General features: G+C 42.9%; 3 protein-coding genes across 5 annotated transcripts; 2 read left to right on the forward strand and 1 right to left on the reverse strand.

Annotated features, from left to right (window-relative positions):
- The first annotated feature begins 3887 nt into the window (after nt 1–3887).
- On the forward strand, nt 3888–896131 carry TMEM132D (transmembrane protein 132D). The gene is made up of 9 exons (XM_055405442.2): nt 3888–4198; nt 250224–251112; nt 434797–434943; nt 628421–628604; nt 767592–767732; nt 881975–882180; nt 884917–885190; nt 888562–888753; nt 892884–896131. Exons 1-9 carry the CDS (start codon nt 4120–4122, stop codon nt 894063–894065), a joined length of 3294 nt encoding a protein of 1097 aa, XP_055261417.2. The 5' UTR covers nt 3888–4119; the 3' UTR covers nt 894066–896131.
- Nucleotides 896132–977317: 81186 nt separating this feature from the next.
- Nucleotides 977318–1097758, reverse strand: GLT1D1 (glycosyltransferase 1 domain containing 1). 2 transcript variants are annotated; one of them, XM_055405244.2, is made up of 12 exons: nt 1097691–1097758; nt 1076176–1076324; nt 1068566–1068671; nt 1060988–1061039; nt 1044915–1044951; nt 1042746–1042802; nt 1028995–1029090; nt 1028166–1028215; nt 1013264–1013307; nt 1011028–1011148; nt 1001113–1001211; nt 977318–979242 (listed from the first exon to the last, which is right to left on the reverse strand). In XM_055405244.2, exons 1-12 carry the CDS (start codon nt 1097756–1097758, stop codon nt 979081–979083), a joined length of 1041 nt encoding a protein of 346 aa, XP_055261219.2. In that variant the 3' UTR covers nt 977318–979080. The 2 variants fall into 2 exon arrangements, with proteins under 2 accessions (XP_055261219.2, XP_088683965.1); XM_088827839.1 differs by lacking the exons at nt 1028166–1028215; nt 1028995–1029090; nt 1042746–1042802; nt 1044915–1044951.
- A 20605-nt stretch (nt 1097759–1118363) lies between these two features.
- Nucleotides 1118364–1148610, forward strand: SLC15A4 (solute carrier family 15 member 4). 2 transcript variants are annotated; one of them, XM_055404665.2, is made up of 8 exons: nt 1118364–1118958; nt 1127702–1127997; nt 1132080–1132248; nt 1132668–1132745; nt 1133407–1133575; nt 1141994–1142149; nt 1143251–1143409; nt 1147495–1148610. In XM_055404665.2, exons 1-8 carry the CDS (start codon nt 1118434–1118436, stop codon nt 1147641–1147643), a joined length of 1701 nt encoding a protein of 566 aa, XP_055260640.1. In that variant the 5' UTR covers nt 1118364–1118433; the 3' UTR covers nt 1147644–1148610. The 2 variants fall into 2 exon arrangements, with proteins under 2 accessions (XP_055260640.1, XP_088684224.1); XM_088828098.1 differs by lacking the exon at nt 1143251–1143409.
- The last annotated feature ends 4823 nt before the right edge of the window (nt 1148611–1153433 follow it).

Consider the following 1153433-nt stretch of genomic DNA (forward strand, 5'->3'; position numbering starts at 1 on the left):
ATGTGTCATCCCCGTGATTCTCAAACTTCAGGCATTTCTCACCATCCTCATGTGTTTTGTCAAGGGGGGATGATGACAAATGTCCTGTGTTACTAGTGATTCAATGCTCTTCTTGAAATAAGCCCAATGCTTCAAAAACTTAGGTGACTTAATTGAAAATGCAACTTATATCACTAAAGGGAAACTGAGACATCAAACACATTAATAGCCAAAGTAAAAATAAAACCAGCATTCAAAAATTCTAGCTAGACAAAATCACTCTGCACAGAAAAATATGCCTTCTGTTTTGAAACCAAGGGCATTTGTGATCCTGAAAAGTCGTCCTAAGAGTTGCTTAGGTCTCAGCCTTTCTCCTTGATGTGATCAGAAGGGTCGGAAGAGGAACTGATTCAGTTTTAGAAGAGGCCCCATCTTTGTGGTATCCAGAAGCCTCCTATAACCACCCGTGGGACAGTTCCCTTCCATCCTGGAATTCCACCTTCATTTCCTGGTCTTTCTGGAAACTGCTGCAGAAAAATGTTTTGCTTTTATGGAAAGATGACCCAACCCAAACTATCTGATGTCCCAGCTTAATGCACAAAGTGGGAACAGTTAGTACTGTTTAATTACTGACAGAATTAGGCTTACAGATTGATTTATGGCCTTGCAGAGGAAACAGATATTCTTGGAGAAAAGCAGATTTCTCACAATTAATTTGAGGTAGGCTCTTCGGATGGGAAGTGCTCCCAGAGGCCTGGGTTGCTACTGAAGAGCTGGCAGGCCTCAGCCTACTTCTATCCCAGGATTCAGTCAGTTCAGTTCAGTTGCTCAGTCGTGTCTGACTCTTTGCGACCCCATGAATCACAGCACTCCAGGCTTCCCTGTCCATCACCAACTCCCGGAGTTCACTCAAACTCATGTCCATCGAGTCGGTGATGCCATCCAGCCATCTCATTCTCTGTTGTCCCCTTCTCCTCCTGTCTGCAATCCCTCCCAGCATCAGAGTCTTTTCCAGTGAGTCAACTCGTCGCCTGAGGTGGCCAAAGTATTGGAGTTTCAGCTTTAGCATCAGTCCTTCCAATGAACACCCAGGATTGATCTCCTTTAGAATGGACTGGTTGGATCTCCTTGCAGTCCAACGGACTCTCAAGAGTCTTCTCCAGCACCACAGTTCAAAAGCATCAATTCTTCGGCGCTCAGCTTTCTTCACAGTCCAACTCTTACATCCATACATGACCACAGGAAAAACCATAGCCTTGACTAGACGGACCTTGGTTGGCAAAGTAATGTCTCTGCTTTTTAATATGCTATCTAGGTTGGTCATAACTTTCCTTCCAAGGAGTAAGCATCTTTTAATTTTATGGTTGCAATCAGCATCTGCAGTGATTTTAGAGCCCCAAAAAATAAAGTCTGACACTGTTTCCACTGTTTCCCCATCTATTTCCCATGAAGTGATGGGACCAGATGCCATGATCTTTGTTTTCTGAATGTTGAGCTTCAAGCCAACCTTTTCACTCTCCTCTTTCACTGTCATCAAGAGGCTTTTGAGTTCCTCTTCACTTTCTGCCATAAGGGTGGTGTCACCTGCATATCTGAGGTTATTGATATTTCTCCCGGCAATCTTGATTCCAGCTTGTGCTTCTTCCAGCCCAGCGTTCCTCATGATGTACTCTGCATATAAGTTAAATAAGCAGGGTGACAATATACAGCCTTGACATACTTCTTTTCCTATTTGGAACCAGTCTGTTGTTCCATGTCCAGTTCTAACAGTTGCTTCCTGACCTGCATACAGGTTTCTCAAGAGGCAGGTCAGGTGGTCTGGGATTCCCATCTCTTTCAGAATGTTCCACAGTTTATTGTGATCCACACAGTCAAAGGCTTTGGCATAGTCAATGAAGCAGAAATAGATGTTTTACTGGAACTCTCTTGCTTTCTCCATGCACTAGCAGATGTTGGCAATTTGATCTCTGGTGCCTCTGCCTTTTCTAAAACCTGCTTGAACATCTGGAAGTTCACGGTTCACATATTGCTGAAGCCTGGCTTGGAGAATTTTGAGCATGACTTTACTAGCGTGTGAGATGAGTTCAATTGTGCGGTAGTTTGAGCATTCTTTGGCATTGACTTGCTTTGGGATTGGAATGAAGACTGACCTTTTCCAGTCCTTGGCCACTGCTGAGTTTTCCAAATTTGCTGGCATATTTACTCAAATTTTGCAAGCACTGAAACACATAATCTCTTAGGTTCTTTGCTGTATTAACTCTTTAGAGTTTTATAGGAGAGAGAGTCAAAGTGAAAAGGCAGAAAGTTTAAAAAGTAAATGAAAAAAAAAAAAAACTAAAATAACAAAACCACCCAGAAAGACAGACAGACAAGCGCAAAAGTAAATATAGAATAGAGGAGAAGCCACATCTCACAGAGAATGAAACCCAGACAGACACTCTTTTGAAAATTTGCAAGCTAAGCACCCAATGATATATTTTTGCAATGAAGGACATATAAAATAAAACTTCTGTGGCTTCCTTGGCTGAATGATAATGACTCATTTTTACCTAATAAGGTAAAGTCACCTCATTTGATCTGGTTGCTGTCGGTTTACAATACTTTTTAAATATTCAGACCACTTTCTCTCACTCTCATTTCTGATTCGGGTAATTCAAAGGCTCCCATGGAGAAGTCCTTGGGCTAAAATCAGAGGCTGATGCTCTGGAGCCTTGGTTTCCGGTATTTCTTAATTAGGCATTCAGGAAGGATAAATGAAGAACTCGTCTTTTATCTTCTCAAGGCCAAGTTGGCCCTGAAAGAATCCATTCCCAGTTCCAAATGGGCCAGAGGGGCGTCAGGACGGCATTCTTTTAAGATCAGTGACTTGGTAGTCATTCCAGGATAGAGGCGGGGTGAGGCCAGCCTGACCCTCAGGACGGCTGGCAAGTCGAAGTCCTCCTCCCCAGATATCGTTGGGGAAGATCCAGCGCGGAGGTGCGGGGCTCTTTACAGTCATCTTCGCGTTTACTGGCAGGCGGAGAGCCTTAGAAACCCCCAGGACAGATGACCTGCCCTTAGCGTGAGGTCTGACTAGCAGGAGAAAGTAGATGGCCTTCTTGACACCTGTTGGGAGAGTGGGCAGCTCCCTGCCGCCTCCTCCGAGCTGGCCGAGCCGGCCGGGTACCAGCCAGCCTCGCAGCCGCTCCACTGCCGCTCCCGCGCGCAGGGAGGGGGTGGCCGCGAGGGTGGGTGATGGGGCAGACCCGGAGAGGTGGGATTGGCTGTGCAGATTGGGGCTTGCGGCTGTCACTCCGAAAGGGTGGGGCTTTTTAAAAAAAGACAAATTTTTCAGGCAGACCCCGAGTCCGCACCCGGCACCGCGGCGCTCGCGTCCGTGCCGGATGCAGTCTCCGCGGAGCGCGGGCGGCGCGCGGGCGGCGCGGTCCCCGGGCCCGCGGGTCCTCCTCCGCGCGCGGCTAGCGCGCCTCCCCCGGGCGGTGGGGGCAGCCCTGCGTCCTCGGAGCCAGCGGTGCGCGCCGCGCGTTTAGGGCCCCGCGAGCTGGAGCCCGGGCGGGAGCCGGGCCGGGGCTGGCGGCGCGGGCAGTGACTGCTCCCAGCCAAACTTTGGCGCCGGTGCGCGCCCCGGGGCGCGGCCGGGCGGGATGGGGGCCGTGTGCCCGGGCGCCCCGCGCCGCTCCGGGCGCCGGGCCACCCGGCCGGGGGTCCCCGCGCCGCCTCCGCCCGCGCCCCGGGCGCCGCACCCCGGCCGCCCCGCCGCCCGTTAGCCTACCCGCGTCCCCGCCCTCCCGGAGGTGCCCTTTGGGGGCCACCTGGGGGCCAGTCCTCGCTGGGTAAACGGAAAGGAACAAATTCGCGTAGATGAAAATAAAAATATCCTGGTGGGGGTGAAAGGGAGGTGGGGTTTGCCTGCGCGCGCGTTGGCCTCGGGAGAGCAACTCCGGAGCGGCGTGCGGTGTTGCCTCCCGGCCGGCCATGGACTGGCGGGAGGAGGGCGCAGGGCGCCGCGGCCGCTCGCGCCCCTAGCCCGGCGCTCCCTCGCCTTCCCGCCCGGTTCCGACCCTCGGGGAGCTTGGCGACCGTGTCTTCATCGCCCAGACGGCGCCGGGGAGCCGAGGATCTGCGCTCCGGGTCTCCGGGATGTGCGCGTCTGAGATGGGGACGCTGTGGCACCATTGGTCCCCCGTGCTCATCAGCCTGGCCGCCCTCTTCTCCAAAGGTGAGGAGACGCCGCCGCCGCCGCCGCCACCTGGGGCCCCAGGACGAACTTTGCCGGGAGTGAGTGTGTGGGAGGGTGTGAGTGGATGGGGGTGGCCGGGAGAGTGGGTGTGGGTGTGCGTTGGTGCGTGTGCAGGCGCGCGCGTGCGGCAGCCAAGGTCCTCAGCAGCCCCTTTGCAGCAGGTGCCTCCCGGGAAGACTTGGGCGGGAGGCCCTGAGTGAGAGTGCCAAGGGCGGAAAAATAGCCCTGTCCACCTGGCAGCCTCGGGGAGGGGGTCTTGTGGAGAGACTTGAAAGGAGACGTGGGCCCTGGGAGGGCTGAGGAAGATGTCCGAGGAAGGGGTTGAAATGACCTCCTGGAAAGGTTCTGGAATTTGGACTTGACTTTTTCTGCTGGCAGGCACCCGTGAGGATATAATTCCAGAGCGTGCCTCTGTATGGGAATGCGGTTGAGTGCATCCGTCGGCTGCGACGCTTAAGAGATGGGGCTAGCTCTGGAGAGGTGGCCCTGAGTTTCTCTAAGAGAGGTTTTGGGGGCAGGCTTCTCTTCCTTTGCCTTCTGTGGCTGTTTGTCCGGGGGCAGCATCCGTGAGGGTTGGGCGCAGACTTTAAACCGTGCTTATCACCTGCGTTCCCCCAGCAGAGCCCTTGATTTGCAGCTGCCAGAAAAGCCGGGATTCCCCATCTGCTTCCCTTCTGTCAGCATCCCTCTCTGTCATTGGTACAGCAAGTTGGAATGCTCAGGATACGAATTCCTTGAAGGGAAATTATTTGATTCACGCGTGAGGTTGTAGAAAAGATCAGCAGTTCTTCCTACTTACTGATCAGGACTCCTTATTTGTGTGTGGCTCCTTCTCCCAAGAGCCTCTTTCCTACAGAGAGAGAGAGAGATTAGAAGAAATGTGGAGCTTTTTAGCAGTCGCCCATGTGTGTCCCCAAATCCCTGTAAACAGTTTTTGTTCTCCGGAGAAGATTTCCGAGATGAGATCTCTCTCAGAAACTTCAAAGCCAATTATCATGCACAGAGCCTTTTAATTACAGGAATTTTCTGTTCTCAGAGCCCTTCCGGCATCGCTGAGGTTACATTGCTTTAGATCTGACAATGGCCGGCTTTTGTGCTGGTGTGATTTAGGAAGAGGGTGACCCATGCCCATTCTGCTTGGCTGTCTTTTCAAGTGTGGTCTAATGGGCTCATGTCTCCTAATTATGAGTTAGAACAATTCGGAGGGCCAGCGCCTCCGGGGTTTTGGATGTGCACAAGAAGACCCAAGAAAAGATTGATGAATTTGGTGAAGCCAACCCAGGCAGACGTGAGGTTAAAAAAACCTGAATCCACAGCAACAACAGCCCAGAAGACTTGCCTTTTGCTACAAGGCATGTTTTTTATTGGCTGTCGCTTGATTTGATAATAGGAATGGACTCCTGTGTTTTATGCTGCAGCAACAAGGTTTTACTAAGAAAGGCACAGAATAGCTTTGTAAATATGACCTAACTATTGTGTTTCCTTGGTTAGGTACATAGTTCTCTTACTGATTTCCTTATCAGACTGAGTAGGGTTGAAAAGAAATGTTTTTCCCCTGTTAGTCTCTTGAACTTTTTCAAGTGGAAACACTGAAAATGTACTTAAAATGGGAAACTCTGATGTGAAGGTCTTGGCTTGTGGAAAGATGCTATAAGCCCAGCCTGTGGCATATTTTGAGTTGAACACCCCTAAAACCATTCTGTCTTATAAAATTTCCTGGTGCAGATAATAATGGTATTTTAAATGCAGGGACCATGCAGTTCTTTTTCTATTATGTTCAAGTCACTTTGCGCTCTCAGATCCTCTGACTGCCTGAAAGTTCTGAACCAGCTTGAAATCCAAGATGGACTATATTTCAGAGGATTTTGACTGGAAGAAAACATATGCGTAGACACACACCCATCCAAAGTACCCAATTTATCTGGGTCCAGTGGAAAGATGGAGATTACTACCAAGTACTAAATATTGCTTCAGTGTATTATTGTTTTTACTGCATTGCTCTAGTTCTTTCTAAAGATGAAGCTTTAGAGGAACAGATGTGCACATTTCAACAACAGGCTAAAGTCTTTGAACTTCACATTTGTTTAAATTTTATGCACAGGAGGTGACTGGACATAGAGCAACCTCATAGATCTTTTGAAAATCAAATAAAAATAATATTTCATTGCTTGCACGTCTATCCCTTGGGAACTGGGAACTCTGCTATGACACAAAAAGTTTGATCAACACTGTTGTCAGGCGGTCCCAGCCTTTACTGGAGAATGGTCTTTTAGGTCAGATCATCGGATGGCTTGTGTCTTAAATTTAGGATATAATCTTACTTGAAAACCATGCAGATTACAGCTGTGCCAGCTTGCAAATGTGGTTTACTATGTTGCTATTGGCTTGGTAGAAGGGGGCGGGGCATGGAAAGGAAAGGGTCCCAAAGACAAGTTAGTGAGACTGTTAAAGCAAGTTCACCTGTTGGCCACATAGTGAGGCCAGACAAACTGAAACGTCAGAATTTGCAACAGAGAAAGGTTTATTGCAGGACCATGCAAGGAGACAGGTGACTCATGCCCTAAAAATCCTCAAGCTCCCTGAAGAGTTTTGGCAAAGCGTTTTTAAAAGCCAAGTAAGGGAGGTGGTGGTGGGGTCACAGGGTACCTGATCAAATGGTGCACAATTCTCTGGCTGGATGAGGGAACAGGACGGGGTCACAGGGGTTAACTTTATCTATCCTTAGGCTCCAGGGGGTGTGGGGCTATGTGCTATTGGTCCTTAAGTAGTTAACATCTTCCATTTGGTAGTGGGGTTTCTTGTCTGCAAAGCGACTCAGGAAATGTGCATCAAATACTATTATTTAGGTACTTCAGGGAGGAGCTAAAGCAGAGGATTTGGGGAAAAGCCTGTCCCAGGAAGGTCCCAGGGGTTCCTTCTCTTACAAGAGTGTGCGTGTGTTAGTCGCTCAGTCGTGTCTGACTCTTGGTGACCCCATAGACTGTAGCCCACCAGGCTCCTCTGTCTATGGAATTCTCCAGGCAAGAATACTGGAGTGGGTTGCCATTTCCTTCTCTAGAGGATCTTCCCGACCCAAGGATCGAACCCTGGTCTCCTGCATTGCAGGCAGATTCTTTACCATCTGAGCTACGAGACTTACCAGACTAGTGAGGGGCAAAGAGCTGGGCAGGCTTTCAGTACAAAATCAAGAAGGTTGCCACATGTAGGCTGCTTATCATGACCCTGACCTGCATCCCCCGGAGTTGTGTTTTCTTGGAAATGCCAATGAGAAGCAGACACTCAGAGGCCTAGGATCCCGGGAGAGGAGCTGCTGGGGTGATGGGGCACCGTCTTCAGGCTGCGCCGGTCATGTGCTCCACCTGCATCCGGAGGAATACAGCCAGCCTGCTGGCCAGTGGCACTGTGAGGTCACCTTCTGCAGAATGTTTCCACCTTGATAGCTTTCTTCTTAGGTCAGAACTGAAGTGTCCGGGTGGCCAAGCATCACTTCTTATTTAGGAATATCTTCCCACGTCCCATCCTTCTGGACTGGAAGGAGCTTCAGTTTACAGCAACACTTTGTCTGGGCTCTGGGGGAGGAAGGCATATTCCAGGAGGGAGCGTTTTGGCGGGTGTGTGTGTGTTTGAGAGAGAGACAGAGACAGAAACAGACCAGACTTCACTGCTTACATTTAAACAGTGTCAAAATTAAAGGGCTAGGAAATGGGGAGACCATGAAATTTCATTTTTCCTTAATTAAAAAGTTAAATGCTAAATATGATTTTATAAAAAATACTTAAATTCATAGAAAGTTAGAACTCTAAGTATTCAGATCTGCTTAATTTATTTCAATTCTGAAAGCCAAGGGAAAGTGAAAACCAAAACCAAAACTCCAAAAATACCCTATTGCAGAAGCTTACTTGTTGTTGTTCAGTTACTAAGTCATGTCTGACTCTTTGAGACCCAACAGGCATGCCTAAGCTTCCCAGTCCTTCATTATCTCCCAGAGCTTGCTCAGACTCATGTCCATTGAGTCAGTGATGCCGTCCAATCATCTCATCCTCTGTCGCCCCCTTCTCATCCTGCCTTCAGTCTTTCCCAGAATCAGGGTCTTTTCCAATGAGTTGGCTGTTTGCATCAGGTGGCCAAAGTATTGGAGCTTCAGCTTCAGCATCAGTCCTTCCAATGAATATTCAGGGTTAATTTCCTTTAGGATGGACTGGTTTGATATCCGTGCCGTCCAAGGGACTCTCACGAGTCTTCTCCAACACCACGGTTCAAAAGCATCAATTCTTTGGCGCACAACCTTCTTTATAGTCCAACTCTCACACCGGTATGTGATTACTGGAAAAACCATACCTTTGACTAGATGGACTTTTGACTTTTACATTTTTACACTTCTGCACTTTACCCTTGACTTTCACATTTTTAAAATTCATCTGTCCGTTTGTCCATTCACCAGTTTATTCAGCCAGTCATTATCCATCCATGTATTCGTCCATGTGTCCATCCATCCATCCGTTCTTTCATGTATGTAGCCACCTACTCATCCTTAAGTCTAAAAAATTTGATAGTTCAAAAAAATTTCAAAGAGCACAGAGCCATGCAGGAACTATTTGCCAGTGTTCTGAGGACACAGGATTAGGAAGGTGTAAAGTGATTGCTGGCCATTTCTCTAGCTTGTAAAGCGCACAAATCATCCACGATTTTAAGTTGTGAGCTCAGACCCCTCCTGTTCTGTTTCAGTTCCCTCTTTCTTTCCTCTTCTGCTTTTCTTGGTCCCCTCTGCTTCCTTATTTTATCACAGTAGGTGCTTTTGGAGCACCAATTGTATATTACATACTTATGCTGGCTGTAGGATTACAGCAGTGAGAAGAACCCAGACAGATAAGGTTACTATCCCCCCAGAACTGGTAGTTTATAGAGGAGACAGGGAAAAGTGCTTAACTGTATAAAATTGTAAGGCTTCTCTGGTGTTCTAGTGGTTAACACTCCACACTCCCAATCCTGGGGGCATGGGTTTGATCCTTGGTCTGGGACCTAAGATCCCGAATGCCCCCTGGCACAGTCAAAAATAAAAGTAATTATACAGTACGTAAAAACGTTATATAAAGGAATGCCAGCTTTCAGCTGTGATGTGCTTGAGGCACAGAGCAATCATCTCTGAGTACAGGTACATTGGTCTTGAACTTAGCGCTTCTGGGGAGTGGCTTAGTGTTAACAGAGAGCCGGTATATGAGAGGGAGGGTGCAGACACGTACGTGGACTCCAGAGGGCAGTGTGTCTGGGCAGAGAGAGCAGTAGAGCTTGTGGTCCTGCATGAAGGGACAGGATCAGGTCACACTGACCTGGGGACAGGCAGCAGTCAGAAGGGGTGTGGAGGTATCTGTGGCATCCAATCTTAGTCTTCTGCATTGGCAGGTGAATTCTTGACTTCTGAACCACCCGGGTGATGCTAGTGGTAAAGAATCCACCCGCCAATGCAGGAGACATAAGAGGCGTGGGTTCTGTCCCTGGGTTGGGAAGATCCCCTGGAGGAAGGCATGGCAGCACTCTCCAGTATTCTTGCCTGAAGAATCCCATGGACAGAGGAGCCTAGCGGGCTACAGTCCATGGGGTTTGGAAGAGTCAGATATGACTGAAGTGACTTAGCACGCACTCATGAGTCACCAGGGAGAGCCCAGATGTCTTTAATCAAGGGTCTGTAAATTTCTTGTAGCTTCCTTAACATCTTACCACAAACAAGGTGACTTAAAACAACAAAACTTCATTCTAGCATAGTTCTAGAGCCAGTAGTCGAAAATCAATGTCCCTGGGCCAAAATCAAGGTGTTGGCTAGAGGCTTTAGGGGAGAATCTTTTGGGTCCTGGTGACTGCCTGTAGTCCTTACTTTATGGCAGCATCACTGCAATTTTCAAGGTTGCAGTTTTCCCATCTCTGTTCAATCCTCAGACCTCTTCTGTGTCAAACCTCCTATGCTTCCCTCTTACATAAAGATACAAGTGATTGGATTTAGGGACCCTGGTGGGCTTCCGTCTATGGGGTCACACAGAGTCGGACACGACTGAAGTGACTCAGCAGCAGCAGCAGCAGCAGCAGGGAATAATCTGGATTGTCTCCCATTCTACTGTAATCACATCTGCAAAGACCCCCTCCCTTCCCCCTCAATAAGGGAACATTCACAGGTTCAAGGGATTTGCATATAGACATCTTTTGGAGGGCACTTTTTACAGGGGTAGCATTTTAAAACTATTTTGTCTCCTCTAAAGTTTTCAGTACCTATAGAAGCAACATCTGTATTTTTCTATCTGCTTTCTCTCCAGTACTTAGTATAGTACTTTGGACCATTCAGGGGCACAATAAGTTTTTAAGTATCCTTAGGACTGTAAATTATTGTTAAAAGAAACTTTGTGTGACAGTAAAATGGTTTGATGCTGGTTTTGTTTTTTTCTCCAGTAATTCAAAGTGCCCCAGGACATACTTTGGTCGATAATAATAACAGCGAATTTTAAAGTAATTATTGCATGCTAGACACTGAGCTGAATGATTGATGAAAATGGTTTTTGTGAATTTGCAGATAAACCCAGTGGGGTGGATTTTATTTGCCCCATTTTGTAGATGCAAAAATGGAGACTCGGAAAAGTAGTGTCCAAGATCTTACAACTAAAGCAGCGTGGTCTGAATTCTGATGCCGAAGCACCTCACTGTTAGCTTTTTTACATCCTGCTCATGTTTATGTACGTTACTAAAAATGAATCCCTTTGTCAGGCAAAAATTATGTCTGGTGCTGAACTTGATAAACTTTGTGTACAGAGTGGTTTCCCTGGAATTTCAGCTCCGAGCCTTGGATGTGGTTGACGCTCATTATTTGTTGCAGGAAATGAATAAGTGAATATCCTGTTTGTTTTTTTTTTAATTTTCTCAGTCTTCATTTTTCCAACAGCAGTTGGGAAAGATAGCAAAAAGGGATTAAAACATAGATTTTTAAATATAATTTTATTTATTTATTTGGCTGTGCTAGGTCATTGCTGCGGGCTACTCTCTAGTTGCGGTCCGTGGGCCTCTCACTGTGGCGGATTCTCTTGTAGCTGAGCGTGGGCTCTAGGCACAGGGGCTTCAGTAGCTGTGGCATGTGGCCTCTAGAGCACAGGCTCAATAATTGCAGCTTACGGGCTTAGTTGCTCCGTGGCTTGTAGGATCTTCCCAGATCGGTGGTTGAACCTGTGTCTCCTGCACTGGCAAACTCGGATTTCTCTTTGCTGAGCTACCGGGAAGGCCCTAAAACATAGATTTTAGTCCCAAGGCTGTCACAGGGGTGGAGGAGGTGACCTGATGATGAGTCATGGTGTGGTTGTCTCCAAGGCCAGGAGGCTGAAGCATCTTTGGTTGTGCTCCCTGAATCCCAGGATCCCATCATTCATTCATCACCCCAGCTAATACGAGTGGGTCCTGGTGGAGGGGAGACTGACGTGACCGCTGTTCTAACAAGACTAAAACTCTGGGTGACTCAGGTGACTCTTTAGTACTACTGTAAAAAAAGAGAAAGAAGCGTGCAGTGTGAAGGCAGACAAATATTTTTCCTGTTTCCAGACGGAGAATGTTAGGTTCTGTGAACATATGGATCGGTGAGTTTAACTTATGATGCCAGACCACAAGCTTGAATGAGTTATGGGGAGAATATTGTGCGGGTTCTGGCAGATGTGAGTGGTGATCACGGGAAACCAGCATGGATTTGTCATGACATGAGACCAGAGACTCAAGATATTTTGGTATCACTTTTATCATTCATTTAAAAATCTGCTTTAAAAAAATCTATAGGAAGAATTAAGAGGAACACCCAACAGCTTGAAGCCAGGGTTGTATTCATTTCAATGTCAGTTTTAAGGGTCCCTTTTATTTATTTTTAATTTTACTGTTTTTCAAGATTTGGCAACTTTTAAAATTTTGTTTATTTAAAAAACTTAAGTGTCAGGGAACTGATATGTTCTTAAAATCTTTATTATTTTTTATTGAAGTATAGTTGATTTACAGTGGTGTGCCAATCCCTGCTGTACAGCAAAGTGATTCAGTTATATCCGTATAGACATCCTTTTTTAATATTCTTTTCCATTATGGTTTATCACAGGATATTGAATATAGTTCACTGGGCTATACAATAGAACCTTATTGTTAACCCATCCCATATATAATATTTTGCATTTGCTATTCTCAAACTCCCAGTCTTTAACTCCCGCTCCTCCCCTTGGCAACCACAAGTCTGTTCTCTATGTCCGTAAGTCTGTTTCTGTTTCATAGATAGGTTCATTTGTGTCTTATCTTAGATTACACATGTAAGTAACATCATATGATGTTTGTCTCTTTCTGACTTACTTCTTTTATCTCTAGGTGCATCCATGTTGCTACAAATGGCATTATTTCATTCTTTTTTATGGCAGAGTAATATTCCCTTGTGTATATGTACCACATCTTTATCCATTCATCTGTTGATGGATATTTAGGTTGTTTCCATGTCTTGGCTATTATGAATAGTGCTGTTATGAACACAGGGGTGCATGTATCTTTTTGAATTATAATTTTATCTGGATATATGCCCAGGAGTAGGTCTGCTGGATCATATGGTAATTCTATTTTTAGTTTTCTGAGGAACCTGCACACTGTTTTCCATAGTGGCTGCACCAGCTTTCATTCACACCAACAGTGTAGGAGGGTTTCAAGGGTCCCTTTTATACAAATGTATCATCCAATATGTCTGTCCTGTTAACTCTCAGAAATTAAGAATCCATAGGGAAGGAAGGCCTTTGAACTTAAACAAATTTGTGAAATACATTCAAAAAGAGATTAAGCACATATTGTCATGACAGGACAGCAGTAACCAAGGTGAGAAATACATTTGAAAGAGTTGAAAGGGAATAAAACTTTTCTCCCTCTCTTTTTCTTAACCACAGCCTAGAAATGAGACTGAGATATACATTTGAAAAGACAGGAATTCACAAAGAATTTTTAGCCATTAGCGACATAAATTATTTTCCGTGTGAGAAACAAATTCTTATGTTTTAGGGAGAGTTTCTGTGCAGACTCACGGCAATTAGATTTGATTTTTGTTGTTGTTTTTGCTTCTGTGTTTGGTCAGGAAAGCAATGTCGGTAGATTGGGGGGATGCTTAAATTATAATACAACTTGCTGAAGTTCTCAGATTCTGGACACAGGGACTTCCCTGTTGGTCCAGTGGCTAAGACGCCACGCTCCTAATGCAGGGGGCCTGGGTTCAATCCCTGGGACCTAAGATCCCACATGCCGTGGAGTGACTAAGCCCGTGAGCTCCAACTAGAGCGTTCTTGTGTTGCAACGGTTCCAGGTGCCACAATTAAGCCTTGATACAGTCAAATAAATAAAATAAATATTAAAAAAAATCTGTCTCCTTTCCAAGTTGCTTTTCTAAGAAATCCTTCTTAGGCCTTAATAACAGGAAGAAAAAAAAGAAAAAAAATCTGTGTTTATCCTGAGAAATAGTTTACACTTCATCCTAAGAACACCATGAATTTTCTAAGTGAATTTCCAATTGTCTGTCTTTGCTTGAACTCCTAGGAGTCTTGGAGCCAACTTCGCTATTTATAAGTCTAGGAACTTAAGAGACACATCTTGTGACTCAGCTCCAGCCTTGGCTTTATTTTATTTTCCTTATTCTGTCTCTCTTGTCTGCCTCCTTGCCTACTTTTTCTTTCCCAGTGCATTTATTTTTTGTAAGCTACTTCAAAGTAATCCTGACACAAGGGAGAGGTAAAAATAAATAATCTCACTCCCTGAAGATGACTGCTGCAACAGTTTGATGTCTTTCGTTTTACTTGTTTCTCTATGAACTTTTGAAACAGTTGTGTTCCCTTGGTCTCTGGGACACATAATTGGTTTTTTTACTTTTTTGAGTTCATATGTTTATGTAAGCATATTTCTCATGTTTTAAAAATGTATCACAAATATATTTTTAATGTCTTTGCCATAGCTTTAAATTTTCAACTCTTGCTACACAATTATATAATTTATGATTTTTTTTTTCTGTTGTGAGGAAATCATTATCTTTGTGCATAATTTTTGCTTTGAGTTACTTTCTTAGAATCACAGTTAGTTAATGACGGGGCCAAAGAATATATTTAGAGATTTGCTGCCAAATTCTTTTCCAGGAGGGCTCACCTTTTTGATGCAAGTGTTGGTGTTACCTGGAAGCCACCATCATGTTGAACCTTGTTGCCCTTAGTGATGGCACTGGGTGGCTGCTGTACCCCCACAGTCTTTGTAGAGTGCCTTGGTGGCCCTGAAAAGTGTTCCAAATATAGATAGAACTTATGACTGCCAGGGGGAAAGATGAGAGAAGGGATAGTTAGGGAGTTTGGAATGGACATGTACACACTGCTTTATTTAAAGTGGATAACCAACAGGGACTTACTGTATAGCAGAGGGAACTCTGCTCAATGCTGCGTGGCAGCCTGGATGGGACAGGAGTTTGGGGGAGAATGGATACATGGATATGTATGGCTGAGCCCTTTCAATGTCCACCTGAAACTATCACAACATTATCAATACCCCAATGTAACATGAAAAGATTTTTGTTGTTGTTGTTTAAAGAAAGAGACTACATGGAGGGAGTCACATCAAGAATGTGACTTCTATGGGCCTGAAGATGTTTTCCTTGAAATGTGGTCAAGCCCCCTGAGACGCTTTGTGTCTAAGGGCTGTGGGGTTGCAGTGGATGAAGTCCAGTCTGTGGCCAATGGGGAAGACTCAGAGTTGCATACAGAGGGTTCTTCCTGGGATACTTTGCTCAGAGGACCTCAGTCAACAGGTGTTGTGGAGGTAAAGACTGTGGCTTCAAGGTGAGGGAAAATGAAAATACATTTAGAAATGGAGTGAGAAGGATTTGATTAGTTACCTGGGAAGATGAAGCCCCTCCAGGACAAGCTGTTTGTGAATCACCATTATAGAACAGAATCGAAACAGCAGGTGGACATTTAAACCCAGAATTCCTTGATTCTGTGATGTTGATAGAATTTGAAAGGCCCCCTGCTGCCTAAATACCGCAAAAAATATTCAAGTTCAGCCCCAAGATTGACCTAGTTCTCATATTTTGTCTCCAACTGGGACTGTCACTCGTACTGAGCACCAAGGGCTTTGATTTATTTATCCAACAATTATTTTTTGAGGCCAAATTATAAACACAGTGAGACAGGCTCCGAAGATAGAGCAATGAATATGAAATCAACTCTGCCCTTGAAGTGGGGGAGACTGAGATGTGAACCCCTACCTGTCTCTAGTAAGCAGCTGAATGCAGATAAGGAAAATTCATTGATGAGGTGGAGAAAGGAAGGAAAGCAGCCTGGGTTTCCCTTTAAAGACCTTGAGAGTTTTTTTTTTTTTGGCTGTGCCATATGGCATGTGGGATCTTAGTTCCCTGACCAGGGATCAAACCCAGGCCTCCTGAACACAGAGTCTTAACCACTGGACCACAGGGGAAGTTTCTAGAAACCTTTTCTATGGGCTTTGCTGGTTCTCAGGAACCCAGAGATTCCTGTCAACCTTGCTATCAGGACTCCAGTCTCTTCGGTTCAGAAAGACACACCAGAAGGGATCTGCAGTGGGTGTGAAATGTGCCAGTCTTCAGTATCTGCAGAAATTCCCATCTTGTTAAAATTGATTTTCATGACATTGCAAAAAGTCATGTTAAAGTATCTCAGTTGTGTTCCTTTTCTCTTCCCAAGAGGATTGTGGGAAGGAAATACAGACCTTAATGTGTGTTTCTCACGTTCATGGTCATGATGTTGGTGAACAGGTGCTCAGTGAATGGGCTGATTCGATTTTGATTTTTCTAAACAGCCTTCTAGGATTTGAAAGTATTCCTTGGGTTTCTTTGAACTGGAGGCTCTCAAGAGGAGATACTGTTTTATCCTCCCAAAGGCCTCTAGATTACTGTCTTCAGTCAGCCTTTAACAGATGCTGTGAAGGGAGAAATCAAAGTGGGACTTCAGCCGTGAGGATACTTTCTTTTGAAATAGGAAGCAAAGTGTAAGAGAATCCCCAAGAAGCCATGGGTTGGATGGGAGAATTCTGCTTGAGTGTGATTTATTTAAGGAAATACTTTCTAGTGATGAATAGCAAGACATATTTTGGTTGCAGGTACAAAACAAAAATCTAAAATTGCCTAAGGAATACGTTAGTGAGGGTGGGCTAGAATGATGGGTAGGCTATGATGTAATATATATGTTGCACATATATCAATATATTACACACATACATTATACATACACATATACATTCAGTTCAGTTCAGTTCAGTTGCTCAGTCGTGTTCGACTCTTTGCGACCCCATGAATCACAGCACACCAGGCCTCCCTGTCCATCACCAACTCCCAGAGTTCACTCAAACTCACCTCCATCGAGTCGGTGATGCCATCCAGGCATCTCATTCTTTGTCATCCCTTTCTCCTCCTGCCCTCAATCCCTCCCAGCATCAGAGTCTTTTCCAGTGAGTCAACTCTTCACATGAGGTGGCCAAAGTATTGGAGTTTCAGCTTTAGCATCAGTCCTTCCAATGAACACCCAGGACCGATCTCCTTTAGAATGGACTGGTTGGATCTCCTTGCAGTCCAAGGGACTCTCAAGAGTCTTCTCCAGCACCACAGTTCAAAAGCATCAATTCTTCAGCGATCAGCTTTCTTCACAGTCCAACTCTCACATCCATACATGACCACGGGAAAAACCATAGCCTTGACTAGACGGACCTTGGTTGGCAAAGTAATGTCTCTGCTTTTTAATATGCTATCTAGGTTGGTCATAATTTTCCTTCCAAGGAGTAAGCGTCTTTTAATTTCATGGCTGCAGTCAGCATCCGCAGTGATTTTGGAGCCCCCCAAAATAAAGTCTGACACTGTTTCCACTGTTTCCCCATCTATTTCCCATGAAGTGATGGGACCAGATGCCATGATCTTTGTTTTATGAAGGTTGAGCTTTATGCCAACTTTTTCACTCTCCTCTTTCACTTTCATCAAGAGGCTTTTTAGTTCCTCTTCACTTTCTGTCATAAGGGTGGTGTCACCTGCATATCTGAGGTTATTGATATTTCTCCCGGCAATCTTGATTCCAGCTTGTGCTTCCTCCAGCCCAGCGTTTCTCATGATGTACTCTGCATATAAGTTAAATAAGCAGGGTGACAATATACAACCTTGAAGTACTCTTTTTCCTATTTGAACACATATATATTACATGTACTCATATTCATACATGAATAAATGTCCATGTCTCTGTGGCATAATTTGACAAAAATTTATTTCTTGTTCGCTTAGAGTCCAGTCAATCCTCTTAGACTTTGTGGTTATGCCATTTTGGACACATGGCAGCAGGGGATGAGAGAGCTAGGAGATTTTGTGGGATGCATTTAAGGTCCAGATTTGGAAATGACTTCATTGCACCCGCATCCCATTTATCAGCATTAGAAACAGATCCTCCATCTAACCGCAGGGAGGACTGGGACATGTAGAGAATAATGTATATAGTTGTTCAACATTAACAGTCTCTGCCTAAGGAAAAGAGAATGAACTGATTCACACAACTGAAATCCCGGGCATCAGGCAAGGCTTGATCCAGGTGCTCACATGATGCCTGAAATCTCTTTGCTTTAACTATATTCATTCTAGTCTAAGACACACTGCCCTTCATTTAAGCAAGATGTTCCACCAGCTCAGAATTACACCTTTTTAACCCTAAGTTTAGTAATTAGAGAGTTTCTCTTAACAGTTCCATCAAAGTTCTGGTCCTGACTCGTAAAGGCCCGCATTACTCCATGAGCCTTCCTGCATCATTCACTGAGCCAGAAGGGCGGGATGGAGCAGCCTGATTGGCTTAAGTTTAGTCAATAAGCTCCTGCTTTAGAGCTTGGAGGAGGAACCCACCGAGACCACCTCCTATGAAAATGAGGGGTATGTTATGCAAAATAATCCTTTTGCCAAATTGGGGAAATGGATGCTGGATGGTTGATAAACAGCAGTATTTCATTGTTAGGATCATTTTCATTTTCCAACCTAATAGGAGAATATTCACATGTTCTCTCCTTTGTTGCTGTTCAGTCATCAAGTCATGTTTGACTCTTTGTAACTCCATGTACTGCAGCCTGCCAGCCTTCCTTGTCCTTCACCACCTCCCTGGAGTTTGCTCAAACTCATGTCCATTGAGTCGGTGATGCTATCCAGCCATCTCATCCTCTGCCACCCCCTTCTCCTGCCTTCAATATTTTCCAGCATCAGGGTCTTTTCTAATGAGTCAGCTCTTTGCATCAGGTGGCCAAAGTATTGGAGCTTCAGCTTCAATCCTTCCAGTGAACATTCATGGTTGAGATCCTTCAGGATTGACTGGTTTGATCTCCTTAGTGTTCAAGGGACTCGCAAGAGTTTTCTCCAGCACCACAGTTCAAAGGCATCCATTCTCACACAGGTGACAACTCCCAGTACAGAACTGTCCCCTCTCTGATAAGTTACTTTATCCTTTGAATGTTTGTTTAAATGTAATGTACGCTTTCCTTTCCAATGATTGTAATTTTTCAGCATCCTTAATGAGATGTAAAAAATATGCACAATGGAAATTACCATTGTGAATAAATATTTGCATTATGGGCTGTTAAAAGCAAGCATCAAAACACACAATTGCTTGTTTTACAAGCATTCAATATTTTGAAATGTGAGATCACTGAAATGACTGAGAATTCTATTGAAAAGGGAGAGAGAGCAGCTTAAATCATATTATTTACATTTTCAAGGGAGCGGCGCCAACACAAGGAGGGAAAACAGTGATTTTGATGTACAGAAATGTAAAAGTGGCTCACCACTGTGTTCTGCCTTAGCCCTTTAGGTTCTGCATATCTGGTTCCCATAAAGCTAGTGTTCTGCTTGATTTCCTTAATTAGGTAATACACTTTAGGGAGTTGGGTTTTTGCCTGTACTTCAGATAAATGTAACCTTAAAACAAAGGGGAAAAACAGTTTCCAGGGCATTCTGGTATTACAGATAACCTAATATTTACATTTTGGAACAGACCAAAGCTTGCAGTGCACATTTGGGCCAAATGTCACCTTTTTACTATCCTAAAGTTATTTTCCTGGAATTGTTTTGGATGTGGAAAAGAGATGTTTAATAGGGAAAGGACATTATTACTATTCTTTTATGATTGAAATTTAAAAGCAGGCCTCATGAATCTAAAGGAGGCGAAACAAATAAAGCAATAGGGTGCCATAAGCCTTTAACTGGTAGGGAAGGAAACATGCTTTTTTTTTTTTTTAAAAAAAAATGCTTATTAAAATGTAGTTGATTTGCAATGTTGTGTAAGTTTGAGGTGTACAGCAGCGTGCTTGAGTTATACATACATATGTATATATGTGTATTCCTATTCCTTTTTCACATTCTCTGCCATTAAAGCTATTGAGTATCTTTTTAAAAAGCCTTCAGATTTCCTCCTGTACTTGTATCTCAGAGGTGTGGCTTTTTTTCCCTAAACTTGTTTTTTTTGTGTTGGAGTATAGCCAATGAACAATGTTGTGATGGTTTCGGGTGGAGAGCAAAGGAACTCAGCCATGCATGTGCAGGTATCCTTTCTCCCCCAGACTCCCTCCCATCCAGACTGCTCCGTAACATTGAGCAGAGTTCCCTGTTGCTGTACAGTAGGTCCCTGCTGGTTATCCATTTTAAATATAGCAGTGTGTAAGTGTCCATCCCATGGGGTCATGGAGAGTCAGACACGACTGAGCGACTGAACTGAACTGAAGTGTCCATCCCAAACTCCCTGACTATCCCTTCTCCCCATCCTGGCAACCTTAAGTTCCTTCTCTAAATCTGTGAGTCTGTTTCTGTTTTGTAAATAAGTTCATTTGTATCTTTTTTTTTTTTAGACTCCACATATGGTCGATCTTATACAATATTTCTCCTTTATCTGACTTACTTCACTCATTGTGATAATCTCTAGGTAGAGGTGTGCCTTTTGATTGACAGATAAGTGTGGTGGTGTATGTGGCCTGCAAATACATGATATGTGGCTTTTGTGGTGAATGTCCTGTCAATATTTTGAGATAGGATATTTTCATAAAGTGTGGATTTTCTGGGTTTTTTTCAGTGATGAGCAGCCCTGATATTTCTGCATGTCAACAGTGGTTCCAAGCTGGGCATCTGCTATTCCTACCAGTTGCTCTGCACTGGGTGCATCTTACTACACATCTCTTTTTTTTGTTTTCCTAGTTACATTATCCCTGGACTTGAACTGCTAGAGAACTGGTACCCTGGGTTTGGGTGTCTGTCAAAAGTAGGGAAATGAACTCTGGATGGGAATCGCTCTGTTTCTTGAATCCACAGAGCTTCACTCATTTATATTATTTTGCTGGGCTCTGGGAATGTGTGAATTGACAGTCCCTGCTGGATCATATTTCGGAGAAGGCAATGGCAAGCCACTCCAGTACTCTTGCCTGGAAAATCCCATGGATGGAGGAGCCTGGTAGGCTGCAGTCCGTGGGTTCGCTAAGGGTTGGACACGACTGAGCAACTTCACTTTCACACATTGGAGAAAGAAATGGCAACCCACTCCAGTGTTCTTGCCTGGAGAATCCCAGGGACGGGGGAGCCTGGTGGGCTTCCGTCTATGGGGTCACACAGAGTCGGACACGACTGAAGTGACTTAGCAGCAGCAGCAGCAGCAGCAGCTGGATCATATTTACCTTAGTTTCCAGGAATTGTTTGATTTTTGTGTTCTGCTTTGTTTTTACATTATTTATTTGGAGCAGTGCCCTTGACATATATTCTAATATATGCATGGAGGGGTCATGCAAAGACCTTCCGAGGGGTATGTAAGTGGAGATATTTTCAAGGAGATGTATTTACAAATCCTCAACTTCTGTATGTATTCACTCTTAAACTTGACATTCGTAAATTAATTTGCAGTTGCACTGTTCATCTGTCTCCCTTCCTCTGTCTCTCTCCCCTACACTGTCACGCACACACACACTCACACACACACACTCACACACACACTCTCACACACACTCACACACACACTCACACACACACACTCACACACACACTCACACACACACACTCACACACACAGTCACACACACACTCACACACACACACTCACACACACACTCACACACACACACTCACACAGTCACACACACACACACACTCACACACACAGTCACACACACACTCACACACACACTCACACACACACACACTCACACACACACACACACACACTGACACACACAGTCACACACACACTCACACACACACACTCACACATGCACACACAGAACTTATTTGATTTTACAATAAAAAGTTAACCTCTCATCCATCTAATGTCTTACTATGATGCATTTCTCCCAGGTGTTAAAACCTCCTCAGTCCCCCCAGGAAAATTAGTAATTAGTTTGACCAGTAATTAGTTTAACCAGTTTAATACTCCCTTCACATAGCTCATTGAGAGGTACATTTACAAGAAGAGAATTATTCTTTATTTTTTTTTAATTATTTATCAAAATGTGTAATATACTTATGTTGTATCATAATCATGATTGTAACAAACTTGATGAAGTTTGTGAATACTGAGAATTTTACAGTCTTAAGAAGAAATGAAAAAACTTAAGTTCAGTATCCACACCTGTATTTTTATTGTAGGAATGTATCAAAGGTGATGGGTATACATTACTTTCAGGATTAAAAGTATATTACAGTTGGATATTTCCATGTCTTGGCTATTGTAAATAGCGCTGTAGTGAATATTGCGGTGCATATATCTTTTCAAATTATCGTTTTCTCTGGATATATGCCCAGGAGCAGTATTGCAGGATCCTATGGTAGCTCTGCTTTTGGTTTTTAAAGGTGGCTCCATACTGTTCTCCATAGTGGCTGTGCCAATTTACATTCCTACCAACACTGTAGGGAGATTCCTTTTTCTCCACACCTTCTCCAGCATTGTTCTTTGTAGACTTTTTGATGATGGCCATTCTGACTGGTGTGAGGTGGTACCTCATTGTAGTTCTGATTTGCATTTCTCTAATTATTAGCAATGTTGAGCATATTTTCATGTACCTTTTGGCCATCTGTATGTCTTCTTTGGAGAAATGTTATTTGGATCTTCTACCCACTTTTTTTTTTGTACAGTTCTTCTGTGTATTCCTGCCACCTCTTCTTAATATCTTCTGCTTCTGTTAGGTCCATACCATTTCTGTCCTTTATTGAGCCCATCTTTGCATGAAATGTTCCCTTGGAATCTCTAATTTTCTTGAAGAGGTCTCTTGTTTTTCCTATTCTGTTGTTTTTCTCTATTTCTTTGCATTGATCACTGAGGAAGTCTTTCTTATCTCTCCTTGCTATTCTTTGGAATTCTGCATTCAGATGCTTATATCTTTCCCTTTCTCCTTTGCTTTTTGCCTCTCTTATTTTCACAGCTATTTGTAAGGCCTCCTCAGACAGCCATTTCGCTCTTTTGCACTTCTTTTCCACGGGGATGGTCTTGGTCCCTGTCTCCTGTACAATGTCACGAACCTCCGTCCAGAGTTCATCAGGCACTCTATCAATCAGATCTAGTCCCTTAAATCTATTTCTCACTTCCACTGTATAATCATAAGGGATGTGATTGAGGTCATATCTGAATGGTCTAGTGGTTTTCCCTACTTTCTTCAATGTAAGTCTGAATTTGGCAATAAGGAGTTCATGATCTGAGCCACAGTCAGCTCCTGGTCTTGTTTTCGCTAACTGTATACAGCTTCTCCATCTTTGGTTGCAAAGAATATAATCAGTCTGATTTCGGTGTTGACCATCTGGTGATGTCCATGTGTAGAGTCTTCTTTTGTGTTGTTGGAAGAGGGTATTTGCTATGACCTGTGCATTCTCTTGACAAAACTCTATTAGCCTTTGCCCTGCTTCATTCCGTGCTCCAAGGCCAAATTTGCCAGTTACTCCAGGTGTTTCTTGACTTCTTACTTTTGCATTCCAGTCCCCTATAATGAAAAGGACATCTTTTTTGGGTGTTAGTTCTAAAAGGTCTTGTAGGTCTTCATAGAACCGATTAACTTCGGCTTCTTCAGCATTACTGGTTGGGGCATAGGCCTGGATTACTGTAATATTGAATGGTTTGCCTTGGAAACGAACAGAAATCATCCTGTCATTTTTAAGATTGCATCCAAGTATTGCATTTCGGACTCTTTTGTTGACCATGATGGCTACTCCATTTCTTCTAAGGGATTCCTGCCCACAGTAGTAGATATAATGGTCATCCGAGTTAAATTCACCCATTCCAGTCCATTTTAATTCACTGATTCCTAGAATGTCTATGTTCACTCTTGTCATCTCCTGTTTGACCACTTCCAATTTGCCTTGATTCATGGACCTAACATTCCAGGTTCCTATGCAATACTGCTCTTTACAGCACCGGACCTTGCTTCTATCACTGGTCACATCCACAACTGGGTATTGGTTTTGCTTTTGCTCTATCCCTTTATTCCTTCTATAGTTATTTCTCCACTGAGCTCCAGTAGCATACTGGGCACCTACCGACCTGGGGAATTCCTCATTCAGTACAAAAAAGATCTTCACGACCAAGATAGTCATGATAACGTGATCACTGACCTAGAGCCAGACATCTTGGAATGTGAAGTCAAGTGGGCCTTAGAAAGCATCACTACTAACAAAGCTAGTGGAGGTGATGGAATTCCAGTTGAGCTATTTCAAGTCTTGAAAGATGATGCTGTGAAAGTGCTGCACTCAATACGCCAGCAGATTTGGAAAACTCAGCGCTGGCCACAGGACTGGAAGAGGTCAGTCTTCATTCCAATCCCAAAGCAAGGCAATGCCAAAGAATGCTCAAACTACCGCACAATTGCACTCATCTCACACGCTAGTAAAGTCATGCTCAAAATTCTCCAAGCCAGGCTTCAGCAGTATGTAAACCGTGAACTCCCAGATGTTCAAGCAGGTTTTAGAAAAGGCAGAGGCACCAGAGATCAAATTGCCAACATCTGCTAGTGCATGGAGAAAGCAAGAGAGTTCCAGTAAAACATCTATTTCTGCTTCATTGACTATGCCAAAGCCTTTGACTGTGTGGATCACAATAAACTGTGGAACATTCTGAAAGAGATGGGAATCCCAGACCACCTGACCTGCCTCTTGAGAAACCTGTATGCAGGTCAGGATGCAACAGTTAGAACTGGACATGGAACAACAGACTGGTTCCAAATAGGAAAAGGTGTACGTCAAGGCTGTATATTGTCACCCTGCTTATTTAACTTATATGCAGAGTACATCATGAGGAACGCTGGGCTGGAAGAAGCACAAGCTGGAATCAAGATTGCTGGGAGAAATATCAATAACCTCAGATATACAGATGACACTACCCTTATGGCAGAAAGTGAAGAGGAACTCAAAAGCCTCTTGATGACAGTGAAAGAGGAGAGTGAAAAGGTTGGCTTGAAGCTCAACATTCATAAAACAAAGATCATGGCATCTGGTCCCATCACTTCATGGGAAATAGATGGAAAAACAGTGAAAACAGTGTCAGACTTTATTTTTTGGGCTCCAAAATCACTGCAGATGCTGATTGCAGCCATGAAATTAAAAGACGCTTGCTCCTTGGAAGGAAAGTTATGACCAACCTTGATAGTAGACAGAGACATTACTTTGCCAACCAAGGTCCGTCTAGTCAAGACAATGGTTTTTCCCGTGGTCATGTATGGATGTGAGAGTTGGACTGTGAAGAAAGCTGATCGCTGAAGAATCGATGCTTTTGAACTGTGGTGTTGGAGAAGACTCTTGAGAGTCCCTTATACTGCAAGGAGATCCAACCAGTCTATTCTAAAGGAGATCAATCCTGGATGTTCATTGGAGGGACTGATGCTAAAGCTGAAACTGCAATACTTTGGCCGCCTCATGCGACGAGTTGACTCACTTTTAAAGACTCTGATGCTGGGAAAGGTTGGGGGCGGGAGGAGAAGGGGATGACCGAGAATGAGATGGCTGGATGGCATCACCGACTCTGTGGACGTGGGTTTGAGTGTACTCCGGGAGTTGGTGATGGACAGGAAGGCCTGGCGTGCTGTGATTCATGGGGTCGCGGAGAGTCGGACACGACTGAGTGACTGAACTGAACTGAACTGAACCCACTCTTTTATTAGGTTGGTTGGAATTTTTAAAAATATTGAACTGTATAAGCTGTTTGTATATTTTGAACATTAATACCTTGTTGGTAGCGTCATTTAAAGAACTTGTATACAAAACAGAAATAAAGCCCAGGGACACAGAAACAAACTTATGGTTACCAAAGGGGCAATGAGAGGGTGGGGAATAAATTAGGAGTTTCGGATTAACAGATACACAGTGCTGTGTATAAAATAGATGATCGAGAGGGACCTACTGTATAGCACAGGGAACTATACTCAATATTTGGTAATAGCCTATAAGGGAAAAGATTCTGAAAAATATTGTATTTATTAATGTTATGTATAGATGAGTCACTTTCCTGTGTACCGGAAACTATCACAACATTGTAAATCCACTGTGATTGAATTAAAAAAGGTATATTACATTAGGATAAAATTCTGTAAAGGAACCAGAATGGAAATGTGAGTTTAGGGGGAAAAGGAGCAGTATAACATTTTGATTGTTAATGAAGGTTTTTAAAAGATTTTATAAATGGATGATGGTGGGTGTGGAGTCATTCTGTTATTTATATTCCAATAGATACATTTAAAAGAGTGATGTAACAGTTTCATTTTAAATGTCAAGATTTACAATACAATGCGAACTTTATCCTTAGCAACTATTAAAACTCTGATGAAAACTATTAGAAACCAGGTTTTAAATATACCAGTGTTTGCTTAGTCGCTCAGTTGTGTCTGACTCTCTGCGACCCTATGGACTATAGCACACCAGGCTCCTCTGTCTTTGGGGATTCTCCAGGCAAGAATGCTGGAGTGGGTTGCCATTCAGCTCTCTAAAATGTACCAGTGACTACATAGTTTTAGAAGTTTTCTCCCAGGATTGAGAGGAACAATCCTCTTGGAAGACCACTGCCTTTCGAATAGTAGTTCTCAGCCTGGGTTACACATTGCAGTTGCCTCTCAACCTTTCAACACTGTTGCCCAAGGAAATCAGAATATCTTTGGGTCACATTTAAGTGTTTGGGGTTTTGAGAAATCAAGGCTGAGAACCATGAAACAAAACCATCAAGAGAAAGTCATCTGTCCATGTAGAGAAGAGGTAAACAGATTCCGAATTCTGGCTGCACATTGAAATCTCCTGAGAAGATATGTGGAGTGGGTGTCAGGTTATATGAGGTCAGTTTGCATGGCATACAATTCACCTCTATGTACAGTTTTGTAAATTTTGACAAATGCATATAGTGTTGTAACCACTGCCACAGTTAAGATAGTGACGATACAGAACATTCCCATCACCCTCCCCCCCCCCCCCGAGTTTTCTCCATCCCGTTAGCTTGTCCTTCTCTCCACCTCCATCCCCTGGCAACCGCAGATCTGTTTCCTGTCCATAAAGCTTTGCTTTTTCCAGAATGTTATTATATACATGGTGCCATACCTTATGTAACTTTCCGAGTTAGACTTACTTCACTTAGTGCAGTGCATTTCGTATTCTTCCAGGTTGTTGGGTATGTTACCAAGTCCAAGCTCCTATTGCTCACCGCAGGCTGAGATGATAAACTGAGAGGGAGCAAGGGATAGCAACTTTATTCAGCAAGTCAGGAAATCCAAAAGAATGTGTTCCAAAGAGCCAGCTTACCCAGATAGAATTCAGACAACATTTTTTTTTTTTGAGTGGTGTACTTGACTTAGATTTTATTTAATTAAAAACATTTAATTAATTTATTTATTTGGCTATGCCGGGTCTTAGTTGTGGCATGCAGGATTCTAGTTTCCTGACCAGGAATCAAACCCGGGCCCCATGCTTTGGCAGTTTGGAGGCTTAGCCACTGGACCACCAGGGAAGCCCTCAGGCTTCTTTTAAAATAATTTGTTTAAAAAAATTTAAATTTAAAAGTTTAAATTTAGAGTTTTTTCATAAAATCTTGATAAACTATTTTGTTCAAGTACAGTTGCTGTACGATATTAGATGTCATAGGTGTATAGTATTATGATTCAAAATTTTTGAAGGTTATACTCTATTTATAATTATTACACAATGTTGGCTATATTCCCTGTGTAGTACAATATATCCTTTAGCTTATTTTATTCCCAGTAGTTTGTACCTTCCGTTCCTCCACCTCTATGTTGCCCCCGCCCTGTTCCCTGTCACCACTGATAACCACTAGTGAGTTCTCTTTGTCTATGAGTTTGCTTCTTTTTTGTTATATCTGCTGGCTTGTTGTATTTTTAAGATTCCACATATAAGTTCTGTCATATGGTATTTATTTTCCTCTGTCTGATTTATTTCACTTAGCACAATGCCCTCCAAGTCCATCTATGTTGTTGCAAATGGTGAACTTTCATTCTTTCTTTTTTTTTGTGGATGAGCATTGTATATTTTGGGGCTTCCCTGGTGACTCAGTGGTAAAGAATCAGCTTCCCAAGGCGGGAGATAGCGGGTTTGATCCCTGGGTCGGGAAGATCCCTTAGAGAAGGAACTGGCGACCCATTCCAATATTTTTGCCTGGGAAATCCCATGGACAGAGGAGCCTGGCGGGTCACATGAGAGTCAGACATGACTTAGTGACTAAACAACGACAACTGTATATATACCATATCATCTTTATTCATTCAGCTGTTGATGGACACTTAGGTTGCTTTCTTATCTTGGCAATTGTAAATAATGTTGCTTTGAACATTAGTGTATCTTTTCAAGTTAGTGTTGGTTTTTTACAGACAGGCTATGGTTTTTCCCGTGGTCATGTATGGATGTGAGAGTTGGACTGTGAAGAAAGCTGATCGCCGAAGAACTGATGCTTTTGAACTGTGGTGTTGGAGAAGACTCTTGAGAGTCCCTTGCACTGCAAGGAGATCCAACCAGTCCATTCTAAAGGAGATCAATCCTGGGTGTTCATTGGAGGGACTGATGCTAGGGCTGAAACTGCAATACTTTGGCTACCTCATGCGACGAGTTGACTCACTGGAAAAGACTCTGATGCTGGGAAAGATTGGGGGCAGGAGGAGAAAGGGACGACAGAGAGTGAGATGTCTGGATGGCATCACCGACTCGATGGACATGAGTTTGAGTGAACTCCGGGAGTTGGTGATGGACAGGGGGGCCTGGTGTGCTGTGATTCATGGGGTCGCAAAGAGTCGGACACGACTGAGTGCCTGAACTGAACTGAACTGAACTGAACCCAGGAGTAGAATTGCTGAATCTCTTTTTAGTACTCTCTAGGTTTTTTGAGAAACCTCCATGTTCTTTTCCACAGTAGCTGCATCAATTTAAATTCCCACAGATAGTGTACTAGGGTTCCCATTTCTCCACTTCCTTTCCATCATTTGTTTTCTAAAAGAGGAGAAGATGTGGCTGGTTGTTGCAAACTTCTTGGTGAGGCCAGACCCTGAAGAAATGTGATAATCCGTTGTTCTTGCAGCTAGCTGCCTGTGTTGGTCCAGTCACAATGTCCCTTTAAACCTTCAACACTGGCAGTTGTTATTTTCTGTTCTGCAACTTTTCTCTATATGCATATAAAAGGTTATACCTTTAAAGGTCAAGCCTGGCAGGCAAAGTCTTGAGAAAGGGTTATTATGTATATTTCAGGCACTGATTGACAAGACAGAGGGGGCAGAACCGGCATGACTAACCCAGAGAAACAGCACAAAAGCAAGGATAGATCCAATATGGAGGCAGGTTTGTTCCTCTCTGTTACACATATGTCAGGGGTTCATTTCTGCTAAGTAGTATGCCATGGTACAGGTGTAGCAGAGTTTGTTTATCTGTTCTCCAGGCCACAGATGTCAGAGTAGCTAATAGTTTTGGCTGTTATGAATAAAGCCACTCTTAAGGGGTTGTGGACAAGTTCTGGTGTCCATTTATGTTTTCATTTCTCTGTGGGTGAAATATCTGGGGATGAGATGACTGGGCAAATGTGGACCCTGCATGTTTGACATTCTAAGATAGTGCCAGGCTGTTTTGCAGAACGGTTGAACAGTTTGGCATTTACACCAGAGCTGTGTAAGGTTCCAGCTGTTCTTCATCCTTGCCAACATGTGATGTTTTCACCTTGCGATTTAATTTTAGCTACTGTAATACATGTGTAATGGTATCTCTTGGTAATTTTAATTTTAATTTCCTTGATCACTAATGATGTTGAGCAGTTTTTAGTGGCTTATTTGCCATCTGTATAACTTTTTTTGCTTTGTAAAGTATCTGATCTAATCATTTCTATTTTAAAATGGGCAATTAATTTGGGTTATTTTATTCAGTCTTGAAATTTGTCTGTATATCTTGAATATAAATCTCTTATATATGTGGTTTGAAAATATTTTTTCTTAGTCTGTAACATGTCATTTCTTTTAACAGATGTTTGGCAGAGTAGACTTTTAAATATTTTTTTATTAAAATTGTTTTTTTAGTGTTTTTAAGTTTTTGGCTGAGTCCCATGGCATTTGGGATCTTAGTTACCTGACCAGGACTAGAACCCATATCCCCTGTATTGGAAGTGTGGAGTCTTAAACAGTAGACCGCCAGCGAAGTCCCTGGACTTTTTATTTTGATGAAGACAAAATTTACTGTTTGTTTTTTCTTTTTAATGGAATTGCTTTTGTCATCATATCTTAGGTATCTTTGCCCAGAGAAAGGTCACGAAGCTTTCCTCTTGTTTAATTTTCTAATAAATTTGATAGTTTTAGGTTTTACACTGAGGGCTATGATTCTTTTGGGTTAATTTTTGTATATGGTACAATGTATGGGTCGTGTTTTCTCTTTTTATGTATTCATGTATCAATTGATCCAGCATATTTTATTGTTGAAGACTGTTATTGCTCTCTTAAATTGGCTTCATATATTTTTGGTAAGATCGTTTAACTGTGTATGGTAGGCATATTCTGGAGTCTGTCTTGTGCCTCTAAGTTATGTGTCTGTCCTTTCACCAGTACCAGTCTGTCTTGATTACCGTTCTTTATAATAAATATTGAAATAAGGTAATGGGGATCATCTAACTTTGTGCTTTTTAAAAAAATCATTTTGTCTATTCTAGTTTCTTTGCAATTTGCAATATAAATTTTGGAACTAGTTTCTTGATTTCTGAAAAAAGATCCTGGTGGGATTTTGATTGGGATTGCACCGAATGTGCAGAAAACACACCTTCATAATAATGAGAACATTCATTTTAATAGCAATGACCTCTCTAATGCATGAACATGGTATATCTAGCAATTTATTTATGCTTTCTTTGATTTTTTATCATCCCTCTTTTATAGTTTCCAGCATACAGATACCACACAAAAGTTTTAGATTGATGCCAAAGTGTTCCAGGGTTTGGGGTACTATTCATGAATAGAATAGTGTTCTTTTTAAAATTTAACCTTATGATTGCAAACATACAGAATAAAATTGATTTTCATATGTTGACCTTATATCCTAAAGCTACTTATTTCATTTAATAACTTTTTTTTGGTAGACTTCTGGGGACATTTTATGGACAGTCATGTCATTTGTGAATATAGTTTTTATTGCCCACTTTTCAATCTGTATACCTTCCCCTCCCTTGCCCTTCCCTTTGCACCAGCTAGAACCGCCAGAATGATGTTTGTTAAAAAACTCCACATCGTAAGAGTTGCTGGTTCAGTTTTATCTGGGGCAAAATGAGTCCTGCAGTGTGGGAGACAGCATTTCAAATAGCTTTGAGAAACTACTCTGAGGAGGTAAGGGGAGGAGCTAGCATATGGAAGAGATTTCCAGCAGAGGGCAGGTAGTCAGTAATGTCTAAATATTGTTGTTACTTAAAGAAAACCAGATATCTCAAGTTAAGAAATTTAGGGCTTCTCTATGTATGGTAAGATGCAAGGGTCTGGGTTCACTGAAATCTTTCCTTCGATGCGCACCTCAGCTATCTGGAGCCAGGGTCCTGTGTTTTCACATCCTGAGTTTCCTCAGGACTCACCAGCTCGCCATCCATGGTGGCTGCAATCGCTGATGACCGTGACATCCTCTGTTTACAGATATGGCAGGAAATATTTCATTTCTCGCGTTGAATAAAAGTGGTGAGAATTTTCGTCCTTATCTTTTCCCAGTCTTAGGAGAAAGACATTCAGTCTTACACCACTATCTATGATGTTGGAGGTTTCTTTTAGGCGCATATATATGTTATGAAATATGTAATTTCACAAAATATTGAGATGAACTTCTGCTCTCTTCCTAATTTGTTGAGATTTTTATCATAAATGGATGTTGAACTTTGTCCAATCCTTTTATTGCATCACTTGCCACAAGCTGATTTTATTTTTTAGTCTGCTGATACTGTGGATTACTTTGCTTTTTCAAATATCAAATCACCCTGTATTCCTTGTACCAATCCAACTTAGTCATGGTATAATTTCTAATGCATTGCTGTATTTCATTGGCTGATATTTTGTTTGGGGCTTTTGTGTCTGAGTTATTTTCTGTACTTTTCTCTTAAGTACTGTTTTGTCTAGTTTTTGTGTCAGGGTAATACCAGTTTTATAAAAGGGAGTGTGGAGCGTTCCCTCCTGTTCTGTTTTCTGGAGGAGATTGTATAAATTCAGCGCTACTATTTCTTTAAATGTTTGGTTTAAATTTTCTGAAGAAACTGCTTCTGTTTAGTGATTTTTTTTTAGAAGCTTTTAAATTGCAGATTCAATATAATAGTGTTAAAACTGTTCAGATTATCTTATTGAGTGAGTTTTGGTAGTTGTGTTTTTTACAGGTGGGTCTGGTTTATCTAAATTGTTGAATTTGTGGAAGGAATGCTCACAATGTTGCTTTACTAGCCTTTTTCATGCCTTGCGATTTGTAGTGATGCCATTTATTTCATTCCTGCAGTTAGTTGCATGTTCTTTTCTCTTTTTTCTTGGTCAGTCTGGCTAGAGGTTTAAGACTTTTATCTGTCTTTTCAAAGAAACAGATTTCAATTTTCATTTTTTTCTGCTGTTTTCTATAGTATGTTTATTGATTTCTGTGGTAATCTTTATTATTTCCTTTGGTGACTTCAGCTTTAATTTTCTCCTCCTTATGTAGTCTCTTCTCCTGGAAGCTTGAATCAGTTTCTCATACTTTTCTTTTTTCTAACATAAGCATCTAATTCTACCCATTTTCTTCTGGGCCCTGTTTTAGCTCTGTCTTCCCTCCTGGCTCAGATGGTAAAGAATCTGCCTGCAATGCAGGAGACCTGGGTTCAGTCCTTGGGTTGGGAAGATTCCCCTGGAGAAGGGAAAGGCTACCCATTCCAGTATTCTGGCCTGGAGAATTCCATGGACTGTATAGTCTGTGGGGTTGCAAAGAGTTGGACTTGACTGAGTGACTTTCACTTTCTTTCTCAAACTTTCATGTTATACTTTTGTTTTCATACAATTTATATTTTTTAAATTAATTTTTCGGTTACCTCCTGTTTGCCTCATGTATTGTTTAGGCTTTTGCTGTTTACTTTTAAAATATTTGAGAGTGTTCTGACCTTTCTGTTATTGACTTGTTCACTCACCCAGTTGTGTCCGACTCTTTCTGACCCCATGGACTGCAGCACGCCGAGCTACCCTGTTCTTTGCTCTTTCCTGGAGTTTTCTCAAACTCATGTCCATTGAGTTGGTGATGCTCTCCAGCCGTCTCATTCTCTGTTTCCTGTTTCTCCACCTGCCTTCAATCTTTCCCAGCATCACGGTCTTTTCCACTGAGTCGGCTCTTTGCATCAGGTGGCCAAGGTATTGGAGTTTCAGCTTCAGCATCAGTCCTTCCAATGAATATTCAGGACTGATTTCCTTTAGGATGGACGGGTTTGAGCTCCTTGTTGTCCAAGGGACTTTCAAGAATCTTCTCCAGCACTAAAGTTCAAAACCATCAGTTATTTGGGGGCTCACCCTTCTTTATGGTCCAACTCTCACAGCTTTATGTGATTACTGGGAAAACCATAGCTTTAACTATATAGACCTTTGTCGGCAAAGTGATGTCTCTGCTTTTTAATATACTGTCTAGGTTTGTCATAGCTTTTCTTCCAAAGAGTAAATGTCTTTTAATTTGATGGCTGAAGTCACTGTCTGCAGTGATTTTGGAGCCCAAGAAAATAAAGTCTATTCCTGTTTCCATTTTCCCCCATCTATTTGCCATGAAGTAATGGATCTGATGCTATGATCTTAGTTTTTTTTTTTTTAATTTAATTCTATTTTACTCAGAATATACTTTGAGGCATGTTAATTCACTTATATTTTTGAGTGTTTTTTTATGTTCCAGAATATGTTCTATGTGCTACCTCCTCTGTGTTCCTGAAAAGAATGTTATATTTATACTGTTGTCTAATATTTTATATCTTTACTGATTTTCTGCCTACCTGTTCCTTCTAGTAGTGAGTGTTGACCTCTCCAACTAAATTTATGCATTTTTATGTTTCTCTTATTAGTATTGTGAGTTTGTTTCATGTATTTTAGAGTTCTGTTGTTAGGTGCATACACATTTAGGATTGTTACATATTGTAATTGAATTGACTCCTTTATGAGCATATAATACTTTTTCTCCCTTGTATTAGTGCTTATTTGGAAGTCTGTTTTTTCTCATATTAATGTAGCTCCTTCAGTTTTTTTGGTTAGTGTTTGCATGTTGTATTTCTCCTGTTTTAAATTTTTTAACCTTTATATTTACAGTGTGTATCTTATAGATAGCATCTAACTGGGTGTAGCTTTATATCCACTCCAACAATCTGTTTTTTAATTGGTGTGTTTATACAATTTTCATGTTGTGTAATTTCTTATTTAACGGTTAAAATCTACCATCTTCCTAGTTCAATGATATACTCTCTGATCCTTGTGCCTTCCCTTGACTGTTTTTTAGTTAATGAAACATTATTTATAATTCTGTTTTACCTCTACTATTGGGCTATTACTTGTACCTTTAAAAAAATTCATTACAGTGATTGCTCTAGAGTTTTGAATACAGACTCTTAATTTATCACAAAACTAATTTCCAAATCCTGTTACACCACGTAGAGTGTAAGAAGCTGTAAACAGTATATTTACACTTTTTCTTTCTCACTTTTAGTTATATTAATGTCATTTTAAATTTTTATGCATGCTATAAACCCACAGTATATTGTTGTTATTATTTTTAACATATTTTCTTTAATAGAAAAAATGAAATGGGGAAAGAAATGAATATATATTTAGTTTCTATCATGGGTCATGATATCAAGCATTTTTATGCTTGTTGTTATTATTTTTGTTTCATACACTCAGTCATCTTTTAGAGCAACTGTAAATAAGAAAAAAATGGATTTTATGTCTACCTACATTTTAACAGTTTCTGGAATTCTTCATTTCTTTGTGTAGATCCAAGTTTCTGCCTGGTAACATATTCTTTCTTTCTGAAGAACATCCTGTAACAAATCTTTTTGTCAGAGATCTGATGGTAAGGTGTTTCTGGCTTTTACTTTTCTGAAAATATCTTTATTTTTCTTTCTGAAAATATTTACTTCACGATGTCACTTCACTGTCTCCTGGCTTATATAGCTTCTGACAAGAAGTCTACTGAAATCCTTATCTTTGTTCTTCTGTATGTAATGTGTCTTTTTTTTCTTGGGTTGCCCTTTCAGCTTTTGCTTTATGTTTCTCTTTCAGCAGTTTGGATATGACGTGTCAAGAGGTTTCCTGTCTGTCTCTATTTGTGTTTACTTCCTTATTTGGCTGTGCCAGGCCTCAGCTGCTGTATGTGGAATCTTGGATGTTCATTATAATGTGCAAAATCTTTAGTTGGCATGTGAACTCTTAGCTGTGGCATGTGGGATCTAGGCCAGGGCTCGAACCTGGGCCTCTTGTGTTGGGAATGTGCAGTCTTAGCCACTGGACCACCAGGGAAGTCCCAGGATGTGCTCTTTCAAATGTATTTATCCTGCTTGGGATTCTCTGAGCTTCTTGGTCTGTGGTTTAATAACTCATTATTTTGGAAAAATTGCACTTGCTGTGTTTTCAGTTATTCCTTCCTTTCCCTCTCTCTTCTCTTACAGTTCCAATTACACATGTGGGAGGCCTTTTCATGTTGTTCCTGAGCTCCTGGATGTTCTGTTTTCTCACTCTTCTTTCTTTTTACTTAGTGTCGCGGTTTCAGTAACTACTTTTGACCTGTTTTTCTATCACCGACTCTTCTCTTAGCCATTTTTAGTTTATGAGTAAACCCACTGAAGATATTCTTCATGTCTGACTGTGTGGGGTTTTCATTGTTATGTTATTTCTAATGTTTCCATCTGGACATTTTCTTATTCCTTCTGTTTGCCCAGATTGCCCATGTGGGCATGCAGTTGTCCACCTTTCCCACCAGAATCTTCTTGTATAGCACCCGGAGTGTCTTCTACGCAATCTTTGGTCCAAGTGAACCAATGTCTGTTGTCTTCTTGGAGGAACCTCTTTTTTCCCCTGGATTTCGGGCTAGTTGGTTTCTCTGCAACTTCAGCTCTTTGATGTGTCCCAGAAAGTCTATCAGTCGGTAGTTTATCCAGTGTTTTCTGTTGCTGCTGTTGTTATTGTTAGGATGGGCTCAGTCCTTTTTCCCGTTCGCTGCTTCTTAGGCAAAAACTTAAAAAAAAAAACACAAAAAAACAGATGCAGAGATTCTGATTTATTTGATTTGTGGTTGGGCCCAGACAAAGGTCTAGTTCTAAAAGTCTCCCAGTAATTTTGGTTCTGAGGCTCAAATGCTGTGGGGCTGTGATGTGGGCATGAGGTGCAAAATCTGATATTTGGCATTTATTTCATGACATTTCCCTAGTGCAATTATTTTATGTATCCCTTTTGGTTTAGCCAGGAGAACAGAAACATGTCAAAATATTGTCCACATGGGGAATTTAGCAGAAGACATCAGTTTAGTAGGAAAAAAGAATCAGTCTCAGCTCTGGACAGCAGTGATAGTTTCCTGTTGTTCTTTATTTCCGATGGTGAAGGGGGTTGTTTCTTCATACAAATGCACTGCATTCTTGGTGGGGAGGAGATTCGTGCCCATCATTATGGACAGAAAGTGTGTTTGCACACCCAGCCTCCGTTCCTACTTCCCACAGCACCATCTTGTTTCATTTTGGGGGAAGCTCAGGGAATTCAGAGATTTCTTATGGCAGGGACCCCTGCCATCTCCAGGCAGAAGGGACAGGGGGAGGAGATGTGTCCCCACAGTCCTGTTTCCAGGGCAAGTATTACCTTCTGGAACTGCCAGTAAAAATGATGCAGCTGACTCCTATGAAGCCACCCCAGTGTGAGGGGGCGAGAAGCCGTGGCCTCTCTCTTTCACCCTTCTGACTCCTGCCAGTGGCCTTCATTGGTCCAGCCCTGCTTACAGCCAGCTGACATGGGAGCCTGGGGATGCAAGCTGCAGGGGTCAGTCCACCTACAAGGCCGAACAGAACAGCAATAGTTAAGGAGATGCCCCGAGATGGCAGCTGTTCATCATCCAAAGACCTCCTAGATAACTGCCTAGTTAGGCAGAGAAAACTTTATTACCTACTGCGATAAAGTTTCAAAAAAGCACTTCTTGGGAATTTCTAGGTGGTCCAGTGGTTGGAACTTGGTGCTTTCACTGCTGGTCCCTGGGTTCAGTCCCTGGTTGGGGAGCTAAGATCCTGCAAGCCACATGGGGCAGCACCCGTACCCCAAAAGCATCTCTTCAGACTGTCAGTAGTATCCCAGAAAAGGGACGTCAGAGATGGCTGTTTAGAATTTTAGGCCCCAGGCCTCAGTAGTTTAAGGCGAGTCTTTCACTTTGGGGATCAGGTAGATAGCAAAGTGAGGGACTTGTGGGGAATCTGGATCCCCAGTTATCTTACAAAAGTGAGCTTTGAGGCCAAGTGAGCCATCTCTTGCTCTGAAAAGGGGCCTCTTAGCTCGGGTGAGCAATAGATGGTTTCCATAAATCAGTTTCCAGGAATCTCCTAGCCAAACAATGAGGTTACGTATTATTTCGTACTCTTATCTTCCTGGATGGGAATTTCCTGAAATGGATAGTAAAGCCATTTTGATATAGATGATCTGTTATTCGTCTTGTTGCTTAAGCTTTGGGGATCAGGAGGGTCTCAGTTCTTAGGACAAAATGGACAGAAACTGCCACTCCCCATTTGTAAGATAGATTCTAGGCTTCAGTCATTTCTCCGGGGTTGAAGCTAAATCAGTGCAGCCTCACGCGTGTATGTTCTAGTGAGTGGTTGATATGAAGACATTAGAATAACTTCTGGTATGCTTGGAGGAGAAACAGCTACTTCTGAGCCAAATCACGGATACCCAGGAGTCCGCTTTCTGAAATGGGTTGTCATCAGTGCTAACAGCTCTGCAGGGAGACTGCAGGATGAAGCTTTAGGTTATTGCTCTGTGTGTGTGTGTGTGTGTGTGTCTGTGTATGTGTGTGTAGTTAACAGGTAGAATTAGGCTGCTGTTCTTCAGTAGAGGTTCCTGCTGTTTAGCCACTGTTCATTTGCAGGCTGACCATGGGGGGCAGATGAATGACACTCCCTGACCTTATTTGTCCTGAGTGTTTCAGGATGCTTCTTAGCTAAGCCAATGGGACATGTGCCCCTCTTTGCTCTCAAGTGCCTTGTAGAGTCAGCTGTTGATCAGCTGGGTTCCTGGATCTGCCACGTGTGGAGGAAATGGCTGGGGCTGAGGAAAGGTCACAGCATTGCTCTGTAGTTCATCTCACTCGTGTGTGTTTGTCCAAATGTGTGTGCACCGTAGCAAACATTCTTCTTCACTTGCTCTCGGCTCTGGACAGTGGTGATAGTTTCCTGTTCTTGTACTAGGGCAGAAGGAGGCTGTTCCTTAATAAAGATACGCCGCTTTCTGGAGTGGGCAGGAGGTTCATATCTATCGATGTGGACAGAAAGTGTGCTTGCACACCAGTCTCCATTCCACTTTTTACAGCATCATCTCGTTTCCTTTTGGGGGAAATCACCCCATCCCCTGAAGCTGAAACTGAAGCTCCAATACTTTGGCCACCTGATGTGTAGAGCCGATTCATTAGAAAAGACCCTGATGCTGGGAAAGATTGAAGGCAGAGGAGAAGGGGGTGACAGAGGATGAGATGGTTGGATGGCATCACCGACTCAATGGACATGAATTTGAGCAAGCTCCAGGAGATAGTGAAGGACAGGGAAGCCTGGCGTGCTGCAGTCCATGGGGTCTCAAAGAGTCACTCTACTGGGCGACTGAACAGAACTCCATCCCCAGTATCAGTTCGTAGAGTAAGCCTCGTTCCAGAGGTGGGTACATGGACCTGGAGTGAGGCAGTCACCGCATTCCATCCGTCCGACCACAGTGACTGATCAGGGGCTTGGTACCTGATTCAATTTCAGTAAAGGAGAGACAGGTTCATTTCATAGCTTTTGGTGGAAACATCAGAAAAAGATAAAGTCACCTTTGAAACTGTGCATCTCAGATTGGAACTTAAACCCGTGTGCTTGGGACTCAAACCCAGCCAAAACCCATGGTCTTTTCATTTTTTTATTTTATTAGTTTGGCTATTTAAAAAAATATTTATTTATTTTTGGCTGTGCTGGGTCTTTATTGCTGCACGAGCTTTTCTCTAGTTGCAGCAAGTGGGGACTACTCTCTAGTTGCAGCACGCAAGCTTCTCTTTATAGTAGCTTCTTTTGTTGCAGAGCACAGGCTCAATAGCTGTGACTCACGGGCCTAGATGCTCCTAAGCATGTGGGATCTCTCTAGATCAAGAATCAAACCCGTGTCTCTTGCGTTGACAGGTGGATACTTGACCTCTGAGTCACCAGGAAGCCCCAGCCCACGGTCTTTTAACTGAGATCACACACCTGGTTTCAGGACTTAATGAAGCTAAGGTTATCAGTGTCTCATCAGAGAAAGAATTCAGTGAGAGACAAAGTGATAGGTAAGAAATGGATTTATTTAGAGAGAAACACACTCCACAGAGAGAGTGTGGGCCATCTGAGAAGACAGGAACAGCTTTGAACTATGGCATGGTTAGTTTTTATGGGCTGGGTAATTTCACAGACTATTGAGTGGGAGGGTTATTCCAACTGTTTTGGGGAGGAGGTGAGAATTTTCAGGAACTGGGCCATTGCCTACTCTTTTTGTTGTTGTTCGGTTGCTCTGTCATGTCCGACTCTTTGCGACCCCATGGACTGCAGCACGCCAGGCTTCCCTGTCCTTTACCATCTCCTGGAGCTTGCTCAAACTCACGTCTGTTGAGTTGGTGATACCATCCAACCATCTCGTCCTCTGTCATACCTTTCTCCTCCTGCCTTCTATCTTTCCCACCATCAGGGTCTTTTCCAAGGAGTCAACTTTTTGCATCAGGTGGCCAAAGTATTGGAGCTTCAGCTTCAGCATCGGTTCTTCCAATGAATATTCAGGGTTGGTTTCCTTTAGGATTGCCTGGTTGGATCACCTTGCAATCCAAGGGACTCTCAAGAGTCTTCTCCAACACCATAGTTCATAAGCATCAATTCTTTGGCACTCAGCCTTCTTTATGGTCCAACTCTCACATCCATACGTGACTACTGGAAAAACCATAGCTTCCACCATACGGACCTTTGTCTGCAAAGTGATGTCTCTGCTTTTTAATATGCTGTCTAGGTTTTTCATAGCTTTTCTTCCAAGGAGCAAGCATCTTTTAATTTCATGGCTGCAGTCACCATCTGTAGTGATTTTGGAACCCAAGAAAATAAAGTCTGTCACTGTTTCCATTGTTTCCCCATCTATTTGCCATGAAGTGATGGGTCCGGATGCCATGATCTTTGTTTTCTTAATGTTGAGTTTTAAGCCAGCTTTTTCACTCTCCTCTTTCACTTTCATTAAGAGGCTCCTTACTTCTTCTTTGCTTTCTGCCATAAGGATGGTGTCACCTTCATATTTGAGGTTATTGATATTTCTCCCGGCAGTCTTGATTTCAGCTTCTGCTTCATCCAGCAGATGAAGCATTTCGCATGATGTACTCTGCATAGAAGTTAAATAAGCAGGTTGACAATATACAACCTTGACGTACTCTTTTCCCAATTTTGAACCAGTCTGTTATTCCATGTCCGGTTCTAACTGTTGCTTCTTAACCTGCATACAGATTTCTCAGGAGGCAGGTAAGGTGTTCTGGTATTCCCATCTCTTGAAGAATTTTCCACAGTTTGTTGTGATCCACACAGTCAAAGGCTTTAGCTTAGTCAGTGAAGCAGAAGTAGATATTTTTCTGAAATTCTCTTGCTTTTTCGATGATCCATCGGATATTGGCAATTTGCTCTCTGGTTCCTCTCCCTTTTTTAAATTCAGCCTACTCTTTAGTCTGTGATTGGCCTTAGAACTGTCATGCCTGTGGGTGTGTCCTTTAGCTTACTGATGTGTTTCAGTGAGAGTACACTGAGACTCAAGGTCTAGTGGAAGTCAGCTCATCCGCCATCTTGGACATGTTTGGTTCTAATCAGTTCATGTTGCTTCCTTGGGCTTTGTCATTCTTTTAAATGTTGTGTCCTATTCCATTTCAAATTATGTGGGGATACACTGGCAGTAAGGATGATGCAAGCTGGAGCTGTCGGGGGCCACTTCACAGAGCCCGAGAATGAAGCCAACACAAAAACACAGAGGGAAGGTAAGCATGATGGTGTTACTTGAGGCTTGATCCAGCCATGCCTGAATCCCCCAGGTTGACTCCAGAACTGTTCAGTTACATAAGTTAATCAAATCTCTCTCTTTTTTCCTTTAAGCTAATTTAAGTTTGTATCATTTGTTGCTAAAAGAGTCCTGACAGATATATTCATGGAGGGAGTACAGCCATAGTCATGGAGACAGCTGGGAGAAATGCCAGTCATCACATCATCCCCAGCCATTTTTCCTACTGAATCTCAAAACAAACTTCTAAGTGAGAGTTCTTGCTGAGTTGGAAATAATGATTTGATGAGGATGCTAAGGGCTTAGTATAAATCACCAAACAGTTGTATTTGGAATAGAATGAACGCTTCTGAGCTCTTTTCTTGCCTTTTTAGTTCTGAAAACTCATGTACAGCATGAGGGACACCACTTACCAATGCTGAGAGCATAGCTGCAGAAGGACTTGCAAAGCTCTTGGTCAATAATGAATGAATGCCTATAGGAATGTCGATTAATTTGGAAATCTCCAGGCCAGAGTTGACAAAATGGCAGCTGATACATCAGACATTGCCCGTGGACATGTGTTGAATCAATAGATGTTGTTTTCTTAATTAAATTGTCAGCATTTTCAAATCAAGAGAATTCATGTGCCATTGGGTTTCTGGTGACTTTGAAAGCCGTAAGTCCAGGTGGAGCTGGTATTGTTATGGTCCCCTCTCAGTGGAGGTTGAAAGGCTGCTTCCTCCTTTTGATGATGCATTCACACCTCTGTTTGCCTCATACACCCCACGAAGCTAGTCTCACTCATTTTGTTATCTGTTTCACCCCTGAACTGCACGCCAGGCCTTTGAGTTGTCAGGATGGCAGTATCTCTCTTCTGAGCTGTGTCTGTTTGATGTCCATCTGTTTTCCCTTTAACACTGTCTTTATATATATATGTATGTTAAAAAATATATATGTTACATATATGTTAAAATCTTTATTGAATTTGTTGTAATACTGATTCTGCTTTATTTTCTGGTTTCCCCTGCATTGGAAGGCCAAGTCTTGACCACTGGATGACCAGCGAAGTCCCTTAACACTGTCTTAATTTGAACCTACAAGGCCTTTCTAAGTGTGAGTCAGGACAGCATCATTTCATGAGTTTTTGAGTCTGTTATTACATTTAAGAACAAGATGGAAGAGGACCAGAAATGAAAGACGTGCCCAAATTCTATTATGCAATTTGCATTTACATCTAATAATTAATGGTTCTCTTGATGCGGAAAACTCAGCTTCTGTATACTGGTGCCTGATTGAATCTCAGAGAGAGTTATGGGAAAAGTAGAAAGGAAAAGCTTTATTGCTTTGTCAGGCAAATGAGGACACAATGGGCTTCTGCCTTTCAAAACTGTATCCCATCCTGGGAAGATCTGTTGAGGAGTTTTCCAGCAATGGTTCAAGGGTGGGGTTGCTGTCAAGGATCAGGGTGTGTGTGGGCAGGGCCTGCACCCCTTTATTCTGACTTCAGGCGGTCTCCTGATAAACTTTTCTGGTTCCCAAGGCTATCAAATTATGACTTTCACTCTGGAATGAAGAATGCTAATATCTTCCATTTGTTGGGGGAGTTAGTTCTGTAAAAGAACTCAAAGGTGTTGCTACCTGTATCCCTTGATGTGGAACCGGGACCCTGCCCCAAGTCTGCACTATTGTTTCTTGACTGTTCCTCCCTTGTCTCATTAGAAGGACTGATGCTGAAGCTCCAATACTTCGGCCACCTGATGCAAAGAGCCAACTCATTGGAAAAGACCCTGGTGCCGGGGAAGATTGAAGACAGGAGGAGAAGGGGGTGACCGAGGATGAGATGGTTGGATGGCATCACTCACTCAGTGGACATCAGTCTGAGCAAACTGTGGGAGACAGTGAAGGACAGGGAATCCTGGTGTGCTGCGGTCCATGGGGTCGCAAAGAATCAGACATGACTGAGAGACTGAACAACAACCCTTGTCGCTGCATCCCCTCCCTTCCCTGATAAAAGGCTTCCATGCTTAGGAGCCGTACAGGGTCCTGCTCGGTGCGCTCACATGTACACATATAAACATAATGTTCCCTGGGGACTACCCCGGTGGTCCAGTGGCTAAGACTCCATGCTCTCAGTGCAGGGGGCCTAGGTTCAATCCCTGGTCAGGGAACTAGATCCCACATGCTAAGACTAAAGACCCCCACATGCCACAATGAAGATTTTAGATCTCATGAGTGGCAGCTAAGACCTGGTGCAACTAAATGAATAAATATTAAAAAAAAAAACACATACTGCACCTTTCAGGTCTCATTTGTAAGCAATATTAAATGTTTATTTTCCTAGTAAGTCCTTTGGGAATGGAAGTTCAGGCCAAATAGCTATCTTGGTGCTTTCTCTGCTATAAGTTTGTTCAGTCATTCAATATTTGATGAGCGCCTACCAGTACAGGGCACTCTGGTGAACAGGACAGAAGTGTCTGCCCCCATGGAGCTTATGTTCTAATGAGGAGGCTGACAATAGAAAAACTGATATGGCAAGTACTTTCAGAGATGCTCTATGCTAGGAAGCAAATAATGCAGAGTGAGTTAACAGTGAGGAGGGACAGTCTGTGGATGAGGTGGTCAGGTACGTCCCCATAGAGGTGATATTTGAGTAGAGACCTGCTATGTTTGTGTCTCCCCCAGATTCCTATCTTGAAACCTTACCACCCAATGTGTTGGTCTTAAGAAATGGAACCTTTGGGAGGTGATTAGGATTAGGTGAGGTTGTGAAGCTTGGGCCCTTGTAGATAGGATTAGAGCCTTTACCTGTGACAGAGTGCTGGTGTCCTGCTTTTGCACTCCACCATGGAGGATACAGTGAGAGAATGGTCCCCTGCAACTTGGAAGGAAGAGTGTCTTCTTTAAAATGGACCATGCTGGTGCCCTGATCTTGGGTTGCAGGAAAGAAGGGGGGTGGTGCCAGGGGATGATCACATCCCAGGTCATGGCTGAGTCCCTAGAATGGCCACCAAATGTAGGTTCTTGGCTTCATGCAGGAAAGAATTCAACAGTGAGCCATGGTAACGTGAAAGAAGATTTATTCAAGGAGGTAACACACTCCTCGGAGAAGGCAATGGCAAGCCACTCCAGTACTATTGCCTAGAAAATCCCATGGATGGAGGAGCCTGGTAGGCTGCAGTCCATGGGGTCGCTAAGGGTCAGACACGACTGAGCGACTTCACTTTCACTTTTCACTTTCACACATTGGAGAAGGAAATGGCACCCCACTCCAGTGTTCTTGCCTGGAGAATCCCAGGGACGGGGGAGCCTGGTGGGCTTCCGTCTATGGGGTCACACAGAGTCGGATACGACTGAAGTGACTTAGCAGCAGTAGCAGCAACACACTCCTAGATGGGAGTGTGGCCCATCTGGGAAGGCAAGAGAGGCCCCAGGGTATAGGGTTGTCAGTTTTTATGGGCTGGGTAATCTCATAGACTAATGAGGGGGAGGAATATTCCAGCTGTTATGGGGAAGGAGTGGGAATTTCCAGGAATTGGGCCACTGCCCTCTTTCCCTTTGTCCCCCTTAGAACTGTCATGGATTCTGTGGGTGCATCATTTATCTTGCTGATATGTTACAATGGAAGTCAGCTAGTCACCATCTTGGATCTATTTGGTTCTAATCAGTTTTTGTACTGTCCTTGGGCAAAAGTTAAAGTTCCTGCCCAGTCCGCTTTCTGTCTCAGTTGGACTTTGACCTCCAGAACTGTAAGGAATACATTTATGTTCTTTCTAAGCCATCCCATCTATGGCACTTTGTCATGGCAGCCTGAACTGGTTAAGTCAAGACCTGAGGCCCTTGTGAGGATATCTTGAAGTGAAAGAAAGTGAAACTCACTTCATCATGTCTGACTCTTTGAGACCCCATAGACTATACAGTCCATGGAATTCTCCAGGCCAGAATACTGGCGTGAGTAGCCTTTCCCTTCTCCAGGGGATCTTCCCAACCCAGGAATCAAACCCAGGTTTCTCACATTGCAGGTGGATTCTTTACCAGCTGAGTCACAAGGGAAGCCCAAGAATACTGGGTGGGTAGTCTATCCCTTCTCCAGCAGATTTTCCTGACCCAGGAATCGAACATGGGTCTCCTACATTGCAGGCGGATTCTTTACCAACTGAGTCAGAACTTCCTAGAGCCCTAGTGAAGACAGGCCCTAAAGTGTGAGTAAACTTGATTTTCTAAGCCGGGTTCAGCAAACTAGCATGTTTTTGAGACTTTGTGGGCCCTACAATCTCTGTCATAACTAGCCATCTCTGTTGTAATGTGAAAGCAGCCAGACATTATGTAAACAAAATGTCCCTGCCTCTGTTCCAATAAAACTTTTTTTATAATCCCTTGCATTGGAATTTCATATGCTTTTCACATACCAGGTAATATCACCCCCCCACCCCCATTTTTTTGAACCATTTAAAAACATGAAGATCATTTTTATTTTGCAACTGTATGGAAACAGCAGTCTGGATTTGATCCGAGAGCCCTGATTTTCTGACCCCTGTTGTAGGCAGATTGCTAGGGGTGGTATGTAGCCAATACAGAGAACAGTAGGAAGTGCAATCTGAGATGCAGGTAGAGAACAGTTCACAGAGGGTAAATCAATGGGAAGTCGATGGGAGTTTTTAAACTTTTTATTTTATATTGGAGTGTATCTGATTAACCATGTTGTAGTAGTTTCATTTGGACAGCAAAGGTACTCAGGTGTACATATACCTGTATCCATTATCCCTCAAGCTCCTTTTTGGGGAGTTTTCAAAAAGCAGAAATACATGATCCAATTTACATTTTTAAAAAAGTTTACCGTCTCCTTAACTCCTAAGTTTTTCCTGGAATACTTTTCTCTCTCAAATTATATGAAATTTATCTTCAAAAAGAACCTGTATTTTTTTTTTGCTACCCATAAAGATGAAAACAAGGGTACGTTTCTGCTTTTGTGAAATCAGATCTTTGTGAGTTTAAATGTTGGTGGATTTGATTCTCTGTAATTTATCTGTTCCTGAGTGTCTTTGTAAAGGAGCTGATTTGAAACAAGGTACTTCCGTAGTAGTTCAGATGGTAAGGAATCTGCCTGCAGTTGGAGACCTGGGTTCAATGCCTGGGTCAGGAAGATCCCCTGGAGAAGGGAATGGCAACCCACTCCAGTATTCTTGCCTGGAAAAACCCCATGGACAGAGAAGCCTTGGGGGGCCTACAGTCCATGGGGTCACAAATAGTGGGACACGACTAAACAACTAAGTCTCACTTTCAGAGCATCTTAAGGAGCTAGCTACATCTTTCTTTGTGCAAGGGGTTCACATTGGGTCAGAGTCTCACCATTGGAATAGTTCAGCAAAGAGCTGGGCTTTTAAAAATTCTTTTGTTGAAACTTCCTGCTGCTTTAACAAATCAGCTTAAATTCCTATTGTTTGTTTTTATAATTAAGTAGGCGACAGCAGTCTGGTTCTGTTTTAATTGTCTTCATTTCTGCCCTTATTGGAGTTGCAGTAAATCAGTGAAATGGTGTGATAATGACAATCACAACAGCTTTTTCCCCTCTTGGCATGCAGGGCTCCTTTCCATTTTGTTAATCACAATCAGAATAGTGCATCTGCTCAGAGGGCCCCTCTCCTATCAGATCTTAGAAGGAGAGACAAAGAGATTTGAAGACAAATAGTCTTTGTTACATGTCTGATGCAATGAATTAAAGGAAAAATAACTGTCTGAACTATTCAATCAAAATAGTGCCTTCTTTACAACAATTGTAGTACAAGAATTTTTAAGTTTCTCCAACTTTCTTTTTGTAATAGAGTGATCAGAGGCCAGACCTGGCTCTAACTGGCTTAGGGTCTTCCCACAACACAAGAGGAAGATATAAGTATTCCCAGTAGAGCTTGCCTACTCTGTTCTGAAAGAGGAAACCTTTGCTTCTGTGGAGTATGCTTTCTGATGTTTACTGAAAATCACTATGCAAGCATGGACAGTCAACATCCCATTCAGCATTTAACCCAGAAACTTGTGTTTAAAGTTACACCCTGTAGACATAGAGGTATCTGAAAATGGTGCATGAAGAACTGTAGCTGAAATTCAACCTCTAACCCTGGTACCCAATTAAATCTGGGAGACAGAGTTTCAGTAAAGTAGAAAAGAATAGCTTTAATCCTTTGCCAGGCAAAGGGGGTCAGCGTGGGCTGATGCCCTCAAAACTGTGTGTCCTTCCCTGGATGAGGTAGTGAGGGGTTTTATAGAAACGGTTCAAAGAGGAAGGCATGATCGGCTCATGGACACTCTTCTGACTGGTTGGTGGTGAGGTAATTGGGAGTCAGCCTCATCGACCTTCTGGTTCCAACATGTCTGAGGTCTATGTGCTGGTGAGAAGCTTACAGTTAACTACTTCCACCTGGTGGGGGTTTCAGTATCTGCAGAATAGCTCAAAGATATTGTTCTGTGTATCCCTTAAGGACTGGAAAAGGTCAGTTTCCATTCCAATCCCAAAGAAAAGCAATGCCAAAGAGTTTTCAAACTACTGCACAATTGCACTCATCTCACATGCTAGCAAAGTAATGCTCAAAATTCTCCAATCCAGGCTTCAACAGTATGTGAACCATGAGTTTCTAGATGTTCAAGCTGGGTTTAGAAAAGGCAGAGGAACCAGAGATCAAATTGCCAACATCCACTGGATCATCAAAAAAGCAAGAGAGTTCCAGGAAAACATCTGCTTCACTGACTATGCTAAAGCCTTTGACTGTGTGGATCACAACAAACTGTGGAAAATTCTTCAAGAGATGGGAATACCAGACCACCTTACCTGCCTCCTGAGAAATCTGTACGCAGGTCAAGAAGCAACAGTTAGAACCGGACATGGAACAACAGACTGGTTCAAAATTGGGAAAGGAGTATGTCAAGGTTGTATATTGTCACCCTGCTTATCTAACTTATATGCAGAGTACATCATGCGAAATGCCACGCTGGATGAAGCACAACCTGGAATCAAGATTGCTGGGAGATACATCAATAACCTCAGATATGCAGATGGCAGCAAACGAAGAACTAAAGAGCCTCTTGATGAAAGTGAAAGAGGAGAGTGAAAAAGTTAGCTTAAAACTCAACGTTCAGAAAACTAAGATCATGGCATCTGGTCCCATCACTTTGTGGAGAATAGACGGGGAAACAGTGACAGACTTTACGTTTCTGGACTCCAAAACCACTGCAGATGGTGACTGCAGCCATGAAATTAAAAGACGCTTGCTCCTTGGAAGAAAAGCTGTGATCAACCTAGACAGCATATTAAAAAGCAGAGACATTACTTTGCCAACAAAGGTCCATCTAGTCAAAGCTATGGTTTTTCCAGTAGTCATGTATGAGAGTTGGACTATAAAGAAAGCTGAGTGCCGAAGAATTGATGCTTTTGAACTGTGTTGTTGGAGAAGACTCTTGAGAGTTCCTTGTACTGCAAGGAGATCCAACCAGTCCATCCTAAAGGAAATCAGTTTTGAATATTCATTGGCAAGACTGATGCTAAAGCTGAAACTCCAATACTTTGGCCACCTGATGCGAAGAGCTGACTCATTTGAAAAGACTCTGATGCTGGGAAAGATTGAAGGTGGGAGAAGAGGATGAGATGGTTGGATGGCATCACTGACTCAATGGACATGAGTCTGAGTAAGCTCTAGGAGTTGGTGATGGACAGGGAAACTTGGCGTGGTGCAGTCCATGAGGTCGCAAAGAGTTGGACAAGACTGAGCGACTGAACTGGACTGAACTGATCACTTAAGGAGGAACCAGGACCCTTCCCCAAGGCTGCACTATTGTTTCTTGACTGCTTCTCCCTTGTCTCTGCATCCCCTTCCATTCTTGATTAGCAACTGTTTGAACTTGCCTGTTGGAACTTGGGGAAGGAAGGTCCTGGAGGCTGAATGAAGCTTATTTCCTGAAAACGAGAAAATAGTGGGGGTGGGCCAGGGGCAGCAGGGAGAGAAGGGGGACACAAAAAGACTTGTGCCCAGGAGCCTAACAGTGTCCTGCTTGGCTTTAGAACTGTTCGTTGTTCATTGGCATTTGCTGTGAAATTTTCACAGTTTTAACTTATAGATGGACACATAACACGAACAATGTGCCTCTAAACAACTTCTTTGTATTTGTTTTCTTCCTTGAGGGGAGCAGATTTGACCTTTAAAGCTTTCAGACTGGGAGGAAGATAAGTTCTTAAGTTATCCTGCAGACAGATATAAAGGCTTTTTGAACAGCTAATGCTGGAGAGATAATACCGCAGCTAGGGTCCCTGAGCGGAAGTTGTAGCACGGTGGATTGCGTTGTTCAATTTGGAGATCAAGAAGGCTGCTTGATCACAAAGTTCACGTTCCCCGGGCTGTAAATGTCTTCCATTTTTCCACTCCCTGTACAAACTGGATTAGGGATTTTGTGCCTTTCAATTCCCATTTTTTTATTGGAGAGAGTTTCTCCTATCAGGCAAAAAGAGAACAGGCATTAAAACAGGTTCTGCTGTCTGTTTCTTTAACAATATCAGCAGAGCAAGGTTTCATCTTGTGTGTATAGCCTGCTGTCCATGGTGAGTACTCCCTCAGAACGTGGTCTTGTCTTGGTGTTTGGTGGAAATTGCTGGGAGGAGCTTGGCAGCGTGTGTGTCTAGGCAGCTCTGAAGAATCTGAGCTTTTGGGAACCCATATCTTTGTCTGAGTCAAGACAGTGAAAAAGGGAGGCAGCTCTGTGGTGATTATAGACCCAACAGATGTGGCTATGACGCTGCATTTTTCACCCATCCATTTCCGCTCCAGTTCTTGGGACCTGACCTATGGAGGCTGGAAATGGGGTTGTTGTTGTTCAGTTGCTAAGTCGTGACCAACTCTTTGTGACCCTGTGGTTTGCAGCATGCCAGGCTCCTCTGTCTATGGGATTATCCAGTGAAGAATACTAGAGTAAGTTGCCAGTACTCCAGGGGATCTTCTGACCCAGAGCTCGAGCCTGTGTCTCCTGCATTGGCAGGAGATTTGGGTATTGATCATGTTTCTGACTGAATGTCCTACAATTCAGTCCAGTCCCAAATAACTCCCAGAGTCAGTGAACACTCTCAGGTTAAGGACTTAGTTCCAACCAGACCCTCCCTCATTTCAGACATCAGCTGCAAGGTGAGAGAGGCTCCCCAGGCTACCTGCACTTTTCTCCAACTGACTACAAATTTGGGGGTGCCCGTGATGTTTGCTTGGGTTTTGTAACTTGCTAGAACTGATGCCTAAAGCATGGCCTCTGTAAACCAGTGCCAAATTGAATCTCAGAGACAGAGTTTTGAGTGAAGTAGAAAAGAATAGCTTTATTGCTTTGCCAGGCAAAGGGAGGACACAGGGAGCTCCTGCCCTGGAAAACTGTGTGTCCCAACCTGGGAGGACTTGATGAGGCATTTTATAGGAATGGTTCTAGGGTGGGTTTGTTGACAACATTAGGCTGTGTGCAGGGTGTCAGGTGGTTAGTATCTTATTCTTGGCTGGCTTCTCTGGTCCCTTTAATCTTGCTTTAGGTAGTTTCGTGACAGCTCCTCCCTTGATCAGTAACCCTGCCCTTTGGAACTCAGGGAAGGTCATGGAGGCTGGGGTCTATCTACAAGAAGCAGGGGACAAAAAGGTCTTCTTGCCTGGTAGCCCCACAGGGTCCTGCTTGGTTTCAGAATGACTCACAGAACTCATCCAGAAAACTGTCCTTATCAATCCAATGATTGCCTTATTATAAAGGCCACCACTCAAGAACAGACAAATGTAAGAGAGGCACAGGATAAGGTCTAGGGGGTGGATGCAGAGCTGAGATGAACTTTCTTTGTGGAATCTGGGCAGATGATCTCAGCTATTGATGGGTTCCTCCATGGGCAGTTCCACTGAGTGTAGAGGTCTGGGATTTTTTTGTTTTTATATAATTTTTATCATATTTTTTGGCCACACTGTGCAGCATGTGGGATCTTTGTTCCCCAACCAGGGATTGAACCTGTGTCCCCTGCAGTGGAAGCACGGAGTCTGAACCACTGAACTGCCAGGGAAGTTCTAAGGTCCAGGGTTATTATATGGAATCCATTACATAGGTTTGGCTGATTCACTCATTGGTCTACTTATCTCCCAGAGGTTGGGGTGTGAGCTGAAAGTCCGTCCTGCTTGCTGTTTCTGGTTTGGGCCGCTCCTCCACTGATGTTTTCTAAGGGTCCACCCATGAATCACCTCATTAGCATAAGCTTGTGAATTGTTGTTGCTGTTGTTCAGTCACTCAGACACGTCTGACTCTTTGTGATTACGTGGACTGCAGCATGCAGTCCTTCATTATCTCAGCAGGCCAGGCTTCCCTGTCCTTCACTATCTCCCAGAGTTTACTCAAAGTCCTGTCCATTGAGTCAGTGATGCCATCCGACCATCTCATCCTCTGTTGCCTCCTTCTCCTCTTGCCCTCAGTCTTTCCCAGCATCAGGGTCTTTTCCAATGAGTCAGCTCTTCGCATCAGGTGGCCAAAGTATTGGAGTTTCAACTTCAGCATCAGTCCTTCCAATGAACACCTAGGACTGATCTCCTTTAGGATGGACTGGTTGGATCTCCTTGCAGTCCAAGGGACTCTCAAGAGTCTTCTCCAGCACCACAATTCGAAAGCATCAATTCTTTGGCACTCAGCCTTCTTTATGGTCCAACTCTCACATCCATACATGACTATTGGAAAGACCATAACCTTGACTGTACAGACCTTTGTTGGCAAATTGATGTCTGTGCTTGTGAATAACGAAGCCTGTTATCACTGAGGCAAATTCCAAGGGTTTTTGAAGCTCCTGACAAGGACTCAGACTGAGATCAGGTAGAGTCTTTATTATGTTAGATATGGATTTAAATATGGGTATGACACATATGGGTACAGATATAGACGTGTGTGTACGTTCGTCTTGTGCTGCAAACCCATTGGTGGAACAGTCCATCATTAAACCCTTTCTTCCATAAATCTCCACTGGGAAATGCAGAGCCCAAGAAGCATAACAGGGTAATTGCTCCTAATTCAGATGAAAAAGGATTTCTGTGCCTACTTTGAAAAAGAATTACACTTTCTCGTTTACTATATTTAATTTGGTGCATAAAATGAAGCTGAAAAAGACAGGCCACTCCATGCCTTGGTGCCGACTTTGAGCAGGTGTTTGCTTGCTGTGGTTTGTATAAAGGAGTTGATGGACACATATCTTTAGGCACCAGGAGGTGTTTTATTCTGAGGATTGACTGGGCATAGGACAAAGTATAATGGGGTGCATGGTGCTGGAGAGTCTTGTCCTGCCTTAAGACATTTACATCCAAAAATAAAAAACAATGCAAAACAGAAACACTGTGATGCTGAGACTAGTTCTAAGGGCTGGGTATAGTGAGGAAGTGATTGGTTTGCAACCCACAGAGAGGTGAAACAGGGTCCAGGTCTCTGGAAGTTTGGATCTTCAGTGTCAAGCTGCTGTCGTTCTGTCGCTAGGGGCTCCTACCTTGCGCCTTGGTTTGTCTCTGCCAGACAGGGATCTTTGAACTCACTCCTTCTGCTGGAGGATAGACAGAGTGCTGGGGGCAGCATGCGGGGGGGGGGCAAGGTTGGCATGGGAGGGGCAGTCTGTTACATCCTGAGCTTCCTGAGAAATGAGTTTCCAGCATATCAGCTTGTTGTAGCCTTAAAAAGCCAGTCCTGCAGTCTTGGCGTTCTGAAACATCTGGCCAGATTTTGCTGAAATCAGCTGTGCATACAGCTGGCACCTGCTCACAGGCGTGCAGGGCATAGTACTGAGGTGGGGTGGATCAGCCCAGATGCTTTGGCTACATGAAATCCTGCGTAGATGGAGTTTGCTGGGACCTCAGGAACTGATTGAAACAGCATTTTCTCATGCACACATCTTCCAGGAGTTCCTCCTGGAGGTTATCAGATGGCTTTTCATTGTGTATATAGTATATACCCACTGAAATCCAAAGAAGTGAACATAGGCTGAACAAATTCTGTTTGAGGTGTAATTTGCATACAATCAAACACACCCATTTCAAGTGTATAGTTAGTGGTTTTTTGACACATATATGCACCATGTCAGCATTGTTACAATCAAGATGTAGATGATTTCTGTCATCCCAAGAAGTACTTTCTACCCCCTTGATGTCAACCCTACCACATCCCTGGCCTCACACTGCCACTGTTTATTGCCGTAGGTTTGGTTTTGTCTGGAACATAGCGTTTTTAACCCCAGGCGTGTTGAATGGAGCCACAGAAGTGTGATAGGAAAGCTCAACTCATCCCCTAACAATGGCCTCTGGGTTGTTGGCAGACGCGATCTGAAACAGCGAGACAATCCCTGGCCCAAAACACAGTAAGGGAAGTGTCACTTACTGAACCTGGGATCTGGAGCCAGACTGCCCAGGTTCAAATCCAGGCTCCTCAGCCCACTAGCCATCTGACCACAGGCAAGGGTGCTCCTCCATTCCCTTTGACTGCAAAATGCAAATTAGAAAATACCTCCTTTGCGGGATTGGGAGAATTAAGCGAGATGATACCATAAAGAGCTTAGAGTGGGCTCAGAAAGTCATCGTCATCCAGTCGTGTCCAACTCTTTGAGACCCCATGGACTGAAGCCCGTCAGGCTCCTCTGGCCATGAAATCCTCCAGGCAAGAATACTGGAGTGGGTTGCCATGCCCTAGCTCCAGGGGATCTTCCTGACCCAGGGATCGAACCCCGGTCTCCTGCATTGAAGGCAGGTTCTTTATTGTCTGAGCCACCAGGGAAATCCACCAGGGATTATCCCCAATAATCCCATCAGGTGTAATGAGTCAGTGCAGCCTGTGTGTTAACCTGATAGCTCGTACTTCTGACAATTCATTCTTCACACGGCAGCCAGGGTGCTTAAAAGGAAATGCAAAAGAGATCATTACACATACAGTAAGCCCAAATTCCTACTGTTCGCTGCAGATGTGGTCATTCTCTCTTCTTGGACTCAACTCCTGGCATCCCATCTCCTTCTCTATGCTCTAGCTACCCTGGACACATTTTTCTGTTTGTGTAAGACCAGCTTCAGGTTTCGTGTCATTCCCATGGGGTTTGCACCTGCTGTTTCCTCTGCCTGGAAATCTTTCCCCGGGCTTCGCACCTTTGCACTCAGTGCCAGCCTGATTGCCATGCAGTGAGGGGGTCTTCCCTGCCCAGTTTGTGCACGTAGCTCCCCAGGGCCACACACTTTTCTGTTTCATGGCACGCATCTACACCTGGAATTATCTTGTGTATTTATTTGTGCGTCTGCTTTATTTTCTGGATTTCTGTCTCCTCCCACTGGGAAAGAGGTTCTGTGTCATAGGAGACCCTGTAAGGAGCAGAAGTTCATGACAGAGGGTTCTATAAGAAACTCACATGGAGTTTGGATACACCTCACCTCTTCTGGACTGCCTTTCCCTAATCCTTAGTCTAATCTGTTGTGGCTAATGTAGCAGGGTTGTTTTGGCTCCAAACATTTGGACCTACCCATTTACCTCAGAAGAACATAGCTGATCAAGTATACTATCTAGTCTACTATGCTAGGGGCAGCCCAGGGAAAACTGAGTGCATAGAGTCAGGGGTTTTTGAACACCTAATGAGAGGAATCCAACCCAAACTGACTTAAGGTAAAAGCACAGGCGGTGAGAAGATATATTGGCTTCAGTTCAGTTCAGTTCAGTCGCTCAGTCGTGTCCGACTCTCCGCGACCCCATGAATCATAGCACGCCAGGCCTCCCTGTCCATCACCAACTCCCGGAGTTCACTCAAACTCATGTCCACAGAGTCGGTGATGCCATCCAGCCATCTCATTCTCTGTCGTTCCCTTCTCCTCCCGCCCCCAACCTTTCCCAGCATCAGAGTCTTTTCCAGTGAGTCAACTCGTCGCATGAGGTGGCCAAAGTATCGCAGTTTCAGCTTTAGCATCAGTCCTTCCAGTGAACACCCAGGATTGATCTCCTTTAGAATGGACTGGTTGGATCTCCTTGCAGTCCAAGGGACTCTCAAGAGTCTTCTCCAACACCACAGTTCAACACCACAGTTCAAAAGCATCAGTTCTTCGGCGATCAGCTTTCTTCACAGTCCAACTCTCACATCCATACATGACCACGGGAAAAACCATAGCCTTGACTAGGCAGACCTTTGTTGGCAAAGTAATGTCTCTGCTTTTTAATATACTATCAAGGTTGGTCATAACTTTCCTTCCAAGGAGTAAACGTCTTTTAATTTCATGGCTGCAATCAGCATCCGCAGTGATTTTGGAGCCCCCCAAAATAAAGTCTGACACTGTTTCCACTGTTTTTCCATCTATTTCCCATGAAGTGATGGGACCAGATGCCATGATCTTTGTTTTATGAATGTTGAGCTTCAAGCCAACCTTTTCACTCTCCTCTTTCACTTTCATCAAGAGGCTTTTGAGTTCCTCTTCACTTTCTGCCATTAGGGTAGTGTCATCTGCATATCTGAGTTTATTGATATTTCTCTCAGCAATCTTGATTCCAGCTTGTGCTTCTTCCAGCCCAGCGTTCCTCATGATGTACTCTGCATATAAGTTAAATAAGCAAGGTGACAATATACAGCCTTGACGTACTCCTTTTCCTATTTGGAACCAGTCTGTTGTTCCATGTACAGTTCTGACTGTTGCTTCCTGACCTGCATACAGGTCTCTCAAGAGGCAGGTCAGGTGGTCTGGTATTCCCATCTCTTTCAGAATTTTCCAGTTTATTAAGCAACTAAAAATTCCAGACTGGCCGTCAGGTATAGCTTGATCCAGGAGCTCAAATGGCATCATCAGCACTCAGTCTCTCCCCATGTCTTGTTTCTGTTCTCTAGATTGACTTCCTCAGGCAGTCTGCTTACATGGTGTCCTCCAGTAGGTCCCGAATTATATCCCCCCAACCGTGGTCATGTATGGATGTGAGAGTTGGACTGTGAAGAAAGCTGATCGCCAAAGAATTGTTGCTTTTGAACTGTGGTGCTGGAGAAGACTCTTGAGAGTCCCTTGGACTGCAAGGAGATCCAACCAGTTCATTCTAAAGGAGATCAGTCCTTGGTGTTCATTGGAAGGACTGATGCTAAAGCTGAAACTGCAATACTTTGGCCACCTCATGCTTCGAGTTGACTCACTGGAAAAGAGTCTGATGCTGGGAGGGATTGGGGGTGGGAGGAGATGGGGACAACAGAGAATGAGATGGCTGGATGGCATCACCGACTCTGTGGACATGAGTTTGAGTGAACTCCGGGAGTTGGTGATGGACAGGGAGGCCTGGCGTGCTGTGATTCATGGGCTCGCAAAGAGTCGGACACGACTGAGCGACTGAACTGAACTGAAGCCTCATGTTCAGCAGGAAAAACACCTCTTTTCCTGTGCTTACAACAGAAAGTTCCTCCTCCTGTTGGCTTGCCTGTGGGCATGTGCTCAGCCCTTGTGTTGTTTATCAGTTGCTCAATAACATACAGTCTTGGATGATAACAATGACAGAAAGGAACAAACAACCTCCAGATGGTGACAGTAAGGTAAAGCAAGATAAGCATTTATCACTTCAAGTAGGACAGAAAATCAGGCAGGGCCCTCTGTCAGTGGCTTGTCTTTGCTTTACGATGTCTGGGTCCTCAGCTGGGAGACTTGAAGCCTGAAGTCTACAGTCGTTTGAAGACTTGGCTGAGCTGGAGAATCATTCATCTCTCCTGGCAAGTTGGTGTTGGTTCTTTCCCAACTGGGCCAATTGTCAGGGCTGTTAGTCTTCTTCCAAGGTGGCACTGGTTCCCCCAGAGAGGGCAGGCTGGGAGCAGCGATGTCCCTCGTGACCTCTGCTGGAGTCACCATGTGCTACTCTTTGGAAGGTAATAGCAGTTCCAGCCTCACTGGGGCTGCCAGTGGTACAGTCAGGCTGCGACTTTAAGAGGATGAGTGGTAGAAGAATTTACAGGCATATTTCCAAACCACCACAGCCCTAGACTAAACACAGTTGCTGGACTCTGGTTATTGATGCTGCAGCAGTGCATGGGAGTGCTGAAAGCAGCAAAGGACAAAAGGAAAAATTCTGTTATACTCCCTCCCGGAAGAAACCCCCCAAACCATGATGTCACCACGCTGTGTATTTTATATACTAAAATATGCTGGGGCTACAGGCTTTCTTCTTCTCTGGGGAAGGCCACTGATTTTCCACCAACCCCCCTATATATATATATACATTTTTACATTTGTTTATTTGTTTTTTAATTTAACTTATTCATTTATTTTTGACCGTGCTTGGTTCTCATTGCTGCGCAGGATTTTCTCTAGTTGCAGTGAGCGGGAGGCTACTCTCCAGTTGCGGTGCAGGGGCTTCTCGTTGCAGAACTCGAGCTCTGGGGTGTATACAGGCTTCAGTAGGTGCAGCTCACGGACTCCAGTAGTTACGGCTCTCGGGCTCTAGAGCACAGGCTCAGTAGTTGTGGCGCACTGGCTTTAACTGCTCCACAGCATGTGGGATCTTCCTGGATCAGAGGTCGAACCCACATCTTCTGCCTTGGCAGGCAGTCTCTTTAGCACTGAGCCACCAGTTTATTTACTTGTGTTCACTATTAGTCTAGTTGATTTACAGTGTTGTGTCAGTGTCAGGTGTACAGCGAAGAATTCAGTTTATATATATATGTGTGTGTGTGTGTATATATATACTTTTTCTTTTCCCTTATAAATTATTGTAAGATCCTAGACATAGTTCCCTGTGCTCTGGCTTTCTAATAACTGTTAGGACTGATGTGTTATCCTGAAGCAGGAGTTAGCCAGGCTCATGGATGTCTTGCTTGGGTGCGAATGGGTAAGGGCGGCTGTAGCAAACTTGATATACACAAAAAAACAAAGATAAAACTCCATCCTTGTGAAGTGGGAGCATTAGGCTCTGTAAACTAAGACTCTTCATTTTACAAAAGAGCTGTCCATCAGGTTACTTAAAATAGCAGACTCCCCATTTTAACGTGAAACGTCAGGCACTCTGCCCCTCAGCCTCTGCAAGGGTAACCCTGTAGGAAGGAAGGTGAGCACCTGGGAGTTTCTTGGGAAGGATGCAGTTTTGCCTCTGGGCATCTGCTGATTTCCGTGACTGTGGGCTGGTCCCTGGTAGCAGTAGTACAGGATCCATCCTTTTCTGTTTTGGAAGGATTCGCAGTGTTCCCCACCAGCATTCCCATAGAAGAAGCATCTCCTTTTTTTATTGGGGCATAGTTACTTTACAATACTTTGTTAGTTTCTGCTGTACAGCAAAGTGAGTTGGCTATATCTATACATATATCTGGGTTTCCCAGGTGGTGCTAGTGGTAAAAAACTCACCTGCCAATGCAGGAGACATAAGAGACAAGGGCTCAGTGCCTGGGTTGGGAAGATCCCCTGGAGGAGGGCATGACAACCCACTCCAGTATTCTTGCTTGGAGAATCCCATGGATAGATCCCTGGTGGGCTAAAGTCCATAGGGTCATAAGGAGTTGGACATGACTGGAACGAAAGCATGTATGCAGGCATACATATATGCCCTTCCTCTTGGATCTTCCTCCCACTATCCCCTTCCACCCCTCTAGTCATCACAGAGCACCGAGCTGAGCTCCCTGTGCTATACAGCAGCTTCCCCCTAGCTATCTAGAACCACCTCCTTTTAAATCCAGCTTCTAAGTTGGACACAAAGTCTGTAATTAAGACTCTTGCCCAATCTAAAAATTACAGCGACTTTCATGTGACACAGCTCGTATTTGTCTGACAACCACCCTGTTGCCTGCTCCAAGTCAGTTCCTTTTCTTTCTTTTTTTTTTAAATTTGTTTTAAATTGGAGGATAATTGCTTTAGCAGGTAGTATCGGTTTCTGCCATACAACAACGTGAGTCAGCCATAGGTATATATGTATATCCCCTCCATCTTGAACCTCCCTCCCACTCCCCATGCCACCCCTCTGGATTGTCACAGAGCACTGGGTTGAGCTCCTGTGTTATACGGCACCTTTCCATTAGCTATTTCTTTTACGTATGGTAATGTATATGTTTCAATGCTACTCTAAATTCGTCCCACCTTCTCCTTCCCCCACTGTAACTGCAAGTCTCTTCTCTCTATCTGTGTCTCTGTTCTTGCCCTGCACATAGATTCAGCCACAAAAAGGAATGAACGTGAGTCAGTTGAACTGAAGCGGATGAACGTAGAGCCTGTTTTACAGAGTGAAGTAAGTCAGAAAGAGAAAAACAAATCTTGTACATTAACGCATATATATCGAATCTAGAAAGACGGTACTGATGAACCAAGTTCCTTTTCCATGCCTCGGTTCTTGGAGTGGGTTGATGAGTGGCCTTGGATCCCCATTTCAGTCTGCCCTGGACTTCCTCCTTTGCTCGTCTGCATCCACCAGTATCCTCTCTTTTCGCAGGCGTGTTGTCAGGTGCTTCAGTCTTGTAGCTTGGCTACTGTGGCTTTTTTTTTTTTAAACTAAGGTCATCTTACTTGATCTTCAAACGGCAAGCATTTAGCCTAGGCGGTGTCAACTTTCAATGGTGTTTTTATTTTATTACCATGGAAGGGTTCTAGGCAGCGCATAGGTAAATGTCTTAGTTAAGTGCCTTTGAATCCCAGACTCATTCTTGGATTCTACTTGTGTCCCCTCTTGATAGAATTCAAATAAACAGTTCTCTGGCGTGAAAGGCCCTCTATTAGATTTATTTCTAAATTCTCTTAAGGATGTCAGCAGGTAGCACCCCGGGATGTGAGGAAAAGGCACAAGTGATCAACTTCGGTAGCTGTGGTGAATTAGTCTGAATCTATTGGAAATGAAAAGTTCAGACAGCACAGAAGGAATAGATTGAACTCGTGGCTTGGAGTAAGTGGAAAGGACAAGTGTATTTGTGCTTTATCGGTGGAGAGATGCACGTGCATTGAGCATATCATAAGTATGCAGCATCAGGACTTCCCTGGCAGCCCGTGCTTGCTTGTGTGCTAAGTTGCTTCAGTCGTGTCCGACTCTTTGTGACCCAGTGGACTGTAGCCTGCCAGGCTCCTCTCTCCATGGGATTCTCCAGGCAAGAATACTGGAGTGGGTTGCCATTTCCTTCTCCAGTGGTTGATATTCCCTACTTCCACTGCAGGAGGGTGCAGGTTCAATCCCTGGTCTGGGAACTAAGATCTTGCCTGTTCCTGGCTGATTATTGAACTTGAAATTCCTGCCTGATTTAGGGGCCTGAAATGTAGGGGTGAGAGTGTCTGCTTTTTGTGGCTTTCCAAGTCATTCTTTTATTTTATTTATTAAAAAATATATATATATATATACATTTTCTATTTTTATTTATTTGGCTACACCAGGTCTTAATTGAGATACACAGAATCTTTAGTTGCCGCATGTGAACTCTTAGTTGCAGAATGTGGGATCTCGTTCCCTGACCAGGGATCAAACCCTCACGCCCTACATTGGAAGTGTGGAATCTTAACCACTGGACCATCAGGGAAGTCCCTTATTTTATTTATTTATTTTTACTATCCTTGCTTCCCTGGAATAAATCCCACTTGATCATGGTCTGTGATTCTTTTATGTTGTTAATTTCATTTTGCTAATATTTTGCCGAGGATTTTTGTATCTTTGTTCATCAGGGATGAACATTTTCTCTTTTGTGGTGGCCTTGCTGGTTTTTTTATGAGTGGAAGACTGGCCTTGTCAACTGAGTGTGAAAGTGTTTCCTCCTCTTCAGTGTTCTGGGAAAGGTCTGGATCCAAGTCAGTCTTTCCAAAGCAACTTTGCGAGGAGAGCATCTCTAGCTTTATTCTATTGGAAGAGTCAAAGGTTGGTCAGAGTAGAACATTCTAAAAAGACTGATTTTTCAAAACATTGCTGTTCAGTCACTCAGTTGTGTCCAACTCTGCGACCCCGTGGACTGCAGCACACCAGGCTTCCCTGCCTTTCACTATCTCCCAGAGTTTGCTCAAACTCTCATCCAGTAAGCTGATGATGCCATCCAACTATTTCATCCTCTATCATTCCCTTCTCCTTCTGCCCTCAATCTTTGCCTGCATCAAGGTCTTTTCCAACGAGTTGGCTCTTAACATCAGATGGCCAAAGTATTGGACTGTCAGCTTTAGCATCTGTCCTTCCAATGAATATTCAGGGTTGATTTCCTTTAGGGTCGACTGGTTTGATGTCCTTGCTGTCCAAGGGACTCTCAAGAGTCTTCTCCAGCACCACAGTTCAAAAGTGTAACATTTTCAAAAGTTCAAAACATAATGGAGCAAAATAAGCCAAATTTTGAGTCGGTGATGTGGTAGAGCTAAAGAAAAGGGGATTGTGAGAAACTGTTACACACACACACAGACACACACACACACATTCAGTGGAAAAAGTAAAAGGATGCTGAGACAGAATTATAAGGTTTGATGCCCCCTGGGCATTAAAAAAAATCACTTCTGAGGTTTTCTTTTCCATGTGGCAGAAACGATTTGCATCTCTCCTGGACAAAAGTTGTTTTCAGCTTGTCAGTCTTCCTCAACTTAACATCTCTGTTTACAGAGTCTGGGCCCTGATCGATAGTAAACGGTGAGTCCAGTGGAGTCCTCTTTCTCAGAAGGATCCTGTGACGTTTTCATGTGGCTGTTGAATGTTCTCACGTGATCTTGAAAGGGCACGTGGTGAGCTTGTTGCCTTACTTCCAAACTGTGTAGTTTATCTTAACAGGTTGCATTCTTTAAAGGCAGATGGGGTGATGGAGAGACTGGAGGAAAGGAGGCAGAGTGAGGGTGGTGACTTGGGGTGTGGAGGCCCTGAGTCTTGGCCAAGGACTCGTTCCCAGGTGCAGGGTGGCTAGAACTTGCAAGTGCCCACAAGAAAATGTCAATCTGGGTCTTTATGGGAAAAGTCCCAATTTTAAAAATTTGGGCAACTAGTTCATTAACAAAAATGAATAACGTATGTGAGTGTCAGGGAGGGGGAGATTCTTCCCACCCCCACCTTACTTGAGAGCTAGTGGCTGAACTAATAATAAAATGGGCACAAGACAAATGAGCGGTGAGGGGGAAGAAACACATTTTAATTTATCTGCATGGAGGTCTCATAGAAATGGGACCTAAGAAGTGACCAAGGCAGGCAGCTTTTATACTTTTTAGGCAAACAATGCCTTTCTTGAAATTTTATTTTTTATTTTTTTATTGGAGTATAGTTGCTTTACAGTATTGCGTTACTTTCTCCTGTACTGCAAAGTGGATTAGCTCTGTGTTTACATATATCCCAAGAAACAATACATTTTGAGGTTGGCAGGAAAAAGAAACTTAGGTGTGGGTGCTGCTCAGTGAGCAGAGAATCTAAACAGATCTGGGGCTTGGGGTCATCAAGTGCAGAGGTAACACAGTTTTGTATGCAAGCTTTTTGACCTGAATCCCCAATCTCTGGTGACAGTGGTGTCTTTCTATATGTAAATAAGGGTAGGGTACCTATCTCATGGGACCTTTATGTTCTGCTTCAGGCAGACAGAGAGGAGGGTCAGAGTGTCCCTCTTGCATTGGCCATTTCTTTTTAAAATTTTATTAAAATGTAATTGATTTACAATGTTGTATTAATTTCTGCTGTACAGCAAATTGACTCAGTTATGCAATATATATTCTTGTTCATATTCTTCTCCATGATGGTTTATCACAGGATATTGAATATAGTTCCCTGTGCTATACAGTAGGACCTTGTTGTTTATCCATTTTATATATAAATAGTTGCATCTGATAACCCCAAACTCCCACTCCCTCCCTTCCCCATCCTCCTCGTTGGCAGCCACATGTTTCTTAAATGATTTAAATTCAAAATAGTCAGTATGCTGTTGAGACACGTTTGGGGGCAGCCTGCCCTGGGCCCCAACAGGGCCGTATGATGCCTTTGAAAAGTGATTGACTACCCCTGCTCTGGCTCAGTCGGGAGAGTGGTGGGAATCAGGGGCTGGGGAGTAGAATGGTCCATTCACAGCCAACCCTGGGTTTTGCTTACTATGTGAAGATGCTCTAATGGGTGGTACCTGGGTACCTTGTCATTCGCTGGTGAGGCTGTTACCAAATCTGGCCTCTGTACCGATGCTGAATTGAATCTTGGAGACAAGAGTTTGGGTGAAGTAGAGGAGAACAGCTTGTACCTTGCCAGGCACAGCGTGTCATGTCATAGAGGGCTAAGCCCTCAAGCCTGTGTGCCCTGCCCTGGAGGTGGTCTGTAGGTTCAGTCAGTTCAGTCACTCAGTTGTGTCCAACTCTTTGCGACCCCATAGACTGCAGCACGCCAGGCCTCCCTGTCCATGACCAACTCCTTAGCTTGTGCAAACTCATGTCCATCACGTCGGTGATGCCATCCAACCATCTCATCCTCTGTCATCCCTTCTCCTCCCGCCTTCAATCTTTCCCAGCATCAGGGTCTTTTCCAATGAGTCAGCTTTTCGCATCAGGTGGCCAAAGTATTGGAGCTTCAGCTTCAGCATTAGTCCTCCCAATGAATATTTAGGACTGATTTCCTTTAGGATGGACTGGTTGGATCTCCTTGCAGTCCAAGGGACTCTCCAGAGTCTTCTCCAACACCACAATTCAAAAACATCAATTCTTTGGCACTCAACTTTCCTTATAGTCCAACTCTCACATCCATACATGACCACTGGAAAAACCATAGCCTTGACTAGACGGCCCTTTGTTGGCCAAGTAATGTCTCTGCTTTTTTAATATGCTGTCTCGGTTGGTCATAACTTTCCTTCCAAGGAGTAAGTATCTTTTAATTTCATGGCTGCAGTCACCTTCTGCAGTGATTTTGAAGCCCAAGAAAATGAAGTCATCACTGTTTCCCCATCTAATTGCCATGAAGTGATAGGACCAGAATGTTGAGTTTCAAGCCAGTTTTTTCACTCTCCTCTTTCACTTTCATCAAGAGGTTCTTCAGTTCCTCTTTGCTTTTTGCCATAAGGGTGGTGTCATCTGCATTTCTGAGGTTATTGATATTTCTCCTGGCAATCTTGATTCCAGCTTATGGTTCATCCAGCCCGGCATTTTGCATGATATACTCTGCATATAAATTAAATAAGCAGGGTTACAATATACAGCCTTGACATACTCCTTTCCCGATTTGGAACCAGTCCGTTGTTCCATGTCTGGTTCTAACTGTTGCTTCTTGTCTGCATACAGATTTCTTAGGAGGCAGATAAGGTGGTCTGGTATTCTATCTCTTGAAAAATTTTCCACAGTTTGTTGTGATCTACACAATCAAAGGCTTTGGCATAGTCAATAAAACAGAAGTAGATATTTTCCTGGAACTCTCTTGCTTTTTCTATGATCCAGTGGATGTTGGCGATTTGATTTCTGGTTCCTCTGCCTTTTCTAAATCCAGCTTGAACATCTAGAATTTCACAGTTCATGTACTGTCGAAGCCTGGCTTGGAGAATTTTGAGCATTACTTTGTTAATGTGTGAGATGAGTGCAATTGTGTGGTAGTTTGAACATTCTTTGTCATTGCCCTTCTTTGGAATTGGAATGAAAACTGACCTTTTCTAGTCCTGTGGCCAACTACTGAGTTTTCCAAATTTGCTGGCATATTGACTGAAGCACTTTCACAGCATCATCTTTTAGGATTTGAAATAGCTCAACTGGAATTCCATCACCTCCACTAGCTTTGTTTTTAGTGATGCTTCCTAAGGCCCACTTGACTTTGTATTCCTGGATGTCTGGCCCTAGATGAGTGATCGTACCATCGTGATTATCTGGGTCATGATGATCTTTTTTTTCTTACAGTTCTCCTGTGTATTCTTGCCATGTCTTCTTAATATCTTCTGCTTCCGTTAGGTCCATAGCCTATCTGTCCTTTATTGTGCCCATCTCTGGTTGAAATGTTCTCTTGGTATCTCTAATTTTCTTGAAGAGATCTCTAGTCTTTCCCATTCTATTGTTTTCCTCTATTTCTTTGCATTGATCACTGAGGAAGGCTTTCTTATCTCTCCTTGCTATTCTTTGGAAGTCTGCATTCAGATGGGCATATCTTTCCTTTTCTCCTTTGTGTTTTGCTTCTCTTCTTTTCTCAGCTATTTGTAAGGCCTCATCAGACAACCATTTTGCCTTTCTTTTTCTTGGGGATGGTCCTGATCACTGCCTCCTGTACAGTGTCATGAACCTCTGTCCATAGTTCTTCGGGCAGTCTATCAGTTCTGATGCCTTGCATCTAGTTGACACTTCCCCTGTATAATTGTAAGTGATTTGATTTAGGTCGTACCTGAATGGTCTAGTGGTTTTCCCTACTTTCTTAGGGAAGAGTTTTATAGAAATGGTTCAAAGAGGAGAATGTGATCAACTTCTGAGCATTCTTCTGATTGGTTGGTTGGGAGGTAAATGGGAGCCAGCATCATCAACCTTCTGATTCCAACAAGTCTGGGGTCTACGTGCTGGTGGGGAGCAGACAGTTAACTTCTCTTACCTAGTGGGAGTTTCTGTATTTGCAAAACAACTCGAAGGGCTTGGCTCAGAATATTATCTATAGCCCTTGAGGAGGAACTAAAGGTCCTTGACTTTGTTTAATGGCTAAAGTATTATTCTTTTGTTTTGCTTGACTGTTTTCCTTTCTGCATTTTCTCATTAATCTGATTGAATTTATTCTTTGACTAAAGTTTTTCTACAGACAAAAGGCAGGTGGAGAACATGGGAGGGAGTTTATTCTGGGAAGACCTCATAGGGTCCTGCTCAGTTACAAGGTGAGGATGGCATCCGTGAATAGGAGCATGCCTGGCATCCAGTAGATGCTACCCTGTGTGCCGTGGGGGGAAAAGGATTTCAAGACTCTCTCCCGGTGGACAGCATGTGTTATGGTTTTGGTTTCCATGAGGTTGGTTTCTCTTGCACTTTGCTTTATCACATTGGAGTGCCTTTTCAGAAGGGCTCTAGAGTGTGGAGAGATGCTTATGGATCCAGGAAAAGCCTGCTGTTCTTGGTGCAGGTGGAATCCTCCTCCTGCCCATCACTGATCCCATTGCCTGGGGCTCCATCTCTATTCCTTCTGTAAAGTGGGGTGACTATAGTGCTTACTGCATCTGATGGCTGAGACGGTGTATGAGAGGTGGTGGATGGTGTATGAGAGATGATATGCATGAGGTGGAGTATGAGAGCCCCCAGGGCCACCTTGAAGCCTCATCAGCTTGCCCTGCACACTCAGACACAGAGCGTGATGCAAGGTGGTTCTGGGAGGGGAGGGGGAGGAGGACTTGATTGAGCGCTAGCTCATTTTACAGATGAGAAACTGAGGCCAGCACCCCCCCCCCCACCACCGCGGTGACTCTCTTAATTTCTATCATTATATTACTTTACTACTTGGTCACGATGGTTACCTAGTGTCATGCCTGTGCAATATGATGGAACGCTCTTACTTGGAAGTTGCTCTGGGTTTTTCTCTTATTCCTTGTGGAGGTGCACGTGTGCTCTCCTTACTTTTGGGTGTCAAACAAAACGTTTCCGTTACCCGGAACATACTCCCATCCCCAATAAGATGCAAATCTCAAGTAGACAACACATCTAGCAGGGACCTAAGACCAAGGGCAAAAGGGTTCATTCCTGTAACCCTGCAGAGAACAGTTTGCATGTGGACCTCTGCAAAATTCACACCTGGCAGTGTCAACCCAGTGCCTGTGTGCAAAACATCTGACAGGTGCTTTCAAGCCTAGGTTTTCTGTTAAGACTTGTATTATGAAAACAGATCTGTGAGACTTCCCTGGCAGTCTAGTATTGACTTCGCCTTCCAATGCAGGTGGTATGGGTTTGATTGCTGCTCCAGGAACTAAGATCCCACATGCATTGAGGCCAAAAAACCAAAACATAAAACAGAAGCAGTGTTGTAACAAATACTTTAAAAATGGTCCACACACAAAAAAATCTTAAAAAGAAGAAAATAGATCTGTTATAGAGTACATAAACAAGATCCTACTGTATAGCACAGGAAACTATATTCAATATCCTGTGATAGACCCTAATGGAAAATAATATGAAAAAGAATATGTATGTAAATATAACTGAGTCACTTTGCTGTATAGTAGAAATTAATATGACATTGTAAATCAGCTGTACCTTAATAAAATTTTTTAAAAAAGGAAACTGACTTTGGATTGTATGGAAGCTTTGGTTAATGAAGAACATGTGAAACTTCTGGACAGGTAGGCCAACTTGAGTGTTGGTCACCAGTGATGGCCCCCAGGAAGTGACAGCCAGCCTAGGGAGCAAGGGCAAGGTATCTGTGTATATACTTTCGTCTCGTCGTGTGATTCTGACACATCAGAAGGCGTGAGAATTCTGCACTAGAATATGGACTGTGTGTTACTGGAAGCTTAAGGGATTTTTCAAGATGATCTGGAGTGTGTGCAGTTTTTACCTTAGGCTCTCACTTCTTTTTCTGTTTTTACTGGCGTACAGTTGCTTTACTGTGTTGTGTTAGTTCCTGCTGTACAGCAGAGTGAATCAGCTGTGCATATACACGTGTCCCCTCTTTTTTGGGTTTCCTTCGCACTGAGGTCACCTCAGGGTGCTGAGTAGAGTCTGATGTGCGGTCACGTGGGTTCTTGCCGGTTGTCCAGTTTATACATGGTACCAATAGTGTGCGTGTGTCCATCTCAGTCTCCCAGTTCACCCCACAGCCGTCTGCCCCCGTGATGGCCACATGTTTGTTCTCTCCATCTGTCTCTGTTTCTGCTTTGCAAATAAGATCATTTTACCTACCATGTTCTAGATTCCACATAGGGCTTCCCCCGTGCCTCAGATGGTACAGAGTCTGCCTGCAATGTAGGAGACCTGGATTCGATCCCTGGGTGGGAGGATCCCTTAGAGGAGGGCATGGCAACCCACTCCAGTCTTCTTGCCTGGAGAATCCCATGGACGGAGGAGCCTGGTGGGCTACAGTTCATGGGGTCACAAAAAGTCAGACACGACTGAAGCGACTTAGCATGCACGCATGCAGATTCCACATATATGTTAATATACCATATTTGTTTTTCTCTGTTTTATTTCACTCTGTCATACAGAGTAAACGAGGTTCTCATCTCTTCTGTCTCCTCCACTTCACATGGTAAACGTTGGGGGCCTGAGACACACAGATGTCCTATTAAATAAATGAAATTTATTCTCTTTTATCCAGTGGAAATGTTTTTAGGACTATCAGAGTCTAGGATCTCTCCACGTCAGAAAATCAGGAAAGGTCCTTAAAAGACGAAAGTTACAAAGCAGAAGGTGGTCCAGCTATATTCTGGAATTTTCATCTGTGTCCTTCTCTATGGCTGCACGTGAGTTTTTTTCTGTGTCTTCCAGACCTCTTTACTTCTATTCCATGGGCTGTTTATTTGAGTTAAAACATCACACTTGAGCCTTCCATGGTGGCTCAGCGGTAAAGAATCCACCTGCTAATGCAGGAAACACGGGTTTGACCCCTGATCCAGGAAGATCCCGCACGCTGTGGAGCAACTGAGTCAGTGGGCCGCAACTCCTGAGCCTGTGCTGTATAGCCCCGGGAGCTCCAACTGCTGAGCCCACGTTCCACGACTCCTGAAGCCTAAATGCGCTAGGTTTGAATGCCCGTGTTCCGCAACAAGAGAAGCCTGAGCTCTGCTACAAGAGAAGCCATCGCAGTGAGAAGCCAGTGTACCACAACTAGAAAGTAGCCCCGACTCACCGCAAGCCTGTGCAGCAACGGAGACCCAGCATGGCTGAACATTAATAAATGTATATAGGTATATTTTAAATCACACTCATTCTGAAGACTCAGAAGGAAACACCTGCCCCGGGAAATTCAGCAGGTTTATTACTTGTTCCTGTAAATGTTTGCTATCCTGAGTGGGATGTGGGAGATCCAGAAAGAGGAAGAGGAGGGAGAGGGAAGAGGAAGAGGGAGGGAGGAAAAGAACGGGCGAGAGAGGTTGAGAAATTGGTTCTTCCAGAAAGAACTCTAACATCAGGGGTGGAGAAATAGCTGTTCATACAGATACAATGCAGAAACAGGCATCAGAATTAAAAAGGGGAAAGAGAGGAGAAGGAGGGAGTAATCCAACATGTGGAGAAGGAGACACACACACAGGATGATTTGCAGCCATGCTGGTCCTAACACTACCTGTGAGGTGCCCAGCATGTGATAACCAAGCGGCCGCCAGTGGCAGGACACTTCAAGTGATTTTCAGAAAGAGACAAGTCTGTCACATAAATAAATGCTAGAAAAAGACAGAAGTACCAGTGCATCTGGAGTGATTTTAAAAAATGCATGGAAGATGAGATGCATAGTTGGATCCTAAGGGAGCTGAGGGCAGAGTAGGGGAATGGATGCGGAGGGCTGGCAGTGGGCATCTGCCCTCCTAGACAGAGGCTGATGGTCCTTTTGAAGGGATTCAATCAAAGAACCCCCAGAGCCTCTTCTATTTCCAGGTTCCCAATCAATCCGACAGCAGGCTCTTCAAGAATGAGGCTTGGTATACAGTGAACCGGAGGAGTGGCCGGGCTTCTGACACCAGCCCCACTAAAGCTTGAAGAAGTCATTCCTTTCCGTGAGATCTCGCCTCTTCAGGCTTGTGGATGGGTGAGGGTTGATCTTGGGGGCCTTTGCATGTGGTACACCATAGCTCTGTCCTTCCAGCCGGCTGACTCTCCCCCTTATCCCTGGTGTGTGTTTTCTATGCTTCTCTTTGGAGGTTTAGGACAGCTAGCATCCTTGTCAGTGTCTAGTGGTGCTGGAGAAGAGTCTTGAGAGTCCCTTGGACTGCAAGGAGATCCAACCAGTCCATTCTAAAGGAGATCGGTCCTGGGTGTTCATTGGAAGGACTGATGCTAAAGCTGAAACTCCAATACTTTGGCCACCTCATGCGACGAGTTGACTCACTGGAAAAGACTCTGATGCTGGGAAGGACTGGGGCCGGGAGGAGAAGGGGACGACAGAGAATGAGATGGCTGGATGGCATCGCCGACTCAATGGACATGAGTTTGGGTGAACTCCGGGAGTTGGTGATGGACAGGGAGGCCTGGCGTGCTGAGATTCGTGGGGTCACAAAGAGTCGGACATGACTGAGTGACTGAACTGAACTGAACTGAGGAAGCCCTTGTTTCTCATTTAAAAACAACGTTGACTTCTTTTTAAAACAATGTTCACTTCCCTGGCAGTCCAGGCTCTATGTTTTCACTGCAGGGGGCACAGGTTTGATCTCTGATTGAGGAACTAAGATCTACATGCTGGTGAAGTACAGTCAAAAGTTAAAAAAAATAAAAAAGTGTTTATTTCCAAAGTTAAATGTACACCAGAGTGGATTATGCAGTTTTTTGTAACTTTTCTCTTGTAACTGCCAGTTCCAGCACGCATGATAGTGGTGAGATACAGGACAAAGAAATCTTGTGGAGTTGTTTTTCAATGGGCATTTGTTAAACTGTGATGGGATTTTGATCTCAGATCTTTCTACACAGTTTGGAAAAAATATCCGTTCATCTATTTTCCATCATAGTGAAAGGAGGCTTTGCGGCAGTGATGTGGACTTAAGGGTGGTATTTTAGATGTGATTATTTAATTACTTCACAATTTCTTTTAATGTGTAATGACCAGACTCAGCCTCTTGATTGTTTTGGGGAAGTTTGGAGAGTATTGAAAGGAAGAAAGGTTAGTCTCTCCAAGAATCTTTTCATCTTTCCATCATCCACTGTAATAGACACACTGAAAAGTTCATAAAACATCAATGACAGTTTTGTGAATTGTGATAAAGCACTGCTTTGTGTAACCACCTTACAGGACAACATAGGAAACCTTGTAATCCCAGTGTGCTGCTTCTTAAACACAGCTCTTCCTGTCCATCTCCAGGCGGATTCCACTACTCAAACATGCAGGAGAGTCACTTTTACCTGAGTGTGGACCCAAAGCAATCAGCTTTAGCTTCTCCTTTTATAGCCTTTGGAGAGAACTGGTTGTGTATTTCTACTGAGAAAAGTGCATACAGTCAGCAAATAAGGTCAAACTTACAAATTCTTATCAGTACTCCCACCCCAAAAGGTTTTAGAGATAACAGGTGTTCACACTTAGGTGTGAAAATCCTCCAACATTTTTTCCGCAAAACAAGATTTTCATGTCAGGCAGTGCATTGAACACAAGTTCATCTGGCAGCTTTCGACTTTCACACAGATCAGGGTGAGACATCTGTGGCTCTTTGGTCATTGGTCATTGCCAGTCTGACACCTGTTTTGGGGAGGCCCTTGAACTAAAAGCAGTTTTCACATTTGAAAATGGTTTAAAAATCAAAAGAATGATATTTCCTGCCAGGTGAAAATTAGATGAGATTCCCGTTTTAGTGTCCAGATAAAAAGTTTTATTGGAATCTGGCCACACTCATTCAGTTGTATTTTGGCTTCCCAGGTGGCCCCAGTGGTAAAAGAATCTGGCTGACAATGCAGGAGATGCAGGAGACATGGGTTCAATCCCTGGGTTGAGAAGATCCCCTGGAGGAGGAAATGGCAACCCACTTCAGTACTCTTGCTTGGAAAACCCCACGGGCTGAGGATCCTGGTGGGCTACAGTCCATGGGGTCACAAAGAGTCGGACACAGCTTAGCAACTGAACACACACACACGCAGAGTTGAGTAATTGTGGAACTGACATTATGGCTTGAAAAGCCCAGAACCTTGACGTATCTGGTCTTTTTCTGAAAGAGCTCCTGCCCATGATATAGACTGTGATGTGGATGTCTGCTGAAACTGTGCAGTGCCCGACATGCGCAGCTGTAGGGAAGCGGTATGTAGACATACATGTATTTTACAAAATCAAACAATGCTATCATCCTGTAATTTATTTTATAAAAGCAGACACTTTGCTTGTCTCTGGGCTTCCCTTGTGGCTCAGCTGGTAAAGAATCTGCCTGCAATGCGGGAGACCTGGGTTCGATCCCTGGGTTGGGAAGATCCCCTGGAGAAAGGAAAGGCTACCCACTCCAGTATTCTGGCCTGGAGAATTCCATGGACTTTATAGTCCATGGGGAAACAAAGAGTCGGACATGACTGAGTGACTTGCCCTGCACAGCACTGCTTGCTTGTCTCTAATTTTTCACAATGGCAAATAATGCTGTAGTCAACATCCTTGTTCTTTTAGACCAGCTTCTGCATGCTTCTAAAGTTAGAATGATCTCCAGCCGAGAGCAGTATAAATGCCGGCATGTGTACCATGTTATCCACAATGTGGCAACTTGTGATAAATGAACAGTTTTTCAATTTACTATTTATGATGGCAGCCTGAGAGAGAAAAATCTCTTCTGAGTGGCGAAAAAAGAAAAAAAATGTCTATAATGAGTTGGGAGGTTTTCAAATTGTAAATGTGAAAAGCGAGTCAACTCATTTCCAAATAATGGGGAAACTGTTCCGCATGGAGAAAATATCTTGTTGCACGTGCCTGGATTAGCTCTGAATGCAAATTGGGCCCTGATTCCCTCTGTAGAAGTCGGTTTTCCCTGCGGGTAGCAACATCTGCCTTTGTCTACATCTAAGCTGGATGTTTGGACAAAAGGATCCAGAATAGAGACTATATCTTCTGAATGGCGCTAATATTTGCATGAATATTGAGACGTTGTGTTCTCCAAGGTAAATAATCGACCTGAGTTTCACCCTTATTTCAGTGCTGAGATCAACATGCACCAGTAACTGCTCATGAAATGGGTTTTTATGGAATCTGCTGGAATCCATCAAAGTGGCTGCTGCGTTTCTTGATGGCCTTTTTCTTTTAAAGGGATTTCCCTAAAGGAAATCAACCCTGAATATTCATTGGAAGGACTGATGCTGAAACTGAAGCTCAGCTTTGGCCACCTGATGTGAAGAACCAACTCATTGGAAAAAACCCTGATGCTGGGAAAGATTGAGGGCAGGAGGAGAAGGGGACGACAGAGGATGAGATGATTGGATGGCATCACTGAGTCAATGGACATGATTTGGAGCAAACTCCTGGAGACAGTAGACAGGGAAGCCTGGCGTGCCACAGCCCATGGGGTCACAAAGAGTTGGACATGACTTAGGGACTGAACAACAATAGCAATTAAGAAAAGTATTTGCTTTGTTTTTTTGCCATGGAAAGGTCCTCAGTTTGTGTGTCCCTGCTTATATATTAATAACTCATCGTTCATAGTAACTAAAACATACCAAAAGCAGTACCAAATATGTAGCTCAGCCTGTTGACTTGCTAACCCTCCTAAAAGGTCCTAATCCATCTGCAGAAAATTCCCCTGATGGAATGACCCCTCAGGCTCCTTTTACTCAGGGAAGTATTTAAGAAAACCTCTGGTTTCTACAGAGAACATGTTTGTAAGATGTCCTGTTCACACCTGGACCTCTATAAACAAAGAGAAATCAAAACAGTGTTTAATAGCTCAACACTTCCCAAACGATAGTGGATGATATGGTTGGATTACTTCACCAACTCAATGGACATGAGTTCGAACAAACTCCGGGAGCTGGTGAAGGACAGGGAAACCAGGCGTGCTGTAGTCCATGGGGTTGCGGAGTCAGACACTGAACAACAACTCCCCAAACCCCACACAGTGTCCATCTCATATTTACATGAAACTTGTCTGTTGGTTTGGTCCCTCCTCTGTCTTCAAGTCATGCTCCACGTCATGACCCCGACAATGTCAACGTGAGCCCTGGAGAGAGATCCACCCCTGCTTTCAGACCTGGGCATCAACAGTCCTCAGTTCTCACGTTCAAGAACTCCAAAAATTAAGTCAGAGGTCTGAGTTTTCAAAGCTCAGATCTACTAATACATGGAAGCTTCCATTGTGGTGAAAGCTCAAAGCAAACAGAAAGCTGTGGTGTGTCTGTGAGCGTTTTGCTCTTGGCTATTACAAACATTCCCACGCATCCCTATTTGACAAGCTTGGAAGTGCTGTGTGGTGTGGTGTTGTGGAGAGCCTGTGGGTGCGTTCAGGTGGTCATTCAGTGAGAAGGGAACATTTCAGCTCTGGTTATTCTTTTTTACCATTTTTATCTTAAATTGTATTCATGTTTGGCTGAACTGGGTCTTTGTTGCTGCACGCAGGCTTTCTCTAGTTGTGGCAAACTGGGGCTACTCTCTAGTTATGGCACACGGGCTTCTCATTTGTTGTGGTTTCCTTGTTGTGGAACTTGGCTCTAAGGCACACAGGTTCAATAGTTGTGGCACGTGGGTTTAGTTGCTCTAAGGCGTATGGAATCTTCCCAGGCCAGGGATTGAACCTGTGTCCCTTGCATTGGCAGGCAGACTCCTAACCACTGGACCACGAGGGAACTCCTGTATATTTCTTTTAAAAAATACTTTATTAAAGTATAGTTAATTTACAATGTTGTATTAGTTTCAGGTATACACCAAAGTAATTCAGGTTGCTGTAATACTCTTTTTCATATTCTTTTCTGTTATGATTTATCGCAGAATATTGCATGTAGTTCTCTGCTATACAGTAGGTCCTTACTGTTTATCCATTCTATATATACTAGTTTGCATCTTCTAACCCTAAATGCCCAATCCACCTCTCCCTCACCCTCAGTGGCAACTCCGCGCCTCTTCTCTAGAGTCTGCTTCTGTTTCGTAGATGACTTCATTTGTGTCATATTTTAGATTCCACATACAAGTGATCACAGATGGTATTGGTCTTTCTCTGACTTAGTTTGAGAGTCTCTGGGTCCATCCATCATTGCACGTGGCATTGCTTCATTTGTTCTTAGGCTGGGTAATATTCCACATCTTCTTTATCCATTCCTCTGGTCGATGAACATTTAGGTTACTTTCCTGTCTTGGCGACTGTGAATAGTTCAGCTCTGCTTATCTATTAACTGTTCAGTGTGAACGTCCTCTGACTCAGTTCTCTTATATTCTTAATGGGTATTCGGATATGTTAGTCATGGGAATGTTGCAAGATTCAAATGAGTCATCATGTAGGAAATACTGAGCCTGGAACCTGGCAAGGAGTTGACCTCCATAAAAATCAGTTCCTTACTGCAATTTTTGTCTCCAGCCTTTCTGATCAGTAACGTTCACACAGTGACCAACGAGACCAAATAGGTTTTCCAAGTGGTAAAACTTATATTTGGGGGGGAGGAGTCAGTGATGTTGTAATTTAGTAATTATATTGTGTATGTATGCATCATGGGTACTATATCCACACAACTGTAGTAAAACCAAATCTAATTATATAAATAAAACAGTTGGCTTTTTGTAAAGTCAAAGCATACCCTATTTCAAGATTTTTGACCTTGATTTGGTTTTAGATTCATGACTTAAACAAGAGGAGGGATTTGCTTTTTCTTCTAACAAACAGAAATATGGTTTTATGCTTGTATGTGCTTGGTATTTAGTTATACATTGTAGAAGGACTCATTTGTATCCTTAAAAGCAGTATTTTAAAAAGCTATATGAAAAAAGCTATATGTTTATACAGAAAAATGACAAAAATGAAATAATTTGGACTTTAGAACATGAAAATGGATCAGATGTGGCCATACTACCAAAAGGATTTGAGATGTCCCTTTGTAACGATGAAAGTCGGAAAACCAGAGAAGCTTATAGTCTGATTTGTTGCATTACAAACTCCTACCCATGATTGCAGGGAAACTTTTTTTTTCCCCTCTGGAGCATCTGCCTTTTAATTACTGAGTCCATACTCCAGTCTGGGGCAAGAATGATTTGCAATCTGAAAATGATAGTTTTCCAATAAGAGGCAGGAAGAAAGATGGCTGGAGTATAACAAGAAAAGGGATACTGATAAGGACAATGGGATGAAATTGAGCAAAGCATAAAAGGAAGATGTGTGGGGACTTCCCTGGTGGTCCACTGGTTAAGACTCTGCACTTCCATTGCAGGGGACATGGGTTTGATCCCTGGTAGGGGGACTAAGATCCCGCATGCCATATGGTGCAGCGCCCCCCCCCCAAAAGGAAGATGTGTGAGAACATGGGGGTCTTATTTCTTCCCTGTGGGTTCTTGCTTCCGGGATGTGCTGATCTCCACGGGGTGCTGCTGCTGCTTAGTAGCTCAGTCACGTCTGATTCTTTTTGACCCTTTGGACTGTTGTCCACCAGGCTCCTCTGTCCCTGGGATTTTTCAGGCAAGCCTACCAGACTGGGTTGCCATTTTCCTCCTCCGGGGGGTCTTCCTGACCCAGGGACTGAATCAGCACTGCCTACTGTCTCCTACACTGGCAGGCAAATTCTTTACCTGCTGAACCACAAGGGAAGGGACCTTAAAACTAGTTGACTTCATCTCAAAATGCTCAGGGAGTCAGTTGAATATTTTGAGAGTTATGACTCAAATGGCCCCTCACAATTACTTTTAATCTTCATGATTTAAAATGAGAAATTGAAGAAATTGAAGTAACCGGTCAAACTAAACTGAAACCAAAGTGCTCAAATTTTCCTAAAATAAAGCTTTTCATTTGCAGGTGCCTCATCCATGCTTCATTGGAGAAGGCAATGGCAACCCACTCCAGTGTTCTTGCCTGGAGAATCCCAGGGACGGGGGAGCCTGGTGGGCTGCCATCTATGGGGTCGCACAGAGTCGGACACGACTGAAGTGACTTAGCAGCAGCAGCAGCATCCATGCTTCTGCCCAAGCCACTTGTCCTGGTTGAGGGTCATGTGGCCTGGTTTTACCTTCATAGGATATTTTTCTTCATTTTTCCTCATTGGAAAAAAATTTTTTAAAAAATATTTTTAAATCTCCTTGCTGCTAGGACCAACTTATCAAAACAAGCCATTTTTTTCAGTTTTTTGCATATTATTTATTTATTGTAAAATAATTAGCCTCCAATGAAAACAAGCCATTTTTATCTTAAGATTAAGCTGAAGTGTTTATGTACTAGGTGACAGTTCTTTTTATATCAAGGAGCAAAAATTGTCACTTCTGTGTCCTGACTCCTCCTTGGTTTCGTTTAAGGGCAGATCCTTAAGGGACCATTTTCACCTGAAGTCTTTACAAAACTGCTGTGATAATGTTCAAAGGACCCATGAGGAAATTACCTTTGAGAGTGTCAGATATCAAATATAAAGAAAATACCCGTAGCTCAGAGGTGAAATCCTCCTGGAATGAGTTATGATGCTTGTTGGTCCATCCAGAGGGCAGTCAACTTTCGCTTGTTTACAAGTTCACTGAATAGATTAATAATGTGCAGATGATGCAAAGTCATGGCTGAGCCACAAATTACACGTAATGCTAACTGATTTAGAGCCAGCACACTCGTTGCAGATAATATTCTGTTTTTCCTTCTTTAAAAACATGATAATTTGGGTGACTGAAGGTGAATGACTCACTTTGGAGAAAATGTCATGTTTGGATGATGATTTACTTATGAATAAAATCTAGTAAAATGATGGTGAACTTGGGGAATGAGGATTTTCAATGGAATTCTGCTCTTAGGCTTGAAGTGTGTCATCAGAGAACTGTCATCTGTAAAACTTAGTTACATGTTCAGTACATCAGGAGGTGAGTTCCTTTAACTTGTTCACCATCTTCGGCTACTTCTGTGTAAAACCCTAGTTACTAAGGGGACTGGTCTCCGGCAGTGATCATAACATAGGAAGTTCTGCTTGACGCCATCAGTATGAGCTGTGATATGCTACACTAACAAATAGCCCCCTGAATTTCTGGTGTTCAAAACAACAAATTGTATAGCACAGGGAACTATACTCAATATTCGGTCATAACTTATAAGGGACTGTTCTTTTGTAGAAAAGAATCTACAAATATCTATATCTGTATATATCTGAATTACTGTGCTGTACACCTGGAACTAATATGATATTGTTAGGTTGAGATAGTGTCAACCTCAATAAAAAATAAATGGATTAAAAGAATACACATATATTGAACTGTAAAAACAACAAAAGATTTATGTCTTTTCACTCTATGCATTCTTGGAGTTTCAGCTGTGGACTCTGGCATTGTTCTCACCCCGGGACCCAGGCTGATCACATAGTGGAGGGAAAGAGAGGGTGGCAAAGTGTGCCCTGGCTCTTCATGCTGAAGGGACGTATGTCAGTTTCTCACCTTTCATTGGCCATGACCAACCACATGGCCAGGGTAGGGAAGTGAATTTTTATCATATGCCAGGAAGGAAAGTGGGAACCAGACATTGTGGAGAGGCTTCACGATTGTCATTCCATGTCATTTATGGAAGTGGCTTTGTGGAGAGAAGTACAGATGTATGATGTTGGGATGAACACTATGAAGAAAGTTAAAGACGGTGAAAGGAGTGAAAAATGACAGAGGATATTGTTCAGCAGAGGAAAGTTGGAAAGTGCATCTCTGAAGAGCTAACTTGATGAGAGGCCTGAATGGAACGAGAAGACCAGCCACAAGGTGCTGTCTCTGTTACTCTGACACTGTGAAAGCTGTTGGCATTGAAGGCTTAATGAATGATTTTATGGTTGTCATGGACACGACTTCTATTTCCAGCTGTGTGATGGGATGTCTCGAATTAGACTGAGGTCTAATTACTGAGGTCAAGCAATGACATGGAATAACATTTTGCGCACCCACCCATGCACCCACCAACCCACCAACCACCCCTCCACACACACATACGTGTACACACACACTCTCTCTCTCTTGCTGGAGAGACTACCAGAAGGCTAAAACTTGAAGAAAGAAGATGTATAGTTATCTGTTACAGAGAAGCAAACCACCCCTAGAGTTAAACTATTAAAACAATACTTTGTCAATACTCTGTAATGGCTCCAATGGGAAAAGAATCTAAAAAAAGAGTGTATGTATGTATATGTGTAACTGGTTCACTTTGCTGTACACCTGAAATTAACACAGCATTGCAAATCAGTTTTACTCCAATAAAAATTTTTAAAAAATTTATCATTATCCTTCATGGCTCTAGGAGTTGATGGATTCAGCTGGGTCATTCTTGATTGGGGTTCCCATTACCATTACAGGCAGTTGGTGGCCAAGGCTGGAATTACTGAGTCTTCTCTAACCTTGTGTCTTGTCTGTTCATGTGGCAAACTTGGGTTTCCTCGAGCTTAGTGGTCTTAGGGCAGTCAGACTTCTTTAAGAAGGCACCTCTTTTCTTCCAGAACAATTACTTCCAAAAGACAGGCAGGGGAAGGTACCAGGCTCTTCAGGCCTGAGCCTGAAGCGTGTCAGAGCATCACTTCAGCCATAGTCTATAGGTAAAAGCAATCACAGAACCTGCCCAGCTTCAAGGGCAGGCCTTTCCATGGATGTGCAGATATCTATAACCCGCGGCAAAAACTACATGCACTTGTGCACTGAGCATTCCTGATATTCGGAACCACTTTTTGACTCAAGGCACGTCCTGATTTTGAGCCCCAGCTGAGAAGGAACAAAGTAGATCACAGCTGTTGGAAGTCTTTTGGACCTGGACGGATCAAAACTGAAGTTCAAGGTTATGAAGGCAGCAGGGACTGAGATTAAGAACCCAGGCAGGAGGGAAAAGCTTAGAAGTGAGCCCAACATTCTGCATCACTGCTTCTCCTGTTTCTCTTGAAGGATTTGCCAACTAACAGCAGCAGTTGAAAGGCTGAGGAATTGAAGAGAAAGTGGCGACTCGGGGGCTGATGAAGCTGAAGGCAAGGTCTCTCAGCAGTCTGATTACGCATTTGCTCGGGAGAGACAGAGAGGCAGTTCAGAGCCTGCCAAGGAACCTGGGCCCGCAAACATGCTTTTAGTTTGGATTCCCAGTGGACCAGAGGCCAAGAATAAGAGTAAACCAGAGACAGGTTAACCCTCACAAAAACTCAGCATCAGCCCTGAAATAGTTCAGCGGCAGGCGGGATTAAGATCGTCTGCCCTTACTCTAAGTACCTTCATGAAGCAAAACAAGTCCTCCCTGGGGAAGTTAACATACTCCACAGAGTCTTTACAGATTTTCATATACATTATCTGAAATTCAATCAAAAAATTCTTGGGACACCAGAGTCCAGGGCCACTCGCGGAGGGGGCAGAAAGAGACCCAGGGTGATCCATGTGGCGACCCAAGGACGAAAGAGCAGATAAAACCAAGGAGGGTCTTGGGATGCAGGAATGGAAAAAGCAGACCCTTGTCGTCCTTCCCTCCCCCACGTTGAAACTATTAACAGATTTCAGGTCCTCCTGAGCAGTGTAACCTGTCTCCCCTCCTATCCCATAGGGAGAAGGTATTTGCCTTACTTTTCCCCCAACCCGGGCTTCCCTTATAGCTCAGCTGGTAAAGAGTCTGCCTGGGTTTCTTTACCAGTGTGGGAGACCTGGGTTCGATCCCTGGGTTGGGAAGATCCCCTGGAGAAGGGAAAGGCTACCCACTCCAGTATTCTGGCCTAGAGAACTCCATGGACTGTATAGTGACTTTGACTTGACTTCACTTTACTCCCCCCCCCCACCCCCGCCCAGTATATGTGCCTCATCCAATCAGCAGATGACCCAGTGGTAAAAAGTCCACCTGCCAATGCAGGGGCTGTAAGAGATGTGGGTGGATCCCTGGGTCGGGAAGATTCCCTGTAGTAGGAAATGGCAGCTCGCTCCAGTATTCTTCCCTGGAAAATTCCATGGGCACAGGAGCCTGGTAGGCTACAGTGCATGGGTTCACAAAGAGTCAGACATGTCTGAGCAACTGAGCACTCAGAACTGAAATATGGGTCACAGAATATTGTGAAGAGCCAAGAGGAGAGGGAGAGAGGAATTTATAAAATTGGTGAAAAAGATGAAGCCATAGATATAGATTCAAGGAGTGCTATGACACCCCCTAGCATAGATGCAAAGGAAATCACATCTCAGTATATCGTCATCAAACTGCTAAAAAGAGAAAAATGACATTTAAATGGGAAAGAAACCATAGTAAGACTTACGGTTGACTTTCAATAGAAATAAAATTCAGAAGACAGTGGAACCATGTATTTAAAGTACAGAAGAAAATTAACTGTTAAAACCTAGGATTTGATATATAAAAAATATATGACTCAAAAATGAACACTAAATAATGATATTTTTCTGACAAACAGAAACAAAGAATTTGACACTGCAGACCTACAGTGAAAGGGATACTAAAACATATTTTTTCAAATAGAAGGAGCATGATTCACAGTGGGAAGCATACAAAGGCAGAGTGTGATGGAGTGATGGCAGATATGTGGGTAATCGAAATGACGATGGACCACACAATGTAATAATGAGAAACCTTTTTATATCATTTGAATTTGACTAGAAATTGTTGATGGCTTCCCAGGTGGCTCAGTGGTAAAGATCTACCTGCCAGTGCAGGAGAGGCTGGAAAGGAGGGTTTTCATCCCTGGGTCGGGAAGATCCCCTGGAGAAGGGAACGGCAACCCGTTCCAGTATTCCTGCCTGGAAAATCCCATAGACATAAGAACTTGGCAAGCTACAGTTCCTGGGGTTGCAAAGAGTCTGATACCACTGAGAGCACACATAAAATCTGTTTATGACACTGTGATTTTGCTCTTGAGAATAATTTTATTTTGGCATAAATGTAATATGCATTTGTAACTAACTTTGGAGGCATGCCTTGCCTGTGTGGGGCAGCTGATTGGTCTTTGCGGGGACATTTGAATACAAAGTATCCAGGATTTTGTAAGTAAGATAGAGGGTGATTTGTGGTGATGATCTGTGTGATCTTCTTGTCTTTTGCTTTCCCCCAAATGGTTATAAATGGTATTCTTTTACTGATTTCTGACTGAGACATACTAGTCTTAATATCTCTAGAACAGGAGGGAAAAACATTCAAGCTTACTTTTGTTTTAGAAGCTACTCTTGGACTCGGCTATTTTTTAGCAATTTATTCTGCATCTCAACATTCTTATAAGAGTTTTGACGATTAGCCATTGCTGAAATATTAGCCACAAAACAGATTTATTTTGGATGCATGTTTAAAATATATTGTTCTGTTGTTCATTAACTAAGTCATGTCCTATAGTTTTCGACCCCATGGACTGCAGCACACCAGGCTTCCCTGTCCTCCACTGTCTCCCAGAGTTGGCTCAAATTCATGTCCGTTGAGTCATTGATGCTATCTAACTGTCTCATCCTGTAGATGAACAAAATATATATATTCAATTTCATGTTTATTTCCCTCTGGGTAGTTTGTCACTCCAAATCTTTGTTGTGACGAGACAAAGAACCGAGGAGCATACACTCGCCTGACAGTTTAAATACTTTGTTCTAGCTATCGAAAAATAATGAATAAGGAAAGTGGCTGACCTAACCAGTTCTCTCTCTATGAACAGATAAACTTCTTGTTTGAGAACACAGAGAAAGGGAGTGTTTAGATTACTTCACCTGTTTTCCTCCATGCGAGTTTTTGTCAGGAAGTACCAAACTTTCTTACTTTCCTGATATCACTGGTGAAGGAGGTCAGTGCTAGCTGACGATAGAGCATAACAATGACCCAGTATCCTGACTGTCCCTCCTGTCTCACGAATTAGGTGACTCCATCCTTTTTAAAATGGAGAGCACTTTGTGTGGCTTACACAAACTTAAAGCTAAAATGCAGTGTGCGTTCTAACTGGACATGCAATTGTTGTTAGTCAGTGAAGGGCTGTGATTCAGTCCCTTAGCTAAGAGATGGATGCATTCTGGAACTATAAGAGGAAGGGGGCATGGCTCTTTTGGAATGAAGAACGTGATTTCACTACTGTGGGCTTCAGGCAGCTGCTTAGACTGTGCATATATGCTAAGTCCCTTCAGTCGTGTCCGACTCTGTGTGACCCTATGGACCATAGCCTGCCAGACTCTTCTGTCGCTATGTTTTTTCAGGCAAGAATAAATGGAGTGGGTTGCCAAACCCTCCTCCAGGGGATCTTCCAGACCCGGGGACTGAATTCACGTCTCTTACGTCTCCTGCATTGGTAGGCAGGTTCTTTACTCTAGGGGCTTCCTTGGTGCTCCTGTGGCTAAGACTCCGCGCGCCTAGTGCGGGGGCCCCGGGTTCAATCCCCGGTCAGGGAACTAAGAGTTCGTGTGTCACAGCTAAAGATCCCACATGCTCCAAGACCCGGCACAGCCAAATAAATAATTGTTTTTTAAAAGAAGAATTAATAGCAAAATCCCAGGCAAGAGGAGGAGCCTGGTGAGCTACAGTCCATGGGATCATACAGAGCTGGAGGTGACTGAGCACACACGCATGCACCTGCACCTTTAAATTATTCTGCCTTTCTCTCCCTGTCAATTTTACAAGCACATAAAATGAAATTGGTTTAAGTTGCTGTATTTCACTGAAAATAAGATGTCATCCTGTAAGATTTATCCTGTTTTCAGATATATGAAAATGTGCATCTTCATATTGACAAGATAGAAAAAGATACCCGTTCTATGGAATGGATAAGTTCTGATAGATTCTAGGATACTTATTAGTTAGATGGTCATGAAAGTATCTTTCAGTTTCTATTTTATTAGTTTATCAGAGGTCATTTTTTTTTGTGTACCAATGGTGTTTTCTTACTACAAACAGAACCTATTGGCAGTAAAACAATAAAGTTTTAAATATGCAGATTGTCACTTGGACCCATCCTGTAGGTGATCTTTGTTCCTGCTTAGAAAAGGGAATGCAGCCCTTCACATTATCCAGAAAGGACTCAGTTCCAACAGAAACACAGCACTGATTTGACCAAGTATTTCATAAGAATGAAAAATGGAGGGGTTTTGAAGTCCAGAAACTGCAGCAAACTCCTCAAATCTCAGTTTCACCTCTTCTCTTCCAAGCATCTTGCCCACAGACCCCAGAGCTGATTTTTTGTTTGTTTCTTTGGATAATTTCGATTCTGTCCCCTTTTGACTGCAGTACTTCGTCAATATCATTCATTTCAGCATCTGACGGTTTTCGTTGGGTCATTTATTGTGTTGTTCTCCATTCCTCATATTTGAACTCTGTCTTATGTTTCCAGGGAAATTATAATGACTTATGAGCTGGACTCATGGTTTTTAAATATTTCATGATGGTATAAATGTGATACCTGTTTGAAAAATGCGTTATTTGTAGACTCGAATATTTTCCATAGGTGTGTTCTTAAAAATCTTCATCTATTATTGAGTCATATTCCTGTTTTATTTAAAGCATGTTATTTTTCACTTTTGAAAACACTCTGAAATGATGGGAGCTCCCTGGAGGTCCAGTGGTTAGGACTCGGAACTTTCACTGCTGGGACTGAGTTCAGTCCCTGGTCAGGGAACTAAGATTCCACAAGCCACGTGGAATAACTAAGTAAGTAAATAAAAATAAATAAATCTAGCTGCTTTAAAAAAATTTTGAAGTGAAAGTTTTACAAGGACTGATTTAGGGACACTGTGTAGATCAGTCTTTGAAGATTCTTCTTTAGAAAGTGGGTCCTGCCATCATGTATTTTGAAGAAATACCATCACAGTGAAGCAGTTTGTTGAGACTGTAGTTTTCAGACACTGCACACCTTCATGAGCCTGGCCAAAGATTTCCAAAGTTGAATTATTTGTGTCTCATCTTTACAATTTTTGTCCTATCTGAAACCAAAAGTGCTATTGTTAGCTTGATGTTCTTTTTTTTTTTTTTTTTTTTGTAGAGAGATACTTTTTAAATAAAAATTAACTTCACAGTAAAATTTATATTATATAAATGGGAAACCTGAATTATTTATGAAAAACAGAAATAAAGTTAAACACGGTGAAAGGAAACAAGGTGAAGATTCTCTCATTAGATACTGATCTGTTCTAGCTCCATTCAAAGGGCAGAGAGAGACCAGAGACACAGCAGCAGGAAAGAGAATGTTCTGATGTAACACAGGAGGGAGGGAAAGCCATGGAAAAGAGGATGACTTCCTCCTGGTGGGGCTTTCTCCTATTTGATGCCCGTGTGCGACCTACCTGAAATCCCTAAGTGGACCTTCAGGGGTGCCTGTCGGACTCAGTAGAAAAACAGGATCTTGTTATATTAAGTTACATAAAGTTAAAACGCAAAGGTGCACGATTTGGCTCTGATGGACAGGGAGGCCTGGCGTGCTGTGATTCATGGGGTCGCGGAGAGTCGGACATGACTGAGCGACTGAACTGAACTGAACTGAACTGAAGCACTTAATGAATATTAGCATTATGATTATTGTTACTATTTTATTAATTGTAATCAATACACAGTATAGAATTATATTAATTATATATAGTTACATCCAATACTTTGGCCACCTCATGCGAAGAGTTGACTCATTGGAAAAGACCCTGATGCCGGGAGGGTTTAGGGGCAGGAGGAGAAGAGGACGACAGAGGATGCGATAGCTGGATGGCATCACCAACTCCATGGAAATGAGTTTGGATAAACTCTGGGAGTTGGTGATGGTCAGGGAGGCCTGGCATGCTGCGATTCATGGGGTCGCAAAGAGTCGGACACAACTGAGCGACTGAACTGAACATGTAAATATATAATCATTAATATTATTTCTTGTCTTATATCATACTTTAGTTTTTATTAAAGGGACTAGAGACCTATTTAGGGCTTTCCGGGTGGTTCAATGGTAAAGAATCCACCTGCCAATACAGGAGACATGGGTTCGATCCCTGGTCAGGAAGGTCTCCTGGAGGAGGAAATGGCTACTCACTCCAGTATTCTTGCCTGGGAAATCCCATGGATAGAGGAGCCTAGCAGGATTAGTCCATAAGGTCGCAGAGTTAGACACGACTGAAGCACCTTAGTGTGTATGCATATATAAATATATAATTATTAATAGTATTACTTCTCTTATATCTTACTTTAATTTTTATTAAAGGAACTAGAGATCTATTATCCAACAGAATAGTCTTGAGATTATTGCTTTTGTACTTTGGGGGATTCTCCTTTAAATACAATTAATATTTTAGTGTTGATGGATTCATCTCTCAGCCTCTCATTGTTCCCACGTTCTCTCTTTGCCACTCCCTGTGAATCCTAACTTTGTCTATTAAAAGGAGGGAACTTAGGGCAAAAGTTTAAGAAAGACTTTAAATGAAAATTCAAATAGCATTAACATTTCAGCGCACTTCATTATTACCATAGAGGAGGGCAAGAAGTACAAAAGGTAAAATTAACACACTCTAGGCTCAAGTTCATGACTTTGGAAAAAAGTTCCCTCTGAGGAGCAGGGGGCTTAGGGTTGATTAAACTGGGATTTCCAGCATCTCTCAGCTCTGATGAGAGAGACGAAAAGTCATTCAGTCTAATTAGACAGTCTTATGGGGGCTTCCAAACACCCACCTATGCTGATTTTTTTCTTCTTTTAATCTTAGAGGATTTTCAGAGTCTTTTTTCTTCAGTTGCTATTTGGTAATCTCCATGGGGCCTGGTGTGCTGTGATTCATGGGGTCGCGGAGAGTTGGACATGACTGAGCGACTGAACTGAACTGAACTGAACTGATGGAGGAAACACATGATTCTTCACACCTTGAAAAATGTTTGTGGCTACATTATTGACACTTTTAAAACATAATATCAAAATATAGTGAAAGTGTTAGATGCTCAGTCCTGTCGGACTCATTGTGACCCCATGGACTGGAGCCTGCCAAGCTCCTCTGTCCATGGGATTCTCCAGGCAAAAATACGAGAGTGGCTAGCCATTCCCTTCTCCAGGGGATCTTAACCCACACAGAGATTAACCTCAGTTTCTCATGTTGCAGGCAGATTTTTTACCGTCTGAGCCACAAGGGAAGCCCCTTGGTGGAGACATGAGTTTAAGTGGCAGTGATCACACACATGAAACACTCAGTCATGTCTTTCATTTCCTAGCAAGTGTCTTTGAATCAAATTCTTTTCCCCTCTGGGTGAACAACAGGTGTATTCCCCCTTTCTTTTGCTTTTTCATCTTTGCATTGCAAAATATAGTAGGTATAAAGTTTGTATATAATGTATATGTGTACACACATGCATGGAAACGTGTGTATACATGTATGTACAACGTATGTATTATGTGATCTTAAATAATGTGTTTTACATGTATATGTTTCTGTATATATACATATATGTGTATATATATTCTGTGTGTGTATATACATATATGTTCAGTTCAGTCATGTCCAATTCTTTGCGACCCCATGGACTGCAGCACGCCAGGCTTTCCTGTCCATCACCAATTCCTGGAGCTTGCTCAAACTCCTGTCCATCAAGTCGGTGATGCCATCCAACCATCTCATCCTTTGTCATCCACTTCTCCTCCTGCCCCCAATCCCTCCCAGCATCAGGGTCGTTTCCAGTGAGTCATTTCTTTGCATCAGGTGGCCAAAGTATTGGAGTTTCAGCTTCAGCATTAGTCCTTCCAATGAATATTCAGAGTTGCTTTCCTTTCGGATTGATTGGTTGGATCTCCTTGCAGTCCAAAGGACTCTCAAGAATCTTCTCCAGCACCACAGTTCAAAAGCATCAATTCTTCGGCGATCAGCTTTCTTTATAGTCCAACTCTCACATCCGTACATGACCACTGGAAAAACCATAGCTTTGACCAGATGGACTTTTGTTGGCAAAGTAATGTCTCTGCTTTTTAATATGCTGTCTAGGTGGGTCATAGCTTTTCCTCCAAGGAGCAAGCGCCTTTTAATTTCATGTCTACAGTCATATCTGCAGTGATTTTGGAGCCCAGAAAATAAAGTCTCTCACTGTTTCCATTGTTTCCCCATCGATTTGCCAGGCTTCCCTGGTTTCTCAGTCAGTAAAGCATCTTCTTGCAATGTGGGAGACCTGGGTTCGATCCCTGGTTTGAGAGGATCCCCTGGAGAACAAAATGGCAACCCGCTATTTTACGCTTGCCTGGAAAATCCCACGGACAGAGGAGCCTGGTAGGCTACATTCCGTGGGGTTGCAAAGAGTCGGACATGACTGAGTGACTTCACTTTAATTTAGATGGGGCCAGATACCATGATCTTAGTTTTCTGAATGTTGAGTTTTAAGCCAGCTTTTTCATTCTCCTCTTTCACTTTCATCAAGAGGCTCTTTAGCGTGGGGTTGCAAAGAGTCGGACATGACTGAGTGACTTCAGTTTAATTTAGATGGGGCCAGATACCATGATCTTAGTTTTCTGAATGCTGAGTTTTAAGCCAGCTTTTTCATTCTCCTCTTTCACTTTCATCAAGAGGCTCTTTAGTTCTTCTTTGCTTTCTGCCATTAGGGTGGTGTCATCTGCATATCTGAAGTTATTGATATTTCTCCTGGCAATCTTGATTCCAGCTTGTGCTTTGTCCAGCCTAGCATTTCACATGATGTATTCTGCATAGAAGTTAAATAAGCAGGGTGACAGTATACAGCCTTGACGTACTCCTTTCCTGATTTGGAACCAGTCCATTGTTCCACATCTAGTTCTAACTGTTGCTTCTTGATCTGCATACAGATTTCTCAGGAGGCAGGTCAGGTGGTCTGGTATTCCCATCTCTTGAAGAATTTTCCACATTTTGTTGTGATCCACACAGTCAAAGGCTTTGGTATAATCAATAAAGCAGAAGTAGATGTTTTTCTGAAACTCTCTTGCTTTTTCGATGATCCAACGGATGTTGGCAGTTTGATTTCTGGTTCCTCTGCCTTTTCTAAATTCAGTTTGAATATCTGAATGTTCATGGTTCACATATTGTTGACTTGGAGAATTTTGAGTATGACTTTACGAGTGTGTGAGATGAGTGCAATTGTGTGGTACTTTGAACATTCTTTGGCACTGCCTTTCTTTGGGATTGGAATGAAAACTGACCTTTTCCAATCCTGTGGTGACTGCTGAGTTTTCCAAATTTGCTGGCATATTGAGTGCAGCACTTTCACAGCTTCATCTTTTAGGATTTGACATAGCTCCACTGGAATTCCATCATCTCCACTAGCTTTGTTTGTAGTGATGCTTCCTAAGACCTCCCTGTCTTCACACTCCAGGATATCTGGCTCTCGGTGAGGATCACACCATCGTGATTATCTGGGTTATTAAGGTCTTTTCTGTATAGTTCTTCTGTGTATTCTTGCCACCTCTGCTTAATTTCTTCTGCTTCTGTTAGGTCCATACCGTTGTTTCCAAATTTGAACCCTGCATTGTGATAAAGCCTAAGTTATACTATTCTTAAAGACTTCCACAGTTTTGTGACCGAACAAGCTCAATGAATGATTATCTTTAAATTTAGTGATTACAGTAACAGTAATCCTTTCAAGTATTTAAACATGTACTGCATGTTAGCCTTTATAGTGGGTGTTGTCTTTTTTTTTTCAATAATTTTTTTTTCTATTGAAATATAGTTGTAGAAGATCCCCTGTAAAAGGAAATGGCAACCCATTCCAGTGTTCTTGCCTGGAAAATCCCATGGACAGCGGAGCCTTGCAGCCTACAGTCCATAGGGTTGCAAAAGAGTCAGATATGACTTAGCAATTAAATAACAGCAACAACATAGTTGATTTACAGTATCATGTACAGTAAAGTGATTCAGTTGTACGTATATATGTGCTCTTTTTCAGATTCTTTTCCGTTGTAAGTTCAGTTCAGTTCAGTTGCTCAGTCGTGTCTGACTCTGCGACCCCATGAATCGCAGCAGGTCAGGCCTCCCTGTCCATCACCAACTCCTGGAGTTCACCCAAACTCATGTCCATCGAGTTGGTGATGCCATCCAGCCATCTCATCCTCTGTCATCCCCTTCTCCTCCTGCCCCCAATCCCTCCCAGCATTAGGGTCTTTTCCAATGAGTCAACTCTTCTCATGAGGTGGCCAAAGTATTGGAGTTTCAGCCTCAGCATCAGTCCTTCCAATGAACACCCAGGACTGGTCTCCTTTAGGATGGACTGTTTGGATCTCCTTGCAGTCCAAGGGACTCTCAAGAGTCTTCTCCAACACTACAGTTCAAAAGCATCAATTCTTAGGTGCTCAGCTTTCTTCACAGTCCAACTCTTACATCCATATGTGACCACTGGAAAAACCAAAGCCTTGACTAGACGGACCTTTGTTGGCAAAGTAATATCTCTGCTTTTTAAAATGCTATCTAGGTTGGTCATAACTTTCCTTCCAAGGAGTAAGTGTCTTTTAATTTCATGGCTGCAATCAGCATCTGCAGTGATTTTGGAGCCCCCCAAAATAAAGTCTGACACTGTTTCCACTGTTGTAGTTTATGACAAGCTATTAAGAATCAATACATTGATATTCTTTTCCACTGTAGTTTATTTAGGTTACGACAAGATTTTGAGTATAACTATACTTCCTTTTCGGAGAAGGCAATGGCAAGCCACTCCAGTACTATTGCCTAGAAAATCCCATGGATGGAGGAGCCTGGTAGGCTGCAGTCCGTGGGGTCGCTAAGGGTCAGACACGACTGAGCGACTTCACTTTCACTTTTCACTTTCACACATTGGAGAAGGAAATGGCAACCCACTCCAGTGATCTTGCCTGGAGAATCCCAGGGACAGGGGAGCCTGGTGGGCTTCCGTCTATGGGGTCACACAGAGTCGGACACGACTGAAGTGACTTAGCAGCAGCAGCATACTTCCTTTTGGAGAAGGAAATGGCAAGCCACTCCAGTACTCTTGCCTGGAAAATTCCTTGGATGGAGGAGCCTGTTAGGCTATGGTCCATGGAGTGGCAGAGTTGGACACAACTGAGCGACTTCACTTCTTTCCTTCTATATTTCCTTTTGGAGAGGGAAATGGCAACCCACTCCAGTGTTCTTGCCTGGAGAATCCCGTGGGCAGAGGGGCCTGGTGGGCTGCAGTCTGTGGGGTTGCAAAGAGTCGGACACGACTAAGCAACTAACGCAGGCACACTTCCTGTGTATACAGTGGGTCTTTTGGGTGTTGCCTTATTTAACTGTCACAACAGTCGTTTGTGGGAGGCTGGTCTCTGTCATCTGTGCGGACAGATTAGGGAGAGAGACTTAAGAGCATCCATGGCTTGCCTACTCCCTGGGTGGTGAGGGGTCAGCTGGACCCACCCCTGCAGTTGCTGGGGGAGGAATTGTTTTATAAGCCCCCACTGGAGCCTCAGGAAGGCCTGGGGGCTATCTGTACAACACAGGGAGCTGGACATTTTATTTACACTTTGTGCATTGTGGAAAGTCTGCAGTATTCTTCTGTTTTTACTTTGTCTAAGGATTATTTACTTCCTGGGTTGAACATGGAATGTTTTTCTTTTTTATTTCCACTTGTTATGTACTGAAAACTCAAAGTATTCAAATAAAGGACTCCCTGGGTACCAGAAACTTGATACATGCGTGTCACTAATCATCACTGATCATCACTCCGGGCCTGTGAGATGGGTGCTGTTTGGACCCTGATGGATAAGAGAACTGAAGCCTGTGGGGGTCAGGGGGAGGGGTGTCACTGCCCAAGGCCACCTGCTGGCCAGGAATCTTCCCTTACCAATCTCACTGCTTTTCCAGGACACCAGCTACATTTGAAAGGAGGAGTGGTCTCCAAAGAGAGTGATGGACGGGGGCGGGGGCTGTGGAAGGAAAATAGTGGAGCTTCTATTTACATATAATTCATATATTATCCTAACCAATATTTTCATACTGTCCCATCACTTCATGGCAAATCAATGAGGAAACAATGGAAACAGTGACAGACTATATTTTTGGACTCCAAAATCACTGCAGATGGTGACTGCAGCCATGAGATTAAAAGACACTTTCTCCTTGGAAGAAAAGCTATGACAAACCTAGACAGTGTATTAAAAAGCAGAGACAGTACTTTACCAACAAAGGTCCATCTGTTCAGAACTATGGTTTTTCCAGTAGTCATGTGTGGATGAGAGAGTTGGACCATAAAGAAAGCTGAGTGCCAAAGAATGGATGCTTTTGAACTGTGGTGTTGGAGAAGACTCTTGAGAGTCCCTTGAACTGCAAGGAGATCCAACCAGTCAGTCCTGAAGGAAATCAACCCTGAAATTTCATTGGAAGGACTGATGCTGAAGCAGAAGCTTCAATACTTTGTCCACCTGTTACAAAGACCTGACTCATTGGAAAAGACTCTAATGCTGGGAAAGGTTGAAGGCGGGAGGAGAAGGGGCTGACAGAGGACAAGATGGTTGGGTGGCATCACCGACTCAATGGACTTGAGTTTGAACATGCAGTTGGAGCTGCTGAAGGACAGGGAAGCCTGGTGTGCTGTAGTCCATGGGGTCACAAAGAGTTTGACATGACGGAGCAAGCGAACAGCAACAAACGATGTTTAGAAAAAGGGATTTTTAATCTACTTTATTGAAGTGTAGCTGATTTGCAATGTAGTTTGCTGTACAGCAAAGTGATTCATTTATGCATATGTCTACGTTCTTTTGGAGAAGGAAATGGCAACCCACTCCAGTATTCTTGCCTGGAGAATCCCATGGAAGGAAGAGCCTAGTGGGCTACAATCCCCGGGGTCGCAAAGAGTCAGACACGACTGAGCGACTTTAAAAATTTAAAAAAATACGTTCTTTCTTTTTGTTTGGGTGCATGAGGTCTTAGTTGCACATGGGTTTCTCTAATTGCAGCATGCCAGCTCAGCAGCTGTGATGTGGGGCCTTGGTTGTCCTACTGCCTGTGGAATCTTCGTTTCCTGAACAGGGACCTAACCCACAACCCCTGCACTGACTGGTGGATTCTTAACCATTGGATCACCAGGGAAGTCCCTGCATTCTTTTTCATTTTCTTGTCCATTACGGTTTATCACAGGATAGAAAAATTTTGCGATTCCATTTTGTAAGAACATAATATCTTATTACAGTACTTTGTGTACCTAATTCACATATAAGGGAAAATATAAGTGTATAATATTTTATTATATATATGTATACCTATATGGTACCAAATATTTGGTATATACATATATATGGCTCCCTTGCTCACTTGCTTGCTCAGTCATGTCTGACTTTTTGCAGCCTCTTGGCCTATAGCTTGCCAGACTCCTCTGTCCATAGGATTTTGCAGGCAAGAATACTGGAGTGGGGTGACACTTCCTTTTTCAGGAGATCATCCCAATCTAGGGATCAAAACGGCTTCTCTTGGGTCTCCTGCATAGGCAGGTGGATTCTTTACCATTAGCGCTACATCGGAGGCCCACTTATATAAAAAGATATATAAATATTGCTTCTGTGTGAACTATGTGATATACTGCTGTACTAATATACTCTTGCACTCTATATGTGTTGTATAGAGTATATGTGCTTATGTAGAGAATATATTTGAATAGCATAATGTGTGACTAAGTTTATACACGCACACACACACACACATACATACACACACACATACATACAGTGGGTATTTAAAATACTGTTTACTGCCCAGGTTGCATTTTATTTTACAATGAAAAATTCAGAAGTTGGTGGGTTGAACCTTGTTGGCCTGGTGTGGTGAGTCTAGAATTCGGGGGAGTTCATCCTGATTTGCCCTCACATGTTTTATTGCTAAAATTAGATGCACCCTGGGCTTAAACACTCTTTTGAGCGCCCCTTATGTGTCTATAAAAAAATGCCCTGGAAGCATGCTTTCTCTCTGCCTTCAGACTTTCCAGGTGACCTTCTGTAGTTTGGTGCAGGCTTTCTCATCTTTCTGCATGTTGCCAAAATTCTTCACCCTCTGTGCACTGAGGACCAAAAGAAATACAGAGAGTTTCAGAGGAATGAGATAAATGGCTTTATCTTTGCCTGGCAAAGGGGAATACATAGAATTGTGCCACCCCTCTGGGTGAATAGGGAGAGGTTTTATACCCCAGTGAAGATCTTACGTTTTTTTCCCCCTGCAGAATTTCAAAATGACCATAGCTCGGCAACTCAGCAATCAGGTCTGGCGTCCCTGAAGTTGTCAGCCTCTGAGCTTCTTTCTGAGACGCAGAATGCTGCAAGAGGGTGTAGGGGGAAAAGAATGCTGGATGCAGTGTATCCTCTATATGGAGTCAGAGAGTAATTAGCTTTGTTAAAGACAAGTCCAGTTACAAGTGTTTGTTAGTAGTAACAGCTAAGAAGTGATCCAGATTGCTTAACTCTTGAAGGCCTGTTTGGCTGGTACATGCCAAAGGCTGTTCACCCATTTCTGTTTTTGCTGCAGCAGTGAGTTGTGCTGTGATAACTCTTTTCATATCCATATTCCATAACATTTGTCCAGTCTTTTAAAAAGGCATTTCCCCCTAAAGTAGAATTTCTGGGGGCCAAGAGTATCTTTAAAAGTCTTTCATTTTTGAAAATTCTATTCTACATTTGCCTCCAAAATGTTGTTGACATCTCCACCGCTTTTATTTGTGTATATATCTCAGTTCCCTGTCCCCTTATCTACATTGGTATCGTGATGAGAGGAAAAAGAATATCTCTTTATTCTTTTTTTTAAACCTTTATTTATTTGTTTTTTAGTAACACCCTGTGGCATGTGGTATCATAGTTCCCCAACCAGGGATCGAACCTGCACTCTCTGCATAGGGAGGGCAGAGTCTTATGCACTGGACTCCCAGTGCATGTGCGTGCATGCTCAGTCGTGTCTGACTCTTTGTGACCCCGTGAACTGCAGCCCACCTGGCTCATCTGTCCATGGAGTTTTCCAGACAAGAATGCTGGAGCGGGTTGCCGCTCCCTCCTCCAGGGGATCTTCCACACCCAGGGATGGAACAGGTGTCTCCGGTGTCTCCTGCCTTGGTAGGTGGATTCTTTACCACTGTGCCACCTGGGAAGCCCACCTGGACTACCAGGGAAGTCCCCAAATTCTTTTCATTCGTGTATCTTTGATTGCTAGTCGGTTAAATCACCTTCTTGTTGGTTTTCCCCCTTTATTTCTTTTGGGAATCAACTTTGCATCTTCACATGCTAGGTTGATTTTTGTTGGGGTGTCCATCTTTTTTTAAAAAATTAGAGGTTCTTTTGTGTTGAGGACAACCTCGCTCAAATATATCACATATATATGTGTGATATATATATACAGAGAGAGAAGTTAGCAATAATTTCAGAACTGCATCTATGTTAAACTGGTCTTTTGTTTTTTAAACTATCTTCCCTTATAATTCAGTAAGGAGGGACTGACTGAAAATTTGAGAGGCTGATAGGGAATCAGACCTAAGAAAGATGGCAAGGGGTGCATTAGTCGTTCCTGCAGGTGGAGTTCTGTGATGTGGCTTCCAGCTCTGCAGATGGAGAAGTTGCTGAATTCACTAAATTTGGGTCCAGATGGGATAGGCAGTCTTTCACTGCCAATTTTTAGGAAGAAGATTAGAAAGGGCTTTCCTATTGTAGAGGATACCTCAGGGCAGTCTTATTTACTTATTTTTATCTGGGCTGATGAGTGATTTAGGGAAGATGGTATTGACATCTTTGAGTTAATAGCCGCTCACCCATGGCTTTTAATCCTGATTTATGGCTATGGTTTAAGAGCAGGAATCCAGTGCAGCAATTTATGTAATGGAGCGAACCACTGCCCCGAAAAGCAGCCTGAACATTCAGAGGTTATTAGTTCATAAAAACGTCAGGTGAGTATCTTTGTTTGGTGCGACAGCTGTTTAATTCGAAATCTGGGAAGTTGCTTTATTTTTTGTCTGAAGAGAGGGGGGAACAATAGGTGTTTTGGATTACATTTTGTGTGTAATTCTGTATGACAGATATATTAAATTAGCCTTAACAAGGCTTTTGGAGTTCTGCCTCCACACTGTAAATTTTATTTGACTTTTTCATTTGCAGGTGGCATGAAACCATTTCATGTATATTTCATGGGCTTCGAAGAGCCAGAAAAGTCCGCGCAGTAATGTGAGGTCTCAGCCCATTCATTCTGAAGCAGACACCGTTCTAAAGCAGACCCGGGCATGTGATGGGGGAATAAATTGTCTGTGTTTATGTTTTGGGTTAAAAATATTAGCAGCAAGCCTCAGAACATTTTGTTTGGTGGAGAATTCAGTATTAGTAAGGTCTGAGCAAGTTTGGAGTAGGAATATGGTTCCATCTTCATTTTTCTGTCGAAATCATAGATGCTTCTGTTTAGAGAACTTGCCTCATGGAGGAAGACAAAATCAAGGTGCTGTTTTGGAACCTGATTCTACTACAGAAAACTTTAGAAGGCATTTTGTTTGTAAACCTAGTAATTAAACTTATTTACATGTGTGAATTTTGTACTCAAATCTTCACCACTCAACTCCCCACCTTGGAAATTAACACTCAGGGCTTGAACTTAGTTTGGGCATTTCCAGATTTATTTCCCATTAAAAAGTAATATTGAGAATAAAGTCTTTTGGGAGCGATGTCAGATGAGAAAATTATCAGAAAGTATTTGCCACAAACGTATACATTTCAACTGAAGCAAGCGGTGCCTTTAAAAAAATAATTTTCAGATTTGGTTGGCACATCTGTTGCTGTATAAATTACATAATTTCCCCTCGGAGACATTACTTTAGGTGGCAGTGGTCACAAACATGAAACACCGAAGTCATGTTTTTCATTTCCTAGCAAGTGTCTTTGAATCAAATTCTTTTCCCTCTGGGTAAAGAATAGATTTTTTTTCCCCTTTTCATTTGCTTTTTCTTCATTGCTTTGCAAAATTTGGAATCAATTAGGGGGATAGATTTGTTAATGGTTGCCTTAATTAGTTTGCTAATAGCTACAACCACAAAGTAATTTTTTCCAAGCTGCCTGAATCTTTAGGTTTGTAGAGATATAAGTATAATAATCATTGCTTCAGAGTGCTGTATTTTGCTAACAGTGTATGTAAACATCAATAGACAGCCAGGGAGTGGTTTTACTGAGGTAATTCATCTCTTTTTATAGTGTTGGGGAGGGGACCCTTTTTCTGATTTTAGTGATTCATGGGAAGTGTTTTTTGTGTGTAGAAGGAAAATAATGCCATTATTTTGGTAGGTAAGCTCTACTTTTGCTTGATAAAGAGCTAATGTATATGTCGTTACATTTACGAAATGCAGAATGTACTTGTGTAATTTACCAGCTCCCAGTCGGTAGTCCAGAAAAACACCTACTTTTACTTTATTGACTATGCCAAAGCCTTTGACTGTGTGGATCACAGCAAACTGTGAAAAATTCTTCAAGAGATGGGAATACCAGACCACCTGACCTGCCTCCTGGGAAATCTGTATGCAGGTCAAGAAACAACAGTTAGAACTGGACATGGAACAACAGACTGGTTCCAAATTGGGAAAGGAGTAAGTCAAGGCTGTATACTGTCACCCTGTTTATTTAACTTCTATGCAAAGTACATCATGCAAAATGCCTGGCTGAATGAAGCACAAGCTGGAATCAAGACTGCCAGGAGAAATATCAATAACCTCAGATATGCAGATGACACCACCCTTATGGCAGAAAGTGAAGAACTAAAGAGCCTTTGATGAAAGTGAAAGAGGAGAATGAAAAAGCTGGCTTAAAACTCAACATTCAGAAAACTAATATCATGGCATCCAGTCCCATCACTTCATGGCAAATAGATGGGGAGACAATGGAAACAGTGAGAGACTATTTTCTGGGCTCCAAAATCACTGCAGGTGGTGACTGCAGCCATGAAATTGAAAGATGCTTGCTCCTTGGAAGAAAAGCTATGACCAACCTAGACAGCATATTAAAAAGCAGAGACATAACTTTACCAGCAAAGGTTCGTCTAGTCAAAGCTATGGTTTTTCCAGTAGTCATGTATGGGTGTGAGAGTTGGACTATAAAGAAAGCTGAGCACCTAAGAATTAATGCTTTTGAACTGTGGTGTTGGAGAAGACCCTTGCGAGTCGCTTGCACTGCAAGGAGATCCAACCAATCCATCCTAAAGCAAATCAGTCCTGAATATTCATTGGAAGGACTGATGCTGAAGATGAAACTCCAATACTTTGGCCACCTGATGCAAAGAATCAACTCATTGGAAAAGACCCTGATGCTGGGGAAGATCGAAGGTGGGAGGAGAAGGGGATGACGGAGGATGAGATGATTGGATGGCATCACCAATGCAACGGACATGAGTTTGAGTAGGCTCCAGGAGTTGGTGATGAACAGGGAGGCCTGGTGTGCTGCAATCCATGGGGTAGCAAAAAGTTGGACATGACTGAGCGACTGAACTGAGTCGGTATTCACACACAGACAGACATACACAGGTGTGAAATAATAGTACCAGAGACTTTTAGGGGCTTGGCAGCATCCATACCCTTAGAGGCTTCACCTCTGTCTTCTCAGTTGTATGAAACCTGCTTGCTCCTCATTAAATACGATGAACAGATGAAAATATAATAGTTGTATCACAGATGATGTGTCCCTACAGTTACATCAGTTGGGACTCTTGAGACCTGCTGAGTACAGCTCAGGACTGAAGATGGTTTATTTCTAACCCTCATCACATGTTCCCTGCAGGTTGGTAGAGTCCCCTTGTGCAGGGTCCAGGCTCGTGGAAGCTCGGACAGCTGGCTGGTATACCCTCTGGCTCAGAGGCTCCCTGTGGCAGGGAAGAGTGTGCCTGGTCACACACTAGCTCCACAATGCTGAGTTGTAAGACTCAGTTGTAAGATCATGTCCATGGTCTGTGGAAACTCTTGGTCATGCTGGTCATGGGCTTGCATCTAACCACAGAGGTGCTGGAGAAATGGGGAAAGCACATGGTTATTTGTCCTTCAGCAAATGTCCTGCCATGTAATTTAACAACTATACATGTCAAGGTTTTTTCACTTTTCTAATCAATGTAGTTTTTTTCATAGAATAGTCTTTTGTGTGATTTGCTTTTAGGACTTTATAGCAAATGCATGCATCTTGTCTTGTGAAAGTCATTCAGTCATGTCCAACTCTTTGCGACCCTATGGACTGTAGACTGCCAGGCTCCTATGTCCATGGAATTCTTCAGGCAAGAATATTGGAGTGGGTAACCTATCCCTTCTCCAGCGGCTCTTCCTGACCCAGGAATTGAACCGGGGTCTGCTGCATTGCAGGTGGATTCGTTACCATGCATTCATGCTAAGTTGCTTCAGTCATGTCCAACTCTTTGTGAACCTATGGACCGTAGCCCACCAGGCTTCTCTGTCCATAGGATTCTCTGGGCAAGAATCTTGGAGTTGGTTGCCGTGCCCTCCTCCAGGGGAGCTTCCCAAGCCAGGGTCTCTTATGTCTCTTACATTGGGAGGCAGGTTCTTTACTATTAACGCCATCTAGGAAGCTTTATATCAAATACATATTAATAAATGAAAGAAGCCAATCTGAGAAGGCTAATGCTGTGTGGTTCCAGGTTTATGATATCCTGGAAAAGGGAAAGCTGAGACAGGGAGCAGATCAGTGGTGGCCGGGGATGGGGGTGAAACGATGAGTTTGGCAAAGCCCAGAGAGGTTTGGAGCCTTAATGGTGGATTGCACGTCATTGTCCATTTGTCCAGACTCATAGACGTGTAGTACCTAGAGTAAAGCCCGATGTGAACCTTGGGTGACAGTGATGTATGTGTCAGTGTAGGTTCTTCAGTTGTAACAAATGTCCCATCTGGTGGGGGATGTTGATTGCGGGGAAGGGGGACTGTGTGCCTGTGGAGGCAGAGGGCAGGGAAAACTTTGTACCCGCTCCTCTCTTTTGCTCTGAACCTAAAACTGCTCTAAAGAACAGTCTTTATAAAAACAAACCAAAACCCTCAAGTACAGAAAATTGAGTTAACCTAACAGTTTAAGGTCAGACTGTCATTAACCCCTAGCAAGACCCCTTCTTACTTTATTTTCTGCTTTTCCCTTACCTTCTAACCCTAGTCCATTTGTCTTCCCCATGGATTCTTGTCTTAACGCATTTGATACGGAGCTGCCAATATTATGTGTCTTTGTAAGATACGTAGTCATGGTGTGTAGGTATGTGTTAAGGCATTTGATGGGTATTATTTTACATCCTTGCTTCTGTTTCTTATTGTTTCACTTGGTATATTTTAAGATCTAGTCATGTTGTTTATCTAAACTTCTGTTTGGTTGTCCATAGCATTCATTTGCCATGTTTATCATCTTCTGGTAGAATATGGAAAACCTCTGTTTGTGTGTGCTAAGTTGCATCAAACGTGTGTGACTCTTTGCAATCCTCTGGACTGCAGCCCACCAGGTTCCTCTGTCCATGGGATTCTCCTGCAAGAATTCTGGAGTGGATTGCCATGCCCTCCTCCAGGGGATCTTCCTGACCCAGGGATCGAACCTGCAGCTCCTGTATTGGTAAGTGGGTTCTTTACCATGAATGCCACCTGGGAAGCTCAACCTCTAGGTCTTGAGAATAAAATGGCCCAGTGTGCAGCTTGTGGAAAACTAGAGTGTTGTGGCAGTCAGAGTGGGGGTTGGGAAAGAATTTCTAGACACAGAGTATTGAAGAAAAGAGTGAGTTTATTAAGAACAAAGAGCAGCGAGAATGTGGGTGCTGTGAGCACAGCAGGCTGAGCTCCTGACTGGTCAGGGAGAGACAACTGAAGGGAGAATAGAGTTTGCTAGAGCGGGAGATGCTCTTAGAACTGAGGGTGGGCTCAAGGGAGAGCTGAGGCTTCGTGTGGGTGGTCGCTGTCGTTCAGTCATTCAGTCATGTCTGACTCTTTGCGACTCCGTGGACTGCAGCACACCAGGCTTCCCTGTTCTTCACTATCTCCCAGAGTTTGCTCACACTCATGTCCATCGAGTCGATGATGTCATCCAACTGTCTCATTCTCTATCGCTCACTTCTCCTGCCCTAAGTCTTTCCCAGCATCAGGGTCTTTTCCAATGAGTCATCTCTTCGCATGGGTTACTAGCCAGTTTTTATAGCCTCACGACAAAATTCATACTGGAGGGATGGCATTAGGTGATTAGTTAGGGTGCTGTAGCGTGAGTACCGTACATTTTTGCCTAATATTGCGTCAGGAAGCTGGCCAGTAAGGATCGGAGATTTTGGCAATGGTTACAGTGGGGCTTAGTTAGTTACAGACATGACATTGGTTCTGGGCTTCCCTTCTGTGGCCTTCATGAAGGGCCTTGCACCTGTGACCTGGGTATGGAACTCCATATAGAGCATGTGATTTCCACTTATGATTGCTGTTCAGTTGCTAAGTCGTGTCCGACTCTGTGCGACCTCACGGACAGGCAGCACGCCAGGCTTCCCGGTCCTTCACTGTCTCCCAGAATTTGCTCAGACTCATGTCCATTATGTCAGTGATGCCATCAGACCATCTTATGACGGCCGGATTCAAATTATTTAGAATGTTGTGCGGATCCACAGTCCCTCTGTGGGCTGCGTCCCATCTGTAGATCTATTACCTTTGATGCTGGGAAAGTTCCAGACAAGCTCCAGACTCTGACTAGCTTCCTAAAGCCCCACTGGGCAGAGGGCAAGTGGGCTGACACCCTTGCCAGCGATTCTAAAACCAGCCTGAGCTGCAGGATCTTCTGGAGAGTTTGGTTCCAAAGTAAAGAATTCTGGGCATACACACCCCAAACCCCCACTATGCTGCATGCAGAAATTAAAAAAAAAAAAAACTCATTAGTTTTAGGGCTGTGGGCATTTGGACACAGCAGTGGAGATCCACAGACCTGATGTTTGTATTGGCTGGGAAGTCTGTGTTTCTTGAAGACACACTCCAAGTGATTTGATGTGTTGCTTCAGGGGAGAGGATAGAAATTCATGCTGTGTTTGGAAGGTTTCTGTGGGGCAGGGGAGTGAACATCCCATTGGTGTAATTTTATTAGTCATAAAAAGCACTGATTCACATTAAAATATAAAAACAGGCTTCCCTGGTGGCTTGGTGGTAAAGAATCTCCCTGCTAATGCAGAAGATGAGCGTTCCATTCCTGGATTGGGAAGATCCTCTGGAGAAGGAAATGGCAACCCACTCTAGTATTCTTGCCTGGGAAATCCCATGGACAGAGGAGCCTGTTGGGCTATAGCCCACGGGGTTGCAAACAAATCAGTCACAACTTAGCAACTAAACAACAACAATGAAAAATATGAAAATAGATAAGTGAATCAAACAGGAAACATTCTTTAATGGTGAGTTAATTCTTGGAAGGAAAGTTATGACCAACCTTGATAGTATATTAAAAAGCAGAGACATTACTCTGCCAACCAAGGTCCGTCTAGTCAAGGCAATGGTTTTTCCCGTGGTCATGTATGGATGTGAGAGTTGGACTGTGAAGAAAGCTGATCGCCGAAGAATCGATGCTTTTGAACTGTGGTGTTGGAGAAGACTCTTGAGAGTCCCTTATACTGCAAGGAGATCCAACCAGTCCATTCTAAAGGAGATCGATCCTGGATGTTCATTGGAGGGACTGATGCTAAAGCTGAAACTGCAATACTTTGGCCACCTCATGCGACGAGTTGACTCACTGGAAAAGACTCTGATGCTGGGAAAGGTTGGGGGCGGGAGGAGAAGGGGACGACGGAGAATGAGATGGCTGGATGGCATCACCGACTCTGTGGACATGAGTTTGAGTGAACTCCGGGAGTTGGTGATGGACAGGGAGGCCTGGCGTGCTGTGGTTCATGGGGTCGCGGAGAGTCGGACACGACTGAGCGACTGAACTGAACTGAACTGACTGAAGGGAAATAGGTTTGCATTTGGGTGTGTGTGTGTGATGGAGTATGGTCTATATTAAAAATAATTCCATTGCAAATTTCACAAATAAATCCGAGGATAGCTTAATTAGAGAAATGTCTCAGGGGTCAAAGTACATAGAAACCAAAGGGTGACCTAAACTCAGGCAGGAGGGTTTTTCAGAACAAGGCGTGGAAATCTGCAAGAGCTGTTTGTAATTTGCAAGTGACTTCCCTGTGAAGAATCCTGTGTATCAAGACCACTTCTCTGCTGGTGACTGACTTGACTTGGGGTAGATGCTGAACAATAGAAAGCTTCAGAGGATTTTTCTAGTTCTTTGTGAGAAAGATATGCAGTGGAAGGTCTGGACCACATAGGCAAAAGCTCCCTGAGAGGCGAAAGTAGGATCTTTCGCGTCATCAATTATGATGCACTTCCTGGGACTCAGAGATGTGATGACTCAATAAAGGAAGTTTCCTGGGGGATTATGGTCAGGTTTGGGGCAACAGTTGCAGGCAGAGCTGAATACATCCTGGCATCAGACTCAACTGCATCTGAACTTACCTGCGCAGCCCTCCTTCCTGCAGGTGACAACTACAGAGAAGCGGTAGGCAGAGAGACAATGCTGGTGTTTATCTACTAATGGGTAAGCCACACAGCACTTTCAAAGCATCATCTGGCTTAGTTCTCCTGCTGCTCTGTGCCAAAAATCAGACAGATGTCGTCTCCATGTCATGAGTAAAGAAGCTCCTGTTGGTTTAGGATAGAGGTCGGCAGGCTTTTTCTATTAAGGGCTCAATAGTGGGTGTTTTGTTGTTTTTTTTTTTTTGGCAAATCAAATGATCCCTGTTACATCTCCCTTCACCTTGATCCCTCCAAGGTCAAGGTAGCAGAGGGGCTGCTTGTGGGTGGAGCTGACTAATACTCTGAGACTGGGAGGGAGGAGAAAATTAGGGAGGTGGAGAGAGGGAAAGAAAGAAAATACTGAGACCATTTGAACACTTGAACCCATTGTCACTTAGAAATTTAAGTAACATATAAGCAGTGAAAATCCCTTCTCGTCTATGTCCAAATAAGTTACTTTTCTGTTACCAGTTACTGAAAATTCTGGCTAAAACACTGAGACTGTAATAATAATAACGAAGCCTAAGCCTGAGAAGCTAACTTCTGTATTTCGTGTGCCATTCTAGAGGACGTGTGCAGGCATCGTCCATCTACCCACACATCTCTGTCTCTCTCTGTCCTCTGTCTTTCTCTGTCTCCTCTTTCAATCCATCTGACAGCTGCATGGAATAGCATGAGATCATTACCAGGATAAGATTATTACCCTAAGTTTATAGTTGGAAATGGAGGTGTCCGCAGGCAATGTAGCCTGATCGCTGGACCACTCTGTTCCAGAAAGACACAAAACTTAGTGAGATTGCACGCTGAGTTCTATTTCACAAGTAAGAAATGAAATGTAACCTGAAAGGAGATGCACGTAGAGCCTGGCATTATAGCTGGAGTTTTGAATGGTGTTTGTTGTAACATTCTGAGCGCTGACACGGGTGATTGCTACCCTCCCTCTCTCCCTTCCTTCTTTCCTCCCTTCCAGCAAAGTGGAAGGATAAGGATTTTTGGATTACTCACCACCCACGTTTGCCACAAAAAATACCGTGGATTTAATTTGTGCGTCATATGGTACCACATCATAGATGATGACTGTGATATTGAGAGGGGAAGAAAGACCATTGTAAATGCTAATAGACATTTTGAGATTTGGCCACGTGGATAAATTAGAATTGTTAACATTATTTATCTGGATAATTATATAATTTCTAAATTCACAGAAATAATTTGGCTTAATGATTTCTAAATGCACACAGTATCACATTAGGAGGCTTTATTAATGCTGTTCTTGTAGGGAGAAACCAAGACTGAGAATCCTGAGTCTTTAATATGCCTATAGAACAGATTTTAGAAAATTCTCTTGCCTTATGAGAGGAATTTCTGAACCATTGCAAAGAGGCCAAGATCATTTCACAAAGTCTTTGCAGTAGTTTCCACTTTGGAGACCCCTCCCAACCCCCTGCTTTGTCATTATTTGGAGACTGCGGGTACCTTTGCGTATAATTTGCATACAGTGATTTTCACTGCAGTGAAAGAATACAGTTATTCATATGCCCGCTCAAAACTAGGGTGAGTATAAGCTTTCATTTACAGAGTCTGTCTTTAGGGCACACTTCATTTCACTTAGAATAAATTATCATACATTTATCATTAGTTAGCAAGTTATTAACATTAATATAAACAAATATGTGGCGCATTTCTTCGGGAAGATTGCGTTTTTAATCACTTGGTGAATGTAGCAGGCACCGTCTACATATTTTATTTTTTAATGGCTGTGCTTTCTCAGTTTCCATATTCACATTAAAAACATAATTCCAGGCACTTTGCATCAGTTAGCTCAGAATGCACTTAATTGAGGTGAGGGGGGTTAAAAAGGAACTTTTCTTTTCTAGTGAAAAACAACAACTTCCTCCGACACCTTTTTACACTTGAGAGTTGCTCTAATTTGTTGGTTAAGGATGTCTCCATCTACAGCAAGCAAAGTTTTAAAATTTAACTTCATGAAATGTCAGAATAGGAAACAAGAAATGCTAGGTTTCCTTGGAGGTTCCTTGCTCAGAAGATGGGTTCTAACAACTAATATGACTAATTAGGAAGGACAGAAATTACTATGGACTCTCTTGAATAAATCATAAAGGTTCAATTACACTAAATGGTATTTTGAAAATTTTATTTCTTGCTTATATGAGAACAAACTGAAAAAGGAGTAAGGAAGTATTGGTACAATGGTTTGTATTTTTTATCCAGTGTTCTAGAGTTCTCACTTCTCTGACCAGTTAAGGATGAAAGCATGAATTTTGGGTCAAGAAGGAATAGATTTCAATGTTTAACTGGGTACCAATTGGGCAAGTTACAGGATTTTGTCAAGCTTCAATATCTTCATCTGAAAATGGGGATGCTAGTAATAGTATTTATTTCGTAGGGTCACAGGAAAGATTTAAGGACATCAAGCATGCATAGTGCTTAGCATAAGAGCAAAAGAAAGGGACTTCCCTAATGGTCCAGTGGCTAAGACTCTGAGCTCCTAATGTAGGGGACATGGGTTTGATCCCTGGTCTGGGAACTAGATCCTACAAGCCACAGCTAAGAGTTTGCTTGCCACAACTAAAGATTCTGCATGCTGAAATTAAGACCCGGCCCAGCCAAATCAATAAATATTTTTTAAAAAAGAGGAAAAGGAGAGAAGTGCTCAGTTATTACCTTCTAGCATTAATATTTATTGCCATGTGATATTCAGTTGCTTTTTCTTCTTGTTCACTTGCTCAGTTGTGTCTGACCCTTTGCAGCTCCATGGACTGCAGCACACCAGGCTCATCTGTCCTCCTCTGTCTCCCGGAGTTTGCTTAAATTCAGTTCCATTGAATTGGTGATGCTATCTAACCATCTGATCCTCTCTTGCCCCATTCTCCTTTTGCCTTCATTTTTTTCCCTAGCAATAAGGTCTTTTCCAGTGAGTCGGTTCTTCGCATCAGGTCACCAAAGTATTGGAGCTTCAGCTTCAGCATCAGTCCTTCCAATGAATATTAAGGGTTGATTTCCTTTAGGATTGACTGGTTTGATCTTCTTGCTGTCCAAGCGACTCTAAAGAGTCTTCTCCAGCACCACAATTCAAAAGCTTCAATTTTTCAGCGCTCAGCCTTTTTTATAGTCCAATTCTCACAACCGTACATGACTACTGAAAAAACCATAGCTTTGTTTTATTTTATCTCTTTCCTCCTTTTCACGGTTGGCACCCCTTGTGACCAGTCCTGGAGGTGAGCGATGGGGAGGTGCTGGTCACAGTTCTGACTTGCTGTTGTGTAGAGTGCAGGAGTCTAGAGGGGACTGGACAGCATTGGCAGCTACTGTATTTTTGAAACTTATTTAAATTAAAATTTATTTGGCTGGATCTTAGTTGAGGCTGGCGAACTCTTAGTTGCAGCATGTGGGATCTAGTTCCCTGACCTGGGATTGAACATGGGCCTCCTGCACTGGGGGCTCAAAGTCTTAGCCATTGGACCGCTGGGCAAGTCCCAGTGGTCAAGTCATACTGTATTGAATATTGGAAGCTAACCTTGGAGGGACTGATGCTAAAGCTGAAACTGCAATACTTTGGCCACCTCATGCGACGAGTTGACTCACTGGAAAAGACTCTGATGCTGGGAAAGGTTGGGGGCGGGAGGAGAAGGGGACGACGGAGAATGAGATGGCTGGATGGCATCACCGACTCTGTGGACATGAGTTTGAGTGAACTCCGGGAGTTGGTGATGGACAGGGAGGCCTGGCGTGCTGTGATTCATGGGGTCGCGGAGAGTCGGACACGACTGAGCGACTGAACTGAACTGAACTGAACCAAGAGAGGTGATTTCAGTGCTCATAGCCACCCCAAGATGGAACCTGTGTGAAGAGAAGGAAGATTAATCAGCTTGATGATAATGATCGTTTCCCATATACACATAGAGCAAAACATCACATTGCACACCTTAAATATATACGATTTTTATTTAAAGAAGGACCCTAACACTTCCCTATTTCATGACAGTATTCTGGGGGCTCCCTGTCTCAGATCCCCACAGTGCCTTGTGACCAGACTGAGTATCCTTCGCCCTATGAGGTCAAGTCCCACCCCTATACTCTGGCTTTTGAAATTCCTGTGTGATGTGACCACGTGGGGTACCTGGGTGGCCTTTCCTGATGGTGAGTGGTGGCCACGTGGTATAGGAGTCCCAGCACTTCCTTCAATCCAAAGTGGCTACATTCTCCAGTGTCAAGTTCAAAGGAGAAGATCTCATTACTCTTGATAAAAGGCTCTGTGTTCTTTTATCAGGCTGAGTTCTGGGTGCCTTCCACCATCTAGAAACATGGGAGGAGGCGTGGGAAGGAATGATCCCAACCTAGGGATCAAACCCATGTCTCTTAACATCTCCTGCATTGACAGGCTGGTTCTTTACCACTAGTGCTGCCTGGGAAACCCAGGCTCTGTTACACTGTATCAACAAACAGCCCCAAGGGCTCACCCCAAAGAAAACTCCTTTCTTACTTATGCTAGGAGCTTATCCTTGGTCGGCAGGAGGATCCAGTTCTTTTCTCTTCCACTTAAAAAAAGTTGAAGTAGTGTTGATTTACAGTGTTCTGTATGCTTCAGGTATACAGCAAAGTGATTAAAGAAATATATATATATATGTTTCATCTTTATCCATTCATCTGTTGATGGACACTTAGGTTGCTTCTGTGTCTTGCCTATTGTAAATAGTGCTGCTATGAACATAGGGGTGCAAGTATCTTTTTGAATTATAGTTTTCTTCCAGATATATTGCCCGGGAATGTGATTGCTGGGTTATATGGCAACTCTATTTTCAGTTTTTGAGGCACCTGCATACTATTTTCCGTAGTGGCTGCACCAACTGACATTTCCACCAACAGTGTAGGAGGGTTCCCTTTTCTCTAAACTCTCTCCAGCATTTATTATTTTTAGACATTTTAATGATGACCATTATGCCTGGTGTGAAGTTGCACTTCATTGTAGTTTTCATTTGCATTTCTCTAATAATCAGCAAAGTTGAGCATCTTTTCCTGTGCTTATTGGCCGTGTGATTGTCACCTTTGGAGAAATGTCTATTTAGGTATTCTGCTCATTTTTTATTGAGTGGTTTGCTTTTTTTGTTATTGAGTTGCATGGGCTTTTGGTATACTTTGGAAATTAAATCCTTGTTGGTCTCCATTGGCCTATATTTTGATGATGCAGATTCCATTTTGCTTGATCATTTTCACTTGTTAAAATTCAAAACTCTCAGAAGGTCAGCCTTCTAGTTTCTTCAGTCATTCTCTATTTCGTTTGTATTTGTGGCTTTATTTCTGAGAAAACCAACCCCATGAGCTTCCCCGTGAAATGAAGTCCTCTGTGGTCAAATGCTTTTGAGAAATGCAAGCTTACAGCCCGTGTTGTTAGACTAAAGATTCTGAGAAATCCCACAGGGAGGACATCCTTTCCAGTGCCGAGCCCGGTGTTTCCCAAATGGTTTTGACCATGGACTGCTTTTACTGTGGCACATATAGATCAGAATCAGACCCAGAACATGCAATCTTGGGTGTGGTTAATTTCAGTCCCTTCTTGGAGCAGGGTTAGAAAGGGTTTAGGTAGGGACGAGGGCGGGAGAGACAGAGGAAGGGGGGAGGGGAGGAGAGGAAAGAGAGAAGACTAGAGGACAGACCAGAGAGACTGCGACCACCTGGCTGTGTGCAAGACAGTTCAGAGCTTGTCTTGGCTCTTGTCAGATTTGTTTAAAAATTGAGACTTACTTAATTGAATTTTGTCTTTTGCTCTAGTTTTTTTTTTTTTAATTGAAGGATAATTGCTTTACAGCATTTTGCTGTTTTCTGTCAAACCTCAACATGAATCAGCCATAGGTATACATATATCCCCTCCCCTTTGAAACTCCCGCCCCATCCCACCCCTCTAGGTTGGTACAGAGCCCCTGTTTGAGTTTCCTGAGCCATACAGCAAATTCCCGTTGGCTATCTATTTTACATACGGTAATGCAAGTGTCCATGTTACTCTTTCCATACACCTCACCCTCTCCTCCCCTCTCCCCGTGTCCATAAGTCTGTTCTCTATGTCTGTTTCTCCTTAGTTGCCCTGTAAATAAATTCTTTAGTACCATTTTTCTAGATTCCGTATATAAGTGCTAGAATACGGTATTTATCTTTCTCTTTCTGACTCACTTCACTATGGGTCATATCTTTAAACCTAGAATATAAGCTCCTTCATAGGGGAGCCATCAAATATATTTTATTTACAGTTGAAACTCTCAAAGTGTACAACACAAAGTATTGGGCATAAAACATAAGTATATTTTGAACTAAATGGATTTCTGGTCTACCTCCAATGAACTGTGAACATTCTACTTGGAAAATCTTGACTAAATCTGACTGTGAGATCCGTATAATGTACAGGCAAGTGTTTCAGAGTGGAAAACAGTGCCAGATTTGTGTGAAGAGCCCTGGGTTTGTGTCCCAGCTCTGCCACACTTGAGTAAACCCTATAGACTCCCCCCGTTGATTTCCTTACCTGCAAAGGAACATCCAGGATCCCCACTAAGCTGACAGTGTTGTTGGGAGGTGCCAATGAAGCAGCAGATGGAAAAGAACTTTGTAAATTCTTATCATGAGGTTGAAATGCATTTCCAGCAACCAGTTCTTGAATTCCTTGTAGAGGGAGAATGGTCTTCAGTTCAGTTCAGTCACTCAGTCGTGTCCGACTCTCTGCGACCCCATGAATCACAGCACGCCAGGCCTCCCTGTCCATCACCAACTCCCGGAGTTCACTCAAACTCATGTCCACAGAGTCAGTGATGCCATCCAGCCATCTCATTCTCGGTCGTCCCCTTCTCCTCCCGCCCCCAACCCTTCCCAGCATCAGAGTCTTTTCCAGTGAGTCAACTCGTCGCATGAGGTGGCCAAAGTATTGCAGTTTCAGCTTTAGCATCAGTCCTTCCAATGAACACCCAGGATCGATCTCCCTTAGAATGGACTGGTTGGATCTCTTTGCGGTACAAGGGACTCTCAAGAGTCTTCTCCAACACCACAGTTCAAAAGCATCAATTCTTCGGCGATCAGCTTTCTTCACAGTCCAACTCTCACATCCATACATGACCACGGGAAAAACCATAGCCTTGACTAGACGGACCTTTGTTGGCAAAGTAATGTCTCTGCTTTTTAATATATTATCAAGGTTGATCATAACTTTCCTTCCAAGGAGCAAGCGTCTTTTAATTTCATGGCTGCAATCAGCATCTGCAGTGATTTTGGAGCCCAAAAAAACAAAGTCTGACACTGTTTCCACTGTTTTTCCATCTATTTCCCATGAAGTGATGGGACCAGATGCCATGATCTTTGTTTTCTGAATGTTGAGCTTCAAGCCAACCTTTTCACTCTCCTCTTTTACTTTCATCAAGAGGCTTTTGAGTTCCTCTTCACTTTCTGCCATAAGGGTAGTGTCATCTGCATATCTGAGATTATTGATATTTCTCCCAGCAATCTTGATTCCTCATGATGTACTCTGCATATAAGTTAAATAAGCAAGGTGACAATATACAGCCTTGACGCACTCCTTTTCCTATTTGGAACCAGTCTGTTGTTCCATGTCTAGTTCTGACTGTTGCTTCCTGACCTGCATACAGGTTTCTCAAGAGGCAGGTCAGGTGGTCTGGTATTCCCATCTCTTTCAGAATTTTCCACAGTTTACTGTGATCCACACAGTCAAAGGCTTTGGCATAGTCAATGAAGCAGAAATAGATGTTTTTCTGGAACTCTCTTGCTTTCTCCATGATCTAGCAGATGTTGGCAATTTGATCTCTGGTGCCTCTGCCTTTTCTAAAACCTGCTTGAACATCTGGGAGTTCATGGTTCACATATTGCTGAAGCCTGGCTTGGAGAATTTTGAGCATGACTTTACTAGCGTGTGAGATGAGTGCAACTGTGCAGTAGTTTGAGCATTCTTTGGCATTGCCTTTCTTTGGGAATGGTCTTCAAAGGGGGGAAAATATCTTGGAAAGCATTTAGGTACTGAGAGAGCTGATTTCTGCTGTGGCCAAGATTTCAGAGGTTGGAGAATTAAGGAGTGAGGGGAGAGGGGAGAGGAAGTGACCCTTGGCTCTTCATGGAGGAGAGGCTGAGAAACCATAGGTAGTGTCAGAAAGATTCTGAGAGCAGGAGTGGCCGGGGTACCACTGGGAGCTTTTGTTTCCAGGTAAGTCTTGGGATTTCTTCTCAACTTCATCTTCAGCCCCCGAATACTGTGTATCACACTCGTGAATACGTTTGGGTGTGTAGTACTTTCTTTTTGACTATTTAAAAAAACATACCAAGAATGAGAAGAAAATACAGAATTAAACAATAGTGATGATCATAGTAGTAGTTGTGCCAGGCACTGTTCAAAGCAGCTTATACTTATTATCAATGACAAGCACTGTTTTTATTTCCATTTCACAGGTGAAGGAATTTTAGGCAGGTTAAAAAAAAATTGCTGTAGGTCACATTCCACAGGCTCCAGAGTCTACACACACACACACACACACACACACACACATACACGGACCTTAGGATGGATTCATACTTTCATATATGGTGGAATTAGGGCTTGAATCAGTTTTATCCAGATCTCAAGAGCTAGAGATTTCCCACTAGTGGCTAAGTTAATGTCTGCTGCTGCTGCTAAGTCGCTTCAGTCATGTCCGACTCTGTGTGACCCCATAGACAGCAGCCCACCAGGCCCTGCCGTCCCTGGGATTCTCCAGGCAAGAACACTGGAGTGGATTTCCATTTCCTTCTCCAATGCATGAAAGTGAAAAGTGAAAGTGAAATCCCTCAGTCGTGTCTCACCCTTAGCGACCCCATCGACTACAGCCTACCAGGCCCCTCCGTCCATGGGATTTTCCAGGCAAGAGTACTGGAGTGGGTTGCCATTGCCTTCTCTGAAGTTAATGTCTACGTGGTATTAAATGATTTTTTAGCATATTTTTAAATGAAAAAAGATGAATTTTTTAATGATAAAAGATGCAATTCACAAAGAAGATGGACATCATAAACCATTAGACTCCTTAACAGCAAAGAAACAAAGATACATAGAGCAAAAATCAGAAGAAATATAAGGGAAAAGAAAAAATATAAAATCATAGTGAGACATATTAACATGTCTCTGAGAATATTTTATCAAGTGCAGAAAAAATAAGAATGGGACATCTTTAATGATATTAATAATTTACATATAATAGATTTATATTTAATTTATATTAATCATACAAAAAATATTTTTAAAATTCTGTATCTCATACATTTTTATTAGATGTCCATAGGACATTTAGAAAAACTGGCAAAAAGATAAAACATTACTAAATTTCAAAAAATAGAAATTTTTTTGTGTGTGTGATTCACTTATACATACACACATATATTACTTTTGAAATTATTTTCCATTACAGGTTATTACAAGATACTGACTATAGTTCCCTATGCTATACAGTAAACTTTTGTTGCTTGTTGCATAGTTATTTTTTTTGAATTAGAAATATAGCATTCTATTCATACTAAGTCAAACAATTGGAATTGAAATGTCATAAATTTTTTAGTTAGGCAAAAATTTATAAGTTTTCTAAAATATATATATATTATACATATTATTTATATATCTGTATACAAAAATTTTTCTACTGTACTTGATAATTACAGTCACAAGTCATCATGGGAACGTGATTAACCTAACAATATAAAATAATTGCATACAATCTGGAGGGTCAAGCAGAGTAATGTGGTAAGTGAAAGTGCATGTTTCCTCCTGCAAGTCTGTCTTTTGGTTTGTGCATTTAATCCATTTACATTTAATATAATTATTGATATAGATGATCTTATTACCATTTTCTTAATTGTTTTGGGTTTATTTTCTATAGGTAGGGCTTTCCTTCTCTTGTTTTCTGCCTAAAAGGAGTTCCTGTAGCATTTGTTGTAAAGCTGGTTTGGTGGTGCTGAATTCTCTTAACTTTTGCTTGTCTGGAAAACTTTTCATTTCTCCATCAAATCTGAAGGAGAGTCTTGCTAGGTAGAGAATTCTTGGTTGTAGTTTCATCCCTTTCATCACTTTAAGTATGTCATGCCATCCACTTCTGGCTTGTAGAGTTTCTGTTGAGAAATCAGCTGATAGCCTAATGGGAATTTTCTTGTATGTTATTTGTTGTTTTTCCCTTGTTGCATTTAATATTTTATCTTTGTCTTTAATTTTTGTTGGTTTGATTACTATGTGTCTTTGTGTTTTCCTACTTGGGTTTATCCTTCCTGGGACTCTGCACTTCCTAGACTTGATTGATTTAATTTCCTTTCTCATGTTCAGGAAGTTTTCAGCTATTATCTTTTTCAAATATTTTCTCAGATCCTTTCTCTCTCTCTCTTCTTTGGAGACTGCTATAATGCAAATGTTAGTGCATTGAATGTTGTCCCAGAGGTCTCTTAGGCTGTCTTCATTTCTTTTCATTCTTTTTTTTTTTTTCTGTATTCTATTTTGAGGTAGTGATTTCCACCATTCTGTTCTCCAGGTCATTTATCCGTGCTTATGCCTCAATTATTCTGCTATAGATTCTTTCTAGTGTATTAGTCATCTCTGTTTGTTTGTTCTTTAGTCCTTCTAGGTCTTTGGTAAACATTTCTTGCATCTTCTCAGTCTTTGCCTCCATTCTTTTTCTGAGATTCGGAATCATCTTCACTATCATTATTCTGAATTCTTTTTCTGGAAGATTGCCTGTTTCCACCTCATTTAGTTGTTTATCTGGGGTTTTATCTTGTCCCTTCATCTGGGACATGACTTTCTGCTTTTTCATGCTGATTAACTTTCTGTAACGTGGTTTTTGTTTTAGATGTTATGGGATTGTGGTTCTTCTTGCTTCTTCTGTCTGCCCTCTGATGGAGGAGGCTAAGAGTTTTCTGTAAGCTTCCTGATGGGAGGGACAGGTGGTGGGAAAAACTGGGTCTTGCTCTGGTGAGCAGGACCTTGCTCAGTAAAGCTTTAACCCAATTATTTGCTGATGTGTGGGGTACCTTCCCTGGTAGTTTTTTGGCCTGAGGCCACCAGGGCCTGGGGTCTATGGACTCTATGGTAGGGTTAATGGCAAACTCCAAGAGCAGTTTATGCCAAAGGGGACCTTCCCAGACAGCTGCTGTCAGTTACCCCATTCCTGTGGTGAGCCCCTGCCAACCCATGACTCCACAGGAGACCCTCCAACACTAGAAGGTAGTTTTGGCTCCGTCTCCTGTGGGGTCACTGCTCCTTTCCTCTGGGTCGTGGTGCATGCAAGTCTTTGCTTGTGCCCTCCAAATCTGGAGTCTCTGTTTCCCCTAGTCCTGTGGAAGTCTTGTGATCAAATCCCACTGGCCTTCAAGACCAGACTCCCTGGACCAAAGGACTCCCAGTCCTCTGTTGGATCCCCAGACTGGGAAGCCTGACGTGGGGTTCAGAACCTTCACAACAGTGGGAGAACTTCCTTGGTATTATTGTTCTCCAGTCTGTGGGTCACCTGGTGGGTATGGGGTTTGATTTTATCATGATCGTGCCCCTCCTGCCATCTCACTGCAGCTTCTTCTTTGGCTTTGGACGAGGGGTGTCTTTTTTTGGTGGTCTGCAGTGGCCTCCTGTTGATGATGGTTCAACAGCTAGATTCCATTTTGGTGCTCTTGCAGGAGATGTGTGCATGTCCTTCTACTGCACCATCTTGAAACGGAAGACTCAGCACATTTTATTTACCCAATTATTTTTTTATTGAAATTTGAACCTGGAGGTCGGCTCTCCTTTCTAGCAGCTTGTTCTTGATAAGTCAACCTCTATGAATGAAGTGTGCTATTTGGCACTCTGGGAGGGGGTGATTTGAAGAAGAATAAGACAAATTTCCTTGTTTTTAAACAATTTATATTACAAGAAAGCACTCTTGTATTTGATGACATGAACCTGTGTTTTCATTCCATGTGAAGGCTTTCTTCAGCAAGGTAGGAACTATATGCAGTGGACAGAGGAAGGGTGGGGACAGGTTGTTAAATAAATTCCAGAGGCTCCTAAGGAATGAGAACCACACGTTCTACCCAGTGTCCCATGAACACAGGTGTAGAGAGTGTACATAAATGTGTACATTTATCAATATAGCATTCAAGTATTAAAGACCATATTTCCAAGATGGTGGGTTAAAGCCAATACACCATCTTGGAAAAATCCATAAACATACATGTCTTCTTATCTTCACTTTTTGTCTTGATTTCTTCTATTCATCCTGTTGGGTGAAATGTAGCCTCTGATAGCTTATGATGAATGGTGTTGGATTCTTGGTCTCCGAAGAAGATTTAGCTTTGGGACCAGGGACCAGTCTTGATCACTCAAGAGCTTTTGTGTAGCAGAGTTTCAGAGAAAGCTTCTGACATCAGACGGAGAGTGCCCCCTCGCTAGTGTTAGCAAGGGAACTATCAGTTCAGTTCAGTTCAGTCGCTCAGTCGTGTCCGACTCTCCGCGACCCCATGAATCACAGCATGCCAGGCCTCCCTGTCCATCACCAACTCCCGGAGTACACTCAAACTCATGTCCACAGAGTCGGTGATGCCATCCAGCCATCTCATTCTCCGTCGTCCCCTTCTCCTCCCGCCCCCAACCTTTCCTAGCATCAGAGTCTTTTCCAGTGAGTCGCATGAGGTGGCCAAAGTATTGCAGTTTCAGCTTTAGCATCAGTCCCTCCAATGAACATCCAGGATTGATCTCCTTTAGAATGGACTGGTTGGATCTCCTTGCAGTATAAGGGACTCTCAAGTTATTACAGTAAATCAAAAAACTAATAGAAATATCCTACCAGACCCACTCCCATAATACACATTCTAAGATATCAGGATTAGTCAGAAGGTTTCAGAAGGAGAAACTGCCCTCAAGCAGGATACATTGTTGTTATGTAATCCCTAGTACAGAGTTTAAACTGAGTCGTGTAATCATCAGTTTTGGGCTTAAAGAAAAAAAGGTTTTATGTGACTAAGACTGAATGTAGAGATTAAAAAAGATGTTTGTTCTTTCCTTCTCCTTGAGAATTCCAGACCCCTTTCTCCTCCTCAGAAACCCTAGACCCCTCTCTCTTCCTCGGGGACCCCAGACTTCTTATCAGTTTGCCTGGGAATTGACTCTCTCACCTCCTTCACTTCTTAAACTGAAAATGGAACCAGAACATTCAGAGGCTTCCCAGATAGAAGACGCTTGGTTGGTCAAAACCCAGCTTGATTTTCCCAAGCTCTTCAACACAGTGCCTGAATTTGTTAATTTCTGCCTCTGTGAATTTGTTACCTCTTTTGCTTCTGGTCTTCCCAGTGGAGACTGATTACCAAGAAGTTTATGGTCTTTGAGCTTCCCTGGTGGCTCAGCTGGTATAGAATCTACCTGCAATGTGGGAGACCTAGGTTCAATCCCTGGGTTGGGAAGATCCCTTGGAGAAGGGAATGGCAACCCATTCCAGTATTCTGGCCTGGAGAACTCTATGAACTGTATAGTCCATGGGGTTGCAGAGAGTTGGACACGACAGAGTGACTTTCACTTATGGTCACTGACTGCTAAAGCATTCAGTTTCTTGTCTCCTGCAAAAAGAAAACATTAGAAAAACCTAACAATGTCTGACATTTAGTAGGTCTTTAATAAATACACATTTGGTGAATGAATGCATGAATATATTAAGGTGCCATGAAGTTATTACTGCCAGGAATTTTCATTGTAGCCCTTGCATATTGATAAGAAATGAACATATGATCCCTCCAATTTCATACAATGTTGTACCAGTTTTTAACCATTCTTTTCCAGTTGTAAACACTTTTTCATGTAATCCATTTCTCTTCTTATTAATGTCAGCTAGTTATTAAATTGACTCCTGTCTAATTAGCCAAGTGCTATTCTTGGATCAAATTGGATGACTAATAAAAGCTACTCATTATTTGAATAGGAAATTATGGTACCTATTTATGTTCCTGTTTGTGATTATTTTTCAGATTTTTTGTCTCTGATTAAATGATCTCAGTATTTTAGAGGTCTTCATTCACATATGAGAGCATTGCATGCATGTGTTTTGGCAAATGCTGTAATCGAAGGCCTCGTATCAGCGAAGAGACAGAGGCTACAGAATAAATCATTTTAGGATGTTTTCACAAGGAGCCCATGATGTGTCTTAGAAGTAAACCTTTCTCCTAGACTTGGGAAGACTGATGATTACAAAATAGATCTCTCTCCCCTTTCATCTTAATTGTGGTATTAGTCATTTTTATCATCCTTTTATGGCTCAGAGATAGAATTTGCTTCTCTTTTATTTGGACTTTTCCTGTTTGTGTGTGTTTTATTTTGCTCCTGTTTTCCTGTAATTAATGTTTAGTTTTTCTCTAATGCAAGCAAGTTGGAAGATCGTGTATGCCTTTTGCAATCACTTAGTCCCACAGTGTCTAAGAGGGGAGCATTGGTTAGCTCCCTGAGATAGTAAGTGACTCAGTTTTGCTATCTGGAAAATGGAGCTAGTACCTCCCTGTGTTCTTGCTTCTTTGTGTGGTTTATAAATGACAGATATTCCAACGCATGGTGAGAAATTCAAATCCTGTTTGTAAAAGGGTGAAGTTTATATTTGTAGTCTCGTGTGTACAGATGTTTATATTCTGGCTGATACTTTTTTGCATTCTGGTGACTCAGTTGGTAAAGAAGCCGCCTGCAGTGCAGGAGACCACCTACATCACAGGAGACCAGGGTTCAGTCCCTGGGTCGGGAAGATCCTCTGGAGGAGGAAATGGCAATGCACTCCAGTATTCCTGCTTGGGAAATCCCATGGACAGAGGAGCCTGGTGGGTTACAGTCCATGGGGTCGCAAGAGTCAGACACGGCTTAGTGACTAAACCACAAAAACAAAAAATAGGGCAAGGGCTCTAGAAAATATATTTTGAAGTGTTGAGGTAGAGATAAGGCAGTTTTCTTGAAAAAGAGTCTGACCTCGGGTTCCTGCTTGGCAGCTTTTCTTGTACAAGGTAGGTAGGCAAGAGGTGATCATGGTCAGTGCAGTTTCCTGAACTGACTTTCCTTTACCATGCTATCCTTTGCCAGTGGCCTGGTGTAGAGGAGAGAGAAAGTCAGACCAAGCAAATTGTTCTGAGTCATCTGGTTTGTAGTGACCAACTGATGCTTCTCAGTGGTCAGTAGCTTTCCTGAACTGACACTGAATTCAAACCGTCTCTCAGTCATTCTCTTTGTTTCCAAAGAAAAGGGACTCTGATTTCTAATTGGAAAAGAAATACAGAGTCATGGTAAGGGATTCAGACAGTGCAGACAGGCCTAAAGCAGAAAAACAAATAGTATCTGAAATCCCACCACCTGAAGAAAACACTGCTCAGGCTTGGAGGGACTTTCCAACAGTCATATGGACAGACAGACACACACCCAATGCTTAGAAACACAGGCCTATGCTTAGAAACGAAAATTAAGTCCTTAACAGCTATTGTAAATGCACCTGTTGGAACAGAAATGCTTGAATTCATCTGATAGAGTATTGATAAAATGGTCTTCTAGTGATGCAACTAGAGCTCCGGAGGCTGGGAGCAGATCTAGAATATTCACCCGTCCGAATAGCTGCAGGCGTGGATTGGTCCTGCTTGCTGTGTCCATGTTCAAGCCACCTGGAGAGGTGGCAGGGACTTATTTATTTATCATGTTGCTTAATGATTCTCCCAAATGGTGCCTGGAAGGATCATATCATGTTAGCTGTTTTGCAACCTGCTGTTTTCACTCAGCAATATATTCTAGATTCTGCCATGTTCTTATAGAACCAGGAACTAAATCACTCTCTTAATGGCTGCATGCTCATCTTCTGTTTGTAAGTGCTAAGCTTTATATAACAAATGTCCTTAGGTGAATCATTCCAGCACCATTAACACTCTTGTTTACATCTTGAATAGTTTGACAATAAACAGCCATTATGTATCTTGAGTGTTCTAGGAAATATCTTCAGTTTCTTGAAACTCTTAGAGTAGTAGAGGAGTTTGAGGAAAAACAGGGGCGCCCGTGATTACAAATAGAAGGAAATGAAAAGGCAATCTGTTGGAGAATAACAGGTGATGGAGGAGCTTGAGGTAGGCTTTTCTGGAGCAGCCTCCTGTTAAGTTTAAGCTGAATTGTGGAAGACGCGAAGGTGTCAGTTAAATGACTATCAGGAGAAAGTCATTGTAGAATGAAAGCAGAGCTCTGATCTTGGGTAAAGGAAGAGGATCATGAGAGGGACTGCCTGCTGACTGGCATGATCAGTGCTTTGCTAATAAAGTGGGTGATAACTGGGAAAGGCTTTGACCTTAGAAAAGCCACTGGGAAGCTAACCTAGAGTTCAGTGCCCATAGGACCACCGGACCAAGGAGTTTAGATTATATTCACAGTACGCTAGGAAGCCCGTGAAGGGTTTTAAACAAGGAAATGAGATGGTCTCAGTTCACACTGACGACTGATAAGCATGAATTGGAGGGGAGGAAGGAACAAAACCAATGGTACCTCTTTGCCACGGTCCACAAAAGCGATGAGAATGAGTCTGACCAGGGCAGTGACTGAATCTGGAGAGAAGTGGACAGGTTCGGGAGATACTTAGCAAGTGAGTGGCCAGAGAGAGGGTTAAAAGGAATATCTGGAATTGGTCGTACCCCAGAAAGAAGGATGCTTCCCTGCTGGGAGAAGGGCTGATACTACCAAATGCTGTCGCAAGTCCAGATGAGATAGATTCTGTTCCGATGATTCAGAGACGAGATGACTGGTGATCTTGGCAGATGAGGTGGAGACAGAAGCCATACTGGAGGGACTTCCCAAGTGGTCCAGTGGCTGAGAGCCACTCTCCTAATGCAGGGGGCCCAGGATCGATCCCTGGTCAGAGAACTAGATCCCATATGGGACAACGAAAGATGCTGCATGCCACAGTGAAGATGGAAGATCCCACGTGCCACAACTAAGATCCGGCACAGTCAGATCCGTAAAGAAACTATTAAAAAAGAAACCAAACTGGAAAATCTGGAGGACTGAACTGAAGGAAACAGAGACAACTTCCAGAGACGATTCTTAGAGAGGTTTGATGAAGAGGGTTGAACAAGGTAGCTTCTGCACAGCAAAGGAAACTCTAAGCAAGGTGAGAAGACAGCCTTCAGAATGGGAGACAATAATAGCAAATGAAACAACTGATAAAGGATTAATCTCCAAATTATACAAGCAGCTCCTGCAGCTTAATTCCAGAAAACTAAGTGACCCAATCAAAAAATGGGCCAAAGAACTAAACAGACATTTCTCCAAAGAAGACATAAAGATGGCTAACAAACACATGAAAAAATGCTCAACATCCCTCATCATCAGATAAATGCAAATCAAAACCACAATGAGATACCATTTCACACCAGTCAGAATGGCTGCTATCCAAAAGTCTACATGCAATAAGTGCTGGAGAGGGTGTGGAGAGAAGGGAACCCTCTTACACTGTTGGTGGGAATGCAAACTAGTACAGCCACTATGGAGAACAGTGTGGAGATTCCTCAGAAAACTGGAAGTAGAACTGCCATATGATCCAGCGATCGCACTCCTGGGCATACACACCGAGGAAACCAGAATTGAAAGAGACACATGTACTCCAATGTTCATTGCAGCACTGTTTATAATAGCCAGGACATGGAAGCAACCTAGATGTCCATCTGCAGATGAATGGATAAGAAAGCTTTGGTACATATACACAATGGAGTATTTCTCAGCCATCAAAAAGAATGCATTTGAATCAGTTTTAATGAGGTGGATGAAATTGGAGCCAATTATACAGAGTGAAGTAAGCCAGAAAGAAGAACATCAATACCGTATATTAACGCATATATATGGAATTTAGAAAAATGGTAACCTGAACCCTGTATAAGAGACTGCAAAAGAGACATAGGCATTTAGAACAGTCTTTAGGACTCTGTGGGAGAGGGTGAAGGTGGAATGATTGGAGAGAATGGAATTGTAGCATGTATATTATCATAAGTGACCAGTCCAGGTTCGACGCATGGATTTTCCTCTGTTCATTTCTTTGCATTTGTGCTTTTTTAATAAAATTCTTTTTTAGAAAAAAAATAAAAAAAATAAATAAATAAAAACAATTCCTTCCTGTAAAAAAATAAATAAATAAAAAAAATAAAATAGAAAAGGGACTTTTTTTTTTTTGAAGATGCAGAATAGTAGGACCTGATTGTGTTGAGTTGGGCTGTTTGATACCAATGAGCAAAGCCACCCTGGTAACTTTAAGCAGAAGAATGATTTTTTAAAAGAAACTTTGCAATATGCAGAGACTCTGGGACGGTTGTTGAAACTCCACAGCCAGGAATTTCGCCCATTGATAGCACAGAGGTGCTGTCTGTGGAATCACCACTGAGGTGGAGAGAATGACTTCCTTTAGGGCAGAAGAGGGGTGCTGGTGGAGGGGGAGAGCTTCGGACAGGACTTGATGGTGAGAGTGTGGGCATTTGAGGTCTGGTGCACTTTCTTCTTATAAAGACTGGGTGGGAATGAATGGCAGACTGGATGAGATTTCTGCAGTGTGGTACCCCCAGTTTCTCTGCATCGGAAGTCCCGGTGAGAAAGCAGCTAGAAAACCAGCTAGGTTTTCTGCCCAGGAGTCTCACAAGGCTAGGTGTCTGCCAGGCTGGGCTTTCGACTACAGGCTTTGGGGGACCATCTGCTTCCAGACTCAGTCAGGCTGTTGGAAAAGTCCATTTCCTGGGAGGGGTAGAACTGAGGTCCCTGTTGCTTCCTGGGATCTCCCACCTTCCTGTCTCCATCCTCAAACTCAACCTTGGCACGGTGCTGCCTTCTCACTTTTCAGCTTGGCTTCCTTTCCTGCATCTACTTTTAAGGGTTCTCCGGATTACACGGAGTCTGCTGGAATGATCCAGAGTGACCGCCCTATTATAAAGACAGTCAGTGAGTTAGTAACCTTAACACAGCTGCAGAGTCCCTTTTGCCATGTAAGGCAACGTGTTCACAGATGGTATCTCAGTATCCTCGTGGTCCCTGGGAAGAATGGTCCTTAGCAAGAATCTTCTGGGGAGTCTGTAATTCTGCCCAGCCCAGGAGGTGAAGGTGGAGTGAAGGAACTGGGATTCCAGAGGTGGGAGGCTCACCTTTGTGACTGTTGAGGTCAGTGTGGATGTGACAGGCACTGAGGATCCCTGTGAAGCAAGGATGGGGGGAGGGACCCCCAGCGGGACGTGGGGTATCATCAACTGGTGGGAGCCTCAGAGGAAGGGGATGGGGCTGCAGGTCAAGCTGACCCCAGTCCCTGCCCTGAGGAATGCTGAATGTAGGAGCAAACAGATTACTTTAGAAAGGAACTGACATCTGTCATTTTTTGACCAGACAATTTATATTCCTCAGTAGAATGTAAACATTTTCTTATAGAGGTCTGACAAATTTTTTATTAATCTAGTCTTTGATGTTGTAGTTTTCTCTGCAAATTATGAATGAAATCTTTCTGTCACTGCATTTATAACCACTTATGTATTCTTATTAAAAAGTCCTTGATTTTGTGGGTTTTTAAGTTAGTTAATTTAAATTAAATTAGAAGACCAAAAGGAGAAGAGGTCGTCAGAGGATGAGATGGCTGGATGGCGTGAACTTGGGGGGCAAACTTCGGGAGATGGCGAGGGATAGAGGGGCCTGGTGTGCTACGGTCCATGGTGTCGTGAAGAGTCGGACACGACTGAACAACAAATTAATTTATTTTTGGCTGTGCTAGGACTTTGTGGCTGTATGCAGGCTTTCTCTAGTTGTGGTGAGTGGGGGCTCCTTTCTAACTCAGGTGCGTGGGCTTCTCACTGCAGCGGCTTCTTTTGTTTCCGACCACAGGCTCTACGGGGCTTCAGGAGTTGTGGTGCACAGGCTTAGCTGCCCTGTGGCATATGGGACATTTCTGGACCAGGGATTGAATCCATGCTCCCTGCATTGGCAGGCGGATTGTTAACCACTAGACCACCAGAGAAGTTCCCTGATTTTGTGTTTTAATTATGTTGACATTTTCTTCCTTGAATGCTTTTATCATCCCTTTCCTGTAGTTTTGTTTTCTTATTGGCCTATAGTTTCTTTATAATATTGTGTTACTTTTGGGTGTACAGTAAAGTGATTTGGTTATATTGTATATATGTATATATTTTCAGATTATTTGTATTGTAGTTTATTAAAAGACAGTAAAAGATAAGGAGCAATGTTTTCATGTAGCTTTGATTGGATTTTCCATGCATGCAGTGTCATCAGTGGTAAATATCAACACTTTGTTTTCTTTAAGATCACCCATTTCTTTTATCTTTCTTAGTTAGGATTTAATTTTTAGTTAGGGATGTTTTGACTTTTGTTAAATGGGTCTGTGTGTTTCTTCTTCGCTCTATTCATGTCCTCGAATGGTTCCATTTAGATATAATCCTGCCAAAATTAATTTGATTTTTTAAGTCCTATCTTTGATACATTTCTGTATTGTATTTTTCTAGAATGTTCTTTCTATGTGCCAGGGAACAGAGTGAATAATGATGGTGTTCCTTGAATGTGTAAAACAGTTTACATTTGAAATCATCAAAAGTCTGATTTCCATCCCCTGCTACCCTTTCTTTGCTAAATGTTGAGCACACACACATATGTACATATACATATATACACACACACACATATGTACATATATATATATATATACACACACACACACATAGACAGGTTCTGACACAAAGACGCTACCACACACACAACCAGAAGCAGCCTAGCAATCACTTTTTTTGTATTGACTGTCATAGAAGAAATGTTAACATTTTGTGGTTTGTTTTTTATTTAGATTTTTTAAATATGTAAAAACAGTATTTCAGATTTGTGGAGTAGCTTAGACTTTTAAAAATACATGAATCCTTTGCAGAGGATAATATGTTTGGTGCTTTTCAAATCCAATATGTCTCTTGCTTATTTATTTTTGCTTCCTTGCTTCACTAGATCTCTAGTGATCAGTGCTGGTGATAGAAGTCTTCTGCCCTTCTTCCTGATAAAAATGCTGGTCTTGTTTCACCGTTAAGATGAGTTTTGTGTTTTGTTGTAGGTCTTGGTAGCCTGCAGGTTGGAGAGTTGCCTCCTATTATTGGCGCGCCACTTCCTCTTCTCCTTCTAATTACAAATGCTTCTTTTTAGGAACAGTTCCTCAATAACTTTTATAACTTATTAGACACTTATTTTTACATTTTAATCTTACCTTTTTTCCCAAGTCCATTTTTGTATTTTTCCAGCTTCCTAGAAACATCCCTTTGCTCCAGCTTTTCAAATTTATTAACTTTGGATTAATTTACACAGTATGATAAGCCTCTAAATTTCCTGAGCATCTGTGTTTATTTACTCTCTCTCATTTTTAATTTTCATCATTTATTTTTTCTTCTCACGTTTTCTAGATTAAGTTAACTGGAGGCTTAGCATTATTTTTTATTACTGGTCTTTCTACAGGATTCTTTTTTTTTTTTAAGAAAATACACATCAGCTACCATTTTCCCCAGAGATTCAGATCTACTTTATAACTAAGTTACATTGAGGCTCAGTGGGTTTTCAAAAGCAAAGGGCTTGGTAATATTGGTGATATATTTATTACACAGTAAGTGTTAGAGAAAAACTCTACCCTACTTCTCTGCAGGAGATTGTCTTCCAGCCAACCCAATGGACCCTCCTTCAGTGACTCATGGAGTGAGCTCCCCAGGAGTGCCTGCTGTAGGCTCCCATACATCCTGTTCTCATCCAGATGATTTATTAGCCAGTCTACAAGTGCCTTTGATTACACGATGACCGAAGATTTGCTTGAAGAGTTCTAAGTAGTTGGCTTGTTGGTTTTATTTTCTTCCTATTTTATAATAGCAGAATATTATTACCCAACTCAAGTTCAGCGGCTCACTGCTCAAAAGCCAGTCCTTGAGAGGCAAGTATTGGCAGAAAGGAACATTGCTTTCATGTGAAAGCAGCTAAAACCAACTTCAAACGTATCTGCTTGGGCATGATAGTTTTAAAAAGGGGGAAAGTAGTGGGAAGAATCTCAGGAAATCAGGGAGGCAGGATGGTGGGTTCAACTTGCTGCTCCATTGGGTGCAGACTGGCTGGCTTTCTCTTTAGATGTTGTCTTGCCCACGTGATCTCTTGGAGGTTTGGTAAGGTGGCTGCTGTGGTTACACCTCTGGTCATTCTTTAACTACTTCATACTTCATTCTGATTTCTTTTAATCTAGGAAAGAATCAGCAGGTTAGGCACAGCATGGTTTTCATTCAGGAGATCACAAGTCAATTACCTAGTGATCTCATTCCAGTTATTAGGTTCTTTTAAGGTCAGAGGGGAACAGAAATGGGCCAACAGGAAAGGGCAAACGATCCACTTTCAGAATCACTAGATTGTGGTTTAAAAGTTTACTCTCTTATTTCTTCTTCAGGGATTTATTGACATTTCTTGTGAATATTTTTCCTAAATGGTTTGGTACGTTTGAAAAAATATACCACACAACATTGTAAAGCAGTTATCCTCCAATTAAAAATCAGTTTTTAAAAAAGAAAAAGTATAGTCCTTGTAATACTTAGCTTCATGTGTAGAGATAGCTTTAACTAAACTTTGTTACTTGTATTTTCCACATTCTCTGTAGCTCTTTTCTTCCTTACGTTTTTTTCATGCACATAATCTGTCAGAAGTAAATGTAGTATGTTAAGTATTTCTTGTTTCTACTGAGTTCTGCCCAATTTCTCCTTCTTTCTATGTTTATCCACTTTTGCTTTATATATTTCAGTATATAATTCAGTTTTCAATATTTCAGTGCTATGCAAGTAAACCCTTAAGCATTTATAATCACTGTGTTGACATTGTACATTTTACTGTTTGTATTCATAATTTGTCTTTGCCTCGTTTCGTTCTTTTGATCTTGAATTTAACTTTATCTCATATTCCTATTGTAACCCCTGCTTTCTTGATTGACTGACCTGTGCTCAATCTTTATTTGTTTACCCTTTGCAGTTTTCACAGAGGTATGTTCTGTTTTCTGACCCAATTTGACAGTATTTTTCTTTTGTTAATAATAGGTGAATTACGGCAATTTGAGATCTCTTGTTTTTATGCTGTGTCTCTATTCCAGATCTGACTCTGCTATTCCCTTGACTTGGATAAAGAATAGCGTTCACTAGGCAGAAAGGATAGGAGAGTGTAGTTGTCTGTAGATGTCTGTGATTAAGCTGTGTTGTACAATATTTGTGCGATTTAAATTTCTTTCATCATTAACAGTAATATTCCACATGCACCTCGTTCCTTTCAGCTGAGAATTGAAATCATTGTTTCCTCAATAGAGTCCTATATTTTGTAATGACATGGTATTAAGTCAGAAGCAAGACTGACAGTATGAGTTTTGTTAGCCAAAATAATTACATTTTCAAGGTTTTTCTCATGCTAATTCCCAAGACTTCCTGCTGTTCTAGAGTTCATTGTTCTGTCTAAGTCAGCACCCTTAAGTCAACCTCCACAGATGACGCTGAATATTAAGCCAGAGCGCTCTCTAAGATAGCACAGATTGCTGGAAAGAGTGATAATGAAATAATGTTGAGCAGCTGTAAGCAAATGACTATTTGGTTGTTTTTCAGCTACTCTTGGACCTCAGTCTCATGGACCTATTTTTATCCCCAGTGGTACAACCTAATCAGAATCAGTTCAGTGTGAATCGTTTTCAGGTAGAACACAAGGAGAAACCAAAGATGGATTCGAACAACCAACAGGATATCTGCTCTTAACTTTACAAAAATAAGCTATAAAAGCTAACAGCAGCAGGGCCAAATAGAAGCAGTTTCTACACGAGGACTGTGAGAGAAAAGGATTGCATGGTATGACCCAATGAGAAACAATATTCCATTTTTACTTTTCCATGAAGTAGTGTTGTGGGGACTGGGTGTGTCGGGGGGAGTTGGGGGTGGAGAAGTATGTCTGTCCATCTGTTAATTTCAGAGGAAGGATGAGAGTCTTGTGGCTGCTGTGTGAGTGCCACCTTGGAGCGGGGTGGGCATTTATGGCCACAAGCCTTCCTGGTCAGGCTGTAACAACGCAGAGCATAGCCCAGGGTGATGTGCTAGGAGTGGGTTGGGCCTTCATTTCTAGGAGCAGGCTGGCCCCATCTACAGGTTGCAGGTCTTGATGGTCATAGCAAATGGATTGTGTTTAGGTCTTTTTTTTTAAAATAATTAATTAATTTTTGGCTGTGCTGGGTCTTTGTTGCTGCATGGGCTTTGTCTAGTTATAGTGAGCAGGGCTACTGTCTAGTTGTGGTGTGCAGGCTTCTCATTGTGGTGGCTCCTCCTGTTGTGGCGTGTAGGCTCAGTAGTTGTGGCACCTGGGCTTAGTGGATGTGGAATCTTCCCAGACCAGGAATCGAACCCGTGTCCCCTGTGTTGGCAGGCAGATTCTTAACCACTTGGACCGCCAGCCCCGTCCTGCTTAGGTCTTTCAGTCTTGGTTGCCAAGAGAACTCAGAAAATCTGCATCTTCATCTAAAACTCTCCTTTTTCATTTGGCAATTAATTTAAACCCAAAGGTGGGGAAAATCCACTGTTTACCAAGTTCTACATGTTCAGACTTGTCTGTAGGCCTCACTGGCTACGTTGATTAAAGGCCAAAGCGTTTTCTGGCCATTGTCAAGTTGCTCAGGGGGCGGTGTGTACCTGTTACTCCTTCCTTGAAGCTCTAAACGTGGTTTCCTGATTGCAGGCTCCCGCATACCACTTCTCCTCTATGTGTACTGTGAATGAGACAGAATTGCTGGTTCCATATCTGGAGTCCTAGCCAGACAACTCCAGGAAGAGAGAGATCCAAGAACTTGGGGAACCTCAGAGTATGGCTCAGGGTCTGACATGCAATGATCTCAAAATAGACTTGTTGGAAGATGAACGTTTTTTCCTTTGTTACTTTAATTTTCCATTGTCTCCACCCTAGGCCTCATTGCTGAACTCCCCTCCTTTTAATTTAGGAGTTTAGACTAAAAGCTTGGGGCTTGCCCTCTGGCACAGCAGGTAAAGAATCTGCCTACAGTGCAGGAGACACAGGAGACGTGGGTTTGATCCCTGGGTCAGGAAGATCCCCTGGAGGAGGAAATGGCAACCCACTCCAGTATTCTTGCTTGGGAAATCCTATGGACAGAGGAGCCTGGTGGGCTACAGTCCATGTGGTCACAAAGAGTTGGACACGACTAAGTGACTAAGCATACAGGTACAGTCTATATATAGGCTTGGGTTCTAAATACACCCTCTTCCTTACACATTCCTCTCCACTGTCCCCTCCATCCTGCATTTAAAATCTTGGAAAGATTAATAATGTTGATGAAAGTAATCAATAAACAGTCTATAGTAGGTATAGAAAATAGGTTTATTTGAGACAAACTGAGGACTCTAGCCTGGAAAACAGATAGCTCAGATAGCTCTGTGGAATTGCTCCCTCCCCCAAATCAGAGTTTTCAGCAGTTTTATGTCTTCTCAGAACAAAGACCATCAAACAAGTCAGAGATATAGCCCTTCAAGTTTCAAAAAACAAACCGATTAGCGTGTATACAGTAAGTCAGCCTGGCCTTGACACCTGGGAAGGGAGTCTTATCATTGAAGGAGGAGGTGTCTCAGGAAGGGAGGTATTTAGTCTTTATTTATTTTTAAATTAATTAATGTACTATTTTTTCATTGGAGTATAGTTGCTTTACACTGCTGTGTCAGTTTCTGCTGTACAGGAAAGTGAATCAGCTATACTGTTCGATCGCTAAGTCGTGTCCAACTCTTTGCAACCCTATGGACTGCAGCATTCCAGGCTTCCTGTCCTTCACCATCTTCCTGGAATCTCCCTATTCAGAATCTCCTTATTCATTCCACCCTCTTAGTCTTTATTTTTAACATGATCATTCTTTACTTCTGGTCAATGTGCCCTTTTCTTTAATATTTAAAGCAGATAGACAATGCGTGTTTGACAGGCTAATTAGTGTTGAATTCAAGTGAACTCATGGATAAGCAAGAATGACTTCTCTGTCCCTCAACATGGGAACATTTCTTTTATCACTAGCAAGATGTCATCTCTCGGGAAGTCTGTATTTTAGCATTTCTGGGGAGATTGCTCTTAAGCCTTGTTGTATTCACTTCCTTGATGATGGACTTTCTTGTTGGGAACATGCGGGCATCAGTAGGGCAATTGGGAGTGGGGTATCATGTCATGGAGAAAGCTCTGTTGGACTTTGATGATCACCAAGGATGCTTTCCATTCTGTAGCTGGTATAACAAATCAACACGTAAGCCTAAGGCGGCATGTCCTGTGACCAGAGTGTTTTTGTACCGGCATCTCAGGGTGAAATGAGTTTTGACAGAAGTGGGATGAGGACGCATACAAAAAGCCTTCTTTGAGGGGCAAAGTTCAAAGGCCCCAGGCTGCAGAGCTGAGCACAGAGGACCTTCAGAGGACAAGTACCACCCCACCCTGGGTCAGCCTCACAGAGGCTGGGGGAGAAGGCTCACCCTTTTCTTGACAGACCTGTGGCTGTAATCCTGATAATCCACAACATCATGGTCTCTTGGTTTCCCTGTAGCAGGAGTGAAAAACACACACCCTCATAAGGACCAGGCAGATCATGAGAGTGAGTGATGCGGGCAAGTGTGAGACCCAGTTCCTCCCCATCACTGGGGAGGAGGTGGAGGAGGGCACTGTGTCCCACCAGGGTCTGGATCCACCTTCCCCAGGTGACAGCTGATCCTGAATGCAGGCCCAGCATTGCCAGAACTTCCCATATCCGAAGGATGCCTGCCATCTTCTGTTTGTTTATTCTTGGCTGTGCTGGCTCTTCGTTGCTCTGCACGGGCTTTTCTCTGGTTGTGGCGAGCAGGGGGCTATTCTTCGTTGTGGCGAGCAGGTTTCTCATTGTGGTGGCTTCTTTTGTTGCAGAGCATGGGCTCAAGGGTGTGCGGGCTTCAGTGGTTGTTCTGTGTGGCATGTGGGATCTTCCCCGACCAGGGATCAAACCTGTGTCCTCTTCACTGGCAGGCAGATTCCTAACCACTGGACCCACGAGGGAAGTTCCTGAAATCTCTATTTTTATGTGAAACCTTTCAATTCTTGTTTTTGTTTTTTTTCGTTTCTGGCTGTGCTATGTGGCATGTGAGATCTTAGTTCCCCGATCAGGGATCAAACCTGTGCCCCCTATAGTGGAAGCAGAGAGTCTTAACCACTGGATCACCAGGGAAGTCCTTGAAATCTTCCAAGTCTTAAAAACTCATTATTGAAAAAATGTTGTACAGCCCAGACAAGACCACTGGGTATGCTGGATTTGGTCTGTGGGTCATCGGTTTGCAACGTTTGTGCAAGCCAGAAGGCAAGAACCCCCGGAAATACAGTCCTTGGAAAGTCAGACTTCATCTCCTCTCCCTAGCCCCACCCCACTCACCTCTCTTCATTCCCTCTCAAAGATGCTCCCCCAGGTTAGAACGACCTTGGGTGGCAAGACCCCTTGAGTTCACACTGGAAGCCTGTCTCCCATTCCCTGCTTCTTCCAGGGCAAGCACAAATTAGATGGGGTTCTGATCTAGAACTGTGCTGCTCTACCTTTTTTTTTTTTTTTCTTTAATTGGGCTAATTCCATGCAGTTAATTTAATACTAATTCAATGAGCTTAGATATGTTACTACTAATTATTGTAGCTCTTTTCATTCCTTTGCAGAACTTAAAAACACTTAACCTATTTGGCTCTGCAGAATGTTTAGATTAATAAATATAACATGTCAATTTAATCATGTTTCAATGGTAATGCGGAAATTGAACATTAAAAAAAAAAAAAACCACTACCAGCAAATGGGGTATTCTTACCAAGATAGGCATGGGACCCAGAATTTAGAATATCTGTAGCCTTTTGGGCTGTCAAAGAAAGTGTTCCTGGACAGAGCTTTGGTGAAGCCCTCAGCTATCTTGGCTTCTTCCTGGGTACAGGATGCTATGGGAGGAGACTGTGAATTTTCATAATTCATTTATAATTTCTAACAAATGGCCTGGAAGCATTTGCGATCTTTAATGATAAATGCACAGCAGATACTTTTGGAGCCTTCTCCTACCTAGCCTCCCCCAACTCTGGAATCCTCCATTCCTATCAACCTGAGATTGTAGTCAGTGAAATAATGAAGCATCTGTGCAGGCGGACAAAGGTACCAGCAGCCATGGTGAAAGCTGAACCCAGAAGGTCTATGGGAACAGGGTACTCTTGAGAAGGGGGTAGCTGATAATGATATGACGTGTTGCTGGGAAATTAGCGTTTCTCACAAAAGTACTTAAAAAAAAAGTACTACAGGATTAGGGAATGATTCCAAAGGACAACAGATGCCCCCAAAACATGGAACTGAAAGCATTTAAAGTGGGTTAGACCAAAGGATACATTGCAGCACTGTTTACAATAGCCAAGACGTGGAAGCCACCTAAATGCCCATCAACAGAGGAAAGGATGAAGAAGACATGGTGCGTATCTACAATGGAATGTTACTCATGAAAAAGAATGAGATAATGCCATTTGTAGCTACATGGATGGAGCTAGAGATTGTCAAGTTGAGTGAAGCAAGTCAGACAGAGAAAGGAGAAATATCATATTGCATCCCTTAAATGCAGAATCTAAAAAAAAATGATAGACATGAACTTAGCAAAACAGAAACAGACTCATGGACACAAAAAATGCTAGGGGGTGAAGAATGAGTGTAGAGATACTTAGGGAGTTTGGATTGACATGTACGCACTGCTATATATAGCAAGGACCTACTGTATAGCACAGAGAATTCTGCTCAATGTCACGTGGCAGCCTGGATGGGAGAAGATTTTAGGGGAGAATGGATACATGTGTGGGCTTCCCTGGTGGCTCAGATAGTAAAGAGTCTGCCTGCAATGCAGGAGACATGGGTTCGACCCCTGGATCTGGAAGATCCCAGGGAGGAGGGAGTGCAATACTGCAACCTACTCCAGTGTTGTTGCCTGGAGAATTTCATGGACAGAGGAGCCTGGCAAGCTACAGTCCCTGCAGTCACAGAGTTGGACAAGACTGAGCGACTAACGCACGCATGGATACATGTATATGTATGGCTGAGTCTCTTTGCTGTCCACCTAAAACTGTCACAAAATTGTTGATTGGCTATACTGCAATACAAAATTTTAAAAAAGTTAAAAATAAAGTTCTTATTGAAAATGAAAAGATGTAAGTAGGGGATCTGAAAAGCAAAGAGGAAAGCAATAAAGTATCTTTGGAAAAGATCTTCCATCACCCAAATAGTACCTGGGCTGGATTGGAATTTTAATCAAAGTTGAGGAAAGAGAAACAGTAGCAGAATAGAATGATTTGGTTACGTAATAGATGAAGAGTGTGGTGTTAAGGATGCAGAGGGTGTTATGGTTTTGAAAGAAAATGTTGATGCACAGGACAAGTAAATGTTAGAAGACATCACATTAGCATTTGAGAAAGGCAGACTTTATGAAGTAAGAATGGGAAGTTGAGATAAGGTAACAGAATTGGAAGAAATTGGGGAAAGCAAGAATTAAAACAGCTAGATATGATAGGAAAAGTGTTTACAGAAATGAAAACTACAGAAACAGTAAATGCTATTGTAAGTAAACGTTTTTTTTAAACAAAAACATGAATTGTAATAAATGAGCTTGTAACCAAAAAACCAAAGTATTATTAAATCTTCCTACTCTGAAAAAAACAGATTGGGCCTAGGTGTTTTATATTATGTTTTCCTGTAAATTTAAAAGAAATGTTCATTTCCATTGTACATTAACAAATAAATGGGAAGGAAATATAAATAAGTCATAGGCAAAAATAAAACTCTTTCAGTGAATCTTATGAGGCCACATAGTCCTCAAATGAAAATCGAAAAATTAGTAAAAGAAATTTTAAAGAAAAATCTCACCCATAAAAATAGCTGTAAAAATCCTCAATAAAATACTGACATGTCAAGTGGAGTAATATAATACATCAATAAAGCCAAAAACTTTTTAAAAATCTGCAAGAATGTTATAATATTAAGAAATGTGTTAGTAAAGGTGACTAATTTCAATTGAGATAGAGTTGATTTACAATGCTGTGTTAGTTTCAGGCGTACAGCAAAGTGATTCATTCTTTTTCAGATTCTTTTCCATTATAGGATATTACAAGATATTGAAATCGTTCCCTGTGCTATACTGTAAATCCTTGTTGCTTATCTATTTTACATATAGCCGTGTATCTGTTAATCCCAAACTCTTAATATTTCCCTCCCTCCCCCCTAAATTTGTTTTCTATGTGTGTAAATCTTTTTCTGTTTTGTAAGTAAGTTCTTTTGTATCATTTTTTTGGACTCCAGATAAAAGTGATGTTTGTCTTTCTCTGTCTGACTTAGTTCACTTAGTATGAATATCTCTGGGTTCATCCATGTTGTTGCAAATGGTATTACTTCATTCTTTTTTTATGACTGAGTAGTATTTCATATATAATTTTCTTTTTCCATTCATCTGTCAATGGACACTTAGATTGCTTCCACTTCTTGGCTATTTGTAAACAGTGATGCTATGAGATTTATGTATCTTTTTGAATTAGAGTTTTTCTCTTTTCCAGATATATGCTCCAAAGTGGGATTACTGGATTAATGGTAACTCGATTTTTAGTTTTCTAAGGGTAAAGTTGACTTCTTGATTTACGTCAATAATTTTGATTAAATCCAATAGGTGTATCTGATTTAAAGAAATAGAAACAGTATTATAGGAATTGGGTGATCCTTCCTCAGAGTTGTACACTGTATGTATCTGAGTCGAGTAGGGGAAAAATGTAAGTAAAATGCAATGTAGAATGCCAGGTTGAGGACACAATGATCTATCAGTGCTGTTGTAAGCTTTGGTGCCATAAAATACTGTTTTGTGAGCATCACTTGTGAGATTGGTCAAAATGATTTTTGAGAGTACTGTGTGTGTTTATCAGTGTTTTTAAGTGATTTACTGTAGAGGATATAGTACCTGAACAACCTGGTCATCCCTCCCCAGCCATTGTCTGGTTTACTTTCTCAGCTGTGAGTTGTGGCTTCTGCCTGAAGTGTCTGCATTTCAGCAGGTGCACTGTGCATGCCTGGGGATGTTCTGGGCCTGTGAGCATCCTCTATCAGGGCAGAGGCTGAAAACAATCACGAATCATATTATGTTGGGACTTCCCTGGTGGTCCAGTGGCTAAGACTCCATGCTCCCGATGCAGGAGCCCTGGTTTCCAGCTCTGGTCGGGGAACTAGATCCCACATGCTGCAACTGAGAGTTCTTATGCCATAAATAAAGATGCTGCAAATGAAACCCAGTGCAGCCAAATAGATAAATATTTAAAACAATCATATCATAGGTAATGCAATGAGTCAAAAAAGGATCAGACTAACCACTGGAAGGGATGAAAAGGGTTGTAAGCTGTTATTAATGTCTTTAATATGAAGAGGTGTAAAGAATACAATTCAGTAATTCACTTTCCTTTGGTAAACCTCCCTCATGTTAAAAATAATAATAGTAACACATGTACAAGGTTATATTACTCAAATTAATATGTATATGCACTGGTGACAAATAGGAAACCAAAGACACTTTCCTTCAGCCTGTCTGTTCATATGGAATAACTTAGTACTATTCTTTAAGTTTCCTCCAGAAATGCATGTACATATATGTGTGTGTATACTTTCTTATTTACCCAAGAGGAAAATCATCATTAAGAGAAGATATAATGTGATATCATTTTAGGGGATTAGAGAAACTCAGACATCTGTCATTTTGCCCCAAAATAGCAACAATTAAATAGCAACAATCAAGCAACCACTTGAAAATAACAAAAATATAAACAATCTAGGAAGAACTTAATACAAACACACAACATTGAACTAGCTGGTTCACAAAACTAAAATCTACAAAGTGTAAATGAAGACAAAAAAGACCACTTATGTGAAATTATGGAAGGAGCGATATCATAGGGGCTTCCCCAATGGCTCAGTGGTAAAGAATCCACTGGCAGTGCAGGAGATGTGGGGTTGGGAATATCCCCTGGAGGAGGAAATTGCAATCCACTCCAGCATTCTTGCCTGAAAAATCCCATGGATAGAGGAGCCTGGTGAGCAACAGTCCAAAAGGTTGCAAAGAGTAGGTCATGACTGAGCAACTGAGCACAGTATTATACAGTGTAATTTTCTGAAATTAATCTGTGATCTTACTTTTCCAGTCAAGCTAGCAGTGTTTTATTTAAGGGTAACTTGGCAAAGTAATTTTGAATTTTATTTAGTAAAACATATGACTATATGTAATGAGGCAGATATTTAAAGGAAGAATAATTTTGAAGACACTGAACTGTAAGATATTAAAACACCTTATAAAAATAAATAAAATACTGCAGTAGAAGCTTAAGAAGGAGAAGTTTAATAGAATAAAACAGAAAGCTGGTCATAGTGTGTGTGTGTAATATAAAAGAACAACTTTAAAAACATTTATTGCTCCGATTACTTACAGACAAAAGTTACATATAAAACACTGTTTTCAAGATTTTAAAAGTGAATTTGTTGTTGTTAAGTTGCTCAGTCATGTCCGACTCCTTGTGACGCCATGAACTGCAGCACACCAGGCTTCCCTGTCCCTCACTATCTCCCAGAGTTTACTTAAACTCATGTCCATTGAGTCGTGATGCCATCCAACCATCTCATCCTCTGTCGTCCCCTTCTCCTCCCACCTTCAATCTTTCCCAGAATCAGGGTCTTTTCCAGTGAGTCAGCTCTTCGCATCAGGTGGCCAAAGTATTGGAGTTTCAGCTTCAGCATCAGTCCTTCCAATGAATATTCAGGGTTGATTTTCTTTAGGATGGACTGGCTTGATCTCCTTGCAGTCCAAGGGACTCTGAAGAGTCTTCTCCAGCACTACAGTTTGAAAGCATCAATTCTTCAGTACTTAGCCTTCTTTATGGTCCAACTCTCATATCCATATATGACTACTGGAAAAACCATAGCTTTTTTGACTATTCAGACCTTTGTTGGCAAAGTAACGTCTCTGCTATCTAATATGCTGTTTAGGTTTGTCATAGCTTTTCTTCCAAAGAGCAAACGTCTTTGCTAACTTGCTGACCTATAACAACATTTTCAAAATACCTGATAACATATATTGTACTTTTAACAAATAGACTAACATTGACACACAGTAACACTGACACAGAAGTAAGATTGGCTATTAATAGACAATTCACAAAATAATTTAAAATAAAATCATCTTTATTTAAATGGAAGGAATAAGAATGATGTGGGACTGCTTTTCCCTAATGCACTGACAGAGGTTTAGGGACCTACCATGAAGGAGAGCAAAAAGATGCTCCCACACTCTTGGTGAGAGTAGAGCTCGGAAAATCAAACAAAAGTTTCAGAGTTTAGCAGTTCTTAGGAGAGACATTAAAACATTCCTGCTGTTTCATACCACAACCCAGCTGGAGAATTTTTCTTATGGAAATAAAATTGGATGATTTGCAAATATATTTTTTGCATATTTATTCATTAGAGAATTCTTGAGGGCATGGGGAAGGGCTCAAGACATATTAGTAAGTAAAAATGATAGTTGTAATTCACACATTCATATACAGGGCTAGGAATTCATGTGTGTGGATATATATCATGTCATGTAATATATATTTTCTAGAGAAAACATTTGGTAGAATGCATACCTATTGCCTCCTGATGATGGATCATGAGTGATATTAATTTTCTTTGTACTTTTCTATAGTCTCTTGTATTAGTGAAAATGTAATAAATTACATTCAGAAAAAAACTGCTATACGTGAGCTTTCCTGACTCTTCCCTCTGATAATGTATGTTCATCCTTCAGGCTTCATCTTAAAGTCACTTTCTTGGAACAAATTGAGAGAGTAGCAGTGACATATTTACACTACCATGTGTGAAATAGATAGCCAGGGGGAAGCTGCTATATAGCACAGAGAGCTCAACTCGGTGCTCTGTGGTAACCTAGAGGGGTGGGATGGAGAATGGGTGGGAGGTCCAAGAGGAAGGGGATATTTGTATATATATCAGCTGATTCACACTGTGGTACAGCAGAAACTGACACAACACTGTAAAGCAATTATACTCCAAAAAGAAGTCACTCTTTTTAAAGAATATTTTTATTTATTTATTTTTTTGGCTGCACTGGGTCTTCCTTGCGGCATGTGGGATCTGATTTCCTGACCAGGGGTTGAACCCAGGCCCCCTGCCTTGGGAACACAAAGTCTTAGCCACCGAAACACCAGGGTTATCTTCTGAAGTCATTTTTTTAAAGAGCTTTCCCCAACCCCCGAAATCCCTAATCTGAGTGAGATTCCTTCAGTAAGTTTCTTACAGAACCATTTTTCTTTTTTAGCAGTTATGACAGATTTTATTTGTGTATTTATTGGTGCACTAGACCGTGAGGCCCATGTTCCTGGGGACTGTGTCTGGGCATTTCCCATACACTGTACTCAGCACCTGGCAGCTAACGGGTTCTCAGTAAACATTTACTGGATGAAGGATGAATGAATAAAAGAGTGAAGGATGAATGCTCATTAAAATGGCTAATACCTATGGAATCTATGGAATACTTCTCAGGTGTTAGTCATTTAACATGTCTTGTTTCATTCATTCCCACTAGAGCCCTGTATAAATGGCTCCCATTTTACAGGTGAGGAAACTGAGGCTCATTGAGATGAAAGACCCTATTGAAGATTACAAAGATGGGGAGAAGGGTAATTTAGAATGAACTCTGACACTGGGGCTTTTGACTTCTTTGCCCTCCAATATCCAACAGAATGGAAAGGAAACTTAATAGCAGTGCACATAAAGTGAGCTAGGCTGCCATGGGGGAATCATGTCTTATGCTGAGATGTGTAGTCTGTCTGGAAATCACTCATGTGGGACTTTTCTCCCAGAGTGATTCAAACATTTACGTTGGAGTCTGAATGGCACCTTCTGAGGTCAGTCAATTCTCTTATCCCTGTAACTTAGCACAATAACAAATAACAAACACTTTTCTAGCACCCTGGAAAAAAATGGGGTATCTCTCCTCTTCAAGGGGGAGTATCAGAAAAGGAGGTCCTATAGCTTCTTTTGGTCTTTGCCCTAATATGTAGCAAAATAGGTGCTTTATTGAAATGATCTGTGGATTTTCTTACTCTGCTGATGGCTGTTAGAATATTTGCTTTACAAATTGATTTTTTTTTCAGCCAAGATTCCAGGTATCAGTGGCTAAAAAACTCAAAGCTGGCCTGAAATGGAGAGATTCATTTGGTAATTAGATTTTGAGAAATCATGACCTTGTTTCTTGAAATGTGTGGGGAAGCATAGATTGGATACTGTGGAAGTTAATTCAGTCTTTCCTCCCAAGGAAGAGGGGATGTTTGTGATTGGACCAGAAAAATATCTAAATTAAAATATTTTCCTTTGTATTCTAAAGCGGTCAGAGTTCAAGGCAATGATAGTTTCTTAAGCCGTTTGAACCATTTTTCACCACCTCTCTTGCTTGACATTCAAAATGAATAGCTTTATTTCTCTCCATTCCTTTGCTTTAGAAGCAACATTTTATTTGAAAAAAAGATGAAACTGGTTATATTATTTTCTGTATTATTCAAATGCTCCACATAATTAATTGTTAAAGGTCAATTTCTCTTGTTGTCAATGTGCAGGTATACTTTCATAAGTTTTATTTCCATTTTGCTTTTGATCAATATATTTAAGACCTTTGTTGCTTGGAGCAGCTCAGAAAAATGTAAGCCTTTGTGAGTCTAATGAGACAGGACCACTGATTTTTATTGTCTGTCTCTCCTGTTGCCTTTACCAGACACTGCAAATTTGATTGTGTCTTGCAAGGCAGTTTACGCAAACTATTGAAAGAAACGTATGCAATAGACATTAAACTTACGACACGTCCAGTGGAGATGGAAATGGGAATGTGTCAGCAGAGTATGGATGACAGAAAGGAAATACTGGATTAAAGGTCTTTATCTCTTTGACTCTTGGAAGGGTGCCGGTTTACAGTTTTGTTTTTTTCCTATTGAAAACAAATTCAGAAACTCCTAAAGCAAGATAATCTGACTCTCTGGAGAGTTATTAAGATGCAGTTCAACTAGTATCTATGAAGCATTCTTTGTGTTTCAGACACTGGGCTTGCTAGGTGGGGAAGATCTAAGATGTTTATTTGTAGAGAAAATAGAATCATGATGATGGCATAGCCAGTGCTCACTTATGGAGCGTAGATACGTGCCATCCGAATGGACCACCCAGGACGAACGACGCATTCTGTTTCTGCATGGCTTTCTAAGGGTTATTGAGAGATTTCCATGGTTATAAGATCTTGACGGATAAATTAGAAGTTTGGGGTTAACATATACACACCACTATATATATAAAGTAGATAACCAACAAGGACCTACTGTATAGCACAGAGAACTCTGCTCAATATTAGCTATAACCTATAATGGAAAAGAATCTGAAAATTTTTTAAAAATTAAAAAGATTTTGAGACTCCTTATTTTGTGGTTTTGGAGAAGGAAATGGCACCCCACTCCAGTATTCTTGCCTGAAAAATCCCATGGACAGCAGAGCCTGGTGGGCACATACATGTTGTGGTTATAGTACAAAAACGTAGAAGACACCCAGTAGACATCCATAGATCCTCAGTCCATTGACCTCTCCCGTCTCCTTGACCCCACCCATCCCCAAACCATTATATTCTTGCCTGGCTAGTGCCCCAGCTTCCTACTGGGACTCCTTGCTGTAATCCTTGTCCTCCACACTCAACTCTAATCATTCCTTGAAAAGAGCTGTCAGTGTATAAACGTAAGAAGACTGCAGTCACGGTTTGCAATCATATTTAGAACTGCTTGCTGTGGCTCACTACAGGAGCTGATCTCTTTTTCTCTCCCAGACTTCTCAATCGTTTGTTCATTCCTCACAGTGGTCAAGGCTCACTAGTCTTCTCTCTGTTCCCTGTGAATACCAAGCTTTTGTCTGTCTGTTTTAGTCTTCCATCCAATTGGAAAACTCTTTCCCCGGCTCCTTCCATAGCTGGATCGCTTGTCCTTTAAATACCAACTCCTTGGAGACAATGTTGGCTCCCTTGCTGGTGACTGACAAATCCCCCGAAACTTAGCACAATGTCTAGTGTAAAGTACATGCTCCATAAATGTTGTTCTGTGGATGGATAGACCAATTCATACCCTAGGTCCTATTTGTCTCTCCTGCATTTAATCATAATTTGGTTAAATATTTTGTGCGCAAGAGTCTTCTTGAAGTCTTGAGTTAGGTGTATGAGCAGTCTTCTAAGTTGACTATGGTGATCTTGGTGTGTGTACCTATGTATCTGTCCATCTTGCTGAAAAATAGTGATTTTTTTCTTTCAAAAAATAGAATGGACCATAATCTCCCATCCTTGACTTTGAATCTCCAATCTTTGATTCATTCTTCCAGTTTTTATACAACTACATGCGTGTTATTATGCTATGCGCTTTTGAGGATGTTGGTACTCAAAAGACCAAATTGCCACTCTTACATAGCTTCTAATCTAGTGTTTGGAACTGATCCCAAGGATATTCATTAGAACACAGGAAACAGTAGTTTGAACCGAAAATTCTAGAAGGGGGTCTACTCTAAGCTACTCTTCAAGAAAATCCAATTCCCTGAATGACTTTGGGTGTAAAAGAGAGAAAAGGGATACCCGTTGTTTAAATTGGACTAGAATTGTTTTACAATGTTGTGTCACTTTCTACTGTAAAACAAAGTGAGTTAGCTATACATATTTGAGTGAACTCTGGGAGTTGGTGATGGACAGGGAGGCCTGGCGTGCTGTGATTCATGGGGTCGCAAAGAGTAGGACACAACTGAGCGACTGAACTGAACTGATACATATATTCCCTCCCTCTTGAACCTCCCTCCCACCCTCCCACTCCATCCCCTTTAGGTCATCACAGAGCTCTGAGCTGAGCTCCCTGTGCTGTACAGCAGCTTCCCACTAAAGCTATCTGTTTTACACATGGTATTGTGTCAATCCTAATATCTCAATTCATCCCAGCCCCCACTCCAGCCCCATGTCCACATGTCTTTTCTCTACCTCCGCATCTCTGGGAGTACCCGTATCTGACAACGTGCTGACCTTACTCGTGGTTTTGTCTCACCATCTGTCAATGAGCTGAGAGGAGGCACTTTGTGAATGCCTTGGTCTCCTTCATCGTCTTCCCTGATGGCTCAGAGGGTAAAGAATCCACCTGCAGTGCAGGAGACCTGGGTTCAAGCCCTGGGTCGGGAAGACCCCCTTGAGAAGCCAATGGCTCTACTCAAGCTTGTGTGAATTCCTTGCTTCCTGAGTGTCTGGGTGGGGGAAGGCAGTCACCTGGGTCCCTGGGGCGGAGAGAGGGGAGCGGGTGGGGGGCGGGGGAGGTCTGGATAGGTGCACACATCTTGAATCATTTTTCCTGTTCTCAGGCCCCTGCCTGACCCCACAGCTCCCTTGGTACCTGCTAGTTCTGCCTCTGGGTCTTTCTGGGATGATCCGGCCCATCCCCCTGCTCCTCCAGCTCCGCCCCCCTCTGTGGGCGACTTGGCTGCTTACTCAGGCTGCTGCTTGGGAAACGCAGTTGTCCTAGCGCTTGTCAGTGTTTTATCGTCCCCAGGCAGTCATCATCCATCTGATGCCGTCTCTCCTGAGTTCGCTTTCTCCTGGTGGCCTGCTTCCCTTTCCTTCTCGAACTCCGTTCGCTCATGTTCATAGGATTTTGGGTGTGCGGGAAGCAGAGATAAACCCACCACACACTTAACCAGGAGCATCTGGAATGCTTTTTTCTCTTTGGAGGAAAGCGACCCTTCCTGAAGTGCATAGAACTGATTTTTTAAAAAATATTTATTGATTTATTTGACTGGATCTTAGTTGTGGCATGTGAACTTTTAGTTTTGACATGTGAGATCTAGATCCCTGACCAGGGATGGTACCCAGGCCCCCTGCATTGGAAGCACAGAGTCTTAGCCACTGGACCACCAGGGAAGTCCCAGGACTGAGATTTTAGGGAAAAATCAGTTAAATGTTGTTTCTACTTTCAGATCAATTTGGACAAATAAACTTCCCTTTTCTCTGTAATAAGATTGAGCTACAGAATTTTGAGAACATCTAGTGCAGTGCTTCCATATACCGGGAGGAAAGAGGCCCAGCAAAGAGAAAAGGTATCCCTGAGGTCACAAAACCAGTCTTTGGTGGAGTTAGAATTTAGAGAGAATCCTAATACCATCTGTAAAAGGGGGGGAGGCCCTGTCAATGGAAGCTATTCTTTTTACTTACTTCATTCCTTCCTCCTCTCTCATCTGCCTCCGTGACCTCTCCCCTCTCTCTCCCTCCCCTCTTATTGATCTGGGTGGCCTTGGCCAGCAGTATCTTGAAGCAGAGTTTTTGTTCCCAGCCAGAGACTGAAGTCAGGCCATGGCAGTGAGAGCACTGATTCCTAACCTCTAGACCATGAGGGCCTGTGGCCAGTGACAAGGCCCTGGCCTGTTGGCTGTGTAGAAATGAATCTCCACAAAGAGATGGAAACAAGTGAGACAAGTAAAGTGTTTATTAGAAGGAAAAGGAGTATGTGTGGATAGACACACGAGCAGACTCAGAGAATTGGGCCTTTGTGGTACAGTAAGTCCCCTACATATGAACCTTCAAGTTGTGAAGTTTCAAAGATGCGAACATGTGTTCACATGTCCAGTCACCTAAGTTCGTTCACATATCTGGTGTCTGTTGCCCCGTGCTTGCCTCCTGTTCAAGTGGTTGTGCTTTTGTGCACTTTACTGTGCAGTACTGTATGCATGCGTGCTAAGTCATGACTTCAGTCGTGTCCAACTCTGTGCAAACCCTGTGGACGGTAGCCTGCCAGGCTCCTCTGTCCATGGGATTCTCCAGACAAGAATGCTGGAGTAGGTGGCCACGCCCTCCTCCACGGGATCTTCCCGACCCAGGGATCGAACCCACATCTCTGTGTATCCTATATTGGCAGGCAGGTTCTTTACCACTGGCTCCACCTGGGAAGCCCACGGTACTGTATAGACTACAGTGGGACAGCATCTTTATTTCAAGTCGAGGATGTCCAGGAGCAAGTGGAAAAGCAGCGGTATATAGCTGATTGTGTTAGTTAGGTGCCTAGACTGACTTGGTTGGACTTACCAATGCTCTCTCACAAGGGATCTCATTCATATGTAGTGGACTTACTGTAGTCTGAATCTCTTATATGGGGCATTTCTTCTGGGTTTCCTCTGGCCAATCATTTTGCTTTGTCTGACTCTGAGTCCATCTTTGGTATATCTCAGAGTCCTCCCCTGTGTGCATACACATCTCTTAGCCAAGATGGATTCTAGTGAATAGGCCTGTGGGTAGGTTGATACCACGTACAATGGGGTGGCACCCCTCCCTTTTTGGACCCACAGGGAGCCTCTCTGTGCATGTGTAGTTGGGTGTCCTTGACCTCCAGGATGAGAAATGTGTGGTCTTTTATCTGGGCAGTACTCAGCTGCTCTCTGCTTCTGCTCTTATCTTATCTTAGTCTTGAAGTAAGATTCCAGCTGCTCAACCTTGGACACATCTGCTTTCTGCCTCACTGTTACCTCCCTTTATCTTTCCCTTCTTCCTTCCATCAAGTCATCAGTAGCCAAAATGTTTATGTCTGTAAATTTAGGATCATTCTTTGATAAGATGAAAGCATTTTTGAGTAACACGGTTCACATTTTTATTTACTTGTTTTGGTAGAGATTGCAACAAGGAAGGGAAGCAGTGTTTCCTGGGTTGACCTCCCTTGACCTTGGGGGAGGCAGAGCTTTCCAAAACCACTTCCCCTGCCTGTTGTGTGGGCTTCCCTGGTGGCTCAGATGGTAAAGAATCTGCCTACAATGCAGGAGACTCAGGTTTGGTTCCTGGGTTGGGAAGATGCCCTGAAGAAGGGAATGGCTACCCACTCCAGTATTCTTGTCTGGAGAATTCCATGGACAGAGGAGCCTGGCGGGCTGCAGTCCATGGAATTGCAGAGTTGGACACTGTTATGCCCTGAGTCCGGTCCCCCCATACTGGTAGAATAAGACACTCGCAGCAATGCAAAAGCAAGAATGGGGTTTATTTCTAGCTCGAGCTAGGGCTCATGCCTCCTCCAGCACAGTGGAGTGGGACAAGAGCCCCGATCCCAGGTCACAGCGGTTTTCATAGTCTTAGATTACATAAACACCTATTTTTGTTCAAAAGATCAAGCTGGCAGAAGCTCATTGGCCAGTTCATGCGTGTGCAGAAGCTCATTGGCCAGTTTATGCTCGCGCGGGGTTTTTCTGGGGGATTTCCCTTTTTCCTCTGATTGGCTTGATTTTTGGCGGGACTTTTCTAGGGAGGAGTTTCTTAATTTTGGCTCCAGCAGGATCTTCTTAGGGAGGAGTTTCTGTGAACTTAGCCTCCACCCTGTCTCCAGGAAATCGAAACTTAGGCCTAAGCAAGGTCTCAGGCCTATCCCGGCTACTCAGATGTTAGGGCTCCTAACAGACACAACTGAAACTCCAATACTTTGGCCACCTCATGCGATGAGTTGACTCACTGGAAAAGACTCTGATGCTGGGAGGGATTGGGGGCAGGAGGAGAAGGAGACGACAGAGAATGAGATGGCTGGATGGCATCACTGACTCGATGGACATGAGTTTGAGTGAACTCCGGGAGTTGGTGATGGACAGGGAGGCCTGGCATGCTGCGATTCATGGGGTCGCAAAGAGTCGGACACGACTGAGTGACTGAACTGAACTGAACTGAGCAGCTAATGCTTTCATTTTTTTTTTTTTTTTCACTTGCTGTGTGTCCTGCCTGGTCCCTTCTTTTCTTGTGTGAGTAGGGACCCCATTGGCCTGGCCAGCATCTTATCAGTCTCAAATTTGCCCATGCAGATGTACTCAGCTCTCCCATCTTCACTATTTTCCTTACCCTCTTTTATGTGATAACAGGAAACCCTCCAGTTGAATGAAATCATTGCCCTGGAGTGAAGGAAGAAACATGACATGAGGACACAGTGCGCGTGAAAGTTTGGCTTTTCTCCTGTCAGGGAACTGATTGATTGCACGTCCTTTTCTGTAGGTTTCTTTCTGGTACATGGGGTCCTTTCCACTCCTTGACAGCTCTGATTGACAAGCATCAGCCGTGAAACTTACAACCCACATATTTCTGATAGAACAGATAAAATAGGTTCTAATACATGAAGGTAATAAGTAGAGTCAGTAAAATTTAAAAACTCGATGAGGCTAGCTGTCAGGAAATTCAATAAGAATTAACTTCATTTCTGATTACCAGGGAAGTCAGGGACATGTTGAAAAGTTTGCAGAGAGGGTCATGCTTTCCTTTACCCTTGAGACTTTATGCTTTGTTCAGACCAAGTGAAATGGAATCTTTTAATCTTGTGTACTTTCATAGGCTTGCCCTCTTGAGCAAGTTCTGTGAGAGAGAAAGATGGGTTGGGGTTTCAGGGGTTGCTGTTATGCAAAACACCTTCAGGTCAAAAATCTGTATTTTTAATGCCCCAGTTGTCTCTCAGGAACTGGTGAAAGAGCATAGCTTTGTGAATAGCTCATCCTCATCATATTGTATTTCATTGTTCATGAAGGAGTTGTGTAATTTATACCTTTCTCACCAACTTGGTTTGTGTGTTCATGCCTGTGTTTGGTAACATTTTTTCCTCTTTATAGTTTTACTCAACTCAGATAGCAATGGTTCACACTTTTAAAATACGAGTACCAGATTTTAAGTTTTTGTTTAAAATCTTAATGCAAAACACCAGTCTGTAATAGATAAATGGGCATGCTGTGGTGCACGTGATGGGAGCCATGTTTATCCACTCATCCTGATACTTTTTATCCACAAAAGCCTAATACTGGACCACTGAAGAAGTGTGGGCTTTAAACCCCAGGTTTAAATTCATGGCATCGTCCAGTGCATTGATTTATGCACGCATCTGTTTATTCCTGGTGGCTCAGATGGTAAAGAATCTGCCTGCAATGCAGGAGACCCAGTGTTCAATCGATACACTCCAGTATTCTTGCCTGGAAAATTCCATGGGTAGAGGAAACTGGTGGGCTATAGTTCATGGGGTCACAAAGAGTTGGACACAACTGAGCAACTTTCATTTTCACTGTTTGTTCCTGGTTCTTTCGTGAACCCATGCACCTGTGTACTCATTTATTTCAGCATTCATGCATGCATTGCTCACAAGATAATTGATTTACGTATCCACTTATTTTGGCCACTTGATGTGAAGTACTGACTCATTGGGAAAGACCCTAATGCTGGGAAAGATCGAAGGCAGGAGGAGAAGGGAACGGCAGAGGATGAGATGGTTGGATGGCATCACCGACTTGATGGACATGAGTTTGAGCAAGCTCCGGGAGTTGGTGATGGACAGGGATGCCTGGAATGCTGCAGTCCATAGGGTCATGAAGAGTTGGAAGTTGGACACTACTGACCAACTGAACTGACTGATGGGCTGATCCACTTATTCCTGCAATCATTCATTTACGCATCCATTCACTGCATAGTCTTTGGTACTCACTGCATGCCAGGTACTGTTCTAGGCCCTGGATACACACCAGTTGAACAAAAGAGAGAAAAATCCTTGCCCTCATGGACCATATAGTCTGGTGAAGGCAGACAGAAAAACAAGTAAAATATAAAGGATGTGGGAGAGGGGACCAGAAGTGGAGTGGGTTGGGAGATACACTTGTATCTGTTTTAATGCGAGTGGATTAGAGCCTGAAGGATGTAGGATGGCCAGGGAGCTTGGGGCTTCCTGCAGTGTCAGAAGTAGATGAGGATAAAAAACGCATTACTGAGTAGTTCTTTTTTAAAATTTATTTTATTGAAGTGTAGTTGACTTACATGTTAACTTTGGCTGTACAGCAAAGTGATTCTGCTATGCATATGTGTGTGTGTGTATGTGTATATATATATATTCTTTTTAATATTCTTTTCCATTATGGTTTATCACAGGATACTGAAGGTAGTTCTCAGTATTATACAGTAGGACATTGTGTTTTTTCCATACTATATGTAAGGTTGCCTCTGCTAGTCCCAAAGTCCCAATCAAACCTTCCCCTTCACCTGTGGCCACCACAAGTCTGTTCTCTATGTCAGAGTCTGTTTCCGTTCCATAGGCCACTTTATTTGACAGTCACACTTATTTTGAAGAGGCAACTTAAATGTTTACAATAGGAAAGAGCATAGTGCATCCCTCAGCCAATATCTATCCCATGTGAGATCCTGGATTCATCCAGGTGGGCTGCTGTAACATAGTACCATAGACTGGGGGACTGAAGCAAGAAAGATTCATTTCTCTCAGTACCGGAGGCTGGGAGTCTGAAGTCTGGGTGCCAGGCTGGTGGGTTCTGGTGAGGATACCCTTCCTGGCTGCAGACGGCCACCTTCTCAGCATGTCCGTGCAGGGTAGAGAGAGTGATTTGGTATCTCTTCCTCTTATATTAATATAAAGGGCTTCCCAGGTGGTGCAGTGGTAGAGAACCCGCCTGCCAATGCAGGAGACGCAGGAGACACAGGTTCGGTCCCTGGGTTGGAAAGACCCCCTGGTGTAGGAAATGGCAACCCACTCCAGTATTCTTGCCGGGAAATCCTCATGGACAGAGGAGCCTCGTGGGCTATAGCCTGTGGGGTCACAAAGAGTCAGACATGGCTGAGCAACTGAGCACACAGCACACACAATCCCGTGGGATTTTCCTGGTGGTCCAGTGGTTAGGACTTCGTCCTTCCAGTGCAGGTTCAATCCTTGGTCAGGGAACTAAGATCTCACATGCCTCAGGACATGTCCCCACCCTCCCCCCCCCGCCCCCACAAAGAACATTAATCCCTTCATGGGCCCCCACCCTTATGACCTCATCTATGCCTAGTTCTCTCCCAAAGGCCCCCTACCAAACACATCATGGGGATGGCATTAAGGCTTCAATGTATGCATCTGATGGGACACAATTCGGTCCATGGCAGCCATGAAGGACGAAGCCATCTTTTATAAAAGCCTTCCCACACTACATGAGAAGAGCTATAAATCTGAACAGAGTCTGGGTTCTTAAGGCCACTCTGTCTCATGTATGAAATGTTCCTGGCATATTTAGCACCTGAACAGATAGAATGTGATTGAAGTCAGGAAACACCACTTATTTAGCACCATCCCTATACCAGGCAGTCCTGTGTGTTACCTGAATTCTGATGGAGTCTATGGAGGTAGATACTATTATTTTCATTTTAATAATTTATTTATTCACTTATTTTTTTTTAGTTGCACTGGGTTTTTGTTGCTGCACTCGGGCTTTCTCTAGTTGTGGCAAGTGGAGTCTGCTGCCCTGAGGTGGGAGAGCGTCTCATTGCGGTCAATTCTGTTTTTGCTCTAGGGCGTGCAGGCTCAGTAGTTGTGACACATGGGCTTAAGTGCTTCGCAGTGTGTGGAATCCTCCCAGATCAGGGATCGAACCCGTGTCTCTTGCATTTGGCAGGCAGATTCTTTACCACTAGAACACCAGGGAAGTCCTATTAGCTCCATTTCACTCTTGAAAACACCTGGTCCCCTAAAGGTTGTATGGGCTCAGACATCACACTCAGCGAGGGGCAGGGCTGACCTGAGAGCCTACAGAACAAGGAAGATGATGTCAAGAAGTGGATCGGACTGGCTGTGGGTTGCAGCAGCCAGACTGGGGGCTCCAGGAAGCCCGGATGCCCTCAGCTCAGCTCATCACTGTAATCCTAGCACCTTGGACAGTGCCTGGCACCCAGTGATTCATCATAGATGAAAAGGGTCTCTGAGGCCACTGGTGCAAGGGAATTTCGTGTGAAAGCTTGTTGATTCTGAATGCTCTCAGTAAATGGGCAGCAACAAAGATAAATTTGCCAGTAAGTGAGCTGAAAGACATTCAAGTAGAAACAGTGATGCTCAGTTCAGTTCAGTTGCTCAGTTGTGTCCGACTCTTTGTGACCCCATGAACCGCAGCATGCCAGGCCTCCCTGTCCATCACCAACTCCCGGAGTCCACCCAAACTCATGTCCATTGAGTCGGTGATGCCATCCAACCATCTTTTCCTCTGTCGTCCCCTTCCCCTCCTGTCCTCAATCTTTCCCAACATCAGGGTCTTTTCAAATGAGTCAACTCTTCACATCAGGTGGCCAAAGTATTGGAGTTTCAGCTTTAGCATCAGTCCTTCCAATGAACACCCAGGACTGATCTCCTTTAGGATGGACTGGTTGGATCTCCTTGCAGTACAAGGGACTCTCAAGAGTCTTCTCCAGCACCACAGTTCAAAAGCATCAATTCTTCAGCACTCAGCTTTCTTTATAGTCCAACTCTCATATCCATACATGACCATGGGAAAAACCATAGCCTTGACTAGATGGACCTTTGTTGACAAAGTAATGTCTCTGTTTTTAACATGCCGTCTAGGTTGGTCATAACTTTCCTTCCAAGGAGTAAGCGTCTTTTAATTTCATGGCTGCAATCACCATCTGCAGTGATTTGGAGCCCAGAAAAATAAAGTCAGCCACTGTTTCCCCATCTATTTGCCGTGAAGTGATGGGACTGGATGCCATGATCTTAGTTTTCTGAATGTTGAGCTTCAAGCAAACTTTTTCACTCTCCTCTTTCCCTTTCATCAAGAGGCTCTTTAGTTCTTCTTCACTTTCTGCCATAACGGTGGAGTCATCTGCATATCTGAGGTTATTGATATTTCTCCTGGCAATCTTGATTCCAGCTTGTGCTACTTCCAGCCCAGCGTTCCTCATGATATACTCTGCATATAAGTTAAATAAGCAGGGTGACAATATACAACCTTGACGTACTCCTTTTCCTATTTGGAACCAGTCTGTTCCATGTCCAGTTCTAACTGTTGCTTCCTGACCTGCATACAGGTTTCTCAAGAGGCAGGTCAGATGGTCTGGTATTCCCATCTGTTTCAGAATTTTCCACAGTTTATTGTGATCCACACAATCAAAGGCTTTGGCATAGTCAATAAAGGAGGAGTAGATGTTTTTTTGAAACTCGCTTTTTTGATGATCCAGGAGATGTTGGCAATTTGATCTCTGGTTCCTTTGCCTTTTCTAAAACCAGCTTGAACATCTGGAAGTTCGCAGTTCCAGATTACATTTTTCTACATTATAGTACATTATTCAAGTAGAAACAGTGATGGGTCTCATGAAATTCACCCCATCAGTGTTTCAGCTCTCTGTCACATGGCTGGTGTCAGAGATGGCTTTTGAGGATTAGCTGGAAGGCTGTGGCTCATCCTTCAGAAAGTTACTTGTGTGCACACGTGGTGTGATGTTTAGCACAGGGCAACTTCCTGACTGTCAGTGGTTTATGGGGTGGAAATGTAAGCCCCCTGCTCTGGACCCTGAGGAATGTTTGCTGCAAGATAAGCCTCCGAATGATGGGAGGTAAAGGGATCGATCTTCAGCTCACCCAGAGATTGCTCACTAATAGGAGGGAATTAAATCAGACACTTTTCAAGTTCACTGACTTTGAGTTTAAATATGTGCTTTTGGACACAACAAAGATAAGAGAAAGAGAAAAATAAAATTGCGTGGTTGGCACACTGGCTGGGTGTGGGTTTATTACCTTAGTTCCATGGAAAATAAAGACTCACGCCATACCATACCATGAGAATAAATACTTTTGAAAAACATGAATGATAAATGAAATTGATTTTAAGAAGTTAAGAACTGAACAAGGAAGATGAAAAAAAAAAAAAACCACCAGTGAGGGCAATTACACCCTTAAGCGAATGGAAGCTGCTTCATTTTTCTCTATTTTGATATTAAGTTTCCACTTAACATTCCTGGAATGAGCTTCCTGCTACTCAGAGAGTAATTTTCAGATTTCAAGATGAGTTTTTCCTAGAAAACAGGCACTAAATGCCAGCCAGTGGCTTTACCTCGAGATGTGGTAAAGAAACAGTCATCTCTGATCTTGGAAGAGGAAAAAGGCAGAGAAAAGCAAACAGGAAGAATCTTACTCTGTTGGAATTATGGAAAAACATCATCCTGATCATTTATAATGAACCTTGCTGAGAGATTTCAGAGATAATCTGTGATGCTTTATCTCACAGACAGAATGATCTTTGCTCTTAGGCTTGGCACAGGATACAAGCAAGCACCATTCAATCAGTTGGTAAATAGTTTGATTATTTGTACTGTTTTCACACTGGCTTTAGTGCTATCCACTGACTTTACTTTTCATCAAATACTGAGCTTTTGCTGCTGCTGCTGCTAAGTCACTTCAGTCGTGTCCAACTCTGTGTGACCCCATAGACGGAAGCCCACCAGGCTCCCCCGTCCCTGGGATTCTCCAGGCAAGAACACTGGAGTGGGCTGCCATTTCCTTCTCCAATGTGTGAAAGTGAAAAGTGAAAGTGAAATCGCTCAGTCGTGTGCGACCCTTAGCGACCCCACGGACTGCAGCCTACCAGGCTTCTCCATCCATGGGATTTTCTAGGCAATAGTACTGGAGTGGCTTGCCATTGCCTTCTCCGACTGAGCTTTTGACTCCAACAAAAATACTCAAAATTAAAGTTATTCCAAACATGGAGTTCAAATGCAAACAACTCTCAGAACTTGAAGACAAAAGAGCTGTTTTCCCAGTTGAATTTGTCTGCAATAGTTGCCCTGGACACCCTACAGTGAAAGTACTTGAACCTGGAATAGAATTCTGGTTTGACCACATGGGAGCCCTGTGACTTTCCATGAGAAAAAGGTGATTCCAAGACTGTATCATGTCTGTGGGATTGTCCTGAGAATAGAACATGGATGATGGGGAGGAAAGCAATTTATTACCAACAACATCCTTTGCAGAATGAGATCATATTTATGATCCTATTTTCGACAATTTGGATCTTTGAACATAGGACATTTTTACTGTTGTTTTTTTTTTTTTTGACCCTGCTGATCCTCTAAGGTGAGGCCACAGGTCTTTCAGACTTACTTCACTATGTATAACAGACTCTAGGTCCATCCACGTCACTACAAATGACTCAGTTTTGTTGGTTTTTATGGTTGAGTAATATTCCATTGTATATATGTACCACATCTTTATACGTTCACGTGTTGATGGACATTTAGATTGTTTCCGTGTCCTGGCTCTTGTAAGTGGTGCTGAATGAACATTGGGGTACATGTGTGTTTTTGAATTATGGTCTTCAAATAGTATCTTAACATATGTATATGGAATCTAGAAAAACAGTGAAGAGGAACCTATTTGCAGGGCAGGAATAGAGATGCAGATGTAGAGAATAGACATGGACATGGTGGGGCCGGAGAAGGGGAAGGTGGGATGAATTGAGAGAGTAGCAGTGAACATACATATGCCATCATACATAGACTAGATGGCTAGTGAGAGGCTGCTCTATAGCACAGCTTAGTGCTCAGTGAGGTCCTGGATGGTGGGGTGGTGGAGGGTGGAAGGGAGGCTCAAGAAGGATGGGATATATTTATACATGTCACTGATTCAATAACACAAAATTGTAAAGCAACTATATTCCAAAAAAGGAGACAAAGCTCCCTAGTTTTTACTTAACTGTGAACCAAAGGTTGAATCAGATTTATCCCCAGGCTCTCAGAGTTGTCTGTTTGGAGGGCTCTGGAAATCAAACCCGTGATTCTGACAGGGTGGCTCTTTCCAGAAAGCTCTCGCATGAATCTTCAAACTACAACACTTTCAGAAACTGGAAGGACCATTTCAGAGAAGCATAAAGGTACTCAGTTTCCAAGTTTAGGGTGACATTTACTAGCAAAGACTTCACTTACTGACCACAACGACCAAGATAACAACCACAAACAAAAAAGTGCACAGCACTGGAAATAGAATTGGGGGTTCTCAGGAGCAGGGATTGAGCTGCACTGTGGAGCGCTTGACTCTGTTGGAATTTTCAGAGCACAAAATAGGTCAAGACTTCATTTCCCAGCCTAGGCGAAACTGTGACTCATTTCTGGCCACAAAGATGTGCGTGAGAGTAACACATGCCTCACCATGGACATTGATTTGTAAGAAATAAGCATGGGTTCCTTTCTCCCTTCTTTCCTACTGTCTGGGCGATAGGCTGGATGCTGCGGATAGAAGTGAGGCATGATTTTATAGCTTGGCAAGCATTATGCTGTTGCCAATAAAAGCACAGAGAGGTTGAATCACTTCCTCAAGGTCAAACAGCAAGAAAAGAAATGGAAGCAGAACTCAAATACATCTTGCAGGACATCTGGTCCTGTCTAAAAGACGCTTATTCCTTGGAAGAAAAGAAAAGTTATGACCAACCTAGATAGCATATTAAAAAGCAGAGATATTACTTTGCCCACAAAGGTCCATCTAGTCAAAGTTATGGTTTTTCCAGTAGTCATGTATGGATGTGAGGGTTGGACTGTATAGAAAGCTGAGCGCCAAAGAATTGATGCTTTTGAACTGTGGTGTTGGAGAAGACTCTTGAGAGTCCCTTGGACTGCAAGGAGATCCAACCAGTCCATCCTAAAGGAAATCAGTCCTGAATATTCATTGAAAAGACTGGTGCTGAAGCTGAAACTCCAATACTTTGGCCAGCTGATGCGAAGAATTGACTCATTTGAAAAGACCCTGATGCTGGAAAAGATTGAAGGCAGGAGGGGAAGGGGATGACAGAGGATGAGATGGTTGGATGCATCACTGACTCAATGAACAAGAGCTTGAGTAAACTCCAGGAGTTGGTGATGGACAGGGAGACCTGGCATGCTGCAGTCCATGGGGTCACAAAGAGTCAGACAAGACTGAGCAACTCAACTGAACTGACTGAAAATGTTCCTAAGACATTTGGTTCCCACTCTGGTGGCTCAGATAGTAAAGAATCTACCTGCAGTGTGGGAGACCTGGATTTGGTCCCTGAGTTGGGAAGATCCCGTGGAGGATGGCATGGCAACCCACTTCAGTATTCTTGCCTGGAGAATCCCCATGGACAGGGAAGCTTGGTGGGCTACAGTCCATGGGGTTGCAAAGAGTTGGACATGACTGAATGACTAAGCACACAAAAAACCCTTGGAATTTGTTCCTGTCCGAAATGTCCATGAGCATATTTGGCTTATGGCAAATAGTTTTGGACAGGACTAAATATCCAAGACATTTTGGAGTTGACCAAATACCTTATGTGCATTTCGACAGGACCAAATATCTGCTAATCCCAATACAAAGGGTCCAACTGCAGAGTGCGTGGTCTGAAGTGCTATGTTACACATGGTTCCCTGTATTTTATCTTGGGGATCACATGATACGTTAATCTCTTCTTGAATGGCCATCTGTCTTTTTTTTCTAGAGTTATTATTGCATTGCATGTGAGGTTGTATTCAGAAAGGCTGTGAATGTTTTGGACTTTTTGTGTTTTAAATTTAGAAAGAGCTCCCTTCTCTAGTATGAATGTGACTGGTGATAGCTTACCAGGATCTTTTCTCACTCTCTTCAATAATGTAGCTCCCATGTTTTAGCTAGACACTTGGATGTAGCTCAAGTTTACATTTCCTGACCTTTGTTACAGTTCATTGAACTCCAGGGATTAAACTTTTATCAGAGAGATATGAGAAGTAGTTTAAAGTACTTCCTGGACCTTTGCTTCCCACTGTCTCAATATAGATGTGATGGTGGGAACTGAAGCAGTCACTTTGGACCCAGAGTTAGAAGCCACATGGTGAGAGTTTGGAACTGCCTTACTAGCCCAGGACTCTATATGTGAGAAAAAATGTAAACTTGTGTCTTGTATATGCTGCTGTATTGAAGGGTCACTTTTGTATTGTACCCCAAATGGTACACTCAGAAGTATGCCTCAAGTCTGGCCATCTGTAGAATTTTTCCCAGACTGCTTTTCACAGTGTCTCTCATTTCATGCTTGGAACTGTTTCTGTCACACACAAGTTAATTTTGTGAGGCGTGCATGAATTAAGGCAGATGAATCACTTCAATATTTATAGATAAGAGGCTAAGAAAAACAAATGTGGTAATTTCTGTATTGTCAGTTTCTTCTAGGGTCCTTAAGAAACTTAAAACCAAACCCCGATCTTAGAATTTTATATATTTTATAGATATTTTAAATATTTATATAAATTTTATGTATTTTTAAAAATATATTTTGCAACAGCCTTTGACTAAATAAATAGCCCTTTGTATTCACATTGCAACTCTCAAATATGCCTTTGAGCCCACAAAACCCAAAATGCTTTCACTTGCTGGGAGTGAATGGCCATAGCAACCCAGAGAATCCCCTCATTCATATATTCACGAGCTAGTCTGAAATTCATTTATTGGGAACATTCCTGATAATGGCTGTTACAGGAATACCACTAAGTTCCGTGTTAATAAGCTCTCTCCCCAGAAACGTGGTTATTAACATCCCTTTGCTGTAGATCAAAGAGAGATTCCAGTCACTGTTTCAATTTTCTCTTCAATTTAATGATGATAAAAAGGTCCTGGATTAATAGCCCTGAGGTGCTTTTTAGTTATTTATCTATGTAGCAGGTACTGGGGTTTGTGGAAGCTTGAAATTCAGTTATTACAGCCTTTTGCCTGGAGCTTAGCTCCCTGTGTAATTTGCCCCCTTCCCATGGGTCATCAACTCAAATGCCCACAGAGCCAGGCAGGGAGAGTAAATTTCAGTGAAGCAGGCCAGGTGGAAACTTGGTCTCCATGGAGATGCATCCTGGCTTAGGAGGCAGCCAGTTCTCCATCCTGATTGGGGTGTAGACCCAGGGTTCCTGGACCGTCCTCTTTCTTAAGAGAAGACAGGCATGCAGATTTTGATGAAAAACCTGACTTTTAAAGGTGAATAACTAATTTTCCCAAAAGGTTTTTGAAACATTTTGCCCACCCCCCAATAAACTGTGAGCTAAATTAAAACCCTGGTTGCCTATTTATGACTGACTGGCCTGCAGATGCCTAATGGATAAAAAGGTCATAGCCCATCACAGTGCCCTGCACATAGTCAGGCTGAATAACTACTTAATGGGTCGAATCACATCATTCAAGTGAGACTGGGTATGTGATACCTAAACGTCAGAAAAGTAGTGAGTCCCCAGGCTTGGGCAGGCTGGGCAAGATGTATCTAAGCTGACTTGAGGCCAGGTGTATGAGGACCAGAATCAGCGGGAAGCGGTTCACTGTAGGGCATCTCTGAGGCTGCAGGATGCTCCTCACCTTGGAGGGGACACTCAGCTCTTCAGACATCCTGCTGTGTCACCTTGTGCAGCTCCAAATTCTGGGCCCCCGATTCCCTCCTGATGATGCCGAGTGTGCTGCCTTGGAGGATGGTTCTAAGAATTACATGTAAATGCATGTGGTCCCACAATATTCAGTGATTAATAATAATAGTTATTATTAATCACTTTGGATGGTGACTGCAGCCATGAAAATAAAAGATGCTTGCTGTTTGGAAGAAAAGCTATGACCAAACTAGACAGCATATTAAAAATCAGAAACATCACGATGCCAACAAAGGCCCATATAATCATAGCTATGGTTTTTCCAGTAGTCACGTATGAATGTTAGAGTTGGACCATAAGGAAGGCTGAGTGCTAAAGAATTGATGCTTTGAACTGTGGTGATGGAGAAGACTCTTGAGAGTCTCTTGGAGAGCAAGGAGATCCAACCAGTCCATCCTAAAGAAAATCAACCTTGAATATTCATTGGAAGGACTGATGCTGAAGCTGCAGTTAACAAAACTTTGGCCACCTGATGAGAAGCGCCGACTCATTGGAAAAGACCCTGACGCTGGGAAAGATTGACGGCAGGGGGAGAAGGGGGTGACAGAGGATGAGATGGTTGGGTGGCATCACCGACTCAATGGTCATAAGTTGAGCCAGCTCCAGGAGATGGTGAAGGACAGGGAAGCCTAGTGTGCTACAGTCCATGGTGTCACAAAGAGTCAGACACATCTGACTGAACAATAACAGCAACAATAATAATAGTAATAATAATAAACCATAAGTATGTGAGACTTGCCAGCACAGGGACTGCAATCGAAAATAGCTGGAACCCTTATTATGAGAGCCTTCTCATTATATAGTCCCAGTATATGTTCTCCTTCCTTAAAAGCAGGACCCTAATTTACAACAAGCACATGCTACCTGGTGTAAATGCCACATTCCCTTGTAACTAGGTATAGCCATTTGATTGTAAACAGAAGTGTCAAATGGAAATGTCCAATAGTGTCCTAAAAATGCAAGTGCCTGTCTTTAATCTTCTATCCTTTATCCTTTCTGCTGCCTGGATTTTGGATGTGATGGCTGGAGCTGTTGCAACTACTGCGTTTCATAAGAATTTTAAAGACATAGGTGGGAAAAGATAAAAGGAGCCATGCTCCTTTTTGATCGTGAAGGCACAGTTCCAGCCCTAGAATGCTTAGCACTAGATGGCATTTACATGACAGGTAAACTTGTTGAAACCACTATTCATTTTTTGTTCGTTTGGCCTCTATTATTGTCCTTTCATTCATACATGGAGTCCATTGTCATGTTTGGACCCAGAGTTGTCTGATGATGATGGACCAGTCCAGGGGTGGTTGAAAGTGTTAGAACTCCCATCCCAAAATTTAAAAAAAAATTTAAAAGCCCCCAAAATGTACAAAAACTTAAGCTCCTCAGTGTTAGGATTATAGATAACACCTTCCTCCACACAGCACTGCATCCCCAAATAAGTACAAATAAAACTATATCTGGGTCAGGATTCAAGCTACTATTTTTTATAGTCACCTGTTCCAAACATTTATTTAGTGTAAAAGGCTCAGATTGTCAAAAATCATCCCAGTGCAACAAGCGACTTGCAAACAATTTTCTAAAGCATCTTTGATGCGCGGGATTTACTATACCCAGTGGGGTGACTGAGTCATATTAATGCTAACTTGATGGTGCCGAGTATGCAGAGGAGTCTTCCAGGAATGATAAACAGCTGGGAATAACTACCGACAAATTCTCCAGATGCTTTTTAACCAGTATGCTGGCAACTGAGTTCATTTTAGATCAATGCATATTCTCAAGACTTTTATGGGATTGAGCTCAGAGTCTACAATCCTATAAAAGTCTTGAGAAGTTAGTTTCTCAGTGGTAAAGAAGCCGCCTGCCAATACAGCAGAAGCAGGAGATGCAGGTTCCATTGCTCGGTTGGGAAGATGCCCTGGAGTGGGAAGTGGCAACCCATTCCAGGATTTTTGCTAGAAAAATCCCATGGACAGAGGAGCCAGGCGGGCTGCGGGGGTCACAAAGAGTCAGAGACGACTGAGCAACTGAGAATTCACACATCAGAGTCTACCCCGGGTTGTTTGAGCATCATGCTTGGGAACGGTATAGTCTGGGCGGTTAAGCTTGCACCATAAATTAGGAAAAGTTTTTAAAATTGAAAGAGGAGAGTTTATGTAAAAATTTATTTTATTGAGGTAGTGTGGATTTGTGTTGTGTTAATTTCTAATATACAGCAGTGATTCAGTTATATGTACATAGTCTTTTTCACATTCTTTTCGACTATAGTTTATCACAGGATGTTGAATGTAGTTCCCTGTGCTATACAGCAGGACTTTTTTGTGTAATCTATACATAATAGTTTGCATCTGCTAACTCAGAACTCTCCATCCAATCCTCCCCCACCGCCCTACCCCTTGGCATCCACAAGTCTGTTCTCTGTTTCTGTGAGTCTGTTTCTGTTTCGTAGATGAGTTCATCTGTGCCATATTTTAGATTTTGCGTGTAAGTGATTTTGTATGGTGTCTGTCTGTCTCTTTCCGACTGACTTCATTTAGTATGATCACCTCTATCTAGGTCCATCCATGTTGCTGCAAATGGCTTTAGTCTTCTAAAGAGGGCAATTGATGAGACAAGTTTTCTTTTCTGCTGGGATGAGGAGAAGGAATTTCTGTTGATTGTCCTTTTGCATAGATTCCTTTTTGCCTTAGGTTGTTAAAAATGATACATGCTTTGAAGAGTGATTTTAACGTGCCATTTTTCATTTTCCCTTTGAATTTAATCACATTTACATTTCTTTGCGTTTGAGAGTTTTTGTTTGCTGTTTGGCATGCTCATGGTGATAGCTGATGATGCCCTTGTGTTTTCTGAGAGAGTGGTAAGAACTCAGTGTATTACAAGAAAAGAGGAAAGTTCTTGAGAGGTGCTTTATGAAATCTCCCCAATGGTCCCGTATTCACAGGATGTGAAATGGTCACTCTTTGGTGCCTCTGATGATGAAAAGTCAGAGATGGGTTGCGGCACGCTTGGTGATGGTTCTGGTCCAGTGGAGACCCTGTTGACTCAAGGTTGAAATTGAGAAGGTACAGGCTGAATCTAACGCAGAGTATTTTTTTAACTTTTTATTTTATACTGGGTATAGTCGATTAACAGTGTTGTGATAGTTTCAAGTGAACAACAAAGAAACTCAGCCATACATGTCTGTGTATCCATTCTCCCTCAAACTCCCCTCCCATCCAGGCTGTCACACAACATTGAGCAGAGTTCCATGTGCTATACAGTAGGACCTGGTTGGTTATCCATTTTAAATATAACAGTGTGTACATGTCTATCTAAAACTCCCTGTCTCTTTCCCTTTTCTTCCTTCCTGGTAACTGTAAGTCTCACAGATGTATTTTATTTTTCCTGCTCAGAGTTTTTTTTTTTTAAGTTTGGATTACTTGCCATTAAAAAAATCTAGCAGTGTCACATAGGGGGAAAAGGGTGTCTGGCTTCTGTATAATGATCAGCGGAGTCCTAACTTCCTGAAATGGGGCATGAACTCCAGTACCCTGCATCTCCTACCTGACTCAGTTTTCACCTGCACAATATTAGACTCACCCTGAACCCACAGGAGTTTGGGTTTCTTATTCCTGCTTAGCTAAATGCCACAGGGTAATAGCAGTAACAAACATCACAAATGACACTTTGCCCTGGGGCAGCCTAACAGTGTATAGACCCAACTTGGCTATTCTCCAGGGTTTTCTAAAATGTCTGAATTGAACACATATATATGGCAGATATTTAAAAACACCTTTGTTAATAAAAAAGACATCCCGATGTCTGACTTTGTTGTTAGAAATGCCACTGTTCAAAGGTATAGATTTATTTTCTTAATCAAGTGTGTAAAGGTCAATTAAGAGCAGCTAATGAAGCAATGGACCTGATGATTAAAGAGGATGTCTTTTTTTCCCCCTCCTTGGAAAGACGAAATTTTTTGAAGCCTATTTTCTAAAAATGTAGCTGAAGACCTGACAAGTTGTTCTTGTTACTTTTTTTCCTGGTTAAGAAGCAAGAACTTGCATAAATGATGAAGGAATGCAGTCTTTTCCTTCTTAAGTATCCAATTTAAATATGTTTATCACCAAGTCTGCTTGAAAAAATGAATTGAGCAATTTTTACAAAACAGCTAGCAAAATAGAAGCAGCAAGGTAAGGCTGACATTTTTCTGCCATGTCTCAGGAATGGCAGGTTAACGCCTTGCTTTCTTAACTAGCAGAGAGTGTGTGTGTGTGTGTGTGGGTGCACTCGCCCTGTTTGCCACCCCATGGACTCGCAGCCAGCAAGTATGCAGAGCTCATTTGGCTCACTCCACTGTCAACATGAGAAAGAACCAAAAGAGGAAGAACTTGAGAAAGAACTGAGAGAGACTTGGGAAATTGGGGGCAGAATGAGGACAGCGAGTGGGGGTGGTCACTGGTATTTGAAAATAATGAAAGAACAAAATTGTTGAAAAGAGTGGAGCTTTTCCATCTCAGCTTCTGAAACGACTTCCCAAACAGCAATCCTAAAATCTCCTCCATGCTAACCCTTTGAACTCAAGCATCAGCTCTGTTAAACTAGGTACCCTGGGGGTAGAGTTTTCACCCAACTGGGTGTTTCCTGGTTCCTGGGATTGAAATCAAGGGATTATGGAGTATTTGGCATCTTGAAGGAGATTCACAGCATCCCTGCACAAGAATATCATCTTTTCCTTTTTTCTTTCCTAAGGTCTTACTTTTACAGAGCAAAGAGTGTAAAGATATATATATGCCTTTTTTCAGCCTTCCTGGAGTGATTTTTTTTTTTTTTGCAAATCACAGCACAAATACAAAATTCATTACAGCTCGGTTTCAAGGCTCATTAGTTGTTGGATCTTGGTTTCTCACCAAGACAGGAGAGAATTTTTTTCCTTATTGTTGAAGTAGCGAAGCATAGAGTATTCAGTGTCAAAAAATATACATATGTGTGTGTATATATACACATAGACAAACATAGATATATACAGATATATGGACACACATATACACACATACGTTTGTATATATGTGTGTGTGTGTGTTTTTATATGTGTATATGTATTTGTGTGTGTGCATGTATTTTTTTTTACTGTACTTGCAAGTAGTGTGTGTGTTTGTGTATGTGATGGATTTAATGCCTTTGGTAGCTGCTATATGGCAACAGTGCAAAGGGAGGGATGTCCCTGGGGGTGAGCATGAGATCACATTTAACAGAGTGCCACTTGATATTGTCTATGTGGTTTTACCCTCACTCCCTTGATTTTCTCCTGCGCTTCTCCTTTTTGTATTTATCTGCCCCCATCTCTTCTCTAGACCCGGGTTGCTTTGTTAATTGGTCTCAGTGTCTGTCACAGAAATGCTAATGGCAGCAGAAATGTGACAGCCCCGAGAATCCCTTAGCGACTCTGAGCCTGGAACAGAGGCCGTTTGTACTTCTCTCCAGCAGCCTCAGAGCGGTCCCTCTGAGCAGCGGGGACGGGCTTCAGAAGCCCCATTCTTTGAGGAATTAGGATGTTCCCTTCAGCCAGATGCTTTGCAAGATCGATGCCTGTAGTGTGCAGCTGGGGAGCCGTCAGATACATTAAGCCCGAGTATTTGATTTTGTGAGGGTGCTGCTTATACAGAGCCCTGGTTGCAGAAGGGTGGGGGTGCGGGGTAGGAAAGAGTGCAGGAGAAAAGAAGGGATGCCTTGAATAAAATCAGGATATACATCAGAATTATGTTAATAACAACACCTCTCTAACCTCTCAACAGCTGCAGAATACAGGTCTTTTTTTCTTTGGATTATTGAACTTTGGTGGGAATTAAAGTTAAGCACTTATGGAGAGTATTCTTTCTGTTTTTCAAGCCAAAGAAATAGAAAAACTTGAGGAAAGAAAAGGAAGCTGCAGTCCAATTAATTCCAGGGTTCTGGCATTCATGGCTAGCCCTGACTCATGCTTTCCAAATGAATGCAAGCATTGTTCTCTGCCCCTTATTTATCCTAGTTATCAGTTGATGCTCTTGGTCAGTGAGGAACATGCTGTCATTACCCCCACTTTTGCAGATGGGGAAACTGAGGCACAGGGATCACTCAGCTTACCCAGGCCATCCACAGAGCATGGCAGGGACTGGTTGGAATCTGGTTGATTCTAGAGACTGAGCCAGTAACAGAGTCAGTGCAATACTTTGTCTCCTCCTGTTTCCATCTATTCCTTCCTAGTTTTTGCCCACATCCGTGTATGTTTTATTGTAGGTACAACCTTTGTGTGAGTTTGTTTTCTGCTTTTGTTCACGTCTCATTTTATTAGAAACTCTGCATTTCTGTTCTTATTATAATCTGTGTGACAACAGCAGTCGTATGTTTAGAGTGTCAGCCCAGGCTACACTTCAGGTGCTAATTTTTACCATCAGTTTTTGCTTTTCCATCCCTGTTTACTCTCCACCCCATGCAGCAATGATTTCAACCACAGCACAGCAAATACAGTGACACTCCATCTCGCCCTGGGATAATACTTGACTTAGGTAGCATCCATGAAAGTCTTTTCCTGGCAAATACAGACTTGGCACCAAGACCTGTGGGCAGACATTATTTGTGACCCAAGGTGGATTTTCTTAACAGCTTATTGACCAGAAACATATGAATACATATTTTGTTCCCCAAACATTATTGACCAGAGTGCTTCAATACTCTTTTACGTAACAAATCACTAGCCACAGGTATTAGTTTCTGCAAAAACCCCCTGGTCAGTAATTTGTTAAGAGTTACAGGATCGGCCCATGAAGTAAAGGGGCATGGGTCTGTAAATGGAGAAAAGAAGAAAGAAATCCGAGTTCCAAACAGCAGAGATGAAAGACAGGAAATGGAGCCCATGAACACGTGTAATGTAATGTGTTCCCAGGTGAGCATGGGAAATTGTCGCTTCCTTGGGCACACCTTCCTTTCACACCTCCCTGATTGGATCAGTGCCCTTCTTGCTGCTATCACAGTGCCCTGCAGTTCTCAACCACACATACTAGGACAGTTGCAATTTTTCATGGATTGTATGATTACTTGATCGATACTCTTCTCCTTTTTATTCACTATAGGATCACCAACCCCCACCTCATAATGACAGCCAACATTTACTGAGGGTGTACTATATTCCCAGTACCAGGCACAGTTTTTGCAAGTGTTTAAAACTCATGATAACCCACAGAGCTACATTATTATCCCCATTTAACTTCAGAGAAAATGGAGACATTAAGAAATTTGCCTAAATTCCGGTGGATTGTAAATGGTAGGGCTGGAATTTACATCCCATTCATCTGACTGGTGTCCAGGGTTCATACAGAAACATTGTATCCAGTGATGTGCTACTGTTTGTTTAAACTGTTTTGCATTCATGGACATTTTGATTGGTTAGGATGATCACAGTCTGAACATCTTTGAGGGTGTGCAAAGATACTCTTAGACTCTGATGCTGGGAAAGGTTGGGGGCGGGAGGAGAAGGGGACAACAGAGAGTGAGATGGCTGGATGGCATCACCGACTCGATGGACATGAGTTTGAGTGAACTCCGGGAGTTGGTGATGGACAGGGAGGCCTGGCGTGCTGTGAGTCATGGGGTCGCGGAGAGTCGGACATGACTGAGCGACTGAACTGAACTGAACTGAACTGAAAGATACTCTTTCTAAAAAAAGGTTTTTAATTAACTTACTGCTTTTGGGCTGCACTGGGTCTTCTTTGCTGTGCTCAGTCTTTCTCTAGTTGCAGTGAGCAGGGGCTACTCTTTGTTGTGGTGCAGAGGCTTCTCATTGCAGTGGCTTCTCTCGTCGAGGAGCTCAGACTCTAGGCGTGAGAGCTTCAGTAGTTACAGCCTGTAGGCTCAGTAGTTGTGGCTCAGGGGTCCTAGAGCATGAAATACTTGCATAAAAATCCAAAAAGCTTTATAATCAAGCAATCACACGTTCAATATGGGAAGCCTGCTGAGTGGTATGTACTGTCTGAGGGCTGCAGAGGTGAATGGACAGATCTGCTGCAGTGGAGGGAGGGAGACAGAAGACGGAGAATGCAGCAGAGGCTGGTAAGTGCTATAAAGACAACCTAAGGTGAGTAGTGAGCAGCAGCAGGAAAGGGCATCCAGTTTCGATGGACTCGGGAAAGCCTTGACCCAAGAGGTGGAATTTGAGCAGAGGGCTCTGAAGTTGTGGCGCAGAGGCTTAGTTGCTCCACTGCACGTGGAATCTTCCTGGACTAAGGATCCAACCTGTGTCCCCTGCCCTGGCAGGTGGATTCCTATCCACTGTGCCACCAGGGAAGTCTCCAACGATACTCTTAACCTGCACACTCCAACCACTTAAGCCTTCTTTCTGTTCTTGAGAGAAGACAAACTTAACCCTACCCCAGGGCCTTTGCACTAGCGGTTCCCTTGCCTGTAACATTCTGCTACTTCCATATCATCACCCAGCCAACTCTTTCTTGATAGCCAGCCCTCTGCTCAAGTTCCACCTCTTCAGTCAAGGCTTTCTCGAGTCCATCGAAAAACTGGATGCCCTTACCTGCTGCTGCTCATTTCTCATTTTATGTTGTCTTTATAGCACTTACCATCCTCTGCTGCTTTCTCTCTGTCCACTGCAGCAGATGTGTCCATTCACCTTTGCAGCCCTGGTACAGTACATGCCACTCAGTAGGCTTTCCATGTTGCACATGTGATTGCTTGACTATACCTTTTTGGATTTTTATACAAGTGTTTCATCTGAATGAATCCCCTAGGAATGGGATTATTCTGCCCAGAGGGCATTTGTGCCCAAGATCCCCAGGCACCCGGCGTGGCCAATGCACAAAAAAGCAGCCTGTGTTCCCTCCAGGCTCCCTCAAACAATCCCCTGCCTCTTCCTCCCTACTGCTGCTCCGGCCCGGAGATGAAAAGAGTTCTGTGTCCTCTTGCGTCTCTGTCTCAGTGGCACAGCCATGAATCTTGTGTACTCTGTCAGCGTCTGTGTCGCCTCCATTCCTCTAAGATGTTAAGGAAGATAAATGATGGAGAAGTCCCAGCTTCGACTGGCTTATGTGCGTGGCGCTTCTGTTCTTACAGGTCCAGGAACCTGGGCTCACCCAGACCTTGGAATTGTCAGCAGCACAGTTACATGGGCGTGTGCTTCTGCTGCCTTAAATTGTGTCCTTTCAGGCTCTGATAGGACTTCCTTTGCCTTTTAGAAATAGAGATTGAATGCATCTGTTATTTTGATGTGAAGCCCTTTCTGCGGGTCGTGGGCAGGATTTAAATATTTGAGATGTAGACTGAGTGTATCCATTTATTTTCTTTGAAACACTGCACTTATATCTTTTATCTTCTGACTTTTTATTTTCAAATTAAGTGGCCCAATGACTCCAAGTATGTGGAATCTGAAGCATTAAGTCATTTGGAATTCCAAGTCTAAATCATTCGAGGTATGTGGAATCCAAATAATTAAATCATCTGGAATTTCAAATTCAAATCATTCCAAGTGTCTGGAATCCAAATAATTTTAAAAAAAATCCTTCAAAGTTTGTGTTCTTACAAAAATTGTTCTTTCTTGCTCGAAATGTATAAAGAATAAAATTTTGATGTATATCCTATTATATTTCATTTGTATATTTATAAAATTACTCAAAAAAATCCTATTACAGTCATACTTTGGGACATTGTACCCCTGTTAAAAAGAATGAGGCAGTTTTATAGTTTCTCACACAGAAATAGTCTTAGGACTCATTAAGTGAAATAAAGACACATTTCATGTCCCTGTGGGACCCCATTTGCGAATCACGGAAGGTACACCTCAGTCCATTTATCTCCTCCTGTTGGTACTGGTGGAAATGCAGTCCCCCCACCCCCCAGGTTAGTATCAGCATCATCCATTGTGTATGTGACTTTGGCAGTCACTCGAGGAAGATGGGATACTAGTGCTGACCTCATAGAGTTGTGCAAATTTATGAGCTAGTATTTGTAAAGTACTGAATGTTTTGTTAAACTTTTTCATGTGAGTATGATTGATCAGTTCAGTTCAGTTCAGTTCAGTCGCTCAGTCGTGTCCGACTCTCTGCGACCCCATGAATCACAGCACGCCAGGCCTCCCTGTCCATCACCAACTCCCGGAGTACACTCAAACTCATGTCCACAGAGTCGGTGATGCCATCCAGCCATCTCATTCTCCGTCGTCCCCTTCTCCTCCTGCCCCCAACCTTTCCCAGCATCAGAATCTTTTCCAGTGAGTCAACTCGTCGCATGAGGTGGCCAAAGTATTGCAGTTTCAGCTTTAGCATCAGTCCCTCCAATGAACATCCAGGATTGATCTCCTTTAGAATGGACTGGTTGGATCTCCTTGCAGTATAAGGGACTCTCAAGAGTCTTCTCCAACACCACAGTTCAAAAGCATCGATTCTTCGGCGATCAGCCTTCTTCACAGTCCAACTCTCACAACCATACATGACCACGGGAAAAACCATTGCCTTGACTAGACGGACCTTGGTTGGCAAAGTAATGTCTCTGCTTTTTAATATACTATCAAGGTTGGTCATAACTTTCCTTCCAAGGAGCAAGCGTCTTTTAATTTCATGGCTGCAATCAGCATCTGCAGTGATTTTGGAGCCCAAAAAAACAAAGTCTGACACTGTTTCCACTGTTTTTCCATCTATTTCCCATGAAGTGATGGGACCAGATGCCATGATCTTTGTTTTCTGAATGTTGAGCTTCAAACCAACCTTTTCACTCTCCTCTTTCACTTTCATCAAGAGGCTTTTGAGTTCCTCTTCACTTTCTGCCATAAGGGTAGTGTCATCTGCATATATGAGGTTATTGATATTTCTCCCAGCAATCTTGATTCCAGCTTGTGCTTCTTCCAGCCCAGCGTTCCTCATGATGTACTCTGCATATAAGTTAAATAAGCAAGGTGACAATATACAACCTTGACGTACACCTTTTCCTATTTGGAACCAGTCTGTTGTTCCATGTCCAGTTCTAACTGTTGCTTCCTGACCTGCATACAGGTTTCTCAAGAGGCAGGTCAGGTGGTCTGGGATTCCCATCTCTTTCAGAATGTTCCACAGTTTATTGTGATCCACACAGTCAAAGGCTTTGGCATAGTCAATGAAGCAGAAATAGATGTTTTTCTGAAACTCTCTTGCTTTCTCCATGATCCAGCGGATGTTGGCAATTTGATCTCTGGTGCCTCTGCCTTTTCTAAAACCTGCTTGAACATCTGGGAGTTCACGGTTTACATATTGCTGAAGCCTGGCTTGGAGAATTTTGAGCATGACTTTGCTAGCGTGTGAGATGAGGGCAATTGTCCGGTAGTTTGAGCATTCTTTGGCATTGCCTTTCTTTGGGATTGGAATGAAGACTGACCTCTTCCAGTCCTGTGGCCACTGCTGAGTTTTCCAAATCTGCTGGCATATTGAGTGCAGCACTTTCACAGCATCATCTTTCAAGACTTGTAATAGCTCAACTGGAATTCCATCACCTCCACTAGCTTTGTTAGTAGTGATGCTTTCTAAGGCCCACTTGACTTCACATTCCAAGATGTCTGGCTCTAGGTCAGTGATCACGTTATCGTGACTATCTTGGTCGGGAAGATCTTTTTTGTACAGTTCTTCTGTGTATTCCTGCCACCTCTTCTTAATATCTTCTGCTTCTGTTAGGTCCATACCATTTCTGTCCTTTATCGAGCCCATCTTTGCATGAAATGTTCCCTTGGAATCTCTAATTTCCTGAAGAGGTCTCTTGTTTTTCCTATTCTGTTGTTTTCCTCTATTTCTTTGCATTGATCGCTGAGGAAGTCTTTCTTATCTCTCCTTGCTATTCTTTGAAACTCTGCATTCAGATGCTTATATCTTTCCTTTTCTCCTTTGCTTTTCGCTTCTCTTCTTTTCACAGCTATTTGTAAGGCCTCTTCAGACAGCCATTTCGCTCTTTTGCATTTCTTTTCCATGGGGATGGTCTTGTTCCCTGTCTCCTGTACAATGTCACGAACCTCCGTCCAGAGTTCATCAGGCACTCTATCTATCAGATCTAGTCCCTTAAATCTATTTCTCACTTCCACTGTATAATCATAAGGGATTTGATTGAGGTCATATCTGAATGGTCTAGTGGTTTTCCCTACTTTCTTCAGTTTAAGTCTGAACTTCGCAATAAGGAGTTCATGATCTGAGCCACAGTCAGCTCCTGGTCTTGTTTTTGCTAACTTTATACAGCTTCTCCATCTTTGGCTGCAAAGAATATAATCAATCTGATTTCGGTGTTGACCATCTGGTGATGTCCATGTGTAGAGTCTTCTCTTGTGTTGTTGGAAGAGGGTGTTTGCTATGACCAGTGAATTCTCTTGACAAAACTCTATTAGCCTTTGCCCTGCTTCATTCCGTGCTCCAAGGCCAAATTTGCCAGTTACTCCAGGTGTTTCTTGACTTCCTACTTTTGCATTCCAGTCCCCTAGAATGAAAAGGACATCTTTTTTGGGTGTTAGTTCTAAAAGGTCTTGTAGGTCTTCATAGAACCGATTAACTTCAGCTTCTTCAGCATTACTGGTTGGGGCATAGGCCTGGATTACTGTAATATTGAATGGTTTGCCTTGGAAACGAACAGAAATCATCCTGTCATTTTTAAGATTGCATCCAAGTACTGCATTTCGGACTCTTTTGTTGACCATGATGGCTACTCCATTTCTTCTAAGGGATTCCTGCCCACAGTAGTAGATATAATGGTCATCTGAGTTAAATTCACCCATTCCAGTCCATTTTAGTTCACTGATTCCTAGAATGTCGACGTTCACTCTTGCCATCTCCTGTTTGACCACTTCCAATTTGTCTTGATTCATGGACCTAACATTCCAGGTTCCTATGCAATATTGCTCTTTACAGCACCGGACCTTGCTTCTATCACCGGTCACATCCACAACTGGGTATTGGTTTTGCTTTTGCTCCATCCCTTTATTCCTTCTATAGTTATTTCTCCACTGAGCTCCAGTAGCATACTGGGCACCTACCGACCTGGGGAATTCCTCATTCAGTATCCTCTCATTTTGCCCTTTGTCACTGTTCATGGGGTTCTCAAGGCAAGTATACTGAAGTGGTTTGCCATTCCCTTCTCCAGTGGACCACATTCGGCTGTGGTCCATGTGATCAGATCGGCTAGTTTCCTGTGATTATGATTTCAGTTTGTCTGCCCTCTGGTGCCCCCTAGCAATACGGTTTACCCTAATCCCAGCTGTCAGCAATTCTACACTGTGTACAACATGCGACTAGTAGAAACATCTAGTGGTTAAGGGGTTTATAGAAGTGGGCTCAGTATCTGGAACTAGATTCCAGAGATCACAGTGTGAACTTTATACTTTTCTTTCTCTTGAGATTTTGGTGTTGAGGAACTTGTTGGCTTTGACAGAAACACTGAAGATTATTCTGGAGCTCATATACGGTCTTCTTGTGCAAGTCTACTGGGCTTCCCTGGTGGCACAGACAGTAAAGAATCCACCTGCAATGCAGGAGAACCAGAGTTTGATCCCTGGGTTGGGAATTTCCCCTGGAGAAGGGAATGGCTACCCACTCCAGTATTCTTGCCTGCAGAATCCCTGGACAGAGGAGCCTGGTGGGCTACAGTCCATGGGGTTGCAAAGAGTTGGACATGACTGAGCAACTAATGCACACACGTAAGCCCAACTGAGGTGAGATGAGTAGCTGTGTTGTTTCCAATAGTTACTAAGACATGCTGCTGTGATTCACCATGTTGATAGCAATAGCAAACACTGATATGACAATTACTAAATACCATCTATTTTACTTCCCTGCATCATTACAGAAACCCACTGAGGCAGGTGCCTCTATTACAGTTTATTTCACAGATGGAGAAACTGAAGCACAGAGTGGTTAAACCTATTCAGAACCACACAGCTGAGAAGTGTCAGGGCTGGGATCTGAAATTCTAGCCTATGCTGCCTCTCAGACATGCTTAATCGTTCAGTCATGTCTGACTCTTGTGACTCCATGGACTGTAGCACACCAGGCTTCTCTGTCCATGGAATTCTCCAGGCAAGAATACTGGACTAGGTTGCCATTAGCTCCTCTAGGGGATCTTCCCACCCAGGGATAGAACCCAGGTCTCTTGCATTGTAGGTGGGTTCTTTACCAGCTGAGCTACCAGGGAAGCCCTGCCTCTCAGGTATGGGTCTATACAAAATCAAGTAGTACTGTCACCTGCCTTGGGACCTAGAATGCCCAGAAGAGGGGTCCTACAGTAGGATGCTTACCTTGGATAAAGCTAATGATGTACACCCTTGGAAGAGAGTCACCCTCCTTTCTGCACATGGAGCCTGGAAGGAGGTTGAGCTGGGAGGGAAGAATGAACTGTGTTCTCAGAGGCCTTTGGTGCTGTGTATCAGATCTCAGTGAGATGTAATTATTTAATTAAGCACAAGACACCTACTGCAGCTGGTTCCCAGTGGCATGTTTTCGTGTCATATTATAATGTCACTGAGAGAATTTCTGTCTCCAACATGGTACACGGATGTGACTGCAATAAGGAAATCAGCCCATCCATCATCAGCAGAATTCCACTCTGTGAATCCTAACTCGCCTATGTGTTTGCATTCTCAGTTGCCCAGTCATGCTGACTCTTTGTGACTTCATGGCTGTAGCCTGCCAGGCTTCTCTGCCCATGGAATTTTCTGGGGAAGAATACTGGAGCAGGTTGCCATTTCCTACTCCAGGGGATCTTCCCGATTTGTATCCTTGATGGTTTGCATCCCTGGATGACTGTGTGAATTATTCTCTTTCTTAAAAAAAAAAAAATTATTTGGCTACGTGTGGTCTTCGTTGTGGCACTTGGGTTCTTTAATTGCAACATGTAAGATCTAGTTCCCTGACCAGGAATCAAACTCACACCCCCTGCACTGGGAATTTGGAGTCCTAGCCACTGGACCACCAGTGAAGTCCCCAACTGTATGATTTCTTTACTTTACATCCTCTAATATAGATCCTCCAACTCTTTCTGAATGAGTACTGGGCCTTCATTCAGATGCATGTGGGCAATACCCCTTTCTAATGGCCTTCTTGGGTTAGATCCCAGAGGAGTCCTTCCCAAGACACATCTTTGTAATCTTCTCTTTCCAAGTGTGAAGAGGTCTTTCTTCTCTCTGCAATCAAAGCAGTTCTTGAGGGGAAGTCTTGTGTCCTCAAGTAATAAAACAGCCTGAAATTGGGCTGTTAGGAACTCAGGGGAGGGGGCACCAGCTTCTGGCTGACACGCATCTCCTCTTCTAGCTCATCAGCATGGTTCTCATAAAATATCTTTTTTTCCAACCCCAAGTCAGTCATCTTTTCCTCTGTACCAGCCAAAACTGTAGAGCCTTACTTATGCCCACCATATTGCTGACTGCATTTTATGTGTGTTGGAGGAGATTTTCAAAGATAGTTGAAAACAAATGTGATTTCCTCCTTGCCTGGTGACTTCAGAACTAAATTGCCAGCATAGGATATGACCCCAGCATATCCTAAAAGTTTGCTGAAAATCGTTTGTAGCTCTCTTATTACCTGATGAATGCTTTTGGCTAAAAACCTAGAAAGCCCTATTTGTGGGTGACAACTGAACTTTTGTGTGTATTGCAAAAAGATGCCTGTGCCTCAGTGTTCATAGCAGCCTTATTCAGAAGAGCCAAGACGTGACTACAAGCTAAATGCCCATTGAGAGAAGAATGGATAAAGAAGATGTGGTACATATATACAATGGAATATTACTCAGACATTATAAAGAACGAAATAATGCCATTTGCAGCAACATGGATGGGCCTAGAGATTGTCATACTGAGTGAAGTCAGACAGAGAAATACTGTGTGATGTCTTTTATATGTAGAATCTAAGAATAAATGATACAAATGAACTTATTTACAAAACAGAAACAGACTCATAGACTTAGAGAATGAACTTTTGGTTTCTGGAGAAGAAGAATGAGGTAAAAGGGTAGTTAGGGATTTGAGTCAGCATGTACACGCTGCTATATTCAAAATGGATAACCAACAAGGACCTATTGTATAGCCCAGGGAACTCTGCTCAATGTTATGTGGCAGCCTGGATGGGAGGGGAGTTTAGGGCAGAGTGGCTACATGCATATGTACGTCAGAGTCCCTCTGCTGTCTACCTGAAACTATCACATCATTGTTAATTGGTTGTGTGTGCGTGCGTGTTAAGTTGCTTCGGTCCTGTCTGACCATGGGCCATAGCCTTCCATGCTCCTCTGTCCATGGGATTCTCTAGGCAAGAATCCTGGAGTGGGTTGCTATGCCCTCCTCCAGGGGATCTTCCTGACCCAGGGATCGAACCACGTCTTAACAGCTCCTGCATTGGCAGGCGGGTTCTTGACCACTAGCGCCACCTGGGAAGCCTGTTAACTGCTATACACAATATAAAATAAAAAGTTAAAAGATTAAAAATAAGAAAAACAAAACACAGAGATAAAGAAACACACAGAGGGCTTTCTAAAATGACTTTGCCATTTTATTGCGGAATGGGAGTGGGCACCACTGAGGATAAGTTATCTAACACCTGGAGTTGCAAAATAGCTTCCATAGAATCAAATGACCCCAGGGCTTCCCTCTAGAATCTAGACAATACACACTTCACCACGGAAGTACATGAATTTTCCTGTAGCCAGAACCAGATCACATGCCGGCTTTTAGGCCAATCTCAGGCCAAGAATCAGTTCTCCCTGGTTAAATTAGACCGGGGAGGGGCTGGTGTAGGGTTGGCTACTGAGAGGAACCTATATGTCTTTACTACCTGGACAGAGTGTTTCAAGGAAGTGATAGAGGTTGATTATTAGCAATGAATAGTCTGCCGTGTTGCCTTATGACACACAGACGTTCACATGTGAATATGTGTGTGTGTTTGTTAGTATTTTCTCCACAATGAATACATTATTGACTTCTCAGAATCTGATTGTTACTAGAATATTTGTAACCTGTTTATATCCATTGAAAAGATCCCTGGTGAGAAAAATCTATAATTTGTGAAGTTCTTTTTCAAATTATTTTTCTGTTGTGTGGAAGTAATTTTGCTTTTTCACCTTTATCGACCCCACTGTTTTATTAGAGTTTGAATTTGGAGTGGAAATCCAGGAGGAGAGAAGGGACTTTATAGTTTCCTATTTTCCTCCTGATTCTCCATGTGCATTGTGTTAGTATATGTTACAGGCTTCTGATTCTTAGGAGGGTAAAGAAAGAAAGTAAGAAAGAAAAAAAAATGAATATGATGAAATGATCACAGTTTGAATTGTAAACACAAAGGGTTTCATTTATTCAAAACTTTTCTCAACACTGTCGTGTCTTATTGGGAAGATTTTCATGAACAGTCAGTTTCTCAACATCTAGAAACCATAACAAAAACAAGGCATGCTTTAGTTATTTAAATTTTTTTAAATTGAAGTATAGTTGATTTATAATGTGTTAATTTCTACTGTAGAGCAAAGTGATTCAGTTATACACATATGTACTTTCTTTTTCATATTCTTTTATATGATGATTTGTCACAGGATATTGAATATAGTTCCCTGTTCTATCCGGTGGGACCTTATTTTATCCATTCTAACTGTAGTAGTTTGCATCTATTAACCCCAAACTCCCAATCCATCCCTATCTCACCCACCTCCTCCTTGGCATCCACAAGGATGCCACATCCACATCTGTTCTCTAAGGACATGCTTTAAAAGAAAGTTTTACAAACTCAGAACAGTGGGTTGCTATTAGGTGACCCATATGTGTAAAGCAGGCTAGTATAAAACAATGGGAGTAAGAGCCTATGGGGTTTCCCTGGTGGCTCTTTGGTAAAGAATCCACCTGCCAATCACTGCAGGAGATGTGGGTTCCGTCCCTGGGTCAGGAGGATCCCCTGGAGGAGGGTATGCCAACCTCCTCCATATTCTTGCCTGGGAAATCCCATGGACAGTAGAGCCTGGTGGGCTACAGTCTGTGGGGTCACAAAACAATGGGACACAACTTAGCGACTGAACAAGAGAGCATGTATAACTCCTTGCCATCTCATGACTGGCATTCTGATGCCAGACCCAGGGCGGCTGATGTTTTACTACTTTAGAAAAAAAGCCCAAAGTCTAGATGTCCATGTGGAAATTATTTTAAAAATTTGAGTTCTAATACAATTTTAAAAAGTTTTAACATTTTAAATATAGATCACTTTTAAGCCTGTTTGCAGCCTTTACTTTGGCAACTAAAATGTAATTGCTAAAAACTGTACCCTGTGAGTTAGCGGCCTGTTAATTTTATCTGCACAGAAAGGATCCTTTTGTACTTTTCAAGCAAGGTGTAGGAAAAACAACTGTAAGAATTCAATAGATGTATTTCCACCCACCCTAGTGTGTTTGCCTGATGGCACAAAACACATTGGATCGCTTTTTCAGTGGCTTGATGCACGGGGCTGTGAGAGTGAAAACGATTGCTTATCGATCCATCTCCCCAAACTGGGATAAACCAGTTGATTTGCACAATCACTGGCTAAAGACTCCAGAAACAGTCTGCCTGACTCTGGTGAACTGGGCCAGGCTCTTAAGTCAGGAGAAGGTATGCATGACAGGAGGCCCCTGGAGTTTGCAGCTTTGCTGAGGCATCTTCAGCCATTAGCACTGTCTGTCTCACCTACTTGCTTATGAAGGCAGAATGCTAATGCTGCCCTTAAAATGAGCACAACTGCCAGAGACTTCAGGAGGGTGAGAAGGAGACAGAGGCAAAATACCTGCACAGAATAGGGACTGTGAGCAGCGTTGGAATAATTCTTTGTATTCTGATGGAATAGTCACTGCAATATAGCTTGATTCTAGGATTTTAGAAAACCCAACCCTTTTGGAGAAGCATTGCTGATTTTTAAAAGAACTCGGTCTGCTCATCTTAAGCAGGCACAAGTTGTCAGCTCTTGTTATCATTGGGATTAGTGAAACCTTTTGGGTGTCATTTCGAGAGCTCCAGAGAGCTCTGGTACCTCAGTCCTTCATGTCTGAGCACAGAAAAGAATTCAGTGAGAAACAAAGTGATAGATAAAAAGCAATATATTAAACTAGGATGCTTCTGAGACTTACAAGTGGGTGGGTGAGAAAGGCCATGCGCCAAGAACTTACTAGGCTATGGTTTTATAATCAAAGGAAAAGTTGGGATGGGGACAAGATCATCTTTGTCTTTCTCGGAGTAGATGTCACGCTTCCATCATCAATTCTTCCTCCAGGTTGAGCATGAAGGTTTTCTTCTCTCTACATGGTCAAGCTGGGTCTTTGGTGTGTGCCGAGAGCGTGTCCTAGGGATCATTAACATACTGAGTTCACTGGGCAGGATGTAGGTCTCGTGCCACCATTGTTTTACTGTTTGGGGGCATGTGTTGTGCTTCTGCCACGTGGTTTTGTTGCTAAGCAAGCCTGCTTGGTTTTGCCTTTAAGCAAACCTCTCTTGCGGAGAAGGCAATGGCAAGCCACTCCAGTACTCTTGCCTAGAAAATCCCATGGACGGAGGAGCCTGGTCGGCTGCAGTCCATGGGGTCGCTACGAGTCAGACATGACTGAGCGACTTCACTTTCACACATTGGAGAAGGAAATGGCAACCCACTCCAGTGTTCTTGCCTGGAGAATCCCAGAGACGGGGGACCCTGGTGGGCTGCCGTCTATGGGGTTGCACAGAGTCGGACACGACTGAAGTGACTTAGCAGCAGCAGCAAACCTCTCTTGAGTAATCATTAACTTATGGGGGGGTCTCCCATATTTTTCTGCTTACAGTCCCCTGTTGGAATAACTATTTAATCACCCATTTTGTCTCTTTACTCTGTCCCTCTCATTAGGAGATTTAGATTTGAACTACTTTTTGCATTCACATATCCATCCCTACCTTCATTGAGCATGTTTTGTTTGCACATGACTGGAAAGACAAATCAAACTGACTTAAACAATGAGAAGAATTTATAGGCACATGTAATTGAAACACTTAGGGATTGTCAGATTCGGGTATAGATTGATCCAGTGGTATAACTGTACATTTGAAGCTCTGGCTTCACTTCTTTTAGATTGTCCCAGTTCTGTTCTTGGCTTGCTTCTTTCTCAGGATAGTGTGTCTCATGGCAGAAAAAAAATCACTGCATTGACCCCAGTCCTGAAGAGAAGTGAGCACATTAGTCCAGCCCTTGAGTACTGTATCTTGATGGTCACCCTGTTGGGATCCCTGCTGGCCATGGACTTACTTGTGTACTCATCACGGTCAGCAGGAAATGCAATAGTCTGATGACCTAGCCCAGGACGGCAAGTTCTTTTCTCGGGAAGGGATATTGACTCAGCCTCTAGAAACCTGTCATAGCTGCAAACCGAAGTTGTTGGAAGTTAAAACAGGACATGGAGAGACATGGGTGCTCAGGGTTGTCAGCCCACCTTCCCTAAAAAGCCCTAAGAAGCAGACCCCGAGACAAAGCTTGCATGCTGTCACTTTTCTGTGTGTTTGGGTGGGGCTGGGCAGTCCAACTGGGAGGATGAAAGTGGATCTATCTGCCAATTCTTTATTGACTCCCAAATATTAGTGGATGAAATGCACCTGCAATTCCAGATGTTATCAACTCTTCCAGGCGGATACTTGGGAAGGCAAATCCATGGTAGTGCTCCAGGTTACTTCACAGGTGGTGGGGGAAGCCATATTCTCCAGATTCATGTTGGGTGGTCCAGCCCTGGGGCTTTTCTTGGGATCTGGGCTCTGAGCACAGAGTTCAGGCTTGTAGATTCAATCTGAGGATCAGGGGAGAGGGTACATGTTTTTAACTGTTCATTTTATATTGGGATATAGCCAATTCGAAATGTTGTGCTAGTTTCGGGCGAACAGCAGAGAGACTTAGCCATACATATGTTGCTGTTGTTGTCCAGCCTCTAAGTCATGTCCAAGTGTTTTGACCTCATAGACTGTAGCCTGCCAGACTCCTCTGTCCATGGGATTTCCCAGGCAAGATTACCGGAGTGGGTTGCCATTTCCTTCTCCAGGGGATCTTCCTGACCCAGAGGTTGAACTCGCGTCTCCTGCTTTTGGCAGGTGAATTCTTTACCACTGAGCCACGTGGGAAGCCCTACATATATATATATGTATCCTTTCTCTCCCAAACTCCCCTCCCAGCCAGGATGCACATAGTATTGAGCAGAGCTCCTTGTGCTATACAGTAAGTCCTGTTTGCTATCCGTTTTAAATATAGTAGTATGTACGTGGCAATCCCAAACTCTAAATACCCCTTCTCCCCATCCTCCCCCCACCAACCATAAATTTGTTCTCTAAGTTTGGGAGTCTGTTTCTGTTTTGTAAAATAAGTTCATTTGTGTTATTTCTTTTTAGATTCCACATGTAAGGGATGTCATCTGATATTTAGGAAGAGGGTACATGTACCAGGCCTGTGTGGGGGGCAGCCAGCCCCATGCTGGACAGTGGGAGTGTCTGCTCCAGAATAAAGCTCTCTCCTCCTTCTAACATTACAGCAGACACATACCGGGAGCAAAACAATATTTAGATGTTACAGTTGGATCTGTCAGCCCATGTTTACTGAGTTATTCTTACCATTTATAAGGCACTTATCTCCTAATGGACTAAAAGAGTGAAGATACACAAGCCATAGGAAAATTAGTGTTTTCTAAATGCCTTCAATGTGCCTTGCACTATGCCAGATGCAATTAAATACACTTATACAAATGGGCTCAGGATGAGTGTGCTTATTTTGCTAAATCCCTGTATTTAAAGCTTGTATTCCTCCCCACTCCATAATCATAGCCACATCCATCATTTCTCTCAATGTGTCTTGATATCATGATGATCAAGATAAAGTCAATGACAAAAGCTTAATCCCCAGAGTGAATTTGGCTGCTTGATTATATGTTTTTACTATTTTAAATTTAATTTTGAAATTAAATATGGCTTATGAGTACTATTCATAGGACCAGTATTATAGGAAAATATAGACATAAAATTCACAATGTTATATTCAGATACAGCAACTATTGACATTTTGGTGAATATCTTTCCATTTTTCTATGCCTGTTTTTGAATTGTTATTTATCTGGAATCATGAACAGATTTATTTTCCATTTTATGTATGCACTTTGGCGTAGCTATTCATCAAGATAGGAGAGGTTTGGTTGCAGTAACTCATAAATTGTGACTGTTAGTAGTTTTCTACAACAAATGTATATTTCATCCTTATGCAAAGTCTCCTTTAAAGTTTCTGGTTGAAGCATCTCTCTTGAGAAACTCTTTCAAGTGTTGGCCAAGTATTTGGGTTGTTTGAGCCTTCTGGAACATATGGTTTCCAGGATCCATGTAAAAAGAGAAGAGAGAGTTGCATGTCCAGAAGGGAGTGATTTTTTTTCTAGTTGAAATTTTCATGGAAGAGCAGTTGACTTACATGTTATGTTAGCTTCTGCTGACAGCAAAGTGAGTCGCTTATACATTCATATACATACATATATATATTCTTGTTCATATTCTTCTCCATAATGGTTTATCACGGGATACTGAATATAGTTCCCTGTGCTATACAGTAGGACATTGTTGTTTACCCATCCTATGTGCAACATTTTACATCTGCTAACCCCAAACTCCCAATTCTCCCCTCTCCCAAACCCACTGCCCCCTTGGCAACCATAAGTCTGTTCTCTATGTATGTGAGTCTGTTTTTGTTTCCTAGACATACTGATTTGCATCATATTTTAGATTCCACATATAAGCAATCTCATATGATATTTGTCTTCCTCTTTCTAGCGTGCTGTGCTTAGTATGATAAGCTCTACACCCAGTCTTGCTGCTGCAAACGCATTTTATTCTTTTTTAATGGCTGAGTAGTATTCCACTGTATGTATGGACCACGTCTTTATCCATTCCTCTGTTGATGGACATTTAGGTTGCTATCTAGTCAAGGCAATGGTTTTTCCCGTGGTCATGTATGGATGTGAGAGTTGGACTGTGAAGAAGGCTGATCGCCGAAGAATCGATGCTTTTGAACTGTGGTGTTGGAGAAGACTCTTGAGAATCCCTTGTACCGCAAGGAGATCCAACCAGTCCATTCTAAGGGAGATCAGTCCTGGATGTTCATTGGAGGGACTGATGCTAAAGCTGAAACTGCAATACTTTGGCCACCTCATGCGACGAGTTGACTCACTGGAAAAGAGTCTGATGCTGGGAAAGGTTGGGGGCGGGAGGAGAAGGGAACGACGGAGAATGAGATGGCTGGATGGCATCACTGACTCTGTGGACATGAGTTTGAGTGAACTCCGGGAGTTGGTGATGGACAGGGAGGCCTGGCGTGCTGTGATTCATGGGGTCACGGAGAGTCGGACACGACTGAGCGACTGAACTGAACTGAACTGATGCCTTGGCTGTTGTAAATAGTGCTGCTATGAATGTTAGAGTGCATGCATTGTTTCAAATTAGAGTTGTGTTCAGATACATGCCTAGGGATGGGATTGTTGGGTCACATGGCAACTCTGTTTTTAGTTTAGTTTTTTATTTTCCAGGAACAAAAAGGCACCATTTTAAGGTCCAGGTTTAGAATTGGCTTAATTGCCTCTGTCCATTCCATGGACTAAATCTCAGACATGAGACCCCTCTCTGAATCTCAGGGTGGACTTCCTATGCATCCAGAGAGAGGAAATGTCATTGTCCAGAACCATATTTAATGGTCTCTGTCGAACCTGATTTTAGTGGTTTATCTGGTCTTCTCTCACTGGTTTATTTGCCTAAAAGTGACTTTGTGCCTGATGTTTCACTGTTGTCAGTGCTGTGTCAGTAACCATGGCGATACACATCAACTTTTGCTTATCTTTGATTTTTCCTTTTGGATAAATCCTTGCATGTAGGAGTGATAGAAATAATAACAGAAATTTAATTCCTGTGTGTGTCTGACTCTGTAATACTTAGATGCTCTCTCATTTAATGAGCAGGACGTTGTAATAATCTCAGTTTTGCAGATGAGTTGGTCCAGCCTTTGAGTTCTTGTCTCCTGAGGGCAAAGCTTCCTCTCTCTCTGCTGGTTCAAAGGGTCTTTGGACTTCAGAGCCAGTTTCTCTTCAGAAAGATTATATTAATTTACACTTTTTCACGGCATATAAAAACAACCAAAGGCCCAACTCCAACAAATGTTTTTCTTAAATTTTTTCCATAGAAATAGTCTCAGTGTGGGAACACGGCTCAGCAGCCAAGAAATGAAAGGAGTGCTGCAAGGTTGAGGTTTACAAGATTCACTGTCCTTCTAGAGATTCGGTTCATACTTCTATAAAATTAGTAGATCACCTTGGAAGATTTGAGGCTTGGAGTACTCAGAAATTCCAAAAATATGTCTTCTAAAAATCACACTTTAGAAAGTTCCAAGGCATGGAAGTTTCAATATTTTTAATTCTGGACCCTTCCAGAAAGTTCCAAGGCATTGAGATTCCAATATTTCTAGTTAGGGAGGCTTCCGGAAAACATTTAGGTTGGAAGGATTTTTAAATAAGTATAAATGCTGCCAAATGAATTAAATTTCATAACTGTTATTAGGGGAATTGGCACCACTTTGGATATATGTTATCATCATCATTCCCTCCCTCATTTATACAACAAATGTGTATATTATGGCTGTCTCTTGCCAGGCATTTAGATGTTCTGGAATTACAGAGGTGATTTAAAGAAGAGTAACTGCAAGGAGATCCAACCAGTCCATTCTAAAGGAGATCAATCCTGGGTGTTCATTGGAAGGACTGATGCTGAAGCTGAAACTCCAATGGCCACCTCATGTGACGAGTTGACTCACTGGAAAAGACTCTGATGCTGGGAAAGGTTGGGGGTGGGAGGAGAAGGGGACGACAGAGAATGAGATGGCTGGATGGCATCACCGACTCTGTGGACATGAGTTTGAGTGAACTCCGGGAGTTGGTGATGGACAGGGAGGCCTGGCATGCTGTGATTCATGGGGTCGCGGAGAGTCGGACACGACTGAGCGACTGAACTGAACTGAACTGAACTGAACCCCTCATGGGGTATTTATTCTAGTGTAGGAAGCAGAAACGAAGTCGCATTCCTAATTAATTTCTTTTTTAGTTATATACACATATATCTATTCTTTTTCAGATTATTTTTCCATTTAGGTTATTACACAGTACTGAGTCGAGTTCCCTGTGCTATATAGTAGGTCTTGTTGGTGACCTGTTTTATATATAGCGGAGAAGGCAATGGCAAGCCACTCCAGTACTCTTGCCTAGAAAATCCATGGATGGAGGAGCCTGGTAGGCTGCAGTCCGTGGGGTCGCTAAGGGTCGGACACGACTGAGCGACTTCACTTTCACTTTCACACATTGGAGAAGGAAATGGCAACCCACTCCGGTGTTCTTGCCTGGAGAATCCCAGGGACAGGGGAGCCTGGTGGGCTTCCGTCTCTGGGGTCACACAGAGTCGGACACTACTGAAGTGATTTGGCAGCAGCAGCAGCAGCAGTGCATATCTGTTAATCCCAAACTCCTAATTTTACCCTCTCCACTACCTTTCCCCTTGGGTAACCATAAGTTTGTTTTTAAAGCCTATCAGTCTGTTTCTATTTTGTAAATTAGTTCATTTTTTTTTTTAGATTCCACATACAAGCGATATCATATAGTATTTGTCTTTCTCTGGCTGATTTAGCTCCCTGAGAATAATAATCTCTAGGTTCATTCATGTTGCACCAAATGACATTATTATGTTCTTCTTTATGACTGAGTCATATTCTGTCACATTCCATTATGTACATTTACCACATCTCCTTTACCTACTCATCTGTCAGTGGACATTTAGGTTGCTTCCGTGGCTCTCTCTGTCTCTCTCTCTATATATATATATATTTGTATATTTGAATCACTTTGCTGTATAGCAGAAATTAACACAACATTGTCAATCAATTATACTTCAATAAAAATAATAAAGTGAAAAAAAGGAATAAAAATTTACACAAATTCAGCTATTTGAGCTCAGAAATAAAGAAATAGTTTAAATTAAGAAAAGCCCTTATGGGTAACACAGAGAGGGCAGGGGAGCAGGTGGTGAGAAGGACGGTTAGTAGGAGGCACAGGAAGTGCAGGGCAGGCACATCGTGGCTTTTTCCTAAGCTGTGGATACTGTTGCAAGCTTTTCAGCAAAGGTGAGGCATGATCATGCTTCCCTTAAAGAGAAACAAACAGGGACTTCCCTGGCAGTCCAGTGGTTAAGACTCTGTGCTTCCACCGCAGTGGGTGCAAATTCGATCCTTGGTTGCGGAACTCAATCCTACAAGCTGTAAGGTGTGGCCAAAATAAAAAAGGGAGAGAGAGAAACAATAGTTTGCTTTCATTGCATTGGAAGGCAATTTGGATTGGGGTGATGACAGTGGAGAGGAGTGGATGGATTTAAGGGAACTTGGCAAATGAATGACGTTGAGGTTGAAAGAAAAGAAAGTGACAAGGAGGTCTCCAAGATTCCCATTCTCTGCTTGGACAACAAACTTTGGCTAAGAAGCAGGTGGGGGCGGGAGCTGGCTGGCTTTGGACAAGTTGCATTTGGGATGCCAGTAAGACATTCAGAAGAAGCTGGTGAGTAGGCAGTTAGATACAAGGGTCTGAAGCTCACAGGCAGGATTTTGGCTGAGATTTTGAATTTTTGAGTCATTGGCATATAGATGGTATTCGAATCCACAGACATATAGTCAGAACAAACTAAACTGGCAACCTTTCAGCAATGACCCCTCTACCAAAGCATGAGATGAAAGGAGAAAAAGAAGACATCTCATAATGGATTATTCTTAATACCAAGATCATGTCTTCCCACAGGTGCTGTTAATTTTTGAGATAACAGCGGAATCTCCCTCCTGGAAAATGGGGGCTTCATTTAAAGCTCATTTTTAATGTGAAAACTTTAGAGAGCGTCTGATAAATGATAGGTTAAATAGCACATCTGGATAGTGGTCTACTTTTCCCTTGACTCTGACTTTGGCTTACATTCATTTTCATGATTATGGCAACCAAATTTTTGTGTGTGGTGTGAAAAGATGCCTGCACCCCAATATTCATAGCAGCCCTATTCACAATAGCCAAGGCATGGAAGCAATGTAAATGTCCATTGATGGAGGAACGGATAAAGAAGATGTGATACATGGATACAATGGAATACTGCTGCTGCTGCTAAGTCGCTTCAGTTGTGTCTGACTCTGTGCCACCCCATAGATGGCAGCTACCAGGCTCCGCTGTTCCTGGGATTCTGCAGGTAAGAACACTGCAGTGGGTTGCCAGTTCCTTCTCCAGTGCATGAAAGTGAAAAGTGAAAGTGAAGTTGCTCAGTTGTATCCGACTCTTAGCGACCCCATGGACTGCAGCTCCTCTGTCCATGGGATTCTCCAGGCAAGAGTACTGGAGTGGGGTCAATGGAATACTACTTAGCCGTTAAAAAGACCATAGTAATGCCATTTGCAGCAACACAGATGGACCTAGACATTATCATACTAAGTGAAATAAGTCAGAAAGAGAAGGGCAAATATCATATGATATCACTTTTATGTAGAATCTAAAAAAATGATACAAATGAACTAATTTATACAATAGAAACAGACTCACAGACTTCAAAACAAAGTTAAGCTTACCAAAGGGGAAAGATGGGGAGGAGGGATAAATTGGTAATTTGAGATGAACGATACACACTGCTATATATAAAATGGATTAATAACTAGGACCTACCATATAGCACAGGGAAACTGTCTCAATATTGTGTAATAACAGGCGTGGGAAAAGAACCTGAAAAAGAATGGATATATTTATATGTATAACTGAATCACGTAGGTGTACACCTGAAACTAACACAGCATTGTAAATCAACTATGAAGTAAACATTAATATGATATATGAAATAAATAGGGGCTTCCATGGTGGCTCAGAGGTTCAAGCGTCTGCCTGCAATGTGGGAGACCTGGGTTCGATCCCTGGGTTGGGAAGATCCCTTGGAGAAGGAAATGGCAACCCACTCCAGTGTTCTTGCAAATTAAATTGAAAGAATAAAATGAATCTGCCCCCTAAAAATAATTCTTGTGTGTGTGGAATCCACATGTCTGTTACAATAAAGACCTAGTGTCTTTTAAGTAGTAGCCATCAGTTGGGAAAGGGACGAGGGGAGGATGAGAGGATGAGGGAGAGATGGCTGGAGAGGGTGAGGGTCAGTGGTGTGTACTGAGGAAGGGAAGAGCCGTGTCCAGAAGGAGGCAGAGGGTGGCATGCTGACTATTGACGGTGGAACTCTGAACCTCGTGCTGGACAGCTGGGTGAGTCATAAACTCGATTTGAATTATTCTAGCACTGTGTAACATCATTCCTTAGAACACTTGTTCTTTTTCTGTTTTCTTTTTGAATTTTTATTTTTAATGGTGGTAAAATATGCATTGCATAACATTTACCATTTCAAGCCTTTTAAAAAAACATTGGGGTATAGTTGCTTTACAAGGCGGTATTGGTTTCTGCTGTACAGTGAAGTGAATCAACTATATGTCCACATATATCTCCTCCCTCTTGGACTTCCCTCTCACCTTCCCACTCTACCCCAACCCTCTAGGTCGCCACTGAGCACCGAGCTGAACTCCCTGTGCTATACAGCAGCTTCCCACTAGATATCTGTTTTATGCACACTAGTGTATATATGTCAGTCCTAATCTCCAAGTTCATCTCACCCACCTCTTTCCACAGTGTGTCCACAAGACTTTTTTTCTATTCCTGCCCTGCAAATAGGTTCATCTGTACTGTTTTTCTAGATTCCATATACATGTGTTAATATACGATATTTGGTTTTTTCTTTCTGACTCATTTCACTGTGCCTGACAGACACATCTGTCCATTGTGTGTGTGCTCAGTTGTATTCGACTCTTTGTGACCCTAAGGACTGTAAACCACCAGGCTCTTCTGTCCATGGGATTTTCCAGGCAAGAAGACTAGAGTGGGGCTAAGATCCTAGGTGGCCTAGAGGTAAAGAACCCACCCGCCAATGCAGGAGATGTGAAAGACTTGGGTTCAATCCCTGGGTTGGAAAGATCGCCTGGAGAAGGAAATGGCAACCTGCTCCAGTGTTCTTGCCTGGGAAATCTCATGGACAGAGGAACCTGGTGGGCTACAGTCCATGGGGTTGCAAAGAGTTGGACACAACTGAGCACACACACACAAGGTCCTCCCAGTTGTGCAGCATGGCCAAAAAAATAAAATATGCATGAACATGTGTCAGCTATAACATGAGCGTGATACCTTTCGTTCATTAATGAGGGGACTGGATAGGTGGCAAGGTTTTCTTTCAGGACCTTTGGAGGTCAATTTTGAAAAGCTGGATATTTATAGATAACTTGATAAAGGGATGTTATATCGAGCTACTGAGTTAGCTTCAAGGAGGGTTTATGCCCTACAGGGAAAATAAGCTGTAACCCCAAGTAATATATAGCTTCAGTGTATACAGACACCAAACCAGTAGTAAATAGCCAAGCCAAACATAGGTGCTTCCTTCTAGAAAATTAAACAGCCCTCAGGTGAGTCTGTTAACCAATAATAATGGAAGGACAGAAGTCATACTCTTGTCCTGTTTCCAGGTTTTGGACAATATTTCTTTTTAAAGAAAACAGAATTTATTTTTTTGACTGTGCTAGGTCTTATTTGCAGCATGTGGGATCTTGTTCCCTGACTAGGGATTTAACCCAGGTCCCCTGCTTTGGGAGTACAGAGTCTTAGCCACAGGACCACCAGGGAAGTCCCTGGACAGTTAACAGAAGTGTCATTGTTATCGGAAAATGCCCATATGTCTCTGTGTTGTCCTGCTGAAAAATGTGGCAGATTTCCTAAACCCATTTCTGCTCTGTTTACTCAAGATATCAGAAAATGCCTCCAGTCCCTGTGGAAGTGTTAAGTTGGAATGTTTCTCGATTTTAAGTGCTTGGTCTTCGTCTAGATGATAGGCTACTAAAGGCAGAATTGCTGTCTCTTTAGTCTTTATGTTCATCCTGCTCCCTTTAATAGAGGTGATTTTTCAGGCTACTTCACCAAATGTAGAAGCGCTGCGGTATATGTAATCCTTGAAGATTTTCTGGCCTCCTCTTTTTTTCCCCTTGGGTGGGATCTGAGTCCCAGGTCATGGGGCTTCAGCTAGATGCACATTATCTCAGCTGGATTTCAGCCCTTTGCACTTCTGCATCCATAGTCGCATCCTCTGAGAACATCATCTCTGTGTTTGCTGTCTGGCTGACTGGTCCAGATGTCATTGTACCATAGTGTCCCTTCATCTAGACTCGTTATTCCAGCAGAGCATGAACCCCTTGGGACTAGCTCTCCTGTTCTTCTTTGGGGTCAAACAGACTGTTAGTGGTGTTGCTTCAGTTTCCCAAACATCCTTACTTAACAGCTGTTTGTCTTAGTTCTTTGGTTTTCTTGCCATGGAAGAGTAGGGAAGTCTGGTAGGTTTGGATGGCCAAGATTTTCCATGGAAATTTAAGGCACAGATGGCTTCTGCCGAGAGATCTTCCAATATATTTGGAGCGGGGTGAGATTCTATCTCACCTCACTCCACCTGTCCTTTGAGGCAATTCTGAACAGCAGGCAGAGTCAAATACCATTCCATTGAATCCCTTCCCAACGTATATTTCCTTCTTCTTTGCTTCATATCCGTTTCCCTTCCTTGAATCAGAAAATTATCCTCTAAGTGTTTGAATGAAGGACCAATTCTTCAAAATCTATTGTACAGGGCTGGGTTGACCTTAGTTTCTCACACTCAAAAGCTAAGGTTTTGCTTTTATTCATTGCATTTATGCTACAAGTGAATAGGGAATTTGTGGCCTGGTAGTATCAGGATTTGATAGAGTGTGGGGTGGGGGGAGGGAGGCACCAAGGGAAAGAATAAAATAAAATGTTGTGACAAAGATGAGAAAAGAATTATAGGGAGGGATGTATCAAGTAGTAATCAAAAATATTTTTCCACTACACTTACCAGAGTGCCTCGCACCAGTGGAGAGTTATATATATAGTCATCAAGTGAACAAATGTGCCTTATGTAACAGAAAACACGCAGGAAATGGGCTTCTTTAATTTCCTTTTGTTGAAATTGATGAATTCTAAGTGTGTCATTTCCAGTACTTGCTGAACATCGTGTGATTGTGTATGAGTGTGTATGTCTTTTTTCAATTAACTTGTCAGTCTGCCCTTATTTTTCAGGGAAAGAAAGCATTTCAAATTATTCTAAATTGTTTAAATAAATGTGCTTACTGATTTGTGAAAATCCAGGATTTGGTCTGCTGTGTTTTTACCGGAATCTCTTTGTAATTTGGAGGACATTTGGAAGGCCTATATAAAAAAAATAATTCTTTCTTTAAATCAATTGGATGAAGTTTAGGGGAAAAGATTCTTTCTGATTTCTTTCAGATCTGAATAATGCAAGAGCTATTGGCTTTAAAGGACTTTATATATTGCATTGTGTTTTGTGAATTTTTCGATATTACAGTGCTTTTGGCACTTTTCAGACAAGAGCAATGATGATGAGAAAGGATGCCTGTGGGGTGTTCAGTCTGCGGTTGGGAGCGGGCCCTGATGTTAGTGTGAGGTGCAAATCAAAGGAAATTTGGAAGCATCGTATCCTTGAGTTCTGAGGATGGCTGCACTGATAGAAATGTTTCCAGTAAATCTGGATTTACAGAGAAGCCTCTGTTTAAATAACCATCTCTAGGTTTTTTAGAGAGAAGTTTCACTACTGCTTGCCTTGAGCAAACCTTCATCAAGAACAAGAAACCGTGGGATTTCCCTGGCAGTCCAGTGGTTGAGACTCTGTACTTCCACCCCAGGGGTCATGGGTTCAATCCCTGGTCAGGAAACTAGGATCCCACATGCTGTGCATTACAGCTTATACATATATGCATATATATGGATTTCTTAGGTTACTCAGTAGTAAAAGAATCTGCCTGCCAATGCAAGAGACACAGGGTCAGGAGGATCTCTTGGAGTAGGAAATGGTACCCCACCCCAGTATTCTTGCCTAGAAAATTTCATGGAGAGGAGCCTGGTGGGCTGGTGGCAAAGAGTCAGACACAACTGGACATGCACACACAACAACTATACGTGAAATAAAAGATTACTTTATAAAAAAAGAACAAGGAGCCACACCCTCGGGTCCTGAAAGTTAAGTGATAACAGACAGGTTGATGGAGATCTGTGGCTATTGCCTGTCCAGCATGCACACTCCGTTCATCCAACAACCTCCGACTAGTTGCTTTGGGTACCATACTGTCTCCTTCAGATACAGGCTTGGTGGAATTATTAAGACACCTCACCTCTCCTGGCCGGGGCAGCTAGTCTTGCCACCACTGGACCAGTAAGACATTATTTCCCAGTGGAGTGACAGAAAAACACCCAGAGGTGGTAGGGGTTTATTTTTTCGAAACTGGGGCATCTTGGACATGATTTCTTTGGTTCTCACGCCTGAATCTCCAAAGCTGCTCAGGGCTCTGTCCTTTCCAGGTTGAGTTTTGTTTCCGTGACTGCTGTTCTGAGACCAGATACAAGGAGACTGTGTTGGGGTGGCACTTGTTCCCACCCCAGCTGGATGTCCTGCAGTTCACCTCAGTTCTGACCCTATCTACCAGGGGACAGCATCAGACCTCAGAGGTTAAAGGCTCAGTCGCACAAAATGGCCCCACCCTAGGTCATCTGTGCTTGTGACCGACTGGCTATAGATTGTAGGTTCCAGTGACACTCTTCCTCCTTGGGCTCAATTAATTTTCTGGAGCCACTCATGGAATCCAGAGAGACATTTTGCTCATAGATTACTGGTTTATTATAAAAGGCTGTAACTCAGGAACAGATATATTGAAGAGCACAGAGCAAGAATGAGGGAAGGGCACCGAGCTCTTCAAGCACCATGATGCCCAAACTTCCAAGTGATCATCAACCCCAAAGTTCTCCCAATCTAGTCCTCTTGGATTTATTTTATTTAATTTTTTAAAAAATTTTGTATTGAAGTATAGCTGATTAACAATGTTGTGATAGTTTCAGGTGAACAGTGAAGGGACTCAGATGTACATATGTATATATCTTGGGTTTTTATGGAGGCTTCATTCCCCATGGACAGACGAGCCTGGTGGGCTACAGTCCATGGGGTCACAAAGAGTCGGACACAACCGAGTGACTAAGCACAGCGTACAGCACACATTACATAGACATGCCTGTGTGCTCAGTTGCTCCAGTCACATCTGATTCTTTATGATCCCGTGGACTGTAGCCCACCAGGCGCCTCTGTCCATGGGATTTTCCAGGCAAGAACACTGGAATGGATTACCATGCCCTCCTCCAGGGGAGCTTCCAAACCTTGGGGATCAAACCCATGTCTCCTGGATCTCCTGCACTGCAATCAGATTCTTTACCACTAAGGCACCAGGGAAGCTCCATTACATAGGCACAATTGATTAAATTATTGACCACTGATGACTGATTGAACTTCCAACCTCTCTCCCTTCCCTGCAGTCAGGGTTGGGTAGGGGATGCTAGGGAGACGGAAAGCCCCAATCCTCCAATCAGATAGTTGGCTCCACTGGCAACCAGCCTCCACCCTTAGATGTGGTCCCAAAGTCATCTCGTTAATATATCAACAAGATACCTTTCACCTCTTCTAACAGTAAATTCCAGGAGTTTTAGAAGCTTTATGCCAGAAATGGAGAGAAAGGCCAAATGTGTATTTATTCTTATAAATAACAATATAACATTGACCAACCCCAGGAGTCTTTCAAATCTCTCTGATTTGCAGGTTAGGTACTCTCCTGCTCCTGCTTACAGCCGGAGTGTCCCGAGTTTTGTTTTAAATTAGCCAGAACCTCTAGATGCAATATTAGAGAGGCTTGACGTTTCCAAATAGTGTCAAAGGGTAATTTGATAGAGCTTATCTGGCCACAGAGAGTTTAAAGTTTATTTTTCCCAATGTTCTGAGGCGCGAAAGTTTGATTTGCTGGATCTTCCTTCAGAAATTCCTGCTGTCAAGATATCCACAGTCTTTTCTTGGGATGTAAGAGGGCAGAATATGAGGAGCCACTGGACCTAAGTCTCGCTTCCTTGGTATTTGTTACATTTGTGTGTGTGTGTGTAGGACTGTAACATTGTAAACTTAAGCATTTAAAACATAGTAAACTTTTAACCCCCCTTTTAATATTTAAGAAATACTGAATGGCATCAGGTCCCATCACTTCATGGGAAATAGATGGGGAAACAGTGGAAACAGTCTCAGACTTTATTTTTCTGGGCTCCAAAATCACTGCGGATGCTGATTGCAGCCATGAAATTAAAAGACGCTTACTCCTTGGAAGGAAAGTTATGACCAACCTAGATAGCATATTAAAAAGCAGAGACATTACTTTGCCAACCAAAGTCCGTCTAGTCAAGGCTATGGTTTTTCCCGTGGCATGTATGGATGTGAGAGTTGGACTATGAAGAAAGCTGAGTACCGAAAAATTGATGGTTTTGAACTGTGGTGCTGGAGAAGACTCTTGAGAGTCCCTTGGACTGCAAGGAGATCCAACCAGTCCATTCTAAAGGAGATCAATCCTGGGTGTTCATTGGAAGGACTGATGCTAAAGCTGAAGCTGCAATACTTTGGCCACCTCATGCGTCGAGTTGACTCACTGGAAAAGAGCCTGATGCTGGGAGGGATTGGGGGCAGGAGGAGAGGGGACAACAGAGAATGAGATGGCTGGATGGTGTCACCGACTCGATGGACATGAGTTTGAGTGAACTCCGGGAGTTGGTGATGGACAGGGAGGCCTGGAGTGCTGTGATTCATGGGGTCGCAAAGAGTCGGACACGACTGAGCGACTGAACTGAACTGAAGTCATCTGTTTTTTTTCCCCCCCCATACCTGAGAAGGTGGACTCTAATCCACTTAAAAAAATCTTAGCAGGAATGTCATAAGGGGGTGGCACAGGGACAGAGCAGTTGTAAATTGATGTTTCTCTCCTCATCATTTTAAAGAATTAGGATTCTATCAAGCAAATAATAATTGAAGTTTGGTGATGCATCATGCACGATTAATGAATGAATTAGTCTCTGATGAGATTGGTTTTAATTAAGATCACAGGGCTGAGCGAGGAAAGCAAAGTGAGAGTGAAATTGTACTGAGACAAGTTTTCTGTCCAGCAAATCTGTTTGGAAGTGCCCTTAAGGTTTCTTAGGGAAACGCATCAACACGATACAAAATTGTTGCAGGAAGCGGGGGGACGCCGCCCTCCCAGGGCCCAAGAGTGGGCTGTTGTCTAACACTCGGAAATGAGTTGTCTGAGGAGACACTTGTGCTCACAGAGCAAGAGACTTTATTGGGAAGGCGCGCCTGGGCTGAGAGCAGCAGGGTGAGGGAGCCCAGGAGGACTGCTCTGCCACATGGCTCACAGGCTTGGGTTTTATGGAGATAGAGTTAGTTTCTAGGTTGTCTCTGGCCCATCACTGTGGCTCAGGATCCTTCCTCGTGGTGTACACATCACTCAGCCAAGGTGATTCCAGTAAGGAGGATTCTGGGAGGTTGGTAAGACATGTGGCATCTCCTTTTGACCTTTCCCGAATCCTTCTGGTTGGCGGTGGCTTGTTAGTTGCATATTCCTTACCAGGACCTCCTTTTGTAAAATAACTCATGAAAGTGGTTACTGTGGTGCGTGTGTAGGGAGAGTGGTTTCAGCCAGCGTTTCCCCTAACAAAATCATCACCCTGTTTCTACTGAAGTTGCAAATCCTGTTCAATAGATGCAGATGTAGTCTTGTTAGACTGTCTGCATATAATGCAGAAACAAACAAGCAGTTCTGTGTGTGTGAGTGATAACGGCCTTGGCAAATGACTTGCAACCAGCATTTAAAAGGCAGGGCCCTGAATCCATGCCTACAAGGAAGTTGATGAGTGCAGGGCGCCTGGGAAAGGCAGGAAGTGATGGGACCCGTGAAGGATGGGGGAATGTGCCCATGAGAGTAGCGGGTGTTCAATCCTGGCTGAGTGGGAACGGGGCCCCGACACGATTTCTAAACTTGAAACTCTTGGTTTTGGAAAGTTAACCAGGAAATATCCAGATGGCCAACGGGTACGTGAAAAGATGCTCAGCATCATTCATCCTAACAGAAATGCAAATCAGAACCATAGGGAGATGCTTTGGACTCAGTTGTATTTTGAAACATCATTTCAACAGGCAGAGAGAGCCGCTGTTGCTCCCTGCCTCTTTTGATTTACAAGCTTCTATTTTGTTGCTGAAGTAAGCTCAACATTCAAAAAATGAAGATCATGGCATCCGGTCCCATCACTTCATGGTAAATAGATTGGGAAACAATGGAAACAGTGATAGACTTTATTTTCTGGGTCTCCAAAATCACTGCAGATGGTGACTGCAGCCATGAAATTAAAAGATGCTTGCTCCATGGAAGAAAGCTATGACCAACCTAGACTGCATATTAAAAAGCAGAGACATTATTTTGCCAACAGAGGTTCGTCTAGTTAGAGCTGTGTTTTTTCCAGTAGTTATGTATGGATGTGAGAGTTGGACCATAAAGAAAAGCTGAGCGCCAAAGAATTGATGCTTTTGAACTGTGGTGTTGAAGAAGACTCTTGAGAGTCCCTTGGGCTGCAAGGAGATCCAACCAGTCCATCCTAAAGGAAATCAGTCCTGAATATTCATTGGAAGGGCTGATGCTGAAGCTCCAGTACTTTGGCCACCTGATGCAAAGAACTGACTCCTTGGAAAAGACCCTGATGCTGGGAAAGATTGACGGTGGGAGGAGAAGGGGGTGACTGAGGATGAAATGTTTGGATGACATCACTGGCTTGATGGACATGAGCTTGAGCAGGCTCCGGGAGTTGGTAGTGGATGGGGAAGACTGGCGTGCTGCAGTCCATGGGGTCGCAAAGAGTCAGACATCACTGAGCCACTGACTCAGTTCTCAGCCACTGAGAACTGACTGACTGAGACCAAGAGTGTTTGAGGGCCCTGACCGAGGGAAGGATAGGGCTCTGTCCACAAAGCTGAGGAGGCTGTAGGAGAAGCAGGTTCCAGAATGGGGTGACCAGGTGTTCCTGAAGCTCCCCAGACCATGTGTCTCTCCTACACTATACAGGGGCTCTTTAGAGTATAAAGCATTTTGCCCTCATTACCTCATCATCAGCCTTGGGAGGCCTTCAGTAAAGGATTACATAGATGATGAAACCTCTTTCCTCCCGGCAAAAATGGCTTGTGTGTATACATGAGAAACAGTGTTTCTTGATTGAGAGAGAAGAAAATAGAACATTCTTTGTTCAATATTGCAAAGCACTCCAGCCCACTGCCCGCCCCCATGCTTTAGGGTTCTTTTCAAGCCCTGAGTTCTCCTTAATGTGTTTTGAGCCCAAAGTTGTTGTCCCTGCTCAGTTGCGCAGTTATATCTGACTCTTTGTGACCCCACAGACTGCAGCACACCAGGCCTCCCTGTCCCTCACTATCTCCCGAAGTTTGCCCAAGTTCGTGTCCATTGAGGCAGGGATGCCATCCAACCATCTCATCTGCCCTCTTCTCCTTTTGCCTTCAATCTTTCCCAGGATCAGGGTCTTTTCCAATGAGTCAGCTGTGAGCCCAATGACATCTTCCTATATCCAGTTTCACTACATTGGTACAGGTTGATGCCATCTTTCTTCCTTGTTCTTGTCCACATGGATCCACCCCAATTCTGCTTCTGGCTCCTTGCAAGCCATTCCCCTCCCAGCAGCAGGAGTGATTTTCAGGGCACATGAAATCAAATCTCTCTCCCGTTTATTTATTTAGGTACATTGGGTCTTCATTGTGACTTACGGGCTTTGGATTGTGTGAGCTCAGTAGCTGGCACATGTGGCTTAGTTGCTATGCAGCATGTGGGATCTTATTTCCCTGACCAGGGACCAAACCCATATCCCCTGTATTGCAAGGTGGATTCTTGAGCTCTGGTCCACCAGGGAAGACTCTCTCTTGAGTGTCATCTCCAGAAGTCATCCTTTGATGACTTCATTGTGGTCAAGAGAAGATGCAGGTTCTTGACCTGCAAGGTTGTGCACGAGCTGGTATCAGCCTTCGTCCCTGTGCTCCAGTCATCTGGCTTCCCTGATTGGATTCTTGAAACCTCTTGTTTCACCAAAGCCCTTGTAAGTGTCCCTCCTATACCTGAAAGAGTTGATTCGTTGGCTTCTTTTCATTCATCTGTGGATGTTGTTCTCAGTCTTGGAAAGCTCGCTCCTTGGCCTCACTCGCCCCTCTGGGGCAAGTCCCTGACTGACGGGCATGCCCCCTATAAGCTCTGCCCACCCCTGGCCCTCCTGAGTGTCCACAGCATCCTTACTCAGTGGGGCTGGGTAGGTCTGTTTGGAGGTGGGGAAGAATGGTTTATGGGCTAAAAGAGAGAATCAGAGACCTTCACTCTACACACATGAGTAGTTTCCATCATCCTTACCTTTGAAAGTCACCCCTCAAGCTCATTAATTTGCTTCCTGTTTTGTTTTTTTTTAGCATATGTCATATTGAGCGTGTACCATGTTCGGTGTGTTCTGTGTCCTGAGGGACCTGCAGGCAGGAGCAGCGCAGCTGCTGTTCTTTATGATGATACTAATAGCTGGCATTTGCCAGCTGTCATTCACACGCCAGAACCGACTGTAAGCCCCGGACACAGACCTTAACTCACATGGTTTCATCTTGCCACTGTTAGGATCTCCAGTTTTAAATGAAGAAGAAGCAATTAGATTAGTGAGAGAGCTCTAGAGAGCTGGATCCATGCAGTCTGGGCTCCACCTCCTAGCTTAGAGCAGCAGAACCAGAAGATGCTGGGGAATGGGTGGAGTGAGAGGACCATCCAGGTGGGCTGGTTGTGAGAAGGTGACAACCACCACATGGCCTGGAAGACATCCCCAGATCCCTGGGCAGGACCATCTGGGGTCTTGGAAGAATGACCAGATCTGTGTTTGTGGATGTCTATAAATAGATAGACATCCACTTGTCTGTCTGTCTGTCTCTACATATGTCCATCCATCTGTCCATCTATCATCTATATATTTTTTTTTGGCCACACCTTGCAGCATGCAGGATCTCAGCTTCTCAACCAGGGGTTGAACGCATGCCCCATGTAGTGGAAGCACCGAGTCTTTACCAGTGTAGCTCCAGGGAAACGTATCTGTCAATCCAGCCATCTGTGCATCTAACTATCATCTATATCTCTGCATTTGCATCCATCCATCCATCATCTATGTGTGTATGTATATATGTATCTATCTGACTTCCCTGGTGGCTCAGTGGTAAAGAATCCACTTTCAGTGGCAGGAGACGTGGGTTCAATTCCTGGGTCAGGAAGATCCCCTGCAAAAGGAAATGGTAATCCACTCAAGTATTCTTGCTGGGAAATCCCATGGGCAGAGGAACCTGGTGGGCTACAGTCCATGGGTTTGCCAAAGAGTGTGACTCAGGGACTAAACGACAACTCAGGGACTAAACAGTAGCAATGTATCTGTCTGTCTGTCAGTCATCCATCTGTAAGCATCACTGTTGCAAGGAAGTTGTCTAAAGATAAGCAAATGCTATGATAGAGCTTTGCTTACTCAACACTTTCAGCCAGTTCTGTTTGGTTTTGAAGGTGGTGTTATGTAGATGAATCCAACTTCCCTGTCTAGATGCCATTGCATGTTTCCCCCTAGGTCTTTATGAGTATCCAGTTTGGGGATTTCCTCCTCACTGGGGTCTGCTCAGGGTGGGACCAGGGTGAGCCCAATACAGTGCCCTGGCACTGAGTCCAGCTCTTGAAGTCCAGGGATTGTGCTGGGCAGTCGAGGCCTCCTTGTGTTTTGAACCTGGACCCTCCACTTGTCTCACCCTAGCTCAGCTCTTAAAGCCGGGAGCGCTTTTAGACATTGGGATATATGCAAGGCTGCAAATACGTAATCTCTACATTTAGCACTGCAGTTTCCAATTACCCACAGACATATATATTTGTCACAGGCTTCATTTCAGCCTGTCTCTTTCTGCGGGCTATATAAAATCTCCCTCCCCACCCACTTTTATTCATTAAATAGGAATCATCTAGGCACATGAAATCCTGGAGTAGAATCTTGAAATGTAACAATAATAGTTTCAGCACAGAGCTGAGGAAAGTACATCCCCGAGCTATCCTAACTTTGTAGAATTTGCAGTATTAAACAGTGAAAATTGACATTCAATAGAATAGTAATAGTTAACATTTATTTTGTGCTTGATATATGCTGGGTATTGTTTGAAGGATATATCGTGTGCTTTATTTTGTGCTTAATATGTGCTGGGCATTGTTTGAAGAATGTACCATGTGCTAAGTTGCTTAGTCGTGCCTGACTCTTTGCGACCCTGTGGACCAAAGCCCACCAGGCTCCTCTATCCATGGGATTCTCCAGGAAAGATTACTGGAATGGTTTGCCATGCCTTTCTAAAGGGGATCTTCCTGACCCAGGGATTGAGCCCATGTCTCTTATATCTCTTGCATTGGCAGGTGGATTCTTTACCACTAACGCCACCAGTAATCTTTAAAATAACCTATTGGCTAGCAACTGCTATTACCCCCATTGCACAGATGAGGAAGATGATTTTCTTTAATTGAGGTCTAGTTGATGTACAATGTTGGGTTAGTTTGAGGTGTGCAGCAATGTGATTCAGTCTTATATATGTGTATGTTGTTGTAGTTCAGTCACTAAGTCATGTCCAACTCTTTGCGACCCAGTGGATTGCAGCATGCCAGGCTTCCCTGTCCTCCACTATCTTCCCGAGTTTGTTCAATATATATATTGAGTTTGTATGTATATATGTGTGTGTGTGTGTGTATATATATATATATTCTTTTTCAGATTCTGTTTTTCGCCATAGGTTATTGAAACATATTGAGTATAGTTCCCTGTGCTATACAGTAGAACCTTGTTGTTCATCTATTTTTATACCTCTCCATCCCAAACTCCTAATTTACTCACCCTATCGCCTTTCCCCTTTGTTTACCCATAAGTTTGTTTTCTATGTCTGTGGATCTGTCTCTCTTTTGCAAATAAGTTCATTTGTATCACTTTTTTGGATTCCAAATGTAAGTGATATCATATGATATTTGTCTTTCTTTTTCTGTCTTCATTTAGTATGATAATCTCTAGGCCCATCCATGTTGCAGCAAGTGACATTATTTCATTCTTTTTTATGGCTGAGTAATATTTCATTTTCAATCCTGGATGTTCATTGGAGGGACTGATGCTAAAGCTGAAACTGCAATACTTTGGCCACCTCATGCGACGAGTTGACTCACTGGAAAAGACTCTGATGCTGGGAAAGGTTGGGGGGGGGGAGGAGAAGGGGACGACGGAGAATGAGATGGCTGGATGGCATCACCAACTCTGTGGACATGAGTTTGAGTGTACTCCGGGAGTTGGTGATGGACAGGGAGGCCTGGCATGCTGTGATTCATGGGGTCACGGAGAGTCGGACACGACTGAGCGACTGAACTGAACTGAACTGAATATTCCATTTTGTATATTCTCAGTGTTTATATACTGGAGATGAAGTTATTTACTCACACAACACATAGTCTGACTTCATAGCCCTCAGGCGATTTATAACATGGTAAATACCTCGATTAATTACCTGATGTGGCGTCACAAATTTCCACAAATTTCTTAGCTTTAAACACATGTTTTTTCCCTCTTGCATTTCCAGAGGTCAGAAGTCTGAAATGGGTTTCAGTGAGCTAAAATCACGGTGTCAGCAAGGCTCTATTGCTTCTGCAGTCGCCAGGGGAGTGTTTGCTTCCTTCCTTTTTCAGCTTCTAGAAGCTGCCCTCTGGCTCCTGGGTCTTCTTGGTCTTCTGGTCTAACATGCACTGATCACTGTAGCTCCTTTTGCCTCCCTCTGATAAGGACCCTTGGGATCACGTACAGCCCACCTTAATAATTCAGGACCATCTCCCATCTCAAGAGTCTTGACTCCATCTTATCTGTAAAGCCCCTTTGCCCTGTAAGGTAGCATATTCACAGGCTCCGAGGATCTGAATGTGAATTTGTTGGCTGAGAGGAGGGAAGTCATTCTTTTGTCTACTATAGAACAAATGAGGAAATTTCCGACACAGCAGAGGGGCTACATGATGGGCAGGTTTTCTTATATGTTCATGATACTGACCAGAGTTCTTGGCCTTCCTTAATCAATAGAAATTAACTAGAGGCCAGACAAGAAATTCAGGCAAGGCATTATTGGGGTCTCTGCTGCACAGAGCTTGCTCCCTGAGGTGGGGAGGAGCTGGTTCCTTATGTGGAGTGAGGATAGGGGTGTGTCCAGGGGTCAGGCTGAAAGGGTGGCTTAAGTGTTTTTCCCCCACCTTTGGTGATGTTGTGTGCAGGGGACATGTGTAGTACCCAGCATTTGCTCCAGACTCTTCAGAAGCGGCAGTAGGTGTTTATTGGTCTTCTTGTATCCTTCCTCCAGAATTTGCCCCAGTTATTTTTAATCCCATATAGTTTCTTTGTATTTTGTTGCTGGAGGAGAGGTGTGTCCAGGCACATACATTGCAGCAAAGGGTCCCAGGTCCAAGCCTGTCTCAAGCAGAGGCATGGACAGCAGGTGCCTGAATCAAGATCCGCCAAGGTGGTTGTGATAAAAGACAAACGACAAGAAGTTGGATTTTTGCCCTGGGGTTGCATGGAGCTTCCTAGAAGCCCTCTCAGGATGCTTTCACAGTGTGACTCCCCTGGTGGATCCTCAGTCACTTTAAACAAAGGCGATGGATGTGTTCGTTTTCTCAATTTTGCCGGGTCAGAGTCCTCGGTCTAACTTCTCAGTGGGTTCCTCTTCTGGAAGCCAGAAGGCAATTGAAATTGATGAAATTCTTGCATTCCAGTGCTTCAAAGAATGGGGCTTTCATCAATTTTGGTCTCAGGGATGGAGGGTATCAGCAGAGTCACAGAGCTGGAAGAAGTGCAACAGGGCTGCACCAAGCGTGCCGGCCTGTGACAATTTGTTCTAAAGGGTTCTGAGGGACAGAAGATCACAGGCATCCCAGGGAAATCGACTCTTCGTGGAGCACCCTGCAGGTTTTGTTTGAGTAGAATACATTTTCTGTTAACTTTACAAGGAGCAAATCTTGTTTGTTTAAGGACCCAGAAGGAATGCATTTTCTGCGTGGCCTCCTTTTCTCAGAAGGCTGTTGATGAAACTTTCCAGTATTTGACTAAAAACTTTTTGTCAGAAGTCATTCTAATGTACTTGCCGCAGAGGACCTCTTTTTGTCAGGAGAGTCCCCCACAAAAGCCTTTAACATTCTTTTACCCCATGTGATGGTCCATGTCAGGTGCCAACTCGCCTGGGCTTAGGGACACCCAAAGAACTGGTGAAACAAGATTTCTGGATGTGTCTGCAAGGCTGTTTCTGAAGAGATTAGCGTTTGAATTGGTGAACTGAAGATCACCCTTACCCATGTGGGAGGGCATCATACCAGTTTGAGGGTCTTAACAGAACGAAAAGATGGAGGAAAGACAAACTGTCTCTGTCCCTCTTGGGTTGATCTGAGATGTCTACCTTCTCCTGCCCTCACACAGCAGTGCCCCTGACTCTCAGATGTTCTGACCTGGAATGAATTACATCACCTGCTTTCCCAGGCCTCCAGCTTGCAGAGGTCTCATAGGCCTTCTGACTGCATGAACCAGTGCCTGTAGTCAATCTCTCTCTCTCGTCTCTATCTGTCTATCTATCCATCTGTCCATCTATCAATCATTATTATGTTACTTATCTTTCTATCCATCTATCCATCCATCCATCAATCATATATTATCTGTTACTTATATTTCTATCCATCCATCCATCCATCAATCAGTCATATATTATCTGTTACTTATCTTTCTATCCATCTATCCATCCATCCATCAATCATTATTATGTTACTTATCTTTCTATCCATCCATCCATCCATCCATCAATCATATATTATCTGTTACTTATCTTTCTATCCATCCACCCATCAATGATCTATTATCTGTCTTTTCATCTATTTATCATTTATTTGTCTATCATCTTGGAACAGGAAATGGCAACCCACTCCAGTGTTCTTGCCTAGAGAATCCCATGGACAGAGGAGCCTGGGGGGCTACAGTCGTGGGGGCACAGACAGTCAGACACGACTGAGTGACTGATCACATCTGTCATCTATCCATCCATCCATCCATCCATCATCTGGTGGCATGGTGCTAGTCACTCAGTTGTGTCTGACTCCTTGCGACCACGTAGACTGTAGCCCGCTGGGCTCCTCTGACCTTGGAATTCTCCAGGCAAGAATACTGGAGTGGGTAGCCATTCCCTTCTCCAGGGAATCTTCCCAACCCAGAGATCAAACCTGGGTCTCCCGCATTGGCAGACAGATTCTTTTCCATCTGAGCCACCAGGGAAGCCCATCCATCATCTGTTATCTATCAATTACTGTCTATCTATCTCTCTACTATTGTCCTCTTTCTCTGGAGAGCTCTGATTAATACCCTCAAGTCATCATTGTGTATGCTTTGTGATCTGCTAAAGATACAGATTTGTTAGTTTAGGAAAAGTAATGATCCCACTCATGGTCTTGGAATCTGTTTTCTTTAAAAGTGTCTAAGGTCATCTGTAGTTATTTGCCACTTTTTCTCAAGGATGAAAACATCAAGACTCTCTGCCCACTGTGTCAATATCTCAGACATTTAAAGGTAAAACAGCATCTTGAAGATGGTTCTCATTTTGTAGATACGCTATGGAAGTCTCTGGGATCTTGCGTGGCTCATCCAAAGCAACGGACACGGAACTTAAAATTGTATTTCCTAATTTTTGATTCAGAGGAGTTTGCGAACAGACTCGATCTTGATGGCCCCAGTGGTCCTCCCGCATGGTTTTCATTTGGCAGAACTACAATTTGAGCCACAGCTGAAGTGCTTCCTCCTGGTTTTCCTGCCATCCTGAGAGATGATGGTCTTTTTCTCCAAACTTGCTGCCATTTTGCGTTGACTCATTGATCTTTGTCAATGTCTTATTGGTGACTTAAGAGTCCTTTGAGACTTGGTTATTCTTTTCTATATGAGGAGCAGCTGGTAAATAAATGTGTCTTTCATTATTGTTTTGTAACAGTGGCTTCTATTTATTGTGGGCTAACAAAGTGCTGGACACTATTTTCATGGATCAGCACATCAAATCCATCAACCATAGGATATGGTTGCTGCTAATCCCCATAGCTGACAGAGGAGAAAACCAGTTAGAAAGGGCGAGACAGGGCACTAAAGTCATAGAATGGGCAGAAGGTGGAAATGAGATGTGCAGACCCGAGGCCAGGGTCTGACTGCCCCGGAGAGTCCTTCCTTATAACCTCAGGCACCTTCTGTTCCGGACCCTATTTCAGGAGGGTGGCAGCAGCCCCCAGCTGGTCTGCTGCCAAGGCTCTGTCCCGAATCGGGGAACAAGCATTGTGCCCAGGAGTATCTGGGGTGGCCGTCTGCGTTCCTCATGTCATCTGCCTGCACTTGCATCTTCCGAAATGTTCATCATCCTCCCTAATGCTCACACATCCATCCACATAGGTTCCTGCTGAGGTTTCCCTGCACTTGCTTGAGGAGATCTAGTGCCTGTCTCAGCTGGGTCCTGGCTTAAGGCACAGGAGAGTCAAGGAGGTTTTCCAAGCACTAGGCTGCTGTTGCCTTTCTGAATCTTCAGTTGCCACTCTCTCTAGGGCCTACCCTCATTCAAAGCACGTGCCTGACCAGACAGAAGTCTTAATTCAAAAAGATACACGCACCCCTATGTTCATAGCAGCACGGTTCACAATAGCCAAGACATGGAGGCAACCTAAATATCCACAGACAGATGAATGAATGAATAAAGAAGGCGTAGTACATATAAACAATGAAATACTCCTCAGCCATAAAAAGGAATGAAATAATGCCATTTGCAGCAACCTGAAATGCAGCTAGCGATTATTATACTGAATGAAGTAAGTCAGAAGGAGGAAGACAAATGCCGTATGATATCATATATGACACAACTGAACCTATCAATGAAACGGAAACAGAATCATGGACGTAGAGAACAGATTTGTGGTTGCTGAGGCGGAGGCGTTCAGGGAGGGATGGATTAGGATTTTAGGATTAGCAGGTGCCAACAATTACATATAGACTGGCTAAATAGCAAAGCCCTACTGTGGAGTACATGAAACTATATTCAATATCCTGTGATAAACCATCATGGAAAAGAATATGAAAAAGAATATATATAAATATGTATAACTTGAATCACTTTACTGTACAGCAGAAATTAACTCAACGTTGTAAATCAACTATACGTCAATATAAAAAAAATTAAAAATCTCTCAGAACTTAAAAAAAAGCTCAGGCCTGGCTTACTCCAAGGGGCAGGGGCCAGATCCCTTCCAGGGAGGCCCTGTCAATGTCTATGCATTGTTTCTTTCCGTCTCTGTCTCTGGATACCTCACTGGTGCTCATCATCTGGGGTGTCCACGATGAATCCTTTCCTGTCTTTGAAAGGAGTTCATTTTAACAAGGGGCTTCCCAGGTCGCACCAGTGGTAAAGAATCTGCCTGCCAACGCAGGAGATGTAAGAGATGTGGGTTCAATCTCTGGGTCAGGAAGACCCCCTGGAGGAGGGCATGGCAACCCTCTCCAGTATTCTTGCCTGGAGATTCCCATGGACAGAGGAGTCTGGTGGGCTACAGTCCATAAGGTTGCAAAGAGTTGGACATGACTGAAGCGACTTAGTATGCATGCATTTTAACAATGAAAAACAAGGAAGAAATTCTTGGGCTCTGCCTTCATCTGCGGAGAAGGCAATGGCACCCCACTCCAGTACTCTTGCCTTGAAAATCCCGTGGATGGAGGAGCCTGGTAGGCTGCAGTCCATGGGGTCGCTGAGTCAGACACGACTGAGCGACTTCACTTTCACTTTTCAGTTTCATGCACTGGAGAAGGAACTGGCAACCCACTCCAGTGTTCTTGCCTGGAGAATCCCAGGGACGGGGGAGCCTGGTGGGCTGCCGACTATGGGGTCACACAGAGTCGTACATGACTGAAGTGACTTAGCAGCAACAGCACCCTTCATCTGAGAAAATAGCTGGAAATGGTGTATCTCCTGCCAGAAAACAGGGGCGAGGGTACCCAGGGTTTTCAGGCTTCCAGAGGGGAGATCAACTTCACGTTTCAAATATTAGCCTGCTATACCTGCCCTGTATATCTGTGTTTATGAGACATGAAGTCATATCCATTGGTATTTCAAGAATCTGTGCTCTTCCACCTGGGAGACACTTGACATCAAAGCCAGGATAGAGGGAGTTCCCTGGTGGTCCACTCGTTAGGACCTCACCTTCCAATGCAGGGGTGTGTGGGTTCTATCATTGTTCGTGGAGCTAGGATCCCACTTGCCTCGGTGCCAAAAAAAACAAAACAAAAAGCAGAAGCTGTCCTGTGACACATCCAATAAAGACTTTTAAAAATGTCCATATCAGAAAAACCTTAAACTAAGCCAGGGTAAAAATTCTTTGGGAGGTCACACTGGAGTCCACATGTTATAAACCATGATTTTTCCAAAGTTCTTCAACAAAAGCTGTACATTGGACTTCGTTTCAGAACTCCCAAATATGAAAATGACACCATCCATTTTTAATGTAATAATTACATTGAAGGGCTGAGGGTAACTGGATGGTGTGCAGAATGAATCCTTGAGATAACGGAAAGCAGCAGAAAGGTACAAATCCATTCCCATCCCATCAGCTGACTTTTCCAGCGTGAGCCCTCTATTCATCTTATAATAGAATCACCTTGCTATTTTTTAAAGGAATTGAGTGGTTTTAAAATGATTTTGTGATGGCTACGAAAAAGACTTTGTAGCACAAGCCAGACTCTAAAGTCTTTTTCTCTCATGCGTTCATGTATGGTCTGTCAGGTTGAGATCTTCAAAAGCTGTAGAATATTTATTTTTCAGTCGTCAATAATTAGGTGTCAATCAGGAGGATATGTCTGTGTACGAAGAACAAGCGTGCTGATGCCTGGAGTGATGAAAACTCCTGCAGCTGCTGGGGTAGATAGAAATGGACATATCAGAAATGAGAGAGATTGCCGGCATTGAAAATGACTCTGGGCAGATACCATGTCTTATTTATTTGAATTTCCCTGGTCCAGCAATGATGCCCTGGTGTATAATAACCACTGAAGTCGGGGATGTTTGCCATATGAATTATAGAAGTATTGATAAGATATATGAATATCGGCTGACCTGGTGGCTCAGTTGAAATGAATCCACTTGCCAATGCAGGAGACGTGGGTTTGATCCATGGCCCAGGAAGATCCCACATGCCGGGCAACAACCAATCCCATGCCCCACAACTATTGAGCCTGTGCTCTAGAGTCCGTGAACCCACGTGCCGCAGCTGCTGCTGCTGCTGCTGCTAAGTCACTTCAGTCGTGTCCGACTCTGTGTGACCCCATAGACGGAAGCCCACCAGGCTCCCCCGTCCCTGCGATTCTCCAGGCAAGAACACTGGAGTGGGTTGCCATTTCCTTCTCCAATGTATGAAAGTGAAAAGTGAAAGTGAAGTCGCCCAGTCGTGTCTTACCCATAGCGACCCCACGGACTGCAGCCTACCAGGCTCCTCCATCCATGGGATTTTCTAGGCAAGAGTACTGGAGTGGCTTGCCATTGCCTTCTCCGACGTGCCACAGCTACTGAAGCCTATGTGCCCTAGAGCTGGTACTCTGCAATAGGAGAAGCTACCGCAGCGAGCAGCCCACTCACCACAACTAGAGAGGAGCCATGCTCAAGGCAGTAAGAGAAAAGCCTGCACAGCATGGAAGGCCCAGCATAGCCCCCCAAAAATTAATAAAATTATTTTAGAAAAGATATATTAACATCTTAAAAGCTTCAACTATCCAAGTCACGGAGTTCTTCTGCATCAGCGCATGCGTCGAAATCCTAGAAGGAAATAGGTAACATACTCCAGATGGGTGCTTGCAGGGAATGTGTTAGTGGGGTTAATGACAGAAGTATGGTCAGAGTTAAGGGATGAAACCTGAGGGGCAGCACAAGTTGGGTGGAGTCACTGCTGCTTGGCTCGCGGTGTGGTCGGGGAGGGAAAATTTGATCCTGGGCCTAGGAGAGGGGTCTCTGCAGGAGCCAGGTCATTCCACTGAAGCTGGCTCTCAAAGGGGCGTGAAGACAGAGGAAATTCCCCACTTCCTTTGCTTCCTGCCAGTCCCTTCCACTGCCTACACTCAGCTGAAGCAGCTGTGATGACCAGTAGACATTGTCCAGTCCACACAGAGCAAGACTCATGTCGCACAAATATAAATGGGCAAGCAGAGCATCCAGCTCGTTCATTGAGATGGTTAACTAAATGTAGTTTCCTAATGCTGCATCTAAAGTAGAGGTCGCTGTGTGTGAATTCAATGGGCCATGATGATTGTGGCCCAGGAAATCCCATCTCTGTCCCCAGTTGAGTTATTCTTCCTCTCTTATATTAGAGAGAGCTCCAAGGGAACTGGATTTATCAGCATTTCTTCTCCTTTTTCTGGGGAGGCCCACGTGTGTCGGAGGGGCTAGTCGGAGGGGCTAGTCGGAGGGGCTAGTGCCTCCTCCATCTTGCTGTTCTTTGTGTCCCCCACCCACACACCCCTTACCTCAGATGAGAGCTCATCAGTTCTTTGGGAGTCAGAAATTCCATGCCACTGAGTACTCCCCATCACTTGTCCCCCTTAGTGTGAACTCAGATGAAGTTGAAGCAGTTCTTTTTCTGAAAGGCCAGGTAAACCTCCGAAGCAGAACAGGGCAGGTGCAGGGCTGGGACTTGTATGCTTCTGTGGATGACCCACCCACCCACTTGCACCTCCTGGGACTGGGCGGGGTGAGAGGGAGGTGTGAAACCCTGCCTTAGGAGTGGAACCTTGTGTCCCCTCCTGCAGAGAAATGGCGCAGCCTCTGGCCCCATCACCTGGGTGGGGGTGGAGGGTGGGTAGGACTGGGAGCAGCTAGTGCGCCTACCAGTTCTGACTCCCTTTTCCTCCTCCTAGATCATGTAGGGTGAACAGAGCCCACTGGGACAGGAGTTCACTGTCTTCTAATGGAATTTTCTTGCAGAGGGAAATTGTGTTCTACTCTTCAGATGGCCATATGCTTTTGGAAATTAAAATCCCTGGTTTGACTGTGCTCAGGAGAATTTGCTTTTGACCTGGGTCTGCTTTTGTGAGAAAAGACAGAGAGTCAAGGAGCTGGGTCTGACTGAGTCATTTAGGGCAGAGGCTCCATCTCCGAGAAGAGCTCTTTTTGCAGTACCGGGTGAATAGCTTACCCTGCCACATGGGTGTCCCCATGTCTTGCTATAATGTGTTGGGATTTTTTTTTTTCTTGTTTTTGCATCTCTGGAGTCTTTAGTAAAAGGCTTATACCAAATGTTTGGTGTATGTCGTGTTCACACTGACTCCCTCCTGCCCTCCCTCCCCTTCTCACCCATGTACCCTCGTTTCTGTTCTTTCTTCTTTTCTCCTGCAAAAGCATCTCTTCGGTCCCTGTGTCTGTTGGGACTGTGGCTGCAGACAGTGATTACATTAATTCCATCCATTACGCAGCAAGGACTAACGTGGCCATTTAGGTTTCGCAGCAAGATCTCTAATCTCATTGATTTTTCTTGGTATTTGGTCAGATATTATAGCTGAGGCGATTTAAATAAGATTTTGATAAATGAACGCAGGAGTCATTTAATCTGCTTGTTCAGTAATGGTCGATCAATACAGTGCATTATTGGGTATAGAGATGCTGCAGACTCTGTCACATGATGGATGGCCATGTAGATTATTGCGGGGGGGATGAGTGACCAATTTTTAAGAAAATACCAGTTTTGGTTGCAAATGATTCATGGTGGTTTTGTCACAATAGCTACAAACTGAAGAAGAACAGAGGGTGGGGCTAGCTTTACCCAACAGATCAGATAACAGACCACTGCCCTGGGTCTCCCTGAGACTGTGCTGACTGATTTTAACCTTGCTTTTGAGGCAATTTTCTTTATTGCTATTTATATTTTATTTGCAGTAAAAAGCAGTTACTTTCTTGCTCATAGCAGAAATTTCTAGGTCTTTTGCAATTGGAGGAGATGCTGCAAATTCAGATTTTATAGTGGCCAAGGTGAAATCTGAGTGAAACTACCAAGTGTAAAGTGGAAAAAATAATGTGAAACACATAGTGCATGGCAGTGGACACTCATGGAAATGGGTGCCCTCTAAAGGGAGCTGCTAGTTGTGTCAAACCAGTCAGCCCCAAAGTTCAGAGGTTCCTTATCTTCTGATAACTCAAGAGGTGTAAGAAGTTGAAATCTTCTTGTGAAATATCTCAAGTGTTCATTGTTGGCAACTAATTTAAAAAAATATTTAAAGGAGATTTGGTAATGTGTGGAGACATTTTTCGTTGTCACACCTGCAGGAGATGCTGCTGGCCCCTGGGTAGAGGCCAAAGATGCTGTTAAACATTCTGCATCACACAGAACAACCCCCACAACAAAGAACATTATCCAGCCTTCAATGTCCTTTGAGAAACCATATTGAGAAGCGGAATATTTCCTGCCTTATCAGTAAGCAAGGATGTCATCAGTTCAGTTCAGTTCAGTTCAGTCGCTCAGTCATGTCCGACTCTCTGCAACCCCATGAATCACAGCACGCCAGGCCTCCCTGTCCATCACCAACTCCCGGAGTTCACTCAAACTCATGTCCATAGAGTCGGTGATGCCATCCAGCCATCTCATTCTCCGTCGTCCCCTTCTCCTCCCGCCCCCAACCTTTCCTAGCATCAGAGTCTTTTCCAGTGAGTCAACTCGTCACATGAGGTGGCCAAAGTATTGGAGTTTCAGCTTTAGCATCAGTCCTTCCAATGAACACCCAGGATTGATCTCCTTTAGAATGGACTGGTTGACTCTCCTTGCAGTCCAAGGGACTCTCAAGAGTCTTCTCCAGCACCACAGTTCAAAGCATCAATTCTTCACTGATCAGCTTTAGTCACCAGCAATTGCAGCCCTCCAATATGAACTGGTGAACCCTGAGGGAACTCAGGAAAGAAAAGAATGCCTGCCATCTAGCAGCCATCAGACTGTAGCCACTCCTGATGGTGAGCCCTGAGGAAATTCAGGATGTAAATTACAGGATACTGGCCCCAGAAAGCTGAGGTGCATACAAAAGGAATGATTTCAGTGAGCACAGACTTTGCATCTTCACATATATAGAAAAGCCCTAAGTTCCTTAACTTGGGATATCTGGTTTTCTTTAATTAATGGTAATCTTTTGATGTTCCAACTATCTGCCCTTTGTTGCAAAAAACTCCTACATACCTTGGCTCCCCTTTCACCTCCTTGGGGCATTTCTCAGAGCTATCTGAAACACAGAATCCTGGGCTGTAGTCCTCATTTTGAATCAAATAAAACTTAATGCACAACTTTCACAATGTAAATTGCTTTTAAGACAACAATAACTTAGGTTGATTTTGAGCATGGGCCACCTAGTGTATTAATGCTTCTCTAAATATCTGTCTCAAAGATTTTCTTTCACTTTTAAGAAGTAAAAATTCATTTTTTTATATAAAGGAAGGCCATAGTTGGGGTTTCCCAGGTGGCTCAGTGGTAAAGAATCTGCCTGCCAAGCAGGAGACACAGGTTCGATTCTTTAGTCAGGAAGATCCCCTGGAGAAGGAAATGGCAACCCACTCCAGTATTCTTGCCTGGAGAATCCCATGGAAAGAGGAGCTTGGCGGGCTACACTCCATGTGTTTGCAAAGAGATGGATATGATTTAGTGACTAAACAACAACAAAAGGCCATTGTCATCTGTCTTAGAGCAGTTTTTATCTAAGGGATTATATGTTGTAAATAAGTTTTTTTCAATAGAAAAACTTACTGTTGCTCTTTGTTGAAACACTAATTCCTCAGGAAGCCTATCACTCCATTACCCACTGCCAACTTTCTTCCTCTCCAATCAATGACCTGATTCCTTTTCTTACTGGTCTTTTCACTACCCCTGAGATATAGTATATTTGTTTCAGAATTATCCAGTGTTTTATATTATGTGTAAAGTGCTTATGACAATACTTGGAGAGAGCGACATTTCAGATATGACATATATTTTTCTTCATGTGAATTGTATTGCTACCATGAGTAAAAGAATATTTATTCCTGCTTCTGTGAAACCAACATCAAGGGAAACTAGCTGTACCATAAAAAAGAAGGATTGCACTGTTATAAATGAACAGTCTATAAAGAGGGTGACTTCTGTTGGGCACATCCTTCTTTAAAGAAAGAGCAATAAATAAAGTTTGTCTTTAAGGTGGTCTGTTACCTAAATGGAAGAAAATAGTGGATGCCAAAGAACAATGTGATTGTAAAATAGGAATCCAGAGGCGGGTGAGTTAACATTCCAGGGAAAGAGAGAGAGAGAGATGGACCCAGCCTTTAATAAGTTTCAGAGGACACAGAGAAGATGAGATTACGGACTGGGGCAGGGATTCCACATAGTGGGAAGGATCACTTTCTGTTTGCTGAGTCATCGTATTCACTCTCCTGCCTTCTCTGTCTCCCTGCTGCCCCAGGAGGTTGATCCTTATGGATTGCTGGAGGGAGGAGAAAGGGTCAGGTTTGTTTCTCTGGGCCTCACAGTGGGCTTCCTCTCGAGGCAATGATCTGAAGTATTGCAACTCCCCTGGTGGATTTTACTGCATTAAAAGCTCCACAATGACCCTACTCTTGCATGCTGATCTTTGGGACTTAATAGTTGTCAAAAATACTATACTTATAATAAAATACTTTTTTAAGTATTCAGTTCAGTTCAGTTCAGTCGTGTCCGACTCTTTGCGACCCCATGAATCACAGCACGCCAGGCCTCCCTGTCCATCACCAACTCCTGGAGTTCACTCATACTCACCTCCATCAAGTCGGTGATGCCATCCAGCCATCTCATTCTCTGTCTTCCCCTTCTCCTCCTGCCCCCAATCCCTCCCAGCATCAGAGTCTTTTCCAGTGAGTCAACTCTTTGCATGAGGTGGCCAAAGTATTGCAGTTTCAGCTGTAGCATCAGTCCTTCCAGTGAACACCCAGGACCAATCTCCTTTAGAATATTATGGAAGTATTATTCTGAAAGCAATCCTTGGTCAGCCTACGGAAAACAACACAATTATATAAAGATACCTGCATAAGACTATACATCACAACGTTATTAAAAAAAAAATCTGGAAATAGTCCAAACGTCTACCAATAGAGGATTGGTGGATTAAATGTACTAGAACATTATCATACAAAATGTGATTGATATATACTGGTATAGAAAACTGTCTGATAAATAAAAAGTAGATTTAAAAAAAGTAATACTTGATCACTGTTGAAAATAGAAAATAAAAATGATGGGCAAAAATAAGAAAATCAGCAAAACAGAGGTTTCCCTGGTGGTCCAATGGCTTAGACTCCATGCTCCCAATGCAGAGGGCTGAGGTTTTTATCTTTGGTCAGGGAACTAGATCCCATATGCCAAAACTAAAGATCCTGCATAGTGCAACTAAGACTTGGTACAACCAGATAAATAAAATACAAATAAATATTGTAAAAAATAAAACTAACAAATCAGTCATAAACTTGATACCCAATGAGAACCCATATCAATATTTTTAAATAAATGGTTTTTTTTTGAAAGTATAATGTCTATGAAGAAAATGAAACAAATGAATCATTATATATAACATTTCCATGATCAAGGGATAGAAATGTGCTTGCCAGGAGCTGGGGAATGGGGAAGTAGGGAGAGGTTGGGGAAAAGGGTACAAACTTTCATCTATTAGATGAATAAGTTCCAGGGATCTAATGTGAAACAGTGATCTGAGCCTCTAATGCAATGGTCATATGGATTGTATTATCGTATTATGTAATTGTCATATTGTATTATGCAATTGAAATTCGCTAAGAGGGTAGACCTTCAGTGCTCATATATTATTATATTGCAATGTTATATGTGGATTATACATAACTTCATCAAGCTGAAAAAGGAAAAAAAGAGAACATTCTTGGTATCCTTGAACTTACTGTCACCCCACTCTTCCATTTACTGTCTTTATTTTCTCAAAGGTAGCCATTACCTGAACATACTTTGCTTTTTCCTGTTCTTGAGTTTTATGCAAGTAGCATCCTATACTCTGTAGCTGTTTGTGTATGGCTTCTTACAGCTGCATGATGTTCATGAGTTTTCTGTTGGTTGTTATGTCTGTTCCAATGTTTTGCCTAACTTATTGGGTTTTCTGTTTTGTTACTCTTCTGTTCGTTTAGACCTGTTTATATGTATTAAGTGAGCTTTCCTGGTGGCTCAGTGGTAAAGAACTCTCTTGCCAATGCAGGAGATGTGGGTTTGATCCCTGGGTCAGGAAGAACTCCTGCAAAGGAAAAGGCAACCCCCTCCAGTGTTATTGCTGGGAAAAGCCCATGGACAGAGTGTACTCTGTCCATGGTGTACTGCAAAAGTTGGACATGACTTAGCAACTAAAGAACAGCAACACCACCATGATATGCATAAATATACCGGGCTCTGCATTTTTGTTTCCAAAACTGTAATATCAGTGTATATTTTTACATGTATGTATGAGGAAAATATCTCCAGACCATTAAATGTGGTTTTTTAAAATTTTTTATTTTATTTTAAATTTTAATTGGAGGCAATGAAGCTGGCACCTATTATACAGAGTGAAGTAAGCCGGAAAGAAAAACACCAATACAGTATACTAATGCATATATATGGGATTTAGAAAGATGATCACGATAACCCTGTATATGAGACAGCAAAAGAGACACAGATGTATAGAACAGTCTTTTGGACTCTGTGGGAGAGGGCGAGGGTGGGATGATTTGGGAGAATGGCCATTAAATGTTTTTATTCTCATGTGTCCTTTGAGCAGCTGCCTAATTTATATAGCAGTTGTGCTTTACCCCACAATTGCTAGACAGATAAAGGCTCTCTAAGTGTCAGACAGTGGGCAAAATATGGTTATAAATATGAGCAGAATAAAGTCCTTGCCTTTCACAGATAATTAAAAAAGCAAGAATGCAAAATATAAAAACTGAGATAGGGAATGTTAACACAATTTCATTTAACAGTTCCTGCTGCTGCTGCTGCTGCTAAGTCGCTTCAGTCGTGTCTGACTCTGTGCGACCCTATAGACGGCAGCCCACCAGGCTCCCCCGTCCCAGGGATTCTCCAGGCAAGAACACTGGAGTGGGTTGCCATTTCCTTCTCCAATGTGTGAAAGTGAAGTCACTCAATCGTGTCCGACTCTTAGCGACCCCATGGACTGCAGCCTACAGGCTCCTCCATTATTGCTATGTAATTAGGTGGTGGCAAAACAATTACTGTGAACCTTTAGTATTTTTTCCTAAATTATAATATTTGGAGTGTGTCACTTTCAGATCCTTGTAACTTTTAATTTTTTTGTTGTCACCCTGTTACAGGGTGACTCATTTATTCTAGCATCTAATATCTTAGCAACTATGAAAATAGCATTGATTCTTGATACTTCTTATTTGTCAGGATTAGAGTATATGCACTTTCTTTGTTATTTGATTATCTCCTGGTCTCTGAAGTATCTTACCACTGAGAAACTAGATGTTGGTTTAGATTCAGAAATTTAAGTTATGACGTCTTCCGTATGAGTCTACCCTTCTGTGAGTAAAGAAACCAAATTATTCATCATTTTAGAGCTTCATCCTCTTTTTTTTTTCAAGCCCTAAGAACACAGCGGGTGGATGAAGTGGAGACTTTTCTGGGAATTAAGTTCTAAATTAAACAAAATAATCTCCAATTTATCAGTGTATGAACCAAAATCTTATATACCAAAGAATGTAAGATCTCATTTGTGGTAAACTTGATTTTGATTGGGTTTATAGGGTTATGGATTTGATAAAGTATTCTGTTGTTCATAACAATTAACAATCTAGCAGTTCCACAATAATAGAAGGGCTGTTGCATGGAACTTAGCAGCTAATTGCACAGTGAATGGAACAAATAATAATTGCTGTAGAAGTTCAGGGAAAAATAGGATCAAATGGGGTGATCAGAAAGAAAGCTTCACTGAAGAGGTGGAATTTGACCTGATACGTTATGTTCCAAATGGAATTTTGATGATAGAGGTAAAAACTCATTTCAGGTCGCTGAAACACCTTCAAACAATAGGTGAAGGGTTTTTTTGGACATTATTTGTGGCTTTTGTAAATATGCTCTCTTTTTCTGTGACATCTTGCATTTTCATGAGGTGCAAACGCAAGGGCAGCATGAATAGACACCATGATGCCTAATTATGGGTAATTAAGTATGTGACTTTTCATTCGTCAGGGGAGCTGGCACTGGGTCTCCTATTGCTAGCCACTGTTGTCCTTCTTCACTCATGAATGACCGAGGTTCTTAGTGCCAAACTGTTTGAGTCATCGTCCCTGACACTGGAAGGCCAACTGCTTTGCTTTTTATCTCCTGACTCTCCCATCATACTTTGTGAGGGAGGAAGAGAACTGGGAGGATGGGATGGGAGGTAAAATAGGCAAGACTGACTTGGCCCAGTGCACAGTGTGTCCTGCACACCGCATCGAATCCATCAACAGGGTGTCTATCTTGAACCGTGTCCACATCATGGACACTTATCACCAGCACCGCTGCCATCCTGGCCCGAACCACCACCCTTTCTAGTCTGGATTGCTGCTGCATTCCCCATCCAGTCCTCCTTCTTCATCTGTCCTACCCCACCCCCATCTAATCTCCCTATATTATCCAGGTCATTTTAAACATCCAGGGTTAGTACTAGCAATGTAATGTCCAGCATTTTGACTATAGTTATTCCAGTTTTATGCCACGTAGGAAAACTCAATAGAGTAGGTCCTAAGATTTACCATGATTTTTTTTTCTTTTTACTGGATGTTAACTAAACGGATGTTAACTAAACTTGCTGTGGTAATCATTTCACAATATATGTAAATCAAACCACCATGCTGTGTATCTTAAACTTACACAGTGATGCATGTCAATTTTCAGTAAAACTGAAAAAAATACATAGAAAGTAAACAGCTGGGGTTTGTGAAAGATCCTGCAGCCTAAAGATTAAAAAAATCAAATACCTGTTGGGATAAGTATGTGACATAAATGAGGCATAAGGGCTGGGTGGGGAAAGTGGCCAACTAGTGAATTCTTGCCCCAGGGCACAGCTCTGTGGTTTGTGGCTGGATGGCAATGGATTCCCCGACATTCTCACATGTTGCAGTGTTTTAAAGAAAAATGTGAAACAGATTTTTATGTTAAATCATCTGTTTTATCAGTATTGGGCATTAAGAGCTAATTGTGAATTTCAGTAACGCCAGGCAGAATCAATTAAAATTCTTTGGCGCCAGATTCAACCCAGGTAACAAAATCTGCTGTGGGCATTGGGGAGAGTTTTAAAACAAGAAGTAAGACCTGGGAGGATGACCTTCTGCCATCATCTGCCTGGGCTTCCCTCTGCACCACGAGTTTGGGGAAATGACAATTTCTTCTTAGATTATTGTAAAACAAGTGCCACCTGTATCCCTCTTCATGACTGCAGATGCCCTTTGCCCAGATGAAAGCTATCCTGGAATTTAATAAGTGGAATTTTTTTCAAAACAATGGAGCTTCTTGTTGAAGCATAGCTGATTGACAATGCTGTGTTAGTTTTAGGTATAAAGCAAAGTGAGTCCGTTATGCGATGTTCTTTTTCAGATTCTTTTCCATTAGGGATTATTACAAGATACTGAGTAGAGTTAGTCCTATGCTGTACCATAGGTTCTTGTTTATTTTCTATATAGCAGTGTGTATCTGTTAATCCCAACTCTTGATTCATTCCCTGCCCCCCTTCTTTGGTAACCAGAAGTTTGTTTTCTATGTCTGTGAGTCTATTTCTGCTTTGTAAATAAGTTCATTAGTATCATTTTTTAGATTTCACGTATAAGTGATGTCATATTATATCTCTTTGTCTGACTTATTTCTCTTGGTATGATCGTCTCTATGTCCATCCATGTTGCTGCAAATGGCATTATTTCATTCCTTTTTATGGCTGAGTGATATTACATTGGAACATATATGTAACATCTTCTTTATCCATTCCTCTGTTGATAGACATTTAGGTTCCTTCCATGTCTTGGCTGTTATAAGTAATGTTGTTATGAACATTGGGGTGTATGTATCTTTCCAAATTAAGGTTTTTGTCTTTTCTGGTTGTATGCCCAGGAGTGGGATTGCTGGATCATATGCAACTGTATTTTTACTTTTTTGAGGAACATCATGTGTTCTTTCCATAGAAGCTCTAGCAATTTACATTCCAACGAACAGGATGGGAGGGTGCCCTTTTCTCTGTACCCTCTCCAGCCTTTATTATTTGTCGACTTTTTAATGATGTCCGTCCTGACTGGTATGAGGTGGTACCTCATTGTAGTTTTGATTTGCATTTCTCTAATAATTAGCGATGTTGAGCATCTTTTCTTGTGCCTATTGGTCATCTGTTATGTCTTCTTTAAAGAAATGTCTGTTTAGATCCTCTTCTACTTCTAGTGAGTAGAATTTTGAAAAAGGGACTTGAAACTGACTCTTTTCCTTTCCAAGTGGCCAGAACCTGAACTCAGGGAAACATAGTTTACTCCAAAAAGTAAAAGCCCCATTGCTTCTCAGGCTTCTGACCTGCTTCATTGGCCACGTCTCGCAGACTGCTGCTTCTGCTAGGTTTTTCCAGGTCCTAACTGCTGGGGGACCCTGGTGGGCTTCTGTCTATGGGGTCACACAGAGTCGGACACGACTGAAGTGACGCAGCAGCAGCAGCAGCAGCAACTGCTCCTTATTCTGTGCTGTCCCCCTCCTGGGGTTCTCACAAGACAAAGCAGCTGGAGCAGAATTTCCAGGCAAAATTAAGTGATCTGCATCTTAATTATAATTACTCTTAGTGTGTGTTTACTCAGTCGTGTCTGACTCTTTGCGACCCCATGGGCTGTAGCCCGCCAGGCCTCTCTGTCCATGGGATTTTCCAGGCAAGAATACTGGAGTGGGTTGACATTTCCTTCTCCAGGGGATCTTCCCCACCCAGGGATTGAACCCGTGTCTCTTGTGTCTCCTGCTTTGGTAGGCAGATTCTTTACCACTGGTGCCACCAACAATAAGACTGTGAGCTGTGCTCACTCAGAAACAAAACTTCTTGGCAAGTGAATTGAGAAACAAGAAAAAAAATTATTGTTATATGTGAATGCTTTGATAACACTTTAAAGAAATCAGGACATATTTTGATTCTGTTCTGGTTTTAGTGACGCTTCTGTATGAATGAATTTCCTCTGCCACAGTGTCATATTGCATTGTTTACTTTCTGTGTCTATATTCTTCTTTTACGATGCAATGAAGTGGGAGAGTCTTGGGAGACCCCTCTTCCCTCCAACAATACCCTCAATGGGCTGCCATCCTTCTGGTTTCTTACTCTATCTTTCAAAAAAAAATTTAAATGCTATACAAAAGAGATGCAGAAATAGAGGCAGCGTAATGGCCTTGGAAGAGAAATGCTGACAAGCTGGATACAGCCCTGTGATCCACGAAGAATATAATTTCCTGATTGAAAAGGATGGGTGAGGGAGGGTAAGGAGCTTGCATAAACCAGGCAGCGTTAGCTGTCTGCAGTGCTAGTAGGCGTCTCCTTGCTCTTTTCCCCCCATCAGTTCAAAAAATATTCAGGCTTTTAAGGTTGTGGTTTCAAAATTTCTTTCAGTGATTCCTATTAATTCTCCCACACTTAACATTCCACATTGGAGCTGTTGATTTCATTTGATTATAAGTCACTTTAGGGAAAAAATAGCTTGTGCTGAGTAACGCAATCTTAGTGATATGAACCACTACGTGGTTTTGGGGCAGCTGGTGGAGAGTTCCACGGTTCCAGCCAGCCCTCTTACTCTCTCTCGGACCAGGAGGTACAAATCCCCGATATTTGGTTCTGCTTTGTTTTGTTTTCAGTCTTGGTCTTTGAGTCACTCAAATGAAGACAGTCACATTGTTGTCATATGAGATTGAAAAAGGAACCTTGGAGACCATTTGGTTGGGGGCTGCTCATGTCAGCTGCACCTTAGGATCACTTGGAAATTTTTAAAAATAATTTTATTCATTTATTTAGTTTTGGCTATGCTGAGTCTTCATTGCTCTGTGGGTTTGCTCTCGTTGCAGCAAGTGGGGGCTACGGCGGTGCAGGGACTTCTCATTGTGGCGGCCTCTCTTGTTGCACTTCCATGGCTCTAGAGCTCAGGCTCAACAGTTGTGGCACATGGGCTTAGTTGCTCTGTGACATGTGGGATCTTCCCAGACCACGATCTTTCCAAACCTGTGTCTCCTGCATTGGCCAGTGGATTCTTTACCACTGAGTCACCATGGAAACCCCACCAGGAAAAATATATTTTAAAAAATTATATGTTTAGGTCACAAGTATGCAAAGAAATCAGCATGGATGTGTGGTTGGGTATTAATATTTCTTTAGAATGGCCCAGCCTGCTGCCAGGATTGAGAATCTTGCTATGCCTTAGTCCTCTCATTTGGAGTCAGGGATGCTGATACCTGAGTGTCAGAGCTGGAGGTGGAGCTGCATTCAGCTAAGGAAGGGTTTCAGTTCAGTTCAGTTCAGTCGCTCAGTCGTGTCCGACTCTCTGCGACCCCATGAATCACAGCACGCCAGGCCTCCCTGTCCATCACCAACTCCCAGAGTTAGCTTTGCCAACAAAGGTCCGTCTAGTCAAGGCTATGGTTTTTCCAGTAGTCATATATGGATGTGAGAACTGGACTATAAAGAAAGCTTAGTGCCAAAGAATTGATGCTTTTGAACTGTGGTGTTGGAGAAGACTCTTGAGAATCCCTTGGACTGCAAGGAGATCCAACCAGTTCATCCTGAAGATCAGTCCTGAGTGTACATTGGAAGGACTGATGTTGAAGCTGAAACTCCAATATTTTGGCCACCTGTTGTGAAGAACTGACTTATTTGAAAAGACCCTGATGCTGGGAAAGATTGAAGGCGGGAGGAGAAGGGGATGACAGAGGATGAGATGGTTAGATGGCATCACCGACTCAATGGACATAAGTTTGAGTAAACTCTGGGAGTTGGTGATGGACAGGGAGGCCTGGCATGCTGCAGTACGTGGGGTCACAAAGAGTTGGACACGACTGAGCAACTCAACTGTACTGAAGGAAGGGTTCCTAGATCTCCTCTCTGATTTTGCTGAAGTTGCCATGTTCAAGGACATCTTACCACCTCTGCCGTCTACACTAAACCACTGGGGTTTGTAATCCTGTTGCCTCTTAACCTGGCTGCCTGTGCAGTGAGAGAACCTTTTGGTCATCCGTTTAATCCCTTCAGTATGACTCCAGGTGCTTCATGGGCTTTAATCAATCACAGAATAAAGTATAGTGTTCATGATGGCCCCAAAGACTGCCTGGTCTGGCCCAGGCCTGTGTCTGACCTCATCTTCCCTTCTCGGTGCCTTCTGCATCTCTATCCAGACACCCTAACTTTTCAGTGCCTTTGATGAGCTTGGTGGGGTAGCTCATGCCTCAGGGCCTTTGCGCTTGCCGTTTCTCCAGCCTGGAAAGCATCTCCAGCAGCATTTGCTTGGCCATTTTCTGTCTTCACTTTGGTCTCTGTTTAAATGTTCCCTACCCAGGGAGGCTGTGTCAGGAGTGTGGGAGTGGGTAGGTGGGCACATCTAGTTTCAGAAATGGAGGACCATGCATTTCTTAAAATTGCCCCTGAGATAGTCACGATGCTAACTTCTCACAGTCTGATAGTCTGGTGGTGAAGGAGATATGGAGGAGCCTTTCGTAGAAAACATACATGGAGTTTATCACTAATGGGACAGATGCTTAAAGGGAGTGGGGGATCTCAGGTGTGTGTGGCACCCGCTGGGGAAGAGGGACAAGGATTTGCCTTTTCAGTTTTCACCAAATGCTGCAGCTGGGAACCATCCGTGTTCTCTGCCTTGTCTGGATTCTCAAGCCAGTCTTGTGTTTTCAGCTGCAGTTTGCCCTTCAGGGGCCCTATTGTTTCTCACTGGATAAGAGGAATTAGGAACTAATGGCTTATTGATAAGGGAGACAAAGAAATCAATCAGATTTGTCAACATGGGCTTCCCTGGTGACTCAGCTGGTAAAGAGTCTGCCTGCAATGTGGGAGACCTGGTTTCATTCCCTGGGTTGGGAAGATCCCCTGGAGAAGGGAATGGCTACCGCGTATTCTGGCCTGTATAGTCCGTGGGTTCGCAAAGAGTTGGACAAGACTGGGTGACTTTCACTTTCACTTTTTACTTTGTCAACATAGGAAAAATAGCCTGGAATTGAAATAGATGATTAGTCACTTGGGTTCTTAGGGATTTTATCACCTGAACACACAGAAGGGAAACTGGACACAAACTTGAGAAACTCCAGGTGGACTGAAATTCAGCATACACCACATAACAGAATGAAGACGTACAGAGGCAATGAAATTGTATTGTAGACAAATGAAGAAAATTAGATTTACAGGGCCTGTTACTGAATTTAATATTGGTCTGCTTGCCACATGACAGGCCAATAATTGGGAAGTGTTGAGGTGGACTTCCCAGGTGGTGCTAGTGGTAAAATAATCCACCTACAATGCAGAAGACGCAGGTTCAATCCCTGGGTCGGGAAGATCCCCTGGAATAGGAAGTGGCAACCCACTCCAATAATTCTTATGGACAGAAGAGCTTGGCGGGCTACAGTCCATGGGGTTGCAAAGAGTTGGAGATGACTGAATGACTAAGCACAAGGTGTTGAGGTAATTAATAGTGACTTTATTCGGAAAGTCGGGCATCCTGGAAGATGGCAGGCTAGCACTGTGGTATCCTTGAGTACTATCTTTTTGGAGTCTGGATGCCAGTTTTTTGTTTAGAGAACAGAGAAGGGGAGGAGATGAAGTAAAGTAATAACGCCGTAAGTCTTTCAAAGTATCTCCTGCTTGGCCAGCATCGGGGAAGGGACATGTTATTTCTTTTTCGCAGCCATTCCCAGGTGGGCAGGGTCAGGATGTCTCCCTGTGAAATGAACAAAGGCTCTTAACACCCAGGCAGAGGGGCAGGCTCCCTGAGGCAGGCCAGTCCGTATACTTATACCTGTAAATGGCATCGTGTTAGGACAGTAACATAAACAATAGAGACCAAAGGTTAAAGTAAGAGAAGCAGATCCAACAGAAAGTCAGATTCTTTTCTTCCTTGTCACATACCTTCTGCATAAGAAGCATGGCCCACACTGTTCTCCATAGTGGCTGTACTAGTTTGCATTCCCACCAACAGTGTAAGAGGGTTCCCTTTTGTCCACACCCTCTCCAGCACTTACTGCATGTAGACTTTTGGATAGCAGCCATTCTGACTGGTGTGAAATGGTATCTCATTGTGGTTTTGATTTGCATTTCTCTGATTATGAGGGATGTTGAGCATTTTTTCATGTGTTTGTTAGCCATCTGTATGTCTTCTTTGGAGAAATCTAGTACAGCCACTATGGAGAACAGTGTGGAGATTCGTTAAAAAGCTGGAAATAGAACTGCCATATGATCCAGCAATCCCACTCCTGGGCATACACACCAAGGAAACCAGAATTGAAAGAGACACGTGTACTCCAATGTTCATTGCAGCACTGTTTATAATAGCCAGGACATGGAAGCAACCTAGATGTCCATCTGCAAACGAATGGATAAGAAAGCTTTGGTACATATACGCAATGGAGTATTACTCAGCCATTAAAAAGAATACATTTGAATCAGTTCTAATGAGGTGGATGAAACTGGATCCTATCATACAGAGTGAAGTAAGCCAGAAAGAAAAACACCAATACAGTATAGTAACGCATATATACGGAATTTAGAAAGATGGTAACCTTAACCCTGTATACGAGACAGCAAAAGAGACACAGGTATACAGAACAGTCTTTGGGACTCTGTGGGAAAGGGTGAGGGTGGGATGATTTGGGAGAATGGCATTGAAACATGTATATTATCATATGTGAAACGAATCACCAGTCCAGGTTCGATGTATGATACAGGATGATCGGGGCTGGTACATGGGGATGACCCAAAGGGAGGATAAGGGGAGGAGGGAGGTGGGAGCGGGGTTCAAGAAGGTGAACACATGTATACCCGGGGCGGATTCATGTCAATGTATGGCAAAACCAACCAATATAATATTGTAAAGTAAAAAAAATAAAATAAAATAAAAAAATAAAAAGTTAAAATTAAAAAAAAGAAGCATGGCCCACTGGTGGGCAATAGGCAGGAAAGCCCAGTGGGAAAACCCTCTGGTGGGAGTTTCTCCCTAATGCACCCCGTAATGGGATGCATTCTGAGGGTACACGATGGGTCCTAAGTTCTGGTGTCTCACTGTTATCCCACAGTCGTTTGTCACTGAAGGGTCCCAGCTGGCACATCTGGGACCCTGTTCTTGGTGATAAACTGGGGAAGGGCTTTGATTCATCTATGTGTGTCAGCAGAGCTCCCCGTGGCCATAGAGCGTCTGCAGTTTAGATTCCAATAGCAAGCTTCAAGGACATACTAGAATGACCATCTCTTCTCTGGGCAAGCCTATAATTAGGGTCTTGTTTTTAGAAACAATGGTGGTGGTGGTGGTTTAGTTGCTAAGTTGTGTCCGACTCTTGAAACGCCATAGACTGTAGCCTGCCAGACTCCTCTGTCCATGGGATTCTCCAGGCAAGAATACTGGAGTGGTTGCCATTTCCTTCTCCAAGGTATCTTCCTGACCCAGGGATCAAACCTGGGTCTCCTGCATTGCAGGCAGATTCTTTACCAGTTGAGCTACGAGGGAAGAAACACGACATGGCTTATTCCTGGGCATGGAGAGGCATTGTTGTTGTTCAGAGGCTCAGTTGTGGCCAACTCTTTGCGACCCCATGTACCGCAGCACACCAGGCTTCCCTGCCCTTCACCATCTCCCAGAGTTTGCTCAGACTCATGTCCATTGCATTGATGATGCCATCCAACCATCTCATCCTCTCTCGCCCCCTTCTCCTCCTGCCCTCAATCTTTCCCAACGTCAGGGTATTTTCTAATGAAGAGGGACGACTGTTAGCAGATGCAAGTGGTATGCCTGATGTGCAGTGAGGCCACACCACAAGTTTGGAGTTTGGGGCAGAGAAAGGTTTGTTGCAGGGCCACACAAAGAGACAGGTGACTCATGCCCCCAAACCTCAGACTCCACAGTGTTTCAGCAAAGCATTTTTAAAGGCAAGTTGAGGGGCGGGGGTTGGTTGTTACAGGCGTCTTGGTGTTGGAATCCTTTGTTCTTACAACTGTCCATGTAGGTCACCTCATGATGTTCCAGTAAATCTCCAGCAAGACAAATGCATTCTCTGTTCTGTAACTTTTAAACTCTCTCTGAATGGGAAAGTGTTATACCTTTAAAGGTCAAAGCCTTGAGAGGGGTTCTCCAGTGTATTTCAAGCTATAGGCATCATTTCGAACTTGTAACAAAAGCAATAAGATACAAAGGTTAAAGTTAAAAAAAAATTAAAACAGATTCAATATGGAGTGAGATTTGTTCTTCCCTATTACTAGACTTGAACGGGGCATCCTTCCTGTCCCCCTTTCATTTCTCATCATATTTCATGCAAGGCACTATGTGGATATAACCCTCTTGTGATTGGATGCTTTGATGAATAGGACCGTTCTGGGTATGGATGTGTTTCCTTTCACACATCTGATTTACCATTGCAGAGTCATGTCAACACTTTCATTTAGAACACTGTTGAGATTAGCCTGACGTCATTCACGTGTGCAACATTTTTACAAATACCTTGTCTTTAACTAATGGTGTGGAGCTTCCATAGTGGTCCAGTGGTTGGGAATCTGCCTTTACTTGACTTCCCTGGTGGTTCCAGTTGTTATGAATCTGCCTGCCTATGCAGCAGACAAGATCAATCCCTGATCCGGGAGGATCCCCCTTGCCTCGGGTCAACTAAACCGTGTGCCACAACTACTGAGCCCATGCCATGGAGCCTGTGCTCTGCAACAAGAGAGGCCCATGCACCGCGAATGGAAAGCAGCCTGTGGATGCTGCAACTAAAGAAAGCCTGCATGCAGCAATGAAGACCCAGCACAGCCAAAAATAAAAATAAATAAAATTATTTTTTAAAAAACATAATGATGTGTCACACGTCTCGTGTGGATCCACTCCACGCTGAAGATGACTCCAAAATCTAGTCCTATTAGAATACTTACTGTATTCTTGATTATGAATCCTTAATGGCACATGACTCTCTTTGTTTTGGTGGGATCATAGGTCCAGACTACTGGTTATAAAATTTGATTGGCAAATTCCAGCCACTGAAAAGCTTGGAAGAAGGCAGTCCACAAATAAGCAAGTAAGTCCCAGAAGCTCTATTTAAAAAGATTCACATGTAGAACCATGTATTTCCTCTGTCAGGGTGAAATCAACTTGTCACTGAGAGGCATAACATTTAATCAAAAGTTTAAAATAATGGAGAGTACTGCTTTAGGCAAATACTCCACAGAAGAACCCAGGGCTCTCAAATAAGCACTTTCTGATAGAATAAATAACTTAACAGAATCATTTTCAAAGCATCACAGCTACCCGATGTTTGCACAACTTAGTACTTTAAAGAGTGCTTTTTCCCTAATGGGAAACACTGTATGTTTCTTGAGGCTTCCAGAAACGTGTACTGTCTGAAGAAATGTCTGATGGTAAAAATAAATCATTAAGGTTTTCCCTGCATCTGTCATTCATGTGGATTTAGACCTTTCTAGAGAGAACTACTGAAAAAATTTTGTAATATTGTTGTGAACCATGGTATCCCTCTAGTTTTGTTTTTAGACTCGAGCATTTTTTTTCCATTCTAGGAAATACATTTTCTAGTATAGAACTGAGCTGGTTCTAACAAATTTTCACCTCTTTACTTTTTTCCCTTGTTGGCTTTTTAAAATTTTTGAAAGGAATTAATTAACAAGGGAGTATTGCATTGTAAGGACTTTCCTGGGAGCTCATCTGGTAAAGAATCCACCTGTAATACAGGAGATCCTGGTTTGATTCCTGGGTTGGGAAGACTCCCTGGAGGAGGGCATGGCAAAGCACTCCAATATTCTTGCCTGGAGAATCCCATGGACAGAAGAGCCTGGCGGGCTGCAACCCATGGGGTCACAAAGCGTCAGACACTGACTCTGCAACTAAGCACAGCACAGCGCAGAGCACTGTAAACATGACACCGTAAGTGTCTGAATTCCAAAAGAGGAGAAATGAGCATCTTAGAAACTAGTGAGTGTGTTGTCTCTGATTGTTTCTAAAGAATTCTAAAAATTTTGGACAAAATTGATGATATCTAAGAAAGGATTTTTCAATCTTTAATGTATAAATCACCTGGGGATCTTACTAACGTCCAAATTTTGATTTAGTAAGCATGGAGTGGGACCTATACCACTGCATTTTTCATAAGTTCCTAGGTCCCTCAGGTACTTCTGGCCCATTTTACATAGCTAGGTTTTCTTTTCTTTTTAATTTTCTTTTGTATTGGCATATAGTTGACCACTTTTTTTTTTTTTTTTAAGGCTATATCTTGAGTATGTTGGTAGCTTTTGGTGGCTTTTTCAATAGAATGGCCAGATTATCATTTCTGAAAGCAGTAAGATTAATATATTCACGTATGTGTATTGAACACTTCTACAAAATAGCTCATGGAATTTTCTCAACAATTGTATGAGGTGCATGCTGTTATTATCCCCATTTTATAGATTAAAGAAACTGAATTTAAGAGAATTTAAATGATTTCCTAATATTACCCAGCCAGAGAGACAGAAAACTATTGAAGGGTTATACTTCAGCATAACCTTGTCAGAAACCCAGGCCACCTGACCCAGAGACTGTTTGTTTTTTTTTTTAAACTTATTTATTTAGCTGTGTTGGGCCTTAGCTGAGGTGTGCAGAATATTCCTTGGGGCTCACAGGCTGTCTTGTTTAGGGGAGCAGATACAGTAGTTGCAGCACGTGGGCTTAGTTGCCCTGTGGCATGTGGGATCTTAGTTCTCTAACAAAGGATTGAACCCGTGTCCCCTGCATTGCAATGCAGATTCTTTACTACTGAAATATAAGGGAAGTTTCTTAGAATCTGTTTCTTTTTTATTTAAAAAAATTTTTTAAAATTTTAATTGGAGGCTAATTACTTTACAATATTGTATTGGTTTTGCCATACATTGACATGAATCCGCTTTCTTAACTTTCCCTTCACTGCCTAATTTTCATGTTCAATTTTTTTCTTAAAATGGTGGTAGAAAATGAGTTAATTATTGGCTGTTTATTCCTTGTTTCATTAATATTAAAGGGACATAAATTGAGAGGAAAATAAATTAAGTATTTGTGTGTGTTGGGGTGTGGCAGTTTCTCTAACTCATATTTATGCTCAGAGGTGCATAGAAAGGAAATTACTTCTTCTTTCTAATGCCCTAATTGGTACTTTGTCAGTAAATCAGTTCCCATTTTGCTGTGAAGCCAGGCATTTTAGAGGTAAAGAGCACATATTCTGGAATCTGACAGGCTCCTTCAAATCCAGCCTCAGGTACTTTCGACCTCAGTGAGCCAAGCATCTTCAATTGTCTTGGCCTTAATTTTCCTAACTGCTAAATGGGGACAATGCACTCCTTACACGAACACTGAAAGAAAGTAACCGTGAAAGTTGCTCAGCCGTGTCCGACTCTTTTCAACCCCATGTACTTTATGTAACCTGCCAGGCTCCTCTGTCCCTATAATTCTCTAGACCAGAATACTGGAGTAGGTAACCTTTCCCTTCTCGAGGGTATCTTCCCAACCCAGGGATCGAACCCAGGTCTCCCTCATTGCAGGTGGATTCTTTACCAGTTGAGCCCCAGGGAAACCCTGAACAATATCACATGAACACTGAACAATATCATGAATAAATAAAAAGTGTTTGACACGTGGCAAAAACACAACAGATGTTACTTTCTCTCCCTCACTTTTCCTGCAAAGAAACCAGAATGCAAAATTGTAAATACCAGAACGAATAAAATAAGGACAATAGGACTGTTCAGGTTTTATTTACTTTGTGTGTACATGCTCAGTTGTGTCCGACGCTGTGATCACATGGACTGTAGCCCCCAGCCTGCTCTGTCCATGGAATTTTCCAGGCAGACATATTGGAGTGAGTTGCTATTTCCTGTTCCAGGGGATCTTCCTGACCCAGGGATCAAACTCACATCTCTTGCATCTCCTGCATTGGCAGGCAGGTTCTTTACCACTGTGCCACCTGGGAAGCCACTTTTTGTACTTTAACTAAAAATAAAATGTTCACAGCAAACCTGAGGTAGCAGACACTACTGTTTTTATTAGCTCCATGACATCCTCTGGGGAACCTCCTGTATCCCCTGCCATAACCCCTCAGTCCAGGACACATGTGGGATTGAATCTGCCACAGTGTCAGGGTGGAAATGTGACTCAAGCCTGGCCAATTAGCATACTCCATTTCTTTGGCCTATGTTATTGGCTGAATTGTGAGCATGTGACTTGCGCTGGGCCAGTGATCATCAGGTGTTGGATTTTAAAGTGTTTAAGGAAAAGAAACTACTACTTTCAGTGGATTTTTCCTTGGGAGACGATAAGCCAGGATCTGCTATGGGCCACTGGCCTGAGTGAGCCACCATGAAAATAGATCCATTCATTTTGTAGGAAACAGTTACAAGAGGTGGTGCTGCCAGTGTGCCTGGACCTTGACTTTTCATTCTTCTGGACTTTTTAGATTTTGGGTTAAAGAAATTACTTATTTGCCTACATTGATAGATTTGGATTTTTTAACAGCTTTTACAAAAATGCAGATAAGCAAGCAAGCAACACTTACCAAACACCTGAGAATGTGGGTCCTGTCCCCATTTATGTGAAGATTTTTGATCTGAGACATAAAGCACGCATGGGCAAAATCAGATGAGAGCTCCAGAGGACTCTGTCAAGAAGTGCAAAATGACAGGTTTCATGGCACAGAGAAACTGAGTGCACCTTCTTCTCTAGAATGCAGATTAAGTTCCTTCACCTGCAGGGAGAGAAAAAGCCTTCCATGATGAAATGGCGCATGATCCCTTTTATGGGCTGCCATGTATGGTGGTTTAGGTTGTGCACTGTGCAAATGCTTTCATGCTAGAAAGTCCTGGAGCTAAAGGCCAGTCTGTATTGCACTCAGTGAACTGTGCTGGCTCTCATGGGCCTGTATTGGCCTGGGAAGAGGGACACTTACTTCTGCTGCTGCTGCTAAGTCACTTCAGTCATGTCCGACTCTGTGTGACCCCATAGACGGAAGCCCACCAGGCTCCCCCATCCCTGGGATTCTCCAGGCAAGAACACTGGAGTGGGTTGCCATTTCCTTCTCCAACACTTACTTTTAATTAACACAAATGTCTTGTATGTTAGTTAGTTTCGGGCCTGGCAGAACTCCACCTTAGTGTTAACCTGCTCCATTACTACACCCTGAATGTCCCTAAAAACTAGATGCTATGATCGTGCGAATTGGTCCCCCTGTTAATTCATCATTGACAGCTGTGTTAGTTTTCTATTACTTTTAGTGACTTGAAAGTGAACGTGAAAGTCGCTCAGTCGTGTCCGACTCTTTGCAACCCCATGGGCTATACAGTCCATGGAATTCTCCAGGCCAGAATACTGGAGTGGGTAGCCTTTCCCTTCTCCAGGGGATCTTCCCAACCCGGGGATTGAACCCAGGTCTCCCGCATTGCAGGCAGATTCTTTACCAGCTGAGCCACATTTGTCATCTTTCAGTTCTGTAGGTTTGATGTTCGACACGGGTCTCTCTGAGCTAAAAACAAGGTGTCATTGCAGCAACATTCCTTTCTGGAAGTTTTAAGGAGAATGCTTCCTTGATGCTTCCAGCTTCAGGAAGTTGCCTGCACTTCTTGGCTCCTGGTTCACACCTCCTTCAACATCCAAGAGAGTATGTTGAGTCTTTCATATCCCATCACTCCAGCTTCTGCTGCTTCCTCCCTCTTCCACTTTTTACAATTTAAAGTATAGTTGATGTGCAGTATTATATGTTACAGGTGTATAATACAGCCATTCACAATTTTTAAAGTTTACATTCCACTTACGGTTATAAAATATTGGCCCATATTGTACAGTATATCCTTGTAGCTTATTTTATATCTAATACTTTGTATCTCTTATTCTTCCACACCTTTGTTATCCCTCCTGCTTCCCCCTCCCCACAGATAACCTCTAGTTTGTTCTCTGTAAGTCTGCTTCTTTTTGTTATTTTCACTTGTTGGTTATATTTTTTTTAGATTCCACATATTAGTGCTTACAAACAGTATTTGTCTTATTTCCCTTAGCATAATAGCCTCCAAGTCTATCCATGTTGTTGCAAACGGCAGAATTTTATTCTTTTTATGGCTGAGTAGTATTTTGATGGGCTTCCTGGTAGCTCAGCTGGTAGAGAATCCACCTGCAATGCAGGACACCCTGGTTCAATTCCTGGGTTGGGAAGATCCCCTGGAGAACGGATAAGCTACCCACTCCAGTATTCTTGGGCTTCCCTGGTGGCTCAGATGGTAAAGAATCTGCCTGCAATGCGGGAGACGTGGGTTTGATCCCTGGGTTGGGATGATCCACTGGAGGAGGTCATGACAACCCACTCCAGTATTCTTGCCTGGAGAATCCCCATGGACAGAGGACCCTGGCGGGCTACAGTTCATGGGATTGCCAAGAGTTGGGCATGACTGAGGGCCTGAGCACTGCACAGCACAGTATTCCATTGTATGTACATACCATATCTTTTTTATCCATCCATCTGTGATACCTAGGTTGCCTCCGTATCTTGGCAGTCACCTAAACATGTAAGACAAATATTAACATATGCGAGAGAAATCGACAGGAGTACAATAATAGATATTAATAGATATTCAGTTCAGTTCAATTCAGTTCAGTCGCTCAGTCGTGTCCGACTCTCTGCGACCCCATGAATCACAGCACGCCAGGCCTCCCTGTCCATCACCAACTCCCGGAGTTCACTCAAACTCATGTCCACAGAGTCGGTGATGCTATCCAGCCATCTCATTCTCAAGAGGGAATTTTAACAACCCTTTTACATCAATGAATCAGTCATCTTCCACTTTGAAGGCCCCCGTGTGATGGCACTGAGCCCACCCAGATGTTCCGGAATGACCTCTCATCTCCTGGTCCTTATCGTCATTGCATCTGCAGAGTCCCGTTTGCTGTGTCAGGTACAAGTTCACGAGCACTGGAGTCAGGAGAGGCTCTTTGGAGGAATATCCTCCACCTACTACATTTTTTAGGAAATTTGGTCAATTATTCCCGGACTTGTTTTAAGATTTTTAATTTCTGGGCTAAATTCAATGGACCTTGTTTCCAAACAGGCACATGCTCTCGTGTGGCTAACTAGTTAGTTAATTGTTTAGGGAGAGTCACTGTTACCCCTCCCCAGCAGCCCCTTTTGCTCACTTGACATCGAGAACCCTTTTTCTATGCAGCTGGGCAATCAGAACTCATCTAACTTTCCAGATAACTGAGTCAGAACATTGCCCTGGAGGATCTCATTCATCATGCTGTGTCCTTTTGATTCAGGGGATGGCCCTTTCCCCAGCTGCATTGTTTTCAGTCCATACAGATTTCACAGTTTTACAGTTGCATTCAAATTACACTTGAGATTGCCAACTTGAAGCTGCTTAGACTAGGGAAGTAATTCCCGAATCTTTCCAGGGCTGGCTTCTTTCTGGATTACCTTGCCATCTGCCCTTTGAGAATTAGGAACCCTCACCTCTGGTAACTTGGATATTGCAATGTAATAAGTGAATGATCGTCTTCTGCTTGGAAATATATCTGTTCTTCAGTTGAGGTTTTCCTATTTTTTCTGGGATGGTCATGACGACTTCCTACACATGCTATGCTCTGTGATTCTGTTTCTTTGTTTGATGCTGTGCTGGGTCTTTGTGGAACATCCCAGTGGTACCAGTGTGAGCCGTTGCGGGAGAGTGCAGAGGTGGCTGGCAGGAGTGGGCTGAGTGAAACTGAACATTTCATATCCTCACAAGCAGGGGACCTGGAAGACACCCCTGGCCTCTCTTCTTCCCTGTTAAAAGATAATTTTCAGAAAGAGATAAAGTCATGACTGTCTTACGGATATAAAATGAAGACGTTAAAATTTTTATGTAGCTCATTAACGAAATGGGGACACCCAGCAGATGTGATAGCTGATCCCAAGGAGAAGGCAGAGAAGCACAGGAGGAATGTCAAAATTCACACCTGTACACACAAACCTGACTTTTCCAGTAGTGGGAGAGGGTTGGTCCCTCTGCCAGAGAGTGCTGATGTGCATTCCTATAGACACAATGTATTTTGAATTACTGCTTGTTATCTACGGCCTTATAAAACAGTTCCCATAGTGTCAGACCTGGAAATCTAGAATGGCATGAAAAGTTTCCACAAAAGCACAGCGTTCTGTCTCTGCCCCCATTTCTACTAGATAAACTCTCCCCTGAGCAGCCTGTATGCTGTTGGCACTCTTGACTTTTCTCTGATTGCAGGTCTGCGTTTGCTCTCCCGTGAACCTCAGGCAGGAGTGAATGGCAGTGGTTGCTATTTTCTGTTGGTATTCATTTGTCTTGCCCTGCTGTCCCCTCCCCCTTGCCCTCCTCCCTCCTCCCCTCCCTCCTCCCTGCCCCTCCTCCTTCTCCATCTCCTCTTATCTCCTTCTCTTTCCTCTGGCCTTCTTGTTCCCTTGCTATCTCTTACCCTCTTTTCAGAGAATTTGGTATGCTGATTAAAAATCTCAAATAAACTTGGCCCTTAGAAAACAAGAGAGGGAGGAAAAAGTTGTTTATGGGGTTTTTAATCCCTGAACTAATTAAATATTAATATAAACAAGTTTTTTAAAATTACGAGATGTGACACTCTACCAATTTTAATATAAGCTACTTAATGAAACACACTCCCTGCATACTGAGTGTGTGCATCCAGGCTGCTGGGGATGCTTACACATTGTCAGGTCAGAGATTAGAGATGAAGTCAGTGCTCTGTATTCAGGCCTCGTCTTCCTCACTAGAGTGGATCTCAGTGGGCTTTCAGGGGGGTTCAACCATGATGACCATCTCAGGGGAAAGTCTGGGGTTAATGAGTTGCTGACCCTGAGACCAAGAGATTGGCTTTGAGCTATTTGTTCATTATCCTCTCATTTATCCCTTTGTTTATCCTTTCATTCACGCATTTACTTAATGTCCTTCTGTGCCCTGGTATTGTTCTGGGTCCTGAATCGATAGCTATGAACAAGTCGTGTCAGATGTCTGCCTCCAAGGTCCCAGCAAAGAAGGCGGGGTCTTCAGGTTTAATCAAGAAAACAAATAGAAAAGGCAATTTAAGATGGGAAGAAATTAAGCAGGGCAGGAGGCAATGACCAGATAGGCCACTTCAAGGTCCTTCTTGTGCTGAGAGCTGTACAAGGAGAAAGAGTTAGCCATGCAGAAGGGATAGCATTTCAGGAAGAAGGGACCACTGCAAAGGCCCTGAGGCAGGAGTTAGTGCATTTGAAAAAGGGCATGAAGGGCAGTGTGTATGGATGGATGTGGGCGGGGGAGTGGGGGAAGGTTACAGTGGAAGACAGAGGTCACAGCTATGTCATGCAAGACTTTGTACATGCCCTTACATGATATCTCAAGGTATCTGCTTTGTTCAGCCTTATTCTCCTTCTGAATAGTTCTCAGATGAGTTCCCAGGTCAAGGATGCAGTAAGTATGTGGTTCTCAAAGTGTGGCCCCTGGACCAGGTGAATCAGCCTCACTTGTTAAAATGCAAATTCTTGGTTCCACCCCAGACCTACTCCTTCTGATTCAAGGAGCTCTGTGGTGAAGCCCCACCATAGCAAGCCCTCCAAGTAATTCCCAATGCTGACTAGAGGCTGAGAACCCTTGTATGCAATGACAGCAAGAGGGTTTTGTTTCTCTGCTTGATTCTTTGCAGTCTTAAAAATTATAGTCAGAACTCACACACCACCCCCCGCTTTCAGCCATATTTGCCAGATAGAGTCATCATAGTTTTTATTGTCCAGTCATTCAGTTGTGTCTGACTCTTTGCAGCCCCATGGACTGCAGCATGGCAGGCTTCCCTGTCTTCCACTGTCTCTCAGAGTTTGCTCAAACTCATGTCCATTGAGCCAGTGATGTCATCCAACCATCTTGTCCTCTGTCATCCTCTTCTCCTCCTGCCTTCAATCTATCCCAGCATCAGGGTCTTTTCCAATGAGTTGGCTCTTTGCATCAGGGGCCAAAGTGGAGCTTCAGCATCAGTCCTTCCAATGAATATTCAGGGTTGATTTCTTTTACCATTGACTGGTTTGGTCTCCTTGCTGACCAAGGGACTCTCAAGAGTCTTCTCCAGCACCACAGTTCAAAAGCATCAATTCTTTGTCTCTCAGTCTTCTTTGTGGTCAAACTCTCACATCCATACGTAACTACTGGAAAAACCACAGCTTTGACTAGACGGACCTTTGTTGGCAAAGTGTTGACTCTGCTTTTCAATATGCTGTCTAGGTTTGTCATACCTTTTCTTCCAAGAAGGAAGTGTCTTTTAATTTCATGGCTTACAGTAGCTATGAATTTGTATGTAAAAATTCAAGTGAAACCTGACTGGTGAGGATGGGACCAAACCTTCTCATCAGATTGTCTAGGATGCCTGGCTAGTTACAGTTTTCAAAATTACTTTGGAGTTATCTTTCCCCCTTTTTCCTAAAAGAGCTTTTACACACATTATTTAAAGTAGTCTTGCAATTTCTTAATTAGAAAAAAAAATTCTCTGAGGTAAGAGCAACCTCCATTTGAACAAACACAAAAAATTCTGCAGAGAACTTCCCTGGTAGTCCAGTGGTTAAGAATTCACCTGTCAATGAAGGCGACACAGGTTCGACTCCTGGTCTGGGAAGATTCTACATGCCATGGGGCAACTAAACCCATAAGTCACAACTACTGAGCCCATGCTCTAGAGTCTGTGCTCTGCAACAAAAGAAGCAACCACAGTGAGAAGCCTATATACCACAACGAGAGAGTAGCCCCCACGTGCCACAACTATAGAAAAGTCTGCATGCAGCAACCAAAGCACAGCCAAAAATAAATTTATTGAATTTTTTAAAAAGCAGGGTGCTTTAAAGGGGACCCCAACCCACTCCAGTGTTCTTACTTGGAGAATCCCAGGGACGGGGGAGCCTGGTGGGCTGCCGTCTATGGGGTCACACAGTCGGACACGACTGAAGTGACTTAGCAGCAGCAGCAGCAATTATGACTATTTTAAAAAATTCTTCTACAGATGGATTTTTACATGTTTGCAGTCATCCAGGCATGTTTACCATTATATAGGAGAACCATTTTACAGAAATTGGCTAGAATGGTTGTTCTCAACCTGTAGCATTTAACAGAATCCCTTGGGAGATTGTGAAAGCAAAGATTACCGAGTCCCATAGAGTGTCTGGATCAGTGGAGCTGCAGCAGGACCTGAGAATTTGCATCTCCAACAAATTCTTAGGTGATGCTCATGCTGCCAGTACCATCAGGACTACACATGGAGTTCCCATTGCTGGAAAACAGAGTTCAAAAACCTATGACTCTGTCTTAAAGATGGGATTAGATTCAGCTGCGAATAACAAGCTGCAATGTAACAGTGGCTGAAACAAACTAGAAATTTATTCTTATTTGCATAAATGTCCCAGCTAATATGGTGGCTCTCGGGTCATCTGGAAACTGTACCTTTGCTGTCTTGTCTTTCTAACATCCTATTCCTCCTCATTATTGCATGCATCACTATTTGTTTATCCATTAACCTACTGAAGGACATCTCGGTTACATCCAAGTTTGGTAGTTATGAATAAAGCGGCTGTTAATATTCCCATATAGACTTTTGTGTGGACATACATTTTCCACTCCTTTCAGTAAATATCAAGGAGCATGATTGCTGGATGGTATAGAAAAAGCATGTTTAGTTTTACCAGAATTGACAAACTTGTCTTTGAAAGTGACTGTACCATTTTGCATTCCCACCAACACTGAATGAGTGTTCCTCTTGCCCCGCATCCTTGCCAGCATTTGGTGTGTCAGTGTTTTGGATCCTGGCTATTTGAAGAGGTGTGTAGTGGTTATATAGATGTTTTGTTGGATACTTAGTTTGCTCCTTTTTTTAAACTTTAAACCTGATGTGCACTGAATATTCTTTCAATATACACATTTCTGAACATTTCTTTATTTTTTCATGTCTAGGAATAGATTCCAAGGTGTGCACTGAACGGGGCAGAGAGAAAGGGAACTCCAGACTTCTCTTAAATACTGTCAAGTTCTCTTCTGGAAATATGACACATGTTATGTTTCCACTCAAGCTTTGTATGAGAGCATGCTGCTGCTGCTAAATAGCTTCATTCGTGTCCGACTCTGTGCGACCCCATGGACGGCAGCCCACCAGGCTCCTCCATCTGTGGGATTTTCCAGGCAAGATTACTGGAGTGGGGTGCATGAGAGCATAGCGATGACTAAATGCCAGGAAGCATTGTTCATTGTGATTTTAAAAACTCATCATCAAGTTTGTAAGGAAAGATATATTGTATTGAGCATGACGTGAATTTTATCTCTATTTTTCAGAATCTGGTAATAACAGATCCTGGTCTCCTTCATCACATCTAAGTGGGTCTTCTACACTAACTTTGTTTGGAAGGTCATTGCAATTGTGTCTGTTCCTGTGGATGGTCAGTGAGTTTGTTGTGGCCTAATATATATACATATATATGTCACTGGTGTGCATATATATGTACCTGGCATACATATGTAGTTTCCTAAATTGTAAAACTGGAGTGGTGGTTCTGTAATGGGACTGATTTTTCTTCCCAATTAGGGTTGCCAGAGAAAGCAAATAAGAATACAGGGTGTTCAGCTAAATCTGGTTTTCAAATAAACATTGAATGGCCCACGAAATATTTGGGAGTGACTTACACTAAGAAGAGTACTCATTTTTATTCTGAAATTCAAATTTAAATGGGTGTCTTGTATTTATCAGGCAACTTTACCCTGAGGTCCTTTTGGGACTGTCTGGAGACATTTGTGGTTGTCATAACTGGACAGGGGCGTTCTGGCATCTAGTGAGTTGAGGTCAAGAATGCTGATAAATATTCAACAATGTACCATCCACAGAAAGACTTAGCCTCAGTAGTGCTGGGGTGGAAAGACCTTGGTTAAGACTGTCTGAATTTCTGTTTAAGTTCCTGGCTTTTGCAGTTAGCTAGTGAAATGTAAAGGCTGACAGGGACTAAATATGATTAATATATGTGGGAATGTGTAACTCTCCTTACAGACGTCCTGTCTTAGGTTACAGACTTACTTGACTGGCCATGCTTCCATCTGTGTACCCTGGTTTATTTTTCTTCATGGCACTTACTGCTGCGTGAAATTACATTACGTGGGTTTATTTCTTTACTTGTGTTTTAATCTGCCCTCACTAGGATGTGAGCCTCGTGAGGATAGGGATATAACTCTTTCTATTTAAGTCCATCTCTCCAGCACCTTGGACAGCGCCCGACACATCTATTCGTGCTGTGAATGACAATATGAATAAAGGCAGAGACGTATCTTGCTTTTAAAAGAACTCTACAGATGCCAAACATATTTCTCATAACAAATTATTCTTTAAGCTAGAGTGCTTCTCACACTTAAATCTACACTTAAATCGCCTGCATTTGCCACCGGCTATGTTCTTTAGTTGTTACGCTCCTTGGAGAAGCTGCAGCCAGATACCAGCTTCCTGAATCATTCAAAGTATGAAAGAAAATGTGCTTGAGAAATGAAGACAAATTCCCTTCTGAAATATCAGAAGCAACAAACTCAATGTTTTAGAAACAAATTAAGAGCCATGTGTATAAAGTAAATGTGCTCATCCCAGGGAGAAAAGAGAAGATGAATCTAGAAGGGACTGGATCTAGAAGGGACAAGTTTGAAGGGACTGGAATAAAAAAAGATGAGGAAGCAAGATCTTTTATTGTAATAGCAAAATATGCATAAATGTCTCTGGGCATGATTCCCAGAGATTGAAATTTTCCTTCAATGAAGTATGTTTTCCCATATGAAGTTAGAAAAATTAATTGTCCATTTTGGTTAATTTTTAGTGAGGATAATTTAATCTAGAAAAGTATGTTGGTTCCAGATTTATAAAATTCTCTTCTGTGTTATTCTAAAGATCTGGGGCATCATGAAAGTTTTTAGAGAGTAATTAACTGATATCAGAGTTAGTGTTTTGTGTCAAAATTTCAACAATTATAAATTTGAAAAAAAAACTATTTTGTCAATGCAGTTCCATGTTTTATATTTAAATATATTTGATGTCATTAAGAAAATAGAGTAAATGTGTTTGTTCATCTGCATATCTGGACCTTTCTCCTATACTTCACGTATGGTGTCCTTGGAGTGGGGGGAGGAATACCATGCTTTTTCAAGGTCTTCAAAAAAATGTCCTTTTATTGATGCAAATCCCAAAGGACAACCTGTGTCTTTTTCCTGGAGCTAACATTTTCTCAATTAAAGATGACATGACAAGCCCCCCAAATGTGTCCAGCTCTGTGCCGGGTCCTGGGGGCATGACAGTTGTCATCTTCCAATTTGTTCTACAGCAGCATGTCCTGTAAGCCCTGGACCTGAAAGTCAAGCAGCCACTGTAGACCAATCACCAAGAAGTACCTCCTTTCATGTCAACCTCAGCTTTAACAATTATGACTCTTGGACTTGATGTGTGAATTATATTTTTCCAGTATTCATTAAGATATGCATGTGGCTTCCCCAGTGGCTCAGTGGTAAAGAATTCACCTGCCTATGCAGAAGACACAGGTTCTATCCCTGATCTGGCAAGATCCCACATGCTGCGGAGCAACTAAGCTTGAGTACCACAACTATTAAGCTTCTGCTGTAGAGCCTGGGAACCTCAACTGCTGAGCCCACATGCAGCAACTGCTGAAGCCTGTGCATCTAGAGCCTGTGGTCCACACCAAGAGAAGCCACCGCAATGAGAAGCCTATGGACTGTAACTAGAGAGTAGCCCCCACTCACCACAACCGGAGAAAAACCTCGCCCGATGATGAAAGTCCCATACAGCCAAAAATAAATAAATAAACTTATTTTTTTTAAGAGAGATGCATGGCCAGTTACAAATTTTAAAAATGTTTTTCTGTGTACCACTGTGAATTAACTAGTCATGATGTCATTGATACTCAAGCCATATTCTGGGAAAAGCCTGATTGACTCTGGAAAGATGAACCCAGCGGGTCTGGGCCCTTGAATGAATCCTCATGGGCTGCATTTCTTTGTGGTAAAAGAGTCAAGACTGTTGTATTAGAATTCTGTCTCTGTCACTTACCACCTGTGTGACTTGAGGCAAGTCCCTTAACCTCTCTGAGCCTCAATTTCCTCACTGTGATGTGAGGATGGTAAAAAGCACCTAATGCATGGGGTTGGTGGGAGTGTTACGTTCATTGGTCATTCCAGAGCGTGTAGAACAGTGTCCAGAATGAAGTAAGTGTAATCATTAAATAAAATAACTTAACTCTGATACAAAGCAGTTTGCTACCTACCCAAGGAGAAGCACAGAATCAAAGCATTGCATCGATGTGGAGATACCATTTGACTGAGGTTCTTAGGGAGGGTTTCTTAGATTGGAAGCCCTAATATGCAATGTTCTAGAATAGATGAGCATTTATCTGCTAGGGATTTGCTTTGGGAGAAAGGGCATGGCAACCTGGAGGGTGGGAGCAGCAGAGGAGGGAACCTAGGATTGCATTTGATGAAGGACCAGCAGTTCGGTCTGGTTGGGGCATAGGTTTGATGTGGCAGACAGCAAGATCTTGAGGCTGGGAAGGGAGAATCGAAACCCAGAGATTTTGAATGAGCTACTAAATTTCACATGGAAGTCATTGAAGAGTTAAGGACATCTTTTTAATGATAATAGGAAACGTGACAGGGCCACAGGAGACTGTGAGGAATTCAAACCCAGGCAGCAGACCAACAGGGTACATGTTGGTCTGTAGTGCAAGGGAGGGAGACACCTGTTGGTCGGGTTTGCCAATGTCCATGGTGTAAACACTCTCAGCGTGGGCGATTGGCTCCTGAAGTTCCTAGCCGTGGAGCTGGAAGGAGATGCACAGAATCAGCTCTGGTGAGTGTGCACTTGCCAGGCCCAGCACACCATTGACTAGACCCACCTCCTCCAGTCCCCCAGGCTTTGACTAGCTGTGTGACCCTGGTCAGGTGGTCAATCCCTTTGACTCTCAGTCTCCTTATCTACAAAAGGAGGAAAATAATGTAAAACAACATAAATAACATTTGCAGTTATAAAAAGAGAAAGGCAGTGAGGTCAGAAGTGTAAAACTTTTCTCCAGGCTAGTGTTGGCCCAGCAATTGTCCCAGAGGACAATCATCTCCCTGCCTTTAAAGCTCCCTGCCTCCATGCCTGAACTCACAGCCCCTTCCTTCATCCTCAAAGCCAGCAGGAAGCATCTCCTTCTTCTCTGACCTCCTGACATTCTCTTATTAACACCCTTGTGATGACATTGGTCCCACTGGACGAACCAAAATCATCTGCCCATCTCACAATGTTTAACTGAATCACAACTGCAAAGTCCCTTTGCTATGAAGGCCCCATATTCTCAGATTCCCAGGGTTAGGTCATGGATATCTTTGGAGGGAGGTATTTTTTAGCCCATGACAGTAACCAGAGACAACTGTGTGTACACGCGCGCAAGTGTTTGAGGAGCTGTCTACAATCATTGGCATAAATACAAACATATCTACAAGCATATGTATAATAGTGTCCATATATTGTACATTAATATGTATAGACAAGGGCTTCCCTGGTGGCTCAGATGGTAAAGAATCTGCCTGTAATGCAGGAGATCTGGTTTTGATTCCCGGGTGGGGAAGATCCCCTGGAGAAGGGAATGGCAACTCCAGTATTCTTGCCTGGAGAATTCCATTTACAGAAAAGCTTGGAGGGCTACAGTCCATGACTTGACTGAGCGACTTTCAGTTTCATGTATAGACAAAGGAGTGGAGAGATAAAATAGAGGAGGCTTTAGAGTCAAGGATCAGTTTTGCTTGTTTGTTTTTGAAGTTTGAGTATACCATGCTTTTAAACTAAGGCAAGCTATCCAGTTGAGAGGCAGAAATAAATGATGTGAAAGCTTGAGAGGGAAAAGTGGACTGTGAAGACTGTTTTTTGAAGGAGAAGGAGATGCTTATCATCACAGACAAAAACAGGTAACAAATTCTAAGTTGCTGGCAGATTCTCTGGAGGGAAGAGGAGAGAGTTCCTTTCTGGTTGATTCTGAAGTGTATAAGTCATCAGCTGAACATGTGTTGGGGTTCAGTAGGATGATATGATTTTGACTGTTGATTATTCATCTCTGTGTAGGGCAGCCCTGGTACTCAGGAGTAGGAAGGAGAGAAGTGAGTGAGCTGAGCCAATCAGGAAGTTTGATTTGGGTTTTTGTGTTAAATACTCTCTAATCCAAGTTCTCAGAGGGCACACCTCTCATCTCAATCTGGGGCCTTTAGGAACTTAGTGAAACTCATAGGGTATCTAGTATGTCCCAGCTCTCAGTAAAGCCATATGCTTTCCATCTCATCTCTGACATATTTATCTGTGACCCAGTATAAGGGCACAGGAAACAGGAAGTGCCAAGGTTTCCCAAAAACCACAGTGATTGTGGGGTCTGCTATGTAATTAGGGCTTGTCATTCTAAGCACGCTGAGACCCTTCTGGTCCAAGAAGAGACCTTCTTTCACTCTTGGGGAAAGCTATCCAATTCAGGTTAAGTTGGATATTGTTTGTGATTTTGGGGTTTTGGAATGCATTCTTATTCTTCTTATATTGGAGAAGGAAAATTTTCTATCCTTCATGTAATATTTTGTTGTTATTTTCACTGACTTTTAAGAGAAAGGACTGGAGTAGAGCTAATATGCCTTCAGTTTGATTTATTAAACTGAAATTCCAAGTATTTTCCCATAGTAATAAGGTTATGAATCTCTTCAAATTTGTATATTTTCTCCTTGATCATTAGTCAAGTTGAATGCATATTTTTTCCTTGGCAATAAAGAACTTCTTTAGCATTTTCCAATCACTAGACAGAAAAAAAAGGCATATAAAAATAAATCTGGTGAAGGAGAAGAAATGGAAAAACAACCCACACAGTATTGTGGGACATTTAAACATAAAATAAGATAGCAGGAATAAATCCAAACAAACCAATCAAGTAAAGGCTTACAATCAAAATCTATTTAGACATCAACACTAAAGAAAAATACACAGATCACTGAAAATAAAAGCAGGCAAAACGTTGCATTAAGAAAATGTTTACAAGAATCAGAGAAATCTGAAATGGATGACTGTATTAATTTCAGGAAAAAAAAATATGTTCAAAGCCAAAAACATTAAGAAGTACCAAAGGAAAATTTTTATTATTGGCAATAGGAGATGTAATACACAAGAATTTATCATGGTCATGATTCCTTAGGTAGTGTCTAACATATTGAGGACGGGTATGGTCTTGTGTTTTTGAAATATAAGAACCTAACCATTTCAGAATCCCTGGGAAATAATTTAACATACCTTTCTCAGTCAGTCAGTCAGTTCAGTCGCTCAGTCGTGTCAGACTCTCCGCGACCCCATGCATCACAGCACTCCAGGCCTTCCTGTCCATCACCAGCTCCCGGAGTTCACTCAAACTCATGTCCATCGAGTTGGTGATGCCATTCAGCCATCTCATTCTCTGTCGTCCCCGTCTCCTCCCACCCCCAATCCCTCCCAGCATCAGAGTCTTTTCTAGTGAGTCAACTTGTCGCATGAGGTGGCCAAAGTATTGGAGCTTCCGTTTTAGCATCAGTCCTTCCAATGAACACCCAGGATTGATCTCCTCTAGAATGGACTGGTTGGATCTCCTTGCAGTCCAAGGGACTCTCAAGGGTCTTCTCCAGAACCACAGTTCAAAAGCATCAATTCTTCGGTGATCAGCTTTCTTCACAGTCCATACCTTTCTCAGACATTGATAAATCAAGCAGACAAAACTAAGAGATTCTGTAGTAAAACTGAGAGTACAGTTGCCAAGAGACCACAATATGGGACCAGTTCATCCCATCTGATATCTTTTAGAACTTATCCGTATCTCTGGCCCATTGATATTGTCTATTTGCTTTCCAGATTTATACCAGCTTTTCCTATTTTTTCTTTTAGGCGGTTTCATAAGGATTTTCTGTGGAAGCATATGCAAATGAATGATCTTAATCTGCCATCTGTAACAACCCATTTTATGTTTATTTTTTTAATTTAGCATTTCTTTGGCTTAATTTTCAATTTTGTTATTTTTTCCTTATAATTTTTTTGTTTTGTTTGGGATTTCTCTTTTCTTGAGTAGAATGCTTAGTTTGCCAACTTCCTTCTGTTTTGTTTAATACTGATAGTATTGAAGATGGTATGACTTTCCTTTTGCCTACGTCTTTGTCTGCTTCACAGGCTACCTAGTGGCTCAGATGGTAAAGAATCTGCATGCAAAGCAGAAGACTTGGGTTCAGTTCCTGGATCAGGGAGATCTCCTGGAGAAGGGAATAGCTACCCACTCCGGTATTCTGGCCTGGAGAATTCCATGTACAGAGAAGCCTAGAGGGCTACAGTCCATGGGATCGCAAAGAGTCAGACATGACCAAGCAACTAACATTTTGGCTGCTTCACATATGTTTTGATGTGTACTATCATTGTTATTAGGATTTGTAAATATAGTGCAGTTAAAAGCTTTCTTTTAATTTTGTATTCAAGAACAGTTTAGTAGTTTTTTTCCCCCAAGTTAGTAGCACTGCTTCTATTTTTCTGTTGTTATTGATTTATATTTTAATACATATGCTCATTGACTACAATTTAAATTCTTTTTGTGAAATTTTTGGTTTTTCTTGTGACTTTATATATGATGTTTGGGAAGGGTTGTGAATAGTATATATAAAAGTATCCTCTGTAAAGATTACAACTTCATAATTCATATTATTTATATCTTCATAGCCTTACTTTTTCATCCTTCTTAAGTCAGAGGATGGAAAAGAAGGTATATAAAGTTTTCAAAAAATTAGTAGCTGTCAGTTTCCAATTGTAACTTTAAGAGATTTGCTATATTAATTTTGGAGATATATTTCTGCTTAGAATACTTATTACTACATATACACTATGAATTGTGTCTTTCCACAAAAATTAAGACCTTTAGCCCAGGTAGTTATTTTTTCTCTGGAATTTCCTTTATCCTCTGATGTTAAAGTTGTGCTACTTTTTTCACCCCCTATGAAATATCTGTGCTCAGGTTGTTTTTTTTTTTAACTGTCTCAGTCACTTTATTTAGGAGTTCTCTTGCAGACAATTTAAACTTACTTTCTTATGATTTTTGAGTCATCCTCTCAGTCTTTCTTTTCACAGGAGAGTTTAACTCATTTATATTTAGTGTCATAATTAGCAATTTGTTCTTATTCCTTTCATCATACTTTATACTTTTTATCAGCTTTCTTTCTTGATGATCAATGTTCTTTATTTTCAATATATCACTTGAGCTGTTTCTCTTTTCTCTCTTTCTCTCTCTCCCTTCCCAGTTTGTAAGCCAAACAGCTTGATTTTAAACTTATAAAAAAGTAAAGTTAAATATATATTTATTTTGTTACTGTTGACAAAAATAAAGCCATTTCTATTGCAAAATTAGTATACTTTTACTTTTTTTTTCTTTTCTTGCTTCCTTTGGGATTTTTACCAAGTTTATGATTTTTAAAAGCTACAATATTTGGGTTATGAATCTTTTTTGACCAAGAACTATTTTGAACTTCTTGGTTTTGCCTACATTTTAAACTTTATTTGAATTTATTCTGTGCTTAAATGTTTTTGTGTTTATGCTATGATTTTCTTGTTACTGAATATTATACTTTGACCTACTTCCTGGTTGCCTGAATAATTTGGTTCAGTGATGTTTGTAAGGCAAGGTAGATAGGATGTAACCTTGCATCTTTCTGTTGTCTTTGCATATTATCAGGACAATCTCTAGTTTAGAGAATTAATTGTTCAGTTAGAACATTCCAAAAGACCGTTCTATACATCTGTGTCTCTTTTGCTGTCTTGTATACAGGGTTATCGTTATCATCTTTCTAAATTCTAATACTGTATTGGTGTTTATCTTTCTGGCTTACTTCACTCTGTATAATAGGCTCCAGTTTCATCCACCTCATTAGAACTGGTTCAAATGTATTCTTTTTAATTGCTGAGTAATACTCCATTGTGTATATGTACCACAACTTTCTTATCCATTCGTCTGCAGACGGACATCTAGGTTGCTTCCATGTCCTGGCTATTATAAACAGTGCTGCAGTGAACATTGGAGTACATGTGTCTCTTTCAATTCTGGTTTCCTCAGTGTGTCTGCCCAGGAGTGGAATTTCTGGGTCGTATGGCAGTTCTATTTCCAGTTTTTCAGTATACTAACGCATATATATGGAATTTAGAAACATGGTAACGATAACCTTGTATACGAGACAGCAAAAGAGACACAGGTGTATAGAACAGTCTTTTGGACTCTGTGGGAGAGGGCGAGGGTGGGATGATTTGAGAGAATGTCATTGAAACATGTATATTATCATATGGGAAATGAATCGCCAGTCCAGGTTCAATGCATGATACAAGATGCTCGGGGCTGGTGCACCAGGATGACCCAGAGGGATAATATGGGGATGGAGGTGGGAGGGGGGGTTCAAGATGGGGAACACATGTACACCTGGGGCAGATTCATGTTAATGTATGGCAAAACCAATACAATATTGTAAAGTTTAAAAAAAAAAAGAGAGCATTCCCCATAAGATTTGGGGAAATGCTTGTTATTTTATAATAGTTAATTTTGTACAGTGGACATGACTGAGGCCAATTTCATTAGTTTTTTCCTTTTTAAATTTTTATTTTTAAATAAGCACTTATAGCATTATTCATTATCTGTGACATTAAGAAATGTCTTTAGGAAATATCTAAAAGTTGGTGTTTACAGTTTTTGTTGGAATTCAGTGGAATATTTATTTTTACCACAGGACTGTTTTCCTTTCTCTATTGTCTTTCAATGATTCTTCTTTTGCATTTTTATGCTATTTTTCTTAGAAGCTCTGTTATCTGTATATATATCTAATGTGTCTCATATTTGTTTGCAGTCTGCCAATGATCATTTTCATTTCTTGTCCTTGCGGTTTAGCTTTAGGGAAAGCTTCACAAATTCTCCTTTTTTTAGGAGAAATTCAATTTTCTGCTTTTTCATATCTATTTTATTGCTTCTGAAACCATTTTAAATCCCTTACTTTTAATACTGCCATATCTTCTTCCATCTTGGTCTTATTTCATTATAAAGTAACAAAGGGCCTGCATTTCCTTGATTAGTGAGAGTGTAAAAGTTATTCTGTGTGAAATATACTTTAGTCCTCTGCGGTAACTACTCTTGAAACTACCTCTTCATCACCATTTCAAACGCCCTTCTTTGGTTTTGCAGTTTTTATTTTTGAAAAGAAAAACCATTTTATTCTCCTTCTGTTTTCCATCTGTATTTGCTTCTCTCTCTTGGTCCTTGAATGAGGGTCATCTCATTGTGCCTTGGCATTTCCCTGGCACAGTGGAGTGGGTTCCTCTTCTCTTCATCTGGTTTCCACCTGCTCTTGTTAGAGCTGTACAGGAAGTGTCCACCTGGAAGGGCCACTGGCCCTACATTCCTGTGTCCAAGATGCTGCAGTTGGAGCAGTGTGGGGATATGTTGGGTTTGCTGATATTCCCAGACCGTCACTATAACAGCGCTTCTCTCAGTTTGGTACAGCTTGTGCACTGGGGGCCAGTTTCCTGTAAATCGTTTTGGTGTGGCTTGGACTCAGTCCACAGTAAGGCTGTGTCACACCTCCTGCTCCAGGTCAGCAAGAAGCCCTGACTCTGGGGTTTTCTGCACTGTGTGGTCACACTCACTCTTGAGTTGTTCGATTCAGCTGATTACAAATGTTGTTGGCAGTCAGCATCAGGAAGCATTACCAAGTGCAGAGCATCCCTGGGATGCATGCCCTTTGCTTTTAGAAATATCAGATTATTTCTACCAAGCTATTTATTACCTTCTTTTATGACATCATGCTTAGGGCTACTAGAGTTAGCCAATAACGATACAGGGTCCCTGGTTACATTTGAATTTCAGATACATGACAAATGTTATTTTTCTTCTCAATTATAAGCATGCCCCCATGCAACCTTTCTGTTAATTAGAAAAGGAAACATAGTTGATTTTCCTGTATTTCATCTGGCAACCCTCACCACGCTGTATTTTCTTCATGAGGTGTTGGCATCCCATGCGATTTCTCAGGAATTGTCCCAGGCCAGGGCTTGCAGTTTGCACTGAATGTTCAGCACAAATGCCGATTTTTACTTATTACCATATTCTCTTAGCTACTGCTTTTGAGTCCACTCAGGGGAAATTTTAAAGGTCTGTGCTCGAACTGACATCTTCCTCAGGTTTCTTAAAGGTATTATTTAGGGGAAATTATTTTTTTTCAAGATGTTAAAATTAATAGAAAATCTCTGTGAGGCTGCTTGAGTTGCTTAAAGATGGGAACATGTCACTTCCTTTCAAATAAGCATGTAAATCACAGCACCAAAATCAAATGTAATTATTTTCCCTTAATAGATTATTAATTGAGATTTACCACATGCAACTTCTTTGTTATTTGACACCTTGCTCTTTTTATACATGGAAGTGGTGTTCTTCGTTTATAATAGCTATCCCCATGGGGATTCCAGGATACTCGGTTTTACTACTTAATCCATTCTGTGCATTGTGGAACACTGGTTTTGTTTTTTGTTTTTGAGTTTTGTTTTTAAAAAAGGAATGACTGGAAAAGGAAATAACAACTAGCTTTGGGTCAACTTGGAGCATTTTTAAGGAATAAACATTGAGGTCAGATAACCAGGTGAAAAGACAAATAGGCCTTTTGTGGAATGCAGCTTAGAGATTACTTCCCTTTGAATGATGCCCCTGGTAACCCCTGATTGCTTTCACAAGTAGAGTCAGGGGACCCACAGCCATTGTCCTTGGGATATGTAATTAGCTACACAATAAAGTTAGGTATTCTCAAGTAGTAGGGATCAGATGTTCAACAGGAAAGTTCAGGGAGCCTCGGTGTCAGATATCATTCCTTATTTATAACCTGACCATTTATTTGGTTTCAGCAGTGTCTACAATGAATGACAAGCTGGTGTGATGACAACCAGAGTAACTGCTCCGGGTGGCGCCAAGATGTATTTTTAAGAATCAGGGGATCTCTGAGTCTGTTTTCATTTTGTAAATAAGTTAATCTGTATCGTTTTTCTTAAGTTATTTATTTATTTTTGGCCTTGCTGCATGGGGCCTTTCTCTTGATGTGGCTCATGGGCGTAGCTGGTCCACATCATGTGGGATCTTCCCAGACCAGAGAATGAACCCATGCCCCCTGCACTGGCAGGTAGATTCTTAATCAATGTTTTTTTTTTTTTTTTTAATTTATTTACAAAACAGAAACAGACTTACAGATATCGAAAATAAACCTATGGTTACCAAAAGGGAAACGTGGTGGGGATGGGCATAAATCAGGAGCTTGGGATAAACATAGACACACTACTGTATATATAGCAGATAACCAACAATGACCTACAGTATTGCACAGGGAACGCTACTCAGTATCCTGGGATAACTTATATGAGAAAAGAATCTGAAATAAAATGAATATATAAATATGTATGACTTTGCTGTGCACCTGAAACCAACACAACATTATGAATCAACTATAATCCAATAAAATTTATGAAAGAGAATCAGGGACCTTATTCCATAGAGAGGTGCCTCCCTTTGTTAGTCCCCTATCATCAAGATTACTTGGAGCTCCTCATGGGGTAAAAGACTGGAGGATTCCAATTATAGAGGGATGCAACAGAGGAGACAGCGTACAAAGTCCCGATGTAAAAATGTAATCAGCTTTTTGTAATACTGGAAGCACCACTCATTCGCTGACTCATTCATTTCTCAAGTATTTACTGAGAACCTAATACTGGCCAGGTGCTCTTCTAAGGACTGTGAATAAAACAGAGAAAAGGCGGACGTGTCATCTCTGCTCACTTGAATATAACCCACGGGGGCATGGAGGGAATTACAGCGGAGAACAAAGTCCTGTGATAGGAAAGTGTAACATCTACAGGAGGACATCAGTGGGGCATATAATGCAGAATCGTGCAGTCAAGAGAAGCGACTTTTACGACGCAGCCTGCGATGTCCCAGCAGAGTCAGAGAAGGGAGGTGGTACCCAGAGACGGGATGAAGGAGGAAGCTTCAACCCTGAACATGAGCACAAAATTCACTCCCTGTGCTTCACTTGCATGAAAATTCACAAGTGACAGTGCATGCTTATTGAAAATATAAATCCTGAGAGATTTCCAGAATGTTAAGAAAAATGTATTTCTCCTAAGGAATGAGGTCTCTTGTGAAGTCCATGATATTTTGATGTTTGAAAAAGGAATTCCTAGGTATTAGGTTGAGTCATATGAAACCAGTGCTTGGGTGAATCAGAACTCCTCAAGATATTGGAGGTTTCAGATGGTTCAGGGCCATGAAAGCCTTCATTGCTGAAGTGAAGCTCAGCCTGGCCTGAGCTGGATGATGCCATGGAATGGACGGAGCCCTTCCCTCAAGGGTTGTCCATCAACTCAGGAGGAGTTTATGCCAAGCCGACTCCTTGTCCAGGGTAGGATGGACTTCAGCTGAGTGCCCTGCGCTGCTAGAACTGTATGGGGGCTTCTGCCCTCTCGTCAGGCCCCTCCTACAGGGCCGCCCCAGAGAGGAAGAGAGGCTGGGGGACTTGCCTGTTCTCTCACGAGGTCACAGTGAAGACTCCTTTCTCGGAGTTCGTTGCTTTCTCCTGTTCACAGACAACTGCCGGGAGGGGTCTGGACTCTGTAGGCGTCATGTATCAGAAAATGTGCTCACGTGGGCCTCTGAAACGGGCCTCTGAAACAGGTCGGCCTGATGAATGTCAGAGCCTGAGTTGCTTTTATTGCAAAATAACCAGAGAGAGTGGCAGGGCTAATGAGACGGGGTCTGGATGATTTGTGGAGCTTTGCCGAGAAAGTCAGTGTTTCCAGAGCCAGTAATTTCCATTTCTAAAGCCCCTTAAATTGGTTCTTGAATTATGTAATCTCTGTTTCTGTGTTTTTCTTATAGAATATAAGGCACATTGTAAAAATAACATTTTTGGATTCTTTTTCTCACTGAGGGCGGGATATGTTCAGGAAGGGGATGGGGGAAGAAGACTTTCTGTGCATTGGTGTCAACACAGCTTTCACGAAGGATGTGGAGGCCACAAAAGTGATGGACTTCCCTTGGTTCTTGGGTTTTTAGGGTCACGTGGACTCGACATGATGGGGCTGGCTCATCCCATCTATTTCAGAAGGTTTCCTTCCAGCAGTATCTTTCCAAGGTCTTTTCTGTCCATCTCTCAGCTTAGCCCCGAGGAAAGTACATGATGTTCAAGTGATTTATGATTGTCCATCTTTAAAGTCCTTTATCATGTTCCCATGGTAAATGTGTCAAGTGTTGAGTATGTATCTGGTGGAACAGGAAATAGTACTGGGTAAAATATGGACACAGCATCAAGCCCCATGCTGAGAAAGTCATTCTTGTTTCCAATCTCAGTCCATCTGGTGGAGCTAATGGGAGCACTCTTCTCTATTGGATGCCAGCAGTTTCTTAAGACCTTTCTCATGAGGACCTTTCCCTCTAGCTGAAAGAAAGCAAGTCTTAGGCATAAGCCATCACCTCCTAAAAGGCATGAGGACTGCTAGTGGAAAATTAAAGGCATTACTTTGAATTTTCTTTCCTTTTTATTGAAGGATAATTGTTTTACATTGTTGTGGTGATCTCTGCCATACATCTGTCATACATCTATATATGTATATACACACACACACACCCTCCCTTTTGAGCCTCCCTTTCCCATACATACATAATTATATATGTGTATATATGTATGCATATATATTTATACCCTTCCCTGTTGAGCCTCCTCTCCTCATGCTACCCCTCTAGGTCATCACAGAGCACCAGGCTGGGTTCCCTGTGTTCTATAGCAACTTCCTTCTAGTTTTCTACTTTAACATGATAGGGAAGATCCCCCCAGGGAGTGCATGGCAACCACTCCAGTATTCTTGCCTGAAGAATCCCATGGACAGAGGAGCCTGGCAGGCTAAAGTCCATGGGGTTAGAAGGAGTCAGACAGGACTGAAAAGGTTTAGCATAGTGTATAAATGTCAGTGCTACTTTGTCAGTTTGTACTTTGTTTCTCCTTTCTCTCTCCTTACCCTCCCGTGTCTACAAGTCCATTCTCTACATCTGCATCTCCATTTCTTCCCTGTAAATAGGTTCATCGATACTGTTTTTCTAGATTCCATACATATGCATCAATATATGGTATTTGTTTCTCTCTTTCTGACTTCACTTTGTGTAACAGGCTCTAGGTTCATCCACCTCACTACAACTGACTCAAAATTGTTCTTTTTTTTTTTTTACAGCTGAGTAATATTGTATTCTATTTGCTCGCTCAGCTTCTGTGCATGGCCAGTGAGGCTGGTGGCTGGTTCTCTACTTACTCCAGTGGCATTAGTTTTTCTTTAAAGAAATACATTTAATATAAAATGAATTGATTTAAGACATTTTGGATAAAGAATTGCTTAATTAATGCTAAGGCAGGGTAATCCACTATAAAGGGGGTGCAAAGAGGTCTGAAATATTGGTACCACTTCAAGTTTCAAGTTTCTAACCCCTGAACCCCAATTCCTTCCAACAGTGGCTGAAAGCCGAGGCATACTAGAGAGTATCCAGAGGTTCTCTTTGCTGCCCACCTACCTCCCAGTGACCTACCACATCCACCACGCAGACGTGTCCTTCTTCCTCAAGGAAGCCAACCAGGACATCATGAGAAACTCCAGTCTACAGTCACGGGTGGAGTCCTTTCTGATTTACAAATCCAAGAGGCTGCCAGTCCTGAATGCCAGCTATGGGCCTTTCGCCATTGAGCAGGTGGTACCCCAGGACTTGATGCTCCCCTCCAGCCCCTTTGGATTCACCAGCACGTTTTCTCTGAACTGGAAGTTGAAGGCGCACATCCTGCGGGACAAGATCTACCTGAGCCGGCCCCGCGTGCAGGTGCTGTTCCACGTGGTAGGCCGGGACTGGGATGACCCTGGCCCAGTGCAGAGCCTGCCCTGCCTGCGGGTGTTCGCCTTCCGGGAGACCCGGGAGGTGCGGGGCAGCTGCAGGCTTCGGGGGGCCCTGGGGCTGTGCGTGGCACAGCTGGAGCTCCCGGCCAGCTGGTTCGGCCCCCCGACGGTGGTGGCCGGGAGGAAGAAGGTGCCGGAGCCCCCCGAGGGCAGCCCAGTGGAGCTCTACTACGCCGTGCAGCCCGGCGACGAGCGTGGAGACTGCGCCAAGGAGGATGCCCGGAGAGCCGGCGGGATGCGGACGGGCCGTAATGACATCGATGAGTCGGGGCCTCCCTTGCACAGGATTGGGAGTGTTTTTCTTTACCAGACCCCCAGCCGGCCGCCGCTGAGAGAGCTGCGCTTGGATAACCACGTGGCCGTGCAGTACGTGCCGAAGACAGTCAGGCAGGGAGACGTGCTGACTTTTCCGGTCTCCATCTCCAAAAACTCCACCGAGGACCACTTCACGTTAAGGTGAGTTCATTATCTTCTGGTAGCATCTCCGAGGTCAAGGGCGCTTCTGAGACCCTTCCCCTCTATGTGATGCATAGATCTGTGTTAGCGCTGGCCAGGGTAGAAATGTCCCTCCAATTTTTGCAGACTCCAATGTTCACTGTCAAGTAGAAAGACCAGTTAGAGCTCTCTGAATTGGCAATTGATTTAGTGAAGATGTTTTTAATAGGTTTTCTGGGCTGTCCCAGAAAAGTCAGGAGCAGGCTGATATTCTGCCTTGGACCTGGCTTAGGTGGTTCTCAGCAGGTCTTCAGTTCAGTTGCTCAGTCGTGTCCGACTCTTTGCGACCCCATGAATCACAGCACGCCAGGCCTCCCTGTCCATCACCAACTCCCAGAGTTCACTCAAACTCATGTCCATCGAGCTGTGATGCCATCCAGCCATCTCATTCTCTGTCGTCCCCTTCTCCTCCCGACCCCCAATCCTTCCCAGCATCAGAGTCTAAACAGTGAGTCAACTCGTCGCATGAGGTGGCCAAAGTATTGCAGTTTCAGCTTTAGCATCAGTCCTTCCAATGAACACCCAGGATTAATCTCCTTTAGAATGGACTGGTTGGATCTCCTTGCAGTCCAAGGGACTCTCAAGAGTTTTCTCCAGCCACACAGTTCAAAAGCATCAATTCTTCGGCGATCAGCCTTCTTCACAGTCCAACTCTCACATCCATACATGTCAGCAGCTCTTAGGAGAGTTAAATGGTTCAGAGTTGACATGAGTCTGCAAATGGGTTGGCAAAAATTGTCATGGAGGAAAGAGGATACAGTTTGGCTAACTCACAATCTCTTCCGAACTTGTGAGTTCTAAGTACACTCTGTGGTACCAACCTCAAAGTTACCCTTTTGTTTCTCCTTGGAAATAGAACTTAGTGTTCAAAATATAAAACAGCAGAAAGTGTGAAGAATAACCACTAGAGTTTGTGGAGTGTCTTATATAAAAGTTATACCAAGAGGAGGCATTTCAAATGAGTCCTGTGGGGTTTAAGAAAAAAGAAGGGGTGAGTTTTCTTTTTGGAATATACAGTAACATGTGAGAGAAGCTACTTGCCTTGGCTTGATTGGATTTTCATAACAGGTTTTGTTGGTGTTGTTGCATTTGTTTTAAACACTCATGGGTCTGATTATAACAGCTATTTGCTTTAAGTGTTATTAGATCACTAAATGTGTCCTCACATTGCTACACAATCCAGAAACTTGACCTGAAGTGTCATCTAATCAAGTTTGGTATGACCCCCGAGTGTTACTGGACATGGGATCACATGTATATGTGGGTTTTTAAAGCTTATCCAACAATGATAAGCCCTCTTGTCCCTCTCTCCTGGGGCTCAATAGCTGTTTTCCTTGCTTTCTTTTCTGTTTTACTTTGTCTGTGTTTCATTGATTTCTGCTCTGATCTTTCTAATTCCTTTTGTTTTACTAACTTTGAGTTTTGTTTGTTCTTTCTCTAGTTGCTTAGCTGTAAGATTAGGTTGTTTATTTGAGATTTTTCTTGTTTCTTGAGTCAAGATTGTCTTGCTATAAATTTCACTCTCAGGACTGCTTTTGCTGCATCCCATAGGTTTTGGATCATTGTGTTTTTGTTGTCATTTGTTTCTAGGTACTTTTTGATTTCCTCTTTTGTTTCTCCAGTGATCCATTGATTATTTAATAACAAATTGTTTAGCCTCCATATGTTTGTGTTTTTTTTTTTTACAGTTTTTTTCCTATAATTGATTTTTAATCTCATAGCATTGTGGTCGGAAAAGATGCTTGATGTGATTTCAATTTTATTAAATTTACCACGCCTTGATTTGTGACCCAAGGTGTGATCTATCCTTGAGAATGTTCCACGTGCTCTTGAGAAAGAAGTGTATTCTGCTGCTTTCAGTTGGAATGTCCTATGAATATCAATTAAGTCTATCTGTTCTAATGTGCCATTTAAAGCTTGTGTTTTCTTATGAGTTTTCTGTCTGGATGATCCCACTTATATTGTGTAAGTGAGATATTGAAGTCCCCTACTGTTCTTTCCTTTAAAAAAAATTCTGTGTTTGTTAAGGGGGTGGGTGAGTATCATTCTCTTGCTTATAATGTGCACATTTCAGTTTTGTTGATTTTGACCTAGTGCTGGGAATTTCCTTTTAATCTCAACCAAAGACACAGAAACCAATGGACAGCATTAACTTCACGATTGAAACTGGCTGATTGTTGGCAGGAAAAACCTTCAGCTGGGGTTGGGGGTGCATCTGGGGATTAAACACAGGGATTTAGAATGAACAACGCATCTGTGGGACTGAGACCTCGTGATAACTCCCTTCTGTCCTTTGGAAATCAGACCTAGATTCCGGTGGTCACGGTCCCTCCCTCTGCCTGATATGTAGCTTTGTGCTTGGTTTTCCCAGGCTCGACACATTTACATAATATTCTTTGTAGAGATGACTGCCTATATAGAGAAATATTTTGCCAATGGAAACTGAAGGACTTGAATAAGAAGAAGTCAAACAATTTCATACTCTCCCATTTTTTTTCCATTTGCCAACTACTGCTTGTTGAATACCTGGACCCAGGGTTACAAACTAGAATCTCCTAAAGCTTTAACTCTCCAGTAGATGATATTCACATCAGTCTTTATTGGGAAGCATCTATCAGTGTAGAATTAATTTTCACAAAAAACTGCATCTGACCACAATCCATTGCCCACTAGCGTGTTCACATGAGTCCTGAGGGCAGCCCTGCTGTTGGCAAGCTGTGCCGTGGCCAAGAGAGGTTTGCTCCTGGGTTTTGTATTCTGAGAGATCCAAGTCTTTGCAGATTCAGAAATAAGCATCTTGATACTTAGAAGTCAAAAGATTGGAAAATTTTGGATGTAAAGCCAAAGTGTGTTTGTTCTGAGTCTGTCAATTAGAAAGGTGCTTTTCATTTAAGACAATAATAAAATAAATCAGTAAATACTTTACAAATGTGTGTTTAAGTTGGTAAAGTAGCACGCTTCCCATCTCTTTAAAAGTTGCATTAATAATATGCCTGCTGAATACTTAACACGTACTAATTACCAATGAGTCTTATCTGTTTATGAAAACAGCTGGCGGGAAACCTGGATCTGGCAATGTCATTAGCCTTTAGTTGGAATTCTCATAATTAGAAAATAACGAAGCTGTGTATCTTTTTTAATGAAGTCAATTTGACACTCATTTAGCACAGCTTCCAAATATTTAGAATTAGCCTGGGCCTGCTCTGTTGTTATTGTTTAGATGCTAAGTCGTGTCTGACTCTTTTGTGACCTCATGGACTGTAGCCTGCCAGGGTCGATGGGATTTTCCAGGCAAGAATAATGAAGTAGGGTGCCATTTCCTTCTCCAGGGGTTCTTCTCCACCCAGGGATCAGAGATCAAACCTGCCTCTCCTACATTGACAGGCAGGTTCTTTACCACCTGGGAAGTCCGTATGTGTGTGTGTATATACATGTATTAATATATCCATAAAATACTATGGATATCTGTAATATCCAGCATGAACTGATGGCTTTGCTTTGTGCTATGCTTAATTACTCAGTCGTGTCCAATTCTTTGCGACCCCATGGGCTATAGCCTGTCAGACTTCTTCTGTCTATGGGATTTCCCAGACAAGAATACTGTAGTGGGTTGCCATTTCCTTCTTCAGGGAATCTTCCCAACCTAGGGATCAAACCCACATCTCCTGCCTTGGCAGGTGGGTTCTTTACCACTGAGCCACCAAGAGGCCCCAGCTCTATCTGGCCATCTGTTGTATATAAAACCCTGAAGGATACAACCATGTATCCTTGGGTGCTTTCCTCTGCACTAGTGACTTGTTTCTAGACTCAGGGGTGACAGTGCTAATGAAGTCCACAGGTGGGCTCATGTTTTGTAGGTCAGGTGCCAGTAGGACATAGCTCGCCACTTAAGGATAGCCAGGGTGGAGAGGGGACCAGATTAACTGCCAGCAACAGAAGGGAACCCTCCTGGATCGAGGACTCCTTCCTGCTGCAGGCAGTGGTTGACCACCTGAAAACTGCCGCTTCCCTGTCACTTCCATGCTTGTCATTTCTAGGTGACACACACAGGCTTGTCTTCCATCTTGAGAACCAAGTTTTGTGGTGTAAATTGTCTCTAAGGGCAATTTACAAAAATAGCTGGGTGTGTGCACGTGTGTGCATTAGCCATAAAGAGGAAAGCCAGGATGGGACTGTTTGTCATCTTAGACGTTCTCTTCTCTCCTGGAGCTCAAGTCTTCCAAAGCAGACCTCCACAAAGGAAGAGAAGCAAAGCACTTCCATTCTTTAAACATCTAAGGATCCCTTTTAATTTCAGAAAATGTTCTCCTTCCAGTGGACAACAGAAGCATCACCCAGCACGTGGACCTTTTTTGCACGTTCTCACCACTCCATCCCTTTTCCTTCTCCCACAGAGAGTCAATTTCAGAAGCATCCGAGGCCTCGCGTCACCTGATTATATGTCTGGAGAATCAAAGAACTCTTTCTTGCTCTTCTTCCCCACCTATTTTTCAGTTGCTTCTTCCCACAAGAAGTCAGTTTCAAAGGCTTCTGGTTGTCTGATCTGAATGTAAGCCTGGAGCCAAATATTTGCATAGTATTAGCTTGGCTTTCTGACAATCTAGGAAAGGGAGGTGGAAAGGTCCAAAACAGAGATACAGCACTCAGAACTGTCTGGGTGCCTTTCTCAAAATTAGAGATATGTTTAAATTGGTTAAATGAATGAATGGCTGTCTTGGTGGTGGTGGTTTAGTCACGAAATCATGTCCAACTCTTTTGCGACCCCGTGGACTATAGCCTGCCAGGCTCTTTGGTCCATGAGATTCTCTAGGAATACTGGAATAGGTTGCCATTTCATTCTCCAGGGGATCTTGCTAGGGATTGAACCCACATCTCCTGCATTGAAGATGGATTCTTTACCAACCGAGCCACCTGGGAAGTTTAGATGTCTTGTTAATTATTAACAAATGCATATACTTTGCTGAAGTCTTTGCAGTTTTATATGCTAAATACTCAAGAATTTGTTAAGAATTTTGTGCTCAGAAGGTGGTCGGATCTCAGAGCAGATTTCTGAGTAAGGCATTATTAAGAAATAGATATTCACTATTCTTGCAAAAATGAGAGATATAAAAGAGGGGAAAAACCAAAATAAGAATAATTGACAAGAGGACACAGTGGGCCTGAGTTGATAAGGCTCAAATGTATTTTTTGGTGGTTTGAGAAGCTTGCTTTGCAGAAGATTTTGAGCTTGTTAGAAATAACATGTGGTGTTTTTTGGTGGTTTGACCCTGAACTTGATTCAATTGAATGATATAGCCTTTGAACCTGCCTTGAAGCAGAAAAATTCTCTCCTTATTTTATGTTAGGTGGTATACCCAATACTATTCTTAGTTGCATGCCATAAATCCTAGCCTACATAATTTAAGAATGTAAATAAACGAAAGGGTTAGTTGAATGTATGTTGTTGGTCTTAAGAATTAATAAGGGATGGGGCCACTGGCCTTGACAATGCACAGTGTGGGAGGAGGAGGATGCCCTTGGTTTAGAGGCAACAGCCTGCTTGCTCAGCACCCCTTCCGCACCTGGCGTAATGAATTCCTCCAATAGTTCCCTCTGTTCTTATTATAATCAAAGGTGCAAAGACTCTTGGGTGTTGAAAGAGGGATCTAATTTTATTTTATTTTTCTCCATGTAGCTATCCAGTTTTCCCAGCACCCTTTGTTGAAGAGACTGTCTTTCCAACATTATATTCTTGTCTTCTTGGTTGTAGATTAATTAACCATAGGTGCATGGGTTTATTTCTGTTGTATCCTATTCCATCGATCTGTATTTCTGTTTTGTGCCAGTACCATACTGTTTTGATGACTGTAGCTTTGCCTCATTAATTGGCTATACTCCAATATAAAATAAAAAGTTTTTAAAAAGTCAGGAGCTATATAATACTATGCAAAACATATGTAATATGTTTTGTTGCCATTGGGGCTGTAGAAATTTCGCAACCATCTCAAGGCTCAGGGTTCTCATGTGCTAAATGTTAAATATGTCCTACTTTATGGCAGGATGTTTACAAAAGTTAATCCCATTGATGAAGTTGAACGTTAAAATAAACTGCATTGACAACAAAGAAATGTATTGAATAGAGCCCAAAATTCCAGGGATTAGTGCAGAATAAGGAAAAATGGGAGCCAGAGAGGGAGACGAAAGGCTTCCGTGACTGGGCATAAAACCCCATGGGGGCTGTGGCCACGAGAGTGCAGAATCCTAACCACTAGACCACCAGGGGGCACTTGGCTGATGAAGATCCTTCTAGTCAAAGCTATGGTTTTTCCAGTTGTCATATACAAATGTGAGAGTTGGACCATAAAGGAGGCCGAGCGCTGTAGAACTGATGCTTTCGAATTGTGTTGCTGGAGAAGACTCTTAGAGAGTCCCTTGGACTGCAAAGAGATCAAACCAGGTCAATCCTAAAGGAAATCAACCCTGAATATTCTTTGGAAAGACTGTTGCTGATGCTGAAACTCTAATACTTTGGCCACCTGTTGCAAAAAGCAAACTGTTTGGAAAAGACCCTGATGCTGGGAAAGATTGAAGGCAGGAGGAGAAGGGGATGACTGAGGATGATATGGTTGGATGGCATCATTGACTCAATGGACATGAGTTTGAGCAAACTCTGGGAGATAGTGAAGGACAGGGAAGCCAGCATGTTGCAGTCCGTGGGGTCACAAAGAGTCAAACACAACTGAGCAACTTAAGAACAACAACAAGGCAAAGTGGACATAAATGAAGTATTGTCAAGCAAGAAAACTCATGATGTGGAAAAATTATTGCTTTAAGACCTGAATGAAGTTTAACTGATTTAGATCATAAAGAAAGCAAGAAGAGATGAGATCTCCAGAATATTTTAAGAATGAAAACAGCTTTCATTTTATTTGTTGTTTGCTTTGGAAAAATATATCTGGAAAATATAGGCAGTGCCTGCAGGAAAACAGTGAATTAGATTCTGTGAGATTAAGATAGTCATGCAAGTTACTTAATCTTGGGTCACATAAATATAGAATAAAATAGGTGGTACAAAATAAAACAAGCTAAAATGCTTGCTCAGATTTTTAAAAAAGACTCTTGGGAAGCTCCCAGTGGCTCACAGACCTAGTTGCTGTCTGAGTCCAGGGTAGCAGAGTTACCTGGTGTGCTTCCAGAATGAGAGGTGGGCTTCTGGAGTCACCTGTCACTAAGAGCACATCCCAGGGGAGGTGGTATTTCCCTCCTGAGAAAAGCGGGGTGCTTTTAAGGAAGAGGATGATGCTGGGTATCTCCAAACCCCACAAAGGTCCATGACATCCCTGCCTGGCACTGTGTCTCCCTTTGTCATCTGATGAGGATTCAGGGAGTTGCTTCTGGAGCAGACTGGAGTGTGAGCAGATAGAGAAAGGAGGGTGTTCTGTCATTTTTCAATAAACCTTCTGTTTGAGAATAGATTTAGATTTACAGAAAAAGTTGTGAAGTCAGGACAGGACAGTGCCAGGTGCCTTGTGGTTAGTTTCCCCCTGTAATTAACATCTGACATTAGCTTCATTCATCTATCACGATCAGTGCGCCAAAATTATTATTAACTGAAGTCCACACTCATTCATACTCCCTTAGTGTTTGCCTGATGCCCCCTTTTCTGTTCCAGGCTCCTGCTCAGGATATCACATTTAATCATCTTGTCTTTTTAATTTCTGTTGTCTTTGACTGTTTCTCAGATTTGCTTTCTCTTAACCTTGCCAGCTACGAGACGTCCTGTTCAGACTTTCTGAAGAATGTTTTTCAATCGGGATTTATCTGATGTTTTCCTTGTGATTAGACCAAAGAGTGGGCTTGGGGATAAAAAAAAACCCACAGAGATAATGTTTTGTATTTGTCTGCAAACTGTTCTCTTTCACCTTTTCATTGAATAAACATTGATTGAGGATGTCAGGAAGTACACAAACGAGTAAAAAGGAAAAATGACTCCTATTTGAGGGACAGGAGCATGAGAGAGTGAGCCCTGCCCTGAGAGAGTGGAGAATATGTAGTGGTTCACTTTAATTTGATTTTTGTTTTGTATTGAGGTGTAGTTGGTTTGCAGATTTATTGTGTTGGTTTCGGATGTACAGTGGGGTGGTTCAGTTGTGCATATGTATGGATCTGGTTTTTTTTTGGGGGGATTTTCCCATATTATCATTGTGGAATATTGAGTGGAGTTCCCTTTACTGTACAGTAGATCCTTGCTGTTTGTGTAGTACTTCTGTTTTCCAAGAAAGGAAATTCAGGCAAAGGGAACAGTACAGATAAAAACATAAAGACATCAGGTGTATCTCTGTGCTCTTTTATCCCCAATCACTTTGAAATAAAAACCAATTGGGATTTTTAAAAACAAGAAATAAACACATAAAAATAAAGTGCCATTTTCATTTCATCATATCAAGGACATTTACTCCCAATCTGACTTAGTCATTGTTGATGTGAACTCTGGTCACTGGCTGGGGTGGTATTTCTTGGGTTTTTCCACTGTAAAGTTGATTTTTCAACATGTCCTATACAGTATTTTCCAAAAGGAAGTAATTATCCACAGCTCACAGCTACAGAATTATACTGTGCCTTCTTGTCAGTGGTATATCTATGTAAATCATTTGGAATTCTGTGGGGAAATTTGTTTATTTTCCCTCATGCATGTATTTATTCAATCATTGATTTCAATAAGGACATCTGGATATTTGTTAATACTTTGCAGTTTGGGTTATAATCCTGTAGAATAGACATTTCTCAGTCTTTGGCTGTTGGCATTTGGATCTTATGATGTTTTGTTGTGAGGTTCGGTCTGCTCTGTACATTGTAGTTTGATTAACTGCTTCTCTGACTTGACTCACTCTATATAGAACCCTGAATTGTGATATACCAAAATGGTCCAGATATTTCCTAATATCTCCTGGGTGGGGATGGAATCACCCTTACAACTGAAAAATTATGACTGTGGTTGTTGGGAAACAGCTCTACTCTTGGGACTTGCCTGGTGGTTTAGTGGATAAGAGTCCACCTGCCAATGCAGGGGACACGGGTTCAATCCCTGCTCCAGGAAAATCCCACATAACTTGAAGTAACTAAGCCTGTGCATCACAACTGCTGAACCTGAGCACTAGAGTCTGTGCTCCCCAACAACAGAAGCCACCACAGTGAGCAGTCTGGGCACCGCAGCCGGACAGTAACCCCTGCTCTCCACACCAGAGAATGCGCGCTTGCAGCAACAAAGACTTTTAGCACAGCAAAAATATAAATTAATACATAAAATTAAAAAGCTCAGCTCTCACAGAGAGGGAGGTACCAAGTTTAGAATAAATAAATACTGTGTGGAGTCAAATTTTTCTTGAAAATCCCTTATGTTGTACCCAACATACGGTTTTTACTACCACCTGAGCATGTATTCCATGAGAATCTTGAATCATGAGATGAGCAGACTTTTCCATCCACTCGCTCTCGTTTCGTTATTTCTCATACAATGTCTGGCCTAAAAGGCCACTCATTAACTGTTGGAGGGTGGAGTCATAGTTACAGTCTCGTTGAGTTCACTCCATGTACCTTCTGTTTAGGAAGGGGCCAGAGAGAAGGGTCTCCATTTAGACTTGACATGAAGTGGCTGGTGTGTATTTCAAGGCCATGTGTACAAAATAATGGGCTTTCCAGGTGGCTCAAGTGGTGAAGAGTCTTGTCTGCCAAGCAGGAGGCCTTGGTTCGATCCCTGGGTCGGGAAGATCCCCTGGAGAAGGAAAGGGCAACCCACTCCAGTATGCTTGCCTGGGAAATCCCATGGACAGAAAAGCCTGGTGAGCTAGTCCCTGGTGTCGCAGAGTTGGGAAGAACTTAGCAACGAAAGAACAATAACAGCAATATAAAATAACAGAGTCAGGTGTAGTCCTATTAAGATACTTGCACTGTGAGAGGAACCCCAATCTGAGATGATCTGAAGCCATTGTTTCCAACAATGACAGCTTCTAGGATCCTCTGGCTCCCATACCAGTCTGGGGTGAAGCCTTGGTGTTAGTAATTTTTTTTTTTAAAGTAACAACAATACCCATGATGGCTCAGTGGTAAAGAACCCACTTGCCAATACAGGAGACACAGGAGATGTGGGTTCAATCCCTGGGTCGGGAAGATCCCATGGAGGAGAAGATGGCAATCCACTCCAGTATTCTTGCTTGGAGAATCCTGTAGACAGAGGAACCTGGTGGGATACAGTCCATGGGGTGGCAAAGAATTGGATATGACTGAGTGACTGAGCACACGTATCCATGAACCTAAATGAATGCACATTTCTTTCTTTAAGTAATTTATCCATCTGTTATAATTGATGTACCTGTGGTGCTGGAGAAGACTCTTTTTTTTTTTTTTTTTAAATTATTTTATTTTATTTATTTTTTTTTTTCCTTTTATTTTTTTTCTAAAAAAGAATTTTATTAAAAAAGCACAAATGCAAAGAAATGAACAGAGGAAAATTTATGTGTCGAACCTGGACTGGTCACTTATGATAATATACATGCTACAATTCCATTCTCTCCAATCATTCCACCTTCACCCTCTCCCACAGAGTCCCAAAGACTGTTCTAAATGCCTATGTCTCTTTTGCAGTCTCTTATACAGGGTTCAGGTTACCATTTTTCTAAATTCCATATATATGCGTTAATATACGATATTGATGTTCTTCTTTCTGGCTTACTTCACTCTGTATAATAGGCTCCAATTTCATCCACCTCATTAAAACTGATTCAAATGCATTCTTTTTGATGGCTGAGAAATACTCCATTGTGTATATGTACCAAAGCTTTCTTATCCATTCATCTGCAGATGGACATCTAGGTTGCTTCCATGTCCTGGCTATTATAAACAGTGCTGCAATGAACATTGGAGTACATGTGACTCTTTCAATTCTGGTTTCCTCGGTGTGTATGCCCAGGAGTGCGATCGCTGGATCATATGGCAGTTCTATTTCCAGTTTTCTGAGGAATCTCCACACTGTTCTCCATAGTGGCTGTACTAGTTTGCATTCCCACCAACAGTGTAAGAGGGTTCCCTTCTCTCCACACCCTCTCCAGCACTTATTGCATGTAGATTTTTGGATAGCAGCCATTCTGACTGGTGTGAAATGGTATCTCATTGTGGTTTTGATTTGCATTTCTCTGATGATGAGGGATGTTGAGCAATTTTTCATGTGTTTATTAGCCATCTTTATGTCTTCTTTGGAGAAATGTCTGTTTAGTTCTTTGGCCCATTTTTTGATTGGGTCACTTAGTTTTCTGGAATTAAGCTGCAGGAGCTGCTTGTATAATTTGGAGATTAATCCTTTATCAGTTGCTTCATTTGCTATTATTTTCTCCCATTCTGAAGGCTGTCTTCTCATCTTGCTTAGAGTTTCCTTTGCTGTGCAGAAGCTTTTGATTTTAATTAGGTCCCATTTGTTTATTTTTGCTTTTATTTCCAATATTCTGGGAGGTGGGTCTTGGAGGATCCTGCTGTGATTTATGTCGGAGAGTGTTTTGCCTACGTTCTCGTCTAGGAGTTTTATAGTTTCTGGTCTTACATTTAGATCTTTAATCCATTTTGAGTTTATTTTGGTGTATGGTGTTAGGAAGTGTTCTAGTTTCATTCTTTTACAAGTGGCTGACCAGTTTTCCCAGCACCACTTGTTAAAGAGACTGTCTTTTCTCCATTTTATATTCTTGCCTCCTTTGTCGAAGATAAGGTGTCCATAGGAGCGTGGGTTTATCTCTGGGCTTTCTATTTTGTTCCATTGATCTATATTTCTGTCTTTATGCCAGTACCATACTGTCTTGATGACTGTGGCTTTGTAATAGAGCCTGAAGTCCGGCAGGTTAATTCCCCCAGTTCCATTCTTCTTCCTCAAGATTGCTTTGGCTATTCGAGGTTTTTTGTATTTCCATACAAATTGTGAGATTATTTGTTCTAGTTCTGTGAAAAATATTGTTGGTAGCTTGATAGGGATTGCATTGAATGTATAAATTACTTTGGGTAGTATACTCATTTTTACAATATTTATTCTTCCAATCCACGAACACGGTATATTTCTCCATCTATTCGTGTCCTCTTTGATTACTTTCACTAGTGTTTTATAGTTTTCTATGTACAAGTCTTTTGTTTCCTTAGGTAGATATATTCCTAAGTATTTAATTGTTTTCATTGCAACAGTGAATGGAATAGTTTCCTTAATTTCTCTTTCTATTTTCTCATTATTAGTGTATAGGAATGCAAGGGATTTCTGTGTGTTGATTTTATATCCTGCAACTTTGCTGTAATCATTGATTAGCTCTAGCAGTTTTCTGGTAGAGTCTTTAGGGTTTTCTGTGTAGAGGATCATGTCATCAGCGAACAGTGAAAGCTTTACTTCTTCTTTTCCAATTTGTATTCCTTTTATGTCTTTTTCTGCTCTGATTGCTGTGGCCAAAACTTCCAGAACTATGTTGAATAGTAGTGGTGAGAGTGGGCACCCTTGTCTTGTTCCTGACTTTAGGGGAAATGCTTTCAGTTTTTCACCATTGAGGATAATGTTTGCTGTGGGTTTGTCATATATAGCCTTTATTATGTTGAGGTGTGTCCCTTCAATTCCCACTTTCTGGAGAGTTTTTATCAAAAATGGATGTTGAATTTTGTCGAAGGCTTTCTCTGCATCTATTGAGATAATCATATGATTTTTATTTTTCAGTTTGTTAATGTGGTGTATTACGTTGATTGATTTGCGTATATTGAAGAATCCTTGCATTCCTGGGATAAAGCCCACTTGGTCATGATGTATGATCTTCTTAATGTGTTGTTGGATTCTGATTGCTAGAATTTTGTTAAGGATTTTTGCATCTATGTTCATCAGTGATATTGGCCTATAGTTTTCTTTTTTTGTGGGGTCTTTACCAGGTTTTGGGATTAGGGTGATGGTGGCCTCATAGAATGAGTTTGGAAGTTTCCCTTCCTCAGCAATTTTCTGGAAGAGTTTTAGTAGAATAGGTGTTAGCTCTTCTCTAAATTTTTGGTAGAATTCAGCTGTGAAGCCGTCTGGACCTGGGCTTTTGTTTGCTGGGAGATTTTTGATTACAGTTTCAATTTCCGTGCTTGTGATGGGTTTGTTCAGATTTTCTATTTCTTCCTGGTTCAGTTTTGGAAAGTTGTACTTTTCTAGGAATTTGTCCATTTCTTCCAGGTTATTCATTTTATTGCCATATAATTGCTGATAGTATTCTCTAATAATCCTTTGTATTTCTGTGTTGTCAGTTGTGATCTCTCCATTTTCATTTCTAATTTTATTGATTTGGTTCTTCTCCCTTTGTTTCTTGATGAGTCTGGCTAGTGGTTTGTCAATTTTATTCACCTTCTCAAAGAACCAGCTTTTGGCTTTGTTGATTTTTGCTATGGTCTCTTTTGTTTCTTTTGCATTTATCTCTGCCCTAATTTTTATGATTTCTTTCCTTCTACTGACCCTGGGGTTCTTCATTTCTTCCTTTTCTAGTTGCTTTAGATGTAGAGTTAGGTTATTTAGTTGACTTTTTTCTTGTTTCTTGAGGTATGCCTGTATTGTTATGAACTTCCCCCTTAGCACTGCTTTTACAGTGTCCCAGAGGTTTTGGGTTGTTGTGTTTTCATTTTCATTCATTTCTATGCATATTTTGATGTCTCTTTTGATTTCTTCTATGATTAGTTCATTATTCAGCAGCGTGTTGTTCAGTCTCCATATGTTGGCACTTTTAACAGTTATTCTCCTGTAATTGAGATCTAATCTTACTGCATTGTGGTCAGAAAAGATGCTTGGAATGATTTCAATTTTTTTGAATTTACCAAGGCTAGATTTATGTCCCAGGATGTGATCTATCCTGGAAAAGGTTCCGTGTGCGCTTGAGAAAAAGGTGAAATTCATTGTTTTGGGGTGAAATGTCCTATAGATATCTATTAGGTCTAACTCTTCTATTATATCATTTAAAGATTGTGTTTCCTTGTTAATTTTCTGTTTAGTTGATCTATCCATAGATGTAAGTGGGGTGTTAAAATCTCCCACTATTATTGTGTTATTGTTAATTTCCCCTTTCATACTTGTTAGTAATTGTCTTACATATTGCAGTGCTCCTATGTTAGGTGCATAAATATTTATAATTGTTATATCTTCTTCTTGGATTGATCCTTTGATCATTATGTAGTTTCCTTCTTTGTCTCTTTTCACAGCCTTTGTTTTAAAGTCTATTTTATCTGATATGAGTATTGCTACTCCTGCTTTCTTTTGGTCTCTATTTGCATGGACTATCTTTTTCCAGCCCTTCACTTTCAGTCTGTATGCGTCCCTCGTTTTGAGGTGGGTCTCTTGTAGACAACATATATGGGGGTTTTGTTTTTGTATCCATTCAGCCAGCCTTTGTCTTTTGGTTGGGGCATTCAACCCATTTACATTTAAGGTAATTATTGAAAAGTAGGATCCCGTAGCCATTTTCTTTACTGCTTTGGGTTCAAGTTTATACACTCTTTCTGTGATTCCTGTCTATAGAAGATCCTTTAGCATTTGTTGGAGAGCTGGTTTGGTGATGCTGAATTCCCTCAGCTTTTGCTTGTCTGTAAAGCTTTTGATTTCTCCTTCATATTTGAATGAGATCCTTGCTGGGTATAGTAATCTGGGCTGTAGGTTATTTTCTTTCATCACTTTAAGTATATCTTGCCACTCCCTTCTGGCCTGAAGAGTTTCTGTTGAAAGATCAGCTGTTATCCTTATGGGAATCCCCTTGTGTGTTATTTGCTGCTTTTCCCTTGCTGCTTTTAATATTTGTTCTTTGTGTTTGATCTTTGTTAATTTGATTAATATGTGTCTTGGAGTATTTCGCCTTGGGTTTATCCTGTTGGGGACTCTCTGGATTTCTTGGACTTGGGTGATTATTTCTTTCCCTATATTAGGGAAGTTTTCAACTATTATCTCCTCAAGTATTCTCTCATGGTCTTTCTTTTTGTCGTCTTCTTCTGGGACTCCTATGATTCGAATGTTGGAGCGTTTAACATTGTCCCAGAGGTCTCTAATATTGTCCTCATTTCTTTTAATTCGTTTTTCTTTTTTCCTCTCTGTTTCATTTATTTCTACAATTCTATCTTCTAGTTCGCTTATCCTGTCTTCTGCCTCTGTTATTCTACTGTTTGTTCCCTCCAGCGTGTTTCTGATCTCATCTATTGCATTATTCATTGTATATTGACTCTTTTTTATTTCCTCTAAGTCCTTATTAAATCTTTCTTCCATCTTCTCAATCCTTTTCTCCAGGTTATTTATCTGTAACTCCATCTTACTTTCAAGATTTTGAATCATTTTCACCATCAAAATTCGAAATTCTTTATCAGGCAGATTCCCTATATCTTCTTCTTTTGTTTGTGTTGGTGGGCAATTATCTTGTTCCTTTACTTGCTGGGTATTTCTCTGCCTCTTCATCTTGCTTATATTGCTTTGCTTGGGGTGTCCTTTCCCTCTTCTTGCAGTTTGTGGAGTTCTCTTTATTATGTAGTTTCTTCGCTGTGTGTGGGGTTGGACAGGTGACTTGTCCGGGTTCCCTGGTTAGGGAAGCATGTGTCAGTGTTCTGGTGGGTGGAGCTGGATTTCTTCTCTTTCCTTTAGAAGACAATGGGCTACTCTTCTGGGAGCCTGATGTCCCCTGCCAGTATTCAGAAGTTGTTTTGTGGACCTTACTCCACGCTCAAATGATCTTCTGATGAATCTTGGACGAGGGGTATCTCCTCAAGGCCGCCCCTCCTGCCTTGAATGTGGATCAGCTCCTCCCGGCCCTCCGGTGCCCAAGCAGCCACCGCCTCCTGGACCTGGCACAGCTCCTCTCGGCCACCGCCCCAACCCTGGGCGCGGGGCAGCTCCTCTCAGCCACGATTCTGCACGTGGTCGGTTGCGCCGGGAGCCGGGCGTCTCTCGCGTCTGCGCCGCCGGGAGCCGGGCGTCTCTCGCGTCTGCGCCGCCGGGAGCCGGGCGTCTCTCGCGTCTGCGCTGCCGGGAGCCGGGCGTCTCTCGCGTCTGCGCCGCCGGGAGCCGGGCGTCTCTCGCCTGGAGAAGACTCTTAAGAGTCCCTTGGACTGCGAGGAGATCCAACCAGTCCATTCTAAAGGAGATCAATCCTGGGTGTTCATTGGAAGGACTGATGGTAAAGTTGAAACTGCAATACTTTGGCCACCTCATGCGAAGAGTTGACTCACTGGAAAAGAGTCTGATGCTGGGAGGGATTGGGGGTGGGAGGGATTGGGGGTGGAAGGAGAAGGGGACGACAGAGAATGAGATGGCTGGATGGCATCACTGACTCAATGGACATGAGTTTGAGTAAACTCTGGGAGTTGGTGATGGACAGGGAGACCTGGCGTGCTGTGATTCATGGGGTCGCAAAGAGTCGTACACGACTGAGCAACTGAACTGAACTGAACTGAACTGAAGGTTACGGAAATACAAAACTATACTGTGAATAGATTTTTAAAAATTGCTCTTCTATCTTTTTCATTATCTCTTTTATTAATATTAGTATTTTATTGAAATATAGTTGATTTATAATATTATGTATTATGCTAGTATTTTTTCCTGTTTATTTATTTATTTATTTATGGTTGTGCTGAGTCTTCATTCCTATGAGCGGGCTTTCTCTGGTTGTGAGTACTCAGGGCTGCTCTCTCATTACGGTGCATGGACTTCTCATTGAGGTTGCTTCTCGTTGCAGAGCAGAGGCTCTAGTGGGCTTCAGTGACTGCAGCACATGGGCTCAGTACCTGTGGTTCAAAGGCCCTAGAGCATGCAGGCTTCAGTCATTGTGGCAAGCGGGTTTAGTTGCCCCTCAGCATGTGAGATCTTCCTGGACCAGGGTTCGAACCCATGTCCCCTGCATTGGCAGGTGGATTCTTAACTACTTGACTACCAAGGAAGTCCCTGGTACTGGCATTTTCAGAAACCTCTCCAAGAGATACGAACTTGCAGTTGGAGTTGGGAGCCATTGGGTTCATGTCACCCTTCTTGCTATTCTGGTCAATGCTTGTTGAGTCAAATGGTGAAGTTAGAAATTTAAGTTAATTAAACTGCTCACTCTTCTCTCTCCCCCTATATAATTGAATCGCATTGCTTAACGAATTTTTGTGCAAATTCCACTGTGTAACAATACACATAGCCTCTCTGCATACAGCTTCACACATTTCAAGATGTCAATCCATAGTGATCTCCAACTCAGGAATCCCTCCATCCACTGATAGCTCCCTTTCCTTTCCAGTTATACTGTGTTTTAACCAAGTGTTCATGCTAAGTCACTATAGTCGTTTCCGACTCTTTGTGACTCTATGGATCATCGCCTGCCAGGCTCCTCTGTCCATGGGATTCTCCAGGCAAGAATACTGGAATGGGTTGCTGTACTCTCCTCCAGGGGATCTTCCTGACCCAGAAATCCAATCTGTGTCTCTCATGTCTGTTGCATTGGCAGGTGAGTTCTTTACCACTAGCACTACCTTTTGACCCAAGTTGATGGCTATACATCGATTTTTGTGTTAAACAAACTGATGGCTCTGATCCTTTTGGGAAGAGAGGGAAGAAGGAAGATGCCAACTGTGGTACGAGCTGTGCTCTGATATTGATACTGGGACTGTTGCTGAGATTTCCTTGAATCTCTTTGCCATGTTCTAGCAGGAGGCTCACCTCACGAGCAAGAGAAATTGACCTTGGCCAACTTGACAGAGTTGGAAGTTCTGAAGATAATGGAAGGGTTTCTTTCTTTTTTTAATGGCTGGATAATACTTCTTTGTGTATGTACATCACATTTTCTTTATCAATTTATCCATTACTGGACACTCAGGTTGTTTCCATGTCTTGACTCTTGTGAATAATGCTGCAGTGAACAGCGGGCAGCAGATACCTCTTTGAGACAATGATTTCGTTTTTTCCTGCAACAACAGGGATAAACCTTGAAGGCATTATGTTCAGTGACATAAGTCCAAGAAGTTCAGATTCTGAATAATATCACTTACAGGTAGAATCTCATAAAAGCTTCTAGAACCAGAGAATAGATGGATGGTTGCCAGAGGCTTGAGGAAGGGGCAAAAGGGGTGCTGGTCTGAAGGTACCAACTACTGGTTCTGAGATAAACAAATTGTGGGGATTTAATGTATGGCATGGTGACTGCAGTTAATCATATTGTATTGCGTACTTGAAAGTTGCTAAGAGAGTAAATATTAAAAGTTCTCATCACAAAAAAAGAGATAACTAGATGAGATGATGGAGTTAAAAACTAACCTTATTGCTGTAAAATCATCATTTTACACTATGTATGTGTATCATATATATTACACATTACACTTTAAATTATCACACTGTACACCCTACACAGTGTTCTATGTCAGTTGCATCTCAAGAAAGCCAGAAAACAAAAAGAAATCAATGAAAGGACTAGAGAAAAGACGCTGAATGAAGTAGGATCCATGCCATTCTGGGGGGTTGGAGTTGAAACACGAAGCAGCTGTTTTGTAACAGGAAGAGCTCCTGCAGAAATCAATGCTCTTCGTACATTTCTTCCACTCTTTTATCTCTACCCTAGACTTCACCAACCTAGGGAGGAGGTCATTCTCTCAAGCTTGAGTCCTGTGTCCACCCCTTGGCCATGCCAGAGCAGTGAGAGAAAATATCTGACCCCCCTCAGTAACTTCTGGGAGGGAAGTAGGTCCTGCATTTACCATCCTTCCTTGATCAGTCCCAATGAGAGACCACTGATCCCCTGACTCAAAACTCAGGGGGCTTCCAGAAAGAGGGGAGACAGGCTGTAGCCAAAATAGGACACATGATTGCTGCACACTCCTTAAGGGAAAGGTTATCGTCCCCATGGATGAGCTGAGGAAATGAAATTAATTTGCACACACAAAAAGAGCAGGGTGAGTATACCTCCACACTCCTCTTCACGTTTTGTGCAGTGTTGCCTGAGATCCCCTAGAATCCACTGTGTGTGTGTGTTGTTTATGCTTCTGACAGGTCCAGAAAATGCAGGGGCTACAGGAAACTGCTGTGTGTCTTCGAGGCCCCTGGGGCTCTAAGAAATGATCATGTGGTGTTCAGGACACTGCCTTCAAGGATTGGTGAGAAGCATGTTTGAAAGGAGTAGTTTTTTAATTGAGCTATAGATAATTTACAGTGTTGTGTTAGTTTCAAGTACACAACAAGGTGATTCAGTTATTCATACACACACATGTTCTCTTTTGGGTTAGGGTTAGGGTTTTGAATTCTTTTTCATTATAGATGGGGCTGTTCATTACCCATTACATCACATGACACTTTCATCTTTGTTCAGGAAAAAACAAAATCCCTTATGAAATGCATCTGCAGACAAATTCTGCTTATTCTGAATGTCATTTTGCTCACCATGGTGGCCAGGATACACAAAACACTGGCAGAATAAATTTGCAACATTTCATATAATACCTTCGATTTCTTTTTTTATTTATTAAATTATAGTTGATTTACAATCTTGTGTTAGTATCAGGTGTACAGTTTCAGATTCTTTTCCATTATAGGTTATTACCTGCTATTAAATGTAGTCTCCTGTGCTATACAGTAGGACCTCATTGTTACCTGTTTTATAAATAGTCGTGTGTTTCTGTTAATCCCCAACTCCTGATTTACCTCGACCCCTCTTGAAAGGAGCAATTTTCTCCTCCCTGCCTCAAAACATAAAACCTCAAGGGAGCCAAAAGGGAGCTGTCAACGTGAAATTCCTATATTCATTGGACTTGGAAAACAGCCAGAAGGAGAAAAAAAAAAAACACAGGGAAGTGTTTTGCTCACAATCTTTTTATTTTTCTGAGAGTTGGAGTAGGGCAGGTAATGAGGGCCCCAGGAAGGAGGGTCATGACATTCTTTCTCAAGTCCCTGTCTATTGAGGCAGCGTCTAAGAAATGTGGAAGAGGAAAAGGTATGAATGGACATAGCTGTTCCTCTCTGCATGTAGTTCTAGAAGTTTCTCTGAGAAGTGATTGTGTGGGGTTTGGTTTTCAAAGAATATAAGGATATGAGCTGGGTGGCTGCCATTATATCCTTTGACTGTGGGGTGGGTGCAGTGATTTTTATGAAAATAACTTTTCAGTATGTTTAGGCAATGGTACCCCACTCCAGTATTCTTGCCTGGAAAATCCCATGGGCGGAGGAGCCTGGTAGGCTGCAGTCCATGGGGTCGCGAAGAGTCAGACACAACTTAGCGACTTCACTTTCACGCATTGGAGGAGGAAATGGCAACCCACTCCAGTGTTCTTGCCTGGAGAATCCCAGGGACGGGGCGCCTGGTGGGCTGCCATCTATGGGGTTGCACAGAGTCTGACATGACTGAAGTGACTTAGCAGCAGCCTTTGTGTATTAAAATATATATATGGTTATATTAGAGATGTACACACAGAAATGTTGTCTTACAACCAAAGCTCCCTGTGATCTTCTTTGACTGTGCCAGCTTCTGGTCACTGATGTTTGTACTCTGTAACCTTGAACTGACCTTCGTCTCCAAGTGAGGTCCTCATCACATCCCCTGCATCCTAGACCCACCTGACAGTCTCCTTTTCAACCAGACTGCAAGCAGCTAGAGGGAAAGGACTGGGTGAAGGGTTATACGACCTTAATGGGGAGGAGTCAGGGATGGGTTTTAGTCCTTGATGTCATCTGTGCATTTGGTATCCATGGAGATTCCATTTCCCAGGTGGTCTTTGGTCAGGAGGCCACAGAGGCTGTTGACCGAATATCTTCATATCCTTTGCCAGTCATCTTCAGATGTGGTTTTTCTGTGTACCTCTTCTGGGTCACTCATGGAAACACAAGAATAACATGCCGGGGCTAAGAGGTTTGAGGCGGATTGCTGAATACACTAATTTTAATGATAATGATAGAGATAATAAGAATGATAGTATAATAGCAAGCATTTATTAAGTATCTATTTGTGCATTTGTGCCTGGTACCCTTCTCATTGCTTAAAGTATTTTTCACATATTTAACCCTCAGAACAACCCCACAAAGTAGGTACCATTATCACCTCGATTTTCCAGAAGTGGAAACATAAAGACAAGAGGTGAACAGCCTGGCAGATGCCCTTGTGCTCATTCACATGTACTTTGAGGTCCTGAGAACTCACCCTCGCTGACTGACACTGCAGAGCACACGTTTTGGAAAATCCATCTTCATCAGTGCCGGGCAGGGAGGCAGACATAGATACTCCGAAATCTCATTTTTATAAAAGCACTTAAGGAAATGAATTACCTGAAACATTTCCCTTATCGAGCAGATGTTTCTTGAGTGTGGCGCTTGGTGCCGGGGATGTTAACAGAGAATAAAACATGGATACAGCCCTGTGACAAGTGGCCAATGCTGTGAATGTGAACCTGGGGTGTATTTTCCAGGGATGAGATGCCAACTGCAGACAGTGCTTTGGAGTGTAGACAGATTAAGGTGTGTCCACCGTCATGAACATCTGTTAGGCTTACCAGTCATTGCAGAGTAAAGAGCTCTGAAGGCTGCTAGATGGATTTTCATGGGTCTTTCCAGGGACTTCAGACACTGATAATTATCACGTGGGATGACAGTTTCAGATCTGGGGGCAGAATTGACCTCTTGAAGACCACATGGGTTTAAGAGGAAGAAGACAGGTCATGGGGCCAAGACCATGGGCACCTCTCTTGGCATCCTCACTGCCGATGGACCCTTGGGAAAGTCATTGAAGGTCACTGAGCCTCAGCCTCTGGGCTCTTACCTTTTCAGGTGTTGTTGGTGTAAATAAAAGATGACAGGTAAGTCTTGAGCAGTTTGTAAGGCTCCAGATCAGGCATTTAGGAAATAAACAATCAATCAAGGGATGTATTAGGTATCCTCTGAAATGCAAACAGATGACTTCAGGTCACTTCACCCCGAGCAGTGTCAATTCATTCTGAAAGAGGGCCACGTTAACACAAGAAACAGGTCACCTCTGACTTCAACTATGAAGAAGAAACAAAAGAAGGTGCATGTTTGAAGCTGCTGAGGAGGCATTTTCTTGGGTAACTTCGGAATGCAACTGACTTAGCATCTTCCAGCATGAGATGGGAGAGTGGACCCAGATGTCAGAATCCTGTCTCCCAAATCTGAAGGAATGGAAGTAAATTGATTCTTTTAAAAAAAATCCAGCAAAAATAATACTAGCATCAATGTACAAACAAAGGACTCGGGCAGGCATCAGCTCAAGAGTGAGACGGAAATCAGCTGAGTGATGGAAGTGCAAAAATCAGCTCAGTGCATCTGATCTGATCACAGATCACAAGTATAGTTTCTTTTCCTTCAATGGCTCTTCAAGGGGTGATAGCACCTGACTGTGGCTTACATACTTGTATGCTCTTCCCCATCTGCTTCAATTTGACCTTAGTATATCCCTTTCCTGGTAGAAGACAGCAGAAGTGAGGACCTGGAACATCTGAGATGAGACATAAGCTGTGACCTTCCACCTCAGTCTCCAGGAACACTTGTTCTGGGAGCCCAGAGCCACCTGTAAAAAGTCCAGCTTATCTTCTGGGAGATCCCATGGGAGGCTCTGCAGCTCTGTGGAGAGAGGGGAGACCTGGTGAGCCCCGTCTTCTAGCTATTCCTGTCTGGATCCCAGACACGTGTGTGAAGCTGTCTTAGGTGCTATAGACCAGCCAGATGACAGCTCAGAACCACCAGGGAACCTCACCAGCTCCAGGTGGAGCGGAGACATCTCACAGCTGAGCCCTGCTTAGACTCCTGGTACATAAAATCATGATATATACGAAAACTGTGGTGTTCTAAGCCACTAAGTTTTGGGGTAGGTTGTTAGCTGGAGTTTTCAGTAACTGTTGGGTTGGCCAGAAATTTCGAGTTTTTCCCTAACCTGGAAAACCCAAACAAACTTTTTGGCCAACCTAATAGTAATCAAGAAAAAAAATTTTGCCAATGAACTCTACTTGCAAAAGCGCAGAGGTGATGCCCTGGAGCTGCTTGCTCTGAAGTTTACTCCTCACCCTTCTCCTGCTCTGCTGTGATTAAGTCCACCTCTGTGACCTGCATGTTTCAGATGCCCTACACTACCCAGATCTGGCTTTTGACTGGGTTCGACCAGTGTGAGTCCATGGCAGGAATCTTATGGCCTGGAAGATGGGAGAAGTCAGGATAGTTTTTTCCCCTGCCCCTTGGTCCCTGCTCAGGCCAGAAAACTCCCCCATCTATCTCCTCCAGCTCCCACCAGGCAGCCTGTGCCACGACTCCAAACCCTTCAGTGAGACCTCACTGATGGCCCCTTAGAATCTCCCTCCTTGCTTTGACCTTCTGACCCAAGGAGAAGAGACTTCCTGCGGTTAATAGCATCACGGCTGCATCACCATCATTTACTTGTTTTGTCAGTAATTTCAGCCCTTCTGTCACAAGTGCTTCTGGTCAGTTATCTGCTATGGTTTCTGTCCCCTGACTTGACCCTGTGGGTGGAGCAGCAGTCAGAAAAGATACTTTTTATGAAAGCCGACTGTCTTTTCTGATCAACTCTACATTGTACCAAAAGCAGAGACAGTCATGAGGGTTTGTCATTTGTGTCGACCCCAGCTGGGAGCAAAGGCGGAAGGGTCATAAGCAATGCAGAAATGAATTTACTCCAACAGAAAACATCATAAACAAGATAACAGCTTTGGAAAGACCCAGAGGCAGAAGAAAGAGAACACGGAGACGTGAGATGATATTTTTCTTTCCAGTCTGTGAACTCCTTATGCAAAAGTGAAAAATCAATGTTTCTGTTTTTTTCCTTGTTCTCGTTTTGGGTGGTGGAAGGACTCATGATGATAAAAGACACTTTAGGGATGTTTGTCTTTATGGAAAGCAAGGATCCTGGACCCAGAGATGAACTAGAAGGATAATCTGAAGCCCAAAGAAATATTGGGGCTGGCCAAAAAGGTCATTTGAGTTTTTCCATTATATCGTATGAGGGAAAAAAAAAAAAAAACACAGGAAACAAGCCTGAACAAACTTTTTGGCCAACCCAAATACAATACTAACCTTCCCTCTTTCATTTCCCCATCTCAACACAAATGCACACACGAAGCATTGAGTGGGCTCAGGCACAGAGTATTTGGAAACCTACAGAAAGAGGAGAGGAGACAGACCCTGACCCCACCCATCAAGGCCCTGACCCAACTCTCCTCCTGTCTACCCTCTCTACTAAACCCCTGGCCATTGAAAACTCAGGTATTGGTATATATTTTGCAAGATAAAGCTTGTTAAGTAAAATCCATCCACATTCCACATGAATAGAAGGCCTGGGTGTGGCTCAGAGTTGTCCAAGTTGAGCATGAATCAGACTGCAAAAGACATGGCCATCCATCTATGTAAATATATTGCAGAAGGGAAAGGAAGAAAGAAAGGAATATAGAAGGAAATACAGCAATATAAGAGAGGAGGAATTTATTTGGGAAGGAACATAAATCAAAGGTAATTTTTTTATGTGAGTGTTTAAATAGATAGAAAAAAATTTCTAAAGGACATGAACTAAAAAAATGAAGAGTTATAATAGAAAATAAAGATAATAAGGTAGACCAGAGAGCTAACACATGAATTGAGGACCCAAAAGAGAAAGATAGAAATTAAACAAAAAATAGGATAGACATAGTTTAAAGGGTAATTATTGGCCTATATAGATAAGATGGAGACAATCTTGGTGAGTGCTAGGGAAGTATGAAAAAGTAAAGAATTAGGAGGAGGAACTTCCCTGATGGCCTAGCAGTTAGGATGCCGTGCTTCCAATGTAGGGGGAGTGGGTTTGACCCCTGGTTGGGGAGCAAAGATCCCCCATGCTGCACCACCAAAAACAAAACAAAATCTATGCCTGTGGCGATAGTTACACAAGTCTGTAAGTATGTAAAAAAATCATCGGATTGTGCAAGTCAGGAAAGTAAATTGTATTTAGATTATAACTCAAAAAATAAAAAGGAATAAAAGGATTAGGAAGAAAATAATAGACATGAAGAAAAAAGTTAATTCAATATAAGGATGATTCCTGTCTTAGAGCTGAGAATCCCACAGAATGAACCCCCGCAAAAAAAATTCACAAATACATTTTTTTCAAAATTAAGAAATAGTTAAATCTACAGATCCAAAGGACATTCTCGTGTTACAGAAAAAGAAAATAATGCAAAAGTAAATACCAAGACATATCCTAATTATGATATTTCAATCTTAGTGAAATAATTAGCTAATTATTCAGGTAGAACAAATATTCAATCAAAATCCCAAAGAAATGGATATGCCATATTCAGAGTTTGAAAAGCATGCTGTTCCCCCCACATTAATCGTTAGAGTTAATGCTATTCCAATAAAATGTCAGCTGGAATACCTTTCAAGGAACTTGGTATGTTAATTTTTAAATTTATATGAAGGCCAAAATGTCAAGAATAGGTGGGAAACTAAAGCAAAGAAAAACATAAATGGGTTCTTTAAGTGTCATAAATATTCAAATGGTGTGACAGTGGAACACAGTAGGTGAATAGAATAATGAACAGGAGAAGGAGATTTTGTGAGGATTTCTCCGGTGGTCCAGTGGCTAAGACTCCATGTCCAGGGCGGGGGGCCCAGGTTCAGTCACTGGTCAGGAAAACAGATCACACATGCTAAGAGTTCATATGCTGCAACTAAGGATCCTGTGTGCTGCAGCTAAGACTTGGCACAGCCAAATAAATAAAGGAGAGTTTGTGTAATGGAACTAAAATTACAGATCAGTGAGAAGAGATACATTTTTCAAAAATGGCACTAGCACATTGATTATCCAAACGAGAAAAACGGAATCAGATGTCTAAGACATCAATTCCAGATCAGTTAGGATTCTTTTTTCAAAGGGAAAAAAGAAATCAATATTGAAGAATATACTGAAGGGTATCTTTACAAGTTCTGAGACAAAAGAATTTCTTTAAATAAGACACCAAAACCCTGGCCACAAAGGAAAAAATGATACAATTGGCTATGTTTTAAAATAAGTACTGTTTTTACAGTAAAAAATTGACCATAATTTGAGGGAAGGTATTTGTAACATGTAAAGACTGATGGAGAATTAGGATGACTATATAAAGAATACCTATAGTTCAGTAAACAAAATAACTGAAAAGAAAAATGGGCAAGAAAATACGAGCAGGCATTTCACAGAAGAAAAAACCAAGTAGTCAGTGAATAGCAAAGATACCCCATCTCATTAGAAATCAGAGAAGAACAAATGAATATTATTATACATTTCCTTTTTATATGCACCAGATTTCCAAAAGTCTGATAATATGAACTGTAGAGGATGTAGAACAAAGGAAATTTTCTTTTATTGCTGGTGGGAAAAATTGATGCAAGCTTTTTAGAAAATAATACGAATCACCCAGCTATATCAAAGATATGTATACACTATGACCCCAAATTTCCACTTCTAAGGTATAGAACCTAGAGAAACTCTTATATTTGTTCACCAGAAGACATCCATAAATATTCATAGCAGTGCTGTTCTAATAGGAAAAAACTGGAAATGTCCCAAATGACCATTGAGAGGATGGATAAATAAATGTTGACATATTCCTACAGTGGAATCCTATACATTCATGAAAATGATTCAGTTACATCCATATTGGTAACCTCTGATCTGGAATATTAAATTTAATGGAAAGTTTCAGAAAAATGCGTTTATGTAAAGATTAAAAACTAGGCATAAATTAGCAAAGTGTTTATGGATGATGGATATATACATTCATTTAGGTAAAATTATTAAAAATTACAAGGAGTGCACATGAAACTTAGAGTAATCGGTCTCAGAATGAAGGATGAAGATGTTAATAAGGAGAAGCATGCTAGAGGCTTCAAAGATGCTGGGTATATTGTAGTTCTTAACCTAGGCTCTAGCACAGTAGTGTTTACTGTTGTCTTTTAAAATGTTCCTGTATGGAATATTCTATTTTCTTTAAACTACACATATGTAATTTCAGTGAAAGCTTTATATATACTTATGTACATTGGTGTATATATGTGAGTGATGCATGCCATATTTCAAAATGCTTTGTAAAGAAAATGAGTCACTTGTCATTTACTAGGGGGAGAATTTCAGGCTGCTTTTAGACTTTTCCACAGAAACATTCCGTGGCATCAGTGCAGAAGATAATAGAGCAATATCTGCAAGTGACTAAAGTGCTCATTAAAGGGACATCGGTTAAATTTGCATTATACTGTTCACAAAAGACTATCTAGTTTTTTTGATATGAAAGTTTTCCAAAACATTAGGTGAGAAACATGAAGGGCAGAAGATGGCATAGGATAGACAGATGGAAAGGCAGAGAGGTCATAGATTGATGATGATGATGGTGATAGCTAGAGAGAGGATGAATGGATGGATGGATGGAAAGGCAGATAGATAAAGCCTGGATGGATGGATGGATGGATGGATGGATGGAAAGGCAGATAGATAGATGATAGGTGGACAGATAAATAGTGATGGATGGATAAGTAGATAGGGAGGTAAGTAGGTAGCTAGATACACAGATATTAAGGTGCATATATCAGTGGTTACATGGATGGGTGAATGGGTGGCTGAATGATGGCTGGTTTGCTGGCTGAGTACACAGATGCTTGCAGGTGTCCTTTATTGCATCATATATAGATAATAGACATTGAGAGGTCTTTTATAACTATTGCAACTCAAGTCGGGTCCTTTTCTTCCCTTCATCATCTTTCTTTAATTTGTTCTTCAGTAGACCTTACCACTGCCTGGTATTCAGCTGTTTAGGTCTCTGTGCTTTGACCATTTTGCTCTTCTTCCTGTGAGCTCCACACGAGCAGGCCTCTTTCCTTTCTTGTGCATCCTCAAAACCCAAGTGCAGCTTCTGACACATAGTCGATCGCAGTTTATCTCTGGGGATCGAGTGCTTTGATTCATGTAAAGCCAGAAACCATGGCAAATTTAAAGGCCCTGAAAGATTCTCTGCATGTTGACATAGCCCAGCTTTGCTGATGTGGAAATCTGGATGAATTTTTACCTGTGTGTGTGTTCTAAGTCGCTTCAGCTGTGTCTGACTCTTTGTGACCCTATGGACTGTAGCTGGCCAGGCTCCTCTGTCCATGGGATTTGCCAGGCAAGAATACTGGAGTGGGTTGCCATGACCTCCTCTAGGGGATCTTCCCGATGCAGGGACTGAACTGGTGTCTTTTCAGTTCAGTTCAGTTCAGTCGCTCAGTCATGTTTGACTTTTTGTGACCCCATGAACTGCTTCCCTGTCCATCACCAACTCCCTGGTGTCCCTGGTGTCATTGGCAGGTGAGTTCTTTACCACTAGTGCCACCTACCTATGGTCCTACATCTCAGATTCTGTACTTAAGTTTTTCCCAGGTCTTATCCTGAGGCAGGTTTCTGAACCCCAGCACATACTTCTTGTTGTATCTAAGGAGTTGGGGGGCAGGAGAGGGTGTTCTAAGAATTGTAGCATTTGGGGCAGCATCCCTGGCCTGTTGCCACTAGTAACCCTCCTCCTTCTTTAGTTGTGGTTGACAGATATCTCCAGAAGTCCAGATCACCCTCAGCTGAGACCGTTATCCTGAGGAAACATTTTCTTATCGTGGAATGAAATATTAGTTGAATTCCAGACTCCCTTTCTAACCTACACAGTAATTTTCAGTGAAGTCTATTGCCTTCTTCTCACTGATGCCTTGATTTGTCATGACTTAACTTCTTCTACCATAATCTTCCGGTGTTTTCTAGGCATTTCCTCATTCCTCATGGTGAACAATCTCATTTGGCTCTGAAGACGCATACATTAGCACTCTCTAGATACTGTTGAAAGAAAACAGAAGGTAACAATTTGTTGAGGGACCAAAACTTACATGCTAAAAGCAACCAGAGGGACTTCCCTGCTGGTCCAGTGGCTAAGACTCAGCAATCCCGATGCAGAGGGCCTGGGTTCAATCCCTGGTCAGGGAACTAGATCGTACATGCCCCAACTTGGATCCCACATGCTGCAACTAAAGATCTTGCGTGCCAACAAAGATGGAAGATACTGCGAGCCACTGCTAAGACCCGGTGCAGCCAAATAAACAAATATTTAGAAAAATAAAGCGACCAGAATGGTAGAGAGTAATTTTGATTCTGTAACATAAAATTCAGCATCATCTTTTATGTGGAAAAATTCCCCAGAATTGATGCGGTTTAGAGTTAAAACGTATAATAAATGTAGAGTTAAGAATTCAGTATTGAAGTATCTTTTAAACCAAAAATTGATCAAACAAGGGAATCACTGTGCTACTGTAGACATGATTTGTTGGGAAAAGATGTCTGAAAACACAGTTTACTTTGGTGAAACTAAGTACACATTCTCAGAGGAAAATAAAGTATCTGACATTCTCTACCTCAGTAAAAATCAAAGTGCTTGAAAAGCTCTGGATTTCCCATTTTCTTTGCCAGAAGGGACACCTATGGCAGGGCTGCCTGGATTTCCAACCTGCTGCTCAGAAAATGTGCCCTTTTCAAAGCTTATTTCAGTTCCTTGTTGCCTCCAGAATTAGCACCTGATGCCCTTTTCCATTGGTTTGAGGAAGATTTATTTTAATTCTGCTTTTAAAACTCTTGACTATATTAACAGCAGAGAAAACTCAGGAGGGCTTATAGTTCAGACCAGTATAAATGGAGCGGATCTGGGAGGTACAGATTTAACGCTTCCCCTGTTCATCTGCAGACAGGAGGCAGGAGTTTTCTCTGTGCGGGGCTGATGGGGCGACAGTCCTCATGCCTAAAATCAGGTCTTTTCTCCTTGCAGATCTGTGTCATCTGGGAAAAGGGGGCAAATTCCATTTTTATAATAGGTTCCCTCATTTTGGTAAGTTTCATCCTAGAGAAGGAGCTGGCCTATTTCTGCTTTATGGAGCGTTTGAATCAGAAACTTAAGGGATTCTCAGGATGGTGAAGAACAAAGGTTTGATATTGGTTTTTTGCTGGAGAAATAGGACATTGCCTCTTGGCTTTGTTAGATGCTGGAAACAGTAAAATCCTGAACACGCAGACTCAGGAACTGTTTTATTTACTGCCTGCCTCTTGCAAGGGTACCAGCATAATTCCAATATCTGGCGGCCTGAACTGAATGAGTCCAGGCTTTTTCTCAGTCCAGGGTCCTTTGTTTCTTTAGTCTTTTTTTTTTTTTAATAGATACTAGTTTATTTATTTGTTTGTTTTTACTTATTAATTTTTTGGCTGTGTGGCTTGTGGGATCTTAGCTCCCCAACCAGGGACTGAACCCATGGCTCCTGCCATGGAAGCATGGAGTCCTGACCACTGGACCACCAGGGAAGTCCCATCTTTGCTGCTGCTGCTGCTGCTAAGTCACTTCGCAGCAAATGGTTACATATGACCAGAGAAAACATGTTTTATTTTTTTCAAAATTTGAAACCTTCTTTTATTATAGAAATTTCCAAACACATGTGAAAGTAGTAAGAATGAATTAATGAGCCTCCAGTTACCAGTTTCCCAGATCCATTGGTTGCCAGTTTTCACCACTTTTGTGTCATTTTCCCCTCTCACCAACATTTCTTAAAAATCGACTTTAAAGGCAATATGCCGAGTGGAAGAAGTCAGCTACAAACGGCCAAGTGTTGTGTGCGCTTGTTTTTCTGTGATATTCTGGAAAAGGCACAGTATGGGGATGGAAAATTGGTCAATGGTTGCTAGAGATTGGGAGGAAAGGTGTTTTCATTGCAAAGGGAAACAGGAGGTTTGGGGGCTGATGAAACAACTATACCTTGATTGTGTGGGTGGTTGCCTCAATCAATACGGTCTGAAAACTCATAGCAATGGACTGCAAAATATTTATATACATGTACAGACATACAGAAACACATGTATGTACATTGCCTGATCACATAGGTCTATCCAATTGTCAGAACTCAATAAGCATGTCAGATGGATGGATTTAATTGTATGAAACACTGTCTATCTTTAACCCCATATATTTTTAAAAATCTAATAGCTTGCTGTTGTCAGTCTTACCCATATGGTCACTCTCTATTTTTTTTAAATAATTGATTTTGCTTTTTAAGATTTCTTTTTATTATTTGGCTGTGCCAAGTCTTAGTTGGGGCATTCCAAATCTAGATCCATGACCAAGGATTGAACCTGGGCCTCTTGTACTGGGAGCTCGGAGTCTTAGCCACCGGACCACCAGAGAAGTCCGACTGATGGCTTCTTTTTGTCTCTTCTCAAGTATACAGTCTCTGGTTAGCTTTGCTTCCCTAAATCTTAGTCTTCCCTTTTGTGTTAGTTAGAATAGGTATCTCCAGATGCTGTAACAAGCCAACCACTACATCTCAGACGCCTCTCACAATACATGTGTGCTTCTTGCTCACACAGAGTCCAGTATTCACTAGGAGGCATCCACGGAGGATGTGGGGACCCATGCTTCTCTGAGCCTCTGCTTTCGTATAGGACATTAATTCCTTCACTTCCAGCCGGTGGGCAGAAATGAAGTGTGGAGGGTCATGTAGGGAGTTCTGACACTCCTGGAAATGAACATCACTTTTGCTGTGATGCTGTTGGTCAGATTCCACTGGTCAGGTGGTTACACATCACTCATAGGCCATGAAAACACAAGACCTGGCCGTGCACTCCGATAATGATGGTTTGGTCCGTGGTCGTCTCTCTTACATCCCTTATAATTATATTATTGGTGCCCAAAGGTAGATAACATGGCACTTTACCCTTAATCACGGTCTACCTCTTTTGCATTTTTCTCTCATTATCATGTCATTACTATGAGGTGGGAATATTTTTTAACATCCAGCATCACCGTATAAGGTGGAAATTCTGTCACTACAGCAACCTGGAGTTGGGAAGTACATCGTGACATTAAGCACTTGTTAACCTTTCTTTTGACATTTAACTCTTCATCTTCGGTGGTCTGATTCCACACTGTTTGTTGTCTACTCTTAGTCTTGTGATTTAGAGGAATATTAACCATGCACCACTGCTGTTTTGCTACTTTGCTTTTATTTTATTTCTGCCATAATAAAATAGTATTTATTCTAATTATACTTGGGTGGTTAACCAAAAGTAAATCAACCAGTATAATACATGACATGAGTATAATGAAAGGAAAAAATAAAACGATTTATCATTTCAACTTACACATAAAAGGAAGTTGACAGAGTCCAATTTCTCCCCTGATAAAAGTTCTCAAGATGCTAGGAACAGCAAGGAAAGTGCTCAATATGATACAGGGTAGTTTTGGGCTACCCCACGCCCGAGGCCCGAGGCCAGGGGCGGCGGCCGAGAGGAGCTACCCCACGTCCAAGATCAGGAGGGGCGGCAGTGAGGAGATACCCCTCGTCCAGATGAGGTACAGTGTCTCCTAAAGTTATAAATGAACATTGTTCAACATCTAAGGGGGCCTTGCTCCTTCCGCGACACTGAAGGCAGTACCTCCACTCAGGATTGTGTCTGTGATTCCTTGGGAATCTCCTCTGCCTTGTGATCTTACCCGGCCACTCCTGGCATCGTGCCTGGTTCCCCAGCCCTGCTCGAAATTGTTTAAATGCTTCAGCCTCATAATCTTATCTATCCTATATAGTCTTCCCTCATTCCTTAAGCCAGCTCTGTTTTCTCACTTTCTTGCATTCCCATTGGTACTAAGCCAATATTGTACACTCTTTAACTTAAACTGTTGATCTTCTGATTTCTGACAGTGATGATAAAGCCTTCCCTGGCCAGACTCCTAGCCATATTTGTTGCTGTTTTCTTTCAGTTGCTAAGTCTTGTCTGACTCTTTGTGACCCTAGGAACTGCAGCATGCCAGGCTTCCCTGCCCTTTTCTATCTGCCAGAGCTTGCTCAAACTCATGACCATTGACTCAGTGATGCCATCCAACTATCTCGTCCTCCGTCACCCTCTTCTCCTGCCCTCAGTCTTTCCCAGCATCAGGGTTTTTTCCAATGAGTCAGGTAGCATCAGGTAGCCAAATTATTGGAGCTTCAACTTCAGTACCGGTCCATCCAATGAATATTCAGGGTTGATTTCCTTTAGGATTGAATGGTTTGATCTCCCTGTAGTCCAAGGGACTCTCAAGAGTCTTCTCTAGCACCACAATTTGAAAGCAGCCATATTTACTTCTTCTCTAAAAATGCATTCACCTTAATTTATCGGGGTACATTTTTTATGGAAACTTTTTAAAAATTGAAGTGTAGTTGATGTACAATGTTATGTTGGTTTCTGGTGGACAGCAAGGTGATTAAGTTTCATATATATTATGCATAATATATTAATATGTATATATAATATTGTTTTCCATTATGATTTATTATGGTATATTGAATGTAGTAGTACCTCATTTTTTATTTTATATTGGAAACCAATTGGAAGCAACCATTTTACCAGGGCTTGGAGCACATTTATTCCACAAATCGATATCCAGCAGTGATTTTCTTAAAAATGTATTTATGTTTTACTTGGAGTATAATTGCTTTACAATGTTATTTTAGTTTCTGATGTACAGCAAAGTGATTCACTTAGATATATATACATATCTCTCTCTCTCTCTCTCTCTATATATATATATATATATATATATATTCTTTTCCATGACGGTTTATTGCAGGATACTGAACATAGTGGAAACTCATTTTTTATTTGACAGGGACTAGAACTCTTCTTGTCCACAAAGTGTGATCCACTAGTGATCTTTTAAGTTACTGTCTTCCCTCCAAAGTTATACAAATTCCTGAGTATGAAAAGTGTTCCACATGTGGCTTCTTTCCTCTGGCTGTCAACGTTTGCTCTTTTATTGTCTTTGCTGTTTACCTTGTCTTTGCTTCCTCTCTCTTTTGCCAAACAAGTGTTTAGTACCTCGTCACTCCAGTGAGAAGGAAACATCAGACAGAGTTCCAAGATTTTAAAACAAAAGCTTCCAAATTCCACTCTTTTTCTTTTGCTTTGCCAAATGGGGAAGAAATATTGCACAGATTCCTGCCAAATGTAAACATGTGTGTCTTCCCAATATTCCCCCAGCTCTTGGATCCCTCTGGCTCAAACCTTAGTTCAGATTTCTGGTGGCATGGTGGGGAGGACTTCTGAGCCATGGTTTCAATAGTGTGCTTAAGAGAGAAATGAGTTCTGTTTCTTTGTAAAGTTGTTTCAAGAGAATTAAAGTAGAATGCACTTCATATTAGAAGAGAGAGTGATTGAAGGTTCCTCAAGACTTCCCAGGTTCAACTGGGGTAGTTATCAAATGCAGAAGAAAGGCTTCAAACATGAATTTTGCAGATTTTTTTCAAAACGTGCTAAAACAGATGACTGCCTTGAGGTTCTGAACTATTAGGTAATAAATCAAAATGTATTTGACTATCTACTGTCTGCCTATCTCTGTGCAAAAAAGTACTTCTGTTATAGATATATGTACAGAAATGGTGGTCCTATATGTGGTCCTACATATATGATTTGTAGAAAAATGGTAATATAAACATCTCTACCCATAGAGAGCTCACATCTTAGTTGAAAGAAAGAAAGTAAAGTCGCTCAGTCATGTCTGACTCTTTGCGACCCCACGAACTATATCCCGCCAAGCTCGTCAGTCCATGAAATTTTCCAGGCAAGGATACTAGAGTGAGTTGCCATTTCCTTTTCCAGGGGTTCTTCCCAACCCAGGGATCAAATGCAGGTCTCCTGCACTGTAGGCAGACGCTTTATCGTCTGAGCCACCAGGGACGTTACATATCTTAGTTAGAAAGTCTAAAAACCCTTATGAAACTATCTGTAAATGTCTCAGAAATTATAAAGTGTTCAATTATTCTGTGTCTGAAAGAGGTTGATATTTTAAATAGCATATTAAAAGAGACTTTGGAATTTACGTATACATAATGCTGCATTTAAAATAGACAACCATCAAGGACCTACTGCATAGCACAAGGAACTCTGCTCAATACTGTAAAAACCTAAGTGGGAAAAGAAGTTGAAAAAGAACAGATACATGTGTATCTATAACTGAATCACTTTGCGGTACCTGAAATTAACACAATGTTGTTAATCAACTCTAATATAAAATAAAAATCAAAACAAAGCAAACAAAGAAACATAACACAAGTGCCTTTCTGAGTTCCTCTGCTTTCTGCTTCTAATTTTCTATGAGTACTGTGTTTTGCTGCCTTTTGTCCTATTTGAACTTGCATGTGCCCTGGTTTCTGACTTTCTCTTGTATTGATTAGGTCGAAACTGAGTCCTGCATTACTCTCAGGGCTGCATCTTCCATGGGTGACACAAGCATGTCCCAAGGCTGATATATCTAAACATCCCTCTGGTTCTTAGTTTTATACCTGGGTTATATTTGGGTCATAGGATCCAACTCCATAGAGCTGCCATAGGATCCAGCAATCCCACTCCTGTACCTATATCCAGAGAAAACGAACTGTTAACCACGTGTAAAGAAGCAACTGTGGTGCCATAGTTAGGAGTCCAGGCTGCCTGGGTCCTCTGAACGTGTGATTGCTCAACCCCAAAATAGAGGTAGCATCCGTCCCTCATAGTGATGCATGCATCTGGATCACTTAGAATGGTGCCGTGTACATAGCAAGTACTCCTTACATGTTCGTTGTTCTTGTTAATGCTATTGACATTGTTTTTGTTGTGTTCGTGGACTGAATGATTTTATGTCCATAGTTTTATGCCAGAGTGTTTCAGGACTAACCAAAATTGAGGATTCCCAGCTTCTCTGTACAAGCCTCATTTTTTGAGATTTTTTTTTTTAATTGTGAAACTCCAAGAGACAGAAAGCAGTTCATAGAGTTTTAGTTCCTTTTTGTTTTTTTAAAATCCAACCATTAAAGTATGCCTTTTAAAATTAACTATTTGACTGTGTCAGATCTTCATTGTGGATACAGGATCTTGTTGCAGCACATAGATTTCTACAGTTGTGGCACAGGCTTCTCTGTTCTTGCGACATGTTGGCTCAGCAGTGGTAGTGTGTGGACTTCGTTGCCCTGCACGGCATGTGAGATCTTAGTTCCCGACCAAGGATCTAACTCACTTACCCTGTATTCCACCAGGGAAGTCCCTTAGTTGTTTGATTAGGACATTATCTTCAGTTCAGTTCAGTCGCTCAGTCGTGTCCGACTCTTTGCGATCCGACGGACTGCAGCACACCAGGCCTCCCTGTCCATCACCAACTCCCGGAGTTTACTAGAATTCATGTCCATTGAGGCAGTGGTGGTGACATCCAACCATCTCATCCTCTGTTGTCCCCTTCTCCTTCCACCTTCAATCTTTCCTAGCATCAGGGTCTTTTCAAATGAGTCAACTCTTCGTATCAGGTAGCTAAAGTATTGGAGTTTCAACTTCAACATCAGTCCTTCCAATGAATATTCAGGAGATTTCCTTTAGGATGGACTGATTGCCTTTCAGTTCAGTTAGTTCAGTCGCTCAGTCGTGTCCGACTCTTTGCGACCCCATGAATCACAGCACGCCAGGCCTCCCTGTCCATCACCAACTCCTGGAGTTCACTCAAATTCATGTCCATCGAGTTGGTGATGCCATCCAGCCATCTCATTCTCTGTCGTCCCCTTCTCCTCCTGCCCCCAATCCCTCCCAGAATCAGAATCTTTTCCAGTGAGTCAGGTCTTCACATGAGGTGGCCAAAGTATTGGAGCTTCAGCTTTAGCATCAGTCCTTCCAGTGAACACCCAGGACTGATCTCCTTTAGGATGGACTGATTGGATCTCCTTTCAGTCCAAGGGACTCTCAAGAGTCTTTTCCAACACCACAGTTAAAAAACATCAATTCTTCAATGCTCAGCTTTCTTGATAGTCCAACTCTCACATCCATCCATGACTACTGGAAAGGCCATAGCCTTAACTAGATGGACCTTTGTTGACAAAGTAATGTCTCCACTTTGTAATGTCCTGTCTAGGTTGGTAATGGAGAAGCAATGGCAACCCATTCCAGTACTCTTCCCTGGAGAATCCCATGGATGGAGGAGCCGGGTAGGCTGCAGTCCATGGGGTGGCTAAGAGTCAGACAAGACTGAGCAACTTCACTTTCACTTTTCACTTTCATTCATTGGAGAAGGAAATGGCAACCCACTCCAGTGTTCTTGCCTGGAGAATCCCAGGGATGGGGCAGCCTGGTGGGCTGCCATCTATGGGGTCACACAGAGTTGGACACGACTGAAGTGACTTAGCAGCAGCAGCAGGTTGGTCATAACTTTTCTTCCAAGGAGTGAGCATCTTTTAATTACATGGCTGCAGTCACCCTCTGCAGTGATTTTGGAGTAAAAAAAAAAAAAAAATGAAGTCTGCCACTGTTTCCACTGTTTCCCCATCTATTTGCCATGAAGTGATGGGACCAGATGTCATGATCTTAGTTTTCTGAATGTTGAGCTTTAAGCCAACTTTTTCACTCTCCTCTTTCACTTTCATCAAGAGGCTCTTTAGTTTCTCTTCACTTTCTGCCATAAGGGTGGTGTCATCTGCATATCTGAGGTTATTGATATTTCTCCCAGCAATCCTGATTCCAGCTTGTGCTTCATCCAGTTCAGCATTTCTCATGATGTACTCTGCATATAAGTTAAATAAGCAGGGTGACAATATGCAGCCTTGACGTACTCCTTTTCCTATTTGGAACCAGTCGGTTGTTCCATGTCCAGTTCTAACTGTTGCTTCCTGACCTGCATACAGACATTCTCTTACTGCCTCACAAATCTGGCTCCGAGCTAGAGCTAGTTGCTACTCGCGCAACATTTAGAGGCAGAATCCTTTTATTGTCCTAAGGTTCCTGGACTGTTGGCCTGAGCCATGGATATGGAGAGAGGTCCATACCCTTCCAGGAGGGCTGTGGTCCCAGATCTTGTATTGATTTTTTCTAGATTCCTCTAATGAGTCCTCAATGGCATCTAATCCTAGTTTTCTTACCTCCATTTAAAGTCTCAGGACAAATTTCTCACTGTAATTCTTTTGTTCATTAATAGAAAATTTAAAAAGCAAGCAATAGTTAATTTCCAATCAGAAAAGTCTCCATGAAAGAGATGTGTAAACATTACATTTGTCTTCCTTTCTCTTGAATATGTAGACTAATTTAAAAAAACTTTTTGGACCTGTTCCATGTGCTGTACAATGTACGCTTGTAGCTTATTTATCTTTTACCTAGTAGTTTGTACCTCTTAATCCCCTGCCTCTGTCTTGCTCCTCCCCACTGCCCTCCCCCAACTGGTAACCACTAGTTTGTTTTCTATATCTGTGAGTCTGTTTCTCTTTTGTTATATTCACTGATTTGTTGTATTTTTTTCAGATTCCATACAGAAGCGATATCATAGAGTATTTGTCTTTTTATGGCTCCTACTCAGCCATAAAAACAGAATGAAATTTTGCCATTTGCAGCAACATGGATGGACTTGGAGGGCATTATGCTGAGTGAAAAAAGTCAGACAGAGAAAGACAAATACTATAGGCTAACTTTTGAAAAAGGCCCCCAAATAGTGATTTTCTCTCATTTGAGAATAATTGTCAAAAGTTCTGTGTGATCTGTGACTATGAGAACAGAAAGTAAAGGGCACAACATAATCGCGTGGAGGAGAGTTTCCCCCAAGGGAATCTCCTAAACCAAATATAAATATTTAGGGGAGTGGACTATATCCATTGCCAGAGATTTTGTTCCTTTACTTGGATAGTCACAGATGGACTGTGTGTTGATTTGCTATCAATTATTTAGAATTAATTCATGGTCAGTCTGCCTTGCAGAGCTGCTAGTTGCCTAGCCAACATTCATTTACCCCTTATTCCTTGCTAATAAAATTGTGATTTAATTCAGGGGAGCAGAGTGTCCTGCTAAAGTCTTTACTTCCTGATTAGTCCAAGATGGCAGAGGACACACTGTCTGCCTTTCACCCTTCTTCCTTCCTGGCACAGCGTCATAAGGATGAGTGTAGAGAATAAAACTTGAGACTATGAGTCTGAGTGTCATGACCTAGACATGTAGCAGGAAGCTAGAAGGATCCTGGGTCCTTGATAACCACTTCAGTTCACGGCTTGAGCCTTGCCTCTCATCTGCATTTCTTTTACATGGGAAAATGATCTCCCCCCTCTTTTTTTTTTTTTGAAACCACTGTGATTAAATCTGTGACCTGTATATAGCCCAGTGAAGCCCTAACTGCTCATGATTCATATTTTTTAGTCATTTTATTTATTTATTTTTGGCTGTGCTGGGTCTTCGTTAGGCTCATGGGCTCAGTTGTTGCGGTACATGGGCTTAGTTGCCCAGTGGCACGTGGGATCTTAGTTCCCAGATCAGGGATGGGTGGAACCCATGTCCCCTGCATTGACAGGCATATTCTTAATCACTGGTCCACCACGGAAGTCCCTAATGACTCGTATTTTTACCTGTCTTAGAAGGTCAGTTGATTCGAGTCTTGGGCAGAAAGAGCCAAGATGGTGTGTTCTGTTTGCATAAATCATTAGCTTTACTGAATCACAAGACAGATATGCTTGAACACAACTACTCCTTGTGACTAATTCAGGGAGCAGAGACAGATCAGGTAAGAGACCATCCACAAATGGATGAGCCAGGCAATTTCACAGAGTGGAAACAGCTCACATACAAGTTGAAGATGCATTGGTACTATCTTCATTCTAAAGAGACCTCCGAGTTTAAGGCAAAATTTTGACTTATTCTTATCTTCTTTGTGAGATATATGGCCCGGGTAGCACAAAGAGAAAGCTCAAACTTACATCCAGCTCATGGATGGTGTTTGATCTCGAGGCTCTTAGCCTGCATTCTATCAGAATAGGTAATCCACTGGCTCTCACCTGAGAATATTCCCTCACCTGCATGATTACATTTCTGATGTGCATCACATGCTAGAGTTTGTTTCCTCCTGTTGCTCAAATAGTAATTGTGTTTACTTTTCCAGTTTATTGTCTATGAAGATATCATAGACTTTTTATATAACTTGAATATTCCACAGGACATACCTAGCCTGATACTGATTTGTGGACTCAGTCCCATTGTGTTATCTGGGACTTCCCAGGTATTCCAGTGGTTAACAATCCTCCTGCCAATGAAGGGGATATGGATTTGATCCCTAGTCCAGGAAGATCCCACATGCCATCATGCCCACATGCCCGTGCACCACAACTCCTGAGCCTGCGCTTTAGAGCCCGTGCTCCTCAACAAGAGAAACCCCTGGATTGAGAAGACTGTGCACCACAACTAGATTAGCCCCCACTTGCTGCAACTTGAGAAGCCCCGTGCGCACGCAGCAAGGAAGACCCAAGGCAGCCAAAAATAAAATAAATAAGTTCACTAATTAAATGTGTTATCTGAGCAGTCCAGTGGGGACATACTCATGAAGCAGAGAAGAGACAATGCCAGCTCTATCTTTGAGGCAGTGATGTTGTATTTCTCTTTCTCCTTAACCTGGATGACAAGAAGGGTGTGATTCATAGGGGAACGTATATTTTGGCCAAAGCATAGTGACATGTTTTGTTCACTTGTCAACTAACCACACATGTGTATGCCCCTAGATATGCAAGTGATCATGTGCGTCCATTCTTTGCTCATTTAGCAGCACTGCAGCGTTCAGAGGTTAAAAAAAAAAAAAAAAAGTGAGACCAGAAAGACCCAGCTGGAGAGAATGTTTTAAAGCCAAATGCAACCCTGCTCTCACCTGCAATCTGAGATGAATTATCAGATTCATCGAATCACCCTTCAGTCGTGGGGATGTTGGTGGACTACAGTTTGGCCTTTGTGGAGGTACAGACTCGAGAACCACTTTCCTGGCTAATGGGGCTGCAGGGACTAGTAGCTTAGCTCATCATCGGAACACTGTATTTCCAGAGCACCGAATAACCTTTCCACCCTCTCCTCCATTTTTGAAATGTTTTTCAGTCTGTGAAAGTTAGCTTTTCGGTGCGATTGTTTTAATTTGTCAACTCCAGAAGCCCCTGAAGAGCAGAAGTAAAGCTTCATTTCCTTGAAAATGTAAGTGGCCTTGGGATAGCCACTCAGTCGGCCCGTGTCTCTGGCTTTCAAAGATCAGCTGCACGTTAAGAGACATTGTATATATTTGGCCATTGGTGTGAGATTTTCTTTAACCCAGACAAGCAAACCACTTCTCCCACAACCTTTTCTGTCTTTCTTTCAAGATTTTTTGATGTGAGCCATTTTTTAAAGTCTTTCTTGAATTTGCTGCAGCGTTGCTTCTGTTTTATGTTTTGTTTTTTTGGCTCTAAGGCATATGAGATCTTAGCTCCGTAACCAGGGATTGGACCCACACCCCCTACACTGGAAGAAGTCTTAACCACTAGACTGCCAGGGAAGTCCCTTCTTTTCTTTTTTAGGTACTGCTTTCTTAACTTGCTGCACTATGGCTTGTATTTTAGCAGTGGTGTTTGAGTGGTCCAGTAAGGTTCGGGAAATAAATAGAGCTGTGGAAAATATCAACATTGGAGGGGATGTCAACTGGAAAAAGAAAAGCACAGCCTAGAAGTTTAGAATTAAATTAGGTGGACTTTCTCAGGATTCATTCCCAGGAGACAGCCTCTCAGAGAGCTCTGAGGGGTTGTTCCAAAGTGGTAATGGAAGAGCCAGGATATATCAGGGTTTTTGCACTAAAATCCAGGTAGTCAGAATATCAAAAGAGTACTGTTAATTAAAGAAAACCAGACAATGCGAGTTAAAGAATTTAGCACTTTTCTATGGATAGGAAGATGCAAGAGTCAGGGCTCCTTGAAATCATTCCTTCGATTTCATTATGCACCAGAAAAGTCTAGGGCCGAAATCCTGTTTTTCTCCATCCTGAATCCCCACAGGGTGTTCATTTGAGGGCGGGGCAGCTGCAATGGCTGGCGGCTTGTTTACTGATGGGGGCAGGTGTCATTCTTAGTCCAAAGAGAGATGTTGGTGGTAGTGGGTTCTGGTCCCCCAGGCCCCTTCTTCCTCAGTCACAATGGTGGCGATAGTGATGTTCTAGCCAAATTGTGTCAAGAGGATGTCGATTTGAGACATTAAGGTAGAATCTGTTTTGGAGGCTCACTTGACAAATCCATTGGTGTATCTCCTGCCAGTACATGGCGCATCCTCAGCACCACATGCAAGCGGTATCAAGGTCTACATTTTGGTACAAAGTGTGTGAGTAGGTCTTGTACCTCCCCAGGCTTGAACTGCTCCTTGCTCTGTACTGGACAGCCCTTGTTTTTTAAAGCATATTTTCTGTGATTTCTCTCCTTTTATTTTAAAATGAATTAATTTTTATTTATTTTTTTTATTGCGCTGGCTATTCGTTACTTCATGTGTGTTTTCTCTAGTTGCAGTGAGCAGGGGCTGCCCTTCCTTGAGATGCTCAGGCTTCTCATTGTGGTGGCTTCTCTTGTTGCAGAGCACAGGCTCTGCAGCACGTGGGCTTTGGTAGTTGCGGCACATAGGCTTAGTTGCTCCATGGCGTGTAGGATAGGATCTTCCCGGACCAGGGATCACACCCATTGCCTTGGCAGGTGGATTCTTATCCACTCTGCCACCGGGGAAGTTCTGGCCAGCTCTCTTTGTAATCAAAGCACAAGGCTGCACTTTATCGTGAGTCTTTCATTCTTACCCCCTTGATTGGATCAAAGTCTGGAATCAACACAGAAGTCAACATCAATCAAGGTCATGTCAAAATTGTGGTCAGTACAGCACTGGTCACAACCATCCACCTAACGTGGTTCTCCATATTGGATGGCCACAAGCCAATTCAACCAGACCACTGTCTGGATTATTATGAATAGGAGATGCAAGCAAAAGAAGCAGGAGAGGCCTGTTTAGAGGTGAGAAGAAAGCAACATGAATTTAACGTTCCCTGGAGCTGTATCTACAACTTAGACACAAGACCTCTCTAGGAGGTCTCAGAGCATCAGGGGACAGAATGAATCGCCTTTCTCATCTATTTGTCATTTCTTCATATATCCATATAATGTTACTCTATCACCTCCAGGACTTGGGGGCATATCTCTTTTTACGGTATGTGTTTTATCCCATCCACTAGTTTCCATCCACCTCCATGACCTGTTACTCTCAGCCTTCCTGTAAAGCATAACTCCTCTTTTTCTGGGAATGGAGATGGCGACTCTGAATCATGTCCCAGCAATAATTCTCCTGACAACTCAGATAACATTCTTTCTGGGTTATCTGCTTAATGCTCCTGGTAATCCCATCCACTTTGTTCTTCATTCACAGGCATTTCCAAATAAAATTCCTTGGATTTCACTTAAAAGGACAGGAACCCTTTTGTTGATTAGCTGGAAATTAGACCTACTTTGAAGATTTAAAGAATACCATTCAATAAATCCAACTGAACCTTTCTTTGAAATAGCTATTATTTTTTAAAGAGCTCTACTACATTTCATAAGAATAGTCATAATTAAAATCTACTCCACCCTGTCATATATTATAATATTGCTAAAGCTATTTATAATAATCTGCAAAATAGGCATTCTCTGTTCTTAAGGTTAATTGCACAAAACAGAGAAGAACAACAGGGTTTTTGTTTTTGTTTTTTTACTCACCTGTAATTTTACCCATTATTTGGAGAAAATCAAGTTGTTCTCATTTCACAAAATAACTTTTCAAGCTGACTAATCCTTTATAGTTTGTTAGAGCAAGGGGCATGTGTAAACACATTAGTTTTTGGAAATTTCTAAGTAGCTGGAATATAAGAAAATGATCTTTTTTCTGCCCCCATGGCAAACATTTTAGGAAGTTTCCTTTTGGGAGGGAATTTTCCCTGGTGGCTCAGATGGTAAAGAACCCACCTGCAATGCAGGAGACCCAGTTTCGACCCCTGCGTTGGGAAGATCCCCTGGAGAAGGGAATGGCAACCCACTCCAGTATTCTCGCCTGGTAAATCCCATGGACAGAGGATCCTGGTGGGCTACAGTCCATGGGGTTGCAAAGAGTTGGACACAACCTAGTGACTAACACTTTTCAAGTATAGCAATCAATCTGATAATGTTTGGATTCTTGACCAAAAAAAAAAAAAATATGTATTCTGAATCTCTATTACCGTGTAAGGAATCACCCCTGACTTAGTGACTTAAACCAGCACTAAATTTGTTGACGTTTGTTGACAGTCTTTGTGTCAGAAGCTCAGGAAGGGCTCAGCTCAGCTCCAAATGTCATCAGTGGGACAGCTGGTGGAGTGGCACCCACTGCCAAGGTGGCTCGTAAACCTATGTACCTGAACCATGGTGCCTTTGACCTCTTTACCTATGAACTTGCATTCTCCATCTCCAATCGTCACACAGCTTGGTGGGCTTAGAATAGTCACACAGCTTACCTAGAGGCTGGCTTCCAGAGTTGTGTGTTTCAAGGAGCTAAGCCAAAGTTTCAGTCTTTTAAAAAAATTAATTACTTTGGCTGCACCTGGGTGTTGTGTTAGTCTCTCTGTCATATGCGACTCTTTGTGACCCCATGGAATGTAGCTCGCCAGGCTCCTCTGTCCATGTGATTTCCCAGGCAAGAATGCTGGAGTGGGTAGCCATTTCATTCTCTAGGGGATCTTCCTGACCCAAGGATTGAACCCGTGTCTCCCGCATTGCAGGAAGATTCTTTACCATCTGAGCCACGAGGTCTTCACTGTGGCATACAGGGTGTTCGATCATTGTTGCAGCATGTGGGATCTTTAGTTGTGGCATTCGAACCCTTAGTTGCATTATGTGGGATCTAGTTCCCTGACCAGGGATCATATCCAGGCCCCCCGCCTTGGGATCTCAGAGTCTTAGTCATGGATTACTAGGGAGGTCCCTCAGTCTTTTTTAGGACCTAGCTTCAGAAGCCATCCGGTCTGTCAAGCAATTCACAGAAGCCAGTCCAGGTTTTAGATCAAGGGAAATAGACATCACCTTCCAATGGAAGGTGTAGCAAAGAATTTGGAGCCATTTTTAGTTCAGCCACGTGATGTTTGCTACTATTTTCCCTGATAGTCTGAAATGCTGATTTTTGGAGCTGACATTTCTAGGATGAGAACCTTGAAACCATAGAATGAATTTAAGGGAAGAGAGAAAACCATGAATAGTTGAGTAATGGCAAAGATTAAATTCCCCCGTTAGATGAAGGAGGTTTGTTGAAGGTTTGTGGGAGAGATGAAAGAAGACCTTCTAAGACCCTTATGAGTTAATATCTAAGTTATTTGCAACTGTTTATCTAAATTGCTCAGACTAGTGGTTATTGTCATCACCAGGTGTTATCAGGTTCTGGTGAGTCCCTTTGTCTAGAAAGCTTGTTCCTTCCCTATCATCTTTGCATAGTTTGTGCTTTTCCCAGGAACAAGTCTCATTCCAAATATCACCTCCTGAAATATGCTTTCCGTGGCAGTTCTCTCGAGCACGTATCATTATCTGAAATTGCATTATTTATGTGTCACTTGAGTTTGTTGGTCCTTTGTCCCAAGTTGCTTAAAGGCAGGTTGAATTGGTTGGTTCACACCTACAACCCAGCTCTGGGACCAGTACAGCTGGTGATGCCCTCTTGATGTTCAGAATTAATAGTCAAACACAGAGAACTTCCTTGGTGGTCCAGTAGTTAGGATGCTGCACTTCTAGTGTAGGGGGTGTGGGTTCAAACTCTGGCCAGAGAATCCCACAGCGCAACCAAAAATAAATAAATAGTTGAACACGCAAAGGAAAATGCCAGGTACCAAACCTCGTTTTCGACAGCCCATATGATTTGGCTGCAAGCTCAGGAAATTGTCTCTTAGCACTGACTCATGTTCACCCTCAGCGTCTCAGTTTCAAGTTTTCCTTTCTTTAACCACAGCTGTTTTTCTGCAGACCCCCACCACCCATGACCAGATGCTAAGTGCTTTGAAAATTAGAGAAAGGCAAATGGCCCATTGCATTCATTGCCATTAACTTACCCATGCAGTTTTACAGACCTCAAGGCCTTGCTGTTCCAAGGGGAGGCTGCCTTCTGAAATGATGACCTTCAGAATTTATTTTAATTGAAAAAAATATGTTTGAGGGGTGGTTAAAGGGCTGCTTAGAGACTTTACTTCCCTACTGATGACGGCGAGGTGGGGTCAGCTCTGTCCCGTTGTTACCTAAGCAATCAGAGCCAGATCTTGGGTGAGGGGGAGCTGGTCTCTCTTAGCACTGGAACAGCCTGGGTTCACGGGAGCCTGTCTGAAGGCTAAAGAAGTTGAATGAGAAGTTTGTTGACTTGAAATTGTATCTCTGTGTCTACTTTTTCACCTGTATCCAGACGGTTCAGCACACAAAGTCATCATACTTGCTTCTATGTGTTCGCATTCTTTTCATAATATTGCATTATCCAAAGGGAGACAAAATGCAGCCCTATCCCAGAAATGGCTGTTCTAAGATGATGCTGTTTTCCGGTTCAGCTGTCAGCAGCTCGTTTGCCGCTCTAGCCAGATTACTGAACAAATGAAGGGCTTTGTGACCACACTGGGGTGATGAATACTGCTGCTCACGGTTTGTGAAGTTAGCTCTTGGTGTCCTTATGTGAAGTTTGAAAACTCAGAGTCATCCAACACTGAAGGAAGAGTAGGAGCGGAATACAGGGAATTAGAGGAGACAGAAATGGAAGGAAAGTGTCTGAGATCAGAGGGGCTTTGGTTTGTTTGTTTCTTTGGTTTTTAGAGTCGCTCCCTCCATTTCAGTGGTACCCTTTTTATTTCTTGAAAATACATACATTCCCCTCTCTGTCAGATGTCAAATACCCTGAGTCTTAGCTGCTGCTGCTGCTAAGTCACTTCAGTCGTGTCCGACTCTGTGTGACCCCAAGACGGAAGCCCACCAGGCTCCCCTGTCTCTGGGATTCTCCAGGCAAGAACACTGGAGTGGGTTGCCATTTCCTTCTCCAATGTGTGAAAGTGAAAGTGAAGTCGCTCAGTCGTGTCCCACCCTTAGTGACCCCACGGACTGCAGCCTACCAGGCTCCTCCATCCATGGGATTTTCTAGGCAATAGTACTGGAGTGGCTTGCCATTGCCTTCTCCACCTGAGTCTTAGAGCAGCCCTTAAAAAAAAAGAGGAGTAATTCTAAATTAGATAAAAGTCAAGGGTTTATCCAATTGTCTCCTCTGCAAGGAGCAGGCTGGAAACCATATATGGAAACCATATATGCCATATACGGCACCACTATTGTGATAGCTTTGTAAAAAAATGTGAATATAGATATACATCATGCATTTTCAGTGCAGTCGGATTAACCTCCAAGGTCATATAGTTGTTTCTTTGGTGGGAGGGTGGGGACAAAAAGAATCTTACCCTTATTATGTAGAAAATACAGATATATTCATAGTACTTAACAGATGTACAGGACGTCTGTGGGCTTAAAGTTTTGTGGGAAAAAGTGATTAGGAAATGTAAGTGAGACAGAGCTTCTTAGACCTGGAGCATCTTGCTTTTTTTTTTTTTTATTTTAAAAAATAATTTTTATTAGAGTATAGTTGCTTTACCCTGTTGGGTTAGTTTTTGCACGGCAGAAGGAATCAGCCACACACATACATGCTGTTCTACCCCCTCCCTTTTGGTCTTCCTTGCTTTTCAAGTCGCCACAGAGCACTGAGCAGAGTTTCCTGTCTGTCCAGTATATTCTCATTAGTTCTCTATTTTATACATAGCATCAGACCTGGAGCACCTTGTCGAGGCAGAAAGAAAAGAAGCACTGACAGACACACACTCACAGATGGGAACACGCCAGAGACACAGGAGGCCCCTGGAAAAAGGTCCCAAAGGCCACAGCTGGGCATGTATCTTTGATGTGATAGAAGAGAAATGCCGGTTTACATGTATGGCCTTTCTCGAAAGACACTTCACCCCAGTCTAATCAGGAGGGAAAAATATCAAGTTTCATTTAAGAAATGTTCTACAGAATACTTGGTGAGTACTTCTGAAAACTGTCAAGGTCATCAGAAAGAGGGAAAATCTGAATAACAGTCACAGCCAAGAAAAACCCAAGAAGATTTGATGAGTGAATGTCACGTGATAACCCCAGATGGAATCTTGGAATGGGGGCAGGGGGAGGTGGGAAACATTAGTTTAAAAACTAAGGAAAATTGAATACCTTCTTGAATTTAGTTACTCATGTACCGATATTGGTTCATTATTTGTAACAAATGTACTGTAGGCATAGAAGATGCTATAAAATAGGAAAAACCCGATTTGGGGTAGATGAGAGAACATTCTGTACTTTCTTAGCCATTTTTCTAAAATGGTTCTAAAATTTTGCAAAGCTTATTTTAAAAAGGTCTCCCTAGGGAGCAATAATGAAAAAATAAGAGCCGAGAAACCCTGATCTGGAGACAAATATGGAGAAACGCAGCTGGTTGCAGTTGGAGGCACTGTTTATCCTGGTGGGTGGCTCAGTTCCAGTCCCGAAGTGACTGCTGGCTTTTTCTGATATGGATTAGTCTTATCCAAGATTACCTACTCTCAGCTTTCTCCCTTGATCAGTTAGTTTTAAAGTAAAAGTAGCAAAACAGAACAAACTGCAAGATAACTTGAGGCTTCTTCCAAGGAGAAATATCTTTCACGATGCACTTGTTTGCCTGTTTTGCACCAGGAGCTTGAAATGGAGCCGGACCGTCTATTCTTTCCCCCCTGCCCCCGAGTCATGTCCTCCATCTGCCTTTTGCCTGTGGAAAAACTTTTACCAAAGAATAAGTTTAATCAGAAAAGTGAGAAAATGCAGAAACAAAGGAAAATAGCCCAATGAGACTAAATAATACTAATTTAGCCAGTAAGCAAAGTCAAGGACCTTTAGTTCCTTCTCAAGGGCAATAGATAATTTTCTGAGTGATATCCTGGGAGCTGTCTTGTAGATACTGAAAGCCCCAGCAGGTGAGAGAACTTAACTGCATGATGACCAGACTGTAGCCATGACATAAATAAGCTGCCACAAATCTAAGAATTGGTCTCAAGAAATGGAAACAAACTGAACCTGAAAGTGAAGATTAACTGTACCTAAAAACAATCAAGATGCTGGTCAGCCCACTGCGTGACCAATTTTAAGATGACTGTCAGAGTTACTGCCATTTCTGCATGGAGCCCCCACCCTCCATCTTGCCCACTGATTGTCTGGTGGGGGTGGAGGGAGGGAGTTGGCCTTTGGACAGGAGTCCCACCCCACCCCCATCACCAGCGTCCAGAATAAAGCAAACTTTCCTTTCCACCAACCTGACTCTTTGATGGCTTTTGAGGGGTAAGCAGCTGGATCCCACTTTTAGCTGCAAGCTGGCGACCAGGCTAAGTTCTCCAGTGGCTTCATTGCGTTTAGACTGAAACCATACCAGACAGGCCTAGCATGTTCTGGGCCATTCTTCCCTCTCCAACTCCATTCTGGCCATTTCTCCTTTTGTGTCTCCAAGCTTCACCGTGTCCAGGGGAGCTTCCTTGACCTTCTGACTTATAATGTGTCAACTTACTTTATTCCTTAACATCAGGTTGACGTCTTTCAAAGATTTAAGGCAATTTAAAATATATATTCTGATTTATTTTCTTAATTGACTGCCTTGGACTGTTGACTGATAGTGGGATGGTGGACAGAGACAGGGGAACAGACCCGCTGGGCTCATCACTCTGCACCCAGCTCCTCGTTCATGCCTGGCAAACAGTGACGCTTGTATTAGTTTCATGTAGCTGCTGTAACAAATGACTGCAAACGTGATGGCTTGAAACAACCAATATAATATTTTAAGTTCTGTACGTCAGAAGTGGATGGATCTCATTGGCCTAACTTCAAGGTGTGGGCAGGGATGTATTGTGTTTTTTTGAGAGGTTTTAGGGAATAATTTGGTTTTTTGCTCCTAAAAGGCCGTCAATGCTCCTTGACCTGTAACCCCTTTTTTCATCTTGAAACAAAGCATCATAGCATTTTTATATCTCTCTCTGACTCTGACCTCTTCTGCCTTCCTCTTCTACATAAAAAGGGCCCTTATGACTATAGCAGGCTGCCCAGATAATCCAGGGTCATCTCAACATGAAATCAACTGATTGACAACTAATTTCATTTGCAACTGCAATCCCTCTTTATTTATATATTGGCTGCGCTGATCTCCTTTGCTGTGCATGGGCTTTCTCTAGTTGGGAGTGGGGGCTACTCACTAGTTGCAGTGTGCAGCTTCTCATTGTGGTGACTTCTCTTGTTGTGGACCACAGGCCCTTAAGCACGCGGGCTTTGGTAGTTATAGTACATGGGCTTAGTTGCCCCCAAGCATGTGGAATCTCCATGGACCAGGGATCAGATCCATGTCTCCTACATTGGCAGGTGGATTCTTAACCACTGGACCAACAGAGAAATCCAACCTTCATCCCCCTTGCCTAGTAGTATAACATTGTCTCAGAATCCTAGTAACAGGACATGAATATCTTTGTGGGCTATTTTACTGCTTACCAGCAGTGCTCAGAATGACAACAGTCTATTGTTGAATGAATCAGTAAGTGAACGAATGAATGAGTGTTCTACAACCAAAGTTCTTGAGTAAAGGTGGCCCCATAGTCTCCTACTGAACTTTATTAGAAAATAAATGATCCTCTTCTCCATTGAGAGAACCAGGAAAGGACTCCCATGAGCTACCTTGATTCAAAGAATGTGTTACCCTGGTGATTTATAAACTGGGTTTCTTTTTTTTTTTAATTTTTATTGGAGGCTAATCATTTTACAATATTATATTGGTTGGTTTTGCCATACATTGACATGAATCCGCCCCGGGTGTATATGAGTTCCCCCTCCTGAACCCCCCTCCCACCTCCCTCCTCCCCTTATCCTCCCTCTGGGTCATCCCTGCATACAAGCCCCGAGCATCCTGTAACATGCATCGACCCTGAACTAGTGATTCGTTTCACATATGATAATATACATGTTTCAATGCCATTCTCCCAAACCATCCCACCCCCACCCTCTCCCACAGAGTTCCAAAGACTGTTCTATTTATCTGTGTCTCTTTTGCTGTCTCGTATACAGGATTATCATTTGCATCTTTCTAAATTCCATATATATGCGTTAGTATCTTGTATTGGTGTTTTTCTTTCTGGCTTACTTCACTCTGTATAATAGGCTCTAGTTTCATCCACCTCATTAGAACTGATTCAAATGCATTCTTTTTAATGGCTGAGTAATACTCCATTGTGTATATGTACCAAAGCTTTCTTATCCATTCGTCTGCAGATGGACATCTAGGTTGCTTCCATGTCCTGGCTATTATAAACAATTATGCGATGAACATTGGAGTACATGTGTCTCTTTCAATTCTGGTTTCCTCGGTGTGTATGCCCAGGAGTGCGATTGCTGGATCATATGGCAGTTCTATTTCCAGTTATCCAAAAGTCTACATGCAATAAATGCTGGAGAGGGTGTGGAGAGAAGGGAACCCTCTTACACTGTTGGTGGGAATGCAAACTAGTACAGCCACTATGGAGAACAGTGTGGATATTCCTCGAAAAACTGGAAATAAACTGGATTTCAAAGCACTTGGTAGAGATTATCAGAGTCCCCTTTCAAGCTGACTGATCTAAAGGTACACATCCTTGCTTTGATTCTTTAAATGATTTGTGAGGCCATAGATTCCACTTTTACGTGTGACTAAAACTTACTCTGAGGAATCTACTAATTGAGTTATCAAAATTACAGAAATTTGGAATTCAAAGACTAAAATCAATATTTTACTGCAGTTTGCTGAAGACCTTGTTATTCTCTTATGAAGGCTGCAGACCCACAACCTCTGTAATATTGCAGAGTCCCCACTGTGGTCGTGAGTGGCCAGAGGAGAGCTGGGAGAGGATGTCCTGGCTTGTTTGCAGTTCTCAGTCATTGCTGCTCTTGCTTCTCAATTATGAATGACTGTTCAGTTTACCCTCAACATTATCTACTTAATTTGTTACGGGTTGTTTGTTTAGCTTCAGAGTCATTGTGATGCTGGAGAAACTGTTTCTTTAACAACTTGGAACTTTCCATTAGCTACACTTAAAGACATGCTGTGGTTTAAATATAACTGTTTGCTTAAAGTATGTATATAAATTTAAGTGCAATAATAAAGAAGTCCAATTTTGGGAAATGTATATTATGTTATCTTAAGTTATGTTATCTATATTATAATAATATAATATATACTATGTACTTAAGATAACGGCAACCCACTCCAGTGTTCCTGCCTGGAGAATCCCAGGGACGGGGGAGCCTGGTGGGCTGCCGTCTATGGGGTCGCACAGAGTCGGACATGGCTGAAGTGACTTAGCAGCAGCAGCAGCAGCATATGTTATATAGGTAATATTATTACATTAAATACATAAAGTATGTGTGTTTCCCAAAATTGTGGTTATTTGTACTGGTTAAATCCACCTCCTTCCCCATTGGCGAATAGAAAATGGTGGGGAAACAGCCTAAGAAATGGATCTTTTGTTTTGTCTAAATGAACCAAGATTGAAAATAAATTGGGAACCATGGGTATGCACTGCCCTCCTCCCTTAAAGCATTAATGAGGCTCAGTCATAAAGGAAGAGAATAAATTCAGTTAACTCAGGGAATTATCTTTGAATCAAAGTGATTAAGTCCTTGCTTTCAGCATCACAGTGACTCTCCTAGCTGGGAGAGAGGGTTAAGTATTCAAAGTGACCACAAGCATATCAGCACACCCAGAGAGGAATACAGTGACTGGAGATTGCCATGCTGGATGGGGTGGATTAGACAGAGAGAGACAAATATCCTGTGATGTTCCTTATATGTGGAATCTAAAAAAAAAAAAAAAATCCAGATGAACTTGTTTGTGGAGCAGGGCCAGACTCATAAAACTTGAAGAACAAATTTATGGTTACAGGGTTGGGGGTGGGGGAGGGATAGAATGGGAGGCTGGGATTGACATGCCCACACTACAATATTTCAAATAGATAATGAAGAAGAACCTACAGAGAACTTTGCTCAATAGTCTGTATGTAACATGGCAAGCCACTCCAGTACTCTTGCCTGGAAAATCCCATGGATGGAGGAGCCTGGTAGGCTACAGTCCGTGGGGTCGCTAAGGGTCGGACACGACAGAGCGACTTCACTTTCACTTTTCACTTTCCACTTTTACACATTGGAGAAGGAAATGGCAACCCACTCCAGTGTTCTTGCCTGGAGAATCCCAGGGATGGGGAGCCTGGTGGGCTTCCGTCTATGGGGTCACACAGAGTCGGATACGACTGAAATGACTTAGCAGCAGCAACAACCCAAATGGGAAAGAAATTTGGAAAAGAATGTACAAAGTCACTTCAGTCATGTCTGACTCTGTGCAACCCCATGAACTGTAGCCCGCCGGCTCCTCTGTCCCTGGGATTCTCCAGGCAAGAAGGCGGGTAGATACATGTGTAACTGAATCATTTGCTGTACACTTGAAACTAACACACCATTGTCAGTAAGCTATACTCCAGTATAAAATAAAAATTAAAAGACAACAAGCAAAACAAACATAAGAACAGCCAAGGAATGCCATCAAGGCTGGTTTCTCATAGCAGCTTTTTCTTTCCATCGTGTTTATTTCTGAAGATACCTTCTGTTGGCGGTCCCTGATACTGGTTTTCTGTTATCTTTAGCAATGTAAAGCTTCCTTTTAAAAAAATCTTAAAACTCCCACAAAACCCGAAATGATCAGAAGTATACCAGCATATCTAGAAAGGAATAGGGTGACCAGGCAAAAACTCTTTCATTGCCTGGAGTTATGAAATAGATAAGGAACACCATGAGCAGAGGCTGATACATATGTAGGGATGCTGGATTGAAGACAGTGAAGAAAAGAAAGTGATTTTTGGATGCCCTGGTTACTTCTGATTTCCCTGTTTACCTATGAGTCAACCAATATTCAAGCTCAAACATAATAATAACTTATTTATTAAGTGTTCAAGGTGTAAAAGTCATTAGCAGCTGCTCTAATATGAAGAATAAAATGAAAAAAGTATGTGAACAGGAGGGACTTCCCTCGTGGCTCAGTTGGTAAAGAATCTGCCTGCAACGCAGGAGACCCGGGTTCAATCCCTGGGTCGGAAAGATCCCCTGGAGAAGAAATGGCAACCCACTCGCGTATTCCTGCCTGGAGAATTCCATGGACAGAGGAGCCTGGCGGGCTATATTCCATGGGGTTGCAAGAGTTGGACACGACTTAGCAGCTAAACCATAACATGTGAACATGTGATTCCTAAGAGAGGAAACCTGCATCGTCCCATCAGTGGCCATAGAAAAGATGCTCAATTTCACAAAGAAATAAAGTGAAATAAAGTCATGGAAATGGAAAATTAAAACCACATCAGGGTACAGTTTCACACCTGTCAGACTGACAAAATGAAAAAGTGTGACAAGACCAACTGTTGGAAATAAAATGAAACAATGAGAATTCCAAGGATCTGCCAGTGAGAGGGTCAAATGTTAGAACTGTTTTGAAAAGTGATTTGGCCATGTAGAGTTAATTTGAAGATGCACGATCTAAATGACTCAGTAGTTCTTTTTTGTTCTTTAGTGATCTGTTCCAGAGGAAGCTCTTGGTCATCTAAACTAGGATAAATACAAGACTGTTTGAAACAGGATCGCTTTTAATAGAAAAACATGAGAAACAAATGTACGTTTGTCAAAAAGTAATGCACAAAAAAAGTAACATACATTTCAAATGCTTATTCAACGTGTATTCCACAGCAGAGAAAATAAATGCACTACAGTGGAGTTAACATTGTTACTGAGTCCAAGCTCAGTCTGCTCACCACAAAACAGACCAATAATCTGGAGGTGTTGAGGCAAGGGACAGTGACTTATTTCGGAAAGCTGGGTGCCTGGGAAGATAGTGGAATAGAGTCCTAGAGTACCATCTTATGCAGGTCTGGATGCTACTTTCTTTTATTAATCAGATAGGGGAGGAGGTGAGAAGTAAAGTAAAAGGGCCGTAAGTCTTGTAAAATATCTCCTGGTTTGGCCAGCTTCGGGGAGGGGATTTGTTAATTTCTTTTTGTTCTGCAGCCATTTACAGGTGGATATGGTTGCAGTGTCTCCCTGTGAGCTGAATAAAGGCACTTTAACATTCAGGCAGGGGGCAGTTTTCCAGGAGACAGTCCATTATGTATGCTTATAGCTATAGACAGCATCCTTTTAGTGATCATAGCAACAAAAGCAGTGGAAAGTAAAGGTTAAAATAAAAGAAACGATCCAACATAGAGTCAGATTTTGTTCTTCCCTGTTATTAATACAATATCACACACAATAGTGAAGGGAAAAGGTAAAATTCTAGGTAGGCATGGACAATATGGTGTACTTTCTATTAACTTGTAAAATAGTTATATATAAACCTACATGAAGATTTACGTGTGTATTGAAAGCATGATTATATACATATGAATGGCAACCCCAAGTACAGGGTAAGAGATGGCACCTGATTGTGCGGGAGGGGGAAGTGGGGGGTGAGGTAGAACAAGCAGTAGAACAGTAGGAGGAGAAGTCCCCTGGGGACACCGGTTGCATTTGTAACATTTTATTTCTTCAGCTGAGTGCTAGGTACCTATGTCTTACTGTGTATCTGAAACCACATTTTCTAGAGGGAAGCCTTCTCTGAAGATTAGAGAAAAAGAGTTCTATTCATCATAATTCTTTCACAGAGACTGTAGAGTGATGGGTGATAGCACGTTCACTATGAAATGATAAAAAAGGTTTCTGTCTCATCCTATGCCCTGTCTTACGTTTTAAAGTGCTTTTTTATGCTTAGGTTGTGTTTCGCTAATTGATGACTTTGCAGGGAAGCAAGGGCAGAGGGACATAGCGTATTTCATAGCCTAAATAGCTGACAATGCAACTCCAAGCTTACCCACTACCCACACCCTCAACATCTGGGGATGGATCACAAGAAAAAGCAGTTGGAAGCCAGGTTAGTGATGATTCCCCATTTATCTGACTTGTCAGAACTCAGTTTCTGGAAGAAAGATCTTGTTGAATAAGAAATAAAAGCTATGGGTCCTAACTCTTTCACTCAGGGTATGACTTTAGGAAAGTTTCTTCTTCTCTCTGAGTATTTAGTTTCTTCATTTGAAAACATGGGAAACATGGGAAAATAATATCTATTGTGAGGAAGGGGGAAATTTCCACCTCTAGTCCTCCTGAGTGCTTGTGGTCGGACTGATAATAAAATTGATGCAGGACACATGAATGGGAGAAAAATAAACCTATTTGAATCATGCACATGGAGGTCTTGAAGCCAAGCATGGCCTCTGTACCCCGACACCAAATTAAACCTTGGAGACAGAGTTTTGGGTGAAGTAGAAAAGAATAGCTTTATTGCTTTGTCAGGCAAAGTGGGGCATAGGGGGCTAATGCCCTCAAAACTGTGTCCCCCCACCAGAAGAGGGTAGTGAGGAGTTTTACCGTCATGGTTCAAAGAAGGTGTGTTCCACTCATGGACAGTCTTCTATTTGGTTGTTGATAAGCTAAGTGGGAGTCAGCATCATAAACCTTCTGGTCCATCTGGTCTGAGGGCTACATGCTTGTGGGCAGCAGACAGTTAACTTCTCCCACCTGGTGAGGGTTTCAGTATCTGAAAAACAGCTCAAAGACGTTGTTGTGTGCATCCTTTGAGAGGGGACCTGGACTGTGCCCTGAGACTGCACTATTGTTTCTTGAGTTCTCCTCCCTTGTCTCTGCATCACCTCCCTCCCCGATTAGCATCTGTTTGAACCCGTCCTTGGGAACTCAGGGAAGATTATGGAGGCTGAATGAACCCTATTTCTTGTAATCAAGAAATGGGGAACACAGAAAGGTTTTTGTGCCCAGGAGCTTGCTCGGTTGCAGTCTTACAGAGATGGGACTTCAGAATTGGCCAAAGCAGGCAGCTTTCATGTTTTAGGCAAAGAAACCATTAGTTAGTAAAGAGTTGACAGGACAAACAAACTTAGGTTTTGGTGCTCAATTAATGAAGAATCCAAACAGAGTTGGTGCTGGAATTGTCAATTAAAGCAGGAACAAGGTTTCTTTATGAAGGCTTCTTGACTTGAATTCTCCATCTCTGGTGATAAGGTGTCCTTCTGCATACAGACACAAATCTCCTTCTCATTTGGGGAGATTTACTTCTTGCTTCAGGGAGATGACAATGGAGGGTCAGACTGTCTCTCTTGCCCTGGCCATTTCTTAAGTAATTTTAACTCAAAATAATGTGAAATTGAGGCACATCTTGGGGCAGCCTGCCCCAAATTACCCCACACTACCTTCCAGAATTCTTGTGGGGATTAAATGAAAGATGGACTCATTTTCATTTCATTTAAGAGACACACAGAGTTATGCTCGCCCACAGTAGGTGTTTATATCTTCCTTCCTGTCGTCCTCAGTGAGTCCATATGAAATGTGTTTCCCATTAGATTTGGGAGACTTGTCCATTTTGCTTTGCATTCTGTTGTTCATTCATCCTGGGGCTTTCACTTACCAGTTATACATACGAATTTATAAAGGTAAAACCCTCTTCTAATAGATCTTGTTGGAGTGAAAATGTGTATCATATGAAAATTTTAGAAGGGAATTTCCCATTTATGTGATGCATTATTCATTGAAATCAAATTATCTGTTAATAAAACGTAGTTGTTTAGACAGGGCATTGAGGATTTGTTGCAAATAAAATTGACTTGTATCACAATTGAACATAAATAGATGCATCCTTAAGGGAGAAACCAATTCATCATTAATTCTCATTTTAAAAGCATAGGCCATGTGCTTGGTACACTATGTGCAAAGTATATGACAAGAGAATCATAAAGCAGACTCAGTCTGAAACAGTAAAAATAACTAAAGATTCAAATAATTAAAGATCTTATGCAAATCATCAAGGAAAAACTAAACAACGCGATAGAAAATCTAGCAAACGACACGAGTAAGCAATTCTCAGAGGAATAAGTGTCACCAGCCCCAAGATGCTCTGTGTCTTCAAGAATCAGGGAAACACAAAATACACAATGTCATTTCACATTTATCATATTGGTGGAAAGAGAATTCTGACAAGAAGTGGGATAATGGGCATGCTGGTTCACTGAGGTTCACTGGGGACGGGTATGTAAATTGGCGTGTCTCCTCAAGGGAGCAATTTGGCAATGAAGCCAAGCAGAAGGTCTTCCTCTGTGACCAGCAGTTCTGCTAGATAGACCCTTGTGAAATTCTTGGCGTCTGAATCCAGAGGCAGCTACAAAGATGTCCACTCATTGCAATAAAGATTGTGTGTGTGCATGCTTAGTCACATCTGATTCTTTGTGACCCCATGGATTGTAGCCTGCCAGGCTCCTTTGTCCTTGGGATTTTCCCTGCAAGAATACTGGAGTGGGTTGCCATTTCCTCTAAGGGATCTTCCCAACCCAGGGATCTGTGTCTCCTGCATCTCCTGCATTGGCAGGTGAATTCTTTACTTTTGAGCCACCTGGGAAGCCCTAGAGAAAGATTAGAAACCCTCTAAACTTCCACCCAGGAAAGAATTAGATACAAACCTTGCGACTTATGCATACAGTCATGCAATATATGTGAGTTAAAATAAAATAGAGCCTATGCATCAAAATGGACAAATTCCTCTCAAAATACAAACAAACAGGAAATAAAGTAAGTTGTAGAAAAGTTATGATATGACCCTGTAGCATTTTAAAAGACATGCAAAGCAATACTCTGGCTTGTGTGTGTATATATATTAAAAACATATGCTTATATTTTATATCATATGTTGTTGTTCAGTCGCTCAGTCATGTCCGACTCTTTATGACCCCGTGGACTTAAGCATGCCAGGCTTCCCTGTCCTTACGTGTCATATGTGTGTGTGTATCTGTGTGCTTATATGCATGTAAGTGTATGTATGCATGTATATGCATATTTATATAAATGTATTTATAAGCGTACATATTTTTGTATAAAATCACATCTAGGAATGATAAACACAATTTGTGGTGGTAAATGCAAGTTTATGACAGTAGTTGCCTTGAGAGAAGGAGAGTCCAGTGGGATCTGGGAAGAGCGTTTCTCTCAAACTGGGTGGTGGCAGCATGGATGTTGACTCTGAGACAGTGACATCTCTTGTATTCCTGAAATATTCCCTGATACGAAAGCCCTTGTCCTTCCCTTATGTGGATATGAAGAGATGCTGCCAAAAAGTCCTACGAAGTACTGACCTAAATGAACAAGAGAAGCTCAGATATGTGGTGGATAGGTCATAAGTGGGAGTCCAGGCACCAACAATTATGAGTAAGGCCTCCTCAGATAGAATACTTACCTTCTTGGATGCTCAGCATCCGATTTTGCAAGATCGGCAAGGTCATTCCTTCTCAATGGTAGTTGTGAACAATGATGGAGAAATGAACTTTGTCAACTCTGCAGCATGTTGCCCATGAGAAATACAGTGTGAGCCGTAAGTGTGTGCCACGTGCAGAATTTAAAATTTCCTCCTGTGCAGCAGAGAGAACTCAGTGCTCTGTAATAGCTTATGAGAGAAGAATCTGAAAAAGAACTGATACATGTATATGTATAACTGAATCACTTTGCTGGGCACCTGAAACTAACAGAACATTGTAAATCAGATATACTCCAACAAAATAAATAAATAGAAAAAATTCTAGTAGCCACGCTAAAAACAAAAACAGAACGAATGAATGAATTTTAGTGAGATAGAAAGAAACACAAATCATGTTCATTTCAACATATAATCAATATACAAATATTCATGATACATTCTTCTTTTTTGTACTTGACTTTGAAATCCAATGTGGCTTTTACACTGACAGCAGAGCTCAATTCAGAAGAGCCCTGCTTCTCTTTGACTAGCGTCTACCTTATTGGACATTGCAGCCCTGGAGGACTATGCTAACATTGATTGGATATAATTGCAAACAGTTCTAATTACAAACCAGATCTAAGGGCTTTAAACTTGGAATGAAGAAAAAAATCAGTGTGTTACAAATACATTGATTTATAGATTTGTTCATTTAGTTTCAAAAGACTCATTGAGTGTGATAGGTGGTACTTGGTGGTTTACCCATATTATTCTTTTTAAACTATCTTTAAATTATATTATAGTTAACTTACAGTGTTGTGTTAATTTCAGGTGTTCAGTAAAGTGATTCAGATATGTGTTTATATGTATATATTAATTTTCTCTTTCAGCTTCTCTTCTATTATAGACTATTATAAGATATTGAATATAGTTCCCTATACTATACAGGAGGTCCTTGTTGGTTATCTGTTTCATAAAGAGTAGTGTGTATATGTTAATCCCAGACTCCTAATTTGTTCTTCTCCTTCTTTCCCCTTTGGTAGCCATATGTTTGTTTTCTGTGTCTATGAGTCTATTTGTTTTGTAAATAAGTTCATTTATATCATTTTTAAAGATTCCACATGTAAGTGATACCATACGGTATTTGGCTTTCTCTTCTGACTTGCTGCACTTAGTATGATAATCTCTAGGTCCGTCCAGGTTGCTGGATAACCTATTTCATTCTTTTACCGCGTCTTCTTTATCCGTTCATGTGACGTGCTGCTTCCATGTCTTGGCTATCGTGAATGGTGGTGCAGTGACCATTGGGGTGCATGTCTCTTTTTGAATTAGATTTTTCTCTGGACCTTAATTATTTTTAACTGTCAAAACAGTTATTATAATTCTTCCTTTCATAATAGGAACCAGACCTTAGCTCCTGAGAGTGATCACTTCTCCTTGTTCAGACTTTCACCCTCTCTTGATTCCCAAGGCAATGCTCTTTCTGTGCCTTTCTTGTCCTTGTGGACCTGATAGTCTATTAAAGCCAGAAGATGCACAGACAGACAAGGCCGTAAAGAGGTTGTATCAGAAATGGGTTCGAGGAGCAAAGGGAAGGAGCTTAATATACACAGGCAAGGAGCTTAATATATACAGCAATGTTCTGCAAATTGCATCCATCCATCAGTGCAGGTGTGAACAAACATTCGGTAAAAAGCCAAATAGTCAATATTTTTGGCTTTGTGGGTCATACAGTTTCTATTGTGACTGCTCAAGTCTGCCATTGTGTAGCAGAAGCAGCCATAGAGAATACATAAATGACTCTACTGGGCTGTCTTCCAATAAAACTCTTTACAAGAGCAGGCAGTGTGGACACAATTGGATGCAGGGGTTGCAGTTTGCCAACCCCTTCATCAGGGTGTGTGAAAAGATCTGAGGTGGTTCAGTGATTCAGCACACATAATATTTGAGCCCGAGTTGAGCGAGTCATTCCTTTTCAAACTATTTGTGAGTCCTTTTGGTGATGTCAAGGAGAATTGCTCAATTGTGATCAGAAGGCGTTTAACATGTCTCTAACTCTTGAAAATTTCTGACTGCAGCAAGGATAGACATCAAAGATAAGCTGCCACCAAGCTAAGAGTTCTTCTAGAGTGCTAATGGGGTTCCATATACAGTAATAGTATGAGGTTTTTCTTCAAAATAAATGGATTTTTTTCTAAAGTGAGTTGATTTAAAGGGTAATATTTACTCTGTTACAATATTGGTAGTATATACATTCTGGAAAAAAAAAAATCACAGTGCCTGCCTGAATATCTGAGGTGTGAAAGACACAATTCTTATCCAAATTCCACATTTTCTGGTTGTTGGAGAAAATGAGGCTCAGCAAAGTAGCTGATCATAAACCATGGAACCGGTTGGGTACAAACCCTTCTTAGAGAGAACCTTGGTTGTGAGCTGGGGGCCGGAAGCTTGGCCTGAATTTGGATGGTTAAAGAACACAGGATGAGTTGGACGCAGGGGTCAGAGTGGAAACAGTGAGACAATGGAGTGAGAGGGCTGACCTGGGTGGTCCAGGCGTCTAAAGCGCCGATTCTGGCTACAGTCAGTGGTTTACTGAACTTTGTCCCAGGGCTGCTATTTCTCACTGGACATGAACCAGCCCATGTCTAGAGCCAACATCTATAACAACACTTGCTGTGTGTGAGGGCTTTTTGCCCTCTCTTGTGTGGGATCTGATGAGTTTGTTATTACAGTCATAGAAAGTGAAACTTGGGAGTTAAAAAAGGTGAATTAATGTGTTTGCTGTTGTAACTGTTCAAAGAGTGTGATGAAATTTCACCTGTCTCCATCTCTCTCAGAGCAGAAACCGCTTCAATTCAGAGCTACCCAATTAATCTTTACCCACATAGCCTATATAGCCCTCTCACCAGCATCTCCTCTGTGTTACAACACTGCCATCCCCACACCTCTGAACCACTGGATTTTCTGCTTGGTTTAAGATGGGATGGAGCTGTAATCATGTTCGCTGAGACATGTTCAGTTTGTACTTGGAGAATTTTCATGATATAACACAGCTCAGTAAGCTACAAAATGAGCTGCAATGAGACATTTGCACAGTTAAAATCTGAAAATAGAATAATGGGCTCTTAAAAGGAACTGTTTCAGGACTTGCCATTGTACAAGGAAAAGCATATTCTGAGCTGCTCGGACTTATCTGAAAGATAAGGGCAGTGGAATGAATCTCAGCCTGTCTTACTGCACACCCCCGCCCCTGATTCTGCTCCAAATGTTATGACAATAGCTCCTTAGGTGGGTGTGGTAGGGCCCTGTGTCACTGGAGTCCAGACAGAGCAGGTGCAGGAGAGGGAAGGGTCTCGGGGTCTGTGGCTACAGTCAGCCTCCTCCAGTGGAAACTCACTTGATTCAGGACACAATGGGGTGCAGAGTTTCCTGATGCGTCTTGACAGCTTTATTGGAAATCACGTGAAATGCAGCAGGTCACCAGATTTTTTTTTTTTCTTTTTAATTGAAATATAGCTGATTTATAATGTTTTTGTTATTTTCTGCAGTATAGCGAAATGACTCAATTATACATATGCACACATAATTTTTCATGTGCTTTTCCGTTATGGTTTGTTGGGGCGTCCCTGGTGGCTCAGCTGGTAAAGAATCTGCCTGCAATGCAGGAGACCTGGGTTCAATCCCTAGGTTGGGAAGATCTCTTGGAGAAGGGAACTGCTATCGACTCCAGTTTTCTGGCCTGGAGAATTCCATGGACTATATAGTCCATGGGGTTGCAAAGAGTCAGACGTGACTGAGTGACTTTCACTTTCACTATGGTTTATCACATGGTATTGAATAGAGTTCCCTCTACTATACAGTAGTACCTTGTTGTTTATCCATTCTATGTATAAAAGTTTACGTCTGCTAATCCCAACCTCCCTCTCTATCCCTGCATGCCCATCCCCCTTGGCAAACACAAGTCTGTCTTCTATGTCCCTGATTCTGTTTCTATTTCATACATAGGTAAACCTCGGTCTCTTGCATTGCAGGTGGATTCTTTACCATCTGAGCCACCAGGGAAGCCCATTTTAAATTCCACATATCAGTGGTATCATATGATATTTGCCTGACTTACTTCACTTAGTATGATAATCTCTAATTGCATCCTCATTGCTGAAATGGCATAATTTCCTTCATTTTTATGACCAAGTAGTATTCCATTGTATATATGTACCACTTCTTTATGCATTCAGCTGTTGACGGACATTTAGCTTGCTTTCATATGAGTCTTGGTTGTTTTGAATAATGCTGCTATGAACATTGAGGTGCATGTGAAAGTGAAGTCGCTCAGTCATGTCCAACTCTTTGCGACCCCGTGGACTGTAGCCCACCAGGCTCCTCCGTCCATGGGATTCTCCAGGCAAGAATACTGAAGTGGATTGCCATTTGCTTCTCCAGGGGATCTTCCCAACCCAGGGATAGAACCCAGGTCTCCTGCATTGCAGGCAGACGCTTTAACCTCTGAGCCACCAGGGAAGCAGGGCATGTATCTTTTTGAATTATAGTTTTGTCTGGCTATATACCCAATAGTGGGATTGATGGATCACATGGCAGTTCTATTTTGTGTGTGTGTGTGTGTGTGTGTGATTTCCATTTTTAAAGATGTTGCTTGCTGGTAGCCTTGTAGAATATGGTATTAAGGGCAATTCAGTTCAGTTCAGTAGCTCAGTCGTGTCTGACTCTTTGAGATGCCATGGACTGCAGTACACCAAGTCTCCCTGTCCTTTACCAACTCCCAGAGTTTACCCAAACTCATGTCCATTGAGTCGGTGATGCCATCCAACCATCTCATCCTCTGTCATCCCCTTTTCCTCTTGCCCTCAATCTTTCCCAGCATCAGGGTCTTTTCAAATGAGTCAGCACTTCACATCAAGTGGCCAAAGTATTGGAGTTTCAGCTTCAACATCATTCCTTCCAATGAACACCCAGGACTGATTTCCTTTAGGATGAACTGGTTGGATCTCTTTGCAGTCCAAGGGACTCTCAAGAGTTTTCTCCAACACCACAGTTCAAAAGCATCAATTCTTCAGTGCTCAGCTTTCTTTAAAGTCCAACTCTAACATCCATACCTGGCAGCTGGCATGGACCTCAGGTAGGATGTTATGGCAGCAGCCTAAGCCACCAGAGCTGTGAGCTGAGCAGAGGGCTCTCAAGAATAAAAATGGGCAAGACCTCAAACAAGGACGTTTTATGCAGGTATATATGAAACAACAGAAATACAGTAAGTCCCCTGCATACAAATGAGTTCTGTTCTGAGAACATATTCATAAGTCCAATTTGTTTGTAAGTTCAACAAAGTTAGCCTAGCTACCCAACTAACACAATCAGCCAAATGGCACTATACTGTAATAGATTTATAATACTTTTCACACAAATAATACATAAAAACAAACAAAAATAGATAAAACACTTTTCATCATACAGTACAGGACCTTGAAAAGGACAGTAGTACCATCTACACTGCTGCTTTTACATTTGCTCCTGGACATCCTGGGCTTGAAATAAAGATACTGTCCTGTGGTACCTTATACAGTGCTGTACAGTAAAGTACACAAAAGCGCAACCACATGTAGAGGATGCGTGCATATGACGATGTATGCCAGACATCGGACTAACTCATGGGATTGGACATGTGATCGCTCATTTGCATCTCTGACAGTTCACAACTTGAAGGTTCATGTGATTGGGACTTACTGTAAGTATTTCCTTATGCATAGTATCTCTCAGGAGAAGGAAATGGCAACCCACTCCAATATTCTTGCCTGGAGAATCCCATGGACAGAGGTCCCTGGCAGGCTATAGTCCACAGGGTCACAAAGAGTCGGACACGACTGAGTGACTGAGCAGTATCTCTCAAAATTATTACTTTTCATACTATTAGAAGTATGAAGTATTTTCATACTTTCAGTGTTAGAAACTGCCAGCTCATTTGAAATCCATTTGTGATGCACTTCTTGCTACCTGAGGGCTAGAATGATGATTAGAAATGCATCCTGTTTTTGGACACATCACCCCTGTGTTTTGCTTTTGCTGTTGGGAACTTCTGACTTACCCAGGGCTCCAGGAATCTCCACTTAATCTAATGTGCCTGCACCCTTGCCTTTCTAAGTGAGGAAGCAATGTGGACACCTTCAGCGTTAATTACATTTTAGAGACATAATTGCAGAGAGCGCTTATCACATTAGTCTTACCCAGGAATGATGTTCACAAGCATCACGCCTGTGTAGTTGATAAATTCCCCATCCAAAACCGAGAAGACATTCTATAAAGAGGGACCCACATTATCCACAATTGTTAAGAGACTTGATAGTTCCACCTTGCATGTGCCTTCAGTGATTCAGAAATAATATTTTTGGTCAAACTTTTGGTAGCAAAGAAATATAATTTTAAAATTATAAAGACCATACATCACCTCTGCTCTCAGACTCATCCAAGTGGTTGGACTGAACAATGTTCCCCTTCTTACCTTAGATGTGCCTCAGTATTTGTGGATAAAGATTGGAGGGTCATTTATCAGCCACTAGGCAGCTAATCAGGGCTTCCCATGCAATGTGGGGTTTGCTCTTATGCCTTGTTATCATGAAAGAAATCATCCTCAAAATTAGATGATTCATTTTCCTCTAGAACAATATGTGTCTTCATGGAATTTAAAAACCAGGATACAGGAGGGCTGAGAATTTCAGATAACTTGCAATCTGATTGAATTTCACTTATTGGAGCTGTTTCATGCAGGGCTCTCTACTGCTCCAGAAATAAGATAGTTGTATAAAATCAAACTAATAAAACAAATAATGACACAAGCTTCCAGCTATTCTGTCATCTTCTTTATGCTGTATTGTGTTGCTTTGAAATTTCTATGGGTGGATAGAGAATGTCTTCAAGCTCCTGGCAGGCAGGCTAACCTCTGTGTCATTTTGGGTACAGAGAAGTTCTTTGAGAAGAGGCATTATGTTAATCCTCTGCTCTTTTTTCAAAGTCTACCAAACAAAAACAAATACAAAAACAAAACAAAACCCACCACAGGACTGTTTTGGAGTCTTTTTAATAGAAGCATCACAGATTTATAGCTATTATTGAATTTTTTCACCTTGAATTTTGCAAATGAAAAGGAGTGGCCATCAATACAGTAAAGGAGTTGGCTTGAGTGTGAGAATTAAGAAATTTAACCTGTGAAATATTTCCATGAAAGCAAATCTCCTTAATCTGTGTAGGGGAAAAAATGTGCTGTAGAATTTGAATCTCAACCTGGATTGAGAGTTACACTTAGTGGGATCTGGGGTAGGACATGACCCCTTCCCTGTAAAACAGAGAAGCAGTAATACTTAGATCACAATTTTGTTGTAGGAAGTAATGAATTAAAACAGGTATCTAAGGAGAAACATTGCACTGGATGAAGTTAAAACAAGCAAGAGGATTTTATTCAAAACTAGTCAAGGCTATGGTTTTGCCAGTGGTCATGTATGGATGTGAGAGTTGGACTGTGAGGAAAGCTGATCGCCGAAGAATTGATGCTTTTGAACTGTGGTGCTGGAGAAGACTCTTGAGAGTCCCATGGACTGCAAGGAGATCCAACCAGTCCATTTTAAAGAAGATCAATCCTGGGTGTTCATTGGAAGGACTGATGCTAAAGCTGAAACTCCAATACTTTGGCCACCTCATGCAACGAGTTGACTCACTGGAAAAGACTCTGATGCTGGGAAAGGTTGGGGGCGGGAGGAGAAGGGCACAACAGAGAATGAGATGGCTGGATGGCATCACCGACTCGATGGACATGAGTTTGAGTGAACTCCGGGAGTTGGTGATGGAGAGGGAGGCCTGGCGTGCTGTGATTCATGGGGTCGCGGAGAGTCGGACACAACTGAGAGACTGAACTGACTGATGTGTGATAATCACTCATCCAGAGCCAGACATCCTGGAATGGGAAGTCAAGTGGGCCTTAGGAAGCATCACTATGAACAAAGCTAGTGGAGGTGATGGAATTCCAGTTGAGCTGTTTCAAATCCTAAGAGATGATGCTGTGAAAGTGCTGTACTCAATATGCCAGCAAATTTGGAAGACTCAGCAGTGGCCACAAGACTGGAAAAGGTCAATTTTCATTCTAATCCCAAAGAAAGGCAATGCCAAAGAATGCTCAAACTACTGCACAATTGCACTCATCTCACATGCTAGCAAAGTAATGCTCAAAATTCTCCAAGCCAGGCTTCAACAGTACATGAACTGTGAACTTCCAGATGTTCAAGCTGGATTTAGAAAAGGCAGAGGAACCAGAGATAAAATTGTCAACATCTATTGGATCCTCAAAAAAAGCAGGAGAATACCAGAAAAACATCTCCTGCTTTATTGATTATGCCAAATCCTTTGTGTATATGACAACAAGCTGTGAAAAATTCTTCAGGGATGGGAATACCAGACCACCTGACCTGCCTCCTCAGAAATCTGTATGTAGGTCAAGAAGAAACAGTTAGAACCTGACATACAACAATAGACTGGCTCCAAATTAGGAAACGAGTATGTCAAGGTTGCATACTGTCACCCTGCTTATTTAGCTTATATGCAGAGTACATCATGTGAAATGCCAGACTGGATGAAGCACAAGCTGGAATCAAGATTTCTGGGAGAATTATGAATAACCTCAGATACACAGATGACACCACCCTTATGGAAGAAAATGAAGAACTAAAGAGCCTCTTTTGAAAGTGAAAGAGGAGAGTGAAAAAGCTGGTTTAAAACTCAACATTCAAAAAACAAAGATCATGTCATCCAGTCCCATCACTTCATGGCAAATAGATGGGGAAAGAATGGAAAACAGTGACAGACTACAAAATCACTGTAGCCATGGCGATTGCAGCCATGACATTAAAAGATGCTTGCTCCTTGGAAGAAAAGCTATGACCAAAGCTAGACAGCATGTTAAAAAGCAGAGACTTTACTGTGCTGACAGAGTTCCATCTAGTCAAAGCTGTGGTTCTTCCAGTAGTCATGTATGGATGTGAGAGTTGGATTATAAAGAAAGCTGAGCACTGAAGAATTGATGCTTTTGAACTGTGGTGTTGGAGAAGAGTCTTGAGAGTCCCTTGCACTGCAAGGAGATCCAACCAGTCCATCCTAAAGGAAATAAGTCTTGAATATTCATTGGAAGGACTGATGTTGAAGCTGAAACTCCCAATACTTTGGCCATCTGATGTGGAGAACTGACTCATTTGAAAAGGCCCTGATGGTGGAAAAGATTGAAGGCAGGAGGAGAAGGGGACGGCATAGGATGAGATGGTTGGATGGCATCACTATCTCGATGGACAGGAGTTTGAGCAAGCTCCAGGAACTGGTGATGGACAGGGAAGCCTGTCATGCTGCAGTCCATGGGGTCACAAAGAGTTGGATATGACTGAGCAACTGAACTGATACTAATACTGTGTGTGCTAATCAACTTAATCTAAAGGAAAGTTAACTTTCTTACCTCTTCCCCACAGGAGGGAGGTTGACAACTCAGAGCAAAGTTCTCACCCACTTTAGGCTCCTCCCTTCTTAGAAAAACTGGAGGCAGGAGGCACTGTCTTCCCTGAAGTTTTCAAAGGGCTGGCCCTCAGGTCCTTGAGAAAGACATAACTGGGTTGCAAAACTGGCAAAAGACTTTGTTTTTTATTTTATTTTATTTTTTTAATTTACTTGGCTGCTCCAGGTCTAAGGTGTGGCCAGGAATCTTTGACCTTCACTGCAGCATGCAGGATCTTTTCGATGCAGAGTGTGGGATCTAGTTCGATCAAACCCAGGCCCCCTGCATTGAGAGCCTGGAGTCTTAGTCACTGGACCATCAGGGAAGTCCCTGGTAAGAGGCTTTCAAAAAGATTTTAAAGCATCTCAAAGGGGTGGAGAAAGAACTTACTGGTGACAAGTTTGCTGAAGTGCGTGCTCTAAAAAAAGGAGACGGGGTTCATTGGATAGGCTGTCTGGATTCAGTAAGGGCTGGGGGCAGGGGGAGGCCTGGCTAAGGTGTTGCTAAGCTGAGGCAAGTATGAAGCCCTCTGGGTCATGGACACAACGCTCAGAACCACAGCTTCCACAATGCAAACCTCATCCTAGAATTTTTAGGTCTGTTTGGAAAGTAAATTGAAGAGCAATGATCAATTTAATCCACGGTTTTTATTGAAAAAAAAAAACCACCTAGAAAACCTCCTAATAATTATCTTCCCAAGGTATTAAAATAATTCCTTTTATGACTATCCGACAGAATAGCAGGTCTGCAAACTCATTTTACTGTGTAAGTTTTAGAGAAAAATTATAGATTTGAATACAATGTAACTAAATGAAAAAATTTCTGAGTCATTTGCATAGGGAAGGAATAAACTTTACAAAAAAGTCTATTTTAGTTAAATGAAAGCTTTTTGAGAAAAAAAAAAAACTACTGTAGGATGGCATGGGGATTTTTATCCAAAGCAGTTAGAGTGGTTATGCATACCTGAGTCATCTTTGCTTTGGAAATCTGACCTGTGTGTGTGTGATTCCATTTAGTGCTGCAAAATTCATATGGCAGCACTGGATGTGTATCGGGGTTGCAGGATTTGGTCCCCAGCCATTTTATGTATGTGGCATCTTTGAAGTCCTTTCTCATGATGGGTACTTTATAAATGCAAAGCTGTGTTATAACTGATCCACAATTGTCATAAATCCTGATATGGTCTTCAATTGTTCAAAAAAAATGGAGAAAAATGAAAAGGAGGTTCAGCTGTGATTTTTTAAAAAACAAAACAAAAATGGAATTCAACCAAGTATATTTTAAAGATCTACTTGTCTTTATTTAACTATTCATGAATGGGAGACCCTCCTATCTAACATGGAAAGGGCATCTCCAGAGGGTTAAAGAAAGGGGAAGGTTTCTAAAGGCAAAACAAGGAGATAATAAGCAAAAAAGAGTGTGTCAGGCTTAGGTAACCCAAAGGGAAGGAAGGGGTCTATGTGGCAGATACTCCATTTACCTTTGGGGGATGGAAAGAGCCCTTGTGACAGGTGACTTCATTGTGGCTGAGTGACAGGTTAAGACTCCATTTTTGGAAGCTGAGGCTTCAGTTAGATAAGTTATATATTAAGCCCCAGTTTGGTGGCCTCACATATGTGACTCCATCTTGGGCTTGTGGTTTTCTTTCTTTTTTAAAAAATTGTTTATTTATTTATGGCGGTGCTGGGTCTTCGTTGCTGCACGTGGGCTTTCTCTAGTTGTGGCCAGTGGAGGCTACTCCTTGTTGCAATGCACGGGTGTGTTCTTGCGGTGGAGCGTGGGCTCTGGAGCGCAGGGGCTTCAATATTTGCAGCCCATGGGCTCAGTTGTGGTGCATGGGCTTAGTTGCCCCGAGGCATGTGGGAACTTCGCAGACCAGGGATCGTAGCCTTATTCTCTATATTGGCAGGTGGATTCCTATCCACTGTACCACCAGAGAAGTCCAGGCTTCTGGTGGCCTTTTTAACAGCTTTGACTTTTGAATTCAAGCCATCTCCCCCCTGCCATTTCCTCTTCCTCTCTGTCTCTCTCTCACACACACTCACTAGAATCTGTACGAAGATACTTACTTGCTCACCCAAGGGAAAATGCCAGGGAACAACCAGATTGGGAATTTGGACAACGCTTTGCGTTGACAGACCGCTACTCCAAATATTTATTTGTCATCTCTGCCTAACGTAATCAGTTAAATCTTGCTTTGATTCTGCCTGATGAGAGCCCTTTGCCATCAAATGAAAACTAAGCTCTTGTCTTCTGAGTGATGGTTTTTACTTAGCTGTTGCTTGGAGTGAAGATACTTAGAGGAGGGAAGGTATTTACTGAGGTGGTGCTGGTGGGGAATGGAGGTCGTGAGGACGAACAGGTGCCTGGCTGGGTCTCTTTACCTTTTCCTTGAGGTTTCTTTGTCCCTCTTTGCTTCCATCTCTATGTGGGGTGGTCTGTTTTCCCTTTGCTTTTGTTTGTTTCAGTAATTTGAGGTCTTACTATTGTAGAGATACCTGCAAAGATGAAATGACTCAAGTTCTAAGCCACCAACATTTTTTTAAAGGAAATAATGTAGATGCCACATCTAAATACTCAGTTGCTGGGACCTTGCGGGAAGGTGAGGGTCACCATTATATATGAGGTTTAGAAATGTTCTCTGAACAAGCGTACGGTTCCCAGGGGAGAAGGGAGGGGAGGGATACTTAGGAATGGACGTGCACACACTGCTATATTTAAAATGGATACACAACAAGGAACTACTGTACGGCACAGGGAGATTGAACATTGTGTAACAACCTAAATGAAAAAAAGAATTTGAAAAAGAATCAGTTTAGTTCAGATCAGTCCCTCAGTCGTGTCCGACTCTGTGCGAGCCCATGAATCGCAGCACGCCAGGCCTCCCTGTCCATCACCAACTCCCGGAGTTCACTCAAACTCATGTCCATTGAGTCGGAGATGCCATCCAGCCATCTCATTCTCTGTCATCCCCTTTTCCTACCGCCCCCAATCCCTCCCAGCATCAGGGTCTTTTCCAATGAGTCAACTCTTTGTATGAGGTGGCCAAAGTATCGGAGTTTCAGCTTCAGCATCAGCCCTTCCAATGAACACCCAGGACTGATCTCCTTTAAAATGGACTGGTTGGATCTCCTTGCTGTCCAAGGGACTCTCAAGAGTCTTCTCCAGCACCACAGTTCAAAAGCATCAATTCTTCAGCGCTCAGCTTTCTTCACAGTCCAACTTTCACATCCATACATGACCACTGGAAAGGCCATAGCCTTGACTAGACAGACCATTGGTGACAAAGTAATGTCTCTGCTTTTTAATATGCTATCAAGGTTGGTCATAATTTTCCTTCCAAGGAGTAAGCGTCTTTTAATTTCATGGCTGCAATCAGCATCTGCAGTGTTTTTGGAACCCCCCAAAATAAAGTCTGACACTGTTTCCACTGTTTCCCCATCTATTTCTCATGAAGTGATAGGACCAGATTCCATGATTTTAGTTTTCTGAATGTTGAGCTTCAAGCCAACTTTTTCACTCTCCTCTTTCACTTTCATCAAGAGGCTTTTGAGTTCCTCTTCACTTTCAGCCATAAGGGTGGTGTCATCTGCAGATCTGAGGTTATTGATATTTCTCCTGGCATTCTTGATTCCAGCTTGTGCTTCTTCTAGCCCAGTGTTCCTCATGATGTACTCTGCATATAAGTTAATTAAGTAGGGTGACAATATACAGCCTTGCTGCTGCTGCTAAGTCACTTCAGTCGTGTCCAACTCTGTGCGACCCCAGAGATGGCAGCCCATCAGGCTCCCCCGTCCCTGGGATTCTCCAGGCAAGAACACTGGAGTGGGTTGCCATTTCCTTCTCCAATGCAGGAAAGTGAAAAGTGAAAGTGAAGTCGCTCAGTCCTGTCCTACTCCTAGCGACCCCATGGACCACATCCTACCAGGCTCCTCCATCCATGGGATTTTCCAGGCAAGAGTACTGGAGTGGGGTGCCATTGATGTACTCTTTCTATTTGGAACCTGTCTGTTGTTTCGTGTCCAGATCTAACTGTTGCTTCCTGACCTGCATATAGGTTTCTCAAGAGGCATGTCAGGTGGTCTGGTATTCCCATCTCTTTCAGAATTTTCCACAGTTTATCGTGATCCACACAGTCAAAGGCTTTGGCATAGTCAATAAAGCAGAAATAGATGTTTTTCTGGAACTCTCTTGCTTTTTCGATGATTCAGCGGATGTTGGCAATTTGACCTCTGGTGCCTCTGCCTTTTCTAAAACCAGGTTGAACATCTGGAAATTCATGGTTCGTGTATTGCTGAAGCCTGGCTTGGAGAATTTTGAGCATGATTTTACTAGTATGTGAGTTGAGTGCAATTGTGCGGTACTTTGAGCATTCTTTGGCATTGCCTTTCTTTGGGATTGAAATGAAAACTGACCATTTCCTGTCCTGTGGCCACTGCTGAGTTTTCCAAATCTGCTGGCATATTGAGTGCAGCACTTTCACAGCATCATCTTTCAGGATTTGAAATAGCTCAACTGGAATTCCATCACCTCCACTAGCTTTGTTCGTAGTGATGCTTTCTAAGGCCCACTTGACTTCACATTCCAGGATGTCTGGCTTTAGGTGAGTGATCACACCATCATGGTTATCTGGGTCGTGAAGATCTTTTTTGTACAGTTCTTCTGTGTATTCTTGCCACCTCTTCTTAATATCTTCTGCTTCTGTTAGGTCCATACCATTTCTGTCCTTTATCAAGCCCATCTATGCATGAAACGTTCCCTTGGTGTCTCTAATTTTCTTGAAGAAATCTCTAGTCTTTCCCATTCTGTTGTTTTCTTCTATTTCTTTGCATTGATTGCTGAGGAAGGCTTTCTTATCTCTCCTTGCTATTCTTTGAAACTCTGCATTCAGATGCTAGTATCTTTCCTTTTCTCCTTTGCTTTTCACTTCCCTTCTTTTCACAGCTATCTGTAAGTTCTCCTCAGACAGCCATTTTGCTTTTTTCGCAAAAAAAGTAGATACATGTATATGTATGTTGCTGTACTCCTGAAATTAACACAATATTGTTAATCAACTATGCTCCAATATAAAATAAAGTTTTTTAAAAAATGCAGAATAATAAAACTATTCTCTTTCATAATTCAGTCTACCTTCAGTTCAGTTCAATTCAGTCGCTCAGTCGTGACCGACTCTTTGCGACCCCATGAATCACAGCACGCCAGGCCTCCCTGTCTATCACCGACTCCCGGAGTTCACTCAACCTCCTGTCCATAGAGTCGGTGATGCCATCCAGCCATCTCATTTTCTGTCGTCCCCTTCTCCTCCTGCCCCCAATCCCTCCCAGCATCAGAGTCTTTTCCAGTGAGTCAACTCGTCGCATGAGGTGGCCAAAGTATTGGAGCTTCAGCTTCAGCATCAGTCCTTCCAATGAACACCCAGGACTGATCTCCTTTAGAATGGACTGGTTGGATCTCCTTGCAGTCCAAGGGACTCTCAAGAGTCTTCTCCAGCACCACAGTTCAAAAGCATCAATTCTTCGGCGCTCAGCTTTCTTCACAGTCCAACTCTCACATCCATACATGACCACTGAAAAAACCATAGCCTTGACTAGATGGACCTTGGTCGGCAAAGTAATGTCTCTGCTTTTTAATATGCTATCTTGGTTGGTCATAACTTTCCTTCCAAGGAGTAAGGGTCTTTTAATTTCATGGCTGCAATCAGCATCCGCAGTGATTTTGGAGCCCCAAAAAGTAAAGTCTGACACTGTTTCCACTGTTTCCCCATCTATTTCCCATGAAGTGATGGGACCAGATGCCATGATCTTTGTTTTCTGAATGCTGAGCCTCAAGCCAACTTTTTCACTCTCCTCTTTCACTTTCATCAAGAGGCTTTTTAGTTCCTCTTCACTTTCAGCCATATGGGTGGTGTCATCTGCATATCTGAGGTTATTGATATTTCTCCCGGCAATCTTGATTCCTGCCTATGCTTCTTCTAGCCCAGCGTTCCTCATGATGTACTCTGCATATAAGTTAAATAAGCAGGGTGACAATATACAGCCTTGACGTACTCCTTTTCCTATTTGGAACCAGTCTGTTGTTCCATGTCCAATTGTAACTGTTGCTTCCTCACCTGCATACAGGTTTCTCAAGAGGCAAGTCAGGTGGTCTGGTATTCAAGAGAGCTACCTTATGGGGAAGCCTTTTAATACAGCTGTAGACTTGGTTTGGAAACTTAAACTTTTCAATAAAGGAATTGCAGAAGCCCAGGAAATACAGATTCTTTCCTAAACATGGTTTGTGCTCCCCAAAGCAGTATAACATTCTCAAATAAATATATTGCAAAGCAGAGGGTACTGGCTTAAATTTGTTTCTTTTCATAATCTCTTAGGTGTTAATGGAACTGTAATGTACATTTTTTAAAAGGCAAAACCTCTTGTTTTCACTTTAACATGCAAGCCCAGAAGATGCTAAGAGAATACGAATGATGCAGCTTTTTTTTTTTAATAAAGCAAATACTTTAAACAAATTTTCAAAAATAACATATTCTGATACTGATATGTCCGGATTTTGTTTTTTTTGCATGACATTTTCATTTAAACACAGAATGATCAATCCCATGAACAATTTAGTAAAGTCCAAGAAAGAGATGTAAAAAGCATCAGGTTTGCATCCAAGATTCTGATAGAATTAAGGTTCTACAGGAGAATAAATAAACCTAAAACTTGAAAAAAAAGTGTCCATGGTGGACAGTTCAGTTCAAGGTACTGAATTCAACAGAAAGCAGAAAGGATGCACCTCCAGGAGGGCCCCCGTCACCCCTCCCACAGGACTGGACAACCTCAGGGAAGGGAGAGGTGGGCAGTTGGAAGGGAGATGGGCAGAATAGATAATATTCTGAGAATCATAATAGTTTCAGCACAAGTTCATTGCCTCTTCTGTAACAGAGACAGATTTTAGGGAAGAAAGGATTAAAAAAAATTTTTTTTTAAATATTGTTCTATTAACTTAGATGGGAACCTAAGACTTAGAAGTTTATTGGCTTACCTGCTCTTGACTGAGTATTTTTAAGTTTCAGGGATAAACACCTCCAAAGTGACCATGGTTATGTTTCTCTAGCTTCCTAGCTTTCAGGAAGAATGCGTTAGTGGTTCTTCAGCAATAAGAAAATGCACCAATTTGAAAGAAGGCTGTCAGGCCTGGGGTAAACAGGAGATGGATGGTGGATGCGATGGGTCCTGACAGTGTGTGAGCAGGCTTCCTTGCTGTCACTCTGCCCTCATCCATCACACTTCTTCCAGGAGCGCGAGATGCCATTCGGATGTACTTAAATTCCCAAAAAGCTGATAAAATGAATCCAGTTTAAAAAGGCTTAGGTTGTGCGTTAATCCTGGTCCCCTGGACTTCAAACTGAATTAACCCCATGAAGAAATAGAGGCCACAGAGTCTGTGTTCCCTGAACCCTTAGCAGACGACATTTTTTTTGTGGAATTCAGATGTTAGTGCTTCTGTTTGTTCTCAGGTGACAAATATAAAACATGTTGTGAGTTTTCTTGCTGCCCAGATATTACCCAGAAGTTTCTCCCACAGATCAGATTTCCTCACCAGTGTCTAGCATCTCTCTAATTTAGACCAATGTCAGATCACTGGCTTTATTTTGTTTCTTGAGTTTAAACAGATAAGAAACTCTTGATAAAAACTGGACGCTCTCTCAATTCGCCCCAGTGGCACTGACATATATACACTACCATGTGTCAAACAGCTAGTGGGAAGCTGCTGTATATACCACAGGGAACTCAGCTGGGTGCTCCGTGATGACCCAGAGGGGTGGGATGGGGAGTGGGGGCGAGCTTCAAGAGGGAGCTGATATGTGTTTCCATAGAGTTCATTCACATTGTTGTACATCTGGAACTAACACAACGTTGTAAAGCAGTTATCCTTCAGTTAAAAATAAGTTAAAAAATAAATGAACAAATGAATTAATGAATGAACGAATGAATGAAGCACTGACTATCTGAATTTTGTGTTGAGAAGGATTCTGAGTTATTACTTCACTTAGGGGAAATAATGTCATTACCCATTTATTGGGACTGTCATAGGCATGTGTCATTTTCATTAGGGCTTTGTGTTGTAAACCCAAGTAACTAACATTATGCTATTCTATTGCAAAGATTGATTTTGTGTTATGTGTTGATGTGATAACCATTAAAGGAATAATAAAAACATTAAAGTTGGAAAAAAAAAAAAGAATTGGAAAGTGCGTGACTTTTGAAACCTTGAATTTGCCTGGTTTCAGAATACCTGTAGATGGTTGATTCCCTGATGCATTTAGTGTTGTGAGACATTGGTGAAAGAAACACAGGGGACAAATCAGCCAAAGCCCGTGGGGAGGAAGCTTACCTCTTGGTCCAAGGTTCTGTTTCATTTGTAACGTGTGTGGGTGAGGGGCAGTAGGGGAACAAAATATGTCATCCCCAAATGTCTCTTTAACAATCACATTATTTCAAGATGACAACAATCAAAGCCCCGGTAGGCTCAGGAAGAAATTTTGACCTTGGCCCTAAAAAAAAAACTTGGAGGGTTTGTTCCCAGAAAGCTATCACCAGAGATATTAGCAAAGAAAATGGGCTGAATGTGGTTGGGGGGAAGAAGCCTAGAGATCAGAGTCCTCTCTGTGTCCCAAGGTCTCTGCCAGGCCCAGCAAACTTTGTTTCCCAAACATTTACTTTTCTGTCTTCATATGAATTGCCTTCTGTTATAAGCTGAGCTCCATACTTGCCCCAATATGGGTACTGACTGAAAAAAAAAAAAAGGCACAGCTGTTGAGAGTTATGTTTTATTCAGTGAATAAAACTGAGGACTTAAGCACGGGACACAGCATCTTAACTCTGAGGGACTGCGCTGAAGAAGCAAGAGGGGAGTTTGTTTAACAAAGACCAGGTAATTGGAACTTCTAGAGATTATGGTTAATTAAAGAAAACCTGGCCTCTCAAGGGATTTAGCACTTTTCTATGTATGGGGAGATATGAGTCTAGGCTCACTGAAATAATTCCTTTGATAAGCATCTCAGCGGTATGGGGCCAGTATCCTGTGTTTTCTCCCCTTGGGTCCCTTATCATCTGGGGTGGCTGCAGTGGCTGAGAGCTGGATGGTGGGCATCCTGTTTCTAACCTGAGTTCCCTCAGGGCTCACCATCAGGCCTGGAGGCTGATCCAGGAGAAGTACAACACAGCCAGGATGAAAACAGTATAAAATGAAAGAGAGATTAGCTCCTAATTATCATAGATTCTGCCTGAAATGCAGGAGACCTGGGTTTGATCCCTGGGTTGGGAAGATCCCCTGGAGGAGGGTGTGGCTACCCAATCCAGTATTCTTGCATGGAGAATTCCATGGACAGAGGAGCCTGGTGGGCTGCAGTCCATGGAGTTGCAAAGAGTCAGACAGGACTGCATGTCTAACATGCACACATAACAGCTCTAAGATTGAGCTTCAAAGATTGGGTTCAACTCAGTACAAAGGAGAGAGAGAAACAGAGGATCATAAGTGAATTATGAATTGAGGGTTAACATCATCAGAGCTGCGAATAGTATTTCTACTTTTTCCTCCCTCCCTTTCTTCTGTTTTTCTTTCTTTTTCATCCTTCTCATCTCTCGTCTTTTTTCCTAAAAAGCATTAAGAAAATCAAATAAAAGCTCCAACCCTGAGGTTGGACTGAGCAAGCTTTGCATTTGTTCTGTATTCTTTTTCTCAGTCAGTCCTTGGCTATAATGGGCCAGATTTTTATCTCATCGTACTTGTATACAGTACAATTCAGGTCTAGCTTTTCCCATTTATCTGTAACTGTTTCCCAGTGTGCTAAACTTTCTTATTATAACTTTCAATGCCCTTAATAATCTTTTGTAAGTAAGCAGCAAAATGCTTGAAAATTTGATGCTGAATGCTCAGTTTCTATGCACTAGGACTCAAATCTCAGAGACAGAGTTTTGGGTGAAGTAGAAATGAATGGCTTTATTGCTTTGCCAGGCAAAGCGGGACATGGTGGGCTCATGCCCTGGAAAATGGTGTGTCCCAATCTGGGAGGATTTGGTGAGGAGCTTTACAGCAATGGATCAAGGGTAGGGTTGATGATAAGGATTGGGGTGTGTGCAGAACTGTGTTCCTTTAATCTGGCCTCAGGTGGTCTCCTGTTGAACTTCTGTGGTTCCGTAATCTGGCCTCAAGTGGTCTCCTGAACTTCTCTGAAGAATGCTTCAGCAAGTAGTTAGCATCTTTCATTTATTGGAGGGTTTAGTTCTGAGGAAGAGCTCAAAGATGTTGTTTTATGTATATGCCTTGACCTGCAAACAAGAAACAGGAGACGGAGAAAGGACTCTTCCTAGACACAGTGGATTGACGATGCTTGTCTGGTTCTCTGGTTGTAAATAATGCTGTAGCAAACGTCTTCATGTCGTTTTCTTTGGCATGTTTTTTTTTTTTTTATTACTAGAAATTGTTCCTATTCTTTTTTTTTTTTTTCTTGTGTGTGAATTAGTCTTAATTTCTAAGGTTCTTGTGTGGTATGTTTGGAATAGGAGCCGCCCAGGCTTCGAGGAACTATATTTGATCATTTAATGCTTTCTAACAAAAGACTAATGAACAAAAGGGGGAAATTGTGAAATCTAATTCATATTCTTGGCAAGACAAGAAAACTTGAAAAGTAAAAAATTATCTGCTCTTTGGCCTCCTCTCCCCCTATGTAGTGCACTGTTTATTTGCATTAGACATCCACCAAACCTACCCCATTGGCAGGAATACCTGCCTATAGAGAGCAACATTCTCTTAGCATCAACATCACAGTTCCTTAACTGATAACATTCCTTCTTGATCTTGTAAGGGACCACGATTGTGCTTAGATATGGATTGTGTAAACTGTTAATGATACGTCATTTAATGTACAGCCCTCTGTCTCAAAAAATTTGCATACCTGTGCCTTGACTTCTACTGGGCAGAACAGTTCTGGGAGCTTTCCAAGATTCTCTTGCCAGCTTATAATCCTCAGATTTGGCTCAGGTAAAATTTTCCATTTTTTTCTTAGATCAGCTGTTTAATTTCTCAGAAACAGTGGGAAGACACAAGAGTCTGGGCTTATTGAAATTATTCCTTTGACATCCCCCTTAATTAAGTAGGGACAGTATCCTGTTTTTCTTCGCCTTGAATTCGTCTCAGGGTGTGCCATGTTGAGGGTGGGGGGAGTTGCTGTTGGCCCTGATGGCTTTATGGCTGCAGCATCCTTTGTTTACTGAAATGGCAGCTATGATTGTCCATAAGTCACATTCACTGCTATTAACAAAGGATTCTTCCTCAGAATGACATTGCTCACCAAATTTGCATCCTTCCAAATTGGCTTTCCTGGTGGCACAATAGTAAAGGATCTACCTGCTAATGCAGAGATATGGGTTCGATCCATGAGTCGGGAAGATCCCCTGGAGAAGGCAGTGGCAACCCACTCCTGTATTCTTGCCTGGAAAGTCCCTTGGACAAAGGAGCTTGACGGGCTATATGGGGTCGCAAAGAGTTGGACACGACTTAGCAACTGAGCATGACCATCAGTCAAAAAGATGTGAACAGTTTCGCTGCTCTTTGGTGAAGTTTCATTTGTCTGAGAGGTGAGACTTTGTGGAACTCTGACATCTCATTTTGATCTTTTCAAATGATCTTTTCCCAGCTAAGAGTTTGTCAAATATGTTACCAAGGATTATCAATCTTGTGATTTCCTTCCCACTCCCTTTACTTCACTCCTGAAGAAAACTTCTTTGCTTTCTAAATGTGTGTTTCTCTCAGTTTGGATGTTCAGAATTTCTCTCAATCATTCTCTCTAGGACACGAATTTGTTCATAGGTAGCATGTTTCTAAATCCATGTCTGGCTGTGTCTATTGGTTTGGAGGTTTGTGAGATGAATACCTTGAAATCCTTCCTGCTTCTTTTGATGGTCTGATGAAGCCTTTACTCTTAAGGCTGGACTTTGCTGCTTTCTGCTCTTTCTCATGAGATGGCCCTAGGTGAGACGTCTGGATGGTGCAGGACTTTTGTGCAGACCTTTTAACCTTTCACCTCTCTCCAGGAGCAAGCATACAGGAACCCTGAAGGAAGAGCTGCTTCTGACATCACAGCCATTGGTTGAGTTTTGGCTTTTCCAATGCCACCTCTGGTGGCTTTGGGCAAGTTGGTGAACATCTCTGAGCCCCAGTGTTCTCATCTGTAAAATGGGTGTCATGATCATAAGTATAGTGCTATACCTCATATAGTCATTGGAAAAGAATAAGCTTGGGGTAGACTCAGCAGTGGCTTGATATGTCATGGAAAGGAAAGGAAAAGTCATCAGTCGTGTCCGACTCTTTGTGACCCCCTGGACTATACAGTCCATGGAATTCTCCAGGCCAGAATACTGGAGTGGGTAGCCTTTCCCTTCTCCAGGGGATTTTCCCAACCCAGGGATGGAACCCAGATCTCCTGCATTGCAGGCGGATTCTTTACCAGCTGATCCACATGTCATGAGCTTTTAGTAAATATCAGGTAAATATCATTTCTTATCAGGAACTACTCTGATAACTAGAACAGTAGATTAGGTGGCAGTTATTGGATCAGGCTAACTGCCTTATCTCTATTTGCTTTCCTTCAGTGTTCCAAACTCTTGGTTCTGAGAAATGTTCCAGGAGACCTCATTTCTCTTTGATATGGGAAGCATTCAGATTGTTTTTGTTTATTCCAAGGTAATTTCTGTACAAGGAATGAACAGCCTCGTCAGTTCTTATTTTCCTGGTTTCCCCATCTGATTCTTGGATGTCTTTTGAACCTTTGCAATGTAGTTTCCTCTTTTCTTTTTCCTCCATGGCTACTGCCCTGAACTCCAAACATAAACCATTGAGTTGCACAGTTTCCATCTGTCTGTTTTTCTCCAACACACACATGCCACATATAAATTATGTTCCAAACTAGAGCACTTTTCAATTGAAAACAGACAGTACCAGTTATTATATCAAGACAACAGGGGTAAACCCAAGCTCCCAGGCCAACTGGGACATCTGGAAAATCACATGTCGACCTCACACGCAAACAGGTTTTGTTTATTTGGTGTGTATCCAAATATGCCACTTTCAAAAAACTATTTAACCAGCTACCCAGCAGACATGCTTCCTGCTATGTGCAAAAATCTTTTTCATTGCTGTCTATCTAGGCCCAAAGATAAATGAGAAACAATTTTGTTTTTCAAGAATACATTTCACTTTTTAAAACTTGAACTACGGTTGACTTGCAATATTAGTTTCAGGTGGAGAGCATAGTGATTCAGTGTTTTTGTAGATGATACTCCATTAAAAGTTATTACAAGACAATGGTTTAATTCCCTGTGCTGTACAATATATCCTTGTTGCTTATCTATTTTAGACCTAGTAGTTTGTACCTCTCTTAACCCCATGCCTCAGTGTGCCTCTTCCCTTTGAATACATTGCACTTTTACCAAATAAGTGGTTAACTTCATACACTCAACTATATGTGCCCATATTTTTCTACAAAGTGTATCCTAAACACAAGCCACACTACACCTCTGGTTGCTCTCCTGAAACCCAGCAGTCTGCCCCCTTCTCTCTGGTCACACTGAGGGACAATACATGGTCACATGTTTGTGTTCAAAGCCATAAATACTGACCTTGTTGGGGAGATTTTCAAGAATGACTTTGATTGTATAGTTTTTTTTCTTTCTTATGAATTCATTGGAGGACCTAATTCCGAAGTAAAATACAACAGCACAAATAAAGTCATAGGAAACATAAGACATGAGCTTCAGTAACTCTAGGGAAGAAGGTGGCAGACAGATATCACGGAAGAGGCAGAGACAAATTAAGGGAACTAAGGATAATGTCTTCCAGGTAGGAGGAGGGTAGGAGAAGACACATGAACTGAGTTTTGATAGATTCATTCATCAGAAACTTGCCCAGCATAACTTTGTATCATGTGCTGCTCTGGGTGAGAGGGCTACAATGGGGAACATATGCGGACACCATTCTGATTCTAAATCCTTCTAAATCACCATTATAATTCTGGTACCCGACACCAAAGAGGCTTACCTGATACTCTGAGAAGGTTTGAGGGAGTGTAAAGAGAACCTCCCTGGGGCAAAGATGATCTAGGCAAGATCTGCAAAATAAGAAGTCTATCTAGGGGAGAGAGGGGGAAAGAATGTGCCAGATGATGGACTCGGAGTGTGCAGAGCCACTGTGGTGGAGCAGAGGATTGTAGGTGGGCTTCGGGTTGACTAGAGCAGAAGGAGGGATGGAGGGAAAGACAGAGAACGTGTGTCTGTGTGAGAGAGAGAGGAAGAGAAATTGATAAGAATAGAAATGTAGGAAGAGCAAGACCCCTGGTCTTCTGTCCTTGGTAAGGAATTCTGACTTTTTCTTAAGGTGATAGGAAGTAAGTGAAGAAACTTCACTAGAAGATGAAAGAGGGGAGGTGAGATTTGATCACCCCCAATGTGCTCATTTTGCATGCTCATTAAGTGACACAAATCCCTTTCTGCAATTGCGCTGTTTGTTTACTTATCTACTTGCCCACTGTATGTTTCCCAATTAGACAGTAAGTTCCACAAATCTGGGACCAGGTCCTTCTTGTATACTGCTGAATCTCCAGTGCCAAGCACCGTTCCAGGCACAGAGCAGGTGTTCAGTATATATTTCTTGAATGTAGGGAAAGTGTATGAGTGACTGGCCAAGGCTCTCAGCCTAATAACCACTTTGTCTGTGATACAGCCAACTCCACCTACTGGTAAGATATCCAGTGGCATCCAGGGGTCACTACTCAACAGACACTCTATCCATCCACCCTTCCTGCCTCCTGCAATATCACTTTGCCCTTTTTCTGGACCTGTCCTTCAAACATTCAGCAAAATGTGAAGCATCATATAAATAGCAGCAGCCGATTCTTTCTTGATCAGAGTTTTTCTGAAACTTCTGGAAGTTGATATTCTAAACTCATTTGGAGGAACACAGGCAGTCCATTACACAGGTTATCAGGAAATAGGTTTGGAGAACACTGCATCCTACATCTCTGTCCCAGAGCATCTCAAAGCCCTGGACCAGTAGAGCCTCTGAGAAGGCATACAGGAGAAACCTGTGTAGCTTTACTTAACTCTGTGTTTCTCGAAATTAATTGACCACGGAGCTTTTTTGTTTTCAGCCTAATACTGATTAAAATTCCATTAGAAGCTAGTGTTCCAAGGAAAGACAATTGGGAAACAACTGTAAGTTGATAAGTTTATAATGGCCATGGACCACTGATAGCTACAGTGAATTATATCCTTTTCAACATGAAGAGTAGTGATCCAAGTTAAATCATTTAAAGTTAGACAGTTATTTATGTAATATGCAATAACAGTAATCTTCTTTAAACATCCCAAATTGAGACTTCACATACCCCCTCTGAGTAGGTGTTGTTTAATCGCAACCTCACAAGTGGAGGGGGTAAGAAGTTCCTGTGGGTGTACAGTAACTAATTGTGTTGTAAGTAATAAATCCTGTCTTTAAATAATGCAACTACTGTGCAGGGCTTTCTTTGAAACAGCTCCTGTTTGACTAGGGTTTCTAAAGTGTGGCGGAGCCCATCCACACTCTAACTGTTTGAGACACGGTAATTGTTTTGCAGGTCTGTGGGCTGAAGCAGTTGCGAAAACTGTAAGATTAACAGCAGTATGAAACAGAGGAGGTGCTCATTACTGGGGAGACCAGAGTCATGCAAACATTCTGATCCTGGAGATAGAGTTGGCTTCCCTGAGTTTGTTTTTACCCTTCAATAGCTCCTCTGCGTACTTACACGACAAAAGCAAACCTTTGGCGTGTGGGTTCCTAGGGTGGAGTGGAACAGTAATTTCTAAAGAGTAAAAACCAGTTCAAAGAATAATGTCACTTGATTGGGGAAAATTATGTTTCTGTATCTTTTTCTTGAAACTTTAAATAACACTGGGTACCAGTGCCAGAACTGGATGATCTTGAAAAACATGGCTCAGTAAAATCTAGAAAATATAAAGACCTCCTCACAAGTCATGGTAATTGATGGATAACCAAAAGATAAATGGGCAATCCTTAAAAGGATGTTGGAGTAGTTCGTGATGAAACTGTGCATCCCAGATTGGGACTTGAACCCACCTTCTTCCAACTGAGATCCCCCACCTGGTTTCAGCGTTTAATGAAGCTTGGTTCTTGATGCCTTTTCAGAGAGAAATCAGTGACAGTAATAGGTAAGAAGTAGATTTATGTAGAGAACTATACTCCACATGCAGAGTGTGGGCCATTTGAAGGCAAGAGTTGCCTGGAAATCTGATGTGATTAGCTGTTATGGGTCGGATAATTTCATAGGCTAATGAGTGGGAGGATTATTCCAACTATTTGGGGAAAAGGGACAGAGATTGCCAGGAATTGGGTCACCACCCACTATTTGGTCTTTGATGGTTGACCTTGGAATTGTCATGGCGCCCATGAGTGTGTCATTTAGCTTGTTGATGTGTTGTGTGTGTGTTAGTCACTCAGTGTTGTTTGACTCTTTGCGACCCCATGGACTGTCCTCTGTCCATGGGATTCTCCAAGCATGAATACTGGAGTGGGTTGCCATTTCCTTCTCCAGGGGATCTTCCTGACCCAGGGATCTAGCCAGCATCTCTTATGTCTTCTGCATTGGCAGGCGGGTTACTACTTTACTACTGGTGCCACTTGTTGGTGCATTACAGTGAGCTTATTTTGTTGTTCAATCCCTTAGTTGTGTCCAACTCTTTGCAACCCATGGACTTCAACACTCCAAGCTTCCCTGTCCTTCACCGTCTCTCAGAGCTTCCTCAAACTCATGTCCATCGAGTCCATGATGCCACCCAAACATCTCATCCTCTATCACCTCCTCCTCCAGCCTTCAATCTTTCCCAGCATCAGGGTCTTTTCTAATAAGTTGGCTCTTCGCATTAGGTGGCCAAAGTATTGGAGTTTCAGCTTCAGCATCAGTCCTTGCAAGAATATTCAGGACTGATCTCCTTTAGGATTGACTGGTTGGATCTCCTTGCAGTCCAAGGGAGTCTCAAGAGTCTTCTCCAACACCACAGTTCAAAAGCATCAATTCATTGGCACTCAGCATTCTTTATAGTCCAACTCTCACATCCATACATGACTACTGGAAAAACCATAGCTTTGACTTTACAGACCTTTGTTTTGGTTGCTGTTAAATAAGAGAGAAAACCCAAATCCATCTGGTTTAAGCAAGAAAGCATGCTTCTGGCTTTGGGGACAGCTGGACCCAGTTAGTCAGGTGCCATCGTTAGATAGCTCTCTCTCTCCCCCATCTACTTCTTACCTTCCTCTCACCTTCCTCTCAGCTCTGACTTTTCTGTGTGTTATTTTCATTCTCCTCTATTACTGATGAACTTCCTTTGCATCATATATCCTGGGAAAATGTCTATGCCAGCCTTAACTTTTATTCCCCAACTAGCCAAAGCCAGGCTTACCCCCACTAGCTACAACAGAGTCCAAAGAAAGGCTCTTACCATCCTGGGTTATGTCATTTGTCCATAGCCTAGCCAAGCACCAAGACAGTGAGAATGGGTTATTCTGATTGGCCATCCCATGTCACGTGATCACTCCCATAACTAGCAGACAGGGTTCCATGATTGACAGCCTTGCCGGTGCCCCATGGATAAGGCAGGGTGGTGTTGAGATAAAGCAGACACATCTCCCCTACAAAAGTAGACAATGACTCGTGATGTTTACAAGAACATTTAGTAGAGGAGAGCAGAGAAGAGGGAAAGCCCTATTAACTGATATAGTTACGGATCCTCTCCTACCTCAGGGCACTGGGTGATTAAGTTTATTTTTTTTTTCTTTTCATATTTTGAGAAGATGAATCTGGCATAGGATATCAGTGGTCAGTACACCTTTTTAGTGCCTGACCTTTGAACCTTTTCCTAGGTATACTTTCCCCCAAGTTTATTCACAGTCAGTTGCCCATATGATATGTTGAGATTTTGAAGGGCTCCTCTGCATTTACATACAGAGCATCTCCTGTGAGCTGGCATGTCGGTAGACTTTCAGCATCATAGCTATTTTTAATGTATTTGCAGGTTTCTGGTCCTGGCCTCCTTGTTGGGAATGAAGATCTGAGAGCACAGCCTGCCTCCCTTGGTGGCATTATAGCTTCAGGGTCTAGCAGACTCCTGTTCTTAACATTTCCACCTTCATTGGACTCAGTGAGCATAGCTAAAACAAGATCCCTCGCTATGGCTCAGAGCATCTCCTTCTGAGGACAGATGACTTTTCAGGGTTTTAAGTCACAGAAAGTACAACCTTCTTCACTTTTCCAAAAAGTTAAGTGGGTGTTGGGTAGAGGATGGAACGTAGCATAGATAAATACAATGATTAGATAAATAAAATAACAGCACTCAGCAGGAGTGGCTGTGGGCAGTTATGCACAGGCACCCTGAACCCGGACCACCTGTGTGCACAGCTTGCCTCTGCCAAGCAGCTGTGTGTCCTCAGGCAAGTTTACTTGCCTCTCTGGCCTTCAGACTCTTTGTTGGTAAATCGGATAATGAACCTATCTCCCACAGTTGGAAGATGTAATATGCGAATCTTTCAAAGACTTGGGACCATGCCCGGCACCTGCTAGCAGGCCCTCAGCATCATCTTACTTTATTAGGATGCTAAAGCCAGAGACCAGGGGCCTCCTTCATGTGCATCATTTGTTGGAAACAGACATGGTGCCAAGCATGCAGCTATGGCATGTGGGGATCCAATTCTGGAAAGATAAGGCAAGGTCCCTACCTTGTGAAATGTGTGTTCTAGTCAAGAGAGAAAATAAACTTGTGAAGGCATTTGTAGGGGAACACAACTTGGTAGCCCCAAATGCCTCTTTGGCACGTGGATATTTCAGGCTGAAAATAATCAAGACCGAAAAGGCACAGGAAGAAACTTCCACCCCATCCCCGCTTAACTGCCTAAAAGAATTTAGATAGAAGGACTGTTTCTGGGATAGAGTGATCACCAGAGATTTTTGTGGAGAATAAGGTCTTGGCATGATGAGGGAGAGATGGAGTCCACTCTGCGCCCCATAGTCTCTGAACCAGAGAACAGTTGTTCACCAAACATTTGCTTTCCATCTCCACGTGCATTGTCTTCCTTCTGAGATCCTAAACCACCATCCGCAGCATCCTCTTTTGCCTTTAGCTGAAGATGGTATTTAAGGTGAGGACTTCAGCCATCTCAGCAGCTTACTCAGTTTTCCTGGGTCTCTCCGAGGTATACACAGTATACACCTAATGATACTTTTGAGTTCTGCAAGAATTCAGGCCCCCACTCAGATGGAGGATGGTAGCTTCAGGCTGAGCACAAAACTGCTGGAATAGAGCTTTGTTACCTCAACACCAACCAATCAGAAGAAAGTCATTTCCTGTGGCCCTCACCCTGAACTTTGCCTGTGAAAATCTCCCTGAAAATCCCTGGGGAGTTCAGGGGTTTTAAGCAGGAGCTACTCATTTTCCTTGTGATGCCCTGCAGTGAACCTTTCTGTGCTCCAGACTCTGATGTTTGGGCTTGTTTGGCCTCGCTGTGCATTGGGCACATGATCTTGTGTTTGGTAACAAACAGAAGAGGCTGTTACTGATCTCAAGTGGCCTAAGCCTTCAGTTCCTTGAAACAGGTCTTTGGTTCCCTGCCGGGTCATGGCAGTGAGAACGCCAAATCCTAGGAATGAGACCAGTGGTCAGTGACCAGGCCTTGGCCCTTCAACTTTGCAGAAAAGAATTCACACAAAGACGTAAAGTAGTGAAACAAGTCAAGTGTTTTTTAGGAGGAAAAGAGTCCAGTACATGTGGACAGACACACAGGTGGGTTCAGAGAGTCCTTGAGTCACATACTTGTAGAAGTTTGCATCACTTTTGTGGAGCATTTCTTCTGGTTTTCCTTGGCCAATCATTTTGATTTGCCTTGTTCTGGGTCCGTATTTGGTAGACCTCAGAATCCTGCTGTGTGTGCGCCTGCATCTCTCAGCCAAGCTGGATTCTACCCCAGAGGCATATGGGTATTTAGCGTCACTTAGCATCATTCCTCTTTGACCTCTAAGAAGCCTTTCTGCACAAGCATAGTTGGGGAGGTCTCCTGACTTCATGTATGAGATATGTGGTCTCTTATCTTCTATCTGGGCAGGGCCCTCCTCCCCTCAATTGTCCTGCTGTTTTCGTCTAGGAACACCAATCTAGAGAAGACAAACCCCAACTGTTTGCGCTGGGGCCCTATAAATCTCCTGCCTCATTGCAATGAGGCCGAGGGTGGCTCTTCCCAGGGGTGTTCAGTGGAGGGGGAAACAGGTGGCTGGATGTTGGGTCAACCTCAAAGGGTAAGTTGCCAGAATTTGCCAGTGAGTTGATTGTGAAAGAGGGAGCGTAGTCTAAGATGACCCCAAAGATTTGGCAGACGGTTCTTGTAGGTGGAACAGGCTAGGGGACAAAAGTATAAATGAATATGTATAGAACAGAGACACACTGCTGACTTGGATTGGGTAACTTGGGGCTATTTTAGGGTTCTGTAATCAAATACAACTAATTCTGGATGTCTTTCTAGAGGGGAGTTTGGTTTTTATGTCCTAAATGTCCCTCTCCTGTTAGGGGAATGCACTCAATTGTAAAATGAAATGTCCTTAACAAAACAATCTTGACAGTCTTTAAATTAAGAAGAAAATGATGACTGTAACTCAGTTTGAACCAAAGCAAGTCGTTTAATGATTTTCATTAACACTACTGATGGAGACCTTTATACCAAATGTCAGATGATCCTCATATTTAAAACACTGAAAACAGGAATTGGCAATGGGAACATTAAGAGAATTTAGTTCAGCAAATGGGATTACAGTGACACCTTTCCTTGCAAAAGTTAATTGAGTTTAAATTAAGGCAATTTGGCTGAAGTTAAAAAAATCAAATGGTGGTAGAGAGGTTGCGATAACCCAGGACAGATGAATGCCTATGAATGGAAACACTTTGGAATATTAGCTAAACGTGGGGAAATGGGCTAAGTGTTTGCATATTTAATTAAGTAATAAGTCCTTTATTGGCAGAAACATTCCTGCACATACACTGTGTCTCGGTGGAGTCCCCCACTAGAGGTGATGTGGGTGTCATAGAGAAACGACGCTTGTCCCTTACAGGGTGCTGTGTTCATAATGAATTTCTTCGGGGCCATAGATATATCTGTTCTTGTGTGTGTGTCTGTGTTTGTATGTGTGTATTTCAAAACCTTAAATCCATATTGCCTTAAAAAAATGATACAAATGAAGTAGTACATAAACAAACCAGAAATAGACTCACAGACATAGAAAACAAACTTATGGCTACCAAAGGGGAAGGTGGGGGGAGTGTAAATTAGGATTATGGGATTAACAGATACACACTACCATATATAAAATAGATGAACAAGCTACTGTATAGCAGAGGTAATTATACTCAATAGCTTGTGGTAACCTGTAGTAAAGAAGCTGAAAAAGAATACATATATATATATATAAAACCTATGTTTCAATAAAAATAAAAAATAATGATAATAGGAAATTTACTGAATACAGAAAAACCTATGTTGTCTTAAATTATTATTGAAACTGCACAAATTTTAAGGATTTGAATATTACTGTTTAGACATTTCTCTCTCTGTTATTGAGTTTAACTTGAGTACAGTAGTTACCGGAGAAGGCAATGGCAAGCCACTCCAGTACTCTTGCCTAGAAAATCCCATGGATGGAGGAGCCTGGTGGGCTGCAATCCGTGGGGTCGCTAGGGGTCGGACACGACTGAGCGACTTTACTTTCAATTTTCACTTTCACACATTGGAGAAGGAAATGGCAACCCACTCCAGTGTTCTTGCCTGGAGAATCCCAGGGACGGGGGAGCCTGGTGGGCTTCCGTCTATGGGGTCACACAGAGTCGGACACGACTGAAGTGACTTAGCAGCAGCAGCAACAGTAGTTACAACAGAAGCTGTATGAAACAGGAGGGAAGCAGATAGGGCTCGACCTTTAAAAGGATGACATGGCCGTTGTCGTTCACGCACACAGCTGCATCCTGACTCTGCAACCCCATGGGCTGCGCACGCCAGGCCTCCCTGTCCTTCACCGTCTCCCAGAGCTTGCTCGAACTCATGTCCATCACGTCGGTGATGCTGTCCAACCGTCTCATCCTCTGTCGTCCCCTTCTCCTCCTGCCTTCCATCTTTCCCAGCATCAGGGTCTTTTCCAATGAGTTAGCTCTTTGCATCAGGTGGACAAAGTATTGGAGCTTCAGCCTCAGCATCAGTCCTTCCAGTGAATATGCAGGGTTGATTTCCTTCAGGATTGACTGGTTTAATCTCCTTGGTTTCCAAGGGATTCTCAAAATCTTCTCTAACACTACAATTCAAAAGCATCAGTTCTTCGGTGCTCAGCCTTCTTTCAGTTCAGTTCAGTTCAGTTCAGTTCATTCGCTCAGTCGTGTCCGACTCTCCTCGACCCCATGAATCACAGCACGCCGGCCTCCCTGTCCATCACCAACTCCCGGAGTTCACTCAAACTCATGTCCACAGAGTCGGTGATGCCATCCAGCCATCTCATTCTCGGTCGTCCCCTTCTCCTCCCGCCCCCAACCTTTCCCAGCATCAGAGTCTTTTCCAGTGAGTCAACTCGTCGCATGAGGTGGCCAAAGTATTGCAGTTTCAGCTTCAGCATCAGTCCTTCCAATGAACACACAGAATCGATCTCCCTTAGAATGGACTGGTTGGATCTCCTTGCAGTACAAGGGACTCTCAAGAGTCTTCTCCAACACCACAGTTCAAAAGCATCAATTCTTTGGCGATCAGCTTTCTTCACAGTCCAACTCTCACATCCATACATGACCACGGGAAAAACCATTGCCTTGACTAGACGGACCTTTGTTGGCAAAGTAATGTCTCTGCTTTTTAATATATTATCAAGGTTGGTCATAACTTTCCTTCCAAGGAGTAAGCGTCTTTTAATTTCATGGCTGCTATCACCATCTGCAGTGATTTTGGAGCCCAAAAAATAAAGTCAGCCACTGTTTCCACTGTTTCCCCATCTATTTGCTGTGAAGTGATGGGACCAGATGCCATGATCTTAGTTTTCTGAATGTTGAGCTTTAAGCCAACTTTTTCACTCTCCTCTTTCACTTTCATCAAGAGGCTTTTGAGTTCCTCTTCACTTTCTGCCATAAGGGTAGTGTCATCTGCATATCTGAGATTATTGATATTTCTCCCAGCAATCTTGATTCCAGCTTGTGATTCTTCCAGCCCAGCGTTCCTCATGATGTACTCTGCATATAAGTTAAATAAGCAAGGTGACACTATACAGCCTTGATGCACTCCTTTTCCTATTTGGAACCAGTCTGTTGTTCCATGTACAGTTCTGACTGTTGCTTCCTGACCTGCATACAGGTTTCTCAAGAGGCAGGTCAGGTGGTCTGGTATTCCCATCTCTTTCAGAATTTTCCAGAGTTTATTGTGATCCACACAGTCAAAGGCTTTGGCATAGTCAATGAAGCAGAAATAGATGCTCTTCTGGAACTCTCTTGCTTTCTCCATAATCCAGCGGATAATGGTTATTTGATCACTGGTGCCTCTGCCGTTTCTAAAACCTGCTTGAACATCTTGGAGTTCACGGTTCACTTATTGCTGAAGCCTGGCTTGGAGAATTTTGAGCATGATTTTACTAGCGTGTGAGATGAGTGCAATTGTGCGGTAGTTTGAGCATTCTTTGGCATTGCCTTTCTTTGGGATTGGAATGAAGACTGACATTTTCCAGTCCTGTGGCCACTGCTGAGTTTTCCAAATCTGCTGGCATATTGAGTGCAGCACTTTCACAGCATCATCTTTCAAGATTTGAAATGGCTCAACTGGAATTCCATCACCACCACTAGCTTTGTTCATAGTGATGCTTTCTAAGGCCCACTTGACTTCACATTCCAAGATGTCTGGCTCTAGGTCAGTGATCACATTATCGTGACTATCTTGGTCGTGAAGATCTTTTTTGTACAGTTCTTCTGTGTATTCTTGCCACCTCTTCTTAATATCAGCCTTCTTTGCATCCAAGTATTTCCTATTTGTGTCCTTTTGCGTTGTTTTCTCTAATTTAGAAATAAACATCTGCAGGCCTTGTTTTGGACAATTTTCCTGCTTTCTCTGTGGTCTTCATAACAACAGTACAAAGTAGATTTCCTTTCTGCTTTGTTACAAGCTGGGAAGTTAATACACAGGGAAGTAAAGTGACTTGCCCAAGGCCATACAGCTAGGAGGTGTCAGGATGGATCAGACTTGAGGTGTTGAATGAAGCCGGCCTGCTTCCCAAGCCACATCCTCATCCCATAGATGGAGAATGAGGTGTAAGAGGAGGAAGGGGAAATCTGAGACCTGATGCCAATGGTTGGTTGGAAGGTAGATGAACCCTCTCTTGCCTGAGTCTGGGGACTAGAATCTCTTCTCATAGATTCTTTTAGTCTTTCTATCATTCATTTTCTGCATTAGCCTTGAAACTGTATGTTTCTAGAATGTCAGAACAGCTGGCACCCTGGTCTTGCTTGCTGCATGAGTGCTTATCTGAGGTCCAAGTCTCACAAGCGTGGAATTCAGGACTCAGTCACTCCTTAGACTTTAGGCGAGGTGATATCATGGGTTCTTTGCAAGTGACTCTCAGCGTCAGCAGATATCCTGGAGGTCCTTTGGCCTGAGTCGTAGTTTCAACCCCAAATTCTAACCTTGTTCCCTGTGATTAAGCAAGATCTGCCTGGCTCCAGTAGTCCCTTAACAGGACTGTGATCTTAGGACTGGGGGTGGGGATTCCTGTCCATCAGGACTTTTGTCCTCTGAGTCCCAGCGGTCCTGATTGATCAGATCTGTTCTGTTAGTGTCTCAGGTTTGGTTAGAAACACAGAACTTTTCTGGGTTTGGGGACCAAAACGTAAATCACAAATTAATTAGGAAGTACCTACCATTTAAAATCAGGATATGTCACACAAAAATCCCCATTTCTGATGCCATTTGCAGTCCCAGAAGATGTGGCCTGATTTGATTTGCCTGCCCATGACTTGCTGACACTTGAGAGCTGCCACCCGCCATGTTTCAGTTTTCCCCACCCAGTCTGTCTCTTATTCCTTCTATCCACCTGGCCCCTGTGGGCCCTTGCGTTTGTAACTCCTCAAGTGCAGCTCTCTTTTAGAATCATATGGTACCATAGTTCACAGTGGCCAACATATTTGAGATGCATGTGATTAGAATTTTAGCTCCAGGGGTAGAAGTATTCCAACCAAAAGATCTTTCTACTTGTCCGTGCCTCAGTTTCTTTACAAATGAACTCTAGATAGTCATAGTATCTGACTCAGGGGTGCTTCAAGAGGGAGTAGGACAGAATGACTGGATATCCCCTGCTGACTGCCAACTGTTGCCTTATCTTCTTCCTCTGCGTCCAAACTCTGGTTGACCCAGGTCACTCGTGACAAAGTTTTCACCTACCTTCCCAGCCTCTTTACAGCTGGGATGACTGTCTGGCTTTGACAGCAAAAGCTATTGAAACTATCATAGAAATAGATTGCTTCTGGACTTTCTGTCTTGTGAGAAAAAGCAATGCCTCTTTGGTTAAGCCACTCTGCTTGTATTCCTATTATTTGTACCTGAGCCCACCGCTAACTGATGAATGTCCAAGAGCATTGTCTCTGGAGCCACCTTGCCTGGGTATCAACACAGGCTCTTCTGCATTCTAGTTGTTGCTAAGATGACTGTGTGTATCTGCTATCCATCTGCCTGGCTATTTCCCTGGCCTCCTTTGTGGTATGAGGTGGGTTAGTGGGACTGAGTTCTGGCATGTAGGGATGTAAAAAGACAGTACATCACCTTGGATCTCAGGCATATAGGTCCAGGAAGCGCCAGCATCTGTGTGCCTCCCCCATCCCTCTCTTCCCACAGTGGGATGGACTTAGAAGCCGTGAGTTGATGGGATAGCATCACAGGATGGAGGGAGCCTTGAGTCACTGGATGGAGGACAGTCAACACGCACTGGCCCTGGTATGAGCGAGAATGAAAGTTTTGTTGTGTTAGGCTGAAAGTAAACCTTGGGTGCCCCAGGTTTCAGGAAAAAGGAACAGCTATGAAAACTGTGCAGCTGTTCAGCTCCTCCACCTTCATTTCAGATGTAATTGGGAGATACCTGAGAGGAAAACCCGCCAAGATGCAAATCCAGAAGCAAATGTCAGCTGCAGACAAGAGAATAGAGTAGCACGATCAGGGCAGAAAGGTTGATGGCAGCTGATGTTAATTACCTTAGATAGACACCAGCATTATGGTCATGCTTGAGCAGGTCATTCTGCCTCTCCTTGCCTCAGTTTCCTCTTAAATGAAATCTAGGCTTTAATACAGAGGATTCGATGTATAAGATGTAAATCTAGACAGAGGTTGAGATGGTTGCATAGCATCATGGACTCAATAGACATGAGTTTGAGCAAACTCTGGGAGATGGTGAAGGACAGGGAAGCCTGGTGTGCTATAATCCATAGGGTCCCAAATAATTGGATACAACTTAGCGACTGAACAACAAAAATAGTATCTAACTCAGGGGGCGCTGCAAGAGTTATGTAACGCATATATGAACAGCTTTGGACAGCATCTCATACATGGTAAATAGAGAGAGAGAGAGGAGAGGGGAAGAGAGACACACAGAGAGGAATCTTCTGATACTTTGTGAGCAATCCTGCTTTGAATTCTACTGCAGAATTTTTGACTCCTGCGTTGTCAGCTGGGGTGCAACTGAGATCCCGACACTGGGGATTAATGAGCACTGCTGTTCTTCCTGGACCTAGGTGAACACGAGCTTCCCCTTGGGTGGCAATTTGGACCAGTGCCTCACAGGTCTGTTATCAGAACATTAGTGCAGTGTCAGACTAATGCACTTTTATCGGTACTTAACCTAATCATCCTGTAAATCCCTCCGATTATGTGCTGTTTACTTGCTAACACGTCCTATGAACATGTTTGTAATTGACTTATGGATGAACAGAGCCACCTTCTAATAGTTTTCTTTCTATTAACATCATCCATCGCTTGTTTGCTTGTAACCTGAAGTATACAGCCCCCAAATTCATACATTTGAAATTTTAAGTGATGCTGAACATGCACTGTGGAATGAAGTGGTCAGAACTCTTTGCTCCATTCTGCTTGGCTGGACAATAGCTTTTCAGAACATCTTTTACAGAATCCTCAAGCCTCCAGGAAACTGACTGCCTGACTGCTTGAAAAAGAATATCAGGTGTTTTGAGTTGTTTCAGTGTTTTATTGAACTGGGTGACAAAGAAGAAAAAGAAGTGAAAGTTCTGTATTGGAACAAGGAATAGGTCCGTTAATGTGTATGGCAGCGCTGTTGCTGAAGCTATTTACAGGTGTTGGGTTATAAGTTTTAAGATGCAAAAAGGACAACACAGGTGTCCATTCAAGATGACAGCTTACTGCATTCCATCCCTTTCTCTTTGGGTTCTAAAGGAGAGTAATGTGCCTTTGTCTTCATGAGCTCTAGCAGAAGCTCCTGTCTCAGGCAGGAATTGAAAGATCAGTTCCCACTGGAGAACATTTCCTTGGCCTCATGACTGTGTCTTATTTGAGTTTGTCTTTTTGCTACTAGGTCCATTGTCTGACCCAGGGCAGACATAGAATAAGTGGGTGAATTAATGCTGATCAGTTCATAGGATACACAGACCATAGAAAACTCTCTATTGGTTAAGTGGACATAGGAATTGTTTATGTCTGTTTTAAACTTTGTTGAAGTATAGCTGATTTGCGGTGTAGTGTTCACTGATGCCGTGTAGCAAAGTGACTCAGATATGTATATATACATATTTTTTGTATTCTTTTCCATTATGATTTATCACAAGACATTGAATATATTAATAGTTCCCTGTGCTGTACAGTAGGACCTTGTTGTTTATGTTGTTTATCCATCCTATATATACTACTTTGCCCCAGTTCCCCACTCCCAATCCATCCCTCCTTCACCTCCCTCCCCACTCCCAGGCAGCCACACCTCTGTTCTCTACGTCTGTGAGTCTGTTTTTGTTTCATGAGTGTGCATACTTAGTTGCTTCAGTCATGTCTGACTCTTTGCAACCCTATGGACCATAGCCTGCCAGGCACCTCTGTCCATGGGATTCTCCAGGCAAGAATACAGGAGTGGGCAGCCATTTCCTTCTCTAGGGGATCATCCCAACCCAGCGATTGAACCTGCATCTCCTGTGCCTCCTGCATTTGCAGAGGTATTCTTTACCCACTGAGTTAACTTGGGAATTCCCTTCTGTTTCATAGATAAATTCATTTGTGTCATATTTGGGATTCCACCTATAAGTAATATCATATGGTATTTGAGTGAACATAGAAATTAAATACTACCCATTACATTTTGAGTGCTTTCTGATCATGTGCACTTTCCCATTTACAGTAAGTTTTTCCATTGTGATAAAATATACACAACATAAAGCTCACCATTTTAACAATTTTTAAATACACAGTTCAGTGGCATTAAGTACTTTGACATTTTTGGACAGTCAACACTATCCATTAAACTTCATTGAAATATAGTTGATTTACAATGTTAATTATCCATTTCCAGAATATTTTCATCATCCAAAAATTAAACTATATGTCCATTAAACAATAATTCTTCGTTTTTCCTTTTCCCTTGGCAACCACCAGAACCACGTTCTGTTTTCTGGCCCTATGAATGTGACTGCTCCGGGAGCCTCACATAAGTGGAACTACTATATGATTGTCTTCGGTGTTTCATTTCTTTCATTAGTATGCTCTTTTTATGGTTCATCCATGTTGTACTGTGTGTCAGAATTTCCTTCCTTTTTAAGGCTGAATAATATTGTATGGATGTGAGAGTTGGACTGTGAAGAAAGCTGAGCACTGAAGAATTGATGCTTTTGAACTGTGGTGCTGGAGAAGACTCTTGAGAGTCCCTTGGACTGCAAGGAGATCCAACCAGTCCATTCTAAAGGAGATCAATCCTGGGTGTTCATTGGAAGGACTGATGCTAAAGCTGAAACTCCAATACTTTGGCTACCTCATGCACGAGTAGACTCGCTGGAAAAGACTCTGATGCTGGGAAGGATTGGGGGCGGGAGGAGAAGGGAACGACAGAGAATGAGATGGCTGGATGGCATCACCGACTCAATGGACATGAGTTTGAGTGAACTCTGGGAATTGGTGATGGACAGGGAGGCCTGGCATGCTGTGATTCATGGGTCGCAAAGAGTCGGACATGACTGAGAAGCTGAACTGAACTGAATATGCCATTGTCTGTAAACCCTATATCCTGTTTATCCATTCATCCATTGATCCATTGATGGGCACTTGATCAATAAGATTTAAATCCTGTATTATTATCCTTATTATTCAAATTCAGAGGTGAAATAACTTGCTTAAGGTCAGAAACCTGTTGATTTCTATACTCAGACTTAACAGCTCTGTATTCTAAGTTTCTATAAAACTTCTTGTGATAAACTCTTTTTATGATGCTAACATTTCAAGGCTGGTCAACACAGATTTATGTAAAAGCAATGACTCAGGACATGAACTAATGATTTTCAACGTGGTCCCTTTAATTTCTCTTGAATTAAGAGGATGGGTGCCCTCTGCCACATCCATCAGGCATTTTCTTTTTTTTTCAGAGCAGCCCTGATTTCTTCAGTGGAATTACTTTCACCAACTGGATACAGTCTAGGGAGATAGATCAAGGGCTGTCCGTCTCCCTATGTGGAACAGGCATACGACTCAAACCAAGTCAGCCAGGCATCCCTTCCCTGAGCTAGGAATATGAAACAGAGGCACGAAGAAATGATGGTTAGGATGCCCTCTGAGTGACAAGATTCTAAGCAGATCATTCCTGCTTCTAATCTCTTCCTATTACTCCTTCTTTTGACCTCCTGCACATCCTCAAGTGTGAAAGTGAAAGTCGCTCATTCGTATCTGACTCTTTGCTACTCCATGGACTCTACAGTCCATGGGATTATTCTCCAGGCCAGAATACTGGAGTGGGTAGCCTTTCACTTCTCCAGGGGATTTTCCCAACCCAGGCATTGAACCCAGGTGTCCCGTAATGCAGGCAGATTATTTACCAGCTGAGCCACCAGGGAAGCCCAGGAATACTGAAATGGGTAGCCTATCCCTTCTCCAGGGGATCTTCCCAGCCCAGGAATTGAACGGGGATCTCCTGCATTGCAGGCAGATTCTTTACCAACTGAGCTACCAGGGAAGAACATCCTCAAAGCTCTCATCAGTTCTGTAGACCCTTATTTTCCATGCAATTGGTTATTTTTTGTTGCAGTTAACCAGCATTGGTTTCTCTTGCTTGCAACTAAGGATTTTGACTGATTCAGAAGTAGAATGCTTATATATTCCTATTAAAGAAGTGTTTATTGAATTTGGGGCCCACTGTGTACTAATTATTCTTCTACAGTCATGAGTTTAAAAGAGAAAAATGTGGACCACGTCACTTGAGAATTGGTTAGAAACATAAAATTTCTGACCCCACTCAAACCTACAGAGTCTGAATCTCCATTTTAACCACAACATTGAGAACTGTTGAGTGAGTACATAATCTTTACTCTTAAAAATAAATCACTGTGTTTGAAGAGATGCATATAATTGCAGTAATAGGCGTAGGAACAAAATGACCAGGGAGAAAAACTTGTTAACTTTGCCGTTGCCTCTGACAAATGCTTTGAATCATACTTTCATGTTCCCCAAAAAAGGACCATTGTTCTTTCTAGTTGTCTTTAAAACAATGGCAAATGGGCAAGAGGCTCATACACCAGACTGTAGAACATGGCTTGTTGGGGGAGGGAGGGGAATCACAGAAATAGGAGAAGCGGCAGGTGTGTGGGTCTTTGTTAGTTTTTTGTTAGAAGCACTGTGTTACTGGTAAGGCATTCCAGTATTCTTGCCTGGAAAATCCCATGGACGAAGGAGCCTGGCAGGCTACATTCAGCGGGGTCTCAAAGAGTCAGACAGGACTGAGTGACTAACACTTTGACTTTTGCTTTCACTTAGCAGCATATGGAGACTTAGCATGGTTACAGGGTCAAAAGGGAGGGCTCCCAACTCTTCAGCTTCAAAGATTAAACACTGGCTATGCCCCCAGCATGGTCTGGGGCCAGAGCATAAGTGACACAAGTGATGGCAGAATCTCGTGCCCAGCCTACCAGCCCGGCATTTGGTTTGGGGGGAGGACCAGACTCTTCCTGGTGTGATCACAGTGATACTGACCCAGGTTCTTGGCATTTCCCAATTACTAGAACTTGACTAGAGGCCAGAGATGATTCCAGATTGTGGATGAAGCACAAGCTGGAATCAAAATTGCTGGGAGAAATATCAATAACCTCAGATACACAGATGACACCATCCTTATGGCAGAAAGCAAAGAACTAAAGAGCTTCTTGATGAAAGTGAAAGAGGAGAGTGAAAAAGTTGGCTTAAAACTCAACATTCAGAAAACTAAGATCATGGCATCCAGTCCCATCACTTCATGGCAAATAGATGGGGAAACATTGGAAACAGTGAGAGACTTTATTTTGGGGGGGCTCTAAAATCACTGCAGATGGTGACTGCAGCCATGAAATTAAAAGATGCTTGCTCCTTGGAAGAAAAGCTATGACCAACCAAGAGCATATTAAAAAGCAGACATATTACTTTGCCGACAAAGGTCCATCTAGTCAAACTATGGTTTTTCCAGTAGTCATGTATGGATGTGAGAGTTGGACTATAAAGAAAGCTGAATGCTGAAGAATTGATGCTTTTGAACTGTGGTGGTGGATAAGACTCTTGAGAGTCCCTTGGACTTTAAGAAGATCCACCCAGTCAATCCTAAAGGAAATCAGTCCTGAATATTCATTGGAAGGACTAATGCTGAAGCTGAAACTCCAATACTTTGGCCACCTGATGCGAAGAACTGACTCACTGGAAAAGACCCCAATGCTGGGAAAGATTGAACGCAGGAGGAGAAGAGGATGACAGAAGATGAGATGGTTGGATGGGATCACCAACTCGATGGACATGAGTTTGAGCAAGTTCTGGGAGTTGGTGATGGACAGGGAAGGCTGTCATGCTGCAGTCCGTGTGGTCGCAAAGAGTTGGACACAACTGAGCGACTGAACTGAACTGAGCTGAACTGAGAGGCCAGAGAAGAAATTTAGTCAAGGCTTTACTGCACTTCATGGGAAATAGATGGAAAAACAGTGGAAACAGTGTCAGACTTTGTTTTTTTGGGCTCCAAAATCACTGCAGATGCTGATTGCAGCCATGAAATTAAAAGACGCTTGCTCCTTGGAAGGAAAGTTATGACCAACCTTGATAGTATATTAAAAAGCAGAGACATTACTTTGCCGACCAAGGTCCGTCTAGTCAAGGCAATGGTTTTTCCCGTGGTCATGTATGGATGTGAGAGTTGGACTGTGAAGAAAGCTGATCGCCGAAGAATCGATGCTTTTGAACTGTGGTGTTGGAGAAGACTCTTGAGAGTCCCTTATACTGCAAGGAGATCCAACCAGTCCATTCTAAAGGAGATCAATCCTGGATGTTCATTGGAGGGACTGATGCTAAAGCTGAAACTCCAATACTTTGGCCACCTCATGAGACGAGTTGACTCACTGGAAAAGACTCTGATGCTGGGAAAGGTTGGGGGCGGGAGGAGAAGGGGACGACGGAGAATGAGATGGCTGGATGGCATCACCGACTCTGTGGACATGAGTTTGAGTGTGCTCCGGGAGTTGGTGATGGACAGGGGGGCCTGGCGTGCTGTGATTCATGGGGTCGCGGAGAGTCGGACACGACTGAGCGACTGAACTGAACTGAACTGAACTTACTGCAACCCCTGCTGCACAGCGGGGACTAAGAACAAACAATAGGTATCTTTTGTCCAGAATTTGCCCCAGCTGCATATGTATGCAGTTATGTTTAGTTTCAAATAGTTTATTTGTATTTTGTTGTTGGATAAAAATATGTGTCCAAGTGCAAGCATTGCAGCAAAGCATCCCAGGTCCCAGCCTGTCTGAAGAGGACAGAGTCTAGGCTTGTCAATGACTGTGATCAATTACTGAACCACTGTCCGTTTTCCTCTAACCTTGCAAGAGGCCACCATCTTTCTTGGGAAAACCTCTCACACCCAGAGGAGGAAGGAGGCATGGATCTTTGACAAGACTCTTAGAGGTCAGACGAGTTCAATTCTGCTGCTCCTTTTCATGATGCCCTTGTGCCTTACCTCCATGTCCTAACTGAAGACACCTGATTTTCTTTTGAGTGATATATTGATGAAACTCTAATACTACCCGTGAGTGTTTCTCAAGGGTAGTTTCCCAACTGAGAGCCTCAGCAACACCTGGGAACTTAAACTAGAAATGAACATTTGGCGACCCCAACCCAAACCAACTCAACTGGAAAATTTGGGGGTGGGATCCAGCCATTTGTGTTTTAACAAGCCACCAGGTGGTTGGGGTATACTTGAATTTTGAGAGCCACTTCTCTGATAGGTTTCTTTGTGGACAAAATAGGAGGGAAGTTGGTTGGAAATTGTGGGATGGGAAGGAATGAGGATGGTGCAGAGAGAGGGAGAAAGATAGGAGCTGATTGGTCAATAAATTGATATTTTATATTTATCCGTTAACAGAAGTCATCTGGTTTTCTACAGGGCACACAGTTTTTGTTCTCTATCTCCAGATTCTCTATTTTTCCCCAAGAAAAAAAGTGAATTAAAAGGAGACTCTCTGTACAGGTTTCAGAAAGAAAATCAGGGACTTCCCTGGTGGTCCAGTGCTTAAGACTTCACCTTCCAATGCTGAAGGTGTGGGTTTGATCCCTGGTTAGGGAGCTACGATCTCACATGCGTTGGAGCCAAAAAATCAAAACATAAAACAGAAGCAATATTGTAACAAATTCAATAAAGATTTTTTAAATGGTCCACATTAAAAAAAATCTTTAAAAAAAAAAATCAATTGCATTTCCATCCAGTGAACTGGTCTCTTATTAACAGCATCCGTCATTTGCCAAAAGTGAGCTGTGCTTATCTAAGAGCTCTCCTGCCTCGTGGTTTTCTTTTCTGGTGACATTTGAACCTTCATCCATCATTGACGTAGTTAGGCTCCATCTTTGCAGATGAAAAACAACTCTGGATCTGGATAGAATGAAGATGGGTTTCAAAAGAGAGCTTTTAGTCTCTGCAGCTGGGCATCTCAGCCCACTCCCTGCAGAAACGTTGGCATTTTGTTAGCTTTTACAGACTCCTCTACTCTGTTAAGTGGCAAGTCAGTGCATCTCGAGTGAATAAACATCAGCGTTCTTGTTTCTGCCACTGCAGGGTCAAGAGTGCTGAATTAAAACTCCTTAAACCACACTTCACTGTTCCTTCACAGTGATTTTCATTTAAAAGCCAGGGATTCGTGGGTGATTATTCTGTTCTTGCAGTGTGTTATCTGGTTTCCCCATAGCAATCAATATCTCATAGAATCTAGTAGAAACATCTCTTTGTCTGTCAGCCTTCCCGACCCCATCCGGTACATCCACTGGGGTCTGGGAATCATTATCTGATACAGTACATTTGGACGATAGTGATTCTGGCCTGGTAAAGCATGTTATAAGCTGATTGGTAGAATTAAAAGATGAATTCATACCTTGAACAACTCAACAAGAAACCTCTATATCTTTTGAGAGTTGTGGGAGAAAGCTTGTGTGACACCTGAGTGCCCACAAATACAGAAAGGGGCTTTTAAAATACTTTTAAATATGCTTTTAAAAATGCACATTTATTATATAATTGTCTTTTCATACTGATCATGCGGGTCAATCCTAAAGGAAATCAACCGTCAATATTCATTGGAAGGACTGATGCTGAGGCTGAAGTTCCAATACTTTGTCCACCTGATGTGAAGAGTTGGCTCATTGGAAAAGACCCTGATACTGAGAAAGACTGATGGCAGGAGGAGAAGGGGACGACAGAGGATGAGATGGTTGGATGGCATCACCGAATCAATGGACATAAATTTGAGTGAAGTGGGTAGTGAAGGACAGGGAAGCCTGGCATGCCGCAGACTATGGGGTTGCAAAGGGCTGGACACAGGTTAGTGACTGGACAGCAACAGTGGAATTGTCATTCATTTATTCATCAGCCATTCTGTTTATTAAGCAAATACTTAAAGGTGCACTAAAAGATTAACCTCTCCAGAAAACAGGTCCTTGGTGCCCAGCTCCTGGGGTTTAACCTTTACGCCTTTGGAATGTGCTGCCTGATAAATACCTTTGTTTACCTGAGGACCTTGGGTCATGCCAGATAGTCAATGGCAGCAATATGATTTATGGTGAAGGCCTTGATTCATCCAGAACGTACCAACTCCATCTTTGGAGTAGCTAGAGACTAACGTCAACCATGCAGGTGATCAGCCACGCCTATAGGACCAAACTCCAGTAAAATCTCTGGACACCAAGCTTCCCTGCGCTTCCCTGGTTGACAATACTCTGTGCATATTATCACACATCACTGGTGGGAGAAATATGCATTGTCTGCATGGCTTTGCTGGAAGAGGACCACAGAAAATTCTACACCTGGTCTCTCCTGGACCCTGCCATTATGCATTTTCCCACATTGCCGATTTTAATCTGTGTTCTCTCATTATAATAAACCATATGGAGAAGGAAATGGCAACCCACTCCAGTGTTCTTGCCTGGAGAATCCCAGGGATGGGGGAGCTTGGTGGGCTTCCGTCTATGGGGTCACACGGAGTTGGACACGACTGAAGTGACTTAGCAGCAGCAGCAGTGAGTATTGTAGCTTTACTGAGTTTGCTGAGTTCTGGTTAATTCTTATTCAGGATAAACGTAAGGACCTCCTGTATTTCAGTGCCTGCTCAAAAAGTCAGGGACTGTGTTAGAGCTGGAGACACAGAGATGAGAAAAAAGTCTCTTTCTTCATTTCCAAGAGAGAAAAGGAAACCAACAATGGCAGAAGAGCATAATAAAGGCTCTTTGTATACAAGGGAACAGGTACACTAGAATGCCCTTTCTATTCCAAATGCATTGTTTGGGATAAGGCTGCATTCTGAGTTATACTGTACACTAAGTATTTTGTAGAGGGTGCTTACATCAAGTTATATACTCAGATGTATAAGAAATGCAATTGTAGTCCTCCAAATTTAAGGTAATTTCTTTTTCTTCTCCCTACTTTTTACCCAAACAGCAGAAAACTTATCTCAATCAGTCATAGGTGATTCAGTATGGTTTGAGTTCTCTTTGCCTTTTCTGGGTGGTTGCTTCTAAGATTCAGGCCATTTGGTAGTACCCGCCTTTGGGTGAGAGTGATGGACAGTGAGGTTGGTGTGGTCTCGGGTCCTCGGGTGTTCATCCACTCCCACCAAAGCTATGACCTTACTGGGTTTCTTGGCAGGCTTCTTTCTAGCTGGGGTGGTAGCTGAGCCAGTCCACACTGTCTCTTGGATATAGGGGAATTTTAGCAGTTTTCCCACATGACTGGGGGATCCTGGCAAACTCTGGGCCTGTCTGAGAGTCTCTGCACCTAGGTGTGATGGCTTGTCTCGTCCCTCCACATCTTCCTTGTCAGTTTCCTCCATCTTCCCAGGTTTTATTCAAGAAAGTCTGTAGAGGCATCTGTAGTTTGTCTTCATCCATGCCCACTGTGACTCACTTCCAACTTTCCTTTTGTACTGTGAAGGGTGAAAAATAGGCTAAAATCATATTTCCTAAAGGCCTTTTTAGTTCAGGTTCCGTCTATGACCTGTTTCCCCAAGGAGACACCACTCACAAGACCAAGGGGGAGAGATGGGTGGGTACTGTACAAGCTCAGGCTACCCTGTGCAGGGAAACCAGCAAGCTGGGTGGCTGAGGGTCTGGTGTTCCTAACCAGCTTTGTTGGTTTGTGTGTCATCCAGTCCCTAACATGGACAGCTGCACAGAAGTAGGAGCATCTGCTGGGATATTGCTGGGACAACAGCGTTGGGGCAGAGTTGAGCGTTTTTCCTGGCTGCCTTGTTTCTGGCTTCCAAGCAACTAAGCCTGTTTATCTGGCCTTCACAGATTCAATATGGCAGCTATTGACTGCAACCAAGAACACCAACCCATAAAAACAAGGATATATGAAAAACTGCATTGCCTAGTTATTAATTTACAATGGATAATGTGATCTTCAAGGTTTCCAAATGAGTGGTTGCCAATCACCACATTTTCTCCGTAAATACACCTTCTCTACATGGAGCCCTAATTGCCCATAATCATCAAAAGGCTATGTAGGAGGCATGAAGATATTGCAAGAGAAACTAGAGAATTTTCTAGCCCTTAGATCCAGTGTCACTCAAGGACTGTTCAGGAGACTATGAGACAAGGTCTTTTTTTCCTGGAGGGGAAAGAGAGGCTAGAACCCTCATGACTGTTGAGGAGTTAAAGTGAGGGCATCTGTATTCCTTTCCAGTTGCCTGTTACTTTGTATTTGGTATGTGCCCATTTAGGGATGACTCGGTAGGAGAGGAAATCTGCAACGCCATGATAAAAAGTCAAGTGCATATCATTTTAATAATCACACCCGTCATGTTTAAGTCTTCAGTGGCACAGAGATGTATGTTTGTGTGTGACACAGCAGAACAGAAACCACAAAGTACGTGAGAAGAAAATCTGGAAGGGGACCAATGATGAGAACCTTTAAGAGTGAGCCCCATCAAGGTCGTCTTGGATTTATACCTCTAGTATATTTTAAGGGCAAATGATTCATTTGTATAAATATTTACAGTATGAAGAGGAAAATTCTGAAATTTATATGTGGATCGGTCACTCTAGTAAGGGGGTGGAACTTTGCTCTGAAATGGTTCTCTCACATCTCAGTGTGTTCATCCCCTACAAGGGCAAAACTGTTTTAATTAAAACTATTTTCTTAGGAAGGTATGCATTTGTATTGTTTAATATTGTCTGCTAACAGCGTCTTCATTTTGTGCCTTGACTGGGTACCCGGGACTTGAAATTCATTTGCAACTAGTCAAGCTTAGATAACGATAATGATAATGAAATCTCATGCTTCAGCATCTAAGTATGATAGTGCTTCAGGCATGAGGGAGGGAGTTTTTTCCAGTCTGTGTCATTTTCCAATTGGTTAGTTGCATTATAGTGATTTGAATGCATCCGTTCTTTCCTTATTCAACTGAAAACAATTACCAGAGGCTAGACAGTTGGGTCAGGTCTGGAAATGATGACATCTGTGATGTTCTGAATCAAAAATGGCATTTGTCCCTGTGACTAAAATCAATACGAGGCCCGAAGAAATGCAGTCAGTGGGCCACAAAGTTGATGTCATGAGAGCTGGAGGTGACCTGTATAAACCTCTGGTATTACCTCAACTTTTCTTTTCCTTCTCATGTTCTTATTATTTCCTATTCTTCACTTATTTTTTCTTACTTTTTTCTCGTACTTTTCATTTTATCATTGTCTCCTGCCTACATTTAAATAAGCCAGTAGCATCCAGGCATAACTGTTGTCTGCTTTTAAAAACAAAAGTCGAACTGACTGTTGATACCTTCATTAATCTGTTCTAGCATCTAGTATACATTTTTTGGTGCACTGTTTTTGGAAATATGGATAGATGTTTGCACATTCTTAATTTATACAGTGTGGTTGTAATAAAGAGATAAGCTGCTCAGGTTTTGCCTTTAACCTCTCCCCCTGATGGTTTTTAATGTTGTCAGTTGGCCCTTAAAGATGTTCTGACAGAGCACAGGCTTTGCCAGGTGCTGTCCTAGGTACTGAATTTACAAATTTGAATAGACTCCAACTGGGGAGGCAGAAATAAATAATTATAATCCATTCAGTACCAGCAATCATGACAACACTCATGAGATATAGATGGAACATTTAAAATGCACAAATTACAAAATAGAGGAGAAATTCCACTGATTCACGAAGGAGAGCTTTTTGGTGGTTCTGAATTGTGGTTTCAAATGCAACATATTGGGACCTCCCTGTTGGTGCAGTAGTTAGGAATCCTTGCAACGCAGGGGATGTGGGTTCAACCCCTGTTTAAGGGAACTAAAATCCTACATGCTGAGGAGTAACTAAGCCACAAACTACAGCTATTGAGCCCACGTGCTCTGGAGCCCGGATGCCCAACTAGAGAGTCTGTGAACTGCAACGAAAAACCCTGCAGAACACAGTGAAGATCCTGTGCGCCACAACTTAGAGCTGACACAGTCAAACAAATAAATAATTAAAAAGTAAGACTAAAATGTGACCGCTTTGGGGCAATTATACATTCCGATTGATGAAACAAATTATGATTGCAGTAGTCATGTATTTTTTTTTTAATTCTTTCTTTGACTGGAAGGGAACTTTTTGTATGAATATTGTATAGTCACTGGTATTTAAAAGCTTCTGTAACTCCAAGTTACATGTTTATTATTACTTTCACCTTGGATTATACACAAAGAATGACAGTCATATGCACCAAAATATATCAGTTGTGAATGTGTTAACTGCAAGGGACAGAAACCCTCCTGAAACCAGATTAAGCAGAATGAGGGATTTATTGGTTCATAAAACTGGGAATTCCAAGGGTGGCCCTGCTTTCACGCATGGCTAGCTCTAGGATTAGGAGCCAAGGGCAATAAATCTTTCTCTGCTTCTCAGTCCTGCTCTCTTTTCTCCATTGCTTCCCCTTCTTGATAAAATATGACTTCCAGAAACCCCAAGCCTGCATTCTGTCCCTGGACAGTTGCAGGGGAAAGTCAGTAGTCCCCATCATCCCTCAGAAGCCTAGGGATTTCCTGTGGCTGGTTTAATCACATCAGGTATCCAAATACATGATACAAAATGAGTATTCGAGTCAAATACGATGCAATGCTATGAAAAGATATGATGGTCCTGCCTTCATCAAATGCCCAGCCTAGCTTGGGATAGAATCATCCCCCCAAACCACATGGACTTTGGATGAAGAAGAAGTGGAAACTGTTGCTAGTGGAATCAGATTTTTTTTAATGTATGTATTTATTTTTTATATTTTTAGCTGTGCTAGGTCTTCGTTGCTGCACTTGGGCTTTCTCTTGTTGCAGCAAGTGGGGGCTGCTCTTCATTGCAGAGCATGGACTCCTCAGTGTGGTGGCTTCTTTGGTTGCTGAGCTCAGGCTTTAGGCACGCAGGCTTCAGTAGTTGTGTCCACGGGCTTAGTTGCCCTGCACCATGTGGAATCTTCCCGGACCAGGGTCGAACCCATGTTCTCTGCATTGGCAGGCAGATTCTTAACCAATGGACCATCAGTGAAGTTGCCAGCGTCAGATAAAGAGAGAACAAAGTCTTGGAAAACAGGGAAACTGGTATCCAGTACCTATGACCACCATTATCTAGAAATCAAAGCAATGTTTCTGTAAGCTGGGACTTTTCCATCTGTTTTGTTGTTTTATATTTTTATTGTTCCTCTGTTGGTGGTATTCCTTTGGCTTACATTTATCTTGATTCTACCATTTCTTGCTTAGTTTCTGCCCTTAGTGCCAATACACACCTAGAACTATAGCGACAATAGAAAATACAAACACATCCAAAGTCTATCTTAATTTTGCAATAGCTGTAAGAACCTTTGGCTTAGAGAGAGAGAGTGATGATTCTATTTGGGGTGAAGAAAAATCATAGAAAATCCAGATCTGGATGCCTTGCTCAGATGACAGTCCAGTTTGATGTGTTTAGGTGGTCTGAGGGTTGACCTAAGTAAGTCTATTTTTATAGCCCTTTTTCAGCCACTTCTGAGAGTCTTTCCAGGCTACACTGTGCTCAGCAGCCCAGAAAGGGATGAAGAGCATTTTGTAGGATGCATTTTTTTCATGGAAGATTGAAATGTGTGAAAACACTCCTGTGTTTCCTAAGAATCTATCCTAGAAATATGGCTTACCATGTGCCAGGATTCTACCCCTCAAAGATATATGTAATTTATATTTGTGATCAAGTTTGACGTGGATCATTTTTTAAGTCTTTTTTTGAATTTATTACAATATTGTTTCTGTTTTATGTTTCATTTTATTTGGCCTCAAGGCATATTGAATCTTAGCTCCCCGACTAGGTATCAAGCTTGCACTCCTTCAGTGAAAGTTGAAATCTAACCACTGGATGCCAGGGAAATCCCTGTGACAGAATTTTATTGTGTATATATATATATATATATATATATTCATTTTTTCTTTTTTGCAAGGAATGTCATGACTGGGTTTCCACCTTTGAAGTTCTTATATTCCCTACTACTCTCATTGAATTCTGATATGTCTCTGACCTTATTCAAATGGCACTTTAAAACATGTTTGAAGGGACTTATACCCCCCCAGTAAAGCACATCTAATGTAGGACCAGCTTGAACTCTGGGAAATTCTGAGGTTGTCTGAACTTTACCCATAGGCTAAGCCAGGTGGGAAATGGTTGATCTGTGAATAATGGCAGGCCCACCTTTGAGGCTTTTTGTGATTTGCAGACAGTGGTTCAGCCAATATAGCTACAAGTTCAAATGCTATGTTGTGGTTGAAACGTAGGTAAGACTCTTTAACATGATGTTTGGATTTCTTGGCTATTCATTTTTGTTTTAAGAATTTTCCCATGTTCCTCTAAGGGGAATGACTTTTGTCCCTGGACTGCCTCAGGGAACCTGTGTAAAGGATGAATTGAGAGGTAGGACTGCTTTCTCAGGGGACACTCCTACTTGGACTGCATGGATGTGTTATTTGCTTCTGGGGAATTCTGATGGAACATTTCTCTTTATAACATCATTTTAGTTGTCACCCTGGGAAGTTCTTCAGCTCTGTTTTATGTAAATACTGGTTGTTCATTATAGAAGATTGGGTTATATTTTATTTCCAAGTGTACCTGTTTCAGGACCTGAAAAATATCTTATGAGATTCTGGTCACCAATTTATGCTTGGAGAGGATTATATCACTATTCTTTTTAATGTCCTCCCAGCTGATATCAGCACAACTGTGGTCCATTAGCTTGATAATATTACCCACTATTAAATACAGATATAACTATATATATGGTATGTATGTATGATACACATCATATATTATAAAAGTGATTATATATTATATATGGTGTATATAATACATAATATGTAAACTATATATGTAATATAGTATATCGATAATATATGTATATATAAGTATGATTATATTTGTAATGTAGAATAATTAAATGTATAAATGTATTATACTTATATATATGTGCACTCAACATGTATACACACATATATGATATACTTGTTCAGAGACATCAAGAAGTATATTGTCTCATGGCAACTAATGAAATAGCCCCCTTTCATCTATGTGCTTCTCTGTTTGCCATCCTGTATCTGATGCTTGCAGAGTATCCAGTTATGTAGCAACAAGATAAAGAGATTCTGTCAGTTACTAGTTTTATAACTTTCCAACGTCTTTCCAATGTAGTTGTGATAAAATCTCTACCTTCTCCCATAGGACCACACTCAACCTAGCCCTTTTCTATTTGTTTGGAACCACATTCTGCAAGTTTTCAAGCATTTAATGAGTGGCTCAGTCACACTGGACCCCTTTCTGTTTGTCAAAGCCTGACTTGTACTTTTCTTGGAATATTTGAAGTTGTTCCATCTTTGGAATCATCTGTTTCCAAAGTGTATGAGTGCAGCTGTGTGCAAGTATATTGCAGCTTTGACGGCACAGTGCTGCAGAGTGGACAGCCCCCAAAGATGGGCAGCATGAAAGAGTCTGCCCTTCTATTGGTCCTATGTTATGGGATAGCTGAGGGTCAGCTGGAGATTGGCTGATCCAGGCTAGGCTCAGTTTAGTGGCTGGGCTGGTGTTAACAGTTCTCACTCACACATCTGCAACCATCTGGCTCTTCTGGGGCTGGCTGCTTTCCACATGCCTCTCTTCCAGTTCCCAGGATCAGCAGGCCACCCCAGGGATGTTCTCATGGCAAGAGCCAAAATGCAGGAAGGCAGGTAGAAATGCACAAGACTTCTTGAGAACTGGCTTAGAGGCATGTTTACCTCATTCTGTTGACCAAATTGTGTCCCATGAACTGAATTCAAAGTCAGTGGTGGAGAAATGTCCCTGCCCCTCTTATGGGAGGAGCTGTGAAGTTGCATCGCAAAGGTTAAAAACTGGGTGAAGAATTGGGTCCAATAACTCACATTACCATCCTGACTGACAGCTTCTCATTAGTTCATTGGAGATGCCCCACAGAAGTGATCTCTATCTTCAAGCAGGGGTTTCCCTATTACAGGACTGCATTTTACTTCCTAAAGTTATCTTGTTTCCATATTACTTCCTCCCACCTCTCTCAACTTTAAGATCCCGCTTAAGTACAAAGCGGGCACTTTATATAGTGTTGTTGCATCAATGACAGGTTTAAATGTCAGCTTCTATTCACATTTTTGTGTGCATAGTATCTGATTTCTCTGAAATTAACTATAAGATCAGATTTCCAATCCAGGATCTGCCTTGAACACAATCTGTGTCTGGAAGCAAGTTAATTCTCTCCAGCCTTCTTTTCTTCAGTCTGTAAAAGGAAACTATTAACTCATATGGCTTGTTACTTTGCTTTCAATTCTCCCCATCTCTGATGATAGACCCTGAGTCTGTTGAATAAGGTAAATTTACATTGCTTTTATTCTTGGAGCCATAGGAAATGATCTGTCCACAATCAGAGCAGCAGCCCCAGACATGGAAAGCTTTTCAGCAAGTGTCAGTTATGTTCATACTAAATACACATAGTGTATTTGAGATGGAGGGCAGGATATACTAGCATGCCAAGGAATCTGCTCCAGGAAAGGTATGAGAATAGAAAATGTGAAACACTGGTGTGAAAAGGTAGAGTGTACACCACCAAGGATTAACTTCTACAGGATTTAGGAAAGCTCTGGAGACATTAGTGCAAGGCTGAATAGGATTGCTGCAGCTGTTTTTGACCACACATCTCTAATCTCAGTGGGAAGTTATTATAGCCACTTTAGAAAATTATTTATTTATTTATTTTTGGCTTCTTCATTCATATTTGGGTCTTCATGCTGAAGTGGGCTTTCAATAGTTGTGGCTAAACGAGGGCACCTCTTCCTTGCGGTGTGTGGGCTTCTCACTGAAGTACTTTTTCTTACTGCAGAGTACAGGCTGTAGGTGTGCAGGCTTCAGTAGTTATGATCCATGGGCTTAGTTGCTCCAGGGCATGTGGGATCTTCCCAGACCAGGGATTGAACTCGGGTCTCCTACATTGCAGGCAGACTTTTTATTGTCTGAACCACCAAGGAAGCTCAAATATTCTCCATCAGTTCAGTTCAGTTCAGTTCAGTCGCTCAGTCGTGTCCAACTCTTTGCGACACCAAGAATCACAGCACACCAGGCCTCCCTGTCCATCACCAACTCCCGGAGCTCACTCAAACTCATGTCCATCGAGTCGGTGATGCCATCCAGCCATCTCATTCTCTGTCGTGCCCTTCTCCTCCTGCCCCCAATCCCTCCCAGCATCAGAGTCTTTTCCAGTGAGTCAACTCTTCACATGAGGTGGCCAAAGTATTGGAGTTTCAGCTTTAGCATCAGTCCTTCCATAGTTTGGCTTAATACAGAATATATGATATATCCCTTTTTACATGTCTTCCAGTGAAAACTGAAGGCAACTTGCTGTGTATCACTGAGAACCTCTCTTGATCATCATTCCTCCTGACAGTTGGGTAAACAAACTGTCACGTCCTCTGGACATGACCATTAATGTTCATTTAGCTGGCAATCTTATCTGATAAATGTCAATAAAATCTCTTGACGAACCTTAAATATAAAAATCACATAGAAGCAAATTATGGTCTCAAACAAGGTCATGTGGCTTATGGAGTTACTAAGCTGAGTCAGCCTAGAAAAGCTTTTAAAACCACTTCTGAATATGGAGGGGGAAGCCCTAGGAAATGCTTTGTGTTTCTGGCATTAAGCCATTCCTGTTTCTTTGGTGTATCCACAGGTCAAAGTGACATGTACTCATCGCTTAAACACGAACCATGAAAGCCCAGAAGCAAGCCCCTTGTTTTTATACCATGCCTTGGAAATCTGTCAAGATGGAATGTCTAAGGATTTCTCTTAGTCTGACATCAAATGATACATAATAGGAGGTGGTTTAAGATCAGGGTGATAAAATGTGGGGGAAAGGAAAAGCATTGGTGAACAGTAGTTGAAATCATGCAAGCTTAAAAAACCTTGCAAGCTTTTTTCTTTTAATAACATGTATACCTCCTTTACACAGGAGGTTGATTTGAAGGAAGACTGAGTCACTCCTTGAGATGACCAAAGCCATCACCTTAAATATGTCATCTTCTGCTAAAAACAGAAGAAAGACCTTGGGGAATTTGGGAAGCCAGTTATAGCAGGTTATCATGCAAAGCCCAGGAAACTAGCATATGATGTTTGCAGGTTTAAGTCAGGGCTTCTCCATTCATAAAATTCTAGGACCTTCAAGGAATTTATTATTTTAGAAAAATCTAGATCAAGCGAAGGAGTTCCTGGTTACATTTCATCACAGCTTCACTTGCTTTTATTATACCTCCCGAGAACTGAAGGTGCAAATTGTAGTCTTTCAATTGGCACCATGCTAATTTATTTTGGCCTAAAATAGTGAATGGGCTACCCTGGTGGCTCAGTTGGTAAAGAATCTGCCTGCAGTACAGGAGACCTGGGTTGAATATCTGGATTGGGAAGATTACTGGGAGGAGGGCATGGAGACCCACTCCAGTATTCTTGCCTGGAGAATCTCCATGGACAGAGGAGCTAGGTGGGTTACAGTCCATGGAGTCACAAAGAGTCAGATATGACTGAGCAACCAAGCACAACACAAACTAGTGAATACTGAGCAAGTAAAGGGAAAACCTCTTCCACTCAGAAATTGGTCTTCAATTTTTCGTGAGAATTGCTGGTCTTCCTCCCAAAGTCAAAACCGTAAATTTGTTATTGTTTGACTTCAGTATATTTTCTCTTAACTCAGCCTATAAACCTTCTCTGCTTCCTGCTACCATTCACTTTCTAGTACATTTGAAATCTGTCCAAGCCGTTCCTGGGTTTCAAATGTCTGAGACTTGATTTATTTCATTGATATATTAAAACACTCTTGAATCCAGCCAACGTATGTGTCCGGTTTTACTTGCTTTTCTCCCATACTGGTAATGGAATTTTTATGGTTATAAAATATCTGGGTCATGTGGCATTTTCATCTTCTGTTGTCTTGAGTTGGTGTAGTTTTACCAACGTGCCATTAAGGAAGGGTTCCTTTACCATCATTGTGCTGCCTGGGGCCTTGCCCACTTTGCATTGTAAGTCAGGACAAGAGACCCTCCAAGTATTTAATTTCCCTGACTAATATATACCCTTTACTTCTTCATAACTGATGTCACAGCAGTTGGGGAATGTATTCTGGTTTCATCCCCTTTTTCTTGTCTCCTTCCTTCGCCTCCTCATCATCAGGCCCACTATTGAGTTGGCAACACATATATATGGGTTTCCCTGGTGGCTCAGCTGAGAAAGAATCCACCTGCAATGTCGGAGACCTGGGTTTGATGCCTGGGTTGGAAAGATGCCCTGGAGAAGGAAAAGCCTACCCACTCCAGTATTCTGGCCTGGAGAATCCCCATGGACAGAGGAGCCTGGGGGACTACAGTCCATAGGGTCACAAAGAGTTGGACACAACTAAGCAACTAAGCACAGAACAGCATATATATATACACACACACAGATACATATAGCATATATAGAGAGACAGATCAAAAAATTATAAAGTACAAAGGTGTATACTAGTAAAATAATCCTCTTTCTAACATCTCCCAATATAATCCAGTATCTGAGCTGTGTCCTTTTCCCTGGGTTTTACCTGCCTAGTGTCATTGTTGTTCAGTTTCTAAGTCACGTCCAAATCTTTGCAACCCCATGAACTCAGCATGCCAGGCTTTCCTGTCCTTCATTATCTCCTGGAGTTTGCTCAGATTCATGTCCACTGAGTCAGTGATGCCATCCAACCATCTTTTCCTCTGTCATCCCCTTCTCTCTTGCCCTCAATCTTTCCCAGCATCACGGTCTTTCCCACTGAGTGAGCTCTTTGCATCAGATGGCCAAAGTATTGGAGCTTCAACTTAAGCACCAATGAATATTCAGGGTTGATTTCTCTTAGAATTGACTGGTTTGATCTCCTTGCTGTCCAAGGGACTCTCAAGAGTCTTCTCCAGCACCACAGTTTGAAAGAATCAATTCTTGGTTGCTCAGCCTTTATGGTCCAGCTGTCATATCTGTACATGACCACTGGAAAAACTATAGCTTTGACTATATGGACGTTTGTCAGCAAAGTGATGTCTCTGCTTATTAATATGCTGTCAGGTTTGTCATAGCCTTTCTTCCAAGGAGCAAGCATCTTTAATTTCATGGCTGCAGTCAGTGTCCTTTAATAATGTATAAACGAATCATTTTGCTGCACAGCATAAATTAACACAGTATTGTAATTCAGCTGTACTTCAATTTTTTTAATTTTAAACTTTTTAAAAAGAAGTTGGCTAAAAGGAACAATATTGCCAGATTCTATAGGACTATTGGATTATCCTATGAAATGGGAGACTTCAAAGCAAAGCTAATTTCATAGTGCTTAGGATAGGTAAGTTATCTTTAAACAGCCTGTAATTTGTGGATGCCTTATAGTTTTTCTTATAACCTCTTGTTCCATATAGAAAACTGATCAATAGAACTGGGGGACAGAGAACCATCTAGAACAGGAAAGTAAGATGTTTCACCTTTTTTTTTTTTTAAGCCAGTTTCAAGTAACTTTCTCTTGTCACTCCCTGAAATCAGATGGATGTTATACTCGTGATGGCTTACAATTAGATTCAGTGGTGTTTTTATTTTTTTAATCATACATATTGGAGAAGACTCTTGAGAGTCCCTTGGACAACAAGGAGATCCAACCAGTCCATCCTAAAGGAAATCGGTCCTGGATACTCATTGGAAGGACTGATGCTGAAGCTGAAACTCCAATACTTTGGCCACCTGATGCAAAGAACTGACTCATTGGAAAAGACCCTGATGCTGGGAAAGATTGAGGGCAGGAGGAGAAGGGGACAACAGAGGATGAGATGGATGGATGGCGTCACCAACTCAATGAACATGAGTTTGGGTAAACTCCAGGAGTTGGTAATGGACAGGGAAGTCTGTAGTGCTGCAGTCCATGGGGTCACAATGAGTTGGACATGACTGAGCAACTGAACTGAACTGAACTGAATCATACATGAACCATGGCATGTCTTGCAAATCAGTAGTGTCTTGAAGTGAAGTGAATTGAAAGTTGCTCAGACTGTCCGACCCTTTGCGACGCCATGGACTGTAGTCCATGGGATCCTCCAGATCAGAATACTGGAGTGGGCAGCCATTCTCTCCTCCAGGGGATCTTCCCATCCCAGGGGTTGAACTCAGGTCTTAGATTCAATGAAATACTCTACTTTTTATAATGGGAAATAGAACAAATAATGTGATTTAGAACAAAGCAAACCATTTTTAGTTCTTTTCAAATGTTAGATCAATATTTAACTTGATCAATTTTTTTTTTAATCTTTTGCCATATTGCCATACCACATGACATATGGGATCTTAGTTCCTAGACCAAGGATTGAACCTGTTCCCATGTTAGGGAAACTAAATGAATAGTCTTGTCTAGGCTTCAGAGCCAAAGCAGAGCAAACCTCTGACCTTGCTTCTAACCTGCTTGGACACTGGGAGTGAAGGTCTGCTGTGAGTGCAAGGCTTGCAGCACCACAGATAAGATGGGGGAGGAATTTGAGATTGTTGAGACCCTGAAGGGGGCCTGGCCATCCAAGCCCAGGCTTCACTACATTCTAAGTTTTACACAACAAAACAAACAGCATTAACATGAAACCAGAGCTGCAATTTGTCACAGATTGATGAAGATCTCAGTTTGTGACCCTCCTAGGATTATAAGTGGGAATGAACTGCAATCTTTGAAGTCTCACCCATGGAGGGGGTGCACTGCCTGGGAAAGGGTGCACCTTTTCCCAGTTGGGACTCCAGATGTGCTGTGACCAGGGACTTACCATGCCTAAGTTGGTCAGAACCCGATTTGGTGATGTATTCTTTGCTTTATTTTTCTTTTATTTAATAAGAGTATGTGGAAAGTAAGCTAGATAATTCTCTAATAAGTATTTGTATTCAGTTCAGTTCAGTCGCTCAGTCATGTCCAACTGTGTGACACGATGGACTGCAGCATGCCAGGCCTCCCTGTCCATCACCAACTCCCAGAGCTTCCTCAAACTCACGTCCATTGAGTCGGTGATGCCATCCAGCTATCTCATCCTCTGACACATCTTCTCCCGCCTTCAATCTTTCCCAGCATCAGGATCTTTTCCACTGAGTCAGTTCTTCGCATCAGGTGGCCAAAGTATTGGAGTTTCGGCTTCAGCATCAGTCCTTCCAATGAATATTCAGAACTGATTTCCTTTAGGATTGACAGGATGGATCTCCTTGCAGTCCAAGGGACTCTCAAGAGTCTTCTTCAGCACCACAGTTCAAAAGCATCTGTTCTTTGGTGCTCAGCTTTCTTTATAGTCCAACTCTCACATCCATATATAACGATATCTTTGACTAGACGGACCTTTCTTGGCAGAATAATGTCTCTGCTTTTTAATATGCTGTCTAGATTGGTCATAAACTTTTCTTCCAAGGAGCAAGCATCTTTTGATTTCATGGCTGTAGTCACCATCTGCAGTGATTTTGGAGCTCCCCCACAAAATAATGTCTCTCACTGTTTCCATTGTTTCCCCATCTATTTGCCATGAAGTAATGGGACCGGATGCCATGATCTTACTTTTCTGAATGTTGAGTTTTAAGCCAACTTTTTCACTCTCCAATTTCACTTTCATCAAGAGGCTCTTGAGTTCTTTTTTGCCTTCTACCATAAGGGTGGTGTCATCTGCTTATCTGAGGTTATTCATATTTCTCCCAACAGTCTTGATTCCAACTTGTGCTTCATCCAGCCTGGCATTTCACATGATGTACTCTGCATGTAGTTAAATAAACAGGGTGACAATATACAGCCTTGAGCTACTCCTTTCCTGATTTGGAACCAGTCTGTTGTTCTGTGTCCAGTTCTAACCGTTTCTTCTCGACCTGCATACAGATTTCTCAGACTGCAGGTAAGGTGCCTTCTGAGATGGTATTCCCATCTCTTGAAGATTTTTCAACAGTTCATTTTGATCCACACAGTCAAAGGCTTTGGCCTACTCAATAAAGCAAAAGTAGATGTTTTCTGAAACTCTCTTGGTTTTTCGATGATCCAACCAATGTTGGCAATTTGATCTCTGGTTCCTGTGTCTTTTCTGAATCCGTCTTGAACATCTGGAAGTTCATGGTTCACATACTGTTGAAGCCTGGCTTGGAGAATTTTGAGAATTACTTTGCTAGCGTGTGAGGTGCGTGCAATTGTGCGATAGCATGAGCATTCTCTGATATTGCCTTTCTTTGGGATTAGAATGAAAACTGACCTTTTCCAGTCCTGTGGCCACTGCTGAGTTTTCCAAATTTGCTGGCATATTGAGTGCAGCACTTTCACAGCATCATCCTTCAGGATTTGAAATAGCTAACTGGAATTTCATCACCTCCACTAGCTTTGTTTGTAGTGGTCCACTTGACTTCACATTCCAAGATGTCTGGCTCTAGGTGGGTGATCACACCATTGTGGATAGCTCAGTCATGAAGTTCTTTTTTGTATACTTTTTCTGTGTATTCTTGCCATTACTTCTTAACATCTTCTTCTGTTAGGTCCTGACTGTTTCTGTTCTTTATTGTGCCCATCTTTGCATTAAATCTTCCCTTGATATCTCTTAATTTTCTTGAAGAGATCTCTAGTCTTTCCCATGCTATTGTTTTCCTCTATTTTTTTTCATTGATCAGTGAGGAAGGCTTTCTTATCTCTCTTCACTATTCTATGGAACTCTGCATTCAAATGGGTATATCTTTTCTTTTCTCCTTTTCCTTTAGCTTCTTTCCTTTTCTCAGCTATTTGTAAGGCCTCCTCAGACAACCATTTTGCCTTTTTACATTCCCATTTCTTGGAGATGGTCTCGATCATTGCCTCCTGTACAATGTCATGAAGCTCCATCCATAGTTCTTCAGGCACTTTGTCAGATCTAATCCCTTGATTCTGTTAGTCACTTCCAATGTATAATTGTAAGGGATTTGATTTAGGTCATGCCTGAATGGTCTAGTGGTTTTCCCTACTTTCTTCAATTTAAGTCTGAATTTGGCAATAAGGAGTTCATGATCTGAGCCACAGTCAGCTCCTGATCTTGTTTTTGTTGACTATATAGAGCTTCTCCATCTTTGGCTGCCAAGAATATAATCAATCTGATTTCAATATTGACCATCTGGAGATGTCCATGTATAGAGTCTTCTCTTGTGTTGTTGGAAGAGGGTGTTTGCTATGACTAGTGCATTTTCTTGGCAAAACTCTGTTAGTCTCTGCCCTGTTTCGTTTTGTATTCCAAGGCCAAATTTGCTTGTTACTCCAGATATCTCTTGACTTCCTACTTTTCCATTCCAGTCCCCTATAATGAAAATGACATCTTTTTGGGGTGTTCATTCTAGAAGGTCTTTTAGGTCTTCTTAGAACTGTTCAACTTCTTCAGCATTAGTGGTTGGGACATAGACTTGGATTACTGTGATATTGAATAGTTTGCCTTGTAAACGAACAGGGATCATTCTGCCATTTTTGAGACTGCACCCAAGAACTGCATTTCAGAACTGTACTCTGCATATAAGTTAAATAAGCAGGGAGACAATATACAGCCTTGATGTACTCCTTTTCCTATTTGGAACCAGTCTGTTGTTCCATGTCCAGTTCTAACTGTTGCTTCCCGACCTGCATACAGGTTTCTCAAGAGGCAGGTCAGGTGGTCTGGTATTCCCATATCTTTTGTATTATTTATTTTTATATATTGAGTGGCTTATTTTGTCAATAAATCCTTTGAACTGAGATGAAAGTGAAAACTTTAGGCCAAACAGTGCCCTGCATTGAAAACATGAAGTCATAACCACCAGAATGCCAGGGAAGTCCTGGGTGCTGAATTTCACTGTTATGCTGGATCCATCTCAAATTTCTTATGGAAAGACATGATTTTTTCATTCATCTTTTCAGTTAACTCTTAAGCAATCAAAATAATTCATTCAAAATATGCTTCAGATTATTTACTCTCGAACTCAAACCTTCTGTATTTCATGGTTTCCTATTCATGTCAGAGTGAATTCTTCATAAAATTATTTGGCTAACAATCACCACCCTGTTGAGAAAAAAAGTTTCTTTGAGGGCTGGACTTTAAAAATCTCACCTAGCACTCTATTTTCAGTGACTGTATAATTCATACTTGATAAATATCTTTATTGCCCCATCATTGTCTGAAAACACAAAACTAAAACCAAAAAACAAATGTTGATTCAGCATGTGTGTGTCTGACTATTCAGGACCCCATGAATCTATAGCCCACCAGTCTCCTCTGTCCATGAGATTTTCCAGGCAAGATTACTGGAATGGTTTGCCTTTTCCTTCTCCAAGGGTTCTTCTCAACTCAGGGATCACAGCTGTATCTCCTGCAGTGGCAGGTGGGTTCTTTATCTCTGTGCCACCTGAATGCTATTTTCAATATAACAGAAAGTGTTACAATACTGTAAGGTACCTCAAGTGTTCATTTCTCTTTAAGCCTCTTCCAGAGCCTGATATTCCAGTTAATACTGGAACATAATGATGTTCTTGTTGATCCTGAAACATGACCACATTTTAATACCTGGAAGGTGCATGGTGTAGGTCTTTCCCCCCATGACCATCCTCAGATAGAATATACCTCTAGTAGACAAATGATGTTGTCATTTGCAGGTGAATCAAGAAGTTCTAGAAAACCAAGGGGGAGAATCTCCTTTGCCAGGACCTTCACAATATCTCTTTTCCTCAACTTCATTTCAGGGTTTTTCCTGCTATTCAGAGTTTATTTACTCCTTCCTTCCTTCCCATTGATCTTAAGGTATTCTACCTTCATCCTTCTTGTGGATGTTTGAGATTATTAGTTTTCCTTAACATTCTTTTTTTTCTCCCCATGTTCCTCCTCATCATAATGCAGTCACAACTTCTTTTGGTCACCTGATCATAATGACGGTACATTTAAACATCCCTTTCACTGGGTGATGCTATATGCCATATGATGAAGACCATGTGTGTGGTTTTCAACTTGTGCTGTAGAAAGGAGGCAGGCTTTCAAGACTCCCTCCCTCCTTCCTGCTGATTGGAAGGAGGATGTGGGAGGAAGGTATCTTGGACAGGACAATAAGGAGAGTGAAGCCATTAGGAGCCCAAACCCATCATCTCTGAACCACCGTTTCAGTGTTGGACTTGCTTCAGTTCAGTTCAGTCACTCAGTCGTGTCCGATTCTTTGCGACCCCATGAACCGCAGCACGCCAGGCCTCCCTGTCCATCACCAGCTCCCGGAGTTCACTCAAACTCACCTCCATCAAGTCGGTGATGCCATCCAGCCATCTCATTCTCTGTCATCCCCTTCTCCTCCTGCCCTCAATCCCTCCCAGCATCAGGGTCTTTTCCAGTGAGTCAGCTCGTCGCATGAGGTGGCCAAAGTATTGGAGTTTCAGCTTTAGCATCAGTCCTTCCAATGAACACCCAGGACTGATCTCCTTTTGAAAGGACTGGCTAGATCTCCTTGCAGTCCAAGGGACTCTCAAGAGTCTTCTCCAACACCACAGTTCAAAAGCATCAATTCTTCAGCGATCAGCTTTCTTCACAGTCCAACTCTCACATCCATACATGACCACTGGAAAAACCATAGCCTAGACTAGATGGACCTTTGTTAACAAAATAATGTCTCTGCTTTCAATATGCTGTCTAGGTTGGTCATAAGTTTCCTTCCAAGGGGTAAGCGTCTTTTAATTTCATGACTGCAATCACCATCTGCAGTGATTTTGGAGCCCAAAAAATAAAGTCAGCCACTGTTTCCACTGTTTCCCCATCTATTTGCCGTGAAGTGATGGGACCAGATGCCATGATCTTAGTTTTCTGAATGTTGAGCTTTAAGCCAACTTTTTCACTCTCCTCTTTCACTTTCATTAAGAGACTCTTTAGTTCCTCTTCACTTTCTGCCATAAGGGTGGTGTCATCTGCATATCTGAGGTTATTGATATTTCTCCCGGTAATCTTGATTCCAGCTTGTGCTTCCTCCAGCCCAGTGTTTCTCATGATGTACTCTGCGTATAAGTTAAATAAGCATGGTGACAGTATGCAGCATTGACGTGCCCCTTTTCCTATTTGGAACCAGTCTGTTGTTCCATGTCCAGTTCTAACTGTTGCTTTCTGACCTGCATACAGACTTCTCAGGAGGCAGGTCAGGTTGTCTGGTATTCCCATCTCTTTCAGAATTTTCCACAGTTTATTGTGATCCAAAGGCTTTGGCATAGTAAATAAAGCAGAAATAGGTGCTTTTCTGGAACTCTCTTGCTTTTTCGATGATCCAGCAGATGTTGGCAATTTGATCTCTGGTTCCTCTGCCTTTTCTAAAACCAGATGAACATCTGGACGCTCACGGTTCACGTATTGCTGAATCCTGGCTTGGAGAATTTTAAGCATCACTTTACTACCGTGTGAGATGAGTGTAATTTTGCAGTAGTTAGAGCCAGACATTCTGGAATATGAAGTCAAGTGGGCCTGAGGAAGCATCCCTATGAACAAAGCTAGTGTAGGTGATGGAATTCCAGTTGAGCTATTTCAAATCCTGAAAGATGATACCATTTCACACCAGTCAGAATGGCTGCTATCCAAAAGTCTACATGCAATAAATGCTGGAGAGGATGTGGAGAGAAAGGAACCCTCTTACACTGTTGGTGGGAATGCAAACTAGTATAGCCACTATGGAGAACAGTGTGGAGATTCCTCAAAAAACTGGAAATAGAACTGCCATATGATCCAGCAATCGCACTCCTGGGCATACACACCGAGGAAACCAGAATTGAAAGAGACACATGTACTCCAATGTTCATTGCAGCACTGTTTATAATAGCCAAGACGTGGAAGCAACCTAGATGTCCATCTGCAGACGAATGGATAAGAAAGCTCTGGTACATATACACAATGGAGTATTATTCAGCCATTAAAAAGAATACATTTGAATCAGTTCTAATGAGGTGGATGAAACTGGAGCCTATTATACAGAGTGAAGTAAGCCAGAAAGAAAAACACCAATACAGTATACTAACGCATATATATGGAATTTAGAAAGATGCAAATGATAACCCTGTATACGAGACAGCAAAGGAGACACAGATGTATAGAACAGTCTTTGGGACTCTATGGGAAAGGGTGAGGGTGGGATGATTTGGGAGAATGGCATTGAAACACATATGTTGTCATATGTGAAACGAATCACTAGTTCAGGGTCAATGCATGTTATAGGATGCTCGGGGCTGGCATGTGGGGATGACCCAGAGGGAGGATAAAGGGAGGAGGGAGGTGGGAGGGGGGTTCAGGAGGGGGAACTCCTGTACACCTGGGGCGAATTCATGTCAATGTATGGCAAAACCAACCAATATAATATTGTAAAATAATTTGCCTCCAATAAAAAATAAATTAATTACCAAAAAAAAAAGATGATGCTGTGAAAGTGCTGCACTCAATATGCCAGCAAATTTGTAAAACTCGGCAGTGGCCACAGGACTGGAAAAGGTCAGTTTTCATTCCAATCCCAAAGAAAGGCAATGCCAAAGAATGGACTTGCTTACATGGTGGAATAAATAAGCTGCTATTAGCCAAGATATGGAAGCAACCTAAATATCTACTAACAGATGAGAGGATAAAGAAGATGTGTTACATACATACAATGGAATAGCACTCAGCCATGAAAAGGACGAAATAATGTCATTTGCAGCAACATGGATGCAGCTAGAGTTTATCATATTAAGTGAAGTAAATCAGACAATGACACTATTATATGGTGTCACTTAAATACAGAATCTATAAAAATGATACAAGTAAACTTCTTTACAAAACAGAAGTAGACTCACAGATATAGGAAACAAGCTATGGTTATCTAAGGGGAATAAATTAGAAGTTTGGGATTAACACATACACACTGCTATATATAAAATAGATAAACAACAAGATACTATTGTATGACACAGGGAACTCTACTTAGTGTTTTAGAATAACCCATATGGGGAAAAGATTCTTTATGTGTGTGTGTGTGTGTATGAGTTTCCCTTGTGGCTCAGCTGGTAAAGAATCTGCCTGCAATGCAGGAGAACTGGGTTCAATCCCTGGGTTGGGAAGATCCCCTGGAGAAGGCAAAGGCTTCCAGTATTCTGGCCTAGAGAATTCCAGGACTGTATACTCCATGCTGTCACAAAGAATTGGACATGACTGAGCAACTTTCACTCACTCACATATTTGTGTATATGTATAAATATATAACTGAATTTCTTTGCTGTACACTTAAAATCAGCGCAACATTGTAAATCAACTATGTGTGTGTGCTATGTCCCTTCAGTGGTGTCCAACCCTTGTGACCCTGTAGACTATAGCCCACCAGGCTACTCTGTCCATGGGGATTTTCCAGGCAAGAATACTGGAAGATCCCTCCTCCAGGGGATCTTCCCAACCCAGGGATCGAACCTGAGTCTGCCTTGGCAGGTGGGTTCTTTACTACTAGTGCCACTTTACTTCAACAAAAAATATTAAAAATAAAAAATAAACTACTATTTTATTTTATTGACACTACCATTACTTTCGATCTCTGCTCCAGCTGCTGAAACTTTACCCTAAATGATATAATTCTCATCTTTCCTCACACAGCCAGCCAAGAGGAATGGAAGTAAAATTTTCTCCTCTTCTTTGGTCACAGGGCCAGACTTTTGCAAGAATTGTGAGAAAGAGAGGCAAAAAATGAAATGGTATTTGAAAGAGTTTGTACCTTAAAGTGAACTAGTGGTATGAAAAATGGGTGATTGGTGGGTACAGGGGCCTCACATACTTTCAAACAGACTTAGGGGTGGCTGTGTGCTAAAAGAGGTCTGTTTCAGTGGTGGCTGTGTCAGGTAAGGGACTGTCCTGATCTGGCATTTCTTGGTGACTCAGGAGCTGTGACAAACAGCTTTGGGTGAAGGTCTGGTCATCTCAGTCTCATAAATCAGATGGAAACTGGAAAAATGCATTTCATTTGAGATTCCTTTTTCTCAGAACGTTCGTACATGCTCAGTCGTGTCTGACTCTTTTGTGACCCCGTGGACTGTGGCCTCCAGGCTTCCCTGTCCATGGGATTTCCCATGCAAGAACTGGAGTGGGTTGCATTTTCTTCTCCAGGGGATCTTTTTCCCCCCAGTATTGCTGCTGCTGCTGCTGCTGCTAAGTCACTTCAGTCGTGTCCGACTCTGTGTGACCCCATAGACGGAAGCCCACCAGGCTCCCCCGTCCCTGGGATTCTCTAGGCAAGAACACTGGAGTGGGTTGCCATTTCCTTCTCCAATGTGTGAAAGTGAAAAGTGAAAGTGAAGTCGCTCAGTTGTGTCTGACCCTTAGCGACCCCACGGACTGCAGCCTACCAGGCTCCTCCATCCATGGGATTTTCTAGGCAAGAGTACTGGAGTGGCTTGCCATTGCCTTCTCCACCCCAGTATTGAGACACATGCAAATAGAGGGGGTTTGTAGAAGAAAAATAAAAAGCAAAAAGAACAACACATGAACCAGGATACTGAAGAAACTGATTCATGAAGGAAGATGAAACCAACTAAATATTTATCTCTCATGGTAACTGTACAGACTTACTTCCCTGGTGACTCAGACAGTAAAGCGTCTGTCTACAATGCGGGAGACCCGGGTTCGATCCCTGGGTCGGGAAGATCCCCTGGAGAAGGAAATGGCAACCCACTCCAGTACCCTTGCCTGAAAATCCCATGGATGGAGGAACCTAGTAGGCTACAGTTCATGGGGTCACAAAGAGTTGGACACGACTGAGCGACTTCACTATACAGACTTGAAGTGAGAAAGACAGGAAGGAATCAGTTAATGTCATTGACCCAGGAGGAAAGGAAGAAAAACAGTGAAATTCAGAAAAGAGAAATGTACTCCAAGTGTCCAGGGAACAGTCCAGGCAATGAACTCCGTCTGATCACACCAGTCTTGCTGCGGAAGATTCAGTGCCTAATGGACTTAATCCTATTGGTGAGAATGGGATAAATGCTTTTATGTTGAGATATGGTTGTTCTCTGCTCACTGCGGGACTGTGCCAGTAAATTTACTAAACCAGCCGTGAAGATCAGTCTGCTGCACCAGCCCAGAAGAACCACGTGGCAACCAGGTGGCTCTCCTCAAGAATATGGATTACCTGTTTGAATCTTCTTTCCCTGCCGTGCTGGTTGATCGTGGAAATCTGTGTAGGTATCTAGACTTGGAGTAGGAAATAGCAAAAAGGACAGCTGGACAAAGATATTTTATTTATATATCTGGAACATTAGTTCTTGAATCTGTAGCTAGACACCAGTTCCTCCCCCACACTTCCCAAGAAGAAAAATTATGAAGAAAGCTCTCATTCAGAAAAATACATATGCCCCAGTGGTCACAGAAGCATTATTTACAATAATCTAGATATGGAAGCCACCGAAGTGTTCATGGGGAGATGAATAGATAAAGAATGATGTGGTACATATATACAGTGGGATATTCAGTTCAGTTCAGTTGCTCAGTCGTGTCTGACTCTTTGCAACCCCATGAATCGCAGCACACCAGGCCTCCCTGTCCATCACCAACTCCTGGAGTTCACTCAAACTCACCTCCATCGAATCGGTGATGCCATCCAGCCATCTCATTCTCTGTCGTCCCCTTTTCCTCCTGCCCCCAATCCCCCCCAGCATCAGAGTCTTTTTCAGTAAGTCAACTCGTCGCATGAGGTGGCCAAAGTATTGGAGTTTCGGCCTCAGCATCAGTCCTTCCAATGAACACCCAGGACTGGTCTCCTTTAGGATGGACTGGTTGGATCTCTTTGCAGTCCAAGGGACTCTCAAGAGTCTTCTCCAACACCACAGTTCAAAAGCATCAATTCTTCGCTGCTCAGCTTTCTTCACAGTCCAACTCTCACATCCATAAAAAGAATGAAAAAAAGTGCCATTTGCAGCAACAGAGTTGGACCTTGAGATGATCATATTAAGTGAAGTCAGAGAAAGATAGATATCACTTAAACATGGAATCTAAAAAAGAAATGATACAAAAAATTTACCAAGGAAACATAAACAGACTAACAGATATAGTAAACAAGTTTATGGTTCAGTTCAGTTCAGTTCAGTTCAGTCGCTCAGTCGTGTCCGACTCTCCGCGACCCCATGAATCACAGCACGCCAGGCCTCCCTGTCCATCACCAACTCCCGGAGTACACTCAAACTCATGTCCACAGAGTCGGTGATGCCATCCAGCCATCTCATTCTCCGTCGTCCCCTTCTCCTCCCACCCCCAACCCTTCCCAGCATCAGAGACTTTTCCAGTGAGTCAACTCGTTGCATGAGGTGGCCAAAGTATTGGAGTTTCAGCTTTAGCATCAGTCCCTCCAATGAACATCCAGGATTGATCTCCTTTAGAATGGACTGGTTGGATCTCCTTGCAGTATAAGGGACTCTCAAGAGTCTTCTCCAACACCACAGTTCAAAAGCATCGATTCTTCGGCGATCAGCTTTCTTCACAGTCCAACTCTCACATCCATACATGACCACGGGAAAGTTTATGGTTACCAAAGGGAAAAGGGAATGAAGAGATAAATTAGGAGTTTGGCATTAACATAATCCACTACTATGTATAAAATAGATAAACAGCAAGGTCCTCTTGTATAGTGCAGGGAACCATGTTCAATATCTTGTACTCTATAATGGAAAAGAATCTTAAACAGGATATATATATATATTTGTTCAGTTGTATATAATATATATTAATTATTATAAATATTATCTAATAGAATACATATAATAATGTATACTATATTATTATATAGGTAATAATTATTATATATATATTATATAAATAAATGAGTCATTTTGCTATACACCAGAAACCGACACAATGTAAATCAACTATACTTCAATAAAAATGAATTAGTTCATCAGAAAATAAAGAATTTCTGGCAAGGATCTCTCCCTTATCTAAAAAATTTGAAAGATTGACTACTTTGAACCATTTGAACTGCTTCAGGGCAGTTTCCTATTTTAAAAATTGATATTACATTATAGAGCCACACTTGGAGAAGGTCATTCTGGTAATGTTTACATGAATACTAATGATAAGTGATTTTTTAAATTAATTTATTTTTTATTGAAGGATAATTGCTTTACAGAATTTTGCTGTTTTCTGTCAAACCGCAACATGAATCAGCCATGGGTATACATGTATCCCCTCCCTTTTGAACCTCCCTCCCATCTCCGTCCCCATCCCACCCCTCTAGGTTGATACAGAGCCCCTGTTTGAGTTCCCTGAGCCATACAGCAAATTCCTGTTGGCTATCTATTTTACATATAGTGATACAAGTGTCCATGTTACTCTCTCCATACACCTCACCCTCTCCTCCCCCCTGCCCTTGTCCATAAGTCTATTCTCTATGTCTGTTTCTCCACTGCTGCCCTGTGAATAAATTCTTCAGTACCACTTTTCTAGATTCCATATATATGTGCTAGAATACGGTATTTATCTTTCTCTTTCTGACTCACTTCATTCTGTATAATAGGTTCTTGGTTCATCCATCTCATTAGAACTGACTCAAATGTGTTCCTTTTTATGGCTGAGTAATATTTTTTTTTAATACTCTTCATGGGGTTCTCAAGGCAAGTATACCGAAGTGGTTTGCCATTCCCTTCTCCAGCCAACCAAGGTCCGTCTAGTCAAGGCTATGGTTTTTCCAGTGGTCATGTATGGATGTGAGAGTTGGACTGTGAAGAAAGCTGATCGCCGAAGAATTGATGCTTTTGAACTGTGGTGCTGGAGAAGACTCTTGAGAGTCCCTTGGACTGTGAGGAGATCCAACCAGTCCATTCTAAGGGAGATCAATCCTGGGTGTTCATTGGAAGGACTGATGCTAAAGCTGAAACTCCAATACTTTGGCCACCTCATGCGACGAGTTGACTCATTGGAAAAGACTCTGATGCTGGGAAGGATTGGGGGCGGGAGGAGACGGGGACGACAGAGAATGAGATGGCTGGATGGCATCACCGATTTGATGGAGGTGAGTTTGAGTGAACTCCGGGAGTTGGTGATGGACAGGGAGGCCTGGCGTGCTGTGATTCATGGGGTCGCAAAGAGTCGGACACGACTGAGTGACTGAACTGAACTGAACTGATGGTGGGTCTTCGTTGCTATACACAGGCTTTCTCTAATTGTGGTGTACGGACTTCTCATCATGGTGGCTTCTCCTGTTGCAGAGCATGGACCCTAGGAGTGGGCTTCAGTAGTTGTGATGCATGGGCTTAGTTGCTCCCTGGCACGTGAGATCTTCCTGGACTAGAGATTGAACCCATGTCCCTTCCACTGGCAGGCAGATTCTTGATCACTGGACCACCAGGGAAGCCCTTGACACATTTTTGTTGTGGGAAACCAACAAAATTAATTTTTGCATTTGGTTCTTGGTATCTATCTCTCATTTTTTTCATTTTCAAAGTGACTAACTAATTATGTGAACACTATCTGTTGAGTCATCTATTCTTTCCTTATTCCTTGTAAATGCTGTTGTGACCTTTATTATACATTGTATACCTGTATTAGTCGAGATAGGCCAGGCTATGGTATCGTAGCCTCGTAAGCTTTAGGAAATCATTAGCAGAGCATTATAAACATGTGTTTGCCACACCCAGCTCACTCTGAGGTTGGTCATGGGATCCTCCTCTATCTTAAAGTTATGCCATCTGGAAGAGATGAAGAGATGGCCCTCAAGGTGGACGCTATAGGTCAGAAATGGGCTGCAGAATCAAAGACATGAGTTTAAGTGCTAAATCTAGATGTGTCTTATGTGACTTCTACCACCCTTCGTAGGCAAAACTCACTTGCATGTTTCCAATCTAATTTCGGAGAATGTTAAGAAATTTATTCATCCTGTATGCATATGGAGAAAAGAAACTTTGGTGAGCAAATAGCAGTATCTCAACCCTAGACCAACACATGCATGGTTCTGATCTTAGATGCTCCATTTTGTTCCAAAGAACTATTTATCTATTCTTATTTTAGCACAGTTCTCTTTTAATGACTATTATTACATTTTTCCAGTACATTTTGACATAGAGTAGGAAAAAATCTTTTTCTCTAATGTCTTTTTTCCCCTAAATATTCTTGGCTTTTCTTATGCAAATAAATTTATTTAATAAAATGATGAAGATATTCTCAACACAAACATACACACAATCTCATTGGCATTTTGATTGGAAATGTATTACATTCATATTTCGAGGAGAAACATCAGTATCTATATGTTATTCATGCTTTCCTTCAGTTGCTGATATTTTGAAAACAAAACAAAAATATCTGCAATTTTAACCCAAAGTCACTTTGAAAGAATTTTTGGGACAGTTATCCTGTGATAACATTATTTAATGGAGTAGAAAGAAATCAAATGTGGAAATCCATGTGAACAAATCACACAGTTCACCAGGCCCTTGTGCATTTGAAGAATCATTGGGAACAGATTATGACTTGTCAATCAATCCTGCAAGGGCCTCTCCTTCATGTAAATCGTGCCCAGGGACCCTTGGTTCAATGTCTGTCCAACACATGGCAGAGGTTGCTGCCTGCCATGGGTTTGGTCCATTTTCAAATGTTTTAAAAAATTTCTCATCTTGTTTTTAGATTCCTAAATTGCAATCCAGGACAAACTGATAGATCTGAGAGCATGAGGATATGCTTTCTTTCTCTCAAAACCTCATCCCCACTATGTGCAAGACGTGGCAATGTATCTAGTTCGCCCTTGACTCTTTTGAAAGGAAACTGCAGTTGTTCAATTATTCCACTGATATTCATAGTAACTAAGCCTTTTCATGCATCTTACTGAAATCATTTTTAAATTTCTCTGCCACTCCAGTGATCACACATGCTTCTTTAATATAGGTGAAGTCTTCTTCAATGACTAATTAAGCTTCAGTCTAATTAATAATGATAACAACAAAGCCACTGTTTATTAACTGTGTGTTATGTGTCAACACCATTCTCATTGTTTTATTTGCATCAATGTATTTCATCCTCAGATTCACGTGTGAAGTAGGCACTATTATTTTTGTCATTTTTCAGGGGTGGAAACTGGGACAGAGAAGGTAATTTTGAAGGTCTCTCAAACTGCAAGCCCAGAGCCAATATTCAATTTCCAGTCTTCAGGCTCTGTTCCCACACTCCTTCCACTCATGGAATGACATTCCCTTTCAGTTCTCTTTGGGTAACTTAAGCACACAGAAATTCAGAGTTATTCTTTCTTCTTACTATTAACTATCTCATTATAAATGTTTAGTGAATGGAGAAAGCCTTGATCTTTTCCACAATCTCCTGGAACATTCCCATCTTTGAGAAATATAGTCATTTGAATCAATGCAGGGAACCCAACTTACAGCTTGGAGCCAAACCTTGTGGTGCCCAGTTTAGGCTGTTTCTCTTAGGCTACTTGGACCATGGAGGGTAGCCAAGGGACGTACTTCTCTGTAATGGTCAAAGTGAAATAGACAAAGTCCAGTCATAACACCCTACTTCAGGCTTGTGTTGTTACATGTGCTCACATTCTATTGGCCAAAGCAAGTCACATAGCAGAGCCCAAAGGCAAGGAATGAGGAGTGACCGCCATCCTCATGAGGCTAAAGGAATTTATGTGCATGTGTGCGTGCTCAGTCATGTCTGACTCTTTGCGACCCTATTGCCTGCTGCCCACCAGGCTTCTCTATCCATGGGATTTTCCTGGCAAAAATACTGGAGTGGGTTTCCTTTTCATCTTCCAGAGAATTTTCCCAACCCAGGGATCAAACCTGTGTCTCCTGAATCTCGTGCATTTCTGGCAGATTCTTCACCACAGAGCCTCTGGGGGAGCTCCTAAAGGAATTCATGTAGCCATATTCAAAGATCAGTAAGGAAGCAAAATATGCTTCTTCTCTGGAAAGAGTGGGATATTATTTATAAATGATAATTTCACCTACCATATATTCATTTCAGGAACAATGCCAGTACTATCCTTGGAATTTAAAAAACACAGACAAATTTCCCTAAGCCAAAAATTTTGGAGTATTGCTAAGACAAAATAAATATGAACACAAACACAAAGTCCAAGCTAGTTCCTGAATCACCAAAAACAAAATCCAACAAGATGCCAGTTTTCACAGTTCAGTATAATGGTTCACACAGAGGGGAAAAAAAAATGTAAAACTACATAACATGAAATAAAAGTATTTTTGTTGTTTTTAATAAGGAGCGTCTCTGCCAACTCTTTGTAGAAGTCGTTTTTCAGAAATTTTATTTGATAGGAGCTTATAAGAGCATACTTTTCAAAGTTTCTTTACGTTCCTTTAGGATACATTATTCCAGAAGCTTTCTTAAAACAGTAACAATAATTTCAAACTTAATAATATTAAATTGTTCATGATTCTCTTAAAGAGAGGGGATAAACATCAGTGACAGCCTTCCATTATTCTGTTGTTAAGATAACACTTCTAAATACATAACTCTGATGGGGAGCAAGCTTTTTCTAAAGGAGCAGAAAATGTCTTTCTCAGAGAGTAAGGGAAAACACTAATAGAATTTTTTAAAACAACATAAAACTGTTTCTTCAGAAAAACTTTTCCTGTGAGTTTGCAAGGTGATAGGTTTGAGAAAGTACGTGAATGATGTGTTTTGCTTTTCCTCTTCACAGAAAGTAAATGGATATGAAATAATGTCTAGGTGACACTATCAGAGGAACCAGGTGAAAATTCTCATCTGAATGTACTAATTGGAATCCACTAGAAGTTTCCTGGAGAAGGCAATGGCACCCCCACTCCAGTACTCTTGCCTGGAAAATCCCATGGATGGAGGAGCCTGGTAGGCTGCAGTCCAGGGGGTCGTGAAGAGTCGGACATGACTGAGTGACTTCACTTTCACCTTTCACTTTCATGCATTGGAGAAGGAAACGGCAACCCACTCCAGTGTTCTTGCCTGGAGAATTCCAGGGACAGGGGAGCCTGGTGGGCTGCCATCCACGGGGTCTCACAGAGTCGGACATGACTGAAGCGACTTAGCAGCAGCAGCAGCAGTTTACTAAATTCATACCAAGGTTAATGATCTTACTGTGATTCCACAGGGAGAAAACCTCAGAAAATATCATATGGCAAGTCTGGGGCATTTCATTACCTTCTCTCAAACGTTGGTTTAAAACATTGAATCCATTGTGTACAGGTCAATGGCAGAAATTCAAAGATTGTAGATGTTTCTTTTGTTAGTGTGGATGGTTAGTTTTCTCATATCAAAATAAAAATATTATTTTGGAAAACATTCCATTGAAAATGACCCTTACTTGCATGCACATAAAGGAAGCAAAGTTTTTTTAAAAACCTGAATTTTTTAAAATGTCTGAAGATTTTGGTGAATAAGACAGATTACTTTCTCATAAATACTTCTCTTATCAAGGAAGATACTCATCTTGGTAAGTTAGCAGTTCTTGAGATGGAAAATTCTAACTGAGAAAGAAAGTTATCTAAAAGTGGGAAGGTGGGGGATTCCCTGGTGGTCCAGTGGTTAAGAATCTATCTGCCAGTGCAGGGGACATGGGTTTGATCCCTGGTCCCGGAAGATGCCACACACCGTGGAGCAACTGGTGTTGTGTGCTACAGCTATTGAGCCTGTGCTCTAGAGCCCCAGACCTACGCCTGCCGAACCCACACTTCAGAGCCTGTGCTGCACAACAAAAGAAGCCACTGCAATGAGAAGCCTGCATGCTGCAGTGAGGAGTAGCCCCCGCTCACCGCAACTAGGGAACAAAGTCCGAGCAGCAATGAAGACCCAGCCAATAAATAAATAAATGTATATTTTTTAAAAGCAGGAAAGTGAGTTTGGACTTTGCACATAAGTCAATAAGAGACTTCTAGCAAGATGACTATAATGTTTTCTATGAGCATTTGGGTTTGTCTCAAAAGAGACTGGGGTCGCTAAGAGTCGGACACGACTGAGCGACTTCACTTTCATTTTTCATTTCATGCATTGGAGAAGGAAATGGCAACCCCCTCCAGTGTTCTTGCCTGGAGAATCCCAGGGATGGGGGAGCCTGGTGGGCTGCCATCTATGCGGTTGCACAGAGTCGGACACGACTGAAGCGCCTTAGCAGCAGCAGCAGCAGCAAAAGAGACTATTTTTGAACTTGTATGAAATTTTCTAAATGAAACAATGTAAAGAAAGGATAGAAATAGTTGAACCTAGACCCGGGTGGTGATAAATTTTATCACTTGTGCTGAACTTGACCAATTGCTTAATGTCTGTCTAGCAACATTTTGAAATTGAGTCCATTATAGAATTCCTGCTCAACTAGAAAAAGTACCAATATCAGCTATAAATTCCGGTCTACATTAACATCTCCTGTAAAGGGCCAGATACTAAAATTTGAGGCTTTGCGAGCCATATGGTCTTCCTGGCAGCTGTTCAGCCCCTGAATTCTAGTGGGAAAGCAACTGGAGTCAACATAGGAATCATGAATTCAACGTGGCCATCTTTCCCATAAAATTTTATTTGTAGACGTTTAAATTTGAATGATATGTAAGTCTCATATGTCATGAAATATTGCTCTTCTTTTGATTGTTTTCAACAATTAAAAATGTATTTTTTTTTTTTTAGTTTATGAGCTGTTAAAAAATGTGTGGTTGACAAGGACATGCTGTGTAGCACAGGGAACTGTACCAAATATTTTGTAATAACCTATAATGGAAGGAGAATCTGCAAAAAAGCATATGTGTGTGTGTGTGTAACAGAATCACTGTGCTGTACACCTGAAACGAACACTCTGTGGTAAAGCAACTATACTTTGATAAAATAAAAAACTGAGATTGATATTGACATGTACACACTGCTGTATTTAAAGTGGATAACCAATAAGGACCTAATGTATAGCACAGGGAACTCTGCTCAATGTTATGTGGCAGCCTGGATGGGAGAAGAGTTTTGGGGAAAATAGATACATGTATATGTATGGCAGAGTTACTTCACTGTCCACCTGAAACTATCACAACATTGCCAATCGGCTACACTATACAAAATAAAAAGTTTAAAAACACCAAATGGTCAGTGGATTTGACCCATCCACTTATAACTGGCAGCCCCTGATATAAAGGTTATAAATTGGAAGGGGAACCACATGGGCTTGAGTCAAGCAGTAACATCGTTTAACTGAACGTACAGAGTAACTATCACGTGTAAATATGGGATGAAAGAGCTAATTTCTTCATTATATTAAGAACTCTAAGAAATCAACAAGAAAACTGCTAACAATTCAATATAAAAAGAGTCAGATGTCTGGAACAGAAAATTTACCATGAGGTTCCACAAGTGGCTTCAAGCATTAAATTGGTACCCTGCCTTACTCAGAAAAGGAGTGTAAAGTTTCATCCAACAGATTCGTAAGGAATCAAAATTCTTTTTTAAAATTTTTATTTAGTAATTGTGGCTGTACTGGGTCTTCTTTTATGTGAGGGCTTTCTCTAGTTGCTGCAGGCAGGATCAACTCTTCATTGCGGTGCTTGGGCTTCGCACTGCATTGACTTATCTTGTCGCAGAGCATGGGTTCTAGGGTGCTCGGGCTTCAGTAGTTGCAGCCAGTGGGCTCAATAGTTGCAACCCCTGTAGCTACTGAGCTACAGGCTCAGTAGCTGTGGTTTGCAGGCTTAGTTGCTCTGTGGCATGTGGGATCTTCCCAGGCCAGGCTTTGATCTTGTGTCTCCTGCATTGGCAGGTGGATTCTTTACTACTGAACCATCAGGGATACCCAGGATTAAGATTCTTAAAGAAAAATATTGGCAAGGATGTGAAAAGAAAGCTCTCTCCACATTTTTCTTGGGAGTTGAAACTGGTACAATCAGGTTGAAAGGCAATTTGACCTCCCTCGGTCTTTGTCAAAGAAGCATCATTGTTTACCCAGAAATTCCATTTTTAGGGACATAACCTATAGCCTTGGCCTCTGAAGATTCTATAAAGGACACTTATGTAGCATCATTTACACTTTCAAAGGCTGGGAGTAGGTGAATGCTTATCAAAAAACATCTGCTTCCATAATGATGGTCTACTTTAAAATAGGGTAGTGTGTGCTAAAAGGGGAAAGCATTAGTGTATAAATCGACCAGTCTGAATCAATCTCCCAGGTATATTATTAAGTGAAAAAATAATAGCAGAGGGAGTGAGAGAAAGCTATCATTTATGTTAATAATAACCTAGAAATAGGAGTTGCATCTGAAGCCTGGCTAAAAAGAAAGGGGTTTTATTTTTCCCCTTTGTGGCTTTATGACAATCTGAATTTCTTGCTATGTGCTCCTTCAGTCAAAACTTGAAAAATCAGGGATAAATTGTTATCAGCAAATTATTTGTCTCTCTTCCAGTTGCAACAGAGTGTGATTTAAAACTTCTAACCTTTAAACCATGTCTAACTGAAGCTATAATGAGAAAATTGTTTTTCACGTTGAACAAAAGCAATTGAGTTTCAAAAATGAAATGTTTATTTATAAAATAGAAAATGTGTAAGAGTGGTCTGTTGAACTAATAATGAGAAAAAGATAAAACAAAGACAGCTGCCTTTTTTTTTTCCTTTGGGCTCTTGAATCAGGAGACATTATTAAATGAAAAGACCTAGAATGTTGTTATAAGTGTAATAAAGCTGACATAGTTTTTCCCCAATTTTGCACTTGACTGATTCTTTCTAGTCTTCCAGTCTGACCTTGATTCCCTTTCAGAGGCAGCTGTCTCACTACTCTCTAAAACAGACATACCCAGACTGGTCATCTCCTACTATATTATCACATTTTATTTTTATCACCAGAGTTACCCTACTTCCTTGTTTATGGCTATGTTACCTCCAGAATGTAACTTCTATGAAAGCAAGTACTTCCCCTGTGTCTACCATTCTTAGAATGAGAATTACTCACAGCAGTAAAAATAACATATTTCAAATTTAGTTTTTAAAACAAGGATGAGACACCTGTCAGAAGGGCTATCATACAAAGGTCTACAAATGACAAATTTGTGGGTGAGGCTGTGGAGAAAAGGGCACCCTTTTGGATTGTTGGCAAGAATGTAAATCAGTGCAGCCACTGTGGAAAACAGTATAGAGATTCCTTAAAAAGCAGAGTTGCCATATAATCTAGCAATTCCACTCCTGGGTATATATCTGGAAAAAAATAAGAATACTAATTCGAAAGGATACATGTACCCCAGTGTTCATAGCATCACTGTTTCCAATAACCGAGACACAGAAGCAACCTGCTGCTGCTGCTGCTAAGTCGCTTCAGTCGTGTCCAACTCTGTGCAACCCCATAGATGGCAGCCCACCAGGCTCCGTCATCCATGGGATTCTCCAGGCAAGAACACTGGAGTGGGTTGCCATTTCCTTCTCCACAGAAGCAACCTAAGTGCCCATTAATAGATGATGAATGGATAAAGAAGATGTAGTGCTTATATATACAATGGAATATTACTCAGCCTTAAAAATAACAAAATTCTGCCACTTGCAGCAACATGGTTGGACCTAGAGGTTATCACACTGAGTGAAGTAAGTCAGGCAAAGACAAATATGTGATATCACTTTTATGTGGAACCTTAAAAAATGATGCAAGTGAACTTCCTTGCAAAACAGAAACAGACTCACAGACGTAGATTACCAATTTATGACTACCAAAAGGGAAAGTGGGAGAACAGATAAATTAGGAGTATTAGATTAGCAGATAAGCGCTACTATATATAAAATAGGTGTACAACAAGGCCTACTTAGAGCAGAGGGAATTACATTCAGTATATTGTAATAATCTGTAATGGAAAAGAATCTGAAAAAGCATACGTGTGTGTGTATACATATATATAGATAGATAGATAATGTGTGTGTATATATGTATGTATAACTGAATCACTTTGCTGTACACTTGAGTCTTTGTAAATCAACTCTACGTCAATTAAGAACAATTAAAAAATACTGTCTAAAGGGGAGGAAATGTCAACTGTACATGAGATTGGCCATGGAAATTGTGAAGTGTGAACCACAATTTTTTGTTCTGCCATGAGATCAAAACTCAACATTTTTCAGTGAGATGGGAAATAAAATCAGAGAGGACCTGTAGCCCTTTGGCATAACTCATTCAATATGAACACTTGGTTTGTTTCAGCTCTGTTCTCCTGACACTCTTCCCATCAGCATATGTGCCTTTATCCATGTAAAAATTAAAAAAAAAAACAACCCATCAGGGATGGTGTTCTGGGAAAATAATGTTAAAACAGAGTTTATTTTTAACCACAAACTTTGTCAGTGTGCATTGGAGAATGACCCAAACCCCAAAATCTGAAACCGTCAGTTGCTATCACCGTCAATCAGCCATGGTCTACCTGGTACCAGTTTTAGGGGTACACATTTTCACACCAAGATCCTGCCTGTCATTTGAAATTTCTAAAAGTCAATAATGGACTCTGCCAATCTAATTTACATGAACAAAAAAAGGTCAAGACAAACTGTAAGTCTTGCTAGAATCTTAGAGTTCGTATCTGGAAATTTTTAAGGCAATGCTTAGAAGAATGTAAACTTCTGTTAGAAAATGAAAATTATGTTAGCCACCCCATACCGCCCCCCAACATTTTATGTGAGGGATGTTCTCTTATAACACAAGACATTTCTATATGAGGCACCTCTGGGGCACTCCTTCAAGTTCTGTCAAGTTCAACTCTTTTTTATTTTGGCTGTGCTGAGTTTTCATTATGGCACACAGGCTTTTCTGGTGGTGGCATGTGGGCTTAGTTGCCTCGCAACATGTGGGATCTTAGTTTCCCCACCAGGGATCAAACTTACGTCTCCTGCATTGGAAGGCAGATTCTTAACCAAGGCCACCAAGGAAGTCTCTCAAATTCAGCTCTTATTCCAGTCGTGGAAGCGGAGACTAGTTCTACATGGGCTTCAATTCGATTGGTCCAGGCACTGTCTGACAGGCTCCCAGTTCACGCATGTTGTATGTGTTTCTACCCCAGGGTTTCTCTCACCTTGAAGGAACCACTTGACATTCACGTGTGTGCTTCCCAGAAACTTGGGAAAAGCATGTGCCTCTTGGGGCAACTCTTGAATAACTAGGGGACTGAAGCAAGCACATCACCTTTTCTTTCTTTCTCCAGTGTTGGCTCTGCATTGTCTCCATGAAGGCTTTCAGAGAGTTCCCTGGTCAGGAAACTGCTGCATCTTTGACTGCCGATTCAATAACACATCTCTTGTTTACTCTTCCTCACACCTTTATCCCTGACTCCACGCCCTGAGATCACACTGCCATATGTGTGATCAGACTTTATCTTTGACTTTCTTTCTGGAGCAATTCAACCTAAGATGCCTCTAACAGGAAAAACTCTGTAAATGTTCAGAACATGTGAAGGAAGGTAAATTTAGTTGAAATCATTCCAATTTCCTCTTCTGGTAATATTGTCAATAAATCTGATGTTTCTGTCTTTAAAAGGGGCGAAAAGTGGAATAGGATTTGCATTGATGATCTAAAAATGGATTTTTTCCCAGGAAAACTGTATTTAAAATCAAAGAGGCATGTATTTAGTTTTTCAACAGATATTCCACACCTACGTGCTCTTCTAGATAATGGGACTATGGTGGTGATAAGACAAAATTTCTCTTTTCAGGGAGCTCATTGTACGGGTCTATTTCAATTAGAAATTCAGAAAAATTGATAAAAATCATAGTGAAATACCCTCAGGTGACATTCAGGAAAAATTATTGTTGTTTGAGCTGCTATATTTTGTGATGGTTTTTTAGGCAGTGTTATTGTGAAGACAGCTAATTCTCTCTTGAGAAAAAATGGTCAAGTTTGTACACAAAGGTCCATAGGTTGAAACTGACTCACAAATGAGAAAACTGGCCTGAAAACTTTGTATATTTATAAGTATGTGTAATTGAATTAATTCCGACATATGTACAGATTTCAGATAAAACTGGATTTTTTTATTTCATCAAAAAATTAGATCTGAAAACACTCTGTCCATATTTATGCTGAGCAAAAATTGGTTGGACCTTTCTAGCCAATACTGACTTTAGCAATCCAGTTGGGTACACATTTCTATCATTTCCCATTTCCTTTTTTTTAAGGGTTTTATTTTATTTTACATTTTTGTACTACAAATTACTTTTATATTATTGTTTGTTTGCATGACAGCTATTTTCAGTGATTAAATGTGTTTTTAAAAAACATTTTCATTGAAGTATAGCTGATTTACAATGTTGTGTTAGCTTCAGGGCTATATAGCAGAGTGATTCTTTTAAAAATTCTTTTCCATTATAGCTTGCTACAAAATATTGAATGTATTTCCCTGTGATATACAGTAGTCCTGTTGGTTGTCTATTTTGTGGATAGATGGGCTTCCCTGGTGATTCAGTGGATAAAGAATCTGTCTGCAATGCATGAGATGTGAGTTCAGTCCCTGGGTCAGGACGATCCCTTGGAGGAGGATATGGCAACCCACTCCAGCATTCTTGCTTCTTGCCTAGAGAATCCCATGGACAGAGGAGGCCTGTGGGTAACAGTCTGTGGGTCACAAAGAGTCAGACACAACTGAAGCAACTTAGCATGGCCATGCTGTGGACCATTCCTCGTAGTAATGAATCTGGTCCACTGGCTGAAGCATCATCCTCTGATAAGAACTGGCCACTCCATATAGGTGTGGAGTCCCCACGGCTGCCACCCTGGGTAGTCAGTCATCCCAAGGCCTCCACACAAAGCTGCTTTGCTCTTTTGTGGCCATCAGATTAATTTAAAGGAGAAAAGTTAGAGTTGGCAGTTGTAAGCTATTATATATAGAATGGATAAACAACAGGTCTTACTGTATAATGCAGGGAACTGTATTCAGTAACCTATGATAAACTATAGAAGAATAAAAAAGACTATATATATGTATAACTGATTCATTTTTCTTTACAGCAGAAATTAACATACATTGTAAATCAACTCTACTTCAATTAAAAAAGAGAGAGAGAAAAGACTTCCAAGAGCATTAAACTAGCTTTCCCTAGAATCCAAGTAGCAGTATTCAAGGAGTGATTAGTTTGAAGTGTGAGTCTGGCAGTGGGTGTACCTCCAGTTCATAGAGACCCTGCTGCCCTCCATCCACACCTGTCTCCCTCTGTTCCTTGCACCTTCTCACTCGTGTCTATAGTCTGCAACACTCACCTATTTGTTCAGGGAAAACACCTGAACAACCTTATACCTGCCAGCTCCACCTCATTTAACATGTAACATCAAGTCAGTTCAATACTATTTCAAATAGTGCACATATAGCAAGACTTTATGTGTTTATTTTTAAAATTTTTATTTTATGGAAATATAGTTGATTTACAATGTCACGTTAATTTCTGGTGTGCAGCATAGTGACTCTTTTCTATATTCTTTTCTATATATTCAGCATATATTCTTTTCCATTATGATTTGTCACAAGATGCTGAATGTAGTTCCCTGTGCTATCCAGTTCGTCCTTCTTGTTATCCATCCCGTATATAATAGTTGGCATCTGTTAATCCCTCCATTCCCCAGACACATTTAAATTTTGAATTAATATTTGAATGAACAATGAACAGTAATATGCAAATAACTTCTAGCATTCATAGGGACTTTTAGCCACTCCACAGTAAGAAACTTCTGGGGACTTCCCTGGTGATTCAGTGGTTAAGACTTCATGCTTCCAGCGCAGGGGACATGGGTTCAATCCCTGATCAGGGAGCTAGGATCCCATAGGCCACACAGCATGGCCAAAAAAAATGCTTCATGCTCACCAAGAAGGCGTCACCACTGCAACCTAAATAAAGCTTGGCAACTTTAAAAAAAAATTAATTTTTTATTCAGCAGTGTCCATCTGAGGATACGGAAGAGGTCCTCTCTTCTGGTTACATTTAAATGGAATGGAATTATCTCTTAGTCTAATTACGGCAACCATGATTGATTTCCTCCCATAGCTTCTCTGTTCCTACTCCCTTGGTGACTGAAGCGTGTTTAGTTGCTAAGTCGTGTCCAATTCTTTGCGACCCCATGGACTATTCTCCAGGCCAGAATACTGGAGTGGGTAGCCTTTCCCTTCTCCAAGGGGTCTTCCCAACCCAGGGATCGAACCCAGGTCTCCCTCATTGCAGGCGGAACCACGGAACTGCAGCTGAGCCACGGAACTCTTCACCATTCTGAAGCCCAAGAATGCTGGAGTGGGTAGCCTATCCCTTCTCCAGGGGATCTCCCGAAGCCAGGAGTCGAACCAGGGTCTCCTGAATTTCAGAGTATAATTCTAGATAAAACTAAATTAAGATAGATATCTTTCCACCCCCTGAGATGCTTGAAGTACCACTGTCATCTTGGAACCGTGAGGAGAGGAACCCTGTGGGCTTAGATGGCAGCAAAACAGAATCTTTACTGGGCTGCAAAATTAACCAGCCCTGATGCTGCTGTGCCTCTAGATTTAATGGTTTGTGAGATGATAAGTTCCTTATTTATTTAAGCACCTTGTAGGTGGTCTTTTGTTACTTCAAGCCAGAGCTTCCTAACTGTTGTCCTAATGTTTCTTTTGTCTCCGATCCCACCATTGTCTCTAGTAAGTCATTTCTGGATGGCTTTATTTAGCCAACCGAAAAATATTAAAGATTTATTCCATCATTCTGCTCCTCTTCCAGGGGTCCCTTCCTTTAATTTTCTCTATTTTCATTTTAATAATTTTTATATTTTTAATATTTAAGCTTTTTATTTTATATTTTAGTTTTGTTGGTTAACAATGCTGTGTTAGTTTCAGGTGTATAGTACTGTGATTCAGTTATACACATAGATGTATCTATTCTTTTTCAAAGTCTTTTCCCATTTAAGTTATTACAGAGTATGGAACAGAGTTCCCCATGCTGTACAGTCGGTCCTTGTGGTTATCTGTCTTAAATACAATAGTGTGTACATGTCAACCCCAAAGTCCCACTGTCCCCCGCTCCCAGCCCTGGTCATCAAGAGTTCACTAAGCCTGTGAGTCTGTTTCTGTTTTGTAAAGAAGTTTGTTTTATTTTTTAAGATTCCACATATAAGTAATGTCATATGATGTTTGTCTTTCTCTGTCTGACTTTCTTCATTAGTACAGTAATCTCCAGTTCCATCCATGTTGCTGCAAAAGCCATTATTTCACTCTTTTTAACTGAGAGCTGTTTTCTTTAGAGTTGAAGAAACATCTGGCTTTATTTGCCATCTAATGAAAAACACACACAACTGCCTTACGGGGATGACAAGCTGTCGAAAGCTATGTCCACTTTAATTAAAAATGCTCAGTGTACGGTTTCATCTACCTCCCACCAAAATGCATCCATGAAAGTAAAAAGCTCCCTCTTCCCTATATGATAGCAGCAACTGCGTGGTAATTGACCTTGAGTGTTGGTCCCAGGTCTCCGTTTCCAGCAGGCAGTCATCTCCCGGTGCCGCTTGCTGAGATGAAGCTCTTGCTTCATTTGACTTCCTTTGCAAAGCCTGCAGGTTCAGCTTTGATGCGTGTTCCGGAAATTGGCAGGTTGTATAACCTTGAGCAATACTTTCATTCTGTGCTTACACCTTTTACAAATGTAGTTTTGGGAAGTCAAATAAATCTGTATTTAAAATTTTACATACTGCCATGTTTTCATTCTACAGTGTCATATGGAGGACAAGCTCTTTTATACATATTTATCTCTCTGCCACCCTGCCCTTCCTGTAGTATTGAGCACTCAGGAGAGTATTAGTGGCCGTTGAAATCACTGATCAAATCCAGAAGATAGTGACATTTGTTTAACTGCTACGGCCAGTGGCAAGCGTTGTACTGTAATGCCAATCTGCAAACCACTATCTATTTCTTGTGCCTAAGTACTGAAAATGCCCCCAGATGTCTAAGTTTACCTTTAACCTCTGATTTTATTGGACTTTATTCTTTGTTCAATATAAAGTTTAATAAACTTCTGAAAAGTTGGGATGAAAATTTTAAAAAGAAGATTAAAGAATGTTTTGATAGAGAAAAGTTTGCAATCATACAACTGGTGAAAATTTCAGTACCGTTTTTACAATGTGGTAGTCACATACTTTTGATCACTTTTTTTATTCATTTAACCTGTTTTTTTTTAAATTGATATAGTCAATTTATAATGTTGTGTTAGTTTCATGTGTACAGCAATGTGATTCAGTTATGAATATAATAAATCTATATTATATACACTAATATAATACAGTCTCATATATGTTATATATATGTATTATATGCAATATATGTATTTTCTTTCTCTCATTCTTTTCCATTATAAACTAATACAAGATACTGAGTATAGTTGCCTGTGTTACACAATAGGTCATTTTTTTGCACTTTTATTATTTACATTTGATTTTTATTTATTTATTTACTTTTGGCCATACCATGTGGCTTGTATGAGCTCAGTTCTTCATCTAGCCCCTGAACTTGAGCCATGGTTGTGAGAGCCGAGAATCCTCACCACGAGGTCACCAGGGAACTCCTCCATTTTTGCACTTTTAATGCTGCTGTCACGATAGGTACATTGATCAAAGTCAGATGACCTCTGTTATGCTGTAATCAGAGGACCATCCATGTGAAATCTTATGGATTTGTTTCTTGAACAAATTTGCTCTCCTGCCTCGACTCTTCTTACTCCTCTAGTGTTTCTAAACCTAACTGGTAGACCTTTAGTATCTCCCAACTACCTGGATCATGTGAATGACTCCACATCACTCTCGGGTCACATGGTGGTGGAGACTTGCAAAGTCTCCAGCCTTGCTGAGGCACGGACTGCGACCGCAGGAGCCAGTGTTCTGTAGTTTGGTGCCTTCAGTGTGACTCTGATGTGTGCCAGGGTTTGGGGACCACTGCTTTAGCAGCGGACAGTGTACCCCTGTTTATACTATATTGAATTTCGTGACCTGTGGAACTAGTTACTGTAAAAGTCCACAGGTTTGCCAAGGGGGTGGGTGGGGAAGGGCAGGACTGGGAGTTTGGGGTGAGCAGATGCAAACTAGTCTATATAGGATGGGGGCTTCCCCAATGGCTCAGCAGGTAAAGAATCTGCCTACAATACAGGAGATGAGGGTTCGATCCCTGGGTCAGGAACATCCTCTAGAGGAGGGCATGGCAACCCACTCCAGTATTCTTGCCTGAAGAATCTCATGGACAGAGGAGCCTGACAGGCTACAGTCTACAGGGTCACAGAGTTGGACACGACTGAAGCGACTGAACACAGCACATATATAGAATGGATAAACAACAATGTCCTACTGTATAGCACACGAAACTGTATTCAGTATCCTGTGATAAACATCATGGAAAAGAATATGAAATAGAATATATGTATATATGTACAACTGAACCATTTTGCTGTACATTAGAAATTAACAGAACATTGTCAATCAGCTATATACCTTTACCTTCTTTGTTTTCTTTTCTGTTGAATCAACTTGAACAATAAAAGAATTAATCAGATTCTCTTCAAACATGATGGATTAAAAATGAAATAAAAATATCATGTTATACTAATATAATATTAGTAATAATAATGTATTAATATGACACATATGAAATACAATAAAATAATGAAACAAACATAAGAAATTTCTATTGCTTAATGCATTGCTTAATACATTTGAAAGTTCTTTTTTTAGAAACAAATCTTAATAAATGACCTGCCTTGCTGTCCCACAGATATGCAGTGGGACTTCATAGGGAAGAGAACAATTTGATTGGAGATTTTAAAATACAACAGTTACATTTAAATATAATGTCGAGGTGATCAAAGTTAACGTCTAAGGCACAATAGTAGGGAAAATTATGTCATAAAATAATGATTCATGAGTACTCTGGGGTGATGTTCGTTTCCCAAGAAATAAGACTCTCCTCAGCTTCTAGCAAAAGGGAGTTTGATGTGTCAGTGTCCTGAATTATTGACTGTCAGGTAATAGGTTATCATTTGAGTCAATTGTATAAATTAGGTTTCTGGTGGCAAGTGACAGAAAACACTCAAACTGACTTAACAGCAGAGGGAATATATGACTTGTGAAATGAAAACTTCCAAGTGCAAGGTGGCTTTGTTAAGTGAAAGTGTTAGTCACTCGGTCGGATCCGACTCTTTGTGACCCCTGTGGACTGCACCCCACCAGCCTCCTCTGTCCATGGGATTCTCCAGGCAAGAATATTGGAATGGGTAGCCATTTCCTTCTCCAGGGGATTTTCCTGACCCAGGGATCGAACCCAGGTCTCTGGCATTGCAGGTAGACGGTTTACTATCTGAGCCACCAGAGAAGCCCACAAGGTGGCTTTGCTGCTGCTGCTAAGTTGCATCAGTCGCGTCCAACTCTGTGCGACCCCATAGATGGCAGCCACCAGGCTCCGCTGTCCCTGGGATACTCCAGGCAAGAACACTGTTGCCATTTCTTTCTCTAATGCATGAAAGTGAAAAGTGAAAGTGAAGTCGCTCAGTCGTATCCGACTCTTAGTGACTCCATGGACTGCAGCCTACCAGGCTCCTCCGTCCATGGGGTTTTTCAGGCAAGAGTACTGGAGTGGGGTGCCATTGCCTTCTCCAGTAAGGTGGCTCTAGGGAGGTCCATGAATGTACAGTATCCTCAAGCACTTTGCTTTTGGATTTGGCTGTGTGGAGCACCCAAGCTCCTGTCTGCCCTTCCCTTGAAGGGCCCATAGCAGACATCCACCTCCTGGAAGCCCTTATGAGTGATAAAGTTAGTTTTTTGCTCTTCCAAAGGTCTTAGAACATCTTTTAACTTTTGTTCTATTCGGGTCACATGTTCATCCCTAAAACGACCTACAATGATCAGACATTTGGATGCATTAACTGGCTTAAAGTTTTCAAACTTTATGGTCTCTTTCTACACTCTTTAAAATTATTGAGGACTCTAAAAAATGTTTGTTTACTTAGGTTGTACCTATCAATACTTACCCCACTAGAAATTAGAAGAACTGAGAAATGCAAAAAATGTGTATTTATTAATTCATTAAAAAGACAGTTGTAAACCCAATGCACGTGAACATAACAGTATATTTTTATGAAATGCAACTCTGCTTTCCATGCTCAAATAAAATTCATGAGAAAGGCAGCAGTCTTACATTTTTGTCAATTTTTTAAAACATCTGACTTAACAAATAAGAGCTGGGTTCTTATATCTGCTTCTGAATTTAGGCTGTGGTGATAACATTGTTTTTATTGACATACAGATAGAGTTTGGCCTCACACGTGGATGTAGTTGGAAAAGTGAGGAATTTTTAATAATCTTTCAGATCATTGTGTGTATATGTGTGTGTGTTTTTTTTAATACTACACCAAAACTTGTCATATAGTTTCTTACAGATTAGTTGCAATGTGGATACTAAAACTTTTGAATGGTTCGAAAACCATTCTTGAATTATAACATTATGCATTGGTTATTTAGAAAATACTGATTCACTGGTTATGTACAACTCTCAAATGCTGACTGATTTATTGCACAGCATTAAACATTCACATCTTCTTTTAAACATCAGAAGAAGCCTATACCTACTGTGACACTTTCAAAATCACAGTGGTGGATACCAGTTTTCCAAAATTCACTTTTTGCTAGAAAACTATCATTGGCACACTGGTAACAAGTACTGTTAGATGTTTTTCTTGAAGTGGCAAGCTCAATTTGTCATATTTATTTGTGAAATACCCAAACTGAATACCCATAGCTTGTTAATTTTTTTAAATGATATTCCATTAAAAAAAAAAAGTAGCCAGCTTAACTCACAGCTCAGAGAATAGCATGCATGTTTCCTCAAGAAGACCCTAAGAACTCAGTATGTAGTAGAAGTTTGTATGTATCTATAGAACTTTCCTGGTGAACCAGTGATTAAGACTCTGTGTTTCCAATGCAGTGGGCACAGGTTTGATCCCTGGTCAGGGAACTAAGATCCTACTTGTGCCTGGTGGGGCCAAAAATTTAAAAAAAAAAAAAAAAAGAGAGAGAGGTTTGTTTATATTTGACACACAGAATATTTTAAAAAGACATGTATTCAAAGACACATTTAATAGAAACAGTCATTTTTACTGTTCCATCAAGGACATCCTCTGGTAAAGTTGGCATTTTACTTTGAGTGTGTTACTATGAATAATAGCATTATTAGGAGTACAGGTCGATTTCATTGCCTTGGTTTATGCTGAGGCGACAGCAGTTTTATCCACCATTGCTTTTGCACCATTATTACAAATGACAACTTAGAAAAAAAGTGGGTCGCATCTCGGTTTCATTATGGATATAGTTCTGACTTTTCGGAGTGCCTGAAAACATCTGAAGGATTCCCCGGGGGTTCCCAGGATATACTTTGAGAATCACAGAGGGAAGCCATCAAGAACCCTGGTTACAACTGAGAGATGGGTCATTTCCACTAAGTCACAGGGAAATATTGTCTGGAGAGATAAAAATGTACTGTTTCAACGAAAGTGTTAGTTGCTTAGTGATGTCCGATTCTTTGCGATTTCATGGACTGTAGCCTACCAGGCTCCTCTGTGTATGAAGTTCTTCAGGCAAGAATACTGGCGTGCGTTGCCATTCCCTTCTCCAGGGGATCTTCCTGACCCAGGGATCAAACCCAAGTGTCCTGCACTGCAAGCAGATTCTTTACCATCTGAGTCAGAGTAAAAGAAAGCAAAGTGACAAAAATAGCAGATGCACGACTTCCCTAGTGGCCCAGGGGCTGATTCTGTGCTCCTAATGCAGGGGACATGAGTTCAATTGTTGGTCAGGAAACCAAGATCCCACATGCGGCAACTGAGTTTGTACATCTCAACCAAAGATTCGTCATCCTGAGTGCTGCAACTGAGAGTCACCATAGCCAAATAAATAAATATTAAATAAAATAGCAGATGCTTCAGACAGCTGTCCAAGGAGGTCATGGGACCCTGTGTCTACAAAGTTCTTGAGGATCAAGAAGACGACCTTGGCCCAGATGATTCAAGCCCTGTCCTGCCAGAAGGCACCAGCCTCTTGGTTCAAGTTCCTTTTAGTCTGTTAACTTTGTTAGATCCTATAACTACACTGCAGCTGTGTCACATGACCCATCAGAAGAATGCCTGCTTCTATTTCAATAAATTCAACAAGTCAAGGAGAAGAGAATTCTAAGGCCAGCACTGCCACTGATCAGTGGTTTTGAGTTTGGGTTGTTGTTCAACTTCTTGTTACTGTCTTCTTGTCTAAAAAATAAGGCAGGTTGAGTAGATCATCACTGAATTGTTGCATAGACCAGATTCTCTGGGAGAAATAAGTGAAAATCCTGTGAAATGCCTTAGGCTATTGTACTATGTTCCATTTGATCTGTTAATCAGTCTACCTGAAATACTACTACTGTGTAAAAGTACCCATCATCTGTCTTCAGAAATAGACACCACTTACCTCATACCAGATCAGTCAAGGGTTTGATTCTTCCTTCAGTCATTTCCTTTTACACTCCACACCATCCCAAGTCAGGGCAGCTAAAAGAATTCATGGCTGTCCTGACTGGTTTAGTAATATACCAATTGTTAAAAAAAATACTTTGATTACTACTGCCCAGATACAAGACATCATCTCAGATGGGCATTCAGATAAGGATAACTCTCTGTTAACCTTCTCTCTTTCCTCCTTGACAGTCCTATATCTTTTCCCAGTCAGGCTGTTCTTTCCCCAGAGTCTCCAGGAATTCCTTCTGAAAGGACAACCTTATTTGATCTGTGGTGTTCAGTCCAGGAGGAGGCTTTAGGTCCTTCAGATTTTACGGAATGAGATACTTACCAGAAAACCAGCATCTCTTTTGTAACATTTCTCATAATTTAACTGTTCTGTTCTGATGACCAGTTCTGGGTCGCTGTAGCAGAATTGGGTTGTTATCCCTCTACCCCTCAAGAAGGGTTAAGCGGGAAGGGGTAAAAGAAAGAAGGATGGGGGAAAATATCCATATGTATCTTCAACTATGCACAGGTATACCTTTACACAGAACCAAAGCACTCAGGATCAAAAATATATAAAAGAGCAAACCAAAGCGTGTGCATTCTGAAAAAGTGGACCTTTATGTTACCATCTTAAGGAAGGTGGACTTTAAAGTCACCATGGTCCTTGAACAAGGTCTTGGAATTTTTATGAAGATGAACAGAGAAATACTGTCTGTTTAAATGTTATTTTGGGACATTATAGCTTGTGGTTATTCTCTATTGTGTAATTTTAGCATCTTAGTTTTATATCTTCAGTAAATGAAAGCACCCCCTGAAATAATTAATCCATATGATAAGTCACCCTGTTAATTGAGCACCTCCAATGCCTAAGGTTCTGTTAGAGTCTAGGGCAATCTTGATGAGAAGTACACAGATAAAGAAGTTTGCTACCTCCTATGATAAATTGCACATTGATTGCATGTCAATTACATGCAAGGCAGTAGATGCCTAATAGAAGTATTTGTGGAGAACAGGGAAGTTTATAGGACTTGGTCAAAGAAGAATAAATCAGGAATGACTTATAGAGGACTTGCTATAAAGGAGGTCACAAAGGAAGCATGAGATTTAATCCAGGTGAGGAAAAGGGTTGAAGTACTTTCTAGACAAGGTCCCCAACCTTTTTGGCACCAGAGACTGGTTTTTTGGAAGACAGTTTTTCCACAAATGTTGTGTAATGGGGGATGGTTTGGGGATGATTCTCAAAAAGAGCTTCCAACCTAGATACCTTGCATTTGTAGTTCACAGTAGTGTTCCCAATCCTAACGCTGCCACTGACTGAATGGCAGGCAGGGCTCAGGTGGTAATGCAAGCAATGGGGAGCAGCTGTAATACAGGCGAAGCTTCTCTGGCTTGCCTGGAGCCCACCTCCTGCTGTGTGCCCTGGTTTATAACAAGCCACAGACTGGTAACTAGTCTGTGGCCCAGGAATTAGGGACCCCGGTTCTATAACAGGGAAGAGCATGGGCACTTAAACACCCAGATGGGAGCAGGGAGTAACTTGGGGAATGGCAGAGGATGCAGTGGTTGAGATCTTATATGCACATAGGCTTTGCTGATTCTTGAGACTAATTTGAGATAACCCAGTTGGGTTATCTCAAAAGAGGAAGTTCAGGACCAGGAAGATTGTCACATGCATTGTCCAAGAAAACAGGGCTGGTGAGTGCCTGATCTTGAGCTGGAATCTGGGCCTTCCTTCTACGAGGATGGGGATGTATCTACTATTCCATGAGATTCCAAGAGGTCTGGGGGGCTCAGGGCCTGCTCACAGCCTTTCTGGTCTAATCTATTCTTTGTTGTCTGGTTACCTGTCTATGAAAGATTTCTTAACTCATTTGATGAAAAGTAGGGTTTCTGGCTAGTAGGAAGGGCTCTTTGAGCTGAGTTAATTGGTCTGAAGTAGCATTAGCTTGGAGAAGGCAATGGCAAGCCACTCCAGTACTATTGCCTAGAAAATCCGATGGTGGGAGGAGCCTCGTAGGCTGCAGTCCGTGGGGGCGCTAAGGGTCGGACACAACTGAGTGACTTCACTTTCACTTTTCACTTTCACACACTGGAGAAGGAAATGGCAACCCACTCCTGTGTTCTTGCCTGGAGAATCCCAGGGATGGGGGAGCCTGGTGGGCTTCCGTCTATGGGGTCACACAGAGTTGGACACGACTGAAGTGACTTAGCAGCAGCAGCAGCAGCATTAGCTTTCTGACTGAGAGTAGATTATGCTCTCAACCTATTACATTCTACCATGGAAAAATTGCTAAATTCAATGTCACCTTTCAAACACATGATTTGGGAATCCAAGAATTACCTGGACTTGGTCTGTCCAATTGAAATCAATCTATAAAAGATTATCCACACTCAGGGGGAGGAAATCCTTGGTAGTTGAAGCCAAAGTGTTAGTCACTCAGTCATGTCTGACTCTTTTTGATCCCATGAACTGTAGCCCGCCAGACTCCTCTGTCCATGGAATTCTCCACGCAAGAATACTGGAGTGGGTACCCATTCCTTTCTCCAGGGGATCTTCCCAACCAGGGATTGAACCCAGGTCTCCTGCACTGCAGGCAGATTCTTTACTGTCTGAGCCACCAGGGAAGCCCAGTTGAAGCCAAAGTCCTCCATAAACTTTATGAATTTATTAATAAATACATAGATTATTCTACCAAAGCTTCAATATTTCACTGTAAAACATTTTTCAAGAAATATGTGTGTATATGTATAAAGCCATCAAAATAAAGTGGTTTTTCTATTTCTAGAGAGAAATTCACTTATACTCTGAATTATTATATATTATTGTGATCATTATATATAGAAAACTTTTACCTACCATTAATCCAAGTGGATGGTGTCAAAGAATTCCAGCTCTATCTCATAGTACAAATCATTCATAAACTAGTTTTCTGCCCTTTTCATAACTGAATTTAGCACTGAAACCTCCTGAGATTTATATTTTTAATATCTTGATTTGAATGAGGGTTGTCCTGGTATCTGGACAGAATGCTTTTCTTTCTGAACTGTTAATTGTGCAAAGAACCCAGAGATAAACAAATTGATTTAATTTTAATCTGCTTTCATGGTGATGCATAATGATAACTGGTTTCTGTCTCCTAGGGTTGAAAACCACAGCCCTTAATAAGAGTTTGCGGGTATATTATGCAGCTCTAAATAGCTTATGTTGTGCTAGACTGCTCTCCATAAATTATTCTAACTCCAGCAGTATCTCGGGGACTCCTAGTTCTTGTCTGCTGCGGATTTTCAATCAGTGAGACTATTAGTGTGACATGAAGCAACTCTGAGCCTACTTCTATGAAGAACAGCACTGACTGCATGCCTAGTGTTCCATAAATGAGATTAGTTCTGGAGAAACTAGCCATGCTCTCTGTCCCTGGTGAATAGCAGCACGGGGAGAGAGGAGACACACAGGCTTTCACACGTGGTCATCGGGAATGAACTTCACATAGTAGGTGCTCAGACATTGGTTAGATGAATGATTCGGAGTGTTTATTTTGAATTAAGCATAGGTCTTGCCTAGTTGGGTCTTCCCTGATAGCTCAGATGGTAAAGAATCCGTCTGCAGTGCGGGAGACCTGGGTTTGATCACTGGGTTGGGATGATTCCCTGCAGGAGGGAAAGGCTACCCAGTCCAGTATTCTGGCCTGGAGAATTCCAAGGACTGTATAGTCCATGAGGTCACAAAGAGTCAGACACGACTGAGTAACTTTCACTTTTCATTGCCTAGTTAGAATCAGAATTGACTCTGAAAGTGGGACAGAATTTTTAGGTTCTTAACTTGCCCCTTTTCAATCCCTCAGAGAAGCATTATCTGAATCCTTCAACATCAGTTAGATCCCCTATTTACTTTCTCATGACACCTGAGACTTCTTCAGTCCATTCACCATGATCTGTCATCATGTAATCATTTGTGTATCATCTGTCTTCCTTTATTGGCCGTTGCTACCAACCACTAATGGGACTTCCCAGGTGGCTCAGTGGTAAAGAATCCACCTGCCAATGAGGAGACACGGGTTCCATCCCTGGGTCAGGGAAATCCCCTGGAGAAGGCCATGGCAACCCACTCCTGTATTCTTTCCTGGGGAATCCCATAGACAGAGGAGCCTGGTGGGCTGCAGTCCATGGTATCACAAAGAGTCAGACACGACTTGTCAACTAATACAACCACAACAGTCATAGACAAACATCTACTCTAGGAAGAGAGCTGGGTTATGTTTCCCCATGACTGTGAAGGCAGGCATGCTATATGACTTGCTCAGACTAAAGATGAATAAGTGCCAGTGACATGTCGCTCCACCATGGATGCAAGGGCAAACTGACATGAAAAAGTTTCCATCTTTTCTTCTCTAGTGGGTGTCTGGCAACATTCCGGATGGTACAGGCTCTCTTGGCTCTCCCTGAGGGGGATGATGTGCCCTGTGACCCACTAACGTGTCACTGACCCTGGGTGAGCAGGTGCACCGGATGAGAAGTAACCTTGTGTCGTTTGTTTTGTCGGCATTAATTGTTACTGCAGCATTGCATGCCCTAACCTGACTGTTCATTCCCGTTAACTTAATAAGCTCCATGAGAGCAGGAACTGGAACTATTCTGTGCTCCACTGTACCCCTAGCAATTAACAAGGCCAGGTGCACAGATGAGGCCTAGTAAATGTTTTTAATTTACAGATGAAACCCTTGGGATCTCATCAATGGAGAACTGGGCTCATTCTTAGACGTTTACATATGGCTGCACTTCATGAGTTTGCCTCTTTAAGCTTCAGTTAGCTTCGAGTGCTCTGACACCCTTCATATTGAACCAAAAGGAACCTTCCTTCAATATTTCTACCTTTCTCTGGCCTCTCCAGGTGTTCACTTCACACTTCTCATTTTACTTGAAGCCATGTGCATGTCTTTTCTTATTTTACCAGTAGATTTTTCGATATAAAAACTTTCCTTATATCTTTTAGATTAGATTCACATGACAGGAAGAAAGGTTATACTTGTTCTTTCTACATCAAAAAATATTGTAGAGAAATTGAAGTCTTTTTAGGTGGGCTTCGTATCAAAGGATCTGTCTAGTTGACATTTTTTGGGGTGTCTTCCAACATTGAACCCAAAGTAGAAAGACTATTAATAAACACTTCTGATTTAGGGAGGAAGACGTATTCTAGGTTAAATCATAACCTCTGCATGTTAGGTGAAAAGGAATGAAAATTAAAATAGATTTCCTATCTATTCTCTCAGGTAGTACCTCATGTAACCTCACAACATGTATAAAATATTACAAGTGCAGAAAACTCAGAGTCTTTATAGTTCCTGGAAAAAATAGCTGGTATGTTCAGTTAGGTGTTGGTGGGTTGTCTGTGATTATTCATCTACTAGACCTCTATTCCTCTTTTGGAATTTTGAAGACACTTTTATTTTTTGGGGGGGGGGGTTGACTGAAATTTTATTTTATTTTTTTAACTTTTTTTTATTGGAGGCTAATTATTTTACAATATTATATTGGTTGGTTTTGCCATACTTTGACATGAATCCGCCCCGGGTGTACATCCTGATGTTATGCCAAACCATTCAAAGAGTATATAGACATAAGTCGTTCTCTTAAAGAGAACATTTAAGATGTTCTCTTAAAAATGGAATCTGTTTTCTGAGTTCGCTGCTTCCATACATTGTCTTTCCTGAAGTTGATCTACCACGAAAGTACCCGTCAGCTTCTTATTTGTTCTATGCACCCATCTAGGATCTCACTTGGATGGATTGCACTGAGTAAAAGCTTAGGAGCTGTAGACAGTTTGGTGATATTAGTGCCTTTGAGAAAGCAGATTACTCTAATGACTAGATAACAAATCCCTTTGTAAGCCACAGAATTTCTAATCCTTTGCTTTCAGCAAAACAGGAGAAGGGGCTCCTGATCAAACTGTCAGACCTTTAAACATCCCCTTTGAGGATGAATTACGATATGGTGTTTCCCTTCTAAAGAGTTGAGAACCACGAGTGACATCTCTGTCATAAAGTGCCCTGGGCCACACCTATGATGTCAAGTTGCAGGATTGGAATGGAAGCTGACCATCTCATCCTTGCAGTTCATGAAACACATCCTATGTTGTGAAACACATCCACTGACATGTGCTAACTCAGGAAGAAGGTTCCTGAACTAGAACATCTTTATCAGTTCGCTGTAATTGCTACCCCTTCTGTATTTTTCATCTCAGAACAGAAACCTGCACCTATGCTTTCCAGATGCCCTTTCCCCATGTCTTGCTGTGTTAGAGTCTGCCAAGCAGAGGCATGAGGCTTTGGAAAGTAGGAGAGAATAGGCGTTATTCTCCTGTGTGGCTTCTGAAGATTCCAGATATTCCCAGAAGCTGGGGAGCTAGTGCTGGGAATCATCCATTTTCCTGCAGTAGATGGTAGAGATAGTTGGAAGGGGCTTTCCAGCCCTTATTTCCAGCTTGCTAATAGTTTCTGCTTCCTTGTATTAAATACTCTCCACCTGGACTTGCTTCAGTTCTTCTACCCTGATGGGACTCACAGGAACCTTGCATTTCTCTGCTCCCATGGAATATGCTGCAGTCATGTGACTTGCTTTGGCCAAACTGATGTATGTCGCTTCCATGTAGAAGAAAGTATGAAACATGGGGTGATGTTTCCTGTTCTGTCTTCCTTTGGTTGAGACATTCTCAAGCGCCATGCGCTGATGGCACCATCATAATGTGGATTCATTCCATCAGTCTGAATTCTTCCCTGTCTGCATGCATGCGTGCTAAGTCACTTCAGTTGTGTTCAACTCCTTGTGACTCTATGGACTAGAGCCCACCAGGTCCCTCTGCCCATGGAATTTTCCAGGCAAGAATATGGGAGTGGGTTGTCAGGCCCCCTCCATGGGGATCTTCCTGAGCCAGGGATCGAACCCCCGTCTCTTATGTCTGCTGCATTGGCAAACGGGTTCTTTACCATTAGTACATAGAATGTCAGATCCGAGGAAAAAATAAATCTGTTACTCTAAGCCAGTAAGCGTCAGGGTTGTTTGCTGTATCAGCATAAGAAGGACTCTCCTGACTATAGAACCCCTTCCTGTTATTAATCAATTCATTCCCGATAATCCTTCACTGTCTTGGGTTGAATAATTATTCTTTCAAATATATATATATATACATATATATATTCTTAAATGTCTACTGAACATAATTGTAATGCATCTCAGTCTAGAATTTTAAAAACCACATTTAGAGACATGGACACAGGAAAAAATAAATTTGAATTTATATACATATATTTGTTGCAAAGAACTGTGACAGAGTAATCAATAAAAAACTTTCAGGCACAAAAACAGAACACATTAGAGTAAACTTCTGTGAAAGAAATAAAATGGATATGCAAACTAAAAGGGAAGAAAGAAATATAAAATTCAAGCCTGGTAAAGAAGAGGTGGTCTGTGTACTTTTTTAAAACAAATAATGGTAGGTATCAAATCACTATGATATTTAGATTCCAGTGACTACTTTGATATAGCAGTTTAATTTTAAAATGCCAGTGGTTACAATATACTGAAAATTTCAACCTTTGCCTCTGAGAAGGAAAGTTTTAAATGCCAACTTTCAAATGTGCCTGCGGAGACCTTGCTTTTTAAAACTATTCTGGAGCATTACTATCCCACGATATTTTCTGTAACATGGGTATGTTCTCTGCCTGTCCTAGCTTACAGAGTAGTGCCTATCTTCATGTGTTATGTTCTCAAATTATGGTTATGCCCCTGAGGAACTGAATTTATTTTATCTTTACTTTTTTTTGGCCACTCCATGCAATTTGCAGGAATTTTAGTTTCCCTGATCAGAGATTGAACCTGGGCTCTGTTGGCAGAGAAAGCTCAGAGTGCTAACCAATGTACCTCTGGGGAAGTCTCTACACCTTTAAATTTAAATAGATTCACATGACAAAGAGCTAACTTTTTGAATAGTGCATTTTCAGGGTCTGTGCAAGCCAGGCGAATAGGTTATGGGCTATCAGATGTAAAAAAGAGCCATACATGTATGTACATGTTTAATTGATTCACTTTGCTGTACAGAAGAAACTAACAACACTGTAAATCAACTATACTTCAATAAACATTAAAAAAAAAAACTTCAAAAACTAGCAAAAAAAGGCATTTAAGAAAGAAATTATTTACTTTCACTGCTGTAAAAGAAGGGTAAGCACTTGAGGTATGTTCAGCAATTTTTAACCTCTACAGAGACAACCCTGTCCTTCTCACTTCAGCACCTGTGGAAGATAAAGCTCCATTCCGTTGCCAGAGGAAGTCCAGTGAGAGGCATTCCCATTGTAATGAGGGATGTGTTGGGATTTGGCTCAACTTGGACTGATGGGGTGGAGTTTCAGAGACTTCTTTCAACCCAGTGCGGATTCGGGTGCCAAGTGGTTTGGTGTTGGCAGAAGTGGTGGTCTTGACAGAGATACCACTTCCTCCTCTCACTTTGATACATGGGCAAGTGATGGGGTTGGTGGGGGTGTGGACTGCTGCAGGTGTTTAAAGTCAAGGATGAACAGCTCAGAAAACAAGTGAATATTTTTCCCATTGCCCTGCACATTCCTCAAGGCTGTAATAAGGCCAGTTACATATGCAAGCAGTGAAGGCAGAAAGGAAATGTAAAATTCCCCGCAACATCCTCTAAACTTTGCCTTCGTTCATAATTCATGCATATTCATGAGAGAAAACCAGGGTCTTTATTGAGGAAGTACAAAGCACAATATGTAAATCACTTGTAACCCAATTGCCCAAGATGTCACTACTCAGTTTTGACATAGATGCCCAGCCTTCTAATACGTATCTATCATTCGTCTATAGTATCTACAGGGAGGAACATATCAAGTAAAACTGTAATGTCAGAAAAGTCTGTTCACTTAAATCTATATCATAAGCTTAGTTTCTTTATTCTTCTTTTGTTTTCACTGTATTCAGATTCTAGGGGAGATATGACATAGATTAGCAGAATCACATTAAGAACCTTAAAAGTCCTCAGCACTGTCAGATTATGAGAACCACTTTCTTCTGCTAATTATTTGCCAATAGAAATAAAATATGAAAGGCAGAATACATTTTCAAAGGCCCAAAAAAATCTGATGATGATCTAATATCCTTTTTAGATCAGTGACTTTAAAATAAATGTCTCTTGTTTCGCTAGCTTTTTTGTGTATATATTTCACACATATTCTGCACAGTAAACACTGAACTCTTCTCAAGTTATCAACTGCTAAGGGGTCAGTTCAGTTCAGTTCAGTTCAGTCGCTCAGTCGTGTCCGACTCTCCGCGATCCCATGAATCACAGCACGCCAGGCCTCCCTGTCCATCACCAACTCCTGGAGTTCACTCAAACTCATGTCCACAGAGTCGGTGATGCCATCCAGCCATCTCATTCTCTGTCGTCCCCTTCTCCTCCTGCCCCCCAACCTTTCCTAGCACAGAGTCTTTTCCAGTGAGTCAACTCGTCACATGAGGTGGCCAAAGTATTGCAGTTTCAGCTTTAGCATCAGTCCTTCCAATGAACACCCAGGATTGATCTCCTTTAGAATGGACTGGTTGGATCTCCTTGCAGTACAAGGGACTCTCAAGAGTCTTCTTCAACACCACAGTTCAAAAGCATCAATTCTTCGGCAATCAGCTTTCTTCACAGTCCAACTCTCACATCCATACATGACCACGGGAAAAACCATAGCCTTGACTAGACTGACCTTGGTTGGCAAAGTAATGTCTCTGCTTTTTAATATATTATCAAGGTTGGTCATAACTTTCCTTCCAAGGAGTAAGCGTCTTTTAATTTCCTGGCTGCAATCAGCATCTGCAGTGATTTTGGAGCCCCCCAAAATAAAGTCTGATACTGTTTCCACTGTTTTTCCATCTATTTCCCATGAAGTGATGGAACCAGATGCCATGATCTTTGTTTTCTGAATGTTGAGCTTCAAGCCAACCTTTTCATTCTCCTCTTTCACTTTCATCAAGAGGCTTTTGAATTCCTCTTCACTTTCAGCCATATGGGTGGTGTCATCTGCATATCTGAGGTTATTGATATTTCTCCCAGCAGTCTTGATTCCAGCTTGTGCTTCTTCCAGCCCAGCATTCCTCATGATGTACTCTGCATATAAGTTAAATAAGCAAGGTGACAATATACAGCCAAGGGGTCAACCCAAGCTTAATTCTGTGGCTTCAGACCCAGGTCATGACACCTGGCAGCTTGTTCTTTGAAAGATACTGCTAAACAGATCCACCTTTTCATTAAGGCATGCTCAAATTCAAATATGCTCTATTATAGGTTAAAAATTTTCTTATGCATCTAATCTGGCTGATACCCTGCCAGCTCTCTATCAATGCCGTGGGGCAGAAAAACTCCAGTAAACAATGAGTTTAAATTCTATATAATCAGCTTCTCTTTCCAAGTTGGACAAGAAGACATTGTGATGGGTTTAGTGACGTGGTGCAGTTCCTGTTGGCATGTTTTCATTGATAGCCTAAGAACTGGCAGGATATTTGGTGTCTTGGAAGGACAGGAAGAGACAGCAAAGTAGCTGGGGAGAATACACTGTTTGGAAAACTGGATGCTTTAAGTCACAGTAGGGCTAGAGGAAAGGTTATTCAAGTGACTAGAACTTCATCGGGGATAGAGAGAAAGTGCCAGAAATCAGACCATCAATATCTCAGAATCACAGGCTTGGTGACTTGAGGGTCTGATCTAGCTTGAGTCCATATCGTTGGAAAATTTTAGGAAGTTGAACTCAGGTGCTACCATCTTATGCCCCATGAGCCTTACAGTCTGCCTCCTACAGGGAAGCTGGTTGGATTCCCCCTGGATGCAGGTCTCCAGATTTGTCTTCCTCATAAAAGGAGAGTTTCTTGCTGGGGAATATCAAATTCAGTGCATAGTCACCTTTTATAGGTCTCTATGTAAGGGATGATGGTGAAGAGAAGGTGGTAATAGATGGGGCAGGGATCAGGAGTTTTGATTCAGAAAAGAGAACACAATTTAGGGAGCATGCATGAAGCTAGAAGGGAAACAGTTAATGACTGGAGGTGATAAATAGATTATTGATAGTTAGATGATAGATAATTGATACATGATTGATAGGTAAGTAGATAAATAAAAGATAAATAGGTCGATAGACAATTGATAGATATGTAGATCGATGATTGGTAGGTAGACAGGTGCATAGAAAGAAAATGGTTCAGTTCAGTCGCTCAGTCGTGTCTGACTCTTTGCGACCCCATGGACTGCAGCACACCAGGCCTCCCTGTCCATCACCATCTCCCGGAGTTTACTCAAACTCATGTCCATTGAGTCAGTGATGCCATCCAAACATCTCATCCTCTGTAGAAAGACAGACATATGGTTAAATAGGTAGATAGGATTTAATATGGGAGATAATACCATTTCCATGTTACTTTCCTGTGGCAAATTGAATCTTTCAATTGCCAATCTTCATACACTTAAGTGGCTTTGTTGGAAGTTTTCCATGTAACACACAGGTTTACCTTCCTCATTTCTTTGTGATGTTTCTTTCTGAACACAATTTGTCCATTTACTCTCAGGCCCCAACAGACATACTCTTTTCCAGTCTAATGGGAAGGAATTTAGAGCAGGAGAGAAACCTCAGTAATACCTGTAACAGGGACTTCTCAATCAGAGGAGGACTTACTGCTGTTTCTGGCTGTGTGTGTTGCTTCTTCTTTCCAGTAATGTATTCATCACATTAACCAAAACATCAGAGAATGTCGAGTTCTCTTTGTTGTTTAATATCATAGGACTATAATTAATCGATTAAACTCTATAATCACTGATGCAAAGGCAACGTTGGACTCTGTTAATTCCAAGGACAAAGGCAGGGGTCCCGAACCTGGTTGCCTTCAAGGGGCAGGCAGGTAATAAAATCGAGTGAATTAGGCTTCTCTGGTGGCTCTAGAGAAGGAAATGGCAATGCACTCAAGTATTCTTGCCTGGGAAATCCCATGGAGACGGGAGCCTGGCAGGCTATAGACCACGGAGTGGCAAAGGAGTCAGACACGACTTAATGACTACACGACAACAAAATTGAGTGAATTAGTTCAGGTTGGGCCTAAGAAAATTGTTGGTGGATGAATATGCACTGGGGGATGGTGGACACCAGGGAAAACTGGACAACTTGTGTACCGTTTCAGGTGGTAGCCTCAGCTGATTGGTGTTTAAGACAGCAGATCAAGTACTATTATATACTATGTTTCAAGACGAGTCAGTGATGTGGATTCTTAAAGGAGATGCCTTAATTTGAAAATAACTGGTTCAAATTATCAAAATGGAATAGAACAATGTCAGACAAGAGGTGTGTAGGCTCAATTCAGTCCATGGGCCGCCATTTATGACTTCTGAGGGAGAAACCCACCTTCCCAGGTAGAGCCCATCCTCCAGTGTGTACTAAGGACAGGCAGGCAATGGTTTTCCGGTTTTGCATCGAAACACTGTTGTTGCATTTTCTCTTGCTTCCTGGGCTTCCCAGGTGGCTCAGTGGTAAAGAATCCGCCTGCCAATGCAGGAGACACAAGAGACATGGGTTCTGTTCCGGGGTTGGGAAGATCCTCTGGAGGAGGAAATGGCAACCCACTCCAGTGTTCTTGCCTGGAAAATCCCATGGACAGAGGTGCTACAGTCCATGGTGTTGCAAGAGAGACAGACACAACTGAGCAACAAGCGTGAGTTTTTCTTGCTCCAAACAACAACCATTTTCTTATGTTCGTGGATTCTGTGTGTCAGGCATTGAGAGGCAGTGTATCTAGAGTAAATATCTCTGCTTCATTGTTATGGAACCCAGGTCCAGCCACCCGCTGCTTGAAAGCCAGTTCTCCAGAGACCAGTGTTGGTAGGGAGGGAAAGTTTGCTTTATTGTGTAGACTGGCAACAGGAGGAGAAGGTGGATTCCCGTCTGAGATCCAGCCCCCAGGTGCTGCTCAGGGAACAGGAGCTTTTAAAGGGGAGTTTAAGGGTTGTATAGGCAGAAGGAGGGAACAGAGTAACATAGTCATCTCAACATCAGTAATGCAGTGATCTGACCAATGTCACCTTGGTTGTTTTATTTATTTATTTATTTTATTTTTGGCTGTGCTGTGTCTTCGTCTCTGTGTGGGCGTTTCTCTAGTTGCGGCAAGCGGAGGCTACTCTCTAGTTGTGGTGCTCGGGCTTCTCATTGCAGTGGCTTCTCTTGTTTTGGAACACAGGCTCTAGAGTGTGCAGGCTTTGGTAGTCATGGCTGCTGGGCTCTAGAGCACAGGCTCAGTATTTGTGGTGCCTGGGCTTAGTTGCGTCTCGGCATATGGGATCTTCCCACATCAGTGATCAAACCCATGTCTCCTGCATGGGCAAGCAGATTCTTTACCAGTGAGCCACCAGAAGGTGGTTAAAACACCTTTGGTTGTTTTAAGTACAGTTAATTTTTAGTTCCATGGTTTATTCCCAGTTTTTTGAGACCGGTTCTTAGAACTGTGTGAAGCAGAGCAGCTGACACCATGGCTTCAAATAGGGCATCATGAAGTCATCTTCTTCCACCTGGCAGGGCCTTCAGTATCTGTAAAACACCTCCTGGGAGAAGGCTCAGAATATTACCTATGACCCTTGAGGAGAAAATAAAGGTCCTTGGCCTTGCTTAGTGACTAAACTAGTATATTTTATCTTATGTAAAGGCTTTGAGTATAAAGTACAACTAAGTTCTAGGGCAAGGTGGTGCTTACACCATGAAAGTTGTGGCTTCAACCAGGAAAGCCTGAAAGATGACAAGACAGTGGGAATCCTGTTAAGTCTCACTGCAGATGTGTCTGATGATGGGTACTGGATCATTCCTGGACCTCAGCTGGGTGTGTCCTCCAAAGCCCTAGCACATGGCATCCTCAGCAGTGGGGCTGCATCACAACATGGCAGCTTCAGACTGCTCAGGAGAGGCTCAGCATCGTGGGAAAACCATGGAAGCCGATGGATCTTCTCTGACCTAGTTCACAAGTCTTGTACCCTCCCTTTCACCCTGCATGCAAGCCTCCCTCCTTCACAGAAGGAGAGACAAGCTCACACTGTAGGAAGAAATAGATGCTCTCACGGTCGTTTTTGGACAAGACAACCTTCCCTATCTGCTAAAAACCAGTGGACTTAGGTGATGAAAGTGAAGCTGAACGGAGATTTAAATCAAGCCATTAAAATGTACAGGCTGTCTCTTCCTGTTTATCAGCACCTCTGTCTTCACCTCCCCTGGTTGGCTTTGTAGTTTACAACCGGCTTAGCACTTAGCTTTCAGCCAGTGTCGTGACTGCAGGCTGGTAATGGCTGTGAAATTGTTACCTAAGTGTTGTAGAAAGTGAAACAGCTGGCTGCTGACAAATACCAGCCCTGCAGCATGTGGGCTGGAAGGGGCCGCCGCGCAGTGTCAGCAGAGATGCTGGTTCACTTGTGAGTTGAGGATCCCTCTTTGCTGCCACTCAAGAGGCTCATGAATCGCAACAGGAAAGAACAATCTCCAAGGCGCAATCAGGGAAGACGAATACCAAGGCTTCCCTTTGTTGAATAAATCCCAATTTTCAGTAGTGAAAGCAGAGGAATTAAATCCTTACCCCTGGCTCCCAAGTCTTCAACATCAAGTTTCTCTATCAGGATTTTTTTTTTTTTTAATTTTTGACCACACCCTACATCATGTGGGAACTTAGTTCCCAGACTAAGGGGTCAAACTCACAACCCCTGGAGTGGAAGGCAGAGTCTTAACCAGTGGACTACCGGCCAAGTCCCTGTCAGGATTTTTTAAATATAAAAATATGAAAAAACACATCAGAATGAAATAATAATTAGTTTCGAAAATGGAATGTATCCCTTATATCTGGAATCTAAAATATGACACAAATGAAGTTAACTCTGAAACAGAAACAGACTCACAGATACAGAGAACAGACTTGTGGTTGCCAAGGGAGAAAAGAGATGGAAGAGGGGTCAGTTGGGGTTTGGGGGTTAGCAGTTGCAAACTAGTGTTTAGAGAATGGATAAACAACAAAGTGCCACTCTAGAGTATGGGGAACTGTATTTGGTATCCTGTGATAAACCATAATGGAAAAGACGATTCAAAGAAAAGAGAATGTATATAGAAGTATAACTGAGTCACTGTACTGTATATTAGAAATTAACAAAACATTGTAAATCAACCATATGTCAATAAAATAAATTTTTTTAAGACTAGAATTATCCTTTTTTCACCCAGTGAGTGCCACTGAATCTGGAAAATTCTCTCTGTTTCACCCAAAGAATAGATCTTTCCAATGACTGACTGATCAGTTTATTTCTTATCTAATCAGAACTGAAGAAACATTCACAGATTCTTACTCAAGCTTTCTGTTTACATGTTCCTAGGAAAAGGAGTCAGAGTAGAATTTCTTTAAGAAAGAGTAAAGTCCGGGTTATGCTGCTATAACAAACAGCCCCTAGACTGCAGTGTTTTGAAGCCAGCTGGTTTTCTTTCTCTGTCACACTACATATCTGCAGGTGCCCCTGCTTTGGTGTGTCCCGGGTTGGGATCTGGGATGATGGGAAAGTCACTGCCTGGAACATTCACTGTCTCTGGGGGGAAGAGGAAGACATCACATCGAGCATGCTCTAATTCTTCCAGCCTCACCAAATGTGATGCGTGTCTCTCCAGCCCACATTTTACTGGCCAGAGCCACAAACCCAGATTTCACTTCACGGAGGGGTAGAGAAATAAATCATACCACGCACCTGGGAGAAAAAACCGAGGAAAGTCATACAACTGCCTCTCTCTGCAAGTGAGAGCGCATGTCCTCTGAGTTTCCCCTTTCCTTTATGTGTCTAACAGTTCATCAGGTGTTCTAAGGAAACAGCCAGTCTTTCTAATCTCTTCTTAAAAAAATATTTTTTAAACCTTAAAAAAATTTAAAAATCCATCTGTCTGTTTTTGGCTGCACTGGGTCTTTGCTGCTGCGCTTGGGCTTTCCCTAGTTGCAGTGGTTATGGGCGACTCTAGTTGTGGTGCGCGTGGCTTCTCACTGCTCTGGCTTCTCTTGTTGGGGAGCGTGACTCAGTGGTTGTGGTGCTCTGGCTTAGTTGCTCTGAGGCATGTGGATCCTCCCAGACCAGGGATTGAACCCATGTCCTCTGCATTGGCGGGCTGATTCTTAACCACTGGGCCATCAGGGAAGTCCCTCTAATCTCTTTTAAATCTTGGTTTTCTCATTTGTGCCATGAGAAAGTTGAAAAACTTTTTGAAATACTTCCATGGGGGGGAAATAGCTTTCTTCTTCATTCAAGGAAATCCCTTGTCTAAGTGTGGCAGAAGGTAGGATCAACTTTTCCCACCCCCGCGTTGAAGGTGGGTATAGTCACGTGACTTGCTTTGGCCAATACAATGTGAGGAGAAGCGACAGGTGTGGAATTGAGGGGGCAATTTGAGGAATTGAAGCCACTCCGTGGTGTCGTGAGGGAGAGTGGTACAGCTGGAAGTTAAAGAGAGAAATAGAAAAGGGCAGTGTTCAGATTCTAATTTCCAAAGTGGGATTCTCTTGTCCTTAGATGATTCATTGGGAAGCCAGGTTTACAGAGTGAGAGAAAAATCTCTTGAAAACCTTCTTTATCCCCCACTTTGCAGCCCACTAAATGGGAGCCTAGCAGATAATATGAATAGATTCTGCTATACTGCAGGGGCCAGAATGGGGAGAAGAGGATGTACGAAGACCAAATCCCACCTCTGCGGATGTAAACGTGGTCCTGAGGGACTGTGGAAAGAAGAAAGGGCCAAAAATAGTGGAAACAGGGTGAGCTGCATGTCTGTGTTGCCACCGGTGGGGCAGAAAATCTGACCTGGGTGACAGGACTTTGCCAGAAAAGTCATTAGGAACTCCAAGGGCGGAAGGACCTCTGCTAGCAAGTAGCATTTAGGTTCTGGAAGGAAGTTGCCTCAGTGGTTGATTACACAATGACTCAGTCATCAGGGTTTGGTAAGCCCGGGTCTAAATTTATGTCAGCCCGATTGTAATAGTGTGGGATAGCATATCCATCCACTCCAGTACTCTTGCCTGGAAAATCCCATGGATGGCGGAGCCTGGTAGGCTGCAGTCCATGGGGTCGCGAAGAGTTGGACACGACTGAGCGGCTTCACTTTCACTTTTCACTTTCATGCATTGGAGAAGGAAATGGCAACCCACTCCAGTGTTCTTGCCTGGAGAATCCCAGGGATAGCAGAGCCTGGTGGGCTTCCTTCTATGGGGTTGCACAGAGTCGGACACGACTGAAGCGACTTAGCAGCAGCAGCAGCATATCCATGGGCCAAGTCCCCATGTGGCCTTGGAGGGACAGGGAGGTAGCTGAGGGCATTGACTGTCAACTTAGCCAGGAGATATCCTACAGGGAGAAAAAAAGGAGCAGTAGGCCATAGTGGTTAAGAGGAGAGCTCCTGGAACCATCATTAGCTGTGTGGCTTTAAGCAACTTGCTTAATTTCCCTGTTACTCAATCTTCATCTATAAAATGAGGCTACATCTTGTGTCCATAAGCGCCCTTGCAAAATTATACCACTTTCAGATAGGAATATTTTTTCTTCTTTACTTTTTAAATTATGGAATTATGATAAGACGTTTACAGAAGACTTGGAAAAAGGATTCTCTTTTTTTTCTTTAAATCAAAGTATATTAGATTTACAATGTTGTGTTAGTTTCTGCTGTACAGCAAAGTGAATCACTTATACATGTATGTATATTATTTTTTGTATTCTTTTCCATTATGTTTTACCACAGGATGTTGAATAGAGCTCCCTGTGCTCGCAGTAGGATCTTGTTGTTTATCCATTTTATATATGATAGTTTGCATCTGTTGACCCTAAACTCAGACCCATCCCTCACTCCCTTCTCCCTCCTTCTTGGCAACTGCACATCTACTCTCTTTGTTGGACAAGATTCTTTTATGTGGTGTATTGATTTTTCTCTCCAGAAACACAATGTGAGATGTGATGATGAAGTGTTATTGTAGTCTATCCACTATACTCTGAGATGTCAGTGATGGGGTGGTTGTGTGTGTGTGGTGAGCTTGCAAGGAGTACCTGAACAATCTCTACTTTCTGCTCAGTTTTGCTGTTGATGTAAAACTGGTCTAAAAAATAAAGTTTATTAATTTGTTAAAATGTGCTATTTCAACATAAAAGTTTTAAGCATAGACCCATGCACTAACTTATTCACTGGATGCTTTCTAGTTGGAGAATATCATGTAGAACAAATTTTAATAGTCCATTATATTTGGGTGAAATTGCATTAACTCCCACTGGAGTTTGCAGAGAACCAACTGAATTGACCTTGCTGAGTTGAATTGTGTCCCCCTCAATTCCTACCTCACAGTACCTGTGGATGCGACTTTATTTGGAAATAGAGTCTTTTTAAATATAATAAATCCAGTAGAATACTGTGCACTTAAAAATATGTTAATGGAGTAGATCTCAGGTTAAGTGTTCTTACTGCTTTTTTAAAAAAGTAAAGATAAAAATGAAAAGAAAAAAAGGCTCTGGTTAGGTTAGGTGTCTCTGATTGCTCAGTGGGTAAAGAATCCTCCTGCCAATGCAGGAAGCCTGGGTTTGATCCTTGGATGGGGAAGATCCCCTGGAGGAGGAAACTGGCAACCCACTCCAGTATTCTTGCCTGAAAAAAATCCCATGGACAGAGGATCCCGGAGGGCTACGGTCTAAAGGGTCCCAAAAAAGGGTCACAAAGGGTCCTATGTGACAACGCATGTGCTAGTGAGGATGTGTTGAGGTGGAGGGATAGTCTTTTCTTGCTGCTCTGGGAAAATTCCTGAGCCCATCAGTCTTATTGGACCACACCACTGTGATCCATTGGACACATGGACCCAAGCCTGTTCCCAAAGAATTGGAATACTTTCAAGACAAACCACAAATCCCTGGAAGGTTATCACTGTCCTCGAAATCCTGGTGTGTGAAGCGGCCAGTGTTGTGTTCGAATCCAGCTGTCACCCTAATGCTAACACACATACCTGTTATCTTTGCAAGAGATAACTTCTGCTGTGGCCATCTCCTGTCTTAATTGATTGATGTTTATGCACTTCAGTTTCAGAGAGGGATATTATAAAGGCACATTTTTCTTTTTTCTTGGAAACTGAAAGGCCATCTTTGAAGATGTGCTGACAGAAATGATACTTGTTGAAATAGGCATCAAAATACTCCTGAAGAAATGGGGAGAATAAGAAGGAAATAGCTCTATCAGATATTAAAACATCATAAGCTGTTGTGTGTAAAACATTTGGGTACTGGCTCATGTGAAGACAGATCAGACAGATTGATGAAAGTAAGTGGAGAGGCCAAAAATAAACATAAAAAGGTGAATTTAGTGCATATTGAAGATGGCATTTTAAATCAAGTACTGAGAGAATCATTTAATAAACCACGTGCTGGTAAAACCCATACAGAGAAAAGATAAAGGAAGATTCCTCTTTCATTAACTTCTTGCACTAAAATGAGCTCCTGATGGGTCAACGGACTAACTTCCTTACTAATACATATTCTTGTTGTTCAGTCACTAAGTCATGTCTAACTCTGCGACTCCATGGACTGCAGCACACCAGGCTTCCCTGTCCTTCACTATCTTCTGGAGTTTGCTCAAACTCATGTCCATTGAATCAGTGATGCCATCCAACCATCTCATCTTCTGTTGCCCCCTTCCCTGCCTGCCCTCAATCTTTCCCGGCATCAGAGTCTTTTCTAGTGAGTTGGCTCTTTGCATCAGGTGGCCCAGGTATTGGAGCTTCAGCTTTAACATCAGTTCTTATGAATATTCAGAGTTGATTTCCTTTAGGATTGACTGATTTGATCTCCTTGCTGTGCAAGGGACTCTCAAGAGTCTTCTGAGACCAAAAAAACAATAGAGAAGCAGACAAAGGATTTGAACAGATATTTAGCAAAAAAAAAAAAAAAAGTTATAGGTATATGAACAATATTCAGTGAAACTCAAACTTAATGAAGTATTGTTTGTATTAGATCTGTAGTGATCAAAAGGCACATTAAGACATTCTCAGTGAACGTGCAAATTGGCAGAATCTCTTTGAGTGGTAATTTAGCATGTTCTATCAAAATTGAACATGGACATCTTTTTTGACTTGGCAATTTCTTTTTTAAGAACTGTTACTGTAGACCTGCTTGTGTGTGTCTACAAAGCTGCGAGTGTATGGAAATTCTCTGAAGCACTGGTTACAGTAGCAAAGATTGGACACCTCCTGTAAGACCATCAGATGGCGAACAGGCAGTTAAATTTTATTCAAATAAATCTACACATTGAAGTAGTACATCAAAGGAAGTGGGAACATAAACATTGATATAGATGTATGAAAAGATACAGTATCGCAAAGAGTCGGACATGACTGGGTGATTGAACTGAACTGATAGACAAGATGCATAAAAGTGTACACAGTGTGTTGCCATTGGTATTTTTCAAAGATCTATACTTCTTTATTTTTTTTAATAAAGTCTTTATTGAGTTTGTTTCAGTATTGCCTCTGTTTCATCTTTTTGTTTTTTTGGCCACAAGGCATGTGGGATCCTAGCTCCCCCACCAGGGATTGAACTTGCGCCCCCTGCATTGGAAAGTGAAGTCTTGAGCACTGGACCACAAGGAAGTCTCCAAAGATCTACTTTTCTAAATGTGTTAATCTCCTAGAAAATGGTCACTAAACTGGGGAGAAGTCCGGGGAGAGAAGCCTGCAGTGAAACTTTTTGTGTTTCTGCCTTTGTTACGTTGAAATATTAATTAATATGCTTGTATGATTTTTTGGAGGCCTGGCGTGCTGTGATTCATGGGGTCGCGGAGAGTCGGACACGACTGAGCGACTGAACTGAACTGAACTGATGATTTTTTTCAATGAAAAAAAAAGTTAATTAACAATGAACCCCTCCAAAAAGGGCCCCTGAAAATATGAGTTTGTTAACCATAGCAAACCGGTTATGATTTAGAATGTTTTCCTTAATTAAAGGAATATATTTAAACAATCCCTCTAAAACCCTGGTAACCCTGAAAGCTGGAGGAAACAGCCATCCAGTTCTATTTTGTGCTGGAATTAGTGAAATTAGAGGGTCGGGGCTCATAACAGATAAGAAAATTAGGTCTTATTCCAAACCCCGGGAGCCAGACCCCTCCCAGCCCCCAGTGCATGCCAGTGCTCTGGGAGCAGAGGAGGGAATAGTCACCGAGGAAGACCACCCAGGCTTGCTGTTCAGATACTCATCGTGCTCGCTCTGCTGCGATTTTGCCCTTGGGAATTTGGAACTCCTTTGACTCTGCATCTTCCACCTCCCACAGGACAGCATGGATTCAGATTTATTTCATTTTGTTTTGTTTTTTTAGGAAAACCAGGCCGTTGGGTAGTGACTGTTGTACGGATGAGACGGAAAGAGAGTGAAACTTGATTCAAAATAGCTGCCGGCTTTCACAGTGTTGCCTGGAAAAGAGATGAGACACAGGCAGTGTTTGTTGAATGAATCAGTGACCGCAGAAGCAAACAAAGAGACCAGTTTGATTACTCACCTAGTAAACTTTTATGTAACAAGGGAAATAATTATAGTAATACTAATAATAGTAATAGACTATTTTAAGTGGACATTATGGACTTGGCATGCTGTATCTGTTTAAAAAAACTTTCAACTTTATATTATAGTTTATCAGCTACACTGTAATAGTTTCAGGTGCATAGCATAGCCACGATGTAACCATTCTCCCCCAAACTCCCCTCCCATCCAGACTGCCACCTCACTATGAGCAGGGTTTCCCGGGGATATACAGTAGGTCCTTGTTGGTTATTTAATTTTTTATCCATTTTAAGTATAGTGGTACACACTGTATCTTGTAGAGTTCATTATGTTCAACAAAGAATAGGACTTTTTTTCTTGCATGAATGCCGATGTATTTGTGACTCTGTGATGAGAGATTCAATAGGATGTAAAGAATGAGGTAGCCTACTTCTGTTCATGGATGTATGGTCAGTTCAGAGAGTGTAGTCACTTATTGCTTTGGTAACAATGAGGCAAATAATTTCTCCTGCTTTTCCAGAAACGTGATGTGCTCATGTGGCATCTTCTGCATGCCTTTGCCACTGCTCTGAACTCAGCCATCATTTACTGGGAAGCTGTGTTGAGGGACCTTGTCTGTACTAAGGCTTTGATTTTTCAAAGGAATCCATAAATGCTATGCATGCGCGTGTGTGTGCAGTCGTGTCTGACTCTTTGTGACACTATGGACTGTAGCCCTCCAGGCTCCTCTGTCTATGGAATTTTCCAATTAAGAATACTATAGTGGTTTGGCATTTACTCCTCCAGGGGATCTTCCTGGTCCAGAGCTCAAACTTGCATCTCTTATATCTCCTGCATTGGCAGGCAGATTCTTAACCACTGGACCACCAAGGAAGCCCCAATCTATGTATTCTAGTAACATGTACAGAGTTCTGTCAAGTTCTGTCAACATATATATAACATATTTGCATTATATACTGTTTGTTAATTGCTTAGCTGTGTCCAACTCTTTGCAACCCCACGGACTGTGGTCCGCCAGGCTTCTCTGTCCATGGGATTCTCCAGGCAAGAATACTGGAGTGGATTGCCATTTCCTTTTCCAGAGGAACTTCCCCACCCAAGGATCAAACCCTGGTCTCCTGCATCACAGGGAGGTTCTTTACTAAAGTTTGAACTACATGGAAGTCCTGTGTGTTAGATACTTGTCTCACATAATAAGCTATAAAATATTAAAATTGCATCCTTGATGGTTGGATGGTGGTCTGACATTTTTCAGTAGAAACAAAAAGTGTACTTCCTGCTCACATGCCAGGCAAAGATCAAATCACATCTAGAAGACATTCATATGTGTATTTTGGAGGGAGGAGGAAGGTTTCCTCTCCCCTTCTAGGTCCTTTTGGCTGGTCCAAGAATTAAATTGAGATGAAACAGATGAGCAGGAGAAAGTCAAACAAAAGTGTAATCACATGTATACATTGGAGAAACCAGGAAAACTAACTCAAAAAAAAAGACCAAGATCTTCACCTTAAACACCAGCTTCAGCTAATGGCTGAATAGGATGTTGGGGATAGGGGTTTGGTACTTTGGTGGGGAGGAAAGCAACTGACATGGAGATGGAAAAGCAAGTGTTTGGTGAACAAATGTTTGCTGGGCCAGGCAGAGACCATGGGACAGAGAGACATCTCTGATCTCTCAGAGTTCTGCCCACCACACCTGGCCTCTGTTCTTCTCAGGTCCTCTCTCCCTGGTGATAGCTCTGTTTCTGCAACAGGACCACAGTTCAAATTCTTCAGGCAGTTAGGGAAGGGTCACAGTGTCTTCCTGAGTTTTTGGGTCTCTGATTGTCTTCATCTGAAAATAATCTGCATGCCAGAGACATTTTGGGCTGGCAGATTTCCCCCCAGATATATACATTTCCCTTCTACTTCCCCACATGTTTTGGTTCCTGGCTTTACCATTTTGTATTGTATGCGTAACCAAGTCTTTTTAAGATAGTCACTCACATCCTGGGATCTCCATCTTTGTGTAAGACAGCCATCCTCATCCTGGGATCTCCATCTCTGTGTCTTGCTTTCTTTTTTCTTCATAGAATTGATCAGCGTAAAGAAATGTGTGTGGGTTTGTGTGTGTGTGTTCTGTCTCTCCCTCCAAGAATGTTAGTTCCCTGTCAATAGGAAGTATGCATGTGTTGTGCCTAACAGATTTCCTGGACCTTGAATGATGCCTGGAGAACAGGTGGGACTCAGTGTTTGTTGAATGACTGAAGAAGCAGACAAAGAGACAGGTTGGGTTTACTCATCTAGTGTTACTCATTACGTTCATGACCTGCTTTGGGCATTTATATCTGAGCATTTTGGTGGAAGGGAGGTACTGGGGGGGGGATCATCACTTCCTCTAAAGCTTCTTTTTTAATAAATATTTCATATTATTTTTTATTTTACTATTTGACTGTGGCATCTTTAGTTGCAGCATGCAAACTCTTAGTTTTGGCATGCGGGGTCAAGTTCCCAGACCAGGGATTGAACCCAGGCCCCCTGCATTGGGAATGCAAAGTCTTAGCCACTGGACCACCAGGGAAGTCTCCCTCCACAGCTTCTAACAGTTGGCACCCATACTCGCCCTGTTGGCACGCTTCCCATGTGATGTGCAGTCCTTCCTGCCCTGTTTGTACTCGCCACATCGTTTTGGACACGTGCCCATAGGAAAGATGGGTCTCTGGAACCTTCTTGTGAATGAACTGAGAGTCAGAGGAAGATCAGGTACTTGGAGACACTAAGGACTATGTACAGGACGCCTTCAGCTCTACAGTGGCTTTTAAAGAGTTAGTGAGCATCTCTCTGTGCTGGCAAAGGATTCCCACAGGTTGAGTTTACTGGGATGAAAAGTGGTGACTCATGGAAGTTCCAGGAGAAACAGCAAGTCCTCAGCCTCTGCACCAGCAGCCAGCTGCCCAGAGACTGGCATCACATGTCGCTCACCCTTTGGGTCAAGACGCAGAGTTCTGTTGCTTTGGCTTTTCTCCTCACTGGGCTCTCCCGAGTTGGTTGGCGGCCAGCCTGCTTCCTGCTTTCAGCTATTAATTTGTCCTCGGAGTCGGTTGAGAAGAGCGGCCAAGGTGATCTGTGAATAAAGCAGCACCTTTTATATGATCAGGATTGTTGCATACAGTTGGACAGGTTGTACACTGTTCAACTCTACGAGGCCCCATTCACATCATAATCTCTATGCATGGTACTTCCTGGAGTTGGTCAGGGCACAAGTTATATGGCCGTATGACAATCCTGGGCATGATCTTATTTATAGAAAATTATAGAATTATAACCTGGGTGTGTCAACTCCTAAAAAATAAAAGCACAGCCTCAAAGTCAAGAATTACATTTTATTCGGTGGACTTTAAGACAGCCTCTCAGATTGCTCTGAGGGACTGCTCCAAAGTGGTCAGGGAGGAACTGGATATATAGGCCTTTTTATTGAAAAAAAAGTAGTTGAACTTTGAAAGATTACCGCTAATCACAAAAACAGACATTTCAAATGAATAATTCTGGTGTTTTTCTTTGTATGGGAAGATCCAAGAGTCTGGGCTCGTTGAAATCATTCCTTTGATGTTCAGTGCAGCAGCTGCCTAGGGCCAGTATCCTGTTTTTCTCCATCCTGAATCGCGTCAGGGTGGCTGCAGTAGCTGAGGGCTTGATGTCTAGAGCATCCTTTGTTTACTGAAATGGCAGGTGACATTCTTTATCCACAGGTGTGAACAAAGCAGGATGATGACTAACATTTTGATGCTCTAAGTTCAGTGTGATGGAAGTTCAGGCAGGTTTTACGTTTTTCCTTATACCCGTGTGTATTACTCAGTGTTTTTCTACAGTGAGCATCTCCCAACCCTTTAATCAGGACAAAAATGATAAAACTATTAATCGCGTCCAGTGTGCGTGTGGAGATGGCAGGATGTAGGTGTGCCTTTCTGCGCTTAGAGACCTCAGTGATACTTCTGAGGCAACACGATGATGAATACCTCGTTGCTTCATTGATTCATCACTCATTCATGATGGATTGATCTTACTGCATCCCACCTAACAGAGGTCACAAACAATGGGCAGCATCCAACCCTTGAATGACTTTGCTTAGCAAGGATGGTGTTTTTACATTTTTGGAATTTCACATACAACTGAGAATTTCTGCCCTCCCTTTAATGTTTTAAAGACTTGGCAACACCAGGCCTGGGCTCACAGTTTGAGTTGTCCAACCCTCCTTTAGTTTGTACTTTATGAGGAATGACATCATCTCCACTTCCAGGGCCTTTGAAAATTCGGTTGATCAGCCAATGACTGAAAAGTGTCCGCCTCCCTCCCATCTGGCTGGCAGGGGGTCCTCGAGGCCATGTCCCCCTCATCCTCCACTGTTGGCTCCTCCCACTGTGGGTTTTGGGGAATGCCCCTGCCTGTGTGAACCAGATCCACTCCGTGTTTGATCTTCTGCTCTTTGATACCCCTCAGAGTGTGGTCTTTTGACAGCTGGGATGATGGTACACACACCTTGGGTCAGCCTGGGATTTTCAATGCCTAAAGATAGCAATACATAAAAACCGACTTACCTTGAAGTGACTGGCCTTCATTCTGAATTTAACTTTGCCAAAATGGTAGTGTGGAAACAGATTCTTCATCCTTATAGGAACACACGGAATCAGCAGTAGAATTTTATCTCCTTATTAATGTACATTTATTTACCTGCTTCCATCTAACAGGACTTCTGCTCATTATATTTATTCATGTCACACTTGGGAATTAAAGGTTCCAGAAGATTTGAGCAATTCCCTGTAAGTGGGGTGTGGGCACCCCAAGAGATATGCAAAGTGATTAAGAAAATTGCAATGATGCAAAAATAGGACCTCTCACCATGTTGTTTTATAATCTCATCATTTTTATTTATATTTTTCTGTGCATTTTCTAGTATGCATGTTATTATGTCAGTAGTTCAAGTATAAATTTGATAAATAAATATATCTATATTAAAGTGAAATGCTAAAAAATAATTTACTGATATGAGTTCCTGGTTTTAAAAGAAATGATTTAGAACTTGCTAATTTACGCTATGGCTTTAACTAGTGTTTGCTGTTTGTGGCATTATTGGCCTTGAACTGCATATATTAGGTTAGTCCCAAAGTCGTGGCAGAGAAATTTAGCAAAGTTCATTCCAGTGATGGGAGGAGGGGTCCAGCGTCACAGGAAGGGAAAATGGAACAAGATTAACAAAGGACTGTTAATTACATCATAAATGAGCACATTAAAATAATTTTTGACTGGGGCAGGGCCAAGATGTAGGGATGGGGCTGAAAGTTGTTCTATGTTTTAATATTTTCCACTATGGTTTATTACAGGATCTTGAGTAGAGTTCTCTGTGCTATATAGTAGGACCTTTTCAAGATAGTTTATACAGTAATTTGCATCTGCTAATACCAAACTTCTAATTTATCCCTTCTCCCTCACCTTTCCTCTTTGGTAACCATAATTTTGTTTTCTATGACCGAGAGTCTGTTTTTGTTTCATAAATGAGTTCGTTTGTGTCATATTTAAGATTCCACGTCTATGTGATATCATATGGTATTTGTCTGAAAATGGTTCTTAAATGAAATGTTACAGGCTATAAAACATGTGGTCTTGGTGGGACATAATATGGTCATAAATTGATCCTCATAAATTAGAAATTAAAATAATGAGTGATTGTAGACTATTAATATTACCATAAAGTTACTAAGTATGAGAAAACACAGTATATTTAATTCTTTTCCATAATTAATGAGGGAAGATAAGTAAGGAGACAGGGAGGAATTCAAAACAGCTTTATTTTGAACCAAAGGGGTTTTTTGGGCTATGAACCAATGAGAAGTGACAGGTTTCCCATCAGTTAATTGGAAAGGATGCCACTAACCAAATCCACAACACTTGGAAGCGTGTAGCATCCTTCTGTTACCCAGGATATGAGGGATGGGATGTGGGAGAGCAGAAATAACAGGTGCACACCACAGCTCTGATCCCAGGCTGCTGGCTGTTTCAACTGTTTCTGGAAACTGTATTTGAAGCACACACAAGCACACATGTGCACACACGTGTGTATATGGGTATGTGTCTATATTTGTATATAAATATATGCATGTATGCACGCATAATATTTGTTTATGTGTGTCTATATATATCTGTGTGTGTATATATATGGACTTCCTTGGTGACTTAGATGGCAAAGAATCTGCCTGCAATGCAGGAGATACATGTGTATATACATATGTGTGTATGTGTATTATGTTTCTATGTGTTTGTGTATCTATGTGTGTATATATATGTGTTTGTATTTGTGCTTGTGTATGTCATGGTGTGTGTATATGAGTGTGTTTATGTTAATATGTTGTATATACCTGTGTGTATGTGTGTGCATATATTTTCATGTATATATGTATATGTGTATATACATGTGTATTTGTGCACATGTGTACATATGTTGCTTGTGTATGTATGTGTGTGTGTTTCTGTATATGCACCTGTGTATGTCTGTCTGTGTGCACATGTCCATGTGTGTCTATATGATGTGTATATCTATGCGTTTATATTTGTGTGTATATGTGTGTGTGTGTGTATTTATGTTTGTATGTGTATTTATATCTATCTAATGAGTGAAAAGGTTGGCTTGAAGCTCAACATTCAGAAAACAAAGATCATGGCATCTGGTCCCATCACTTCATGGGAAATAGATGGAAAAACAGTGGAAACAGTGTCAGACTTTGTTTTTTTGGGCTCCAAAATCACTGCAGATGCTGATTGCAGCCATGAAATTAAAAGACGCTTGCTCCTTGGAAGGAAAGTTATGACCAACCTTGATAGTATATTAAAAAGCAGAGACATTACTTTGCCAACCAAGGTCCGTCTAGTCAAGGCAATGGTTTTTCCCGTGGTCATGTATGGATGTGAGAGTTGGACTGTGAAGAAGGCTGATCGCCGAAGAATCGATGCTTTTGAACTGTGGTGCTGGAGAAGACTCTTGAGAGTCCCTTATACTGCAAGGAGATCCAACCAGTCCATTCTGGAGGAGATCAATCCTGGATGTTCATTGGAGGGACTGATGCTAAAGCTGAAACTGCAATACTTTGGCCACCTCATGCGACGAGCTGACTCACTGGAAAAGACTCTGATGCTGGGAAAGGTTGGGGGCGGGAGGAGAAGGGGACGACAGAGAATGAGATGGCTGGATGGCATCACTGACTCTGTGGACATGAGTTTGAGTGTACTCCGGGAGTTGGTGATGGACAGGGAGGCCTGGCGTGCTGTGATTCATGGGGTCGCGGAGAGTCGGACACGACTGAGCGACTGAACTGAACTGAACTGAACTGAATGGCAACCCACTCTGGTGTTCTTGCCTGGAGAATCCCAGGGACGGGGGAGCCTGGTGGGCTTCCATCTATGGGGTCACACAGAGTCAGACACGACTGGGGTGACTTAGCAGCAGCAGCAGCATGGATATATTTGTGTGTGTATACCTATATAAATAAAATAACTCTGTTATGTTTTTGAAATAAAATATACCCTTAAGCCAAGCAGTGTTTATTTATTCCAGTCCACAGCCCATGTGCATTCTGTGGGGGGAAATTATGGCTTTTCCCCAGCCACAATAGTAGACATACTATTAAGTGTAAATATATAGTAAATGTCTTTGGAAATCAAGTGCTGTGTTTATCTCTATGTAGTGAAGCTGTCAGTGTAACCTGTATTTATTGAACCACAAGTAGATTATAAAACTTCCACTAATGAATGTAAGTAACCCAGTTGTCATCAAGAAAAGGAGGAAGTAGCATTTGGTTCAGACCCAGCAGAGCCAAATTTCATGTGTTCTGAGGATTATCTTAATAGTTCCAAAACGCTGCTTCTTACAGCACTGAGATGAATGTTTCAAAATGATGCACCCAACACAAACCATATTCAGTGTGTACCACAGATGTGTCTCCGAGAAGCAACCACTCTCGTTTCTTGCACACATTCATTCTTGATGTCTGTACTCTATTCACTGGTGTTTCTTGAGCAGGGACCTCTTGCCCAGTTCAGAACATCTGAAATATGCTATAGAAATGTGTCTTCTCTTATTAAAACATTCTATGTCCACAAAGCACAATTTCTTAGTGCCCAGTTCTCCATTTCATAATCCCCCTTTAGAAATGATGCTATAGATTATAGCTTCGGGTAGCCGCACTGGAATTATTAGCAACAGATATTGGGTACTTCGTGGGTTAAATAAGCAACCATATTCCTTCCCAAGAACTTAAAAATGATTCATCGGAGAAACTGTATCTGAATTCCAAATAACCTACTTATGAATAAAATTTAAGAAAAATAAGAGCCCATTCTATAATCAGAAAAAGCTTAGGTACTAATAACTCCTGTATCACGAAAAGATTGCCAAATCCAAGTTGATGACCTATTTATTTAAAGTAAATTTGACTCAATAAAATTCCAGTGCACAGTAATTTGAACATCCCTTAGCATTCATCTTCATAGAATAGCAGCTGTCCGTAGTGAATTGAACTTCTTTTCATCGCCCATCTTGGTTGCTTACAATTTAAATAAGTTCCTGAAAGGCAGGAATCCTAGCTCGTGTCACCAGAAGGTCAGATGGCTTCCTAGTCTGTGCATACAATCCCCAGTTTATAAATGACTGCATTCAAAATGTTGGTTTCTACTTGAATTATTTATGACACAAAACATTGTATTGTTTCTCCTCTAGAAGCAATGCTCTGTGTGGGGCTCACCTAAAAATGCTAGCTTCAGCCCTGGGGTTCAAATGTAAGAAGTGATTTCTCTTGCCTTTGTTAGATGAGGCAAAGTAGTATGTGTTTCGGGGTCCCCAGGACCACCCCTGAGTTTGATGACTTGCTGGGAAAACTCAAAGGACTCAGCATCCAGTCATAATTGGATTAAGATTTATTACAGCAGAAGGACACAAAGCGAGTTCAGCAAAAGGAAATAGACACGGGGTGGCGCCTCAGGGTACTAGGCACAAACTTGGGAAAGTCCCCTTTCAGGGAGTTGTACAGGATGTCCTTCATCCCTCCAGCAATGAGTTATGACAACACGGATAAGCAGTTGTCTCTCTGGAAAGCTCATCCAAGCCTGGGAGCCAAGAATTTTTTACTGGGGGCAGGTCTCCTAGACACCACCTGCCTGGCAGGCATGGTAACTTCAGACCACCAGAAAGAAAGCAGGAGTCCGTCATCAACTATATTGCTTGTACAAAAAATTTAGACTTAGTGGGCCCCTTTTATTAAAGAGTTGCGGAAACCCCTTTCAAAATCCAGATACCAGAGGGCAACCTTGCCAGCATGCCTTTCTAGGGTGGCAGTCTCAGACCTGCTGTGTTCACTTTGCTTTGCACAACCTGCCTTCAAGTTGTTTCTATGGGAAATTGCATTCTTAGTGCTTGCAGGCAAGTCCTTTTCTCACCAAGCCCCAGTCCTAAAAGTGGCATCTTTTCTTTCTGCTTTGCTCCTAATATTAAGGGTGACGTGGCTTGTCTTATCTGGTGATAAGAGTGAGGATTTTAGAGATGGAGACTCAGAACCCACCTCCTTGCCTCTTTGTTGTTACAGGTACCACAGCTATAAATCTGGGGAGCATACCTCTGGGGCTCCCCTCTTGGCAGCCTCTTCTACCTGGTCACCCATCAATCAGCCTGCCCCATTTGTCCCCTGGCCTTCTTGCTGCAGATCCATTTATGTTTTCCTCAAGGGACTAAGAAAAGAAAACACAACAGGAAGCATGACTCTTCCCAGCAGTTTGTGCCTCCAACTGTTTGCGATTTATTGCATTGTCCTTTGACTGTATCCTTTCCATTTCCTATATATGTATTCATTTGAAATCTCTTAGAGAAAAATAAGGGTGTACGAGGAAACCAGTTCCGCCCTGCATCCTCTGCCTCTCTCATCCTGCTTCTCTGATATCTGGGGGAAAAATTTGCAGCGTGTCATCTGTCCCTTTCCGTGAATGAATGAAAGAAGGAATGTTTGAATGGAAAGTGAAAGTGTTAGTCGCTCTGTCCTGTCTGACTCTTTGCGACCCCGTGGAGTGTAGCCCACCAGGCTCCTCTGTCCATGGAATTCTCCGGGCAAGAGTACTGGAGTGGGTACCATTCCCTTCTCCAGGGGATCTTCCCGATGTAGGGATCAAACCCAGGTTTTCTGCATTGCAGGCAGATTCTTTACTGCCTGAGCCACCACGGAAGGAGAGAAATAATAAACAGTCTGGTATGGAGGCCTCACCTGCTTTGGCAAATTTGTCAGTAAGTCTGAGAAGATGTTAAATCTCAGGACGGTTATTGGCCAGTGTTGGCTAACAAAGAAATCGACCGGCTCAAATAAGTGGCTTCAGCACGAGGAAGTTTTATGTGATGCTAAGCAAAGCGCGTGCTGTGATTCATGGGGTCGCGGAGAGTCAGACACGACTGAGCGACTGAACTGAACTGAAGCAAAGCCCTGAGACTCGTTGGACCCATACTGTGATTCAGGAACCGTTTCAAATCCTGGATCACCTGCAGCCAGATCCCCTGGTTTCTCAGCTTCTCAGTGAAAATTAAAATGGTCCTGACCTCACAGGGCATACGTGGGAGTGAATAAAACTGTCATGAACTCAGAAGAGCGCCCAGTTTGTAGAATCAATAAGTGACAGAGATGATGATGGAATGATGGTCCAGGTGATGACAATGCTGATGCTGAGGATGTTGTGGGAGGAACGCAAGAGCAGAAGTCAGGCAGGGACTTCCCCGGCAGTCTAGTGGTTAAGGCTTTGCCTTCCAATGCAGGGGTTGCGGGTTCAATCCCTGGTTGGGAAGCTAAGATCCCACATGCCTTGCAGCCAAAAAACCAAAACATAAAACAGAAGCAATATTGCAGCAAATTCAATAAAGACTTTAAAAAATAGTCCACATAAAAAACAATCTTAAAAAAAAGTGAGGGGAATTAAGGCATGCCTCTGTACCCTGTCAGCATCTGTTTTCCTGTGAACTAGCATGCTTCTCAAAATTGTCTGAGCAGCAGGGCCTATCATCCACCCTTGAACTTGGAACGATGCTTGGGAAATTAGATAATACAGAGGAAGGGTCCATCAGTACCTGGCATGGAAAAGACATTCCAAAACTGTGCATTGTTATTATTAATTCACTTTTGCAGTTTGAATGAATTTCTTTTCTCTGTTTAATTTTAACAGTCTCCGGGTATTCAGGTAATTTCTTTTTTTAATTAAAGCCATCCACTATCAGAATATTATTTCTTTATGTGACCGATCCTTACCTGTGTCACTATTCTGTTCTCTTCTGTTAAAGGAAGGAATGACCAGGAGAAAAAACGAGGATGGATGGATTGGAATGGAATTGCCAATGTGTGATTAAATTCTATTTAACGTGGGGTTACCCCTGCCAGGCAACAATGTGCCATTATGTGCTGGGTGTCCCCGGAAGCAGAGGTAACCCAGGGATGCTCCACCGGCGTCTCAGTTGTGCACTACTGTCTCCAACAGGGTAAAGGTGATGAAAGGCATGAACATCATTGGGGTGAGAGCCAGCAGCCCTTCCGTGTGGGAAGTCAAGGAGAGCACAGATCATGCTGGGAAGTACACACCCGCTGTCATTGTTTGTCAGAAGAAATCGGCTGGCTCAGAAAAAAGGTGAGTCCCCACAGCCTGCCGTATATTCAGATTATCAGTGACGGTGGCCTCCTTTTTCCCCAAATCGTTAACAGCCACTTTCCCTGCGGTTTGCATTTGCTGTGCGTCTGTATTATTAGCACTTCTAGGTAAGATGGATGAAATCCTTCATTTGGAAAAAGGTGAGCTATTATTCACGGTGGACCTGCTTACAGTCCCAGTGCAGCTCTGGGTCACCTGCAGGGACTACTCCATGCAGATGGAGTTTATCTCCAAATGATGTTACACGGCAACGCGACCTCTTTCTAATCTGTACGATTAGGGAAAACGGAAAGTCTGGGCAGCTCTGATAAAACTGCTCATTTTGCAAGTGTTCCAAACAAGAGTTTCTCGAGAAAGCAAACAAACAAACAAGTAAAATTAGTAGATATCCTGGCCTGAAAAGGTGCCTTCCACATTTGCCGTGTCAATTTAAATATAATGCAAGGATTGCATTTTGTGTGGGCATTTTCTGATGGGCCTGTGAACAATCTGCTGTGAAATTATAGGGAATTGTGACTGTCTCTGATACTCACCAAATTAGAAACAGTCAGTTCACAGCTGGGCAGAGAGACTTGGAAACTCAGTGGTTCTTGATTTATATCTGTTTCCTGAAACCTCATTTGTGATTCCGAAGGCAGTGGCAACCCACTTCAGTACTCTCGCCTGGAAAATCCCATGGACGCAGGAGCCTGGTAGGCTGCAGTCCATGGGGTCGCTAAGAGTTGGACATGACTGAGCGACTTCACTTTCACTTTTCCTTTCATGCATTGGAGAAGGAAATGGCAATCCACTCCAGTATTCTTGCCTGGAGAATCGCAGGGTCGGGGGAGTCTGGTGGGCTGCCGTCTATGGGATAGCACAGAGTCGGACGTGACTGAAGCAACGCAGCAGCATTTGTGATTCCAAAATATTTCTGGTCTGGTCACCTGTTTTTGCCACTTTGGGGTTGGTTGGGTTTTTTCTGCTCATTGTATTACTGGCAATTGAAATAATAATAAATGGACCAACCGTACCTATATAGCATTATTTCTGGAGTCAGTTTTTTAAACTTCCTAGCTCCATGTTTAGAGGAAGTTTATTTTCCATTGTTTATTCTAATATCTCAGCTGATGTCTAGTTTGCCTTTGGGGATATATTTCCAAGGAGCATTTGATGCAAATTTGGGAGGTGACATGATGTGGATTTCCCTCCATGCTCCTGTTTCACATGGGTGCTCTGAGATTTGGGTTATCAACTGTCAAGCTCTGTCAAGACTTTCCTCTTGTGACCAGTGTTTCAAGAATTTTTTTCTTGAAGATTTGCTTGTAGAGCAAATGAGAGCAGAGAAGAAGAGGTCTGTATCTGAGTTCTGCCGTAAGTCTTTACATAGTAATGGTCTGCCATGTGGAGTACCTTCAAGAACTTATAAACGACGTCACGGCCTAAAGTGTCTGTACCAGTGGTATGGTTTGGGAAGTAAGGTGCCAGCTCCCTTAAGGGTTTCCTTTGTGTTGTAATGTTAGCCAAAATTAGGAGGCTAGATAGGTAGGTAGATGAATAATGATAGATAAACAATTAATAGATGATAGATAAATAATAGATACTGTGATGGATGGATGGGCAGATAGATAAATGAGGCATACACAGATAGATATATAGACAGACATATTTTTTTTTTCTTTACCAGAAAGTTGCGGGAGTCTGGGGGAGACTTGGGAGAAATCCCAACCGAGGTGCTTTTTTCCCTTCTTGTTTCTTCTTGCCATCTACTGTATGGATTAGTGGGAGTAGCAGTGATTGTAGTGTTATGTATGAAATGCAAAGGGATTTGAATCATGTGAAGCATTTTATTGACTTTCTGGCTAAGCATTCATTCAGTCCGTCTTGGGCATGGAGAAATTAAAGAAACTTTCCAAGAGTAGCTCATCCCCATTAAGACGTAGGGTGTAAGCTGCCTTTTTATGCATCAACTAAGACAGGCATTCCCAAGGGGCTTTAACATGTCTTCAGATGAAACAGAAAATCAACAGCTCTAGGACATATCAAAATGTACAAATGTATGGTGCTTGCCATTTTCCCCTTTCATCTGTATCAGTATCTTCTTTTAGAAACAAATTCGCTGAATGGAATGTCAAGCTACTCCTTCACAGTTCTGATATCATCATGCCACTCACTATGGAGACTATTCCTTATCCATTTGTAGACTCTGAGATCAGTTTTCTATTTCCTACTATGGGTCTAGATGATGAAAGAAAGCGTGTGGACTCATGTAGACATACAGAAACACACATCAGTCCCTCTACATAATATGTTCTATTTGTGTGCGTATGTAAACTATTACATGTGTGTGCACATGCAGTAGATCACATGTCTTTGTAATATGTCATATACATAGTGTATATAGATATATAGGACATATAAGGGATATGGGTGTTTCAGTATCTACATGTATACATGGCATACTTACATGTATTTGTGTATGTCTGCATGAGTACATATGCCGTCTTTCATCATCTGGACCCATAGTAGCAAACAGAAAAGTATATGTTATGAGGTAGAGGTTTATTCAGTGTTTTTCACTCTAGTTGCTACACTTCAGCCAGGAAGACTTTGCTCAATGAGGAAGCTGTAGACTGCATGCTCTTTTAGATGGAAAACCACACCGGTCTGGTTGGTAGCTGTTTCCAGACCCTACAGCAACATCTGTTACATGTGAGAGTCTCCGTGAATATTCCTTTAGTGACATCCTAGAATTAGACTATATCTCCATTACTTTATGTATTACGATGCAAATCTGTAAGTACACACATACTGAATAGTCTCTGACATACCTGTTCATATCAAGTAAGGTTCATAACAGCATCTGTATGGACGACCTATTTGGGGAAAACCCAGAAAAGGACACTTTTTCAGCAGAGGGACTGGCAACAGTGATTTCTTTTGGAATGAACTGGGAAGTTGGGGAAGAGAGCTGAATGTAAATTACTTTTTACTGTGAGCCATTTGGACTATGATTTTTTTTAATATGTGCATGTATTACCATTTAATATTATGTATACAGTTAAAATAGTCTTTTCTGAATATGATATATTCATCTCTATGTTCAACTTTTATCCTCCCTTTAAATTCTTTTTATTTTACTTCTGTCTTTATGGAGTTAAATGCAGAAGAATCATGCTCCACTCTTGGAAATAGTGAGCACACCAGAAGATCTGTTTCCTTTTCCTTAAAGGATAATTGGAAAACATATGTTGGATTGGATGTTTTCATGTTAATAGGTTTTGCTTCAGAAGCAGTTTTGCTTTATACATTCTCCCTACTCTCTTTGAATGTTTTTCATTCTTTTTTTTTTTTCTTTTGAAAAATAGAAAAGAAATTTTAAACTTTGTTTATTTACTTATTTTGGCTATGCTGAGTCTTAGTTGCAACATGAGGGATCTCTGTTGTGTCATGTGGGATCTTGCGTTGTAGGACAGGGATCCTATAGTTGCAGCTCATGGGCTTTGCTGCCCCATGGCATGTAGGATCTTAGTTCCCTGACCAGGAATCGAACCCATGTCCCCTACATTTCAAGGTGGATTCTTAACCGCTGGACCACCAGGAAAATCCATCAGTTAGTTATTCTTAGAGTCAGAGTCAGATCATAAAGATGCAAAAGAGTCAGTCTTAATCAATTTGAGAATCATGGGTTGTGAATTGCTAATAATTTACCATGGACTGTGAAGGTGCATTAATGAAGTTAAGTTCCTGTGGCAGGTGTAATTTTATGGATTAAGGAGACACTTGTCTAGTGATGAACTCAACAGGAGTAAGTGAAGATCTCTTATCTAAGTTGAAATACATCCTTCATTTTTTTAAAGAACTGTGGTTGTTCAAAGCCTTATCATCACAGTATTAACATATGAATGTTACCCACAGCTATCAGATCTGTTTTGACTAAGCATTGCCAGGAAATATTATGAGACAGAAGGAGAATAACTAATTATGTTCCATCCATCAAATTCCATTTGGCATTTTCTAAATCTTGCTCACTCTAGCACTTTGTAAACTTAGATAAATGTGTAACAAAAGTCATGTATCTTTTTATTTCTTTGCTCTTCTTTGCATAGATGAGTGTTTCCCAAAGTTAGCCATAGTTTCTATTTAAATGATTTTAGGTGGTATAAAGAAACAGGATCAAATAAACTTAAATGACAGGAATGTGTGTGTTTTCCAGTTATCCAGCAAGACTTCTAATTGAAGAGAAATTCTCTTTTAGGGGCTAATATGTCTTAAAAGTCTCTATCCTTTGTTAATAGATTGTAGACAAGCAAGAGTACATAGTTAGGATTAATCCTTTCTCATGATTATCCATTTACTTCATAAGATACTGCTTTTCCATTTATTATAGGTGATTTTGTTACAACTTCATGCTCATACTGCTTGCCACATGACAGGACAATAAATTGATGAATGAGTTGTCGAGCCTTGAGAATGAGCTATGCTGTATATTTCAGGCTACAGGCAAATTCTTAACTTGTAGCAAAAGCAATAGAACACAGAGTTAAAGTAAAAATAAAGAGATCCAATATGAAGTCAGATTTGTTCTTCCCTGTTACAATATGTTTCATTTTAAAACAAATATAGCTTAAGTAATAGCATGAGGTACCATAAATAGAAAGTAATATTTAAAGGATACACAGATATGATTACGATCATGAATGTATGTTCAAAAATATATGCTGGCATGATAAATCCATCTCATAATACTTTTATTAAGATTAAGTTTGATAATTTAATGAAAGACTTACAAAAAATAAAATGACTTAGGTAAAGTAAAAGTTTACTTCTCTGTCTCATAGGAGAAACCATGATACAGGCAGGCCATAGATGGCCTGGCAACTCCTCAGTACCATCAGGGTCCCAGGCACCTATCTTTCTTTAACACCATGTTTATGCATGATTCTTATCCTCATAGATTAAGATGGCTGCTGGAGTGCCAGTCATGATATCTGCTTTGCAGGCTAGAAAAACCAAAAAAAAAAAACAAAACTGACAGAAAAGAGCCTTCTCCACTGGATCATTTCCATTTGAGCAACTTTTCTAGAAACGGGCTTCCCTGGTGGCTCAGAGGTTAAAGCATCTGCCTCCAATGCGGGAGAGCCAGGTTCGATCCCTGGGTTGGGAAGATCCCTGGAGAGGGAAATGGCAACCCACTCCACTACTCTTGCCTGGAGAATCCCACGGATGGAGGAGCCTGGTAGACTACAGTACACAGGGTCGCAAAGAGTCAGACATGACTGAGTGACTTCACTTTCACTCTCATGCCAACCTCCAATACTCTCCTGCTTCTCATTGGTCAGGACTTAATCATATGGCCTAACCAGACTTCAAAAGGAGGTAAGAAACATCATGTATTGCAGGCAGCAGTATCCTTAAGTCAGAATCAGTTTTCTGCTCCAAAGAGAAAAGTGGACTGGATGGGTTAAGGGACCAGAAACCTTGATCTCAGCAATTTATAAAGAGTAAATCTTGTGGGATTTCCAATAGGATGATGGAAAGGACATGGTACCTAACCATTCCTTTCATTCTGCCAGGTTCCCATGGAAATTTTCAGCTATTATATTTAAAATAGATAAATAATAAGGTCCTACTGTATAGCACAGGGAACAATGTTAAATACTATGTAATAAACTATAATGGAAAATAATATGAAAAGGATAAATATATGTACAGACATATATGTCTATATATGTATATGAATCACTTTGCTGTACACCAGAAACTAACATACCATTATAAATCAGCTATATTCCAATTAAATAAGTACATATGTATAGGAAAAAATTATCATGCATATGTTAGAAATGTACAGACATATTTGTGAAAAGTACAAGACTGAATTGAAGGAAGATACCAAGAATGCCAATCTCAATTGTGCATTAGGGTATATATGTATACCTATGGCTGATTCATGTTGAGGTTTCAAATAAAACAGCAAAATTCTGTGAAGCTATTATCCTTCAATAAAAAATAAATTAATTTATAAAAAGAAAAGGACCAGGAATGTGAGTAGGAGAGATCCAGGCACACACACACACAAACACATACACAAATCAGGACTATCTCCTAATATTGACAGCAGGTTCTGGTACAGGGGGGCATGGACATGTCAAAGCCAGTAAGATTTCCTCTTTGGACTGGTAACAATAAAAGGCAGTTACTGGATGAGGAGCACACTTTTGGAGCAGGTACTCAAGCAGGTGGAAAACCCATGTGTGTGTGTGCTCAGTCCGTCAGTCGTGTGTGACTCTTTGTGATCCCATGGACTGTGGCCCGCCAGGCTCCTCAGTCCATGGAATTTTAAAAGCAGGAATACTGGAATGGGTTTTCATTTTCTACTCCAGGGGGTGTTCCCGACTCTATCTCAAGTCTCTTGTGTCTTTTGCATTGGCAGGAGGATTCATTACCACTGCACCACTTGAGAAGCTGCAGAAAACCCATAGGCATTTAAAAATATCACCTCAAGAAAATTTGGGGAAAATTTTTAAAAATCAGAGACAGAAACAGAATTTTGTGCATGAAATACGGATAATTTTAAATACTGACCAGTGGTCTCAGATTCTAAATAAACATGATGTCATCAAAGACAGGTGAAGCCAGCAAGGAGAAAAAGTCTGTGAGGTAAGAAAGATGGAATGAGAAACTCAATGACTTTTGGACTTGCTACTGTAGAAAATGCAATCAGGGATTTTCCTGGTGGTCCAGCAGTTGAGACTTTGCCTTCTAATGCAGGGGGTACAGGTTCGATCCCTGGTCATGGAGCTAAGAGTCCACGTCTCACGCCAAAAAAACTGAAATATAAAACAGAAGCAGTATTGTAAAAGATTCAATAAAGACTTTAAAAATGGTGTACATTTTAAAAAATTCTTAAAAGAAAAAATTAAGTCAGTGAGCTTTAGAGAAAACTTTGGGAGAAAGAATTTTCAGAAGAGAGAGTAAAAGAACTGAAAATAAGAAAGAAATCCCTAAAAACCAATCAAACAAGACTAAATAGAAGGAACGACCACAGGTACAGCTGAAGATAACCTGTTACCATAAGGTCCGGCACTACTAGTTCTACTCCCAAGAGAACTGAAAACAAATGTCCACACAAAAACTATGTACAAACATGTTCACAGCAGCATTTGTTATCACAGCTAATAGATGAGCAGATAAACACATGATCTATCCATGCAAAGGAATGCAAGGAACTCTGACTCAGTGCTCTGTGGTGACTGAAATGGGAAGGAAATTAAAAAAAAGGTGGGGGGGGATATATGTATACCTCTCACTTTGCTATACAGCAGAAACTGATACAATATTGTAAGCCAACAATACTCTAATTCAATTTTTTTTAAAGGAAGAAGGTAGATTAGTGGTTGCCTGGGAAGGGGAGAATGGATAGATTTTGGTCATGAATATGGGGCTTCTTTTGAAAGTAATAAAAATACTCTAAAATTAGATAGTGCTGAGGTTTGTTCAGTGCTTCCCAGCTGGTGCTAGTGGTAAAGAACCCGCCCGCCAATATGAAAACCGTAAGAGATGCAGGTTCGATCCCTGAATCAGGAAGATTCCCCTGGAGAAGGGCATGGCAACTCACTTAAGTATTGTTGCCTGGAGAGTCCCCATGAACAGAGGAGCCCAATGGGCTATAGTCCATGGGGTCTGAAGGAGTTGGACAGGACTGAAGCAGCTTAGCACATATGCACACATGCTGGCTGTTCAACTAAAAACCTCTGGATGGTAAATGTTAAAACGGTGACTTTTATAGTATATGAATTATATCTTGATAAATCTTCTATAAAGTCAGTTGATTACAAAAGAGCTAATGAGTTAAGACCAATTTTATCAATAAATATAGGAGAGGGAAAATTTAGCAGATATTCAATCAGGATGTTGCCAGATGGCAACATTACTCGTGATTCATAATGTCCCCTTCATTGACTCAGTATGTATTTCTGAAAATTCCCGTGGTGAATGTAAAATTTTTTTAATTAGGAAAATATCACATATGGAAAACAAACAACAAAAAATAAAGTTGTAATGCACTGTGGCTAGGAAGATTGTTTAATAATAGAGTCTGTACATCTGTCTTGTCACTGTACAGTGGAATATTGACAGTTTAGCAATGCCTTATTCATCTGCTGACTTGTCCAAATTTGAAGCCGGAAAGAGCTAGCCCTTTTTTTTTTTTTTGCTCCAGGCAAAAATCTCATAATAGAGATGTTATAGATCGGTTAAAAATGTTCAGTTTTGCTTTCGAAAGTGAAGTTTTAATGATTGCAGTTTATTGCTACTTGACAATGTCAGGATGACAGATCAAGTGACAGAAATAAAAAGATCTTTTTTTATTATTAATGTAATGATTTGATTAGAGTCATTCTCTAGCAATTTCTCTTCGGCAAGGCAATTCAGGTCTTCTGACATCCAGAACTTGAGTTTAACAACAAGACCTGAGACAATGGTATAAAGTTATCAAAATTTTAGGTCTTTCTTGTGGAAAGTGTGATTTTTTTTTTTTTTGACGCCTTAAATGCTTTCAGTATGCTTATTGTTGGCTGTTAATGATTATAATAGTCATACGTATTACCATCTGAATGATAATTCTTTCACAAAGAGTAGAAACGATACAGATGTAAGATTCATGAAATCTAATATTCATTGTTCATTTTTATCCTGGCCATCTTTCAGTTCACCAAAGAGGGAATAAAAGGTTAAATATTTGTTTTGTAACATCAACCCTGTCGATGTCAGCCTTCACTGGACAATTGTGAGAATCTCATGTAATCCTAAACATGAACAGACACACTTTGAAATAATCAAGAATACATACCTGGATTTCCCTGGTGGTCCAGCGGTTAAGAATCAACTTTGCAAGGCAGGAGACATGGGTTCAATCCTTAGTCTAGGAAGATCCCACAGGCCATGGGGCAACTAAGCCCACACACCACAACTACGGATGCCTGCACACCCTAGAACCTGTGCTCTGCAACAAGAGAAGCCACCGCAATGAGAAGCCCTCTTACCGCAACTAGAGAATAGCCCCCATTCACCACAACTAGAGAAAGCCTGTGTGCAGCAATGAAGACCCAGGGCAGCAAAATAAATAAATAAATATATATATATATTTTAAAAAGAACACATACCCAAGCTTTCCTTGATCATGAAAGATTTTGCTTTATTTCCATGGCCTAACTGAAAATTCCTCAATATAGCAGATGAATTACGTGAGTTGTACATGGAGCTTGAGTTGTTTATGAAGCTTCACACTTGAGTATGAAGAAAGTTTTCCCACTGTCTTTATTATTTTTTATATTTCATATTGGACTATAGTTTACTTACAGTGTTGTGTTAATTTCAGGTGTGGAACATAGTGATTTAGTTGTTATTTGTGGTTGCTGTTTAGTTGCTCAGTCGTGTCTGACTCTGTGACCCCATGAACTGCAGCAGCAAGTCTTTCTTGTCATTCACCATCTACCGGAGTTTACCCAAACTCATGCCCATTGAGTCGGTGAGGCCATCCAACCATCTCATCCTCTGTCGGCCTCTTCTCCTCCTGCCCTCAGTCTTTCCCAGCATCAGAGTCTTTTCTAATGAGCCGGCTCTTCTTCTCTTCTGGCCAAAGTATTGGAGCTTCAGTTTCGGCATCAGTCCTTCCAGTGAATATTCCAGGTTAATTTCCTTTAGGATTGACTGGCTTGATCTCCTTGCAGTCCAAGGGACTCTCAAGAGTCTTCTCCAGCACCACAGTTTGAAAGCATCAGCTCTTCAGTGCTCAGCCTTCTTTATGGTCTAACTCTCTTATCTATACATAACTACTGGAAAAATCGGAGCTTTGACTATATGGACCTTTGTCCTAATTATATTGGCAAAACAAAGATACAAATAATGAAATATTTTTCTGAGAAAATCCTTGTACACCATTGGAGGAATTATAAAATAATTGGTCCTCCTTGGAGAAATACTTGTCAGTATCCAGCTATTGACTTAAAAAAATTTTTTTACTGAAATATAGTTGATATACAATGTGTTACTTTCACTATGGTGCTACAGAAGACTCTTGAGAGTCCCTTGGATAGCAATGAGATCAAGCCAGTCAATCCTAAAGCAAATCAACCCTGAATATTCACTGGAAGGGCTGATCCTGAAGCTGAAGCTCCAATACTCTGGCCACCTGATGTGAAGAGCTGACTCACTGGAAAAGACCTTGATGCTGGGAAAGACTGAGGGCAGGAGGAGAAGCGAGCAACAGAGAATGAGATGGTTGGATGGCGTCACTAACTCAATAGACATGAGTTTGAGCAAGCTCAGGAAGATAGGGAAGCCTGGTGTGCTGCAGTCCATGGGGTTGCAAAGAGTCAGACAGTACTGAGCAATTGAACAACAACGACTTTCACGTGTATAGCAAAGTTATACACATATATTCTTTTTTCACATTCTCTAAGTGAGTACAAGATATTGAATATAGTCTCCTGTGCTATACAGTAGGTTCTTAGTCACAGACATAGACAACAGATTTATGGTTACTAAAGGGGAAAGATGGGGGGAGTGATAAATTAGGAGGTTGAGATAAAAATAAGCACTCTACCATACATAAAATAGATAATCAACAGGGACCTACTGGCTCTTGATGCATGTTTAAAACATGCATCCATGTGACCCTGAAAGGACAGGTCTAGATACGTCTCCAGATAAACACTTACCCATGGATATGGAGAGATGCGTATGGGAGTGTTCATTATTGCATTTTTTAAAAATAACTAACTCTTAAAAGCAGCCTGAATATCCATCAAAAGATAAATTGTTTTTAAAATTGTACATTTATCTAATTGAAATCTGTGCAGCAATAAGACAACAATTATGAAGAATTACCTACGTGTAAGTATTAATGAATGTTTATTAACATTCGTTTTGATAGGCCAGGGTTCTTGGCTTCCTTAATCAATAGAAATGGATAAGAGGCCAAACAAAAAATTCAAGCAAGGCTTCAGCGAGGCCCCTGCTGTAGCAGGAGGGAGCGAGAGCAAGTAACAGGCTCCCATGTTCACTCCTGGAGGGCGTGAGAGCTGTTTCCTTATAGGAGGTGAGGATAGGGGTGTATCCAGGGGTCCAGCTGGAGAGGTCCAGCTGGACAGATGAATAGATAAAGAAGGTGAGATACATATACACGATGAAACATTACTCGACTATATAAAAGAATGCATTTGAATCCATTCTAATGAGGTGTATGAACCTAGAGCCTATTATACAGAGTGAAGTTAAGTCAGAAAGACAGATATTGTATATTGACACATATATATGGAGATTAGAAATATGGTACTGATGATCCTATTTGTGGGGCAGCAGAGGTCACATATGCAAAACACAGACTTACAGTCACAGTCGGGAGGGAGAGGGTGGGATTGCTTGGGAGAGTAGTATTGAAACATATAACATTACCATATGCAACATAGACAGCCAGTGGGAATCTGCTTTATGAAGAGCCTAACCCAGGGCTCTGTGACAACCTAGAGGGGTGGGATGGGGAGGGTGTGGGAAGGGGCTTTACGAGGGTGGGGACATATGTATATCTATGGCTAGAATTGATGCTTTTGAACTGTGCTGTTGGAGAACACTCTTGAGAGTCCCTTGGACAGCAAGGAGATCAAACCAATCAATCCTAAAAGAAATCAGTCTTGAATATTCATTGGAAGGACTGTGAAGCTGAAGCTCCAATACTTTGGCCACCTGATGTGAAGAACTGACTCATTGGAAAAGAACCTGATACTGGGAAAGATTGAAGGCAGAGGATGAGATGGTTGGATGGCATCACAGACTCGATGAACATGAGTCTGAGCAAGTTCCGGGAGTTGGTGGACCAGGAAGCCTGGCATGCTGCAATCCATGGAGTGGCAAAGAGTCAAACACAACTGAACTGAACTGGACTGGTGGCTGATTCATGCTGATGTATAATAGAAACCATCACAATATTGTAAAGTAATTTTCTTCCACCTAAAAATAAAATAAATAACATGTAAAGTATGATTCCACTCAAGTCATTCTGTCTGTATTTATCTGGATTAATACAGATATAAATCAGATGAGCCATGGCTGCTTCTTAAAAGACCAACCATTGAAAGAGCAGGCATCATGTAGGGGAGAGCTTTAAGATTTTCCTAAAATAGCATCCTAGTTGTGTCCCTGGAAAGGTAAGGTTATTTGTGTCACTTCCCCTAGAAACATATAGACTGAGAAAGGAGGCAGCAATCCTTCAAGCCAATGGCATTACAGTGAAGGAAAATTATGAGCCCAATTCCCTATGAATTTATACCTTGGGCTGACTCATTTACCACTTCCTGACACATACACCATCTTATTAGGTGGTCACAGGGGGGATTGGGAGATTTGCCTTAATGTACCCTTGGTGTAGCTTTACTTTTATTACATCCATATATTTGATATTTAACATCTCCCATTTCCAAGTAGAGTACCAAACTTAGAATTAAATTATTAAACACCCACTTTCGGCAGGGAACAATGTGAGTTACCGCTGTACATCTTTACTGGAAAATCTGCCTTGTTTTGGGTAGGATATCCAGGGCGCTGTAATAAAAAATGCCAACTGTTTTCTCTGATAGAGCTACACGAATGCAGCATAAGTAATAACCTAATAGCAGCAATAATTATATGATGCTACTGGCTGGTGTTCATCATAATATTTCATAAGCACACTCCAGGGTTGTAGATCATGGCTAATGTTGGGTTGCCCTGGGTTTGTGATTTCACAAAGTCCTACCAAGCCACTATATATTGCCTCTTCCTTCACTGAAATGATGAAAAATGTCTGCAGTAGCAGAAGTATCTGGTGTGACATGTAACGTCCCATCAAGAAAATCATGGGCTAATATTTGTCTTCAATATTAAATTTAAATAGTAAATTAAATACAGTTTTAAATAGTAAATTTCTGAACTTGAAACTTCTATGGATATGTGTGTGTACACATGTGTATGTGTGTGTCTGCAGCCACAAATTCATGGTCCTTAGTGTCCCTCCTTCCAAACGTGGAGAACATTATCAGTAGAAGTCTTAAAGGAAAAAAAAATGTCTGTATTCACATTGATATGTATATATCTGTATATCTTTATCTCTGCATCTGTATTTTCATATGTATCCATACTGATAACTTACCTATACATGTCTAGGTTTATAATTACACACGTATGCATAATAAATATGCATCATGCAAAAAATAAAATTATTTTTATTTTGAAAGGGTCATGAGCTTTTGCAGTCAAATTTGTTTTGCTAAGTATCCATTGCAAAAATGTTGCACAGATTTCTGCATAACTTTGATGTTTTCTAGGGGCCAAGTTCTTTGGGAAAGTCATTTTTTTTTTTTGATCATTTACCTGTACGAGCCTCCACAGTCTCTGATCTGTGCATTCATCCTCGATGACAAGCCTTTGCTGTCAGCACCCTACCAAGCCTCTCAAAATCCCCAGGTTTTCCCTGTGTGCTTAGCTGGAAAAAGCAAATGCTATATTTGGATTATCTGTTTTCTTGAGGCCTGGGGAGCAGTTTAGAAAGATAATAGTATTTCATGGAACATTAAAAAAGAAACAAAAGAAAAATTATGGGATCCATCCAAAGAAGCTTTATTTACAGTCCAACTGTGAAAAGTATCATCTTGTTTCTTATGTTCTAAAAATTTCACTCTGATTATTGTTTTTTTAACCAGGATGTCTTATTTTATTTTTAAGAGCACATGTTTTGGATTTGCTATCATTTCTAAACTTGTCTTTTTCTGACAGCTCTCATCTTCCATGCTGGGTGCCAGTTCAAAAAGTTTCTTTGGTAACTTATTAGTCTTTTAACCGTGGTGATTGATTTGGTCAGCAGTTAGTCAGGTGGGCCTTGTCTTCTTTGGAATGGTACTTGAGCTGAGACATAGTTGGAAAAATTAGTGATGGGGCACAGGACTTTATATTTCTACCTAGAGCTCTTAAAAAAATAAAAAACAGGTTTTGTTATAAATTATGTAACATAAAATGCACCCATTTTAAGTGTGCAGTTAAATGAATTTTAGAAAAAATTTTTTTTATCCAGTCATCTTGTTTAAGAAGACTTCCATCTGTGGAAAAAGTCCCTTTTTACCAATTTGCCATGAAAACCACACTTCTCCCCCAATTTCAGGCAGCCACTTATCTCTTTTCTGAATCCATAATTTTGCTTTTTCTGTAATAGCTCAAGTCAGAAACAATCTTAAATATGTAGCAACTGGTGAGTGGATTAAAAGCTGTGCTACACTTTAGCAATGGAATACTACACAGCAATGAAAAGAAAGTGGCCGCTGATGCATGAAAAAATATGGTTAAGGAATCCCCTGATGGTCCAGTGTTTAGGACTCTGTGCTCTTACTGCCAAGGGCTCAGGGTTCAATCCCAGGTCAGGCAACTAAGATCCCACAAGCCATGAAGTGTGGGGAAAAAATAAAAAAGATAGAAAAAGCAAACCAAAAATCTGGGTAAAACTCAGAAGTATTACACTGATTGGAAGGAGCCAGTCACATGAGATGACCTATTGTATGAGTCCATTGACAATAAGTTCTCCATATCTGCAGGTTCCACATCCACAAATTCAACCAGCTGTAGATCAAAAATATTCTTTTTAAATTCAAGAAAGTTCCAAAAAAGCAAAATTTGAATTTGCTCGCACCAGCAACTATGTACATAGCATTTATATTGTATCTACAACTCTTTACGAAACATTTGCTCCATCTTAAGTATCGTGAGTAACTAGAAATGATTTAAAGTATATAAGAGGATGTATCGATTATATGCAAATGCAACAGCATGTATGTAAAGGGATATGAGCGTCTCAGAGTTTGGTAGCCTCAGGGGTGGTGGTGGGAACTAATCCCTACATATACTGAGGAATGACTATACGTATGTGTATATACAGGCTTCCCTGGTAGCTCAGACAGTAAAGAATCCTCCTGCATTGCAGGAGATCCAGGTTCGATCCCTGGTTCAGGAAGATCCCCTGGAGAAGCGAATGGCTACCCACTTCAGCATTCTTGCCTGGGAAATCCCATGGACAGAGGAGCCTGGTGGGCTACAGTCCATGGGGTCGCAAAGAATCAGACACAACTGAGCAACTAACACTTTCACTTCACTTTTTCATATATATTTGTGTGTGTGCGTGTGAGTTTGTGTGTGTGTGCATGTGTGTGGTCAGTTGTGTTCAACTCTGTGACTCCATGGACTGTTGCCCACCAGACTTCTTTGTCCATGGGCTTTCCCAGGCAAGAATACTGGAGTGGGTTGCCCTTTCCTTCTCCAGGACATCTTCCCGACCTAGGGATCGAACCTGTGTCTCTTGTGTTCCTGCATTGGCAGGTGGATTCTTTACCACTGAGCAGCAGGAAAGTCCACAGGAACATCCCCTGGAGAAGTAAATACCAATCCACTCTATTTTTCTTGCCTGGGAAACCCCATGGATAGAGGAGCCATGGGACTGGGAGGCTACAGTTGATGGGGTTACAAAGAGTCAGACGTAACTGAACAGCTGAGCACACACACAATCATCAGGAGAAGAAATGACCCACTGACCAGCCGCTCTAATTACAGGCAATATGAAAAGCTTTCATCTCCCTATTTTGAAGAGGTTTGTTTCACTCTAGATCATTCATCTTTGTCCTAAAGGTAGATCCAAGTCTTTATATCATAGAAATGAGATGCTAAGGATGACTTTAACTCACACTGCAAAGGCAGTGACCCCTTTCCTATATAATCTGAAGTCTGAAATACTTCAGAAGAAAAAAATGTCTGTTTTTTTCAGTTGTAGACAGAATACCTATAGAGGATGTAATTGTATTAGGATCAATTTCACAATGTGCAAAAATCACATGGGAACTGCCTAAACATACCAAGGTTTTCGTTCAGTTCAGTTGACATCAGTTTTTGTCATGGATGTTGTGTTTGTCTATGGCCACTCAGCGTTTTGCTTGTGGAACTCTTGAAGTCTGAGATACTTGCTAAATGTGGTTTTGATTACACACTCCTGGAGCCAAATGGAACGTGGATGAGAGAAGCACTTTGCGTGGTGTGCAGATGCTTGTTATAACAAATCCTCTCAGAGAAAACCTGTGTGAAGTCCTAGGAAAGAAATGAGACAGCACGGGCTCCTGAAGGGGCTCTGTGGAGAGAATAAATGTCAATATTAAATACCATAAGAAGCTGGAGGAATGAAGATGTGTGTCAACATGCACAGCTTCATGGTTGTGTGCGTAGACTTTTCTTTTACATCTTTCAAAATATTTTTTATTGTATGTGTTTCCTCAATGAAACCCTGGAAAGGAACTTCCCTGCTGGTCCAATGGCTAAGATTCTGCACGCAGGGGGCCTGGGTTCGATCCCTGGTCAGGGAACTAGATCCTACATGCCACAACTGAAGATGTCACCTGCCACAACCAAGATCAGAAGCAGCCAGATAAATAAATAAGTATTTTAAAATAGCTCTGAAAAGAAAGACTCACAGCATGTCGGATAAGTACTATGCTTTTAAGTAAGTGTGAAGGGCAGAATGTGTTTTGAAATCTCTTCTACAAATGCAGTGTGATATGAAGATCACCGTGACTTCAGGTGCTGGAAGTTTCCATCATTCCTACTTTGCTTGTTGCCTACATTCATTTTTGAAGGATATGCTAAATTTCAGTTCAAGACTGAATTAGTTAATTAATTTAAAGGTACATTTTTCTACTCCAGCAACGCTGAATTTCATCTTCTTGACCCTTCCTTAAAAGGAGTTTAGGGACATCCCTGGTGGTCCAGTGGTTGAGAATCTGCCTTGCAGTGCAGGGGACTTGGGCCTGATTCCTGGTTGGGGAACAAAGATCCCACATGCCTCAGAGAAACTAAACCTGTATGTGACAACTACTGTATCTGAGAACCGCAACTAGAAAGTTCGTGTGCCGCAACGAAATATTGTGCATGACACAACAAACATGACGAGGGCCGCCAACTAAGACCTGATGCAGGTAAATTAAGACCAAAATAAATAAATGGTTATTTTCTTTTTAAAAAAGGAGTTTAGGTTTCTTAAAATGGGGTAAGACATAAATTCAAGGACGAAATATTTGTAACAAGTCAAAACCTAAACTTCTCTATGCTGCATTAAATATAGAAAAGTATATTTTAGTACAGCTTCACTTGGATGTATTTGCACACAACAAAAAAGTCTTCACAAAAGTTCTTATACAGAAAAATAATATATCTGCATGTGCCAGAATTTGTTAAAGTGGTTACTCACCCTTTGGTCCTATATTCTAGGAACTTTTTCTAAATAATTAATCACAAATATTGTGCACAAGCATGATCGTCACACTTTAATTAATAGCATTAATAAAAATTTTGGAATTCACTAAATATTAAGGATGGGGTGATTAAAGTAAAACTTGAGGATATTCACATAGCAGAATATGACAGGATCAATAGAATGCTATTTTAAAGATTTATTGGTACAAGAAAATGCTTTTGCTTGACTGGTATGTGTACAAATATAAGGAGATTTCCAGGTGGCTCAGTGGTAAAGAATGTGCCTGCCAATGCATGAACCACAGGAGACATGAGTTTGATCCCTAGGTCAGGAAGATCCCCTGGAGGAGGAAATGGCACCCCTCTCCAGTATCCTTACCTGGGGAAGTCCACGGACAGAGGAGCCTGGCAGGCTCTAGTCCATGGGGTCACAAAAGAGTGACAGGACTGAGCATGCACACACACACACACTCACATACATACAACACTGTCTAAAAGCTATAAAAGTGAAATTTGTAACACAAAATCTTAATAACAGTGAGATTATAGGTCATGTTTATTTTGTCCTCAATCCAGTCTATACACTATTTTTTGAGAACCTAGTAGGTGTGTGGTACTGTATTATACATGAGTTCAATGGTAACAAGACAGAGCATCTGTTCTTATGGATATTAAAGTCTGTCTTTAATTTGTTGACATTTGCCAGTCTTTACAATGAACATAGATTAGTTTCAATAATTACATAAAATACCCAGAAGTGGTTTTATATTTTATTTTTTTTGGCTGCACTGGGTCTTGGTTGCTGTGTGTGGGCTGCTCTAGTTGTGGGGAGCAGGGTCTAGTCTCTAGTTGGGATATGTGGGCTTCTCCTTATGGTGGCTTTTCTTGCTGCAGAGCTTGGGCTCTTGTGAGCTTAGTTGCTCTGGGGCACGTGGGATCTTCCCAGACCAGAGATGAAACCAGTGTCCCCTCTATGGGACAGGTAACCTTAACCACTGAACTGCCAAGGAAGGCCCTCTACAGAAATTTTAGATTTTTGTTATTCCAAACTTGCTGTAGAGAAATACACACATTTTCTTCAGGATATCAGGGTTGGCTTGAAGGGAGCTGTCAAGGTATTTGTGAAATTGTTTCTTCTCCTTGGAAAAAGAACTGTCTTTGAAAATGATTGCCTTTTGATTATCTTGGCAATTACATACATTGTGCATTTTTGTGTCTGTCTACATTTAAGAACACAAAGCTAAATTCACTTTGGATTGGATTAATGAAAATATTTGCAATACTCATGCAATACAATGTACCTCACTTATCTTTTAGTAAGATATATTGGAATTGATCTATTATATAATATTCTTATGACATATATCAAAATAATATAAGATAAAAGAAATCAACAAATTGTGATTCAACAGATAGCATCAGTAGTTCAATTTTCTTTTTAAAACAGAAAATATTAAAAAAAAGCATAATTTCCCCCTATTCCTTATTCGCCCATGCTTGCCACAGAGAAAATCTCCAAACTAATTTCAGAGTGACCTTGTGATGGGGTTATAGCCTAAGAAATTGTAGCAGGAGCCTTAGGCAGGATTTATGAGAAGATGTGAATTGAATTTTGCATGGGGAAGGGAAATTTCATTTAGTATTTGTTGTCAAGTGCTGTCTTAACATAGGGCAATGAGATGGCTTGACATCCTTGAAGTGGACCCCCAGCTTCACCCCACCCTGGGTGGGCAGTTGTGGTCCCTCAGACCGTAATAGCTTTGCTGTCTGTCTTTATCCCTCTCCCTCTTCTCTTCCATTTTTAGATACTCCCGATGAGCCCTTTTCATTACAGTCTACTGTCTATTTTTGGGCCTCTCCAGTCATCTGACTGCTAATGTTTTCCACTTATTAAGAGATGAGTGATGATCCAATGTCTTCCAGTGTTTTACCTGTACTACTGTACAGCTAGTTCATTTGATTCAGCTTCTTAACCCTACAGGTAGAAATATCATCCTCATTTTATGCATCATGAAGTGGAGACCCAGCTAAATTTTGGTCATCTAAATGACTCCCTGGAGTAGGCTGAATAATGCCTTCCTCCTTCCCTCGCTGCAGAATGTGTCTATCTCCTAAATTCTGGAGTCTGTGAATTTGTCACCTTACAGGTTAAAAAGACTTTGCAGGTGTGTTTACATTCGGCATCTTGAGATGGGCAGATTATAGCCAGTTATCCTGGTAGTTATTCAGTTATCCTAGTATCCAAAATCACTGCGGATACTGACCGTAGCCATGAAATTAAAAGATGTCTGCTCCTTGGAAGGAAAGCTATGACAAACCTACACAGTGTATTTAAAAGCAGAGATATCACTTTGTCGATAAAGTCCGCATCGTCAAAGCCATGGTTTTTCCCGTAGTCATGTACAGATGTGAGAGCTGGATCACAGAGAAAACTGAGTGCCAAAGAATTGATGTTTTCAAATTATGGTGCTGGAGAAGACTCTGGAGAGTCCCTTGGACTGCAAGGAGATCAAATCAGTCAGTCATAAAAGATATCAACCCTGAGTATTCAATGGAAGGTCTGATACTGAAGCTGAAGGCTCAGCACTTTTGGCCACCTGATGGGAAGAGCTGACTCACTGGAAAAGACCCTGATGCTGGGAAAGATTGGGGGCAAAAGGAGAAAGGGACAGCAGAAGATGAGATGGTCGGATCACATCATTGACTCAGTGGACATGAATCTGAGCAAATTCTGTCCTCTGGGAGGTAGTAGAGAGCAGAGGAGCCTGACATGCTGCAGTTCATGGGGTCACAAAGAGTCGGACATAACTTAGCGACTGAACAACAACTCTTGTATTAACAACAGCAGCATCCTGGTAGACTTACTGTGATTACAATTGTCCTTATATGAGGGAGGTAGAGGGAAGCTTGCCTACAGAAGTAGAGGTGACAATGGAATTAGATGCTTGATGAATTCAGAGAGAAACAGGGAGACAAGGAATGCAAGCAGCCTCTAAAAGTTGAAAAAGGCAGGCAGTGGATTCTCCAGTGACGTCTCCAAACCTCAGGACTAGTCCAGCTGACCCTTGATTTCAGACTTCTGACCTCTAGAACTGTGAGAGTAGATGTGTATGGTTTAGGCTACTCAGTTTGTGGTAGTTTGTTACAGCAGCATCAGGAATCTAGAACACTTCCTTCTTTCACTCATGCAGTAATGGTATAATGAGGTCTCAAACCCCAGGGAGACAGTCCCTAGGCTGGAGCTTTTAGCCATAGTGCTGCACTTAAAAATCATTTGACTCAAGTTAAGTCCCCTAAAGTTATGAACGCTTAGTGGTTAAGTGAACAGAGTCCCTGTCCTGGCACTTGTCAGCTGTGTGGCATTGGCCAAGATATATGGCTTCCTAATCTCACTATCCACATGAGAAATGGACATGATAGTCACACGTGCATTTAGGGATCCTAAGGGTGGAGGAATTGATGTCTGGAAAGCACTTTATAAGAGTCTTATCTCATTGTCAATGTCAACGATCACATTTAGTAACAGAAGGCACATGAAGACTTTGAAAGGCCAATTAAGTTTTCAAGTGTGAATCTTCAATAACATTTATTGGACTCTTCATTCATTCACAGTCACTTTATTATTTTTTATTAAATTCTTTATCTTGCACTGGAATGTAGCTGATTAACAACGTGTCATAGTTTTAGGTGGATAGCAAAAGGACAGCCATCCATATACATGTATCCATTCTATTCCAAACTTCCCTCCCATCCAGGCTGCCACATAAAATTGATCAGAGTTCCCTGTGCTATACAGAAAGTCCTTGTGGGTTATCCATTTTAAATACAGCAGTGTGTATTTATTTTATTTGTAACTAGTATGTGAAGGGAGGTGTGCATCCAAAAAGTCTTTCCTGGAATGAGTTTTAAAAGACAGTGAAAGGCTGAAAGCCAAGTTACTGATAGTCATGAGACAGAGTTTTGACTTTTAGGGAGAGTTGTGTACACAGACACCTGATTTCACACTGGGAAAATTGATAAGCAAGAAGATTAAGAGATAAGTGAAATAAAATAGTACTGTGTCTATCAGAGAAGGCAATGGCAAGCCGCTCCAGTGTTCTTGCCTGGAGAATCCCAGGGACGCGGGAGCCTGGTGGGCTGCCGTCTATGGGGTCACACAGAGTCGGACACGACTGAAGTGACTTAGCAGCAGCAGCATTGTGTCTATGGTTATTATGGGATATATATAAACTGATTTCCCTGGGGCTTCCCTGCTGGCTTAGATGGTAAAGAATCTGTCTGCAATGCAGGAGACCTGGGTTTCATCCCTGGGTTGAAGAGATCCCCTGGGAAAGGAAATGGGTACCCACTCCAGTATTCTGGCCTGGAGAATTTCATGGACAGATGCTACAGTCCACGTGGTCACAAAGAGTCCAACATGACTGAGCAACCAACACTTTGACTTTCTTTTCGCTGATTTCCAAACATGCTGAATTGGGGTTGTGGGGAGATGCAAGGGTTACTGTTCTCTGGAAACTGCCTCTCATGGTGCAGAGCAGCAGTTGGTACTGGAAGGCTTTGATTAAATGAGTCTCTCTGAATGACTAAAGAGCAATTCTATTATAGGCAGTCCTTGTTTTCCATCACTGGGCATTCTGGAGCATCGCTAATCATATAGCATATTGTCTCACACTGGACCATATTTTCCCGTAGGAACAGCACTGCAATTGGAGGGTCGCATTCCTGATGGAGGGCTCCAATCATGGCTATGAAAAGAATGCATCATAAAAACAGAATTCTAACCCTCTTAAATACTGGCACTCATTTCACGTGGTGAAACACAATCAATTTTTGCCTATTCAGCAAATATATATTAAGCGTCTAATTTACAATAGACACTTTGCTAGGCACTGGAGATGCAAATATAATAAGATACAGCCGTAAATCAGGTCATTTCATTGAGGTGAGCAAAATGAGTGATGTGAGCACTGAATTATCGATTTTTTTTTAAAGAAGCCCCAGTGTTCTCTACAAAACATAAAAACCTAGCCCATCAGTGTCAAAAATCAGACCATAGTTTGACTACGGTGGTGTATCAGAAGGAACACTACATTTAGCGTGAGAAAACGTCTTTCTGATTTCTATATCAGCTAGGAGTCTCTCTTTCTATTGAAAGTGTCAGAAAACCCAAGTCTGGCTAGTTTACTCAAGATACAAAACGAATAAACTAGGAGATTTGGTGGAGATGATGGTGGTGGAATTGTCAGCTCATGAAACAGGTCTTAATGTGGAGCTTCAGGTATGGATGGTGTAATGGTTTTAAAATATGTCTAGAAACAGACTTCTGGTTCCCGGGGTGGGGTGGCAAGGGAGGGAAGCATTGAGAGTTTGGGATTATCAGATATAAACTATTATATATAGGATGGATAAACAATAAGGTCCTACTTTATAGCACAGGGAACTATTTTCAATATCCTATGATAAACCATAATGGAAAAGAATATGAAAAAGGATGTATATGTATGTATAACTGAATCACTTTGACATACAGAAGAAAGTAACACAACATTGTAAATCAACTATAATTCAATAAAATAAAAATTTTAAGCATCTAGAAATTCTTTGACATTCTTCCCTTCAAAAGGCACAGTCTAATAATCCTCCCTCTAAGTGTGGGTCAGACTCAGTTCTTTTTCTCTAATGAATAGAGCATGGCAGATTAATGATGTGTGACTGTTGAAGCTAGATCATAAGACATCACCACTTCTACTTTGATCTTTGTTGAAGCATTCACTCTGGCACAAGCTAGCCAGCTGCTGTGACATGTAGACACTCAAGTAGCCAATGGAGAAGTCATGTGGGGATGAACACAGCACCCAGGTCACAGTTCAGTTCAGTTCAGTTCAGTTCAGTCGCTCAGTCGTGTCCGACTCTCCGCGACCCCATGAATCACAGCACGCCAGGCCTCCCTGTCCATCACCAACTCCCGGAGTTCACTCAAACTCATGTCCACAGAATCGGTGATGCCATCCAGCCATCTCATTCTCCGTCGTCCCCTTCTCCTCCCGCCCCCAACCTTTCCCAGCATCAGAGTCTTTTCCAGTGAGTCAACTCGTCTCATGAGGTGGCCAAAGTACTGGAGTTTCAGCTTTAGCATCAGTCCCTCCAATGAACATCCAGGATTGATCTCCTTTAGAATGGACTGGTTGGATCTCCTTGCAGTATAAGGGACTCTCAAGAGTCTTCTCCAACACCATAGTTCAAAAGCATCGATTCTTCGGCGATCAGCTTTCTTCACAGTCCAACTCTCACATCCATACATGACCACGGGAAAAACCATTGCCTTGACTAGACGGACCTTGGTCGGCAAAGTAATGTCTCTGCTTTTTAATATACTATCAAGGTTGGTCATAACTTTCCTTCCAAGGAGCAAGCGTCTTTTAATTTCATGGCTGCAATCAGCATCTGCAGTGATTTTGGAGCCCAAAAAAACAAAGTCTGACACTGTTTCCACTGTTTTTCCATCTATTTCCCATGAAGTGATGGGACCAGATGCCATGATCTTTGTTTTCTGAATGTTGAGCTTCAAGCCAACCTTTTCACTCTCCTCTTTCACTTTCATCAAGAGGCTTTTGAGTTCCTCTTCACTTTCTGCCATAAGGGTAGTGTCATCTGCATATCTGAGGTTATTGATATTTCTCCCAGCAATCTTGATTCCAGCTTGTGCTTCTTCCAGCCCAGCGTTCCTCATGATGTACTCTGCATAGAAGTTAAATAAGCAAGGTGACAATATACAACCTTGACGTACACCTTTTCCTATTTGGAACCAGTCTGTTGTTCCATGACTGGTTCTAACTGTTGCTTCCTGACCTGCATACCCAGGTCACAGCCAACCCAATTTGCCAGTCTTATGCATCATGCTCCTTGGAAGTCCGTCTTCCACCCCAGTCAAGCCTTCAGATAACTGCAGCCCTAGCTACATCTTAACTGTAGCCTTCTGAGAGACTCTGAGCCAAAACAGCCCAACTGAGCCACTCCAAAATCTCTGACCTCAGGGAACATGAGAATGATAAACATTTACTCTAGTTTTGCTACACAATCTGGATTTGTAGTTTAGAAGATGGCATCAGTCCTGAATTTCTGTCTAATCCCTGACTCTTCTCTGGGCTGGCTACATTCTCAGAAAGGTTACCTCTCTTCATGGCAGGTTGCTTACAACCGCTCCAACATCAAATCATCTCATTTTACAGTAGGACAGACATGATAAAGTGTCTCTCCAGTTAATTCCTCCAGAAATCCTGAGACTTACTCTGATTGGACCAGCCTTGGTCATGTGCCTCTCTCTGGACCAATCAGTGTAGCTGGGACCTACGTTCCATGATGGAGAGAGGGAATAGTTAGTCAGTGAAACACAGAAAGAGGTGGGGTGTGAGGCAATTATCCAGTCAGAACATGGCCTTATTATGAAAAGAGAGAGGAATTTAGTCAGCAATTATTTCAAGGACTGCTCTGTGCAGTCACAATTCTAAGCCGTGAAGATACATCAGGGCTTAGAAAAAAGAACAAAAATTTCCATTTTGTATTGCTTACATTTCAGCAAATGAATTCTGAGGTGGTTAAAAATACTGCAAATCTAACTAATGGTGCAATATTATCACATTAACAGCTGTGTGACCCAGAATAAGTCATATTCTTATTTTTTCCTCAGAAAAATTAAGATACAACCTTCTTTTCTCTATTGGCAAGTTCCCCCCCACCCTAAGGATGAGATGAGGTGATGTATGTGGAAATAATATATCAAGTACAGAATATTGTTTTTAATATTGAAACCAAGTTCACAGACTGGGAGAAAACACTTGCAAATCATACTGCTGACAAGATACCAGTATCCAGAAGAGAAGACAAATGACCAATTTGAAAAATGTACAAAACATTTGAACAGAGGTTCCCCAAAATATATATATACATATGGTAAATGGACACATGAAAAAACCATTCACTACTAGTTATCAAAGAAACCTAGATTTAAACTACAATGAGGTACCACATACATCCACTAGAATGGACTTTTAAAAGATGGATAGCTTATACTTACATTTATTTACAGCAGCTTTATTCACAATAACCCAATGTCCGTCATCAGGCTAATTGGTGAATACATTTCTATATATCTATAAATGGAATAAGACTCATTTCTTTTAGAAATGGGGTCCTGATGCACACAACATGGATGAATCTCAAAAACATTTTGCTGAGTAAAAGAAGCCAGAAACAAATAAGTGAATAGTGTACTGTTTTATTTATATGAAACTCGATAAATGGAAAAGCTAAATGATAGTGACAGAAAGCATGTTAGGCTTTACCTAGGGCAGTAGAAAGGCTGGGAATTGACTCCATGGATTCATAAGGGACTTATTGCATTGATGGATCTGTTCTATAACTTGATTGTGGTTACATGACTATGTACATTTGTCAGAATTCATCTAACTCTGCCTCAAGTGGTGGCTTTTTATTATATGCAAATTGTACTTCAATAAATCTCATTGAAAAGTAAGTTAACATTTCACTGTGGCCTCCTCTGACCTTTCAGGGGTTTAAACGGCCTTCTGGTGATGAGTAGAAGTGAAGTCCTTTCAAATGGCCTTGGAGAATTTGAGCTTTAGACATTTCTGTACAGCAGGCAGGGAGGTTCTGAATCATTGTTTTGATTGTGCAAAGTGGTAGCTTCAATAAACAATGTGTATAAGCAAGGGCTGCAGTAAGGTGAACCAACCGTCAGATCAGGACTCCATACACGTTTTTTATTTCCCTCACACTGTCCTTTTAGAATTTGGGAAATTTTACTTCAAAATGTAGACTTTTGCATCTCCTGCAAATCGGTATCATCTCGGTCTGCTGGGCTGTGACTGCAATCAGTGCAAGTGGAGGGGTTACCCTCTGTAGGAGAAATCACAGACCAGTTTGCATCAGTACGCAGCCCTGAGACCCAGGCCCCTTCGCTCATTTTTATTTATTTATTTGGCTGCGCTGAGTCTTAGTTGCAGCATGTGGGATACACTTCCCAGACCAGGGATTGAACCCAGGCCCCTTGCATTGAGAGCTTGGAGTCTTAGCCACTGGACCACCAGGGAAGTCACCTCCTTTCCCCGTTTCATTTTTTTTTAAATCAAATATTCCCTCCATGTCAACTCTTGAAAAAAGCATTCCAAAGCATTACCTTTCATGTGTTATACACCATTTTAAAAACTGAAAAGAATATTGTGTAACAGAAACAAGACTCTGTAGCATGCTCTTGAGAACCCTTCAGATGCTAGAATCTCACTGTCCTTTCAGCATGTTTGGTCCACAGATGTACCAGCGCCACTTCCATCCTCAAGCTCATCAGAGCTGACCCCATCCTCTCAAAGGAGAGGACAAGCAGTCATTCACAAAGCTGGTGGGCAGGATTGTGTGCCCACGAGTACACAGAAGCGGGACAGTGGGAAGACCACGATGCTGATTGGTGGTGGACCAAACAGAATTGAAGAGCCAGGGAAGAACAGGTCCTCAGTGATGAAGTGTGAGAAGTGGGATTAACAGGATTTTAGATGAAGTTCCAGTGGGGGATGTGGAAGCTTTGGAACTCCAGAGAGATAAGAGAACTATCCATGAGAGCTCAGATTATGAAGGAGGAAGGGAAGGGAACCAAGAATAAGAAGGAGGAGGGGCAGAAGGGGAGGACAGGTATCTGGACCGTTATGTTTCAAAAGAGAAGAAAAAGAAGGAACTCTCAGCTGCAACTTCAGACAGAAGAAACATTCCAGAAACTTGGGTCCATCTTTTGGCTTGTTTCCCATCCTTCTTTACCCTCATCTCAACCCTCCTCTATGGTATCCTTCTGTAGGTTTAAAAAAAAAGTTGACTGTACAGCTGATGGTGGTTATCACCCAGGGGGTAGTTTATGATGCTGTGAAATTCCATTTATAAAACAACATCAATTTCTAGATTAAAAATATAACATTCTCTTTGCATTTGCATATGCTGTTTCCTTTGCCTGCAGTGTCCTTCCCTCCCATCTCTGCCTATCCAGATATGTGAAGTGAAAGTGTTAGTCGCTCAGTCGTGTCTGACTCTTTGCAACTCCTTGGACTGTAGCCCACCAGGCTTCCCTGTCCATCACTAACTCCCGGAGCTTGCTCAAACTCATGTCCATTGAGTTGGTGATGCCATCCAACCATCTGATCCTGTCATCCCCTTCTCCTGCCTTTAATCTTTCCTAGCAGTTAGAGTCTTTTCCAGTGAGTCAGTTCTTCGGATCAGGTGGCCAAAGTATTGGAGTTTCAGTTTCAGTATCAGTCTTTCCAATGAATATTCAGCATTGATTTCCTTTAGGATTGACTTGTTTGATCTCCTTGTGGTCCAAGGGACTCTCAAGAGTCTTCTCCTACACCACAGTTCAAAAGCATCAGTTCTTCAGCATTCAGCTTTCTTTATGGTCCAACTCTCACATCCATACATGACTACTGGAAAAACCATAGCTTTGGCTATATGGACCTTTGTCAGCAAACTAACATCTTTGCTTTTTACTATGCTGTCTAGGTTTGTCATAGCTTTTCTTCTTATATTTTTGTGTGTGTATATATATGTGTGTGTGTGTGTGTGTGTGTATTATTTTTTCAGATTCTTTTCCATCATCGGTTATTACAAAACATTGAATATAGATGTTATGCATTAGGCCCTTGTTTTATACCTATTTTAGGAATGCCTGATGTGCTGCAATCTATGGGGTCACAAAGAGTCAGACACAACTTAGTAACTGAGCAACAATGACAGTGTGTATATGCTGCTGTTTGGGACTTTTGTCTCTGTTTCCAGACTTGGGGAATCTTTAGACTTCCTCTGTAGACTCTGCAGGTCACACGTAAATATTAAGGCAACTGGAAAACCACTCTTGGTGATTTACAGATTTGGATTTTTTTTTAATTTTATTTTATTATAGTTGATTTATAATGTATTGGTTTGTGTTAGTTTCAGATGTACAGCAAAGTGTTTCAGTTATACATGTACATATATTCATTCTTTTTCAGATTCTTTTCTCACATAGGTTATCACAGAATATTGAATAAAGTCCCCTGTGCCAAACAGTAGGTCCTTGTTGGTTATCTATATTATGTAGTGTGTGTTTGTTTATCCCTGGAGAAGGCAATGGCAAGCCACTCCAGTACTCTTGCCTGGAAAATCCCATGGATGGAGGAGCCTGGTAGGCTGCAGTCCATGGGGTCGCGACGAGTCGGACACGACTGAGTGACTTCACTTTCACTTTTCACTTTCACACATTGGAGAAGGAAGTGGCAACCCACTCCAGTGTTCTTGCCTGGAGAATCCCAGGGACGGGGGAGCCTGGTGGGCTTCCGTCTATGGGGTCACACAGAGTCGGACACGACTGAAGTGACTTAGCAGCAGCAGCAGCAGTTTGTTTATCCCAAGCTCTCTATTTATCCCCCCTTCCCCCACCACACACACCTCAGGTTTCCCCTTTGGTAACTAGAAGTTTGCTTTTGATATCTGTGAGTCTGTTTCTGTTGATTTACAGATTTGTTGACTGTGACCGATGCTCCATACTTATTATGAGTTTATAAACCACATATCCTAGGGTACTGGACCTCTGTTGCTTTTGGCTGACCGTCATCTATTCTTCTTTTCATTCGTTCATGAAATACTCGTTGTGCACCTATTAAGTGATATTTGGTATTATAGGTACTAGGGATACAGTAGTAAAGAAGACTGACAAGTTTCCTGCCCTCATGGAGCTTATATTCTAGGGGCCAAAGACAGACTAATGCATAACTAGATAAAATTGGAACCAGTCCTCCCCAGTTCTCAGTTCACTTGCTTGGAGTAGAACCAACCCCACCCTCTGACTCTAGAGGAGACAGGGACATGATCCAAATCTGCATAATTCCCCTGGTCTAGGTAGATGAGTGAGATACGTATTTGAATATCATTTTCCATGACTTTAAAAATAGTATTTATTTGTTTAACTGTGCTGGGTCCCAGTTGCAACACGCAGGATCTTTTAGCTGCAGCACGTGGAATCTAGTTCCCTGACCAGGGAACGAACCTCCACCCCAACCCTCCGCACTGGGAGGGAGAAGTCCCAGCCACTGGACCCCCAGTGAAGTTTCCATTTCCACAACTTTTATAGGAAGTAAGCTTTTCGGTTTTCTTCTGCTCCTTCTACCTGGAATGGTAGGATGCAGATTCAGAACTGCTGGTAATTAATTTGCCATAATGTGGCATGACTCTTCCTGAGAATAGTATCCACAGAGAAAGACATAAAATTAGATGTGTCGTCTAGGTAGCCATGTTTTACACCTAAATCAAGCTTTACCTGAAGTCAGTACTTTCCCTGGATTTGTCACATACACTCACCAATAATGTCTGTTGGCTAAAACCAGTTGAAGCTGGGTTTCTGCTCTTTGAAGACCTGTCTTATACACCAGGTTACCACTCTGCTTATATATCACAAATTAGTATAAAAACGTCAAATTTTATTTTAGAATACACATCATGGAATTGCAACAATGGCACAAAAAGAAAAGCTTCTGGTTCCAGCCAGTGTGCAGAAGCATTTATTCAAAGTGACTAAAGATATAGAGCTTGAGATTACTAGGTTTCTAAATTTGACTACTTCTTATGTAAAAAAATTTAAATCTTTGGGAGGGTGCCCTCTGAGTGTCTCTTCATTTGATCTGTGGCTTCAAGTAGGGAATGTATTAACATCTGTTTTTCTGTGATTTTGCATCTTTGGCCAAATTGCAAAGCCATTATCTAATACTTGGTATTTAATCTCTCCTGTGGTCGCCAACATCACTTAAGAAAATCACAGAAATTGTGAGTAAGGAGTGTTTGGTCCAAGACATTTATTTCACAAATGGAAAAATTGTTCTGAGCCTGGATCATTAGAATCCAGGTCTCAGGATGTTCAAGGCAGTTATCATCACCAATTCCCATCTGGGAGTTAGCCTTAGTTGAATTTAGGATCTGCTGCAAACTTTTGATAGTTCTTTCCATGTATTGCTTTGAAGATATTTTGGAAGTCTGGAGATTTTAGAAAGTTTTTAAATGAGAAATAAGCACGTCTCTTGGATATAATCAGATTTTTTTTTTCAGAAGAGAAATTGCAGGGTGGTTCCCCAAGCTACTTTTCTTAGCAGCCTCAGAAATCATGAGACGTGAGATTGTATTTTAGGATTGTCTAAGTAAACCTCCGTCTCCCCTCCCCTGCCTCATTTTTCTAATCTAAGGAGATAGATCTTGAGTCTTTCAATCTCAGTGAAATGATTTTCACTTTGGTTTTCATTTTAAGTATGAATTTCCCCTTAATCCTGAAAGCTTTATTTCATTTTGCTCCTCTATCTATAGCTTGAAATTTAATTCTACTTTGATGCTGTAATTTCAAGCTTCTGTTCTCTATGTAGGGCACTGTGCTTTGGGGTAGACAAAAGGTGCTCAGACTGTACCCTCATCTACTGGGGAATCTGGAGGGAGAAAACAGAAAAGAAACAAATGCTATCATAATTGAAATTACAATGTTTTGAAGCGAAACTCATTTTACCAGCCCCGTTTTCTTATGAACCATTGGAATCACCATAAAATGCTTATCATCACTCCCATGTGATGTGTTATCAGATGCCCATAAAGGACCAGGTCATCGGTGTTGGAAATGAGATGCATAATAGCATAAACACAATTAGGTACTTGGGTCGTGGTGGCCATTCAGGAGCAGAGTGTCCATTTTCCTGCCAGAGCCGAATCCAACTCAGGAACAAGCAGTGTTACCGAACTCAGGTTCAGCTGCTCATCACTCAAAAGCTGGTAATTCTAGAGGCAAGTGTCAGGAGAAAGGAACATTGCTTTAGTCAGAAAAGCTGGTAATCAGGCGAGAAGCTGACCTCATGTCCAGAGGCCATCTCCAAAGACTGTGCACAATCTCAGTGAATCATTAAAGAAGCTAGGTTCTTTTTTACTTATTGGCTGCACCCAACCTGGGATTGAACCTATACTCTTGTTGCTGACTGGGTTTCCTAGTCTTCTCCAACCAATAGAAATTGATTAGAGGCCCGACAGCCACCAGGTGGTGCTGTGGTCAAGCACCCGCCTGCCAATATGGGAGACATAAGAGACGTAGGTTCAATCCCTGGGTCGGGAAGATCCCCTGGAGGAGTGCATGTCAACTCACTCCAGTATTGTTGCCTGGAGAATCCCATGGACAGAGGAGCCTGGTGGGCACATTCCATGGGGTTGCAGAGACTCAGACATGACTGAAGTGACCACAGGTGCATGTATAGAGCCCAGACAAGATATTCAGGCAAGACTTTACTAGGCTCCAGCTGCAACAGAAGCAGTGAGAACAAGTAACCGGTTCTCTTACTCGCTTCCTGGCCAGGGTGAGGGGAGTGGAGGGTGGGGAAGGACAGGCAAGCTGCTGCCTTACATGGGGTGAGGGTAGGACTGTGTCCAAGGGTCTGGCCAGAGGGGTGGCACAGATGATTTGCTCACACCTACGATGGCACTGTGTGCAAGAGGCATGCTCCAAACCCTACTACTGCTACTAAGATCCTGGTTTTTGCTCTGGCTGTTCAGAAGTTGCAGTTGAGTTTTTTGGTCTTTTTGTAGGAGATCAATCCTGGGTGTTCATTGGAAGGACTGATGCTAAAGCTGAAGCTCCAATGCTTTGGCCACCTCATGCGACGAGTTGACTCACTGGAAAAGACTCTGATGCTGGGAAAGGTTGGGGGCAGGAGGAGAAGGGGACGACGGAGAATGAGATGGCTGGATGGCATCACCGACTCTGTGGGCATGAGTTTGAGTGAACTTCAGGAGTTGGTGATGGACAGGGAGGCCTGGCGGGCTGTGATTCATGGGGTCGCGGAGAGTCGGACACGACTGAGTGACTGAACTGAACTGAGCTGTATCTTTTGTCCAGAATTTGTCCCAACTGCACATGCGTGTGGTTATTTTTAGTCTCATACAATGTCTTTGTAATTTCTGCTCAAGGCAAGGTGTGCTGAAGTGCATGCACTGCAGCAAAGGGTCCCAGACATGTCTCAGCTTGTCCCACGCGTGCCAGTGAAAGCACAGAGTACTAACCACAGGACCGCCAGGGAATTCCCAGGAGAGTGGGTTCTGCATCCTTCTCCATTGCATGCAGACTGGCTGACGCTCTCTTCAGATGTTATCATGCCCATGTGATCTGCCTGCAGGATTGCTAAGCGGGCCTCTGGGTGTAGAGAGCTAGTCATTCTTTAACTACTTCATTCTTCATTGTGACTTCTTTGAATCCCGGAAAAGAATCAACAGGTTAGTCACGGCATGGTGTGCCTTCAGGAGAGCGCAGTCAGGAGTTTGGTTAAATTGTCCACTGAGCTAATTTGTATAATTAGGTTCTTTAAGGTCAGAGCAGGGTGGGGAAGGACAAAAGAGCTGCTTTCATTAGACATGTTCCTGTGATCCGTGATAGAATTTCTCTTTGTCCATCAGGAGCAGGGAGAGAAGGGAAGTGGGGCACTCAGGTGGTGTTTGTACATGCAGTAGCATACTTTGTTCATCAAGGGTTGAACCGAACACTTAAATGTTTCACTGTGCCTGGGAATATTCATTGGAAGGACTGATGCTGAAGCTGAAACTCCAATACTTTGGCCACCTGATGCAAAGAACTGACTCATTTGAAAAGACCTTGATGCTGGGAAAGATTGAAGGCGGGAGGAGAAGGGAATGACAGAGGATGAGTTGGTTGGATGGCATCACCGACTCAGTGGACTTGAATTTGAGCAAGCTCCAGGAGTTGGTGATGGACAGGGAAGCCTGGCATGCTGCAGTCCATGGGGTCGCAAAGAGTTGGACACGACTGAGAGATTGAACTGAACTGAACCGCCTGGGAAGACCTCACCTCGTCTCCTCTGGGCACACCTCATGTGACATCTTCTAACAGCAGCCAAGGGTAGAAATGCAGACTCGACTGCTGGTGATCCAGGGGGCTGGAGTGGTCTATCCTCCAAATGGGAGAGCTCCTGTAAGCCCTGATAGTCACATGCATCTCATGGTGTGGGAAACATCAAGGAATACTGCCATGAACTGCCACGTATGATCTCGCTGTTGGTGAGGTCATACTCAGATTTCTTCTCAAACTTACCCAGTTATTCCCCTACAGTGGAGGTCCCCCCCAAAAAATGGTCCCTGGACCATTTCTAGTAGCACATTATCCCTCACTCCTATTCATTTTGCTTGATTTTCTTCATGATGTCACAAGCGTGGAGAAGAGGCCTCATATCGGAACATTAAGAATGATTGTTATACTGGGACTGATTCCACTGGTATACTCAGCTTATGTGCTCTTGGGGGTTCAAAAAGGTCAAAACTCTACATCTTCTTCATGATACTGCTGTCCTGGCTCTTGATCTCAGACCAAGGTCAACTGGATGAACACTCTTCTTCTCCTCTAGAAGCAGAGAATACTTGAAGCATGCTTAACCTTGTATTCATACCTTTTCAAGTAACATACTAATTTCTGATCCTATTCTGTTCATTTCTCCAGTGCAGTATATTTCTGTTCTGATAAGTGTCACCCAGGACCTCTTTCCAGGGTTTTTAATTTATGATATAAAACCATCTTCCCAAGGTCAACCTTATATATTCTAGGATGTAATTTTATCATGTTGTATACTTGTGAAAGTGTTAGTCACTCAGTCTTCTCTGACTCTTTGTGACCCTATGGACTTTGCCTGCCAGGTTCCTCCAGGCAAGAATGCAAGAGTAGGTTGCCATTTCCTTCTCCAGGGGATCTTCCCGACCCAGGGATTGAACCCAGGTCTTCCACATTGCAGGCAGATTCCTTACCATCTGAGCCACCAGGGAATCCCATGTTGTATATTTATGTGATATGATACTGCTGCTGCTGCTGCTGCTTAGTCACTTCAGTCGTGTCCAGATATGATACTAAATTAGCTAAAATATAAAATAAATCACATGGCACACACACACACACACATATACATATACACTTCAGTATCACACACACACTCTATATATACTTAAGTATGACCTGTCTCTCCCACTGAAAAGCAAACTTTATGAGAGCAGTAACTTTGTCACCTTCCTATTTTTCTCCCTATGGTTTCTCCAGCTCCTGGAATAAAACAGTATATGTGATAAGGAATCTATAAGTATTTTAAATGAGTGGATAGAGGCAAGCTGGCATTTTCCTGAATTTGACAGACATATTTTTTGAAGGCAGAGAAACAGAAGATGATGCTAGAGAAATAAAGAGTGGACGTGATACTTGGGGAGCAGCCTAGGTGAGGAGAGAAAGAATGAGCTCTTAGCATATGGACTCCTAACTTCAGTTCTTGTCTGAATCTTCATATATCCCCAGTCTTTGAGTCCATCGGGTGGTCCTATATTCTCATGTGAGACTTGTGGGGGGTTCTTTGGCTTCACTACGAGGCCCTCGGGATCTTAGTTTCCAGACCAGGGTTGGGAACCCGAGCCCCCTGCAATGGAAGCCCAGAGTCTTAACCTCTGGACCACCAAGGAAGTCCCGAGATGTCCTTCTTCTTAAACAATATTGAGTCAAACTCTTTTTCTTGCTGCTGAAGAAGCTTATTTCACAAAGGCAAATCGGAGATGCTGAATAGAGACACTGCTGTAGACTGAGTAGACTTACTTTCATTTGCCTAAATGTGTATTTGTATTGTTGTGTACTCAAAACTCTGCGTTCTGACCCAAGCCAGCGAGAGTATTTCTGAGAAGCATTTGGGAAATTGCAATTAGCACTGTTTCTAGTCGTTGAGATCTTGGTACGTCACGTCTCGTCTTGAAGCTTACAGCATACCTCCGCATTCATTCATTCTGACAGTCCCTTCTTCTCACCAAGAAGCCACGGGAACACTTTATTATTGGGCATCCTGTGTCCTGTTTCCTCTCTCAGTTCATGTAGGAAGGTGAGCCACGGGGGGATTGGTGTTAGTGTGACTTCTTTTTATCTATTTAATTTCTGCTGCTCAAAGGGGAACCCCAAAAACCAAGCCTCGAAATTGCATGGCTAAGTAAGAAATGTCTCAAATAATAAGACTTTTTAAAAACTTTCTGAAAACCAATGGATAGTTGGTTTCTGACTTGTAGCTCTAGCCGGTTGACACCCCCAGATTATTTTGGAATTCTTCAGTTCAGTTCAGTCGCTCAGTCGTGTCTGACTCTTTATGACCCCATGAATCACAGCACGCCAGGCCTCCCTGTCCATCACCAACTCCCGGAGTTCACTCAAACTTATGTCCATCAAGTCGGTGATGCCATCCAGCCATCTCATTCTCTGACGTCCCCTTCTCCTCCCACCCCCAATCCCTCCCAGCATCAGAGTCCTTTCCAGTGAGTCAACTCGTCACATGAGGTGGCCAAAGTATTGGAGTTTCAGCTTTAGCATCAGTCTTTTCAATGAACACCCAGGATTGATCTCCTTTAGAATGGACTGGTTGGGTCTCCTTGCAGTCCAAGGGACTCTCAAGAGTCTTCTCCAACACCACAGTTCAAAAGCATCAATTCTTTGGTGCTCACCTTTCTTCACAGTCCAACTCTCACATCCATACATGACCACTGGAAAAACCACAGCCTTGACTAGACGGACCTTTGTTGGCAAAGTAATGTCTCTGCTTTTTAATATGCCACCTAGATTGGTCATAACTTTCCTTCTTAGATGTGTTCAAATACATTATTAAGCAAACTGAATTATTTCATATGAGCCAGGGTTCCAGCAGGAAACTCCAGATGGTTGGAATAGAAGAGACTTCAGTGAAGAATGAGGTGTGAGCAGGAGTGAGGGAAATTGCAGTGTTAGTTCCCTCAAAGACTCCCAAGGGTGGTCACAAGCCATGACTCTTGCTTGACGAGGGGAGGAGGGCAACAGAGTTCCTGGACCCAGTAAGAGACAGACTCAGAGATAAGGGGCCACCTGTCACAAGCTAGAGTTTTGAAGGAACACAGCTGCTGTATTCAGTCTGGAATATAGCAGAGAAGTGGGAAAGAAGACCGACGCCTATCCTCCTGTCTTCTGTTCTCATGCCAGGAAATCCCACTGGCAAACTCAGTTGGAAGCTGAAGGCTACTGGGGACCTTGATCTGAGCCCCTGGGTGATGTGGTCCATCTGAGTCAGCCCCTGGGTTCACAGGAAGCAGAGAATGAATCTTGGCCAGAAGAAGAGATAAATAGAAAATAATCAGTGCACCGGGACTTTCAATAGACTTCTACATTTCAGGTTCAGTCAATGTGTAGTGTTTACTTTCAAGAAAACCATGGAAACCTTTAGGATTTTCCTCTTCCTCTCCTTATACTGGGGGTTCATGACTCCCTCTCCCCCGACTATAAGTTGCAATTGGAAAATATAATATTAGTAGTAGTACAGAGATCCATATTTTCTTTTCTTCCCACATGACTGTTTCTGGCTGGTGAGCTGCCTTTTACCATCTTTGGAACATTTGCAAAATGTGTCCTTACCCTGATCATTTTTCATGCCAACATCTTTTCCTGCGTTGATGAGAGTAATTTCCTCCTTTGTGATCTGCTTAAGGCCCTACTCTTTCAACATCAGGGGGTCCAGACTGAGTCAGCTGAGCAATGTTCTTTCTTCCACAAGCTAGCCTTGTCATTAGTGATTTTTTTTTTTTTACCATTGCTGCCAAAACTAGTTCAGAATTACTCTCCTGAATTTTCCGATTCTCTCCTAAAGGGCTTAGTAATTTTCTCTGAGTGCATCAGTTCAGTTCAGTTCAGTTCAGTCGCTCAGTCGTGTCCGACTCTTTGCGACCCCATGAATCACAGCATGCCAGGCCTCCCTGTCCATCTGCATATATATCTTAAATTTTATTGCTGCCACCCCCCCCATGTGTGCTTCTAAATATAGCCATTATCCTTCTCAATAACTTCCAATTTTTTGTAGGTATTCATTCAATAAATTCATTCAAGAAAATATTAATTGTATGGATGTACTGTACTAAATGTGAGGGGTATGATGATGAATGAAACAATTTAATCTCTCCACTCACAGAGCTTCCAAATAAATCTCTTGCCAAAAAAAAGCATGAATATTGTTCTCTTTGTGTTCATCATAAATTTCTAGACCCCTTCCTACTGTGTTTTCTATTTATCATATCTTCTTTTGTAATACATTTGTAAAAGTCAAAATGAAACTCCTCATTATTTTGTAATCACTTCAAAAACCATTTGCTGAGATTGGCATTTTTACCCCAGAGTGAAATGAGATTCAAAAAGAACTAAGCTGTGATTCCCACCCTGAGGATGTTAAAACAGTGTCCCTCTCTTTAGAAGGTGATCAGAAGCAACTTTATAAAAGAAAGACAGTCTAATTGTGTCACGTGTCACTCTCTTTATAAAACCCTTCAAAGCTCTCTATCAGATTTTGGTTTGAAAGGAAAGGCTTAACCAGAAGGTTCACAATTCTCTCCCTAGGTTAAGGAGGGAGTGGTGGGGACACCACCAGAAAGAAGGAAGGTGATCGCGTCTCACCTTCTGTTCACACTAATTGTTACCAAGGCTATCATCCCAGGACCATACCCCTGCCCCTCCCTCAAATGGAAACCAGTTTTAGGAGAAAGCTGCACAGAGAAAAGCAAAACTTGTTAGAACGTCCAAGGTCCAAGATGGCGGAAGACTTGACTTCAGTAAACCTTGAACCTCACCTGCTCAGTGTAATGTCTTAGCTAAATGACACACCCCTGGAGTCCCGACAGTTGACTTTACCATAGCAACCACCAGAAAAGCCCAGGCAAGGACTGAAAAGGAGAGTTGTATCAGTTTTGGGTCCAAACCACAACCTCTGTTTTTGGATAAGTAATGAATATTTCTTCCATTCTTTAGAATTCCCTTCTTTTTACCTCGACCATCCTATATATGTGATTTCCCTCTCAAATCAGGTTGAGAATTTGATCTGTGAATTAAATTTTCATTTCTTCATGTTTTGACTACTGGAGAGCTACTGTTCCAGTTTCCGCATTGGTTTCATTATTGATTGGGCAAATCCTAGTGGAAAAAGAATCTCTCTGACCAGCACAGGGGGTATCAAATGGGGTTAGGACCCTGGGGGTGGGTCCAAGTCAACCATTTCAGTAACTTAATAATAGGCTCCCTAGTGTTTGCAGTCAAGAGTATCCTTATCTTCACAATGTTTTAAGCCTAATATTGCTAAAGGTAAGTGTAGACTGGATAAAAGAAAAAAAACACAACCTAAAAATTGAGAACTATGTTTTAGTCCATTACACTACTGAGGGCAATAACACAGAATTGCAGCCTCTCAGATCAATCTGAGGGGCTGCTCCAAAGAGGAAGCCAGGATATATAGAAGGTTTTACTGGGGTGGGGGGGGGAATAAAAGTAAGCAAACACACAAACAAAACATGTAGTGAAATTTCAAAAGATGACAGCTAGTCACAAAACCAGACATCTCAGGTTAATGATTTTAGTGTTTTTCTATGTATGGGAAGATGCAATAATCTGGGCTCACTGAAATCTTTTCTTTGATATGCACCTCATCTGTCTGGGGCCAGTATCCTGCTTGTCTCCATCTGAATCTCCCCAGAGTGCATGCATCTTCAAGGGTGGCTGCAGTGTCTTGATGGTCAAAACAAAGTTTCCACACAAACAAAGCTGGAATCAATGGAGTTATGAGTCATGCCTCATAGGACAATCACAGAAGCTGGTGACCATCTGCTTATATTAATAAAACGGAGATGCTTGGTGACTGCCAACTTTCTTTGAAGTGACATTCACTGTGTACATGCAACACTTGGAGATTTCAGATGTTTACGTGGAGCTGCTTTGTGCAAAGTGGGGAGAAAGGGATTTTTCTGGTGATCCAGCTGTTAAGGATCCACCTTCCAATGCAGGGGGAGCAAATTCAATCCTAGGTCAGGGAACTAATGATCCCACGTGCCAGGGTCAGCTAAGTCAGTGAGCCACAACTAGATAGCCCACGTGCTGCAAATAACCGAACCCGTGTACTCTAGAGCCCATGCTCTGAAACAAGAGAAGCCCATGGAACGCAACTGGAGAAAGCCTGCTTGCTGCAGTGAAGACCCGGCATGGCCAAGAAAATAAGAATTAGTAAATGAAAGTAAAAATAAATGAAAACAAAGTGGGGAGAAAGATCTGGATGCCTGATCCTCCTGTTCCAAAGCTGTTTCTGTTCTGCCTGTGTCTATCAGTCATTTGTATCCTTTGAAATTATTGGTAAAGCTTGATGATGGCTTTCATCTTCTTTGGTGTGTGAATCTGTTTTGATCATCAAAACACATATTATCTTACTGCTAAGTTCCTTACCCCTTTATTGAGAAAATTAGGTTTTTCAGAATACAACCAAGGACTTCCCTGGCAGTCCAGAGGTTAAGACTCCGTGGTTCCACTGCAGGAGGCATGGGTTCAATCCCTGGTTGGGGAACTGAGATCTTGCATGCCACAAGATGGAGTCAAATAAAAAGAATAATTTTTAAAAATGCCCAAGTCCACTTCTGCCCACTCTCATTCCACCCTGCTGGCCTCAAACGTGGGACTGTGTGTGCTCATTGCCTTGCTTAGAAATGCTTGCCCACTTATTCAGCTGGCAATGCCTAAGCATGTACCACTGTTCTAGACACTGGGCACCCACTGTTGAACACGGCTGACTGCAAGTGTTTGGGGATCAGCACAAGGTCAGGATGCTTAGAGATGAGAGAAGGAGAAGACGGCCAGACACAAGGCCCAGATACAGACATCTGGTTTGATTCGGTGATGAGGATCTTTAAGAGATTGAAGGACGATGTCTTGCTTTGTCCTTTTTTTTTTAAAGGAAGGAGATCATCATTCTACAATAAAATATTATCAAAGACCGGCAGAGGCACAGGGACAGAATTTGAGGCAATGCCAGTGATTGAAGCAGAAAAATCCGTTACATATAAGCCGATTTATACTTCTTTGTACATTTCTTAATATGCAAATGTAAACAAGTCATTTACATAGTCTGTCCACCCAGCAGGCATATGCTTTCAGTGTTAAGAAAATTAGATTCATGAGTCATGTCAAAAAGAAAAGGTGTGCCTGCAGGTAGGCGGCTCCTGTCTTTCAATGCAGCTTGTCTCTGGGAGGCAGCGCATGGTAGTGAATTTATACACACTTTGGAGCCAGAGATTTTCCAGCCCTGACACTTAGCTGTATGACTTAGCCATATTCCTTAACTCCTCTGACCCTCAATTCCTCATAAACTGACTAAGGGTGCTAAAGAAAACATGAATAACTCACCCCTCATGGGTTCATATCGGCTTCCCAGGTGGCATTTATGGTAAAGAATCACCTGCAAAGCAGGAGACATGAGAGACAGGGCATTTGATCCCTTTGTTGGGAAGATCCCCTGGAGGAGGAAATGGCAACCCACTCCAGTATTCTTGCCTGGAAAAGCCCATGGGCAGAGGAGCCTTGCAGGCTGCAGTCCATAGCGTTGCAAAGAGTCAGACACAACTGAGCGTCCGAGCACATGAGTCCGTATACAGGCTCTAGAGAAGCACTTCTGTCCTCTTACTTACTAGGTAGGTGACATCCACCTCATTTCCCACCTAAATCCAAGTTTCTATTAAATGCCTGAACCATGAAGTTTTTCTCTTAATTTTCCTCTCCATCCCCAACAGGGTGAGGCAGGAATATTGGATGAGCTTGCCTCTGTTGATTTTAGCTTTCCAAGAGGGGGTCTGCCCCAAACTCTAGGCTGGACAGTGGGAGTAGGAAAGAAAGGAAAATATTTTATTGAAATGTAGTCGATTTACAGTATTTTGTTAGTTTCAGGTGTTGAGCATAGTGATTCAGTATTTTTGCAGATTATAGGGCTCAGACAGTAAAGAATCTGCCTGCAATGCAGAAGACCCAGGCTCGAAAGTCCCCTTTGGAAGGAAAGTGCAGCCCACTCCAATACTCCTGCTTGAAGAATTCCATGAACAGAGGAGCCTGGCAGGCCATAGCCCATGGAGTCACAAAGAGTTAGACATGACCGAGTGACTAACACTTTGACTTTCATAGCTCATTATAAGACACTGGGTATAGTTCCCTGTGCTATACAGTAAACCTTTGTTGTTTATTTTATACGGAGTAGTTTGTATCTGTTAACCCCAAACCCCTAATTTATCCATCTCCTCCTTCCTTCTCCCCTTGGGAAACCACAAGTTTGTTTTCTATGTCTGTCTGTTTCTGTTTTGCATATACATCCATCTGGATTATTTTTTAGATTCAACATAATGAGTGGTATCATATGATACTTGTCTTTCTCTTTCTGACTTACTTTACTTAGTGTGATAATCTCTAGGTCTGTCCATGTTGCCGCGAATGGCAGAATTCATTCTTTCTCACTGGTACCACATCTTCTTAATCTAGTCATCTGCTGATGGACACTGAGTTTGTCTTCATGTCTCGGCTATCGTAAATAATGCTGTTTGGAACTCTGGCGTGCTTGTATCTTCTTGAATTGTTTTTTTCTGGGTATGTGGCCAGGAGTGGGATTGCTGGATCATATGGAAACTCTATTATTAGCTTTTTTCCGTACTGTTTTCCATAGTGGTTGTACAATTTACATTCCCACTGGCAGTACATATGGATTCCCTTTTCCCCATGTGGGAGGGAAAGGTTTTAGAACTCCACGCCGCCACTGCTGACCATATTCCCAAGCTGCTTCCTACAACCTAACCCTGATTCCAAGGTGGCATGAGTTGAGCTTAACCTCTCAATTTCTTGCAGACTCAGGTGGAAAACTGGGATGTTATCTACCGATCCCTTAACACATCCACAGAGTTCATGCTCAGAAGGCCTGGTCGGTTTCCCTGGTTTATCCGTGTTTCATTTTCCTCATAGGATGACTCATGTCCTGAGTCTCATGATAATTAAATAAGATTAATTTATTAAATTTAAATAATTATTAAATTTAATAATAAATTACATTTAAAATAAAATTTAATTAAATAAGTGTCATGTGTTTAAAAGTGTACCTAGTCTATGATAACCAATCTGTTATTATTAGCTGGTGCTATTTGTGTTAAAAATGAACACACCCTCACAACCATTTTATTCTTATGCACATTTCAATATAAGAATATTCTGAGAGATTACAGAGTAGCTGGCTATAGTACTGCATCTGAGCCAGAGAACTGGGGAATGAGGTCTGGGAGAGTGAAGAGATTTTATTTTAATTTTACACCAATTTGTACTGTTTGGATTTTTGAACCACATATGCCAATTACTATTCCAACAATGAAAATTACACAGAGTGCTGCTCAGTATGAAGCAAGTACCTAATAAATGTTAACTGACATCACCCTCAATGTTGTTTTGGAGATTCGAGTGTGTCTATGCCTTACCAAATTTGATGCCTGTCATAGAATAGATAGTTAATCATGGTAGCTATAAGAAAATATTTTCCTATTCACTGTTGGATTAATCTGGACTCTTTGATTGCAAGTGATGGAATCCAAACTCAAAATTAAACAAAAACAAAATGGGAGAGAGAGAGTGTGTATTTATTGGCTCAAGGACCTACAGGTGCACAGCTTCAGCTAGATATGAGAACACAAATGGTGTCATGAGGGCATGTTTTTCCACCACTGGACTCACATCTTATTCTCAGGGGACTCCATGCGGTGGCTTGGGCCCACCATTTAGATTATAATTTCAGGAAGAATGAGGATTACTAATTCACAAGAGTCACAGCAAAAGTTTCGGGTCTATCTCTCTGATCTGCCTTGAGCCATGTGTCCTCTGAGCCTTCAGGAGTATTAAACCTTTAATTAAGTATTAAGCCTTAAAAAGACAGGGCCTACTGTCCAGGCTTGGTTCATGGTAGCCTTATGTACTTGAGGGTAGGGCAACCTCTCAGGAACCTAAAGAATTGGTAATAGATAACCCTCCCACAAAATGTAAGATGTCATTGCCCCCCAAAACCAAAAATGTTCTATCATCACATGAAAGACAGAGTCAATTCTGTCTTGCATGCATACTGCATTTCCTTTGGACATCCAAGGAAAGAGACCTTCTGATGAGTAAAGTGACAGAAAGAAAATTGTTAAGTCGCGCTTAGGTAATGAGTGGAGTATGCAATGGAGAAAAATGGGGGTTGCATGTAGTTATATTTTGTGCACAAATTGTGATTCTGTGACAGTGTACTTAATGATATGATATATAATCAGATATTCTTTGCTATCCATCTAAGTGCACTTATGTTCTATCACGTTATAGACACATTTCTTTCTTGATTTCTCTGCTTTGTACTGAAAAGCTCTCTCATGTTTTCTTAAAATAAAAATTAATTGCTTTTCAGCTAACTCTGTGAGCAAGAAGATGTGTCTCCCAGGAAGTATTTCATAATCAGTTTCCAAGTACTTCATTTGTAACCAAAAGTATCCTTAATTGTCTTGAAACTGACGTTTGCTAATTTTTTCTTACTGATTTTAACTCAAAAAATAAAAGACAGAAAAAGAAAAGACATTCATAACTAGATTCAGGAAGTTTTTCTACCTATAATATTTCAGACATTGCAAACTATTGATGGATAGAATTTTCACACATTGACCCCTGGGGAAGTCATTCTGACTTCTACATGATTTCACCTCAGCTTTTGTTGTTGTTGTTTAGTTACTAAGTTGCATCCATTCTTTTGTGACCTCATGGACTGTAGCCTGCCAGTCCATGGGATTTCCCAGTCAAGTATACTGGAGTGGGTTGCCATTTCCTTCTCCAGGGGATCTTCCTGACCCAGGGATCAAACCCATATCTCCTGCATTGCAGGCAGATTCTTTACTACTGAACCAACAGAAAAGCCCCATGTGGACTTTAGGGTAAACAAAATAACCTGTTTATAGCCTATTAAACATGCATTGTGCTTAGACTTTAACCATTAGATAAAAGAATGCATTCTTGCATCAAAAGTGGAGCTGGGTGGCTGTTGTGGACATAGTTGTAGACGTGTTCCTATAATACTGAGAACTTAAATTTTCTGAACTCTATTAGACTCAAGGACACCACCAGCCATTCTCAAAACAGTATCTGTGGAGCAGCTGCCAACTACATCTCAAGGCCTCCTCTTGTAACTAAGCAACCATTTCAGACCCCAACCAACCCTTGGTTAACAAGCACCTTACTTCTTGCCAGCTCCAATCCTAATTCTTGACAAACAGCTTATGTATTTTGCAGTTTTTACTTTTTCTAAATGGCAACCCACTCCAGTGTTCTTGCCTGGAGAATCCCAGGGACAGCGGAGCCTGGTCAGCTGCCGTCCATGGGGTCGCACAGAGTCGGACACGACTGAAGCGACGCAGCAGCAGCAAGCCTCCTTCATGTTGTAGTTCAACAAAATAGAATTCAAGTGCTTCTTGAATCTGTGTCTCCCAGGCTATAGTCCTCAGTTTGGGGTGAATAAAATCCTTTTCCTACTACAAGTAGGTTTCCATTAATACTCTTTATTAAGGAACAATTTTTTTTTTTTTTTTTTTGAGGAACTGCTTGGCTTGTGGGATCTTAGTTCCCTGCCCAGGAATTGAACCTGGGCCCTCAGCAATGAGAGTGTGGAGTCCTAACCACTGGACCACCGGAAAATTTTCCCTTAAAAAAATAATTCTTAACAAACACACCCAAATTGATAATGGCTTATACACGTGACATGCATTTCTATTGCATGTAAAATACAAACAGATATTGCTAACAGGTAGCTCTCATTAAGCAAAGATTGACAAATCCAGTTTCATCCCATTGCCTTTGGTACATAGGTTCCAAGGTTACCAAAGTTATCAGGGTGAAGTGAAGGGAGAAAGAAAGCAGTGAGGATCATGGGAGAGGCTGCTGGGATAGACCTGAGTGGCATACATCACTTACGTTCACATTCTGTTGACCTCAGTCACATGACCATCTATGCAGCAAGATAGCTTGGGAAATGTAGTCTATCTCTGTGCCACAAATAAGAAGAAATGGTTTTGGTGAACAGCCAATGAGTGTTGGTGACACCAATAATGTAAATTTGGTGTTTTGTTATTCTTTACTGTGGGTTAATAGTCTAACCGGTCTTCTTGCCCTATCCTTACCCTCATTTTTATCTTGCACTCAGAGTGGAAGTATTAATGAAGCAGGAAGCTTTCTCCCATGGGCTGACAGTCATCGTGCACATTTGTTATCCAAGGGGCTTTCAACATGAGTTATCTAATTTGATATCCATAACGATCATGAGTTAACGAGGTTATATCATCAGAGGGCAAACTTCGTCTTTGGGAAACTCAGTTGTCTAGTCACACTTCCCTTAAATTTAGAGTTGGGACGTTACATTTTAGCCCAATTCCAGTGCCTATAGGGTAACACAGGTAGGTGCCATTCAATGACTAAGATATCCATGGTGACCAGATGGTCACACATTGAAATGCCCAAGGAGTGAGGGCAGGCAGGAGATATGAATGAGCAAACAAATTGTGAGTGGGGGTATGGGGAGGGAGGATATTGTGGAAACCGGGGTACAGACTAATGAGGCCCTGAAACTCAGACCCTGCTGCTTATTGCTATATGGGGTTATGGGTCTACAGTGGCCAGAGTTCTTTCTGAGAAAGAAGACATTCATATATTCAGGTGAAGTTTTCAAATATTGAAAATACCATCTAGAACAAACAGAATATGTCTGTGGGTCATCAGTCTGCAAATTTTAGCTGAAAGTTGAAGGAACTGATGTTTTGATGGGTCTTACAAAGCCAAGTGGGTATCCGGAGACCTGAAGCAAACAGATTGGCAAATTATGTCAAGCACCCTGAAATGGGTGTAGAAACTTATTTATTTGTGAGTATTGTATATAGCAGATTGATACTGGAGAAGCTCAAATACCCAGTCATTCCGAATTGACCAAATGGATTATAGTAGCTGTATTAAACAGAATATCGTGTGGTCATTAGATAGGATGAAATAGCTCTATGATGGAAAGCTTTCCTTGGTACGTGTTTAAGCCCAAAGCATTTTAAGAAAGAACCTGCTTACTATAATTTCAAGAGGCACATGGATTTAGCCTCTGTCCCCATGGGCCTCTGGTTGCTTAGATACGCTTTCTCTCTCTCAGCAGATAGGCAATGGGAAGGAGGGCTTAGTCTCTGTCCTGAAAGAATGGGTCAGCTAGTCACGTGGACAACTGTTGTATTATATACAAAAGACTTTAAAAGAATCTGTATAAAAATGTTAATGTGATTCTCTTTGGATGGTGGGATTTTATAATGATGATTTTAAGAATCCACTTGCATATCTGTAATTATGAACTTGTCTACTGTTTAGAAATACTATTTGCATATTTTAGAAAATAATAAAAGTTTTTAAAGAGATAATTATATTCTACCCTAATGATTCCCATTTCCCTCAAATGATCTCATAGGAATATAGCACATAAAAATGGTGTTCTTTAAAAGGTCAAGGCCAAATAACATTTACAACTGCCGTTGTCAAAACGGCAAGGAGTGTGTGTCACTTAACATATACATGTGACACATATACATTAACAAGTATCCCTGATCATTTTATTTTAAATAAATAAGATAATATCTCAGGTGGCCCAGGCAATGCTAGTGGTAAAGAACCCACCTGCCAATGCAGGAGATTTAAGAGACATGGGTTCGATCCCTGGATTGGGATGATTCCCTGGAGGAGGGCATGGTAACCTACTCTAGTATTCTTGCCTGGAAAATCCCATGGTCAGAGGAGCCTGGAGGACTACAGTCCCCAGGGTCACAAAAAGTTGGGTACTGCTGAGGCAACCTAGCATGCACACAGACAGAATCTTACATAATTGTGATTTTTGTTTTTCAATGCTCAAATACTGTTTGAGAACCAATAAACATTGATTAAAGATGATATGTATTCCCAAGAGCTAGTGGATTCTTTGGCTTTGTGTTGTTTAGTCTCTCAGTCATGTCTGACTCTTTGCGACCCTTTGGGCTGTAGTTTGCCAGGTTCCTCTGTCCATGGGATTTCCCAGGCAAGAATACTGGAGGAGGTTTCCATTTCCTTCTCCAGGGCATTTTCCTGACCCAGAGATTGAACTCGAGTCTCCTGCATTGTCTGGTGGCTTCTTCACCACTGAGTCACCTGGGAAGCCCCTGGATTCTCTAACTAGGGACACTAGTGTCTGATGTTTCCATGGTTCTAGCAGAGCAGTGAGTCCACAGTAAAGACCTTAGTTTTTGTTCAACTGAAGTTATATTGAAAAAGAGGGACATTCAAGGAGAAAATTTTGTCTTGTATTTTTTACTTGAGTCTAGATAATTGTGATTGTCGTAAAATAAGAAAATAAGAAATCTTAATTCTTATCATTGAGAGAGAAAAGGGAAGAAGAAATAAGAAATTGATAAAGAGGTGGAGAAGAGGTGGGAACTCAATTCCGTTGTCCTGAGGTTAGGGCAGTGTGGATGTAATAATGCTGAGAAGTAAAGCGGTGCATAGCGTATCTGATCTCTCACTGCCATCATCTCCCTGGACCTTGGCAGCAGCCCAGCAAATAGTTCAGATGGATACAACTTCCCCATCATCTCCATCTTGTGCATCAGTTGCCATCTGCACAGGGATACACAGCAAGTAAGGGACAGATGAGATTATATACACTTTTAATTATTGTCTTATGTCTTAGTTTGGGGCCTTGGACAAATGGCTTTCGTGCTCAGAGCCTTTTCAAATGGGGATCATCACAACCTCGTTCGTCTGGCTGAAGTGAGGAGTCAAGGTGAGGGAGATGAAGTGGTCACGCCAGGCCCACCCCTTTACAGTTGCAGACTTGGGGCAAGCACATAAATGGAGCTTGTGCACCATCTTGGTTTGGATTCTCCCAGAAGTAGCAGCTGGAACAAGCATTGAAATGCAGATATATTTTGTGGACAAAAAGGAGAGGGGAAGTGAGACAAGGGAGGGCATAGAGCCGATAAAAGGTGTCATCAAGCATGTCAGTCATGTGGATGATGGCGGACTTCCCCTGATGGGGTAACTGAGGGCGGACACCCCTGGGTGGAGAACCTGGGGTACTTCTGTCCCAACGCCCATCAGTCTTTTGGTGGAAGTTGCTCCTGGGAGACCCATTCCTCTCATGTTCTGCCTACTGTTCTGGCAGCAGAGCAGACTCCAGCAGGAACCTGGAGCCCCAAGGCACAGAGATGCAGTCTTGACAACTGGAAATCAGGCTGAGCGCACCTGAGTGGGGAAGCCTGGGAACACGAGGCAGGGCGGGGATGGGGCACCCTCAGCATCTGCTGCACACAACATATGTCTTCATACTCAAGAGTTATAAATCAAGTAAACAAACTGATAAATAAAAGATGCTCTGTCCTCCCACCGTGACTAATCTACCTTTGTAACTTCCTGGGCTTAGGATCCAGAATTCTTGGAAGCAAGTCCTCAGATTCTGCCCTGGAATCTGTGTCCCATGGCACAATCAGCCTGGGCCCACTTCCAAGCCTCACCACCTGGCCAACCACGAGGGGCAGACACAGGCCTCTGGAGAATCTTCTGTGCCTTCTGCAAAGAGCTGCCCCTCGCCACCCCTGGGGTCTGGCTGTAAACACGTGGGCAGTGGATCCATGTGGGTTCGCTGAGGATGCATCCAGGGGAGAGGATGTGAAGATGCAGAAGTGGGTTTGGTCCACTGTGACAACAGCTTTCAGGGTCCCCAGATGACGAACACTGAGAGTGCCTGACTGCTGGTGCCTCCGTCCTTACTGTACCCATGAAAGGTGACCTCACAGTGGCCAAATGACCCCCAGAAGTCATTGTCATAATCCCTAGTGTGACGGTATTAGGAGGTGGGGCTTTTAGAGGGAGAATAGATCATGAGGGTGGAGCTCACATAAATGGGATTCGTGCCCTTATAAGAGAGAGCTTCCCAGGTGGCACAAGTGGTAAAGAACCGAACCTGCCTGCCAATACAGGAGATAAGAGACACAGGTTCAGTCCCTGGGTTGGGAAGATCCCCTGGAGGAGGGCATGGCAACCCACTCCAGTACTCTTGCCTGGAGAATCCCATGGACGGAGGAGCCTGGTGGGCTGCAGTCCATGGGGTCGCTAAGAGTCAGACACGACTGAGCGACTTCACTTTCACTTTTCACTTTCATGCGTTGGAGAAGGAAATGGCAACCCACTCCAGTGTTCTTGCCTGGAGGATCCGATGGACAGAGGAGCCTGGTGGGCTATAGTCCATGGGTTGGCAAAGAGTTGGACCCAGCAGAAGCGACTTAGCATGCATGCATACACAAGAGAAGGCCAGGAATCTCTCCTTCAGCCATGTGAGGACACAATAAGAAGGCTGCAATCTAGCAGAGGTCTCTCACCAGATCCTGACCTTACTGGCACTGACATCTTGGAGTTCCAGCTTCCAGAACTGTGAAAAATTAATGTCTGATTTTTATAAGTCACCCAGTCTGGGGTTCTTCGTTATGGTGGGCTGATACTGGGCTGATGAAGACCCAAGAGTCACAAGAGAACACATTAGACCTTTTGAGAAAAGCAACAAGATGAAGTCTGTCTCACCACTCACAGAATAAATATACTACTTGTCAAAACCCCGGGGAGCTGATGACTTTTCCTCAAATATGCCAGAATGTTGGCAACCTTTCTAGTGCCTGGGATGATATTTTATAGCAAACAGAATTGCTGAGCAAAAATGATTAACCAGGGGAGCAGGCATTTAATTACCCTATTATGTGCCTAGCACTGTGAACACAAACTGTCTGTCCCCTGGAGAAGTGTACAGTCCAGGGGAAGAGTTTAGACGCATTTGAGGCAGAAAATCAACTGCTCAAAGATGCTTTTAAGAGTAAAGAAGTGAGTGAAGATCAATTCAGGGCAAGTTCATGATTCTATGTGCATCTTTTTAATTGGAGTAGAATTGCTTTACAGGGTTGTGTTGGCTTCTGCTGTACAACAGTGTGAACCAGCTGTATACATATACATATGTATATGTATACATATACCCACTCCCTCTTGAGCATCTCTCCCATCTCCCCAACCCACTTCTCTAGGTCATCACAGAGTACTGAGCTGAGCTCCCTGTGCTGTACAGCAGGTCCCTGCTAGCTATCTATTTTACAAAAGGTGCTGTATATATGTCAATGCTATTCTAAGTTCACAATTTTAAAAGGAGCTTGTCCACATATGTTTTGTTAAGTTCAAACTAAATTAGAGAAAAATCATTGTGAAACACATATTTCTTTTTTAAACCAGAGGTTACCTCATGGAAGGAATTTTGTGAATGAAATGCTACAACCTGATTAAACATTACAACACAGCTATGAAATGCCAGGAGAAGGCAATGGCAAGCCACTCCAGTACTCTTGCCTAGAAAATCCCATGGATGGAGGAGCCTGGTAGGCTGCAGTCCATGGGGTCGCTATGGGTCGGACACGACTGAGCGGCTTCACTTTCAGTTTTCACTTTCACACATTGGAGAAGGAAATGGCAACCCACTCCAGTGTTCTTGCCTGGAGAATCCCAGGGACGGGGGAGCCTGGTGGGCCTCCGTCTATGGGGTCACACAGAGTCGGACACGACTGAAGTGACTTGGCAGCAGCAGCAGCATGAAATGCCAACCTAATTATAGCACCAAGTCCTGAACACTATTTTGTGTTACTGTGAAGTGAGGCTTTGATATTTTGATATGGAAACACACATGCCAGCCTCTGAAAACCTCTTGTAATTCACACAGGACTTGTGTTCACATTAAATGATATTCCTGGTTAGCAGAATTTTTTAATTAAATGATCATTTCTTTTACCAATTTTCAAACAACTCGACTCCCGTAAAGTACAGTTCATGTTAAAACTTTGTGAAATAGTATTCAACTTGTCATGGATTCAAAAGAAAAGATAAAAATATGTTAATTATTCACTGAGAATAATTATTACTCATGATCTTTGTAATACCAGTAGTTCTCAGTGTTGAGTGCAGGTTAAAATCACCTGAGGTTTCTTTCCCAAATGCCCATGCCGAGGCTTCGTCCACATTAAATCAAAATCTCTGGGTGTGATCCAGGCACTTGTATATTTTCAAAGTCTTCTAGAAGTTTTCAATAGGAAGGCAAAGTGGAGAACCATGGTATTAGACAAAGGAAGGAAAAAGTCAAGCATATTGGCATGAATTTGTCTAGATTCTATTGCAGAAGTTTCCTACAAAAAAAGAAACAATGACAGGTTATCAGATAACAACATTTTGGGATCATTTGTTCCATGTGTATGATATTTAGAAGACAAAATATTTTCTTAAGCTTCCAGGTCATTTGAATTCCAGAGCAAAAGGATTTAAATTGATCATTTAGTGCACTTCCTGCAACACACAGACACACACACAGTAAATATGTTCTCAGAGATAAAACCAGATGTTTGCCCTTTCCAGTGGAACTTGCTAGGAAAAATGCCAAATAATCATATTAAATGAATCTTGAAAACCCAGGTGGAAAAAGGCTACTGAAACTTTTCACAGAATTAATCTGAATTTAAGGCTGGCTAAAAAAAAATAACACTCATTTAAAATTTGTGAAAGAACCTTCTTGCAGGCACCCTTAGTTTTACCCTCCTTGTTTGTTTTTCTTTTTTTTTAATGTTGATTGTTTTCAGAGGCTGATCTTTTTAAAATGCTGTTTGTGCTCCCATTTTTTCATTAGATTTTCTTTAATTACCAGAATCGTGAGTGTAATGACTGCATTACTTTAAAAACAGATTTAAAAAGGCAATAATCTCCACCTCACCATGTCCCTCCTCCCACCCTCCTGAAATAGCTCGTATCAACAACCCAGTACAGTCTTCCACATATTTCCTGCTCATAGACAGATTTACTTTGCATTTATTTAAGGGTTTGAATGTACTTTTACAACACCAGGATTGTCTACAGTGCTGCCGTTTTATGGTATGTATTCAGATGGGCAGGTGTGTGGTCCTCACACTTGAGTCTACAGAATGGGTGTAGCATGGTCCCTTCATCCCTCCCCTGTTGGGAGGCATTCTGGCTGCATCTGTTTTTCGCCAGTCCACTCACTGCAGTAATGATACCACCATGGTGGAGATGGTTCAGCTCTGGGGCATGACATCTGAGGTCTCAGCTAGGATTGCCTGGATGGCTAGGGTGTAACTGACCCAGCTCTTCTAAGGCTGTAGGTCTGGGACCTCCTTCTGGCTGATCAGCTGGACCACTTTGTTCTCTCTTAGAGGTCTCTCAATATGGCTGGAGTATAACAACATGGCAGTTTTAGGTTTCCAAGAGGGAAGGATCCAAGCCTTGTCATTGCCTCATACATTCTCACGTTCCATTGGCCAAAGCAAGTGTCATGGTCAAGTCCAATGTCTGCATGTGTGTTGTGTGGAGGATGGGTACAGAATGGTATGGCTATCTGGAGAAATGGCCCCCTGGAGCTACCCAAGAGCAGTCTTATTTTTTTTACTCTGTTTCACACATGTGTGATCTTAGTTCCCAACCAGGGATCAAAGACATACTCCTTGCAATGGAAACGCAGATTCCTAACCACTGGACTGCCAACAAAGTCCCAAGAGCAACTTTACTTGGTCAAAGGGTATATACAGTTTTAATCTTAAGTAAACCCTGCAAATCACCTTACAAAAAGGTGAGGCCATTAACATTATCACAAGGAACCTATGACAGCTCATTTCCAAAATTGATGCACATAGTAAATGCTAATTTTTTAATTTAACAATATTATAGGTGAAAACTGGTATCTGCTTAGTTTCCATTTCCTTTACCAAAACTAATATTGAGAATCTTCATGTATTTGTTGTTCAGCCAAATCCCTCAACTCTTCTATAAACTGTTCTACATTTTTCTTCTTTTATATATAGGTGGTTGTTCTATAGTTTGGGGAAAATCTTTTTGTGTATTAAGCTCTTCCTTAAGTTCTAGTTCAATAGGAACTGTTCTGTTAGATCTCTAGACTTCAGCTATACCCTAGATCATTTATTTGATGTTATTTTACTTTTTATTGTTTTATTCCTGTACCCCCAGTACTTGGGACATCTTGGAAGTTCAATAAACATTTAAGAGATTCTTCCTTGGTGGGTCAGTGGTAAAGAATCTGCCTACCAATGCAGGAGACCCTGGCTCGATTCCTGGGTCAGGAAAATCCCCTGGAGAAGGAAATGACAACCGACTCCAGTATTCTTGCCTGGGAAATCCCATGGACAGAGGAGCCTGGTGGGCTACAGTCTCTGGAGTTACAAAGAGTCGGATACAACTGAAGCAACTAAACAACAACATGAAGGCCAGAAGTGATCTTTGGGATTCCAACCTCCCAGAAACCCCGGATTCTGATCTCCAGGCTAGACACTTAACCAGTAAAGGAGATCATTCTCTTTATTCCCAATTTAGACATAGAGTCCTTAAATTTGCAGCAAAATAGAGGTTTGGTTTCGTTTTTCTTTGCCCAGGCTTATCCGTATGGTGGAATCTCTTCCTGCTTCCCTTGATAATAAGGACTGGTTTTCAGCAGACTTTTTAACGAAATGAAATCAAATTCATCTCATATACTTTTTTTTGGTGCTCAGGATTCAAAGGCTACTGACAGAACATCCTTCAACACTGAGTTCTTGAGATGTTCCCAACCAACTGGATGTAAATTGGAGATGCAGTCATTGGAAACCCCTCAGAGGGCAGAGAACAGAGAGAATTAAATGATGAATTCTGCTCCAGCAGTGCCCAGCAAATATGTCCTCATTCACATGTGTTGGTTTCTCTTTGTATGTATTTCTAACATTTTAAGTCGTTGTGATGTTGGAGGGCAGAATCATGTGAGCACAGTTGCTCAGTTGTATCCAACTCTTTGCTCCACTTTGGACTATAGCTCACCAGGCTCCTCTGTCCATGGGATTTCCCAGGCAAGAATACTGGACTGGGCTGCCATTTTCCTTCTTCAGGGGATCTTCCCAACCCAGGGATTGAACCTATGTCTCCTGTGTCTCCTGCGCTGCAGGCAGACTCTTTACCTGCTGAGCTATCAAGGAAGAAAACCAAACCCTAACAAACTGAAAAATGAAAAAGGGGCAGGTAGTCACGTTTTATTGTACCTTCAGTCTTGTTCAAAGGAAACTTCTTTATGAAGTTCAGATTCTAAAATGTGAAGTCAGCATCCTGCGTCCCTCACAGCTAAATGTGTAGTCAGTTTTGAAGCCAAGAGGGAAATTCTCTCAGCACAGCCAAGGAGCTCTGGGAAGTGAGATGGAAAGACACTACGAGTACCTCTGTCTAGTTTCAGATGAAATACTTGCCTGCATGTTCTGAACCACCCCACAGATAAAAGGCCACTACAAACCCCAGCCTTGTCAGTTTGGTCCAGTATATATATATATATATATATATATATATGTATATATATATATATATATATTTTTTTTTTTTTAACCTGATGCTCTCCAAACTTAGACCTTGAGGCAGAGGCCAGGTTTAAGAGGAAGAGATACTTTTGGAACAGAAGATGACGATCTAGTGAAGAACAGACAAGACTTTAAAAAATTATATATATATTTTTTTATCTCTCCCTTGGCATCTCTATTTGGGCCGGGGGCAGTTATGAGAGTTAGCACAGAATATCTCAGCATGTCAAACTTGTAAAGCACAAGGGGAATCTTAAGACCGCTGGAGTCTTTTCATGTGGCTACCAGTGAAGTGGAGCGGGACCCTCCAGTCCTTGCCCTGCCTGTTCTCAGTCTGCCTTTTGTCTGTGCAAAAACTTTAGCCAAAGAATAAGTTGACAGAGAAGTGAGAAAATGCAGAAACAAAGGAACCAAATAGTAGTTTAGTCAGTAACCATAGTTCAGGGACCTTCAGTTCCTTCTTAAGGACTAAAGATAATATTCTGAGCCATATCTTGGGAGCTGTCTTGTAGATACTGAAACCCCCCCAGGTGGAAGAAGTTAGCTACATGATGACCAGACTGTAGGCATGATATAGCTGTCACAGTGCTAAGAACTGGCCTCAAGAAAGTGGAAACAGACTGACCCTGGAACTGAAGATTAACGTACTCAAAACAATCAAGATGATGCTGGTCAGATCACTGATGACCAGTTTCAAGATGGCTGTCAGAGCTGACTGTGCTATTTCTGCACGGAGCCCCCTCCCTCCATCTGTCATGTAAAAGCTCTTGCCCCCTGATCATCAGTGGGGGGAGTCGACCTTTAGACAGATGTCTGCCCTCCCCACTGACCTTCAGTCGCTGGCATCCAGAATAAAGCAAACTTTCCTTTCCACCAACTTGGCCTCTTTATTGACTGTTGAATGGCAAGCAACTGGATCCTGTTTTTGGTAACACCAAAAGAAATCAAATATTACGTTTTACTCCAGTGGTTCTCAGCTTGGGTAGATTGGCAGATGTTAGGGACATTTTTTTGTAGGAGACAGATTCGCTACTGGTATCCAGTGGTTAGATGCCACCCCAGTATGCTGCTAAACACCCTACAGTGCACAGAAGGGCTTCCCAAAACAGAGAATTATTTGGCCCAAGATGTCCAGGTTGAGAAACTATGTCTTTTGGTATTTCAGCATGGCAAACTCAGAGATGTACTCTTAATTAATTTAGAGAATGTGAGCTTTAGCATAAAACTGAGAAACAGGTGACATCCATTGGCCCTGGAGGATGATGGGAAGATCAAGGCCGGAGTAAACTGGGCCAGGTTCTCCACACCCGAACAACACTGTTACCTAAGCAAAGTGTGGAACACTCACAGTCAGAGAGACAGCACTTCAGGAGTTAATTTAGTGTTTGTGCAGTGGATCCACTAGTTAATTAGGTAATTAATTAGAATTTATTTTTATATTTCTATAATAATATAACTATAAATTATCATAAGTTTCTTTTTATTTCTGTAATACACATATCATTATATTTTATTGATTAATTAGTTAATTATTATGTTTTGTTTCATTTTTAGAGGAAGCTAAAATATCTTTTGAAAAATGAATGGTCAGGGCACGAAAACCTTTAATTATCATGCAACCTTTCATCCTGAACTTCAACACTGGCTCATTTGGGATGACAGTCATTCTTCACATTGGATCTAATGTTATATTCCAACAATATTAGTAATTTTTTTAACAAATTCATTTTATAATTAATTAATTTGTGTGTGCCGAGTCTTAGTTGCCACACGTGGGATCTTTAGTTATGATAAGTGGGATCTAGCTCCCTGACCAGCATGGAACCCAGGCCCCTCACATTGGGAGCACTGAGTCTTAACCATTCACTGCACCACCAGGAAGTCCCTTTTCTACCATAACACTTTCATGTAAATTTTCTCATTTTTCTTTTTAACCTCACAGACACCTTAAAGAACCCCCTCCATCAGTTCTGCCCTGGATATGAAAAATATTCTAAGACCGTTTATGGAATAACTCACCTACTCGATGGACATGAGTTTAAGTGAACTCCAGGAGTTGGTGATGGACAGGGAGGCCTGGCGTGCTGTGATTCATGGGGTCGCAAAAAGTCGGACACGACTGAGCGACTGAACTGAACTGAACTGAACTGAATCTCATTTTCCTGCTGATCTGAAATGTCCAAATTTGGTGTGTACTGATCACTGCGTGTGAATCCAGTCCATCTATTTCTAGACTCACTATTCTGTTTCATTCCCAGTCCCTGCTCCACTGAGCAAATATCACCCTCTTTTAATCATGTGAACTTTATACTTCTGTCTTTGATAGTGGGTATACCACATGTCCTCCCTAATGGTTCACCATTTGCAAAATCCTGGTGGTTATTCTTACAGATCCCTCCTCCTTCGTGTGGATTTTAAAATTGTCTGGAAAATCCCCTAATAAATACCACTGGTATGTGGATTGGAATGGTAATGAATTTATAGATTAATTGGTTGTAGGACATGAGTTTTTCCTTTCAGGAATATAACATTTCATTTATCATGCTGTTTTCATTCTCCTTTATTAATACACAAATATATGTAAATATGGCTGTGGGTCACCTGGTCATGTACAGTTTAGGAAGTCATGCTGATATCTTCATCATTCTAGTCACAAGGAGCATCGCTTCTCAGCATGGTGAGTCCCCAACCAAAAGCCGCAGCCCCACAGATTTTCCTAACAGTCCCCCCCACCACTGCATGCAAACATGGATACACATGCACACATCACATAATGTGTGGGAGGCATTATTTTTGGTCAACATACTTGCTGGGAGATGCCATTCATGTTTAGTGGACAAAGACCAGGGATGTTTAATCTCCTATAGTGATGGGATGGGGCTGTTCATCCAACAGAGAATTGAGTCGGTTTTCGAATACCGTACAGGACAGTGGTAATGACAGATGCGTGCATGCATGCATGCTCAGTCACTTCAGTGGTGTCTGACTCTTTGCAGCCCCGTGGACTGAAGCCCGCCAGGTTCCTCTATCCATGAAGTTCTCCAGGCAAGAATACTGGAGTGTGTTGCCATGCCCTCCTCCAGGGGATCTTCCCGACCCAGGAATTGGACCCACATCTCCTGCAGCTCCTGCATTGCAGGCGAATTCTTTACTGATGAGCCATCAGGGAAGTCTGATGATAGATAGGGAAGCCTATATATAAATAGTGGGTCTTACTGCTTGACACCATTGGTGTATAAATACAATATTTTGCATCATTTCAATATACACCAAACTTGGGGGATGCAATCACTGGACAAATCAAGATAAGATTGCATTCTGTTGAGTTCAGAGCAGCTTCAAAAGTTATTAAGCTTTCTAGAGAAGTCTATCACTTTGTATGGTAACACATTTATGATGTCTCTTCCAATGGCTAAAGCCTTTGACGATTTCATCGTGCCTTTCAGAGTAGGCATGTTGGCGCATCTTCACATTGAAATGCATATTGTTTCATTCAAAATCACTTTGCTTTCATGGGTTCATTACCTTATGGATAAGTCATTATATTTCTTTTGAATTATGCATGTAGATAATCCTGTTATGTATGAATTTCATTTTAGAGAGGAAAAAGGGCAAAACACAACACTTGTTATAAAGAAGGGGCATTGAAAATACTGTCCTGGACAAATTCCAAGCAAAATCCACTTTTTTTTGAGACGATGTGACCCCTTTATTTTCCCTCTCTGTGTTCTGTGTGTGTTCTTTCCTATACGCCCTGAATTGAGGAAGCAGTTTGTGGAGGCAAGCTTATTCTAGTAGGCCCTGCCTCATGAAGGGTCATGTACAGGGTAAGTTAACACAAGGACGGGCAATGGGAGATGCCTGCTTAACTCCAGCACCCCACCTTCTCATCATACAGGAACGCAGCCACAGTGACCTTTTTGGAGGTTCCTGGAACACCAAGCAATTTCCCCACCAGGGTCTTCATCTTCGCTGGCCCCTTGCTACTTACTTATCAAGCAGCGTCCAGCTTATTCTTCACGTCTCAGTTAATGTCACCTTTCTTCTTTGAAATATTTGTTTTATTTTGGGCTGCTCTGGGTCTGCGTTGCTGCTCACAGGCTCTCTCTACTTGTGGTGAATAGCGGCTACTCTCCAGTTGCGGTGTGTGGGCTTCTCATTAAAGTGGCTTTTCTGGTTGTGGAACCTGGGCTCTAGAGCGCAAACTGAGTAGTTGTGATGCATGGGCTTAGTTGCCTCACAGTGTGTGGGATCTTAGTTCCCAAACCAGGGATCGAACCTTTGTCTCTGCATTGGAGGGCAGATTCTTAACCACTGGACCACCAAGGAAGTCCTTCTTCTCTCTTTTTCTGTCCTCTCTCAGATATTTAAAAGCTAGACTATGGTGCTAACCTCATGAAGCCAATGTCACACATTCCAGAAAATATCTCAGTCTGATAGTCTGATACCTGAGCTGGGCAAGATGGCCCAGCAGACTGAGCCAGTAGAAATATCCTGTGATTTAGTCTTCTCCCTGTTGTGGCCAGTAGGTTAGATATGGTCAACGTGAGCTGTGCACATTGATGGAATTTTCACCTGCTGGTGTGACACAATGTTTGTGTCTGTCACCAAATCCCTTCTACTTTGAACAGTGGGTCAGTAGAGACACCAGTTTAGTCTCCACAAAAGGAAGATGAGCCAGATGTCAGCCCTACACACTTTGGTGCCACGGACATCACCTGGCACCAGTGATGCTACTTATTATCCATGAACTTATTATGCAAAATATCTTACCTCTGGGCTTTAGTTTGTATGGCCTGCCAAAGAATTGATGCTTTTGAACTGTGGTGTTGGAGAAGACTCTTGAGAGTCCCTTGGACTGCAAGGAGATCCAACCAGTCCATCATAAAGGAGGTCAGTCCTGGGTGTTCATTGGAAGGACTGATGCTGCAGCTGAAACTCCAATATTTTGGCCATCTGATGCGAAGAGCTGACTCATTTGAAAAGAGCTTGATGCTGGGAAAGATTGAGGGCAGGAGGAGAAGGGGACGACAGAGGATGAGATGATTGGATGGCATCACTGACTCAATGGACATGGGTTTGGGTGGACTCCGGGAGTTAGTGACGGAGAGGGAGGCCTGGCGTGCTGCGGTTTATGGGGTCTCAAAGAGTCAGACACGACTGAACTGAACTGAGCAAGAGAATAATCACACCTGCCTCACCGGAACAATGGATTGATGTGAGAATCAAACATAATAAATTACCTAAAGCACCACTAGGCCTGGACCAGAGCAAGCACTCAGCAAATTAATAGGTAACATGTTAGAAAAGAATGTATCTATGCATACATGTCACTATAGTATTTCTACAATTTTGAGAACTACTATATCCCAGAATCCTCTACTATACTGCAGGTGTCTTTGAAGGATTAGCATTGAGAAACAAGTCTGTCATCCATTGACCTGAATTAACACAGGCATCAGAACTATTAGAAGGGAAGTATGCATGCTCAGTCACTCAATCGTGTCTGACTCTTTGCAGCCCATCCGGCTCCTTTGTCCATGGGATTTTCCAGGCAAGAATACTGGAACAGAAGTTTGCCATTTCCTTCTCCAGGGTATCTTCTTGACCCAGGGATTGAACCTGCATCTGTTGCGTCTCCTGAATTGGCAGGTGGATTCTTTACAACTGAACTACCAATACATGTGTGTGTGTGTGACTTACTCAGTCATGTCCAACTCTTTGTGACCCTGTGGATTGTAGCCCATCAGGCTCCTCTGTCCATGGATTTCGCCAGGCAGTAATACTAGAGTGGGTTGCCATTCCCTTCTCCAGAGGATCTTCCCAACCCAGAGACAGGACCCAGTCTCCTATATTACAGGCAGATTCTTTATCATCTGAGCCACCAGGAAAGCCCATCTACGTATATAGATATATATCTATATCTATCATATATATATCTGTGTATAGATAGTTAGATATAGATATATATTTGGCCACACCACAGGGCTTGTGGGATCTCGGTTCCCCAATCAAGGATTATATTCAGCCCATGGCAGTGAAATCCTGGAGTCCTAACCACTAGTCCACCAGGAAACTTCCAAGAAGAGAGATCTTTGAAAAGGGAAAAAAAAAAGGATTTAGTGATTCACTTTGCTAGTCTCTGCATTTTGAAAAGCCTTGTTGTTTAAGTCTCCAGAGTTTCACCCAAAAAGGCACAGCTTGGGGATAGAGTTGGCTTGTGTGGTGTTTGTACAGGAATGCAATAACAACATATATTTAAGGAGCTAATTCACTCATTCATCTGTTTTTGTTGGAGTACCTATGATGTGCCAGGTGTTATACTAGGCATGTGTAAACAATGGTGAAAAAGAAAGATTTAATATCTACTTCCTTGTAGCTCACAGACAGTAGCTTATATCCTGGTTAAGTGTCTATTTGATCGCAAGGAGAAACTTACAAATGCTTGTCTATGTCATGGAGGATTTATGGTGAAAATCCAGATGGTTACAAATTAGTGGAAGATACATGCTCTGCTTTCACAGTTCCTGAAAATTCTGGAGTACCTGCTTTCTTATCTCTGTCTCTCTGGGTCCTCATGACTTATCATCTGTATTTTATTCTACTTTTTCCTTCTTATACCGCAGACTAGTTCTCTGATCATTTACTGATGTACCTTTATATGTACGGCTGAAAGTGTTGGTTGCTCAGTTGTGTCTTGACTCTTTGTGACCCCATGGACTGTAGCCCACCAGGCTCCTCTGTCCATAGGATTTTCCAGGCAAGAATACTGGAGAGGGTTATCATGCCCTTCTCCAGGGGATCTTCCTGACTTAGGCTTTGAACTCGGGTGTGTTGCATTGCAGGCAGATTCTTTACCATCTGAGCCACCAGGATCATTTACTGGTGTATGTTTACATATACTGCTGATTACCTCCAAACTCTCACCACAAATTACAATCTTCCTCTACTTTTCTAGGGACAAAAGGTGCTAACTAAGACAACGTATAGGGCAGTTTTTAGCTCAGTGAAGGAGCAACTTGTTTCATAAATGTCCGTTTTGGATGAAAGAAGCTGTTTCTAAAATTGTATACATCTTTGCCTGTGGTCTATGTGGCCTGGAACCCGCATGTACATTTTCCACAATATTTTTAACCTTCTTAAGGAATACAGGATTTAGAAAGAAACAGCCCTGAGTCCATTATTGGCTTCCTAGCTATGTGTCCTTAGACACATCACTGTTGTAGCAAAAGTTTCCTCACCCAAAAAATAAAGACAGAAACCCAAATATCCCACACATAGACTTATCAGGAGGATACATTAAATCAGGAATCATAATCCAAATCCTCATAATATGCCTGACACAAAGTAGGGAACCCTTAATAAATGCTAGCTTATGTCTTTCAGAGGATTGAAAAGTATGATCTTCTGTATGAAATATACTTCCAGATGTGTTGGTAGGCACTTCAATCACCTAAAGTAATTTACACTCACATACCCATAAAAATACTTGAAAACGGCTTGGTAACTTCCCAAAGAAACCTGCGGCAAAACCTTGCAAAGTTATCCAGAGGAATAGTTTTTGAAGTTCGGAACCCAAATGCATTCATCTTTTATGACCATTCCACAAAAACAAATTGCTTTTATAGTCAAAATGACAAATTTAGCCCCTTAATCAATACCCCCATTTTATGAGCCATCGGTGGAGAGAACTAAAGATGCTACCTTGCTTGATTGCCTGGGAATAAAGATTGATCAGCCCAGTATCTTCCCATCTATAGATTCCAGGTTGATTCACATACTCTTTTCAGCCTGGGCAGCCACATTCCATCCCTCTTCAGAATTACATAGTCAATATCTTTTCTGCTCAGCATGTTTTTAAGAAGACTTGAAGGGGACTATGACCCCAGTGAGAAGCATTAGTCGCTTAGTCATGTCTGACTCCTTGAGACTCTATGAACTATAGTCCACCAGGCTCCTCTGTCCATGGAATTCTCCAGGCCAGAATACTAGAGTGGGTTGCCATTCCCTTCTCCAGGGGATCTTCCTGATCCAGGGATCAAACCCAGGTCTCCTGCATTGCAGACAGATTCTTTACCATTTGAGCCACTAGGGAAGCCCCAGATGTTCATAAAGGTTAATTTTGCATCCAGCAGGGGCTGGGGTGGGGGTGGGGGTTCAGTTTTAAGTTTCCCAACATCAGCTTGTCAAACATTTTCTGTGATTTCACTTTAGAGGTGTTTCTGGGGTTTTGACAGAGGCAACAACTCAAAGTGATGTGAAGACATAGGTTGAAGTCTGTCCTTTAAGCTTTGTAGGGGGTAATTCTTATTTCCCTTTGCACAGGTTTACCCCAGTAGAAAGGCCACAATGTTTAGATCTTTGTAATCTGAAGTCCCTGAAGTAAACTTTGGAAACATAGAGGTATTTCTGTCTGACTTGGTAAGAAAGCAAGAGCTATATTACAGAGACTTCCCTGGTGGTCTAGTGGTCAAGAATCTGCTTTCCAGTGCAAGGGAGGTGATTTCAATCCCTGGTCAGGGAACTAAGATCCCACATGCTGTGGATCAAGTAAGCCTGCCTGAGCCAAAACTAAATAAATATTTAAAAAAGAAATGCAATTATTAATAAGCTCATAGATCCTATAATCTCTCCATTAAAAAAAAAAAGCTATATTACGGCAGCAATGATGATGAATATTATTCTCAGTCTCTGTGCCCAGTGGGGTGGTCAGTGTCCTGTATCTTGAACTGAATACATGATCAGTGATTCTGAGAGTGATGATGGATGGAATGAACATTCTGTTCTCTCATTAGACTGTTTTAATTTTTAATTTCTCAGTTACCCTACAGGAGTGGTTCTTAAATTTTAACACTTACCAGAATCACCCTGGAGGGCTTGTTAAAACACAGATTGCTAGGCCCACTCTCGGAATTTCAGATTTAATCAGTCTGGAGAATTTGTGTTTCTAACAAGCTCCCAGGTGGTGGGACACACTTCGAGAACTCCTATCACGTTTCAACCCCATAACTGTTTTAAACATCTGTATACTCAAAAACAGAAATGTCTTTCATGCATAGAAGCTAGAAAAGACAGACATTTTAAAATTAAAATGTAGTTAATTTATAATGTTGTGTTAGTTTCAGGTTTATAGCAGTGTGACTCAGATATATACATATATGTACATACATATATATAAAGTCAGTTTCAGAATCTTTCTCCTTATCAGTTCAGTTGAGTCGCTCAGTTGTGTCCAACTCTGTGACCCGATGAACTGCAGCACGCCAGGCCTCCCTGTTCATCACCAACTCCCAGAGTTTACCCAAACTCATGTCCATTGAGTCATGATGCCATCTAACCATCTCATCCTCTGTCGTCCCCTTCTCCTCCTGCCTTCAGTCTTTCCCAACATTAGGGTCTTTTCAAATGAGTCAGCTCTTTGTATCAGGTGGCCAAAATATCAGAGTTTCAGCTTCAACATTAGTCCTTCCAATGAACACCCAGGACTGATCTCCTTTAGGATGGACTGGTTGGATCTCCTTGCAGTCCAAGGGACTCTCAAGAGTCTTCTCCAACACCACAGTTCAAAAGCATCAGTTCTTTGGCGCTCAGCTTTCTTTATAGTCCAGCTCTCACATCCATACATGACCATTGGAAAAACCATAGCCTTGATTAGATGTACTTTTGTTCACAAAGTAATGTCTCTGCTTTTTAATATGCTGTCTAGGTTGGTTATAACTTTCCTTCCAAGGAGTAAGTGTCTTTTAACTTTATGGATGCAGTCAGCATCTGCAGTGATTTTGGAGCCCAAAAAAATAAAGTCTGACACTGTTTCCACTGTTTCTCCATCTATTTCCCATGAAGTGATGGGACCAGATGCCATGATCTTAGTTGTCTGAATGTTGAGCTTCAAGCCAGCCTTTTCACTCTCCTCTTTCACTTTCATCAAGAGGCTTTTTAGTTCCTCCTCACTTTCTGCCATAAGGGTGGTGTCATCTGCATATCTGAGGTTATTGATATTTCTCCCAGCAATCTTGATTCCAGCTTGTGCTTTTTCCAGCCCACCGTTTCTCATGATGTACCCTGCATATAAGTTAAATAAGCAGGGTGACAATATACAGCCTTGACGTACACCTTTTCCTATTTGGAACCAGCCTGTTGTTCCATGTCCAGTTCTTACTGTTGCTTCCTGACCTGCATACAGGTTTCTCAAGAGGCAGGTCAGGTGGTCTGGTATTCCCATCACTTTCAGAATTTTCCACAGTTTAATGTGATCGACACAGTCAAAGGCTTTGGCATAGTCAATGAAGCAGAAATAGATGTTTTTCTGGAACTCTCTTGCTTTTTCGGTGATCCAGCGGATGTTGGCAATTTGATCTCTGGTGCCTCTACCTTTTCTAAAACCAACTTGAACATCTGGAAGTTAATATCCAGTACAGTTCCCTGGGCTGTGCAGCAGGTTCTTGTTGTTTATATTTTATATATAGCAGTGTGTATCTGTTAATCCCAGCCTTCTGCTTTCTCCCTTCCCTCCCTTGTTTCCCCTTTGGTAACCTGTGATTGGTTTTCTATGTCTGTTAGCCTATGTCTGTTTTTGTATGTAAGTTTATCTGTATATCTTTTTTAGATTGGCATGTGAGTGATATCGTGTGATGTTTGTCTTTCCCTGTCTGACTTCACTTGGTGTGATCGTCTCTGGGTCCATCTGTGTTGCTGAAAATGGTGTTATTTCATTCTTTCTTTAGGGCTGAGTAATATTCCGTTGTATATTCTGTACCACATCTTCTTTATCCTTTCAAGACAGACATTTGTACTGTTTTGATTCAAGGCAATGAATAAATGTCTGTTGTACTAATGGAAGACAGAAAGTAGCAGTCTTGCTCTCTCTCAAGGACTGCGTAATTGACAGTCTCTTATGGGTGAAATATGCAGTAAATATCTGAAAAGCATTCATTCTGTGAAAATACAGGTCCCTGTGTTACCCACAGGAGTACATTTACAATATCAATTTACGAATAGTTGAATTGAAATACAAATCACAAGAGCTCAGAGACAAGTTGGGCATTGGAGTGGTTTGGTTTTGTTTTTATTTAAAAATCAGGAAAAAAATTTCAAAAGCTATTAACTTGTTTCTAGTTAATACTTGTCTAGTTCTGGTCATTTTGCTTATGCTTTCTCTTTCTGCCGTGCAATTTTCTCAATTAAAATCCCTCATCACCCAATTGCGCTTAAAACAAGGTGGTTCACAAAACACTTCTAAAAAACATATCTGATAATTCAAAGTGAATGAATGCACTGTATTAAAGAGCTATCAGGCCATTCTATGGAAGAGAATGGGAGAAAATAAAAGGACCACCTGAAAGTCATCCTGTTAAAGCTATCTATAATGTATTGTCAGATGAAAAATAAAGGAAACTACTTACAATATAGTCTGACATTGACAAAGGGACAGGTGATAGACAGGTAGGGAGACAGATTACACAGGTACACAATGTAAAGTGAAACAAGAAAACACCAAAATTATTTTCTATTAAAAAACTTATATATGAGTGGAATATTTGTAGCTGATGCTTGATCATCTTTGTGTGTGTGTGTGTGTGTGTGTATACTCAGTCATGTCAGACTCTTTGCAACTCTATGGACTGTAGCCCATCAGGCTCCTCTGGTAATGAGATTTTTTCCAGGCAAGAATACCGATCATCTTTTTACTTATTTTCACTTTCCTAATTTTCTACAATTATCATGTATTACTTTGAAATCTTTTAAAAAGATACAATCTCCATTTGCAGCAACATGGAGGGATCTAGAGATTGTCATACTGAGTGAAGTAAGTTGAACAGAGAAAGGGAAGTATAATATGCTTCCCCTATATGCAGAATCTAAAAGGAAATGATACAAATGAACTTATTTACAAAACTGAAACAGACTCGTAGACTTCGAAAAGGAATTAATGGTTACCAGGGGGAAAGGAGTTGGGGAAAGGATAGTGAGGGAGTTTCGGATGGACATGAACACACTGCTGTATTCTAACTGGATAACCAACAAGGACCTACTGTATAGCACAGGGAACTCTGCTCGATGTTACGTGGCAGCCTGGATGGGAGGGGAATTTGGGGGGAGAATGTTTTAGTCCTTCTGTCTTGTCCAACTCTTTCCAGCCTCATTGATTGTAGCCCACCAGGCCCCTCTGCCTATGGGTCTCTCCAGGGAAGAATACTGGAGTGGATTGTCATTCCCTTCTCCAGGAGATCTTCCCAACCCAGGAACTGAATCCGGGTCTCCTGCATTGCAGGCAGATTCTTTACAGTCTGGGCCACCAGAGGGAGGATGGATACATGTGTGTGTATGGCTGAGTCACTCGACTGTGCACCTGAAACTATCACAGTATTGTTAATTGGCTATATTCCAGTACAAAATCAAATTTTTTTTTAAAAAAATGATACAGTCTCTTGTATCTTTAGAGCATGCAATCAAGCTCTTTCTTTTTGATCTTATGTTCCCTTGTCTGTGGGCTATTTTTCTTCATTAAGTCAGGGAGGAGATGTTTGGTTTTCTTGCTGTTTTAATGTGTTAGGTGACGTGCAGGTTTGGATCACCATGAAAGATTCGAGAATTTAAGGAATCTGTCTTACCACTGGGGCCTCTTTCAAAGAATGACCCATTAAGGTATCATCAAGAAAACAAAACATCTGTTTCCAGCTGGAAGAAGCCAGATTTTTAAAGGCGTGACATTAAAATTGATTTATCCAATATAAAGATAAAACAAAATAAAATGCAGCACGCACCCTCGGCTTGCAGTAATTAGAAATATACGGCTGTCAGGGTAAAAAGTAGTTTGTAAAGTATCGCATGGAAAATATTGTTTCATGAAATGTGAAGACAAAAAAGGAGAGGCTGCTGAGGGGGGTTTCAAAAAAGTGTAATCACCGAGATAGAATTGGGGAAATATTTCTGGATCTAGTTGGCATTTTTTCATGAATGGATTTATTTATGGCCGCCCTGGGTCTTGGTTGCTGTGCATGGGCCTTCTCCATTTGCAGCGCGCAGGGGCTGCTCTCGAGTTGCAGAGTGCGGGCTTCTAATTACAGTGCTTTCTCTTGTTGCTCAGCATGGGCTCCAGGCACCTGGGCTTTGGTAGTTGCGGCACACGGGCTTCATTGTCCCTTGGCAGAGAGGGTCTTCCCAGATCAGGGCTCAAACCTGTGTCCCCTGCATTGGCAGGAGATTCTTTACCACTGAGCCACCAGGGAAGCCCAAGTTGCATTCTTGATGAATGCTTCATGAACTGCATTTTGGAAAGCCAAAGAGGTAAAAAATGAAAACCAAAAGCTATCGATGGAGGGTTTCTGAAGAGGCTGGGTGGATGCCTGGAGCCTCTGTGAGGCTGGGGCTGGTGACAAGTTCTCTTTGCTTCACTGCCCTGCTGTGAATGTAAGAATGATGGGTGGGCCACATTTGAATCAGTACCTTCCACATCACCTTGCTATAATGGATGCTGATGTTCATGTGTCCAGGAAGGGAACCAGGAATGTGGGCTTCCCACCTTCTGTCTCCAGTCATCACAGTCCAGAGGAATCAGCCACGAGTTGCCTCACTCAGGGTCAGAGCTCCACAAAGAGCGATGGAAATCCCCTTCCTGGCTCATCTCCCTCTTCTCTCTGCAAGAGAAAGAAAAAGGAATTCCTGGGGGCAGAAGCCAGGGCAAAAAAAAAAAAACAAAAGTAGTTGTGTGTAATGCCTAATATGCTAGTCCTTGAAAATATCCTTGCTTTCTCTCCTAAATGCCATCCCCAGATGCCAAGTGGCTGAAGTGAGGAGTTTTCTATGTGGAAAAACTACTTCAGAAGCAGCCCTTTCTTTCCCAGTCACTCCCAGATCCCACTGTCCCATGTGCTTTTCTTAAAATGCCAGGCCCTCCTTATCTGTTACCTGGATGACTGAACCTCTGTCTTCATCTCCCCCAGGCATAGCGCATGCAGCTGCCTGATCCAGCTTTCTAAAGCAGCAGTTGGTTCCATCCTCCTTGCAAGTGAAAAGCTACAGTGGTCTTCCACTGGCTTCTCAATAAAATTCAGTTCCTGCAGCCCAGCACACAAGGCCTTTGGGGCACTGGTTCTAAACTGTATTTCCAAATGCCTAGCCCATTATAATTGTTCAAAATTGGGAAAGGAGTACATCAAGGCTATATAATGTCACCTGCTTATTTAACTTATATGCATGTGAAATCCTGGGCTGGATGAAGCACAGACTGGAGTCAAGATTGCCAGGAGAATTATCAGTAACTTCAGATATACAGAAGACACCATCCTTATGGCAGAAAGTGAAGAGAAACTAAAGAGCCTTTTGATGAAGGTGAAAGAAGAGAGTGAAAAAGCTGGCTTAAAACTCAGCATTCAAAAAACTAAGATCATGGCATCTGACCCGTCACTTCAGGACAAATAGATGGGGAAACAATGGAAACAGTGACAGATTTTATTTTCTTGGGCTCCAAAATCACTGTGGACGGTGACTGCAACTGTGAAATTAAAAGACACTTGCTCTTTGGAAGAAAACTTATGCAAACCTAGACAGCGTATAAAAAAGCAGAGCCATTACTTTGCCTACAAAGATCCATCTAGTCAAAGCTATGGTATTTCCAGAAGTCAGGTATGGATGTGAGAGTTGGGCCTTAAAGAAGTCTGAGCACTGAAGAAGTGATGCTTTTGAACTGTGGTGTTGGAGAAGACTCTTGAGCATCCCTTGGACTGCAAGGATATTAAACCAGTCAATCCTAAAGGAAGTCAACCCTGAGTATTCATTGGAAAGACTGATGCTGAAGCTCCAATACTTTGGCCACCTGATGCAAAGAAGTGACTCACTGGAAAAGACCCTGATGTTGGGAGAGATTGAAGGTGGGAGGAGAAGGGGCTGACAGAGGATGAGATGGTTGGATGGCATCACCAAGTCAATGGACATGAGTTTAAGCAAACTCTGGGAGATGGTGAAGGGCAGGAAAGCATGGTGTGCTGCAGTCCATGGGGTCGGAAAGAGTCAGACACAACTGAGCAACTGAACAACAAAGTTGTTCAAGCACAGAGCTGGACCCATCACCCTTTGGTGCCTTCTGATAGGAGGCCCATCTACTTGCCTAAATTCTTCCTTGTTTGAAGGCCAGGTACACATGCCTTGACCTCTCCATGCCTGCCCTGTTGTCATTTCCAAATTCCTAGGAGATATCTCAGTTTTTTTATAATGTTCGTAAGGTGGAGGTTTGTTCCTCTGGCTGCCCAGCATCCTTGCCTCATCTTCCCATTGTTTGCATCCTGAGTGTGTAAGGGGAATCTGCTCCCTTTGAGAGATGTGGGCAGGTAACTGAGGCCCCATCAATCAGAACAGCCCCTCCCCTGGGTCGCAGTGATTGGCTGGGGGTGATCATATGATTCAAGTATAGCTAATGAGATTCCATCCCTGGACTTTGGCTGGAGTTACTAGGCAAATCCCTCTCTTTCTAGGGAGAGAACAGAGGTGGTATCACATAAGCCTGAAGCTGCTCTCCATCATCTCTGAGAGCCTACTTGGGAATAAAATTGAGATGGAGAAAAGCAAGGCTCAAAGCACATCCTGGCGACAGAATTTAAACTGTGGATTCAGCTGGGTCTGTATTAAGACCCACCATTTGAATTTCCCAGGACTATAACCCAATAAGTTTTTTCTTTTTGATCTAAGCCAGAGTTGTGTTATTGACTTTTCCATTTAGGTACTTATAAAAGCAGTAGCATTTATTTTTTTGGCTGGATTATAATCATGGATGCATATTTAAAATTTTGTTTTCGATTGTTCAGTTAACATGCTTTTTATGAAGTATGTAGTATCTGTCAGATTCCTTATTAGGCACTGAGTTCAGTTCCTGCCTCTTAAGGGCTATTGATTCAACTAAATGGGGGAGATGTAAATAATTACAGCAGTGCAAAGTAGCTTAGTTGACACTTCGGAGAATCTACCTTGTTTCTGCAACTCCAGATATAACTGCGTAGACTTCTTTGAGGTATTGACATTTAAGCTGGATGTTGAAGAATAAATAAGTTTCCTACCAGGTCACCAGGGACTAAGCATTCCAAGCTAAGGAAATAATAGGTGAGAGCAAATAAGAGGGTGTATTGTGATTCTTGGGGGGAAATAACACGTAAATTCATCATGGCAGGGAGACCGTCCAATGTTCTTGGCTGATACCCAGTTTTATTTTTTTGGCTGCACCACACAGCATGTGAGATCTTAGCTCTCTGATCAGGGATCTAAACCATGCCCCTTGCATTGAAAGTGTGGAGTCTTTTAAAAAGATTTTTATTTTACTTTTAATTGGAGGATCATTCAGTTCAGTTCAGTTCAGTCACTCAGTCGTATCCGACTCTCCGCGACCCCATGAATCACAGCACGCCAGGCCTCCCTATCCATCACCAACTCCCTGAGTTCACTCAAACTCATGTCCACAGAGTCAGTGATACCATCCAGCCATCTCATTCTTGGTCGTCCCCTTCTCCTCCCACCCCCAACATTTCCCAGCATCAGAGTCTTTTCCAGTGAGTCAACTTGTCGCATGAGGTGGGCAAAGTATTGCAGTTTCAGTTTTAGCATTAGTCCTTCTAATGAACACCCAGGATCGATCTCCCTTAGAATGGACTGATTGGATCTCCTTGCGGTACAAGGGACTCTCAAGAGTCTTCTCCAGCACCACAGTTCAAAAGCATCAATTCTTCGGCGATCAGCTTTCTTCACAGTCCAACTCTCACGTCCATACACAACCACGGGAAAGACCATAGCCTTGACTAGACGGACCTTTGTTGGCAAAGTAATGTCTCTGCTTTTTAATATATTATCAAGGTTGGTCATAACTTTCCTTCCAAGGAGTAAGCGTCTTTTAATTTCATGGCTGCAATCAGCATCTGCAGTGATTTTGGAGCCCAAAAAATAAAGTCTGACACTGTTTCCACTGTTTCCCCATCTATTTCCCATGAAGTGATGGGACCAGATGCCATGATCTTTGTTTTCTGAATGTTGAGCTTCAAGCCAACCTTTTCACTCTCCTCTTTCACTTTCATCAAGAGGCTTTTGAGTTCCTCTTCACTTTCTGCCATAAGGGTGGTGTCATCTGCATATCTGAGATTATTGATATTTCTCCCAGCAATCTTGATTCCAGCTTGTGCTTCTTCCAGCCCAGCGTTCCTCATGATGTACTCTGCATATAAGTTAAATAAGCAAGGTGACAATATACAACCTTGACGCACTCCTTTTCCTATATGGAACCAGTCTGTTGTTCCATGTCCAGTTCTGACTGTTGCTTCCTGACCTGCATACAGGTTTCTCAAGAGGCAGGTCAGGTGGTCTGGTATTCCCATCTCTTTAAGAATTTTCCACAGTTTATTGTGATCGACACAGTCAAAGGCTTTGGCATAGTCAATGAAACAGAAATAGATGTTTTTCTGGAACTCTCTTGCTTTCTCCATGATCCAGCGGATGCTGGCAATTTGATCTCTGGTGCCTCTGCCTTTTCCAAAACCTGCTTGAACATCTGGAAGTTCACGGTTCACATATTGCTGAAGCCTGGCTTGGAGAATTTTGAGCATGACTTTACTAGCGTATGAGATGAGTGCAATTGTGCGGTAGTTTGAGCGGAGGATCATTACTTGACAATATTGTGATGGTTTCTGCCGTACATCAATATGAATCAGTCATAGGTGTGTTTACATCCCGTTCCTGTTGGACCTCTCTCCCCATCCCACCCCTCTAAGTGTTCGCAGAGCCGCGGCTTTGGGTTCCCTGCATTATACAGCAGATTCCCACTGGCTCTCTATTTTATGTTTCCACACTCCTCGCTCCATTCGCCCAGCCTGCTTCTCCCCCATTGTGTCCAAAAGTCTGTCCTTTATGTCCACATCTCCTTTAGTGTCAGCTTCTCAGTCGTGTCCGACTCTGCAACCCCGAGGACTGTAGCCCACCAGGCTCCTCTGTCCATGGGATTCTCCAGGCAAGAATACTGGAGTGGGTTGCCATGCCCTTATCCAGGGGATCTTCCCAACCCAGGGATCAAACCCAGGTCTCCTGCATTGCAGGGAGATTCCTTCCCATCTGAGCCACCAGGGAAGCCCCCTGCATCTCCTTTGCTACCCTGCACATAGGGTCATCAGTACCATCTTTCTGAACTCCATATGAATGCGTGAATATATGGTATTTATGAAAGCGTTGAATCTTCACCACTGGACGGCCAGGGAATTCCCCCAGCTGATTTCTGAAGTACCTAAGGAACAGCGCTTTCCCAAAGGAACGTATGTGAGTGAGTGAGTGATGTGTGAACATCGTTGTCAAGTGCTGTTACAGGTTGTAGAAAATTCATAACAGCGACTGTGAGAAGGAATGATTCATCGAGGCTCAGATAAATAAATTGCTAGGTGAAAATTAAAAGTCTGCTCAACCCACCAGTGTTATACTAGTCTTTCCTGTCAAACCAGCTATGAATGAGAGACCAGACATGACAGCCTTTGTCATTAAATTGGATTGGGCATGTAGCAAATGATAACAAAAATATTCTTAACAGCAATGATTTGTTATTTGTGAAGGTTTTCCTTGGTGCTAGGAATTGTGTTAAGCAATTTACTTGCATTGTGTCAATCATTGTTGATAGTAATCCACAGATACAGAAATTATGAATATTCTCATTTTTATTTTCACATTTTATTCTTATTTATTTATTTAGCTCTACGTAGTCTTAGTTGTGACATGAGGGATCTTTAGTGGTGACATGTGGGATCTAGTTCCCTGATCAGGGATCCAACCATGCCCTCTGCATTGGGACGTGGATGTCTTAGACACCAGGTGGGTGAGTGCTTAGTCACACAGTCATGTGACTCTTTGCAACTCCGTGGACTGTAGCCCACAAGGCTCCTCTGTCCATGGGATTTCCCTGGCAAGAATACTGTAGTGGGTTGCCATTTCCTTCTCCGGGGCATCTTCCCAACCCAGGGATCAAACCCACATCTCCTATGTCTCCTGAATTGCAGGTAGATTCTTTACCACTGAGGCACCAGGGAAGCCCCTGAGCCACTGAACCACCAGGAAACTGTCCCCATTTTTAAAATGAAAGGAATGAGGCTAAGAGATTAAGTTCATCCAGATAGACAGAAATTGCCTGTACAAACAAGGCTCCAGTTTATCCTCCAGTTAAATGAATATGTGTGCTCAAAGGCTGGTAGGAGGGAAAACCAGGAAGGACTGTCTCTATTCTGAGCTCTTATTCAAAACAATCTGATCAACTGTATCTGAGGAGTAAGTGATGTTGGCTGGATCCAATATCCTTTTGTGTGCCCTTTAGATCAGACTTCTTAAAATAAGAATTTCACATGTCTATCAGCTTGAGATTTTGTGGTTTGCTGTGGGCTCTGCCCTGGAAAAGAGCATGGCAACCCACTCCAGTATTCTTGCTGGAGAATCCCATGGACAGAGGAGTCTGGCAGGCTACAGTCCATGGGGTCACAAAGAGTTGGACATGACTAAAGCAACTGAGTATGCATGAACGTGTGCTCTGAGATTCCTGGATGAGTTCCCTGGATCAAAGTCGATGGAGCCTCTCTGTTTGCCAAGATCTGCTTCTCATAAAAGTGGTGAAAGGCGTAAGATGAGCAGGGTATGGACTACACATCTCATTCCATAGAAGGCTTAAAATCCAAGGGGTTAATTCTCTATTGCCTTGACCTCCCGTTAGCAAAGTCCCGCTTATAATCAATTTGAGGTTGTTAATTGGACAAAAGAATTCTTTATTACCATATCCCAAGGGTAGCCAAAATTTAATTGCTGCAGCCTTGTTTGTGCAGGCAATTTCTGTCTAACAAAGAGGGATATTTAGTGCTGTTGTAAAATTAATTGGGTGTGTTATGCTTCGACCCCCACAATAGTCAGAGGGCTGAGAGCCTGGTAATGTGAATAGTGTTTATTAACCGCATAGATTTCATAATAATTTCCTTTTCAAAGTCAGCCATAAAACCCTGTCCTAAGCACCATTTTAGTTCTGTCATACAAATGTGAAAATTACAACTCAGATTTGTAACTCAAAATTGTAACACTTTTTCTTATTCTGGTCTGTGATGCCATTTCAATTCCTCAAACTCCTTGTCCATTTTAAGAAGAAAATCAAGTCCCCATCCTTTCTTTCTGGTTTTCTCCATGTCCCCCGCTTTCTCTCTTTTTTTTCTGTCTCCGCCTCCTCCCATTGTTCTCTCTGTCTCTGTTTCTCTCTGTCTGAGGAATGCCCTTCCTAAGCATATCCTTAGTTAGTGTCTCCCGTCCATCCGTCTCTTTAAACTTTGGGAAAAAGTGCTCCTACAGTGAGCTCAATACAGAGATTCATTTCTCTTCAGTTTGTGAACTGCTCTTCTCTCCTACTCCTTCAGAAGAAAGGCCCTGGGTTTTAATGTCATTCAGATCTGGTTCAGATCCCAGCTCTGAAACTCAGAGTGAGTCACCTAACTCTTTCTTCCTACTCAAATTACTTTTTTTGTTTGTTTTTCTTACTTTTTAATGGAAGGATAATTACAATACTGTGTTGGTTTCTGCCGTACATCAACATAGATCAGACATAAGTATACCTATGTCCGCTCCCTCTTGAAACTCCCTCTTACCTCCTTTCCCATCCCACCCCTCTAGGTTGGTACAGAGCCCCAGTTTGAACTCCCTGAGTCATAAAGCAAATTCTCATTGGCTCTCTAATTTACATATGTTAGTGCATATGTTTCCATGCTGCTCTCTGCATTTGTCCCACTCTCTTCTTCCTACTCCCCTCCCCCCCCACCACCACCACGTCCATAAGTCTGTTTTCTATGTCTGGGTCTCCATTGCTGCCCTGCAGATAGGTTCATCAGTACCGTCTTTCTAGATTCCATATATATGTGTTAATATACAATATTTGTTTTTCTTCTTCTGGCTTACTTCACTATGGATAATGGGTTCTTTGTTCATCCACTCATTAGCACTGACTCTAATGCATTCCTTTTAACGGCTGAGTAATATCTGTTGTATATATGTACCACAGCTTCTTCATCTATTCTCAAAGTATTATTTGGCTGCACTGGGTCTTCACTGCAGCATGCAGGTTCTTCATTGTGGTGTGTGGGCTTTTTTCTAGTTGGGACACATAGGGGCTTCTCTAGTTGTGGAGCACAGGCTCTTGAGCACACAGGCTCAGTAGTTGCAGGCATGTGGGATCTTGATTTCACAACCAGAGATCGAACCCCCTTCTTCTGCATCGAAAGTCAGATTCTTAACCACTGGACCACCAGGAAAGTCCCTCAAACATTCTGTCTGTAACCCAAGCTAGCAATGCCTCCCTTCTAGAATTTTGGAGACTTAAATGAGATAAAGTTTCCTGGAATGTCTAGCCTCTGGTGCCGCCTTACTCAATCTTCTTGTACTGAGCCTTCCGTCTTTGAGAGGAACATGTCCATATGTACACGTCTACCTAAATGAATCTATCAATCATCCATCAGTTGGTTGTCTTCTCTTCCTTCTTGTTCCCTGCAAAAGAGCTTAGCCCCTCTAGCCTTTCCAGTTTCAAGTGAAGACCCTCAAAAAGACAGAAGGAAGGTGGAATTTTTAGACTGATCCTTTCATGAAACACAAGGATAGAGATTTTATCTCACCTAATGGGATTCTCTTTGAGTTCCTCCTCCCCCCCACCGCCTTGACATTGTTTTTATGTGTACCATTTTTAAAGTCTTTATTGAATTTGTTAAATATTGTTTCTGTTTTATGTTTTTTGGCCACAAGGCAACAAACAGGGATCAGAGCCCCCTGACCAGGGATTGAACCCATACCCCCTTCATTGACAGGCAAAGTCCTAACCGCCGGACTGCCAGAGAAATCCCTGGGTTTGTTTTTGTTGTTTGTTTTGTGTTTACTTTTTTCATCTGAGTCCATCTGTGTCTGTCTACAAACCAACTTTTATGTGTCAGGCCACTGGGCTAACAGAATCTTGTGGTCTTGTTTCTCAATCCACGTGCCTACTTCTGCCCTTTAAGAGCTTCCGTTTGAATCTCTCCCTGCATCCACTGAAAAACTCAGGTCAGTGGTCACACTTGACTTTGCTCCTGGAGTCCCCATTCTGGTTCTTGGTCTTTCTCTTGGCTTAGGCTTCATATTTCTGAATGGAACCTTCCAGCAAAATAAAAAACCTTCCTGAATTGCCAGCCTCTGTGCTTTCTTGTCTCTATTTCCTCCATCCAACTGATTTCTTCTAAGCCTTTACTGTTCATAGTTATATTGACTGGATTTCCCATCACCTTCAACCTTGATCAGCAGAGTCACTGTAAAACTTCCAGCTCTGCCATTAAACTCACACTGGTGAGCTTGGTAACCAGAAAGCCTGTAATCTCTTCAAGGACCACCTCCATTCACATCTGGCCAGCCCGAGTTAACTTTTCTCATTTAATGTATGTTAGGTATCCAGTAACATGCTTCACACACTTGCTTCAATTTCACTTTCATTTTTTGGGGGGGCCTCTAGAAGTCTGGGTTTGCCTTATAGCCATGGGTATCTGAAAATGGGGGTGTCCTCAGCACCCGGTGAGAAGTTCTTTATAATCACCTTAGGCATTTCTGTATGGCTCTCCTAATCAGCTCATTGAATTCTATAGCGACTCATCACACACATATGCAAACACATAAGTCTTCACTGATTCATCCCTCGTTTCTTTATACAGCCGTCAGCAATCCCAACTGTAACCTTTTTAACAACAGCTAACATTTATTCAGTGCTAATTACACGCCAAATGCTGTTTTCACTGCTTTCTACCCATTCAAGAATCTAATCTCACTTCAGTTCTATGACATAGGTGCTAATTATTATGCCCTTTTCAGACAAGGAGATGGAGTCCCACAGAAGGTTAGTGAAACATCCAAACTTGAAAAGTTGGTCTGTGCCAGTGGATAACACATCTGCTCTTTGAACACAGACAGCCTGAGTTAGTGTTCCCAGGCAGGAATTTCTTCCCAGCCTGTCTTGAGAAACATCTTGAGATGTTTCAAATCTTGAATCCTGAGAAAAAATGAGTGGGGACATTGAGAAAAAGTATGGCAATTGTTACACAAGTATTCAAGCTTAACAAACCACGCAGAGATGTCTTGCTTCAGGAAAGTCCACTAAAGTCAAGGTGAAAACAAGATCGGGAACAGTGGGAGTGGCACTGAGGCGTAAGGTGAACGTTTGGGAACACTGACACTGCAGTCTGTAGGGGTAAATCCCTTGTGATCTAATGGGTCTTTCTTGTAACTGTGTCCCCTTTGATATTTGCTGGTGGCCCTGACTTCTGTTAATAGTCAGTCACTATTGCTAATAAAAGAGATAACAATATGGTTGTACACACAGCACACTTTATATGAACCCTTGAAATAGCATATCAAGAAATAACACATCTTCAAAGCAAATTAAGTCCTTAAACTGGCCATTTCTTGATTGCCATTCACCCTAATATGAAATATTACTGTAAAATTATTCATCGACTACCCCCAAAATGTTCACTGTTGTTTTCTAGAGTGGCAGTATTCACCATGGAGTATAGTTATCTGTAAATTCAACTAAATGTAAGACTTATTAGACACACTTTATTTATCCATAATAATGAGTAGAGGGTGTGAAGTGTTGGTAGTATTTTAGGAATAACTTATGATTTTTAAAATCCTCTGAGAATTCCTGGGACAGTCAGTTTCTCTTTTGCAAGTTCCAAATATTCATACTGTATAAGAATTCAGAGCACCAACCTGAGTGAAGTCTTGCTTTTAGCCCGTGTTCTAGAATATGTCTATCCATACAATTCACATTTTATAAAATACCCAGATTACCATTACAAATGGAAATCATTTTGCCTATAGTCTGTGTTGCCCACCACCATGGAATCTTGTCTGCCTTGTTCACCATGTAACTTCAGCACCAAGAACAGCTCCTGCCAAGTTTTAGGGGCTCAGTAGACATTTGATGGATCTGTGACTGAATTAACATGGCCAGTCATTTACACTGTGCAAAAACAAAGCCTTGCAAATGAGGAAAGGGTGTTCTGATCCTACTCACTGAAGAAAATGGATGCTTTCTTGATTTTGACTGTGGAAAGAGTCCTTTTATGGACATCAGCAGGACTACCAGCCTGCATCTCGTCCTCATTTCTGGGTGATTCTCTGAGCTTCCCCAGGATATCCATCTAGCAGAGTGTCACCAGGTGCCAAGGTGACAGGAACATCATTGGAGATATTCAGAGAACACACAGGGAGGTGTTTCTGGTGTCATTACAACCTGCTGAGCAAAGAGCCCCAGTGGGCTCATTCAGGAAACTTGTGATGTTCCAAACCTCAGACGGGAAACACTAGCCCTGGGCTTTTTCTTGATAATTGAGAAAAATGTCTTTCCCTTTTCTGTCAAGCGGGAGAGAGTGGAGACCACGGTTTCTGAGCTGCCTTCTAGCTCCCAGGTTCATGAGTCAGTGAGTCTTACCTACTGACCCTGAGCTGCATGTCACTTCTCTCAACTTCCCTGGGTGAAACTGTCAGAGTAGAAAGCTGACTTATGTGTGTGTGTGTTCAGTTCCAGTCTTACTGTAGGTTGTATCTGATGAATTTCAGAACTATGGTGAGCCTCTCTGGGGAAATAATCTAGCAGTGACCTGGTGTTCTTTCTTTCTTTAAAAGTTATTTATTTATTTATTTTTGGCTGTGCTGGGTCTTCATTGCTGCACACAGGTTTTCTTTAGTTTCAGCAAACCAGGGTCACTCTCTAATTGTGGTCCACAGGCTTCTCATTGCAGTCACTTCTCTTATTGCCGAACTCAGCCTCTAGGGTCCTCAGGCTCAGTAGTTGTGGCTCAGGGGCTTAATTGCCCCAAGGCATGTCAGCAAGGAAACCAAACCAGTAGATCCTAAAGGTAATCCACCCTGAATATTCATTGGAAGGACTGATGCTGAAGCTGAAGTTCCAGTACTTTGGCCACTTTGATGCAAAGAACTGATTCGTTGGAAAAGACTCTGTTGCTGGGAAAGATTGAGGATAGGAGGAGCACGGGGGGAACAGAGGATGAGGTGGTTGGATGGCATCAGTGACTCAAGGGACGTGAGTCTGAGCAAACTCCTGGAGATAGTAAAGGACAAGGAAGCCTGATGTGCTGCAGTCCATGGGGTCGCAAAGAGTCGGACAAGGCTTAGCTACCAAAAAACAACACTGTGGAATCTTTCCTGGACCAGGGATGGAATCTGTGTCCCCTGCATTGGCAGGTGGACTCTTAACCACTGGACCACCAAGGAAGTCCAGGCTGTTCCTTCTGAACTCCACTGTTTAGCTTGTTGCCTCTTTCCTGGAACATCTTAACTCCTGGTTGGAAGACTGTGAGTTCAAGTCCCCTTAGGGACCGAGTTTCATCAGCAGGTCTTTCAAATCTTTTTCTTTCTCTGTGTGATGCCCAAAGCTGTCTGTGTAATTATCTTTCTCCAAGGCATCTGATTAAACCACATCAGAAGGTCTTTTAGTAGAAAAGGAAGAAAATTGTAGTGAATTTAGCTTGTGTCTTATGGTGTCATTATCAGTGGACTCAAATCCCATCTTGAGAAAAAAAAACACAAACCTCTTCCTACTCAGATGTAAGGCAAATATGAGCTTGTGAAATAGCAATGTTATAATGTTGTTGTTATTTTTTTTTCCCTTTAATATCCTCTGCAGTGGAGAGGACTTATACCAAAGGATGAATCAGCCTGGCTGAGTTTTTGCCCCATTTATTGTTACAGCTGAAGTCACAGCAGGAAACAGAAGAGATATAGTGAGAGTGGAGAGAAAGGGTTACAGAGAGATTATTCATAGAGGTGTGGGCAGGGAGAAAGACCCAATCAGTGACTAAAGCAGCAGGAAGCTCTTGCCTCCCTGGGTCTGATGGCCAAGAGAGAAAACAATATCCAGAGTGAAGGTGGAACTGGACTCCTGGAGAAGGACCCCAGGATAAGAGCTGTTAGCCCAGAGAGATTCAACTACTGTCAGAAATGGGCCAACTGATCAGGGGAGAGTTGGGGAATAAACATCCCTTCCCCTCTGTTCCTCTGTCCTTTGTCCAAAACCAACCAGAAGCCAGAAAGTAAAGGATCTTAGAGCTGCAGCCCTTAGGGGCTCCAGAACAGAGCAGAAGGAATGGGGGTGGAGCTGGGTGGCAGATGGGTAGGTGGGGGAGGGATATAAATAGAGAAAACCCAGCTCTATTAATCATTTATTGATGAAGGGATCAGATGAAGAGGCCTCCGTCACCTTCAGCTAAAAAGAAAATGGGTGGTGGCCCCACCACTTTGTTTTTCAGGGACAAACAAGCTCTCGGTGTTGTACACAGGGACTGTTTGTTTTATATCTGCAGAGATAGGACCATCTGCAAGGCCAGCTCCATTTGTTCCAGGAAGAACCTGAAGATATTGGGGAGTCAGTGACTGGAAAGAAGGGAAGATGTTGGGGTTGGCTTCTAAGCCAGGGGACCCTGAGACAGGCTCCCCAGGAGTGGGGAGAACTCAGTGTATTTCCTCTTCCTCCCCGCCCCTCTTGCCTTGCCTCTACCCCACCCCACCCCCAGTGTCACCACGATCATTATAATGACAATGGTAATAAAATCAGTGACAATAGCCACTAACATTTCCTGGACGCTTTCCATGAATCTGGCTCTATGCTAACAACTTTTAATGTCCTTTCATTTAATCCTCTTGATGGTCCTAAAAAAATAAAAGAGCCACTAAAATCATCTCCAGTTGAGAAATGAGGGAACGGTGTACGCAAGCGTAATAAGATATCCACACAGAGTGATTAGGTGGCAAACTCAGGATCTGAGGTTGGTGCTATTTGATTCTCGAGGTTTTTCTCTTTTTTTTTTTAATTTGTATTTTACGTTGAAGTTGATTAACAATGTTTTGTTAGTTTCTGGCGTACAGCAAAGAGATTCAGTTATTCAAATACATGTATCTGTTGTTTTTCAAGTTCTCCTCCCATTTAGGTTGTTCCATAATGTTGGAACAGATTTCCCTGGGATATATACACTAAGTGCTTCAGTCGTGTTCAACTCTTTGCCACCCTCTGGACTGTAGCCCACAAGGCTCCTCTGTCCATGCGATTCTCCAAGCAAGAATACTAGAGTGGTTTGTCATGACCTCCTCCAGGGGATCTTTCTGACCCAGGGATCAAACCCACATGTCTTATGTCTCCTGCATGGGCAGGCGGGTTCTTTACCACTAGTGCCACCTGGGAAGCCTATATATATATATATATATATATATATCCTTATATATCCTGTTTTTCTCTTAACTTCTGCAATATCCTTTCGTCTGCATATCTAATCAATAATGTGGTTCCGTCTGTTCTGTCTACCAAGCATCTTTTGAACTCTTCACCTCCCACCATCATGTCTTTCCTGGGTGATTGCACTGGGCCCTTGAGTCATTTCCCTGCTTGTCCTGTTTCTCCTTGTGAGAAGCCCCTCCTACACACAAAGAGTAGAGTTGTCCTTCTGGGAAAAAACACAGCCATTGTCCCCTGAACTGAAAACCTCTGGCTCCCCAGAGGACAAGCTCCATTTCGCTCCAAGGCAAGGTCATCATCACAAGACAATCCAGACTGTTCTCACCAGAAGCTTCTCCCTAGGCACTGCTTTCTGCCCTTTAAGCTGCAGCCATGTATCAGATCCCTACTGGAACACTTGATGATTTTGCACGTGCTGTGATTTCTGCTTATAAGTTCCCTTCTTCCTTCCCCCCACATGGAGAATTCTTAGTAACAATTTAACACCCAGGGAAATGATGCTCTCCTTACAAGGCTTCTCCAGCTCCCTCCTTCTAAGTTATTTGTCCCCGTCTTGTGCCCTTTCTCCTCATTATGTTTGTCATCACAATGTATTGCAATCACATTGCTGAAGTCAGCTTCCACCTCAAATCTGTGATCTTTAAAATAGTAACACAATCATTCATATTACCTCCGGTAGTACTAAAAAAGAAAAGCCTGGTGAGACAAGTGTATGATTATTCTCAATTCAAGTTGGGGAAGTGGAGACTTAAAAAGGTCAAGTACTCTGCCCAAGGATGCACAGCATTTAAGTGCTGAAGTTGGGTTAGAGCCAGGATGTCGACCCCAGCCCCTAGCTTTGCTCATTCTTACTGTTCTGTAGCATCACTCATGTCACTACAGTGTGTGTGTCATATCCCATGGCTTTGTATGCTTATCTCTGACTACCCTTCTTCTTGTTGTTGTTTAGTCACTAAGTCCTGTCTCTTTGTGACCCCATGGACCTGAGCACACCAAGCTCCTCTGTCCATGGGATTTCCCAGGGAAGAATATTGGAGTGGGTTGCCATTTCCTTCTTCAAGAGATCTTCCCTATCCAGGGATCAAACACACACCTCTTGCATTGTCAGGTGGATTCTTTACCACTGAGGCCCCCACAGGAAGCCCTAAACTTTTATAGTTCTGCTGCTGCTGCTGCTAAGTCACTTCAGTCGTGTCCGACTCTGTGTGACCCCATAGACGGAAGCCCACCAGGCTCCCCCGTCCCTGGGATTCTCCAGGCAAGAACACTGGAGTGGGTTGCCATTTCCTTCTCCAATGTGTGAAAGTGAAAAGTGAAAGTGAAGTCGCTCAGTCGTGTCCGACCCTTAGCGACCCCACGGACTGCAGCCTACCAGGCTCCTCCATCCATGGGATTTTCTAGGCAAGAGTACTGGAGTGGCTTGCCATTGACCGTGATAAAACCCAAATGCATGTTTATTGGATAAATGCTCCTGGAATCAGCAGCCAGAGCCCAGACACTTGGCTGTTAATTGATGAACCCTGTGAGGTTTCGGGCTCCCATACCTACACCTGTCTACTTTAGACATGTTGCCTGTGGTTCTGAGGAAGCATGCTGGATTATGAGTCCCCTTTGCCTTTTGGACTCTTTTCAAACTCTCTAAAGGTCAGCTGTTAATTAGCAGAATTTCTTGCACTTAACTTTGGTTGTCATGCATGAGAGATGGGAGGTCACGCCCAGTGTTTGCAGCCATGGAGTTCTTGGAGAAAAACAAACAGGCAGACAGACTGCCTGCTATCTGAACTGTAATGGTAATCACAGAAAATGCTTCAGAACGCAGTGTCTGTAAGCTGGAGAGAAGGGGCAGAGAGAGACAGGAAGTACACCTTCTTGCAGGAGAATCAACTGCTTCTTAGATGGTACCATCCTTGACTAATGCAAGGACTGAAGAGGTGATTTCCGGGGAGAAAACTCCTATTTTGAAGGGCAAATATGATGCTCCTACACCAACTGAAGGATTATTTGGTTTAGCACATTGGTGAAGACATTTTTCACTTGCTAGTGAAGTGTCATTGTGCCTAGAGAGCCTTAAATTAACCATCACAGAACTCTTTCATCCCCCAGCTAGAAGCAAAAAAGGAGACCTTTTAAAGTCAGTGGCAGTGCCTGTATGATGCCCTCATAGGGAAAATCTTTCACAGGAATGTGTCTTGGTGCCTCCCAGATCTTACTGCCCCTGTTGACTTTGCTCCTCGAGTCAGTCACTTTGCACCACACCCACTGCTCCATCACCGCTCAGGGGAGGACCTTACACTGAAAGCCCTACATCCGAAGTCTCATTCTTTTCTAAAATTCCATTGTGTATTTTCTTTTTTAAAAAAATTATTTCTTTACTTTTGGCTGTGCTGTGTCTTTGTTGCCATGAGGCCTTTTCTCTAGTTGCAGCGAGCAGGGGTTACTACTCTCTAGTTGCAGCATGCGGGCTTCTCTTGTTGCAGAGCACAGGCTCTAGGCAGTGGGCTTCAGTAGTTACAGCACGTGGGCTGAGTAGTTGTGGCTCCTGGGCTCTAGAGCACAGTAGTTGTGGTACACAGCCTTAGTTGCCCCACGGCATGTGGGATCTCCTCGATCAGGGATCAAACCCCTGTCTCCTGCAGTGGCAAGCAGATTCTTTACCACTGAGCTACCAGGGAAGCCCCCATAGTGTATTTTCAATATTAAGAGTAATTTAATGTCTCCAATGTAATCGTTTAAGAAGAATTGAATGTTCTTCTTCAGTACTAATAATGATGCTCACAGTGTCATTCAGTGAGATGCATAATAGTTGTGCAGTCCGTCTAGCGCTGGCAGGAAACAAGCTCATAGACACAGAATGTGACCTGGAGGAGTTATGTCCTTGCCTGAGGGATAATCGAACTCTACAGAGATTTATTCAACAAGGTATATCCTGAGTGGTGAGAGAGAGGAAGCATTATGGTTGCTACTTAGTAGCCGTTTCAGAAATAGAACTCCAACTACCTCTCCTGTTAGGTGGTTAAGGAGTAATTGACAGGACACTGGCTCGGGGGTGGGAGTGGGGAAGGGGATGTGAGAACAAAGGAAAACCAAACAGGGCATCACACACATGCACAGACACTTTGACACATGCACGAATGAACACATACTCAGATACAGCCACAGACACACACGGATACACACAGATACACACACATATACACAGACAGCCACAGGCACACATGGATACACACCCATATACACACAGAGACACACATGGGCACACTCACAGATACAAACAGTCACGGAGATATACACAGAGACACACACGTGAATAAACACACAAAGATACACAAAGAGACATGGAGGACACACACATGCACAGACACACAAATGTACACCAACACTCAGATCACACAGACACACAGGCACGAAGGCAGACGCACACGCAGAGACACACACAGACGACAAGCATACACACAACGAGACACACACACACAGACAGTAGTGGCAGTGATTAGCTCCAGTGTGAGTGCAGGACCCAAGCCAAGTCCACAGGACATGGTGAGATTTAATTCTAGGACTGTTGGGTAGACCTTAAAGGTGAGACAGTTCTAATCCCCTGGGTTTAATGGCACTGAGCATGGAAGCCTGTAGCTCCCAGGGCCTGTCCAGGGAATGGAGTCACAGAGGAGATAGATAACACTGGAAGAATCACCACGTTGTATACTTGAAACATATGACAATTACACCTCAATAAAGCTAGAAAACAAACAGAAACAGGTAGAGGAAGTAGCTATGCTATGCCTGCACCTGGTTTGAACCCCTGGGTCCAGCCACTGCTAGACTGTTTCATTGCATGCGAATACATTCTTTTTAAAATGATTATTGTTAGCTTTAGTTAGTTTAAGGTTTCTAGTATTTGCAACCAACTGAGATGATTATTGGAAAAAGTCTTGTTCAGTCAGAGGAAGCAGCTTTAACCCCTTCTTTGAATACAGCTTGGGTTTAGAAAGGATTGAATATTGTGGTACGAAATTCCAGGCCAAGGACTGCCACACACAGAAGCCGGGAGGCAGAAACGAACAGATATGGACACTCACTTTTTAGTCTGCAAAGATTTTTAGATCATCTACAGTATGCCTGGATTTGTGCTAAGAGCTAGAATGCAAAGGTAATCCTAAAATATGGTAAAAGAATCTGTACACTGCATCCTGGTTAAACTGTTGCAGAGGGTGGGGGATGGGGGATGAGTGACTCTGAGAAAACAAGGGATAAATAACAGGTTTCTACCCCTCCCTCCCGCCTTCTTTCCTTCCTCCCTTCCTCCCTCCCATCCATCCTTCATTCTAAAAAAGTACTCAGAAACCATGGCTTAACAAAGGTTTAAAAGTAAAAATGATCAACTCATGAGTTCCCAGGATGTTTCTGTTAGGATAGCGTCACCACCAATGTGAATGCCCTTTAATTTCTGCAGACACTGTCTGGGAAACAAAAGCAGAGACTTGGGTTGTGATGAAGATAATAACCGTGACAAAAGTTAAGTCAACATCCAGGGAAAGCAGGAAGAAAGAATGCAGTCAGCATCTCATCTTGCATGTGATTGATGAAAACAGTATCCTTCCTTTTGGAGATGACTTCCAAGTTTTATTGATAGACAAGAAAGCAAGTGTGAAGACTTTTGATTCTCCATCAACTCATGTCCATTTATAGCTATACTTGCAATAAATGGAGAGAATTTCCTTCCAGGGACCACAGACTATTTTTTTCCCCAAGAAGGCACTATACCACACTGCCCTGTTTTCAAGCAAAATCCCACAATTCTCCTTGCTGCTCTGAAAAGCGGGCCACGTGGAATGGGGCAGGTGGAGGTATCATCCATCATGATTCCTGAGTTGTGTCTTTGAGGAAATGAGGAAAGAGAGGAACGTTCGCCAGGGCTGGAAGAGAGCATTTCATCTCTTTATACTGACCTCAGGGAACCCAGATGCAAGATGAACTATTTGTTCCAACCTTTTATGTCACTGTAGCAGATGGCTATTTGTCTGCTTAATGTCAATTCTGCCCTTCCTCTGCACTCACCGTGGGACAGAACAGTGTTCTAGGTGAAACCACCTTCCTAGACATCTTTGCCACTAAGAAGTCATGTGACACAATTCTTGTAATAAGTACAGGTGGAATTTTCCAGGTGGAGCTCCTAGGAGAATATACTTCCGCTCTTGCCTAGGTTCCTCTTATCATTAAGCTGCTGCCCAGTCCTGGCTTTCCTTACATATATAATTTTATTTATTTGTTTATGGCTGTGATGGGTCTTCATTGTTGCACAGGCTTTTCTCTAGTTGCAGCAAACGGGGGCTACTCTCTAGTTGCTGTGTGTGAGCTTCTCGTCACAGTGGCCTCTCTTGTTGTGGAACACAGGCTTTAGGTATGTGGACTTCAGTAGTTGTGGATCCTGGGCTTTAAAGCACAGCTTCAACAGTTGTGGCACACGGGCTTAACTGCCCGACAGCATGTGGGATCTTCCCAGACCAGGGATTGAACATGTGTCTCCTGCATTGGCAGGTGGATTCTTTACCACTGAACCACCAGGAAAGCCCCTGGCTGTGCTTTATCTGGATTACTTGTTACAGAAGAAGAACCTTGATTTGGGCAGGTCACATTAAACTGACAAACCTCTATAGTCAGGTTTGTGATTTTTGACATCTTTAATGAATTTACTTTATCTCTGTTTTGTTCTTAAAGTTCTTTCCTTGGCTTTGCGTACTTTGCAAAATGTTTCTCCTCGGTTATCAATATGCTGGATTCCTTCTTTCTGAACATTTAGTTTACATGATTTATTGCCCTGTAATTACCACTCAAACTTCTGTGTGAATTCCGTAGAAGCTATAACTAATGTGCAGTCTGCAGGCACAAGATATGCAGCAAAATGTTTACACAAGGAAACAAGATGCATAAAGCGGGGGTAGGGGTGGGGTGGGTGGTGGGCAGCTAAGCAGCAATACAGAGCTGAGTTTTAACGATGCTTCTACCATGCTTCTACCTGTTTGTCAGAGGTCTGTGTTGCCAGCTGGCAAATTCCATCTTATTTGGGGGGAGGTAAATTTATGAAGACCTTCTCGCCAGCATCTGTGTATTTTGTTTTCCTTGACAACATTGAGGAGCTTCAGTCACTTCGTGGGAAACCCATGAAGTGAACATTGACAGAAGACAGACTATCTGTGGACCATGATTTGAATTTCACTGCATTGGGAAGCAAAAATCAGACACACTTGCCAGAAAGCCCAGGAAACCTTGATAAGAAGTTATGGAAACTTCCCAGGGCAGAAATGCCTGTCTGGATGCCAAGTGATTTCTTTAATGAGCCCTAATACCTGCTATTTGCAAAGAAGCAGAGTAATTTGCAAGTTTCACGGCTGATGCTACTATCAGGACATTATAGTTAATAATTTTGCAAAGCATAGATAGCACTGTTTGCTTTTTTTCTTTTCTAATAGGAGTACGTTTCACTGCTACTTAAAAATCATACCTGGAATCTTAACTTACATAAGGATCAGACTGAAATCAAAGCATCATTGAAAATCACTTAGAATCAAAATCACTTTTGAAAATCCTTATCACAAGACAAGTATACTCACTTTCAACTAATCAAACATATCTGTTTATCCCCCAGCACTGAGAAGATTACAGTTTCCGGCTTGGGAGGTTTGTTGTTTTTCCGAGGTACCAAAAGAAGTCACTGGTTGGCTGACACCAAGGATCATGCTGTAGGATAATGTACATTTTCACACCCTGGACTCATACTTGATGTGCTGAGGTTTGTCATACTGTGAGATTCTAGAAGACAGCATATTCATGCCACCCATCAAATCACTGTCCAAGGTGCTGATCAGTTGGATGGACGACCAGCCTGGTTGTCAATGTCATTTGAAGCTGCATTTGTATAAGTAACCACACATATGCTGAGATTCTACAGGACTTGTGTTAGCGTCTAGCATGACCAGGGAAGGCTGGAAGATTCACCTATCAACCCCAAAGGAGGCCTCCCACCAAGTGAAGGACAAAAATCCTGATTATGCCAAGCACAAGAAGTAGACACCCACAGACCTGAGGCCATTGCATCCTCTCCAAGCTTGGAGATGCCAAGGAAGGCTTAACACACAAGGCACCAGTTGGCAGGAAGAAGTGATGGGTCCCTCCTAATGGCTCCCACCAACTGATGGGCTGCAGGTACCCCACTCATTCTGCAGACAAAGACCCACTTCCTCCCCAAGGTGGGCAGATACACTGATGGGGTTGATGTTAGGTGCCACATTACCACATTCTTGGTCAATATTATGAAGTTCACTGTGTGCCTGGAACAGCAGAAATGTTTCTTCCAACCTGGAAGAAGAATATGGACCGAATGAAACTTCCCATCTGGCCTCCACCTAAGGACTGTTCCACACTTAGGGTGCTGACTGGGAGGGCAAGGTAATATAATGATTGCTCCTCCAACAAAATCTGGAGGTGTAAAGATGTGTTACACCTCAGAGACTTCTCCTAAGCCTTTGAAGCCCCAGTGGGTGTGGTGGAAACTTACACTGCAATCTTACCATCCCCTGCAAGTTTATTTGCATTGTAAGTTTATTTGCCATTGGACCAGTGAGCTCCTTGATTGAATGCTGGGCAGGGTTAAACATTGTCATCAAGTAACTTATTCTCAAAGCATTTTTTTATGAAGCTGATTTTTTAAATCGTTACCATTTAATAGATAAATGCCCAAGACTGATGAAGTTACTGACCTGGGATTTGAACCTTGGACCTCCCAACGCCAATAGCTCTGCTGTTTCCTACACCCTTTCCAACCCCCCAACCAAACTCCATACCCACTGTGAACAATGAAATCTCACTTATCAGAAGATAAAAAACAGGCAAGTCATATGGGGGTGAGAGAGAACTTCACAATTTCCATCACTATTTGATTGGTGACTAATGGCTAAATGGAATACTGGGGTCCCTTATCTTTCTTTTAGCAGTTTTGGAACACAGAATATTGATACATTCAGTCTTTTGAAAATATTTGAGTGTTGATATGTTACTGGCATTACATCAAATAGGAACTTAGTCTGTTTGGGTTGATGTAGCAAAACACCACAGATTGGGTGGCTTGCAAAGGACAGAAATTTAGTTTTCACCATTCTAGATCCTGAAAGTCTGAGCTCAGGGGACAGTGAGGGTGAATTCTGGTGGCAGCGCTTCTCAGGGTTGCAGAGGGCCAACTTCTTGCTGTGTCCTCACATGATAGGAGGAGAGAGGGAGCTCTTGGGCCTCTTTAATAGGGGCACTAACCCCATTCATGGGGGCTCCATCCTCATGACCTGATCACCTCCCAGAGGCCCCGTCTCCTGACACCATCACACTGGGCATTGGGTTTCAGCATATGATTTTTTTAGTGGAGGAAGAGGTGACAAATATTCAATCTATAGCAGTTAGTATAGTGTAAGAATGAATAAGAAACTACTATAGTAAGTCCCCTCCATATAAATGAGTTCTTTCCTGAGAGCACACTCATAAGTCCAATTTGTTCTTAAGTCAAACAAAGTTAGCCTGTTATTGTTCAGTCCCTCAGTCATGTCCAACTCTTTGTGACCCCATGGACTTCAGCACACCAGGTTTCCCTGTCCTTCGCTATCTCTCACAGTTTGCTCAAACTCATGTCCATTGAATTGGTGATACCATGCAACCATCTCATTCTCTGTCACCTCCTTCACCTCATGCCCTCAATCTTTCTCATTGAGTTGGCACTTCGCCTCAGGTGGCCAAAGTTTTGGAGCTTCAGCTTCAGCATCAGTCCTTTCAATGAATATTCAGAGTTGATTTCCTTTAGGATTGACTGGTTTGACCTCCTTGCTGTCAAAGGGACTCTCAAGAGTCTTGTCCAGCACCACAGTTTGAAAGCATCAATTCTTTGATGCTCAGCTTTCTTTGTGGTCCAACTCTCAATCTATATATGACTACTGGAAAAACCATAGCTTTGACTAGATAGAGTCTGCTTTTTAATATGCTATCTAGGTTTGTCATAGCTTTTCTTCCAAGGAGCAAGCATCTTTTAATTTCACAGTTAGCTCAGGTACCGAAATAATACAGTCGGCTCTATAGTACTATAATAAGTTTATAATACTTTTCACACAAATAATACATAAAAGACAAACAAATACAAAAGTAAAGAAAGCATGTTTAATCTTACAGTACAGTACCTTGAATAGGACAGTAATATAGTACAACAGCTGTCATACAGGGGCTGGCATGTATGTTTGCATCGTTGAAAGTTCTCAACTTGAAGGTTCATATATAGGGGATTTACTGTACATTACTTGCAAGTACTTTTGCCTTTTAGTATGAGACAGAGCAAATATGACAGAGCACAGACAGCTGTTTACATCCAGGTGCAGGATTTGCAAGCTTTCATTATGTCATTCCCTCTATTTTTCCTGTGAACTTCAAGTGTTTCAGAATGAAAAAAAAAAAAGTTTTAAAAACTATATACTTCACCACATATTGGTACATCCTTTGAAAATGTTGTTTAACCAAAGTAAGTCTGTTTCCTCATCTGTGAAACACAGAGAATGGATAGTCTGTTGTGTAATTGCCAAGAATAAAGTCATTAATATGTAAAGTTCCCGGTGCCCAGACATTCAGCACACATAAATTCACTGAACAGCTAGAGTGCTCTGAGCATCATGCTGAAAGTGCTCCTCTCTTTTTCTGCCTGTCCTGAAGATCGCAGTGCACAAGGTGTAATTTTTGGCTTCCAGGAGCTCACAGTTCACTGGTGGTCAGGCTTAAAGATTATTGCAACTCAGACGAGTGGTACCCAGACGGGTGAAGTGATTAGGTTGCTTCACACAGCTGGTTAGTGGCAGAGACCAGGAACTGTGGGCTCCTGATTCTGATGTTGCTTCCACGTCACCAGATGAATGACCATGTCTTTGCATTATTGTATATCTAGGAAAGCTGAAGGTGCTGCAGTGCAGGAACGTGGGAATAGCACCAGATAACAGTAATTCACGGGGTAAGAATGTGAGTCTCTTTTCCAACCATACCGATCCCCCCATGTAGAAAGGCTCTATTTGATACTAGAATTTTTTTTTTTTTTTTACTGAAGATAGTTGATTTACAGTGTTTTACTAGCTTCAGGTGTACAGCTCAGTGATTTGTGTATATATATACATATAGATATGTGTGTATATATATATAAAGTACATATATGTATATTTTTAAGATCCTTTTCCTTTATAGGTTATTATAGCATATTGAATATAGTTCCCTGTGCTATATATTTGGTCCTAGTTGTTTATCTATTTTATATTTAGTAATGTAGTAGTGTGTTATGGAGTGGGTTGCCATTTCCTTCTCCAGAGGATCTTCCCGACCAAGGGATCGAACCCAGGTCTCCTGCATTGTAGGCAGATGTTTTACCGTCTGAGCCACCAGGGAAGCCTTAATCCCAAACTTCTAACTTATTCCCCCCATCTCCTTTGGAAACCTATACATTTGTTTTCCATGTCTGTGAGGATTTTTTATCCCCCCCTATTTGGTAAATGTGTTTATTTCCATCATTTTTTAGATTCCACATGCAAGCAATATCACATGCTATTTGTCTTTCTTTGTCTGGCTTATTTCACTTGGTATGATAATGTCTGAGTCTATCCCTGTTGCTGCAATGATATTATTTCATTCTTTTTATGGCTGAGTAATATTCCTTTGTATATATACCACATCTTCTTTGTCCATTCATACTCGGTGTCTTTAAATCCCTGTATTTGCTTCTCTCATTTTTCACAGTGAAGTACAAGTCAGAGGCAGAGCCTTTGGCAGGCAGTAGTATACAGTTAGAATTAATCATGTTGTTTATTTTCTCCTTGGTTATGTTTATGACTGCCTTCTATTTATGGCAAATAGCACCATTTTAACTTAACAGCCGTGCAATAAAACTTCCTTTCCAAATGAATGTATTTAAGTCAAGAAAGCAAGTCAATTTAATAAAAATATTAAGTTTGCCTAAGAGTGTCACTTGCATGCATATGGAGCAAACATCGAATTCCAGAATGACTGAAGCAGAAAAGCCCTGAGCCAGATTATTTACTGAGCTAAAAATAACTCTTTCAAGAAAAGATAAAATTGGAGAAAGTGCTGCGTTTTGAATAGTAGTTGGAAAAGCGAATTGTGCATGTGTTCTGTGGCTTCTGTGCCAAAAAGTCACTTTCCTTGTATCAGGAAAGATGAGAAGAGAAACAGAGAAATTGTCGGTTTATGTCTGAGAAGGACAAACTCAGCACCTGGGATTCCAGGCTTTTATCATCGCAGATTAGCCTATTTTAGATTTCAAATAATGCTTAAATAATGCCATGTGTGGTCCACTTGGGGGCTTTGCTGTGTGGTCAGAATCTGAGGCATTTCATTCCTGGGAAAGACAGCTAATGCCAGCCTGGTCTTATGGCCAGGCAAATTGATTAAAGCTTGGCAGGCACAATTGGTGTTTCTAATGAAGACCCGGGTAGCTCAGCTGGTAAAGAATCCACCTGCAATGCGGGAGACCGTGGTTTGATTCCTGGGTCGGGAAGTTCCCCCTGGAGAAGGGATAGGCTACACACTCCAGTATTCTTGGGTTTCCCTGGTGGCTCAGATGGTGAAGAATCCGCCTAGCAATGCGGGAGACCTGGGTTCGATCCCTGGGTTGGGAAGATCCCTTGGAGGAAGGCATGGCAACCCACTCCAGTATTCACGCCTGGAGACTCTTCATGGACAGAGGAGCCTGGTAGGCTACAGTCCATGGGGTCGCAAAGAGTCGGAAATGATTGAGCGACTAAGCACAACCACAGACAAGCACAGTGAAGAACTTACTCCCTACAGCATCTTTTCTTCTTAAAGTGACAGAAAGAGAAAAACCAAAGCCTGAAAGATACCATTGACACGAGCTTTCAACTGCCTTCTTTTAATCAGTTTCACACACCTCACTCGGCCAAATGTGGAGCAGTGGATGTATTTACTGCTCACCCTGGCTCAGAAGGCAAGGGAGGACTGGTTTCTTTAAGGGGAGAGATCTGAGAAATGTTCATGTCAGCAGGAGACATTAAGCATGAATTCATAAATACATCCATAGGTATATTCATGTGCTGATTCAATGTCTTATTCTACTGTGAGGGCAGGAATCTTGTCTCCCTCATGCACTGCTGGACCTCCCGCATCTGGGACACTGTATTCTTAGCACATAGCTTTGAATGAATAGATAAGTCATTTCTGCATGGGAGCCAGCAAGGCAGCTAAGGTGCACAGCCCTGAAAGTCAAGCTGTGTCTAGTGTAAGCAGCGATCCTGCAACCCTGGGTCGTAGGGATGGAAGCACTGACCAAGTTACACCATATTCTCTCCAAGGTCTCCCTTTCTCTCTTCCCTGAAGGACTCGCTGCCCTAGTGGTAGGTGTCTTCGTGCAACACCCACATTTTCTGCTCCAGCCCTGAGGTTCTTCCCACACCAGCTGCTAGGGTGGGTCAGCCAATACCCGTCAGCTTATACCCTCTTCTGAATTTGCCCTGAGGAGCATTCAAGGTATCTGGCTCCTTTACTGGAGCAGCATGTGTCCACTGATTGGAGGACACAACTGTATAAAGGTTCAGGCCCTGGTTTCAGTTTGAAGCAACGCTTTAAGGACCATCCCAGCTCCATACCTCCCTGGGGATAGGCTCCCTGTGACTGCATCACAGTTTGATTTTTTCCTTCTGTCCCATTCTGCTTCCTTCCCTCCCCTAGAGATGCTTGCCCCAGTAACACTCCTCAGTACAATTTCTGCATGTGAATCTAGCTCAGGGTCAACTTCTTGGGAAGCCTGACCTTCAATGCATAACAATGAAAATGTCCCATGTGGGCTACGCAGTGAGTTCTGCTGTGATTGATTTATTTGGATGAAGGCCAGGATTTTAAGCTGCAGGAGACAGACACTCAACCCACAATAGCTTAAGTCTATATAGTAATTGACTGACTCATACACTGATAAAATCACAGTGGATCTAGCTTCAGGTATGGTTGGATCCAGGGATTCATATGATGACACCATCATTTAATCAGTTTTCATCTTTATCTCTTTTCTCTGGGTTGGTTTCAGTCTCAGGCAGATACCTCAGGCAGTGAGGAGATGGCCTCCAGAAACTGGAAGCTTAGATCCTAGCACTTTGAATTCTGAAAGAAAGAAAATCTTTCCCTTGTCAGCTCAGGGGGAAAAAAAAAAAAAATATATATATATATATATATATATATTCTGGATTTAGATCATTGTGGTCATTTGGATCAAATGGTCATTCTGAAAGTAATCTCTATGGACAAAGAATATGAAATATATTTATTGACCAGGCCTGATTTAGTTGCTCATTTCTGGATCTGAGGAGGAAAGCATACACAGCTCCTGGACCGCATACACCAGTAGCAGAGGACAGAAGCTCTCTAGAGGAGAGAGAAGTTTTGAGCAAGAGAATGGAAATTAAATAGGTTAACTGTAATTGGGAAGAGGAAAGGGGGAAGAAATAGAGGAAACAGAGAAGGTGAAGAGAGAGGAGGAAAGGGAGAGGCCAAATCAGGGTGAGAAGAAGGAGGCGGAAGGGAGGGAGACCACGGGAGATGTGTTCAAGGACACCTGGGCGTCGCATCTGTGGGATGAGTCATTGCTCTCCAAGCCTCGCTTTTATCTTTATCATCAAATCAGAGATCATGCAAAGCAGCTTTTGGTGATATCAGATGGGATGTAACATTGCAAATCCTAGAGTTCTGCAGGGCCCATGGATTTATAGAGACCTTGAGGTGTGGGAGTAACAGGCAAATTTGGCCTTGGAGCACGGAATGAAGCAGGTCAAAGGCTAAAAGAGTTTTGCCAAGAGAACGCACTGGTCATAGCAAACACTCTCTTCCAACAACACAAGAGAAGACTCTATACATGGACATCACCAGATGGTCAACACCGAAATCAGATTGATTATATTCTTTGAAGCCAAAGATGGAGAAGTTCTATACAATCAGCAAAAACAAGACCAGGAGCTGACTGTGGCTCAGATCATGAACTCCTTATTGCCAAATTCAGACTGAAATTGAAGAAAGTAGGGAAAACCACTAGACCATTCAGATATGACCTAAATCAAATCCCTTATGATTATACAGTGGAACTAAGAAATAGATTTAAGGGACTAGATCTGATAGAGTGCCTGATGAACTCTGGACAGAGGTTCGTGACATTGTACAGGAGACAGGGACCAAGACCATCCCCATGGAAAAGAAATGCAAAAAAGCAAAATGGCTGTCTGAGGAGGCCTTACAAATAGCTGTGAAAAGAAGAGAAGCGAAAAGCAAAGGAGAAAAGGAAAGATATAAGCATCTGAATGCAGAGTTCCAAAGAATAGCAAGGAGAGATAAGAAAGCCTTCCTCAGCGATCAATGCAAAGAAATAGAGGAAAACAACAGAATAGGAAAAACAAGAGATCTTTTCAAGAAAATTAAAGATATCAAGGGAATATTTCATGCAAAGATGAGCTCGATAAAGGACAGAAATGATATGGATCTAACAGAAGCAGAAGATATTAAGAAGAGGTGGCAAGAATACACAGAAGAACTGTACAAAAAAAATCTTCACGATGAAGATAATCACGATGGCGTGATCACTCACCTGGAGCCAGACATCTTGGAATGTGAAGTCAAGTGGGCCTTAGAAAGCATCACTACGAACAAAGCTAGTGGAGGTGATGGAATTCCAGTTGAGCTATTTCAAATCATGAAAGATGATGCTGTGAAAGTGCTGCACTCAATATGCCAGCAAAATTGGAAAACTCAGCAGTGGCCACAGGACTGGAAAGGTCAGTCTTCATTGCAATCCCAAAGAAAGGGAATGCCAAAGAATGCTCAAACTACCGCACAATTGCACTCATCTCACACGCTAGTAAAGTCATGCTCAAAATTCTCCAAGCCAGGCTTCAGCAATATGTGAACTGTGAACTTCCAGATGTTCAAGCAGGTTTTAGAAAAGGCAGAGGCACCAGAGATCAAATAGCCAACATCCGCTGGATCATGGAGAAAGCAAGAGAGTTCCAGAAAACCATCTATTTCTGCTTCATTGACTATGCCAGAGCCTTTGACTGTGTGGATCACAATAAACTGTGGAAAATTCTTAAAGAGATGGGAATACCAGACCACCTGACCTGCCTCTTGAGAAACCTGTATGCAGGTCAGGATGCAACAGTTAGAACTGGTCATGGAACAACAGACTGGTTCCATATAGGATAAGGAGTATGTCAAGGTTGTATATTGTCACCCTGCTTATTTAACTTATATGCAGAGTACATCATGAGGAACGCTGGGCTGGAAGAAGCACAAGCTGGAATCAAGATTGCCGGGAGAAATATCAATAACCTCAGATATGCAGATGATACCACCCTTATGGCAGAAAGTGAAGAGGAACTCAAAAGCCTCTTGATGAAAGTGAAAGAGGAGAGTGAAAAGGTTGGCTTGACTCAACATTCAGAAAACGAAGATCATGGCATCTGGTCCCATCACTTCATGGGAAATAGATGGAAAAACAGTGGAAACAGTGTCAGACTTTATTTTGGGGGGGCTCCAAAATCACTGCAGATGCTGATTGCAGCCAGGAAATTAAAAGACGCTTACTCCTTGGAAGGAAAGTTATGACCAACCTAGATAGCATATTAAAAAGCAGAGACATTACTTTGCCAACCAAGGTCCGTCTAGTCAAGGCTATGGTTTTTCCCGTGGTCATGTATGGATGTGAGAGTTGGTCTGTGAAGAAAGCTGATCGCCGAAGAATTGATGCTTTTGGACTGTGGTGCTGGAGAAGACTCTTGAGAGTCCCTTGGACTGCAAGGAGATCCAACCAGTCCATTCTGAAGGAGATCAATCCTGGGTGTTCATTGGAAGGACTGATGCTAAAGCTGAAACTGCAATACTTTGGCCACCTCATGCGACGAGTTGTCTCACTGGAAAAGAGTCTGATGCTAGGAGGGATTGGGGGTGGGAGGAGACGGGGACGACAGAGAATGAGATGGCTGGATAGCATCACCGACTCGATGGACATGAGTTTGAATGAACTCCGGGAGTTGGTGATGGACAGGGAGGCCTGGCGTGCTGTGATTCATGGGGTCTCAAAGAGTCAGACACGATTGAGTGACTGAACTGAACTGAACTGAGGTGTGGGAGACAGTGGAGGAGGTATATAACCTTGGCAATCCCATTTTAAGGTCACCCTTATCTTAGCCAGTGTTCCCCAGGAAGCAGACTCTGAGATAGAGATTTGTGTGTGCAGGAGGTGTTTAGGGTTGTGTCCTTGGGAAAAGCTTATGGAGGAAGCAGGACTGGGCGTATTCAGTGTGGTTTCATCAAAGGTATCAGTCCATCCCTAGGGGAGCTCTGAGGTTGGGGTGAAGCCAGGGTACCAGATCTTTGTATCCACCTCGACCAGTCTTTCAATAGCAGCTTCTGTTTGGAAGGGAGCATGACCTGGCGTGGGGTGGGAGTCAGTGGGTCAGTCTATTCGTCTGGGGGCAGTTCCTAGAAGTTGTCCACTTCCATAGTGCCAATCAGCTGGGGATCCTTGCCGTCATCTGGAAGCAGAGCAGACAAAGCACCCCATGACATCCATGGTGTGTGTTCCGTCATTTCCATTGCGTCCAATTCTTTGCCACCCTGTTGACTGTAGCCCACCAGGCTCCTCTGTCCATGGGATTTTCCAGTCAAGAATACTTGAGTGGGTTGCCATTTCCTCCTCCGGGGGATCTTCCTGACCTGGGGATCAAACCCATGTCTCCTTTGTCTCTTTCGTTGTTGGCAAATTCTTTACCACTGAGCCATTAGGGAAGCCCATCATATACTTTATTTACTCAATAAAGGTAAGGCATTGGAAGGACTTTGGGTCATGAATGAAATGTATATGGCTTTTCCCTTTTCCTTGTTTTGACTGTGTTCATAGAAGGAAATTCCCACATCTAATCCAGATGCAATTGTACTGCATTGGGTGTACATTCTGGCATCATCAACCACAGATGTGTGTTCAGGGTTTTGCTGTCCTTTTAAACCACAGTCAATTCCAGCACCCTGGTCCAAACCTGTCTGTACCACTCAGGAGGCACCAGGACAAAATGGAAGGGGGATTGGGTGGAATATTTCAAGACTCCACTACTCCCTCACAGCTTGTCGAGTCCTGGCTTATATCCTTCAGAACGTGGGGACTGTTCAGTGAATTGCCCAGAATTACACAGCTTGGTTAAGGGAAGAGTTTTGAGACATCTACATCCAGGACCATTTCTACTTTACCATGGAGGCATGGAGCTCTCTGTTCAGAGAGAGCTAAGAACATACTTAGTCACTATCATGTCTGAGTCTTTGCTACCCCATGGACTGCAACCAGCCAGGCTCCTCGGTCCATGGGGATTCTCCAGGCAGGAATACTGGGGTGGGTTGCCATACCCTCCTCTGGAGGATCTTCCCAACCCAGGGATCGAACCCAGGACCCCTGCATTGAATGCAGATGCTTTACCTTCTGAGCCACTAGGGATGCACATGTAGAACCAGGTATTTCTGGCAAGTTGTTCACAGACCCTTTCTTCACACTTTCCTTGCTCTACTTTCAATCACAAAGGTTGATTGTTCCAAATCCCGTATTTCAAGCTCCCTGGTCTACTGGATGCTGATAAGGGTTAGTCAGTGGAAGACAAGGTTAGGAGATTTGAGAGCAGGAAGAATGGAGAACCCAGGATTTCTGTCTCTTCCATCTCTCTGTCTCTGCTGTGTGCAACATCTCACTCATTGGCCTTCCCTTCCCTAAGGGTCCATCTCATACCAAACATCCTCCACCATGACTCCAGCTCCGAAGAGGTGGCTTCAGTTTCTGACTCCAGTAAGACTACCTCCTTCTGGTCACCTCCATCCCTAGAGATGTTAGTTGCTTTCCTGAGTTGCCTCACTACTTCTTTTTATGGTTTTTGGTCCTTCCAATACCTTCTGAAGTTTTTGCTAAAATGTATTATGTGTACAGTTAAGTGCATACAATTTTGTACATCTTCATGAACATTCAACATCTTCTAAACTAATCCCCTGGATTAAATTCACTCTGTTAACTCCAGACAAAGACTGTTTTCCTGACTGGATTCTAAACCCGTAAGATCACTAATCAAAGCTATATGAATGAAAATCTCAAAATAATTGGTAAATAGAATAGAGATGGATACAAATCCCAATCTAAAAACTCCTATGGGCAAGACTTAATATTATTTTTCTGTAGTTGATCTTAGTATCTACTTCAAGCTTCCATTCTTTTGGATGAAGGCGCTCCACTCTCAATCATGTCAGGTTCTTTTACATACTCACCCTGCTGATCCAGGCTTTCAATTGCTTTGCACAGTTGTATCTAAGTCTTGAGTGATCTGCAGTTGCCAAGGGAAACTGTATTTAGTCATCACTTAGCCAGCTAGCATCTGAGGTGTCTGAGGTCTACCTGCGCTTCAGGTGTCTAGGCTTTTTCTACATCATGAATCTTTCATTCTACAAGTCATGGAGAATGACTGCAACACACAGAGATGCCTCGAAGACTCTGCTGCTTCTATGGGACATGTGAGATGTTTATCATCATGTCCTTACATCACTGAATCTGGAAAAATACCTCTCTGTTGTTTGAATCCTTTGCCTCATCACACCGCACAATCATTTCCTCTCTGGGTTCTTGCTTCTGTGTAAGAGGTAGAGTCATGGTCTCTGTGGCTCTTCCCTCCCTAAATCTCTTCATTGTCTACAGCCTTCTCTCTCTGAGACTTAGGGAGACAGACCTGGCCATTTTTTTTCAGATGCCCACAGTTTCTACTCATTCCTTGCTTTCCTTTCAAATATCTATCTTGTAAATTCATTCAAAAAAAATAAACAATTTTTGTTTTGAGAACTGGATGCTTCACTCTTACAATATCATGGATACTTCAAAAATCCATTTCTACTTTTGTACACCTGTGTCCTTGTTTCCTAGGAGAACTATGTTTTATGCAAGTCAGCTTAGGTAGTGGATGACCCTGAAGTCTCAGGGCCTCATGCCAACCAAAGCTTGCTTTTTGCTCTCTCTGCCAGTCCTTGCTTGGTGACAGGTAGCTATGGGGCATCTCTTTTCCATTCTATCTATGTTCCATTGCTGTCAAGGACAGCTTTGTTTTCGGATAAAGACATCTTGGAAACACATCATAATTCTTTAAGCATCTGTCTCAAAGTGCCATATGTCACTTCTGTTAACTCTTCATGGGTTAAAGCAAGTCACATGTCCAAGCTTGATATCAATAGGCAGAAAAACAGAAGCCTACCAAAGGGAGGGCCAGCATATATTTGGAAACAATTGAATAATCTGCCACACTTTTGAAAATTTCACTGCCTGGGAAACAGTCTGTGACTGCCTTTATGCAGAACATTAAGAACAGAACCAACTAGATTATGGGTGAAGAGAAAGTTGGATAATAGACAAAAGTAGGGAGTAGGGCAGACCTAAGCTAATGTTTAAAAAATAGTCTCATAGAGAACAGATTTGTGGTTGCCAAGAAGGAGGGCAGGGGGTGGAAGAGGGCTGAATTGGGAGGTTGGGGTTAGCAGATGCAAACTGTTTTATAGAGGATGGATGAACAACAAGGTCCTACTGTAGAGCATAGAGAACTCCATTCAATATCCTGTGATAATATACATGTTTCAATGCCATTCTCCCAAATCATGTGAAACAAATCACCAGTTCAGGTTCGACGCATGATACAGGATGCTCGGGGCTGGTGCACGGGGATGACCCAGAGGGAGGATAAGGGGAGGAGGGAGGTGGGAGGGGGGTTCAGGAAGGGGAACTCATGTACACCCGGGGAGGATTCATGTCAGTGTATGGCAAAACCAACCAATATAAAAAAAAAAAAATCCTGTGATAAACCACAATGAAAAAGAATGTGTGTATATATATATATATATATGTATCATGGTGTCAATTTGTTGTACAGCAGAAACTAACACAATGTTGTAAATCAACTATACTTCAATTTAAAAGATTTTTTAAAAACATGATCTTGCCATATGTGCAAGCAGAATATTGACCATCAGGTTTTTGGACTGACTTTTTTCTTACCGGGATTTGTCTGTTACCAGGTGGGGATATTTGACCCAAACAGAACCTCTTTTACTGTGTTTCAGAGCCCCTAAAGAAAGGAATCTGATCCCCAAAGTAAACCTGATTAACTTTGTACATTTCCAGTTTGGGGTATTTAATATTAATGTGTTAATGTCTTTGTTAAGAGTAATTCCCAAAGTCCCAATTCCTGCTGTAGTGTGCTTTCCCCCTAATTTCCTGCAGCAATGTTTATAGGAGGAAAATCCCAAAAGGGAGTTATGAATCCTGTAGCTATTGGTCTATTTTTAATCTTGTACCAGGCATAAAACCTGGGGATTTGGAATGAGAAAACAGTGGCCAGAAGCTATTGCATAAGCAATTCCATTGAGAATTGCAAGTAGAAAAAAAACTTTCAAAGCAGATTCCATATGGCATACTATACATGGAACTGACAAGTAAACTGATTCTGAAAACACATACTGCTCTGTCATATTATGTCTGAGTTACCCTTTAATTACAGTTTATTCCTGTTCAGCACTTTATTGGTGATAGGAGAATATAATTTTTAAAATCAGCAAATTCTAACATATACAGTAAATGTGCAAAAGTCTTAAGTGTCAGTCGTGATGAAATGTCACATGTGAAATCAGGTCCCCACCGCCCAGATCTAAATACAGAACTTTTGCATCATCCCAACAGATGCTCTCACTCTCGCACGCCAGGACCCGCCTCCACTGGAGGAGAAGAGTTATTCGGACTTCTCTCATCAAAAGCTTGTCTTCCCTGTTACTGAGCTTCACAGAAATGAAGTCATACAGTGTACACTGTTTCATGTCTGTCTTCTTTTGCTCAAAATTGTATCAGTGAGATTTGTCTATGATATTGTAAGGAGGTGTGTTTTCTTTTTTTCATTTTAAATTAATTTTTATTGGAGTATAATTGCTTTACAATGTTGTACTGGTTTCTACAGTACGACGACGTGAGTCAGCTATACATATACATGCAGCCCCTCTGTTTTGGATTTCCTTCCCTTTTAAGTCACCACAGACCAATGAATAGAGTTCCCTGTGCTATACAGTAGGTTCTCATTAGTTATCTGCTTTATAATAGTAGTGTATATATGACAGTCCCAATCTGCCAATTCATCCCACCCCACTTCCCCCTTGGTATCCATACATTTGTTGTGTGGAGTAGGTATGTTTAGCATGAATGCTGGCAAACACTTTCTCAGGGTGGTTATGCCAAGTTCCACTCATCTCCCCAGCAGTGTCGGAGTGCTCCAGTTATTCCATATCCTCACCAACACTTGACATCATCAAAAGGTCTTTTTTTCAGTTGATTGTTTTCATCTTTTCTAAGCTCAACATTCAGAAAACTAAGATCATGCCATCTGGTCCCATCACTTCATGGGAAATAGATGGGGAAACAGTGTCAGACTTTATTTTTTGGGGCTCCAAAATCACTGCAGATGCTGATTGCAGCCATGAAATTAAAAGACGCTTACTCTTTGGAAAGAAAGTTATGACCAACCTAGATAGCATATTAAAAAGCAGAGATATTACTTTGCCAACAAAGGTCCATCTAGTCAAGGCTTTGGTTTTTCCCGTGGTCATGTATGGATGTGAGAGTTGGACTGTGAAGGAAGCTGAGCGCTGAAGAATTGATGCTTTTGAACTGTGGTGTTGGAGAAGACTCTTGAAAGTCCCTTGGACTGCAGGGAGATCCAACCAGTCCATCCTAAAGGAAATCAGTCTTGGGTATTCATTGGAAGGACTTATGTTGAAGCTGAAACTCCAGTACTTTGGCCACCTCATGTGAAGAGTTGACTCACTGGAAAAGACTGATGCTGGGAGGGATTGGGGGCAGGAGGAGAAGGGGACGACAGAGGATGAGATGGCTGGATGGCATCACCGACTCTGTGGACATGAGTTTGAGTGAACTCCGGGAGTTGGTGATGGACAGGGAGGCCTGGCGTGCTGTGATTCATGGGGCCGCAAAGAGTCGGACACGACTGAGGGACTCAACTGAACTGAACTGAAACACAAATATGACCATGTTTTCATTCTTTTAAAACACTAACAAAAAGATTGGGGGAAATTTTCTGAGCAGAGTAGAGTTTAAATGTCCACCAGAGAGACTGATGGGTTCTGGAATTAAAAAGTGATTTGAGTTGCAGTAAAGAGACGTGGGCTTCCAAGGTGAGGCAGTGGTAAAGAACCCGGCCGCCAATGCAAGAGACGTAAGAGATGAGGATTCGATCCCTGGGTCCAGAAGACCCCCTGGAGGAGGGCATGGCAACCCACTCCAGTATTCTTGCCTGGAGAATCCCATGGACAGAGATGTCTAGTGGGCTACAGTCCAAAGGGTCTCAAAGAGTCGGCCATGACTAAAGCGACTTAGCACACACACAAACAGAGATACTGATACTTCTTACACAATTCATTTTATGATCCTAAATTTGGACCCAGTAACAAAGGAACAAGAAAACTGTCACTAGGCAACATTTTTGGGGAAAACCCAACTGGAATACCATCCCTGATATTTGTTCCAGGGTTGCACACACCTGAACGACAATCTAAGGTCTCATGTAGAGTAGACATGCGTTGCTGTAGAATGAAAACATTGTTCTCAGGTCAGACGAGGAGACGCAGCAACCAGGAGAGGGTGGAAGAGACAGATCTGCTCCCTTCTAGAATTTCTCTCACTAATGAAGGAGAGTGTTCAATAGATAAACTCCAGCGTACAGGAGAGATAGTCTCCTATAGTAAACAGAATCCTGGAGTCTGAAGCCAAGCAACCTGATACTAAATCTTGACTTGGCCCACGTGGTGCTGGGTGAATCTTCTTGGCCAGGCTTGTTCTGTCCTGTTTCCTCTTATGTAAATGAAGATGATACTGAAACGGAGCAAGACCCTATGGTCCCTGACCTCCATGTCCTCTGCCTGCCTTTTGTCTGTGGAAAAACTTTAGCCAAAGAGTAAGTTTAATCACAGAAGTGAGAAAACGTAGAAACAGGAAAACAGTCAAGACCAAAGAATAATAATAATAATGTACTCATTAAGCGTAGTCAAGTACCTTTAGTTCCTCCTCAAGGGCTGTAGATAATATTCTGAGCCATCCTGTGAACTGTCTTATAGATACTGAAACCCCCACCAGGGAGACAAGTTAATTACATGATGACCAGCTTGTCGCCATGACATAAGCTGCCACAGTTCTGAGAATTGGCCTCAAAGAAATGGAAAGAATCTGACCCTGGAACTGAAGATGAACTGTACCTAAAGCAACCAAGAGTGACACGGGTCAGACCACTGATGACCAGTGTGAAGATGACCGTCAGAGCTGACGGTGCTGTTTCTGCATGTAGCCCCCTCCCTCTGTCTATAAAATCTTTTGCCCACTGATTGTCAGCTGGAGGGAGTTAGCCTTTGTACAGATGCTTTTGGTAATGATATGAACCACACTTCCTTGTGGGATTGTCGGAAAGAGTAAGTTATATGTAATATTTGTAGAGCAAAGCCAGTCAATAGATATTAGGTCCTAACAGGAGGGTTGAGTAATGGGGCAAGGGCAGGATTACAGGTCTGCACAGGTGCCTTCTTTGAGCATTGAGTAAGGGGTCCCCAGAGGTTCCTGGGGAGGTAAACCCTAAGAAGAATCGAGAGTTGATCAGGGAAAATGGAGTGGAGAACATTTGAGGTAGACAGGTGGTATGGGAAAAGCAAGGAGGTAAGAAACCAACCGTTAGGACTGATTTGAACATCCCCTTCAGTTGCTGAAGTAGCCAGGAGAGTAATATAAAGGTGTGAAAGCAGGCCAAGTGGGGATGGCTGTGAGGTGTGTTGGCTCCCCGAGCAGCAACCTCCTGTGGCAAGTACTAGGCTTTTACCCAGGTGAGCTCAGAATTTTCTGCTTGGCAGAAACATGCCTGTGTTTTAAATCAAAACTACAGTGAGATACCACCTCATACCAGTCAGCATGGCCGTCATTAAAAGAATCTACAAATAACAAATGCTAGGGAGGGTGTAGAGAAAAGGAAACCCTCTTACACTGTTGGTGGGAATGTAAATTGATGCAGCCACTATGGAGAACAGTATAGAGGTTTCTCAAAAAAACTAGAGAGTCGCAATAGGATCCAGCAGTCCCACTGCTGGACATATATTCAGAGAAAACTGTAATTCAAACAGATACATGCACCCTTACGTTCAAGGAAGCACTGTTTACTATAGCCAAGACATGGAAACAATCTACATGTCCATCGACAGATGAATGGATAAACAAGATGCGATATGTGTATATATATATATATCTCAATAGATAGATAGATATAAAATGATTGTGGGTTTATGATTAGCAGATGCAATAGTAAATAGAGAATGGATAAACAACACAGTCTTACTGTGTAGCATGGGCAGCTATATTCAATATCCTGTGATAAGCCATTATGGAAAAGAACATGAAAAAACATGAATGTATATATATTTAACTGAGTCACTTTGCTGTACACTAGAAATGAACACAACATTGTGAATCAACTCTCCTTCCATAAAATACATTTTTAAAAAGTAGAAAGGAATTCTGACCTATGCGTGTCATTAAAAGAAGCTTGCATCCTCGTTGTTGTTCAGTGGCTAAGTCACATCGGACACTTTGTGACCCCATGGACTGCAGCACACCAGGCTTTAGTATCAACTCCCAGAGTTTGCTCAAACTCATGTTAAGTCAGTGATGCCCTTCATCTTTTCCTCTGTCACCCCCTGCTCCTCCTGCCCTCAATCTTCCCCAGCATCAGGGTCTTTTCCAACAAGTCAGCTCTTCGCATCAGGTGGCCAAAGTATTGGAGCTTCACCTTCAGCATCAGTCCTTCCAATGAATATTCAGGGTTAATTTTCTTTAGGATTGATTGGTTTGATCTCCTTGCTGTCCAAGGACTCTAAAGAGTGTTCTCCAGCATGATTCGAAACCTAGTAAGAGGAAGTAAAATCCAAACATACCTAACTATTTAACCTGAGAGTATGGATAAACGCTTGGAGATGGATAAAGTAAGATGATGGAGTATGTTTCAGTGGAATTTTGTGTTGGATGGCGGGAGATTCTCTCTGATGTCATCACATCTGCGCAGAGACCAGACTGTTCTGTAGGTATGCGGGAGGTGAAAAGACAGACTAGCAGGTGCAAAGGCTCTGGGGCAGGCGTGCAATTGCTGCGCTTTAGGAAAGTGTAGATGCCAACGGGCTGGAGCAGAGGAGCAGCAGGGAATGAGAGGTGAGTCAACCAAGGAGCCTAGGGCCAGACCATGTGGGGACTTGGGCAGGGGATGAGCACTCAAGTTTTGTCCACAGTGAGGTGGGAAACCAGCAGAGACGAGAGGCCTGTTCTGAGTCCTTCCTGGCTGCTACATCAACAATAAAATTACAGGGGTCACGGTGGAGCAGGCTGTCCACTTAGGCTACTGTACAGGGCTGGTCAAAAAGTTCATTTGGCTTTTTCTATAAGATATTATGGAAAACCTGAACCAACTTTTTGACCAACCCTATAATTCTTTGGGAGGAGGTGATGATGACTTCCAGCAGAGCGAGAGTGATAAAGGTGGGAACATGTGGTTGGAACCCAGATCTGGTATGTAAAGTAAAACCCACTGATCAGATCCAGTACCCGAAAGGAATCCCATGTGCATCACTTTGGAGAAGACGAGACACACTCCAGGCAGCTGGGTTCTCAGGCTCTCAGCCCAGACGTGACAGATGGGTCTTTGCCCTTCATCTCCCGTGAGAGATAAACTGAAAGGAAATTGACTTTCTGGGACATCTGAAGCCCAGAAGAATAATCCTCTGGGAAATCCAGATAAGCAGCACATTGAAGCGGAAACATGCGAGCTGCTAGCGGAAACTAGACTCAGCTGCTGGGATCATGGAGTAAGTCACTGAATCGCTCTGAAACTTGGTGTCCTTTTTGCAAATATGGGACAAGGACAATGACCCGCACAAGGGGAAGTTGTGAGTACCTGATGAGATGGAGGTGGGAGGCATCCATCGTACTTGCTGTGATAAGGAAGTGCAGGACCAGTTTCCATTCTTGGAAGCTTCCCAGGATAAAGCCAGAAGAACATGAACCTGGGGTCTTCCCTGAGTAAAGAATCCACCTGTCAATGCAGGAGATGCAAGAGATGTGACTTTGATCCCTGGGTCAGGAAGATCCCCTAGAGGAGGGCGTTGGCAACCCACTCCAGTATTCTTGCCTGAGAAACTCCACAGCCTGGTGGGTGATGATCCATGAGGTCACAAAGAGCTGGACATGACTGAGTCCTGGGATTGTGCCCAGTGAATCTAAGCTAACCATCACTGATCCTTCATCTCAAGCCAGGTTCCCACCACCAAGCATGCACCCTAAGGCCTAGCCAGAGTATGCACTGGGTATTCAGTCTAATTTGGCTGAGACATATGCCTGTCTCCTCAATTCTCCTTAGCAATATCCGTCCTTACCTCCCCAAGTTTAAGGAGCAAGAACATTTTCCTTCCTCTGTGTCTCCTTCTCTTGTTGCCAGCTGGAAGTTAGTACCCATGGGAAAAGGTCAGGGGCGTCAGGGCTAATCAGCGTTTACTGTGAGCTTGCACTTTGTCATGGGCTTTATAGGGATTTAATTCTCACAATACACCCCATGAGATAGTTTATCACTATTTACAGATCAGAAAAATAAGGCAGAGTGTCGTCTAAGGGCTGTTCCACAGGCAAAATGCAGAGCTGGGTTTAAACCCAGATGAGGTAGGAATGGTTCGGTGGCCCAGTCAACATCCTTTCAGACTTTAAAGATGGAAAACCTAAAAACTATACTTTCCAGACTCCCAGGAAGCCAAGATCCTGCAGATTAAGGATCTGTCCATCAGATGCTCTCAAACACAATCAAACCTCAGAACTACCTTATAAGGTGATAAGCAGCAGTCTCGAAGCAACCTTTACCCTGTGTGGCTCTAGCAAGGGCCAGTATCATTGCTCTGGATCCAGCAGTTCTGGCCAAACTTTCCCAATAAGAGCTAAAGTGTGTTCCAGGAGCCACTGGCAGGACCCTGTTTCCTGAATTTCTGAATTCCTAATCAGCATTCCTTGGTGGTCCTTCTCTGTGGGTTTCTAATCCCACTCTGGAGCTGGTTTCTCCAGCTCTTGATTAATTAATCACATTAATCTGACAGTGATTTTGTAAGGTCATTCCATCTCGTAACCCCCCCTTTCTGTGGATCACCATGAGGGGCCTTTCTGTGAATGGCAGCTGAACCCCTACTGACAGACCCAGCTCATCTAATTCAGCCTCAATAGAGTTTAGGGCGCAATTCCCAAACACTTGGCCAGACCAACCTAAGAGATTTCCGATGAGTGATGATGAGCTGTTGAATGCAATTAAGTGGCAAAATTCATATTTCTTCAGCTGCTCTCAAGGAGGCTTATTTCCCAAGGAGAACCTCTAGCCATGGCTGATGGCATTTTCTCCATCCCCTCCCCCTCAGCAGTGAGAGGAATTCATTATTCTCAAGTGCCTTCTTAAGGATTAAGGATCAGGTGATGAAAGGTAGTAGCTTTTTTCTTGAGAAAATGTCCAAGACATGCATTTACATTAAAAAGCATAATGCCTCCTGAAGCCAAATGTTGTTTTCTGTTTTCTTTTGGGTTGTCTTTGGCTGTTTGATGTCAGCCTTCATGAATATGGAAAATTGAGAACTGGCCATGGCTAATCCATTTCTCTACCAAGGAAAACTAGATTTTGTCCTAGCGCCAAAAAAATAAATAAAAATCAAAGTTTCTATTTGAACCCTCTCTATCTTATATAAGCAATGGAATCCCTCATCCCAGTAATAACACATGTGAAGAATTCTTGAACACGGATCACATTAATCACAAAGTTGCAAAATGGAAAAATGCAAATTCGAAGACTTCACCTCTTTGGTCTTCATCATTCAAATTTCACACTTGGGCCCTGAAGGGTTTGTTTTTTTTTTTTCCTTTTGTTTTTGTTTTAAAGGAAAAGTGTTTTGATGTTCTATAACACGATGTTGTTGTGTTGTGACATATTTGTAAAATACACCTGGACGCTGAACTATCCAATTTTAAAATTAATTTTTAAATTCACTTAAAAGAAACCAATCTTTTGTCCCCAGTTCTGTGACATCTGACCTGCCATATTCTTGGCTTTCTCTTCTTTGTGTTTCAGTGTTTGTTTTTTGTCCCTCTAGTCACTCTTCCCTTCATGGATTTTGTGGTTTTGTTTATCAGGTAATTAAAAACATTTACTATTGTATATAAATCTTTATAGAAGCTTCAATGACCCATCTAGAAATTTCCATTAATTGTAGAGAGGATTGAAAACACAGCAATAAGAGCAGAGACAGGATGTGAAAAGATTATTGAGATCAGCTCAGTGGGACTTAATACCTGGAAAATCTGTTAATATAGCAATTAAAGTGAAAATCCCCCTTGAAGTAAACTCGAAGTCTTAATACCGCTTGCATTGCGGTATCCTCAGATCCACTATTTTATTTTCCTCCTGTAGGAAATTAACAAGGTTCACTTTCTCCCAGAAATGCTATTTTTTTCAAGTGCTTTTTAATTTTGCAGTATTCTTAAAAAAAAAAAACGAAACTGGGGTGCATAGGGAGTCAAAATGACCAGGATCAAATGAAAAGCAGAGGAGGCTTCCTTAATGGTAGGCTTTATACTCCTCTGTTTATTTATCTACCGCCTGTGCTGTGTCTTCGTCGCTGCACAGGCTTTTTCTCTAGTTGGGGGCAAGCAAGAACTACGACTCTCCAGTTGCAGTGCTCCAGCTTCTAACTGCCGTGGCTTCCCTTGTTGCGGAGCACGGGCTCTAGACTCGCAGGTTCTAGGAGTTGTGGCTCTCGAGCTCAGTATTGTCGTTCATGGGCTTAGCTGCTCCTCAGCACGTGGGATCTTCCCAGATCAGGGATTGAACCCATGTCTCCTGCATTGGCAGGCAGATTCTTTACCACTGAGCCAACCAGGGAAGCTCTAGGCTTTATATTCTGACCAAGAGAAGAAATGATGGAGTGTTATCTCTCTGCCAAACCTGGCAAGTTTACCCCCTAGGTCATCCACCTCCCTGTCTCCTACCATCCACACATCATTGTTCTTACCCTAAATGAGATTCAGATCGCAGAGATGATAAACCTTTCAGCAAAAGCACTGATGATGCAGAGATCGCTTGATATGTGCGCTTCACACGTGAGGTCTTATTTATTCCTTACAAACATCCTTTGAGGTTTTTGTCATCCCCCGTGTGGCACATGAGCAATAAAACTTCAGCAAGAGGAAAGTGACTTTGCCAAGGTCATGTATCTCTTCAGAGGTTATAGGTCTCTAAAGGAGACCACACATGCTGCTTGTGAAAGAGCGTCAGATGAATGAAACGTGCATTGCAGCCAGACTGCACCCGTGGCCCCTCCCACTTCTGCTACTTCTAGACTGTGTGGCTTGAGGCAAATTACTCAAGCTCTCTGTGCCTCAGTGTCCCCATTTGAATAATGGTGATGATTCTCACATATTACTTCCCTCACATGATTGTTGGATTTAAATGTAGGTAATATATCGAGACTTCCCTAATGGTCCAGTGGTTAGGACTCTGAGCTTCCACTGCAGGGGTCACAGATTCACTCCCTGGTGGGGAAACTGAGATCCCACATGCTGCAGAGTGTGGTTAAAAAAAAAAAAAACAACTATACTCGGATCCATGTCAATGTATGGCAAAACCAACCAATATAATATTGTAAAATAATTAGCCTCCATTAAAAACAATAATAATAAAATAAAATAAAAATAATAAAAAAATAAAATAAAAATTAAATAAATTTAATTAATATATGTAAAGAGCTTAGAAGAGCACTTGGTTCACAGCAGATGCTGATTGTAGCCAGGAAATTAAAAGACGCTTACTCCTTGGAAGGAACGTTATGACCAACCTAGATAGCATATTAGAGAGCAGAGACATTACTTTGCCAACAAAGGTCCGTTTAGTCAAGGCTATGGTTTTTCCCATGGTCATGTGTGGATGTGAGAGTTGGGCTGTGAAGAAAGCTGATCGCTGAAGAATTGATGCTTTTGAACTGTGGTGCTGGAGAAGACTCTTGAGAGTCCCTTGGACTGCAAGGGGATCCAACCAGTCCATTCTAAAGGAGATCAATCCTGGGTGTTCATTGGAAGGACTGATGCTAAAGCTGAAACTCCAATACTTTGGCCACCTCATGCGACAAGTTGACTCACTGGAAAAGAGTGTGATGCTGGGAGGGATTGGGGGTGGGAGGAGACGGGAACGACGGAGAATGAGATGGCTGGATGGCATCACCGACTTGATGGACATGAGTTTGAGTGAACTCCAGGAGTTGGTGATGGACAGGGAGGCCTGGTGTGCTGTGATTCATGGGGTCGCAAAGAGTTGGACGCGACTGAACTGAACTGAAGCACTATGTGTTCGCTGCTGCTGTTATCATTATTATTATTTAGAAATTTCACGCTCAGCAAGTGGTTCTTCCAATATTTTAACAATTTGAGACAGGATTGGAGAGGGAGTGTGTTCAGCTTCTCTTAAGATGAGAGACATTTTAACATTAATGTGGCAGCTGCTACTCACTGCCTTCCTCATCCTCCTGCCTTCTTTCGTATTACAGAATCCTGAGTCTCTGCAGAGGAAGAACAACTATCTCAGCCATAAGACTATACATTTCTGAGCCTCCTCTGGTCTCAGATGGGGTCTTATGAAAGGGATTCCAAACAATTTCTAGAAAGGTTTTCCTTTTTTCTCTCGAGGAGCTTTCTTTCTCCTTGTTGTTTTCTCCTTCATAATCTCCCTTGCTGAATTGCTGACTGAAGGAAGGATGCGGTGCAGCCATCTTGTGACCATTAGGCAGTTATAGATGAAGGCCATGCACTAAGTCAGGAAGACACAAGATGTTATGCAAACCTGAAGTGCCTACTTCTGGACTCGTGGCTGTTTGAGAATAAGGAATCACTGGTCTGGTTTCACTTTCAAGCTCCTGAGCACAATTTCTAGCCAATACTAACAGTGACCTTCAGTGGACCTTGATAGAGAGGTGGGTGTCCTCAGCTGCCAGTTTTCTGGGCCCCTGAAAACGTGCGCACCAAACACCTCGATAGAGAGGTGGGTATCCTCAGCTGCCAGTTTTCTGGGCCCCTGAAAACGTGCGCGCCAAACACAGCCATGTCCCATTCTTCTTCAAATGTACACCAGTTGTCATACTCTCCCCACAAAGGTCCCCTGCTGGAATGTGAGATCGCCATACGTTACGGCAAGGCTTCCAATGTCATCTTAGTCCTGCATTGCCTCTGCAGGCCTGGGGAATGTGCTAATTTTTCCAAATACTAGTCTGTGAGTGTGTAGATGGAGACAATTGAAGCTGCTTCACTGGATTGTTCTAAACCACGCACGATAAAGCTGGAAATGATCACCGTTGGTTCCTGTTCTTGAAACATCTTCGGTGAATGGCAACTATGAATACCATATCCTGCCCACCTCACATCAGTATCAGAAACTCCCTTCTATTTGACTATACAAACAGGAACAAAGTTCTACTTCAAAAAGAAGGGCGTGATTAAGCTATGTCAGGATATGTGTGTGTGCGGTTACTTTTTCTTTTCTTAAATCTTTGTCTATTTGATTACACAGATCTTAGTAATAGTTGGGCGCTCAGAATCTGCGGTCTTCGTTGCAGCATGCAAACCCTTAGTTGTGGCATGCGGGATCTAGTTCCCTGACCAGGGATCGAACCTGGGCCCGCTGCATTGATAGTGGGGAGTCCTAGCCACCGGACCACCAGGGAAGTCTCACGGTCACTTTTTCTTGACCACCATGTTCGTTTAGTAATCTGCATGTTGTTATGTTTCCAGAGTGTTTTTCAAAACAGATGAATGTTTTTATTGCAGTGTAGTTGATTTAAAATGTTACACGAGTTTCATGTGTACAGCATGGTGATTTAGTTTTTTGGTTTTTTTTTGCAGATTAGATAACATTGTAAGTTTTTTATAAGGTATTTGATATCATTCCTTGTGCTCTACAGTATCCTTTTGTTGCTTATCTATTTTATACATAGTAGTTTTTATCTGTTAATTCCATACCCCTAATTTGTCCCTCCCCACTTTCTTCTCCCCTTTGGTAACCAGAAGCTTGTCTTCTGTATCTATAAGTCTGTTTCTGTTTTGTATATATGTATATTCACTTGTATTATTTTTTAGAGTCCACATACAAATGACATATGCTATTTGTCTTTGTCTGGCTTATCTCACTCAGCATAATATTCTCTAGGTCCATCCATGTTGCTGAAAATGGCATTACTTCATTCCTTTTATGACTGAGTAATATTCTATCATGTATATATCGCGTCTTCTTAATCCAGTTGTCTTGTTTTGGGGCACTTGGGTTGCTTCTGTATCTTGGCTATTGTAAATAGAGCTGCTATGAAGGTTGGGACATATGTATCTTAATCTTATAATGTCAGTTAGGGTAAAACCAACTGCAATATAAAAACTTCCATTATAATGAAACAAACGTAGGGATTAAAAAACAAGCCTACAATATAAGCATATGGCGAACAGGAACCCTCCTACTTTGCTGGTAGAAATGGAAGAAGGTGCAGCAACTTTGGAAAACTTTGTCTTACAATGCTAAACATAGCTTTACCACGTGACCTGGCAATTTCAATACTAGATATGTATGCAAAATAAATGAAACTTTATGTCCACACAATGACTTGCACATGAGTGATTTCAGCACCATTATTAACAATGATAAAAAATTGGAAACAGAACAAATGTCCATCAGCTTATGAATGGGTAAGCCCAATGTGTGATATTCATGCAAAGAAACACTAAGCAATAAAAAAAAATGGTCATTTGATAAAGACGGCAACATGGGCTGAACCTCAAAACCATTATTCTAAGTGAAAGAAGCAGACACAAGACCACATATTGCATGAATCCATTTATATGAAATGTCCAGAGAAGGCAAATTGTTACAGAGACAGAAGGTAGATTAGTGGTTGCCAGGGGCTTAGGGTGGAAATGGAGGTTAACTATAAATAAGCATGAGGGATCTTGCTAGGATAGTGGAAATACCCTCAAAATGGTCTAGATGATCGCACAATTTGGTAAATGTCATTACAGTGATTGAAATATACACTCGCAATGGTTGTATTACATACTATTTAAAATGTACTTCAATACGTATGTTTTAAAACCCCAAAGGTGTTTCATGGTGAAGAATTATTTGTGTATTTTAAGAGTCAGTGGAAAATAGGAAGAATTCTGAAGGCTAGAGTATTATCAAGTAAGCGGTAGAAATGCCTTGGCTAAGTCAAAATTAAGGTGAGGAAAGGGAAGGGTGATGGAGTGGAAGAAACTGTGAATGTCATATTAGAGAGTCAGCCCCAGTGTTGAACACCGATATCACTGGTGTCGTGTTGAGAGAAAACTACAACATTCTTGGGAAACTTCATGGTAAAAAGAGTGGAAATCCTATTAAGAAAGTTTTGTCATAGACTCACCTTGAACTCAAATGAAAGGACTTACAGGTAACTTTTTGGGAAGTAAGTCATCCGTGTACAGAAATGCTTCTAAATTTCTTGATTATCATCATCCAAGTGTCATTAGTATAAAACAGATATAATACTCATAGAAAATAATACATCTTTGTAAAGTTTTTTTAAAGATTGTAAAATTTTTATGTGATTTTCTAAAAATGTCAAGTATTTTATCAGCCAAATCTGCCCAGGAGACTTACCCATGAGGCCCTAATAAATCGAAGGAATTTCACACTTATGATCTGTTTGGCTTTAATGAATTGGATTTCATGCCCTAAATGTCTGTGATTGTAAAACTATGTTTTAAAAATTAGGATGTGGTGGACTTTCCTTATCAAAATTTGTGACATCTTTCTATTTCAAGTCAACAGATTGAAAGTTAATATTTATGTGTGGAGACATTCTGAAGGTATCTGGTATTAGTTTTTTCTACTAATGGACACAGTGATTTCTGTTTCCCATCACAGAACACCTGTCTTTTTTTTTTCCTTTTGTATCTTTTTTTTTTTTTGACTATACCACAGCATGTGGGGATCTTAGTTCCCCGACCAGGGCTCAAACCCATGCCCCCTGCAGTAGAAGCACAGAGTCTTGATCACTGAACCACCAGAAATCCCTAGAACACCTGTCTTAAACATCATCTATAACTAGATTGTCAACATTCAGACTCTCCCTCAACAGTCCCCATCTCCACTGGTGAAAGGAAGGCTTTGGTAATTAAGCATGATGTTTTTCCATTGAGCCCTGACCTAGCTTCAGACTGCCACTACCAATCACCCAAGTTTGCTCTTGAGATGCAATCTATTTGCTAGCCCAGCTCTGGAAGAATCAGGCCCCCTAATGAGAATGTCACCAAAATGTCATGAAAGAGAGTGTGCTTTCTGTGACAAGACAGGACAGGTACAGTGATTGTTACCAGTGCAAAGGCTTGCAATGCACTCAGTCATGTAAGTCAGTCCACTGCGGCTTCCTTCCATCCTCTCGTTGCTGTTCAGTTGCTCAGTTGTGTCCGACTCTTTGCGACCCCATGGACTGCAGCAGGCCAGGCTTCCCTGTCCTTCACTATCTCCCGGAGTTTGCTCACACTCATGTCCATTGAGTTGATGATGTGATCCAGCCATCTCATCCTCTGTCGCATGTCCTTAGTTCGACTATAATCTGCAGAACGCTTTTTCATGTTTCCATGCAGGAGAGGAAAAACAAAGAAAGGAAACTATCAAATGATATGATTTCAGTTAAAATGTCAGCTGTGCTAAGTCGCTTTAGTCATGTCTGACTCTTTGTGACCCCTTGGACTATAGCCGACCAGATTCTTCTGTCCATGGGATTTTCCAGGCAAGAATACTGGAACAGGTTGCCATTTCCTTCTCCAGGGGATCTTCCTGACCCAGGGATCAAACCCACTGGCAGGTGGTTTCTTTACCACTGAGCCATCAGGGAAGCCTGAAATGTCAGCTGTACTATCTAAATGAATGTTTGTATATGTGCATAGTTTTTCATAAAAGATTAGCATGTTTTGGCTTAAAGATATATTCTGTGTATTCTTCTTCCACATCAATATATACCAAATTACTTCTTTCTTTTAAAAAAATTGTGCATGATAATCAAAAGGATAGTTTTACTATAATTGATTCAGCCATTCACCTACTGACAGGTAAGTCTCTTTCCAATATTTTGTCAGTGTGAATAATTCTGCACACATCCTTATGTACTGGTGATTTTATTACTGAAGATAAAAATCTTTGAGATTTATGGGTCAAAGAATATTTAATTCTTGAGGATAATAAGCAAGGCCAAATTAATTTTCAGAACAGTGAAGCAATTCATTTGTCTGACAATGTTTTGTGAAAGTTCTTATTTATCAACAAGCTCCCTGGACTTAGATGTTAGCTTAGTTTTTTCCTAATCTGATGAGGAACTGTGTAATCTCTGTGGTTCTATTTTGCCTTGACTTGACTGCTCATAAGGAAGAGTGTTTTCCAGATGTTTCCTGGCCTCTGGCAGCTGCTCTTTGGGGATGTGCCTGTTGATGCCCTATGCTAAGGGTTTTGGGGTTTTTTTAATTAATTAATTTTTTTATTGAAGGATAATTACTTTACAAAATTTTGTTGTTTTCTGTCAAACTTCAGCATGAATCAGCCATAGGAATACATATATCCCCTGCCTTTTGAACCTGCCTCCTATCTCCCTCCCCATCTCACCCCTCTAGGTTGATACAGAGCCCCTGTTTAAATTTTCTGAGCCATACAGCAAATTCCCAAAAAACTAGGAATAAAGCCGCCATAAGACCATCAATCCAACTCCTAGGCATATACCCTGAGGAAACCAAAATCGAAAGACACATGTATCCCATTGTTCATTGCAGCACTATTTACGATAGCTAGAACATGGAAGCAACCTAGATGTCCATTGACAGATGAATGGATAAAGAAATTGTGGTGCATATATGCTAAGGTTTTTGTTTCTTATTGTTTGTCTTATAACAAGGGCACCTTATTATCCTTAGGTGCCCTTGTCCTACGACAAGACAGTGACATTTCTGTTCAGTGAGACAGCTACCATGTATCTCTCTTTTGCTTTTGTTGATGGTGCCTTTCACCAACAAAAGTTTAACAGTTATATGGATGTGAATTGTTGTCTATTTTATATGACACTTCATGATCCCCAAATGTGTAAATATTCTCTTAAACATTAGCATTAATGCCAGTAAGGGGTGAGAATGTGAGAAAAGCAGAAAAGCATTATTTAAATTGCTATATGATTTGATTAATTGAATGAGCATGAATTAATTTGAAAATTAAAAATATGAAGAAGGAAGGGAGGGAGGGCGGGCAGGAGAGAGGAAGAGAGGGAAGAAAGAAAAAAAACAAACAGAAAAATGACAGTTAGTTAAGGGAGGATTTGACCATGAAGAAGCAGGACAAGGAAATCATTTTGGGGTGGGGGTGACACAGATGGAACTCTTCTGTATCTTCACTGTTGTGATGGTCATAAAACTATACTCTTGTCAAAACTCGAAAAAGTGTGCACAGTAAGAAGCAATTGTACTGTTTGTTATTTGAGCATAATCAGTTTGATGAGAGAAAAGATTCCCAACTATTATATATATCTAGCTTTACCCTGATGACAAAATTTGACAATAGTTGAAAAACAAAGAAAAATAAGCATCAACTCACTTGAGAGCATAGGGGCAAAAATCCTACCTAAAATATTAGTAAATCAAATCCAACGGTGTATTAAAAATATGACCAAGTAGAGATTGTGTTGGAATATAGTTCAGTCAGTTCAGTTCAGTTCAGTTCAGTCACTCAGTCGTGTCCGACTCTTTGCGATCCCATGAATCACAGCACGCCAGGCCTCCCTGTCCATCACCAACTCCCGGAGTTCACTCAAACTTATGTCCATCGAGTCGGTGATGCCATCCAGCCATCTCATTCTCTGTCGTCCCCTTCTCCTCCGACCCTCAATCCCTCCCAGCATCAGAGTCTTTTCCAGTGAGACAACTCATCGCATGAGGTGGCCAAAGTATTGGATTTTCAGCTTTAGCATCAGTCCTTCCAATGAACACTCAGGATTGATCTCCTTTAGAATGGACTGGTTGGATCTCCTTGCAGTATAAGGGACTCTCAAGAGTCTTCTCCAGCAACACAGTTCAAAAGCATCAATTCTTCGGCGATCAGCTTTCTTCACAGTCCAACTCTCAGATCCATACATGACCACGGGAAAAACCATAGCCTTGACTAGATGGACCTTTCTTGGCAAAGTAATGGCTCTGCTTTTTAATATGCTATCTAGGTTGGTCATAACTTTCCTTCCAAGGAGTAAGCGTCTTTTAATTTCATGGCTGCAATCAGCATCTGCAGTGATTTTGGAGCCCCAAAAAATAAAGTCTGGCACTGTTTCCACTGTTTCCCCATCTATTTCCCATGAAGTGATGGGACCAGATGCCATGATCTTTGTTTTCTGAATGTTGAGCTTCAATCCAAACCTACATAGTTCAATAGGTATTCAACATTAGGACATCAGGGGATCAGCTTTAGGAGTTTCTCCAGTGCCTCTGCATTGTTGCATTTTGGAGTGGAGGATTCTTTGTTCAGGGGTTCAGGGGGTGTTGTCCTGGACACTGAGAGGCGTTTAGCAGTATCTCTGGCCTCCACTGGGCTTTCCAGGTGGCTCAGAATCTGCCTGCAATTCAGGAGACATGGGTTTTATCCCTGGCTTGGGAAGCTGCCCTGGAGAAGGGCAATGCAACCCACTCCAGTATTCTTGCCTGGAGAATCCCATGGACAGAGGAGCTGGGCTATAGTCCATGGGGTTGCAAAGAATCAGACATGACAGAATGACTGACACTTTCACTTTTTCACTGGTCTTTACCGCCTAGATATCATAGTAACCTCCTCCATCATATATGACAATCAAAAATATCTCCGGAAATTGCCAGATATTATCTGGGTGGCAAAATCTCCCCTACATGAGAAACTGGTTAAAATCATTGATCAGTAGAATAAATGAAGAAACATGTGATCATCTTGATGTCTTATAAACATCTGAAGAAAATGTCAAAGTTTAATGCCGTTTCTTGATTTTTAAAATACACAATAAGCTCAAATTGTAGGAATGGATGAGAATTTTTTTTTGACTATATGAAGACTAGATACCAAAACTCCACATCAGACACCATATGTAATGCTTAAATATGGAAATATAAAAATGTTCCTGGAATCTTTCACCAATTAGTAGGTTTATACTGGGTATCCTATGTCAGTACTCAAAAAATATTGGAGGCTGCACCTACTCTGTGTTGGTTTAGTTGGAGATAGATTTTGGAGGGAGGCAGAAACGAGGGTGTCTACTGGGGTGATGGGGGGCCTTTATCCTTCACCGTTTTGTTGCTTGTACTGACAGCTTCTTGGCAGCAGGGATGATTATCTGCCTTTGTGACTTCCTGCAGGACCTGAGCTTGGTGAGAAAGTACATAAACAATCTAGCAAAAGAAATAGATTTGCTTTCAGTTTTTCTGGCTGTCCTGTTGGCTCGCATTTTTCCCCTGCTGTTTTCTTCATTTATTGGACAGTTCTGCCATGATGCTGTGCACAGGAAACTACACTCTGCTTTCTTAGGCATGGTTTGGAACTGTCAGCGACAGGATGTGTGTGGAGATGATTGACAGTTTTTTTTAATTAATTTTTATTGGAGTATAGTTGCTTTGCAATGTTGTGTTCGTTTCTATTGTACCACAAAGTGAATCAGTCGTATGTATACATATATTCCCTCTTTTTTGGACTTCCTTCCCATTCAGGTCTTTTTTTTTTTTTTTTTAGTTTGTGTCCTTTTTTTTTATTGGAGGCTAATTATTTTACAATATTATATTGGTTGGTTTTGCCATACATTGACATGAATCCGCCCCGGGTGTACATGAGTTCCCCTTCCTGAAACCCCCTCCCACCTCCCTCCCCCCCTTATCCTCCCTCTGGGTCATGCTCGGGGCTGGTACACAGGTCATTTTTTTTAACTTATTTTATATTGGAGTGTAATTGATCAACAACATTGTGATAATTTCAGGTGTACAGCAAAGTGATTCAGCTATGCATATACATGTATAGATTGTTTTTCAAATTATTTTCCCATTTAGGTTGTTACAGAATATTGAGCAGAGTTCCCTGTGCTGTACAGTAGGTCCTGGTTGGTTATTCATTTAAATATAGCAGTTTGTACATGTTCATCCCAACTCCCTAATTATCCCTCCCCTACCAAACACCCTTGCCCCCTGGTAACCATAAATTTGTTCTCTAAGTCTGAGTCTCTTTTTGTTTTGTAAATAAGTCCATGTATATAATTTCTTTTTAGATTTTGAATATAAGTGATATCATACAATATACATTTACATTTTTTAAAAAATATATGACTAAATAAAATCTCTAATGACTACTATTTATTTACTTATTGAGGATTTTCTTGGTTATAACATCAGCTTACATCACTGAAAACTAGAGTGGTGGTTCTGGTTTGAGGCAAAACTTCATTAATTCCCCTGAATGACATTACCAGGATCAGGGTTTCTATCTTCTTTGCCATATTACTTCTGTGGAAGCCTTTGTCTTTAAGCTCCACACATGTCTTCTGTCAGTACCTGTCTCCCTCATGGTGGCAAAATACTTGCTGCTGCACCTGAACTTACATCTTTATCCCAGAGCATCCAAGGGAAATAGAAATGCTTCAGGAGTTTCCATGGAATTTCTGGAATTCAGTCCTCTCTCTGGCCCAGACTGGGTCACATCCCTCCTCCATGCGACCCCATCACAGCCAAGACTGATTGGCCAGGTCTGTGTCCTACAGCCCCCATGGAAACATGGGGATGACATTAGCACCTCCTGAACCTGAGAGTGAAGCTGGGAAAATGGTGACTCCACAAGGAAAATACAAGAAAGATGGTGGATTAGTTTCCTACACCTAATTTGCAGGAATAAAGTACCACAAACTAGGTGGCTTCAGATAATGGAAAACTCCTCACAGTTTCGTGGACTAGAAATCTGGAGTCAAGGTGTTGGCAGGGCTCTGCTCCCTCTGAAACCTCCAGGGTATGATGTTTCCTTCAAGCTTCTGGTGTTGTCAGGAATCCTTGGTGTTCCTTGATTGTGGCGCATCCGTCTAATTTCCTCCTCCATCATCACATGACCTTCTCCCTGAGTGTGTATCTGCCCCTGTGTCTTTACATGGCTTTTTAAAAATTATTTTATTTATGTGTATTTGTTTAGGGCTGTGATGGGTCTTTGTTGCTGTAGGTTTTTCTCTAGTTGTAGTGAGCAGGGGCAACTCTTTGCTGCAGAGTGTAGGCTTCTCATTTTGGTGGCTTCTCTCGTTGTGGCTCCAGAACTCTAGGCATGTGGGCTTCAGTAGTTATAGCATATGGGCTTTGCAGCTCTGTGGCATGTGAGATCTTCCCAGACCAGTGATCGAACCTGTGTCACCTTCATTGGCAGACAGTTTCTTCACCACTGAACCTTTACATGGCTTTTTAATCTGCTTCTGTGACCAACCATTGGATTTAGGGACACCAGCTGTTGAGTTTAGAGCCCTAATACATTATGACCTCATCTTAACTAGTTATATCTGCAAAGACCCTACTTAAGGTCACATTCTCAGGTTCCAAGTACAGATCTTCCCTGATTTACAATAAGATTATGTCTCAATATGTCTTAATATAACCCATCTTAAGTTGAAAATATTGTAAGTCAAAAATGCATTTAATACATCTAAACTCCTGAACATTGTAACTTAGCCTGGCCCTGCTCAGAACACATACGTTAGCCTGCAGTTGGGCAAAATCACCTGTCACAAAACCTATTTTATCATAAAGTGTTGAATGTCTCATATAATTCATTAAATACTGCAGTGAAAAACAGAGTGGTTGTTTGGTCAAGGATGGCTGCAAGTGTGTCGGTTGTTTACCCTGGTCATGGTGTGGCTGATGCGAGATGTAGCTGCCACTGTCCAGAATCGCAAGAGAGCATCGCATCACATAACACTAGGCTGGGATAGGGTCACAGTTCTACAGTTTCTGTTAAATGCATATCACTTTGCCATCATCATAAAGTCTGTAGACACGACTATTTGAGGGCCAGTATTTAACACCATGTTGTGCTAAGTTGCATCTGTCGTGTCCAAGTCTGTGCCAGCCTATGGACTGTAGCCCACCAGGCTCCTCTGTCCATGGGATTCTCCAAGCAAGAATACTGAAGTGGGTTGCCATGCCCTCCTCCAGGGATCTTCCTAACCCAGGGATTGAACCAGGGTCCCTTGCATTGCAGGAAGATTCTTTACCATCTGAACCACCAGGGAAGTTCAGTGACTTGAATTTGATTCTTTACAATACAGCATCACAGGACTAGGACACTCAAAGGTATGTGTGGATTGTGTTCTCATTGGAGGCACAGTGAAATGGTTTAATTCTGCTTAGAAAATATTTTGTAAGGGCTTATTGGGTGTAAGACATTGTTCATTCATGGCCAGCTAAGATGTTTTTAATACTTAATTCATATGACTTCATGGAAAGAATAATTACTCCTTTGTTTGTATTTCAATAGATCACTGTCCAAAACCTTTGTTATAGAATTTACCATATTGTTTGATTGTCTGTCTCCTAGAATAGATAAAGTGTAATCTCTCCAAGGTCAAAATAAGAGTTTTCTATTCATGTTGCACTCAGCGAAGTACTTGGCGTGCAATAAATATTTGTGGAACTTGAAGCCTTGAGGATGTATTACCATCTTCCAAAGACTAAAGGTTCTAGAATGGTGCTTGCTGGAAAGGGTATTTATCTAATGTTTTCCAGTATCGCCTGTATTTCTTAGGGTACAAAAAGCACCCCATCCTCCCAAATGGGTTTGATGCCCAAATTGTAGGAAATAGCATAGCTTACTTTCTAGAGGAATTTTCTATCTCAGGCTGATGATATTAAACGTACAGAAATCTGCCTTCACTAGGTGTTGTTTGAATCTGTGTGGCTGAAACTGGACTACTGTAGCTTAACCTCTTTAACCCAATAGAGGATTAGAGTTTTCTCAAAAAGAAAATTAGCCCAGAGGAAGATGGTCTAGGACTGATGCATTCAATGTCCCAGGTAGGCACCATCTTTCCACTATCCTGTCCCCAAAGTATGACTTTTCTGCTGTTGGTTTTCAGCCAGCTCTTCCCCCTCCTTCCTTCTCTGAAGGAAGAACGAGGCAGGAATAACACACAGAGCAGGAAAGCTAAGTGCTTTCAGTGTCCCCAGCAGACTTCTGCTTCCTGAGCGCTTGGCAGAACTGTGCCCTGGCCACCCTGAAGGCGAGGGAAGTCATTGTTTGTGTTTATCAAAGCTAGGATCACTGCCAACTCAAGCAAAATCGAGGCTCTTATAATAAGAGAAAAAGGGAAATGGATTTTGGATAGACGACTAGCAATGTCATCCACACGGGGTTCCTGAGTAAACAAATCAGTTTATTCAAACTGCTCCTGCTTCAGAGAGAGAGCTCAGTCATATCTTATTTTCTAAAAAATAGACTTTAGACTCTTCAAAAGCAATGAGTACTTTTGTAAATTTTAGCTCACCGTCTAAAACCTCTATTGTAGCATTTACCATAGAATTTGTCTGCCATATATATGTATTATATATATGTCATATGTTGTATATAAGATATATAATATGTGTTACTATATATGATATATATGTTTATTAAATACACTTATATTTTAAATATAAATACATTTAAAAATAAATATTGTTATTATATATATAGACTGTCTTTCAAATGAGATTTTCCTGACATTTTGGCTAATTGTTCCAATGCAGACTGTTGATAAGAAACTAATTTTCAAAGCAAATGAACAGCAACAGCAAAAAACGTGGTTGACAGGAGTACTACATTTCAGTCAACTTCTCATTTGGTGAATCTAGTTTATGGTGAAGCTTAAACATACATGGGCTTCCATAGTAGCTCAGTTGGTAAAGAATCCACCTGCAGTGCAGGAGACCTCAGTTTGATTCCTGGGTCGGGAAGATCTGCTGGAGAAGGGATAGGCTACCCACTCCAGTATTCTTGGGCTTCCCTTGTGGCTCAGCTGGTAAAGAATCCGCCTGCAATGCGGGAGATCTGGGTTCAGTCTCTGGGTTGGGAAGATCCCTTGGAGAAGGGAACAGCTACCCACTCCAGTATTCTGGCCTGGAGAATTCCATGGACTGTATAGTCCATGGGGTCTCAAAGAGTTGGACACGACTGCACAACTTTCACTTTTATACACACATGTTATATCCTTCGCTGCCAAGGTACGATATAAAATATAGAAAAGAAAAGAAAAACCTATGAACGTGGAACAGAGAAGGATGAGGTGTGGGGGACTGGGAAGAGGGAATGCGGGGATCTATGTGGATGGAGGGGGCTGGGGACTGCATGGTCCCAGGTGTAGTGATGAACAACTAAAGGGCTGTGTGACCCCGCAGAACCTCAGAGAGCTTAGAACTCAAAAATATCAAGTCTAGTCTATGGGGTTGCACAGAGTTGGACACGACTGACACGACTTAGCAGCAGCATCAGAAAACTAGTGTTACAGTCAGTTAGCCAAAGCAGAGGCATTCACTAAAATCAGGAACAAAATAAAGATGTCGGTTCTCTTCCCAAACTTTTAACATTGTGTTGGTGATATTATTTCATTAATTAGACAAATGAAAGCAATTAGAGGCATAACAATTGGAAAAGGAGACATGAAAACATCTCTTTGCAGATGATAGAATTATATATACAGAAAATTCAAGGAATCAATGCGAAAACTGAGAAAAATAATAAGACAAGCTAATGAAATAATGGATTTATAAAAATCAGTGCAAAACTCATAAGCATTCTATATGCAGACAACAGTAAAACACATTAACAAGATTGCTCTTGTAATAGCAAAAAATACATAAAGTGCTGAAGCACAAACTTAGAAAAAAAATTCAAAACCAAAATTTAGGAAATTATAAAACCTTCTTTAAAGTTCAAAAGAAAGATGAAAACCCTATTTCAAAATGGAAAGATAAACCATGTCCTTGAATAGGAAGTCTTTACATCATGAAGGTAGTTTTCCTGAAAGTAATAAACTCAGTGCATTTTCAATAAAATTACTATCGTATTTTTTTTTTCTGGAGCTATACAGGTTGCTTTAAAAGTTTGTTTAGAAAACTAAATGAACGAGAAGATTCATGAATATATTGAATGAGAAAAACAAGGTGCAGTATACCTGTGCTGTGCTGTGCTTAGTCACTCAATCATGTCTGACTCTGCGACCCCGTGGACTGCAGCCCACCGGGCTCCTCTGTCATGGGGATTGTCCAGGCTAGAATAGTGGAGTGGGTTGCCATGCCCTCCTCCAGGGGATCTTCCCAACTCAGAGGTCAAACCCAGGTCTCCTGCATTGCAGGTGGATTCTTTCCCATCTGAGCCACGGGAAGCCTACCTAATCTTAAAACATATGAGATTGGGACTTCCCTGGTGGTCCAGAGGCTGACTTCATGCTTCCAACTCAGGGGACCTGAGTTCGGTCCCTAGTCAGGGAACTGGAGCCCACATACCGCAACTCAGAGTTTGCAAGCTGCAACTAAGACCTGCCAAAGCCAAATAGATAAATGTTTAAAGAATTAAAAAGCATATCAGAAATCTTGTATAATTAAAGCAGGATCATAGTATTGGTCTTTGTAGTATTGTTACATGAGTAGTGAGATAAATCCATAGGTCATAGTAGAAAAAATTTATCATACTGAAATTTATTATGAGAAAGCATTAGAAATCAGTGGAGAAAAGATGAGCTTTTTAATAAGAGGTATAGGAATAGCTGAATACACCTTGTGAAAGTGACATGATTGGAGCTGCTCTGCACATATCATACCAGGGTAAATAACACATGAATCAGAGATTTAAATGTAAAAACAAAACACATTGAAGCAATAAATGCAAATACTAGTAGATAATATGGATGAATTCCTCCATAATCTGAGAAAAAAAACAAAACCCTTCTAGGACCCAAAATTCAGAGAAAAAAAAGATAGACAAATAGGATGACATAAACAAAGCTATGCATGGGGAAAAAATTCACAAGAAGGCAAACATAACAAACTTTAGAAAATATCTACAAATTGTAGGACAGACCTAACCATATACCTATGAGGAATTTTTAAAACCAGAGAGAAAAAAGGTCACTGGCCCTACAGGGAAATGTTCAGAGGTATAAACAGTTTGCAGAAAGTAAAAGCACATGGTCATTCATTATATTAAATATGCTCACTCTTGCTCATATAAAGGGATGTGTAAATTAAAAGTGTTTTGAGTTACCACATCTCAACCCCCACCCCCAAATTAATAAAAAACTGAATGTTTCATAGCATCCTCTTTTGGCGTAGCTGTGAGGAAGTGAGCAGATGAATTAAAAATGCCACAACTCCTAAGGGAGGGAATTTGATGATATCCCATTGATTAGACAGGCAAGTGCTGTTTGACCAGCAATTCCAGATCAAGAAAGAGATCTCTCTTCAATGGACACTGTCAAATATTAATACACGGAAAGATGGATATGCATCTTGCAAGGTTGTTTGTCACAGGGAAAGATGTGTGGAATTCACCCCTGAAATGTGACCTCTGCCTACATTTGAACCACTCGGGTCCCACTGCAATGCCGTCATTCACTGGTCCCTGCTCCTGCTAATGATGTCAACAGTAGTTTGCCATAGTAACACCTGTTTTGTGAGCTCCACTTGCAAAGAGGAATTGGAGAGCTTGCAGAAAGAAAGTGTAAGAACCTGTCAAGTAGGACTTGGGAGGTAAATGAAAGATATAGGAGCCTGCCTGCTTGCCTGAGGGTACCTCAGGCATCAGCATTGTTCATCCCACAGTCATCCTTTGCACCAGTCTTGTGCGTGTGTGCTCAGTTGATCGGTCACAAAGCATCTGCGATGCTACAGACTGTAGCCCGCCAAGCTCCTCTGTACACGGGATTCTCTAAGGAGAATATATGATAATATAAATATAAATAAACCAGGTATTTTAAATCCATATAGTCTGTTTTCTCGCTTCTCACTATTGTTCTATGGAAGTGAACTCACACTGTCCATTATGGACACCCCTGGACACCTGTGGCTATTTAAATTAAAATTTTAAGCGATTTCAGTCACACTGGCCACATTTTTAGTGTTAGAAACTTTTGTATTTTCTCTCCAAGTGGATTTAGCTGTATTGCTTATGATGATTATGGTTTTTCTTATGTGTATGTTCATTATAAAAATATTTTTAAATAAAAATGTATAAAAATGTCAAAGATTTGGGACTTCCCTTGTGGTCCAGTGGTGAAGACTCTATCTGCCAATGCAGAGGATGTGGGTTTGATCCCTGGTCTGGGAAGATCCTACATGCCTCTGAACAGCTAAGCCACGTGCTGCAGCTGCCAAGCTCGAGAGCCCGTGCTTTGCAACAAGAGAAGCCACCGCAATGAGAAGCCCATGGACCACAACTAGACAGTAGCTTCCGCTCACTGCAACTAGGGAAAGTTCACGGGCCACCACAAAGATCTAGCACAACCAACAGTAAATAAATTAAATATTTTTGAAAAACCAAAGATTTATTCTAAAAGCATGTCAGCTTCCCAGAATATTACCGAGGTTGGCAGATTTTACATTCCTCTAGTTTTGGGTTTGTTTGTTTGTTTTCTGTCCATTTATAAACATGCTTGACTTTCTGGGCCATTCAGGCATTTCGGTTGTGTTTCTGTGCTTGTATCAAAGTGAGTGAATGATATTTACTATTTTATACGCATTATTAAGCTCTACTGTCGGAGTTCTGTAGCATATAAATATGAAATAAAGTAGTGTTCAAATATGTGTATTTACTATTTATAGGTACCCAGTGCTTTCACACTTTATATGTAAAGAAATGCTTCTGTTTATCTTACAGAAGTTAGAACAATATAGGGAAATTTCAGAACTTTGCTGACAAAATAATCTCCTGAATTGCTGAACACTGTCATTCATATTTCCTATATGTGGTTCACCCACTAGGTTCTCAGCATCCACAGGATGAAAAATTTTCTCCCATGGTGTTTTTGTCACTGGAACAGAAATGATTAAAGACACAGAAAATGTTTATGTTTTCTCCAAGAGAATCCAGTAAAATATTCATATTGCTTTGCTTGTCCTCTTCTGAACCTGTGTTCACACAAACGTGCCTGCGTATGTGTGTGTATCAGACAGACAGACTTTCTATCTTAATTCACCTCTATTTCGTACACATTCTTTTTTCTCAAGAAAGACTTAAGTAAGTTGGAGTAGAGACATACAGACATAATGTTTCCTTTAAATAAAAGAGGATTTCTCTCTGAATCAGTCTCTGTACTGTCATTACAAGTCATTACAAGACTTCCCTGGTGGGCCAGTGGTTAAGAACCCGCCTGCCAATGCAGGGGAAACGGGTTCAATCTCTGGTCTGGGAAGATCCCACATGTTGCAGAGTAACTAAGCCTGAGAGCCACAGCTACTGAAGCCCACGCGCCTAGAGCCTGTGCTCCGCAACTAGAAAAAGCCCACATGCAGCAATGAAGACCAAGTAAAGCCAAATAAATAAAAAAATTTTAAAAAGTCATTACAGAAGGTTTGCCTACTTATGGACAACCTATGCTCATGGAATTCATGAAACTCAGACACACACGTATACACACATTTATTTGTACAGAGAGTTCATAAATGTCATGAACTTCATATTCTCAAAGAAATGAGTGACCCAAAGAACTTTAGAGCCACTGACCAGAGCATGCTTTATTACTTTTCCTCTGACCATCTCTTAATGGTATTAAATGACCGTGTATAAAAATATAAGGCACCCAAGAATAAACTCAGGAACAGTTGTTTGGGAACAATATGCAAAAAATCCCCAAACTCAACTAAGGGATAAGAAATAAGACTTCAATCATTGAAGTCTTACTCATGTTCCTGGATGATAAAAAAATAAATAAATAAAGTTGATGCCAAGAAGTGGCAGATTCACAACAAATTAATTTATAAATGCAGTATTATGCTCATTAAAATCCTAACAGGGTAGTCAGAAAAAGAGCCAAATAATTCTTAAGTTCATCTAGGGAAAAAAAATGCTTAAAAGAACCAAAATATTAAAAAAAGAGAGAGAAAAGTAATGAAATAACCAAAATGTTTCAAAAAAGGAAGATACATCCTGCAAATAAATTATAAATCTACATGCTATTAACTACATCATGAAAAAATAGAATGGAAAAATTCATACTCAGTGAGTATACATGATGCCAGGCACTGTCCAAGTGCTGAAATTAAGCAAGAAAGGCAAGATCCTTTATGTTCTAATGTGTGGAAATGGAGGGGAAAATGCTATCTTATAGACAGAGTGATGGTAAAAATAAAACAGTATAAAGGGTGGTGCTTCAGGGAGAATACAATGCTAAAATTGGATGGATTGCCAGGAAAGGTTTCTCTAAGAGCAGCAGGTCAGTGGCACAGATTTTTCAAATCCAGAAATGAACTAGTTTATTTTAGTAATTTAGCATCTATTCATGGTGACATTGGAGAAGGCGATGGCACCCCACTCCATTACTCTTGCCTAGAAAATCTCATGGACGGAGGAGCCTGGTAGGCTGCAGTCCATGGGGTCGCAAAGAGTCGGACACGACTGAGCAACTTCACTTTCATGCATTGGAGAAGAAAATGGCAACCCACTCCAGTATTCTTGCCTGGAGAATCCCTGGGACGGGGGAGCCTGGTGGGCTGCCGACTATGGGACCGCACAGAGTCGGACACGACTGAAGCGACTTAGTAGCATCAGCAGCAGCAGCATGGTGACATTTCAAATCATCCCACCATGGTTGTCTACATGCTTCTGTGTTTGTTTCTAATAAAATAACACATAAATTTTTTGTAAAGAAAATTTAATTTTTATTCACGAAAAACTCAGAAAAGTACAAAGCATTTAGAACAAATCTTGTTACAAAATCTCAATAAGTATTAGGTATTATTGACTATTATTAAAAAGTTAGAATTGATACACATATACTCATTGCCTTTTGGGTTAATCAGCCTTGCCCTAAATAAGGTCTAGGCACACTATATCGTTAAGTGGGGCATTATTTTTACCTTGGATTTCCCTGGGGACTTTTTTTCTTAATTTGTATTGGAGTATAGTTGCGACAGAGAATGGGATGGCTGGATGGCATCACCAACTCGATGGACATGAGTTTGAGTGAACTCTGGGAGTTGGTGATGGACAGCGAGGCCTGGTGTGCTGTGATTCATGGGGTCGCGGAGAGTCGGTCACGACTGAGCGACTGAACTGAACTGATAGTTGCTTACAATGTTGTGTTAGTTTCTACTGTACAGCAAAGTGAATCAGCCATCCGTGTATATGTATGCCACCCTGGACTTCGTTCCCGTTCAGGTTAGCACAGTGCATTAAGTACAGTTCCTAGTTTCTACTGTACAGCGACGTGAATCAGCCATCCGTGTATATATATATGCCACCCTTTGGGACTTTATTCCTGTTCAGGTGACTGCAATGCATTAAGTAAAGCTCCTTGTGCTATGCAGTAGGTTCTCATTAGTTATCTATTAATATTTTATGCGTAGTATCAGTAGTGTATATGTGTCAATTCCAGTCTCCTAATTCATGCTACACACACTCACCTTCTCCCTTTCTATCCATATATTTGTTCTCTGCGTCTGGGTCTCTATGCTTTGCAGATAAGATCATTTATACCTAAATACATGAATTTAAAGTTCAATCTTACGACCTTTTCTCTGAGCTACTCAGAGACAGAGAATGCCAGGGTCACTTCCCATTTGTAAGAATTCCACGATTCTAACTGATGAAGAAATGGCAAAGACAGTTACAAGTGTCATGTTGTATTTTAAAGGTTTATACTTAGCAAATTAACATTTTTAACCTCTGTAAAAATTGTGTTAATTAGAGAATGACTTGGCTTGCATTCTGTTTTTCCTGCGAATCACTCTATAATTGCAATTAAAACCTAAATGTTGCTAAAGTGATATAGAGCAAACATTTTCATAACTTTAGCTTCCTAAATTAGGTCTTAATCAAGCCTTAATTTTTTCTTTCATTGTTGATTGTGAAAAGCTGGACCCTGGTTTAGGAAAAGTCATTTCAAGTTGCCTTTTCTGGTAGCATTTTTCTTATATCAAGGGGACCTTTGCTTTATCTAATAAGGACATTATTAAAAGAAAATTAATCTGTCATTAACATGCAATGTGTGTTGAAGGAAGAGAGGCAAGGAGAAAAATTAATAGGCTCGAACAGAACTCTGTATTCTGTGTCTGTATCTGAGAACACTACTCCTGGGACCATAGTTGGTATATTGCACAGTTTGAGGTGAGTAAGGATGCTTTCACGGAAGAGTCTAAATATACGACCCACCACCTGTGAGACATAGGAAGCAACTGGCCTCATTTGTCTCCTTGCTGAAACTTCAGGTGCGTGCCTAATGTGCAGTGTGTATATGGTGTATGGACGTGTGCGTCTGCTTATCATAAATATCCATGCATGCATTGATACATACAAAACATATGTATGCATATAGGCACATGCACGTGTAATTACGCATTTGTACGTGTCTGCATAAATGCTGCTGCTGTTTAGTCTCTTAAGTCATGTCCAACTCTTTCGGACCCTATGGACTGTAGCCTTCCAGGCTTTTCTGCCCATGAGATTTCCCAAGCAAGAATACTGGAATTGGTTGCCATTTCCTACTCCAGGTGATCTTCCCAACCCAGGGATTGAACCCAAATCTCCTGTCTTAACAGGTGGATTCTTTACCACTGAGCCACCTGGAAAGCCCATATGTATAAATATTTGTGTATAAATATGTATATGTGTACATATTTTGTAAAAATACACATTGAAGTCTGCTTTAAAAGCTTTCTTTGCTCCTACTTCATTTTCAGTTAAAGTATATAAACAAGCACTGTTTTCCAAAAGTATAGTTTGTAAGACTAAAGTTGAATTACTCTAAAACACAAATACTTGAGTAGATTCTTGACAAGTTTGAAATTTTATTTTTGTATAACCATCATGAAAAATGTATTTATAATATATCAATGAATGCATTTGTGAAGAAGGATACTTATCTTTTTAATGAGGTTTCTGAGTGATTCTAGTGGAGGTGATGGAATTCCAGTTGAGCTTTTTCAAGTCCTGAAAGATGATGCTGTAAAAGTGTTGCACTCAATATGTTAGCAAATTTGGAAAACTTAGCAATGGCCACAGGACTGGAAAAGGTCAGTTTTCATTCCAATCCCAAAGAAGGGCAATGCCAAAGGATGCTCAAACTACCACACAACTGCCCTCATCTCACACTCTAGCAAAGTAATGCTCAAAGTTATCCAACCTAGGCTTCAACAGTACATGAACCAAGAACTTCCAGATGTTCAAGCTGGATTTTAAAAAGGTAGAGGAACCAGAGATCAAATTGCTAACATCTGTTGGATGATTGAAAAAGCAAGAGAGTCCAGAAAAACATCTACTTCTGCTTTATTGACTATGCCAAAGCCTTCCTGGACTGTGTGGATCACAACAAACTGTGGAAAATTCTTAAAGAGATGGGAATACCAGACTACCTGATCTGCCTCCTGAGAAGTCTGTATGCAGGTCAAGAAGCAACAGTTAGAACTGGACATGGAATAAGGAACTGGTTCCAAATTGGGAAAGGAGTCCGTCAAGGCTGTATATTGTCACCCTGCTTATTTAACTTATATGCAGAGTACATCAGAAGAAATGGTGGGCTGGATAAAGCACAAGCTGGAATCAAGATTGCTGGGAGAAATATCAATAACCTCAGATATGCAGATGATACCACCCTTATGGCAGAGAGCAAAGAGGAACTGAAGAGCCTCTTGATGAAAGTGAAAGAGGAGAGTGAAAAAGCTGGCTTAAAACTCAACATTAAAAAAACAAGATCATGTCATCTGGTCCCATCATTTCAAGGTAAATAGATGGGGAAACAATAGAAACAATGACAGACTTTATTTTCTTGGGCTCCAAAATCACTGCAGATGGTGATTGCAGCCATGAAATAAAAAGACGCTTGCTTCATGGAAGAAAAGCTATGGCCAACCTAGACAGCATATTAAAAAGTAGAGACATTATTTTGCCTACAAAGGTTCGTCTAGTCAAAGCGATAGTTTTTCCAATAGTTGTGTGGATGGGAGATTTGGGCCATAAAGAAAGCTGAGCACTGACGAATTCATGCTTTTGAACTGTGGTGTTGGAGAAGACTCTTGAGAGTCCCTTGCTGCAAGAAGATTCAACCAATCCATCCTAAAGGCAGTCAGTCCTGAATATTCATTAGAAGGACTGATGATGAAGCTGAAGCTGAAGCTCCAATACTTTGGCCACCTGATGCAAAGAACGACTCATTGGAAGAGACACTGGTTGGGAAAGATTGAAGGCAGGAGAAGATGGGGACGACAAAGGATGAGATGGTTGGATGGCATCAGTCACTCAATGGCCATGAATTTAATCAAGCTCTGGGAGTTGATGATGGACAGGGAAGTCTAGCATGCTGTGCTCCATGGGGTCGCAAAGAGTCAGACATGACTGAGTGACTGAACTGAACTGAGTGAATCAAACTAATTGGATTCTGTGGAAACTTGTGCATTTTAATAATTTAATTAGACAATTAAATTATTAGACAATTTAGTGTAATAAACCATTATCTAAAAATATGAGAACTTGATTAAATTTCCCTTCTAGAAGAAAACTGAAATTCTAAAGAAAAATATCTGGTATCTTTCATAAATTCTTTTTTAAAAAGATTTTTATGTCAATATGTTGTATTTTCATTTTTATTCAATTCAAGAAATTTTCTTTTTTTTTTCTTTCTTTTTTGCCTACACAGGATCTTAGTTCCCTGACAAGGGATTGAACCCATGCCCCCTGACGTGAAAGCGCAGTCTTAACTACTGGATTGCCAGGGAAGTCCCACTTTCACGAACTCTCATTTTTCCTCTATTGTAATATTCAAAGGAAGTCATCTACTTACTCTAGATCCCTACAGGTGGTGAACTGTGGGAGGATGGGAAGTGGGGAAGAGGGACTCGTCTTCATAAAGAAATATGGCAGTCTTTGAAGGAGTCATCCTTGACTTTCTTATTTCACCCAAGGCCCACTCTGAATCCATCAGCAAATGCCATTGGGTCTACTCTCCGAAAGAAGCTGTGAATCTGACCCCTTGTCAACTCACCTCCTCCAACATCACTCCTTGCTTTTTCCCTTGTCCCCACAGCCGCCTCTTCACCTGACATCCAGGGAGATTCTTGTAAATTTCATGTGTATGGTCTTACTCAATAAGTAACATTTAAGTTTTTCAAAAATCAAAATGATGGATATATGTACCACATCTTCTTTATCCATTGCTCTGTCGATGAACTGTTTAGGGTTCTTCCATGTCTTGGCTATTGTAAATAGTGCTGCAATTAACATTGGGGTATATGTATCTTTTCAAATTAGAGCTTTCTCCTGATATATGCCCAGGAGTGGGATTTCTGGGTCATGACATATACTGCTGCTAAGTCACTTCAGTCGTGTCTGACTCTGTGCGACCCCATAGACAGAAGCCCACCAGCCTCCCCCGTCCCTGGGATTCTCCAGGCAAGAACACTGGAGTGGGTTGCCATTTCCTTCTCCAATGCATGAAAGTGAAAAGTGAAAGTGAAGTCGCTCAGTCGTGTCCAACCCTTAGCGACCCCATGGACTGCAGCCTACCAGGCTCCTCCATCCATGGGATTTTCTAGGCAAGAGTACTGGAGTGGCTTACCATTGCCTTCTCCGTGACATACACTACCATGTGTAAAACAAACAGCTAGTGGGAACCTGCTGCATAGCACAGGGAGCTCAGCTCAGTGCTCTGATGACCTAGATTGGAAAGATGTGGGGAGGGAGGGAAGGAGGCCCAAGAGAAAGGGAATGTTTGTGTACATGTGGCTGATTCCATGAGTTGTAAAGTAGAAACTAACACAACATTGTAAAGCAACTAGACTCCAATAACAAAATGACGTGGAAATATATACACTAACGTGTCTTGTCCCCATTTCATTCATATCCACACCATGGTTCCACAGTTAGAATGTTATACCTTTATTTTTATATTCCATCCATTTTTACATTTCAAAAAATGAGTGCTGTTTTTAACATTCAAATCAGATAGCCTCTGTGCTAAAGAACTAAAGTGATTTCCTGTGTCACTCAGAATAAAATCCAAAATCTTTATCAGAGAGAAAGACCTTATAGTTTCTGGCCCATTTTCTCTTTCTGTACCATCCCTCACACATGCCTAGCACACACCAACCTCAGAGCCTTTGCTTGTGCTCTGCGCCCCCACCTGGAACACACTTCTCTTTGCTCTCCCTTGGCTGGCTCTCGCACTTCATCCAGCTCCTTTCTTGAATGTGACCTCTGCAAAGAGTCTTTGCTTATCAATCTTTTTAGTTAATGTTCTCTTTATTCTCCATCTACTTTACATATCATCCAGAATTTATGAGTTTTAGAGAATCTATAAAAAGAATATATATTTATATATATGAATGAATCACTCTGCTATACACTTGAAATGAAAACAATATTGTACATCAGTCACCTTTCAATTAAAAAAATTTTTTTAGGCAAGGTTTTACTGGGGCCTCTGCTGCAGCAGGCGGGGCGGGGGGAGAAGAATAAACAACAGATTTCCTTGCTCATTCCAAGGAGGGAGTGAGCTGGTTCCTTAAATGGAATGAGGGTAGGGGTGTGTCCAAGGGTCAGGCTGGAAGGGTGGCTTAAGTAGTTTGCCCACCCCGCTGGTGGTTTTGTGTGCAGAGGGCATGTGCCGTATTCTACTTTTGCTCCCAACACCCCATTTTTGCTTCAGGCTCTTCAGTTAGGTGGTTTTGTGTGTGTGTGTGTGTGTGTGTGTGTGTCTTTGTATCTTTTGTCCAAAACAAATATATGGCTTCCCAGGTGGCGCTAGTGGTAACACACCTGTCTGCAAATGCAGGAGATGTAAGAGATGCCAATTGGATCCCTGAGTTGGGAAGATCCCCTGGAGTAGGAATGGCAACCCACTCCAGTATTCTTGCCTAGGAAATCCCATGGACAGAGGAGCCTCGCGGGCTACAGTCCATGGGATTATAAAGAGTCAGACATGACTTAACGAATAAACTATATATGTATATATATCTGAGTCACTTTGCTATACACCTGAAACGAAAGCAGCATTGTAAATCAATTATATTTCAATTGTTTTTAAAGTTTAAATTTTAAAAATTTTAATTAAAAATAGACTAACACAATGTCACTCACTCAGCAGAATGTCAATAGTAGGGACCTTTTCCCTCTCATGTTCCTCTATATCCACAGTTGCTACAACCCTGCCTGACAAGTAGTAGATGCTCCAGAGATAGTAACTGAACACATAAATGAACAGTGACAAATTGTTCAGGAGAGGTCCTTGCTTTTGTCTGATTTTTTTTCCCCGTTACAAGTGCATTGCACTTTCCACAGCAGATGTGTTCTTCAGCAGTTACGTGTGAGCTGAATTTTTGCAGGTGAAAATCTATTTAAAATGCGTTAGTTCAGTTTTCTATTTGAGATCATTCACTTCACGTGAATGCTCTGCCATCACTTCCTAACATCTGCTTTGTGAATTTCCTCCTTACGATACTCTTTTTAAGGAGATAACGTGTGTATTCTAAAGGATGTGTCTACATTCTCCTAACAGACATGCCTGGGAGCATTTTCTAAAGGCACTTGCTGCTTTTCAGCATTCCAGATGAATCTTCTAATCACACGGAGACTCACTGTAGCAGTCACCTTGCCTGACAAGTCTTTAATAACAAGCAGTAAAATTACTCAAGCCATGGGAACTTTATCCTTTGGGTAATTGAGGTGACTTAGAGGGACCTGCTAAGTGAAGACTATTGTTTATTTATGACAAAGTCCTTTAATAATTTGTATTTGGCACTCAGTTGGGACTTTGAAGGAGCCGACCACAATCCTGGTAAATGATTCCATGGGATAGGTCTTCTTTGATAACCTATGGCTGAAAAACAATTCAAACTAGTAAACAAAGGAGAATTCATTGATGTAAGTAAGTGGGCATTCAGAAATAAGATTGCCTCCGGATGCTGAGAGAAATACACCCCCAGGACTAGATCCTCAGTCTCTGCTCTTCACCAGCTGTCCCACCAGACTCCCCGGCCATCCGCTCAGCCTCATGGCCAGTGGAAAATAAACACTTTCTCTACCCTATCCTGGGTGTTCATTGGAAGGACTGATGCTAAAGCTGAAACTCCAATACTTTGGCCACCTCACGCAACAAGTTGACTCACTGGAAAAGAGTCTGATGCTAGGAAGGATTGGGGGTGGGAGGAGATGGGGACGACAGAGAATGAGATGGCTGGATGGCATCACCGACTCTGTGGACATGAGTTTGAGTGAACTCCGGGAGTTGGTGATGGACAGGGAGGCCTGGTGTGCTGTGATTCATGGGGTCGCGGAGAGTCGGACTCGACTGAGTGACTGAACCAAACTGAACTGAACCCTATCAATTACAGAATGAAATGGATGAATCACATCTTGTCCTTGAACTGAAGGGCTGAGGCATGTTGATTAGCTGAGATTTAACATTTCTGGTTGAGAACCCCAGTTAGAAAGCTCATATACCCGTGTGACACGCAGTGAGCTCTACCTCCCAGACATCTTCTCAGAGGGACTCGGAGGGACTCTTATAGCCCATCTTCCTTTCGGTCCCCAGTGAAAATGTCATTGAACTGGAGCTATACAGGCTCAAATGAATGTTGGATTCTAGCTACCACCGTGAGTTTGATTTCTTTTATGAAGCCTTAGGGGCAGACTTCTAGGAAATCTGTTCAAAGCTGGTTGTCAAGACTCCCCTGAGAATTTCCCATCTTTCTCTTTTTGTCGTCCTCCAGACAAACAACAGCAAGAACGAATTCCAAAAGTAGATGGTAAATGCACACACGGGAAACCCAGCTAGTCAAGAAACTCATCCACCCTCACCCACCTCGTGTGGAGTCTAGGGTAGTTGCTTTCTGCCCTTGGAGATGCTGGGTTGTAAACTGGATGGAATTGGAGCATCAGTGGTTGGGCTTCTCAGTGAACTCGTCTCCCTCCCTTCGCTGAGACTGGGGCATCCACCACCACAGAGATAGCGGACCCGTCAGGAGAAGAGACATGAGTCCACAGGCTGACCTCACTGGTCAGTTCGCATCCTTAAACATGCGCAGGTGTCTACAGAGAGTCAGATTGTTCTGGTCACTGAGATTGAAGAGCAGAGGAGGTGGAGGAGTAGAGGGAAGGGCACCCAGACTCAAGCCAGAAGCTGGGGCTTCAATCCAGAAGCCAAAGCTCCAATCCCAACTCATTTGCTGTGTGACCTAGGAGCGGTTACTTGACGCCTCTGTGCCTCTACTCAGTCCTCTGTGAAGTAGAGCACAGCCTTCCTTCTTCATAGGGTCAGGATGAGGGTTATATGGGTTAGTGTGTATAAAGCACAGTTTTTGATACTGGCACCTGGGGTGGTCCTATAACTACCACTTTTATGTGGACACTCCCTCAGAGGGCTCTGCATAATCCTGAACCCTTCTGCCAATTTCCCATAAAGAGACTGTGGTGGTCGAGCAGCGATGTATCAGAGTGTTATGTGTTCATTCTGCAGCCCCAAATCACAGCTCCCTCACAGCCAAACTCAGTGCAGAAAAATTAAACCAACAGAGGAGTTCAGTGAAAACTTGAGGGGTATAATGGAAGAGAAGCATCACCCTAGGTCTATCGATGGAGAAATAGCCTAAGAGGACTGCACGCATGCTCAGAACTTTGCTCATGTTTGGGAAGTCAGACGGGAAGAAATTATGCTGTATTTTTTCCTTCATTGAATAATTTCTAAATGACCAACCTGCTGTGACTCACGTTTTTCCCACAAAGATCTTGGTAGTTTTCCCACTCAAATGGAACAACTGAGAGTTAATGCGAAAAATATTACATATGTAACTTGGCATACAGATTATATATTTTCCCCAAGAATTTTTCTTCCAGAAAGTGCAAATTATACAACTCCCTTCCCATCATACTGATTTGAAAGCATCAGCGTTGAGTGGATTGGACCCTGCAGTTCGTTGATTGGAACTTGGAGATGCAGAATGAATCAATTTCACTGCCGAAGTAGCCCAGGTGGCCCTGCATATAAAGAGGTGTGGGCCTTGTTAACCCGTTGGCAGGACAGTGATTCAACCCAGCATAGGTTACAGATTCAAACTAAAAGGATTCTCTGTTAACTAATGTGCCTGCATCTGTGATACCAACCAGGGCTCTTGACCTTCCTTAATCAACAGAAATTTATCAGAGACCAGAAAAGAAATTCAGTCAGGGCTTTATTGGGGCCCCTCCTGCAGCAGTGGGGAGAGAGAGAGCAAATAATAGGCTCCCTTGTCCTCTCGCTCCCCAAGTTGGGGCTGAGCTGGTTCCTTAAGTGGGATGAGGGGAGGGATGTGTCCTGAGGTTTGGCTGGAGAGGTGGCTTAGGTGTTTTGCCTACCTTTGCTGGTGTTGTGTGCAGGGGGCTTTTTCAGTACCCTGCTTTAGCTCCTGAACCCTTGTATTAGCTCCCAGCTCTTCAGAAGCAGCAGTTGGGTTTTTTGATCATTTTGTATCTTGTCCATAATTTGCCCCAACTGCACATACGCAGAGATATTTCTAGTCTCTTATAGTTTCTTTGTATTTTGTTATTCGAGGAGTTGTTTGTCCAGGTACACGCACTGCAGCAAAGTGTCCCAGTCCCAGCGTGTCTCAACTGGTTAATAATTTTGGAGATTTGGCCTTATATGTTTATTCCCCTAACCCTGAACTTGGTCTTTTCACCTAGTCTGCATTCTGGGTTTCCCTCATAACTCCTGAGGTACAAGTTTCCCCAGCCCCTTCTCTCATCCTCTATGACTTTCAGGTATTACATATACTATTTCCCTAAGATGTTCCCATGCAGGAACCAAAGCTTTGGCCCTAAATAAAAGGCCCTGATTGCAGGGGTCTGTCAACTCCTCGTCTGTGGGTTGACTTTTGCCTTCTTGCGAGACTTCTGGTTCTACAACCTGAGATGAATCAAAGTAGAGCTCAGTGTAGCCGAAGCAGATTGGATTGTCCAGACTGGATGCCGCTATTAAGCTATGCTTTCCATTCGAGGCCATTTTAGGGAAAAGAATGTTGGCTGACAGAAGACTAGAATTATTTGTTGAGTGGAAAATCATTCAACCACTCCAGAATGATCACTGATTGCATCAGATACATTCCCAGATATCAAGAAAGATGAATGAAGATACTGACACTACAGTTTTCCTGAATTCTCAGCTCCCAGATTCTTTTCTCTGTTGATCCTCAGTCCCAGGATAGGCATAATAGAAGCAAGAAATGAGAAAGTGTTCAACCAAGTTTTTGATAGATACCACTCTGATTGCCTTCTAGGGCTATTTTTCATTAAATTTTATGGTGTTTGTTGGAAAGGTTAAATGCATAACAGTTAAGAATCGGTGCTGTTGTAAAGAACACTGTTCATCAAGAACACAATTAATCTAGTTTTGGACCCTAACTGACAACCACACACTTGGTGAGTGATGGGCATGGAAAACTCCATCTCCCAGACAAGCAAGACTCCTCAGAAAGCTCACAGGGCAAAGACGAATTTATTAAAGGCCACTTGGAGAGGTCAATAATCATTCATTGTGTTTTCTATACTGAGATGCACTGTGTGAGGTGAGATGCTCAAGGCGGACTACAGGCTCCTATACCCCAGAGTACTAAAAAATCTAAGAGTATATTGGCAATATTCCTATAAGATTAAGAATGGGTTTATTCTTCTGATCAGGACTTGGGAGAAGATATGAGTTATTAAATAAACTTACCCACAAGCTGAAGCTCCAATACTCTGGACACTTGATGCAAAGAGCCCACTTGCTGGAAAAGACCATGACGCTGTGAAAGATTGACAGCAGGAGGAGAAAGGGGGTAACAGAGGATAAGATGGTTGGATGACATCACTGACTCAATGGACATGAGTTTGAGCAAGCTTTGGGAGATAGTGAAGGACAGGGAAGCTGGTGTGCTTCAGTCCATGGGGTCACAGAGTTGGACACGACTTGGTGACTGAATAACAACCCACAAACAAAATAGTCAAATAAGTGTGTTTATGGGATAAATACCTTGTGGAAACAGTTTTTTTTTTTTTTTTTGGCTGTACCACAGAGCATGTGGGATCTTAGTTCCCCAACCAGGGATTGAATTCAGGCTTCTGCAGTGGAAGCTTGATTCTTAACCACTGGACCACCAGGAAGGTCCCTGGAAACAGATCTTAAATTACAGTTTTGAGTGCACAAGCAGTGTGACTGTCTTTAAATTTTCTTGGACAAAGATAAAAGTTTCAGGAAAGCTTAAAAACTAACACATTTGTAGAAATAACTCTGTAGACATAGCTTATTTCCATCAAAATGAACAGCAATATGGTTTCTTGGATTTGTTAAGAAATAAAAATGTTCAGATATAACATTATCTTTAAATAGGACCTTAGGTAGGGTGTTGAGTAGAGGTGCTTTAAGAAAGAATCATTAGCAATGTGAAAAAAATAAAGGTTTTATTCTTTTCTTCTACAGAAATCCAAGCTGCCTAGATACCCAGGCTAGGGAGGCAGATCCACACTACATGGTTTTTCAAGACAGACTCTTTCTAGTGCCTTGTTTTCTAGGACAGTCCCCTTGTCCAACGGAAACAAATGGCCCAGCACCATCAAGTCCTTCTTTCAGTTAGAAGAAAAGGAAAGAACAGGTGGTCGTTAAGGAAATTTCATTTATAGATGTGATCTTGGGGTTACACAGGTGAATTTTTCTCATCTTCCAGGGGATACAACTTAGTCACATGTCTACAGCTAAGTGGTATTGGGTTGGCCAGAAAGTTTGTTCAGGTTTGGCCGATTCACAACCAATGAGCACCGAAGAATTGATGCTTTTGAACTGTGGTGTTGGAGAAGACTCTTGAGAGTCCCTGGGACTGCAAGGAGATCAAACCAGTCCATCCTAAAAGAAACCAGTCCTGAATATTCATCAGAAGGACTGATGCTGAAGCTGAAGCTCCAATATTTTGGCCACCTGATGCAAAGAACTGATTCACTGGTAACAACTCTGATGCTGGGAAAGATTGAAGGCAGGAGGGGATGACAGAGGATGAGATGGTTGGATGGCATCACTGACTCGATGGACATGAGTTTGAGCAATCTCCGGGAGTTGGTGATAGACAGGGAAACCTGGCATACTGCAGTCCATGGGGTCGCAAAGAGTTGGACATGACTGAGCGACTGAACTGAACTGATGTTATGAATGTAGCAGATCATAAACTCAGCTTGTGAGTCAGAGTCCTATTATTAGCAGGAAGAAGGGAAATGGATGGAGGAGATAATTAGCAGTTTCTTCCCCAACCACCTCCTCCAGTCTCATCCTTCTCCCCACCGTCCCATCATTCACCTCTGTCCTTTGCTTCCTGTGCATCTTTATTTTATGTGAATGTGAATTAATTTTCATTTTACATAAATAAAGATACTGAACATAGCGTTTTGCAATTTTTCCTTTCACTGATTTTGTTTTTTGAGATTAATCCATACCCATATTCATATATGATGAGGGCATGGCAACCACTTCAGTATTCTTGCACGGAGAATCTAGTGGACAGAGGAGCCTGAAGGGCTATAGTCCATAAAGTCGCAGAGAATCGGACACAATTGAAGCGACTTAGCACATAGCACATATTCAGAATTCCTCCCCAGTGTGGTCTTAGCAACTCACCACCCCACCAAGTTACACTAGAATACCACCTCCTCATTCTTGCTCTCCTTCTTACTGTCAAAAGTCACTCCAGTGACTGGAGTGGCCCCCACTCCAGTATTCTTGCCTGGAAAATCCCATGGACAAAGGAGCCTGGCAGGCTACAGTCCATAGGGTTGCAAGGAGTCAGACATGACTGAGCATGCATGTCATGCAAATGGATAAAAAAAATAGTACCTCAAATATTTCATAATAAAAGTTAATTTCTATTTTGAATCTCCTGTTCTACTTGGTGTAGAAATTCTTAGATACACCCTCGATGGGGTGCTTACATAGAGGACAGCGAATAGATGACAGAGTCCTCAATGTCATGTTTTTATAAACACTTTACAGATGTATAATTTACGTTTTGTCAGGTTCCCTGTTTTTGTGTACAATTCAGTGTACATTTTGGCTAATGTACTGAATTGTGTAACCATCACCACAGTCCAATTTTAAAACACTCCCATCACCCCAAAAAGATCACAGGGAGCCTTTAAAGTCAATCTCCTTCTTCGCCACCAGCCCCAGGCAACTGCACACTTAATTTTTGTCTAGAGATTTGCCTTTTCTGGACATTTCATATAAATGGAATCATATAATATGTGGTCTTTTCAATGTTGTTGTGTTTCTAGCTGGTGGGATGTGGCATGTCACTGAGTGTGCTTAGGGCATTGTTTTAAAATTTTTTATTATTTAAAAGAAAAATTTTTTTGGCTGCACAGGCTCTTCCCTGCAGTGCATGGGCTTCTGTAGTTGCCCAGAGGCATGTGGGGTCTTAGAGGCATGTGTGATCCTGAGCAAGGATCGAACTGAGGTCCCCTGCACTGGCAGGCATATTCTTAACCATTGGAACCAGGGAAGTTCCTTTAGGGTATCTATGTACACAGTTTAGCACAACAGAGGCACTAAGCTCAAAACATCATCAAATGCTGTTCCCCTGCTTCTAAACTCCTTCCCCTGGGAAACTCCTTCTGACTTCTCCCAACTCTGGGGTGACCCAGCTTTGGGAGTTCTTTATCACCCCTAGAACCTTCCACAGAAGTTTCTAAGAAATAATGCAGAATCTCAGAGATTTAGCTATTTCTTTAGTTAGTGATCATGGAGAAAAACACTTACTGTCATTTCTGAGCCAACTGATCTCAATAATTTGATCGACCAACCAGGTCCAGTCCTTGAGTTTCTGAGTAGTATTTCAGCCTAGCAGACAGTCGTAATCACCTCTTTTCATGTTCCGGGTTTGTATCCCCAGTTCTTGCAAAAATGTATTGAAGGAAGCAGCAGCCAGCAGGGATAAAATCTCTTCATGTTTCTCAGCAGAAACCGTAATTGACAGTAATAGCTACAACTCCCAGCTCAGAGGCCAGTGTTATTTCTTTCCCCACCCATCGTTCTGAGATGGCAGAGTTTGATCAATGGTTTAGCGTTCTCGGCTTGTTACTGAAAAATGTGCAGTGCCACAAAACTGCTTTGAGATGGAAGCCGTTTAATTCAATTTGTAATTCTGCCTTGTTAACGAGGTGATGATGAAAAGCCTTGCTGCTTATTTCAGTATTAATTTTAAATGATGGTTCTGTCAAGAAAAGTATTTCTATTTGGTTGTGAGGTGGATGTCTCTTTGGAGAAGCCTGACAGATAAATGATTGAATTCTGGGATGATATTTATGTTTCCAGGGCTTTCCTGGTGGCTTGGTGGTAAAGAATCTGCCTGCCATGCGGGAGCCACGAGTTTGATCCCTCAGTTGGGAAGATACCCTGGAGAAGGAAATGGCAACCTATTCCAGTATTCTTGCCTGGGAAATCCCATGGATAGAGGACCCTGGCAGGCTGCAATCTACGGGGTCGCAAAAGATTCAGATATGACTTAGAAACTGAACAACGACAACAATTTATGTTTCCCAGGGAAAAGTGTGACAGTGGTTGGTACTTAGAGAGCACTACTTTGCTCCTTCTATGTACATGTGTCACTGTGAGTTGTGATGGGCATTTTTGAGTGATGGATGTTACTGTACTCCACTGAAGGAAAACCACTTCAGTTTGCCATGAGTTGCTATCTGAGGTGTTCGAGCCAGCTGGAGTCTTATTTATCTTCATGAAAGTACAGTCACTCAAGACTTTTCCAGAGGGGCTTTTGAGAAGTTTTTCAGGGTTAGGTAAAAGAAAGTAGTTTTCAATTTAGCCAAGTTTCTGAGAAGCAGCCTACGGCAAGTATGTGAACTTTCAGTTCAGTTCAGTTCAGTCGCTCAGTCGTGTCCGACTCTCCGCGACCCCATGAATCACAGCACGCCAGGCCTCCCTGTCCATCACCAACTCCCGGAGTACACTCAAACTCATGTCCACAGAGTCGGTGATGCCATCCAGCCATCTCATTCTCCGTCGTCCCCTTCTCCTCCCGCCCCCAACCTTTCCCAGCATCAGAGTCTTTTCCAGTGAGTCAGCTCGTCTCATGAGGTGGCCAAAGTATTGGAGTTTCAGCTTTAGCATCAGTCCCTCCAATGAACATCCAGGATTGATCTCCTTTAGAATGGACTGGTTGGATCTCCTTGCAGTATAAGGGACTCTCAAGAGTCTTCTCCAACACCACAGTTCAAAAGCATCGATTCTTCGGCGATCAGCTTTCTTCACAGTCCAACTCTCACATCCATACATGACCACGGGAAAAACCATTGCCTTGACTAGACGGACCTTGGTTGGCAAAGTAATGTCTCTGCTTTTTAATATACTATCAAGGTTGGTCATAACTTTCCTTCCAAGGAGCAAGCGTCTTTTAATTTCATGGCTGCAATCAGCATCTGCAGTGATTTTGGAGCCCAAAAAAACAAAGTCTGACACTGTTTCCACTGTTTTTCCATCTATTTCCCATGAAGTGATGGGACCAGATGCCATGATCTTTGTTTTCTGAATGTTGAGCTTCAAGCCAACCTTTTCACTCTCCTCTTTCACTTTCATCAAGAGGCTTTTGAGTTCCTCTTCACTTTCTGCCATAAGGGTAGTGTCATCTGCATATCTGAGGTTATTGATATTTCTCCCAGCAATCTTGATTCCAGCTTGTGCTTCTTCCAGCCCAGCGTTCCTCATGATGTACTCTGCATATAAGTTAAATAAACAAGGTGACAATATACAACCTTGACGTACACCTTTTCCTATTTGGAACCAGTCTGTAGTTCCATGACTGGTTCTAACTGTTGCTTCCTGACCTGCATACAGGTTTCTCAAGAGGCAGGTCAGGTGGTCTGGGATTCCCATCTCTTTCAGAATGTTCCACAGTTTATTGTGATCCACACAGTCAAAGGCTTTGGCATAGTCAATGAAGCAGAAATAGATGTTTTTCTGAAACTCTCTTGCTTTCTCCATGATCCAGCGGATGTTGGCAATTTGATCTCTGGTGCCTCTGCCTTTTCTAAAACCTGCTTGAACATCTGGGAGTTCACGGTTTACATACTGCTGAAGCCTGGCTTGGAGAATTTTGAGCATGACTTTACTAGCGTGTGAGATGAGTGCAATTGTGCGGTAGTTTGAGCATTCTTTGGCATTGCCTTTCTTTGGGATTGGAATGAAGACTGACCTTTTCCAGTCCTGTGGCCACTGCTGAGTTTTCCAAATCTGCTGGCATATTGAGTGCAGCACTTTCACAGCATCATCTTTCAAGACTTGAAATAGCTCAACTGGAATTCCATCACCTCCACTAGCTTTGTTCGTAGTGATGCTTTCTAAGGCCCACTTGACTTCACATTCCAAGATGTCTGGCTCTAGGTCAGTGATCACATTATCGTGACTATCTTGGTCGTGAAGATCTTTTTTGTACAGTTCTTCTGTGTATTCCTGCCACCTCTTCTTAATATCTTCTGCTTCTGTTAGGTCCATACCATTTCTGTCCTTTATCGAGCCCATCTTTGCATTAAAAGTTCCCTTGGAATCTCTAATTTTCTTGAAGAGGTCTCTTGTTTTTCCTATTCTGTTGTTTTCCTCTATTTCTTTGCATTGATCACTGAGGAAGGCTTTCTTATCTCTCCTTGCTATTCTTTGGAACTCTGCATTCAGATGCTTATATCTTTCCTTTTCTCCTTTGCTTTTCGCCTCTCTTCTTTTTACAGCTATTTGTAAGGCCTCCTCAGACAGCCATTTCGCTCTTTTGCATTTCTTTTCCATGGGGATGGTCTTGGTCCCTGTGTCCTGTACAATGTCACGAACCTCCGTCCAGAGTTCATCAGGCACTCTATCAATCAGATCTAGTCCCTTAAATCTATTTCTCACTTCCACTGCATAATCATAAGGGATTTGATTGAGGTCATATCTGAATGGTCTAGTGGTTTTCCCTACTTTCTTCAATTTAAGTCTGAACTTCGCAATAAGGAGTTCATGATCTGAGCCACAGTCAGCTCCTGGTCTTGTTTTCGCTAACTGTATACAGCTTCTCCATCTTTGGCTGCAAAGAATATAATCAATCTGATTTCGGTGTTGACCATCTGGTGATGTCCATGTGTAGAGTCACGTCCAACAGGCGGTGGCTGCGCGGGCGCAGGAGGGCCGAGAGGAGCTACTCCGCGTTCAAGGTCAGGAGGGGTGGCCTTGAGGAGATACCCCTCGTCCAAGGTAAGGTACAGCGGCTGCACTTTGCTGGAGCGGCTGTGAAGAGATTTTCCACGACCAAGGTAAGAGAAACCCAAATAAGACGGTAGGTTTTGCTAGGGGGCACCAGAGGGCAGACAAACTGAAATCATAATCACAGGAAACTAGCTGATCTAATCACATGGACCACAGCCGAATGTGGTCCCCTGGAGAAGGGAATGGCAAACCACTTCAGTATACTTGCCTTGAGAACCCCATGAACAGTAACAAAGGGCAAAATGATAGGATACTGAATGACGAATTCCCCAGGTCGGTAGGTGCTCAGTATGTTACTGGAGCTCAGTGGAGAAATAACTATAGAAGGAATAAAGGGATGGAGCAAAAGCAAAACCAATACCCAGTTGTGGTTGTAACCAATGATAGAAACAAGGTCCGGTGCTGTAAAGAGCAATATTGCATAGGAACCTGGAATGTTAGGTCCATGAATCAAGGCAAATTGGAAGTGGTCAAACAGGAGATGGCAAGAGTGAACGTCGACATTCTAGGAATCAGTGAATTAAAATGGACTGGAATGGGTGAATTTAACTCGGATGACCATTATATCTACTACTGTGGGCAGGAATCCCTTAGAAGAAATGGAGTAGCCATCATGGTCAACAAAAGAGTCCGAAATGCAGTACTTGGATGCAATCTTAAAAATGACAGGATGATTTCTGTTCGTTTCCAAGGCAAACCATTCAATATTACAGTAATCCAGGCCTATGCCCCAACCAGTACTGCTGAAGAAGCCGAAGTTAATCGGTTCTATGAAGACCTACAAGACCTTTTAGAACTAACACCCAAAAAAGATGTCCTTTTCATTCTAGGGGACTGGAATGCAAAAGTAGGAAGTCAAGAAACACCTGGAGTAACTGGCAAATTTGGCCTTGGAGCACGGAATGAAGCAGGGCAAAGGCTAATAGAGTTTTGTCAAGAGAATGCACTGGTCATGTGAACTTTGCTCCCCTCAAAAAGAGAACACGAAGGCTGCAGTCTGGGCCTATGCCATCCCAATGGAAGAAGGTTAAGTATGCCTTCAGCAAACCCTGTAGCATATTCTCAGCCACTCCTCCGACACAACCATCACTCTCCTGGAAAAAGAAAAGAAAAATCCCCAGAAGTCACTACATCTAAATGCTGACCAGTGAAACAAATTGACACAGCGGGGCTGATGGACATTTTCAACACAGAGCTGGTTGGTTTATTCACCTTCATTGATTCATTGACTCACTTATCAGCGGACACTTTTTTGTACCTCTGCAGTCACACACTCTGGGCGAAAATGGTCCGTATGACATAGCCCTTCCTTCCAGGAGCTCTGACAGTCTAGATCAGAAATCAAAAACTCACGTCCACTGGCTGAGTGTGTCCCACAGATAGCATTTCTGTTGTCCAGTGGGATTTTTTTCTTTTGTAGTATAGTTGATTTAAAATGTTGTGTTAGTTTCTGGTGTATGGCCAAGTGGTTTTATATATATATATATATACACACACACACACATATGTATATATAATACATATACAGACACAAAGAGTTGGACACAACTGAGTAACTAACAATGTATATATAGATATAGATAATAGATATACATGAATATCTCTATATACATATATCCATTTCCATTACAGTTTTTTACAGGATATTGAATATAGTTCTCTGTGCTGTACTGTTGGACCTTGTTGTTTATCTGTTTTATATATGTTAATAGTAGTTTGTGTTTGTTAATCCTGTATTCCCAATTTATCCCTCCTCCACCCTCTTTCCCTTTTGGTAGCCATAAGTTTGTTTTCTATGTCTGTGAGTCTGTTTCTGTTTTGTAAATGAGTTCATTTGTTTCGTGTTTTAGATTCCACATAGAAGTGATAGCCTATGGTATTTGTCTTGCTTTTTATGACTTACTTCACTTAGTGTGATAGTCTCTAGATCCATCCACGTTGTTGCAAATGGCATTATTTCATTCTTTTTTATAGCTGAGTAGTATTCCACTGTATACATGTACCACGCCTGTATCCATTCATCTGTCAGTGGACATTTAGGTTGCTACCAGGATGTGATTCATGAAAATTCATTACACACCTTGGTTGAAATCAAGAACGTTCATGTGAAAATCCAGGTTTCTAGCATTTTGAAAAATCAAAACAATCTGTAATGACTAAGTGACTGAGCACATATACAAGTGGCAAGCACACCATATCATCTGCTAATAATAATATTATTATGTCATTATTGTGTCAGTGTTCAAGTAGAAGTAAGTTCATTGAAGGAAAATAGTGAAATTACAAGAAGCATGCTAATGCAGAACCTTGAGAGTCACTTTTCATAGGGTAAAGAGAAAAAAGTAACCATGGAAAGAATAATGGTCTTATTAATCTACAGATATAATAATCAACAGTATACAGAACTTACAGTGTGCTAGAATATATATATATATATACACACACACATATATATATGGTACATAAGTATGTATGAATATTCAGTTCAGTTCAGTTCAGTCGCTCAGTCGTGTCCGACTCTCCGCGACCCCATGAATCACAGCACGCCAGGCCTCCCTGTCCATCACCAACTCCCGGAGTACACTCAAACTCATGTCCACAGAGTCGGTGATGCCATCCAGCCATCTCATTCTCCGTCGTCCCCTTCTCCTCCCGCCCCCAACATTTCCCAGCATCAGAGTCTTTTCCAGTGAGTCAACTCGTCTCATGAGGTGGCCAAAGTATTGGAGTTTCAGCTTTAGCATCAGTCCCTCCAATGAACATCCAGGATTGATCTCCTTTAGAATGGACTGGTTGGATCTCCTTGCAGTATAAGGGACTCTCAAGAGTCTTCTCCAACACCACAGTTCAAAAACATCGATTCTTCGGCGATCAGCTTTCTTCACAGTCCAACTCTCACATCCATACATGACCACGGGAAAAACCATTGCCTTGACTAGACGGACCTTGGTCGGCAAAGTAATGTCTCTGCTTTTTAATATACTATCAAGGTTGGTCATAACTTTCCTTCCAAGGAGCAAGCGTCTTTTAATTTCATGGCTGCAATCAGCATCTGCAGTGATTTTGGAGCCCAAAAAAACAAAGTCTGACACTGTTTCCACTGTTTTTCCATCTATTTCCCATGAAGTGATGGGACCAGATGCCATGATCTTTGTTTTCTGAATGTTGAGCTTCAAGCCAACCTTTTCACTCTCCTCTTTCACTTTCATCAAGAGGCTTTTGAGTTCCTCTTCACTTTCTGCCATAAGGGTGGTGTCATCTGCATATCTGAGGTTATTGATATTTCTCCCGGCAATCTTGATTCCAGCTTGTGCTTCTTCCAGCCCAGCGTTCCTCATGATGTACTCTGCATATAAGTTAAATAAGCAAGGTGACAATATACAACCTTGACGCACTCCTTTTCCTATTTGGAACCAGTCTGTTGTTCCATGACCGGTTCTAACTGTTGCTTCCTGACCTGCATACAGGTTTCTCAAGAGGCAGGTCAGGTGGTCTGGGATTCCCATCTCTTTCAGAATGTTCCACAGTTTATTGTGATCCACACAGTCAAAGGCTTTGGCATAGTCAATGAAGCAGAAATAGATGTTTTTCTGGAACTCTCTTGCTTTCTCCATGATCCAGCGGATGTTGGCAATTTGATCTCTGGTGCCTCTGCCTTTTCTAAAACCTGCTTGAACATCTGGGAGTTCACGGTTTACATACTGCTGAAGCCTGGCTTGGAGAATTTTGAGCATGACTTTACTAGCGTGTGAGATGAGTGCAATTGTGCGGTAGTTTGAGCATTCTTTGGCATTGCCTTTCTTTGGGATTGGAATGAAGACTGACCTCTTCCAGTCCTGTGGCCACTGCTGAGTTTTCCAAATCTGCTGGCATATTGAGTGCAGCACTTTCACAGCATCATCTTTCAAGACTTGAAATAGCTCAACTGGAATTCCATCACCACCACTAGCTTTGTTCGTAGTGATGCTTTCTAAGGCCCACTTGACTTCACATTCCAAGATGTCTGGCTCTAGGTCAGTGATCACATTATCGTGACTATCTTGGTCGTGAAGATCTTTTTTGTACAGTTCTTCTGTGTATTCCTGCCACCTCTTCTTAATATCTTCTGCTTCTGTTAGGTCCATACCATTTCTGTCCTTTATCGAGCCCATCTTTGCATGAAAAGTTCCCTTGGAATCTCTAATTTTCTTGAAGAGGTCTCTTGTTTTTCCTATTCTGTTGTTTTCCTCTATTTCTTTGCATTGATCACTGAGGAAGGCTTTCTTATCTCTCCTTGCTATTCTTTGGAACTCTGCATTCAGATGCTTATATCTTTCCTTTTCTCCTTTGCTTTTCGCCTCTCTTCTTTTTACAGCTATTTGTAAGGCCTCCTCAGACAGCCATTTCGCTCTTTTGCATTTCTTTTCCATGGGGATGGTCTTGGTCCCTGTCTCCTGTACAATGTCACGAACCTCCTTCCAGAGTTCATCAGGCACTCTATCAATCAGATCTAGTCCCTTAAATCTATTTCTCACTTCCACTGCATAATCATAAGGGATTTGATTGAGGTCATATCTGAATGGTCTAGTGGTTTTCCCTACTTTCTTCAATTTAAGTCTGAACTTCGCAATAAGGAGTTCATGATCTGAGCCACAGTCAGCTCCTGGTCTTGTTTTCGCTAACTGTATACAGCTTCTCCATCTTTGGTTGCAAAGAATATAATCAATCTGATTTCGGTGTTGACCATCTGGTGATGTCCATGTGTAGAGTCTTCTCTTGTGTTGTTGGAAGAGGGTGTTTGCTATGACCAGTGCATTCTCTTGACAAAACTCTATTAGCCTTTGCCCTGCTTCATTCCGTGCTCCAAGGCCAAATTTGCCAGTTACTCCAGGTGTTTCTTGACTTCCTACTTTTGCATTCCAGTCCCCTAGAATGAAAAGGACATCTTTTTTGGGTGTTAGTTCTAAAAGGTCTTGTAGGTCTTCATAGAACCGATTAACTTCGGCTTCTTCAGCATTACTGGTTGGGGCATAGGCCTGGATTACTGTAATATTGAATGGTTTGCCTTGGAAACGAACAGAAATCATCCTGTCATTTTTAAGATTGCATCCAAGTACTGCATTTCGGACTCTTTTGTTGACCATGATGGCTACTCCATTTCTTCTAAGGGATTCCTGCCCACAGTAGTAGATATAATGGTCATCCGAGTTAAATTCACCCATTCCAGTCCATTTTAGTTCACTGATTCCTAGAATGTCGACATTCACTCTTGCCATCTCCTGTTTGACCACTTCCAATTTGCCTTGATTCATGGACCTAACATTCCAGGTTCCTATGCAATATTGCTCTTTACAGCACCGGACCTTGTTTCTATCATTGGTCACATCCACAACTGGGTAATGGTTTTGCTTTTGCTCCATCCCTTTATTCCTTCTATAGTTATTTCTCCACTGAGCTCCAGTAGCATACTGGGCACCTACCGACCTGGGGAATTCCTCATTCAGTATCCTATCATTTTGCCCTTTGTTACTGTTCACGGGGTTCTCAAGGCAAGTATACTGAAGTGGTTTGCCATTCCCTTCTCCAGGGGACCACATTCGGCTGTGGTCCATGTGATTAGATCAGCTAGTTTCCTGTGATTATGATTTCAGTTTGTCTGCCCTCTGGTGCCCCCTAGCAATACCTACCATCTTATTTCGGTTTCCCTTACCTTGGTCGTGGAAAATCTCTTCACAGCCGCTCCAGCAAAGTGCAGCTGCTGTACCTTACCTTGGACGAGGGGTATCTCCTCAAGGCCCCCCCTCCTGACCTTGAACGCGGAGTAGCTCCTCTCGGCCCTCCTGCGCCCGCGCAGCCACCGCCTGTTGGACGTGGGGTAGCTCCTCTCGGCCGCCGGCCCTGGCCTCAGGCGTGGGGTAGCTCCTCACGGCCGAGTAGTAACCCCTATTTCCCGCCGCAAAATGAATATTAGGACATGTTAAATAATTGTTTCACACAAATCCCACCATATGTGTAATATTAAGACCCACATTTTACAAGTAAACAAGTTAGGATAAGAAGAATTTGAGTAACTTTCTCAACACCCCAGCAATAGTGTGGAGCTGAGGTTAAGCACACAGCCTGGCTCCTTGATCCCAGTCTTCAACAGAGGTACTGTGCTCTTCTGTTGTTATTTAGTCACTAATTTCTGTCTGACTCTTTTGTGACCCTATGGACTGTAGTCCACAAGGCTTCTCTGTCCATGGGATTCTCCAGGCAAGGATAGTCGAGTGGGTACTGTACCTAAAATAACCAAGATGATGCTGATCCGAGCACTAGTGACCAATTTCACGATGACTCTCAGAGCTGACTGTGCTGTTTCTGCATGTAGCCCCCTCCTACTGTCTATAAAAGCTCTTGCCTACTGGTTGACAGGGTGCAAGTGGGCCTTGGACAGACATCTGCCCTCCCCCTGCCCCATTGCTGGCACTGGAAATAAAGCAAACTTTCCTTTCTACCAGCCTGGCCTGTTTATTGGCTTTTGAGCGTTGAGCAGCCATACCACCGCACACTCTTTTGGTAACAGAATCAGTGTTAATGTTATATTAGGATTAGGGTTGGGGTTAGTGTTGCTGTTAGTATAGGGTTAGTACTTGTGTTAGTATCATGATTAGTGTTGGTATTTGCATTAGTGTTAGTTTTGGGTTTAGGGTCAAGGTTAGTGACGGGTCTAAGTTAGTATTAGTATCAGTGTTGGATTTGGCCCCAGGGTTAGTATTAGTATCAGTGTTGGGTTTTGGGTCAGGGTCAGTGTCAATGTTGGTACTGATATTAGTATTGTGGCACCAGTCCTGAGAAACAATCACTCTGCACTTTGGTTCCTGTTTCCATTACTAGTCAGGAGCATGTTCCATTGCAAGCATCAGAAACCGTGATGTAACAAAGGATTTAGGGCTGTGTGCATCTCATAAATCAGCTCATTACACAGGACTGAGCCGCAGTGAATTATCAGGAAGTGTTGTCCTAACTGGCCATTGTGTAGAGAGGCCATCAGAGACAGAAACCTGCAGGAACAGTGTGGGAACTGTGTACACCGCATAGTGGCCTCTTTCTGGTGGAAATTAATTAAGAGATTCTAAAACTCGCCCTGATGCATTGATCCTCTCTGAGCCAGCATGTCAGGGTTGATCCCAGCCTCTTCCTCTTCTTTTCCTAATAGAGATTCTCTCTCCGGGGGAATCCATTAAGTATGCACCAATGGTTTGGCTGCTGGCCTGCTGCTCTCTGTAATACACAGTCATAAAATATGCAACAGAAGATATTGTTTGCCTTCTGAGCAAACAATTCAAGCTCTAAATTATTAAACCTGAAAATAAGAAAGAAAGACATTTTTAGCAGTTAATCTTGTCTCCAAACTCTCCCGTCAGTGCCTGGGAAATTTGATTTGTGTGTTTGACTAATTCTTGCTGCATATTTAAAGAAGAGGGAGATTGCAGTCTTTTTCTCTTAAAAACCAACCAGACAGTCTGGTGGGTGGGAGATGAATGAATTATCTGTTTATTTTCAGGTCGCTGGGAATAACAAAGATACAAAACTGTTTTTCCCCAAGTGTCCCACTAAATCTATAATCCAGTAAGTTTAAGAAGCACTTTAACCATTTGAAATGCTCATTGGGATGCAGAGAGGGACAAAGCTGCAGTTTCAGATGATGTATGTATATTACAGACAATTTGAGATGAGTGGAATGGTTTCTGACACCAAGAGTCCATCAACACATGCTGTCTTGGGAAAGAGCAATAATTGGCTTCTTTTTGTATTTTCCAAGAATTTAAGATAGAACATGACACCTTAAAATGGAAGCATAAACATTTGCACTCTAACATGGGAGGAAGTATAGGAACATTTTTCCCAGTGTTTTGTGTGTACAAATCACCTAAAGATTGTGTTCAAATGCTGACTCTGATCCAGGAGGTCTGGAGCAAGCTTGAGAATGTTCTTTTCAACCAGTTCTAAAAGATGCTGGTCTGTGGACCACACATTGAGTAGCCAAGGTTCATCCTTGAGGAAAAAGTGGAATGATAACCTGATGTATACCTTCTATCCATAAATAGAGCCAGGAAAGCAAGGCGCTGCCATGTCACTTGTTTTCTGGGAACCCACTGGTCACCTTCAACTTTGAGACATTTTGACCTGCAGAAAAGACAAAAGCATGGTCTACATCCCCAAGAGTTCTGCTGAGTGTTAATTTCTTGGAGATTTACACCCAGACAGCTTTGTGGAGTCCTTCCTGTTGTGATGCAATTTGTCGCCAGCTGTCTCTTGTCTGTTTTCCGTTGTTTATTTTGCTCCTTTTTGTTTTAAGTCACTCCTAAAATTTCAATAAGCTCTTATAAGTTTTCAGTAGTTGACTTGGCACCTGAATGTTGCATTTTCACCCATGAGGTTTTGCGGATCAAGCTATCCCCCAGATACTTTCAATGCAACTCTTCGTCTGCACCTCCTTTTTTCTCGTGATGAGCATGTGCTGTAGGAGTGTTGGGAGCACTTTGTTGAATCTCCGTGTTGGTGTGTCATCTCTGTTTGCCATTTGGTCTTGAGTCTGATTCTATGAAATTCTCTACTTTTGTTAGTTTTGCTGCTGTTGTGCTGGATCTTGGTCGCAGCATGCAGGCTAGCATCTAGTTGCAGTGCTCAGGCTTCTCATTGTGGCGGCTTCTCGAGCATGGGCTCTGGAGCATGGGCTTCAGAAGTTATGGCGCACAGGCTTAGTTGTTCCATGGTGTAGTGACCCAAGGATGAAAGAGCAGATAAAACCAAGGAGGGTCATGGAATGCAGGAACGGAAAAAAACAGACCCTTATCGTCTTTCCCTCCCCCATGCTGTAACTATTAACAGATTTCAGGTCCTCCTGAGCAGTATAACCTGTCTCCCTTCCTATCCCATAGGGAGAAGGTATTTGCCTTACTCTTCCGCAATGAGTATACGTGCCTCATCCAATCAGCAAACAACCCACAAGACCCCTATCCCACTCCTTGTACCCTGGGTATAAAAGTGGATTAAGGACCTGTGTTCATTGTCAGTTCTCCCTTGAGCTGGCCCGCTGTTCTAACAGTGTCTGGAAATTCTTTTCCAACCCGTGCCCGAACCACGACACATGGCATGTGGAATCTTCACTGGACAGGGCCCAAACCCATGTGCCCTGCTTTGGCAGGGAGATTCTTAACCACTGGATCACCAGGGAAGTCTGAAAACTAGAATTTCTTCTGTCCCTGGACACCTGGCTTTCGGGGGAATGTACGGTCTAAACATGTCTTCACCCGAACTCTCATATTTCACTCTTTCAAAAAACTCTGTATTGTGAAAAGTGGCCAATTTTCTAAGTTACGTAAAAGGTTGACAAACTCAAGATGCCATGGTGTGAAAATTGACCTAGCCAACATTTTATCTACAATGAAAGTGATGCATACAATCATGGAAAAGTAATGATTTCTAGTAAATAGCACTTCCTAGGGTTAATAATTAGGGTCTCCTCTTCTTTCTGATTCAATTGAATCAATATTTTCTTGAATACTTGAGGTTTAGGACTTTATGTTTTCTACTATCAAGCAGTACAGTGCAACAGTGGTTAGCCTGTACTTTTCCACTTCACAGATCACCTTACCTGTAAACTGCCCACCTAAAGGGATCTCGAGTCCAGCACTACCAGTCAATATGATGGACAGGTGACAATTATTATTTTTGCTGGAGCAAGTCTCTATACTGTAAGTATTGCCTAGAGATGATTTTTCAGGGATGATTACAGTAATACTTGGTAATTGAATACCCCTTTTCAGTTTAATGGGCTGGAAAGAATTTAAGTGCTCAAAAAACTGTGATCTGATGTTCTAATCTTGACTTAAATGATAGTGGCTTGAAAAGTGGTAAATTTCAAAGAAAAAGTCTTGTAAACTGGCTTCTGAATTGACATTTGATTATTAGCTGGAAGGGTTTGATATTTAAACTGACTCTTGAATATTTTAGCATAGAAGTTCTTTTTCAGTAGCAGAATGGAAATTTTCATTGTTCTTGAAATCTCGTAGGTTTTTACAGTACTTCAACCACCAACAAGTTTTTCCAGTGCCGTGTTTAAGATGATGGATTCTGACCCATCAGTTACACTCCTGAGTGGATTATACTCCAGGAGAAATGGGTGCATGTATGTTACCAGAAGATATGGACTAGAATGTATATAGAACATGGCCCAAACTGGCAGACTACTAAAATACCCTTCAAGAGTAGAATGAATGAATTCCAGTGCAGTCACACAATGCTACACAATACCTCTATGAGAATTAACGATCCATGATTGTACTCAGCAATAGGGATGAGTTCATGTTAAATGAAAGGAGAGAAACATAGGAGAGTCCACACTCTGTCATTTCATTTACATGAAGTACCAAAACAGGGGAAACCAATCTATGCTTTGAAGCAGGAGGGCATGGCAACCCATTCCAATATTCTTGCCTGGAGTATCCCATGGACAGAGCAGCCTGGCGGGCTACAGTCCATAGGGTTGCAGAGTTGGACACGACTGAAGTGATGTAGCAGGCACGCGCGCATCCCTTGAAAGGCCAGGTATGTGATTACTGTTGGGCAAAAGGGCAGTTTCTGGAGAGGAACTTCTGGGATGTTGTTAATTTCCTGTTACTTGATTCAGTTGGTAACTACCTGACTAATTTTATGAAAATTTGCCAGGCTCTGCCTTTCTGTCACGTGGACTTTCGTGAAGGTATAATATTCTTCATGACAAAGTTTAAACAATTATAAGGGAATCAAACCAACACCAGAGCCAGACTGCCTGGAATCAGATACTGGGTTTTCACTTCAGAGCCACAGAACCTGAGGAAACTCTTATAACCATGCTGGGTTTACATTTCCTTACATGCAAAATGGGAGTCGTAAGAAAAATCTACCTCAGAGATGGCAGCAAGCACTCTAGAAGCATTTGTTAAATAAATTATTAAAAAAAAAAAAAGGGAAAAAAACAGAAAGAATGTTACCAACCTAATTGTAATGAAAAACTGTAATTCCAAGTCAGGTGATTGTTTGAAAGGATAGAAGTGATTTCCAGTGTTCTCAGAGGCAGATAATTCTTTTGTGAGTCATTCAGAGCCGAATCGCCCTCATTTGCTAGGTTTTCTGGGTAACTTTATCACTGTTTACTGGTTTGTCTATGAGTTTCTATGAGGAAAGTAACAAGGAGTCAAATACCAAAAGGCATAGTTGCGCTTAGAGATAACTGTGTTGTAAAAAGAAAATACAGGTGTTCAAAAGATGATTTCAAACACAGTGGGGGTGTGTGTGTGTGTGTGTGTGTGTGTGTGTGTGTGTGTGTGTGCTCAGTCACTCAGTTGTGTCCAACTCTTTGCAATGCCATGGACTGTAACCCTCCAGGTTCCTCTGTCCTTGGAATTTTCCAGGCAAGAATACTGGAGTGGGTTGCCTTTTCCTCTTTCAGGGGTTCTTCCCGACCCAAGGATTGAACCTGCATCTCTTGGGTCTTGTTTGTATTCTTTCCCACATGTTAAGCTTCTGGAATTAACCATGAGTTTCCGTTGTATCTTCCACCTGTCATCACCTTATAGGGGTGATTAAATGGCCAGGTGATTCATATCTAAGTTGCTTCCAGTGATCGAGACTCCACCTTTCAATGCAGGGGGTGTAGGTTTGAAAACTGCCAAATGTCTTACCTTCTTTTTATTCTTATTGAATGCAAACTATTAAGCCTGTAATTTAACTGCCTACGCTTATCCACATGTGTTTGTGTGTGTGTGTCTGCGTGTAATTGTGTGCAGGGCTGTGAACAAATTCAGATATGGGCTGAACAGGACTGAAAGAATGTTTCCACAACATTAAATCACATGTTGCAATGAAAACCGTCTCCAGGATAAGATATTTTCATTGTTTGTTACCCATAATCGGGTTTATTAAATGCAATCCATTGATTGAATTAAAGGCATATTCTGAAGAGACCTATCTAATGGAGCGCACCAGTGTTCCCGGGCAATTAGCTCCCTGCAACATCCAAAGGCATGTCGGGATTGAAACTAACACTCATTGCTTCTATTTGTTTCTGTCTCTGAAGCTCCTTAAGACATTTATTTCAAAATTTACTCCATCCACCTCTGCCATTTGTGTCGACTGAACTTTTCCAAAGGCATGCGCGTCCTCACTGAAAACACACAGCCAGCAATAATGGTGCTGATGGCTACCTTTGAAACTAGCTCCACTCTGCCACAGTTCACCGAGCCTCTATAGCGAGGAAATGGGATCCTGCACATAGCTGAATGGAGAACGGGGCGGCATTCTTCCATTTAGAGCTGGCCTGTTCTGCTTCAAGGCAGAGAGCCCTCAGAGGTAGCTAGCAGAGCATGGAGAGACCCTATTATTTCATTTTCTGTTTCAGACGAAGCTCTTTAGCTTTCAGCAGGCTTTGACATTATTTGTCTCAGGTTCCCCCCAAAACTTTTGATTAGCTCCTGAGAAATAGGCTCTTAGCTATGGAGAACTTTGAAAGTGTGTGTGTATCAGGACACAGCCTGACCACAGCTTTCAATTAGCTTGAAGAGTGCTGGGTGGCAGAACTTTCCTCAAAGTGCTGGATAACTGAAAGTAGCATTGCTTTGATCAACTTTGGAATATCCATGTTAGACCTAGAATATGGCCTCAAAGGCTGGACTTGCCTGCCTCTGCAGAACTGAATATATGATGTGCGTGGTCTTGCCCTTAAAATACCGTCACAAATTTTAATTAAAATACCCTTTGATGTTTGGGGCACCTGATTGTTCTCCACTATATTTTGAAGTTTCACTTTGAGAAAATGATTATTTTGATGTGACCTTAAAAAGAAAAGAGGTTGTTCAGTTCAGTTCAGTTCAGTTCAGTCGCTCAGTCGTGTCCGACTCTCCGCGACCCCATGAATCACAGCACGCCAGGCCTCCCTGTCCATCACCAACTCCCGGAGTACACTCAAACTCATGTCCACAGAGTCGGTGATGCCATCCAGCCATCTCATTCTCTGTCGTCCCCTTCTCCTCCCGCCCCCAACCTTTCCCAGCATCAGAGTCTTTTCCAGTGAGTCAACTCGTCGCATGAGGTGGCCAAAGTATTGGAGTTTCAGCTTTAGCATCAGTCCCTCCAATGAACATCCAGGATTGATCTCCTTTAGAATGGACTGGTTGGATCTCCTTGCAGTATAAGGGACTCTCAAGAGTCTTCTCCAACACCACAGTTCAAAAGCATCGATTCTTCGGCGATCAGCTTTCTTCACAGTCCAACTCTCACATCCATACATGACCACGGGAAAAACCATTGCCTTGACTAGACGGACCTTGGTTGGCAAAGTAATGTCTCTGCTTTTTAATATACTATCAAGGTTGGTCATAACTTTCCTTCCAAGGAGCAAGCGTCTTTTAATTTCATGGCTGCAACAAAAGAGGTTGTAGTGATCATTAAATGTCATGAAGAGAGACATGTGCAGATATTTCAGGATATTGTGCAGCAGGAGCAGAAACTGATAAGTTTGCAAAATAATATTGACTTTGAAGATGGTGACTGTAGTTGAGACATTCTTATGATGTGAACACTTCACTGCTCATGTATTTATACCTACTTCACTCCACTTTAAGATGACTTAAAGTGGCTTGATGACCACAGTTAATCATAGAAAAGATAAAATATAAAGAATTACAGAGTAAAAGGAAAACACAGATGGAAACAGAAAAGTTAAGTAAGGATTCATAACGGAAATAAACACCACGGGGTTCTTCACAGTTGCAGGTGGTAAATCAGATGCTTCTTTCTAAAAATCCTAATGGTCAGCAGATCAAAGAATGCAATCAAGTAAAAGATTCAAAGTGACCACAAAATGAATCCAAACCAATAACCCAGGGATGCACAACTTCTCTTGGTAGCAGGATCTGGATGGAGGTTTTATGTTGATGCTCAGAGAAGGGACAATGTGGAATATAGTGGACCGTGCCCTTGGCAATATCTCAAATGTTAGAAGAATATTTCATTTTAAATTCTACTATTTCATTTAACATTTCTTAATGTAGGTTGAGAACATAATGCATTTGCTCTTCCCTTTTCCGGAATGCTATTCTCTAAGATGTCCCCATAGTTTATATCTCTCTTGAATTATGATTTGTGTGAAATGCCTGATGTACAGAGAAGGCTTGTGTGTTAGTTTCCTGGAACTACCATAACAAAGGACCACAGACTGGGTGGCTTAAACCACGTGAATTTATTCATTTTCTCATAGTTCTAGAGGCTAGAAATATGAACTCAGTGATTGATTTCTTCTGAGGCCTTGTTACTTGATTTGTACCTGACCATATTCTCTTTCTGTCTTCAACTGTCATTCCTCTAAATGAGTGTGTCTATTTTCCAGTCTTCTCTTTTTATAAGAACCAAGGTGTTTTGGATTCAGTTCAGTTCAGGTCAGTCACTCAGTCATGTCCGACTCTTTGTGACCCCATGAACTGCAGCACGCCAGGCCTCCCTGTCCATCACCAACTCCCAGAGTTTACCCAAACCCATGGCCATCAAGTTGGTGATGCCCTCCAACCATCTCATCCTCTGCCGTCCCCTTCTTCTCCTGCCCTCAATCTTTCCCAGCATCAGGGTCTTTTAAAATGAGTCGGCTCTTCGCATCAGGTGGCCAAAGTATTGGAGTTTCAGCTTCAACATCAGTCCTTCCAATGAACACCCAGGACTGATATCCTTTAGGGTGGACTGGTTGGATCTCCTTGCAGTCCAAGAGACTCTCAAGAGTCTTCTCCAACACCACAGTTCAAAAGCATCAATTCTTCAGGGCTCAACTTTCTTTATAATCCAACTGTCACATCCATACATGACCGCTAGAAAAACCATAGCCTTGAATAGATGGAACTTTGTTGGCAAAGTGATATCTCTGCTTTTTAATATGCCATTTAGGTTGGTCATAACTTTCCTTCCAAGGAGTAAGCATCTTTTAATTTCATGGCTGCAATCACCACCTGCAGTGATTAGAACAGCCTAAAGACCTCGTTTAAGCTGAATGTTTTCTTTAAAGACCATATCTCCCACAAAGAGTCACATTTTGAAGTATTGTGCAATGGGAAGGATAGGACTTGAATATACAAAAATTTAGGGGGACATCATTCAGCCCATAACATCTTTTCTTGTTGTTCAGTCTCTAAGTTGTGTCCAACTCTTGGAAACCCCATGGATTGCAGCATGCCAGACTTCTCTGTCCTTCACCATCTCCCGGAGCCTGCTCAAACTCATGTCCACTGAATTGGTGATGCCATCCAACCATCTCATCCTCTGTCATCCACTTCTCCTCCTGTCTTCAATCTTTCCCAGTATTGGGGTCTTTTCCAATGAGTTGGCACTTCACATCAGGTGGCCAAAATATTGGACCCTCAGCTTCAGCTTGGCTTACCATTCCCTTCTCCAGTTGACCATGTTTTTTCAGAACTATCCACCATGACCTGTCCATCTTGGGTGGCCCTGCATGGTATGGCTCATAGTTTCCTTGAGTTACACAAGACTGTGATCCATGTGATCATTTTGATAAGTTTTCTGTGATCGTGATAACATCTTCTATGCCTACCATATTAAAAATGGGGCCTCCCTTTGTTATGTATTCTTCAGAGCGTTTAGATAGGTTTCCTTGGAAATGGACTTTAAGGAAAAGAGTTGACTGCGGAAGTTTTACTGGTGAGGCTGTGAGGAAATGCACTTATTAGGAAGTGGAGGAGGAGGGGATGGGAGAAGAGGACGCTGACCTCCAGTTCAGGTGAGACTTCAACTGATCCAGGTGATTCTAATATACTCTTCAGGGGAGGACATTGATTTAAGTGGTCCCTTTGCCACCCTTTCTTCCCAAATCTGATTGGATTAAGTGCTCCAAGCAATTTAGTTTCCTTGTACTCAAAAATGGTGGTTCTTAATGATGGTTTTATATTTGGTTGATGCAATGCAATTTTTTAAAACCCAAAGACCTGTCCAGTGCACACTCCAGAAAGATTAAATCAAACTCTGTGAGGGGCATCAGTATTACCTGACAATGCAGGTGATCCCCAACATGCAGCCCACGTCATAAACCTCTGTTCTGAAACGACACCCATCTTGAGTCTGCAATGTAGACACAACTACAGATGTTTGGCCTGAATCACATCTCTCATGATTGGGCTATTTGTAAAGTACTCTGTGTTTACTGACTGCTGTACTGCATAATTTATTGAATTATTATAAGACTGAGCATAGTACATTTGATGTTGATTTATCATCTCCTTTACACGAAGTGGCAAATGACTGTTGGATCTGTTGTGGCAGAAATGATGAGAGATAAAGGAAGCTGAAGGGCACCCACCTTTCCTGTGCATTGCACTGTGGCTGACATTTATGTCACTTTTGAGAATTCCTCTGGTTGGCCGTGCAAAGACAAAGCTATTCTTTTTTTTATATTTATTTGTTTATTGATTTGGCAGTGTTGGGTCTTGATTGAGGCACCGACGATCTTCATTGCAGCACACAGGCTTCTCTAGTTGTAACACTTCCCTAGTTGTAGGCTTCTCTAGTTGCGGCACACAGGCTTCTCTAATTGTAGCACATAGGCTTCCCTAGTTGTAGTATGCAGGCTTCTCTAGTTCTAGCATGAATGCTCCTCTAGTTGCAGCATATAGGTGTCCCTAGTTGCAGCAAATAGGCTCCTCTAGTTGCAGTATGCAGGCTTCTCTAGTTGCAGCACTTCCCTAGTTGCAGGCTCCTCTAGTTGCAGCACACAGGCTTCTCTAGTTGCAGCATGAATGATCCTCTAGTTGCAGCATATAGGCTTCCCTGCTGCTGCTGCTAAATCACTTCAGTTGTGTCTGACTCTGTGCGACCCCATAGACAGAAGCCCACCAGGCTCCCCCATCCCTGGGATTCTCCAGGCAAGAACACTGGAGTGGGTTGCCATTTCCTTCTCCAATGTGTGAAAGTGAAAAGTGAAAGTGAAGTCGCTCAGTCATGTCTGACCCTTAGCGACCCCACGGACTGCAGCCTACCAGGCTCCTCCACCCATGGGATTTTCTAGGCAAGAGTACTGGAGTGGCTTGCCATTGCCTTCTCCTCTAGTTGCAGCACACAGGCTTCTCTACTTGCAGCATGAATGCTCCTCTAGTTGCAGCATATAGGCTTCCCTAGTTGCAGCAAATAGGCTCCTCTAGTTGCAGCACACAGGTTTCTCTACTTGCAGCGTGAATGCTCCTCTGGTTGCAGCACACAGGCTTCCCTAGTTGCAGCAAATAGGCTCCTCTGGTTGAAGCACACAGGCTTCTCTACTTGCAGCATGAATGCTCCTCTGGCTGCAGTACACAGGCTTCTCTAGCTGCAGCATGCAGGCTTTCCCTCTAGTTGAGGTGCATGGGCTCCAGAGTGTAGGGACTTAGTTGCCCCACAGCATGTGGGATCTTAGTCCCCTGACCAGGGATTGGTTTTTAACCACTGTACTACTGGGGAAGTTCCGTCATAGCTATTCTAAGTGATTGGAGTATTGTTGGTCTGCCCACATAGGGAGAATGCCAGGTAGGAGTTGTTATGATATTTCCTGGAGCTGGGGTACATTTTAATGGTTCCCCAGGGGTGACCTGAAGCCCCACCCAAGTAGAGTTTTTGAAGTATTATACTCCACTTCACAGCTACCCTACCAGCTTCTATCCTCCTTCTCTAATGCTTCCTGAAATACTGGGTCAGTGGGTTGTTTACATCTAGTAAGCCAAACTGTGTTAACCAGGCTTGGGGCAAAATGAGTGTCCTTGCTGTCACTCATCAGGTCTTATGATGCAGTCACCCAAAGGAAATAACCACAGGCAAACTGAAAATGCGTAACACAGCTCTTGGGTCCTGGTGATGATTTGACTTTCTCAAAACAAAGCTGCAAGTCTGTTCCATGACTCTCTTCTCCCCAGCACTGGCCCTCACTTCTCACCTAGAGACCTCTTGTGCCTACCATCTCTGAATCCCCTTCTACTCTCAGCTCAAAGCATCTACTCTGGACAGAATGATGTCCCTCCCTCTCCAAAATTCATGATGAGGTCCTCAGCCCCACTGTGACTGTATTTGAAGACAGGGCTTTAGGAGGTAATTAAAGTTAAGAGATGGCTGGATGGCATCACCGACTCTGTAGACATGAGTTTGAGTGTACCCCGGGAGTTGGTGATGGACAGGGAGGCCTGGCGTGCTGTGATTCATGGGGTCGCGGAGAGTCGGACACGACTGAGCGACTGAACTGAACTGAACTGAACTGAAGGTCATAAGAGGAGAAGGCAATGGCAATCCACTCCAGTACTCTTACCTAGAAAATCCCATGGACAGAGGAGCCTGGTAGGCTGCAGTCCATGGGGTCGCTACTAGTCGGACACTACTGAGTGACTTCACTTTCACTTTTCACTTTCACGCGTTGGAGAAGGAAATGGCAACCCACTCCAGTGTTCTTGCCTGGAGAATCCCAGGGGTGGCGAAGCCTCGTGGGTTGCCGTCTATGGGGTCGCACAGAGTCGGACACGACTGAAGCAGCAGCAGCAGCAAGGTCATAAGAGTAGAGCCCTCATCTGATAGGGTTAGTTGTCTTTGGACAATTCTTCAGGGACTGGGGGAAATGCATTCTTGCACATTGTGTTTTATTCTTTAAGATTTTAATTTCTTTCTTTTACTCATTTATTTTTTAAATATTTCCCTAAGACTCTAGACTTCTGAAGTTTAACAGCCAGGAAGAAAGCTCCATTCTTTCAGAAGCACTAAGCACCCACTAGTCTCTCTGCCTGATAGAGTGAAAGGAAGAAAAGAGAAAAATCAAGAAAATAGCCAGTTAAATTTTTTAAAAAATGTTACCCTACCATAATCCTCAGGTGGCTTGGCTTCATTTTGTACTTTGTAGTCCTTAAGTATCCTGTATGATACTGTCAGAGTGGATCCATGACATGCATTTGTCAGAACCTATAGAGCTCTACAGCACAGTGAGCCTTAAGTCATGTAGGTAGTCAGAGCATCTCAGGAAGGACTGCAGAATGTGACAAGACAATTTAACTCTATTGCAAATGTATAAAACCATCTTTTTCCTCCCCATAACCAAAAACTCTAGTCTTATCATGAGAAGAAACATCAAATATATTTCAATAGTGGAGATATTCTACAGACTGTTTTACCAGTATGCCCCCAAACTGGTAAGGTCATCCAGATGCAAGGAAAGTCTGAGAAACGTTCACAGCCAAGAAGAGCTAAGGAGATGCAAAAGCTAAATACTTTGCAGAAACCTGGATGGGATCCTGAAGAGAATAAGAACATTAGATTAAAACTAAGCAAATATGGATAAATTATGGACTTCAGTTAATAATAATGTACCCATATTGGTTTGTTAATTGTAACAAATTATTGTTGTTGTTCAGTCACTAAGTCAGGTCTGACTCTTTGTGACCCCATGGACCGCAACATGCCAGGACTCCCTGTCCCTCACTATCTCCCAGAGTTTGCTCACACTCATGTCTACTGAGTCTGTGATGCCATCCAACCATGTCATTCTCTGCCGCCCTCTTCTCCTTTTGCCTTTGATCTTTCCAAGTATGGTCAAATATACCTTAGTAATCTAAGATGTTAATTGGTGGGGAATCTCAGTGTTGAATATATGGAAATTCTCTGAAATGTGTTCTCAGTTTTTCTGTAAATCTAAAACTATTCTAAAAACTAAAGCCTATTTAAAGAAAAATAAATGGATGAACGAGATCTTTGCTTTCTAGAGTTAATATAAATGTGACCTGGATGATACCAATAAGAAACAGGAAGTGTTTGTTACATGTCAAGAAATTTCTACCTAATTTTTTTAACAAATTCATGATGCTCATTGTAAGATTTCTCTATTTTTATGAGGCCCAAATGTTTATCACTTAAATACAGTTATGATTGGAATGGACCTTAACAGATGGGGTAGTGGAGGGGTTATTATTTAGTCTGGAAGGAAAAGGAAAGAATTAGTCGCTCAGTCCTTTCTGACTCTTTGCGACCCCATGGACCCACCAGGCTCCTCTATCCATGAAATTCTCCAGACAAGAATACTAGAGTAGGTTGTCATTTCTTCTCGAGAGGATCATCCTGACCCAGGGACCAAACCTGGATCTCCTGCACTGCAGGTGGATTCTTTACCATCTAAGCCACCAGGGAAGCTGGCGGAAGGCTGGAAGGATTTGTTCACATAAATGATGACATGAAGTCATTTTCCACAATGCATTCAGATGCATGTATCTACCTAAAGAAAACTTGGTGTGCTAGTCTTCTCAGGCTGTTCTAACTAAATACCGTTGACTGGGATTAAACAATAAATATCTATCTCTCACAGTTTGGGAGATGGGAATGACTAAGATCAAGGCGCCAATATATTCAGTGTCTGGTGAGGACTCTCTTCCTGGTTTGTAGATGGCTTCTCCTGGCTGTGTCCTTACCAGTGGGAGGGGCCAGGGAGCTCTCTGCAGTCTCTTTTAAAAGGGCACTAATCCCATTCGTGGGGGCTCCTGTCATAATCACCTCTGAAGTTCCCATCTCCTAAAACCATCACATTAAGGGTTAGGGCTTAACAGATGAATTTTGGAGAGCCCCAGACATTCAATTTGCAGCACTTGGCATCTGACTTTCTAAATATTTGCAATAGAATGGTGCCTTAGTGGGTTGGTCTTTCTAACAATGAGAAGGTCCCTGTTTGTATTTGTTCCCTATGGCCTCTGTAACCAGTTACCACTAAAGTGAGACTTAAAGCAATAGACATTTAGTCTCTCACAAATCTGGAAGTCAGAAGCTGCAGTCAGTCTCACTGGTGTCCGCAGGGCTAGTCCCTTCTGGCAAGTCTGATGAAGAAACTGTTTCCTTGTCTTTTTGAGCGTGTAGAGGTCCCTGTGTTCCTTGGCTTATAACCTCTCCTTCCATCTTCAAAGCTCACCCCTCCAGTTTCTATTTCTGTCATTGTCGCATGGCCTTCTCTCTCTGTGGGGAAATCTCCCTCTTATGAGAACATTTGTAATGACATTTAGGACCTGGCTAGATAATCCAGGATAATCTCTTCATCTCAAGAGCCTTAACTTAATCACAGCTGCAAAGTCTTTCTTAGCCATATAAGGAAGCATTTGCAGGTTCTGTGGATTAGGATGTAGATATTTTGGGGGGTTGTTATTCAGCTTGACCACACTGGTTCTTAGTTGAAAGAAATATTGGGGATATGATAGAGAAGAAAATGAAAAGCAGTAATGCATTCTTTTCTACATGCCCCACGATCTGTACTTCTGCCTGTGACACCCATCCATCCATGGCCCCAGCCAGTAGCAGACCTTCCCTGCTGAGGAAGCCTTTCCAGGGGCTGCCAACAACAGCCCCTTCTTTGTACTCAACCACTGAAGGATACATTGTATCACATGCTCACACTGGCCCATATGTTAACTACCACCCAACAAACATGTGGCAGAATCAGGGTCTGGGCTGCAGAATGTATGTTGACCCAACAGGAAGTACCCTACTGCTCATGATCATGACTTGGCAAGATAATGCGGGAGCAGATGAGTTGTTCAGTGTCTCTTGATACCCCTACAACATTGAACCACATTTAGCAAATAAGTATAGAGATGTACAGACTCCAGTATTTTTCTGTTTCTAATCAGTGCCCCTTCACTTCATGGGAAATAGATGGAAAAACAGTGGAAACAGTGTCAGACTTTATTTTTTTGGGCTCCAAAATCACTGCAGATGCTGATTGCAGCCATGAAATTAAAAGACGCTTGCTCCTTGGAAGGAAAATTATGACCAACCTTGATAGTATATTAAAAAGCAGAGACATTACTTTGCCAACCAAGGTCCGTCTAGTCAAGGCAATGGTTTTTCCCGTGGTCATGTATGGATGTGAGAGTTGGACTGTGAAGAAAGCTGATCGCCAAAGAATCGATGCTTTTGAACTGTGGTGTTGGAGAAGACTCTTGAGCGTCCCTTATACTGCAAGGAGATCCAACCAGTCCATTCTAAAGGAGATCAATCCTGGGTGTTCATTGGAAGGACTGATGCTAAAGCTGAAACTCCAATACTTTGGCCACCTCATGCGACGAGTTGACTCATTGGAAAAGACTCTGATGCTGGGAAAGGTTGGGGGCGGGAGGAGAAGGGGACGACAGAGAATGAGATGGCTGGATGGCATCACTGACTCTGTGGACATGAGTTTGAGTGAGCTCCGGGAGTTGGTGGTGGACAGGGAGGGCTGGCGTGCTGTGATTTATGGGGTCGCAGAGAGTCGGACACGACTGAGCGACTGAACTGAACTGAACTGAACTGAATCAGTGCCCCACCACCACCACCACCATCATCATAATAACGATTATCAATTATCATCACTACCATTATTTTCGTTATCATCACCACCACCTTTGTCATCATCATTGTCATGATCAAAATCATCTTTTTTAAAAATCAGATGGTTCAGTTCAGTTCAGTCTCTCAGTCGTGTCCGACTCTTTGCGACCCCATGAATCACAGCACCCCAGGCCTCCCTGTCCATCTTTATTTTGTAAAACTTTTATGTAGAAAAGCGAACTCACAAAATCTGGAAGAATTTGTCTACTAAGATTAAGACCTGGGGTGGGAGGGAGGCTCAAGAGATAGGGGACACATGTATACATATAGCTGATTCACAGTGTTGCACAGAAACTAATACAGCATTGTAAAGTAATTACACTCCAGTTTTTAAAAAAAGACCTAATGGAGGCCCTGCATGGACAAGGCTGATTGTTTAAGTTGTTCTACAGGAAGGGGCTCTGAACCCCAACTTCATTCTATTACCAGTGCCCTGGCTGACATGAGCTGTCACTTCAGAGAGAAGGGGCAGTGCACTAATTCACACAAGCGCCATACAGACCAGCCCTGCTCAGAGACCATGACATCAAAGGTCGGGAGGATTCCCCGGAGACCTTTATCACTTTCACAGCTTCATGGCAATATAGAGTGAAACATCCAGGCTCTAAGTTTCCTTGAAGACATTGCAAGCCATTTGTGCCAAACCTGGTCTGAAGACGTATTTGTTTGGCCTGCATGTTGGTTTTAAGAAATTAAAAAAAGAAAAAAATTTATACATGTTTAATCAGTTATCCGTGTTTAATAATAAGGAGCTTTCAAATTTTTTTTAATGGATTTTTCTTTTAAAAGGATTAGAAGATCTGCCAATACTGCCTTTTTTTTCAGAACCTCCTCCAGTTGTCAAAGTCTCTACCACGACTGTTCTCCTTTAGCTCACTGTGCCCCCTCACTGGGTGACCTGTTTGGTCTTCGTAGTGCTTGAAACTGGAGTTCTTTTTCCCAATATGATACCCTTATATGTGTCAAATACAAAGAGAGCTTACAAGCACGCTGAAATTACTTGATCTCACCTGGCTTTAATCTTTTCCTAAGAGAAGCTTTCCCCTCCCTTTCCCTGTTTGTAGCTTAAGATGGCTGTTCATGCCTTTGGCTATTCTCTTTGCTGCTGGAAAATTCAGTTGTCATGTTTCATATCACTTTCATCTTGCAGGAATCCTTGCAAATTAGCCTTCTGGCAGGTAGAGCCCCAACTATTTAGATCTGCCCCAAGTTGCCTCTCAACAGTGAGGTGGGACATTTAAAGGATAAATGACAGAGGGGCACTGGCTCCTGTGGATCCAATCCAGCTGCCTGTGAGCATTTAAACATGATGGACTAATCTTGTGATTGTATTCTCCAGAATTCTAGCAAAAATTAGTATAGTGTGCCATTAGCTGAATCTCCTATCTGATTCACCTGACAGTGCTCAGATATAGAACTGCTAATACAGCAAGACTGATATCTGAATTAAAAAAAAAAAAACCTGAGGAACAGATAATTTTTATCAAGTTAGATTTTTTAAAACTGGGTCGTTGATTGAGGAGATAGTTACCATTAAAACATTGGGGTTGTGTATTTCAAATAACAAAAAGGTCTTGGTAGGTACTCTGTGCCTGATATGATGGCTAAATGACCCACTGAGGTCTCCTTCTACCTTCCTGCTGTGCCATCTCACCATCACAAAATGGCAGCTGCACCTCCAGGCATCACATGTGCATTCCAGGCAAGAAAGAGAAAGAGGGGTGGGTGAGAAGTGTATGCCCTCTGACACTCCAGCTCTCTATCAGGAAAAATCTCGTTTCCTGGAAGTTACAAAATAGATTTCCAGAAATATACACGTGACGGTCCTTCAGCTCTACCTTCCCTCTCCGTCCTCCAGTCAGTAATTCGTCTTGCCTATTGACTCAGGGCCAGCCCCTGTTTGCCAGCTGTTGTACTGTACTGCTGTACATTTCAAGGTACTGTGAGATGAAAAATGTCTTCTTTGTTTTTCGTGTTTGTTTATTTTTTTATGTGTTATTAGTGTGAAAATGATTATAAACCTATTGCAGTACAGTATTATGTAGCTGGTTGCTTTTGTTGGGTATCTGTGTGTGTTAGTCGCTCAGCTGTGTCCAACTCTATGCAAGCCTGTGGACTGTAGCCCACCAGGCTCCTCTCTCCATGGGATTCTCTAGGCAGGAATACTAGAGTGGGTTGCCATTCCCTTCTCCAGGGGATCTTCCCAACCCAGGGATTAAATCTGGGTCTCCCGCATGGCAGACAGATTCTTTACCATCCTTGCTACGCTAACCTTGTTGGATTTATGAACAAATTGAACTTAACGAATGCTCTCTTAGAACATAACTCATTTGTATGTAGGGAGCTTACTGTAGATCCAACATTGGTCACACCGTTATTGAATCATTGCATTATTGAATACTCACGTACCTAGAACCTATGGGGATCTATAAGGTTTGAGTAACAGCAACAGTGAAAATGAAAGGAATAAAAAAAAGGAGGGACTGACAGAGGAAAGAGATAAGGAAGAAAGAAAGAAAAAAGGAGTGAAAGATGGAAGGAAACGAGAAGAGGAAAGAATACTTCCTGTCCTCAAAACATTCACTCTCTGCTATGACATTCACTCTCTGCTATGAGAAATGGATATGTAAATGAGTAATTAATCAACCTCATATCTATCCCTTCGTGTGGTGATCAGCCCTCAGAGTACAGTGTGCAGATGTGCGCTGAACTATTCTAGGGACATCATTCACACAGTCAGTGTGGTATATCTTTAAGTTGGGCAGTGCACACCGATGTATGAGGCAATCCTGGCACTGCTGATGGTGGTTAAATGGGATCATGTGTGCAGAGGGAGTGGTGATTATTGACTGTTTTAGAGTTGAGAAACCTGAGGCTTAAGGAAATTAAAAATTAGATCTTATAACAAGTAGCAGTCAGGATTCTATTCTGAGTGTAATTCACTCCAAAGTCCATTCTGTCATCTACTATATTTGCCTGCCTACTATCTTGTCTAGAGAGTGTTCACGATGACGAAATAAACTTTTGTGCTGTAAAATCCCTCTGGGAGTGGCCTGAACTGTGAAGGTTAATAGGTGGATGTTTGAAGCCTGTGATAAAATAATGTAAGTGATTTTTCTTTCCTCGAATGAAACTGATAACAAACACATCTAAGTGCTTCTATGAGAAAAATAAACATACTGATGAAATTCTCCTTCACGGCAGCGAGATTTTAGCAAATCCCCCATCATGCCCCAAACCAGAAAGGCAATACTGACTTAAAGTTTGTCTTTAATTATATTTAAATCACGAAGCTTAACTGAATGTATTGACATTTATACTGAGAAATTCATTGACATTCTATTAACCTCAATCAGCAAATTAATTCTTCAACCTCAGACCTAGAGCATCTGAGCGGCTGGAGCACAGTTACAAATTGATCATGGGATGTGGTGTGGCTTGGTCATGTGGGAATCAACTGACTAAGCCTAAAGAAACAGAACTTGCAGAGGAGAAATTCACTAGTTATGTATTTGAATTATTTTTTGTTGTGAAAGAATAAAACATCTGAGCCTCTCAGCTTTCGTTTGTCATGTCAGATGGGAGTTGAGAAAACCATTGGGAGACCCAGTCTCTATCAATTAATAGTCCTGTTTGCATATTCACATGAATGGAGACTCTACTCCACAAATTCAGCTGCATGCTTAAAGAGATCATGGCTAGTTAAAGAAAATTTGTCTCTGCTTATCATGACTTCCAGGATCAAGCTGATGTTGTTAGATTTTTGTGCTAAGATTTTGCATGCAATGTTCCTGTCAGAGGTGCTTGTTTAGGGAGTCCAACCTTGCTTTTCTGATAAAGACAGTTCTTCTGATAAAGACAGTTCTTTACCTGTGAGCTGTAGTGCTGCCCCTAAGGTGAGTTACTAAAAGCGCTGTCAAGACACAAAGAATTTCATTCCAAAATGTCTTCCTTTGACCCGTCTGCTGACATAGCCTGCAGAGACAGAGTCTTAATAGACAGTTTTTTTCTTAGTGTTCTCTTTTAACAAATAAATGCATTAAAGTGGAGGAATTAGAGGAATTTTTTTAATTTTTGGAATACTAATTTGAAATTTTTTTATATTGAACTGTAGTTGATTTACAGTATTGGTTACTTTCAGATGTATAACACAGTAGTTCAGTCATTCAGTTATATATGTATATATATATAATATATATGTATTCTTTTTCAGATTCTTTTCAATTATAAATTATTACAAGATAGTGAATCTAGTTTCCTGTGCTATACAGTAGATTGCAGAGGAAATATTTTTCATTGAAAATTATTGAAATCAAAGATTTCCCTGGTGGTCCAGTGGTTAAAACTTCACCTTTCGATGCAGAGGGGTTCAGGTTTAATCCACGGTCCAGGAACCAAGATCCCACATGCCTCGTGGCAAAAATTCCAAAGAAACATAAAACAGAAGTCATATTGCAATACATTCAATAAAGACTTTAAAAATTGTCCACATCAAAAGATTTTTAAAAAATGATTGAGGGCAAAGACGAGGGAGAAATACTGTACCACGGACCGTTGTCAGTCTGACTTAGAAGGGTGAAAGAACCTGCGCTCAGAGCTGGTGTTTCAGATGGACCCTCTTCCCAGCCCCCGAAGAGAGACTGAGACATTTGGAGTTAATTACACGTAACTGCGTTGCTTCCCTCCCCCGCCAATTCCGCCCTATTCCAATTCAGTGTGTTCTGCCCAAAGCGCATTTAGGGTTTCATCGGAGATGCTGAGCAGACCGAGTTGATGGCATTCTCATTACCTGTTTATGCAGACGAGTTGTGATCTCTACCCGTCTTCAGCCCTGGCGAGGATGCAAATGTGTCTGTGCCCTACAAATCGGATTTTTTTAAGTAAAAAACAATACTCCCAACAAAAATTAATGCATAAAATAAATTATCTCTCCCTCTGCAAGTGAATATGTTTAAGAAAATGTCAGGCTATGGAGAGGAAAGAGTTTACTGTATTTTTCTTTCTGTATTTGTCTGCAGCAGCACTTCCAACTCATGTGTGGAAAATACTTTCTGATGTGGGGAGAGGTGAGGGAGGCACTTCCAGGATCACTCCAAGAACATTTCACTTTCAGATGGAATTTTGCCTTTCTTTCCTAATTCTGAGCAGAGACATTTTTAGTATTTATTTTAGTACTTAGTATTTATTTAGTATCCTTTTTTTTTTTTTAGTATTTAGTTTTCAATTTAATTTGGCTGTGCCATGTCTTCATTGGCACATGTGGGATCTGATTCCCTGACCAGGGATCAAACCCTGGGCCCCCTGCATTGGGAGCACGAAGTCTTAGCTGCTGGACAACTAGGAAGGGCCTCTTCATGGATTGTGACTCTCCATTCCTCCCACTTCAGTCCCTTGTCTCTTTTACTATGAGTATTGGAAACCCTCTTTCGCTAAGGATATTACGTACTCTTTAAAAAATAATTTAAAGTCCATCTAGGTCATATACACGCTGCTATATATAAAATAGATAACTAATAAGTATCTATTGTATAGCACAGGGAACTCTACTCAATATTCTGTAATAACCTACATAAGAAAAGAACCTGGAAAAGATATATGTATATGTATAACTGATTCACTTTGCTGTACATCTGAAACTAACACAACCTTGTAAATCAACTATACTTCCAGGAAAGTCAATCTATGTCAAATAGAGGTTGAAATGTCATAGTAAAAGTAGTTTAAAATGAGTTTGATTAGGAACTTACAATTTATAAATGAAGCTTAAGAGAGAAGATCAGTTTATTTAAATATGCAAAATTAGAATTATAGTCTTTTTTTACCTTTAAAAATTTTTTTTTAATTTATTTTAATTAAATGGTAACCTGAACCCTGTATAAGAGACTGCAAAAGAGACATAGGCATTTAGAACAGTCTTTGGGACTCTGTGGGAGAGGGTGAAGGTGGAATGATTGGAGAGAATGGAATTGTAGCATGTATATTATCATAAGTGACCAGTCCAGGTTCGACGCATAAATTTTCCTCTGTTCATTTCTTTGTATTTGTGCTTTTTTAATAAAATTCTTTTTTAGATATAAAAAAAAAAATTGGAGGCTAATTAGATAAAGACTGAAACCAGAATTCATTGAGTGGGAGAAGTAATCTTTGGGGGAGGGGGAACTTCTTTCAGTTTTGATCAATTTTTTAAAGGTAATCTAGTTTTTCATTAACTTTTCTCAAAGACTTATCTTGTGCCTTTGTTACATCATATATTTTCAACATTCCTAAATTGTCCTCATCCTTGTTGATTTTCTCTTTTCAGACACTAACATGTTTAACTCTACCAAGCCTATTTTTGTCAATCATTTCATGTGTGAATCAAGTAACACAAGCAATTCTCTCCAAAATTCCATTGGTGGATTTTATTAAATATGACGGTTTTTAAAAAGTTAAAAATATCCCTTTGCAGTAGGTTTGCATGGTGTTTGCATGTGATTGTGTTCTGTGTACAAATAGTAATCAGTGATGACATTTAATGTTTTACTTGAATATTTGGTTTAATTTCTACTGTGTACCAAAGTGATTCAGTTACGCACATATATACATTCTTTGTCATATTCTTTTCCATGATGGTTTATCACAGGATATTGAATGTAGTTCCCTGTGTTATACAGTAGGACCTTCTATATAAGAGTTTGAGCTGTGATGTTGGAGAAGACTCTTGAGAGTCCCTTGGACTGCAAGGAGATCCATTCTCTATGTAAGAGTTCACACAACAGTGACGTTTATGATGGGCATTTAGGATGCAGATGCTGAGTGTGGAGAGATCACCGAATGAGGTCTACATTCCCATCAGCGGCGTCACCGAGCCCTTGTATTTCTTCTGCTATCTTCCCTGCCTTCTGTTTCCTCATTTTCCCCTCCTCGCTGTAGGGAAACCTGGTCTGTATGCCTTCGTGTGTTTGTGGTTATAAGGAGCAGTGAATGTATTTGTGGTGTATCTTTTTTCAGGCAAACCTGCAATAGGAGGTGATAACTAGTGTCTTCACAGTCACTGGGCAGGAAGATCGTGACTCTCTCAACAGGAGTTTAAAAAATCGACACAGATTTGGGGTGAACAGGTACTCAGTGCTACGTTTAAAATAGATAACCAACAGGAACTTGCTGCATAGCACAGGGTGGTGGTGATGGTTTAGTTGCTAAATTGTGTCCAACTCTTGCATCCTCATGGACTCTAACCTCCCAGGCTCTTCTATCCATGGGATTCACCAGGCAAGAATACTGAAGTGGGTTGCCATTTCCTTTCTCCAGGAAATCTTGCTGACCCAAGGATAGAACCCGGGTCTCCTGCATTGCAGGTGGATTCTTTACTGACTGAGCCACCAGGGAGCAACATAGCACAGGGAACTCTGCTCAATGTTACGTGGCAACTTGGGTGGGAGGGAGCTTGGGAGAGAATGGATACGTGTATGTGTATGGCTCGAGTCCCTTTGCTGTCCACCTGAAACTATCACAACATTGTTAATCGGCTATACTCCAGTACAAAATAAAAAACTTTAGTTTAAAAAAGTTTAATAAAATGGAAAAAAACTAAAAAACTCAAGACAGAATTTCATATATATACACACCATGAGCCTCAGTCCTGCAAATTCCCACTGCCCACCCAAGCTTAAGTGTATCTCTCCTGCAGGCTTATTTCTTTAAATTTCTACCTGGTATTCTCTGATTCACCTGGAATCCATCCTCGGCACTGTAGCCATCGTGGTGTTTTCAAACCATGCCCTCTTGAATCCTGTTTAGTTGGGACTCTAGGGCTACTTTGGCAGGTGTGATGTCCTGGTGTGCCCCCGGATGCCCTGACTACAGAAGTTCATTTGTGTTTCTGTGTCTGCTTAGTCGCTCAGTTGTGTCCGACTCTTTGTGACCCCATGAACTTTAGCCCTCCAGACTGCTCTGTCCATGGGACTCTCCAGACAAGAATACTAGGGTGGGTTGCCATGCCCTCCTCCAGGAGATCTTCCCAACCCAGGGATTGAACCCAGATCTCCTGCATTGCAGGTGGATTCTTTACCATCTGAACCACCGTGGAAATTTGTGTTTCTAGACAAGGACAAACCCACTCATGGTTTGAATGCTTAATCCATATAGTCCCTTCCATCAGACCCCAGCAATGGGCCTATCCAGGAAGGAACTATATGCTGACATGCAGACTCTACAAGTCACCTTTGTCATCAGAACAATGGAGACAAAAGCCAAACTCAACAGTGGGAGGCATCCAGGTGAAGGATCAGAAATGGCTTGATCAAGAAGGTGGTGGCCACTTTTCTGGGGGAGTCCTCACTTCATGGATTGACTTCCTTATGGCAGGCTTTCCTGATCCCCACCCATCATGGACTGACCTGGAGCACCCTCCATCTGCATTCCCACTGCAAACCCACCCAGCGTACTCTGGTCAGGAACCTTCATTGGGTGCTCAGATGGAGGATAGATGTGGTCATTGAGTTTCAGGGGAACTGCCCCCCGCCACATGGTGATATGAGCAAGTAATCACTGCCTCCCCCCATCCAAAGGCCTCCTCTGGTTTTCTCCATTCCCCAACTTCTTCCCCATTGATCCTACATTCATACTTTTACATGAAGGCTCTCAGTGCCAAAAATACGATGTGCAACTGGAAGAAAAGAAAGGAAATAACCATTTCTGAACCCTATCTTGTTTACAGAAGGACTTCCTAAAGACAAAAAATACGTAAGGATCGTAGACACACAGCATGCCTGTGCTTCTCTTTAGTGTTGAGTGTGGTTTAGCATAGTAATAGTCACCATGATGATTGGGGTTTGCTTTCAGCACCTGTAGGTGGGTGCTGACAGATGGTTCCACACAATGAAGAATGTCCCTTACGCAGTTTGAAATTCTAATGTTCTGCAGACATTTTTGTAGGACTCATAATTCATCTGAAAGAGTGTGACTTTTTTTTCACTTTTCCCTATTTCAGAGATTTATAATTTAGCTTGACTTATTGTTCCTAGCTCAATTAAGATCATTCTGTACTTTTTTTTAAAATTGAAGTATTGTTGACTCAGAGGGTTGTGTTAATTTCTGCTATACAGCAAAGTGATTCAGGTATACATACATATACATTCTTTTTTTTTGGTATTCTTTTCCATTATGGTTTACCATGGGGTATTGAATACAATTCTCTGTGTCATTCTGTACTTTTTTAGTTATCTTATAACAATAAGTCTGGTCTGTGAATTCTTATCCTAGGTACAATTTTTATTCCAAGGCTTGTGCATACACTTGTGTTTTTTCGTTTCCTGTTTTTCTCATTCAGAACAGCCTCAGATCAACTCTTAAATCCAAATTTATTTTTCATCCTTGGGAATAAATATTTCCCCACCTCTTAATATCTTCCGTTGCTGATTATTTCCAAGCATTTACATATTGAAATCAATGTTAGCTTATTATTTTTTAAAGGTTTAATAATTTCCCACTTCTCTTACGATAAGAGATTTGCAAACTTTTCCCATAAGGGGTAAGATAGTAAATATTTTTGACTTTGTGGGCCATATGCTTTCCAGCCTGCATAATCTTGTTTCTTTTTAAACAATATTTAAAAATGGCAAAGCTGCTTTTAGCCCAGGATCTATGCACAGACAGGCTTTGGCTGGATTTGACCACCGACCATCGTTTGCTGACTCTGAGAAAAAAAAAACAAACTCTCAATGTGGCTACAAGGACTCCCTCTACCCACCCTTCAGCTGAATCTCTCATGCCTCAGTTCTGAGCCCTCTGCATGTTACAATCACATTGGTTTCTTTTGTTTATTTCAACCCACCCTGCTCCCTCCAAGTTCAGGGCATTTGTATGTGCAGTTCTTTCTGCCTGGAAACTGGCCTGGAACTTGACCTGGAGACCCCAGGCCAAGGCTTGTTACACCGGGAAACACATTCTTGTCTCCCTGAGTTCATCAGGTCCTCTAACATAGCTCTCATCTCACCAGCTGCTTCTGTTTTTCACCGCTTCTTACAGTGGCTGATTTACATTTGTTGACTGGATCATTTATTTCATATCCATCTTCCTCACTAGAATGTATGCTCTGGAATAGCAAGAATCTTTATCCATCTGCTCTTTGGGGGCTAAGAGGGAACCCTGGATTATGACATTTGCCAGTTTCCGTGATGTGACTATGCCCCCCAACCTCAGAACCCTCCTACACTCTTGGTGGGAATGTAAATTGGTGCAGCTACTATGGAGAACAATATGAAGGTTCCTTGAAAAGCAGAATAGAGTTGCTGTATGATCTCTCAGTCCCACTCCTGGGCATATAGCCAGTGTGTGTGTGCTCAGTTGTGTCCAACTCTTTGTGACCCCATGGACTGTAGCCTGCCAAGCTCCTCTGTTCATGGAATTTTCCAGGCAAGAATACTGGAGTGGGTCATCATTTGCTTCTGCAATAAATCTGGAGAAAACTATAATTTGAAAAGATACATGCACCACTATGTTCACTGCAGCACTATGCATAATAGCCAGTACATGGAAGTAACCTAAATGTCCATTGACAGAGGAATAGATAGGGAAGGTGTGGTACATATATGCAATGGAATATTCAGTTCAGTTCAGTTCAGTCGCTCAGTCGTGTCCGACTCTCCGCGACCCCATGAATCACAGCACGCCAGGCCTCCCTGTCCATCACCAACTCCCGGAGTACACTCAAACTCATGTCCACAGAGTCGGTGATGCCATCCAGCCATCTCATTCTCCGTCGTCCCCTTCTCCTCCCGCCCCCAACCTTTCCCAGCATCAGAGTCTTTTCCAGTGAGTCAACTCGTCTCATGAGGTGGCCAAAGTATTGGAGTTTCAGCTTTAGCATCAGTCCCTCCAATGAACATCCAGGATTGATCTCCTTTAGAATGGACTGGTTGGATCTCCTTGCAGTATAAGGGACTCTCAAGAGTCTTCTCCAACACCACAGTTCAAAAGCATCGATTCTTCGGCGATCAGCTTTCTTCACAGTCCAACTCTCACATCCATACATGACCACGGGAAAAACCATTGCCTTGACTAGACGGACCTTGGTCGGCAAAGTAATGTCTCTGCTTTTTAATATACTATCAAGGTTGGTCATAACTTTCCTTCCAAGGAGCAAGTGTCTTTTAATTTCATGGCTGCAATCAGCATCTGCAGTGATTTTGGAGCCCAAAAAAACAAAGTCTGACACTGTTTCCACTGTTTTTCCATCTATTTCCCATGAAGTGATGGGACCAGATGCCATGATCTTTGTTTTCTGAATGTTGAGCTTCAAGCCAACCTTTTCACTCTCCTCTTTCACTTTCATCAAGAGGCTTTTGAGTTCCTCTTCACTTTCTGCCATAAGGGTAGTGTCATCTGCATATCTGAGGTTATTGATATTTCTCCCAGCAATCTTGATTCCAGCTTGTGCTTCTTCCAGCCCAGCGTTCCTCATGATGTACTCTGCATATAAGTTAAATAAGCAAGGTGACAATATACAACCTTGACGCACTCCTTTTCCTATTTGGAACCAGTCTGTTGTTCCATGACCGGTTCTAACTGTTGCTTCCTGACCTGCATACAGGTTTCTCAAGAGGCAGGTCAGGTGGTCTGGGATTCCCATCTACTGAGCCATAAAAAGGAACAAAATAATGCCATTTGCAGTAAGATGGATGGACCTAGAGACTGTCATGCAGAATGAAATAAATCAAACAGATAAATATGAATAATCATATAACACCATGTATATGTGGAATCTAAATAAAGGGTACAAACAAACGTATTTACAAAACAGAAATAGAGTTATGGATGTGGAAAACAAACCTATGGTTACTAGAGGGTAAGCAGAGGAGGGTTAAATTGGAAGATTGGGATTGACATATATACACTACTATATATAAAATAGATAACTAATAAACACCTACTGTACAGCACAGGGAACTCTACTCAACACTCTGTAATGGCTTATGGGAAAAGAATCTAAAAGGGGGGTTATATATGCATACATAACTGATGCACTTTGCTGTACAGCAAAAAGTAACGCACAATTATAAATCACCTATACCCCAACAAAAAATTTTAGAAAAGAAAATATTTCCACTCCAGTCAAAGTCAAACTACTAAAATGATGTCAGTGTATGTGGAGGTAGCAGGAGATGTATCAGCTCGGCCTGGGCGACCACTGGCTCTCCATCTTTTTAAGCTAACTTTTGTATCTGCATCTCTGTCACGCAGCAGGCTCCTCTGTCCATGGTATTCTCCAGGCAAGAATACTGGAGTGGGGAGCCATTCCCTTCTTCAGGGGATCTTCCCAACTCAGGGATCAAACCCACATCTCCTGCATTGGCAGGTGGATTGTTTACCACTGAGACAGGGAAGCCCTGATTATAAAGTACATACATTAAAGGGATCATGTAGATTTTACCTCCTAATGAGAGGTTTTTATTCTGAAATGTTAAAGAAAAAGTTGGGAAAAAAATGTCAGTAATCGAAAACTTTCATCCTGCGATAATGTCTGAGAAAAACAAGTTTTTCTGGATAATAGCCTTACTTTAATCTTGAACGTGAGATGTGAAGGGAAGGAAAAAGAAGTCCATGGCACTTGCATTTAGGAGACATCTGGTTGACCATGTCTGGATTTGATGCAAAGTTCCAAAATGCCACTGCAGACAAATACTGGCTTGGTCAGAAGGATACCTGCACGTGGAGCTGGAAAGGGTCAGTGCCTGGACTAATGGCTCCTCCACCCCTTCACTCATTCCTCGTGTCTCTTTCACTGATAGAATCATTCACATAGCATTTGTCATTTGCCTGTGGTGTCTTCTTTACTTGAAAAATTCCTTCAGTTTCCCAACAAGCAGATCCCAAGACAAGACTGTGTGTGACTTATAAAGGAAATGTCCCCAGTAAACCAATAAGAGGTCAGGGAGAGTAGAAGAAGGAGAGAAGAGCCCAGGCACTTGTGCTGTTTTCGAAGTCATGTGCAGGGTGGTTTTAGCTTAACCCCGTAGGGAGCCCATGGAGCATGCTCAGTGCCTCCAACTGATTCAGCTGGAGGTGAGGGCTCACCTTCTGCACCATCAGGCTCTGCCCAAGGGCATCTTCCAAGGGTGGTGATCTCTACAGCATGTGCAGCCCTTTGTACTTGTGGGCGAGACGACTCCAGAAACTCAAGAAAAGCCATCTAGGGAAAGTCACAGGTAGATATCATTACAGATGAAAGCACTTAGATGTGGAGAAAAGGGAACCATCCTACGCTGTGAGTGGGGATGTAAACTGGTGCAGCCATAGTGGAAAAGAGTATAGAAGGCTCTAATGAAAATAGAACTAGCATATGACCCACCAATTCCTCTCCTGGGTATATACCTGAAAGAAACCAAAACAGTAATTTGAAAAGATGCATGCACTCCAGTGTTCATGGCAACACTATTTACAATAGCCAAGACATGGAAACAACCTAAGTGGCCTTCAACTGATGAACGAATAAGGAAGATGTGGTCCATACATACAATGGAATGGTACAGTATAAGCGTGCATGCTCAGTTGTGTCCGACTCTTTCAGACCACATGGACTATAGCCCGCCAGGCTCCTCTGTCCATGGTATTCTGCAGGCAAGAATACCTGGAGTGGGTTGCCATGCCTTCCTATTTTTCCATTTGCAGCAACATGGATAGACCTAGAGGGTATTATGCTTAGTGAAATAAGTCAAAGAAAGACAAATACTGTATGTTGCTGTTGTTTAGTCGCTAAGTTGTGTCTGACTCTTTTGCAACGCCATGGAGCCTGCCAAGCTCCTCTGTCCATGGGATTCCCCAGGCAAGAATACTGGAGTGGGTCGCCATTTCCTTCTCCTAAATACTATATAATATCATCTATATGTGAAATCTAAAATGATTCACAGCAAACTAGTGAATGTAATTTTAAAAAGAAGCAGTCACAGATCTAGAGAACAAGCTAGTGGTTACCAGTGGGGAGAGGGAAGGGGGAGGGGTGATACAGAGGGAGGGGGTGGGCAGTATAAACTATTGGGTATAAGATGGGCTCAGGGATTCACTGTATAACACAAGGGATATGGCTGGTAATTTGGTAATAACTATACATAGAAAGTAACCTTTAAAAATTGTGTAAATAATAAAAAAAAAATAAAATTTAAAAAAGAAAAAGCACTTAGAATCCAGGACGAAGGCATGCGGAAATGATGAAGGAATATGAGGAGACTTGGTTGGAACTCTGACACTGTCCATCACCATTTGCTCCCTGGTCATGAGTGGCTCTCATTCACATGACCTCTCGAAAGTGTCCTGACGATTTTAGATCTCGAACAGTTTCCCAAGGGCAGTCATTCAGATCCTAGATGCGCCCTCTCTCTAGCTTTCCTTTGTTTCTAGCAGTTTTACCCATTTACCTTATAGAGTGCTGTCTGGGAAAAAGAAACCTAAGTTGCGAATGAAATTTCACTCCCTGCTTCCCCCCATCCGCCCCACCATATCACCCTTGTGGTGGAAACCAGTTGTCCACGTGGTTGGTTACAGAATGCACTCTGATCGTTGGCACACTTTTTTTTTTTTTTACCATAATATGTCGATTTTTTAAACTGGAAAAAAATACAGATTACTTCAACATGCATTGACTTGCATCTCAAATGTTTAGCCCTTAACTGTTCTAATGCTGGGAGGTCCCTATGTGCATGGTTTCTCATCTCTCCAAATGATGATGGTAGGCCTCTGTATCTAATGCTCTCGTTTCCACATCTCTGTTCTGATTTATGGACACATTGTGCAACTTAAAATAGTTGGCTGAAGACCCTAAAGGCAAGCTCATCTCAAAGCATCTTGTTACAAAAAATGTTCCAGCTTTCGAAGCATCCAGTTTGGGGTCTTGAGGAAGCCCTGTGTAATGCCTTGACTTGTGTTTCTCTCAGGGTTTGAGAAGTTGCTTTACTGATCTTCGTTGCTAATAAGCATACCTGTCCTGGCAGTGGAAAAAGAGGTAAGGGTTTATAACCCAGGAACGCAAACTGGGCATCCTGTACCCAGATCTCCTGGATCCTTTTCTCAGTAGCTGGGTGACCTTGAAAAGATGGTTTACCCTCCTTGACCCCAAATTCCTCATCCACCAACTGGGAGTAAATAGCAGCTATGTATTGGAATACTGTGAGGATAGCAAGAGGTAAGACATAAAATGCCCTTAAAACAGCTCACATTCAAAATACTCAGTGAGTGGTAATCATTCCATCACTTTGGGAAAAGAAGCATGTCCATCCAGAAGAAGATTTTCTTTTTGCTTGAAAGTGATACCCTTCTTTGACCTTGGGTTGTGCTGGGGTAGTTCCATTTGATCCTGGAGGATGTGGTCATTGACTGTCTGAGCTGACCCAGAACCTTGTTTTCTGAAAGGGTGTTTTCTTTTCCTTAAATCTGGGGAAGCCTCAGGCTATGGCGGAGCTTCTCTGGTGGTTCAGAGGTAAAGAAATCACGTTCCCATGCAGGAGACATGGGTTTGATCCCTGGGGAAGGAAAATACTCTGGAGAAGGAAATGGCAACACACTCTAGTATTCTTGCCTGGGAAATCCCAGGGACAAAGGTGCCTGGCAGACTACAGTCCATGGGGTTGCAAAGAGTTAGACACAACTTAGCAACTGAACAACAGCAGGCTATGTCAACAGCCATGTGTCTTTATTTAAAGGTGAAAAACACTTAGATTTTTATTAAAGTATAGTTGATTTACAATATGTTGGTATCAGGTGTATGGCATAGCAATTCAATGTTTTTGCAAATTAGATTCCAGTATAGGTTATTACAAGATAGTGGATATCAGCCCCTGTGCCACACACTGGGTCCTTATTGCTTATAGAAAAGGCTTACATCTGGGGACTTGCCTGGTGATCCAATGGTGAAGAATCCACCTGCCAATGCAGGGGACATGGATTCGATCCCTGGTCGATGAAGATTCCACATGCTGAGGGGCAACTAAACCCACGCACCAGAACTACTGGGCCCATGTACTAGAACCCAAGCTCTGCAACCAGAGAAGGCTCTGCAACCAGCGAAGCCTCTGCAATGAGGAGTCTGTGCATTGCAACAAAGAGTAGCCCCCACTCACCGCAACCAGAGAAAGCCCCAAGTGTGACAACGAAGAACAAACACAGTCAAAAATAAATAAATAAATAACACTTTTTAAAAGTTAAGAAATTAAAGACTGAGATTTTGAACCCAATGCACCAAGTGGCCCAGGTAGGGGGAAGCTGTGGGCAAATAAGAAGAGTTCCTCAAATCAAGGATATATTATTCAACTTCTCTCTGAGAGAGATCTACTAAGAGATGCCTCCAAGCCAGCAGAGGTGGAACCAGTCAGTAGGGATCTGAGGAGTCCCTGAGAGGGCGCATTCCCCTGCCCCTCTTTCTGTCTGTGTGCAAAGGACAGCTGCAAGCAAGACAGGGCAGGAAGGTGGCGCTTGGCTTCCTGTGCTGCTAGGAGCCACACCAGTGGAAGAATCTAAACCTGCAGGCGGCTCCATGCCTACAGTGCTCTGAGGCCCGTATGTGATCCAGAAGAGCCTCTCCATGGGTGACTGCACTGGTTTCCATGCAAACTCTGCTCAGACTCAACAGCAATACTGCCTTCCAGATGGAGTTCACACATAAAGCGTTGCCCATCCCTGTTGCTAATTATTTAACTCGGTCTCTGCAGGGAGGGAGCTTCCCTGGTGGCGGTAAAGACTCTGTCTACAAGGCAGGAGCCCTGGGTTTGATCCCTGAATCAGGAGGATTCCCCTGAAGAAGGGAATGGCTATCCACTCCGGTTTTTTTGCTTGGAGAATTGCAGGGACAGAGGAACCTGGCAAGCTACAGTTCATGATTTCGCAGAAAGTCGGACACGACTGAGCAGCTAACACTGAGGGAAGGAGAATGGTTGGGGCTGGGCCTAGGGCCGCTGAAAGTGGCATATGAATGCTTTCCGCTGCTCCAGATCCCCAGGCACCCTTGGCTGGAGCTGTGTTCTTTTTCTTCCTCATTCTCACACTGATGGACATCGGAAACCCTGAATGTTTCTTCTTCTTGGTTCATCTGTGTCTTCACGGATTTTCCTGACCATATTTCCCAAATCTGCTCAGCTAGGACATTCCATTTCAAATACCATTATATACAAAATATTTTGAAGAGTGTGCATATCCATACAATTAAATTTTAAAACTTCTAACATAGTTGCTCATGATCTGATGGCATAATAGCATGACCTAGATAAAAGGCAAGAGAGAAAGATGGAACCAAGGATGGAAGGAAGAAAGGGAAGGGAGAGAGAGAAGGAGGAGGAAGGGGAGGGGAAGGGGTGGAGGAGGAGAAGAAAGAAAGAAGGAGAGAAGGAAAAAGAAAGGGAAATGACAAAAAAAGGAGAAGAGAAAAGAAAAAAACAAAATCTGTGCCTCGCCCCACTCAGAAACAGTCAGAACTCGTAGTGTTGCCTGGTCATTAGTTTGTTTGTGAAGTTCTCCGCACATATTTCTAATCCCTGAGTGAAGTGGAGAAACACTGCATATTATATATGCACATATTTCATAGGCTTCTACTTCACAGTACTTTGTCTGTCTCCTGTAACACAGCAGATACCAGGCATTGTCCTCTGCACTCTGGGAACATGCTAAGGATGACTAGTCTTTTCAGAGTATTTCAGGCTAAAACCCAGACACTCCAACTGCAAAGGTACAGTCCTTAGCTTCCCAGTTAAACATGAAGAAGTGATAAATATTGCCAAATATGGAAGAGTTCTGGAAACTCTCAAGTGCTAAATATTTACAAAAAGTTATTAAAATTCAAATTTCCAGGGACTTGCTAAGACACACAAGAAGAGTTCTTCCAAAGCTAGAACACCATATGCAGAATTTACAGAGGAAACTGTCAGGAACCTGGTGCACATCCTAGTGCATCAGAAATACTGAGAAGCTCCTTCATGCTAAGGAATCATTCAAGAAAAACACACAGTTTCAGAATACATGACCTTCCTAGAGTTTGCTCTAGCTGCCAGGTTAAGAGTTTCCAACCTAGGTTGTTTTCATCAGCAAATCAAATAGAGGAAAGTTAGCTCAAAAGAAACTGTTTGCTTTACTCTTTGGCCAGGCAAGGGACCTAAGGACAATGAGAAAATCAGACTTGAGAGGAGAACCATGCAAGATTACTGAAGGAGTTAAATTAGAAGAAGCAAATAGAGCACTTTAAACATTATTGTTATTCTGACCAGTGTGGAATGGTACCTCATTGTAGTTTTGATCTGCATTTCTCTAATAATTAGTGATATTGAACATCTTTGCCTGTGCTGCTTGGCCATCCGTATGTCTTCTTTGGAGAATGGATAAAGATGTGGTACATATATACAATGGAATATTACTCAGTCATGAAAAAGAATGAAATTGGGTCATTTCATTCTAGATAGACCTAGAGTCGGTCATGAAGAATGAAGCAAGTCCAAAAGAGAAAAATATTTAGTGCACATATGTAGAATCTAGAAAAATGGCACAGATGAATCTATTTGCAGAGCAGGAATAGAAATGCAGACCTAGAGAATGGATGGATGAACATGGAGTTGGGGGAAAGGGGCTTGGATGAATTAGGAGATTGAGATTGATATATATGCACTACCATGTATAAAACAGATGGCTAACTATATACTACCATATAGTACAAGGAGCTCAGCTTGGTGCTCTGTGGTGACTTAGATGGGTAAGATGAGGAGGGTGGTGGGAGGGAAATCCAAGAAGGAGGGAGGTGTGTATACTTATAGCTGATACAGCAGAAACTAAAACAGCATTGTAAAGCAACTATATCCCAACAAGTAAAAAAAATATATATCTATATCTGATGTTATATATATATATATCTGATGTTATTTTAGATGGGTCTTGCAGAATGGGAAGAATTTGACTAAATGGGGAGATTTATAAAGGTATTTCTGATAAAATGAACTCTGTGAGTAGAATGTGGGGATGTGACAGTAAGAAAAGTCCCATATTCCAGTGGAATCTGAAACTGTTCAGTTTTGTTGAGGTTAGGGCACCTGGAAGAGTGGGAAAAAAAGAGAGAGAACAGTGTAAAGTATGGAGTAGGGTCACGATACTGCATACAAGGAATTACTACTCTGAAGGAATTCCCACGCGCCTCCACTGTGGACTTGAGTTTCTGAATTCAACTTTTACCAGTTCTGCTCTGTGAATTTCCCCTTCCTTGTGACTAAACATAGAAGGCAAGGCTCAGAACAGCCGAAAGAAGGATTATCCCATTTCATGAATGGGAGAGGAATCCTGGAATGCTTGCGAATTCCAAATATAAAAACCAAGATGCACGCTAGTATCACTTTCCCAAGTTTCCTGTGCTTGTGGAGACTGTCGTTCAGAGTTCCAAAAAGGCAATGGCATGTTAGGAAAAGAAAGCTACACAGGGTATCAATCCACAGTGGCTGACACAATTTGTTTCTAGTTCTTATCACAGCCAATTTTTCTTAAAGAGTTCAATGTCTTTCTTTCAGAAGCCAAGATAGTGATTCTTGCAGGATTTAAAAACCAGGTGCTATTCTCTTTTGTAAATAAGTTCATTGGTAGCATTTATTTTTAGATTCCACATGTAACTGATACATATTTGTCTTTCTCTGACTTACTTCACTTAGTATGATCATCTCCAGGTCTATCCATATTGCTGCCATGGCATTGTTTTGTTCTTTTTTATGGCTGTGTATATGCACCACGTATCCATTCATCTGCCAGTGATGAATGGGCATTTATGTTGTTTCCATGTCTTGTCTCTAGTGCATAGGTGCATAGGGCTGCTATGAACACTGGAGTGCTTGTATCTTTTCGAATTATGGATTTGTAACTGATTCACTTTGCTGTACACCTGAAACTAACACAACATTGTCCATCAAGGATGCTCCAATAATAACTAGAAAATTTAAATAAAGAAAAAATTAACTAATTAAATAAAAACCAGTGCCATTTTGTTCTCACCAGCTGCCCACAGTTCACTGCAGCTACTCCTTTTCCATGTGAGGGGACACTGCTCATGCAGGAAGTTTACCTCTGTGACTGGTGCTCTCTCTTTGGGAAGATCTTCTCATCTTCCTTCTCTTTCTTGCCCTCTCCCTCCCCGTGTTCCAAATTCCCCACCGTTTATCTCCGAGCTTCTTATTGATGCATTTGCATGGGTCTGATGGTATGATAAATGTTTTAATAGCTTTTTCATATCTTAAAGGCCAATTCTTGCCCTCTTAAATGTCAAGGTCAGTGATCATTTTTGCAATTACATGAAATTCCAATCTCTAGAGACAGATCTGATAGGTGGAAGTGGCTTTGGTCACATAGGGTTAAAAAGCATCTCTCCTTGCTGCCTCCTTGGTAAACCTTCACCTGTATTTCTTCACATCTTCCCTCGGGGAGTGGCTGGTACCACATCTGCGTCTTTTTCACCTGTCACTTAGAAAAGTGGACATTTTATAAAAGCTGACTGTAAAAAAGAAGAAGAGTTAGCCAGTGAATTAAACTAACCAAAATAGCTGAAAAAAATCATTCTGATATTCTGACTTGGATTCATTTTCAGATACGTGTTTACAGAAAACCCAAGACGTCTGAAAACTAATCATTGTCATAATCACTCCTGTTGCCAGGTAACATCTGGCTACTTCTCCTTGCTCATCCGTATGGGTCCCATAGCCCTGGTCTTCTGTTCATGGCTCATCTGTGATTCTCTGCACTTCTTTCTCATTCCCACCGGAAATAAAAAGCCACATCACCCGCAAACACCTTTAAAATTCTGTGCATCCAACTTGAAGGGACTGTGACTTTGGAAAATCCAATATAGGCAGCAAAGAGATTTCTGGGAGTGGGAGAAAGAATCCTGTCCTCCTAGATGGAGCTCGGGGAAGAAAGATTTAGGAAATGCAATAAGCACTTCATGCAGTCATCCACAAACACCTGTTCTCGGGACTCTGAGCAGCTCACAAGAAACAAGGATTGGGAAGCTTAAGCAATGGTGTCTAAGGCCAGGCCAAGGCTGTGAATCTTCTTAAAGGCTGTTCTTTTGGAAATTGAATATCTTTTTTTTTCCTTTCTTTTTTCATTGGTATATAGTTGATTTACAATGTTGTATTAGTTTCAGGTGTACAACAAAGTAATTAAGTTATACATATATATGTATCTATTCTTTTCAGGTTATTTTCCATTATAGATTATTACATGATATTGAATATAGTTCCCTGTTCTAGACAGTAAATCCACGTTGCTTATCTATCATAAATATAGTAGTGTGTACCTGTTAATCTCAGTCTCCTAATTTATCTCTCCTCCCTCCCCTACCCCTTCCCCTTTGGTAACTTTAAGTTTGTTTTTTATGTCTATGAGTCTATTTCTGTTTTGTAAACAAGTTCATTTATATCTATCTTTAGATTTCACATATAAATGATATCATATGATATTTGTCTTTGACATATTTCACTTAGTATAATAATCTCTAGGTCCATCCACATTGCTGCAAATAGCCTTTATTTCATTTTTTATGACTGAGTAATTTTCTATTGCAACCATGAAATTAAAAGATGCTTACTCCTTTGAAGGAAAGTTATGACCAACCTAGATAGTATATTAAAAAGCAGAGACATTACTTTACCGACAATGATCCGTCTAGTCAAGGCTATGGTTTTTCCCATGGTCATGTATGGATGTGAGAGTTGGACTGTGAAGAAAGCTGATCGCCGAAGAATTGATGCTTTTGAACTGTGGTGCTGGAGAAGACTCTTGAGAGTCCCTTGGACTGCAAGGAGATCCAACCAGTCCATTCTAAAGGAGATCAATCCTGGGTGTTCATTGGAAGGACTGATGCTGGGGCTGAGACTGCAATACTTTGGCCACCTCATGCGACGAGTTGACTCACTGGAAAAGACTCTGATGCTGGGAAAGGTTGGGGGCGGGAGAAGAAGGGGATGACAGAGAATAAGATGGCTGGATGGCATCACCGACTCTGTGGACATGAGTTTGAGTGAACTCCGAGAGTTGGTGAGGGACAGGGAGGCCTGGTGTGCTGTGATTCATGGGGTCGCAGAGAGTCGGACACGACTGAGCGACTGAACTGAACTGAACTGAATTTTCTATTATATATAAATATATGTATAATGCACGTGTATATATCGTATAGATTGTATATATGCATATATCACATCTTCTTTGTCCATTCATCTGTCCATGGTCATCTGAGATTGCTTTTCCGACAAACTCTTTGAAAGGTAGTACACGTGCACATGGAAATTGTCTATTGCCTGCCAGGCATGCCCACCCAGTCCTCAACATTGTTCTCTCCTCCTCTGTCCTTCTGTCCAGTGCAAATGGTGCCTCCTATGAAGTCATGCAGATCGACGTAGAAATCGAAGAACCCAGTGACCTGCCGGCCACACAGCTTGTCACATGGCAGGTGGAATATCCAGGAGACATCACGTCTGACCTGGGTGTCTCCAAGATCTACGTGAGTCAGAAAGACTTGATCGGAATCATCCCACTGGCCATGGTAAGAAAGTCCCTGCCCTGGGCTGTTAATACAGACCTCAGGGAAAGGCAAAGCATCACACCGTGACCTAAACACACTGGGAAAATGTCAGTGAGCCCAGAATCAACGTCAGGGAAAACTGACAAAGCTACTGCAAATTACTGATTCTAAATACATACTTATATATATATATCTTTAAGATATTATTTAGAAAATAATCAAAATCCAAGCATTAGATTTGGGTCTTCCACTGTAAGAAAAATATTGATGATTTTATCAAGGCGTTTGTATGATACACTGGAGACTAGTCAAGGATCTTAAACACGTATGCCTGCAGAGACCAAACAGATCTAGCATCTGAGTGAAAGGTAACAAGTGACTTGACAAATACCTACCCAGTGAAAAGGCCTAGCCAACAGAAAAGCCATGCAGGAAATTCAAGGAAAGCCATGCAGGAAAGCCAAGGAAAAGTCTGAATTCTTAAGGCCTACTGACTTTTCAACAGAAAACATCCGTATAGTTTTAGTGTGAACCATCAACTCCTTATTAGAACTAACGTTATTTTAAATCAAGCTTGTCTAGGAAAGGGTTAGGTATAATCCATTCACAGGCCGTCTATTTGTAACCTGTAAAAGATTTAGGTCTCTAAGTCAGTCTGTGTGTTTCCTAGGATTTGTGGAACAGAGATGGGTTTTCATCCTTAGAAGGACCCGCCCCCTGGTTGCTATGTAATGGACCACATTGCCTGTGAGAAGACTAACCACCCAGGTTGACCTCAACAAACACACCAATGCCTTATCTAGCCTCACCTTTTCACCCTCACCCAGGGTCTCTCTACAAAGGAATAATATGTTTTCCTAATGTGAGTTTTCACAGTGCAAATGCTTGGGATTGAGAGTCTGCTGAGAGTACTTTGAGCTTCCTCATGTTACAAAAGTACTTTTACTGTTGGAAGTGAAGGATTGCTTGACCTATCCACTGACAGCCTCCTGTCTCCCCCTCACCATCTATTAGGAATTATTGACAAGCGTTATTTTGGGGCCATGAAAGGATGTCAGGAATCAATCTTTCAATACAAGGTAACATGGACAGTTGCCTAGTGACACTAAGTTGGTCATTATACTGTTCATTAGGCGGTGTAAAGGTGTTGGGGTCCTTCAGTTGATAAGGGCTCTTATTAACTATTTCTTTTATTACATTTTAAAGGCGCCAAATCTCCCCTGGTTCATTATTTCATATGTGACAGCAGCACTCCTTCGTTTAGGCTATCAGTGGTTCTATTACTGGCAATGGCAAGACCATTTGTCTTGAATAAGTAATTATTTGAATTTGTTCCCCTTTTCAGCACCTTTAGTCTGATGAGCTTTTAGCCATACACTGCACAGCATCTGTTGCTTGGCTCAGCATCAGACAGTCTGCTTGGTTTCCTGAGTTCAGCGTTTCTTCTGCCTAGACTGTCAGCCTGTTTTAAACCCCACTGTTCTTCACAACCTACATGAATCCATGCTCACATGAATCCACTTTCTGTCCTCTACTGGTCTCTGAAACTGTTCTCACCTTACATCACCCTTTCTGGCTACGATACCTGTAATTGTAGAAGTGTGTGTAATGGCAGAGCTAGAAGAATCTCAGTTTTTATCAGTTAGGAATTGTGTTTGGCTGAAAACAAGCCCTAACCTTAACCCCAAACCTAGCCCTCCCCACTCACTCCACTTTACCCTGACCAGTAGTCACTTTAATACAAGTATGTTTTTCTTTCATGTAAAATAACTCCTAAGGTTTGTAGTGCAGGGCTGGTACATTGCCCCATGCTATCTGAGACTCAGTCTTCATCTTTATTTCTGCTTCAACTCTCGAAGGCATACATTCTATCCTTATGGTTACCTTATGGTCCAAAATGGCTGCTAGGATGCCAGCCAGCATATCCATATTCTGCCAGCCAGAAAAAAGGAAGAGATATAGAATTGGATCCATTCCTTTTCCCTTTCAAGAAGTCTTCATAAGAAGCCAATGTAATATTTCTGTGTGTATCCAATGAACAAGAACTTGGTATTATGGGTATATTTAGTTGGAAGACTACTTTTTAGCATGATACATTTGCTCAGGTTCTGTTACAAGGAAACAACACAAGATTAAATATTGCAAGGCAATGAGCAGCATTTGAAACAATCCTTCTCCATTTCCAGATGAGGAAACTGAGACTCGGAGAGGTTCCTCATCCTGGTACCCATCTTTATCAGCCTCCTGGGAGGCAAAATAAAGTTTGCGTATATCTGAGTCTCCCCTCACCAGCTCTTGTTCTTCAGTTGCTGAACCGTGTCTGACTCTTTGCAACCCTATGGACGGAACCCTGGGGTTCTCCAGGCAAGAACACTGGAGTGAGTTGCCATTATTAGCTATGCAACCATGCTTAATTTCACACTGGCTCAGTTTCCTCATCTACAAGGGGTGAAAGAGATCATACTCATAAGGCTGATGTAAGAGACGGTGATAATTCAAGAGGGCCTGGAAGAGTGCCCAGTGAAGTCAAGCATACAATAAATGTTTGTATTACAATCACTTAGTTATTAAATGCAAAAGATAAATAATTCCCTAGCAATTATGTTGTAAAGTCTATCAGGAAAGGGAGTGTTCCCAGTCCCCGTGTTTCCCAAGATAAGAAGAGTGCTAGGCAGTGTGTAGATGCTCAGTGATTTTTTTTTTAAACAGTTACACTCCATTTACAGTTATTACAGAGTATCGGCTATATTCCCCATGTTGTAACAGTAAGTTTTTGAGCCTCCCTTACAGCCAATACTTCATACCTCCCTCTCTCTTACCCCTATATGGCCTCTCCCAACTGGTAACCTCGGTGCTTCTCTAGATCTGTGAGTCTGCTTCTTTTTTGTTATATTCACTAGTCTGTTGTATTGTTTCAGATTCCACATATAAATGATATCATACAATATACGTCTTTCTCTGTCTGACTTATTTCACTTAGCGTAATGCCTTCCAAGTTCTTCCATGTTGCTGCAAATGGCAAAATGCTGTTCCATGTTACCTTGTATTGAAAGATTGATTCCTGACATCCTTTCATAGCCCCAAAATAATGCTTGTCAATAATTCCTAATAGATGGTGAGGGGGAGACAGGAGGCTGTCAGTGGATAGGTCAAGCAATCCTTCACTTCCAACAGTAAAAGTACTTTTGTAACATGAGGAAGCTCAAAGTACTCTCAGCAGACTCTCAATCCCAAGCATTTGCACTGTGAAAACTCACATATTCTTTTTGTTTATATACACCACAGCTTCTTTATCTACACATCTGGGGTTGGACACTTAGGTTGTTTCCATGTCTTGGCTCTTGTGAATAATGCTGCTTTGAAAATTGGGGGATGCTCTCTAATTCTTGAATGGAAGTGAATGTATTGCATTAAAATTGCATTAAAACATATGTGGTCTGAGGAGTTTTCTGCTAGTACCCTCTGAGCATCTTCCTCTGGAACTTAAAGTCTTCATGGTCCTGGCTCCCCAGTCTTTGGTATTTGGAGTGTTTTGAGTCCCTTTTCCAGAGAAAGTTGCAACATTTCACCTTTGACTTGATTGGAAAAAAACTTTACTTGTTTTTAGGGGAGTTGTCATTAAATAGACCTTTCGCTGTACATTTTCATTTTTGCTTTATTTTTCTTCATTATGTTTGTTGAGAGGTATTTGAAATCTGATATCATTCTTTTTACTCATTTGTACTCCATATTCTTTTTTATTGAAGTTTGTTTGATTGACAATGTGGTGCCAATCTCTGCTGTACAGCAAAGTGACTCGGTTATATACACACAGACATTCTTTTTATATTCTTTTCCATTATAGTTTGTGACAGGATATTGAATACAGTTCCCTGTGCTGTACATTAGAACCTTATTGTTTATCCATTCTAAATGCAATACTTTGCATCTACCAATCCCAAAGTCCCAGTCCACCCCTCTTCCTCCCCTACATCCCCCTTGGCAACCCCAAGTCTGTTCTCTATGTCTGAGTCTGTTTCTGTTTTATAGATAGGTTCATTTGTGCCAGATCCAGCAATCTCACTCCTGGAGATATAACCAGAGAAAACTATAATTCAAAAAGATACACGTTCACAGCAGCACTATTCACAACAGCCAGGACATGGAAACAACCTAAATGTCCATCCACAGATGAGTGCATAAAGAAGAAGTGATACATGCATATAATGGAATGCTACTCGGCCATAAAGAAGAATGAAATGATACCATTTGCAGCAACATGGATGCACACAGTGATTATCATACTAAGTCAAGTAAGCCAGAAAGGCAAAGACAGATACCATATAATATCACTTACATGTGTCACCTTTTTTTGAGATGTTAGAGACAGAAGGAAGGCCAGCTCACCTGGACCATAATGAGTCCATGAGGAGAGAATATTTTTGATTTGAGCTCAAGGTCACAAGGAGGCTTGTAAGCTAGAGTACAGAGGTGGATATTTCAATGTGAGAGGGAGTCTCTGAAAGGCTGCTGTGCTGATGAATGTTTTTAGAAAGCAGTCTGGCTATATGTAGAGAATGGATTTGGGAGAGCAAGGGGACATCAGAGAGGACTACTTTGGCTGCTGTAAAATAACCGTGACTTAAGAAATGTGGCGTTTGCTTGTCCCCACCTCTCCCATGTGAATGTGAGCAGCATTACCAGGTGGCCCCAAGGAGTAGGACATAGCATCCTTCTGTACGTTTGCCAAGTGACTCCAAAGACACTAACCTTATCCACCTGGCCCCAAATTAATAACAGGCATGTCCATGTGGCAGCCAACAGGATGAGGACAAGGTTGCAAGGGGAAGGTGTGCCCCTCTCCACGAAGGACATGACCCTTCTCTGAATCCACCACCTCTGCTCCCATCCCATCAGCCTGTGATCTCAGCTGAGTGATCATGTCCGGAGCCACGAAGGCTGGGAGAGTGAGTTTTATTGCAGGAGCCCATGTGTCCAGCTATAGATGTATTGGTGAAAGATATATATGGGGAATGTGTGTGTGTAGATATATATGGGGAAACACTGAGGTTATTCTGGACCACTCTAGTGGACTGTGGTGATCTCCACGGAGAGATGCAGAGGTAGACCATCGTAGGATACATCTTAGCAGGTAAATGAGAGGACTTTTCAATGCATTCGTTATAGGTGTGAAGGAAGGATGTGGGGGAAAAGATGAGTCTGATTTTAGACCCAACCCCAAAGTTCCCCATGTATGATCATTGTTGTCGTTCAGTTGCTAAGTCATGTCCGACTCTGCAATCCCATGGACCGTGGCATGCCAGGCTCCTCTTTCTCCAGGAGTTTGCTCCAGTTCATGTCCATTGAGTCAGTGATGCTGTCTAACCGTCTCATCCCCTGTTGTCCCCTTCTCCTTCTGCCTTCAATCTTTCCCAGAATCAGGGTCTTTTCCAGTGAGTCGGGTCTTTGCATCAGGTGGCCAAAATATTGGAGCTTCACCTTCACCATCAGTCCTCCCAATGAATATTCAGGGTTGACTTCCTTTAGGATTGACTGGTTTGATCCCCCTGTTGTCCAAGGGACTCTCAAGAGTCTTCTCCAACACCACAGTATGAAAAGCATCAATTCTTCAGCACTCAGCCTTCACGACCAGCTCTCACATCCATACATGACTACTGGATAAACCAGAGCTTTGACTATATGGACCTTTGTTGGCCAAGTGAAATCTCTGCTTTTTTAATACACTATCTAGGTTTGTCATCGCTTTACTTCCAAGGAGCAAGTGTCTTTTAATTTCATGGTTGCAGTCACTATCTGCAGTGATTATATGATAGCACCACAAAAACTTAAAATGTTTTTTTAAAAAAGATTTTCTATTATAAAATTTCTTGTGGTCTACATTTTCACCCTCAATTCTTTTCCCACATCTCTGATAAACTTTTAGAAATACATTTGAATCAAAGGATGGGAATCAAACAATTTGCAGTACTATAATATTTTTCTGTAAGAGCCACCAAACTGCCCTTCTCCAGGGGACCCACAGACCGCATCTATTATGTCTCCAGCATTAGCAGACAGGTTCTGTACCACTAGCGCCACCTGGAAACCCCAGTCCCTTTTAACTGTCCAGTTTATTAGTGTTAAATATTTTCACCATTGTGCAACATATCTTCAGAATATTTTCATCAGGCAACTCACTGAACACTAGCCTCGCCCCACCCCAGCCCTTAGAAACAACTTCTACTTTCTGTTTTCATGCCTTTTGATCATCGCGCTATAAATATTCCTCCCAGTTTACCATTTGTCTTCTGGTGTCACTTAATATAGCATGCAGAAGTTTGTGGGTATTTGTTTAATTTTATGCAGTCAAATCTACTGATCTTTTCCATAGTGGAAATCTTTTCCTCTCTCCCTAATTGTAACCAAGAGGAAAAATCGTGCCTGTTTTTTGTGTTCCTGTAAAACCCCCAAATATTAAAATGTCCCCCCACAGCATATTTGAACAGGTAGGACTATAATCTTCAGAAAACAGTGCTAAAAGTAAATGCAGTTGTGACTCCCTGTACACATGAGGTGAGCACACGGCCCCCTCTGTTCTTTCTGAGATGTGTAACTTCATCTCCAGGCAAGCTTTGAGATGACACCCAGTTAAGCCCTTCCATTCAAAGTTCATTTTCCAAAAGATGTTTATTTCTTTCTCAATATTTTGCATATTTTTTCCTGATGTCTATGGCCTTAAAACCTGTGTATTTCTTTTTCTTTAATCCATTTGTGTATCTCTCTGTTATTACAGTATTTTTTTTTCTGTTCAGAAAATGATCCCTTACTATCTTTTGAGTAAATCTATTCTTTTTTTTTTTTTGTCCTTCTGGAGAAAATTCTGAAGAAAAGGTCATTAAATGAGCACTGCCGTTAAACTAATTAGTGTTTGTCTGTAACTGTATATCATTCTCAGGTTCTAGGGAGCATGTTTGCATTTCTTAGAAGAGTCAAAAGATATTCTTCTGGGGTGGGGAGTGGGCACCCAGTTTCTCAAGGTTCTCTATCAATCTCTCCTATCTGCCTCGTGTTTTGGCTAAAACAAGTGTTTTGAGCTTCTGTGAGAATTCAAAGATGATGAGACTGATATTCATCAATTTGAATGCCGTATCAGTTAGTTGAATATCCTTTCAAACCTGTTAACATGTGTTCTTTATTTTAATATAAAACAAGCAATGTTTTCATTCATGCTGGGCAGTAGCTATTTCGGTACCATAACTGTGATGGCTGTTCTGAATGTAGGATGGATGTGGGTGACTCAGCTCTCCTCTGGATTGTAAGGGCACACCCTCCTCTTAATGCTGAGTTTCTGATGTTTCTGATTTTGCTGCATCTCAGCCTTGACCACTGAATTTTATTTTACTTTAACTCTTTTTTTTTTAATTTATTTATTTTAATTGGAGGCTAATTACTTTACATTATTATATTGGTTTTGCCATACATTGACATGAATCTGCCCCGGGTGTACATGTGTTCCCCATCTTGAACCCCCCTCCCACCTCCCTCCCCATCCCATGAATTTTATTTTTTAAATATCTTACTTATTTATTTGACTACACTGGTCTTATTTGTGGCACACGGGATCTTCGATCTCCATTGAGGTATGTGAAATCTTTAGTTGTGGTTTGCAAACTCTTAGTTGCGGCATGAGGGATCTAGTTCCCTGACCAGGGATTGAACCTGTGCTCCTTGCACTGGGAGCATGGAGTATTAGCCACTGGACCACCAGGGAAGTCCCTGAATTTTAGTTATTAGAATTGAGTTGGAATTTTAGATAAAAATTAATCATGAGATACAGTCTGGACAAGCAGCTATCCTTGAAAATAATCAAAAAGAGGACTGTTACCCTAAATGACTTGGTGATGGTGACATTCCGTGGCATTTACATAAGATGACATAAGAGTACAGATGTGTCTGCCAGACCCAGCCCTGAAGATGCTTGGGGACGGCCAACAGAGTTTTTAAGCAAAAACAGTCAGATGTGCCATGTGCTCTTTATGAAGTGCAATTTGATATATTCTAAACCATTCTTCAAACGTGACACTCATGGGAGAACAGATATCACTCAGAATTCTCTATATAAGCCCATTTCCCCTGCCACCTCCTCCAGGAGTCCTCCTGGATCTTCACAGCCAAATGTGATTCTTATTGGACCTTCTGCTGTGACTATTGCAAAATTTCCTTGCTCACAGTGAGGGTAACAATCAAGTCAGGGGATTCAAACTCTTCAGTTCTTTTTGCTGGTTGAGATCACACCATTGGGAACAAGGGCTGTACCCAAGATGCCTGGAAAGACGTAAACTCAGGATGTCCTTTTATGTACCTTCAAAGTCCTTCCTTATGTCATCTTATTGTTTGAACTCCACCTAAATCCTTAGCTCTAGGTCCCTCTTCCAAAGTAGAAGGAGTGAGACTCCAGGGCGCCACTCCTGACTTCCATTTACATCCAAACCAAATACCTTCTTCTCTTGAGTTCGCCTTAGTTAAGGGCCTCATAAGCCAGACAACAGCATGTAGCAGCCATTTTAAAAAATTTTATTATTTATTTATTGGTTGTACAGGGTTTCAGTTGCAGCATGCAAGATCTTTAGTTGCGACACGCACACTCATATTTGGAGCATGTGGGATCTAGTTCCTTGACCAGGGATCGAATCTGGGCCCCTGCGCTGGGAGCACAGTGTTTTAGCCACTGGACCACCCGGGAAGTCCCAGGGAACAATGCAGTTTAGACATAGCCAGATCCTTCTCTTACTTGACTGATGCCTGAGTTCTTTCTTCTCCAGTTTTGGGGATTTCAAGAAAGTAATCATCAAATAACCTCTTCTCTCCTGGTCTAATTTGCATCTTCCTCAGTTCAGTTCAGTTCAGTCGCTCTGTTGTGTCCAACTCTTTGAGACCCCATGAACCGCAGCACTCCAGGCCTCCCTGTCCATCACCAACTCCCAGAGCTTACCCAAACTCATGTCCATCAAGTCAGTGATGCCATCCAACCATCTCGTCCTCTGTCGTCCCCTTCTCCTCCTGCCCTCAATCTTTCCCAGCCTCAGGATCTTTTCCAATGAGTCAACTCTCCGCATCAGGGGGCCAAAGGATTGGAGTCTCAGCTTCAATTTCAGTGCATCTTCTTAAATCTTACCAGTCAAGGCATGTCCTCCTAAATCCAGGATTCAGCAGAAATTCCATTTCTGTAAACCTTACAGACAAAACTCACCCCCACGTTCATTACCATATAATTGGCTATTGTAAAGCTCTTGATGAAATAAAGGCATTTTAAGTAAGCTTTCCTGAATTGAATACATTTGTCTCCTTAAAGCAAATGAACTACCCTTTCACCTCCCGTACCTTCCCCTGATTTTAGGATCTTCAGGAGTTACTCTTCTTGTTTACCACCTTGCCTGGATGATCTCCTGCGAACACTGTGGCTATTACCAAACCATGTCCCCTTCATATTTGTATTCCTGGCTGAAGGCCTGGTACCACCCATAGTAGAAGCCTGGAGAACAGTTTTACCACTCACTGGAGCCGTGTGGGTCTTGTAGGGTCACACCAGTTGCTTCATCCCCCATCAGCTGTGAACTTAGCACAGGTCATGTGCCTTGACAGTCACCTTCTGTGATATGAACTTGAGATAAGGATCCCAAATTATGGAAGAAAAACTCTCTCTTCTGGCTCCAGTAATGAAGTTTCTTTTTATTTTTGTCATCAAAGCAGATTTCTTGGCTCTTTTTTTATTTGACTTTTTATGATATCCTTTTCCTGTGTCAGCCTGCTAATTAATATGCCAGATACCCTCTGTTGTTTTCCTCAGACTTTTTGAAAATTCAGTCACATTGGATGGCATAGCACTGCTTTCATTTTTATACTTTCTCAACCAAGTGCAAATTAAGATGCTGTAACAGGCCTTGAGAAAAATCTCTGCTCCAGACACACTGTTTTCTTTGCGTGTCTGTTGAGTCACTACGACTCCCCAAAACACCGTCAGTCATAATGATATTAGGTCCTTACTATTTATTATGTACCAGGTATGCCTCTAGGTTCCTCCTTGCAGGGATTAACTCATTCCGTTCTAAGAGACCCACTGATGTTGGTACTCCTCTTTTTTTAATTTTATTTACTTTTATTTTTTATTTTTGGCTCTGCTGGGTCTTCATTGCTGCCCTCTAGTTGTGGTGTGTGGGCTTCTGGTTGCACTGGCTTCTCTTGTTGCAGACCATAGGCTCTAAGCACACAGGCTCAATAATTGTGGTGCATGGGCTTAGTCTAAGACCCACAGCTTTGGGATCTTCCCGGACCAGGGATTGAACCCATGTCCACGCCTATAATGGCAGGCAGATTCTTAACTGCTGAATAACCAGGGATGTCCCTGGACTACTCTTAGGCCCCTTTCACAGATGGATGAAAGCATGCGCTGTTTGAAGAATGGCACCAAGCGATTCAGTTGAGACACTGAGCTGGAAATAGATTCTAGATAGATGAGCTGCAGAGTCTGTGCTTGCAACCTGTGCACTGCACCTCCCTGAAAACAGAATTAAGGCTATTGATCAGTTCAATATGTGGAAAGATCTTTGGAAAATGCAAATGCAAGAATGTGTACTCATAAAGATATGAAATTGAGAAGTCTTAACTGAAATAGGAAAAGTCATCTGAAAATGAATTATTTATTACATACAAAGCCACTGCCTTTTCTTTTCAACCCACTGTGCTACCTTTGATGCTCGCTAATGAGCTGTCCTCTCCAGAGGTGATTTATAATGAGACAGTGGAGGCTGCACCTCGGTGCTTTTAAAGGTACATGGTGCAAAACAAATTGGGAGACTTACTGCTATTGTTGTTTAGTCGTGTGGTTATTACAGCCCCAGAGACTGTACAACTCAGTGAACAAATGCTCATGATGTAACTCATTTTGCAGGCACCCCAGAAAGGCAGTTCATTGAAGAAGCATATACTGAGTTCCCTCTGTGTGCCAGGCACTGGCCTTTGTGAGAAGGGGATAACAGAGTGTGCATCCCACTCATGGGAGGTGGCTGGTAAAAAATGTACCATATGATCCAGCAATCCTGAGCATCCATCCAGACAAAACTGTAATTTGAAAAGACGCATGCACCCCAATGCTCATAGCAGCACTATTCACAATAGCCAACACATGGGAGCAGCCAAAATATCCATAAAGAGATGAATGGATTAAGGAAGTGTGGTGCATATTGTATTAATATAACGGACTACGACTCAGCCATAAGAAAGAATGAAATAATGCTCTTGCAACAACATGGATCGCCCTAGACATCGTATTAAGTGAAATAAGTCAGGCAGAAAAGGACAAATATCGTATGATATCACTTAATGTGTGGAATCTAAAAAAAAAAATGATCCAGATGAACATATTTATAAAACTGAAATAGACTCACAGACATAGAATACACACTTTTGGCTACCAAAGGGGAAGTGGGGGGATAAACTAGGAGTTTGGGATTTACATACACACAGTGCTCTATATCAAACAGATAAACAACAAGGACCTTCTGTATAGCACAGGGAACTATATTCAGTATTTTGTAATTGCATATAATGGAAAAGAATATATATAAATATATACATATGTATGTATTTTCTTTATATTTATATATAAATATCTGAATTGCTGAATTACTTTGCTGTATAGCTGAAACTAAGACAAATTTGTAAACCAAGCATGCATGCTAAGTTGCTTCAGTCATGTCCAACTCTTTGAGATCCTTTGGACTGTAGCACACCAGACTCCTCTGTCCATGAGATTCTCCAGGCAAGAATACTGGAATGGGTTGCCATACCCTCTTCCAGGGGATCTTCCCAACACAGGGGTCAAACCCATGTCTCTTATGTCTCTTGCACTGGCAGGAGGGTTCTTTACCACTCGTACCACCTGGGAAGCCCAAACCAAGCATAGTTCAATTTAAAAAATAAGTAAAAAATAATTGACCAAAGTGAATTCAGAACTGATCTATGTTTAGGGGAAAATAGAACAGAAGGTTGGGAAGGAAAAGGACTGGCTGGGCAAGCTCTTTGAGATGGGGTCATCTCTGCAGGGGTGATATTTGAACTGCCAGAAAGGACCCAAATGGAGAGATCTGAGAAGAACTGGCTTTCCAGACTGAAGGAGAAGTGGAAGCCAAAGCCAAAAACAAGGCCAGCTTGATGAGCCTTAGAATAGAAAGCATCCACTGAAGCTGGAGAACAGTGAGATGGGGAGATGCGGTCAGGGCAGGTAGACACTGGAGTAGGTACCTTATCAGCCGTGGTGTTTGCAGTAGGATTTCTGATTTCTCTGTGTTTAAATCTCATCTGATTCATGATCTGTTTTTAAAATATCACTCTGAACACCAAGGGGAGAACAAATTTGGAAGGGAGGCAACAATGAAACTGGAAATATCACACTGGAGGCGATTTTAATGGTCCAGGTGAAAAAGGATGAGGACTTGGGCTAGGATGATGGTGATATTGAAGACAAGTGGAAGGCTTTGGGTTGTCCTTTCTCAGTATAGCCATCAGAAACTGCTTATAGATAGGAGTGTGTTTGGATAGGGAGATGAAATAGCCTAGATTAGTCACGGTTTTCTTATAGTCCAATAGGACTCTCTTGTTGCTCACTCGGTCATGTCCAACTCTTTGTGACTCATGGACTGTAGCCCGCCAGTTTCCTCTGTTCGTGAGATTTTCCCAGCAAGATTACTGGAGGGGGTTGCTATTTCCTCCTCCAGGGGATCTTCCCAACCCAGGGATCAAACCTACTTCTCTTACATCTCTTGCATTGGCAGGCAGATTCTTTACCACTGTGCCACCTGGGAAGCCCTGAGATGTTCTAAAATATGAGCCATCTAATATGGTGGCCATTGCCACATGGGATTATTGAGCTCTGGAAAGGTGGCTTGTATCATGGAGGAACTGAATATTTCATGTAATTGAATTAATTTAAATACTCATATGAGCTAGTATCTATCAGATTAGACACTACAGTGCTAAACTTGTGGTTTGGGAAACTTAGAAGGCCATCATGCTATTTTTTGAGATGGTGGTCTGTACATTCTGCACATGGTCTGTGGACCCACACTCCACTCTTCTGCACCCTGAGCTATGCTTGGAGTGTTTCTTGTATGGATCACCTCCAGTGGGCTGTCTTGCCCACTGGTTTGGTCCAGTAAATGGAAGAAGATCATTGGGTGAAAAGAAAGGTTGGCTTTTGTTTGCCCTTACTTCCTTCCCTGATGAGCCATCATTTCTCAATGACTGTGTTGTTCTATCAATAGCACCAGTGCCTGTCAATCAAAAGTGTGGTTAAGGAACTGCATCAACTAGCTGTGGAGTTTGTGTTGCAAATACAGGCATCAGTGTCCATCCGCACTAATAGTTGTATTATTCATACTCCTTTAACAATTAGGTGAAATTAACCTGAATGCACCATTATGTCTTTTTGTATAGTTCCTGCCCTCAAATGCATGCATTGAAGTACATATTTTACGGTGTGCTTTTATTTCTGCTTTTATAATTCAGTTACAGCGTTATATTGTTTTTTTAAGCATGTGTGTTGGAAGATTATATTCATTATGGTTCTTATTTTGGATAATAAAGTCAGCGCTACTTCATTTGTTATGTAAAAGGAGCAATAGCTCAAAAGGGCCAAAAACAACGGCATTGACAAATGTTTTCTGTGAGGGCACAGATAGTAAATATTTTCAGGTTTGCAGGCCATACAGTTTTTTTGCAACAATTCAGCTGTATTCTTGTAGCTCAGAATCAGCCATAACACATAAATAAGCACCTGGGCGTGGCTGAGTTCTAGTGGAACTATTTCTGGGGACTGAAATTTGAATTTTATGTAATGTACATGTGTCACAAAAAAAAAGTATGCTTCTCTTGATTTTTTTCCAAATGTAAAAACTGTCTTTTTCTCCCAAATATAAAAACTATTCTTAGCTGCAGGCTGTACAGAAGCTATAGCTTGCAGGCCATAATTTGCCGTTGCTGATCTAATGTAGACAGAGTCTCTTCTTATCTTTGACTCAGTTTCTTCTTCTGCAAGTTGAGAACATCCCCTCCCTTGGAGTCCAGTTATGCTGTGAGGCTTCACCTTTTTGCTACCTGCAATGCAGGAGACCAGGGTTTGACCCCTGGGTTGGGAAGATCCCCTGGAGAAGAAAATGGCAACTCCAGTATTCCTGCCTGGAAAATCCCATGGACAGAGAAGCCTGGAGGTCTACAGTCGATGGGGTCGCAAGAGTCAGACAGGACTTAGTGACTAAACCACTTTGCATGAAAGCTTCCCTAAAAAGAAAATAAATTTAAATAGTAACATTAGCATGAGAAAAGTGTATTTTCTGCAGTAAACATGGATACATTTCCCACCATATGCCACTCCATAAAGAGTTTCCAAAAGATTCAGGGTAACCAGAGCAGGTAGTCTGAGCCGTGATCACACTCTCAACATCTCAATTTTGACTACTTGGCCTTGTACTTATTAATTCCCCTCTTGAGTGAAACAAACCTTCCTGACACTTAGAATCAAATGAATGCCTTCCATTTTCGCAAAGTCCTGGGAGACCCGCCCGACCAACACACACACTCATGATGTTTATTTTTCTTAAATCTGCCTCAGTATTCCTCACATTCTTTGGTTAACTTCATCGTCTTCCTCTTTGGTGATTTCCACTGTGAAAGTGAAAGTCACTCAGTCGTGTCCAATTCTTTGTGACCCTAAGGACTAGACAGTCCATGGAATTCTCCAGGCCAGAACACTGGAGTGGTTAGCCTTTCCCTTCTCCAGGGGATCTTCCCAACCCAGGGATCGAACCCAGGTCTTCTGCATTGCAAGCAGATTCTTTACCAATTGAGCCACAAGGGAAGCCCTCTGGATGATATCAAAATTTGTTGGCTGTACTGCTTCCATTAACCTTCCAATTAACCTCATTATCCAAGAGTTGAAGGTGGTACAGGAAAAAGAGAGCTAGTAACTGATCTAAGGGCATGCTTGCCACTAAATCTCAGCATCAACATTTCCTTGTCTCTTGAATTATTTGCTAAGGGCTGGCTCACTCCAGGACCTCCAGAATCTTGGCAGCAATTACCAGAAGGTGAAAACACCTCTCAGAAAACAGGATTGCATAGATGATCCACGAGCTTTTCAGACATTTAGGCCAACAGCCAAGCCACTGTTGTCTATCTATGGAACTTGATATTTTTCTCACAAAAGAGATGACCTAAACCCAACTCAAACTTCTGCAAGATAGAAGGATCCATGTATTTTTGAGATACTAGGTACCTACTTATATGTTAGGGTCAGAATTTGTCATTATATACCATGTGGTCCAGATTGTGGTCCATAAAATCCAACTTCATCAGGAAAGCTTCCTCCACCACTGTGTCTTAAGAGTCCTTTGAACAGCAAGGATATCAAACCAGTCAATCCCAAAGGAAATCAACCCTGAATATTCATTGGAAGGACTGATGCTGAAGCTGAAGCCCCAATCCTTTGGTCACCTGACGCAAAGAGCCAGCTCATTGGAAAAGACCCGGATGCTGGGAAGGATTGAAGGCAAAAGGAGAAGGGGAGGCAGAGGATGAGGTGATTAGATAGCACCACTAACTCAATGGATGTGATTTTGAGCAAACTCTGGGAGATGCTGAAGGACAGAAGAGCCTGGTGTGCCACAGTCCATGGATCTCAAAGAGTCAAGCAAGACTTAGCAACTGAACAACAGCAACCACCACCACTCTATCTAAAGAGCATGCTCTCTCACTCTGACCTCCTTATCTTTATTTTCTTTCTCTCCATGGTATTTTTTGACACCTAACGTATCATAGATTGATTTTGTTCAGCCTACAAACACCAAGGAAATAGAGGCATGGCCTGTGGGGCTCATGCTGGATCTGCAGCACTTAGACCAGTGTCTCGCCTGCAATAGAGTCTCTATAAACATGCTTGTGATGTAGAATGAATCAGATGGAGCTGAATTAGTTATCCCAGGCATGAGAGTTTATAACTGTGTGGATCCTTTGCAAATTAAATTACCTCTCTGCACCTCACTTTTCTTATCTAGAAAGTAGGGATAATCATGGTTTCATCAACGAAGGTACCTCATAGGGTGATGTAAAATTTAATGAGTCAAAGTAAAATATTTAGCACAGGATCTGGCACTTAGTGACTGTACAATAAATACTCTTGCTACTATTAAGAATAATAACAAAGAGAGAAGGTATGTTTGTGGATATTAGCACAAAATATTGAAGTTTTTATTATCTTCTCAATATTATTCTTCCAAGAAATTATGGGAAAATAAGCTTTGAATGTCCTATAGAGATGAAATGACTCAATTTTAAATGAAATGACTTTAACATTTTAAACAATAAGTAAATATATAATTGAAATATATAATATATAATTGAATCACTTGCTGTATACCTGAAAATAATACAACATTGTAAATCAACTGTACTTCAATTATAAAAAATAAGAAAAAAATAGTAAGCAATAATAGTTATGTTCTGTACATGGAGACTTAAGTAAACTGTTAAGTGGGCACAGGATGACAATGATGAATCTGTTAGGACATATTCCAATTCAATCTAAATTGGTTTATGCATAAATCAGAATTTATTGACTCACTATGTAAAATTAGATTCATTTGGCTGCATTCAAGAGACCCCAAAACACAACGACTATAACAGCAATGGAAGTTTATCACTTTTGCATTGGAAAGAAGTCCAGAGGTAGGCATTTTGAGACACATATGGTGACTTCCTGGTTATCAGGGCTCCAGGAGACACCTAGTTGTGTCTCTCTACCACGGGACTCCATTCTCAAATCACCTCATGATCTAAAAGAGCTAATGAGCTCCAGCCATCAAATCCGAGTTACGGACTTAAAGAGGAAGTAGGAAAGGAACCAAAAATTCACCTAATATCAGAATCTGCTTCCTGTAAGGAGCCTCCCTGGGTGCCTCCTCCTACACTTCTGCCTATAACTCCTCAGTCAGAACATAATCATATGGTCATATTTGGGAAATGAAGTCTTTGGGCTGAGTCCAAGGGCTCTGAAGGAGGGCTGCATTATAGTACAATTCTAGGGGTGTGCAATATATGGCAAGTCTGTACCTAAGTAAAACTGAGGCTCCAGTACTGAGGAAATGGGTAGACCAGATGTCCCTAGCAATGAGCCAAGTCTTCTGGAAACATATAATTTCAAAGACCAAAGGCTGACTTCTGACCAATTTTACTCCAAAAAGTTATGTGATATCACCCGGGATCTGAGTCTGCTTCCCTGAAATTCTCTCGTACTGGTTCTTACCCAGGAACCAGCTTCACCCTCAAGCTGATCTCCTTTTGGTAGCACAGTGTTGAGGACTATGCAGGTCTCAAATCCTGATTTTCCCAAGTCCATTTCCCAAGGATGAGAAATGGTTCCTCGAAGAAGTGTCTCTGACTATTAAAGCAAGAAGAAAGACACAGATGCTATAAGGGGCACACATGGATTCCACTGTGCCTCTTTATGTTGCTCAGGCAAAGTGAACTCGCATAGATTTTGCAAACTTCGCCTTCAAAGAAGCATGCAAATCCATCAGACAAGACTAAGTATTCAGATGTTTGACTGAATAGCTTCTACGAAACCTGATGACTCCACCATCCAAAAATATTGTCAAGACATGAATGACATTTGACATGAATGACAAATGGCATTTGTTGTCTTTTTAAATTTTTTTATTGTGGTAAAAGTCACATAATATAAAACATACTAATTTAACCATATTTAACTGTATAGTTCAGTGGCACTAAGGATATTCACATTGCTGTACCACTCTCACCATCATCCATCTCCCGACTTTTTCATCTTCCTAAACTGAAACTCTGTCCCCACTAAACACTAACTCCCCATCCACCCCACCCCCTGGCCCCTGGCATCTACCAATGTATTTTCGGACTCTATGGGTTTGACTATTCTCAATACGTTATGTAAGGGGAATCAAGCAGTATTCGTCTGCATGTACTGTATGCTGGTGCTGCTGTTGCTAAGTCGCTTCAGTCGTGCCCGACTCTGTGCAACCCCATAGACGGCAGCCCACCAGGCTCTGCTGTCTCTGGGATTCTCCAGGCAAGAATACTGGAGTGGGTTGCCATTTCCTTCTCCAATGCATGAAAGTGAAAAGTGAAAGTGAAGTCGCTCAGTCATGTCCGACTCTTCGCAACCCCATGGACTGCAGCCTACCAGGCTCCTCCGTCCATGGGATTCCAGGCAAGAGTACTGGAGTGGGTTGCCATTGCCTTCTGTGGCATGTACTGTATATTGGAATGCATTTTAAGGTTAACTTAGTATGCATCTGGTGTCTTTTTAATAAGAATTCAAGACTTGAAAATACAAATGTCCTGTAATAGAATAGCATGTGAAGAACAGCCCCAAATAAGAGAGTCTCTAGGATACCTTAGTTTCTTCCTTTTAGATAATGTTTATCTTAAATGAGAAGTCATTCTGCATTCACAGTGTTGGCTATAAAGCATAAGAGAAGGCAGAGAACTCTCATACAAAACATGAAAAGTCTAAATATAAACATGCTGGTAATTACGTGTCAGTCATGAGAAAAGAATATTATTAAAATTTTAGAACATCTTTTCCAAAGAGCACATTAAAATATGTATTTTCAAAAAGTAGTGGTTTTCTCATGTGGGGCTTAACTATTTTCCCAGTGTTCTTTAACTCAGAAGTGATCAACAAAAAGCATTATTTTCCTGACAGATGCTAAGAAAACTGGAAATTTCAATAGATGCTGAAAATTTGAGTTGGTGTAGAATTAAATAAAACTCCTTTTTAAGTAACATTTCCACAAGCTCTTTGCTCTATTAATCTTTGTGACGGGTGGTAAATGCAGGGTTAGAGCTTTGCAATATGGGGAAATTAGGGGAAAAAAACTGTCTTTTCAGTTGGTATAAACCAGTCTTTTCAGTTGTGTGGTTAAATTATTCCTTAAATTTAGCCTAAGCAAAAGGGATTGATTTATCCTTAAATGCAGTTTTTCTTTTGCTTCAAAGAGATTATGAATACAAATACAGAAGACATGCCTTCTCAACTCTTACTTTGGTGAAAGAGACTATCCTTTCCCTTTTTCTCTCCTTCTGTTCTCTCTCCCCTATTCCTTTCTCTCCTCCTGTATTTAAAACCTGATAAATAGGTAGGTAGGCAGGTAGACAGATAATAGATGGATGATAGATGATAGGCAAATGTGCTTAGTTGCTCAGTCGTGTTCAATTCTTTACGACCCTGTAGACTTCAGCCCATCAGGCTCCTCTGTCCATAGAATTTTCCAGGCAAGAATACTGGAGTCGGTTGCCATTTCTTTCTCTAGGGGATCGTTCCGATCTAGGGATCAAACCCGTGTCTCTTGCATCTTCTGCACTGGCAGGTGGATTCTCTACCACTGAGCTACCCAGGACACCCAGATAGATAGATACATGAGAGATAATAGGGGGATGATAGGTAAATAGATAAAATGATAATATATGACAGATAAATAGATACATAGATAATATCTCCATATGTGTATATGTATTATATAATTATATTGTTATTCTCCTTTATATCAATATTACATTATACACTAAGAAAAGGAGGAAATTTACCCCCTTGTCCCTTGCCTCCCTGCTGGACTTGGGACATCTCATCTTGTCCTGCTTTTGGACTGGAATTAATACCACCAGCTCCCCTGCTTCTCAGACCTGTGGACCTTACCTGGACTTATACCACCAACTCTCCTAGGTCTCCAGCTTACGGACAACAAATTGGGAGCCACCTAAGGATCTTATTACTGCGTTTACGAGGTACCAGTGTGTCATGAGTTGAGATGGTTTCAGAATGCAAGAATGAGGGGACCCTAGTTCACGCATGCAAACATCACAGCAAATGTCTCATGCCACCTCCTAAGGAGTCTAGGGCAGCAGTCTCTGGGGTGGCGGCCAGTCCAGGGTGCCCACCCTGTTTCACTGTACTTCTCTCAGTCCTGCTCTGCTGCTGCTTGTCCTCCATGCAGCCTTCCTGGTTATCATCAAACCCCTGGGCAAAGGGATTCTTTGCTCACACTCAGCCAGAGAAAGAAGCACAGCTCTCATGCAACTATCCTATGGAAGTCCTTCCTCTTGATCAGCTCGTGCCAGATTCAATCTTTGATCACTTGCCCCCAAAACAATCACTGGATACCATGAAAAGTTTGAGGCTGACTTTCTAAACTCGTTCCAGCCCAAAGGATAGTACCGCGCTGCTTGGCTATGATGGAAGATGATGTCAGCATTCTCTGAATCCACTAGCTGTAAGTAAGGATGGGTATTCGACTAAAACCAGGTTTCTGATAAGAAGGAGGGAAGAAAGAATGGGAGCATATGACATGGAGGTGTTCTGGAAAATCTCCAGCAGAAAAACACAGGACAAATATTATCACATAGGGTTATGGGTGAAAGGAGATAAATTACCTTTCCATATCATGTACAAAACACATCTTAGAACCAACAACAGTGAAAACTTTTCAATAGAGAAGGTGCTTGAAAAATCAAAATAATAGACTTGTGAAGAAAGAACCCACACACCATCCTTCATTAGTGAAACACACCTGTGTACAGTATGAAACAAATCAGTCCCCACCTTTGGGATACCACAATGGTACTGTGGTCCTTAATGAAGCAACCATAAGAGTCTTGGTATAGTTCATCACAACAGCTGATGTAAAATGCTTGGTTAGTAATATTAAAAGTTGAGGACTGAATTACTCAGCCATAGTAAATGAATGAAATAATGCCATTTGCAGCGACACAGATGGGCCTAGAGATGATCATACTAAGTGAAGTAAGGCAGGAAGAGAAAGACAGATATATGATACTGTTTGTATGTGGGATATGAAGAAAAATAAAAATGAATGTATTTACAAAACAGAACTGGTAGGTCAGCTGATAAAGAATCCATCTGCAATGCAGGAGACCCCAGTTTGATTTCTGGGTGGGGAAGATCCACTGGAGAAAGGATAGGATACCCACTCCATTATTCTTGGGCTTCCCTGCTGGTTCAGCTGGTAAAGAATCCGCCTGCAGTACTGGAGACCCCAGTTCAATCCCTGGGTTGGGAAGATCCCCTGGAGAAGGGAATGGCTACCCACTCCAGTATTCTGGCCTGAAGAAGTCCATGGACTGTATAGTCCTTGGGGTCACAAAGAGTCAGACACGACTGAGTGAATTTCACTTTCACAAAACAGAACTAGACTCACAGACATAGAAAACAAACTTATGGTTACCAAAGGGGAAAGTGGGGAAGGACATAAATTAAGAGTTCAGGATTGTCAGATACATATGAACTATTATATATAAAATATATAAATGAAAAGGATTTACTATATATCATAGAGAAAAGAATTCTGGAAAAGAATATGTGCATATATATGAATCCCTTTGCTTTACACCAGAAACTACACAACTTTGTAAATCAACTATATTTCAGTTAAAAAAGTAAAATAGTTGAAGATTGAGCTTCAGCCAAGGTTTAAAGCTTTGCAGTGTATTTATCTATGATCTGTGAACTTCCCATCAAAAGGGATTTTAGCAAAAGGTAGCAGAGTACGTTGACCATCTTAAGCTCCAGTCCAAACTGCCTCTAAGCATACTTTCCTAATAAATCAGCACTCTTCTTCAGAATCAATTTAATTCTCTATGGCTCACCGGTAGTGAGTCTTTGGTTGATTAATTCATCTAATGCTAGATTGCGTTTGTGTTTATTTCTCTGTTTGGAACATGTTCACAAAGCTTGGTGTTCATCTCCAGGGCCATAGCAATTGGGTGTGTATTCATTTTTCTACTAATAGAATGATCATATGTGTCAGAGACAATCATGACTAGATCAGAAAAGATGGAAGAAGTTAGCCTTTAAGCTTTTTTAATTGTAAAAGCATAAGAAATATTAACAGTAAGAGGAAGAAGGGACTTTTGCACGCCTTGTCTAAAAAGGGAGCTACACCATAAAACATCACAATGATTGCCCTGCAGCAAAATTCTTCAAAATTACTATCTGAGGGATGTGGTACTTATAGTTGAAAGTGACTTTTTTTAACAGAACTTATTTTTCCTAGACCTGTCAGCAGCAAACTGTGGGACAGGAAATATTTAAACTGCTCTGTGTGTTCCAGGCAGATCTGCTTGCCTGACAATGTGAAATGGAAATGGAGGCCATCAGTCCTTATAAATTTGTGTTATATGCAAGTATAATAAGCTAACATATGGAAAAGCAATGGAATAATTAAGAAAAGGATTTTGCTAGGCATGTTACCAGAGATCTGCGAGTTCTATCCATAAATCTTGTCTTTCTCCATTTTGAAAATGTGTGTGTGACTAGCCAGTTAATTCTTTTAACGAATATCAGAGCGTTAGGTATTACCTACCTCTTATGGTGTATACCAGATTCATCTTTTTAAAAAACGGAAAAAGGTTGAACTCATTTCCGAGATACAAGACAGGAGGCAAATTCAGCCCTCCAGTCTATGAATCCAGGTAGAGTGATGGAACCTAGTTGCCATGTCTTTCTAGAAAAATCTGTCCTTGATTTTAAATTCCCTTTGTGCTAATGAAGTTGCAGAATCATAATAAGCATGCAATTCAATTACTAAGAAAAGGGCTCAGTCATGCAAGAAGAAGCAGACTCTGATTTACTGAGTATCTATATTATGTTCTATTACCTAAGTCACCATGTAGGCTCTTTACAAAACTTTTTTTTTTAACTGGAATATAATTGTTTTACAATGTTGTGTTAGTTTCTGCTGTACAACAGAGTAGATCAGCCATACATATATCCCCTCCCTCTTGGACCTGTCTCTCACCCACACCCCACCCCACCTCTCTAGGTCATCAGAGAGTAGTGAGCCGAGCTCCCCGTGTTATATGGCAGCTTCGTACTAGCTTTCTGTTTTACACATGGTAGTGAGTATACGTCAGTTCTAATCTCCCAGTTTGTTCCAGCCTCTCCTCTCCCCAAACCCATGTCCATGTGTCCATTCTCTGCATCTGCATCTCTGTTCCTGCCATGGAACTAGGTTCATCTGCACCATTTTTCTAGATCCTTTTTATGCTCCACAATACCATGAGAAGCATCATGGCCATTTTTCAAATGGGAAAACTGAGGATCATGGAAAGAAAATAACTTACCAAAAGTCACACAGTTAGAAAGAGTCTGGTGCTTGTTAACCAGCAACATTTAAATGTGGAATATGCCACTAAGAATATGCAGAAACATCCCTTGTCCTCTGAATGGGGACACAGGACATAAGACTTAAAATCGATCGATCGTAAAATGTCGATCCCATACCTGGATGGGTGGTAAAGTTGTACTTCATGCAATGGCCTCAGATATGTTTCTCTTCAAAATAGAAGATGAGAAAGCAAAGCTCTGGTATGGCTAAATGATAGACGGATGATGTTGGGAGCTTTCTGAATGACAGGGGAAAATAAATGGGACTCCCACGAAAGAAAACCCATGTCACTGTCACCGCTTCTCACAGTAACTTTGGCAAGTTTCTGTCTTTGTGTCTCCCTTTCCTTATCTATGAAATAATGCCACACTGAGCCCATCCACTGAATATAATTCTTGACATTTTGTTAGATCCGTGGTAGTATGTTTCACAACAACCTGTGAGTTTTTCATATTAAGATAGAATTCCCCTTACGGCATGCCTCACCAGGGAATAGTATAGGCTTTTATTGATCCTCTCTGGGTGTAGAGAATAATGCACTACGTCTTAGGAAAGCCCATGCTACAGACATAGTTGGTGAAGGCAAAGACATGGGTAAAATATGAATGTGCATATGGATGATAGAGATAATTTAGCTCTAAGTGATACACAAATGAAGACACAGAGGTCTGTAATACTCAACACCTAGTTGATGGCTTCTTTGCCATTTTGCTACCCACTCAAGTCATCTTTGATGCCCCTCTGTCCCATATCCTCATGTTCAACCCAATATCAAGACCTTTTTATTTTACCTCCTAATTCTGAAAACCGTCCATTTCTTCCCATATGTACCGCCACTGCTGTATCAAATTATCTTCATTTCTAGTTATTACCTATGTTTCATCATTCTTCTTTTCATATAAATATTTTCCTGAAGTATCATTGACTTACAGCGTTTCCAGCACACAGCAAGGTGATTCAGTCATACAAATATACATATATTATTTCTGAAATTATTTTCCATAATAGGTTATTATAAGATATTGACACTAGTTCCCTATGCTATACAGCAAATCATCACTTTTCTATTGATATATTTTATTTATTTTTTCTTTTTTTTGGCTGTGCTGCATGTTTGTTGCAGTTTGTGGGCTCTTCGTTGCAATGTTCAGACTTCTCTATTGTGGTATCCCAAGGCATGTGGGATCTTAGTTCCCTGGCCAGGGATCTAACCCGCATCCCCTTCATTGGAAGGCAATTTTTTTTTTCCACTGGACCACCAGGGAAGTCTCATATTTCATCACTTTTAATCCCTCTCCAGTTCGCTCTCCACACTGCAGATAGTAATCTTTTAGAAACTCAACTTTGATGATGTCACTACTGCCTGCTTGAAACATTTGAATGACTTCTTATTGCTCTGGGAAGAGATACCAGAATGCTTAATATGGCACGTGAAGCCTACTGTCTGTGACCTACATCTTACCTACCTTTCCAATCTCTTCTGACATCATTTTCTTCTGCAACAGAATTGGAAATTGTAGTTTTCTCTGCCCAAGAAGGAGCTGGCGAATCCACAGCACAGTCTCCAGTCTTTCTCGGGTTTAAATATCTCTCAGTTCTTTCAACTGTTATTACTCTCTAACTATGTCAGGCATTCTTCTCTAAATACCCTTGGGTTATTAGTGTCCTTGGAGATGACTGCTCCACTTCTTTTCAGTATTCAATTATGCTTGAGTCTCAGTTTTGATCCCTAACTAATTTGTAGTCCTGGAACTGAAAATAGCATTCAGGGCGTGAGCTGGCAAGAGAGTGGAGCTTGGCTCTAATATCTCATTTGGGGTCACCATATCCCCATGAATCATGACCAATTTGCCAGGACCTTTCTTGGGAAGCTTCATGGCATTGCTGACTACCAGTTACCCAGATCTCTGTCCTTTTCACACATGGGTCCTCAGAGCATCTTATCTATGATTGTCCTGAATCAGTGAGGGTTTGGATCCAGGAAGCTAGAAGCGGCATTTCTCTCTCAAATCTAACCTCGTTAGATACAGTTCATCATCATTCCAGCACCTTGAAATATTTTAGGGTTCTGAATCTGTGTTGGAGCATTTTGATGATACGTTTCAGCTTGATATCATGTATGACTGTAATTAGCTTCCTGTCAGTATCCTCATTCAGGTCATTAATTGGAATTCTGAACAGAAAAGGGATGAGGACGGCACCCTCTGTGGACTTCCGCAGCTTCTGCAATAGCACATGTGCCAACTTTTCCTCCTGACTACTTTCCTGACCCCCCGTTCACCATTCCTTATCTTCTACCTACCTGCTCTGCTCTGGGGAAGTGTTCAGCATTCCTTTCTGGCTCCTTTTGATTCCTTTGATGACTGCATCCTTTCTTGTGATGTTAAAAATCATCTAGTCACCGATAATTCCACAATATGTGTTGAAAGCCTAAAATTCTTCCCTGAATTCTAGTTTCCACAGCCACTCCTGACTTTTTGGTAGGTGTTTCCCACTAGCACGTCCTAAACCAATCCCTTGATCTTCACTCTGCAAGTATATTCCTTCTGTAAACATCCCCATTTCAGTCAGTTCCCTTGTGCCAGCTGCTCAGACCCAAACAATGGATTCTTTTGCCCTCAGACCTCACATCCAATCTCTTGGTTGATCCTGATAGTCCTACCTTCACAATAAATCCAGAACCTGATTTCATATCAGGTTAACACTCTGGTACAAGACATCAGCTGATGTGCCATCTATTTCACTTGATCATCAGTTTATTGTCTAGTTCCTCAAACTGTAAGTCCAAGGTGCAGGAATTTTTGTGTCTTTTTACATGTTTATTTTTAGTACCTAAAACAATCTGTAATGCATTGTAAGTGTTCAAAAGTGTTTCAGATGAATAAATTGATGGATAAATAAATGACGGATGCCCCTCATTCAGATTCATATGACTTCTCATTGTCCAAAGTGGCACAGTGAGATATTCTATCACAGTCTGACCAATATCCCAGATACAACATGCCTATCATATTCTAAAAATTAATAAAAATTTCCCTAAACCTTTTCTTCTCTTGGGTTCAGCATCTCAATAAATTATAATTCAGTCTACTTTACTCTCAACACAGTAATCTAAGAGTTCTTTGTAGTACTGATTTTTCTTATCTGACAACCCAACCAATAGTTAGTTAGTTTTCAGGAATTTTTCTCTTAAGATTTTTTTAACGTGGACCATATTTAAAAGCTTTATTGAATTTGTTACAATATTGTCTCTGTTTAATGTTCTGATTTTCTGACTGCAAGGCATGTGGGATCTTAGCTCCCCAACTGGGGATCAAACCAGAGAAGTCCCAGTTTTTTGTTTTGTCTCCAAAGTATATCCTTGAGTTTGATCTCTTCTGCTGTTCCCTTAGTTCAAGACATTTCAATGTCTTGCCCTAATTACACTTTCCTCCACTTCTTTCCACCCCCTGCTCCCGCTTGATTCATTTTCCCCATATCAGCTGGAAGATCTTTATAAAATACAAGACATCTACCTCTATTTTCTGTTTGAGATCATTGCATGCACTTCCATCCACACTTAAAATAAAATTTAGAGTTCTTACTAAGACTGAAAGACTCCTTCATTGTCTGATCCATTCCTGCCTCTTTGACCTCATTTCCTAAAACCAATTCGCTTGCTGGTAATCTTCACAATCCCATTCTCTGGTCTTCCTGAAACTTACTCTGACCTCAGTGGGTTTGCACTAGCTATTCTTCTGCCTGGAAGTCTCTATCACAAGCATGTCGCACAGCTGACTCATCACCCAACCTGTCCTCTCTATAAGCTCTCCTTCAATCAGTGAATAAATCAGTGTTGCCTCCACCACCATCAAGACATTCCATCCCATGGCTTATCTGCTTTGTTTTATCTTTGGTTGTCTGAAATTATCCTCCCTATTTTTATATCGACTTATGGACTTTTACGGAGAAGGCAATGGCAAGCCACTCCAGTACTCTTGCCTAGAAAATCCCATGGATGGAGGAGCCTGGTGGGCTGCCGTCTATGAGGTCACACAGAGTCGGACACGACGAGTGACTTAGCAGCAGCAGCATGGACTTTTATCTCCCCTTCTAGGTTTCAAGGGCTTCCCAGGTGGTGTTACTGGTGACCTCATCTGCTAATGCAGGAGACGCAAGACATGTGGGTTAGATCCCTGGGTTGGGAAGATCCCCTGGAGAAGGGCATGGCAACCCACTCCAGTACTCTTGCCCAGAGAATCCCATGGACAGAGGAGCCTGGTGGGCTACAGTCCATAGGATTGCAAAGAGTCGGACATGACTGAAGCAATTTAGCACGCACACATACACAGAGGCTTTAAACTTCTTAAGCTCAGGGTGCTTGTCCATGTTGATTGATGTGGGATCCACACACCTTGAATATTAACTGCCACGTGGTAGGGGCTCAAAATATTTGCTGGATGATTAAATGTTGATGCATATAACATCCAACCAATTAATACCTGAGGTTATTCAGACATGGCATGTCCTTATGAAGCTATAGCCACTTCTAGTGATTGTCAGTTTTTTTTTTTTAAATTGGGGGAAACTTGCTTTACAGTGTTGTGTTGGTTTCTGCTGTACAACAAGGCAAATTAGTCATGACTATATATATATCCCCTCCCTCTTGAGCCTCTGCCCCACCCCTCTAGGTCATCACAGATGGCCACGTTCCCTGTTTGCTGCAGCAGCTTCCCGTTAGCCATCTGTTTTACACATGGCAGTGTATATACATCAGTGCTACTTTCTTAGTTCATCCCATCCCTCTTCTTCCCCCACAATGTCCACAAGTTCGTTCTCTGTGTCTGTGTCTCCATTCCCTCCCTGCAAACAGGTTTATCAGTATCATTTTCTAGATTCCATTTATATGCATGAAATATACGATATTTGTTTTCCTCTTTCTAACTTACTTTACTCTGTATGACAGGCTCTAGGTCCATCTACCTCACTACGACTGACTCAAGTTCGTTCCTTTTTATGGCTGAGTAATATTCCATAGTTTATCCATACCACACTTTCTTTATCCATGATCACCTGTTCTACACCCATGTTGCTGTTGACTTCAGGCTTACTGATCTGCAGATTTCATAATCGACTTTCTGTCCTGTCCATTTTTGTTCACTGGAAATTATTCAGGGGTTTTTCTGCCTCTTTATGTTTCCTCAAAGGTTCAGTAAAAACACTACAAAGTCTGTCTGTCTGTCCCCCAGAGTGATAAATTCAATTATGAAAGCTTGATCTCATTTAAAAAGGCTCAGTGAAGGACTTCCCTCGCTGTCCAATGATTAAGATCCCATGCTTCCACTACAGTCGGGCGTGGGTTTGATTCCTGGTCAGGGAACTAAGATCCTACAAGGTTCACTGCGGGGGCCAAAAAAAAGGTTCAGTGATGGCTTGCAAATTATTTATCCAGCTGGGAGTCCAGTTCCTTCCACTCTCACTTCTGCTCTGACGATTCTCTGACAACAGAATGGAAGCACAAATGGAATTGAGGCATTTTAGTAGCTGATATCATTTTCTGAAAGCCTTCCTTTTCCTGGATGTGTGTACCTGGAATCTTTTTGCTTCTGCAGACCCATTTGTTTTTGTCATCCCCTTTCTACATTAAAGGACTTCAAGACCCTCTGGTCTGTTGCCAGGCTTGACGAGAGAGAAGTCTCCGAAGGCCCCAGCAGGAATCCAGGTGGCAGGAGTGAAGGGAGCCAGAGTAGTATCAATATTTTCCCTCCTGACTGCCTCTCTCCAAGTTTCCCAGGATGCTGGGGGAAGCCCTGGAGGATGGGGTCCATGTACCAAATATCTCTGGTCCTCCCAACATCCCTCCTCCCCTCCAGCCAAGGGGTGGCAGCTGCAGCCTGGTGCTGGCTCCAGATTCCTGATGGGTTTTCTATGGTCTCCCTATGTCACCACCTTCCTAAATGAACCCTTCTCAACCTGTCCTATTTTCTATTGGAACCCTGATTGATGCCCTGGGAATCCTCCTGCAAGGAGATTGGGACTGACATGTACATAACAATGTATAAAATAACTAATGAGAACCCGCTTCACAGGGAACTCTACTCACTGCTCTGTGGTGACTTAAATGGGAAGGAAATCTGAAAAAGAGTGGCTATATGTATACATACAGCTGATTCACCTTGCTGTACAGCAGAAACTAACACAATATTGTGAAACAACTATACTCCAATAGAAATTAACTTTTAAAAAATATCTGGACCTCCCTGGTGGCTCAGTGGTAAAGAATCCATCTGCCAATGCAGGAGACGTGGGTTTGATCCCTGGTTCGGGAAGATCCCACATGTCACAGAACAGCTAAGCCCATGGGCCATAACTATTGAGCCTGTGCTCCAGAGCCTGGGAGCCGCAACTACTGAAGCCCTTGCACCGTACAGCCTGTGCTCTGCAGCAAGAGAAGCCACGGCAGTGAGAAGCCCATATACCGCAACTATAGAGTAGCTCCTGCTTACCAAAACTAGAGAAAAGTCTGTGCAGCAACGAAGACCCAGAACAGCCATAAATAAATAATTTTTAAAATGTTCACTTTAAAAAAAAATAAAAAGACCCACTTCTCACCACAAGACTCCCACCAGTCCCTTCCCTGGTCAAACTTAGACTTTCAGATGTTTGTGGCTTTTCTTCCTCTATCAATCATTTGCCTTTTCAATGCAGAATTGCAGTTTTCCCCTCTTCTCTAGTTGTGGCAAGTGGGGGCTACTCTAGTTGCATGGCACGGGCTTCTCATTGCAGTGGCTTCTCTTGTTGCAGATCACAGGCTCTAGGATGTGTGGGCTTTGGGAGTTGCAGCATGCAGCTCAGTAGTTGTGGCACAGGGCCTCAGCTGCTACGATACATGTGGGATCGTCCCAGACCAGGGATCGTCCCAGACCAGGGATCGAACCGATGTCTCCTGTATTGGCAGGTGGATTCTTTATCACTGAGCCCGCCAGGGAAGCCCCTAAGCACATCTTAATTGTTCAAGCTGTAAGACTCCTTGTCCTCCTAATGTGTGTGGATTGATTGGCAAATATGGACGAAGAGGAGGGTCAGACTCCATGGGTCCTGCCTGAAGTTCAGCTCTGCCCTAGATGGTCAGGCTAGGAGTGCCTCTGAAACTGGACGGCAGGTTGGACCATCACCTATGAAGCATCTTCAGTCACAGAACACCTCAATCCCAGTCCTACTTTCATCCATAACGACTCTACCCACATTAACATGTGGAAAGAGAGAGCGCCCAAAGTATTGAGTTGTCCAAAAATCACATTCAGCTTTTTGCATAAGATGTTACAGGAAAAAAAAACTCGAATGAATTTTTTGGCCAATCCAATGTATTAAAGAGACAAATCGCAGACAGAATATTTGTTCCAAGACAGATCTTGGAACACAAGCTATTGAGATAATTTGGTACCTGAGTAGTGATAAAGTAATTACTGAACTAGTAATTAAATAGGTAATTGGACAGTTTATTTCCTCTGCATTTAACAACAACAAAATGTCATCAGCAACCACAAAAAGAACATTAAAAAAATCAACTCAACTTTCAGAAAGAACCAGATGGGATGTATGATGAGGAACCCAGGAAAAGTTTGATTTGTGTGTGTGTGTGTTTATTTTTTAAAATTTATTGGAGTATAGTTGCCTTATAATGTTGTATTAGTTTCTACTGCAAAAGTTTTTACAGCAAAATGAACTAGCTCTGCACAAACATGTATCCCCTCCCTTTGGGGCCTCCTCACCCTTCAAGTCACCATGGTGCATTAAGTAGAGTTCCCTATGCTCTACAAGAGCTTCTCATTACTTACCTATTTTATGCATAGTATCAGTAGTGTGTTTGTGTCAATCCCAGTCTCCCAGTTCATCCCACTCTAGTCAGATGAACTTCCCCCTTGATATCATACATTTGTTATGTCTGTTTCTCTATTTCTGCTTTGCAAATAGGATCATCTATATCATTTTTCTCAATCTTTAGAGACGATATTGATGGTGGATTTTGCTATTAATGGCTATACTATATAACTGGCTTCTGAATGTGTTTGTTCAGGAGGTTACACAAATGCCATAGAGAGAGGGAAGGCTGATTTTCCTCCAGTGGGTGGGTAAACTGAGGTTGCGAAGACCATGTGTATTCTAAAGAGTAAGTTAACATTAGCTACTTACCCTTATATAATTTCCCTTGCAAACTTTGACCAAAAGTTACAGATACTCCCTTCCTAGCAAATACCTACTTCCACTATATTGATAGTACCTTTAAGAATGTCATTTAGATTAACATCTAAAATGGCATATTAATCAGTATCCACCTAGAGTCCACTGTTGGTCTCATCCTGGCAGATGGAGACCACTTACCTAGGACATTTTCATTCCATCAAATATTATCTGCCCATGGGTAGCTGGGATTGGTCCAGAAAGAATGGCTGCATTACAAGTGCTCTTTCTTTCCGTAAACCCTAGTTAATAAATCCATCTAACTGGCATAGGCTGTTTATCATGTTTTATTATTCGCTTGAGAGTTAACTAAGCAGTATTTTGCTCTTTCTGGAGAATTATTTTATGTTGCTGCTGCAATCAATTTATGATTTCTAAACAAGGCAAGGGGTCATTGATTATTTTCAAGGGAAATGATAGTGAGCAAGGCCTGCTTGTGTTTTGATACTCTGGCCAAAGTGGATTTTGTGGCAGAGAAAAATGGAATTAATTAATGAATTGGCCTTTCATGGATGTTTTGTAAATCATCTACATAACGTCCCATGAATTCAAATTATATTCCTTTTTCATAAAGAATCCTTTGTGGCATTTTCCTCATTCATTCAATCATGCATATTTTCTACAAATGTGTCTGTGTGTGTGTGTGTGTTTACATGCCTTGAATATACTAGGTAAAGTGTAAGGTTTGGTAAATAAACAGACATAGATCCCAATACCATGAATTTAGCAGTAAAGACATAGGCAGCAGATAAAGAACAGATAAGTAAAGTAAACATTGTGAGTATCAGACAACATAGTATAAAATATCAAACAGAATATCATGATAGAGAATTCAGGATTGTGGAAGAGAGGGTACTTAGTGTGGAACAAACTGATTCTTCTCTTAGGGAGAATCAGCCTTAGGGAGGTGGTGTTTAAACGGAGACTTATGGAAACATATGGGATACCACAAGGGGAAGTGGGAGTGGGATGAATTGGAAGACTGGGATTGATATATACACTATTCATACTGTGTATAACATAGATAGCTAATGAGAACCTCCTGTGTCGCTCAGGAACTCCAGTCAGTGCTGTGTGGTGACTTAAAAGGAAAGGAAATGGATATATGTGTACATATAGCTGACTCACTTTGCTGTACAGCAGAAACACACACAGCATTGTACAGCAATTATACTTCACGTGTGCTCAGTTGCTTCGGTCGTGTCCGACCCTATGGACTTCAGTCACTTCGTCTTTGAAACCCTATGGACCGTAGCCCACAAGCTCCTCTGTCCATGGGATTCTCCAGGTAGAATACTGGAGTGGGTTGCCAGGCCCTCCTCCAGGGGATCTTCCCGACTCCAAGATTGAACCCTTGACACCCTCAGCTCCTACATTGCAGGCAGATTCTTTACTGCTGAGCCATCAGGGAAGCCCAGCGGGAGGCAAATATACACCAGTAAATATTAATAAACTGAGGCTTACAGGATAAACGTATGTTGCTCCTACGTAATGCAAGGAATGTGACTGCAGACAGAAGGAATCTTCTGCAGGTGGAGTCTTAGGTGAAAAAGGACTCAAGGTGACCTGTGAGGCCAGAAGGCAAGAAATCAGAGAAAAGTATCTCAAAATGATCTTGAAATGACTCTCTGGATTTTATCTCAAGTGCAGTGGTTAGAATTTGGGGAGTGTCAATTAGAGGATTTTTAAATATATGTATTATGGATTTTAAATACTTTGTGAGCGGGGATTGTTTTGGAGCAGAGCAGAGGTGGAGACAGCAAGACCACCTGTGGACTACTTTACAGTGTCCTGCAGAGAAACGATGGAAGAGGCTGGGGCAGAGAGAACGGGGCAGAGTCAAGATACCTGAGGTTATCATAAGAGGAATAGCTGCTGAGCCTTGCTGGTGGATGATCATGTGGGCATTTAGAGAAAGAAGAGGATCCTGAGAAGTCCTTGTCTGATTTCAAGTAAATAGAAATAAGGAGGTGTTGCTGCAAACTGGACAGGTGAAGAAGCAGGTGACATGGTTTCAAGGAGAAATCAAAAATTTAGTTGTTGATATGTAAATTAGGGAATGCTTGGAAAATATGTAACCAAAAATGTAGTCCAGCTGCCCGCCACTCAAAAGCTGTTAAAAAGACCAGGTTGATGGAAAGGAAAGTTTGCTTTATTTTGGATGCTGGCAACCAGGGAAGAGGGCAGACTCCTGTCCGGAGGCCAACTGCTCTCCCTGACGATCAGTGGGCAAGAGCTTTTATAGATGGAGGGAGGGGGCTACATGCGGAAACAGCACAGTCAGCTCCGACAGTCATCTTGAAATTGGTCATCAGTGGCCTAACCAGTGTCATATTGATTGTTTTAACTGCAGTTTTAATCTTCAGTTCCAGGGTCAGTTTGTTTCCCATTTCTTGAGACCAGTTCTCAAAATTGTGGCTGCTTGTGTCATGGCTATAATCTGGTCATCATGTAGTTATCTTCTCCCCACTCCTGGTGGGGGTGTCAGCATCTATAAGACAGTGGACAGGATATGAATATTATCTCTAGCCCTTGAGAAGGAACTAGAGGTACTTGACTATGCTTAATGACTAAATATTATTATTTAGTCTTGTTGGACTGTTTTACTTTGTTTCTACATTTTCTCACTTCTATGATTAAAGTTATTCTTTGGCTAAAGTTTTTCGACAGACAGAAGGCAGGTGGAGGCCATGGTGGGCAAGGACCATTTCATTGCTCCATTTCAATAGGAAGACGAGTTAAGGTTACAACCTTCATATAAATCACGCGTTCGTTGCCGAAAAGGATCTCGAGGCTTGAATTACCAACTAAGCACAACATTGAAGCTTACGTTACAACATTTCCACTAGTGTTTTTTTTTTAATTAATGTCGGGGTCATTTGCTGAATACCCAGTCTCTGGTAGGTGCATTATAGTTACTGTAATTTGTATAAATTATTATCCTTTCCACAGTGTTTCCAAGTTTCTCTCTAATTCTCCTAGGAACTCTGAAAATTTTCTGCATTAACATACACTATCATTTTCAAACTAGTAGCACAAATTTTAAAACAAATTTAAATAGTACCTCTATGAATGTCACACGTTGCACTTGGAATTGCTAAATTTATTTAGGAAAAAGAAAGCCAGGGTAGTCTTTGCTCACTGCCCTGTGTTGCTTCTTTATTTCAAATCTTAAAATATTTGAAGAAGAAGCCGGGGTTAAAGGCTCATCAAACACCCCAAAATGAACTGTTTCAAGATTTACCTTTTGTTCATAACCTGATGCTTAGAATCGCTGATATTCTTACCTTTTCCTTGGCCTGTAGGAGACTAATGGACACATTTGCAGCCTGCTTATAGCCACTGGATGCCAAGGCAGTGGTGGTTTGGACTCATGCACTTGCCCAACCCTGGATTTCTTGTTCAGTTCAGTCGCTCAGTCGTGTCCGACTCTTTGCGACCCCATGAATCACAGCACGCCAGGCCTCCTGTCCATCACCAACTCCCGGAGTTCAGTCAAACTCATGTCCATCGAGTCGGTGATGCCATGCCATCCAGCCATCTCATTCTCTGTCATCCCCTTCTCCTCCTGCCCCCAATCCTTCCCAGCATCAGAGTCTTTTCCAGTGAGTCAACTCTTCTCATGAGGTGGCCAAAGTATTGGAGTTTCAGCCTATCCTTATTTTTCTCTATACTATGATTTCTTCAAGTCAGCATTTTCCAAACAGATGATCCATGGAACACTGGCATTCTGCAGAGTATTGATTTTGTATTTTAAAAAATGCTTTGCCAGGGATGTAAAATGCTAGGTTAACCAAAGTTAGCAGGCTTCTCTGCAGTCGGGCCACTCAGAACTGTAAATAATGAGTCTTTTCTGCATGAAGGGGGTTAAGATGTTGTTCACCATGGAATCCTATTTGCCAGTGGATTTTTCCCAAGTCACCATCACCACCATCTGTAATTGTTCTATAAGATGCAATTTGGGGTATCTTACTTGACATATTAAATATATTTCCCATTCCTGGTTTATTTTTTAATGTATTTACTTATTTATTTGGCTGCGTCAGGTGTTTGTTGTGGCATCCAGGCTCTTCATTGCTGCTTGCAGTCTTTCTCTAGTTGCAGCAAGCAGGGCAGCTCTCTAGTTGTGGTTCAGTTCAGTTCAGTTCAGTTCAGTCGCTCAGTCGTGTCCGACTCTCCGCGACCCCAGGCTTAAATGCCCTGTGGCATGTGGACTCTTCCTGACCAGAGAGGGAACCTGTGTCCCCTGCATTGGAAGGCAGATTCTCAGCCACTGGACCACCAGGGAAGTCCCCATTCCTTGTTTGGAAAGAGATGAAAAATAACTAAGCGGATCAAAAAGGTAAAGTCGGGTAATTTACAGAAGGTTTGGCATGCTAACCTTGATTTTCAGACCTCTTTTCAGCTATGTAACTTCTCTCCTGGGTCACCCGGAAGGAGTTCTTTGATTTCTTCTTGATCTCTTTATCTGCTTGCTGCTGCTGCTGCTAAGTCGCTTCAGTCGTGTCCGACTCTTTGCAACCCCATAGACAGCAGCCCACCAGGCTCTCGCATCCCTGGGATTCTCCAGGCAAGAACACTGGAGTGGGTTGCCATTTCCTTCTCCAATGCGTGAAAGTGAAAAGTGAAAGTGAAGTTGCTCAGTCGTGTCTGACTCTTGGCAACCCCATGGACTGCAGCCTACCAGGCTCCTCCGTCCTTGGGATTTTCCAGGCAAGAGTACTGGAGTGGGGTGCCATCACCTTCTCCGTTTATCTGCTTAGGGAACCATATTATCAAACTTTCTTGATTTTGCATGGATGTTGTGAAAAGAGACAGGACTGGCTCACTTAGATGGGTTTTTTAGCTTTTGGTATCCAAAGTGTTACATAAATCCCAGGCCTTGTTTGTACTGTGGTTATAATAAGCAGTGTAACTTTTCTGCTGGGTAACCCTGAGATCACATTGTCAGAGAAAAAGAAATGGCTGAACAGAACCACTTTTACGAGTTAAACCCATTTTCCGACAGCTGGCTGGTGGGTGAGTTGCTGAGTTCTGAGATTTGAAGTGGCATTTACAGAAGACCTTATTTTGAGAAGGCACCACAGGCAAATTATAACAAGTGTTATTTAACAGCTCTAATTATGATTTTTCCCCACTCTCTCCCCACTTTGTATCTACAATTTGATCCAAATTAATATTTATTTATACTAATAATAGCCAACCCAGATGGATTGCTTACTATGTACCAAGCAGTGTTCACAAGGGCTTTGCATGAACTAACCCATTTAATCTTCATGATAGCCTAGGAGTTAGGGGCTATTATTATCCTCATTTTAATGAAGCTGAGACTGAGGTTAAGAGAGGAAAGAAACTGACCAAATTCTAACACAGATGGTCAGCTCCAAAGCTCAGACCCCTATCAGGCTGTCTTTCATCAGCTTGGCAATACATCACATAACTGTCTGTCCTCAGACATACATGACCTTGACTTTGTTTTTTTAATGTTTTTTTTTATTGTGGTAAAAGTCATATAATATGAAACATGCTCCTTTAACCATCAGTTCAGTTCAGTTCAGTTCAGCCGCTCAGTCGTGTCTGACTCTTTGCGATCCCATGAATCACAGCACGCCAGGCCTCCCTGTCCATCACCAACTCCCGGAGTTCACTCAAACTCATGTCCATCGAGTCGGTGATGCCATCCAGCCATCTCATTCTCTGTCGTCCCCTTCTGCTCCCTCCCCTAATCCCTCCCAGCGTCAGAGTCTTTTCCAGTGAGTCAACTCTTCGCAGAGGTGGCCAAAGTATTGGAGTGTCAGCTTTAGCATCAGTCTTTCCAATGAACAACCAGGATTGATCTCCTCTAGAATGGACTGGTTGGATCTTCTTGCAGTCCAAGGGACTCTCAAGAGTCTTCTCCAGCACCACAGTTCAAAAGCATCAATTCTTTGGCGATCCACTTTCTTCACAGTCCAACTCTCACATCCATACATGACCACTGGAAAAACCATACTTAACTATACAGTTCAGTGGCACTAACTACATTCACATTGCCTTGCAACTCTCACCACCATCCATTTCCTGAATGTTTCACCTTCCTAAACTGAAACTCTGTTCCCATTAAACACTAACTCCCCCTCCCCACCACCCACCCAACCCCCGACCCCTGACATCTGTCATCGCACTTTCTGACTCCATGAATTTGACTACTCTGGGTATCTTGTTTAAGGGGAATTGAACAATATTTGTACCTACTTTATATCAGAATGCATTTTTACTTTACCTTGACTTTGTAACTAACACAGATCTTGATGTTCTACTCTTTGAGGGTTACATAAGACCCTTGACCAAGCCTCAGAAATCACAGTGGCCCTTGAACTCTGTGAAACTCAATCAAGCTTCCATTTCCCAAATAGCGGCGGTGCATGTAGGCATGAGCTGACATTAATGAGCAGCTCAGACTTGGAGCAATGTTCCTTTAGAGTCCGGTGATCTCTACGAAGCATCTCTTTCTCCAGCTTTCTTTGTGTAAGTTTCTTGTTCAGATGTCTCTGTTTGATCATTTTTGTAATTCAACACAGTATTTAGGGAGCTGTTATAAGCTGGCACTGTGCTTGCTGTTGGGGGTACAGTGCTGAATTGGGCTGATAAGGTCCCTGCTCTGTTAAGTTCCTTTCTAAGGAAGAAACTGGTACCACCAAGTGATACCAACATAAGAACAGTTTAGTTTGTGGTAGTTGTGGGGGGAGTGTTGTGATTTGGCATGTAACGTTGCTGTTGTTCTTTAGTTGCTCAGTCATGTCCAACTCTTGGTGAAGCCATGGACTGTAGCCCAACAGGGTCTTCTGTCCATGGGATTTCCCAGGCAAGAAAACTGGAGTGAGTTGCCATTTCCTTCCCCAGGGGATCTTCCTGACCCAAGGATCGCCACTTCCATCTCCTGTACTGGCAGGTGGATTCTTTACCACTGAGCCACTGTAGTTAGCCTTTAAGAGATGTGGATAACAAGAGGGGTTAGCAGTGTGAAGATCCAGACTCACAATGACCCCAAATAAAGGGAACAGAAAGTTCTAACAACAAATTAGAAAACCCAGGTAGGCAGTGATGGAGGTGGAAGATGGCAGTGGCAGCTGGTTTCTGAGCTGCTAGATCATTCTGGGCTACAGTTGAGTCAGCCTATTTCGAATGATGCCCGTGTTGAGGAGGGCTCAGCTTGCGTGTGGAAGGCCCTCACCTACTCTGCTGCACTCCCAGAGGTGGGAGTGACCAAGCTGAACTCTTCTTGAAGTCTCACTTTGGAGAGAAGGAGAGACCTGAGGCCGTCACCTATCTTCATGGGCACATCCGATCCAAGGTATGAAGATGAACAAAGAGAACCTCGACCTCTACCCAGTGGGGACCACAGCACTAACTTGGACCACTGCTCTGCACCCGTGAACCAGAAGAGTGTATGGGACCTTGAGCCTACCTTCTTTTTTGTTGTTGTATAAGATATTTGTTGGAAATGTTTAATTATCTGATTGATACCTCAGCTTCTTATATCCAGTGATGACCATTATATTTGATGATCATTACCTGGTGGGCTACGGTCCATAGCGTCACAAAGAGTCGCACCCGACTGAAGCGACTTAGCACACATGCATGTAGACACATACTTGATGACCTTTATACTGATCTTCCCTTTGCTTAGAGCAGGAGATGGCTTAAATAAATACCTTAGTCATGGGCTGGAAAAAAAGACAAGACCCAGGTATGCTTGGGACACAAAGTCAGGTTGGGGGATGGTGACAAGATAACATGAGAGAGGTTGGCAGGACCTTGAGGAAGACGGGATCTTTTGGAGCATGATCTGGAATTTGAATTTTATTGTAAGCACACAGTTGTAAAGTAGGGAGTTTACACATAACCTCTATGGCACCCGGGACTGGTCTCGTGGAAGACAGTTTTTCCACGGACTGAGGGTGGGAGGATGGTTTCAAGATGATTCAAGAACATTACACTTATTGTGCACCTTATTTATAATATTATTACATCAGCTTCACCTCAGATCATCAGGCATTAGATCCTGGAAGTTGGGGACCCCTGCTTCAAAGGACCACCCTGGCCAATGTGTGAAAACAGGGGGGATGTACAGAGTCAAGGGCACTGCTTGGAGCTCTGAACATCCTGTGATGATGGAGATGGGATGCAGTGAGACAGCACGGACGAAGAACAGGTGGCATTGAAATGGAAACATTGACGCTTAGTCCTTGGGGATGAATTTAAGGGGTGGGGATGGAGTTGAGAGCAAGAAATTGCAAGTGGGGTAGAATACACTGTGTTTTATTTTTTTTACTTTTCTTCCATCAAAGCAGATGTAGAAGTGAGAGAATCACTGTCAGGAAAACAAACCAGAAATGAACAGGCTGTGGTAGGTTACATTGGGACCCCAGAGCTCCATTCTGAACTTTGTATTTGCCTCCCTGCTTCCTAGAAGGTGGAGTTCACTTCCTCTCCCATTGGCTTTGAGCTTTGCCATGCATCTTGCTTTGGCCAAGGCAATGGTGGCAGATGTGAGCAGAGCAGGTGCTGAAAACGTGCGTACGTGACCAGACTTGTCCTCCTGTGCTTCTGGCATCATTATGAGAAAAACATGTTGTGTAGTCTGGCGGTCCCAGGAGACTGAGAGATGTGTGGAGAAGAACTAAACACCATCTGGAGCCAGGAGCCACGTTCTGTGGACCTTCTGAGCCCAGCTGACCCACAGCCTAAAGCAGAGCATCATCAGCTGACCCAGGGATCAGGGATGCTGAGAATAAATGCTTCGTGTTGTACATCGCTGGCTAACTGAGTCAGAGCCCTTCAGAAACACCAGTCCCAGCCGTAGGAAGTGTGGCAGACACGCCTTATGAATATAGATAAGTCCTGTTCTGACTCTTCTTAAGCAAAGTCTTTGGAGCCTGAGAATCTGCTGAGATTCACAATAGCTTCAGTTTATGTCCTTTAGATAAATGCTGTGAATGCAAGATATAAAGGGGGAAAAAAGAGTTGGTAGCTCTCCAGGTCTTTTGGTGCTGTGAAGGTCTCAAACAATGCACAGGTGGGGAGGAGGGAGGGAGTGGTAGAGTGGGAGTTTGGGATAGACATATACACACTGCTACATTTAAATTATATAACCAACAAGGACCTACTGCATAGCACAGGGAACTCTGCTCAATATTATGTAATAACCTAAGTGGGAAAAGAATTTGAAAAAGAATAGGTAGTTGAATATGTATGACTGAATCATTTTGCTGCATGCCTGAAACAAGCACGAAATTGTTCATCAATGATGTGTGTGTGTGTGTGTGTGTGTATTAGTCGCTTAGTCGCGTTGGACTCTTTGCAACCCCATGGACTGTAGCCCACCAGTCTCCTCTGTCCATGGGATTCTCTGGGCAAGAATACCGGAGTGGGCTGCCATTTCCTTCTCCAGGGGATCTTCCCAGCCCAGGGATCGAACCTGGGTTTCCTGCTTTTAGAGGCAGATTCTTGTTTTGTCTGAGCCACCACGGAAGCCCAATACTCCAATATAAAATAAGAATTTTTTAAAATGACAGCAAAACAATGCACAAAAGCCCCCAGAACCATGCCTCATACAGCAGGGGCACTCTGGTTCTCAGACTGGAGAATAAGAAGAACATCTATGCTTTTTGAAAAATATTTATTTACTTGGTGCACCGGGTCTTCGTTGCAGCACCCGGGACCTTCTGTCTCCACTGCAGCAGGTGAACTCTTAGTTGCAGCATGTGGGATCCAGTTCCCTGACCAGGGATTGAACCCAGGCTCCCTGCACTGGGGGCACACAGTCTTAGCCACTGAACTATCAGGGAAGTCCCAGGAATGTCTGTGCTTTGGAAACGAGTTTGATGAGGAAGTAAATTACCACAGACACTTCAGTCTCCTGTATGAGTTTTTTCTTTCATCATCTCATAAAAGGTCTTTGTTCAACATTACTGAATAAATGTTGAGATAGAAAAGAGCTGGAACAATACCATGAGCCAGCTTCCCCTGCCCCAAGCTCTATACAGGGACTTGCAGTATACATGTGAAAGAGGATCCAGATATTAATATTTTTAACACAGGGACCTAAGAAATCAAACTCTGGAAAACATCAAGCATTAGCAAGAAGCTTGAATAAATGACACAGCAAAACCCAGGGCTTGTTCCAATGGGACAGTCCTTTCTGAAATGGGAGTTTGTGCATTGATTTCCATCATCTACTTTCAAGATTATGTCAGAGGGACTTTCCTGGTGGTCCAGTTGCTAAGGCTCTCTGCTCCTGATGCAGGGGGCCTAGGTTCAATCCCTGGTCAGGGAACCAGATCCCATGTGCTGCAACTAAAATCTGGCACAGCTGAATAAACAAATATTGAAAGAAAAAAAAGACTGTGTGGACTTAATAATGGCCCCAAGATATCCATATCCTTAATTCTGGAACCTGGGAATGTCCACTTTTGTGACAAAAGGGGCCCTACAGGTGTTGTTAAGGAAGTGAATGAGGGGGTTTGCCCTGATCATGTGTACAGATGTGATCACAAATGTCCTTATAGAAGAGTGGAGCAGAATTTGGCTCTAGGAGGACTCTGATGTGGGGATTTTTCAAAAGGAGGCTGGAGAGAAGTGACAGGTTGGAGTGGTTTTGGAACGGGGCCATGATCAATGGAATGGTGGCTGCCTCTAATGTTTGAGACGGCAAGCAGACAAATTCTCCCCCGGAGCCTCCAGAAGGAACATGCCCTGTGGAAACCTTGCTTTTACACTTCTGACCTGCGGAAGTGAAAGAGAATCTATTTGCATTGTTCTGAGCTGCCAGGCTTGTGGCCATATGTTACAGCAGCAGCAGGAAAGTAATACAAGGACCTTAGCAGGTGCTTGTATGTGTGTAAGCTCTTAAGTGGCGCTTCCCAGGTGGTACTCATGGTAAAGAATCTGTCTGCCAAGCAGGAGATGCAGGTTCAATTCCCGGGTTGGGAAGATCCCCGGGAGGAGGAAATGGCAACCCTCTCTAGTATTCTTGCCTGAAAAGTTCCATGAACAGAGGAACCTGGCGGGCTGCAGTCCATGGGGCTGCAGAGTCAGACAACTGAGTGAGGTCTTCAGTTGGGCAGGTGCCCTGGGGTTATGTGTGGCACTCTTCCTCCATTCATAGCCCTGGCTGCCAACAACACTGAATGTCTTTTTTACTTGAATGAATCAATGACATTCCCTTTTTTTTCCTTTCTTAAAATTTATTTATTTTGGCCGTGGTGGGTCATTGTTGCTGCACGTGAGCTTTGTCTAGCTGTGGCGAGGGGGACTGCTCTCTAGTTATGCGTGGGCTTCTCAACACAGTGGCTTGTCTTGTTGCAGAGCGCAGGCTCTTGGGCATATGGGCGTCAGTAGTCATGGCGCACAGGCTTAGCTGCTCTGTTCGGCTCATGGCATCTTCCTGGACCAGGGACCGAACTGGGGTACCTTGCATTGCAAGGCAGATTCTTAACCACTGGACTATCAGGGACGTCCCACATTCCCGTTTTTATGACTCTCAGAATTCTCTCCTTTTACAGGATAACCGTGTGGCAAAGTGCCTTGCTCTGTGGGTTAATAGTTTCTCTGAGCATTGATTGGCCTTGGGAGTATTGGACTCACACCACACATGCCTGCATCTTTATTAAATAGCTGCTCAAGTATTCACCAGTGCCTCTGAGATTAGCTGGCTCCCCCGTATGTCTTGAAAGGCCCATTAAAGCAGTCATTATTCTATGAATCTTCTTTGTGCCCAAACTCCAAATGTGCACAGACTTGAAAAAAAGAAAAGGTGTGAGGTTTTTATATTCTTCTTTCATTTTTGCACTTTTTTTTTTTTTGGTCAACCTTTAAAGAGCTCAAGTTATCTTTGTGTGTTTGACTAATTTCAGATTTTGAAAGCACAAGGAAAGTGCTTGAGGTCTGAAGCTTGCCTATGAAAAGATGGAGCACGATTGGAGAGCTGTCAGACTGGGATGGTTCATTGAAGAAACCTGCTTAACTTGACAGCACCACAAGGTTCATAGAGATGATGGCTTCTTCTTCTTTAGCACCATTGTGAGAACATCCTGAAGGGCATCTGAGAAAGACGTAGTGAATGCTTTCATTTTGTCTCAGCAGTGAATTAAATCTAGTGTCGATGAAGACGTGAAAATGATCTCTTACTTATAGCTTCTGCATGTTCCAAGAGTTTAGAAAAATGTCAATTGTTCAGTAATTCCAGTTTGGTGAGAGGTGGGGTGAGGGAAACTGAGAGGAGCTGCCATATATAATACATTTTCTGAGTTGCCCTAGCTTTCTCTAAGTTTTTCTTTATATAGTTTTGGACCAAAATGTGCTTTGGAGATACATCAGTCCAGTGTTAAACTGTCAAAACTCCTTGTTGAGTGTGGCAGAAATCCGGTCAACTGGGTGAAACCAAAGAGAGATATTGGTTGACTTCTATACGAAGTAGTCTGCACATAGATTTCAGATATGGCTTGATCCAGGAGCTTAAGCAGCAGCATCAGGATACTTGTTCTGTACCCACTACGAGATTTAGCCAGGCCAGAATCACCCATCATGGCCTTCGGAGAACAGGGAAAGAGAGCTGGACTAAAGAATTTGTATCAGTTATATATCTTTGTGCCATTTCAGATCTTCTCAGCTCTACCTGATGCAGGGGCATTGGGCCATTCTTTCTAGATACAGTAGCAAGAAACTCCCTAGTGACTCCTGAGAGGCACACACACACACACACAAACCAACATCTGACTTTAGACCTGTGCTGTCCTGTCCTCGAACTGTCTTGTTCATTCTGAAATGTAAAAGATTTTGTGGTCAAGTATACACATGGTACCCAGAAGCAAAGAGGAGTTAGCATCCTTCAGGACATATCTTTGACCAACAAAAGATGGAAACTGGTGGATAAATCCCTCCCCAAATGGATGGATCTGAGAAGCATCCATGTGTCTGGTCCCAGAAGAGATTCTGGGAACTTTGAGCAGTTTTTCATGCTTAACATCAAACACTGACCAGCTCCATCAGGCATGCTCATGCCAATTTCCTTCATTCCTATTTCTTCCCCCTTTTTCTGCACTCCTGCCCAGGGGCTAGCATACTCTCTTGTTTTACAACACATAACCTCTGCCTCAGGTTTTCTGTAGAATACAGGTTGAGTGACTATGATTCATTTGGAAGAAGTGGATGCCTTTTCTTTCTCTGACACCTTAAAATACCTTACACACCCAGGACACTATGGAACTTGTTGGAAAAGGTGTAGGGAACTTCAGTAAGATGAAATTACAGGTTTTATCTAGAGTCACCTCAGGCATAGAAACAGTAGGATGGTTTGGAAGTTTCTAATGCTTGTCCACTAACGAGGCTACATGGCTGTGAAAAGCATGAAGTCAAAGTACATAACACAGAAGATTCTTTGATTCTGCCCAAATGACATCTTGTTGCTTCTAGAATGGAACATAAAGGTGATTTAAAGGTGATCAGAGAGGTAACTCTGGTGTGGTGTACTTAGATTAAAATATCTGTTCTGTCACAAATGGCAGAATTTCCTACTTTTTTATGGCTGAATACATAGAGTGCATTTTCTTTATCCATTCATCCATCAATGGACATTTAGGCTGCTTCCTACCTTGGCTGTTGTGAATAAGGCTGTGGTAAACACAGGGGTGCAGATATCTCTTCCAGATACTGATTTTGTCGCCTTTGGATGTATACCCAGAAGTGGGGTCACTGGAGAGAGGCGGTAGGTCTATTTTAAGTTGGGGAGTGGAGGGAACCTCCATTCTGTTTTTCATAAGAGCTGTACCACCTTGCATTCCTTCCAAGGGTATGAGACTGTGAAATAAGCTGGACAGAGAAACGCACACACTCTTTGCTATCACTTATATGTGGAATCTGAAATAAAGAAGAGTTGAACTCATAGAAACAGAGAGTAGAATGGTGGTTACCAGTCTCTGGAGGTGGGGGATGGGAAGATGTTGGCCCAAGGTCCAAACTTCTAGTTATTAAGTGAACAAGTTCTGGGGACAGTGGGTGACTATAGTTAATAATTATGTGTTGTGCACGTGAAATGCTAAGAATAGATCAGTCAGAACTGTCCATGGAACAACCGACTGGTTCCAAATAGGAAAAGGAGTGCATCAAGGCTGTATATTGTCACCCTGCTTATTTAACTGATATGCAGAGTACATCATGAGGAACGCTGGGCTGGAAGAAGCACAAGCTGGAATCAAGATTGCTGGGAGAAATATCAATAATCTCAGATATGCAGATGACACCACCCTTAGGGCAGAAAGTGAAGAGGAACTCAAAAGCCTCTTGATGAAAGTGAAAGAGGAGAATGAAAAGGTTGGCTTGAAGCTCAACATTCAGAAAACAAAGATCATGGCCTCTGGTCCCATCACTTCATGGGAAATAGATGGGGAAATAGTGGAAACAGTGTCAGACTATTTTTTTGGGCTCCAAAATCACTGCAGATGCTGACTGCAGACATGAAATTCAGTTCAGTTCAGTTCAGTTCAGTCGCTCAGTCGTGTCCGACTCTCCGCGACCCCATGAATCACAGCACGCCAGGCCTCCCTGTCCATCACCAACTCCCGGAGTACACTCAAACTCATGTCCACAGAGTCGGTGATGCCATCCAGCCATCTCATTCTCCGTCGTCCCCTTCTCCTCCCGCCCCCAACCTTTTCCAGCATCAGAGTCTTTTCCAGTGAGTCAACTCGTCGCATGAGGTGGCCAAAGTATTGCAGTTTCAGCTTTAGCATCAGTCCCTCCAATGAACATCCAGGATTGATCTCCTTTAGAATGGACTGGTTGGATCTCCTTGCAGTATTAGGGACTCTCAAGAGTCTTCTCCAACACCACAGTTCAAAAGCATCGATTCTTCGGCGATCAGCCTTCTTCACAGTCCAACTCTCACATCCATACATGACCACGGGGAAAACCATTGCCTTGACTAGACGGACCTTGGTTGGCAAAGTAATGTCTCTGCTTTTTAATATACTATCAAGGTTGGTCATAACTTTCCTTCCAAGGAGCAAGCGTCTTTTAATTTCATGGCTGCAATCAGCATCTGCAGTGATTTTGGAGCCCAAAAAAACAAAGTCTGACACTGTTTCCACTGTTTTTCCATCTATTTCCCATGAAGTGATGGGACCAGATGCCATGATCTTTGTTTTCTGAATGTTGAGCTTCAAACCAACCTTTTCACTCTCCTCTTTCACTTTCATCAAGAGGCTTTTGAGTTCCTCTTCACTTTCTGCCATAAGGGTAGTGTCATCTGCATATCTGAGGTTATTGATATTTCTCCCAGCAATCTTGATTCCAGCTTGTGCTTCTTCCAGCCCAGCGTTCCTCATGAAATTAAAAGACGCTTACTCCTTGGAAGGAAAGTTATGACCAACCTAGATAGCGTATTAAAAAGCAGAGACATTACTTTGCCAACCAAGGTCCGTCTAGTCAAGGCAATGGTTTTTCCCGTGGTCATGTATGGATGTGAGAGTTGGACTGTGAAGAAAGCTGATCGCCGAAGAATTGATGCTTTTGAACTGTGGTGTTGGAGAAGACTCTTGAGAGTCCCTTTTACTGCAAGGAGATCCAACCAGTCCATTCTAAGGGAGATCGATCCTGGATGTTCATTGGAAGGACTGATGCTAAAGCTGAAACTGTAATACTTTGGCCACCTCATGCGATGAGTTGACTCACTGGAAAAGACTCTGATGCTTGGAAAGGTTGTGGGCGGGAGGAGAAGGGGACGACCAAGAATGAGATGGCTGGATGGCATAACCGACTCTGTGGACATGAGTTTGAGTGAACTCGGGGAGTTGGTGATGGACAGGGAGGCCTGGCATGCTGTGATTCATGGGGTCCCGGAGAGTCGGACACGACTGAGCAACTGAACTGAACTGAACTGATCCTTTTATAGAAAAGGTAACTGTGTGAGATGATAGATGTGTTAGCTTGACTGTGGTCATCATTTCACAATTATATATACATTAGATCATCATATTCTGCACTTTAAATATAACTGCAGTTGTAGTTATATTCAATATGCTTCAATACAGCTGAAAACATTTTTAATATAAACAAATGCCTGTACTGCCATTTCCCCTTTGGTAAACCAGTTATCCAATCTAAGCATCTCTCTACAACATTATTGGGAGGTTTAAATGGGATAATGCATTCAGATTCTCCCAACACATAGAATGCAATCCAAAGGCTTTATTGTTATCAAATCTAGACTTCTATGGCGGGTTGTTTACTTACATTTACTGTTGCATTAGTCAAGGTGATCCAGCGAAACAGAACCATTAGTATATATACAGGCACACCTCAGAGATATTGTGCGTTTGGTTCCAGACCTCTGCAATAAAGCAAATATCACAGTAAAGTGAGTCACATTAATGTTTTAGTTTCCCAGTGCTTACATAAGTTATACCACAGTAGTCTACTGTGTACACAGCATTATGTCTAAAATATTACTGAACGTACCTTAATTCAAAAATACTTTATTATTAAAAATTCTGGGACTTCCCTGGTGGCTCACTGTAAAGAATCCACGTGCCAATGCAGGAGACATGGGTTCAGTCCCCAGTCTGGGAAGATCCCAAATGCCACAGAGCAACTAAGCGCATGCGCCACAGCTATTGAGCCTGTACTCTAAAGCCCGGGAACTGCAACCATTGAAGCCCACACACCCTAGAGCCCAGTGCTCTGCCGCAAGAAAAACCACAACAATGAGAATATTGTGCACTGAAACTATAAAGTAGCCCACGCTCACTGCAATAGGGAAAAGCCAGTGCAGCAATGAAGACCCAGCACAGCCAAAAATTAAATAAAATTCTAAAAATGTTAGCGGTCATCTGGGTCTTCAGCAAATCATAGTTACAACATTACAGATCACTGACCACAAAGAAATGTAACAAATAAAATAATACTGCAAAGGTTTGAAATATTGAGAGAATAACCAAAAGGGGACCCAGTGATACAAAATGAACAAATGCTATTGGGAAAAGGGGGCATTGACAGACTTGCTCAATACAAGGTTGCCACAAACCTTGAATTTGTAAAACACACACACACAAACAAAACAAAAAAAAAACCCACAGTATCTGAAAACACAATAAAGCAAAGCAGAATGAAATGAGGTGTGTCTGCGTGTACTTTTTACTTTCATACATATATGCATATGTGTGTGTGTATATATACACAGAATTATATATGTATATATACACATATATACAAAGAGACTTATTATAAAGAATAATTATGGAGTCTGGCAAGTCTGAAATCGGAAGGGTAGACTAATAGACTGAGGATACAATACAAGCCACCAGTGTTCCAGTTTCAGTCTGGAGGCTGTCTTCTGCTGAGCCAGTAAGAGCTGTTGTTGCAAATGAAGTCTGAAGGCAGCATGCAAGAGAATTCTCTCTTGCTCAGTAGAGGCCATTCTTTTTGTTCCATTCAGGCCTTCGACTGATTGGATGAGGCCCACCATGTTATGGAGGACAGTCTGCTTTCATCATCAATCTCATCCAAAAATATTCTCACAGAAACACTCAGGATAATGTTTAACCAACTATCTGGGGACCCCAAAGCCCAGTCAAGCTGATCCATAAAGTTAACCATCACAACAGTGAAGTTTGTTTTGTTTTTTCAAAAAACCTATCAAACTGAAGAAAAAGGTAAACAGTCACATGAAAGATTGAAACAAAATGTTGAAAAGTGGAAGGATGACTGTCAGGTGGTAACTGAATTAGCAGACCAGAGATAGCCAACTACCTGCAGAAGGGTGGGGGGATATATTGATTAAGAGAGAGAGGCAGGCTGGAGAGAGAGAGTGAATAAAATTACTTAGGACTTGGATGTTCCAGGCATCTCAGAAATCAGTATGAGGTGGTGCTGAGAACAGGAAAACACATTGAAACTCTGTGTTTTCCGTGTTAGAAATGCTCAGCTCTCCCAGAGTCCCTCCTGTAGCCCTTGCTCATGTCAACTGTCCACCAAGCCCCCATGGTGAGAATGAAGGTTGGCTGTCTGGATAGGGTTAGTGAGAAAAACTCTGGCCCTATGCCTCCCCATGATGCCTTCAATGTTTGAGCCCCAAGCCCCTAACACGCTGCAGGCAATTGATGAATTTTATGATATGCTTGATTGCATTGTTTCACGTCATAAAATAATTCCTCTACTGACTTTTGTTTTACAGATTAGGAAATAGACATAAAGATCTGCCAGCTGTTGATTTCCCCATATATATAATTTGTATTCAAGGTGTTGAAAATCTTACAGGGTGTTCTAAATCATGGTAGAAGCATTGAATTTGGGTCTGTATCACTCACTGTATTCTGATTACATAAATGTTCATGATCCATCCGTGGAAATAGTCTCCGGAGCCATAAACGTCAAGATGCAAGATCAATATTTTTTATTGCTTTTCAATAAGTCCATTTTTTTTCAAGTTTCCAAGTTTCTGCTAGGCTAGTTGTCAGAAATCTAATCTCATCCACCTCCCCTTTTCTTCTTGGGTTGTTTACATACCAGGAAGTCCCAGAATATATATTCCAGTCCCAGAATATATATTCAAAGTGTCTGGAGATGGGGACATCTGAATTCATAGAACGTGTTCCTGCAAGCATCTTCTGAGATGCCAACTCTCCCATCTGGCTTTTACACATTGGTCCATGAAAGTCTCCATGCAAACAATCCACTAGGAAAATCTTTTTTACCCTCATCTATATAGTGAAACATCTTTTCAGGTCCAGAAGCTCCCTTGGCTACTTCCAAGCCACTCCTGGGCACACAAGAATATTTCTGCTGCTTCTCTACAACCCAGGGCATGGCACATGTCCAAGATACTCTGTCAGCCTAGTGAAATCTCAAGAAAATCTTATCTTTGGAGACTCTTCACATCCCTGGGAACTGCCTCGGGAAGCAAGAAATGGAACCACTTCACTGCTCTCACACTCATCTCTCCTTAGCTTGAAGTCTAAGACTCAGTGTGAAACCCACCCTGCCTCGTCACTGATTGTCTTCCCCTCTTCTTGGCTAGAGGAAGCAAATTCAGGAAATTAAAGGACACTTGCCATTACTCACTGAGTATTTCTTCAAACCTTAACAGTGGCTGTATTTTTTTTTTCTATTCCAGTGTAGACTTTTGGAAATCAGAAGCCAGGAAAAATTTCTCTCTTTATTTTGCTTTTTTCTCTATGTTTTATTTGCAGATCTCTTCCACACAATGCCGTAGTTATCATGTGTATGTCTGTGCTTGCCTGTGTAAGTGCTAAGTTGCTTCGGTTATGTCAGACTCTGTAGCCTGCCAGGCTCCTCTGTCCGTGGGCTCTCTGGACAAGAATACTGGAGTGGCTTGCCATGCCCTCCTCCAGTGGATCTTCCTGACCCAGAGATTAAACCCACATCTCTTATGTCTCTTGCATTGGCAAGTGGGTTCTTTTCCACTAGCGCCACCTAGGAAATCTGTGTGTGTTTCTATTATTTATAATTATACATTATTAAAAAATAATACCTTTCTAATCCTCATTAATACCAACTGAACTCTCTGAGTGTTTCTATTTGCATTTTTCTGTGTTCATCTATACCAAGGACAAGTGGTGCAGGATATAAGGAACCAGAAGTAAAGATTATAAATCTGAGTCTGGAACTGAGATGCTCAAGAATAAGGTTGAAGTGTGCTTGCTGGTCCTTTTCCTTTGGTAATTAACCCTGCCTTTCTCTAGTTAAGGAATCTCTTTAAGGATGGATCACCCTCATTCACTCTCATGGGTGTGATTTGACTAGCAATAAGAGGCGTATGTGAGTAACTGCCTCTTTTTATGAGGAGCTTTGTCTGCCCAGGCATCATTATTTGCTTTGCTCAGGAAGGCTAGGGGGAAGATGATGATGGATTTCTTCCGTTGTTTGCTCTGCTGACCACATTAGGGCTACGTTTGGGAAGTGGGAGAGGAAGCATCATTTCTCCTCTCACTGATGAGAATGAGTTTGTTTGCTGAGTCATACAAAGAATGTGAATAGCACCCATAGAAATAGGTTTGCCCTTTATCAATGTTCTCCCATGTCTCTTTATAAAATTTTATTGAAGTATAGTTGATTTGGGGGCTCCCAAGGTGATGGAGTGGTGAGTTTGAGTGAACTCCGGGAGTTGGTGATGGACAGGGAGGCCTGGCATGCTGTGATTCATGGGGTCGCGGAGAGTCGGACACGACTGAGCGGCTGAACTGAACTGAACTGAACTGAAGGTGATGGAGTGATAAAGAATCCACCTACTAATGCAGCAGATGCAGGAGACACGGGTTTGATCCTTGGGTCGGGAAGAACCCCTGAAGGAGGAAATGGCCAACACATTCTAGTAATCCTGCCTGGGAAAGCTCATGGACAGAGGAGCTTGGTGGGCTACAGTTCATGGGATCGCAAAGAGTCGGACATGACTGAGCAACTGAGCATGCACATAGTTGATTTACAGTGTTGTGACTCCTATATTCCTTGTTTGAAGTATAACTGCTGTACAATGCTGCATTAGTTTCTGCTGTACAATAAGTGAATCAGCTATATGTATACATATATCTCCTCCCTTTGGACCTCTCTCCCACCACCCCCACCATCCCACCCTACTGGGTTCCCAGTGGGCACTGAGCTGAGCTCCCTGTGATATACATCTTCAATAGCTATCTATTTTATGCATGGTAGTGTATGTAAGTCAATCCTAATTATAAACTCCATCCTGTGTGACAGGCATGCTCTAATCATCTCAGCTGCATTTCTTCCTCCCCACCACAGGCTGTGCTGTGGAATCATATTGAAGAGCTTCTTCCCCCATCTCCCCTGACGTTCTGGTTTTCTCACCTGGGCTTCTCCAAACCCATTCAGTCTGTCTGTCTGATTCCCTGCAGCAAGTTCTTCCACCTTCTTCCTCAGATGTGATGCTTACTTTGACCATCCCCAGCACCCCCAGCCGCTTCTCAGGCCATGAATCATTGCCCTACCATAACCTCATAGCCATTCCTGAGCCCTTCTCCCAAAGATCTTCTTGCCCCTCCAACTCCCACTTCCCAGTGATACAAGACCCCAGAGGGGTCCTAGAGCCACTGGAAGGGACTCTGCAGCCCATGGGCTATCTTAATCATGTTTGCATGCTCAGTCGTGTCTGACTTTTTGTGACCCTATGGACTGTAGCCCACCAGACTCCTCTGCCCATCGGATTCCCCAGGCAAGAATACTGGAGTAGGTGCCATTTCCTCCCCCAGAGGATCTTCCTGATCCAGGAATTAAATCTGCATCCCTTTCTTCTCCTGAATCAGCAGGCAGATTCTTTTACCACCTGGGAAGCCCAGACTATCTTAATAGTCAAGTCAAAACCAACCCTGCAAAGATCTTGAGTTCCAACTTCATAGCCTATGCCCCCAAGTTTTACTGAGCATCTTCTTCTATTGCCTACCTGCTAGTATAAAAGTAACGTGTATGTTTCTTAAAAGTAGGTCCCTCCAGGTAGGGGAAGCAGGGAGAGTTGGCAGACTGGGTTCAGTAGTTCAGATTTAGACAAAAAGTCTAGAAGAAAAAGAAGAAAACAAGAGAATTGTAATTATTCCAGATCATTGTGAGGAAGAGCCAAATGGAAAAATTACAGACAAGATGTAGTCTCTGTTGAGAAAGCCTCCTGGTTACTAAGGGATAAATTGGGAGGTTTGGATTGATATATACACACTACTATATATAAAATAGATAACTAATCTAAGGAGCTACTGAATAGCACAGGGAACTCTGCTCAAAACTCTGTAATGACCCATATGAGGAAAGAATCTAAAAAAAGAGTGGATATATGTATATGTATAACTGAGTCACTTTGCTGTCCACCTGAAACTAACACAACATTGTAAATCAACTCTGCTCCAATAAAAAATCTTTTTAAAAAAATTAAAGAAAGCCTTGTAAAATGAAACTGGGCTGTAATTAATTTAAGAACTATCTTTGGAAATGAACCCCAGGAAGATGAAACTTCATTATTTTACTTAATTCTGCAACACTGGACATATCTTTTAGCATGCTTTGAACTTGAGACACAAAACATTACAGTAGAAGAAATCATGTACAGATGTTTCTCCAGCCATTGGCTCATAGAGATTGTGTACTTAACATTGGAGGGCGTTATCCTAGATGTCTGCACCTGGAATTTGGTCTGGTTTCTCTCTTTAGCTCGATGATTTTTCAGAACTTTTACTTATTGGTTTATTTCTTTTTGGCTGCACTGGGCCTTTGTTGCTGTGCTCAAGTTTCTCTGTAGCTGTGGCACAACAGGCTTCTCATTGTGGTGGCTTCACTTGTTGTGGAGTGTGAACTCCAGGGCGCACAGGCTTGATAGTTGTGGAGTATGGGCTTCATTACCCCGGGCATGTAGAATCTTCTCAGACCAGGGATCAAACCCATGTCCTCTGCGTTGGCAGGCAGATTCTTACCTACTGGACCACCAGGGAAGTCCCGGTCCAGTGATTCTTCAACATTCAAGTCTAAAAAGATCACTGTGTTGATTGGACACATGAAATCACCTACATCATACTTTATTTTTGGGCTTCCCTGGTGGCTCAGAGGTTAAAGCGTCTGCCTCCAATGTGGGAGACCCGTGTTTGATCCCTGGGTCGGGAAGATCCCCTGGAGAAGGAAACGGTAACCCACTCCAGTATTCTTGCCTGGAGAATCCCATGGACGGAGAAGCCTGGTAGGCTACAGTCCACAGGGTCGCAAAGAGTCGGACACGACTGAGCGACGGAACGGAACGGAAGGAAAACTTTTAAAGTAATGAACTTTATGCCATTTCTGTCTTGCTCTGACTCTGAGGCTTAATCCTCTAGGGAAATGCACCTCCATTACACAATAAATAGAGAGTCTGACTCGCCGAAGAATTGATGCTTTTGAACTGTGGTGCTGGAGAAGACTCTTGAGAGTCCCTTGGACTGCAGGGAGATCCAACCAGTCCATTCTAAAGGAGATCAATCCTGGGTGTTCATTGGAAGGACTGATGCTAAAGCTGAAACTCCAATACTTTGGCCACCTCATGTGACGAGTTGACTCACTGGAAAAGACTCTGATACTGGGAAAGGTTGGGGGTGGGAGGAGAAGGGGATGACAGAGAATGAGATGGCTGGATGGCATCACCGACTCTGTGGACATGAGTTTGAGTGAACTCTGGGAGTTGGTAATGGACAGGGAGGCCTGGCGTGCTGTGATTCATGGGGTCGCGGAGAGTCGGACATGACTGAGCGACTGAACTGAACTGACTCCTTGGAAGGAAAGTTATGACCAACCTATATAGTATATTAAAAAGCAGAGACATTACTTTGCCAACAAAGGTCCATCTAGTCAAGGCTATGGTTTTTCCCGTGGTCATGTATGGATGTGAGAGTTGGACTGTGAAGAAAGCTGAGCACCGAAGAATTGATGCTTTTGAACTGTGGTGCTGGAGAAGACTCTTGAGAGTCCCTTGGACTGCAAGGAGATCCAACCAGTCCATTCTAAAGGAGATCAATCCTGGGTGTGCATTGGAAGGACTGATGCTAAAGCTGAAACTGCAATACTTTGGCCACCTCATGCGATGAGTTGACTCACTGGAAAAGACTCTGATGCTGGGAAAGGTTGGGGGCAGGAGGAGACGGGGATGACAGAGAATGAGATGGCTGGATGGCATCACCGACTCTGTGGACATGAGTTTGAGTGAACTCCGGGAGTTGGTGATGGACAGGGAGGCCTGGCGTGCTGTGATTCATGGGGTCGCGGAGAGTCGGACACGACCGAGCAACTGAACTGAGCGGAACTGAGCTGAACTGAACTGGCCCTACCAGACTAATGATATTTGCTATGAAAATACATCTTTGCTGTGGGTTGACACATCACTTGGTTGAGGTCAACAACTTAATGGCCTGCTTTTATTGTGAATTTTAATTGTAAGAATGATCGCTGAATATGTTATTACCTTTACAGTATTGCATGGGAGTTTCGCATCTGACTGTCTTCTACCCCTCCCCCCAGTCAGGAATGACCACTGTTTTAACCATGTGTTCTTTTCAACCTTGTTCTAGGTTTTTATATGCCCATTCATGCACATGTAGAATACACACATGTCATACACATTAGTCTACATCTCATACCCACATTCATGCACATGTGAAATCTATAGTGAACATTGGAGATTTTATTTCCACATCAAAGCTGTCATTCCAAAGTTATTGCCTTGCAACTTCCTTTTTTCTTCACCAGTAACATTTCTTGGAGAAGGCAGTGGCAACCCACTCCAGTCCTCTTGCCTGGAAAATCCCATGGGCAGAGGAGCCTGGTAGGCTGCAGTCCATGGGGTCGCTAAGAGTCAGATACGACTGAGCGACTTCACTTTCACTTTTCACTTTCATGCATCGGAGAAGGAAATGGCAACCCACTCCTGTGTTCTTGCCTGGAGAATCCCAAGGACAGGGGAGCCTGGTGGGCTGCCGTCTATGGGGTTGCACAGAGCTGGACACGACTGAAGTGACGCAGCAGCAGCAGCAACATTTCTAGCGATCTGCCCATGTCTCTGCACATAGAACCAGTTATTCCCATTACTTGTCACATAGTTGTGTTAACCAAAATAATGTAGGTTATAGTACAGTAACCAGTGTTCCTGGAAATCTCAGGGTCTTAGCACAACAAAAATGTATTTCTCACTCATGTAGAGTTACCCTCAGGTTGGCAAGGAGCTTCTTTATCTGCTAAGTCGGGATCCAGGCTTTTTCCCTTTCATGATGCTCCCACCTCAATGCATCGTTTCCAGGAATAACATGGAAAGGAAAGAGAGGGGTGGAGGAAACACATGGGCCTTACTTGTTACATTTTCATTTTGAAATAAATTTAGGCTTAAAAATATGTTGCAAAAATAATAGAAAGAATTCCCATAGGCCCTTTACTGAAATTCCCTAAATGTCAACATGTTACATAACCACAGTGCAATTGATCAAAACCAGGAAATAAATATTGATATGGGAATGTGAACCAATACAGACCTATTTGGGTTCCGACATCGTCCCGATAATGCCCTTTTCTGGCATGAGTCACACACTCTTACTCTGGGATAATTCCTTGTACTGTCTTAGTTTTTCATGACCTTGCCATTTTTAATGAATTGTTGTTGTTCAGTCACTAAGTTGTGTCCGACTCTTTGTGACCCCATGGACTGCAGCATGCCAGATGCCTCTGTCCTCCACTATCTCCCAAAGTTTGCTCAAATTCACATCCATTGAGTCGGTGATGCTGTCTAACCATGTCATCCTCGGCCACCCCTTCTCCTTTTGCCCTCAATGAGTTATTATCTTGTAGGATATGTCTCAGTTTGGGTTTGGCTAATGTTTCCTTGTGATTAAATTCAGCATGTCCTTTTTTGGCATGAATACCATGGAAATTATGCTGTGCCCTTCTTGGTGAGTTGTATTGGTAGGTGGATGGCATCATTATATCCTGTTACAGGGGAGGCTAGCTTGGAGCATTTGGTTAAGGTAGCATCTTCCAGACTTATACACTGAGACCTTTCTGTTTTCCCCTGTGTATTAAATAACTGTAGAGATACTTGGAGACTATGTAAATATCCTATTAATTATCATACTTTGCCTACAAATTGTGGCATCCCTTGATTCAGCTCCAAAACAGTCATCGCTGTAGTGTTCACCTCTGCTGATTTTCTATTTCCATCCTTCTTTCTATGTTTGTTAATTGCAGTTCATTTATGTATTCCACTATGTGTTTATATCAGCTATGGACCCATGGATATTTGTTTTATTCTGTGGAATACAATCCATCCTTCTCATGATTTAGTTTCTTGCTCAAATTATCCCAGATTTGTCCACTTAAAACTCCTTCAGTTGATCCTTGTGCCCTTTCAGGATGCCATTATCTTTTTTTTTTTTTTTTTTTTTGAGCGCTGTTTAAATTGCCTGCCACCATGAGAGTCCTGGGCTTCCCTTGTGGCTCAGATGGTAAAGAATCTGCCTGCAATGCTGGAGACCCAGGTTTGATTCCTAGGTTGGAAAGATCCCCTGTAGAAGGGAATGGCAACCCAGGAGAATTCCATGGACAGAGAAGCCTGGCAGGTTACAGTGCATGAGGTCGCAAAGAGTCGGGTATGATTGAGCTACTAACACTTTCACTTTCAGAAGAGGTCCCAGGTTCATCATGTACTTGTCATGTTGCAGCCTGGCATCTGCCATTTCTTCAAGGGTCCATAGTTCCTTTTATTGAAGAAGTCATTTTGTCTCCAAGATCTGGGTTCTAGGGGCATGTGCTGTCTTGGAACAGACACAGTGCTTCATCCCCTGCTCTCATTCCCAGTTGCTGGCTCTTGGTCACATACTCCCAACCTAAGATCAGGGAGACCGAGAAATCTTATGTTTTCAATACCCAGGAAAGGAGGCAACGTGATGAGCACGTGGCACTGTTGCCATTACAGTAGCGCTGAATATGCTGAGCCCTCCCTATTTACCCATGTCCTAGGCTTCCAACTTTTCACTTTTAAAAATAACCCTGCAATGTAATCCTTCAGCCTGTCTCCTTGGTCACATTCCCAGTAGATTATCCATGTTCCTTGTCACTAAAAAATATCTCAGCTGATCTATAAGGAGATCAGGACAGCTTCAAATCTGGCCATGGCAATGTTTTCTGAATTTTATTCACCACCAAAAGTGAAACACCATGGCCCACATGTATTTTGGGTTCTGCACTCTTTTCGGGTTTGTCATCAGCTGTTTTCCCTGTAAAACAATCTAAAGTGGATGGTGGCAAGCTGGCATGTCTGAAACTCAGGTTCTAGTTATTTAATTTTTAGTTCAACTTTCTTCCTAATGAACCCCAAACTCCAGAAACCTTCTCTCCATAATTGGACTCAGGGGTTGGTGGCCACAGCCTTCTATAAACGGTTCATTTAAACAAAAACTCTCTTGTTAGCAATAAGAAAATAAGAGGCTTTCATGACATGGTTTTTTCTAAAGCATCTGATCTGAATAAATAGAAACATGGAACTGTGAGATGTGGTTAGTAAAGTTACATTGTTTCTACAACACACTATGGCTAAAGGAAAATCTCGAGGAGATTTTGAGGGACAAACTGGAGAAGCAGAAGGGAGAATACTGCTGGTGTGGGAAGGGAAGAGTGAGGAAACCTGAAATATAATGATGGAAGGAGACAAAAAGGTATTTTTCACACATATATTCTAGGCAACTCGTTTTAAATATAATTGGCTACAGCACATCAAAATAGAAACTTATTTGAGAAAATAAAAGTGAAAGTAAATTTTCCGGCATTTCACTTTTACGATGACATAGCTTTCTCTGGTTATATCATAGATCAACAGTCGTGACCTGGGGATGGTTTCCCAGTTCTTGAAATCAGAATGGTGCCTTTCATCTGATTTACTGTTGATCTGTTCCTGAATCATGGTCCCAGTCTGAGATTGTTTTCGGTCTCTACCATACAGAAGACCATGTCACCGTGTAAGGACATTGTTTTAGACATGAAGGTAATATAATTGCCTTTAAATATAATTTATTGAGGTGGAGTCAAATAATGTAAAAGTAACCATTTAAGTGGATCTTTCAGTTGCAGTCACAATGCTGTGAGGGAGGATCTAGAGACTCACATTATATTGTGGCTGTAATATAATGCCAGGCTGGCAACAGCCAACCAGTCGTATGGACACTGAAATTGAACCATCTAGTCTGCAAACTACATTCCACCATTTCCTAGCCTTGACCTTAAGTATATCTCTTATTCCTCTGTCCCTCCGTTTATACTTCTATCAAATTGCATATGTGCCTGCGTGCATGCTCAAGTCATGTCTGACTCTTTGCAACCTCCTGGACTGTAGAGTGCTGGGCTCCTCTGTCCATGGGATCATCCAGTCAAGAATCCTGGAGTGGCTGGAACAACAATTTCATGCATTTTGTGAGGATTTTTTGTTATGATTAAGTGAGTGAACCCTATAAAACACTCATGAGAGGCTCTGGCGCATAGGAAATAGAGATTATCATTTTTGGAGCACTTATCACTATCTAAAATTATATTGGTAGTTATTTGTGAATTGTCTTTCTTCTCCTCTGGAATGTAATATCTATGAGAATGAGTCCTTTTCTGTTGCCATAGCTGCTAAATGCCCAAAACCAAAGAATGTCTGATTTATAGTAGACGCTTGATAAATAGTTATTTGATTCACGAATGCCTGAATGAACGGGTGAAGGAATGACAGATCTGTGACTGCCAGCTCTTTCCTGACAAGTCCCGTCTGTGACTCAGTGCTAATAGAGCTTCTGAGCAGACCTGAGAATCAAGGATTTTTTTCTATTCTTGTACCCAGGAAACTTACCCATTCAGATACAGGTGCCTAGAAATGCTAATATTATACCCGCAAGACTGACCCAGGTGCCTTAATCAGGCGGCAGAAGTGACAAAAGCATCCCTAGCCCCATGCTTCATAGTTTAGGTACTTTTGCTTTCATAGCTTGTGCTTTGGGACTGTAGCATCCAACAGATGATCAGGACCTGAAATGTTTTTGAAGCCTACTAGAGGCCACCATCATGGGACTTTCCTGCTGGCTCAAATGATAAAAATCTGCCTGCAATCCAGGAGACCCAGATTCAATCCCTGGGTCAGGAAGATCCCCTGGAGAAGGGAATGACTTTCAGTATTCTTGCGTGGAGAATTCTATGGACAGAGGAGCCTGGTGGGCCATAGTCCATAAGGGTTGAAAGAGTCGGACATGACTGAGCAACCGACACTTTCACTTTTCACTTTTTTTTCAGGTGTGACCATCATCTCAGTACCTTACCCATGCAAGAAATGTAAATGTATCTATTATTCTGTAATTCTCCACTTGGATTTTCACTTCTCCTGCATTCCTCCTATATCTGAGGTGACCCAAAGTTTCAACTCTGTCTTTCTCCAGGATCTGACAGAAATTCTAGGGACTTTCTTATTTGCTGTGTCATGCCTTGGGTTCAAGGGGAGGTCCTCAAACCTCTTTGTCAGTCCTTCTTTCTTCCTGGGGTTGTGAATCAACCCAGATGTTACTGGTCTTCGTCTGGACCACTGTGGTCTATAGAGATGCCATGGTTCTGAGCCGTGCCCATGTCCCTTCTACTCCCTTACCACCGGGAGGTGTAGCATGCTCCCAAGCTGTCTCAAACCTTAATTACAATCCGATTACTCTTTTAATTTTTATTTTGTATTAGAGTATAGTTTAACAATGTTGTGTTACTTTCAGATGTACAGCAAAGTGATTCAGTTATACATGTATCTGTTCTTTTTCTTTCTTTTTAAAAAATATTTATTCATTTATTTGGCTGCATCAGGTCTTGGTTGCAGCATGTGGGGTCTTTTGTTGCAGCACACAGTCTCTCTAGTTATGGCTCACGGACTCTCTAGTTATGACACACAGACTCTTTAGTTTTGGCGTTCCGGCTCAGTCGTTGTAGTGTCCAGGCTTGGTTTCCCCACAGCATGTGGGTCCTTAGTTCCCTAACCGACCAGGGATCCAGATCACATCCTCTGCATTGAAAGGTGGACTCTCAACCACTGGACCACCAGGGAAGTCCCCTTTCTTATTCAAATTCTTTTCCCATTTAGATTACTTACAGAATACTGGGCAGAGTACCATGTGTCATAAAGTAGGTCCTTGTTGGTTATCTCTTTTAAATATAACAGTGTGTGTCTGTCAATCCCAAACTCTAAATTTACTCCTTCCCCCACCTTTTCCCTTTGGTAACCATAAGTTTGTTTCCTAAGTCTATAAGTCTGTTCATGCAGATTTTGTTTAATACTTCAGCTGCTGTCTTCAGAAGGTAACCATGTCAGTTCCCAGTATATGCTGTGGGGCAAAACTAGGGGGAAGGCTCTGTTCCCTCTGCTCTCCTATTCCCAACTTTACCTGAATATAGTAATATACTAGTCTCTCAGTCATGTCCGACTCTTTGCGACTCCGTGGACTGTAGCCCACCAGGCTCCTCTGTTCATGGGATTCTCCAGGCAAGAATACTGGAATGGGTAGCCATTTGGTTCTCCAAGGGATCTTCTTGAGCCAAGGATTGAACTTGAGTTTCCTGCGTTGCAGGCGGATTCTTTACCATCTGAGTCATCACTTTACCTGAAGGTGTTATTATTCCTTCTGCAAGTCAGCCCAGCATGGAGTCAGGTTGCAGGAACCCTCAGCTTTCTGTTCACTTTATTTCTGAGTTATGGATATCACAGCTATGACTCTGTTTCAGGTTGTGTTTTCTAGAAGTGGACTGAAGTTTCTCATCTAAGTGATTAATTGAGGAGGTGGTCACAGGAGAGACCTATAAGGAAAGCAGGAGGGGAACAGATAGCTGGGTGAGAAGCCAAGCAGAGGTTCATGGAAGCTGATCCTCAGCCTGACCCCATGGGAAGCTCTAGATTAGGGGTCCCCAATCTCCAGGTGGCAAACCGATACCTCCTGTCAGAACATTGGCAGCATTAGATTAGAAATAAAGTGCACAATAAATATATGTGCTTAAATCATCCCAAACCTCCCCACTTCCAGTCCGTGGAAAAACCGTCTTCCACAAAACCAGTTCCTGGTGCCAAAAAGGTTGGGGACTGCTGTCCTAGCGAATGCATCAGTAAATGGAGGCCCCAGGGGGCAAGGAAGACAGTCTTTTGTCTTCCCCTTCATTCTGGCATGGGCCATGGTTTGGGGTGGTTTTCAGGAAGAGCAGAATCTTGCAGATAGTACCAAGGGAGGCAGCTCCCATTGTCCAAAGGTAGTTCTCAGGATTCCTGAACTATAAGCTATTAGCATCAATACCAGCAGCAGATTCACAGTTGGGATGGAGTCATCAATAACAGTTCTGTTTATTTAGACAAAGAAGATAGAAGATAACTGGATACATCTGAGCGCTATGGTCTACCACTGAAGCATCAAGAAGATTCTTTCTATTGTCAGAAGAACAGGGGGATGGGATAATTAGGGAGTTTGAGATGGACATATACACACTGCTATATTTTCAATGAATAACCCACCAGGACCTACTACATAGCACAGGGAACTCTGTTCAATGTTATGGGGAAGCCTGGATAGGAGGGGGAGTTTGGAGGAAAATGGATACGTGTATTTATATGGCTTAGTCCCTTTGCTGTCCACCTGAAACTATTGCAACTTTGTTAATTGGCAATATTCCAAAATAAAATAAAAACAGGGAAATAAAAGAAATTTCTTTCCATACTCAGTGAGTTGACAAAATCTGTTTTAGCCACATGATTTCAAATTTTGTAAAACAAATGCCTCTCCATCCACAAAATTCAGGCTCAAGCCAGTGAGAAGTCTGTATGTATCCATCAGCAGCTTTGGCATGAACCCATCTAAGCCAGCTCCTGAAGTTCTACAGCAAAGTAGGGAGTTGGTAGAAGACATGGTGGCTCAGCTGGTAAAGAATCTGCCTGCAATGAGGGAGACCTGGGTTGGGAAGATCCCCTGGAGAAGGGAACAGCTACCCACTCCAGTATTCTGGCCTGGAGAAGTCCATGGACTGTATAGTCCATGGGGTCTCAGAGAGTTGGACACAACTAAGTGACTTTCACTTTCACTTTCTGGTGAAAGACCTAAGGAAAACCCAGTGAGACGGCTGGGTCATATGGTAGTTCTATTTTTAGGTGTTTTTTTTTTCCATTGCTGTTGTTTTGTCATATTGTATTGTGCTGAAGTGGAAGACACAGAGGGGAGGGAGAAAATTACCAGGCAGAAATAATATATACCTACTAGAAAGCTGTATATGTACATACATGTTATATTCATTTAAATGTTCACAGCATTTACTGCTTAAATTTTCTCTCTCTTTTTAAACTTCACTGGCATGCATGCAGTAATTGAATTTTACATAAAAAGTTTAAAATGGTAATACTTACAGTCAGATCTCCAAATTTTTAACTATTTGCTTCTTATTCTACCCATTAGAGCTATGGCGTACTTTCTGAAATTTTGTCTCTTTGTATTCTATTTTCTAAAATGTTGGACAACAATGGACAATTAAAAGTGAACCTCTTGCTTATTAAAAAAAAAAACTAAGGAGATGGCCGTCTGTTTTTTGTAAAAATCAATCATTTTATATTCTTTTTCTGGAAGAAAACAGATACTGTATTATGTGTACACTGTAAATGCAGTTATGCTGGTTTCAATTGTATCTGCAATGATATACTAACTTTGTGTGTTCCCAGGGTCACTGTGTGTCATGGAGATGATTGCCATCACAACACCTCTCTTTTTAAAAATGTTTTTAGAAATTGTTTATTTATTTTTGGCTGTGTTGGGTCGTCATTGCTCTGCGGGGGCTGCTCTCTGGTGGTGGTGCGTGGCCTTCCCAGTACGGTGGCTTCTCTTGTTGCGGAGCACAAGGTCTAGGTGTGAGGGCTTCAGTACCCGCTGCTCCCAGACTCGAGAGCTCAGGCTGAGTAGCTGTGGTGTACGGGCTTAGTTGCCACATAGCATGTGGGATCTTCCTGGACCAGAGATAGAACCTGTGTCTCCAGCATCGGCAGGTGGATTCTTAACCACTGAACCACCAGGGAAGTCTGCAGTACCTGTCTTGAATGCTTTTTATGAAGCAGTTTCTTAGAAATCAGAGGAAAGATGAGAGTATTAAAAGAACTCAACAAGATGGCACTCACAGTTTCTATCTCAAATGTACTGTGTGTATTTCACTCTTTCTTCTCTCTGTACAGCCACATTGTTAGCCTTAATTAGAACATTAAATACTGTAGTTTCCCTTTACGAAGCCAGCAGGGTTTTCTTTGCTGTAAAATGAGTCGTTCAATTCCCCTTCTGCTAATGGGTAGAGGATAATTAACATTGTCTTGAGGCTAATTTTCATTTACGCTGCCATTCCTCATAAGCTGCACATTATTCTCTGGAAAAGTCAATGTGTCACTTTTATTAGCCCAGTTTGCACTTTAACACCGAGGAAATTAATTCAGGCTACATAAACGTACTCGACTTCAGATACAGTGGAATTATCTGACTGTGTCCTTTATGAAGTGCCATCATTTAGCAGTGAATTGACGCAGCTCCGTAAAAAAAATGAGATCATCACTGGATGCTTGTACTGTTATTGATTTTCCTAGTCATGTGACAGAACCATGAGGAAGGGTGGACCGAACATTTGTTTTTTCATGATTTCTCAGTTTTCACTCATGAGACCAGGAGTTCCACTTTTTAAGAGATGGTGGGATTCCCAGTGACTTAGCGCCCTTAAAGGATTGGCTCTAATTCACTATTTAAACTCTTGGTAAAAGGTTTTCTAGGTTTGGGCTTTTCTACAAAAAAAATTCAAGATAAAAAAATGAAATATTAAACACTGCAGCCATTAGGGAATTTTCACACCTTTTTTTCAAACAGTGCAAGCGTGGTTAGGATTTCCATTCCAGGTTTGCAGTTTTAAGATGATATTTCACAAATTGCCAGAGTTCTCTGGTAATTCTCTTCTAGATGAATACAAAGTTCTCATTCCTAAAAATTTCTTTAGGAAGCAGAGGAAGTAGAAAAAACATCTGCCACTTTGCCACAACGTTTATTGTTTTACCAAGGTCCACTAGAGTTATACTTCCTTAATATGCTCTTGGTTTACCGAGTTTTAGGTAGTGACCATTATTCTGCAAGAGCAATCCTATTTCCTTAAGTGTCTTAATTACATACTAATTAGGTAGTAGGGCTTGTGTGCGTGGGTGGTAAGTCACTTCAGTCGTGTCCACCTGTGCAAACCCATGGACTGCAGCCCGCCAGGCTCCTCCGTCCATAGCATTCTCCAGGCAAGAATACTGGAGTGGGTTGCCATGCCCTCCTCCAGGGTGTCTTCCCAACCTAAGGATCAAATCCATGTTTTCTGTGTCTGCCTGCACTGTTGGTTTCTTTACCACTACCACCTCCTTGTGTGCATGCTTAGTCACGCAGTTGTTTCCAACCCTTGCGACCCTATAGGCTAGCCCGCCAGGCTCCTCTGTCCATGGGATTCTCCAGGCAAGAACACTGGAGTGGGTTGCCATTCCCTTCTCCAGGGGATCTCCCCAACCCAGGAATCAAACCTGGGTCTCCTGCATTGCAGGCAGATTCTTTACCGACTGAGCTATGACGGAAGACCCAGCACCACCTTAGAAGCCCCCAAATAGATGGTACTAACTGCTCCCTTTGAATCAAAAATTGCAAATTGGTGTCCTCTCTGTCAGATATGCGGTGCTTGGGCTACACAGGACCTTTTTTTGACTTTGATTTTTTGAACAATTTTAGGTTCAGAGCAAACTTGAGGGGAAATTTCCCATTCATCCGTAGCTGCCACATAAGCACACCTCCATTGTCAACATTCCCTGCCAAGGTGGACATTTGTTAGAACTGATGAGCCTGCATTGATATCCGTTTTACCTGAAGTCTATAATTTACATTGGGGTTCACGTGTACATTTTATGGGTTTGGATAAATGTATAATGAAGTGTATCCATTATTACAGTCTCATATGGAGTATTTCCAAATAGGAAAAGGAGTGCATAAAGGTTGAATATTGTCACCCTGCTTATTTAACTGATATGCAGAGTACATCATGAGGAACACTGGGCTGGAAGAAGCACAAGCTGGAATGAAGATTGCCGGGAGAAATATCAATCACCTCAGATATGCAGATGACACCACCCTTATGGCAGAAAGTGAAGAGGAACTCAAAAGCCTCTTGATGAAAGTGAAAGAGGAGAGTGAAAAGGTTTGGCTTGAAGCTCAACATTCGGAAAACGAAGATCATGGCATCTGGTCCCATCACTTCATAGGAAATAGATGGAAAAACAGTGGAGACAGTGTCAGACTTTATTTTTTGGGCTCCAAAATCACTGCAGATGCTGATTGCAGCCATGAAATTAAAAGACGCTTACTCCTTGGAAGGAAGGTTATGACCAACCTAGATAGCATATTAAAAAGCAGAGACATTACTTTGCCAACCAAGGTCCGTCTAGTCAAGGGTATGGTTTTTCCCGTGGTCATGTATGGATGTGAGAGTTGGACTGTGAAGAAGGCTGATCGCCGAAGAATTGATGCTTTTGAACTGTGGTGGTGGAGAAGACTCTTGAGAGTCCCTTGGACTGCAAGGAGATCCAACCAGTCCATTCTAAAGGAGATCAATCCTGAGTGTTCATTGGAAGGACTGATGCTGAGGCTGAAACTGCAATACTTTGGCCACCTCATGCGACGAGCTGACTCACTGGAAAAGAGTCTGATGCTAGGAGGGATTGGGGGTGGGAGGAGATGGGGACGACAGAGAATGAGATGGCTGGATGGCATCACCGACTCGATGGACGTGAGTTTGAGTGAACTCCAGGAGTTGGTTATGGACAGGGAGGCCTGGCGTGCTGTTTTTCATGGGATCGCAAGGAGTCAGACACGACTGAGGGACTGAACTGAACTGAATTGATGGAGTATTTCCACTGCCCTAAATATCCTCTGTGCTCCCTATTCATCCTCCCTGCCATCCCACCCCTGGAAACCACTGATCTTTCTATTTTCTCCACCATTTTGCCTTTTTCATATCATGTAGTTGGAGTCATGCTGTATGTAGCCTTTTCAAGTTAGAACCTTTCACCTAGTAATGTACATTTAAGGTTACTCCATGTCTTGTTATGGCTTGATAGCCCTTTTTTTTTTTAATTCCTGAATAATATGTCATGGGCTTCCCAGGTGGTTCAATGGTAAAGAATCCGCTTGCAATGCAGGAGACATGGATTCAATCTCTGGGTCGGGAAGAACCCCTGGAGGACAACATGGCAACCCACTTCATTATTCTTGCCTGGAGAATCCCATGGACAGAGGAGCCTGGCGGGCTACAGTCCATGGGGTCTCAAAGAATCAGACATGACTGAAGTGACTTAGCACATGCAAGCAATATTTCATTATTAACCACAACCCAGTCCAAAAATGGGCAGTAGATCTAAATAGACATTTCTCCAAAGAAAACATACACATGATCAAAAAGCACATGAAAAGATGCTGAATGTCACTAATTATTAAAGAAATGCAAATCAAAATTGCCATTAGATATCACCTCACACCAGTCAGAACAACCATCATCAAAAAATCTACAATGACCACAGCTTATTGATTCATTCACCTACTGAAGGGAATCTTGATTACTCTCAGAGATTTTTTTTCTAAAAGAAAAATATATAAATTTTATTGCTAGATTTAACATCAGTAAACTTTATGTCAATTCTGGATTTCTGAGTTCTCTTGTAAAACTAGAAACTGACAGGCGGGTGAGAACCCTGCTTGGTAACAGCCTGCTGAAGCTTCTCCAATTCAGAACTGCATTTTCCAGTTGACCTCAGGACCCACCCAATCCACTGCATTTTGGCCCCATTTGTGGGAGACCTCTGATCGAAACAGCAACAATAGCAAAATGATGTCTGAATAAATATTGTCCCAGATTGAGCAAGTTATTCATGTACACAACATTCATCATATCTTCTGCTTATTTATCTACCATTCAGAGCTGGCCATTATGACCACATAATAGATTTCTTTGAAGAAAGGAAAGCATGATTCTTTCTAAAACCAAATTCTCTTTATTCCTCCCAGAGCCAAAATCCATAGAAGCCTTTGTGCCACAGGTGCCTTTTTCAAACAGCAATGGTTATCTAGTTTCCTGAAGAGGAATCGAAACACAGTCAAATGGCCACTTGACCCCGGCAGAGTTGCTCTCTCCTCTAGAAGCCAAGTGTGGCTGGGACCCAGATGAAAGATTGGGGTTAAAATGGAGCCTTGGAGTGCTTGGTTTGGAATGAAATCATTACTGCTCCCTTCTGAACTAATCCCTTCCCTTCTTTGAAAAATTCCTCCCCAAATTTTTCATTGACCTTCTCCCGGCAGTAACATAGCAGCATGACCCAGGGGCTATGCGTGTCCACCTGCTGTTGTTGGGTCATTCCCAGGGATGACAGTCCCTGAATCCCCCTCCCCCAGCTCTGAGTTCATTACTCAGTTGACATCCATCTCTGTGATGCGAAGTTTGCTGCTGTGTTGAACTCACAGAGGCAATAGGGATCTCAAGGAAATGTGCTGCTGGTATGCATTACAGTTGAGGGCTTGGGAGGAGCAGGGGTAGGATATAAAGGAGAGAACAGTTAAGACTCAAACTGGCTTACGCCACTTGGTATGATCATCTTTAGGTTCATACATGTTGCTGCAAATAGCATTATTTCCTTCATTTTTATGGTCGAGTAATGTGACTGTGAAGAAGGCTGATTGCCGAAGAATCGATGCTTTTGAACTGTGGTGTTGGAGAAGACTCTTGAGAGTCCCTTATACTGCAAGGAAATCCAACCAGTCCATTCTAAGGGAGATCAATCCTGGATGTTCATTGGAGGGACTGATGCCAAAGCTGAAACTGCAATACTTTGGCTACCTCATGTGACGAGTTGACTCACTGGAAAAGACTCTGATGCTGGGAAGGGTTGGGGGCGGGAGGAGAAGGGGATGACGGAGAATGAGATGGCTGGATGGCATCACCAACTCTGTGGACATGAGTTTGAGTGAACTCCGGGAGTTGGTGATGGACAGGGAGGCCTGGCGTGCTGTGATTCATGGGGTCGCGGAGAGTCGGACACAACTGAGCGACTGAACTGAACTGAATTGAATATTCCATTGTACCTATTAATATGTACTACATCTTCTTTATCCATTCTCTGTCCATGGACATTTAAGTTGCTTTCTTGTCTTGGCTAGTTTAAATAGTCCTGCAATGAACATTGGGTTGCATATGTCTTTTCTAGTTGTGGTTTTCTCTGGATATATGCCCACTGGTGGGATTGCTGGGTCATAAGATAGTTCTATTTTTAGTTTTTAAGGAACCTCCATACTGTTCTCCTTATGGTTTTACTAGTTTACGTTCACACCAAAGACAAATATCATATTGTATCATCCATATGTGGGGTTTTGGTTTTTTTAAACTGATACAAATGAACTTATTAACAAAACAAACTTATAGTTCCCAAAGGGGAAATTTGGGAGGGTTTATAAATCAGAAGCTTGGGATGAACATACACACTCTACTGTATATGATATATAACCAATAAGGACCTACTGTATAGCACATGTAACTCTACTCGATATTCTGTGATAACCCATAGGAGAAAAGAATCTGAAAAAGAATGGATATATGCATACATGAAAAAAGAATGAATATGTAACTGAATCACTTTGCTGTATACCTGAAACTAACACAGCATTGTAAATCAACTGTAACCCAATAAAATTTAAAAAAGAAGACTCAAGCTGGTCTAAAACCAGATCTGTCTTGAGGAGGACCAGTTGTTGACCCCACCTTACATCTGAGTTCTTGCCTGTTGGGCCCACTTGTTCTGAGTTCTCTGATCTCTCACTCCAGCTTGGATTCTCTCATTGCAAACGGCAGAGGGGAGGGTTGACCAGAAAGCTGATATTCAACTAAGGTCTGGACATTTCTCTCTACATAGAGATGGGAGTTTTCAAAGATGATACAAGGAGGAAAGTGTTCTTAACCCTATGGAATCATTCTTGGGATCAGCATATCCGAAACTTTATCATCCATACAAATTTGAGCAGCTCTGGGGGATTGAGAGGGTCTTCAGAGAATATATGAGGGCCCCTGAAAAAGTGGTGTGTTTCTTACGATGATGTAATTATGATTTAAAAATACACAATACAAGCAATTTAAAAAGTTAGATGCTAAATTTGTTTATAACTTCCAAATAACAGCCTTTTAAATTTGTTATTGAGAAACTTTAGCTGGCATGCCTGTGCATAACTCTTAACTATCTGGTTTCATTCTTGAAATTGGTCGCATCAAATCCTTTTTTAATGAGCCTTTCAAATTCTTGATAGTCAGCATTGATAAATAGGTAATAAAATATGTTTAATCATTTTTACAAGCATTCAAACATTTGCATCAGTTGAAACTATGTCTTTTTCTCTTGACAGAGTGAACGCTGAAATCTCTCGTGATAATCTGAGTAATCTCTAAACTAATAGAACTATTTTATAATAACTATTTCAAAATAATGATGAAGCTCTAAGCTGACATAGATGCCACTAAGACTTGGGTCTGATAGTTGAGAAGAATAAATTTATTTTTTTAAAGAGACTCCTAGGGACTTCCCTGGTAGTACAGTAGTTAGGAGTCTGTCTGCCAATGCAGGGGATATGGGGTTCAATCTTTGTCCAGGAAGATCCCACATGCCATGGAGCAACTAGCCCATGGGCCACAACTACTGCAGCTAACGTGCCTAGAACCTGTGCTCTGAAATGAGAGAAGTCATCGTAATGAGAAGCCCTCACACAGCAACAAAGATCCAGTGCAACTAAAAATAAGTAACTTAAAAAAAAAGAGACTCAGAAGCACACAGTCCACTTCCCTCTAGCCGGAAAAATAAAGGGAGAAAGCCAGCTATTTTTCTCAAGTTTTTGTGTTAAACTTAGCCACCGTTTTCTCTCCAATTTGTGTTCTAAGACCGTGAGGTTCACCTTTTCATTATTGAGCACCTGTGTGCTGCCTTTCATTATTTGGACCAGATTTTGGTCCAACTTGGCATCTCCCCACATAAGACTCTATACTTGGCATTTCGGTCTTGCCTTGAACTCTTAGGCACCGGGTCGCTGACAAACACGGTCATCAGTCAAGGAGGGCACCTGGCAGTGACACATTGAGACTCATTGAAGTGAACAGCAATGGTTTTGATTTTGCATAATGAGCCATGATCTCCCCAGAGCACTTTGCATAATGTGAGAACAATAAATCATGTTGGCCATGTCAGTAATTCTCAGGGCTGTGCATTAGATAAACAAATTGGGTACCATTATCCTTTAAAAGTTCACAGGAAACCAGGAGACAGCCTTTCTGTGATGGTACTTTTGAAACAATGAGTGCTTAGTAATGGTTGAAAATTATTTGTGTAAGTGGGTTGTGATTTATCCCTAATTCTCCGTTTCGACTGGCACTGAAAGAAGTCACAAATAGCCCCCTCTGTGGAGTGGCTGCCTGCCTGGCACTGATAAATGTATCTCCCCCCTGCACGACTTTATCTGAGAAACAGATTTTGATAGCTTGCTAGGATTTGGGTCAGTGGATAATTCCACACCAAGAGCAGATCGTAGTGTTATTGACAAAAGCAAAGACACAAATAACTGGCAAATTCCATAAATCCCTGGTTTGTAAGAGCTCTTTTCATAGATTTATCATCAGTGTCCTTGAAAGCTATCTCTAAAAAAAAAAAAAAAATTTTGCATGCTCCCCACAGATTAACAGTATAGTTTTCAGAGTTGCCAATGACTTCAGTCCAGTTCAGTTCAGTCGCTCAGTCGTGTCCAACTCTCTGCGACCCCATGAATCACAGCACGCCAGGCCTCCCTATCCATCACCAACTCCCGGAGTACACTCAAACTCATGTCCACAGAGTCGGTGATGCCATCCAGCCATCTCATTCTCCGTCGTCCCCTTCTCCTCCCACCCCCAACCTTTCCCAGCATCAGAGTCTTTTCCAGTGAGTCAACTCATCGCATGAGGTGGCCAAAGTATTGCAGTTTCAGCTTTAGCATCAGTCCTTCCAATGAACACCCAGGATTGATCTAGTTATCGATAAAAGGTGCTACTCAATGAAATGTGGCCTTGGGTAGCAAACATTTTATCTTTGGGTAACAATTCAAAGAGAAAGTTTGCCTGAAAGAGTGATCAGGGATTATATTTCTAAATGGACAGTCTAAAAAAGCCGTTAGATGGTTAGGCTCATACCATTGTAGATGCTACTCCTCTGGGTCAAGAAAGGTCCCTGATCTCAAGAATGGTTTTAGTGACTTACAAGGGACCTGGTATAACCTAAAGTGGGGTCCAGCTGCTCGCCCCTCAAAAGCAATTAAAGGAAGTTTGGTAGAAAGAAATGTTTGTTTGATTTTGTATGCTGGCAACCTGCGGGGAGGGCAGACTCCTATCCAAAAGCCACGCCCACCCCCAAACAGTCAGTGAATGAGAGCTTTTATAGACAGAGGAAGGGGGCCACGTGCAGAAACAGCACAGTCAGCTCTGATGGTCATCTTGAAACTGGTCATCTGTGATCCGACCAGCATCATCTTGCTGAAGTACAGTTCATCTTCAGTTTGCTTCCATTTCCTTGAGGCCATTTCTTGGAACTGTGGCAGCTTATGTCATGGCTATAGTCTTGTCATCGTGTAGTTAACGTCTTCCTGGATGGAGGTTTCAGTATCTATAAGACAGCTCACAGGAGATGGCTCAGAATATTATCTTTAGCCTTTGAGAAGGAACTAGAGGTCCTTGACTTTGCTTATGTACTAAATTATTATTTAGTCTTGTTGAATTATTTCCCTTTGTTTCTGCATTTTCTCGCTTCTCTGGTTAAATTTATTCTTTGCCTACAGTTTTTTGAAGACAGAAGGCAGGTGGAGGACACGGCGGGGGAAGAACCCTAGGCCCCTGATCCATTTCCCTGGGACTTGGGAGGGGTCTGACAGCAGTTGTTGAATGAACAAAGATGGAACACAGATCCCTCTGCCCTTCACCACTGTGTCCTCCCATCCCCTGGGGTGCGGTGTTTCAGCTGCTCTGTGTCCCTCTTGAAGGATTTATTTTAGAAACTCCACTCTAAGTGGGGTTTGAGTTTTCCGAGCATGTGGTTTGCGTTTTTAGCTTCTTTTCAAATCTGCCAAGTGGCACTGAAATAAACCGATACTAAATAATGAATAAACCCGTTATTGCTTAAATCACAGCAGCCTTGCCCCAATTTCAGCTATGCAAGTTCAACCTGCATGATTTTGGGTGGTTTTGTATTCCTACTTCTGCTAACAGCTTTGTGCTCTTCTTCAAACAGACTCAACTCTTCATTTAATAAATGTTTTTAAAGATACTTTGTATTGCTTTTATTGCTCTGATTGCTTGCAATAAGGTAACTGTAAAAATAACACTATTATAAAGAAAACAATCCCAGTGCATCTCCTTGCCAGGAAAAGGCATCTTGCTCTTCGTTAAAAGGAAAAAAAAAAAAATGTGGGGAAGGATTTGGCAGTGTTTGAAGGATGGTCACACCAGCATCAAACTCTATAATGTCCCCAGAACCACTAGGGGCGGTGATTGAAGAGGGGACCCTACAACATCTCTTTGTGTTTTTTTTCTGCCATCCATGCATGCTGAAACCGGGCCCAGTGCCACCATCTGAGAAACTCTAGACCCAAGAATTCTGCTGCAGGACCATCTGTTGCAGAAGCAGACTCTCCTTTTTTTCCCAACATTTATTTTACATTGGCCTAGAGTTGATTAATGAGGTTGTGTTAGATTCAGGTGTACAAAAAGTGATTCAGATATACATATACTATATTATCTATTCTTTTTCAAATTCTTTTCCCTTTTAGGTCATTACAGAATATTGAGCAAAGTTCCCTGTGCTAAACAGTGGGTCCTTTTTGTTTATTTTATGCATAGCTTAGTAATGTGAATCCCAAACTCCCAATTTATCCCACCTACCTCATCTTCCCATTGGTAACCATAAGTTTGTTTTCTGTGAGTCTGTTTTGTAAATAAGTTCATTTGTTTCATTTGTTTTAGTTTCTGAATAAATCATATATCAAGTTATATTATCTATTTATTTTTGTCTGACTTACTTCACTTAGTGTGAAGATCTACAGGTCCATCCATGTTGCTGCAAATGGAGTTACTTCATTCTTTTTAATGACTGAGTAATATTCCATTGTATATATGTACTACATCTTTTTTAAAATATAAATTTATTTATTTTAATTGAAGGTTAATTACTTTACAATATTGTATTGGTTTGCCATACATTGACATGAATCCGCCCCGGGTGTACATGTGTTCCCCATCTTGAACCCCCCTCCCATCTCCCTCTGAATCCCATCCCTCTGGGTCATTCCAGTGCACCAGCCCCGAGCATCCTGTATCATGCATTGAACCTGGACTGGTCATCTGTTTCACATATGATAATATACATGCTTCAATGCCGTTCTCCCAAACCATCCCACCCTCGCTCTTTCCCACAGAGTCCAAAAGACTGTTCTATGCATCTGTGTCTCTTCTGCTGTCTCGCATACAGGGTTATCATAACCATCTTTCTGAATTCCATATATATGTGTTAGTATACTGTATTGGTGTTTTTCTATGTACTACATCTTTATCCATTCATCTGCTGATGGATAGTTAGGTTGATTCCATGTCTTGGCTATCACGGATATTGCTGCACTGAACACTGGGATGCAAGTATCCTTTCAAACCAAGATTTTCTCAGGATATATGTCCATATTGCTGGATAGTACAGTAGCTCTAATTTTGGTTTTCTAAGGAATCTCTGTACTGTTCTTGATCGTGACTCCACCAATTGATTTACATTTCTGCTAACAGTGTGGGAGGGTTCCTGTTCTCTACACCCTCTTCAGCATTTATTGTTTGTAGCATTTTTGATGATGGCCATTCTGACTGACATGAGGCAATATCTCATGGTAGTTTTCTGTCCTATTTTCTATAAGCTTGAAGAGTCCACTGTTTTGAGTAAAATTATTCCCATGGGATGGACAGGCAAGGCCCCATTCCTTCTAATATTCATCCTCAGCTCCCAATTTTATGGAGAAAACCAGCCATTTAAAGTCCGTCTTTTATTCCACAGTGATGGGATGCACAGCAGAGAATGTATCTTCTTAAACGTGGCAAATACAAGATGTGTCTAAATTAGGTGTGCTTTTCATGTCTCCGTATCTGGCAAAATAAAGACATGGTCAGTCCTGTATTAGAAGTCAGATGCAAACGTGCTTAAGGACAAGACTGTGTCTCAATAGAAAAGAAGTATCCAATTTGTGAAGAGCCTCGTGGGACCCCAATGTTGATTTGTTGGATTTCTGTTACAGATTTAGTTACGAATCATGCTGCCAATGAATTCATCTAATGAAGCTGGCAGTTGATCCTCTGGCATTACAACCAAGGGTTATTGATGACTCAATCCCCTGACTCACTAGAGTAGTGCTTCCCAGATCTGATGTGCAGAAAGATTCTCTGGCCATCTGGTTACACTGAAGACTGATGGAGCTGGTCTTGAGAGAACCTGGAACTCTGCATTGCTGGCAAACTCCCAGACGGTGTTATCTCTGGTGCCCTAAGGACTTTCCTTGGAAGAGCCAAAGGCTACGTGACTTGAGGTGTCCTTTGCTTTCTGGTCCAATCACCCCTGAGATATTTTAGTACCTGGCATTTGACTATCCCAACTTTGGAGAAGGAAAATCTTCCTGAGATCTCTCTTTGCACAGAAGAGGTATAATGTTTTGAGTCAGATTATTGCAGGAAAGCTCTCTAACCCTGCTTTTAGCGGTGATGTTACAAAGCTAAGAATCACAGTCCTCTTGAATACCCACTTAAAGGAGCTCCCAATCTTCAGAGAGTAGGCTGGCTGTATTTTTTTGTCTTGTTTTCCCTGACAGCATCACTCAGTATCAGCAAAACATGGCTTGGTCTTTTTTTTTTTTTTTTAATCAGCTTTACAAACACAACTCAAAAGCTACAGCTTTAAGGAAAATATACTCCAAAAAGAGAAAAGCCCACCAAAAAGCAACAACAACAACAACAAAAAGCTTTTGTGCACCTCTGTGACATTATAAAATATGAGCATTAATCCTTTATTTTCTCTCAACAATGAAGCCTTTGAGGCAGCTGTCATGGGGAAACACCATGTAGGTCAAAAATATCCCCGCCTATAAGAAAGCCAGGCCCACAGATGCTCCAGTAAGATACTCAACAACAACCAGTTTTAAAATGCACATTAACCTTGTCATGCCCGTAATTATGTGTGATGAATTTTAAAGGAATGCTAATATTTTGACTTGTGACCAACTTGGAGGATGAGGACTAACTTGAAAGCATCGCAGCCTTTTGTTAGCTGAACACTTTAGACTCTCACTTGCCTAGCAAAACAAAAAGTATGTATTTTTGCAACTTGAGCCATTGACTGTACACACCTATTCCCTCTTCACACACTCTCACACTCACGCCAACCACGTGGGATTTTGACCGTGAAGTATGTAAGGCATTTCCAAAGATCAAAAGGAAACCCTCTAAATGTGCAATTACATTTCATATTCTGTCACTTGATGGAGATTTGTCTAGACTGGATTCTAATGGCGTTTAAGTAGGGTATGTCGCAAAGCTTTGTTTTCGCAGGAAATATAAGATGGCATGTGTCGGCTAGTGCCACCTTGCTTAATGATGCAGACAGTTCTTGAATAGCTTGTCTAAATACTTTCATTTTCCAGAAGTCATCCGTGTCTCTTCAAGTCTGAGAATTTAAACTCAGGTGGTACCCTATGTTCTAGGCAGTTTCTATGGTAACGAGGTCAGATAGGCGAGGGCCGGGTTTCTAGTCCTGTTGCTGCTGTTCAGCTTTGGTTACAGGACCTGCTCTTGACAACACTTACCTTTCTGACAGAGACGCAGATGATAAGTCATTGTTGGAAGGAAAATGAGAAAACAGAGCAGACGTAGAACCAGCATGACCTTGTCTGCATACAGGACACCGGCTCCAATAACAGAAATCAAGACTTAACAAACGGCGATTCTGAAAAGCCAAGCGTGTCCGATTCCTACAAGAGCTTTTCCTCTCTTCCTCAGCTTTCCCCAACCAGCCATTCCAGCTTTCCCCTGGACTGTCCCGATCTGACCCAGCTGTCAGTGTCATTCATTCACCAGAGGGTACCCCCTGAGTTCCTGCCTCCGCCTTCCCTTTTGGAGGAGCTTGGTCACATCCCATCCATCACTAAGTGGCGCTAGCTGAAGCCCTGTTGTTCTGGCACTTTCACTAACAAGATGCTGGGTTCTGCATACAGCATGAAAACTAAATCAAGTCACTGCTCAGAGGAAGCCTGCTCTAACTCTGACCCAATAATGAGGGTCAAAGGACCAGACTGCCAGTGGGACTGAGGGGGAAGGAGCTGATGTAGAGCCGAGAACACGGATCCCTGAGGATTCTGTTAAGTACAGAGTTGCCAGACTTATCTCCTCTCCCTTTGCCATCATCCTATGCTGATAACCCACATCCCCATTCTGTCTGCCATGTTGTCCATGAACACCTAAGGAATTCATACACTCACCCATTCATTCAACAAATGCTTATTGATGTGTCTGACATATGAAGTACCTTTTTAAGGTTGGAGAAATGGAACAGAGTCCAAGATTGGCAAAGTCCACATTTTCATGTAAAAATCCCTGCTTTTATGTAACTGACAATCCAGTGGAACAGACATCAGGAAGGAAGGAGGGGAGGGAGGGAAAACAGGAGAGGGTAGAGAATGTTAGAATAAGTACTGATCAGGAAAGGACATAAACTAAGGAAATACGAAAGACGCCCTTTGACTGGGGGATCAGGGAGTTTCCCTTTGACGTAGTCTGAGATCTGAGTGGCCTGGCGTGATGTGATTCATGGGGTCGCAAAGAGTTGGACACCACTGAGCGACTGAACTGAACTGAGATCTGAGTAAGATGAAAGAGCCGGTTATACAAAGATAAGGAAAAAAGTGTAATTAGAAGGGGACACAGCTAATGGAAAAACCCAAATAGGAATCAGGTCTGTTTGAAAAGAGAAGGAAGGCCCTTGTGACTGGAGTGTGATGATCCAGAGAATGAAACAGGACATCCCAGAGGGTTCGGAGGTTCCCCATCTCAGGACTTGTGAGAAGTTGCATTTGATTATAGAATGTGATCAGAAGCCACTGGAGGTTTTTAAACAAGGGAGGGGTAGCTGCTTAAAGTTCATTATGATACCAGGTAAAGAATTGATGAGGGGTTTTCCTAGAGGCTCAGTGGTAAAGAACCTGCCTGTCAATGCAGGAGATGCAGGTTTGATCCCTGGGTTGAGAAGATCCCCTGGAGAAGGAAATGGATCCACTCCAGTATTCTTGCCTGGGAAATTCATTGGACAGAGGAGCTTGGTGGGCCACAGTCTATAGGGTCGCAAAGAGGCAGACACAATTGAGCATGCCAAGTTAGTCAATGGACAAAACAAACAAAACTTACATCATCACTGCAAAGACATAATAACTATGATAAATAAGTAAGATGTATACCAGACCACCTGACCTGCCTCTTGAGAAACCTGTATGCAGGTCAGGAAGCAACAGATAGAACTGGACATGGAACTGGACTGGTTCCAAATAGGAAAAGGAGTACATCAAGGTTGTATATTGTCACCCTGCTTATTTAACTTCTATGCAGAGTACATCATGAGGAACGCTGGGCTGGAAGAAGCACAAGCTGGAATCAAGATTGCCGGGAGAAATATCAATAACCTCAGACGTGCAGATGACACCACCCTTATGGCAGAAAGTGAAGAGGAACTCAAAAGCCTCTTGATGAAAGTGAAAGAGGAGAGTGAAAGGTTTGGCTTGAAGCTCAGCATTCAGAAAACGAAGATCATGGCATCTGGTCCCATCACTTCATGGGAAATAGATGGGGAAACAGTGGAAACAGTGTCAGACTTTACTTTTTGGGGCTCCAAAATCACTGCAGATGCTGATTGCAGCCAGGAAATTAAAAGACGCTTACTCCTTGGAAGGAAAGTTATGACCAACCTAGATAGCGTATTAAAAAGCAGAGACATTACTTTGCCAACAAAGGTCTGTCTAGTCAAGGCTATGGTTTTTCCTGTGTTCATGTATGGATGTGAGAGTTGGACTGTGAAGAAAGCTGAGCGCCGAAGAATTGATGCTTTTGAACTGTGGTGTTGGAGAAGACTCTTGAGAGTCCCTTGGACTGCAAGGAGATCCAACCAGTCCGTTCTAAAGGAGATCAATCCTGGGTGTTCATTGGAAGGATTGGTGCTAAAGCTGAAACTCCAATACTTTGGCCACCTCATGCAATGAGTTGACTCACTGGAGGAGAGTCTGATGCTAGGAAGGATTGGGGGTGGGAGGAGACGGGGACGACAGAGAATGAGATGGCTGGATGGCATCACCGACTCGATGGACATGAGTTTGAGTGAACTCCGGGAGTTGGTGATGGACAGGGAGGCCTGGCGTGCTGTGATTCATGGGGTCGCAAAGAGTCGGACACGACTGAGTGACTGAACTGAACTGAACATAAGCAGCCATGATAGGCAGTGATATACAAACATAGGCTTTGGAGGAAATGGGTTCTGGGAAAAAAGCAGCCCTTGTACCAGCGCCCCTGGACACATCCCCTCTGACCCACCTAAGGACATGGCCACCTGTGATATCTTCCTCTCTGTTGCATCGTTCATTTCTCCCATTTATATCATCAAGAGAATATGCTCTAGCGTCTTGTAATGAAATGAAGAGTATCTTCTCAAATTTATATTTCAATATATATATTGAAATCCTGACTCCAGCACCACAGAAGGTGAGGCAACTGGAGACAGGGTCTTTAAAGAGGTGATTAAGTTGATGACCGCCCCCTCGTGACTGTATCCCTACGAGAGGAGATAAGGACACAGACACACACAGAGGGCTGACCAGCTGAAGACCCAGGGAGAAGACGGCCATCTACACACCAAAGAGAGAGGCCTCAGGAGAGACCAACCCTGCTGACACCCTGACTGCAGACTTCTAGCCTCCAGAATTATGAGAGCGTACATCTCTGCTGTTGAAGTCAAGCTTCAGACTACTACAACAGACTATTATAAATCCCTCCCTTTGAGCCGTTGGCACACACTGTACATTTTATACAGAGTAGAAAATGGTGCAGCCACTGTGGGAAACAGAATGAAGGGTCCTCTAAAAACTAGAAAGAGAGCTACTATAGCACCTAGCAATTCCAAACCTGGATATGTATCTGAAAAAAGGAAAACACTAATTCAAAAAGATCCATGTGCCCCGTTGTTCACAGCAGCATTATTTATAATAACCAAGATATGGAAGTAACGTAAATGTCCATCCACAGATGAATGATAAAGAAGATGTGATGCATATACAATTGAATACTCCTCAGTCATAAAAAAGAATGAAATTTTACCATTTTTAGCAACGTGGACAGGCTTGGAGGGCCTTATACTAAGTGAAGTAAGTCAGAGAAAGACAAATACTGAATGACATCACTTATATGTGGAATCTAAAAAAATACAGCACAGAGGTGACTGTAAGAGAAAGAAGAGGACTCATAGAGAACAAACCACTAGTTACCAGAGGGGATAGGCTGGGAGAGGGACAAGATAGTGGTAGGGGGGTAAGAGGATAAACTGTTTCATATAAAGCAAGCTGCAAGGATATATTGTACAGCATGGGGAATATAGCCACTCTTTTATAACTGTAAATGAAGTATAGCCTTTAAAAGCTGTAAATCACTGTATCAGTTCCGTCTCTCAGTCCTGTCCAACTCTTTGCGACCCCATGGACCGCAGCACGCCAGGCTTCCCTGTCCATCACCAACTCCCAGAGCTTGCTCAAACCCATGTCTATCGAGTCAGTGATGCCATCCAGCCATCTCATCCTCTGTCGTCCCCTTCTCCGCCTGCCCTCAATCTTTCCCAGCATCAGGGTCTTTTCAAATGAGTCAGTTCTTCACATCAGGTGGGCAAAGTATTGGAGTTTCAGCTTCAACATCAGTCCTTCCAATGAATATTCAGCATTGATTTCCTTTAGGATGGACTGGTTTGGTCTCCTTGCAGTCCGAGGGACTCTCAAGACTCTTCTCCAACACCACAGTTCAAAAGCATCAATTTTTCAGTGCTCAGTTTTCTTTACGGTCCAACTCTAACACCCATACATGACTATTGGAAAAACCATAGCTTTGACTAGATAGACCTTTGTAGGCAAAGTAATGTCTCTGCTCTTTAATATGCTGTCTAGGTTGGTTATAGCTTTTCTTCCAAGGAGCAAGTGTCTTTTAATTTCATGGCTGCAGTCACCATCTGCAGGGATTTTGGAGCCCAGGAAAATAAAGTCTCTCACTATTTCCATTGTTAATCCATCTATTTTCCATGAAGTGATGGGACCAGATGCCATGATCTTAGTTTTCTGAATGTTGAGCTTTAAGCCAACTTTTTCACTCTCCTTTTTCACTTTCATCAAGAAGCTCTTTAGTTCTTCTTCACTTTCTGCCATAAGGGTGGTATCATCTGCATATCTGAGGTTATTGATATTTCTCCCAGCAATCTTGATTCCAGCTTGTGCTTCATCTAGCCCAGCATTTCACATGGTATACTCTGCATAGAAGTTAAATAAGCAGGGTGACAATATTCAGCCTTGACATACTCCTTCCCCTATTTGGAACAGTATGTTGTTCCATGTTCAGTTCTAACTGTTGCTTCTTGACCTGCATACAGATTTCTCGGAAGGCAGATCAAGTGGTCTGGTATTCCCATCTCTTGAATTTTCCACAGTTTGTTGTGATCTGCACAGCCAAAGGCTTTGGCATAGTCAATAAATAGTACACTATATAGTACACCTGAAACTTATATATTATGGTACCGCAACTAGACTTCAATTTAAAAACACCCTCCCTTAGACCTCCCCTTTTCCTCAAGCTACAACCCACCTTCCTGGAAACATTTTTAAATGAATATCTAAATCCTTTGCTCACTTCTTTTTTTTATTCAAGGTTTTTGGAGGTGGGCCGTTTTTAAAGTCTTTATTAAATTTGTTACAATATTCCTTCTGTTTTAACTTTGGGGTTTTTTGGCCCTGAAGCATGTGGGGATCTTACTTCTCCAACCAGGGATCAACCATGCACACCCTGCATTGGAAGGCAAAGTCTTAACCACTGGATCACCAGGGAAGTCCCATCCCTTGTTCATTTCTTGCTTTCTTCTTTGTGGTCTGAGTCAGCTATGACCCCAACCACTTGACTGAAACCACTCTTCTCACAGCCACCAGGAGCTCCAGTGTGCCTGGTCGAGTGGTGGCCCCTCTGTTCTCATCTCACCCCGCCTCTCAGTGGAGTTAAGATGGTGGGCGGCTCTATCAGCCTCCAGACACTTGTTGTTGTCTCAGGATCTTTATCCTCAGGCTTTCCTGCTTTTTCTCCTCCCACCTTCAGGACCATGCCTTCTCAGTCTCCTTGGATAGCTTTGCTCAGCTCCCCAATTTAGAGTGTCTAAGGCATCCATCCATAGCTCTCTCCTTTCATTGCTAAGCTTGAAATTCCAAATCTAATCTCTAAGCCTGACTTCACAGACATTCATACCCTTGCCCCCAACTACCTACTCGATAGTTCCTCGAGGATGTCGGATGAATTTCAGACTCAGCATGACCGGATGAGACTCTTGATCGCCACCCCTCACAATCTGGTCTCACCTAACCTGGGAGGCAGTGGTCCTCCCAAGGGTGACTCAGAACCAATGGATGGCTGATGTCTGGATCTAAGCTGTGGACACTTATGCTGTATGATTTATGCCCCAGGAGCCCATGAGGCTCTACCAATCCTAGACTCCACTTGAGACACATTCTTTTTTTAAATAGTTGGAGGATAATTGCTTTACAGTGTTGTGTTAGTTTCTGCTGTACAACAACATGAATCAGCTATAAGTATGCATATATCATCTCCCTCTTGGACCTCCCTCCCACCATCTAGGTCACCACAGAGCCCCGAGCTGAGCTCCCTGTGCTATACAGCGGCTTCCCACTAGCTGTCTATTTCACGCATGTAGTGTCCATATGTCAGTGCTTCTCTCTCAACTCGTCCCACCCTCTCTTTCCCTCTCTGAGTCCACAAGTCCATTCTCTACATGAGACACTTTCTTGCTCACCTGTTTCCCTCATTACTTTTTAGCATTTCCAGAAGACCACACCCTTGATAAATCACATACCTTATCTCTGCCTCTGCTTCTGGAAACTGAACCCAAGACACACATTGTCCCATTATCCTATTTATTTACTTTAGGCGGGTGTGCAGGCACGTGCACTGCGTTGTGTCTAACTCTGTGACCCCATGGACTGTAGCCCACCAGGCTCCTCTGTCCATGGAATTTTCCAGACAAGAATACTAGAGTGAGTTGCCATTTCCTTCTCCAGGGGAGTCTTCCCAACTCAGGAATCAAACCCGAGTCTCTTGCATCTCCTGCATTGACAGGAAGATTCTTTATCAGCAGAGCCACTGGGAATCACTGATCATTTTCTGAATTTATCTGGTTGATTTATTTGTTTGCTTATTTCCTGTCCTTTTCTCTCACTGTAAGTTCTGTGAAAGGAGGAGATCCATGTCCAATTCCATTCAAGCCCAGAGCAGTGCTTGGTGGATAATGGGTGCCCAGAAATATTACACGAGAAAATGAAAAATTGAACAAATGAGTCCATGCAAAGCAGACAGCCTGTCTTGCGTGACTGACTAGTAAATTGATTGGCTTCTGGCACCATGGCAAAAAGTGAACACATGGCTGGGGTCATTATCCTTCCCCTTGCAGATGTCAGTCGGAATTCATTTAGGACCATCACATAACTTCCCATTCAGAAATGATTTCTCCCATTGGCTGTCTATAAGCCAATATATATTAGAAATGATTTATTCCTTAATTTGAGAATAAGCAGCTTGTAGGCATGGAATGTTCCATTTTAGCAGAAAAGATCCAGAATAGTCACCCTACCAAAATGTATGTAGGATATTCCAATTACTATTAATAATGACATTGATAATAATAATTACCCTAGATAGAGTGTTCTGACAGTGGCTCATGTATATACTATCTTATTTACATAGATGACTTCATTTAATCTTCAAAACAACCCTGTAAATTAAGTGGGATCTAGCCCAGCTTTGTAAGTGAGACTACTGAAGCTCAGAGAATTTAAATGACTTGGCCAGGATGAGCCATCCAGAAGGGACTGGAATAAAATTCAAACACATGTGTCTAGTTTTATGAAAAAAAAAAGTGTTCTATTTAAACAGTGGGATGTGAGAACGCTGCGCACCTTGTCTTAATTGTTGTATGGTTAAGACTTTGTTCACTGCAAGAGATTGATAACCTAATCCAAAATGGCTTAGAAAAGGCTCACATAACTGTACAGCTCATGTAACTAGCATGTAATAGGACAGTCAGGGGCACTGACTTCAGATATGCTTTGACCCAGGAGCTCAAACAAGGTCACTAGGATCTGCTTTCTCTCCATCCCTTGAGCCAGCTCCATTCTCAGATAGCTCCATACATAGCTATGTAGAATCAGGATGCCCACAGTAGTTCAAGTTCAGTCCTCCTAGATTCAATTCCAGTGGCGTCTCTTAGAAACTCCAGAAAATCGTCTCTTAGAAAATCGAAATCATTGCACTTGGATGTCTCTGTCTGGGACACATATCCATCTGCAGTATTGCCTGTGTACCATTAGTGTAGTATTTGCATATCACCTGCACACATGCGTGTGTGTTGACTCAGTCATGTCAGACTCTTTAAGACCCCATGGACTGTAGCCCACCAAGCTCTTCTGTCCATGGAATTTCCCAGGCAAGAATACTGGAGTGGGTTGCCATTTCCTCTTCCAGGGGATCTTCCTGAACCAGAGATCATACCCATGTCTCCTGCATTGGCAGATGGGTTCTTCACCACTGAGCTTAATCAGGTTGCAATCCAGTCATTCTTGCCTAGAAGTCTCAGCTCTCCCTCTATACCATCTGTGGAAAATAATCAGGTCTCTGGTTGCAAGCCACAGAAAACCCAACTCAAGCTTAACCTGAAAAGGAATTTTCTGTTTTTGTAATGGATGTGTTCAGGCAAGACTTGATCCAGGAGCTCAAACTGTCCCCTGTAGGGACCTGATTCCTGTGTATCTCCAAGTATCAGCTTTATAAGGTTGCAAGAGTTAGCAAGTAAAAGTTACTGAATTTCAGATAAAAAAATTATTTTTTTTAGGAAAAGTATGTTCAAATATTGTATAGCGACTAAACGCACACAACAACATAAAGATATGTATAAACGGGAAGGGGAGGCAGGTGGTGGGGGAGAATGAGAAAAGAGATTCACAGAAGTGTCCCTGAGTAGAATCCATCCCAGAAGTGGTCAAAAGAGCCTTGTCCTTGACAGGCTTGCCCTCTGAGGAAAAACAAAGCTCCATAATATTCACTGAGCCTTTGACTGCTCCAAGGATTGCAATAAGCTCCTTACAGACATGATGTCATTGAATCCTCCCTGCAGCTCTACAATTTAGATACTCTTGTTTTTTTCCATTTGATTACTGAGGGATCTGATAGATTAATCAGAGAAGATTAATTTGCTAAGTTCCAGATACGGGAAGTGGCAAAGTGGGATTGAACCAGACCACCTAACTCCATGCTCCTCCTTAAATTCCCCATTCTTCTAAGGGATGCTGTGAAGCATCAGCACCATTTTAAAGCCCTCCCATGTAGCACAGGGAACCCAGTCTGGCACTCTGTGACGATCTGGAGGCATAGGAAGGGGGAGGGGAGAGAGGCTCTGGAGAAAGGGAATATATGTATAATTATAGCTGATTCGCATTGTTGTATGGCAGAAACCAACACAACATTGTAAAAATTAAAAAAAAAAAGGTACCTAGAATAGTCAAATTCAGAGAATCAGAAAGTACACTGGTAGAGATCAGGGGCTGGGGGTGGGATCGGGGGATGGAGATGGGGAGTTAGTCTTTAACAGGGACAGAGTTTCAGTTTAGGAGGGTGAAAAATTCGAGAGATTGATGATGGTAGCAGTTGCACAACAATTTGAATGCACTCAGTGCCACTGAAATGTACAGTTAAATATGGTTAAAATAGTATTTTTAATATTATATGACTTTTACTACAATAATGAAAACATTGAATTAAAAAAAGAAACCCTCCTCAGTTTTGAGTATAGTTTCATTATGCAACTTTCTCATTTGGGGAGTTTCCCACAACTTCCCACAGGATGAGGATGTCCTGGATGAAGGATTTGTGCCTGCAGGTCTTTTGGGCACCAGACCTCCCACAGTACAATAATAATTGGCCTCATTGCGACATCGATTCCTCCACTTCTGACAAGAAAGCCAAGGTCCCTAAGTCTGATCACTTCTAAGAGAGTCTGTGACTCTAAGAGAGTCTATGGGTTTTGTTTGGAGCTTTTATATTGCCCACTGACTCCCACCTCTTTTCAAAGAGCCTTTTTGATTCAAATGGCTTCACTAGGAAATTAATTTTTCACAACTGAGCCTTTATTTCTCTTCCTAATTATTACTGTGGGAAGAATCACCAGATCCCACCTCACCTGGAAGCACAGATGCTCAGCTAGGACTCTTTGAGTTTGCAGGAAAGTCGTTCCCCCCACCCTCCCACAAAGAGGAGTGAGAACAAAGGAGGTAGTCCTTAGAAGGCTCCTCCAGAAAGGAGTCAGCTAAATCTGCACTTCCTTTCAATGCTTTGTGACGCCGCCTGCCGTTTGCATCAGGCTGAGTTCAGTTGAGATGCGCAACAGAAAACTCGCTCCTGGCTGGTAGGTCTGAGGTCTTCCTTTTGCTCAACACCTAAAGCCCGACTCCAGTGGGTATAAATCTCAGGGGACAGGCTCAAGTCATCAAGAAATATTTATTTCTTTGTTTTTCTGTAACTCAATTACTCTTCCCAGACCCTGTTATTTATGGTTTGGCAGGAAAATTAACCCTGGTGTCTTTTGGTTTGTTTCTGAGGTCATTGAAACATGTGGTGAGTGAACTCAGAGAGTACTGGGACTTTGGGTGCGGTGGCCCCATAAGATCCTCAGATCAACCGCTCTGTGAGGGTGCTGCTGGGAGGCCATTGCCTCGGTCATCTTGGCAGCATGAACTGGGGGTTCTCTGAGGATTCCAGGCCTTGCTTGGGAACCTGGACTCTTTCTAGGGGGCAACCCATGGTCCTCTGCCTGGCTTTGCCATCAGTTGCATCTATGGATTCCTGTTGCTTCTGCAGCAGTGTCAGCAGGAAGCCTGAAGTCAGAAATCACCTTCTCTCTTGGTGCCCCATCCTCCTGCCCCCTGCCTCCTTATCCAAAGATAATACAGCCAAAGATACACACCCAGGAAAACAGCTCTCCATCTCAGGGGCACAAGCAGATCCCACACCCAGTCCTCTACTTCTGGACAAAACACTCTATCCACATTCTGGTTCTTCTCTTTCTTTATTCACCTGAGATCTTAGGCCTATGTCTCTCCTTTTATTTTCTAAACAATTCTCTCATTTTCTAAAATTTTGTAAATTTGAAATATAGGAGTCAGGGAGGCTCTGTGCTACAAATCATATGAAGATAAATAGATATTTATTAAATAGGTGGATGATTTGACTACCTTGTATTAGTGAGGGAAACTAAGTTGCTGTAACAAATAAGCCTCCAAATGCAACAACCCAACTGTGATAGAAGTATTTCTCACTTGCATAAACAAAGAGGGTGGACAGGTGGACACTTCCAGTTACCAAGGAGCTCTTATCCAAGTAGTGATTTAGGGGCCTGGGTTCCTTCTATCTTGTGTCTCTGCCATGTCCCTGGAGTCATCACATCCGGAGTTCAGGCACAACGGCCAATAAGGAACATAGAACAGGCACCCTTGTTCTCTTAAAGGACATGTTCCAATGAGCATTCATTATGCTATCTCAACTCATTAATTTAAGTCACACGACCACACCCAGCAGCAAGGGAAGCTGGGAAATGTAGTCCAGCCTTGTGTCCTGGAAAAAAGGGGAGAGTGAAGGTAGGTGATTAGAGTCTGTGCCAAAAACACTGACCTTAACACTTTAACACCATAATCAGTTCCTCTGTCTCATTGAGTCTTCAAGAAAAATGTAAATAGGTAAAAGAGGCTTCAGTTCAGTTCAGTCGCTCAGTCGTGTCCGACTCTCCGCGACCCCATGAATCACAGCACGCGAGGCCTCCCTGTCCATCACCAACTCCCGGAGTACACTCAAACTCATGTCCACAGAGTCGGTGATGCCATCCAGCCATCTCATTCTCCGTCGTCCCCTTCTCCTCCCGCCCCCAACCTTTCCCAGCATCAGAGTCTTTTCCAGTGAGTCAACTCGTCGCATGAGGTGGCCAAAGTATTGCAGCTTCAGCTTTAGCATCAGTCCCTCCAATGAACATCCAGAATTGATCTCCTCTAGAATGGACTGGTTGGATCTCCTTGCAGTATAAGGAACTCTTAAGAACACTTAAGAAATATTTGTACATCCTTCATCCATGCAAGGGATTTGATAGTTAACTTCAGGGCAGAGGAATTTCATGACCACATTGGAGCTACCTTTCCACTCCTTCCTTTTATCTTGTTCAGTGCTTCCAAACTTCAGCGTGCATGAGAATTGTTTGTGCAGAGTTGCACACATTAAACCTTGGAAGTTGAAATTTATGGGCAACTAAGCTGATTTTCTAAACTTCTTTTGATTACACACAGCTTTACCTTATGCACTTGCTGACATAAACTATCCCTTATGTAAAATATAACTCCTCTGCACGAGGAAATCTAGGGGTAGAAATCTATGAGTTAGCCTGTTACACTCTCTTCCCACTTGTGAACATGGGGTGCATGACCTTTCCCCAGTGGACCAGAGCCTGACTCCAGTTAGGCTTGAATTCTTATCTTTGGAGAATCTCGTCATTCTCCTCAGGGCCAGCCACCACCAGCAGCCCATATGTATTGGGGGATACTCCTGGAAAACTTCAGCAGCTCTGTCATTAAATTGTTTTCAACCACCCCAAAGAGAGAATGGATGAATCACTCACTTTCTATGTAAGCAGACATTTGGTCTAAGAGGGACCATTGGTCTAAGAGCATTTGGGGCCCTCATGCCTCTTTTTATTTAATCTCTGCAGAAGTACTCTGTCTGCTCTGGACCCTTATCAGAGGTCCAGGGAGACTGGAGTAGAGAATGATTTGTGCTGTTGAACAAATTGAAGTAAGCATTTGCCTCCATGCAACTTACACAAATGATGAACTGTTTTACTCTAAAGGTAATTCCAAAAGGAAGAGTTTCCAAGAATTTTTAAGTTTAAGTATAGTTGATTTACAATGTTGTGTTAGTTTCTGGTATACAGCAAACTGATTCACATATATAAATATATAATATATGTGAATATATGCTCACATATATATTTTTTTATATTATAGTTTACTAAAAGATACTGAATACAATTCCCTGTGGTATGTAGTAGGACTTTGTTGTTTATCTATTTTATATATAGTAGTTTGTATCTATTAATCCAAAACTCCTAATTTATCCCTCCCTCTACCTCTTTCCCCTTTGCTACAAGTTTACTTTCTGTGAGTTTGTTTCTATTTTGTGAGTAAGTTCATTTGTACTATTTTTCTAGGCTCCACATATAAATAATATCAAGACAATGATATTTATCTTTATCTTTCTGACTTATTTCAGCTAGTATGATAATCTCTAGATCCATCCATGTTGCTGTAAATGGCAGTATTTCATTTTTCATGGCTGAGTAATATTCCACTGTATATATGTGTCATATCTTATTTATCCATTCATCTGTCAGTGGACATTTAGGTTGCTTCCATGTCTTGGGTATTGTGACTAGCACTGTTATGAACATTGGGGTGCATGTGTCTTTTCAAATTAGAGTTTTAATCTTTTCCCGAGAAAGATCTATGCCTGAGAGTAGGATTGCTGGACCACATGGCAATTCTATTTTTAGTTTTCTGAGGACCCTGCATACTGTTTTCCATAGTGGCTGCACCAATTTACATTCTCACCAAGAGTGTCAGAGGGTTCCCTTTTCTCCCTACCCTCTCCAGCATTTGTTATTTGTAGACTTTTTGATGATGGCCATTCTGACCAGCATAAGCTAATATCTCAATGTAGTTTTGGTTTGCATTTCATGTGCTTACTGGCCATCTATCTGTTTTCTTTGTAGAAATTTCTGTTCACATATTCTTCCCATTGTTTGATTGGTTTGTTTGGTCTTTCGTTATTGAGCTGAATGAGCTGTTTGTATATTTTGGGAATTAAACCCTTGTCAGTCACATCATATTCCAAGAATACTTTGAGCAATGAAATAAATAGATGACTTTCCAAAGGAACAGCTTCGAAGGTCCCAGAATGCGTTGCATATAACTGTGGCATATGTTGAACCATCAGTCTCTTTCATTGGCCACACTCGTCCAGTCATTCAGCAAATACGTACTGAGATCCTTCTATGTGGCGGTGCCCATAACAGGTGCGGGTAATATGGGCCAGGGTCTTGCCCATGTGGAGTGACCAATCTCTATGTCCATCAAGGCTCTCAGTTGCAATAACAGATATTTCCTCTGGCTGATAGAGACAGAAAAGGAGTTTAAGTTAAAAGATACTGAATGGCTCAAAGAATCACAGAGGGAAAACTTAGAACCACATTTAGAAATTGGACAGTGGGTTATTCACAGATCCAGTAGAAAGCAGATGGCTCACTCACATTAGGAGGATCTGAGGCAAGTTTAACAAAGAATTTAGCAAAGATGTTCACAGACCCCTGAGACTTGACTGGATGAGAAGAGAAAATAACTACCAGGATTGGAAGACAGAGAGGGCTATGTGGTCAAAGCTGACTTAGAACTGCTGAGACCTTCAGCACAAAGGATGGAGCCAACAGGGACGCCTTGCAAGGAGGAGGACCAGGTGCTAACTTCCTTCCATCAGATCTTCTCTGGTGCTTCCGATGAGGCCGAATCCACCCAGGAACCAAACCAGAAGCCAGTAAGGCAAAAGGACTCCATACAAGTCACCATCCAGGTCACCGAGCAAGGACAGAAGAAGGGAGAGTCCATCTGGAAGGGGGCACAGGAGGCCAGTAGAGGCAGCCAGAAGGAGGCTAGTCAACTAGGACCACAGCCACACCTCTGTCCCACAGTGCCCTCATGAGGACAATTGCTGCTTCCACCCTTCACAAACAAGTGTACTCTCCAGCCCCTTTTTGTTGGTACCTCCTTCGGGGGGCAGGACAGTGAGTAACTTATAAATGAACATATTAATTGCAAGTAGTTCTCGATGCTAAGAAGACCTTCTTTAAGCCACTGTGTGACGCCTGGATGTGACAGGGTAGTTTAGATAATCAAAGATTTGCATAGCATTTTAAGGCTTCCCCAGGAAGCACTGATTATAAACATGATTTTTCAATTTAATTCAGTATTCTAAAACATGACAAAGTACCTCCATGATCGTAAGGTGATTTTATTATGCTTAATGAGCTGTCTTATAGCGTCGTGGGATTTTAGAGATGAGATAGCTTCTATAATACCGATCTTGTCTGAAAAGAAATTTAAAACAGACATTTTAATAAAAAAAAAAAAAACCTCTCTTCTCATTAGTTTCTAAGTCCTTTGTGTGGCAGTAAATAGCCATTTATTTGGTTCTCGTTTAGCACTTTCAGTGATTTCTATGCTATACCACAATGAGGATTCTGAATTCAATTTTTAAATGAATCCATTAGAGTTGTCTTCATTTCACTTGTAGAATGGATTTTGCAAGGCAGAACATCTTCATTATTTTATAATATTAAGAGTATCTGCAGCAGCCTTTCGTGATAGCTGAGTTAATTAGTGTGAGATCAGAGGATTATATTGCGTTCTGGCACAAAGTTGATGGGGAAATCAACCACCTGTGACACAGTTTCAGCATTAAGTGAAGAAATGCTATTTCTTTCAGCAAACATTTCAACACAGGTAGATTCCTCAGTGATCATCCTTTGTCTCAAAATCACAAGTCAAAAATGATTCAGATTATTAGGTATTTGAATTTGATATGAAGACATTTTGCCCTTCTTTGCAAAGAGACTTGCAGAAGTTGTCCATGATGTTAAGATAGAGAATAACTAAAGAAAGATTTGACTTGAATTTTATGTTATCAGTTCAGTTCAGTTCAGTCGCTCAGTTGTGTCCGACTCTTTACGACCCCATGAATCACAGCACGCCAGGCCTCCCTGTCCATCACCAACTCCCAGAGTTCACTCAAACTCATGTCCATCGAGTCGGTGATGCCATCCAGCCATCTCATTCTCCGTCGTCCCCGTCTCCTCCCACCCCCAATCCTTCCCAGCATCAGACTCTCCTCCAATGAATCAACTCGTCTCATGAGGTGGCCAAAGTATTGGAGTTTCAACTTTAGCACCAATCCTTCCAATGAACACCCAGGATTGATCTCCTTTAGAATGGACTGGTTGGATCTCCTTGCAGTCCAAGGTACGCTCAAGAGTCTTCTCCAGAAGCACAGTTCAAAAGCATCAATTCTTCGGCGATCAGCTTTCTTCACAGTCCAACTCTCACATCCATACATGACCACAGGAAAAACCATAGCCTTGACTAGACAGACCTTGGTTGGCAAAGTAATGTCTCTGCTTTTTAATATACTATCTAAGTTGGTCATAACTTTCCTTCCAAGGAGTAAGCGTCTTTTAATTTCATGACTGCAGTCAGCATCCGCAGTGATTTTGGAGCCCAAAAAAATAAAGTCTGACACTGTTTCCACTGTTTTTCCATCTATTTCCCATGAAGTGATGGGACCAGATGTCATGATCTTTGTTTTCTGAATATTGAGCTTCAAGCCAACCTTTTCACTCTCCTCTTTCACTTTCATCAAGAGGCTTTTTAGTTCCTCTTCACTTTCTGCCGTAAGGGTGGTATCATCTGCATATCTGAGGTTATTGATTTATGTTATAGGTATGTAAATAATCAATGCAATCTTATTTATCTATTAAGATGTCATTGCTAGCTTGGAACTTTGTTGTTTCAAGGCACAAGTTTCCTGTTCTTCACGTTTTATCATGAAAAACTTCTCCTTGAGGCTAGAAGCCTCCAATTTCAGTGACACCTTTCTAACCAGGCAAAACCGTTTTCGGTTTCCACATTAGCCAACCCCATACCTTGACTTGAAACATCTCATCCACAATGAGGAAACTTTCCTGAGAGCTAGTGACTATTTCAGTGATTCTAGATAATATTCCGCCTCATTATTCTAGACAATATTATGTACCATTATTCTACATAGAACTGTGTGTAGTTATATTCAATAGTGTTGTGTCTGTCTTTGTTCCACATTTGTATGAATCTTATCAGGACAATTTACATTAAAATTTTGTTCCCTGTGAAAAAGAATGAGAAGCACAGAAAAATATTACAGGAGATAAAGCAGTTCAGGATTTGGTTTTTGTGGTCATCTAAATACCAGAAAATATCATTTAGTTGCCAAATCCAGAGCATGACCTATTTCAGTAATACTTTAGGAGGCTAATAGCTTAATATACGTTGTGATTCTGAAAGCCAGAGAGGGAAAAACTGGCAATCTAGTCTGTATATTTCTTGTAAATGTCATTATTTTATATGTTGATCCCAATCCTTGCCCTCTGCACATGTGAGGTCTGTTCGTTTATGTCTGGCCTGAAATCCAGAAAAACCTCTATGACTAAGCCCAAATCTGAAGAATTAGAGAAATATAAATTAATCACAATGTGTCCACTTCCCAAAGCAAATCTACCTTGACCTCCAGATTTTCAGCTTTCAGTTCAGTTCAGTTCAGTTGCTCAGTCATGTCCGACTCTTTGCGACCCCATGAATTACAGCACTCCAGGCCTCCCTGTCCATCACCAACTTCTGGAGTTCACACAAACTCATGTCCATCTAGTCGGTGATGCCATCCAGCCATCTCATCTGTCATCCCCTTCTCCTCCTGCCCCCAATCCCTCCCATCATCAGAGTCTTTTCCAATGAGTCAGCTCTTCACATCAGGTGGCCAAAGTATTGGAGTTTCAGCTTCAGCATCAGTACTTCCAATGAACACCCAGGACTGATCTCCTTTAGAATGGACCGGTTGAATCTTCTTGCAGTCCAAGTGACTCTCAAGAGTCTTCTCCAGCACCACAGTTCAAAATCATCAATTCTTCGGCTCTGAGCTTTCTTCACAGTCCAACTCTCACATCCATACATGACCACTGGAAAAACCATAGCCTTAGAGATTTGCTAATAAACATTTTTCAAGAAAGTAAAATGAGCTACTTAGAAAGTTTCTGAAGCATCTTTTTGATTAAGGAACAAGGGATGTAAACAAATCCATATTATAGTGGTTACAGTTTTCACACCTTCGACACCAACTTAATGAAAAAAATGGTTGCATAAATATATAATTTATTCTAGACCATAAAAGACCCTTCACCTCCAGTAAATAAACAGAACTGGCCTATCACTAATAATGTGTTTGGCATGTCTTGGGCATGAGAACTTTTGATCCTATTGTGTACAGTCTCATCTGTGACCTTTTTTTCAAGATACCCGACATTTAAAGACAAAAAGGAAGTAAGTCATGATGAAGACAGCTTCTTCTTTGTCTTTGGATGTAGAGCATCTTTTTATCCCATTTCTTTATTTTTTTTTCCTTTCTTGGCCAATCAGCATGTGGGATCTTAGTTCCCCCACGAGGGATGAAACCTTGCATCCCTTGCATTGGAAGCACAGAGACTCAACCATGGGACGACCAGGAATTTCCTCAGTTGTGACCTTGTTGAGCTGTTACCTGATCTCTTTCCATAGGTTTCCATGTCTCTTTTTCTACCAGCTCAGGTTTGTACATTGAAAAGAAAAAGCAGCCTCAATGATCCTGCTTGGTGCTGTCTTGCTGTGATTACACCATTCTTTATCCTCTAGCGATCTTCCCTCTAAAAGGACTTGGAGTGGCTTGAAGATGTCTGTGAACATGGTAACCTGCTTTGTGAAATGAAAAACTTAAATGCCTGTAGAAGTCAGTGGATGCTATGAAAAGGGTCACACAGGAAAGATGACAAGCCCACCAATTCATAGTCTATATGGATTCAATACATATTCTAGCTAAGTGGAGACAGCTGCCTCTCAAATCGGTCAGCTAATGTCCTGCCAGAAGAGTACCTCAAGCTGACAGATTCTCCAGTTTTTATCAATAAAAGCCCCAATTTTTTATTTTTCTGTGAAACTTCCTGATTTTTATAAGCTGGCAAGTAACTCTCTTATAAAAAAAAAAAAACAAAAAACAGGCAGGCTAAACAGAACCCATCTGTGGGCCAGGCCTGCCTCCTGGGATGCCAGTTCTCACATTCCGTTTTCTGTTGTGTCAGTTTTCTTCTTTCTCAGCCACTTTGCCCTCTACTGGCTTTGTAGCCGTAGCAATACCTAGTCTACCCCTTCACCCACTGTCGTTGTCCTTTATAAACAAACTGCAGCCCCCCCAAAATATGGCAAGTGTGAGTTACTCATATTTCAGCTGACATCAGAAACTGACCGAGCGCAAAAACTCTCTTTATCCAGAATATAATAAGAAGTGAGCTGCATACAAATGTTTATAGTAGTTTTATTCGTAATTGACCCCTAATTGAAAGCAATCGAGATATTCTTCAGCAGGTGAATGAGTCAAACCGAGGCACATCCAGACAATGGAATACTATTCAGTGCTTTAAGAGAGAATTATAATATTACGTTGCTCCTAAGATTTTTATTTTCTGGCACAATTTAGTCAGTCTTTCTAAGCTCACCCTCTTCATTTTTCCTAGTTTCTAATTCATTTCTTGCCCTTTTCTAATTTCTCCATGGTAGATTCAGAATGCATGCAGACAGTGAAATGTTTGTTCTTGGTTTTGTGGTCAGTGGTGGTCACTTTCTGTGACCACCCCCCTCACTGTTCACCATTGTCCTTGTCCTTGGGGGAACAGTGACTGTGAATATAGGAGTCCTTAGTACTCCCTCCCTGAGGGGTGTTAAGTTTCCAGATGTAAAACTAAGCCAGGTACCTGCTTCATTTACCCAAGGAAAAAAAACGAAATCCATCAAAACGAGAGCATTTCAACAGTTAATTAAAATTCTAAGATGCAGGAGTCATAGAAGTAATTATCTAAGATGTATTCAATCGGTTGTTAGCTAAACCCATTAAAAAATTAATCAAGAATAATTTGCTATTTGATATTGACATTTTTCTATTTCTCATTCATGCTAAAGAAAATCCCATTACAGAATCTAATTTACTTTGCATTAAACTCACCTTTACAAGAATGAAAATCAAATCTCACCTGATGACAAGAATGAGACTCACAAAATACCTGGAGATAAAGCCCTGTGTTGACAAAGAAATCAGCCAAAGGTCATACTCTTTCCAGCTATTCTAATCTAGGGTGCAAAATCATATTGCTTCAGCAGTTGCATGTATATGCAAAGAGTGGAACTCCACTGAGCTGGATTTGCAGCCCCCCCACCCTAGGGGCTTCTAACCCATATACACTTTTACAGCCTACACACAACAAGGCAAATATCATCTAAATATGTCTTTATGCAAATTATGCTTATCCAACAACTGCAGTATAATAGAAAGAGGGCCATGTTTTTCATAAATCTTGGGTTCATCTCGCCTGACTACTAAATGCGCAAGACCTCATCTGTAAAATGGAATCAGAAACCACTGTGAAACAGAATCTGCCTTCCAAGGCAGGGGAGCCAGGTTCAATCCCTGGTTGGGGAACTAAGATCCCATAGGCCATAGGGCAACTAAGCCTGCTCATCTCAACTACTGAGCCTGCGTGATTAGAACCTGTGGTCCCCAATAAAAGAAGCCACCGCCATGAGAAGTCTACACGCTGCAACTGAGAAGCCCCCAGTGACCACTAGAGAAAAGTCCATGGGCAGCAAAGAAGACCGCACACAGCCAAAAATAAAGGAAAAAGATAGAAAATGAAAAAAATGACCAACCTTGAGGAAAAGCTGTGAGCAAGTAAAAGAGCTTTTAAGTACAACTATAAGGCTCCATAGGATTATGTCATATTTGAAAAAGCGTCCAGTGATTTGTGCTATGGTTTATCCATTCTGACCACAGGTGGCAAAAGTATGTGTGTCAGTGTGTGAATCGGTGCATCCATGTGCTTGCTTAGCTTCTCCAGACTATGCTGAAGGGCTAACTTCAACCACTGGTTTTTAAGAGAATCATGAAGGGACGTCTAGATTTTGCATCCCATTAACAGTGTTTTCCAAGGACTTTCCCTGGTTGTCCAGTGATTAAAATACACACTTCCACTGCAGGGGGCATAGGTTCCATTCCTTGTCTGAGAACTAAGATTTTGCACACCTGATGGTGTGGCCTAAAAATAAATAAATAACAAGTTAAAAATAGTGTTTCCATACACAAGCTTTGGGAAAGCCAGCCTCCATGCCATCCTTGTGGACCCGAATTTAAAACTGTTGCCTCTGTCACTGAATGATAGTGTCCTCTAGGATGCTGTATTTATTTTCTCATCTCCAGAGTCTGGCATTTCATCACAGTTCAATAACATTTAAATGATGAAAGAACAAATCAATGGGCCATTAAACATAAAATCTCTGGAATGATTAATTGGAATGAGGGGAGATAAGGGTATAGAAAATAGAGGGGGAAAAATTGAAAGAAGGGAGAAAATAACAACCACAAAAAAAGAGCCAAACAAAAAGCAAGAAGAGGAAAAATAAGGAATCAAATACATTTTAAAAGCCTAGGCAAATAGAAAACACAAAATATATAAAGCGCAAAAGTGCCGTGCTCAGTTGTGTCCAACTTTTGTGGCCCCATGCACTGTAGCCCATGCAATTTTCCAGGCAAGAATACTGGAGCGAGTTGCCATTTCCTATTCCAGGGGATCTTCCCAACCCAAGGATCAAACCCACATCTCTTGCATCTCCTGCATTGGCAGGTGGATTCTTTACCACTAGAACCATCAGGGAAGTCCAAAGCATAAAATAAATGAATTCAAATATATTGATAATGATAACCAATAAAAAATGAATTAAACTCTTCAATTAAAGACCATGATTATAAAGACTGTTTAAAAAATATAATACTCCAGTTATATGTTTTTATTGAACATACACATTCAACATATACACACAAAGAAAGATTGAAAGTAGATGGTTGGAAAATTACATACAAAGCAAATCCTAGTTAAAAGTGCATTCATATATATTTCATCAAAAATAATAGGCTTCTGAAACCTTACTCCTCTCCTGGGACGAAAAGCAAATTTATTGGACATAAGGAAAACTTCCTGAAGTGGGGGAGGATTAAACTCTAGAACAAGTCAATGGGAGAAGCTATAAAACCCCACTCTGCAGAGATGGGCTGATATCGCTTAAATGTGGAATCTTAAAACAAATGGTACAAATGAACTTATTTACAAAACAGAAATAAAGTCACAGATGTAGAAAACAAACTTCTGGTTACCAAAGTGAAAAGTGGAATTCGTTCAGTCATGTCCGATTCTTTGTGACCCCATGGACTATACATTCCATGGAATTCTCCAGGCCAGAATGCTGGAGTTGGAAGCCATTCTCTTCTTCAGGGGATCTTTCCAACCCAGGGATCAAACCCAGGTCTCCCTCATTACAGGCAGATTCTTTACCAGCTGAACGATAAATTGGAAGAGTGGGCTTGACATATACACGCTGCCTGCCTGCCTGCTAAATCACTTCAGTTGTGTTCGGCTCTTTGTGGCCCTACCAGGCTCCTCTGTCCATGGGACTCTCCAGGCAAGAGTAATGGAGTGGGTTGCTATTCCCTCCTCCCACATATACACACTGTTGTTGCTTGTTGTTGTTGTTGCTAAGTCACTTCAGTCGTGTCCGACTCGGTGTGACCCCATAGACGGCAGCCCATCAGGCTCCCCCGTCCCTGGGATTCTCCAGGCAAGAACACTGGAGTGGGTTGCCATTTCCTTCTCCAATGTGTGAAAGTGAAAAGGGAAAGTGAAGTTGCTCAGTCATGTCTGACTCGTAGCGACCCCACGGACTGCAGCCGACCAGGCTCCTCCGTCCATGGGATTTTCTAGGCAAGAGTACTGGAGTGGCTTGCCATTGCCTTCTGCTATATATAAAATAAGCAATAAGGACCTACTGAATAGCACAGGGAACTCTACTCAATACTCTGAAATGGCCTATATGGGGAAAGAATCTAAAAAAGAGTGAATATGTGTGTATGTGTGTGTGTGTGTGTGTGTATATATATATATATATATATATATATATATATATATAATTGACTCACTTTGCTGTACACCTAAAACTACCACAAATTGTAAATGAACTGTACTGCAACAAAAATTAATGAAAAAGAAAAGAATAGAGCTGACAGCCATTTTTCAATGACATTCTGATTGAAAGACCCGAGTGTCCCAGTTGAGACCCATTTGAACACTAGGAATGATTGTCACAGAGCACAGCTCAGGATCAGTGGATCAGTCTTCAAGGCCTCTCTCCCTTATTCTGTCTCTCTCTCACACACACACTCAGAATAGTGAAGTCAAAGGGGATGATACATTTTTTTCTTTCCTTAAATACGTTTGGCTTTCTCTCTTCATGCATTCTTCTTTATTATTATTGGCACCTTCTATGCATCATCTGTATGGGGCCTTCCCAGGTGGCACAATGCTAAAAAATCTGCCTGCCAATGCAGGAGATAAAAGAGATGCAGTTTCAGTCCCAGGGTCAGGAAGATCCCCTGGAGAAGGAAATGGCAACCCACTCCAGTATTGTTGCTTGGGCAATCCCATGGACTGAGGAGCCTAGCGGGCTACAGTCCATGGGGTTGCAAAGAGTCAGACACAACTGAGAAAGCCCATGCATCATCTAATCAGGAAATAATTTTGGTTATCTGCTCTTTTCCAAACACATTGTTACATGCCAAAGATAGAATGGAAAACAAAACATGCTTGGTTTCTGCCCCTGGGGAGCACAGAATTCTGTGAGCAAGATAGATCCTAATCAAATAATTACACAAAGAAATATAAAACTTTATCTCTGACAAGTGCTAGGAAGGAGATAGAATGTGCTACAAGGGGTACAGTACTGAGGTTGACTTGTTAAGAGAAGTTGGAGGAACTTTCTCCAAGGAAGTGATGCTTAGAGATCTGAAGGGTGGGTATGAAGGAAGCAGAGTCCCAGGGCAGGGTACCGTGTTCCACGGTGAAGAAATACCACACGCAGAGAGCCTGAGGCAGGAGGGAGCATCTTACAGGGTTGCTGGAAGCAGAACTAAGAAGGAGAACAGAGAGCAGTCTCTGTTCATAAACAGACTGTCATAAACAGAGCCTGTCATAAACAGAGCCTTGTGGGTCACATCAAGGAAGATTTTCTGTTCTAAGAGCAACTGAATGTATTGAAGTCAGTTTGGGGCTGGAGGTGCAGAGGGCAGGGGAATGGGGAACCAGGAAATGAGGAGGAGTTTTCTGGCTAGAGTATGTTTAGAGGTGGGTGGGCCAACGACTGAATCCATTAATTGCCCAAATCCAGGCAGGAAATCATGGGGGTTGGGTGATGGTGTTTGTGGGTTGGGATGGATAGGATGGGTATGGAGAGAAGGGGATGGGATGGGGGAGATTCAGAAGGTTGAATGGAGACAGGACACAGTGATGGATGGACAGGGAGGTGAAGGGATGTCTTTGAGCTTCCTAGGCTGATAGCCTTCTCAAAGATGAGAAAGATTCAAGTGTACTAAGTTTATGGGGGCAGTTCATAGGTATGCATATACTGAATTTGATGTAGGTACCTTAGAGATTGGGCATCCATGTAAATATTATAAACAAGACTCACTGCTTCAACCTTGAAGAGGTCAGTCTAGGGGAGAAAATATCCATAAAAATATAATGAAGACACAGGTGGATTCAATACTCACAGATCACAAAGCCCTTTTTAAAAAATCATGGATCAAGAGGTTATTCTGCATGCTGATTCTGATAACTCCCTTCATTCTTCTGCTTCTTGATATTATAGTTTAGAGACATTACATCGTCTAAGTGCATACATTCTCATTTGGGACAAAATTCTTTATTTTTTATTTTTATTTTTTTGATTTGTGGCATGTGGGATCTTAATTCCCCAACCATGGATCGAATCCATGCCCCCTGCATTGAAAATGCATAGTCTTAACCACTGAACTACCAGGGAAGTCATTTGGAACAGTTCTAAAGTTTTTGTTCTTTCAACACAAATTGTCTGAGAATTAACGAGGTCCCAGCTACTTCAGTCTCTCTGTGATATAACCTCTACTTGAATGTCATAATCATTGCTACCCTGGGGGAAATTCAAACCAATTTACTGGACCAGGATTGAAGAAATGTCCGTTAGCAATAGAATAGGAAATAAGAGGTATCCACGTGACACAAGCAGGCTAAGGAGTCATTTTATACATGAAACCAACAAATATTCATACATATTGGAAGTCCTGGAGGATATGCCGTGACAGTTTGACAGAGGTTCTGTCTGGATGGTAGGATTCCTGCTTATGTCTATTTTCTTCTTTATGCTTCCAGGTAGCTTCCAAATGTTCTACAATTTTCATGCTGAGTAAACTTTTATCACTAATGCAAAAGACAGGATGTCCATCTTTTTGGACAGGGAGGCAGGCATCATTGATCACTGACCTAATAGTCATTTCTCCTTTCTGGCTAAAACAAGACCAATCTTGTTAAGCTATTGAGAGGAAGTATGTTCAGGAAATCTGGGTCCAGACCCAGGGAAATAAAATCACAGTTGTCCAAAATGAAGTATGTTAGTGTTCTAAAGCTGCCTTGGGTTTCCCAGGTGACTCAGTGGTAAAGAATCTGCCTGCCAATACAGGAGATGTGGGTTTGATCCCAAGGTCAGGAAGACCCCCTGGAGTAGGAAATGGGAGCCCACTCCAGTATTTTTGCCTGGAAAGTCCCTTGGATAGAGGAGTTTGGAGGGCTGCAGTCCCTGGAGTTGCAAAGAGTTGCACATGACTGAACATGCACAGACACACATAAGGTTGCCTTAGCAAATTCCTGCATATTTGGGTGGCTTAAAGCAACAGAAAGTTCTAGAGATAGAAGTCTGAATTCAGTGGGTCATGCTTTCTCCCTGAAGGTTCTAGGGAGGAATCTTTCCTTTCCTCTCTAACCCTGACTCTAACCCTGGTGGTTGCAATCAGGGACGGGGGAGCCTGGTGGGCTTCCATCTATGGGGTCACACAGAGTCGGACACGACTGAAGTGACTCAGCAGCAGCAGCAGCAGCTTATAGATGCATTACTCCAGTGTCTGTCCAAGCTGTCGTGTGGCATTCCCCCTTTTCTGTGTCAGTGTCCAAATTCCCCTTTCATCACAAGGACACCAGTCACTGAAGTAGGGTCCACCCTTATTCAGTCAGGGCTTCCCTTGTAGCTCAGACAGTAAAGAATCTGCCTGCAATGAGGGAAACCCAGCTTCGATCCCTGGACTGGGAAGATCCCCTGGAGAAGGGCACGGCAACCCATTCCAGAATTTTTGCCTGGAGAATCCCATGGACAGAGGATCCTGGCGGGCTGCAGTCCATGGGATTGCAAAGAGTCGGACACGATTGTGCAACTAACACTTCTCACCTTTTCTCATTCAGCTGGAACTCACCTTAATTCCATAAAAATGACCTCATTTCCAAATAAGCTTCATAGATAACTGAGGATTATGATTGGAACATATCTTTTGGGGTGTGTTCGAAACTCAGTTGCATGGTACAATAATATTACATGATTCCAAGTATACAGCCAATTTAAGAAGTTAACAAAATAAAATAATCATAAAGAAAAGAAAGCAACTAATACATACCAGGTATTAATGCAATAAAAATAAAATACATACCAGGTATTAATGCAATAAAAATAAAAATAAAGATAAAATTGAGAGGCTCAATTGCTTTTCCTTTTTATATAAAGTCTACTACATTTAAGGCCTCAGTGGATAATGTTTTCCATATCCTGTAGGTTTTAAGACTTTGTATTTTTGTTATCTTTCTGTAATGAGGTTGTTTCTAAATGCCATGTACTCAGTGAATGATATAAACACAAATCTATAGGGACAGAAATACTTGCCAGGAGATGGTATGGGGAAGAGAGGTGGTAGCAGAGAGGTATAAGTTAAGAATGACCAAAAGTTACAAAGAAATTTTGAGGCTGATGGATATGTTCATTGTATTGATTGCTTGTAGAGATGGCTTCACTGCTGTATACATACAACTTAACAGAGGACTTTAAATATATGTGGTTGATTGCATGACATATATGGGTTCCCCAGGTGGTACTGGCGATAAAGAACCCACCTGCCAACACAGGAGACATAAGGGATGCAGGTCCGATCCCTGGGTTGGGAAGATCCCCTGGTGGACGGCATGGCAACCCTCTCCAGTATCCTTGCCTGAAGAATCCCATGGATAGAGGAGCCTGGTGGGCTACATGGGGTTGCATGGGGTTGCAAAGAGTCGTATGCAACTGAAGTGACTTAGCACGCAGGAACATGACATATATACCCCCAAGAAAGGTGTTTAATTAAAAAGCTTAATACCAGTCTGTGATCCTTACAAAGATTACAAATAATTTTCCACTCTATATTACAAGGCCAGGATTTTACTAATAATATAGCCACACAGACACCAAAGGGACTCAGAAAATGACATCTTTCTGAGAATTTGTGTCCAGTGTGTGTTAAAAACACTTTTCATTGACAATCCTATAAATCAGAATACAGGACAAACAATCCTATAGAAATAGCCAAACTTTTTGAATAAACACTTTATAAGAGTAGATATACAAGTGAGGAAAGCTGGGCTGGAAGAAGCACAAGCTGGAATCAAGATTGCTGGGAGAAATATCAATAACCTCAGATATGCAGATGACACTACCCTTATGGCCGAAAGTGAAGAGGAACTCAAAAGCCTCTTGATGAAAGTGAAAGAGGAGAGTGAAAAGGTTGGCTTGAAGCTCAACATTCAGAAAACAAAGATCATGGCATCTGGTCCCATCACTTCATGGGAAATAGATGGGGAAACAGTGTCAGACTTTATTTTTTTGGGCTCCAAAATCACTGCAGATGCTGATTGCAGCCATGAAATTAAAAGACGCTTGCTCCTTGGAAGGAAAGTTATGACCAACCTTGATAGTATATTCAAAAGCAGAGACATTACTTTGCCAACCAAGGTCCGTCTAGTCAAGGCAATGGTTTTTCCCGTGGTCATGTATGGATGTGAGAGTTGGACTGTGAAGAAAGCTGAGTGCTGAAGAGTCGATGCTTTTGAACTGTGGTGTTGGAGAAGACTCTTGAGAGTCCCTTATACTGCAAGGAGATCCAACCAGTCCATTCTAAAGGAGATCAATCCTGGATGTTCATTGGAGGGACTGATGCTAAAGCTGAAACTGCAATACTTTGGCCACCTCATGCGACGAGTTGACTCACTGGAGAAGACTCTGATGCTGGGAAAGGTTGGGGGCGGGAGGAGAAGGGGACGACGGAGAATGAGATGGCTGGATGGCATCACCGACTCTGTGGACATGAGTTTGAGTGTACTCCGGGAGTTGGTGATGGACAGGGAGGCCTGGCGTGCTGTCATTCATGGGGTCGCGGAGAGTCGGACACGACTGAGCGACTGAACTGAACTGAACAAGTGACCAATAAGTATGTAAAAATATATTCAACATCATCAGTTGTTAGGTAAATGCACAGTAAAACCACAGTGAGATGCAACTACACACTGCTAAAATGGGTAAAATTTGAAAGATCGACAATATCAAGTGTTAGAAAGGCTGTGAAGAAACTAGAACCCACATCTTTGCTGGTGGGAATGTAAATGGTACAGCCTTATTGGCAAAGAGTTAGCAGAATATTAAAGTTACATAAACTTCCATAAGTTCCAGCATTTCCACCCAACCAAAAAAAAAAAGAAAGAAAATGAAAGAATATGTCCACACAGAGACTTGTATGCAAATATTCAAATAGGTATTATTTATCATAGCCAAATGAGGGACTTCCCTGGCAATCCAGTAGTGAAGACTCCAAACTTCCACTGAAGAGGGTATGGGTTCCATCCCTGGCCAGGAGCTATGATCCCACATGCTGCATGGTGCAGGCCGCCTCCCCGCCACTGCCAGAAAAAGTTATCATAGCCAAAGGAAGCAACCAGAATATTTCTTAACTGACAAATGTATGAACCAATTGTGATATAGCCTCATAATGAAATATTAGTCTGCAGTGAAAAAGAAAATGAGCTTCAGACATACACAGCAACAAAAGTTACATTATACAGATTACATGAAGATATTACACTAAGATAAAACTAGTCACAAAAGGTGATATATTGTATGAAGACACATATAAGAATTTTCCAGAAAATGCAAAGCTAGTGAAAAAAATCAGAGTTGTGGGTTGGGAGTCAGGATTGACTACTAAAGGATCTGAAGGAACTTTTTAGGGTTGGGGAAATGTTCTGAAATTGATTATGGTGATTGTTGCAAATTGTATACTTTTACTAAAACATCAAATTCTTTAAAGTCGTTGACTTAATTGTATGTAGTAAAAGTGCTGGTCACTCAGTTGTGTCTGACTCTTTGCGACCCCAAGGACTATAGCTCTTCAGGCACCTCTGTCCATGGAATTCTCCAGTCAAGAATACTGGAGTGGGTTGCCATTTCCTTCTCCAGGGGACCTTCCCAACCCAGAGACTGAACCTGTTACTCCTTCATTGCAGACAGATTCTGGACCATCTGAGCCACAGGGAATCCCTTATCATATGTAAATTATATCTAAATATAGCAGTTATAAAATACGTATCATGGCCAGGACTGGTCCTTGCGGAGAAAAAAAAAAAACAGAATTCAAGGCAGTATTCTGTTCTCAAAGCTATATAAGACTGACCATAAATTCAAGTTTTAATTTGACTAGAATTTTTATTAAAGTCTTGCAGTAAAGCTTACCTTGTCACTCTTAATGAAGTGTCTCAAATATGCCTTAAATACACATTTAATGTACATCTAATGAGATTCTTCGGCCAACTAATTATTAAGCATGTTTAATGGAGTTTAACAATTGCAGGCAAGATACATAGCCCTTTCTCCATAGATTTATCCTTATCAAAATACTTCTAAGATAATGGATTTCACTCACATAGATTGCCTTTGTGAATAAAAATCATTATATTCACCCATAATAATAGTACTTCTATTTCTATCAGTTATTAAAAACCTATCCAATTAACACAAGAAGTCATTACTATTGGCTCTCTTTATGGATTTGTGATTCTGTGTGCCTATGGTATTTTAAAGAGATTTAGATAAAGCAGGATATTTCACAAAATGTACTTCATTCTGGTAAAGGAGCAGAAAAGAAATACTGGTTTTGTGTTCAGGGCAGGTTGAGAACAAGATTACAGGTCATTATAAATCAGATTTTGGAGAAATGTAGATTTTTCAAGGCATGGGCTTGAAAGCCAAAGTCAAGCTCAGATTTATTTTCTTGAGCACATAGTGAGTATTAACATAAATTCTCTTGGAAGCGGTTGGAAAAGATGAGCTAGTTAACTGTTGCTGCAGAGCCTACAGTGAGAAAGGCTTGCAAGCCTTTACTTGCAGGACTTTCTAAGAATGTTATTGCAAGACAGATTCTGTCTCTTCATAATGACTTCTCCAATTCCCCATTTCCAAACCTCCCTAGATTTGCAAATAACCAGCAGCATGATCTCCATAATTTTCCCTTATTTTAATTTCCATTCTTTAATTTCTGAGCAACCTTCCTGCATGGCAATAGAGATGATATGGAGTGGGTTTAATTTTCTTCTACAATCACTTTTAGAAATTCGTCTCAACCCTCAAACTCCTACAGTCACGTTTTACCACAGGCTGAAGAGTTTACATTTCAAAACCTGTATTTATGCACATATCTGACTTAGGGTTCTGGAAAACAAAGACCCCTTTACAACCCTCATTAAAGATTTGGCTTGAAAGTCATGGGACACATTTATATCCAGTGTCATTTTCTTTCTTTCTGTTTTGCTTAGACTACTTATTGCAACAATTAGCCAGGTTTGATTTATAAAATATGTACTTTGCTCTTTTTCATTTTAATCCATTGACCCTTGGAAACCTAGAGACCCAATCACGTTAAAATAAAATTAGTACTACCATTTTGTGATTTCAGTCTGTCCTCCCAAGGTACGTTGGTATCTGTCACCTAGTTTGCTTCAGTTTCTCCAGTATACTAGGAAGCATATTTCATAGAATAAATCCTGCTCTCACCAAAAATATATCCTATAATGACACCAGATATAAGAGCTTTCAAAACCACTAAAACAGGACATCATTTTTAAAAGATAAATTACTGTTTGGGGGATCTGAGTATGAAAAAGAAGCATAAACCTAGGGAGGAAAAGAATTTTTTTTTTCTGAAAATGTGGGAACACGCATCCGTCCATTCATACAAGGATGATTAAAAGCCAGCACCGGTGTCACTACATCCGGTATTGGATCAGAGCAAAACACACACCACAGTGAGCAAAACACACACCATCCTTGTGCTCACACATTTTAAAGTCTAGCATAGGAGGCAGACAGCTTTCAAAGTTCAAATAATTCATCTTAATGAATTATTTGATCATTTTAATTACTTTTGTGTTTCAGTCACTTCAATTCAGATCAGTTCAGTGCAGTCACTCAGTCATGTCTGACTCTTTGCGACCCCACGAACGCAGCATGCCAAGCCTCCCTTGTCCATTTTCAGGAGCCTTCCCAAACTCATGTCCATTGAGTCGGTGATGGCATCCAATCACCTCATCCTCTGTCATCCCCTTCTCCTCCCGCCTTCAATCCTTCCCAGCATCAGGGTCTTTTCCAGTGAGTCAGCTCTTCACATCAGGTGGCCAAAGTATTGGAGTTTCAGCTTCAACATCAGTCCTTCCAATGAACATTCAGGACTGATTTCCTTTAGGATGGACTGGTTGGATCTCCTTGCAGTCCAAGGGATTCTCACAAGTCTTCTCCAACACCACAGTTCAAAAGCATCAATTCTTCAGCCCTCAGCTTTCTTTACAGTCCAACTCTCACATCCATACATGACTACTGGAAAAACCATAGCCTTGACTAGACGGACCTTTAATAATATTTAATTTAATGAATTACATTTTAAAACTAAATATGTGTAAAAGTAAGATCATTTTCAAGGTAAAATGAAAAAGGAGGCATTCTCATGGAGGGGCAGTGGTTGTGAGCCAGAGGCGGAGGGCAGCTAACAATAGATCAGTTTGAGAAACCCCTCTGAGTCTATGATATTTGAATGAAAACATGAATAAAGGGCTGGAGGAAGGAAGCAGTGCCTCACCTCTGACATCTTGCCTCCCAAGGATGCATCTTGGAATCTCTGCACCAGATTGGGTGGGACTCACAAGTCCGAGCTCACATGACTCTTCCTGAATTTAGCTCTGTGCTCAGCCAACTTTCCTTGCTTCTGTGTTTCCTTTATGGCACTATCACTCTCCTTTAATATTCCTTGAACGTTGAGCAGTAAACCTTCTGCCTCACACTGCTTTGCCAATTGCCCTCTCTGTCAAGTCATTTGTCTTGGGCCATGTTGGTGTGTGCACGTGTTTTATACATTGGACTGAGTGGGCTGGTGAAGTGACCATCCTTTATGGACAGAGATGATTCTCAGCGGGTCTCATGAGAACTCTGGGGAGAGTTGAAACCTCTCAAAATTGAGACCGAAACCCATAACAATTAAATCAGAATCCCTAAGTACAGGATCCAGCATCAGTATATTTAGTCTCCCCAGGTGATTCTAATGTGCAGCAAAGTTTGAGGACCATTAGGTTAGAATCCGGAGAAGGCAATGGCAAGCCACTCCAGTACTCTTGCCTAGAAAATCCCATGGATGGAGGAGCCTGGTAGGCTGCAGTCCGTGGGGTCGCCAAGGGTCGGACACGACTGAGCGACTTCACTTTCACTTTTCACTTTCACACATTGGAGAAGGAAATGGCAACCCACTCCAGTGTTCTTGCCTGGAGAATCCCAGGGAAGGGGGAGCCTGGTGGGCTTCCGTCTATGGGATCACACAGAGTCGGACACGACTGAAGTGACTTAGCAGCAGTAGCAGCAGGTTAGAATCACCCGTGAAAATATAAGAAGATGACTGGTGTCTGAGTCTCTGTCCCTCGTGCTTGTGTTCAGTCGTATTTGACTCTTTGCGACCCCCGCGGTCTATAGCTCACCAGGCTCCTCTGTCCATGGGATTCTCCAGGAAAGAATATTGGAAAATACTGGGTTACCATGCCCTTCTTCAGGGAATCCTCCTGACCCAGGGATTGAACTCCCATCTCCTTCATTGACAGGCGGTTCCTTTCCCACTCACCTGGGAAGCCCCTTTCTTCCTAGAGATGGTGATATAATTGGTTTGAGATGGGTTCCTGGCTTTGGTATTTTTCACACCTCCCTGCAGGATTATCTTCCGTGGCCTTGGTTGAGAAGCACTGCTCTGGACCAACTTCAGGTGCCGCAGAACCTTAAGAAAGACAAGACGGTTTGGCTCTCATGTGTCCATGCTTCCTCTTCTATACATTAAGCTGTTGGCCAGAGTTACTGTTATCATCTCAGCTGGCTGATTTTGAGCAAACCTACAGCCAGGTGGGGATGGACCCGTGGCTTTGGACTCATTAACACTGTGCTCTGACCAGCTGAACTCATCAATGACAGATGCTTCCTTGGCTGCCCATCAGTTGGAAGACTTCTGCCAAAGTCCAGCTTAATTAAATAAAAAATTATGATAATAATGATGACACACACTGGTGAGAATGTGGTGATTCCAGCAAATGAGGTAACCCTGCCTTAAGTTCTTGCTCCGAATTGGACAAAGTCTGTTGAAATCTGGTCGCTTTAAATGTGTGACTCATTTTTCTCTTTGAGGTATATGGATGTGACAAGATTTCTCATAGTCCAGCCAGGAAATGTGGAGAGCTAGAGATTTTTCTACAAGGGTCCACCAAGGATGTGTTTAGCTTTCACTGTGGAACAAAATATCCCAGAGAATCTGGCTGGACTTCCCTGGTGGTCCAGTGGTAAAGAATCTGCCTGCCAATGCAGCAGACATGCGTTCAACCCCTGGTCCAGGAAGATTCCATATGCCGTGGAGCGACTGAGCCTGTGCCCCACACCACACACTCTAGAGTCCGCGTGCCACAACTGCTGAAGCCTGTGTATCCTCAGGCTGTGCTCCACAACAAGAGAAGCCACTGCAAGGACAAGTCCATGCACCGCAACTCGAAAAAGCTGGCATGCAGCCATGATAATCCAGGGCAGCCAAAAATAAGTAAATAAATTTTAAAATACCCATCATTTAAAAAACAAAAGAGAGGAGGGAGCAGAAAACCTGATTGTAATACAGAGTATCTGCTGAAGATGCATTGAGGGAAGGACTTCAGATGCTGACTCCAGGCATACTGATGAGTCCCGCGTTAAGCATGTGACACTTAGAAGTTTGACATGTGAGTCCCACTTGTCTCCTAGGGTCAGCTCTGGGTTGTGTGTAGAGTTACACAAAAGCCCTGCCCTTCTGGAGCTTTTATGCTGATCTGGTCAAACAGGCAATAAATTCATAGGGGAAAAAATAACTCCTGAGAGGGACAAATACTCTTAAATGGAGTGGAATAAACAAGATGAGTGGTTTCAAAGACTTTCTCATAACCTTGAATTCACATCATGGTGCTTAATTTAAGGTGATGGCAGTGGAGGTGGAAGGAAGTGTCTGGGCTGACAGAACGTGTTGGGACAGTGCTCACAGGACCGTTTCCATGGCCAGGACCTCATGGATGGATGAGGTATGGGAATGAGTTAAAGAAAGTGAAGGATGACTCCTGAGGTTTCTGGCTGGAGCATCCAGGTGCCCAGTGGCACAGCTTGCTGTTCAGAACACTGAAAGAGGGACAGGTTTGAGGGAGGCTATCATGAGTTCTATCTTGGACCCAGATGTTAGGAGAAACACTGACCAAAACCGCCTACCCTGGCCAGGCACCATAGTAACTATCTGCATGAGTTATCTTACAACAGGAGGTCCTGGTAAGAAATGCAGAACTAATTAGTTAATATCAACCAAGAGAATTCAGGAAATATCAAAAGGAGAGAGGAGATGCCAGTTCAATGTCCTACTAACCTCCCAGAATCCTCCTGGCTAAGCGATGCATGTGCCAGCCGGAAGGACCCTGAGTCAGAGAGTGACTGGCCAGAGACAACCCAGAAACTAACTGAATTACCATAAAACCTGAGCCTGTGAGCCACATGGCAGAGCAGTCCTCCTGGCTTCCCTGACCCTCCTGCTCTCTGTCTGGGTTACCCTTCCCAATAAAGTCTCTTGCTTTGTCAGCACGTGTGTCTCCTCAGACAATTCATTTCCAAGTGTTAGACAAGAGCCCACTCTTGGGCTCAGGAAGGGATCTGTCTTCTACAACACAGAGAGTTTGAGACACCCTGGGAGAGAGGTCGAATAGCCCGGGAACATCTGAGTCTGGAGCTCATGGGAGAGGTCAGAGCTGGAGACATAATCTGGAAATGAACAGAGTGTGAATATTGTAGCCCAAAATTCAGCCTTTGTACACTAGTACCAAATTGAATCTCAGAGATAGAGTTTCAGTGAAATACAAAGGAGTAGCTTTACTGCTTTGCCAAACAAAGGCAGTCGCAGTGGGTTAAGCCCTCAAAACTGTGTGTTCCCACCTAGGGTGGAGAGGTGGTTGTCAGGAGTCTTATAGTTCAGGGGCAGGGTTGCTGATCAATCTAGAGATCATTGGGTATCAGGTGGTGATGTTCAAACTGTGACCTTTGCTGGTTTGAAGAATGCTTCATCAAGAAATTAACATATTAACCCCACTTGGAGAAGGTTTTATTTCTGCAAAAGAGCTCAAAGATACTGTTCTGTGTATCCTCTAAGGTGTAACCAGGATCCTGCCCCAAGGCTTCACTGTTGTTTCTTGACTGCTCTTCTCTTATCTCTATATGCCCTTCCTTTCCTGGTTAACAACTTTTTGAACCTGCCCTTTGGAACTTAAGGAAGGGAACAGAGAAGGGCTTTTTGCAATCAGGAGACCCACAAGGTCCTGCTTGGTTTCAATATCCTGGGACTGGATGACAGCACCTTCTAGGGTGCTGTCTTCCATGGCAATGTGGCCCACAAAGGATCACACATTTCTCTGTATTTTCAAACAGGTTGAGAGTAAGATCAGTGTCCCTGAGCTTGATCATAGAGCTTTCTTTTGAAATAGGGTCTGTAAGCATCTTCATTCGCATATAGCCCCGTGATCCTCATCTGTCTTTCTGATCTGAGGGCAGCCGCACCAAGGAATCATAGAATCTGAAGCTTACATACTGAGAAAAGGCTGAAAGATACAAAGACAAAATGAAAGAATACTGATTTTGTCCCTTTCGAAGGTAACACCGACCACCACCACCACCAATGCCTGAAAAGCATTTTCATGGCCAAGACATTATGGGACTGAAGTCAATGCACGGGTGACTGTAACCAATTTAAAATCCCAAATGGAATGTCCCCTGCCTCCCAAAATAATGTTAATTGCATCCCCTCTCCTCCTAATTAGTTTGGGCTCAAGACATGCAAATTCATTTTTATATTAGCGTAAGACAAGCATAATTAAGAAGTTGTCTGCTGGAAAAAAAGAAAAAGCATATAATGTATTCTGGGGCCAAACTGCAAACGACTTTTGGACTTTACACCATCTCAAATTAGGCGTACCACTGAATCCTCATTAGCATAGATCATCAAGGCTGGGCTCCAAGCCCCACCAATAAGTCTTGTTGAGATCCCTGTAGCTTGCAGGTCAGAAAAGCACTCAGAACCACTAACAGTCCCTCTGGAGGGCTGAGATTCTAGACCAACTTTTAGGTGTACCCACTCAGTGAAATGAAGTCCTTTCATGTTTCTTAATTTTGTATGTCCTTTCCGCACTAACTGAATTAATTCCTTAGTTTCAGAAAACCGGTAGGCTTCTTCCAGCCTACAGAAAATTCTGTTGCCTTTGACAATTTGACATGCATTTTTCTGTAGTGATAGCGAAAATGGTCCAACAGCTGGTTTCATTCGGGGCTACAGGCAAAAACTCCCCTAGTTTCAAAAAGCAAATACTTTATGATATCAAGAGGATTCTATCAACAGACATAAATTAAATATTCATGCCAAGTTTCATGGAGTGGCTGTTTGGAGGCTATAAATGAAGTAAATGAAGTTTAAGTTTCTTAGAAGAACCCTCACCAACATCCAGAGTTGTCAATCTTTGATAAATGCTAAGTGCACTCTGTAGTATTTTTGTCATATGTCAGACTTTTCTTACCAGAGAGGGCAATGAATCACTGGATTTATAATTTGCTTTTCAAAAAAAGTGTTATAAAGGAAGTTGAGTGCTTAACTCTTGTGCCTTTCATACTTTCCTATACATTTTAGCTTTAGTTGTTAGAATTGGGCAATATTTGTATCCTGGCATTGCTGAATTTGCCAGTCTCCAAACATCTAAACAAGTGACCCCAGCTTCAAAGCCTTCTGAAGCCAGCTATGTTGTACAAAGGAGAAGTGGACTTTGGTGAAATGGAAACTTACTACTTCATGCCCACTGAAAGATGCCCCAGAATTGCCTGCACTTCTCATTTTTCAAGACAAATCAGAAATCCAGATTTCTGCATATCTCCCAATTTTTACATGCTGTGATCTATTAAAAAGAATAAATCTGTACAATCCAAGCAAAGTATATCTGTGGGCAGAGCCCAAATTTACAAACTCTAATTTGAACAGCATTAGAATTGACTTTTACAAAATGGAAAACAGTGAAACTCCATGCCTTGAGGAATATTATTCAGCCACGAAAGGAATAAAGTGCTGATACATGCTACACCACAGATGAACTTTGCTGGCATTATGCTTTGTAAAAGAAGCCAGTCAAAATGACTGTCATTAAAATGAACACAAATAACAAATGTTGGCAAGGATGTGGAGAAAAGGGACTCCTCATACATTGTCAGTAGGAGTGTAAAATGGTGCAACCACTGTGGGAAAGAGTATGAAGGGTCCTCAGAAAGCTAAAAATAGAGTTTCTGTATGATTGAGCAACTCCACTCACTCCTAGGTATTTCGTATTTCCAAACGAAAGCAAAAATAAAAGCGCTAATTCAAAAAGATACGTGCATCCTAATGTTCATAGCAGCATTATTCACAATAACCAAGATACGGAAGCAACCTTAGTGTCCACTGACAAATGAATAGAAAAAGAAGATGTGATACATATACACGATGAAATACCACTCAAGCCATAAAAAAAGAATGAAATTCTACCATTTGCAGCAATGGGGATGGACCTAGGGAATATTATGCTTAATGAAATAAGTCAGGCAGAGAAAGACAAATACCATATGGTATCACGTATATATAGAATCTGAAAAATACAGCAAGCTAGTGAATGTAACAAAAAAGAAGCAGGTTCACAGATATAAAGAAGAAACTAGTGGTTACCAGTGGGGTGAGGGAAGGGGGAAGGGGTAGGACAGGGGTGGGGGATTAAGAAATACAGCCTGTTAGGTATAAAATAAGCTACCAGGATATATTGTACTCTACGAGGAATATTTAGTTCAGTTCAGTCGCTCAGTCGTGTCCAATTCTTTGCGAACCTATGGACTGCAGCACACCAGGCTTCCCTGTCCATCACCAACTCCCGAAGCTTGCTCAAACTCACGTCCATCGAGCTGGAGATGCCATCTGACCATCTCATCCTCTGTCATCCCCTTCTCCTGCCTTCAGTCTTTCCCAGCATCAGAGTCTTTTCCTATGAGTCAGTTCTTCAATGAGTCAGTATGAGGAATATAGCCAATATTTTATAATAACTAAAATGAAGTATAACCTTTAAAAATTATGAATTACCATATTTTACACCTGTAACTTATGTAATATTGTACATCAATTCTTAAAAATTAAAAAGGATAAAAATCAAGTAAAAAAAGCAGAAACAAAAGATCACACATTGCATAATTCAATTCCTATGAAATATTCAGAACAGGAAAATCCATAGGGATAGGAGGTAGGTTAGTAATTCCTTAGGGTCAGAGTGGGAATGGTGATTGGAGGAGGTAAGGGAAGAAAGCTACAGGATACAGGGCTTCTTTTTGAGGTGACAAAAATGTTCTGAAATTAATTGAAATGGTAATAGTTGCACATACCTGTGAATATATTTAATTACTAAAGAATAGTACACTTTACATGGGTGAACTATATATTATGTGAATTGCATCTCCAAGAAGCTGTCTGAAAAATTGTTATTGTTGTTTCATCCCTAAGTCCTGTCTGACTCTTGCAACCCTGTGGCCTGTAGCTCACACGCTTTCTCTGTCCATGGGATTTCCCAGGCAAGGACACTGGAGTGCATTGACATGCCTTCCTCCAGGAGATCTTCCCAACCCAGGGATCAAACCCACGTCTCCTCCATTGGCAGGCAGATTCTTTACCACTGAGCCACCAGGGAAGCCCGTCTAGAAAATAAATAACAACAGAAACCTCTTTGCCTTGAGCAAAGAACTGAAATTTTCAGCATACAAAACCAGCCCACCATATCTGCATCATACCACGTGTCCTCAACCTCTTGGAAACATCCTTCTAAAACTCAATTCAAAAGTTAAACTTACAACAGATAAAAGCCATTATATATGGAATGGATAAACAAGACAAGATCCTACTGTAGAGCACAGGGAACTATATCCAGTATCCTGTGATAAACCATAATGGAAAAGAATTTTTTAAAGAATACATGTAGAAAGCTTCCCTGGTGGCTCAGCAGTTAAAACATGTGCCTGCAATGTAGGAACCACAGGGGACGTGGGTTCAATCCCTGGGTCAGGAAGATCCCCTGGAGGAGGGCATGGCAACCCATGTCAGTATTCTTGCCTGGAGAATCCTGTGAACAGAGGAGCCTGGCGGGCTACAGTCCAGAGAATCACGAAGAGTCAGTGAAGCAACTGAGCCTGCATGCATACATGTGTGACTGAATCTCTGTGCAGCAGAAACTAACACAACGTTGTCAATCAACTACACTTCAATTTAGAAAAATTTAAAAATTGAAGTTAAACTTAACCTCTATTTCTGAAAAGTTTAGGCAAATGAGAGTTTATTCTGGTAGCCTCTCTGTCTGCAAGATCTTTGACGTTCTCTTCACTCCATGTTTTATTGTCATCTGCTCAATTTTGCCCAAATAGGGATTAGAAAATGGAGGGGGGCATGAATCCATTGTTTTGTACCCTTTCTCCAAGGCTAGGATGTCCAACCAACCTCAGACTCACATGTAAAATCAGGCAAAAATGACAATTTCTTCTCGTGCTTAGAAATTTCACTTTAGAAACAGAAATCTTAAGGACAAAATTGGCTTAAAGTCTTAAATTCGTTAATATGCTTTTGTCTTATAAATCAGGAGGAGGATATACAGCCCATTATGTGAGGACCAAGGGTTAATCCAGATCCTTCTAAACAACACAGCTAAACACTTGGGATTTCTGTGCGTCTTAAAGTGCTTTTTGAAAACCCCCAATTCATTCTTTTTCCTTTTCTTTTTCACATGCAGGACACGTTCGCTTAGCAGATATAAATAAGTTCATGTTATTGTTATCATTTGGAGTGTTCTGTAGCACTTAATGTAATAAATAAAAATCTCTGTTTGACCACATCCTTGGGGATGTCAAGAATGCTTGGCCAATTTTAGCATCTTTCAAAATTTAAACAGTGGTGGCAGCATGGTCCTGGGTTCTCTGTACAGTTATACATCCCTCCTTGAGGGGGTTTCAGTAATGCTGTCTAATCAGCTTAAGGAGTTAATTAAACAGCTGTCACTTAGTTTCTTAATTCTGAAACTTGATGCTAAATGAGATTTTAAATTAGTGATGCAAAAATAAGCAGTGCTTTTGTGATACCAGGGGATTTCTTCTCATGGCCCAGAATAAAGGGGACCTTCTTCCCAGCCAGTAGGAGTCATGGGGTGACCCAGAGAGATGAACTGGGGTCCTAGGAAAATGCTTACCTCGCTGGGGAATACAGACAAATAGAGTTCAAACTTCCCCCTTTTTATCCCAAAGGGACTTCTCTGTTAGGAATGATAATTATCTACTAGGACAGAAGTCACAAATTGGAGCCCATAGGTCAGCATAACTGGTAAATGTGTTTTGTTTGGGCTTCCCAGTGGTTTTCACCAAAGGTAAAAAATCAGATCTCACATAAAAACCAGTCAGTCCTAAAGGAACTCAACCCTGAATATTCATTGGAAGAACTGAAGCTGAAGCTCCAGTACTTTGGCCACCTGATGCAAAGTGCCAACACACTGAATAAGACCCTGATGCTGAGAAAGATGGATGGCAAAAGGAGAAGGGGGTGGTAGATAATACAATGGTTAGATGGCATCACCAACTCAATGGACATGAATTTAAGCAAACTCTGGGAGATGGTGGAAAACAAGGGAGCCTGGCATGCTGCAGTCTATGACATTGCAAAGATATGGACATAACTTAATACGGACATAACTTAGAGCTTGAACAACAACAACACATACAAATATTGATTCTTGGTGTCTCTTGGAAAATCAGAAAACATGCAAACCCCAGGTCCACATTTTTACATTGTAGCCCTTAGCTGGAGCTAAAACTGCCCACTTTTGATCAGATGTGAGAACCAGGGTCACCATGTTACCATCATCACCTCTCAGGCTGGCTGAAACCAGAGCTTTGATACCATGTCCTGAGACACCAGGGCTTCCCAGGTAGTGCAGTGGTAAAGAACCCACCTGCCAACTCAGGAGATGCCAGAGACACAGGTTTGATCCTTGGGCTGGGAAGATCCTCTGGAATAGGAAATGGCAACCAAGTTTAGTATTCTTGCCAGTAAAATCCCATGGACAGAGGAGTCTGGTGGGCTACAGAGGTTCAAGAGGAGTTGGACATGACTGAGCATACACACCTGAGTTACCAAGTCCAGGGACATTTGTCTGGACCAAGAAACAATGCCAATCAAGGTAAGAGCAAACTGTTTGAGAATTGCCCTGTCCCTTGAGATGTTTGAGCTCTCACTTGGAGGTTCTGAAAATCTCAATAGGAAACATGGACATGAGTAAAAATGCTCCAGGTCTGAGCACATGGCCCTGCAGTCCTGCCCAGATGTTTTCTCCAGAAATAAACCTGATGTGGATTTGCATGAAGAATAAACATGGCCATAAATTCATGATTTTGTTTAACTTTTTAAAACTGTATTGAAGTGTAGTTGATTTACAGTGTTGTGTTGACTTCCGCTGTACAGCAAAGCGATTCATATATAAATAGATAGATAGATATAGGCTTCCGAGGTGTCACAATGGTAAAGAATTCACCTGCCAATGCAGGAGATGCAAGAGATGCAGGTTCAATCCCTGAGTCAGGAAGATCCCCTGGAGCAGGAAATGGCACCCCACTCCTATATTCTTGCCTGGAAAATTCCATGGTCTGATGAGCCTGGTGGGTTACAGTCCATGGGATTGCACAGAGTTGGACATTAATGAGCAACTAAGCACACACATATTCTTTTTCATATTCTTTTCCATAATATTTTATTACATAATATTGAATAGAGTTCCCTGTGCTATACAATAGGACCTTATTGTTTACCCATTCTCCATATAATAGTTTGTATCCACTAATCCCAAATTTCCAATCCATCCCTCCCCCACCCCTTCCACCCTAGCAACCAGAAGCCTGCTGTCTGTGCCTGTGAGTCTATTTCTGTCTTGTAAACTAGTTCATTTATGTCATATCTTAGATTCCACATAGACATGATATCATATGATATTTGTCTTTCTCTGACTGACTGACTTTAATTAGTATGATTATCTCTAGGTCTGTCCACATTGCTGCAAATGGTGTTATTTTGTTCTTTTTTATGGCTGAGTAATATTCCACTATGTACCACATCTCCTTTATCCATTCATCTCTCAATGAATATTTAGGTTCTTTTCATGTCTTGGCTATTTTAAGAAGTGCTGCTTATGAATATAGGGGGGCATGTATCTTTTTGAATTAGAGTTGTGTTTAGACATAGCTAGCATGCATTTTTGCTGGCCACAAGCCAGTCACAGATCTAAGTACTTTTCAGGCATACAATCCTCATAGCAACTCAATAATATGAAAATATTTGCAACTCCCATTGTACAGATGAGAAACTGAGGCACAGTGCAGGCATAGTTTGTCTAGAGTCACAGGGCTAGTAGGGACAGAAAGTGGGGTTCAAAGTCAGCCTGTCTGGCTTCAGAGCCAGTATTCTCCACTTTTTGCTCTACTGTCTCCATATATAATTTATTTTCTATAATATCTGTAATAAACTTTACGCAATAGCACACTGATTGCTTCTACCCAGAGAGATTAAGAGAGATGTCCCATTTGAGCTGGACCTTGACCTTCGCATTTTAGGATAATTTTTAACAGTGAGCTCCACTGGCACAAAAAGTATGATTTTTCAAATTTGTTTATATTCAGTTTTCAAAGGCACATCGCCTACAGATAACCAGTTCTATTGTAACTGTTGCTGACATGAAGAAAATCAAGGATTTCTCTCCCTCCTGCTTTAACAATAAACTTTTTTCTATCCTTTGGTGCATGTATTTATTAAAACCTGAATCTAGGAAAGGAAAGTCCCCAAATTAAATCTATGCAGTAGGCTTGGAGGATGTGTTAGCAGGAACAGAAGCACAGAAAGTTCTGCTGGGAACACTCCCAGGAGAATGGAGAAGTCAGTGAAGAGCTTGACAACAATTAAGACTATGATAAAGAGAATTGTGAAAGGCAAGAGAAAAAATAGGTGCTCAGAGACACCCGCATCTGTGAATATTGGCTTGGCCCAAAAGTTCATTCGGGTTTTCCATCCCATCTATGTAAAACCCAAACAACCCAGTGTTATCAGTAGCATGGAAGGCAATGAAATGTAGTGCAATATTTTGCTGTACCACGGCTCTCAGCTGACGTGACATCAGAAGTCTGGAGACGTTTTTGGTCATCACGACTGGAGAATGACACTGTGTGCTGAGCCCAGAGATGTGGCTAAATATATAAAGTGCACAGAATAGCCTGAGAGCAAAGACCTTTCTAGCCCCAAACATCAATAGTCTAGACAGAGAATTTCTGCTCCCCAGTGAACAATATTTGTATGAGTGTAATAGATCCATTACCAGTTTTCAACTTTTAGATTCAACCTTTGTGCCAAGCAAAGGAGGCTTTATTGTATTTCAGGACACAATGAAGATATTATCAACCTGAAGAGGATAAAAGGAACAGTTAGAAATGAGAAAACTCGGGAGGTCAATGTGGTATTAGGAACTGAAGGGGCTTTCAGCCATGCTAATATTCTCATCTTATAAAGTTGTGGGGTCTCAGTTACCTCTCTCTGCATTAGAAAGAACAGCTTTATGTTGTGGCATAACATGGTGATTGTCATTTATATTGTTTCTATCCTGGTTCTGGGAGATGGCAGGATTCAGCTATCTGGCTCCTACTCAGCTGGGGGAGTGCCCTCGAAGGCTTCCTCACTGCTGGTGGGTCAGTGCTGGATTTTTGCTGCTAACTCAGCCACTTACATGCCAGTGGCCTCTCTATGTGGCCTGGGCTCCCCCACAGCGTGGCGGTTGAGTTCCAAGAACAAGGATCCCCAGGGAGAAAACTAGAAGTTATATTGCTCTGGATGACTGACTCTAAGAAAAAACGTATCGCTTCCTTTGCATTCTCAGCTTCAGAGTCACCAAGTCCAGGCTGTACTGCAGGGGAGGCTCCCTAGACTCCACTCCTGCATGCTGCTGCTGCTGCTAAGTCACTTCAGTCGTGTCCGACTCTGTGCGATCCCACAGACAGAAGCCACCAGGCTCCCCCGTCCCTGGGATTCTCCAGGCAAGACCACTTGAGTGGGTTGCCATTTCCTTCTCCAATGTGTGAAAGTGAAAAGTGAAAGTGAAGTCGCTCAGTCGTGTCCGACCCTTAGCGACCCCACGGACTGCAGCCTACCAGGCTCCTCCACCCATGGGATTTTCTAGGCAAGAATACTGGAGTGGCTTGCCATTGCCTTCTCCTGCATAGGCAGAGTCAAAAACTGGGCAGGCAGACTTTTAAACCACTTGGGAATCAACACATTGTCTCTTGATGAGAGGTATGTTTTGCTTAAAATGGAAAAAAAAAAATCTTATCGAGGGACTTCCCTGGTGGTCCAACGGCTAAGACTTTGCATTCTCAATGCCAGAGGCCTGAGTTCAATCCCTGGTCAGGGAGTTAGATCCCACTTGCCAAATCAAAGACCCCACATGCTGCAGCTAAGACCTGGCACAGTCAAATAAATAAATATTTTTTAAAAAAGAAGTTAATGTTGCTGTACAGCAAGGTTCTGTTTTTAAAAAGAAAAAAGGCAGCTAATAGACGAATCAAACCAAGAACTTAATTGTGTGGACTGGGACAGGAGAAATTGCAGAGGGAGAAAGATTTCATCCATGTCATCCCAGAAAATCAGTAGATAATATCTGAGCATACTATGTCAAGAAACTGGAATAGAGCATGTTATTTAGATATACAGGGGAAAAGCCTTCCTAACATAGTGGAAGAATTGAAAGTGGGATGGATGAGATGACTTTTTATGGTATTTCATGATAAACCTTTTCACAAATGCAAAATTTTTAACAATGAGGTTATGGGCTGGAAGAAGCACAAGCTGGAATCAAGATTGCTGGGAGAAATATCATTAACCTCAGATATACAGATGACACCACCCTTATGGCAGAAAGTGAAGAGGAACTCAAAAGCCTCTTGATGAAAGTGAAAGAGAAGAGTGAAAAGTTTGGCTTGAAGCTCAACATTCAGAAAACAAAGATCATGGCATCTGGTCCCATCACTTCATGGGAAATAGATGGGGAAACAGTGGAAACAGTGTCAGACTTTATTTTTGGGGGCTCCAAAATCACTGCAGATGCTGATTGCAGCCAGGAAATTAAAAGATGCTTACTCCTTGGAAGGAAAGTTATGACCAACCTAGATAGCATATTAAAAAACAGAGACATTACTTTGCCAACCAAGGTCCGTCTAGTCAAAGCTATGGTTTTTCCCGTGGTCATGTAGGGAAATGAGAGTTGGACTATGAAGAAAGCTGATCGCCGAAGAATTGATGCTTTTGAACTGTGGTGCTGGAGAAGACTCTTTAGAGTCCCTTGGACTGCAAGGAGATCCAACCAGTCTATTCTAAGGAGATCAATCCTGGGTGTTCATTGGAAGAACTGATGCTGAAGCTGAAACTCCAATACTTTGGCCACCTCATGCAACGGGTTGACTCACTGGAAAAGACTCTGATGCTGGGAGGGATTGGGGGCAGGAGGAGAAGTGGATGACAGAGAATGAGATGGCTGGATGGCATCACCGACTCGATGGACATGAGTTTGAGTGAACTCTGGGAGTTGGTGATGGACAGGGAGGCCTAGCGTGCTGTGATTCATGGGGTCGCAAAGAGTCAGACACGACTGAGCGACTGAACTGAACTGAACTGAACCTTGATAAGATTTTTTAATTCACATGAAAAAGTAGACACACCATGCATTGCATTTGCATCTTAATGTCATCCGAAAGACAGCCTAACTGTGAAAGGTGTGAGCAGACCGCCAGTCTTCCTGTGGGCTCTGTGGCATGACATTTCTCTGCTTCCCCATGGGAGGGAGAAAATTTTTATTTTCTTAGCAGCCTGTATGGATGCTGAAATAATTCTCCATAGCACACTATACCATTAAGCCTGAGGGCTGACATACCTTCAAAAACGGAGTGCTTTATAAATTTTCTTACAAAGCAGGTGCCAAATTGACGGATGCTCCCACTTGCTGAAAGAAGCACAGAGGTTATTTATCATGATGCAGCATTATCACTAATGAGATAGAGTATTTCCGTGGTCATCTAATAGCTCTTCTGTTTAATGTGGTATGAATTGGCCTGTTTGGTATTCATTAAGGGTGCAGGTGGGGGAGCTGGAATAACAGACCTTGTCCAAACAAGCAAGAGATCAACAAGATGATGAGTCACTATTCTATTTATTAGGTTGTTGATCTTTGTTGGGAAGTAAATTGAAAAGATTTAAGAAATTAACTACAGTGAAGGAATCACATTGAGGAAAAGCATGGCATTGGTGATGTTAGGTTCCTGTTCTGTGTCTGCCCCAGCTCATTTCAACAAAAATCAGGACAGTCAACCAGAAGATAAAGGGCCAGCCACCCAGCAATGTTGAGTTTTCATACCTGAGCTATTAAAATACTTTGGCCTGGGGCACAGTCCAGAACTCAATGAATATATATTTTTTGAAATTGAAGTTGGGAAGTGTTGTGTATTAGTCAGAGTGGATTGCGTTATATTGCACTAATGAGTAGCTCCACCATCTTGTTGCCTTAAGACAAGGAAAACATTTTTATCACTCCTGCTTCATGTCTTACACGGGGCACTAGGAAGCTCTTCTCCATATTCTGACTTGGATCTAACATGCTCTGCCATCTTGGATCTGAACCAACTGGGAAGCATAGCCTTTTCAGTCATCAGGGCAGGTGATGACAAAGAACAGATAATTGTTTATGAAAGCTTTAATGCCTCAACCCAGAAGTAGCAAATAACATTGACTCTCACATTTTAATGGCTGTAAGTGTTTGCATGGCTCTATCTGCAAGGGTAGAAAGTAAGGAAAATATAAAGGAGCAAATGACATATTGGCCGAGCCTTCTTTTTCTGGCATAAACTGGAACTCACTTGCATTGCATACTTACCAACATCCAGCCTAACTGGCCAGGCATCCCTTCTGATTAATTGGTACCCATGCCATACCAGTGTTTTAGGGTCCCTCCACCCAGTGACCACCAATCTGTTTGGTACCAGGGACTGGTTTCATGGAAGACAAATTTTCCATGGACTGGGGTTGGAGGGGGTGGTTTCAGGATGATTCAGGCTCATTACATTCACTGTGCACTTCATTTCTACTGTTATTACGTCAGGTTTACCTCAGATCATCAGGCATTAGATCCCAGAGGTTGGGAACCCCTGCCCCAATCCATATTTTAATTGTCACTTTTGAATATGATATATTTTCACAGAAGGGGAAAATCATTTCTATACGTGATTTGGACATCCATCTTTAACTCAACAGTGTGCTTATTTTAGTGTGAAACCTAAATTCTCACTCCTTATATCCCTTTGACATTGGAGGTCCTAGAATTCAGCCTGCTCTGGACAAAGAATCATAAGATACTGTTTGTTTATGTCGTTCGAGGTGTCATCAAGAACAGAGGGTGAATCGTGCTTTTCTAGAATGTTAATTTAAGAGTGTTAACAGACTTAATAGAATACTCTTTGTATTTTAACATCAGGAAAATACCAGTGCATGTAGTGTGGAAAACTATCGTTTGTAGCTGCCCCAAAGGTACCCTCTTTGCACCCCACAGTGTAAATCTCATCTTCTCTAGGTAAATTCCTAAAACCTGCTTCATGCAGCCTCCCTTGAAAGAGAGAGAGAATGCACGTGCGCTCAAAGTGTCCATGGGGATTTAGGATCATGATTTAGTCTCTGCCAGTTGGATGTACCTGTGATGCTTTGTTTCCAGTGCCGCGATAAGAAAGAATGTGTGCCTGAGATTTTGGAAGAGGCAGTGAGATTCTAGAACAATCTCCCTGATTTGTCAGCCTCCTAATCAAGGCAGAAACAGAAAGTGGGCCAACTCTGTGTTTCCAGACGTTGAGCTTCGGAGGTAGAGCTGCAGTCTGTTCCTTCAATCCTGTCAACAGTGCAGGGCTCTGTCCACACTCAACAAATCCCTTTCAGCTGAATTGAGCTATATTGGATTCTGTTGTGTGCAACTAAGATCCCTGACTCACATGGTGTTTCTCAAAACTGAACATCATTTCCAAGATACTTTGAAGAATGGGTAAATACTGTAAGACATCAAGTACCTATTTTAAAAATCTATTAGCAATATAGGAAGTTGCAGAAGTATCAGGAGGAGAGTAAGAAGGTTGCAAATTGTAGGTAGATCTAAACTGTGCTCCAAAGGAGCCAATGCCAACTCCTCAGATGGTGCCAGGGCTCCCAGTGTGGATCCTTAATTCAGGGTATGTGAATTCTTCGTCTCCTGATGACCCATAGGGACACCATTTTGTTTGTGTCTTTGATTCAGTGGAGCATTTAATATGCCTTATTGAGTATCTTAGTCTCTCCAAGGGTGATAAGCAGACAAATGAAGAAGTATTATTTCTGAAACCTGCTGTTTCAGTTCAGTTCAGTTCAGTCACTCAGTCGTGTCCGACTCTTTGGGACCACATGGACTGCAGCACACCAGGCCTCCCTGTCCATCACCAACTTCCGGAGTTTATGCAAACTCATGTCCATTGAGTTGGTGATGCCATCCAACCATCTCATCCTCTGTCATCCCCATCTCTTCCTGCCTTCAATCTTTCCCAGCATCAGGGTCTTTCCAAATGAGTCAGTTCTTCGCATCTGGTAGCCAAAGTATTGGAGTTTCAGCTTCAGCATCAGTTCTTCCAATGAACACCCAGGACTGATCTCCTTTAGGATAGACTGGTTGGATCTCCATGCAGTCCAAGGGACTCTCAAGAGTCTTCTCCAACACCACAGTTCAAAAGCATCAGTTCTTCGGTGCTCAACTTTATTAGTGTAATTTCTGGACACATATCTCCATTGAAACAAGAATGTCCAGGTGTGTTTCTTTTTTAAAATATTAAGTGAAATGCTTGTCGCGGAGTTGATCCTGGGAAATTTCTCACCCTATCTGGGAGTAACTTTATAACACCTGGCTCTGTTTTGGAGCTGCTGCCTCTGCTGGCCTGGCCTGGTTCAGCCTTGCTCTAGGCACTTCCCTGACCTGTTCCCACCTTGAGTCTTTCAGACAACTTCCCACAGGTTGGTCCAGGGCTTTTCTTACATCCCAGGAGCCTCTGCCCAGGTGTGCAGTTTATAGCCCTGAGGGATGTGTGCTTCTATTCCAACAGCCAATTATGGGAGGCCAGGCCTCTGCAGAATCTCGCCCCCCTGCCCACAGCTGCAGGCTGCCCCACACACCCTACAGTCAGCTTCCCCTTCTTTCCTACCTCCCATGCCTCACCTCTCATTCCTGCCCCCTTCAAGTAAATCAACTTCATCCAGAGCCTTGGCTCAGGCTCTGCTTTGGGGAAAACTCAGACTAATGCAATGTCCAGTTTGCACATTGGCAAAGTGAGCTTGATAATGGTTAAAGAAACACCCAAGTCTGCATCTCAGTAAGAAGTAGATGAAAACTTTGTAAACCAAGGCTTTCATCTAACTACTTTCCTGGTCAACTTTATTGATTAGGATTCTTTGTAACCAAAAGAAAATGATGCTGGTTAATTTTTCTTTTTTAACCATCCTTGAGGTATGATCATGGCATCTGGTCCCATCATTTCATGGGAAATAGATGGGGAAACAGTGGAAACAGTGTCAGACTTTATTTTTTGGGGCTCCAAAATCACTGCAGATGCTGATTGCAGCCATGAAATTAAAAGACGCTTATTCCTTGGAAGGAAAGTTATGACCAACCTAGATAGTATATTAAAAAGCAGAGACATTACTTTGCCAACCAAGGTCCGTCTAGTCAAGGCTATGGTTTTTCCCATGGTCATGTATGGATGTGAGAGTTGGACTGTGAAGAAAGCTGACCACCGAAGAATTGATGCTTTTGAACTGTGGTGCTGGAGAAGACTCTTGAGAGTCCCTTGGACTGCAAGGAGATCCAACCAGTCCATTCTAAAGGAGATCAATCCTGGGCGTTCACTGGAAGGACTGATGCTGAGGCTGAAACTCCAATACTTTGGCCACCTCATGCGACGAGCTGACTCACTGGAAAAGACTCTGATGCTGGGAGGGATTGGGGGTGGGAGGAGACGGGGACGACAGAGAATGAGATGGCTGGATGACATCACCGACTCAATGGACATGAGTTTGAGTGAACTCCGGGAGTTTGTGGTGGACAAGGAGGCCTGCCATGCTGTGATTCTTGGGGTCGCAAAGATTCGGACACAACTGAGTGACTGAACTGAACTGAACTGAACTGAGGTATGATTGACATGTAAAAAGCTGTACCTATTTAATGGATACAACTCAATGAGTTTGGGGATAAGGTTCCAACCAGTTCATTCTTAAGGAGATCAGTCCTGGGTGTTCACTGGAAGGACTGATGCTAAAGCTGAAACTCCAATACTTTGGCCACCTCATGTGAAGAGTTGACTCACTGGAAAAGACTCTGATGCTGGGAGGGATTGGGGGCAGGAGGAGAAGGGGACGACAGAGAATGAGATGGCTGGATGGCATCACTGACTCGATGGACATGAGTTTGAGTGAACTCTGGGAGTTGGTGATGGACAGGGAGGCCTGGCGTGCTGTGATTCATGGGGTTGCAAAGAGTCAGACGCGACTGAGTGACTGAACTGAACTGATGTACCTGGACAGCATGTTAAAAAGCAGAGACATTACTTTACCAACAAAGGTCCGTCTAGTCAAGGCTATGTTTTTTCCAGTGGTCATGTATGGATGTGAGAGTTGGACTTTAAAGAAAGCTGAGCATCGAAGAATTGATGCTTCTGAATTGTGGTGTTGGAGAAGACTCTTGAGAGTCCCTTGGCCTGCAAGGAGATCCAATCAGTCCATCCTAAAGGATATCAGTCCTGAATGTTCATTGGAAGGACTGATGTTGAAGCTGAAGCTCCAATCCTTTGGCCACCTGACACAAAGAACTGACTCACTGGAAAAGATCCTGATGCTTAGAAAGATTGAAGGCAGGAGGAGAAGGGGATAACAGAGGATGAGATGGTTGGAGGGCATCACCAACTCAATGGACATGAGTTTGAGTAAACTCCAGGAGTTGGTGATGGACAGGGAGGCCTGTTGAGTTGCAGTCCATGGGGTCACAAAGAGTTGGACACGACTGAGCAACTGAACTGAACTGAACTGATATGCCTTTGATGGTCCTGCAGTGCAGGAGAGCCTAGTTGGATTCCTGGGCCAGGAAGATCCCCTGCAGAAGGTATAGGCATTCTACTCCAGTACTTTTGGGCTTCCCTGGTAGCTCAGTTAGTAAAGAATCCACCTACAATGCAGGAGACCCCAGTTTGATTCCTGGGTCAGGAAGTTCCCCTGGAGAAGGGATAGACTACCCACTCTAGTATTCTTGGTTGTCCCTGGTGACTCAGACAGTAAAGAATCTGCCTGCAATGCGGGAGACCTGGGTATGATCCCTGGGTTGGGAAGATCCTCTGGAGGAGGGCATGCAACCCACTCCAGTATTCTTGCCTGGAGAATCCCCAAGGACAGAGGAACCTGTTGGGCTACAGTTCATAGGGTCACAAAGAGCTGGACATGACTGAGCGACTAAGCACAGCACAGCGCATATACCTGTGAGGGCTTCCCAGGTGGCACTAGTGGTAATGAACCCGCCTGCCCATGCAGGAGACAAAAGAGACGTGGGTTCGGTCCCTGGATCAGGAAGATCCCCTGGAGGAGGGCGTGGCAACCCACTCCAGTATGCTTGCCTGGAAAATTCCATAGACAGAGGAGCCTGGCAGGCTACAGTCCATAGGGTTGGACAGGGTCAGACAGGACTGAAGAAACTTAGAACACACACATATACCCTTGAAGCCATTGACACCACTAAGACTGTGGACAGAGCCAATACCTCTCGGTGTTTCCTCCCTCCCCCTTTAGTATCATCATTGTCATTATTATTACTCACGCATGTGGTGAGAACATTTAACACACGCTGCACCCTCTGGTGGTTCAGATGGTAAAGAATCTGCCTGCAAGGCAAGAGATTTGATCCCTGGGTCAGGAAGATCCCTGGAGAAGGACATGGCAATCCACCTAGTATTCTCGCCTAGAGAATTCCATGAACAGAGGAGCCTGGTGGGCTACAGTCCACGGCATCGCAAAGAGTCGGATACGACTGAGCAACTGACACTTTTGTTTTCACTTTCACTACCCTCTAAAAACTACACACTACCTAATGAATACAGGCTCTATTGGAGAATGGATAAAACAGTTTAGAAGGCAGGAACCAGGACCTTAGTGGAAATACAGATAACAGGACAAATGACAGCCTTTTCAGGTGCCCCCAACACAACAAATAGAATCCAAACATTCTTGACTCTTGCCTCCATCTCCTTGAATGAAATTCAGATCCCAGGGTTAGAGGGCTTGATTGTCAGAGCTTCAGAGATCACCAGGGGCAGAGGGTTATGCTGATTTTCTGTCCTAAAAAATGGGATGGTTTCATCCAGTCTAGCCATTCCCTGGCTATTTCTAAATCGATCCATGTCATATACCAATTTCTAGAAAATAGAAATTTATTTATATTAATCTATAAATTGTTGTTTCTAATAAAAATCTGTTTGTAGGCTCTCTAGTGTGTTACATAGATGTACTTGTCAGTCCCTGTGTCAGTGCTAATCCATAGTATGAAGCTCCAGAATAAAGCATGTTCATAACTTCTTTTAAAAAAGGAAGGGATTGTATTTCCAAAAGAAAACTGAAGTCCTATTATGCAGAAGGACTTGGGGCAGGTGAAAATCAAGGCTGTCCATCCCAGAAACTCATTATATTTCTTTAAAAATATTGCTGCATTGGCTAATATGTTCATTTGACTTTTTCCGAAAGATGTTACAGAGAAATCCAAATGAATTTTTTGTCAATATAAGGAAATTGACTTTGATATTTCACTCAAACCCCATTTGTTGGAGAGCTTACACGCTCTTCTTCTGTCCTCATGAGCCCCCAGAGGAAATGCTATCTTTGTCCAAATGTAAGTAAGATCAAGCTGAGTGTGCCAGTTCACTTTTATTGCCACCTCCTCATAACGCCTATCTTTCAAATATCTATCTCACTGAGTTAAAAAGATGTGAAATGCCCTGCTTGGAGGTAAGGGGATGGGATCGTGTGCACTCTGATCAGATAAGCCTCTGATTTTGCAAATGCTGACCCTAAGCCAGGCGTTCCCACATCACAGCTGAGAGCCAGGCTTCCGCTTGTGCTTCATCCTGTTTGTTTTATAGGATGTTTGCCCTTCTCTGCCCTCCTCCAATGGGGCACTCGAAGCTCTGTCTATGACGCTTCTGTTTAGAGAAGAAGCAGTGAACCCAGCTCACACCACACTTATTCTATTCCAACCTCTTTCATCAAGTTCAACACTCGTGGGATCATTTCAAAACCACATATTAAAACAGTTTCCCAAAGCCACAGTAATGTTGAAGTTCCCAAATCATTTCCTTCTCATTAGGAACAACAGGCAATTTAACTTACTTCTTTCAGCCCAAGACCTGTGAAAACTGATGAATATTTCTTCCTCCCAAGGTGTGTCAGATAGGACTGTGATTATCTATGAGTGACACGGACACACACGCACAAAAGGATGAAAGAGCAGGACTTCAGTCTTCTCTCCAGATGGGTTCAAAGGAAGCAGTCCAAGCTTCATGCCGCGAGGCATCTACCATCAGGCTGCTTCTCTTTGAGACTCAGCCATGGCACTAGTTTCCTGGGGCTGCTGTAACAAAGTCCCTCATACGTGGTGGCTCCAAACAACAGAAATTTACATGGAAGCAACCTAAATGTCTATTGACAGATGAATGGATAAAGAAGATGTGGTACATATATACAATGGAGTATTACTCAGCTAAAAAAAAGAGTGAAATCTTGCCATTTGCAGCAACCGGAGGCAACTAAAGATGATCCTACGGAGTGAAGTAAGTCAGAAAGAGAAAGACAAGTATCATGATATTACTTCCATGTGGAATCTAGACGATGACACAAATGAACTTTTCTATGAAACAGAAACAGACTCACAGATGTAAGGAACAGACTATGGTTGCCAAGGGCAGAGGGAAAAGAAGGATTGAGAGTTTTGAATTAGCAGATACAAACTACTATATAGAGAATGATTAAACAACAAGGGAGCTGTGTTCAGTATCCTGTGATAAGCCGTCATGGAAAAGAATATGAAAAAGGATGTATGTATATGTATAATTAAATCACTGTGCCGTACAGTAGAAATGAACACAATGTTGTAAGCCAACTATACTTCCATTTAAAAAAAAATTATTCTCTCACAGTTCAGTAATCCCAAAATTCAGGTGTTGACAGGGCCACGCTCCCTCTGATTGTTCTTGAAGAGAACGTTTCCTGCTTCCTACACTTTCTCACGTTTTATCATTGAGAAAATATAGGCACCAGGAGTTAAGCTAGTTATACTTCCCTGGCGGTCCAGTGGTTAAGACTCTGAGCTCCCAGTTCAGGAGATGTGGGTTTGAGGAACTAAGATCCCGTATGCTGCCAGCATCTTTGATGCTCCTTGGCTGGCATCCCTCTCGTCTCTGCTTTTGTCCTCACAGGACCATCTTCCCTGTGCCTCTTGACTGTGTTTTCTTTTCCTATGAGGACACTGGTCGTTGGATTAGGGCCCACTCAAACCTAACATGGCCTCATTTTAACTAATTATATCTGCAGAGACTCTCTGTTGAAGTAAAATCTTGTCCTGAGGTTCTGGGTAGAAAGGAACTCTGGGGTACACTGTTCACCCCATCACAGTCATCATGCACCCTTGGGTAGAGTCAGTTCTCTACATATGAATGACTTCTGTTCTGAGAGCACATTGCCAAGTCCAATTTGTTCCTAAGTCCTACAAAGTCAGCTAGGTGCCCAACTAACAGCATCGGCTATATAGTACTGTACTATAATAGGTTTATAATACTTTTCACACAAATAATACGTTAAAAAATACAAAAAATAAAACATTTTTAATCTTACAGGACTGGACCTTGAAAAGTACAGTAGTGTAATACAACAGCTGGCATACAAGCGCTGGCATCGTTTGAAGGGGCAGGAAGAGCTCCTGGCTGGAGGAGGGAGAGGAGGTGGGAGATGGTGGAGCTGAAGATCATCAGCAGCAGGAGATGGAGGGCAAACTGCAGCTGTACTCTCACCTGACCTTGATGGAACGCACGTTAGCATCTTTGAAAGTTTGCAACTTGAGCTTCCTAGGCACCGGGCAATTCTTAACCCACTGAAACCCAGGTCAAAAGCAAGAGGTGGGCACTGTTATCCCCATTTTATAGTTGAGAAAATTTAGGCACCAAGAGTTAAGTTAGTTAGACTTCTCTGGTGGTCCAGTGGTTAAGACTCTGAGCTTCCAATTTAGGAGCTGTGGGTTCAGGGAACTAAGATCCCATATGCTGTGAAGCGCAGCCAAAATGTTAAAAAAAAAAAAAAGAGAGAGAGAGACAGAGAACAAAAATAGCATATTTAATAAGAGATTTATAAAAAAAAGTTATGTAGATTGCCTGAAGTCACCCAGTGGGTCATGTCAAAAGTGAGATTTGAGCCCAGTGGTCCTACAAGAGTCTCCCTGCTCTCAACCTTTGTACTACCCTGAACCATGTTGGCCTTAACAGCAAGCTCCACCTTTGAGGGTGCAAGAGACAGCCCCAACTCCAGCATCATCTGCGGACGATGGGCTGGAAGGAAAGGAAAATGCAAAACAAACCTTCAGAATCTGCTTTTTAAAACAGACTTCCCTGGCAACTTCACCCAGAGACTGCCATTTATATCTTATGGACCAAAACCATATCACAGATTAAGGGCAGCCAAATAGATGTAATAATTTTAGCTGGGCATTTTACAGCCTTAAAGGAAATTGGCATTTTGTTAGGTAAGCAGGAAGGCAGGATATGCACTGGATGAGTTACAAACCGCCTATAACACACAGATCCATCTCTTGATGTGTTTTTCTTTTTTAATTTTTATTGAAATAGAATTCATTTACAACGTTGTGTTACTTTCAGGCATACAGCAAAGTGATTAAATCATACATATATATTCTTTGAGAATCTTTTTTCATTATAGGTTATTACAAAATATTGAATATAGTTCGCTGTGCTACACAGTAGGGCCTAGTTGACTATCTATTTTACATATAGTGGTGTGTATCTGTTAATCCCAAACTCCTAATTTATTCCTCCCCCACCACTTTCCCCTTTGGTAACCATAAGCTTGTTTTCTATGCCTGTGAGTCTATTTCTGTTTTTGACATGTTTTAGAGGGTCCCCCCGGAGAAGGCAATGGCAAGCCACTCCAGTACTCTTGCCTGGAAAATCCCAGGGATGGAGGAGCCTGGTAGGCTGCAGTCCATGGGGTCACTAAGAGTCGGACACGACTGAGCGACTTCACTTTCACTTTTCACTTTCACACATTGGAGAAGGAAATGGCAACCCACTCCAGTGTTCTTGCCTGGAGAATCCCAGGGATGGGGGAGCCTGGTGGGCTGCTGTCTATGGGATCGCACAGAGTCGGACACGACTGAAGTGACTTAGCAGCAGCAGCAGCAGCAGAGGGTCCCCCTTCAAAAGTTGTGTTTTCCTGTATCCGTTGTCTTCCGCTCCTCTGTTTTAAAAATAATTTACAAGAGTGCACACGAAGAAATGACTGTGTTCATACACAAAATCAGAACCCTAGAAACAAGAGGAAATTAAAAAAAAAAAACAAACACTCTAAGGTTGATTCCAATCCGTCAGATCTCCATATGACAAAGTATTTCACACTTGAGTCAGAGCAGACTGTTAGGGCTATGTGCATTTCCCTTACACCCTGCCGGAGTGCTCCAGACCAATTCCTAGCGTCACCATCTGCCAGGATCTTTTGTTGAGATTGTCTGTCTGCGCACACAGCAGGCTGGACGAGCCAGGGAATGGTCAGCTTGCAGGAGCTGATGGATAAATCTCCAGCTCCCTCTCCCTTCCGTGTAATTATTTTTAGCTGTTTATTTTTATATTTTTTAATTTGGCTGCACCACTAGGGTTCTTAGTTTGGGGCATGTGGGATCTAGTTCCCTGACCAGCAATTGAACCTGGGCCCCTTTCCACTGGGAGCATGGAATCTTAACCCTTGGACCACTAGGGGAACCCTTCAGCTGTGTCTTTTAGATAGCTTCCCCCGCAGGAAAATATATGATAAAACATTTCAACATATTAAAATAGGTAATGTACCCGATATGTTTCATCCTGGGATCAACCCCTGCAGGATTGAGCTCCAGCCCCCAAGTCTGGTTGCTGGCAGGACACACGTCCTTGTTGGCTGCGTCTTTTTCCGTGTATCACTTCCCCACTCCCTTCTTGAAGTTTCCTGAGTCTCTGAAGCAAATGGCTCTTGAATCCTCATTCCAGCATCTGTTTCTGGGGCCTTTCCAAACTGAGATGCGGGTCATCGTTTCTCAAGTAAAACGAGGGCAGTCGTTGTTGCCTGACAATAGAGGATAATGAGTTGCATTTCAAGAAAGGATCTGAGCCCTTACTCATGAGGTCGTCCCTTTTCCGCTGCCACCGTCAGGGCCCTCCTGCCCTCTCCAAGCCTCTGCCGACCCTCAGGTTCTGCAGCCGTGTGGTCCAGTTCCCAGAAAGGACTTGCTGCCAAGAACACAGTGTCCAGATGGCAGAAGACAAGCATGGAGCTACCAGTAAGAGCTGAGACAGGGCTTTCTCAAGACACTCTGCCTTTGTTTCCGAGGCTCAGGGGGTGTGATAAGGGGAACTCACGGCAGTAACACAACTGAGCCTTCCAGGGTTTTATGGGATCGCATCTCAACCCACGCCAGGCCTCTGCAGGCACCTTCCCCACCATCTTCTTGTCCAGAGACTTTTGTGAGCCATCCAACACACCAGTCACCTCCTGGAGAAAGTCAGCAATGCACAAGAGAAGGCTCTCTTCTCTTTTCATCTTTATTTATTGCACTACTCAGAACTTGCTTTACGTTTCCTTCTGCCTTTCTTGTCTATGCTGGGTCTTTGCTGTGGGACTTGGGCTTCTCTTGCCGCAGAGCATGGGCTCAGTAGTTGTGGCACACAGGCTTCGTTGCCCCCATGGCATTTGGGATCTTCCTGGACCAGAGATCGAACCCTGGTCCCCTGCACTGGAAAGCAGGTCCTCAACCACTGGACCACCAGGAAAGTCCCTCAGAACCTTACTAATGCAATCGAGAGAACCAAACTTAACTAATTCCATAAAACACAGCAATAACTTTAAAAAAAAAAAGCAGTAGGGAATATATTGCTTTGTATAACCATGAAGTCCATGAATTATTACGTGGATTAGATCTAGGTTTCTTTTTAAATTTTTATTTTATACTGAAGTTGGCTTCCCAGGTAGCTCAGCGGTAAAGAATCTGCCTGCTGATGCAGGAGACACAGGTTCAATCCCTGCATTGGGAAGATAATCTGGAATAGGAAATGGAAACCCACTCCAGTATTCTTGCCTGGAAAACTCCATGGACAGAGGAGCTGGTGGGCTACAGTCCATGGGGTCGCAAAGAATCGGCCATGACTGAGCAGCTGAGCGCACACACATCGTTGATTAACAATGCAGTGTTGGTTTCAGGTGTACAGCAAAGTTATTCAGTGATACATATGCATTTTTCTATTCTTTTTCAAATCCTTTTCTTATTTAGATTGTTGCTGAATATTAAGCAGAGTGAAGAGAAGTTTCTTGATATCAAAGAATCACACAGAGGAGGCAGGAAAATGCCAGGCTTGAAAGCTTGGTCCCTAATCCCCACTGAGATCTTGCAGACGGAATGATGCATTCTGTTTAGAGGACAAGAAAAATCCCAGACCTGTGGGCTCACAGCCGCTCACTGGTTATCCCAGGGTCATTTCCCACAATGCTGACCTGACTGCAAGTGTGTTACAGGCCTTTTGAGTTTTATTGTTGGAGCAGAGATGCTCTTTACTTTTCTACCACTGGTGTGCAAAATTGTTTTCCCTGAAGCTGATGTTCTAATGCTGTTTCTCTAGTCTGCTTTTTCCCTTAGAGATGAGCCAGTTTGGGTCCAAGAGTTAAATTGCGTTTTTCTACTTCTTCTCGAAGTGTGAACAGTTCCTTTTGATCTCTACCCTGTAGAGTGGAAAAATATGCCTGGCCTTTTACCTCCCCAGAGGCAGCGGGAAGTAGCAACACCATGCTGATTGGGTTCCTTCATTCTTTTACTCTGTTTGTACCCAAAGTAAAATAAAAATCCGCTGGAAACCCACAGGGGAGGGAAAAAGGTGCATAAGCAATGGGGCATTTGGAGGCCTATGCATATTCAGACAGTTTGAGGCATAGTCTTTGAAATTCAGGAACATCACAAACTGTAGTCTTGTCTTTTAGAATTAAAAAAACAATATATATATGTATATATATATACACACACATATATATCCATGTATGTGTATATATATATTATCATATCCAAAGGCTAAGCCAAATGAACTAATTATAAAACGAACTGAGTCCTATAAAGGAAAAGTAAAATCTTACATAAGAAATAGAAAGTTAACATAAGGAAAACAGTTATATAATTTTAAGCTGATAAACTTCTACGCCTTCTTCTGGCATACAGCTAAATGGGCGTTTTTTATTTCACATGAAAACCAAATTAACAAGAATCTCTGCAAGCCTGTCTCTAAAAGATGTAAAAGGCTCCCTAACTAGGTCCTAAGGCCCGTCCAGACATGGTGTTATTGCTGTACCAAGGTTCAGCTGGTCAAGTTCAGATGACTAGAAGAAACTCAGCGTGCATGCTGACATAAGATCTCTTAGGAACACGGTTGACATGTGATGAATGGGGATTGAACCGAGAATGTCGAGGGCTAGAACTCAAATGTCTTGTTGTACAAAGACTGAGGCTTATATGGGAATTTTGATCTTCACATGTTTAGAGACGATCCTTGCAGAGAGGAATGAGATTCCTATTGCTTGGGGCTCAGGTTCTCCACCTGAGAAATAGGCTCACAGGATCCCATAGGACTGTGTCAGTTCACAAACCACAAGAGTGTAAGAGTAACCCTAGAAGGCATAGGCTTGTTGGGGACAGAAATGCAGAGTGAAAATTCTTGCTCAGTGTCCAGGAAAAGGCACTTGTGTGCTCAGTCGCTGAGTCATATCTGACTCTTTACCACCCCAAGGACTGTAACCCACTAGGCTCCTCTGCCCATGGGATCTCCCAGGCAAGAATATTGGAGTGGATTGCTCTTTCCTCCTCCAGGGGATCTTCCCGACACAGAGCAAAGATACCCATTGCCAAGAAGAGAGAACTCAGGCAGACAGATGTCATATGATATCACTTATGTGTGGAGTCTAAAAAAGTGATTCAAATGAACTTACCTACAAAAACAGACTCAAAGGTATAGAAAACAAACTGTGGTTACCAAAAAGGAAGGCAGGGGAAGGATGAACTAGGAGTTTAGGATTAACAGGTACACACTACTATATGTGTGTGTGTGTGTGTGTGTGTGTGTGTTAGTCCCTCAGTCGTGTCCGACTCTTTGTGACCCCATGGACTGTAGACCTCCAGGCTCTTCTGTCCATGGGATTCTCCAGGCAAGAATACTGGAGTGGGTTGCCATTTCCTTTTCCACTCTACTATATATGAAAGAGATAAACAGCTAGGACCTATTGTATAGCACAGGGAACCATATTCAGTATCTTGGAATAACCAATAATGGAAAAGAATCTGAAAAGTAATATATATATACACACCTGAATCACCTTGCCATGTACCAGAAATAACACAACATTGTAAAGCAACTATATGTCAGTTAAAAAAAAGAAAAAAAAAAAAAGGAAGGTACTTATCCACAGAAGGCTAACATACAGAACAAGATGAAGATGCTAGTGTGGATTCCAGTTCCTTTCTTGCTGGGTCCTCCTCCATGCTTTCCACAGGCTCTGGCTGAGGTTCTATTGAGCAGGAAGCAGAGGCAGCCCCACAGAGCTTACCATCTAGAAGAAGGATGAAAGGATTGAGCAACTCTAAGGAATAGCAAAACTGCAGTGGTGTCAGATGCCCCAAAGGAGAGCCCATGCCTTTCTTTCCTGGGCTCTGAGGGACTGTCATGTTCTTGGCTCTGAAAGCAAATAACAGAGGCAAACTGGGAGGTCCCAAAGGACACATGTTGAGCTGAGCTCTGGAGGAAGTGTTTAGCAGGGGAAATGCATGTTTGGGTGAGCGTGTGTGTGTGTATGTGAGTGTTGTGCATGCATGTGTCACATTGATGGGGCTCTGGGGGTGTCACTGGGGTCATCATAGCTTTCCAGACACATACAGAGGCCGGGATAACCTTGGAAAAGTGACCGGAAATTAAAGAAAGCAAGAGCCACAGCATAAAGAGTGACAGTCTCTCAGTCATCTTATGTCCCGCACATTAGGCATCTTGTTCTCTGGCCCACGGTTGACTGCTTACATCGGAGTCCTTTTGTGTGAATTTAGACCAATTGGAACATGAACACGTGGACTCAGGGGTTGAACATCCTGGGTTCTAATCTCACCTTCGCCATTTCTTAGCTGTGTCAAGTAACAAAATCTCTCTGTGCCAACCAGATCGTAGCACAAATCTGAATGCACGTTTAATGATTCTGTGAGACTTCATAGGTCCACACTTACATCGTGCTAGGACAGTTCCTGGTGCATGGTGAAGTCTGTCAAATGCAATATTCATGATAAATTTGCTCCCCCACCCTCTGCATCCCGTACCCCCTCTCCATCATATCAACCCCTCAAAAGTCTGGGTGATGGAGAAACATTTTCTGGGCCGCTGAGACCCCTCGGCTGGTGCAGAATGCCAGGTTTCCTGAGCCTGAGTGGGGACAGGTTCTTTGCAGGGAGCCTGAGGGAAGGCGGTCTGCACGTGTGTCAGGATGTGATGGTGGGATACGTTTGCTCTTCCAGGAGGCAGAAATCCTGAACACAGCCATTCTCACCGGGAAGACGGTGGCCGTGCCCGTGAAGGTGGTCTCTGTGGAGGAGGACGGTGCGGTGACAGATCTCAAGTCCGTGGAGTGCCGATCGTCTGATGAAGATGTCATTAAGGCAAGTTGACACCCCCGGGTCCCTGCAGAAATCTGCTGTCATGTCAGCATCAGTGCTCGTCAACCAGCTGGGACCACAGGGTCCCCCCGAGACCCCCCATCCCCCATCCATGGTTATCCTGCTGCTTCCATTCCCTGCCCAAGATTAGATCAGGATGAGAAGGAATGGTGCTCCAGGGGGTGGTGGCGGTGGGGGAGTGGTGGGGAATGTTAGTCCTGGTCAGTGATGATCCTGACCGTCTGTGTTTCCAAATGCTGTCATCTCTTCCACGCCCCCAGGGAGGATGGCTGAGGGATGAGGGACCACCATCCAAATAGAGCTTACTGTCCCCGCCACTGATCGCTCTGGCTGGGAAGGGGAGAGAAGGCAGCATCAGAAATTCGGTTGACGAGTATGCGGATACGCTCTGGGATGATTTCAGAGCACAAAGCATTTTTGGAGGATCGGTGAGGATTCACAAGCAGCTCCACTTCCCTAGCTAACCAGTAGGATTCTCCATGAGTTAGGGATGGGGTGACCAGCTCTCCCCGTCCCTGGTTTAAATGCTGAAGACTCCCTCCTTCTCTCTGGCTGCTTCTTTCACCTTTTAAATTGATTGCAAAAGTGATCTAAAACAGAGGCCTTTTGGGGGATTCAATGCCTGGGGAGGGAGCGGGTGCCTCATGTGCTCTGCCAAGCAGCTTGTAGTGTGATGCCAGTCAGCAGGGGAGAGGGGTTTGTCACACTGTCGCCACCCACTGTGCAGACAGAGCTTCCTGGCACCTCCTCTGAGCCAGCTTCCCAGCAAACGCCCCAGGCTGGGAGGGATGCAGTGGGGAGGGTGGGGGACTCCCATCCTTGTGGTCCCAGGACTCATCAGAGCCCACCAGCCTTCCTGCCTATTCTGCTCAGGGACTGAAGGGCCTCTCTGACCCCACGGGAACCCCAGGGAGCGTTTCCACCCACAAGAATGCAGTGGACAAATGCAGATTGAGTCGTCGCTGAGCACTGGGTCCAGTTTCAGATGTTGGGACCACAAGTTAGAGGCACAGCCCTGTCCTTAGTGTTTCAGAGAGAAGGCAGTGCTGTGAGAAGATGACCGAGCCGTGTGACACATTATACAGCACATCCCACGCAGAATTCCCTTCACCTCAGTACATGGCACATTCATCTTCTCAGTGGCTCAGACCAGAATCTTGGCACATCCTTTAAACCAGTGTCTTAGCACATCCCATATTACTTGTTCTCTCTCTCTCCACATCCAGTCCTTCAGCAAATCCCGTTGGCAGTGCTTTCTAAACACAACCAGGAGCCAAGCAGTCCCCACAGCCACCACCCCAGCCCAGGCCACCATAACTCTCCTGGATCAAAGCAGTGACCTTCTTGTTGGCTTCCCAGTGGCCGCCTGTGGCAGCTGGGGTGACTCACATGGAAGTCTAGCGATGCATTCCTTAGCTCAGAACCATCCACTGGCCTCCTCCCACCTCAAAGGTAAAGCCAAAGGGTTTACCAGGGCAGGGGAAGTACAGCCCAGGTGGCTATGCCTGCCTCAACTCCGACCTCACTCTGGTCATGCTCCCTCTTGTCACCTCTGTTCCCAGCACCCTGCGGACTTCGCTTTTCCTCTAACAGTTCAGACACCCTTGTGCTCCGCCAGCTCCTAACTGTCTTCCCCTCGATGGTTGCCGGGCATGCTCACCCCTTTATCTTCTTGATAAGTCTTTCCTGAGCAAGTTATATATATATATATATATTTAGAGCCCTGCAGGCTTCAGTGATTGCAGCACATATGCTCAGTATTTGCCACTCCCGGGCTCTAGAGCACAGGCTCAGGATTTGTGGGGCAGGAGCTTAGTTGCTCCACAGCACGTGGGATCTTCCCAGACCAGGGATCAAACCTGTGTTGCCTGAATTGACAGGCGGATTCTTTACCACTGAGCCACCAGAGAAGTCCCCTGAGTTAGTTTTGTAAAATTTTGTAAAAATCATATGGCATTTGATCTAGCTCATTATTTACTGAGGATCCTCTCCAGCACTAAGGAAACTCTGAGGGTGAACCTAAAGAAGAGAAAGATCACGGGAACCATAAACACCCCTGGGGAGGTCTATTGCTTAAACTTGCACCAGCTTCCAGTTTGCAACGTTGTGGGTGGCATTTTATATTCCAGATAGTCTTTGTTAGTTATTTATTATGAAATAGGTAAATCATCCACTGTGAGTTTCTTCCTGTTTGCACCGCTTTTAGGAAGTACTACTGATTCGTATAGTGGACAGGAAGCTTTGTCCTGCAGCTTCCATTTGCCTTTTTTCTGATAATAATAAACTGATATTCTCTAAAATTCCCTCCACTGAATTCATACAAGTTTTTTTTTCCTTTTTCTCCAAAATTCTTTATTTTTTTTTTATTTTTATTGGAGTATAGTTGCTTTACAATGCTATGTTAGTTTCTGCTGTACAGCAAAGTGAATCTGTTATATGTGTACCTGTATCTTCTCTTTTTTTAGATTTTCATCCCGTTTAGGTCACCACAGAGCACTGAGCAGAGTTCCCTGTGCGATACAGTAGGTTCTCAGTAGTTGTCTGTTTTATGCGTAGTGTTCTTGCCTGGAGAATCCCAGGGACGGGGGAGCCTGGTGGGCTTCCGTCTATGGGGTCACGCAGAGTCGGACATGACTGAAGTGACTTAGCAGCAGCAGCAGTGTGTATATGCCAGTCTCAGTTTCCCAACTGATCCTATCCACTCTTTTGGTATCCATGAGTTTGTTCTCTGTATCTGCATTTTTATTTCTGCTTTGCAAGGAAGTTCATCTGTACCATTTTTCTAGATTCCACCTATAAGTGATGTACAGTATTTGTTTCCCTCTTTGTGACTTAACTTCACTTTATGAAGTCTTGAATTTTTTAATTTTTAAAATTTATTTAAATTTTTTCTTCCAGTTTGATCAGGATATCATTGATATACAGCACTGTATAGATTTAAGGTGTCCAGCATAATGATTTAACCTATGTACGTCACGAAATGATGATCACAATTAGTTTAGTGAATATCCATCACTTCACATGGATCCATAATTGTGTGAGTCGGTCAGTTGTTTGCGATGTCATGGACTACAGCCCACCAGGCTCCCCTGTCCATGGGATTCTCCAGGCAATATTGGAGTGAGTTGCTTCTCACTCCAGGGGGATACATAAAGAAATAGAAAAAATGTTTTTTCTTGTGATGCTCACTTTTAGGATTTTCTCTCATAACAACTTTGATGTGTAACATACAGCAGTGTTATTTCTATTTATCATGGTGTACATTACATCTCTAGCACCTATTTATCTTATAGCTAGGAGTCTGTATCTTTGGCTGCCTTCATCCAATTCCTTCTCACCTCACCCCCCATCTCTGATAACCACAAATCTGATCTCTTTTGTGGCTCTGTTTGTTTGTTTTTGGAGTATAATTGACCTGCAACACCATATTAGTTTGTGTTATGCAACTGAATAATTTGAGATTTATATATATTTCAAAATGATCATCAGGGTAAGTCTAGTCACTATGTCATCACACAAAGATATTACATAGTTATTGACTATATTCCCATGCTGTGTATTTCATAACCGTGACTCATTTATTTTAAATCTATACAATTTAAATAGTATGGTGTCCAACCCAGCTTCCAGTGGCCATGTGACTCATGGTGGCCAATCAAAGCACTACATCCCTCCAGAGACTTTCACTGGCTCAGGGAGAGACACAGTATTCAATCCCAATCAATGGGATGCAATCCTGAGACTTTGGCCGAAACTCCTGCAAGAGAACATTTTCTCTCCTTTTGTTCTTACACCTTATCCTTGAGAGGATATGCCGGAGTTATTAAGTTCCATCTTTTTTTTTTTTTAATTTTTGGTTGCTCTGGGTCTCTGTTGCTGTGTGCAGGCTTTCTCTAGTTGCTACAAGTGGAAGCTCCTCTTCACTGCAGTGCATAGGCTTCTCATTGCAGTGGCATCTTTTATTGTGGAGAACGGGCTCTAGGCACACAGGCTTCAATAGTTGCAGCACATGGGCTCAGTAGTTGCAGCTTGTGGGCTTAGAAGTTGTGGTACACAGGCTTGGTTGCTCCACAGCATGTGGAATCTTCCTGGACCAGGGATCAAACCCATGTCCCCTGCATTGGCAGGCAGATTCTAATCCACTGTACCACCAGCGATGTCCAGATTCCATCTTGAGAAAGGAACCTGCCAGGGAATTAGAAGCAATAGAGGAAGTCAGAACCACTGAGCAGAAAAATCAGGAACTTATGATCCGGCTCAAGACCTCGAATCCCCCCGCACTACTGCCTAAACATAAACCAATGGAGTCCTTTTTGTGTAAAGCAACTTCTGTTCATCTTATAATACCAGACACCAAAGAAGTCCGTGTTTATATTTGTGCCCTAAAGAGTACAGAATGACTTGGGTCATCTCGGGAGTCCATGAAATGATTGTCAGAAATGCAGAGACTCAAGGACAGTGGAAAACCTTCCTGTGTTCAGTTTCACGTCCATCCACAGGCCTCACCACCTGGTGAACAACTTGAAAATCACACCCCACAGCCTGCACAGCTGTCACGGTGCTGCTCTATGAATCACAGGTGTTGAAAGAGAATCACTTGGTGTAGATAATGTTTTGGTGCCATTCGGAGGCCCTTGAGAAAGAAAGCCAAGGAATCCTTGGAGAAACATCTCAACACCTGCTCAGAGGCTCCTGGGAAATCTCTGAGCAGTAGGTCTGTCTTTAAAGCCCATCTCCCCCACCCATATCTGTTTATTTTCATTTGCTTTCTCTTCTTTCCCTAGCCAGAGGCCCAATAAGCTCTTGCATTCTCCTCCCTCCATACAAAACCACCTCTCAGGAGATCCACTGGAAAACTCATTTGGTCTGAATCGTAAATTACATGAAGGCATGTTACCTTGTGTCTCCCAAGGATGCTGGGTTTTTAAGAAGGCAGCAGGTCCCTCATGAATGCATTTCAGATATTGATGAGAATATCTATTGTGATTCTTAGGAGTTGGAAATAACAGGAAATTCCACCCACACTGGCTTAAGTTTAAATAGGAAAAAAGTGTGGCTGACGTCATTGGAGAGTTCAGTCAGGACTAATTTCTGAGGGTTTTGTTCCGATCCACAAGAACATTCTCTCTCTCTTTCCCACCTCCTCACATATAGCCACACTTTCCTGTGGGTAAGTTTCATTCTGACAGAGGCTGCCCTTGTGGGAGCAAAATGGATGCCTCAGAACTGGTTCAAATCCAACAGGAAAGAATCTGCGTTCTCCAGGCCAGTCCAGTGTAAGTCCTAGGATATGCTCTCATGGGACTTGTTTAGGTCACCTCCTTATCCTTGAAGCTCAGACACCCTAAAACACTGATTGTCCGAAGCCTACATCACTCCAAAGGACATGAACTAAAAAAGGAGGGGTTGTGGGGAGAGGGGCAGGCCCTCCCCCGCCCCGGGAACTCTGTGTGCCTTTACCACAGAATATGGTGGGGGCCTCCGAGAAACAGAAACAACATATACCGCGTACAGCCACTTAGCACTGGTAGAGCTATGGAGGTCAACGACCCTTAAGAGCCCCAAAGTTGCCCTGCGGGAAGGGGCTGTACTGCAAAGCCAAACTGCACTTTTGCACATAGCAAAGAAGACTGATTTGGGCTCAACAGTCACTCCTGAAATGCTCACTGAGTTTTGTTGTTTTTTTTTTTTAACTGAAATACGGACATGAGAGTTGGACCATAAATAAGGCTGAACACCGAAAAATTTATGCTTTTGAATTGTGGTGCTAGAGAAGACCCTTGAGAGTCCCTTGGACAGCAAGGAGATCCAACTAGTCAATCCTAAAGGAATTCAGCCCTGAATATTCATTGGAAGAACTGATGCTGAAGCTGAAGCTCCAACAGTTTGACCCCCCCCCCGATGCACAAAGAGCTGACTCATTGGAAAAGACCCTAATGCTGGGAAAGACTGAAGGCAGGAGAAGAAGGGGACAACAGAGGATAAGATTGTTGGATAGCATCACCAACTCAATGGACATGAGTTTGAGCAAACTTGGGGAGATAGTGAAGAACAGGGAAGCCTGGTGTGCTGCAGTCCATGGGGTCTCAGACTCAGACACCACTTGTCGAACATGACTTAATGACTAAACAGCAGTTGATTTACAATGTTGAGTTAGTTTCTGTTGTACAGCAAAGGTTTTCAGATATATGGTAATAGAATATAGAGAGATGCATATTTTTATAGATATATATAGAGAGATTCTTTTTCATTTTTTCCATTATATGTTATTACAAGATATTAAATATAGTTCTCTGTGCTATACAGTAGGATCTCATTGTTTATCTGTTTTATATATAGCAGTGTATATCTCTAACCCCAAACTCCTAACTCATCCCTCCCCTACCCGACATGTTCCCTTTGGTAATCATAAATTTGTTTTCTCTATCTGTGAGCCTGTTTCTATTTTGCAAATAAGTTCAAAAGTTAGATTTCACATATAAGTGATGTCATGTGATATTTGTCTTTCTCTTTCTTTACTTAGTATGATAATCTCTTGGTCCATCCATGTTACTACAGATGGCATTATTTTATTTTTTTTTAAATATTCCGGTATATATATGGACTTCTCCAGTGGCTCAGAAGGTAAACAATCTGCCTGCAATGCAGAAGACCCAGGTTCAATCCCTGGGTTGAGAAGATCCCCTGGAGAGGGAAATGGCAACCCACTCCAGTATTTTTGCCTGGAGAATTCCATGGATAGAGGGACATGATGGGCTACAGTCCATGGGGTCACAGAGTCAGACCGGACTGAGCGACTAACACGTCACTTCAGTGTATATATACCACGTCTTCTTTATCCATTTATCTGTTGGTGGATACTGAGTTGCTTGCACGTCTTGGCTATTGTAAGTAATGTGGCTGCGAACATTTGGGTGCATGTATCTTTTCAGATTAGATTTTCCTCTGGATATATGCCCAAGAGTGGGATTGCTGGATCATATGGTAGCTCTATTTTTAGTTTTTTAAGGAATCGCCATACTGTTCTCCATAGTGGCTGTACCAACTTACATTCCAACCAATAGTGTAGGAGGTTTCCTTTTTTGCTGAGTTGTTTTTAAAGCGTTCATAACTGCTCCTAAACAGACAAGTATCTTCCCCAAATGGCAGAAAAGTCCTCTGTTACCAGTGAAGGGAGGTCAGCCCCTGCACATCGCAGCTGGATTCAGTGAGCCTGCTTCAGCATCTTCTAATACTCTGACAGGGACCTACCACGCTTTCCAGCAGAAAATCACAAGGGTTGGAAACTGGGCTTAATCAAGTCTGACGTGTTCTCCCAAGGCTGATCCAGGCAGAAGTGTTCGTGCCACAGGAGCAGACTGCCGCCCCCAGGGGAAAGAGGGTGGTTTCAGGACTGGAATGAGGCACTTAACAACCCCAAGAGAGGAAAGAAATAGCGGAGATTGCCTCCCCAGTGGGGCACTGTGCTGTTGGCTGAAGGCTATGGCTTGTCCTGGCGGTGGCCTTGCTCCAGAGGAGGAGAGAGGGGCTGTGGGGGCCCTGCCCGCCATGCAGCCTGCTTTCGGGACCCCAGCTGAACTTCCCATCACCTGGTCAGCCACAGAGAGAGCCACGAGGAGAGGCCATCCTCCTGAGTCCCTTCTTTTTATTTTTCTCAGTCTGCTGATCTTTTACTGGGGCTCATCATTTTTGTCCCCTCCCAGAGAGAAGTGGCTCCTTTTCTTTAGTTTTCTTTACTTACTTACTTGGCTCTTTTGGGTCTTAGTTGTGGCACGTGGGATCTTTGTCGCGTTATGCAGGCTCTTTCATTGTGGTATAAAGATTCTCTCTAGCTGTGTGTGGGCTTAGTTGCTCCATGGCACGTGTGATTTTATCTCCCCGACCAGGGATCAAACTCACGTCCCCTGCATTGCAAGGTGGATTCTTAACCACTGGACCACCAGGAATGTCCCCCAAGTGGTTCCTTGAATACCAGCCAAGGAATGGGGAAATTGTGTGGATTATGCCTGTTCTATCAGCCCTGCTGCCTCCTCTGCAGACTTTCCCTGTGTTTCTTGCAGGGGAAGAACTCCTGGGAAGCAGTTCAGCTGTAGGACATGGCATCCTCCAAGAAGGAGCATGATGCTTTTCAGGCACTGATAGAGGTGACACACTTTTCATTTGGTGAACACATATCCCTTGAGTTCCTTTATTGAGCAAGGCTGTTAGATTAGCATTACCTCTCAATAGTCCCCTTCTTCAATCCATCTTGCATGCAGTGGGTAGTTATTTGTTGCTGTTGTTTCCTCAGTATCATTTTTTACTATTTGTTCTTTTTTAACTTTATCTATATTGACATGTAATTGATTTACTATGTTGTGTTAGTTTCAGGTATACAGCAAACTGATTCAGTTATACGTGTGTGTGTGTATGCTTCTTTTCCCTTGCAGAGTTTTGCAAAATATTGAGTATAGTTCCCTGTGCTATACCGTAGGTCCTTGTTGGTTATCTAGTTTATATATAGTAGTGTGTATCTGTTAATTGGACTTCCCATGTGGCTCAGAGGTAAAAAAAAAATCCACCTGTCAATGTAGAAGACATCGGAGACATGGGTTCGGTCCCTGGGTCAGGAAGATCCCCTGGAGAAGAAAATGGCGACCCACTCCAGTATTCCTGCCTGTAAAGTCTCATGGACAGAGGAGCCTGGCGGGCTACAGTCCATGGGGTCCCAAAGAGTTGGACACGGCTGAGTGACTAAGTACACACATCTGTTAATCACAAATTCCGAATTCATCCCTCCACCCCACTTCCTCCTCCCTTTGATAACCATAAGTTCATTTTCTGTGTCTGTGGTTCTATTTTGTGTATAAATTCATTTGTATCTGTTTTCTTAAGCTTCCACCTATAAGTGATATCATATGATACTTGCCTTTCTCTGCCTGGCTTGCTTCACTTAATAAGATAATCCCTAGCTCCATGAGTTGCTGCAGATGGCATTATTTCATTCATTTTATGGCTGAGTAATATTCCATTGTATAAATATCCCACACCTTTATCCATTTATCTGTCAATGAACATTTAGATTATATCAGTGGTTATTTAGAAAGATGGTAGCGATAACCCTGTATGCGAGACAGCAAAAGAGACACAGGTGTATAGAACAGTCTTTTGGACTCTGTGGGAGAGGGCGAGGGTGGGATGATTTGGGAGAATGGCATTGAAACATGTATATTATCATATGTGAAACGAATTGCCAGTCCAGGTTCAATGCACGATACAGGATGCTCGGGGCTGGTGCACAGGGATGACCCAGAGGGATGGGATGGGGAGGGAGGTGGGAGGGAGATTCAGGATGGGGAACACATGTACACCCAGGGCGGATTCATGTCAATGTATGGCAAAACCAATGCAATATTGTAAAGTAATTAGCCTCCAATTAAAATAAATAAATGTATATTAAAAACAAAAAACAATAAATAAACCTCACATATAAGAATAGAATCTGTAGCTACAGAGTGGGGTGAAGCCACCTGCTGGATGCAGAGTCTGGACTCATATTTGCCCCCTGCCATCAGTAGAGACACTCCAGGATGCAAATGAAGCAGCAGAGGCAGAAAAAGAGCCTATAGGCTGCACAGCATCAACTCTGCCTGTACATCTACGGCCATCTGTCTTCATGTGGCAGCCTCCTATTTGGACACCAAATAATGGTGTTCCTTCCCTGAAGCTGACTTACTAGTGTCAGAACATTTTTATTGCCTGATTGAGAATAAATGTTTCAGTTTAGAGAAAATAATATTTCTCTTCCTCAAACCTAGACCCAGCGTTTAGACCCTGATTCTCTTCCTTTCTATCCACTTGCCAGTTTCTAATATATAAAGCATCATTTCAGAGTTGTCAGTAGGTCTTGACTCCTGATCCAGGTTAAACATGAGAAGTATTATAATAATAATAGAAATAGCAATGTTTTCATGTATCCTGGGTGTTCATTACACAGCAGGTAGCATTTCTTTGATCTTCACAATGACCCCAAGAAATAGATAAGAATATTGAGGCATCCAGAGGTTTTTTTGTTTAAACTGTGACAAAATACATATACGATTACCATCTTAACGATTCCAAAGTGTACAGGGCAGTATTGTCAAGTACATTCACATTGTTGAGCAACCGTCACCACCATCCATCTCCAGAACTCTTTTCTTCTTGCAAAGCTGAAATTTGGTACCCATTTAAACACTAAGTCCCAATTAAGCGCTAATTCCCTGGTAGCCTCTATTCTACTTTCTGTCTTTGAGAATCTGACCACTCTAGGTGCCGCATATTAGTGGAATCATACAGTATTTGTCCTCTGTGTCTGGCTTATTTCACTGACTGTAACATCCTCAAGGTTCATGCATGTTTTTGCGTGGGTCAGAATTCCCTTCCTTTTCAAGGCTGAGTCATATTCCATTGTATGGACAGACCATTTATCCATTCATCCATCAGTGGGAACTTGGGTTGCTTCAGCCTTTTGTCAACTGGCTGCTGTGAGCACACAGTTTTTTTGTTTGTTTTTTGGGGGATTTTTGGCGGGGGCGTTTAAATGGGTAGGTCATTTCCAAATGAAATAAGATACTAAAGCATTAATTATTGAATATTGGCTTCCCTCTGCAGAGAAATTAAAGGTATCTAGGAAACTGAAGGTACTTAGTGCCACCCTGAGATATTCTCTAAAGAAACCACATGTTTAAAATTGTACATGCTCAGGATTTTCTCAGATTGGATTAAATCTGGTTGGATCTTTGCATTTCTAAATGGATTTTGTTGGGAGTGGACTAGGGCAAGATTTGGTTTCTCCTTGCAAAGTTCTCTTGGAAAATGAATGCACAGAGTTTTAACACATCATCCGAAACCAAGATCCATGATACCCATTTCCAAGGCCTGTTTTGTTTTTGTTTCCATCACTTATCATTCAGAATAAGGGATGGCAAACTACGGCTGCCATGGTAACAAGTTGGGAGTATCCATCCATTTATCGGTGCTGCTTCAGCACTGCTATGGAAGACCTGAGTAGCTGTGAGAGCAATTGCATAGTCCACAAAGCCAAAAATGCTTGCCATCCATTTCTTTACAGAAAATATTTGCCCACCTCTGTTCAAGGACTCTGATCAGGCTTTCCTTCTGTGGGTGATCATTTACTATGGCACGTGGAAAGTCCACACTGCCAGCCAAGAATAACTTCTCCACACATGGATGCTTGCAATCTCTCCAACAAGACATCATACTATTGCACTAACCATTCATTCTCCCTGCACTCCTTTGTCAAACTGAACAAACTTCTCTGGGAGAGACTGTATATATATCCCTTCCTGAAAATTTTGTCAGAATCAGCTTGGTTAGATAAGCTTTGCTCTTTGGCAGTCAAAATCAGGACAAGCAGAGATTCTGCCTTTTAGGGAAATGGGATAGATTGGGTCAGAGAGGGCAAACCAACCTTGCCTTCCATACTGGGTTAGCCAGGAGCAGCATCAGCAAACACACCTCATGCAAAACACTCAGCATCACCAGTCAAATATCATACATCTTTCTATTATGTTCAGACGTCCCTGAGAATTCTTCTCAACACCATCAATCATGGGTTTAAGAGCTGAAACCTCTTCACCATCTTTGACCTTGAATTTACACAAAGGATCTTGGAAAACATTTAGACCAAGGATCATCACCCCAGAAAACAGGATCCGCACAGTAACTTAAACGTGTAAAGGAGATAGGAAATAGTAGAGACTGCAGCAAAGTGAGCAGCATACATCCTGTCTAAAGGTTCAGCCAGTGCCACGTCCTGTGTGATTATTGCATGGAGGACACATGGTGCTTAAGAGTTTGGGCTCTCATGTCAGATTGTCTGAATTTAAATCCTGGCTCTTGATATTTATGAATGAGAACGAGTCTGGATATTTGAACTTCCTTTTCGTCAGTTTCTTTAGTTGTAAGATGTATATTACATTGTTATGACAAGTTTGATTCTTCACTGTGTTGGGAGAACAATCTATTAGAGCCACTTGGATCACTTGTATATTGTTTTATAAGTAGGAATTTGCCTCTGAGCTACAGTCTTAACTTCAGGAGTCTCTGCACAAAATCTTCTCAGGTTTCATTTAGAACTTAATAAGTGAGGTCAAGATTAGAAGGTGAAATGAACTTTCCACACCTTCCTCAAGCATGTTACTGCTCTTGATTTTGTCCTCCATCCCCAAACCTACTCTCAACTCATCAGTGAAAGCATTCCTTTAGAAATGTGAGACACATCATGTCACTCCTCCACTCAAAATTGTCCTGTGGCTTCTCCATTTTCTCAAAATAAAAGCTAAAATGCCCTACAATTGTCGCTAAGACCATCCAATCTCCCCATCCTCCCCCATGGATCTTCACCCCCCGACCCCATTTCCTGACTCTCCCTTCAGCCAAACTGCCTTCTGAAGATTGCAGAGACCTCACAGGCATGCTCCTGCCTAAGACCTTCAGACATCTGCTGTGTCTTCTACCAGATCCACACACAGCCTCACCCCTTCACTTCCTTCAGGTCTTAGCGCCAAAGTTCCCAGTTCACATGGCAGCCAGCTCCATCACTCCCCAACTCCCCACCCCCCTTCCCTGGTTTATTTTTCTTCCTGGAACTTAATCACCATAACCTTGTTCATCTGTTCACTGTCCACCTTTATGAGGCCAAGACCTTCTAGGTTTGACCATTGATGATTTTTCAAATGCCTAGAACAATGCCTGCTGCTTTGTCAATAACTGTTGAAAGGAAGGGTCTAATCTATGAAGTCACAAAGTGGATGAGGGAGAAGAGTTCCATCTGTCTTGGTTGTGACATGGAAGATTCAGATATCCAAGGGAAACTTCCCTGCAGTAGGAAAAAATCAGCGAGTAACCCAGCTCAGCATTCTCCTCTTTCAAGTGAGGAGACACCTATATATTCATTAGTGCGCAGAATTTCTCCAAACCTATATATGAAAAAGCAAGATCATTTAAAGGACGGCGGGTGGGAATTTCCTCCAGGACCAAGAGAAAACATGCAGGAGTTCCAATTGATGGTGGATATTGAGTTGATGGACAACTTTCAGAGTTGTATTTAAATGGCTCTGTTAGTTTGACTCAGAAAACGGTAAAGATGTGATGACAGTAGCTATAGAGATAATAATACCTTGGCTGCAAAGGCAAGGTCAGAAAGAAAGGGATCCAGCTCCACTGCTACTCCTCCATATTTGCTGTTTCCTACATGAAGGAGGAACTGTGACAGCTAATTAGGATTCTTTGGCAGCTTAAATGGTAACAAGAAGCCAGAGGCTGAGCGTTCTTTCTCAGACACTGGGTAGGCAATTAGACTGTGCAAGAGAATTGTACACTGTTACTTCCAAGATGCTAAAGATCAAAATGACAGAAGTCAGATGTTAGAAGTCAAGCAATACATTTGTGGTCCAAAGAAAAACCCAATTTAAAAGATTTTCAAGAGTAATTTTCACTTTAGGTGGATGCACCTTTCTTTAGACTTTAACTCTTAGGTAAAATGTGACTCTGTGTGGAATGTGGTTATCCTCAGTTATTTACATGTTAGGCTTGGAGATTCTAGACTGGGGAATTTTCTGACTTATTTCTGTCTCCCTGGACTTAACAGAGTCTGGCATGTAGCCGTTTCTTAATGAATAAATGTTTGTGGAATGAATCAATGGTAGAATAAACCCAGATTTGTATTGAGTATTTATAAACATCCAGTGAGGTACAAAGTATCAGAACCTCTCCATTCCCTGCCATAGCATTTTCTGTTACACTGTCTTTTTGTTAACACACATACTTTATGAAATTTGGATTTGGGATGTATTGTTTGCTGGATGCCAAAAGGCATCATCTGTCTACAGTTGGAGCCAGATGTTCATTATGAGCTAAAGGTTTCTTGATGAGCACTGGAAAAGATTCTTGAGCGTCCCTTGGACTGCAAGGAGATCCAACCAGTCCATTGGAGATCAGTCCCGGGTGTTCATTGGAAGGACTAATGCTAAAGCTGAAGCTCCAATACTTTGGCTACCTCATGTGACGAGTTGACTCACTGGAAAAGACTCTGATGCTGGGAGGGATTGGGGGCGGGAGGAGAAGGGGACGACAGAGAATGAGATGGCTGGATGACATCACTGACTAGATGGAGGTGACTTTGAGTGAACTCTGGGAGTTGGTGATGGACAGGGAGGCCTGGCGTTCATGGGGTCTCAAAGAGTCGGACACGGCTGAGCAACTGAACTGGACTGAACTGAACTGAACTCCCTGGTGGCAGAAGCCCAAATTGCAGGCATAGTACTTTCCAGGATTCTAAAACACCTATAAGGGTGAGAGTAACTAATTCCCCTCCATTCCTTTCTATTTTTAGTTGGAATATAATTGCTCTACAACATTGTGTCCACTTGTCATACAACATCGTGACTCAGCCATATGTATACACATATCCCCTCGCTCTTGAGCCTCCCTTCCATCCTTCCATCCCTCCCCTCTAGGTCATCACAGAGCACTGAGCTGAGCTCCCTGTGTGCCATACAGCAGCTCCCCACCTGCTATCTGTTTTACCCATGATAGTGTGTATATGTGAATGCTACTCTCTCAATTCACCACCCTTTTTCTTCCTCCTCACCATGTCCACAAGTCCATTCTCTATGTTGGTGCCTCTATTCCTTCCCTGCAAATAGGTTCATTAGTACCATTTTTCTAGGTTCCATATATACACAATAATATATGATATTTGTTTTCCTCTTTTTGATTTACTTAACTGCATATGGCAGGCTCTAGATTCATCCACATCACTTCAACAGACTCAATTTCATTCCTTTTTATGACTGAGTAATATTCCATTGTATACATGTACCACATCTTCTTTATTCATTTATCTGTCAGTGGACATCTAGGCTGCTTCCATGGCCTGGCTATTGTAAATAGTGCTGGTCACTCAGGGGTTCCTCCTGCCCACCTGGTTGTCAGAGGTCCCCCACCAGCATCTGGTGAGTGTCCTAGGTGTGGGGAGTCACTGACCCTGTGTCTTCCCTCTCTGCCATCTTGGCTCAACCTCCCTCCATTTCTGTGATAGAAATTATTACTTTGACTTACAATTTTGTGACTACAAATACATTGTTATATGAAGAAGGAAAACATATTGACAATAGGTGCATTAAGTCATGAGTTATAGGTCCTAAGCCCTTTTAAATCCTCTTAGTCAATGCTCAGACATTTAAATGCTGTCCTGTACAGGATGCATGTCGTTGGCACAGAGCCATTGCACTCTTCTTTTGAAACCCAACATAAGAACGATGGTGTTTTGCATGATGATGTAGGAGTCAGACCTCCACTGGTAGTAAAATGAGGCATGCAGCTAGCAGCTCGCACATCACATCTAAAATGGATGTGAGTGTACAACACACTGCTGTGATCCAAACCCCAGCTCACATCGGAAACTCTCATCAATGAAGACAGCCAGAGATAATTAGTACCAGCCCATCAATACATCTTCACCTTCTGCTTCTACAGATTTGAAATTAATGGGGCGGGGGGCGGGTTGCTGGCAAAAATGTACATACAAAATCTGACATTTGATATTATACAAAAGTTGTGGGGTTTGTTTTTTGTTTTTTTCATTATTTGTCTTTCCAGGCCTGGCACTGAGGGTTTCTGCCTTATAAGAACTTGACACAGAGCCTTGACTTTATTTTAGGGTGAGTTACAGAAGCTTCTCTGGCTTTTCCCTGAGGGAATGATCTTTGATCCAAGAAGAGGAGAAAAATGCCAGGAGCATAATGAGTGTTTGTGACTGAGACAAAAACCCAGCTTGGGGCCCTTGCAAGTAAAACTAGTGAGTCAGATTTCTCAGTTTGGAGGCAGTTGTCACAGTCAAGGAGAAGAATCAGGGTGGTTTCAGATCCCACATGCAGACCTTCTTTGAACCCTCAAATCTCTGAGCAACACTGAACTGGCTGGAGTGTTCAGCGATCCATCCCAGGTCCCAGGCCTCTCCAGTCTGGGCACAACTCAGACCATAAGAAATAGCAGAGGCCAGCCCAGGTAATGCTCAGGTATTGATGAAAACCAGAGGTGAGCATTCAGGCCACCACTCTCCATGGAAATATCTTTTCTTTCCCAGAGTCAGATTAAGACTCTAGAGACCCAAAGTTCAGAAAATATTGTGGCGGCTACCATATGGTATTCAAAATTAAAACTGCACAAAAGGCTTATAACTAGTCTAATGAAGAGCTTAATTATAAACACAAATCATTCAGCAAATAATTACTGAGTTTTTGATGCACAGAAGGCATGCTTTTCAGGTACTGTAGATTTGGGAGTGAACAAAACAAAGTCCTGCCCTCATGATTACAAGAGGAAAAAAGAAATTCCTATTTTCATATACATATATTATATCCCCTATATCTTATACATATTTCTTCACAAATATAATTTCATATACTTTACAGAGGAGTAAAGTAGGAGATATTTTCTCATAAATTTTATATCTGATACAACCTATAATATGTAGTTTCATGTATAAGCAGATATGGGCTTCCCAGGGGGCACTAACAGTAAAACGCCCACCTGCCAGTGCAGGAGACATAAGAGACATGGGTTTGATCCCTGAGTCGGGAAGATCCCCTGGAGGAGGGCATGTCAACCCGCTCCAGTATTCTTGCCTGGAGAATTCCATGGACAGGAGCCTGGTGGGCTAAAATTCATAGGGTCACAAAAGTCACATGACTGAAGCAACTTAGGACACACCCATGTGTAGGCAGATATAGATCCTATATATATACTTTCATATATATGTAGTTTCAAATATATAGTTTTCTCCATGGAGGTGAAAAATAGGATATATATGTAAATATCCTGTTTGCATATTGTTTATTTACAGATGCATATTGCATATTTATATATACTATGCAATCTATCTATATCCTATAGAAAGTTTCATCTTTTTTAATCAATTAATTTTAATTTTCGGCTAAGTCAGGGTCTTAGTTGTGGCATGTGGGATCATGTGTCACATCATCATGGTTGTATGCCTTAAACTTACACCGTGTTACATGTTGAGTACATCTCATTAAAGCAAGGAGGGGAAAGCGAGCAAAAAACAGGTCTAATATTGAAACCAGGGGTGATTCTGGTTTTTTGTCTCTGTGAAAACAAAATATATAAAAACAGGAAGGATTACGATAGCTGTAATAACCAAGTAATAAAATACATAAACTTAAATAAGGCTTCATGATGCTTATAAAAATGAAAGAATAAATCAATTTTCATATTTCATCCGACTTAATCCATCGTTGATTTTCATACTGATTTCAAATACCGCTAAGAAAGAAAAACACTGAAGGTAAAACGTGACCCAAGGCTGACACTGTTGATTATGAAGCACATCCTGGTTTCCGTGATGGTATAGAGAGAAGGCGAGAAGAACAGCCTAAGGACAGATGAAATTCAGTACTTTTTTAGGGACAGAATCCTGCTAGGCTTATAAAGGCTGCTTTAGGCAAATACTGGATTTTTAAAAGGGTTCTTTCTGTTTGTTTTACTTTTCAGTATCCTAGGGAAGGTGTGTCTAAATGCTCAAAGCAGCAGGCATATTGGCTAACACTTCCAAGGTGTCCCCACTTAAAATTGAAAATCTGTCTTAAGAAAGTAGCTAAAGACCGCCCCCATCTCCTTGTCTGTGGCCCCTTCCTCCCTCCATCAGTGAAGTCAGCAGAGTTGCATCTCTGTGCTTGCTCTGATTCCCTTTTTCTGCCTCTGTCCTCCACTTCCAAGGGCCCCCTGGCTGCGCTGGGCCCTCCCGAACCACCCAGATGGTCGCTGTGTCTCACAGTCGGCTGATCACAGACTTGACTCCATCTACAACCTCTGTCATGCAACCCAATCTGTGCACAGTTTCCAGGAAGTAGGGTGTTGACATCCTTGGGGGCACATTGTCCTGCCTACTCCAGGCTACCTTGACAACATCTCAGCCAACCTGATATGGTTCTCTTGATGTTTAGACGACGAAGTGTCACATACACCCTTTTCTCCTGATGAACATCTCTGGCTTAAAGGTGACACATCAGGAGAGAGAAAAACCAAACGTGGTCTCTAGTGGCTTGTGATGGCCATGCACATCTTCCTCCAGATTGAACATCACACGTTTTATCCATCAGTAGGGGGGACTGGGCCAGCCCAGCCCAGCCCTTCATATCCAGCTACACTTTGCAGGAGTGGGTGGTGGCCATGTGCCATATTCCTTTGCATGTCCCTCTTGCCTCTTGCAAGTTCACCCCCACCATCACCTAATCTCTTGGCTTTAATTCCAAAGCCTGAGCAAGAACCCTCTCCCTTACTTCTCAGCATTTGGAGACTTGAGAATTTTTACCTCAAACCACCCTTTTAGTCTCACTTTCATTATCTCCAAGCAGGATCAGACACTTCGTTGGTTCAAAGGCTCCCACACTTTCAGAGTATGGATCATCAGACTCTGACATTGTGAAGGGGGATCATTTGGATGCCTCCAAATGCTGTAGGTATTTAGGGGCTTCCTTCTGATGGGCTTCCCTGGTAGCTCAGAAGTTAAAGCGTCTGCCTCCAATGCGGGAGACCCAGGTTCGATCCCTGGGTCGGGAAGATCCCCTGGAGAAGGAAATGGTAACCCACTCCAGTATTCTTGCCTGGAGAATCCCATGGACAGAGAAGCCTGGTAAGCTACAGTCCACGGGGTCAAAGAGTCGGACACGACTGAGTGATTTCACTTTCACTTTTCTGATGGTTTGATGGACAATAGCCTCTCAAGGACTTTCCTCTCCTCTCTCCTGGGGGCCTGAGGACCAGAGAGATTTTCCTCTCAGAAACACTATCCTCCCACAATCAAACAACCCCTTATTCTGCAATCCCAATGCCCTCATTGACCAGCCATGGCTGACTTGAGCGTATTGGGGGACGGTGTTTCCATTCACCAAAATACTGAAAAGCAGGTTCGTGGGGACAGGAAGAGATGTGAAGTTCAAACAGTATAGCCACGCCGTGTTTGATATTTCAGCTGCTGAAGGAATAGTGTAATCAGGACAGAAAATAGGTAGAATGAGCGACTGAACTGAACTGAATTTAGTATATTTCTCACATTGGGCCACTTTTGAGAATGGAGGGAGATGGTATTCATGATGAAAGATGTAAAGCTGACTTGTCCTGGACAAACCAGGGTGTGCAGTGACCCCAAACAGGAGCCAAGGGGCTGTGCTTGCTTCACTGGGTGGGGTGCATCTGATATTTAGGCCAAGAATTCTGAGCTCAGAGAAACTGAGCTGTGAGCACTGATGTGTTTTCTGTGGCTCAGAGCCGGAAAGCAGTCTCTCACTGAGTAGCAATCTATAATTGAATGCCATTTCCAAAGGAAAAGTCACCCCTGAGGTTAGACTTGGAAGGAACATGATAGCGATTCTAGAAGGCCTCTGGGGTTCACACACTGAGCTGTTCAGTTTAAGGAAAATCCACGTCCTGGATCCTTTCATGCAGTGTTTTCTAAGGTAGAATATACAGCATTTTTCTAGAGGGTGAGAAGAACACTTTCTATATTAGCAGTTTCTATTTATTTTAATGTTTACTAGGCTAGCATATGTCTGGGACATCCAACTGTGATTTTACGGATATTCTTCCTTGGGACCAGACTAAATTTAAAAAGTTGTTAGTATAAAGAAGATGTAAAGAAACATATTAGTAAACGATAATACAGGTGGTACGTGGGAAGAATAACGAACAGTGAAGGTGGTACACAAGGGATCAGACGATGCCGCTTTGACATACGATTGCATTAAAGTGGAGAAACTGTTACCTTCTTCAATAAGCGTGCGTAACCCTCTTCATGGAAACGGGAGATGGCTCTGTTGTGTACTCATTAAAAGTATGATTCTATAGGAAAAGACATGGGTAAGGCCCCAGTGCCATACAATGATTCATCGTCACTTTCTAGAATGCCAGAACTATAGGTCATCATTCTAACTGTGAGGATGCAGTGGTACAAAAAAGAAACCTCCTCTTTGTATAGCTGACTTTATTAGTATTTTTTAAAAGTAAAGGTTCTGGGGACTTCCCTGGTGGTCCAGGGGCTAAGACCACACTCCCAAATGCAGGCGGCCCAGGTTCAATCCCTGGTCAGGGAACTAGATCCCACATGCCACAACTAAAGATCCTGTTTGCTGCCTCAAAGATTGAAGATCTCATGTGCCACAACTAAAACACAAGGCAGCCAAATAAATATATTTTTTTTAAATTAAAAGTTCTGGTTTCATGATTATGATTGAGGTTTACAACCTAAGCTAAATTTAAAATACCTTTTAGGTAATACAGTTTGAGACTTTCACTCCAGTTTCTCCCTGCTCACCCTTCCATCACCACCACCACATCCCTGACACCCTTGCCTAAATCCCTGCAGCCCCATTTTCCAAGTCCGTGAAGCTCAGTTCAGTTCAGTCACTCCATTGTGTCCAACTCTTTGTGACCCCATGGATTGCAGCACACCAGGCTTCCCTGTTCATCACCAACTCCCAGAGCTTGTTCAAACTTATGTCCATCGAGTCAGTGATGCCATCCAACCATCTCATCCTCTGTCGTCCTCTTCTCCTCCTGCCTTCAAACTTTCCCAGCATCAGGGTCTTTTCCAGTGAGTCAGTTCTTCACATCAGGTGGCCAAAGTACTGGAGTTTCAGCTTCAGCATCAGTCCTTCCAATGAATATTCAAGAGTGATTTCCTTTCTTCATTGACTATGCCAAAGCCTTTGACTGTGTGGATCACAATAAACTGTGGAACATTCTGAAAGAGATGGGAATCCCAGACCACCTGACCTGCCTCTTGAGAAACCTGTATGCAGGTCAGGAAGCAACAGTCAGAACTGTACATGGAACAACAGACTGGTTCCAAATAGGAAAAGGAGTGCGTCAAGGCTGTATATTGTCACCTTGCTTATTTAACTGATATGCAGAGTACATCATGAGGAACACTGGGCTGGAAGAAGCACAAGCTGGAATCAAGATTGCTGGGAGAAATATCAGTAATCTCAGATATGCAGATGACACTACCCTTATGGCAGAAAGTGAAGAGGAACTCAAAAGCCTCTTGTTGAAAGTGAAAGAGGAGAGTGAAAAGGTTGGCTTGAAGCTCAACATTCAGAAAACAAAGATCATGGCATCTGGTCCCATCACTTCATGGGAAATAGATGGAAAAACAGTGGAAACAGTGTCAGACTTTATTTTTTTGGGCTCCAAAATCACTGCAGATGCTGATTGCAGCCATGAAATTAAAAGACGCTTACTCCTTGGAAGGAAAGTTATGACCAACCTTGATAATATATTGAAAAGCAGAGACATTACTTTGCCAGCAAAGGTCCGTCTAGTCAAGGCAATGGTTTTTCCCGTGGTCATGTATGGATGTGAGAGTTGGACTAGGAAGAAAGCTGATCGCCGAAGAATTGATGCTTTTGAACTGTGGTGTTGAAGAAGACTCTTGAGAGTCCCTTGTACCGCCAGGAGATCCAACCAGTCCATTCTAAGGGAGATCAATCCTGGATGTTCATTGGAAGGACTGATGCTAAAGCTGAAACTCCAATACTTTGGCCACCTCATGCGACGAGTTGACTCACTGGAAAAGACTCTGATGCTGGGAAAGGTTGGGGGCGGGAGGAGAAGGGGATGACTGAGAGTGAGATGGCTGGATGGCATCACCAACTCTGTGGACATGAGTTTGAGTGAACTCCGGGATTTGGTGATGGACAGGAAGGCCTGGCGTGCTGTGATTCATGGGGTCGCGGAGAATCTGACACGACTGAGCGACTGAACTGAACTGAACTGAACTTCCTTTAGGATGGACCAGTTGGATCTCCTTGCAGCTTGAAGCCTGAAACTTGAAGCTACTCATTTATTAACAGTGTTCTCCCATCTCCCCTTCTCCATCTGTATCTGTTACAGTAAGACTTGCTGCTGTAGCAAATAAAGCTCCATATTTCAGAAGCCTAGCACAATCAGAGTTTACTTTCCTTTCTACAATCTTGGCATTGGTCGTCATCCTCCACGTGGTAGCCCCTTCCATCTTTGGCTTCTCCATCCCCTGCGGGTCCTCTAGTGCCATTTGGTGGAGCCGCGGAGAGCGTGGCGAATCACGCACAGTGGTTGATGGCTAGGCCTGAGCGTGGTGTGCCTCTGCTCTCCTGTGGCTGGAACACAGTCACATGGTCTTACCTAAGTGCAAGGGAGGCTAGCTGTGTACTGACAAAGAAGTTCTCTGGGTGGAGGGGACTCAGGTCTAAAGCTGCCTGTAGGCAGCTAATTATTTATATTAAATTGATACATGTGTCATGTAGGAAAGGTATGATTTACCTTTTATAAGATTTTTATAACACATAAAATATGATATCTAAAATGTATTAAATATTCACTTTTTAAAAATTTAAATTGAAGTATAGTTGATTTACAGTGTTTCAGGGGTACAGTGAAGTGATTCTTTTGTTCATGTATATATATATGTGTGTGTGTGTGTGTGTGTATTTATATGTTTTTCTTCAGATTCTTTTCCATTTTAGTTTATTACAAGATAGTGAATATAGTTCCCTGTGCTATACAGCAAGACCTTGTTGATTATCTATTTTCTATACAGTAGTGTGTATATGTTAATCCTGTACTCCTAATTTATCCCCCACCCTCACTTTGATGGCCATAAGTTTGTTTTCAATGTCTGTGAGTCTATTTCTGTTTTGTAAATATGTTCATTTGCATAATATTTTAGATTCCACATATAAGTGATTTCATATATTTGTCTTTCTCTGTCTGGCTTACTTCACTAAGTATAATAATCTTTATGTCCCCCCATGTGGTTTCAAATGGCATTATTTTATTCCTTTTTATGGCTGAGTAATATTCCATTGTGGAGAAGGAAATGGCAACCCACTCCAGTATTCTTCTCCAGAAAATCCTACGGACAGAGGAGCCTGGTGGGCTATAGTCCATGGGTTGCACAGAGTCAGACACTGCTTAGTGACTAAACCACCAATATTCCATTGTGTATAAATACCACATCTTCTTTATCCATTCATCTGTTGATGGACATTTAAGTTGCTTCCATGTCTTGGCTATTGTAAATAGTGCTGCTGTGAATAAACATTGTTTTAATAAATTCTGAACCATCATAAAATACTAATATTATACTAAAACTTCCGTGGTCATCCAGTGGTTAAGATTCCACACTTCCAGTGCAAGGGGTGTAGGTTTGATCCCTGGTCTAAGAACAAAGATCCCACATGCTGCACAGTGCAGCCGAAAAAAAAAAAAAATGATACTAATATCATGCAAAATCAATTGTGAAGAAATAAAGTTGTCCTTTTGCAATGAATTTGCAATTGCTATTCAGTTCAGTTCAGTTCAGTCGCTCATTCATGTCCGACTCTCCGCGACTCCATGAATCAGCACGCCAGGCCTCCCTGTCCATCACCAACTCCCAGAGTTCACTCAAACTCATGTCCACAGAGTCGGTGATGCCATCCAGCCATCTCATTCTCGGTTGTCCCCTTCTCCTCCCGCCCCCAACCTTTCCCAGCATCAGAGTCTTTTCCAGTGAGTCAACTCGTCGCATGAGGTGGCCAAAGTATTGCAGTTTCAGCTTTAGCATTTGCTATTACAGCTTAGCAAATAATGATGAGTATACACTAACCCTTCTTGGTCTTGCTGGTCCCAGCACTGTCCTGAGCACTTAGACCCATCACTCACTTCGCCTTATTAGGGAGGTCCTGTGTTATAGATGAGGAAGCGGGGGCATGTGCCCAAGCTTGGACTCAGGCTCTCTGGCTCCAGGCTTCACCTGGATACTCAACACAGATGAAGACAATTTATGATGGAGGAGACAGAAGGGAGAGGCCTTGTTCAGGAGGCGGGGAGGCAGTAACAGTGCAGCCTGCAGAGGGATGGGGTGGATGATCACACAAAGGATGGGGCAGGAAGGAAGCAGATGCCTTTGCTGCACAGGAGATTCCTGGACCCCTTCCAGTGGAGCACGACCATATGCAGAGGCCTGGGAGCAGTGAAGATTGGAGTCTGGCCCCAGTAGAGCAGGTGAAGCTGAGCCATAGGCAGGTGCACCCAGAGGGTTCCTGGATGTGGCTACAAAACACAACTGCCCGAATCAGGCTCGACAAACAGGATTTAAACCAGAGGTGCACCCAACAGGGGCCTCTGGCTCACCCGGACTTCAAATATGCATCTGAATAGGTGAACAAGCAAAACCCCCTTGGACTTACTCCCTGCCCCTCCAAGGGGCTCCCAGCAGCTCCTCAAGACCCTGCAGAAGAGTCTGGCCTTTTGCAGACTTCAAGCCTCTCTGAACCCTGCTGTTGATGGGGGTAGGCTCAATGCCTAATCTTGACTTTTTAGTGCAACCCTCCACAGGTCCGAGCATTTCTAGTGGCAACTCCATTGAGAGGTTTTTCATGGTGTTGTCAGAGGAAAATCACTTTATTAAAACAGGACACATTTCCCGGGCCTCTGGATTGTTTCAGTCTACGCATGGCTGCGCACTAAGTCACTTCAGTCGTGTCTAACTCTTTGCAACCATGGACTGTAGCCTGCCAGGCTCCTCTGTCCCTGGGATTCTCCAAGCAAGAATACTGGAGGGGGTTGCCATGCCCTCCTTCAGGGGATCTTCCTGACCCAGGAATCGAACCTGTGTCTCATGTCTCCCGCATTGGCAGGCAGGTTCTTTACCACTAGAGCCATCTGGGAAACCCCCTATGCAGTCTACTTCAGAGAGAAGTTGCTTAAGTTCAGCAATGTGGAGGTGATTAGATAGATAGGTAGATGGGCTTCCCTGATAGCTTAGTTGGTAAAGAATCCACCTGCAGTGCAGGAGACCCTGGTTGGAATCCTGGGTCCGGAAGATCCCCTGGAGGAGGGCATGGCAACCCACTCCAGTACTCTTGGGCTTCTCGGTGGCTCAGCTGGTAAAATATCCGCCTGCAATGCAGGAGACCTGGGTTTGATCCCTGGTTTGGGAAGATCTCCCTGGAGAAGGGAAAGGCTACCCACTCCATTATTCTGGCCTGGAGAATTCCATGGACTGTATAGTCCATGGGGTGGCAAAGACAACTGAGCAACTTTCACTTTCTTTTAGATAGATAGATAGAAAGAAACTGTAAGCATTCCTTTGGGAAATCTTAAACCAACTGATTTTGAGAAGCAAACTTAGAATGTTGTACATACTAAATTCCCAGTTGATATATTTGGAAACGACTGGGGGGGGGGGGGAAGCTTGACTTTCTAGGTGGAGAAATTCATTAAGAATTTGCAGTGTGATGACTTGTCTTCATCAGTTCCTTTGTTTTTATTTATTTAGGTTTGGTTTTGCTGGGTCTTCATTGCTGAGCAGGCTTTCTCTAGCTGTGGTGAATGGTGCAAGTGCGTAGGCTGCAGTGGCTTCTCTTGCTGCAGAGGCCAGGCTCTAGGTGCACAGGATTCAGGAGTTGCAGCACATGGGCTCAGCTGTTTGGCGCATAGCGTTACTTGTCCCATGGCCTGTGGGACCTTCCTGCATCAGGGATCAAACCCATATCCCCTGCATTGCCAGGCGGATTCTTAACCACTGGACCACCAGGGAAGTCCTCCTCTGTTTGTTTGAAATGCTCTTTTGATTGAAAATGTGATTCTTTTTTCTGTCCTGCTATACCCTTTGTCCTAGTGCTGACAGATAATAGAAATCATCTTTTCTTGAAACCTTAGAAACGCTTTTTCCTCCGTAGGTGATCATCCACCCTCCTCCATGCTCCGGTCCTTTCCTTGCAGAAATGTCAACAAGCGCCTGCATATTCTCCCTCTCGAGGTGGAAGTGGGAATTTTAACCTGATCAGCTTCAAGTTCAATTCCAAGACGATTCTGTAGTTTTAGAAAATAAACAAGTTTAGCCCAGATTCAACCCTGCTCACGTTCATTGGTGTTAGACTTGAGGTGCTGTGAAATAATTTGCATCCAGGCCCTGTTTGCTTTGTTTAGCAAATTAGTCCCCTCTCTTCTCCTATGGGGCTCAGCCTCGGGTCAGGTCAGGTCACCTGAAGCAGAAGTACACACTCCCACCTCCTGGCTTTGCCCAAATGCTTGTCCTGTTTTTTCTCAGAATTTAATGCATGAAACATTTCTGATGAAACAACCAAAGGAGATTTTTATAGGCAAGAGGAAGTAGGTTAAGGGGAGGGGCGTGAAGCCCCCTCTGAGTCAGACTCAGCGCCTTCTCTAGATCACCAGATAATACAGGGCCAAAGAGAACAAGTCACTGGGAAAAAAGAAGAAAAAAAAAATTGTCCCAAAGATGTGATCACACGTGTATATTCTGAGTGGATTGTGCCTGAGGGTGGATGGTCTTGAACTTCACATATAAAGCCATGAAGAGACTAGCATCCAGTGTAGCTCTTCTGTATGTTATGGGGATGCCATGAATGTGCCCAGAACTGACATAGCCCCTAAAACCCCTATTCCTGTAAGCATTTTGGCCCCGCAAAACCCCATCAGCCGGCACTCTCCTCTTTTGCTTCAGAACAGCCCATACAGAGGACAGCCCGCAGAGGAGAGGAGCTCTGAAGAACTCAGTCCTCTACTGAAATGCAAGAGCGGCACTCCTGAAACAAGACCCGCTTCTGTGTTCAGTCCTGGTTATTTGTGGAACGTGAGGAATTCTGACAGCGAGAGACATGAGATAGGAGAGCATCCCTAGTCCTCTGGGAGCCCATCCAGATCCTTCTCTCTTCCCTGCCCTGTTGCTGGCAGTGATGCACGGTGGCCTGGCTCCGTTAGAGTCTGTCTTGCTGAGGACCACAGACTCAGTGGTGGCAGGGAGTGTGGTGACACAAGTGTTTGGGGAGGGGCATGTGGAGGGCATGTATGTGTACCCTGTTCTCCCAAGGCCGCTTTTCTTGTCTCTCTTGTAATAAAACCATGTCCACAGGGAAATTTACCTCTATGAAAAGAAAAGCATCAACATTAGCTCAGCAATAAATGGCAACCAGCATGTCACTTCTTTTCAGAGGGAAAACATGGAGGGCTTTCTGTAACACTGGGGAGAAGGTCCCCACTAAAGGGGGGAAGCCACCACCGATAGCTTATGGTGAATGATGTCTGATTCATGATCTCTGAAGAAGATTTAGTTTCAGGACCAGAGACCAGGCTTGACCACTCAAGGCTCTTATGTGGCAGAAGTTTTATTACAGTGAAAAGGGACAAAGAAAGTCTCTGACACAGACATCAGCAGGCAGATGGAGAACGCCCCCCTTGCTAGAGTTGGCAAGGAAAGGAATTACGTACTTTTTTATTTAGTTATTACAATAAGTCAAAAGACTGTCTCAAGGTTGTAAAAATTTTACCAGACCCACTCCCACAATTTACGTTTTAGGATAACAGGATTAGAACTAACAATAGAAAGATCCTACCAGACCCACTCCGATAATATACATTCTAAGATATCAGGATTAGCCAGAAGGTTTTCAGGAAGGAGAAACTGTCTGCAAGCAGGATACATTGTTGTTATATAATCCTTAGTACAGAGTTTAAACTGAGTTGTTTGTTGTGTAATCATCAGTTCTGGGCTTAAAGAGAAAAATCATTTTAATGTGGCAAGACTAAGGAATGTAAAGAAAAAAAAAGTTTATCCTTTCCTCCTGCAGAATTCCAGACCCCTATCTGCTCCTTGAGAACCCCAGACCCCTCTCTCCTTAGGGACCCCCAGACTTTTTATCAACCTGCCTAGGAATTGACTCTCTCACCACCTGGCCCCAAATAATCGTCCCTATGACCAGACGCTGGCCCAGTGCTGCTAGAGCTAGTAAGTCTTCAAGAGAAACTAGAAATCCAGGTTCTTGGGTAAATTATCTCTCTCTCTTTTGGTGGGTAACAGCTTTATTGGTGGGCTTCTCTCGTGGCTCAGTGCTAAAGAATCCACCTGCCAAGAAGGAGACGCAGGCTTGATCCCTAGTCAGGAAGATTCCCCAGGATAAGGAAATGGCAACCCACTCCAGTGTTGCTGCCTAGAGAATTCCATGGACAGAGGAGCCTGGAAGGCTATAGTCCATTGGGTTGCAGAGTCAGACAAGACTGAGCATTCACACAAGGCTAGAGAGCTAATGTGGATATCCACTGATATCTACAGAAGTAGATATGAATGTATGTGTGCAAACACACAGAGACACACATGCACAGACACACTCATACACCCCACTACTTTTGTGTCTCTAGAGAACCCTGATTGATACACCATCCCACCAAGGCAAGTGTGGGTGGTTTTGGTCTTGCTTATTTTGTGGTTGCAGGATGCACCCACCGTTCAACAGGAAGGTCACTTGCTCTTGCTCCACATTTCATTCATATGGTGGCAGAGAAATCCTTCATACCTTCCCTCATGCCTACCCCCCACTATGTTCTGTGTTTGATGTGTGTCAGAAGCTTTGCTAGGTGCTAGGGACACTGAGATGAATAAAACACGTGGTGGCAGTAAGAAACAGGAATCTGTCTGCACTAAAAGAAAAACAGCTTTTCAAACCAGTGCACCTGGGAGATGATAGGAAAATGAATGGAGCGTAACAGGCCCCCCCAGGAGGGAACAGTCACGGCTACGCAGAGGAAGAGGGCGATCAAAGAATGACTCTGAAGCTGGAGCAGCTGAGATTAAACAGGGTCTCATCCAGTGTGTGGTTGAGAAGAGATGCATCCTAGGCAAAGGAAATGGCTTTTCACAAGGCAGAGGGGAAAACAGCCTGGATCCTACATCCGGCAGGTTAACCTAGAGTTAGAGTTAGGACCTCGCTGGGAAATCGGGCAGGAGAGGTGGGAAGGCATCATCTAGAGAGCCACACATGTGCCCTGCTAAGGTTTGGGCTTTATCCTGCAGGGATGGGAGCCATTGCGTAGATTTCAGAAACGCAGTGGCATCTTCAGATTTCCAATTCAGAAAACTCTCCCTCATCATGCAGAATCAATCACAGCACGGTGAGGAATCAGGCAGAGAGACCAGTCTGGAGGTCATTGTAATAGTCTGGGTGAGACATGACAAAGTAGGGATACAGAGAAGAAGATGTATTTTAGAGGCTTTATTTTAGATGGAGTCTGCCAGCTTGGATGACCGATCGGGTATCGGAAATGAAGGAGGAGGAGGAGTTTCAGATGGCTCCCACAATTCTGGATGGAGAGTAGCACCTGACCTCTAAGCAAGAGAAGAAACAAATCTGAAGAGAAATGAACTTAGTTTGTTTATAATGAGTATGCGCTGCCTGCAGCATTTCCCGTGTCTGCTCACAAATCCCATCCGCACTGCTACGACCTGAGTCCAGCACCATCATCCTTTACCTAGATAATTGCAACATCCTTCTTATGGGTCTCCGTATTTCCTTCCATGATCCCATAAAGTCCATCAAATCATGTCCTCTCTCTGCTGAAGCCCTCCAGTATCTTGTCATCCCCCCCAGGAAAAAAAAAATCTAAACTCCTTTCCATGGTTTATAAGGCTCGATGTCATCTGACCCCAACTCTTACCATGTTCCCCTTACCGGATTATGACTACCCTGGTCTGCTTTCCTTTTCTTTTGGAGGGCAGTGCTTGATGAGCCAGGAGACAACAGAAGAGACTTATGCTCTCTGCCCTTTCTGCTTCCTGTCTGCGATGCTCTTACCCCACATCTGGGGTTGGCTGCCTCCTTCCCATCACTCAACTCTCAAAGGACACTTTCTCAAAAACCTTTCCTGACCACCCCCTCTTAAGCAGTCCCATTGCTCTACTTAATCTTTCCCATCATTTCCTTCACTGACCTTCAGTTCAGTTTCAATTCAGTCACTCAGTCGTGTCCAACTCTTTGCAACCCCATGGATTGCAGCCCACCAGGCTTCCCTGTCCATCACCAACTCCCAGAGCCTACTCAAAAAAAAAAAAAAACAACTCTTGTCCATCACGTCAGTGATGCCATCCAATCGTCTCATCCTCTGTCGTCCAGTTCTCCTCCCGCCTTCAATCTTTCCCAGCATCAGGGTCTCCTTCCAGTGAGTCAGTTCTTCACATCAGGTGGCAAAATTACCGGAGTTTCAGCTTCAGGATCTGTCCTTCCAATGAATATTCAGGACTGATCTCCTTTACGATGGACTGGTTGGATCTCCTTGCAGTCCAAGGGACTCTCAAGCGTCTTCTCCAACACCACAGTTCAAAAGCATCAGTTCTTCAGCGCTCAGCTTTCTTTGTAGACCAACTCTCACATCCATAGGAAAAACCACAGCTTTGACTAGACGGACCTTTGTGGTAAAGTAATGTCTCTGCTTTTTAAAATGCTGTCTAGGTTGGTCGTGGCTTTTCTTCCAAGGAGCAAGTGTCTTTTAATATCACAGCTGCAGTCACCGTCTGCAGTGACTTTGGAGCCCAAAGTCTTTCACTGCTTCCGTTGCTCCCCGTCTATTTGCCATGCTACCCAGAAGTTTCCCTGTGATATCCATGAGAGCAGAGACCTGCCCTCCTCGGCTTCAGCGTCTTCTGACGCCCAGAATGGTGCAGGGCCCGCAGCGGGAGCTCAGTAGGTCGATGCTCACGCAGCTGCAGCGCCGGGGCCCCCTGGGTTGTGGCACTCGGTCTCAGTAGGTGTGTGGGGGTTTAGTTGCCCCAAGCCACGTGGGATCTTGGTTACGTGATCAGGGATCGAACCCGTGTCCCTTACATCGGAAGGTGGATTCTTACCACTGGGCCACCAGAGAATCCCTACTCACTTAAAACCACGTGGGCCCTCCATCTTCTGGTTGATTTTTTCATATCATTCATCATTTTCCAACCTACTACACAGTGTACTTATTGATCATAGTTATCATATTGATGGTTTATTGTCTCTACCCACATTAGAATATATGCCCCACAAGAACAGGAATCTTTGTTTTCTTGACTGATGGAACCCATGTGGGAACATTTCTCACTGAGCACTCATTCCGTTCCGTTCTGTCGCTCAGTCGTGTCCGACTCTATGCGACCCCGTGGACTCTAGCCTACCAGGCTTCTCCGTCCATGGGATTCTCCAGGTAAGAATACTGGAGTGGGTTACCATTTCCTTCTCCAGAGCACTCATTAGGTCCTCAATAAAATATTTGTTTTAATGAATGCATTCATTGACAGCTTACAAGTGAGAGTAATCCTTCCTTGTGATTCCACTTATAAGTATTTAATGATATTTTTTTCCTTTCATCATATTAATTCCCCATTTCCTGAGAATTAAATATCACCCATTGTGGTTTTGCCAACAAGATAATTTTCAGGACTTTGGAATCTCCAAACCATGTGCCATGTTAAAGAGAAGACTCTAGTGGTACTTCCTTAGTGGTCTGGCACTTAAGAATCCACCTTCCAATGCAAGAGACACGGGTTTGATCCCTGGTCCAGGAACTAAGATCCCACGTGCCGTGGGCCACTTAAGCCCATGTGCTACAACTGCTGAGCCCACGAACCACAAGGAAAGATCCTGCGTGCCACAGCTAAGACCTAATGCAGCCAAATAAATAAATACGTATTAAAAGAGAGAGAAAGTTATGGCATTTGGGCAAAGCCATTGAAGGCAACCCTTGGCTTTATTGGCATATTTCCTTTCCAGTGTGTTTGACAGACTGTTTCCCAAATGGCAGCTTTTATTCTCAGACTGAATACACCTCCATGCCTGGCACTTTGCTTGGTCACAGCTGGGACTGGGCAATGCCCAAGATACATGTTGAGGGAAGTAGCCGTATTTCTCAGACACTAATTGCTGAATTTGGTCCTCACACTTGTGACAAGCAAGGCCAGGCTGCCATCACTGTCTGCCCTTCAGCAAAGCTAATTACTGACAGTGAGACCTTCACATTTTTCTCAAAGGCCCCAGCAAAATCCTCAAAATGGATTTTAATGCCTGTAATGAAAAGAAATGTATTCTCTGTAGGGCTGTAGAAAGAGTCATCCAAGCAAAGTGAATCGGGGATGGAGAGTTCCAGAAGACCAGGATTCGCCTGTTCTAGCACAGAGAACAAAAAAGTGATGTTTCGAATATTTAGGTGTCTCGGGACTTCCCTGGCAGTCCAGTGGCTAAGACTCTATGATTCCACTGCAGTGGGCAGAGGTGCGATCCCTGATTGGGGAGTGAAGATCGTGCATGCCTTTTGGTGTGGCAAAAAAATAATAAGTCTTTTTTAAAAATTAAATTAATATTTAGACTTCTCTTGGAGACCTGATTTCTTCTATGGCTTTTGCCACATGGTGGGAAGATTTTCTGAAGTTCAAGTTGTTGTTCAACCAGTAAGTCGTGTTTGACTCTCTGACCCCATAAACTGTAGCACACCAGGCTTCCCTGTCCTTCACTGTCTCCCAGAGTTTGTGCAAACTCATGTCCATTGAGTCAGTGATGTTATCTAACCATCTCATCTCTGCCACCCCCTTTTCCTCCTGCCCTAAATCTTTCCCAGCCTCAGAGTCTTTTCTAATGAGTCAGTTCTTCGCATCAGGTGCCAAAGTATTGGAGCTTCAGCTTCAGCATCAGTCCTTCCAATGAATATTCAGGAGTTATAGTTATAAATGGCAGCTGCATCTGAGCCCAGTAGAACCATATCGTATGTGAATTTGTCATGGAAATTCAAGTACACACATGTGCTTAGAGAGAGAAAAAAAATTTTTTTTTTTTTTCCGTGCCATGAGGCCTGTGGGATCTTAGTTCCAAAACCAGGGATCAAACCTGTGTCCCCTGCATTGGTGTCTTAATCATGGACCACCAGGGAAGTCCCTCAAAAGAGAAGTCTTAATCAAATAATAAGGAAATTTCACACCTTCCACATGCAGAGGAGCTTCCTGGGGGCAATGGGGAGAAGGGAGCCAGAATCTACTCTTCCCCGATGATCTCCCTCCCCAGATAGTTCTCAGGATGTGGGCATCTCCCTGCAGTAGCTTCTGAAAATGCCTAGTTTCACACAGCATGGTCCCTGACCCAAGCCCACTCATTGGATCCAGCGCTCAACCAAAAAATGATGACCAATTCTAGAGCTGGGAGGGTGCCGGACTGTGTTGGAATTACTGAAACGGTCTCTGGGTTCAATGCAATGCTTCTCAAAGGAGTTTGCAATGAGGGGGTGGAGGTGTACGTTCTGCAAAATATTTTGCCTTACATCCTCACCTCTATAGAAGATCTCATTCTTCTAAAACTAGAAGGTTCTTGGGCATGACAAAAACAAACTTGGGGCCTTCCCTGGTGGCTCAGTGATAAAGAATCTGCCTGCCGACACAGGAGACGTGGGTTCAATTCCTGGTCCAGGAAGATCCCGAATGTGGTGGATCACCAATCCCACGCACCGCAACTACTGAGCCTGTGCTCTGAAGCCCAGGAGACACACCTACTGAAGCCCTCCCACCCTAGACCCTCTGCTCTGCAACCCATCACAGTGAGAAGCCCTCAACTGGAGAGTGGCCCCCACTGTCTGCAATTAGAAGAAAGCCCCAGCAGCAGCAAAGACCTACCACAGCAAAAATAAATAAAATTATTTCTTTAAAAAAAACAAACTTGGAATGCTAAGGATCCTAATTCCAGGATGTCAGGTAGACAAAGTATCATTGCATTTGCAATAATAATCAATTTTGTTAAGCAGCCTTGCTTTATTAGGATGATTTCATTTATTTAGCACTTTATAGGTTTCCGAATACTTTCTTATATTCTCCTCATTTACAGAAACTTATAAGACAGATGAGGAAGTGGAAACACATAATGTTAAATGACATTCTTGGTATCTGATGACCAAGTCAGAAGTGACACAGAAACCTAGCTCTGGATATCACGTGCTGGGGTCATCTCAGCCCACCATGTAGCTTTCCCTTGAAAAACAGATCATCGTTTTTTCAGACGGCCTAATTATGACTTTGAAGGAGTATTTATATAGCCAGGCTAAGCTCATTCTGGTCCAATTCTTATTAAAATAGAAGTGAATTTCCCTCTTCTTTTGAACCACAACTTAAAATGATTCTGAAATTCAAGCAGTTGGAAGATAGGCTTGGCTTTTTTCACAGTCTCTGAAAACCCTGAAAAAGAATGACAGATTTTTATCACCTGTTCCACACAGGCAGATCGTTAAAAAGCTGAGCATTTCGTGGGGGGAGGAGACAATCCATTAGGCAGAAGTTAAAGCCCCTCCCTTAGAATTCACTCAATGCATTAGTCATTACGGACTTTCATAAAAATAATCACGCACATCTCTCTCTCCATTCACAAATGCAAAGTGACAGCCTATGACTTAGCTACAAAAATGATATTATCAGGATGAAAAGAATTGGAGAGGAAATTGAGGCTGTGGGGAGGAGAAAGTGGAAGAATTGAACATTGGCATAAATATAAATCACAAAAGAAGATTGCATTAATGCAATGTGAGAGTCAGAAACTGCCCTGCTGATGTTGAAAAGATCATATACTCACAGGATGAAGAGTCCGCCAGGCTGGGAATCTTTGGTGAGAAATAAGCAGGGTTTGGACCAAAAGGAGGCAGCTAGAAACACGCTGCTTGAGCTGGCCTGAGAAATAATGTCTCAGTAGAGAACATCCTTTTTTACAATTTTTTAGGTACAATGTAAGAGAAATGTCCAGGGACACAAAGTATCATGCCCTTCATCTCACAAGTAGTTTTTCTTAAAACACAGTCCATTTTAGAGACTTTTGGAGGAGGCAAGGTTTATTCATCTTTATAGCAATAAATCCTGGGCATATTTGCTTGCTCTCTTCACTGTAATTGATAACTCACATCTGTTGGTGATTAGTTACAGCCTCGAGGATCTTCTCTGCCAGCCTCAGATGTCATCATCTTTTATTTATTCACAGTTTGCATACGCTAAGAACATTCAAGAAACAATCTCCCCTCATTGCTTCACCTCTAACCTAGAAGGAGCAGCTCTAAGTGAGAAAGGGATTTGGAGACTTCCTGATTATTCATGAAAAAGTCAGACCGCCCTGGACCCAATTAAGGACTGGCTGCCATCCAGCAGGGTATCCCTAAGTGTGGACATGATTCAGTTCATAGCCAGTGTAAGAATTCTAGGCGGTGCATAGATCATAGATGGATGCTTTTGAAACACAATATTTATGTGTTTCATTTAATCTCTTAGAAACTGTAAGTAACATATCAAAACTGGAATTGCAAATATTTTACTTGGAAGAAAGTTAGGGTAAAAAAAAAAAAAGTAATAGGGACTTCCGCAGTGCTCTAGTGGTTAAGACACCATGCTTTCACTGCAGGGGGATCTGGATTGATCCCTGGTCAGGTAATTGATATCCCACAAGTCCTAGGGTGCAGCCAAAAAAATAGAAAAAAGAAATGGTAATAATAGAAATGGTGCTTAGATATGTGGCAAAAGTAAAAACTGTATACATGCATGACTGAAGCTTGACAAGGGTAAACAGTGAAGTCATACATTCAGTAAGTAAGTACATCTTGAATACCCTCTGAGTGTCAGACCTTCTTCTAGATAGTGGAAATACAGAGATAATAAAAAAATAGATGAAGTAACTGCCCTTATGGTATATCCCACTTTATATCCTAAAGTGGGAATGTATCTTTCAGGATACTGTTAGATAAAAATAACAGAATAACAGACTAAAAGTGGTTAATAATAGGGGTAACCAGTCAATCCTAAAGGAAATCAGTCCTGAATATTCATTGGAAGGACTGACTGATGCTGAAGCTGAAACTCCAATACTTTGTCCATCTGATGCGAAGAACTGACTCATTGGAAAAGACCCTGATGCTGGGAAAGACTGAAGGCAGGAGAAGGGGATGACAGAGGATGAGATGGTTGGACAGCATCACCGACTCGACGGATATGAGTTTGAACAAACTCTAAAGTTGGTGATGGACAGGGAAGCCTGGTGTGCCGCAATCCATGGGGTTTCAAAGAGTCAGAGATAACTGAGCAACTGAACTGAACTGATAATCCATTCTACAAGACAACGTGTTCAGAGGTTGCCAGTTTCAGATGCAGCTGTGCCAGCAGCCCCTGATATCAGGGCTTCAACCTGGTTTCCAGTGATTCTCTTGGTTTTTTATTCACTGTCACATAATGGCTACCACAGCTCCAGCCACAACATCCTCACACCACCATGTCCCATAGTTATGTTTCCTGCCTGACCAGAGAAGATATTGTGATTGAGAGTCTTAGTCCATAATAAAGGGTAGGACGAGTTTACTCTCCGCCATTGATTCTCAGAGTAAGATCCCCAGATTCACAGTATCAACATCACCTGGAAATTGCATACAGATGCAAATTCTCAGATCCTACCCCAGACCAACCAAATCAAGAACTCTGAGGGTGGTGACCAATAATCTGTATTTTAACAAACCCTTCAGATGACTTGGTTGCATCATGAAGTTTAAAAACCACTGCTTTAGAAAAATGCTGTTTGGGTAAAAAGCAGCCTGATTTTAGTCAAATTAAATTTGAATGGTAGATGCTAAAAAGACACAAAGTAGGTTATCAAGTGCTAGGGTTCTGGTCCCTTTCATGGCCACTAGCTAACTGTGTGTTTACAGGAATTGTTAATTTCCTTGATTTCATTTATTTAAACAGTGATAGGAGTGCAAGAGTGGGGAGAGTTTTGAGAAGAGGTTTGATCAGATCAGTGGTTTTCAACCAGGAGCAATTCCTCTCACCACGGGACCTTTGGCAGTATCTGGGGATATTTTTGGTTGCCATTAAAATGAGAGGAGATACTACTAGAATCTAGGGGGGTGGGAGACAGGAATGATGCTCAACAGCCTACAGTACAAAGGACAGCACCGCAAAGAAAGAGTTATTCAGCCCCAAATGTCAATAGTGCCAAAGTTGGGGAACCCTGGAATGGCTCTAGGGATGTCACGACACAGGTGAACCTTGAAAACATTCTGTTAAGCGAAGAGCGCCAGACACAAAAGGCCATGTGTTGTAGGATTCCATTTATATGAAAGATCTAGAAGGCAAATCCTTAAGAAAGTAGATTATTGGTTGCCCAGAGTTGGCAGGAAGGGTAAAGAATATTGACTGCTGAGGTCTAGAGGTTTTCTGTTTGGGTGATGAAAGCTGGAAGTGGTGATGGTTACACAGTTCTGTGAATATGGTTGAAACTACTTAATTGTGCACTTAAAAGGATTATTTTCATGGTATGGAAACAATATCTTGATAAAGCTATTATTGGGGGGAAAAGATGTGGGGATAAATTGAAAAGCCTAAACCGAAGACTCTTTAGTGAAACCATTTCCCATGCTGAAGACTTTTCTTTCTGTTGAGAAACCATGGTGCTATCTCATAGAAAAAGCTGCAATTTTCCCGCTGCTAATGCCCTAGCTTTTTTCAAAAGAGAATACATTTTTCCGAGAATCATCATGACTGGGTGCTTTTCCTTGTATTAGCTCTGAATATCTCATCTTATCTCCATGAATATGACTATGATTTTTACTTTTTGCAAAAAGCTTGATTGTTTTGGTAATCGCTATGAAAAAGACTATTTTGTACAGCGTTCTTCTTCCAGCCATCCTCACACATTCGTTAAGCAGCTAGAAGTGCAGGAGCCCTTTGTGCTCACTGCAGCCTCTGTAGTTTTTGGGGTCAAGGTAATTCATCCCCAAGCTTGCATATCTTAGTAACTCCAAATGCACTACGTGGGCTGGCTCCCAGTTTGACCAACTGCCGTCTGAAATCAAAATTTGATTATTTAAATGTTACATAAATGCTCACATTATCCTGTAGACCTAGGTTATCGCTACTCTCCTGCAAAATGGATTAAGGCAAACTCCACAATGTCAATGTGGAAATTCCACATTGTGTATTTCAGAGGCGGGCTTTCATGGGGAAAGTCGTGAATCAAGGAGCAACAAGAGAGGGACTTCCCTCGGGGCACAGTGGATGCGAATCTGCCTGTCAGTGCAGGGGATGAAGGTTCGCTCGCTGGTCCAGGAAGGTCCCAGATGCTGCTGGGCCACTAAACCTGTGCACCACAATTGCTGAAGCCCACACCCTCTGGCTTGATAGTATATTAAAAAGCAGAGACATTACTTTGCCAACAAAGGTCCGTCTAGTCAAGGCTATGGTTTTTCCCGTGGTCATGTATGGATGTGAGAGTTGGACTGTGAAGACAGCTGATCACCAAAGAATTGATGCTTTTGAACTGTGGTGCTGGAGAAGACTCTTGAGAGTCCCTTGGACTGCAAGGAGAACCAACCAGTCCATTCTAAGGGAGATCAATCCTGGGTATTCATTGGAAGGACTGATGCTGAAGCTGAAACTGCAATACTTTGGCCACCTCATGCGACGAGTTGACTCACTGGAAAAGACTCTGATGCTGGGAAAGGTTGGGGGCGGCAGGAGAAGGGGACGACCAAGAATGAGATGGCTGGATGGCATCACCGACTCTGTGGACATGAGTTTGAGTGAATTCAGGGAGTTGGTGATGGACAGGGAGGCCTGGCGTGCTGTGATTCATGGGGTTGCGGAGAGTCGGACACGACTGAGCGACTGAACTGAACTGAACACCCTCTGGAGCCTGTGCTCCATAACAAGAGAAGCCACCACAGTGAAAAGCCCCACGCACCGCAGCTGGAAAGTGGCCCCCTCTCCCCACAACTCGAGAAAGCCCACACACAGCAATGAAGACCCAGCACAACCAAAACTAAATAAATAAAATTAAAAAAAAAAAAAGCAACAGCAGCTGGAGAAGGCAAGTTTCCCTGATCTTTCCTCATTCCATGGAGAGATGCACTGAGACCAAGGGCTGCAGGGAACCTGCAGAGGGGCCCTGACTCCTGCTGCCGCAGTTGCTTTTTACCTGGCAGGGGTGAGGCAACCTTGTCAGCTGGTAGAGCAGCAGACAACCTAGACAGCAGCAGTCTGGTTTTAGATGTCAGTTATTTATAGGACTTGTCAGGGAAGCTAGCTGCCTAGTAGGTAGTGACTCTGCCGCCCCCCCTGGCGGGGGACACGAGCCCTTGATCTCATAAGATGTTGAGTTTACTGCATGCCACCCACTGTGCGATGGCCAGAACCACTGGCCCCCGTGAGTCTGCTAGCCAAGGAACACATGGAGTTCCTGAGGTCACTTAAGAAATATTCTGCTTGCTACCCATCTCAGCATTAGCGTGGTTGCCCAGCAATCCCAGGCAACAGCACGGTGTCTCTTGTGTCTCTGCCACTGACCACCGCTACCCCCCATAAGTGGGCCTTTGCATAGGCCCAGAAATGCCTGGCAATTTATGTAGTCGTTACATCCAGAGTCTTACAACAGCAGTTCCCTGTTCTGCTCAGAAATAAGTTTTAGCTTTTTGTTATTGTTTGCTTTTATATTTTGGGCTTCCCAGGAGGCGCTAGTGGTAAAGAACCCGCCAGCTAATGCAGGAGATGTAAGAGATGGGAGTTCGATTCCTGGGTCAGGAAGATCCCCTAGGGGAGGAAATGGCTACCCACTCCAGTATTCTTGCCTGGAGAATCCCATGGACAGAGGAGCATGGCAGGCTACAGTCCATAGGGTCACAAAGAATCGGACACGACTGAAGCTACTTAGCATGCACGCATGTACACTTCTATATTTTTTTAATAGTGTATTTTAAGGTTAGTGTAACGGGATAATTTACAGCACTTTAATATTGAATTCATTTCTGATATTTAAGTTTTTAGGTATTTTGGGTCAGAATATAGATTTGGCATCAGTTGAGATACCAAAAAGCCTGCAACACCCAGTCCACGTACATGCCCATCAGATGTCAGCTAGAGCTGAAATCAATCTGGCCCTTTAAACAGAAGCACAGCAGGGGGGTCTGTTTTTTCTGCAGTCCCCACCAACCCCAGTTCAACCCCAACACTGAATTAAATGAAAGTGAACTGGTCCCGTCAGGTATTCCCCTTTGCACAAAGCCCACTGGTTCTCTTTTCCTGCCTGAGCCCCGCAGGCATTTGAGTTTCTGACACCAGGTTTTAAATCCATAAGACTAGCTGTCAAGTCCCAGTCCCCTAATGATTCACTGTGTGACGAAGCTAGTTACATAACCTCACTGAACCACGTTTTGATCACTCCTAAAATGATGTTCCGGAGAAGGCAATGGCAAGCCACTCCAGTACTATTGCCTAGAAAATCCCATGGATGGAGGAGCCTGGTAGGCTGTAGTCCATGGGGTCGCTAAGGGGCGGACACGACTGAGTGACTTCACTTTCACTTTTCACTTTCACACATTGGAGAAGGAAATGGCAACCCACTCCAGTGTTCTTGCCTGGAGAATCCCAGGGACAGGGGAGCCTGGTGGGCTTCCGTCTGTGGGGTCACACAGAGTCGGACACGACTGAAGTGACTTAGCAGCAGCAGCAGCAGCAAAATGATGTTCATACTAACTGTACTTTCAAATGGTGGCTGCGAGAATTAAAAAGAATACATGTGAATAAGATAAATCAGTGCCCAGCCCAAAGTAAGCTATAAAATGAATGGTCGTATTAATAATGTCATGAATGTCTTAGTTGGTTCTGTCTACTGTGACAAAATAGTATACACTGGCGGCATAAACAACAGACATTTATTTATTTCTCAAGGTTCTCCAGGCTGGCAAGTCCAAGATCAAAGCCTGGGAGGTTCAGTTCCTGGTGAGAGCCCTTTGCCTGGCTAGCAGATGATCTTCATACTGTGTCCCCACTTGGGGGAGAGAGATGGCACGCTCTGGTCACTTTCCTCTACTTGTAAGGCCACCAGTCCCATCACAGAGGCCCTATTCTCATGACCTCATCTAAATCTTTTAAAGCCTCCACCTCCTAATATCAACATGTTAAGGGATAAGGGTCCAACATATGAATTTTGGAAGGACGTAAATATTCAGTGCTTAATCAAGAACATCCTCATTTGGCTTCAGATATCTGTCTTAGTGTTACTGAGTCCAAGTTCTGCTCACCACCCAATGGGCTGATAAGTCTGAGGGACGAGGTGTTAGGCGAGGGATACAGCTTTAGTTGGAGAGTTGACCAGGAAGATGGCAGACTAAAGTCTCAAAATAACCATCTTGTCGGGGTCTGGATTCCAGGTTCTTTTATGGATCAGAGATGGGGGATGGGAGGGGAGAAAACAAACTAAAAAGGCCATTAATCTTGCAAATATCTCCTGGAATGGCAAGCCTCGGGCAGGGGGATGTGTTGATTTCTTCCTTCCTGCCATCTACAGGCAGACAGGGTTATGACAAAGGCACTTTAGCTTAACAGTATCAGGCAGAGGGGCAGGATTCTCTGAGGTGGGCCTATGTGTGATTATAATAACAAAAGCAACAGAAAGCAAGTCAAAGAAACCGTTTTGACACGGAATCAGAATTGACTTCTCTCTGCAACATTAGCTGTTGTCAAGTTACCAGGACCCTGTAGGATGAGTCTTCTAAAGGAAAAAGTCATAAATTATGCATCCCATGGCAGTGCCTGCCTCTGCCAGTGATCATACAGGCATCAGTTTTATGATTTTTTTTTCCTGTACTTACACACCAAGAGAAACAACCTAGGGAACATCTAGCCAGAAGAATTCAGGGCCCTCTAGGATGGCATTTTTAGTATCATTATTTAACTTTCTCTAATGTTTTGTTTTTAACGTGCATGTCTTCTGCAGGCAAAAAAAAAAAAAAAAAAAAGAGCAGGGGTAGAAAGCTGTGATGCTGCCCTGCCCATGGCCAAATCTACATTTGTGATGCCGGTCTGTTTCCACTTGGGGAGTGGTAGGAGTACGTTTCATCGGTTCGTAATTTTGGCTCAGATGGTAAAGAATCTGCCTGCAATTTGTTAAGACCTGGGTTCAATTCCTGGGTCGGGAAGATCCCCTGGAGAAGGAAATGACAACCTATTCCAGTATTCTTGCCTGGAAAATCCCATGGACAGAAGAGCCTGGAGGGCTCTTCATGGGGTCACCCAGAATTGGACATGACTCAAACAACTTAGCGTACAGCACAGGAGTACATTTAGAGAATAATGTTGGAGAAACCATGTTAGGAAAGGCCTAATTTTTGCAATTAATACTTTGCTATACTTACTTTATTATACTTTTAATTATCTATTCATACCTACTACCACTGACCTATTTATCTGTATGTTTCGTTGCAGATATCAGTCCATTTCACCTCTGAACACTTAAGTATGTCTATTATTAACTGGAGTTCAGTATTTGTTTCCATTTATTTCCATGAAATTTATGGCATGAAATGCACTGATCTTAACAGTACTAAGTGATTTTTTTAAAGGAAACGGTCATTTTATTTTATTTTTACTTTTTTTGGCTGCACTGGGTCTTTATTGCTGCACGTGGGCTTTCTCTAGTTGCCGGAAGTGGGGACCACTCTTCACCACAGTGCTTGGACCTCTAATTGTGGTGGCTTCTCTTGTTGCAAAGCTTAAGGCACACAGGCTTCAGTGCTTGCACCATGTGGGCTCAGTAGCTGTGGCTCCTGGGCTCTAGAGTGCAGGCTCAATGGTTGTGGCTCATGGGCTTAACTGTCCCGTGGTATGTGGGATCTTCCCAGACCAGCAACTGAACCCAATGTGTTCTGCATTGGTAGGCATATTTTTAACCACTGGAGCACCAGGAACGCCCCCTTCAGTGAAGGGTTTTGACAAAAGCATATATCTTTGTACCCAAAACACTTGTCAAGACAGAACAGTCCCACCATTTAATAAAGTTCCTTCAACTACTGGATAGCACCGGGAACTCTACTCAATATTCTGGAATAACCTATGTGAGGAAAGAATCTAAAAAAGAGTGAATATTTGTATACGTACAACTTAATCACTTTGCTGAACACTAAAAACTAACACAACATTATAAATCAACTATATTCCAATGAAAGTAAAATAAGGAAAAAAAGAAAGTGCCTTCATCCTTCTTTCCAGTCAACCCTAGCCTTCTTCAGAGGCAACCACTATTCTGAGATTTTTCTCAATAGATTAGTTTCCCTGTCTCAACATTTCACATAAATGAAATTGCATAAATGAAAAAATCGCACAAAATGAAATGGGACACTTCTTTCATTTAGTGCAATATTTTTGAGGCTTATTCACGTTATCATGTGAATCAATACTTCTTTCCTTCTAATAGCTGGATAGTTTTCCATTCTCTTCTCTGAATATCCCACTGTTTGTGTCTTTCCTGTTGATGATTCCAGTTTTTAGCTCATATGAGTACTGGTATGGACATCCACATGTAAATCCTTTTTAAAATAATTCTGGGGCTTCCCTGGTGGCCCAGGCAGTAAAGTGGGAGACTTGGGTTCGATCTCTGGGTTGAGAAGATCCCCTAAAGAAGGGCATGGCAACACACTCCAGTATTCTTACCTGGAAAATCCCCATGGACAGAGGGACATTCATATGTAAGTCTTGTTAAGAATAATTTTATTTGTTTATTTTTGGCTGTGCTGGGTCTTAATTGCTACACGGACTTTCTCTAGTTGTGGCAAGCGGGAGCTACTCTGTAGCTGTGGTTCATGGGCTTCTCATTGCGGTGGCTTCTCTTGTTGTGGAGTATAGTCTCTAGGGAGTTCAGGCTTCAGTAATTGTGGTTCCAGGGCTCTAGAGAAAGCACTCAATAGTTGTAGTTGTGAGGCACGGGCTTAGTTGCTCAGAGGCATATGGATTCCCGAAATAGGGATGGAACCCGTGTCTCCTGCTTTGGCAGGTGGATTGTTTACCACTAAGTCATCAGGGAAGCCCCATATGGAAATCTTTATGTGGACATGATTTTCATTGCTTTCCTGTAAATATGAGTAAAATATCTGGGTCAGAAGCCCTACAATTAGAAAGAGCCAAACTCCCCACCCACCAAGTCTGAGTTCAAGTTGCTCCATGTTCTTGCCAACATTCAAGCAATATTTAAATGATGCTCTTAGCTCTTTTACTTGCAGCCACTCCAGAGGGTGCACTGTCAGATCTTGTGGTGAAGGAGCCACCAGAGCAGTGCAGAGCTGTGGGTATCAGGGACAACAATGCTTGACTTGGTTCAGAACAAAAGCATCATATCCAGTTCTTACCACCAGCTCACCGGGGAACATGTTTCTTGGGGACACAAAGCTGGAAGCTGAAATGATGCCCCATCAGCTTCCAGACTAGGCATGCATCAAGGGTTTTCCCCACAATTGATTGACTTTGAGTATCAATCCAGCTGCCATGGGGAAACTTGCCAGAGAAGATTGCAATATTGGGGGTCCTCGGTCACACAGGAGGCCAACAGTGTCACAGAAACCACATGCTTGGACAAAGAACAGACCATCCATTTGGTGTCATTTTCCATCCAGTTGATTCTCCTAAACGTTTCTCTTTCCCACAGAATAGATTTTGGGTAGGCGTAAAGATGGTTGAACTAGAGTAGAATAAGGAGTCAATTATCCTGTACCATTCAGGGTTTATTTTCAGACTTTATTTTCCCAGGCTCCAAAATCACTTCAGATAGTGACTGTAGCCATGAAATTAAAAGATGCTTGCTCCTTGGAAGAATTTAGACAGCATATTAAAAAGCAGAGACATTACTTTGCCTACAAAGGTCCGTATAGTGAAAGCTATGGTTTTTCCAGTAGTCATGTATGGATGTGAGAGTTGGATCATAAAGAAGAATTGATGTTTTTTAATTGTGGTGCTGGAGAAGACTCTTGAGGGTCCCTTGGACTGCAAGGAGATCAAATCCGTCATTCCTAAAGGAAATCAGTCCTGAATATTCGTTGGAAGCTCCAGTACTTTAGCCACCTGATGTGAAGAGCTGACTCATTAGGAAAGGCCCTGACGCTGGGAAAGACTGAAGGCAGGAAGAGAAGGGGGATGACAGAAGACAAGATGGTTGGATGGCATCGCCGACTCAGTGGACATGACTGAGCAAGCTCCGGGAGATGGTGAAGGACAGGAAGCCTGGCGTGCTGCAGTCCATGGGGTCACAAAGAGTCAGACACGACTGAGTGACCGAACAACGACATTCAGGGTTAGCAGGAAACTTGCAGAGGTAACTGAACAGAACTGAATGAAGGGTATTTTCACAGGCGCAGGCAAACATGATGGAGAACCCAGGAATAGTAACAGTGAGAAGCTGTTAACGCCCAGGGGAAAGAGACGGGAAAAGGTTGCTGGTGCTGAACCCCAGACAAAGTTAGAGCAGGAGAGACACTGCTCAGGAGCAGCTATGCACATGGATACAGGAAGTAAGGCACCAGAGACCAATCAGCAGCCTGGCAGGGAGGATGTAGGAGAATAAACATCCAACCTTTCTCTGCTGCTAGTCAGACTTCCTGTCAGTTTCTTCCTTTGGTCAAACCCAGCCCAGGATCTAGTGGAAAAAGGAAATCTGTTGGGACTTCCCTGGTGGTTCAGTGATAAAGAATCCACCTGCCAATTCAGGAGACAGGGGTTCAGTCTCTGATCTGGGAGGATCCCACATGCCGTGGAGGAACTAAATCTCTGCACCACAACTACTCAGGCTGTGCTCTAGAGCCCGGGAGCTGCGACTACTGAAGCCCGCATGGCCTAGAGCCCATGCTCCACAGCAAGAGAAGCCACCGCAGTGAGAAGCCCTTGTGCCAGGACTAGAGGGTGGTCCCCACTCACTGCAACTAGAGAAGAACCCACTCAGCAGCAAAGAACCAGCAAAGCCAACAATAAATACATACATAAAATTATATTTTTAAAAAAAGGGAATCTATTGATATGATTCATGGAAGTTGACTTCCTGGGGGAGGACGAGGGAAGGGAAGGGCAGAAAATGTATCAGGAGAGGTAGAGAGTTAAAAAAAAAAAAAGAAGTACAATCCCAAAGCTCATTGAAATCATAGAAGCTGTTACTTCGATGTAGGAAGAAGAAATTAAAATGCTATTTAAAACAATAACTGCTGCAGCTGCTTTAGCATTGTTATCTTATGAAACGCTTCACCAATTTGGACACAAATACAATTAATTTACCTCTTGTATTGTTGCAAACTAATTTCTTAAGCACACACCTGCCTTATTATCAGGATGTCTAGAATCTTCCTTTCAATGGCCACCCACTCATGCATTGTCCAAGAACTACAGGGGCTTGCAGAGGACGAGGAGGATGGGAGATGGGGCGCATGGGGGAGGTTTCCGCGCGACGGGTTCACGTCTGCCGTTGCATCCTGCGGCCACTTGGCGGCACTGCTGAGTAGTGCGTCTGCAGAGTCAGCCGCGTGATGATTGGTGTTGGGGTGGAGACCTTGTTAACCCAGGACTGAGAGAAAGCTGCACAGACTCCAAGATCATTACCACTTCACATGTTCCCTGACTTACCCTCCTTGAGCTGTTGTTACAAAATACCCCAGACTGGGCAGCGGGAATTTATTTTCTCATTGTTCTGAAGGCTGAACATCCAAGATCAAGGTGCTATCAGTGCTGGGTCCTGTATCTCTCTTCCTGGATTGCAAAGGGCTACCTTCTTGCTGTGTCTTCACATGGCTTCCCCTCTGTGCGTTCAGGAAAGGGGCGGGGTGGGGGGGCTTGATGTCTCCCCCTTCTCTTTTAAGGACACCAGTCCTATTGAATTAGAATCCCACCCTCATGACATTAATCACCTTAAAGGACCCATCTGCAAGTATATTGGGAGTTGGGGCTTCAGCATAGGAACTGAAGGTGGGGAAAAGATGCAATTTAGTCTAAAGGTAAAATTGTTAATCCTCAAAGCATGACACTTCAGAGGGTGAGACTACATACGCTGCAACAAAACCATTCATTAGGCTTTTTAAAAAACTTTATTTATTTATTTGGCTGTGTCAGGCTTCTCTCTAGTTGAGTCACATGGGCTCAGTTACCCTGTGACATGTAGCATCTTAGTTCCCCAACCAGAGATCGAACCTGGGTCCCCTGCATTGCCAGGCAGATTCTTAACCACTGGACCACCAAGGAAGTCCCCAAACCATTAGGTTTTGTCCTAATCCTGAGTCACCAAGTCAGACTATCCTTACTGGTTAACATCCCTCTTTGGATCATTCAATACCCTCACTTGATTTTAAAAATCTGCCTCCTTCCTAGCACCAAAGGAGCGTTAGGAGGGCTCAGCTTCAGAAGCCCACAAGAATTTTTACTATCTGCTTTCTCCAGAACAATAGATGCTTCATAGTGCTCCATTTTCAGACTGATGAGATTCTGATACAGCAAAGTAGGTCATCCTCAAGGGGGCCTGTGGCTACTACTCATTGCATAGGACAGGCTGGCCTCATTTGGACCATTTCATTTGGACCATTTGGACCATGGCCATTTCAATGGTTCTCCAATTACATCTCTGCCTGTTAGAGGGATGGAGAAAGAGGCAAAGCTATATCAGAGCAGACGTGTTCAGAAAATTGTTGGTAGATTTAAGAAACCACTTTAATAGCTGCTGCTGCTGCTGCTAAGTCACTTCAGTTGTGTCCGACTCTGTGCGACCCCATAGACGGCAGCCCACCAGGCTCCCCCGTCCCTGGGATTCTCCAGGCAAGAACACTGGAGTGGGTTGCCATTTCCTTCTCCAATGTGTGAAAGTGAAAAGTGAAAGTGAAGTCGCTCAGTCATGTCTGACTTGTAGCGACCCCATGAACTGCAGCCTACCAGGCTCCTCCGTCCATGGGATGTTCTGCTAGAGGGCAGAAAATAAGCCAGTGCCTCCCTCCACCCTGCGGTGTTTTCCCTGCCACCATCTTTAACCCTAAAGACAAGGTATGGTCTAGAAGAAGGGGATGAATATTAAGTGGGTGCTCTAAGCATAGAAGCCGCCAAGTGGAGGTTGGAGACTGGCATTCAGCAGGAAGAGAAGAAAAAGGACTAGGGAGAAACAATAGAGCTCGGTGGCCAGTCAACGCCCCCCAGTGGCTGGACTTGGAACTACATGTGCTGGCCCAATGTCCAGGATGAAGGGTAAATGTCTGTCCTCTGCCCAGCAGACCTCGCTCTTACTCTAAAAGATCAGTAAAAGTCTGGTGTGTTTGCTACCTCATGGAGGTATTCTGGAGGAGGAGGAAGGGAATTTGGCATTGTTCTGCAGGGGTGACAGGATGTACAGAAGAACCACAGGGCCATGGCCAAAAGGTAAAGGGAAAGTGGGCTCAGAACTGAACTGACCAGAAGAGTGTGAAGACCTTGATATTTTTTGTTTCTCGGGCCAGGAAGGTCTCACCATAGAAGGTGGGATTGAGGCTCCAACCAGTTTATTTGAATTTTCAAGTCAACTTTCAACTGGAGCCCCCTGACTTGAGAACCTCTGGGTTCCATCTCCTTTGGCATTTACTGCATCTGGACACTGTTATTCAGTCCTTTTCAAAAGTGCTGTCTTTTTCTCTGGGCAGCCTTGCTTCTCTCTGCTTTCATCTTTGGTGAAGCTGGGAGCTGAGGTGGCAGGCAGGGAAGAGAAAAGATCACTCATTTCCTGGGCTTGACAAGAGGTCCTTTTGAGTCCAATCAGAGTCTGTGTGTGAAATGTTTTCCTTTTTTGCCTTCATCTATTTTCACACATTTTCCTCTAATTTAACAAAGGCTTTACATGTCTATGATAAAGCATTCCAGCAAGGGATCATATAATAATTAACACTCATATAGCACTTAATAGGAGCCAATTAAAAAATCATGCATTAATTCATATAATCTTTATGACAACCATATAAAGTAAGTGCTATTATTATCTCTACTATAGAGATAGAAAAGCTGAGCCTCTGTGAGGTTAAATAACTTGTAAGCAGTGACTCATGGTAGGTGGAGAGGCTGGGATTGGTACCCAGGCTATCTTTTTATAGGATTCATGTGTTAACATCAACTCATTTGTACGAGTTTAATGCCCTCTCATGAGTGAAATAATGTAAAGACACACCTGAACCCAGGTGCCCAGCTCATCCACCCGAGACACCCATTCTACTTAGCATCCAGTTCAAATGCTCAGTGAGCTTCTAGACCTCTGTATATCTAGACCCCTCCTTTTTGATACAAAAGTGTATCACACTACTTCTAGGGTCCTGCCCCTTGCTTTCTCCACTTGAACCTAAAATTCAGTGATCACATAAGATTAGCATACCAAAAGTTCTGGAATCAATTCAAATGTGTGTATGTGTTGGGGAAATGGGATGGAATTCCCCACCAGCAAGCAATTCTCCAGCACAAGTTGGGTGTCCTACATTTCAACTCAATTCTGACACACTCTACCTGGAGACATAAGATCCCACAGATTCAAGGCTCAATCTTACAAGACAGCCCCATCCCACTTCTGACACCAGTTGCAAGTCCATAGTCATCACCTGTGCTTTTGATCAACTGTATGTAAGTCAGAGTTTCCTGCACCTACTCCTTGGGTTCAACTATTCTGCTAGAATGGCTCACATAACTCAGGGAATCAGCTTATTCACTGGATTACTGGTTTATTACAAAGGGTATTAGAGGATATAAATCAATAGGCAGAGGAAGAGATATTTAAGGTGGAGTCCCAAACAAAGGAGTTTTTGTCCTCAGGAGGTCTGAGCCCCAATAGAAGGCACAAAAACATGTCCTGATACTCCAACCTGAAAAGTTTCTGAACCCCATCCTTTTTAGGTTTTATGGAAGCCTCATTATGCAGGCAATATTGACAAAATCAATGGCTATTGGTGATTGATTCAGCCTCCAGCCCCTCTCCCATTTTCTCCAGAAAATCAGAGGATGGGACTGAAAGTTCTAACCTTCTGTTCAAGGTTGGTTCCCCTGGCAACCAGCTTCCCCATCTTTAAAGGTTTTCCAAAAGTTGCCTCATTAGCATGAACCCTGTTGAGGTTGAGAGGGGCCTGTTATGAATAATAAGACACTCATTTCATCTTCATGGTTCTGAAGCAGTTTTTTAGGAACTGAGGACAAGAAGCCAAATATTATAGCAAAAGATTCTCCCATTGTTTTCATAGCTGAGGAAATCTCAAAGGCCTGGGGGGCTATGAGCCAGGAACCATGGAGAAGACCGAATGTATATTTCTAATGTGATTTCTTATAAATCACAATACCAACATGCATAGAATTGCCTCATTCTGCTGTAACTGCTCTGTGGTATTCTGTGGCATGGATGCATCATGATTTATTTAATCAGTTTCTTAATGAGGGGTGTTTAGGTGTTTCCTGTTTATTACAACTATTTTCAAAAGGAGAATATAAGTTTTTCATTCCAGGACCTGAGGAGAGAGAAGAGGACAGAGGATTCAGGGGATTAATTAGTTGGTTCCTATGTAGAAGAGCTGGTATTTAAAGTAGTTCACAGTCCAGAATGGCCAGGTGAACCAGGACCTCACCATACAAAGGTAGCATGTCTGACTCCAAATGGCCAAGGCACCGAGATGGCTCAGCAGTGAAGAATTCGCCTGCCTGGCAGAAGACATGGGTTTGATCCCTGGATCAGGAAGATCTCCTGGAAAAGGAAATGGTAACCCACTCCAGTATTCTTGCCTGGGGAATCCCTTAGACAGAGGAGCCTGGCAGGCTACAGTCCATGAGGTCACAAAGAGTCAAACACAACTCATCAACTAAGCAACAACAAACCAAATAACTGGAATGGAAGCCAGCCAGCATATTAATGTACCTACCAGGTCAGAATCAATCCAGGTTGTAGAGAGAAGCGAAGAGAAATTTATGACACTGGGCTTTAGGATGTAACAAGACGGAACTAGTTGTGTGATTGATCCATGTTGATGCACGGCAGAAACCAATGCAATATTGTACAGCAATTATCTTTCACTTAAAAATAAATAATTTCTTAAAAAGGTAAAGGTAACACATTAAACTCATCCCCCCCACCACCAAAAGGAACTAGTTGTGAACACATGAAGGAAGAAGAAGGTTTCTTCTCAGAATCTGCTCAAAGTTTTAGCTTTTAAACAAAATCCTAGCAAAAATCTTGGCATTGCTGGTGCTGTGAAAAATAAAGTCAGGGAAAAAGTGAAATTGTCCAAACGATAAGGTAAATATAGGAAGAACTTAGCAGTTCGACAGAAAATCAGCAAGTTCTTAGGAAGTAATGCTTTACTAGAAGCTGAAACAGAAGAGTAGGATTATGATCTAACTTCTTACACATGAACAGTTACATAAGAGATTGCAAAATTACTGGAAATGCATAAAGGGTTGGTTTAGAAGTGAGATATTATATGCTTCATTTTGTTAACAAAAAAAGAATCTATTATAATTTTTCTCAACCCTCTGAAATAGCGCCTTGAGACAAATCAGTTATCATGCTAAATGTCCACAGAAAGTTTTGCTCACCAGAAAGTTCTGGAGTTTTATATCTGGAAGCCTGTTCCAAAAGTCTAAGGTGCTCAGTTAAATGCTTCCACTCTGATTTTTTTCAGTATTAGTAAGCATAAGAAATAAATGTACATTTCATCATGTGTCCAGGAAAGGAAAGCACTCTCTTGAAGACCTAGCTGCATCCACATGTTCACTATTCACAATAGCCAAGGTGTGAGAATCCCAGGGACGGGGGAGCCTGGTGGGCTTCCATCTATGGGGTCACACAGAGTCGGACACGACTGAAGTGACTTAGCAGCAGCAGCAGCAGCAGCAAGGTGTGAAAATAACCTAAGTGCCCATGTATGGATGCACAGATAAAGAAATGTAGTATAATATCCAAGGGAATATTATTCAGTCATAAAATGTCCACCATTTGAGACAACATCAGTTAATCATGAGGGCATTACCCTAAGTGAAATAAATCAGATAAAGGCAAATTCTGCATGAAATCACTTACATGGAAACTTTTTGTTTAAAAAAAAAAAAAGAGCTCATAGAAACAGAGAGGAGAATGGTATTTGCCAGGAGATCAATCCTGGGTGTTCATTGGAAGGACTGATGCTAAAGCTGAAACTCCAATACTTTGGCCACCTCATGCGACGAGTTGACTCACTGGAAAAGACTCTGATGCTGGGAAAGGTTGGGGGCGGGAGGAGAAGGGGACGACCGAGAATGAGATGGCTGGCTGGCATCACCGACTCTATGGATATGAGGTTGAGTGTACTCCGGGAGTTGGTGATGGACAGGGAGGCCTGGCGTGCTGTGATTCATGGGGTCGCGGAGAGTCGGACACGACTGAGCGACTGAACTGAACTGAATTGATGGGGCAAAGGATGGATGGGAAGATGGGGACCAAGGGTACAAGCTTCTAGCTACAAGAAGATTAAGTCCTGGGAGCTGTGCTCGCTTTGGCAGCACATATACTAAAATAAGTTCTGGGAGCTAATGTATGGCATAGTGTCTGTAGTTTCAATAATGCATCATATACTTGTGAGTTGATAAGAGCATAGTTCTTGAAAGTCCTCACTACAGAAAGAAATGACAACTGTATGAGGTGATGGAAATGTTAACTCATTTTATTGTGGTCATCATTCTGCAACATAAACACCTATTGGATCATCACAGTCTACACTTTAAACTTCTGCCATGTTGTAAGTCAATTAAATCTCAATGAAGCTGGAGGAATTAAAAAAAAACAGCAGAGGACCTCTATACATATTGAATTTATTGTTTAGTCTATGCCACTTTTCAGCTCCTTAACTTTACACATGCCTCTCTAATCCCAGAACACACCCCTCTGCTCAGCAGTTCAGCCTATTCTTTTCCTTCAGCCAGCTGCTGTCTTGACCATTGAGTGAAATCTTTTCTTTGCCATTCCCCCACCTCAGACCATCCCCATCGCCTGTCTTCTTCCATCTTTCTGGGTGCTGTTGGGAAATTGTTTATTCTTCTCACAATATCTGCCTACATTCACAGCCTTCCACTTGCCAGGACCCCTGATTTCTCAGCTGCCTCTATAACTGCATCTATCCGCTCATGCTGCAACTTGGACACCTCGCAAAGTCCTGTCTTCAGCCTTATTCCTTTTCTCCCTCCCTCAGGTTCCTGATCCATTCCTGCAGCCTCACTTCTCATTTCTAAGAGAAATGAACCAAATTTTTCCATTAAACCCTGCATCCCCTGAATTCTCCAAGTTGTGTTAGCATGGACTTGACTGCCTACAGTGATCCGACCACATCTCAGACCAGCTCATCTAAAGCCGCATCTGTTCTCTCCCTCAACTCGTGATCTGCATTGCTGTAAATAGCATCCCTCCATTCTTTCAGGCACTCACACTGGAAAACTCCCATTTTGCCGTCTCCCATATTCAGTCAGTCATCAAGTCCTGTTTCTTCTTTTTAGTTACCTCAGATAACTTTCCATTCTGTGCCCAAATCTATCAGGCCATATCCTTCTGTAGTAGCCAGGACCCTTCCTTTGGAAGATCAGAAAACATATTCCCAATGGAATTGCTAACCTGTGTAACTGAAAATCCAGGGGTGCTTCTTTCAGATACGGCTTGAACTAGGATTTCAAACACTCTCATCAATACGAGTCTCTACCCATCTCTCGACTCTGGCTGCCCACAGGTTGGCCTCATAGTCAAATAAAATGGATGTCAGCAGATTCAGTTACATGATCCACACAGTCAGTGGTACAATTGAAAGAGACCTTCTTTTCTCCAACCTGATTTGTGTATTCTGAGCTATTGCCCATCTCTGAGCCAATCCATGTGGCCAGACAGAATGGGATTGATTGACTGGCAAGACATGGGTGCATGCCACTTTTGAAGTGAGCCATTTGAACCACCTGGCCTGTGAGTGGGAGAAAGGTGATTCCCCAAGGAAAATAGGAATTCTGTATCTAAGAGAGGATGCAGTGGGGCTGGTACAGAATGAAACAACAGATGCCCAGAAAATATGCACCAGGAACTGATGCTCTAGCGAAGTGTAGATTCCTTCAGAAACACAGTCAGCTGTGATATACTCTTTAATTGATGCCGGTTTACCTCATGTACAACTGTGGATATTTTCTATTCTGATTCTGCCACTTCACCCCTCTCGGACAACAACTCAGTACTTTGTCCACAGAGAAACCAGAAAGAGTCAGATCAAAACACCCACCTGCTTCTATAGTCGTTCCCCCTCCTTCCCTCTTGACACAGGGATGATGGGGCTGTCCTCTGCTTAGAGTCGTAGCTGATCCTGTTTCTCTCTGAATCCCAACTATCCTTGTCTTTTTCATTCTCCTTTTCTATTCTGCATATCACATGTAGCGCTTTGTGTGTGTGTGTGTGGGTGGTGGTGGTGGTTTAGTCGCTGAGTCATGTCCAGCTCTTTGAGACCCTATGGACTGTGACTCACCAGGGTCCTGTGTCCAAGGGATTTCCCAGGCAAAAATACTGCAGTGGGTTGCCATTTGCTCCTCCTGACCCAGGGATCGAGCCTGCATCTCTTGCGTCTTTCAATGAAGTGTAGCTGATTTGCAGTGTTGTGTTAGTTTCAAGTGTACAGCACATACCTACATATGAAATCTTCAGATTCTTTTCCCTTATGCATGTGCGCTAAGCCACTTCAGTAATGTCCAACCCCATGGACTGTAGCCCGCCAGGCTCCTCTGTCTGTGGGATTCTCCAGGCAAGAATCCTGGAGTGGGTTCCCATGCTCTTCTCCACGGGATTGTCCTGACCCAGAGATGAAACTGGACTCTCTTATATCTCCTTCATTGGAAGGTGGGTTCCTTACCACTCGCGCCACCTGGGAGGCCCTTTCCCTTATAGGTTATTACAAAATATTTAATTTAGTTCCCTGTGCTATACAGTAAGGCCTTATTGTTTATCTACTTTATAATGATAGTGTGTATCTGTTAATCTCAAACTCCTAGTTTATCCTTTCCCCCTTTTCCCTTTGGTAACTGTCAGTTTGTCTTCTATGTTTGTGGTTCTATTTCTGTTTTTTAAATAAGTTCATTTGTATCTTTTTTTTTAGATATCACATATAGGCGGTATTATGTGATATTTGTCTTTCTCATCTATCTCTCTTCCCCAGACATCAACATGTTTAAGTTCCTTCCATGTTAAAAGGGGGAAAAAAGAGTGACCTTCTACCATAGCCTCCAGCTAGTGGCGAGTTTGGGCTTTTTCACAGCTTTGAATCTTGTAGGCATCGTCTGTACCCACGACGTCCTCTCTTATCCCCTATTCAATATCAACCCCCAACCCACTGTCATCTGTCATGTCACTGGGTTAACAATGTTCCTGCCAGAGTCACAGAACCAAATAGTTGCTGTTTAAAAAAGACACACTTTCCATCCTCATCCTGCTTGAACTCCCAACAACATTTAGTAAAACTGACCACTCTCTCTTCCTTGAAAAACCATCTTCCCTGAAATTCCATGATACATTCTTCCAGTTTTTCTCCTGTTCCTTCATTTGGTTCTTATTCTCCTGGTCAAGACTTGTCAACTTAAAAAAAAAAAAAATACATGATGTAAAAGCTGTGAGTCAAGTTTACTCAGCATCATACTGAGAACTATAGCCAGGGATACAGCCTCTCAAGTACCTCTGAGAAATTGGTCTGAAGAGATAAGGGGGGAGGTCAGCGTATATGTGATTTTGCTGAAGGAGGTACTTACAACCAATCATACATCTCGATAGAAGGTTTCTGCTAGTCATAAGGAACAGATGTCTTCGTTAAAGGTTTTGGTGCTTTTCAATGTAGGGGAAGATGCAGGAATCCAGGTTTACAAAAAATTTCTCCTGAAAATATCTATCAGAAGGTCTGTTCTGCCAGTTTTCCCAGAGCACAAAGGACCCTAATCCTGATCTCCACCCTGAACTCCTTTCAGTGTGTGTTGAAAGTCAGCGACCGCCGTGGCAATGACTCAACCCTATAGAGCCGGTGGCCAGGCAGCATTCTTCAGTTGCAACTTAAAGACTGACGTCCCGTCCTCTGCCTGTTCATTTTTCATGGTGTCACTCACTCCAAGAGTTCCCACCCGTTTCCATGGTCATACATCAACTGGCGATCCTCAAGTATGAATTCCTCCCCAGTTGTTTGTCTTGAACTCCAGTGTCTGGGCCACATACCTGCTCACTTGACACGTGGACTGCTTGAATGCAAAATGTCCAGAATCAAAAGCATGCACACACCCCCAGCCTCCTCATCCAACTGCATTTTCTGTGTCAGAAGGAGAGTCATTCCTGATTGCTCCTCCTTCTCCAGTTGTCTCCTCCTACCTGCAAAACACACACGTGCTTGTTCACTGGGAGTCAGCCCCTGATTTGAGGCTTATCTTCCTTGATCTGCCTGCAAGCTGTCTTCCTCCCTCCTTTTGTTTATTTATTTACTGGCTGCACCGCGTCTTGGTCGCAACACGTGGGATCTCTCCTTGTGGCGCATGGACTCTCTGTTTATAACACAGACTCTACACTTGTGAAACGGACTCCAGAGTACACGGCGCAATGTGCAGGCCTAGTTGCTCTGTGGCATGTGGGATTTTAGTTCCCCGACCAGGGATAGAACCGGCATCCCCTGCATTGCAAGGCAGATTCTTTACCACTGGACCACGAGGGAAGTCCTTCTCTCCTTCTTTGTCACAACTCTCCTCAACCAGGCCACCATCACCTCTCAGCTGCATACCTACAACAACTTCCTACATCATTCTTGGGTCCCCAATTTTACCCTCTCCGAGCCACTAAAATATAAACCTGACCTATCGCTCTGTGGTACCAAAGTATGTCACCATCTGGCTTCTGCTTCCCTCCCTACTCCCACCTTGTCCCCATTCACCTGTCAAAATGTATTTTTCCAGCCAAACTGAACTACACTTCCACCAGTACGCTGTGCTATAAATTTCACTCCTCTTCTCCTAGTAGATTACATCCAGCCATCTAGCTGGTGCATTGACAGCTGCAGAGGAAAAGGCAATGGAGTTAGAGATGTCATAAATTTTAAATGTAAGATGAAATGTGATTATCAAAGAAACTGCATTTTGTTCTTAATAATCGTTACAACTTTAAAGTTGTATAGGCATTGCGAAGACCAGATGGTCTGGGGTTTTGTTTGCACTGAATGTTCAGTGATCAGGGTGGAATTAATATCAGCTAATGTATTTTTATATAATTTGTGGCTTTCACTGGCATTTGTCAAGTTTGCAAGGTGGCTCATTTCTATCGTGTTGTCATTATACTCCAAATCATGAAACTGTTTTCAGTGACTCCACACAGGTTAACTAAGTATCAAACTTAGTGATTAAGATAGTAATATTAATATTTTATCTAGAATGACAATATGAACGTAAAGAGTGGGCAAATCCCAAACATAGATCTGAATGTATTGAGGCCAGTGAATCTGAAAATATGATGAGCTTTCATGAGGAAGAAAAGAGTAACTAGTAAGAATAATAATGACTCCCTGTAAATTGGATTTTATTTAACTGACAGGAAGCCGTGGAAATGTTTGTGACTTTTCAAAAAAGAAGTACTTCTCTAATAATCCTTTTATAGCAAAAGCAACATAATGTTTTTTATACCAAACTAGCATCGTAGTTAAAGGTAAAGAAACCAAAATTACATAATCACCATCAAAGATGTATGTCTTCCTTGTAGCATAAAACAAGTACCTTGCACACTAGTTCTAAGAAGCCTTCAAAGTCAGGTGAAAATTGAATACCAGATATACTTGGAGAGAGAGCACAGTACAGTATTGGAAAGTTCCCTTATCAGACAACTTTCTCTGCAGAAAAGCAATTACTTGTATCAGTGTGTTCTTGCAAATATTTTATTTTACAAATGCATGTTTCATACAAAACAGCTCTCTTTGTGTGTGCGCTGTTTCTCGCGTATATGAGAAAGAAATATCAGATGACTTCATATTCTGTTCATTATTTGTGGTCGACAATATGCTACCTGATCCTGACTCTGTAATGTCAGAGAAGTGTACATATGATCAAAGATGGAATGGGAATGTGTCCATTCAAGGGGTGTGCAGCCAAAAGGGCAGGAATTATGTAACTCTCAGGAAGCAGTTGGCAATTAAAAGCCACAGCAAATGTTCTGAGTCTGTGCTCACTTCAGACATCCACAGCGTTAGAACCAATTCATTCTATCCGCTGTCTCTGATGAGCCAGGAAAAAGAAAGAATGGAAGGAAGGGAGGGAGGAAAGAAGGAAGGAAGGAAGGAGGAAAGAAAAAGGGGAAGAAAGAAAGAGAAAAGAAAGCAAGCAAGCTATCTGTCATTGACCCAGAGGCATAATCATCAGAAATATGATCATTCTCAGTAATATTAGTATCATTATTATTAAATCTCAAAAGATTATGCCTTATTTATAAACTTGTGCTCTGCATGCAAACACTGATTAAATGATCTGAGGATGCCAAATGTTGTAGACACAGTACCCGAAAACAAAATCCACCCTTTATACACCTCTGTACATCGTGAACCATCATCAGTGCTAAAGAGTCAATGTTTGTGGAATTAGTGAATCAATCTATGTCATCTCACCCGAGCTCTCTAATGTACATTGCAAAATTGGGGAAACTTAAGCACACTTTCCACGGTTTCTGAAAAACGGGAAGGAAGGCAGTACTCAAATGGGAATGATCCACGTGGTCCTCTGGATGCTGTTCCCAGCCTGCCTCTCTACTATCCTACTACACTGTAATCCCCCCCGGAGAACTGTCTCTCACTCACTGGCTATCACCGCATCCCCAGAGCGTCTCAAACTGCAGTCTGTGGACCCCCCAGGAATCTATCACACTGTCCCCATTTGTCGAGAAGGAGGCAATGACATGTGACTATGTCATGCATTGTTTTAGATGTATTTATTGATTGGTTGATTTTTGGTCGTGCTGGGTCTTTGTCGCTGTGCACGGACTTTCTCTAGTTGAAACAAGCAGGGGCTACTCTTCATTGCAGTGTGTGGGCTTCTCATTGCAGAGGCTTCTCTTATTGTGGAGCGCAGGCTCTAGGCTCTCAGGGTTCAGTAGTTGCAGCACATGGGCTCAGTCATTGTGGCTCGAGGGCTCTAGAGCACTGGGTTAGCAGTCGTGGCGCTCAGGCTCCGTTGCTCTGCAACATGTGGGATCTTCCAGGACCAGGGGTCAAAACAGTGTCCCTTGCATTGCAAGATGGATTCTTAACCACTGGACCACCAAGGAAGCCCAGATGGCATGCATTTTAAATATAGGATGAATTATGATTTTCAGAGAAAAATGTGACACTGAGAGAATAACCAGAAACTTAGTAAATGTTCTGCATAAGTCTTGCCTAGAATGGGCAGCTGTGATGTATCATCTGACTAATGGGCTCCACTCCTGCAAAATACATTTCCTATGTCACTTTCCAGTCTGTGAAATGACTCCCAACTGAAATAAGAGCCAGCATCATCCTGGGCACACAGGAGAAGCTGCAGGATCACCATCCCTACCCCCAGAGCCATTCCAATAAACTCCACCTGATACCTCTATCTCTATCACTGATTCTCAACTAAAATGATCGGGTTCCCAGGAGCTCCTGGTCTTTGCTGGCAGTGGTGGTCACCACCAGCCAAGCCTGGGGTTCTTTGAAAAGTCACCTTCCTTCCTTCTGATTTGGCAGTTTTGTAAAGCATTTCTTTTTCAGATGAAATCTTTATTATATCTGTTTACAAGTGTGAAAATTCCTCACCAAGTCAGCTTCTGAGAATCATTAAGGAAGGCACAGAAAAGTCAAAGGTAAAAATAAATAATTAGTATACACAGCTGTCCTTCCAGTCTTGCCATCAGAACCTAGGAGGTTATGGCATTTCACTGGGACCTGAACGCTGAGCTCCAGCTTCAGAGGGGGAGACAGAAAAGCTTCAGAATATCTGTTTCCATGTATGTAGGCAGAAATCCCTGATTCCATCATATTCAAACTGTATACTACGGGCAGCATCACATTTAAAGTCTATGATCGGTGATCATCAACTCTCCCAAGGATGTTGTACAACCATCTCTCTGGTCTGCACCATCATGTCTGAATCCTTCTTCTCTCCCCATGCTGGGCACCAGGCTGGATACAAAGTTGTTGCATTAAGCCACGTGCAATCAGGACACCAGAAACCAAGGCGAAAGCCTCCACAGAGGGAATTTAAGGTATGGGACTGGTGTCAAGGAGCTGAAAGGGCCAAGGGGAGGTCGCGAAAGAATTGAGAGATTAGCAGCAGCGGGCAGCAAGCACCATGAGTAGTAGGTCGGGAAGGATGAACGGATGAGGAGATGTCTCCGGAACCACGGAGTCACCCAGCCCCTACCAGAGATGCAGTCCTGAACACAGAGGGAGTGAGATGTGGGGATCTGAGGCACAATGTAACTGTAGGTGATAGCCTGTGTCAGATTATTGGATCTCCCCCAGGATCCCCACCCCCACCAGCGCCTCCACTTGGCTGAACCTACTTGGAAGCCAGCTGACCAAGAAGCCTGGGAATGGTTTGCAAAGACCTGTCATTCAGAGCAGTGCTGGTGAGGTAGCTGGGGAGTGAAATTCACAAGAGGAAACTCCAGGCACCCAGGATATAACTTCTATGTTACACAAGAGAGAGAACCTTCCTCCCAGAGTGCTGATTCTCCCCTTGGATGCTCCAGAACCCCTCTGGCTGGGAGACCTCTTTCACCTCCTGGTTAGAAAGCACCCTTGCAGCAGTGCTTGGAGAGTCTCACAGGGGCAGCCATTCCAAGACAAAGTGCTGGCGACTGCAATGCCTTCCCACTGGAGCCCAGACCTAGCTCAGGCCCCGCCTGGGGGATTTTCGAGCACCTTCTCCGTGCTCCTGCCTTACTGGCCAGAAGGTTAAGAGGACTGCAGAGTCAACAACCCAACTGTCCCTGCCTCCCCTCCCCTGACACCGATCAAAAGGCAGATTGATGATGAAATGGATTGGAGGCTCTGCATTACCACCTCAGCTGGTGGTATTTTCAAGTTGGCAGGAATATGGGAAAACACTCTATTTCAACACCCAGTAACAGAGAGACTGGAGGACCTCGCAGGAAATGTCCCAGACCATCTACAGAAGCCCAGAGTGCACTGCTTGTTTGCTTTAAAGTGAATTGATTAAGGAAATTCCCTGGGGGTCCAGTGATTAAGACTCTGTGCTTCCACTGCAGGGGGCACAGCTTAGATCCCTGGTCAGGGAAATAAGATCTCGCAAGCCAGGGGCACGGCTGAAAAAAGATATTTTAAAAAAATTTTTGTAAACTATGTAGCAATTTAAATATTTCATATAATTCATAAAGTTGATTGACTTCAAAAGTAATTTGATTCAAAGGTACATAGGATGAATGAGATGTGAGGATTGAAGGTGCAATGTGACCGCGGGTGATAACACTGTATTGTATCAGTGAAATTTGCTAAGAGAGTAGAAACTTAAATGGTCACAACAAAAAATAAATAAGCAAAGATAAATATGTGAGGTGATGGATGTGTTAATTAACTAAATTGCCGAAGCCTTTCACAATGTGTATGTATATCAAATCACCGCCATGTGCACTTTTAATATCTTATAATATTATACCTCAATAAAGCTGGAATTTATAAAAGGCACAGAGTAACTAAATAATAAAATTCAAGGCATATCGATTTGGACTGATGATATACAGATATGTTACAAAGGTGCCTTTGTTAACGAAGCACAGGCAGATAGCAGATTCGATGCCAGAAGCCTGGCCTTCCCTTTCAGTTCAGTTGCTCACTTGTGTCCAACTCCTTGCGACCCCATGGACTTCAGCACGCCAGGCTTCCCTGTCCATCACCAGCTCCTGAAACTTATTCAAACTCATGTCCATAGAGTCAGTGATGCCTTCCAGCCATCTCATCCTCTGTCGTCCCCTTCTCCTCCTGCCTTCAATCTTTCCCAGCATCAGGGTCTTTTCCAATGAGTCAGTTCTTCGCATCAGGTGGCCAAAGTATTGGAGTTTCAGCTTCAGCATCAGTCCTTCCAATGAATATTCAGGACTGATTTCCTTTAGGATAGACCTTTAGTTGCTGTATATTGGGCATGTCTAGAGGGAGGGTCCCAGGAAGGAGTCTGGGGTAGCCAAACAGATAATCTGTCCATCTCAAGATCCTTAGTTGAATCACATCTGTGAAGTTCCCATTCCTGTGCAAGCAATATATTCTCTGTTTCCAGGGCTTAGGATGTGGACATCTTGTGGGGTGGGTGGGAGGCATTAGTCTGTCCATCCTACTAGGCTACAGATTTTATCTCATTCAAAAGCAAATGCTGGAACTTCCCTGGTGGTCCAGTGGCTAAGACTCCACCCTCCCCATGCAGGGGCTCCAGGTTCGATCCCTGGACAGGGAACTAGATCCCATGTGCCACAGCTAAGGCCCAGCACAGCTAAATAAATAAAAATAAATAGCTTTTAAAAAAGCAAATTCTCGGTGCTTATTTTAGGACAAGCTCTTTAAAAGCACGGCAGATGCAAAGAGGAAAAGGTGGGGTGTTTGCCTTCAGTCAGCTCAGAGGTTTAATAGAGAAAAAGCTAGGTCAACAAAGCAATCACAAAGCAATAAATTACGGTCATAGCACGGGGCTGTAAATATGGGATGCCTAAATCTGGAAGAATGAAAGGGATCATGGCATCTGTGCAGGTGCTGGCCAGTGCTAGAAATGGAAAGCCATGATTTCGAAATGATTACACTCAAGTTACTTCTGACAATTATCAGTCACGCTAAATCCAGGGTGGTAGGAGGGTGTAGGGTGGAGTGGGATACTCTCATGGTCTTAGGTGCCTCCCAATGCTTATAAGTTACAAGAAGAAGAAAAAGTAGAAAGTCTGGAGTAAGGAAATCAAACCACACCTCCACCAGGGGTGATCAAAATTAACATCACTAATGAGGGGCAGATGGACATCCCATGCCTGTGGATGGAATTCTCCCAAAAAGGATACAGCATCCCCTGGGCAGCATCCCAGATGGGAAGGCGTAGAGTTATCTAATCATGAGGAAACTGTTAGATTGGCACCAGATGAGGAACATCCTATTTTTAAAAATTGGCAAATTCCTCAAAAATGTCAATATTGTGAAAGAGAACAAAAGGTCAAGGAAATGTTCCAAGTTCTTCAATCTATTCTTCAAATTCACTTCTCATTTAGGTTATTACAGAATATTGAGCAGAGTTCCCTGTGCTATACACTGGATTCTTATTGGTTATCTAGTTTAAACATAGCAGTGTGTATATTGTCTATCCCATACTCCCTCCTGACCACTATCCCTCCCTCTCTGTAACCATAAATTCATTTGCTGAGTCTATTTTCTAAATAAGTTCATTTGTATCATTTTTTAAATTCTGAATAGCAACCCACTCCAGTATTCTAGCCTGGAAAGTCCCAGGGACAGAGGAGCCTGGCAGGATACAGTCCATGGGATCTCAAAGAGTCAAATATGACTGAGCGTGCGCACATGCGCACACACACAGACACACACACACACACTTAAGTGATATCATATGATGAAATGTTCCAAATTAAAGAAAAACTATGACACCTAATGCAATGCCCAATCTAAGACTCCAGGCTCTTGTCCTGGAGAGAAAAAATAATTATGAAAATATTCTTGGGATATGAATGGAAGACCAGATGAATTTAACTGAAAAGTTGTTTCTTGAATTTAATAACTCTACTGTAGTTATCATGGCCCATTGCTCTTAAATACTCAAATATGAATTTCTCAAGAAGAACATCCTTGCTTTGACAAACTCATACTTGAGTATCTAGGAGCAATGGGCCATGATGTATGTAACTCCCTCTCATATTGTTCAAAAAGAAATTGTGGATAGATGCTAGATTACAGATAGATGAATAGAAGATAATTAATAAATTGATGATAGTAGTAGATTCATGGTTAGAACACATTATGGCAAATGGGTGAAATATTGACAGTAGATGGATGTAGGTCAAGAAAACTCTTTCTGTTATCGTGTGTTGTTTAATCTTAGTTATTTATTTTTGGCTATGCTGGGTCTTCGTTGCTCCTCAGGCTTTTCTTTAGTTGCATAGAGTGGAGGCTACTCTCTAGTTGGGGTGCATGGGCCCCTCATTGTGGTGGCTTCTCTCATTGCCAGAGTACGGCTGGAGCCGTAGGCTCAGAGCGCAGGCTCAGTAGATGTGGCACGGGGGCTTAGGTGCTCTGCGGCATGTGGGATCTTCCTGGACCAGGGGTCAAACCGGTGTCTCCTGTATTGGCAGGTCAGTTCTTTACCACTGAGCCACCAGGGAAGCCTCTTTGTATTACTGTTGCAGCTTTTCTATAAGCTTGACATTATTTCCAAACGAAAAGCAGTTTTTAATGAACACAGTGTGAACTCAGACGCCAGATTTGCCTGGGACTGAGTCTCAGCTGTACCCTCTCATTCCCATTTTGTGATTTCCCCCAAGCCTCAGTTTACCCATCTGTAAAATAAGGATTCCAACAGTACCTCCCTGGTTGGACTGTGTGCGGCTCAGATGAACTAATTCATGGGAAGCCCCTAGAAGAGGATTCTGTGCTCAGCAGAACTGCCTGTGTGATTATCCCCAGGAAAGGGAACATTTAACTGAGATCTGGAGTATGTGTCAAAGTTTGCCAGCTAGCTACGTACGATAAGAGTATTGCAGATTTGCAGGAATTGTTGCTGAAAACTACAGTGAGAGGTGGAATGTGGTGTAAGATGGACAGGTGAGGAGCGGCCAGACTATGAAGTGCCTCTCACCCACACAGAGGAAGGTTATTAATTGTTCTGTTGTGAGGTTGGCGTTTGAGTGATTAATGTAGGTCCATACAGGTGAGCTGGAGAAGGCAATGGCACCCCACTCCAGTACTCTTGCCTGGAAAATTCCACAGACGGAGGAGTCTAGTAGGCTATAGTCCATAGGATCGCAATGAGTCAGACACGACTGAGCAACTTCACTTCACTTCACACAGGTGAGTGGTGGCATAAAATTTGTAATTCTCAAAGACCACCCTGGTGGCCATCGTAGAAAATGGATCTGACCAATCGAAATAACAGGCCAGCAAGTCATTAGGGATGGTCACCCTCCAGAGAACAGATAATGAGAACTGGAACCAGGGAAATTGCAGGAAGGACAAATGGGAGGAAAGGATTTGGAGATGTCTAGTAGATAGAGTCAGTAGAATCTGCACAGTTTGAGTGACGTGATTTGGTGGGTGATGAGGAAACATCAAGAATGCCTGCCCAACCCTCTTATGCTGTTTGTGGAAATGTTGATTTGTACAGCCACTGCAGAAAACAATACAGAGGTTCCTGCTGCTGCTGCTGCTGCTAAGTCACGTCAGTCGTGTCCGACTCTGTGTGACCCCATAGACGGCAGCCTACCAGGCTCTGCTGTCCCTGGGATTCTCCAGGCAAGAGGACTGGAGTGGGTTGCCATTGCCTTCTCTGACAGAGGTTCCTAAAAAAACCTAAAAATAGAGTTACCATATGATCTAGCCATCCCACTCCAGGGCATATATATCCAGACAAAACTGTAACTCAGAAAGATATATGTGAGTTTATGTTCATAGCAGCACTATTCACAATAGCCAAGACATGGAAACAACCTAAATGTCCATCAACAGATGAATGGAAAAAGAAAATTTGGTACATATATACAATGGAATATTCAGTTCAGTTCAGTCGCTCAGTCCTGTCCGACTCTCTGCGACCCCATGAATCACAGCACGCCAGGCCTCCCTGTCCATCACCAACTCCCAGAGTTCACTCAAACTCATGTCCACAGAGTCGGTGATGCCATCCAGCCATCTCATTCTCCGTCGTCCCCTTCTCCTCCCGCCCACAACCTTTCCCAGTATCAGAGTCTTTTCCAGTGAGTCAACTCGTCACATGAGGTGGCCAAAGTATTGCAGTTTCAGCTTCAGCATCAGTCCTTCCAATGAACACCCAGAATCGATCTCGTTTAGAATGGACTGGTTGGATCTCCTTGCAGTCCAAGGGACTCTCAAGAGTCTTCTCCAGCACCACAGTTCAAAAGCATCAATTCTTCGGCGATCAGCTTTCTTCACAGTCCAACTCTCACATCCATACATGACCACGGGAAAAACCATAGCCTTGACTAGACGGACCTTGGTTGGCAAAGTAATGTCTCTGCTTTTTAATATGCTATCTAGGTTGGTCATAACTTTCCTTCCAAGGAGTAAGCGTCTTTTAATTTCATGGCTGCAATCAGCATCTGCAGTGATTTTGGAGCCCCAAAAAATAAAGTCTGACACTGTTTCCACTGTTTCCCCATCTATTTCCCATGAAGTGATGGGACCAGATGCCATGATCTTCGTTTTCTGAATGCTGAGCTTCAAGCCAACCTTTTCACTCTCCTCTTTCACTTTCATCAAGAGGCTTTTGAGTTCCTCTTCACTTTCTGCCATAAGGGTGGTGTCATCTGCATATCTGAGGTTATTGATATTTCTCCCAGCAATCTTGATTCCAGCTGGTGCTTCTTCCAGCCCAGCATTCCTCATGATGTACTCTGCATAGAAGTTAAATAAGCAGGGTGACAATATACAACCTTGACGTACTCCTTTTCCTATTTGGAACCAGTCATTGTTCCATGTCCAGTTCTAACTGTTGCTTCCTGACCTGCATACAGGTTTCTCAAGAGGCAGGTCAGGTGGTCTGGGATTCCCATCTCTTTCAGAATGTTCCACAGTTTATTGTGATCCACACAGTCAAAGGCCTTGGCAGAGTCAATGAAGCAGAAATAGATGTTTTTCTGGAACTCTCTTGCTTTCTCCATGATCCAGCAGATGTTGGCTATTTGATCTTTGGTTCCTCTGCCTTTTCTAAAACCTGCTTGAACATCTGGAAGTTCACGGTTCACATATTGCTGAAGTCTGGCTTGGAGAATTTTGAGCATGACTTTACTAGCGTGTGAGATGAGTTCAATTGTGCGGTAGTTTGAGCAAGACAGCTCCAAATTAAATGTCCAGGGAATTTCCTCTGGGAGCGCAAAAGTGGGAGAGGTATAATTATCATACTAAGTGAAGTAAGTCAGACAAAGAAAGACAAATATCATGATATCATTTTTATGTGGAATCTGAAAATAAAAATGGTACAAATGAACCCATCTACAAAACAGAAATAGAGTCACAGAAGTAGAAAACAAATTATGGTTTGTTTGTTATGTATGTCTCCGTCATGTCTGACTCTTTTCGACCCCATAAACAGCAGCCTGCCAAGCTTCCCTGTCTTCCACTCTCTCCAGGAATTTGCTCAAACGAATACCTATTGAGTCAGTGATGCTATCTAACCATCTCATCCTCTGCTGCTCCCTTCTCATCTTGCCCTCAATCTTTCCCAGTTTCAGGGTCTTTTCCAATGAGTGGGCTCTTCGCATCAGGTGGCCAAAATACTGGAGCTTCAGCTTCAGCATCAGTCCTTCCAATGAGGATTCAGGGTTGATTTCCTTTAGGATTGACTGGTTTGATACCTTTGCTGTCCAAGGGATTCTCTTACTAAGGAAGGGGGAGGGGATAAATTGGGAGATTGCAATTGACATATGCACACTACAATATATAAAATAGATAACTACTAAGGACCTACTCTATAGCAGAGGGAACTCTGTTCAGTACTCTGTAATGATCTATATGGGAATAGAATCTAAAGAAGAGTGGATACACATGTATGCATAAGTGATTCACTTTGCTCTATAGCAGAAACTAATACAACACTGTAAATCAACTATACTCCAACAGAAATTAATTACCATTAAAATAAATTAAAAAAATATGTATATATATATTTATATATTTAAAAGTCATGCAGCCAATTCCAGGCAACATCAGTCTCCCTCCTGCAGGACCTTGGAAATTTGATATTTTTTTTCCGCTCTCTCTTTTCCTAACTGAACTGGGACTCATCTTTCCTGCTTCCTGCAAGCTTCAGCTGATATTGCAAAAAAAAAAAAAAAAGTCACTATTTGGGCAAGGTGAGGATTTTAATGTGCTCTTACTAAAATAGTCAGGGCTGCTGTTTACAGCACTAGAAATCAGCATCCAGGTTTAAGTCTGGGGGCAGCCATTTGTCTTCAGAACGAAGGTGGGGTCACTGGTGTGGGTACTACGATCAGAGACACAGCAGAAGCTGAAGAAGGGGCTTCCCGTCACAATATTTCATGGTTTCCAGTCTCTCTGTTGATGGTGATGAACAATGGCAATGTGAGAAGATTCTATTTGTCAACATATATTTGCTGTTGGTTTTTATGGCTGGTTCAAAGATCACAGAGTCCCAGCCTGCTTTCTTATAGCTCTTTTCTTCTCCAATATCCTGAACTAAATAAATATCATGATGCCAGCTTTATATTCTAAGTCAGAGGTTGCCGGTTCAAGGTCCTTGGGTTACGTGCAGCCAATACACACGTTGTGTTTGGCCTTAAAGTTTTTTAATATTGGCCAAAATTTTGAAATCTGGGATTGTTATATTAAAAGTCGCATTTAAAATGGGATTTATAGATTTTTTTTAGAAAATAAAATAGCTGGCAACAGTGACCCCTTCTTTTAACAGGGCAATAGTCGGATAATCTTAACAGCTATTCTTCTTCTGCCTGGGAGAGAGCTTTTTAGTTTACACTTAACTCGTCTATTTATATTATTCATTATTTATATTATGTATACATACCCTCTGTAGTTATTGGACTTTGGTGACCCCAAAATTCAATTAAAACTTTTAGGGAAAAATTTAAAAACCAGTATTCCTGAAACAGAAGGAAGCTGTATTTGTATTTGGGGATCAGATTAGGGTCACATGTGGCTTAAAATAACAAGGATCTGACAATAGCAACATGCAAAAGAACCAAAGTTCTGTTTTTAGGATTGGACTTGTGACAGGGAGTCCAGAGGTTAGAGTCCAGAGTTGTTGCAGCTGTTTAGCAATGATAACAGGGAGCCATCTCTTTCTCCTTTTTTGCAGCACTGTCTTTAGCATGGAGAAGGCAGTGGCAAGCCACTCCAGTACCCTTGCCTAGAAAATCCCATGGATGGAGGAGCCTGGTGGGCTGCAGTCTGTGGGGTTGCTAAGGGTCGGACACGACTGAGCGACTTCACTTTCACTTTTCACTTTCATGCATTGGAGAAGGAAATGGCAGCCCGCTCCAGTGTTCTTGCCTGGAGAATCCCAGGGACGGGGGAGCCTGGTGGGTTTCCGTCTATGGGGTCATACAGAGTCAGACATGACTGAAGTGACTTAGCAGCAGCAGCAGTCTTTAGCATGATGGTTTTGTTGCTCAGGTCTGTTGCCTCATGGTCACAAGATGGTTGCCACACCTCCAGCCACAAGTCTACATTCTAGGTAGGAAAAAGAATGAAGCAAGAAGGGGCACATGCTATATCAGGGAAGCAAAACATCTCCAGAACTTAACAGCCTGCTTCTTATTGTCCAAAAGGTATCACATAGCCACTGGCATCTTCAAGGAAGATTAGAAAGGTAGAAAGACACACTGCAGCACTGAACACTGTAGGGGCAGAAAGGGGTGATCACCAGACTTGAAGAGGGGTAAATATAATATGGGCCATGCAGTCACTGAGACTTGGATTCAAGGTCTGTTTTTCAGTCGCTAAGTTGTGGCTGACTCTTTGTGACCCCACAGACTGCTGCACGCCAGGTTACTCTGTCTTTCACCATTTGCTTGGGACAAATCTCTTCTTCTCTGTTTATTAAATATCAGTGAACATGAAAATGGTTGCTTTTAACTGACAAGAGAAACAATTGCTCATAATTTAACTATTTTAAAATTGTAAGTATGAGAACTACATTCCTATTTCCTTAAGACTGACTGCTATAAATTTAGGAACTTAACGAGCGCACAATTGCACTCATCTCACACGCTAGTAAAGTCATGCTCAAAATTCTCCAAGCCAGACTTCAGCAATATGTGAATCGTGAACTTCCAGATGTTCAAGCAGGTTTTAGAAAAGGCAGAGGAACCAGAGATCAAATTGCCAACATCCGCTGGATTATGGAGAAAGCAAGAGAGTTCCAGAAAAACATCTATTTCTGCTTCATTGACTATGCCAAGGCCTTTGACTGTGTGGATCACAATAAACTGTGGAACATTCTGAAAGAGATGGGAATCCCATACCACCTGACCTGCCTCTTGAGAAACCTGTATGCAGGTCAGGAAGCAACAGTTAGAACTGGACATGGAACAACGACTGGTTCCAAATAGGAAAAGGAGTGCGTCAAGGTTGTATATTGTCACCCTGCTTATTTAACTTATATGCAGAGTACGTCATGAGAAATGCTGGGCTGGAAGATGCACAAGCTGGAATCAAGATTGCTGGGAGAAATATCAATAACCTCAGATATGCAGATGACACTACCCTTATGGCAGAAAGTGAAGAGGAACTCAAAAGCCTCTTGATGAAAGTGAAAGAGGAGAGTGAAAAGGTTGGCTTGAAGCTTAACATTCAGAAAACGAAGATCATGGCATCTGGTCCCATCACTTCATGGGAAATAGATGGGGAAACAGTGGAAACAGTGTCAGACTTTATTTTGGGGGGCTCCAAAATCACTGCAGATGCTGATTGCAGCCATGAAATTAAAAGACGCTTACTCCTTGGAAGGAAAGTTATGACCAACCTAGATAGCATATTAAAAAGCAGAGACATTACTTTGCCAACCAAGGTCCGTCTAGTCAAGGCTATGGTTTTTCCCGTGGTCATGTATGGATGTGAGAGTTGGACTGTGAAGAAAGCTGATCGCCAAAGAATTGATGCTTTTGAACTGTGGTGCTGGAGAAGACTCTTGAGAGTCCCTTGGACTGCAAGGAGATCCAACCAGTCCATTCTAGAGGAGATCAATCCTGGGTGTTCATTGGAAGGACTGATGCTAAAGCTGAAACTCCAATACTTTGGCCACCTCATGCGACCAGTTGACTCATTGGAAAAGACTCTGATGCTGGGAGGGATTGGGGGTGGGAGGAGACGAGGACGACAGAGAATGAGATGGCTGGATGGCATCACCAACTCGATGGACATGAGTTTGAGTGAACTCCGGGAGTTGCTGATGGACATGGAGGCCTGGCGTGCTGTGGTTCATGGGGTCGCTAAGAGTCGGACACGACTGAGTGACTAAACTGAACTGAACTGAAGATATATATAATATAAATATATAGAGATATATTATTATACTATTATTACCTTATGCAATTATATACACAGTATATAATTTATATTTTATTATGTGTATATGATATGTTATACATTTTATATGTACATGTATATAGTAATGTAAAGAGAGATCTCCCTGTAGCTCAAACAGTAAAGAATCTGCCTGCGATGCAGGAAACTAGAATTCGATCCCTGGATCGGGAAGATCCTCTAGAGAAGGGAATGGCAGTCCACTCCAGTATTCTTGCCTGGAGAATTCCATGGACAGAGAAGCCTGGCGGGCTACAGTCCATGGGGTCGCAAAGAGTTGGAAATGACTGATTGATTAACACACACATATTTAAATATATGTATATTATTAATATGTGTGTGTGTATTTTTCCTACTATTTTGCAGATTCCTGGCAAACATATTTAAAGGAAAGCATTTCTATAAGAGCAATAGAATTATACCAGCTTTTCTTTCCCTTAAAAATCCTTTTTAAATTACTCACTGCAAGTAAAAAACAAGAGTGAAGGTAGGATAAAACTTAGAATTCAACTCTTTGGTACACAGAGCATAATTGCTTTACACCCGAGAATCTTTGCAGTCTTGATTTCAACAATTTGGGGTGGCTAAATGAGAAAGCACTCAAGTGAAGCCTAGCTAAAAATTCAGTGTTTGTATGCCTGCAAAAGTTTGAAAATATTAAGAAAATATTTGCTTTTAATTTTGGTTATTTCATTGAAAGTGTCCAAGAGCAAAGATTATGTGGTCTTAGTAGGAATTTAATTATTAGAGCGAGTTATTGGGTTCTAATGGACTGCATGAAAATTCAGGAAAATAGAGTTGGTTGTTTTTTAAGCATAAAATTGTCAGCATTGCTTGGTGATTTCTTTTCCATGACTTTTTCACTAAACATATTTTGAGTATGCTGGATTCGGACACCTGCTCACCACCTGCAGTTTTTAGGAGAATCTCTTACATGTGGGTGCCAGTTTCTTGTCAAAGCAGGCATCTTTGGACCCCAAAAGAAGGAAAATGCACTGGAATCTGGACTACCACTCCAATGTGTTCTGAGTTCATACACACTTAGCGGTCGTGTATGGGATACATGGATTTCCCTGGCGGCTCAAACGGTAAAGAATCTGCCTGCAATGTGGGAGACATGGGTTTGATCCCTGGGTCAGGAAGATCCCCTGGAGAAGGGAATGGCAACCCACTCTAGTATTCTTGCCTGGAGAACCCATGGACAGAGGAGCCTGATAGGCTATAGTCCATGGGGTCACAAAGAGTTGGACACGACTAAAGCAACTTGAGCATGCACACATGTGATGAATATGACTATAAATATAATGTAATTGCATGGAAAGACACAATTTGTGTTTCAGTTTCTCATTAGTAATTTTTGTTATCTGTGTGTCACACTCTTCCAGGTAGATCAACTGAACAAGTGTTTAGGTGACTGGTATCGACCCAAATGCACATAAAACACTCGGGAGCATTACGATGCTTGTGCCTGGGCCCCGCTCTTGTCCAGCTGAATCGGAACCTCTTGGCATGGGCCCTGGGAATTGGCTTTTTTTTTGTTTGTTTGGCTGCTCTGCACAGCATGTGTGATCTAAGTTCTCCAGTAGGGATCAAACCCAAATTCCCTGCAGTGGAAGCACAGAGTCTTAATGACTGGACCACTGGGGAAGCCCAGGAACTTGCCTTCTTAAAGCTATCCAGATGATTCTAATGGGTGGAAAAACACACTCTGGGCTCAGCCCCAACATTTTCGTCTTAGTCAGCGTCTAAGTACGCATCCAGGATAACCAGCAGGTGTGAGGTTCTTGCTAATTTCTGTAGCAGGTGTTGGTTCATTGATTCTTTAAACCATAGCCCCTCCCCCAGAACATTCTGCTAATCACCTTGCCTAGAACAGCCCTCACTCTCCACACCCTGCCAGGCTTTACTGATCTTCGTAGAGTCTCTCACTCTCTGACACTGTGCTCTGAATCTGTTTCTTTCTTTAAAAAAAAATATTTCTTTACTTGGCAGCACCAGGCCTTAGTTATGGCACACAGGATAGTTCCCTGACCAGGGATTGAACCCAGGCCCCCTGCATTGGGTGTGCGAAGGCTTAGCCACTGGACCACCAGGAAAGCCCCTAAATCTGTCTGTCTCTGATTATTGCCCACATCCCTTCCTAGAATAAATTTCCTCAAAGACAGGACTTTTTAGCTGTTATGTCTCAAGTGTCTAGAACATTCTAGAAAATGCTTTAGCAGGTTGGGCTCCCCTGAGAAGACCCCAAGATGGAGGTGAGCCTGCAGGATATTCCTTGGGGATCCACACCTGTGAAAGAGAGGGGACAGAAGCACAGTGGGGAGGAGGGAGAAGCTGGGTGCGTTGCAGCCCCCGGGAGGTGGAGAGGGGGCTGGGAGGGGCCCCCAGGAGGAGCAGGGAGTTAGAGCAAGATGGCTGGACCTCTGTGCCCCTACACTGATCAGTCACCAGGTACAGGCATCCCTGGAAGGAGAGACACCTTGGGGGAGGCAGTTTTCTTCAGCTGAAGCCATCCCCTGAAGGCTGACAGTGAAGGACCATCTTCTAGCTGTACCACTGGCAGCTGAGTAAACTCACCCTTCCTTCCTTCCTTCCTGGAGATGAGGTCCTGGGGTGGCGGGGGAGGGGGGCACATCACAGCAAGCATCACGGTGCTCAAAAGTACTTCAGAAAGTACCTTTCTGTTTCCCCATACCCTAAAACAGACCTTTGATTTTCAAGCGTATGAACTTCATCTTGGAGAGTTAACCCAAGGAGCAGGTTTGGAGGATTGGGGAGAGTGAAGGATGTATTTATTCATATTAGCAGGAGATGTGGGTTCAATCCCTCAGTCAGGAAGATCCCCTGGAGGAGGAAATGGCAGCCCACTCCAGTATTCTTGCCTGGGAAATTCCATGGACATAGGAGCCTGGTGGGCTACAGACCATAGGGTTGCAACAAGTCAGACACAACTTAATAACTAAAACAACACAACAAGCTGTGGACCACAGGGCTCTGTCCTGCTCAGAGCCCTCAGAAAAGGCATGCAGAAGACATCTGAGAATCATGTGTTCATGACTCCAGGAAAGGGAGTAATTCCCTGCCAGCTTCCTTCCCCCACTGGTCCAGGGCCCACCAGGGATGTTAGCTCCCTTGCACTTCAAGTATGCACGTGCCTTCCTGAGGCCAACAGGAGGTGACCAGCTGATTTGCCCAGGACTGCCCCAGTTTGAGCGCTGAAGGTCCCACATCCCAGGAAACTCTTCCAACATGGGCAACCCAGAACAGTTTGTCACCCCTTGGACAGATTCCTCCAGGCACCAGGTGGCAACCAGAGAGAAGCCTTTGGGCTAGTCCTGCAGGATGCTGATTTCAGCAGCAACCACTGAGGTTAAAATGCAGGCAAGAGCGTATGAGACAGGACACAGGAGGTGTCCAGTACAAAACACCAGCCATTCTTACCCTTCCTCTTGATCAGCCAGACATCTTCATTTAGAAATGTGTTGTTTTTGTGCAGTCGCTAAGTTGTGTCTGAATCTTTGCAACCCCATGGACTGCAGCACACCAGGTTTCCCTGTCTGTCACCGTCTCCTGGTGTATTCTCAAACTCATGTCCCTTGAGTCAGTGATGCCATCCAACCATCTCATCTTCTGTCGTCCCCTTCTCCTCCTGCCTTCTATCTTTCCCAGAATCATGGTCTTTTCTAGTGAGTCAACTCTTCCCATCAGGTGGCCAAAGTATTGAAATGTCAGCTTCAGTATCAGTCCTTCAGATGAATATTCAGGGTTGATTTCCTTTAGGATTGACCTCCTTGCTGTCCAAGGGACTCTCAAGAGTCGTCTCTAGCACCACAGTTCGAAAGCATCAATTCTTTGGCGCTCAGCTTTCTTTATGGTCCAAATCTCATATCCATACATGACTGGGAAAAAACATAGCTTTGACTATATGAACCTTTAAACTTAGATGCACCAATTAGGCAAAAATCTGTTTTGCTGTGTTTGAATTAGTTGCTTCTTTCTTGGCTCAAGGACCATTTCTGTGACTTTCTGCTTTCAATCTGGCCAAACACCTAGGGTAAAATAGAAGCATTTTCAAAAGCCCCAGTATTTAGCAGATGCCTGGAGCGTGGGCTGTTTACATACCCTTGAACAGCCAATTTTCTTGGGCATTTGGCTTATTTGCTTTCATCTGTGTATGCATAAGGACCAAAATTTGGCTCCTGGGAAACCTTCTGGACCTGCTGGAAGCCACCAGCACAGGCCAAGTCTCCCCACATCTGACAATTGTTGAATCTCAGCTGCTATAATGAAATTAGCCTCAGATGCTCCGGGGCTGTTTGGATTTGGGATTAGTGAGGCATTTGGCACAAGGAGGCAGGAGACATTTGTGCACTGTTTCACACCATCAGCTAGTCTTTCTTTAAAAAAAAAAAAAAATCCTAAGTTGTGGAGAACAAGTGCTCTTGGCATGCAAGTGATTGGAAACATGAAAAACTTCATCAAGGACACACACGCTCCGGTACACATGCGCTCTGGTACCTTTAGGGAGTATGATAGGATATAATGCAAATGTCATTCGTTTTGTGAATCCCTCTCCCTCTTGGCTCCATGATGGATGGACAGGTCTGTCATTCCTCGGTGCCAAATGTTTCTCCTCTGAGTGTTTCTCTGAGGCTATCAGGTTAGTTCAGACTGCCTCCCTCCAGTGTCATCTGCAGCTACAGGGCATCCCACACCCCAGAGTCAAATGCAACGTCTTTCCCATGACCCTTGGCATCTCAGCATCCCAGAGACAGATCTGTTAGCCATAATGTCACATCTTTTCATGTAGAACTTGGTCCTTTCTTGTAACTGCCTGATGCTAATAAGGAATAGAAAAACTCTTTTCTTAAGTTTAAAAATGTAGTGCTGTTAAGAGGAAAAACTCTCTGTTCTAGGTCATTTTATCAGAGTCTTGAAAATGTATTAAACTAGAACCCTGAGTTAATTCAAGGAATGCTAATTCACTCCCTAATATAAATTCCTGCCACATGCATACATATTGTGATGTAGTTATTCCCATACCATTCACCCACCAGCCCAATAGCGCTGGCATATTTTTGTTCTTCAATTAGCCAGATCCCTTAGATACAGAGGAGAGGCTTACAGCATTGAGTGGGTTCCTGTACGCGAGATGTTATCTACGCTAATTAAACTAAGATAGAAGAAACCCACCAGAGAGTTTCTTGCTGCTTCTGAGGTCTGTCCCTTCCTTATTCAAATGCTTCTGCTGGAGGAGAGGCCTGGGGGCCAGAAACTGCAAACAAGATCTTGCTGGAAAAGGCAAAAGTAGAGACAACAGAGAGAAAACCATGGCCCCGGGGTCTCAGAACCACCCAAAGATTTTTATTATTATTATTGGAGTATAGTTGGGGCTTCCCAGGTGGCATTCATGATAAAGAACCTGTCTGCCAATGTAGGAGATGCAACAGACATGGGTTTGACTCCTGGGTGGGGAAGATCGTGGAGAAGAGCATGCCCCCCCCACTCCAGTATTCTTATTAGTAGGGGAGGGAGAACCCCATGGACAGAGGAGCCTGGAGAGCTACAGTCCAGAGGGTCACAAAGAGTCAGACACGACTTAGCACATAGTTGATTTACATTGTTGTGTTAATTTCAGGTGTACAGCGAAGTGATTCAGATATATATATATATGTGTGTGTGTGTCTTCTTTTTCATGTTCTTTTCCATTATAGGTTATTATGTTTCTCTGTGCTATATAGCAGGACCTTATTTGTTGTTTATCTATTTTATATATAGTCGCTTGTATCTGTTAATCTCAAACTCTTTAATTTATTCCGTTCCCCACCCAACCTCTCCACTTTGATAACCATAAGTTTGTTTTCTCTGTCTGTGTTTCTGTTTTGTATATAAGTTCGTTTATATCACTTTAAGATTCCACATATAAGTGATATCATATGATATTGGTCTTTCTCTGTCTGATTTACTTCACTTAGTATGACCATCCATAGGTCCACCCATGTTGCTGCAAGTGGCATTATCTCATTCTTTTTTATGACTGAATACAAAGATTTTTAATTGGCTCTGGAATGCACTGAAATAGATACCACAGATATTTACGTGAATATGAATGTGCGTGCTAAATCACTTCAGTCGTGTCTGACTCTTTGCAACCCTTTGCAGCACACCAGGCTCCTCTGTCCATGGGATTCTCCAAGCAAGAATACTCGAGTGGGTTGCCATGCTCTCCTCCAGGGATCTTCCCAACCCAGGATTGAACTTAGTCTCTTAGTCTCCTGCATCAGCAGGCAGGTTCTTTACCACTAGTGCCACCTGGGAAGTCCATGAATAAGAGTATATGGATATAATTATAGAGAGAGCGATTATAGATATTAGTATCAGTGTACTTCAATATGCTGTCTGTATGTCTGGCCTGGGATAACTTTAAAGCCCATGTACTTCTTGCTTCTCATTGAGCAAAAGAGAGGGAAAATGAACATGCACTCAATGCTCTAAGCTCCTGTTACCTCACAGAGGGGCGCGCTTGGGTCGAGCACAGATGGGCAGGCAGGGCATATCCTCCAGGAGGTCACCTGCCCTGGACACTGTAAATTAGCAGAAGATTGGGAAGGGCAAGGAACACAGTGTCAATGATGTTTTGATAGGAACTATCTGGCCAAGGAGAAGACATCATCACATCTTGCCTCAATAAGGCTATAGCAACTCAGCATCATCACATCCTCCAAAAACACATTCTTTAAATTCTTTAAAACTTTTTGTTTTATGTCAGAGTATAGCTTGTTAACAGTGCTGGGATAGTTTCAGGCGCACAGCAGAGAGTATCTACATATATACACCTGTATCCAATCTCCCCCAAACTCCCCTCCCATCCAGGCTGCTACATAACAGTGAGCAGAGTTCCCTGTGCCATACAGTCAATCCTTTTTGGTTGTTCATTTTAAATATAGCAGTGCGTACAGGTCCATCCCAAACTCCCTAACTATCCCTCCCCCCAGCCTTCCTCACAGCAATCATAAATTCCTTCTCTAAGTATGTGCATCTGTTTCTGTTTTGTAAGTAAGATCATCTATATCGTTTCTTTTTAGATTCCAAACACATTTTCGTTGTGTTTTATAAAAATGTTAGTCTGTGCTAGATTGGAAATCAAAGAAAAAAAAAATCAACTTTCTTTATCACACAGAGATGAAGGAGCCCTGAGCTGAAAGAACTGGGTTGACGCAACTCAGACCCACTAAGCTAGTTTCCTGCTAAACTTTGGGGATGAGTTTACGGTATGTGGCTCTCAACTTCTCTGGTAGAATTTCTATTGGGAGATCATGTCCCAGAAGAGTGCTTAATGGTGGGTCTAGGTTTTTCTAATATCAACACACGTAATCCCTCTAGAAAAGAGCACACTTCCAGGAACATGTCCCATTATTTCTGAGCTGGGTCGCATTATCGCTCTTTGGAAACCGACAGAAGAGCATGAAACATCGTTAATAAACATCAGGCATCTCCCCGTCTCTCCCAGGCTTGTCGGGATGTGCTTCATTCTGAAGGCAAACGGTCCATTCTCCTCTCGTCTTCCTCCTGGGATTGGTTACAGCAGCAGCCACTTCATTGTAACGAGATGGGGAAATGTAATTACATTAATAGTGGGCACCAGACTTCCTCTCAGAGCAGAAACTGAGTTTATTGGCCAAGGGAGAAGGGGAAGTGTTTGCAGAATGAAACATAGGTCTGTCCAGAACCGAGCAAATCCACCCAAGAAAAATGAGGGCATGCATGTGTCATCAGAAGTTGTATACCACTTATTTCACTTAGTGTGATCATCTCGAGGTCCATCCATCTTGCTGCAAATGGCATTATTTCCTTCATTTTTATGGCTGAGTAAGTCAGACCGCAAAGGACGAATATAATATGATATCACTTAAATGTGGAATCGAAAAGAAAGTGGTACAAAGGAACTTTACAAAATAAAAGCAGACTCACAGACTTTTTAGGACTTCCCTGATGTCCCAGAAGTGGTTAAGAATCTGCCTGCCGATGCAGGAGACACGGGTTTGATGCCTGGTCTGGGAAGATTCCACATGCCACAGAGCAACTAAGCCCATGTGCCACAACTACTGAGCCCGTGCTCAACAACAGGAACAGCCACTGCAATGAGAAGCCCGTGCACTGCAGTGAAGACCTGGCACAGCCATAAAAAAATGTTTTCTTTTAAATAAAAGAAAGCAAACTTATGGTTGCCAGAGGGGAACGACTGTGGGGAAGGATAAATTAGGAACTTGGGGTTAACAGATACACACTGTTGTTGTTCAGCCACTAAGTCGTGTCCAGCTGTTTGCAACCCCATGGACTGTAGCGTGCCAGGCTTCCCTGTCCTTCACTGTCTCTCGGAGTTTGCTCAAACTCATGTCCAGTGAGATGATGGTGCCATCCAATCATCTCATCCTCTGTCACCCGCTTCTACTCCTGCCATCCGTCTTTCCCAGCATCAGGATCTTTTCCAATGACTTGGCTGTTCACATCAAGTAGCCAAAGCATTGGAGCTTCAGCATCAGTCCTTCCAATGAATATTCAGGGTTGATTTGCTTTACGATTGACTGGTTTGATCTCCTTGCTATCCAAGGGATTTAAGGGTCTTCTTCAGCACCCCAGTTCAAAAGCATCATACACACTACTATATATAAAATAAATAAATGACAAGGCCCTACTGTATGGTGTAATATTTTGTAGTAACTCATGTAGGGAAAGAATCTGAATCACTTTGCTGTACACCTGAAACTAACACAGCATTGTAAAACTACACTTCAATAAAAATAAAAATTTAATTAAAAAAGAGATGAAAAAAGAAGTTGTGTATGAGAACATTCGCAGCAGCATCACGTGTGACTGCCCAAAGCTGGAAATGAGCCAAACGCCCATCTTTAGTAGGAGGATAGATAAACAGACGGCTGTGGGTTCGTATAACAACATGCTGTTCAAAGTGAACAGTGAGCATGGACACAGCCCACAAGCTTAAAGGTGAGCTAATGAAGCTGGAAAGAAGAGAGGAGACGCGGCATCGTTTCTTCTCTGGGGAGTTCTAGAAGACGCAAAATCCCTGGGAAGAAAAGCCAAACTAATTGTGACCGGTTCAGGGATCGATAAAGAGAAGGAGGAGGGAGACTCTGAGAGGGCTGCGGGTGATCTGGAGTTGGGAGGCTGCACAGGTGTGTGTACATGCAGGCGTCCACCAAGTGGTACAGGTCAGATGTGTGCACATCCAGGTAGTAAGCTGTGACTCAACTATTTTTTGAACTACCTGTGTATGTAGGTGAGCCTTGGAGGTCCTTCAAGATGTGGGTGAAGCTGAGCCTCCTGGGGCCAGGTGGGCACTATGGACAATCTCTCCATCCTTCCTTATTTTTCATGATCTTGGCATTTTTGAAGGGTCCCACTCAGAGACATTGTAGAGTGTTTCCCGATATGGGTCTGTCTGATATTTTCTCCCGATTAGAGGTTATGCTTTTCTGGCAAACACAGCACAGAAATGAGGTGATGTGATATCAATATGCTTTCTTCCCGGCGATGTTCACTTTGATTATGTGGCTAAGGTAGTGTCAGCCAGGTTTCTCCACTGTGAAGTTACTTCTTTCCCTTTGCAGTTAATCTCGGGGTAGTATCCTGATACCATGCAAATATCCCATTTCTCCTTAGACATTCACCCGCTGACATTAACATCACCCAGGGGTGTTGCCTTCAGCCCTTCCTCCCCACAGTCCACACCTCACCAAGTAGTCAAAGTGGCTTTTAAACATGTAAGTCAGCTATATCGCTCCCGTGCAGAAAGCATCCTAATGGCCTTTTGCAGTGGTTTTACTGAAATCTAACCTCCTCCCTTTAACCTTTCAGGCCTTGCATGATCTGGCCCTGCCAAATTCCTCTCACCCACATTGCCTCTTTCCCTTCCGCTTCGGTCATCCTATTCTGCATTTGGTTTATTTCTTCAAGATTTCGTGCTCATTTCTGTTGTCTGACTTTTACACTTGCTTTTCCCTCTTCCTAAATACCCTCTGCTCAGGGCCTCTCATGGTTGACCCATGGCTTAGGATTCAGATCTCAGTTAAAATATCGCCTCCTTCCCCATCTCTGTCACCTTTCCCATTCTTCTGTGGGGTTCTATTTCATTTTCTCAAATCCCACCATTATCTGAATGCATGTCTTTGCCCCCGATGATACCATAAGTTTCTTCTTCTTTTTTATTATTTATTTATTTATGTTTGACTGTGCTGGGTCTTCTTTGTTGCGAGTGGGCTTTCTCTAGTTGCAGCAAGCAGTGGCTACTCTCATTGCAGGGGCTTCTCTTACTGTGGAGCACAGGCTCAAGGGCACGATAGCTTCAGTAATTGGGGCTCCCAGGCTCTAGAGTGTGGGCTCAGTAATTGTGGTGCATGGGTTTGGTAGCCCTGCAACATGTGAAATCTTCCCAGACTAGGGATCGAACCCGTGTCCCCTGCATTGGCTGTTGGATTCTTAACAACTGGACCACCAGGCAAGTCCACTATGCTGCTGCTGCTGCTGCTGCTGAGTCACTTCAGTCGTGTCCGACTCTGTGTGACCCCATAGACGGAAGCCCACCAGGCTCCCCCGTCCCTGGGATTCTCCAGGCAAGAACACTGGAGTGGGTTGCCATTTCCTTCTCCAATGTGTGAAAGTGAAAAGTGAAAGTGAAGTCGCTCAGTCGTGTCCGACCCTTAGCGACCCCACGGATTGCAGCCTACCAGGCTCCTCCATCCATGGGATTTTCTAGGCAAGAGTACTGGAGTGGCTTGAAATCAAACACTTAATCTCTACCATCCACTGCTTTTTTTGAAGTATAGTTAACATACAATGTTGTGTTAGTTTCTAGTTTATGGCAAAGTGAATTCAGTGTTATGTATATACCATAAAATTTGTTTTCTCTGTGAGTCTATTTCTGTTTTGCCAATAAATCCCTTTGCCATTTTTTTAGATTCTATATTTAAGTTATATATGATATTTGTCTTTCTCTGTCTGACTTACCATTCACCACTTTATCTCTGGTGTTGAGGACAGTACCTGGCCCCCAAAAGGTGCTCATAAAACATTGGTTGGATAAATTAATTCCTTTAATCCCAGTACCCTGTTCATAGCTTTAGCCAAAGTCAGATCAAGGTGTACTTCATTTCATTGATTCAAACAACCTTTTTTGGACTCCAGAGGACCCCTAGTTCTAGCACCTCCAGATTTGGTAACATAATGCCTTCCTATAAAAATCTGGTCGAGACACCCTTTTTAAGCCTTGTCTTCCCACACTGGAATTCTACCAATTGCTCGAGTACATCCTCTCCTGTGGCCCCCGTCAGCAACCCCTCAGTTACTGTGATCAGTGTCCTGTCATGGAATAACTTATGGAAGATGCTTAAAAACAAGGGCAACGTATTTGCAGCCACATGGATGGACTTGGAGGGCATTATGCTGAGTGAAATAAATCAGACAGAGAAAGATAAATACTGTATCAAATCTCTTACATGTGGAATCTAAAAAATACAACTGCCTAATGAATATAACAACAAAGAACAGACTTGGAGATATAGAGAACAGACTAGTGATTACTAGTGGGGACAGTGAAGGGGGAGGGGGGAGGGGGGAGGAGATGCAGAGGTACAATCTATTAGGCAGATAATAAGCTACAAGGATATATTGTCCAGCATGGGGAATATAGCCAGTGTTTTACAATGACTATAAATGAAGTAGACTCACTCTCTTGTATACCTGTAACATATAATGTTGTACATCAACTAGACTTCAATACATACATTAAAAAATACATAAAGTTAAAAAAAAACAAAAACACTCTGGCAACAAGAAGATTGCTGCTGCTGTTGCTAAGTCACTTCAGTCGTGTCCGACTCTGTGCGACCTCAGAGACGGCAGCCCACCAGGCTCCCCCGTCCCTGGGATTCTCCAGGCAAGAACACTGGAGTGGGTTGCCATTTCTTTCTCCAATGCATGAAAGTGAAAAGTGAAAGTGAAGTCGCTCAGTGGTGCCCAACTCTTCGCAACCCCATGGACTGCAGCCCACCAGACTCCTCCGTCCATAGGATTTTCCAGGCAAGAATACTGGAGTGGGGTGCTATCGCCTTCTCCGAACAAGAAGACAAAAGTAGCCTAAAACAATGATTGTGCCAATCTGAGTAGACTAAAAACCACTGAACTGTACATTTCAAATAACTGAATTGTATAGTATAAGGTCTCAATAAAGCTATGATTTTTTTAAAAATGTAGGATCTAAAAAAAAATGAACCTATTTACAAAACATAAATAGAGTCACATTAGTAGAAAAGAAGCTTACAGTTATCAAGGGGGAAGGGAGGGAAAAGTTGAGAAACTGGGATGTATATATACACACTACTATATATAAAATAGATAACTAATAAGCACCTACTGTACAGCACAGGGAACTTTACTCAGTATTCTGTAATGACCTGTGTGTATGTGTGTGTGTATGCTAGCTGCTCAGTCGTGTCCGACTCTTTATGACTTCATGGACTGTAGCCTGCCAGACTCCCCTGTCCATGGAATTCTCCAGGCAAGAATACTGGAGTGGGTTGCCATTTCCTTCTCCAGGGGATCTCCCTGACCCAGGGATCAAACCTGGGTTTTCCACATTGCAGACAGATTCCTTACCCTCTGAGCCACCAGGAAATAATGACCTATATGGGAAAAGAATCTAAGAAAGAGGGAATATATGTATAACTGATTCACTTTGCTGTACCCCTGAAACTAACACAACACTGTCAATCAACCATACGCCAATAAAAATTAATTTAAAGTTAAAAAAAAGCAAGGATGATGTGGTTTGCATTCTTTTTCTCTGGGGACAGTGTTAGTTCAGGAAGCCTGCTTTTAGGACAGCTCATTTGTAAGAGCAGCGAGCCTCCCTCTGCAGACAGAAGAAAAGAGAAGTGGATCTTTTATGAGCATCTGAGAAGCATAAATGTACGTGCTGTGCTCTCCCTGAGTCCCTTTCTCTGCAGCACCCTTGTGTGTGAGCTGTGGTATACGACACATCAGAGCTCTCACCACAGAGGAGAGACGCTGGTGAGACATGGACCCTTGCCTGGAGTTGCGAGGACATCGTTGAGTATACTCCATGGCCTGTCTCCTTCCAGAGCATCTCACAAAGATCTTTTTTGATCTCCAAACAGCAGCACCCAAGTCCATTCTGCCTTGACATTCATTGCAAGCAGCACTGTTTAATTCCATGTCCTCTCAAAGGCCCTGAGGTTGATCCTTGTAGCAGAAGTTATCAGAGAAGCCGCTGTATAACACAGGGAACTCAGCTCGGTGCTCTGTGATGACCTAGAGGGCTGGGATGGGTAGGGGGGATGCTCAAGAAGGAGGGGATATATGTATGCTTATAGCTGATTCACACTGTTATACAGCAGAAACTAAAACAGCATAGTAAAGCAATTATGGGGCATCCCTGGTGGCTCAGAGGTTAAAGCGTCTGCCTCCAATGCGGGAGACCCGGGTTCGATCCCTGGGTCGGGAAGATCCCCTGGAGAAGGAAATGGTAACCCACTCCAGTATTCTTGCCTGGAGAATCTCATGGACGGAGAAGCCTGGTAGGCTACAGTCCATGGGGTCGCATAGAGTCGGACACGACTGAGCGACAGAACGGAACGGAAAGCAATTATATTCCAATTAAAAATAAGAAAGAAGGTGTTAGAGAACACACACCATTCCAGTGGGTCATTGGGCAGTCTGACATTCCTGTGTCTCTGCATCCCTGGTAACCAGAGCAGTCAGGGTACTGGGAACCAGTGCTACAGAAGGGGCAGGTGATGAAAGTGGTGCAGTGCCCTCCCCCAGGGGAGTGAGATGGCTGGGGGTTCACCATGGGTATTCATTGCTGACTGAGAGCACACATCCCAGAGTTTCTGGGGAAGCCACTCTGGGGCTGCCTTGTCCTCCAACTGCACCATATGCTTCATAATTCACAACACCTTTTCATTGTCCATCCCCTACGTTTAAAAGAAAGTTGGTGTCCATGTTGCATTTAACCATCATCTTCAAAAGTATGATTTTGATGAAGTCTTTGATGGAAGTATAATTAGTCTTCAATGTGTTTAATTTCTGCTGTACAGCAAAGTGGCTCAGTTATACATATATTAATATATACATTCTTTTTTAAAATGTTCTTTTCCATTATGGTTTATTGGATACTGAATGTAGTTCTCAGTGCTGTACAGTAGGACCTTGTTGTTTAACTATATGTATAGTTTGCATCTGCTAACCCCAAACTCCCAGTCCATCCCTTCCCTACCCACCTCCTCCTTGACAACCACAAGTCCATTCTCTTTGTCCATGATTCTGCTTCTGTTTTGTAGATAAGTTCATTTTGTGTTGTATTTTAGATTGCACATATTAGTGATATCACATGACATTTGTCTTTCCCTGACTTACTTCCCTTAGTATGATAGTTTCTAGATCTATCCATGTTGCTGCAAATGGTACTATTTCATTCTTTTTTATGGCTGAGGTGTTGGAGAAGACTCTTGAGAGTCCCTTGGACTGCAAGGAGATCCAACCAGTCCATTCTAAAGGAGATCAGTCCTGGGTGTTCATTGGAAGGACTGATGCTAAAGCTGAAACTCCAATACTTTGGCCACCTCATGCGATGAGTTGACTCACTGAAAAGAGTTTGATGCTGGGAGGGATTGGGGGCAGGAGGAGAAGGGGACAACAGAGAATGAGATGGCTGGATGGCATCACCGACTCAATGGACATGAGTTTGAGTGAACTCCAGGAGTTGGTGATGGACAGGGAGGCCTGGCGTGCTGTGATTCATGGGGTCACAAAGAGTCAGACACAACTGAGCGACTGAACTGAACTGAGTATTCCAATGTGTCTATATGCCATATCATCTTTATCTATTCATCTGTTGATGGACATTTAGATTGTTTCCATGTCTTAAGCTATTGAGAATAGTGCTTCTATGAACATAAGGCTGCATGTATCTTTTTGAATTATAGTTTTGTCTGGATGTATGCCCAGGAGTGGGATATATGGCAACTCAAAAGTATGGTTTGATTCTTAGATTCCTGAATGTTAGAAATGGACTGAGAAGGACTTAGAACTACCCACACGCTGTATTTTTAAGGGAAAAGCTCAGAACATAGAATGTTGGCCATCATGTTTTTAAAAAATGAGAAAAGTATATATACTTAAATGCTTGTACATGCGTAGATTCTTCTGGAAGGAGGCTCAACAGACTGCTGACGATGGTTCCTTTCAGGGTGGGAAGCAGGGGGAGCTCCAGCTGGAGGGGGGAGGGATTTATGCTTGTTTCACTGCAAATACTTCTTCCTGTTCTATTTGACTTTAAACCATGAACCTGTACCAACTTTCCATATTTATACTGAAAAATAATTAACGGTTGAAAATCTCCAATGAGGTATTCAGACTTGAAAAGCCAATCTGAAATGTTTAGAATATATGACAAAGTTTTATGGATTTAAAAAATCGTTGAAGGGAAACCTGTCCTCATGGATAGAAGTGTTTCTTTGCATGGCTGTGGAGTCTGAGCTCAGACTGTCCTTGGGGAACTGACTGGTGTGTTCCGAGGCTGCTATAGGAGAGAGCCTAACAGTGCAGCCCCAGGAAACAAGAGTGCTTAGGTTCTTCCCAGCTGTGACATGGACCGTTCAGTAATTCAGTTTCTTCTCTCAAAAAAAGAATCATAAAAATAATCATGATAAAAATGCTTACCTCACTGAGTTGTTATGAAGATTCAATAAAACACGGAAAGCATTTAAAACAGTGCCTGCAATATAGAAAATACTGTAATAAACATTAGGGGACTTTTTGAACCAATCTCAATATTTTATTAATAACTGAAGTCCATTGTTTCCACTCTTTTTATTGAAGTATAGTTGATTTACAGCTTTGTGTTAGTTTCTGGTATACAGCAAAGTTATATATACTTATACACATTTTTTTCAGATACTTTTCCATTAGAGTTTATTACAGGATATTGAATATGTGAATAGCTTCCTGTTCTGTACAGTAGGACCTTGTTGTTTATTTATTTTCTATATAGTAGTGTGTATCTGCTAATCCTGAATTCCTAATTTATCCCTCCTTCATCCCCTTTAGTAAACATGTTTGTTTTCTCTGCTTGTGACGTCTGTGTTTCATAAATAGTTCATTTGTATCATATTTTAGATTCCACATTTAAGTGATCTCATGTGATATTTATCTTTATCTGATTTACTTCACTTAGGATGATAGTCTCCAGGTCCATCCATGTAGCTGCATATCACATTATTTCATTTTCTTGACTTCATTTTTGGTGAAACGTCTACATTGTGGCTTCTGTGAATTTTGACCAATGTACATGACATGTGTGGGCTTCCCTGATGACTCAGTGGTAAAGAATCTGCCTGCCAATGCAGGAGACTCTGGTTTGATCCCTGGGTTTGGAAAGATCCCTTGGAAAAGGAAATGGTAACCCACTCTAGTATTCTTGCCTATGAGGTCTCATGGACAGAGGAGCCTGGTGGGCTACAGTCCATGTGTTCACAAGGAGTTGAACAATATGACATGTATCTGCCTTCACAGTATCATACAGAATAATCTCACTGCCCTAAAAGTCCTCTGCCTACTTATTCCTCCCTCCCTCCTCACCCTTCATCCTTTTATCCTCTGCAGTTTGGCTTTTCCCAGAGTGTCACAGAGTTGGAATCATACAGTACCTAGCCCTTTCAGTTTGGCTTCTCTCACTTAGCAATATGCATTTACGTTTCCTCCATGTCTTTGCATGACTTGGTAGCTCACTTCTTTTGAGCACTAAATACTCCTTTGTCTGGATGGACCGTAGTGTATTCATCCATTCACCTGCTGTGAAGGACATCCTAGTTGCTTCCAGATTTTGGCAATGATGAACAAAACTGCTACAAACATTTGTGCGCAGGTTTTCATGTAGACATATGTTGTTCAGCTCGCTTGGGTAAATACCAAGGAGCACAATTGCTGGATCATATTGTAAGAATGTGCTCAGCTTTGTAAGACACTGCCAAATGGCCTTCCAAGTGATTGAGTACCGTTTTGCATTCCCACCAGCAGTGAAGGAGAGTCTCCTTTGCTCTGCATCCTCGCCAGCATTTGGTGTTAATGTTTTGGATTTTAGCCATTCTAATGGGTGTGTGGCGGCATCTCATTGTTGTTTTAATTCGCAATTCCCTGATGACATATGGAGCATCTTTGCATATTCTTATTTGCCATCTGGATACCTTCTTGGGTGAGGTATCTGTTCAGATCTTTCACTGATTTAAATTATTTTTCTTATTGTTAAGTTTTAAGAATCCTTTGTATATTTTGGATGCCAGTCTTTATCAGATGCATGCAAAAATTTTCTCCGAGCCTGTCGCTTGTCTAAACATTAGTGTTATTACTATTATTCTCTATCAGTCACGCAAATTTAGATTTGCAGTGTTCTAATGCTTTTATCACTAATAAATGACAAGGATTGGTTTTTGCTGTTAGAGAGTTCAGGATCGACATGTCCATACTGCCATATTTAAAATGGATAACCAACAAGGACCTTCTGTATAGCACAGGGACATCTGCCCAATGTTATGTGGCAGCCTGGATGGGAGGGAAATTTGGGGGAAAATGGATACAGGGATATATATGGCTGAGTCCTTTTGCTGGTCATCTGAAACTATCACACATTGCTAATCAGCTATGTCCTGTGCTGTGCTGTGCTAAGTCTATTTAGTCCTGTCCAACTCTTTGCAACCCTATGGACTATAGCCTTCCAGCCTTCTCTGTCCATGGGGATTTTCCAGGCAAGAATACTGGAGTGGGTTGCTGTGCTCTCCTCCAGGGGATCTTCCTGACTCAGGGATCAAACCTGCTTCTCTAAAGTCTCCTGCATTGGCAGACAGGCTCTTTACCACTGGCGCCACATGGGAAGCCCATTAATGGGTTATACTCCAATAGAAAACAAAAAGTAGGAGAAAAAGAAAAGAGTGTGTCCAGCCAAAAAGAGGTGTGGCTGCCCTCACCTGCCACGTGCAGGGCCCCCTGCACCAAAGCCTGCAGCCAGTCCTGCCAGGAAGTAGCAGGAACTCATCCAGGTAGCGCTCGTGTGCCACCTTGGTGCTTGTGACGTTGACTGTCCTGGGCTCTGGCTTCCACCAGCCTGCGGGCAGTGCTCACCCTTCCTCCCAGGTCAGTGTGCATACAGTCTCCAGGCGTCTAGCCAGCGCTGACTCGTTATTCCTGACTCAAAACAAGGAAAACCAAGCTATGATGTCAGTAAAGAGGTTCGCCTTTACTCTGGTGGTGGGGGTGGAGCAGGACTGGAAGCAGGTGGACGAATGGATCAAGGGAAGAATGGATGGATGTCAGAGATGTAGCAGACATTTCTAGTCATAGCACTGCCACCCCGCCATCTCCACCTACAAATGGTGCTTTAGGGACACCTCCAGAATTGCTGGTCCAGGGCCCCTGTACCACCAGTCACATCACTTACAGAGGCAGTGGTTAAACACTTTAAGTAGGTAACGCTGAGCCGACACAGGCAGCGGCAGGCTACATTTGCATTGCGTGTTTTAGATGGCATTCATGTTAGCCCTGTAAGGATTATTGTCCAGCATCACTGGATATTAAGCAGAGAATCTTCTAGCTCAAAGCAGCCAGGGAAACTGAGCTTTTGTTGAGGGGCTGAGAGGAAGGGAGGTTTTCATCATCAGTTCTTATTCACCATAGAAGTTGTAATCAAAGCCCAAGCCTTTCAGAACAGATGGGTGGATTTCATCTGTGAAAGAAGTTACTAGTATTAGCCCATTCTTTGTGGAGCGAGAGGGTAATATCACTATCCCTTCTCTGGGCACAAGACACCCTCCCATCAGTAACTCTCAACTGTCAGCTAAATGAGAATCAGCCACAGCATCTGTCAAAATGCAGATTCACTGGCTTAACTGGGAGGGCTTGCCTAGGAAGTCTGCTCATTTTCTGAGGCTACTGTAGTCAGTCACCACTAACTGGATCAGTTCATTCCGTCTCTCGCAATTCTGGAGGTCTGAATTCCAAAATCAAGGTGTGGGCAGGGCTGTGCTCCTTTCAGAGGGTCCAGAGAAGGATCCTTCCTGCTTCTTCCAGCTCCCAGCATCTCCGGGCATTCTCTGACCTGAGGCCACATCCCTGCAGTTTCTGCCACCATCCTCATGTGGGCTGCTTTCTTGCGTCTTCTTTTTTGTATTTTACAGGGACACTCTCCTTGGATTTAGAATCCACCCTAATCCGGTCTGACTGCATTTTAACTAATTCCATCTGCAAAGACCCTATTTCTAAATAAGGTCACAGTCTGAGCTTCTGGGTAGACAGGAATTTGGGAGGATTCAATCCACTACCATAGATCTGCAAAAGATCCTAGGGATTTGTATTTGTTATATATTTTTTTCCTTATTTGGGTGTATGTCCACATGACTTCAAGTAACAGTGAAATTCAGGCAGTCCTCATCTTATGTAGCACCCTGATAGTGGAAACTCAGCCATCAGAACCATGACCTTGGTCCGTGACCATTTGAGGTGAGGAACCTGCCAGTATGAACTCTTCTCCGCTAAAGCAAGACAAATCAAGGGCTGCCTGGAGGAAAAGACATACTAAGAAACCCTTATTGGGACTTGCCTGGTGGTGCAGTGGATAAGAATCTGCCTGCCAATGCAGGGGACACAGGTTCACTCGCTGGTTCGGGAAGATTTCACATACCATGGAGCAACTAAACCCAGACACCACAACTACTGAGCCTGCATGCTGCAACTGCAAAGGCCTGCATGCCTAGAGCCTGCACGTTGCAACTGCTGAGCCTGCATGCTGCAGCTACTGATCCCCAGGAACCTAGAACCTGTGCCTCACAGAGGCAAGAGAAGGCCCTGCAATGAAAAGCCCATGCACCACAACTAGAGAAAAGCCCCTGCTGTCTGAAACTAGAGGAGGCCTACACCCAGCAATGAAGACCCAGGGCAGCCAAACATAAATAAATAATATTTAAAAAAAAAAAAAAAGCTCTTATCATAGGTGGTAGTCGAGACTGAGGATCTGTGTCCTCCCCCAAATTAATACATTGAAACCTGGTGCCCAATGTGATGATGGCAGGAGGTGGGGCCTTTGGGTGGTGATTAGGTCAGGTGGATGGGGCCCTTACTTTGGGATTACTGCCCGTAGGAAAGAGACCCAGAGAGTACCCTGGCCTGTTCTACCACATGAAGACACAGAGAAGACATTCATCTATGCAGCAGGTAGTGGGCACCAAATCTGATGGAGCCATGATCTAGGACTTCCATCCCCAGAGCTGTCAGAAATAAATGTCTGCTGTTTACAAACCACCCAGTTTGGTCATTTAAAAAAAAATTTGTTGGAATATAGTTGCTTTACAATGTTGTGTCAGTTTCTGCTGTACAGCAAAGTGAATCAGCTATATATATATATATATATATATATACACATATATCCTCTATTTTTTGGATTTCCTTCCCATTCAGGTCACCACAGAACACTGAATAGAGTTCCCTGTGCTCCACAGTGGGTTCTCATTAGTTATCAATTTTATACATAGTATCAATAGTGTATATGTGTCAGTACTAATCTCCCAATTTATCTCCCATCCTCAAGACTCCTTTCAAGACAGAGAAACCCCTTCCTTGCTCTGCCATGGAGAGGCCCCAGGAGTCCCTGGGCTGGCAGGAGTGACCTGGAGACTGAGGACAGTGATGATCTGGAATCCAGTTGAGATTTTCAATGATCTATCAGCCAGGATGGCCTCTGTGTGGGCACTGGATTTTCTCATTTCAGGATGTGTCCTGGATCCCTCCATTTCGATGGACAGAGGACCAGCTTGCCCCTTGCTCTACCAGCGTTGTGTCCATAGCCCAGAAGGTGTATGTCTAGCTAGCACCTGTGTGATTCACATAGAAGGTCACAGGTCCACTTGAGCAGCGTGGCCCTCGTATTACCTGTGCCAACAGGGAGATGCTGAGCAGAGTCAGGAAGCAGGCAGAGCACATCCTTGGTCCTCCTATTCCTCTGTCAGCATTTCCCTACCTCTTATCCTTTTACATAGACCCTTCTGATAAGACTAAAAGGAAGAGCACTGTTATTACACCATTGAGGATGCATGCTTCTAAGCACCGTTATGTCTGACTCTTCGCGACCCCATGGACTGTAGCCCACCAGGCTTCTCTGTCCATGGAATTTCCCAGGCCAAGAGTACTGGAGTGGGTTGCCATTAACTTCTCCAGGGGATCTTTCCGACCCAGGGATGAAAATGCGTCTCTTATATCTACTGCATTGGTGGGTGGGTTCTTTACCACTGCACCACCTGAGAAAATTATGAGGGTGCTTATATATACATAGTTACTCCTTGTCTTGCAGTATACTAATTTGCATCATAATTATTCATGCAGCCCTGTTTGTGTGTTTAATATTCATTTGTATATGTTATATTTACAACTACACAGAAAATGATGTGAAAAAAGTTTTAAAGACTTAAGTGTGACTCTCTCTGTGGTTAATAGGGACCATAAGCTCCATAGCTAAAGGAATGAATCACTAACAGTGAATTTTCTAAATGAGGTTGGAAGGGTGGAAGAGGTTCCTCTTTCCTCTCTTGACTCTAGTTTTCAGATCCCAGCATGTGGGTCACCCTCAAGGTCAGTGTACCTCTTTAGAAACAGGCAGAGCTAAATGTGCAGGAGATTAATCAGAGGGAAGGATAAAGTGGGGAAGGAGTGGAAGTTAGCAGAGTGAGCTTCAGAATGCAGTGAGGGTTTGATCCCGATGAAAGGAGAGGGGTAGGAACAGAAAGAGGAGAAGGAGCCTGCCTGCAGCAAATCTCAAAATCTCAGGCCATTAAGCAGATGACCTGGAAAACTGACGCTGGGTCAAAACGGTCACCCTTGTTCCATTACCATGTTTGAACACTGGCTGGCAGATGTTGGGGGCCCTGCAGGCAGATGGAGTCAGCAAATGACACTCCTGATGGTGGACTCCCACTGAAGGGAAATCTGAATGGCACTCCTCACCAAGGCTGAGCATCTATTCTGCCACCCTCATCAGAGCGGACCCTAAGGCCAACAGTGGTAGATAGTTTCATTGTTTGCTGTATGCATGCAGAAGCCTCAGAACTGCATGTATATTAACTCATTTACTCCAAACTGTGCATGGAGCTGGAACCCTTCACCACTCCCATTTCACAGGTAAGGAAACCAAGGCTTAGAGAGGTTAAGTGATTTGTCCGAGGTCACACAAGCCAGTGAATGAAGGAGCTGGTATAATGTAAAATGCCTAGAACATCTGGATCCATAACCTAGTGATGCTAGACTGCCTTGGGATTTACCCAGAAGAAAAAACTCGCACAGACTTTTCCATCATGTAAAAGTTTTGAACAAATTCTTGTTTCTTCTAGCCCTGCAGTGTTTTCATTTTCCTTATTTAAGAGGAATTAATTCTATTTATGCATTCTGATGCTAATTTTCCATCTCTGACAATAGTATAAAGTTTAAGTGAAAAAATTTGATTCTTGAACTTTAGTTATTAACAGGCAGGTTGAAGCATTTAGGGAAAACTGATTGTTTGCAACTTCTTTTGAAATAAATCATAAAAGGAGATGGACTACAGGCTGAAAAGTGGATAGATGTGTGATAAAGCCCATCCAGATTGTGTTGATGATAGAAACTTGGTGGTGGGTGTATGAGTGTTTGCTGCATGATTTCATTCTTCTTTGTTTAAAACTTGTCATAACAAATGGTTGAAAACAGCAGGTCAACAGTTTAATCAAAATCCTAAACTGTAGGTGATGTGTGATTGGTAGTCATTCTGTGGGTGGATTGAGCATTGCTGGAGTTCGGGAAATAGTACAGTTGTGAGTGATGGCTAGACAGGTCCTTCCCCAAATGGTAGAGGAGACAGAAAAGTCTGCATGAACCAAGCAGCTCAGGCCTTCCCTGGACCTGACTGGGAGTGGGGGAACTTCAGCTTCAGGGGGAATGGGGGGCATTAATCTGACCAGTGTGGTCTCCCCTCTTCCTGCGGACATCATAAATGCCACTCAAACAGGCCATCCAAGGCTCTGATATCTGAGCCATCTTCCCAAACCCAGTAGTGCTGCCAAGAACCAGATCACGATGTGAGACAAGCAGCCTGAGTCACGCCCACCTGCCAAAATCAGAGCTGGAATGAACTCGCAGAAAGTTTCCTCAAAGCCACACAGTCTAAGGCAAACGCAGGGTCACAGGAAGGACCCCTGGAGAGCTTGTGGCATTTTTGTGTGGGAGACAATACGTGTGGCTTCCCTGGTGGCTCAGACGGTAAAGAATCCACCTGCAATGTGGGAGATCCAGGTGTGATCCCAGGGTTGGGAAGATCCCCTGGAGGAGGGCATGACAACCCACTCCCGTATTCTTGGCTGGAAAATCTCCATGGACAGAGGAGCCTGGTGGCTACAGACCATGGGGTCGTAAAGAGTCGGACACGACTGAATGACTAAGCACAACACAGATGGTAGGTACATGAGGGCCAAGCATGGCAGGTAGGTATCAATACATTCTGCAGCAACAAGGGTTCAAGCTGGACTTTCAACTTCAGAAAAAAACTGCCTTACCTGGGGTAAAGACATAGGGGATGCCAGTGGCTTCTGGATTTGTTGGTGATCAGCCTGAGTTTTCACAGTTTTAAGTGTTAGTAAATGTATTCTCTTCCCCGTGTCTGGACCTGCTCTAAGTGCCATGAGGGCACCATGTGACTCTCCATCCCTGTGCAGTGAATACCAGCTCAGATGAGGAGCAGAGAGGGGAGGGCTCTTGCGTGTGATGCCAGGTCTGTAAGTGGGTGCAAAGCCCCCACTCTGCCCCTCTGTACTGCTGCCCTCTTTGGGATGTTAGTGGGATTTCTCCCCCTAAAAGTCTGAAAAGTCATCCAGAAAACTAAGAAAGTCTTCCTGTTCGGTGACTGGTAGAGAGTCCCTTGGTTCAAGGGTATAAACTGGTTCGTGTTGATTACTCCCTCACTTCTGGAGCCGTGCTCCTCAACGTCTGTTATGCTCTGCATCCACACCTCTTTTAAACATCAAAGGACGATTTATTTTTTCTTTTAAAAAAGAAACTTTTATTTTATATTGGAGTATAGCCAGTTAACAATGGAGTGATAGTTTCAGGTGGACAGCAAAGGGACTTAGCCATACATATACATGTCTCCATTCTCCCCGAAAACTCCCCTCCCATCCAGGCTGCCACATAACGATGAGCAGAGTTCCCTGTGTTGTACAGTAGGTCCTTGCTGGTTATCCATTTTAAATACAGCAGTGGGCACATGTCCATCCCAAGCTCCCTAACTGTCCCCTCCCACCATTCTTACCCCTACTGCCGACCATAAGTTTGTTCTCTAAAGTCTGTGAGTCTATCTCTGTTTTGTAAATAAGTTAACTTGTATCATTTCTTTTTAGATTTCACATGTATGGGTTCAGTTCAGTTCAGTTCAGTCGCTCAGTTGTGTCCGACTCTTTGCCACCCCATGAATCACAGCAGGCCAGGCCTCCCTGTCCATCACCAACTCCCAGAGTTCACTCAAACTCATGTCCACAGAGTCGGTGATGCCATCCAGCCATCTCATTTTCTGTTGTCCCCTTCTCCTCCCGCCCCCAACCTTTCCTAGCATCAGATTCTTTTCCAGTGAGTCAACTCGTCGCATGAGGTGGCCAAAGTATTGCAGTTTCAGCCCTAGCATCAGTCCTTCCAATGAACACCCAGGATTGATCTCCTTTAGAATGGACTGGTTGGATCTCCTTGCAGTCCAAGGGACTCTCAAGAGTCTTCTCCAACACCACAGTTCAAAAGCATCAATTCTTCAGCGATCAGCTTTCTTCACAGTCCAACTCTCACATCCATACATGACCACAGGAAAAACCATAGCCTTGACTAGATGGACCTTGGTTGGCGAAGTAATGTCTCTGTTTTTTAATATACTATCTAGATTGGTCATAATGGGTACCTTATGATATTTCTGCTTCTCTGTCTGACTTTTTCACTCAGTATGACAATCTCTAGGTCCATCTATGTTGCTGCAAATGGCATTATTTCATAAAGGCTGACTGATTTTTTTAAAAAAAAAAAAGGTCTATGGTTTCAGGAACAAGAGTGGGCGGTTCTATTTGCTTGTAAATATTAACCAAAACACATCCTACACAGAAGCCCCAGAAACCCTGTGCTTTGCAACTGCCAGAATGACCGCAGGGGATGCCCAGCACATTTAGTGTGGGAGGACTCATCACCAGGAAAGAAATTGACCGAGAAGAGTCCATGATGCATTTCGCAAAAGGACCGCCGATGGGATGACTTAATATTGTTTTCCAGTGTTATAAAGTCAAGAACTGCCTTCTGGAATTTTGCCGTGTATGTTTGAATAGGATGTGCACTATGGAACTATGGTGGGAGGGTGTCATTCACATGGATGCCTTGGTTTGAAAAGCACCCCCTCCTCTCCTTCCTGAAGAAAAACTCAGAGCAGTGACCTGGGTCACACTTGGGCACCCTCTGCCAATGGAGGGGCCCGAAGCAGCCGCTTCCTAATATCCAGAGAAGGGGACCGAGCAGGCTTCTTGAATGAAAAGAGACCATTTTGTGGTTGCTTTGTGCCAATCACATCACAAAGGAGGAGGTCAGGATCAGAGTGATGGAGAGAGGATGGCCATTAATAGGAAAGCTTTGCCTTGCTCCTGTTTGTGGAAGAGAGATGTGTTTTTTCTCTGCAGTTTCCAGAAGTTTCTTTTTCTTTCTTTTCCTGCCACCCAAACATAAGGCACATGTAGTGTTCCACCTGGCCCATTCCTCCACACCCCCGGAACTCGGTGAATGAAAATGCACTGTTGCTAACTCCTGTGCCCACACACCCAAAAGAGATAGCCCTCTTCCCCTTACATCCACTTACATCTTCCTTTTGATCACTGGGACCAGGACAGTGGAAGTAGCCACATCCATCATGGTCATGGAGTGCCGGACATGGACCCAGCAGGGGGCAGTAACTGGGCATGGTCCAAGGTTAAAATATTCAGTCTGAAGCCCTGGATTGTGATAGAGATCCAGGGCTGTTTGGCACATTTGTGAGAGTAGTTTGTTGTTGGTCATAAAGATTAGGGATTACCAGTAGTTAGGCAAACATCAGAGGTACTAATGTCCTGTAATGTCCAGGAAAGCTCCACACTGTAGAAAGTTATTCCATACCTTCTTGACTTTTAGATGGCCCATGCTTTGCAACAAGAGAAGCCACTGAGATGAGAAGCACCATAGTTTGAGAGTAACCTTGCTCGCCACAACTAGCAAACACCCTACATGTGGTAATAAAGACCCAGCAGTGCCAAAAAATAAATGAATGAATTTTTTTAAAAAAATAATATTTTGTGTTTGTTTATAACTTTACCAAGAGTGTGCCCACCAGGGCAATTTCCCCCCCCAACCACTCCACCTTCTGTACCAGCACCCTCATAGCTATAGCATTTATGATGGCTCTCTTGAGGGGGGAAGAAGAGGGAGAATCTGCCTTCACTACATTTCCTAGCGAATTATACTTAAGAAGGTACTTGTTGAAATGTGTATCATTCTCTTATAAATTCATTTTTATTTTACTTGATATCCAGTTAGGGCATTATATTTATCTTAATAAAAAGATCTTGCAGATGGGTTACATTATCCGTGAATTCCACTTCGGAATTTTGAAGGCGTTATAAAATATTCATTGAACAATGGAGGTATTAATGTCTGATAAGGTTGAAAACCACGGTATTAGGAAGTGTGTGCTTTATCTTAGCTGCAGTTAAGACTTTCTTGCAAAGTGGTTCTCTATTATTTATTCATTCAACAATTCTGTCTGGTGTACCTGTTATATGCCAGGTCCAATTCTGGGCACGGTGGATGCAATGGATGAATAGCAATTAGTCAGAATAGGTTGGAAGATGCTGAGATAACAAACAGCACCAGAACCTCGGCAGGTTTCCACTCTTGACTTTTCCTCCCGCTCACAGAGACAGCAGCTGGCAGCTCCCCAGGGGAAGTATCCTTCATGGAGTAACAGCACAGCCTCCCAGACCACTTCCACTGGGGGCACTTGCATCTTGGGACTCCCAGACAGGGAAAAGGACTCAAAGAACGTACACTGGTTCCTAAATGCTTCTGATCAGAAGTGAAACACATTCCTGCCTTATTGGCCAAAGTAAATCTCACAGCCATTCTTAAGTCAAGGAACTGGTTCCTAAATGCTTCTGATCAGAAGTGAAACACATTCCTGCCTTATTGGCCAAAGTAAATCTCACAGCCATGCTTAAGTCAAGGAACTGGTTCCTAAATGCTTCTGATCAGAAGTGAAACACATTCCTGCCTTATTGGCCAAAGTAAATCTCACAGCCATACTGAAGTCAAGGAGGTGGAGAGTGTCAGGAATGAAAAGAAAGATGAGAACTAGAAACAAGGTCTCTACCTGTATTACCGAACTCGGGTCTGGCTGCTTGCTGCTCAGAAATCAACACTCGAGAGAAACAAATTTTGGTAGAAAGGAAAGATGCTTTTAATCAAAAAGCCAGCAATCTGAGGGAGACAGTGGACTCAGTGCCCCCAAAAACCATCTTCGAAAATTTTACTCAACTGTGAAAGCTTTTAGTTAATATCCAGATAGGAGGTTGGACAGGTAGCCATCCCTGATGGCTACTTGTCTACTTATCTACTCCTTATGAGGAGCAGACTTGTCTACTCCTTGTGACTTTTTTTAGATGCTATGTTTTTTTTCTAGTTGGGGTATAGTTGCTTTATAGTGTTGTGTTATGAAGTAAAGTGTATCAGTTATGAAGTGAAGTGAAAGTCGCTCAGTTGTGTCCGACTGTTTGTGACCCCATGGACTATACAATCCATGGAATTCTCCAGGCCAGAATAGTGGAGTAGGTAGCCTTTCCCTTCTCCAGGGGATCTTCCCAACCCAGGGATCGAACCCAGGTCTCCCACATTGCAGGTGGATTCTTTACCAGCTGAGCCACAAGGGAAACCCAAGTTATATATATACAAATATTCACTCTCTTTTAGATTCTTTCCCCATATAGGTCATTACAGAGTACTGAGTAGACTTACCTGTGCTGTACAATAGGTCATTATCAATTATCAATTTTATATTTAAAATAACTTCCCACTTCTCTCTGTTTTATATATAGTGGCCTTCCCACTTCCCGTGCTTCCTGCCAGTGTAGGAGACATAAGAGATGTGAGTTTGATCCCTGGGTCTGGAAGATCCCTTGGAGGAGGGCATGGCAACCCATTCCAATATTCTTGCCTGGAAAATTCCATGGACAGAGGAGCCTGGCGGGCCACAGACTGTACAGTAGTTTGTATCTGTTAAACCCCCACTCCAATTTTATGCCTGCCTCTCTTTCCCCTTTAGTAACCATAAGCGTGTTCTCTATGTCTGTCTGTCTATTTCTGTTTTGCAAATAAGTTCATTTGTAAAGCCAGAGCTTGGAGGAGGGCGTGCTGGCTGGCTGATGCTCTTGTCTTTGAAGAGGTGTGATGAGGCTGGTTCTGGGAATATCAAAGGAGCTGTGGGCTGGACAGGCTGCTGGCCAACAGGAGGCACAGCTGCTATGGCCTGAGGCGTTGCTACAGTGATGCTCACAGGTCCAGCAGGAGGCAGGACAGGCTCCCGGGAAGAAAACAGGAAGGACCCAGCTCTTCCTCCACCAGCCTGGAAGTTGCCTTCTCATCATCTTATTGGCTAAACCTGTGAAAGAGCACAGCTGACTTTACAGAGTCCCAGAACAGGACATGGCACGGCGAGCTTGAGCTCAGCGACAGTAACCACTTTCCAAAGCATTTCATTTCTCAATGCGCTGATCCTCACAGTCTTCTCTATCTTGTTTTCACAACACAGAGCTCAGCACCTGCTGGTCTCTCCTGAGCTGTGTGTTCTCTCTTATGATTACTGAATGTGCTGTGAGACACAGGTCCTGTCCTCCCAAGACCTGGCTTTGGTTCCATTAGAGTTCCAGAGACCATAAATAGAAAACGGACCCTTGGACCAAACACAAAACATCCATCAACTCCCTTTTCACTTGTGCTGCTCCTTCAATGCTGAGGACGTTGTGTGATCCAAAAGAAAAGAAAGGAGTGGTGGTTTCTGGAAGTGGGCTGCAGTGTTTGTTCTCAAGGGCTATTAAAAGGTATTTAGGAACTTCCCTGGGGGTCCAGTGCTTAAGAATCTGCCTTGCAGTGCAGGGAACATGGGTTCAATCCTTAGTCAGGGGACTAAAATCCCACATGCTGCAGAGCAACTAAGCCCGCACTGCAGCTACTGAGCCCATGCGCTCCAGAGCCCAAGTGCCGCAGCTAAGATCCATCAAAGTCAAATACATGAATAATTTTTTTATAAAGGTATTTAAGGAAAGGTTTAGCAAGGGAGGGAAACAAAACTCACAGCTGGTAGCAAAAGAAGCATTCGTCCATTTAGAGATTTAAGGTTTCCAATTCCCTCTCTTTATCTATATTTTCATCTGTGTGTGTGTGTGTGATTAATGATGAATGTGTTTCTATACATACCCCAGAAAGAGATGGGTCAGAGTCTTTCTATATGCGTGGCTCTTGACAGTCCACTGGTTTGACAAAAATACATCATCGGTTTACCTTTCTGTGTTTTTTGGTGATGAGGATTGAGTCAAGAGCTCCATCAATCGGACAAGAGCTTCTTCTGCCACCTTCTTAGTCTCACGCCCAAGGCCTCCACTTCCCTGAAGCTGGCTTGTTCCCATGTCCATTCCATTCTATGGGGAATGAAGGCAGCGACATTGATCCACAGACTTCATCATTTGCACAGGGTGAGGTTGCATGAGGTTTATGAATGACATGTCCACAAGACCAGCTCCTGCCCTGTGTTTTTGTAAGCATTGTTTGTATTTACTGCTTCTCATTTATAACCAGAAAGTTGCCAAAGGATCTGGGTTGCCGTCAGCATTTCTCCTCCGATTTCTCACTATCGGTACAAATGTTGTTCTCTCCGGAGTAGCTCTTTCCTGATAAATGGATGGAAGGACTGTACTGATAGGGCTCAGGGGGAAAAACAGCATGAGATGATGAAATGAGCAAGGACACCAGGGCCAGGGAAACCTTCGGGTCAGATCTCGTGTCTGCAATTTAATGGCTGAGTAACACTGGGAAATGCATGTGATTCTTCATGGCCCTGAAGGCGTCCTCTTTCGGACAGTTCTCTCATCTGGAAACTGAGTTTGAAGTCTGGTAGTATCGCTGATTCTCATCCTCTTGTGATGCCCTCTGCTTGAGGGATTGCCCATCCATTGCTGGTGACAAGACAATATGGGATGGTGGGACCCCATGAACCGGGGAGTGCTGGGGACGGAGGTGCGTGGGAGTTGGCTTGTAAATCTAGCACGACTCATCCTTGCTCCTCTCTTCTCAAGTCTGCCTCCAGCGACTTTAGGTTGATAGCATAGCATCAGAATCATTTATACCATGGAAATCACATGCTATAAATAAGGCTTGTCTTTATTTCACAGAGAGCTGGTTGTTACACTTACCAGCACACCGTTGCCTGGGGACAAGCACTGCTTAGAAGACCACAGACTAGAGGGGGTGTGACTCAGTGTTGACGACTTATTAGTCTTCTAGGGGCAGAGTTCTGACTCTGCCATTTTCTAGCTTACATAAATATTTTCAAGGCAAATAAACAATCCATGCCTCAGTTTCCTCATCTGTAAACTGGTGATAATAATCATTCTTATCCAGAGGCAGATCTACCATGAAGCTAATGCAGCTTAAGCTTGACAGCCCCTCCCTTACCCAGGCCCTCTTCCAAGACCCAGCACAGATTAAATGATACAAATTAACATATTTATTTATTTAAAAAAAGAAGTAGACCCACAGACATAAAAAACAAGTGTATGGTTACCAAAGGTGAAAGTAGGCACAGGGATAAATTAGGAATAAACTAGGAATTTGGGATTAATGGCTCAGTGATAAAGAATACACCTGCAGTGCAGGAGTCACAGAAGACATGGGTTTGATAACTGGGTTGGGAAGATTCCCTGGAGCAGGACATGGCAACCTACTCCAGTATTCTTGCCTGGAGAATTCCAAGGACAGAGGGGACTGGCGGGCCACAGTTCATGGGGTCACAAAGAGTATGTCCAAACACAACTGAGTGACTTGGCATGTATGCACGTAGGGATTTGGGATTAACAGATACACACTACTACATACAAGTCAGATAAACAAGTCTGTAAGCGTGGGAACCTATATTCAGTACCTTGTGTTAACCTATAATGGAAAAGAATCTGAAAAGGAATATATATGTACACACACGCACACATATAATATATAAAACAGATCACTTTGCTGTAATCCTGAATCATTGTAAATAAACTATACTTCAATAAAAATTTTTTAAAAAGAAAACAAAGAAATTTTGTATTCTTTTTGTTTTAATTTTTATGGACTTATAGGTGATTTACGATCTTATATTAGTTTCAGGCATACAACAAAGCAATCCAGTTTTGTTTATATGTGTGTGTATATTCTTTTCAGATTCTTTTCCATAGTAGATTATAACATATTGAGTGTAGTTCCCTGTACTATACAATAAGTCCTTGTTGGTTATCTATTTTATACATAGTAGTGTATATATTGAAAGTTCAATGGTGTTAGTCACTCAGTCATGTCCGACTCTTTGTGATCCTGTGGACTGAAGCACACCAGGCTCCTCTGTCCATGGGATTCTCCAGGCCAGAATACTGGAGTGGGTAGCCATTCCCTTCTCCAGAGGATCTTCCCAACCCAGGGATCAAACCCGGGTCTCCTGCATTGCAGGCGGTTTCTTTACCATCTGAGCCACCAGGGAGGCCCAGTATGTTAACTTCAAGCTCCTAATTTACCTGTTCCCCTCCCTTTTCCCTTTGGTAACCATAAGTATATAGAACTTTTGTATTCTTAATTTGCCACTCTTCAACAATGAGGTCTCCTTTTCTGCTCCTCTGTTTGTGTAGATTTTCATGAGACGTAAGTGAATATATGTAAGGTGGTTAATGCAGAGCCTGGAATGTCAGGGGAAGTTCAACTTTAAGGGATCCAATATGTTATTTTATTCTTTTGTGTGCCGTTTCTCAAGGACTCTCTATTCCTTATCAGTTCCTGGAAAACAGGAACGAGCAGAGCTACACGCAGTTCTCAGGACTGAGATCAAGAGAAAGGGCACCTGCTTGAATTCCTTTCAGTGACTCCCTTCAGTGACTTTTTACTTAAAGGTAATCTATTCAGTTATGCCCGTCTTACTCAGGATATGGAATGCTTTCTGACCCTTTGAAGATTGTTATTTGCTTGGCTTTGTTTTTGCTCAGTTTTTTTACTGCCTGAAGCTGCTATGTATGAAGATATATAAACATGCATTTCTGCAAATAAAGCACCCTTGTTTCACTTGAGACTTGGGTCCCCTGTGTCCTTCTCGTCGACTCCAGTCCCCAGGTCCTGGTCTACAAAGACCGTGACATTGGAACATATCAATGTTAGATCTTCTGGCTTCAGAAGTATCAATGAAGAGTTGTAACCATGAGGCCAGGTTGAGGAACTGAGCTCTGAGGCAGATGGGGCAGTGGGGAGGAGCTGACAAGAACCCAAGGCACCAGACAGCATTCATATAAGTGAAAATCTGGAATTTCTGACACAGTGGGATGTGGTGAAGCAACGTGCTGAACACATTGGGGATGGAAAGCTAGAACAAAGAAAATGTGCTCCTGAGACATTATCTGTGAGAGCCAAGAGAGCGGGCTCTCTTAGGCATGTGATACAACCAGGATGTGAGCCACACCGATGGCTGTCCTGAGGTCTGAGAACAAAGATTTGGAAGGCACGTCTTGGTTCAAGGCCAGTTTCTCGGTTTCGACACATACTTTCTTGTTCTGGTTATCTGCACAACAGACCACAGTTCTGCGGGTTGATTGGGCACAGCTGAGCGGTTTTCATGACCTCATGTGGTTGCTATCAGTGTCTCCTGGATGGAGCCATGTGAAGGTTGAACCAGGCCAACATCCAAGGTGGAGCACCCATGAAGATAGCAACTAGTGCTGGTTAGCTGGGAGCCCAGTGTGAGCTGTAGATGGGAGAGTCCACAGGTGGCCTTCTACCTGGCCTAGGCTTCCTAGGATATTGGCACATGAGTTCCAAGGGGGAGCATCTGAAGGGCAGGTGTTTCAGGAACCATAGATGGAGGGCTTCTCATGACCTGGAGTCAGAAGTCACAGGTTACCACTTGTGTCACATTCCGTAAGTCCAGAGAGTCACTAAGACCAGTCCAAACTCAAGGAGAGGACTCGAGTTCCACCTCTTCTGTGGGGTACAGTGAGGCCCCATGGGGAAGAGCATGTGAGCTGGGAGACACTGTGGCCACCTTTAGAAATGCAGTCTACCACATTCCCTCGCATCTCTGAGTCTCAAAGTTCTCTATCCAGAAAAACTATCAGTGTCATCACATCAGTCTCCCAGGATGGCTGGGAAAAGCAGAAGGACCTAGTGGAATTCCCTAGGGCAAGCTTCTCGGTTTGCACTGAAGAAAAGCGTGAACTGAGGCATGGGGAGTGTGCACAAGGATATTTTTACCGCATGGTTTGAAAAGCAAAATGTGGAAACACGTAAATGCTTCTTAATTGAAAGAGTCCCCCCCTCTGTACACGGTTGTACTGTCTGTGACACAGGGTCTTGTGATGCTCAAAGGAATTATTTAGATATGCTCAAAATGACGGTCCCTCTTTGAGGGTGACTTTTCAGCCCAGGGGGCATTTGACAGTGACTGGAGACAATATTATTGTCATAACTGGCATGTGGTTATTGGAGATCAGGGATGCTGCTAAACATGCTCGCATGCCCAAAACAGCCCTTTGTAACAAAGAAGTATCCATCCCCAGTTGTTGACAGTGCTGAGATTGGCACAGGGCAAGAGCTTCTTGGGTCAGTTGGTACGAAAATTCTTTTCTATCAGCGCACTTATAGGCAACTGTGAGAAAACAACGCTGACCCAGGCCACATGGGGTAATTTCAAGAACAAAGAAAAGAGAACGTTCACTGAATGTGTTATTCCTTCCAACCCAGGAAAGAGGGATAGCAAGAACATAGCGCTGTGTAAAAATGTTCTGTTTTGAGTTAAGAATAACAGAGCTTCTTGGGGACTTAAATTTAGGGTTTTATTAATGGAAGAAAAATAGGATCTAATATAAATGATTCCAAACATGTGAAAATATCCCTGTTCAAGAAGAGGTTCATTGTGGTGACATGGAAGGGACCTCAGATGCTCCTTCCAAATAGGGCTCTTGGAACCAAATAGAACTCTACAGGACCTTCCTGGGGACAGACTCCACCACATCCCTGGCCTCTTTGTAGAAAAGCTTTAGTCTCCTAGTCTTTCCCCAATCTCCAAAGAGCAAATTTAATCAGAGAAGTGAGAAAAATATATAAACTAAGGAAAGCAGTCAAGCAAGACAGAATAATAATGGTTTATCCATAAAGCAAAGTCAATGACCTTTAGTTCCTTCTCAAGGGCTACAGATAATATCTTGAGCCATTTCCTTGAGCCATATCCTTAGTAAAATCCCCAGCAGGTGGAAAAAGTTGACTGTATGCTAACCACCAGCACATAGACCCCAGACCTGTTAGAGCCGTAAAATTGATGAATGAAATTCCTGAAACACCACCCTGTTACCTAACGACCCAAGCAATGTTCACCCTTGTAACCTTCACCCATCATGTTGTTTTAAAAACCTTTTCCCACAAGCTATCAATATGATCAAACCAATTCACCCTAAAGGAAATCAACCCTGAATATTCATTGGAAGGACTGATGCTGAAGCTGAAACTCCAATACTTTGGCCACCTGATGTGAAGAACCAACTCATTGGAAAAGACCCTGATGCTGGGAAAGTTTGAAGGCGGGAGGAGAAGGGGACAACAGAGGATGAGATGGTTGGGTTAGATAGCATCACCGACTCAAAGGACATGAATCTGAGCAAACTCCAGGAAATAGTGCAAGACAGCAAAGCCTGGAATGCTGCAGTTCATGGGGTTGCAAAGGGTCACACTCTACTTATTGGATAAACAATAACAACACCAGGCACCTCCATCCACCTGAGTGTCAGCCTCAGGACCTGCATATACTCCCTGACTTGGCTCTTTCTCCTCCAGTGTGTTCATGTAGAACTTTTCTCTTGGCAGAAAAGTGTTTATTATGCATTTATAGACACCACTGAGGTAGACAAAGTCGTCTCCCAATAAATTAACCAGTGTCACAAGCTTGGGAAATTCTCTTCCCATTAATTAGCCCAGTGTTACATGTCCCTCGGAGAAGGAAATGGCAACCCACTCCAGTATTCTTGCCCGAAGAATCCCATAGACAGAGGAGCCTGGTGGTCTACAGTCCACGGGGCCACAAAGAGTCAGACATGACTGAGTGACTGTCACTTCACTATGTCCCTCAAGCCCATAGGACACGGCACCTCAGATTCTCCTCTGAAACATGGGATAATAGCATTTACCTAATAGATTTATCATGAGGATTAAATGGAATGATGCTTAACCCAGTGCCGGGCATACAGAAAGCATTCACTAAATATCAGTCACTGTTTTTCTTGTTACTGCTATTATTAATGGTACCGTTTTTGTCCAAGATAAACACTGATCTCAGGAAGGTAATGCCTACCTTGAGAATAGGATACAAATACTCCTGCAGACTATGTCTTTTTGCCAAATTTAAAGGAAGGGGAATGGAATTTTAATATCCTTAGCTCTCGCTCTTGGAAAAAAAGAAAAACATCAGAAGAACATACGTTTCACTACAAATGTTGGTGATATTTAAATAAGATTTAAATTTGTATAACATTTAAACAGAAAAGAAGCAAATGGCATTAAATTCACAAAAGTGCCAGATTGTACACACCCAGAGTCAGAAATATTAACCATTTTCCCATCATGGAACAGTGCAGCTGGCTGGAGATGTATTATGAGAGGGATTGAAGAGTTTTAATGGATCCTTCCTTCAAACCTTCAGCATTGTAAAGTGGTAGTTAATGAATTATTGGAAATGTACAGTCGGTTGTATTTAAGCAAGAGGGAATGAACAGGTCTTGTCAGCTCACCTAGACCGTCCTGTTTCTCTGGTTCAGCTCCTCGGGGAAGAGGAATTGATGGTAGAATTCAGTGGCCAAGGAGATGGAGGGAAAGATGGATGTCGAGCTAGAAGGACCAGTTCTGCGCCATCAGCTCCTGTGAGAACACAGTTCAGCTCATCTGTCCTGAACAGATGAGCAGATGCCAAAGAAGTGGTCAGGGGCCAGGTCTGCCCTTGGGAAACCAGACTGTTGTCTTCCCAACTGATAGTCACGAAGTCTTAGATCAGATTCCCTGTAGTGGAGGCACTGTGTATATGAGATCCACTGATGAACCCCTCCCCCTGAGAAATAAGGGGGTGAGGGGGCAGAACAGGGCAAGGGAAGAGATGGGCCAGGGTGGTATATTAGATTCCTGTGGCCACTGTCACAAATGACCACAGACTTAGAGTCTTAAAACCACACCTTGGGACTTGCCTGGTGGTCCAGTGGTTAAGACTCTGCCTTCCAATGCAGGGGGCATGGGTTTGATCATTGGAAAGACTGATGCTGAAGCTGAAACTCCAATACTTTGGCCACATGATGCAAAGAACTGGCTCATTGGAAAAGACCATGATGCTGGGAAAGATTGAAGGCAGGAGGCGAAGGGGAAGACAGAGGATGAGATGGCTGGATGGTATCACTGACTCAATGGACATGAGTGTGAGCAAGCTCTGGGCATTGGTGATGGACAGGGAAGCCTGGCACGCTGCAGTCCATGGGGTTGCAAAGAATGGGACATGACTGAGCGACTGAACTGAACTGAACTGAAGGGAACTAAGACCTCAAATGCCTCACGGTGCAGCCAATAAATAAGTAAAAAAATAAATAAAACTCTTCGGGAAAAAAAAAAAAGGACTCTAAAAAAGCACAGCCTTCTCTTACAGTCTTGGAGGCCAGAAGACTGAAGTCATGCTCCCTCTGGGAGCCCCAGGGAAAAGTTGCTTCAACTGCTTGTGGCAGCACAGCCGGCTTTCATTGGCTTATGGCCACATCACTGCTCCTCTCCACATGGGCTGCTATTCTGTCCATGTCCAGCCTCCTCTGCCTCTCCTAGATAAGGACTCTGGGATTGCATTCAGGGCCCATAATCCAGGATGCTCTCATCCCCAAATCCTGAACTTAATTGCATCCTTTTTCCATAGAAGGTGACATTTACAGTTTCTAAGGATAAGGATCTGACATCTTTGGGAACCGTTATTCAGCCTTCCACAGATAGGGTTCGGGAGACCCTGGTGCCCCACGCCAGCTCTGGAGTTTGAAATGTACTAGAGGCATTGTCCTGAGGTGTGTTCATACAGCCAGTAGTTGGCCAAGGGATAAGCAGGGGTGGGAAGACCCCACACCCACCAGGCATCCCCCACCAGCCAGAGGAATTCTCCAAAGTTCTCTCTCCCCGCTTCCTTCCTCCGCGTTCCTTTCCCCCCTCCCTCCCCTACTGTGTCGCTGAAGAAGAACCAGGTGTGGTTGGCAAACACTTTAGTGATGCTTACATGCCCAGGGCAAGGGTGGGGGCCGGGTATGGAAAAGAAGGGCCGTTTGCTTTTTTACTGACTCTATTCATAAACTTGATGCAAGTTTACAAAAGTTACTGTACGTTACCACATAAACCTGCAATGAAAAATAAAGTCCAAGAAGAACTGAACACCAAAGCATGTCACATGTGCACCTGTCAATGCTAGCCTTCAGAATATTAAAGAATCCAATAATGTATTCAGGATTTATTCTCGGGTTTAAGGAAGTTGAACACTTTAAAGAATTCTGCCTCGTCATTTGCTATCTGAGCAACTGGCAGTCGTTAAGTTTAGACAAATGTAACCAACTGAACAAGAATGCCAGAAAATCTTCTTCTAGTGTCCTCAACCAAAATAGAAAAAAAAAGAAATTAAACATGATAATGCAGAAGTGCCAGGTCTCTCAGATGTGGTTTACAAAGTTTAAAACTGAGTTGGTTTTTTTTCTAGTTACTATCTTTTTTATTTTTTGATTGGAGGGAAATTGCTTTACAATGTTGTGTTGGTTTCTGCTGTACAACGATGCAAATCAGCCGTAAGCATACATGTATCACACCCCTCTTGAGCCTCCCCTCCCTCCCCCCACACCCCTCAAGGTCATCACAGAGCGCCAGGCTGGGCTCCCTGTGTTACACAGCACCTTCTCACCAGCTGTCCACGTTACGCACGATAGTGTATATATATATGTCGATGCTACTTTCTCTGTTCATCCCACTCTCTCCTCCCTGTCCTGTGTCCACATATCCGTTATCTATATCTCTGTCTCCATTCCTTCCCTGCACAGGTTCATCAATATCATTTTTCTAAATTCCATATAAATGTATTAATATACTATATCTGTTTTTCTCTTTCTGACTTGCTTCACACTATACAACAGGCTCTAGGTTCATCCACCTCACTATAACTAACTCAAATTCATTCTTTTTCATGGCTGAGTGATATTCCATTGTATATATGCACCACATCTTCTTTATCCATTCATGGACATCTAGGTCGCTTCCATGTCCTGGCTGTTGTAAACAGTGGTGCAATGCACACCCAGGTGTGTGTTAATCCCTCAGTCGTGTCCAACTCTTTGTGACCCCATAGACCCCATAGCCTGCCAGGCTCCTCTGTCCATGGAATTTCCCAGGCAAGAATACTGGAGTGGGTTGCCATTCCCTTCTCCAGGAGATCTTCCCAACCTAGGAATCGAACCTGGGTCTCCTGCATTGCAGGAAGGTTTTTTACTTTCTGAGCCACCAGGAAAGCTCGCACATTGGGGTACATGTCATCTAAAAACTGAGTGGTAAAGCATAAGAAGCACTTTTGAGCTTTGCAACTTGGTTGTGCAGGGGGAAGAAAGGTGCTTCTGGATTTCTTTTTAAAAGTAGCTAATAACTAGAGTTACTCTTAAATCAAACTTACAGACCTCTTATCCAATGCAGATGCTGTTCTTATTAGTTGATGTAAACACACAAACCGTCTGTATCTCAGTGCTCAGCCTGGCTTACCTGGCACTCTTGTTCCAAGTCCCAAGCATCAGTTGCCTCCACTCATCTCTACTAAGAGTGACCTTCTAGGTGTCAAACCCAGCTCTCCCTCTGCTCACCTTCCTTGTCCTTTGTATCCAAGTCTAACTCCCACTTTTCCTCATTGCTTCAGAGGGGAAACACTGAGTTTAAAAAAAAAAGAACAAAACACATAGACTTCGTTTTTTGTGCTCACAGCTTTGGCTAACACACCAAGCATCTCCCATCCACAGGAGGATATAGGGCTTTTTGCCCACAATGAGCTTCACGCACCTTTTCTTAGAATCCCTGATTTGACAAAAGGGCCCAAAAATTAAAGTCATGAAGCAGCTTCTTTTTCTTTTCTTTTGAATGCCCGTTAAATTTTGATTTGTTTGTATTTTTGGCCATGCTCGGCCTTTGTTGTTGCTGGGCTTTTCTCTAGTTGTGGCAAGTAGGCTCAGCAGTTGTGGAGCCCGGACTTTAGAGCACAGGCTCAATAGTTGTGGCACACAGGCTTAGCTGCTCCGATGCACATGGGATCTTCCTGGATCAGCGATCGAACCTGTGTCTCCTGCATTGGCTGGCAGATCCTTAACCACTGGACCACCAGGGAAGTCCTAGCTTCTTTTTCTGAAAGCAAGTCTTCTCAGTATTTTCTTGCTCCCTCTGTCTCTGAGTCTCTCTCTGTTTCTCGGCTTACCTCTGGCAATTCAGCCTCATTCAGAATTGAAAGGCTTAAAAACAAAAAGCTAGGACTTCCCGGATGCTCCGTAGTTAAGAAATCCACCTTCCATTGCAAGATACACAGGTTTGATCCCTGATCTGTGAATATTCCACCTGCCTCAGGGCAACTAAGCCCAAGCACCATGACAAAGATCCAGTGCAGCCAAAATAAAATTTAAAAAGAAAATATTTCCACTTACTAAAGCATCAAAAAGAATAAAATGTTTAAAGAAAAAAAATGCCTAAGAGTCAAGACTAGGCAGCCCTGAGGATGAAATGTCAGTGATCAGGACAAATTACAATAAGACTACCTGGGCTGGTTCCATTCCACCCTCCAATCAGATTTCAGTACTCCCACCATTGGCGGACATTTAGGAGGACCACCAGCTCCACTCAGAAATGGACCCGGGCACACGTTTCCCTCCAAGTCACTGACCATCCCCTGGATGCCGAGCCCCCCGTGAGCGTCCTGGACCCCTTCTTGCCTCACCAGGTAGATCAAGGAGCCATCATCAGCAATCCTTTCTAAGATGTTTCAACAGACCTAGTCATTTCTGCATTTGCTTTCTTCATGCCCCTCTAAGTGCTGGAGGGAGGTTTGCATCCTTTTTAAAAAAAAAAACAGACCACAACAGAGCATCCAAGCAAGAGTGATGCCTGTACCGAAGCAGGAGGCAGCTGGGAGGTGACTTGGGTTGAATTTGGTCTTTTCCACTTTCCAGCCATGAGTCATGTGTGTGTGTGTGTGTGTGTGGTGTGTGTGTGTGTGGTGTGTAGTGTGTGTGTGTGTGGTGTGTGGTGTGTGTGCGTGTGTGGTGTGTGTGTGTGTGTGTGTGTGTGGTGTGTGTGTGTGCTCAGTCATGTCTGACTCTTTGTGACCCCATGGACCGTGGCCCACCAGGCTCCTCTGTCCATGGGATTTCCCACACAAGAATACTGGAGTGGATTGACATTTCCTACTCCAGGGGATCTTCTCAACCCAGGGATTAAACCTGGGTCTCTTACATCTCCTGCATTAGCAGACGAATTCTTTACAACTAGTGCCACCTGGGAAGTGTCCTTAGGAAATGGTACTTTGAAATGATAGTAATGGCCCCACCTCCTAGGTTCTTGTGACTGACTAGTAACTGGGACCATACATGGGAAGTGGTCACCTGCTGGGCTGGGCACATATTGGGCGCTCAGTAAACCAAGGGCTTCACTCCTGTTCACATCCTGCTCCAAGCTCAACCAGCCAAGCCCCGAGCAGGGAGGACACCCTCATGGCCTCTGGTTCTGTCCTCTTCTCCCTCTCAGTGTCCATCCCTTGTGGTTTCTGGGACAAATGACCACGACTCTGGTGACTTAAAACTATACGTGTGAGACTTCCCTGGTGGTCCAGGGGTTAAGACTTCACCTTTCAATGTAGGGTATGCAGGTTCAACCCCTGGCCAGGGAGCTGGGATGCCATATGCCTGGTGGTCAGAGGGGTAAAAACAGAAGCAACATTGCAACAAATTCAGTAAAGATATTTTAAATGGTCCACATCAAAAAATCTTAGGGGAAAAAAAAGCCACTTTCCTGGTGGTTCAGTGGTTAAGACTCTGCGCTTCCACTGCAGGGGGTGTGGGTTCAATCCCCGGTTGGGGGACTAAGATCCCACAAGTCAAAAATAAGTAAATACAAGTATCTTGAAAACCACACGTGCATTCAACCACCCTTCTGAGAGAAAAAACCCTTCATCAACTTCACAAGGTGTCAACAGGGCTGTACTCCCCCCCACCCCCGAGATTCTAGAGAAGATAACTCTTCCCTGACTCCCCAAGTTCCTAGAGATGCTTTCTTTGGGCTTCTTGACCTTTTCCTCCATCCACAAAGCTGGCCGCCTAGCATCTTGCATTGGTAACACACAGCCTTCCTCCGCCCGAGGTTCTCAAATCTCCCTCTGCTTCTTTCCTGTAAAGACACTCGGGTTACATTTAGGGACAACCTGGATAATCTCGGACTACCTGCTCATCTCAAGACCCTTAACTTCATCACACCCGCGAAGTCATTTTTGCCAAATAAACTAATGTACCAGTTCCGGAAGTTAGGATTTGGTATCTTTGAGGACCATCATTCATCCTACTGCACGACCCCAAAGCTTTGCCCCAAGTCTTGTTTAGGACGAGCATGGGCCCCCCTGCAGGGCTGGGACACAAAGACGAGGGGACAAAGTGCTTTGAACTTGGCTCTTCTCTCAGACATTGGCAGAGAGGGACTGTCTCATACACGAGCGCAAGGTGAGAATGTGGATTCCGAAACCAGACCCCGGGGCTGATTCACGGCTGCTTCTGCCCAGCAGGGGACTGTAGTCAAACTCCTCTACTCTCAGTTTCCTCATCTGGAATATGGGACTAGCACCCATCTCGGGGTTGTTCTGAGGATGAAGTGAGCTAACAGGTGCCTGGATGTGTCAACACGCAGTTTGTTCCTCCTTCAGACAAACCAGGAAGTCATCACTGGGCAAAGAGATGGGATGGGATGGGACTGGATGGGTGGTATGTAACACACAAGTAACTCTGCAGGTACGGCTCCATCCCCTAAGGGCAGTCTCCCGGAGGAGGTGCAGCATAAATTATCAGCAGAATATCTGCAGCCGATAGGGATGAGTGATCTCAACTAGTCAAAGAGCTCGAAGGAGAGGTGGGTGGGGCCCATGGGATCTGTCATTGTAGCCTCTGCTGTATCAGAAAGCAAAAACCAGTATCCAGGGAATTCCATGGCAGCCCAGTGGTTGGGACACTGCACTTTCACTGCCAAGGGCGTGGGTTCGATCCCTGGTCCAGAACTAAGATTCCCACAAGCCATGTGGTGTAGCCAAAAAAGAAAGGCAGTGTCTTCTTACTTCTCACGATTGTGACCCCAGAGGAGCTTCAGCACTTCAGTTTTCTCCTCTGCTTTCTCTTGCTCTTCCTACGTTGCTGTTCAGTCACTAAGTCATGCCTGACTCTTTGTGACCCCATGGACTGCAGCACACCAGGCTTCCCTGTCCTTCACTATCTCCCTGAGCTTGCTCAAACTCATGTCCATTAAGTCAGTGATGCCATCCAACCATCTCATCTTCTGTTGCCCACTTCTCTTGCCCTCAATCTTTCCCAGCATCAGAGTCTTTTCCAGTCAGTCAGCTCTTCACATCAGGTGGCCAAAGGATTGGAGCTTCGGCTTCAGCATCAGTCCTTCCAATGAATATTCAGGGTTGATTTCCCAGAGGATTGACTGGTTTGATCTCCTTGCCGTCCAAGGGACTCTCAAGAGTCTTCTCCACTACCACTTTGGGGTGTGATAAAAACTCACTCATGGGTCCCCCACCACTCTCTCTCTTCTTCCAGGTTTCTGACAGATGTGACTACATCTTTGTCAATGGGAAGGAAATGAAGGGCAAGGTGGGCGTGGTGGTGAACTTCACCTTCCAGCACCTGAACACTCCTCTGGAGATGACGGTATGGGTGCCCCGGTTGCCCCTGCAGATCGAGATCTCGGACACTGAGCTCAACCAGATCAAGGGCTGGAGAGTCCCCATCGTCTCCAGCAAGAGGTGGGTGTGCTGATCAGGTTCTACAGCAGAAACCCAGGTCAAGTACACTTAGGCTACAGGTGGAAATTTACAGGATACCTTCAGGCATGTCTCATTCCAGGGGTTCTGGGGTAGCCTAAGGGTGTCTCTAGCCCCTTCTCAGCTCCAGTTTGCTTTATATCAGCTTCATTCCCTATCAAGTTTTGCTCCTGAGGTTCCAGACTTCTAGTCTACCTTCTTTTTGACTGCAAAAATTACATCCTGTCTTCCCCAATAATTCCTACTAGAGACTTGGAGTTAAGTGTAATTCTTACTTGGGTTGTATGTCCATGCCTGATCTAATCACTGTAGACGAGAAGGAGAAGTGGGGGGAGATAGAATACACTGATTGGCCAGCTAGGCTGCAGCCACCTTCCTCTGGCTGGAGCCAGAGGAGCTAAAGAGAGAAGGTCAACCCTGCCTAAACCAAGGGATCAATATCAGGAGAAGGGAGAATTGATCTGGGAGGGCCCAAGCCATAGAGGTTCACTAGAGACCTGTCTGAACAGATGCTGCCTGACATGGGCAGTTTCTTTGTGCCCCCAGCCCAGAAACTCTGAGATTACTTTCCCTTGGGGAGATGAAGTCCAAAGCTTGTCAGCTGCGTGCCTGGTGCGTCACCCTGATGGTGTTTGACTGAATGACAAGTCTGCACTATCCACATGAGGCAAATAAGTGGGCATCAGATAAAAAGAGAGTTTTGTTCCAAGAACTTTGTCATCTCAGAGAGACCCAGGCTTAAAGAACTGTTTACAAGTGACTTGTAGAAAGGCAAAAGTGAGCACGTGCAGAATTAGACAAGGAAATATTCCTGGAGTCTGGGTACTCAACAGAGAGGAGAGAATTGGTACTTATGTGAGGGAAAGCTTTTACATTCTTGCCCTTGGATGTCCACCCCTTTGAGTTCTTGTGACCCCTGGGAGAGGGATGACTTCAGGAATGGAGGCTTGGGTTCCATGTGCAATTGGAAGATGCTTTCAGCCATGATCTTAACCACAGGGGTTTCTAATGTTGAATTGGGAGAATGGAATTCAGCATGGTTACTGATGCTCCTGAGGGCAGGAAGTTGCAGGGAGAGACTCACCAAGGAATTGGGGACTTCCCTAGTGATCCAGTGATTAAGATGCCATGTTGCCAATGCAGGGGATGCAGGTTCAATTCCTGGTTGGGGAACTAAGATCTCATGTGCCATTTGGCTGAAAAAAAAAAAAGAAAGAAAGAAAGAAAGAACTGGCCGAGGCTCATTATAGACAGTCCAGATGTTGTCACAACTTTTCAGCTCAGATATAGCTTCAGAACTATTCCAAGGAATCAACAGCTGACCTGATGGAAATCATGATGGTGCTGGGAAGGGCTGAGAGTGCATAAGGCATCAGATGTTGAGGGAACAACTAACATCTGCTTCCTGGCCACCATCCTTGTTCTTTCAACATGTATCGTCACCAAATACCTTGAGTGAAACACTCACTTTCCTTGTGTATTGGTTTAAAGGGCTACACTGGTCATCCTGAGCCTTGTTGCATTGACTACCACAACATAATATAGTGGCTTATCCCAAAACTAAGTGGCTTAAAGGAAAAACCTGTCATCTCACAGTTCTTCTGCATCAGAAACCCAGGCAAGGCTTGGGTCTCTCTCAGGCTGCCATTCAGTTATCAGCCAGAGCTGTGGTCTCATCATAAGGCTCAGTGGGGATGGACCTGCAACTGAGTTCATGTGGTTGCTGGCCAGTCTTTATGGGCTATTGAGCTGAGGGCCTCAGTTCCTCCCTGGATGTTGGCCAGAGGCTGCTCAGTTTCTAGTTGTGGGGTGTCCTCACAGAGCTGCCCACAGCATGGCAGCTGGCTCCATCAGGGCAAGCAAGAGAGAAGAACCAAGGAAAGAGAGCCAAGCAAGAAAGTATCTTAAAATCTGATCTTGAAAGTGACATCCTGTAACTTCTGCTGTTATCTTACTTCCGGCGAAACTTATTAGGTCCAGCCCACTCTCAAAGAGAAAGGGGTTTCACAAAGTGAATACCAGGAGGTGAGGGGGATTTAGGGATGCCTTAGACCTCTGCTGACCACACCAGCCCATTCTGACTGGTCAGTACTCGGGCCATGTTGTTGTTTAGTTGCTAAGTCATGTCCAACTCTTAGTGACCCGTGGACTGTAGCCATGTAAGGCTCCTCTGTCCATGGGATTTCCCAGGCAAGAATACTGGAGTGTATTCCTTCTCCAGGGGATTTCCTACCCAGGGATCCAATCTGTGTCTCCTGCATTGGCAGGTGGGTTCTTTACAGCCAAGCCACTAGGGAGGCCATAAGTGTGTGGGTGGGTGCTCAGTTGCATCTCTTTGTGACCCCATGGACTGTAGTCCACGAGCCTCCTCTGTCCATGGGATTCTTCAAGCAAGAATACTGGAACAGGTTGCCATGCCCTCCTCCTCCTTGGATCTTACCGACCCAGAGATCAAACCCAAGTCTCCTGCATGTCCTGCATTGCAGGCGAATTCTTTACTGCTGAGCCACTGGGGAAGCCCGTCCAGGCCACAGCAGTGGTCAAATATTCTGAGCATCACCCCTGCACGTCTGTCGAAGCCCACTGCAGGTTATGAGCTCCATGACGGCAGGACTTGCACCCACTCCCCATTGCAGCCCCTGCCATACTTCACACCCAGCCCCCCGACCGTTGACCCAACAAATCAGCATCTGTTAAACTGACCCGCCCCTTTGACAGGCCAGCTCAGGACAGCGAGGAGGAGGATGAAGACGAGAAGAGGAACAGGGGCTGCGCGCTCCAATACCAGCATGCCATGGTGCGGGTCTTGACTCAGTTTGTGGCGGAAGCGGCTGAGCCCGGCGGGCAGCTGGCCCACCTGCTGGGCTCCGACTGGCAGGTGGACATCACGGAGCTGGTAAATGACTTCATGCAGGTGGAGGAGCCCCGGATCGCCAAGCTGCAAGGGGGACAAGTCCTGATTGGCCAGGAACTGGGGATGACCACCATTCAGGTAAGACAGCTCAGATGAGAACGCTGTTATTTGTCCCTTAGAATAATATCCAGTCTTTAAATTGAAGTACAATTGATTTACAATATTGTGTTAGTTTCAGGTATGCAACAAAGTGATTCAGTTATGCGTGCATATGTATCTATTCTTTCTCAGATTCTTTTCCCTTATAGATCATTATAAGATATTGAATACAGTTCCCTGTGCTGCACTGTAGTTCCCTGTTGTTTATCAATTTTATATATAGTAGTAGTGTGTAGTAGTAAGTATATATGTATGCGTCATATTTTAGATTCCACATATGAATAGCATGTTATTTGTCTTTCTCTATCTGGCTTACTTCACGTAGTTTGATAATGTCTAGACTGTCCGTGTTGCTGCAGATGGCATTATTTCATTATTTTTTAGGACTAAGTAGTATTCCATTGTATATATGTACCACATCTCCTTTATCACTCATTTGTCAGTTGACAGGTTGTTTCCATGCCCTGGCTACTGCAAATAGTGCAGCAATGAACATAGAGGTATATTTATTTTTTCAAATTAGAGTTTTCTCTAGACGTTTGCCCAGAAATGCTATCCCTGGATCATGTGGTAATTCTATTTGACAATACCCATTTTCAGAATGAGTAGGTTGAAAGGAACTGTCAAGTAAATAACATAAATGGTATAATAATGTGACAAGAGTCTTTAAATTCCTCACATATTCCTTTCATTTGAGCACCACGGGCCTGACTTCTTGGGTTGAATCATGTCTGAAACTTCAAAACATTACTTGTCTGTAAGACACAGTGGATGTTACCATCTGGGGACAAAAGCTGTAGAAACAGAGCCACTATATATATGATCCAGCGATTGTACTTCTGGGCATATATCTGGAAAAGACAAAAACTGTAATTCGAAAAGATCCGTGCACCCCAGTGTTCATAGCAGCACTGTTTACAATAGCCAAGATACGGAAGCAACCTGAGTGTCCATCAACAGATGAACAAATAAACAAGATGTGGTGTGTGTACATATATATATACAATGGAATGTTACTCGGACAGTAAAAAGAACAAAATCATGCCAGTTGCAACAACATAGATGGACGTAGAGATTAGCATACTAAATGGAGTAAGCCAGCCAGAGAAAGACAAATATCATATGCGATTAAGTTCATTTGTACCATCTAAAAAAATGATACAAATGAACTCATTTACAAAACAGAAACAGCCTCACAGACATAGAAAACAAACTTATGGTTATTAAAGGGGAAAGGTAGATGGAGGAATAAATTAGGAATATGAGGTTAAAATATGCACACTGCATATATAAAATAGACAGTCAACAAGGACCTACTATAAGGCACAGGGACCTCTACTCAATACTGCGTAAGAACCTATGTGGGAAAAGAATCTGAAAAAGAATAGATGCGTGTGTATGTATAACTGAATCACTTTGCTGTACACCTGAAACTAACACAACATTGTAAATCAACTCTACCCCAATATAAAGTAAAATTTTTTAATTTTTAAATTAAAGAAAAAATTGAAAAGCTCTCGAGATGAACCAAAATTATTAGAATCCAGGACATGGCCAGAAGTTTCTCCCTCCGTTGCTCTGCTTCACTGACCCTTGTCACCTGAAAGCTTTGCATCCTGCCATGATGCTCAGCTGCATTCACCAGGTCACACCCTCCCACACATTCCAGAAATGGGCGGGAGGAAGGAACAAAGTTATTATGACTCCACCGGTCTTGTAAGCAACTCCTGCTGGGAATGGATAGGGTAGACCAGTGTGCAGAATGGGAGTTTTGAAGCAAACACTTTCACAAGACACGGTTCTAGTAGGGCCACTAGGGTTTAGTCATTTTCCTCCTGTCTGAGACCAAATATTATTCCTCAGTGGCTGCCCCATTTGTAGGAGAGGCGATCGTCCTCTTAAGCAACAAGTGAGGTTTCTAAAATATTTGTGCATAGCAAAGACTTATGAGTGAAACTATATTGGATTGTGGAAAATTTAAATCACTCTGGGAAATGGGCTCAAATTTAAAACAGATAATTTTTGAACCCGTTATTAACAAATGACTTAATTAACCATGGGACTTCTCATTAAAATAGATTTACTGCAGCTGTCAGTTGGGGCAGATATTATAAAATATTCAGACAGCCTATTGAAACAAAATGTTTTTATTTATACAATCAAGAAAATGTAATTTTGCAGTTAACCCTATACTTTTTTGAGAATGTTTTATAACTTCCCTTTTAGATATTCTTATGAAACCACTTGCAAATGACATAATTTAATAAAGTACTTTTGCCACTGGGGAAAAAAAAGTGAAAATAAAAGAGATCATTTTATCAAGGAGGAAAATAGATTGCATTGAACTGGGACCCAGGAGTCACATGTTCTAATGCTCTCTAAAAGCTGAGAAGGAGCTGTCAGTGAGAAAAGCAGGATGGGTGTCAGATGAAAGACGATGGCTGATTTGGAACCTAAGTGTGAGGAGCCCAATAGGGAGTGGTGAGGAGTGTGAAGAAGAGGCTGCTGTTCCTCTCCAAAAGCTGCCAAAGTGGAAATGGGAGCCCAGCATGGAGAGATATTGCTAGTTTTCCAGAAAAGCTATTGTTAACATGAAATCCTCTATTTTTTAAGGATGTCCATTTATCCCATTTTAAAGTACTACATCAAACAAAACATAGCTGCCCCATAGACAAGAGCTTGCAATCTTCACAGCTGACTTTTGCTCAAAAGATCTAAATTCCTTATTACTCAGCTATTAAAAAGAATGCATTTGAATCAATTCTAATGAGGTGGATGAAACTGGAGCCTATTATACAGAGTGAAGTAAGTCAGAAAGAAAAACACCAATACAGTATATTAATGCGTATATATGGCATTTAAAAAGAGGGTAATGATGACCCTGTATGCGAGACAGCAAAAGAGACACAGATGTATAAAACAGTCTTTTGGACTCTGTGGGAGAGGGCGAGGGTAGGATGATTTGAGAGAATAGCATTGAAACATGTACATTATCATATGTGAAACAGATCACCAGTCCAGGTTCAATGCATGAGGCAGGGTGCTCAGGGCTGGTGCACTGGGATGACCCTGAGGGATGGGATGGGGAGGGAAGTGGGAGGGCGATTCAAGACGGGGAACACATGTACACCCGTGGCTGATTCATGTCAATGTATGGCAAAAACCACTACAATATTGTAAAGTAATTAGCCTCCAATTAAAATAAATAAATAATTTTTTTAAAAAGATCTCAATTCCTGCAGTTGACCCACTCATCTGTCTGTCTCTCTCCCTCATCCGCATGGAGCATCCTTTACACCAAAGGGGGGCTTTCTGAAACCACAGAGAGCTATGTCATTTCTGCCTTTCAGATCCTGTCACCTCTGTCAGATGCCATCTTGGCCGAGAAGACGGTCACCGTGCTGGACGAGAAGGTGACGATCACAGACCTTGGGGTCCAGCTGGTGACAGGACTGTCCCTCTCCCTGCAACTCAGCCCAGGGAGCAACAGAGCCATCTTCGCCACCGCAGTGGCTCAAGAACTTCTGCAAAGGCCCAAACAGGTGTGGGAGTGGGAATGGCACACTGTGGGGAGGGGTCACCTATCGGGGAAGTCACCCAACTGGGAGGGTCACACACCAGGGGGGAATCCTACATGTCTTGGAGCCACATGGTGGGGTTGGGTCACACACCTGTGGGTTTATTCATTGAGTGGGGTCCTGCCCTGAGCAGATCACACACACACACACATCATGTGAGGTCACACACCAGCTGAGGTCACATAGCAGGTGAGGTTGCCCATCTAGTGGAGTTACCAGTTTTGGGGGTAGGTCCCACCAAAGAGTGGGCTTGTACACTGGGTGTTCCTCAGTTGTTGTTATTTTTTTTTTTAATTTTATTGGACTATAGTTGCTCTGCAATGTTGTGTTAGTTTCAGGTGTATAGAAGAGTCAATCAGCTCTACATATACATAGATCTACTCTTTTCTTTAGTTTAGATTCTTTCCCCATATAGGTCACTACAGAGGGCTGAGTAGGGCTCCTTGTGCTATACATAGGTCCTTGTTAGTCTTTAAAAGGGTTTGTGAGGGAGTGACTGCTCAGCCTCAGGCTTCCTACCCCCCTAAATGGAGATGCTGAACAAAAAGGTTGCCATGCGTGATGGATTCTAGGCACCAGGAGCCAGAGGAGCTCAGTGCAGGCTCCACATCCCGCTGGACATCGCGGGTGCTGTTTTTCCACCATTGTGATGGTCCTGGCTCTTCACCCCGCTGACCTCCCCGAGCAGGGGGGTGAAGGTGAGGGCAGGAACAGACCCTAAGGAGGTGTCCAAACTTCTGTGAAGTCCCTGCCCCTCTATGATGGAGTCACAGGTCTGGGGGGTCAGAAGGAGATTGAAGGAGTTGCTTCCACATTTACTGTTTACCTCGGAGCAAAAGTAACAAACTGGTGGTTACGTTGTACCTGGTGTTCTTTCTCTTTATTGGAAAACAACATGTGCTAATAGAATGTGTGTGTGTACTGTGTGTATGTTGTGTGTCCTGTGTGTTGTGTGTCCTGTATGTTGTGTGTACTGCGTGTTGTACACATGGTGTGTGTATCGTGCAGCGCGTGTTTGTGTGTTGATGCCACAGTTTCCAAACAAACAGGGCACTTGAAAATGTTATCTGATCTCCCCCTTCATCAGAGGTGGAGAAACATTATTTCTTGGAGAGAACCTGGATTGTCACTCTCGGGAGCCTTGTTTATCAAACACCCAAAGACAGTGGTCTCAGGCTGCTGATTCTCAGCTCCCCATGACACAGATGGTCCTGCCCAGGGGATGCTGGAAGGCCTCCAGTCCTTGTAGGGGGTTTTCAGGCAATTTCCATTGTCAGTCAAGAGCCCTTTTCCTGGCAGCTCTATGCTCAGCAGGTGCGTTACGACTTGGGTCCCCTTGTGCACCCGCTGAGGCTGTGACTAAGCCTGACCTTCCCCTGGAAGCAGAGTCTTGCAGTTTCCCCAGCCCGTATCCATCACGGAATGCTCCTCCATCAGGTGTTAGCTAATTGCTTGCCCTTTCAGTGTGCTCTCTGTGCGCAAGACTTTGGACTACAAAGCACTTGAAAGTGGGTGATCTCAGTACCGGATACGAATTCTTGCCAAAGGCAAACCTCCCTCTTCTCAGGGCACAGTGCCAGCCAGGATGCAAATTCCAGGTAGCAAAGGAGAAATAACCTGAGGCTTCTTCTTGTCTTCCTGGGGCGATCCAATCAGGTGATGGCCAATGAGGAGTTAAGGAAGCGAGAAGACACAGTTAGAATCAGGCCACAGAGCTGATCCATTCCCCACATGCAGAGCAAGCCATGTGACCCTGAGGTTTGCTCTGCGCTTGGTTTGGATGGAGCCTGGCCTCTGCCTGCAACTTGGCTCTGACATTTCAGTTTCAAGAAATCCAGTGTGCATTTGAGTTTCCTGCTGTGATTTCATGACCAATCGGAAGACCCTAGTAGAGGACTTCCCTAGTGACTCAGTGGCTAAGATTTTGTGCTCCCAATGTAGGAGGCCGGGGTTTGACCTCTGGTCAGGGGACTAGATCCCACATGCTGCAGCTAAGAAGTTCACATGCCCCAACTAAGACCCAGCATAGCTTAAAAAAAAAAATTGGCCCTGTAAACCAGGGTTATGCCCAGTGGATTTTGCACTGTCTCTGGTGGTTTTCCACCTAGCAGCCAGTCCAAGCCCATGTCTAACAAGGTCAGGATTTACCGACTGAGCAGAAGGAGCAGAAGCCACCAGTCTCATGTGAGATGCTTCCTTCTCACTTCCAAAGACCAGATACCACCAGGAAAACTTACTCTGTTGTGGTTGGGGGTGCCTTGGTTTCAAGAAAGAGAAATCTGCTCAAGCACGTTGAAATAACACTGGATTTATTACAAGGTTAGCAAGGCTTTTGCGAAAGTGTTAATTGCTCAGTCATGTCTGATTCTTTGCAACTCCATGGACTGTATAAACTGCCAGGCTCCTCTGTCCATGGAATTCTTCAGGCAAGAACACTGGAGTGGGTAGCTATTCCCTTCTCCAGGGGATCTTCCCGACCCAGGGATCGAACCCAAGTCTCCCTCATTGCAGAAATATCCCCCACAGTCTGAGCCACCAGGGAAGCCCAGCTATAAGAACTTGGCGAAACAGGTTCAGAAGTCTCTCTCACATCCATTATCTCATTAGATAAATGCTGAGCCCAGACATTTGATTGTAGTTGCTCCAAAGTGAGGCTTCGTTCCCCAGTTTCATACAATTTCCCACTCATCTGCCCACAACTAAATGTTTCAGTCCTGTCTTTCTTATTTCAAACTGGTAGGGGAGATGCCGGCAGGCTCAGAGCTGCTGAGATGAGTGGCGCTGACCAGCCATTCTCCAGGTTAGGTCACCTATGGCCAGGTGGGCAGGGGCATAAGCCTCTTGGGGCTGAGCACCCCTCTGGGCCTGGGATGTAGCAGCTTCTCCAGGAGACAGGAGGAAGAGGGGAGCAACGGGCCTGCCAGTTCGCTGTCAAGGCAAATGACATCTTCACTTGGAATTGGAAGTCATGGCGATTATCTCATCTCTTATGATCTCCCTGGTCAGACTAGTCCCCAGGAAATCAGATCTAAAGCAACAAAGTAAAAAGAAAAGAAATTGAGATATACACAAACCTTGGCCCTGGCTACTCTTTGACCTCCCAGTTTCCCCCAATGGGTGGGCTGGAGGATGGATGGGAATACAAAGATTCTCCCAATAGACAGCTTCCTAACCTTAATCTTCACCCCAACCCCTCTCTCTGCCTGGAAGGCATTACCCCTCACCTCCAAGCCAGGACTGTGTCTGCAAGCCAAAACAAGCCTATCCTTAGATGCTTATGTGGCAGGACCCAAAACAACTAAAGCCTAAAGCCAGCAGCACCTCTGAGGCGCCCTTGTCTAGATCAGGGGCTTTCATCTGTGTGGTAATGTTCAGAGACTGGGTATTAAAGCAACTTAAAAGCAATGTAATAAATATGTTTCATTTAAACGTGTAACACTTGTGAATGACCCACTAGCCAGTAAATCTCCTTTGACATGCAATCTATTATTGGGCAGAAGTAGATCTTGCAACGAGGGGTGAAAAAAAAAATATTTCTTTCAACACCTCAGGAAAGAAAGCAAATCTTATTAGGAAGTGTTTATTCCTGGTCGTGTTTCATGGTTGTCATTTTACTGTTGTGGTTTTTCTTTAGGTTCTCTTGTCTTTACAAGAATTCATCCTACTTTATACCTTTTGTACTTCTCACTTCCATACTGTGTAACAGGCTTCCCTTTGTTCTTGCAGCATTCTCTTTGCTAGAGTGTCTTTGTGTGCAATGAGCTTTGGGACCCACTTTTTTAAACTTATTTTTTAATTGGAGTATAATTGCTTTACAGTGTTAATGTCGTGTTAGTTTCTGCTGTACAACTACATGAATCAGCGACAAGTATACGTATCTTCCCTCCCTCTGGGACCTCCCCCGCACTCCATCCCAGCCCTCTAGGTCATCACAGAGCACCGAGCCGAGCTCCCTGTGCTATAGCAGCTTCCCACTAGCTGTCTGTCTTACACATGTTAGTGTGTATATGTCAACGCTACTCTTTCAGTTTGTTCCACCCTCCCCTTCCCCCTCTGTGTCCATCTTTGACGAACTTACTTATTCTTTTCAACAGGAAGCAGCCATCAGTTGCTGGGTCCAATTCAGTGATGGCTCCGTCACCCCCTTGGATATTTACGATGCAAAAGACTTCTCCCTGGTGGCCACATCCCTGGATGAGAAGGTGGTCTCCATCCACCAAGACCCCAAATTCAAGTGGCCTATAATCGCCGCTGAAGCTGAAGGACAGGGGGCCCTGGTGAAGGTCGAAATGGTCATTTGCGAATCGTGCCAGAAATCCAAGCGGAAGAGCGTGCTGGCTGTGGGGACAGCCAACATCAAAGTGAAGTTTGGCCAAAACGACGCCACCCCCAACACCAGTGACAGCAGACGCACGGGGGCAGGAGGTCCCCTGGATAATAACATCAGTGACAGAAGACCCAAAAAGCCCTTGCAGGAATGGGGGAGTCAGGAGGGAGAGTACTACGCCAGTTCCTCCATGGGCCTCATGGAAGGCAGGGGCTCCACAACGGAGAGGTCCACTTTCCAGAAGAACAGGGGCCAGGAAAGCCTTCTGGATGATGGCAGCCATTTGCAGACCATGTCCATCGACCTCACCAGCTTCCCAGCCCAGGTGGACCTGCCCAGAAGCCATGGGGAAACAGAGGAGAACGACCCCCAGTCCTCCAAAGGGCTGAGCGACCTGGAGATCGGAATGTATGCCCTGCTGGGGGTCTTCTGCCTGGCCATTTTGGTCTTCCTCATCAATTGCGTGACCTTTGCATTAAAGTACAGGCACAAACAGGTCCCCTTCGAAGAACAGGAAGGGATGACTCACTCCCACGACTGGGTCGGCCTGAGCCACCGGACCGAACTGCTGGAGAACCAGCTCCACTTTGCCTCCTCCCAAGAGGAGCAGATCACGGCCATCGACAGGGGCATGGATTTCGAAGAGAGTAAATATCTGCTCTGCACAGACTCCCAAAAGAGCATCAACGGACAGCTGTTCAGATCTTCAGGACCCACCCTCGTGGACGGGAAAGATCAGAAAAGCGAGCCCCCAACGTCCCCTACCTCAAAAAGGAAAAGAGTCAAATTCACCACTTTCGCCACCCTCTCTCCGGAGGATGGATGCCCCGCCGTGAACTCCCTAGCGGCCAGCAGCGAGGATACGGTGAACTGGGTCGGCCAGGATCTGGACCCTGGGGGAGGCCAAGAGTCACGTGGCTACAGGGAAGGATTACGTGAAGATGTGTAAGCTGGGCATTAGCAGACATTGGTTCTCACTCACCTTTCGGCCTTTAACTTGGGGATTCGGGGCAATGGGGACCCTCAGTGGGGGGAATGAAAAGACAGAGGGGACTTCCCTGGCGGTCAAGTGGTTAGGACTCAACGCTTCCACTGTAGGGGGCGTGGGTTTCATCCCTGGTGAGGGAACTAAGGTCCCCCATGCCTCTAGACATGGCAAAAAAAAAAGGACACGATCAGGCTGACACTATCCACAGAGTCCCAGAAAACGACTCTGGCTCCCCCAGTGAGGCCCCGAGTTGGAATCGATGTCCACTTCCCAGGGTCTGATGTCTCAGTCGATGAAAAGAGGTTTATCACGCATGGCGAGATTTTTTATCAACTTGGAAGAAAAATGAGTTCTGAATCACTGAGCTTTCGTCAGCCTCCAGGAAAGAACTGCCCCTCTCTTGCCATCTCTCTTTCTTTAATCGAAGCAATTTGGATATTGTCAAAGCCACACGGCTGCAATATTCAATGTTGCAGACAACAGGAGAAAAAGGACACTCAGGTTGGGCGGGATGGATGGGAGGAGGTGCGTCATGGAAACTCACCTGGCTGTGAGCCTGAGCAGAAGCGGAGTCTAGCGCCGCCTAGAGTCAGCTCTTGGGAAGCATGATTTCCAGTTATATCCCAAAGGCTGGGTCAGGGTAAACCCCGGGTTATTGACAAACCAAGGCAATCGTTGACAAGGGGTTAAAAGGGAACAAGAGGGCAAACAGGTCACCAATACCTTTGTAACTAGATGTCAAGAACAAACACCCAGGAAACAAAACCCTCTGAGCCATTCGGAGCATCCCTTTATTGGTAAACTAGGGATCCTGGGCATGGAGTTTCAATCAGGTTCAAAGAACCAGGCTTTTCTTTTCTTTTTAGCAAATTTACTCTGTTCACATTTGTACCCTTCCTTGCATCACCACCTTTCCAAAAGTCATTGATCACTCGTGGGCAGTGGGGAGCCACGTCACTGTTTGCCGAGTCTCTTCCACTGTGGCCTCTGTGCCAATCTCCAGGTGACAGTCTACACTGAAGCCCCATGGGGCCAACTTCACACGTGTCTCGCTTTGAAAAAGCTAGTCTTTGGGGGTCAGCAGTGCTCACAAGGAATTTGACACCCAAGGATGCTCATTCTCCTGGCTTTTCTGGAAAGAAGGGAGGGGTGGTCTGTGATAGGTCTTTCAACAGTCCCATCCGGTCTGCTGCCCAGGGCTGCTGAGATAAATCTGGGCATGCCCATAGCAGGGGTACAGGGTGAGGAGAGCTGAGATTCAGTGTGTGTGACGAGGAGGGTCGGGCAGGAAATCTGGCCCCACTCATATGCGGGGGGGAACATGAGGCTGCTGCTTCTTCACCTTGGAGGGATGGAGGGACCAGTGGAACCTGCCTATGGGGCAGAGAGCTGGGTTATTCAAGCACTGGGTTCTGAGGTCAGTTTCTCTGTCTCTGTGTGTCTCTGCTTCCTCTCTGTCTGTCTGTCTCTCTGTGCATATAATTGAATTCTCCTGAGATCAAGTGTGTCATTCCAGCAGTTCATCCTCTCAACCTCAGCACTCTCTCTCAGACTAAGGTGCTGTCCATTTGCCCTAACACTGAGAGTCCAGGAGCCATCAGCCACCTGCTCCTGTCCCCAAGCTGACTTACACTGGCTGGCTGGGTGACTAAATGGTCACCCCTTTTCAACGATAATCCTTTGCTCTCAGTAACCCACTCCTGTTCTTTCAGCCTTCGCCTCATTCTCATACCGCTGTCGATGCCCCCTCTCCAATCCGTCTGCGTGCAGAATGTATTGTAGATTATAAGAATGTAATATATATTTATAAACTTACTGACTGTAAATATAAAGTTTGCCTTCTGTGGCTTACGGCTGTCCTTTGTCTTTCTACGCACTAACACCACCCCCTTCCCCGCCCCAGTGGCTGGCATCCTCAGCAAATGACCCTCCAAAGCTGCGGCTTTGGGTAAATGAAAATGCAGATGGAAAGATCCCAGCAACAATCCAATTACACACTTACATCGTGTAATGCCGCTCTCCGCATTGAGGCGATGTTGACACACGATGACAAAGTACGTTGTGTACTAAGTATCTCTCCTTCAGGACCTGAAAGGATTTGCAAATCAATCACACATGCAATTCTCTGCTAAAAGCCTGCTGACTGATGGCGGTAAGTGAGAAGCACGGCAGGCAAGTGTGTATCCCAGCCTCCCTTTGGGCTGGAGTGAGGGAACGAAAGGGCTCTGTCCTCTCTTTGGATCACTCGTATATGTTCAGAGGTCAATTTTCTGAAGCATGTTTGTGCCCACGATGACTGTGGGCTGGGTTTGTTTTTTTTTTAGGGTTGATTTTTTCAGGGAATTTCCTGGCAGCCCAGTGGTTAGGAATCCACCTTCCAGCGCAGGGGACATGGGGTTGGTAACTGCTCGGAGAACTAAGATCCCACATGCTTCTGGGCCACTAAGCCTTCATGCCACAACTACTGGACTCTTTCACCTCAACTAGAGAGAAGTGTGCCTGCCAGAGCGAAGATCCCACGTGCAACTAAGACCTCATGTAGCCAAATAAATAATTTTTTAAGGTTGATTTTCAGATGCCTCTGATAATCAGTTGCAGTCCCAAGATGATTCCACAGAAAAAGAAGTTGCATGAAATCTTTGTCTTCATGCAAGCAATATCAAGTGATGTATCATTTTCTTATTCAGCTGGTATCTACTGAGCACCTACCATATGCTAGCTGTCGCTGTTCTTCAGTCATTCAGTCATGTCCAGCTCTTTGTGACCCCATGGACCGCAGCACGCCAGGCTCCCCAGTCCATCACCAACTCCCAGAGTTGCTCAAACTCATGTCCATTGAGTCGGTGATGCCATCCAACCATCTCATCCTCTGTCACCCCCTTCTCCTCCTGCCCTCAATCTTTCCCAGCATCAGGGTCTTTTCCAGTGAGTCGGCTCTTCGCATTAGGTGGCCAAAGTTTCGGAGCTTCAACTTCAGCATCGGTCCTTCCAATGAATAGTCAGGGTGGAGTTCCTTTAAGACTGACTGGTTTGATCTCCTTGCAGGCCAAGGATGAGTGGTAAATAGACCCATGCCTACTCTGAGAGACCTCTAGTGTGGGGTGGAGGAGATGAACAACAATGTAATTTTCAGATCATCATACATTGTATGAAGGATAATAAAATAAGTTATGGTATAGAAAAAGACTGGGTCAATGCTTAAGACTTTGGCCATTGCACCTAAAAAAAAACCCTGAATTTCTGTCTTCTCTTGAAAATTCAGACTCTGGCGAGATGGGTCTTAGAATCCACCTTGGCCCTAATTGGACATCCTGAATTTACTGCTGTGGCCTCTAGGCAGGATGCCCCCACACCCCTGCAGGTCCCTCCACACCTATTGTCTCCCTGACCCAGAGGGCAAATTTCATTTGCCATCTATTTCACCATTTTTCTTCTAATAAGGAAATATTTCTCCCCAGCTGTGTCTCTACCCAGAAGTGCTGAAAACAAAAATAAATGGAGGGAGCTGTGTGTTCTCTAGACAAAATTAGGAGAAGTATATTATTTTGTTAAAGAGAGTACCCTTGGTGTCTCCTAGGAAAATAGAGATTGTTGTCTAAAGGGATCCCCAGTCTCAGAGGTCTAATGCCTGATGATCTAAAATGGAGCTGACATAATAATAATAGAAAAGTGCACAGTAAATGTTAATGCGCTTCACACATCCCCAAACCATCCCTACCCCTTCCATTGAAAAATTGTCTCCCTCGAAACCAGTTCCTAGTGCCAAAAAGGCTGGTTTAAAAAACACAGCTCACACAGCTCATAATGTGATCTGTGTGCCCAGAGTCGGAGAAAGAAATGATATGAACATCTTAACGAATTGACTTTTCAACAGGGTGTCTTTGGGGTGCGAATAAAATAAGGGATGCTGCGCAGTTTCTCCTAGCCTGACCTGCTCTCTCATTTCCACCCCTCGTGGGCCCCCCATCCCTTCAAGCGGTGAGTTCCGACCCAGTAGACTTAGACACCAAGCCCACAAAAACCAGGATCATTAGCGCCCCCTGGTGGACTCCGTGACTTCCTGCAGCGTTTAGTGCCCCAGAGTTGAGCAATCCATTCCCTTAACAGAGTTCCACACGTTCGGCGAACAACAGAAATGTGCTCACAGTCTTCAGACTGCAAGTACGAGATCAGGTGTCCACAAGGTCGGTGCCTTCTGAGGCTCTACGGGGCTCTGATCCAGCCCCTCTCTGCCTCCTGGTGGTAGCTCTTTTCCTGCAGAGGCTTCACCCCATCTATCCCTCCATGCTCACATGGAATTTTCCACATGATGTGTGTGTGTGCCTGTCCAAATTTCCTCATTTTATTTTTTATTTGCATTTTATTTCTCTCTTATAGGGAAGAGGACTGAAGGTCTGCTTTCAGAGCTGCTTTGCGGGTTCTTTGGTCATCAGCTTTTTTTGTTTTGGCCAGGAGACATGTGGGATCCTAGTTCCCTGAAAGTGTTAGTTGCTCAGTCCCGTCCTACTCTTTGCCACACTATAGGCTGTAGTCCGCCAGGTTTCTCTGTCCATGGAATTTTCCAGGCAGGAACACTGGAATGGGTTGCATGCCCTCCTCCAGGGCATCTTCCCAACCCATGTCTCCTGCATCGCAAGCAGATTCTTTACCATCTGAGCCACCAGGGAAACCTCTTTAGTTCCCTGACCAGGAATCAAATCTGTACCTGCTGCTCTGGAAGTGCAGAGTCTTAACCACTAGACTGCCAGGGAGGTCCCCAAATTTCCTCTTTATAAATGAATGCCAGGCAAGTTGGAGTTGAGCCCACCCTGCTCCAGTAAGACTCATCTTAACTAACTACATCCACAAAGACCCTATTTCCAAACAAGGTCAGGTCTAGTTCCTGGGGGGTTAGGACTTCAATCCATTAATGTGAGGTGCGCAAATAAAGTCATAACACTGGCCTCTGGCCAGAGGTTTAAGGCAGCTAAACTCGTGAGCAGATTGAGAACAATTGACTGCTCCATGGACCAACCAGGGCACTGGGCTTCCAGGAAACTGTCTTATTTTGAAAAGCCTCACCTCGTCCTCAATTTCACACCCACTTTACAAATGAGGCTGTGCAAGGACACCCTGGGAGAGCAAGGGAACAGTTTATCTGTTTCCCTCTGGGGAAGCTCAGAACTGTGAATTAATTACCCCAAGTGTTGCTTCCCAAGACAGTCATTAGCAGCCATTAGCTCCTCACTGGGGACCACTCCCCCTCTTCGCTGTGGCTGCAGCCATGGAGATTCTGGCAGAAATGTGGGTGTGTGATGTTCTGACAGGGTGGACCAGCTCCTCAAATCCAGCTGTCACTGATGACCTAAGGGGTGATGGACAGGGGATTTGGAGCGAAGAGCATGCTGTGGCCAGAGGTCCAGATGCAAGTTTGACCCCTACCTGGCCCTGAAAGGCCTTCGTCTTAAGTTCTCTATGGCACTTTGCCTACATCTGGCCCCAGCTGATGCGTCTCTCACAGGACGTGGGGGAAAGTGCTGAGCTGTGTATCTAGCCTCCTGTAGATAAGAGAATCAAAAGGACTAAGGCTACACGTCCTCTGAGAGGTGTACCTTTTTTCCTGGAGTGACCATCATAAAGTATCACAAACTAGGGGTTTAAGGCAACAGGAATGTATTTACTCCCCATTATGGAGCCCAGAATCAAGGTGTTAATCCAATTGGTTCTTGGCTGTGAAAGAATCTTTCTCATGCTTCTTCCCTGGGTTTTGCTGGTCACTAGCAATCTTTGGAATCCTTTAGCTCTTTCCAAAGATGGTCTTTCCAGATCAGGCTGCAGTCCCAGGTTCTGAGGGTTAGGATTTCAACATATCTTTTCAGGAAGACAATTCTACCCACTCCAGGGAGGAAGTAGTCCCCTTAGGAGGGAAGAAGTCCTGTTTTGATGTTTGCTTTGGAGAAAATCTATGCAGCAAGTGATTTTAAACATTACTTTTTAACCAAACTTCAGGAAGAATAATAGGGGCAGTGGACAGAATTTCTTGCTCCCTAGGACTGGACAGCGGGCTTCCTGGGTGGCACTACTGGTAAAGAATCTGCCTGCCCAGAGCAGGAGACACAGGTCTGATCCCTGATCTCCAGGAAGATCTCCTGGAGAAGGAAATGGCACCCCATTCCAGTGTTCTTGCCTGGGAAGTTCCTTGGGCAGAGAAGCCTGGAAGGCTACATACAGTCCACGAGGCCTCGAAGAACTGTATGTGACGAAGCACACGCAGCACAGGACTGGACAAGCGGAGGTGAAGCTGGCTTCAGGAGCGGTTGGATCCAGGCTTTAATCTCTTCCCCTCTCCTACTCCTGTCCCAGTCTTTGCTTGTTTGACTTCAGGCTCAGGCAAAGCTCTTGCACACAGTGGCCTCCGGAAACTTTAGCCTTGGTAATTTCCCATGAAAGAAATTCCGAGTTAAAGACAGTGAGTGTCCTGACACTTTCAGATGAAGTCCTTCAATTGATCCCTATTGGCCGGCTGGAGTCACAAGCTGAACAGAAGCCAGATCTGTCACCTGCAAGATGCAATGTCCAGGCCTCCATCACAGGCATCTTCCTCCCACCCTGCAGCCTGATTAGTGCCAGGGGGAGAGATTAGTGCCTTGCTGTCCCAACAGTCAATCAACTTACATTTTTTATTTCCTGTATTTTTGTTTTATTTTGTTTCTGATCGAGGTGTGAAAAAGTTCTAGGTTCATCTGAAGTTTCTGATGAGATTTCTTTCCATGATAAAATCTGCATATTTGTATTGCAAAAAAGGTGACTAAAACTTGATGTGAACTCCTACCTTTTTGGCTTAAAGAATATCTTTTATTCAGTATGAAACTTTTATACTATATGTTCCACACATTGAGAATAAACGTACAAGGGACTTCCCTGGTGGTCCAGGAGTTAAGAATCTGCCTTCCAATGCAGCAGAAGCGGGTTCCATCCTTGGTCAAGGAACTAAGATCCTGCATGTCTCGGGGTAGCTAAGCCTGAGTGTCACAGCTAGAGAACCCCTCATGCCAAAACGAAGACCCAGCACAGCCAAAATTTAAAAATAAATAAATAAAATTCAGCTTTAAATAAACAGAATAAGTGTACATTAAATCTTGGTTAAAAAAAGTAAAGTGAGAAGGGACTAACTTCCAAGGGAAAATCAAGATATTTTTGCAATAAAAATGGATGTTTGCCCTGCACAGCAATGGATCCCCTTCCTCCTTTCACTGCCTTTTCCTGGCTTCCCCACCCCCAATTCCATTCCCATGAGCTTTGCTTTCTGGACATTGAGAAAGACTCTGGAACCACATGTACAGGACCTCAGAAGATTGAGGTCCAAGTTGAAGGAGAGACGGTAAACACCCTTCACAAGCAAACTGTGTGGATCCACTGTGGAAACTCATCTGTCACTCTTGGCTGGGTGCCCAGTAGAGAGTCCTGGGGGCTTCAGGCTCTGGGTCACCTCCTCTGTCCAGGACTTTCAGACTTCGAACGTCTCATGACCATTTTCCCCTGATGTTTAATCAAGTCCACCAGTGATGCTAATGGACTCAAAGCACGATGGCCAATGTTTGTTTTATAACTATAAAAGCTTCTGTCTTGCTCTCCTCTGCTTCCCCTACCTTCAGAACATTTCATGCCTCTTAAATGAATCTACTAAGCAGACAGTCAGTGTTTGCTAAGTGAAAATTAACAGAGTGACCTTTTAAAAACATAATTCACATCAGGTCACTCCCTGGGCTAAAAACCCTCCAATAGATGCTCATAAATCCTAGAATGAAATCCGGACTTTGTTACCAGCACTGCCCATCACCCCACCTTTAATTCCAACCACAGCCACTCTTGATCACTAACTCTAGTCCCACTGGTTCCCTTTTGTCTATTTTTCTGGCAAAACAAGCCCATCCCCACCTCGGAGCTTATGCCCCTTTCCCTCTTCTTTCCGGAACTCTATTCTCCCAGATTGTCACAGGCTGGACTCCTCATCACCATTCAGGTCTTAGCTCATGAGTTGCTTCTGCAGTGAGGCTTTCTCTAGCCACCTGAAAGCAGCTTCACATCCCCTCCCTTTAATTCCCTCCCCTCCCCCCACCAGCTATCATGCCATCTTACAGTCTTTGTATCTCCTAGACAACGCTGGCTTTGTCCTGTCCAAATATTTGCTTCCTTGTTGGCTATGTGTGTTTCCCCATAGAAGATAAGTTCCAGAAGAGTAAAGATCTAGTTCTGCCTGTCTTCTACTGTATACCCCATGACTAGAGCCATGCCTAGCAAGAGTCAGCAATCAGTAAACATTTGCTTGGACAGATGGATGGGTGGGTGGATGATTAGACACTTGAATGGACAGATGAATGTTTGGCTGGATGGATGGATGCTTGGATGGATAGATGAAAAGAGATGGATGGACGTTTGGATGGATGAGTGGCTATTTGGATGGGTGAGTGAATGGATGGATCGACTGATGGTTGGTTGAGTGAGTCGATGTTTGGATGAATAAACACATGAATAAGATGGATGATTAGATGCTTGAAAGGACAGACAAATGTTTGGATGTATGGATGGATGTTTGAATGAATGGATGGATGGACAAACAGACAATGAATGGTTTGCAGAGCATGAATGACAAAAACACAGTCTGATAAATTTAGCTAGGCACCTAGTGGGAATCGGGAACTAAACTGCTGCCAGAGGCTTTTTTAATACAGTGTAGGTGTGCTTCCACTTGGATGTAATATCAACATCTTCCCCTGAGTCTGCAGATTTGGTCACTCTGAGGGCAACAAAAATAGTTAGATGCAACTCCTGCCCTTAAGAGGGGCACAGAAGACAATACCCCTTGTCCTCTGTTTCTGTACAGACCTTGCCAGCTTGCCATCAAGGCCTAACCCTCTGCAAGTGAAGCATGGTAAGAATTAAAACATCCCCCCCTTTTCCAAGATCAACCTCACTGTGTGGAGGTCTTCACTTGAGTTGAAATCTTGCCAGTCAGCTCCATTCAATCAGAATTTCCAGAGTCTAGTGAAAAAACAAATAGACATCCCTCTGGCCTTTTCACATCCCCCAGGAAAGGAAGGGCGTTACCTTCTTTGTCTGGAGCACCACATCCTTGGGGCATGCTTGGACACCTGCTCAATACATTTCCCAACCAGCCTTGCAGTTCACTTGGGTCTGCATGACTAGTAATTCTGGCAACGACTGTGAACAGTGATGACAGGTCACTCCCAGCAGGGGCAGTCAGGAGCCAGGGTGAGTGACCTGTGCATGCTCTCCCTTATCCTGCCTCAATGACTGGGAAGACACGTTTGGGGACTTTTTCTTTATTAAAATATAGTTGACTTCTAATGTTAATTTCTGCTATACAGCAAAGTGATTCAGGTATATATATGTATGCATATTCTTTTTCATCTTCTTTCCCACTGTGGTTTATCACAGGATATTGAATACAGTTCTCTGTGCTCTGCAGAAGGACCTTATTGTTCATCCATCCTATATGTAGTTTGCATCTGCTAACCCCAAACTCCCAATCCTTCCCTCTACCCCCCACCCCTTGGCAACCACCAGTCTGTTCTCTGTGGCCACAATTCTGTTTCTGTTTCCTAGGTAGGTTCATTTGTCATATTTTGGATTCCACATAAAAGTGGCTTCCTATGGTGTTTGGGGGAAGACATATGCTGGTATGTAGCACTACCGGTTGGAGGAAGCCCAGGTCCCCAAGGACCCAGGGACATGTGGGAGATTCATGGCCTTAGAGAGGATCAGACCCTCCCAGACCCTTCTGGACAAGAAACAGTCCTTTATTCTGTTTCACTGACTGCTGTTCTGCTTTATTTACAGCAGTACCTATTCCCGCCTGATTAATGCACTAGCCGTTCAGTAGAAGCTTCTTGGCTTATTGAGTGGCTGGATTCCGGGGAGCTGACCTTCCTGCAAAGATGGGAGCGCAGAGGGAGGGGGACCGGATTCATGCCAAACCAGGTTCTTTTTCCCTTTTGAGGATCCACGTGACGTGAATGTTCATGTCAGTTTGGCCTGAAGGAGCGGAACAAGCATAGCATCTTGAGAGGGAAGAGGTCTCCCGAGGCCTAATTGGGCTTCTTATTACCAACTTGAGGGAAACGACCAGGGACTTTCTTGCCGGTGTCTCGCGGCTGGTGTGAACTCATTAGGCGGCTGAGGAAGGGGCGTCTCTGCTTTGCTTTGCCTGTGACAACGTCGCTCAGCAGCCCGACCTTCCCCAAAGGCCTCTGTGCTGGTTGATTGTCCCAGCTCCACCGGTGGCCCTGCTCCCAAGCTACTCTTTGAAGCATCAGTGACACATGGGGATGCGGGTACTACTGTTCCCAGGAGGCAAGTTCCACTCAGCCGTGCCTCCCAGCTCCTGTCCCAGCTTCTCAGACCCACCAAGCAGCTTAAGGTCAGGAAACAGCAGGAGGCAGCTCGGGTCCAACTCCCACTCCTAAGAGCAGCGGATGTGGGCGGATCTCCAGGCTTGGACCTCCACGTGGCCTCAGTTTCTGGGAGGAAAGCTGAGGTTGCCTGAAATCTCCTGTGTCCCGTGTGGACGTTTGTTTGTCTGTTTCAGTGAGTTTGTCTGGGCCGGGTCTTAGTTGCAGCTTGCAGGACCTTCAGGTATGGTATGTGAACTCTTATTTGCAGGATCTAGTTCCTTGACAAGGGATGGAACCCAGGCCCCTACACTGGGAACGCAGAGTCTTCGCTGGACCACCAGGGAAGCTCCCTCTTGCTGCTGTGTGAAGCGTTTTGTGCCGCTAAGATCAGATTCTGTAAAGAAGCCGGGAACTGACACAAGCCAGCCTCAAATGCATCACCTGCAATATGAAGACAGTGTAACCTGGCTGAGCGACACTTCTTTGCCTGAACCACTGTATCATTGACAATATAGCAGTGGTCCTGCCTGGAAGAGTCTCTGAACCCCACTCCTGTGCTTTGCTTAGTGGCCACTGCTGCTCTCTGAGGGACCACCCTTTTCATAACGGAGCCAGAGAAACTCTCACTTCCTGCCTACTGACTTCAGCTGACCCCATTTAGTCGATTGGAATCTATGCTTTCTGCTTATTTTTAGTTTTTTTTAATTTTTAAAAAATTTTTATTGAAATATAATTGATTTATAAAGTTTCAGGTGGACAGCAAAGTGATTCACTTTTTGAAATTTTTTAATTGTATTTTTTAAAATTAGGATTTTTTTTTTTACATATATGTGTATGTATATATGGGCTTCCCCTCGGAGAAGGCAATGGCAAGCCACTCCAGTACTCTTGCCTAGAAAATCCCATGGATGGAGGAGCCTGGTGGGCTGCGGTCCGTGGGGTCGCTAGGGGTTGGACATGACTGAGCGACTTTACTTTCACTTTCACACATTGGAGAAGGAAATGGCAACCCACTCCAGTGTTCTTGCCTGGAGAACCCCAGGGACGGGGGACCCTGGTGGGCTTCCGTCTATGGGGTCACACAGAGTCGGACACGACTGAAGTGACTTAGCAGCAGCATATGGGCTTCCCAGGTGGCTCAGATGGTAAAGAATCTGCCTGCAATGCAGGAGACCTGGGTTCAATCCCTGGATTAGGAAGATCCCCTGGAGGAGGGCATGGCAACCCATTCCAGAATTCTTGCCTGGAGAATCCTCACGGAAAGAGGAGCCCAGTGGGCTATAGTCCATGGGGTTACAAAGAGTCAGACGTGACTGAGCAACTAAGCACAACACACAATGTGTATGTGAATATAACATGTATATGTTCCTTTTTAGATTCTTTTTCATTATGCTATTACAAGATATTGAGTATCTTGTGCTGTACCGTATGTCCTTGTTGGTTATCTAATTCATCCCATAGGGTTGCAAAGAGTTGGGCATGACTGAGCCACTGAGCACACACACGCATACAGTGTATCCGTTAATCCCAAACTCCTGATTTATCCCTCTCTCCCCACTTTCCCCTTTGATAACCGTAAGTTTGTTTTCTATGTCTATAAGTCTATATCTGTTTTATGGTGGTTGGTGGTTTAGTCTCTACGTTGTGTTCAACTCTAGTGACCCCATGGACTATAGCCTGCCAGGCGCCTCTGTCCATGGGATTTCCCAGGCAAAAATACTGGAGTGGGTTGCCATTCCCTTCTCCAGGGAATCTTCCCAACCCAGGGGTTGAATCCAGGTCTCCCACATTGCATGTGGTTTCTTTACCACTGAGCCACCAGGGAAACCATTTCTGTTTTATAAATATGTTCGTTTGTAATCATTTTCTTAGATTCCACATAAAGCAATATCATATGATTCTTGGCTTTCTCTACCTGATTTCATTTAGTATGATCATCTCTAGGTTCATCCATGTAGCTACAAATGATATCATTTCATTCTTTTTTATGGCTGAGTAATATTCCTTTGTATATATGTACCACATCTTCTTGAACCATGGACATTTAGGTTTTTCCCATATCTTGGCTATTGTAAATAGTGCTGCTGGGAACATAGGGGTGGACATATCTTTTCAAATTAGTATTTTCTCCAGTTACACGCCTTGGAGTGGGAGTGCTGGATCACATGGTAACTCTATTTTTAGTTTTTTAAGGAAACCCCATAGTGTTCTGCATGGTGGCTGCACCAATTTCCACTCCCACCAACAGTATGGGGGGCTTCCTTTCTCTCCACTCCCTCTCCTGTGCTTCCTGTTCCATGACGCAAAGGTTTGCTGTAACAGGCAAGGCTGTCACGAGAAGACCACAGCTGCCCCATTAAAATGATTGGGGTGACCTTGTAAGGTTATCCATGACATCTTTGCCCAGTAGCAAGCTCTTCTTGATGTGGAGGCAGAAAGAGCTGTTAAAACAGGACATCAATAGCCTTTGATGAAGGTGAGTGTCTTGAACAGGGCACGAGTATACTTGGGGACCCTGCAAGGTAGCATCCTCTTTGACAGGCCATGAGCTTGGCACTGATTCTTTAGTCCTTTGACCACTCTAGCCCCAGATATTTCAGGAGCTAAAGAGTCAGACATGACTGAGCGACTGAACTGAACTGAAAGTTATAGAAGGTCATGATCTCTAACCAACCACCTTTTGAATCTTGTATCCATCTACCAAGACAGATATGGTTTTTTTCAGCCTTAGAACAGTGAGAGAGTGCTGCAGCCCAGGAAACCCGGACTCTGGTGGAAGGGGAGTTTTGTAACTTCCCAGTAGATTGATGGAAGTCCTAGAAGATGAGATCCTTGCTTTTCTTTTAGCCTTCTTTTCCCCCCGCCATCTTAGGAAAACATAGACCCAAGAATATCTATCAAGTCACCAGGTTAAGCTTAATATCCCATTGATATTTCAAATTTTTCAAAATCTTCATTGCTCTGAATGGAACCATCCATTTCCACTATTTGGGATGATTCTGGGCCCCCTCTGTTCTGAAGGGGGTAACTTCCTGGCCATCCTTGGCTGGTCCCCTGCCATCACTTGCTCTGGCATCCGTGGCTGCCTCTGACACTACACCAGGCAGTTCTTGCCACTCTTGGTGTGAATCTCTGTGTTCCCAAGACCGGTTCTCCCAGAAGTGACTGTCACCTACGATTTACCACATGGAGGAGAGCTCTACACAGAGCCTGGAGGGGCCCCTGGGGCAGAACTCAGGCATTGAGAAATGAGAAGATTTCCCAAATTGTACTTTTCTCCATGGGTAAGTAAACAAAATCTCAATCCTCCCAGTTTAAAAAAGCCTCAAGGAATATGCAAAACTCAGTGTTCTCAAAAAAGGTGTTTGAAAATAACTGTGGTTGGGAGAGAGACAGAAGAGAGAGAGAGACAAAGCATGAGTTAAATAATGAGTCTGTGGCTTGACTGCCTCCTCCATGGAAACAGAAACCAAATCACCACGCCAAGAAGAAAGGGTTTTAATGAGAACTGGATGGGCCAAGATTCATCTTAGACAATCTTGTTTGGAAGATCTGTGTCATCGGGAAGCATTAGAAAGTCCACATTTCTCGGGGCTGTGTGATTAGACACAGAGCAAGGTGATAATGAGCATCTGTGGTTCAAACTCAGGAGATTTAGAGTAGGATAAATGTGTCCGACTCTTTGTGACCTCATAGACTGTAACCCACCAGGCTCCTCTGTCCGTGGGATTCCCCAGGCAAGACTATTGGATTGGGTTGCCATTTCCTTCTCCAGGGGATCTTCCTGACCCAAGGATTGAACACAGGTCTCCTGCATTGCAGGCAGATTCTTTACCAACTGAGCTGAGAGGGAAGTCCCTAAGCACAAGGATGGGAAGATGAGACTCTCTCACTGCCCCTCTACGGCTAGACGGCTTATTCACAGCACAGGAGACCTTGCTCTGCTTCTTCCCAACTTCTGAGATACTTTCAAGTACATGAAGGCTTTGAAGAAAATTCCCAGTCCGTCTCCTTGCCCCTCAAATCCCTGAGACAAAATCAATATGTGCAATTAAAATGTTCCGTTTTTTTGGATGTGTAATTGGTCAGACAAATAGCCTGAGCTGTGGGTGTCAATATATAGATCTTGGCAAGCAGGATAATCTATCACCAGCAGCTATTAATCATCTTTTGCACTTGCTTGAGTGGATCTGAGATACTTCAAGTTGGAGGATGTGGATCATTTGAGATTCTAGTTTTGATGATCAGGCAAAAATCAAAGGAATTTTCTCGGAGTCACATGGCTAGGAAGTGGCAAAGCCAGTGGTCGAATCTCCTCTCTTGACTTACTAACATGAATCATTGGTTAGGGCTACAATAGCATTCAACCCCATTTCTGACTATGATTCCAAATTCCTTTGTGATTATCTTACTCCATTGTGGGCATTTTTTCTTTAATGCCCTTTTTAGTTTCATTTTATTATTATTATTTTTTAGTTTACTTATTTGGCTGCATCAGGTCTCAGTTGTGGCATACAGAATCTACATTGCAGTATGTGGATCTTTCATTGCAACACGTAGACTCTCCAGCTGTGGCGTGAGGGCTTAGCTGCCCAGCAGAATGCATGATCTTAGGTCCCTGACCAGGAATCAAACCCATGTCCCCTGCATTGTAAGGCAGATTCGTAACTCTTGAACCAGCAGGGATGTCCCATTGTGTGCGTTCTTGGTCAGACAGTATAGGGAGGTGGTGGAGAGGTCAGAGGTCACCTGGAGAGTTCTTGAGTGACCGCCCTCCTATCTCTACTGGGCACTCAGCCAGCAGGTGGGCTGAGTCTAAGCTTGGTTAACCAGATAGAAAAAGCAGAGGAACCAGAAATCAAATTGCCAACATCCGCCGGATCATCAAAAAAGCAAGAGAGTTCTGGAAAACATCTATTTCTTTTTAACTATGCCAAAACCTTTGACTGTGTGGATCACAATAAACTGGGGGAAATTCTGAAAGAGATGGGAATACCAGACCACCTGACCTGCCTCTTGAGAAATCTGTATGCAGGTCAAGAAGCAACAGTTAGAATTGGACATGGAACAACAGACTAGTTCCAAATTGGGAAAGAAGTATGTCAAAGCTGTATATTGTCACCCTGCTTATTTAACTTCATATGCAGAGTACATCATGAGAAATGCTAGGCTGGAGGAAGCACAAGCTGGAATCAAGATTGCCAGGAGAAATATCAATAACCTCAGATATGCAGATGACACCACCCTTATGGCAGAAAGTGAAGAACTAAAAAACCTCTTGATGAAAGTGAAAGAGGAGAGTGAAAAAGTTGGATTCAAACTCAACATTCAGAAAACTAAGATTATGGCATCTGGTCCCATCACATCATAGATGGGGAAACAGTGGAAACAGTGTCAGACTTTATTTTTTGGGCTCCAAAATCACTGCAGATGCTGATTGCAGCCATGAAATTAAAAGACGCTTACTCCTTGGAAGGAAAGTTATGACCAACGTAGATAGCATATTAAAAAGCAGAGACATTACTTTGCCAACAAAGGTCCATATAGTCAAGGCTATGGTTTTTCCAGTGGTCATGGATGGATGTGAGAGTTGGACTATAAAGAAAGCTGAGAGTCCCTTGTACTGCAAGGAGATCCAACCAGTCCATTCTAAAGGAGATCAATCCTGGGTGTTCATTGAAAGAACTGATGCTACGGCTGAAACTGCAATACTTTGGCCACCTCATGCGACGAGTTGACTCACTGGAAAAGACTCTGATGCTGGGAAAGGTTGGGAGCGGGAGGAGAAGGGGACGACCGAGAATGAGATGGCTGGATGGCATCACCGACTCTGTGGACATGAGTTTGAGTGAACTCCGGGAGTTGGTGATGGACAGGGAGGCCTGGTGTGCTGTGATTCATGGGGTCACAGAGAGTCGGACACGACTGAGCGACTGAACTGAACTGAACTGAACCACCAAAGAATTGATGCTTTTGAACTGTGGTGTGAGGGAAGACTCTTGAGAGTCCCTTGGACAGCAAGGAGCTCCAACCAGTCCATTCTAAAGGAGATCAGTCCTGGGTGTTCATTGGAAGGACTGATGTTGAAGCTCCTACTCCAATAGTTTGGCCACCTGATGTGAAGAGCTGACTCATTGGAAAAGACCCTGATGCTAGGAAAGATTGAAGGCAGGAGGAGAAGGGGATGACAGAGGATGAGATGGTTGGATGGCATCACCGACTCAATGGACATGAGTTTGGGTGAACTCTGGGAGTTGGTGATGGACAGGGAGGCCTGGCGAGCTGCAGTCCATGGGGTCGCAAAGAATTGGACACAACTGAGCAACTGAACTGAACTGAACCAGGTAGATGCTAACTAGAGCCATTAACTCTCCAACAAGCGACCCAAAGACAGAAGAAGCAGATGAAATTGCATCCACCCAATCTCGACCCACTCATCCAGTTTGTTCCTGCTTGGGAGCATTTTTGTAGTTTCTACCTCCCAGTCTGCAAAGCTATCCTGCTCCCTGCCTGTTTCCATTCTCCTCAGTGATTCTGACAATTCTCAGTGGCCTTCCAGGAAATTATATTTTGCTTGTATTAATGAGCATGTCAGTTTCCTGCCTTCCATCAGACATTTTATCTTTAAAAACTGGTCTTTCTGTTATGCTTCCTGATGATAAAAGGGCTTCTCTGTTCTCCCAGAATGGCATCTGGTCCACAATCATTTGGGGATTTCTGATGCCCTATGCTTTAATAAAGTCCCATATCGTGGTACAAGCTAAGCTTGTAGGAAAAAGGAAATATTTATTTAGAGACATTTATTATAACTTTTCTCAATTTCCACACAGTTGACGTTTTAATGCTGGATGATTCCTTATTTGGACTGGTGGTTCAGTGGTGAAGAATAAACCTGCCAATGCAGGAGATGCAAGTTCAATCCCTGGGTCAGGAAGATCCCCTGGATGTGGGCATGCAACCCATTCCAGTATTCTGGCCCGGAGAATCCCATGGACAGAGGAGCCTGGCAGGCTACAGTCCATGGGGTTGCAAAGAGTCAGATGTGACTAAGTGACTAAACAACAATAAATCTTTACTTGGGAGAGGGGAGTTCCTGTGTATCACAGGATATTTTACAGCATCTCTACCCATGAGATGTCAGCAGCCACCCCCTCTATTATATGATAGGAGAATGTGTCTCCAGGTATTCCCAGGTGCCAATGGTGGGGTGAGCAAAGTTGCTTCTGGACGAGAACCACTCATAGCTGTGTCACCACCACAGGGTTCTCATTCCAGCCTTCAGGGAGGACCAGGAGAAATGAAAAGCAGTAGAGTGAGTAATCGCCTTTCAGAAGGACATGACCCTGACTTTGCCGATCTCTCTTCCACGCACATCCCGCTGGCTTGAACTTGTCTCAGGTCCACCCAGGGCTGCAAGGGATGCCGGGAAATGCCACCACCTAGGCTGCTCTATGCCTGGCAAAGGTGAGGGATCCGTTTTCTAAAGGGGATATAGGAAGAATGGATTCTGGGGACAAATGTAAGCTCTGCCCCAGGCCCTGAAAGGCCATCCCATGGGATCTCCCAGACATGATACGAAGAAGGCACAGATTCCAGTTTCCTTGACTAGCTATGTGTGGAGATGACATACAGACACATACACATATACATACGTTGCTGCTGCTTCAGTCGTGTCCGACTCTGTGCAACCCCGTTGACGGCAGCCCACCAGGCTCCCCCATCCCTGGGATTCTCCAGGCAAAAACACTGGAGTGAGTTGCCATTTCTTTCTCCATTGCATGAAAAAGTGAAGTCACAAAGTCACGACCCCATGGACTGCAGCCCACCAGGTTCCTCTGTCCATGGGATTTTCCAGGCAAGAGTACTGGAGTAGGGTGCCATTGCCTTCTCCATATAATCCTTAGTAAAGAGTTTAAACTGAGTTGTTTGTTGTGTAATCATCAGTTCTGGGCTTAAAGAAAAAAATCATCTTAATGTGACAAGACTAAGGAATGTAAAGAAAAAAAAAAAGTTTGTCCTTTCCTCCTGCAGAATTCCAGATACCTATATATGCGTTCAGTTCAGTTCAGTTCAGTTCAGTCGCTCAGTCGTGTCTGACTCTCCGCGACCCCATGAATCACAGCACGCCAGGCCTCCCTGTCCATCACCAACTCCCGGAGTACACTCAAACTCATGTCCACAGAGTCGGTGATGCCATCCAGCCATCTCATTCTCCGTTGTCCCCTTCTCCTCCCGCCCCCAACCTTTCCCATCATCAGAGTCTTTTCCAGTGGGTCAACTCGTCGCATGAGGTGGCCAAAGTATTGCAGCTTCAGCTTTAGCATCAGTCCCTCCAATGAACATCCAGGATTGATCTCCTCTAGAATGGACTGGTTGGATCTCCTTGCAGTATAAGGGACTCTCAAGAGTCTTCTCCAACACCACAGTTCAAAAGCATCGATTCTTCGGCGATCAGCTTTCTTCACAGTCCAACTCTCACATCCATACATGACCACGGGAAAAACCATTGCCTTGACTAGACGGACCTTGGTTGGCAAAGTAATGTCTCTGCTTTTTAATATACTATCAAGGTTGGTCATAACTTTCCTTCCAAGGAGCAAGCGTCTTTTAATTTCATGGCTGCAATCAGCATCTGCAGTGATTTTGGAGCCCAAAAAAATAAAGTCTGACACTGTTTCCACTGTTTTTCCATCTATTTCCCATGAAGTGATGGGACCAGATGCCATGATCTTTGTTTTCTGAATGTTGAGCTTCAAGCCAACCTTTTCACTCTCCTCTTTCACTTTCATCAAGAGGCTTTTGAGTTCCTCTTCACTTTCTGCCATAAGGGTGGTGTCATCTGCATATCTGAGGTTATTGATATTTCTCCCAGCAATCTTACACATATGTAAACACATATACCTTTATGCTCATTGACACATACATTTATACATGCATACATATCCACATAAAGACCCAGAAATGCTTATGCACATACATACATATACACACACATTTGTATACACATTTGTGAGTATACATATACACACTTCCTGGGCTTCCCTGGTGGCTCAGATGGTAAAGCATCTGCCTGTAGTGCGGGAGACCCAGGATCGATCCCTGGGTTGGGAAGATCCCCTGGAGAAGGAAATGGCAACCCACTCCAGTACTCTTGGCTGGAAAATTCTGTGGATAGAGGAGCCTTGTAGGCTACAGTTCACGGGGTCACAGAGAGTCAGACACGACTGAGAAACTTCACTTCACACACTTTATATATATGCATTTTGTTGTTCAGTTGTTCAGTCATGCCCAGCTCTTTGTGACCCCATAGACTGCAGCATGTCACGCTTCCCTGTCCATCACCAACTCCTGGAGCTTGCTCAAACTCATGTTCACTGAGTTGGTGATGCCATCCAACCATCTCATCCTCTGTCATCCCCTTCTCCTCCTGCCTTCTATCTTTCCCAGCATCAGGGTCTTTTCCAATAAATTGACTCTTCTCATCAAGTAGTCAAACTGTGGGAGCTTCAGTTTCAGTATATATAAGTATAAACACATATAAATATTATTTGTAGGGTTAGCCATAAAGCCCATTTGTTTTTTTCTCATAAGATTTTATGGATGGAGAAGGAAATGGCAACCGACTCCAGTGTTCTTGCCTGGAGAATCCCAGGGATGGGGGAGCCTGGTGGGCTTCTGTCTATGGGGTCGCACAGAGTCGGACACAACTGAAGTGACTTAGCAGCAGCAGCAGCAACTTTGTTTAGTATTTTCTTCTTTATTATACTCTTTTTTGACTTCCCAGGTGGCACTAGTGGTAAAGAACCCGCCTGCCAATGGAGGAGATGCAGGAGATGCGAGTTCAATCCATGCATCAGGAAGATCCCCTGGAGAAGGAGATGACAACCCACTCCAGTATTCTTGCCTGGAGAATTCCATGGACAGAGGAACCTGGCGGGCTACAGTCCAAGGGGTCACAGTCAGACAGGACTGAGTGACTGAGCACATACTCTTTATATTCACTTTTACCCAGAGGATTGAAGATGCTTTGTCGCAGATGATTTGGGAATTTTTTCTTATGAAATTTTGAGGTGATAATGTTGATATTCCATTGTTAATTAAAACTCAGAAAATGTAAAGCATTCTCAAACAGAACTTTTTCTTGAAAAGCTTATGGCCTGAATGGAGTTAGATACTCCATTTATTACACAGAAGTGAAAATAAAATTTAGTCCTTAAAAAAAAAAGATCTTATGGAAAAGGACTTCGCTGGTGGTTAAAAGTGGTTAAAAGTCCGCCTGCCAACGCAGAGGACACGGGTTCAATCCCTGGTCTGGGAGGTTCCCACATGCCAAGGGGCAACTATGCCTGGATACCGCAACTACAACTACTGAAGCCAGCACACCTAGAGCCCATGATTCGCAACAAGAGATGCCACTGCAATGAGAAGCCCACACATTGCAATGAAGAGTAATTCCAGCTAGCCACATCTAGAGAAAGTCTGCACGCAGCAACAGAGACCCAGGGCAGCCATAGATGAATAAACAACTGAAAAAAAAAAAAAAGATGTACTGCAGAAAACCCTAATGAGCTTTTTGGGTAGCCCAATATATATATTCTCTTTGGTGGGCTACAGTCTATGGGGTCGCAAAGAGTGGTATACGACTGAGAGGCTAACATTTTCACTTTCTGCCACTCCCCTTCTGTGTACCTTTGTTTATGCCATCCCTTCTAATCCTCAATTATTTTATGTGGAAAATAGGAATAATGATTATATTCTACCTATAGATAGGATTGAGGCTTCCCTAGTGGCTCAGTGGTAAAGAATTCTCCTGCCAATGCAAGAGATGTGGGTTTGATCCCTGGGTCAGAAAGATCCCCGGAGGAGGAAATGACAACCCACTCCAGTATTCTTGCCTAAAGAATCCCTAACAGAGATTCCATGGACAGAGGATCCTGACGGGCTACAGTCCGTGCGGTTGCAAAGAGCTGGACATAACTTAGTGACTAAACAACACACAGATAGATAGGGTTGGGAGGAAATATGATGAAATAATGCACTTTGCCTGGACACAGTCAGCCTCATAAACAGGACTTACCATGGTTGTAAATATCACTGGGTTCCATCCTTCAAGGGTGATGAGGAGTGGATCACAGAATTGGACCACATCAGCAGTTCCTAAAATCCACTTGGAGAGCTTTTACAAAATATGACTTGAAAAATCTATGCCCTCTCCCCCAAGAAGTTTTGAGTTGATAAGGCTGGGTCTGGGCCGGGAATTTGTATTTTTAAACGCTTCGCCAGTTGATTCTGATGTAAACCTGGTCTGAGCACTGGCTCCCCCAAGGCAGAGATTTTTAATTCCAATTCTTTAACTTCACTCTCTGCCCTTTTATCGTCATGCCAAAAATCCCAGCGTCAGTCCTTTTTCTAGCCATTAATAAGCATTTATGACTCAGCTTTTCTTCCTCCTTCCAGTCCTGATCAATAGCATTCCTCTTAGCACTTGGCATTCACCTGCAAGCCTTGGGTGAGTTCCCAAGGTCAGAGATGGGCAAAGAATCCTCTCTTTAAACAATAGCACTGACCTGCAGGGCTGGAATCAGGATGCCCTGCGATACTGAGTCATTCAACTGAGATCCGGTCTAATGCAGTCGTTGGCTCTGTGTGCCCGGCAGAGGGGAGAGGCACTCCATGGAACGTTGTCTGGAAGACCGATGCCGATTGCTGGCGGGGATGTGTAGCAGAGGTTGGGTGCAGAGAATGACCACTGCTCCTAGATACTGGTGCCTCTGATGATGAATCAGCCTCTAGGAACAGGTTTCAAGGAGAACTGTTCTGCATGGAGCCAGTGTGTGTGCATGCTCAGTTGTGTCCGACTCTTTGTGCCCCCCATGGACAGAGGAACCCACCAGGCTCCTTTGTCCATGGGATTTTTCAGGCAAGAATACTGGAACCGGTTGCCATTTCCTCCTCCAGGGGATCTTCCCGACCCCAGAGACTGAACCTGTGTCTCCTGTATTGGCGAGTGGATTCTTGAGCCATCTGGGAAGCCCCTGCCTGCACGGAGCTATTCAGATACCTTACCAAACACTCCTCCCCCCCAAAGAAGGATTCTCTCTTCAAGGGCCCCCTTTTCTTGTTCAGTCACTAAGTCGTATTCAACTCTTTTGCAGCCCCATGGACTGTAACCCACCAAGCTCCTCTGTCCATGGGAGTTATCCTACAGCTGGATCTGAACTTCTGCACAAAGACAGATGGAGACAGGATATTTCTCGCTCAGCTCTTTGGAGTGACAAAATACTGGGCAACAATCAAAAGGGACCTGGCTGCAGAGTCCAAGGGGCACCACTGACTCTCTGGGTTATAAGTAGCTTCTCAGGCCCCAAGTGGTCACGTAACCAAGAAGGACCCCTTGGGGCCTTCCTGAGGGTGAGGGGACAGGCCCTCCTCTATATCCTCTGCTTTAGCTCCTCTCCAAAGTACCTAGATAACAGTATTTGATGCACATTTCCTGAATTGTTTTGTAGATGTGAAAACCTCTCACCAAATGAAAGATGTTAACTAGTTGACATTCATGAGCTCATAGCCTCAGTACCCCTAAGAACAGATAATGCCAACCCCTGTGACACCACCCTGCTGCTTCACCAATCAAAGAATTGTGCACAAGCTGATTATATATCCTGTGATCCACCCCCACTCACCGCCAACCCTTAACTTGGATTTTTAAAGCGCTTTGTCAAAACCCTTCAGGAGCTTGGGATTTTTTAGGGCATGAGCCACCCATCTCCTTGCATGGTCCTACAGTAAACATTTCTCTGCTCCAAACTCTGTCATTTCAGTTTGCTTGGCCTCATTGTGTGTCAGGAACATGAACTTCTGCTAACAGTCAGTAGAGGCTTCCAAGGTCTTCTTTCAACCTGTGAGTGTCTCCAAGCTTCTGGGACAGTATATTCTAGTTGTGTGATGCATTGATTGTAAAAAGGGGCTCCAATTCTTTTCCCCAGGGGCACACCATTTTCAATTAACTTTGAAACCCCCTCTATTAAGAGGTAGAGGGCTTCCTTGGTGGCTCAGTGGTGGAGAGTCTGCCTGCCAGTGCAGGGGACATGGGTCCCCTGATCCAGGTGGATCCCACATGCTGCAGAGCAATTGGGCACATGTGCCACAACTATTGGGCACTGCAGCTACTGAGCCCTCATGCCACAACTGCTGAAGCCCATGCACATCCTAGAGCCCCTGCTCCACAACAAGAGAAGCCACTGCAACAAGAAGCCTCCACACTGCAACTAGAGAGTAACCTCTGCTTAACTCAACTAGAGAAAAGTCTGTGCAGCAATCAAGACCCAGCACAGCCAAAAATAAATAAATAAAGATTTAAAAAAAAAAAAAAAAAGAACTGAGCTTGTGGGAAAATGAAGGTAAACAATTAGGACTTTAAAAATATAAAAAAAGAGGTAAAGTATATTTCCAGTATATTTCCTCACCCTTCAAATTTGAGCTAGTCTTGTTACTTGCCTTAGCCCACAAAGTATAGTGGAAGTGACATTATGCCCTTTCCACACCTAGGTCTCAAGAGCCCTGCTCCTGCTCACTTCTTAGAACTTTCTGCCTCCACATCAATAAACCGGGGGTAGCCTGCTGAAGAATGAATCATATATAGCAGGAGAGGAAATGCAGTTGTCCTGTCAAAACTCCAAACACCCAAGAGCCCAGCCAAAATCAGCAAAATCAATTTAACTGTTGACTTACCAACTGACATAGGAATATCAATAAACCCAGCCAAGACCAGAAGGAATGTCCAACCAATGCATAGACTCAGGAGCTAAAGAATGTTTGTTGATTTAAGCAATAGAAATTTTTGTGCTTGGATGTTACACAGCAATAGCTGACTGATACACCTTGGTAAGACCATGATGATTCCTTAATTTGTAGAGTCAGTGTGGCTTCCTCTTGCCACATAGAACCTATAGGTTTCATAGTAATAGAGGGTCCATAAGGTCTCCCTGGACATATGAAGACACCACAGGCTCCCAGGAATTCCTTTCCATCATCATTGAAATAGATGTCTCTGAGGAAGATGTTGACCACAGGGCCACCACAGCCCTATAGGGGGTCTTGTCATTGTGAGTGGTTTTGGAGAAGTCAACCTGGGTGTTGGCTGAGCTGCTCACCCTCTGTTCACAAGCATGATGTCACTCTAGCAGGAGTGCCCACACCCTGTCTCACATCAGGGCCAGCTCTATTCAGTGGAGTTTAAATAAAGCATACTAAAAGGAATGAAGGATGTCTTTACATAACATGAATACTCTATGTTCTGTTGTTAAACCAAACGTGCAGATATGAGGACTAGGTCACGCTTAATTAAAATCTATGTTCCTGGAGCGGTACATAAGAAACCAGTAACTCAACCCACACTTATATGGTCAATTAACCTATGTCAAAAGGAGGAAGAATATACAATGGAAAAGGGACAACCTCTTTAATAAATGGTGCTGGGAAAAATGGACAGCTATATGCAAAAGAATAAAATTGGACTAATTTCTCACACTATATACAAAAATAAACACAAAATGTTTTGACTTAGATGATATATATACTTATATATGGGCTTCTCTGGTGCTCCAGGTGGGATATAATCCACCTGCAGTGTGGGAGACCTGGTTCAATCCTTGGGTTGGGAAGATTCCCTGGAGGATGGCATGGCAACCCACTCCAGTATTCTTGCCTGGAGAATCTCCATGGATAGAAGAGCCTGGCAGGTTACAGTCCATTGGGTTGCAAAGAGTTGGATATGACTGAGCGTCTGAGCACAGGACAGCACACACATGCGTGCACGCACAAGCACACAAACACACACACACAATGAAATATTACTCAGCCACAAAAAAAGAATAAAATCTTTCCATTTGTGGCAGTGTGGATGAATCTAGAGGGTACTGTGCTGAACGAAATAAGTCAGAGAAAGACAAATACCACAGTCGCCCTTATATGTAGAATCTTAAAAACAAATCAAACAAAAATCAGATGCACAGAACCAGAGAACAAACAGAGGATTGCCAGAGAAGAGACAGCAGGGAACAAAATAGGTGAAGGGGATTAAGAGGTACAAACCTCCATTCACATATTAAATAAGTCATGGGGATACACAGCATAAGGAATATGGTCAACAATATTGTAATAACTTTGTATGAAGACAGATGGTTACTAGACTTATCACGGTGATCATTTCATAATTATGCAAATATCAAATCATAGCACAGCATACCTGAAACATTTCAATTAAAAAATTAAAAGCAATAATAAATTTTAAAAAATAAGATACTAGTAAGTTTGTTTGAAAAGAATCAGAAGACCAAGGGGGATGTGGGAAGGACACTTGGTTTGTCTTCTTAACTTATTATTTATTATCATGCTGGAGAAGCAGTAGAGCATGGTAGCTTAAGGTATGGACTTGGAGCCAGAATGCCTGGGCTCAAATTCTGAGTTCACTGGTGCATGCCCCAGATCATAGAGTTCATAATTAGCAGGCCCACAGTATGAAACTAGACAGCCTGCCTCCAAAGCCTGTGTTCTTAATCCCTGTTCTACAGATACACGTGGCATGTAGATACACACACACACAGAAATTCAAGATGACAATCCCAGCTTACATCTGTGTATGTCTACTTAAGACTCACTTTAATTCATTTTCTACTTTTGTTTTCAAGGCATTCAGCTCTCCCAGTGAGGCCATAACTTCTCAGTCATTCAGTTGAGTTCACCTTAACTGAAAGCAATGCATGTTTCTTGTGATTTATTTCTGTAGATGAAATGTCCTGTGTGAAAAGTTATCATATTAATTACAGCTTCTCAATCTGTTAACAGGGTTAGGTTGGTGATAATGCACTTCAGATACCAAGGCTGAGCCCAAAACTCATTCAGCTTGGCCATTACCACAAGGTATAATAGAAGTAGATGAGTAGACCTGTCCATGGTACTTGTCAACTTAATGGAAAATAAAAAAGAATAAAAATAGGTGCTTATCCAGATGCAAGACCTGGACAGTAATTGGGAGAAATTGAGAGTAATTGGATTGCATTTCCAAATCTACACGATTAGAGGGAGGTTGGCCAAGCCAGAAAAGCTATACCTGGAGAAAAAGTAGCTAGGTAAAGTTTGCACGCTTGCTAAATCGCTTCAGTCATGTCCAACTCTGTGCAGCCCTATGAACTGTAGCCCATCAGGTTCTTCTGTCCATGGGATTTTTCAGGCAATAGTGCTGGAGTGGTTGCCATTTCCTCTTCCAGGGGATCTTCCTGACCCAGGGATCGAACCCAGTTTTCCTGTATGGTAAGTTACCACTAGTACCACCTGAGAAGCCCCCAGGTAAAGCTTAAGTAATCCCGTGAAGAACAGAAGCAGAAGCCTGGGGTACAAGGGGGAAGGAGTAATTTGATGCATAAATCCTACGCAAGCTACAACTTCTGCAGTCAATGCAAAGGATAAATCTTTATTAATGGATTCCAGAGGCATGGGAGGGGTGATAATCAATAAAGCTTTCTCTTTCCCCAAGGAAAATGGTAACAGTGGCATTCTGTCTGTCCAGCATTACAGAAAGCCCCAAGGAAAGGTTTTCAAGCCTCTTATATCCCCAGCTGTGCTACTCTGAAACTACCCCAAAACCATCTTTCCTGATTTCAAAGACAAAAACAAAAACAACAAACCTGCTTGATACTTTATTTGTCTGCAGCATGCAGCTTATGGGATCATAGTTTCCTGAGGCTCGAACCCATACCCTCTGCAGTGGGAGTGTGAAGTCTTAACCACTGGACTGCCAGGGAAATCTCCTCAAAGACAATTTTGAGCAAGCCACAGCTCCTAAATCTCACAGGCCATTTTGAATAAAATTTTAGGCCTTATGCTATGCTGCCCATTGACAGTATAAAAACAACAAGGTAACACATGTGTGTGACTGTGATGGAACTGCATAATGATGTCCTTGGATAGAGGAATCTTCATTCTACAAGGTTTGAGAAGGACCCAGTACAGCAAACTTAGCCAGCACCTAAACAGAGGGCACACAGCTGCCACATAATTGCTGAAAGCAGCAAAACTCACCTCCATTATATCCAAACTATAATATTTCTAGCCTACTGCGCTATCTAAATGGTACTGAAGCAGGAGATAGATGGGCTCCAACTGAGGCATTTACAGCTGGCCTCCCTGTTTGCCCTTCCTGAAGCAGGAGATAGATCGGCTTCAGGTTAGACATTTATAACCAGCTTACTGTTTGCTCTCCAGAATGGAGGTAACAACTGAAACAGGGCAAACAGCCACGCTTTGCCTCCTGTGGACACTGTACTATAATGGTCATGGCAGGAACAGAGATGGGCTAAACCATGTCTGAGTAAAGGATCAGAAGGTCACATATTTCCCATCCTTGGGGCAAGGGAGACACTGCACATGTGCAGAAAGGCTCTGTGCGGGTCAAAAGGGAGAGGGCACCAACCCATAATATGTGATGCTAATATGTGATCCCAGAGGCCTCTGGGCTTGAATCCATCTTGGAAAAAGTTGGACAGTTTTATCATTTGAGAGAAGCAACAGAATATCCTTAAAAAACAAGAGCTAGACCCAGACTCCCTGATTTCAGTTTCTGGCCCTTCCACTTTTTGCTTTGACACACATAAGTGATTTATTTATCGTCTCTTTGCTTTCATTTTCTAATCTTTAAAATGGGAAGAATGATACATTTCCTTATAATAGTGAGGATTGAGCTCATAGATACAAACTGCTTAGAACCACTTCTGACACATAGCACAAGTTTAACAAATTTGTGGCATATTATCTTCTTATCTTTGCAGGTCAGGAAGCAACAGTTAGAACTGGGCATGGAACAACAGACTGGTTCTAAATAGGAAAAGGTGTAGGTCAAGGTTGCATATTGTCACCTTGCTTATTTAACTTATATGCAGAGTACATCATGAGGAACGCTGGGCTGGAAGAAGCACAAGCTGGAATCAAGATTGCTGGGAGAAATATCAATAACCTCAGATATGCAGATGACACTACCCTTATGGCAGAAAGTGAAGAGGAACTCAAAAGCCTCTTGATGAAAGTGAAAGAGGAGAGTGAAAAGGTTGGCTTGAAGCTCAACATTCAAAAAACAAAGATCATGGCATCTGGTCCCATCCCTTCATGGGAAATAGATGGAAAAACAGTGGAAACAGTGTCAGACTTTATTTTTTGGGGCTCCAAAATCACTGCAGATCCTGATTGCAGCCATGAAATTAAAAGACGCTTGCTCCTTGGAAGGAAAGTTATGACCAACCTCGATAGTATTTTAAAAAGCAGAGACATTATTTTGCCAACCAAGGTCCGTCTAGTCAAGGCAATGGTTTTTCCCGTGGTCATGTATGGATGTGAGAGTTGGACTGTGAAGAAGGCTGATCGCCGAAGAATCGATGCTTTTGAACTGTGGTGCTGGAGAAGACTCTTGAGAGTCCCTTTTACTGCAAGGAGATCCAACCAGTCCATTCTAAAGGAGATCGATCCTGGGTGTTCATTGGAGGGACTGATGCTAAAGCTGAAACTGCAATACTTTGGCCACCTCATGCGACGAGTTGACCCACTGGAAAAGACTCTGATGCTGGGAAAAGTTGCGGGCGGGAGGAGAAGGGGACGACGGAGAATGAGATGGCTGGATGGCATCACCGACTCTGTGGACATGAGTTTGAGTGAACTCCGGGAGTTGGTGATGGACAGGGAGGCCTGGCGTGCTGTGATTCATGGGGTCGCGGAGAGTCGGACACGACTGAGCGACTGAACTGAACTGAACTGAACTGATCTTCTTATCTTCAGCCTTAGGATGTTTTCAAAATACCTCACACCTCTTTTTCCCCCGAGGCAAAAAAAAAAGGGTATGTTCTTCTAAGAAGCTTGTTGAAGAGAGTTGGTTTGCTTGGTTGCAAGCAATAGAAAGTGACCCATTATTAGAAGGATATCAGAGGTGGGGATTAAAAACCTGAGAAATGAGCAGGAACCAAGAGATCCAGATACTGGGGACCACAGAAAAGGTGACAAAAGCCACTTATGTCCCAGCTATAGGACATAGAGTGATCACCTCTATATGTGACCTCTATATGTCACAATATTGTGTGACCTCCTGTATTCCCAGACTCCCTGCGCCCGTTACTCAATAATCAGAATTCTTGGAAAAAGAGTGAGGTTGGCCAAGTCCAGGCCAAGTGCTGACCCCCTCACTGTCAGAGATGGAATCTCACTCTTTCACAGTGAGGGCTTCCCTAAGGGAATCACCAGTGTTGGACAACCAAAAGATGACAAAGGTCCACCCTAGTGAGAGCCACTAAATTCTAAGCAATGCTCCCTCGGACAACAGAGGGAGCCCCACCAAGAGATCCAGAGAGTCTAAACCCTGGCAGTCCAGTGGTTAAGAATATGCACTTCCATTGCAGGGACACAGATTTGATCCCTGGTTGGGGAAATAAGATCCCACATGCTTGGTGGTTTGTAGACAGCTTGAAAGGGCTGTCATTCTCATTCTCCCTTCTCTTCCTACTTCTTCCCAATTACCAGGCTCAAAGAATTACTGAAATTAAATATAGCAATTGAAGCTGCCTATTGTGTCCTGGTATGTAATACATCACAGTGACGCCTTCAGACTCAGCCATCCATCTGAATCCCCTCTGGTGTGTGTTTCATACAATGGTTGTTGTTGTGAAAAGAAACCCAGGAATGAGCTCTTGCATTATTCACTTCATTTATTTTGATACAATATTTGGAGCTACTTCATTAAATTTGCTTAGACTGTCCTGTCATTTTTCCCTCTGCCAGTGTCTGTTTCATGCAGATAATATAACACACAGAGAGTGAAAAAAAGTTTCCTTGGAAGGGAATAGAAATTATTTAACTTGATTTATAGATCAGCGTGAACGTTTTTCTTTTTTCCCCTCAAAGGCTCCAAAGAGCATGAAACATTTCATTAGTGAACATATCGGTGATTTGGCTTCTAAATGGCTGAGCCAATTAAGCTGTTGTTCTTCGAGATGAAGAGAGACCCTGTTTTGGCATTGTTTAGTCTTTTTTCTGGAGGGGAAGGTTTCTCCAGGTGAAGCTAACTCTGACAGCAGAGATGCTAAACAGGCAGTAGTGTGTGTGCAGTTTTAACTTTTATCCATGTGAGAGACAGAAATCTTCAGGTTCTCGGCTATCTTGCTGATCAGTCTAAAGAAACAGAATCCGAGTGGCCAACTCATTCAGAAAGTGTTGCTTTTCTACAATTAATGACGGTCAACTGTTGGTAAGAGATGCTAGGTGAACAGGATTTTAAAAAACTTGTAGAGGTCAATTAGATTTAAAGGTCCCCTGCCCCAGGTTAACAGTGGGACCCCTGAGACCCCCGATAAAACAACAAGACTGATTTAAGAGATGAATCGAAATGACAGAATGTCAGAATTCCTAACCCAATGCTCATCCCGTTAGGCACACTGGCTCCAAAATTATCCAGAGATGAATATACAGAAAAGGAAGACGATACAAACAAGAAACGAGTGTGTGTTTATTTTTACTTCTCCAGCTTTCAGGAGAGGGAAAAACTTCTATAAGAATATAATTGTGTACCTGCAGTGGGGCTGGTGTTCACTTGTACCATTGCAGGGCTATCCCACATCCACTCTGATTGGTCAGGGTTTGCACTACTCATTAAATATTTTGAATACAGTCACTGCATCTATCGAGAGGATCAGTTTTAAAAGGAAGGCATAGTGAAAAGATGCTCAATATCGCCAATTATTAGAGCAATGCAAATCAAAACTCCAGTGAGGTATCATCTCACAGTGGTCAGAATGGTCATCATCAAAATGTCTACAAACTACCAATGCTGGACAGGGTGTAGAAAAAAGGGAACCCTCCTACACTGTTGGTGGGAATGTAAGTTGGTGCAGACACTATGGAGAACAGTATGGAGGCTCCTTAAAAAACTAAAAATAAAATTACCATAGAATCCAACAATCCCACTCCTGGACATATACCCAAACACGACCATAATTCAGAAAGATACATTCACTCCCAATGTTTACAGCAACACTATTCACAGTAGTCAAGACACGGAAACAACCTAAATGCCCATCGACAGATGAATGAATACAGATGTGTTACATATAAATACTGGAATACTAAAAATGAATGAAATAATGCCCTTTGCAGCAACATGGATGCAACTCGAGATGATCATACTAAGTGAAATAAGTCAGAGAAAGACAAATACCGTATTTCACTTATATGTGGAATCTAAAATATGGCACAAGTGAACTTATCTCTGAAATAGAATCATGGCCACAGAGAACAGACTTGTAGTTGCCAAGAGGGCAGGGAGGGAGAAGGATGGACTGTGAGTTTAAGGTTAGTAGATGCAAACTATTATATATAGAATGGATATACAGCAAGGCCCTACTATATAGCACAGGGAACTGTATCCAATCTCCTGGGATAAACCATAATGGAAGAGGATATTATTTTAAATAGAACGTATCATATAGGTGTGTAACTGAGTCACTTTGCTCTACAGCAGAAATTAACACAGCATTGTAAATCAACTATACTTCAATTAAAAAATAAATGTAAAAGAAGGCATCTTACAATGTCTTATGTAGTATTTAACTTTTTCCTATTTATATAATACCTTGCTGTACTGTTTATTCCAAAATGATTTGACGTTTAGTGAGAAATTGAGGAAAAGAAACATACACAATTATTCCTTAAGGAAAGAAGTTATAAGCAGTTTATCTAATGCAGGTAAAACTGGAACTAAGCTATATATATATATAGATATAGATATAGATGTTCACATTTTTAGGTTCAGTTTGCATTAATGAGAACATTAAATAAAGAGATTCTTTGGTCACAAGAAAGAGCTGATTTTTGCTATCTTTTCTCCCTAGGAATCAATGTTGTCATTTATAGTAATTTATTGCCTTTTCTTTGGCAATGTCTGCTCATAATATAAGAGCTGTAGAGGAACTTCCCTGGTGGTCCAGTGGTTAAAAATCTGCCTGGCAATGCAGGGGATGTGGATTTGATTTCTGATTGGGGAACTAAGACCCCACATGCCTCGGAACAACCAAGGCCACTCGCACCTACTGAGCCCACATGCCACAGCTAGAGAGTCCATGCGCTTGGAACAAAAGATGCTGCATGCCACAACTACGCCTCAACACAGCCAAATAAACAGATAAATAAAAGATGTAGAAATCAGAAAAGGAGGAAATCAAAGGAATATGAGATCTCTGTTCATTGCTTCAGTGATATTTAATGTGTTCAAATGTTTTTCTATGAAGCTTGCAAAACACATTTTTCTAAATTGGGAATGCCTGCATGAGGTGTATCAACTTGCAACAGTAAGTTTTAGATAGCAAAACTTGGCATTATTAATATTTTTTTTAAAAAATTGCCTTTTGAAAGGCATTGCGTTACATCTAAAATATTACAAATTAAAAAAATGATAAAACAGAACATCATGTTGTTTTGCAGTTTTAGTATCACTCTTTCTCTGGTGACAGCATCTCAAATTTGCTTTGAGGAAGATGAAAGTGGAAGTCGCTCAGTCGTGTCTGATTCCTTGCAAACTCATGGACTGTGACCCGCCAGCCTCCTCTTTCTATGTAATTCTCCAGGCAAGAATACTGGAGTGGGTAACCATTCCCTTCTTCAAGGAATCTTTCAACACAGGGCTGGATACTGGGTCTCCTGCATCGCATGCAGATTCTTTACTGGCTGAGCCCAATTGGATGCAGTCTGGTGAAGCTGTCAGTCAAGTTGCCTGGGCCTCGTCCATTCAAAGGATGTCCACCCAGGGGCCCTCAGTTTCTGCATTATACTGATGTTCAGACCCCTTGGTCCTTTCCTGTCTGTTTTAAGTCTAGGTTTCAGCCTGATTTCCTATTTTAAAGAAATGTATTATTATCTTTTTAAATTTTTATTAATTTAATTTTTATTTAATATTGTGGCAGAAAGCAAAAAACTAAAGAGCCTCTTGATGAAAGTGACAGAGGAGAGTGAAAAAGTTGGCTTAAAACTCAACAATCAGAAAACTAACATCATGGCATCTGGTTCCATCACTACCTGGCAAATAGATGGGGAAACAATTGAAACAGTGACAGACTTTATTTGGGGGGGCTCCAAAATCACTGCAGATGGTGACTGAAGCCATGAAATTAAAAGACGCTTACTCCTTGGAAGGAAAGTTATGACCAACCTAGACAGCATATTAAAAAACAGAGACATTCCTTTGCCGATAAAGGTCCATCTAGTCAGAGCTATGGTTTTTCCATAGTTGTCACGGATGGATGTGAGAGTTGGACTATAAAGAAAGCTGAGCACTGAAAAACTGATGCTTTTGAACTGTGGTGTTGGAGACGACTCTTGAGAGTCCCTTGGACAGCAAGGAGATCCAACCAGTCCATCCTAAAGGAGATCAGTCCTGGGTGTTCATTGGAAGGACAGATGCTGAAGCTGAAACTCCAATACTTTGGTCACCTGATGTGAAGAACCAACTCATGTGAAAAGACCCTGATGCTGGGAAAGATTGAAGGTGGGAGGAGAAGGGGATGACAGAGGATGAGATGGTTGGATGGTATCACCAACTCAATGGACATGAGTTTGAGTAGGGTCTGGGAATTGGTGATGGACAGGGAAGTCTGGCATGCTGCAGTCCATGGTGTCGCAAAGAGCTGGACACAACTGAGCGGCTGAACTGAACTGAACTGAACGATTGTGGTATAGTTGATTTACAATGTTGTGTTAGTTTAAAGTGTACAACAAAGTCATTTAGTTATACGTATACACGTGTCCATTCTTTTTCAGATTGTATTCCCATATAGGTTATTACAGATGTGAAATGGAATATCATATCAATAAACAAGGATGTAACAGCCATCAGTGACTTCAAGCCTCCAAATGTGACTGAGGGCTCACAAAAGGGAGCAAAATGCTTGAGATCCAGCAGATGCCGTCCTCCACCTACAGTGATTGCTGAAGAGCCCTGGGGGAGGTGAGAAATAAATAAAAAAAAAAAACAGGATTTGGCCCCAGATAGCTGAGGTGGAGAAGGAAATGGCAACCCACTCCAGTGTTCTTGCCTGGAGTATCCCAGGGACAGCGGAGCCTGGTCGGCTGCCGTCTATGGGGTCGCACAGAGTCGGACATGACTGAAGCGACTTAGCAGCAGCAGCAGCAGCAGCTGAGGTGCATATGAAAGGAATGAATTCAGTGAGCCCGGACACTTGCAACTTCCCATACACAGAAGAGCGCTAAACTCCTTACTTAATGTCTAGGTTTTCTTACTACTTAACAATAATCTTTGATGTTCAGGCTCCCTGCCCCCCTTTGTTGCAAGCAAGTATAGAGCATGACTCCCCCTCCTGCCTCCTGAGCAGCTTTCTCAGAGCTACTGAGATGCTGTCTCCAGGGCTTCGGGTGCTAAACATTCCCACCAAATAAAATAGCTCTCTGCTTTCAGGTTGTGACTGATTTTTCAGTCGACACAGATTATTGAGTAGTCTGTGCTCTAGACTAGGTCCCTGTTGATTATTTTATTTATAGTAGTGTGTATCTGTTAATCCTAAACTCCTCATTTATCCCTCCCCCCAATTTTCTATTTTGTAAGATACCCCCTTACCTTCCAATAAAGGCTATTTCTCTTTAAATTAGTCAAAATCATAAAAGATAGGCATACTTGTATGTGTAACTGAACCACTTTGCTATTCACCTGAAACTAACATAACATTGTAAATCAACTGTTCACCCAATAAGGGGCTTCCCAGGTGGCTCAGTGGTAAAGAATCTGCCTCTCAATGCAGGAGATGCAGGAGACGCAGGTTCAATCCCTGGGTGGGGAAGACCCCCTGGAGGAGGAAATGGCAACCCACTCTGATATTCTTGCCTGGAAAATCCCACGGACAGAGGAGCCTGATGGGCTACAGCCCCTGGGATCACAAGAGTCAGACATGACTTAGCAACTGAGCACACACACATACTCCAATAGAAAAAATAAAAGCTGACCTGGTGGGGAAAATTAGTCAAAATCATTTTCTGTTACAACAAAAGAATGTTGGATTCTAACAGGGAAGAGTCAATTTTGACTCTTCATGCTAGACCTGTGTTTTGGGCCACTTTTATTATTATAATCAGACATTATGGCCTGTCTCAGAGAATCCTGCCCCTCTGCCTGTGTGCTTGCTGTGCTTAGTCACACAGACATGTCCAACTCTTTGTGACCCTATGAAACATAGCCTGCCAGGCTTCTCTGTTCATGGGGATTCTCCGGGCAAGAGTACTGGAGTGGGTTGCCACGCCCTCCTCCAAGGATCTTCCTGACCTAGGGATCGAACCCAGGTCTCCTGCATTGCAGGCAAGTTCTTTACTGTCTGAGCCACTCAAGCTAAAGCCTTTTTTCAGAGCCCTGTCCACCTGTAGATGGTAGAAAGGAAGAAAGTAATACATCCCCCTGCCTAAAGCTTGCCATTCTAGGAGATACTTGCAAGACTAAATGACGTTTTTACTTTGCTTCCTTATCTCCCTCTATCTCTGATCCATAAAAGAACCTGGCATCTAGACCCCCACAAGAGGGTTATTTTGAGACATTAGTCTGGTGTATTCTTGGTCAGCTGTCTTTCCAAATAACGTCATAGTCCTTGCCTCAACACCTGGTCTCTCAGACTCATTGGTCTCTCATAGGGCAAGCAGAGTGAGCTTGGACTCAGTAACAAATGAACCCCAAATGATGAGTCCTATAATCTACTAGTGACGATATAAATCAATCCATGAGGTTGGAACAAAGAGTCACACTCCACAGATGAAATTAGCTCTCTGTAGGGATGCCTCCCTGAAGCAAATCTTCCTGAAAATACTGCTTGGAGACAAGTTATGGATGAGATTAAAATGCCTCTTGATTTGTCATCAGGAAGCATCAACTAGGGAGAAATTCTGTAACTGTGAGACTCTTAAGATGTTATAAAAAGTCTGTTGAAAATAAAATATTTACTGTGACCAGCGTGAACCTCAAGAGAAGATCTTTGCTGCATCCTGCAGGATCTTTGCCATGCATGGATTCTCTAGTTGCAATGCAGGAGCTCCAGAGCAGACAAGCTCAGTAGTTGCCATGCACAGGCTTAGTTGCTCTGGGGCATATGGGATCATAATTCCCTGACCAGGGGTGGAACCTGTGTTATCTGCATTGCGAGGCAGATTCTTCATCACTGGACCACCTGTGAAGTTCCAGGAAAGAGTTTTATCTGCTCCAGAGAAAGCATCTTACCAATCAATGCTTTATCCTGAGATACCTGGAAAGATATAACATATCCTAATTATGCTGACAAACTATAGCCATTAGCCCTTAATAAAAGAACAAGCATGTGTGGGGCCATTCTTCCTGTCTCCTTTTCATGTGATGAGGAGAAATGTGTTCAACTCTGGCACTTTCAAAGAGCCCCTGGCACCAGCAACCCTAGCATAACGTTCTGCAGCAACATACATTTCCAGGGCAACAGCATCGAAAGCTTTCTGACCACAAGCAGCCAGACCACTTTTTCATCCTACTTGCTCCGTGGCCCACTCCTGTGTCAGATGAGACCCTACCTGGGTTATGGCAGGGCTGGTAAGTCTCCTGTGCTCAGAAAGGCCACATGATTATTGGTTGTTAGAAGCTGGTTTGTCCAAGATGTGTGCAGAGCCTTGGGGGGAGGGAGGGTGGGGACTGGACATTAGGGATGTGGCTCTTAATTATTTGTTGATTTGAACCATTTGAATGGGTGGTGGGTCCTCCCCAGAGATGATAACTGGGAGCAACAGGGCCTCTCCCAGAGCATCTGATTATTAATTCGTCAGACCCACATGTGTCTCTGCCCTTCTCTTGCTACAGGCTGAGCTAGATGGTGGGATGCTGCCCCCTTACTGGCAGTCAAGCTCCCCAATATCTGAAATCTGGAAGGAGGCTGCGGTTTATGGGAATCGAGGAATCACTCTCCCTGATAAGATGAATGCAGAGATCTGGGGGCTGGAGGGTGATCACCCAGGGCCGGGTCAGCCAGATCTGAGACCCTGGGGGACTTGCTTCCAGCAGAGGGAAACCCAAACATCACAGCTTTGTGACCCACACCACACAGCCATGAGGGGCCCAAGGAGACATCTGTGGCCCTAGAGGGTCAGGAGAGGGAGCTTAGGCTTACTATAGTTCCCCCACCTCAACACGGCCGTTGGTTCCAAGAAGTAGATCCGTAGGAATCAAGGTTTTTACTGTGATCACCAGGTCCCTATTCATCCTCAGATGCACCTAGGGGCCAGGTGAACAGTCCCAGTGACAGTGGAGACAGCGGCAACCTGGCCAGACACCCCCAGGGAAAGCAGCCTGTGCCGCCCAGCACCAGCCAATCATTGTTGCCATGAGAGATGTGAGTCTGGCGTCACCAGATTTTCTGATTTTTGAAGGGTGATGATAGAGAGTGGAAAAGAATGTAGAAATCAGGATTTAATGTAAACCCTCCAACATTTTGTGAGTGGCTCAGTTTTAAAAAAGCATTCCAAGGGGACTTCCCTGGTGGTCCAATTCAGGGGGCCTGGGTTCAGTCCCTGGTCTGCTACACATGTAGCAACTACAAGTTTGCAAAACTAAAGATCCTGCATGTGCAATGAAAACTGAAGATCCTGCACGGTGCAGCTAAGACAAGTGCAGCCAAATAAGTAAATATATAAACATATTTTTTTAAAAATCCTCCAAATTACACCAAGTCAGCCTGTGGTCCAGGCCATGAGCTCTACCTTCCAGTGAAACTTCTCGATGGTAAATAATTCCCGATAAATAACATTAATGTGACACCAACTGCATGACCAGTCTTGGTACTGACAGCTTCGTGTGCCTTGTGTCGCTTAGTTTCCTGGCAACATCAGAATTGCTGTTTATCCATTCATTCATTTTTTTGTATCCATATTCACGGTCTTATTTATCATTAATCTTTTTTTGATTGAATGTTGAGATTTAAACTGATAAACTACTTAAAATTGACGTACAATAGTACATAACATGATTACAGGTCTACAAGGATTCCCAAAGAAAGGCAATGCCAAAGGATGCTCAAACTACTGCACAATTGCAATCATCTCAGAAACTAGTAAAGTCATGCTCAAAATTCTCCAAGCCAGGCTTCAACAGTACGTGAACCGTGAACTTCCAGATGTTCAAGCTGGATTTAGAAAAGCCAGAGGAACCAGAGATCAAATTGCCATCTGTTGAATCATTGAAAAAGCAAGTGAGTTCCAGAAAAGCATCTACTTCTGCTTCATTGACTATGCCAAAGCCTTTGACTGTGTGGACCACAGCAAACTGGAAAATTCTTCAAGAGATGGGAATACCAGACCACCTGACCTGCCTCCTGAGAAACCTGTATGTAGGTCAGGAAGCAACAGTTAGAACTGGACATGGAACAACAGACTAGTTCCAAATTGAGAAAGGAGTATGTCAAGGCTGTTTATTGACACCCTGCTTATTTAACTTACATGCAGAGGACATCATGAGAAACTCTGGGCTGGAGGAAGCCCAAATCAAGATTGCCGGGAGAAATATCAATAACCCCAGATATGCAGATGACACCACCTTATGTCAGAAAGTGAAGAAGAACTAAAGAGCCTTTTGATGAAAGTGAAAGGGGAGAGTGAAAAAGTTGACTTAAAACTCAACATTCAGAAAACTAAGATTATGGCATCTGGTCCCATCACTTTATGGCGAATAGATGGGGAAACAATGGAAACAGTGACAGACTTTATTTTTCTGGGCTCTAAAGTCACTGCAGATGGTGATTGCAGCCATGAAATTAAAAGACACTTGCTGCTTGGAAGAAAAGTTATGACCGACCTAGACAGCATATTGCCAACAAAGGTCTGTCTAGTCAAAGCTGTGTTTTTTCCAGTAGTCATGGATGGATGTGAGAGTTGGACTATAAAGAAAGCTGAGTGTCAAAGTACTGAGGCTTTTGAACTGTGGTGTTGGAGAAAACTCTTGAGAGTCCCTTGGACTTCAAGGAGATCCAAACAGTCCATCCTAAAGGAAATCAGTCTTGAATATTCATTGGAAGGACTGATGCTGAAACTCCAATACTTTGGCCACCTGATTTGAAGAAGTGACTCATTTGAAAAGACTCTGATGCTGGGAAAGATTGAAGGTACGAGGAGAAGGGGATGACAGAGGTTGAGATGGCAGGGTGGCTATTAATGGACTTAATGGATGTGAGTTTGGGTAAACACCAGGAGTTGGCAATGGACAGGGAGGCCTGGCCTTCTGCAGTCCATGGGGTCACAAAGAGTTGGACACAACTCAGTGACTGAACTCAACAGAAGGATTCATTCATTTTTCACGTCTCTCTGGAGCGCCCCTGCTGGCGAGTAGCATTATCAGCGTGGGGTCCCCACAGCAGGGGGCGGTGGGGCAAATGGTTAACAAAGAAAGCCATCAATGGACAAGGTTATTTCAGACATTGACAGGTGCCAAACAGAAGATAAAACTGGGTGATTCCATGCAGAAAAAGAGCAGCCCTCACTCTCTGCAACTAGAGAAGAGCCCACACAGCAACAATGACTCAGCACAGACAAAAACAATAGATAAATAAAATTTAAAAACAAAACTGGGTGATACAGTGAAGTCCTAAGTAGACAGTTCTTTGGAGAAGGTGAACAATGAGGTCTCTGCACAGGATGTGACATTCAAGTCAGCCGTCTGAGCATGGAGGGAGGAGTTACCAGAGGAGAGAGGATGGCAGGGGTCAAGGTGCAGTGTAGTGTCCCCGAGGGACAAGAGGGGCAGGGCCATCCTAGGGGCTTCCCTGGTGGCTCAGCCAATAAAGAAGCTGCACACATTGCAGGAGACCTGAATTCGATCCCTGAGTGAAGAAGATCTCCTGGAGAAGGGAATGACTGCCCATTCCAGTATTTTTGCCTGAAGAATCCCATGTTCAGGGCAGCCTGGTGAGCTACACTCCATGGGGTCACAAAGAGTTGGATACAACTGAGCAACTGACACTTTTTTACTTTCTGTGGCTGTGTTGGGAGGTAAGATTTTTCTTCTCAATGCAATGAGAAGCTCTTAGCTGGGCCATCATCTTGTTTGCAACTTGTATTAATTCAAGATGCCTCTGAGTGCTGTGTGCAGCAGAGGCCGAAGAGGGGTGAGTCAGGATGGACCCACTAAGATATAAGATGCATTTACCATTTCACCTCTACACCCCCTTACAGATGAGGAATGTAAGCAGTGCTTCTGGAATGTGCTGGTCTCCATGAAAGGTACAATGAGAACTTAAACCTCTAGAGGAAGGCAAAGCACTCACCTGAGAGGACCAGCCAGCACTTGTATGTCACCAGCTGTGATTCATGGCGGCCGGTTGGGGGGAGAGAGAGAGAGATAGAGAGAGTGTGTGTGTGTGTGTGTGTGTGTGTGTGTGTGTGTAAGGAGATTCCTACTCTTTCACGTGTGTGTGTGTGTGTGTGTGTGTGTAAGCAGATTCCTACTCTTTCACCCAAAGTCTGAAGTTCAAATATGAGCCATCTGTCTTCCCCTGATCTGAGCATCACGGAACAACACACTTCAATTCCCCAGCTTGTCATTAACTGACTGAAAAAAGGTCATGTCTCTTAAAAACAGAACTGACCTTTGAGTGGATTTCCCGGCTGTTAGTGGGAGAGAGGGGCTGTGAAAAACAGCTTCTCTCTCAGGATCCACAGGGTTCCCTGGCAAAGCAGATACAAGCAGTGAACCAGGCTTGGGGCAGGGGCAGACTTTGGGGTTGACTGCACATCTTTCTTGGTGCAAAGCTGACAGCCTGATTGATGGTCATTTGTGATGAGGGGGCTTCCTAACCTAGAAAAGTCCTCAAACTCCAATTACCCTTCCCTCCATCATGGTAGCTGGATGCCAAAACTCCCTGCATTCGACATTGCCCTAAGTTAAGATTCTTTAGATCCTAGGCAGATGCAAATATGTTCCCAGGAAGGAGTGATTTTTATCCATTATTTTTGACACGATTCAGTAAAATTGACTGTCATTATTTAGCAAGACTTGGAGAGGTGGCACACCACAGTGGAAAGTTTTTACTGACAATAGGGGAACATAGCAGGAAGAGAATGGTTTACAGTTACAGATGAGCATATAAATTTCTGGAAACAATGACAGAGATTTGCTGAAAACTAAAGATTCAGAAGAACCCCAAAGGAAAGTAGAGACAATTAAATTGAGCAGATTCATCAACACTTGTTCAGTAAGAGAAATATGAAGATGTGTGTGTTGGTTTTCTGAGAGACAGAGTGTGCTCTGAAGTTTTCCAGCATAGTAATGAATCAGCAAGAATAATTTTGAAGAGGACTTCCCTGATGGCCCAGTGGCTAAGACTCTGTGATTCCAATGCAGGGGACCAGGGTTCAATCCCTGATCAGGAAATAAGATCCCACATGCTACAACTAAAGAACCCACATACCAAAGACTGAAGATTGCTCAAGTGGCAACTAAGGCCCAGCACAGCCAAATAAATATTTTTTTTTTAAATAATAATTTTGAAGAATTAAAAGTGGAGACTCAAGGTTATTTATATACCACATTCCTGGAAGCATTATTCACAATATTTATTATTTTTTTTTATTATTCTTTTTTTTGGTAATTAATTTATTTTTTATTGGAGGCAAATTATTTTACAATATTATATTGGTTGGTTTTGCCATACATTGACATGAATTCACCCTGGGTTTACATAAGTTCCCCCTCCTGAACCCCCCTCCCACCTCCCTCCTCCCTTTATCCTCCCTCTGGGTCATCCCCGCATGCCAGCCCCGAGCATCCTATAACATGCATTGACCCTGAACTAGTGATTTATTCACAATATTTAAAAGGTAGAGACAATCCAAGTGTCCATCTAGAGATAAGTGGTTAAGCAAAATGTGGGGTCTATGTACAATGGAAGGCTACTTGGTCATTAAAAGGAATGAACATCTGATATAATGCTTGGTAGAGTAAATGATATGAAGGACAAACACTGCATCATTCCACTTATACAAGTTACCTGGAATTCAAATTCACAGAGACAGAAAGTAGAATACATTGATACAGCCACTGCAGAGCTTCCTTAAAAACTAGAAACAAAACCAACATATGTATAACACAGGGGGCACAGTGCAGTACTCTGTGGTCACCTAGAGGGGTGGGGTAGGGTAAGGGGTGGAGGGGGCAGTTTAAGAAGGAGGGGATATGTGTATACTTATGGCTGATTCATGTTGCTGTACGGCGGAGGCCAACACAATATTGTAAAGCAATTATCCTCTAATCAAAAACACATTAAACAAAAAAGTTTACTAGAGGGGGACTTCCCTGGTGGTCCAAGGGTTAAGAATCCACCTGCCAGTGCAGGGGACATGAGTTCAATCCCTGATCTGGGCACTAAGATTCCAGATGCTGCTGGGCAACTAAGCCCATGTGCCGTGGGTGGTTGTTTAAAACAGTCACTCCTGCTCCTCCCCTAAGGTCCAGTTTCTATGGGAGAACCATGCTGTCAGGCATCACCACTGACTTGCTTTAGGCAATGGGATGTGAATAGATGTGCCTTTAACTATTTCCCAGACAGAGCATCACTGACTGATCCCCACTCTTCTTCATTTTCTTCCGCCACAAGATTGGAAGCATCGTGAATGGGAGCCATTCTGTCGTGGTAAACCTGAAATGAATCTCAGCTTACCATGAGAGCTTGAAATGAATCTCAGGGGTTGTAGGTCTCTGGATCTGGGGGTCGTTTGTTACTGGAAAATAATAAGCCTCAGCTGGCCAGTCACGGACTTACCTTACAGGCTCCCATTTATATGTACGAGGTAACAGAGGACCTGCCACTGTCACAGAGCTGGTCACTGGCGGAGCCTGACCTCAAATCTGGGGGGGTTGACTCCCCCAGACATACTCTCTTGATCCTCACAATCAACCTTCTCTCTCTCAGCCCATTTATTTCAACAGATGACTTCTCTCCTGGTGGATCCAAACACTCACATTCTATTTCTCTTTACACAGTCCCCAGTTTCTGAGAAAGCTCTCTTGCATAACCTCAGGTTTTTTTTTTCCCCCCCTGTGGAATCCACCCTGGTTGTTACCTTCAGACCAGCAAGACCCCCAGGGGTTCTCATCAGAGCTGGGTCTAACGAGGGAAGCTTTTGCACAGGGTGGTGACTGATTTTCTTCCCTCCCAAGGTGGGAGCGGTGCGGGTCAGAATAACATTCACTACCCTACTCCACGGAAGACAAATAATGCCTCTTTGGTTCCCCCAAAGGACAAGTGAGTCCCCAGTCCCTATGTAATATCTCTGCAGGAGCGCTCTGTCCCAAAGATATAACACAGTACAGAGCGTACTTTCTTATCATGCTGGCAGAAAGCCAACTCCTGCTTTAACAGTAAACTCTCCTGACATCTCCAATGGAGATAATTACGGTGCTTAAGGGAACTTTTGGCCTTGCTAAAAATACTTAGCAACGGTTTGCATGGCAAGGAAGGCACTTACAGGTGATCCAGGGAAGTCTCTGGAGCCGGCGTTTGCTAATTCATTGGGGAACCCCTCTGGCTGCCTGTCCACCTCCCCATCTGAAGTGCTTTCATTCCTCCTGCATCATCCTCCTCCTTTATCTCACACTCTGGCTTCTGACACTAGCGAGCTTAGGTGAACTCCATCCTACCCAACAGTGAGGAGAAAGCAAGGAGATAAAGCTGTTTAGTTCAGGGACTCTGGCAGATGCTGCTAGTTCAGTTCAGTTCAGTTCAGTCGCTCAGTCGTGTCCGACTCTTTGCGACCCCATGAATCATAGCACGTCAGGCCTCCCTGTCCATCACCAACTCCCGGAGTTCACTCAAACTCGTCCATAGAGTCAGTGATGCCATTCAGCCATCTCATTCTCTCGTCCCCTTCTCCTCCTGCCCCCAATCCCTCCCAGCATCAGAGTCTTCCAGTGAGTCAACTCGTCGCATGAGGTGGCCAAAGTATTGGAGTTTCAGCTTTAGCATCAGTCCTTCCAATGAACACCCAGGATTGATCTCCTTCAGAATGGACTGGTTGGATCTCCTTGCAGTCCAAGGGACTCTCAAGAGTCTTCTCCAGCACCACAGTTCAAAAGCATCAATTCTTCGGCGATCAGCTTTCTTCACAGTCCAACTCTCACATCCATACATGACCACTGGAAAAACCATAGCCTTGACTAGATGGACCTTTGTTGGCAAAGTAATGTCTCTGCATTTTAATATACTTTCTAGGTTGGTCATAACTTTCCTTCCAAGGAGTAAGCGTCTTTTAATTTCATGGCTGCAATCAGCTGCTAAGGGTTCACCAAACCCTAATTTCCTTTCCACTTGGGAACACAGCTAAACTAAATTTCTCATGGTTCCTCGTAATGGAAGAAAGCAAATGTGTGAGGTGTGGTCAATAGAAATATGGGAGAAAATATTTTCCAATTAAAGCATGGAGCAAAGAAAGCCTGAGAGTATGATCTCTGTCTTTCCCCCATCCACCCGCTAAATGGTGAAGCCCTAGAGGAGGGCAGAGCCACAAGATGGAAAGAATCTGGTTTCCTGAGTCACCATGTGGAAGATGCCTACTATAAACATGCTCCAAACTGTTAAATGGACAAGGAACAAACTGTGTTAGCCACTGTTTATGTCAGATAACCCATCCTCACTAATACAAAATTCCTGACCCAGTGTTCCTCATACTCAAATTCTGTTGTTCAGTTGCTAAGTCACGAATGACTCTATTCCTAAAATCAACTAGGTCTTCCAGAAATCTCTGGAAGAGGCCATGTTGGAATATACACTCTAAGCTGAGCTAGCTGCCCACAATATACTTCTTTATTCATCATCATCCTTATATATGTCTTTCACCTGCTAAGCCTATCCTGTATCCTTTTGCTATAATAAAACATAATCATGAGTATGTCCCTTGGACAGCAAGGAGATCAAACCAGTCAATCCTAAAGGAAATCAACCCTGAATATTCACTGGAAGGAGTGATGCTGAAGCTGAAGCTCCAATACTTTGGCCTCCTGAGGCGAAGAGCTGACTCATTGGAAAAGACCCTGATGTTGGGAAATACTGAGGGCAAAAGGAGAAGGGGGCAGCAGAGGATGAGACAACTGTCTCATCACCAGCAGGATGGACATGAGTTCAAGCAAACTCGAGATAGGGGTAGAGGAGCCTGGTATGCTGCAGTCCATGGGGTTGCAAAGAGTCAGAACCAATTTAGTGACTGAACAACAGCAATATGAGTATAATAGCTTTCTTGAGCTCTGGGAGTTCTAATGAGTCATGAACTCGAGGGCGGGATTAAGGAACTCCCCAACTGTAGGGAGGCAAAGGTATTCTAACTTAAAAATTTGGTAGGGGAAAATACAGAGACTTGAAAATGCCATTTGTGAACAGACATGGAAAAAAATTACTCTCAAACATATGGGAAAAGGTTCAACTTGACTCCATAGTATCACAAGCATAGACTAGAAGCAGATTGAAATATTATGTTTTTAACCTAGCAGCTTGGCACACATCCCAAAGCCTGGCAACACGCTGTGCTGGTAAAGCTGAGGGAGAGCAGACGCTCCTACGTAGATGGTGGAAACGTAAGCTGATACAAGCTCCATATGGATCAATTTGGCAGTGTTCATCAAATTAGAAATACACACACCTTTGACCCATCTACTCTCCTGCTGTGACTATATCCCACCCATATATATGAAAGGCAGGAATACATGTCCATAAGAGTATTCACTGCTGCATTTTTGTGGTGAGAGCAAAAGATTGAGAACAACATATGTCCATCATCAAGGAACTGGCTGGATAAATTGCATTATATCCAACAGAATACATAATCGAAAAGAGTGCACCTGAAAAAAAAAAAGGAAAGAGGAAAATGTGTACTGATGTAGACAGAGACACATTTCAGCGAGGGAAAAAAATAAGGTTACATAATAGTATGCATAGCACTACAGCCAGTTATATGAAAAAATGGGGGAAATATGAATGTATTTTGCATTTGCTTCTGCTTGCATGAAGATGCTCTTTAATAAAACACAATTAAAAGAATGACCTGTTGGGGGTGAAAGGAGGAAAGGCAATGGGATATTATTTTTGAACTATTTAAATGTGTTTTTTATTTAAGGGGTTAGATTTGGGGAGGGGGAGGGGCATGCCACACAGCATGTGGGATCTTAGTTCCTTGACCGGAGATCAAATCTGTGTCCCCTGAAGTAGAAGCACAGTCTTAACCATTGGACCACCATGGAAGTCCTTAAGGGGTTAGATTTTTAAAAACAAAGCAAAAATGCTGTTTTTTAAATCCCAGTATACTTTGAATGCTTCTAAAATATGGAAGTGAAATGTCTTCAGAAAGTTGTTTTGTGTCATTTATGTTGGTGTCTACAGATGTTGTAGCCACAATCTCTAAAGCTTCCCCACCCCAATCCATGATGCTAGGCTTCTGATGTTCACACCCTGGGCCATCCCCTCCCATTACATGTGATCTGGACTTAACAACCCAATTCTAACTAATACAATGTGGCAGAAGAGATGGATTATAAAAAGGCTATAAAAAGGCTGTAGCTTCTGTGTCAGAAGAATGGAAAGCTACAGTCTCCAAAGAGACTCTCTTTAAAGAGAAAGAGAAAAAAAAGACTCTCTCTTGGGTTGCTGGCTCTGGTGGCAGCCCAGTGGGAAGTCCATGTGGCAAAGCAGTGAGGATCATCAGCAGCCACGTGGGTGGGCTTAGAAGCATCTCCCTCTTCCCCAACTGGAGGCTTCAGATGGTTACACAGGTCAGGTTTAGTCTACATGGGAGGGGAATTATATAGAAATGGAAATGTCAGGGATTGCTGGACACCATGATGGAAACTCTGTTTTCACAACATTTGTAACAGAACTGGAAATATTCAGCACAGCTCCAGGGCTAGGGGATGGAGATAAGGGCAGTGGGGGGCAGGGGAAACAGACAAGGATGGGAAACAAGGTAGACAACTTTAGCCTTATAAGATACCCACTATTGGGACTTCCCAGGTGGTTCAGTGGTTGAGACTCCATGCTTCCAATGAAGCGGGTGCAAGTTGGCTCTCTGGTCAGAGAACTAAGATCCTGCATGCCCTGCAGCATGCCCCCGAAAAATAATAATAAAGCAATAAAAGCCCCCCAGATGATGCTAATATACAGTCAAGGTGATGAACTACTGAACTAGTGCAATGATTCTTAATACTGGATGGAAGGCAACATCACCTGGGGAGGTTAAAAAAGAAAAGATACCCACTGTTATCTACTTGGTGTACTTCCTTTTAATCCTTTGTCAATGCATTTTTTTTAAGGTCGAGCTGTGAGGCACGCAGGATTTTAGTTCCCCAGCCAGAGATCAAATCCGTGGCCCTGCTTTGAGAGCATGGAGTCTGAATCACTGGACCACCAGGGAAGCCCCTCTCTGTGCATTTATGTAGAACCTATATATGAGGGAGGAAATTAGCATAAATGGATAATATGTCAAATATATCCATTGGCAATTTTTTTACCCAATAGTATATGTCATGGAATTCTATCCTTGTTGGCATATATAGAGCCACCTAATTTTTTTAACTGCTGCATGGTATTTCATAGGATATATGTGCTGTTCATTAAATCATTCCCCTATTGGTATACTTCTAGGTTAGTTTTCAGTTTTGCACTATTATAAATATTGATAGCCAAATCTCAAAAGCTTACATGATGCATGATTCCATTTGTGATAGCCTCAAAAAAGCGGCACCCATGGAGAAGATATTGTGATCATAAGAGGTAAGGGGTGGGAGAGGGAGGGTGTAAATATAAAGGGGGTACAAGGGGAAAAGCGGGGAGGGATAAATTGAAAGCTTGGGATTGACACATACACACTGTTATATATAGGATCGATAACTAATGAGAATCTACCATGCAGCACAGGAAACTCTACTTAGTACTCTGCAATGACCGATATGGGAATAGAATCTAAAAAGGAGTGGATATATGTATATACAGAACTGACTCACTTTACTATATACCCGAAACTACCACAACATTGTAAATCAACTGCACTCCAATAAAAAATTTATTAAAAATAAAGGAGGCAAAGATCTAGAAAAGAAATTCAATTTAGAAATAAAAACTACTTATTTGACTTGTAAAAATAAAGGAAGGCACAAAGAATTTTCTGTATCCTGATCCTGGTGTTAGTCCCATGAATCCATACATCTGAAATTCGTGGAACTCTGTACATAAAGAAAGCTGATTTTATTGTTTGCTAATTTTTAATTAAATTAATTTGAAACTTTATTCCTCTTGCACACTTGCTATCTTGACTACCCATGCACCGTGGAAGGGGAGCTGGAGTGGCCTTTAAGAAGAGGAATTTCCTAGTCACAAGGCATCACATCTTTACTTTTAATGTTTTCTGCCAGACTGCCCTTCAAAGTGGCTACACTCATGCAGTGTTCTTAAAAGCAACATAGCCTTAAGGAGGTTTCCTACCATGGAGTCAATGGAAAAACTTCACACAGAATTGAAAATCTATATACTAGGAATCTTACAATATCCCAAATCTATATTCTAGACTGCCATCCTTTCTTTTCACTTGTGTAGATTAACCGCAGAAGAGTAAGATAGGAAATAAATCAGCAAAAGGGAATTCGAGCAGAAGTTTAACACTCACATAGTGGGACTTCCATGCTTCCAATGCATGGGGACTGAGTTCAGTTCCTAGTCAGGAACTAGATCCCCCATGATGCAGCTAAAGATACTGCAACGAAGATCAGAGATCTTGAGTGCCACAGCTAAGACCCAGTGCAGCCAAATAAATAAATACTTTCAAAAAACCCTCACATACCTATAGGGCATAGCAGGGAATAGAAATTAATAAAGATCATAATGATAAGAATAGTAAACACTTGCATAGTGCTGTCAAGGTGCCAGGGACTGGACAATCACTTTGCATGTCATAAGTTATTGGATTCTCACAACAAACCCAGAAATTAGGTTACCTTTATAGCCCCATTTTACAGATGAGCAAACCGAGACAGAAAGGGCTTGAGCACTGTACCTGCTATGACAGCTAGAAAACAGCAGGTCTAGGGCTCAGTACAGAGCAGTCTAGCTGCAGAAGGCATGACCTCACATGCGTGAAATCAGTCAGGAGCTGGAATCCTGACATCTCAACACAATCCAGTTTGGTTTTCAACAGTACAACTGACAACAGGAGTCAGAACCAGGTGGTGAGGATGCAAGCTTTCATCCCCCAGAAGCAATAGTCGAGAGTCAGCTGTTGCCTTTGGGGAAGGCACACTCAGCATCGACAGATGTTTTGTTTTCTGGAAAGAGACCAAAATTAGTATTTCTTTATAAAATGTCTCAATGCTAATGTATTGACTCAGTTTGGTTTTTAATAACTGTATAGATCACATTACAACCTCTGAGTTAGAACTTGCTACGACAATATGATGCTTGAAAAGGTTAACCCAAACATGACCAGCATATTTGTGATTCTTTTATATTTTTTATTCTTATTATTTTGACTGTGCAGCATGCAGGATGTCAGCCAACCAGGGATTGAACCTGGGCCCCCTCAGTGGAAGTGAGGTATCCTAACCACTGGACTGTCAAGGACACCTCTGTGATTTGTGATTCATTTAGATCCAGCTTGAAGTGCCCACCCAAGTTAACTCTGTGTTGTTTATTATTGCATAAAACACACACACATGCCAAATGTCAGTGACCTAGAATGAAAATGGATGGCTTATTTTCCATTATCATGCTTTGTTATTATTAACTGTAATATGACACGGCTTATGAATTATAATGTAATATAATGATTTACCTGGGTTCGATCCCTGGGTTGGGAAGATCCCCTGGAGAATGGCATGGCAACTCACTTCAGTATTCTTGCCTGGAGAATCGCCATGGACAGAGAAGCCTGGTGGGCTACAGTCCATGGGGTCGCAAAGAGTCAGACACGCCTGAGCAACTAAGCATGTAATGATTTGTTAATTATTATGATTATTGCTCAGGAATCTGTGGTCCCACTGATCTAAGCCAGGCTGGCTGACTGTGTCTGGGATCGCCCATGTTTCTGTGGTCGGGTGTCTGGTCAGCTGTGGTCTGGACAGTTTAAGGAAGCCTCAGCTGGAATGACTTCTCTATGCTCCACCAAGACTCTCATCTTCCAGCTGGCTGCTGCTGCTGCTAAGTCGCTTCAGTCGTGTCTGATTCTTAGCGACCCCATGGACTGCAGCCTACCAGGCTCCTCCATCCATGGGATTTTCCAGGCAAGAGTCCATCCAGATAGTCTGGGCTTATTTATGTAGTGGTTCTACAGGTTTCTTGATCAAGAACATGTAACACTTCTTGGGTCCAGACTCAGGACTCATAAGACACTGGTTCTGTTGCATCTTTTCTCCAAGGCAGGTCAAGAGGCCAGTCTGCTTCCCACCCAGGAGTAGGAAAATAGACTTTTTGTTTCTTTTGGCTGTGCTGGGTCTTTGTTGCTGTGTGCAGGCTTTCTTTAGTTGCCTAAAGAAATGGGCTTCTCATTCAGGTGGCCTCTCTTTTTTCCGAGCACAGGCTCTAGGGTGCTCAGGCTCGGTAGTTGTGGCTCACAGGTTTTGTTGCCCCGTGGCATGTGGGATCTTCCCAGACCAGGGATCAAACCTGTGTCCCCTGCACTGGCAGGCAGATTCTTAACCACTGGACCATCATAGAAGTCCAGAAAATAAGACTCTAGATTAGTGTACTGACAAGACACTAGGGTCATGTTTGTAGCCCTCCTACCTCCTCTACCTGAGCTCCTCTCTCAATTCATTGCTGATTGTTTTAACAAAAGACAAAGTGTAGAAAAACAACAAGTAGGCTTTCAGAAGAGCTATTAAGTAAAATGGTTCATTGCTGTCTGATAAATTCCCACTGTCCCGGCCCAATTTTAATCTTTGCTCCCCTTCCCAGGGAAATAGTCACCTAAGGAATTTGCAATTAGAAGCCCAACACCATTGGGAGTTAATTCTATAGATTACACTCTGCGAAAGTAATGGAAAAAGTGAATAGGCTTAACTAAAATAAAAGGTCAGTAATATATTAACACTGTAACCCTCCAGAGAGAGCGTTTACTACCTTCCTCCTAGAATGTGCAGGTATATATTAATGGAATAGACCAGGGCCTGAAACAAAGGAACACTGTGAGTGCAAGCTACCACTATTATCACTCAGAAATTCCACAAAAATCTTACTAAGAACCTACTTAGTGTAAGGTGTCACAAATGTGCATTGTAGTGGGACAGGCTGGGACCTGGGACCCTTCGCTGCAGTGCTTGAACCTGGACAAATGTCCACATGAGCAACAAAATAGAAAGCCTAAGGGACTAAAAATAACTGCATGAACCCATAGTTGGGATAAATTCTGGACAAAAGATACGAAAGATCCAAAAATGCAACTGCCACTTCTGAAGAGAAGGGAGCAAAAACAGGGTACGGCGCATGCCCCCTACCCTCAACACCACCAGAGAAGTGGGCAAACCACCTAAGTCACCTCTCCAATCAGACTTCTGGACACACCCCATATAAGGAACAAGCTTGCCACCCATTCAGGGAGCGAACGAACAAAGGAATCTGTTACTTGTTCTCACTCCTCTCTTCTGTAGCAGGAGCTATAAAACTTTGCCTGAATTTCTTGTCTGGCTTTGTATCAGTTTCTATTGATTGGAGAAGGTCAAGAACTCTGGTAGGTATCAGTAAGATTTAATAAATATTCATTGGACATAAGTTTGAGCAAACTCCAGGAGATGGTGAAGGACAGGGAAGCCTGGAGTGCTGCAGTCCATGGGGTTGCAAAGAGTCAGACAGGACTTAGCAACTGAACAATGACTTTGAGTAGAAATTAGCCGATCACGTTGCCATTCAGTTTTCAAAATGACACATTCTTAGGGTGGACCTAGAATAAATGGATTTGCAGAAGCCAGGAATGTGGGTTAACCAAATTAGTTCTGTGTTTCTGCCCTCCTAACTCTTAATTTAGACACCGTGGTTAATAGAATATAACCTCCCCTAAGCCACAGAGAAGACAATGGCAACCCACTCCAGTACTCTTGCCTGGAAAATCCCATGGACGGAGGAGCCTGGTAGGCTATAGTCCATGGGGTCGCAAAGACTCGGACATGACTGAGCAACTTCACTTTTGCTTTTCACTTTCATGCATTGGAGAAGGAAATGGCAACCCACTCCAATGTTCTTGCCTGGAGCATCCCAGGGATGGAGGAGCCTGGTAGGCTGCCGTCTATGGGGTCACAGAGTCAGACACAACTGAAGTGACTTAGCAGCTGCAGGAGCAAAAGGAAGCCCACATCTTAATCCATGGACCTTGTAGATTTGTTACCTTTTATAGCAAAGGACACTTTGCAAGTGTGATTCAGTGAAAGATCCTAATATGGATGCTCCTGGATCATTCAGGTAGGTTCAGTGTCATCAAAAATTCTTATCAGAGGGTAACAGAGGGTCATAGCAAGAGATGTGAAGACAAAAGCAGAGGTCAGAGAGCAATATTTGAAGATACGCTGTGAGCTTTGAGGATGGAAAAAAAGAATGAAGAAGTGGAGCCAAAGCAAAAACACCCAGTTATGGATGTGACTGGTGATGGAAGCAAGGTCTGATGCTGTAAAGAGCAATATTGCATAGGAACCTGGAATATTAGGTCCATGAATCAAGGCAAATTGGAAGTCATCAAACAGGAGATGGCAAGAGTGAACGTTGACATTTTAGGAATCAGTGAACTAAAATGGACTGGAATGGATGAATTTAACTCAGATGACCATTATATCTACTACTGTGGGTAAGAATCCCTTAGAAGAAATGCAGTAGCCATCATAGTCAACAAAAGAATCCAAAATGCAGTACTTAGATACAATCTCAAACAGGACAGAATGATCTCTGTTCATTTCCAAGGCAAACCATTCAATATCACAGTAATCCAAGTCTATGCCCCAACCGAAAATGCTGAAGAAGCTGAAGTCGAATGGTTCTATGAAGACCTACAAGACCTTCTAGAACTAATACCCAAAAAAGATGTCCTTTTCATTATAGGGGACTGTAATGCAAAAGTAGGAAGTCAAGAAACACCTAGAGTAACAGGCAAATTTGGCCTTGGAGTACAGAATGAAGCAGGGCAAAGGCTAACAAAAGTTTTTCCAAGAGAACTCACTGGTCATAGCAAATACCCTCTGATTCATGGGGTCTCAAAGAGTCGGACACGACTGAGCAACTGAACTGAACTGAACTGAATAACACAAGAGAAGACTCTATACATGGATATCACCAGATGGTTAACACTGAAATCAGATTGATTATATTCTTTGCAGCCAAAGATGGAGAAGCTCTATCAATTCAGTTCAGTTCAGTCACTCAGTCGTGTCCGACTCTCCGCGACCCCATGAATCACAGCATGCCAGGCCTCCCTGTCCATCACCAACTCCCGGAGTTCACTCAAACTCATGTCCACAGAGTCGGTGATGCCATCCAGCCATCTCATTCTCCGTCGTCCCCTTCTCCTCCCGCCCCCAACCTTTCCCAGCATCAGAGTGAGTCAACTCGTCGCATGAGGTGGCCAAAGTATTGCAGTTTCAGCTTTAGCATCAGTCCTTCCAATGAACACCCAGGATCGGTCTCCCTTAGAATGGACTGGTTGGATCTCCTTCTGGTACAAGGAACTCTCAAGAGTCTTCTCCAACACCACAGTTCAAAAGCATCAATTCTTCGGTGATCAGCTTTCTTCACAGTCCAACTCTCACATCCATACATGACCACGGGAAAAACCATAGCCTTGACTAGATGGACCTTTGTTGGCAAAGTAACGTCTCTGGTTTTTAATATATTATCAAGGTTGGTCATAACTTTCCTTCCAAGGAGTAAGCGTCTTTTAATTTCATGGCTGCAATCAGCATCTGCAGTGATTTTGGAGCCCAAAAAAAATAAAGTCTGACACTGTTTCCACTGTTTTTCCATCTATTTCCCATGAAGGGATGGGACCAGATGCCATGATCTTTGTTTTCTGAATGTTGAGCTTCAAGCCAACCTTTTCACTCTCCTCTTTCACTTTCATCAAGAGGCTTTTGAGTTCCTCTTCACTTTCTGCCATAAAGGTAGTGTCATCTGCATATCTGAGATTATTGATATTTCTCCCAGCAATCTTGATTCCAGCTTGTGCTTCTTCCAGCCCAGCATTCCTCATGATGTACTCTGCATATAAGTTAAATAAACAAGGTGACAATATACAGCCTTGACGCACTCCTTTTCCTATTTGGAACCAGTCTGTTGTTCCATGTACAGTTCTGACTGTTGCTTCCTGACCTGCATACAGGTTTCTCAAGAGGCAGGTCAGGTGGTCTGGGATTCCCATCTCTTTCAGAATTTTCCACAGTTTATTGTGATCCACACAGTTAAAGGCTTTGGCAGCAGAAGATATTAAGAAGAGGTGGCAAGAATACACAGAAGAACTGTACAAAAAAGATCTTCATGACCAGGATAGTCACGATAACGTGATCACTGACCTAGAGCCAGACATCTTGGAATGTGAAGTCAAGTGGGCCTTAGAAAGCATCACTACAAACAAAGCTAGTGGTGGTGATGGAATTCCAGTTGAGCTATTTCAAATCTTGAAAGATGATGCTGTGAAAGTGCTGCACTCAATATGCCAGGAGATTTGGAAAACTCAGCAGTGGCCACAGGACTGGAAAAGGTCAGTCTTCATTCCAATCCCAAAGAAAGGGAATGCCAAAGAATGCTCAAACTACCGCACAATTGAACTAATCTCACACGCTAGTAAAGTCATGCTCAAAATTCTCCAAGCCAGGCTTCAGCAGTATGTGAACCGTGAACTCCCAGATGTTCAAGCAGGTTTTAGAAAAGGCAGAGGCACCACAGATCAAATTGCCAACATCCGCTGGATCATGGAGAAAGCAAGAAAGTTGCAGAAGAGCATCTATTTCTGCTTCATTGACTATGCCAAAGCCTTTGACTGTGTGGATCACAATAAACTGTGGAGAAACTCTATACAGTCAGCAAAAACAAGACTGAGAGCTGACTGTGGCTCAGATCATGAACTTCTTATTGCCAAATTCAGACTTAAATTGAAGAAAGTAGGGAAAACCACTAGACTATTCAATATGATTTGGTTTATCAAATTCCTTATGATTATACAGTATAAGTGACAAATAGATTCAAGGGATTAGATCTGATAGAGTGCCTAATGAACTATGGACGGAGGTTCGTGACATTGTACAGGAGACAGGGAGCAAGATCATCCACAAGAAAAAGAAATGCAAAAAAGCAAAATGGCTGTCTGAGGAGGCCTTACAAATAGCTGTGAAAAGAGAAGCGAAAAGCAAAGGAGAAAAGGAGATATAACCATTTGAATGCAGAGTTCCAAAGAATAGCAAGGAGAGATAAGAAAGCCTTCCTCAGTGATCAATGCAAAGAAATAGAAAAACAACAGAATAGGAAAAACAAGAGATCTCTTCAAGAAAATTAGAGATACCAAGGGAACATTTCATGCAAAGATGGGCTCAATAAAGGACAGAAGATATTAAGCAGAGGTGGCAAGAATACACAGCAGAACTGTACGAAAAAGATCTTCACGACCCAGATAATCACGATGGTGTGATCACTCACCTAGAGCCAGACATCCTGGAATGTGAAGTCAAGTGATGCTTAGAAAGCATCACTACGAACAAAGCTAGTGGAGGAGATGGAAGTCCAGTTGAGCTATTTAAAATCCTAAAATATTATACTGTGAAAGTGCTGCACTCAATATGCCAGCAAATGTGGAAAACTCAGCAGTGGCCACAGGACTGGAAAAGGTCAGTTTTCATTCCAATCCCAAAGAAGGACAATGCCAAAGAATGCTCAAACTACCACACAATTGCACTTATCTCACATGCTAGTAAGCTAATGCTCAAAAGTCTCCAAGCTGGGCTTCAACAATATGTGAACCATGAAGTTCCAGATATTCAAGCTGGTTTTAGAAAAGTCAGAGGAACCAGAGATCAAATTGCCAACATCCGCTGGGTCATCAAAAAAGCAAGAGAGTTCCACAAAGACATCTATTTCTGCTTTATTGACTATGCCAAACCCTTTGACTGTGTGAATCACAATAAACTGTAGAAAATTCTGAAAGAGATAGGAATACCAAACCACCTGACCTACCGCTTGAGAAATCTGTATGCAGGTCAGGAAGCAACAGTTAGAACTGGATATGGACAACAGACTGGTTCCAAATAGGAAAAGGAGTACATCAAGGCTGTATATTGTCACCTGCTTATTTAACTTCTATGCAGAGTACATCATGAGAAACACTGGGCTGGAAGAAACACAAGCTGGAATCAAGACTGTTGGGAGAAATATCAATAACCTCAGATATGCAGATGACACCACCCTTATGGCAGAAAGTAAAGAAGAACTAAAGAGCCTCTGATGAAAGTGAAAGTGGAGAGTGAAAAAGTTGATTTAAAGCTCAACATTCAGAAAAGAAAGATCCAGTCCCATCACTTCATGGCAAATAGATGGGGAAATAATGGAAACAGTCACAGACTTTATTTTGGGGAGCTCCAAAATCACTGCAGATGGTGACAACAGCCATGAAATTAAAAGATGCTTACTCCTTGGAAGAAAAGTTATGACCAACCTAGACAGCATATTAAAAAGCAGAGATGTTACTTTGCCAACAAACATCCATCTAGTCAAGGCTATGATTTTTCCAGTAGTCATGTATGGATGTGAGAGTTGGACTATAAAGAAAGCTGATCGCCGAAGAATTGATGCTTTTGAACTATGGTGTTGGAGAAGACTCTTGAGAGTCCCCTGGACTGCATGGAGATCCAAGCAATCCATTCTAAAGGAAATCAGTCCTGAATATTCACTGGAAGTTCTGATGCTGAAGCTGAAACTCCCAATACTTTGGTCACCTGATGCGAAGAACTGACTCATTTGAAAAGACCCTGATGCTGGGAAAGATTGAGGACAGGAGGAGAAGGGGACAACAGAGGATGAGATGGTTGGATGGCATCACCGACTCAATGGACACGAGTTTGGGTAAACTCTGGGAGGTGGTGATGGACAGGGAGGCCTGGCGTGCTGCCATCCATGGGGTCGCAGTCGGACACGACTGAACTGAACTGAACTTGAGGATGGAGCAAGGGGCCATGAGCCCCCAATGCTATATGCACAGCCCCCATGCATATTACAACAATATTTGCAACAACCAAGATATGCAAGCAACCTGTGCTGTGCTTAGTTGCTCAGTCATGTCTGACTCTTTGTGACCTCATGAACTAAAGCTGCCAGGCTCCCCTGTCCATGGGATTCTCCAGGTAAGAATCCTGGAGGGGGTTGCCATTTCCTTCTCCAGGGGATCTTTCCAACCCAGGGATCAAACCCAGGTCTCCTGCATTGCTGGCAGATTCTTTACCAGCTGAGCTACCAGGGAATCCCATGCAAGAAACCTAGTGTCTATTAATAGATGAATAGATCAAGAAGATGTGAGATACATACACACACACACAGAATAGAATACTAAAAGATGAAATCTTTCCTCTTGGAACAGCCTGGACCTTGAGAGTATTAAGATAAGTGAAATAAGTCAGATGGAGGAAGACAAATACCATAGGATTTCACTTATATGGGGACATAAAAAGGAAAGAAAAAGAGCAAACCGAAGAGAAGCAAACACAGATACAGAGAACAGAGTAGTAGTTATCAGAGGGGAAGGGGTTGGAGGCAGTGAAATGGGTACAGGGGCTCAACTGTATTGTGACAGATGAGAACTGAAAACTGTTGGTCTATTGGATAACCCCTTAGTTTCTCTCTTGTGGGCTTTTAGCTCCCCTACCAGGGACTGAACTCTGACTGGCTGCAGTGAAAGTGCAGAGTCCTTAACACTAGACCACCAGGAAACTCCAGGAACCTAAACTAGGTGGTGAGCGCTCTGCAGTGTATACAGAAGTCAGTACATGAGGAACAAACAGTGTTATAAACAATGTTACCTCAATAAAGTGTTAAAAATGTAAACAAGAAGGCTTGATTCCTAGGAACCTTTAAACATATGTTTTAAAGACATACATTTAAAAGACATACTATGGACCTCCCTGATGGCCCAGTGGCTGAGACTTTAAGCTCACAATGCAGGGGGCCTGGGTTTGATCCCTGGTCAGGGAACTAGATTCCACGTGCCACAACTAAAGATCCTGAATGCTGCAACTAAGACCCAATGTAGGCAAATAAATAAAAAGTATATTTTAAAAATATATTAAAAAGTAAAAGCCATCATAGCTGGTGTCCATGTAATGTTTCCATTTCATAATGAATCCAAAGGCAGGGGAAGAAACAATAGCTTCTTTATAGAAGAAGCTATCTGCAATGTTTCTCCAGGAAATTCTTGGAGATATGCATCCTTGTGTGTGCTTGATGGGCCCATTTGCACATGTAATGTTGATGGATCACTTTTGTTAAAGTTCAGTTCAGTTCAGTTCAGTTCAGTCGCTCAGTCGTGTCCGACTCTTTGCGACCCCATGAATCACAGCACGCCATGACTCCCTGTCCATCACCAACTCCCGGAGTTCACTCAAACTCATGTCCACAGAGTCGGTGATGCCATCCAGCCATCTCATCCTCTGTCGTCCCCATCTCCTCCTGCTCCCAATCCCTCCCAGCATCAGTCTTTTCCAGTGAGTCAACTCTTTGCATGAGGTGGCCAAAGTATTGGAGCTTCAGCTTTAGCACCAGTCCTTCCAATGAACACTCAGGACTGATCTCTAGAATGGACTGGTTGGATCTCCTTGCAGTCCAAGGGACTCATTACCGCTTCTCATTTTATTTCTCCAGGGCCCTAGAAATAACCTGGGCCATTCTGCAGTACAGTAATCTCTGAAAATTGTTCAGATCCCATCAGATATCTGCTAATGTTTGATTCAATTAAGCTTAAACTATAAATAACCTTTATGTAAAAGGGCGATAACACAAATCAAAGATGTGTCATGTAAAGAGACAGATGTGGCATTGGCTTGCATCTCCCTAAAGCCTTGATGAATCTAGAAACAGCTCTTTATGCCCAGAAATTGGAGAAGCACGGACCTCTACAATGGTCCCCAACCTTTTTTGCCACCAGGGACCAGCTGCAGTTTTTCTACGGACTCGGGGGAGGTGGTTTCAGGATGATTCATTTCAGTTCAGTTCAGTTTGCTCAGTCGTGTCTGACTCTGCGACCCCATGAATGATAGCATGCCAGGTCTCCCTGTCTATCACCAAATCCCAGAGTCCACCCAAACCCATGTCCATTGAGTTGGTGATGCCATCCAAACATCTTATCCTCTGTCATCCCCTTCTCCTGCCCTCAATGTTTCCACGAATCGGGGTCTTTTCCAATGAGTCTGCTCTTTGCATCAGGTGTCCAGAGTACTGGAGTTTCAGCTTCAACATCATTCCTTCCAGTGAACACCCAGGACTGATCTCCTTTAGGATGGACTGGTTGTATCTCCTTGCAGTTCAAAAGCATCAATTCTTCGGCACTCAGCTTTCTTTATAGTCCGACTCTCACATCCATACATGACCACTGGAAAAACCATAGCCTTGACTAGACGGACTTTTGTTGGCAAAGTAATGTCTCTGCTTTTTAATATGCTGTCTAGGTTGGTCATAACTTTCCTTCCAAGGAGTAAGGGTCTTTAAATTTCATGACTGCAATCACCATCTGCAGTGACTTTGGAGCCCAGAAAAATAAAGTCAGCCACTGTTTCCCCATCTATTTGCCATGAAGTGATGGGACCGGATGCCGTGATCTTTGTTTTCTGAATGTTGAGCTTCAAGCCAACTTTTTCACTCTCCTCTTTCATTTTCATCAAGAGGCTCTTTAGTTCTTCTTTACTTTCTGCCATAAGGGTAGTGTCATCTGCATATCTGAGGTTATTGATATTTATCCCGGCAATCTTGATTCCAGCTTGTGTTTCTTCCAGCCCAGCGTTCCTCATGATGTACTCTGCATAGAAGTTAAATAAGCAGGTAACAATATACAGCCTTGACGTACTCCTTTTCCTATTTGGAACCAGTCTGTTGTTCCATATCTAGTTCCAACTGTTGCTTCCTGACCTGAATACAGGTTTCTCAAGAGGTTTCTCAAGGTGGTCTGGTATTCCCATCTCTTTCAGAATTTTCCACAATTTATTGTGATCCACATAGTCAAAGGCTTTGGCATAGTCAATAAAGCAGAAATAGATGTTTTTCTGGAACTCTCTTGCTTTTTCGATGACCCAGCAGATGTTGGCAATTTGATCTCTGGTTCTTCTGCCTTTTCTAAAACCAGCTTGAACATCTGGAAGTTCACGGTTCACATATAGCTGAAGCCTGGATGATTCAAGTGCATGATATCTATTGTGCACTTTATTTCTATTATTATTGCATCAACTCTACCTCAGATCATCAGGCATTAGATTTTGGAAGTTGGGGACCCCTGCTCTAGAATATATCCCACTGTGACGGTAGGAGTCTTGCCCTCCTTGGTTCACAGCCACCTTCCCCAAAGTCTACACCAGTGTCTGATCTGTAACAAATGATCAAACGTTACTTGTGGAGTGAACAGATAGTGGGTAAATGGGTGAACCCCGTTCAAGGCAAAGCTGGAAGAGATCAGAATGGATTGTCATTGGAGACACGGAGATAATAACCAAGTGTCCATCATGAAAGAACAAATTATGAAAAGATATACTCACATATCAATTAAGAACAAAGTGGTAAATAATGGATTTTAAAAGCATGCTTCAAGAATTTCACCCTGACTGTGCACCTAGATAGAGCTGTTGACTTTTCAATGACTGGCTTCTCTCCAACCCAAAGGAACAGAAGAAAGCGGACTACTTCCCAGAATGATGAAATTATACTGGACAACTTAATGAAAAATTCTCGGCTGCCACTGAGGCATTAAATGGTTGACTTCCACATGGAAGCCTCCATGGCTTGTGACAAGCTCTTGACAAACTGTTTCTTTATTTTATTTGTGGAAATATTATGGACGAGAAAGATTAACCAAAAAGGTTTCCCCAACTGCAGCCTTGTTGCCTGAGCTTCACTGCTCATCAGTCAAGACACAGCCAGGGGCAGGACCAGGAAGTCCAAAGACAGATGACACTTTCCCATCCAGTGATAATGAAGTATTAAAATCCTGTGGTTTTTTTGTTTTGTTTTTTTTTTTTTTTTTGGTGAGGGGACTTGCATTACAAATTGCTCATATAGAAAGAGGGCTCATTTCTTCTTTTCCAGTGTGGTTTACCACCCCTGACTTCCACCAGGAAAAGTAAAGCGTCTTCTTTGGAGATTTTCAAATTCAAATAACTGAGGCTATGAGGTAATGAGAGACGAGTTCTGAGAGCTCAGAAATCACCCACATTTGGTTAATTCAGTACTCCTGGACTGGCCCTTAAATCTTAGGTGACTCTGGCTGCCACTTTTTTTTCAGTCTTAATCATTTTTATTTGACTTAACTGAAAAATAAATACAAGAGAATGGCTGTGAAACTACTGGCAGCATGATAAACTTTAAAGGATTTACTTTGAGTTGACCCACTTATATTTCTCAGAATGAGAAGATATACATTATTCACCAATAAATGCTTAATTCTTTAAATTTACAATTACCTAATTTGCAGAAACTTGGAAATCATTCCAATTAAATAGGGGGAAAAAAACTATAAAAAAGTTTCTGCTCTTTTAATTCAAAATATATTCAAAATAACATTTCTACATCAGCCAAAACCTTTAACCAAAAATTCAGAACTACAAGTCTCTTCAGTTTAACTAAATGGTCACATTCTAATTTATCTTGATTATTAACACATGAAAAAATATATCGTGGCTCCCAAAACAAAGCAGGCTTAGCAACTGGTAGAATTTTCCTTTGAGGGCACTCAAAACTGTCTTTGTGGAGAAGGCGATGGCACCCCACTCCAGTACTCTTGCCTGGAAAATCCCATGGACAGAGGAGCCTGGTGGGCTGCAGTCCATGAGGTCGCGAAGAGTCGGCCATGACTGAGCGACTTCACTTTCACTTTTCACTTTCATGCATTGGAGAAGGAAATGGCAACCCACTCCAGTGTTCTTGCCTGGAGAATCCCAGGGACGGCAGAGCCTGGTGGGCTGCCGTCTATGGGGTTGCACAGAGTTGGACACGACTGAAGCGACTTAGCAGCAGCAGCAGCAGCAGCAAAGTTGTCTTTGAATTGATGCTAGCTTCCCAAATGCCTGTGATGAATCCACAGAGCGCATTTGGTACAAATGCCAGGATTTCACCAGGTAGGCTCTATGTGGACTTGACACGCCTGACAGCGACAGTCACAGAACAATTACTTTCAATTAGGTTAATTTCAACACTGGTCATGTTGATCCTTTACCCATCATGCCATCAGTTCAGTTCAGTAGCTCAGTTGTGTCCGACTCTTTGTGACCCCATGAATCACAGCACACCAGGCCTCCCTGTCCATCACCAACTCCCGGAGTACACTCAAACTCGTGTCCATCGAGTCAGTGATGCCATCCAGCCATCTCATTCTCTGTCATCCGCGTCTCCTCCCACCCCCAATCCCTCCCAGCATCAAACTCTTTTCCAGTGAGTTAACTCTTCGCATGAAGGGGCCAAAGTATTGGAGTTTCAGCTTCTGCATCAGTCCTTCCAATGAACACCCAGGATTGATCTCCTTTAGAATGGACTAGTTGGATCTTCTTGCAGACCAAGGGACTCTCAAGAGTCTTCTCCAGCACCACAGTTCAAAAGCATCAATTCTTGGGCGATCAGCTTTCTTCACAGTCCAACTCTCACATCCATACATGACCACGGGAAAAGCCATAGCCTTGACTAGGCTCCATAGTCTACTAGAAAGAGACTCCAAATCTCCCCTAAACCCTCTCAGATAAAAGTCAGGCCCTGGTCTGTGGATGAAATAAGCGTTTCTACTTTCAAGCCTATGGCAGTGTATCTGAAATGTGCCCTATGTCTACATCCAAATTCTGTTTCTCTACAGTTTTATTAATCACTTCCAAGAAAACTGAAATACAGTCTTAAGCCAGAAGCCAGTGAAATGCTTAAACAAAACATGGCTTTTGTCCTTGATGAAGATATTTAAGACTCTTTTACGAAGAAATAGCTCCAGTGAGACATTTAGGAATAAGAGGGAATGATGTCTTTCATTTTATGTAGTGGCCTCTGTTTGTCTGTTCCAGAAACATGTGTTAGCATTTCATATCAGCATTTTGATTTGATGGAACTTGAGACTAGTCATTGACAGATGGAGATCTCGGGGCTTTGTGATTATTTTTCCTTCTTCATTTATTATTTTATAATCATTATTATTGTTTCATAATAATTTTTTAAATGTCATTTTTAACCTACGAAAATAAAATATGTTCACTTTGGGAAGCTTAAAGACCACAGAAAAAACACACAAGAAAATAAATGTTACCCATAACCTCATCACCCAAATACACACCTGTGAACCATTACAAGTTCTGATTTATGCACATAGAGGTATAAGTTTCAATAAAACTGAGATCATACTTTACATACTAGGCAGCTTATGTTTCCCTGTCCAGTCATATCATTTATATTTTAAATTCTAAAAGCTGCACATTATTCCATGTTAAAACTATACAGCAACAACCAATTTGCTATTTCTGGATATTTGCATTGTTGGAATTGTTGATCATTATAATTAACACTGTGATGTATTTACCTTTCATATAAAACTTTTAATCATCCCTGATTGTGTCTTTGGGATAAATTTCTGAAAGTGAAATTTCTAGGTCAAAGATTATATGTCTAATTTGGTTTATATATATATATAACATATATACATGTATGTTATATATGTTACATATATGTTATATATATGCTTTTTATATATATTAAAGAATCATGTATTTTATAAACAAGATATATTTGGTTGGTCCAATGGTTCATTCCAATTTTTCCGTAACATCTTATAGGATACCTTGAATGAACTTTTTAACCAATCCAATATTTTATGTATAATTATAGATAATTTTGGGCTTCCCTTGTGACTCAGCTGGTAAAGAATCTGCCTGCAATGCAGGAGACCTGGGTTCAATCCCTGAGTTGGGAAGATTCCCCTGGAGAAGGGAAAGGCTACCCACTCCAGTATTCTGGCCTGGAGAATTCCATGGACTGTATAGACCATGGGGTCGCAAAGAGTTGGACATGACTGAGCAACTTGCACTTTCACATAGATAATTTTATTCTTCAGTTCAGTTCAGTTCAGCCGCTCAGTCGTGTCCAACTCTTTGCAACCCCATGAATCACAGCATGCCAGGCCTCCCTGTCCATCACCAACTCCCAGAGTTCACTCAAACTCATGTCCATCGAGTCAGTGATGCCATCCATCCATCTCATTCTCTGTCATTCCCATCTCCTCCTGCCCCCAATCCCTCCCAGCATCAGAGTCTTTTTTATTACAATCAATAAAATACATAAAAATTATTTTTGTACATTTGGTTATGTATAAATATAGATACTATTTTATCTTTAATATAGGTTATTATAAATTACAATCAATAAAATTAAGTTAATTTTATTTTTAGTTATAGTTCATTTTAATTGTTATTATTTTCTTTATGCATTCATAAATACATATTGATACTTTTATAAATGACTATAAATTTAGAAAATAATTTACAAATCAAAACAAATTCATTAAATATATATTCACACATGGATTTAGATAAATATTTAAATATACATATATTCAAACTACATACAGGCTTAGCGCTAGCTGCAGGATGAAATCGTTAGAGTGTTATTTCAGTGAGACATTCTCCACGCTCCATGCTGCACTATATGTGCATATATTTATGTACATATATTTATATATGGCGCTTCCCAGGTGGCACAGTGATAAAGAATCTGCCTACCAATTCAGGAGACACATGAGATGCGGGTTTGATCCCTGGGTCAGAAAGATTCCCTAGAGGAGGGCATGGCAACCCACTCCAGTATTTTAACACACATATATAAAACCAAGCAGCCCTTAAGAAAGTTTGCACCCATTACACTTCCAGGATAAACACTCAAGAATCTGATGATTTTTAAAGTGCTCACATCTTTAGCCAGAGCTTTGATGTTCTCCTTTCTTCCTCAGCCCCCACCTCCTAATTCCATGAGGCAGTTAACAAGCGCTCTGATTGATCTCATGGGATTTGATGTCAAACAGCCCCACTCTCCACCCTTTCCCAGAGCTGCCTTCCTATCCACGCTGTGGCCTGCTGCCTAAATAACCCACATTCACAATGGCCGCATGTGTCTGTGAAGGAGGTTACTGTCCTGCATAAATGCAGAAGTGTGCCAGGCACATTACATTCTATAAACACTGAGGCCCTGCCTTGGAATAAAATATAAGTGGTCTTAAAATGGCTAAAAAATGATATGTGCTGGTGAAGCAGGCTGAATCAGGCTCCCAGGAGGTATGTTCACCTAGAACCTAGGAACATGATTCTGTTGGACCAAGCATCTCTGCAAATGTAAATAAGATGAGACCACCATGGATAACGGTGAGGGGGAAATCCAAGAATGAGTGTCCTTTTAGAAGAGAGAAAAGAAGACACAGTGTATCAGTTCAAGTGCCACGGTAAAATATAAGATGATGTGGCTTACATGATGAACCTTTATTTTGGGGCTTCCTTGGTGGCTCAGAGGTTAAAACGTCTGCCTCCAATGCGGGAGACCCGGGTTCGTTCCCTGGGTCGGGAAGATCCCCTGGAGAAGGAAATGGTAACCCACTCCAGTATTCTTGCCTGGAGAATCCCAGGGATGGAGAAGCCTGGTAGGCTACAGTCCACGGGGTCGCAAAGAGTCGGACACAACTGAGCGACGGAACGGAGAGCCTGGGAGTCCAAGATGAAGGAGCCACCAGGGTTGGTGTCTAGCGAGACCCATCTTCTGGCTTACACAGGTTCCTTGCTGTGTCCTCAGGTGACCTTTCCTCTGAGCATGTGGGAGCAAAAGAAGTCTCTGATATTTCTTCTGGCTTCTGCTCCTCCTCCCCTACTCTGTCCCCTCCTCCTTCATCTTCCACACTGGTCCTACTGGAGTAGGACCCATTCTAATGATTCTATTTATTCCTAACTTTCTTCCTAGAGGCCTTATCTATGAAAGGACTTCCCCTGTGACTCAGCGGTAAAGAACCCACCTGCCAATGCAGGAGGCACAAGAGACTCAGGTTCAATCCCTGGGTCAGGAAGATGCCCTGGAGGAGGAAACGGCAACCCACTCCAATATTCTTGTCTGGAGAATCCCCTGGAGACAGGAGCCTGGCAGGCTGCAGTCCATGGGGTTGCAGAGAGTTGGATGCAATTGAAGCAACTACTTATTTAACTTATATGCAGAGTACATCATGAGGAACGCTGGGCTGGAAGAAGCACAAGCTGGAATCAAGATTGCTGGGAGAAATATCAATAACCTCAGATATGCAGATGACACTACCCTTATGGCAGAAAGTGAAGAGGAACTCAAAAGCCTCTTGATGAAAGTGAAAGAGGAGAGTGAAAAGGTTGGCTTGAAGCTCAACATTCAGAAAACAAAGATCATGGCATCTGGTCCCATCACTTCATGGGAAATAGATGGAAAAACAGTGCAAACAGTGTCAGACTTTGTTTTTTTGGGCTCCAAAATCACTGCAGATGCTGATTGCAGCCATGAAATTAAAAGACGCTTGCTCCTTGGAAGGAAAGTTATGACCAACCTTGATAGTATATTGAAAAGCAGAGACATTACTTTGCCAACCAAGGTCCGTCTAGTCAAGGCAATGGTTTTTCCCGTGGTCATGTATGGATGTGAGAGTTGAACTGTGAAGAAGGCTGATCGCCGAAGAATCGATGCTTTTGAACTGTGGTGTTGGAGAAGACTCTTGAGAGTCCCTTATACTGCAAGGAGATCCAACCAGTCCATTCTAGAGGAGATCAATCCTGGGTGTTCATTGGAGGGACTGATGCTAAAGCTGAAACTCCAATACTTTGGCCACCTCATGCGGCGAGTTGACTCACTGGAAAAGACTCTGATGCTGGGAAAGGTTGGGGGCGGGAGGAGAAGGGGACGATGGAGAATGAGATGGCTGGATGGCATCACCGACTCTGTGGACATGAGTTTGAGTGTACTCCGGGAGTTGGTGATGGACAGGGCGGCCTGGCGTGCTGTGATTCATGGGGTCGCGGAGAGTCGGACACGACTGAGCGACTGAACTGAACTGAACTGAGCACACACACAAAAGCTGGGGCTTCAACATACGAATTTGATACTCTTCAGTTCATAACATCCAGACAAACAGAGGGTGTCCTGTGAAGAAAGAGGCAGAGATTGAAGTGACACTGCTACAAGCCAAGGAATGCCAGGAGCTGCAAAGGCTGGACCCAGCTCAGAGCTTTTCAGTTTGACCTTTTGGTGCCCTGTACTAATGACTCTGCAGCCATCCAAGCAGCCTTACTCAGCAACAGCACTCAGCTAGTTACAAGAATGCCATTTCCATTCAACCCAAACTAATGGAAGCAAAACAGAGAGTTTATTTTAAAGATAAGAGGTGTCCCTTTAAAACAAAAGACAAGAAATACAGCCCGAACAACCAAATTCTGGTAATTGAATTTTTTAAAACTCTCTCATTTCACATTCTTCTCTTTTCTGTAACATTTCTTGCAGTGTTCTCTCTTTTCAGCTCAAAATTCTCAGAGAAAGACTGATTGCCTATCTTGGATCGAATGTTCATTCCAGACCGGCTAACAGTAGCCAGCCTTAAGAGTTCTGAGGAAGAGACTCTGTGTGTGTGTGTGTGTGTGTGTGTGTGTGTGTAATAGATTAGGAGTCAGACATGTTATAAGTTTCAATATTTAGATATTAAAAATAATTTTTGTCAAAGTGCAATGCAAATTATTTAGAGAAGCCAACGACTATACCTACCATTTGACATGACCCTATTTTATAATTTTTAGAAGTCTATTGATGCACAGACATCAGTTCCTCGTGTCCTTTAAACTGGTTTTGATTTCCCACTGGTTCCCTCACTAATGTGTTAAATGAAACCTGACATAATCTCATTCATAGAATCATGTTTTTAACACCTTGAAAATTCTATTTGTGATATTACCCATGCCCATGGATTGGAGGTCGCAAGAGTGAGGACAATTATTAGAGAGCCATGAAGATGGAGAGCGGGTAACCGCAAAATACCCATCTCAGTACAAATCACCTGCATGTGTTGGGTCATCATAAAGAAACATAAGAAAGGAAACCCCTACAGAGAGAGTTAAAGAGATGGTGTGGGACTTCCCTGGTGTTCCAATGTTAAGAGTTTGCCTGCCAATGCAGGGAACATGGGTTCGATCCCTCGTCCAGGAAGATCCCACATCCTGCAACTAAGCCCATGGCCCACAGCTACTGAGCCCTTGCACCCTAGAGCCCGTGCTTCGCAACAAGAGAAGCCATCATAGTGAGAAACCAAAGCGCTGCAAGTAGGGAGTAGCCCCGCTTGCCTCAACTAGAGAAAGGCCACAAGCAACAGTGGAGACCCAACACATCCAAAAAGAAATAAATAATTTTTAAAAAGACACACACACACACAAAAAGATATAAGGTGACACTTGGGGAATTCTTTCTCATTACCTGCACAGGCGGACCCAGTAGGAGGGACCTGACTTTACTCTGATGGCTGAGAGCTGTCATTCACCCTATGATTCTACAAAGATAAAGTCACTGGCCACTGATCTTCAACACACCCTGAAAGGAATTCAGAGCAGAAGTCAGGAAGGAGGCCCTCTGTGCTCTGGAAGATACTTGCAGAACATACCTTCAGATAATTAGACCTTTTCAGAAGAAGATTTTATAAGCCCAATTTTTTACATCTTCTCATACTTAGAAAAGCACCAAAATCATTCATAAAGAGTAGGGAGAGACAAATTGGGAGCTTGGGATGAGCAGAAAAGGAAAGATATAAGCATCTTAATGCAGAGTTCCAAAGAATAGCAAGGAGAGATAAGAAAGACTTCCTCAGTGATCAATGCAAAGAAATAGAGGAAAACAACAGAACAGGAAAGACAAGAGATCTCTTCAAGAAAATTAGAGATACCAAGGGAACATTTCATGCAAAGATGGGCTCGATAAAGGACAGAAATGGTATGGACCTAACAGAAGCAGAAGATATTAAGAAGAGGTGGCAGGAATACACAGAAGAACTGTACAAAAAAGATCCCCAAGACCCAGATAATCAGGATGGTGTGATCACTCACCTAGAGCCAGACATCCTGGAATGTAAAGTCAAGTGGGCCTTAGGAAGCATCACAACGAACAAAGCTAGTGGAGGTGATGGAATTCCAGTTGAGCTATTTCAAATCCTGAAAGATGATGCTGTGAAAGTGCTGCACTCAATATGTCAGCAAATTTGGAAAACTCAGCAGTGGCCACAGGACTGGAAAAGGTCAGTCTTCATTCCAATCCCAAAGAAAGGCAATGCCAAAGAATACTCAAACTACTGCACAATTGCACTCGTCTCACACGATAGTAAAGTCATGCTCAAAATTCTCCAAGCCAGCCTTCAGCAATATGTGAACCATGAACTTCCAGATGTTCAAGCAGGTTTTAGAAAAGGCAGAGGCACCAGAGATCAAATTGCCAACATCTGCTGGATCATCAAAAAAGCGAGTTTCAAAAAAACATCTACTCCTCCTTTACTGACTATGCCAAAGCCTTTGACTGTGTGGATCACAATAAACTGTGGAAAATTCTGAAAGAGACGGGAATACCAGACCACCTGACCTACCTTTGAGAGACCTGTATGCAGGTCAGGAAGCAACAGTTAGAACTGGACATGGAACAACAGACTGGTTCTAAATAGGAAAAGGAGTATATCAAGGCTGTATATTGTCACCCTGTTTATTTAATTTATATGCAGAGTATATCATAAGGAACACTGGGCTGGAGGAAGTACAGGCTGGAATCAAGATTGCTGGGAGAAATATCAATAACCTCAGATATGCAGATGACACCACCCTTATGGCAGAAAGTGAAGAGGAACTAAAAAGCCTCTTGATGAAAGTGAAAGAGGAGAGTGAAAAGGTTGGCTTGAAGCTCAACATTCAGAAAACAAAGATCATGGCATCTGGTCCCATCACTTCATGGGAAATAGATGGGGAAACAGTGGAAACAGTGTCAGACTTTAATTTTTTGGGCTCCAAAATCACTGCGGATGCTGATTGCAGCCATGAAATTAAAAGACGCTTACTCCTTGGAAGGAAAGTCATGACCAACCTAGATAGCATATTGAAAAGCAGAGACATTACTTTGCCAACAAAGGTCTGTCTGGTCAAGGCTATGGTTTTTCCAGTGGTCATGTATGGATGTGAGAGTTGGACTGTGAAGAAAGCTGATCGCCAAAGAATTGATGCTTTTGAACTGTGGTGTTGTTGAAGACTCTTGAGAGTCCCTTGGACTGCAAGGAGATCCAACCAGTCCATTCCAAAGGAGGTCAGTCCTGGGTATTCATTGAAAGGACTGATGCTAAAGCTGAAGCTCCAATACTTTGGCCACCTCATGCGAAGAGTTGACTCACTGGAAAAGACTCTGATGCTGGGAGGGATTGGGGGCAGGAGAAGGGGTCGACAGAGAATGAGATGGCTGGATGGCATCACCGACTCAATGGACATGGGTTTGGGTGGACTCCAGGAGTTGGTGATGGACAGGGTGGCATGCTGTGATTCATGGGGTCGCAAAGAGTCGGACACGACTGAGTGACTGAACTGAACTGAACTGAAATATGAAATGTTGCAGGAAGGGGATCCCCTTCCAGGGCCCGAAACTGAGCTCTTGTCTAACACTCGGAAATGAATTGTACGAGGAGACACATGTGCTGACAAAGCAAGAGATTTTATTGGGAAAGGGCACCGGGTGGAGAGCAGTAGGGCAAGGGAACCCAGGATTACAGCTCTGTGGCTTGCAGTCTCTGGTTTTATGATGATGGGAATAGTTTCCAGGTTTTCCTTAGCCAATCATTCTGGTTCAGAGTCCTTCATGGTGGTGTACGCCTTGTCCAGCCAAGATGGATGCCAAAGAGAAGGATTCTGGGATGTGGTTGGACATGTGGTATCTCCTTTTGACCTTTCCCAAACTCTTCCGGTTGGTGGTGGCTTATTAGTTCCGTGTTCCTTACCAGGACCTCCTGTCTTAAAACAACTCATGCAAATGGTTACTATGGTGCCTGGCCAGGGTGGGCAGTTTCAGTCAGTGTGCTTCCCCTAACAACTCCCCCCTGTAAGACTTCATACTCAAGATACTTCTTGGGAATTTAGGCAGAGATCTCTTTTTTCTGTAACTTCTTCCTGCTGTGCATGGGTGTAGGCCTGCCTAGCAGAGCAGAAGTCTCTCTTACCTGATCTAAGTCAAGGTATTTTTTGTCTGAAACCAGCATTCATCCTTGCAATAACAGCGATTTAGTTTGAAACTGTAAGCTCCTCTCAGAGATGAAATAGACAGGGGCCAAATAGGAGACCTAGCAGGATGGTCATCACTGGTCCCCAGAAACAGAAGGCAACATTTGGGGTGAGGGCTGCAGAATTTGGGACTTTGGTTGGTGGTGAGGCAACAGAGCTGTACTCCAGGAATCTTGTGCTCAGCCTGAAGTAACCATCTTCCATCTAGGTGGGGGCCCCAGTTCTGTAAAAGAACTAAAAGATATTGTTATTCACATTTTTTGAATACGAACCAGAACGCTGTCTCAAGGCTGTACCACCGTTTGATTTTTTCTCCTGTTTCTGTATTCCCTCCCTTCCCTGATTAGCAATTGTTTGAATCCACCCTTTGGAACTCAAGGAAGGTCAAGGAGGCTGAATGAAGCCTATATCACACAGAGAAGAAATGCAGAACACAGAACAGATCTGTACTCCAGAGCCCCACAGAGATCTGCTCAGTTTTAATTTAGGGAACTAGGCAACTATAACTGTGATAACTTCCTGTCAAAATGGGACATAGGACTGCCTTAGTTTGAAGAATAGACACTGAATTGGAAGTATTCCCGAGTCCCAAGTCCTAGATCTGATGGCTGAAAGCTGTCACTCACCCTCTAATTCTATTAAGACAAAGTCACTGGCCACTGCAGCCACTAATCTTCAACACACCCTGAAAGGAATTCAGAGCAGAAGTCAGGAAGGAGGCCCTCTGTGCTCTGGAAGATACTGGCAGAACATACCTTCAGATAATTAGACCTTTTCAGGAGAAGATTTTATAAGCCCAGTTTTTTACATCTTCTCGTACCTAGAAAAGCACTAAAATCATTAATAGAGAGTAGGGAGGGATAAATTGGGAGCTTGGGATGAACATAAACACACTAAATATAAAATAGATAACCAACAAGAACCCACTGTATAGCCCAGGGACCTGCACTCAGTATTTTGTAAAAACCTGTAAGGGAAATGAATCTGAAAAAGAATATATACATGCATCACTGAATCACTTTGCAGTACATCTGAAACTAGCACCACATTTTAAATCAACTGTTTTCCAGGGCTTCCCTGATGGTCCAGTGGTTGAGACATCCCCACGTCAAAACTAAAGATTCCTGTGCTGCAGCTAAGACCTGCAGCAGCCAAATAAATAATTAAAATAAATATTAAAAAAAAAAAAACTATTGTCCAATTAAAAAAAAATAATTAACGGAGGCTTCTGCTCATCATGACTGGCCAAAATGTGGGCTTAATTCACATATCCCCTTCACCAGCTCCCTCTGTCTCCTGATGGACCCTGGTGCTTCCTGTGTGGTCCTCAAGGCACAATGTACCCTCTCCACCTGGCAACAGTGAGTCAATGTTTTTGAATGGCAGCTGATTTGTTGCCTTACTACACCTCAAGTTTTCAAGGTGCAGGTGACCCGAGTCCTCATCTGTTTTCTTTCCAATCTGATCATTAAAGCACAGACATTATGCCTTGAGTCCTTTAGGACTTTGCTTCTGATAACTGTCTAGACTTTCTGTTTTGAACCAACAGAACCTTTCTGTCTCTCTCAAAAACCTCTGCTTTGCAATTCAAAAGCCTTGGTTTTCAAGACTCTTGTTTTCTTTCTGGAAATTCCAAAGGCTTCTTAGCAACTCAATGCCAAGAATTTGACTCGTTTGTATCTGAATCTGTTCTGACAATGCCTACCTCCAGTCCCATATGCAATAAGCTCAAAATGGTCTAATTTTCACAAAGAATTAATGTAAGTGTATACCTGTGTGGGTGCATGCAAAAAGTATATGCTTAGTTAATATATTGGTATAGTATTCTGCCACCACAAAATAGGAAATTTTGAATAAAGGCATTATCGTAGTTTATGAGGTTATCTCAAGAACAGTTGCCAGGAGAAATATCAATAACCTCAGATATGCAGATGAGTGCCACCCTTATGGCAGAAAGTGAAGAGGAACTCAAAAGCCTCTTGATGAAAGTGAAAGAGGAGAGTGAAAAGGTTGGCTTGAAGCTCAACATTCAGAAAACAAAGATCATGGCATCTGGTCCCATCACTTCATGGGAAATAGATGGGGAAACAGTGGAAGCAGTGTCAGACTTTGTTTTTTGGGGGCTCCAAAATCACTGCGGATGCTGATTGCAGCCATGAAATTAAAAGATGCTTACTCCTTGGAAGGAAAGTCATGACCAACCTAGATAGTATATTAAAAAGCAGAGACATTACTTTGCCAACAAAGGTCCGTCTAGTCAAGGCTATGGTTTTTCCCGTGGTCATGTATGGATGTGAGAGTTGAACTGTGAAGAAAGCTTATCGCTGAAGAATTGATGCTTTTGAACTGTGGTGCTGGAGAAGACTCTTGAGAGTCCCTTGGACTGCAAGGAGATCCAACCAGTCCATTCTAAAGGAGATCAATCCTGGGTGTTCATTGGAAGGACTGGTGCTGAAGCTGAAGCTCCAATACTTTGGCCACCTCATGCGGCGAGTTGACTCACTGGAAAAGACTTTGATGCTGGAAGGATTGGGAGCGGGAGGAGAAGGGGACAACAGAGAATGAGATGGCTGGATGGCATCACTGACTCAATGGACATGAGTTTGAGTGTACTCCGGGAGTTGGTGATCGACAGGGAAGCCTGGCGTGCTGTGATTCATGGGGTCGCAAAGAGTCGGACACGACTGAGCGACTGAACTGAACTGAAAAACATTCTAAAAGCAATAAAGTCTTATATTTAAGACCTGGGCTTCCCAGATGGCATTAGTGGTAAAGAACCTGCCTGCCAGTGCAGGAGACATAAGAGACATGGGTTTGATCCCTGGGTGGGTAAGATCCCCTGGAGGAGGGCATGGCAACCCACTCCAGTATTCTTGCCTAGAGAATCCCAAGGACAGAGGAGCCTGATGGGCAACAGTCCATAGGGTTGCAAAGAGTCAGACACGACTGAAGGAACTTAGCATGCTTTCACACATATTTAAGACCTATTGATCAAAATTCTATCTCGGTTCTACTGATCAACAAAGAACAAAATTCCTAACTATGTAATTCATTCAAAATAAGCATAGTGATATTAACACTTACATGAGGGAAAACATCTCTTTCCTCTACCCTGTTGGTTCAGTAGCTGGAATCCTGCAGATCTGACAGAAGACGGATGAATAGGAGGAACAAGTTTATTCACATGCTTATGAAGGCTCACAGAAGTGAAAATCCTACAGAGGCAGAGACTTACATACACTTTCTACAAAGGGCAAGATATATTTGGAGACGTGAGAAGACAAAGTGATCTCTGGTAGCCTCAGCCTGCAGCTACTTGAAGCAGGACTCGGGTTCCCAGCCAGAGACTGAGGCCAGGTCACCCGGTGAGAGCACCAGATCCTAGCCACTAGACCAGTGGTCAGTGACAAGGGCCCTGACCTTTCAGCTCTGCAGAGAATTTCCACAAGGACGGAAAGTAGAGAAGCAAGTAAAGGATTCATTAAGAGGAAAAGAGTATAGGATGTGTTAAACTCAGAGGGAGAGTCCCTGAATTGTATTTAAATCACTTATACAGGGCATTTCTTCTAGCTTCCTTTGGCCAATCATTTTGATTTGCCTGATTCACAGTCCATTTTTGGTATCTCTCCAGATCCTCCCATGTGTGTGCGCACATCTCTTAGCCAAGATGGATTCTACTGCAAAGGCCTATGGTTGGCTGGCATTAGTTTGCGTCACTCCCCTTTGACCTCCAAGGAGACTGTCTGCACACGTGTGGTCAGGGAGGTCTCCTGACTTCAAGAATGAGAAACATGTGATCTGGGCAGGGTCTAGCCTTCTCTTAATTGTTCTGTTATTCTCATCTTGGAGTTTCATTCCACAAGGATTGAATCTCCAATTGCTTCACCCTGGAATGGCAGGCAGGCATCTACCTCCTGCCTCAAATGGAAAAGGGATTTGAGATTCTAGGGACAATCAGTTGTGGGAAGATTAACAGATAGGGAAACTAATGGAAGATGAATCTTATTTAGTAAAGTTTGTCTGATGGCTCAGATGGTAAAGAAACTGCCTGCAAGATAGGAGACCTGGTTTTGATTCTTGGGTTGGGAAGATCCCCTGGAGAAGGAAATGGCAACCCACTCCAGTATTCTTGCCTGGAAAAATCCCATGGACCAAGGAGCCTGGCAGGCTATAGCCGATGGGGTTACAAAGTCGGACACAATGGTGCCACTTTCAATCACTCATCTTGGCACCGACTTCAGTTCACAATAATCTGTATGACCAAGAAGCATGTTTGGGTGTCACATACTCTGATCCTTTTCAGTTCCCTTTGACTTGGGTTGAACAGTTGTCTAGTTCATGTGCAAACTGAATTCCTTAGAGTCTAGCTGACAACTAAGTGCACGGGATAAGGAGACAATCACACGCAGGGCTGGAGAGAGAGAGAGACGAGGAGGAGAGAACGAGAGAAAGAATATGAGACAGAGAGAGAATGTGGGAGGGGGGAACGAGAGCGAGTGAGAAAGACGAGGAAACAGTCTAAGCAGCCCCACTTCTGCTTCCTGGCTCCATCTCTTTCCACCCCTGTGACTCAGAACCAGTTTCAGAGCCTCAGTTTCCTCACCTGTTAAGTCATGGGGTTGGTGTGAGGATCGAGACACCACAGATAAGGCATTGTCAAGAAAGAAGCAAATCCTGAGTTAGCAAAGAGAGATTTTATTGGAGTGGATTTGTGAGGATTTCTTGCAATAGAGAGGACTCTCTGACAATAAGATTTGCAAGCATCTCCTGTGTTTTGCAAAGTGGATTTTTTATTAAATCTAGGAAGAGGAAACAAGGCTTAGAAAGAGCCCGGTATGGGGAAGTGGGATGTGTGGGAGATGTTTGTGTCCTGAGACTAGGCTGTTGGGGGTGGGGTTGGGAGGCTGTGATGGATGAGCTCTCTGCTGCCTCTGACTAAGGCTGGACCAGAACCTGAAGAAGGAGAGGTGCACAGGAAGTAGGGGGAGTAGGCAATCTGTGAGTTCATGTAAGCCATGTGGGGAAGGGAACCTTTGCAGTAAACCATTTCCCTGAACATAAATGTGGGGAGTGCATTTCTTAACCTTTGCTGTTTTCCAGGAACACAGAGCTCTGGTAAAGTTCAAGGTTGTCAGCACTGCGCACCCCGCCCGGCACACAGTATCCAATTAATGTTTGTGATTACTGACAAAATTGGAGTAATGACACCATTTGAAGTCATAAACATAGATGTTTTCTCAATCACCTTATATATTATCATTTTTTATATGCCCACTGAGCTTCTAAGCTCATTTAGATACTGGATAGTGTCTAAATTAGACATTGGGAGAGATAGGACAGGAACAATACAACAGAGAAGAGCAAATCTGACTCCATGTTGGATCTATTCCTTTAGCTCTAACTCTTGTGCTCTTTCACCCAGGCTGCATCACGCTGGCCCTGCACCTTTTGTAAAAGAATGTTCCCTAGAGCCTGAAATATATAGGAGAGCCCTTCTCAAGGCTCTGACCTTTAACGGTATAAAACTTTTGCATCCATACAGAGATAAAATGTTTCAGAACAGAGAATAATATTTATCTTGTTAGACTTTTATAGGAACATGGTGACCTGACCTACATGGACAGCTGCAAGAACAAAGGATTCCTGCCCCAAGAAGTTTTCAACAACCAGCCACACCCTCTCCCCTTCTAGTATCAAAGAAGTCTGAATTCTAACTTCAGGAAGATGGTTCTTTGGGACACTTGTCCACCATCTTCTCGATCTGCTGGCCTTTTAAATGAAGTCGCTATCCTTTGCCCCAACATCTCCTCTCTTGATATATTGACCTGTTGTACAGTGAGCAATATGAGCCTAGACTCTGTAACACAGAGAGGAAACCCTTCTTAGCAAGCCGAAATCTAAAAGATCTTTAGGCTCTGTGAGTTGTTTTTCCAGCTGTTTCTAAAATGGGGAAATTTGCACCAAATACCAAGTCAGAAAGCTAGTCTCCTAGTATTACGCATTCTCTGCCTTCTTGCAAATGCCTGGTTATTAACCTTTCTGATTTGGAGGAAATACTTAGCATATTTTTGTATTAGATGCTAAAGAAGAAAATCCACTTTAAATGAAGCATGACTCTCCTAATAGCTGGGGCTTTCAAAAGATCGTAGAAAGAGTTCGAAGGCTTCTACTGAGAATGGCATCATGAAGTTTTTTTTTTTTTTTCCCTAAGAAGAAAGATTTTGTAATTTAGCAGAATTGTGTAATTTGGAGGGAAGATATTTCTTTCAGCCTGGATTTTTAAGGACTATTAATGAGTTTGAAGAAAGAAGTAGACTGTAAAATAATCTCTTTAAAATAGATTGGGACCACAGATAAAGATGAAGTCATTTTTATTTTTTTAAATTGACACCCTCCCCCCGACAGACTTTTTTTTTGTATTCATTTTTACCAGAAGTTCCTTTACAGTCTAATACAATTCTCTTGGAAATGACCTGTAGTGCCTTGGCTGGGGTTTTCATTCTAACTTGGGAGGCATAACTGCCTTATGGAGCATACTCTCACAGACTTTTGATCTGATCCCTTCCTGAGCGTTGGCTGCATGCTCACTTGCTGCTTGTGATCATCCACCCATGTCTGTGTGAATGGTTGAGCCCGCTGGGAAGTGACCCCTCTGATAAGGATAAGGAGTGTTCATTATGGTATCCATACCAGACAGCAGTGTCTGTCTCAACTGCTATAAGAAATACTGGCTTAGGGGATTCCCCTAGCAGTCCAGTGGTTGAGACTCCATGCTTCCAATGCAGAGGATACGGTTTTGATTCCTAGTTCTGTAATTAAGATCCCACATGCCACAAGTGACATGGCCAAAAAATAAATTTTTTTTAAATTTTAAACAAGAAAGAAATACTGACCAAAGATATGGAAAGCACCTGAGTGTCCATCTGCAGACAAATGGATAAAGATGTGATACATATATGCAATGGACTACTATACTCTCTAGAAGAGTGAAATGTCGCCGTTGGTAACGACATGGATGGACTTGGAGGGCATTAGGCTAAGCAAAATAGTCGGAGAAAGACAAATACTGCATTAGTCCAAATTTTTGTTTTGTCTCAGTCAAACTGACTCATGGATCATTTCAGAAACTATTTGCATTTTCCAAGACCTTCTAACATGAGCAGTGCCATGCTTGCTCATTTAGGGGAACCAGGAGAACAGCCAGTGGAAAGACTGGGATTACATATAGAGTCAATACATTTCATTTTATTATGTCTTCCAGGACTGTGTCCCATCCCACACAAAGAAACATTGTAGGAGATTCAGATGGAAAACCTTGTACTCAGGGTTTGAGGTAATAATCGATACATGGCCCCAGCTGAGGGTTTGTATACAAATGAGATCTTGGGAAGAAAAGGTGAACTGTGTTGGGATGGCCTTCAAAACTTAATCAAAACCTTATGGGAAACACTTTTCTTGGCATTAAAAGGTCTTCAGTGGTTAGTAAGAGGTCATACAGCTGTAACCACTACAGAATTTAAAAACAGTTTTTCACAATGGCTACTGTACTGCAAGCTGTTCCAAACAGGCATTTTCCCTTCTCTCTATTTATTTATTGTTTAATATTTATTTATTTGGTTGTGTCGAGTCTTAGTTATGGCACACAGGATCTTCACTGCACAATGCAGTATCTTTCATTGCAGCCTGTGGGTTTCTCTGTAAATATGGTGCACAGGCTCAGTAGTTGTAGCACATGAGCTTTTGCCCCCTAGCATGTGGGATTTTTGTTCTTCCACCAGGGATCGAACTTGTGTCCCTGCACTGGAAGACAGATTTTTTTTTTTTAATTTATTTATTTTTAATTTAAGGATAATTGCTTTACAATATTGTGTTGGTTTCTGCCATACATCAGCATGAATCAGCCATAGGTATACATATGACCCCTCACTCGTAAACTTCCCTCCCACTTCCCACCCCTTCCCACCCCTCTAAGTTGTCACAGAGCACTGGCTTGAGCTCCCTGAGTCATACAGCAAATTCCCATTGGCTATCTATTTTAAATATGGTAATATATATGTTTCCATGTTAGTCTCTCCTTTTGTCCAACCCTCTCCTTCCTCCCCCAAACTCCCGTCCATAGGTCTGTTCTCTATGTCTGCATCTCCGTTGTGCTAAGTCAATTCAGTTTTATCAGACTTTGTGTGACCCCATGGACTGCAGCCTGCCAGGCTCCTTTATCCATGGGATTCTCTAGGCAAGAATAATGTAGTGGGTTGCTGTGCCTTCCTCCAGGGGATCTTCCCGAGCCAGGGATCAAACCCGCGTCTGTCTCCTGCATTGGCAGGTGGGTTCTTTACCACTTGCGTCACTTGGGATGCCCATTTGCTGCCCTTCAAATAGGTTAATCAGTACCATCTTTCTAGATGGAAGGTGGATTCCTAACCACTGGACCACCAGGGAAGTCCCTCTTTCTTTTTAAAAAAACTTTAAATATTTCACTCGACTCTCATCTTGTTTGCATGGTTCCATAGAAATCAGATGTAATTCTTATAAATTTTTTCCTCTCTACATAAGTGGGGTTTTTTTCCCCCTGTGACGTCTTTCAAGGTATTTTTTTCTTTATTTTTGACCTTCTGTAGTTTGAATGTGTTAAGCTTACATGTATATTTTTCTGGCATTTACCTTTCTTGATGACTTCTGAGCTTACTGAATCTGTGGTTTGGTGTCTGACCTTGATCTTGGAGAACTATCAGAGTTATTGTTTCAAATATTTCTTCTGCTTCTTTCTCTCTTTTCCTTCTGGCATTCTCACTATGCACGTTATACTTTTTGAAACTATCCCATAGCTCTAGGATAGCCTGCTCTGGTTACTCATCCCCTTCTCTTTTGATTGTAGATCATTGTTTTGTTTTTTTAAACTTTATTTATTTATTTGGCTGCCCTGGGTCTTAGTTGCAGCATGTGAACTCTTAGTTGCAGAGTGTGGGATCTAGTTCCCAAACCAGGGATCAAACCTGAACCCCCTACATTAGGAGAACAGAGTCTAAGTCATTGGACCACCAGGGAAGTCTCAATAATAGACCCTTGGTTTTTAGCTGGGCACATGGCTGCTGGGAGAAAAACCTGCAATCTTAAGCTTCCCTTACAATGGGATGTGGGCACAGTATATAACTAGAAACAGGAATTTTCCTGAAAGGGAAGAGATAAATCTTTGCTCCTACTTTCCATCTTCCTGCAGCCTGGAATTCAGGCATGATGGCAGTGCTTGGGCAGCCACCTTACACCATGGGGGTAGAGGGGAACCTACTGAAGATGGAGGGTCCCTGACCCTGGGAAGCAAAATCTGAGTTGGATTACTCTCTTTACTTGATAGATAAAAATATACTTCTCTTCTGCTTAAGCCACTATTATTTTGGATTTTCTGTCAGTCATACCCAAATGTTAATTCTAAATAATACCCTTCCACTCCCCATACCCAGGATAGAGTTGGCCCCTCTTAATGATGGTTCCACATTCAACATGTTTAAATGTCAACACAGTGTAAGTCAGCTAAAAAGTGGAATAGCAAACCTTGCAGAAGATGCAGGATTTTCCTAAAATGGATGAAAGAGATGCTGGAAAATTACCTAAAACCCAGGCAAAGGAGGCTCTGGCAGGATGGAACCAGGTAATGAGTGACTTAAGGATGATGACAGGGCAGACACTGCAAAAGAAAGCCACAACATCAAAGGAAGAAAAGAAGCTATGTGGAATATTGATGAAGTCCCAGTGGATGGGTTTTGTTTATTTGTTTTTGTGAAATATTTCTTGGCACTGAGCTGAGAATTTCAATTCTAACTGCAGAAATAAATCTTAGTAAACATTAGACTAGTGTACTCTACGTTCTTAATGTTGGGATTCAGTTTTGAATACAAAGTCACAACCAACCTTTACTTCAATGGTCCTTGTTTTTCCCGAAATTCTGGTCCATATTCAAGTGGATGTTTTTAGTCAGTCCTCGTCCCTTGTGGCTGCACATTGGATCAGGGAAACTTCGGGCCTGGGTGCCTCCACCTCCAAGACTCTGATGTAATCAGTCTGAGAGGCAGCCCAAGCATCAGGAGTTTTCAAAGTGAGAGTGGGATTTCTCTGGTGATCCAGTGGTTAACTCTCCAAGAGCAGACTGGGTCAGAAAGGGGAAGGGAGGTGGGAGGGTGGGGTATGGGGAGATGCACGTGAAATGGGGAGGAGAGAGGGGTGGGAGGAGGAAGAAGACAAGAGCTGGCTCTCCCCATCTCCTAATGAGCTGCAACTAACAAACTGCAGGGTCAAGCACCAGGAAGCTTCTAGGGAAAAGTTTATGCAGCTGTGCCAAGAATTGTTACTGAAGATGACACAGAAATGCAACAAACACTCGAAGCCACGTGCCGGCTGAAAGTACAAAGGATTTCCAGACCCATCCCTAACTGATAGTGTGTGTGAGTGTGTTAGTCGCTCTGTCGTGCTCCTCTGTTCATGGCTTTCTCCAGGCAAGAACACAGGAGTGAGTAGCCATTGCCTTCTCAGGGGATCTTCCCGACCCAGGGATCAAACCCGAGTCTCCTGCATTGTAGGCAGATTCTTTAGCATCTGAGCCAGTGAGGGAAGCCACCAGAATGGAAACTAACTAGTGGTGCATTCCAGTCTGTGGGGTGCCCAAGCCACCGTATGGACCACCCATTCCCATCTGCGTGGAGAGCCTGCACAGTCTGCCTGTGGAAACCTGAAGATACCTGATGAACCTTTCAGATCAAAACAAAGCTATCCTATTTAACTTCATCGCAAAAGTGTGGGGAAGGGGTGTGGAGGGCTCTTCTGGGAGAAGCGGTAAGCGCCAGCCAGCCCATCACACCAATTGCAAGTCAGGTACAAGCAGTGGCTCTTTGCTAGAGAACACCGTGCTGCGTTAAATGCAATTTCCCTCCGCATGTGAAGGTTATAGTATCTTAGTTCTATCTGGAAATTGACTCATTGAGTCATCCAAACCTGTACATCAGCAAATTGGAAACTATACGCAAAATGTTTAAACATAAAGTTAACGGAGTATGAAACTAAGAGCATCTAGAACATTTACAGAAAAGCATTCTTTTTACGTCTATACTTTGGTATTAAAATAGCAATTGCACCTCTTAATGAGATGTGTCAGTGTACTAATATCTGCTTTTAAAGTGCAGGAACTGGAGGGGGGGTGGGGGTGGGTCTGGTTCTTGCTGAACCAGGCTCACAAAAGGAACACACAGGGACTCTTGCTGTACAGCGGACGGTGACACTTTATTCATTTAAAACCATGCCCTTCCCCAAAGGGCATGAGGTATGTGTGTATGTTTCTATAAAGAGATGGATGAACAACGCTGAGGTTCAGTGGAGCCAAGCACATACAATATCATTCAACCAGGATGAGAGCAGAGACTCCCAACGACCAGTATTTTATCAACAGCAGCATCACTGGTCAGTACCCAGGACAGCACTTGGCCTTTTCTTAGGTTGGCATCACTGATTACAGACTCAGATGGATCTGTCCACTAAGGGTTTGGACTCTGTTTCTCCCTTCCTCTCTTCTCTACGGCCATAGGGGAGCCCAAACTCTCCTGACCCTCCGATGCCACCAAAAAAATAAGAAGAGGATGGTGATGGGTATTGTTAGAGAATTCTGGGCATGAGGAGCAGGTTTACCAGATAACTGCCTTTGGGAAGGTACTCTGTTGTGAGATTGAGGTGTAGAATTAAACTGGAAATGACACAGGACAGAATCTATAAATGTGCTGTTATCTCCACATGATCAGCACCAGAGTTTAAGGTGTTCAGTCAGAGCCTTCCTCTTTTAGGTTTGGCTGTTTATAAAAACAGGATGGTTGGAAAGAAAAAAGCCCAAGATGTTGTGAAGTTTGAAGCAAAGATGGCATGGGTCTTCCTGTCCCCCCCAGGGTCTGCGGGCATCAGAACAAACCCTAAGGAAACACTGCCTCGGATGGACTCAGAGCTGGCTTCATCTCCTCCTTTGGATCTTGTGGCTTCCAACTTTACACAAGAAACAGAGCAGGTCACGCCCAGTCATCATGGAATGTCCACTGGAAAGTGGGGGTTTCAGGATCCAACAGAGGCAAATGCTGCCACCAAGGAAATCAAGCACAGGGTTTGGGGAATGCCCCACTGGTGTGGTCAGGGTGTCATTACAGTGATGGGGACACTCGGTTAAATTCATCCCATGTTGGATAAGGTCATAGGGACCCACGTGCCAGTCCTGAGATGGGCTGGAGGCTGGTGACCTGATCTCCACTCACTGCTGGGTCTCTGAGGCTGAGTCCCTGATGCTGAACCCAGAGTCAGTTCCAGTGTCTTCCAGGCCATGGGTGATGTGGCCTTAGTGCCAACTGATTTTCAGCCCCAATTCGACCAGAGGTAGGTGGAGCCTACAGGGTGTGGGAGTGGGGGTGGTGCTGCCTGCTTATCTAAAGAGGTCTGGGCTATCTTACAGTTACATGACTGATCACACACAACCCTGCTTCCGGTGTTCAGAGAATCAAACCTGCAGAGCCTGGGGGTGAAGCCAGACATCTGTCAGCCCCAGATTTGCTGAAGGGTCTGTACCATGTTAAAAATTGCTGCCAGGACCCCTCTCAGCCGATATGTCTGATGTTTGCTTTTGCTTCTTGAGAAGGCAGTGATGGGCTACAGGTCATCAGAAGACAGGAGAGTGGTGTCTACCCTGTGAGGACTTACAAAATAAGTCCTTGTTGTCCCAAGGAACATCCTAAAGCAGCTAATCCAACTTTCTCCCTGACTCCCCTTAAAACCAGTGACCCTGCCCCCACCCCAGTGAGGACTGCATCTCCAGGAGGTATGATCCGGAAGCACATCTGGGATGTTACTTGGAAGCACAGAGAGGTTTTTGGATGAGTCATCTTATGACTGACAGGTCTACGATTCCAATGAACCGGGCTTGGTTTGTACTGGCCAGGTCCCTTGCCCAGAGCTCTGTCCAAGGGTATCCGCCCACGGCTGAGCGTCTCACAGCACCAGGCAGGCACTCTTAGTCCTCAGTGCTTCTCTCCAGCGTCCTGACCAGCTGCCTGTAGGTCTGTCTCTCCTCCTGCCACGAATGATACTTTCTCACATACTCCCTTCCGTTGGCCACGATTTTTTTTTCTAATGATGGATTGCTCACCAGTGTCTTTGCCAGCTGAACAAACTCCTGCAAAGAAGGAGGTGGAGGAGAAAGAGAGGTAAGTAATTGGTGAAACAGGAGATGCAAACACATCTGAAAGCCCAGGTCAGCCTTTGTTCCTGGTCCCTCTTTTGCCCACCTCCCTTATTCTGGAAAAAAAATAGCCCTTCAGAGGGAAGCAAGTTAGTGCAAACATTGGGAGTGAATAAGACATTACATACACAAACCACACACACACATGCTAGGGTGAACATTGTGGAAAAATACTGGAGCCATTAATTATGCTTCCTCCACCTTTCTTTTCTAGATTGCCCAAACTTGCTGTTTCTTACAGTAACTGAGTTCTTACAGTGACTCTTAGATCCACAATTTCTTCCCTCCTTTGTACTCAGCTGGGAGATGAAGTCAGGTCTTACTCCAGGATCTGAGCTCCTATATTGTAGACAATAGTACCCCTGCCCAGTTTTGTTTTGTTTTCATTATATTCCTTCATCTTTCCTGGGCACAGAGCATGTCTTCAAATCATGGACATCAGCTGATGGAGTGGAAAAGGTCAGGCTTCTACTGGCCCAGATTTTGGTGCAAATCCTCTTTGAAACACATAACTTAGCTGTGCAGCTTTAGGCAAACTAGTTAACCTCTCTGAGTACCACACTGATCATCTCCCAAGGGGCAGTGGGCACTTGACAGATAAGCCCTGCCCTGCCCCTGACTCCATAGGGGAGAGGGGATTTAACCACCCTCAGTTTTCTAGATTTTGCTTCTGGTTATCAGCTTCAGAGCAAGGAAGTCTACACTGCTCTGTTTATCCATACTTTTTGTAGACACTGATGCAATGAAAAAGTGGCCACCTCTTTTAATAATTAAAAATAATTTTTTTGTTTTGGGTTCACTGTGAGCAGGTGGGATCTTAGTTCCCTAACCAGGAATCAAACCTGCACTCCCTGGATTTGAAGCACAGAGTCTTGACCAGTGGACTGCCAGAGAAGTCCCCAAGTGCACACTTAGTTGCTCAGTTGTATCTGACTCTTTGCAACCCCATGGACTGTAGCCCACCAGGTTTCTCTGTCCATGGGATTCTCCAGGCAAGAATATTGAAGTGGGTTGCCATTCCCTTCTCCAGGGGATCTTCCCAACCCAGGGATTGAACCCAGGTCTTCTGCATTGCAGGCAGATTCTTTACCACCTGAGCAACCAAGGAAGCCCAAAATAAAGCAAGACTGCCAGAGAAACACCAAAGTGGCCACTTTTTAATAAGGGTTTAAAGGGTTAAGGGTTTAATCAAAAACCTTCATAATTGGAAAGAATTAGAATTGTTTTGATCGTTAAAGAGTATTCAGAGGGAGGAAGGGAACATGCATTATTTATTATGCTTGCACATAAGTCAAAGGAGTGCTCATGCTAGGTTGGGTTGGTTGTTTTTTTGATATTGAGATGCATGAGCTATTTGTATATTTTGGAGAATAATCCCTTGTCAGTTAAAGAAAGTGAAAGTGAAGTCGCTCAGTCGTGTCCGACTCTTTGCAACCCCATGGACTGTAACCTACCAGGTTCCTCCATCCATGGGATTTTCCAGGCAAGAATACTGGAGTGGGTTGCCATTTCCTTCCCCAGGAGATCTTCCCAACCCAGGGATTGAACCCGGGTCTCCTGAATTGTAGGCAGACACTTCACTGTCTAAGCCATCAGTTAACTTGTTTGCAAATGTTTTCTCCCATTCAGAGAGTTGTCTTTTCATCTTATGGTTTCCTTTGCTGTGCAAAAGTCTTTAAGTTTAATTTGGTCTCATTTGTTTAAATTTTTTTTTTTGTTACTCTAGGAGGTGGGTCAAAAAAATATCTTGCTGTGACTTATGTCCAAGAGGAGATGGATAAAGAAGATGTGGTACATATATACACTGGAATATTACTCAGCTCTAAAAAGGAACAAAACTGTGCCATTTGCAGAGATGTGGATGGACCCAGAGGCTATCATACAGAGTGAAGTAAGTCAGAAAGAGAAAAACAAATATCATATAATATAATGTATATGGGGAATCTAGAAAAATTATACAGATGAATTTATCTGCAAAGCAGGAATAGAGTCACAGATGTTGAGGACAAATGTATGGATGCTAAGTGGGGGAAGAAGGATGGGATGAATCGGGAGATTGGGATTGACATATGTACCATACTGTGGTTAAAGTAGGTAACTAACAAGGACATACTGTACAGCACAGGGAACTCTGCTCAGTGCTCTGTGGTGACCTAAATGGGAAGGAAATCCAAAGAAGAGGGGATATATGTATACATATAGCTGATGTCCTTTGCAGTACAGTAGAAACTAACACACACTGCAAAGCAACTGGACTCCAATAAAAATTAATGAAAAAAATCACAGAAGTGATGCTGGATGCATTTTGTAACCTGAGCCTCCATTTCTTCATCTTTAAAATAGGAATAATAACAGTACCTAGGGCTTCCCAGGGGATTCAGTGGTAAAGAATCTGCCTGCCAACACAGGAGATGGAGGTTCGATCCCTGGGTCCGGAAGATCCCCTGGAGAACGGAATGACTACTCATTCCAGTATTCTTGCCTGGAGAATCCCATGGACAGAGGAGCCTGGTGGGGCTACAATCCATGGGATGGTAAAAAGTTGGGCACGACTTAGCAACTAAACAACTAAAAAAAAATACCTGCTTTGTAGCGTGCTGAGAGGATTTAATGAGTTAATACAAAGAATTCAGGGCAGAGTCTAGCACAGACTTAGCTATCATTTTTATTATGATTCACCAACTTGTGTAAATTCCAATAAAACAACAGAGATTAATACACAATGCTTTGCTGTTTGCAAGGAACATCCACATACTCTCAAAATTATTGTTAATTAAACGTTGGATGATTTTTATAGCTAGCAATATAAATAGCAATATTTACAATAGAGTAGAATTATATTTTTAAGCAGTATGCATACACTTTATGGTAAATTGGTGTTCTTTTTATAATAAAAATATAACATATTTATTCTCATCTCATAGGATAACAACATCCTTATTAAAGTTATTCTAGAGGCTTATAGCTTTGGTACATTATTTTAAGATGCCGGTCATATCTTTGATTTACCTGATACAGAGACTTTGGCTGAAACTCACCCCTCCTGCTTATGATTTCTATAGAATCTATGACCATTTTACAATGGAGTCCTGAATGATAGAGTTTCTAGGAATAGGATGTGATAAAGCACACTGTTTATTCCTCTCTGCTTGTGAGACTGAACAAAAAAACCCGCAGACTGAAAGAAAGCAAGAGAGAGTCGGGTGAGGAGTGAGAAACGTCTTTGCCGCTGGCATGGAACCCTGGACGCTGGCTGAAAGAAAAGAAAGAAGACGAAAATAGCACTCTGGAACTGTGATAGTCGCTCTCGGAGGCCCTGAAATTACTTTCTTCTGGGCTGAAACAGCTCCCCCATGACAACTAAGGCAATCTTCTGAACACACTCGTGCGGACAATGAGAAAAGTATGCTGGCACACTCTGTCATTCACTGTGTGCAAAATGGCAGCCACAGCCCTCCCATCCCTTTCATGGATGTCTCTTTGCAATAGGACCTGCCCACTCCTCCCATAAAGTGGGGAGGAGGTCTGTTTCCCCATCTCCTGAATCTAGGCTGGTCCTGGAATTTGCTTTGACTAACAGACCAGGTCAGAAGTAATGTTGTCTGACTTCCAAGCAAAGCTTCAGAAGGCCTTACAGCTCCCACCCTGGCCATCATGGGGCCCTGAGGTCACCCCACAAAGAAGCCTGAGATAGCCTCCTGAAGACGAAAGACCACTTCGACAGAGATGCCTGGCTACCACCTGCATCACAACCAGACAGTCATCCAGTGGACCAAAGAACCATGCTATAAGAGCTGCAGCAAAACTTCCAGGGTCTTCCCAGGGTTAGGAGTCTGCCTGCCAATGCAGGGGACACAGGTTCGACCCCTGGTGTGGGAGGATCCCACATGCAGTGGAGCAACTAAGCCCGTGCGCCACTAACTACTGAGCCCTCATGGCTAGAGCCTGTGCCCCGCAACAAGAGAAGCCCTCACAAATGAGAAGCCCATGGACCACAGCTAGAGCATAGACCTTGTTGGCCACAGCTAGAGAAAGCCCAAGTGCCGCAACAAAGATTCAGTGCCACCAAAAATAAATAAATAAAATTTTTTCAAAAAGTTCCAGGAAACAAGTACAAATGCCAATTCATCATCATCCAACCAAAGCCCCACAGAGTCTATATACCTGTCAGCTGCAGAACTCACCAGAACACTCACCATCAGAGTGCCAAATCCTGGTTGGGAAGGGGAGTGTTCATCACTCATGTAACGATCTATTGTTGAAAATCACTCGTGATAATAGTTATGAGGCATTAAAGGGTGCATAGCGAAGAAGAAATGGCAGCCCACTCCAGTGTTCTTGCCCGGAGAATCCCAGGGACGGGGGAGCCTGGTGGGCTGCCATCTATGGGGTCGCACAGAGTCGGACATGACTGAAGCGACTTAGCAGCAGCAGCAGCGAAGAAGAACTAAACAGCCTCTTGATGAAAGTGAAAGAAAAGAGTAAAAAGGTTGGCTTAAAGCTCAACATTCAAAAAACTAAGATCATGGCATCCGGTCCCATCACCTCATGGCAAATAGATGGGGAAACAATGGAAAGTGACAGACTTTATTTTCCTGGGCTCCAAAATCACTGCAGATGGTGACTGCAGTCATGAAATTAAAAGACGCTTGCTCCTTGGAAGAAAAGCTATGACCAACCTTAGCAGCATATTAAAAAGCAGAGAAATTACTTTGCTGACAAAGGTTCATCTTGTCAAAGCTATAGCTTTTCCAGTAGCTATGTATGGATGTGAGAGTTGAACTATAAAGAAAGCTGAGCATCGAAGAACTGATACTTTTGAACTGGAGTGTTGGAGAAGACTCTTGAGAGTCCTCTGGACTCCAGGGAGATCAAACCAGTCTATCCTAAAGGAAATCAGTTCTGAATATTCATTGGAAGGACTGATGTTGAAGCTGAAACTCCAATACTTTGGCCCCCTGATGCAAAGAACTGAAAAGACCCTGATGCTGGGAAGGACTGAGCAGGAGAAGGGGATGACAGAGGGTGAGATGGTTGGGTGGCATCATCAACTCAATGGACATGAGTTTGGGCAAGCTCCAGGAGTTGGTGATGGACAGGGAAGCCTGGCGTGTCGCAGTCCTTGGGGTTGCAAAGAGTCAGACACGACTGAGCCACTGAACTGTAACTGTAACAAGAAACAAGTAAAAGAAAACAGAAACCAAGTATTAGGATCCCGCATCTTAAAATCAGAGTTGGAAACAGGTGCCTGCCTCCTGGGCCCTGGCAGGGAAGAGTCAAACCCCAGCTGCCTTGGTGAATAGAGGCCTCTGCTTGTCTCCACATTTCCTACGGTCTTCAAGAGAAGTTGAAATTCTGAATATTTATGTAAAGGCACTCCATGTTAAATATCAACAGCTAATTCAAAATCTTGCGTACAGCAAAACTAAGCAAAACGTGTTTGCAGACTAGATCCACCCCAGGACCAGCGGTGTGCAAACCCTGGCATAGGTTATAGGTTTCAAAAGTTTTTTTAAAAAAAATCATGCAAATGAGTAGAGTTTTGCTTTCATAATTATTCAATTAGTTGTTGACCATTTTCAGAGTTTTCTTCCTTTCTGAGTGGTGGAAAAACTGATGGAAAAACTCACTGAGAAATAAGTCAGAGAGAGGACGATAAATACTATATGTAAGTTACAGGTGGAATCTAAAAAAATAAAATGAAGGAATGAATACAACAAAACAGACTCACAGATACAGAGACCAAACCAGTGGTTATCAGAGAGGAGAGGGAAGTGGGGAGAGGTGAGACAGGGGTATGGGATTAACAGGTACAAGCTGTTACAAAATAAACAAGCTACAAGGATATATTGTACAGCATGGGAAATACAGCCAATATTTTATAGTAATTTTAAATAGAATACAATGTGTAAAAATAATGAATCACTACACTGTACACTTGAGACTAATGGAATATTGTAAATCAACTATATTTCAATTAATTTTTTTTTTATCACTGAATCCTTTCAACCTGCCTTGTTGCCCTGAGGCAACAACCAGATCCAGGGCATGAGAAGCTGTCCATTTCACAGGATGGATAGTTAGACCTCTGTTGGGAGCCTTCACGTAACCATGTCAGCTGAAAGCCATGGGGCAGAGGGAAACCCCTCAACAGGAAACAAATGACCCACGCGGAAAGAACATGAGAGCTAGCAGACTGAACATGGGCTGGTTTTAAAGAACATTGCATTCTGACAACCTTCTGTGAATAATACATACTTATTCTTACCGGAAGAGCGAAAGTCAATCACATAAAAACACTGCATTTCAGGCTTGGGGTGTATGTTCAATTAAACAGCCCCAAAGCTGCTTCTGCAGATGCTTTGAATACAACAACTCACTGATGGGAGAAATTGACAAGGAGTTTTCTGAAGACTGACAGATGTGCTGTCATTAAGATTGTGGTTTTCCCAGGGGCTTTCTTGCATGGAATCCTGCAGTTAATTAAGGTTTTGTCTGTACCTCTGGTTCTCACACTTTGCCATAAGATTCTGATTGGATAGGTTGGGGGTGGGGTCCAGGAGTGTTGTCTTTGTCTGAGCAGAGACATCACTTTGCCGACAAAGGTCCATCTAGTCAAAGCTATGGTTTTTCCAGTGGTCATGTATGGATATGAGAGTTGGACCATAAAGAAGGCTGAGCTCCAAAGAATTGATGTTTTTGAACTGTGGTGTTGTTGAAGACTCTTGAGAGTCCCTTGGACAGCAAGGAGATCAAACCAGTCCAAACTAGAGGAAATGAACTCTGAATATTCGTTGGAGGGGCTGATGCTGAAGTTGAAGTTCCAATACTTTGGCCACCTGATGCAAAGAGTTGACTCACTGGAAGAGAAGCTGATGCTGGGAAAGACTGAGGGCAGGAGAAGGGGGCAACAGAGGATGAGACGATTGGATGGCATCACTGACTCAATGAACGAGTTTGAGCAAACTCTGGGAGACAGTGAAGGACAGGGAAGCCTGGTATGCTGCAGTCCATGGGGTCTCAAAGAGTGGGACACGACTGAACATCAGCAATAGACTACCAGAGGCTGGGCGGGGGTGAGGGGGGGCACAGCTCATAAACAGCAAACATTTACTTCGCACAGTTCTGGAGGCTGAAAGGATCTGCTTCTTGATTCATAGATGGCCATTTTCTCATTATAATCTCATGTGACAGAAGGAATCAGAGATCTTTGCAGGGTCCTTTTAAAAAAATTGGTTAATTTTCAGCTGCAATGGGTCTTCATTGCTGCACGCAGGCTTTCTCTAGTTGCATTGAGCAGGCCTATTCTTTGCTGCAGTGTGAGAGCTTCCCCTTGTGGTGGCTTCTCTTGTTGCTGAGCACAGGCTCTAGGCACAAGGGCTTCAGGCGTTGCAGCTTGTGGGCTCTAGAGAGCAAGGGCTCAGTGGTTGCATTGCATGGGCTCAGCTGCCCCTTGGCATGGGGAATCTTTCCAGAGCAGGGACTGAACCTGTGTCCCCTGCATTAGCAGGCAGATTCTTAACCACTGGACCACCATGGAAGTCCATGTACAGTCCTTTTAATTAGGGCTCTAACTCCATTCATGAGGATCCCACCTTCACGTCCTAATGGACGATTGGAGTCCCCGCCTCCTAACACCATCACAGGAGAGGTTAGAATTTCAACATGTGGATGTGGGGCTAAGTGTGTGGAGGCACAAACATTTGGTCCATAACACATGTGTGTTCTCTAATAGCTTTCCACCTCTCCCCAGGTGATTCTGGCCTAAGGTGGACCACTGTGCCTACCTTATTTTACACAAGTTATTAGGCCACAGAATAGATTGATCTTATTGGAAACTGCCAGTAGTGAGAATCCCACTTCAAGATCCATCTGGAAAAGTCTATTTTTCTTATGTGCAACACCATTCATTGGTCTAATGTTAAGCTCTAGCTAAATGCCACATTTCACAACAATAGGTATGTAAACATGGCCACATAATACTCCCAACTGTCTGCGTATATTAGCTATTCTCTCAACTCCTGCCATTAAGTAAAGTGGGGGCCACTCATAAGAATGTACAAATAGTATTGGAATTACTCAGCATAAACCTCCAGCCTGGTTGCGTGCTAAGTAGCTTCAGTAGGGTCCAACTCTTTTCAACTCCATGGACTGTAGCCTGCCAGGCTCCTCCGTCCATGGGATTCTCCAGGCAAGAATAGAGGAGTGGGTTGCCATGCCCTCCTCCGGGGGATCTTTCTGACCCAGGAATCAAACTCGCATCTCTTATTTCTCCTGCGTTGGCAGGCAGGTTCTTTAACCGCTAGTGCCACCTGGGAAGCCCAAACCTCCAGCTTATCATTTTTTAGTTGAAAAGTAGTTAGTTTACAATCTTAGATTAGTTTCTGGTGTACAGCAAAGTGATTCAGTTATACATATATATATATACATATTCTTTTTTATATACTTTTCCAGTATGGCTTATTACAAGATATTGAATCTAGTTCCCTGTGTCATACAGCAAGACCTTATTGTTTATCTATTTTATATGTAGTCCTATGGATCTGTCAATCCCAAACTCCTAATTTACCCCATCCCTTTCCCCTTTGGTAATCATACATTTGTTTCCTATGTCTGTGAGTCTATTTCTGTTTCATAAATAAGTTCATTTGTGCCATATTTTAGATTTCATATATAAGCAATATCACATGATATTTGCCTTTGTCTGACTTACTTTTCACTTATTATGATAATCTCTAGGTCCATCCATGTTGCTGCAAATGGCATTGTTTCATTCTTTTTTATGGCTGAGTAGGAATCAAGATTGCTGGGAGAAATATCAATAATCTCAGATATGCAGATGACACTACCCTTATGGCAGAAAGTGAAGAGGAACTCAAAAGCCTCTTGATGAAAGTGAAAGAGGAGAGTGAAAAGGTTGGCTTGAAGCTCAACATTCAGAAAACAAAGATCATGGCATCTGGTCCCATCACTTCATGGGAAATAGATGGAAAAACAGTGGAAACAGTGTCAGACTTTATTTTTGGGGGCTCCAAAATCACTGCAGATGCTGATTGCAGCCATGAAATTAAAAGACGGTTGCTCCTTGGAAGGAAAGTTATGACCAACCTTGATAGTATATTAAAAGCAGAGACATTACTTTGCCAACCAAGGTCCGTCTAGTCAAGGCAATGGTTTTTCCCGTGGTCATGTATGGATGTGAGAGTTGGACTGTGAAGAAAGCTGATCGCCGAAGAATTGATGCTTTTGAACTGTGGTGTTGAAGAAGACTCTTGAGAGTCCCTTGGACTGCAAGGAGATCCAACCAGTCCATTCTAGAGGAGATCAGTCCTGGATGTTCATTGGAGGGACTGATGCTAAAGCTGAAGCTGCAATACTTTGGCCACCTCATGCGACGAGTTGACTCACTGGAAAAGACTCTGATGCTGGGAAAGGTTGGGGGCGGGAGGAGAAGGGGACGACGGAGAATGAGATGGCTGGATGGCATCACTGACTCTGTGGACATGAGTTTGAGTGTACTCCGGGAGTTGGTGATGGACAGGGAGGCCTGGCGTGCTGTGATTCATGGGGTCGCGGAGAGTCGGACACGACTGAGCGACTGAACTGAACTGAACTGAGTATTCCACTGTATGCATGTACCCACACCTTCTTCATCCATTCATCTGTTGATGGACACGTGTTGCTTTTATGTCCTGGGTATTGTGAATAGTGCTGCTATGAACGCTGGGGTGCGTGTATCTTTTCAAATACGTGAGTGCCATGGACCACTTGGTGAGAAAGTGAACCGCCTTTCAATTCTCTTCTGTGCCTGGTTGAGTCAGGCAGAAAACCTCAGTGAGGTGCCAGCCTGTTCTCTAACTTCTCAATGATGACTCCTGATGTCTGTGGCCAAAAGCCTTCCGTGGTGGCCAGAATCAGGGAGAATTTGACAATGACAGCAGCCGACATTGACCACGTTTCAGCATTCAGGATTTTAGGTTACATGGGTGTGTGCCCAGTTGCTTCAGTCGTATCCAACTCTTTGAGACCCTGTGGACCGTAGCCTGTCAGGCTTCTCTGCCCATGGGGATTCTCCAGGCACAAATACTGGAGTGGGTTGCCGTGCCCTCCTCCAGGGGATCTTCCTGGCGCAGGGATTGAACCCTGCGCCTAATGCACTGAAGGCAATTTCTTTACCTACGGAGCCGTCCGTGAAGCCCAATAAGATGCTTCCTGCTGCTGCTGCTGCTAAGTCACTTCAGTCGTGTCCGACTCTGTGTGACCCCATAGACGGAAGCCCACCAGGCTCCCCCATCCCTGGGATTCTCCAGGCAAGAACACTGGAGTGGGTTGCCATTTCCTTCTCCAATGTGTGAAAGTGAAAAGTGAAAGTGAAGTCACTCAGCCGTGTCTGACCCCTAGCGACCCCAGGGACTGCAGCCTACCAGGCTCCTTCACGCATGGGATTTTCTAGGCAAGAGTACTGGAGTGGCTTGCTATTGCCTTCTCCGAATAAGATGCTTAAGTATCCTTTTATTAACATATATCCTCCAGCAGGTCTAAGACATAGCCCCGTAAACAACACAACGAAACTTCCGAGTCAAACTATGAGTAGTCCCACCCAGCAGGACAAACAAAACCACGAATAACTTCACATCAGCTCAGACACGAGTTTGCTGCCAAGGGAGTTTTGGCACCCAATTTACTAAAAATAAAATTGTTTTTTCAAGTGTTTTTTGGGATTTTGGAATTGCAGAAAAAGAGTACGAACTCTGTGCTATGACTACGACTCCTTTCACAGAAACACAGGGGCACAGAGAGGTCCAGGAACCCGCCCGAGGTAACACGGCAGGAAGTATCAGAAACAGAAAGTAAACTTGGGCCATGCAGCCCCTGAGCCAAGGTTGCTTCACAGCAGGATGGAGTAAGGCCACAAAGCTATCACACGGATCCACGAGACTTGGGACCTACTGATGAAGCTAAAGGCAAGGATGGTGGACATTCTCTCTCTCTCTCTCGCTTCCCAGATTCCTCTCAGAGCATCAGCTCAAATATACGAGCTGGCAGAACAGTGCCCTTGCTATGCTGGCAGCTCCGGAGGCAGGGAAGAGGAGGATGGCAGGAAGGAAAGGGAAGAAAATGAGGAATGGCTTTGGAGAGAAGAGGTGGATTCAGGAGATGGTTCTGGTGGACACGTTACCAGCAGTCAAATGTCAGAGGGAAAGAGCAAAACCCAGAAGAAATGTGCAAGTTAATCTGCAATTAAGTCATCCTGGCCATGCTTTGGGGAGATGCCGTGAGCATGACATTGACAGTGTCACGCGAGGATCGCTGATTTCAGCGAGGAGGGACACCTAAGGAGGGACACCTCGAAGTCCAGGCAGAGCTCAGGGGCCAAGGCTGTCATCGGCTACTTTGCAAAGAAAACAGGGAAAGACAGTAGTTCAATCACACCTGGACAGCACACGGCGTAGAGTCACATCATACTTAAATAATCAAAGATGTTTACCAGAAAGATGATCCCTTTAATGCCCTGGTCTAAGTACATCTCCCACTAGTTACTGGGCACCCATCTGTGCCAGGACCATCACGAGGGGGCTGCATGAAAAAACCAGCATGACTGCCACTCTGGGGGGCATCCAGTCTGGTGTGGGGGTAGAAGAGTGAGGCTGTGGACAATGAAAGCAAGTGTGCATGTCTGAACTGTGCAGAGGGTTATGGAGGAAAGATACAGGGTGGGGGGATAGAGAATATAATTATAGATAATTTTGGGCTTCCCTTGTGACTCAGCTGGTAAAGACTCTGCCTGCAAAGTGGAAGACTTGGGTTTGATCCCTGGGTTGGGAAGCTCCCCTGGAGAAGGGAAAGGCTACACACTCCAGTGTTCTGGCCTAGAGAATTGCATGGACTGTATAGTCCATGGTGTCGCAAAGAGTTGGACAAGACTGAGTGACTTACTTCACTCACTGGGGACAGCAGGTCCCTTCGGTGTGGTCAGGCCAGGTCACAAAGGCCACTCTCCTAATTGCAAGCCCCCTAATTACAATGACTTTTTAAAAAAAAATATTTATTTGGCTGTGCTAGGTCTTAGCTGCCACACACTGGATCTTTAGTTCTGATATGCAAACTCTTAGTTTCAGCATGTGGGATCTAGTTCCCTGACCAGGGACCGAGCCCCTACATTGGGAGCATGGAGTCTTAGCCACCGGACCACCAGAGAAGTCCCCAGTTACTTGTGTTTTTTTTTTTTTAAATCAAATTCTATTGCACGTTGCATAGACTGCAAAACAGTTATTCCTCTTAAAGTGTGTTGAATGGGTATTTTTTTACACATGGACACATATTCTGCATCGTGGTGACTAGGGATGGTCAAAGCCTTGAAATTGAATATATTCATATTTAATGAAGTAACTAAAGCCTCTCACTTTCAAAAAACAAAAAAGCCCCCAAACTATAATGTGCTTGTTCACAAGCAAAGTGGTCCTGCACAGCGGGCAGGTCCCAGAAGCTCACATGTAGCCTGTGATAAGCAGGCCACCGGCAGAGGTCAGGCCTAAGAAGGTCAAGTCCGAGATGCTTTCTACTGCCCTGGAAAGGTGAGTGAAGGCTCTACAGTTGGGAAAACAAAAAACTGTCCTGTCTTCCTCCTGTTTTAGGGGAATGCCAGACTTTGCCTGCCGGCCTAAAGTGCAAGACCCTGGACTACAGCCAGGAAGGGCCCTGCGCTCCATCCCTGATCCGCTGCCTGGCCTGGCCTGGCCTTTCCTGAGCATTGAGCCCCACCTGGTGGCTCTGCGCTCGTCTTCACCTGGCCAAGTCTGGCTCCGTGCAGCATCGCTCAGCGCTGTGCCCACCCGGGGCATCGCTTGCCTCTGTGTCTATCTGATCCCACAGACCAGCCACAGGCGGAGAAGCCACGGAGGACTGGGACTTAGAAAGACGTCCGCCCTCCCCAGGGACTTGGACAAAATCATGAGCAGAATCCTTCTAGAGGACGGTCGTGTGGGAAGGGGTCCCTTCTCTCCCCAAACGAGAGAAAGGGAGGGAGGGAGAGAGACACAGAGACTCAGAGCGGGAGGGGGCTCCAGAGACACAGACCCAGAGACAGGGAAAGACGGAGAGACACACAGGCCGAAGAGGGAGAGTCAGAGGCAAAGGCGGGGACAAGGACACACAGAGACAGAGGCAGAAGCAGACAGACAGGAGAGACGGATGGAGTGAAAGACAGAGAAGGAGACGCAGAGACAGAGGGAGGGGAGGCCACAGCATGAATCCTGGGCAGAGGCTCTCAGGAACGGCTGAGCAGACTCTGCCGTCAGGCTGCGGGTTCGAGTCCCCGCCCCACCACCTCCAGCTGAACGTCTAAGGCAAACCACTTACCCTCTCTGGGCGCATCATGGTAATGCCTGTGTGGGAAATAATAAGAGAAACGAGCAAAGTCCCTCCAAGGGCACACCGAGGAGGCCAGGCGGGGACCACCTGCCCCATCACTCACTCCCTCTCCTGAGAGCAGTCCCACCAGGCACGCAGCCCCACCACCCACTCTGCGCTCTGAAAGTGTGGCCAGTACGGCCGAGGAACCGCATTTTTAATTATTCACTTGAGTGGACTCAAATTTAAATTTTAAACTGGTGCTCGAGTCAAGTATTGCAAAGCTTTTCAAGTATATTTGGAACAGCCTGCATACGTGCATCTACTTTCCCAACTGCAAAAGGTATGGAGTCTCAATGCAAACCAAGTAGTTCAATACAAACTTAATCTCCAGATGGAGATGAGCTCTTGTATAAAATACACACAAGATTTCAGAGACTTAAAATAAAAAAAGAATATAAAGATCTCATTAAACAGTATTCATACCAGGCTTCCCTAGTGGTCAAGTGGTTGGGAGTCCACTGGTCAATGTAGGGACATGGGTTTGATCTCTGGTCCAGGAAGATCCCACATGGTGCAGAGCAACTAAGCCTGTGTGCCACAACTGCTGAAGCCCACATGCCTAGAGCCAGTGCTCTGCAACAAGAGAAACCACTGCAATGAGAAGTCCGCCCACTGCAAAGAAGAGAAGCCCCCGTTCACTGAAACGAGAGAAAGTCCAGACGCAACAACCAAGAGCCAGAGAGACCATAAATAAATCTTTTTTAAAAATATTTACACTGATTACATGCTGAGAGGATGCAAGTTTGGCTGCTGCTGCTGCTAAGTCACTTCAGTCGTGTCCGACTCTGTGTGACCCCATAGACGGAAGCCCACCAGTTTTCCCCGTCCCTGGGATTCTCCAGGCAAGAACACTGGAGTGGGTTGCCATTTCCTTCTCCAATGTGTGAAAGTGAAAAGTGAAAGTGAAGTCGCTCAGTCATGTCCGACCCCTAGTGAGTGACTCCAGGGACTGCAGCCTACCAGGCTCCTCCATCCATGGGATTTGCTAGGCAAGAGTACTGGAGTGGCTTGCCATTGCCTTCTCCGGCAAGTTTGGCTAGATGGAGCTAAATAAAACACATTGTATTATTGATATAAATTTCATCTGTTTCTTTTTATTTTCTCTGAACATGGCTATTAGAAAATTGTAACTTCCACACATGGTTGGACTCACCCTGGTCCTGGGACAAATACCTGCCATGCACCTGATCCCAGATTTTCAAGCAGACAGTCATTTGGTTGAGGTTCAAAGCTGTCATCTCAGCATAATTATCAATAGCACCCCCTTTGAGACTTCCCTGGCAGTCCAGTGATTAAGGCTCTGCACTTCCAATACAGGGGACATGGGTTTAATCCCTGGTCAGGGAAATAAGATCCCACATGCCACAAAGTGTGGCCAAACGATTAAACACAATAATAATAACACCACTTTCACTCTCAACGATATTCTGGTTTTGCACAATGAACAATATGGTCACCCTAAAGGGCAAATCCATGCAAATAAATGTTGTTTTGACTTGCGATTTAGTTCGCCCATACTTTGCCCTGGCCTTTGACTGTATGGACCACAACAAACTCTGGAAAATTTTTAAAGAGATGGGAATACCGGACCACCTGACCTGCCTCTTGAGAAATCTGTATGCAGGTCAGGAAGCAACAGTTAGAACTGGACATGGAACAGACTAGTTCCAAACAGGGAAAGGAGTACATCAAGGCTGTATATTGTCACCCTGCTTATTCAACTTACACGCAGAGTACATCATGAGAAACTCTGGGCTGGATGAAGCACAAGCTGGAATCAAGACTGCCGGGAGAAATATCAATAACCTCAGTTATACAGATGACTCCACCCTTATGGCAGAAAGCAAGGAAGAACTAAAGAGCCTCTTGATGAAAGTGAAAGAGGAGAGTGAAAAAGTTGGCTTAAAACTCAACATTAAGAAAACTAAGATCATGGCATCTGGTCCCATCACTTCATGGGAAATAGATGGGGAAACAGTGACAGACTTTATTTTTGGGGGGCTCCAAAATCACTGCAGATGGTGATTGCAGCCATGAAATTAAAAGACGCTTACTCCTTGGAAGAAAAGCTATGACCAACCTAGACAGCATATTAAAAAGCAGAGATATTACTTTGCCAAAAAAGGTTTATCTTGTCAAAGCTATGGTTTTTCCCGTGGTCATGTATGGATGTGAGAGTTGGACTATAAAGAAAGCTGAGTGCTGAAGAATTTGTGCTTTGAACTTTGGTGCTGGAGAAGACTCTTGAGAGTCCCTTGGACTGCAAGGAGATCCAACCAGTCAATCCTAAAGGAAATCAGTCCTGAATATTCATTGGAAGGACTGATGCTGAAGCTGAAACTCCAATACTTTGGCCACCTGATGCGAAGAACTGACTCATTTGAAAAGACCCTGATGAAAGACTGAAGGCAGGAGGAGAAGGGGACAACAGAGGATGAGGTGGTTGGATGGCATCACCGACTCAGTGGACATGAGTTTGAGTAAACTCCTGGAGCTGGCGATGGACAGAGTGGCCTGGCGTGCTACAGTCTGTGGGGTCCCAAAGAGTCGGACACGACTGAGCGACTGAACTGAACTGAACTGAGTTTGCCCTGAGTTTCCTTCGGGCTTCAGTGGAAATCCAATCAACACTGAACATTCATCTGTGCTTTTACATTTTGAGGGGACTGGTTGGGGGCTTATGCATCATGTGTTCATGCTAAGTTGAGTCAGTTGTGTCTGACTCTTCAACCTGGTGGACTCTAGCCCTCCAGGCTCCTCTGTCCATGGGATTTTTCCAGGCAAGAACACTGGAGTGGTTGCCGTGCCCTCCTCCAGGGGAATCTTCCTGACCCAGGGATTGAACCCACATCTCTTATGTCTCCTACATTGGCAGGCGGGTTCTTTACCACCAGCGCCACTTATTTAGTATCCAAGAATCCTAAATGTTTGACTAAAAAGTTAAAACTTTGCTTTGCAAATATCATATATTGACGCATATATATGGAATCTAGAAAGATGCTAGTGATGAACCCATTCACAGGGCAGCAATGGGGACGCAATCACAGAGAACAGGCTTGTGGACAGATTGGGGGAGAGGAAGGAGAGGGTGAGATGAATGGAGAGAACAGCACAGAAGCATATACATGAACACATGAAAGATAGCGAGCCAGTGGAAATATGCTGTATGACTCAGGGAACTCAAACCAGGGCTCTGTAACAACCGAGAGGGGTGGGAAATAGTGGAAGGTGGGAGGGAATAAAAAGAGAAATGATATTTTGCACGACGCTGGCCAGATCTCACAAGGAGAACGTCTCACTGTATTGAGTCTAATTCCAGTGCTTAAGTCTCAGAGCGCTGCAGACTATATAGCTCCCAGGGGGCAGCCAGTGACGTCACCCACAGTCAGCACCGTGAATACGATCAACTCTGTATCCACACAGCTCTCCTCTGAGACCAAGGATGGAACTCAACCCCACGCACTTTCTGCTGTTCCCCAAAGACCAGCATCATTATCTCCATCTTATGGATCAAAGACTGAGCCCAGGAAGAAGAAGTGATCCTGTCCAGGATCACTCATATTTCAAGCGCAAAACTCAAGTTCCAAACACAGCCTGAAGGAGGCTGCTACGTATCCGACATGTCTCACTTCTTCCAAACCTGAAACTTTTGATTGACTATCAAAGTTTGAAAATCAAACAGTCTTAGTAAAAGTGTATGGTGAACACAAAGAAGAGAGGCCGGAACAAAATACACACACGATAAATGTTAGCTGTCATCATTATTCCAAAAGTTATGATTTTCTTTACAGTTGCCTAAAACACAAACAGAACCTCCCAGCAAAATTAGTTTGGACTACACTTCAAAAGTCTGTCCTTGAGAAAGAATATGGATTCACAGTTTCTACTAAATGTCAAATGGATTTTAATTCTGAAGCTATAAAATGGTGCCATAAAATAGCTCAGCTCTTTTCTTCCTAAAAAGAAAAAGAATGAGATTGTTGTGGTAACAACAACAACAAAAAATCAATGTTTAGTAGGTTTGGAAAGCTTCACGTAAATTAAGGTTTTCCGTGGCTGAAGTGTATAAAACTAGAGGTTATTTTGTTCCTACCACAGCTGAATATTTTTAATCATCATTTTGTTGAAAATCCAAAATATGACTTTTTGCATTTTATATATATGTATGTGGGTTTCCCAGGTGGCTCAGTGGTAAAGAATCTGCTCGCCTGTCAATGCAGGAGACATAAGAGATGAGGGTTTGATCCCTGGGTGGGGAAGATCTCCCAGAGTAGGAAATAGCAGCCCACTTTAGGATTTTTGCCTGGAAAATCCCATGGACTGAGGAGCCTGGCAGGCTACAGTTCATGGGGTTGCAAAGAGTTGGACAAGACAGAGCAAATACACATGTGTGTGTGTATGTATGTATGTATATTTGTAACTATGTATCTATCTATGTTTCTATGTATCTATCTATATTAACTTTATGAGGCTGACACCCTTGCATGGAAGTCCCTTTTTAATAAGTGAGATGGAGCTTCGAGGACATATTTGAAGACATATTCGAAATAAATCTCACAAACACTGACAACTAGTCAGTGGTTAATTTCATTTGAGCTCCTGAACTGAGATGACAGCAACCACAGCAACTGACTTGTGGAAAATGCACATTTGTTTTTAAAGCAACGGCTCCCACTCCATGCTAGGTTGAGTCTGATCACGACTATGAAACAAAGCCACGTGTGATATCCGTGTCTAGCACATGTTTCAAAATGTGATATTAAAAAGGAAAAAAAAACACACACACACACAGCCTCCCCCTGTTTGAAACATAGAGCAGTTCTACTTTTTTTTTAACATCCTTTGTAAAAGTAACATTGAAGGATTGGAATCAAAATAGGCCCAAGCCTTAACTTTGTCAGTGCTTTGGGGTTGTGTCTGATAACTCATAGGAAGCCGGTAACCAGCAGAAATAACTTGGATGTGTCAGTGACAGGATCGTTATTTGCAAATATTAAAAGGAATGTCTTACAAGGAACATGAAATGAAGTCAGGAGAGCCAAACTGCTTTTGTTCTAACATTGGACTTGATACACCCATTTATAAGTGATGGCTATTCAGACACTTGCTGATAAAACTGCAGTGGTTTGAAATTGAGCTATAAAATAAATAGACAGTGTGTTTGGGAAGATAAAAATAAAATCTCTTTGCCCACAGGGAGACAATATCCTATGACCTCCGGCATGGCTGGTGCTGATGCGGAGATGCAGAACGTGGTAAAAAGCAATGTGCCTTTGTCTAGAGAATCAGCAGGGAACCACTACACACTCTTCATTTCCTGGTATTGTTTTGGCTTTTAGGGGTTACTATTCAAAGGAAAGGGCTTCCCCAGTGGCTCAGCTTCCTCGGTGGTGCAGCGATAAAGAATCTTCCTGCAATGCAGGAGACGCAGGTTTGATCCCTGGGTTGGGAAGATCCGCTGGAGAAGGAAATGGCAACCCTCACCAGTATTCTTGCCTGGAGGAGCCTGGCAGACTACAGTCCATGGGGTCACAAGAGTCAGACACAACTCAGCAACTAAAAATAACATGTGCACTGCGTGCGTGCTCAGTCGCTTCAGTTGCGTCCAACTCTTTTCGACCCCACGGACTGTAGCCTGCCAGGTTCCTCTGTCCATGGGATTTTCCAGGCAAGAATACTGGAATGGGTTGCCATGCCATCCACAAACAACAACACCATTCAAAGGAAAGGGCTTCTCTGGTGGCTCAGTGATAAAGAACCCGCCTGCAACGCAGGAAATGTGGGTTTGATCCCTGGATCTGGAAGTCTGCTGGAGGAGGAAATGGCAACCCACTCCAGTATTGTGGCCTGGAGAATTCCATGGACAGAAGATTCTGGAGGACTACAGTCCAAGGGGTCACAAAGCGTCAGACACAACTTACTGACTAAACAACAACAACAAGAGCTATAAGGCATCAAGGGTTCTCATTTGTTGATAACGGTACCCAGAGCCTTGGGCTGCGTGCAGTACCCAGAGCTCAGCCCTGTATATCAGCCGCTTTAGCCAACGACACGCCTCTATGTGCTGTTATAATTAGTTCCACTTGTACCGAGGAGAAGACGGAGCTTGGAGACTCAGGTTAAGGCTACATGCCCTGCACAGGGTCCCAGGGATTTAAAGGCAGACACATCCTTGGAACTTCAGACCTTGAGGCTGGAACCCCCTCACATGTGTCCTGGAAGGTCCTGGCACACACGGGTGCCCCGGATGACACTGTGCCCATCATCTGTGCCCCCTGTCAACTGCACTGGCCTTTATTTTAATTTCAGATGCACACATGTATCAGACACGTACATGTATGAACACAACCATGCTGCTTCTTCTGTACATCGTTTTGAAGAACTGCAAGGGATCATATATATGGCAATCTTCTGAACAGCAGGGGATATTCCAGAAGTCTAGGATTATACCTGAAGAACACCTGCTTCAGAAACCAGAAATCTATTTGGGAGTTTGGGGTTAGTAGATGCAAATGACTATATATAGCATGGATAAACAACAAGATCCTACTGTGGAACACAGGGAACTATATTAAATATCCTGTGATAAACCATGATGGAAAAGCATATGAAAGACAATGCATACATGTATATACATATATCACTGAATCACTGTGCTATACAGCAGAAACTAACACATTTTAAATCAACTATACTTCAATATAGACTCTTGAGAGTCCCTTGGACTGCAAGGAGATCCAACCAGTCCATTCTAAAAGAGATCAATCTTGAGTGTTCATTGGAAGGACTGATGCTGAAGCTGAAACTCCAATACTTTGGCCACCTCATGCAAAGAGTTAACTCAGTGGAAAAGACTCTGATGCTGGGAGGGATTGGGGGTGGGAGGAGAAGGGGATGACAGAGAATGAGATGGCTGGATGGCATCACCGACTCGATGGACATGAGTTTGAGTGAACTCTGGGAGTTGGTGATGGACAGGGAGGCGTGGCGTGCTGTGATTCATGGGGTCGCAGAGAGTCGGACACGACTGAGCGACTGAACTGAACTGATACTTCAATAAAATAAACTTTAAAAAAAGAAACCAGAAATTCAAGCATCTAAGAGGGGAAGTGACTTGCTCAAGTTCACCGTAATCAACACCAGCAGCATCAGAAATAGAACCCAGGTCTCAAGTTTCTGGAAAGTCCCTAGGTTTCTATTAGTCACATGTCCAGGAGGCTGCCCATGTGACAAAGTGACCCTGTGTTCCATATACTCTTTTACTGATTACAATAAGTCCGCTACATGTAAACCTTCAAGTTGCTAGCTTTCAAAGATGCTAATTCACATTCGCAAGTCCAGTCATGTAGAGAGTGGCAACCCACTCCAGTATTCTTACCTGGAAAACCACAAGGACAGGGGAGCCTGGTGGGCTGCAGTCCCTGGGGTCGCAAGAGCGAGACAGGACTTAGCGACTAAACCACCACCACTGGTGCACATTTTCCTGTGCGTGCATCCCCTATAAGTGGCTGTGCTTTTGTGTACTTTACTGCACAGCCTGTACAGAGTACAGGAGTACAGCATCTTTATTTCAGGTCCAGGATGCCCAGAAGCAAGCCTGAAAGCAGCAACCCAGAGAAAGGCTGAAGAGAGACAAGAGGAAGAAGCAGTAATTGAAGACCTGAAGAGACTCATGATGCAGGAAATGGCCCGGGGATTTTCTTTACTTGAGGAGGCACTGGTAGGTTTTGAGGCATAGGACCCTAACGTGGACTGGTACATGAAGGTCGCAGCAGCCATTCAGAAAGCAATCCAGTGCTACTGTGTCATCTATATGACGAGAAAAGAAGAGCTACTACGCAGACATCACTGGATTGTTTTTTCAAGAGTGTCGATAGAATTAAATCCAGCAAGGAACCGGAACCTGAGCCATCCGCGTCAGGCGTGAGTGAAGTTGCAGCTTGCCCTCCGTCTCCTGTTGCTGACGATCCTTCAGCTCTGCCTTCTCCCACCTCCTCTCCCTCCTCCAGTCAGGGACTCTTCCTGCCTGTACACTCAACGTATGTCAATTGTCTTACTGTATTTTTCAAGGTCCTCTACTGTAAGATTAAAAATGTTTTCTTGTTTGCTTTTTATGTAGTATTTGTATGAAAAGTATTATAACCCTATCACAGTACAGTAATATATAGCCAATAGTGTTAGTTGGGTACCTAAGCTAATTTGGCTGGACTTACAAATGAACTGGACTTATGAATGTGCTCTCAGAATTGGGCTTGTTTGTATGTAGGGGACTTCCTGTATAAAGGGAACACTGAGAGCTAATCACAAAGATGCAAATTACAGACTCTCTGAACCACAGGTGGATGAAAATGACTCAGACCAAGTGAACACAGGGAAATTGCTCTCCTTTACCTGAGGGTCTGAAAACAGCAATCCTGTAACTTCATGCTTCACCACCGCGGTGTTTCCTGGGATGTTCCTCGCCAACACCGGGACTTCCAAATCCATTGCCTGAAAGGATGTAAAGAGCAAAGGAGAAGGGTGGGCAATCACTGTCAGAGTCTGTGAGGTTAGATGAGCCAGTTTGTGATAGAATGACTCCTTAGTTTCACTGGAGCTCTGGCATCACACAAAAATCACCCCAATATTTTGCCCAAAGTGTTTTCCCAACACAAACCCCAGATTTTCCAATGACACACTGAATCTTAATGACTGACTGTATTTGCAAGTGTTGGGAAACTGTATACTGTATTGGCCTGTCTTACTGCAACGTCACAAGGAAACCTTCTCTCTCTCCAATGTTCAGTTCACATTTCATCAGTGGCAGCCTGGAGTACACTTTTTGAAAATATTTACCTGTTTATTTGGCTGCACAGGGTTTTAGTTGTTGCATGCAGGATCTCCATGGTGGTATGTGAACTCTTAGCTGTGGCATGTGGAATCTAGTTCCCTGACCATGGATCGAACCTCAGCCCCCTGTAGTGGAGCATGGAGACTTTGCCACTGGACCAGCAGGGAAGTCCCTAGAGTATACATTTTTAAATTACCATCATTCTCACTTTCCCTGATGGGTAATTTTCTTTCAGCACCAGCCATACGAATGCCACCAGGTCTATACACATCCCTTTGGCATGGATACAGAGGTAGGAGAAATAAGATTTATCACCTGATTACCCACTAAACAATCTTTCCAGTCTCAAAGGCCTGGGGTCAGCCAGCATGGGGTTCCTCATGATGATAAAAGTCTCCAAGTCATGAATTTCCCTTCTCATGATGTAGGGTAAAGATTGAGACCCTCCACTGTCATTAGAATCAAAGCTATGGTTTTTTCCAGTAGTCATGTATGGATGTGAGAGTTGGACCATAAAGAAGGCTGAGCACCGAAGAATTGATGCTTTTGAACCTTTGGTGTTGGAGAAGACTTTTGAACATCCCTTGGACTGCAAGGGGATCAAATCAGTCAATCCTAAAGGAAATCAACCCAGAATATTCCTTGGAACGACTGATGCTGAAGCTCCAATACCTGAGACGTAGAGCCAACTCACTGGAAAAGATCCTGATGTTGGGAAAAATTGAGGGCAGGAGGAAAAGAGGGCAGCAGAGGATGAGATGGTTGGATGGCATCACTGACTCAAGACATGAGTTTGAGTAAGCTCCAGGAGATAGTGAAGGACAGGGAAGCCTGGCATGCTGCAGTCCATGGGGTCACAAAGAGTTGGACGCAACTTAGCAACTGAACAACAACTGTTATTACACTTGGGGACAAGAAAAGTCAGCAGCACAGGCAGAAAGTAACTCCACATCTCAACTATTAGAGTCACAGCCACCTTACGAGCCCACTGTTTGGGCCTTCGGTTCTGACCTCCAGTGAGTACCATCTGGCATTTTGGAAAAGATCACAGGCCAGGAATCACAAAACTGTGGTCTTGCCCTGGTGGAAGCTTTGCTCTCAACTGACACAGGGGTCTCAAATCCATTGCTCATCACCATCATTTTGGGGAGACAAAGTTCATCTTAAACAACAAGGATTTACTGTATAGCACAAGCAACTGTATATTCAATATCTTATAATAACCTGTAATAGAAAAGAATTGGAAAAAAAGAGTATAGATGCATACATATAACAGGATCACTTTGCTGTACACCTGAAACCAATATTATATTGTAAATCAACTACACTTCAATAAAAGTGAAAGAAAAAAAAAACATGTCATTTAAAAAGCACATGGAAATGCTATTTTCATTCAGCCAAGATGTGACATTAAGGATGGTTGATTCTCAAGTCACTGTCTTTAGGTGTAAAGTTACCTCTTCAAAAAGGCAAAGTCTCAGAATATGACTGTGCTGTGATGCTGGTCCTGATGAACACAGTGCCTGGGAATGTCTTGGGGAGATGGTGTTTGGAGATGAGTGAGCTTACCCTCTGAACCCCTTCAGGTCATGATCCGGGAAAAAGGCAGTGTTGGGGAGGGGCACTTGGAGCAGAAATCAGCCCAAATCTGGTATCTGGGGCCCCATTTGGGGACTAAGAATAGGAAACATCAGAGCTCAAGAGGTACCAAACACCTAGTCAAGTTTGCAGTCACTGGATTTCTCTTGCCCACCATGAGCTCTTCAAGCATCCAGCAAGTGGGTGGAAGCTTCAAATTTGAACTTTTAAAAAAGCTTTGTTGGGGCTTCCCCTGGTGGTCCAGTGGTTAAGACTCCACCTTCCACTGCAGGGGGTGTGGGTTTGGTCCCCAGTTGGGGAACTAAGATTCTACATGCCGGGCATTGTGGCCAAAAAATGAACAAATAAAAATAAATTTAAAAGCTTTGTCTCTGGTGCACCATCCTCAGCAGGGCTGATAAGGGTTTTCAGAGACATGACCCCCCCCCAGTCTACACTGCAGATCAGTCTTTGGAAACATAGCCACCAGGGCTCTGTATCCACACAGTAAGTGGGCTTTTGAAGGGTGCCTTATATAGGTGTCTGTATTGGGCTTCCCAGGTAGCTCAGTGGTAAAGAATAAGCCTGCCAATGCAGGAGACATGGGTTCTATTCCTGGGTCGGGAAGATCCTCTGGAGGAGGAAATGCAACCCTCACGAGTATTCTTGCCTGGGAAATCCCATGGACAGAAGAGCTTGGTGGGTGACAGTTCACGTTTCAAAGAAATGTGTCTTATCAAATGGGATTTTGCATGCCTCTGCAACAAAACAAGGGCTTCCCTGGTGGCACTGGTGGTTAAGAACCCACCAGTCAACGGAGAAGGCAATGGCAAGCCCCTCCAGTACTCTTGCCTAGCAAATCCCATGGATGGAGGAGCCTGGTGGGCTGCAGTCCGTGGGGTCGCTAAGGGTCGGACATGACTGAGCTACTTCACTTTCACTTTTCACTTTCACACATTGGAGAAGGAAGTGGCAACCCACTACAGTGTTCTTGCCTGGAGAATCCCAGGGACGGGGGACCCTGGTGGGCTTCCGTCTATAGGGTCACACAGAGTCGGACACGACTGAAGTGACTTAGCAGTAGCAGCAGCAGTAGCAGTCAATGGAGAATACCTAAGAGAACTGGGCTTGATCCTCGTATTGGTTAGAATCCCTGGAGGAGGTTATTCAACCCACTCCAGAATTCTTGCCTGAAGAATCCCATTGACAGGGCAGGTTGGCCGGCTACAAGGTCAAAAAGAGTGGGACACAACTGGTGAAGCGATTTAGCATGCACCCATGCATGACAAAACAACGCTAATTCTGAAAGGTCAAAAGATCCCCTCCCTCCAAAGTGAGATGCACTTATTCTGTGATTAACCACTTTGGGTCTTTGAATTGATTCTAATGAAATCCACCCTCCACAGCTCCTCTAAAATCAGTTTCATTCAAAACCCTCATCCCAAAGGTTATTTTGGAGTTTTCAAAAGGAACACAGTGTCGGCATCTGAAAGCAGACGGAATTACTCAGAGCTGCCTTTCCTTTGAAATAAATGAGATCTGACAGCAATTCATCTGCAATGAAATGCTGTATGTGCTGGCTACAAAATCATTCCCGAAATCCACTTTACCTTTTCTTAAGAAGGTGGGGGAGAGGAAATGTGTATTTACATACAAAGGAGCGATTCAGCAAAGCTTGAGGACTGGTACTCTAAGAATGTACATTTTTAAAGCTAATATGAAGAGTACAATGTACTGCTCTAGTGACTCTAGTTGAAAGCTGATTTTAAACCACAATGGAGATTAATGCTAATCATTAAGCTCAGATTGAGATATTAGGCATTCAACATCTGGCTGAAGAAGAACATGTCACAAATCCAGGCTCTGTGCTCTAAAAGCTTCCGAACACGAGAATTAAAGGCATCGGTATATAGCTTCTACCCCAGCCCATGGTATTTTATTTTTTTATGTTTGCTTTTTTAAATGATGCCACATTTGCAAAAAATATTAGGCATACAACATCAGTCATTTCTTAAGTTTATGTAGCATGATTTTTTTTTCCTGCTTTAATTATTTACCATGACCTCTGAAACATCAAAATTCACAAATTGTACCCTTGGTCAGTAAATTCAACAAGCGTCCAAAGGAATAAACGGATGTTACAAACACTTATGATACAATAGTAGCATCACTCTAATTAAGTAGACCCTGAAGTAAAAAACTAGGGTTATGAGAATGCAGATGTGAAGTGTGATTCAGAGTCGGAGGACCAATGGCCAAACATTTCCTTTTCTGCAGGGGGTAGAAATAGATTCAAGGGATTCAAGCGATTAGATTAAAAGGGAATAGATTCAAGGGATTAGATCTGACACAGTGCCTAAAAAACTATGACAGAGGTTTGTGACATTGTACAGGAGGCAGTGATCAAGACCATCCCCAAGAAAAAGAAATGCAAAAAGGCAAAATGGTTGTCTGAGGTGCTCTTAAAAATAGCTGTGAAAAGAAGAGAAGTGAAAAGCAAAGGAGAAAAGGAAAGATATGCCCATTTGTATGAAGAGTTCCAAAGAATAGCAAGGACAGATAAGAAAGCCTTTCTCAGCAATCAATTCAAAGAAATAGAGGAAAACAATAGAATGGGAAAGACTAAAGATCTCTTCAAGAAAATTAGAGATACCAAGAGAACATTTCATGCAAAGATGGGCTTGATAAAGGACAGAAATGGTATGGACTTAACAGAAGCAGAAGATATTAAGAAGAGGTGGCAAGAATATACAGAAGAACTATGCAAAAAAGATCTTCATGACCCAGATAACCACAATGGTGTGATCACTCACCTAGAGTCAGACATCCTGGAACGTGAAGTCAAGTGGGCCTTAGAAAGCATCACTACGAACAAAGCTAGTGGAGGTGATGGAATTCCAGTTGAGCTATTTCAAATCCTGAAACATGATGCTGTAAAAGTGGTACACTCAATAGGCCAGCAAATTTGGAAAACTCAGCAGAGGCCACAGGACTGGAAAACATCAGTTTTCATTCCAATCCCAAAGAAAGGCAAGAAGGCTCAAACTACTGCACAATTGCACTCATCTCACATGCTAGCAAAATGATGCTCAAAGTTCTCCAAGCTGCTTCAACAGTATGTGAACCATGAACTTCCAGATGTTCAAGCTGGATTTAGAAAAGGCAGAGGAACCAGATATCAAACTGTCAACATCCGTTGGATCATCCAAAAAACCAAGAGAGTGCCAGAAAAACATCTATTTCTGCTTTATTGACTATGCCAAAGCCTTTGACTGTGTGGATTATAACAAACTGGAAAATTCTTCAAGAGATGGGAGTACCAGACCACCTGACCTGCGTCCTGAAAAATCTGTATGCAGGTCAAAAAGCAACATTTAGAACTGTATATGGAACAACAGCTTGGTTCCAAATCAGGAAAGGAGTACATCAAGGCTGTATATTGTCACCCTGTTTATTTAACTTATATGCAGAATTCAGTTCAGTTCAGTCGCTCAGTCGTGTCCGACTCTCCGCAACTCCATGAATCACAGCACTCCAGGCCTCCCTGTCCATCACCAACTCCCGGAGTTCACTCAAACTCATGTCCACAGAGTCGGTGATGCCATCCAGCCATCTCATTCTCCGTCGTCCCCTTCTCCTCCTGCCCCCAACCTTTCCCAGCATCAGAGTCTTTTCCAGTGAGTCAACTCGCCGCATGAGGTGGCCAAAGTATTGGAGTTTCAGCTTTAGCATCAGTCCTTCCAATGAACACCCAGGATTGATCTCCTTTACAATGGACTGGTTAGATCTCCTTGCAGTACAAGGGACTCTCAAGAGTCTTCTCCAACACCACAGTTCAAAAGCATCAATTCTTCGGCGATCAGCTTTCTTCACAGTCCAACTCTCACATCCATACACGACCACGGGAAAAACCATAGCCTTGACTAGATGGACCTTGGTTGGCAAAGTAATGTCTCTGCTTTTTAATATACCATCTAGGTTGGTCATAACTTTCCTTCCAAGGAGTAAGCGTCTTTTAATTTCATGACTGCAATTAGCATCCGCAGTGATTTTGGAGCCCCAAAAAATAAAGTCTGACACTGCTTCCACTGTTTCTCCATCTATTTCCCATGAAGTGATGGGACCAGATGCCATGATCTTTGTTTTCTGAATGTTGAGCTTCAAGCCAACCTTTTCACTCTCCTCTTTCTCTTTCATCAAGAGGCTTTTGAGTTCCTCTTCACTTTCGGCCATAAGGGTAGTGTCATCTGCATATCTGAGATTATTGATATTTCTCCCAGCAATCTTGATTCCAGCTTGTGCTTCTTCCAGCCCAGCGTTCCTCATGATGTACTCTGCATATAAGTTAAATAAGCAAGGTGACAATATACAACCTTGACATACTCCTTTTCCTTTCTGGAACCAGTCTGTTGTTCCATGTACAGTTCTGACTGTTGCTTCCTGACCTGCATACAGGTTTCTCAAGAGGCAGGTCAGGTGGTCTGGTATTCCCATCTCTTTCAGAATTTTCCACAGTTTATTGTGTTCCACATAGTCAAAGGCTTTGGCATAGTCAATGAAGCAGAAATAGATATTTTTCTGGAACTCTCTTGCTTTTTCGATGACCCAGAGGATGTTGGCAATTTGATCTCTGGTTCCTCTGCCTTTTCTAAAACCTGCTTGAACATCTGGGAGTTCACGGTTCACATATTGCTGAAGCCTGGCTTGGAGAATTTTGAGCATGACTTTACTAGCGTGTGAGATGAGTGCAATTGTGTGGTAGTCTGAGCATTCTTTGGCATTGCCTTTCTTTGGGATTGGAATGAAGAATGACCTTTTCCAGTCCTGTGGCCACTGCTGAGTTTTCCAAATTTGCTGGCATATTGAGTGCAGCACTTTCACAGCACGATCTTTCAAGATTTGAAATAGTTCAACTGGAATTCCATCACCTCCACTAGCTTTGTTCGTAGTGATGCTTTCTAAGGCCCACTTGACTTCACATTCCAAGATGTCTGGCTCTAGGTCAGTGATCACATTATCGTGACTATCCTGGTCGTGAAGATCTTTTTTGTACAGTTCTTCTGTATATTCTTGCCACCTCTTCTTAATATCTTCTGCTTCTGTTAGATCCCTACCATTTCTGTCCTTTATCGAGACCATCTTTGCATGAAATGTTCCCTTGGAATCTCTAATTTTCTTGAAGAGGTCTCTTGTTTTTCCTATTCTGTTGTTTTCCTCTATTTCTTTGCATTGATCACTGAGGAAGGCTTTCTTATCTCTCCTTGCTATTCTTTGGAACTCTGCATTCAGATGCTTATATCTTTCCTTTTCTCCTTTGCTTTTCGCTTCTCTTCTTTTCACAGCTATTTGTAAGGCCTCCTCAGACAGCCGTTTTGCTTTTTTGCATTTCTTTTCCATGGGGATGGTCTTGATCCCTGACTCCTGTACAATGTCACGAACCTCCATCCAGAGTTCATCAGGCACTCTATCTATCAGATCTAGTCCCTTGAATCTATTTCTCACTTCGACTGTATAATCATAAGGGATTTGATTTAGGTCATATCTGAATGGTCTAGTGGTTAAGTACATCATTCGAAATGCTGGACTGGATGAAGCACAAGCTGGAATCAAGACTGCCAGAAGAAATATCAATAACCTCAGATATGCAGATGACACAACCCTTATGGCAGAAAGTGAAGAACTAAAGAGCCTCTTGATGAAAGTGAAAGAGGAGAGTGAAAAAGTTGGCTTAAAACTCAACATTAAGAAAACTAAGATCATGACATCTGGTCCCATCACTTCATGGCAAACAGATAAGGAAACAGTGACAGACTTTATTTTGGGGGGCTCCAAAATCACTGCAGATGGTGACCGCAGCCATGAAATTAAAAGATGCTTACTCCTTGGAAGAAAAGCTATGACCAACTTAGACAGCATATTAAAAAGCAGAGTCATTACTTTGCCAACAAAGGTCCATCTGGTCAAAACTATGGTTTTTCCAGTAGTCATGTATGGATGTGAGAGTTGGACTATAAAGAAAGCTGAGTGCTGAAGAACTGATGCTTTTGAACTGTGGTGTTGGAGGAGACAGACTCTTGAGAGTCCCTTGGATTGTAAGGAGATCCAACTAGTCAATCCTAAAGGAAATCAGTCCTGAATATTCATTGGAAGGACTGATGCTGAAGCTGAAACTTCAGTACTTTGGCCACGGGATGGGACGAACTGACACACTGGAAAAGACCCTGATGCTGGGAATGATCGAAGGCAGAAGGAGAAGAAGGTGACAGAGAATGAGATGGTTGGATGGTATCACCAACTCATGGACATGAGTCTGAGTAAACTCCAGGAGTTGGTGATGGACAGGGAGGCCTGACTTGCTGTAATGCATGGGGTCGTAAAGAGTCGGATACGAATGAGCAACTGAACTGAACTGAACCGAACAGGGGGTTTTATCAAGTGCTAATCCATAGGACTTTTGCGGCATCTATTGTCTTCAAGGCATGTGTAGAGAACTATAGGAAATTCCATACATTCGATGGCTTGTGATTTAGGGATATGAAGACAACTCAGCACCGAAAGCTGGTTATGACAGGACGGATGGCATCTCCTCCATCTTATATCACTCTTAAAGGAACCCAGCATGCCATGAACCAACAGCAAAATAAGAGAAAGTAAAAACCCTACTGTATTAAGTGCACACTGGTGATGACCTCAAGTCACTAGCATAAAGCCATTAAGATATCCAGGTAAGGGAATTCCCTGATGGCACTCTGCACTTTCACTACTGTGGGCCCGGGGTTTAATCCCTGGTCAGGGAACTAAGATCCCTGAAGTTCCAGGGCACGGCCAAAAAAAAACCAGAAAAAGTTTTAAAAGATATCCAGGTTGTGACTTTCTTGGCAGTCCCGTGGTTAAGACTCCATTCTATCAATTCAGGAAACACAGTTTCAATGTCTGGTCAGAGAACTAAGATCTCACATGACATGCTGCACAGCCAAAAAAAAAATTTTAAGATACCAAAAAAAAAAAAGATATCCTGGGTAAACACCCAATTATGGAAAATGCTCGGTAAGAAAACACTGCAAAGGGTTTCAAGGTTGGATTAAGTCCTCTACCCAAGAGTTGATACAGTCAAACTAGAGTCTGCCAGGTTTTCAAGAGCAGGGGCTTATTTCAATGCAGAAAACTCCAGCAATGGACTGCAAGGTTGTGCTGGGCTGTGCATATTTAGCCCAAGTAGAGTACGTAATTATTCTTTTCTTTTTGGCTGTGCAGCATGGTGGCGTGTGCAATCTCAGTTCCCCAGCCAGGGGTCAGACCCTCACCCCCTGCAGTGGAAGGTGTAGTCTTAACCACGGGGCAACCAGGAAAGTCCAGGAAGCGATTTTTCAGGGCTGAGCAATAGAAGGAGAGATTCGGTCCACCATCATTCCCGCCTTCCTGTGCATCTGTAACTGCTCCTCTCTGTGTCACCACACCCACCCCCTGACTTGTGCCCAAGCCCATCCCTTTCTTATCCCCTAAATTCTGGGATCATGGCACACACTGAAAAGAGGGAGAAGAAATCAAGACAATAGAAGGCGTCCTACAAAACACACCTTTATCCACATCCTGTCCCAGCCCTTCATAGTCGCCGTCACCTTCCCACTGAAGCTACTTGGTGAGTCAGACAGGCGACACTATCCTAGTTTTATTTCATTTTGTCACTGGCAAGGAAAAATGGCAAGGAGAAAGAAAATAGTATTTTTAAATCCCAGCTAGAACTTCAAAACTACTTTAGAACTCCCGAAGAGACGCCACTGTGCTTGTTAGCTTTAAGAAGCACACAGCTTTATTGACAAATGCATCACCTCCATAACTAAGAAAAGGGGTGATCGACAATTTCATATTTCCACTTTCAGGACTCGTTAGATCATTACCTCCAGAATTGCGGCTGACATGCCTTCAGAGACAGAGCTATTCACCAGCGCAAAGCAATTCTTCATGACCGCATGGAGGTCTTCCTGAGCCATTTCCCTGATCAGTCGTACCCCAGGGGTCCTGAAACAACAGGGAGCAAAGAGCATCTATGGCCAGGAATCTTACAGGGAGAACCTGGGAGGAGAGATGGCAATTTCGGAGAAATACTTAGATCTCCAGGGAAGCATGACTGATATAGGGTTCAGTACAGAAAACCATACTGGAGTGAGAATCTGTTCTATTTCCATCCCTGATAAGGGATGTGAACACACCTGCTTCCATCCTGAATCCTTCTGACCAATGAGACACGTGATTCCCTGATACTGGACGTCAGAGATGTGGCTCTTGCCATTTTTCTCTGAATGATTTAGAAAACAGACCTTTCCTAATAATGCAGCCTTTTTCCCAATGCTTTTTAAAAGATACTCAGAGAGAGTGAGTATCCCTGGTGGTCCAGAGGCTAAGATTCCGTGCTCCCAATGCAGGGAGCCTGGGTTCAATTCCTGGTCAGGGAACTAGAGTCCACATGACCCAACTAAGACCCAGTTCGGTCAAATAAATAAATAAATATAAAAAGATACTCAAAGAGATAATCATAAATGTATCATAAATAGAGAGAAATAGAAATAGTAAAACCAAGAGTGTAAAACAACCAATACCCTTGTGCCCAACACTTTGTCACAGAGGTTTTGCCTTGCTTTATTTTTCTCACTTGACAGTATGGACATTTTTCCCCATTCCCCCAACCCACTCCAGTCTCATGGTTTTGAGGTTATCATTTCACGTAACTGGTTATACTTTTACATACATGCATTCTGTATCTATGAGAAATATGAAGACACCTGATTGCATATGGGGGTGAAAGCAGTGTTTCCCAGTCCTCCGGGGTGGTGGAGTGGCCAGGAGGAGGAGCTGGGATCCTGGGAGGGTAAGGATATACACATAAAAGGGGGATGACCCACATGGGAGAGGATCCTTTTGGCTCTTGTCCTGCCCCATCTCCCCACTTAGAATACGGAAAGTGATGTGTGAGTTCTACAGCTATAGTCATCCTAGAAATGGAAGTCACAAGTAGGGAACACAGGAAAGAGAGACAGGAGACAATGTCTCTGAAGTCTTACTTGGTCCTGGACCAATAACCTCAGATTTTTTTGACGTGAGCAATTAAAACCCCTGGGTGTATAAGCCAGCATTGTTGGGTCTCTGTTGTTGCTGTTTAGTCACTAAATCGTGTCTGACTGTTTTGGGACCTCATGGACTGTAGCCAACCAGGCTCCTCTGTCCATGGGATTTTCCATGCAAGAATGCTGGAGTGGGTTGCCATTTCCTCCTCAAGGGGATCTTCCTGGCCCAGGGATCAAAACTGCATCTTTTGCACTGGCGGAGGATTCTTTACCACTGAGCCACCAGGGAAGCCCTGGTCTCTGTTATGGGCAGACAAATGCAATTGATAGCAAAGACCTTGGCAAATTGCTTTCCAGAGGAATGGCTGCAATTTTCACCCTCATCAGCAGACTTTTTAGTTTTTTTTTTTTTTTTTTTCAGTTTTGACCCATGAGGTAAGGGACAATTATAACCTCAAAGTGGGTTTCCTGGGCATTTCCTGACCTAGCAAGGTTGTATGTCTTCACACGTGCATCGACGCAACTGCTCCCTAGGGAACTGCTGATGCTCCCAGCATGTCAGCTTCCTGGCTTGTCAATGGGGAAAGGAATAGCGCCCAGATTCTCACAGGATCATCAGGAGATTAAAGGAGGAATTATTAATGAAGTGCTGGGAACAGAGCCTGGGACACAGTGAATGCTGGGAACTGGGATTATTTATCAGTCACTAGGCTTCCTCTCCTGCAAAACACCTGTTCACTCCCTATGCTTATCTCTCTCTCTTTTTCAAAATGTATTTCATCATGTCACGCAGCATGTGGGACCTCAGTTCCCTGCTGCTTCAGTCGTGTCTGACTCTTTGTGACCCCATGGACTGTAGCCCACCAGGTTCCTCTGTCTATGGGATTCTCCAGGCAAAGATACTGAAGTGGGTTGCCATGCCCTCCTCCAGGGCATCTTCCCGACCCAGGGATCGAACATGCATTGGCAGGCAGATTCTTTACCATTCCCTGACCAGGGATCAAGCCCGAATCCTCTGCATTGGAAGCTTGGAGTTTTAACCACTGGACCACCAGGGAAGTCCCATACTTACCTCTTTACTTTGGCTTTTACTTCCCTTGTGAAGACTGGATCAACCTGAAAATTTACAGAGATGAATTTTAGGAAAAGCCAGAGATGAACCTAAATCTCAAAAGAATTGCAGATTATGGCAACAGAGACAGACGTCACAACTCAGAAAAGGAAAAAGTAAATCAAATACAAAAGAATACCCCGGAGTCCAGCTACTGCAAAGCAATAAGGAAAAGAAGGACTTGAGAGAAAATTTAAAGACACAAACACATACAGTCATCCTTCAGGATCCACTGTTCCAGGACCCCTCAGATATCAAATTCTCTGGATGCTCAAGTCTTTTATATAAAATGGTATAGTATTTACATCTAACTGAAACACATCCTCCTGTATACTTTAAATCATTTCTGGATTACTTACAGTACTAATATAATATAAATGCAATGTAAATAGGTGCCAATGCACAGAAAATTTAAGTTTTGCTTTTTGGAACTTTCTGGAATCTCTTTTCCTGAATATTTTCAGTCCACAGTTGGTTGAATCTGAGAATACAGAACCTGATGATACACAGGGCCAACTGCATTCCTGTTTCCTGTTTGGTCTATAAGATAAGAGGCTGGTGAAGCTCCAGGTATGGAAAGCCAAGAATTATCCACCCAACTCAAGGTCCTAAAACAGAATTCATTTACAGTCAAGGGAAAATCTGACAAAAACATAATACTTCAATGAAAGTTTTGCATCGTTGATTACAGTGGTGGATTTTGTCATTGAGGCAGAAGGAGTTGGAACCCTTGGTAGATCTAAAATAAAAGATCTGACTGAATTAAAATTTTATTTTTAACAGGGAGCCTTTCCAGACACACAATTTTAAAGCAATGGCACATCCATGGGCTGATACATGGGAAAACAAAATGAGGTCTTGTCCATACAATGAAATATTACTCAGCCAACAAAAAGGAATGAAGTACTGATTTATGCTACAGTATGGGGGAACCTTGAAAACATGATGCTAAGTGAAGAAGTCAGACACAAAAGGCCCTAAATCGTGACTCTTTTTATATGAAATGTCCAAAACAGACAAATCTATAAAGAAAGAGAGGAGATGAGTTGCTAGGCACTGGGAGGTGGGGAGAATGGGAGTGACTGCTAATGGGTATGGGATTTTGGGGAGATGATGAAAATGCCCCAAAACTAGATAGGGATGATGACTGCACAACTTTGTATACATACTTTTAAATGGTGCCTTGTATGACATACAAATTATATTTCCATTTTTAAAAAGCCAAGTCCAACCTTTTAATTAGTTACAATGTGATATTCTTGAGTCTGCACTTCACTCCTATTTCATATTTAGAAGAAATACATCCCATGAGACAGGTGTCATTTTTTTTTTAAGATTTATTTATTGGCTGTGGTGGGTCTCCTTTGCTGTATGTGGGATTTCTCTAGTTGTGGAGATTGGGGGCTATTCTCTAGTTGTGGGGCATGGGGGTGGCTTCTCTTGTTGATGAGTACAGGCTCCATGCATACAACCTTCAGTAGTTGTGGCTCAAGGGCTTAGTTGCTCTGTGACATGTGGGATGTTTCCAGACCAGGGATTGAACCAGTGCCTCTTGCATTGCAAGTCAGATTCTTAACCACTGGATTACTAGCGGAGCTCCCAGGCACCCTGTTTCATCCCATTGTGTCCCTGGTAGTCAATATGTTTGCTGAATTAATGCAAAATTAATAGCAATGTTTCTTAAACTGGTCTCTTATACCAACATTTTTGACTCAGTTCAGTTCAGTTCAGTTCAGTCGCTCAGTCGTGTCCGACTCTCCGCGACCCCATGAATCACAGCACGCCAGGCCTCCCTGTCCATCACCAACTCCCGGAGTTCACTCAAACTCATGTCCATCGAGTCGGTGATGCCATCCAGCCATCTCATTCTCCGTCGTCCCCTTCTCCTCCCGCCCCCAACCTTTCCCAGCATCAGAGTCTTTTCCAGTGAGTCAACTCGTCGCATGAGGTGGCCAAAGTATTGCAGTTTCAGCTTTAGCATCAGTCCCTCCAATGAACATCCAGGATTGATCTCCTCTAGAATGGACTGGTTGGATCTCCTTGCAGTATAAGGGACTCTCAAGAGTCTTCTCCAGCACCACAGTTCAAAAGCATCGATTCTTCGGCGATCAGCCTTCTTCACAGTCCAACTCTCACATCCATACATGACCACGGGAAAAACCATTGCCTTGACTAGACGGACCTTGGTTGGCAAAGTAATGTCTCTGCTTTTTAATATACTATCAAGGTTGGTCATAACTTTCCTTCCAAGGAGCAAGCGTCTTTTAATTTCATGGCTGCAATCAGCATCTGCAGTGATTTTGGAGCCCAAAAAAACGAAGTCTGACACTGTTTCCACTGTTTTTCCATCTATTTCCCATGAAGTGATGGGACCAGATGCCATGATCTTTGTTTTCTGAATGTTGAGCTTCAAGCCAACCTTTTCACTCTCCTCTTTCACTTTCATCAAGAGGCTTTTGAGTTCCTCTTCACTTTCTGCCATAAGGGTAGTGTCATCTGCATATCTGAGGTTATTGATATTTCTCCCGGCAATCTTGATTCCAGCTTGTGCTTCTTCCAGCCCAGCGTTCCTCATGATGTACTCTGCATATAAGTTAAATAAGCAAGGTGACAATATACAACCTTGACATACACCTTTTCCTATTTGGAACCAGTCTGTTGTTCCATGTCCAGTTCTAACAGTTGCTTCCTGACCTGCATACAGGTTTCTCAAGAGGCAGGTCTACACATGCTTTTAAGAAAGCTTGTATGCAGATGTCCAGACTGAGTGGGGCTCTAGAGACAGACCACCTGGGTCAGACCCTTCCCAAACCAATCTCTAGCCACATGGCCATGTGCATATTAACAGATCTCTCTGGGCTTCAGGCTCCTCATCCGTGAGAAGAAATGATAACAGCACCATGGGACTATTGGGAGGATCAAATACTTAAAACACATTCAGTGCTTACAACTTTTTCTGAAACACAGTGACTGCTATATGAGTAGTAGAAGAAAACAGTTAAATATCAAAGCCTTGCTAGAATGAATGACAGCTGCAGATTGCAGCACTAATACAAAAATATCTATACACTTCATCTCAAGTGTGTACTTTCCCAGTGACACTGCCACACTTCTCAGCAAAGACACCTGCACACCTGAAGGTCATCACAGAATCCACAGAAAACACACCATATTCCTGACCATCAGAAGCCAAACTAATGTACTCTTTATGCACAATGACCTCTTCTCAGGTAAATTTACTTCCTGTAGTACCAAGAGGATCTTTAGGGATAACTTTCCACCTGACATAGGGTCCCTACAAGCCTATTAGGATGAAGCTGCAGTGCATGTTTATCACGTCTGTTTCATCCAACTGCAAACTATTAAATGAAACAATCAGTAGACAGGTTTTACCCTGTATCCCTCCCCAGGTTTTATTAAGAATGAATACAATTTTTAAAATAACTGAGAAAATGTTCTTAAACTTAGGCAAGTGTAAGACAAAATTCTAAACATGTCTTCAAAGATAGAGGTAGATGAGGGTGTAAGCACATTTTACAAATACAGTGTCTGCCAGCTCTTCCTGTTACTGCAGATGAGTTTAGAAGTGAAGGCAGATTCAATTTCTATTCTCATTCACACCTCACCAGTAGGTATCAGGAATTACAAACCAAGTCGACTTAATGAATATGATGATATCCCTAGAGTTTGTCATACTGAAATAGTTTTGTGTTTTCAAAAAACTTCATTTTGGTTTCCTCTGGCAAGGAAATTCTGTGTGTGTGTGTGTGTGTGTGTGTGTGTGTGTGTGTGATGGAGTCCAGAAATGCTGTGTGTGTGTGTGTGTGTGTGTGTGTGTGTGTGTGTGTGTGGTGGAGCCCAGATCCTTTAAACTATTCATATGCCGAAGATGTATCCCAAAGAACCAATAATGCAAAGCTCACTCATTTCCCTGAGGTCATGACATCACTTTGATGGTGGATACAGCAAATCTGGGTGTATAACAAAATGGAAATTATTCCTAGATTTTTTAAAAGTGTAATATACTTTAATAGCAAACTTGCAGGAACAGTACAGAAGATACACACCACTAGACACATGTATGTAAAGCAACTCAAAAGTGTACTGAACAGATGGAACCTACCATATGATTAAAATACTGCAAAGACCATTTAGTTGCCATCAACAAGAAACGTGCTTGTTTTAAATATCATATGATGCTGTTTATATTTGGAATTTTTTAAATGATGTAAATGAAATTATTCACAAAACAGAAATAGACTCACTGACAAAAAACAAACTTATGGTTACCAATAGGGAAAGGCATGGAGAAAGGGATATATTAATAGCAGTTGTGTCTGACTCTTTGCAACCCTATGAACTATACAGTCCATGGAATTCTCTAGGCCAGAATACTGAAATGGGTAGCCTTTCCCTTCTCCAGCAGATCTTCCCAGGAATCGAACCGGGGTCTCCTGCATTTCAGGTGGATTCTTTACCAACTGAGCTATCAGGGAAGCCCAACACACAAACACTACTATATATAAAATTGATAAACAATAGGTCTTACTGTATAGCGCAGGGAACAATACTTAATCTATAATGGAAAAGAACCTTTAAAAGAATATATATTTAATGTGTGTTTGTGTGAGTGTTAGTTGCTCAATTGTGTCCAACTCTTTGAAATCCCATGGACTGTAGCATATCAGGCTCCTCTGTCCATGAAATTCTCCAGGCAAGAATAGTGGAGTAGGTTGCCATTCCATTTTCCATGGCATCTTCCTGATCCAGGGATCGAACCCAGGTCTCCTACACTACAGGCAGCGCAGTGTCTAAGCCACCAGGAAAATGTGTGTGTGTGTGTGTGTATGTGTGTGTACCTGAATCACTTAATCTATTATGGAAAAGAACCTGAAAAAGAATATATATATATATATATAATATATATATATAACTGAATCACTGTTCTGTACACTTGAAATACAACTTTGTAAATCAACTATATTTCAATAAAAATTTTTTGCCACTTTACTTTTTTAATTGGAGAATAATTGCTTCACAGAATTTTGTGTTTTTCTGTCATACATCAGCAAGAATCAGCCATAGGTACACCCATCAATAAAAAAATTTTTTTAAGACATTTGTTTTAAGAAAATTCAAACGCTGGCAATATTTTACCTTTCTGTTTCCCACTTTTGATTCTTTTCATTTGAATTATCCTAAGCCATTCAATAACATTATAACCCTAATATCTCATCATGAAAAGGTAAACAATTTCATGAAAGCCTTCTTTTGGCATTACATATGAATTTTGACTAGCTCAGTCAGTAAAGAATCAGCCTGCAGTGCAGGAGACCCGGGTTCAATCCCTGGGTTGGGAAGATCCCCTGGAGAAGGAAATGGCAACCCACTCCAGTATCCTTGCCTGGAAAATCTCATGGACAGAGGAACCTGGTGGGCTGCAGTCCATGGGGTTGCAAAGAGTTGGGCACGATTGAGTGACTAACACTTACTTATGAATTTTGATGAGGCTTCCCTGGTGGTTCAGCGGAAAGAATCCCACTGCAATGCAGGAGACCCAGCTTCAGTTCCTTGGAGGAGGATATGGCAATCCACTCCAGTATTCTTGCCTGAGGAATCTCATGGACAGGGGAACCTGACAGGCTACAGTCCATGGGGTCATAAGAATCAGACATGACTTAGCAACTAAACAACTACCACCATGAATTCTGACATACATGTTTTACTTATGTTAATTTTTAGTCACAAATTCCTCAGAACTTCCCTGGTGGTCCAGTGGTTAACACTCCGTGCTTCAAATGCAAGTGGAGCCGGTTCAATCCTTGGTCAGGAAACTAAGATCCCACATGCTCCATGGTGAGGCCAAAAATTTTTTTTCTTATTAGAAAAAAACAGAAATTCCTTTTGTTTTAAATTTTTAAACATGTTTCTTCTCTCATGATGAGGGGAAAAGATTTCATCAAGGAAAAAAAATTGTATAAGACAGCTGAAATACCTATCTGGAGAAAAGAATGGCTACCCATTCCAGTATTCTTGTATAGAGAATTCCGTGGACAGAGGAACCTCACAGACTCTGGTCCATGGGGTCACAAAGAGTTGGACGTGATGAGCAACTAACATAACCCTTTAACTAAAATTTAGCCGAAGGTGTAACAGCAACTTTCAAGTTTAAAGTACAAACTGCATTAAACTTTTCTGGGCTTGCCTTCCACATCAGTTCATTTTCAAATCTCTTAGTGAAGCCAAGGGGAACAAAACACAAGATAAAGAAAAAAAAAGAAGGGTAGATATTTTTATTTAATGAAAGTGCATGTTATGAAATTTTAAAAAGCGAGAGCATGGCAAGCAGCAAAGAAAATTCTCATTTCCTCCTTCTAAGCTTATTTACTTTCTAGCAAAATACATTGTCTCAACTCCCAGGCTGAAGGAAAATCATCTTAGATATAAGAAATTATCGTGGGAAGTCATTAAGCTGTCACGCACAAGCTGAATGTTCCTACCACATTGCTTATCAAAGAGAACCATAAAATGCACCCACTCCATACGCCCCTGCAAGCAGAAACCACATGCTTTGCCAAAATGGTTGGATCAAGAGATCAAAGAAGCTTTAATAGAAAACCAGAGCCTAATTCAAACCATCCTGCAGCGAAAACAGAATCTTAGCCTGTCAACACACAAAAGAAACATCAGCACAGAAAGTTCTTTCATTCTTTAATTAAATGCCCACATGATGCTGCCTATGAACCAGGTACTATGCCAAGTATTCACTTATTTTGGCCTCATAGGAAACTATGAGGCAGGTAGTGTTTTCTGAGTCGTGCCCACTTTACAGATGGAGAAACTGAGACCCAGAGCAGTGAAGGGTACCCAGCTGGCATGCAATCACTCTATTACACAGCCATGCAGAACTACCCTTTGCCTGACAGGGATGATTTGATCTTGTTCTAAAGATGTTAAGGAACTTGCCAGAAGTAAGCAGTAATGAAGGATTAAGTAGATTTCACAGGGGACTGGGATCTCGCTTTTTGAAATGTTCTTGCTAAGAATGATCACTTTATTTTTTAAATGTGTAACATACACAGCATCACCATTTTTTAAAAAGCAATCTAAGAACTCTCTCTCTGTGTGCGTGCTAAAGCGTTTCAGTCGTGTTCAACTCTTTGCAACCCTGTGGGCTGTAGCCTGCCAGGCTTCTCTGTTCATGGGATTCTCCAGGCAAGAATATTGGAGTGGGTTACCATGCCCTCCTCCAGGGGATCTTCCCAACCCAGGGATCGAAACTGCGTCTCTTACATCTTCTACATTGGCAGGTGGGTTCTTTATCACTAGAGCCACCTGGGAAGCCCAACATTCTCTCTACTATTTTATAAATGGTTGGTAGAGAGATGAGTATCAATTAAAAAGGAGCAATAATATTCCAAAGAGGAGGGTGATAACTGCCTTCTGAGCTGGAACATGGAACATGGTAGGAACAAATGTGAATGCTGTATGCAGCCCAGCCCATGGGCTCCCCTGTTCTGGCAGACACACCTCCAGTCTAGAGTTACCTGTCCTCGTCTCTCTTCCTATCCAGACCTCATGTCCACTCAGGCAGGGGCCAAGTCTATTCTATTCTCTGGGACTAAACATAAGGGCCACATTGATATCCATTAAGTGACCTACAAAAGTATTTGGTTCTTGTCTGATCGTTCATACAAACAAATCAGTAATTTGCATATGCCATGATCATCAATTTTCTGCTTTGAATATTTGGCATCCATTTCACCTCTTCTGCTTCCCCTGTGCATCTTCTCACCTCTGCCCACTGGGTGTGGTCTGATGGAAGTGGAATTAGGTGCCAGGTCCTCTCCTTACAAAATGGCAAAGGTAACCCGCGGCAGACCATGTACCTTGAAGGGAATGATCCAGAGACTAAGAAATGGATGCAGTCACACCCGGTCTTCAGCCTCCCCAACAATTCTCTTCATCTCCTAATACATGTCCTTGCGCTGAAGTTGGTCTGAGGCTGCAGCCCAGGGGCACCGGCTGAGCTGTGTAGCTTCTTCATTGGGGTCTCCTATCTGACCAGGCTCCATGCAGAGACACGGACAAAGAGAGCAGGAATCACTGCTGTATGCACTGTGAGCGCACCCTAAAAACAGACTGAGCTCTTTCTCGAGATATAGTCACTACCCGAGTCAATGCAATTTTGTTCTAAGAGGCCCTACACATGACCCGGAAAGGCTACAGTCCTCCAAAAGCATGCAATTTAGACTTAAAGCGTTTATTCAGTCATTGAGCTTAGCAGTTAACAAAGAAAAAAAATGAATGGAAAAAGAGTGTATTCACATCAGATGTCAAAAACAATTGTAGTACTTGGGGTGTTTAATCCGCTCTAAGAGATAATGGTTAAAAGATGAATTGTAATGTGTCCCAAGATTTGACCTCTGACCCACTTCTCAAATCCATTTCCAAAAGATCAGTGTATTAACCCATAACATTGTAGCAAAGATTCAATGTCAAGTGTAAAACCCTTTTAGTCTCCTCCTACTTCTGTATTCAAAAGTGGTATTAAATTGAATTCTTGACACTGAAAACTGATAGATGCCTAGAAATCTTGTAAGGATAATAGGGAAGAGCTTGTTTAAGTTGAGTGGTCAAGAAAAGCATATCGAAGCCAGGCCACAATCCAGGGAGGGAATCTCATTAAGGAAGCAGCCAACACACTGGCTTTCAAGAGGAAGTATGTTTAGGGGCTACACACACACGCATACACACAACCACCCAGTGTGGCCCAAGTCAGTGTTTTCCAAACTTCAAATCATGGAGTACATCATGAAATCAATCTGGGAATAAAAATAGGCACTGTTTTAATGACATGAAATATCAAAGCAGAGGCAGGTTTTTAAAGAAATATCGGAGTGTGTGAAGTACATGAAGCAAGAGGATTGGTTAACTAAGTTTGTTTCTGGTGTGTGGGTGTGTGTGTGGATCACCATGTAAAATGTACTCGAGTTGGCTTCACTTGCTGTTTAGTAATTTGAAACTGGCCATGGGAAAACCTTTTCACAGAAATAGGCAAATAGGGCTTTTATAAAATAGGGCTTGGGATTTCCCTGTTGGTCCAATGGTTAAGACTTCGCCTTCTAATGCAGAGGGTGCAGGTTCAATCCTGGTCAGGGAGCTTAAAAAAAAAAACAACCAAAGAACATAAAACAGAAGTAAAACTGTAACAGATTTAATAAAGATTTTAAAAATGGTCTACATCAAAAAGATTTTTTTAAAAAATGGGGTTTACCACCTTGCCCATTCCAACAGAACCAGTTGTTCAACACTGACCAGCATACCACTGGTTATCGAGAAAAAGCAAACAAATATATAACACTTAAGAGACACTCGTTTATCTGAATTATTGGAGGATATGAAATGTGTGTCTCCATATCAATATATTGGTTTTAAATCTTCCAAGGAACTCACTGGTGGTCTGCATTTTCATTGCTAGGGGTTCAGGTTCAATCCCTGGTTGAATCTCACAAATAGGGCAGTGTAACCAAAAAAAAAAAAAAAAAGAAGTGGTTTGAATATGTGACTAATCATATTCAGTGCTGCCTTAGTATTTCAGAAACTCAAATTATTCTGTCTACTAAGACAACACTAAGGTGTTTGTGATGATGGCTACTGATTCTCTTTAGATTTGATAAAGACCCATTAGAAGGCAGGGATATTGTTAGGGGTTGAATGTTTGTGTCCCCCTTAAAATTCACATATTGAAATCTTAATCCCCAAGGTGATGATATTTGGGAGTGTAGGTCTTTGGGAAGGGTGGCAGGAACTCTCATGAATAGGATTGGCATTCTGATAAAAGATCCCAGAGAGCTCTGAGGACTCAGCAAGCAGGGAAGAGCATTCTGGGTGATCCAGTGGTAAAGAATCTGCCTGCCAGTGCAGGGGACATGGGTTCGATCCCTCGTCCAGGAAGATTCCACATGCCTCAACAGCTAAGCTGAGCCCTTGCTTGAGAACGCTCTGCAATAAGCAAAGCCACCACAATGAGAAACCCGGGTACCGCAATTAGAGTAGCCTCTGCTGTTGAAACTAGAGAAAGTCTGTATGCAGCAATGAAGATCCAGTATAGCCAAAAATTGAAGGAAAAAAAAAAGATAAAGGAAGAGTACCCTCAGAAGAAAGTGACCCAGCTGGCACTTTCACCTTGGACTCAAAACCTCCAGAACATCAGAAATAAATTTGTTGTTTCTTAGCCACCTCATCTGTGGTACGTGGTTATAACCGCCCAGATGGACCAAGACAAAGAATTAGGAGTCAGGTCCCAAGCGCTCGCTTCTGCATTCAGGTCTGTGCAAGCCTGAGAAGGCACCCACATCCCTGCAGGCAGAGTTCGATCAGGAATATCCAGTCTCTCTGGTCGGTGGAGGAGAAGTGAGCAGATCCCGGGAAATCTCCAGACTGAGTGTGGCCCTGGCACAGTGCCAGGTGCTTACAACTGGTTTTTCCAGGTGGCAAATTTGCAACCCAAGATGCCTTTCTCTGTTTCCTAGAGGGTTTCTAATTACAGATAGTGGAGCGTATTGTGGAAGAAGTGCTTGAGAATTGTTACTAATTCATGGCAATGAACTTAAGGACCGTAACTCTCAGATCATAACCCTTCGCGGCCCTTCACTCAAGAGCTCCCTTTCCAGGCTCCTCTTTCTCTTTCTTTCCCTGACTGCTTTGCTTGCCTGGCTCCACCCACACAAACTAAGTCAGTGGCTGAAGATGCAGCTTCAGAAGGGACCTCCAGGGGCCTCAGGGGTGGGGAATTCTACGAGACTTGTTCTGGACCTGCATTGACTCAGGAAGAAATATGTCCTCAGGTATGTCAGAGATGTATTAGACTAGCTTGGAAAAGGGGAGGAGAAAAGGGGAAAGGAGAAATTCCACTAGAAATTGTGGAAGCACGAAAGCTTCCCAAGACACAACTTTCCCAAGGTCCCTGTAAACCTGCTTTGTCTTGGGGAGGGGGGGGCAGCTCAAGTCGCCTTCTATTTCCTGATTCTCATCAGGCAAAGTCATGAGAGACCTTGCTCAAAACCACTTAGGACTTCCTCCCTCTGGAAGTTACAATAAAGGAAACACAGGGACTTCCCTGGTGGTCCAGTGGTTAAACATCTGCCAGCCAATGCAGGGGACATGGGCTCCATCCCTGGTGCAGAAGGATTCCACATGCCACAAGGTAACTGAACCCCCGAGCCACAACAACCAAGCCCTCAAGCCGCAACTACTGAGCACTCAGGCCTAGGGTCCATGCTCCGCAACAAGAGAGTAGCCTCTGCTTGCTCCAACTAGAGAAAGCCCGTGTGAAGCGATGAAGACTTGCATGATCAAAATAAATAAATAAATACAACTTTAAAAAAAAGAAACTACAGAGATTCATTTTGTAGGACCGACAAGGCAAACAAAGAGAGAAAGAAAGAAAGCCAGAGCATGGACACACACGAATGTTTGTCTAGCTAGTTGCCTGCACTTAAAAATTTCACACACACACACACACTCACACACAGGCGTGCACACATACATTTTTTTTTTCAAAAGAGAAAAAAAAAGGCCTCTTGGCTGTGGCTTCTCTTGGAAGGTTGACAAGGGAGCCTGCATCTCTGGATGCAAATCCTGCTATGGCTGAATCACGCTCCCCGTCGGTCACGCCACATTTTGCCACAGTCTCCACCCTCCCCTACTGCCTCCCAACCCAGAGCCCGAGGGTCTAATTTCTTTGCAGTGAAATTAGGAGGAAGTAAACACATTTTTTACAATTGCTATTCTTTCCAAAAGTCGGCAAACTAAAGTTAGAGGGAAGCTTGTATGTTTCAAAAACAAATAGGAAAATACGTTTGGTTCCCCTGGGGACAGAAAAGGCTTCCTAATTGTTTAGAAAGCAAAACAACTGGGGCTTCCCTGGTGGTCCACTGGTTAAGAATCTGCTTTCCAATGCAGAGGACGTGGGTTTGATATCGGTTGGGGATCTAAGATCCCACATGCCTCGGAGCAACTAAGCCCTCTCGCTACAACTACTGAGCCCACGATACAACTTGAGAGTCCAAGCACCATAACAAAGCCCCGACAACGGAGACCTGACACGGCCAAAAGAAAGCAAAAACACAAGAAGTGCCTCTTCTAAGAGACCGTGACTTAGGAAGTCTTTATGAAACAAATGGCGCCCCTCACTTGTAGGCAAGTGAGTTGAACAGGAAGGTGCTAAGAGGTGCGGGAAAACAACACATGCCCTAGTCGCTCCCTCTTCTCTGACTCCGTCCGTTCCGTTCCGTCGCTCAGTCATGTCCGACTCTTTGCGACCCCGTGGACTGTAGCCTACCAGGCTTCTCCATCCACGGGATTCTCCAGGCAAGAATACTGGAGTGGATTACCGTTTCCTTCTCCAGGGGATCTTCCCGACCCAGGGATCGAACCCGGGTGTTCCGCATTGGAGGCAGACGCTTTAACCTCTGAGCCACCAGGGAAGCCCTCTCTGACTCCAGTACCAGCTAAAATTCTGCCTCTGTCTTTATGTTCCTGGAAAAGTGTTTCTAGCACGTGTTTAGTGCTATACTTTGACGTTTGCCACCTCTCTCCGGGTTCCCTTAAAAGGAAGCGTGACAGAAAAAGTCAAACAGAGAAATCAGGTCATCATTAGGCCAGAGTTGTTTGTGAACATTTTTCTCCACCAAGTATTGTTCTTTTGGTATGTCTGCCTCCAGATACACTGTGTGTGTGTGTGTGTGTGTGTGTGTGTGTGTGTGCGCGCGCGCGCGCACGGACGTGCATTCAGTCATGTCCAACTCTTTGCAACCCCAAGGACTGTAGCCCACCAGGCTCCTCTATCCATGAGATTTTTTTCAGGAAAGAATACCAGAGTGGGCTGCCGTTTCCTCCTCCAGAGGATCTTCCTGACCCAGGGTTCAAACCTGCCTCTCCCAGGCACACTGAGTCTTCATAAAAACTTTCCCAAACTGGCTATTTGGGTACTTTTGCAATTCATCACATCTGTGTCCCCCTCTACTATTGTTTATTTAATACTTTTGTGAAATAAATTCATTTTTTTAATCAACTAATTTTTAAAGGAAATTTTCAGAGTTGGAAAACCAGTATCATGCATCATAAATGGAACCAAACCATAAAAACAAAAGCAATGAAAAGGAAAGCCACTTTACTAAATTCTTTCAAGATAACTGCTGCTGCCATGGCTCTCAGCTTGCAGCCTTCTCTCTTGGTTAGCAGAAACTCAGTATCAAATTAAAACTTTTTCAATCATGCTGCTCAAACAGAAGGATAGAAAGAGAATTAAAATAATAACAGTAGTAATAGCTTTGCCACTATGGGACTTAACATTCATTAGTGCACTGGGAATTATCTTGCTAACCATCTAAAGGCTGGCCCTGAGCCTGTGTGTGATGTGTGTATGTGCATGCAGGTGTGTATATGTGAGTGCCTGTTATACCAAGAAACAACATGGATGGTAGGGTGATTCATCTTCCATGTGGCAACCAATGTGGCTCCACAAATTCTAGCTCTTGGTATATGTTTTAGGCTAAGGGGCCTTTCTCCAGGTAAATGTAGTATTTCCAGAGGTCTTTAGAATACTGAGAAAAGCTTGCCACTTCCACTACATACCTCATGGGTCCCTAGGGAACTAGGAAACTGACAAGGAGAGAAATGACAGAATAGAACAAGGATGTCACGAAGGCATTTAACATGCCCAGACTCAGCCATCCCTGCTGGGCAGAAGGGAAAGGCAGTGGGAGATGTCAGGACGCAGGCCTGATACATACACCCCACGAAGAGAAGACAAGACATCCTTACTGCAGGGTTACGTCCCAACTGGCGGGATGAGGGTTCTGTTTTCTAAACTGCTTGGACAGAGCCAATCAGTGTTTGCTTTCACGAGATGACCAGTGTTGCCATCCAGACTCTCTGAGTCCTGAGCACTTGGAATTGACTCTGCGGGGGGGACCTCTCTGGTGGTCCAGTGGTTGGGGGTGCGCCTGCCAAAGCAGGGACATGAGTTCAATCCCTGGTCCGAGAACTAAGATCCCACATGCCACAAGGCAACTATGCCCATGCTCTGCAACAAAGGAAGCCACCGCAGTGAGAAGCCCTCACACCGCAACTAGAGAATAGCCCCTGTTCACAGTAACTAGAGAAAGTCCATGCAGAAAAGACAAGCTCAACAAAGATCAGCATAGCCAAAAATAAAATAAAACAACAACAACAAAAGCACAGCCTTGGTAACAATTGAAAAAAAAAAGAATTGACTCTGTAGCAGATCCCCTGCTTCCTCCAGATCTGCCAACGGAGAGCAGGGGTGTCTAGAGTCCCAGGGAGATAAGAGGCAGCACCTCCAAGCCCTTCCACTGACCTCTGTTCCCCAGACAATGGCCACGGTCAGCCAAGGACATCCCCCAGTGAAGACTTTATTTCTCATGCTTATAGATTCTTATTCTCCACCCTACGTGGCTTCTAACTGCATGTCAATTACCTAATCCAGTGCTTTGGTATACAGTTCCATATCTGTTGAGCACTTCCAATGAGTTTCAAAGATGATCTGGATCACATGTAACATCTATCTTATACACCGACTTAGACAAACTATCTTTATATGCCTCTTGAGAGAATCCATTACTTACCCTTTTTAGCATTAAATTAATTGTAAAGACTTATAAAGTGTCATCATCTCTAACCTTGGTCTGGCGTTCACTTTTTAGAAGGCAAACAGGCTTTATTTGCTTAAGAAAGAAATAAAATATGGGTGAGAAAAGTAACTAATTTTACCAAATGTCTAAAAAGAATGGAGGAAAATAGAGATGAGATCAAGGTTCATGGCAAATCAACTTACTTCAGGACCAACAATAACCATGTAAACGTTAGGCTCTTCTTGATGCCATTCTTGGGGAGAAAAAAGAAAAAAAAAAGACTTTTAAAATGGTTTTAAGTCACACCTGAAAACATAAGTCAGTTCAGTATTAACTGTGCTACAATATAAATTCTTTCATATCATTTTGCTTTCATATTAGTCAACTTATAATTATTTGAAATGTAATTATTGGACATTTTATGGTTTTAAGGAAAACTTTTTTTCTAGACCATTGCATATTATTCAGATATCTAATTTATTAGGTAGTTAGGATGCATATGCTATCGTAACTCAATATGGACTTTAGTATACACTGGAGTCTATAGACTAATTTAAGCAGTGCAACAAAACTCCAAATGTATCATACAAATTGGCATGTGTAAATTATTTCCAGGTAAAATTATTTTAGCCTTATCATTATTGGCTATTTTTTTTTACAATTTTCTCAGAAGCTGAGAAGATCACTTGGAGAAAAGAAATGGGAACCCACTCCAGTATTCCTGACTGGGACATCCCATGGACAGAGGAGCTTGGTGGGCTATAGGAACCCATGGGATTGCAAAAACGTCAGACATCACTGGGCGACTAAACAACAGCAGCAAAACAGAAGCTGAGGGCACAGGAAAGCAGGAAACAACTGAAATGACTATACAGTGTGATTATTTTTCTGGTTGTTTCCAAAGCAACAATCTAGAAACAGTTCTGCTGGTGGGCAAAAAAAATGAGAAATCTCAAAGTCCTAAAGGAGAGACTTCGAAGATGGGAACCCCAGTGGAGTCCCGCAGGCGAGGGGTCACCCAAGAACACATACCGGAGAATGCATCCACCAAATATAGAGGGTCTTTCACTTGTCTGAGTCCACAGATCAGGAGAAACACATGTAGATTGTCAGCACTTTGGTTAATCTCTGCAACAGAAGAGTTCAGGATATGTTCAAAGGAGAGGACACAGCTCCATGACCTGATGACAATGAAAGGTCAGAGACTGTTCGGCTCTGACCTTTCAGCCAGCTGTGCCCATATCAAATCTTTATTTTCATTTCACTGCATGAACTAACAGTTCTTCTGATGGCTCAACCTGAGCTGAGCCTGGCCTAATAAACATAAAGGTACTTCCCACTGCAATGCAGGGGGAGGGGGCAACAGAGAACTGACTCAGTTATTACTGAAGTGTCAGCCATCAGTCATAGAAAATATTGCAGTGAAATCCCAGTTAAGAAGAATGTCTTCTTTATGAAACCAGAAAAATGGTTTATATAGGAATGTCCTCTTAAGTTCATATATTAGTACATATACACACCTAAGTTTTGAGAAAAGTTTTGGTTTGCCATTTGAAAGCTATCATGCAAGACTGGGGCTTCCCAGGTGGCGCTAGTGGTAAAGAACCGGCCTGCCAATGCAGAAGACTTAAGAGACATGGGTTTGATCCCTGGGTCAGGAAGATTCTCTGGAGAAGGGAATGGCTATCCACTCCAGTATTCTTGTCTAGAAAATGCCATGGACTGTAGCCCGCCAGGCTCCTAGGGCTACAGCCCATGGGGCCACAAAGAGTCGAACACAACTGAGCATACACACACACACACACACACACACACACACACAAGTAAAACACATTCTTTGTGGTCCCTTTCAACAAAAAGTGGAATCCATTTCCCCACCCCTAGATGCCGGGCTCACCTGGTGACTTGCATTAATTACACAGCAAGGGGGGACTTCCCTAGTGGTCAAGTGGCTAAGACTCTGAGCTCCCAGTACAGGAGGCCAGGGTTTGATCCCTGGTCAAGGAACTAGATCCCACATGTTGCAACTAAGACTCAGTGCAGACAAATAAAGAAATAATATTAAAAATAAATAAATAACAGAGCAAGTGAAAGTGATTCCTAAGTCTCCAGTGCCCTCACCCATTGGGACATGTGTGCATGCATGTTAAGTTGCTTCAGCTGTATCAAATTTGTGACCTAGAGACTGTAGCCCTCTAGGCTCCTCCTGTCCAGGGTATTCTCCAGGAGAGAATCCTGGAGTGGGTTGCCATGCCCTCCTCCGGGGGATCTTCCCGACCCAAGAATTGAACCTGTGTCTCCTGTGTTGCAGGCAGATGTTTTACCCACTGAGCCACCTGGGAAGCCCCCACCCATTGGGACACTGCTGCCCCATAGTCAGGCTCGGCTGCCTCCTTAAGAGTATACTTGATGGAGAGAGACTCAGCCACTCATGCAGGACCTTTCAGGCCTCAGTCTAACTTACAAGTGAGCCCAATACACAAAAAGGAAGCAGAGGTGAGCCAAGTCCAAACCGTGCGTGTGTGCTAAGTCACTTCAGTCATGTCTGACTCTACGACCCTATGGACTGTGGCCCACCAGGTTCCTCTGTCCATGGAATTCTCCAGGCAAGAATACTGGAAAGTGAAAAGAGTGAAAGTGAAGTCGATAGGCGTGTCCGACTCTTTGTGATTCCTTGGATTGTGGCCCACCAGGCTCCTCCATCCATGGGATTTTCCAGGCAAGAATACTGGAGTGGGTTGCCATGCCCTTCTCTAGGGGATCTTCACAACCCAGGGATCAAACCCAGGTCTCTTGCATTGCAGGCAGATTCTTTACTGTCTTAGCCACCAGGAAAGCCCCAAGTCTAAACCACCGACCCACAAAATCATGAGAAAATACATTGTGGTTGTTTTAGGTCATCATATGCTGAGGTGGTTTGTTATACAGCCATATCACAGGGTCAATAGACAGTATTAATATCATTAACCCAAGTTAACCTAAAACTTCATCATTTGCAAATGCATAAAACCATGCAAGGAGAAAGTGTTCATTCATACATTTCATTTCATTCATCCAGTTCTTTTTTTGTTGTACTCTTCTGGTTTTGTTTTGTTGACCACACTGCATGGTTAGTTGGTATGTGGGTATGGCTGGGGTCTCCCCAACCAGGGACTAAACTTGTGTCCCCAGCAGTGGAAGCACCGAGTCCTAACCACTAGACTGCCAAGGAAGTCCCCTCAGTCTTCGAGTTCTCAGTGGAAACAAGTTCATTTTCCCTGTGACTTTTTTCTTTCTTTTTTAAATCTTTTGGTCACGCCTCAAAGCATGTGGGATCTTAGTTAGCCAACTAGGGATTGAACTCGCTTTCCCTGCATTGGAAGTATAGAGTCTTAACCACTGGACTGCCAGGGAAATCCCTCCTCTGTGCTTTTTTAGTAACATAATTAGAATAAATGTAATACGATACATTGAGAGCACTCTGACACAATCACAAAAGCTAATAATAATAATAATGCATAACTAGCCCTGGAGAAAATCTTTACTGAAATGTTAAGATTCAGATGTCCTCTTCAGTTCAGTTCAGTTCAGTCGCTCAGTCATGTCCAACTCTTCGCGACCCCATGAACCACAGCACGCCAGGCCTCCCTGTCCATCACCAACTCCCAGAGTCCACTCAAACTCATGTCCATCGAGTCGGTGATGCCATCCAGCGATCTCATTCTCTGTCATCCTCTTCCACTCCCGCCCCCAATCCCTCCCAGCATCAGAGTCTTTTCCAGTGAGTCAACTCGTCGCATGAGGTGGCCAAAGTATTGCAGTTTCAGTTTTAGCATCAGTCCTTCTAATGAACACCCAGGAGTGATCTCCTCTAGAATGGACTGGCTGGATCTCCTTGCAGTACAGGGGACTCTCAAGAGTCTTCTCCAGCACCACAGTTCAAAAGCATCAATTCTTCGGCAATCAGCTTTCTTCACAGTACAACTCTCACATCTATACATGACCACGGTAAAAACCATAGCCTTGACTAGACGGACCTTGGTTGGCAAAGTAATGTCTCTGCTTTTCAATATGCTATCTAGGTTGGTCATAACTTTCCTTCCAAGGAGTAAGAGAACCCTTAAACCTCCTAAGAAAAGCAGGCTCAGAAGACCCTTGAAGAAAAGTGATCTTCAACGTATCTGTACTGCAGGGTCCCTAGGAAAGCCAACCTTGCAAGAAAATAATCCATAATCGATAACATTGATCTTTAGAATGTTTTGAGACTTATATTGCCACCCTGCACACGTGAGATATAACTGTTTACACACAGAGACACACAGATACACACATACACAGTACAGTCTCAAAGAATAATTTAGACTCTTTATATACCGGGCACTCGGATATTTTCTATTCCGTTTCACTTCATTTTTTAAAAGTGCTGGTCCCCAACTCACCAAACTGAGTTTGAGATCCTCCTTGCCCCTCTCCTCCCCGACCTACTAGACTCCAGAAGGAGACAGAGTTAATCCCATATCCCCTTGCCTCTGTTCCCCCAGTTCTTCCTGGGCTGGAGATGAAATGTCACAGGAATTCAGAAAAGGACATTAGAACAGGATCAAACAAAGAACCAAATGCTTTGTCTTATTTTAGGAATTTTTTAAAAACAAATTTTAAATTAAACGCAGAGACAGCACCTGGGTTTGAGAGCTTATGTGCAGTTTTCAGATACACCAATATCATTTTCAGGAAATGAAGTTCAAAAATCCTGATCAAACAACCAAGGTCTCAGGCCCACCTCGGGAATGCATCAGTCTGGAATAATTCCACTTCAGCCTCTCCTGGGGAAATGTACTATGTTCATTCTCAGATTTTAAAAAAGAACAAAACAGACTGGCCTGTAGAGGCCTGGAGGTCAGGCACAGACCCACCTAAACTTTTTCTGTGGATTTCATCTCCTCATTTTAACCCAAAACTCATTTTTCTTCCCTTGACTTTTCCTCTAAGATCCAGGATTCACATGAACCAAGGTTTGAACTCATCCTTTAAACACCCATTTACGTGTCTTTCCGATATTATCATTTCCTGGAGAATGGTATTTTTATCTTCTAAATAAAATGTGTCATTTTCATGGTCTGACACCATATCAGTCGCGACAGACTAAGCACCACACTCCAAGTCCTCTAAGTTTGTTCTAGAATAGAAACCCAGTCCTTCTTAAAGTCACTTTCTTTGCTGTTTTTTATTCCAGCAACTCTTGTTTTGTTGTGTTTTTTTTCATGTTATTATGAGGAGAAAAAAATTCAAGAACTTCTGCTGAGTGATCAGACTTAGTGAATGTTAAGTTGAAAAATCCGTTTTGGGGGGCTGTGAATGCAGAAAGAGATCTAATAACAGGAACTTTCCATCTGAAAAACACGTGAGTTTTCCTCAGAACAGCCTGAGGAAGGAAAATATGACCATCTGAGTTGGCATATTAGAGTATCCATATAGGAATACTGAGTTTTAAAGGAGAGAGAAAATCAAATAAACAACGAAAATAGAAATAAAGTGAGAATAAAACCCAAGAAGGTATGGCCAGGTCAAGTTTAAGTTTTTACAGTTTCAGGACTAATGACCTTTGAGGCACCATTACTCTACCTACACTAGTTACTGGTATTTAAAAACAAAAATTAGAACTTCCCTGGTGGTCCAGTGGTTAAGACTGTACACCCAGGGCAGAGGGACCTGGGTTCGAGCCCTCACCAAAGAACTAGATCCCACATGCTGCAACTAAGCCGCATAGTGCAACCAATATCAAAGATTCCACATGCCGCATCTAAGACCCGGTGAAGCCAAACAAATAAATGAAAATGAAAACAAAAATCATGGATGATGGAACCATAACAACATTTAAGACGTACCTGAAAACTCAAAGACCAAGTCACTAATTGATGTCTAAACACATACCTCTGGATCAGAAGCGCTATTGTGACTATCAGGTGAAAAATTATAACAATGCCACTTAGTGCCTTTTTGGGCTTTCCGGGTGGCTCAGACAGTAAATAATCCGACTGTAATTCAGGAGAACTGGTTTCAATCCCTGGGTTGGAAAGATCACCAGAGAAGGGAATGGCAACCCACACCGGTATTCTTGCCTGGAGAATCCCATGGACAGAGGAGCCTGGCAGGCTGCAGCCCATGGGGGTAGCAGAACTGGACACAACTGGCATGCTGATTCATGGGGTCGCAAAGAGTCGGACGTGACTGAGCGACTGAACTGAACTGAAGCGACTAACATTTCACTTTCTTTAGCGCCTTTAATCTGTTTTATTCCTTATTTGTTCCTAGTTGACCTGTTTGAACATGGAATCTGGTTGGCATAAAACTGACTTAATGTTTTAAACTAAGGAGATTTAGAAATATAACTGAACATTCTCAGCAAACCTAAGGTGTACCTTAAAGGAGAATGCATCCGGAAATTGATATCAGATGTTTAAGAAGGTGGAGAGAAAGGAACCCTCTTACACTGTTGGTGGGAATGCAAACTAGTACAGCCACTATGGAGAAGAGTGTGGAGATTCCTCAAAAAACTGGAAATAGAACTGACATATGATCCAGCAATCGCACTTCTGGGCATACACACCGAGCAAACCAGAAATGAAAGAGACACATGTACTCCAATGTTCACTGCAGCACTGTTTATAATAGCCAGGACATGGAAGCAACCTAGATGTCCATCTGCAGATGAATGGATAAGAAAGCTTTGGTACATATACACAATGGAGTATTATTCAGCCATTAAAAAGAATACATTTGAATCAGTTCTAATGAGGTGGATGAAACTGGAGCCTATTATACAGAGTGAAGTAAGCCAGAAAGAAAAACACCAATACAGTATACTAACACATATATAAGGAATTTAGAAAGATGCAAATGATAACCCTGTATACGAGACAGCAAAAGAGACACAGATGTATAGAACAGTCTTTGGGACTCTGTGGGAGAGGGTGAGGGTGGGATGATTTGGGAGAATGGCATTGAAACACGTATGTTGTCATATGTGAAATGAATCACCAGTTCAGGGTCGATGCATGTTATAGGATGCTCGGGGCTGGCGTGTGGGGATGACCCAGAGGGAGGATAAAGGGAGGAGGGAGGTGGGAGGGGGGTTCAGGAGGGGGAACTTATGTAAACCCGGGGCGAATTCATGTCAATGTATGGCAAAACCAACCAATATAATATTGTAAAAGAATTTGCCTCCAATAAAAAATAAATTAATTACTTAAAAAGAAACAGAAGAAAAAAAAAAAAGAAGGTGACTATAAACTCTGGGGATTAATCAGCTCTCTGCCTATTTATACGAAGCATTCATTGAGACCCTTCCCAACCCACCCATACTGAGGGGAGTAAGTCAGAGAAGGAGAAATACGATATCCTGTATGTGAGCAGTTGGAAAAGAAATGGCACAAATGAACCTATTTACAAAACAGAAACAGATTCACAGACCTAGTGAAGAAACCTGTGGTTGCCAGTAGGGAAGAATGGGAAGAAGAGACGGGAAAGTTTGGGATGGACGTGTACACACTGCTGTATCTAAAATGGATAACCAACAAGGACCTACTGTATAGCACAGGAAACTCTGCTCAGTGTTATATGTCAGCCTGGATGAGAGCGGAGTTTGGGGGAGGATGGATACATGTATATGTATGGCTAAGCCCTTTAGGTGTCCACCTGAAACTATCACAACATTGTTAATCGGCTACACTCCCATATAGAATAAAGAGTTACAAAAAAAAACAACTTTGATTTTAAGGTTAATAATTCATAGGAATCCAGAAGATGAGTAACTGATCACTAACAGTCTTCATCAAATTCATTACAACCTTTTTTTAATGGCAGCACCGCACCACATATAGGATCTTAGATCCCCAACCAGGAATCGAACCCATGCCCGCTAAAGTGGAAGTGTAGGGCCCTAATCCTTGGACCACCAGAGAAGTCCCTCACTGTAACTTCTTTTTTCACTGTCTTAGGGTGGAAGTGACAACACACAATCACAGATTTCGAATTCTCCAGAGGACAGCGTTAAGACAGAAGATGGGTGAGAAAGATGGTCCATCTCTGGAGTCTGAACTCCAGAACTGACAAAGATGAACAACCACACAAACGAGAACAGACACCTGATCATAAAACCCAGAGTCGCTGCTGAATTCTCCATCTTATCCTTAAGCCATTATCCAACAGTCAGCTCCCACAGCCACAACCACAGCTCCCCTAAGCCCATCTATTCTGAATACATTTACACCTTCTAATTGCACACATTAAGAATGGACTGCAGCCGAGCAGGTCTCCAGAGGGAATGTTGTCTAAGGGGTATTTAAAATCTCCTGGCTGTTCCGTTAATCACTCAACAGTAAGACCGATGAAACAAGCAAACATCAGGCTACAGAACTGGATGACAAATCGCCCTCTTTTTGGAAGTTACGAATCTTAGTTACCCCCAACGGTGACCCGTGATGTACAGATGATGGAATAACCTTATAGCAGGCGATTTAAAACAGGGCCCCGGGTTCTGAATAACGGCTTACACTTCCTGATATGATAAAGCAATCGGACCGCATGGGTTCATTTGTAATGCTGACAACAGCTCTGCCATTGTAGCCAAGATAGATGTAAAATACTCGGAAAATTATTTCTCATCAAATGCTTGAAAATTTCTTCTTTTCAAGGGAATGGAATGGAGTACGTGGTGGAGGTTCTGTTTGAAGTTTTTGGAGCAAAAACAGGCCTGGGGTGTCTTCCTGTTTGCTGTGGGTAGGGCACTGATTTTGCATTTTCACGCTCTTCTCTGACATTTACAGCAGGACCTGCAGCTTCAGCTCCCTCTAAAGATACCCTTGCATTGTTGTCTTAAAGGAGAAGCATTTCAGGTTAAAAGAGATGAATCCTCAGGCTTCTAATTACATTTCCTGAGATAATTCTAATTTTTATTTTTTAATTTTGTGGCTGCCTTGAGTCTTGCTTGCAATGCACCGGCTTCTCTAGTTGTGGCACGTGGCTTTAGTGGACTTGGTTGTCCTGCGTCATATAGGATCTTAGTGCCCTGACCAGGGATTGAACCCATGTCCCCTGCATTGGAGGGTGCCTTCTTAACTATCAGACCACCAGGGAAGTCCTTGCTGAGATTATTATAGCTATTCTAGCACCTTCACCCGGAGAAGGCAATGGCAAGCCACTCCAATACTCTTGCCACGAAAATCCCATGGATGGAGGAGCCTGGTAGGCTGCAGTCCGTGGGGTCGCTAAGGGTCGGACACGACTAAGTGACTTCATTTTCACTTTTCACTTTTCACTTTCACACATTGGAGAAGGAAATGGCAACCCACTCCAGTGTTCTTGCCTGGAAAATCCCAGGGATGGGGGAGCCTGGTGGACTTCCATCTACGGGGTCACACAGAGTCGGACACGACTGAAGTGACTTAGCAGCAGCAGCAGCACCTTCACCAGAATTGCTGAGCTGATCAGCCTGTAAGGCAGTTATAATCCCAAGCAGTTTATGCTTATGGGCTCCATCTGTGAACAACTTAACTTTCTACACTTAAAGATACTGTACAATAAAATTTTGCTTCAACGCCATGATTATGCTTGGATCATACCAGGCACAGAAAACACAATGGCACCACACGTAGGGAAAATGGAACCCTCAGAGCTTCACTGACGGACACACACCCTGATGGCATCTCTCCACGGGACCATCACACAAAATGTATGAAAGCTGTGGTTAAACGCATAATCTAATCCAGCAATTCTTTCTCTGGGAATTGCTCCTAAGAAAACATTTGGGCAGACATATGAAGATTAAAATCCTAGCACTTTCATCACTGCCTGTCAAAAAGGTTTTAAAAAATCTAAATGTCCTGGACTTCCCTGGTGGTACAGTAGTTAAGAAACTGCCTGCCAAAGCGGGGGACATGGGTTCTATCTCTGGTCTGAGAAGACTCCACATGCTATGGAACAGCCAAAGCCCTTGCACCACAACTGTTGAGCCCACACTCTAGAGCCTAAGTGCTGAAACTTCTGAAGCCCGTGTGCCTAGAGCCTGTGCTCCGCAACAAGAGAAACCACTGCAGTGAGAGGTTCGTGAACTACAATGAAGAGTAGCCCCTGTTCACTGCAAGTGGAGAAAGCCCTCGTGCAGCAACAAAGACCCAGGGCGACCAAAAATAAAAATAACAAATAAAATTATTTAATAAATAAATAATAAAAATCTAAGTGTCCAACAAAAAGGATGCTTTGGATACATTTATAGTATTTTAAATACAATAAAGGAATTAAGAACATGATGTAATTAGAATCAGTAAATAATAAGATTTCAAGATATAATGCCAATGGACAAAAACCAAATGTACCTCTATATACTAGCAACAACTAAAATTCAAAACTGAAATTAAAAAAAAATCATAATACATCAAGAATAATAAAATCCTTACAATTATTTTTAAAAGACATGAAAGATCTGTACAAACCATTATGAAGATAAATAAGACCCAAGCAAATGGAAAGACGTATCATGTTCAGAGATTTTAAGACAAATCATTGCTAAGATACCAAATCTTTCTAAAATGATCTATAGATTCAGTGCAACAAGATTTTATAGAAACCGACAGGATGATTCTAAAATTTTTATATGTGTATGCAAAAAACCTAGAAGAGCTAAAACAATTCTGAAACAAAGTCATAGCCTAACACTGCCTGATTTCTAGAAGTACCATACATCAACAGCAGTAAGACAGCATGATACTGACGTAAGAGTGGGTATATACAGATACATTGGAGAAGAGAATGGCAACCCAGTCCAGTATTTCGCCTGGAGAATTCCAATGACAGAGGATCCTGGTGGGCTGTAGTCCATGGGGTCACAAAGAGTTGGACACAACTGAGCAAGTAACAACAACATACGGGTACATAAAAGGAACACCTACAGTAAACTGATTCTGAGCAAAGGGACTAGAGCAATTCATTGAAAAGCATTTTCAGTGATATTGGAATTTATAGGAAAAAAATGAATTTCAATCCCTGTCTCCTACCATAGCACAAAAATTAATTTCAGAAGGATTACAATCCTAATGGAAAACCTAAGACTTCTGGAGAAGAAAATAAGGAAAAAAATTTTTTGACCTTAGGGTAAGCAGATTTCTTAGATAGGACTCCAAAAGACTAACCATTAAAGAAAAAAATGATAAGCTACACTTCAACAAAATTTAAAACTTCTACTCTTCGAAAGACATGGTTAAGAACACAAAAGGGTAAACCAAAGAATGAAAGAAAGTATTCACAATCTATGTATCTGACAGAAAGCTTGGACCCATGTGCTCCCCTTGTGGTCCAATGGTTAAGAAATCACCCATCAATGCAGGGGACGTGAGTTCAACCCCTAGTCTGGGAAGATTCTACAAGCTGCAGAGCAATTAAGCCCGGGTGCCACAACTACTGAGCCTGCACACCTGGAGCCTGTGCTCCACAGCAAAAGAAGCCACCATAATGAGAAGCCTGCTCACTGCAACTGGAGCAGCCCCCACTCGCTGCAACTAGAGAAAGGCCCCTTACAGCAACCAAGACCCAGCACAACCAAAAAGAAAAAAAGACAAATTTGTCAACATTGAAAAAAAGAGAGAGCAAGCAAGAGAGCAAGCTTTTACTCAGAACAATAACAACAACAAATAAATTTAAAAACTATGTGCAGATCGAGAATTAAAAGACAACACGCTAAAAATTTGGGCAAAAGGCTTGGCCAGACATCTCACCAGAGAAGACACATGAATGGGCAACACCATAGTCAGATACCAATTCATTATCACCTAGGATAACTACAGTTGAATAGTCTGAAAACACCAATTGTTGGCAAGGATGTACCATAACTAGATCTCTCACCAGTGTCTGTGGATGTGTAAAATACTTTTAAAACTGTAAAGTATAAAACACTTTCAAAAGGATATGACTGTTCTTTCATAAAGTTAAGCATATATCCACCCTATACTCAAGCTATTGAACTTACAGGCTTTATCCAAGAGAAATCCCCAAAAAGGTCACCAGATTTCTTATACAAACATGTGGAGAGTGGTTTTATTTATAACAGCTAAAAATGGAAAACAACCCAAAGTGAAAGAAAGTGAAAGTCACTCAGTCATGTCAGACTATTTGTGACCCCCATGGACTAGAATTTAATTTAATTTAATTCTCCAGGCCAGAATACTGGAGTGGGTAGCCTTTCCCTTCTCCAGGGGATCTTCCCAACCAGAGATCAAACCCAGGTCTCCCACATTGCAGGTGAATTCTTTACCAGCTAATCCAAAAGGGAAGCCCAAGAATATTAGAGTGGGTAGACTATCTCTTCTCCAGGGGATCTTCCTGACCCAGGAATCAAACCAGGGTCCCTTGCATTGCAGGCAGATTCTTTACCAACTGAGGGAAGCCCGCCCAAAAGTCCATCAATAGGAGAATGGAGAAACAAATTGTGACATGTCCGTACAAGGAACAGTGGAATACGACTCAGCAACAAAAAAGGAAGAACTACAGATACATCAACCTACAAGATGGATGAACCTCAAAAACATTATGTTGAGCAAAAAAGATGCCAAACATGAACAGTATTTACTGTATGATTCCACTGAGATGAAGTTTAAGACTAGGTAAAACTGAGAATGATAGAAACTAGAATAGAGCCCCTTACAGAAGGATGGGAATTAAATATGGAAAAACACAAGAGGGAACTTTCTTGAGTTGTGGAATGGTGATCTGTCTGGATTAGGGTATGCATACATTTGTCAGAAATTATCTAATTCTACATGAGAAGTCTATATCTCATTCCATGTAAATATTACTTTAGTTCAGAAATTTTAAAGAAAGAGTAAGTTAGAGCAGATGACACTACCCTTATGGCAGAAAGTGAAGAGGAACTCAAAAGCCTCTTGATGAAAGTGAAAGAGGAGAGTGAAAAGGTTGGCTTGAAGCTCAACATTCAGAAAACAAAGATCATGGCATCTGGTCCCATCACTTTATGGGAAGTAGATGGAAAAACAGTGGAAACAGTGTCAGACTTTATTTTTTTGGGCTCCAAAATCACTGCAGATGCTGACTGCAGCCATGAAATTAAAAGACGTTTACTCCTTGGAAGGAAAGTTATGACCAACCTTGATAGTATATCAAAAAGCAGAGACATTACTTTGCCAACAAAGGTCTGCCTAGTCAAGGCAATGGTTTTTCCCGTGGTCATGTATGGATGTGAGAGTTGGACTGTGAAGAAAGCTGATCGCCGAAGAATTGATGCTTTTGAACTGTGGTGCTGGAGAAGACTCTTGAGAGTCCCTTGTACCGCAAGGAGATCCAACCAGTCCATTCTAAGGGAGATCGATCCTGGGTGTTCATTGGAAAGACTGATGCTAAAGCTGAAACTACAATACTTTGGCCACCTCATGCAACGAGTTGACTCACTGGAAAAGACTCTGATGCTGGGAAAGGTTGGGGGTGGGAGGAGAAGGGGACGACGGAGAATGAGATGGCTGGATGGCATCACCGACTCTGTGGACATGAGTTTGAGTGAACTCCGGGAGTTGGTGATGGACAGGGAGGCCTGGTGTGCTGTGATTCATGGGGTCACGGAGAGTTGGACACGAGTGAGCGACTGAACTGAACTGAACTGAAGTTAGAGCATATTGTAGTTAACATAATGAATACAGCATGTTAAAGCAGTAAATAGAGCTTGACTGCATTTTTGTCTTTAAAAATCATTATATGTAGGGTTATTTGTACACATGTATTATGTAAACATTAAAATATAAAACCATATCTACATTGTATATAATTAATATATTATCGATATAATATAAATAATATAGATATCACACATAACTATGTATGTATAATAAATATCACATCTTTATATATTTAATATATGATAATATCACTTTAATATATATAATGCTATATATATCATATATATAATATATGATATTAATGTATTAAATAAATATATAATATATATTAATATATTAAATGTATAATACATTAATACAGCTATAATATTAATAATAGTGAGGAGGGCACTTCAACCCACTCCAGTATTCTTGCCTGGAGAATCCCATGGACTAAGCAGCCTGGAGGGCTACAGTTCACAGGGTTGCAAAGAGACAGACATGACTGAAGCAATTTAGTACACAGCACACACAGAGCACAATATTGGTATTATACAGAAATTTATGAAAAGCATTAATATGTATATAAAACTGCTGAGAAAGATGTATCAGTATTTGGTAGAAAATAAAATTCTGTAAAGCAATTATCCCTCAATTGAAAAATAAATACAACTTTTTAAAAAGATAAATCAAAACACTAATAGCAGTTCCTTTTGGGTGCTGAGATTTCAAGTGGTTTAAAATTTTGTTTCTCAATCTGATATCCTTCTCAAAAATTTTTTTATCGTGGTGACTTACTATGTGTGTAGTTAATAAAGGTACATCAAATGGGCACAGGAGGTCGGTTCCTTAATAAGAACAGCTGTCACATGATACTAAACATCTGAGGGGTTGTCAGAAAAGCAGCATCAGAAAGGCTGGTGTTACTCTTCCTCTTGCATTCCACCTGCATCCCCAGGTTCATGAGGATGAGACCACTGATGGGGAGAAACAAAGCTTGTTCTAATTGTGCTTTGCCCCTTCCCACTGTTTCACCCAGTTTCTTTGACCCTGACATCTCCTTCTTCAAAGCCACATGAACCTAGCAAGAAACTGATACATTGACAAGATGCACGTTCCAAAGTCCTACTGGAAGATCTCATCTCTTACCTGAACACTGAAGAAAAGTATTCCAGTTAAAGGCGGTGTTCGGCACTGTTGCAATTCCTGGGTCAAAGGAAAGAGGACAGAGGAAAGTTCACATTGTTGAAACATAGCCGGTTATTTTGTGTTGACATTTTAAAAACTGTCACACTCGGCTTTCATACAGAATTAAAGTTCCGAGGGCTTCACTGAATTCCCACTAATCTTTCCAAGCCCCTGAGGTTTAAAATGAACCTACAAGGGACTTTCTTGGTGCTCCAGTGGTTAGGACTCCATGCTTCCACTGCAGGGGGCATAGCGTTGATCCCTGGTGGGGGAACAAAGATCCCACATGCCGCGAGGTGTGGCAAAGAAGAAAAAATTAAATTAAATAAAAAATAAAATAAAATGAGCCCACAGCTCCCAAGGAGAAAATATACATCACTTTCAACTCCACCATCCATTCCTGGGTCAAACTGTCTCTAGATCACAGAAAGCTTGAGTTCCTAAAAGAATTCACTTAGGTAACAAGTGTCCAAACCACTACCAACTAAACTCTAAAAGAAATTATTGGAGCTTCCCTGGTGGCTCTGTGGTGAACAATCCGTCTGCCAATGCAGGAGACATGGGTTCGATCCCTGGTCCAAGAAGATCCCACGCACCATGGAGCAACTAAGCCCGTGTGCCACACTATTGAGCCTGTGCTTTGCAACAAGTGAAGCTACCACAGTGGGAGCCCCGTGCAATGCGACTAGAGAGTAGCCCCCACTTGCTACAGCTAGAGAAAAGATCTCACAGCAAAGAAGACCCAGCACAGCCAAAAATAAGTCAATAAAATTATATTTAAAAAAATTATACAGAAATTATATCTGTATTTAAAAATTCCTCATCTCATCCTTCTATATCATACATGACTGTCTGCTAGCTGTGTCACTTCTTCAGAAGATTTTTGTTTAAAATGGTCTGAAAAAATGAACACTAAAATGTTTGAAAATCTGGAGGCAACATTTAACAATTTATCTTGAGAAAAGATTTAAAAATTTATGGAGTATAAATTACTTCATTGAACCACCTCTCCAAGACACCTCTAAGTTGGCCATTCACACTGACTAAACAAACAGTAGCTAGTTAAGGGGTGCCCACCCCATGCTGGCCCTGGCACAGAATCTGGGTGGGTATGTTCCATGCCCTCCTGGAAACCCTTAAGCCCTGTTAAGCAGGTTGATTCCTCCAGTTTATCCGGCTGGAAACTGAGGTTCACTGAGGTTAATCGGATCCAAAATGACTCAGTGTGTAGGTGTTAGAGGCTGCGTCCAAACCCACGTGGTACATCAAAGCCCGTGTGCTTCCTGCTGCACCACTGTCTTCTGTGGCTATAAACCAGGGGCCAGGGAGGAGGAACGGGAGGTTCAACTCCAGGCCTGCCCTGACACGGACACACTGAGTCAGCGCATCATTTTTAAATGGGGGCTCCGAGAAAGAGTGTATTTGATGAGTCATCCTGCTGCCGAAATTATCCCTTTCACCACTACTGCATTTATCCCATGACAATGAGATGTGTAACTCTGGAAGAAGATGAAGGACAGGGAAGTCTGGCAGGCTGCAGTCCACGGGGTCACAAATAGTCGGCCAGGACTTAGCGAATGAACGGCAACAACAATGACAACAAGGGGACGTGTATAATGTGGAACTGAACTTGTGACCCTGGGCTCAGCATTGGTTCTAATCTCAGCTTGGACTAAGCTGTGTTCTTCCTGGAACTATTGATTCCCTGATTTCTATTGTGTGGGTCAGTGTTCTACTAGCTGTGTTTAGGAGATCCTGAGGGTCTCAGGAAAGGATGTCAGAAATCACAACCAGGGCAGGACCCTGGGGAGGGCAGGAAGAGTTGGAATGGAGGCAGAGGGTTCCGGGGCCCCCATCTCAACTCAACATAAATGGAGAAGCTCATCCTTTTCCTTTTGTAAACATATCACTGATAGAGTATTTGTACTCTATTAAGTGATCTGTGATCTGCATTTTAAATTATTCTTTTATAAGGTTCTCCTTTTTTATCTTAATGATAAAAATAATAAAAATGTACCCATTTTACTATTTTCAAGTAAATCCCAGACATCATATTATTCCATTTCAGTACATGCCTCTAAAAGATAAAAGACTTTTTTTTTTCAAATATATATATTTTAAATTTCTTACCTTGACTCTGGACATAGATCTTATCCTTAGCACGTGGCTTTTGAAAAGGGGAGAAAGAGGGGAAAAAAAAAGTAAATTTGATAATCCATTCCCATTGTTTCTTAGAAATAAAATGAAGGTCATAAAAATATCCTCTTGGAAAACATCGAAAAGAATCATCTACACAGCCGCTCACAGACTAGTTATTTTACAAGAGCAAAGAGTTACCTCTGTTTTTAATGGGGGTTAGCCCATTAAAAAACGCAGCATTTCTAAGACAAGAAGCACAAAAATGTCCCTTAAATCAAGCATTATGCAATGTTACAAATATCTGTAATACAGTTGTTATGTTAGTCGAAAAGTTATGAAGCTCAGACAGAGGAGAAGGAGATGGAGAAAAAGATGGAGGAGAAGACGGAGATGGAGGAAGAGATGGAGGAAGGGTACCAAACACGTTGCAAAACAGGAGGGCAGGCATCAGGGGGCAGATTCTTCCAGGAGGTGAATGGACTGATCTCAAGGACCCTGTAAAGCACCTCCCCAAAAGCCTCTCTGACATCAAGGAACAAGGCGATACTTGCATGATAACCTAGATATGGGTCCCCAGAGATAAACTCACTACTCCTGGAGATGTTTTCTGGTGGAACTTCACAAAACTGTTAGAAAGAAAAAGAATCCATTTCTCGAGCTCATATTGGAACAGTGACATAAATATTTTTAAAATCAGGGTTAGACCTCCAAGACGGAAGTTGCAGGAGCTGCGTGAGACATCCGCTTGTAAAGGGCGGCAGGGTCAAGTAGGTTCCGATGGGTGTTTCTCCTAAGTAGCCAAAGATATGGTCACCTGGGTGAAAAAGTCTTAAAAGGTGCACTTTTTGGCCAGGAGGCCTAAATATTAGCTCCATGCATGAAATGACTAAGCTAGGTAAAGAGTGGCCATCCCAGGAGTCATCCCCCACGCTGAGCTCTGAATGTGTGTGTGTGGTTGGGGGCTGCTCCAAGTCGGCCTACTGCATGTGATCTGCTGGTCCACTTTGACCTTCATCCTCAAATCAGTTTTATGCTTTAGGAAACAAACTCAAGGTGAGGCAGTCCCAAGAAGGGAGAGATAATTGATGAGGAGAAGTAGAAGTTACCCTGTCCTCTCCCTGCTGGACAGTAAGTTTCTGGGAGAGGCACCTTCCAGCCATGCTAGGATGACAGCTGATCGGAAGTTGGTACAGGGAGACCAATCTCGTTTCGCTTTTCACCTTAGCATGACATGTTACATTTAACCATCAGAGGCATCTGAGACCTCTAAAAGTCTTGCATATCCTCCTCAATTCACCACAGAGCCGAGAGGCATCCTTTAAAACAACAAAAAGACCCTTAAAATAGCAAGCCTCCAAAAAACAAACAAAAAAGTTTCAAAAACCTCTACTAGTCAAAAAAGATGTTAACTTTAATGGGAAAAAAAAATGGATAATAGTAACCATTTGATGTCAGAATTTAGCTCAGAGCCCTAAAACATTCCTTTTTGTTTAATTTCGTTAGAAAACTGAAGAAAATTGTATTGGAATGCGGTACAGCCTTAAGAGCATTTCTTCTTTAACCGGCCGTAAAGGCTACAACATTGGCTTAGAAAATGTCTATAATAAGGATATTGAAGCATGATCAAAAATACACCCAGATGGCATTTTAACTTTAAAGGTAATACAATGTGTTTGACAAAAGCAGATTCAATATAATTCTATATAAATTCAATTCATGAAAGTCCAGCAACAAGGAGTTTATAGCCTTGCTACTGTTTTTGTTAGAACTGTGCTGTGAAATTAGAAATATATAAAACCTCTTTGGGGACTTCCTTGGTGTTCCAGTGATTAGAGTCCACCTTCCCATGCAGGGGACATGGGTCCAATTCCTGCTGAGGGATCAGGGAACTAAGATCCCACATGCTGTGGGGCAACTAAGCCTGCACATCACAGGTAAGACCCAACACAGCCAAATAAATAAATATTAATTTTTAAAAAGATAAGCAAGATTTTTAAAAATAAATAAATAAACCCCAAAAGCTCCTCTCAAGAAAGCTCTTATGGGCACAAACAAAGATTAATTAATTAAATGGGTATCTCAACTCAATAAACAGAATAAATTGACTCTATGTAGAAACATCTGGGTCGATCTGCTAATCTTTACCTACGTCTATGAGGATTATCTCCCCAGAATCTATTGAACCCCCTCAAGTCTGACATAGGCTTTTAAAACATGTCATAAATGATATATGAAGATCTTACCCAGGCAAATCAAGAAAATAGAGGCACAGTATAAAAGAAATCTGCATCTGAGTTATTTTCAATCACTAAAAAGCGATCTGGCAAAAGCCAATTGGCTTATATTGATTCTGAAAATCATCCTCTATATTAAAATATTCTAAATACAAATCAGTGTTCTTTACCCAATATTTATTGTTGTTTCACTTGCCTTGAAATAACATGAGTTGAAGTCCTTACATACATATCATTTCCTTTGCAAGATGAGCTCACAGATGCATAAAATGAAAAAGAAGACTGTGTATATGTGTGTGTGTGTAGGAAGGATGGAGAAGGAAATTCTCCATTTTTTTCCTCCATTTTTAATGTCTATGTGAAACCAATACTTAATTTCACCCACCACTAGATATAAAAAGCCAAGGCCCTTTTGGATAAATACTTATAAGTATATGGGACTTTGTAACAAACTTAAATACTCATTTATGCCTTTTTATAATGGAATATGAAAAATGGCAACAACAAAAAGATTTCTGATTAATATGACCTGAAATTAAACTTTATGCCAAGTGGAAAGCACAATAAATATTATTTTTTAAAAAACTGTGCAAAGTCTTATCCTCTACAGGTGGCAAAAAACATTAATTTTTATTTTCAATTTCAATACAACTTCTGATGATGGATTTGTTAAAAGTCCTCTTAAAGCAGTTATTAATGAGTTCAAAGAAATCATGACTAATAAGTGTAAAACTCTCGAAATATATCACAAAACACAGAAATTGGGCACTTTTCAGGTGACACAGGTCTCTTCTTTTCTCCTTTTTCTTTTTCCCCTTAAAAATTGTTTTCAAGCAAGAAAAGAAAAGAATGTCCAGGGAATTCCTTGATGGTCCAGTGGTTAGGATTCAGCTTTTTCTCTGACGGGGCCCTGGATTCAATCCCTGGTTGGGGAACTAAGATCCTGTAAGCTGAGAGGCAAGGCTAAAAAATAAAAAAAGAGTTAAAAATAAAAAGGAGGGGGCACGACCTTTTCACCGAATTCTTACAACTGAACCAAGCCAAGACTTTTCAAGAAAAGGAAAAAAAGCCACGAATGAGATGGGGGAGAAATCCGAAAACTAAACTGGGGTCCGATTTCACGGGATCCAATCTGGAACAGGCAATAAAAATGAAACTAAAATAACTCTGGGCAAAAATCAAGGCATGAATGTGTAATATATGTAATCTAGTCCAGCGATTCAAGAAATAGGAATGGCAACAGGAAAATCCCCAAGAAGATTTTAAAAAATACAGTTAAATCTATGGAGTAAATAACATGGAATCATTGGTGATCTGGAGCTTCCCAGGTGGCGCCAGTGGTAAAGAACCTGCCTGCCAATGCAGGAGACAATAGAGACGTGGGGTTCCTGGGTCAGGAAGATCCCCTGGAGGAGGGCATGGCAACCCACTCCAATATTCTTGCCTGGAGAATCCCATGGACAGAGGAGCTTGGTGGATTACAGTCCACAGGGTCGCAAAGAGTCAGACACCTCTGAAGCGACTTAGCATGTATGCATAGATGATTTTATTCATGCACGCATTGCTGATTTTATTTTATTCAAGAGCTTTCCCTGAAAGCTTTCTGTGCCTTAGCAATCTTTTGAATTAGAAGCAATGCTTCGGATCATTCCAAAAGTTTGTGCCCCAGGTTATGGGAAAGGTTAACTCAGAATCTATACTCTGAAATTGATGAGCTTTTCCATCCTTTGGAAAAACTTTAAAACTTTTCAATTCCCAGGGATCTCACATGGGGGAAAAAAATGCAAAGAACACTTGCAGTTCTATCAAGAAATCTCTGAGGGAAGCCAATCATAATAGAAGTTATTAGAAATGATTAGCTCCCTAGGATATGACCAGTCCCTGGTGCTTCCTTTGCAGCCTATTTGCAGGGAGGGCCAGCATTACAAACTAGGGTTTCCAAAGATGAAACAAAGGAAGCAAATGTTTCCTAAGTTTCCACTGTAGTAGAAGCTATAATAAAAGATGTGGTCTGTGCAGCTTCTGTCAATGTGATTTTTCAAAGATGATCAGATATAAAGCAGTAGGCCATGCAGGAAGAAGAAGAAATAAGCAATTCTCAGGACAACAAACTTTAACGATTAGGCAAGAGGCAGCCCATTCAGATTAGAACAGAACTTCACGACGAAGATAATCACGATGGAATGATCACTCACCTGGAACCAGACATCTTGGAATGTGAAGTCAAGTGGGCCTCAGAGAGCATCACTACGAACAAAGCTAGTGGAGGTGATGGAATCCCAGTTGAGCTATTTCAAATCTTAAAAGATGATGCTGTGAAAGTGCTGCACTCAATATGCCAGCAAATTTGGAAAACTCAGCAGTGGCCACAGGACTGGAAAAGGTCAGTCTTCATTCCAATCCCAAAGAAAGGCAATGCCAAAGAATGCTCAAACTACTGCACAATTGCACTCATCTCACACGCTAGTAAAGTGATGCTCAAAATTCTCCAAGCCAGGCTTCAGCAGTATGTGAACCGTGAACTCCCAGATGTTCAAGCAGGTTTTAGAAAAGGCAGAGGAACCAGAGATCAAATTGCCAACATCCGCTGGATCATGGAGAAAGCAAGAGAGTTCCAGAAAAACATCTATTTCTGCTTCATTGACTATGCCAAAGCCTTTGACTGTATGGATCACAATAAACTGTGGAACATTCTGAAAGAGATGGGAATACCAGACCACCTGACCTGCCTCTTGAGAAACCTGTATGCAGGTCAGGAAGCAACAGTTAGAACTGGACATGGAACAACAGACTGGTTCCAAATAGGAAAAGGAGTACGTCAAGGTTGTATATTTCACCCTGTTTATTTAACTTATATGCAAAGTATATCATGAGGAACGCTGGGCTGGAAGAACACAAGATTGTATCAAGATTGCCGGGAGAAATATCAATAATCTCAGATATGCAGATAACACCACTCTTATGGCAGAAAGTGAGGAGGAACTCAAAAGCCTCTTAATGAAAGTGAAAGAGGAGAGTGAAAAGGTTGGCTTGAAGCTCAACATTCAGAAAACAAAGATCATGGCATCTGGTCCCATCACTTCATGGGAAATAGATGGGGAAACAGTGTCAGACTTTATTTTTTTGGGCTCCAAAATCACTGCAGATAATGATCGCAGTCAGGAAATTAAAAGACGCTTACTCCTTGGAAGGAAAGTTATGACCAACCTAGATAGCATATTAAAAAGCAGAGATATTACTTTGCCAACCAAGGTCTGTCTAGTCAAGGCAATGGTTTTTCCCGTGGTCATGTATGGATGTGAGAGTTGGACTGTGAAGAAAGCTGATTGCTGAAGAATTGATGCTTTTGAACTGTGGTGCTGGAGAAGACTCTTGAGAGTTCCTTGGACTGCGAGGAGAGCCAACCAGTCCATCCTAAAGGAGATCGATCCTGGATGTTCATTGGAAGGACTGATGCTAAAGCTGAAACTGCAATACTCTGGCCACCTCATGTGACGAGTTGATTCACTGGAAAAGAGTCTGATGCTGGGAGGGATTGGGGGTGGGAGGAGACGGGGACGACAGAGAATGAGATGGCTGGATGGCATCACCGACTCGATGGACATGAGTTTGAGTGAATTCCGGGAGTTGGTGATGGACAGGGAGGCCTGGCGTGCTGTGATTCATGGGGTCGCAAAGAGTCGGACACGACTGAGCGACTGAATTGAACTGAACTGAACTGAACTGAACACGGACATTGGCCTTTTGAGCTCACCTGTGCCATGAACCGGGCATATGACAGCCAATGAGATCTGTCCGGTTTTCTGTATTTCAACTTCCAAAAGAACTGTGATGAGTATAGGTACACAATGAAAGGAAAATTACTCTTTAAGTATCACCTAACTGCTTCCAGACATAGAAGGCAATGGCAAGCCACTCCAGTACTCTTGCCTAGAAAATCCCATGGACGGAAGAGCCTGGTAGGCTGCAGTCCATGGGGTCGCTACGAGTCAGACATGACTGAGCGACTTCACTTTCCCTTTTCACTTTCACGCATTGGAGAAGGAAATGGCCACCCACTCCAGTGTTTTTGCCTGGAGAATCCCAGGGACAGGGGAGCCTGATGGGCTGCCGTCTATGGGGTCACACAGAGTCGGACACGACTGAAGTGACTTCGCAGCAGCAGCAGCAGCAACTGCTTCCAGAAAGTATTATTCTTTAAGGAGTGCCAAGGCAGGGCAGATACACGAAGGCTCTGGAGGCAGTGACTCAGTTTCCAAAAAAAATAATACCCACTAAAAAGTAACAATGCCAGGAAACTTAGCTCAGCACTAAACTCAGCAAAGAGTACCCATGTGACATGTTGGTTGTTCTGAATCTGACAGTTGCATCAAGCAATATTGACTCAAGCTCACAATTTTGTAAAAATAGTTAACAAATAAATATTTGAATCTAGAAGAAGTCCTCTTAGCTGAGTACTTATTAGAAAAAAAAAAAAGCACATGTACAGTGCAATTAAACTTTACAGAGATCTGTGGGATTTTCACCCAATGGAGACAAATTAAACCACACTCATTGGTTCTGCAGAGAGAAAAGGCTTCAGTTAAGACTATATCTAAACCGAATTGGTTTTTAATTATTCTGGTGAAATAGTTACATTTTCTGGTAAAAGTCTGGTGAGTTTAGAAAAAGCATTCTGAACATGGACTAGAATTAGAAGTGCCCAAATTTGCATTCTGAAGGTCTGTTATTGTGGCAAGAAATCAAAGTTCTTTTTAGACTAGTTTTAAATTTGTACAATGCCTAGATCACAGTTAGACATGTATGGTGAATCCAATTCTTAAACACACCAAATCAAAGGTAAAATATCACAAAACAACATAGTAGTACTATCCCAAAACATAACCAATATTGAACTTGGGTGATCAATACTAATGACATAGCAGGCAGACCTAGTAAAAAGCCCCCTGGGACAGTGCTCCCTTACAAAGTAGGCAGGACATCACATTAAGGCTGACATAAGTAACATTAAAAAAATAATGACCAGCCCAAACAAAGGCATTCCAGTTAAAAGAGATAACACTTTCTTTATCAAAATCCAATCAACTAATTTGTGCAGAGTCAGAGAAGCGGATAGACGATCATAAACACAGTGTCCAAAATCATGTTTCTTTTTTTTTCTCATTGCCTTTTTTTAAAAATTGAAGTATAGCTGATTAGCAGCATTGTGTTCATTTCAAGTATACGGCAAAGTGATTCAGTTATACATACATATATATTTTTTTTTTCAGATTCTTTTCCCTTTTCAGTTCAGTTCAGTCGCTCAGTCGTGTCCGACTCTTTGCGACCCCATGAATCACAGCACGCCAGGCCTCCCTGTCCATCACCAATTCCCGGAGTTCACTCAAACTCATGTCCATCGAGTCGGTGATGCCATCCAGCCATCTCATTCTCTGTCGTTCCCGTTTCCTCCCACCCCCAATCCCTCCTAGCATCAGACTCTTTTCCAGTGAGTCAACTCGTTGCATGAGGTGGGCAAAGTATTGGAGTTTCAGCTTTTAGGTTACTACAAAATATTGAGATAGTTCCCTGTGCTATACTGTACATCCCAAAATAACATTTCCAAAGGAACATCCTAGGTTTCTCAGAGGGCTGAAATTAGCTGGTTTGCAAAATAAACTCTCTCTTTGCTCATTTCTGTTATTATTTCTTCCACTACCAGATACTGTAGAAACATATGTTTTAGAAATCTTGAACAAGGTGCTCAGCACATGCATGTCTGTGGCATGTTGCACTGTCCAATACTGCAGCTCTGGGCACATGACTCCACTGGGTCCTTGAAGTAGATAGAGCTGGTCTGGATGAAAATGTGCCCCTCAAGTGTAAAATGCACTCAATTTCAAATACTTAATACCTCCCCCAAAATGTGAAATATCTCGTTGGTCATTTTTATATTGCTCAGGTGTTTAAATCATATTTTGGATATAGTAGGCATGCAGTTAAGAATGTGGCCTTGGGGAATTCCCAGGTGGTCCAGTGGTAAAGAATCTGCCTTCCAATGCAGGGAACACTGGTTGATCCCTGGTCAGGGAACTAAAAATTCCACATGCCATGGGGCAATTAAGCCTGTGTGCCACAACTAAGATCTGATGCAACCAAATTAAAAAAAAAAAAATTAAGAACGTGGCCTCAGCCAAGACAGGTCCTGCTCATTCCCTAGGCTTCTAGGAAATAATCTGTGTGATTCCTAAGGGGCATGTATTGCTTAGGGTGGGGCCAGCCACAGCTAACAGTCTTAGGTGGGAACTGGCATGCCAGGAAGACCACCATGTGATAGAATGTGGGAACTTGGGGTCAAGTGGTATCAATCCACTTGGAAGACTGGATTCAACCATGTAGTCAATCAATCAAGTCTATGTAATGAGCCCTGGTATAAACTTTGGACACCAAATTCGAGTGAGCTTCCTGGGCTAGCAAAACTCTGTGTATACTGTCTCAGATCAATAACTGGAAATTAATTAAGATCTCTGCAAATGGCACAATTTCTTTTTCTCGTGGCTGAGTAATATTCCGTGATATATATGTGTCACATCTTCTTTACCCATTCCTCTGTTGATGGATATTTAGGTTGCTTCTGTGTCTTGGCTATTGCAAATAGTGCTGCAATAAGCATTGGGGTGCATGTATCTTTCGGAATTACGGTTTTCTCCAGGTATATGCCCACAAGTGGGATTGCTGGGTCATATGGTAGTTCTGTTTTTAGTCTGTCATACAGAGTGAAGTCAAAAAGAGAAATACTGCATATTAATGCATATATGTGGAATCTAGAAAAATGGTACAGATGAACCCATTTGCAAAGCAAAAATAGAGACACAGATGTAGAGAATAAACATATGGACACCAAGCCAGGGAAGGAGGGTGGGACGAACTGGAAGGTTGGGACTGGTGTATATATACTACTATGTATAAAATAGGTAACCAATCAGAACCTACTGTATAGTTCAGGGAACTCTACTCTGTCCTCTGCAGTGACCTAAATGGGAAGGAAATCCAAAAAAAAAGGGGATATATGTATACATACAGCTGATTCACTTTGTTGTACAGCAGAAACTGACACACAATCGTAAAGCAACTATACACCAATAAAAACTGTTTTAAAATAACTGGAGGTTAAAATGACCACAGGTGGATAACCAGAGGGCACAGAGTCTTGGTTCCACCAGGGAGAAGGCCATGGAGGATCAGCCCCTGTGTCTCTTCCTTTGGCTGATTTTAGTCTGTATCCTTTCCCAGCAATAAACCATAATTGTGGGTATAACACTCAGTGAGTTCTGAATCTTGCAAGGAAATTCTCAAACTTGAGGCTGGTTCTGGGGACCCCTGAACTTGCAGTCGATGTCAAAAGTGAGGTTAGTCTATGCAGGTTGGCTTATCTTTCACAGGTTGGCTAACTCCAGGAGGTGGATTAAGTAAAACAGATCATTAAAACTGATTTTTCTTGTTTTCACTTACCTTTTAAAAGGTGGCTACCAGAAAATTTTAAATTATATCCATTGCTCACCTTTATAGGTTGCATTGAACTTCTAGTATAGTACTGGTGTCAAGAGAGTGCCTATGGGGACTTCCCCGGTGATGCAGTGGTTAAGTAGTGCAAGGACACTTCCAATGCAGGGGGCACACGTTCAATTCCTGACCAGGGAACTAAGATCCCACATGCCACATAGCAGAGGCAAAATGTTTTTAATAAAATTAAAATTTTTTAAGAGCATTCATGTGTTTTTATACAAATGAAGCTTGAGAAAATATAAGTTTTAAGTCAGCTTTTATGCTCAAAACTGTATTTATCTACACAGACTCTAATGAAATCACAAAAGCAGTAAGGAGCAAAGGCTGTAAATCTTTCTTTCTAATCTGGGATTATTGGAACTTGATTCTGGTCTGATAATAATTAGAAAAGATTAACTATATTTATACCTGAGCCAAGCCTGCTCACCAAAATAAAGAAGAAAGAATTAAAAACAAAAGCTGGCAGTTCAATAATGAAGAACAAACCTTAATTATTAAAACACTGCATCACTGTTCAGAACACATAACTGTAAACAGTCTTTCCACAAAAATCCATCTCAAAGAATTCCAAAGATATGGCTGAACAGTGAACCTTTATATTATTTCTATATAGTTTTTATTTTTAAAAACTAATCAAATAAAGATATTGAGCTGAACTTTATTGAAAAATCATCCACAAAAAAAAATTCCAAAAAGCTGTATTTAAAAAAAAAAAACATGTTCACATTCGAATTTAATAACTAACCCCATCACTTTAAACTATAAAAATAAATTCATCCTTTCTGCTATGAGCTTTTATGATACTGCCTCTGATATCATCATCTAAAACCAAACAAGTTTTGCTGATTTCTCCCATTTTTCTTCAAATGCCTTGTTATTATATTTGGGAAAGTATCTTTCTGAAAACAAAGACTGCTAACCCAGAATTAGAGTGTGACTGACCTTCTGGGTGAGAGGCAAATGGCCAACTTAATCTTGAAATGTAAGATGATCCTTCCAGGAATTCCCTGGTGGTCCAGTGGTTAGGACTCTGCACTCTCATTGCACTGTGGTGGCTCAGGGCTCACTGCTGTGGCCAGCAAGCCCCTCGGCCCAGCCAAAAAAAAAAAAAAAAAGAGAGATGACTCTTCATATAGGATATTGCTAGTTATTATCACCAGGACTGCAAGTTCAGTTCAGTTGCTCAGTTGTGTCCGACTCTTTGCAACCCCATGAATCCCTGTCCATCACCAACTCCCGGAGTACACTCAAACTCATGTCCATCGAGTTGGTGATACCATCCAGCCATCTCATTCTCTGTCGTCCCCGTCTCCTCCCACCCCCAATCCTTCCTAGCATCAGACTCTTTTCCAGTGAGGTGGCCAAAGTATTGGAGTTTCAGCTTTAGCATCAGTCCTTCCAATGAACACCCAGGATTGATCTCCTTTAGAATGGACTGGTTGGATCTCCTTGCAGTCCAAGGGACTCTCAAGAGTCTTCTCCAACACCACAGTTCAAAAGCATCAATTCTTCGGCGATCAGCTTTCTTCACAGTCCAACTCTCACATCCGTACATGACCACTGGAAAAACCATAGCCTTGACTAGACGGACCTTTGTTGGCAAAGTAATGTCTCTGCTTTTTAATATGCTGTCTAAACTCAGCCCCAAATGTAATTGAACTATGCATTTAATACCGCTTCCTCAGCATCACGTCTAAAAGTTAATCCCATCTAAGAACAATCATTTACACGTTTCGAGTATCACCTTGACACTGCTGACTCCTACATCTGTTATCTCCAGCTGCACTCCTTTCTGACCACAGCTGGATAGTTACCCCTCAGGTTCCATCTTTGTCTCTAATTCAATGTGTCTGCAACTCAAAGGCTCCATATTCCTCCCTTTCCTCATCTAAACTCCTTGACTCAAGTTCTTTCAACTTATTCATAAAATATTAACATCCCTGAGCTCCTTTTTACTCTTCCTTACACACTATGATCCTCCTGCCCACAAATGGATCCATAACATGGAGCTTATGTTTAAAAAAAAAAAAAGCTTTACCCAAGGAATATTTGCCCAGAAGTATTTGCAGGTAAATGGCACATATGCACAGATAAAATGGAACGGTCACTCTGCTGTCACAGCATTGCTCATCATCAATACTCCAATATCAAATAAAAAGTTTAAAAAAACATAATGAAACATAAAACATTCATCAAATTGTAATGCTACTTACGGGGCTTTTACTGGGGCCAGCCAAAGGGGTTTATAGACTCAAAAACTGGAAGCTAACTACCGCAATTAGTTGTTCAGAATAAAAGCTGGGTTGGAAAGTTAAAACAATAAAATGGCATGGTGGTTGTGATTTTTTTAAATATTCTAGAAAAAAGACATGTGTGTGTGTGAGTGTGTGTATGGGTGTGTGTGTGTGTGTGTATAGGAGTTGTGAGTAGAGAATGAGAGCAGATTAAATAAGGATTGGAGAATGGTAAGTAGACAGTACATATGTAGATTTTTACCCTACTATTCTTGCTACTTTTTTGCATGCTTGGACATTTCTATATTAAAAAGTTTTAAAGAAGGATCCATTCCTGACAAAGTCAACTGGACAAAAATGTATTGAATGGGAGGTGTTATGCTACCTCTGGGGATAACGGGGTGAACCATATCTGGTCCCTGACCTCAAAGAGCTCACAACTACACGGAGAGAAAAGCAAAGGAAAGAAGTGTTACAACCATGAGGGATAAACGCTAAGTGCGGCGGATTATTAAAATGCACCACAGATCACCCAGTCCTTGAATCCAAGCTTTTTCAAGGCTATCTTGACGATCATCCTGTAATGAGGTAGAGATAACGTCTCCATTCTTGACTTGCTCTCGCCAACAGGACAGGAGCAAACGTCACACAGGCAGAAGCGTGCAGCTAGCTCGTGTACTGGTGCCTGTGCTCTCCTGTCACTGAGCTTAATACAGGGCAATAGACCACACAGAGAGAGACAGCAAGTGTCCCAGCCAGCCCCGTGGAGGGGCTCCAGCATGTGAGCTAAGCCACGCTGGAAAACCCAGCCTTGCTGAGCTGACCTCAGCCAGAAATGCCCAGACAACACAAAAAACACATGATAAATGTTTGTCTTAATGCACTATGTTTGATGAGCTTTGTTAAGTAGCAAAAATTAACTGATACAGCAGTGAACAGATCTCTACCAGTTTTGGAGACACATAGATTTTACGGACAAAGGTGATGTTTAAATTGAGAAGTTAAGGGAGCCCAGCCTGGCACTCTGTGATGACCTACAGGGGTGGGAGGGTAGGGTGGAAGGGAGGCTCAAGAGGGAAGGAATATATGTATATACACATATAGTTATGACTAGCAGGAACCAATATAACACTGTAAAGCAATTATTCTCCAATTAAAAAATAAATTTAAAAAAATTGAGAAATTAGAGAAAGGGGAGAAAACTCATGGGGGAGAAATATGCTTCAACAAGGAAAAGTCTTCTTTTATGTCTGGCTTAACAGAAGACAGTTGGAGTCTCATATTTGCTACTCTATTCAATCTGTTTCCATATGTTGTTTAGGCTGAAGTATAGAAAGAAAATTCTGCTTCTTGCTGATAGTTGCAATGGTGAGGAGTATTTTAATCTGAGCCCTTCCTGAGCCTTTTCAGATCATTATGGGTTTTATTCTTGGATATGATACCAAACACTTGCTTGTTGGAAGAAAAACTATGATCAACCTAGACAGCATATTAAAAAGCAGAGACATTACTTTGTAGACAAAGGTCCGTCTAGTCAGAGCTGTGGTTTTTCCAGTAGCCAGGTATGGATGTGAGAGTTGGACTATAAAGAAAGCTGAGCACCGAAGAATTGATGCTTTTGAACTGTGGTGTTGGAGAAGACTCTTGAGAGTCCCTTGGACTGCAAGGAGATCCAACTAGTCAATCCTAAAGGAAATGAGTCCTGAATATTCATTGGAAGGACTGATGCTGAAGCTGAAGCTCCAATACTTTGGTGACCTGATGCAAAGAACTGACTCATTTGAAAAGACCCTGATGCTGGGAAAGATTGAAGGCGGGAAGAGAAGGGGACAACAGAGGATGAGATGGTTAGATGGCATCACCGACTCAATGGACATGAGTTTAAGCAAGCTCTGGGAGTTGGTGATGGACAGGGAAGCCTGGTGTGCTGCAGTCCACGGGGTCACAAAGAGTCAGACATGACTGAACGACTGAACTGATGACACTGAAACTCAACAAATGGTTATTTCTTAAATGTGAGTTGCAAGACGGAACCTGAAATTACATCACATTCTGATATATTAAAATCCATAGGTCTATCTTGCACTTTGATGGTTCTGTTATCTATATATCGTTCTGTAGTGCCACCTGTTAGTCTTCTGAAAAATTATTGGTTCACTGAGTGACACAGGTCTTTCTAACGTGGAACCAGTTCATTAAACAGCATCCAAAAAAACAAAATCACATTTGTTAACATGACCGCTGATCTCATCAGGAAAGGCTGTCCAGGGAAGCGGTCTGCCTCTTGGCAGCTTGTGTGCGTGCTCAGTCTCTCGGTCGCCTCCAACTCTTTGCCATCTCACGGTCCATAGCCCGCCAGGCTCTTCTGTCCTTGGGATTTTCTACCCAATTCTAATTTTCGCTTGAAAATTCAAATGGTATCATTGGCAATAAATACTACTCGTTGTTTTTCTGGAAGCAACTCACTCAACTGTCTCATTTTTCAGGAAATGACTAAATGACTGCCAGATGCCCAAGTCTGAGGAAACATAATTTGGCTGCCAGTCTTTCAGATTAAAAGAAAAAAAAATCCTATGAAGAAGTAACTGGTTCAGTCTACAACCCCAACATCCCAGCAGGGCTTTTGCTCAAGATAACTCCATCCTTCACTCAGACCCAGTAGAAACAGTTGATGTATACTTCCCATGTCATCACACAAAACATTTTTTAAAATGTATTCAAAGTTTAATATTTGAGAAAATCAATAATTTTTATGCTTCATCGAGGACATTCTTAAGCTAAACTGGCTCTTGTTTTTTAACTGCAAGTGGGTGGTGGTGAATAATCCATGGGAACCCCTGCCTTCATGAAGATGAAGGCATCAGTGTTTTCCTCACCAGTGCTGTGCACATGGTGAAAAAGGTTTTGGCCTTTCATCATAGAGATCCTGAGAGAGTCCCGGGGAAACCCCTTTGAGAACCACTGGTACATCACTGCTATAAGGCTGATGAACAGTCATACTGATACAGACATGAAACTAGCAGCCAGGAAGCTTGCTGTTTTTCATTCATTACATTGCACTGAAAAATGCCCCCTCGGATTCTCTGCCTGGGGAGCTTGAGGTGGAAAAAAAAAAAAAGACTCTCCCCACTCTGGCTGCATGGGATCTTCAAGTGCACACAGTACTCTGGGCTTTTGTAAAGGACCACCATTCCCACAAGACTGTGTTTGCCCTTGTTGCATCGTAGCCATTTCTAAGCAGAAGGTTTTATGAGTTGAAATCCTATAGATAAAGAATGCACATGGCCAGCAAAATGCCACCAACAGGAATAATGCTTCCAGATGACAAGGGTGTAAGTGTGTAAGTGTGTAAGTGCCAGCACAATGACTGGCTGGCAAAGCCCAGGGGCCAGCAATCCTGGCGGCCCAGGCACACTGCAGGGGGCCACCACCTGAGAAAATAGCCTCGTGCCTATGGTCCACCCAAGGAAAGCTGCATTTCAGCTGGCTTTTTTCTCTAGTTTTGTATACACCAGCTCCACCAGGGCTACAGAGGATTTAGACTCCCACCAGCTCCTCTCACCTGTCCCCTAAGTTGTAATGAATTTAGAAAGTCAATAAGGGCATTAACTCACAGAGCGACAAAGCCCTCTGCTTATTAACGCTCTTCAAATAAGAGTCCAGCCTAGGAAACTCCAGGTGCCGCCGAAGGGACTACTTGTACAATCAGATTTTCTCAATGTGTACGAGGATGCTGCAGCATTTACAGTGTGATTTGTAAACCACTGCATCTGAGCATACAAAAGGAGAACTGACAAAGCATGAAGAGATCTGGGTATTGGGCTATTTTTGCTATTCAAGAAGAACATCAGAAAAAAAAATCAGTGAAGGTTTAAGAGTACCTACGCAAATTTAAAAAAAGAAAAAGTGAATATATGAGAAATATAATACACCATGATGGCCACCATGGACGGGCAGTGCCAATAGGAAGTTTGTCATCTCTTTAATAAAACTGCCCTCCTGTTCTCCAATCCTGCAACTTCGCCAGCACTGCCCAAATCAAAACACCTACCCACTGTCTTTGGGCCGTTTGCTTCATCGACTCCGTGAAAGCGACAGCAAATCTAGGAAAGCGAACAAAAAGAATGATAACAATTAGGGCAGAATCTAATTAACATAACTGAGAAACAGCGCTCTGGAACAAATGGTGAGAGACAGGTGAGAAGCGGAATTTACAGCGCAATCGATCCTTATTACTCACGGTCGCTGGCTATTAGGTCTCATCTCCACACAGAAGTTGTGTAGGCAGGAAATAAACAAATGAAGCTCAAACCTCCCTATTTTTCTTGTTCCTTTATGGAAGGAGAGAGAAGCAGAGATAACGACAGAAAGCAAGATGGATGAGAGAAGCAAGGAACTTCTTAATATTCAGGGGCAGGATATGTGGTTCACTGGCTTCGCTAAAGAAAGACGAGGCTGAAGTGCTCAAGATTTATTGAATGTTCGTGGACAAAGAATGTGAATATCCCCACTCATTGAGAATTGCGTGTTTCCAGAAGCAGGCCTGGGTACCCACGGAATGAGTCAGGTATGGAGCCAGAAAGTAAGACAGTTCAAAATATAGAGAGGGCTTGTTGAAAGGATGCAGAAGTCAACTCAAAATATCTCTGATGGCCACGGCTGGGGTGATTTGGGCACCAAAAAAAGTAATAGGAGCTACAGAGTCAAATATTGAGTTGGCCAAAAATTCATTCTGTAAGAGTGAAGTAAGCCAGAAAGGAAAACACCAATACAGTATACTAACGCATATATATGGAATTTAGAAAGATGGTAATGATAACCCTATATGCGAGACAGCAAGAGACACAGATGTATAGAACAGTCTTTGGGACTCTGTGGGAGAGGGCGAGGGTGGGATGATTTGGGAGAATGGCATTGAAACATGTATTTATCATATGTGAAACAGATCGCCAGTCCAGGTTCAATGCATGAGGCAGGATGCTCAGGGCTGGTGCACTGGGATGACCCAGAGGGATGGGATGGGGAGGGAGGTGGGAGGGGGGTTCAGGATGGGGAACACATGTACACCCATGGCAGATTCATGTCAATGTATGGCAAAAACCGCTACAATATTATAAAGTAATTAGCCTCCAATTAAAATAAATAAATTTATTTAAAAAAATTTATTCTGTAAGATGGCAGGAAAAAACCCAAACGAACTTTCTGGCCAACCCAATAAAATAAATAGCCATGAGTCCATGTTGATGTAACTATATAAATAATTGAACAAGTAACTAGGGTCAAACAGACAACTCTTCTTGTAGTAGAATTCCAATTAACCAATGTAGGAGTGGTAGAAATAGAAAATCATCATTATACAAACAGCACAGTAAAAAATGTTGCAGCAAAGAACCATTAATAGGGAATTCCCTGGCAGTTGAGTGGTTAGGACTTGGTGCTTCTGTGGTCAGGACCCGGATACGATCCCTGGTTGGAAAACTAAAGTCCTGCGAGCTGCACACACAGCACAGTCAACAAAAAAAGTCATTATTATGTGATCCTTCCCCTGTGGCGTGACCACGACAGAGGAGTTTGTATTCCCTTGTCTGTGTCTTCTCCAAGACTTCCCTTCTCCCCTCCCACTTTTACAACCAGCAACCAATCCCAGACACAGCCAATCGCATGCCCCTTACTTAAGGGAGAAATACAGAATCCTTCCTTTTGTGTGTGTTAAACATGAGCGAAGAGGACCAGACCACATTGAACCTTGCATCTGAGTCCAGTAGGGATTGGAGAATCCAGTGAGATCATCTCTATGCCCCCCAAACACTGGCAAAAAGATAAAATCAACTGTATTCTAAGGCCATCAACTTTTTTCCAAAAAATGAGGGTAAAAAGGAGAGACAAGCAGCTAAACAGCAGTTACAAGGAGTGTAGAAACCTTCATTGGCAGAAAACTGCAAAAATGAGAAACTTGAGAACCAAACAAAGAACATCTTGCCTGTAAATTGCCTGCCACAGTTCCCGGTCCCTAGTTCATTTCACATCTGCTATTATTATTCTCCACTAGTACTCACACAACTACCAGAACATCTGCAAGACGTTAGGGCACCCCACGGGGCCAGGGACAGCCTCACACTGTCAAAAAAGAAAAGGTCTCAAGAACCAAGAAGAGCCATTGAACAGAGAATGAGGCCAGTGACGCTAAGACTGCGCATTGTGCCCCATGACATCGCTGATGAATACACGCTCAAGTGCAGTCCTCCGGCTTTTGTGTTAAGGGAAATCCACTCACTGGGCAAGCCTGATGCTCTGCCTTCCTATGAGAGTGTCAGCTCCACATGTGCTGGAACACCGCTCTGCTCACATTCACCGCCCCAGCCCCTTGGAGCGTCTGGCACCCAGGAGGCAAAAATACCTGCTGGCTGAATGAGTGAATAAGCAAGAGAAGGAACAGTTTTGCCCTCAACTCCAACAGGAAACAGGTGAGGGCGAGAAAAGAATGGCGAGAGGGAGAAAAGACATGAAAAATGTGCCAGGTGTGCAGAGCAGACTCTGTGCGCATCACAGCCCGGAGGCTGACGGTGACTGTTCCTACCTGCATAATGGTCCCCACCGTCACATCCTGCTCATCTAACACCCAAGACGAGGCATCAGTAGGAGCTACAGCATATTTAAGACAACAGGGAGGGATGAGATGCTTGGGAGGATTTTCATCAAAGGTGCATGGGAAAATGTTCCAGGAGTCAGGAGGGTCAACTGGAATTAACTTGTCAGACATGTCATTTATTTCAGAGCTGCAGATAACACAGTCTTTATTGTCGCACCTTATATAGAAACAGTAGCAGTGGCTTTACACTCACCTAACAAATAACCTTTTAAGAGAGTTCCTAGCCCAAAGATCCTCAGAAGAAAAAGACATTTAAAATAACATGTGCTAAGTCACTTCAGTCATGTCTGACTCTGTGCAACTCTATGAACTGTAGCCTGCAAGGCTCCCCTAGCCATGGGATTCTCAAGGCAAGAATACTGGAGTGGGTTGCCATTTCCTCATTTCAACTACTTACAATAGGCAAGACATGGAAACAACCTAAATGTCCATCAACAGATGAATGGATAATTGAAAATGTGGTACATATATACATTGGAATATTACTTGGCCACAAAAAAGAATGAAATAATGTCATTTGCAACAACATGGATAGGCCTGGAGGTTATCATACTAAGTGAAGTCACTCAGACAGAGAAAGACAAATATGTAATATCACTTTTACGTGGAATCTAAAATTTGACAGAAATGAACTTATCTATGAAACCGAAACAGACTTTGGGACATAAAGAGCAGACTTGTGGTTGCCAAGGAGGGGAGGGATGGATTGGGAGGTTGGGGTTAGCAGATACAAACTATCATATATAAAATGGATAAACAATAAGGTCCTACTGTATGGCACAGGGAACTATATTCAGTATCCTGTGATAATCTATAACAGAAAAAAATATTAAAAAAGAATGCATATGTGTATAACTGAATCCTTTACAGCAGAAATTAACACAACATTGGAAATCAACTATACTTGAGTAAAAAATAAAAGAAATTCTATCTGAGGTAGCCATAAACAGAAACACATATCTTAGGAAAAATATAAAAACAACACTTTTGCACTTTTGCTTGAATATTGCCATTTCAAAACATATTTACACTGACAAAGAATTCTATTTGTCAAAAACATCTTCAGTAACACTAAGGAGCTCAGAAGCCATATGAAATTACTGACATTCAACCATTTTTGACCTACAAAACAGTAATTTCGTGTGGTTTAACCTACTAATGTGCTATAGATTTCATAATCGTGGAAGTACTTATGAGGCAATTCATTCCATACAAACTACTGGTCATTTGCTTGGCAAGGTTAAGCTTTTTTCTAATAGGCACCTGGATGAGCTTTCACTAAGCAACTTTCACAAATTTCAAATACTCCTTATTTAATTTTGGTATTTATAATTACCGAATAGTTATTACAGTGTTCAGAAACCAAAAAAGTGGGTGCTAAAATAAATTCGCATACTATACCATACAGGAAAAAAAGCTTTAAATACATAAAAAGTTAAGGGAATTTCCTGGTGGTCCAGTGGTTAGGACTCTGAGCTTCCACTGCAGAGGGTACAGGTTTGATCCCTGGTCTAGCAATTAATATCTCATTTGTTGCATGGCGAGGCCAATCAATAAATACAATTTTAAAGTTGAAAAGTATACCTTATAGGAAAAATACAAGTATTCAAATGAAACACCTGTCGTAAAGATAGACAAGTTCAATACTTTGTTCTATAGAAAACTGTGCTGTATCGTGTCAGACAAAAAAATCTATGATTCATGCAACTGCCCTGCCCACTAACTTCAATCAATAGCCCCCAAATAAAAATCAATGTGTGTTTTAATAATAACACAATGAATAATGCTAATGATAATATCATAAGATGATTCATTCCATACTGTTTCTCCCAAGAAGAATGATTTTCTTTCTAAAAGACAATGCATTACAGACTAAAGGAATCTAAACACATTAAATTTTTAGGGTATAAGAACAACAACAAGAAGAAAAACCTACAATGACACATAGCCTTTCAAGGTGAGCCGGCACTGTTTTCATGCCTCTATTTATTGTAAAACACACACACATACACAGAAGGTACTCCTTATCTTCAAAAGGTTGTATTGCAACATTTGTTTCCAGGAAGTCTTCAGGAAGAAGCAGGGTCCTGCAATGCAACTACATCCAACTGTGACCCTACTTTTAAGGAGCAAGACTGACACCTATCTTAACCAAAAGACATTGGGGGTGCCAGGTTTCAACAGTACATGAACTGTGAACTTCCAGATGTTCAAGCTCGTTTTAGAAAAGGCAGAGGAACCAGAGATCAAATTGCCAACATCCGCTGGATCATAGAAAAAAGCAAGAGAGTTCCAGAAAAACATCTATTTCTGCTTTATTGACTATGCCAAAGACTTTGACTGTGTGGATCACAACAAACTGTGGAAAATTCTTCAAGATATAGGAATATCAGACAACCTGACCTGCCTCCTGAGAAATCTGTATGCAGGTCAAGAAGCAACAGTTAGAACTGGACATAGAACAACAAACTGGTTCCAAGTCGGGAAAGGAATGCATCAAGGCGGTATATTGTCACCCTGCTTATTCAACTTCTATGCAAAGTACATCAAGAGAAACGTTGGGCTGGATGAAGCACAAGCTGGAATCAAGATTGCCATGAGAAATATCAATAACTTCAGATATGCAGATGACACCACCCTTATGGCAGAAAGCGAAGAAGAACTAAAGAGCCTCTTGATGAAAGTGAAAGAGGAGAATGAAAAAGTTGGCTTCAAACTCAACGTTCAGAAAACTAAGATCATGGCATCTGGTCCCATCACTTCATGGCAAATAGATGGGGAAACAGTGGAAACAGTGACAGGCTTTACTTTTGGGGGCTCCAAAATCACTGCATATGGTGATTGCAGCCATGAAATTAAAAGGCACTGACTCCTTGGAAGAAAAGTTATGACCAACCTAGACAGCATATTAAAAAGCAGAGACATTACTTTGCCAACCAAGGTCCGTCTAGTCAAGGCTATGGTTTTTCCAATGGTCATGTATGGATGTGAGAGCTGGACTATAAAGAAAGCTGAGTATTGAAGAATTGATGCTTTTGAACTGTGGTGTTGGAGAAGACTCTTGAGAGTCCCTTGGACTGCAAGGAGATACAACCAGTCCATCCTAAAGGAAATCAGTCCTGAATATTCATTGGAAGGACTGATGTTGAAGTTGAAATTCCAAAACTTTGGCCACCTGATGCGAAGAACTGACTCATTGGAAAAGACAATGATGCTGGGAAAGATTGAAGGTGGGAAGAGAAGGGGACAGCAGAGGATGAGATGGTTGGATGGCATCAACAACTCGATGAACATGAGTTTGAGTAAACTCTCGGAGTTGGTGATGGACAGGGAAGCCTGGCGTGCTGCAGTCCATGGGGTCTCAAAGAATCAGACATGACTAAGCAAATGAACTGAACTGAACTAGGCTATACAATAGAACCTGGAATTCTGTCCTTGGTATGGATCAGAAATGGGACAATTATACAGACTTGAAGAGGCCAGGACTCCCTAACCACAGTTCTTCAGCCACAGAAGGGTGACAGATGAGCCACAAAAAACCCAAGGCTAGCCACATACTGGGGACATGGAAGCAACCTAAATACACATCAACAGACAAACTGGATACATAAAAAGTGCCATGGGACTTCCCTGGTGGTCCACTGGTTAAGAATCCACCTGCCAAGGCAGGGGACAGGGGTTGGATCCCTGGTGCGGCATGACCCCACATGCCACAGAGCAATGGAGCCCATGCGCTCCAACCACTGAGTCCACACACTGCAACAGAAAGTAGCTTCCACTTGCCCCAACTAGAGAAAGCCTGTGCGCAGCAATGAAGACCCGGAGCAGCCAAAATTAAATACATAAATTAAAAAAATAAAATAAAAGACAATGTGGCACGCACACACACTAGAATACTATTCAGCCTCTAAAAAGGAGGCCATTCAGCCGTCTGCAACAACATGGATGAACCTGGGGCATACTTAGCTCAGAGAAACAAGCCAGACATTGAAGGACAAATGGGGTGGTGGGGGTGACTCCACCAATATGTGGAATCTAAAATAGGCAAACTCACGGAAGCATGAGTAAGATGAAAGAAGGTAGGGGAGGGAGAAACAGGAAGGTATTAGTCAGAGGGCACAAAGTTTCAGGAACTTCCCTGGTGGTCCAGTGGTTAGGACGCCATGCTCCCCACTGCAAGCGGCACCGGTTCTATCCCTGGTTGGGGAACTAAGAGAGTAAATCTTATGCATTTAAGATAATCTTACCTCAAGGAAAAAAGTCTCTTTTCTATTTAATTAAATTTGTAGCGATAGGAGATATTGGATGTTCATTATATTTGCTGTGATAATCATTTCAAATCAAATCATTATGCCATTCAACCCTGATGGCTCAGTCAGTAAAGAAGTTGCCTGCAATGCAGGAAAGCTGGGTTCAGTTCCTGGGTTGGGAAGATCCTTGGGAGAAGAAAATGACAACCCACTCTAGTACTCTTGCCTGGGAAATCCCATGGACAGAAGAGCCTGGCAGGTTAAGGTCCATGGGGTCGCAAGAGTCAGACAGGACTTAGCAAGAAACTACAGCCTTAAACTGATACAGTTCTGCATGTCAATTATATGTCAATAAAACTGGAAAAATTAAAACATTCTACTTGGGCAAACCCAATGCAAAGTTGACCCTAAATTGTGTGCTAATAAAGCTTGAGTTTACCTTATTCACTCTTAGCAATAATTCTATCTCTTCCACCGCAACAAACATTCTAAGAACATTCATCCAATATTAACTGAAGTCAGAGAATTGTTCAAGACCAGTAACTTGTTTACAATGACTATTCCTGGTAAAATAAACATGTGCCGACTGACTGAAAAAATGAAAGAAATTGTTTTTTTAAGGTAAGATATAAACCTCCGAAACTACTGGTTTACTCCATCGTTTTGTGTTAATGAATTTTATCCAAAAGGGTTAAACGCTTAACTCCTGTGAAATTCTCTTAAGTATTACCTGGCTTCTTCAAGGACTTTTCCCATCACTTTGTTTTTATCTCCCTGGTTAACATCTTCATTTAAATCAGTTCCACCGAAGATGATTCCAAAAGGAATTCCATTACCTGCAAAATTAGGATACTTAACAAAACACAGTTTACCTTTAAAACACCCTTTCACTAATTATTCCCAAGCATTGACATAAAAAACAAAAGTTCCCAAAACATATGGACTATGGCATGTTGTTTGTTCAATTACATCTAACTCTCCTGAATAGGACTTCCCTGGTAGCTCAGATGGTAAAGCGTCTGCATACAATGTGGGAGACCTGGGTTCAATCCCTGGGTCAGGAAGATCCTCTGGAGAAGGAAATGGCAACTCACTCCAGTACCCTTGCCTGGAAAATCCCGTGGACTGAGGAGCCTGGTAAGCTATAGTCCATGGGGTCACAAAGAGTTGGACATGACTGAGTGACTAAATTATCACTTTTTTCTCCTGAATAGAATGGGTATCACCATTGTGAACATGACATGGGGTTAATCATGTGAGACAAGGCCGTTTAAAATCAGTATGCTCTAAGTTTTAACATATGAAAAATGTTGTTAGCCTCCATCTATCAAAGTCAAGTATAATCATAATTCAAAAAGACACAAGTACCCCAATGTTCACTGCAGCACTATTTACAATATTTAGGACATGAAAGCAACCTACGTATCCACTGATAGGTGAATTGATAAAGAAACTTGATATCACCGAGGAAACGAGAATTGAAAGAGACACGTGTACCCCAATGTTCACCACAGCACTGTTTACAATAGCTAAGACATGGAAGCAACCTAGATGTCCATCAGCAGATGAATGGATAGGAAAGTTGTGGAATATCATTCAGCTGTTAAAAAGAACGCAGTTGAGTCAGTTCTAATGAGGTGGATGAAACTGGAGCCTATTATACAGAGTGAAGTAAGTCAGAAAGAAAAACACCAATATAGTATATTAACGCATGTATACAGAATTTAGAAAGATGGTAACGATGACCTTACGTGCAAGACAACAGAAGAGACAGATATAAAGAACAGACTGTGGGACTCTGTGGGGGAAGGCGAGGGGGGGATGATTTGAGAGAACGGCACTGAAACATGTTTATTACCATATGTGAAACAGATGACCAGTCCAGGTTCAACGTACGAAGCAAGGCACTCAAAGCTGGTGCACTGGGACGACCCAGGGGGATGGGATGGGGAGGGAGGTGGGAGGGGGGTTTGGGATGGGGAGGGAGGTGGGAGGGGGGTTTGGGATGGGGGGACACATGTACACTCATGGTTGATTCATGTCAGTGTATGCCAAAAACCACCACAATATTGCAAAGTAATTAGCCTGCAATTAAAATAAATAATTTTTTAAAAAGTTGTGAGATATATACACACACACACACACATGTATATATATTATAATGGAATATTCAGTTCAGTTCAGTTCAGTTCAGTCGCTCAGTCGTGTGCGACTCTCTGCGACCCCATGAATCACAGCACGCCAGGCCTCCCTGTCCATCACCAACTCCCGGAGTTCACCCAAACTCATGTCCATCAAGTCGGTGATGCCATCCAGCCATCTCATTCTCTGTCGTCCCCTTCTCCTCCCACCCCCAAACTTTCCCAGCATTAGAGTCTTTTCCAGTGAATCAACTCTTTGCATGAGGTGGCCAAAGTATTGGAGTTTCAGCTTCAGCATCAGTCCCTCCAATAAACACCCAGGATTGATCTCCTCTAGAATGGACTGGTTGGATCTCCTTGCAGTACAAGGGACTCTCAAAAGTCTTCTCCAGTACCACAGTTCAAAAGCATCAATTCTTCGGCGATCAGCCTTCTTCACAGTCCAACTCTCACATCCATACATGACCACGGGAAAAACCATAGCCTTGACTAGACGGACCTTTGTTGGCAAAGTAATGTCTCTGCTTTTCAATATACTATCTAGGTTGGTCATAACTTTCCTTCCAAGGAATATTACTCAGCCACAAAAAGTAATGAAATTGAGTCAACTGTCGTGATGTGGATGAACTCAGAGTCTATCATACAGAGTGAAGTCCAGAAAAAGAAAAACAAATACTGTCTGTTAATGCATGGGGCTTCCCTGGTGGTTCAGTGATAAAGAATCTGCCTGCTAATGCAGGAGATGCAGGTTTGATCCCTGGATTGGGAAGAATCCCTGGAGAAGGAAATGGTGATTCACTCCAGTATTATTGTCTGGGAAATCCCATGGATAGAGGAGTTTGATGGGCTACAATCCATGGGGTCACAAAAGAGTCCAGACATGACTTAGTGACTAAACAACAGCAATATTAACTCAAACATTTGGAAGCTAGAAAAATGGTACTGATGAATCTATTGCAGGCAAGAGCAGACACACAGACGTAGAGAATGAACATGTGGACTTAGCCAGGAAGGGGAGGGTGGGACGAATGGAGACAGTAGCACTGACATATGTACACTGCCAGGTGCAAAGCAGACAGCTAGTGGGACGCTGCTGTAGATCACAGGGAGCTCAGCCCGGTGCTCTGCGATGGCCTAGCGGGGTGGGGTGGGGGAGGGGCTGGGAACGAGGCTCAGCAGGGAGAGGAGATATGTATACCTATTTTAAACAGCCAATCCACATTGTTGTACAGCAGAAACTAACACAACACTGTAAACCAATTATCCTCCGACTAAAAATAAAAATAAAGCCAAGCGTATCGTCCCTGGGAAAGGGGTTAACTGGAACTGCTGGTGTTTAGGATGGAAAAAGAAGGCTTCAAATGTAGACCTGCCGTTCATGATATCAGTCACCATGACGGCGAGGAACCAGGAGGGAAAGGAGACACAGACTGTATCTTCCAGGAACATGCAGTATGATAAATCACGGAGGGCACAAATGTATGGGAACCGAAAATGTCTGAGATGCTGCGAATGTCAAATGCAAAAAGATTCCACTCCCTCTCCCCACCACCCCCAAAGGAGCATATTTATTCTGAATGATGAGCCCTAAACTGATGGAAGGCACATTTCCTACCTTGGTAATCTCAAAAGGCATGGAGCACGCACAGATCAATTTAAACAACGTGCTCATCAAATTGGGCTTCCCAGAAGGACTTCCAAAGGTCAATAAAAATTTCAAAAGAGCAAAAGCAAACCACTAAACAGACCAGATCTAATTTGAGTTCATACTGGGGTTTCTCAAACAAACCATCGCTACAGAGATTCAACATTGCAGTGAAAAGGTAGTGATCTTTCCCTGTATTTACCTTATAAATCTTTTGTCATGAAAAGGAGCAGATTTTATCTTTTTTCTTTCTGGTGAAGTGCCTCTCACTTCACAGCCTTTACATACTAACTCTGACAACTCACAGGAGGTACAGAAAGGCGGTAAGTAAAAAATTCAAATGAAAACTTTAAAAAGGAATTTAAGTTAAAAAAAAAATCAACAGCATTTTGATGAACACGATGTGTGTAGTAAAATGATCAACATACATTTCTCTGTACAAAGAATATCTGTGAAAAGATAAGCAGAAAAACCTAGCTGCCATTGCCTCTATGGAAAGAACCCGGAGTACTTTCCTGGTGGTCCAGTGATTAGGACTCATGTTTTCACTGCCAGGGGCACGGGTTCGATCCCTGGTCAGGGAATGAATATCCCACAAACTGCTTGGTGTGGCAGGAAAAAAAAAAGGAATCCAGAAGATCACAAATCTGGGATGGTAGAGAAACTTACTTTTTCTCTCTGTAACATTTTATATTGCTTGCCTTTCTTACTATTGACAGGTATGACCTTTTCCAAAAATACATACAGCCAGACATGGAAATGGAGAAGGCAATGGCAGCCCACTCCAGTACTCTTGCCTGGAAAATCCCATGGACGGAGGAGCATGGAGGGCTGCAGTCCATGGGGTCACGAAGAATAGGACACGACTGAGCGACTTCATTTTCACTCTTCACTCTCGTGCATTGGAGAAGGAAATGGCTGCCCACTCCAGTGTTCTTGCCTGGAGAATCCCAGGGACGGGGAAGCCTGGTAGGCTGCCATTTCTGGGGTTGCACAGAGCCGGACACGACTGCAGCGACTTAGCAGCAGCAGCAGACATGGAAAAGCACAACGCGTAGAGATGATTTACCTTCTGCCAGGGGCTAAGACTTTGAGGGATGTTCAGATTTTAGCACTAGGGATGGACATGAACCTTTGGGGATCAGAGAAAGGTCTGTGGCAGTTAAAATAATGGCCCTGAAAAATGTCCATCCATAATTCCCAGAATCTGTGAATACATTACACAGGAAGGAGAAATAAAGGTTTTGACAAATCTTTCCCTTTGTTTCTTGTTGAGAATAGGCTTTAGGGTTGAAGACATCAGGTGGCTTTAAGAAGCCAGGTTCAGGAAACCATGAGGTTTTTTTCTCAGCAGATGATTGGGAGTGACAAATGGTCAGCATAAGCACTGATTTGGAAAGATCACTAAGTTATGTTCTTAAATATACCATATGTGTGTGTGTGTGCTCAGTCCTGTTTGACTCTTTGCAACCCCAGGGACTGTAGCCTGGCAGGCTCTGCTGTTCATGGGATTTCCCAGGCAAGAATGCTGGGGTGGGTTGCCATTTCCTTCTCCAGGGGATCTTCCTGGACCAGGGATTGTACCTTTGTCTTCTGCATCTCCTGCTTTGGCAGGCAGATTCTTTACCGCTGCACCATTCAGTAATACCTATATGGGAAAAGAAGGTCCCACTTCCTATGTGTAGGAGCGGGAGAGAGAGCTAGAAGATTAATAAGGCTTGACGTAGTGCAGGGAAACAGGAAGTCACATTTATCAATGTTTGGTTCAGTTCAGTCGCTCAGTCGTGTTCGACTCTTTGAGACCCCATGAATGGCAGCACACCAGGCCTCCTGTCCATCACCAACTCTCAGAGTCCACCCAAACCCATGTCCATTGAGTTGGTGATGCCATCCAACCATCTCATCCTCTGTCGTCCCCTTCTCCTCCTGCCCTCAATCTTTCCCAGCATCAGGCTCTTTTCCAATGAGTCAGCTCTTCGCATCAGGCGGCCAAAGTTTTGGAGCCTCAGCTTCAACATCAGTCCTTCCAGTGAACACCCAGGACTGATCTCCTTTAGGATGGACTAATTGGATCTCCTTGCAGTCCAAGGGACTCTCAAGAGTCTTCTCCAACACCACAGTTCAAAAGCGTCAATTCTTTGGCATTCAGCTTTCTTTATAATCCAAATCTCACATCCATACATGACTACTGGAAAAACCATAGCCTTGACTAGACAGACCTTTGTTGACAAAATTATGTCTCTGCTTTTTAATATGCTGTCTAGGTTGGTCATAACTTTCCTTCCAAGGAGTAAGCGTCTTTTAATTTCACGGCTGCAATCACCATCTGCAGTGATTTTGGAGCCCAGAAAAACAAAGTCAGCCAGTTTCCACTGTTTCCCCATCTATTTGCCATGAAGTGATGGGACCAGATGCCATGATCTTAGTTTTCTGAATTGTTGTGTCTGAAAATTTCAGAAGTTGATACATTTTTCTGAGTGGTGTTACCCCTGTACGATGATTACTATAGATAATGTGGAGCCTCAAGTGACATACTATCTCTTGAAAAGCTGCCACTGTCATGTTATTTAATTCAAGTTTGGAAAAAGCCATTTGTGGCTCAACAACAAAATTATCTGTCCTGCCTCCACTCGGTAGCCACTGGGCTCTTGGTAAAGTTAAACTGATCTTGGAAGGGAAAAAAAGAAATATCCAAAAACTGTAGATAAAGCCAAGAGAATGATTGCATGCACATCCTTTCAAGGTCCAAGAAAGCAGTGTCTAAAGGTTCCCTGTGGATTAGTTTTCTAAGACTGTTCTGTGACTTCAGTATTTACTATTAATTAAAAGTACTTACTCTGTGAAGTTATAATTAGGAATAGACTAAGATACTTATATAGGTAGTTGTAGAGTTCCCAGTAGGGAATTAGTGAAACCTAGGGAACTTTGGGAGACCACTGTAAGTTAATAAACACTCAAGAAAGATATGAGGAGTATTTTTCTAAATTCCACATATACGCTTTAATATGCAATATTTGGTTTTCTCTTTCTGACTTACTTCACTTTGTGTGACAGACTCTAGATCCATCCACATCACTGCAAATGACTCAGTTTCATTCCTTTTTATGACTGAGTCATATTCCATTGTACATATGTACCACATCTGTATTCTTCATCTGTCGTCGGACATTAGGTTGTCTCCTTGTCATGGCTATTGTAAATAGAGCTGCCATGAACACTGACACTGGGGTACGGGGCCTTTTGAATTATGGTTTTCTCAGAGTACATGCCCAGTAATGGGATTACTGGGTCATATAATAACTCTATTTTTAGTTTTTTTAGGAGCCTCCATACTATTCTCCACAGAGAAGGAAAAGGCAACCCACTCCAGTGTTCTTGCCTGGAGAACCCCAGGGACGGCGGAGCCTGGTGGGCTGCCATCTATGGGGTCGCACAGAGTCGGACACAACTGAAGCAACTTAGCAGCAGCAGCAGCAGCATACTATTCTCCACAGTGGCTGTATCAATGTACATATGCGGAATCTAGAAAAATGGTACAGATGAACCTATTTCCAGGGCAGGAATAGAGACACAGACACAGAGACAGACATGTGGACATTGGGCGGGTAATGGCGGGGGGCGGGGTGTTTGACTAATTGGGAGAGGAGCAATGACTTACATACACTACCATGTTTAAACAGGTAGCTAGTGGAAAGCTGCTGTATAGACAGTGAGCTTAGTCCCAAAGCTTACAGTTAACTGCCCTGCTAGACATTAGCCAGTTCTACAGCCAAAATCATCCTAATATCCTTTTTAAAACTTTTTATTATTTATTTATTTTTGGCTGCACTGGGTCTTCCTTGCCAAGTGCGAACTTTCTCTAGCCACCACAAGCCGGGGCCTACTCTCTGTTGGGGTGCACGGGCTTCTCATAGCAGTGGCTTCTCCTGCTGCGGAGCATGGGCTCCAGGGTGCATGGGCTTCAGTAACTGCAGCACAAGAGCACAGTAGTTGTGGGACACAGGCTTAGTTGACCCGAGGTGTGTGTAATCTTCCCATACCAGGGATTGAATCTGTGTCCTCTGCATGGACAGGCAGATTCTTAACGACTGGTCCACCAGGGAAGTCCTCATCCTAATAGTCTTTACTAAATTGCCCACTCAAGTCTCAGTTCCCCGAATGCTCTTTAAACTGGCTTTAGTATCTTAGCAGTTCCCTCATTAATAAATCTATTGAATAAACTCTTCTATGTGCTCACTTCTACATTTTGTGAAAGAGCCCCATTTTTAACTTTTGAACATTAGATTTTGAGTGAAGTAAAACACATCAAAAACATTCACGATAAGACTCTTAATGTAGTAAAAACAGCTTCAATATGCATCCAATCTCAACTGGCGTGGTTACATCATTTTAGAAAATCACTCTGTTAAGAACAAACTGAAAAGATGATTGTGATCATTCCATTTTGGATCTGGATAAATGGGATAGACTGCTTCATCTATGTTTCAAGTTGAAATTATGGGCACTCCTGTTTTCGTGAGTGCTAGCGTTTCACCTCTGAAGAGAGGGGGTTACCTTGCAAAAGTCTGCCTCCTCTATACAGATGCAGAGCCACAGCTGCCTCCAAGTTCTCTGCCTTGATGAAGTTTGAGATTTCAGATGGACTTTCAAAGTCAAAGGCATCTTTCAGAATACACACATGACCTGCAGCTTCTAGATGGTCCCTTTATCAAAAAATAAACAGAGAAAAAAGATAGGAAAACAAAAAATTAAAATGGAACAGGTTGCTGCTGTGGTCAAAACTTTAAATCAACCAAAAGATTCATTAAACCAAAAGTTAATAATACATATCTTCTGAATTGTCCTCTAGAAGCAATCCACCTAAAATACATTCATTCATCAGCCTCAAATACCAGAACTGGGACTGGGACCAGGGCTGGGACCAAGGGTAACAGGAAAGAAAGAGTAAATGTTAGTCACTTCAGTTGTGTCTGACTCTTTGTGACCCCATGGACTGTAGCCCACCAGGCTCCTCTGTCTGTGGATTCTCCAGGCAAGAACACTACAGTGGGTTGCCATTCCATTCTTCAGGTTTCTTCCTGACCCAGGGATCAAACCCGGATCTCCTGCATTGCAGACGGATTCTTTATGATCTGCGCCATCAGGGAAGTTCCATCAACCCAAATAGAGATCAGTATAAAATTACAGTCCATACCCCCTCAAAATACAATTGGGCTTTTACATACACGAAATGGTGATCAACTTTTTAATGTGATCATCTTTTCAATATAGACTATTTGGAAAGTCTGCCATAGGCTTCAAGAAATAAACACTACTATACTGGGGAAACAGGCACAAGCTCTTCTGTGGGCAAAGTAGCAACCACTAGCAGATTTAAAATGCACAAACTCTGTGATCAAATATCTTCCCTTCTCAGAATTGATTCTCAAAGCACACTAGGGTATGCGTGCAAAACACGGATCCAAGAGTAAGCACTGAGGTAGCAAAAAAACTTAAACCTTCCTCAGTGTGCAACGGTAGGGGGCCAGTTACGTTACAGTGCGTATGAGGCAATCAAGCCCTGATGCTGTGAAGAAAATGCAGATCACTGTGAAGTTAGTTAGCATGAACTCAATACACACTGTTAATGAAAAGAGAGCAGAGTGAAGAACCCTGTGTCTATGAGCATGTGTGCATAGAATATCTGTAGAAAGATTTAGAAGAAATAGATAGCAATGATCCTGTCTAAAAAGAACCAGGGACCAGAGCTGGGGAGAGACTATCTTCTCATCACACACCCTTTTGCATGGCTAGATACTTCGACCAGGTGCATATATTATTTTTAATATAGTAAGTCCCTAACACACATATGAGTTCCATTCTGAGAGCACGTTTGTAAGTCCAGTTCATTGGTAAGTCCAACAAAGTTAGCCTGAGTACCCAGCTACCACTATCAGCTATATACTACTGTACTGTAATAGGTTTATAATACTTTTCACACAAATAATACATAAAAAGGAAACAAACACAAAAAAATAAAGAAAGCATTTTTAACCCCACAGTACAGAACCTTGAAAAGTACAGCAGTAACAGTTACATGACTGCTGCTTTTGTGCTTGCTTCCAGGTATCCTGGGCTTGAAATAAAGATACTGCACCACTGTCCTCTGCACAGTACTGCACAGTAAAGTGCACAAAAGCATAACCAAAGACAATGCACGCATGTGACAATGTATGCCAGACACAGGACTAAGTTACATGGTTAGACATGGGAATGAACATTCTGCATTTTTAAAATGTGCAGTGTTCATAAGTGGAACTTATTGTAATTGCTTGAGGTGTACGTGTGTGAGCATGTGAATGTACAGCCAATCCAACCTGGCCTCTCTCTTGATTAAAACCCTCAAATGGCTAAGAGTAGCCAGCCCAATTGCCAACTCTGCGAGAATGGGGCACGGATCTGTCTTGCCTACTGAATAAAGCAAGCAGTGATGGCTGGATGTGTCTCCGGGATCAAGTCCAAACGCCCTAGCCTAGCACACAGCGCCCTTCACATCCCACTTACCCTGCAAGGCCAAGTGCATCCCACTCTTGCCATCCCTAGCTCCAGTCCTGCCTTTCCATCTGGAGGATGTCAAATGCATCACGCCTTCTGAGGCCCCTGACACGACCCCAACATTCCCCAACACCAGCTCCCTTCAGTGAAATTTGACAGCCTCTGCTCCTAATGCAGCTGTCCCCTCAATATTTCCATTGTGCTCCAAGCCTATCACTACCACCATCCCTCTGGGCTGCAGTCATATGAGCAAGGCAGTCACATCATACTTAGAGCTCCTATTAGAGAAGTGAAAACCAACAAGGACCTACGATAGCACAGGGGACTCTATACTCAATGTCTTGTAATAATATATAAGTGAAAAGAATCTGAAAAAAGAATATTTTTTCTTTTTTCTATGACTGAATCACTTTGCTGTACACCTGAAATGAACACAACACTGTAAATCAACTATACTTCAAAATCAAAATCAGAAAAGAACAAACAGAAAAACACAAAATCAGCATGTCGGTGGCAATCAAGGACACTTAAAATTACTCTTGAAAAGTTCTTAAATCATCCAGAAGGTACTAGAGTACAAAGTTCAAACCTAACACAGCCATTTCCCCACTAATTCCAGCCATCATAAAGATGGTTATTCTTCAGCTGAACTTCAGAGGGGTTAGCTGGGTGGCACTTAGGGGCAATATTGTACCAAATAATAAGAGTAAACATAGGAGAACAAGGGTCTAGAACATTCCATCCAAATGATCATGAAATGACCAACTTCCTTACACAGTGGGAGCCTCAGGGGAACTCAGGTCTTCAGAAGATACATTAGATTCAAATCTTCAAGCCCGCCTCCACTCTGGGAAATATGGTGAGAATCATCACCTCCACTCTGGGAAATATGGTGAGAATCATCACCGACACTACTGTGAATGATAAGTTCTTTTTCTCTCTCTGTTTTCTCTTTTGTGCTGTAAATTAAATGCACAAGGCTGCAGCTATCACCTTGCCAAGAAAGAAAAACTAAGGTCTGGAGACTTAAGTTGGCTTCTGCTCTTACAACTTATTGAGTATCTTTATCTTATCATTTCTGCTGTTAATGCTGATTGACTACTGTCACTGCCCCACCCACCACCACTAACTAACCCCTCAACTGCTTTGGAAATGCTGATGGAAGCTGTTGTTAAGCAGAACCAGGAAAGAAGCCTGCAGGCTGTCTAGTTATCTGCTCACTTCAGCCTAAAAATACACATCATGCAAAAATAAGGACACAACAAACTTTAGAACATAATTGTGAAATGACTGTTATTCCATCTTTAAAACTTTAAAATGAGAAGCCAACAACAAAGGTGTTGGAAAATGGGAAGGAAAAGTTTGAATTCTACTTAGGAAATTTATACCTGAGAGATTTCTGGCTGATGCAGAATCTGTTGGGCAGGGCACATTGAATTGGGTGACAGGGTATAGACAATGCCTTGTTCTTCATCTATTAAACACATTTTCAAATGGTATTTCAACACTAGCTTTATGATCTCATAAATATTTCAAAATAGTCTTTTTTTTTTTTATCTTAATTCTCTATGGACGAAGACTTGTTTCCTGCTGATTTGTATCAGGTTGGCCAAAAAGTTCTTTCTGGCTTTTCCATAAGATCTTAAGGAAATAACACCTTTAAATTGCTTTGTCCTTGTTCCTTCTAAAACCAAGCAGGACCCTGTGGAGCTCCGGGGCACAAGAGCCTTTCTGTTCAGCTTGCAGGACCTCCACTGAGTTCCAAAAGGCAGGTTCAAACAGTTGCCAATCAGAGAAGGAAGGGGATACAGAGACAAGAGAGGAGCAGCCAAGCAGCAATACTGCAGCCTTGGGGCAGGGTCCTGGTTTGAGATTACCTGAGCACAGGCCATGCACACACCCTAATCCTATCAGCAACACTACCCTTGAACCATTGCTATAAAAATCCTCACCAAATTCTTCAGGGTTGGGACTCACAGTTTCAAGGGCTCCCCTTTGCCTGGGAAAGCAATAAAGCTATTCTTTTCTACTTCACCCAAAACTCTGACTCCGAGATTTGATTTGTTAGGGGAACTGCTGACTGAAAACACCCGCCCTGGCCAGGCACCATAGTAACCACTTGCATGAGTTGTGTTAAACAGGAGGTCCTCAAAAGGAATGGAGAACTAACAAGTTAGCATCAACCAGAAGAATTCAGGGAAGGTCCAAAGGAAAGAGGAGATGCCAGTACATAGATCCTACCAACCTCCCAGAACCCTTCTCACCAGAATCTCTGCTGAACCACGCAACCGCCACCAGGAAGGACCCTGAGTCAGAACTATCAGCCAGAGACAACCTGGAAACTAACCTCATTACCATAAAACCTGAGACTGCGAACCACGTGGCAGAGCAGTTCTCCTACCCTGCTGCTCTCCATCCAGGTCACCTTCCCAATAAAGTCTCTTGCTTTGTCAGCACGTGTATCTCCTCCGAAAATTCATTGCAGAGGGTTAGACAAGAGCCCACTCTCAGGCCCTGGAAGGGCTCCCCCTTCCTGCAACAGATTTGGCAACAGTGCACAAAGGCTGACCTTTCAGCATCACTGGGCTTCCCCAGTAGTCCAGTAGGTAAAGAATCTGCCTGCAATGCAGGAGACCCCGGTTCAATTCCTGGGTTGGGAAGATCCACTGGAGAAGGGATAGGCTACCCACTCCAGTATTCTTAGGCTTCCCTGGTGGCTCAGCTGGTAAAGAATCCACCTGCAATGTGGGAGACCTGGGTTCGATCCCTGGGTTGGGAAGATCCCCTGGAGAAGGAAACAGCTACCCACTCCAGTATTCTGGTCTGAAGAATTCCATAGACTGTATAGTCCATGGGGTCGCAAAGAGTCAGACATGACTGATCGACTTTCACTTCTCACTTTCCATGAGTGATAACTTGATTCAACTAATAAATTCCCCGAGTACCTGTTATATCCCAGGAACTCTGGCTTATTTGGCTTCAGTTCAGTTCAGTTCAGTCGCTCAGTCGTGTCCGACTCTTTGCTTACGAAGGCTTTTTATGAGAACAAGTACATCTCCAATAAATTAAGAGACTTTGAGCATGTTCTAGAAATTGACTGAACCTCCTTCACATCCCTGACTCAAGACTGAAAGATTCAGTAGGACTCTACCTGCTTCCACCTGGCTGAAAGCCATCCTATTTAACTGAGTGCACAAACAGAGCTTAATCATTTGTGTGTTTAACCTATGTGGATTTTGATAAACTATGATGTCTCCATTAAAAAAAAATAGCAAGAAAAACTGATACAGGGCAGGCAACACGAACTGCATTCCATTCCATAGCCATGAGCCCCTGCATGATCCTGAGATAGGAAACAGGAATCTAATATTCCTTAAGACCATCTCACCTTGTGGGCCTCTAAGTGTGAGCAGCTGGCTGGGCCCATTGACTCTCATAGAACATTGCACCTAATGTCAACCTGGTGTTGACATTAATGTCCCGTGATGTCAATCTGGCTCAACTATGGTTCACCTGGAGGGAAAGAATGTCATGTCACTGGTGGGGTGAAGTCACCTGTGTTGAAGTGTAAGATGTCACACTCTGATAATATTTCAAGAAGTTCTGAGACGTGGGACTTCCCAGGTGGTCCAGTGGTTGACAGTCTACCTGCCAATGCAGGGGACATGGGTTCAATCCCTGGTCCGGGAAGATCCCACATGCCTAGGGGCAACTAAACCTGTGTGCCACAACTACTGAGCCCACAAGCCACAACTACGGAGCCTGCACCCTAGACCCCTAATTCTACAACAAGAGAAGCCAGCACAATGAGAAGACCATGCACCACCTGAAGAATAGCCCCTGCTCACTGCAACTAGAGAAAGCCCATGTACAGCAAAAAAGACCCAGTGCAGCCAAAAATAATTAAGTAAATAAAAACTTTTTTAAGAAAGGAAGTTCAAATAAGTTAAGAGAAACCATGCTGGTCTTGAAACCATGATGAAGCTCATCCAGATGAAGACCTGTCAAGGCAATGTCCACATGAACCCGTGAGCCCTAGCTCAGGAAAGTAAACTGGAGAGACCACTGCCCCCCTTGCCTCTCCATAAATGCAGCGAGATAATAACAGCACCTTTGTGGGACATGGTGTTACCTTGCATATTATCTGCTTTGGTGAGTTCTGCAAACTGTAAAGTGAATCTACTTTTTAATGTGATTCTAGTGGATTCTTGTACTCGAGAGATTACTGTTAGGAAGTCACTCTTTTTAAAAGAATGGAAACATACAGTCACAAAACAGGTAAAGCATCTACATCAGGTCTCCTGAACCCAAAAGACTGCTGAGCTCAGACTGATGAAGTAAATGAACTTGGGGGGAAGGGGAGACGACAAGAAATGAGGAGTCCTACACCAGGTGTCGCCGAGAGTCGGACACGACTGAGCGACTGAACTGAACTGAACTGAACACCAAATGGAAGAGACAGGTCCCATCTGCAAGGTGAGTCCTACATTGTCTAATAATAAATTCAACTGAGCACTGGAAATGTGGCAAGTTGAAAAAAGATGTGCTGAGTGTAAAATATACGTACAGGGACTTTCCAGGTGGTCCAGTGGCTAAGACTCTGTACTCCCAATGCAGGAGGCCTGGGTTCGATCCCTGGTCAGAGAACTAGATCCCACATGCTACAACTAAGAGTTCGCATGCCACAACTAAAGATCTTGCATGCCAAAACTCAGACCTGGTGCAACCAAATAAATAAATACAGCTCAATCATAATTTTTGTATTGACGACATGTTGAAATGATATTTGGATATACTGAGTTCATAAGACTGTATTATTAAAATTAATTTGATCTGTTTCTGCTTTGTTTAAAGTGACTACTAGAATGTTTTAAATGACACTCGTGGCTCCCTTTAGGTCTAAACATATGGGATTACATCCTCTTCAGCTTTAGACCTCCTTCATGGATCACTGCCTTGTCGTGGAGAAGGGGGTTGCATAACAATGAAGCTGTGAGCCATGCCATGCAGGGCCACCAAAGGTGGACAGGTCAGAGTGAAGACAAAACGTGGTCCACCAGATGAGGGAATGGCAAATCACACCAGTATTCTTACCAAGAGAACCCTATGGACAGTATGAAAAGACAAAAAGATATGACACCAGAAGATGAGCCCCCCAGTTTGGAAGGTGTCCAATGTGCTACTGGGGAAGAGGGGAGGTCAATGATGAATAGCTCCAAAAAGAGTGAAGTGGTTGGGCCAAAGTGGAAACGACACTCAGTTGTGGATGTGTCTGGTGATGAAAGTAAAATCTGATGCTTAAAGAGTAATACTGCATAGGAACCTGGAATGTTAGGTCCATGAATCAAGGTAAACTGGACATGATCAAGCAGGAGACGCAAGAGTGAACATCGACATTTTAAGGATCAGTGAACTAAAATGGATAGAAACGGGCAAATTTAATTCAGATGACCATTATATCTACTATTGTGGGCAAGAATCCCTTAGAAGAAATGGAGTAGCCCTCAGTCAACAAAAGAGTCCAAAATGCAGTACTTGGGTGCAATCTCAAAAATGACAAAACGATCTCTGTTCATTTCTAAGCAAACCATTCAACAACACAGTAATCCAAGTCAATGCCCCGAACACGAATGCTGAAAAAGCTGAAGTTGATCCATTCTATGAAAACCTACAAGACCTTCTAGAATTAACACCAAAAAAAGATGTCCTTTGCATCATAGGGGATTAGAATCCAAAAGTAGGAAGTCAAGAGATATCTACAACATTTATTTTTCCCTTAAACCTTCAAAAATTGATGCTTTTGAACTGTGGTGTTGGAGAAGACTCTTGAGAGTCCCTTGGACTACAAGGAGATCAAACCAGTCAATCCTAAAGGGAATCAGTCCTGAATATTAATTGGAAACTGAAACTCTAATACTTTGGCTGCCTGATGTGAAGAACTGACTCAATGGAAAAGACCCTGATGCTGGAAAAGATTGAAGGCAGGAAGAGGAGACAACAGAGAATGAGATGGTTGGATGGCATCACTGACTCGATGGACATGAGTTTGAGCAAGCTCTGGGGGGTGGCGATGGACAGAGAAGCCTAGCTTGCTGCAGTCCATGGGGTCGCAAAGACTCAGACACAACTGATTGACTCAACTGAACTGAACTAAAACTTCAAAAGTTCAGAGGTCTGCTTTTCCTCTTCCCTTTACTGATAAGTATCAGTGAAGCTTTCACTCTGAAATGTGTCACCTCTGTCAACTACAAATTGGCACTTGCCAAGAGCATTTGCCAGTGACTAAACAAGAACAAGGGCATTTGCCATCTGCTTCTGTGGAGATTGAACCTGTGCTGCTGCAGCTATTGACCTTCAACACCAGCTGAGGGAATCCAGGGTGGAGTGAGACACTCTGTGCTCCAGGGAATCTGGTGGGACAGGTCTTTAGATAGTTAGATATTTCCAGGAACTGATTTCACAATCCCAAACTTTCTATCTCTTCATATCTAGGAAAGCACTAAATCCCTTCATGGTGACATCAGCTTCTCATGACTAGCAGAAAACCTTGTGTAAAGTAAGCGCTCAATTGCACTGAACTCCCCTAGCCACTCCAGTACTCTTGCCTAGAAAATCCCATGGATGGAGGAGCCTGGTGGGCTGCAGTCCGTGGGGTCGCTAAGGGTCGGACACGACTGAGCGACTTCACTTTCACTTTTCACTTTCACACATTGGAGAAGGAAATGGCAACCCACTCCAGTGTTCTTGCCTAGAGAATCCCAGGGACGGGGGACCCTGGTGGGCTTCCATCTATGGGGTCACACAGAGTCGGACACGACTGAAGTGACGCAGCAGCAGCAGCAGCAGCATTGATCTTCCTTCTTCCCATTGCCTCTTTGGAGCAGTCTCTCAGAGCTATCAGAGGTGCTGTCTCCTAGGCTGCAACCCTCACTTTACCCCAAATAAAACTTAGCTGGCAACTCTCACACTGCACATCTTTCGATAACATCCATTTCCACTTCCCCTCTTCCTTGAACATCTGCATCCCTCGTTTCAGTGTGAAGCACTCAACTCCAGGATCCAATCAGAGCACGCCACCCATGCATACAACCAGCCCGGGCCAGGCACTTTGGGACTTGGGACTGCACTTTCAGGGACTCAGACTCATGTTTCTTGCTGAAGGTGAAAGTGAAGTCTCTCAGTCATGTCCTGCTCTTTGCGATCCATGGATTTTCCAGGCAAGAATACTGGAGTGAGCTGCCATTTCCTTCTCCAAGGGATCTTCCCAGCCCAGGGATCGAACCTGGGTCTCCTGCATTGCAGACAGACGCTTTACCATCTGAGCCACCAGGGAGAGTTCTGTTTCTTGCTTGGCTTGAACTGAATAGATACAGAGTATCGAGTATAGAGTATATAGATATAGAGTTGGGAGGTGCCAGCAAAGAAAACCTGACAAGAATGGGAAGTGGATCCAAGACATGGACAGCAACTGACTCCCATCCATACTATCTTAAAAGTAATATCATGCCTGACGTCTGCCCTACCTTCAGACGTTTTATAGGATAAGCAGCTAAATCCCTTTCCTTGTCCATGCAATTAGGATTGGGTTTTCAGTGACATGAGGCTGCAAATCTCTGCTACTATTATAGACCATCGGATTAGAGCCTTTCTTTTTCTTGATCTAAAATCCTGTCTAGCTTCTCATAAACCATCAGGGTCTCTAATCACAGAGGTGATCTTTCCCCAAGGCCCTTCATCCCTTCCATAGCAACAGTACTCTGACCTCAGAGGGTCACAAAGCCCCTCCCTGTCCCCTATTTCTTGTTTGTAGAAAAAGGCTTTAGTTTCCCAGACTCTCCCTGAGTTCCAAAGAGCAGACTTAAGCAGTTACTAATAGGGAAGGGAGGGAACATAGAAACAGAATAGAAGCAACCATCAATTGCTCAAAACAAAACAAAAAAGTAGTAAATAATTTTAAAAAGAAAAACAAACTCCCAAAAATAGAAAATAAAATAAGAAAGGATAATTTAGTGATAAAGCAAGAGTCCTGCTCACAGACATAGAGAACAAACTTATAGGTTGCCAAGAGGATGGATGAAGGGAAGGATAGTTCCAAAGTTTGAGATTGACTTATACACACTGTTATATTTTAAATGAATAGTCAAGGACCTATTGTATAGCACAGGGAACCTGCTCAATGTTATGTGGCAGCCTGAATGAGAAGGGAGTTTAGGGGAGAATGGATACATGGGTACATATGGCTGAGTCCCTTCACTATTCACCTGAAACTATCACAACATTGCTTGTTAATCAGCTATACCCCAATACAAAATAAAAAGTTTTAAAAAAGGAAAATTACAGCAACAACAACAAAAAGAAAACCAGATATCTCAAGTTAAGGAATTGAGGACTTGTCTATATATTGGGAAGATGCAAGAGTCTGGGCTTGCTGAAATCATTCCTTTGGTAAGCACCTCAGCTATCCGGGGCCACTATCCTAGGTTTTCACATCCTGAGATTCCTCAGGCTGCAGTCTGATGTCTGCAATGTGAGAGTTGGACTGTGAAGAAAGCTGATCGCCGAAGAATTGATGCTTTTGAACTGTGGTGCTGGAGAAGACTCTTGAGAGTCCCTTCGACTGCAAGGAGATCCAACCAGTCCATTCTAGAGGAGATCACTCCTGGGTGTTCATTGGAAGGACTGATGCTAAAACTGAAACTCCAATACTTTGGCCACCTCATGGGACGAGTTGACTCACTGGAAAAGACTCTGATGCTGGGAAAGATTGGGGGCGGGAGGAGAAGGGGACGACAGAGTGAGATGCCTGGATGGCATCACCGACTCGATGGACATGAGTTTGAGTGAACTCCAGGAGTTGGTGATGGACAGGGAGGCCTGGCGTGCTGTGATTCATGGGGTCACAAAGAGTTGGACACGACTGAGCGACTGAACTGAACTGAACTGATTCTTTCCTTCCTGAGTTTCCTCAGGGCTTATCAGTTCACCATCAGTGGTGGCTGCAATTGCCGATGACTTGACGTCCTTGTCTACTGATAACGGCAGGAAATATTCAATTCTTCATATCTCTTACATCATCTCTCTCCTCTGCCACATCATCCCAGGTCCTTCCAAATCATTTTCAAGCCTGTACTCTCCCTTTGTTCCTGTCAGCCACCTCAGTCCCTCACTCCAAAATCCTGCTAGCATTCAATCCAGAACCTTCACCTGGCAGCGACTGCCAGGCCAGCTGGTCCCTCTTGCTAACTCTTCAGATGCCTCCACTTCTCAACTCCACAAGCTGCTTCCTCTCTCAGGGCATCCCCACAGGTGGGTCCCTTGGCCAGAGATGCTGTTCCCAACCTTTCTTCCTCCTCACCCAGCTAACCCACAGGTTTTAAGCTCCAGCTTAAAATGTTATTTCTCTTGGGATTTTTCCGGTGACCCAGTGGTTAAGGTTTCCATACTTCCAATGCACGGGGCGTGGGTTCCATCCCTGGTTGGGGAACTAAGATTCCACGTGCTGTGCAGTGTGGCCAAAGTAAATAAATAATAAAAAATAAATAAATAAAAAGTTTTTTCTCATATGCAAACATTCACAGCAGCCTTATTCACAGTAGCCAGTAAGTGCAAACAACTTCAATGCCCTTCAGCTGATGGATAGACAAGCAAAATGTGATATGTCCATAAATGAAATATATTATTCTGCTATAAAAGAATTAAGTACTAATGCATTCTGCAGAGTCTTCAAAAAGGACCATATAAAGTATGATTTCATTTATATGAGATGTCCAGAAGAGGCAAATTCATGGGGACAGAAAGATTATTGGCTGCCTGGAGCTTGGGGAGGTGTACTGGGGGGTGGAGAGGGGGATGACAGCTAATGGGTCTGGGGTGCCTTTTGAGATGGCTAAAAATGTTCTGAAATGAGACAGTGGTGATGGTTGTGTGACTTTACGAATATACTAAAAACCACTGAATTGGATGCTTTAAGAGGATGAATTTTATGGTATGTGAATTATATCTCAATTAAAAAAACTGCATGAGAAAGGAAAAGCTATTTCTCTGGGGAGCCTCCCAGACCGTCTAGAAATAGGTCTGTCCTTTGAACACACTTGTGTGTGTGTGGGTATGTGAGCGCACTCAGTCATGTCCAACTCTTTTTAACCCCATGGATTGCAGCCTGCTAGGCTCCTCTGCCCATGGAATTTTCCAGGCAAGAATAATGGAGCAGGTTGCCATTTCCTACTCCAGGGGATCTTTCTGACCCCGGGATAAAACCCACGTCTCTTACGTCTCCTGCATTGGCAGGTGGAACACACTTACCACCCGGCAGTTCTTCCCACCATTGATCATATTGTAATTAAAGAATCTGTGTGACTGTACATTCATGCTAGAATGCTGAAACCTTCTTTCAAGTGACAGGGCATAGCCCTGAGCTGATGTGCTAAAAATTCTCTGGCTGAGCAGCTGCTGGCTTCTGCAGGGCTCACCTGTCTTCCTCTGTTCCAGAGCCCTCCCAGCGCTGTGCCCCTGGAGATGCTCAGTAATCAATATTTACTGAATGAAAACAATAAGCAACAATGATTTTATCAGGGGAAAAGATGAAAGAGCCTCTTCCCACTGACTTAATGTACACCTGCAGTTTCTGAAACTGGGCAGGACCCTGTGGGGCTTCTGGGTATGGAAGCCTTTACAAGAAATAGGCTTCATACAGCCTCGGTGACCTTCCCTGAGTTCCAAAGAGCAGGTTCAAACAGTTGCTCATCAGGGAAGGGAGGAGTTGCGGAGACAAAAGAAGAGCAGTCAAGAAACAATACTGCAGCCTTGGGACAGGGTCCTGTTTCCATGTCAAGGGTACCCAGAACAGTATCTTTGAGCTCTTCTGCAGAGCCAAACGCCCAGCAACACTTGGTGGTTACAGCAGAATTCAGACCTATACCAGCAGAGGGTCCCTGAGCAGTAGGGTCAGGGCTGTACTAGATGTGATGATGATATTTGCTTTCCTCCTTTTTTTTCCCCTCCAGTGCATTTCCACAGAGTCTTCTGTTTGCTTCTGTTATCTAAACCACTTCCCATCAAATAAAATCATTTCACATTGTGTTTCAGGTGGAGGAAAAAGAGAACACACAATCACACAGCCCTGTACAGTCTGGCTATCTCAACGCAGGGACACTGCACTCACTCTGGTGTCAGAGCCCTGGTCCAAGCACTACCTTTTAGAACTCCCTACTCTGCTGTATGATTCTAGTTTTTTTGTTTTTAATTTTTGGCTTGAAGCTCAACATTCAGAAAACAAAAATCATGGCATCTGGCCCCATCACTTCATGGGAAATAAATGGAAAAACAGTGGAAACAGTGTCAGACTTTATTTTTTTTGGGCTCCAAAATCACTGCAGATGCTGATTGCAGCCATGAAATTAAAAGACGCTTACTCCTTGGAAGGAAAGTTATGACCAACCTTGATAATATATTAAAAAGCAGAGACATTACTTTGCCAACCAAGGTCTGTCTAGTCAAGGCTATGGTTTTTCCCATGGTCGTGTATGGATGAGTGTTGGACTGTGAAGAAAGCTGATCGCCGAAGAATTGATGCTTTTGAACTGTGGTGCTGGAGAAGACTCTTGAGAGTCCCTTGGACTGCAAGGAGATCCAACCAGTCCATTCTAAAGGAGATCAGTCCTGGGTGTTCATTGGAAGGACTGATGCTAAAGCTGAAACTGCAATACTTTGGCCACCTCATGCGACGAGTTGACTCACTGGAAAAGACTCTGATGCTGGGAAAGGTTGGGGGCGGGAGGAGAAGGGGACGACAGAGAATGAGATGGCTGGATGGCATCACCAACTCTGTGGACATGAGTTTGAGTGAACTCCGGGAGTTGGTGATGGACAGGGAGGCCTGGCGTGCTGTGATTTATGGGGTCGCGGAGAGTCGGACACGACTGAGCGACTGAACTGAACTGAACTCTGCTGTGTGATTCTAGTTTTTTTGTTTTTAATTTTTTGGCTCCACCAAAAAATTAAAAATTAAATTGAACCTATGCCCTCTGCATTAGAAGTATAGAGTCTAAACCACTGAACTCCCAGGGAAGTCCCAGAACTGTGGACCTAGGAAGCCTCAATCTTTCACCACCTTTTCTTCTTTTCCATCGCTTGTTCTTTTTTTTTTTTGGCCAAAATAGGTAGCTTGTGGGATCTTAATTCCCCAACCAGGAATTGAACCAGGGCCCTCAGCAGTGAAAGTGCTGAGCCCTGACCACTGGACCACAAGCGAAGTTCCTCCTTTTCCATCTCTTTTCTTGCATTTTCTTTTCAACTAAAAAAGATGCACAGCTTGAGAGTTGCGAGTTAAGTTTGATTTGGGGCAAAATGAGGACTGCAGCATGGGAGGCAGCACCTCAGATAGCTCTGAGAGACTGCTCCAAAGAGGCAGTGGGGGAAGATTATATATAAGGTTTTGATGAAGGTGGAGTTCAATACCATTAAGCATTCATTTTACAAAAGGTTTTCTGCTAGTCATGAGCATCTGATGTCACCATAAAGGGATTGAATGCTTTTCCAGATGTGAGGAGATGCAAGGATCAAGCTGGGTTTAGAAAAGGAAGAGGAACCAGAGATCAAATTGCCAACATTTGCTGGATCATAGAGAAAGCAAAGGAATTCCAGAAAAGCATCAACCTCTATTTCACTGACTGTGCCAAAGCCTTTGCCTGTGTGGTTCATAATAAACTGTGGAAAGCTCTTAAAGAGACGGGAACACCAGACCCTCTTACCTGTCACCTGAGAAACCTATATGAGGGTCAAGAAGCAACAGTTAGCATCCGGCATGGAACCACCGACTGGTGCAAGATTGAGAAGGGAGTGTGACAGGGCTGTCTGTTGTCACCTTGTTTGTTTAACCTATACACTGAGTACATCATGAGAAATGTCAGGCTGGGTGAGTTACAAGCTGCAATCAAGATAATTGGGAGAAATATCAACAACCTCAGATATGCAAATGATACCATTCTAATAGCAGAAAGAGAAGAGGAACTAAAGAGCCTCTTGATGAGGTTGAAGGAGGAGAGTGAAAGAGCCGGCTTAAAACTAAATATTAAAAAACTAAGATCATGGCATCCGACCTCATTACTTCATGGCAAATAGAAGGGGAGATGGAAGTAGTGACAGATTTCCTCTTCTTGGGCTCTAAAATCACTGCAGATGGTGACTTCAGCCATGAAATCAGAAGACGTTTGCTTCCTGGCAGGAAAGCTATGACAAAACTAGACAGTGTGTTAGAAATCAGAGACATTTCTCTGCCGAGAAAGGTCTGGACAGTCAAGGCCATGGTCGTCCCAGTGGTCACTTATAGTTGTGAGAGCTGGACCGTAAAGAAGGCAGAGCACCAAAGAATTGATGCCTTTGAACTGTGGTGCTGGAGAAGACTCCTGAGAGTCCCCTGGACTGCAAGGAGATCCAACCAATCAATGCTAAAGAAAATTAACCCCAAATACTCATTGGAGGGACTGATGCTGAAGCTGAAACTCCAATATTTTGGTCATCTGATGGGAACAGCTGACTCATTATAAGTCCCTGATGCTTGGAAAGATTGAGGGCAGAAGGAGAAGCGGGCATCAGAGGATGAGATGGCTGGCTGGTATTACCGATGCAATGGGCATGAACTTGGGCAAACTTAGGGAGATGGTGAGGGACAGAGAGGCCTGGTGTGCCACAGTCCATGGGGATGTGAAGAGTCAGATGCAACTGGGCAACTAAACAAAACAAACAAAAAGGATTGGGATCATAGAATATGCTCCTGAAAATATCCAACTATCTAAAGACCTGTCCCACCAGATTCCCTGGAGCACACAGTGCCTCTCTCCACCCGGAACTCCCTCAGGGGTATTGAAGGTCAACAGCTGCAGCAGCACAGGGTTCACTCTCCGCAGAGGCAGATGGCTGATGCCCTTGTTCAGTCACTGGCAGTGCTCTTGGCAAGTGCCAATTTGTAGCTGACATCCTTAAACCTTTAGCCACACTGCAGACAAAACTCTAGGTATGGGCCGTAGTAATCTATCAAGTCTCTGATGGTCTGATTTACAGCAGGTGTCAGCAAACCTTCCCTGGAAATGGCCAGAGAGTAAATACCTTTGAGTTTAGAGGTGTAGGATCTCTGACCTACTGCTCGGCCCTGCGATTGAGTTTAGCCTAACAGGAGGTGTCCTTTGACACTGATCTCCCGTTACTGTGTCCCGAAGAGAATGGTATGACTTTTTTTTAACTTGTGCAATTTAAATTTCCACCTTTACTGTGAGGAACTGACCTGAACTCATTCGTTTGGCTCAGAGGATCCTCAGGATTTTTTGGGTTCTTCTGGAAATTGTTGACAGCCTCAGGGGATTAGAAGTGAGAGGAGGGAAATATGGATCCCCTCGCTGGACCTGGCTTCTAGCTGACCAAAGAGGGATGCAGACAGCAGGGCTGCTGGGTGGACAGGGCTCCCTGATTCTCCTCCACACAAAGGCCCCCATAACTGTGCAGCAAACCACGTACCCTAAACAGTTCTCTTCTTTATGACACGCTGCATGCTGGTGAACAAACCTGATGCCGGTTTTTAATATTCATAGGGTTTAGGAGACAATCCCAGAGAGTAGGCCTTGATTAGGGTATTTAAAAATCTGCAAACAGGACTTCCCTGGTGGTCCAGTGTATAAGAATCCGCCTGCCAATGCAGGGGACACGGGTTCGAGCCCTGGTCTGGGAAGATTCCACATGCCGTGGGGTAACTAACCCTTGAACAACTACTAGCCTATGCTCTAGAGCCTGTGAGCTGCAACTACTGAAGCCCACATACCCTAAAGCCCCCGCTCCACAACATCAGAAAACTCGGCAATGAGAAGCCGGTACACTGTAAGCAAAGAGTAGAAGCCCTCAAAGGAATGAAGACCCAGCACAGCTGAAAACAAATGAATACCTGAAGGTCTTTCGTGACTTGGGTCCACCCCTCCAGCCACATCTGCTGACTCCACCAAGAGCAGGGTTTGTCAGCCTCAGCACCACTGACATTTTGAGCTCATTCAGTCTTTGTCATGGGCTGTCCTGTACGTTGGAGGGTGTTCAGCTGCATCCCTGGCCTCTACTCACAGGATGCCAGGAGCTGTGACAACCAAAGAGGCCTCGAGGTACTGCTCCGTGTTCTCTGGGGGCAAAATCACTCCCTCCTCCTTCACACATTTTCTTGGCCTCTGCTCCCATCAAGAAGCACTGACCTATGGGACTTCCCTGGCAGTCCAGCGGCTAAGACTCCAAGCTTAACCACTGCACAATTTGGTTCAGAAGGGATCCGCTTCTACCAACACCCCACCTGCTTGCCCCTCAATCAGAGACACCACCCCCTTCACGCTGACCCTCCCTGCTTTGCCAACTAAGGTACATATTCTCATGACTAGCCCATGTTTACTGAGTGCATACTAAGTACCAAGCCCTGTTTCAAAACACTGAAAATGTATTAACTCACATTTGATCCTAATAACAAGCCTATGTGGCAGGTTTGAGCTGTGATCATGTAACCTGACCTAGATCTTAGAGGTCTTAAGCAGGGAAGCTGACAAGTGAAGGCAGGAGATCTGAACCAGCCTAAGTCTAGCCCAGGATAGCTTCCCAGAGTGCCCTATATGTTGTCCTGTCCCGTGTGGATGTGCCCATCACAAATCAGCATTGCTATTTATATATCGGGTGTTCATTCACAACTACAAGCTTGAGTGTGCAAGAATGGACCATTTCTCCTTTTTGTAAGCCCAGTCTTATCTAATTCAGCCTGCCCAGGTAGACTGATGGCTCGGAACCCCAATCTTATTCATCTGGGGGGGGCTCGCTCCCCCATGGCCCAGGGTCACTGGAGGATCACAGGAGTCTCCCTCAGAGAAAGTCTGAACCTCTGGCTCTCACTGCTTTCTGGTAATTGGCTCCCAGGCAAGTTTGTTGCCGAGGAAACCTTCCCCTCCCCTTCAGGATACCCAGCATCATTTCCTCAAGGAACCCAGGCTTTCACAAGACAAAAGATATCTTCCAGCAACTTCTGCTTTTCCCCTTTTCTACTCCCATCCCCAGCAATCTTCCTGAGTGAGTGAAGGGGAGGCCAAAGCCTGGCTCTGATGAGAGAGACAGACCAAAGCAGAAGACAATATTGTGCATCCTGTATAACCAGGAAATAAAAGAACACAGTAACTAAAGGGCCCCGCACCCTTGCGAAATGTTTGTGGCAGTGCCTGTCTGGTGTCCCTGGAAGCCCTTTGGGAGATTTGACTTGATGTGTGCACCTTGAGGGGCTTCCCAGATGCTGCTAGTGGTAAAGAACCTGCCCGCCAATGCAGGAGACATAAGAGACACGGGTTGATCCCTGGGTCGGGAAGATCCCCTGGAGGAGGGCATGGTTACACACTTCAGTATCCTTGCCTGGAGAACCCCAAGGACAGAGGAGCCTGGTGGGCTACACTCCACGGGGCTGCAAAGAGTTGGTCGTGACTGAAGCAACTTAGCCTGCACACACATGTGCCTAGCGTCAAGGAGTGTTAAATAATGGATGCTTTCTCTAGTTTCCAAAGTATAAACTATGGGCGCAGGCTCAGATGGGCTGGCCACTCTCTCTGATCTCCTTTCCTCCCCACAGTCCAGGGAGCAGGGCTTTCTTTCTGTTTCTCAAGAGCCGATTCTGGTCCCAGGACCTGTGTTGAGCGATTACCTTATCTTGGGACCATCCGCCCTTCCAGATCCCCAAGAGACTGCCTTCTTCTGTCACTGAGGTCTTTATTTTAATGTCACCTCCTTCAGCCCTTCTCTGAACCCACAGCCTCAATCACCTCCTTTATTTCTGGTTAATATCCCCAAATCTCTCTTTGCCTCATGGAATGTGCTTCATGAGGGTGAAGACCACTGTGTGCCTCCTGGCTACTTGTGTCCAAATGAGTGATGACTGGGACTTCCGTAGTGGTCCAGGGGTTAAGACTCCAAACTTTCCCTGCAGGGGGCACAGGTTCGATCCCTAGTCGGGGAAGTAAGATCCCACATGTGGCACAGCATGGGGGAAAAAAAAATAGTGCCAAGCACAGCTGCCTTCTAAATGAGTGATGGCAGTCACTATCTTAAACCTGAATGGTGAAAATTCTCGTTGGAAAAACCGTAAAATTCAGAACACTGATGTATTCGGTGGGCCGTTCTCACTGATGCACTTCAGGAGAACTAACCTATTGGAAGGAGAAAGCGTGGACAGGAAGTGGTAGGCGTGGCCCCATCACTCATTCCCATGAGGAAGCAGGTTCACAGAGGGGAAGTCATTTGAGAAATTACATGAAGCAAGTCACTCTGCCTAAAAAAAAAAGCTGCTACGAAACTTCAGCAAGGAGATCAAACCAGTCCATTCTAAAGGATATTCAGTTCAGTTCAGTTCAGTCGCTCAGTCGTGCCCGACTCTTTGTGACCCCATGAGTCACAGCACGCCAGGCCTCCCTGTCCATCACCAACTCCCGGAGTACACTCAAACTCATGTCCATCGAGTCGGTGATGCCATCCGGCCATCTCATTCTCTGACGTCCCCTTCTCCTCCTGCCCCCAGTCCCTCCCAGCATCAGGGTCTTTTCCAGTGAGTCAACTCGTCACATAGGGTGACCAAAGTATTGGAGTTTCAGCTTTAGCATCAGGCCTTCCAATGAACACCCAGGATTGATCTCCTTTAGAATGGACTGGTTGGATCTCCTTGCAATACAAGGGACTTTCAAAAGTCTTCTTCAACACCACAGTTCAAAAGCATCACTTCTTCGGCGATCAGCTTTCTTCACAGTCTAACTCTCACATCCACACATGACCACTGGAAAAACCATAGCCTTGACTAGATGGACCTTGGTTGGCAAAATAATGTCTCTGCTTTTTAATATACTATCAAGGTTGGTCATAACTTTCCTTCCAAGGAGTAAGCGTCTTTTAATTTCATGGCTGCAATCAGCATCCGCAGTGATTTGGGAGCCCAAGAAAACAAAGTCTGACACTGTTTCCACTGTTTCCCCATCGATTTCCCATGAAGTGATGGGGCCAGATGCCATGATCTTTGTTTTCTGAATGTTGAGCTTCAAGCCAACCTTTTCACTCTCCTCTTTCACTTTCATCAAGAGACTTTTTAGTTCCTCCTCATTTTCTGCCATAAAGGTGGTGTCATCTGCATATCTGAGGTTATTGATATTTCTCCCAGCAATCTTGATTCCAGCTTGTGCTTCTTCCAGCCCAGCGTTCCTCATGATGTACTCTGCATATTAGTCCTGAATATTCATTGGAAGGACTGATGCTGAAGCTGAAGCTCCAATACTTTGGCCACCTGATGTGAAGAGCCAACTCGTTGAAAAAGACCCTGATGCTGGGAAGGATTGAAGGAAGGAGGAGAAGGGGACGATGGAGGATGAGATGGTTGGATGGCATCACGGACTTGATGGACATGAGTTTGAGCAAGCTTCGGGAGTTGATGATGGACAGGGAAGCCTTGTGTGTTGCAGTCCATGGGGTCACAAAGAATCAGACAAGATTGAGCGACTGAACTGAACTGAACTTCAGGCACTAATCAGTTCCCTCCTTGCCCTGAGGACTTTCACCTTCCAGCAGGGAGAAGAGAAAAAGTAGAGGGGTAAATCTAGAAAACAAGAAAACGGCAACTGCATTTAAAGATAGCTGTTAAGAAGATACCCAGGCAAGGAGAGGAGTAGGTAAGGAAGAGAGAAGACTAGTTTGTCTCCATGTGACAGCGTTTGTGGAATCTTAGTTCCCCCTCCAGGGATCGAACCTCCATCCTCAGCATTGCAGGGTGGATTCTTAACCACTAGCCCACCAGAGAAGCCCAAGAAAAGGTACTTAGGATGGCAGGATGCAGGAACACTGGTTTGTACTTTTGCTGCGCCTTCTGCCTGGAAATCCTGGTTAGCCACATGCCCTCCCCCCACACCCCGCCAGGCCGCCCCAGCTTCAAGGAACGCTCCTGGCACCCAGGATTCTGCGCAGATGTCACTCTAACAGGGAGGCCTCCCTGAGCATCCTGCCTGAAACAGCACACGCGCACACGCGGCCCCTGGCCTATGTCTATACGGGTCTATAGGTATCACTGTATACATGGACCCATGTGTTTTTATTCTTTCTCTAGCGTCCCCACTGAAATGTGGCGTTCGGAAGCCCCGACTTGGGGTTTCGTTGCTGTCTCCCCAAAGCTAAGGCACTCACAATCAATAATAGGGATCATCCCTGAAGGCGGCCCCGGCGAGATGCGCGCGGAGAGCGCCGAGAAGCCTCCCCCGCGCCGCCTCCGGTATCACTGGGATCACCCGCCGAGCGGCCCCGGGGGGCTCATCAGAATCGGAGCACCAGGCTGGGGCCAGGGCCCCCGAACCGGAGCCGAGCCAGCGCGTGCCTCGCAGCCCCGCGCCCCGGGGCCCCGCGCCCGCCGGCGGGTCCGTTTGGGCGCGCGGTTCGGTCGGGGAGGCCAGGCCGACCCCCGCCCGGCCCCTCCCGGTGCCCTCGCCGCTGCCCCGGGGCGCCGCCGCACCTACCGGACGCGCTGGGCGGTGACTGCGTTGCCCGTGTGCCGCCGGAGCGCCGCCAGGAATAGGAGCCGCATGCCGCCGCCGCCGCCCGGCCATCCACCGCCCGCCGAGGCCGGGCCCGGGGCGGGGGCGGGGACGCGGACCCGGGCGGCGGGCGGCCGGGCTCGGTCAGTCCGCCCGCCGCTCCCCAGGCCGCGCCCGCGCCTGCCGGTTACCGCGCCGGGGGTCTGGGGCGTGCCGGGCGGCGAGAGGGGCGCGTGCCCGGGAAGGTGGGGGGGTGGTCCATGAGATCCCTCCACGGGACGAGCACCGGGGCATCCGCGGGTCCCCTCCATGGGAACCAGAAGAGGCTCCTCTGGTGGTCCCAGAGTGGCCATAGGTCTGCATCCATGTGGCCTGTAACCTGAGATGATAACAGGTCCCTTCCCACCTAGACAAGGAGGGCTGGGTGGCCACAGTCCCCTCCCACAGGGACCAGGGTTAGCCACAGGTTCCCCACCACACACACATACACACACACACAGAGAAACCAGGGTGGCTGCCCATTGCTCCCCTGGGGACCAAGTGTTGCGAGTCCCTTTCCACGGCGGCTGGCACAAGGGGTGATGACCAAGTCCCTCCTACAGTAACCAGAGGAGGCCATAAGTGGACTCCCAAGGGGATCAGGTTAACCTGATGTCCACTTCCATGGGTACCACCACCAGGGATTTCTGATATCTTTTGAAAATAATAGATCTTGCGATATTCAGCCATCATTCTCACAGTTGCCTGAGCTAAGAAGCCGTTGCCCCCTTTGGAGGTATGGAGATCAATCCTGGGTGTTCATTGGAAGGACTGATACTAAAGCTGAAACTCCAATACTTTGGCCACCTCATGCGACGAGTTGACTCACTGGAAAAGACTCATGCTGGGAGGGATTGGGGGCAGGAGGAAACAGGGACGACAGAGAATAAGATGGCTGGATGGCATCACCGACTCGATGGACATGAGTTTGGGTGAACTCTGGGAGTTGGTGATGGACAGGGAGGCCTGGCGTGCTGTGATTCATGGGGTCGCAGAGTCGGACACGACTGAGCGACTGAACTGAACTGAACTGAAGGCATAATTCTAAGTTTAAGCAAAAAATTCACTCCCATTGGGCAGCACCGAACCAGAAGTGGCCAGGAGTGCTCCACAGACAGGAGCAGGGGAGAGGCTATCATACCTAAAAGGCAGAAGCAAAGTAGTCAGTTCAGTTCACTTCATTTCAGTCGCTCAGTTGTGTCCGACTCTTTGCGGCCCCATGGATTGCAGCACACTAGGCCTCCCTGTCCATCACCAACGCCTGGGTTACTCAAACTCATGTCCATTGAGTCAGTGATGCCATCCAACCATCTCATCCTCTGTCATCCCCTTCTCCTCCTGCCTTCAATCTTTCCCAGCATCAGGGTCTTTTCAGATGAGTCAGTTCTTTGAATCAGGTGGCCAAAGTACTGGAGTTTCAGCTTCAGCATCAGTCCTTCCAATGAATATTAAGGATTGATTGCCTTTAGGATGGACTGGTTGGATCTCCTTGCTGTCCAAGACACTCTTGAGTCTTCTCTAACACAATTCAAAAACATCAATTCTTTGACACTCAGCTTTCTTTATAGTCCAATGCTCACATCGATACATAACTACTGGAGAAACCACAGCTTTGACTAGATGGACTTTTGTTGGCAAAGTAATGTCTCTGCTTTTTTTTTTTATTGGAGGCAAATTACTTTACATTAATATATTGGTTGGTTTTGCCATACATTGACACGAATCTGCCCCGGGTGTACATGTGTTTCCCCTCTTGAACCCCCCTCCCACCTCCCTCTTCCCCATATCCTCCCTCCAGGTCATCCCCGTGCACCAGCCCCAAGCATCCTGTATCATGCGTCGAACCTGGACTAGTGATTCATTTCACATATGATAATATACATGCTACAATGCCATTCTCCCCAATCATCCCACCTTCACCCTCTCCCACAGAGTCCCAAAGACTGTTCTATACACCTATGTCTCTTTTGCTGTCTTGTATACAGGGTTAAGGTTACCATCCTTCTAAATTCCATATATATGCGTTAGTATGCTGTATTGATGTTTTTCTTTCAGGCTGACTTCACTCTGTATAATAGGCTCCAATTTCATCCACCTCATTAGAACTGACTCAAATGCATTCTTTTTGATGGCTGAAAAATACTCCGTTGTGTATATGTACCAAAGCTTTCTTATCCATTCATCTGCAGATGGACATCTAGGTTGCTTCCATGTCCTTGCTATTATAAACAGTGCTGCAATGAACATTGGAGTACATGTGTCTCTTTCAATTCTGGTTTCCTCGGTGTGTACACCCAGATCAGCTTTTTAATATGCTGTCTAGGTTGGTCATAACTTTTTTTCCAAGGAGCGAGCATCTTTTAATTTCATGGCTGCAGTCACCATCTGCAGTGATTTTGAAGCCCCCCAAAATAAAGTCTCTCACCGTTTCCACTGTTTCCCCATCTATTTGCTATGAAGTGATGATGGGACCAGATGCCATGATATTAGTTTTCTAATATCATGTTGAGTTTGAAGCCAACTTTTTCACTCTCCTCCTTCACTTTCATCAAGAGGCTCTTTAGTTCTTTGCTTTCTGCCAAAGGGTAGTGTCATCTGCATATCCAAAGTTTTTGATATTTCTCCTGGCAATCTTGATTTTAGCTTGTGCTTCATGATGTACTCTGCATATAAGTTAAATAAGCAGGGTGACAATATACAACCTTGACATACTCCTTTCCCGATTTGGAGCTAGTCTGTTGTTCTATGTCCAGTTCTGACTGTTGCTTCTTGACTTGCATACAGATTTCTCAGGAGGCAGGTCGTCTGGTATTCCCATCTCTTTCAGAATTTTCCAGTTTGTTGTGATCCACACAGTCAAAGGGTTTGGCATAGTCAATAAAGCCGAAGTAGATGTTTTTCTGGAACTCTCTCGCTTTTTCAGATGATCCAGCGGATGTTGGCAATTTGATCTCGGTTCCTCTGCCTTTTCTAAATCCAGCTTGAACATCTAGAAGTTCATGGTTCACATATTGTTGAAGCCTGGCTTGGAGAATTTTGAGCATTACTTTGCTAGCATGTGAGATGAGTGCAATTGTGTGGTAGTTTGAACATTCTTTGGCATTGCCTTTCTTTGGGATTGGAATGAAAACTGACCTTTTCCCAGTCCTGTGGCCACTGCTGAGTTTTCCGAATTTGCTGGCATATTGAGTGCAGCACTTCCACAGCATCCTCTTTTAGGATTTTAAATAGCTCAGCTGGAATTCCATCACCTCCACTAGCTTTGTTCATAGTGATGCTTCCTAAGGCCCATTTGACTTCGCATTCCACGATGTCTGGCTCTAGGTGAGTGATCACACCATCGTGATTATCTGGGTCATGAAGATCTTTTTTGTATAGTTCTGTGTATTCTTCTTAATATCTTCTGCTTCTATTAGGTCCATATCATTTCTGTCCTTTATTGTGCCCATCTTTGCATGAAATGTTCCCTTGGTATCTCTAATTTTCTTGAAGAGATCTCTAGTCTTTCCCATTCTATTGTTTTCCTCTATTTGCATTGATCACTGAGGAATGTTTTCTTATCTCTGTTATTCTTTGGCACTCTGAAATCAAATGGGTATATCTTTCCTTTTCCTCTTTGCCTTTTGTGTCTTCTTTTCTCAGCTATTTGTAAGACCTCCTCCAACAACCATTTGGCCTTTTTGCATTTCTTTTTCTTGGGGATGATCTTGATCATTGCCTCCTGTACAATGTCACAAACCTCCGTCCATAGTTCTTCAGACACTCTATCAGATCTAATCCCTTGAATCTATTTGTCACTTCCACCATATAATCCTAAGGGATTTGATTTAGGTCATATGAGAATGGTCTAGTGGTTTTCCCTACTTTCTTCAATTTAAGTCTCCCAGTCTTGTTTTTTGCTGACTGTATAGAGTTTCTCCATCTTTGGCTGCAAAGAATATAATCAATCTGATTTCGGTATTGACTATCTGGTGATGTCCATGTGTAGAGTCTTCTTTTGTTGCTGAAAGCTTAGTTGGCTTTCTGATTGGTTATGCTTAGGTTTCAGTTCTGTAACCTTGAGGCCGGAGAAGGCAATGGCAAGCCACTCCAGTACTCTTGCCTGGAAAATCCCATGGACGGAGAAGCCTGGTGGGCTGCAGTCCATGGGGTCGCTACGAGTCAGACATGACTGAGCGACTTCACTTTCACTTTTCACTTTCACACATTGGAGAAGGAAATGGCAACCCACTCCAGTGTTCTTGCCTGGAGAATCCCAGGGACGGGGGAGCCTGGTGGGCTGCCGTCTATGGGGTCACACAGAGTCGGACACGACTGAAGTGACTTAGCAGCAGTAGCAGCAACCTTGAGGCATTTACAGCTTAGGTTTTGGTTTGGTTGGCTCAGATGGAAAGAATCTGCCTGCAGTGCTGGATACCCAGGTTCCATCCCTGGGTGGGGAAGATCTCCTGGAGAAGGGAATGGCTGGCTACCCACTCCAGTATTCTTACCTGGAGAATTCCATGTACAGAAGAACCTGGTGGGCTACAGTCATGGAGTTGCAAAGAGTGGGACACAACTAAGCCACTAACACTTTCACTTTTTGTCTTTTGGTGTGGTTAAGGAAGCACCAGGGCATTTAAGCCCTCAGTCAAGTGGCTTTCTTGTTTAACAGATGGGACCTGAGCTCCCCAGTTTACCATAGAGGTTGCAGGTGCATTTCAATTTCTTTGTGAGCTCAATTCCTGTTGTTAGAAGTTTATATCTTGGCTCCATAGTCACCAAGGACAGAGACTTCTTTCTTTCTACTCCAGCATCATAGTGTTTGGCCTTTATTCTTAAGATAGTCTCCAGGTATAATATGATTGCTGGAGCTCCAGCCATCACATTCACATTCCAGGTCAGCAGGAAGGAAGGATATAATGTTGCATTTCATTTTAAGGGTTCCTCCTGGAATTTCACACAGCCTTTATGACTTTGTCTTACTGTCTGCGCAACCACATCGTCCATCCCAGACAGCTAGGAAATGCAGTCTGTTAGCTGGGTATACTGCCACCCTGAATAAAATGGTGACCTCGGGTGGCCAAAAATATTCTTTTTCATGGCGGCCATTTAATCCATTTCAGAGGCTCCTTTCACAGATGGCTGCATGTATGAAGTCCCCAGTGACTCACCTGGGATTGTTCTCTACCCCCCTCCCCACCCCTAATGCTCTCCGTCTCTTCTCTGCTGACCTCATTATGCTTTGTGATCAGGGAGTGGTCAGCCCCACCCATCCCCTGGGTCCTGAGCTCATTCAATGCTCTCACCTTCGCTTGTCTGGCACCAGACAACAGACATCAAGAGATGTTTATTGAATTAAATAAAATCACTGAATTTGCTCTGCTGTGAGATTTTATTCCCTTGAGAATGCATTTCCGATTTTTTTAGTGAAAGTCAGTGCTGCCACGGTAGGCTTTGTGAGGCTGAAACTCACTTTTATTCAGTTTTCCTGGAATACACCTGTTCCATGAGGGAAGATATTCTGACATATCTTTGGGGGACCATTACTTTATCCTTTCATGGCTTTCGTTTACCCATTTGTAAAATGAGAAAAGCTATAAACAGTATCATAGTTAATTAGTTCATTTTGATGAAGTCTTTTATGATTTTCCCAGGTAGGTAATATAAAAGGGTACGAAGACAACTGTGCTATTATTGAATAATGTAGAAATAATTATGAGGCGGAAAGGAGGTAGAATTTGGCGTCTCGTAGGAGTTTTCTCCAGATGCTTCTAACATAAGGGTTTTAAAATACACATAATGCAAAATCTGTGTTTTGTTTTTCTTTTTTGATCGTAATGTTTGTTCAGACTATTTCTCTAGTTCCTAGCTCTGGGCAGGGGGAAATGAAACTTTATTTCTACCCTGCATAAAAGTGAGCATTTTCAAGGGAGGGCACTGTGGGCATATTGGCTTTAAAAATGGCTCTGTGACTTGAAAAAAGAAAAAAAGTCAATACTTACATCTCCCCCCCTCCCCCACCTCTCCTTCCCCTGCCCTTCTTGACATTAATAAATGGGGTATTCTGCTTCTTTGTTTCCATCAGAGTTTTCCATCTTTTTTTGTTTCCATTTTTTCCCCCTCCCTTGGCTGCACCCTGATATGTGGGATCTTAAGTTCTCCAAACAGGAATCAAATCCACACCCCCTGCAGTGGAGGAGTACAGTCTTAACCACTGGATGGCCAGGGAAGTCCCCAGAGTTTTCCATCTTTGCATCTTCATTCCTCTCCTTAATATTGAGAACTACAAATGGGGTGTGTGTGTGTGTGAGTGAGAGAGATGGAGAGGGAAGGAAAGTGAGAAATTTTCATTAAAAAAAAGATACATGTGGAACTGTGGTTTAAGTGTGCTGATTATGTTTCCTTTTCCTGGCTTTCACTGACAGCACTTGAAAGTGACCAAAAAAAAAAAAAGCTGTTGGTCTGAAAGTAACTAGTTCCTTCTAGTGTTGTTCAATGAACAGGAGGAAGTCAGCCAGGACCAAGTGCTTTTTCCTTTTAGCTTTGGGCAAGAAAGCAGGCCTTCGATTCCCACTGCTGTTCTGATGGCTGAGAAGACTCTTTTCATAACTTTTCAGCAGGAGGATGCTCACCCTAAAGATCCTCATCAGTACTGAAGGAGAGAGTGAGTCTGACAGCTATATGGCTTCCTACTTCTAATTATGCAAGAGACACAGGTCCAATTCTGGGCACACTGGAGCTTTACTAAAGGGAAGATGTTCCAACTGCTTCCAGTAACAACCTGTTGCTTGCAGAGGCCCATAGTTATTCTTTCAGGTTGTCAACTTATTTTTATTACATGACCAAGTTTTATTACATAGCCATACAGATAAACAGATTTTTTAAATCTCACAGCATCCCACTATCCGAGAGCAGTGCTATTAATACTTTCTCAGGTTTTTCCAGACTTAACAGGTAAATATAATCATCCTAGCAGTGGTTGCAGACCCTGAGCTTGACAATGTTCTAAGCACTCGGCATACTCCTGGACCTTCCCCCAGTCCTAGATGGTAGGTGCTATGGTTCTCACCACTTTCCAGATGAGGAAACAGGCATAGAAACTTCCCAAAGTAACACAGGGAGTGCGGATTTTTACTGTGATTTTGTAAGCTCTGCTTTGGACTCACTATTTTATTGTGGCTGATTTTCATTCTGTTTTGTGTTTGCGACTGTTACAAAACGTAGAAACACTCTACACTTTTTTTGCGGGGGCTGGGGAGAGGTAACTGCTCTTTTGACAATTATGATAGGCAACATTCTACCTCAAGATTTCCCACCTCCTGTTTTACATTCTTCCAATTTAAACACTTATCCAGGTGATGCTATGAAGAGAATTTGCAAAGGTGATTAAATTCCCAAAGCAATCGCCCATAGGACTTCCCTGGTGGTCCAGTAGTTAAGACTTGGCCTTCCGATGCAGGGGTTGTGGGTTTGACCTGTGGTTGGGGAGCTATCCCATACGCCTTGCAGCCGAAAAACCAAAACACAAAAAAGAAGCAATACTGTAACAAATTTAATAAAGACTTATGGTCCACAAAAAAACCAACCAAACAAAAAAATCAAACAAAACTAATCAGTTGCCTCCATAGGGAGATTATGCAAGCTAAGTCAAACCAGTAACTGTCTCTTTAAAGAGACTGGGCATTTCTTGATGTTGGAAAGATGCAAAGTAGGATAGAGGATTTGATGTCAGGGAGATTCTTTAATGATGGCTTTGGGAATAAATCAAGTCCCGTGACAAGGTGTACTAGAAGGTAGTAGAGGCTGAGAGCAACCCCCAGATGCCAGCCAGCAGGAAATGGATACCCCTACTCCCACCTCCCACCACCACCTCAAAGAACTGGAATCAACCACTAGTACAGGAACTCTAGGTGACCTCTCAGCCCTGTCCCACACCTTAATGTCAGCTGTGTGAGACCTTGGGCTGAGAACCCAGTCAGCCCTGCCCAGTCTCCTGAATTGCAAAGCGTCCAGATAACAGGTCAGTGTTGTTTGAACAGCCAAGGTTGTGGTCATTTGTTATGCAGCTTCCCTTGTGGTTCAGCTGGTAAAGAATCCACCTGCAATGCTGAAGACCTGAGTTCGATCCCTGGGTTGTGAAGATCCCCTGGAGAAGGGAAAGGCTACCCACTCCACTATTCTGGCCTGGAGAATTCAGACATGACTGAGAGATTTTCACTCACAGGAAAGTGATACAAAAATACATCAGCAATACTTAGAACCCACTTCTATAGTTTCGTGTGAATAACTACAGAATATTGCAAAGTATGTATGCACTGTAATTCATTTAATCAATGCCTTCTGGAGTGAACATCAACACTTTAGGAATCAGCGAACTAAAATGGACTGGAATGGGTGAATTTAACTCAGATGACCATTATAGCTACTACTGTGGGCTAGAATTCCTTAGAAGAAATGGAGTAGCCATCACAGTCAACAAGAGAGTCCAAAATGCAGTACTTGGATACAATCTCAAAAAAGACAGAATGATCTCTGTTCATTTCCAAGGCAAATCATTCAATATCACAGTAATCCAAGTCTATGCCCTGACCAGTTATGCTGAAGAAGCTGAGGTCGAACAGTTCTGTGAAGACCTACAAGACCTTCTAGAACTAACACCCAAAAAAGATGTCCTTTTCATTATACAGGACTGGAATGCAAAAGTAGGAAGTCAAAAGATACCTAGAGTAACAGGCAAATTTAGCCTTGGAGTACAAAACAAAGCAGGTCAAAGGCTAACAGAGTTTTGTCAAAAGAACACACTGGTCATAGCAAACACCCTCTTCCAACAACACAAGGGAAGACTCTACACATGGACATCACCAGATGATCAATACCCAAATCAGACTGATTATATTCTTTGCAGCCAAAGGTGGAGAAGCTCCATACAGTCAGCAAAAACTGGGAGCTGACTGTGGCTCAGACCATGAACTCCTTATTGCCAAATTCAGACTTAAATTGAAGAAAGTAGGGAAAACTGCGAGACTGTTCAGGTGTGATCTAAATCAAATCCCTTACAGTTATACAGTGGAAGTGACAAATAGATTCAAGGGATTAGATATGATAGAGTGTCTGAAGAACTATGGACGGAGATTCTTGACACTGTACAGGATGCAGAGATCAAGACAATCCCCAAGGAAAAGAAATGCAAAAAGGCCAAATGGCTGTCTGAGGAGGACTTACAAATAACTGTGAAAAGAAATGAAACCAAAGGCAAAGGAGAAAAGGAAAGATATACCCATTTGATTTCAGAGTTCCAAAGAATAGCAAGGAGAGATAAGAAAGCCTTCCTCAGTGGTCAATGCAAAGAAATAGGGGAAAACAATAAAATGGGAAAGACTAGAGATCTCTTCAAGAAAATTAGAGATACCAAGGGAACATTTCATGCAAAGATGGGCTCAAAAAAGGACAGAATTGGTATGGGCCTAACAGAAGCAGAAGATATTAAGAGGAGATGGTAAGAGTACACAGAAGAACTATACAAAAAAGATCTTCATGACTCAGATAACCACGATGGTGTGATCACTCATCTAGAGCCAGACATCTTGGAATGCGAAGTCAAGTGGGCCTTAGGAAGCATCACTACGAACAAAGCTAGTGGAGGTGATAGAAGCCTAGTTGAGCTATTTCAAATCCTGAAAGATGATGCTGTACTCTATATGCCAGCAAATTTTGAAAACTCAGCAGTGGCCACAGGACTGGAAAAGGTCAGTTTTCATTCCAATCCCAAAGAAAGGCAATGCCAAAAAATGCTCAAACAATCGCACAATTGCATTCATCTCACACGCTAGTAAAGTAATGCTCAAGATTCTCCAAGCAAGGCTTCAACAATATGTGAACCATGAACTTCCAGATGTTCAAGCTGGATTTAGAAAAGGCAGAGGAACCAGAGATCAAATTGCCAACATCTGCTGGATCATCCAAAAGGCAAGAGAATTCCAGGAAAACATCTACTTCTGCTTTATTGACTATGCCAAAGCATTTGACTGTGTGGATCACAACAAACTGTGGAAAAGTCTTCAGGAGATGGGAATACCAGACGACCTGACCTGCCTCCTGAGAAATCTGTATGTAGGTCAAGAAGCAACAGCTAAACTGGACATGGAACAACAGACTGGTTCCAAATCAGGAAAGGAGTACGTCAAGATTGTATATTGTCATCCTGCTTATTTAACTTATATGCAGAGTACATCATGAGAAATGCCAGGCTGGATGAAGCACAAGCTGGATTCAAGATTGCTGGGAGAAATATTAATAACCTCTGATATGCAGATGACACCACCCTTATGGCAGAAAGTGAAGAAGAACTAAAGAGTCTCTTGATGAAAGTGAAAGAGGAGAGCGAAAAAGTTAGCTTCAAACTCAACATTCAGAAAACTAAGATCATGCATCTGGTCCCATCACTTCATGGCAAATAGATGGGGAAACAGTGGAAACAGTGAGAGACTTTATTTTTCTGGGCTCCAATATCACTTCAGATGGTGACTGCAGCCATGAAATTAAAAGATGCTTGTTCCTTGGAAGAAAAGCTGGGGCAACTAGAGAGCATATTAAAAAGCAGAGACATTACTTTGTCAACAAAGGTCCACCGAGTCAAACCTGTGGTTTTTCCAGTAGTCATGTATGGATGTGAGAGTTGGACTATGAAGAAAGCTAAGCACTGAAGAATTGATGCTTTTGAACTACGATGTTGGAGAAGACTCTTGAGAGCCCCTTGGACTGCAAGGAAATCAACCAGTCCATCCTAAAGGAAATCAGTCCTGAATACTCATGCTGAAGCTGAAGCTTCAATACTTTGACCACCTGATAGGAAGAGCTGACCCATTTGAAAAGACCCTGATGCTGGGAAAGATTGAAGGCAAGAGGAGAAGAGGACGACAGAGGATGAGATGGTTGGATGGCATTATCGACTCAATGGACATTAGTTTGAGTAAACTCCAGGAGTTGGTGATGGACAAGGAAGCCATGTGTGCTGCAGTCCATGGGGTGGCAAAGAGTTGGACAGAACTGAGCGAATGAACTCAACTGAACTGATTGTAAATCTTTGCTGTTTCTAATATTTTTGTTATTTTAAGCAACATTGCAATGAGCATTTTATAGCTAAGTCTCTGCCACATTCTTATGTTCCTAGAAATGTAATTGCACATTCCAAGCATAGGCGAATGTGATTTTGATCAGTTCAGTTCAGTTCAGTCGCTCAGTCGTGTCCGACTCTCTGCGACCCCATGAATCACAGCACGCCAGGCCTCCCTGTCCATCACCAACTCCCGGAGTACACTCAAATTCATGTCCACAAAGTCGGTGATGCCATCCAGCCATCTCATTCTCTGTCGTCCCCTTCTCCTCCCGCCCCCAACCTTTCCCAGCATCAGAGTCTTTTCCAGTGAGTCAACTCATCGCATGAGGTGGCCAAAGTATTGCAGTTTCAGCTTTAGCATCAGTCCTTCCAATGAACACCCAGGATTAATCTCCTTTAGAATGGACTGGTTGGATCTCCTTGCAGTATAAGGGACTCTCAAGAGTCTTCTCCAACACCACAGTCCAAAAGCATCGATTCTTCAGCGATCAGCTTTCTTCACAGTCCAACTCTCACATCCATAATTCTCCAAGCCAGGCTTCAGCAATATGTGAACCGTGAACTCCCAGATGTTCAAGCAGGTTTTAGAAAAGGCAGAGGCACCAGAGATCAAATTGTCAACATCCGCTGGATCATGGAGAAAGCAAGAGAGTTCCAGAAAAACATCTATTTCTGCTTCATTGACTATGCCAAAGCCTTTGACTGTGTTGATCACAATAAACTGTGGAACATTCTGAAAGAGATGGGAATCCCAGACCACCTGACCTGCCTCTTGAGAAACCTGTATGCAGGTCAGGAAGGAACAGTCAGAACTGGACATGGAACAACAGCCTGGTTCCAAATAGGAAAAGGTGTACGTCAAGGTTGTATATTGTCACCTTGCTTATTTAACTTATATGCAGAGTACATCATGAGGAACACTGGGCTGGAAGAAGCACAAGCTGGAATCAAGATTGCTGGGAGAAATATCAATAACCTCAGATATGCAGATGACACTACCCTTATGGCAGAAAGTGAAGAGGAACTCAAAAGCCTCCTGATGAAAGTGAAAGAGGAGAGTGAAAAGGTTGGCTTGAAGCTCAACATTCAGAAAACAAAGATCATGGCATCTGGTCCCATCACTTCATGGGAAATAGATGGAAAAACAGTGGAAACAGTGTCAGACTTTACTTTTTTGGGCTCCAAAATCACTGCAGATGCTGCTTGCAGCCATGAGATTAAAAGACGCTTGCTCCTTGGAAGGAAAGTTATGACCAACCTTGATAGTATATTAAAAAGCAGAGATATTACTTTGCCAACCAAGGTCCGTCTAGTCAAGGCAATGGTTTTTCCCGTGGTCATGTATGGTGATTTTGATACAAATGACTTATTGTCCTCCAGAAAAGTTGCACAATTTGACTTTGTATTGGTCATTTACAAGCACACTCATCTCCCCAAACTTTGCCCATGCTGGGTATTTTTCTGTTCGAGTGATGAAACGTTCTCTCTTTTTGCATTTTTTAAGTATTGGTGAAATGTGATTTTTTTTTTTTCTTCCATGAAGGGCATTGGCAATTTTGCTTTTCTCTCTGTGTATGTATTGCTGGTACTAACTGGGACTTTTTCAACTGCAAATAAAGAAAGTCACACTTGCTTAATCAAAATGAGAATTTGTGGACTCAAAATTGAGATGTCCGGGGTGCGGGGGAAGTCAGGGTCAGAACTAAGACCTAGAAAATGCCATGTTGAAACAGGGCTTTCTCTCTTCATTTCAGCCTTCTTCTGGGTTACTTCAACCTTAGGTTTCATGAGATGGTCCCCAGCAACTCCAGGCTTATATCCTTAAAATTCCAAATCCAGGAGAAAGAGGAATGTTTCTTCCTGGTTACTCCAGAATAAGTCATGGGGTTCGCTCTGATTAACTTGGGTCACATGTCTACCTTTGATCCAATCACTGTAGAGCAATAGATGGACTACTGTTGATTGGATGGGCATAGGTCACAGGACCACTTCTGGTCACTCTCAGCCAGTCCTACTGGAACCACAGGGAGCATGGATGACCCTAGAAAATCCAGGGGCTGTTACCAGAGCAGGAACAGAGGCTGGTGAAGCCCAAAGGACAGCTCTCTTCAATAATGCCTGGACATTCACTTTGCCAGTTTTATTTATTGGATGCTTATTCAATACATTTCATAGGATTCCAAAGAATTCTGTATAATAGGACAATAACTTTGTCATATGTATTTCAATTTTTTTTTTGTTTATTTGCTGTCAACTTCAATTTTTTTTTCTACAAGTATGTTTTAAATCTTTATGGAGTCAAGTCAATTAACTTTTCCTTTATGGTTTTAGCATTAGGCTTAGAAAAGCTTTCCCCACCCTGAGATTTTATATTTGCCCATATTTTCTCTTAATGTTTTTATCTTTTCAATTTGTCCTTGATACTATTTTGTCTATTTGGAATTTATGTCAGTACAATATGTGAAGCCTATTTCCCACACATGTTTAGTCTCTGCCAACAAAATTTACTGAATAATCTATTATTTTCCCCATGGATTGGAAATGCCTTTAATTTTCACACACTGAGTTACTTTATGTATTAATATGTGCTTCAATTTTTGTCCTTTGGATTAATCTCCATTGATCTTTCCTGTAAGGCCTAATTTAAAAAATAAATACACTTATAACTAGCAATTATTTTACAACTGCAACATAAATTAAGATCTTTATAAGGAACTTTTTAAAGTGGGAGTGCAAACAGAATGGTTAGGCGTGGTTCACATCTGTTATGTGTTCACATCTGTTACTTCTTCAAATAGGAGAAAACAGAAGTTCATTTTCTTTCACTTACTCTCTCACTCCCTCTTCTACCTCCCGCTTTCTATTGGTGAATGTCTGACCTTTGCAGATGTCCCACAGGTTTTTATAAGCCAGGAGGGAACGAACCCAAGAAGCAGAGGCTGCTACTCCAAAGGCCCAACATAGTGTTTCAAAAAGTCGAATCAAAACCCATCTTCCTGGTCACACACTCTCACATCCTCTGTAAAAATAAAATACAGGTCATTCTGAGAGCTGAATTAATTCCCACCAAGGCAGGTTAGGGTAGCTTTGGTTTCGGTTTCAGAAAATAAGACTTGATTCCAGTCTGTTGGTTGACTCTGTTTTCAGTCCTGTTTTCTCTTCTTCCTAGACTATCCGCAGCCAGACAGAACTGTTGCAATAGGGATTCCCTGTAATAAACAGAACTTCTGAAAGCTCTCCATGAAGTGTTGGAAGACCGATGACATGACCTGTGAGTCTAATAAAGCTAATGATGCACAAAAGATGAGCTGGGCCTGAGTTCCTCTGTAGGGAACTGGGAAACCAGAAAAGCAGAAGGGTTGGCCGTAGGTGCTGACACTGAGCCGCTGTGACATGCAGGCAAGGTGCTCAGCAGTCTGTTGAACAAATGAGTGATGTACGGACGTGCAGAAAGTCCATGATGACTATTTGTAAGCCAGCACTCTGAGGAAGCTGAAACTGAGTAAGTACGTGCTACCATCTGGTCGCAAGGGGCAAGCCACACAGATGCGAAACGAGAAGCAGAAATATCATGAAAAAGAATCAGAGAGATTGGACAGCCCCTGAAATATCCTCAGCCTCGGGTGGTTTCTGAACACCTCCCTTCTGAGAGCATCTTCTCTGAGCTCTGCGTTGAGCAAGGCACAGGGGGCATGGTGGTGGTGGAGAAAACAGGGCATTTGTGTTTTGAGCAAACAGGGCATTTCCAAAGTCAATCTATACCACAAGCATCCTTGCAGTAAGATCCTCTTTCCCAGAGGCCCCTGGAGGGGGAGAAGCTGCCCAAAGAACTTAGTAATCAGATGATGTCACCCATCCCTGGACACCTGCTGCATGAGTTTGGTCCTTTACATATTTATTTCTTTTAAGTGCAGGGAAGAGACTTATACAGTTACTTTCAGAAAGAGGGCATGGATCATAAATGTACCCAACAAAGAGGTGAGAGTCAATGCACATCAACCCTTTAGTTATGTGGACTTAGTATGCAGTCTGCGAAGTCACTGATTACAAGGACCAGGTAGAAAACTCTAAGAGCAAACTGGACCATGTGTTGGGGGAAAGGGGTAGCAAATCAGGCTGCTTTCCCTTATTCTATTTTTTATTTTCCCATTTTAAAAATTATTATTACTTTAATTGGAGCACAATTGCTTTACAATGTTGTATTCGTTTCTGCTTGACACCAGCATGAATCTATTTATTTATTTGGCTGTGCTGGGTCTTCGCTGCAGTGTGCAGGCTCTTTAGTTGTGGCATCCAGACTCTTAGTTGCAGAATGCGGGGACCTACTTCCCTGAGCAGGGATAGAACACAGGCACCCTGCTTGGGAGCACAGAGTCTTAGCCACCGAATCACCAGGGAAATCCCAGTTTTCCCATGCTCTGATCAAATCAAAACAGGTGGTTTTGGGTCATACTAAGAAGGAAGCTGATTGCTGAAGAATTGATGCTTTTGAACTGTGGTGCTGGAGAAGACTCTTGAGAGTCCCTTGGACTGCAAGGAGATCCAACCAGTCCATTCTAGAGGAGATCAATCCTGGGTGTTCACTGGAAGGACTGATGCTAAAGCTGAAACTCCAATACTTTGGCCACCTCATGCAAAGAGTTGACTCACTGGAAAAGACGCTGATGCTGGGAGAGATTGGGGGTGGGAGGAGACAGGGACAACAGAGAATGAGATGGCTGGATGGCATCACTGACTCGATGGACATGAGTTTGAGTGAACTCCAGGAGTTGGTGATGGACAGGGAGGCCTGGCGTGCTGTGATTCATGGGGTCGCAAAGAGTCGGACACGACTGAGCGACTGAACTGAACTGAACATAAAGTCCAGCACAGTGGCTTAAACAACGTCAGATTTACTATCTTTTGTTTCCTTTGTTATGTGACATCTCCCTGACTCATCACTGTGCCATCCACAAGCTGGCTTCATCTTACCCTGATTTGTCACATGATTGTGACACAGCCATCCCCGGCAACTAGGTCTACGGGCATTCTCATTCACACCCTGCCTGTCTGGAACAGTGTATTTCTCTTGCTGTCATTGAGCAAGAGCCCTTTCCTTTAGCCTGACGGGGCCCATCTATGTCACTTGTCTTCTCCTGGGCCCTGGTGGAAATTCACATCCTGAATGGCTATAGTCTGGGTTTCTGAAAGCTGTGAAGAAGCATCAGAAGGACTTCCCTGGTGGCCCAGTGGTTACGACTCTGTGCTCCTAATGCAGGCAGCACTGGTTCGATCCCTGGTCGGGGAACTCAGATCCCACATGCCACACAGTGAAGACAAAAAATAAGTAATAAAAAATAAAAACTAAATTAGAAAAGGAAGAAGCATCAGAGATATAGCACTGGTATGGACCAGTCAGATCCAGAAACAAAGACGAAGTTAGTTTCTCCTGAACTACATGGGTAGTTGAAGGAGAGCAGGGTGGGGTCAGGATTGTTTGGAAGGAGAAAGAGGGTGTGGACATTGGTAACAAGTAATCAACCATGCCTGTTGCACATTCATATACAGCAGTAGAACTTCCGGTAGCTGTGGAGTGATCTCGACTGTGCTGTGCCCAACAGCAGCCACCCGTCACCTGGGGCCACTGCTCACCTGAGATGTGGCTGGTGTGATTGAGAAACAGAATTTTTCATTTTATTCAATTTGAACTAATTTCTGTTGGACAGCGGTCAGTGTAGATATGGGGAATAATTTCTCGACTATGAAAAAAAAAAAGACAACGGAGAGTTGGGATGACATGTGTGAGCTAGACAGTGTGTGCTCCATCTAAAGGTTGGGTGGTTACCTGGAGTTGCAGATGGTGGCCATGGGAGAATGCAGGCATGTTTTCATTTTCTCATGCTGCCTAACAAATCTCCGCATAACTTAGTGGTTTAAAGTAACTGCTATTTAGGGACCTCCCTGGTGGTCCAGACTTCCCTCATAGCTGTTTTGGTAAAGAATCCGCCTTCAATGCAGGAGACCTCGGTTTGATTCCTGGATTGGGAAGATCCCCTGGAGAAGGGAAAGGCTACCCACTCCAGTATTCTGGCCTGGAGAATTCCGTGGACTGTATAGAGTTGGACACAACTGAGCGACTTTCACTTTCACTTTCTGGTGGTCCAGTGGTTAAGACATCCATGTTGGGGACTGCTGGTTCAATCCCTGGCTGGGGAATTAAGATCTCCCGTGCCACACAGACAAAAGATTAAAAAAGTAAGTAATAACAACTATTCAGTCTGTTCACAACTCTGTGATCTGGGTGGAGGGTCGCTGGGGCAGTTTTTCCCGTTGTTCTTGCTCGTGGTTACTCATGCCTCTTCTTTCAGCGGGAAGGCCTGCTGGAGGGCTGGGGTGCTGGACCCCTTCTCCATGGAGTTGCAGAATCTCTCCCAACACACGGTCTCTCCAGCAAGGTAGCTTGGTCCAGGACTCCCAAGGCACAGAAGTGGAAGCTGCCAGAACTTCGCAAGGTTTACCCTGAGACCTAGCTCAGGGACACTTCTGCAACAGTTCCTTCACCAAGGGCAGGTCACAGACAGCCCTCTGGCACTGTGGCCTGCAAAGAATATGTAAAGACACAAATACCGGCATTGTAGTTCAAGTAGGGGGGTTGGGGGAATACCAGCATTGTAGCTCAAGTAGGGGGTTGGGGGAGTGGTCACTCATGTCACAGGCAGCGACAAGTCCCAAAGTTGTCAGGGCTTCCATCTGTTTTTTCAAGAGCAGCAGGGCATCTAACTTTACATGTGAAACCTCCCAGTGTTTAGCTGTTGGCTCATTTTTTGGGGAAATGGCTGTACTGAAATGCAATTCACATACCATCTGGTTCATTCATTTAACATGTACAATTCAATGGTTTTTAGTATATTTACAGAGTTGTGCAACTATCATCATGATTTCAGAACATTTCACTACCACAAAACGAAATGCACAGGCTTTAGCAGTCACCCCTCAATCTTTCCATTCCCCCAGCACCTGGGTATCACACACTAGCTTAAGTTCTGTCCCTATAGACTTGCCTATTTTGGACATTTCACAGAAACTGAATCTTGCATTATGTGGTTTTTGACTCACTTCTTTTAAACACCACAATCAAAGGAAAACATTTCTGCCCACTGAATATATTTTGCAGCCTCTGGGTACAGAGATTGGAGTGCACAGAAGGTCTCCCGAGGGCCAGGTACAAGTGCTCACCAGTCCTAGGTGCACATCCCGAGTTCTGTAACTGCCTTCCTCTCCCTGCCCCACCCCCACCCCACTGTCCCCATTTTTGCCTGGCTTTCTCCTTCTTAAATGAGACAATCTAATTGGGTTAGTTTGCTGTCATTCAAAATGGCACATCTGCTTTGGGCAGAGCTCCAAAATTTTAAGTCACCATGTGATTCCACTTGAAGAGCTTTATTTTCATTCCATGTTTAATGCTAATAGTATTCTGTGCTTTGTCTGAGTGCATCATGCTGTCAGTCTTTAAAGAAGAGACTCATAGTTTTTGACTTATCTACCAGCTGGAGTGTGGAAGAAGCACTGGACTAGGAAATAGTTTTGTAGTCTTTTACTCAAGTCTAAATTCTAATGCCTACCAGATGTAGGATTCAGGACAGGAATCTTGAGGGGGTTGCTTTTTCCACTAGCAAAATTTGTATACTAATATATGCTCCAGAACACCACAAGAGTCTCAAAAAGAAAAAATAGGTGAACATAACAAGTTCTTCCAATACCATTTACAATTTAACAAATAGTCATTCGTTTATTCATTTAATCCCACACATATCTATCACTGGCAGGTACTGTCGTAGATTCTAGGAATACAGTAGCAGAGAAAGCAAAATCTCAGCACTCTGAGCTTTAAGGACAGCTACTAAACATCTTCACAAAGCACATAAACATAAATTTTAATGGGTGGTATGTAAGAAAATTGTATCCCGTGTTCTAATGACATATAAAAGGGGGATCTGTTCAAATCTGGGAAGATCAGGAAAGGGACATTGGAGCTGACAGCTTATAATGATTAGCACTAACGGATATGGTGGGAAAAGTCCTATGTTGGCATTCAGTTATCTCTCATTAAATATTTATTCAATATTTATCTACTGCCCGCTGTGTGCCAGCACCTTGCTCTGCTACAGTCAAGATGTCAGACATTTTGAAAAATAAAAGTTAACACATGCTGCTTCAAGCCTTTTAGGAAGGACTACTTACCCAGATGACCTACCAGCAAGCCCACAACTTAGGTAATTGCTCCATCCTAGTGTTCTCGCCTGGAGAGTCCCAGGGACAGGGGAGCCTGATGGGCTGCCGTCTATGGGGTCACAGAGTCGGACACGACTGAAGTGACTTAGCAGCAGCAGCAGAAGCAGCTGGAGTTATTGGAGAAGGAAGTGGCAACTCACTCCAGTGTTCTTGCCTGGAGAATCCCAGGGACGGGGAGCCTGGTGGGGTGCGGTCTATAGGGTCTCAGAGAGTCGGACACGACTGAAGCGACTTAGCAGCAGCAGCAGCTGGAGTTAAGGATGGAGGAAGAAGAGGATGTGGTCTCACTCGAACTGAATCATTATAGCCCTGTTTCCCAGTTTCCGAAGCATGCTGAGGACTGTTTCTGCAAGACACTCTTCAGTCCCACCACTGGTGCAGCGTCCCACGCGGCGCCCATGGCACTGTGGCAGTGTCTCTCACAGGTGCCCGGCGGTGGGGTGGGGAGGAGGGAGCGGGGGTGAAGCCCGGTGAGGAAAAAGACACACAGGAACCCTGCCGCCATAGAGTTCATAATTGTGGGGACCACGTACAAGCTGCGGACAAAGGAATAAGCATAAAAACGCGGCGGAGAGTATGTGGAAACTGAAAGAGGGTAATGGGATGGGCGTGGAATCCACTTTAGATGGTCAAGAAATGTTTACAAGGAGTCACCACTCCAGTTGAGGGCTGAAGGAAAACAGAACGCCAGCCGTGTGACAAGGAAATCGGCTCTGAGCTCGTTCTCAGGCAGCGGCTCTCAGTGCCTACTACTTTGCACTCAGGGTTCATTTGGGAACATCTGGAGACAGCTTTGATGGTCACAACTGGGCAACAGAGTGGAATGGGCATTTAGTGCAGACTAGAGGCCAGGGATGCCATTACTTATCCTACAACGCACAGGACAAACCGCCAAAAGAACTACCTGCTCCCAGTCAACAGAGCAGAGACAAGACAGACAACATTCCAGGGCCAGGAAGCCGGGGCGGGTGCAGCGGCCAGCCTGAGTACACTAGCCTGGAGGGCAAGGGAAGGCTGAGATCAGTGCAAGAAATCTGGGAACCTCCGAGCGCGAGACTCTGATTTTTACTTTTTAAACCCTCGGTATAGCCACGCCCCCGCCCTCCCGCACTACAGCTGGCGGAAGCCGGGCCACCTCTCGTGCAGACTTCCGGGGAGCGACCGGAAGTCCAGGCGGCCTTCGCGGCGGGCTCGCCCTATGGGGACGCTCGTGGGGCGGGCCCGAGAGGCTGGCGACAAGTCTCGCGAGAAGGGCGGCGGCGACGGCGGCGGCAGAGCCGGGCAGAGCGGCCCGGCGGGCGGCGCGCGAGTGGGCGCATGGAGGGCGCTGGCGACGAGCGGGCGCCGCTGCTGGGCGCGCGGCGGACGGCGTTCGCGGGCCGGCGCGCGGCGTGCGCGGCCGTGCTGCTGACGGAGCTGCTGGAGCGCGCCGCCTTCTACGGCGTCACGGCCAACCTGGTGCTGTTCCTCAACGGCACGGCGTTCGGCTGGGAGGGGGCGGAGGCCAGCCAGGCGCTGCTGCTCTTCATGGGCCTCACCTACTTGGTGTCGCCGTTCGGGGGCTGGCTCGCCGATGCGCGGCTCGGCCGGGCGCGCGCCATCCTGCTCAGCCTGGCGCTCTACCTGCTCGGCATGCTGGCCTTCCCGCTGCTGGCCGCACCCGCCACACGCTCGGCGCTCTGCGGGGCCCCCGGCCCTACGAACGTCCGCAATTGCTCGGCGCCGCCGTGTACCGACGCACCCGCTCGCTACTGCGCGCCCGCGGTGCTGTCCGCGCTCGCGCTAGTGGGCCTGGGCGTGGGCGCGGTCAAGGCCAACATCACGCCCTTTGGCGCAGACCAGGTGAGGGGTCCGCAGGTGCGAGGCGAGGGGGCGGGATTGGCCGCCGACCCGGTAACCCAGGTTACCACCCGGGCTGCCTGCGGTGGGCGTTGGCGAGCGGAGCTGCAAACTCGGGGGACCTCCTTCCAACCGAGGGGCCTTTGGAGTTGAGGCCTGGGGGCGGGGACAGAGGCGTTTCTGTGCTGGACATCCACAAGTGCAAAGGCCCTGGGGCCAGAAGAGAGGGCTGCTCTGGTTGTCATAACAGCTACAGTAGTTGTCGTGTTGCAACACTGAACAGATCAGTACACGCATTGTGTACAACACCTACGACACGTACACGTATTGTACGCCTTAAACTTACAGAAGGTTGTCGACAAGTATGTCTCAAACAGAAAAGAAATGGGAACAGAGGTGGCAGGTCCGGGCTTCGTGACGTGATGCTTTGTGAAGAGTTTGAGGTCTGTTTTGAATACAGTAGGAAGCCTTTTATGGGTTTTGAGCCGAGGGTAATGTGATCTGATTTACGTTTCAAAAATATTCAATCTCTGTAGGGCTGGGGCCTGGCAGCTGTGGCCTGCCAGCCAAATCTGGTCTACTTCCTGTTTTTGGAGCGCCCGCAACTTAAAAATGATTCTTAGGTGTTTTTTTTTTTTTTCCCTTTGAAAAAAAGAATGTGTGTGTGTGAGACAAAACTGACAGGAAACTCAGATTTTAGCCTCCGTAAATAAAGTTTTATTGGACCACAGACCTGCACCTACCTGGTCACCTATCATTTATGCTGGGACTGCTTTCACAATAGGATAGCAGAATCAAGTAGTTGTGACAAAACTGAATGTTACTTAAAATGTAAGCTGTTTACACCCTGCCCTCTCACAGAAAATGTTTGCAGTCTGGTATAGAGCCTCATGGAGAAGGCAGTGGCACCCCATTCCAGTACTCTTGCCTGGAAAATCCCATGGACCGAGGAGCCTGGTGGGCTGCAGTCCATGGGTTGCTAAGAGTCAGACACAACTGAGCAACTTCACTTTCACTTTTCACTTTCATGCATTGGAGAAGGAAATGGCAACCCACTCCAGTGTTCTTGCCTAGAGAATCCCAGGGACGGGGGAGCCTGGTGGGCTCTTGGCTATGGCGTCGCACAGAGTCAGACACAACTGAAGCGATTTAGCAGCAGCAGCAGGATAGAGCCTCAGTTGTATGGAAAGTGCTGACACCAGGCAGATCAGGTAGGAGTCTGTTGCATTGGCCAGGTGAGAAATTAGAGATTTGCACTAGGACGTGGGCAATGGACAAGGAATGAAGTGGTGGATTTAGGATGTTACGAAGGTGGTGGTTGTTGGTTAGTGGCTAAGTCGTGTGTGACTCTTTTGCGACCCTCCATGGGCTGTAGCCCGCCTGGCTTCCTCTGTCCATGCGATTCTCCAGGCAAGAATACTGGGGTGGGTAGCCATTCCCTTCTCCAGGAAATCTTCCCGACCCAGGGGTTGAACCCAGGTCTCCTGCATTGCATGCAGAGAGGGCACCAGAATTGCTGGCTGATCTCATGCAACAGAGAAGGCAGCTCCTAGGTTTATGGGCCAAGTAGCCATGTGATTGCCCGCATTTACAGAGGGCCTGCTGTGCATCAGGCCCTGTGCTGAGTACTTTGCCAGTTCATAGGACGCCTCTGCTGTTACTGTGCCCATTTTGCAGATGAAACAATGAAGAGTCGAGAGGTTAAATCATTTGCCCAGAGTTACAGAGCTAGTACGTGACTGAGCCAGGATGCAAGTTCTTGCATCCTGTGAATCTGAACATTAATCACACCTGTGAAAGGCTATTATGGTACAGCAGTTCCTTATAATGATGCTGGAGATAATTGTTGCCTAATGTCCTGAATTCTTAACCGCCTTCCTCTGCACCGTGGAATGTGCTTTACATACCTGAACTCCTTGGAATCTCTTATGAATCCGAAACCTATTTTTAAAATGAGGAAATGGAGGTGCAAAAAGATGTACTTCTTTTGTTTCGTAGGTAGTGAGTGGTCACCGCGGTTTAGGCGCAGGTTTGATTTCTTAACGTATACTTTAGCTGAGACGGGCCTTCTGTGATGGTTCTGCCGACTTCCAGGGCCCAGGACTGGGACTTCTTCATCTTGTGTTTTTGGTTTTTTTAAAGGTTTATTTTATCTATTTAGCCTTTTTTGGCTGTGTTGGGTCTTCACTGCTGCGTTCACGCTTCCTCTAGTTGCAGGGATTGGGGGCTGTCCTCTTCGTTGTCCGCAGGCTTCTCATTGTGGTGGCTTCTCTTGCCGTGGAGCACAGGCTTAGGGCACGCTGGTAGTTGTAATGCTCAGGCTTCAGTAGCTGCCTTAGCAGATTGATAACCACTGGGCCACCAGGGAAGCTGCTCCATCTCTAAAGGCCAGGCCATAGGACTCAGTGCATGCTGAATGTGCAGGTTATGCCCCACTGTTCCGAGTGCTCTTCCTACGCTGTCTTATATAAAACGCCGCAACAATTTGTATCCATAATTATCCCTGTTTTACAGTAAACAGAGGCTTAGCAGGTTTGACCAGCCCTGGTCCACTGCAAGTGAGTGGGGAAGCTGGGTTTGAACCCAGAAAGTCTGAGTTAAAATTGACTGCTCTCCAGTAGATAATAGACAAGTGATCAGTACTCCTGAAAAGAATGAGTGGTCCCATAGAAGTTCTCTAGAAGGCATGACAGAATTTGCACTCTTTTGACATGTAATTAAATGTGGACTTTAAAAAGAAATGTGCTGTCCTGCAAGAGAATTGACCCAGTCTCTTCTAACATAACACTGTCCTCCTGGTGAACAGATTCAGGGGTATCAGATTTGACCACCATACACAGCATGTGCTTTGTGATTGTAAGCCACCTTCTTCTAAAAGTCATTTATCAGGATGACTGGGATAACTTGATTACAGACCACATAGTAGATAAAGTTGCATTGATGTTTATTTTCTTAGATGATGGTTTGTGGTCTTGTCGAAGAACAGCCTTATTTTTAGGAGATTCATGATGAAATCTTTGGGGTGAAATATGATGCTGCAACTTAATAGTTCAGCCAAAAGAGTATTCTGTATATGTACAGAAAAAGAACTGAGGATGTAGCTGAAAGCTATAGGTGTGTATGGTTTACTGTTCCAACTTTTCTGTACCTTTAAAAATTTTTTAGTGTTAAGAAGACTCTGCCTCCCAAGCAGGAGACCCAGGTTTGAACCCTGGGTTGGGAAGATTCCCTGGAGAAGGAAATAGCACCCCACTCCAATATTCTTTCTGGGAAATCCCGTGGACAGAGGAACCTGGTGGGCTACGGTCTATGGGTTCGCAAGAGTCAGATACAACTTAGCAGCTAAACAGCAGCAGCAGCAAGGAGATGGCCATCAACTGATGGTTAGACATATGTGGGATATGCTTCAACAGTAAAAAAAAGATGAAGTACTTGCTTCAGTGTGGATGAACCTTGAAACCATCATGCCAGTGAAAGATGCAAGGCACCAAACACCACATATCACAGGATTCCATTTATATGAAATGTCCAGAATAGACAGATCCATAAAGACTTAAGAGATGAGTGGTTGCCGGGGAGTCGAGAAACGGGGGAGGGGAAGTCACTGTGAACAGAACCGGGTTTCTTGCTGGTGTGATGAGAAGGTAGAATTGGAAAGCTGTGGTGGTTGGACATCTGCGAAGAGTTAAAAACACTGTGTGGTACATTTCAAAAGGGTGAATTTTATAGTGTGAGAATTGTATCTCAGTGGAAACGAAAATGTTAGTACGCTACAGCTGGAGTGCTTGTTCTGTGCCAGGTGCTGGCTGGTCTTTGAAGGGGATTTTAGAACTCTCCCCTCCCTCCCTCGCAGGTGCAGGGAGGTATGACCAGGAGCCTGCCCTCTGGGCATGAGGCCTGTAATCTGTTCTTCAGGAGGAGCTTGTTTGGCATCTCTTGGCCTGTCTGAGTTTGTATTTTTAAGGATTTTTTTTTTTTAAATCTTGGCTGTGCCCTGCAGCTTGCTGGATCTCGGTTCTCTTACTAGAGATTGAACCCGGGTCACTGCACACTGCCGAATCCTCACCACTAGACCACCAGGGAGCTCCCAGAAACTTTTTTGGTTAATTGAAATAAGATTGATTTACAATGTTGTGTTAGTTTCAGGTATACAGCAAAGTGATTTGTATCGGGGACCAGCCTCGATATGGCCCAGGGTATCCTCGGGATGAACGGCGTCAGAGAGAGAGAGAGAGACAGGGGCTGATGATTCCTTGGTTTACGCAGGAAACCAATAAAACCCCAGCACGGGGTTTGCTCTGTTTACGTAGGCCGCAGGCGCCCTCTCGAATCACTGGAGGTACCCCACCAGGGCACCCCCTCGAGTCGGTCTTAGAAGCCCAGGCAGATAAGTAAACTCACAGAGGGCCCAGCGCTCCAAGGATCTCAACCAGAAAAAGGAGAATAGAGAAAAGGATGGAAAAAGAGAAAGAACGACACGGGGAGACCAAGCTTCAGTGAGCAAGGCCCAAAACTTTATTTTCCAGTGCTGCTTTTATACCCTAAGTTGTGCACATAAAAAATAGAGAAAGAGAGGTATAGAGTCACGCCAAAATCACGCGGGGTCAGCAGTCTTGACCCTTAATCAGGATCAGGGCTCATTTTTGTATGTCTCGTGATATACAAAAGTTTTGGGTGGTTTACATCATCTTCTGGCCAGGTGGCCTGCTAACAGTTTATGGCCCTCTCTCCTAACAAAGGTTAGTTAGCTAGAAAAAGTCTTATATTCTTTTAAGATGATTTTCCTAAAGTCAGGTGCTATACACATGACAAGGTTACATTCCTATAAGGCACAGGTGTAGTGAGCTACAAGAAAGGAATTTATTAACTTAAGATCTGATGTGGTTAAATCAAAGGCTACTACTTATATTCTCTATATGTGATTAATATATTTCCAAGGATACAATAGATAGAGGAAACTTTGCAGCAAGCATTGATTCAACAATGAAATCTTTTTTAGTACTATTGTATTGATTTTAACTTCTTCAACAGATTTCTGTATTTTAGAATATTAGGCTTTCTGTCCTTGCATGGCTGGGAGGCTATAAACAGTCACACTCATAGTTGTAAGAGCCCGGACAAACTTGTCATGCAAGTTAGAAAGCTATCAGAGGGGCTTGGATTGGAACACTCCTATTAAGCCGAGGAGAACTTTTAAACTACAGCTCTGAATTAATGTTTTCAGAGAAAGGTGGTTGGGGGGAAGCCCCCGTAAATATTAGAGGACTTGGTAAGAGGCATAAGATAGTAAAGCAGTCAGACTCCGGTTTTCTTTGGGGTAGATGCTCAGGTAAGTCCAGGGGGTTCCTTGAGTCCTGATTAGCCTTTGCCCGTCAGGCCTCTTCCCCAATTGACCTTTGCCACGGGTAGGATTTCCCTCACTGGCTCCCGGCAGATTTGGTTATACATTTATACATATCCTTTTCCTGTTTCTTTGCCACTATAGTCTATTGAAAGGCATAGAATATAGTTCCCTGTGCTATACAGTAGGACTTTGTTGTTTATCTGTCGTGTATAGTAGTGTGTATCTGTTATTCCCAAGTTCCTAATTTATGCCACCCCCAACTTTTCCCTGTGGTAGCCATAAGATTGTTTTCTATATGTCTGTGAGTCAGTTTCTGTTTTATAAATAAATTCATTTATCTGCATATAAGTGATATCACGTAGTATTTGTCTTTCTCTGCCTGACTGACTTCACTTAGTGTGATAATTTCAGGTCCGTCAATGTAGCTGCACATGGTATTATTTCATTCTTTTCTGTGGCTGAGTGGTACGCAGAAGGTACCTTTTAGGCTTCTCTATCACTCACGCCTTTGTGACACAGGGCTTCTAGGAAACAGTCTGAGGGAGAGATGAATGGGGTCAGGCTGTGCAGCTCTGAGAAGGAGACCTTGGCTGGCTTTGGAATGAAAACTTATACCACAGGGTCCAAGGGCGATGCTGATGTGAATTCTGTCAGCCCCACCTTTCCCCCAGTGCTTAACCTTTGTCAGAGGTCACAATCATTCTTAATGGATGATGGATCCTGTATTTGAAATAGCAGACTGAAAGAACTTACTTTACAACAAGAGCAAAGATACATTTCATCTAGAGGAAAGAAAAGTTGCACTCATGTGTGTTTAAAGGAGTTTTTCCAAATCAGCCTACTGTTTGACTCACTGCACAGGATCCTGTTCTCCTGCTGCTCTTTGAGTTGCAGCAGGGGTGTCTTTTGACCAGTCACATGATGGTCTTGTTTGCCCTTGATCTGGTGGGGCGGGAGGCGAGGGTGCAGATGGTGATGTAACGTGACCCACATGAAGGGAGGGTGTCAGTCCAGGGCACGGAGGCATGTGATCTGTGGTTTACAAGGGCAGCTTCCCATTTGTTCCAGAAAATTACGGGTATGTGGTTATTTAGGGCTTTAGTAACAGGCTTAGGTTTTTAAAGTAATTTGGGTGCATTACACTTAGAAGTTCAAATAAGTTGATTGCCAAGTTCACTGGGATGTGTGCACCGCCTCTGTAGACAGTGGGAAGGGTCCTGGGATATTTCAGTTAATACATAGGTTGTCTGTGTTAATTTTCGATTTTCTGTTTCCTGGCCCTCTTCCCTTTTAAGTTTGTCCCCCACCCTAATTACTTGTTTTCTTATCTTTAGTTACATTTTCTCTGTAGCCATTGGCCTGCTTACAATTTTTTCTTCCCGCTGGTTGGTTCCCAGGAGATCACGAATATTTGAGTCCGTTTTAGTGACATTTGAACGCATTATGGGGACCTCCTTGGTACTCCAGTGGTTAGGACTCACCTCTACTGCAGGGGCATGGGTTCAACCCCTGGTTAGGGAACTAAGATTCCAGAAGTCACATGGCACAGCCTAAATAAAACAAATGCATTGTGTCCTCAGGGGGAGCTGGCTTTCTTGGAAACATAAGACATCCTCCATACAAACCATTTATTCACTCATTAGTCTTGCCATCATCTATTCTTGGATCTCTGTTCATTTCCGACGTGGAAGGGAGTCAAGTTTAAGCTCCTCCTGATAACGTGAGGTGTGTTTAAAAACTCATATTTTCAGTTTTAGACGGTGATTACCAGATAATTACTTCACGCATATTGCTTGTTACCATGTTCTCGCTGTTTAATCATTAAGTTGTATCCGACTCTTTTGCGACCCCATAGCATATTTAATCATTTTGGATTAAAATTTTTGGAGGGGCACGTGATTCTGATTTTGTATTTACACCTGTACTTTGATCTTAAAAAACAGAAGTTAAAGTGTCATATCACATAATATGGCTGCTTAAAAGGTGGTTTTTGTGCATCATTAACTGGTTTTTTAGGCCCCCAGTGAGAACCTCCTTTCTTACTTAGAATACTCTGTGGATCAGAATTCAGATCTGTTACTGGACCAGAAATTGTTCAACCTTTTCATAACCTGTAATGTAAGGACGAGACAACAGAGGTTCCCAAGACAGCAACATCCGGCAGTCTTTGTACACAGTCCAGCATCAGCCTTTAAACCAGGAGGTTTGTTTAAACATTTTATGAGATGGAACTGGCTGGAAATGACTGGCTCAAGCACATTCTCGGGGTGTCACGTAGATGCGAAAAGACATCTCAGGGAGGGATGTTACGGGGTGCCCATGCCCACGCAGACTGTCTTGTCCGCATCAGGACAGGCCCCCACTGGGTAGGTCTCGAGGAAAGTGCTTATGTAACCTGGTACTTCTGTCTATGTTCAGGATGTCGGTGATCTTTGAACCTTTCAGGAATCCTGTCCTTATCAGAACTTCTCTTGATTCCCTGAGAGGCTTCCTGGTCTGAAAACAGCACGTGTGTTTAGTTGCACTCTCTAATTTTCACCTGTTTCCAGATGTATCAAGGCTTGGAGCTATATGGCTTTGAGTAGAAGTCCTCTGGAAAGTTGTTTAAAACACAGACTCCTGGGCCCCAACCCCAGAGATGATGAGTGACTGGTCCTGGATAATAATAGTTTCTGTGAATCTGTATTTTTAAGGCGCATTCCAGGCATTCCCAAAGCACATGGTCCCTGGGAGCTACTTTGAGAAATGCTCTGCTGGATATAAGTATGTTTAAGAAATCTGTAGTAATTGAAAGTATAAAGCACATTTTTTGTCAAGGGACCCTGGAGCTTATCTGTAAACACCATTTGATTGTGCTGCTGTTTTTCCCTTTATTTTTTTTTGGCCGTGGCTTGTGGGTTCTTAGTTCCCCAAACAGGAATTGAACCTGGGGCCCAGAAGTGAAAGCACCAGGTCCTAACCACGGGTCTGCCAGGGAATTACCATGTGCTGCATTTCTTAAAGACTATGGTGCAACAGTAACTGATAGAAAGCTGTATTAATTTATCACACTGTTTTATTTATGTGTATAAAGTGGGTTTCCCATGTAACGCTAACGGTAAAGAATCTTCTGCCAGTGCAGGAGATGCAGGAGACCTGGGTTCGATTCCTAGGTTGGGAAGATCCCCTAGGGGAGGAAATGGCAACCCACTCCAGTGTTCTTGTCTGGAGAATCCCTTGGACAAGGGAACCTGGCAGGCTACAGTTGGTGGGGTCACAAAGAATCGGACACGACTGAGCACACGCGCGCGCGCACACACACACACACACACATAAAACAATGTATATAAAAACATAATATATGCTTTTCATCCTTGAAGGTGATCACACGGGTTTAAGTCTTTTTCTTCCCTGTTATTGTAGGTTAAAGATCGGGGTCCAGAAGCCACGCGAAGATTTTTTAATTGGTTTTACTGGAGCATTAACCTGGGAGCAATCGTCTCGCTGGGGGGCATTGCCTACATCCAGCAGAACATGAGCTTTGTCACCGGCTACGCCGTCCCCGCTGTCTGCATCGGTGTTGCTTTCCTGGTCTTCCTGTGCGGCCAGACCTTCTTCATCACCAAGCCGCCCGACGGCAGCGCCTTCACCGACATGTTCAGGATACTGGTGTATTCCTGCCGCCCCCAGAAGCGCATCAGGGAGCACACTCCTAGCGGGTGAGCGGCTTTATTCTCACCACAGACTGTTCCACGTGACTTATTAACCACTCTAAAATAAAGTGCTCGCTTTTGTCTGTCCCGTGCTCACTGTTGGAGGTGTGGGGTCATGGGGCTGGAGTTGAGATGTCTCACGGCAGCGCCAGGAGTGTGAGGTGAGATGTGCCATCTCCATCTTAAAGATGAGCCAGTGGCCTCCCTCCTTCCCCGGCTTGCGCTTTTTCATTTCTAACCTGCGCTTTGACCCTCCTCACACTGCTGATGTAGACGGAGGCCCCCGACTGCTTAGTTGTGTGAAGAGGATAAAGACAGGCTTGCCGAGCGCATCAGTATTAAACTTGATACATTTCTCTTTGTTTTAAAAGGCCTTGACAGTTCCTTGGCTCAGAAACCCAGCAGTTGCTTAGTTTGTAGGTGTAGGTGCCTGTTATGCTCCTTAAGCAGTAAGCCGCTGCCTCCCACTTCAGGGCCAGCAGCTGAGAAGGTCAGCATGGGCTGTCCTCCAGTGGTCACATCAGCTGTGAGAAGGACAGGAGAGCAGAATTAAGATGCAGGTAGGGTAAGTCCATCGTCCCGTTAACACGGGACTTCCCAGGTGGAGCACTGTCTGCCCACGAGGTTTTAAAACCAAAAGTCCCGGGTCCCAGGGAGTCCCGGGCAAGCTCTGGTGGAAGGTCGGTTACCCTAGTTGCAGAGTAATGAAGAAAAGTCCAGAACTTAGCTCGCAGAAAGACCTCAGAAAATTTTGGTGTTACTTATTGATGTGTAAATTACGTATAATGACTTCCCTTTTACCTGTACTATTCTGGGAATTATGACAGATTTATTCTGTCACATAACCACAGTCAGAACGTAGAATATGTCCATCACCCCAGAAAAGTCTTCAGGACCGTGTGGAGTTGAGCCTCTCGGAGTATTTTGATCAAGACGGGCATTGAGATGGGTGCTCAGTCCCTGAGTCGGAGTGACTGCTCGGCCCTGGGGAGCCTCCTGCCCCTCCACGAGAAGGGCCCCCATTGAAAGAACGTTCTGCAGACTGAGCTGCATCTGTCTGCCTCCTCTCCCTGTATCCTGTTTACGTCCTTGGAGCCGTCACAGATGTCTCATGTTCCTCCCACGTGGTAGATCTGAAGCTGTACCAAAACAGCTTCCACAGCCCTGCCCCTTCGCTCCAGGCTAAACGCCTCTGGCTGCTTTAGCTGTCCCCAGGTGGGACTCCACAGACTCCTAAGTGCGTTCAGTGTCACATTCAAACTCACAGTTCAGAGCAGCTGACGGTGGGACCACACTGAAGAAATTTTAACGATGGAAGCCCCGCTGCCTCTGCAGCCGGCAGTAGTGCTTTATTGGGGCCTCATTTTAATTCAGCAAAAGCGTGGTTTCAGATCCCAGATGTTTAGCCTGTAGATTAAATACCCACTAGCAAAATGTTTCAGTGTCTCTCTGGGTGATACCTGGCACACCTGTGCAGGAGGACACTTGCTTTGTGGACATGTGGGTTTTGATGCACAAATGGCATAGTAAAGACTTCTGGGACTTGGGAATCTGTTTTCCTTTCACGCTGGTTTTTGAAGCCTTCTTGGCACAATTCAAAGAGGACCCGCTTGCAGAGAAGTTGATGATCTGGCAGATTCTGTACTCTCTTTATGCACGGGTTGGGGCTGTCTGATCTCGGGCAGGTCAGTGACGTTGCAGGGCCTTCTCTTCCTTCTTGGGCAGTTGGAGAGGTCCCCTCTCATAGGATCGTTGTGAGGCCTAGTAAGCTGAGTAAGTCAGTGGTAACTAATTGATGAGGCTGCTTTTGCAGAATGTCTGCTCTAGAAGCGAGAGAAGCACGGTTTGCCCAGCGGTCCTTATCTGTGGGGCTGATTTCACCTGGCCCAGTCCCAGTTTCTTTCTGCTCTAGGTGGCCTCTGTTTTTTTTTTTGGGGGGGGTGTCTCTGTTTTGAAGATGTTTTAATGCTGTTTTAGACATGAAATCCATGCCTGTCAGTTCAGTTCATCGGTGAGTGGAAACAGTGCTCCACCCTTTGTGAAAGATCCTTAACCTCTGTGAGTTAAGGATCTGAGAGCGGACAGCCCCACCTCCCGCCCCGCCTCCCGGGAGAAGGTGTCCAGCTGCACTCACAGCCTCAGCCGGGGCTCTCGGGGAGCACTTGTCTGTGTGCCTTGTCGTTTGTCACTTGTGGCTCCATGTTGGACCCTTGCATGTTATAGAGTAATAACACTAACAGTGTGTGTGATCTGGGCAAAGTTTTAGATGTGTAGTGACTTAAAGTAATTTTTAAAATACTTTAATGATATGAAAACGTAAGCATTACAGCCAGCAACCTGTGTGCCTGACTCTGTGTACACAGTGAACTGAATTTGCTGTTTGACATTTGAATGTATTTAGAGAAGCATCGGTGGTATGGTGTAGTAATCACTGATAGAATCTATATTAGGTTTATAGGGACTTTACGTCTTTGGCCAAAAAAAAAAGGAGAAGGTATGAGTTTTTTCAAATGAAAGTATGAATAATAATATGTTTGGAATTTAGTGTTTTCACATTGTGTGTTTTTCTAAATATTTTTCCCCACCGGACTCAGCTCCATAAGGACAGGAGACGTATCTGTTTTTAATTTATGTGTGTATCTTCAGTACCCAGTTAGAAACAATGAGGCGTGTAGTAGCTGCTCAGTAAATATCTGTTGAATTTACTTTTTCTGACCAGAACTTGGTTTAAATTTTATAGTTTTCAGTTTTCCCTGCTCAGAAAGTTCAGATTTAAAATGTCAATGTTAAAAGACAAAAATTATTCACAGTAGTTGGTGACTCAGTCAAATGGGATAGGAGTTTATAAACTAGAAAGCTGACAGCTACCATTTATATCCAAGTCCCTGAATTGCAAGCATTCTTAATGGTAGTTTATTTCTGGTTTTAGAGAAGGGTATGCAATTAAAACTTTTTTTTTTTCTTTTCTATTTTACCACAAAGGGCCTTAGAGCGTGTTTCTCCGTTAAGAGTGTTTTGGGTTGGGAAAGGTCTTGGAGTTACCTGAGACCTCGGACCTGTGCATGTTATAAATAGTGTAGTAAGGCAGGCCAGGGTGAGCGAGTGGACAGGGCTGCCAGCACCAGAGCCAGGACCGGAAGGCCTCCTGGTAGCAGAGCCAGCCGAGAGCTCTGGACTGTGACCAGCGGGCCCGAGCATGGAGGGGAGGCCCGAGGGCGGGAGCAGAGGGACCGGTGGCCCTACAGTGACCGGGACCTCAGTGTCTACAGCCAGGACTGCCTGGGGTCAGATCCCGGCCCCGTTCTCTGCGTGTGTTGTCCTGGGCACATTTCTTACCCTCTCTGTGCCCTGACTTCCTCCTCCTCGCGTTGAGGGGAGGGGGTGCTAGTATGAGTGTCCTGGTGCCTGATAGGGTGGTGATCAGGGCTCACCATCGGGCATTCAGTGTCATCTGCCCCGGGTGACACCGTCAGGTTATCACCAGGAGCATCACCCCCTCCCCCTCTCGGCTCTTCCTTAAGTGAAGAGCTGATGTCTTCTCTGCTGTAGCAGAGCCCGCCCTCCCAGTCACACCAGTGTGACTGCAATACAATAAACCAGTTCGGTTTTGTAACAGTTTAGTGTTGGTCATCGGGTCTTGACATTTGACAAATAGCCTAATTTAAGGTCCAAACAATTCAGGAAAGTCGCCTTTTCAAATGCTCACCCAGTAATGTAGCTGATGTAGGTGTCATCAGCTTCAGATGAAGCTGCAGGCTTCCTCCTCACCGCAGGACCAGTGGCCAGTGTGACAAAGCTGGGGCTGAGGTCGGCCACCTTCCAGACAGCGCTGGGTGATCTACCGTGACGGCGGCCAGCGTTGCACTGTGGCTAGAAAGTGCTTCCACCTGCCATTTCCGGACGTTTCCCCGTGTTGAGGAGTAATCTGGGTGGCCACATTGAGTGGGGGATGATTCGTAGGTAACGGAAGGGGGTTTGAGCAGATTCAGTGCAGCAAGCTCATTTCCTATCCCCAAACCTAATTTGTTACCAAATAACTGATTTCTGGGGGTGGAAGAAAACTAATTCCTTCATTTTATTTCCCAAAGTGAAGGCATTGGAGTCTTTCAGCAATCTTCTAAACACAGTCTGTTTGATTCATGTAAGATGTCTCGAGGAGGGCCATTCCTGGAAGATAAAGTGGAAGATGTGAAAGCTCTTGTCAAGATTGTCCCCGTTTTCTTGGCTTTGATACCTTACTGGACAGTGTATTTTCAAGTGAGTTTTATATTCAGGTCTCATTTCCTGTCTTCCCTCCACTGTGAACACTGCCCCAGCACGCAAGTGCCTGGGTTCCCTGCTTTCTTTGCCATAAGTCACCAGGATCTTTGAATCTTGATGTTAGTTATGGACTCATTTTTGTGGACTTAAATGTTTTGAAAACCTTTTTAAAAATGAAGCTAAGATTGGGCATACCTCTGTTTTTCCAGGCCCCACCTTTTAATTTCTCACTGGGGTAGTCATTACTTCTTTTTCAAAGTTCATCTCCAGACGACTTTTATGGTGGCCAAGAGATTGACCTGCCTGTTTTCCAACCTGCCCTTTGCGAGTCTCATCACAGAATAGTCTGGGGGGGGCGGCTCGCTGCAGGTCTGTGACAGCCGTGTGCATGTAATGACACTGCTTTTCACACCCAGATGCAGACGACGTATGTTTTACAGAGTCTTCATTTGAAGATTCCAGAAATTTCCAGTATTACAACCAATCCTCATACGGTGAGAACCATTGAAATGATGTGAAAATTGTCATTGGGGGTTTACGTGACAAATGAATTTTTTCTGCCAGTCACAGATACTTTGTAAATGATATAAGTAGCTTGAACTAAACATGTTCCTATTGAAATGGAATTTTTACTCACTTCTGAAACTGTCTTTCTGTTGGTTATGTCCTTAACTAGATTAAATTGACTTTGTGGTGGTTATTTAGTCACTAAACCGTGTCCGTCTCTTGCAACCCCATGGACTGTAGCTTGCCAGGCTCTTTCTATGCAAGAATATGGGAGTGGGTTGCAGTTTCCTTCTCCAGGGGATCATCTTGATCCAGGGGTAGAACCCGCGTTTCCTACTTGGCGGGCAGGTTCTTTACCACTGAGCCACCTGGCAAACCCATACTAAGTTGCTACTGTCAATTGAACATGAATATTTGACCTGATTCTTCTTCCCCCCAGAAAGCAAAGAAAACCCAAATCACATCCCTTTAGAAATGAAAGCCTTTCTTCAGATCCAGTGTCTTGAGACAGGCTATATTCCTAGGAGGTCATACTTGTACAAATGAACTATTTTTGAAGTAAGCTTTTCCCATTTTGATGTTGTCAAGCAAGCAACTGCTGACACTGCAGAAAAATAAGCCCGTGTCTTTTACATCTTCAAATTCTAGTTTCCGGCAGCCTGGCTGACCATGTTCGATGCTGTGCTCATCCTCCTGTTAATTCCCCTGAAAGATAAACTAGTCGATCCCATCTTGAAACGAAACGGCCTGCTCCCATCATCCTTGAAAAGGATCGCCGTGGGGATGTTCTTCGTGATGTGCTCAGCCTTTGCTGCAGGTGAGAAGCCGGCTCCGTTTCTGCTCCCACCTGCTTCCTTTTGTGGGTGATTTGGAATATGGTAATCACTCATATGTTCTTCAGGAAGCGTGTGTACTTCAAAGAACATATAAGGATTATTTTATTAAACTGGAGTGGTGTTCATTTTTTGTTATATGAAGTTTAAGATGTTTTCTCTAAGGATTTGCTCTTTTACGTTTTTAAAAATATTTATTTTGTTTATTTGGCTGTGGAAGCTTTTTGGTTGTGGTGTGTGAACTCTTAGTTCCAGCATGGGGTTCTAGTTCCCTGACTAGGGATCAAACCCAGGCCTCCTATATTGGGAACCTAGAGTCTTAGCCACCTGACCACCAGCGAGTCTTTATTTTTTTTTCCTTGAAGAGTTGTAACAAGTGAAATGCTCTGGAAGATGACTTTTGGATTGAATCAAGGGAGACTTATTGTCTTCTACTGATTTAGATTTTAGACCACTTGTAATTGCTAGATAGAGGAAATTTTATAAATTAAAGGTGTTAAATAATCCTCTGACCTGTGATTCTTAATGTCAGGTCCATTAATCAGTGTCATATGCCCTGAACCCTTTGCGCTTTTATGTAAAATTTCATGTGCGTTTTTCTGGAGAGAAAGTTCTGTTATTTTTTTAAAATCAAATACAGGTTTGGAACCAGCCTCCATCCCCCAGAAAAAAAAGAAGTCGGTTAAGAACTAATGCCCAGGTAGTCTGACATCTATTGGGCACTCCATTCTGAGTTCATAATTCTTAGATTCTGAAGTATAAGCTGAATTATCTTGTGCCGATAAGGCTGAAGTGTTTCTGACTTTCTTACCTTGCTTTGGCACTCTTCCTTCATTAATATTTGAAAATTATTGAACCATAAAATAGCTTAGTTATGTAACAAGACAAGAAAAGCTGATATTCCTGAGTCACGTATATATCATCTCCGTTATGAGGAATTTAACGTTAAGCGCTGCTGAAATGGAATTTAATATTCTCTGACAAGGCTCCACCACAGCCTCCATCATCTGTCGCCCAGGTGAGCATACTGATACAGTACTTAACAGATTTACGGAAAGGAGTCTCTAGGCTTAAGAAATCTATATTCCAGACGCTGGGACATCGTAGGGGACAATTACATTTCTTTCTTGATGAAGTAGGTGATTCAGGGGAGGTCGTCTCTGGATGAAGTTCCTGCCGAGTGCTAGCCATGTGATCTGTTTCCCTTCCAGTTCTGTGCCCGTGGGCAGATAAGCCTGAGCAAACAAGAGCTGGGTCACAGCAGGGCTCTGGTGAAGGCTTCTGGACGCAGAATTGGCAATGGGCAGGGCGCCCTAGAGCAGAATGGTTGTGCTGACGGGGCAGGGTGGGGGTTCCTGAGCACTTACCGTGAGCCCAGCTTCAGCCTCAGCACCTCTTCTCTTCCTGGATGGGAGAGCCCCCTCTGTACCCCAGCCAGCCAGTCGTACCCCATGGAAAGGTATCCTTGTCAGCTGCCAGTGGGAAAGGTGAGATTGCCAGTTGCCTAGGCATCATCTAGCAGACTCTGGGTTTGGTTCCTTTAATACACCATCTTCTCTTTCCATTTCATTTATGGCTGAATAGCTTCTTAGGGTGCCCTGAGAACCCTGGGGTCATCCCGGTGGTTTCTGTGCCTGTTTATGTAGGAAATGATGGCAGACAGGAGCCTGTTGAGCGGGTCCAGTTGGGCGGGCGGCGCTGCCATTTCTTTCTTCCTTTTTTCCTTCTTTCTTTCTGATCTTTAGCTGTGGCATGTGGGATCTAGTTCCCCAACCAGGGGTTGAACCAGGGCCCCCTGTGTTAGGAGTGCAGAGTCTCAACCACTGGACCACAAGGAGTCCCAGTGCTGCCTTTTAAAAGCACAAGCAGTGCCAGCAGTTCCTTCTTGCTCAGCAGGGTTGGGCTGCCGTCCGGTGGCCGCGGGCGCCTGTGGGGAGGCAGGTGCTCTGTACCTGTGTGACCACGGCCGCTCTGAATGCCAGCATCCAAATCACTTGCTTAGACATGGAAAGCGCCTCCAGTGCTGATGGTCTTAAAGAGGCTTTCTTTGCTGAGTGACCAGATATTAGGAAGGAACTAACCATCGCTGATTCACAGAGTTTAAATGTCTTATAACTTGGACTTAGGCACAATTTATTAAATTTAATGTAAGCGGTGACTGGTGTTTCATGCCGTTTCATTTCCAGCTCTAGTGAATATTATTTAACTGGTACATTAATGAGCTTTGAATGGAAACCAGAAATCCTAACAGCAGATCAACATTTTAATAGAAAAGAGATGATTTTGCCTTTTAACTTGCTACATTTATCCATAATAAATCAGAATCTTCTGTTTAGTACCATCCCTGCTGGAAACAATTCTTTCTTTTAAGTTTCTCAGGTGAAGATCAGGCACAGCCAACGGGTTTTCTCCCATTCTGCTTGAGGAAAAAAGAAGTGTGCTTTCCCTGTCAAAATTGCATGTGTTCTTAACTTACTAACATAAGAGATGCCCACTGGAGAAAAGGGAGCCTTAGAAACATGAAGAAGGAACTAAAGATCAGCTGTGATTTACCCAGAGGTGCTCCCTGCTGCCATGGTGCACGTCTGTCTAACTTTGTGTATCTTTGTGTGCATACACATGTGCGTTTTGTGTTTCTGCAGAAATGAAATCCTGTTGTGTACAGTGATTGGCGCCTGAGTTAGAAACAAAACCTAAGAGACCCTTAGGGTATGAGGAAACACTTGTTAATGGACGGCAGGTAAAAAAGAATCCACCAAGTACAGATGAGCCACCCTCCCCCGCTTCTCTCCTCCTTCCTCCCTCTGTCCGTGTCTCTCTCTCTCTCAGATTTAAGCACTCGCAACTCCACCCAGGGATATCTTCTACTTTCAGTCTGCAAGTGCATGGGGAAAATTATGTGTGATGTGGCGTGTGTGTGTGTACTTCCTTTGTCACCCGCTATAAAAAAACAAACTAAAGCATCCTTCTGTGTCAAGCACTCGCCTGCAGTCCTTTGTTGTTGGGTACTCAGGATTCTAGTTCTCACTGTTACCATCACGCATCTGTGTGTGCTAAGTCGCCTCGGTCGTGTCTGACTGTGCAACCCCGTGGACTGTAGCCAGGCTCCTCTGTCCTTGGGATTCTCCAGGCAAGAATCTTGGAGTGGGTTGCCATGCCCAGTGAAATTGCTTTCCTTCTCGAATCCCCCCAAGGAAGTCCTCGACTCCCTCCATTTATCCCAGACTTTGATGGGAACGCCTTCAGCTGCTCACTGCTCACAGTTCACTCTCACCTCCTGGTTTGAAATAGGTGTTTATGATGATGTTAAATATCTAAACTTTATTTCAAGTTTACTGAGTATTTTTGACAGAAATTAATGTTGAGCTTTTTTCCAATATCTTATGTTGGTTTTCAGGAGGATGACATGCCCTCCCTCCCCCTCCACCTTTGGCAGCTCATGATTTTATTTATTTTAACCTCTGGTGTTTAACTGTTGAAAAAAATAAGCCCTGTTTGTTAAAAGGGCTGACCCTGATGGTCTGATTGGAATCTGCTGCTGTTCTGCTGAGTGCATCTCTGTCTGACCGACAGCAATCTGGTTTGGTGTCTGGATTGCACAGATTCATTAAAGGGTTGGTAAATGCCCTGTTTCTGGAGGCGGGGTGTGTTTAACAGGATGAGAAATTTCTGTCTGCTCCCAGGAAGTTCCAAGTCTTTACCTAGAAAATTACAAGGGTGCCTCACTTCTCTGAAAGGAAATATGAGCATTTTTCACCTTTTCCTCAGTTTTGTACAGATCTTATTTTTTGCTGAATCTAAGCTTTTTATTTTTTAGTTTCCTTAGAATATAATTTATTGAGTTAGAGAAATTGAGAGGAGATAAAAATGGTCATTTAAATAAATCTGTTGCATTTCCTTCCTCTTTTCTAGTTTCATTTTTTTTGTGTGTGTGTTTTATTAGATTGGCCAAAACTGTATTTTACGATTTTTCGTTAGATGTGTCTCTTGAATTTATCATTTGATTGTTTATATGTTCTCTCAGTGAATAAGATATTAACTTTTATTACCTTCAGTGTGTTTTGTTGATTTCTTTTTCTCATTTCTGAAGTTAAATTCTTCATTTCTATTTATTCATTGCTGCTTAACGGTAAAGACCACGCTATTCTTTTAATTGGCCTGTTACTGCCTTTCTATCAGGGTCTCTTGCACTTTGGTTTGTTGTAATGGTTTCTTTCTTTTTTCCCCAGGAGAAAATTGAAACTGTGGTTTTTATTTTCTTTTTGATCAAAGAGTACTTTTAGAGAACTTTTCTCAGTTCATAATTGATGCTGTTGTTTGTCCATTTGCTACCGAGAAGACTTTAGTTGAAGAGTTGAGAGAGATCATGGCTTTATAATTCCTGTATCATGCATTTCAAGGCTTCCTTTTTGACCAGTATCACTTTCTAAAAACGTCTGTAGGCTGCCGCATAGGATGGCCGATAGCTGTAGTGCTGTCAGCTGTGTTAGTTCAGATCCTGTGTAGCAGGAGCCCTGGAGCCCAGTGCTACCTGGGGTTACGGGGATGATGTGTGTCCAGGGATGCGAAGGTCTGTGCAGGCCCTGGTGAATGGGAGGCACTGTCCGGTCCGGGGGACAGTGTCCTTAAAGAGGCACTGTTCTCTCTTAGGCAGCATGAGTCTGTGCCCGAGGGGGCACAGATGTTAGTGTCCCTAAAGTTCAGGACGTGGGTCTGCCCTGGGTCTCCTCCAGTTAGCAGCGCGTCACCAAACAAAGCCGTGTCTTTCCATCTGCTTGCTCTGACGAGGACCAGCAGGGCTCATGTGCCTCAGATTCTCACTGCATTTCTAGCACATGCTACGTGCGAAGTCATTTCAGTCGTGTCCAACTCTTCGTGACCCTGTGGACTATAGCCAGGCTCCTCTGTCCATGGAATTCTTCCCCTCTGTCCATTCTCTGTCATGGGGGCAAGAGTACTGGAGTGGGATGCCATCTCCTCCTCCAGGGGATCTTCCCGACCCAGGGGTTGAATCTGTGCCTCTTGTGTCTCCTGCATTGGCAGGCGGGTTATTTACCACTAACACTACTTGGCCAAAACCAAGCCGTGTCCTTCCCGTCCACGTGCTCTGATGCCCAGCAGGGCTGCTGTGCCTCAGGTTCTCGCTGCACTTCTAGCCTGTGATGGGGTTTTACTCCTAAAGGTTTGTGGGGGAATGGCACTGTGTGGGGGACCACACACAGGAGCTCTCAGGCCCAGTGAAAGCCCAGCCAGCACCCCTGGTCGGTGCTCTTGCTCCATGTCTCTCTGGCTCGTCCTGAGTGTAGACGAGCTGGCAGCGGGGAGCAGCAGGCGTGGGGTCGAGGGGGCACGGCCCTTCCTGACCCTCAGTGTGTTTTCTTGATGCCCCCTCCCTGCCTCGTGTTGTGGTTGTCACGTCTCCCTCCAGGTGGCGTCCCCTCCTCCTGTCCGACCTTCGCTGCTGCCACACTTCATTTCCTTCTCACCCACAGTGTTGGGTTTTCTTTTCTGGTGTCAGTTTGTGTGCTAATTGAAGAATTTGCCCCTCTTGCTTCGGCTTCTGTCTTTATACTGGTGTGTACCCACGCTGCTTGTCTCTTCTGTCAAGGCTCTGTGGCCTCTCAGGGGACAGGCCTGCCCGGACCCCACAGGGCCGCCGCTGTCCGAGGACCGCTCTGGCTCTCTGTCAGCCTCTCTCAGGACCCTGCTCCTTCTCCGTTCTCTGTAGTGTGAGCCACGTGCTGCACAGCTTCCCATCCTTCCCCGGTCCCACCAAAGAGGCACTCTGGTGATTTCTCGTGTTCTTGTCTCTCAGGACTTGGTCCTTGTTTGTTTATGTCCCCCTTGCCCTTGCCCCTTGGTTTCTGTTACCTTTTCACCCTCAGCCTTCACAAGACTGTGTTTTCCTAACTGATGAGACCACAGCAGATTCTGTCCTACAGCTTACTCCTGTTCTTTGCCAGCTTGCCAGAAGTCAGTAGTATCTTTTCTCTTCCTGGTACTCAATCCGTGTATGGTTCCCACCAGTAACACCCCACCGTGAACACACACACAGGCACACTCATTGTCTTCTCATGCTCTCTTGGCTTTCCTATAAAGGGCAAGAATCTTATCCAGCTTCAGTATTTATTCCCCTAAACCAGGCTGTTGAGTTCTTCCCTCTCTCTGTACTTAAATCTAACCGTTTCGAGCTAGAGGGCTGGTGGCTTTCTTCCAGTCTGAGGGTGGTGGCCCAGGGCCGGCTGGACCTCGGCTGACCCAAGGAAGCCTGTAGCACTTTAGCCTTGACTTTGAAGGTGCTCCACCCAGGACAACACTGCAGGCCCGTTGGTGCTGCCTACTGCCCTGCCAGGGAGCAAAGCTGCTGTTTTTGGGCGAGGCCCTTAATGCTGCCACCAGTTTCCTGAGATAACTGCTGGGCTGAGCCTCATATTCCCCTTTGCAGAGCAGCAGACCCTCTGCAGACCTGGTCTGCTCCTGTTTCTCACTCACAGGACAGGGCTGCCTCCATCACCCACCATCAGGGAGCAGACGCGGGCTTTCCACATGGAAATGAGCTAGGAGGTCTCACCTTCTCTTGGGCCTTTGATGTGTTTTCTCTTTGGATATTTGAGATGTGGTGTGGAGGCAGATTCTTTCATTCTGTCCGTCAAATCCTGGTCCTTTCTCATGCTCAGATCTTAAAGGAATATATATATATTTGTTGTTTAGTGTCTCAGTCATGTCTGACTCTTTTGTGACCCCGTAGACTATAGCCCACCAGGCTCCTTGTTCATGGGATTCCCAGGCAAGAATACCTGAGTGGGTTGCCATTTCCTTCTCCAGGGGATCCTCCCGACCCAGGGATTGAACCCACATCTCCTGCATCGGCAGGAGGATTCTTTACCACTGAGCCACCACGGAAGCCCCTTATTCCTCTACGCAGACTCCTGTCCTTCCTCATACTGTTTTAAACACATAATTATTATGTGTACATTAGCCATTAGAGTCCATTATTTCATTTGCAACTAGAATTCCTTAAAAACATCTTTAAGAACTTGGTCCTACAGGTTGTTGTTTTAAACTTCATTTCGATCTGTTTATTTATTTTTTTGTAGAGTAGCTATTTCTGATCTTGCTTATTTTCCTGTGTCCGTCTGTCCCACCTGACGGATGACTGATAATTCAGGGAGTCCTTGGTGCTGCTGAGGGCAGAAGGCCAAGGTGGTGGGTGAAGCCCAGTTTACAGCCATTCCCCTTACCCCCAGTTGTGGTTCCATCGTTTCCGTGACCCCAGGATCAACCACAGTCTGAAAATACCTACAGTGCAATGAGATACTTAGGGAGACCACCAGCTCCACGTAACTTTTATTACAGTGTGTTATCATTGTTCTGTTTTATTCCTAGTTGTTAATCTCTTACTGTGCTGTATTTATCGGAGAAGGCAATGGCAAGCCACTCCAGTACTCTTGCCTAGAAAATCCCATGGATGGAGGAGCCTGGTAGGCTGCAGTCCGTGGGGTCGCTGGGGGTCGGACGCGACTGAGCGACTTCGCTTTCACTTTTTACTTTCACAAATTGGAGAAGGAAATGGCAACCCAATCCAGTGTTCTTGCCTGGAGAATCCCACGGACGGGGGAGCCTGGTGGGCTTCCGTCTATGGGGTCACACAGAGTCGGACACGACTGAGGTGACTTAGCAGCAGCAGCAGCAGTGCTGTATTTATAAGTTAAATTTTATCAGAGGTTTGTGTGGGCAGGGAAAAAATAGTGTGTGTGTGTGTGTGTGTGTATATATATAGGGTGTAGAACTGTTCCCAGTCTCAGGCATCCACCGGTGTCTTGGAACGTGTCCCCCACAGATAAGGGGGGACTACTGTAGTTTGTTGCCAAGGTTGAGCCCATCTACATGGGGAAAGTGGCATTAGTAGTGGTAGTGGTAGCCATTGCAGTCATGATCAGTCAGTGAATCAGCGTAAATATGTTACCTTGAAGGGAAAAGCATCTCCAGATTTATTACCTTCTGGTAAGTAAATATCGTGATTAATCTTTTTATTGCAGGACTGTGTAGCTTTCTCTTGCTCCTCTTTTTGAAGGAAGCAAAAGGTGTTTAGGTGAGCGATCCAGAGCTTTGAGGATTGTGTTAAGCACAGTGAACCCTGGTTTTATAAGGCACTGCAGAACACCCGCGTGAGATATGGATGACATGACCTCTGTTTTTCAGTGACCTACTTCGGGAGCTGAAAGGGGGAAAGGGAAATTCCCGAGCTCGGGGGCTTGGGGGGAAATGTGTCATCTGGTGTTAACCTTTCATGCATTCCTCAGAATCATCGACAGGCATCTTGTCCCAAGGATCTGGTTTTTCGGTTTAATTACAAATGTTAATGAATAAATAAACGCTCATAAGCTGCTTATAAATTGTAGGGATTTTGGAAAGCAAGAGGCTGGACCTCGTGAAGGAGAAGACCATCAACCAGACCATCGGAAACGTCGTGTACTATGCCGCAGACTTGCCCATCTGGTGGCAGGTCCCGCAATATGTGCTGATCGGCGTCAGTGAGATATTCGCCAGCATCGCAGGTGAGGTTTCCTTCTGTCAGGGGCATCTGTGTCCGGTCACCTCACTGCGTGATTAAGGCCGTGCTGTTTCCTCCCTTGTTAGGCTGTGTCGAGACAGAACCAAACAGTGCTTGGTGGGTGTTGGTGGGCAGGTGTGGTTTAGAATGAATCGGTGAGGAAAGGGTGATGTTATAGCTGAGGCTCCCCTTTCTTGGTGTAAAAGTAGGATTCCCAAAACATCAACATGAAAATCACCTGCTGTAGAGCGTCCACAGGAGACAGGAAAGGAGGAGGAACCCCATTTTGGAGGGTGGGGGGTTCGGCTTCCTGGCCTGGCACTGGCTCCCCAGCCCTGCAGTCCTGCTGCAGTGGCCAGGCCTCAGGGTCCCTCACTGCCTGGCTCGCAATGTCTGCCTTTAGATGTGTAAGGGAGAAACCTCATTTATAAAACATGTTCTCACAGGCCCCTCTTCCCTATTGATGAGATCCTGTCAGGGCGTGTGGACAAGTGGATTCTGTGCAGGCCTGCTTCCCGCTGCCGGGAGTGAGGGAAGGAGGAAATGAGTGATAAGCAGAGCCGGCGGGCTGTGGGCAGCGGTTTCCCCTCGCATCCCCTCCCCCGTGCTCACGTGGAATTGGCTCATGAACTTGGGAGGGAATAAATCAAAGGGGCGGCCCTTCCTTTAGAGCCCAGCGCGCATCTCCGTGTCTAGTTATCACGGCAAGGACTGGGTTATAGATGCGCCTGCCAAAGCTGTTCTCAAACTCACCTTGCCTTTCAGGTAGAACTCCTGAGTGGACTTCCCCATTTTAGTGTCAGTGGCTTATTTGCAAACTCACATCAGTTAAGAGTGTGGGAAATTTGGCTTCTTCAACTTCTTTCCATCAGCACCAGGAAATTCCAAGAGCTGGCGAGTCAAATGCTGCCCTCTGATGTGAGGGTGGGGGAGACCACCACCTCCTGGGGTTTCCAGGGGCTGTGGTGGGAGACGAGCAGCCAGCCGGGGGCTGTCTCAGAGCATGGAGGGGCCATGCCCAGAGTCCCAGGTCCTCGAGGGCAGCAGTGCGGAGGCAGTGCTGTGTCCTCTCCAAAAAACACTGTTCATTCCGCACCCCACCCAGGCCTGGAATTTGCGTACTCGGCTGCCCCCAAGTCCATGCAGAGCGCCATCATGGGCTTGTTCTTCTTCTTCTCTGGCGTTGGGTCCTTTGTGGGCTCAGGACTGTTGGCGTTGGTGTCCCTGAAGGCCATCGGGTGGATGAGCAGCCACACGGACTTTGGTAAGGATCCCCCCACCCTGCCCACCCCATCAACAGTGACCAGCATCCAGAGTCCCAGCCCTTGGGTCACGTGGGGCACCTGGGACCGATGCGATCAGTATCTCTGGGCTGGGCCAGGAGCCCCCACCCTGCTCCCCAAGCTGCGTCAGACCACCCACCTCACCCGGTTTACCCATGTCACACACGATCTCCTGGAGACTGCTGTACCTCTCCTGCCCAGGTCAGCCTTGGCCACACCCGCCACCAGCGGCTGAGTGGCCTGTTTGTTCCCACATCTGTGATGGGCAGACTGCCTTCTTTCTCTACCGTCAGGTCCAGCACTGTCTTTATTTTATTAGGAGGCAAATAAAATCTGTATCAGAAATTTCCCTTCATTTATCTTAGTTTTGTATTTTCTTTCCCTGACAGTACCTTTTAATTTCTTGTGATTAAAGAAAAAACAGTAAGTTGCCTTTTTGAAAACAAATGTGACTCATGATCAATCATGATAGAGTTTTGCAGCCACTGCCAGTAGGTGGCATCTTGAGCAAAACCTGGCGAGAGATGAGAGCTGTGCTGTCTGCAGGTTGGTGTCGCCGTAAACGGAGCCAGAGACGGAGGCGTCTTTCTGCCTCATGTCTCACCAGTGAAACCACCGTTGCTTTTGCTTGCTTTTCCTTGTGTAGTCGTGTGGTATTTGCTGTCCCCTGGTACTTTTAGATTGTAAATCCCCTTGGAAACCTGAGGAAAGCCTAGAGACTGTTCTCCAGAAACGGCAGAATTCCAAAAGCCCTCCCATGATTCAGTTAGAATTCCTGTCCTGAGGTGAGGGTTTGGGCCCGAGAAGCCCTGATGTAACAGAAACCGGAGCCCCCAGCACCCCCTGGGCACCGTGGGTGATGTGGTCCAGCTGTCAGCACCGGGGCTATGGGGGTGGGCAGGCCCAGCCTGGTTGTGGTGAGGAGGGGCTGCCCCCCTCCCGGAGGGTAAGGTCCGGTTACACGGGGGTTCTGAGGGTTCTCCTGGGTTCTTGGTGTCACAGAACAGACCTCCTTCAAAGACTTGTTACAGAGAGCCAACCTCTGTAGTTCTTCAGATGTCGATGCTGTTTCTTAGTTTTTGCTTCATTTTAAAATGTATCATAAAGGATTGATTGGCTTTGGTCACCCTTGTTGCTTTCCAGTGGTTTGATCCCCCCCACTCCTAATTTAATAACTTGCAGTTTGCCTGTCATCCATCCTTTCCTTCTGGCAGGTGATTTTAATACTTGTAGCCGTGAGGGTCACCTCCAGCATTGATGTGCACAGCACACAGGCACCGGTGCTGGACCTGGGTCCTGTGTGCTGATGTTATTTCCACGAGAGGGAGGCACCAGGTCGTGTGTCCTGGATCGGCCGCCCTGTCTGGGAGCACAGGTGGTCTCCCCTGTTTCCCTGTAGTGCAGAGAGCTTGCGCCCCTTCTTCCTGGAGCCCCGGGTGCTAGGTGGGATGACGGTGACGTAGGAGGACGTGGCAGGGCTCCCTCTCGGTTAGGGGCAGGGGCTGTTGGAGACAGTGATTGGGGGACAGGATGGGACCGGGGACCCCCCACTCCCACCCCCAAGCTGTGCCAGATTCTTCTGGAGGAGGAGCAGCAGGCCAGCTTTTCTGCACCCCCTGCTCTGCCCTCAGCAGCCCTGCTTCATCAGGGCTCGGGTGGCGGTGGGAGCTGGCTTGGTACTTCCCCACTGACGTGTGGATCACTTCCCGTCGGGCCCCTGGGCTGTGGTCTGAGTCTTTCGTCACCATGTCCTTCTCTCCCAATCCTCGGCCTGGCCTGCTTGTCCTCGTATTTAGATTGGGAACTACATCTGTGCTGGGAGGGGCGCTGGTCTTGAAGTGCGCGGCTCAGTGTGCTCTTCACCCCGACCCAAGTGCAGGACGGTTGGCAGCCTCCCTCCTGTCCTTGCTGAGTTGAGCCCCCAGGCCCCGGCAGGGTGGACGGCTGTGATGTCAGCCCGCTGAGTCCTGTCGCCTCCCAGTCCTCTGCCGCGGCCGTCGCCCTTCACTCAGTGCTGAGTTCTCCGAGTTGTCCCCAGGAACTGGTTCTTTTGTTATTTCTGTGGAGTATCTGTTGTACGAATAAGTCACAGTTCATTTATCTGCTGTGCTGTGCATGGGTGTTGCGGGCGTCCCCAGTTGGAGGCTGTCATGAATAGAGCAGCTGGGAATGTTTTTGTGCATGTGTTTGGTGACACGTGAGCTTGTTCCTTGGGGCCCAGGAGTCTGTCTTATCAAAGAACACCCAGAGTTTACCACCTTCATATGCAGTTACCTTCTGTCTGATAAGAGGCCCAAGAAGGCAAAGGCTGATTGTGATAGCTTTTAGGTGGTGGGCCCAGTTCTGAACACCCTTCCTAACCCGGGCTGAGACTCACCCTGACAGGGAAAACACTGTGTGCAGGCCGCTTGGCCTGCAGGCTTTCAGCTTTGCTAGTTTTAATCGCCTGTGTCATTGGGGAGATGAATGTTTCAGGGTTGGCACTTTGCACCACCCAGCAGTGCCATGGTGGGCGCAGGTACACCAGGCTCCAGGAGCGGGGGTCTCTGTCCAGGGCGGAGCCCCTCAGGCAGTGAGGACCAAACCACGGCTTTTAAGTATCTGTTGAATAAATAGCACTGTCTAGTAGAAATTCTAGGTGTTACTGGCTTTCTTCCCAAAGCAGTAAACATAGGAAATCATTGTCTTCTACAACCTGAGAGTTCTTTAAAAACGTGTGAGTGATTATTATGCAAACACATGTATTATATCTATTCGTTCATTCTGTTTAATGAAAGCATTGTTGAACGTCTAATTTTAATGAGTGTATGTTCAGATAGAAAAAGGAAGTTCCAGAATACCCCAGCCTGACGGAGACAGTCAGAGGGAAGGAAATCTGGCATCTAAGTAAACAAAGGGGAAATGCTTGTGAAGCCCCTCGGAGAGAACTGCGGCTTTCCTTCCGAGACGCCGGGTTCCTCTGGACACGTTGCTGATGGATGTGTCTCCCCGCCCCTCTGCTTGACAGTGTGTCGGGCCCTTTTCAGTCGGTGACAAGCAGTGTAAGTGGTAGGCCGCCTGTGGGGACCGCCGTCGTCAGGGAGCTGGGGTGACGTGGTCCCTCAACCACAGCCCTGCGTCTCCGTGCCAAGGGGCCGTGGTGGCTGGTGCTGTGACTCCTCGGTTCTCCATGGAGAGACAGCTGGTGTGCAGACCTGGCACCCCAGACCTCCGTGAAGACTGGGGCTCCTGACGGGTACTGCTGAGGAGGTGGCCTTACGCCCCGGGTGCTGTAACAGGCCCTGGGTGCTTCTCACGGCAGCTCTGTTCCCTGCCTGGGGGCCGGGTGGGGGGCTGGCTGGTGGGGGACTGGCCACCGTGTTTTCACATCTTACAAATGAGGAAACTGGACCCAGAGACTGCGACACTGGGTTTGAGCCTGGTTGGTTGAGCTCTGAGGTCCATGACCTTAACCTCCACCTCCTCAGGGTTTATCAGGAGTTGAAATGGAACCTTGTACATAGGATGCCTGTGTGGTGCTCAGGCATTCAGTATGTCAGCTCTTTGGCAACCTGAAGTTTTTAAGGAGAAATTTAAAAAGCAGACTTATGTCTCCCCGTCGCGTGTGGCTTGTGTGTTCAGCCACCTGCCCTGGCCTGTGAAGGGTACATTGGAGTGTGTCTAATGTCAGGTGACAACACAGGAGTGCAGGAATCCAGGACTCCTGTGAGACATGATGTCCAGGCTGTGTCCTGGCCTGCTGTGTGATCTTGATAAATGTACAGACTCTGGACCCACGATACCAAGACCCTCCACTTCCAGAGCTGACTTGGGGACAGTCAGGCTCCTTGTCAGTGGAGCAAGAGGCTGCTGACAGGGCCCCAGCCTGGAGCTGGTATTGACATACAGCCAACTTCATGGTAGCTCTGGGAGCAAGGCACTTGTGTACTTCGAATTAGGGATAGGATTCTTTTTTTTAATGACCACAGTAAAAGTGACCCTGACCTTGGTAGGAACCAAGTTAAAGAAATAAAGTCTTGTAAACTGTCTCTCTAAACTCTGTTTCTTTTTTTTTCCTTCTCTCCAGGCAATATCAACGGCTGCTATTTGAACTATTACTTTTTCCTTCTGGCGGCCATTCAAGGAGCCACCCTCCTGCTTTTCCTTATTGTTTCCGTGAAATACGACCGTCAGCGGTTGAGAGCGAACGGCACGCCCATCAGCAGGAGGACCTGACGCTCCCGCAGCCCTGTCGGGTCTGTTGGACGGACAGATCCAGGGGAAGGGGCTGCGGGGGCTCGGAGAGTGGATGGCTGACTTTCCTGAGACTTGGCATGACGCCGGGATTAGTCTCTTCTGTTACCTGGTGACCTAGGTAAGTGCCTTCCTGTGGTTCATCTCCTGCCGCCGGGGCCTTCCTGGAACAGATGCACAGGCTGCCGCTGGCTCTTCGCCGCCAAAGGCCCGGGCTCACCCTGCAGCTGGTCTCCTCTGGCAGACACCCGCAGACGCTGACACCGAGTCTCCGGAGACGACACCCATGCGGGTTGGCATCCCAGTATTTTAAACAAGTATCTCATCTCCTTCCCCTAAAACCTGCGCTCACCTTCTTCTTGATGAATAGACACCTGTTTCCATTGAGGAACAGGAGGATTTGTGAAGAAACGAAAGGGTGGTCAAGTGCCGCAAAGGTTTTATAGAGAAGTCCTGCTCATGGTTTCTCTCCTAAGCCACAAATCTTGCCAATGCCAAGTTACGGTACAGGCCAGTGGTAAATACATTTTATCTGCTGCTTCAAATAGTGCTAATTTTTTAAACCATTGAGATTGCTTTCCTGTTGTTTCCTTAAAAACATGATGTTGTACTAAGAACTATTTAAGACCATGTGTTCATCTCAACCTGTGAGGCAGCCTGAGGTGTGTTTTAAAACCTCGCCTAGTCAGTGCTCGTGTACGATTTCACTGTGGTGCCACTGAGACTGAAGACCCGCTTCTGAGCGGGGAAGGACCCTCTGCTGAACAGCACTGGTGATGGGGGACGGTTGGCAGTGTTCAGTGTGAGCCTGAGCTGTAGACAGTCTGGGCGGTGGCGGGGGAGTGTTACATGCTGGGGGTTTCTCGTTTTGTCTAATAAACTGTTCTTCATTTGTTGCTGTGCTTTTGGTATAACTTTATTATAAAAAACACCTTGATTTTGAGACCCATTGACTGCTTCTCTGTGTGCTCTGTCCACCATCATCACGTATGTGTGTTTTATGTGTGGGCTTCATGTGGATTCCTCAGCTGTCACGTAGACCTTGTGAGGGGTCCTCAGGCAGGAACTGATGAAAAGTCTCAATAAAATGCCTGCTCCTGATGCAACTCTTTGACTTTCTAGGAGAGTGATACCTTTGCCTACTCTGTACTAAAATACAATTTTATATTATTTGTGTTATTTTGTTTGGAGAAAACAAAAAGCAAACACTCATCTGGGTGTGAGTTTGCATTAAAGATAAATAAGGGTTGGAAAGCCCTGCTCTAGGAAATAAATACATCATCTTCCAGGGGTATAGTTTCAGCCTTCAGGATCTATTACATATTGAAAACCATTAACCCATGTTATCAAAAAATCACATTTTTTTCTGTAAGGAATCGGGCACAGAAGCGTTGTGTGACGAGAGCCCAGCCTGTCCCTGGGCTCTGTGGTGGGAGCGCCCCAGGCATGTGGAGGCGGCATGTGGGGCCCAGGGCCTTGCCCATCCTCTGGGCCTTACCTGGGCTGAGAATCTGTACAGGTAGAGAGCCAGGTACACACTCTCCAGTCAAGGGGAAAGTGAAGTTGCTCATTCGTGTCCGACTCTTTGCAACCCCATGGACTGTCGCCTACCAGGCTCCTCCATCCATGGGATTTTCCAGGCAAGAGTACTGGAGTGGGTCGCCATTTCCTTCTCCAAAGCTGTCTAGAAAGCCAATCAGTTAAAGAACTGACGGCCTTTTAACTTTTCACCTGAATTTAGAGAGTGTACAGTTGTGGTCGCTGTGTGGCGGTGAACAGCAGTTGAATAAACAAATCCACAAAACCAGTATGCTGTCATGGGGCTCTCATTAAATACATGCCTGCCCTGGAGACCTTGATGTGGGTCTCCAGCCAGTGTTCATTGGCTTCCAAGGGCACAGGTTAATGTCCTCCATTGGAAGACACTCGTCCCTGCTTTCTCTTCCTTGAAGGTAGATGAAACTGAGCACTTTATTTCTGCACAGTCTCATGGGCAGGTTTAAAGAGAAGATTTGTCATAAGGCTGAGTTCTTTCTCAGGAGCTCATGAGTCTCCTGGTTTCTCACAGAGCTCACAGGCTGCTGTCCGTACATCTGGCTTCACGGGCAGGGGGGTCCCACCTCCCAGGGGCCACTGGAGCATCTCCCCCCACCTTAACATCCGGATGTAGAGGTGGCCTCTTCTTGGGAGAGCAGGGAAAGCACAAAATGATATATATAACACTGCAAAGTTTCAAAGCAACAAGTCCTTTCAAAATTACGGGGGGCCTTTTACAAAACCCCGATCCCTTAAGTCCAGGTAATAAAAAATGGACGATCTTCAATATTAGTGAACTGTTAAACTCAGCACAGAACAATCCCATTGCTTGCAAATCTAAGTGCATTAAAGAAGAACAGAGCTCTGTAATAATCTGAAGTCGCCACACAGTTTACGGGCATCTTCAAGTAGAATGAAATCATTTGAGCAGATACTTTGAAATGTTCATTGTAACACCTTGCTCTTTTGAAAATAAGGCCTTTTAGGGGAAATGATACATTTTTAAAAAGTGCTTTTGGAACTAGGACAGATTAAGGGAGCAATACCAAATGCAAAGGAAAAAACAAAACGCCATCAGACTGCATAACTGGAACATCAGCATTTGCTAATTTCCAAATGGGCTAAAAGAGGCACGCACCTTGGAAAGGAAGCCAGGCTAGGGCCGGGGAGTTGCATCTGCAGTCTCACCTATGTTAGTGCCTCCTGCAGACCCGAGTGCAGGGAAGAGGGTGTAGGGCTGACAGGTGAGCAGACCCGGACGGGAGCGACTTCACCGCAGCCAAGACTCCGAAGTGACAAAGACCCGACAGGAGCCACATTCTCCTCCCGGCGCCAGGCTGATTTCCAGCGGCTCTGGGTCCCGGCAAAACGGGTTGGGTAAAGGAGCAGAGAGGAAGGCACCTGACCGTGGTGCCTGATGAAGCCCTTGATCTTGGGACACCAGCAGCAGAGCTGGCAGTGGACGGGCCAGTCAGGCTCTCTCACTTGCACAAAGTTCTACGAACCCTGCCCTAATGCGCAGAGCTGCAGTCATGAGTTGTTCTTAAAAATAGACCAATATCTTAACCAAAGTGGCTTCTGCCCACCACAGAATGTGGGCAGGTGATTCTCGAGGGAAGGTGATATTTGAAGCCTCAGTTTGTGAGAACACAGAGAGAAGGGACATAACCTGGCTGCTCCCGTGTTCCAAGGTCAGAGGGATGAGGGTGGGCATATCTCCAGAAGGAAGTGAAGACACACCAAGTCTCTCCTGCCGAGAGGTGAGTCAGAGGTGGGGACCCTGGTGACCACTGTCAAGGGCTGGTGTGCTGGAGAGGAGGGTCTGCAGACAGCTGAGAGGGGAGGGCTAGGCACCCATAAAATCGCACTAACTTCACCCTAAAGGGAACCAGAGACGATGGGTGGTAGCCAGGGACCAAGTGGGGCAAGGGAAGGCTTTGCGTTCCTTCTGTTTTTGAGAATGGAGAAAAGAGAAAGCCTTATGAAATCCCAGCATTTGTATAAAGTGAACGTTATGGTCTTGGGGAAGTGGTGGAAGCCCAAAGTGCCATTCTCGCTGCTGGGGGTGGGGGTGGGGGTGGAGCTGGGCCTGGGTCGGAGGAGCAAGAAAAGAAAGGAGTAAAGGGGCTGGAGGTTTTCAAAGGCCCCTCCCCCATGGAAGGAGCCCGAACCTGCCACCCCCAGTGTGTGGGGGGGACAGCCTCGGTGTCCTCACGCTGTTAGTCGAAGCCTTCGGGACCACAAACTTGGGAGAGAGAAGAGATAAGGACGCAGAAAAAACTATGCACCCACCACAGCTCTGTACAGTGCGGCCAGACGGGCCCCCAGACTCAAAGCTGCGAGCGTGAAACGCCAGATCGTCCTTGTAGAGGAACGAGGAACCTGCCTCTTAGCCATCCCTGTAGAGGTACAGCTGCTGTGCTGGGTTGACCCTGTGAGTGCGCCCTCGTTGGGAAATAGGGTCTTTGTAGACAGAATCAAGGTAAGATCAAGTCCGCAAGATGGGCCCTGAATCCAATACGGCTGGTGTCGTTACGAGAAGAGGGCGATTCGGGCCGAGATACCCTGCATGTGATGATGGAGGCAGAGTGGAGGGATGCTTCCACGAGTCAAGGACGCAGGATGACACGGCAGCTCCGGGGCTGGAAGAAGCCAGAAACGACCCTCCCCCAGACCCTTCAGAGGGCACGGCCCCACCCACACCTCTGCCTCTAGACCTGGACAGAAGACATTTCTTTCTAGATATTTATTTATTTGACTGTGCTGGATCTTGGTTGCAGCACATGGGATCCTTACTTGCAGCATGCAAACACGAATACTTGCAGCATGTGGGATCTAGTTCCCTGACCAGGGATGGAACCCAGGCCCCCTGCATTGGGAGCGTGGAGTCTTAGCCACTGAACCACCAAGGAAGTCCCAAGAAGAAACAATTCTATTAACACCTTCCCAGGACTGCCTTTACCACGTGCCATAGAAAAGTATTCTCTCAGGCTTCTGCAGGTTAGGGATCTGACACAGTTCTCACTGGGCCAAAGTCAAGGTCTTTGTTCCTTTCTGGGGGCTCCAGGAAAGATTATTATTTTTTTGCAGTGCCTCGCGGTTTGTGGGATCTTAGTTCCCCCACCAGGGATTGAACCCAGGCCCCCTTTAGTGGAAGCACGACCAAGTCCTTACCATTGGGCCTCCAGGGAGTTACCAGAGAGATGACTCTTCTGGCCTTTTTGAGCCTGCATCCACTGGCTAGGACCCCCTCCCTCAGCAAAGCCAGTGTCTGCACGCTGAGTCACCCACATCCCTCTGACCTCTGCTTCCTCTTCCACTTTTAAGGATTCTTGCAATGACGCATAGACCATGCAGATAACCCAGGCTGATCTCAAGTTGGCTAATAAACAAATGCAGTTATCTTTGCCTGATAAGGCCCTGTAAACAGGTCCCGAGAGCTCACATGTGGACATCTCTGGAGGCCTTTCTTCTGCCCATCACTGTGGCTGACCGCAGTCAGAGTTTCGAATGTTCAAGTCACTGTGTAAGGAGACATGTTGTCACAGGAGAAGCCCATCATCAATCAAAACTGCCTTCCACACATAGCTGGTAAAAATGCTAAACTTGCCCTCTCTTATTCTGGCAGTGCTAATAGCCAACAAAATTAATTTTTTTTGGACAGATCCAGACATGAATTTTTATACTTTGTATTATGGCAGAAATGCATTTGATGGGTACAGATGTGCATATGAAAAATTGAATTTGTTGGAGAAAACTGACTTAGAAAGTGGGACATTCCCTCATTCACCTGGTCCCATCGAGTCATCCATCCAAGCCACCTAGCACAGCATGCTGGTCAGACAACCAGAACAGCCGTGGACATGTCACCTTGTTTCCCTTTTTTGGCCATGCCATGTGGCTTGTGGGATCTTAGTTCCTCGATCAGGGGTTGAACCTGAAACTTTCTTTGGCAGTGAGAACCAGGCGCCCTAACCACTGGATCGCCAGGGAAGTCCCTCCTTTTCATTTCTGGTCCCAGATTTTAATTTTTCTACATTCTGAACACAAAAGTAGTGTGTTTTTGGAGTCAAGCAAATGCCAACAGGCTGGAGGTTCAGGACTTCCCTGGCAGTCCAATGGTTAGAAATCTGCACTTCTACTGCAGAGGACCAGGGTTCAGTCCCTGGTCTGGGAACTAAGATCCCATATGACTGGGGCAACTAAGCCCGTGCCTGACAACTCCTGACTTGCTCG

The sequence above is a fragment of the Moschus berezovskii genome, chromosome 19 (genome assembly GCF_049115385.1).
Source record: "Moschus berezovskii isolate FMDL1 chromosome 19, NW_MosBer_1.0, whole genome shotgun sequence".
NCBI lineage: Eukaryota > Metazoa > Chordata > Mammalia > Artiodactyla > Moschidae > Moschus > Moschus berezovskii.

What these genes read in the sequence shown, in the direction of transcription:
- TMEM132D (XM_055405442.2), top strand. Translation starts at nt 4,120, where the DNA reads ATGTGCGCGTCTGAGATGGGGACGCTGTGGCACCATTGGTCCCCCGTG. An exon ending in GAGGACCACTTCACGTTAAG is followed by an intron (nt 251,113 to 434,796) that starts GTGAGTTCATTA and finishes TGTCTCCAACAG; the next exon opens with GGTAAAGGTGATGAAAGGCA. An exon ending in TTCTGCAAAGGCCCAAACAG is followed by an intron (nt 888,754 to 892,883) that starts GTGTGGGAGTGG and finishes TCTTTTCAACAG; the next exon opens with GAAGCAGCCATCAGTTGCTG.
- SLC15A4 (XM_055404665.2), top strand. Translation starts at nt 1,118,434, where the DNA reads ATGGAGGGCGCTGGCGACGAGCGGGCGCCGCTGCTGGGCGCGCGGCGG. An exon ending in CGCCCTTTGGCGCAGACCAG is followed by an intron (nt 1,118,959 to 1,127,701) that starts GTGAGGGGTCCG and finishes CTGTTATTGTAG; the next exon opens with GTTAAAGATCGGGGTCCAGA. An exon ending in GATATTCGCCAGCATCGCAG is followed by an intron (nt 1,142,150 to 1,143,250) that starts GTGAGGTTTCCT and finishes CACCCCACCCAG; the next exon opens with GCCTGGAATTTGCGTACTCG.
- GLT1D1 (XM_055405244.2), bottom strand. Translation starts at nt 1,097,758, where the DNA reads ATGCGGCTCCTATTCCTGGCGGCGCTCCGGCGGCACACGGGCAACGCA. An exon ending in AGGAGGCAGACTTTTGCAAG is followed by an intron (nt 1,068,672 to 1,076,175) that starts GTAACCCCCTCT and finishes CTAATTTTGCAG; the next exon opens with GTAATGGAATTCCTTTTGGA. An exon ending in GTAAAAGCCAAAGTAAAGAG is followed by an intron (nt 1,011,149 to 1,013,263) that starts GTAAGTATGGGA and finishes CTGTTGTTTCAG; the next exon opens with GACCCCTGGGGTACGACTGA.